Below are 1,153,433 nucleotides of genomic sequence, written 5' to 3'. Positions count from 1 at the left end.
ACTTTTCTTCCTTCACTTTCATTCCTCCCTTTATATGATAAGAAAAATGTGTCTCATGTCAGGCAATTGTGCGTACATAGGTAGCCCCCCAGGGGTGTATGCAACCATGGGAGAATATAAAGCCACTCTTCTATCTTCAGTGTCTCCTCTTAGGAAGGTTGAATCAGCTCAAAGGCAGAAAGTAGGATGATTATTCCTGTTTTTTTTAACTTTTTATTTTGTATTGGGGTATAGCTGATTAACAGTGTACTAACATTGTTGTGATAATTCCAGGCGGACAGCAAAAGGACTCAGCCATATGGGCACTTGTATCCATTCTCCCCCAAACTCCTCTCCCATCCAGGCTGCCACATAACATTGAACAGAGTTCCCTGTGCTATACAGTAGGTCCTTGTTGGTTATCCATTTCAAATGTAACAGTGTGTACATGTCCATCCCAAGCTCGCTAACTATCCCATCTCCCCAGATTATTCCTGATTTTGTTTCATTTTTGTTGTGAGAAACTGAGTTTCTTAAGAAGTAAAATGCAAAAAGTTGTGAAAAGAGCACTGGATTTATAATGGAATCCTAAAAATAGAGCCGGAACTACTTTAGAATCCATCTCAGCTGTTGGTTTTCAACCCTCTCTCTGTGTTAGAGTTTCCAGTAGAGACAGAAATAAATGTATGGAAGCCTGGGTCCCATGTTCAGGGATTTAGATCCAGTTGGTTTCCTTGGTATGTTGTCATTTAATTTGCCCTCAGAGCAATCTCAGGTGATTTGTCTGTGCGGCCATTTCGGAATGATGCCCGTGAACCAAATGTATAACTAACTTTGGTCACTTGCCTTGGCTGCCCAGTAGCATCAGATCTTGGGCTTTATGTTCCAGGAACTCCCCACTTTGTGAATTGTGGTGGAGACAGCACCTTTTCCCAGGTTCCCCAGGCTCCCTTGCAGCTAGAAAGTCATGAGGACCTGTAGTGAAGCTCTTCCAATCGGACACACCAGCTTGGATTTTGAATGGAAACTGGAGACCCCAGGACACTAAGGTTTCACAGTTCTCTCTGCTGACAATAACTGTGACACCAAGGATAATCTTCTGGTGCAGCAGCAGAAGTAAGTCCATCACAGCATCAGTTTTAACAGCTGCAACGGTATCCTTATCACGTTAGTCATGGCTTGTTTCTGGCATGCTGCACTCAGATCTACTTTTTCAAGTCTCTTGTGAGAGAATCAAATTCCGTCAGAAGATTCAAGTGAATAATACATGCCTTTTTTGCCAAGATCAGCTAGATTCAAATTCTTTTGCTTGTAAAGGGAGGGAGATCTTGAATGCTGCAAGTGCTTTTTTTTTAATGACTGTATTTCTTGGAATCTTGTGGTTCTGTGGGTACCCCAGGAGCAAAATAGAGAAGACAAAGTAATGCAAGCCTGCATTTCTCAGGGTTCTCTACTCGCTTCAACCAGAGCAATTCCACTTAATGTTTTCTTATGAAAAAGGGTTTCTTCTGCCAAGGAAAAAGTATGGAAACCGCATTTGGGTTTCAGAGAAGAAGTTCTTTGTTTTCTACCAAATTCCATTAATTTTTTCCTACATTTTTCCCAGATACCAAGACAAAGCTATTCTTCCAGACTTGGGTAAAAGATTCTATTAGTGAAGTGAGCCAAGGTGACTGCCTATTCTTTTCTGACATTCAAAGTTCATCTGGCTTATATTTTAACCAGGAATCTGGAGATTCAGTGTAGGTCATATTTCTGCCATTTCTTAGCCATGTCACCACAGGCAAATTCCTTATTCCCACTAAAATTATATTCACCTTTCTGTAAAACAGAACAACTAATACTCTTCTGTTAACCTCGTATGACACCTGCAGGCTCCAATGACCTAATAACTTCAAATGATATAGTAAGTAAAGGCATCATGCATGCAAGATGAAATTATTATTACAGTTACTGTCAACATGAAATCTTGGATCAGTTTGTGAATTTAGTTCCTGGATGTGAATGAACTAAACTAGTTAACCCAAAGGAAGATAAAGCTGGTTAGTATCACAGGAAGATATATAGTGTTTCTGGGACTGTGGTTAAATTCTGAGGTGTAAAAACTGAAATTTTACAATATATAATCTTTATACTTAAAGGGCCTATAGGCTCTGAATGACATTTGCTTTTGGTATATTATTTACAGAGAGATCCAACAGTAATAAAATGGTTGAAAGGTACTATCCTTTATATTTTCATTTATATAAGTTTCTTTATTTGTAATTATATATGAGTATCAGTGAAAGGACAGATTGTATTAAGCACCTTCAAAGTGCAACACTGTATTTTTCTATAGTTGTATATAAAGGCCAGGGTTTATTCAGAGCACTGGTTATTAGTCTGAAGTGCTTTAGTCCTGAGCGGTAGTTAAGTCATTGGGAGTATTTGAGAAGATTCATATAACAGCACTGTTTTACTAAGAAGTAAAGATTAATTGGATAATAATAAAAGAATTAGAAGGGTGAAATATAATTCAGATTTCCTTACCTGAGAAATTGAGACAATGGCCTATAGAAAACAAAGATCTGGCTAGATTTACAGATGAGGCTTTAAAACATGTAAGAGTCTTCAAATGTGACCAAACTGAAAAGAGGTATAATGAGTACAGAATATTCTTGACTTTCATCCACTTTAAACAACCACTGCCACTTGCGACACTGTTTACGTTGAAGGAAGAAATATTTTTTTTTTTTTTTTTTTTTTTTTTTTTTTTTTTTTTTTGGAAGAAATATTTTTGATTCTGAATCCTGTAAACTAAGCAGGGTTGAAACAGAATAAAAAGAACACTGAGCTGATATGCAAAGAGAGCTAAGTTTTTGGAGCACAAGGATTAAGGGCCATGTCACCTTGTGCAACATTATAACATGTCTAGTCTCTTCCCAGTGGTCGTGTATGGATGTGAGAGTTGGACTATAAGGAAAACTGAGTGCCAAAGAATTGATGCTTTTGAACTGTGGTGTTGGAGAAGATTCTTGAGAGTCCCTTGGACCGTAAGGAGATCCAACCAGTCCATCCTAAAGGAGATCAGTCCTGAGTGTTCATTGGAGGGACTGATGTTGAAGATGAAACTCTTAATACTTTGTCCACCTGATGTGAAGAACTGACTTATATGAAAAGATCCTGTTGCTGGGAGGGATTGGGGGCAGGAGGAGAAGGGGATGACAGAGGATGAGATGGTTGGATGGCATCACCGACACAATGTACATGGGTTTGGGTGGACTCTGGGAGTTGGTGATAGACAGGGAGACCTGGCGTGCTGCGTTTCATGGGGTCACAAAGAGTCAGACACGATTGAGCAACTGAACTGAACTGGGTCTTTAAAGACTGTCTAGCCATAAATGTTGTCATTGTTCAGTTGCCCAGTCATGTCTGACTCTTGGCAACCCCATGGACTGCAGGGCACCAGGCCTCCCCATCCCTCCCCATCCCTCCCCATCCCTCCCTGTCTCTCAGTTCATCCAAGTTCATGTCCATTGAATTGGTGATGCCATCTATAATGGCAAAAATTTATGCTAGCCATAAATATCTATACTTTAATGATTTCTTATGAAATTCATAGCCAAAACTGAAATCCAACAAGATTTCTGATAGCAGTAGATGTGAATTAAATCCACAGATCCCATCACATATATTTGAATTACTCATTTCTGTTTCCTTTTTTTTTTTCCTTGTCTTAATTGAATTTCTTCAATATTGCTTCTGCTTCATGTTTTGGTTTCTTGGCTATGAAGCATGTAGGATCCCAGTTCCCCAACAGGAATTGAACCTGCGGCCCCCACATTGGAAGACAAAGTCCCAACCCCCCGACCACCAGGGAAAACCCCTTTCTCTTTCCTTTGATTCAATAAGCCTCATAATCTCTCCGGAACTATTGAGTAGTGGAAGACATTGAGAACAAGAGTAGTTAAGGAAAGAATAGGTGGGCAGACAGAGTCACAGTGAGAGAGAAAATGAAAACTAGCAGCCCAAAATCTTTCAAGGAATAAGTTCACAATTGAATTTTTCTGAAGTATAATAACATTATGATATAGGTACATAACTGCTGATGATCTTGATTCTGAGAGTGACTATTTACCCTCAGGGCCAGTATTCCATCACCCATAACTTCTTATCATTTTCCAAGAATAACAGGCCATTTTCAAATTTCTTGGTTCCTTTCTTAATGCCTTCTGCTGCTTGAAAATTTCATCCTACTATCTACACTGTTCTTTCAGAAGCTCCTTGTTCCAAGGTTTCTCATGCGGAAAGCCTTCTGAAATTTTCCCCAAACAGAGATGACATTTCTTCCCTCTGTGACACCACTGATTGCATTTTTTTTCCATCTTGCTATGTTCTTATCAACTCCTCATTATACTTCTATCAAAACAATGTATACTATATCAGTTTAAATGCATATCAGTGTCACTGTAGTTTGAGCTTCTTCAGATCAAACACTTTGTCTTTCAGTTCTGGTATTCTAGATATTCTTTTAGTTGCTAACTGCTTGAATAGATAACACCCCTCTTTCACATCTCAGGAGAATAATTCTGGGGAGAAATTGAATAAGTGTATAATAGGCCTAGATATCAGTTTCTTATGAGGTTAGAGAATGAAGACAGAGTTTATGTAGACATCAACATGCCTGTACCCATAAATCCTGAGCTTCTAAATACTGTCTTAGAGTCTCACTCAGGGTGCATAGGGAGGGTTTGCCTGCTAGTAGATTTTATCAAGGAGGTTTACCAAATTTTGACTTTTTTTTTAATCAAGGATCCCTTTACTAATGATATGCAGACATAATTTCTGGGGTTCTTCCATTTCTCTAAAGAGTACCCCTCCACCTTTACCCAGGGTAATAGCTTCTGACTGCCAGTCACTGCTCTGGAAGCAAGGCAAGAGAGGATGCCCAGGAACCTAAGGTTAAATATGCAGAACATGGAGGAAATAGAGATCATCCAAAAAAGGAAGAAAGATTACAAAGCAAAATAGTATTATCATTAGCAATCTTCAATGGATAAGAGAAGTTATTATATCCCTAGGAATAGGGTGCTATGACAAAGGAAATTAAAAATATGACAGCCAACATCAATGCAATAGAAATGTCAGAAAATAAAATGAAGGATGTGTCCTCAAAAGCAGAACAAAAAGGTAAAAAAACAAAAAGTAAAAGAGGTAGAAACAGAGAAATGACATCATGAGAAGAATTTGATGGAGGGGGCCAAGCACCGAGGCACGCAGGCACCTCTAGAAGCTGGAAAAGGCAGGAAGATGGACTCTCTCCTAAATCCTCCAAAAAGGAAGGCAGCCTGGTCAACACCTTGATTTTAGCCAGTCAGATGCATTTTGAACTTCTGGATGAATCAGCTATAAGATCAAAAATCCATGTTGTTTTAGCCAAGCATGTAGTGATTTGTTATGGCAGCAAGAGAAAACTAAGAAAGGCCATATTTGTTATTTATTCCCTCCCTTGGTTGCTTTAGAGCATCTACCCTACCCCTGCTGTCCTTGTCCATAACCCTTGACCCCAGAAGTCTCTCCATCCCACAGGATATGGTCTCTGTTTTGCGAGAATACCCAGCCTTCTCTACTCACTGAACTTGGACTCGCCTTAACTCCTCTTTGGCTTTGTGTCAGTACTGCGGAGGGTCACTGAGTTAACTCAGACTCTGGCTAACCTCCCTCATGTCCACCCTAAGCCCCTGATGAAAACAGCATTGACAAGGGTAACAAACCCCTTGAGTTTCTTTAGCATCATCACATGGACAAAGAGGGTTCCATCCTGTGTCATCTTTTCCCCTCTCAGGGCTCAAGTGCACTTACATGACTGCTTTCAGCATAAAGATGCATCTCAATTATCTTGATTGAACTGTCCATGCATAAACAAACAAAAAAATGCCTTTAATTTCCCAGCTTATCTCTGACTGAATCCTTGATGTGGGTCAGCAAAACTATCCCACTAGGGTTCAGTTCTTGCCAATCCACAGATAACTATTAACTTAAGAGCATCTCTTTTAGAGTTGCAAAATCTTGCAAAGACTGCTGGAAACCGGAATCCTTAGTCAGAGATCTAAAGGGAAAAGAGTCAGTGGGTCTACCAAGAACATCGTGACTAGCAATCCCGTAGAAGACTGCTGAGTGTAAAGGGCCATTAGTAGTGGGGGAGCCAGTGGAAGGGGCAGGCGAGATTACACAGAGGCAGGACTCTCTGCAAGAGAGGCTGAGTTCACTTGAGTTCAGAATCTGAGTCATATGCCAAAGTGGCTGGCTTGGTCATATTTTGCCCCAGTTACCATTTCCCTCTGATCTCAGACTAAAATCGAATTATACATAGTGTGGCAAGAGACCTGGTGGGAGTACCCACAGCCTCTTTCCCATCTCTTAGAGGGCTAAGAAGGTGCCTGCAAATGTAGAACAAAACTGGCAACCAGGATTTTGCATCAAGGTGGCAGAACCTCATTTTAAGACACAACCAAACTGTCAGGGATAAAGAACAGATTCTTCTGTTCTCTTTGATTCTCCAAGGTTGTTTTTTTATTAAAATGGAAATAACCAAGACTAAATGCAGGGCTCACATGTTGATGAAAGAACTGCCTCACCAGCAGCTGAGGTATAATTGTCTTCTCTTGTTCCTGAACTCAGCATTTGGCTGTTCATTAATTAATGGCACACCCATGAGTATAGCATTTTCAAACTGTGGGCTCCTAAGCAATTGCTCAGCAAACACCATGTTGCCTGCCTTAATATCGCTGCTTCTTGCTGTTATGGACTTCTAATTATAATTTTATTCATTTTTCACTTAGCACATCTGTAGAGAACTGCATAAGTCACTTTATGAGCTGTTGTGGAGGGCATAGAAATAAATAGAATGGAATCAATGTGTCAAGGTGCTGAAAGCTGATGGCTGGGGTGACCTCCAGAGGAAACGTAGAATGTGTGGCCACTGCCTTGAGGTTAAGAACACAAAGCCCACATTATTTCCCTATACCCTAAGCCTTCTATTTTAACTATCAACAAAAATTTTTCTGTAATGATTTTAATAAAATAGATTCAGAAAATGTTTGGGCACTGTACATTTTAAACATGTATACCTTATTGTTAATTATATCTCAATAAATCTGCAAAGAGTGAAAAAAAGAGAAATGTTTGGGCAATGCAATTAGATTCTGTTGGATGCTCATATATTTACCTTATGGGGAAAATAATATATTTTCCCATTATATGTAACCTGCATTTCCCAAGTTTCCATGAAACTGGCCCAAATGAAGTCAAACCATTGGCTATAACCTGTGTTTTACTTGAGTTTGTCAGCATTCACCAGTGAAGGACTTCCAGGATCATGTGTGTTTTGAATCAGACTGGTGTTCATGCAGTGTGAACTCAAGGCTGTCAGCTCATACCACTGGCCTGGTAAAACCTACACTATTTTGGGGATCCCTGTTCTGCAAAGATGAGGAAATCTGGACTCTCTGCGTCAGTGAGTTACCCAAGGGCACACACTTGTAAGAGACTGACCCAGATAGTACTTTGCACTTCTGACTCCAAGCTTGGTATCTTCTTTCTGCATTAGAGCTAATCAATCTCCTGTCTAAACACACAATCATCACTCATGATCCCAGTCTTATCTATTAGTACAGACTTTTCACAATCACACAGATTGGTTTCCTTTGGTGGGTAAACTGGAATAGCAGCAATGGGCTGCCAAACTAAGGGAGCAGGATGGAGCCAAGGGGTCAGGTCCTGAAATAGGCCTCATGAGACCAAAGGGCAGAGATCCCTGAAGACAGTGAACCACAGACTCTGTGTGCAGATCTGAGGAGGAGGCAGTGCCAAACACAGGCCTCACCCTTTGCTGGACTGAGCAAAGTTTAGGTGATACTTTGTACTTAACGTCTAGTGATATCTGGCAATTAGACTTTACTGTTTACCACTAAGCAGAAAGCCATGTATTAACCTACTGCCCATTCTATGCCAAGCATATGAACCATGGTTTGTTAGTTTTAATCTATTTATACAATCTTCACAAAAGTCCTTAGGGTCCTTTAGGACAGAGAATGTCTCTTGCTTCTTATAATCCCTAAGTATCTTGCTTAAAATGCATGACTGATATTGGGTCAGCCAAAAAATTCATTCAGATTTTGCTATACTAGCTTGTGGAAAAACCCGAATGAACTTTCTGGTCAACCCAATATGCCAAAGGGAGTGGAAATTCAACCAGTATTACTCAAATTAATCTTCCCTGAATAGCTTCAGTGCCCTTCCTCAGGGTACATATCCTGCATACACATGCACATCCCAGGAAAAGCTCTGCAAGTCACGATGTGGTCATTTTCTGGCTTTCCTTCTCTTTGAACATCAGTGGCTATGCTTCCTTTTTCTTCTTTTTCAAGATTCAGGAAGCCAAACCCTCAGTTTCTTGGAGAAAGAAGTTGTTCATATAGTGCAGCTCAATTATTTCTTCTTGGAAGGCCAGGTCCTCGGAAAGTAAGCACTTGGCTTTTTCAAAAGCAGTGAACATTTCATCTCCCTTCCTTGAGACAAGCCCCAAGTCACATATCATTGCTGCTTGATGCCCCAGCCTGTTCACTCTTAACTCCTCTTTCCTCCCTCAGCTTCAAGCGAGAGCTCCAGGTTGTGCAGGGCTCCTATCTGCACTCTCTCTCTTACCCCTGACATTTCTCTGAACTTCAAGTACTCAGGGAAGATGCTGTTTCTCTGTGTTTACCAACTGCCTTGGTATGGACAGAAGGGCACATCCCACACACCGTTTACAGCAACCATTTCTTAGGATCAGTCATTTTTAAGCCATACACCTCCTGAGGCTCTTAAATATGTCATGGCAGGAACTGCTGCTCCCTTTCCCCATCTTCTCCATCATGCATGTGTCAGACATGCCTCAGGCCGTCTGGGCATCTGCTCTTCACCAGTGGTTCCCTTCCCCCGCCCCCTTGGAAAAGTCCTCTGAGGAGTGAGTTATGGATAAACACAGCAGCCCACTGGGAAGCGTCATCCACAGTGTTTTAGTTCCCAGCTTGGCAAAAGTAGGTAGGCAATTAGCTGAAGGTTTGCCCAGTGCAGGTTCTGTTCATGAGCATAATTTTTCAAAGTTAAAAATAAACGACTCCTTCTGCTCCTCTCGTTTCTAAAGTGCTCTGGGGAGCTCAAAATGGTGATTTTGTACATTTCATTTCACCAGTCAGTTTTGGGAGAGATAACTGTGGACTGGGCATTTTATATAATTCTTGTAATATTTTAATGTAAGGCATGGACAAGGCCATTGACTCACTGGGGGTGACAGACAGATAACAAGATCCTCAGAACAGCGTGTGGTTAGAACAAGGGCGATGCTGATTACTGGCAGAAACACAGAGGAGGGTCACTGAAGGTAGCCTAATGGAAGGCAGAAAACGAAAACTGGAAAGTTCTTTGGAAAGAAGACATCTAAACTGAGAGTTAAAGATTGAAGAGTTACTATGTTTTAGAAGAGATTGGTAGAAAGGAGGGGAAAAAAAGAATTCTTAATGCTGTTGTCCTCTACCTCATGTGTATTATTAGCACACCCTGGGAAATCTATAACTACTGCTTCTTAAGAATTCATTCCACCTGGTGAATGCCATGGGCCTCTGGCCCCATGTAATTTCTGTGCTTTTGCTTAATTAAGACACTGTGATAGACTGGGCAGACATTTCCTGGCAATTAATAATCAGCTGGAAGAGCTTAAGTCTTGAAGCAAAGCTGTGAAAATATGCGCTTATATAGAAAAGTTGTCAAATTATTATCTTTTTAAGTCTTGATCAGCCCAGAGTTGAAAAGGCACATTGTGTGGTCGACAAGCTACATGCGCAGTTTGGTTCTTTTCCTAATCATTAAAAGCTAAGGACACAGGAAGAGAAAAGCTCACACTCTTTTGCATTAGGTGTTTGGAGTCCAAGTTAACTTGGAGAACTTTCCTAAAAGTAACTGATGATGGATATTGTATTTCATTACTTAGAGCCATCTGTGGTACAACCATCATAAAGTCATTTATCAGGTTGGCCAACAAGTTCGTTCGGGTTTTTCCACTCGATGTTATAAAAACTTGAATGACTATTTGGCCAACCCAATATAAATGTTTCTATTTCATCAAGATAGGTTTAGCAGAGTTCTGCCTAGAGATGGTGGAGTGGGCAAAATGAGTCTGGTGTTTGGCTTATAAAATGTATAAAATGTTTTGGGTTTATCAGTTCAAAGTATGAAACTTAAATTATGCACAGAAATGACATATAGTAGGGGTTATTCTCCATAATGAATTCATAGGAAAGTGGGCAATTCAATGCAGCAGACATTTATTAAGCTCCTACTATACATGGCCCATCTCTTTCAGAATTTTCCACAGTTTATTGTGATCTACACAATCAAAGGCTTTGGCATAGTCAATAAAGCAGAAATAGATGTTTTCCTGGAACTCTCTTGCTTTTTCAATGATCCAGCAGATGTTGGCAACTTGATCTCTGGTTCCTCTGCCTTTTCTAAAACCAGCTTGGGCATCTGGAGGTTCACAGTTCACATATTGCTGAAGCCTGGCTTGGAGAATTTTGAGCATTATTTTACTAGCGTGTGAGATGAGTGCAATTGTGCGGTAGTTTGAGCATTCTTTGGCATCGCCTTTCTTTGGGACTGGAATGAAAACTGACCTTTTCCAGTCCTGTGGCCACTGCTGAGTTTTCCAAATTTGCTGACATATTGAGTGCAGCACTTTCACAGCATCATCTTTCAGGATTTAAAAGAGGTCAACTGGAATTCCATCATCTCCACTAGCTTTGTTCGTAGTGATGCTTCCTAAGGCCCACTTGACTTCACATTCCAGGATGCCTGGATCTAGGTGAGCGATCACACCATTGTGATTATCTGGGTCGTGAAGATCTTTTTTGTACAGTTCTTCTGTGTATTCTTGCCACCTCTTCTTAATATCTTCTGCACCTGACCTGCCTCTTGAGAAACCTATATGCAGGTCAGGAAGCAACAGTTAGAAATGCACATGGAACAACAGACTGCTTCCAAATAGGAAAAGGAGTACGTCAAGGCTATATATTGTCACCCTGCTTATTTAACTTATATGCAGAGTACATCATGAGAAATGCTGGGCTGGAAGAAGCACAAGCTGGAATCAAGATTGCCAGGAGAAATATCAATAACCTCAGATATGCAAATGACACCACCCTTATGGCAGAAAGTGAAGAGGAACTAAAAAGCCTCTTGATGAAAGTGAAAGAGGAGAGTGAAAAAATTGGCTTAAAGCTCAACATTCAGAAAACTAAGATCATGGCATCTGGTTTCATCACCTCATGGGAAATAGATGGGGAGACAGTGGAAACAGTGGATGACTTTATTTTTTGGGCTCCAAAATCACTGCAGATGGTGATTGCAGCCATGAAATTAAAAGATGCTTACTCCTTGGAAGGAAAGTTATGACCAACCTAGACAGCATATTAAAAAGCAGAGACATTACTTTGCCAACAAACGTCCGTCTGGTCAAGGCTATGGTTTTTCCAGTGGTCATATATGAATGTGAGAGTTGGACTGTGAAGAAAGCTAAGTGCCGAAAAATTGATGCTTTTGAACTGTGGTGTTAGAGATGACTCTTGAGAGTCTCTTGGACTGCAAGGAGATCCAACCAGTTCATCCTAAAGGAGATCAGTCCTGGGTGTTCATTGGAAGCACTGATGCTGAAGCTGAAACTCCAGTACTTTGGCCACCTCATGCAAAGACTCATTGGAAAAGACCCTGATGCTGGGAGGGATTGGGGGCAGGAGGAGAAGGGGATGACAGAGGATGAGATGGCTGGATGACATCACCGACTCAATGGACATGAGTTGGGTAAACTCCGGGAGTTGGTGATGGACAGGGAGGCCCAGTGTGCTGCGATTCATGGGGTCTCAAAGAGTCGGACACGACTGAGCGACTGAACTGAAGTGACTGATACACGGCAGAGCTTGCTAGGTGGCGCTAGTGGTAAAGAACCCACCTGCCAATGCAGGAGACGTAAGAGATACTGGTTTGATCCCTGGGTCAAGAAGATCCCCAGGAGGAGGGCATGGAGATCCACTCCTGTATTCTTGCCTGGAGGACCCTATGGACAGAGGAGCCTGGAGGGCTACAGTCCATAGGGTTGCAGAGTCAGACATGACTGAAGTGACTTAGCATGCACTCATGCATACAAATACATGGCATCATGTGTGATAAAATGCTGCATGGACCATAATGGGGTGCATCAGGATATACTACAAGCAAGTTCACTGAAAATTATATTTTGCCTCTGTTTTAAAGCAGCTTCTTTCTTGCTCTAATCTTTGTAAAACTAAAGACAAAATCTGCACCTGTGTGAAGGAGATAGAGCAGAGAGCTCTCAGTAAGGATCGAGCCACTTAATAAATTTAATAAATTTGCAGCATCTCGTTTCACCTTGTCACACGCTCGCTCTCCTGCAGTCTCTGGCCTCTCTCGCATTTTATGCTTCTCTCCTTTTCGTTACACTATTATGCAGTTCAGCTTTGCCTGTCAGCTCTTACGCAACCTACACAAGTGGAATTCTCCTTGGACTCTTCTGACTCAAACATAAATCGAAAAACAGCAACTTTGGCAACGTTTCTGTTGCCAATAGAACAAAAGAAATATTGCCAATATTTCTTTGGCAATACATTTCAGTACACTCATATCTCAACAAACTGAGTCAAAGAGGCCAGCTTGTTTTTACTGACAGCCTAAAGACAGAATCACTTCAGGCTGATGAAAAGGGCTTACTTTGAAAGTTCAGTTAAAGGGGATTGTGTGGCGGGGGGAAAAAGCTCATGGTCATGGAATTTTACTGTATTCAGGAAACCGAAAGTTGAAATGTTTAGGCTATTGTACAACACTATTATAGAGTGTTGGGGGGAAAAATTGGGCCCTCGTTAATGCACCCTTTAGAGAAGAGCACAAAACACCGAGTATAATTCAATCAGGAGAATTAACTAGAACGGGGAGTGTGTTCTTTTGACTTTCTCACAGTGGAATGAATGGCACACCCAGCCCTCCCTGCCTCTCAGATGGACCAGTCAGGCCGGGAGACCAGGATTATCACGTTGTCTTAGTGACTCTAGGACATCCCCTGCAGACTTGACCCCTCAAGTCGCTTAGCTGAGAGTGGTGTTTCTCAGCTAAGTGAGTGGTCCGGTGAAAGGACCCCAGTGGCGTTGGAGAATGGCTTGGGGCTTTGATACCGAGGAGATAAGGGTGTCTAAGCCAGGACTTCGGAGGGTTCCTAAGCTTTTCATGGAATTTCTTGGAAAAATAGTAGAGGGGAGACAGAAGTTATCTGTGGTTTTTCAATGCCCCTTTCCCATGGTCTTATTCTCGCTCTCTCCCACCCCTTCCCACCACGGCAGAAAACATGGAGCACACACAGGGGCTTGCTCACTTTTCTTGTGTATGCAGAGATACTGGGCACGAATCTGGTGACTGCACACGCAGTGTGAGGGCTTCATGACTTGGATGAAAGTAGATGAAGCACAACAGGTCCTACTGTGTAGTACAGGGAACTGTATTCAGCATCTTGTGATAAACTATATTGGAAAAGAATATAAAAAATGTGTATATATGCACACATATATATGTATACACACACACCCACACATATATATGTGTGTGTGTGAATCACTTTGCTATACAGCAGAAATGAACAGAACATTATAAATTAACTATACTTGAATTTAATAAAAGAAAAAAAGGACTGGATGTTCTTTACCAGAATTGTATATACATCCTCAAACTGACATCTATCATTCTCTAGATCTGAAACATAAAGTCTATGTGGTCTTACACAGCCTTTCCCCCATATGAACACATTGCTCATGCATATCCTGAGTCACAAAGCTCTGTAGACAAAAGCAGGTGGAAAATTTTGGGAAAAGAACTTGAAAGCAATCTGAGCTAGAGCTCTGGAAGAGCTAATAAAAAGTACTCTTTTTATTCTTTCTTTTTAACTGTGTCTAAGAGTACCTAAGGACTGTAGTAGAGATTTCTTTTATCCTGGGCACATTCTAGACAGCATTTCTCAACCTCCCCTGCAGTTAGGTGACATATGACTGCATCTGGCTTGTAGGATATGAGCAAAAGTGATGACTGTCCTCAGTCCTTTCTTGTCTATTATTGCTATTGGTATTGACACTCAGGGAGACCATGGAAGCTCCACAGTGAAGATGTTGGATTCTCTTTCACTCTGGACCTCTGAAAGACTGTGTACATCATTGCTATGGACTGAATTGTGGCCTTTCCCACCCAAAAAAAATTATCCTTTGAAGGCTTAACCCTCAATGTGACTTTATTTGGATGTAGGGCCTTTAAGGAGGTAATTAAGGTAAAATGAAGCCTTATGGTAAGGCTTTAATTCAGTAGGACTGATCCTAATAAGAAGAGGGACATTGAAGCTGGTCTACATGTCTGTTTTATGCCAGTATTGTACTGTTTTGATTATTATAGTTTTATAATATAATACAGAAACAGAAAGTCAACAAAGTAATTATATAATGATAAAGTGGCCAATTCATCAAGAGGATATAACATAGAAAATATATATATACCCAACATTGTATCACCTAAATATACAAAGAAAATATTAACAAAACTAAAAACCCTGATGCTGGGAGGGATTGGGAGCAGGAGGAGAAGGGGATGACAGAGGATGAGATGGCTGGATGGCATCACCGACTCGATGCGCATGAGTTTGAGTAAACTCCAGGAGTCAGTGATGGACAGGGAGGCCTGGCATGCTGCGATTCATGGGGTCGCAAAGAGTCGGACATGACTGAGCAACTGAACTGAACTGAACTGAGGGAGTCATAGATAGCTGTAAAATAATAGTAAAGCGTTTTAATACCACACTTTCATCAATGGATAGCTCATCCTGACAAAAAAAAAAAGAAAATAGTGGTGTTTAATAACAATATATACCAAATAGGCCTAACAGACATATACAGAGGTTCCATTCAACAGAAGCAAAATATATATTCTTCTCAAATGCTCATAGAACATTCTCCAGGATAGGTCATTTGATAGGTCAGAAAACAAATCTTATCAAATCTAAGAAGATTGAAATCATATCAAGTATTCTGTACCACAAAATGGCATAAAACTAGAAATCAATAACAGAAGGAAAATTAGAAAATTTAAAAAAGAAGTCAAACAACATATTCCTGAACAACCATCTTATTTAAAGGCCTAATGTTAACTTGGCTTAGTCTGAAGAGACTTCCAGCACAGGGTTGAATTAGGGACATATATAACTGAAGAACCAAAAAGTGGAGCTAGGGTAATTAAAAGTTCACGTGTGTTTGTAACAATCATCAGCAGTTGTCTATCCAAGTTGGACCCATCATCTCAACATTTATAAATAAAAAATGTGCTGTAAGTATAACTAAAGAACTTTGTAATTAAAATGGTACAATTCTTAACTGGTGTTTTTTAAAGATTTTTTAAGAGAGAAGAGTTAAACTTTTACAGGGTTAATTGAATATTATTATTTATTTACTTTGAACTGTGCTGGGTCTTATTTGCTGTGTGTGGGCATCCTCTAGTTATGGGTTGGGAGCTCCTCTTCCTTGGGATGCTTGGGCTCCTCATTATGGTGACTTCTGTTGTTGCAAAGCGTGGGTTCTAGGGGCGTGGGCTTCAGTAGTTGCAGTGCTCAGGCTTCAGCAGTTGTGGCTTATGGGCTTAGTTGCTCCACAGCGTGTGGGATCTTCCTGGATCAGGGATCGAACCCTTGTTCCCTGAATTAGCAGGTGGATTCTTTTTTTTTTTTTTTCCAGGTGGATTCTTAATTACTGAACCTCCAGGGAAGTCCCATTAACTGTTATTTTGGGGTAATGGAGGAAGGATCAGGATAGAATATATAAATTTTAAAATAAATCTATTACTCAACCACAGAAAAATAAAAGCTCAGTCTGACTAATGTACAGAGAAAATAAGCCATCTTCTAAGTATACTGGTGATTTTTAAAGGAGCCGAACTATGGGGGGAGAGAAGGGATTTGTTTATAAGAAATTCCATGCAACTTTACAAAGCATTTATGTTTATCAGTAGGGAATATTTGTTTTAAAAGCTAGGGAAACAAGAGTTCAAGGTATTCTGTTAAGCTGTTATTGATGCTAAAGGCATTAATGTATGCCTTTATAGCCTTGGGTAAGTTCCATAACCCACCTGAGCCTGTTTGCTCATCTGTTAAATTAAGTTATTTTGAAATAATTATGTGTAAGACATATGTATGTGGGTTTATGAGCAATGTGAACATGTTTTTACAAATGCTAAGTTTTCTCATTTGTGGTGTAAAGATGCTAAAACTAAGAAATTCTAATATTTTGTTATCATGATAACTAACACGTCTCATCAGGTCATGCAGACCTTAGGACAATTTGTCTCCAATTTCCAAAGCCTAGATCTTATATCTCAAAAATAACAGTCCTTAACTAGAAACATTTTTTTGTATTTACCTTGTAATTAAAAAGAAAAGAATCAGCTCTTAAGATTAACTGTAGTTGACAGCCATATCCCTTGAAAAACCACATTTTCTGAACATTAAATTTATCTCCTAGAGGAGTAATACACAACACACATATCTAGACCTCCCAACCTAAAGCCTCCATCACCACTGTGGGAATTAGATCATCAAATCATCCCCAAGAATGACAGTCATCCTAAAGTCATTATAGTTCAACAAGAGCAAAGGGAAGACTTCATCAGAAAATTGGATTCCTGAGACATAATAAAGCAGGTTAATTTAGGAATAAGAAATTACACTGTGAGGGATATGCAGCATCATCACTCTTGAGAAGCATGTGAGAAAAGTCCAGAATGATATTCTTCTCTGGGTGATACAGATCTGGAAGTGTACATTTACCTCAGCTCTCTTTTCCCTGCCTGAGAGACTGATACTGCCTGGAACATAACTCAATTAAAAGCAGCAACGTACTCTGGAGTTTCATCTCGTACTTCTAAAGGATGGAAAAGTCTGAATGAACACTGAAAGGTCTTGGTGGCAGTAGGGGAGGATGATGGAGAGTTCCTGGGGTAAGAGGTGTTTTGTTTTGTCATTGGTTTTAGTCTCTAAGTTGCGCCCGACTGTTTTTGTGACCCCATGGACTCTAGCCTGCGAGGCTCCTCTGTCCATAGGGTTCTCCAGACAAGTATACTGCAGTGGTTGTCATTTCCTCCTCCAAAGGATCTTCCCAACCCAGGGATCAAATCCATGTCTCTTGCATTGGCAGGTGGATTCTTTACCACTGAGCCATGAGGGAAACCCCAGAAGGTATTTATACAGATCTGAACCTAGTCTCTGCCTTCTCTCCTGTGTCTCTGTGCCCTTCCCTCACTTTTTAAAGGAAACTTGTTTTAGATTTAGGATTAATCTGGGGTGATTTCATCTCAAGATTCTTTGTTACTTCCTAATTACATCCACAAAGACTATTTTTAAATAAGGTCACATTCTGATGTTCAGGGTGCGCATACATTTTGGGAAGACACTATTTATCCCACTACACCTCTTTATTTTTTTAACTAATTTATATTTGATTAATGATGCCCAAGTTTTAGTTAGTGACAAGAGCATCTATGGTTAATTGCTGAATTTTTTATTAGAAAAGGAAATACGGTCCTCAGCAGCCAACAGAAAATATGGGCCATAGAAACCCTACCTCATTCCCCATGTTAAAGAGAAAAAAATCAACACATGGGACATTAAATATGCTTTGTGGGTCTATATTTTTCTGTAGCTTCTATATATTTTAATATTTTACTTTGAGCTTTTAAAAAATTTAACATAAAAGAATGTTTTATTGCCTTTGACTTACCATTATTGTTGTTTACAAAACTGGTATATGTGTGTGTATGTGTGTATGTTTAAGTCTTTTTCCTAAGGAGGAAAAATACTGTCATTTAAAAATTCAGTCATATTTGCTGTAGCACAGAAAAACTGACACAGCAGTGTAAAGCAACTATACTCCAATTAAAAATGGAACAAAGAATACCTCCCTTGAGTCTCAATAACTGTATGTTATTGAATGATCACTGAAACTTATCAAGCCTCAGCTTTTTTGATTTTAGAATAGCGTTTGTTACATTTAACTGTTAAAATTTGGAAGACACATAAATTGTAAACACAGAGTGACTAGTATATACCTGGTGTATCTAGTATTCTCCCACCTTTAGGAAGATTTTATATTTAGCAAATATACTTGTTCAGTTCAGTTCAGTTACTCAGTTGTGTCCAACTTTTTGTGACCCCATGGAATGGTTGGATCTCCTTGCAGTCCAAGGAACTCTCAAGAGTCTTCTCCAACACCACAGTTCAAAAGCATCAATTCTTTGACACTTAGCTTTCTTTATAGTCCAACTCTCACATCCATACATGACTACTGGAATTCCCTTCAAAAACAGTAAAATAAAATACAATAAAGAATAATAAAAATTAGGTCATAATTAGGGGGATAAATTAGGAATTAGGAATTTGGGATTAACAGATACATACAGCTGTATATGAAATAGATAAACAAGAACCTCCTGTATAGAACAGAGAACTATAGTCAATATCTTATAATAACCTATAATGAAAAAGAATTAAAAACTATATGCATAACTGAATACTTTAGGTCTTGTACACCTAAAACATTGTAAATCAACTATATTTCAATTTTTTAAAAAGGATAAGAGAGAGAGAAAAAATGAGGTCAACAGAACTGACTTTATTAAATGCCTACAATGTGTCCAGGCACAGAGCTAAAGATGAAGAACAGTGATGAGTAAAGGCTGTCCCTACTCACAGGGTGCTCATATGCTTAACAACTAGCAAGGCTGTTTTGTGGCTTTGCAGCAAAACAAACACAAGCGTGCAAAGGTCTTACATCTTCACCACCTGTGAAGGCTCTGGGAAGTCGTTGGAATTTTACAAGAGAAAATGCAGGGTCACTGCTGCTGTGTATGTAGGTCACCATGGCGTTCCAGCACCCTGGGAAACAAGGGTGCCATCTCAGAGCAGACTCTGACCACAGAGAACCTCTGTCCATCTTTCTTAGCTCTAAACTTTCCTTAAAATAAGCATCTCTGCTCTGTGAATTTGCACTTTTGGAAAGAAGTCTCTAAGAAATAAGATTTTTATAATTTTGCATATTCTTTCCTTTTTGTTCAGTTCAGTTCAGTCACTCAGTCATGTCCAACTCTTTGCCACCCCATGAACTGCAGCACGCCAGGCCTCCCTACCCATCACCAACTCCCAGAGTTTACTCAAACTCATGTCCATTGCATCGGTGATGCCATCCAACTGTCTCATCCTCTGTTGTCCCCTTCTCCTCCTGCCCTTAATCTTTCCCAGTGTCAGGGTCTTTTCATGTGAGTCAGGTCTTCACATCAGGTGGCTAAAGTATTGGAGTTTCAGCTTCAACATCAGTCCTGCCAAGGAACACCCAGGACTGATCTCCTTTAGGATGGACTGGTTGGATCTCCTTGTAGTCTGAGGGACTCTCAAGAGTCTTCTCCAACACCACAGTTCAAAAGCATCAATTTTTAGGTGCTCAGCTTTCTTCACAGTTCAACTCTCACATCCATATATGATCACTGGAAAAACCATAGCCTTGACCAGACGAACCTTTGTCAGCAAAGTAATGTCCCTGCTTTTTAATATGCTGTCTAGGTTGGTCATAACTTTCCTTCCAAGGAGTAAGCGTCTTTTAATTTCATGGCTGCAACTCACCATCTGCAATGATTTTGGAGCCCAGAAAAATAAAGTCATCCACTGTTTCCACTGTTTCCCCATCTATTTGCCATGAAGTGATGAGACCGTATGCCATGATCTTAGTTTTCTGAATGTTGAGCTTTAAGTCAACTTTTTCACTCTCCTCTTTCATCAAGAGACTCTTCAGTTCTTCACTTTCTGCCATAAGGGTGGTGTCATCTGCCTATCTGAGGTTATTGATATTTCTCCTGGCAATCTTGATTCCAGCTTGTGCTTCATCCAGCGCAGTGTTTCTTATGATGTACTCTGAGTGTAAGTTAAATAAGCAGGGTGACAATACACAGCCTTTACATGCTCCTTTTCCTATTTGGAACCAGTCTGTTGTTCCATGTCCAGTTCTAACTGTTGCTTCCTGACCTGCATACAGGTTTCTCAAGAGGCAGGTCAGGTGGTCTGGTATTCCCATCTCTTTCAGAATTTTCCTTTTTGTTACCTTTTCATTATATAAAGCTCTGTCTTCCTTGGCCTTTCCAAGTCAGTGCTTAGCCTGCTTGCAAGTCCTTCATTGTGTTAGATTCTTCCCACAAACCACACTGCTCATTTCTCCTACATATCAGATCATCTGTGATTCTTCACAGAAAAGGACAGTGCAGAACTGAGAACTTCTCTCTCTCTCAGCAGCGCTTGACTTGTCCAGGTTTCCCTCTTGCTTTCTCAGATTGGTCATTGCTTTTCTTCCAAGAGCAAGCATCTTTTACTTTCATGACTGCAATCACCATCTTCAGTGATTTTGGAACCACCAAAAATAAAGTCTCTCCAAAGTTGTGACCAACTTAGACAGCATATTGAAAAGCAGAGACATTACTTTGCTGTCAAATGTCTGTCTAGTCAAAGCTATGGTTTTTCCAGTAGGCATGTATGGATGTGAGAGTTGGACTATAAAGAAAGTTGAGCACTGAAGAATTGATGCTTTTGAACTGTGATGCTGGAGAAGACTCTTTGAGAGTCTCTTAGACTGCAAGGAGGTCAAACCAGTCAATCCTCAAGGAAATCAATCCTGAATATTCAGTGGAAGGACTGATGCTGAAGCTGAAATTCCAATACTTTGGCCAACCTGATGTGAAGAGCTGACTCATTTGAAAAGACCCTGATGCTGGGAAAGATAGAAGGCAGGCAGGAGACAGGGACAACAGAGGATGAGATGGTTGGATGGCTTCACCAACTCAATAGACTTAAGTTTGAGCAAGCTCCAGGAGTTGGTGATGGACAGGGAAGCCTGATGTGCTGTGGTCCAGGGGATCGCAGAGTTGGACAAGACTGAATGATTGAACTGAACTGAACTTGCTCAGATGGATCCCAGGGTGTCAAATCTCAGAAGCATCAGAGCATTTGTCTTTCCTTCCTATCCCTTTAACTATTCTTACTCCTGCTATGATTTTCCATTTAATTTCTAGCTGTTGTATGTGTGCTCAGTCAGGTCTGACTCTTTGAGACCTCATGGACTGTGGCCCACCAAGTTCCTCTGTCTGTGGAATTTTCCAGGCAAGATTACTGGGGTGGTTTGCCATTTCCTTCTCCAGGGGATCTTTCTGAACCAAGGGTCAAACCCTTGCTTCTTGCATCACCTGAATTGGTAGGCGGATTCTTTACCACACCACCTGGGAAGTCCTTTAATTTCTTAGGTTTCTTAATTTCATAATACAGTTTTGTACATCATGTGGGTAAGGAGACACCATGAAATGAAGTGAGAAGGGAATGAGCTTTAGTATCCTGGATCAGGTGAGTTTGTTTACCCTAACACATTTGTTTTTGTGCCTTCCAAACATTATATGTCTGTGAGCCCTGGACAACAAACCTGGGCTTGTGCACTTATATTGCTCAATTATGCTTAATGAATCTGGTGCTGGAGGAACCTTTATGGTAGAATTAAAAGTAATCATGTCACTTAAAAACAGCTGTTTACTGCTATAGCTGAGGATCACTGAGGGTGCCTCTCACAATTCCTGTGCCTGTGGCTGACATTCCTCAAAAGACTAAAGTTCATTGAGACCAAGTTTACACTGGACCCTTATTTTCCTCCACTCAACATAATATATTTCCCCAAAAATAGAACCAAGAATTTCACTCTTTCATGCATTAATTAGCAGTTTACTCTAAGAAATGTACAAAGATAAGGAGGGGAAATTACAACTGGAAAACTTACTCATTTTTAAAAGTATTTACTTATTTATTTGGTTGTGCCAGATCTTAGTTGTGACATGTAGGATCTTGAATTGTGGCATGTGTACATTTAGTTTCAGCATGTGGGATCTAGTTTCCTGACCAGGGATCAAAACAGGTCCCCTGCATTAGGGGTGCAGAGTCTTAGCCACTGGATCACTACGGAAGTCCCATAAAACTTACTTTTTCTACAGACTTATAAAGGTTCCATTTCTTCACAGACTATGAGAAATTGAGCAAATGTAACAGCCAAACTGGATTCATCAACCAACATAAGTGATAGGTGGGGTGCAAATCCCCATCTTACTCTCTTTGCCCTTTGACATAAGAGCCATTTTGACTGTAGGAGCCAAAAGCACTGTCTGCCTGGCCCACTGTATGTGTATAGTCAGAAAAGATAAATGACAATGTGGTACATACCCTAGGGTTTATGTGTCTATCAAAAAGAGAGAAATTGTTACTTTAGAACCCAGACTTTGAAGATAGACAAAATGGAGTTTCAATTTTTAATTTCTGCCCCTCCTATCTGCGTGATCTTCAGCAAGTTTCTGAAAATATTGGAGTTTCGGCTTCTTCAGCTGTAAAGTAGGAATAATAATTTCGCCAGCAAGTACCAGATCCCTGTTGGGGACAGTTGGCATGCTAGAAAGAGTAACTGATTACCATTCAACAGTAAGAAAACAAAGCCTGATTAAAATATAGGTCAAAGACCTTAACAGACATATCACCAAAGAAAATATACATTTATTTGCTCAGTCGTGTCTGACTCTTTGTGACCCCGTGGACTGTATCCCACCAGGCTCCTCTGTCCTTGGGATTTTTCAGGCAAGAATACTGGAGTGGTTTACCATTTCCTTCTCCAGAAAGAAGATATACAGACAGCATATAAGCATATGAAAAGATATTCTACCTCATATGTTATCAGGGAGATGCAAATTAGTACAATAAGAAGGTATAACTATTAATATACACTTATTAGACACTAGAATACTGGCAACACCAAATGCTGATGAAAATGTGGAGTGACAGAACTCTCATTCATTGCTGGTGGAAGTGAAAAATGGTACAGCCAGTTTGGAAGACATTTTGGCAGTTTCTTAAAAAACTGGACACATACTTACAATATGACCCATGAAAATCACATTATTTGATATTAACTCAATGGAGCTGAAAATGTATGTCTGCATAAAACCCTACAAATGGATGTTTTTAGCAACTTATTCCTAATTACCCAAATTTGGAAGCAACCAAGATGTCCTTCAGTAGGTGAATGGATAAATAGGCTGTGGTATATCACAACAAAGGAATACTGTTCAGTGCTAGAAAGAAATGAACTATCAAGCTATGAAAAGACATGGAATAAACTTAAGTGCCTATTAGTTAGTTAAAGAAGCCAATATGAATAGACAACGTATTGTATGATTCTATTATATGACATTCTAGAAAAGGCAAGCTATTTAGATAGTAAACAGATCAGCTACTTCCAGGGGCGGGAGATGGAGAGAAGGATGAATAGAGAAAGCACGGAGGATTTTTTGAGTGTGCTAAGTCGCCTCAGTTGTGTCTAGCTCTTTGTGACTCTATGGACTATTGCCAACACAAGGGCTTCCTAGGTGGCAAACTAGTGGTAAAGAACCCACCTGCCAATGCAGGAGACTTAAAGAGGCACCCACCAGGCTCCTCTGTCCATAGTATTCTCCAGATAAGAATACTGGAGTGGGTTGCCATTTCCTTCTCCAGGGATCTTCCTGATACAGGGATAGAACCCATGTCTCTTATGTCTCCTGCGTTGCCAGTAGGTTTTTTACCACTAGCGCCACCTGGGAAGGCCCTTTAGAGTAGTGAAAATACTCTGTATCATAGTATAATGGTAGATACGTGTTCCAGCAGAGATGGCCCGAAAACTGAAACCAGAGGGGAGATGTGCCCACTATGGAGCTACTGCTTTTGTTGTTGTTCAGTCGCTCAGTCCTCTCTGACTTTCTGTGACCCCATGGACTGCAGAACCCTTGGTTTCCCTGTTCTTCACCATCTCCTGAAGCAAATGAATGACCAGCGCAAGTGGTTGGGGCACATCAGTCCTCTTACCCTGTTTCCTTTCAGAGTGCAGTATGAGTTTTTGATAAAGCATGCACACCTTGTTTTTGTTCTCCAAGTTCAGAGGATGGTGATCAGGTTGTTTTCAGCTTAGAGACTTTGATGAGTTACTATTTAAGACAAATCTCTTTAGTCTAATATTTAAGTTCCTTTAAAATATTGCCATAATTTGGGTATTCCTGGCAGTCCAGTGATTAGGACTCAAAGCTTCCACTGCCAAGGGCATGGGTTCAATTCCTGGTGGGGGAACTAAGATCCTGCAAGCCATGCAGCATTCCCCGTGACCCCCCCCCCCAAAAAAAATGGCCATAAATTATGAGCATGAAATAAACTAATAGGAAGGAAAATGTAAAGGTAAGTGATAATCCAGTCACAGTAGGTAACTTTCTCTTCTTCATCACCGTGTGCTTTCCCACCCAAGCTAATGATAGTCCGTCTGCCCGGCTCCGCACCCTCTTCTCCATCTCTCTCCCATCTCTCTCTTTTTAAGAAAAATAGAACTATGTGGACCATTTTAAAAGTCTTTATTGAATTTGTTACAATATTGCTTCTGTTTTATGTTTTGGTTTCTTAGCTGAGAGGCATCTGGGATCTTAACTCCCCAACCAGGGATTGAACTCACACCCCTTATGTTGGAAGGCAAAGTCTTAACCACTGGACCATGAGGAAAGTACCCCCATCTTTCTTTAATGAAAACTTACCTTCACATCATAAGTTAAGTGCTGCTCCTTGAAGGAACTTACACTTGTTTTCCCAAACTTCATTTTATCTTTCCGTTTTAAGACCATTATATCACTTTCATAGTATTTAACAACATGAATCTTGTGTTTTTGATACTGAAATTTCTATCTTCTCCTTTGATGATGGACTTTTTCCTAAGGGCAAAGAGTATTTTTCCTCAAGTATGTATCCTTCTGAGAAGGATTGAATGACTCTTCTACCTACTAGGTACTTGATAAATGTATGTGGTAGCAGATGGACATGCAGAGCAGTTGTTGGATAAATCATATCCATCCAAAGGGCACTGGGACAGTATCAGAAACCTGGATTCCATTATTTTTTAGGTCACCTGAGGGTGATCTGCAGAATAACAGTGCTCAGCTTTCTCATCTGCACAATGAGATCAGATAAGATGAATTCAGAGATCTCTCCTGGTTCTTCCATAATTCCCTCATTCAATAAGAAGGTAGATGATTAAATTTGTAAGTAGAAATTTCATGATTCTGTTCCAGAATTTTTACTTGAGGAAAACTAACTTTCCATAATCTTGCTCTTTCTAGATTCTTTCTCAGGAGTTTCCATGGGGCTATAATTTACCTACACTTTAAGTAAAAATACTACATAATCCTCACTGTCCTTTCTTTTCTCTTATGCCTCCACCCTGGTGATAGCCCATTTTGCAGCACAAAGCACCTCATTTTATAACTGCTTTGTAAAGCACTGCAAAAAATAAAGGAATACAATTATAAAGTGTTACAATCTATAAAGGAATACTTCTCCTAATGCATCCACAAAGAACCAAGTTTATAACTGCTGGTATGTCAATTATGATGGTAAAATATGTATCTATATAATACATGTGATATGATAGATGCAACTGGAGTGGCTTTAGCATATTTATTGCAGTTTATTTTTTATGGAATCGATAGCAAATGAAATGTCTGCTGTAAGCAGTCATATGAAAATGGATAAATACAAAAGCAAGCATAAGAGTATTCAGCAGAGAATTCTGAGCCTGAACAATCAACTTTCAGGCAAATCTTATGTGATTCATAATTTTAGCCCTTTATTATGCAAAGCTGCTGATTCAATTTTACAATGCAAAGAAATGTTTGGCATGATTATCAAGTTATATTTACCATTCTGTGGATCTACTGAAAGATGCACTATCTTCAAAGAGTCTGTTCAGAATACCTCTGAACACACTTTTAGATCCTCAGTGGCAAGCAGAAGTTGGCAGGGTAAAATGTATTAGTCTTAACTAGCATCAGCATGTGAAACTTAAAAAAAAAAACAACTGGTAAATGATGATTCAGTTGCCGAGCCAGACAAATGATTGCCAAATCAAACAAATTCAGAGAAAAAGTTGCTGATCCTTGTTGAATTGCCACATGTTACCACTTCCTGTTACACATGTCCTGGTGGAAAAAAGTCTCCTAAAAGTTTTCTCACCCATTAGAATAATGTGCTTTTAATTTCAAATCCCTGCTGAAAACTCAGGATTTCAGGGGACCCATTGCAAAACCTGGACTTGAGAGGTTGGAAAGCTGGAGAAACTGGGCGAGCATTAAACTACATTCTCTTCCCTCTCCAGACTCTCCCTGTCTCTCTTCATTCAAAGAGTTGTCTATACTTGCTAATTTGAACTCCCCTTCTCCTTCTCCTCTCTCTGATCAATGTCCTCTATTCATGCTTTTGCTCCCATCTCTGACTGTTTTTAGTCCGCATCATCAATGACCTCCATGTTATGGATGCCCGTGTTCTAGCCTCAATCCTCATCTAACTTGATATAGCAACTTGAAACACGATTGATTATTGCCTACTCCTCAAAGCATTTTCTTCACTTATCTCTAGGACTCTGCACTCCTAGTTTTCCTTCTCTCACTGACTCCTCTTTTTCTAGGTCCTTCGGTGGATCCTCTTCTCTCTTAGAACAAGTGACAGTATTTCCTGGATCACTCCTTGAACCTCTTATCCATCTGTCTATACTCATTGCTTTCATGCATTCATGTAATCCCATAATACCTTCGTGATGTATAACTTTAGTCTAGACCTCTCCCCTGAGGTACAGTATCAGTGATCCCACTGGCCATTTGCTGCCTCCACTTGGATGTTCAGGAGCCATCTCACAGTCAACATGTCTAGAACCAGACTTCTATTCACTGCACTCTCACAAAACCTGCTTCTTCACAGCGTACCCCAACTCAGTTCATGGTGATACAATTCTACTGGAGCCAGGGTGAAGCGAGTGAGTTGCTTAGATATGAAATTGAAGACATTCAGAGTATTGTGCAAGTGCCAGCGGTGCTTTTGCATGACCCTGAAAATGAGCGCCTCCCTAAAATTTATGTCTTCAACACCTCACTCCCCTCACCTAGTCCCACCCCACTCTCACCTACTGAAGCCCAAACCCTTGGCATCATCCTTTATGCCTCTGTTTCTCTGACATCCTTGTCCCACCTGTGAGGAAATCCTGTTGGTTTTACCATCAGAAAGAGACAGCAATGCCCTAAGTCTGCTCTTCAGGGGAAAGCCTTAAGGAACAGGCAGTGTTGGTCTCCCAGAATGAGTTTTAGACATCTTGCAGTTGCTGGCCTGAAGAGTGTGCGATGGAGCAGTGTGTTTGGGTTGCTGTGGCCTCAGGCCTTGGCAGATGCAGGATTGGGCCCCCGGGTTTCTGCACTAGAAGTCCGTGTGCCTCCCGCAGGTCCTATGGGGTCCGGAAAGGTGCAGATTTACCACCCACACATGTGCAGTTCCTTCCCCTGTTCTGTCATTGGGCTGGCTCTTCCCTGCCCAGTCTTTGGGGCAGAGCCCCAGCCCTCCTTGCAGCTGACTGAGCCTCTGAGACAAGTAGAGGGTGGCTGAGGTATCCACCAGTATTGAGGTTTGCATGATAGGTGGTATGAGCCAGACTCCTTACCCACAAGTCTGAAATGAAGGACTCCAGAACCAGGGCAACCCAGGTCAACCCCAGGCCTCCCCTACAAGTCTGGAGATCCTTAGAAAGCGAACTTTTCTCTGAGAAGAGTGGTCTCAGCTGCAGCTCCTCTGGGCTGATGCCACCATTCTCTGAACCACGCCCATCCCCATGTTCGGTACACCCCATCCCATCCTCTCCCTACAGCTCCGTCAGGACCTGCACCATCTTCCCCATACACCCCGTCACACAGCGTGTGCTATGGGCTCCAACTGTGCCATCTGATTTCCTTGGAAAGTTCACCCTTCACCCAGTTGGATCAGGCCCTGGTCACAGCCCATGAGCACCTCACCTGCTCCCTAGAAAACTATTTCTGACACACTTTCTTCCAGGCATTTGCTTCTCCTTCCCCTTGAAATTCGGTATGGCTGTGCAACTAATTCTAGACAATGGATTATGGCTAGATATGATGTGTGCCATTTCTGGCCACACAATTGTCAGCTGAGATGATCTAGAACCTTCTTCCCCTACTGCCACAATTGGAAATGTTCCAGATGGTAGAACCTCCATTAGCCTTAGCCCTACAATAAGGATAATACAGAGCAAAGTTCCTACAGACATGCAATTTCCCTGCAGTGTGAACTACAAATAAATCTTTGTGCTTTAAAGCCACTGAGATTTGAGGATTTGTTACCATAGCATTTTCTGTCCAGATTAATATAACCAGGTTACCTCTAGTATGAAGGCAGTATGATTAAATAACAAATTACATAAAATTGAATCAGTAATAAAAATGATATCTAAACTTCTTGTGAAATACCCAAAGTTTGGGAAACACACTTTCAGTTCCTTAGAGGGAAATGCACGTAACACTCATGCGCGCACACTCATGCGTACATACTCATGCACCCAGACTGAAGATAGGTCTCAGAAGCTTCATTCTAGAGGTAGGGTATAGTCTGGTGATTTTGCTTAGCAATTCTAATGATGTCTGTAGCTACACACCTACCTGTATGAGCCTCACCATGTCCCTTCTTGGCAACATGATTGGCACCTATCTATTCACCACGTATTGACCTTTGGGAATAAGCCACAGTGAAGAGCAGTGTGTATAAAATGGGAGTATGCAAGCATTCGGTCTAATTTATGAAGAAATCCTTACAAATGTCAAAAATGATGGAGTAAAAATATATATTTAAATATTATGCTTCTAAAGAGAGGAAATCAAGATTCTGAGATTATTTTTACAAAGACAGGAAAGTAACAGAAACTAGATGCATTGTTTCTTTTTGTAAAACTTATTTTATTGAAGTATAGTTGGTTTACAATATTATGTTAAAATCTGCTATATAGCAAAGTGATTCAGTTATATATATATATACACACATATATATGTACTTTTATATATTTTTTCTTTTCTGTATTATTTTCCATTATTGTTTATTAGTGACTGTTGAATATAGTTGCCTGTGATACACAGCAGGACCTTGTTGTTTATCCATTCTATATATGGATATGTATATCCATTCTATATAGTTTGCATCTGCTAGTCCCAGTCTCCCAATCCATCCCTCCCCTACACCTCTCCCCCTTGGCAACCACAAGCCTCTTCTCTATGACTGTGAGTCTCTTTCTGTTTTATTGGTAAGTTCATTTGTGTCTTATTTTAGATGCTACATGTAAATGATATCCTATGGCATTCATCTATCTCTGTCTGACTTACTTCACTTAATGTAACAGTCTCTCAGTCCATCCATGTTGCTATGCATGGCATTATTTCATTCTTTTTTTTTTCCAAGGTTGTCTTAAAAAATTATTTATTTTTAATCCAAGGTTGTCTTAAAAATTATTTATTTTTAATCAATTGATGATTGGTTTACAATTTTGGTTTGATTTCTGTCATCCACCAACATGAATTAACCATAGGTGTACATATATCCTCTACCTCTTGAATCTCCGTCCCATCCATTCCCACCCCTCTAGGTTATTACAGAGTCCCAGTTTGAGTTCCCTGAGTTTTATAGCAAATTCCCATTGGCTATCTATTTACCCACAGTGTAATACACTATGGGTGCATAGTGTATATGCATCCATGCTACTCTCTCTACTTATCTCACCCTCTTTCTCTTCTTTTACTTCATTTTTTAAGTTCCATTGTTTCAGGAGCATTTTTCCCCTCAGGTAGCAGTGACATATTTAGGTACAAGAAAAACTTCTGTATTACAACTTGATCACCACTGTCTGTGGGTTAGAGACTGAGGGTAGAATGACATCCCCTGCCCTCCAGGTTGCAGCCTGGGTCTGATGCAGTCCTGAGCCTGGGGCCCATGAGGTCCATGTAGCCCTCTCCCATGCCTGAAAGGAGTGACCTTCCAGACGCATCATAAGTACTGTCTCCTCTGTAGGGCTGTCTTGATTCCTCCTAGCAAAATTAGTTGCTCAGTTTTCTTTACACTGCTAATGATATTAGATACATAATTATAGCACTCATCAGGCTGTCTAATTCCTTATTTACGTGTCTGTCTCCCTGACTAAACCGTGGGCTTTTCAAGGGCAAGAGCTCCATCTTAGTCACTCGTGTCTTCTTCAATACCCATGCTTGTCATTTTACTGGTATATATTTGATGATGTAGGAAAAAGCTGGGGGTTGAATAAAAGTGGAAGGAAGGAGGAGTATATAAAGTGGAAAGAAAGAAAGCAAATTAGCCAGGCTGCATGAAAATAACAAAGGGATGGAGTTTGAGCCTGTGTGCCTTTTATGCATGTCTTAATGGACTGGAACACTCAGGCACCAGAGTAACAGGAAGATGACTGTGTGGATATCTCTGAGTCAGAGCCAACACATGCTTCACACCCAACAGTGCAGCCACACTGCACTGATTCCAGCTAACTAACTCCAGAATATTCTACTTCTTCCTATCATCCCTCCTAGTTTAACAAGTGAGACTATTTAACTGACTTCACAGTCATAAAAGCTAAGGATTCATGAATTTTATGGTTCCATGGAACAGCTTAGTTTGATTGGTTATTGTAGTTTCATATATAAAGGAACTCAGCAATCTTTGAAATCTTTGTGGGCTTAAAGAACGAAACTCTTAAGTTTAAAATAGAAATATTATTAAAAGGAAAAAGTTGCAGTTTGTGAGTTATTTAATTGAAGATTCCAAATTAATACTTGAGAATATTGAAAAGTGAAAAGAAGTGAAGTTGCTCAGTCCTGTCCGACTCTTTGTGACCCCATGGACTGTAGCCCACCAGGCTCCTCCATTCATGGGATTTTCCAGGCAAGAATACTGGGTGAATATTAATTATAATTTAGGCTTTTTAGTCTAACAATACCATTTCCAAAAATTTATCCCACAGAAATACTGAGATGTGCATGAAGTTATGGCAAAAAAACATGCATGGCAAAATTGTTTGTAGTCATGCAAAATTTGAAAAATGCAAATGTTTTTAACAGAGGATTAAATAACTATATTTAATGGAGAGTAAGTAGTAGGTTAAAATGGATTATCTTGAATAACTAAAAAATAAAGATTCTAAGATTCATATTCATTGAATAAAGTTTTAGGACCACATGTATACTATCATTCCAACTTTGCAATGAAACAAAAAAGAACAAAAACCAAAGCTTTATGCACACACACATGTGCACACACACATGTGCACACACACACACACACATATACACACACACCAGGACACTATTCACTTTTGTGAACTAATGTGAGAACTGTTCATATTTACACCTGAGCCACCAGCGTGATACCGGAGTATCTAGAGGAGATAGGGTCTATAACCCCTTTAATTTCAGGGATTGATATTCTTGATTACATATCTTTGTGAAAGTGAAAGTCCCTCAGTTGTGTCCGACTCTTTGTAACCCCATGGATTGTACAGTCAATGGAATTCTCCAGGCCAGGATACTGGAGTGGGTAGCTTTTTCCTTCTCCAGGGGATCTTCCTAACCCAGGGACTGAACCCACGTCTCCCACATTGCAGGCGGATTCTTTACCAGTTGAGCCACATTTGTTTACATTTTTAAACATACAGTACTATTACTAATAAAACTAATTTATTCATACCTTAAATGTATGTATGAGAACATTGAATTAATCTTAAACTTGGATTTCAAGTCCAGTACCTCCAGTTTGCTCAGAAAGACCCTCCCTTTATTCTAATCCTGTAGTTTCATCTGTCTTCTTCAGAATGCTCCATGGTATTCTAAGTTCTTGTATCACCAGGACATTCTTTTCTCCTATCCTTTTACTGCCTGAGCACATTGTTAATTCTTCCTGACCATTGCAAAGCTCCCAGCCTTGCTGATTTTATCTTTGTCATTCAAGTATCCAGAGCAGCAGGCTTATGGTGGCACATAGTCTTTATTTTTGTCCTTTGAATTTTTCTGAAAATAAAGTATCTATTTAATGGGTGATGGATGAACCATTGTCTTTTGCCAGTTCCTGTAGTTGGTGAGGCCAAAGGCCCTTTGCTGAATTCTCACATCCGCTTGTTTGATCAGTCCTATATTTGGTATAAGTTGCAAGCCACACTTGCATTGTGCAGGTGGTACTATTGGTCACATGATGATTTAAAAAGAAATTGTGGTGATAGGGATTGATACAAACTACTCCTCTAGCACAACACAATAACTCAAGGCATATATCCGTCATGAATGCTGCATCAGAGGTATTATCTTCACATTCAAAGCCTAGCATATAATTATTAAGAACAGACATTTAAAGAACAACTTGATGATAGAATTTGTTCATATTTATTATTAGAAATCTTATTTGAAATCTGGAGAACAACAGTGGGCAAAACATGTCAGACAGTAGGTGACAAAGAGTATGAGAAAATTACAGCTCTTTTTCCCCACTAAATTTAACAGTGTTTTGCACCAGTTTCTTCACTTGCTGACTGAGTGCTTGGTTCTGCAAGGGCATTGACTCAGGGAGATATTTTTTCCTACCATTATTTCAATCTGGGATGTAGCTGGTCTGGGATTGGCACACTGCACTTGTCAGTGTGACCCCAGAAATGCTCATTAGAACACAGGCACACATTCTGTCTTTCAACAAATATCAATTGAACATGAAAACAGAGTTTTCCTGTGTAATGAGGGTATAATTCAGAATAAGACAATGATTATGAAGTTTGCATTTCAGTCTAAAAAATAAAAACATTTTGTATAAAAATTGCCACCTTCATGATCACATGAGATAATGTCATTGTGAAATCTGATTCAAAATCATCAGCTTCTGGAACATGTTTAAACGCTAACAAACGGGAAGATGGCAGAATGAGAAACACCAGGAATCTCTCTCCCTACCTAAACAGCAGTTGTACTGGCAGAATCTGTCTGTCATAACTATTTTGGAATTCTGGAGTCTCTTGAAGACAACTTCTAGAGGAGTACCTAGGTGGTAAATTGCAGTTAATTACAGTTATCAGCACACAGGACAGTAGCACCTACCCATCCCCATCACAGCCATGATGGCTGAGAACAGGACACAGTATCTTGAATACAGCTAGCTGGAGACTAGGCAGACAAAGGGGATCCTGTCTTCCAAACATTGAGGATCCGTGCTCTGACCACGGCTAGCTGTTTCTGACCACAGAAGTGCATGCCCAGAGGCAAGCAGCCATTGTTTACCCACCTACTCCTTTGTTACAAGTCCCTCCCTCTCTGTTGAAGTGACTTCCAGGGCATTTAAAGGGCTAATGCTGTTTTAGTGTCTCCTTCATTTTCTTTTCCTTGCTTTTGGGAGACAGACATTAAAGACAATGACATTCAAAAACAACTCTATATCCTGGGAAGTTAGAGAAGACTCTTGAGATTCCCTTGGACTGCAAGGAGATCCAACCAGTCCATCCTAAAGGAAATCAGTCCTGAATATTCATTGGAAGGACTGATGTTGAAGCTGAAACTCCAATACTTTGGCCACCCGATGTGAAGAACTGACTCATTTGAAAAGACCCTGATGCTGGGAAAGATTGAGGCAGGAGGAGAAGGGGACGACAGAGGATGAGATGGTTGGATGGCATCACCAACTCAATGGACATGAGTTTGAGTACACTCTGGGAGTTAGTGATGGACAGGGAGGCCTGGCGTGCTGCAGTCCATGGGGTTGCAAAGAGTTGGACACGATTGAGTGACTGAACTGAACTGCTATCCTGGGAAAATTAGGAAGTGCCACCTATGCCCAGACAAAGGCTTAGAAAAAACCTTAAGTTCATACCTGATCCTCAGCACAAAGACAGACCAAACAGACAGTCAAAAACAAAAACAAACAAAAACATAAAATGACAAAGTCTGGAAGGGAGAGAATCTGATTTCCACAGTTACTGTGTTGTTAGATTCAAATTGTCAGTTTTCAACAACAAAAATTTGCATGGCATACAAAGAAGTAGGGAAGTATGCTCCTTTCAATGAAAAAATAAACAGAAACTGTCCCTGAGAAAGATCTAATGATAGATATACTAGACAAATACTTTAAAATAACTTCTCTAAAACACTCTAAGAGCTAAAGGACAATGTGGAGAAAGAAAAAACAAAGGAAAAAAAAAACAACAAGCAAAAATGTATGAGTAAAATGGTAATATCAAGAAAGAGACAGAAAATCTAAAACAAGCTAAAAAGAAATTCTGAAACTGAAAAGCACAATGACTGAACTGAAAATGTGACTAGAGGAATTCAAAGGCAGATTTGAGCATACAAAAGAAAGAATCAATGAGTTTGAAGCTAGGACAATGAAAATTATTAAGTCTGAGAAACATAAAGAAAGAAGATTGAAGAAAAGTAAGCAGAGACTAATGTATGCATTGTGGGAGCTCCAGAAGAAAAGAGAGAGAAAAAGGAAAACAGAACACATGAAGAAATTATGCCTAAAAACTTCCCAAGTTTGATGAAAGACATGAGTATAAATATCCAAGATGATCAGTGAAATCCAAACAAAATGAACTCAAAGAGACTCATATAGAGACACATTACAATCAAACCTTTGAAAGACCAAGATAAAGAGAAAATCTTGAAAATAGGAAGAGAGAAGCAAATCATCACATGGATGGTATTCTCAATAAGATTATCAGCAGATTTCTCATCAGAAACTTTGGAGACCAGAAGGCAGTGAGTCAATATAAAAGGAAAAAAAAAAAAAAAAACAACCCAAAACCAAAAACCTGCCAACCAAGATTTCCAGGAAATCTGTCTGTCAAAATTGAGGAAGAAATTAAGAAACTCACAGATAATCAAAAGTTGAAGGAGTTCCTTACCACTTGACTGACCCCGCAAGAAATGCTCAAGAGACTCCTTCAAAGTGAAATAATGAAAGGACATTTGACAGAAACTCAAAGTTGCAAGAAATAAAAATCCCAGCAATGGTAACTACATGAGTGATTATAAAAGCTTTGTCATATAATGCTTTATATTACACATATAATAACATTGTAAAAACACTTTATAATAAAAAGTTTTATTATTGTAAAATTGGTTTGTAACTGGATTGTTTGTTTTCTACATGATTTAAGAGATCTGTACACTAAAAAAAAATAGTCTGGAAACTATAAAACATTGCTGAACAAAATTAAAGAAGACATAAATAAACAGAAATACATCTCATGTTTATCAAGTAGTAGACAATACTGCTAAAATGCCAGTACTATCCAAAGCGATCTACAGATTCAGTGTAAACATCTTCAAAATCCTAATAACTTTTTTCTGCAGTATTAGAAAATATGACCCTAAAATTAATATGGAAATTAATTAAAGGTTAGTTAAAATTAATTTAAAAATCAGTGGACCTTAGCCAAAACAATTTTGAACAAAACAAACTGGAACTCACACTTCCTGATTTCAACAATTAGTACATAATTATTACAAAGCTATAATAATCTAAAGAGTGTGGTTCTGGCACAAAGGCAGACAGATATACCAATGAAATAGAACTGAGAGCCCAGAAATAAGCCCTCACACAAATGGCCAAATAATTTTTGACAAGGGCATGAAGACCATTCAATGGGGAAGACAAGTCTTTTCAAAAAATAGTGCTGGAAAATACTGAATATCCCCCATGCAAAGAATGACATTTACCTAGCATTATATACAACAATTTTGTGAAAATAGATTAAAGACATAAATGTAAAACCTAAAGCAATAATATTGTTTGAAGAAAACATAGGAAAAATGATTTGCAACATTTTGTTTGGTAATACTTTCTTGGATATGACACCAAAGGCAAATAGCAAAATAAAAATATCAGGCAAATTGAACTTCATGAAAATTTTAAAATTTCATGCATCAAAATACACTTAAATACAACCCCTCAAATGAGAGAAAATATTTGCAGATCATGTATTTGATTGGTGGTTAATACCTAAGACATAGAGGACTCCTAAATCTCAACAACAAAAAATGAACAATCCAGTTGAAAAATGGGCCAAGAATTTGAATATACATTTCTCCAAAGAAGGTATCCAAATGACCAATAAGCACATGAATCTCATGAAAAGATGTTCAATGTCACTCATCTTTAGGGAACTACAAATCAAAACTTCAATGAGATATTACCTCACACGTATTAGGATGGCTACTCTCAAGTTAGACATGACTTAGCGACTGAACGACAGCAACTATAAAAAAAACTAGATAATGACAAGCATTGGTAAGGATGTGGAGGAATAGGAACCCTTGTACACTATTGGTGGAAATGTAAAATGGTACAGCCATTGTGGAAAACAGTATGGCAGTTTCTCAAATAACTAAAACTAGAATTACCATATGATCCAGCTATTCTCCTTCTGGATGCATACCCTCCAGATTAAAAGCAGGGTCTCTGGGACATATTTGTGCATCCATGTTCATAGTAGCCTGATTAGCAATAGCTAAATGTGGAAGCAAAATAAGTATTCATTGATGGGTGAATGAATAAACAAAATATTTATATGCACAATGGAATATTATTCAGCCTTAAAAAGGAAGGAAATTCTTCAATTGCTCTGCAATGGGTGAACATACAAGGCATTTTATTAAAGGAAATAATCCATTCCCAGAAAGACGGATACTGTATGATTCCACTTAGAGTAGTCAAAATCATGGAGACAGAAAGTAGAATGGTGGTTGCCAGGGGATGGAGTTTGGGAGGATGTGAAGTTATTGTTTAACGAATACAGAGTTTGAATTTTATGAGATAAAAAGTATGGAGATAATATGATGGTGATGGTTGTACAGCATGATGAAAATGTTTAATGCCACTGAACTATGCCCTTAAGAAGGGTTAAGATGGCAAATTTTATGTTGTATATATTTACCACAGTAAAATTATTTTTTAAAAATAATGGACATTATGTTTCAAACAGGACAAATAGATTAATAAGGACACATGTTTCTGGCAACTTCAGGTATTCAAATGATAATTATTTAATATGTATCTCAGTTTGCTTCATTATTTTTGAAACACATTTATGATTTTCATTTTTATGAAAATGTCTCCAAAATGATTTAATAAGTTATTCTTTGATCAAAGGAATTTGGATATAATGAATGTGACTTTATATAATAATACTATATACTATATTACGTACAATAATATAATGAATGTCTTCTCTTTGTGATTAAGGATCTTCGCTGTATATCATCAAGTTTGTGGGTAGTTTTTAAAATGTGATGCTCATTGTGTTCTTAAGGTGTAATGCCTGCTTTCTCCTGAACTTAATGACTCCAGCTGCTTTATAGTTGTTTACTACCAATACTGTCTCCTTCACTCTCCTTTTGTATTTCAATGTATGAAGTTCTAAGTGTTTTTGTTGACAACTGAAAGATCAAAAGTTACCAAGATACATATAAAGAGTAAATGCATACGTTTTTGCCAGAACATGGATGAATAAATCTGCTGCATAGCAGAAGCTCTTACCTGTGAGCATACCATAGAATCACCTGGAGGGCTTGATAAAACGCAGGTTCCAGGGCCACAGCCCCAGTTTTCTGGTGCAGTAGGTCCAGAGTGGGGCCTGAGAATCTGCATTTCTAATAATTATTTTCCAGCTAGTTCTGCTGCTCTGGGAACCATATATTGAGAACTATTACTGCAGCGTAAAGTGGGATGGGGACAGTTTGAAATACCAGTAAGAATTTGTGGTTTTAGGAAACAGTAGAAATGTCTAGAAGTCTGAGAGTAGAAAAAGGGGAATGAAACTTATAACATGAAGGGGGAAATAGAAATAAAATTCAGGTGTTTGTATAAAGTGGTAAATTGGTTACATGTTGGTTCACAAAGGGATTTTAGGAAGATATATTAAATACTTCTATCATTATAAACTGGTATTGCACCAGAGAGCTTTGATCTCCAAAAAACATCTTATGTTAGTTCTGTAATAGTCTGGCCTGGATGGAACATTGGCTTGACCCCGTGCAGCATTCCTAATGTCTGTATATTCTAATCCACTGGATGCTACTGAAGTGCTTTGCCAACAGATTTTATTCTCAGATAGTGCACAGCACTGAAAAGAAAATCACTTTGCAAATCCAATGATTTCATGGGCCACTAGGTTCCCTGCATTCTCTATTACCCAGTTTATCTTTTGTTCATTTAATGCATCACCAACAACATTGAATTAGCTTGTTGGGCAATTAGGTAAGATATTAAACTAAAGATGTACATATAAATATGTCAAGTAATTATTTTAAGAATACATATGTAAGGAGTAGCTGGAGAAGACACTTTGTAAAGACATTTCCTCCTGTTTTCTCTAATAGAGAAAGCTCCAACTCTGTATAAATAATACACCTTTTTTTAAAGTGTGCACAGTGAAATAAGTTTCTATAACATAATTAATGTTTAAAAATCCTTTCCAAGGAAATTAGGTTTTGTAAACATCCTGGAAAATGTCAGGAAATTAAATTGGTGTTTGTTAGAACAAACATCCCAAATCAAATCCAGTACTGCAAATGTTGGCTCAGGCCTGATTTCTAGTCTCTGTAAGTCTCATCTTACCTGAACTGTGGCCACGTAAAGCCCCTCTGCAGTTTTACCACTGCCTTGACTTTCCACAGAAATGCAGATGACTCCAGTTTGACCCCTGGGTCGGGAAGATTCGCTGGAGAAAGGAATGGCTACCCACTCAAGTATTCTGGGCTGGAGAATTCCATAGACAGAGGAACCTGGAAGGCTGCAGTCTTCAGGTTCTTCAGGCTGCAATCCATGGGATTGCAGAGTTGGACAAGACTGAGAGACTTTTACTTCACTTGTCTTGACTTTCCACACTAACCCTGAAATGTTGCTGGGAGATTTACATGGCTGCATGTCTGGAAGCTGCGGTTCGAGCCTGCTTTCTTTGCCTCTAGTCTAATGTCATATCTTAGTTTTGCTAAATAGATCTGTCTCACACTATCTTATTTCCCTGTTCTCTAAACATTTAAGTTTGGTGACTAAGCTTCAGCTTGATCCTTCTTCCCATGATCCTCTTTTGTCATCTGCCATCACCCATCTCAGGAAGGGGAAATGCAGTCCTAGATCCTAGACCTTTGGCTTGGACCCTCCTCTGTAATGACAGATGCCCCTCATTCCAATTTGCTTATAGTTCCTGTAATTGTCTCGTAAGCCGCTCATCTGTGTGGATAGGCCAACATTTCATTTGCAAACCTTTGTTGATATTTACTTGCCTGGAATATTACCTGCTATCGTGTATTGGACATGCTGCTTTGGTCTCCATTTACATTATGGGATCCGTTATGGGATCCATTCACCCAGGTCCAATGTAGTGCTTGAGTCTTTTTCCAAATCCTGGCCCTTCTTCACCTGAGATATAGGACAATGAGATTTACCTGGTTTGTTCCTTCTGAAAACATCGAGTGCTTATTGGATGCCTGGAATGATATCGGCCACTGGGAGATGGACATGAGCAAGACATAGTTTCCTTTTGGAAGAGCTCATTCTGGATGACAGAATAAATAAGCAAACAATTGAAATATGTTTGAACAGTTCTAAGTATCTTTCTTACCAAGATAAAGGTCAGACAGTTGTCCCTCCATAAATATTCATTCTATTAATATATTAATAATGTATTAATATTCTATTAATATATTAATAATGCTCAAAATCCTATGATATGCCAGGTTTTTGTTAACACATTGGGCCTGGATCCAGGAGTCCCTTCTGAGAACTGTGAGTCACACCTAGACACTCACCCTTGCTTCCAAAGCCCAGACCTTCCACCTCCCAGAGATGAGTATTATATATCTTCTGGCCCCAAGAAGTCAATAGGAGCCTTTTATAATAGATAACCTCTGAATCTGACTTCTGCTCCCTCAGTCCACGGGTGATCTACCTTGAACCCTATTGACTATAGGATAGGGAATTGCAAATTCAGTCACTTTGCTACCAAATCTATGTTTTTTTCCCCCAAACATCTGAATCGAGTGTCAACTTATTTCATTTCACCCTTCTGGATTAGCTGGAGCTGGATATCTTGAAGGGATGAAAGTTTTCCAATCTGATTGCAGTGCTTATTGGAACAGACAGTAAGATACCCTGATGATAAACCTACCATAACTTTCAAAAGTCGGCATTAACCCCTAAGCAGTAGTGGGCTGAGGTTGTGTTTCCAGTGGAAATGCCTGCCAGATGTCCCTAATACTGTACCTCCTAACTTATTGAGGAGACAAGTGAGAAATCCCTGGAACTCCCTAAGTGAAGAGTGCCTGTCCAAGGACTTATGAGGCATTCCCTACTCTGAGTTGCAAAGACAGGCCATGGCCTTTGGCTGATGGATTGATATTTGAGCTTGAGATGGATATAGCAGGGATTTGGGGACATCCTAGGGATAGATGAGATTGTCCCAGTGCCTCTCACTTAAGCCCTAGAATTAATATCCATTTTCCCATGCGCTTTGGCTCCTCTGCCCAGTTCTAAAGCAGCCCTAGCCCACTGGAGGATAATTCTGAAGCAAACCTGGAAATAAACTCCCTGCTTATCTGTGTTCCTGAAGTTTCATGAGGATTCTGAAGAAAAGAGACAGGTTTTTGGCTTAGAGAAGGTAGGACGGTGGGGATGAGGAGAGGGCTCAGAAGTGGTGGGATCAGTGTCAGGTACTCTGGAGAATTGCAGCAAATAGGGCTAAAGTAGTGGTCCCAGACATAAAGGACAATCCAGAGTATGCATGTACTTCAGCTGTGGAAATACACGATCAGTAATTCAATCCTTTTGCATCGGTTTACTCATCTGTAAAACATATACCCTCTTTCTCTTTCTCGTTTGCATATTTCCTAATAAGTTTTTATGAATTTTCAGTTATTTTTCCTTCCCCCTTGTTTATGGGCATACATGTCTTATTTAAGCTTTAAAATATTATTTCAGAGTTAATAAGGGTCCTCAAAAATTTAACCACATCCCTTATTTGCTTACAATATTTTGTCTAGAAAAGTTGTCCTTAAAAAAAATAGAGGTTTGTTTTTAAAATTCTGATATAATTAAGGCTGATTCTAAACAAATGCTCACGAGCCAACAGAACAAGTAGGTCATGCGATGTGGGTACCTTTCCCAGTGTACCATAATTGTCCCTTAAAGCTGTTATGAATTATTCCAGAAACCCATATTTAGAGACTTTAAAAAGTGCAGATGATTGGCCTGAGAAACAGTTTTGTCTCTAAAGGAGCATTTGCAGACGGTCGTGCAGATCTCTATCTGGGCTACTTTCACGTTACGATCTTAGTGAATTCTTGACCAGATGGCCTTCAGCAGCTGCCACCCATGCCCGCTAAGCCCCTCTGCTTGAGAAAACAAAATAGCTCATTTGTTTGCAATTCCTTCCTGAAAGTACACAAGGGCAATTTTCTACATTGTGAATTACTTCTGTCAGAGCAACATTCTCCCTGAAAGACCATAGCTCATTATGCTATTTAGAAACAAACAAAAAATATGCACAAACAGTTTTTTGCAGGAGTCTTAGAATTTGCACCCAGAAGGGACAAGTTCCTTTTCAGATTGAGTTTTTCAAAAACTGTTCCTCAGTTGCCATTATGTTCAACCTGACATGGAAGATTTTAACTGAGAGAACTCCCTCTGAAATAGTAATGCCTTACATTTGTGTAGCAGTTTATACTTTTCAAAGAGCTTTTAGACACTTTATCTCATTTGATCCTCAAAACCACATGGAGAGGCAGGGAAAGTGGGAGAGGCAGGGAGAGTAGGTGTGTTTATTTGTTACTTCATAGATAAAGAAATCTATTCACTCCACAAATATTATCTGAGATGCTACCAACTCCATTGTATTCTAGTAAGTATTGTAGAGGATAAAATCACACAGAGGAACCTATTTTGTACCTAAATATAGAAACCTAAAGCTGAATAATACAGAAATGTATAACAGGTTCCAAAAGATGACACAAAGCAATATATGGTTAAAATATTAGAAGTAAGTATGGTGTCCTGGAGGAGTATTTACTGTGTTCTGGAGGATTAAGAGAGATGTTTTAAAGCAGGTGGCACATATTAGTAGAATATATATGCCTGGAAGGAGGCTTAGGATTTGTGTAATCTGCAAGAATGTTTACTCTTTGGCATTGCAATCATATGCAATCATATACTCATATAACCTTAGAAATGCAAAGATTTTAGCATCTAGTTTATTCTGATAGACCATGCTGGAACTGTTCTATGGCACCCTGGGCACAAGTGTTGGAACAGCTATAGTTTTTTAAAAATTCTAGCTCATGTGGAGTTGTGATCTCTATCATTCCACCCCTAGCTGACTGAAGCAACATAACACAAATCTATTTTCACTTCCTGTAGAAAGCCTTTAATATATCTGTAAACTACTATCAGATCTGTCTTTTCTTCTTTCCATTGAATCTTTTAAGTTCTTTGAGTACCACAATCATTAGTATACTGCTGGACCCCTGTCTTATTTGTCCAAATTATCTATAACTTTTGCCATCTAAAGTTGATATAGTCTTCAAGGGGTAGAATGAATTGTACATATGTTGAGTTAAATAAGATTCTTACTTCCTGGGCTCTAAACACCAGAGGGTTAAGTGTTTAGACACTATGGTTATCTTTCCAATAGCTTTTAAGCATGTAAGTTAATATTATTAGTTATGAACATTTCTCACACATAAGGGTAACTATCATGTGAAAGATTCTTAATTCATATGTCTGGAATGAGTTATGAATGCTTTCCTAAAGAACAAAGGCCACTTTCATTGCATGGCTTTCTCTTGTCCCTTTTTTCTTTTTCTTAAGTCATTCATGATCTGTGCATATCCACCCAGATGATGCTTGCTTAAAGGACTTTTTTTAATACCAAAGTTCCAACTTAACAATGATCATTAATATTTTGTTTCTCATTGTTATTAAACTGAGAAAATAAAAATTAATAGTTCATGTAAATTAATAAGCCAATACTGACCTCTGGTGTGTAGTGAAGAAATTACTTACTGGGTGAACTAGTGGACACTTGGGAAATGTTTTATGTTTTAATGTTTCTTCATTTTTGTCCAACCAAAGAAGTTTACCGAGTTATAATTACAGATGTGGAAACTGGGGAATCTAAAACTAACTAACTGAATGGAGAGAGTTCCTCTGTGTTAGCCCTCTGTGGTTGGTAAGTATAAAGAACTAGTAAACTCTGGAATGGCCCCATGAGATGATGTTTTTGCCTGATATGGTCAGTTTTTAAGCAACTGTAAACACAGTGAATTGAGGAATTCTCTCTTCACTTGACTCCATTTGAACTGTATTTTATGTTTAAGACCTGTTGTGAATTTATCTAGGTTTGTCCTCACATGGTAGATGTTGTCCATCTACCATCCTTGGGTCTTCATTGCCTGCTATGCCCCAAAATACCTCTCTACTTGTCTCTGACACAAGGTTCCAAAGTCATCCTTTTCTGATCTTATTTACTCTTGTTCCTTCTCCTCTACTTTTCCAAAGCTGTACCATCTGCCTGGGATACACCATGCAGGCTCAGGCCCCAGGGGCCACCAGCGGCTCTATTGCTGCCTTACCTTCTCCTATGCTCACAGGATCCCAGAACCACGCTTATTGGAGGAGTATCACTGGACTTGTAGCCAATGAACTAGATTCTAATTTAATCCTGGCACTGCCGCTGACTTGCTATGTGACCTATACAACTCAGTTCAGCTCTAAGGCTGCTGGATTTCTGTTTCTTAATCTGTAAACGTGGGTGGTTAGACGAGGATCACTAACATTCCCTGTGATACCCTAATTCTACAATTCAAGAAGTCTGGACTCAGGAAGCCACTGTAGGGCCTTGGGTTCTTTACTGCCTCCAGTGCTTCCTCATCCCTTTCTCCTCCTACTCTCTAGTTTGTCTAGATGTTTCTACTGTATACTCTTAGGGTCACTAAACCTTTGTACTGGTTATACTGTCTTATAACTTCTTTTTTCCTTCATTGGCCTAACATACGGCAGACTGTTACTATCTATTGAGTGAATGAAAAAAAGAATAAATTTCTTCATCCTGCAAGTCTGTATCTGCCATGTATCCCTTAGAAGCTTCTGGACCCTGGAAGCTATGTAGTCATATAACTTTTTGTCCTGATTCTACAAACCAGATAATATGCGGGGATGTTGCCTTTCAAAAACTCTCAAAGGTGATGAATAGCTATAGTCCATGCTGGAGAAAAATGAAAGGACATTGCATTGTTATTGGGAAACTTCAGAGTGCTTTAGAATCACTTCAGGAGCTTTGAAACTCTGGAGACTGATCATACTCCAGGACAATTACATTAAGTCTCCTGCATACAGATCTTCAAGTTGTGAAATTTCAAAGATGTGAATGTGAGTTCCATCAAGGTCAGGCATGAGTGAAACTGCAGCTTGTCCTCCACTTCCTATTACTGACAATCTTTCAGTTCTACCTCCTACCTCCTCTCTCTCTTCCAGCCAGTAACTCTTCTTGCCTGTTCACTCAATGCCAACCCCTGCAGGCCAGTTGTACTATTCTACTATACTTTCCAAGGTGCTGTACTGTGAGATTAAAACTGCTTTCTTCATTTCTTTGAGTTTATTTTTATGTATTATTTGTGTGAAAAGTATTATAAACCTGTCACTGTGTTGCCAATTGTGTTAATTGTGTATCAAGGCTAATTTTGTTGGAGTTATGAACAAATTAGACTTGAGTGCACTCTTGGAATGGAACTCGTTCATACATAGGGAACTCACTATACAGCAGAATCTCTGGCAGTGGGGGCCAGCTATTGGCATTCCTTCAAAGATGCCTGGGTGAATGTAAGCTGTAGTGAACCATGAATGTAAGTGTAGTAAGCCAGAGTAGTGACCCATGGGCCACGGTGTATAGGAGAGAGCTGACAGGCATCAGGGCACAGCCTGCTTTGGGGTGATTTGTTATGGAAAAATAGGTTACGGTGTGCTATTAATGTGAACTCATTCAAAAGACTGCTCACCAACCATGCATACTCTTTTTAAAAGTAAACTCTATTTCACATTATTTATAATAACTATTATAATTTTGTAAACCTTCACTTCTTCCAGTTTTATTGTTACTTTCATAAATGATTTATCTTCCACTTTTTAGAAATAATTGGTGCCTCACATGAAAAACTCCTCCATTTGTGCCGCCAAATCTATAAATCTGTTTTCTTCTGTATTCTTCTTTTCCTAGTGCCTTTCCGCCAGTGTTTAACTTTCTAGAGTCATCGTCCATCTCTTTAAAGCAAAGATTCAGAAACACAGGTGTATGTATGTGTACTTGAATGAGATAATTCTGCCAAAAAAACACCCCTCTGAACCAGTATAAAAGAGAGAACATGTTACTAAGTAAGCATTATCAGATTTCCATGAATGTAAGGTAGCAGATAAAGTGACTACAAAGCCTGGACAGAGTTTCACATAATTTATTTAACAAAGTAGAAGCAAGAATAACTTATCTCCTCAAGAAACAAGGGACTACACATGATGATGGTCTCCTTGTAGAAGTTTTCTGAGTTAATTTTGGAGGCATATATTTATAGTTCCAAGTATGAGAAGGTCCCCAAATTTACATTGTAAAAGTTGGATCTTTTATTGGGCCTGATATCCTGTTAGGATTTCAAGGAGGAGAGTGTGAGGAGATGGCCAGCTCCTCTGCAAAGAAAGTTTCATCATTTTAGCTTTACAGTATGCCTTGGAAAATTTATGTATGTAGATATTCCCAGTGAGAGGACTAAAAGCAATGGCATTTCAGTCGAACATCTAGCATTAGACCTTGGTATCTAAACACCATTTTCCAATGAAGGGTATCAGTGCTTATTTGAAAAATGATAATTCCTGGACCAGGTAGGGAAAACATAAGATGAGCCCAGAACATCTCATGGTCCTAGAAAATAAGGAAACTCTAAAGATAAGTAAATAAAAAATACAAGAAAAAGATGGACACTTGTTGAAAGAACATAGTAGACATCCTGAAGGGGCACCTAAAGGCTAAAGCTCAAGCAATTTGAGCAATACAATAAATAATGATATTATTGGATTTTGTTCCATAGAATAGAATAAATATTTGAGTCTCTACTCACATAAATAATTGAATAAATACATAAATGGAGAGAGTAAGACAGCTCTTGCTTAAGAAAAATTCTAAATAATATATGTAGAAAGAAAGAGAAAGATGGAAAAATCCCCATTAGGCAACCTGTACAAAATAATCGTTACTGATACGATCCACCAGTGAATGCACAAATTAGTGGGAAAAGTTTGAGATAAAAGGGCATTTACACCATATCAAAGTATCTCAATATATTAATGGGGAAGATAGCCTCTTTAAACATAGAGAAATCTAGCAGATACATCCTTAGCCAAGGAAGTGATGAAGGTAAATGCCATCAATAAAAAGACAAACCATCACTATCACTTTATACCTACTATGGTGTACTGGGAAAGGAACATCACTTCTGATTATTCTTGCTCAAAATTCGTATCCTCAATCCAACCATGAGGAAACATTAGACAAACCAAAATCTGAGGCACAGCCTACAAAACAACTAACTGGTATTCTTCAAGTTGGCAAGATTCTAAAAAATGAAGAAAGATGAAGGAAAGGTAATAGATTAGAGGAGACTGAGAAGATATGACAACTAATTGCAAGGTGGGATCCTCTATGGAATCCTGGAATAAGAAAGGATGTTGTTAGAAAAATAGATGAAAATTTTTTTTCCATTTTATTTATGTATTTTTTTGTTGAAGTTTAATTACACAATTTTGTGGTTTTCTGTCATACATCAACAAGAATCAGCCATAAGTACACCCATGTTCCCTCCCTCCCCAAACTCTCTCCCACCCACCCCCACCCAGTACCTTTCTAGATTGTCACAGAGAGCCTGTTTGAGTTCCCTGAGTCATATAGCAAATTCCCATTGGCTATCTATTTTGCATATGGTATTGTAAATATCCATTTTACTCTCTCCAAACATCTCACCCTCTCCCTCCTCCCATTGCCTCCCCCCCTCCCCCCCCCCCCCCCCCCCCGCCCCGCACGTCCATAAGTCTGTTCTCTGTGTCTGGAGAAACACGTGAAATTTGACTAAGGTAGATAATATTTTATCAGTGCCAGTTTCCTAGTTTTGGTGATTGTACTATGGTTATATAAGATAAAAAAGGAAAAAAAATTCAGGAAAGTATACTGTAGGGTATACAGAAACTTTAGGGTATATGGAAGTTCCCACAATTTTTCTATAAGTCTAAAGTTAGTTCAAAATTAAAGCTTAACTCCTCCTTCCCTCATAAAAAGCTCCAGGGATAATGTGGTATTAGACAATAGGGAAATATCCAAAGGAACAGAATTAAGAGATAGAAAGAAGTCAACACAAACATAGATATGTGATTTATAACAAAGAAGACATTGTAAAGCAGTGGAAAATGAAGATATTTTTATTAAAAAGCAGTGTTGGGTGAAATAATCATCAGTTCAGTTCAGTTCAGTCGCTCAGTTGTGTCTGACTCTTTGCAACCCCATGAATCGCAGCACACCAGGCCTCCCTGTCCATCATCAACTCCCAGAGTTTACTCAAACTCAAGTTGGTAATGCCATCCAGCCATCTCATCCTCTGTCGTCCCCAAAATCATAAGTGGAGAAAAAAAGAAAATTGACTGGTGTCTCATATGCAATAGTTAATTTGAGGTGAATTCTAGATCTAAATATGAAAGGGAAGTAATATTTTAGAATGTAATATGTGAGAATATCCTTGTGATGTTGATATAAGATTTTTAAAACAAAAAAATGAAAATAAAAACAACAAAGAAAGCACTGTTACACAGCAAATGTAAAGTTATAACCTGGACTACATTAAAATTCAGTGCCTCTTTTCAAAAATATATTCAATTAGGTGCCTGAAAAGTCAAGTCACATATTGGAAGAAGATATATGCAATACATATAACTATAAAAGTCTCATATCCAGAATATATAAAGAATTCCTACAGATCAATAAAAAAGCTTGACAGGTGGGCAAGAGATATTTAACAGGCACCACACTGAATGGGATATACCAGCTGGTCAATAAACTCAGGGTATGTGCTTGACCTAAGGACTAATGAGGAGGTCGTAAAGTAAAGCCAAAGGAACTTTCTCTTTTCCTCTTCCCCTTTCCCATTGCCTTCTCTTTCCTTCCTTTTTCTTTTTTTCTTCCTTTCCTGTATAATTCAGTCCTAAAATCATTAGGTGGGGCAGAATAAGGAATACATGGTGTCTACATATGCAGGATGCTCGTGTGGGTTGAAGCCAGAGCTAAATAAGGGCTTCGGTGCATGTAGGTGACCCTCTATGCAGTGTCAGTCCAAACAGGGAAGGAGCCTGTCCAGATAGAAGTATTTTCTAGCATTTGTTTTTTCCGTTCAAGGGGCTAGTGAGAGAAGAGCCCCATTCAGGGCAGTGGCACAGAGTGGAGCTTCAGAAGAAAAAGGGGAATTAAAAAGTGTCCCTGGAAGAAGTTCAGTGTGGGGTTTCTGAGTCCCAGCAGAGTGAGGAGGGCATCTGTATTGGAGGGCTATCCCTCATGTCAGCTATTGGAGCCAAGGAAGGGGAGAAAGAGGGGGTCAGTGGAGAAGTGGAGGCCAGCCAGCGAGGGATGCTAGAATCCGGCAAGATGAAAAAGGCATTACCAGAGGTGTGGCTTGGTGGGGAAGAAATTCAGTGTGGGGTTTCCGAGTCCCAGCAGAGTGAGGGAGGGCATCTATCCCTCATGTCAGCTATTGGAGCCAAGAAGGGGAGAAAGAAGGGGTCAGTGGAGAAGTGGAGGCCAGCCAGCGAGGGATGCTAGAATCCGGCAAGATGAAAAAGGCATTAATTACCAGAGGTGTGGCTTGTTAGGGAGAGTCAAAGTTGGAGCAGGAGGGAGCAGACACCAACATGAGGTTAGCTCGGGAAGGAAGAGTATTCTAACACGATGCTACAGACCAGAGCCTGAGCGTGGCAGCCGGGGGATGGTGGAGTCACAGGAGGGTGAGAAGGCTGAGTGTAAAGGGGTTCCCATCTCAGTGTTCAGTCACAAGTCGTGGCGGTTCTTCTGTGACCCCATGCGCTGTAGTCCACCCGACTCCTCTGTCCGTGGGGTTTCGCGGGCAGTGGTGGGTTGCCATTATCCTTCTGCAGGGGGTCTTCCCAACTCAGGGATGGAGCCCGCGTCTCCTGCACTGGCAGGTGGATTCTTCGCCGATGAGCCAGGGCGGTCCCTGTATACAGGGGTGGCTGAGTGTGGAATACCGGGGACCGAGGATTAGGTGATAGCGGGGTATCGGTGACAACACAGCCGATGCCGATAATTTGTTGTGCATAGGAGAAATCTTTTTTGTAAGAAATATTGTTATTGTTATTCAGTTATTAAGTTGTGTCCAGCTCTTTGCGACCCTATGGACTGCAACACACCAGGCTTCCCTATCCTATAAGAAATATACCCCAAAGTAAAGGCTTAGGGGAATTGTGCTTCAGGTCAGCGGTGTGCTGTCAAATGGTTGAGGAAAAAATTTCCTGTATTTTACTTTCCACTTTTGTTTAGGTTTGAAATTATTTCTAAATTAAAAAAAATTAAAGAGTTAAAACTGGATAATGAAAAGGGGAAAGAGACAGAGATAGCAAGAAAGAGACTATACTGAGTAATAACAAGAACATGGAGAGATTGAAACATTAACGCAATGATAGGAGCATAAGCTAGCACATTTGGAAACCTAAGCTTTATCTTCTAAAACTCAGTATATGTGTACATTAGGAACCATCACATTCCACAGAACCTACTCATATAAGGTGTTCATTTATTTTTTAAATTTTTTCCATTTATTTTTATTAGTTGGATGCTAATTATTTTACAATATTGTAGTGACTTTTGTCATACATTGACATGAATCAGCCAAATGCAAAGGATGTAATATACTGAGGGCCTGAAAGACGTCCTGCAAGCAAGCTTTGCAGGGCGTCATTCACTCACACAGATTGCACTCTGTCGCCAGCTTGAACCACTAAGATCCGTTCTAGGAATCCTGCTTTCTGGAGAACTCAAAGGAGAAACATTGAGCCAGCCTTTTATAACCCTGTAGGTTTTCAGACCAATTAGACTAATTATAAACCAGCAGTGAAACCAAACCAAAAGCAAATAAAGCAGAATACCTCACCCTGAAGGTCACTAGAAGTTGCTTATTGACTTTAAATTGCACATTTTAAATCTCATTGCTGTTATCTTGGCCAAGAGTTGAAAATCCAGATATGCGGCTTGCCCAGAGATAAAGACAGAATTTCTGCTGTTTAGCTGGAAATTCATTCATATTGTCACATAAAAATAGATTGGAATATTTAAAGCATAATATTTGCAACAACCAAAAACTGAAAGCAATACAAATAGCCATTAGAAAGAAAAACAATAAATTGTTGGCTTCTACATGGAATACTATAGAACAATGAATAAATATGCACTACTGTTATGTAAAACAGCATAGATGAATATCAAAAATAATGTACTAAGTGAAGATATCTGAAAGAAAAAAATAGATGTATGCATGCATGCTAAGTCACTTCAGTCATGTCCAACTCTTTGTGACCCCATGGACTATATAGCCTGCTAGGCTTCTCTATCCACGAAATTCTCAAGACAAGAATACTGGAATGAGTTGCCATACCCTCTTCAAGATGTGTGTATATATTTATATACACATAGATACATGGATAGAGAGATAATTTCATTTATATAAAGTTCAGTACCCAGGCAAAATTAATCTGTTGTGTAAGAAATCAGAATAATAGTTGCCTTTGGAAAAGAAAAAAGGATCAATAACTGAGAATAAACATGAAACCTGCAATAGGGTAAGAGTTGCAGGTTAAATGTTATCTCCTGACTTGACAGATAGTTAAATGGCTGTACTCACTTTGTAAAAATTAATCAAGCTTAAAATTTATCATTGTATGTACATATGTGATATGTTGATAAAAGTAACTTTTAAAATGTTTTATGTATACATACACAGAAGGTATACCTGCATTTAGTGTCATTTAACTTAGCACTGAGTGGGTAGTGTTTCAAAGTTTCAATGTTTCTTTATTGTTATATCTATTAAAGTTTTTCTCTATTGTGTTTTCTTGAGTGTTTCCTTCTCCTTATTTTTCCTGTTCTATCCCTTGGTGACTCCTTTAGGTGGATATGTGATTTGTGGGTTTAATTTCTATGTCATTTAAATTTTTCTTAACTTTTAAAACCCTTTTATATATTTTAAAATTTATTTTCAGATGATTCACTGAAGTTGATCTTCTATCTTACTAACTCAATACAAAGGTATAGAATATTCATGCATAGAATACTAGGCAGCTACTTAAAAAAATGAAAGATATTTGTCTTACAGTATATAGGTACCATGGTATAGGAATACACTTTTGCACTTTTAAATGAAATATAGTACAATTTATGTAGTATGTTACTTTAGTCAAAAATTTCTGTGTGCATGTGGTCTGTATTTCTTAGTGTATTATTAGAAATGTATAATATTATTTGGTTATTTGGTTGCCATTAACAGAAGTTGGTGATTTGTTTGCAAGTAATAGAAGAGTGAAAGAGAATTTCTTAATAGTGGCATAAGAAATCAAGTCTTCCCATTTTTCTATGTAACAAGACCTCTGAAATGGCAAATACCACATTTTCTGCAGCATTTCAACAACCTTATCAAACACCCAGCTTTTTCTCTTTCTACTCTGCTATCTTTAGTATGCTTGCTTTTCATTCCTTCACAGAAGAAAAGGAGGAATTAAATCAACATTTATATTAGCTTTTGCTCCAATAATGCAACTAAAGGAACACACTAATAGGTCAAGACACATATTTTCTATTTCTTGATTTTGAGTTTATGGATTAGTTGAAGCAGTTCTACCTCAGACTGTGGGTGAGGTTCAAGTGTGTTTCATGAGTCTTTCGATCTTGGACCCAGGTTAATATACAGAGACTACTTAGGACATGCGACTTTTATAATTCAGTGCAAAGAAATACATGATGCTTCTTAAAAGTTTTGCTTAAAATAGGCACTGTCTCACTTCTAGATGATGATGTGTGCTCAGTTGTGTCCAGTTCTTTACAACCCGTGGACTGCAGCCCTCCAGGCTCCTCTGTCCATGGGGATTCTCCAGGCAAGAACTGGAATGGGTGGTCATGCCCTCCTCCGGGGATCTTCCTAACTCAGGGATCAAGCCTACATCTCTTAGGTCTCCTGCATTGGCTGGTGGATTCTTTACCACCAGCGCCACCTGGGACACCCCAGTACCTGGGAAGCCCAAGTACCTGGCCGTTAGCTCAGTTGGTTAGAGCATGGTGCTAATAATGCCAAGGTCACAGGTTCCATCCCCATACAGGCCAAACTCTGCAATGTCTATGACCAATGTAGGGAGGAAACAAATAGTTATGAACCGATAAGACAATCTACCACAACAGTCATGGCTTAGACCAATCACGGTTCATCCCCTCAATTGGGAGAGGAACCCAAGTTCTGTAAACTTGTTGCAATGTGCACAAAATATGATTACTGTAAACTAAGGGAATATGGGATTGTGGTTATTGACTAGACAATCAACACTACCTGACATAGTTCATATCAGCATTATGATGGGTAAGACTTGGATGGAGAAGAGAAGGGGTGAGATAGTGTAAGACAAGAATGAAACAGTTCTGTGTTGACTTCTCTCTATTTAAGCAAATAAAATGGAAGCCTCTTCTAATCAGGAAAATGTATCACATTGGAAAAGTAACTCAGATATTGATGAAAATATCACCAGTTTATTTATTGATTAAGCATTTTAATTCAACAATTTGGAGAGAGACTTTCTGTCTTCCAGGAGCCATTCTGCCTTATTTCAAAAAGGCTTAAATCTATGTATTTTGAGTATTAATTTCATATTACATCCAACAACTCTGTGACACGTTGGAGGAGAAACTCCCAACTGGTCTTACCTTCAGGACAGCCATATTTTTACTATTTTAATTCTGGCACATCCACTGACACAGACTGTTCACTTATGTTACTGTCATGGACAAGTGATGCAGGGAGAGAAACACTGCTGATCTGTGAAATTAGACAATACATTAAATCTGTCTTGGTATTTAAGCCACAGTAAGTACCATGTTTAATTAGGTTTATGAAATGACATCTTGTTCAGGGCAAGGATCAGTATGGAAGAGAAGCTTTAATGGATGCTAAATTAAATGCCTAAGCTAAACTGTTATATGCACAAGTCTGTAATTTCAGACCTATACCTTTCAAATGAATCACAAACTGACCTCTTTGAGCATCCCATAGGATATAGTTTGTGTGACATTATATGGAATTAATTTTAAAAGCTTATTCTGACTTCCTTCCAATTATATGCCAAAAATATAACTGGAAACACTCTTTCTGCATTTTCTGACATTTCTTCTGTAATACTAAGTTAATAGATGGCTTTAAAACTAAAATCACAGTAAATGCAAGAACCTACCCAATGGTTAATATCTGAATATTAGGATTTATCAACTGTAGCATGTCTAAATATACAAAATCAACCTTTTCTGGTTTTCTGGAACTGCTTAGATGTGGAAATAAAGACCTCATTTCATGTAGAAGTGCCCTATGAGGCACAATTTTCATAAAGGCCATTTAAATGACTGTTTTACTTTGTAGACCAGACTGTGTGTGCCTGAAACGCCAGACTAATGAGACACTTTTTCAGAGGATTTCCTTTCTAAATAAACAAGGCCATTTGCACTGACCCAGGAATCTTAGTTGTAGCTAAAAGACTAATTAGACCAATATTATAATGGGCACATCTACAATAGTAAAAGGAATATTCTTTCCATCTTCAAGGTTAGCTGCTCCTTCAAATGAAATCAATTTATCTGGATTGTCTTTAATGTTTTCCTTTGCACTTATAAAGAAACTGAAAGACTTTTCCTTTTAAGAAACATTTTGAAAATTCATTATTTTTACAATACATGTATATATAAACTCTTCTATAAATGAATTCCCAAACCAAATTTTTCCCTTGGTAATTTGATTTAAAAGAAAATTAGAACAAATCATTATGAGTAGAATGCTTTCAATTAAGACATAATTAATTAAATGTACAAATGCAGAATACATTTGGCTGTGCAATTAGATGACTGATTATACTGGAAATCTAATTTCATACTTAAATTGCCAGCCACACCCCCATCTTGATCTACTGACCCACCACAATTGACCACAAGGTTGGACCTTACCCCTGGAGGAAGTGACCTCAGTGAATAGTGTTTTTGCAGTGATTCTTTAATCATTTCTTCATGTCTGTCTTTAAACAGTGATTAGAAACAGTATGCATGAAGAAGCTTCTTGCCTTTCTTCTTATTTAAAATAAAACAAGATGCTTATTGAAAAATAAGTGGTGCATAACTTGGCAAATTGTGAAAGATCTCTTTTAATCCCATTGTACTTAGTAAATTTTCTATTCAGATACTCTTTAAAAGTAAGTTGATAATCAAAATGATGAACATGTATGAAAAGTTACTGAACTTTTAATTTTTTACTTCCAATTTATTTAGTATTGCATTGCAAATTGTCTTTAAGTTATAGATACAAGTATGTGAAAGCCACACTTTGCTATTAGTATTTATGGGTTAGAAATGTCCTCAAACTAACCAAGACAGTGAATTTTAGTGCCATAAGTAGTGGAAGGGGTGATTTAGCAAGGATTCTAACTGATGTGCATCAATATTGCTCAAAAATTGAAAAGATTTCCATCTCATATAGAAAGTGAAAGTTTTAGTTGCTCAGTTGTGTCTGACTCTTTAGGACCCCATGGATTGTAGCCCACCAGGCTCCTCTGTCCATAGAATTCTCCAGGCAAGAATACTAGAGTGGGTTGCCATTTCCTTCTCCAGGGGATCTTCCTGACCCAGGGATTGAACCTGGGTCTCTTGCCTTGTAGGCAGATTATTTACTGTCTGAGCCACCAGAGAAGCCCTGACATATACAAAACTACTTCTAATTCCAAAAATTAAAGTCAGTATTCATCCTCTGAATCAGACATTGCTTTAAGATTCCTGAATAGTTGAAAAATTTGTAAAATGTTTTCAAGGATTCTAAAAAGTCAGTAATTGGGAAAGGAGGAAAACATTAATGAAAGTGAGGATGTTTGTTGAATGTCTATTCTGTCCCCAGCCATGAGCTACATATTCTTTTGCATCATGTCTATATTTGTCAGTTTTTAATGTATCATCAATCAGCTCCAAGCCTTTACTTTACATCTTTTCGTGAGATGCTGAGTCTGGAAGTCTGCAACCTGTCTTTCCCAGAGCCAGCACACAGAGCATCATGGGAATATCTCTTAGATCAAAGAAATCTCTTTAGCCTGAATTATGGTTATTAGCATTTCAGCTCATTGAGTTAGATGTTTTCCTCTTCAGATAACTTTCAGAAATGTAGATGTCCATCAAAGAGAAGAACCGTCTCCTTTTGGGTCACTGAAGCTTCAGTATTAGCAGATTTGTCCCATAGTTTTCTTCAACAGTAGTGGGTACTTTGTCATTAAGGCAGCATAGGGATCCTGGATAGAATCAAAAAACGCCTTGTAAACAAAGGGAAATAGACAGTATCAAAGCTTATTGATCTTGTAATTGTTGTCTTATTTTGATCCTAGAGTTATTGAAGGGGTCTCTCAGTTTCCCTTTGTGTGTGATTTTTGATCCAATCGTGGTCTGACCTTTAGGAGTTGACTGTAAAATCAAGAATATTGAGAAACAAATATACCCAATTGTTAACAGTCCTTAACTAAGAAATTCAAAACAGTGGTTCTCAACCTTCATTACTCATTGGAACCACCTGGGAAATTTAAGAGTTGTTGATACATGGGTACTATGCCTAGAAATTTTAAAAAAATTCTCCAAATGATTCTGACATTCTAGTCAAGGTGAAGACTAACTACTCCAAAGAGCTAATGAAATGTACATTTATTATGTGCCCACAGGATTTATGATTTAGGAAGACCTAGTGCTCTTGCCTGGAGAATCCCAGGGACGGGGGAGCCTGGTGGGCTGCGTCTATGGGGTCGCACAGGGTCGGACACGACTGAAGTGACTGAGCAGCAGCAGCAGCAGCACAAATAAAAGATTAGAAAAATTCACTTTTCTCAAAAAAGATGAAAAAAAAAAACAAAAACAAACAAACAAACAAAAATTCACTATTCTCTTACTTTGCCAATCAGTATCCCATTCAGAATCCATGCTTTTCTTACTTCCATGCCCATTTTCCCACCAATCAACCTTTGCCTCCTGCTGCTAGAAGGCACTAAGAGTTAAGGGACTGTTTCACTGGATGTTTAAAGACTACAGGAGTCATTGAAAATGTGAGATATCACATAGTCCCACCTTTAGTGAAAAGGTGCAAGGAGAAACAGGTTTTGATGGAGAACTCTTTGAATGATGCAAGATTCCCTAGAAACTGTGTGTTCTGCATCGATGGTTTTCTGTGGAGAGATAAACTGAAATGCGAATAAAGGGTGGAAAGTTAGAGATGATTTTTTTTTCTTTCCAGGACCGGTATGTAACCTTGTGGAAGGCAACCAGAAGAGTCAGAGAGGTATGTGGACTCACATAGCCAGGATGAGAGAAGGTAGGAAAATAAACATGAGAAAAGAAGTAAGTACGTTGTATATAACATGATTCAATATTTGTATATATTGCAAAATGATCACCACAATAAGTCTAATTAGCATCTTTCATCATACAAAGTTACAGAAATTTTTTTCTTTTGATGAGAACTTTTAAGATTTATATGTTTGTACTTTTAATAGAAGACTCAGCTCCCTCTATGAGCCTAAAATTCCAACTGCATTCTTTGTGTCTTTTTCCAATCTTCCACCTAGAATTGTGGGGTTTCCTTAATTTTAACTTTAGCTGAAGAAGGATTGGCAGGGTCAATGTGACAGACGTTTATTGATAACCCAGATAAATGGTTGTTAAATTTGAGTATGTGGTCAGAAACACCTGAAGGGCTTATTTTAAGCAGACTTCTGGGTGCCACCCCAGAGTTTCTGATTCAGCACGTCTGAGCTAGGGCTTGAGAATGTGCATTTCAAACAAATTCCCAGGTGATGCTCCTACTGTAAGGTGTATGAGGGTCACTCAAAACCCCTAGTTGTTAGTCAACTTCAACTGATTAGGACCTGTTGTAATGAAACACAGCACTTGATTTTATCTCTTAGGCAAGTGCTACTCCAAGTGAAAACATTTCATTTTACAGAAAAGAACACCTCAAAGTGGCATCCAGAGTCAGGTCTCAAAAGCAATGCTAGACGGTTGTTGACAAAGGGTTGAGGAGGGTCATTTAGCCCCAGGATTCTTTGTAACATAAAAAAAAAAAACCTTGAAGTCGCAGATAACAAGATCTTTGGAGAATTGTTGAGCAGATTGAGTTGGGTTCAGGGAAGGGACCATATGGGTCTAAAAGAATAAGTAAGATATTTATGTCTGTGCAGCATTTGAATGGTAATTTGACCATAAAAGAGCAAATATAATCCATAAAAAAATGACTAGGAACACTAAGTATTTAGAATTATGTTGAAAATAAATTTGAAACACCGAAAAAACTAGAACTTATTACCTTGTTATGGATACATTATTGTTTGTGGAGTTTCCCCAACTTTTTTCTATATAACAATGTATGTTCAATATTTCATATATTTTTTTGAAAAGGCAGATTTTACTCTTTATGATTTTGGCTGGATTCAGATTGCACATTTAGTTTCAAAGGATCACTTAGATTCAAAGAATTTTTGACAAGATCTAAATTAATTTCTGAGAAAAGAAAAGCAAGCCTATTTTTAGTAACAGCAATGACAATGTCATGGGATATTTTGGAGAGGCTCCACTTATTTGAGTATATAAATTCTGGTATGTTTGATAAAGAAAAACTTTCTGTAATAAAGTAATTCTAATCATCTACATTTAAGCTATTGTAAAATGTTTACAGTGTTTAGATATGAGAAGAAATTAGACCCAAAGCATGTATGGGTATCCAGTATGAATTCACTGTCTAATTAAGGTCAGTATAATTTCCCATAGTCTGTTCTGCTGGGTTAGCCAATATACTAAAGCCAATCTACTGAAGAGACTTCCTAATTTAGGCAGATTAATTTCTATACCAATTAAACAGCTTAAGATGCCAAATGCTTTTCCTTCAATCGAAAAATCAAAGAGAAAATCTATTTCTGTAAGTAGGAAAAATGAAAGGCAAAGTAACTGCTTTTCCTTCTAGTCATGATGAAGCTAGAGTCATCTGATAGAGTCTAGACTCAAAGTGGTCTTCACTCTTTGATGCTTCAGAGTGTGGGGAGGACACATGGATAGGCGCTGTGTGTGAGTGACCATTCTAGGCGCTATGTGCCTTTTACTGTGTGCGTAAAGTCTCCGGTGGAAGAGTCCATGGAAGTGATAAGAATTTCTAAATAATTGAATGGAACAGGATGCTGTTGAAAACCCAGTTTTATGTGCCTGAAAAGCATGAAGGGGAAGGGGGAGAACTGAGATGACTGCTAGAGAAAAATAGAGAAGAGAAGCAGTCCTGGTTAAGGAGGTCCCACCCTGCCTGTTTTTAACATGAGGTTCCCTAGAAAGTCTACATATGAATGTATACCTTTATTATTTTCTGCATATTTACAATGATAAATAATTTTGAGTTTACTGGTAAACATTAAAAGACTAAACATTAAAACATTAAATGCTTATCTTATCTTTGACAAAGGAGGCAAGGATATACAATGGAAAAAAGACAACCTCTTTAACAAGTGGTGCTGGGAAATCTGGTCAACCACTTGTAGAAGACTGACACTAGAACACTTTCTAACACCATACACAAAAATAAACTCAAAATGGATTAAAGATCTAAATGTAAGACCAGAAACTATAAAACTCCTAGAGGAGAACACAGGCAAAACACTCTCCAACATAAATCACAGCAAGATCCTCTATGACCCACCTCCCAGAATATTAGAAATAAAAGCAAAAATACACAAATGGGACCTAATGAAACTTAAAAGCTTTTGCACAACAAAGGAAACTACAAGTAAGGTGAAAAGACAGCCCTCAGATTGGGAGAAAATAATAGCAAACGAAGAAATAGACAAAGGATTAATCAATGTTTAAAACATTTAAAGCATTTATTTATTTATTTATTTTATATGAATAAATAAAATGTTTATTTGTTCTGCTCTAATATTTTGACTTAATTCTTTTTTTTTTTTTAATTAGTTGGAGGCTAATTACTTCACAACATTTCAGTGGGTTTTGTCATACACTGACATGAATCAGCCATAGAGTTACACGTATTCCCCATCCCGATTCCCCCTCCCACCTCCTTCTTCACCCGATTCCTCTGGGTCTTCCCAGTGCACCAGGCCTGAGCACTTGACTCATGCATCCCACCTGGGCTGGTGGTCTGTTTCACCATAGATAATATACATGCTGTTCTTTCAAAACATCCCACTCTCACCTTCTCCCACAGAGTTCAAAAGTCTGTTCTGTACTTCTGTGTCTCTTTTTCTGTTTTGCATATAGGGTTATCATTACCATCTTTCTAAATTCCATATATATGTGTTAGTATACTGTATTGGTCTTTATCTTTCTGGCTTACTTCACTCTGTATAATGGGCTCCAGTTTCATCCATCTCATTAGAACTGATTCAAATGAATTCTTTTTAACGGCTGAGTATTATTCCATGGTGTATATGTACCACAGCTTCCTTATCCATTCGTCTGCTGATGGGCATCTAGGTTGCTTCCATGTCCTGGCTATTATAAACAGTGCTGCGATGAACATTGGGGTGCACGTGTCTCTTTCAGATCTGGATTCCTCAGTGTGTATGCCCAGAAGTGGGATTGCTGGGTCATATAGCAGTTCTATTTCCAGTTTTTTAAGAAATCTCCACACTGTTCTCCATAGTGGCTGTACTAGTTTGCATTCCCACCAAGAGTGTAAGAGGGTTCCCTTTTCTCCACACCCTCTCCAGCATTTATTGCTTATAGACTTTTGGATAGCAGCCATCCTGACTGGCGTGTAATGGTACCTCATTGTGGTTTTGATTTCCATTTCTCTGATAATGAGTGATGCTGAGCATCTTTTCATGTGTTTGTTAGCCATCTGTATGTCTTCTTTGGAGAAATGTCTGTTTAGTTCTTTGGCCCATTTTTTGATTGGGTCATTTATTTTTCTGGAATAGAGCTTCAGGAGTTGCTTGTATATTTTTGAGATCTGGTGCTTCTCATATGTATTGGATACTGTTCCTGGATTCTCTTTTCTTAGACACTGCTCTGTTTGTCCTCTTATATAAATGCAATCATGAAGTAATTATTCATAATATTTCATAAATATTCATAATATTAAATAACTAGTAAAATCATAATGGTCTTTTTCTTGACTCTTCCTTGGTAAGGGTTATCATTTCTAATATAAACCTAAATTTAGTTTCTCCAGTTAGAAAGAGCTGTTGAGTTTCTGATTGGAGTTTCATTAAATGTATATATTAATTCAAGAGAATAAACAATGCTGTGAAATTAAGCTTTCTCATCAAGAAGATTGTGTGTTCCTTTCAGATTTTGTCTTATATCTTTTAATACAAATTTATAGTTTTCTTCATATAGACCAGTAACTCTTGAACTCAATACCACACTAGAATTATTTACAAGCTTTAAAAAATGTGGTTGCATAGGGTTCACACCTAGAAATAATGATTTGGTTTGTCTGAGAACATCAGGATATTTTAAAGCTCCCCAAGGTACTTTTAAATAAAGACAAGGTTGAGAATCATAAATATAAATCTTGTGGCTTTTATGTTAAATTTATTCCTAAATATTTTATATTTGGGGGGAGCCTTTTCCAATAATATGTCTTTAATCACCTTTTAACTCTCTTCTATTGGATTTGGTCCATCCATGTTTCCCACATAACTTAACAATGGGTACTTTTTAGGAATTCATTCATTAACTCCAGGTTTTCAAATATATTCCAATAGAGTTCTATATTCTCTTTTCATAATTTTTTGGTGTTGCTCTTGAATCTCCTTATATACTTTCTCATTACACATTTCCTTCTTTTTCTCTAGCAGTTTTGTTTTATTGGATGTGTATTAAAATTGTCCTGCCGGATCTTTCTCTTTCTTGCTTTTCACACTAATTTTCTTTCTCATCTCCTCGAGACCCATTTCTGATTATTGGAAGCATACAGATGGTGCAAAAAAGGGACTTTGCAAGTCTACTCTTGCAGGTTCCTGCTAAGGCACTTGGAGAAAGCCTCTTGGCTGTTTGTATTCCAGATATTTTTTTTGCTACACATGCACAAAATCCTCCAGTTACCACTTGGCTGCTTGACTTTTGGGGGACCAGGAAACCAGTGCCTTGTAGGAGACCCATGTTGCCATTTTCCCAGTCATGCCCTCAGATATTTGAAAGCCACGCCCTTCCCTGGAATGGTCACTTTCTTGTCAATGCTGGTCCGTACGCTCTGAGGCTGCTCTCTTGTTCTTTGGCCACTTGCCTACTATAAGGGCAGAGAAGGCAATGGCACCCCACTCCAGTACTCTTGCCTGGAAAATCCCTTGGATGGAGGAGCCTGGTGGGCTGCAGTCCATGGGGTCACTAAGAGTCGGACACAACTGAGCGACTTCTTTCACTTTTCACTTTCATGCATTGGAGAAGGAAATGGCAACCCACTCCAGTGTTCTTGCCTGGAGAATCCCAGGGATGGGGCAGCCTGGTGGGCTGCCGTCTATGGGGTCGCACAGAGTCAGACACGACTGAAGCGACTTAGCAGCAGCAGCAGCTGCTACCATGAGGGAGATATCTCCATACCAGCGCTTTCTGTTGAAGCCTGACTCCATTCTGCTGGGTGCAAAGAAAGCTGGTTGTATGTAGGGTGCCACATTCCCTCTAGTGGCAGGATAAGACATCACTTAGACTTCACATCCTTTCACTGAATCTCTCAACCTGCCTGTCTTTGATGAACATTCAACTCACCCTCCTCTGAACTATATTGTCCAAACTCATATCACAAAGTTCTTCTTCTCAAATTTATAGGTATCTTTATCTGGTTTCTCACATTTATTTGCCTAGTGTTGTGTAAGGAAAGAAAGAAAAAAAAATCAAACATGACTACATGTTAGAGAAAAACAGTGCTTAATGGGCATGGAATGGGGGCATCTAAAACCTTCAGTATATTAACTGTAAGTACACTGCATAAAATTTGATCCTTTAAGAAAAGTTATTTCAGTGTTGATACCCTATGTCAAGGGGGAGTGTTTTATAGGTATTCTAAACATCAAAGGAACATTATGAGGTTAATTGGGGTGCCTTACACAAATAGTCATTGCACTGCATTGAAGTTATTTTGATAGTAGTGCATGATGTGTAACAGATGGTAAAACAAAATAATTATATGTAAATTGCTGTGATTGCATGAACTTCTTATCTGGTGTTAGATTTCTTGATGGAACTTGAACATTCTAATTCAGCTACCAAGAAAAACTGTGAAAAACAGGGATGGGGTGGAGGCATGATATTACTTTTCTTCTCCTAATATTTCTGCTTGAGCTTATAGACAAGTAGTTTTTTATTCTCTTGCAATTCAGGAAGTGTGAAAAGAACTATTCTAGTCTCTCTTTGTCTCCACATTGAATAGTTTTACCTGTTTTGTGAGACTGGTTTTTGTACGCCTAAAAAACAGTCATGTTATCAGTGGAAATGGTAATTAGGCCAAAAAGAAATTGGTTTTAAAAACCATATGTGGTTTCTCTCCTTTTGTGCTATCTGGACTCAGACATAGCAGGTGTTTATGCTTCTGTTCCTATATTGCAAGACACGGAGGGAAAGTGCAACAATTTGTTACTTTTCTGCCTGAGTTTTGATGGGTAAATCATATCATGTCTGCCTCCTGGGATAACCTCTCTTTATTCTCAAGTCTCATTTTGATCAGAAGTGTTTCCAATTAAGCTTTAACTGAAAAGCCTATCCAATGGGAATTTTTAGACCTCCATTGATGCCTCTGTTGATACAGCTTACACTCCAGATCCTCATGTGGAAGTTCAGACTTGTTTTCCATCTGTTAGAATGAGAAGGAAATGTTAGGTAGTCATTCCCAGTCCCAATAATTTGTAGAATTAACTCCATGGTTATTAATCTGGCTAACAACTAACTTTTTTAAACATCCATTTTTCCCCAATACAATTTAACACTGATTATTGCCTTTTCATATAGATAACATTAGACTTCATGCATTAACCTCAGTGCTGGCTACTTGTTTTACTTAGTTTCCGAAATTTTACACTTTCTCTCTGCTTAAGGTCATCCACAAAAAGACCTGCACCTTAAAAATATTGAACTGTTTTGAATTCTGAACCAAAACTAGCTTAACTGTCAAATAGTTAAAAAACAAATTGATTTTTGAAAGCTTCTAACAGGATTAAATTCAACATGCCGTACCATTAATAATGGAATTCTCTGCAGATGGGAGATAAAGTCACAAAGCCCAGCTCTGCAGTTTAGTGAGGATTTGGATATCTGTAGTTGTCTTGCGTGCATGCGTGTGTGCTGTCAGTCATGTCCAACTCTTTGCAACCTTATAGACTGCAGCCTGCCAGGCTCCTCTGTCCAAAGGATGCTCCAGGCAGGAATACTGGAGTCGGTTGCCATGCCCTCCTGCAGAGGGCTTTCCCCATCCAGGGATCGAATCCACGTCTCCTGTGTTCCCTGCATTGGCAGGCAGATTAATCAGTAACAAATGTTAGAAGAAGGTATTGAAGCCTGGGTGGCTTAACCAATAGAAATTGATTTATCAATTAATTTGTCAAGTCTAAGATCAGGGTTTCAGTGGATTCAGTGTCTGGTGAGAGCCTGCTTCCTAAATCATCGACAGTCATTTTATCCTTACATGGTGGACAGAAACATTATCCTTCTTCTCATAAAAGCATTAATCCCATTTCATGAGGGCTCACCGCCCATGACTTAGTTACCTCCCAAAGGCCTCACCTCCTAAAACCATCACACTGGGGATGACGTCTCAGCATATGAACGCTGGGAAACAAACGTTCAGTCTATATGAACAGTGAGCGGTGTTGATGGTCCAGCAGATGTCCTGGAGCCCCTTTGCTCTTTTTGTGAATCCTCTGCCAGCTGCCTTGTATTTTGCTTCTGAAGACCTGCATCTGAGACCTTCTGGCCCCCTCTGCAGAGGGTATAGGAGCTGTCATCAGGGAGGTTAGGGTCCTCAGAGCAGCTCTTCAGCAATGGCTGTGTTTAGGTTCAAATATCTGAAAGTCTTAATACTGTTGATGAGGTTCTCAAGGCAAGAATACTGAAATGGTTTGCCATGCCCTTCTCCAATGGACCACATTTTGTCAGAACTCTCCACCATGACCCATGCGTCTTGGAGGGCCCTACACAGCATGGCTCATAGTTTCATTGAGTTATACAAGGCTGTGGTCCATGTGATCAGTTTGATTAGTTTTCTGTGGTTTTCATTCTGTATGCCCTCTGAAGAATAAGGATAAGAGGCTTATGGAAACTTCCTGATGGAAGAGACTGACTGTGGGGGAAACTGGGTCTTATTCTGATGGGCAGGGTGATCAGAAGTACAAGCTGGAATTGAGATTGTGGGAGAAATATCAATACCTCACATACACAGATGACACCACCCTTATGGAGGAAGTGAAGAAGAACTAAAGAACCTCTTGATGAAAGTGAAAGAGGAGAGTGAAAAAGTTGATTTAAAACTCAATGTTCAAAAAACTAAGATCATGGCAACTGGTCCCATCATTTCATGGAAAATAGATGGGGAAACAATGGAAACAGTGTCAGACTTTATTTTTTTGGGCTCCAAAATCACTGCATATGGTGACTGCAGCCATGAAATTAAAAGACACTTGCTCCTTGGAAGAAAAGCTATGACCAACCTAAACAGCATATTAAAAAGCAGGGACATTACTTTGCCAACTAAGGTCCATCTAGTCAAGGCTATGGTTTTTCCAGTAGTCATGTAGGGATGTGAGAGTTGGACTATAAAGAAAGCTGAGTGCCAAAGAATTGATGCTTCTGAACTGTGGTGTTGGAGTAGACTTTTGAGACTCCCTTGGACTGCAAAGAGATCCAACTAGTCCATCCTAAAGGAAATCAATCCTAAATATTCATTGGAAGGTCTTATGTTGAAGCTGAAACTCCAGTACTTTGGCCACCTGATGCAAAGACCTGACTCATTGGAGAAGACCCTGATGTTGGGAAAGATTGAAGGCAGGAGGAGAAGGGGACGCTGGAGGATGAGATGGTTGGATGGAGAGGATCACCAATTCAATGGACATGAGTTGGAGCAAGCTCTGGGAGTTGGTGATGGACAGGGAAGCCTGGTGTGCTGCAGTCTATGGGGTCGCAAAGAGTTGGACATGACTGAGCAACTGAACTGAACTGTCTGAAAGTCTGGTCCCTGGACTCCAGTTGAATGAGGCTGAAGCTGGACTTTGCCTGAAATCACAGCCTTGCTTGGCTCCCCCTTCGCTCCTCTTCTTCCTCCATCCCTTTCCTGGTTTCCTCTGAAATCACTTTCTTAATAAATCACTTCCACTGGAATCCTCATCCCAAGGTCATCATGAGGAGAGTCTGACCTAAGAAACATGATAACAAAGAGCTTTACAATAAAATAATAACAATCAGAATGTGAGCAGCGCCCTTCATGAAACAGGGTACCATATACATGTTTCATCTTAAACCAACAGCAGTTTGATACTCATTAGGGGTGCCTCACAAATATTTGGGTAAAATAAAAAGGAAATTGCCATCATTGAATAGGTGATATGAGGCCAGCTCATCAGATGAAGGAAATTGGCAACCTGTTTTGTATCTAAATTTATAAGGCAACACCAGAAATCTGTTGAACATGACGCCAGAAAGTATCTCCTTAAGGGGTTTTCAAAGAACTTGAAATATGATTTATTGAATTTAAGATACAGTTTTGTCTAGGAGAACTGATGTGATGGAGCATAGGGAAGATGGATCTGGAAAAAAGTCAAAGATGATAGACTTCTGGTACCTAGAAAAAAAGTGTTACAAGTAATTGCCTTAGTAAGGAAAGAAATGGAGATAAAATTTGTTTTTAATTTGCTGTAATTTTGTTTATTCTCCATATTGCCACAATAACATTATTAATTTTATAAAATAAGAAAGAACATTTTTATTCCTTTGTAACTTTACAGTTACAAGATAATCCAAAATAAAATTCCCATTATTGAGGTGGTTAGTAATTGTGAACATTCATAGAAGGGAACATTTTACATTCATTAACAATATTTATAAAGTGTTTCAAATGACGCTGAAAAATTTGTAAAATAATTTTGAATAATAAAGACAGAATTCAAAACTTTAGGTACTGTTTGATATCCTTTATGTTGAAATATATGGAAGATACACTAAAAGGAGTTACAAGTTAATTTTTACTAGAATATGAATTATGGATTTTTTCTTATTATTTACACTTTGTAATTTTTCTGTATTGGAATTTTATAATCAGATAAAAGTAAACTTAATACAATTTGGAAGTGTGCTTAGACACTCTTAGGTCTGAAATGCTATCATCCTGAGGTTGGACTTCTTAACAGGCCTAGAATAATTAGTTCTATCTAAAACATTTGAAGTAATTTATGCTTTTAAATTGATCACATTTTTCTCTGCTACACTTGCCCATTTTCCTCTCAGCATCTATCTTCCTTTGAATGCCTGCCACTTCTTTGTCTCTGGAAAGCTTAAATTTATTTCTAGCAGTTTCCCTCACATTCACATGAAAAACACACATCTGCTTCGGTGAGTGTGTGTTTTCTTTTTTTGCTCATATCTCACTGAGAGTATGCTAGCATTTTTCTGATGATTTATGGAAAAGTAAATATAGTTTTCCAGTGCTATTCACCCCATGTAAATTTCTAATGATCCCAAATGTGAGGGTGTGTATGACAATGATGTCTTGGTAAAAAGCCAGCTGCTCTTTTCATTTGAGCAATAGTTTGATATTATTCAACTCACTAAGTGAGCTTGTTTGTTTCAACAGCTGTTGACTTCATCTCCCTCTCAGTGGATGAAAAGAAAAAGACAAAAGGAAATCCTTCCCTCCCTCTTCCTTGCCTGACTACCTTTCCGCAGGGCTCTTTACTAGGTGGTAGACATCTTACCATTATTAGAATCAGAGACATTTGGAGCTAAAAAGAATCTAATGGATTATCATTGGCAGGCTTCTTTGTGAAGTAATTTTACATTGCATACATGATGGTGTCATTAATCACTTTCTGTCAGATAAGAAAATTGACACTCAAATCCTATACCTTGTGGAGTGAGAATTTGAATCTTTCTCACATAGATGGACCTGCAAAGTCTAATAAACTTATCAGACTTAAGATCTGATAAAGATTACAACCCAATTTCATTGCTCATAATCAGTCTGTTCATATTCTTTACTTCTTCCTGATTTATTTTTGGGATACTGTATGTTTCTAGGAATTTATCCATTTCTAGGTTGTCCATTTTGTTGGAATATAATTGTTTGTAGTAATCTCTTATGATCCTTTGTATTTTTGTGGTGTTGGTTGTGACTTCTCCTCTTTCACTTCTGATTTTATTTGGGCCCTCTTTTTTTTCTTAATGAGTCTAGCTAAAGGTCTGCCTAATTTTTTCTTTTCAAGGAACCAATTCTTAGATGCATTGATCTTTTCTGTGTGTGTGTGTGGTTTTTTTCAGTCTCTATTTCTGCTCTGATCTTTATTATCTCTTCACTTCTACTAATCTTGGGTTTGTCTATTCTTCTTTTTCTAGTTCCTTTAGCTATACAGTTAAACTGTTTATTTGAGACTTTTCTTGTTTCCTGAGGTAGGTTTGTATTTGTGTAAATTTCCTCTTTAAAGCTGTTTTGCTGCATCTCATAGATCATTGCATTTCCATTTTCACTTGTCTCCAGATACATTTTTATTTCCTTTTTTATTTATTCAGTGACCCACTGGGTAATATTTTAGGATTGTTTTTGTAGTTCTTTGTTTATTTACTTACTTGGAGGATAATTATTTTACAGCGTTGTGATGGTTTCTGCCATACATCAACGTGGGTTTGCCATGGGCATTTATTTCTCGCCTCCATCCTGTACCCCTCTCTCAATTATAATGGTGTGAACCCCTTTGGGTTGATCTTGTTTGGGACTCTCTGTGCCTCCCAGAACTTCCCAGGTTAGGGAATTTTCAGTCATTATTTCTTCAAATAAGTTCTCTCTCCTTTTCTCTCTCTTTTCATTCTGGGGCTCCGATAATGGGAATGATAGTACATTTGATCTTGTCCCAGGGTTCTCTTAAACTGTGCTCATTTAAAAAATTTTTTTTCTGTTTAGCTTGGGCCACTAGCATGTTTCTTTCTTTCAGGTTGTCTCTTCTCTGTATTATTTAGTCCTTTCTTGATCCCTTCTGATGTATGTTTCAATTATTCATCAACTCTGCTTGTTGCTTCTTTATATTTCCTGTCTCTGTGAAATTTCTCTGTTTTCACCCAGTCTTCTCCCAAGTTTGTTGAGCATTTTTATGGTTATTACCTTCAGCTCTTTATCAAGTCAGTTGCTTCTCTCCACTTCACTTAGTTCTTCTGGAGTTTTGGCTTGATCCTTTGTTTTCTCTCCTCGTTTTTCCCGAATTCTCTGTGTTTATTTCTAGGTATTTGGTAGGCTAGTTTGTTTCTCAGCCTTGGCGGAGTGGCCTTATGTAGCAGTCGTCCTTGCGGCCCATCAGCCCACTCCAGAGCTGGTCACCAGAGCTATATGCTGTAAGGGGTCCCCCTCATGGGCTTCATGAGCCTTTCTGCTGTGAGGCTGACTACAAAGGGTGCAACTGGCATGCAGGGCTGACCCCCAGCCCTGCTGGCTGCTGGTGTGATAGCTGGTGAAGTGGGGTCATGGCATGGTTTGCTGCACACTCCTGGGATCCCTGGGCACACTTCTTTTAAAATTCTAGGCAGGTGCAGCAATCTTTTGTTAAGAACAAAAATTATTTTACTTTTGTTCTATATGGTTAAAAAATAAAAATCACTGGGCTCTTTAAAAAGATTTAGTGGGGCGGAATGTAGTTTGAAGAAATCGGTTAAGTCAAAAATAATAATTAAAAGAAATTAAGAAGTGGCAAGAGGAAATAAGAATTTACTTGCCAGGTAGATTTTAAACCAGAGGTCAATGAGGAAAGTTTTTTAAAATTCTCCCTTTAAAGTGGGAAGTGTGCAGAGAGAGATAACAAACAACTGCCAAAAAGTTCTGTGCCAAAGATTTAGGTATTCCCTTGAGAGGAGTTCTTGAGAGTACAAATTAAATGCAGTTGAGAAAACTGAGGTTCCAAGGGGTTGATTGATTTTTCTCAGAATTACACAGCTGAGGATTTCACAGCTTAAAAAAAAAACACTAATAAGAATTATAACTGAAAAGAAAATATCTTTTTTGCTTACAGAATATTCTTTGGCAAATCCTAAACTTAGTTTCTTATAACTATAGCCTGAAACTGCTTCCAACACCACCACCCCCTTTTCCATTCTTACCAGTAAACCAGGAAAAGTATTAAGTATAATATAATGTCTATGAAGAATTGATGCTTTCAAACTGTAGTGCTGGAGAAGACTGTTCAGAGTCCCTTGGATTGCAAAGAGATCAAACCAGTCAATCCTAAAGGAAATCATTTCTGAATATTCATTTGAAGAACTGATGCTGAAGTTGAAGCTCCAATACTTTGGTCACCTGATGCGAAGAACTGACTCATTGGAAAAGACCCTGATGCTGGGAAAGACTGAAGGCAGGAGGAGAAGGGGACGATAGAGGATGAGATGTTTAGATAGTATCACCGACTCAATGAGCATGAATTTGAGCAAAGTCCGGGAGATAATGAAGAACAGGGAGGCCTGGCATGCTGCAGTCCATGTGATCACAAAGAGTCAGACATGACTGAGCGGTTGAACGACAGCAATGATATATTTAACTAACAGCAGCACACAATTCTCATTCATTAAATTGCTTTGGCAAGTTAGCATCAGCTCTGATACATCTAGGCAAATATCTGTCCCATATTTGACGTTTTAGCTTCAATGTCGATGTTGGACTGTGTCTTACACTTAGCATCACTCCAGTCCCTTCTGTCCTGTTATGGGAGATTCGTGATCACCGAGGTGCAGCTTTCTCAGAGGGGCATTCAGATGTGAAGGAGCAAGCTTCTGAAGAGGTTAACTTCCTTCCTTGTGTTTGGGCTTGTTCCAAGCGAGTGAAGCTTGTAACATGTTTTTGGACATGAGGGAATGTAACATCTCCAGAGTAAAGTCTGGTTCACTCTAAAATGGCATGCTGATGCCACAGAAAGCTGAGCAAGTGAGATCAAGATTGTACTTCGCCTCCTGGTGCCTTTTTGTTTGCGCTTTTGAGATTTTTGTCTCACTAGGTGAGAGCTCCCTCTCGTGGCCAAAGATTCCACTAATTGGAGTAATTGCTGGATAGCACTCAAGGTTGCAGGAAGACAGTGTTCTCTGCTTTGTGGAAACTGCTGATTAGGCCAAAAGTTGAAATTATTTCACTATATTGTCACGCTCTCACTGTCAGAGAAGCTAACCTTATTTTAACTTATGTGAGATTGTATTTTTTAATAGGATATTTATATTCATAGGACAGATTTCATTTAAATTTGACAAGGTAGCATTGCAAAAAATTTTGAAATGTTTGCTTTGTATTGTCACCTGGGATATTGCTTCCAAAACTGACCATTGCTTTCCTGGTGACCATAGACTGACCCTCACTTCCTGACAAGTAGGCACTGAACCTCATGTTCCTTAAGAGCTGGATTTCTTCTTTTTTTTAATATGAGCTTTTCATTCTCAGAGAATATCTGCAAAAAGTCATACCCCTTCTGCAAGTTTTACTCCCCTCTAGGCTGTTTCTAAACAAAAAAAGGTTATTTTCCAATTTATTTAAGTTGTATAATATTTTAAGATATTGGAATATGGAAAAAAATCAAACCATCCCACTACCTATCACCTCTGTTAAAGTATTAATGTATTTTTCACCTTTTATATTAATATATGCTATATATATGCAGGTATAAAATACATATTTTAGCCTATAGTACTTATTTTTATGTCATTTTAAATTAAATTTAAAATTATATATTATATTTACTATTGGCTCAGATGGTTAAGAATCCTCCTGCAATGCAGGAGACCTGGGTTTGATCCCTGGGTCAGGAAGATCCCCTGGAGAATGAAAAGGCTATTTACTCAAGTATTCTTGCCTGGGAAATCCCATGGACAGAGGAGCCTGTTGGGCTACATTCTATGGGGTCGCAAAAAGTGGGACATGACTGAGCATGCATAAACAATAATATATAGCATATTAAAATTATAATATGTATTATTATTTTATTTTTCATTGGTTTTTTTTGTAATGTTAATCAGGTATTACTTTGAGCAAATTGTATCCAGAGAAATGGTCTAGCTATTGAAGGTTAATATCAAGAGGTCCAAACTCAAGTAGACCTGGTGTGAGCTTGCATCCAATTTATGAGAAGATCTTTGAAGATATATATATATATATATATATACACACACATATATACACACACACAATGTTTATGTATATATATCTGTATATATACATCTCCACATCTCCATATATATCAATATATTATATAATATACATATATAATCTATCTATATATATTTACACACATATATATTCCACTTCTCTCCAGGGAGCAAATTAGGTTATTAAAATTTAATAATGAAGAAGAAGAGAATTTCAGACCTGGAAGATCTGAGCCTGTGCTGGCTTATAGAGTATATTCTCTGACTGTCACTGTCCCTAATGAGTTGTCTAAGCTATTCAGGTCACTCTCCTGGGAAGACGTATTTTCCCACTGAAGCTTTATATACACTGACCCTCTGGAGAACATATGCCTTTCTTCATTCATTCACACTAAGGTCTGTTTTGACCAAGCAGACAGCCACTGGCAGCGGGAACCACCAGGCATTCAGAGTCTCTGGAATGGCTTGATTCCTTGCAGGCAGTGGCCTCCCCAGAGTGAGGCTTGGTCCCTTCGTGGAGCCTCACGGAGCACAGAGCAAAGCTTTTCTCTATCTAGTCCATCCTTAAGTCAGAGCTGACAAGTTCATACACATATCTTCCTACAACAGCACCTAAGTTGTGTGAAATGTTGACATCAGTCACAAAGACAAAGATATCCACCTGAAATAATACAGAAAGAAAGTGAAAGTCACTCAACTGTGTTCAACTTTTTGTGACCCCATGGACTCTACAGTCCAGGGAATTCTCCAGGCCAGAATACAGGAGTAGGTAGCCTTTCACTTCTCCAGGCAATCTTCCCAACCCAGGGATTGAACCCAGGTCTCCTGTATTGCAGGTGGATTCTTTACCAGATGAGCCACAAGGAAAGCCCAAGAATACTGGTGTGGGTAGCCTATCCCTTCTCCAGAGGATCTTCCCCACCCAGAAATTGAACTGAAGTCTACTGCATTGCAGGCAGATTCTTTACCAGCTGAGCTATCAGGGAAGCAGAATAAGATAGACCGGGACCAATCAGAAGCACAAGTTGTAGGAATTTGCCCATTACTGGGAATCTTTACTGTCAACTGGATGTGGGGAGTTTGGGCTTAACAATTGAGGAGCTTGGGGACCCGATTTAGACTTCCTACTTCCAGAGAAGGAGCTGCCTGCCATTCCCACACCTGGCCTTGACCTTTGCCCAGGTCCGTTCTGATCACCTCTCTGGAAGGTAAAAGTTTTAGATCACCTCTTCTAGTGAAGGGCAAAGTGGGGAAAGCTGGATAGATGATTATGGCAAATGGTTTCTCATGCTTCCTCCTAATGTATATTAATACTTCAGCTGTACATCACTGTCTCTGTTGTTTAGTTGCTAAGCTGTGTCCGATTCTTTTGTGGTCCCATGGGCTGTAGCCTGCCAGGCTCCTCTGTACGTGGATTTCCCAGGCAAGAATACTGGAGTGGGTTGCCATTCCCTTCTCCAGAGGATCTTCCTGACCCAGGGATCGGCCCACATCTCCTTCATTGCAGGCAGATTGTTTACCATCTGAATCACCAGGGAAGCTCACTTTCATGAAAGAATTAGCCAAAACTCTGTGTGGTATGAGATTATGCTATTCTTACAAAATCTTCCTCCCTGTGATTAAAGTTTCCAGTCCTCTTGTTCTAATTTAGTTTTATTCCTTGCTATTGTAAAATATATTTAAGCTAAGGTGAATTTCCTTTCCCTATCCCATTTCATTATTAAGATTTTTTATTGTTCTCTTCTACTGAAACAAGTTTAAAAGGCAAATGCATTTGAGGGAAATGTAAAGAAATGTACCAGAGTCATCATCATATCATAACCAAAGACTCACTTATTGAGCACTTACTAGAAGTGCCAAGTGTTGTGCTAAGAGCTTTACATTCAGTTTTCATCTATTTCTCATAACTCTATGATCCAGGGATGAGAAGATGCTCATTTTGCTGCTGGGAAAGCAGACCTGGAAAGGTTGAACTCTTTCCTAATGTAACTGGCCTGCATGTCTGCATGCAGACCTTCAGTTAGTACTCAGTTCTGTCTGACGTGACATCCTGAAAGCTTAGTCATTATCTTTTATTGCCTCATGTATTCTGGGTAAACAAGAGAGGCAACCATGCCGAGACTCACTCACACCTTCTCTTGGGTACTGCATGGCTATAGAGGCTCCTGTGTGTCTTCTACATAAAACCTAATGTATCCTGAACCATTCTGGACAGCCCTGCTTCCTGAACACTCATAGTTGTCTAAATCCATATTTTCTCTGGGCTTCCCTGGTGACTCAGTGGTAAAGACTCCACCTGCCAATGCAGGAAACACAGGTTCTGTCCCTGTTTTGGGTATTCTGGAGAAGGAAATGACAACCCACTCCAGTATTCTTGCCTGGAAAGTCCCATGGACAGAGGAACCTGGCAGGCTCCAGTCCATAGGGTCACAAAGAGTCAGACTCGACTTAGCGACTAAACAACAAAAAATTCCCTCTAGATAATTTCTTCCAATGTCACAGATTTAAATATTACCAAATGCTGACTGTCTCCAAATTAATACATCTAGCTTTCACCTCACCTTAAGTTCCAGATTCTGTTATCTGTCTGGTGAATTAACATCTCCACTTGGTTGTATAATAGCCATAAAGTATCGCTATACAAATGGCAATCTTGATTCCTTTCTGCCCCAAATCCAATCCTTCTCTTCACTTCCAATCTTAGCAGAAATATCATCTCTGATCACTTAGTTCTTCAGGCCTCAAATTTAGGAGCCAGCCTGGGTTCTCTGTTCCTTACACACCCACCACATCCAGTCCACTGGTGAAACTTATCAGCTTTATCTTCATAATACATCCTAAATTGAATTTGCATTTGTCTCTCTCCAAAATTACTGCAATAACTACATTTACAACTCTACCAAACAACCCCACTTACCCTCAGATGTGATCTGAGTTTCTTTAGACTTTCAGAGGGACAGGAAGAGGTATTGTAGTTTTCACCTTTCTTTTTTCTGTTCTCATCCACTCACTAGTTGCATCCTGTGAAGTCAGGCATAGGGATGAAATGAGGGATGATTTGAAGGAAAGGCCAACTCTTTGTGACCTGGGACTTGGTGGCAGATGTCTGAGGTCTACTTCTTTAGTCTTTGGGATATGTAGGAAAAAAGTTTTCCTCTACCTTCCTAAATTCTGTGTTTTATTCTTGTTGTTTAGTTCCTCAGTCATGTCTGAGTCTTTTGGAACCCCACGGACTGTAGCCCACCAGGCTCCTCTGTCCATGGGATTCTCCAGGCAAGAATACAGGAGTGGGTAACATTTCCTTCTCCAGGGGATCTTCCTAACTCAGAGATTAAATCTGAGTCTCCTGCATTGCAGGTAGATTCATTACCACTGAGTCACGAGGAAAGCCCAAAATTCAGTGTTTGGGACCCTGCAAACAAAATGGACAAGAGACAGATTAGCAGGAGGAAAGAAAACAGAATTTATCTACATGTGTAATGTGTATTCACTAGAGAAACTAAGGGATGAGTAGCTTCAAGAGTGGAGAGAGCTTGGGGTTTAAAATATGTCTGGTTTAGTAGATAATGGGGAGGGGAGAAAGGGCACTTGTGGGAAAACAAATGACCCTTTGGAAAGATAAATGAATTTTCAAGAGAATAAAACAGGAAATTAGAGAATTTGTGGTGATGTTTGTCTATGCAAGTATACAAGTCGGAGTGATCTTTCTGTCTCCCTCAAGGCCATAAAACCCTGGTAGATTTATTTGTGTTCTCCTTCTGGGAGTAGATCTGCCCTGAAGAGGAATTTATGGCAGCTCAGTTTCCCAGATGGTGCTGCTTTCTGTCACATGGTACAAGCTCTGAAAAGGCGGGTTGGTGTTTTTGGTTGTTATCTATTGAATCTCAAATGTTTTCAACTTAAAATAACCTTTATACCAAAGTGGCATGGTTTTTGGGGTGTATTTTGGAGGCGTATTCTGATCTCTCTTAGATGTTACCTCTCGTTCTTTGGGCAGGGCCCATTTCAGCTGACTTCCCTGGTGGCTCAGACGGTAAAGAATCTACCTGCAAAGCAGGAAGACCTGTGTTTGAGCCATGGGTTGGGAAGATCTCCTGGGGAAGGGAATGTTTACCCACTCTTCTTGCCTGGAGAATTCCATGGACAGAGGAGTTACAATCCATGGGGTTAAAAAAAGAGTCAGACATGATGGACCCACTACCACACACACTTCGGCCAGCACCTCTCACAGCACCATGGCTTTGCAGGCGTAGCGTGCCTCCTGGAGGACTTGCAGAGTCACCTCACCCTGGCAGACCCTCTCTGCGCTGGTGTCTTATAGGGTGACTATAGGGCTTCCCTGGTAGCTCAGGTGGTGAAGAATCTGCCTGCAAAGCAGGAGACCTGGTTTCAATCTCTGGGCTGGGAAGATCCCCTGGAGGGGGGCATGACAACCCAGTCCAGTATTCTTGCCTGAAGAATCCCCAAGGACAGAGGAGGCTGGCGGGCTGCAGTCCATGGGTTATAAAGAGTCAGATACAGCTAAGCGCAGCGCAGCATGGTTCTGCCACCTCCCGTGAAGCGAACTTTTCCCACCTGAAAACCTAAATTTCCTTAACTTTTGAAATTCTAAAACCACATAATTTTTGTATTATGTTCCTCTGCAACACAAAAGACATTATCCAGCTTCCCCCAGAGAGGTTTTCTGGAAAGATTCAAGCATGATTGCTATCCTTTCAGTCTCCAGGGGTTCCTGTCAAGTCCCTTAAGGTGGTTTTGGGGTGCAGCTTTCACTTACCTTGAAGTGATAAGGGAGTGGTTTTAAGGAAAACCTCATCAATCTCTTCTCCCAAATTTTGTGGCCTCCCTTTATGAATACTCTTGTTTAGAAATACCTGATTCCCAGGTAGCACTAGTGTTAAAGACCTGCCTACCAATGCAGGAGATGTAAAGGAAACAGATTCAGCCCTTGGGTCAGGAAGATCCCCTGGAGGAGGGTATGGCAACCACTCCAGTACTCTTACCTGGAAAATTCTATGGGCAAAGGAGCGGGTGGGCTACAGTCCTTAGGATCACAGAGTTGGGTGTGACTGAAACGGAAGCGACTTAGCATGCACGCAGGCACAGAAACACTCCTCTTCAATCCCAACACACACACACACATACACACAAACACACACACAATATTCACACATTGAGAACAGAGATGGAACATATTTCTTTGTACCCAAAGTGCCTAACTCAGATTTGACAAGGTCTTTGCTTGGGAAAAAAAATTCGTGAGACTCGTTATTTGTTCAGGAACAACACACCACTCTCACATTTATTATAATTTAAACATTTACAGAAGTGTAATATGAATGCCTTAGCATCTGTCAGAATAAGCTAGGTTATGCTACAATAGTAAATAAAGCAAAAGTCTCAGTGACTTAAATGTAAACGTCTTATCTCTCACTTATGCTACATGTCCATTGCAGATTTGCAAAGAATTTTTACACAGCCCAGAGATTGAAACCAGGTCTCCCACATTGCAGGCGGATTCTTCACCACCTGAGACACCAGAAAAGCACAAGAGTACTGGAGTAGGTAGCCTATTTCTTCTCCAGCAATCTTCCCGACGCAGAAATCAAACCAAGGTCTCCTGCTTTGCAGGCAGATTCTTCACCACCTGACTCCAGGCTCTGGGCTGATGGGAATTCCATCTCCACGTGTTCATGATCACTGATGTAGAGAAAAAGGGAGCAAGAGTGAATCGCATACTGATCTTGCAAGGTTTTGCTCAGAAGAGTCATGTTAACTTCCATCACATTTAATGGACTAAAACAAATTGCAAGGTGAAGATAGATGTCAATGAGGGAGAAGTCTAATCCTTTCCTAGAGAAGGGCAGTGAATATTTGTGAACAATAATTCAAGCTAGCATATAGTCATATTTCACAAACTAGAATTAACCATTATTTATATTTACTATATTTGCTTCCGGTGTTTTTTCTTCTGCTTATAAAATGATGAAGATATTTCATATCTATGGATTGCTATATTGCCGTCACTGTACTAAACATTTAAATATATAAATTAACTTAATCTTCATGATAAACCTATGTGGTTAGTATTAATCAAAATTTTAAAAAATAGAAGCTTAGAGCAGTAAGGTCCCTTGCCCAAAACCAAACAGTGAAAGAAAGAAGGATTAAAACGCAACAAGTTTGGTAACTTTAATTATATCTATCTATCCATTACATCTATCTATCTATGTATATCTACTTGAAATGTACTATATAATTACTATATGTAATTCTGTACTATATAATTATGATATGTAATTCTGTATACATAATTATGTAATTACGTATAGTATATACCTGAACACACGTATGTATTAGTATACATACATGTAAGACATATGCTCCTTTTAAATTTAGAATATTATAAAATGTTATAAAACCTTTTCTAGATTTTTGTCTTCATTTGGGATTCCATCTTGCCGGAGTATAATGAACTTGGTGCATGTGTTTATCTTGTTCTACATACATTCATAGTAAAGATATCCATAAAAACAGAATATTGCTTTGTGCTTCATGTTTACATGAAAAATATTTTTGCCACTTTTTAAACTCATTTATATGTATAGTTGTATACATATTTTTAAAAATATATATATTTTTAATCTCTCCCCCTTTTCTGCTTTGGTAACCATAAGTTTGTTTTCACTGTCTGTGAATCTCTTTCTGTTTTATATTTATAAAATAGAAAAGTTCATTCGTGTCATATTTTTAGATTTTAATTTAAGTGATATCATATGTCTTCCTCAGTCTGACTCACTTCACTTGGTGTGACCATCTAGATTTATCCACATTGGTACAAACGGCATTATTTTCATTGCTTTTGTATGGCTGAATGATATTTATATATATAATATCCTGACAAGAGTCAAGCATCGGTTGCTATTCTTTCAGTCTGCAGTCATAGAGAAAGCTCATAGTCACTTGATCCTGTACTTGATTTCTCAAGATTTTATATATATACACACATTCCTATTGCAGGCATTTCTTTTGCAAATGGTTATAAACTTGTGTTTCTGTAATTCAGAAAAACATTCTATTTATGGACGTCTTAACAAGTTAAAATAGTATTTCGTAAAATTAAAAAGACACTGTCAAATATACTGTTTATCCTTCTCCACCTCCTATGACTTCTTATTTCTTTTCTCAGAAAAGTAAGAGCAGGTATATGAAAGTCTTTTATTTTTCTCCATTATGTATCATATTGACTGGTTTGAGTTAGATATTCTTTGTTATTTTAGGGAAAAAGTCTGTGTATTCAAAAGTTTATTTTTTGTTATTTCATATTAAGAATGGATTTAAATTTAATCAAACACTTTTTGGAGGATCTATATCCATATGGTTAAATGTTTTCATCTCACTTACTGATGCAATGAAAAATATGATGATTAATATTGAATTACTGTTATACTTCTAGAGTAAACTTATAGTTCTAGAGTAATCCTTTACATTCCTTTTGACATCACACTCAATTTAATTGTTAATATTTATGTACAATTTTTGATATTGTTTTTCAGCAGTTTTTTATTTAAAAAATTTCCTTTTTGTTGATCTGAGCTTCTCAGGAAGAATTGTGAGCTTATAATTTGGAAACATTTAAACAGTCTAAGATGTGGATTCTGGGTCTTGTGTAACTCAGGGGAATGAAGTTGTAGATCTTTCTTCACAGAATAGGGTCATTTTGGGTAAATTATTCCAAGTCTAATTTGGCTCTTCACAAGTTTTGATAAGAATAATTTTGTTACTGTCCTTATTTTCAAAGTAGCGTGCCATTGTAGTTTTGTTTTTTTTTTTTTTTTTCTTATTTGATGTGAGCTATTTGAGATTTTAAAATTTCCAAGATAGTTTGGAGAAGTTCTTGTCCACTTGTTATCATTCCTCAATTTATGGCAATGTGGCCATGGAATATTGGCACTAAAGTTTTAGGTTTTTCTCTGTATGGTTTGGTTTGATTCATATAAAAGAGCCATGGATATTAGAAAAGAATATGTGTACATTTTTTATGAAGTTTCATATAAGATATGTATTATTGATTATATAATCACATATGCTGTATCTGTATTTTCCTTTCATTTACATTATTTGCAAATTACTGAAAGATGTGTGTTAATGATATTTCCAAGTATGTCTTTTTGGTTACATATCACAGTGTTGTGTTTTATATGCATAATGTTTATAAACAATACAATAATCCATAAGAAACCTTTTTATCCTGTTTATTTGGGCTTTAAATCTTCTTCATCACACATGAATACTGATACTCATTCATTATTTACTGATGCATATTTGCAAGTATGATGCTCATCACTTCATCTTCCATACCAGCCCATAAAATGAGAAAGCCAAATTACAGCTTTGCAACCAAATATAAAACTAAACACTTGTGTGGATGTGAGTAGGCTCCTTTTTTTTATTACAAGCAAAGTTATAATGATGAAGAAAATTTTGATTGTGAGTAAGAAATCAAATAAGAGGAATTAATTAGATGACCAGATACCTTACTGGTCATCTAATTATTCTAGTTAATAATAGTTAGTAACTGGTCATCTAGTATTCTGTTAAGAGAAGCAATACATCCAGCTTTATATTTTATGACTCTAAAATAGGGAGAATCTTTAAAATTATAGGCTGAAGTTTCCTTTACCTTTTTTTTTTTTTAACATTTTGTATTTGATTTTCTTTTTCTATCATTTTAGAAGTTTGAGTCTTACCAATAAACATACTATAAGTGTCTGACTCTGTACAAGATAGATTCTCGTGGGATAGACTGCAGACTCTCGTTCCCTGGGTCCTGAGGACTGACCACCTGAGTTACAAGACTGAGTTCTAATCTTCATTGGCCATAAAATACAACAGACCTCAGTGCATGCTCCAACTGGATACATTTACATTCTTTTTCTTGAAATAAAAATTTTCTTTTGACTTACTTTATAATTTTGTAATTAGTCCAAAACAGGTGATAGCTGCACAAAGTATAAGTTTCTTACTTTGAATGATCCAGTATCTTCATATTTATGATTATGACATGATTTCTATCAGGGTATTCTGGATATCTGTTCAAACACTTGGGTCCCAAGAAGTACGAGAATGGAAACATTTGGATTACAGTATTATGATGTCAAATGACAAGTCCATTTTTTTTATGATCAGTAAAAGTAAGGGGCAGCAGCTGCACTTTGCTGGAGCAGCTGTGAAGAGATACCCACGTCAAAGGTAAGAGAAACCCAAGTAAGACGGTAGGCACTGAGAGAGGGCATCAGAGGGCAGACAGACGGAAACCACAATCACAGACAACTAGACAATCTGATCACATGGACCACAGTGTCTAATGCAATAAAACTAAGCCATGCCATGTGGGGCAACCCAAGATGGATGGGTCATGGTGGTGAGGTCTGACAGAATGTGGTCCACTGGAGAAGGGAATGGCAAACCACTTCAATATTCTTGCCTTGAGAACCCCATGAACAGCATGAAAAGGCAAAAGATAGGACACTGAAAGATGAACTCCTCAGGTCGGTAGGTGCCCAATATGCTACTGATGATCAGTGGAGAAATAACTGCAGAAAGAATGAAGGGATGAAGCCAAAGCAAAAACAATACCCAGTTGTGGATGGGACTGGTGATAGAAGCAAGGTTCAATACTGTAAAGAGCAATATCGCATAGGAACCTGGAATGTTAGGTCCATCAATCAAGGCAAATTGGAAGTGGTTAAACAGGAGATGGCAAGAGTGAACATCAACATTCTAGAAATCAGTGAACTAAAATGGACTGGAGTGGGTGAATTTAACTCAGATGACCATTATATCTACTACTGTGGGCAGGAATCCCTTAGGAGAAATGGAGTAGCCATCATGGTCAACAAAAGCGTCTGAAATGCAGTACTTGGATGCAGTCTCAAAAACAACAGAATGATCTTTGTTCATTTCAAAGGCAAATCATTCAATATCATGGTAATCCAAGTCTATTCCCCAACCAGTAATGCTGAAGAAACTGAAGTTGAACAGTTCTATGAAGACCTACAAGACCTTCTAGAACTAACACCCCCCAAAATATGTCCTTTTCATTATAGGGGACTGGAATGCAAAAGTAGGAAGTCAAGAAACACCTGGAGTAATAGGCAAATTTGGCCTTGGAGTACAGAATGAAGCAGGGCAAAGACTAATAGACTTCTACCAAGAGAACACACTGGTCATAGCAAGCACCCTCTTCCAACAACACAAGAGAACACTCTACACATGGACATCACCAGATGGTCAACACCGAAATGAGATTGATTATATTCTTTGTAGCCAAAGATGGAGAAACTCTATACAGTCAGCAAAAACAAGACTGGGAGCTGACTGTGGCTCAGATCATGAACTCCTTATTGCCAAATTCAGACTGAAATTGAAGAAAGTGGAGAAAACCACTGGACCATTCAGGTATGACCTAAATCAAATCCCTAATGATTATTCTGTGGAACTGGGAAATAGATTTAAGGGACTAGATCTGATAGACAGAGTGCATGATGAATTGTGGATGGAGGTTCGTGACATTGTACAGGAGACAAGAATCAAGACCATCTCCAAGAAAAAGAAATGCAGAAAAGCAAAATGACTGTCTGAGGAAGCCTTACAAATGGCCGTGACAAGAAGAGAAGCAAAAAGCAAAGGAGAAAAGGAAAGATAAACCCATTTGAATGCAGAGTTCCAAAGAATAGCAAGAAAAGATAAGAAAGGCTTCCTCAGTGATCAATGCAAAGAAATAGAGGAAAACAAATGAGTGGGAAAGACTAGAGATCTCTTCAAGAAAATTAGTGATACCAAGGGAACATTTTATACAAAGATGGGCTCAATAAAGGACAGAAATAGTAGGGACCTAACAGAAGCAGAAGATATTAAGACGAGGTAGCAAGAATACACAGAAGAACTGTACAAAAAAGATCTTCACAACCCATATAATCACGATGACATCCTGGAATGTGAAATCAAGTGGGCCTTAGGAAGCATCACTATAGACAAAGCTAGTGGAGCTGATGGAATTCCAGTTGAGCTCTTTCAAATCCTGAAAGATGATGCTGTGAAAGTGCTGCACTCAATATGCCAGCAAATTTGGAAAACTCAGCAGTGGTCACAGGACTGGAAAAGGTCAGTTTTCAATCCAATCCCCAAAAAAGGCAATGCCAAAGAATGCTCAAACTACTGCACAATTGCACTCATCTCACACGCTAGTAAAGTAATGCTCAAAATTCTCCAAGCCAGGCTTCAGCAATACATGAACCGAGAACTTCCAGATGTTCAAGCTGATTTTAGAAAAGGCAGAGGAACCAGAGAGCAAAATGCCAACATCTGCTGGATCATTGAAAAAGCAAGAGAGTTCCAGAAAAACATCAATTTCTGCTTTATTGACTCTGCCAAAGCCTTTGACTGTGTGGATCACAATAAACTGTGGAAAATTCGGAAAGAGATGGGAATACCAGACCACCTGACCTGCCTCTTGAGAAATCTGTATGCAGGTCAGGAAGCAACAGTTAGAACTAGACATGGAACAACAGACTGGTTCCAAATAGGAAAAGGAGTATGTCAAGGCTGTGTATTGTCATCCTGCTTATTTAACTTATATGCAGAGTACATCATGAGAATCACTGGGCTGGAGGAAGCACAAGCTGGAATCAAGAGTGCCCGGAGAAATATCAATAACCTCAGATATGCAGATTACACCACCCTAGAAGAACTAAAGAGCCTCTTGATGAAATTGAAAGCAGAGAGTGAAAAAGTTGGCTTAAAGCTTAAAATTCAGAAAACTAAGATCATGGCATCTGGTCCCATCACTTCATGGCAAATAGATGGGGAAGCATTGGAAATAGTGTCAAACTTTATTTTTCTGGGCTCCAAAATCACTGCAGATGGCGATTGCAGCCTTGAAATTAATAGACGCTTACTCCTTGGAAGGAAAGTTATGACCAACCTAGACAGCATATTAAAAAGCAGAGACATTACTTTGCCAACAAAGGCTATGGTTTTTCCAGTGGTCATGTATGGATGTGAGAGTTGGACTATAAAGAAAGCTGAATGCCAAAGAATTGATGCTTTTGAACTGTGGTATTGGAGAAGACTCTTGAGAGTCCCTTGGACTGCAAAGAGATCCAACCAGTCCATCCTAAGGGAGATCAGTCCTGGGTGTTCATTGGAAGGACTGATATTGAAGCTGAAACTCCAATCCTTTGGCCACCTCATGCAAAGAACTGACTCATTACAAAGGACCCTGATGCTGGGAGGGATTGAGGGCAGGAGGAGAAGGGGACGACAGAGGATGGGATGGTTGGATGGCATCACTGACTCGATGGACATGGGTTTGGGTAGACTCCAGGAGTTTGTGATGGACAGGGATGCCTGGTGTGCTGTGGCTCATAGGGTCACAGAGTCGGACATGACTGAACGACTGACCTGAACTGAACTGAACTGAACTGAACTGAAAGAATTAGACTTGGAGGAAACATTGTGGTACTGTGTTGAAGTGCCCTGTCCATGTCAGTTGTTACAAACCAAATATCTGGGGATACTGCCTTCCTACTACAAGACTGTGGATGTCAGTGGCTGGCCCCCAACTCCAGCCAGTTACACACACCCACATTTTCACACAGAGTCCTGCACCCCACAGTGAAGGCAAAACTGAGTGGGTATTTTGGGTGACATTGTGTGTACCAGTTCTGAATTGCTCAGAACTGGAAAGATGAGTGTCTACTTCTCAACTACTGCCTTTGCCTGAGCAGTTATCTTTGAACTTGGGGATATTTGCTTCTGCCGGCTTGGACTTTGACTTTACCCATGATATCTTAACTGCTGGTCAGTCTTCCCTTGTTCTGATTTTACCTGTACTATATCTTTTGGGGATTCCATAATATCTGGCATGTGGCTGGCATTCTCCATTATTTCCAATGTGGTATAAATATTTTTCTGTTGATTGGAGGAGTTAGAGAGATAGCAGGGAGAGCAGTTAAATGTGCAAAACCAATTTGCCACATTACATTGAAATGTGTCATTTAATTAATTTAGACTGTTTAATTAACTATATCAATATTTTAATGAATTTCTGTGTGATAGCTGGAGGTGCATTGGCCTGAGATTAAGGACAAATAGACCTGTTAATAACTTACAACATGACCTTAGGCAAATCACTTAATCAATCTGGGCTTTGTTTTCTTACCTGAAATATGACACAAAAAGATTGTTCGCTAAATTCCTCTCAGCTGTCTTATTTCATGACTTTGCTTTTTAACAGTGCATTCAACTAAAGCATTCTACCAGGACTGTAATTTACTGTAGTTTGATTGTTCAAGGTAACCCTCATACATATATAAAAGTCTGTTCCTTCATAAGGAGTGGGTGTCATTCCCTCTAAATGTTGAGCAGATCACAGTAATAACAACCTATGTGCTCACACTTTGCTTATTTATCACATGGTAATTGTTCATTTGCAATACTGATACTGTAGAATTTTAAGGACCATTTCTGCTGGCTGTTCTTGATGAAACATGTTATGCTCCATTACTCAGCATTTAGAACTAATGACTGTTACTCTCAGCTTGTTGTCAGCCAGCTCCCACTTTTCTCTCCAGAACACTCACGATGACAAAGGGCATCTTTTGAGATCTTTTGAAAGATTTTTAAGGTCAAGAAAGGCCATACTCATAAAGTCCTTGGTCCTGATCAATTCTTCAATAAAATATTTAATTGCATGTCAGCTGGTAGGAAGGCAAATGCCTACTGGGGACTTCATTTCACTAAGGAAATAGCAAGCAAGACTACAGCCTTTAAAAGGAATGTAGTACTTAAGCTTTCTGACAGTTTAGTTCATTCATTGCTTTATGCTGCAGTGAGGTACACAAATGTCAGATGTAGAAAATGTTCTTTGGATTGGAATACAAGATGACAAAATCAAATATATTAACTAAATTGGCCAGATAATTTTTTGAAATATTTTAATTATTATGTATCCAAAGAGGTTTTGAAAAACTGTGGTTTGGAATGCATTTGAAGGATCACAGATGTTACCTTGAACACCATCCAACCAAGTGCAAGTGAGTCCTTCTAATATTGCTACTGCCATGGTGGGGAGGCCATCTGACCTTTGTTGAACATGTCTCGTTACAAAGAAATTTCTACTATGAACATAGATATTTCTGGGTTTTGCTGCTGCTGTTGTTGAAGAATTGTTAATTTACAATGTTGTATTAATTTCTGCTGTATAGCAGTATTCAGATATACATATATATATACACACATACATTCTTTTTAGATATTCTTTCCAACATTCTTTTCCATTATGGTTTATCACAGATATTTCTGTTATCGAACATGTTTTTAGAAATTTGGGTTTACTAATTTCCTCCTGGTTCTATCTGTAAGTTCTAATTTTTCACCTTACTCTTTCACCCATACCTTTCCATCCACTGCTGTATCTGCGTAGAGAAAGGAAAGGTTTTCCTGTTTCATTCATGCATGTAGTCATCTGACAAGTTAATTAATGTGTATATCATTTGTGTGTTTGTGTATTTAGTGCCTGCTACATATTAGGTACTGTGCCAGATACTGGAATAAAATAATAATTAAGGTAAAAAGTGCAGTAACCCTCAGAATTTACTGGCTAGGAGTAACATGGACAAATAAACTGACCATTTAAATATATAGTCAGAATTTCATATCTTTGAATACAAGTTTTTGGGAAATAATTTTGCATCTAATTACCTTACAGTGTTTGCATTTTCCCACTTGTCAAATTATTAATATCAATGATAAATTATATTTGTACAGTGCTTAAGATATACTATTGCATGCACCTGTACTATACTTAATAGAATAATAATTACAAACCTTGTTTATAATAGGGTCCCATTTCAGTCGTAGTTTAATGTATATTTTTTGTATGACTTCATTAATTATGAGGACAGAGTGATTCACCAAAGTGACTTATTAAAAGTCACAGAATTTATGAATAAAAGAACAAGATTTAGTAGTCAGTTCTCTAGCTCTTAGGTCTCTGCTTAATATCAGCTGTGGGACAAGTACCTTTGCTTTTGCATGGGGAAGAAATATTCTCTACTTTTAAAGAATAGTAAAAATGGCAAGCAACTCTAACAGTGGAATGGACATTCAGAAAGGACTTCTTATATATATGCATTTAAAATATGTATCTTATAAGAAAAATGGTTTTAATTGATGCTCAAATAATAATTATATAGAAAACAGAATTACAGTTTTCAGTACAGCTCACCTCAGTCGCTCAGTCGTGTCCAACTCCTTGCGACCCCATGAACCGCAGCACGCCAGGCTTCCCTGTCTATCACCAACTCCCGGAGTCCACCCAAACCCATGTCCATTGAGTCAGTGATGCCATCCAACCATCTCATCCTCTGTAATCCCCTTCTGCTCCTGCCCTCAATCTTTTCCAGCATCAGGGTCCTTTCCAATGAGTCAGTTCTTCGCACCAGATGGACAAAGGATTGGAGTTTCACCTTCAACATCAGTCCTTCCAATGAACACCCAGGACTGATCTTCTTTAGGATGGATTGGTTGGATCTCTTTGCAGTCCAAGGAACTCTCAAGAGTCTTCTCCAATACCACAGTTCAAAAGCATCAATTCTTTGGTGCTCAGCTTTCTTTATAATCCAACTCTCACATCCATCCATGACCACTGGAAAAACCATAGCCTTGACTAAATGGACCTTTGTTGGCAAAGTAAGGTCTCTGCTTTTTAATATGCTGTCTAGGTTGGTCATAACTTTCCTTCCAAGGAGTAAGCGTCTTTTAATTTCATGGCTGCAATCACCATCTGCAGTGATTTTGGAGCCCAGAAAAATAAAGTCAGCCACTGTTTCCACTGTTTCCTCATCTATTTGCCATGAAGTGATGAGTGATGGGACCAGATGCCATGATCTTAGCTTTCTGAATGTTGAGTTTTAAGCCAACTTTCTCACTCTTCTCTTTCACTTTCATCAAGAGGCTCTTTAGTTCATCTTCACTTTCTGCTGTATGGGTGGTGTCATCTGCATGTCTGAGGTTATTGATATATCTCATGGCAATCTTGATTCCAGCTTGTGCTTCATCCAGTCCAGCATTTCTCATGATGTACTCTGCATATAAGTTAAATAAGTAGGGTGACAATACACAGCCTTGATGTACTCCTTTTCCTATTTGGAACCAGTCTGTTGTTCCATGTCTAGTTCTAACTGTTGTTTCCTGACCTGCATACAGATTTCTCAAGAGGGAGGTCAGGTGGCCTGGTATTCCCATCTCTTTCTGAATTTTCCACAGTTTATTGTGATCCACACAGTCAAGGCTTTGGCATAGTCAATTAAACAGAAGATGTTTTTCTAGAGCTCTCTTGCTTTTTTGATGATCCAACGGATGTTGGCAATTTGATCTCTGGTTCCTCTGCCTTTTCTAAAACCATCTTGAACATCTGGAAGTTCATGGTTCATGTATTGCTGAAGCCTTGCCTGTACAATTGAATGACACTTTATGTGTCTGTTGACAGCACAAGATCAAGATGTGTATATAAATGGCATTCTTATTCCATCATGTCATATTTACTTAGTGTTATTGGACATTGATTAACATATTTTCTTAAGATCTAATTCCCTTTTCTTTGTGGCTGAAAGAAGGGTTATTTTAAGTCAAGTTTTATTGTAGTACTTAATATCTGAATATGATTATATATTCCGAAGTTTATACTTAACTCACTCACTTCTTTATGAAATTAAAATTCTCCAAAATAGAGTGTTTTCTTATCAAAGATTGTTTTTTAATTGAAAAGGTAATATATTCATCATTTGTGAGATGCCATGAGTTTAAGAACCATGGAAGAAGACATGTAGTCTTAGGTACAAGAATGGCTTTTGCTTACATGTTGGTGTATATAAAACCATAAATACCATAGATGCCTGAGTTAGTGTTTCTGTCTATAAAAGCTAGATAAGCTTTCAGCTACCGGTATATGAAAACCTGAGTTACAGCCATCCAAATGAATAGGGGTGTATTTTTCTCAAGAAATTAAAAAAAAAAAAGTCTTGAGTAAAGCAGTTTCAGGTGTTGATTTAACAGCCATATTAGTAGGGATATATCTCAGATTCCTAGGCCTTTTCTTTGTCCTTGCCACTCAGTGGTCCAGAATATCCACCCAATTCCAGGTATCTTATCTGTATTCAAGGCCAGAACATGAAGGAGACTAAGCCACAGTGCCTGCAATCTTCCAAGAAATCTAGTGCTTCCTTCTTAATTGCCAGTGTCATAGGGTTATTCTACTTGTAAGAGATTATGTCAAAAGGAGCACATAGATTTCTATTTGACATAATCCCTTGCAAAAGAGAGGACGGTTGATTAAGTACTGGGTTTGCAACTCTACAGTGCCTGCTGTAACAGTTGATTTTGAATTGTTTTTGACCAAAAAACCAGAGAAGCCACCTGCTGAAAGATATTGTAATTATAAATTCAGAGAAATCCTAGACTGAATTAGCACTCTCCATCTACTGAACAGAAGAAAAAATTAATTGATTTTAGTTCTAACATGTACACTGGTTCAATTTCTGTCACATAGACTTTTACTTTCAGTTCAGTTGCTCAGTTGTGTCCGACTCCTTGTGACCCCATGGATTGCGGCATGCCAGGCCTCTCTGTCCATCTCCAACTCCTGGAGTTTACTCAAACTCACGTCCATTGAGTCAGTGATGCCATCTAATCATCTCATCCTCTGTCGTCCCCTTCTCCTCCTACCCTCAATCTTTCCCACCATCAGGGTCTTTTCAAATGAGTCATCTTTTCACATCAGGTGGCCCAAGTATTGGAGTTTCAGCTTCAACATCAGTCCTTCCAATGAACACACAGGACTGATCTCCTTCAGGATGGACTGTTTGGATCTGCTTGCCATCCAAGGGACTCTCAAGAGTCTTCTCCAACACCACAGTTCAAAAACATCAATTCTTTGGCACTCAGCTTTCTTTACAGTCCAACTCTCACATCCGTACATGACTACTGGAAAAACCATAGCCTTGACTAGACGGACCTTTGTTGGCAAAGTAATTGTATTATATAGATAGATAAATAGATAGTTTTTCCCCTTCAAGTCTTTAGTTAAATGTTACCTTCTCTATGAAACTTTCTCTGGCAACCCTGTCTAAAGGTAAACACCCTTGCATCAACAAACTTAACCAACTCTATTAAATACTTTAATTTTTTCCATAGTATGTTTTTACTAATTACATATTTTATAAATTTACTCTCTTTAGTGTTTGTAACACTAGAAAATAAGTCTGATAAAGGCAGTTTTCGTCTGTCTGCTCTATCCTAGGCTAAACTATCCATGGGATTTTCCAGGCAAGAATAGTGGCGTGGGTTGCCATTCCTTTCTCCAGGGTATCTTCCTGACCCAGGGATCAAACCTGGGTCTCCTACATTGCAGGCTGATTCTTTACCGTCTGAATCAAAGTTGGGTAGTTTTGTAATACTAGAAAATGAGTTTGATAAAGGCAGCTATCGTCTGTCTGCTTCCTGTCTGTCTATCCTAATCCTGGTACAGTACTTTTTGAATTTTAAGTACACAATAAATATGTTACTGAAACCAATGCATGAATGTCTCCACTGTGTTCAAAGAAAACTTTCTCAGTAACAAATAGATTGATGTTAGCTAGAACTTTGATTTTATATAAATTGTTGAAGATCACAGTTATTCAGTTATTGTCATTTTGGTGTAATATTGATCAACGTAAACTCATCATTTAATCATTTAATTCCTTCTTGTGCTTAAGACACCGCTCATTGCCATCTTATATAGGTAGATTTGCTTTTCTTGTTTAGGGCATTTAAAATTTCTACTGGACTGTTTATTACTCCAGAAAAACAGCTTTCCTCTCTTTGATCAGAAGGGATAGCTAATCTGGACAAAAAGATAATTTGAATAAAGTTCTGTATATTCAGATACAGGCTAAGAAAGATATGTAATATATAACTCATAAGAAATGTAGAATATAGTATAGAGTAAAATTAAAATTCTTCTTTGTCATTTGACTTCAATTTAAGTCAATTCCCCCTAGAACATAATAGGCTTAATGTGTGTGGATTTCCATTTTCAAAGTCTTTACAAACTGTATAGATTTGTTTTTGTACCTTGTATATAGATAAGTATATAGCTATATTCCTCTGTCATCCCACCAACTATGAACTGTCCCTCTGTTCTCCCCGCCCCACTCTAATGTCTTGAAGGTAGTGTGTTTTGATTTTTGTGACATTTAATTAAATATGCATTCAGTTAGAGAATGAGAATATCCAGAGAGTATTTATTAATTGATTTAATTTGTATTTCTTGGACTTGGAATTAAAGGATAGATTTTCTCTTAGTAGTTCTTGAAACCGAAAAGACCTACTTTCTGATTCTATTTTGTTGTGTATAAATTCAATGTTAAGACAGCCAGACAAACCCATTCAACTAAAAATCACTGATACAAAAGTTGTAAAATGTATGACTTTTTCTAGGTTCATAAATCTAAATCTACTGAATCTAATCATAAATCTACTGAAGATCTAAAAGGTCTTAGCACAGTTTGAAGTCATTGGGATACCTTTTAGATAAACTTATCAAAAGACTTGATACTTTTTCTATGCCTTCAAGGAATATGTTTTTTGACTACTTACAACTTCACAAATGGACAACACCTGAAAATATCGGGTACCTATCTGTCAACACAGAAATTTATACTACTTATGTAAAAAAGCTTTCACTTTGTGCTTGGTTAATATTGCTTCATAGTACTAAAATTCATCTCATTCTGCTAATACATCACGTGATAACTCTTTTGCCTTGTGGCTTTTACAAAAGTAATTGTTTAAATTATGGTCATATAGAAAGAAACCCCGGCACTTTAAAATGTGTATGCCTCTAACCCAAATTATATCATTAAAACTCCATGAAGCTTCTTCAGCAGCCTACCAGTCATCTCAAATATTAACTGCTTACTGCTATTGCCTTTTTAGGAAGAAAAAATTAACCAATGGGACATTACTTGGAATTTTTTCCAAAGTATGCCATTAAAAAAGACAGATACGCTCAAGCAAGGGCCTTCAAGGGCAAGTCTTCCTTTCTTTTCAAAATTTGTTTCAGGGACCAACAGCTGCTCCCTGGGTCAGATGATTGATTAGAGGATTTTTCCCCTCTGGACTTAGTAACTGGCAGAACTCCACCGACTGAATTTGCTTCACAATGAAAGCCAAAAAGACATATTGAAAAGTTTTTAAAGAGGTGGTTTTGTCTTTGAGTCCTAGTTTTCAGGTTAGGGACCAGAAGCTTGACTCCACAAGTTCCCATCAATGTGTTCTTATTCCAGCTGTAGAAAAGGTTTTGAAATCTCCCACTGCATGCATAAGACCTGTATGACAGTCTCCAATGAATGATGTTAAAGAAATTTTAAGTTTCCATTGTGAGCCAGCATGTGTTTTGTTTAATATATTAGAAGATATATTGGGTGGTCAGATCAACCAGTGTTGTCCGAGCTGATATAAATCACAGCTTCATCCTTGTAGTTGCCCTGCCCTTTCCAGGTTGTTTTATACAAGGCTACTGTAATTAACATAGGAAGAACATGAAACCTCTTTATACTGAAGTTCTTGTTCAGCCAGTTAGACTAATATTAACCCCAAAAGCAAGAGATATCTTTGGAGACAGGTCATCTAAAAAGACATAGAAGACAACTCCAGGGGAGAAACTCAAGATTATTCAGCTGGAGTGATAAGCCCTTCTCTTAGATGTGACTCAGGACCACATATAGCCACAGTCATATAAGAAAAGGTGCATTTCTATAATGGGTAGATTAGCATAAATCCATTAGTAAAAGAAATAAAAAATTCAATTAATGGTGTATTTGGAATATATAGATATTATATATCTATAGCCACAGTCATATAAGAAAAGGTGCATTTCTATAATGGGTAGATTAGCATAAATCCATTAGTAAAAGAAATAAAAAATTCAATTAACGGTGTATTTGGAATATATAGATATATATCTATTTGTGCTTAGTTTATCAGTCTTGTCCAAGTCTTTGGGACCCCATGGACTGTAGCCCAACAGGCTCCTCTGTCCCTGGAAATTCTCCAGGCAAGAATACTAGAGCAGGTTGCCAAGTCCTCCTCCAGGGGATCTTCCCAACCCAGGGATCGAACCGAAGGTCTCCTGCGTTGCAGGTGGATTCTTTACCACCTGAACCACCAGAGAATTGATATGTTATATACAGACATGTGCATTCAATCTTACTTGCGGTTTCCCTGCCTGACCTCTTTTTCCTTGATCCTCCTTTCATTCTTTCCCACCCCCACAAACATTTAAAACTATAGGCTGCTCTGACACTTGATGAAGGAGAGATGGCGATAGCCAATTGTGTTATGGGTTGTGTCATACTAACATGGATTTTAATGTTTGGAGGTTTTTAATTAATATTCAGTTTAGGGCTTCCCCAATGGCTCAGATGGTAAAGAATCTGCCTGCAATGCCAGAGACCCAGGTTCGATTCCTGGGTGGGGAAGATCTCTTGAAGAAGGGAATAGCTACCCACTCCAGTATTCTTGCCTAGAGAATTCCATGGACAGAGGAGCCTAGTGGACTATAGTCCATGGGGTTGCAAAGAATCAGACACAGCTGAGTGACTAACACTTTACTAAAAATTGGTTTACTTAAGTCTTTTAGTTTTTTAGCAATTTTTAAAAATATGTAAATAATATTTAAATAAAAGTGAGAGCAGTCCCTTACTTTATTTGACATTAACGATTTGTAAACCCAAGTTAAACACCTGTAACTCTCACAAAATTAGCAAAGTACATTCTCTTAAGTATACTAAACTGAATTTACAAAACTATTTTATTTTTTAGACATAAGAATCCTAACAAATGCATTAACAAAAGCCAGGAACAGAGTTCCCATAAATATTCCAATTCAGTTTACAAACTTAATTGTATTTTCTCACAGCTTAAAGCCCTCAATTACTTTTAACATTTCAAATACTTTAAAAAATATACAAAGATTATACCACATTTAATATAAAATGCTCATTTTGCTCACTTCCCAGCCCCTGAATATGATAAGTTCCAATCTGTTCTCTGTATCTATAAGTTTAGATTTCTTATTTTTTAGATATTTAAAGTTTTAATCATTTAAGTTTATATCATTAGTGTAGTGCATTAAGGTTTAATGATGATTTTGGTAGAAAAAATTTTGCCCTCCATCCCCATGTTCTTGAATTTCTACTTAACATCTGTCTCATTAGCAACAGTGTTCTTATCATGTCAAGATGTCCTAGTGGATCCAACAGCTCAATCATATTTCTCTTGCTTTTAGTTGGCCACAAATGTGTAGACTGACAACCTCACTGAATAAATAGTTGGAGAAGGATTTTTTCTCTGTAAAACTTAATAGGATATGTTATTTATTGGATAACAATTATTCCAAAATGCATTCATTTAGTACTTTGCTTAAACACGGTTCACTTTAACACTGACTGAACGACTACTCCCATACTTCCAAATTTTTCTAACCATAAAGTATAGACACCAATAAATCACTGTCAGTCAAGACTCCTGGATGGAAAATGCTATACAGGGGACTAGAAAATACATGTATCATGTATTTCTGATGTCTCCACTTTGAGAGTTAACTGCAGTGTAACAAAAGCAGTTATTTATTTCCTAGTGGATAATGTTGATGGTAAATACTACTTTGCTTGCATACTGTAGCCAAGTCATTGAATAGAATCATGTTATTATTCCCGCAAAGAAGAGAAACTGGTGTTCCAACACCTGTTATTGTCTCCTCTAGGAGTAGTGGCAAAACCATGGCTATATAACAATTTTGTTGTTGTTGTTTGGGATATAAAGAAATGTCTTTAGATAGTACTTCATATATATATATATATGTACATGTACATATATATATATATATATATATCTACATCAAAAAATTCACTGAGCAAGATTTTAAAGAAAAGAATCAGTAAGTCATGTGTACTTCTTAACCACAAGTTTGCAAGAGACAGATAAAATTTGAAAATGCTTGGGTTGAAAACAATGAAGCCATATATACCCTTTCCATGAAATGGTAAAAAAAAAAAAAAAAAAAAAAAGGTCATAGTAGATATCAGGCTCCATTTGAGTTTCCCCTGAGAGTTTCTACAGATAATACTGAAGTTAGCAGCACTTGATTAATTTATAATATGTTGCCACTGTGGGTACTGTAGAGGAAAAAATATGCAAGCAGAAAATAAGAATAACATATGAAAGCCCCTCTATAGTCTTTGATTAAAAAAACAAAAACAAAAACCCCTTCCTTTCATTGATTACATCTAAAGTAGCTAGAATTAAGGGAAAAAAATTACCCAATTCTGAAAGACAGACTTATATTATCAGACAATGTTGACTAACATTGTTGTGATAAATAACCAATCAACCGGATCTAGAGTGCTGGTTAAAGCAACAGTCCTGTTATTAGTTGTTAAACATTATGGTTGAAATAATTCTACTTGAAATCTTTAAATAACAATACATAGAATAATTTTCAGGGGCGTATGAAATGCTAATATAATTGAAAATAAATACCTTGAAAGTTAACCCGAGTGTTTCAAAGAATGAGTCATGTACAGTTAATAAATAGACAAGGTAAGCATTTATTATGATAAACTTTGATTCAGAAAGTCAAGTGCCTTTAAAAACAAATGAACAAGTAAGTATATTTATTTTCACAATCAGAAAATATAAGTGAAAATCAAATTGCATAGTTCTTCACAGAAGGGACTATTATTTACTATTTGCTGTGGACTTCTGCAAGCAGTTTTTTCTGTGGAAGGGAGAGAGAATGGAAATTGGCAAGTAAGATGCTCCAAAGAAGTTACAGGATTTGAGAAAATGAAAGGAGAGAGAAGATTGGTTGTCATAGTGTTGTTGTGGATGATCAATTTGATAGCCTTTAATATTCTTTGATAGCTATGTATTTTATATGTTTTAATTAATTTTACCCTCAGATGTATTTCTTTCTTTCTTTCTTTTTTTTAGAGATAGAAGGAACCTGAAGTTTTTTAGAATTGCAGTCTAATTTCCTAAATTTTACACAAGTTACTTGGGTTCAGATATCAGCATATTCCCTTTTCAAAATCTTCTCAAACCAGAGTCAATAATTGAACCCCACACCACTTGTACTTCCCACACAATCAAATGTACCGTATACCGTTTGTTTATTTCCACAAGGATATAAAGCCGTGAAGGTCAGAATTTTTGTTCTAACTTGCCTCCTTTACTGTGAAAGAAGCCAATTTTGCATTTATTTACAAACTCATTTAAATATTCATAATTTCTTTTCTTTTTTTTTTTTCCTCCCAATTATTTTCATTAGCTGGAGGCTAATTACTTTACAATATTGTAGTGGTTTTTGCCATACATTGACATGAATCAGCCATGGATTTACATGTGTTCCCCATCCCAATCCCCCTTTCCGCCTCCCTCCCCGTCCCATCCCTCTGGGTCTTCCCAGTGCACCAGCCCCAAGCACTTGTCTCATGCATCTAATCTGGACTGGCGATCTGTTTCACACTTGATAATATACATGTTTCGATGCTGTTCTCTCAGATCATCCCACCCTCGTCTTCTCCCATAGAGTCCAAAAGTCTTATCCTCAGATGTATTTCTTAAAGAGCAACTCTGTTCAGAGTTTGGACCTCGTAAAACCTCTGAATTCACTTGGGTTGCAGTAATGTTTTAAACAATTTTATTTGACAACAGCATTTTGTAAAAATGTTTCTCAGTCAGGCAATATTGGGTTGCCCAAAAAGTTCATTTGGGGTTTTCCATGCCCTTTTACAGAAAAACCTGAATAGACTTTTTGGCCAACCCAATATATTGCTATAGTATCATATGGCTGACTTCTGTAGAACTGTGGTATATTTCATTAATTAAGTCCATTTATAAAAACATGTCTGTTTCTATTTTATCCTATTATATAAAGTGCCAGCATTACCTAACTAGCATTAGGTAAGTATATGCACAAAATTATGATTTTTTAAAGTTAATGGCTCATGGCAGAAAACTGTGAATTAAGGATAGTAAACTAATCCAATGCATCTATCCTTTTCTTTCCTAAGTACCAATTGAAAGGATTATAGGTAAATATTGAAAAGGATGAACTCTAACAGTGAGGTTGAAAGAACGAGAATCATTGGTGGACATGCAGTGTGAATAAAATTGAGGACATGGGTAGCAGAGCAAAGGCTCATAGAAAAGGAGAGAAAGTAAGAGCATGTGCAGTGGAGGAAGAAGCAAATCTGACAGCCAGATGTCGGAAATACTTGTTTTGCAGTTAGCATGATGGAGAGCCATGAGAAAGTGGGGGGACAGCAGGGAACTGATTAAAAGTCTGTCCGTGGTATGAACATCCCAGTTTCTTCTACATATCTCCTTCCCATACACTTGTAACACTGCACTTGTAACACTCCCAGGAATAGTCTGCAAGGCTCTTTCATAAAGAAATAAAATTACCTACTTGGGAATTGTGGTTTTAGGATGGGTGTTGACACTCTCCTCCTTATGATCCACACGTTATGCACAGCATAGAGTTAGACTCCTATCCTCCTACCCTAAAGTGAAGCTGAGATTTATACATATACCTCAGTCCGTCCTGGTCCTCCTTCAATAAGGGGGAGAAACCTTTCAGTCATCTGAAGCTTAGGGACACAAAAGAAGAGGAAACCAGAGCAATTTCCTAGAAAAATCAACCCAGAAGCAGGTATTACACTGTATATGAAGTTGACTAAAATCTTGAAAAAAATGATACACACTTTTAAGTTCAAAATGCTATACTAACAATTCTATCTCTTTAAGACTAGACAATCAATAAAACAAAAATTCAAGCCCGAGTTTGTAGTGTTTGCCAGTGTCTGAAGTATAAATGCTTCTGCCATTGGTGATTTCAAACTGTATCAGTGTGACTGTTTTGGGAAGGAATGCACAGAAATATTGGGTTGACCAAAGAGTTCATTCAGGTTTTTCTATAAGGGCTTATGGACAAACCTGAATGAACTTTCTGGCCCAATACATCCTTATACAGTTTTCACAATATAGAAATAATAAATATGAAGAACTTTAGGAGCATCGATCATAATACAGTAAAATGATTATAGTAAGATAACTGACGAGTTGTAAATACTTATTACTTTTGTTTGTAATGTATTTCATTTAAAGTTCTAATTTAACGTTCAATGATGAACATGTTTAACAAGCAGCTCACAGAATTCCTATTAATAACAGATTTGTGCCAGCTCTCACAGCACTGCACCTAAAGAACCTCACTCCTACTGGCAACTCTTTCAGGATCACTCTTGCTCAACACTTTAAATACAGTTTAACTCCCTCAATACAATTTAACTTCCATTCTTTTATAAGATCTGCTCTGATCACACTCTAATGCTGAAGTTTGACTCTTACCCCCACCCCCACCCTGCACATTCTTCTACTCACTCTACTCCACTTATTTTTAATACATTAATAATTTCTCATCTTGAATATACTCAACTTTATTTATTAGGTTTATATTTTCACCTTCTTAGCATCTAAAATATAAGGTTAATATGGGCAGAAATTTTTGCCCAGTTATTCAGCATTGTAGCCAATAACCTAAAATAGAGATTCTACTTAGTTTGAACTCATATTGCTTCTTCATGTATACATGCTAAGTTGCTTCAGTCATGTCTGACTCCTTGCAACTCCATGGACTGTAGTCTGCCAGGCTCCTCTGTCCACGGGATTCTCCAGGCAAGAATACTGGAGAGGATTACCAAGCTCTCCTCCAGGGGATCATTCCAGACCCAGGGATCAAACCCGCGTCTCTTACATGTCCTGCACTGGCAGGTGGGCTCTTTACAACTAGTGCCACTTGTGAATCCTTAAAAATTTCCAAACACTCCGGAGTGCCACTTTAATCAATCTTCCTGTCTGTCCTTGATTGTACTTGTCAATACCCTTGTCTATTATGTCAAAAACAAATGGTTGAAAAGGTTTAAAACTCAGTCGCTATTTTTTAATGGACTTGATTGACTACATATATATATATATATATATATATATATATATATACATATATATATATATATATATATATATATATAATTTGACTACATTAACCAACTGTTCTTGGGGAGATTCTATGTCAAACAACTCTGGATGTGTGAATACAATCTGTGTTTTCCAAGATAGCCATTAAAATTAATACAGTCATATTATGTTGCTGTCAAAATCTTGTCATCAGATTTATTACCCAAAACCAAGACTAATGATAGTTCTTCTGTGTACAAAACTGCTCTTATCAAAGTTCCTAATGACTTAACTAAATGTGGTCAGAGCTGATGAATGTGTATTTGTGACTCAGCCAGGTTTTGCATTTGAATTTGGAGCTGATCATTGTTGTTCAATCACTAAGTCATGTCTGACTCTTTTTGATCCCATGGATTGCAGCATACCAGGCTTCTCTGCCCTCCCATCTCCCAGAGTTTGCTCAAATTTGTGTCCATTGAGTCGGTGATGCCATCCAACCATCTCATCCTCTGCTGCCCCTTTCTCCTTTTACCTTCAATCTTTCCCAGCATCAGAGGCTTTTCCAATAAGTCAGCACTTTGCATCAGGGGGCCAAAGTATTGAAGCTTCAGCTTCAGCATCAGTCCTTGCAATGAATTGTCAGAGTTGATTTCCTTTAGGAATGACTGGTTTGATCTCCAAGCAGTCCAAAGGACTCTTAAGAGTCTTCTCCAGCACACACAATTTGAAAGCTAATATATTCTTGAGTAAAAACTGTAGTGTGAATAGTAAGGGTTGTGAGTCCTATCTTTCTGTTCATTAAGAATGTTTTTAATCTATAAGTGTTAATCATTACCCATTTGCCATAGAGCTTAATGAGCTTTAGTTAGAAAAGAGCACTTAATTGATTCAAAATAAACTTTAAATATCCTCAGGAGATTAACAATCAAACATAGTCATATAATTAAGCTTACTATTTATTAAGCAATATACATTATAAATTGACACTTATTTTATTTGAAAATTATTGTATTTACTTTTTTAAATGTACAGTTCAGTAGTTTTTAGTATAGTCACATAGTTGTGCTATTATCACTACTAATTCTGGAATATTTTCATCATCACCAAACCCTATACCCATTAGTAGTCAGTAGTTACTTATGCCTTCTCCCGATCCCTAGGAATATATAATACTGATATAGTTTCTGCCTCTATTGATTTACCTATTTTCATTTCATAATAATTGATTTATATGTGGCCTTTTGTATCTGACTTCTTTCATTTAGCATAATATTTTCAAGGTTTGTCTACATGATAGCATATTTTACTACTTCATTCTCCATTCAGCCTTGTTATAAACATCTTTATAGTGATACAATTCACACTGTTAAAATATAACATTCAGTGACTTTTAGCATATTCACAGAAATGGATATCATCACCAAATAAATGTCAGAATATTTTCATTGTCCCATAGGAAACCTTGCTCCCCTTAGCTATAATCTCACAATCTCCCATCACCTCTACCACCTGCCCCAGATGACCACTAATATATTTTTTGTCCCTTTAGAAAGCTTTCTATCTGAAAATTTCACATGAAGAAATCACATAGTAACTTGTGGTCTTTTGTGACTGGTTTCCTTCATTTAGCATAATGTTCTCAAGGTTCATCAATTTTATAGCAGTATCAGTGATCATTTTTTTTATTACCAAATAAAATTCCATTTTCTGGATACACCACATTCTGTTTATTAGTTCACCAGTTGATGGACATTTAGGTTGTTTTCACTTTTTGGCTATTGTGAATAATGCTGCTATGAACATTCATGTATACATTTTTATGGGGATGTATGTTTTCATCTCCCTTGGGTATATATCTAGTAATGGATTTTCTGTATCATATGGTAACTGTCTGATGTTGACTATGTTTAACTGTTTGATGAACTGACAAACTTTTACAAAATGCCTGAGCATTTTATTTTTCCATAAGAATGAATAAGTGTTCCAATTTTTCTCACAAACTTTTCAATACTTGTTATTGTCTGTCTTTTTGGCTTTAGTCAACCTAGTGGTTGTGAATTAGTACCTTATTGTAGTTTTAATACACATTTCCCCAATGATATTGAGGGTTTCCCTGATGACTCAGCGGGTAAAGAATCTGTCTGCAAAACAGGAGAAGCAGCAGATGTGGATTCGATCCCTGGTTGGGGAAGATCCCTTGGAGGAGGAAATGGCAACCAACTTCAGGATTCTTGCCTGAAAAATCCCATGGTCAGAGGAGCCTGGTGGGCTACAGTCCAAAGGTTCGTAAAGAGTCAGACATTACTGAGCATGCACATTGGCTTAATGTTATTGAGTATCATTTTATATACTTATTAGTCATGCATATATCTTATTTGGAGAAATGTCTATCCAAACACTTTGCTCCTTTTAAGTGTTTTTATTGTTGAGTTTATGTGTTCTTTATATATTCTGAACATCAGATATATGGTTTTAAAATATTTTATCCCATTTTGTGGGTTGTCTTTTTATTTTCTGAATACTGTCTTTTGACACATTTGTGTTTTTGTTTCATTTTAATTTTGATGAAATCCATTTTATCCCTTTTATTTTGGTCAGTTGTTTGTGCTTTTGGTGTCATATTTGAGAAACCACTGCCTAATCCAAGGTTGTAAAGATTCACACCTATGTTTTCCTTTAAGAATTAAATAGTTTTAGCTCTTATATTTAGATCTTTAATTCTGTCTATTTATTTATTTATTTTTAGTTTATTTTTATATAAAGTCTCAGGTAAAGTTAATCCAACTTCATTCTTTTGCATGTGGATATTCAGTTGACTCAGTATTATTTTTTCACTATTATTTCTCCTTTTAATTAACTAGGCATCTTGGTTGAAGTCAATTGACCATAAATATATGCCTCTATTTATCTGCACTCTCTGTTCTATTCCATTCACCTGTATGTCTGCCCTTATACAAGTTGCACACTGTCTTGATTACTGTAACTTTGTAGTAAGCTTTGAAAAGTAGAAATGTGCATCCTACAAGTTCTTCTTTTACAATATTGTTTACACTATTCTCTGTCTTTTAAATTTTCATATGCATTTTAGGATCAGCTCAATTTCTGCAAAAATAAAAAGTCAGCTAGGATTTTGACAGGGGTTACATTGAATCTGTAAATAAGTTTAGGAGGTATTGTTGTTGTTCAGTCACTAAGTCATGTCTGACTCTTTTATGACTCCATGGACTGTAGCCTACCAGGCTCCTCTGTCCACGGGATTTCCCAGGCAAGAATACTGAAGTGGGTGCCATTTCCTTCTCCAAGAGATCTCAGCTTAAGAATCAAACCAGCATCTCCTGCAATGTAGGCAGATTCTTTACAACTGAGTCACCAGGGAAACCATTGGAAAGTAGTACCATCTCAAAAATATCAAATCTTCCAATCCATGAACAGGAGAGCCTTTCCATTTTTTTAAGGTCTTTAATTCCTTTAAACAATGTTTTGTACTGTTCAGAGTACACATTTTGAACTAGGTTGGTTAAGTTTGTGCCTAAATATTTTATTCCTTTGGATAGTATTAAAAATAAAATTGTTTCTTAATTCAATTTTCAGATTTTTATTGCTAGTGTATAGAGTATAGTTGTTTTGCATATTGACGTTGTATCCTGCAACCTTGCTGAACTTGCTTATTAACTCCAATAGTTTTTAGTTCCTTTGTGGGGATTCCTTAGGTTTTTTTATATAGAAGATTATGTCATCTGTAAACTTGGATGAATTTATTTCCTCTTTTCAATCTGGATGTGTATGTGTGTGTCTGTGTCAAGAATCTATAGTGTTAAATAGAAAGGGCAGTAAGGGACATTCTTGTCATGTTCCTGATCTCAGAGAAAAGCTTTCAGTCTTTCACGATTAAATATAATTAATACTGGCTGTGGGTTTTCATAGATGCTCTGCATCAGACTGAAGTCCTCTTTTACCTCTAGGTTGTTGTTATTTACAGGGGGTTATCATACAATGACTTTTCATCACTCTGAATTAATTTTACATATTTGGAACAAATCCTACATGGACATGTTGTATAATTCTTTCTTTGTAATACTAGTATTTTGTGGAGGATTTTTGTGTCTGCATTCATAAGAAATATTATTCTTCAGGATTTATTTCCTTGTGAGGTCTTTATCTGGTTATAGTATCAGGGTAATATTGACCTCATAAAATAAATTGTACTTTCTCTCCCCCTATTTTTAAAAAATCTTTTAAAGTACTATTAATTCTTCATTAAATGTTTGGTAGAATTCACCAGTGAAGTCATCTGGTCCTTGTGGTAAGTTTTTGATTGGTAGTTCAATTTCTTGTTGTAGGTCTAGTCAGATTTTCCATTTTTCCCTTGAGTCAGCTTTTAATAGTTTGCATCTTTCTAGCAATTTGTCCATTTAATCTAGATTATCAAAGTTGTTTTCATATAATATTCATAATATTTCCTTATAATCTTTTTTTCTGTGTGATTGATAGTAATGTTTCCTCTTTCATTCCTGACTTTAGCAATTTGAACTTTCTTTTTTCCCCTCTTTGTCAATCTTACTAAGGTTTGTAAACTTTGTTGACATTTGTGAAGAGCCAGCATTTGGTTTTGTTGATTTTCTCTATTGTTTTCAATTCTGTATTTTTCTCACACGGTGATACTTATTCTGTCCTGCTTGCTTTGAGTTTAATTTGCTCTTCATTTTTTACTTTCTTAAATAGAAAGTTACTGATTTGAAACTACTTACAGTTTTAATAAAGGTATTTGCTAATATAAATTTCCATTTAAGCACTGCTTTTATCCCATCTCATAAATTTGGTATGTTGTGTCTTCATTCTTATTCACCTCAAAATATTTTCTAATTTCCTTTGAGAGCTCTTCTTTGATCCATTGGTTATTTGGCAGTATGTTGTTAATTTCCAATTATTTGTGAATGTCCCAAATTTCCTTCTTTTATTGAATTCTAATTTTATTTCATTTTGGTCAAAGTGCACACTTTGTATGATTTCAATCCTCTCAACAGTTCCTTGACACTTATTTTACCTTCAAACTTACAATACATTGTGAAGAATGATCCATGTGCATTTGAGGAGGATGTGTGGCTTATGTTGTGGTGCAGTGTTCTACAGATGTCTGTTGATTCTAGCTAGATAACAGCGCTATTTAAATCTTCTATTTCCTTGTTGATCTTCTGCCTGGTTGTTCTATCCATTATGAAATGTGGGGCATCGAAGTCTAAAACTTTTATTGTTGAATTGTCTATTTCTCCCTTCAAGTCCGACAGTTTTACTTCATATGTATTAAGGGCTCATTTATTAGTTGTGTATATTTTTATAATTGTTATATCTTCTCCATGAATTTGCCCTTTCAGCATTATAAAATATCCTTCTTTGAGTCTAATAACAATTTTTGTTTTAAAGTCTGTTTTGTCTGATAATAGTATAGCGTTCCAGCTTTCTTTCTTCTCTCTCTCTCTCTTTTTTTTTTTTTTGCCATTTATGTGGTATATCTTTTTCCATGCTTTTTCTTTCAGACTGATTCTCCTGAATGTAGTTGTTAATGATGTGTCTGTTATAACAAAAAATATTTTCTAATAATAAACAACATAAACACCACAAAAAGGATACATTTTAGTATAAATTATGAACAATATCTTAATAATATATGTCATATGATTTTAGATTGTTTTAGCAAAGCCTATCACAAAGATGGTAAACTTCTGAGGCAACAAGAGGGCATCAGCTTATCCTGGATTCAGCTGTATGTAATCTCATGGCACAGACAATAGCCATCAAGAAAGCAGTTTATGTGCCCCCAACAAAAGTAAAAGGAGGGTGCCCATTTTAAGTAAAGCCTCCTGAGCATGTCCAAGACAAGCAAAAAGTAGATTTTTAAAGTAGCAGAGGCTGTTTGCCATTGGAGATCCATCCCTAAATGAAAAACACAATAGCCATATGTTGAAGCTCTTAGACATATCTGTGAGCACAGCTGTGTTTAGTTTGAAGAGTCACATTAAAATAGGAAGGCCGAACATCAACAATTACAGGAGGATTCTAATAGTCAAATATTCTGAGCAGCAGTAGTTCTTATGTTTGAGATTTCAAGTAATATTCTGGGAATTTTATTTTATAGACTTATGAAAAACACAAGGTTGCTCAAAAGGATAATCCTATATTATAAACATTTTTCAGTACTCATATTTGAGAATGTTATTTGGAACTGAGCTATTCATTTTATCACTGCAGGATACTTGAGCCATCTAGTATTTTATCTAATTTAGATCTTACATAAATGTGAACTAACAGTGATTGGTATATTTTGTTGTTTGAAAAGCCTCCAAAACAATGCAGTTAGATCAATATTTAATAGAAGTTTCCCTGGAAATCAGTCTAGTTTGCCAGTGGGAAAATGTTGAATAAATCATTTTACTTTGTTTCATTCTGAAATACACACGTGGGAATGCGTATACAATTATATGACTTATATGTAAAGTCTAAATATTTATGCAGTGTCTTGCAATTAACTACAGTGATTACAATTATAATGCTGCTGCTGCTTGATGCCCAAAGTATACAAAATAGATGATGGGGAGTCCTTCAGGGTATCTCCTGTGTCTTTTTAAATGTCCAATCAATTTTTGAAAACAAACTAAAGATACACCCATCTGAATGCAGAGTTCCAAAGAACAGCAAGGAGAGATAAGAAAGCCTTCTTAAGTGAACAATGCAAAGAAATAGAAGAAAACAATAGAGTGGGAAAGACTAGAGATCGCTTCAAATAATTAGAGATATCAAACGACATTTCATGCAAAGATGGGAGCAATAAAGGACAGAAAGAGTAAGGACCTAACAGAAGCAGAAGATATTAAGAAGAGGTGGCGAGAATACATAGAAGAACTGTACAAATATGGTCTTAATGATCTGGATAACCCCGATTGTGTAGTGACTCACGTAGAGCCAGACATCCTGGAGTGAGAAGTCAAGTGGGCCTTAGGAAGCATTACACAAATAGAGCTACTGGGGGTGATGGAATTCCAGCTGAGCTATTTCAAATCCTAAAAGATGATGCTGTTAAAGTGCTGCACTCAATATGCCAGCACATTCAGAAAATTCAACAGTGACCACAGGACTGGTAAAGGTCAGTTTTCATTCCAATCCCAAAGAAGGGCAGTGCCAAAGAATGTTCAAACTACCGTACAATTGCACTCATTTCACATGCTAATAAGGTTATACTCAAAATTCTTCAATCTAGGTTTGAACAAAGAACTTCTAGATGTATAAACTGGATTTATAAAAGGCAGGGGAATCAGATTAAATTGCCCATATCCATTGAATCATAGAAAAAGCAAGTATATTCCAGAAAAACATCTACTTCTGCTCCACTGGAAACACTAAAGCCTTTGACTGTGTGGATTACAACAAACCGGAAAATTCTTAAAGAGATGAGAATACCAGATCTCTTTACCTGCCCCCTGAGAAACCTTTATACAGGTCAAGAAGCAACAGTTTGACCAGACATGGAACAATGGACTGGTTCCAAATTGGGAAAGGAGTATGTCAAGGCTGTATATTGTCACCTACTTATTTAACTTATATGAAGACTATATCACGTGAAATTCTGGGTTGGATGCAACATAAGCTGTAGTCAAGATTGGGGGAGAAATATCAACAGCCTCAAATATGCAGATAACATCACCCTAATGGCAGAAAATGAAGAGGAATTAAAGATCCTCTTGATGAAGTTGAGAGAGGAAAGTGAAAAAGTTGGCTTAAAACTCAACATTCAAAAATCAAAGATCATGGCATCTGGTCCCATAGCTTCATGGCAAGTAGATGGGGAAACAGTGGAAACAGGGACAGAGTTTATTTTCTTGGGCTCCAAAACCACTGCAGACAGTGATTGCAGCCATGAAATTAAAAAAAGTGCTTGCTCCTTGGAAGTAAAGCTATGACAAACCTAGACAGCATATTAAAAAGCGGAGACATCACTTTGCCAACAAAGATCTGAATACTTAAAGCTATGGTATTTCCAGTAGTCATGTATGGATATGGGAGTTGAACCATAAAGAAGGCTGAGTGCTGAAGAATTGATGCTTTTGAATTCTGGTGCTGGAGAAGACTCTTCAGAGTCCCTTTGACGAGAAGGAGATCAAGCCAGTCAATAATAAAGGAAATCAACCCTTAATATTCATTGGAAGGACTGATGCTGAAGCTGAAGCTTCCATACTTTGGCCACCTGATGCAAATTTCTGACTCATTTGAAAAGACCCTGATGCTGGGAAAGTTTGAAGGCAGGAGAAAAGGGCAACAGAGGATGAGATGGTTGGATGGCATCATTGACTCAATGGACATGAGTTTGAGCAAACTCCGGGAGATAATGAAGAACAGGGAAGCCAAGCGTGCTGCAGTCCATGGGGTTGCAAGATATCCAGACTCACCTTATATTTTCCCGGCCTCAAGCATGGACTCTGACTGTTTTTAGTGAAGAGTGAAACGTAGAAAGCAGATAACAGTGCTAGTTTTACCCATTGCCCCTCTCTGAGGTCACTCTCTGAAATGTTCAGTAAACTGAGCTAGAAGTACACCAATGCACACATACATATTTCAGAATCATGAGTTAGTTATGATATTTTCAATTCAGTTTTAACAGTTTATGTTTACATTTTTTCTTCCCTGAATAATACTATTTCTAGTGGCATTAACTAATTTGCTCATTTGCTTTATCCTATAACACAGGGTTTTCAGGCATTAAAAATGGTTTTAAAATTACAGTATCATTATTTCTATCAACAATAACAGTACTAAGTGGAATTTCGAATACCTTTGCACTTCTTTTTTTATCATTAGATAATTTTTAGTCCTTTTAATGTGTTTGTTTTTTTACTATGTGGAATAGCTACGTGATTCAGAAGCTAAAATTATTTAAAGAGGTTATGCCCCATTTTTCACTTCAGTCACCCATACTGTGAACTTCCTACTCTCACTTTTTAAAAATAAAATTGTAATATTAAATTAGCTTTAAATATATGGAAAAAAAATCCCCCAAATAGTAGAGTTCTTATGTATCTTAAATCTGATAACCCTTACTATTAATGCCTTATGTTAGTATGATACATTTATTCCAACTAATATGTTGTGGTCAGTTGCTTCAGTCATGTCCAAATTTGCGACCCTATGGAAGCCCACCAAGCTTCTCTATCCATGGGATTCTCCAGGCAAGAATACTGGAGTGGGTTGCCACTTCCTTCTTCAGGGGATCTTCCTGATCCAGGGATCGAACCTAGGTCTCCTGCATTGTAGATGGATTCTTTACCTCTGAGCCACTGGGGAAGCCCAACTAATATATTACTACTAACTAAAGTCCATAGTTGTTTTCAGATATCCTTAGGCTTTTACTTAATTTCCTTATTTTGTCCCAGGATCCTATCCAGGATACTACATCATATTTAGTTGTTATGTATCCTTAGGTTCCTCTTGGCTGAGACAGTTTTTCAGACTTTCCGTGCTTTTGATGATCTTGACAATTTTGAGGAATACTGTTTAGATGTATTACAGAGTGTTCTGCAATTTGGATTTGTCTCTAATCCACTTTGAGTTTGTTTTTTAATACGGTGTAAGGAAAATGTTCTAATTTTGTTCCTTTACATGTAGATGTCCAGTTTTTCCAATATCACTTATTTTTTTTTGAAAGTGGAAAAAATAATTTTATTATAATGCTACCACATAGAAATACTTTTCCTTCTTTCATCTCAGTTTGGTTGGTTGGTTGGTTTAGTCGCTACGTCATGTCTGACTCTTGCGACCCTACAGACTGTAGCCTGCCAGGCTCCTCTGTGCATAGGATTCTCCAGGCAAGAATACGGGAGTGGGTTGCCATTTCCTTCTCCACCAATATCACTTATTGAAGAGACTGTCTTTCCCCCATTGTATATTCTTTCTCCTTTGTCATGGATTATTTGACCATGTAAGTATGTGTTCATTTTGGGGTTTTTTAATTCTGTTCCATTGATATATGTGTCTGTTTTTGTGTCGGTATCATACTACTTTGACTACTGTAACTTTGTAGTGAAGTCTGAAATGAGGGAGCATGATACCCTCAGTTTTATTTTCTCTCCAGATTGTTTTGGATATTTGAGGTCTTTTTGAGTTTCCATACAATATTTTAATTCTAGTTTTATGAAAAATACCATTTGCATTTTGTTAGAGGTTACATTGAATCTGTAGATTGTTTTTTCCAGTATTGTCATTTCAGCAATATTAATTCTTCCAATCCATATGCCTTAGTATATCTTTTGATCTGTTTGAGTCGTCTTCAGTTTCTTTCATTAGTGTCTTACTGTTTACTGAATATAAGTTTTTACCTTCTTAGGTAGGTTAATTTTAAGTATTTTGTTCTTTATGATGTGATTGCAAATGGGATTATTTACTTAATTTCTTTTTGATAGTTCACTGTTACTCTATAGAAATGCAATAAATTTCTTTGTATTAGTTCTGTGTCTTGCAGCTTTACTGAATTCACTGATGGTTTCTACTCATTTTTTAATGGTGTCTCTTGAATTTTCTATATATGTATCATGTCATCTGCAAATAGTCCCGATTTTACTTCTTCCTTTCCTGTTTGGATTCCTTTTATTTCTTTTTCTTGTCTGATTACTGTGCCTTGGACTTCCAATTTCATGTGAGTAAAAGAGATGAGTTTGGGTATCCATGTCATATTCCTGATCTCAGAGGAAATGCTTTCAGCCTTTCACTATTGAGCATGATGTTAGTTGTGGGATTATCATATATTGGCCTTTACTATATTGAAATGTGTTTCCTTTATACCCATTTTGTGGGGAGTTTATATGATAAATGAATGTTGAACTTTATTAAAAGGTTTTCCTGCATCTGTTGAGATGATTATATAATTTTTATTCTTTAATTTGTTAATGTGGTGTTTCACATTGATTGATTTGTAAATATTAAACTGTACTTGCATCCTTGAGAGAAATTTCACTTGATCATAGTATACAAACTTTTCATATTTGTTGAATTTTTTTTTCTAATATTTTGTGGAGGACATTTGTGTCTCTCTTCCTCAGTGATACTGGTCTGTAATTTTACTTCTTTGTGATCTTTGTCTGATCTTGGACTTTTTGTTTTCTGGGAGTTTTTTTTTAACTAATGCAATTTAGTTACTGGTAATCAATCTGTTCATAGCTTTTATTTCTTCCTCATTCAATCTTGAGAAATTGTACATTTCTAGGAATGTATTCATTTCCTGTCAGTTACTCATTTTATTGGCATATTATTGTTACCTCTGTGCTGTGCTTAGTTGCCCAGTCATATCTGACTCTTTGCAGCCCCACAGACTGCAGCCCTCCAGGCTCCAGGCTCCTGGATCCTCCAGGCAAGAATTCTGGAGGGATTGCCATCTCTTCTCCAGGGGATCTTCCCAGCCCTGAGATTGAACCCAAGCCTCCTACATTGCAGGCAGATTCTATACCATCTGAGCCACCAGGGAAGCCCATCATTGTTCATAGTAATTTCATAATCTTTTGTGGTTTTGTGGAGTCAGTTGTAACTTCTTCATTCTCTTTTATTTATTTGTGCCCTCACTTTCTTTTTCTTGATGGGTATGGCTAAAAGTTTATCTATTTTGTTTACATTATCAGAAAACTATCTCAGTTTCACTGATACTCTTTATTGTCTCTATTTATTTTATTTTTGTTCTCATTTTATGATTTCTTTGTTTCTACTAACATTGGATTTTGCTTGTTCTGCTTTTCCTAGTTTCTGGTTGGTGAGTCAGAGTCATGGGCCCTCTGGTGGGTGGAGCCATGTGCCGAGGCTCCTAGAGGCTCAGTTTGTTCTGAGGCAGCCAGCCTGCTAGTGGGCAGATGGATGTAGTCCTGGCACTAATAAGCTTTGGAAGTTTCCAAAATGGTATTTACCAACATTAGTGTCCTCATGGCTGAATGAAGTCCCCAAAATAGCTGCTGTCAGTGTCTTGTCCTCAGGGTCTGCTCCAGTTGCCTCCTGCCTCTCTGAGATGCTCTCCAAGATCAGCAGGTAGGTCCTACCCAGGTTCCTTTCAAATTACTGCCTCTGCCCTGGCTCTCAGAGTGTGTGAGACTTTGTGTGAACCATTTATGGGTGGAGTCTTATTTCCTATAGCCCTCTGACTCTCCTGAAAATAAGCCCCACTGGTCCTCAAAACCAGATTTTCTAGGGGCTTATCTTCCCAGTTCATGAACCTCCAGGCTGGGAAGCCCAATGTGGTCTCACATCCCTTGAGAGGTTTACAGGAAAAACCTCTGAGATTGTATCAATAATTATCTTCCCATCTGTGGATAACTCACCCTAGGGTTATGGGTCTTGACAAACTTATATCATTGCCCCTCCTACCTATCTTGTACTTCCTTCTTTATACCTTTAGTAGTAGAAGATCTTTTCTGCTAGTCTTCAGGTCTTTCTTATCCATAGCTGCTTTACAAATAATTGTGACTTTGGTTTGCCCATGGGAGGAAGTGAGCTCAGGATTTTCCTACTTTGCCATCATGGTCACTCCTCTACATTACAATTTTTTTTTACATTGCAATTTGTGCACATTACAGTGCACTTACATGTTTATTTAAAGTCCTGTAGGATGATATTTGGATTTACAATGGGATGAGTGGCTTTTTAATTAATCAGTGAAATGAATTAGTATCCAAATTTTTATTTTAACTCTCATTCAAAGGAGATTACATCTATATATTGTCATCCTGACTAAAGCAGAGACTTTACTTTGCCAACAAAGGTTCATCTAATCTAAGCTATGGTTTTCCCAGTAGTCACGTAGGGATGTGAGAGTTGGACTCTAAAGAAAGCTGAGCACTGAAGTATTGATGCTTTTGAACTGTGGTGTTGGAGAAGACTCATGAGAGTCCCTTGGACTGCAAGGAGATCAAACCAGTCAATCCTAAAGGAAATCAGTCCTGAATATTCATTGGAAGGACTGATGCTGAAGCTGAAACTCCAATATTTTGGCCACCTGATGTGAAGAGCTGACTCATTTGAAAAGACCCTGATGCTGGGAAAGATTGAAGGCAGGAGGAGAAGGGGACGACAGAGGATGAGATGTTTGGATGGCATCACCAACTCAATGAACATGAGTTTGAGTAAACTCCGAGTGTTGGTGATAGACAGGGAGGCCTGGCGTGCTGCAGTCCGTGGGGTTGCAAAGAGTCAGACAAGACTGAGCAACTGAACTGATTGACTGACTAATATTTAGAATTCCTGAAGAGCAGCTATTCAGTTATTCTAGAGATAGCATTTGAATTCAAATCTACCACTGGGTCACTACCAAAAAAAAAAAAAAAAAAAACTTGCAAAATATAACCATGGCTTACATATTGTCTTCTTTACAATGAGGAATAATGGGACAGCTGAAAATTGTCTCAGCCTCATGACAAAGTTGGGAGAATTACTTTATGGTTTATAATTATACTAGCTAGAAGAGACATGTGAATTGTCCCTGAAATATTCTAGTTTTTGCAGAGCTTCTGCTTGCATTTTTAAACACATTTCCATTGTGGTTGAATAGTTAAGTGCACTTCATTTTGCATTTTGTTTCCTGTGATATTTCCATGACAATGGCAAAGTAAGATACAACCAGAATAGCACAGTGATGTCCTAAATATCAGTTGATTTTAAAAGAACAAGTATCATATAACTAAAGAAGGCAATAACATTGGTGATTGATCCCCTTTCAACCCTTTTCATCCTGTTCCTTTATCACTTGACCTTTGTAAATGGCCAAAGGAGGGCACAGACAGATAGAGGGCAGGAAGAGGAAAGTTCTGTAGCCCTCAGGTTGCCTCTTACCAATTAACAGTAGCTATGCTCTGCATCTGCACCCATAGCTCCTGTTAGGCAACCCCTCTGTTACAGCTGCACCTCTCAGGTTCTGGCAACACCTTGCCAGCTTCCCTTCAAGCCTTGACACTATAGTAGCTTTGTATCGGCCATCCACGTCCAAGTGTTTGTATAGATATATGTCTGTGCTTCTCTTGCGTATCTAAGAGTAGACATGCTGGGTCGTATGGTAATTCTAATGTTTAACACTTTAAGGAACTTTTGCTAAGAATATTCAATAATAAATTTGGTTGCAAGTCTATTGGTGACAATTACTATAGCAGCAGTGAGTCTGTAAGATAAAGTTTTATGAAGATCATAAATATTTTGTCTGTAAAATTAATCAAGAGATGTTATAATTTTGTGAGCTCAGAGCAGTATTTCCAGAGTGATTTTCCTTCCTCTGTAAAACAGAGAACAGAAAAGGAGGAATGTGTGAAAGTGGAAAAATGGGTGTGTTTTAAAAATATTGTAATAACCTGTTGGCTTCTCGTGTAATTTAGAATGAAACCACACAGGATGAAGGATTTGGTATTTGTAACTCATCTCCCTCTGCCCACCTTTGCTTTATATACTTGATGAAAAGCACCACCACAAACAAAAGAGAAAAAGCAAGACAGGTGAAAACAACTTTTCCACTTGAGGTCAGAAATGAGGAAATGAATGTTTGGCCAGTAAAGAGTTACACATTCAAGCAGTAAATGAGAAATTAATATTTCACTGAGCTGTTGTTTAGAACAATGCATTTTCTATTTGATATTTCTCTTCTTAAACAATGAGCATTGCTTTTAAAGGGAAAAAAAGATATAATTTTGTTAAAAATTAGATTTGCTATTCCAAACATATTCAAAGAAGTTATAAAGAGAAAACTAGAAAAAATAATTTATGTATTTTGAACCAATTCGGTTTAGATTATGGTCTAGGCTGAATGACTATTGGAAATGTTTTGAGCTTGAGTTCCAGAGCATTATAGATTTTAGAAATCATTATTTCAGATTTTTAAATTTTACATTAGAGGAAAAAGTAATTATTGTTCAAATATGACCGCATTAGGGGTGAAAGGTGGGTTTTGCATTAATAAAACCCAAAGTCTATCTTTTTTTATTATCATATTATAGTCATATGATACTATATTGTATGTTTATTTTTGTTTGAGTTTTTTTGCTCAGAATGAATATTCATCTCTCCAGATGGTTGGGAGTACACAAAGATTTTTCAGTAAAGCCTGGGATTCTCAGGTGATGCAGTTGGTAAAGAATCTGCCTGTCAACACAAGAGACACAAGAGACAGTTTCGATCATTGGGTGGGGAAGATCCTTTAAAGGAGGAAATGGCAACCTGCTCCAGTTTTATTGCCTGGGAAATTCCACGGACAGAGGAGCCTGGCAGGATAAAGTCCCTGGGGTTGGAAAGAGTCAGAAATGACTGAGCATATGTGTGCACGTTGCACACACGCACACACACAACTGTTTGGTGTTAGATAAAATACTATGTCTACATAGTGAAGGCTTCCCTGATAGCTCAGGTGGTAAAAAATCCACCTGCAATGTAGGATACCCCAGTTCGATTCCTGGGTTGGGAAGATCCTTTGGAGAAGGCATAGGCTACCCACTCCAGTATTCTGTCCTGCAGGATTCTGTGAATTGTATAGTCCATGGGGTCGCAAAGAGTTGGACACAACTGAGCGGCTTTTACTTCACATACATAGTGGACTAACCTCTTAACAATGATAGAATAATATATAATAATTTTTAAATTGTATGTGAAAATTTTAGTTTATGCCTATGTAAAAAATATATGTTCAATGTAGTAGTATCTATATTATCATCACCATAAGTTCTTTTAAACATTTAGTTAATTATTTTTTTAGTAAGTTATGCTACAAAGATATTATTGTATTCATGTTTTAGGTAGAAACCAAATACTCAGAATGGTAATTGATTTTTTGAAAGTCAGATGGTAGGTAGTTGTAATTTTAATCCCCTTCTCCTAATTCTGTATCCAGATTTTTATACCACAGCTACAAAGATTTGAAGATATAAAGGAAATTAACTTTCTGGATTAATTACCCGTAACAGGTTACTTTCAGTGAACTGTGACTGTTTCATGAGAGTATTATTTAAGTCTTATTACACTGCTACAGGCTGCCTTGGAGGAACTTTGGTGAGATGTGATGTTTCTAAGAGATACCTGCTAGGATCAGGAATGTATTTTAGACCTTCACAACTGGGTTTCCCTGGTGGCTCAGATGGTAAGAATCCACCTGCAGTGTGGGAGAGCCGGGTCCAATCCTGGGTTGGGAAGATCCCGTGGAGAAGGGCATGGCAACCTACTCCAGTATTCATGCCTGGAAAATCCCTGTGGACAGAGAAGCCTGGCGGGCCACACTCCGCAGGGTCGCAAAGAGTCAGACACGACCGAGTGACTAAGCACTCACAGCCAGGGGTTCCTAGGGCTCACTGTCCTTTACTGCAGCCTTAGCTGAAGGTATATAATTTGTATTAAAAATGCTTTTAATCAAAACAGGCTTCTATTGTTGTGTCATAGCTATAGTTATTCAATGATATTTTCTAAAAAGATACTGACATTTAATACTGACATTTTCATGTCAAATTCTCTCAGACCAGTAGGACTCATCCAAATTTTTTTTCTTTTTAACTAACAATATCAACAAAAGACCTTAAAAGTGATGACTTCTAAGGTCTATAATGCCGGTCTTACAAATTCAATATATTCTGTACTCTCTGTAGGTAACAATCAATATTATTTTTCTCTTATCATTTTATTTCTTAGTCTTTGTGTTAACTACTTAGTCTGTTCACCCTTTCAATATTCCTTCCTTTGTATTTTTTTAAACTCATATTGTCAGCTTCTCTTGTGTGCCTGCAGATTCTTGATTTTCTATTTATATTTAAGAACAATGCAGTTGAAAAGTTGATGGGGGCTTTGGCTTGCACAAATGGACATTGTTAGTTGGAAGGACTAACTAAGGGAGAAGTAGACAAACTATCTCATTAGTTGGGGAAATTTTAAATGACCTGAGCCGGGGCACCAATGTCTACAGTAGTTGAACTGCTTCATCAAATGGTATGGTTAGTTATTGCTGTGTATTCTTATCTTAGGAAGAAGATATAATAAGCTCTATGCTGAAACCACATCTAGGAACAATTTATTTAATGCTTATTAACATTATTTTAGGCTCCTGTGGTGGCTCAGTGGTAAAGAATCCACCCACCAATGCAGGAGACATGAGTTCAGTCCCTGGGTCAGGAAGATCCCCTGGAGAAGAAAATGGCAACCCACTCCAGTATTCTTGCCTGAGAAATCCCATGGACAGAGGAGTCTGGTAGGCTACTAGTCCACGGGGTCTCAAAGAGTTAGACACAACTTAGTGACTAAAGAAAAGCAACATTATTTTGGGAATTGCTGGGTTCAAAGGATATAATTATAAAAGTTGAATTTGGTCTAAAATGAGCCAATATTGTTTTCTTATTGTTAAATGGAAGCTTATTTTATTACTGAAACCAGCTTGTTCTCTGGTTTGTGATACTATTTCCATCAGTGGCCCTCCTACTCTCCATGCATCCCATATTCAAACTCTTGGAGTTGTCCATCTTTCTTCAAGAATTGAATTTAGGGATTTATCTTGCATCTTTTCCTCTCCTCTATTTCTCCTGGAGCCACCCTTTGCCTGGATTTTTGTAAAGTTCTTTTAATAAATAAATCATACTCATCGTGAATGTGTCCACACTTGAGGGAACATAGTGTATACACTCTAGAGCCAGGTAGAACTGGATTCAAAACCTGGTTTTGTCACTTATCATCTTCATGAAGTAAGAAACCTATCTTCTCTAAGCTGCTGTTTCCACTTTCATGAAGCTGAGATAACCATGATTTCTACCACAAAGGGTTTTGGAAAAGATTAAATGAGATAAAAAATATAAAATACTTCATTCAGTGAAGTATAGCACATAGAAAGCACTAAAAATGTTATGAATGGTTATTTTTTATTTTATTATCTGTTAAAATTTAAATATTATATTTAATCCAACATTCTTGACACATAAACTAAAAATTATTGTTATATCTTTCAAGTATTTTTAATAGCAAACTGCTTCTAGATTTTTAATGACAAATCAATGGTTCCTAGCTTTTTTTAAAACCATTTACAATCTATACCCTACTTGCAATGTAAAAAATCATAGATTCCTATAATGACTTGTTACACATCAACCTTGTACTGAGAAATCCTAATTCTAATTTTTTGAACTGCCTGGATAATAGAACTAAGATGTGTTATCTGTTTTCCCATCTGGTCTCTACCTGCTTTTGATACTCTGTTATTTATTTTTTTATTTTCCCTTAAACAAATATTTATTAAGAATCTGTTAGGTGTTAAGTACTGCTTCAATCTCTGAGACAGGAGACTTCGGCAGTAAAAACAACAACAGCAAAGCCCTGTTCCCACAAAGCTCACATTTTAGAGGTAGGAGAGGGAGAATTAAATAGCAGGGGCACCAGCGAATCTTTGGTGGTGGTCTTTGCAAAGAATATAATTAGAGAAAGGGGCCATGGACATGAGCTTTAACAAACTCTAGGAGATAGTGAGGGGCAGGGAGACCTGATGTGCTACAGCCCAGGGGGTCAAAAAGAGTCGGACAAACTCAGCAACTAAACAACAGCAACAAGAGAAAGGAGAATAAAGACCAAAGAGGGTGGGTGCTATTTCATACCGAGTTGTCAGAGTTCTCTGATACCCTGTTATTTCTGTATAAGAATGAATTATTCATTCCAGCAAAATTCATCTGTTTATTCTATGCAAGTATACTGTATGCTGTATATTCCTATCCTTTTTTTTCTGATAAAATGATCTAAATTAATGCTGAGTTCACAATTCCATTTTCAATTATTACTCTAAATCTGAAATTTTGTGGTCCTTAGTTTCTGCATAATAGTTTTTTTTTTCACATTTATGACTTGCTACATGGTATTTTTGTTCATCTTTTTTTACAAACATGACAAACCTCTCAACAAAGTCAGGCACCAGATGTAGTTTGCCATTATCAGTAAGTAGAAAATAAATATGGTTTTTGTTGTTGTTCAGTTGCTAAGCCATGTTCAACATTTTGAAACCCCATGGACTGTAGCATGCCAGGGTTTTCTGTCCTTCATTATCTTCTGGAGTTTGCTCAGATTCATGTCAATTGAGTCAAAGAAAAAAAGTGAAGTCGCTCAGTCATATCCAACTCTTTGCGATTCCATGCACTATAGCCTGCCAGGCTCCTCCATCCATGGGTCTTTCTAGGCAAGAATACTGGAGTGGGCTTCCATTTCCTTCTCCAGGGAATCTTCCCAACCCAGGGATTGAACCCGGGTCTCCCGCATTGTAGGCAGACACTTTACTGTCTGAGCCACCAGGGAAGTCCTTCCATTGAGTCAGTGATGCCTCATATTCTGACTGTCTCATATTCTGTCCCCCGCTTCTCCTCCTGCCCTCAATCTTTCCCAGAATCAGGATCTTTTCCCATGAGTCGGCTCTTCACATCAGGTGGCCAAAGTGTGGGAGCTTCACCTTCAGCATCAGTCCCTCCAATGAGTATTCAGGGTTGATTTCCTTTAGGATTGGCTGGTTTGATCTCCTTGCTGTCCAAGGGACTCTCAAGAGTCTTCTCCAGCACCACAATTCGAAAGCATCAATTCTTGGGTGTTCAGCCTTCTTTATGGTCCAACTCTCACATCCATACATGATTACTGGAAAAAACATACAGACCTTTGTTGGCAAAGCAATGTCCTCCTTTTTAATATCTTGTCTAGGTTTGTCATAGCTTTCTTTCCAAGGAGAAAGTGTCTTTTAATTTCATGGCGGCAGTCACTGTCTGCAGTGCTTTTGGAACTCAAGAAAATAACATCTGTCATGGCTTCCACTTTTTCCCCATCTATTTGTCATTTGTCTATTTAGGCTTCCCTTGTGGCTCAGCTGGTAAAGAATCCACCTGCAATGAGGGAGAGCTGGATTTGATCCCTGGATTGGGAAGATTCCCTGGAGAAGGGAAAGGCTACCCACTCCAATATTCTGGCCTAGGGAATTCCATGGACTGTACAGTCCATAGGGTCACAAAGAGTTGGACATGACTGAGTGACTTTCACTTCACTTCATTTGTCATGAAGTGATGTGACTAGATACCATGATATTTATTTCTTGAATGTTGAGTTTTGAGTCAACCTTTTACTCTCCTCTTTCATTTTCATCAAAAGGCTGTTAGTTCCTCTTCACTTTCTGCCATTAGTGTGGTATCATCTGCATATCTGAAGTTGTTGATATTTCTCCTGGCAATCTTGATTCCAGCTTGTAATTCATGCAGCCTGACATTTCCTGTGATGTACTCTGCATAGAAGTTAAATAAACAGGGTGACAGTATACAGCCTTGTCATATTCCTTTCCCAATTTTGAACCCATCCATCATCCCATGTCTGGTTCTAACTGTTGTTTCTTGACCTGCATACAGGTTTTGCATGAGACAGGAAAGGTGGTCTGTTAGTCCCATCTCTTGAAGAATTTTTCATAGTTTGTTGTGATCCACAAAATCAAAGGTTTTACTGTATTCAATGAAGCAGATGTTTTTCTGGAATTCCCTTGCTTTCTCCATGATCCAGTGAATGTTGGTGATTTGATCTCTGGTTCCTCTGCTTCTTCAAAACCTAGTATGTACATCTGGAAGTTCTTAGTTCACATACTGTTAAAGCCTAGATTGAAGGGTTTTAAGAATAATCTTACGAGCATGTGAAATGATTCCAATTATACAGTAGTCTGAACGTCCTTTGGCATTGATCTTTTTTGGCATTGGAATGAAAACATACTTTTTCCAGTTCTATGGCCACTGCTGAGTTTTTCAAATTTGCTGGCATATTGAGTGCAGCACTTTAACAGCACCATCTTTTGGGATTTTAAATAGCTCAGCTGGAGTTCTGTCACCTCCACTACTTTTTCTTTTTGTAGTACGACTTCCTAAAGCCCACTTCACACTCCAGGATGTCTGGCTCTGGACGAGTGACCACACTATTGTGGTTATCCAGGTTATTAAGAGCTTTCTTGTATGGGCTTCCCATACAAAAAGTTCAGTGGTAAAGAATCCACCTGCAGTGCAGGAGATGCAGCAGGAGATTTTGGTTTGGTTCCTGGGTCAGGAAGATCTCCTGGTGGAGGAATGCCAACCATTCCCAGTCTTCCTGCCTTAGAAACCCCATGGAGAGAGGAGCCTGTTGTGCTACAGTCCATGGGGTCACAAAGAGTTGGACAGGACTGAGCAAACAACCATACACACAAGACCTTTCTTATATAGTTTTTCTATGTATTCTTGCCGCCTCTGCTTAATCTCTTGTTTCTGTTAGGTCCTTACCGTTTCTGCCCTTTATCATGCCCATCCTTGCATAAATATTCCCTGATATCTCCAATTTTCTTCAAGAGTCTAGTCTTTCCTATTCTATTGTTTCCTCTATTTCTTTGCATTGTTCACTTAAGAAGGCCTTCTTATCTCACCTTACTATTCTCTGGAACTGTACATTCAGTTGGGTGTATCTTTCCCTTTCTCCCTTACCTTTTGCTTCTCATTAAGAAAATTGGAACCTCCTCAGACAATCACTTTGCCTTCTTGCATTTTTTTTTCCTTTGGAATGATTTTGGTTATTGCCTCCTGTGCAGTGTTTCAAACCTCCACCCGTAGTTCTTCAGACACTCTGTCTACCAGATCTAATCCCTTGAATCTATTCATCACCTCCACTGAGGGATTTGATTTAGGTCATACATGAACAGTCTAGTAGTTTTCCCTATTTTCTTAAACTGAAGCCTGAATTTTGCAATAAGAAGCTGATGATCTGAGCCACAGCCAGCTCCATGTCTTGTTTTTATTGACTACCTAGAACTTCTCCATCTTTGGTTATAAAGAATATAATCAACCCGATTTCTATATTGACCATCTGGTGATGTACATGTGTAGAGATGTCTCTTGTGTTGTTGTAAAAGGATGTTTGTTATGAACAGTGCATCCTCTTGGCAAAACTCTGTTAGCCTTTATCCTGCTTCATTTTGTACTCCAAGGCCAAACTTGCCTGTTACTCCCGGTATTTCTTGACTTCCTACTTTGGATTCCAGTTCCCTATGATGAAATGGACATCTTTGTGAGTGTGTGTGTGTGTGTGTGTGTGTGTGTGTGTGTGTGTGTTAGTTCTAGAAGGGCTTGTAGTTTTTCATAGAACCAGTCAACTTCAGCTTATTTGTCATCAGTGGTTGGGACATAGACTGGGATTACTGTGATGTGGAATGGTTTGCTTTGGAAATGAACTGAAATCATTCTGTAGATTTTGAGGTTATACCCGAGTGCTGCATTTCAGACTCTTGTTGACTCTGAGGGCTACTCATTTCTTCTAATGGATTCCTGCCCACAGTAGTAGATATAATGGTCATCTGAATTAAAGTCTCTCATAACAAATAAAGAGAGGAAGTCTATTTGTAACCAAGTGTTAAAAAAGTACACCCTGGAACCTCTGTGTCAGATGGTTTAGGCTTCAATTGCCAATGCAGGAGGTGCAGGTTAGACTCCTTCCAGGGATCTGAGACCCCACATGCCTTGTGGCTAAAAAACTAAAACATAAAACATAAGCAATATTGTAACAAATTCAATAGAGACTTTAAAAAATTGTTCCATTAAAAAGATAAACAAAAATACACCCCTTAGATGCAGCCAATCTAGTTGGCAAAATCCAGAATGAAGGATAACACAAAATGCAGAAACAGTGTTATATATACTGACATACATGAGGGATTTGTTTGCAATTGCAAAAATTTCAAAATCACCTAAATGACTAGCTATAATTAGGTCATTAAAAACATCACAGCACATCCGTTTGGTGAAGAAATATAAATATATATGTAGTTAAAAATTAGATTGTAACCTGTCTGCAAGATATAGGGAAATACTTCTCATGTTTTTACCATTTATTTAGTACTTACTCTATGCCATAGTTAAGAGGTTGCACATCCATTAATTTCATTCTCCCTATATCACTTGATGAAGTTGGCATTATTACTACTATTACCATTAATACTACTCTTTTGATATTTACCTACTCAGAGCACTTTACCACTACATTTGTAAATAGTCTGAGAAAGCTTTCTGGTAGTATTTATAATAATCACTGGATCTATCAAACAAAATATGGAAAAGTAGAGCTCTATCACTATTTGACACTTTGATAATTTTTGGAGGAACTGGTCTTCATGGGTTTAGGCTGTTATAGTCATAGACAGAAGTAAGGTTGAGCTCCCATTTCATTGCCAAGATAGGTGACCTGGAGTCATTATCTTGTTATGGGTTCTAGGTTCTCTGAGGGTGGTCATCCATTTGTGGATCAGATGACTTTCATGATGTTTAAAAACTAAAACAGCATGCATACTGACCAATCAGAGCAATGCCACAGCCCATCAGAATGTATACCTGCACAAGTAAGCAATAAGTTTACATTTGTGCACAGTGGGTGACTATCTGCCCTGGTGATCTGAACCTAGAGAGTTACTTGTGCTGTCCTGTGCCGCTTCAGTCAACTTCACCAACAAACCCTGAACTATTAGACTCATGGGAATCAACCTGTGCTATCATGGATGGCTGAACAAAGTTTTAATGAGAGGCCCCTCTAACACATTGAAAGCAGCTTCCTCATGAAATGGCAATAAGCAAGATAAGTAGAGTTTCCAACAAGTTATACTGAGAAATCTGTACAGAGTTCTTAATGAAGTGGCAAGGATAATTACAGATTTCTAATTAACTACATAATTGCTATGAATTAGTAAATCTCCCAGCTTGGATTGCTTTTGCTGTTTTGTGGTTGGAAAAATACATTTTCTTCAATTTTCTTTTTCTTATTCTTTCAGTGTAATTAAGTATTTTTTTGAACCACTGACCTTTTCTAAGAGATATTTAATTATTGTTAATCCATAGCTCTTAGTTTTAATCATCCAAAAATTTAATGGCTTTAACAGCAGTGAGCACCTTAGCTTAGAACTGGGTCTATGTATATTGTAGAACATTGAGCCACACGAACTTGGGACTAATATAGCCTATTTCTTAAATAGACAAGTAGCCATCCCAAACATTGATTACTAGGAAAAGGAAAACATTAGTAATATTTTATGATACATTCTGGGCCTTGTTTTGTGTTAGTGCATTTCTTTTCATTATCAAAGAATTGCTTTTAATGAGACATTGAATTTCACCTTTAATTCAGGCCAGTGAAGGGGAAAACATTAAGAATCTACTTCAAAACAATTCTTTCACACTAACACATATATACGGAATTTAGAAAGATGGTAACGATGGCCCTATATGCAGGGCAGAAGAAGAGACGCAGAAGTACAGAACAGACTTTTGAACTCTGTGGGAGAAGGGGAGGGTGGGATGTTTCGAAAGAACAGCATGTATATTATCTGTGGTGAAACAGACCACCAGCCCAGGTGGGAGGCATGAGTCAAGTGCTCGGGCCTGTTGGGCTGGGAAGGTCCAGAGGAATCGGGTGGAGAGGGAGGAGGGATGGGGGACCGGGATGGGGAATTCGTGTAACTCTATGGCTGATTCATATCAGTGTATGACAAAGCCCACTGAAAAAAAAAAAAAAACAATTCTTTCCACTTACTGAACTTATTCACAAAAGTTTGACACAAATACCTATTGACCTTTCCTGCTGATTTTAGAAATAAAGTATCAGAGTAGAAATGAGATTTTAATTCAATGTATTGATAGAGAAGACAAAGAAATTGTGTCATAATTACTATCTGGCGTATAACTTATTACACAACTGTCATTTCTTCATCTTGTAGGTGGTATAAAATATTCTATTGACTTTCACTTTCTCCCACTGGTTACTCTTAATAATTATTGCAGTCATCTGCTCATCTATTCTTTTGTTATTTTATTCACTGAAAAATTATTCTTATTATTTTAAAATTTTATTATTTTTTAGTAATTTAAAATAAATAAAATATGCTTATGTTGTTATCTTTATTATTTATTTATTTTATTTAATAATCCCACTATCACCTGGAACATTGCTTGTCCAAAGGGGAAGGTGATAGTTTTTGGCCCACTGTGAATGCTGTCAATGAAAATCTACCCCCTAACAATTAAAATGAGAGTGGCCCCTCTCAGACTCACTGTCTGTATTGTAGTACGGAGGGTATAAGTGGGAACAAGTTGAAGGGACAAAGATAAATTGCATCTGAGGAGTCTGATCAGTTAAATAAAAATTAAGAAACTCAATTAAATAAGCTTAAGAATCATTAGTTTGTTGGTTTATGTTTTAGCTGCTGTGTTCTTAGACAGCATAGAGGAAATCAAAGGGTTAAAGTTGTTAGAGCGATGTCAACATTCATCTCCGCTCTCAGTGTGAACTTAGAAAAGTCATTGACTTCTTTAGACCTCAGTTTCATCAGTGATTAATTCTACCCATCTGATATGTGATTAATAAGTAATGCATATATATGGTTGTTGTTCAGTCACTAAGTCATGTCCGACTCTTTGCAGTCCCATGGGCTTCAGAACACCAGGCTCCTCTGTCCTTCACTGTTTCCTGGAATGTGCTCAGATTCATGTCCATTGAGTCAGTGATGCAATCTAATCATCTCATCCCCTACCACCCCTTCTCCATTTGCCGTCAATCTTTCCCAGCATCAGGGTCTTTTCCAATGATTTGGCTCTTTGCATCAAGTGGCCAAAATATTGGAGTTTCAGCATCCATCCTTCCAATGAATATTCAGGACTGATTTTATTTAGGATTGACTGGTTTGATCTCCTTGCAGTCCAAAAGATTCACAAGAGCCTTCTCAAGCACCAGAATTCTAAAACATCAATTCTAAATACTTATGTATTTAGTAGAGTGCTTAGCACTTGTAAGGTACTAAGTAGATATCATCAGACAGTCTAATCCAAGTTCTGAAATGAACTAACTGCTTCTTTCCAAAAGCCACACTCTACACAACTTCAGTTTTCAAAAAATTCCCAATGAAGCAGAGGAACCAAATATGAGGGATTTTGGCTGAACCCTTTCCAGAATGCCTCTAGCAATGCCCACTACCTCTCAGCCTGCTGCCATTCGGCCTTAGCTACCACCCACTGGACCAAGCTGTCAGTCTTGTGACACTGAATTAGTATGCTGCCTGGGCCTTTACATTAAGCTGAGGGTTGATGACTTCTCAAATGTAAAGCTCTGTGATTTTCTCTGAGGGAGGTGCTTAGCTTAGCTGCAAATATGCAGCAGCACTGTGGGATGTTCTTCCCAAGGTCCAGCTGCCTCCACAGTCTGCAGTGGCCTCATTACCCAGGTCATGACCACCTCCTCCACAAGTCAGTCTCAGCCTCAGCTGAGACAGAGCTCTGGTATGCCAAGCTGTATTTAAGAAGCTCATGCTGAAGTCCTTGGGATTTAACGTTGTGTGTGAAGCCACTTCAGTCATGTCCAACTCTTTGCAACCCTAAGCTTATGCTTTCCTTGTTCCCCAAGTAGCCAGTGCAGTGGTTAGTTAGGAGTTTAGTTAACCTCCCTTTGAAGACTGAATGGAAAAATCCTCACTCTCAGAACTTGTTCCTTTGGACAGTCCGAAATCATCACACAGTGTCCTGTGCCCGGCTAAGCGCTCTTTTGTCACTGTTTAGTGTCTAAGTCGTGTGAACTTAGGACCCCTGCACTGGAGTCTGCCAGGCTCCTCTGTCCATGGGATTTCCCAGGTGAGAATACTGGAGCATGTTGCCGTTTTCTTCTCCAGCAGATCTTCTCAGCCAGGGGTCAAGCCTGCATCGGCAGGTAGATTCTTTACCACTGAGCCCTTTGAAGATTTTTTTATTTAAGCCTTACAATCATACTATGAAGAAGATATAATTTCCATTTTAAGGATGAAGAAACTGAGCTTAAAACTGCTAAGTGAAATATTAATACTAAGTAAGGTACTCACATTTTCACGTCTGGGGATCAACCTTAAACTTCAATCTATCTGAATCTGTGCTCTTATCTACTATTAAATGTGACTTGGAGAAAGTGACGGTAGAGAGACTTCCCTGGTGATTCAGTGGCTATAATTCCATGAGCCCAATGCAGCTGGCCTGGGTTGGATCCCTGGTTGGGGAACTAGATCCCACATGCCACAACTGAGAGTTCACATGCAGCAGCTAAAGACCCCAGATCTGGTGTAGCCAATAAATAATTTTTTTTATTTTAAAGTGAAGGTAGAGTTTCAGGGTGAATGTGTCCTCATGCATGCTTATTAGGGTCCTTGCACTTTATGAATGTGAGGAGGGGGCGGGAGGAGAAAGAAAGAACTCTGTGTATTACCCATTATGAAACATTTCACTCAAGATTTCTCTTCTCTTGGATGTTGAGGCAGAGCAGTCCACCCCCCACCCTCCTTGCCACCACTCCTACTCCCCTCCTTCCCATTCCATGAATGCCAAGATGCACACACCTTGATTCCTGGAATCTGAGAATACATTATGTTATATGGCAAAGGAGCATTAAAGTAGCAGATAGAATTAAGGTTGCTTAGTCAGTTGCTCTTGAGATGGGGATATTGGCTGTTATCTTGGATTATTGCAGTGGGTCCAATGTAATCATAGAGTCCTTTAGAATGGAAGAGAAAGACAGAACCAGAGAGGTGGAAGTGTGACTAGGCCTAGGCCGCATGTTGCTGGTTTCATAGGTAGAAAAAGAGACCCAAGCCTGCATATAGTCTCTAGAAGCTGGAAAAAGTTTAGGGGTTGGATTCTCCCCTGGGCCTGCAGAAGGTATGCAGACCCACTCACATTTTGGTTTAGCCTGTTGGCATCCATTTCCGATTGCTGACCTCCTGAACTGTAAGATAATAAATATGGGTTGTTTTGCACCAGTAAACCTGTGGAAATTTGTTACAGCAGCAACAGGAGACTAATGCTAATACTAATGGGCATCTTAGGAGCCTTAGAATATATACCTTATAGTGTGGGTGGTCAGAGCTGCACCGTCCCGTCTACATTTACACAAAGGCATTCATCATTGCATTACTTAATGTCGAGGAGGAAGAAATTCTCCTCTGCCCTTCTTGGTTCCTCTGGCCGGCCCAAGAATTAATGTGAGACAAATTAACTGGAGAAAATGAAACCAAAGTCTAATAACATATATACATGAGAGAGACCCGGAAGAACTCAGTAACTCTCTCAAACCCCCACCTTAAATGTCATCTTCAGCTAAAGACAAAAAAGGGTGTTGGGGGTAGTGGTTTGGGCCTCGAGAGGGGAAGAAGGCAACTCATACAAAGATGGAAAAGGAAAAAAGTGTGATAAACAAATGTTTGCTAGGTCAGGCAGAGCCAGTGGGACAGAGAGAGGAATTTTAACAAGCAAGCTCTGCTAGTTTTCTTCTGGTCTACTCACTTAGTTCATACAATAATCATGGTGATATCTCCATTCCTGGAACATGAAGGTCCTCTATCTACATTCATATAGAGAGTTAGGGGGAAGGTCAGCGTTATCATCCTGAGTCTTTTGGGCATTTATTTTCAGCTCAAAATAATCAGCATGGCCAAGAGACATTTTGCCGTGGCAAATTTTGTTCCCCAGCAGCTCAAGGATTGTCTTACTCCAGCAGCCAGCTCACATCGCTGTGCCCTGGGCACCGCTAGTACGAGAATCAGCTCTGCCATGGGCTTAGTATAGAAGCTGCTTTTGATGGAAAGAAATTGTGTCTTCATGCATGAAAAATGATTACAAGCAAATCTGTTAGTCATTTTTGTCTGCACTCCTCCCTAAACTTGTTGTCAAATTAGCAAGTGTCAGTTCAGTTCAGTTCCATCGCTCAGTCGTGTCCTACTCTCTGTGACCCCATGGACTGCAGCATGCCAGTCCTTGCTGTCCATCACCAGCTCCCGGAGTTTACTCAAGCTCATGTCCATTGAGCTTCCCCATCTATTTGCCATGAAGCAATGGGACCAGATGCCATGATCTTAGTTTTCTGAATGTTGAGTTTTAAGCCAACATTTTCACTCTCCTCTTTCACTTTCATCAAGAGGCTCTTTACTTCTTCTTCACTTTCTGCCAGTGTCAGTGACACTGACAGTGTCAGCAGATCATGATTTAATTAATGAGAAGTTAGGAGAACATATGTTCTGCTTGTGTTTTAAACGACTACATAACTGCAGTCACAGTCTGAGTGTTGAAGGTGGGACAGTCTTTCACTCTGTTACACAAAGGAAGACCAGGTGGAGTACATTTATGTAATCCTGGTGTATAGAAAAAGTGTGTATGTGGAGGCAGGGACAGAAATTTAATTTGGCTTTTGATAGGGTCACGATTTAAAAAGCAAAATTTAAATACAAATGAATTACCAATAGCAAAATACATGCCGGAAACGATCTATTATTGTTCATTTCTTTGCGACCCCATGGACTGCAGCATGCAAGCCCTCCCTGTCCTTCACTATCTCCCAGAGTTTGCTGAAACTCATGTCCATTGAGTCAGTGATGCCGTCCAACCATCTCATTCCCTATCACCCCCTTTTGCCTTCAATCTTTCCCGGCCTCAGGGTCTTTTCCAATGAGTCGGCTCCTCGCAACAGGCGGCCAAAATATTGAAGCTTCAGCTTCAGCAACAGTCCTTCCAGTGAATATTCAGGACTGATTTCGTTTAGGTTTGACTGGTTTTCTGCCATTAATTATTTTCCCACTAGATGGCAGCATAATGTAAGCAAAAAGAAAAATGGGGTTCTTACCCTTGGCTCCTCTTACATAGGGAATATGCTTAAGTGCTGTTTCAGAAGAGGAAAATCAGCCTGATCAAAGCAATCGGCGTCAGAGGGGTAGATGGGGCTATATCTAGACTGATTCCAGGGCAGTGGAGGTCTGAAAAGAGCATGGGCTTTAAGAGTCTCAGCACCTGTGATTCTTAGCTGTAGGATCCTGGAAGGTTATTTATCATCTGTCATGGCCTCAGTTTCCACATTTGTATAATGAGCATGAATATAGATAAAATGAAGTAATAGAGTTAAAAATCTTAGGACATAATAGGCATTCAATTACTAACAGTTCTTTTCCCTGCTTAGGGGAAAAAGTAGCCTTTAAATCTTGGATCTTAAACTCATATAATCTCCAGGTATGGGTGTGATAAAATGAAAGTGAAAGTAAAGTCGCTCAGTCGTGTCCGACTCTTTGCGACCCCGTGAACTGTAGCTACCAGGTTCATCTATCCATGGGATTTTCCAGGCAAGAATACTGGAGTGGGCTGCCATTTCCTTCTCCAGGGGATCTTCCTGACCCAGGGATCGAACCCGGGTCTCCTGCATTGTAGGCAGACGCTTGACTGTCTGAGCCACCAGGGAAGCTCCATAAAATGGAGGGTCTGTTTTATTTGTTTCTTTGTTTAGTTGGGTTGGGTTTTTGGTTTGTTTTTATGTTTTTTAGAGTATCGTGCTTTACAATGCTGTGTTGGTTTCTGCTGCACGGGAAAATGAATCAGCCACACACATACACGTATCCTCTCCCTTTTGGACTTCTTTTCCTTGGGAAGCAAGAAGAAATGATTTGGTCTTTACCTTGCTTCAGTTTGACTAGAACTTTCCCAAAAGCCTTGCCATCACCTTCGTTTGATGACCTGCAGCGCTGTAGCTCTCTCTCATCTTTCCGTTGCAGCGGAGGTTCATCTCCTGTGGGAAGGATTGTCAACTTTCCCTGAGGTCTGCAAGGCTGACTAACATTTCCTTCTTCCTCTGTCTGTAGCAGAGTGGCCTTTAGTGTGTGGTTGCATAAGAAGAGTGTCCATGTAGCAGAACTGGAGAGTGTAGTGAGTTGAATGGTGACTCCCAAAAGGTATGTCTACCCGAAACTTGACAACGTGACTTTCTTTAGAAATAGGATGCTTTGCAGATGTAATTAAGTTCAGGATCCTGAGATGGATTATCCTGGATTATCCAGGTGGGCCCTAAATCCAATACGTACCTTTAAAAAGTCAGAGAAGTATTGAGAGAAGGAGAGGAAAAGGCCTTGTGAGATTGTTACCAAACCAAATGTGGGTCCATTTGGGTTTCAGGAAAGCATTTTTAAAAGCCAGAGGAGGAAATTAAGGGAAAGTCACAGGGTATGTGGTCAACTCATGCAGAATTCTCTGATGGGTTGATGATGAAGTATCAGGGCAGTGTCATATGGGGTAACATCAATCCTTAGGCTCTAGTAGTTCTGGGGGATACTTCTTCATGATTATCAAATAGTAAATTTCTCCCATTTGGTGGGGGTGTTAGCATCTGTAAAACAATTCCAGAAATATGTATCAGATACCATTACCTCTATAATTCAGGGAAGAACTAAAGATTCTGTGACTCCCAAATGGCTGATTTAATGCTTAAATTGTTGCTAGTTCTGCTGGCCCAGCTACCATTTTTGATACTTTATGCTCACAGCCTTTTGATCATTAATTCTCAGCGTAGGCCTTGGTGACTGAGGGGAGCCTTGGGAGACTCCAGCATTTCTACAAACAAGAGGCAGGCAGAGGACATGGGGGGAGAGAAGACCCTGTCCTGGGAAGGCCTCCTAGAGTCCTGCTGATTTACAAGATGGAGGCAGAGATTGGAATGATTCAGCCACAAACCAAGTGGTCTTTTCAAGGCAGCATTGAGCAGTGGCATGAAGCGAGGTCCTCATTCCCTGCTAAGGAATTGAACCTAGGTAGCCTGGGTGAGGGCTTCCTGAGTGGCTCAGTGGTAGAGAATCTTCCAGCCAATGCAGGAGTCACAGGCAACTCGGCTTCAATGCCTGGATGGGGGAGATCCTCTGGAGGAGGAAATGGCAACCTGCTCCAGCATCCTTGCCAGGGAACTACCATGGACAGAGGACCCTGGTGAATACAGTCTGTGGGGTCTCAAAGAATCAGGTACAACTGAACACAGCACAGCCATGCAGCCTGTACGAAACCAGGAATCCGAGCCACCAGACCAGCCAAAGCTAGAGGACAGAAATTGTTTTCCCCTGGATCTTTGTCCCCAGGGAAAGATGCATTTATCGTGGAGGCCAAAGCTATAAATACAGGTACAGAGTTTATCATTAGAGATGTGTCTGCATGCTTAGTTGCTCTGTAGAGTCCTACTCTTTGTGACCCCATGGACTACAGCTTTCCAGGCTCCTCTGTCTAAGGGATTCTCTAGGCAGGAATACTAGACTGTGTAGCCATTTCCTCCTTCAGGGGATCTTACCAATACAGGGATCAGACCTGCATCTCCTGCATTGGCAGGCAGATCCCTTACCACTGAGCCACCTGGGAAGTATGCAGCATGCACGCACAGAAAGTTTATCATTAGAGGCATAGCACAACAAGGGTCAGAGCACGCAGAGAAACAGTGTGTTTAGTTAAGACAGAAGCAAGGCAGGAATCCATACCGGAGAGAAAGGGTGTTGACATCCTCTGCTAGTGAGGAGGAGCACAGTAAAAAGGTGGCTATGTCATTTAAATAGGTCAGTTTTTCTGGGTCTTTGTTTACCTTTAGCCAATTATCTGGTTTCTTTTTCCACACCTGACCTACCCTGGGTGCTCACACACTCCTCAAGTCAAGGTGGATCTCAAAGTGAAGGCTTCTGGCAGGAGCAAGACTCACCATGGCCTGGCATATTCCCTGCCTTTTGACCCCCAGGAGCTTTTCTGCACATGTTTAGTATCTCCCATGTCCCCAAAAGGGGGAGAGGGGGGATTCCTTAATCCTTTACTCAAATAGGGTTTTGCCTCTTTTTGTCCTTGCCTACTGCCATGACTCTTACCTTAAGGTGTTTACAAGAGACAAACACTAGCTCTTTACCCTGTTTCTGCTGTTACTTCCATTTTGGAGGGCAAACAAAAGACTGACTATAAATGCCTTAACTGGAGCCCACCTATCTCTTGTCTCAGGAAATGCAAACAGCAGACTGGTTGTAGGTATCCAGCCTGAAGCCCACTTCTTCCCATAAAATGCAAATAGGAGGCCAGTTGTAAATGTCTAGCCTGAAGCCCATCTATCTCCTGCCTCACATGGAGCACCTCGTTCAGAGGCTGGACCAAAGGAAAGGAACCATCCCTGTAGTCTTCAGAGGAAGCATGGTTCTGCTGACACGTTGATTTCAGACTCCTGGTCTCCACAATTGCAAGAAGATTAATTTCTGTTGTTGGAAGCTACCAACTTTGTGGTAATTCATTATGGCAGCCCTAAGAGGTGAACACAGATTTACATCAAGAAAATTCCTGTCTCTGAATACATTTCTGCTGTTAGAAAGTCCACCATTAGCAAATTTATTCCTTTGGTTTAGATTGCAACCTCTTTTAAAACAAAATTTATAAGGTCCCTTAGGAAAAGTAACATATTTCAGAGGATGAATTTTTCACATTATGTCCTCTAGGGATGGATAGCTTGGCTCTGCAGAAAAGCCCTGAGTACTTAGAAGGAAGTGATTCTAAAGAGGTGAAGGGAATTGGCTCAAAGAGACCAGCTTGACTTGTAAAGCTACTTGTCTGGCATTTGGCCTGGTGATTCCTCATTATTTCAATGATTCTCAATGAGAGAAGCCAAGATTTGGAGAAATCTCAAGGAATACTGCCATATAAGAACATCCCACTCTGTACTAATTTCAGTATGCCCTTTGCCTCAATATAAGGCATCCCTGAGGCTTCCCTTTTGGTTCAGCTGGTAAAGAATCCGTGACTTTCACGTCACGTCACTTCACTTTAAGGCATCCCTGAAGTCAGTAGGACATGTTCTTAGAATTGGTACCTGCCCCTCCCAGGCCATGATGCAGGTGCCCAGAACTCATTACAGGTGGCCTGGAAACCCTTTTCCAAGACCCAAGCCTTTTCCAAGCCTTTTTCTCTGGGTCTGTTCTCCTTAGGGTAGATTACATCACTAGCATGCCCAGTCCGCAGCCCAGGGCAGTGAACGTGAGATGCCCTTCTCGGCACAGACTGGAGCCAGACGTGGAGAGAAGAGCTCACTGGGGCCCGAGACCTGCCTCTTTTGGCATCACCATGTTATCAAAAGAATCTGACCATCCTAAACTCAAACAAAGCATTTTTGGTCATTATAAATATGTGCTTGTCAAGGTAGAAGGACTGAACATGTTTTGTTAAACAGCTGGTTATCTTGGTCTACGAATAAAATATTTAGACACATGCACTGTGGATCTGCATTGATGCCCTTTCCCTGGTCCCAGCAGAAGCCAGCGATGGCCCAGACTGAGATATGCAGGCTTTACTAGCACTTCAGGAAGGTGGAATAGGAAGCCAACAGCAGTCCATAAACGGCAGAGCATAAAGACAGAATCACTGCGCTTGAAGTGCCACAAGAAAAAAAAGGAAAGGCGCTGGTAGTAAAACCTAAGAATTGCACCAGCCGTGTAAATGATTCCATGGTAGAAAGCAGATCCTCACCCATTACTCAGCTATTGGACTTTATGAAAAGATGCTTAAAGGTTTTGAACTTCATTTTCTTCAAATACAAAATTGGGATAATTAGATCTATGCCAAAAAGTTACCATGAGAATTCAAAAGGAGTAAATTAAGTCATTAAGTGAGGACATATAGTGAGTGCCATGTAAATTGTAACTATCCTCATGATATTGATGGTTTCTCTCATGATATCGCTGCGGCTTTGTAGGGGCACAGAGCTGGAAAGGCCACTTTCCTGCAAACATCAGATGTCTCAGAATTCACTTTATATAGACATATACGTATGTATGGTGAAAGTAAGTTGTGTAAGACAATATTTTAAAAGAGATTGCTTATCTGATCTGCTCATTGTAAGTCTCAGAGTCATAAATGTGAGTCTGACGTGATTTTCAGTTTGAGTTAGCTCAGATCAGATCCGTTTCTGACATTAGACAGGGAGCATTATTATTATTAGCTTTCAATAAAAGAGTACTTTATGAGAAAATAGATGGAGCATTTTGAAGTGAAAGCTATATGCAGTTTATTAAAAAATAACTTGAGAATAATTACATATAGTAAACTAAAAGTTATAAGTGGCGCACTCTTACATTTCCTTCTGTCTTGAGTAGTATCTGGTGAATCCTTGGCCAGCTGGGAATGTTGAGGGGCATGGCCTCTGGTTTGGTTTATTTTAGAATTCCTTCCTTCCTTCTCTGAGCAGAACTTGTTAATTTCCATTGTGGGTTTCATCCTATCTTGTCCCAGGGACTGGGATGATTGCTTTTTGTATTACAATGTTTGTTTTGTAAGTTCTGAAATTTTTCCTCTCTCTAGCTAGAACCAGTAAGATATTTTAAGTAGCAGAGTCTTTAGCAGGTATTTCTAAGGATTTCTAAGACTAGAGCCTGCAGAAAGCCAGCCTGCCTGCCGTAGGTTATTCAATGGCCAGGAATGAATGGCCTCTTCTACTGCTTCCTTGGGTCAGTCTGTATTCTTGTTCTTTTGGCCTCATGTATTCACTCTGTGTTCTGCCCAGTTGACTCCATGATGTTCTTAAAGCTGTGACAGTGGGTAGGCTTTTAAGATCCATGACACTTTTTTTTCCTCTTTGGTATGCAAGAGGAACTTTCCAATTAGATCATCACTAAATATTGATTCTCCACTAAGTAGAAACATAAATACCACTTTATTTCCTGTGTAACACCATTAAATGCCCTCCCTGGCAATAGTAGTCCAAATTTTATGATGTTTATTATTTATTACCTGGTGGTCATCTGGCTGCTGAAGCTCCCAGGATAGCCCAGAGTGAGGGAGGAAAAAAAAAAAGCCAATGGTCAATGTTCTATCACTAGGCATGAATACTTATCGCTTAATGGTGATCAATGATTTCAATTTTAATTTTTAGGCACGGTCCAGTCATATCTTTCTTGGGAGCTTGTCAGTAGCTTGATTAAAGATATTGATAAACGTGGAAAGCTAGAAAAGGTAGCTAATACACAAAAAGTTGAATCGGAAGACAAAAGTATCTTGATGTTGGAATGATGAGTGGAAACCAACCATGTCAAATGTAGGATGGATACATGTAACTTCCTGCACTGAAGTTAGAAAACCTTCCATTCAGCTGCAGGATGGGAAGATGTGTCTTCACAGCTGGGCATTTACCAGAGTCTGTCTCTACATCAGCTTTAGAATTGGGTGGGTTTCCCTGGTGGCTCAGATGGAAAAGAATCCACCTGCAGCGCAGGACACTCCAGTTTCATCCCTGGGTCGGGAAGATCCCCCAGAGAAGGGAATTGCTACCCATTCTTGCCTGAAGGATTCCACGGGCAGAGGAGCCTGGCAGGCTACAGTCCACGGAGTCACAGAGTCAGACATGACTGAGTGTCTAACATACATACACGTATCCTTCAAAGCACTTCATACTCTGGTCCTTACCTGCTGGTCAGCCTCAGATCTAATGACATTTTCTCCCAGCCCCACTCCCTTCACACAGGTGATGAGGAGGTCGATTTTAGCTCAATATAAGGAAGAATTTTCTAACAACAAAGCTGTCCCAAAATAGCATGAACTTTCTCTAGAAGCAGCTAAGTCCCCCAAGCAATAACAAGTGTTCCAGCTGAGGTTTAATAAACTTCTGTATGGTAATTGGAAAGGGGATTGAAACAGTGTAACTAAGAAAATAGACTTCAGAATAAAAAGGTTCAAAGATGCATGATTTGGCGCAGAGTGGTGGTTTCCAGAGCTTTGTTGGCCTCTTTTCAATACAGGTCTGCGGCTTAGTAGCTGTGTGACCTTGGCAGGTCATTCGAACTCTCCTGGTCTGAGTTATCTATAAAATGTAGACAACAAGAGTGCCTCCCTCACAAGGGTTGTGCTCAGCATTGTGTGAGGGCTAAGAAATCAACATGCATAAAGCTCTTAGAACATTATCTGGCATATCATAAGCACTTAATAAATGTTAATTATTTTTATTTAACCACTTAAACCTATGTTTTCTCATTGATAAAATAAAGGTAATACTTATCTCACAAATTTCTTTTGAAAAAAATGATGTATGATCAACGTAATTCTTAACATATAAAACATATATGATTATTTGTTTGATGAAATTTTTTGCTGCATATAATATCATTTCTTACAAACCTGAGATTCTATGATTAAGTGACTCCAAGGGCCAGATAACAGAGGAATTTTCCCAGCATATTCTGTGGAGGCAGATGCCTATAACTTGTGTATGGAAACAAAATGTTCCATCATTCCATCCATTTTAATTCATGAATGATGAAAGAAGGAGAGAGGGTGAGACAGAGAATATAAATGAATGAGGAAGAGGAAGAAAGAAAGAAAGAAAATGAAAGCTCAGCGATTATAATCCTTACTCCCAATACTCCATGAAACAACACATGGAAAATTTGGTACCAAAACAGATCTTAAAAAAACAAAAAAACTCCACTGGTATCATAATCTTTTTGATAAGCAAGATATTTGTTACTTCTCATTATTATCATATTTTTATTGGGTTTGCAAAATATACATTTTTCAGGTTGAAGGATGGAAGCTGATTTTTAAATTCCAACATAATTTTTAACTATATTCTAAAAGCTATAAATTCCTTCTCAGTATAATCACCTATACTGAACTGTCATTATTAAGACACATGTGAATTGTGCTTCTCTGTGAATATTTTTAGTGTATAGGTTTTGGCACTGGATTTAAAGATGTTTCTGTCTTTTAACTTCTCTCTTCTATTCTGATATTAAAACGTTAGAATAGAAACACCTATTTTCATGGCTTGCGAACTCCTAAGAATTGAGATTGAGCTCTCCCTCCAACTGCTTTCATTTTAATTTTCTAATTGAACAGTATTCCTCTATATAATAAGCAGCAACTTGTCTGCATGCAGTGGGCTTTATGGAATATACAAAGGGAGCTTAAGAGCTCATCCCCCGTTTCTAGTTTAATATACTCCAGCCAGGGTGGTACAAGGAGGAGGAAATGAGAAGTGTGTCTACACAATAGTTAAGTGATGACACAAGCAGTTGGCTGTTTACAAGGTGGAAACAGTTTACACTGTCAGTACTTCGGGGTTCAGATATATTGCTGGGCAGATGTGGGAGGAGTTATCACTTTTAAGAGGTCCTGCTGCCGGGCAAGAGAAAATGCTGGCTCCTGACACCTGTGCTCTGTGACAGTGGGCAAAATAACCTCCCAAAGATTCTGCTGCTTCATCTATGGAGTGAGCATAATGCTGCCTCCCTCTCTTTAGAAAGAATTAAAAACAATAATATATGCTATATATATATGCATATATATAGTATTATATAGTATAGTATATAGTACATATATACTATAGTATATTATAGTGTGTGTATATATATAATGTATAATATGATATCTATATATATAGTATTCCATTATGTGTAGTAGAATACTACTCAGCCATAGAAAAGAATGAAATAATGCCATTTTCAGCAACATGGATGGACCAGGAGATTATCACACTAGGTGAAGTAAGCCAGACAGAGAAAGACATATACCACATGCTATCACACAGATGAACTTATTCACAAAGCGGAAACAGACTCGCATACATAGCAAACAAACGTATGGCTACCAAAGGGAAAAGCGGGTGTTGTTTGTTGTTGTTTTTAGTGGCTAAGTGATACCTGACTCTGCAACCCCGTGCACTGTAGCCTTTCAGCTTCCTTCGTCCATAGGATTTCCCAGGCAAGAATACTGGACTGGGTTGCCATTTCCTCCAGGGGATCTTCCTGACCCAGGAATTGAACCTGCATCTTCTGCATTGGCCGGCAGATCCTTTACCACTGAGCCACCAGGGAACCCTGGAAAGGGGATGGGGGAGGGATAATTAGGAGTATGGGATTAGTAGTTACAAAACTACTGTATATAAAATAAATAACAAGGTCCTACTGTAGAGCACAAGGAACTATAGTCAATATCCTGTAATAAACCATAATGGAAAAGAATATGTAAAACACACACACACATATATATACATATACATATATACATGTATATGTGGATTCTTAAATCACTTTGCTGTTCACCTAAAACTAATACAACATTGTAAATTAAATATACCACAATAAAAAAAGAACTAAAAGACAATATATGCATGATGCCTATCATATGTGAAGAGCCAATAGTCAGGAGTTTGACATGCAGTGTAGCTACGGCTCAAAAGGATTGGTTAAATTCAGAGACACAGAGTTTTAGGCGAAAGAAGTAAACAGCAGGAATAGAAGTTTCATGCTGATAGTGATGGATTTGGGAAAATTTGGACTAAAATGAGCATCCTGGAAAGGAGGGTTTGAGTCTCAAACTAGTTGTATTTGTTTAAAAAAAAAATAAAAACAAGATGGAGTGGATTTTTTTTTTTCATTTAATCTTGAAGCATATATAATTGAATACCCTCATAAGAATTTTTATACAAAATTAGGTGCAAAATGAGTGTTTGAGTGGGGAAATAAATCACAACATATTACAAATTTTTAAAGCTGACAAATCTCAAAAACATTATGAGATTTAGGAAATTGCGTAATGTGATTGTGAACCAAAAAGGATATATAGTGCTAAATTGGGTTGAAGTGTATTCTCTAACTAAAATCCTGTTATACAGACCCAAAACTTTTCCACTTCTCTGTCACCTCTGGACACAATGGGGGTGCCAACAAGGCAAAGCCAAAGCAGAACAGCATGGCAGTCTTCGTGGTTTTGGATTATACTATTTTACTTTTGCCAATTTTATAATAGCCTATGATTGTGTGAACATGATGCTGACTTCCCTGCCAGGGACTAGTCCTGAATGTTAAGCCTGGTTAACGTTGTGACAAATTCACCTCAGCATGAGGACAATGGGGAAAATCACTGGCGTGAATCATCAGAATTATTGCTTTAGGAAGATGAATCTGGTGTTGTCATCACTAGAAAAGCAACTGGATATGGATAGAGCAACAGTCAGATATCAAAAAATGAGAGAGATCAGAGAGACTTCAACACTCTGACAAGATGTGAACAATGACAGGAAAGGAGGAGCCCAAAGTGACAGGAAGTTTGTGCTCATGTGACCAAGAGAATGCACGCTAGAGGGTTTAGCAGGCAGACAGCCATTTGCCTGTGAGAAAGTCTGTCCACTTTATATTGGTCACAGACCTTGGGAGGTGAAAACATCCACTGGTTGAAGAAAAAAATGCCCCTTTTCTGGCCTGAATGACCACATCAAACATGGAACTAGCATGACTAGTCCAGTACTTAATGGTAGTTAGAAACCAGGAAAATATGGAGCTCGCCTATGGCAGTATTACTGCCAGAGTCTAGGAGTACCCAGTGTAACCTAGACCTGGTTTTTAGGAGATCACAGAGGAAAATATACTTGTAGCAAACAGAAGGCACTTTATTCTTGGCTATTGTGGGTATCCTCTGCCAGTCACGGAAGGAGAACTATAGCAACTGGGACCCACCACGAGCAGAATCCCTTTTGCTCAGGTTATAAATCTCTTCCTCAAGTCTGAGCGTAACTCCCAGTCCCAACCATGATGGTGGCTGGAAGCTGATAGACAGCAGGAGGCAGAGTGCTTGTCCCTAGTAACTATGCTGAGCCGGCCCGTGTTGGAGCCTGAGAACTAGCTCCACCTAGCTTCCAAGTGAGATGAAGAGTGAGCATCCAAATTAAGAGGGGCCAGCTCGCCAAACCCAGGTAAAGTGATTACTCCAGCCTTGGAAAGGAGAAGCAAGAAGGGAACCACATCCATATTCTGTCTTAAGTAGGCAGCCGGACTCAATCTGCCATCTTCCTGGATAATGGCTAACCTAGAGAATGGTGCCAACTCCTTGGCAGCACGTTTATTTTTTCATCGAATCATCACCTTCACTAACAGGCAAGCATTGTTGTTCTACTTCACAGATGACCGGTAGGCTCCAAGTTCGGCTACTTTACCCAGGACTGTAGCTCTGAAGGCAGCACGAAGATGATAATAATACGTAACGCAGCACTGCAAGTAGTTTTGCTATGTTAGCTCATTTATTAGTCATCACCACAAGGTTCTAAGGTGATGCAATAACTATCCCTGTTTCATAGGTGAGGCTGCTGAGGCACAGCAGTGTCAGGTGGCTTGTCTGAGGTCACAGCCAGCTGACTAAAGGCCTTCGGTTCCAGGACATATTATATGCACCATGTACTCTTCTGCCTCTTCAAGGTTTTAGAATATGCCTGCAATGAAGGAGACCTGGGTTCAATTCCTGGGTCAGGAAGATCCCCTGGAGAAGGGCACAGCAACCCACTCAGTACTCGTGCCTGGGAAACCCCATGGGAGAGAGGAGCCTGGTGGGTGGGCTATAGTCTATGGGGTCACAAGGAGTTGGACATGACTGAGTGACTAACACTTTTACTTTCTGGTTCTTCAACCATCCTTCTTCCGCTCATTCCATCACAGAAAGACAGAGGGAAAATCTGTTGGAAGGATGAATAGGAGAGGTAGGAAGAGGAGAAAGCATTGGGAGGGAAGGTGATTAGTCAAGTTTTGGAAATGCAAAATGGAGACTTGCGAATGCCCCCCAGGAAAGAGGGACTTTTGGGATTTGTCCTAGAAATGCAGATTTGAGAGGCAGCAGCAGGAGATAATAGAGCCATGAGATAGAATCTCCTCCTGTATAATTATGTAATTAAAATAATGATACCTTAGAGTCATTTAGTACTTGATAATTTTCAACACACTTTTATATATACTATTATGTTTAATCACCTATGATATTTTTAAGTTTAAGTGATACGGAACCTGCTGCATGTTACAAATATAATAGGAATGCATTTCTATTGCAGAGATAAAAGAACAATATGACAGAGAAAGGCAAGGGAAACCACATTTATTAAACCCGTGTTGTTGTGCTCAGAAATGGGCAAGATGTTTATGCCATTATCTTACTTAATCCAACAGGGAGTCTATGGGAGCAAATCACGTCCTCCTTTTACAGATAAGGAAACAAAGGCTTGGAAAGTTTAGGTCACTTGTCCAAGATCACACATCTTGCATGTATTGGGCCAACCTGCCGATGACACTGTCTAAATATATATTCCCAGGTTTGGTGCTTCATAGAGTTCCTTTATTCACTTCTGTTTGTTCTGGATACATATCATTCACACATACAAAATGAATAGGGTGGAGATCAGAAAATCTGTGTCAACACATCTCCCACTGTGACCACTAAAATCCTGCTTCAAGCCCAGTTCAACTGCTTGCAGTTGTCTTCCACAGGGACAGTCTCGGCTCTGGAATCAAGCTGTATCCCCATTATTGCTGCTATTTCCCATGTAATAAGAATTGCTGAATTCATCCTGTCTGCCTCTTCCATTCCTCCTGTATTCTTAGCTACCCGTCTCTTGGGACGTCTGTTGACTTTTAGAATTAATCAGTTTCGACCCTGAGATCTGCTGTGTCTCCTGTAACCTCAATCCCCAGCTGACCAAGCCTGAGAGTTGACCACTTATGCTAAGAGATTTAGGGGTCAGGAAGGCCATTCAAACAGCATGACGTCATAGTAGATCCAGAAAGAGAAAGCTCACCATGCCAACTAGCATAAATGTGTCTGTTGGATCCGGTCTTCCCTGGGCCAGACCCTTTTCTGGGCAGTCTCTAGGCTCCATGTTCAAAGCTACCTTACAAGTAGTTAGAGCAATGGGTCTTAAGTAGGGGCAGTATTATATAGTGGTTAAGATGAGCAGTTTTTTGTTTTTGGAATTTTTAAATTAATTTTTATTTTATTTGCCTGTAGTTGCTTTAGAGTGTTGTGTTAGTTTCTACTGTAAGCAAAACGAATCAGCCAAACATACACTTATCCCCTCGCTTTGGGACTTTCTCCCTGTTCGGGTCACCGCAGTGCATTAGGTAGGCTTCCCTGTGTTATACAATACGTTCTCACCAGTTATCTCTTCCATACATCATATCACTAGTGCAAAGCCAGCAGCTTTGAGATGAATCTTGTGTTCAGATCCTGCCCCCATTCTTAACTTATCAGTCTGAAAGATATTTGAGACTTAGACCCCGCATTTATAAAATTGTCTGCCTCAGGCTTGTTATGCAAATTAATGAATGTGAAATATTTGTTACCTGTAGAGCACTCAATGAGGCGGCTGCTGCTACTATTACTTTTAACACTGGGAGTTACAGGCATGAAATTTTTGAAGATTTATGGCCCGTTCATAATGTTACTGTAGCTGCCTGGGGAGCTAAGTGTGATATAGACCAGTGGTTCCCAAACTTGGCTGCATATTAGAATCGCCTGGGGAATTTTTTTTTTTTCTTCCAACATTCAGAAGCCCATCCCGTTCTAGTTTAATCAGAATATCTGGATAAGGAAACCAGACATCCACAGTTTTCAAAGATGCCGGGTGTTTCCAACCTGCAGCAAAGTTTGGGAACCACCGTTATAGACAGTTTCCTTCAGTTCTTCTAGCACCAATTTCAAGGATCAGTAGGATCAGTGCCTCTTCATGCTCACTTGCACAGCCTAGCAAGAAAGGTCAGTGACCCTGGCTCCCTCACTCTTGTCTGTCTTCCTCCCCCAGGTACATGTGCTCCACCAATGGAATCGTTTCTGAGCTTTCTTCCATAAAATGTTGAAGCCAGAAGAATGTGAACTGTTAGACAAAGGAGCAGGTGGGGAGGTAAAGGTCATAGGTTCAGCAAAATAGCAGAATAGGAATTTAGCCCTTTGGGACTCCAAGATGAAAAGAGCAGTTATTGAAATCCCAGTCAGTCTCTCTCAGTGCCTCCAGGATCTTTTCACTCTGACTTTTGTTCCTGCTAATGGGCTAAAATGGAAAATTGCTGAGCTTCCAAAGAAAGTATAAATGTCCCTTGTGTGTGTTAAGTCACTCAATCATGTCCAACGCTGTGACTCCATGGACTGCAGCCCAATTAGGCTTCTCTGTCTATGGGATTCTCCAGGCAAGAATACTGAAGTGAATTGCCGTTTCCTTCTCCAGGAGATCTTCCCATTGTATTTGATCCCAGGTCTCCTGCATTGGCAGGCAGATTCTTTACTATCTGAGCCACCAGGGAAACCCATAAATGCTCCTTCTCAGAGGATTTAATGAATAGAGAGATTAAAGGTTCCAGAGTATTCCTGTGGAAACTGTTGAAGAAAAAGCCAGATGCTAGTTAGAAGTGTAGGCACAGATTTTAGTCAGTGATAACTATTGCAATGGGAAGAGATTCCAGTGTGAGCCAGACTCAACTTCTCACCTGTGACTGAGTCTTTGAAAGGGAGAATGAAGGATTAGGAGGGGGTGAGCAGTGCTCAGTAGAGACAGGAAGTGGAAAATGACAACAGGTTGGAAGGTAGCTGGTCCATGTGAAAACATCTGGGTTTGCAACCTGGAGCTTATTACAGGTGGGCTCTTGCCCCCCCAACAGAGCCTGGGAGGCAGGGGCCCTATCTTCAGATGTTGTCTGGAACAAACAATAAATTCTTTTAGCAGCCTTGAGTTTTCTCAGGCATGCACTTTAAGCGGGGCTAGGGTCCACCCGGGCTTCCCTGGTAGCTCAGGTGGCGAAGAATGTGTCTGCAATGCGGGAGACCTGGGTTTGATTCCTGCGTCGGGAAGATCTCCTAGAGATGGGAATGGCTACCCCCTCCAGTAATCTTTCCTGGATAATCCCATGGAAAAAGGAACCTGGCAGGCTATAGTCGATGAGGTCACAAATAGTCAGACATGACTAAGCACACCGTATACACACAGGGTCCTCCTGGGGGTGTAGCCTTGAGCTGTTAGAAACTACGTTGATATTTTCAAGTGTTTATAGGCCAAGCGTCAGGCCTTGTGGAAACGAGGACTTGGGTGACCTGGGTAGAGTTTGGTTAAGGAGGATCTTTATCAAGACAGAGGATTGGTGAATGTCATTTACAATCTTTCCTTCCCCTTGGTGCCTTTCTGCCATGCTGCACAATTAAGGTCCAGCATCTATGTAGCATGTGCTCCGCAATCCACAGCAAATCAAGTAGCACAGACCTGACCCCTCATGAAAGAGGTCCCTGTGCTTGATCTCAGGGCTTTCTCTTGTTTAACACTGACTCAGCTGCCTTGTTCTTCTCCAGTGTCTTCTCTTCTTTTTACCAGTCATATGGTTCTACTTGGCTTCTGAATATGCCCAAAAGAGAGTGGTAGGTCGTCGGAGAAGCTCTTACGATAGTGATGATCCTGGATTTTGAGGCCTCAGCCCATTTGTCAAGATCCTGAAGGTGAAAGAGGAGAATGAAAAAAGTTGGCTTAAAACTCAACATTCAGAAAACTAAGATCATGGCATCTGGTCCCATCACTTCATGGCAAATAGATGAGGAAAAAATGAAAACAATGACAGACTATTTTCTTGGGCTCCAAAATCACTGTGGATGGTGACTGCAGCCATGAAATTAAAAGATGCTTGCTCCTTGGAAGAAAAGGTATGACCAACTTAGACAGCATATTAGAAAGCAGAGACATCACTTTGCCAACAAAGGTCCATCTAGTAACTATGGCTTATCCAGTAGTCATGTACGAATGTGAGAGTTGGACCATAAAGAAGACTGAGCACCGAAGAGTTGATGCTCTCAAACTGTGGTGCTGGAGAAGACTCTTGAGAGCTCCTTGGACAGCAAGGAGATCCAACCAGTCAATCCTAAAGGAAATCAACCCTGAATATTCATTGGAAGGACTGATACTGAAGCTCTAATACCCTGGCTGCCTGATGCAAAGAGCTGACTCATTGGAAAAGACCCTGATGCTGGGAAAGATTGAGGGCAGGAGGAGAAGGGGGTGACAGAGGATGAGATGGTTGGGTGGCATCATCGTCTCTTTGACATGAGTTTGAGCAAAGTCCAGGAGATAGTGAAGGACAGGGAAGCCTAGCAGGCTATAGTCCATGGGGTTGCAAAGTCAGACATGACAAGCAGCCCTAAGACCATGGATGGTATAGTGTTGCCATGGCAACATGACTACCCTGACCCTTCTTGGACTCAAATCACTGGCAGTATGTTTTTTAGGATTGTACAGATAAGAAAGAATGCAAGCCAGTTTCTTCCATAAACCACTACTGTGTAGCCAGATGGGGAAAACTATCACTTAGCCAGTTTTTAAACATGCTCTGCTAATTGCTGGTCAGTGCAAGTGCCATTCTGAAACTGTGGCATCATGGAGGAGAATGTCTGTGCTTGTACCAAACTGTGGGTGGAACCATGGCTCTGCTGCTTACTAGCTGGGTGACTTTGGTCAGTGCTTCTCTGTACATAAGCTTCCAGTATGTAAAATGGAATAACCATTGTGATTATTATGCCATGAATATGTATAAAGTACTTAAAATAGCTCCTGACATATAATAAGCACTTCTTAAATATTTGTCATTGTTATCCCCAAGTTTTCAACACCCTTCTGCTTGTCTTTCCCTTTGGTAAAAGTTTACACTGTGGATTATGAATTTTTCTTGAAATTTCTTCATTGTGACTCAGACGCACTTGTGTCTTTTGGTTTCTCTCCTCACCATGTTCTTACTTTTCCCTACTATCCATCCCAATTCAGCTATCCTAGCATTTTGTTTCATGGCCATCTTTCTGTTCAACTCTATATGTTCCCTTCAGACAATTTCAGTTGCTCCCTGTAGTTTCTCTCATGATAAGGTACATGATTCACAGCCTCTGTCCCTGCCTTCAGATGGAGCTTGAGATTTGGCCTTTTAGGTGAAACTTGTGTCTTTATTTATCCGGTGGTTGATTAGTTTTGGCATCAGAAAGCCTTTTTTTGGTGGGGCTTTTCTAGATCAATGGTATAATTAGCAATTCACTTAATTTCTCTATTTCTTCATTTTTCTCCCAATAAACTGGGAGATAATAATAATAGCTTCTAGTGCAAGAGTAATTATAAGCATTAAATGGATATTTTATAGCAAATGCTTGGCAGAGTGCCTGGTGTTTAGAATGTGTTCTAGCTATTCTGATTGACTCCTCAAATTTCACGTGTCTAAAACCCAGATTATTGCCTACTTCTCACAAAACCAACTCTTCTCCTAAATTTGTTAAGATGACTAATATTACTGTCATATTCTGAGCCAACCTATTTTTATGAGTTGAACCATCCTTGACTCTTTCCTCTCTTTCATCTGATGGGTCAGCATATTCTGTTATTCAGGCTCTTGCCGATATCTTCCAACTCATGTTTTTTTTTTTTTTTCTTTTGAATTGTCAGTTTCTCTCTTAATTCCATTTCTTTCACATGCATGAGTTACTCCATTAAAAAATTAACATATACTCCTTGAACATGCAAAGATATATCGACATATCAAGAAAACTCCTCCTCCTACTTGCTTTTCCCCCACTATTTTATTGTCACTGTCCTATATCTTGTTTGCTCTAATTCAGTAGTCTCTCAATAATCTCTTTGATTTTAGAGGCCCACTACCCATATTAATATCAGCAATTGCTCCTGGCACAATCAGGGTGACAGATGTTAAAGACCTGATCAGGATGGATGTGTGCATGTGTGTGTATTTACAATTTTAACTTGAATGTTCTTATTATTTACATTATGTCACAAACCCAACTGTTTCCTTTACTTTTAAAGCTAATTAATTTATTTGGCTGCACTGGCTCTTAGTTACAGCATGGAAGATCTTCAGTCTTCACTAAAGTATGCAGGATCTTTAAGTTATGGCATCCGTACTCTTAGTTTTGGCCTGTGGGATCTAGTTTCCTGACCAGGTATTGAATCTGGGCTCTCTGCATTGGGAAGGCAGAGTCTTAGCCACTAGACCACCAGGGAAATCCTGCCTCCTTTACTTTTTATTCTATCTGTTTGATGCCTGAAGAGTTTTGGACTTGTAACCTCTGTTAACCCAGTTAATTCCAACCGTTTGATGACATAACAAGCAAAATTGCCTCAAAATGCCTTTGGCAGCTAGCGGGGTCTTGTACCTCCACCAAATCTCAGCTTCCCATATAGCTTCCTCCTCTCACAGAGGATACAGCAACATCTCATGGGTCCCAAGTTCTCCAAATCCTAGCTCTCTTATTTCCCCAGACACCACAGAAAAACAGCAGGCTGCACAAATTGAAACTCAATCTGACTAGGTAATCTGCACATCCACCCACTGCAATGCTTAATTTATGGGTCAACTTGACCACACCATGAGGTACCAGATTAGACATTATTTCTGAGTGTGTCTGTGAGATTGCTTCTGGATGAGGTTAGCATTTGAATCAGTGACTCAAGAAAGCAGATGTCCCTCCGTATTATGGAGGTGTCTTGTCGCCCAATCTATCAAGGGCCTGAATAGGACAAAAGGTAGAGAAAAGAGGAATCGATTCATTTTGCTTCCTGCCTGACTGCTTGAGCTGGGACATCAGTCTCCTGCCCTTGGACGGGGATGACACCACTGCCTTACCTGGGTCTTTGGCTTGCAGACAGCAGACTATGAGACTTCTCAGCCTCTATCATCACGTGAACCAGTTCCTCATGATAAATCTCATGTATCTCTATCTCTCTATCTGTTTGTCTATGTATTCACCCTATTGATTCTGTTCCTCTGGAGAACCCTGACTAATACATCCACCAATGGGCACATTTTTTATACTTATCCTTAAGAAGTGAGAGTTTTAAAGGAGGGTGGTCTGACAATGGTTGCTTGGAAACACAGCAAGTTCAGCAGTGCCTTGACCCCAATACAATTCTCTGTGGCATGAAGGGGGTATCCAGACCCCCATGGCTTCTTTCCCTTGCGTATCTTTGGTCTATTTAAGCTGCTCAATGGCTCCTGTTCCTTAATTCATATAATGTGAAGTTGTGAACTTGGTACAAAACCCTAACACATTAGAGGTGGGAATGCAGAAGCGATCTATTTAATAGCCCACCACAGCCACCTTTTAGTCTATCATGGAACTTTCTTTATAACCCTGTGACCAACTTTTCTCTCCAGATTTTTCTTCCATTAGTCCTTCTGATTGACCTTCTATGCACACAGAGATACTTACCATTTTAAGTCATCACCTTATGTTTTGTTGCTTCTACTCTTTGTACGTTCTAATTTCACTCCTGTCTCCTCCTGCAGAAATCCTGCCCACCTCCCACCATCTGATTTAAAGGCTACCTGCTCTCAGAAAGCTTTCTTTAGAGACTAGTTCAGGTAAACTGTCTTCTTCCAAACCTTGTTTTTCAGACCATCCTTGTGGGATAGAACCCACTGTGCCTTGGGTTGAAAATATTTGGTCACACTTAAAAAAATCTCCTTATCCTTCAAAGATAGGATTGCTGTTATTCATTATTGCACATCCCATAGTCAGCACACACTGCTTTGCTTGAAGTAGTCAATATATGTGTGGTTAAAATAGGACTTCTGCCTCATAGCATATATGAAGAAAAAGGTGGCCCTTTGAAAGCTTTCAAGCCTTTGGAGGCTTTCAAAACTAACACGGAGGTTTTGAATTTTGAAGGCTGCACAAACCAATGACTTACTGATGCAAACTACAATAACAGGCTTTCCCTGCGATTCTGACTCACTGGAGATGGATCTTCCAGGTCTCAATGCCTGGCAAGTACTCTGAAATTAGTTTTTATTTGTTGTCTTTCTTAGCCACATCTCGTGAATAGCCGTGACATTTTTATTTGATTGTGTTTGGCCCTTAAATTACTCTCCAGCAATTTGGCTGGATGTGGGACCTCATTTCCTAGCCAGCCTGCTTATCAGTAAGCCAGCTATTTTCTGTATGTAGACCACCACACCTATTTTTACTGTGTTCCTGTCTTTTCTATTCAAATAGATTTCAAATATGAGTGAGTGAATGGTTGAGAAGAAATCTGCATGATGAAATATCTTTCATCTTGTTTAAATAAGGCTTTATCAACAGGGTATAAAACTTCTGGGTGTAGTGTCAAAACAATAGAGGTGTTTGACATAAGCCATAGATCCTCCAAGTATTGGATATTTTCCTCCCACAATATATTCAGGATACTTTGAAATAAATTTTTAAAATTTGTGATCTTTGAACTGATTTATTGTTGCTTAAAATAGGGATGAATGGAAGGCAGAGCTATCTGTACCCATCTTCTGACCAACAACTAGTTGTTTTTCTTTAATTTATTTTTAATTGGAGAATAATTACTTTACAGTATTGTGATTGTTTCTGCCATACATCAACATGAAACAGCCATAGGTATACACATGTCCCCTCCCTTTTGAACCTCTCTCCCACCTCCCACCCCTTCCCATCGCTCTAGGTTGTCACAGGGTTTGAGTTCCCTGCGTCAAACAGCAAATTCCCACTCGCTATTTTTACATATGGTACCTGTACCCATGTTCTGATTGACAGCTAGTTTTTGACCCAAACCAAAAAGTACATAAAGTAACTAAAAATCACAGAGGAACAACTTCCACTCCCAATCAAGAGAAGCAGGGGTTCAGTTTACTCTCTGTATGGACTGAATGTTTGTGGTTTTCACTAAAACCACATTTAAAAATTAAAATGTTTAATTTAATTTAAAATTAAAACCATCTAAAAATTAAAATGTTTAAGCCCCAACCCTCAATGTGATGGTATTAAGAGGTGAAGCCTTTTTAAATGAGGTCATAAGAGACAGCATGATGGGATTAATGTCTGTTGGAGGGCAGAGATATTGAATAATATTCACCAAACTGAAAAGGAACTTTAAGACTGAAACATCAAGCAAACAAGTGGGTCTGAGAAGCATCCCAGCATAAGTGATGTTTGAGTTGCTTTTGAATGGTTGGCTACAGCATTCTAGGCAGAAGGAGTAGCTAATGCAAATCCTGATGCATCAAACCAAATGGGGCTTGGGGGTAACATTAAGTAGTCTGTAGCCTAATCCAGACTTTTAATGTGAGGGAATGGATGAGGATTGAGTCAGAGATGGAAATGGCTCAATTGTGGCAGAGTTTATTGTGGAGCATTATTCTGGAACTGCTGCTTTCTGGAATAGTAACTGGATCTTACACACCACACTTGATCTTAGCCAAAAGACTGAGAAGCAATGGATTTTATAGACCAGAGTAATCACTCCCTTCTCAAGCGTTTCTCTGTCACTTATTCAGTGACTTTTTCAGCTTGTCTTGTACTCATCAAAAATGTCATGCCTTTCATTTTTCCTCAATATGGCTCAGACTATGGTTCATTTGTATCTTCTGTAGATATTAGCATTGTTCTTGGTATATAATGGTCCTAAATATATAGTTGTTAGATTACAATATTTAAGAAGGTATGTATTAAATACAATGTGATCCATCTGTGATAGGCTGCTTCTTAGGATGTCAGCTGAAAAGATAAACACAGTGTCATTGTAGATGTACTCATTTCTTCCACAGAATTTTGGCATATCTGATTTTAGAATATTTCTCTTTTTTGGGGTTGCTGAGATCAAATGAGAAGTACAAAATAGCTACACTATTTTCTTAATTTATTTCTGCACTCAAAACTTCCCCTAAGCTTGAAATGGAAATGCTTTCATCAGAATATGCCTGCATATTCAAGAATAACATCACCATAAAATGAATATTAAAAATAGCTTTTTATTCACTTGTCAGTCCAGACTGCCAAGGTATTGTGGCATTTTTAGCAAAGTCTAGATCCTCATTTTCAAATGAGAGTTTGATTTGTCCTCTCAATTCTGGGCTATGTATCAGTTAGACATCTCATTAAAGCCTAGCTTTATTAAAATAGAGGAAATAACAACTCCTAGCATTGCTTCTGTAATGTACACTATCTATAACAGGCCCCAAAAATAAAACTTGAATGGCTGTAGAGTAAGGAAATAACAAATTAGCAAGATGTATTATAATGAAATATAGGACATTTGAATGTACAACCTGAATAATATAAAGCCAAATGTTTGTATACAGTCACAAGGGAACTCTAGGAAAATATCATACTATTTCCAAATAATGTAGCACATTATTTTTATTATTATTGATATTATACATTGTGAAAGAGCAGGCAATCAAAGCTATCACTTTTGCTTTTGATTTAATTATCTCCTTTTATGCTATGGTAAATGAAACTGTTGGTTATTTTACTCTGCAAATATTTTCTCTACAACCCCTCCTGTACTATCCAGACTATTGCATATAAAAGGTGCTCAACAATTGTTGGTTGGACAGAACTGAACTCCTACAATACCCATTTTTTAAAATATATTTTAAAAATGTTATTAACATATCGTTGATTTACAATGTTGTAACAATTTCTTCTGTAAAGCACAATGATTCAGTTATATATATATATACATATATATATAGACACTTTTTTCACATTCTTTTCCATTATGATTTATCAAAGAATATTGAATATATTATTTGTGCTATACAGTATGGCCTTGTTTTTTATCATCCTCTGTATAATAGTTTGCTTCTGCTAGTCCCAAACTCCCAATCCTTCCCTCCCTCTACCAACTTTTTCTGAGATGAAAGACAAGAAAACTAAGTCAGAATAAATCCTTTTTAATTAAAAAAAAAAAATTTACCTCCCTGCTTCACAGTTTAACCTTTTCAAAGCTCCTTTGCATCCGCATTGTCCTTTCTAAGTGCCACATCATCTTCACATGGATTCCTAAGAAGAACTAAATGAGCCTGTGCTCACTATGAATCTCTTCCTTCCCAATTTTCTCTACATAAGTCACCCAACTAGGCATTCATTGCAGTTATAAATTTGTGGTCACCAACCAGACTGTCACTTCTCCTGAGTTTCTCTATTCAACTCTATCCTATTTTCTTTAATCTTCTAACACTTACCTCTGTGGGATTTACAGCAGAAAATCTACTCTTATATTTCTTTGAGTAAACGAAGGCTAACAGAAGCAAATTATTTCAACTTCTTCTTTTGGAAACCTCAAATCTCCCTGCCCATAAACCCATCTGTTCTGCCTTGCCTCTTGTCAAAATGAAAGTAAAATGCCTCTCCCAGTGCAAGGCCAGTCTTCCCTCTGGTACTCTAATGACTTCTCAGAACTCTCATTCCTTTTGTTCCTTTTTTCTGTTTCAAAAATATTCTTTTAAATTTATTTATTTTGTAATTGGAGAATAATTTCTTTACAGTGTTGTGGTTCTGCTATATGACAATGTGAATCAGCTATCAGTTCAGTTCAGTCGCTCAGTTGTGTCCGATTCTTTGTGACCCCATGAATCACAGCACACCAGGTCTCCTTGTCCATCACCAACTCCCGGAGTTTACTCAAACTCATGTCCATCGAGTCGGTGATGCCATCCAGCCATCTCATCCTCTGCCGTCCCCTCCTCATCCTGCCCCCAATCCCTCCCAGCATCAGGGTCTTTTCCAATGAGTCAACGCTTCGCATGAGGTGGCCAATGTACTGGAGTTTCAGCTTCAGCATCAGTCCTTCCAATGAACACCCAGGACTGATCTCCTTTAGAATGGGCTGGTTGGATCTCTTTGTAATCCAAGGGACTCTCAAGAGTCTTCTCCAACACCACAGTTCAAAAGCATCAATTTTTCGGTGCTCAACTTTCTTCACAGTCCAACTCTCACATCCATACATGACCACTGGAAAAACCATAGCCTTGACTAGATGGACCTTTGTTGGCAAAGTAATGTCTCTGCTTTTAAATACGCTGTCTAGGTTGGTCATGACTTTACTTCCAAGGAGTAAGCGTCTTTTAATTTCATGGCTGCAGTCACCATATGCAGTGATTTTGGAGCCCAATCAGCTGTAAGTATACATATATTTCCTCCGTCTTTCAACTGTCATTGTTTTGACTATCTTTTCCTTTGGCACCTTTAACCTCTCTTTATCAACTTGTGTGTACCAGCTTTGCAGTATGCTCCAGACTTGTTTAAAACAAACATGCTTCCCCAACTTTCACTCCTAGCTACTACATTCTCTGTGTGCCTCTTTACAACCAAATCTTCTTGAAAGAGCTCTACACTGACTATTTTCAATTATTTAACCCTTACTTATACCTCAACCCATGGCTTACCCTGTCGTATGCAGCAATGGCACTTTACATCACCAATAGCATCCTTGTTGCATAATTTTATCAGACTCTTCAGCTCCTTCCAGCTTTAACCCTCATATATAACATCACCCTTTGATACTGTGCAGAAAAGACTTAACAAAGCAGATCTGATGACTTATCCTTAGGAAGGCCTGTTTGCAAGGCTGGCCCTTGGAAAGAGTCTGGGAACTTGTCCCTCAGGGGTGGTATCACCTCCCTCATCCAAACCTTTTACAACAGGGGGCTCAGTGTTTCGGCTTGCACTGTGTCAGCCAAAACAAAGCTGGTTCAGTAAACAGTTCGACTTCAGAGGCAATGATCCTTCAGCAAACAAGAGATTTTGTGAATGCTGAAATGAGCAAAATATTGGATAATCCTCATTGTCCTCAGTGTCTTTAATTTCTTGGCTCCTTAAGTAGGATTTAAATAAGCCCAGTGCTTCCTTGAGATAGCAGGCTTCTACAGGCTCTGGATTTTCACATATGTTGTTGGTGTTGTCCAGTCTTTCAGGCTTCTCTGACTCTTTGTGACCCCATGGTCTGCAGCACACCAGGCCTCTCTGTCCCTCACTATCTCCTGAAGTTTGCTCAAACTCTTGTCCATTGAGTTGATGATGCCATCCAACCATTTCATCCTCTGGCTCCCTCTTCTCCTGCCCTCGATCTTTCCCAGCATCATTATCTTTTCTAATGAGTCTGTTCTTCACATCAGGTGGCCAAAGTATTAGAGCTTCAGCATCAGTCCTTCCAGTGAATATTCAGGATTGACTTCCTTTAGGATTGACTGGTTTGATCCCCTTGCTGTCCAAGGGACTCTCAAGAGTCTTCTCCAGCACCATAGTTTGAAAGCATCAATTTTTCGGTGCTCATATATGATTGCAATATTAAAGAAGACTGGTTGGTACTGCAGTCCAAAGACAAAAATTTTACAAACAAACTAATGGTTGCATTGGGTGACTGAGGCCGGTTGAGAGAAAAAAACATTCATGATTATAAACTCAAGAGTCAGAGACAGTGGTTACTGGGAACATGTAGACCGGCATAACCTGCAAGACACCCATGGATTCATTGGGTATATTTGGAGAGTGGACAGCCTGTGTGCACTAGACTATTTCTTGACATGTAATCTATCCTCAAACCTTAGATGCTGACACATTTCATGTTCCATGCCAGCTTCATCTTCCTTTGCTCCATCATCTCTACCTGTCCCACATGTCCTTCAGGCTCTCTTCTGTGACACAGAACCTTAACTATGCTCTAGTAATACTACCTTCTTCATCTCCTAGCTAATACAACCCTTTTAATCCAATTTTTTAAAAACTTTTGTACAATTTTAAAGGTTAGTTTTCATTTGCAGTTATTACAAATGTCAGCTATATTTATACAAGATATTGTTCAATACATCCTTGAGCCTGTCTTACACCTGACAGTTTGTACCTCCCACCCCTCCCCCACACTGGTAACCATAGTTACCATAGAACATAGACCCATAGAACAAACCATAGTTTGTTCTCTATATCTGTGAGTCTGCCTCTTCTTGTGTTATGTTTATGTCAATAGTTTTGTTTTATTTTTTTAGATTCTACACATAAGTGATATCATATGGTATTTATCTTGCTCTATCTGACTTATTTCACTTTAGCTTAATGCCCTCCAAGTCCATCCACATTGCTGCAAATGACAAATTTTCATTCTTTTCATGGCCAAGTAGTATTTCATTGTGTGTGTGTGTGTGTGTGTACACATATATATACACACACCACATCTTTATCTATTCACCTATTGGTGGACACTTAGGTTGTTTCTGTGTCTTGACAATTGTAAATGATGCTGCGGTGAACATTAGTGTGCATATGTCTTATCAAATTCGTGTTTTGTCTTTTTTTTTCTGATATATACCCAGGTGTGGAATTGCTGGGTCATATGGTAGTTCTAATTTTAGTTTTTTGAGGAACCTCTGTGCTGTTTTCCAAAGTGGTTTTATCAGTGTCTATTCTCCCAACAGTGTAGGAGGGTTCCTTTTTCTCCACATTCTTGCCAACATTTATTCTTTTTGGTAAAGGTCATTCTCATTGTGGTTTTGACTTACATTTCTGTGATGATTAGTGATACTGGGTATCTTTTTATGCATCTGCATTTCCTCTTTGGAAAATTGTCTATTCAGTTCTTTTGCCCATTTTCGAATTGAGTTTTTTGATGTTGCATTTTATTAACTATTTATATATGTTGGATATTAATTCATTATCTATTACAACCTTTGCAATATTTTCTCCCATTCAGTAGGCTGTCTTTTCATTTTTTTTTTTTTTTTGATGGTTTCCTTTGTGATGAAAACATTTTTAAGTTTAATTAGTCCTCATTTGTTTATTTTTGCTGTTATTTCCTTTGCTTTAGGAGATAGATAAAAAATATACTGCTGATATATGTCAAAGAGTGTTCCAACAATGTTTTCTTAATCCCTGTTTTTGAGCTTCAATCTCTTGTATGGTTGAGTCATTTTTGTACTCCAATAGATGATTTATAATTTCACCTTATTTATATTTTAATGGGTAACATATTACAAGGTAGAACAGCACAACCCAAAGCAGCTTAAACAAACAGATAAAATAGGAAACACTTTTTGGCTTAGGAAGTTAGAAAAGATATCAGGATTTGAGGAAGAGCTGCAAGAACCAAGAATAATCCTGGGATTCAAATCCCATTTCTGGTTTTTATTTCTAATTCTCACTTTGAAATGGTCCCTCTAAATGGTGGGAAGACACCTTCTAGCAGTTCCAGATTCATACTTTAGTTATAAACTCTCGTGCAAAGGGGTTTTGTTTTCTTAGCATCTGCATATAAAAAAAAATAATAAATTCAAAAGCTAAAAGTCAAGAAACAAAAAGGAATGTCTACCTCTTTGCCTAAATATTTGTTCAGTTAGAAAGCATATAATCAGGCAGACTTGGAACATGTGCCTATTTCAGAAAGTAGATTAAGTAAGTGTGGTTCTCTGAATAGAGTGGGAGAAACCAACTGGAGTGACATGCTGTCTGAACTTGTGACAGTAAAGAGCTCATGGACGGACTCAGCCAATACATGGGTGCTCTTCCTGCTAGCGGCTTACTTTCCCTTTCCACTCAATAGATTTATTGCATCATGAATATAAAGACATAACAGAAACAAATTATAGGAAAAACTTTTTAGAATGCTCTACATAATTAGGTGGTTGACATCTTCTGAATTTTTTGTGTTGACGTTTACCTTTGAATTTTTTTTTTTCTCTTTACCATAGCAAAGTCTGGTTTAGATGGCTTCTGGGGTCACTTCATATCTGAGAAATTTGTCAAAATAGGACAATTTCTGCTCTACTGTTGTAACAAAATTGTATCACAGATTCATTAAGCCCCAAGTAGTCCTGGAGGAGTCTCACTCTCTGCATGTCCCAGGAGAGAGCTGCAGATCCCATCACCTGCCTGGGCTAGATATTCTGCTCCTAGTGGCTGCTTTGTCTGTTACTCTGTCTTCAGTTTGAGAGGTGCTCTGCACACTGGAGGCTATAGCATCCCCAGAGTAGGCTAGGGAGAGCAGTCATTATTCCGCAAAACAAGTGCACCAACATACCTACAGGTACAAGCTGACGCAAACTGAAAATTCAGAGTCACATCACTCAAATGTCAAATCAACCACGGGGATTGAAAGAATATATCTCAGAACATGTTCCTCACTTGTTTTGACACAGTGATACCTTGCTTTGGACTCAATCCATTTATCTACCCCTGTATCTGAATTTCATTTTTCTTCCAAGGTTGCAAGCAGGAGGTATAAACATGTTTCATTTGGTAACACAGCTCTTTCAAAGATACTGAGATATAGAAGGTGGTGAAGAACTTTGGTTCTTCATCCAAATAATTTTTGGGGCTTACAGTATTTCTAACACTGGGATGTCGGTAGGTCCTACGAAAAAACTGCAGAGATTCTCAAAATTCTTTAGGAGTCACACGATAGGCATATGTACTGCCTTCTCTCTAGGATTTTATTTCCACAAGAGAGGAACTGGTGGACTTTTTAAATACATATATATATTTGACTGCACCTGGTCTTAGTCGTAGCATGTGGGATCTTTCGTTGCAGCATGCAGAATTTACTCCCTGACCATGGATTGAACCCAAGGCTCCTGCCTTGGGAGCTCAGAATCTTAGCCACTGAACCACCAAGGAAGTCCCTGGAACTGATAGACTCTTTGGCCATCAAACAAAAATGCTTACCCTAATTGGTGGAATTTTGTCCCAATATAATTTAGAGACTGCCTTTCTTTCAAGCTCTAATCCATGACCTAACAATCTAAGACTAAGAAGAAAGGTTTGGTATTATACAATACATGAGCCACATTTATTTCTGCAACTTCTTTCCTGCAAAAGTAGCTGGGCTTATGGCAGGAGCTTTAGGCTAATTGTCCAGTGATCATTCTTTCCCTAATCAGAAATTCAGACCTAATTTTCAAAGGGAATAGACCTGAGGATTTATGCATACAATTCACTCCTTCTTTCACTCACTGAATGAATGTCACTTAAACATGTCAAGTACAGTTGTTCAGTCATTAAGTCATGTCTGACTCATTGCGACCCCATGGACTATAGACCACTAGGCTCCTCTGTCCATGGGCTTTCCCAGGCAAGAATACTAGAGTGGGTTGCCATTTCCTTTTCTAGGGACTTTTCCTGCCCCAGGGATCAAACCCATGTCTCTTGCATTGCCAGGCGATTTCTTCACCTCTGAGTCGCCTGAGAAGCTCACCAGGTACAGGTACACTCTGGAAATTGAAAGGTAAATAAACCAGTGTCCTTAGATTTGGAGTATCTTACAATCGAGTGGAAGAGATAGATATGCAAATTGTCATTGTAATTTGATATGCTAAGTTCTTTCAGAGATATATAAATAGAATGTTGTTGAAACACAGAAAGAAAGATGAGTTGAATACCCTAGAGTCACATCTAGAGTGACTAGAATACTCTGATTAGATGTTGCCTAGAAGATTTCAAGTGGAGGAAATAAGGACTATTTAAAACTATTGACTCAAAGCTAAATCTTTAAATAAAGGTAATATTTACAGTTGAGTCCAACAATGCTATATCCTGGTTTATAATGACTAGGATGACTATCTATCTATCTATTCATCCATCCATATGGATACAAGGTGAGAAACTTGAGACAAAGAAGGCTCTTTTCAAAATTACCCAAGGACAGCAAGCATGTCTTGGGGTGTCTTCCCCCAGATGCAGAATTGGAGACAACTGTTTGAAAACAAACCATTTATTTCAGAGGTTATCTCAGAAAGCAGTAATGGAACATGGGAGAACTAAGACAAGGACAGGAGGGAGGCCAATAATAGACACACATCAAGCCAGGTATCACTGTGGTCAACTGAGACCCAGTCCCTCTGAGACTCTCTAAGAGAATCACTCTAGAGTTATCCCCCAAGGTAAAAAGGAAAAGAGGCTGTTTATCTTCCATCTTTCATTGTCTTGAGACTCAATCTCAGAAATATAAATTATTTTGAGCCAAGAGAAAACTCTTATAGGGGAGAATCCCAGGTGCCTGCACTGGGACACCTTAGACGTGGACTTGAATGTAATACCAAGGTGTTATAGGTGAAAATCAATAGCATGTTCTGTACGGTGTTAACTGAGATTGTCCCAGGTGAACTGGACTGAACATAAGGTCTCCCTACTGTTGACCTCATATATTAGGAATACATTTGTCTTTCTCTCCTTGAGTTGAATATGAATCTGAAAAATTCAAAACAGTTAAATTTGCAGGATGTAAATAAAAACATCCATTATTAGATTTCTACTAAGATCCTCTCTTAATATCTTGCTCATACAATCCACAACTCTATAGAAGCTCAATGGTTTGTGTTGCTATCTTCCTGTACCAATTATATTCACTCCATCTGTACTTTCTTGTGAAAATTCTCTAATTATCAAGCACACATTTGATTAAGCACCTTTTTAGTCACTTAGCATGAAGTTGTGAAAGTTGAAAGAGTGAGAATCAGTCATATGAGACGAATAGCAAGAAGCATGAAATAGACCCACCTGTTCAAAATTGGTGAAATGAAATGAATGTGAGGAGTATTAAATATTCTGAGGAGCAACTGTCACTTTATTGTTTTGCAAAATGGCTTTTGAATTGTCATTAATGTTCTTAGTAATTAATGAACACCAGATGGAATATGCAAGACAAGTTCCATATCGATCAGAGGGTGTTTCCTCAGAGTTAAATGAGTCAGAGCTTGGAAAGTTTTTTCCTCCCTTAGTCTTGGATCTGAAAAAAAGGCCCATATACCATGTCATAACTTTGGAGGAAACCTAAAAAGCACGCCCTGGCCTCTCTGATATCCAGATATGAGACACAGTACTTTATTTCTACCCATCCATTTTCAGTACAAAATTCTATCGGACTCCAAATGTTTTCAAGCAGTTTTTCTTCTTTCCCACTAGGTAGAAAGAACAGTTTTGAGAAACTATAAGTGGATGAAAAGAGGAAGACAGCAAGCCATATAGTTCCAGTGTCTGAATCATGAAAATGAATGAGTCAGTTGTTACTCCATGACTTGGGAGGGCAGATGTACATCCACAGCTAAAGCATATTAGTATTAGTACTTCTAAATAGTAATAGAAACACAAGATCTGAGGTTCTCTAAGGTCTTGAAGGATAGGGTTTCAGGGACGGAATCAAGAGAACTTCAAAATGTATGGAAATGATTGAAGATGAGGTATTATGGGATTAAGTAGTAAATCAAGATGCAGTGATTGTGTGCCACAATAAAAGAATGAGATGATCTGTTCTTTAGACTTTTCTGTATTTTCCCTTGTGACTGAAACTTCAAGAAGTTTCAGAGAATGGAATAAATTCTTTAGTTCTAAAAATGAAAATTATTAGAAAAATTTCTACTAAATCTAGGTGGAAAAGAATCAGAGATGATGCAAGGGAGAATGAGCTGTAATGTTGGGAAGTTCTCCTAAGAAGTAAGTAAAACCCATGTATATGGAGAGCTTTGTTGATTATACTCCAGGTCTTGAGCTTGTTTCTTCTCCAAACCAGTTAGAAAATTGGAAACAGGGATTTTGCAAGTTAAAAATGAACAAATTTCTACCATTTGAGACTGATGACATATTGACTTATTTGCTTATTTGATCTTACCATGCTCACTCTCAGCCTGAGCTTTCTTGGTCATATGGTCCCCATTAATTGAATTATTATTACCCACTACCTTTGCCCTTTCAACTCTCAATGTGATGGAGCTACTACCTTAAAGGCCCCACAAAAGTCTAACCTTCTCTAGGAAGATTTTCTTTATCCTCAAGTCCACTCTGATCTCTCCCTCTTTTGAAATATTTTGACATTCATGATCTGTTCCACTCATTTCCTCACTGAAGTATAAAATACAGTCTTTTCTCTAATGCTTGCTATTACTTTACACTCATAACCTTGTATCTCCAGCTAAACTATAGATTCATGAAGTCATGACTGTGACTTATACTTCTTCTGTGTACCCATATCACTGAACATAGAACAACATGGATTCGTGGACTATTTGAGCTGAAATAGTTAAAATGCTGTATTTAAGGATAAGGCAACTGAGACCCATAAAAGAAAAAAACACCTTTCCAGTGTCTTTTAAAGAGTGTCAAAACTTGACTATAAAATTCTGACCCAAGTCTAATGCTTTTTATATTATACCAGATGGCCTCTGAGATCTGATATGTATTAAGAGAAATTTAATTACTTTAAAGTCCTGGGGATTCTTAGGGGCATTCTCCAAATGGAACTCACCATTCTTTCGTGAGGGGGCACATTTTTCAAAGTTGTCAAACTGAAGAGTTTTCCTTGAAAGAGCATTTACCCATTTCCCCCAATTAATTAATTAGGCTGAATCAAGTCTTAGCTGCAGCACACAGGAGTTTTGTTGCAGCACGTGGACCCTAGTTGTGGGGCACAAGCTTCAGTGGTTAGGCTGCTCAGTCTTAGTTGCTCTACGTATGTGGGCTTTTAGTTCCCCAGCCAGGGATTAAACTCACATCCCCTGCTTAGCATGGCTGATTCTTAACCACTGGACCACTGGGGAAGTCCATCCCCAATTTAACTCATTTTGATTGGAGCAGAGAGTTTTGGCTTTTCTCATCCTTTCCTCTGCTCTTTGATTCTATCTGGTAATCAACAAGAAGGAGGGTTTTTATCATTTAAAATAAATCATCTATGTAACAGTGAAAGCTTCTTTCTATCTTCTCTAGCAGTTAGAAAGTCTGTGAATTTTGTGCCAAGTGACACATGGAAAAGGTCTAGTTACAACTTAAGACTTCATCAAAACCCCGCCTGTCCCTTCCAGCCATAGATCGATCAACATTTTCCCGTCAGCATATGAAACTTCTTCTAAATAAAAAAGGTACAAACACACAGTAAGAGAAGAAAGGAAAAGGGCAGATGAAAAGTGAAAGTGACAGAAATCATCAGACAGGTGTCTTTGGCAGAGCTTATACTACCTGACCCCCATTTCAAACCTTACGGGCAGGCAAGTATGTGACAGCTGCCAGCCTGCAGACACAACCGCCAGCTGCTGAAAATGTACAGCACTTGGATTTCCTAAAACCTGACAGCAAAGATTAGCCTGATGGAGTCTTCTAGCGACAGTGCACATTGAACATAAGGACAGAAGTTGGTTGAAAGTAAAAACAATGGGAATTTACAGAGTGCTCTGTGAAATCAGGGACCTCCCGGTGGCTCAGTGGTGAAGAATCCACCTACCAGGGCAGGAGCTGCAGGAGATGCAGGTTCGATCCCTGGGTCAGGAAGATTCCCTGGAAATGGCAACTCACTCCAGTATTCTTATTTAGAAAATCCCGTGGACAGAGGATCCTGGCGGGCTACAGTTCATGGGGTCACAAAGAGTCAGACTTGACTGAATGACTGAGCACACACACAGATGCAGACTGTGAAATTAACCACCAGAATACATTTCCCTTGAATCCTAAGCAAGCTGAGCCTTAATCTTAGGGGAAAAGGTTGGCTGACTAATTAGTCCTGGGCTTGGAAACTTGAAGTGCTGCTTATCACCTTTCTGATTTTTAAATTTATTTTGGACTAGTATTATTATTTTTTTCTCTCTCTCTCTCTGCTGAGAGAGAGCTGCCTCAGCAGCTATTTCAGCTATCAGAGCTGCGTTAAAATCCTCTCTCACATTTCTTTCTTTTTTCAAATATAGTCACAAATTTGGATTTCTGAAATGTGTCAATTTATAAAAATTAATTCATAGAAGAGAAAAAGCATTAGGTATCTTTTATGTTCTAAATGTCTCAGAAAAATAATTGAGGCTGTACCTGACAAATAAAGCAAGTTAGAAAACAATTTATGCTTATGTCTCTTAGAAAAGCACTCCTTCACAAGACCTAGGATTTTCTTCCTATTGTGCTGAATCACAGTGGGTCCTGGAAACAAAGAGAATAAAGGCATTTCCTATTTGGTGCTGTTTAATTATAAAGTAGTTTGTAACTGAAATATATTTGTGTGTGGTATACACATTTTAGCATTGACTTGTAGAACAATTCACTACAAGTTAAAGCTGATATTTTCCCAAGCTTTGAATGCTATTATACATTTGTAGCCAAATGTGATGACACTGTTGCAATTCAGGGCCAGGACTAAGGTGGAATGAGTGAAGCTCCCAGGGAGAAAGTTTAAGAGACACTCTCAGGGCCAGGCCTACATGAGACCATCTTAAATTTTGCACCCTAGGAATTTCACTGCTCTCACTTGGTTGAAATTGTGGTCTTCATTCTTTGTCAATAAATGATCTGCCATATTATCTGGAACTGGATATTGCAGCATTATCTACCCTGATAGTCTCTCTTTTTACCATCTCTATGTTCTAGTAGAGATTGTAGACCTCTAAGTATCTCATTAAATGTGTCCAAGGCATATAAAGAATATTGCACTAGAAACTAAAATGCCAACTTGTTGGTGACTGAAAGAAATGAAGGACCCCAGGGTCAAATTCCAGAAAGTAATTGGGATAGGGGAAGAGTTTTGGAATTATGAGGAATATTATAAGGTTCCCTGTCTGGGGTTATTGACCAACATTTATTTCAAATGTCACTAGAGGAAACTGTGTGGTAACACGTTTTAGCATCAAGGGATTGGAAGAGAACAGAAGAATTGCCTGTTTATGGATCTGGCAGCCATCCCCTCAGAGACTAACATATAAAAACTGTTACCATGATGCAGCTATCCGTGAGCCTTTACCTTGTTCCAGGTATTTTGCCAGATATCCATTATATCTCTAACTCTCACAGAAACCTATTTTTCAGATGATATTGCAACGTATCAGAGTCATTGTTTGCACCCATAGAGTTAACAAGTGTCAGAACCTACATTCTAAGCCAGCTTCATCAACCTCCAAAGCCTTCAGTATAAATCACTGCTTGTGTTATGTGATTGATTGTAAAATATAAGCAAACACACACTACTCTAATTAAAGAAGCCAGAATGATATTATAACCCATGAGAACATATTGTGAATAGCCTTCTGACTTATGGCAATATATAAGCATCTCATCCTAAAGTGTTGCCAAAATTTCACCTCTGTTCACCGATGCTGAATAGAAACATGAAGACAATTTTGGGCCAAATAGGAAAGAATAGCTTTATTGCTTTGCTAAGGGGGCCCACAGCGGGCTAATGACCTCACAACTGCATGTCTCACCCTGGAGGCAGTAGTGAGGAATCTTGTAGTGTTCAAGGATATCACCCCTGTTCAGCTATTTACCTTATTTCTCATTTCACATTCACAAAATTTGGTTGATGCTTTGTATTTTTCAGGACTCTTCTGGTTACAGGTGCCAGAAATCCAACTCAAAATGGCTTAAACCAAAAAGTGGTTTAAAAACAGACCCACATAACCACAAATTCAGGGGGTTAGCTAGTTGTAGGCACAAGTGAATTCAGGGACTCATATTATATCATTGAAATGAATCAATTCTCTCCAACTCTGAAGTCTACACAATGTCATCCTGGCTCAGTTGTCCAGCAATCTCATATATTAGTGAAACAGTCGCCAGCAGCCCCTGGCTTTTATCTGTATCTCATAAGCCCCAGGAGAAACCAAATTCATCTTTCAGAGCTACTTCATTCTGTCCTAGGATTGAGTCCACTTTGAGTCTTATGACCAACTTTCAGCAGGAAACAGTGACAAAATTTTAGTGTCTGATTAGTCAAACTTGTGTTCTATTGCCTGTTTAGTGTTGTGGCAGGAAACTCTATACTTGAAACATATGGACTTAGTTTGAGGGTGGGGTAGTTTCCCAGGGAAAATAAGGAATTTCAGAGAACAGTTTCGCTGGATAAAATACAGGATTCTCATTCATATATGGATTTCAGACAAATAATGAATATTTTTTAGTATAAATGTCCCAAATGCTGCATCAATTTTAGTATAAATATGTCCCATGCAATATTTGAGACATACTTACACTAAGAAATTATTCATGTGTAAATGAAATTCAAATTCAAGTGGATGTTTTCTACTTATATTTGCTAAGCCTGGCAACTCTACATAAGCAGAAACAGCAGAGGTTTGCTTAAAGATCTTATTAGTTACATTTTTCACATAAAATTTTTTAGCCCAGAGAAATTTCAGAACAAGCCCCAAATCAGACACATATTGCAAATCTCGACAGGATATTAACTCGTGGCTACTGGTTTATAAAGCTACCATTTAATCTACTCCCAAGGTTCCTCATCTCAAACCCCTTAAGATAAGAGGACCCATGCATTGCCTAGCACTGAAGAACTAATCCTGACATTCAGCTTAGTAGTGCTCACCTGAGATCCAGTGAGATTAGCTCCTGACTCATCAATGCTAACTTCAGGAGATCAGCAAGCATTTACAACTTCATTTTATTCTAAGAATGCAAATTAGCCAATACTGTGTAAAATGTACCCTTTCCCACCAGTTTCCTTGAAGGGAAAGATGATCTGGAAAGGATCACAGAGATTACATAGAACTTGACTTCCATCACACCCAGCTTACTGATACGTTCAGTTCAGTCACTCAGTTGTGTCCGACTCTTTGCGACCCCAGGGACTGCAGCATGCCAGGCTTCCCAGTCCATCACCAACTCCCAGAGCTTACTCAAACTCATGTCCATTGTGTCGGTGATGCCATCCAAACATCTCATCCTCTCATCCCCTTCTCTTCTCGCCTTCAATCTTTCCCAGCATCAGGGTCTTTTCAAATGAGTCAGCTGTTCACATCAGATGGCCAAAGTATTGGAGTTTCAGCTTCAACATCAGTCCTTCCAATGAATATTCAATCCAGTGAACTCTCAAGAGTCTTCCCCAACACCACAGTCCAAAAGCATCAATTCTTCAGTGCTCAGCTTTCTTCACAGTCCAACTCTCACATCCATACATGACTACTGGAAAAACCATAACCTTGACTAGACAGACCTTTGTTGGCAAAGTAATGTCTCTGCTTTTTAATATGCTGTCTAGGTTGGTCATAACTTTTCTTCCAAGGAGTAAGCGTCTTTTAATTTCATGTCTGCAGTCACCATTTGCAGTGATTTTGGAGCCCCCAAAAAATAAAGTCTGCCACTGTTTCCACTGTTTTCCCATATATTTGCCATGAAGTGTTGGGACCAGATGCCATGATCTTTGTTTTCTGAATGGTGAGCTTTAAGCCAAGTTTTTCACTCTCCTCTTTCACTTTCATTGAGAGGCTCTTTAGTTCTTCACTTTCTGCCAAAAGTGTGGTGTCATCTGCATATCTGAGGTTATTGATATTTCTCTCGCAATCTTAATTCCAGCTTGTGCTTCTTCCAGTACATTTCTGTACTGGAAAGCGTACATTTCTCATGATGTACGCTGCATATAAGTTAAATAAGCACGGTGACAATACACAGCCTTGACGTACTCCTTTTCCTATTTGGAACCAGTCTGTTGTTCCATATCCAGTTCTAACTGTTGCTTTCTGACCTGCATACAGATTTCTCAAGCGGCAGGTCAGGTGGCCTGGTATTCCCATCTCTTTCCGAATTTTCCACAGTTTATTGTGTTCCACACAGTCAAGGCTTTGGCATAGTCAATTAAGCAGAAATACATGTTTTTCTGGAGCTCTCTTGCTTTTTTGATGATCCAACGGATGTTGGCAATTTGCTCTCTGGTTCCTCTGCCTTTTCTAAAACCAGCTTGAACATCTGGAATTTCATGATTCACGTATTGTTGAAGCCTGTCTTGGAGAATTTTGAGCATTACTTTACTAATGCATGAAATGAGTGCAATTGTGTGGTAGTTTGAGCATTCTTTGGCATTGCCTTCCTTTGGGATTGGAATGAAAACAGACCTTTTCCAGTCCTGTGGTCACTGCTAAATTTTCCAAATTTGCTGGCATACTAAGTGCAGCACTTTCACAGCGTCATCTTTTAGAATTTGAAATAGCTCAACTGGAGTTCCATCACCTGCACTAGCTTTGTTCATAGGGATGCTTCTAAGACCCACTTGACTTCACATTCCAGGATGTCTATCTCTAGGTGAGTGATCACACCATCATGGTTATCTGGATCATGAAGATCTCTTTTGTGCAGTTCTTCTCCTCTTCTTAACATCTTCTGCTTCTGTTACGTCCATACCATTTCTGTCCTTTATTGAGTCCATCTTTGCATGAAATGTTCCCTTGGTGTCTCTAATTTACTGATAAAAAACATAAAAAAGGGATTTGGTAGTACTGGAGCCAGAGGGTTCCTCATGACAAGAAGAGCTGACAACTTGGGCTTTGCAAAGGAGCAGGAAGTTAAAATCTAACAGAGAGCTTTAAGAAAACAAAACTCATTTCATTGACTTAAAGTGCGTAAGCACCTAATTTTAGACTTAGACTCTTCATGCCAGTGTTGCCTGCTTTGTTGCTATTTCAGGAAGAAAAATACAACTAATTCCACTTCATTTCCTAATATAGTAGATCCATTTTTTTTATCACCCCCCACAAATTAGTATATTAAAGCTAAATAAATCTTCTATTTTAATTGCCAATCTTCTCACTGTGCTTACAAATGTCCCTCTAAAATGTACAGCGGGAAAGAGCCAAGAGAGTGCCTGCTTAAATGGATTTATTAGCTCATTCAGGTAAAGATTAGCCCCTGTCTCTTATGGACACTCCAACTGGATGAAACCAAAATGAGAGGTCAGTTCAGACAGAATAGTAAGACACAGTAATGAAATCAATAGCTGGATTCAGTTTAGCTCAATAGTAATTGGAGTCAGTTAATAATGACTGAACACATCATCCTGATCAGTCCGTCCAGGCTTCTAGAACTAGGCTAGGCTGGGGACCTGGGGCCCCTTACCAGAGTGTTTGCACTTGCACCTGGATAGATGTCTCCTCCAGCAACAGAACAGAAAGAAACTATAAGGGACTGAAAGTAACTGGACAGGTAACTATACCCTTGGATGGCAGAGGCAATTATGAACAATAAGATACTCAAAAGTTGCAAACTGACTGCCACTCCTGAAGTGCTGGGAGCCAAGGTAGGGTACTCCGCACACAGCACAACCAGGGCCGTGGGCAAACAAAGTCACGCCTCCAGCCCGACCCACCTACTCTCGCCTCATTTAAAGACCCGGGCACCAGTTCCTTGTGCCATGCCAATGCAGGAGATGCAAGAGATTTGGCTTTGATTCCTGGGCTGGGAAGATCCGCTCAAGTAGGAAATGGTATCCCACTTCAGTATTCTTGTCTGGAGAATCCCAGGGACAGAGGAACCTGGCCAGTTGCAGTCCATGGGCTCGCAAAGAGTAGGATACACACGTGTATGTGCAGAACAAGACCCGATAAAGCCTCGCCTGGACTCCTTGTCTGGTCTCTTATCAATTTTTATTGATTAAAGAATCCGAGAACTCTAGTGCGCAACAGGGTGATCCAGCACCACCAAGCTGACATAAACAGGAAGAAAATAATCATAACCCTGAAATCACTACCACTTTCAAATATGTAGACTCTAAGTACTTATATTAGCTTATTTAAAGTATATTAGCTTATTTAAAGTATAAAAAACATACATGAGGTATGTTTTATTTTCACATTTTACAGATCAAGAGCCTGGGGTTCTAGGATTTGTAATGGAACTTGCTCAGTGGCAGAGCCGGGATTTTAAAACAAATCTGTTCAATTTCAAAATCCGTACCATTTACTACTGTACCTGACTGTATCTCTAGGTTGCAAAATGAGCATGAAAGCAAGATCAGAAAGCTTTAAAAAATTTTTTTAAACAATGTTTGATTGCGTCTTTATTCACACATTGGCTACTTATCAAAGTAATATAAGTAGATGACCTGTAAGATTCTTTTCAGAATAACCACCTTGGGTCTCACATGCTCTCAGAGAATCTGTCATAACTGGAGGACACAGGGCTCCCTGCACACTGATGCCCAGGGTTCTCATCTCAGGGCCTGACCTAGCACTTCCTTCCCTGCTTGACACCTGAAGGTCTCAGAGTTCCCCCACTTGGCAAGGGCCCTGATTTTCTGTCCTTAGTTCAGGCTGCTATAGTGTGGGTGGATTGGGTGAGACCCTCTTTCTGGTTTGCAGATGGCTGTGTTCTAGTTATGACCTCATTGTGGGTAGGGGTAAGTCTAGTGTCTCTTCTTTTTATAAAGGCATTACTCCCATCATGGAGGCCCCATTCACATGACTGATTGTTGTTGGTTAGTCACTAAGTCATATCCAGCTCTTTTGCAAGCCCATGGACTGTAGCCCACCAGGCTCCTCTGTCCATGGAATTCTCCAAACAAGAATACTGGAGTGGATTGCCATGCCCTCCTTCCGGGAATCTTCCCTACCCAGAGATCGAACCTGTGTCTCCTACTTTATAAGACTTAATCTAACCATAATTATTTCCTAAAGTCCTCATTTCCAAACACCTTCACATTGTCATGAGGGCCTCAACATATGAACTTTGTGAGGACACAGGCATTAGTCCATAATAGTACTTTCTGTCTAAACAGCAGCATCATCATGCTCGTTAAAAAGTATTTAAGAGTTTCCTAATATTTCTGTGCCAACAAGAATTCCACAGACAGAGAACTTCCCTGGGTAGTTCTTAAATAGAGAGTGCTTATTAAGCATTTGCTATGCTCCAGAAACTGTGCTAATACATGTTCTAATCTTTGAAACAACTCTTCAGGGTAAGCATTATCACTCCCTCTTTGCAGGTAAGAAAACTAAAGCTCAGTGAAGTTTGTAACTTATTTAAGGTTAAAAAAAGCTAGTTGGTAGACACAGTAAGATTTAGCTCCAAAGAGTGAGATTCTACTTCTGATCATAGAATGAACAGAAAATTAGCATCTTTTCTGTATTAAGGTGTCAACAAAGTAATCAATTAACAGTCTCAAACAGGAATGTGCCTGCTAAGTTGTTTCAGTTGTGCCCGGTTCTGTGAGACCCTATGGCCTGTAACCCTTCAGGCTCCTCTGTCCGTGGGATTCTCCAGGCGAGAATACTGAAGTGGGTTGCCATGTCCTCCTCCAGGAGATCTTCCCAATCCAGGGATCGAACCTGTGTCTGTTACATCTTCTGCTTTGGCAGGCGGATTCTTTACCACTAGTGCCACCTGGGACACCCAAAATAGGAATAGAAAAATTTTATTTGAGCCAAATTGAGGACAATAGCCTGGAATCCAGCTGCTCAGATTACTCTGAGAAAATGATTTGGAGAAGTCTGGTTTTCAGCATGGTTTTATGTCTAATCAGAGCAAAGAACACCAAAAAAATCAGCAATGCATTTCTTCAAGGTTTCAAAACGTGCAAAAAGCATCAGCACTACACAGGCAGTCAACATGACCTTGGCGCCTGGGAAAGGAGTCTGATCATTGCAAGAGGATGCATCATTGAAATGCGTCCCAGGAAGGGAGGCATGTAGTCTTTATTTTTAACATGGGCATTTTTTTTGTTGTTTTGCTCAGTACGCCCTTTGCTTAAAAAAAAAAGTAATAATAATTAATGCAGGTGTACTTTTTATGTTTGATAGGCTAAAAACAGGCTGTTTTGCTTAGCATAAAATTCAAGTTACTTCATATTTAAGCCGGAATGACTTCTCCATACTTTAATATGTGAAATTTTCTTTTGTCAACTGCTAAGGGAAGTAAACTGAACAGAAAATGAAAGGAATGAAGCAGTACTATTACATTCCTCTGATGCAGTAGAGCAGAGTCATTAAAGGGTTGATCTTCTGTAGCCAGACCTGGGTTCAAATTCTGTTTCTGTGTTATTAGCTTTGTGATCTTGCTTATTAACCATGTGTTTCTGATGTTTGGATAACGGAGACCCCTGGAGAGGCTGCCTCTCCCAAGTGTAGCCAATTTCATTTGGAAGTGCACCTTTTCCCTGCAAACCAACCAATCCAGAGCCTGTACCCTCAACAGCCTCCTTTATGGGATTCCTGCACAGCGGGCTCTCTCCCCAGCCTTAATCGCCCCTCCCAGACAAATAGGGGTGGCCCTTATGCCCTAGAGCCAATCCTAAACCTGTTTACCCTCTCTCGCCTGCTCCTTGCCCCAGAAGGAGAATGAAGTCTTCTGTCCACGTCGTCCTCATTCTTCTCCTGCCTCCTGACCATCCCTGCTCCTCCCTGTGTGATCTTCCAAGTCGGGGCATCACTCAGCTGGATGGCATGCCTCCTGGTCTTGGGAACTGTGAGTAACAAGCTACCTTTTTAATTATAAAGTTGGCTTCTCCATACCTGAATAATCATGAAATATGCATTTTAAAACACCTTGGGAAATTCATTTCACCTCTATGGGCCTCGGTTATTTTTCTTTTTCTGTGAAATTGTTGATCATGGATTTCTATATGAAACTGCATGAAAGGCTCAGCACAGTGCCAGGCTTGTGGTAAGAATTCAACTGGTTGTATTAATATTGTCCTTAATGAGGTTATTAGCATATTTACAGTTTGTTTCTGGAAAACATGGGTCAATTTTGGTTCACCGCATGGATTTCTAGTGGACAGAAAGTAGACAGACACTCAAAAACAAAAGTTGTGTTTTAAATAAATTAAGGCATTTATGCTTTCTCAGAAGTGCTTATGAATGAAATTAGACACCTAATTGAGCCAACCTGCCTTGAGGAGCAGAATGCCTTAAATTAGCAGTACTTCATAGCTCAGTTGGTAAAACAGCTGCCTGCAATGTGAGAGACCTGGGTTCAGTTCCTGGGTCGGGAAGTTCCCCTGGAGAAGGAAATGGCAACCCACTCTAGTACTCTTGCCTGGAGAATCCCATGGACAGAGGAGCCTGGCAGGCTCATAGGACCACAAAAGTCGGACACGACTTAGTGCTATCTTTCTTTTCTTTGCAGGATGGCTGAGCAAAACCACTTGTTTTGGGGTATCTGCATTTTATTTTCTAGGTAAACACATGAACATAGCTAAACACAGAAAAACAATAAAGAAACAGGAAAATTCTTCCATGTACACTTTTCTCAGCCTTGCACTCTTAATTGTTAAGAGTTTGAAATTTGGGATATATCCTTGAGGGAAAAAAGTACACATTTAGAAAAATGCCATAATTAATAAATGTTTTTCCTTCAGAACATGGTGCCTGCCAGGGACGAATGATGGCCACATTGAGTAGGAACAGCGTGTGTCTTTTTATAAACAGGATTCTTCTAAAATTGCTGCATCTTCCTTTTTTATTCTGATTGTGAATTCCAAAGATGTAGCATAGCAGAGAGGCCTGGTGCGTGAAGAGGGGCCGCTCTCAGGAAAGCTCTGGAGTCAAATGACAATTTGTGAGGAATGAGACGGTCTGAATTTCCGTACTGTGTGTACAGGCTCTGATCTGCCTCCAGCATGGATTTCTTTGCTGTGTTAAGGGAAATATTACCTGGTGCGCCAAACAGAAGGTGTTAAGAGTGGATACTGTTGTGTCTGAGCAGTCATTTCTTAGAACCTAAAATTCTCTGTAATTTCAAAACTTGTGATAGCTATGGGAGAGCAGGATATAAGAGAGAAGAAATGTGGTCCCAGGGGACATTTCTAAATACCATCAGCGCTGATGGCTGACTGACAAGGTGATGATGTGATAGTGGTCACAGAATTGCCCAGGGATCACTTTCTCTCCTCAGGTTGCCCTCTATGTGGGCTGATGTGGATTGGATTAAAAAAGAAATGTAAGTTCTCTTCTGTCAGGTCACATAGTCTGGGGTTCCCCAACCTCTGGGATCTAATGCCTGATGGTCTGAGGTGAAGCTGATTTAATAGGAATGTAAATAAAGTGCACAATAAATGTAATGTGTTTGACTCATGAAAATTGTCTTCCACAAAACCTGACCGTGATGCCAGAAAGACTGGGGGCCGCTGATAGTCTCCCTTCTTTTCTTACTGGTTTGTCTTTTTGTGTTGCAACATTTAGCCCTTATTTCATAGATAAATTACGGCAGTAACCTAATTTGGACCAATATCAATAATACATATTTTCTTCAGAATTTATGATTTTTTAATGTACTTTCAAACACACCAATGTTATATGGCTGAAATTGCTTCTGTATTTTCAACATTGGCTCACTATTAGGGCTGGCATGAAAAACTAGTGTATAGATAATATTTAAAGCATTACTTAATGTGTGCCTATTGTGTGCTGGGCTCTGTGCCACATTTATTGCATTTACTATCTTTTATTACAAAAATTCTCCAGGCTATACATACCCATGTTACAAATGAGGAAACTAAGGCTCAGGTTACACTGGGAAGCAAAAGTCACTCAGATAGAAGCAGTGGCCTATAAACCTATAATTTAGATATTTTTTTACAACTTCATCTTGTGCTTCAAATCATTGTCATTTTTAGTGCGTTCCCGAAGTATGAGAAAACAAATATTTATTTGGTTATTTAACATAGAAATGCACATTATTTCTGTCCTTGTGCATATTAAAAAAAATAAGAAAGAAGGATACTTTTTCTAGCTGATTCCAATTTGTCTAATTCCATAGACTTTCTCTTTTTTTTTAATTGAAATATAACTGCTTTTCAATGTTGTGTTCGTTTCTGCTGTACAATGAAGTGAATCAGCTGCTGCTGCTAAGTCCCTTCAGTCATGTCCGACTCTGTGCGACCCCATAGACAGCAGCCCAAAGGCTCCTCCGTCCATGGGATTTTCCAGACAAGAACACTGGAGTGGGTTGCCATTGCCTTCTCCAGTGAATCAGCTATAAGTATTCATATGTCCCCTCCCTCTTGAGCCTCTTCTCCCTAACCCGCCCCCTCCAGACCCGCATTTAGGTCATCACAGAGCATGGAGCTGAGCTTCCTGTTCTGTACAGTAGGCCCCCACTAGCTAGTTTACACGTGGTAGTGTTTAAATATCAATGCTTCTCTCAATTTCTCTTGCCCTCTCCTTTCCTAATTCTGTAACATTTCAGAGGAAAGTTGCTCTTTTAGGTCTTGTGCAAACGCTGACTTGCATGTTTAACTCAATGCTTTGTCCTTCCCTGGAAACGTTCTCCTCAATTGTGAGGGGTCCCAGGAAGGCACCAGGCCTGCTCCTATGTCACAAGTCCCAGAGCCAAGCTGGGACGACAGACATTACAGGATTTCATGAAGGCCTGGGATTAGGTGGGCCTTTTGATGAGGCATTTAATTTGGAGTTTAGCTTTAGCACTCTGTCATGCAGCAGTCATCACTGAGTGGTGGATGATGCCCGGGGCCTAGGCCTTTAATCACCGGATGTTTGTTCTGTCTAGCTAAAGTGATTTCTTCAGCTTAGCATATAAAACAGTACAAATTATCAAGCAGAGCTGCTGGAACTCCAGCAAACAAGCACTAAGATAGAAGCCGTGTCTGAAAAGTTGAATGAAAGTCACCTACGAAAGGTTCATTCTAGGGACAAACAGTGAAATGCAGAGGAGAGGGAGGTCTCAGTTCCCCCCCACCATGGAACCATGGAATAGAAGGACAGTCCCCAGGACCCATGGACTAGAAGGACAGTCAGCTTTCTGGTATGTTCCCGCTATCGGCGCCCAGGTGAACCTTTCCAAAGGCCAGTGTGACTGTGATTCACAGTGACCCCACCCATCCACCCCGCCCATTTCTCTCCTTTGTTTTTGCTTTTTGAGTGTTTAAGGCTTAAAGTGGAGGGTTTTTGCTTGCCCTCCCCCCCAACCTTGCCCCAGCCTTAACATGAAATGTTAATGCTGAGAAATTGGAAACCTCTCAGGACACATGCCCTTCTGTGGCCTCAACTGTTCAGCGGTGACAATCTGTAAAGGCTACATACTGTACAGTTCCAACTGTATGGCATTCTAGCAAAAGGCAAAAATATGGAGACAGTAAAATGATCCATGGTTGCCAGGGTATGAGGGAAGACAAGAGTGTATAGGTGGAGCAGAGAAGATTTTTTAGGATGGTAAAACTATACAATACTGTAATGGTGGATACATGTTATTGAATATGTCAGAACTCATAGAATATACAACTCCAAGAGGAAAGCCTATTGCGAACTTTGGATTTGGGGTGATGGTGATGGGCAATGAAAATTAGTCAGTTGTAGCAAATGTGCCACTCTGATGTGGAACGGTGATAGCAGAGGAAGCTTAGTGTGTGGAGGGGGAGAGGGATGTGTGGGGCATGTATGAGAATGCCCTGTACTCGCAATCCCATCATTCTCTGAAACTAGAACTGCTGTAAAAAAATTATTACACACACACACATGTGAAGTGTTGTTTATTCAAAGAAACAAAATTCTTGCTATTTTTATTATCAACATAATTGGATGTTATTTTCTAGATACCAAGATAGATGAGTGGTTTATAAATAGATGGATAAAGATACATATAAGTACTTGTATAAAATTATAAAAGTACATACTGTTTTAATAACAAGGTGTTGACTATTCTGGGTCTTTTGCTTCTCCATAAAAACTCTAGAATCACTTTTAGATATCTATAAGATAACTTGCTATTATTTTGACTGGGATTGCATTGAATCTATAGATAAAGTTGGGAAGAACTGACATCTTGACAGTATTGAGTCTTCCTATCCATGAACATGGACTCTGTCTCTTTTCTAGTTCTGTGAGTTTGTTCATTAGTTTCATAGTTTTCTTCACATAGATTCTATATATATTTTGTTTGATTTATACCTAAGTATTTCATTTTGAGGGGGCTATTGATGTAAATGTTTTGTGTTTGAAATTTCAAATTCTACTTTTTCATTGCATGAAAAGCCATTGACTTTTGTACTCAGGCTTTGTATCCAGCAACCTTGGTATGATCACTTATTGGATCCACAAAATTTTTAGTCAGTTCTTTCAGATTTTCTGCCTAGATCATCATGGTACCCATAAATAAAGGTAGCTTTATTTCTTCCTTTTGAATCTGTATCTCTTATTTCCCTTTCTTATTGCATTGGCTATAGCTTCCAGTATGATATTGAAAAAGAGTGGTGATTGGGGTCATCCTTGTCTTGTTCCTGATCTTAGTGGGGAAAACATCTGGTTTCTCACCACCAAGTATGATGTTAACTGTAGGTTTTTTGAAGATGTTATTTATCAGACTGAGGCAGTTCCTATCTATTCCAAGTCTGCTAAGAGTTTTTTTATTATGAATAAATGTTGGATTTTGTTGAATGCTTTTTCTTCAACTATTGATGGGATCATGTGATGTTAGTGACTTCCATATATTATATATTTCTGGCACTGATATTTTTACAGTTAATTTGTCTCTGATTTAATCCCCACCCCACTCAAAGATGGATTTTTGCTTCTGTTATGAGGTTAGTCTAGGGCAGGTTAATGTAATCCAGTAAGGAACTGAGCTTATTTGAAGTTGGGCTTCTATCTGTGAAAGCTCCCTATTTCCAGTTTACCTTTATTTATATTGTGTAGCCTTCCTACTGGGTAGTCCTTTAGACTTTATTGTGTAGCTTTAGACTATATTGTGTAGCCTTCCTACTGGGTAGTCCTTTGGTTACGACTGAAGTCTGGAGTAATTACCAAGGCTTTTTCTCCCTGGTGTTTCCTGAGCTCTAGTTTTTGTTGTTCCCGTGAAATAGTCCAAAGCCTGCTCAAATTCTCAGTTTTTATACTCTCTGCTCAGCTTCTCAAACTCTGTGCCACAACTTTGAATTAGCAAAGTCTGACGTGAAACTGAAGCACAAATACAGGCTTCAGCTCTTTAAGATTCCCTTCACTCCATTGTTTTAGTCCTGCACTCACTTTTTCATTGCTTTGCTCTCCAGTGGATTTTAAAGGTAATCATGACAAACTGTGGAAAATTCTTAAAGAGGTGGGAATACCAGACCACCTGACCTACCTCCTGAGAAATCAGTATGGAAGTCAAGAAGCAACAATTAGAACTGGACATGGAACAACAGACTGGTTCCAAATCAGGAAAGGAGTACCTAAAGGCGGTATATTGTCACCCTGCTTATTTAACTTATATGCAGAGTACATCATGGGAAATACTGGGCTGGATGAAGCACAAGCTGGAGTCAAGATTGCTGGGAGAAATATCAATAACCTCAGAGATGCAGACGACACCACCCTTATGGCAGAAAGAGAAGAACTAAAGAGCCTCTTGATGAAAGTGAAAGAAGAGAGTGAAAAAGTTGGCTTAAAACTCACCATTTAGAAAACTAAGATCATGGCATCTGGTCCCATCACTTCATGGCAAATAGATGGGTGAACAGTGGAAACAGTGGCAGACTTTATTGTTTGGGGCTCCAAATTCACTGTAGATAGTGAGTGAAGCCATGAAATTAAAAGACACTTGCTCCTTGGAAGAAAAGTTATGACCAACCTAGACGGCGTATTAAAAAGCAGAGACATTACTTTGTCAACAAAGGTCCGTCTAGTCAAAGCTTTGTTTTTTCCTGTAGTCATGTATGGATGTGACAGTTGGACTATAAAGAAAGCTGAGTGTTGAAGAATTGATGTTTTTGAACTGTGGTGTTGGAGAAGACTCTTGAGAGTCCCTTGGACTGCAAGGAAATCCAACCAGTCCATCCTAAAGGAAATCAGTCCTGAATATACATTGGAAGGACTGACGCTGAAGCTGAAACTCTAATACTTTGGCCACCTAATGTGAAGAACTGACTCATTTGAAAAGACCCTGATGCTGAGAAACATTGAAGGCAGGAGGAGAAGGGGATGACAGAGAATGAGATGGTTGGATGGCATCACCACACTCAGTGGACATGAATTTGAGTAAATTCTGGGAGTTGGTGATGGACAGGGAAGCCTGGCATGCTACAATCCATGGCGTCATAAAGAGTTGGACGTGACTGAGGAACTGAACTGAACCGAATAAGATACTCATTTTTATTTAGTGAAGGAGAATTGGTCTGAATTGTTTGCTCGAAATGGGATTTTTATTTTTGAAAGACATTTTGCTAGGCAATTTTCCTTTTTACTGTTTTCGTCAGAACTTTGAAGTCATGGCCATCATCTCTTATATTGAATGAGGCTTGGAACTGAATAATCTTAGTCTCACCTTGACAGTGAATGTGAGTTTTCTGCCTAGGTATCCAACCTAAGTATCTAAAAATAATTTTTCTGTTCTTGATCTTTTACAGATTACCAACTGTATCTTTGTAAAAAGTTTTTAGGATAAATTTTTTCTTAAAAATAGAAAACATCTTGATATGCATATTTTTGTGTTTAGAAATTAAAATATTCTTGTATTATATTTTGAATGTTCTACCCATTTCCTGTAGTATTAGATAGAGAACACTCGATCAGTTAACATTGTGGTATACTGTTGTCTGTTGAATTTCTTTAACTTACATTTACTATCTTTGTCTTTTTATTTACTTGTTTTATACTATGTTTTACATCTATATCAGTAATTTGAGGAGCAGAAATATTCCTTTACTTTCTAATTAATTTAAATACATAATAATGTTTGGGGTTCTCTTTCTCATAATAATGGTTTTTGTTAAAACATTAGTAGTTTGCTTTTTATGCATCATTTTGCTTTAGTATGTTTCTGAGTTCTTATTTCACAAAGATTTTATAATGTGAAACAATGAGAGACATTTGCTTCCAAACTTTGAAATATGTTTTCATCTATCATGGACTTGTTTTCTGTAGTTTGCATACACAGTGCATTTGTTAAGGTAATGCGAGCTACAATAACAAAGAAATTAAAATTTTTTATCTATAATGTTTCATATATGATAGAAGTTTATCTCTTACATGGATATTCATGAGAGTAGAGAGCTCTCTGACAAGTTTCTTCCCAAGAATCCAAGCTCTTTCTATGTGTGGCTTTACTATTTTCAACACATAGCTTTCAAAGTCAATGTATTTGTATTAAGGTGGTAAAAATGTGTCTCATGTGGAATTTTTGTATGGGCCAGTTCTTTCTTCCTTCCTCCTTTCACCCTCCCTTCTCTTTCTTCTTCTTTCATAACTCCTTTTATTCTTTCTTTAGGCTGGCCTAGTTGTCAAGATTGCTTTATTTTCTATTTTGTTCCTTTTGGGGGATTTTATTTACACATTCTGTTTGCGCTGATAAATTGTTAACTTTTAGACTATCCCCTTGGAAGTGTATCTTTGCTTTTTTTTTTCTTTTTTTAACCATGAGGTATAGTAAGAACTGAGTACTTCATTATTTCTATTTTTTCTATGACCTGAGGAAATGGCAAAGAAGTTGGTAAAACTCAGCTGACGTGGTGTGAATGCTTAGTTGGAATAGCTTGAATCTGTTCCCTTGGAGACTTTCATAATAGAAATAATGTAATAATAACACTTACTACTGTGGCTAGGGTGAACTGGTTACACCATTTTTGTGGGAATAGACTAGAGAGACTGGTTTTCCAGGATTCATGGCACTTAATCTAGGTGGAAGAGGGAGGGATACGCTATTCCCTTGGCAGCGCACCTTTATAGAGGCCTCAAGCCTTTCCATCTGTCCAAGAAGATTACTTCGCTACTGCATTTTTTCAATTACCTATTACAGGGTTTGCAGTCTTCTTTTCAGTATCCTTGCCACCACAATCCAGAATTTTCAGTTTCCTCAAGTATGCAAGTTGTTAAATTCCTTTGGAACCTTGGATGCCAGAATAAATATCCATTATCATACAGCTACACAAAGCAAAATAAACATGTCACCTCATGTTCTCTGACTAAAAACAGGACAAATAATTGGTTTCTGATAGATAAGAAGTCACCTTAGTGGCTTCTATAAATATCCTACTTATATCCTGATAAAGGAAGGAAAATTGATTCCTAAATCTTATTCCCTTTAACTGGGCTTTTAAAATATTTCCTTTTACCAAAGCTACACAGAAAACTTAGAACTCCCCTAAGAAAAAACTGCCTTGGATAAATTGAACCTAGCCCTGTGTTAAGTGAGAATTTCCACCTCAAAACTCTTCTTTTGGCAAGGTAAATAATATATTTAAGGATAAAATATTTATAAGTCAAATTTAGATTTATTTGGTGAAAAAATGCAAACAACTTTATTATTCCCAAATAGAGAAACAGTTATGTTAACAGTTATAGTTCTCAATCATGGAAGATTGTGATGCTTAAAAATGTTTAAATAGTTGTGAATGATACACCAGAGACTATGGAAATGTCCTAACCGCAGTGTCAACTCCACAAGGTCAGATACAAAGTCTATGCGTTTATCCCCATGGCATAAAAATGGACTGAAGGAGCAAATAAGTGAAAGGTCAGATCTGACTACGTTTGACCTTTGAACAACATTAGGGTGGGTGTGCTGACCCACACACTGTCAAAAATCTGCGTATAACTTTAGAGTCAGCCGTCTGTACCCAGGTTTCCACATCTGCAGATTCAACCATCCACTGATCATGTAGTACTGTAGTACATATTTATTGAAAAACATCCATATATAAGTGAATCCATGTAGTTTAAATTTATGTTCAAGGTCAATTTCCTGTCAGAAAAGGCAGATTAGGGGCATTTCCTGGTTGTCCAGTGGTTAGGACTCAGCTCTCACTGCCAGTCGGTCCTTTATCTGGGAACCAAGATCACATAAGCCGTGCACTATGGCCAAAAATATAATTATTTTAAAAATAAATTTAAAAAAAAAACAAAGAAAAGGCAGATCAGGTGATAAGTGCTCAATGTAATTAATTCCAAGACACTACTTCTGAGTAGAGATGCATATCTAAAGGACACTACCTAAGATACTACATAAATTAACATTTTTTCTTTCAAATGGAACTTAAAGTTTCTGAGTCTTCTTAATGAATTCAGGCCATTTGAAAATCTCAAAAGAAATATACATCACATTGAAATCCTACCAAGTTCTAAGCAACCACATTCTTTTTTTTTTCCTAGCTCAGATCCTAATTACTATAAAATTTTGACAACTAGTTCACACATTCAAAATTCTGTGCTCTGCTCTTCAGATTCCCCAAGTCCTTTAATCATCTTGGCACTGTCAGCTGTGTCAGCATAGAACCAGCGAAGAGTACCACAGCCAATAAGGAGTAGGATGGCCCATGTCTTCCTTCTTGCAAACTTAGATTAGCAGACAGTCGCAAAACTAGGGTGTCTTTTTCAAAGACCAACTGAAATTTTATGAAAAGGGAAAGTTTTCGTTAAGCTGAAGAATCAGAGAAAACCCAAAAATAAATTGAGACATGTCTTTTAGAAGCATCAGAAAATACAACTTTGAAATCAAAGAATGTTTAACGTTTTGAATACACATTTTTAAAGTACCTACTCTGCAAAGAAGTGGGTAAGAGTACACAGAAGGAGAACAATATGACAATTTCATTTCTCAGCACTTCAAAGCTTATTCATTGATCATCACAATTTTGTAAATTATTTGACTGATTCTCAATGAACCTGTTATTGTTCAGTTGCTAAGTCATGTCTGACTCTGCAACCCGATGGATTGCAGCATGTCATGCTTCTCTGTCCTTCACTATCTCCCAGAATTTGCTCAGACTCATGGTCCATTGAGTCGGTGAGGCCATCTAGTCATCTCATGTTTCATCATCCCCTTCTTCTCCTGCCTTCAATCTTTCCCAACATCAGGGTCTTTTCCAATGAGTCAGCTCTCCGAAACAGGTGACCAAAGTATTGGAGCTTCAGCATCAGTCCTTCCAATGAATATTCAGGGTGGATTTCTTAAGGGTTGACTGTTTGATCTCCTTGCTGTCCAAGGGACTCTCAAGAGTCTTCTCCAACACCACAGTTCAAAAGCATCAATTCTTCGGTGTATAGCCTTCTTTATGGTCTCTCACATCCATACTTGACTGCTGGAACCATAACTTTGACTATATGGGCCTTTGCCCACAGAGGGATGTCTCTGCTGTCTAGGTTTGTCATAGCTTTCCTTCCAAGGAGCAAGCATCTTTTAATTTCACTATTGCAGTCACTGTCCACAGTGATTTTTGAGCCCAAGAAAATAAAATCTGTTACTGCCTCCACGTTTTTCCTTTCTATTTGCCATGAAGTGATGGGACCAGATGCCCTGATCTTATTTGTTTTTAATGTTGAGTTTTAAGCCAGCTTTTTCACTCTCCTCTTTCATCCCCATCAAGAGGCTCTTTAATTCCTCTTCACTTTCTGCCATTAGAGTGGTATCATCTGCATATTTGAAGTTGTTAATTTTTCCTGGCAATCTTGATTAACCCAATGAGCTAATAATTCATAAAAGAGATAGATTGTCCATTCATTCCTTAAGCATATCAGTGTAGTCACTTTGTAGGCATAGGAGAAAAATATACATGTTGACCATGTTGTGCACAGGCAGACCAATGAACATTTAAGTAAGTGCAACAAAATTCTGGCTGGATAACAGGAAAAGACACATAGTTGGATTCCCTACCTCATTCTATGCAGTAAAATAAATCCAAAATATTCACGTGGCATTACTTAAAATGCATACAAAAAGACTCAGCCTAAGTGTTTATGCCTCACCTTTTAAACCATGGGAACAGAAAAATAAACAGGGAACTTGCTATTATGCGTAAAGACTTCAAGTTCTCCCATCTTTTCTAGGGATCAGCCAGCGTAGGGAAAAAGAGTGTGAGTACCTCTGTTTGCATCCCAACTCTGCTTCTTTCCAGCTGGGCAACCGTGGCTAAATTATTTAATTCCACATACTTCAATTTCCTTATCCTGGAATGTGAATAGTAATAGCACTTAGAGGGTTTGTTTATATGGGAATTACATCAAGTTAGGATACATTAAAGAACTTAGACTGTTGCCTGGCCCATAAAAAGTAGTATATAAGCAAAAACCATTATTACTTGAGATACATCCTTTTGTAAAGGAAGCACACACATCTAAGCACAATCATGTAAACACTATATATATTTATATATGTAAGTAAATATACATATAAAACCATTTCTGAAGCATAAAAATGCAACTGTTAACAGCTGTGAAACTGAAACAGTTGTGAGTAAAGACTAGGAACGTGAGGAATGTTTTGAAAATGAGCAGCTATCCGATTGCCCTAGCAACACGTATTGAATAGTCCTAGCAACATATATTGAATAGACTTACTTCCCGCGTTGAATATTCATGGCATTCTTGATGAAAATAAGTTGACCACAGACACACAGGCTTATTTCTGGGCTCTCACTTCCATTGATCTATATGTCCTTATGTCAATATCACACTGTCTTGATTACTCCAGCTTTGTAATAAGTTTTGAAACGGGGAAGAGTGAGTCTTCCAATTTTGTTCTTTTTAAAGGCTGTTTTGGCTATTTTAAGTTCCTCCAAACTCCAAATGAATGTTAAAAATCAACTTGATTTCTTTCTTCAAGTGGACCTAGAGAATGCCATGCTGAGTGAAGTAAGTCAGAGAAGGAGAAATATTGTGTGATATCCCTTATATGTGGAATCTAAGAAGAAATGATACAAGTGAAGTTACAAAACAGAAAGAGACTCACAGACAGAAAACTTAGGGTTACCAGAGGAAAGGGAGAGACAGAAAGTTTGGGAAAGTCATGTACACACTGCTGTATTTAAAATGGAAAACCAACAAGGGCCTATTGTATAGCACATGAAACTCTGCTCAATGTTGTGCCAGCCCAGATAGGAGGGGGATTTGGGGAAGAATGTTTATATATATATATATATATATATATATGTACGCCTGATATTTCTATCAATGTTTTGTATATATTATGAGTATATGCATATACAGGCTTCCCTGGTGGCTCAGTGATAAAGAATCTGCCTACCAATGCAGGAGATGCAAATTTGCTCCCTGAGTGGGGACAAACCCCAGAGGGCATGGCAACCCACTCCAATATGCTTTCCTGGAGAACCCCATGGACAGAGGATCCTGGCAGGCTAGAGTCCATAGGGCCACAAAGGGTCAGACACAACGTAGTGATTAAACAAAAAACAACACATTGTGCACTTCGTTTGTTAAATTTATAACTAAGTATTCTTTGTAATGCTTTGTAAATGGAATTGTTTTACCTGATTACCGCAAGTATATAAAAGCACAATTACTGTTTTTGTGTATTGACCTTGTATCCTGAAACCTTGTTGAACCCACTTATTCATTCTAATGGGCTGGTAACACCATTTCCAGTGAAATTCTCAGAGAAGGGGAAATAGTTTTGAGGTGGAAAGATATACCAAGATATGTCTGGTGTATCACATGTCCAATCTTCTTTTCTTATTCTCCATCTTTTATACCCTATCTAGAACATTTGTTACTTCTTTTGTTGGCATTACCTTCTTACATATATCATAGAAAAAGTCAGCCAAGATTTATCCAGTTCCATGTTAATCATTTTCCTCCAATTTTTCTAATGGCAATAATAGTTTTCTTCACATTTATGTGAGGAATCATCTAGATCAATTAAATATAAAACTAGAAATGAAAATTTTCACATTATTTCTGTGTCTTCTCACTAAATTAAAAATCAGTTCTAGGCTTATTTTGAGTAAGCCCAGTTCAGCCCTCAAAACATTACTAGGTAGGTTATGTAAAATTAACTTTTTTTAAAAGGTATATTATGAGGCAATTGATTAATTTTCATCTCAGTTACCTAGATCTGTCCAAGGAAATTCTTCAACCTTAATTATTTTCCAAATACTGTCAATTCAACAATTTTATAGCATTAAATTAAGAAACTCAACAACTTCAAGATATACAGATTAGGAATTAAAATCTTAATTGAAATGTATCAGTTTCTCATTGTTAATATTTCATTGCACATATTTCTGGTTTCCTGAGGAAATTAGATTTAATAATCCATGTAGTTTTCTCATGTTATCATTATTAAAATGTTATACTAAAAAGATCAGAAGCTTTAGGACTTGACGAACTGAACTCAAATCTTAATTCTGTTCTTTTAACAGGCATATAACTGTCTTTAATTTCCTTAACCAAAGTGAATCTCGAGTCACCTATAATAGAAAAATGGTGTATAACATGATTTGCTATAAAATATATTGATAATGAAAATATTAAGGCTGAACCTCACACATAGTGGTTGTTTTACAAATAGTTAAGCTTCCCAGGTGGTGATAGTGGTAAAGAACCTGCCTGCCAATGCAGGAAACATAAAAGATGCAGTTTTGATCCTTGGGTTGGGAATATCCCTTGGAGGAGGGTATGGCAACCTACTCCAGTATTCTTGCCTGGAGAATCCCATGGACAGAGGAGCCTGGCGGGCTATATAGTCCACAGGGTTGCATAGAGTCAGACACAACTTAAGCGACTTAGCATGCATGCAAGTTTTTCTTAGGATATGAGAAGGCATGAAGAAAGCAGTGCTGACACATGGCCGAACATAAAGTATTTTGAATGAATCCTTAAGAAGTGGGACAGGAGGGAATAAGAATGAATAGAGAGAATTTATGATTAATAGTAGGCAACATCAACAAAGACATAGAATAGACAATGTTAAAAACAACAAATGAATGAGTAAAAGTTAACAGCTTTCTATTTCAAGAAGCTGTATTCTTTTTCAATACAAAATTACAAAATGTTCCTTGTTAATTTTATCTACATTCTGTGGTTATAAATTGTTCATTTTGGGTTAAATACAACTCCTTAATTCTGTGACACAAGATGAAGGAACAACACCCATTTGGGACATTTTCAATCCCATGGCAGAGGAAAAAGGGAAGAGTGGCAGAAGGATGTGATAGTTTCAAAAGCTTCTACTCATCAACAATACTGATCATTTCTGCTCACATTTTATTGGTCAAAATAAGTTATGGGTAAGACCAAAGTTAATCATTTGGGATACACAGGCCTCCTACAGGAAAAGTAGAGAATACTTTGTATGAAAGTGAAAGTGTTGTTTGACTATTTGACCCCATGGACCATAACCCACCAGGCTCCTCTGTCCATGGGATTCTCCAGGCAAGAATACTGGAGTGGATAGCTATTCCCCTCTCCAGAGGATCTTACCAACCCAGGGATTGAACTCAGGTCTCTTGCATTGCAGGTGGATTCTTAACTGTCTGAGTTGTACTGTGTATTTCTTGTTGTTGAGTTGCTAAATCATGTCCGACTCTTTGCGACCCCATGGACTGCAGCATGCCAGGATTCTCTGTCCTTCACCTTTGTGTGAGAAAACTCCCACAGTTTGCTCAAACTCATGTCCGCTGAGTCAGTGATGCCATCCAATCATCTCATCCTCTGTTGTCCCTTTCTCCTCTTTCCATCAATCTTTCTCAGCATCAGGATCTTCTCCAGTGAGTCAGCTCTTCGCATCAGGTGACCAAAATATTGGAGCTTGAGGTTCAGCATCAGTCCATCCAATGAATATTGAGGGTTGATTTCCTTTAGGATTGACTGATTTGATCTCCCTGCTGTCCAAGGTACTCTCAAGAGTATTCACCAACAACACAGTTCGAAAGCATCAATTCTTTGGCATTCAGCCTTCTTTATAGTCCAACTCTCTCATCTGTACAAGAATACTAGAAAAACCATAGCTTTGACTGTCTGGACCTTTGTAGGCAAAGTAATGTCTCTGTTTTTTAGGTTAATCATTGCTTTTCTTCCAGGGAGCAAGCATCTTTTAATCTCATGGTTGCACTCACCATCTGCCATGATTTTGGAGCCCAAGAAAGTAAATTCAGTCACTGTTTCCATTGTATCCCCATCTATTTGCCATGAAATTATGGGACCAGATCCCATGGTCTTTGTTTTTTGAATGTTGAATTTTAAGGCAGCTTTTTCATTCTCCTCTTTCACCTTCATCAAGAGGTTCTTTAATTCTTCTTCGCTATCTGCCATAAGGGTGGTGTTATATGCATATCTGAGGCTATTTAGATTTATTCCCACAATCTTGATTCCAGTCTGTGATTCATCCAGCACGGTATTTCACATGATGTACTCTGCATATAAGTTAAATAAGCAGGGTGACAATACACAGCCTTGAGGTACTCGTTTCCCAGTTTGGAACCAGTCTGTTGTTCCATGTCTGGTTCTAGCTGTTGTTCTTGACCTGCACACAAGGTCCACAGGAGGCAAATCAGGTGGTCTCTTGAAGACTTTTCCACAGTTTGTTGTGATCCACACAGTTAAGGCTTTAACATAGTCAATGAAGCAGAAGTAGATGTTTTTCTGGAATTCTCTAACTTTTTCTATGATCCAATGGATGTTGGCAATTTGATCTCTGGTTCCTCTCTCTTTTCTTAATCCAGCTTTTACATCTGGAAGTTGTTGGTTCACATACTGTTGAAGCCTAGCTTTAAGGATTTTGAGCATTACTTTGCTAGCACGTGAAACGTGTGCAATTGTGCAGCAATGTGAACATTTTTTGGCATTGCTCTTCTTTGGGATTGGAATGAAAACTGACCATTTCCAATCCTGTGGCCACTGCAGCATTTTCCAAATTTGCTGGCATATTGAGTGCAGCACTTTTATAGCATCATCTTTTAGGATTTGAAATAGCTCAGCTGGAATTTGATCACCTCCACTAGCTTTGTTCATAGTGGTGTTTCCTAAGGCCCACTTGACTTCACATTCCAAGATGTCTGGCTCTAGGTGAGTGATCACACCATCATGGTTATCTGGATCAATAAGATCTTTTTGTATAGTTCTTCTGTGTATTCTTGCCACCTCTTCTTAATATCTCTGTTTCTGTTAGGTCCATACCATTTCTGTCCTTTATTGGGTCAATCTTGCATGAAATGTTCCCTTGGTATCTCTAATTTTCTTGAAGAAGACCTTTAGTCTTTCCTATTCTGTTGTATTCCTCTATCTTTGCATGTTCACTTAAAAAGGCTTTCTGATCTCTCCTTGCTATTCTCTGGAAATCTTGTATTCAGATGGGTATATCTTGCCTTTTCTTCTTTGCTTTTAGATTCTCTTCTTTTTCAGCTATATTTAAGGCCTCCTCAGACAACCATTTTGCCTTTTTACATTTCCTTTTGTTAGGGATGGTTTTAATTACCACCTCCTGGACAATGTCATGAACCTCCATCCATAGTTCTTCAGGTTCTCTATCAGATCTAATCCCTTGAATCTACTGGTCACTTCCACTGACATACCTGAATGCCCTAGTGGTTTTCCCTACTTTCTTCAACTTAAGTCTGAATTTTGCAGTAAGGAGTTCATGATCTGAGCCACAGTCAGCTCCAGGTCTTGTTTTTGTTGACTGTATAGAGATTTCCATTGGCCGCAAAGAATATAATCAATCTGATTTTGGTAATGAGCATCTGGTGATGTCCATGTGTAGAGTCATCTCTTGTGTTGTTGGAAGAGGATGTTTGCTATGACCAGCACGTTCTCTTGGCACAACCCTGTTAGCCTTTTTCCTGTTTCATTTTGTACTCCAAGGCCAAACTTGCCTATTACTTCAGATAACTCTTGACTTCCTACTTTTGCATTCTAGTCCCCTATGATGATAAGGACATCTATTTTTGGTGTTAGTTTTTTCTGGTCCAAAGGATCTTGTAGGTCTTCATAGAATCGTTCAACTTCAGCTTCTTGGGTATTAGTGGTTGGTGCATAGACTTGGATTATTGTGATATTGAATGGTTTGCCTTGGCAACAACCAAGATCATCCTGTTGTTTTTGAGATTGCAACCTAGAACTGCATTTTGGACTATTCTGTTGAATATGAGGGCTACTCCATTTCTTCTAGGGAATTCTTGCCCACAGTAGTAGATATAATGGTCATCTGAATAAAATTTGCCTATTCCTATCAATTTTATTTCACTGATTCCTAAATTGTCAATGTTCACTCTTGGCATCTCCTATTTGACCTCTTCCAAGTTACTTTGATTCATGGACCTAACATTCCAGGTTCCTATGCAATATTTTTTTTTAAAGCGTTGGACTTTATTTAACCAACAGACACATCCACAATTGGGCATTGTTTCCTCTTTGGTTTTGCACAGTAATGTAATAATCTAAAAAAAAGATCCATCCTTTTCTCATCTTCTAAAATACCTTATTGGTTTGATGACTACTTAAATACTGTTATAGATATAAATTCATATTTTCCTCTGCTTTTCATTAGTAGTAGAATCTGTTATTCTTTCACTGTGTCAGGTATATCCTAAACAAACAAGAACTCTCTCAGGTGTTTGGTGATGATCTTGATATATAAAAGCTTGAGCATTGGCCTTTATCATGCTATCAAAATATTGTCTTTAGCTGACATGAATTGTTATACTACCAAAATATTTGGAGAACTATTAAAACCTAATCCTAAGGAGAATTTCTTATGTCTAAAACAAGTAAGAATTAGGGGAAAGAAAATAACTTTAGAAGGAAATAGAGAAAACTAGTCTTGTCAGCTCAGCAAGATCACTACTGACATCTACTGGATAGAAAATCAACCAAAAAACTGAGTCAGCTTGTGAGAACAGCTGATAGGCATCTGTTGCATTAAAAAAAAAAAAAAAAATAGAATTAGCTATTAATTTTAGGGGGGACCCATCCAATTATACTTGGTAGTCACTGTTTTATGGTATTATGATGGTAACTCTAGCCAAAAAAAAAAAAAAAAAAAAACTATTTCACAGTAATAGTTTATTGAAAAATTTCACCAGTCACTCTGTCAGTATACATTAAGCTTTACTATGAGTTGTTTTCCAGATTTGCTAATATATATAGTGCAACACTTTAACAGCATCATCTTTTAAGATTTTAAGTAGCTCAGATGAGCATATCTAACAGCTTTCAATATGAAATTACTCATTGTACTGGAAACTTGATTAGCTGCTTATGTACAGTGTTTTACCTTTCCTTACCATCAAGGATGCTAAAGGTTTTGTGATTTTATTCTTCTTGCAGACTAACAAGTTAACGTACCACATTTTTATGGACGCTGATAGATTAGAGACTCCTTGATCAGAAAAGAACTGTTTATTACTCATAGTAATAGTGGCAGCTAGAGGAGTTGGCTCATTTTTTTGTGTGTGTTTTCTGAGTTCAAATCCCAATTCCCACATGTTTATGTGAAGAGGAACAGAAAGCATTTGCACCTGTTGTAGGTTGTTTTACAGTACAGAAACTGTGATTAGAGCCCTAGTGTTTTTTAATAGGAAATAAGCATGCCTGTCCTTTGCTCCAGTGGGGAATTTTATCATCATTATATTTGAGAGTAAGAATGTGTTTTATCTTTGCTCTGGGGGGAAACACTATATCTTCAATATTGTTCTCTCTGCAAACATCTTTAAACAGATCAGAATAAATGACTGAAAATTCTTTTATAAAACACACAAAAATGCAAGAGGTCCCTAGAGTGTCCTCTCCCAGCAGTATCTGTCCCGCACTGGTACTCATCTTGGCTTCTGGCAAGTTTCCCCATGAGTATGCCACTGTTTTTCATGCTCAGTGATCTGAACAACATAGACCAGGACCAATTCCATTAATCTGCTTCATGTTTCGTTTAATTAAGATTGCCATTATAGGTGGGATCAAGATGGTGGAGTGAGAAGATCTGGAGCTCACATCTTCCCATGGACACACCAAAACTACGTAGAGAACAACTCTGAGAATGACCTGAACACAAGCAGGATAGATTTTTTGTAATTAAGGATGTAAAGAAAATCCACATTGAAACAGGTAGGGGAAGAGATGGGATCTAGTCAGGACTCACGCCCACAGTGTGCTGACCTACAAAATGGAAGGCATATCACAAAGTCAGAGTTTCCCCTTTAGGAGCAATGGTTTAAGTCCAACACTGGACACCCCAGCCCTGGGATCTAGCACCAGAAAGAGGAACCGCCATAACTGGCTTTGAAATACAGTGAAGCTAAGGTCCAGAAGATCCTATAGCAAACTGAGATTCTGTTCGTAAAGTGGCCACACACAAACTTACCCAGTGAGTCCTGGTGTAGAGTCTGCAGGTCGAGAAGAGCCTGGCGCTCTAGACAACCTGCCAAGACCACCTCAGCGGCCCCCTTGGCCCATACCTTGATTCAGCTCCAGCCCTCCTGGCAAGGCTGTGGGCCCCATCATACCCTGGGAAAAGCTCCAACCTGCACCAGACTCTGGTTCTACCCCTTTTGCCAAGGTGGACCCACCTTACTTTGGAGAAAAGCCCAAGTCAGGAAAATCCCCAGATTGTTTCCAGCTCAAGCCCTAGCCTCCTGCCTCCTGCCAAAGCCACTAGGGATACTCAATCTGTGCAGGAAAGCTCTTACTCAAGGCTACATCTTCAAGTCCAGGAGAGGTACTATTTGACCTAATAGGAACAGAGTCAACAAAATGAGAAGCCAATTAGTTCTAACTACATAAAACCCTAGTGAAATGATGTTCAGTAATTTATCTGACAAAGAATTTAAAGAAACAGTGATACAAATAAGTGCTCACTGAATTTGGCAGAGAATGGAGGAACACAACGAGAACTTAGAGTCAGAAATAAAAAATAACCCAACAGAGCTGAAAAAATGCAATAAAAGAAAAGACAAATACACTAGGCAGAATCAACAGCAGATTAGATGATATAGAAAGTGCATGCTATATCATGCGTTTTCATAGAAGTCTGGGTGTATTCTGATGGTATTCTATCAGAACAGCAAAAAATAAACAATTTTAGAAATGAAGATGGTTTACAGACCTCTGAGTCAACATCAAGCCTGCTAGTATTCACATTATAGGGGGTCCCAGAGGAGAAGAGGGACAGAAAGAGGCAGAACATTTATTTGAAAAAATAATGACTGAAAATTTCCTTATCCTGGGGAAGAAAACAGATATCCAGGCCAGGGCACAAAAAGTCCCAAAGAAGACCAACCTGAAGCGATTGACACCAAAATGTATCATACTTAAAGTGGCAAAAGTTAGATAATTTTGAAATCAATAAGAGAAAAGCAGTGAGTCATGTATAAGGGAATCTCCATCTGCCTATCAGCTGTTTTGTCAGTAGAAACTGCAGGCCTTTCTTCTTTTAGTCTAGTCTTGTGGCTTGACTTTTTTTTTTTTCCCCTGCAGCATTATGTTTGGGTACCTTTTTCTTTAGTTTTTACATATTGTAGGTTTTTGGTTTGTGGTTACTATGAGGTGTAAAATTATTCTTTTAATCTTATGGTCACTTAAGTTCAAACACATTCTAAAAGCTCTACATTTTTTACTCCCTCTTCCACATTTTGTTTTTGACATCATACCCTTAATTGTGTATGTTCCTTAGCTATTTATTGCTAGTGTGAAGGTTGAAAGACCAAAAAACCCCATCAAATCAATTATGCATAGGTGCTATAATTCGTGGGGTCACAAAGACTGAGTTATGCATGGATAGTTGATTTTATGGGGCTTCTGGTCTTTTAACCTTCACACTAGCTTTTTAAGTGGTTGATCCATTGAGTTTACTGTATATTTGCCTTTATTAATAAGAATTTTTTCTTTCATATATTTTCTTATTTCTAGCTATGACCTTTTTTGTTTAAATAAGACTCTTTAATATTTCTTCTAAGACTGGCTTAATGGTGATGAAGTCCTTTAGAGTCTGCTTACCCTGGAATTCTTAATGATAACCTGACCAGGGAGAGTATCCTAGGTTGTTGGTTTTTTCCTTTCAAAAGGCACTTTAAATATTATCATGCTGAATGAAGGGGGTGGGAGAGTTGGGTGAAATAGGTTAAGAGGCTTAAGAATTACAAACTACCACTTATAAAATTTAAAAAAGTCACAAAGATATAATGTACAGCTCTGGTGTAAAAATAAAAAATATCACTATGATGTGCATCTGAAACTAATGTAATGGTGTAAGTCAACCATACTTCAGTAGAAGAATAAAAGGGTATATCACTAGGAATCCAAGTCGCAGGAGGCAGCCAATATGTAGTATCGACCATTATGCACAGCTAGAATCAATCAGCTGAATGAATTACATAAATCATCAGGGTTTATCCTGGAAATACAGGTGATTTTCTTAAAAACCTGCACTGACCTGTCTACTTGGTCCACAGTTGTTATCCAGGTACAATAAGGGGCATCAGTGATTACAGCCTTCATCTTGTCCTCCAAAGAGGAAATCTATGGCAATTCTATCCTGTATCACAACTCTGGCTATTGAGTTGTTGATTACCTAAATGAATTTTAGAACTGAGGTGGTATTATTGATCGTATCAGCTCCATTAAGGGCCAACTTTATGCAACCTTTTCTAATTGGATGTCTCCCATTACAAGAATAATTGTCCACAGGGTATGTATAAATAATGAGTCATTTATCTCTCCAGAAATCTCCTGATTAGGTAAGGGTGACCAAATTTTAGAGATTTCCACAGTCATGTGAGGGTTGTGTGGTCTACTAATAGCTCTTTTTAAGTCACCATGTTTTCAGGAGGAAGTCAAGTTAATACCTGACTTACACAACAGGAAGCAAATGGACATGGTATACTTGGGAATGAAGTGTTATCTACAATTGTTGGTGCCACCAACATAAAACCTCCATTGGTCAGGGTCACTGGCTGTCAGGGGTTCCAACATGGTCCTCTGTCTGGCCAGTAGATCTAAGGGTCCCCAGTTCAATTAAATAAGGATTTAACTCAAGTGTTTTTGAAGGAACTGCTTGAGGAATATCAGTACAAGTCTGTCCTGTTTATGTTACCAGTTGGGAGAATTTTACTTCATGAAACTGAACAAGGGCTATAAGAATGGAGGTACGAAAAAGATCCAGATGTGTTGACAGATGTACGATGTGGGAAGTATAGGAGATGCTTTTTCCATTAGACTTCTTAGTAAGGTTAAGAAAGATGATGATCAAATCATAGTCACACATGCCTGGTAGGGAATGGAGGATGGTACCTCAAACGGTCAGTTCAATTTAAAGCTCTTAGAGCATTTCTGGGAAACAAAATCAGGAAATTTTCCTTTGTGAAAAGGCTCCAAAGGTAGTTCTGAAAATCAAAGATTATTAACATTCCTCCCTTCCGGTGTCAGGAATTTCTGCTTCTGGTGCTAGGATATTCTCTCTCCATCATGACAAAATCAGAGTGCCCTATTTCAGATTGAGGGCAGGAGGAAAAGAGGGTGACAGAGGATGAGACGGTTGGATGACATCGCTAACTCAATGGCATGAGTTTGAGCAAACTCCAGCAGTTAGTGAAGGACAGGGGAGCCTGGCCTGCTGCAGTCCATGGGGTCACAAAGAATCAGACACGACTTAGCGACAGAACAACAACAACAAATTCACTTGTTTTTTTGTTACAGTCATCTCCCATGCACAGCTAGACTTCTGATTCAGAAAGGCCAGGTATAAGGGGGGGAAAAGGACATTTTTTACAAAATTGTAGAAACAATTATGTTATTATGTTACTCAGTTTGGCTTGAGAGGGCTACTGCAGGGGGACTCAACCAGCAATGTAGTCAAACAGGAGATCATTATCCTGGTTAAGGACCATGTCAGTCCAATAAAAGGACTCCGGTGGCTGAACCAGAATTAAGTTTATATCCTTTATGCCCCCTTTTTCTGAGCTCCCATCCAAAGAGTATACCAACCAAACTAGTCTGGATTTTTCATTAGGGGAAGGTAAAAAGCTTTGTGCCCAGAAATGGTAAGGAAGGAATCCTGAATTTTTTAAATGAGTTGGTGTAACCTTCTACCCCTTTGAATTTGATCATTACTCAAGAGAGAGCCAAAAGGAGATGATCCTTTCCTGGGGATAGTTGTATTCAGTGTCCAGATTGCTTTACTCAATAGTAGACTGGGGCAGGAGGATAGGAGAATAAAAAACTGACAAACAACTTTAGGGAATGATTCTGCAGTATACAATATCAGATATACATGGATGGAAGGGAACATGGAAATTTTATCAAATAGCTGATAATCAGTTCATTAAATGATATTTGTGTGTGTGTGTGATAAACACTTATTAGACTGCAACCTAGATGGACATCATGAAAACTATACCTAGGCACAACATACCCAATCTGTTGAAATCTAAGGATTAAAAAGAAAGTCACAAATTCCCTGGTGGTCCAGTGGTTAGGACATGCTGCTTTCATTACCAAGGGCCTGAGTTCAGTCCCTGGTCAGGGAACTAAGATCTGGAATCCGGAAGCCACATGGTGCAGAAAAAAAAAAGTAGTTTTAAGGGAGTAAGAGCAAAAGTGATATGATACATAAAGAATAATAACAAGATACCAAATTCCTGAAAGAAAAAAAGGTCAGCAGAAAATGGAAGGGTTTATTTAAGTTGCTAAAAGAAAAAAAAATCTTTATCAAGTAAACCATCCTTCAAACCAGAGGACAAACTAAAAACATTTGAGATAAATAAAGTACAGAATTCATCTCAAGTACTTTGTGTTGTGAGAAGTGCTAGAAGTAATCTTTTGATCTGAAGGAGAATGATACAAGATGCGATCTTGTATTTGTAGAATCAAAGATGATGGGAAATAGCAAACACCAAACACTTTGTCACTTTCTTTTCTTAGTTTCTAAAAATGGCATATATTTAAAACAAAATTATAACATTCTATGTGTAATGTATATGGATATGAATATGGTGGTGGTAGGGCTCCCCTGGTGACTTGGTTGGTAAAGAAGAGAGACCGCCAGCAATGCAGGAGACCAGGATTTGATCCCTGGGTCAGAAAGGTATCCTAGAGAAGGAAAGGGCCACCCACCCCAGTATTCTTGCCTGGGAAATCCCATGCACAGAAGAGCCTGGTGGGTTATAGTCCATGGGGTCACAAGAGTCTGACACGATTTAGCAACTACACCACTACCACATGCGTATGTATATAAGACAGCACAAAAGGTGTTAGATGAAAATATTGTTACAAAATTTTTATGCTTTACACAAAATAAATATGAAATTTAATTAAATTGTGATAACTTCATGATTCATATTATAACCCCTAGAGCAACCACTAAAGAAAGCAATGCAAAGAAGTACAGCAGAAAAGCCAAAAGAGGACTAGAAATGGAATACTCAAAATATATTTATTTAACCTAAAATTGGAAAGGAGAGGAGGAACAGAATAACAAACTGATAAGCCAAATAGAAAAGTATTAAGGCAGATTTGACACATGCATATTAATATGTAAGTGGACAATAGACTGATTAAAAGGCAGAAATCAGACTGGATAAAAAGCAAGACACACCTATTGACTTCTCACAGAGTTGCATTTTAATTATAGAGTAATTTGTTCTTGATATTCTCATAGACTGTAGTCATACTATCTTAGCTAAACTTAGGTCTGCAGCTTGGAAATACATATAGATGAAAACTGTAGAGACCAAGAGAGTCAGACCTGAATCTATTACTGTTATTATCACAAGAAAGCAGTCCTAAATCCTACAGAGAAAAATGTGAAAGTTGGAAAGACAGAAGGAGAAAAATTGGAATTGGTGACAAACTGGATACAAATGAGATGGAAGGGTGAGAACTGACTTTGGACTTATTACAGAGGCATTTTGAAATTAACTTTGAAGAGCACTTTTTTTTTAAAAAAAATTCAGTGAGTGATTTTAGTGGTTACCATAAAGGGAGTAAATATGGTTTTGTGTATTTAATTTCTTACCCCTCTTCTTCTCCCTTTGCCCTCAGTTAGTGACAAGTATACATAGCATATAGTGGTAAAGAACCTGCCTGCCAATGCAGGAGACTTAAGAGAAGTGGGTTCGATTCCTGGATCAGGAAGATCCCCTGGAGAAGGAAATGGCAACCCACTCCAGTATTCCTGCCTGGACAGTCCCATGGACAGAGGAGCCTGGCGGGCTACAGTCGATAGGATCACAGAGAGTTGGACACGACTGAAGTGACTTAGCATGTGTGACAAGTATATTCCAGAATGGGGAGAAGCTACCATCCGGAGCTTTAAATTGTAACAAATGGCAGAATTCAAGTGATTCATGAAAGGAGAGAAATTAACTTTCTACCAGTTTTGTTCAGAAAGGTTTTTTTCCTCTTAGTCCTCAATTTTCCCCTTCTAGTACTGTCAAAATGCCCAGCTATCTTTTTCTCCTTACTTCTCGTATGATCTTATATGTAATGGAAAAGCTTATCTTCCCGAGGAGGTAAAACACCAGATAGATAAATCAGTCATAATACAAAGAAGCTACAGCATGTCTACCCTCTCAACTCAATATACAGAGACATGCACATTACCACATTATGAGAATCTAAAGTAAATTCCACACATACAAAGCTATTCAACTTCTCTATCTCTAATTTATGAATAAATGATACCCCAAATCAAAGCTTCTTTGGTTTACCCATGAAGCAAAAGTGTTCATCCTCAAATCATCATAGAAATCTGCCTGGAGGGTTGAACTGATTGGAAAGAAGACTGTGTCATTACGACCCTTTTACTTTTTTATTTTTGGGCCAAGCCTCATGGAAATGTTTTCTGAACATATTTTCCTTTAATGTCAGGGGTGGCCCTATGTTCAGATTAGCTTTATAAGCTCACAGCGGAGTAAGAAGTAGCCTCATGGGGATAATATCTCTGAAAAAAGAGACATTAATAATCCAAATAAGCCCAACTGTCCTGAAAAGATAAGATATGAAAAAATGAGTAGAAGGCTGAATATAGATTGAACCAGAGACATCAGTTACACAAAAGACTATTCTAGGAAGAAAACTACCTAGTATTCTACATTTAAATACATGCAGTTTTAGACATTGATGTGGTGACTTACTAGAGCAAACACTGCAAGGTAGATAAGAATTGCTCTATCTTTCCAAAGCACATATCCTAAGTCTCAAAACATATATTGCATTACAAAGCCAGTTGAGAGAGCACCATATCAAATAATTCTACAATTTTCTTCCCTTTCCAGCCCTGCTGAGATATCATCAGCTAAAGCAAGGGGGCTTCACATTCAATGGTAAATAGAAAATATTTTGGAAAGTAAATGTGTTTCCAGAGAGTTAAAAAGAACAGTCTTGGATAAAATATATGTTTTTGGAATAGTTACTGATTTGTGTCTTTGACTGCATTATTCCTCATGTGTGTGGAGTGTACAAGACAATTAAGCCTCATTAGGACTATATTCTATCCACACAGAGTGCTTTGCATCCACACATATTCCAACCACTCAGAACACAAGAATCTTGACTCTAATTTTATAAGATGGTTCCCATTCAATCCTTTATCAAAATAGCGAGGTCTCTTTAATTTGGGAATGTATGTGAGGACAAAAACAGACAATAAGAACTACATATTATTTCACATGCACACATATAATGAGCTCTAAGGTAATTTGATGGCTTTTGATTTTCATTTGCTGTCATCGTATTTATCATAATACTGATCATAATTTATAAGCATGTAATAAGGGTCTAGTTCCGCTCTTCTCTGTGTTATCTTTTTGGGTTTGCTCCAATGTCTGCTTCTTTAAGTTTTAATGCCTTATTTTGTTTCTATTTCTGCTCATGGGACAGCCTCTAGCAGTTGATTCCCACAGAAGCTGTATTTTATTCCCATACGTTATACTCAATGCTAGCTTCCCATTTTTTGTATTATCAAAAATAGCTGTGGGCTCTTGCAAACTTCTCTCTTCTTAGTTAGGCTCATGGCTGTACTCTCTGTCGTTCACGTCCTCTCTGTGAGATCAGTATTATCCTGGAGGCTGTTGAGGTGGGAAAGACATTTCAAACCTCTTCAGTGAGAAAAATCATTTTCTGCACAGAGACTTTACAGAAAGTGTGCTGCAGTCTAGTTCAAGCCAATGTGATATGATGATTCAAAACTGTGAGGTTCTGTTTTGGTTGATACTGGGAAGTCTCCAGTACCTTAGAGGTGGTTGAGAGTCAGTATCTCCCTCCCTGACTCACTACCAGATACTAGGTTACAGTGAAAACAAACTCTACCATACATACCAAGATTTATTAGCAAGCATGCACAAAAATAATCTGAGAACATGTTTGGTAATATTGATGTGCTCTCAGGTCTCTGTTCACTTCATTTTTTCAACATCATCTTACATGATCACTAGAGGCAGATGCTACATCATTTTCAAGGTAATGAGTTAATGTTATAGTTGGGGCAGGTGATAAGTTTTCTGATAGGTAGTTATGATGGTTAATTTAGTGTGCCAACCTGACTAGGCCATGGGTTGCCCAGATATTTGGTCAAACATTTATTCTGAGTATCTTTGTGAGGGTATTTTTGGTTATGTTTAACATTTCTTTGAGGTTTCAGATATACTTTATAATTTTTTATTTTTAATTAAAGCATAGTGAATTTACAATATTATGTTAGTTACTGATACACAGCAGTGTTTCAGTTATACATATATGTGTATATTTTTAGAATTTTTTTTCCATTATGACTTATCATAGGATATTGAACATAGTTCTCTATGCTGTATGGTAGGACCTTGTTTTATCCATTCTATATATAAAAGCTTACATCTTCTAATCCCAACCTCCCATTCCATCTCTCCCACAGGCCCCTTCCTCTTGGTAACCACCATTCTGTTGTCTATGTCCGTGATTCTGTTTCAAAGGTAGGTTCATTTGTGTCCTATTTTAGGTTCTACATATAAGTGATATTATATGATATTTTATTTTTCTCTTTTTAACTTATCTCACTGAGTATGATAATCTCTAATTGCATCCATCTTGCTGCAAATGGCATTGTTTTATTCTTTTTATGGCTGAATAGTTTTTCCATTGTGTATATGTACCACATCTTCTTTATTCATTCATCTGTTGGTTTAGGTTGTTTCCATGTCTTGGCTATTGTAAATAATACTGCTATGACTATAGAGGTGCATGCATCTTTTTCAATTAAAGTTTTGTCCAGATATATGCCTAGGATTAGGATTGCTCTATTTTTAGTTTTCTGAGGAGCTTCCATACTGTTTTCCACAGTGACTACATCACCTTACTCAATATATTACCACCAAAGGTCTAGCAGAATTGCCTTTTCTCCACATTCTTTACAACATTTGTTATTTCTAGAGTTTTTGATGATGGCCATTCTGACGAGTTATTTCATTGTACTTTTGATTTGCATTTCTCTAACAATTAGTAAATTGGTGACATTGAGCATCTTTTCATGTGCATTTCAGTCATATGTATATCTTCTTTGGACATACCTACTTGCCTTAGACTAGTAGTCAGATAGGCTCAAACACATTCTAGGAAAAAACATCTACATTTTCTTACTCTCCTTCACTACATTTTATTATTTTGATGTCCTCTTTTCCATCATCATGTTAATCCTTTCGCCATTCATTGTGGTTACCACTTTTACGGATGTTTTGATTGAATCTGTGTGCTGGCTTATTTAGGTGATTTGCTTTTCAATTATTTCTCTTTCCTTTTGAGTCTTGCTTCTTTTTAATTTAGAGGGGAACTTTCAATATTTCTTTTAGAATAGGTTTAGCATCGCTGTATTCTTTTAGTTTTGCTTATCTGAGAAATTCTTTATCTCTCCTTCTATTCTAAATGATTATCTCGCTGGGTAGAATATCCTTTGTTGCGGTTTAGTCACTCAGTCGTGTCTGACTCTTTTGTGACCCCATGGGCTGTAGCCACCAGTCTTGTCTGTCCATAGAATTTCCCAGGCAAGAATACAGGAGGAGGTTGCCATTTCCTTCTCCAGGAGATCGTCCTGACCCAGGGACCAAACCTGAATCTCTGGTACTAGCAGGGTATTCTTTACTGCTGAGCCACCAGGGAAGCCCCAGAATATCCTGGGTTGCAGATAGTTTCCTTTTAGGACTTTGAATATATCTCCCTTCTGACCTTCAGTGTTTCTGTAGAAACATCAGCTGATAGCCTTATGGGACTTCCTTTATAATGGAACTCTTTGCTTTCCTTTTTCTGCCTTTAGAATCCTCTCTTTAAATTTTGCCATTTTTATTATAATATGTCTTGGTATCGTCTGTTTAGGCTTATCTTTCTTGGAACCACCTGTTTTTTCCTGTACTTGAATATCTGTTTCCTTGTTTAGATTTTCATCCATAATTTCCTCAAGTACATTTTTAATCCCTCTTTCTCTTTCTTCCCCTTCTGGAATCCATATTATGCCTTGTTTGGCATGCTTTATATTTTCCAATAGATCTCATATATTGCTTTCATTTTTTAAAATTTGACTTTTTGTCTGCTTTCCTGATTGGGTGATTTCCATTATTCCATCTTCCAGGTCATTTTTTTTATTCTTCTGCATTGGTTTATTCTACTATTCATTGCCTTTACTGAGCTTTTATCTCTGAAAATGAGTATTCTAATTTTTCTTGGTTCCTCTTTATAGTTTCTAGTTCATTTTTACAGCATTCTGCATTTTTGTTAATAGCCTTTCTTAATTATTTCAGTATTTTCATGATCACCTTTTGAAATCAGTGTCTATTATACTGAAGAGGTCTATTTCATTGTTTGTCTTTCAGGGAAATCCTCAGTCTTTTAAGTAGGACTAGTTCCTCTGCTTCTTGATTTGACTTCTGTTTCTCTTTGTGAGTTTAGGAGAAACAACTATCAACTGTGGTCTTGGAGGCTCATTTATATGTGGGAGCATCCTGTGTAGCTTGTGTGGGTTTAATATATTTGGTGCAAGGACTGCTTTTAGTATGGATGTCTGTCACCTCTTTCCTCAGAGTGTGCTGGTCTTTATTTTTGATAGGGGTTTGTAGATGAGGGGATTTGTGCCCAGTCCTGGGGTTCTCGAAGGCAGTAGCAGCTCGGGTGGGCCCCAGCAAGCGATGGGAGCTGAAGCGGTTTGGAACCACTACTGCAGTATAGGCAGGTGGTGATGGCAGCTTGAGACCTCTCTAGAAATCTGGGAGGGAGGTGGAAGGGGCTCCCAATCACTCCTGGCATCTAGGCAGGCAGTGGTGCAGCTGCCCTGAGAGCCCATGCAGGTGATGGCCTGCCGTCTGCAAGTGTGCGTGCGGGGAAGGTGGCTACGGTCTGAGTTCTGCCCCTCCTCTTGTGTACCGCCCAGACAATGGGGACCGGGCTCCGTGATGGCTGAGGCTTCTGCAACAGTCTCATTTGTGGTTGCACTGGATTCCAGCCTCCACCCACCCCAACCCCAGGCTGTTATCATGCAGCCAGCCCCAGTCCTCTCCCTGGGCTGAATCTCTGAAGCCCAAGTTCCAGCATCCAGCCCACACCAGTGGATGCATGCCTCAAGCCGAGGACAGCAGGGTGATAGCACCGACTATTGGTTCAGAGTTCTCCCCCTTCTCTGACTGCTGCCCACCAGCTGCTGCATTCTCCTCTGAGGCTCTGAAGCTCCCGTTCTGTCCCAGCCAACCTCTCTGCCTGTGAGGAGGCTTCCCAGGGTACAGGAATCTTTCCTATTTCACAGCCCCCTTCCAGGGGTGCAGGACCCTTCCTGATTCCTTTCTGACTTTCTTTTTCTCTTTCTTTTTTTCTCGAACCCAGTTACATGGAGATTTTCTTGCTCTTTCAGCACCCTGAGGTTTTTTGCCAGCATTGAGTAGGTATTCATTGTGTGAGAATCATTCCACGTGTGGATGTATTTTTGGTGTATTTGTGGAAGAAGTTGGGCTTCATATCCTATTACTCTGCCATCTTGGGTGCTCTCCAGATATGTTTAACACTTAAATCAATAGGCTGAATAACGTAGATTTTTCTCCCTAATGTGGGTGGGCCTCATGCCTTTGGTTGAAGGCCTGACTAGAACAAAATGCCTGACATTCCCCCTAATAATAAGTGAATTCCTGCTACCCAGATGCCTCTGAGCTGAGACATGAGTTTTCTCTTGACTTCGGACTCAGACTGAGACATCAGCTCCTCTTGGGCCTCAGGCCAGCTGACCTTCAAACAAGAACTTTCACCATCGGCTCTCCTAGATCTCTGGCTTGCTGGCTACAAATATTGGATCTTGTCAGCCTCCCCCTGTAATTGCTTTAGCCCATTCCGTTTAACAATTGTCATAATCTCCTATCACTTCTGTTTCTCTGGAGAATGCTAATATAGTGATAAAATATAGGTAGTAATGCATAATGTTAAACCCGGGACAACATTCTGTCAGCTTAAGCTTATTGGGTTGCTGGCTGTTACTCTCTGTTCTTACAGAGGTGATGGGGTAGGACATGCTCTCTCCACACCCATCTTAAATGGGACTCATTTCACTGATGAAAACATGTTCTATCATCCAGCATGTCAACTTCTAAGGGCCCTGATGGTGATTGGAGATAAAGAGAGCTAAAGCCTCTGGCTGAGAGACTGTATAGGATTGTAGGCTGGTGTACTCCCAGTCAAGGAGGTCCCTCAGTGCTCCTAGGTTATAGATTAACAACAACACGCACATATAGTCTGTGCTGAGGTATTTTAAAATGAAGTACAGACAGTATAACAGGCCTTTTGTTGCTGGTACATGGGCCACCAAACCCTTCCTACATAAGCTAGTAATTTCCTGTCAGTAGCAATAACTTGAGGCCTTCCTATTTTATTCTACATTCTATATTATGGGGCTGTCCAAGAAATATGGCATTTCATATTTTGTACAAGACTAAATCTTCAGATTCAGGCTCTATTATCTATAGTCTTAGGAGCATTTAGAGACAGGTGCCTTAATGTGACACATCTTTACAGGCTTGTATTGAGAATCTTAGCTCACAGGCTCTTCTGAAGATAGACCATTTCATTGCCCAAGTATAAATACACCCTGCAGCATTCCATGGAAACAAATCACGTGGCTTCTGGGTTCTTTTGAATATGTGAATTCACAGACACAAAGCAGATATTCACTCTGTAATATCCCAGCCTCTCAGTTGGATAGCTCTTTCTTTAAAATGATTCCAATTCCTACACACTTTGTTTCATGTTCATTCCCTTGGAATAAGAAAATAATATGTACTTCTCTGTCTGTTTACATTGTTTTAAAAAATACCATAGGATATGGGGCTGATACTCACTGCCTTCTATGAAACCCTGGTATATCGATGGTATCATCTGAGAACTAAAATCTCCTGTTTTTTGATAATAACCTTTGTATTTTAATATAGCCATTGCTGGTCCCTTTCCATAGTTGACTCAGCTTAGCAATGCCACCGATACACTGATGATTGATAACCACTAACTAGCTAACTGTGCTTGTTTTCAGCCTCAAAAGCATTGGCCAATTCAAATTTCACATATTTGAAAATACTGACTCAAGCCAATGGCAGTATCCAAATAAAGTATCTTTATCAATTTGGTACTTCTTCAACACAAGAGAGCAACACGTTAAGGGAACTTCCAAGTCTAACCTGAGTACTTCTGGGGGGAACAATCGGTTCCTTCCTCCTGGATCTGGCTGCGTGGCACTGAAGCCGCTGTGAGGAGATAGCCCACGCCCAAAGACAAAGGAGAAGCCCCAGCAAGACGGTAGGAGGGGCGAATTCACACTTAGAATCAAACCCCATTCCCATCAGAGATGCTCAGAGGGCTCAAATAAACCTTGTGCGCACCAGGACTCAGGGACCCCACAGAGACTGAAACAGGACTGCGTTTGAGCATCTCCTGAGGAGGTGCGGGTCGGCAGTGGACTGCCGTGGGGACGGGGGCTCTGGATGCAGCAGACCTGGGTGTGGCATAAGCCCTCTTGGAGGAGGTCACCATTAACCCCACCACAGAGCTGCCAGAACTTACATAGGACTTTGAAATAGACTCTTGGAGGATACAAACAGAACCTTGTATGCACCAGGACCCAGGGGAAAGGAGCAGAGACCCCACAAAAGACTGACTCAGGCTTGCCTGGGAGTGTCCAGGAGTCTCTGATGGAGGTGTGGGTTGGTGTTGACCTGCTGCAGGGTTAGGGGCAGTGAGTGTAGCAGTACATGCATGGGATCTTTTGAAGGATGCCATTATCTTCATTACCTCCACCATATTTTGGGTGGCTCAGAGGTTAAAGCATCTGCCTGCAATGCAGGAGACCTGGGTTCGATCCCTGGGTTGGGAAGATCTCCTGGAGAAGGAAATGGCAGCCCACTCCAGTACTCTTGCCTGGAGAATCCCATGGATGGAGGAGCCTGGTAGGCTACAGTCCACAGGTAGCAAAGAGTCGACATGACTGAGCAGACTTAACTTTAAATAGCAGGGAGGTAACATAGCTCCATCCATCAACAGAAAATTGGGTTAAAGATTTACTGAGCATGGCCCTGCCCATCAGAGCAAGACCCAGATTCCCCCTCAGTCAGTCTCTCCCATAGGAAGCTACCATAAGCCTCTTATCCTTCTCAATCAGAGGGTAGACAGACTGAAAAACAACAATCACAGAAAACCGACTAATCTGATCACATGGACCCCAGCCTTGTCTAACTCAATGAAACTATGGGGCATGCCAAGTAGGGCCACCCAAGATGAACGGTTCATGGTGGAAAGTTCTGATAAAATGTGGTCCACTGGAGAAGGGAATGGCAAACCACTTCAGTATTCTTGCATTGAGAACCCCATGAACAGTATGAAAAGACAAAATGATAGGACACTGAAAATTGAACTCCCCAAGTTAATAGATGCCCGATATGCTACTGAAGATCAGTGGAGAAATAATTCAGAAAAGAAATGAAAAAAAAAAAAAAATGAAGAGACAGAGTCAGAATGAAGAGACAGAGCCAAAGCAAAAACAACACCCAGTTGTGGATGTGACTGGTGATAGAAGCAAAGTCCGATGCTGTAAAGAGCAATATTGCATAGGAACCTGGAATGCTAGTTCCATGAATCAAGGCAAAGTCAGTTCAGTTCAGTTCAGTTGCTCAGTCATTCCAACTATTTGCGACCCTATGAACCACAGCGCACCAGGCCTCCCTGTCCATCACCAACTCCCAAAGTTTACCCAAACTCATATCCATAGTGGAGAAGGCAATGGCACCCCACTCCAGTACTCTTGCCTGGAAAATCCCATGGATGGAGGAGCCTGGTGGGCTACAGTCCACGAGTTGCAAAGAGTCAACATGACTGAGTGACTTAACTTTAAATAGCAAGGAGAGAACATAGTTCGACCCATCAACAGAAAATTGGATTAAAGATTTACTGAGCATGGCCCTGCCCATCAGAGCAAGACCCAGATTCCCCCTCAGTCAGTCTCTCCCATAGGAAGCTACCATAAGCCTCTTATCCTTCTCAATCAGAGGGTAGACAGACTGAAAACAACAATCACATAAAACTGACCAATCTGACCATATGGACCCCAGCCTTGTCTAACTCAATGAAACTATGGGGCATGCCAAGTAGGGCCACCCAAGATGGACAGTTCATGGTGGAAAGTTCTGATAAAATGTGGTCCACTGGAGAAGGGAATGGCAAACCACTTCAGTATTCTTGCATTGAGAACCCCATGAACAGTATGAAAAGACAAAATGATAGGACACTGAAAATTGAACTCCACAAGTTAATAGATGCCTGATATGCTACTGAAGATCAGTGGAGAAATAATTCAGGAAAAATGAAGAGACATAGCCAAAGCAAAAACAACACCCAGTTGTGTATGTGACTGGCGATAGAAGCAAAGTCTGATGCTGTAAAGAGCAATATTGCATAGGAACCTGGAATGCTAGTTCCATGAATCAAGGCAAAGTCAATTCAGTTCAGTTGCTCAGTCATATCCAACTATTTGCGACCCTATGAACCACAGCATGCCAGGCCTCCCTGTCCATCACGAACTCCCAGAGTTTACCCAAACTTATGTCCATGGTGGAGAAGGCAATGGCACCCCACTCCAGTACTCTTGCCTGGAAAATTACATGGACTGAGGAGTCTGGTAGGCTGCAGTCCATGGGACTGCAAAGAGTTGGACACAACTGAGTGATTTCACTTTCATGGATTGGAGAAGGAAATGGCAATGGACTCCAGTGTTCTTGCCTGGGGAATCCCAGGGACGGGGGAGCCTGGTGGGCTGCTGTTAATGGGGTCTCACAGAGTCGGACACGACTGAAATGACTTAGCAGCAACAGCAGCATATCCACTGAGTCGGTGATGCCATCCAAACATCTCATCCTCTGTCGTCCCATATAATCCCACCCTCAATCTTTCCCAGGATCAGGGTCTTTTGAAATGAGTCAGCCCTTTGCATCAGGTGGCCAAAATATTGGAGTTTCAGCTTCAGCATCAGTCCTTCCAATGAACACCCAGGACTGATCTCCTTTAGGATGGACTGGTTGGATCTCCTTGCAGTCCAAGGGACTCTCAAGAGTCTTCTCCAACAGCACAGTTCAAAAGCATCAGTTCTTCAGCGTTCAACTTTCTTTATAGTCCAACTGTCACATCCATACATGACCACTGGAAAAACCATAACCTTGACTAGATGGACCTTTGTTGACAAAGTAATGTCTCTCTGCTTGGAAGTGGTCAAACAGGAGATCGGAAGACATTTTAGGAATCAGCGAACTAAAATGGACTGGAATGGGTGAATTTAACTTAGATGACCATAATATCTACTACTGTGGGCAAGAATCCATTGGAAGAAATGGAGTAGCTATCATAGTCACAAAAGAGTCCAAAATGCAGTACTTGGATGCAATCTCAAAAATGACAGAATGATCTCTGTTCATTTCCAAGGCAAACCATTCAGTATCACAGTAATCCAAGTCTATGTCCTGACCAGTAATGCTGAAGAAGCTGAAGTTGAACAGTTCTATGAAGACCTACAGGACCTTATAGAACACCCCCAAAAGATGTCTTTTTCATTATAGGGGACTGGAATGCAAAAGTAGGAAGTCAAGAAACACGTGGAGTAACATGCAAATTTGGCCTTGGATTAGAGAATGAAACAAGGTAAAGGCTAATAGAGTTTTGCCAAGAGAACACACTGGTCATAGCAAACACCCTCTTCCAATAACACAGGAGAAGACTCTACACATGGACATCACCAGATGGTCAACACCAAAATCAGATTAATTATATTCTTTGCAGCCAAAGATGGAGAAGTTCTATACAGCAAAAACAAGACTGGGAGCTGACTGTGGCTCAGATCATGAACTCTTTATTGCCAAATACAGACTTAAATTGAAGAAAGTAGGGAAAACCACCAGACCATTCAGGTGTGGACCAAATCAAATCCCTTATGATTATACAGTGGAAGTGAGAAATAGATTCAAGGGACTAGATCTGATAGACAGAGTGCCTGATGAAGTATGGACGGAGGTTTGTGACATTGTACAGGAGAGAGGGATCAAGATCATCCCCAAGAAAAAGAAATCCACAAAAGCAAAATGACTGTCTGAGGAGGTCTTACAAATAGTTTTGAAAAGAACAGAAGTGAAAAGCGAAGGAGAAAAGGAAAGATATACCCATTTGAATGCAGAGTTCCCAAGAATAGCAAGGAGAGATAAGAAAGCCTTCCTCAGTGATCACTGCAAAGAAATAGAGGAAACCAGTAGAATGGGAAAGACTAGAGATCTCTTCAAGAAAATTGGAGATACCAAGGGAACATTTCATGCAAAGATGGGCTCAGCAAAGGACAGAAGTGGTATGAACCTAAGAGAAGCAGAAGATTCTTCTTAATGAAGAGGTGGCAAGAATACACAGAAGAACTATAAACAAAAGATCATCATGACCCAGATAATCATGATGGTGTTATCACTCACCTAGAGCCAGACATTCTTGAATGTGAAGTCAAGTGGGAAGCATCTCTATGAACAAAGCTAATGGAGGTGATAGAATTCCAGCTAAGCTATTTCAAATCCTAAAAGATGGTGCTGCTAAAGTGCTGGACTCAATATGCCAGCAAATTTGGAAAACTCTGCAGTGGCCACAGGACTAGAAAAGGTCAGTTTTCATTCCAATGCCAAAGAATGCTCAAACTGCCACACAGTAAAGTAATGCTCAAAATTCTCCACACCAGTATTTGAACCAAGAACTTCCAGATGTTCAAGATAGTTTTAGAAAAGCCAGAGGAACCAGAAATCAAATTGCCAACATCCGATGGATCATCAAAAAAGCAAGAGAGTTCCAGAAAACCTCTCTTTTTGCTTTATTGATAATGCCAAAGCCTTTGATGGTATGGATCACAATAAACTGTGGAAAATTCTGAAAGAGATGGGAATACCAGACCACTCGACCTGCCTCTTGAGAAATCTATATGCAGGTCAGGAAGCAACAGTTAGAACTGGATGTGGAACAGCAGACTGGTTCCAAATAGGAAAAGGAGTACGTCAAGGCTGTATATTGTCACCTGCTTATTTAACTTATATGCAGAGTACATCATGAGAAAAGCTAGGATGGATGAAGGACAAGCTGCAATCAAGATTGCTGGGAGAAATACCAATAACCTCAGATATGCAGATGACACCACCCTTATGGCAGAAAGAGAAGAACAACTAAAGAGCCTCTTGATGAAAGTGAAAGAGAAGAGTGAGAAAGTTAGCTTAAAGGTCAACATTCAGAAAACTAAGATCATGGCATCTGGTCCCATCACTTCATGGCAAATAGATGGGTAAACAGTGGAAACAGTGGCTGATTTTATTTTGGGGGGCTCTAAAATCACTGCAGATGGTGAGTGAAGCCATGAAATTAAAAGATGCTTACTCCTTGGAAGAAAAGTTATGACCAACCTAGACAGAGTATTAAAAAGCAGAGACATTACTTTGTCAACAAAGGCCCATCTAGTTAAGGCTGTGGTTTTTCCACTAGTCACGTATGGATGTGAGAGTTGGACTATAAGGAAAGCTGAGTGCCAGAGAATTGATGCTTTTGAAATGTGATATCAGAGAAGACTCTTGAGAGCCCCTTGGACAGCAAGGAGATCCAACCAGTCCATCCTAAGGAAATCAGTCCTCAGTATTCAGTGGAAGAACTGATGTTGAAGCTGAAACTCCAGTACTTTGGCCACCTGATGCAAAGAGCTGACTTCTTTGTAAAAACCCTCATGCTGGGAAAGATCGAAGGCCAGAGGAGAAGGGAATGACAGAGAATGAGATGGTTGGATGGCATCACCAACTCAATGGATATGAGTTTGAGTAAACTCCAGGAATTGGTGATGGACAGGAGGCCTGCCATAGTCCATGGGGATGCAAAGAGTAGGACATGACTGAGACACTGAACTGAACTCCTGCATCCTTCTCCAGTCGCATCAGGAGTTCAGGAAAGCTCCAGCTCCATTTTGGTATATAACTATAAAATTAATAGCAATTATGATCATAGCTTCTTATTAGGAGTATAATGTGGGTCATTTAGCTTGGATACAATCTGAAAGGGAAGCATTGGGCACTGGTTCAGTGCAAAAATAGTTTTCATAAATCCCTAATAATATACCAATTAGCTAAGAGTAACAGGCCAGCAAGTTATTTGAATTACCCTGTTAATTGATTGAATTTAACAGCCTGTTTTGTTAAAATAAGTAACCTGGAAATATCAAATTAATCATGTGGGATCCCATCTAGTATGTTAGAAACCATTAGCAATGTCTACAGCCTACCTGAATAGATTGTTATAGCATTTTCTAGGTTTGATGAGACAACCAGTGGGAGAAGAAATGGAGTGATTTTATCATTAATTTTACTCTTGCATCCTCCTACCCATCTCCGGAGTGATTTCAGAAGCCTGCACTAAGTCCAGAGAGACTGCTATAAGCTATGTGTCAGGTGGTTTTGTTTTGCCAAATTTTAATTTTATTTTGTGGACTAAATGCCTGGAGGGTATGGAAGAGTACAGGGTTGCAACATCAGACTGCCTTTGGGTCTTGGGTGGAAAAAGCATTTTGAAGCAAGATTTCTAGGGAAGAGAAAGGAGAGTTTCATGGATGCTTATTTGGGTGATAAGCACAGACGTAGAAGGCAAAGAACTCAATGACCTGGGGTGACTAGTCATCACCCGAGTCACCCTAAAATTGACACCACTGGACTGGTTGGGAGGGATGAGCCCCTGCATGGGCTAGGGTGGCAAAGTGAAATGCCTATTTAATTATCAGATCAGTAGCTGCCTGTGCACTGCGATAAGGAAATGCAAATGTGACAGGGTTAAGGGGGTGGATAATGCACCATGTCTTCAACTGACAAGTTCTAATTGTCCTGTGGGGCTGGGAAAGAATCAGGCTTCTAAAGCATACACTTCTAAAAATACCGGGCAGAAAGCTTAGGCCTTTCAGGCTGTTTAGAAATCTGCATGCCCTTTCAGTATCTCTCATTTAACGGAGAACGCTGCTTCCAGTGTTCAGCTGGTGTGGAAGCGACCAAGGAGGAGGAGCTGAACAAATAGGCTTGTAGTAAGGCTGAATATCCAGGTCAGCATTTTGGAATCCAGAGTTAAACCTTTTTTTTTTTTTTTTTCCTTAAAGCAATATTGGTGACAGTTCCGAAGAAAGTGGGGTCATATAGATTCACATTCTAATTCTTCCACCTGCTCCATGACCTTGAGTCACTTACTTCTCTCCCTTGGTTTACTCAACCTGTAATATGAGGGGACTAATGCTGTTGGGAGGATAAAAGGGGTGATGGTATGAAGGCTTTCGATGAGCTTGGCATAGAAGAATGGATCAACAAATGTTTGCTGTGATTTCTCTTGGAGCCCACATCCTCTGTGTTTGGGCTGAAAGAAAGCCTTTGGAATGCTCTGCTTTCTCTTGAGGAGAGTGTGCGTGATGCCATGGTCCCTTTCTCTTTGCCTTTTTAAGGGGTGGGGGGGGGGGGTTGGATGGTGATTACAGGAGAAAGATGGCAAAGACACAGGGAATGGGGGCACTCACAGAAATCTGCTTACAGGAGAGCCCAGGCTCCCACACAGACAGGATTAGGGGATTATTGCTGTTTTTGTTGTCTTTTCTTTTCATATTTAAAGGAAGCAGCAAAGCTTCTTAAAGTCCATTCTTGGTATTTTCATCACATGGTTTTAGCTGGTCCCAGGTCTCACACTGCAGTAGCTTGGAAATGCTAAGCTATTTCCAAAACTCTGCTGGAAAATAGCTTTTTGAAGGAGAGAGGCCAAGCACCTTACTTGAGGCATTGTGAGGGGTCAGAACCTTTTGCTCAGTTAATGAAGTAACAGTCTTTCACCTACGACTTACATCACCTTGTCAGTTCAATTTCCTTTCTTGCCCATTTTCCCTTCAGAATGCAAGGTTGTAGGATCTGAACTTCATTTCTTTTTGTGGAGGCACCTTTTTATATTCCTTTAGTTACTGTGTGGCATTTTTATGTCAGGAAAACCACCTTTGCTGTCATGAAATGACCCTGAGGTAATAAACCAGGAATTATCTTTAAAACCTGGTAAAGAATTTTGAAGCTATAAACAAATAATAAAATCATTTGCAGGCACTGTTATTCCCCCACCAGATTTACCTAAAGAGACTATTTTGTGTCAAGATCGATTTATTACACAAATCATTGTAAAGCTGGTGAATGGCTATTCTGATTTTCATTTACTTTACTTTCACTTTGGGAGAGAACTGTGGATGGAAGGTATAGAGCAAAGTTCCAATATCAAGTTCACTGACAAATTAGAATTTTAGAGTGAGTAAGCACTTTCAAGACCTCACATCATGTTTAAGTATAAGAAATGGGGAGATTTGCTTTAATCTGGTATGGAATAAAATTGTAAAAATTCATGTTCATGCATGCACATTGACATTTTATGCCAACAAGTGGTATGCCATGGTATGAAAATTGCTAGGATCTAAGATGTACCAACAGGACTTCTACTTTATTATATTTTTTGTAAAATATGTTCTTATCATTTTATAACAAAAGCTCTGTCCAAAAAACACTGACCAAGTATAAATACACATTAAGTGTGTGTGTGTGTGTAGCCAGATCAGTAACAGAGTTAGTCATGGTGTTTGCCTGCTAAATTGCCTCCTATTTTTATTTTCCAAAGTTGCAGTACCTCAGGCATTTGGAAGTATGAGAGAGAATGAATCAAAAATTAACTGATTTTTCAGAGTTGTGATATATATTTTAAAATGCATAAAATGGAAAAATAGATGAAAGAAGAAAGAAGAAATGAGGGTTAAGAGAAAAAAGCAAAGGAGAACAGTAGAACAAGACGGAAAGTAATGGGATGTTGAAGAAAAAGAATTGGAAATTAGAGGAAGGAAGTACACAAGAAAGAATGAGGAGACATAGTCTCTCAATTATCCACAGGTAAGAGGCTTAGAAACAGTTCCCTGAGGGAAGGATGTCTCTGTTAAAGAATGGGAAACAAAGACAGGAAGGAAATGACTCCTGCCTCTCTCGTGATTGAAGAGATAATGGGAAAAGCAAGTCTTGCCAACCCTTCAAGTTAAAGGACAGAAAGCAGGCTTGAAAATAGCTTTGAAAGATCATCTTCTATTTCACCTCCTCAAATATACATAATTTGCTTCCTTTTTATTTATTTTCCCTGAGCCCTGTAACTATTAGAGGCTGAATTTGTCTGCCTGACTTTGGATTTACAGTCCACTCACACGGGAGAATTCTGAAGGCAGGTACTTGCAGGCATTGGTCCTGCCACTAACAGGTATCCATGTCCAGGTTTCTGCAACTCTCTTGGCTTTTCATTAATGATTTTAAGATGACTGTTTCAGTGTCAGCTCTTATTCTATCACCAGGCAGAAGGGAAGGCAATGGCGAAGGGTAAAAAGGAATGAATCTGCTGGGACTATTCCCTTTAAAGAAGCTTTTAAGGAAGATCTGTTAATTAGTTGTACTTAGATCTAGTTGGTCAGAATTGCATCACTTGGCCTTCACTGTTTGAGAGGGGGGACAAGCTAATGCAGGGGGGTTTGTTTGTTTAAGCTTGACCTGTTGTTGCTTTAAAATTGTTGTTGCCCTTAAAACTGGGATGTCAGTAAGAAAGGAAGGAATGAATACTAGGTAGAGAACTCTTTTCAAATTACAGAAATTAGATATACTGATATTAAAATAATAAACAGGGCTGGCCCTATCATGTTGTTGATTTTTTTTTGTTTTTTGTTTTTTGTTTTTTTTTTTTTTTTTTGCTGATGATGTAAAAGTATTGCATTTGTCAGTGGTTACTTATGTCTTAGAAAAAATAATTTGTTGTGGTCCATGTGTGGGTTGGAAAAGAATTTCCAGACATGAGGCAGAATGAGAAGAGAATAAAGTTTATTGAAGTGGAAGAGGCTGTTAGAACAGCAGGCCGAATCAAGGTAGAGCCAACCACTTTTTCACAAACTTGCAGCCAATTTTTATAGCCTCGAGACTGAAAAAATTCCTACTGGAATGGTGGTGTTAGATGATTGGTTAGGATGTTATAGGCTGTATAGTAGGGTGGATATTTTACATAATACGGGGTCAGGGAACTGGCTGGTTTAGATCAGGAGGCTCATGGCAAAAGTTGCTGTGAGGCTTGGTCAGTTCCAGAGATTTTTGTCCTGGGACCTTGGTACAGGGCTCCACACCTGTGATCTTAGTATAGGGTATTAATTGAGAACTAAATGTTTACTAGTGGCCACATTTTCTTTCCTTTTAAGTATACTTCAAATAATCCCTGGGTAAAACCTGGAAAATGCACTTAAATCAATGTAAAGGAATAAACTGTCTACATGAATGAAATCAACAGGATTCAAAAATATAAAAGTTCTTGTGTCAGTGATATGGACAGCCACAAATCTCTGGAAACACTTGGCAATTGTTTGTAAGCAAGATTCCTTATTTTAAATAATAAGCACATTTGACAGTTTCTAGTGAGGTTTCGTGATAAAAATAAGTTAGGATTATTTTGGCTGCACGAAAGAAAACCAAAATAACAATGAGATAAAAACACATAGAAGGTAGCTAGTCCAGTCTCATGTGGTGATTTGATGAATGGCTCAGTTATCTAATTCCTTCAGTTTTCCACTCAGATACCTTTGGGGTTTTATTTTCAGATTTGCTTCATGGAGAAAGAGGACTTCTGGGGTTAAGCCATCTTATCTTCAATGCAGACAATACACAGGTAGAGAAGAAAGGACAGAGAGGCCAAGAAACTGAGTCAGCTCTTAAGTAACTTTCCTGGACGTCCCACACCACACACCTGTGTACATCTTAGGGGCTGTAATGTAGTCACTTACACATACCTTGTTGAAAAGAAGGCTGGAGAAAGTAGAAGGTGGTCAGTTACACTGTCAGCCTAAGTAAAAATTGAGTTCTGTTTTTATGGAAGAAGTACAGAATGGATATTGTGTGACAACTAGCAGCATCTCTACTTCTAGGAGCTAGCAGGGTTCTTGATACACTGTGTACTTCAATAAATAGATCAGTGGCCCCCCAGCCCAATTCATGCTTTAGAGGTAGCAACTTCAGGGCATATATAATGCAACAACCAAGTAAAAAGTTTTGGGTTGCTGACTGTAACACGTGTACCTTTGCAGCCTCTGCCCTGTCTCATGCTCATGTTCAAACTGGGTTTAGCTTTTGATCAGTTCAGTTCAGTCACTCAGTCATGTCTGACTCTTTGCGACCCCATGAACCACAGCACACAGGCATCCCTGTCAATCACCACCTCCCGGAGTCCATCCAAACCCATGTCCATCAAGTCGGTGATGCCACCCAACCATCTCATCCTCTGTCGTCCCCTTCTCCTCCTGCCCTAAATCTTTCCCAGCATCAGGGTCTTTTCCAATGAGTCAGCTCTTTGCATCAGGTGGCCAAAGTATTGGAGTTTCAGCTTCAGCATCAGTCCTTCCAATCAACACCCAGGACTGATCTTCTTTAGGATGGACTGGTTGGATCTCCTTGCAGTCCAAGGGACTCTCAAGAGTCTTCTCCAACACCACAGTTCAAAAGCATCAATTCTTCAGTGCTCAGCTTTCTTCACAGTCCAACTCTCACATCCATACATGACCACTGGAAAAACCATAGCCTTGACTAGACAGACCTTTGTTGACAAAGTAATGTCTCTGCTTTTGATCACCAAACCCTCAAATCCCAAATATCAAACCTTGAAAGATTTGCTACATAATAATGATGTCAAGGAAGATTCATATGGGTAAACAGGATGATCTCATCATGCAGGGAATATCCCCAGATGCTATTTTTTAAACCACTTGATCTTCCTTCTCAGTAACCACATCACCCCTCTCTTCCAATACTTTCTGCTTTACAAGCTTCTCTTACCTTCCGTTTGAGCCATACTCTTACTTAGATTCCTAAAGCCTTCATATCTCATCATGGGAACACCAACAGAAAGCCATAAATTCCTTAGTGGTAAAGAGCCTGCCTGCCAATGCAGGAGATATAAGAGACTCAGGTTTGATATCTGAGTCAGGAAGGTCTCCTGGAGAAGGGCATGGTGACTCACTTCGATAATCTTGCCTGGAGAATCCCATGGACAGAGGAGCCTGGTGGGCTACAGTCCATGGGGTTGCAAAGAGCCTGACACAACTGAAGTAGCTTAGCACACATCCCTTATTTAATCTCATTACTTGTTGAACAGGGCTTCCCAAGTGGTGCTAGAAGTAAAGAACTTGCCTTCCAATGGAGGGGATGCGGGAGACCCAGGTTTGATCCCTGGATTGGGAAGATCCTCTGGAGAAGGGAATGGCAAACCACTCCAATATTCTTGCCTGGGAAATCTCATGGACAGAGGAGCCTGGCAGGCTATAGTCCATGGGGCTGCAAAGAGTCAGACACGATTGAGCAACTAACGCGCACACACACACATTTAGAGAACAATTGTTTGCTAATAGATATGACAAGGTTCTGGATTCTTGGCAGAGTACAAATGCATATAAATGTACAAATGCACAGTCATGGGGCTCCAGAAGTTTGAACTTCAGTGTGTTCTATGAGGACAAAGGCTTGCTCTTCGTGGTTCCTAGAGAATGCTGTGAGCATCAGTGAGAAAAATCATGAACAAGCCGTGCTTTTATTTCTAATGGGACCCAACAGAGCTTTCTGCATCTAAGTCTTCTGTCTTTGGTGGCTTCTTTCAACAAATGTTGTTCTGGAATCTTTTGCTCACACTTTTCTGGTTGCTTTTGTAATTAACATTAAAGAAGAGAAATATTTTTTTTTTTTTTGCACTAGTAGCAGAAGGTGTATTCCCCACAAGGTTAATAAACATAGCTACATTTATTATGACTTTTATGTATGCCAAGCACAGTGCTAGGTGCCTTAAAGATATCATTTCATTTCTCTAAACAGTACTTTGAGCTAAGTATTTTAAGCAGAGCATAACTAAAATATTTGAGCGAGACAGGGGTCTTTGACTGAAATTTTGTGATATTTTCACCAATATAGGAAAAACCCTGTAAATTTTATTTCATTATTTATATGGATGTTTTTCTACTTCTGACAGTTTTATTATAGCCTTGATGATTAAGACATTTCCTACCCAGCAGTCCAGGTCTGCATTTTAGAGGCTGAGAACACAACCTCTGTTGTGAGAACACCCGCCTCTGATCTCTGTACCTGGACCACATAAACCTTACCTAAGATAATTACCATATCTGTGAAGTATAGGTGAAGAAGCTGAAGCTTAGAGGCGTTAAATAACTTCCACAGGTTATGTAACTAATAACAGGACAGGGATTGAAAACAAGAACTGATTCACCAGAAAGTTCATCCTCTCTCTTGTTAAAAAATAACTTTTACTAGAGTATAGTTTAGGCTTCCCCAATGGCTCAGCAGTAGAGAATCCACCTGCATTGCAGGAGACACAGAAGGCATGGTCTTGACACCTGGATTGGGAAGATCCCCTGGAGGAGGAAATGCAGTTCATTCCAGTGTTCTTACCTGGGAAATCCCGTGGATAGAGGAGCCTGGCAGGCCATGGTCCAGGGAGTTGCAAAGAGTCAGACACAACCGAGCACACACACATAGTTGATTTACAGTGTTAGTCTCAGGAGTACAGCAAAGTGAATCAGTTATGCATAAACATATTCACTCTTTTTAAGGTTATTTTCCCTTATGAAATGAATAGGTCATTACAGAGTATTAAGTAGAGTTCCCTATGCTATACACTACATCCTTGTTAGTTATTTTATATATAGTAGTGGATATATGTCAATCCTGATCCCTTAATTTGTCCCTCTATGCACTTACCTGAGCCACAAGTTTGTTTCCTACAACCATTAACTCTATTTCTGTTTCGTAGATGAGTTTATTTGTACCCTTTTTTACAGTCCACATCTAAGTGATTGGTACGGTATTTGTCTTTCTCTGGCTTACTCCACTCCCTGTGACAATCCCTAGGTCCACCCATCTTGCTGCAAATGGCATTAGTCCAATCTTTTTATGGCTAAGTGGTATTCCATTGCATATATGTACCACATCTGTATCCATTCCTCTATTGATGTACATTTAGGTTGCTTCTGTGTTCTGGTGATTGTGAAGAGTGCTGCAACAAACACAGGGGTACATGTGTCTTTTCAAATATAGTTTTCTCTGGATATATGCCCAGAAGTGGGATTGTTGGATCATATGGTAGCTCATTTTTAGTTTAAGGAACCTCCATACTGTTTTTCATAGTGACTGAATCAATTTACATTCCCACCAACGGTGTAGGAGAGTTCCTATCTTCCACACCCTTTCCAACATTTATTGTTTGTAGATTTGGTAATGAAGGTCATTCTGACTGGTGTGAGGTGATACCTCATTGTAGTTTTAATTTACATTTCTCTAGTAATTAGTGATGTTGAGCATCTTTTCATGTGATTTTTTAGCCAGATGTATGTCTTCTTAGGAGAAATGTCTATCTAGATTTTATGCCCATTTTTTGGATTGAGTTGTTTGTTTTCTTGATATTGAGTTGTGAAAACACTGAGGGTTAGAGACACTAAATAACTTACCCAAGGTTATATAGCTAGTAGCAGGACAGGTATTTAAAACAAGAACCATCAACCAGGCAGCTTATTTTCTTAATCATAGTGCTATTCAGCTTTTTAGCTTCTTAATTTTAGGGGGAGACTTTCCCATAAATGAAGAATTAGATTCTTTCAGATCAAACCTCAAATGACCAGATTACTCATTAAAAAGAATATACTGGTAAGTGTTTAATGCCTAGCCATCAAAGAAAGAAAAAGCCATAACTTTTAGCATTTGCTAACTTCTGTGGCATAAACACTCCCCTCAAAAAAGATCTTCATGACCCAGACAATCACAATGGTGTGATCACTTACCTAGAGCCAGACATCCTTGAATGTGAAGTCAAGTGGGCCTTAGGAAGCATCACTATAGACAAAGCTAGTGGAGCTGATGGAATTCTAGTTGAGCTATTTCAAATCCTGAAAGATGGTGCTGTGAAACTGTTGCACAAAATATGCCAGCAAATTTGGAAAACTCAGCTGTGGCCACAAGGCTGGAAAAGGTCCATTTTCATTCCAATCCCAAAGGAAGGCAATGCCAAAGAATGCTCAAACTACCGCATAATTGCACTCGTCTCACATGCTAGTAAAGTAATGCTTAAAATTCTCCAAACCAGGCTTCAGCAATACATGAACTGTGAATTTCCAGATGTTCAAGTTGGTTTTAGAAAAGGCAGAGGAACCAGAGATCAAATTGCCAACATCCAATGGATCATTCAAAAAGCAAGAGAGTTCCAGGAAAACATCTATTTCTGCTTTATTGACTCTGCCAAAGCCTTTGACTGTGTGGATCACCATAAACTGTGGAAAATTCTGAAAGAGATGGGAATACCAGACCACCTGACCTGCCTCTTGAGGAAGGTCAGGTCAGGAAGCAACAGTTAGAACTGGAACTGGAACAGCACACTGGTTCCAAATAGGAAAAGGGGTATGTCAAGGCTGTATATTGTCACCCTGCTTATTTAACTTATATTCAGAGTACATCATGAGAAACGCTGGGCTGGAAGAAGCACAAGCTGGGATCAAGATTGCCTGGAGAAATATGAATAATTTCAGATATGCAGATGACACCACCCTTATGGCAGAAAGCAAAGAAGAACTAAAGAGCCTCTTGATGAAAGTGAAAGAGAGTGAAAAAGTTGGCTTAAAGCTCAACATTCAGAAAACTAAGATCATGGCATCTGGTCCCATCACTTCATGGCAAATAGATGGGGAAACAGTGGCTGACTTTATTTTTCTGGGCTCCAAAATCACTGCAGATGGTGATTGCAGCCATGAAATTAAAAGACGCTTACTCCTTTGAAGCAAAGTTATGACCATCCTAGATAGCATATTAAAAAGCAGAGACATTATTTAGTCAACAAAGGTCCGTCTAGTCAAGGCTGTGGTTTTCCAGTGGTCACATATGGATGTGAGAGTTGGACTATAAAGAAAACTGAGTGCCGAAGAATTGATGCTTTTGAACTGTGGTGTTGGAGAAGACCCTTGAGAGTCCCTTGGACTGCAAGGAGGTCCAACCAGTCCATCCTAAAGGAAATCAGTCTGTTCATTGGAAGGACTGATGCTGAAGCTGAAACTCCAATACTTTGGCCCCCTGATGCGGAGAGTTGACTCATTGGAAAAGACCCTGATGCTGGGAAAGATTGAGGGCAGGAGGAGAAGGGGATGACAGAGGATGAGATGGCTGGATGGCATCACCGACTCAATGGACATGGGTTTGGGTGAACTCTGGGAGTTGGTGATGGACAAGGAAGCCTGGTGTGCTGGGGTTCATGGGGCCACAAAGAGTCAGACATGACCGAGTGACTAACCTGAACTGAACATAGCTGATTTCATGCAAGGTGACATGGAAAGATGACCTGAGAAAGATGCACATAAGAGGCTCTCATTAGCTAGTATGAGCCCCTGGCTCTGTGATAATTAGTAACAGTATCTGTGCTCTGCATTAACAATCAATTAGATTATTAAGCAATCTGGTGAAATAAAAGAATGCTGTGTAGCAAAGGTTTAGACGTTTCAGCCAAGTCAATCCCAATAGAGTCCTGGCCACGCTACTAAATAGCTACATGATCATGTAACTGTGGGTGACTCACCCCATCTGAACTCAGTTACCTTCTCTCTTACATGGAGATAACACTACCTACCTCAGGTAGATTTGGTCAGTTTTTAATGTAAAGACATATGGAAATTGCCTAGTTACAAGGTGTCGAGTATATTTATTAATATATTTATTATATTATATATATTATAAATATATAATATATTTATTAATAGTTGCATGCTTACTTCTCTTCACTCAATCCATTGACAAGCATTTATTGGTTACTAAAATTAAAAGAGTAATATTTACTGGCTTTATGAAATATTTTTCTTAATCATAAGAAATCTTATTTTACCTTTTATTTTCCAGTTTTTCAAATAGATGTTACTATAAGATATATTTTACTTTCCTCTGGTGCTGCTATTAAACAACACACAACATTAGCAGAAATTAAATAGTGACTATTACCTTGATCTCAGTATTGAGGAGACAGTAGGGAGGGGTGGGGCCCGCTTCACTTAAATAAAGCAACAACCACTCAGGTCCTGCCAATTATTATGAGGCAACATACAGTCTCAATGTTGCCAGATCTCTCCATTTTTCTGAAGAACCAGGAATCTGAATCTTTTTGTGAAACCTCTCAATTTTTATATAACTTTAGTCTTTTTTTTTTTTTTTTTTTTTTTGATGAAGACCATTTTTTAAAAGTCTTTATTGAATTTGTTACATCATTGCTTCTGTTTCATGTTTCAACATTTTGGCTGCAAGGCATGTGGGATCTTAGCTCTCTGATCAGGGATTGAACCTACACCCACTGCACTGGAAGGCAAAGTCTTAACCATTGGACTGCCAAGGAATTTCCTAAATATCTTCTTGCCTTCCCTGGTGACTCAGATGGTAAAGAATCCTGCAATGCAGGAGACACGAGTTCAACCCCTGGTTTGGGAAGATCCCCTGAAGGAGGGCATGGCAACCCACTCCAGTATTCTTGCCTGGAGAATCTGATGGACAAAGAAGCCAAGTGAACTTCTGTCCATGGGGTCACAAATCGGGCATGACTGAGCAACCCAAACTTCCACTTTCACATTGAAAAAAGCAATACTGCAAAACCAGATCTGACAGATCAGCAGTTAGTGTGAGATTCCTGAATTAATGAATGGGTGGAGGGTTTGGGTGAGAGAAAGAGTAGAGAAAGGAGCCTGAATCAAACAGAGAGGCAGGGATGATGAAGAGAGGGGCATAATAATACTTCAGGTAGAGTAGGGAACCTACCCATGCTGAAGAGAAGCACTCTTGCATAAACAAGCTTGGACCAGTACCTTTGGGAGAAATTGAGCATAGTCTACCTTGAATTCCAAGAAATAGGATTTTTCTTCTATTAAGAATATGGAGAATATTTTTATGTAATGGAAAGTGATATAATTAATCTGATAGTAGGTAGAGATGAAGTCAAGGATGGGAATCAGAGCATGTGATTTCAGGGTCTCATCCTTGGTGCCAAGGTGCCTGGGTTTATAGCTGGCTTACCATTTTATAGTTCTGTTATTAACTGGGAAGATATTCTATCCCTCTGGGTCTCATGGTTAATAAAACCATTGTGAAGATTAAATGAATTGCTGGTTATGAAGTGTTGAGGCAATGCCCAGCACAGAGGAAGCATTCAAAACAAACTTAGTTGTTATTGTCAGTGTTCAAATAAAGGAAGTGAGCAGCAGGAACATTAATTAAGAGGTTGCTATGAATTGTTCAATGAAAGTCATTTGATGGTTATAGAAAGAGGAGGAAAGTGTAGAAGTGAAGACTGAGTAGTTTTTGTTTTTTTCACTTTTTCCAAAAACATGGTTAATAAGAAAAACAACCTACCCTGAAAAATATAAGGATTTGTAAATGAGGAATCTTAACAATCATGGGAAGATGAGTTCAACCTGAGATGCAACAAGTCGAATTTGGGAGAAAATATAATGCCCTAACAGCAGTTGACGATGTAGGGTAAGAGATAGATTGCACTTTAAATATGACCTGTTTACTGAACTGGGAATGACGTGCAGGACCTCATGTTCAATGCTGTAGAGTAAGACCAAATAAACTTGTGAAATGCCATCTCTGTCCTTCATCAGGTGATATGCAAATGAGACAAAAAACTCATGGGACTAAAAAATGGTGGCCACAAGTGCTCTGGGTGTTCACAGGAGAGAAAAAGTTGGAGATGGAAGAGCATGGGAACCAAGTCTTCCTATGAAATGTGCAGCAACGTGGTGCAGTTTGGTGGGAAAGGTACATGGAGAATATACATATAAGTGTATATGGGATCAAGAATCAGGTTGGTTTGACTGGAAGGTTGAGTTTCTTTGGGTGAAAACATTGTTGAATTAAAAAAGATTGGTTCAGGCATATTAGAGAAGGTCCTACTGTCAGGATGAGGACTTTTCCCATATATACGGTGAAGAGTTTGCACTGTGCATTTTGGCAAAGCAGTCATACAATGAATCTCTGCTTTTGAAACGTGGCCATTTGTATATGATACTGAGTAGATGGATGAGGCAAGTACATGAGGTACAACCAGCATGATTTTATGCTAAGTGAAGGTGCGTGAAGGAGGAGATGAGACATGACTGTAAGAAGAGCAGCAAAATTATGCGAAACAGCTGGTGCCCAGGCAAACATCTGTAATTCAGAAAAGAGAATGGGATTTAAATTGCAGATTTAATAATCACCTAGAAATGACTGTTGAAAGCAGAAAGTAAATGAGATTTTCAAAGGAGCATACTCAGGCGGAGGGGGCAGGGAAGAGCTTCTGTGTTAGAGCCTTGAGCAATACCCACATGGAAAGAATGGGAAGAAGAGAATTCAGTGAAAAGAACAGAGAAAAGGGTTGTTGAGGTGGAGGAAAAGCTGAGATAGGGCCCTGTTATGGAAAACAAAGATGCCAGAGTGCTGGGCAGCAGCAGGTCAGATTTATGCTTGAGAATGAGTTCTTGGGGCACGTTCACTCTTCCTTCCTAGAAAAGAGGGTCTGTGGGAAAAGGATGAGAGAACCTGGATTCAGCCAACTCCGGAGTAGGCCTTGCGCCGTAGGGTACAGAATGGTTACAGCCAGAAAGAATTCAGAAGTCCATAGTATTTCAAATGATAACTAAAAGTGCAGCTGGATTGATTGGAAGTACATTTATGTGAAAAGTAATTTATCTATATAAATTAACTTCTTTAGATTTTGTAAAGATGCTTACTTTTAATAGAAATATCTGGTTCTAGGTAGGCATATCTTAATAATGAAACTTCATAGTGCTAAGAAAACAATTCTGTAATTCAAGATTTATCAACGTTGGCACTGTTGACATTCTGGGCTGGATATTTTGTTGTGTATGACTGTCCTGTGTCTTTGGGTTGTTTGGCAGTATCCCTAGTCTCTGCACCCCTCAAAAGTTGTGACAACCCTGAATTTCTTCAGTCATCAAATGTATCCTTCAGAGGGCAAGATTGTCCTCAGGCCCTTCATCAAGAAGTATTTCTAGAGTTTAACAGCAACCAAGGAAGGTTGTTTTTTTTTTTCTTTCCTTTCCTCTGCAAGAGGAAAGAAAACATACCTAGCCAATAAAGATCATGGAGTAATAAACTTATAATTACTGTATTTGTGACATAAAGGTGTTTATGTATATGACTTATACACATATAGTAACATATACATATGTTTGCAAAGAGAAAGTTTGGCTTTCAACTATGGAAGAGAAGCTGAAGTTATAAACCCATAAAGTAAATTAACCATTATATCTAAACAGATATGCCAGAGGGTAGTATTTTCATTTAGTGGCAAATACAATTAAACAGACATTCAGTTTGAAGCAAATAAAATCCTCCATATATCTGGTGGCATCTTTATACTGATATAGATTGCAGTGAGAAGCAATTTGTATAAATCACTATTATTCCAGGGAGAGATATATAGACCAAGCAAATCTAATGTGACAGATGATATAAATGTCATCATTATGGTTTTTCATTTCAATTCAAACAGTTCATAGACTTCTGATTATATTAAATAGAGGATTGGCGCTTCTATTGATACTTTCAGTAAAGACAATAGCCTTGTCACATAGAAAATTTGCTCAGGTTGAGCTTTTTTTTACCTTCTTGTGGATAAAACAGGCTCTATTATATGGCATTTAACATAAATATCTTTGATCAGGAATAGGCTGAGAGCCTATCTGAAGTAACGAATTAAGACAAAGCAAGAAAGAAAATAATTCTACTCAGTATGTAAACAATTTTTGATGTCTGTTTAAAAAATAATGGATTTTATATTTTTCATATCAATAAATACTAAAATGTACAATACATGGCCATATCAACAGTTCACAAAGGTCTCAATTCTCATATGCAAAGAACATAAAAGCTGTCTTGTGTCTATTTCTTTTTAATCCCTCAACTGCACTGGATGATGTAGGCAGAATTTATGTGTCTGTAAATGTAGGTTTGTAAGGCTATTTCAAGAAAAATATTAATGCCCCTTAAGATCTTTCCTAGAATAGATTAAACTACTACCTATTGGCTAGAGTGTCTGCCTTCCATATCTGCGGGTTTCTCATCTGCAGATTCAAACAAAGACAGATCTAAATGTGGTTAACTGAATTTGTGAATGCAAACCCAGGGGATACAGAGGGCTGAAGGTCAAGTGTATTCCTTGCACTAAACCATCTTATGTAAGGGATTTAAGCATTTGGAGATTTTGGTATCTAGAGGGACTCCTGGAACCCATCCTTCATGAATGCTGAGAGAGGACTATATATTCTTTTATTTGGTGGGGGTGTGAGGAGTTTATTTTAGGTAAAAACAAACTGGGGCTTCCCAGGTGACTCAGATGGTAAAGAATCTACCTGCAATACAGGAGACCACGTTGAATCCTTGGGTCAGGAAGATCCCCTGGTGAATTGACTGGCTACCCACTCCAGTATTCTTGCCTGGAGAATCCCATGGACAGAGGAGCCTGCTAGGCTACAGTCCATGGGGTTGCAAAAAGCTGGACATGACTGAGCAACTAACACACCCAATTTAAAATCTGTGACAACATAATTTACTGTTCTTTCTTTTAATGAAGAATATTTGACTTACAATATTATATTAGTTTTAGATGTACCACTTTGTGATTTGATATTTCTATACATTACAAAATAACCACTAGTGATTTAGTTACTTTGAGTCTAGTCACCATTTACCAGAAAAGTTATTACATTATTATTGACTATCGTGCTTATGCTGTACATTATATCAGGATGGCTTATTTATTTTGCAGCTGGAGGTTTGTACTTCTTAATCTCCTTGACCTATTTCACTTATCCCTCTGTCTCTCTTCCCTCTGGCAACCACTAGTTTGTTCTCTGTATCTACAAGCCGATTTGTTTTATTATGTTTGTTCAATTGTTTTATAGATTACACATATAAGTGGTATATGTCATATGGTATTTGTCTTACTCTGTCTTATTTCACTTGACATAATGCCCTCTAAGTCCATTCATCCCTTATTGGACATATCATTTGCAAATGTCTTCTCCCATTTTGTAGATGGCCTTTTCATTTTGTTTTTTTTTGTTTCCTTTACTGTGTAAAAGCTTTTGTTTTTGGTTCAGTCACTCAGTCATGTCCGACTCTTTGCAACCCCATGGATTCCAGAATGTCAGGTTTCCCGGTCCTTCATTATCTCCCAGAGTTTGCTCAAACCCATGTCCACTGAGTTGATAATGGCATCCAATCATCTCATCCTCTGTTGCCCTCTTCTCCTGCCCTCAATCTTTCCCAGCATCAGGGTCTTTTCCAGTGAGTTGGCTCTTCACATCAGGTGGTCAAAGTGTTGGAGCTTCAGCATCAGTCCTTCCAATGAATATTCAGGGTTGATTTCCTTTAGGATTGACTGGTTTGATCTCCTTGGGACTCTTCAAGGGACTCTCAAGAGTCTTTTCCGGCACCACAGTTTGAAAGCATCAGTTCTTCGGCATTCAACCTTCTTTGTGGTCCAACTCTCACATCCATACATGACTACTAGAAAAACCATAGCTTTTACTATATGGACCTTTGATGGCAAAGTGATGTCTCTGCTTTTAAATATGCTGTTTAGGTTCATCATAGCTTTTCTTCCAAGAAGCAAGCATCTTTTAATTTCATGGCTACTGTCATTGTCTGCAGTGATTTTGGAGCCCAAGAAAATAGTCTGTTACTGTTTCTGTTTCCCCCCTATCTATTTGCCTTGAAGTGATGGGACCAGATGCCATGATTTTAGTTTTCTGAACATTGAGTTTTAAGCCAGCTTTTTCACTCTCCTCTTCACCTTCATAAAACTTTTAGTTTAATGTAGTTCTGTTTGTTTATTTTTGCCTTTGTCACCCCTGTCTGAGGAGACAGATCCAAAAATTATTGCTAAGAATGATATCAAAGGACATATTGCCTGTGTTTCCTTTAGGAATTTTATGGTTTCAGATCTTCTGCTTGAGTCTTTAATCCATTTAAGTTTATTTTTGCATACAGTATAGAAAAACTGTTTGTTTGTTTCTTTCTTTTTTCACATGTAGCTGTCCAGTGTTCCCAAAGTTGTTTATTAAAGGGACTGTCTTTCCTCACGGTATATTCTTGCCTCCTTTGTCATCAAGAATTGACCATATAAGCCTGGGTTTCTTTCTGGTCTCTCTATTCTCTTTAGTTGATCTATGTCTCTTTTTCTGCCAGTACCATAGCACTTTGATTACTATATCTTGGTAGTATAGTTTGAAATACTGTTTTTCTTTCTCAAGATTGTATTAACTTTTCAGTCTTTTGTAGTTTAACATAAATTTTAAGACTATCTTGTTTTCATTCTGTGAAAGATAGCATGGGTACTTTGATAGGAGTTGCATTGAAACAGTGCATTGCTTCAGCTAGTATGAACATTTTAACAATATTAATTCATCTGATCCGTGAGTACATTATATCTTTCTATTTATTTGTGTAATATTTAATTTCTTTAATATCTTGTAGTTTTCAAAGTTCACATCTTTCACCTACCTGGTTACATTCACTCTTATGTATTTTGTTCTTTTTCATGCAATTGTAAATGGGATAGGTTTCTTAATTTATTATTCTGATAGTTCATTTTTAGTGTATAGAAATACAAGAAATTTCTTCATATTTATTTTGTATCCTGCAACCTTACTAAATTCATTTATTCTTAGAGTTTTGGGGTTTTCTATATATGTGTATCATGTCATTTGAAAATGGTTGACAGTTTTACTTCTTCCCTTCCAATTTAAATGCCTTTTATTTCTTTTTGTTGTTTGATTGCTATTAGTGGACTTCTAATACTGTGTTGAATAAAAGTGATGAGTGGGCATTCTTGTCTTGTTCCTGATATTAGAGGTAAAGATTTCAATTTTTACCTCTGAATATGATGTTAACTATTGGTTTGCCATATATAGCCTTTATTATATTGAAGTATTTTGCCTCTATACCCACTTTGTTTTGGGAGACTTTTTTTGTTAGTTTGTTTGTTTTACTGTAAATGAGTATTGAATTTTGTTATGTTTACCCTTCATTTTGTTGATGTGGTATATCATGTTGGTTGATTTCTGGATATTGAATCATCCATATATACCTGGGATAAATCCCACATGATCATGGTATATGGCCCCTTTAATGCATTGTTACATTCAGTTTGCTAATATTTTGTTGAGAATTATTGCATCCACATTTATATGAGATATTAGAGTACAGTTTTCTTCTTTTATAGTGTCTTTGTTTGGTTTTGGTACTACATTAAGGCAGATCTTGTAGAATACATTCAGAAGCTTCCCTTCCTCTTCAATTTTTTGAAATAATTTGAGAAAAATAGGTATTAGCTTTTCTTCAAATGTTTGGTAGAATTCGCCAGTGAAGCTTTCTGATCATGGCTTATTTGTTGGGAGTTTCCTGGTCACGGAATCAATTTTATTATTGATGATTAGTCTATTCAGATTTTTTATTTCTTCTCAATTCAGTCTTAGAAGAGTGTATGTTTCCAGGAATGTATCTATTTCTTCTAGAAGGGCTATCCAATTTTTTTATTATAATTGAATGAATGTTTGTATTTTGGTGATATTGATTGTAAATTCTTTTATTTCTGATTTCATTTATTCGAATCCTCTCTTTTTTCTTGAGTCTGATTAAAGATTTGTCTATTTTGTCTCTACAAAGAACAAGATCTTAGTTTCACCGATCTTTTCTATTTTTTTTTTTTAGCCTTGATTTCACTTTGTTCTGTTCTGATAATTTTTCTTTCTTTTACTATTTTAAGTTTTGTTTTTTCTTCTTTTTCTAGTTCCTTTAGATTAAAAGTTTAGTTCTTTATTTGAGATTTATCTTGTTTCTTGAGATAGGCCTGTATTACTACAAACCTCCCTGTTAGAACTGCTGTCTCTGAATCCCATTGATTTTGGAATGTTAGGTTTTCATTTTCATTTGTTTCAAGCTATTTTTGAATTTTCTCCTTGATTTACTTATTGACACATTGATTTTCAATGTATGTTGTTTAATCTCCACACATTTATATTTTTCCAGTTTCTTTTTCCTTTAATTCATTTCTGGCATACTGCTGTAGTCAGAAAATATAACTAGTATAATTTCAGTAGTCTTCTTAAAATTTACTAAGATTTGTTTTGTGGACTAGCACATGATCATTCCTGCAGAATGTTCTATGTGGACTTGATAAAAATGTGTATTCTGCCATTTTGGGTAGAAAGTTTTGTAGATATCTAATAGGTAATCTAGTTCAATGGTGTCATTTAAGCCCAGTATTTCCTTATTGATCTCTCTGGATTACTTATCCATGTATTAAAGTCCCCAACTACTCTTGTATTGGTGTCTATTCTTCTCTTTAGGTGTGTTAATATTTGCCTTATACATTTAGGTGCTTCTATGTTGGATATATTATGTATATATACATATACAAATACACACTTACAAATGTGTTTTCTTCTTGGATTGGCTCTTTTATCATATGTAATGCTCTTTGTTCTAGTCTTTGTTTTAAAGTCTATTTTGTCTGATAAAAGTATTGCTACCCCAGTTTTATTTTTGTTTCCATTTGCCTTAAATATCTTTTCCTGTCCTTTCATTTTCAGTCTTGGTGTGACCTTAGATCTGAAGTGAGTCTCTTTTTTAAAATATGAGTCTCATGAGTCTCATTTTTAAAATACATTCAGCCACAATATGTGTGTGTGTGTGTGTGTGTGTGTGTGTGTATACAGTTGATTTACAATGTGTTAATTTCTGCAGGCCTTCCCTGATAGCTCAGTTGGTAAAGAATCCACCTACATTACAGGAGACGCCAGTTTGATTCCTGGATCAAGAAGATCTGCAGGAGAAGGGATAGGCTACCCACTCCAGTACTCTTGGGCTTCCGTTGTGGCTCAGCTGGTAAAGAATCCACCTGCAATGTGAGAGACCTGGATTTGATCCCTGGGTTGGGAAGATGCTCTGGAGAAGAGAAAGGCTACCCACTCTAGGATTCTGGCCTGGAGAACATACATCTATATTCCTTGAGGTTGCAGAGTGGAACACGACTGAGCAACTCTAGTTTCATTTTCGATTTCTGCTGTACATCAAAGTGATTCAGTTACACATATATTCTTTTTATATTTTTTCCATCATGGTTTATCTCAGGATATTGAAAATAGTTCCTTGTTCTATAAAGTAGGACCTTATTGTTCATCTGTTCTCTATATAATAGCTTGCACCTACTAATCCCTAACTCCCAGTTCACCCCTCCCCACCCCCACCACTTGGCAACCACAAGTCTGTTCTCTATGCCTGGAAGTCTTTTTCTATTTTGTACATAGGTTCATTTGTTCATATTTTAGCACATATAAGTGATACCATATGGTACTTGTCTTTCTCTTTCAGGCTGATTTCACTTAGTATGATCTCTAGTTGCATCCATGTTGCAACTAATGCATATGGTATTATTTCACTCTTTTGTGTGGCTGTGAGTAGTATTCCATGTGCATATGTACCATGTCTTCTTTATCCTTTCCTCTGTCGATGGATATTTAGGTTGTTTCCATGCATTAGATGTTGTGAATGGTGTTACTATGAACACTGGGGTGCATATATTTTTTTGAATTTTAGTTTTGTTCAGATATCTGCCCAGGAAATGCCGTACTGTCTTCCACAGTGACTGCACCAGCTTGCATTCCCACCAACAATGTAGGAGGGTTCCCTTCTCTCCACACTGTCTCCAGCACTTGTTCTTTGTAGTCTTTTTAATGATGGCCATTCTAACTGGTGTGAGGTGGTACCTCGTCGTCATTTCTTTTAACTTTTTACTTTGCCTTGGGGCATAGGTGATTAGCAAAGTTGTGATAGTTTCAGGTGAAGAGCAAAGGGACTCAGTCATACATATACACATATCCATTCTCCCCCAGACTTCCCTCCCATCTGGGCTGCTACATAATATTGAGCAGAGTTCCATGTGCTGCACAGAGGTCCTTGTTGGTTATCCATCCATTTTCAGTATAGCAGTGTGTACATGTCCATCCCAAACCCCCTGACTCTCCCTTTCCGCCATCCTTCCCATGGCCAAGCTTAAGTTTGTTCTGTAAGTCCGTGAGTCTGTTTCTGTTTTGCGCTGTGTTTAGTCACTCAGTCATGTCCAACTCTTTGCAATCCCATGAACTGGATTGCAGCCTGCCAGGCTCCTCTGTCCATGGGGATTCTCCAAGCTTAAGAATACTGGAATGGGTTGCCAAGCTCTCCTTCAAGGGATCTTCCTGACCCAGGGATCAAACCCAGGCCTCCTGCATTGCAGTCAGATTCTTTACTATTTGAGCCACCACAGAAGCCCAAGAATACTGGAATCTATTCCTTCTCCAAGGATCTTCCCAACCCAGGAATCAAACCAGGGTGTCCACATTGCAGGTGGATTCTTTACCAGCTGAGCTACTAGGAAACCTGTTTCTGTTTTGTAAGTAAATTCATTTGTATGTCATCCCTTATATGTGGCATCTAAAAAGAAATGATACTAATGAAACATGTTGTAGTTTTGATTTACATTTCTACAGTAATTAGTGATGTTGGGCATCTTTTCATGTGCCTATTGACCTTCTCTATTTCTTCTCTGGAGAAATGTCTAGTTAGGTCTTCTGCTCATTTTTGAGTTGTATTGGTATTTGTTTCCAGGTGTTTCTGCACTGGGACTTGGAGTGAGTTTGTACATGGGCTCTTTAAGAGCAGACTCCAATATAGAACAGCCCTCTGGCTCTCCTAGATTTCAGTCCCATTGGATTTCAAAGCCAGTTATGGGGACTTATCTTCCTCCTCTGGGGTGCCTATCCTCAGATCTAGAGTGTTTGATGTGAGGGCTCAAACTCCTTGCTTCTTAGGGAGGACCCCTATAGTTGTGATATCCCTTCCTGTTTGTAGGTAACCACACTGGGGTTTGGTCCTGACAGGATGTTGTCTCTGTTTTCCCTATCTATCTCAATGTATTTTTTCCCCCTTTGTATCCTTAACTGTAGAAGGGATATCCTGCTACTCTTTAGGTTGTTCTCAGAGTGCGTTGCTCTATATATTGCTGTGATTTTTGTGTGTTTATGGGAGGAGGTGATCTTAGGATCTTCCTATTTCACCATCTTTTTAAAAAAATTTTGTATATTAGAGTGTAGTTGATTTACAATATTGTTATTAGTTCCTAGTATACAAAAAATGGGTTAGTTATACATGGTGGTGATGGTGGTTTGGTCAGTAAATTGTATCCTACTCTTGCAACCTCATGGACTGTAGCCCACCAGGCTCCACCCAGGTATCAAACCTTCATCTCCTGCATTGCAGGCAGGTTCCTTATTGCTGAGCCTCCAGGGAAGCCCCTCAGTTTTATACATACACATGTCAATTCTTTTTCAGATTCTTTTCCCGTGTAGATTATTATAGAATTTTGAGTAGAGTTCCCTGTGCTACACAGTAGGTCATTGTTGATTATTTTATATATAGCAATGTGCATGTGTTAACCCTAAACTCCTGCTAATTTATCTTTCCCCCACAACACCCTTCCCCTTTGGTAACCATAAGTTTGTTGGGATAACCATAAGTTTGTTTTTGAAGTCTGTGAGTATGTTTCTGTTTTATAAATAAGTTCATTTGTATCATTTTTTAAAGTTCCACATATAAGCGATATCATATGATATTAGTCTTTAACTTCACTTAATATGATAATTTCTAGGTCCATCCATATTGCTGCAAATGGTTTTATTCATTTGTTTTGATGGCTGAGTAATATTCCATTTATATGTGTACTACATCTTTATCCATTCCTCTGTCGATTGACATTTAAGCTGCTCCCATGTCTTGGGTATTATGAATAGTGCTTCAGTGAATATTGGAATGCATGTATCTTTCAAATTTTTCTCTGGATATATACCCAGGAGTGGGATTGTTTGGTCATATTGATAGCTCTATTTTTAGCTTTTTAAGTGATCTCCATCCTATTCTCCATAGTAGTTGTGCTAGTTTACACACACTGTTGGTTATCCCACCAACAGGGTAGGAGGATTCCTTTTTCTCCACATCCTCTTCAGTATTTATTGTTTATAGACTTTTTGATGATGACCATTCTGACCATTCTAGTCATTGTAGTTTTGATTTGCATTTCTCTAATAATTAGTGACATTGAGCATCTTTTCACGCTGTCTCACCATCTTGATTCCATCTCTTGACCATGTGATCTTAACAGCAAAATGCAAACTTTAAATTCTTTTCAGAATCATAAGTATAATGATCATTATATGCATAAATATATATTATCTAATAATCTTCGTATGATTTATTTCATACATGACAAAATACAGCACCATTAAAGATTATTCCTTTGACAGGGCAGATACCTATGATATCCAAGAATCATGAGATTTATTAGATACTATAGGCTGGATTGTGTCCCTCCTAAATTCATGTTTAGAAGAATCCCTAGCCTCTCACTGTGACTATATTTGGAAGTTGAGCCTATAAGGAATTAATTAAGATGAAATGATGTTTTGATGTCTTAAGACACCTTAATTCAATACGATTAGTATCCATCTAAGAGGAAGAGACATCACTGGTGCACCTGCTAAGAGAAATGGTCATGTGAGCACACAGTGAGAAGCTGGCCATCTGGAAGCCAGGAAAGAGGGCTCAGGAGAAACCTACTCTTTTCACACCTTGATCTTGGACTTCCAGAATCCAAAAATATGAGAAAAGTAAATTTATGTTTTTTTAATATACTCAGTCTGTGACTGTGATATTTTGTTATGGCAATCCTAGCAGACAAATATACTGAATAAGGTCACCTTGACCTGAATTTCCCTAAAGTTCTATGCTCACTACTACCATCTATTAGACTTATAGGAACACATAGACTTGGAAAGATCCTTCCTCTTCAGATATTTCCAAAATTCGCTAGGAATGCATATGTTTATTTCCACAATTAAGAATTTATTAAGATTTGCTATTTTTTCCCAGTTGAATAGTATGTGTGCCTGTCCAGAGAGGAATCTACAAACCTTTGATTTAATGATGAGTTGCCCAGGGAAATTTGGGTTACTACCATCTTTTTCATTGCTCCACAATGATAATCATAAAATCTGACATAGCTACTACTGTTCTTTAAGGATGAGCCTGGAAGTTTCATTGCTGTCACGATATTCTAGATGTCATTTTACAGAGGTGAATGGGGCTCCTGCCACTACCTCTGTGGTAGTTGTTGAACTAAAAGTAGCAGGGGCAAAGCCCCTAGTCACATGAAGTTTTAATATTGTGACAGAAGCAGCAAACAAATAAGTTATCTTGTAATTAAAATGAGAGCATTTTCACATAACTGAAGTATTTAACCTAACCTTAGAATTGTGGAAATTTTCTCCAAAGAAACACCTTTAAGGCTGAGGGCAGAATGATGAATAGGGGTTTGCTATTTGAAGAGTTGACCAATGAAGTGAATTAATGGAGACTTAAGAAAACACAGAGCTGAGGGAACCCAAGCAATAGAATATTTGTGTACTAGACCATAGTGAGCATGCTCAGTGGGGCTGGGTTGGCAGTGGGAGATATGCTTGCAAAACACTTTTTCTGCTTGGCAAAAAGTGAAACCTACTTTGTAATGCTTTCAAGTGATTAATTTTTACTATGCCAAGTAATTATAAAACAAATTACCTTGAAGTGATGATTTAACATGTGTATTGGCGGTAATTGAGTGGTCAAGTGAGATTAATTCAATTGATTTCATTATGTGAGAGTATTTCTTTGGAGCTGGTGCAAGACTACCTGTGTCGGATCTGTTGCTTGAAATATATGCCTGTGGGAAACATTTAAGGTGTTGGAGTGTGTGTTCAAAGCATGTAAAAACTAGACTTTTGATAAGAGTCTTTGCTTGCCCAGAAAAGAACAAGGCTGTCTCTCAGTTTATGACAGCCTCAGAGGTCAGCTGCATGAAGAACTGCAGCTCCTAAGACTAATTCTTTGTCAAATCAGAGAGTTGCCCAGTTTGGGAATTAGGAGTGGTAGGAGCGGAACTCCACCTTTCTGTCATATACTGTCCCTTCCGCAGGAAGGCAAAAGTATGTGGTTCTTTCTGCTGTGTTAAATATCTCACTCCATGTAGTCAAAGCTAAGGATTTTCCAGTAATCATGTACAGATGTGACAGTTGGACCATAAGGAAGGTTGAGTGCCTAAGAATTGATACTTTTGAACTGTGGTGCTAGAGAAAACTTTTGAGAGTCCCTTGGACAGCAAGGAAATCAAACCAGTCAATCTTAAAGGAAATCAACCCTGAATATTCATTGGAAGGACTGATGCTGAAGCTCCAATAGTTTGGCCATCTGATGCAAAGAGCTGACTCATTGGAAAAGATACTGAGGCTAGGAAAGTTGAAGGCAGGAGGAGAAGGGGATGACCGAGGATGAGATGATTGGATGACATCACCGATTCAGTGGACAATGAATTTGAGCAAACTTCGGAAGATGGTGAAGTACAGAGAAGCCTGGCTTCCTGCAGTCCATGGGGTTGCAAAGAGTTGGACTTGAGTGAACGACTGAACAACAACAAAAGTCTTGGATACAAGAACTTTATCTTTGATAACGGGTTAGCAGAACTAGTAAGTTTATCCTCAGTTCACATTGTTAGTAGTAAAAGATTCCTGTTATGTTAGAAATCATTTCTAAGTCAAAATAGCTTTTGAAAGTCTTAAGCAGCAGGTGCCTCAGACACAATCTGTTATAACCCAGCCTGATAATTTCAGTAAATGAGTCTTAAATGCAAATGGCTCGACAATGCCTTTAGCCTATAATTTATTTCTAAGACAGTTATTATTGTCTACCCCAGAGCTGTTGAAATTGTTTAAACTAGAAAAATAAGAATGCCTTAAAAAGGAAAACTAAGTAATTAGGGATGGCCCTCAAGATATCCCCTAGGTAATCACTGCATCCATAAAGCAAAGATAATTGGTGAAATGAGACTTTGTTTTAAGTGTGTAGCTAAGTGGTAGTCTCTACAGTAAGGATTGGGACATTTTAGGTTAAAAAAAGTCTTGGTTTGCCCAAATTTTATTCTCACTCAGCCATGCACTTTTTTTAAAAATCAGCTTCTCCTGGATCACATGCATGACACAATCTTTAGCAACTTATTACTGAGTACTGACTATATCAGACATGTACAAGGGGCTGCCTGGGTATGATGGGGATTATAATAATAAATAAGAGCAACAATTTTTCCCCCCTCAGGAGAATAACACTTAGTGGATGAGAGAGAAAGATAAATAATCAATACAATGCTTTGAACTGGCAAGTAGTAAAAGTGCAGAATAAAAAGTACCATCAGACCAGGGCTTTGGTACCAACTGATCATGAAATAAGGAAAAAAGGTAAAATGTAGAGAAATTTTTCATAAAGTTAAATATTTAATTGAAAGGACTTGAAGTAATTCTAAGGTAAAGATCTTTCCTAATTCTTTTGAGGTGAGCATAATTATTTTATGAAAAGATGGTGATACAGATGGTAACATGGGAACATCTGGGATAGAATCAATCTCTTTCTTTTAATGGACAAAATAGCTAAATATCTGAGATCCACTGTTTTAAGTCAAAGAGAAGCCCTTCTGTGCCTGTATTTAAGGATGTGTTCAGGATGGAGGTCGCTTTGAGGTGGGTCTGCCTCGAGTACACAGCTCAGCATTCTATCTGATTTTCTTCTCTGCTGCCCACAGTTCAAAATTAAAATTATGTTGATAGCAGAACAGATGTTGAATGGATCAACCCAGTCACCTTAGCATTCTGAGAATATTGAAAATCTTCTTTACAATCAAGAGATGTAACCTTACTGTATTACTAAAGTCTGTTTTGTTGAAAGAAAAATCAAGTGAAGGGAAAATGTAAACAGTGAATATAAGAAGCCCTAAGTTTTCCCTAAAACTTGAAGTCAGCAAATAGCTACAGCTGAGCCTCAACAACAATAATAACAGCAAAGCTGAGCATAGTCATAACCTCAGCTTCTAGGTTCACTTGTTCCAATTCAACTTATTAACAGAAACTAGCCATATCTCTCAGTATTAAGTCCACATTCCCAGGAGATCATCTGTGGCCTCAGCGTGAGATAGGTATCATCCTTGGTCAGATTCATTCCATTCTGGGAAGAAGAAGGGGAAAAGGATCATGGATTTATATAAAATAATAATCATATGTCAGATACTCTCTTACAAAGTGGTACTTGTATTAATATTACTTAGTTACATTGGAGAATTAGTATTATATTTATTATTTAATCCACTCAGCAATTCAATGAGGAAGTATTGTAATTATCATCTTCTATTTGGAAAAAGGAAACTAAGACTCACTGAAACTAAGATCTTTGTTCAAGTTCATACAACACTTAAATAGGAGAGCTTGTATGGAGACTTGGCCATGGAACCAAAGTTTATGTGGCATGACTCCTGGGCTCTCGTGCCTGTGGATCAGAGGGCAGTTCCCTCCAAAAAGGGATCATTGTGAGCTGGAGAGTAAATATATGAAAGGCATTCTAACTGTAATCACTGAAGGATTCAATCATCCAAGTGGCAGGAAGAGTTTTATTTTTTCAAACCAACTGCAAATGGAAATTGAATTTTTAGAATGTGCAATTAGGATATGAACACAGATAGAGCATAGTACTAAATTTGATCCAGTTATGTAAATATGTTCTACCTGACAGAGAAAAATAAATTACTCAGTATTAAAATAGATGTAGAATAATTGTCATGCTGAATTCTTTCCTACTGAGACTACAGTATTTTATAATCTTAAAATTAAGAAACAGAATAACAATTTACAGAGATTTTAGTATCCACACTTTAATGAATACTGATTCTTTGAACATTGAAATATATCTTGTATAACAGTTATACATATCAAGTCATTTTAAATACCATAAGATAATGCAGAGTTATTGCTATGATAAAAGCATTCAAGATGAGCTAGGAAAATACATGTTATTTAAAAAGATACCTTGCCACCAATATATACATTTATCCAAATTTATGTTGATCCAAGAAAATAATATAAGAAAGAATTTGCTATGGAAAAATCTATGATGTATCTCAGTGTCTTAAATGAATATCCAAGGAAAAGTAACAAATAAAGATGGAAGACGCCAATTATTTTCTTCTATATAAAGTAGGTTGAAAAGTAGATTAAATACACATCAGTTCAGTTCAATTCAGTCACTCAGTTGTGTCCGACTCTTTGTGACCCCATGAATCACAGCACACCAGGCCTCCCTGTCCATCACCAACTCCTGGAGTTTAGTCAAACTCATGCCCATCGAGTCGGTGATGCCATCCAGCCATCTCATCCTCTGTCGTCCCCTTCTCATCCTGTCCTCAATCCCTCCCAGCATCAGGGTCTTTTCCAATGAGGCAGTTCTTCGCATGAGGTGGCCAAAGTACTGGAGTTTCAGCTTCAGCATCAGTTCCTCCAATGAACTTTAGGATGGACTGGTTGGATCTCCTTGCAGTCCAAGGGACTCTCAAGAGTCTTCTCCAACACCACAGTTCAAAAGCATCAATTTTTCGGTGCTCAGCTTTCTTCACAGTCCAACTCTCACATCCATACATGACCCCTAGAAAAACTATAGCCTTGACCAGACAGACCTTTATTGGTAAAGTAATGTCTCTGCTTCTTAATAAATATATACAAAATCATATAAAACAGTAATATTTGCCACAAAAGAGGGATAAGAATAAGAATATTCAGATGGAAAATAAAATCAAGGTTAGAAAAAAGTAGAATCCTCTCATATATTTATTAATTATTCAAAGAAACATATTGAGTATTTCAGATGAGAGGTAGCAGAACTAAAAATACAGTTTCATTGGAACTAGTAGATAAATGTTTTAGTTATAAAAATAAAACTAATTTGACCATGAAAATAATATTTTTATAAATATATTAAAAGACTTGGGTAAACTAAATAGTATGAAAATTGCACTTATTTTTGGTTAATCTAAAGGAGCATAGAGAGATTTTAATCCAGTGGAATTTGGAAATAGGAGAAGACAACTCTATTTTTTTACCCTAAAAAGATGGTAGATTCCCCCTTTCCAGGGATGCAGGTCTAAAGATCTTGGCCTGCTGATCCTATAGGTATCTCAGATCAGATGTGTCCTCCACTCATCTTTTTCCTCAAACAGACCCTCATAACTTTTGGGGTCCTCTCCTTTCTGTTTCTGTAGCAACTTCCTCCTTGCCTCTATTATCCTGCCACTGTTCCTTGTTACTAAAATCAAACCTGAGTCATGTTCTGCTAAAGCATATTGAATGGATCTCCAGACCTTTGGATAATTTGCACACTGCTTTTATGCTATGGATAACTGTCTATGATTCTACTCTTCTCTACTTCTCAAGAAGTCCATTCCATAGTCCCATTTAAAGCTATGCTTCTGTAACTCTGGTCTAATTACAGTTTCTGAATATTTCAGGTATCGTATACTTCTATGATATCTTGCCTCTGTTTCATCTACCTAGAATGCCATTCCTCAATCTGTCTCAAAACAGTTCTAAATCCTTTGAGAAGATATCTCCTAATCATTCCAGGCAAACTTAACATCTTTGAGCCTCTAAGATATTCTGAACATGCTTTTATTATTCTGAACATGCTTTTATTATTCTAAACACCTTATTGCCTAATGTTTTATTTTACCATGCAATTTATCAGTCTTTCTTTCCCATAATAAACTCAGTTTCCTGACGAAAACACAGATATTTATTTCATCTTTCTGTCCCCAACACCTAATGTTGAGTAGATGCCATTACATAAATGTAATGGCATTTATGTAATGCCATTTATGTAACAATGGCAGTTGTGGCTGCCCCATGTCCTAGATAAACTAGAAAAGACAGAGACATTCCAGATTATAATGACCTGTGAAGCTTTATTGTCTTCCTGAAGTTATGACTCTATCATAGGAAGCAGTAAACAAACTCCTATAGCTATCTCAAAGGTATATATTTTGATATAAATTTTATGTCAGGAAAAATCTTTCTTCTCTCTTTTTAATTATAACTTGCTTTTGGATATTAGCCTTTACATATTGACAATTCTGTCATTTTGAATAATGACAATTTCTTCCCATTATTTGTCTTGTCTTACCACTTGCGATATGACCTTTAAAATAATATTGAATAGTAGCAGTCATACTGTGCATCCTTGATGTACTGCTGATTTTCAGAAGAGTATTTCTGACATCTCCGTTAGCAGTGATAACTTGTGTAGATGATTCAGACTAAGGGGGATCCCATTTATTATTAGTTAGCTAGCAGTAGCTATCATTAATGAGCATTGAAGTTAATCAAATGCTTTTCATATATTTTGAGCTAATAGATTGTTTATCTTTCTTTAATATCCAAATATGGAAAGTTACATCTATAAATTTGTTTATAAATGTTTAGCATCATTGTATTCTTTGGAAAACCTGATAGAGTTATGTCATATTTTTTAAAGTAAATATTTGAGTTTGGTGTGCTAATATTTTAAAAATGTCTGTGGTCAAAGTTGGCCTATAAATATCCTTTTGTCTGATTTTTGGTCTTCTTTCCTTTAATCTTTAATGTTTTAATTTTCTATGGTTCATCTTAAGTTTACACATCTGTTTATTCACTGTAACAAAGGCAAATAAACTTAGTTATATTATTAAAGTTTTTTAAAATATGTAAATGTGTCTAATCTTGTTCTCATCTCTCCTCATGTATCAGTCCTTCCTATCTAAAAATGTAGGCCCTCTTCAAAATGTCTCCATGACTTCATAATAATGCCTAAAATTGTATATGAATATAAAATACATAATTATATACATTCATATATATAGAAGTTTGGATGATTTTATAAAAATCCTGGGAAGCTGCCCCTTCTCGGGGATCATGATGGGCAGCAAGATGGTGTCTGCCTGCCGGGTCATTTAGGTAGTCAAGTCACATACTCCATTAATAAGTTTCCCTGACAGAAGAGACCGTCCTAAGCCAAATGTATCAGAGGTTCTAAGATCAGCAGGACTGCCATCTCATACTTCTTCAATTTCACAGCATTCTAAGGGAAGTAAATCGCCAGACTGACTGATGCATCAGGGTCCCCCAGACACTGCAGAGATAATAAAAACTTTACCTCAGAGATACAGAAGGAAACTTGTGTCTCAAGAAGAAATTGAATTTATCCAACGTGGAGGTCCAGAATAATCACTGACAATGTGGCTGCTGTTTGTCATCAAAGAAGAGTCTTTCTAAAAAAGGACTTCCAGAATGACAAATGAAAAATTGTATATTAAACAACTTTAATAAATATTCTGTAAAAAAAAAAAAAAAAAGATGGAGTATAGAAAATTTAGATGGACACATATCTCCTAGTTTATGTATCTTGGTCAGTTTCTCTAAAAGCTTACCTGATTATTTATATACTTTATACCTTAATTAAAGTATACATTTTAAAAACATTAGCCTTATTAATTTACTCTTGATTATCAAGCATTAGCAGTGTTAAACTATTGGAAGCACACAATGTCTAGTGAACCGTCTAAGGCGTCCAGTAATTTCACTTTTCTTTCAGTTTCTGTTTAAACATAGAATATATTTGGCAGAATTGCAGCTTTCTGGAAGTAATTTTCCTGAACTTGAATGAGGATCCGTGAAATAATAACTCCATTATTTGTTCTTACTTATCAATGTTTTTGCATTCACAAAGTTACTGGAGTATAACTGGCTTATTAACAAGCATATCCTACTCTAAATGATAAAAATATACCCATGGTAAAACAGGTGACTTTGTGGTATCAAGACTAGGGAGTTAACACATAATGTTATATGTAAGCTGTAATAAGAAAAGAAATGCTAGAGTATAAGATGGAAATGAGATCAAAATGAATATAGTATAGGAATAACATTTGAACAGAAATTGTAATTTATTGTTTTCAGGGGGGTTAAGAAAGTCTTGTTCTTTGGTTTATCTCTTTGTTTTGATTGTGATCATATATACAAATCCTGATAATCATAAACTTTCTCAAACTTAATTGTAAAAAAAAACTTTAATCCTCTAAAACCTTTTCTTGTTTTATAGCACTTTGCTTTATTCACTTGCTATGTCATAGAACTAGTTCCAAGTTAAGTGATAACTCTAATTCTTTAATAGTTGTATAATGTTCCATTATGTGCACATATCACTACTTATATCAAAATTCCTTAAAAGCCTGAAGGGCTTTTACCTCTCTTTTTTCTATTAAAAATGCTGCAGTTAACGTTATTATATACGTTGTTGGGCTTCCCTGGTGGCTCAGTGGTAAAGAACCCGCCTGCCAATGCAGGAGATGTGGGTTTGATTCATGGGTTGGGAAGATCCCCTGGAGAAGGAAATGGCAACCACTCCAGTATTCTTGCCTGGGAAATCCCATGGACAGAGGAGCCTGGCGGGCTACAGTCTGTGGGGTCGCAAAAGTGTTGGACACAACTTAGAGCCTAAACAACAGTAATATATATGTTGTTATGCACTGGTGATTTAATTTCTATTATATGATTTTCTGGGAAATAGATTTCCTGGAAACTTGTAAAGGTATATTTGGTTCTTTTTCAGTAAACTTTTAATAATTCACACACACACACACACACACACACACACACACACATATACTGTTGGTGTACAGATCTTAAGTGCGTACCACATAGTTTAAGACACAGAGGATTAGCAGTACTTTATAGCTGGACATTACATAGACTCAGATGTAAAAATATTTGCACCTTTCTCATTGTGTGATGACTTGATTGCATGTCCACACTTTATCCAATCCATAACTGAACATTTGAGCTGTTTCCAGCTTAGGGTTATTACCAGTGGTACAGTTACACATTCTCCTACATATCTTCTGGTGAACATAGGTCCACACCTACATATAAATGGAGTCACTGGGTTGTAGGATGTGCATTTATTCCACCTAAGGGTAAACATCTACAGAGTTTACCTAAAGTTGTACTAATTTACAATCCCAGTTGTAGTATATGAAGGTTTCTATTGTGCCACTTTCTTACCATTACCTAATCTTATCTTTTTATTTTAGCCATTTGGCAAATTTGTAGTGATATCTAGTTGTGATTTAATTGCAATATGCTGAGGACTGATGAAATTTAGCACTTTTTCATTTACTGGCCATTTGAATATTCTCTTTTGCCAATTGCTTTCTTCGGGTCTTTTGTTTATTTTCCTGATGTTTTGTCTTCCTTTTATTGACTCATAATAGTTTTTCATATATTCTAGTACATATATATCTTCTACTTCTTGCTTTATGTTTTGATATCTTGTAATGGTATCTCTGTAATGGTATCCTTTGGTGAATAGATACTTTAAAATTTAATGTAGTTCATCCATCAGTCTTTCATTTCATGGTTATGTTTTTATGTCCAGTATAAGAAATCTTTGCCAATTGCAAGCTTATTAAGGTATTCTAACATATCTTCTTTCAGAAGTTTTATTGCTTTGTCTATTACATTTAAATTTATAGTCCTTCTGGAATTGATTTTTGCATATGGTGTGAGGTACGTGTCAAGATTAAATGTTTTTCTATATGGATATCCAGTTGACTCAGCCTCAGTTATTGAAATGATGATTCTTCCCACACTGTATTACAGAGTCAATTTTGTTGTAAATCAAGTGACCATACATATAGAGAGAGACTTTTTATGTGTGTTCTCTATTTCTCTATTTTATTCCTTTGATTTATTGGTCTGTCTTGCACCGACACCACATTGTCTTAATTGGGGTAACTTTGTAGTTAGTTTTGATATCTGGTAATAAAATTCTTCCAACTTTGTTTTTCTTCTATAGATTTATCTTGTTTATTCTTGGTCCATTGCTTTCTTATATATATTTAAGAACCAGCTTGTGCTACACACACACATGCACACACACATTGAGAGATTTTATTTAATTTATAGATCAATTTGGAGATAATTGGTATCTTTACACTTCTCAGAATTATGATTAATAAAGCTCCATTTACATAAACAGACCACTTTTAATTAATCTCAAAAATGTTTTGTAATTTTTCTGTGTGTATGTCTTAGCTTCAGTTTTACTCTGTGATATATGATCATTCTTGACACTAATGAAAATGATGTCATTTTTAAGAAAACATGGGTTTATAATTTTATCTGTTACTACATAGTAATATATGTTTATTTATGTATTGTCATATCTAGAGACCTTGTTAACTTCTTTTTTCAATTCTTTTAAAATAACATTTTGAATTCTCTACATATATAATGTCATACTTGAATTATGAACAATTTGTTATTTTTTTCTAAACCTTACACACTTTCTTATTTTTCCCCCTTGCCATATGGTAGAAGAGAGGACTTTTTGCAATGCTAAAATGTTGGGTAGAGGCAGAGATAGTGGACATCTTCGTTTAGTTTTTCATCTCATGAGGATATCTCAATAGTTAACTATTAAGTATAATGTTTGTTGTAGATACATTTAAATATATTTTAATTGAGATAGAGCCTATATACAACGGAGTGCATAAATATTAGGTTTTAAGACTAATTAAGGTTTGCATATATTTATATATACTTTTGGAACCACCACTGGATCAACCAAAAGAGAACACTGCAAGTATCTCAGAAAGCTCAGGTGTGCCCCTCTCCCCTCCCTCACCAGTGGCTCTGGCCTAGTGACTGAACCCAACTGGGTTATTAAATGGGTAAGGGAGCTCCTTGATGAAATTATGAATCTTTTTTTTTTTTCAGCATAGAGCGCAGTGCAGAAAGGTGAAGGTTGAATCTTCTGGGACATAAGGTAAACATGCATCCTTTCTCTTTGTCAGAATTACTTTTCCTCTTTTGTCCCCATACGAAGTCCCAGTAGATAGCAAGTCAGTCATACATCTTTCTGGAATCTGAAACACTGCTCTTTGCTCTTTTTTGTGTGTGACTATCTATGACTAAACTGAAATAACAATAAAAAAATGTATGTTGAAATTTTGATAATAGTTAAGTTATGGATAGTCACAAAGGCAAATGACCACTCTGTAACATTAAGAAAAAAAGACAAATTTTAAAAATAAACACTTTTAAAAGTCATCAAAGAGCTATGGGCACAAAGAAGTTTAAATAAAATAATTTTAGAAAGAGAGTAGGCCGTCAGCAATGAGCAAAGACGAGCAGCGTTCTTTACGTCTCAATGCAATGATTGGATGGGAAAATAAGACCATTATAGGCAAAAAATGTAAAGGAGAAAGGAGATTCACTGAGATTTTACTACTGCACATCAACTGACTGCTTACCAATTCTCCACGTAAAGAATTTCTAGGGGTCCTAGAAAATTGAAGGCTGGTTAGAAAATAAAAAGAAGTTGCTTAATTCACGTTTGATTACATTTCAAAGTACCTTTGGAAAGCAGGGCTTGATCTTACTGTGGAGAACAAGAACACCAATTACCTAAACTAAAGTTCCTAGCTGCATAACAAAGCAAGTCCTTTATGGAAGGATTTTTGTCCACTTGAATCTCTACTGCTATTTTATACCTAAAGTACAGTGCATATACAAGCATCTAAAAGATGTGCAAATTAGCAGAATACTGTAATTTAAGTAAAAAGGGAAAAAAACCATAGATGACACAGCTATAGGAATTAACAAAAAAATAGATATTATTAACAAAAATTTAGAGGAAAAGAGTGGTAAAAAGGTGAAGAATTTAAGCATAGAAAGAAAACTAAAAAATGTAAATTCTGGAATTAAAATAAATGAGTATTCATTTGATTGGCTTAAAAGTAGACTGGACACACACATAAAAGGATTATTAACTTAAAAGAAGGTCATTTGGAATTATCTAAAAGTGAATCACAGAAAATAAAATAATAATTACAATAGGGGATCAGATCCCTTGAAGAGATTGTAATATGTCCTTATATATGTTTATTAATAAATAGTTAAAAAATAAAATTGTAAAATAATACATCTGCAACCCTCCAAAACATGATATAATGGCTTCCCTCGTGGCTGCTGCTGCTGCTAAGTCACTTCAGTCGTGTCCGACTCTGTGCGACCCCATAGACGGCAGCCCACCAGGCTCCGCCGTCCCTGGGATTCTCCAGGCAAGAACACTGGAGTGGGCTGCCACTTCCTTCTCCTCCCTGGTGGCTAGTGGTAAAAAATGCGCCTGCAATGCTGGAGATGCTGGTTCAATTCCTGGGTTGGGAAGATTCCCTGGAGAAGCAAGTGGCAACCCACTCCAATGTTCTTGCCTAGGAAATCCCATGGATGGAGGAGCTTAGTGGGCTATAGGCCATGGGGTCACAAAGAGTTGGACATGACTGAGCAACTAAACAACAATAAAGTATACCTAATAATTTTAAAGAACTATGTGTAAGGCCTATACATTGAAAACTGGAAGAAATTAAAGGTCTAAATATGTTTATAAATACATAGATATAAATATATATTATCTATTTATAAATAGGTAAACTATGTCATAAATTACAAGCCTGAATATTAAGATGCCATTTCTCAAGTTGATCTGTCAGTTAAATTGAGTTCAGTCACTCAGTTGTGTCTGACTCTTTGTGACCCCATGGACTGCAGCACACCAGGCTTCCCTGTCTGTCACCAACTCCTGAAGCTTGCTCAAACTCATGTCTATCATGCTGGTGATGCCATCCAACCATCTCATTCTCTGTCCTCCCCTTCTCCTCCCAGCATCAGGGTCTTTTCCAATGAGTCAGTTCTTCACATGAGGTGGCCAAACTATTGGAGCTTCGGCATCAGTCCTTCCAGTCAATATTCAGGACTGATTTCCTTTAGGATTAACTGATTTGATCTCCTTGCAGTCCAAGGGACTCTCAAGAGTCTTCTCCAACGCCACAGTTCAAAAGCATCAATTCTTTGGCACTCAGCTTTCTTTATGGTCCAACTGTCACATCCATACTGTTGAAGCCTAGTTTGGAGAATTTTGAACATTGCTAGCATGTGAAATGAGTGCAGTTGTGTGGTAGTTTGAACATTCTTTGGCATTGCCTTTCTTTGGGATTGGAATGAAAACTGAACTTTTCCAGTCCTGTGGCCACTGCTGCGTTTTCCAAATTTGCTGTCACAGCATCAACTTTTAGGATTTGAAATACCTCAGCTGGAATTCTATCACCTCCGCTAGGTTTGTTTGTAGTGATACTTCCTAAGGCCCACTTGACTTCACATTCCAGGATGTCTGGCTCTAGGTGAGTGATCACACCATTGTAATTATCTGGGTCATTAATTTTTTTTTTTGGTATAGTTTTTCTGTGTATTCTCGCCATGTCTTCTTAATATCTTCTGCTTCTGTTAGTTACATATTGTTTCTGTCCTTTATTGTGCTCATCTTTGCATAAAATGTTCCCTTGGTATCTCTAATTTTCTTGAAGAGAACTCTAGTCTTTCCCATTCTATTGTTTTCCTCTATTTCTTTGCACTGATCACTTAGGAAGGCTTTCTTATCTTTCCTTGCTATTCTTTGGAACTCTGCATTCAAATGGATATATCTTTCCTTTTCTCCTTTGCCTTTGACTTCTCTTCTTTTCTCAGCTATTTGTAAGGCCTCCTCAGACAACCATTTTGCCTTTTTGCATATCTTTTTCTTTGGAATGGTTTTGATCACCACCTCCTGTATAATGTTACGAACCTCTGTCCATAGTTCTTCAGGCACTCTGTGGATGAGATCTAACCCCTTGAATCTATTTGTCTATCAAATCTAATCCCTTGACTCTATCACTTCCACATTATAATTGCAAGGGATTTGAATTATGTCATACCTGAATGGTCTAGTGGTGTTTCTTACTTCTTTCAATTTAACTCTAAATTTGTAATAAGGAGGTTAATCTATAGATTCCCACTTATTCCATCCCAATTTAAATTCTGTTTTATAACTGGAGAGTTTATTTTTAATAAGAATTTTAATATGTAACTATATACTATGCAATAACATACAATTAGTGTAATAACTGTAATATATGCTATACATTATACAATTGTAGAACATAATACATATTTAAGAATATAACTTAAATGCATAAATCTGGGGAAAGAAAAGCCAAGGCTCTCTTGAAAAAGAAAAATTAAGATGAAAGACTGATGTACCATATTTCAAGACTTAGAGTTAAGCTATTAATTGAGTCAATTGGATATTAGTATAGAGATACACAAACAGGTCAAAGAAGCCAAAAAGAAAACCTATAGTTGAACTCCTATATATAATTACTTGATTTTGACAAGATCATCAGTAAACAATTCAATAGCATAATGGAGGGTTATTTAATTTAGAAATTATTAGGGTCCTCCAGAGAAGTAGAACCAGTAGGTGAGATGACAGATAAAGAAGAAAGAATTATAAAAGGAATTGGTTCACACAGTTATGGAGACTAAATCCCACAGTCTGCTCCTCTGCAAGTTGGAAAACCAGGAAAGCCAGTGGTATAGTTCAGTCTTAGTTGAGGGGTTGGGGTTGGGGGCAATGTGTATAGATCCTAGGGTCCAAGAGTCCCAGAACCAGAAGCTCCAAGGTCTGAGGACAGGAAAGGGTGAATGTCCTAGCTTAAGAAAAGAGAGAAGGAACCCACTGTTCCTCACTCTTCTGTTCTATTCTGGCCCTCAGTGGATTGGGCGATGCGCACTTTGGTGAGAGTTGATGTCCTTACTCAGTTTACTGAAGCAAGCACTAATCTCTTCTAGAAACATCCTTATAGATTCACCCAGAAATAGTGTTTTACCAGCTACCTGGGTCTCTCTAACCCATTCAAATCGACATATTAGGTTAATCATCACAACAAATACTGCTGGAGAAACCAAATATCCAATTGAAGAGTGCTTACAAAATCAGTTACTGTTGACCCCCTCATTCTTACCCCTTACACCAAAATTAATTTAAAAAATGAATCATAAACCTAAATGTAAAAGCTAGTATTTTAAAGCTTCTAGAAGGAAATATAGGCAAATCTCTTGGTGTAGGCAAATATTTCTTAATTAGAACAGAAAAGGCACTACTCTTAAATATTTTGGAAAAATGGACTTTTAAAAATAAAACCTTCTAAATACCAAAGATAAAGATAAGGAAGTAAAGAGACAAATCATGGACTTGGAAAGTATATTCATGAAAGTTTATCTGGCAAATTATTCATATACAGAAAAATAAAGAAATCCTACAAATCAATAATAAAATGACAAGTAACTCTTTCTTCAAATGAGCAAAAAACTTTGGATGAACACTGCAGAAAATGAAATCCTATGACCACAAAGTATATGAAAAGGTTCTCAATGCCATGGCTAATGCAAATCACACTCACAATGAAATTTTAGATTGAAAAACAAGCAAAAACAAAAACTGCACCTATGAGATCAGCTAACATTAGGAAGACTGGAAATTCCAAGTGTTTGTGAGGATATAGAGCCTCTGAAACTCTTGTATTGGGAGTCTAACAAAGTACAATCACTTTGGAAAACTGTCTACTACTGCTTCATAAAGATTACTATTATTTTAGCATGTGAACTAACAATTCTGCTATATAAGACCTGCCAAAAGGTTTAATGAACAAGGATGTTCATTAAAATTCAACTTACAAAAGCTCATAATTAGAAACAAATCAAATTTTAAGCAATAGTAAATTTGGTAAATACATTGAGGGTTTTGAGACCTCTAAACACATTAACTCCCCAGCTGCTATGAATAACAAGGCAAAATTTCTTTGTTGGATGATTTGTTGAAATCCTAACAAGAATCACTCCTGCCCTGCAGTGTACTGAATATTTGTGCCCCACCCCAAAGTTGAAGCTTAATCCACAATGAGATGGTTTTGGGAGGTGATTAGATGATAAGAGTGGAGCCTTTATGAATGGGATTAGTGCTCTTATAAGAGACACCCCAGAGAACTCCCTATTCCCATCATGTTGAGGTAAAAGCAAAAAGACTTATGCATAGGAAGTGAATTTTCATCATATACTGACTCTGCTAGTCCCTTCATCTTGGGCTTTCTAGAACTGTAAGAACAATAAATTTCTGTTGTTTTTGAGCTATGCAGTCTACAATATTATGTTATGGTAGCCCAACACACATCCTAGCACTTTGATTTTACAACCAGTTCATGGGGGAGACCATTGCTGGTGTAAGACAACTTAAATGGACTTGCTGCTGCTGCTGCTCAGTCAAGTCAGTCGTGTCCGACTCTGTGTGACCCCATAGAAGGCAGCCCATCAGGCTCCCCTGTCCCTGGGATTCTCCAGGCAAGAACACTGGAGTGGGTTGCCATTTCCTTCTCCAATGTGTGAAAGTGAAAAGTGAAAGTGAAGTCGCTCAGTTGTGTCTGACTCCCACCGACCTCATGGACTGCAGCCTACCAGGCTCCTCCGTCCATGGGATTTTCCAGGCAAGAGTACTGGAGTGGGGTGCCATTGCCTTCTCCGAAATGGACTTACTGCATCCTCCTAATTGTTACCATCCATAAACAATTCCACCATTTGAGCCAGCTTCCTATGGTTTATGGAAGCATGTGTTAAGACTGCTGAATTTAGTGAGCCTTTTGTCACACAATACGTATCATAAAATGAGTTCCCTAGTTCAAGGTGATATTTTATGGAACATCTGGTAATTAATAATCATTCTATAAGTTCACTAATGTAGCTGCTAAAAGGGGGAAAGGATAGTACATCTGACCTCAAGATGTATTTTAATCTTTGTAAGATCAACTTCTTGTTCCACTTCTGATGAAAGGTCTGTTGGAAGCAATCAGCCATCTAGTGGCTGGCTGGTTTCCTTGGAAATGGTGCCATTTGGAGCTCAGTGTTGGTCTCTGTTATTAGTGGGTTTCACACACAATAATAATGGTAAGTTTTGGTGACATAAAGTACAGGCTATTGAACTATGTACAGCCCCCACCCCGTATGAGGGCCTCATTGCACATGAGCTCACTGAGCAAACATCAGAGTGCCTAGGGAAAGAGTCAGACTTCTAAGAAGGAATCTTGTCCATCTGATTATTGAGAGTATGTGATGTTGCAGATAACTTCTGGTGCATATTTATATAGAATATACTCTGCCAAGATATTCATCAACTTCACTCTTAGACTTATTGTCAACTTTGTTCAAGTCCCTGACTTATCAGTCAACAGAAAACAATAGAATGGGAAAGAGTAGAGATCTCTTCAAGAAAATTAGTGATAACAAGGGAACATTTTATGCAAAGATGGGCACAATAAAGGACAGAAATGGTATGAACCTAACAGAAGCAGAAGATATTATGAAGAGGTGGCAAGAATACACAGAAGAACTATACATAAAAAACTTAATGATCCAGATAACCACGATGGTGTGATCACTCACCTAGAGTCAGATATCCTGGAGTCCAAAGTGAAGTGGGCCTTAAGAAGCATCACTATGAACGTAGCTAATATAGGTGATGGAATTCCAGCTGACTCAAGTCCTCAAAGATGATGCTGTTAAAATGCTACACTCAATATGCCAGCAAATTTGAAAAAGTCAGCAGTGGTCGCAGGACTGGAAAAGGTCAGTTTTCATTCCCCTCCCAAAGGAAGGTCAATGCTAAAGAGCACTCAAACTACTGCACAATTGCCCTCATCTCACATGATAGCAAAGTAATGCTCAAAATTCTCCTGGCTAGGTTTCAATAGTACATGAACTAAGAACTTCCAGATGTTCAAGCTGGATTTAGAAAAGGCAGAGGAAGCAGAGATAAAATTGCCAACATCTGTTGGATCATAGAAAAAGCAAGATAATACCAGAAAAGCATCTACTTCTGCTTTATTGACTACGCCAAGGACTTTGACTGTGTGGATCGCAGCAAACTGTGGAAAATTCTGAAAGAGATGGGAATACCAGACCACCTTACCTGCCTCCTGAGAAATCTGTATGCAGGTCAAGAAGCAACAGTTAGTTGCTTTAGGAATTTAGTTAGGAACAACAAATTGGTTCCAAATTGGGAAAGGAGTATGTCAAGACTGTATATTGTCACCCTGCTTATTTAAACTATATGCAGCATATATCATGCTAAATGCCAGCCTGGATTAAGCACAAGCTGGAATCAAGATTGCCAGCAGAAATATCAATAACCTCAGATATGCATATGACACCACCCTTATGGTAGAAAGTGAAGAAGAACTGAAGAGCCTCTTGATAAATGTGAAAGAGGAGAGTGAAAAAGCCAGTTTAAAACTCAGCAGTCAAAAAACTAAGATCATGGCATCCAGTCCCATCACTTCATGGCAAATAGATGGGGAAACAATGGAAACAGTGACAAACTTTATTTTCTTGGGCTCCAAAATCACTGTGGATGGTGACTGCATCCATGAAATTAAAAGACGTTTGCTCCTTGGAAGAAAGGTTGTGACCAACCTAGACAGCATTTTATTTATTTATTTATTTTTTGCAGATAGTAGAGTGCAGTTTATTACACCGGCGGGCCCAAGGCAGAGTCTCCTCTTAGCCAAAGACCCCGACCAGCATTTGTGAGAATCTTTTATACCCCATGTGTATGTGTCCAAACCCACCAGCCCAAATCCCTTGAGGCTTACAAAGGAAGGGTAAATACAATCACAATAACCCCATCATTCACGTGTTATGTGTTCAAACAGTTAATAATCAATAAGCCCGCGGTTAATTCCAACCAGTTAATAACTGGTAAGCCTGTGGTTACATTCCGATAGATACTGTCCAGAGGCAGGGGTGATTAGCGTCTGTTTTCTCTTAGGATCTTCAAGATTCCCCTGCCCAGAGGGGGTCTTATCCTTCCATTGTCATTCCCACAGGCGCTAAGCACAGAGTTCAGAGTCCATTGGAAAGGCAGCCTAGTATGATCAGCACGAACAGGCCTGAGATGAAGCCCAGGCCCTATGAATTCCTTCTTCATTCCCCCCCTCTTGATGCTCTTAGTTTCCATAATGAGCATCATTTATTGAGATATATTGTACCTTAGCCCTCCTGCCACCCACATGAGAGAATGCTATCAACCCCTGGGTTACAATTCACAAGGCATTGTAGGAAGCAGGGTCCACAAAGGAGTATGATCAAGATTACTATAACAACAGTTACAATGGTTTTCCACCAGTCTCCCTTTACCCAGGAGAGGACTGAAGTCCAAAAGGGAATATTTTCATTAGACATGGCTTTCACTTGATTTTGCATATCCTCCAAGGCAGTAGATACATTTTCAGACAGGTCAGGGACGTACACACAACATTCGACTTTAATTATGGTGCAAGTCCCTCCTTGGGCTGCTGTGAGTATGTCTAATGCCATCCTATTTTGAATTACTGCCTTCCTCATCTGAATCTGTTCTTCGTTCAAAGCTTGAATGGCTTTAGTACTGTCTAAGAGGGCCTGTTTAGTGAAATTAGTTAAGGCCTCTACCTTAGCCATTATATTTGTTGTCCCTACAGAGGGTACAAACAAGGCAGCAAGATAGTCATACCATTGGAACACAGATCGTGTCCATCTTGCATGCAGATACGGCAGGCTTGCTGGAGGCTGGTGTAGGCCAGGCTTAATACTGCTATGGGCGAAAGCAAATCCTAATGTGCAACGCCCTTCCCAGCCAGCTGGTAACCGTGGCCATAAGTTAAGCCCACAGAGCCACTGGGTCCCATTGGAGGCTACTCAGCGGATTCCAGGCCAGTCGGAACCAGGCCACTGAGCAGACTGATTGGGGTGATAGGTAACTTCCAAGATTTGTTTACATTGTTCAGGGCACAAATAACAATTATTTTGGGTCTAGGGGACAGTCTCCAAATCCAACTTTCTGTTCGGTTTTTGTTCCCAGCAAATAGTAGCAGGGGCAATCATCTGTCCTTTCTCAGGAGTCATCCAGAAATATTCATCCCAGACCTGATAGTATTGCTCAAGGCACCGGGAGGCCTGTCCCCCTTTTGTAAGGGAGCCCTTTTCCTCTTTAATTTTCATATATGAGGTATAAGCCCTTTGTTATCTCCGTAAGGCTGGTGTTCATGTTAAATGTAACCCTATGTCCCTGGCCCATTGATGGCTTCTTCTTATACCAGGAGAGCAAAGAAAGGTTATGGTTGGTGAGAGAGAGGAAAGGTCCTTTCTGTTGTTCTAAAAAGGAGCACAGTGGTATAAAGTCCCCATAACGGAGTGGTGATACCCACCAGGGGAGTCTGTCCATTACTGACAGGGGCGTAGCCTCACATACCCAACAGCTGGCAGAGTTGTGGAAGTCCACATAGGAATGTGCCCACGAGATGAAGACGTTGTCCTGTGCCGGAGCAGTGGTCAGGACCAGAATTGCGTTGATGAGGCCGAGCAGCAGGAGTCATTTACCCAGCTCCATCCTGTAGAGGGCTCGTCCGGGACCTCGTTTTCTTCTTCCTCCTCAGAATGATCTTGGTTTCCCGTGGGTCGGTGGGGTCCTTCTGGGTGGTCCACTTGGCGTCCTCCGGGTCAGCGTGGTATGCCTTCTTTGCTCTGGTGTGATGGATCAAGGGACAATACCTGCAACTTTAACTGAGCACTCAGTTCCCCTGCTGCCGTCCACTACCTGCTAACGTGAACGGTCCGGGCGTTGAGAAGCAGAATCCTTCCAGAGGGGAGAGGCGCCTTCCCCCCTCTAGGAGATTCAAGCTACAAAGCCTCAGGGTGGCCTCAAATGAGACCTGTCTCCTCAAAGCGAGGAGTTTCCCGGCCAATGCCCCAAATGTTATAGCCATGCTTACCGGGAAACAAACTCACTCAGAAGGACAATGCAGAGAGTGGAGTGCAGTTTATAACACTGGCGGGCCCAAGGCAGAGTCTCCTCTTAGCCAAGGACCTAGACAGCATTTTAAAAAGCAGAGATGTTACTTTGCCAACAAAGTCCGTCTAGTCAAAGCTATGATTTTTCCAGTGGTTATGTATGGATGTAAGAGTTGAACTGTATAGAAAACTGAGCACTGAAGAACTGATGCTTTTGAGCTGTGGTGTTGGAGAAGACTCTTGAGAGTCCCTTGGACTGCAAGGAGATCCAACCCGTCCATCCTAAAGGAAATCAGTCCTGAATATTCATTGGAAGGACTGATGCTAAAGATCCAATAGTTTGACCACCTGATGTGAATAACTGTTTATTTGGAGAAGACCCTGATGCTGGGAAAGATTGAAGGCAGGAGGAGAAGGGGATGGCATAGGATGAGATGGTTGGATGGCATCATTAACTTGATGAACATGAGTTTGAACAAACTCCAGGGGTTGGTGATGGCCAGGGAAGCCTGGTGTGCTGCAGTCCATGGGGATTGCAAAGAGTCGGACATGAATAAGTGACTGAACTGAATTGAACTGATGCAGTGTCACATATGAATTGGTGTCAGTCTTTACTATGAGCCATCTCCATCTTATGTAAAGTAGAAAACCAACCCACTAGGAAGATATCTCATTACCACTGTCTCTCTCTTTTCAATATTTCCACCTTGGACAGAACACTATAGGTTCATCATGAGTGCAGATCATTCCTTTTCCATTTTCCATCAACAGGCCTTGCAGTATTTTCCATGAGGCTATAAACTGGATAAGGAAGGGTCAGTGAAGCAAGAATAGGCACTGAAATCTGAACTTCTTGGTGCTTTTTGTCCACATACTCTGGACTTGCTAGTGTTGGAATGTGTGTAATTTCCACTTTTATACATTGTATATAGTGCAATGACTGCTGAAAATGTTCCAGTTTTATGAGTGGTAAATTGTATAATACCAAGTACATAATAAGTGATTTAGATTGCCTGCTTGGCACCCCATAGTCAGGTATTCAGTTTCTCCTTGTGCCCAGTCAGCAAAAGCAAGGGCTGCATTTCAAATGGAGTGTAATTGTCAGAAAGAGAAGGCCAACAGGACATAACTCAACTCCAAAGTCTTTAGGGTCTGCACTGTGCTTCTTCTATGGGAGTTTGTTAGAAGTTTCATTCAGCATCTCTCTGGCATGGATGTTTCCAAAACAGTGTGTCTACAAGTCCTGGGTCCCAAGGGACAGGGCAGCATGCACTGTACCCCATTCTTGCTGCAGAGACTTTTTGCTTTAAGGCCCCACTCAAGATCAGAAGGCTTCCAGTTAGAACAGTACACATCTTGAAAGAGTGAGCCAGAATAAATGATAGTTACCCCTAAATTTAGAGGACCACTACCACTGGGTCTGTTTTCATTGGTGAGTCAGCAAAGTATAGTCAGCTGTCCTACATGTGGCCTCTGCATCCACAGAATCCTCTTATACAGAGGGCCAGCTGCATTATGGTTTTTTAATATAAGGGACTTGAGCATCCACAGGTCTAGTTATCCAAGGGGTACTGGAACCAATCCCCCGCTGATACCAGTGGATGACTGTGTGGCAGGGTTTTCTGATAGTGGTTGGTTGGCTTTTTGTTTTTGTTTTTTGCTGGTGTTTTTTGAAGATATAGAAGATATCCCAATGTGCTCAGTGGGTCCAGGAACCTCAGTGTGGCAGGGCACTAAATGTTAATGGGTATTGGGTGCCCACCTCTGACACACGTATGTTCCTTCCCTCCTTATTAAGTACAAAGAGGAAATTGTTATCAATATAAGGAGCCAGCATAGTTTTCTGGGGGGATACCAGAAAATCAAGCTCTCTTTGAAATTTATTATGGATGGAGATTAGGAAGGTTAGTATAACTCAGTGACAAGATAATAATAGTATACTGTTGTCCCAAATATGTGAAGGTTAGTAGAGCTCAGTGATAACAATATACTGTTGTCCCAAATACATGAAGACAAACAGCTTCTAACTAACTTTGCACATAATGATAAGGGCAGAAATTGTCAAGTTAATATCTGTATAATAGGTGCCAAGGGATGTGCTATTTTGTTCCAGAAAAATGCCACATTCACAAAAATCACTGAAATTGACATCACTGAATCATTAAGTTTGTGCTCATGTATACTCGAATACATCCAGCATGGCCTGGAGTGGTGAGTGGTCGAGAGGAGATACTCCACGTCCAAGGTCAGAGAACGGCAGTAAGACGGTAGGTGCTGAGAGAGGGCAGACAGACTGAAACCACAATCACAGAAAACTAACCAATATAATCACATGGACCACAGCCTTGTCTAACTCAGTGAAACTGTGAGCCATGCTGTGTAGGGCAACCCAAGATGAACGGGGTCATAGTGGAGGGTTCTGACAAAATGTGGTCCACTGGAAAGGGGAATGGCAAACCAATTCAGTATTTCTGCCTTGAGAACCCCATGAACAGTATGAAAAAGCAAAAAGCTGGACACTGAAAGATGAACTCCCCAGGTAAGTAGATGCCCAATATGCTACTGGAGATCAGTGGGGAAATAACTCCAGAAAGAATGAAGAGACAGAACCAAAGCAAAAACAACACCAAGTTGTGGATGTGACTGGTAATGGAAGCAAGGTCTGATGCTATAAACAGCAATATTGCCTAGAAACCTGGAATGTTAGGTCCTTGAATCAAGGCAACTTGAAATTGGTCAAACAGGAAATGGCAAGAGTCAACATTGACATTGTAGGAACCAGTGAACTAAAATTGAATGGAATGGGTAAATTTAACTCAGATGACCATTATATCTACTAATGTGGGCAAGAATCCATTAGAAAAAATGGAGTAGCCATCATAGTCAACAAAAGAGTCTGAAATGCAGTATTTCGATGCAAACTCAAAAATGACAGAATGATCCCTGTTCGTTTCCAAGGCAAACCATTCAGTATCATGGTAATCTAAGTCTATTCCCTGACCAGTTAAGCTGAAGAAGCTGAAGTTGAACAGTTCTATGAAGACCTATAAGACCTTTCAGAACTAACACCCCCCAAAAGACGTCCTTTTTATTATAGGGGACTGGAATGCAAAGTAGGAAGTCAAGAAACACCTGGAGTAACAGGCAAATTTGGCCTTGGAGTTCAGAATGAAGCGGGAAAGGAAAGGAGAGTGAAATCGCTCAGGCATGTTCGACTCTTTGCAACCCCCTGGACTGTAGCCTACCAGGTTCCTCTGTCCAAGGGATATTCAAGAAAAGAATATTGGAGTGGGTTTGCATTTCCTTCTCCAGGAGATCTTCCCGTCCCAGGGATTGAAGCCTGGTCTCCTGCATTGTAGGCAGATGCTTTACTGTCTGCGCCACCAGAGAAGTCAATGAAGTAGGGCAAAGGCAAATAGAGTTTTGCCAAGAGAACACACTGTTCGTAATAAACACCCTCTTCCGGCAACACAAGAGAAGAATCTGCACATGGACATCACCAGATGGTCAACACCAAAATCATATTGATTATATTCTTTGCTGCCAAAGATGGAGAAGCTCTATACAGTCAGCAAAAACAAGATGGGGAGCTGACTGTGGCTCAGATCATGAACTCCTTATTGCCAAATTCAGACTTAAACTGAAGAAAGTAGGGAAAACCACTACACCATTCAGTTATGACCTAAATCAAATCCCTAACAATTATGCAATGGAAGTGAGAAATAGATTTAAGGGACTAGATCTGATAGAGTGCCTGATGAACTATGGATGGAGGTTTGTGACATTGAACAGGAGACAGGGAGCAAGACCACCCCAAGAGAAAGAAATGCACAAAAGCAAAATGGCTGTCTGAGGAGGCCTTACAAATAGCTGTGAAAAGAAGAGAAGCAAAAGCAAAGGAGAGAAGGAAAAATATATCCATTTGGAATGCAGAGTTACAAAGAATAGCAAGGAGAGATAAGAAAGCCTTCCTCAGTGATCAGTGCAAAGAAATAGAGGAAAACAAGAGAATGGGAAACACTAGAGATCTCTTCAAGAAAATAAGAAATACCAAGGGAAAATTTCATGCAAAGATGAGCTCAATAAAGGACAGAAATGGTACGGACCTAACAGAAGCAGAGGATATTAAGAAGAGGTGGCAAGAATACACAGAAGAACTATACAAAAAAGATCTTCATGACCCAGATAATCCCGATGGTATGATCATTCACCTAGAGCCAGACATCCTGGAATGCAAATTCTAGTGGGCCTTAGGAAGCATCAGTATGAGCAAAGCTAGTGGAGGTGATGGAATTCCAGTTGAGCTATTTCAAATCCTAAAAGGTTATGCTGTGCCAGTACTGCACTCAATATGTCACCAAATTTGCAAAACCCAGCAGTGGCCACAGGACTGGAAAAGTTCAGTTTTCATTCCAATTCGAAAGAAAGGCAATGCCAAAGAATGATCAAACTACCGCACAATTGCACTCATTTCACACGCTAGTAAAGTAATGCCCCAAATTCTCCAAGCCAGGCTTCAACACTATGTGAACTATGAACTTCCAAGTTCAAGCTGGTTTTAGAAAAGGCAGAGGAACCAGAGATCAAACTGCCAACATCTGCTGGATCATCATAAAAACAAGAGAGTTCCAGAAAAACCTCTTTTTCTGCATTATTGACTCTGCCAAAGCCTTTGACTGTGTGGATCACAATAAACTGGGGAAAATTCTGAAAGAGATGGGAATACCAGACCACCTGACCTGCCTCTTGAGAAACCTGTATGCAGGTCAGGAAGCAACAATTAGAACCGGACATGGAACAACAGACTGCTTCCAAATAGGAAAAGGAGTACGTCACAGCTATATATTGTCACCCTGCTTATTTAACTTATATGCAGAGTACATCATGATATACGCTGGGCTGGAGGAAGCACAAGCTGAAGTCAAGATTGCCAGGAGAAATATCAATAACCTCAGATATGCAAATGACACCACATTTATGGCAGAAAGTGAAGAACTAAAGAGCCTCTTGATTAATTTGAAAGAGGAGAGTGAACAAGTTGGCTTAAAGCTCAACATTCAGAAAACGAAGATCATGGCATCTGGTCCCAGCACTTCATGGAAAATAGATGGGGAAACAGTGGCTGACTTTATTTTGGGGGGCTCCAAAATCACTGCGGATGGTGATTGCAGCCATGAAACTAAAAGACATTTACCCCTTGGAAGGAAAATTATGATCAACCTAGACAACATAATGAAAAGCAGAGACATTACTTTGCCAACAAGGTTTATCTAAGCATCGCTTTGGTTTTTCCAGTAGTTATGTATGGATGTGAGAGTTGGACTATAAATAAAGCTGAGTGCCAAAGAACTGAACTGTGGTGTTGGAGAAGACACTTGATAGTCCGTTGGCCTGAGAGGAGATCCAACTAGTCCATCCTAAAGGAGATCAGTCCTGGGTGTTCATTGGAAGGACTGATGTTGAAGCTGAAACTCCAATACTTTGGCCATCTGATACAAAGAACTGACTCATTTGAAAAGACCCTTATGCTGGGAAGATTGAAGGCTGGAGGAGAAGGGGACGACAGAGGATGAGAGGGTTGGATGTCATCACTGACTTAATGGACATGAATTTGAGTAAACTCTGGGAATTGGTGATGGACAGGGAGGCCTGGTGTGCTGCAATCCATGGGGTCACAAAGAGTCAGACAAGACTGAGCAGCCAAACTGAACTGATACTAGAAGATGTGATGGCTTTTGCACTGTTCAGACAAAAGGGAATAAGGGACTTTCATTACATGTGCTGGAAAATCATTTTTTTGAGGACTACTGATTTAGAACACTGATCAGTTACCTGAACCAAAGAACAAAGTCTATTATAGTAGTTAGGGTTCTCACAATATGATGCCCAGGCTAGAAGCATTGCTATCACTTAGAAACTTGAACTTCCAGATCGATGGGCCCCATCAACGACTTACTGAGGAAGATAAGTTGGAGGTGGTATCCAGCCATCTGTGTTTTTACAATCCTCTAGGTGTCTGGTGTTTTATAATATTTGAAAACTGCTATTTTCTACTTGTTGTATCTGTGTATGTGTGCACTCAGTTGTGTCCGACACTTTGCAGTCTCAAGGACTATAGCCCACCAGGCTCCCCTGTCCAAGGATTTTCTAGGCAGTAATACTTAAGTGGGTTACCATTTCCTGTTCTAGAGGATCTTCCCGACCTAGGGATCCAACCCACTTCAGTATTGCAGGAAGATTCTTTACCACTAGCGCTACCTGGGAAGCTCCAAGAATTAAAACTTGGTTATCTATAGCAACCTGGTGACTCAGATGGTAAAGTGTCTGCCTGCAATGTGGGAGACCCGGGTTTGATCCCTGGGTTGAGAAGATTCCCTGGAGAAGGAAACGGAAATCCACTCCAGTACTCTTGCCTGAAAAATCCCATGGATGGAGGAGCCTGGTAGGCTACAGTCCATGTGGTCACAGAGAGTCCGACATGACTGAGTGACTTCACTTTCACTTTCATATCTATACCAAGTCTTAATTCTTGGACAGGGTAGATCATCACAGGATGTATTTGAGTTTTCACTAGACTTATTGTGAGATGGATTGGAGTCAGATGTTTACCTATTACCTGATTTTTAAGTCCCCTCTGTGACTTATGAAACATATTAATGTTTTCAGTACCTCAGGATTAGCACTAGTATTGAATACTAGCCAATATATAATCATGCCCAGAAGGTCTGTGCATTGCCATTTGTGTAATACACAAAGATATTAGGAAATTATCACAGGTATCTCTAGAGAAAGTTCGATCTATGATTTCTAGTATACTGCTCTGCTTACATGGTAAGATCTCCTTTTCTACTGAGGGACTCAAATTCTTTTAAATGAGTTTAAGTCTGGGACTTTCCCAAGCGCTGCTAGTGGTAAAGAACCTGCCTGCCAATGCAGGAGACATAAGAGACAAGGGCCTGATCCTTGGGTTGGGAAGATCCCCTGGAGAAGGAAATGGCAACCCACTCCAGTATTCTTGCCCGGAGAATCCCGTGGACAGAGGAGCCTGGCGGGCTACAGTCATAGGGTCGCAAAGAGTCGGACACGACTGAAACAACCTAGCACACACTGTATAAGAGGCTACAGTTTTCTACCGAAGTTAGATCTGTGTCACTAGACATGTAATTTTTCTCCCTGTATATATAAAGCAGTGCATTAATAAACTTTCAGTTCTTTTTATTGAAGTATAGCTGATTTAAAATATGTGTCAGTTTCAGGAGTACAGCATTCAGTATTTTTGCAGGTTATACTCCATTATGGGTTATTACAAGATATTGGGCGTGCTATACAGTAAATCCTTGTTTATCTATTTTATGTATAGTAGTTTGTATTTGTTAATCCCATAGCCCTAATTTGTCCCTCCTCTCCTCCCTCTCCCTTTTGATGATCATGAGTTTGTTTTCTAAGTCTGTGACTCTGTTTGTTATATATAAACACATCCATTTGTATTGTTTTTTAGAATCTACATATGTGATGTCATATAGTATTTGCCTTTCTCTGACAATTCAATGTGCACAGTATTCTCTAGATCCATACACATTTCCGCAATTGTTAGTATTTTCTTTAATGACTGAGAAAATTGCATTTATACACGTGTGTGTGTGTGTGTTTGTGTGCATGTGTGTGTATCCACATATTAAGACAGTCTTATGTTGATGGGCACTTGCATTGCTTCCATGTCTTGGCTACTGTAAATAGTGCTACTATGAACATTAAGGTGCATGTATCTTTTTAAATTCGTGTTTTCATTTTTCTAGGATATATATGCAGGAGTGGAATTGCTGGATCACATGGTAGTTCTATTTTTAGTTTTTTAAAGAAACCTCTATACTGTTTTCTGTAGTGACTGCTCCAATTTATATTCCCATCAACAGTGTATGAGGGCTCCCTTTTCCCCACATCCTCTCTAACATTGTTATTTGCAGATTTTTTTTTAATCTGACAGGTGCTAGGTAATATCTCATTGTGGTTTTGATTTGCATTTCTCCATTAATTGTGATGTCGAGCATCTAGTCACATCCCTGTTAGCCATGTGTATATCTTCTTCAGAGAAATGTCAAAAAATCAGATTTTTTTTGGATGTTGAGTTGCATGAGCTATTTGTGTGTGTTGGTTTTATCGTTTGCAAAAATTTTCTCCCATTCTAATAGTTGTCTTTTCATTTTGTTGGTTTCCTTGCTATGCAATAGCTTTTAAATTTAGTTAGGTCTCGTTTCTTTATTTTGCTTTCATTTCTTTTGCCGCAGGGGACTGATCCAAGAAAATACTACTATGATTTTTGTCAAAGAGTTTTCTTCCTATGTTCTCTTCTAGGAGCTTCTTGGTTTCCTGTCTTATATTTAAGTCTTTAATCCATTTTGTGTTTTGTGTGTGTGTGTGTGTGTTTGTTTTTATATATAGTGTGAGAGAATGTTTTATTTTCATTGCTTTACACGTGGCTGTCCAGCTTTCCCAGAACCACTTATTGTTAAAGAGATTGTCTTTATCCATTGTATATTCTTGCCTCTTTTGTCATCAATTAATTGACCTTAGATGCATAGGTATATTTCTTGGCTTTCTATACCATTTCATTGGTCTATATATCTGTTTTTGGCCAATAACATGATATTTGATTACTGTAGTGTAGTCTGATATCTTGGAGGGTTATATTTCCAACTTTGTTCTTTTTTCTCAGGATTACTTTCTCAGGCTTTTGTTGGTCCACACAAATTTTAGAACGATTTGTTCTAGTTCTTTGAGAAATGTCCTGGGTGTTTTGATAGGGCTGACATTAAATCTGTAGATTGCTTTGGGTGGTATGGCCATTTAAATTATAGTGATACTTCCAATCCAAGAGAGTATCTTTCCATTTCTTTGAATTATCTTCAGTTTCCTTCATCAGTATTTAATAGTTTTCAGAGCATAGGTCTTTAACCTCCTTGGTTCATTTTATTCCTAGGTTTTTTTTTTCTTCTTGATGCAATTTTAAACAAGGTTTTTAAATTTTTCTCTTTCTGATAGTTCGTTATTAGTAGGGGAGCCAGATATCCACCTTGGGTTCTCTTTATCCCACTAGAGGAACTAGTTGTTGCCTCAGGGGAGCCCTCTAGGTTTGGTACTATGCCAGCCTGGGGGATCAGCAATATAGCGGGATGTAGCCATGCTTCTTATCCTTTTAATGGAATCCACCTCTGTCTCTGCAGTACATGGGGTGCTTCAGCCATACCCCCTTGTATTAGGGTGTTCAGTACGTCCATAAATTATTCATAGTTGTCCTTAGATGGGGACTGAGGTCAGGAATAACCTATATCACCAAGATGATGACATCACTCTCCCAATTTGCCTGTGCATTTCTAAGTCTTCTATGAAGATAAAAGTTAGTGGGTGGCTGAGCATTTCCAAAGTAGTTCCATTCAGATATCTGTCTTCTTGAGTTTTTGGCCTCTTCTTCTGGGCCGTATTTAATCCACCATTGAATGCAGGCTTAAATTGGCCAACCTAGTTGTGTATTAATATGACTTCTAGATGCTCAAGGCAACACATTAAATCATGAATTCTAGGTGACATTATAAACTCAGGCTAATAAAGTCTTATGTTGTTTTTCATTTTGGTTCTAACCTGTTTAGAATCTCCTCCCATGAATGCTCTTCAGATACCTGCCTAAACAAATCTGGTAAATACTTTCATTTTTCTCACCAGGTCCTTGCTTAATATTGTAATCTATTTTTCCTGTGAGTGTCTAGGAAGTAAACAATGATGGTAATTGGTCCTGAGGAAAGTTGGCATTTTAGGTGATAACAACTTTCAGATGTTCCTATGCAGCAAGAAAACTTGTTTCATTAAAAAGTAGGGAGAGAATGTGTCTGGTAAAGGAGTCCCAGAGGTATTTGGTTTAACCTTCATAAGATTATAAATGGTCTGTGCTTGTATTTCAGAGTCCCACTTCTTCCAGACCAGTGACCTTATTTCATTGTAAAGTATCTACTTTATCTTGCTTATAACCAAGACTTGGGGCTGATATCTCAATCATAATTAGGGCTTTCCCTGGTGACTCAGACAGTAAAAAATCTGTCTGCAATGTGGGAGACCTGGGTTCAATCCCTGGATTGGAAGATACCCTAGAGAAGGGAATGGCTACCTACTTCAGCATTCTTGCCTGGAGAATTCCATGAACAGAGAAGCCTGGCGGGCTACAGTCCATGGGGTCTCAGAGTCGGACAACTGAGTGATTAACACTTTCACTTTCATTTAGTCATAATCACCTTGATTCACCAACTGACATATTGGTGTTCTAACTTTTCATCTCAATTCTAAATTGGCATTCAGGGCTTTTAACTTCTTTCTTTTCCATATTTGCACTCTCCTGCATCTTTATAATCACTGTTGTCATCATATCATTAAAGCATCATAGATGATCTCTCAATGTCATACATTTGCATTCCATAGCATTTTACCACAAGTGTTAATCTGGGTATTTGTGAATCCATTCCATGTCATGAGTTACTAAAGCAAGAAAGTAATTTGTGTTCTCCTTAAACATATGAGCAATATAATACTATTAATAGAATCCCATTTCCTGGGGTCACTTGTACACATTGCTCTATCATTCAGAATTTAAGCAGGAAAGAAGTAGTTTACTCAGTTGATTAATTTGAGTTTAACAAAAATATTTTAAAATAAGTGAGCAGGATTAAGGGAACCAACCAGCAGTCATGTCTGAAGGGGCAAAGGACAGGAGATAGAGTGAGTGGGAACCAGAACCAGGAGGAAGAATCTCTAACTTATAAGAGAGCCACTTGACAGAAGCTGTGACCTTCACTGGAGGGATGTAATCAATCCATATAGATTCACGGGATTAGATCTGATAGACACAGTGCCTGAAGAACTATGGATGGAGGTTTGTGACACTGTACATGAGGCAGTTATCAAGACCATCCCCAAGAAAAAGATATGCAAAAGGCAAAATAGTTGTCTGAGGAGGCCTTACAAATAGCTGAGAAAAGAAGAGAAGCAAAAGGCAAAGGGGAAAAGGAAAGATATACTCTTTTGAATGCAGAGTTCCAAAGAATAGCAAGGAGAGATAAGAAAGCCTTTCTCAGTGATCAGTGCAAAGAAATAGAGGAAAACAAGAGAATGGGAAAGACTAGAGATCTCTTCAAGAAAATAAGAGATACCAAGGGAACATTTCATGCAAAGATATGCACAATAACGGACAGAAATGGTATAGACCTAACAGAAGCAGAAGATATTAAGAAGAGGTGGCAAGAATACACAGAAGAACTATACAAAAAAAAAAAAAAAAAAAATCTTAATGACCCAGATAACCACAGTGGTGTGATCTCTCACCTAGAGCCAGATATCCTGGAGTTCGAAATGAAGTGGCCATCAATATGAACGCAACTAGTGGAGGTGATGGAATTTCAGTTGAATTATTTCAAATCCTAATAGATGATGCTGTGAAAGTGCTGCACTCAATATGCCAGCAAATTTGGAAAACTCTGCAGTGACCACAAGACTAGAAAATGTCAGTGTTCATTCTAATCCCAAAGAAGAGCAATGCCAAAGAATGTTCTATCTACCACACAATTGCACTTGTCTCACACACCAGCAGAGTAATGCTCAAAATTCTCCAAGTCAGGCTTTAACAGTACTTGAACTGTGAACTTTCAGATGTTCAAGATGGATTTAGAAAAGGCAGAGGAACCAGAGATCAAATTGCCAACATCCTGTGAAACATAGAAAAAGCAAGAGAGTTCCAGAAAAAAACCATCTACTTCTGCTTTATTGACTACACCAAAGCCTTTTGACCATGTGGATCACAACAAACTGTGGAAAATTCTGAGAGAGATGGGAATACCAGACCACCTGACCTGCCTCCTGAGAAACCTGAATGCAGGTCAAGAAGCAACAGTTAGAACTGGACATGGAACAACAGATTGTTTCCAAATTGGGAAAGGAGTGCGTCAAGGCTGTATATTGTTACCCTGCTTATTTAACTTATATGCAGAGTGAAAGTCGCTTAGTCAGGTCTGACTCTTTGTGATCCCATGGACTATATAGTCCATGGAATTCTCGAGGCCAGAATACTGGAATGGGTAGCCTTTTCGTTCTCCAGGAGATCTTCCCAACTCAGGGATCGAACCCATGTCTCCTGTATTACAGGCAGATACTTTATCAGCTGAGCCACAAGGGAAGCCCATGCAAAATGTTGGACTGGATGAAGCACAAGCAGGAATCAAGATTGCCAGGAGAAATATCAACAACCTCAGATATGCAGATGACACCACACTTATGGCAGAAAGAGAAGAAGAACTGAAGAGTCTCTTGATGAAAGTGAAAGAGGAGCATGAAAAAGCTGGCTTAAAAATCAGCATTCAAAAAAGTAAGATCATGGCAACTGGTCCCATCACTTCATGGCAAATAGATGGGAAAACAATGGAAACAGTGACAGACTTTCTTTTCTTGGGCTCCAAAAGCACTGCAGATGGTGACTGCAGCCATGAAATTAAAAGACGCTTGCTTTTTGGAAGAAAAGCTATGACCAACCTAGACAGCATATTAAAAAGCAGAGATATTACTTTGTCAACAAAGGTTCATCTAGTCAAAGCAATGGTTCTTTCAGTAGTCATGTATGGATGTGAGTATTGGACTATAAAGAAAGCTGAGTGCCGAAGAATTGATGTTTTGATCTGCGGTACTGGAGAAGACTCTTGAGAGTCCCTTTGACTGCAAGAAGATCCAACCAGTCAATCCTAAAGGAAATCAGTTCTGAATATTCATTGGAAGGACTGATGGTGAAGCTTAAACTCCAATACTTTGGCCAGCTGATGCGAAGAACTGACTCACTGGAGAAGACTCCGATGCTGGGAGAGATTGAAGGCAGGAGGAGAAGGGGACAACAGAGGATGAGATAGTTGGATGGCATCACTGACTCATTGGACATGAGTTTGAGCAAGCTCCAGGAGTTGGTGATAGACAGGGAAGCCTGCCTGGCATGCTGCAGTCCATGGTGTCACCAAGAGTCAGACAGGACTGAGTGACTGAACTGAACTGAATCAATCCATTGCAATGCAGAAGAAAATGGTTGGATGAACAAATACTCTCTTTTTTTCTCTCTTTTCTCCTGCCAGTACCTCTTATTGGCTAACGTCTAACAGAATCCAGAGTTCAAGGGAGCCTGTTACATAGTTCATAAATTCAGTTTTCCAGAATTGGAGAATTGAGTGTAGGTCTGGAGAAAGACTGGAAAATATCTAAGATATACACCCATTTATTTAAGTTTTCTTTATTGCTTCTTAGTAAACTATTATCCTACAGAAAGTTCTTATATAGTCTTCATTTAATTTATTCCTAGTGATTTTGTGGGGCTTGCTATTTAAAATGGAATTTAAAAAATTGCATTTCTAACTATGTTTTGTTGGTATAAAGAACTTCAGTGAACATCAATATATTTTTCATTGAGGTATAACTGATAAATAACAGTATACTGGTTTCAGGCATACAGCATAATGATTCAGTATTTGTATATATTACAAAATAATCACCACAATAAGTCTATTTAACATCTGCTATTGTACGTTTATGAGGGGAACATTTAAGATCTACTCTATTAGAGACTTTTAAATGTATCATAAAGTGCTATTAACTATAGTCACCATGCTATACATCACATCCCATGTCTTCTTTATTGAATAACTATAAGTTTTTACCTTCTAAACTCTTTCACCCATCTTATCCACTCCTAAAACCCTACTTCTGGAAACCGCCAAACTGTTCGGTTCTCAAAATCTATGAGATTATTTTTATTTTGTTTTTCAGATTCTATATATGAGAGAGGTCACTGGTATTTGTCCTCTATCTGACTTGTTTCAGTTAGCATAATGCCCTCAAGGTCAACCAGTGTTATCTCAAATAGCAAGATTTTATTCTTTTTCATGACCAGGTATAATCCATTAGATAGATTATACCACAACTTCTTTATCTGTTCCCTCAGGGATGGATATCTTGGTTGTTCAATTTTTTTTCATTGGCTATTATAAATAATGCTACAATGAACATGGGGGTGCAGATATGTTTTCAAGTTAGTTTTCACATTTTCTTTGAATAAATACCCAGTAGTGGATTGCTGGAATGTGGTAGTTTTATTTTAAATTTTTTGAGGGAACTCCATAAAGTTTTCCATATTGGCTGTGCCAATTTACCTTCCCATTAATACTGCACAAGTGTTCCATTTTATCCTCATCTTTGCAAACACTGATTATTAACGGTTTGTTTTCTTTCTTTCTTTCTTTTTTTTTTTTGAAAGCAGTCATTCTCTCAGGTATAAGGTGATATCTGTGGTTTTGATTTTGCATTTCCTGGATGATTAGTGATGTTGAGCATCATTTCACATGCCTGTTGGCCATCTGTAGATGGTCTTAAGAAATACGGTGTATTCAGATGGTCTGCCTAATTTTTAATTGGGTTGATTTTTTGTTTAGATTGTTTTTTGTTTGTTATTCAGTTATATCTGTTCTTTATATATATTGGATATTAGCTCATTATCAGTTGTATAATTTGCAAATATTTTCTCCCATTTGATAGGTTGTCTTTACATTTTGTTGATGGTTTCCTTTGTTGTTCATAAACTTTTTAATTTGATTTGCTTCTGTTTTTTTTACTTTGATAAGAGATTAAACAATTCATCAGCAAGACCAATGTCAAGGATGTTACCACTGATATTTTCTCCTAGGAGTTTCTTGGTTTTTAGAGTTTCATGATACATTCAAGTCCTTATTCCATTTTGAGTTGATTTTTATGTAAGGTATAAGATAGAGATCCAGTTTCATCATTTTGTTTGTGACTGGTTTTCCCAACCCACTTATTGAAAAGACTTTGTTTCCCCATTATCTATTCTTGGCTCTTTTGTCATGAATCAATTTGCCATATATGCATGGGTTTACTTCTGGTCCCATTGATCTATGTATATTATGCCAATATCATAGTGTTGTGATTACTGTAATTTTGTAATATAGTTTGATATCAGGGAGTATGATGCCTCTAGCTTTGTTCTTTATCAAGACTGCTTTGGGGGTCTTTTTTCGTTCTGTACAAATTTTGAGATTGTTTATTCTGTTTCTGTGAGAAATGCCATTGGAGTTTTGATACAAATTGCATTGAATCTGTAGATTGCTTTGAATGGTATAGGGGATTTGACAATATTAATTTTTTTCATCCACATGCACAGAATATCTTTTCACTTGTGTCTTCTTAAGTTTCTTTCATTAATGTCTTATGGATTTCAGTATACACGTCCTTTACCTCCTTAATTCAATTCATTCCTAGATATTTTATTCTCTTTGATACAACTATAAATGGAATTATTTCCCTAATTTGCCTGGTTATTTCTTATTAGTATATTGAAATTCAACTAATTTTTGTATATTGATTTTGTGTCCTGTAACTTTTCTGAATTATTTTGTTAGTTCCAACAGTTACTTGGGTGGAACCTTTAGGGTTTTTTATATATGATATGTCATCTGCAAACAATGAAGTTTTACTTCTTCTTTCTAATTTGGATTCCTTTTCTTTATTTTTCTTGTGTGTTTTGAATAATGCTTTCAATATTATGTTGACTAAAACTGATGAGAATGGGCACCCTTATCTTGTTCCTGATCTTAAAGGAATAGCTTTTGGCTTTTCACTGTTGAGTATGAAATGTTAGCTGTAGCCTTGTTATATATAGTCTTTATGTTGTTTCCTCAGTACCCAGTTTGTTGTGAGTTTTTTTTATGAATGAATATTGAATTTTGGCAAATGTTTTTTCTCTCTCTATAAGAATGATCATATGATTTTTATTCTTCAATTTGCTAATGTGGTGTATCACATTGATTTTGTAGATGTTGAATCATTTGTGCGTTTCTGGAATAAATCACACTTGATCATAGTGTGAATTTGAGCTGCTAATATTTTGTTGAGGATTTCTAATATGTGCTAATCAGTGATATTGGATGGTATTTTTTTTTTTCCTTTTGGATTCTTTGCCTGATTTAGTATGAGGGTAATGCTAGCCTTGTAAAATAAGTTGGGTAGTGTTCTCTTCTAATTTTTTGAAGACTTGAGAAGGGTTGGCATGTATGCTTTCAGTGTTTGGTAGAATGGCTGGCCCCAGACTTTTTTGTAGGGAGGTTTTTGTTTACTGATTTAATCTCCTTACTAGTAATCAGTCTATTCAAATTTTCTATTGCTTCATGAATTAATCTTGGTAGGTTGTATATGTTTCTAGAAACAGATACGTTTCTTCCAGTTTGTTGAATTTATTTGTGTATAATTGTTTATAGCACTCTCTTATCCTTTTTATTTCTGTGGAATCAGTTATAACATATGTTTCATTTCTGATTTTCCTTTCTCTTTGCATCTTCATGAGTCTGGACAGAGGTTTGTTGATTTTGTTTTTCTTTTCAAAGAATCAGCTCTTAATTTCATTAACTTTCCTATATTTTTGACTCAATTTTATTTCTGCTCTGATCTTTATTATTTTCTTTCTTCTACAAACTTTGAGCTTTGTTTGTTGTTCTTTTTCTATTTCCCCGAGGTGTAACGTTAGGTTGGTTATTTGAGGTTTTCCTTTTCCTGGTACAGACATGTTTTCCTATGGACTTCCCTCTTTTGCTGCATTCCCTAAGTTTTAGTATATTGTATTTCCATTATCATCTGTCTCATGGTATTTTTTTTAATTTCTGCATTGATTTATTCTTTGACCCATTGGTTGTTTAGTAGCATGTTATTTAATCTTCACAGTTTGTGAATTTTTCAGTCTACTTCTTGTAATTGATTCATAATTTCATTCTATTGTGGTTGGAACAGATGTTTTATATAATTTTAATCTTCTTAAATTTATTGACTTGTTTTTTGGCTTAATATAGGATTTATCCTGGATAGTATTCAGTATGTACTTGAAAAGAATGTGCATTCTATTGCTTTTGATGGAATGTTCTATATATATCAAGTCTATCTGGTCTAGCTGACCAGTCATTTAAGGTCAATGTATCCTTATTGATTGTCTGCTTGGATGATCTATCCATTGCTGTAAGTGGCACATTAAAGTCTTCTACTATTATTGTATTGCATTCTGTTTCTCTCTTTAGGTCTATTTAAATTTTTTAAATATATTTAAGTGCTCCTGTGTTGGGTGAATAAATATTGACCAATGTTATACAGTTGATCCTCAAACAATGCAGGTGTTAGTGGTGTTGCCCTCCTGTGAAATAAAAAATTCATGTATAACCTCATAGTCAACTCCTTGTATATATGGTTCCACATCTGTGAATTCAACCAATCATGGATTCTGTAGTACTATGGTATTTTTTGGGGAAAAAAAAATTAGCATGAAAGTGGACCTGTGCAGTTTTCTCTTTCTCTCCCTCTCTCCCTCTCCCTCCCTTTCTCCTTTTGGGACTCTTACAATGTGAATGTTAGCTTACTTGGTGTTGTCCCATTCATCTCTTAAACTATCTTTACTTTTTAAAAATTATTTTTTCTTCTTTCCCCTTTGATTGGATGTGTTCCAACAGCTTGTCTTTGAGTTCACTGATTGTTCTGCTTCATCCAGTCTGTTGTTGAAGCCCTTTAGTGTAATTTTAGTTGAGCAATTATATTCTTTAGCTCTGTGACTTCTATTTGACTTTATGTTTTCTGTCTCTTTGTTGAAGCTCTTTCCATATTTATCCATTCTTCTCCCAAGTTCAGTGAACATCCTTATGACCTTTACCTTTAACTTTTTGTAAATCACTTATCTATGTCTTGTTGATTTTTTTCCTGAGTATTTATGTTGTTATTTTATTTGGAATATTTCCTTGTTTCTTCATTTTACCTGACTCTTCATGTTAGTTTCTATGTATTAGATGAAACAGCCAATTCTCCAAGCCTTGAGGAAGTGGCCCTGTGTAGATTAACCCTGTTCAACCCTTCCCTAGTTCTTTGTTTTTCAAATCTTTATGATTGTCCCAGCAGCCTATTTTGTTTTTAATAGCTTCCAATAGTTGTGTGTTTGCCAAGACCTGTCAGTATCCCAAGGAGGAAGATCTCACTCAGCACCTAGATTCAGGCTGATGCAAGCCAGGCCATAAGATCTCAGCTTTTAAAGTGATCAGTATGCGGTACTCTGGGACCAGAAGTGTATGCTCCACTGGTCACCAGAACTCCCTTCTGGGTGAGCTGTGGCAAGGCAGAGGGAGACTGGCCTACCATCCATTGGCCCACATTCCACCCCTCTAAGCCTCTCACTGTGCATTGTAGCCTGGCCCTCAGCGTGAGCTCCATAAGTAGCAAATAGGCCTCTTTCACAGAAAGACTGGGCATGTGTTTCATTCAGTCTGCTTTCTGTGCAGTGCCCTGGGGGCGTAGCCTGGCAAGAACTGCAGGGATTGTTACAGTCGCTGAGACCCAGTAATGCAAGCCACTTGGCCACGTGAGCCAGGTGCTCAAGGCGTGTCCCGTGGGCGGCGGTCATAGAAACTGATGTGCGGCAGAGCTCCCATCTGAGACACGGGCACTGCAGAGCGAGAGCACAAGGGTAATTCTCACCCTCTAAGTTCTCGGGGAAAGATTATAGTCAGTCCTGAGATGTGTGTTTAATTAGAATTCTGCTCCTCAGACTGCAGTCATGATCAGAAACTAATAGGCCTTTTTACAGAAAGACTGAGTTCCTGGGTCTATTGCATTTTGCTGAGTCCTGGAAGGGGTAGGCGTTTGAGAATTCATTATCCATTGGTTACAGTCCTGTGGTACCTGTGAGCATAAGCCCTACTGGCAACCAGAGCCAGGTGACGTAGAACCACTAAATTGGGGCAGCAGACAAGGGTTCCAGTTCCTTTCCAGGAGACACCAGCAAGCTGGAGTGAGGCGGAAGGAGAGTTCAGAGATTGTCTCTACTGGCTGCTGTTTTCTGAGAGCCCCTAAGTAGACCTTGTCAAAAAAAAAAAAAAAAAATTTGCCCAATGTGAGAGTTGGGAGTTAAGTTTTCTTTGGGCAAAATGAGAACTGCAGCCCAGGGGACTGCATTCAGGTAGTTCTGAAAAACTGTTTCAAGGAAGCAAGGGGAGGACTAGGATATATAGGATAGGAGTTTTGCAACAAAGGGCAGGTGGTCAGGAACGTCAAAATAGTATTATCAATTAAAGAAATCAGATATTTCAAGTTAAGGAATTTAGTGCTTTTCTATGGAAAAGATGCAAGGGTCTGGACTCGCTGAAATCATTCCTTTGATACATGCCTCAGCTATCTGGGCCTAGTGTCCTGTATTTGCACACCCTAAGTTTCCTCAGGACTCGCCAAAGGGTGTGGCTGCAGTCTGATGGCTGCTTGACGGCAGGTGTTCTTTTTTAAGTTTCCTCAGGGCTCACTGGCTCACACTGGAGGACTGCAATCGTTGATGACTGTAATATCCTTGGTTACTGATATAGCAGGAAATATTCCATTTCTCATCCCTTCGATGTGTGCTGTACTAAAAGCCTGACCCTCAGACCAAAGCTCCAGGATAAGCAAATAGACCTCTTTCTCAGAAAGATTAGGGTGTGTTTCTTCTGCTGTCTGCACAGTGTCTAGTGTTGGGGGGTGGTAATCCGCCAAGAACTGTCCCTGTGATTTTTATAGTCCTATAGGACTGTCCCCCTGACCTCCAGAGCCAGGTGATCAAGGTGAATGCCTAGAGTGGCACCCACAATAAACAGAAGCAGAGGAAAAAGCCCAGAGCACCAGAAACATGTAAAATGTCCCCTTTGAGAGGGGGCTCTGGAGTGTAGTAGAGAAAGAGGGTAGGATGGTAATTGCTGGCTGGAGTAAGGCAGCGGAGGAGCGTAAGGATAGTGCCTGCGGGAGGGAAAAAAGGGTCGTGTTTTATGACTGGGGAGACGAGAGGGGGGGATATAAAGATGGCACCCCCCAGGGGATGAGGGGAAGAGCCTAGAGTGTTAGAAAAGGGAAAGATAGTGTGTAAAGAAGGTGCCCACCGGCCTATGACCCCAGCAGACTCCTGGATCTTTATTAATTTTGATGCTTACCCCTTGGGCTGATTGTTTAAGATCAACAGATGAACCTCTTTCACATAAACTCAGCGAGATCAGAGGCTTCCCTTGGGCAAGTGCATCCACGTGGGTGATCCTTTCAAAAAGTCATTTCTCAGATTACTATTGCCTTTGGGTCTCATTGTCATGAGCCCCACTGTTTTTCAAAACTAAATGTTTGGGGGCTCATATCTCAGGTGTAGATTTTAAAAGTTGGGGTGCTGGATGTGGGGCTCAAACCTTTTACTCTGCAGTGAGAAGCTTCTGATGGGGGTCCATACGCTAGGGGTGGGCTTTATGACAAGATTGCATCTCAGCTTCTCCTACTCACTTTGATGTGCTTTTTCTTCCTAGTTCACCAGCTTAGCTAGTTCATTGCTTAGCTAGTTTTTAGGTTTTTCTCAGAGCAAATTCTTCAGTATGTCACTGTAGATCCGATGTGTCTGTAAGAGTTCAGGATGTTTCTGTTTCCATCTTGAACTGGCAATGTCAATATTTTGATTTCCTCTCTGACTGATTTACTAAATCCTCTTATCATTTCAAGTGAGTCTGTACATTCTTTTGCATTATCTATGAGGCAGCTTTTTATCTGTAAATATTTTTTTTCCTGATTTCACAGTCTTAATAACTTTCCTCCCATCTTTTTTGCTTGTTTGTGTTTCAGTGCCTCTTTGATCAGATCTTTATTCAAATTGAATGGTCCAAATGATCAGACCTTTATGGAATAAATAAATTTTGGTTTATACAGCAAGCTGCTTCTGTGGATTTGATTTCTTCTGGCTTCTTTTCAGCTGGTGGTTTCTTGGCAGCTCCAGCGTTTTTTCCCACCAAAGGTTTTTAACACCAACACTCTTCTTCCTTCACTACCACTAGCTTCTTGCCTGGAACACCCTTCCTATCTGATTTGGCTTCTAGGGATGCCTTGTCTCCTTGGAGTCTGTGATTCTTGATCTGACAAATAATGATGTTTCAGTGCCTGAGTTTTGCAATTTTTGATCTGGCAAATAATGATGTTTCAGTGCCTGATTTTGCATATGAATTTAGTTCCAACATAATTCTCAGGTTTTTCAGTGGATTCTTCTGTATGAGTCTGTGATGAATCTTCTTATGTGGTGCTTGGAGGTGTCTTTGGATCTCTGGGCTTTTTTCAGACTCCGCTAAGGTCTGTATTGAGCATCTTATGTATGGGGAGGTTGCAGTCACTCTTGAGGAAGGCAACTTTACACCAAGTGCCATGTACAACATCTCACTTGTGGAAAGCACTTTCAGTCCAAATGCAGTAACACCAGGAGTAAATTTCAGAATGTTCACTTTACTGATTTATTGTGGTTGTTCAGTCACTCAGTCATGTCTCTTTGCAACCCATGGACTGCAGCATGCCAGGCTTCCCTGTCTTTCACTATCTCCTGGATTTGCTCAAACTCATGTCCGTTGAGTCAATAATGCCATTCAGCCATCTCACCCTTGGTAGTCTCCTCCTCCTCCTCCTGCCCTCAATCTTTCCCAGCATTGGGGTCTTTTTCAATGAGTTGGCTCTTCACATCAGGTGGCCAAAGTATTGGACTTTCAGCATCGGTCCTTCCAATGAATATTCAGGACTGATTTCCTTTAAGATTGACTGGTTGAATCTCCTTTCAGTCCAAGGGACTCTCAAGAGTCTTCTCCAACACCACAGTTCAAAAGTATCAATACTTTGGTGCTCAGCTTTGTTTATAGTCCAACTCTCACATTCATACATGACTACTGGAAAAACCATAGCTTTGACTATATGGACCTTTGTCGGCAAAGTGATCTCTGCTTTTTAATATGCTGTATAGGTTTGTCATAGCTTTTCTTCCAAGGAGGAAGCGTCTGACATGATTTTAGAGCCCAAGAAAATAAAGTCTGTCACTGTTTCCACTTTTCCCATCTATTTGCCCTGAATATAGTGATTATAAGAATGTTTCTGAAGGGTCCTCTGTGCTCAATAAAGTGTTGTTGTTGTTTAGTCACTAAATCATGTCTAACTTTTTTGTGACCCCGTGGACTGTAGCCAGCCAGGATCCTCTGTCCATGGGATCTCCCAGGCAAGAATACTGGAATGGGTTGCCATTTTTTTCTCCAGGGTGTCTTCCTGACCCAGAGATCGAAACCACATCTCCAGGATTGGCAGGTGAATTCTTTACCACTGAGCCATCAGGGAAGCTCTCAATACAATGGCATTTTTTCATTTTGCATTGCCAACTCTCATTGGCTGAGTGCTTTTTTGATGTCATTCCAGGCCCTAAGTTTCTTAAGAAGCAAGATAGCTTTCTTGGTCTTCTAGTAGCCTTCAGCTTTACCTTCACCCCCCAAACAAATTTCAGAACTTCCTTGTATGATGACCTTTAGACAGGACTAGCACTAGCAAAGGCAGAAATAGAGCCCTGCGTATGGCATTTTGCTTCTGTGCTGATTGCTCTGTGGGTACCAGTGGTTTCAGGTTTTAGTTGATGCAAACATATAGCCCCATGACACACATTTCCAAAAGCCCCTTGGCCATAACCATGAGCTAAACACCCAGTACCTTGTAAATAATCCTGTGGATCAGCTTGAACCTTTGTGGCATCCTTTGCATATTCTTTCTAACACACACACTTATCTCTCTCTTCAAAGGAAAGAATGGGCTTATGCGGGCTTGATTATGGAGGAAACAGGAAGATCGTATCGGTCTGAAGGAGAGTGAATTTGGTGGCAATTCCAACCCAGAATTCTTGATGGCTACCTGGGGAACCGGAACCAACATTAGAATTAAAACAAACAATAAGTAAAAAATCCCTCAAAATTTGGGAATTGGGCCAACGACCAGATGAAAACAAGTTGACTTCTAGTGAGTATGTTCTGGGGTGACAGCCTGGATCCCAGAGAATTTTTTTATACGTTGTCTTTATGGACAGGCGTTACTTGCTTTGTATACTGAGCTGACATTAAAGTATAGCAGTAATTGGGATATGCTATATTTTGTCTCTTGATCTGTAAGCCCATGGTGTACTCATGGGCAGAATGGTGACAGTTTGATGATAATTTTCTGCTCATATGAAAAAGCTAATTCTTTATTATGGTAATATCAATCCATCAACCATGGGCTGAGCAGGGCTGTGAAGAACAGTTTTCAGGTTAAGCAATTATAGCATCTTGGTGACATGATATTTGACAGAAACCACATTTCTGTTACATTAAGTCATCCAAGTTCACTTCTATTAAAAGCATGGCTTTCTCTTATTTCTTAAAATACATTATTATACTAAGTCACTTTTCAGCATCCCCTATTTCTCTTGAATTTGATGAGTGAATGTCTGCCTTAAAATACTCATAGTAACACATTCTTTGTTTTGCAGCCCCCAGAAAACAGTGTTTTAATTAACATATACATTATACAAATATCTGCTCATCTTGGTTTTTCTGCATAAAAAGGAGTGAAATTTGTTCCACCAAGGAAACAAAATCAACACACTCAAAGTCTGGGTGCAGGTATATTAGCATTTCAAAGGTTCAAGTGTCATAACTAGTTTAACTAGACAATGCCATAACTAGAGAACGCCAGGAGAACTGCCTGGAAGGAAGATCAATTCTGCATTTGAATTGAATTCAAATAATTCTAGCACCATGTATCTGCACTCAGCATATCCCTGCTAGGGTCTCTACAAATTATTTGCGATCAAAATCTTTCTTAAACTTGCTTGAAAAGAGGCATAAATTTGTTATTTTTATTAAACTGAAAGATTTGTCCTTAGAGAGTTATGAAAATATTTTGTGTCCATAAAAGTACTTAATGTTGACATGCTACTTTTGAACTTCTTCCTTGGTGTAATTAGTAAAAATTTTAACTTTAATTATAAAGGTTTTCATTTTGTTTGGGAGATGGAGAAAGTGAATATATGGTATGTAATGCTTAGAGTCAGAATGATCAATGGTAGTGAAGAAAGCGTACCAAATACTAAGTCATGTGTATCTAATGTTTCTGCAAATGGATAAGAAATTGGTCTTTTAAGGGAAATCTAGGAAGCTAAGGAATGGGGGATGACTATTTAGTACTTAAAAATCATTTTCCCTCTATTCTGAATCCTAGGATGAGGCAAGATGCTGGTGTAGTGTTGTAATATTCGAAAAATACAATGTAGATGAAAAGCTGACACATTTAAGATCTCACACTTAAAGGCATTCTGTTTAAAGAATAAAATCCACAGAACAGTTTTTCAGGTTAAAAATAAATTTATAGAACATTTTTTTTTTCCTTTTACTTCAAATCTCTCTTTGGTAATCCAGTTTCAATGTAAAACATTCTTTTTCTTCATTTAAAATATAAAATATGATAAATTTATTTAAGAAAACACCAGAATTAGAGGAAATTATCCCACATGATGATGACCATCAGGGCTGCCACATTGCACAACTGTAGTTGGAATTGTTCACATAGAGAATGGCAGCCCTGCTGAGCAACTAGGCATGAAAGGAGCTCCCTGGTGCTGGGCCAAGGCCCTGTAGCCTCCTTGAGGGCTGTGAATTTCTCATCTTTTGTATCAAGTACATAAAGAGGAGGACTTGAAACTTTTCACTAGTTTGAACCCCACCCCCCACCTGGCTATTGACAGCTCTTTAAAATATGCGAGTATCTCCTCCATCCCCCTGCAGGTGATTAACCTAATTGGTTTTCCTGTTATTGTGTCCAAGGGAAGATGCAATACAGAGCCTTTAAGAGGAGCTAGACTCCTTTCTTGTTAAAGATAAAAGAATGGGAACAATAAACCCAGGATTCTTCAGTCACCCTATGTGGACCATGGTCACATGTTCTTGCTTGGCATCCTAGACAACCCTGCATCAAGATCCTCATTTCCAATGTGATACACAACCACTGTTGACATTGGTTAGTCTAGGAGATGGCAGATCGTAGCCCATCTTATTGGTTAAAGGATGATCCCTTTTCTACTAGATGAATCCCTATTCTACTAGCATAGGTACCTGCAGGCCTATTCTAGTAGATTCATTACAACTTATTGGTGGACTCATGGAATCAAGTACCTATCTGTAAAGTGAGGATAATTCTTTCTTGCCTAATGTTGTGATTCTATAAGGTATTAATATATTAACTCTTGACTGGTCTCAGATCTCCTCTTGTTGGTCTTAAATTTGGGTTCCCAGAGGAAGTTCATACATACTCATGTATATGTGTGTAGACATACTTGTATATGCACATATGTGTATCTATATATACACGTCTATATATGTATTTTCAATTTTAGTTATGAACAGAGCTTTCATAAGTTTTTTATGGCAATGACTTTGGATCCTTTCAATTTAAGATATATTAGTGATTGAAGAGTTCTCTACATTTTTACCTTTTTTTTCTGCCATCTCCTATCTGTGTCCCAGTTGCATGTTTTCCAGTAACATTTTTGTCTTATGTAAGTACAATTATGTTAACTAGGTGTTAATGAGAGATGTTTGAACAAAGTGTCTGATAATAGAAAACTTGAGGGAAAGTGCATATTATTCCATGTTAAGGACATCTTCTATAAAAATTATATCTGTACTGATCATATTTTCTAGGGGCGAGTGATCACACAAAAAATCCTTTGATTGCTTCCCTTGTGATTTTAAATATGTAGCAAATCGATAGTGTTAGATAGAAAGATATTTGGGAGATTTGGGACATAAATTGAAACTGTACTTTTAGGACTCTAAACTGCAACAAAAATGAGGCTTAAGTGGTTATTTTTCCCTAAATGAATAGCAAGCCCATAGAAAATAAACATGTATATCTAAAACCCTAATGGCCCTTCAGAAACACAATTCTGATGGGCTGTGTAACAGAGTCTTTTGGGGATTACATTCTCCAGATTTTAAATTTATAAAGAAAAGCAGCAAATCACAGCATCAGTCAGATATGTGAACTACTAGTTTAAGGCAGTTGATATTTCAATATTAGATTGCATTCCATTTCTTTAGATGATGTCATGGCTTCCAGGAGCTGGGTTTTCATTGATTGCTGTGACAAAAGTAAATAGTGAACAAACATAAATATGGACTAGGAAATGAGGGTGGCAGCATCTGATCTGATACCATGATCTGATAAGAAGTTCCAGGAGCACAAATCCATTTGATGTGTAATTTGTGGCCTTTTCAAAATGAAATACATTTTTTTCTTTTAATGTATGTGTATTGTTTATTCAGAAGGTTGCTAAGTTGTTAAGGCATAAATTATTAAGTTGTCTGAACCAAAGAACTTCATAAACAGAATGATTAAGTTTGCTATTGGGCTGTCAAACATCATGGGGATGTTACTGAGACACTAAGCATCTTATAAACCAAAGGAGTCTGGGAACTGCTAAATTACACAGGTTTTTTTTTTTTAATTTGACATTGTTGAATTGTTTGGATATGTTGTTTTTCTTTGAAAATAACCAATAAAGGCCAAATGATACTCTTAGAAGGCTCTTTGGGGGCTGTGCATATGGTGTATAGACTATGGCTAAATATTCCTCAGATCACCAGTCTCTAGCAACAAATTGAGGCTGGGTTTTCTTATTAGGTAGCTGAGTCACATGTTTTACTTTCCATTACTCCCACTTCTGGCATGTGATTGATGAGGCTGCTCCATGGTAGACATCAGTTCAGTTCAGTTGCTCAGTGGTGTCTGACTCTTTGCGACCCCATGAATCGCAGCACACCAGGCCTCCCTGTTCATCACCAACTCCCAGAGTTTACACAAACTCATGCCCTTTGAGTTGGTGATGCCATCCAGCCATCTCATCCTTTGTCGTCCCCTTCTTCTCCTGCCCCCAATCCCTCCCAGCATCAGGGTCTTTTCCAATGAGTCAACTCTTCGCATGAAGTGGCCAAAGTATTGGAGTTTCAGCTTCAGCATCAGTCCTTCCAGTGAACACCCAGGACTGATCTTCTTTAGGATGGACTGGTTGGATCTCCTTGCAGCCCAAGGGACTCTCAAGAGTCTTCTCCAACACCACAGTTCAAAAGCATCAATTCTTCAGCGTTCAGCTTTCTTCACAGTCCAACTCTCACATCCATACATGACCACTGGAAACACCATAGCCTTGACCAGATGAACCTTTGTTGGCAAAGTAATGTCTCTGCTTTTTAATATGCTGTCTAGGTTGGTCATAACTTTCCTTCCAAGGAGTAAGTGTCTTTTAATTTCATGGCTGCAATCACCATCTGCAGTGATTTTGGAGCCCAGAAAAATAAAATCTGGCACTGTTTGCACTGTCTCCCCATCTATTTCCCATGAAGTTATGGGACCAGATGCCATGATCTTACTTTTCTGAATGTTGAGCTTTAAGCCAACTTTTTCACTCTCCTCTTTCACTTTCATCAAGAGGCTTTTTAGTTCCTCTTCACTTTCTGCCATAAGGGTGGTGTCATTTGCATATCTGAGGTTATTGATATTTCTCCCGGCAATCTTAATTCCAGCTTGTGCTTCTTCCAGCCCAGCGTTTCTCATGATGTACTCTGCATATAAGTTAAATAAGCAGGGTGACAATATACAGCCTTGACATACTCCTTTTCCTATTTGGAACCAGTCTGTTGTTCCATGTCCAGTTCTAACTGTTGCTTCCTGACCTGCTTACAGGTCAAGAGGCAGGTCAGGTGGTCTGGTATTCCCATCTCCTTCAGAATTTCCCACAGTTTATTGTGATCCACACAGTCAAAGGCTTTGGCATAGTCAATAAAGCAGAAATAGACGTTTTTCTGAAACTCTCTTGCTTTTTCAATGATCCAGCGGATATTGGCAATTTGATCTCTGATTTCCTCTGCCTTTTCTAAAACCAGCTTGAACATCTGGAAGTTCTCGGTTCATATATTGCTGAAGCCTGGCTTGGAGAATTTTGAGCATTACTTTACTAGCATGTGAGATGAGTGCAATTGTGCAGTAGTTTGAGCATTCTTTGGGATTGACTTTCTTAAGGATTGGAATGAAAACGGACCTTTTCCAGTCCTGTGGCCACTGCTGAGTTTTCCAAATTTGCTGGCATATTGAGTGTAGCACTTTCACAGCATCATCTTTCAGGATTTGAAATAGCTCAACTGGAATTCCATTACATCCACTAGCTTTGTTCGTAGTGATGCTTTCTAAGGCCCACGTGACTTCACATTTCAGGATGTCTGGCTCTAGGTGAGTGATCACACCATTGTGATTATCTGGGTCATGGAGATCTTTTTTGTGTAGTTCTTCTGTGTATTCTTCCCACCTGTTCTTAATATCTTCTGCTTCTGTTAGGTTCATACCATTTCTTTCCTTTATTGAGCCCATTTTTGCATGAAATATTCCCTTGGTATGTCTAATTTTCTTGAAGAGATCTCTAGTCTTTCCCATTCTGCTGTTTTCCTCCATTTCTTTGCATTGATTGCTGAGGAAGACTTTCTTATTTCTCCTGGCTATTCTTTGGAACTCTGCATTCAAATAGGAATATCCTTCCTTTTCTCCTTTGCTTTTTGCTTCTCTTCTTTTCACAGCTATTTCTAAGGCCTCCTCAGACAACCATTTTGCCTTTTTGCATTTCTTTTCCATGGGGATGGTCTTTATCCCTGTCTCCTGTATAATAGAAATTCCTTATTAGCAAGGTGCTTAGATATTTGGTTCTGAGAAGCCCAACTATAAGGAACCCCATGGACTGCAGCACACCAGGCTTCCCTTTCCTTCACTATGTCCCAGAGTTTGCTCAACTCATGTCCATTGAGTCAGTGATGCCATCCAACCATCTCATCCTCTGTCGCCCCCTTCTCCTCCTGCCCTCACTCTTTCCCAGCATTAGGGTCTTTTCCAGTGAGTTGACTCTTAGCATCAGGTGGCCAAAGTATTGGAGCTGCAGCTTCAGCATCAGTCCTTCCAATGAATATTCTGGGTTTATTTCCTTTAGGATTGACTGATTTGATTTCCTTGCTGTCAAGGAGGTATAAATGGAAAACCATTGCACATTGCTTGATGAAGTAATTATTACATCTTGGTTTGGGTTGATTCATTCTTGGACAAACCTGAGAACATGAAAATTATACTAACCTTGGTCCTCATTCAACAGAGTGTGAAAAGTATCTTATATCTCTGGGGCAGCAATATGGAGCCAATTAGCAGTCACTGTTCCTCTAGCCCATCAAAAACTCCTCACTCTTCAGCATGTAGCTCAAATTCCATTTTGTTCCTAACCCTCTCCTTAATCTCCCAAATGCAGTTAGTCAAGGCTACCTTGATACTCATTTATATCAGTGTTCCTTATGGTTTATATGTGCTTCCCCTAGTTTGGGAATTCATGAAAAATAGAAACATACTTAAACCTTTGTCCAGCTGTCCTGATGGGCTTTAAAATCTCAGCAGTAGCCAAAGACTCGATGAGTTTTTTCTTTTGTTTGTTTTGAAAACAGATGTCATTAACATATTATGATTGTGTCCATTGTAACTTCTTAACCTTATGACATTCATGTAAATTCTATAACACATCAGGCTAAATGCATGAGGCCGTGGCTGACTGAGTGGGAAGGTTCTGGTTGCCCCCACTGTGGTAAGGCATCGATATTGTAGCAAATCCGTAACCCATGGGTAGCAAAACCAGTACACCCTAGTATACTGGTTGATAGGGTTTTTTTTTTTTTTTGTATTTTGATTACACTAACATCTTTGTGCATAAATTTCTTGGAAGACAAGTTATAAACTTTGTAACAAGTTTAATGAATAAAATTTACAAAACTCCCATAAAATCCCTCTGTTCTAAAGCCATTGAGTTTGCTATTAAATGTTGTTATTGAAGAACTATGTAGAACTTACCAGTAAACCTGTCTCCCTGGGGCTTCTGCCCACAGAGGGATATTTTGAAGTAGAGTCTTTGAAAACTGGGTGTCCCTGGTGACTCAATGGTAAAGAATCCACCTGCAATGCAGGAGACACAGGTTGGATCCTTGAGACTGGAAGACTCCCTGGAGAAGGAAATGGCAACCCATTCCAGTATCCTTGCCTGGGAAACACCATGGACAGAGGAGCCTGGCAGGCTACCAGGCTGCCTCATGGCTACCTCATGCCAGTCCATGAGGTCGCAAGAGTCAGACACAACTGAGCAACTTAAGCACAACATTGAATGCTAATCTTTTGAGATTTCGTTATCATAGTCATTTCCCATTCATGAAGCATTTACTGGACTAATATGTGGAGCACAGGTCAGGGAAGTAACACAAATGAATGGACCTGAGTCAATCCAGCTCAAGGAATATAATAAGTCATGAGATCATAGTAGTCTGAATCTCATTGTGGTATTCCACTGTTTAAAACCTTCCTGTGGCTGTCCATAAATTCAGAATAAAAATCCAAATTCTTCACTATGACTTCATCATTGTATGCTGTCTACTGCTTATTTTTCTAACATCATTCAATTATTCTATAAATATTCATTGAGTAGCTACCCTATTCCATTCATTTGTGATACATATATGAACAAAGTTAAGATTTTCATCCATGGTGTTAATATCTTAATGTAAGAGAGAAGAAAACAAGAAGTCATAAAATAAACATATAAATAGAATTTTAGAGGTTATAGGGCCATGGGAAAAAAGTTGGGGAAGTTATAGGGGATTGAGAGTACCAACAAAAATGCCGTCAGTTGATATTTTAGGCTTTGCAGACCACAGTGTTTCTGCAGCAACTGTGCAATCTTGCCCTTGTAACACAAAGGCAGCAATAGATAATATGTCAATGAAAAAGTATGTCTGTGCTTCAGTAAAACTTTACGGAGACAAGCATAAACTCTTAAGAGTATAAAATCATCACTCAAGAATGAACTGGCATCACTGAGAACATAGGATTTGAGCAAAGTTACTTTCTGTTCCGGTGTCCTGTATAATTTTAATCATTGTTGTTGTTGTTCAGATACTCAGTTGTATCCAACTCTTTGCGACCCCATGGACTGCAGCATACCAGGCTTCCCCATCCTTTATTATCTCCTGAAGTTTGCTCAAACTCATGTTCTTTGAGTTGGTGATGCTATCCAACCATCTCATTCTCGGTCATCCCACTTCTCCTCTGCCCTCAGTCTTTCCCAGCATCAGACTCTTTTTCAATGAGTCAGCTCTCTGCGTCAGGTGGCCAAAGTATTGCAGCTTCAGCTTCAGCATCCAACCTTCCAATGAATATTCAGAGTTGATTTCCTTCAGGATTGACTGGTTTGATCTCCTTGCTGTCCAAGGGGCTCTCAAGAGTCTTTTCTAGCACCACAGTTTGAAAGCATCAATTCTGTGGCACTCAGCCTTCTTTATGGTCCAACTCTCACATCCATATGTGACTACTGGAAAAACCATAGCTTTGACTATATGGATGCTGGTTGGCAAAGTGATGTCTCTGCTTTTTAATACAATGTCTAGGTTTTTCATAGTTACCCCCCACCTCCTCCACCCCCCTCCCACGTCACCCCCAAGGAGCAACTGTCTTTTAATTTTGTGGTTGCAGTTGCCATCCACAGTGATTTTGGAGCCCAGGAAAATAAAATCTGTCACTGTTTCCATTTTTTCCCCATCTATCTGCCATGAGATGATGGGACCGGATGCCAGCATCTTAGTTTTTTGAATGTTGAGTTTGAAGCCAGATTTTTCACTCTCCTCTTTCACCCTCATCAGAAGGCTCTTTAGTTCTTCTTTGCTTTCTGCCATTAGAGTGGCATGATATGTTTTAAATCTTAAATTCGTTAAGATTTATTTGGTGGTCTAACATCTGATTTATGTTGGAGAATGTTACATGTACACTTCAGAAGAAAGTGCATTCTGTTGCTTTTGATTGTGATGTTCTCTTTATGTGTGTGATATTCATTTGACCTATTACATCATATAAAGCCAATGCTTTGCTACTGATTTTCCTAATTTTTAAAGTTTATTTATTCAGCTGTGTTGGATCTTCACTGCTGTGTGGGCTTTTATCTAGTTGCGGCAAAGACAGACTACTCTCTAGTTGTGGTGCGATGGACTTCTCATTGTGGTGACTTCTCTTGTTGCAGTGCATGGGCTCTAGGGTGAATGGGCTTCAGCATTTGTTGCACATGGACTCAGTAGTTGCAACTTCCAAGATCCAGAACTCAGGCTCAATAGCTGTGGCAAACAGACTCAGTAGCTTTGTGGCATGTGGGATCTTCCCGGATTTGGGGTTCAACTGGTGTCTCCTGCACTGGCAGGCAGATTCTTCACCACTGAGTCACCAGGAAAACGCCTCTACAGGTTTTCTTTGGGTGATCTATCTGTTGATGTAAGTGGGATATTAAAGCCATCTACTATTATCATATTTCTGTCTATTTCTCACTTTGGGTTCTTAATACTGGGTCCTCAGATAATATTTAATTTACAGTTAGGTGTTCCTGTGATGGGTGCATACATATTTACAGATGTTAAATCCTTTGGTTAAACTGAAATCTTTACTATTGGAAAATGGCCTTTGTTAGCTTTTATTAGATTTTTTTTTAAACTTAAAGTCTATTTTGTCTAATATAAGTATAGCTACTGCAGATCTCCTTTGGTTTCCATTTCTGTGGGATATCTTTTCCATCCTTTCTCTTTTAGCCTGTTTGTGTCCTTGTATCTGAACTGGGCCTTTTGTAGGCAGCATATATACATGTTTTTAAAAAATTCATTTAGAGACTCTGTCTCTTGACTGGAGAATTTAGACCATAGATAGTTAAGGTAATTATCAGTAGGTATAAACTCATTGTCATTTTCTTAACTGTATTCTATCTCTTTTCTAATTCATTTCCTCATTCTACTTTTATTCTCTTCCCTTGTGATTGAATGACTTCTCTAGTGGCATGCTCAAATTTCATTCTCTTTAATATATCTGCTCTTGGTTTTTGCTTTGTAGTTACCATGAGGCTTACATATAACAAGTTATATTTATAAGTCTCTTTTAGCTCATAACATTATAACATAACATATTCTAGAGTGCTACAATATTTACCCCTCCCTTCACATTCTATGATTTTGATGTCACAGTTTACAGTGTTTTTACTTTCATTTTTTCAGTCACTCAGTCATGTCTGACTCTTTGTAACTCCATGGACTGCAGCATGTTAGGCTTCCCTGTCCTTCACTATCTCCTGAAGTTTGCTCAAACTCATGTTCTTTGAGTTGGTGATGCTATCCAACCATCTCATTCTCAGTCATCCCACTTCTCCTCTGCCCTCAGTCTTTCCCAGCATCAGACTCTTTTTCAATGAGTCAGCTCTCTGCGTCAGGTGGCCAAAGTATTGCAGCTTCAGCTTCAGCATCCAACCTTCCAATGAATATTCAGAGTTGATTTCCTTCAGGATTGACTGGTTTGATCTCCTTGCTGTCCAAGGGGCTCTCAAGAGTCTTTTCTAGCACCACAGTTTGAAAGCATCAATTCTGTGGCACTCAGCCTTCTTTATGGTCCAACTCTCACATCAATGCATGACTACCAGAAAAAACCATAGTTGGATGGCATTGGTTGGTTGACTATACATTGGACATTGGTTGGCAAAGTGCTTTATAAAATGCTGTCTAGGTTTGTCTTAGCTCTTCTTCCAAGGGGCAAGCCTCTTTTAACTTCATAGCTGCAACTATTGTCCACAGTGATTTTGGATTCCAAGAAAATAAAGTCTGTCACTGTTTCTAGTTTTTCCCCATTTATTTGTTATGGGAGTGATGGGGCCAGATGCCATGATCTTGATTTTCTGAATGTTGAGTTTTAAGCCAGCTTCTTCACTCTCCTCTTTCACCCTCATCAAGAGGATCTTTAGTTCCTCTCTGCTTTCTGCCATTAGTGGTATCATCAATTAACAGATTGTAGTTACAGGTATTTCTACTCTTTTTGCCTTTTGACTTTTACACTACCTTTATAAATTATTAACCCACCAACTTCACCACATTAAATTATTCTTTTACTGTGTATTTCCCTCTACCAGTAAGATTTCTGTTTGCATGCATTTTCCTATTACCAATTAATGTCCTTTTGTTTTAACTTAAGAAATTTCCTTAACATTTCTGGTAAGGCCAGTTTTCTAGTAGTGGTGAATTCCTTTAGCTTTTGCTTGTCTGGAAACTTTTTATCTTTCCTTTGATTCTGGACACAACTTTGCTGGGTATTCTTTCTTGCAGGGTTTTTTTTTTTTTTTTTTTTTAAAGTACTTTCATCTAGGCTGCTTCCATGTCCTGGCTATTATAAACAGTGCTGCGATGAACATTGGGGTGCACGTGTCTCTTTCAGATCTGGTTTCCTCGGTGTGTATGCCCAGAAGTGGTATTGCTGGGTCATATGGCAGTTCTATGCATGAGACGAGTGCTCGGGCCTGGTGCACTGGGAGGACCCAGAGGAGTCGGGTGGAGAGGGAGGTGGGAGGGGGGATCGGGATGGGGAATACGTGTAACTCAATGGCTGATTCGTGTCAATATATGACAAACCCCACTGCAATGTTGTGAAGTAATTGGCCTCCAACTAATAAAATAAAATTTAAAAAAAAAAAAAATAAATAAAAATAAAGTACTTTCATTATATCATGCCACTCCCATTTGGCCTGCAAAATTTCTACTGAAAATTGCTGATAGTCTTATGGGATTCCTGTATCTAACAAGTGGTTTTTGTTTTTGTTTTTTTCTCATTTAAAATTCTTCCTTGTCTTTAGGTTTTGACACTTTAAGTATAATGTGTCCTGGTTTGGGTTTGGGTTTCTCTGTGTTTACCCTATTTGGAAAATGTTAGACTTCCTGGATCTACACATCTGTTTCCTTCCCCAGGTTTAGGGAAGTTTTCAGCTCATTTATTACTCAGATTATTTATTTAAATAAGTTTTCTGCCCTTTACTCCATCTCTCCTTTTGGAAATCCTATAATGAAAATATTGCTCCTCTTATTTTGTCCCATAAGCCCTTAAATTATCTTCACTCTATTTGATATTTTTCTTTGTGCTACTCTGTTTGATAAATTTGTCTGTCTCGTTTTCAAGTTTGCTGATCTATTCTTCCATTTCATATCTTCCATTGTTGAACTCCTTTATTTTCTAGCTCAGTTATTGTATCCATCAGCTATGTGACTTCTGTTTATAAAGTCTTATATTTTCTATCTTTTGTTGAAACTCTCAGTTTGTTCATGCATTATTCTCTTGACCTTGATAAGCATCATTACGATGATTATTTTGAACTCTTTATCAGGTAAATAATTTGTCTCCCATTTCATTATGGTCTTTTCTGAGGGATTTTCTTGTTCTCTCATTTGGAAAACATTCCTCTGTTATTTCACTTTCTTGGACTCTGTATGCTGGTTTCTAGTCCTTCTCTTTCCCAGCCTTGAAAAACTGGTTTTGTGTGGAAGATGAAACTTTGTATTCAACCTTGACCTTTCTTGGTTCTTTTCCAAACCTCTTTGGTTGTCCATTTAGCCTACTTTGTTTTTTGTGGCTACCAACAGTTCAGGGTTGCCAAGACTCATCAGGGTCCCAAGTGAAAGGATCTCAGGTAACACATTCAGGGTGAATGAATGGTTGCTAGGTTTGCAAGCAGCAACGTTTAAACTGAGTAGATATACCTCTTTCAGCAAAAGACTGGGACGGACATTTCTTCTTGTCCTTTCTGCACTTAGCCCTGGGATAACAGACAATTAAGAATTCTTTGTTTGCTATCCTCATGGTGATCCCATGAATATAAGCGGCACTGGCCACCAGAGCCAGGCTACCAAGTTATACGTCATCTGGGCAGTAGCCACAAAAGCTGGAGGGCCTGGCATGTGCACAAGCTCCTTTTTGGAGATACCAGTGACCTGGGGTGAGGTAAAGAGAGAGAACTCAAAAATAGTACAGGTCAAGAAGCAACAGTTAGAACTGGACATGGAACAACTGGACTGGTTCCAAATAGGGAAAGGAGTATGTCAAGGCTGTATATTGTCACTCTGCTTATTTAACTTATATGCAGAGTACATCATGAGAAATGCTGGGTTGGATGAAGCAGAAGCTGGAATCAAGATTGCTGGGAGAAATATCAATAACCTCAGATACACAGATGACACCACCCTTATGGCAGAAAGCAAAGAACTAAAAAGCCTCTTGATGAAAGAGAAACAGGAGAGTGAAAAAGTTGACTTAAAGCTCAACTTTCAAAAAACTAAGATCATGGCATTTGGTCCCATCACTTCATGGCAAATAGATGGGGAAACAGTGGAAACAGTGATGGACTTTATTTTTTGGGGCTCCAAAATCACTGCAGATGGTGACTGTAGCCTTGAAATTAAAAGACACTTGCTCCTTGGAAGAAAAGTTATGACCAACCTAGACAGCATATTAAGAAGCAGAGATATTACTTTGCCAACAAAGGTCCATTTAGTCAAAGCTATCATTTTTCCAGTAGTCATGTCTGGATGCGAGAGTTGGACTATAAAGAAAGCTGAGCACTGAAGAATTGATGCTTTTGAACTGTGGTGTTGGCGAAGACTCTTGAGAGTCCCTTAGACAGCAAGGAGATCCAACCAGTCAATCCTAAAGGAAATCAGTCCTGAATATTCATTGGAAGGACTGATGCTGAAGCTGAAACTCCAATACTTTGGCCACCTGATGCGAAGAGCTGACTCAATTTGAAAAGACCCTGATGTTGGGAAAGATTGAAGGCAGGAGGAGACGGGGACAACAGAGGATGAGATGGTTGGATGCCATTACTGACTCAAGGGACATGAGTTTGAGTAAACTCTGGGAGGGGATGATGAACAGGGAGGCCTGGCGTGCTACAGTTCATGGGGTTGCAAAGAGTCAGACATGACTGAGTGACTGAACTGAACTGAACCTAGCCTCCCTGGTCTCCAGAAAGGAATCTAAATTGGCTCCTAAATGCATGCCTGCATCTCAGATGACAGCTACAAAGATAAGGCAATAGCTCTCTTTCATGGAATGACTTGGCATTTCTGTCTGCTGCTTCTGTGCTGTGTTCTGGTTGGGGGGAAGATGGTTAAGAAATCTTTCTGCTATAGTCCTGTGGGACCTGCTAATGTAAGCCCCACTGGCTTACCAGAGTCAAGATGATCAGCATGCCTGGATGGCCACTGTAAAAACCAGGGTTCCAGATGTATGAACAAGCTCCTTTCCAGGTGATACTGGAGACCTGGGGTAGGTCAGAGGGAGAGTTCAAAAATAGTGCCTACCAGTTTCCATCACCTTTGGAGAGTATTTCATTTAGCCAATAGATGTGGATTAAATTAGAGGCATATCCTTCAGGCCAAAGTTTTAAGATACGCAGATGGGCTTCTTTCACAGAAATTCTGGACTCTTTAGTTGAGTGCTTCCTTGAAGGTGACCACAGTAAGTTTGTGCTAGCTTTTTAAATACTGTTTCTTCATTTTCTATGGTTTTGTGGGTCTTGTAGTCACAAGCCCTGTTAATTGTCAAAGTTAGATGTTTTGAAGACCTCTTAGGTGCAGATCTTAAAAGTTTGGGTGCCAAAGGTGAGGTTCAAGCCTTACTTCTCAGAATCTGAGGGATGTTTTCCCTGCTGTGGAAGACTGCACAGAGGTGGAACTTACAGAGAGGTTGTGTCTCAGTCTCTCCTACCTATTTTGATGTGCATTTTTTTCTTGTGTGCCTGATGTGTAGGAGTCACTCAGCTGGTTTTTGGATTTCTTGTGGAAGATTGTTCCATAGGGAGCTGTAGATTTGGCATGTTTGTGGGAGCAGGTAAGTTCAGAATTCTCCTATGTGGCCATCTTGAACCAGAATCCATCCCTTTAACATTTATTGTTAATGTCTACCTTAAGCGAAAAATAATTTCATTATCTCATTTTGTGGGTCACACAACTGAGGCGGAGAGAATTTAGCATCCTTGCACAGGATCACACAGGCAGTAAAGGGCGTAGCTAGGATTTGATCTCTGACGCAGGATCTCTTGGGCTACCAGCAAGTCTTCTGAAGCTTTTTAGCCTAAGTGAAGTAATGAAAGGACAACTCTAGGAGCTGTTCCCTCAACCACAATATTGACATCAACTATTCTCTTTTCATTGAATTTTTTTCAGGTAAAACCATGGTCCCATTGAAGAAAATCAATTAGTGTTCAAATGATTAGCAAAAGCAAAAGTCCCAATATAAGTAAAAACATTCTCTAACTTGCTCATTGTATCATATTTCTAAGATTTCTGTTTTCTCAGGCCACCTGGTTCATTTACATATCAGTGTTTGCAATGTTACACAGTGGTTTGTTCTAATGTTAGCTAAGCTTTCAATATGCATAATCATGCTTGTCTCCATTGCACAGTGTAACCAATAGTGTTGAGCATGTGGGGAAGGATTCCTTTTCTCTGTCAGTGGTTTCAGCTGTCAGCCTCTAAAACAGTGACATGGGGAAGCTGTTATTAAAGCTGTCTTTGTCAAATCATGGGCTCTTCAGTAGGGAATAAGTCTACAGCAGTCAACATTTCAGGCTCTTGAACACTTTATTTGTTATAAATACAAGTCAATACCACAAGATGGCACCTTCTTACTTCTCAACATCTACGATTACAAACATTCATCTTCATAAAATGGTTTCAGCTCTTTCATGTGTTGTTTTAGATATTATTGAAACCTTATAAAAGCAAGACTTGCTACAAACAGGATCGGTGTTCGATGTATATTAAATGAGGTCAGATAATTAAATTCAAAAAAAGAATTTATAAATATTCAGATAAGAAAATTGAAATTACAAAAGCAGAGTTTGTCATCATTAAACTGAATTACAACTGTGTGTGGCTAATGCTATATCTACATGGTAAAGTTTTTGTTAAAATACAGTTTTAGTAATTAAATAATTTACCTCTTTTTTCCAATATAACCTCTGGTTTCATTTGTACACCCTAACATTCAATACACATTTCATTCAAAACCACCTAGCTTTCATCTAGTCCAGCAATTACACACATTTCATTTGATTTCAATAGATGCAACCCATGAAGTGCCATCATCCTCCTGGCTACAAAACAAAATACAATCTGTAAAGGTAAAAACTCAGAATTTCTGAAATGGTAACCCATTCTCTCTGTGTTCATGAAAATAGGCAATCCAATTTGAAAGTCTTTGAACCAATGTAAATTCTAGAAAACTCAGTGTTGAAGTATGGGAAGAATAAGGATTTGCACTAATATAGTGCATAAGAATGTGGTGTCAGACTGATCATTTACAGTAAAAGCCTTGGCCTCTGGATTGTCATCATGCTGCTGAGGATAAAATTTACTTAAGTCTGTGGGAATTCCATCCTGTTTTCTTCCTCCCATTTTCAAACAGGAAGAGAAGGGTTTTCAGGTCCCTTGGGAAAATCAAAAACATTAAACACTCACACCCACAAACAACTGGAAAGCAAAACGGCAGACCTAATAATCCTTGACTCCATGTCCAAATGAAGTTGAGGCAATATTACTTTCGCAGTATTTGTATTCTGCCCAGTATATCACACCATGAGATTCCTCAAAAAACTGAGAAGTCTGAGAGCTACAAAATAGAAAGCAGTTAAGGCAGTTGATGTCTACATTTGGATTTCTTTTTTCAGGTTACATGTCTAAGTCTCCATCGTAGGCTAAGGTCAGAGGCTTCTGTTGGGGAGGTGTGCTTTGATGTGGTTTTGGCTTCTTGCTGTAAAGGGAAAAGAATTCTTGAGAAGAAGAAAGTTCACAGAGCTCTGTTTCATCTGCCAAAGAAAACTATGAGGTACAGAGGTCCAAGTGGTTAGACAAAAGACTGATTTCTCAGGACTGGAGGGTTCCTTTTTGGAATACTGGTATACTTTAACCCTTAAACCAGGAGAAGGCTTCTTTTGCCCCAAACTCTTAAAAATAGTTTAGTGGAAACAATGAACTTGGTAAAGGGCCACTTTCCTTTGTTTATATGCTATAATGTGAACATCTGCTGCTCACTAATTCTTAAGCTACTAAGACCTCCGCAGCGCAGATGTTTTAACATCATAAGTACCTAGAACAGCCAGATTCTCTTGCTTTACTCTGCTGCTGTTTTTAAGTAAACACACTTCTGCTCTGGCTTGAAACCTGGCATCTAGCTGCCAAGTTACCAGAGTCTGTCAGGAGAATTTCACTGATGTTGTACCAGGCAAAACCATTCTCTTCCGGTCTCTGTGCTCCCTGAGTTTGACATCTTTGCCAGGTTAGAGAGGGCTGTTCTTGCTTCTCACACAGAGAGAAGCTGAAACTCAGTTACATTCCCCAAACTCTCAGTGAGGTCCCAGATCTGCGGCAAACCATGCTTCATTATGCCTTTTGATTCTCAGTGTGGGTGAGTGTCAACTAATGGGTATTTACAGTTTAATTCTGCTACACACTGCCTTCCCCACCATCATTCTGTCTCCCTTCTGTCCTCAGTGTCTAGGCTTTGCCATGGCTTCAGAGCCCAACTCTCTGTGGGTTGTCCTCACCAAGAGGGAGCCACCTCTGGCTTTGTCTCCAGATTTCTATGTATTTATTTTACTGCAGCGTGTTATTAATTGGATGCACATACTAAGTGCCAAACCCTGGGCTGAGCACTTTACATAAAACATCTCAATAAATCCCAGGCCAAAAGTGAGAGGAGGCGGCACTGGGATTATCATTATCACTCGACAGAGAAGGACTAGAGAGGTTACTACCTTCCTCAAGTCACTGAATGAGTGGCAGAGCCTAGAATCCAAATGCATCTAGTACACACAGGAAAAACACTTTTAACCCTTCAGTGCATTCTCCTTGTATCCACATTATTAATTAGGCACTTGGTAGAAACAACTCTTTTGTTTGTACATATAATTATTTTTTAATATTTTGAGTGAATGTAAATTAAAAGCAAATATTTTAATCTGTACAATTGAGTGGCATTTTGAACATTATGTTGCAACGTTGCATAATCATTACCCAAAAAGGAAACTCCTCCCAGGAAGCAGTCTACACTTTGGAACAGGTAGCCTTTGGGACACTTTCTTTCCAAATGCCATTCTTTAAGGCAGCTCTGAGAAACCAGCATTTATCCAAAGGAGACGACTAATGTAATGCTTTATATAAGGCTATATATTTTACAAAATGCAATGTAGTAAAGGGAGTAATTAGGAACCATTATCGACTCAATATTTGCATTACCCTTCCCTTAATCATATGTTGAAATCTTAACCCTTAATGTGATGGTATTTGGAGGTGGGGGCCTTTGGAAGGTGATAAGGCATTCTCTACCCCTGGCAACCACCTATCAAATTTCTGCCTCTGTAAATTTGCCTATTCTGGATATTTCCTATGGAATCATACTGTATATGTGACTTTTTGTGTCTGGCTTTTTTTTATTTCATGACTAAAAAGTTGAGAATTGTATGATGCATGAATTTTACCACAAAAGAGACACATGTTTGATAACATTTTTTTATAGGGAGACTCTCCGAGTTTAAAATACTGAGGTTCTAATTCAGGAAACTTTGAAGCAATTTATAGAGGCTAGAAACAATTTATAGATGCTGGAAGCAATTTATAGATGCTGAAGAGGTGAATTAGAAATGATTTCTAAAAAGCCTACTGATAGGAACCAGAGATTCTACAGTGTCCACACCCGGCATACAGTGGGTGTCTGCGTATGACTGAGTGCTGGGCATGGGCTGTAGGCAAAAACATCCTCAACAGCGGAGAGGCAGAAATAAGCTTCAAAATTCACTGCAGAAGTATACTCACCCTAGGCCTGTTCCCCTTCTCAAAGAGCAGGGACTGCATAATTATCTGAATAACATCCAAATGTGTCTATATTAATATATATGTAGAATCCAGTGGCTCTAGTCACACTGTCAGGCTCCAGCTTGGGTCCAGAGCACACTAATCTGCATTTAAAGGGACTAAAAACTCACACAAATGAGAATTTACAACAAATTGTAACTGACAGTTTGTCTATTATCCACCTTAGGGATGGTAGTAGAAGGTGTCCTAATGTCCAAAAGAATAAGAGGACTTTCGTTTGGAATGACAATAGGATTCTTCTGCCTCCCCCACCTCCTGCTGTTTTAGGGGAAGAAAAGAGAGGGGCAAGAAATGAAGGTGTTTCCAGAGGTTCTGGCAATTCACTTTTTAAAAAATGTATTTTAATGAAATATAGTTGATTTACAATGTTGCTAATTTCTGCTGTATAGCACAGTGATTTAGTTATATGTATATATGTTCTTTTCCATTTTCTTTTCCAGTATAGTTTATCACAAGATATTGAATATAATTCCCTGTGTTATACAGTCAGACCTTGTTGTTTGTCCATTCTCTATACAACAGTTTACATTTGGCAATCCACTTTTTTTTTTTTTTTTTGAGGAATTGGCTTCTCTAAAAAAATTATTTTATTGGAGTATAGTTGATTTACAATGTCGTTAGTTTCTGCTGTTCAGCAAAGTAAATCAGTTACACACATACATATATCCTCACTTGGTCAGATTCTTTTCCTATATAGGTCATTATAGAGTATTGAATAGAGTTCCCTCCGCTATACAGTGATCCTTATTAGTTACCTAGGCTCAGCGGTAAAGAATCTGTCTGCCAGTGCAGGAGACTTGGGTTGGATCCCTGGGTTAGAAAGATCCCCTAGAGAAGGAATTGGCAACCCACTCCAGTATTCTTGCCTGGGAAATCCCACGGACAGAGGAACCGGGCAGGCTACAGTCCATCAGGTTGCAAACGAGTCATACATGACTTAGAGACTAAATAACAAGCATGTGACTCCCAATATATCCTGTCCCACCTGGGAACCATGTTTCTTTTCTGTGTCTGTGAGTGTATTTCTGTTGGTAAGTTCATTTGTATCTTTTTTTTTTTTTTTTAGATTCCACATATAAGTGATTATATTTGCCTTTCCTCACTCAGTATGACAATCTCTGGGTCTATCCATGCTTCTGCAAATGGCATTATTTTTGTCCTAACTGGCATTCATTTAGGGCTTCCCAGCAGCACCAGTAGTGAAGAGCTTGCCTGGGACTCCCCATGGACCAGGGGAACCTAGCGAGCTACAATACACAGGGTCAAACAGAGATGGACATAACTGGAGCGACTTAGCACACACAAGCTACATAGCAGGAAAATGGGAAAATGAAGTCCCGGGCTGTGGGGAAGAGCATGAAAAGACAACAGTATTGGCTACCAAAGGAGGTGGTGGTTAGAGATAAATTAGGAGATTGGGATTAATATATACTCACTACTTTTCATATACACTATATTCTACATGAACTAGGTACACAACAAGGACCTACATTATAGCAGAGGTACTCTACTCAGTACCTTGCAATAGCCTGTAATGGAAAAGAATTTGAAAAGGAACATATATATACACACACACCTACAGAGAAAGAAATGGCAACCCACTCCAATATTCTTGCCTGGAAAATTCCATGGACAGGGAGCCTGGCAGCTGTAGTCCATGGGGTCACAAAGAGTCAGACACAACAACTGAGCTTGCACACACACACACACACATATATAACTGAATCACTTTGCTGTACACTTAAAACTAACACAACACTGTAAAGTAAGTATGCTTCAATAAAAATAACCACCCCCCCCCCCAAAGAGACAGCAAGATTGCCTAGGAGACATCTAAACTTGGCCAGCCTCTAGGAGCTGTGCCTAGAAAATTCTGCTCAAATATTACTTGAATTTTTATATCAGTTTACAGGTATGGAATTGTGAACATTGTGCTCACCTCTAGGGGGAAAAAAGAGGGGGCTCCTAGTGTGTAGGCCTGGGATTTTTGTGGTGTGTGCTGGGATGGTTGTGATAAAAGCTTCATTTCATGATGTCTCTCTTCATACCATGTAAGCTCTCAACTGATGTATTAAAATCACAGCTATGAATGTGTGAAGGGCTTCCCTTGTGGCTCAACTGGTAAAGAATCTGCCTGCAATGTGGGAGACCTGGGTTTGATCCCTGGGTTGGGAAGATCCCCTGGAGAAGGGATAGGCTACCCACTCCAGTATTCTTGGGCTTCCCTTGTGGCTCAGCTGGTAAAGAATCCGCCTGCAATGCTGGAGACCTGGGTTCAATCCCTGGGTTGGGAAGATCCCCTGGAGAAGGGAAAGGCTACCCACTCCAGTATTCTGGCCTGGAGAATTCCATGGACTGCATAGGCCATGAGGTCGCAAAGAGTCAGACATGACTGAGTGACTTTCACACACATGAATGTGTGAGATCTGAGAACTTGTAGAGAGTTTAAAAGTTAGCAACCACTGACTAATGTGGTAATGCTGCTGAGAAGCTGTGGCTTTAGAGCTTCCTGGCTGGTTAAAAAGAACCCTAAGAGGAAGAACTGAGTAGGGGCCTGCCCTCTGCAAAGTCAGCAAATAGGAAACTTTCCTTTAGAAGTCCCTGCTCCCTTTCCTTTCCTCCTTCCTGATCTTTATTAGGAAATTCATTTAGAAATCCTTTTAAAATTATTTTTTCTCTCTTCAATTCTGCTATCAGGTAAGGTGTGGCCACCTCACTCACACTAAATCAGGACCCATAAATGCCTGGCCCATGCTGCCGCCACCCCCAGGCATCCTGTGCCCGCGGTGGCCATCTCCCATCCATCACACACTTCTTTCCTGTTGAGCCCAGGAATAGCCTCATAATTCTTCCTAATGCAGCACTCTTGACAGCCGCTACCACTTTTAGAGTTTGCACAAGGGAGAAAACCATTATGCAGCTCTGGCTGTAAGAGGTCATTGACTGACACGTTTTAAAGTCACTTTTTCCATGACCATTTGCATTTTAGCAAAGGATAAACACGTTAGGCAAGAAAAGTGAGTTCATTATGAAAAGACAGGTACGTGCTGGCACTTCTCACTACCCTCTCAAGCCACAGGACCCAGACCAGAAGACAATAACAGTCAGCCACTCATGAGGGCTGAGCCTCGGAGGTGGCAGCAGACTTTAAAACTTGAGAGCCCATTCCCTGCATTGCGCTGAGCAAGGTAGAATAGATGTGGTTCTCCAAGTAACTTCCAGGCACTATGTCTAGATTAACTAAAAACTCACCCAGTGGTCGTCCCCACTAAATGACCTCATGGATCTTTATTGCCAGGGGAGCTAGGGCATCAGTAATATTTCAAGAAACCCAAATGCTTATGGTAGACATACAAAGGATCATATCTAAACAAAGCAGTCCTTGAGAAGACTATTTTTCTCTATTTTCTCAAAAACATTTCCAAATGTTATTATAAATTGCTTTCATCTAAAGTATACACCTAACACCTGGCATGTTATAGCAGCTCTCTTGTCCTAAGCTTTTTATTTTGGAGGAGAAAATATAAAATCTACAAAACTGTCATCTTCTAACTCTTCTGCAAGCTATTTAATAGAAATAGATGCTGTGAAAACCTATTTGGATTCTTTAGGCAGCTCATATGTAACAGTAAGTGTTTTGATATCAATAGGTCTGTTCCCAGGTCTATAACTTACTTTACTTGGGAAATGAAGATCTGCTAAAAAATGTAAAAGGTGTAGACATTAAATTGAGTCTAAAGAGTTTTCAGGATTACTTAAGGACAAGAAATTACAGAGGCTGGAAGTCCAGTGGAAAGGGGTTAAGACATTTGGGGGTTAAGACAAATCTGGAGCTGATTCCCTTATATAAGTTATTAAACTTTTCTGAGTATGGCTTACTCCCTCTTTAAAATAAAGATGATATTAACGACACTTTATTGGATTATTGGAAAGACCAAATAAGGCAACCCTTATAAAGCACTTTGACATAAGTGAAAATTAGATTTTTTTCTTGACCTTTGAAGATCATGGGCAATAGATGTTTTTAGCTTATCCACTCATTGATTCATTCACTTATTTAATAAATATTTGTGAAACTTGTACTCTAAAAAATAAGCCATTATACATCTTCTCCCCCACCCCCAAGTCCTTATGGTTTGGTAAATGGTGGAAGATGTTTATACAAGTAACTACAATGCCAGCATGGAGTAAATGCCACAGGGTTGGTGGCTTATAAAAGTTATTCCAGGCTGTTTCACAAGGAAAAGTTGGCATTTAAATTTTTATTGGGAAGAACTGTTAGAATACCAATAACTTATGAAAATTAATTCTAGATATCTTTTAGAAAGAGGTTGTAGCCTTAAATTCAACTCCTATAAATATTATGAAAGATTACAATATAAAAAGTATTTTTAATGGATATCATAAATATACATGAGCAGTACAAATGAAATGACAAACTTCCCTAATATATGTTAATAGATACTTACATCTTGAGATAAAACCTCTGAAATAGCAACACAAACAGATTGAAAGAAGTGTTGTATCTCAACCAACTTGGATGGACATGAGTATAGTAAACTTGAAATGTTGACTTTGATGTAGAATAAGATTTTAAATTCTTCAATGATAAAGCAACAATTTAAATACATCTAAGCCTATGCAACACACTGGGGCATAGATAAATAGTAGAAAATGAAGCTGAAAGTGTTGTTTGGGCTCAAGTAGTGGAAGGCTTTAATTGACTTGCAAGGTAGCCAGAACATGACTTTCATGTTGCTGTCAATGGGAAATCACTGCTGGCATTTGAGGGGGAAAGGCGCTGATCACTTGACTAAGTTTTAAAAAGACTAATCTGGCTATAGACAGTTGAAAGGAGGATTTGTAGGGCTTCCAAATATGGAGCTAACTGCTACTTCCAATGGGGAATTATCAAGGGTGGATACTGAGGATGAAAAAAATAGATATACTATACATAAATATCTATATAATTTGGCCACTAAACAGTAGGGGATGATTCCCTTGACCTTTTACATTAAAAATTCTCTAGAAAATTATGTTTGTCATCACAATATAATCAATTCTGAGAGCCTAGAAAGGGCTATAATAAATATTTATTGTTGAAGAAATGGATTAAGGGTAATATACTTCTAAGTTGAAAGAAAGGGAGAAATGTAAAACAGCAGAACTTATGACTGTTAATTAAATTTTAATCTTTTGGATATTCAAAGAAGGAACCATAGAATCTGGAATTGGGGATGTGACTATAAAGTAGAATATATCTCAACTTTCACAGACTACTAGACTAGCTGATTATCTTACACTGTACTGGGCCATTGCTTTGACAGCAGTTTTTCATCTATCAAGTCTTTATGTTCTTTGTTTCAATTAAAGATCTTTTCCTCATCTTTTCTAGCTGTGAATGCTTCCTGTCACTCTCAAGCTCATATAAGGCTTTCCACTTCACATTTGTTCATTAAGACAGGATCTAGACAATACAAAATTAATTCAAGCATAATTGGTCAAATCATTTGATTTTAAGGTAAATGACTAACTGAAGGTGTTACTTTTTTATTGCAACACTGTGGAAGTATTAGCTGGATAGCAATCCAACTTCTAGAAATTCAATCTCAATCACTATAGGTGGCAGAAAGAATTAAAGTCACTTGATTTTCTTCAGCAACTTTCACTGACCAAGAGCAAAGACTTAAAAACCTGTGTAACCTTGGAAGTACGAGCTAAAATACAAAGACTGGATTTGAATTGAGATTAAAAACTTGGGCAAAAATTCTCAAGGAAACAGTTTGAGACAGATGATGAATATAAATATGTCGATTTAGAGAAAAAAGCAAAGTAACACTTTGATCTTATGAAAATTAAAAAAAAAATCCTTTGAAAAATTTCAGGAAGCTAATAAAATATTCTCAACACACTTAAAAACATTCAAAGGTGTTTACTTCTGTCTGGTTTCAAGATCGGCTCATCAAATAAAATATATTCTATGCAATAAACTAATCATCATTTTGTGAGAATAATATACTTTAGGAACTAGTCACTTACAAAACAGGGTTCCTGGAATGGACAATCAAATTTTCTTTTATGGTTGGTTACTGTAGATAAACACCTGCCTCTACTATCTAAAATACACTAATAGGTTTTTTGAACCAACTGTTCAACTTAACATACTTGGTAAAAATAGGTCAGTTTTAAGAAGAAAATTTAAGAACTAGAATTTTCTCAGCCTTGCCTGCTATTAGAGTTACCTGGGGCTCTTTTAATTACTCCTGCATGTGGTCAAGTTGTCTGGATGCTTAAATCAGAATCCCTGGAGCTAGAGATAGCAGAAAGGAAATTTTAAAAAAAGTACCTTGTAAAATCTCACCCCCCCTAAAATAAAATACGGAGGAATAAACCTGATCAAGAAGGTGAAATAAACCCACAAACCTATGCTCAATTCATCTTTGACAAAGGAGGCAAGAATATATGATGAAAGAAAAAAGTCTGTTCAGCAAGGGCTGCTGGGACAGCTGGCCATATGCATGTAAATCAATGAAGTTAGAACACATCCTCTCACCATACACAAAAATAAACTCAAGATGGTTTAAAGACTTAAACATAAGACATTATATCATATAACTGCTAGAACAGAGCATAGGCAAAACATTCTCTGACATAATTTGTATCAATATTTTCTTAGGTCAGTCTCCCAAGGCAATAGAAATAAAAACAAAGATAAACAAATTGGGCCTAATCAAACATACAAGCTTTTTGCACAGTAAAGGAAACCATAAACAAAATGAAAAGACAACCTACAAATGAGAGAATATATTTGCAAATTATGTGACTGACAAGGGTTTGATTTCCAAAATGTACAAACAACACATACAACTCAACAACAAGAAAACAACCCAATTAAAAAAAAATGGGCAGAAGACTTAAGTAGCCACTTCTCAAAGACATTCAGATGGCCAATAGGCACATGAAAAGATGCTCAACATCACTATTTATTAGAAAAGTGCAAATCAAAACCACAATGAGATACCACCTCATACCAGTCAGAATGGCCATCATTAAATATAGATACCAAATGGTGGAAAGAGCATGAAGAAAAAGAAACCCTCCTATACTGTTAGTGGGAATGTATTGAATAAGTTGGTGAAGCGTATGGAAGTTCCTCAGAAAACTAAAAATAGAAATACCAAAAAAAACCAAAAGAAATACCAAATGATCCAGCAATCCCAGTCCTGGTCATACATCCATACAAAACTTTAAAAAAATACATGCACCCCTATATTCATAGCAGAACTATTCCCAATAGCCAAGACATGGAAAAAAATCTATATGTCCATTGGCAAATGAATGGATAAAGAAATTTTTTAAAATAAATATACAATGGAATAGTACTCAGACATAAAAAAGAATGAAATAATGCCATTTGCAGCAACATGGTTGGACCTAGACATTAACACAGTAAGTGAAGTAAGTCAGAGAAAGACAAAAATATCCTACGATATCACTATATGTGAAATCTAAAATAAATAAATGAAACTGTCTATGAAACAGACTCGTGGAGATATAGAACAGATGTGTGGTTGCCAAGTGGGAGGGCGGTAGTAGTTGTAAGCTTTTATATATAGAATGGATAAATAACAAGGTCCTACTATATAGAGCACTGAGAACTATTCTCTAGATCCTGTCCCCATAATGGAAAATGAAAAAGAATGTGTGTGTGTATATATATGTGCATGCTGAGTTGCATCCGACTCTTTGCGACCCTATGCTCTATAGCCTGTCAGTCTTCTCGTCCATGGGATTCTCCAGGCAAGAATACTGGAATGGGTTGTCATTTCCTTCTCCAGGGTATGTGTATGTATTTGTGTGTGTGTATGAACTGAATCACTTTGTCTAACAGCAGAAATTAACACATCATTGTAAATCAACTACACTTAATTAAAAAAAAAAAAAAGAATCTCTGTGACTAAGTCCTGGTACTAAGAGGTACCAGGAATTTCCAGTGTATTAAACTGGTACTGAGCTAAATCAAAATTGTAAAATGGGAAAGCCCTGATTAATGATTTGCCTCGTATACCTGTGATATTATATGAAAGCCAGATACAAAGATGTTATTTCAAATGAGGACAATACAGATAATACTCTCCCCCTTCAACTATTTAGCAATTCTAATGTTGGTGATTATTTGTGAGTTTAAGGGTCCTGTTATAATGACCAGATTTCAACATAAGTTTTCTTTTAGTATAATATGCCACCAGTGAAAATATAAACTTTTTACTAGTTAGTACTTACCAAACAAGGTAGGAAGTAAATACTAGGAAAATCATGATAAGAAAACCACCACCTGAAACGCCATAAACCCAAATTTTCACTCGGCCATCTGTTTAAAATAAAGAATAACAGACTTAGCATACAAAAGCTTTTATTTCTCATTTAATTAGTGTATTATTTATTTCTCATCTGAATTCTGAGATTTGCAGAAGTCAAAAGCATACATGGAAACACTCATGTGACAGCTGTCAAATGTCCAAAGATAGGTGAAAATATTAAATACAGGTTATCAATTTTTTCACAATGCCAAAGACCAGCAATCAGTACTTCATAAAATCTAACAACTGGCAGGATATTTTGAATTTATTTTCATTTATATATACTTCTAATACAAAAGTATTACAAAACATATCCACATGTAGAAGTATATATTAATTTGGATTTGATATCTGCAAGAGGTTAAAAAAAAAAAAAGAACCAAATAGTCTGATCTATTTTGTGATTTTAACTATATGACATATATATATATAGACATATATATATATATATATATATATATATATATATATATATATAACTATATGACCTTGACTGTATGTATAGATTTGAGTTGTTTCTGGAAAACACATGGTTTTTGCTAAGTTTTACATGAGCACACAGTTAATTAAACTTAGAATTGCACTGATAATAGCAATGCCTTAGCTATTATTATTATTAGGAACAAAAGGAATTATGTTCCTTTCTGAAAGATGTACACACAAAGGTTCATTATACTACACTGAATGTAATTAACTGTCGGTCCAAAAAAACACATATCAGAATCTTATTCTAAAGACATTCATAGGATAAAAAACAATCTATTGTAAACATTTGTTTGAAAGAAAATCACTATTACTTTCAATTATATTGTGACTATGTATTACAGTTTTTGCTTACAAGACACTTTCAATCCTCAATCGAGCTTTAGAATGAGTTTTCAACACAGTAGTGACATTTTTTTTACGGTCATAAAACTTTTAACAAAGCTTTGATTTTGATCTCTTTGAAACACTAATGATGTGATGCCCTATTCTGAATTTTTTACACTGGCAATTAAAAAAAGTCTTCCCTGCATATAGGGCCATCGTTACCATCTTTCTAAATTCCATATATATGAGTAAGAATGCACCTTTCATCTTATTACCCCTAAACCTCAAAGAGTTGAAGTATTGTAAGATCCAGTGCTTTTAAATCCCTATTGCAGAGGTATGTGATCTGAGTGACCTTCAAATCATGTTACTTAAAGAAGAATTAATATAGCTGTTTATAAGAAGCTAATGCTGTATCGCACTATAGCACAGAGGGCTTAGCTCGGTTCTCTGTAGTGACCTGGATAGATGCGATGAGGAGGGAAGTCCAAGAAAGAGGGGATATATGTGTGCATGTGACTGATTCACTTCATTGTACAGCAGAAACTAACATAACACTGTAAAACATTTATACTATGATAAAAAACAATTAAAAATATGTAGTGGAAAATTAGTCTTCCTACCTGAGCTCCCTCCCCAGGTGCTATCACTGTTACCAATTTATGAACCATCTCATAGTTTTCTCTGCAAATGCAAGCAAATGAGTATATACACAACATGCATGCCCTTTTTAAAAAAGACACAAATGGTCCTTATCATTCACTTTGGTACTACTTTTCCACCTAACAATACATATTAAAACTATTTCCATGCTAGTTCATAAAGGGAGGTCCATCTCATCCTTTTTAATACCCCTAAGAGATATTACACAGTTGTATCATATTTTTGGGTTTTTTTGTTATTCTGTTTGTAGAGATGTTATTTCCACTTGTTATGTTATTTCCATTCCATAATGTTATTTCCATTCTGTTTGTAGAGATGTTATTTCCATTTGCTATATAATAAGCAATCATATAATTATTTACGTCCTTCTCTTAGTATGTGTGTATATATATATATATGTATGATAGGTTTTGCCTAATTGCCTTCCTGAGAGGTTGCTCAAATTTTCAACCCCATTATGAGAACCTAATGAAAGTTATAAACTTTCTCCCAGACTAAATATATATTTTACATATGTTTATATACATACATACATATACAAGTGTATATATGAGTATACATATATGTATGTATCTGTGTTTATGTATATATGTGTACACACATGTATAGTCACATACATGGTATTAATGCTTTAGTTAGGTTTCCAAAGTTTAAGCACCTCATTTGTGGCTTTGAAAACTCATTTCCTTGGAACCTCATCCTACTTCTCTCCCTGAAATAGGGTCTACAAGCAATGAGTGAGCCTGGTTGCATTTCATAGCATGCTTCCCTCAGCTTTAAGTCTGTTTCTCTAAATTAGCTAAATATCACAGAATGAATATGATTTTTAATATCTACAGCATGCCCAGACGTACTTGGGAACCAAAACTTAAGTTATTGTGGTCATCCTTATAAGCTAGTCCCAGAATGTCTTGTTTCTCCCACTAGGTCTAGGGTCCTTTGTGTCTGGGCTCTAGTTTTGCTTCATTTAAGCATGTCATCAGGGCACTTTGGTACAACCAAGGCTTCGGGTCTGGGTGGAAAGTTCCCAAGGTATGTTTTGTCTGAGCTTCATGTGTGTCTTCCCCCTCAAGGTTCCTTCCATCAATCATGCTAGCTCCCTCAGTCATTTGCAGCGCTTTGTTTTCTGGAAGAGGTATGTACATTAGGCACAGATAATTTTGCTTTCATATTTTTGTCCAATTCTTAAAGAGGGAAGTAGACACCAGTGCTGTGTAAGGATCTTACTGGCTTGCCTTTCATAACTTCCTGTCACTTACTGGTGGTGTGACCTTGGTCAAATTAGTTTGAATTGCCAGTTTCAGAATCCTAATCTCTAGAGGGATAACAACATCTCATTATGTTGCAAGAATGTAATGAGATGAGTCATGCAATACAACCAGCATGGAATCATAGGGTACAGAGAAATTATCCAATACTCTTCGTTCTTATCCTTGATCTCCACTAAGTTTCGAGTCCTGTAGGCCTGACACTGTGCTAACACTCATGAAAATTCTGCAGGACAGATGCCTAGATTGATTCATAGATGAGGAAACAGTTCCAGAGAGGCAAAGAAATTACATGCAATCACAAAGCGGGTACCTCTGATCCATGATACACATAAGGTCTCTTGGCCTCTGAAATTGATGCTGTTTTACTATATCACTAGTGTTTCTCAAGCCAGATAGGGTACCTAGAATTTCCCTACATAACTCCATGTTCCTGAGAATCTATTCCTTTTTTTGTTTTTCAATTATATATAAAACTTCACAGTTATAAAGTCTTTGGCAAAGATAATTTACAATTCAAACATTTTCAAAGATGAATATTTTGTTTCCTAAACTCAGACTGGGGTTGACAGACTTATTCTCAACCACCCATGAACACGTTTGACACTACATGGCACTCAAGTGTGAGAAAGCTTGAACAAGACCATATTGCCTTTTCTGTCCCTTCTTCCCTCCATGCTTTCCATCATGAGAAGGGGTCACAATATGAACCCTATTCCCCCAAGAGAAAATTTACATTTCTTACTCATAACTGATATGTACCTGGATCAAGGGGTTGGAGCGACCATCCTTTAAAAATATCATGTATTTTTGAATTCACAGGTCTGTTTTTCCCAGCAAGGATTTTCACATCAGCTTTTTTATCCTCTGAGCCTGGTACCTTCATGCAGTAATCCAGGAGACCATTTGATCTCATGATTTCTGTATAGCCTTTCTCACAACCACAAACTCCACCCTACAGCATGAAAAATACATTTATGGTTACACAGTGAGTGGTAGAGATGAAAAAATAACACCTTAATTGTTGGACCTGCTTAATAGTTGCATGATTTGTCATGGCAATTTAGGGTTTTTCAGCACCAGACTTGGCAAAGAGATGAAAATTCAATAAATAGTTCATCTTTCTGATTTCCAAAGTCAACACTTCAATAAATCATCAGTTCTTTCTAGTGGCTGATCATTTTTACAACTTCCAAATTGAAACCATAATTTTTTGTCAATAGAGAATATGAACTACATCCTTTTCTCTCTTATAGAGGTGTTTAAAGCTTTAATTAAAAATTTACTTCGGTTCTTCCCCCAGCTACTTCAGATTCCTGCCTGCTTACTCCAATCTGTCCTTAACATTGAGAAGCAAAGCAACAGAAATTATGTGCATATCTTCTCTGAGTTTTGTGCTCTTTGAGGTCTCTTTCTGCCTGTATCATCTTCTACCATTGACCACGAACTAGACCGAACTGGCTCTCCACTCATAGACTTAGTTCTTCACTAAAAGGAGACAGTCCAAGGCTGTGAAGGGGAAAAAAAATACAAAAACTTTGCCAAAAGCATATGTCCACAAGAGGGAGGAAAGACAGACAGATATCTTGAAGTAACCTGAGTGTCACAACACATCATCAAATTCCTAGTTGGCATCATGATAATGGGTCTTTCATATTGTCTGTGGATACCTGGTAATTTTCATGCACAATAAACCTTTCAAAGAAACTGATAATGTTCTATCTGTCTCTGGAATTGAAACTGAAATAACTGCTCTTCCTTCCTCCAGGAAACATAAAGGCAATAGAGGAGAATAGAAAATAAGCATGAGATTATGAATCTCTATGACTTTGCTATTAGGATTCCTTACATAAAACTATGGTATTTTCTCAACATACCTTATGAGCCTTAAACGGTAACTCATATCAATCTTTATGCATCAGCCATATATACTTACTGGTTCCAAATAGGGGAAGGGGTACGTCATGCCTGTATATTGTCACCTGCTTATTTAATTTATATGCAGAGTACATCATGACAAACACTGGGCTGGATGAAGTACAAGCTGCAATCAAGATTGCAGGGAGAAATATCAATAACCTCAGATATGCAGATGACACCACCCATATGGCAGAAAGTGAAGAAGAACTAAAAAGCCTCTTGATGACGGTGAAACAGAAGAGTGAAAAAGTTGGCTTAAAACTCAATATTCAGAAAACTAAGATCATGGCATTTGGTCCCATCACTCCATGGCAAATAGATGGGGAAACAGTGGAAACAGTGACGGACTTTATTTTTTTGGGCTTCAAAATCACTGCAGATGGTGACTGTGAGCATGAAATTAAAAGGCGCTTACTCCTTGGAAGAAAAGTCATGACCAAATTAGACAGCATGTTAAAAAACAGAGATATGACTTTGCCAACAAAGGTCTGTCTAGTCAAAGCTATGGTTCTTCCAGTAGTCATGTATGGATATGAGAGTTGGACCATAAAGAAAGCTGAGCACCAAATAATTGATACTTTGATCTGTGCTGTTGGAGAAGACTCTGAGAGTCCCTTGGACTGCAAGGAGATCCAACTAGTTCATCCTAAAGGAAATCAGTCCTGAATATTCATTGGAAGGACTGATGCTGAAGCTGAAACTCCAATACTTTGGCCATCTGATATGAAGAGCTGACTCATTTGCAAAGACCCTGATGCTGGGAAAGATTGAAGGCGGGAGAAGAAGGGGATGACATCACCAGCTTGATGGACATGAGTTTGAGTAAACTCTGGGAGTTGGTAATGGACAGGGAGGCCTGGCATCCATGGGGTCGCAGAGTCAGACATGACTTAGTGACCGAACTGAACTATTTACTTAGGTCATAAGTGTTGACTGAACTCATGATTTTGAGGAGCAACAGATACTAAAACTAAAAATTAGAAGTTAAAAAAACATAATTAATAAATGCCTAAATTTTAGGTAGAGATTGTATAATGACAGTTATCATTATAAATATTTCCAGTGGTTTTAATTAAAGATATTACTCAGTGTTCGATGGGGAGAAACTAATGGAGAAAATTGGTACAAGCTCAGATATGAAAGCCATCTTTTCAAGATGTGTCTCTATTTGGTCTGAATGAAAAGCTGTAACCAGTTATATAGGACAGAGGTTCAAGGGAACAGGTATTTTATGTTTATTACAGAGGGTATTCAGAGAGTTGGTGGGAAGCCACAACTGCTATTTCACAAACATTAGCCCATGAAGTCGGTGCTGATCTCTTTTCCTTTTTCTCCACTGGCGATTTAATCCCTAGCTTTCCTATGTCAAAGAATTAACCTACTTCTACTTGAAGTAGACGGTCCATAAAATAGAATGGAGCATTTGAATCATTTTAACCAAATCATTTTTGGAAAGAACACATTATAAGAAGAAACTCCTTTCTTTGAGAGACAGGGCACACCTTTCTTCTATATACACTGTACACTTTGAGCGTCACTGATTAGAATACATGGTACATTTTGCATTAAATCCTGAGCAGTAATGAGTGGGAATTAAAGAAAAGGAGAAAAATTTCTGCTTTAAAAAATGTATATATATACACACACATAATTATTACCCATAACCATACTATCAACTTATTTAAAATCAACTAAAATTTATACACACTAATCACAGTGTAATCAATTTTAGTACCTAATGTTTAGCAAACATGAACATATCCTTTTAAAGATTTTGCAAGATAGTTTAGATATATGAAAGGCTAAGAATGAAGGAAATAATCAGAGGAGAAAAAGAGCTAACAGAGATTAGATATCTGAAAGAGAGGTTAGCTATAAAAGACTGTTTTCTTGAACACATGGCCATGCAAAGAAATTCTTAATAGCTGCGATTACTTCTGCAAATGCCTCTAGGTGGTATCGTGGGCCCATGGAATTGCTGCTTGGGATAAAGGAGACTGGAAAACATCAGACAACATACATATAACACAATTAAATTACCTGTCCAAGGCTCTAGCACCTGACTCACCTGCGTGCAGTAGGAGAAAGGCTTTCTGCAAGCTGGGTTACACTGCCGAATAGCAGCAGGGCGTGCCTGAGGGGAGCAGCCTCCTACAAAGGAAATCCCACCATCATTTACAGATTTTTCTAGGGTAAATACTCACTTCTTTTCCTCTCTGACACTGGCTACCTTGTAACAGTATTATTTTAAAAAAAAATCTGTTTGCTGACAGTGTGGCTGTTTTATTTTGTTGACTATTCTAGGAGAGGCTGTTTGAGATGGGAGGCTCTGCTAACAGAAGCTGTTTACAGTTGAGATTTTACACCTGCGTGTTGGCCAGGTGATTCTATCACATGGCTTCACTTGAGGGCAAAGCCTGTGAGTGTCAGCATCAGTAAAAGAACTGATGAAATCTCAACTGAAGTTCAGTAGCAGAAAATATATACGCTCGAAGATCTGTCTACGTACTTTTTTTCCAGCTCCCAAACTAGGTACTAGACCAATTTCCAACAACTAAACACTAAAAGAAAGCCACTAGCCCATTCATGAGACCACAATATTAAACATTTTGGTAACATTTTAAATGTATTTCAGCCAGAATACACACATACACACACACATGCAGAGTCACATACAGATTGCCACAAGCATTTTTAAGAGCAAATGTATACACTCCAGCAGGGATAATCACACATCTGACACTAGTACATGAAGGTCCTTATTAAAACAGCTTTGAGTAACTAGATGGAATAATATCTCTATAATCTAAAAATCATTTATATATTAGTCATGCCTTCCTGAATTCAAGGCACCAGCAAAGAAGTTGACATATTATCAAGGGCACCATTGAAGCTACATTTATATACCACTGGTTGCATGTATAGGTTCTTGTCTCTGCATTATTATAATTGTCAACCAATTATATAGTATATAACCATAACATAAAATTATGATTTTATAACTAGAGAAAATTTTGTGTTTAAGGCTGCGTAGGGAGTTGCATCTACATTTTTCTGAAGAATGAAATAGCTAAAATCTGTTGCTTGAAAAATAATTTCTGCAGGGGAAAAAAACAAAACACAAGGATCCAGAATGAGCAGGTAGGTGTGAAATTGATCATGTGTTAGTGGCAGTAACCACACAGCCTTGTCACTGCCAACAGAGTTTGGAGGTGGTGTTTTTTCCTCCTTAAACCAGGGATCTCCACCATGCAGTGTGTATACTCCATGGGGAGAAGATCACCTGAGAGCCAGGAAAAACATGTTAGAATTTGTATATTTTAGCCAACATTTTACACTTTAGCAATGAAATTAAGCTGTGATAATACTTGGCAGGTGACACTGGTAACCTGAGCTCATTCATCAGGTGGCCCTGGGATGTCCACCAGCCACAAGGTACTCCACACAGAGAATCTGAAGTGGAACCCTCACCGGTCGGTAAACTCTCAGCACACAGCAGCAAGTGATGCTTTCTGTGTTCCTGGTTAGGCAGACTTACAGTATATTTAGTTTTAACATTAACTTACACAATGGGCAAGTCACTTAAAATAAATGATTGTATGGAAAAACTATGGGTTAAAGGGACAACCAATAATGAAAAAAACGAGTAAGCTAGAAAAAGGTGAAGCAATCTTTCTATTCCAATAGAAAAATCGAGATTCTTCTATTCTGACGAGCTCTTAGCCCTGGCACTAAGTAAAAAGAATGACAATTTGATTTTCTTTCATAAGAAGGCATCGAAGCAAACCCCTTTAAAATGATTGAGAAGACCATTTGTAGAATCTAATTGCATTCACTGTCATGAACGAGGAACCCTTCCTTCAATATATATTCAGATATTAAATAATAATCAAGGCTACCACATTGTTAAAAAATGAAACTTTCAGTACATGAACATAAGCATCTATAATTTACAGGAAAATGTTTTTAATCATTAATATATTTTAGCTTTTATATCTTTATCAACTTAATTTCAATTTCTGTATATGTTTCATAACATGATACATTAGCACAGTAGTGTGGGATTTTAGGATAGTTTGAGATCTGTTCTCAAATACCTTTTACTGAAAAGGTAAATCTTTTACAATTTTAGAGACCATTGTTTTAAACCAACATCTGTGTCTTTCAGTTTTTGTCTTAGATCATGATACTCAAGGAAATTTTATTATGTAACAACTGATGCTGAAGCTGAAACTCCAATACTTTGGCTACCTGATGCGAAGAACTGACTCCTTGGAAAAGACCCTAATGCTGGGAAAGATCGAAGGTGGGAGGAGAAGGGGACGACAGAGGATGAGATAGTTGGATGGCATCACCAACTCAATGGACATGAGTTTGAGTAAACTCTGGGAGTTGGTGATGGACAGGGAAGCCTGGAGTGCTGCAGTCCATGGGGTCACAAAGAGTCGGACAGGGCTGAGCGACTGAAATGAACTGAACTGAACTACGTTAAGTTGTCTGATATACTGTGTGTGTGTATGCTTAGTCACCCAGTCATATCTAACTCTTTGTGACACCATGGACTGTAGCCCACTAGGCTCCTCTGTCCATGGAATTCTCCAGGCAAGACTACTGGAATAGGCTGCCATTTCCTTATCAAGGGGATCTTCCTGACTCGGGGATTGAACCCCTGTCTCCTACAGCTCCTGCACTGGCAGGTGAATTCGTTACAATTGTGCCACCTCGGTAGCCCATCTGATATATTATGGGACGTCATATAGAGTGGTTTGCTTTCTAGGATGCAGAGATCTAATGGCAACTTGCCGTGAAGTTCATCTAAGTCCACTCCTCAGTCTTCCCTTGCTTATAATTTTTTAGGCTAATTCTTCTCACCAACAGCAACACTCAGAGATCTTTCCGAAGGGCCCACATGAATCTGAGGCAGGAATACCTGTGACGTTAATGCCATCTGAACGTTGGCACCACACAGTTCGTTCGTTATTGTTCCAAAGACTCGCTTTCCATGTGTAGTGATAACATTTACCTCCTGCAAGTAAACACGATAACAGCGGTTCTATTATGCCTCAATCAAAGCAGAATAAGCATTGATCAATCAAGGCTGAGAGTTGAAAAGTGCTTTGGTACCTGTACAAGGGCGTGTTTCTAGAACCTGCTGGGGGCAGCTGTCTTGGTTCTCAAAAGACTGAATTATAAATGTCCTTGACCTAGATTGGCGACCCAGAGTCTCGAAGCTTCTTCCATCAATGCAGGTCAGCTCACACGTGCTCCACGCTGACCATTCCGTTAAATGGCAGTCTCCTGGAGGACCATGCAGCAGAGGGCAGAGGAAACCGTGAAAACTGGCCCCTGGCCCCATTTACACACACAGGGTTCACAGTGGGATTCGTGTGGCGCCGCGGTGACCAGGTGCACTCCAGAAACTACAAATTCTATGCTGACAAATTTCCTAATTGGAAAGCACTAGGAGTGAGGAAGTAATTTATGGTTTCATCGAGTTGAATGAAAAGTGCCAAGCACTATACCGCCCTTACTTTGCCTCAAATCATGGCAGTTTTATCTGGAGAACACTAGTGTCTACTAGTGACAATAAAAATTTTTAAAGCATGTGTAAAGATTATAGCAACTCAGTTTTTAAAGAGCATCATAACATCATAAAATGGATGTTCACAGAAATTATACAAAGGAAAGAAGTATAGTAACTTTAAACTTAAAGAATGGTTCATTTAACAATCCAAACATGCCCAATTTGTGTGTGTGTATATATATGTCGATATGTATGAATGTACGTATACACACATATATGTTCCATGCCATATTATAAGAATACATAAGGATATATTTAGCCACCTTAAAGTCCTGCCATACAAGGTAAGTTCTGTTATTAGGATTAAAATAAACTCATAAATCTTATGTAACTAAGAATAACCTTCACAATTACATAGAACTTGCTTGTTTAACAGAGTGCTTTCATTTTTAGCCTTACTTGTCATCACCATGTCATCAGCCAGGGCTCATCACTCATGGATTCAGTCATTGTTTTTTGAATGCTGGTAATGTGCTTGGTGTGGTCAGGTATTATTAACACATTTTCCAGATGGAGCAACCACTGCTCAAAGCGACAAGAGTACATGTCTCAGGCAAAATGCCAGTGATGTGATAGTGACAAGAATCTAACTTAGCTCTTACATTTCCAAGTCCAGTGCTTCCCCCTGACTTGCCCTGCCAGCCTACTTTGCCTCTATAGAAGCTGTTAGGTATATTCCAAAGTGATAACCAATGACACATGGATTAAAGTTAGTTACAAACTTCAACTTGGATGAGAGAGAATTCCAAAAAACAGAAAAATAAATAAAAAGGTCACCCTGGAAGGCACTCCCAATCATTTAAAATTACCTACCTGGGCAAGGCACTGAACATGGCTGTTTCAAGATGCTGTCTTGAAAGGGCATCTCTCCACACAGTGCATTGTCTACATGTACAGTCCAGGGAGATATTGAACCGTTGTGGACCACACAGGAGAGGCTGCGGGTCTGGACTCCTTCCCCACAGTCTCCACCCTGTCAGAGGAAAGGATGCTGTCAGCATTACCCAAATCAGGAACATCTCAATGTTTTGGCTCCCACCATCTCTTGGGCAAAAAAACCAAAAAGCAAAAAAACACAGTTGCATATTTCTGCAGCTTCCTCCTCTTGAGAGTTATCTTTCAGTTGTTGATAATAAGGCATCCCTGAGCAATTCTTTTAGAGCTGACAGAGCAACTGAAGCAGAAATGCAAATTTATGCCTTGAAATTTATGCACTCAGAATATGACGATTCATGCTGGAACTCAGCCAGGATTGACTGAAAAAGAAAAACGATACCTAATTTGTCTAGGTGTATGTGATAAAGTGGCCTAATCCATAATCACTCCCCAAAAGAGCATGTACAACCACAGGGTGTACATTTCTCTTTTGCTTTGCTTGTTTTTCTTTTGTAGGGAATTCAGTACTTTCTCATGTGGATTAGATTGGGGTTTCCAGTAAAACGCTGATTTTCTCAGAATGCTGAATATTATTCTTTGAAGACATATACAAATCCCCCTCAGATTATTCTGGCCAATTAGAAAAAAAATGTGCAGTGTCTCACAGAAACAGAAGCTTTGTGGTTATCTAGCTCAACCATCTGCCTGATGAAAGACTTCCTACTCTAACATTTTTAGCAGATACTCACGAGGTGAGTAATTATCTCCTCAGTTTTAGTCAGGTGCTCATATTTCAAAAAGAAGTCCATTGGATATTTGGATAACTGGAGAGGGTAGTTTTGTGGCTTTTTTTTTTTTTTTTTGCATAAATGCCTTAGAAAACAGAGCCCAAAGCAAAGCTTCTATACTAAGGAGGTGAAATCCCAGGGGTGCAAGAGTGAGGCTGAGCAAACCATCACAGGTGCAGAGGAAAAGCAAATATAAGGTAGTGTGTTGTCAACTGGCCTCAATTTCATAGTAAACACAGCTGGTTTCTTGGTCAATCACATTGTTTAGACAGGACACATGGATCATCCAAGATGTGGTGGCAGGAAAAAGGCAGAGGCAGCTCCTCCATGGATATGCCAGCTCCTCCATGGATCTAGTTCTCATTGATCAACTATCATCCCAGGGAAACTTCCATATACTCCCAAGGTATTATCTCCCCTACACTTCCAAGGTATGTTACTCAGCTCCCACTACCAGGAAATAGGTGGAAGACCAAGAGTTTTTATGATTACTTCTGGTATAGCTAGAGAGAGAGAAAGAACATTTGCATAGACTCTGTTGCTGCAGACAAGGATGCTACATGCTACAACCCATTATTAGGTGATAACTGGACAGCTGGAATCTGCACTGGGAAACTGAGTTTCAGCTCCTCCTTATTTCTCCCTCCCACTACAGGACTCAAACTACATTGCTAGACCTTAGAGCTTCTGTGGCTCTGGCAGCAGCAGGATTGAAGAGGGACATGGTGGGCAGCTAAAGCAGTCACGGCAGTGCTCCGGGGTGTGGAGCAGGTGACTCAGAGGCTGCTGGGCCCGCTGAGCAGCAGCCAGCTCAAGGCACTGTGGCAGCAGCTGCTAAGCACCAAGGGCAGGTGGTGGATGGGCTGCCGGATGTGCAGGATGGTGCAGAGGCTGCTGAGAAAAATTCTCTCAGATTCAAAGCTATACTGGCAAAAAAAAAAAAAAAGAAAAGGTGCAACTTGGAGGAGGTCTAAGATACAGCAACTTAGAGACTGAATCATCTGAGCAGACACACAAACTAGGACCATCACATCCTTTTCCATAGATGTTTTAACAAGAATTGTGCTTTGTTTATCTAAGACGGCAATCCCCACACTTGCTATCTCAATACCTCATAACTGTTCTAACCATTGTGAAATGGTTTAAAAAAAATGTGCCCTAGTTATGAACCCAAGTGCACTTTTTTTTTGAGAAATGGAGGTTCAAAATCAATTCACAATATATTCATCCAAACCAAATGTTCTAGTAAATATTTATACCCTAAAGTTGAAAATAACTAGTATAAGTTAAATTTGGGTTTGGGGGAGGGTTCTTTCTGTAACTTATTATTCCAGGTGAGGAATGGCTAAATTGCATAAGGTACATGTTTCACTGTAGAGTGTCAGAGTTCATGAACTTGGAGTCTGACAATACTTCAGCATGTCTGAAGTTTGAAGTTACTGCTCTCTAGAATCTCAGGTAAATGGAGATGCAATTGATTAGAGCTTTGTTTGACATTCCAGGAGATGGAGTGTGCAGAAAGGAGGGAGCACTTTCAAAAACAAGACAAACAATAATATGTTTCTAGTATGTATCCATGTTCCACCTTAATCTCTTATACCTTTGACAACCACAGCCACAGTATGAGGAGAAATCAGCAGCAGAATGATAATTTCATTCATAAAGCAAGCATTCATCTAGTCTCACTCATGAGACTTTACACACCAGGACTCGAAAACTGAGCCAGGCTTCTTAGAACAAGATGGTCAACAGTCAGAATTCTGTCACCAAGTCTCTGCTGTCCAGATCATTAATGGACTTCCTGTCTACTCTGCATCAGCATCACCAGATGTGGATCAGCAGGTGGTGCTAATACCCATAATCAGAGTTTTAATCAAACCTATAAGAACAACCTCAATTTACTGAGCTCTAAATTTATGTCAGGTACTATGCTCAGCACTACATATGACTTGTCTGCTGCTGTTACTGCTAAGTCGCTTCAGTCGTGTCCGACTCTGTGCAACCCCACAGACGGCAGCCCACCAGGCTCCTCTGTCCCTGGGATTCTCCAGGCAAGAACACTGGAGTGGGTTGCCATTGCCTTCTCCAATGCAGGAAAGTGAAAAGTGAAAGTGAAGTTGCACAGTCGTGTCCAACTCCTAGCGACCCCATGGACTGCAGCCTACCAGGCTCCTCCGTCCACGGGATTTTCCAGGCAAGAGTACTGGAGCGGGGTGCCATTGCCTTCTCTGATGACTTGTCTAATCGCTACCGAAACCTCCAGCAAAACAGGTACTACTGCTCCTCCTGTGGTGTACATAAGTAAACAGAGTTCGGAGAGTTTGAAAACCCGGCAAAAAGTGCAGAGTGAGGAACTGGAAAAAAAATTTTGACGAAAATTAGGCCTGCAAAGATGCTGATAATAGGGGGAAGCATGCGAGTTTGGGAAATTAAGGGGCATATGGAAACTCTCTGCTCAGTTTTTTGGCATACTGGAAACTACTTTAAAAAAATACAGTCTAGAGACTTCCCTGATAGTCCAGGGGTTAAGACACAGCTTTTCAATGCAGGGGGCACAAGTTCAATCCCTGGTCAGGGAACTAAGGTCCCACATGCCACAGGGTGCAGTCAACTATTAAAACAAACAAAAAATAAATAAAAACACTCAAGTATCTTTAAATAAATAAAAATAAAAGTCTACTGATATGTATTTAAATAATGGTACAAAATAAGTGTGTGAGTCTATAAATATACATAAATGTAAAATGGTGAATCTAGTGAAGAGTAGAGGGTGTACCTTCATGTTATTCCACTTTTCAAAATGAGAAGTTCTGAGAAATACTAAGGAATAGATGAAGAAGTCTACAAAATAATATTTAAGAATATATAAAATAAAATCTAAACAAAATTAGACCCGAGAGACTCCAGAGTCTGAGCTCTGAAACAGATTTTGCAACATATGTGTGATATGTGTTATCAGCTAAGAAACTTGGAAGGAGTTAGGAAACCCTGAAGAAAAATGAAGCCTGAGGATAAACACTTTCATTTGCAAATCTCTTTCCACAGATGATGGTGACAGAATTGGCATATCCACCGTGCCCTGGGCAAGCTCCTCTGGTTGGGGTTTGATCCACTTGATGGCAATCAGCCACTTCAACCACCACCTCCAGTGAATAAGTCTGCAACCCATATCGGGCAGGTCAGGATATTACAGAACAAAGGGAAGCAGAAGGACAGCTGTGAGAGAGGTGCACTTGCTTTGTGTGTGGAGGTTCATGTGTATTCTGATCAGTAACTCCCCAAACTCAGCTTACATAGATGTGCAAGAAAAGGGGACCCATTGGAAATGTCTTGTGTTATGTATCGCACAAAGCATTCAAAATCAGGCTTCAGGAAGAACAGGAATGCAGTTCAAACTCAGCAAAAATTCAAATATCATCAAGATTCTCTTTCGTCTCTGAGTTACTGACTTTATCTGTAACATCAGATGGGAATATGTGACAGCAAAGAGTGTTTGAATATAATATCTTTGAACAGCTTCAATTCCATTCCAAATTTTGGGGGAAGAATGCTGCTGGTCTCCTGCAAGTAAGGTGCCCACACAGGAATAATCAATATAGACATGTTTTCTGAGAGCTTTGCCTGGATTGAGGCTAACTCCAGTTTCCTCCTGACTGGAAATGTCAGTGATTGGAATGACCTCATCTAGAAATCTAAGGCACTAAGGTGTATCTCTGGATACACCTGCTCTCATGGTCTCCAGGGCCCCTGTGCCTGGGTATCTCCATCAGATACCACAACCCCCTCTCCCCACCTCCACAAGCACTGCTATAGAGAATGTTCACCACCCACCACTCCGGCCCGTATGGTTCCAGCTAAAGTTCACTATGTGACAGCAAAATTTCAAACATTACATTTGACATTTCCCCTGCATGCTCCTAGGAGACAAACTGGCAGATTTGTCTATTAAAAAAAAAAAAGAATAAAAAGCTCTTGATACCCAGGAAGATAAAAGGAAAAGTATTGGGTTGGTCAAAAAGTTCACCTGGGATTTTCTGTAATGTCTTATGGAAAAACCCAAGTGAACTTTTCGCCATCTCAATACAAAAGAACAAGTGAGGAACAGTAGCAGCTGGAAGGCTGGTGAGACAGAGTGTGTGCAGTTTGTCCCCATCCTTCCCTTCTTCTTCCTGTCTTTTCTCTTCCTTCTCCTGCCATGGGTTCCTAAATTCTTTGAATTTGTTTTCTCTACTCTCTCAACTATTATTAGGAGAAATCTTCCTTCCATTTCTTATTTGTGATTCTAAGCAGTATTGAAAAAAAACTGTTGATGATTTAGGAAAGAGAGCTTTGGACTGAGTACACAAAGTATTCATATTTAAAGCCACTAGGTTACTATTGAATTAATTAACATGGTGCCTTATTTTCTGTGAAAAGGAGACTGAACAAATGTACCACCCATTTTTATTCCTCTGGGACTTATTAAAATACATGGGCATTTAACTTCTGCAAGATAATGATGCTGCACAACAATGTCATCCTGACAGGAACACTGTGAGAATACTCTGCAGATATCTTAATGCATAATCAAAATTATTGTTACCTAATTAAATCTGCCTTGGAATACGAACTGAAGGATAAACTAGTAAAACAAGAAAATAGAGAAAAATCAGTGTGCTTTTTTCCTTACACAAGAAACCAGAGAGAAGATGCCATAGAGCATCATTGCTGACCCAGCAAAAGCTCTGGGTATGTGATCTATTAGGATGTTACTAGTCATTTATATTTCAGGTCAATAAAAAGCAATCATTGAGGAAAATGTAGTAACCTTGGTTTGTGTAATAATGTTAAAATATAACTTTCATGCACTTTTGGTTTTCTGCCCACTTTTTGCCTAAGCCTAAAAGTGCTTTTTTAAGAAATACAGTCTATGACAGGTTGTGCATTTCTATAGCATCAGGGTTTTGCCTAATTGCATAATGCTTTGATATTTCCAACCAGCCAAGAAGATAGAAAATTCTTTAAGATGCTAAAAAGATTGAAAGTCCCCTGATCCAACTCATTACAAATAGTTGATAACGATGGGCATTTATTTTCCTAGCAATATCACTCTGTATGAAGTTAAGTCATTTGGTTCTTTTTTCCATGCTCTCTGTTGCATAAAAATACACTGTGCCAGGCCCCTGGTGTTGTGAAGTTTGTTCCATCACCTTGTAGATTTGAACAGACAAGTACTTTGGACAGACTGAGAAACATTTCTTTAAATGTCATTATATGACCTACCTCCAATTTACATGCAGACCAATTGCTGAGGACCCAGCTGTAGCAGGGGGTCATGGGGCAGGTTTTGTGCTGGGTAAGCTCTGTGGGACATGGCCGGCCTTCTCCTTGGGTTGGGATAAGGATAAATCGAGTTCGGCTCCTCTGACCTAAAATGAGAAGGACAATGTCAGCTTTTCTGTTAGAGTTTAGCTAAAAAAGGAATTAAGAACAGAATGTTGCCATATATATAAAAGTCTTCACTAAATCACGCTGAACTTCGTCATGTCCAGGTTTCAGTTATTTTGCTATTTTAATTTAGGTTTCCATGGAGATACAGGTCATCCAAGGTCTGCATATGCTTGTGGATCTGAAACTGTCTTCTATTTCAGCCATCCTACGTCCAAACTCTGTACTGTTGCTGAATAGACTGACCCCGTAAACACTGGCAGAATGTTAATTCATTTAATAAATATTTCTTTCTTAAGCTCTAGAATAACCAAAGCATGTGCCATGTGCTAGGGATGCAGTGATAAAATAGCCCAATGTACCTCCTGCCTTCACAAACCTTACATTCTAGGCTAGAATCACCAATATTAAGCAAAAAGAGAATGGCATTTCCTATGTTAGGTTCGAAATCATCAAGTGAGATAGAAAATTGCACATAATCCAAATTACCCTAGAAAATTCCCTAGGAAGATGCCAAGATTACCCTAGAAAATTCCCTAGGAAGATGCCAAGATTACCCTAGAAAACTCCCTAGTGTGGTTCCAGTAGTGTCACTCCATTAATTCAACATGACCAGTTTTCCTAGAGTTTAGGACCAATTTCTCTTTTTCACTGAATATAAGATAAAGTTGTTAACTTGTGTGAAGAAGCCATGATGTTTGAAAAACATTTTTTCCTAATGAGAGGAAATTGGTTAATAAGAATGGTTCAGGAAAGAGCAGGACTCTCATGTCATCTTATACCCACTGCTAGGCATCAGGTCATAAACTTACTAACAGGAATAATGGATGTAATTTAAATGTTTCGTGCTCCTGCTTTCTCTCCCACTCACTCTTGTCTTTACTCATTTGTTACTGATGAACTATGGTATGCATATAGTTTCCTTAATATTAGTCATCTGTGAATCCAATGCCCTTCTACTGTTGTTATAAAATTAATTATGTGATTTTATTCGTGATAAATGTGAAAGGAAAAACAGAAGGTTCTCCGAGAGCATGTTATGGGGATGCCACCCAGTCTGCGAAAGAATCAGAGAATATTTCCTTGAGCAGTTGAGCTTTAAACAGAAATCTGAAGGAGTAAGTCAGACATGATGTACAGAGAGTGGCCCACTGACCCACACAGAAGAAATAGCGTGTGAATAGGTCATGAGGTGCAGAGGAGAAGGACAGGTTTGAGGACCTGACAGAAGGCCAGTGTGGCTGGACAAAGAGCAAGGGACAGAATAGATTGAATGAATACTGTTAAAGCTAATAAAAGTGAGAATCAAAGATTATACATTTATATATATATATATATATTTTTTTTTAGATTATACATTTATATTTTAAGAGAAATGGGCAGATAGCAACGACTTCACTTCTGCATAGAATTTACTTGAAAACCTTAGGTAAGCATAATTCTCAGATGTCCTCAAGTTCAGGGAGAAGTAAGGGTAACTAACACATTCAGTGGACTAGACCTCTTAGTGGTCACCAGAATATCATCATAGATATGGTGGAAAGTCAATTCTCTTTAAGAAGACCCTTGAAGAAAACTAGGATATTCTCATCACTGCATTCTAAATTCCTTGAGGCCCGAGACTCTGTCTCTAACATGAGACTCCCTATATATTAAGTATTAATTGAATATTTGTTTAATTCATATTTTTGTAAACTGTCTCTATGATATTATCTGGTGTGCAAACATGTGTGATGCTATTGCTAAGCAGTTTTCTAAATACTTATATACTGACTCACTGAATAGTCATAACAGTCCTAGAGGAAAATTCTATTATTTTCACATATTATAGATAAGGAAATTGCATCACAGAGCTTGTCGCTTCTTTAAGGTAAAAAACATAGTAAGTTGCAGAACAGGATTCAAACCCAGAAAGTTTTGCTACAGAGATGACTGTATTAGCCAAGATGCTAATGCAAGAGAACATCACGTGAGGGCCCAGACAAGACAGCAAGGAATGGACTGATCTGGGTCTTGTATGGGAAACAGAAAGGAAACATAAGGTGGCAGTAAAATTTGTGTTGTTGGTAACTGAGGCTTTGTGAACAACAGAACATTTACATTTAGACCAATGTTCCCTCCCAACATCACTCAAATCAAATCATACTTGTTGGACATCACCTTATTCATATGAAACATTGTCCCTGCTCAATGAATGCATTTGGCTCAATATTTCATATTAACTCTTACTTAAATACTCTTCAGTTTTATAATAATCTTTATGTTTATTCTCTTGAACTAAATATCTATTATTCTATTGTCATTATAATTGCATCCTGTTCTCTATCCATCTTTGTAAGACTAATGACAATGTAGTGTCACCTTTATCACAGCTAAAGAGGTTCTATTTCATTAAAACCAAATCACTTCAAGCTTGTTCTTGAATTGATGGCATGCATCACTGCCATTCCTTTAGGACTGCTGGACATAGATGTGGGGCGGGGGAACCTAATGAAGTCAATAGAAAAAAAAAGAAAAATGAAGTCCTCTAACCACCCACTGAAAGGCCAGCCATATGATTTCTCTGCTTTTTGCTATCCAAACACAAAGATAAGCTCAAACAAGGTCAACTACTACCAAGAAGCATATAATTCTATATTTTGAAGTATATTATGTTTTTTTTTCTTTTTTGATTATTGGAATATAATTGCTTGACAATGTTGTGTTAGTTTCTGCTCTACAACAAAGTGGATCAGCTATATGTATGCGTGTATCCCATCCCTCTTGAGCCTCCCTCTCATCCCCTATCCCCATCCCACCCGTTTTAGGTCATCACAGAGCACAGAGCTGAGCTTCCTGTATACAGCAACTTCTCACTAGCTATATCTTACCCATGGTAGTGTACATATGTCAGTCCTAATTTCCCAGTTGGTCCCACCCCTCCCTTCCTCTTTGTATCTACATGTCTATTCTCTATGTCTGCATCTCTATTCTTGCATTGCTATTAAGTTCATCTGTACTGTTTTTCAAAGATAAAGAAGTAGTCGCTCAGCTGTGTCCAACTCTTTGCGACCCTTTGGATTGTAGCCCTCCAGGCTCCTCTGTCCATGGGATCGTCCAGGCAAGAATATTGGGGTGAGTTGCCATTTTCCTCCTCCAGGGGATCTTCCTGATCAAGGGATTGAACCCATGTCTTCTTTGTCTCCCGCATTGAAGGCAGATTCTTTACCTGCTGAGCCACTGGGGAAGCCCAGCACGACCTAGATGGTGGGATGGGGTGGGAGGTGGGGGGGAAGGTCAAGAGGAAAGGGACACATGTACACCTATGGCTGATTCACATTTATGTATGGTAGAAAACAACACAATATTGTAATTATTCTTGAATTAAAAATAAATTAAAATGATGTGATATATATATAATATATAATGGAATATTACCAGGCCATAAAAAGGAACAAAGTTGGTTTATTTGTAGTGATATGGATGGACCTAGAGTCTGTCATACAGAGTGAAGTAAGTCAGAAAGAGAAAAACAAATATTTTATATTATGTTTAACTGGCTAACATTAACATTCAATAAGAAAACTTTGTTTATAAATGCATGAGAGTATAAAAGGTACCTGCTTTACCTTAAGTTTCTGTAAGGTACTATGTTTTTTTTATTTTTTTTAATTTTTTTTCAGTGGGTTTTGTCATACATTAACATGAATCAGCCATATAGTTACATGTATTCCCCATCCCGATCCCCCCTCCCACCTCCCTCCCCACCCGACTCCTCAGGGTCCTCCCAGTGCACCAGGCCCGAGCACTTGACTCATGCATCCCACCTGGGCTGGTGGTCTGTTTCACCATAGATAATATACATGCTGTTCTTTCAAAACATCCCACCCTCACGTTCTCCCCCAGAGTTCAAAAGTCTGTTCTGTACTTCTGTGTCTCTTTTTCTGTTGTGCATATAGGGTTATCGCTACCATCTATCTAAATTCTGTATATATGTGTTAGTATACTGTAATGTTCTTTATCTTTCTGGCTTACTTCACTCTGTATAATGGGCTCCAGTTTCATCCATCTCATTAGAACTGATTCAAATGAATTCTTTTTAACAGCTAAGTAATATTCCATGGTGTATATGTACCACAGCTTCCTTATCCATTCATCTGCTGATGGACATTTAGGTTGCTTCCATGTCCTGGCTATTATAAACAGTGCTGCGATGAACATTGGGGTGCATGTGTCTCTTTCAGATCTGGATTCCTCAGTGTGTATGCCCAGAAGTGGTATTGCTGGGTCATATGGCAGTTCTATTTCCAGTTTTTTAAGAAATCTCCACACTGTTTTCCATAGTGGCTGTACTAGTTTGCATTCGCACCAACAGTGTAAGAGGGTTCCCTTTTCTCCACACCCTCTCCAGCATTTATTGCTTGTAGACTTTTGGATAGCAGCCATCCTGACTGGCATGTAATAGTACCTCATTGTGGTTTTGATTTGCATTTCTCTGATAATGAGTGATGTTGAGCATCTTTTCATGTGTTTGTTAGCCATCTGTATAAGGTACTATGTTTAAATAAGTTCCTTTTTCAATCAGGAATCTTATAAACTAAATAATCAGAGAAAATATCTCACAATTAGGAACTTTCCCCACAATTCTGAAATTGCAAATATAATATCTAGCTACATGGGATACAAGGAGCCCTGCCGTTTCCAATGGTCTCTGGAATTCTAAGCACCACATTGGATGTAATACTCAGCCTTGCACCTATCTCTCAGCATGGTTATTCTAAAAGGGACCTTTAAGGACAGAAGACTTAAGGAATTGTTTTGATGATAGGGATTTTCATGTGAGAGATAAGACAGTGGAAAACGTAGCCAAATGAAATATATTTAAAATTATGATCTATTGTAGAATATGAGAAAGACCATTTGAAAGCAGCTGATGTATGATGCAAAGAAACCTGGACTTGGCATCAAAACTCTCTATTTGGAAACAGTTCTCTCAAGTTAACAGCTCGTAAATGATGTGAATGTATGAAAGTACTTTAACCCCTGTAAGCATCAATTTCCTCTTCTGTAAAATAAAATTAAGTGCACAGATAGTCCTCATTATCTGAGGATAATTCACAATGGGGAAAATGCCATTTAAAATTAGTTTATTTCATAGGAATTACATTATTTTAAATACATAATAAATCTCTAAATGGGACTGATTGTGGGACTAAAAATATGCAAGTGGGTTTATTTTATCTAATATCAACTACCATTATCATTATCTAATATCAATTATATTTATTTTATCTAGTATCATTACATGAAGATAATTACAACTATGCAGTTATTAACACAAAGAACAAACAAATTATTGATATTTCTTAATCATAATTTTATGATGACCCTAGGAAGGGTTTATTGTTATCATGTGGGTTTCATAGTTTGGTCATAGAATCTACTATTTTAGTTATTTTTCATCAGTTTTCTCAAGAGCTCCCTTTAATCTTTTGTGTACAGATTGCCTAATTTTGTGCCCTTTTCTTATGGGTACACATTCCATTTACAGCAAGAAATGTACCAGCAAATACCCTGATGCAGTGACAGAGCACATGTATCACTCCAGGAGGCTCATTGGCTGGGGGATGGCTTTACAAGTGGTCAGTTCATCAGTGGGTATTTTGATAGTATGAGGAGTTCTGCTTCCTACAGATCTTACAATTATGCTGATTCAGGTGAAGACTAAGGAGATGAGGACTCCTTGGACTAACCCCATGTTGGTTATATGAATGAAAATACACTATATAGAAACTACAGCATATCTGAAATATAGTAGATACTGGCTAAGTTTTAATATTTTTAAACGTTTATTTTGACCACTACTATTTTATATCAGTTCCTTGACCTGGCCCTGGAACAAGCCTGTAATGGGAATATAAAGTATGCTACTCATGTTCTACTGGGCTTTATAACATGAAATGCACACAACTATGAAGTTCGTAATGATTCAGCCTGGTCCCACCAAAACCACTACACCCTGGCCTGCACTCCTCTGCCCTCCGTGTAAGAGAGAAGGGTGCTGCCATCTACATCCTCATGCAGCCAATATGAGAAGGAGAGAAACTTCTTGGACACTTTACACACAACTCTTGTTTGGGTTTCTGAATCTATCTGAAACCTGAATTCAATAGTTGATATAGACAATATGTTTAATGGATAATACCAATGAGATATAGAAACTCATGCTCTTATTCATCTACACTTCAGGCTATAAAAGAGAGCAAAGCATTAGTTTTCAAATACATTTCCAATTGAATAAAGACCTTAGATTACAGTAGGTTAAGTTTGCTTACAATTCTCTCTAAGCTTTTCCTCTCCTCCCTTGAGGAATATTGAAAACTCATTATAAGCAACAGTGATACTAAGCCTACTATTAAATTAGCAATAATTTCTGGCAATTAAGGAAAAAAGATTACTTGATGAGACTTCCAGAAAAAAAAATAAGAAAGATAATGAGGCATGCTAGCTCTAACACATGGAACCCTAGGAGAGGCCAATACTACTACCTACACATAGGTTTAAAGGGTATGGGACCAGATCACACTCCCATTGAACTCAGCAGGAGTCAGGCTTTGCTCTGAGGCTCCACTGACAAAGGGAAGGTGTGGGGAACTTTAAGCAGTAAAAGAACTCCTGAAAACTGGTTACGTATTTGTCAATAGATACATTCATAAAAAGATACAGAGTCAAATGCAGTGGTTCTCTGTTCTGACCATACTTTCAGGTCCAGGGAGTCAGCCACCAACACTGTTACAGTGACAGGCTCTAAACACTGAAGCCCCTGACTATACCGACAGATACTGATGTAATTAGCTGAAAATCATGGTTTGGATAGCGCTGGATGATCTGAATAAGAAAAGCAAACAATGCAGATATGTTTGTATAGGAAATTGGAAAGGAAACAAGGATAATAGAGCAATGAAGAACATGCTTATTTAACCTTAAATAGATCATTAAATAAAATGTCTAAGCAATTCATATGAATATACTTATATGCTCCAATGTCCACAGACATAAAAAATACAAAAACAGCAGCATGTGATGCCACCTTGAGCTTAAAGAATGTTATTTGAAAATTATTATTACGGGTTTGCTTTCCACCTTGGAATTGTTTGTTTTAATATGAGTTAAATTTTCAAGGCAGGTGCACAGTCATTGGCAGAGAATTGTCTTCCTGAGCTGACATCTATAGGGGCTGGCTCGCCTACACCACAAAGGATGATGTTCAGTGTCACTGAGCTTAAGGTGATGATAGTCCCTCTTGGTGGTTCAGTTGCTAAGTCATGTCTGACTGTGATGATGGTCCTTCCTGATATACACTCAAAAATTAGGCTACTGAATAAAATGTTTCTGCCTTTAAGTATTTTCTCTTATGAATTTATTCCTAAGATTTTGGCACCTAATATTTCGGCTACCTAATATTAATATCAAGGCTATATATTGTCACCCTGCTTATTTAACTTATATGCAGAGTACATCATGTGAAATGCTGGGCTGGATGAAGCTCAAGCTGGAATCAAGATTCCCAGGAGAAATATCAGTAATCTCAGATATGCAGATGACACCACCCTTATGGAAGAAAGTGAAGAGGAACTAAGGAGCCCCCTGAAGAGGGAGAAAGAGGAGAGTGAAAAAGTTGGCTTAAGACTCAACATTCAAAAAACTAAGATCATGGCATCCAGTCCTATCATTCCATAGCAAATAGATGGGGAAACAATGAGAGACTATTTTGGGGGGCTCTAAATCACTGCAGAATGTGACTGACGCCATGATATTAAGAGATACTTGTTCCTTGGAAGAAACGCTATGACAAACCTACACAGCATATTCAAAAGCAGAGACATCACTTTGCTGACAAAGGTCTATATTGTGAAAGTTATGGTTTTTTCATAGTCATGTATGGATGTGAGAGTTGGACCATAAACAAGGCTGAGTGCCAAAGAATTGATGCTTTTGAACTTTGGTGATGGAGAGGACTCTTGAGAATCCCTTAGACAGGAAGGAGATCAAACCAGTCAATCCTAAAAGAAATCAATCCTGAATATTCATTGGAAGGACTGATGGTGAAGCTCCAACACTTTGGCCACCTGCTGTGAAGAGCCGACTCATTGGAAAAGACCCTGATGCTGGGAAAGATTGAGGGCAGGAAGAGAAGGGGGTGACAGAAGATGAGATGGTTAGATGGCATCATCGACTCAATGGACATAAATCTGAGCAAACTCAGACAGTGAAGGACAGGGAAGCCTGGTATGCTGCAATCCATCGGGTATCAAAAAATCAGACATGACACAGCAACTGAACAACAACCACCTAATATTAATCAGTAGAAAATATGAGCAGATGACAAAATACATGAAAAAGAAACAAAGGGATACTATCAAAAACCTTGTTAATGGCCAGTCGTGCCAATCTATTAACCAATTTTAATCACATATGTCTCTGTGGTTAAGGCAATTTATTATATAATTCCACTGGTCATTATAAAAGTATTCCTCATTATGGAGGAAGGGCTTAAATTAATTGAGTGAATACAGTGTTCCAGGATATAGAGATGATATAGCATATTCTTGCTTAGTTCTTTTCCCTTCCTTCTGATTTATTTGCCTCCCTTCACCTGAAAGCACCCACTCTCCCCATGCCCCTCGAATCTATCATTTCAACAAGAATCCCAGTCTCATATTTCATATGTGATAAACTGAAGCCCAGAGAAGTTAATTAGCTAAGCAAGAAGGATGGTAACAAAAATAAGTCCAATTCCAAAATCATCTGTTTTTCAACAAATTTTATCTGGTCCAAGTCAGGTATCAGATGATACTTGTTTAAGGCCACTTAAACAGATTTGAAAAGTACACTTAGTTCTACTCTCTGCAATCAATGTGTTACTTATATTCACGTGTTTCATTTTTCCTTTAGAAAAAAAAATGGTAATTAAAATTATGTCATTAGTACTTTCTCTGTGACAACTCATTTGCTTTTGGGTATTTGTCAGAGTAAATTTCCCAAAACAGCAGGAAGTTAGATTGTATATAAAATGCTCAGTTAATTTCATGCAGTTCTTTATGCTGGACATCTGTTTTTTTTACTACTTTTCACAAACACCACCAAGGAATTTTTATCCAAATTTATTTTTAAGTGCCAAGTTTAAGTATACATTCTGTATTGACATGACTTTGGGATCAAGGTTATTTTCTAATGTAACAGGGTGGAAAAAAATTATGATCTTGAGCTGCTAGCTAAAGATAAATCTTCAGCATATGATTGACATCATGAGAGAGAGAAGATGCAGTAATATTCCTGCATTCAGAGCTAGAGTCCCTGATAGTTAAAGTCACTCAGTCATGTCTGACTCTTTGCGACCCCATAAACTATACAGTCCATGGAACCCTCCAGGCCAGAATACTGGAATGGGTAGCCTTTCCCTTCTACAAGGGATCTTCCCAACCCAGGTATTGAACCCAGGTCTCTTGCATTGCAAGCAGATTCTTTACCAGCATAGCCACAAGGGAAGCCCAAGAATACTGGAGTAGGTAGCCTATCCCTTCTCCAGCAGATCTTCCTGACCCAGGAATCAAACTGGGGTCTCCTGCATTGCAGGTGGATTCTTTACCAACTGAGCTATCAGGGAAGCCCCAAATTTCCCCTATAGAGGGACTCCTTGACTTGTCTAAAAATTGCTTCAGGCACCCAGACATCTTTCATACTAAACAACACTCAGGTAAGGCAAGACAAAGATTCCATAAGTTATTCAGAGTAAAAGAGACCAGTCCCAGCCATGACCATGTATTCGGGAGTGAGGTTAGTAGAGTAAGGAAGTAACAACTACATTTTAGAGGGTAAGACAGACCATGGTATCACAGAGGAGAGGTGGGTCTGTTAAGGGCAAAAGATTAGGCATTTTTGCCTTTGCTTGGAAATAGAGCTCCAGATTTTTCTATGATAGTGAGTATGCATTCTATCTGTTGGAACATAGTAAAAGAAAGAGAGTTCTAGAAACATCTGCTTCTGCTTTATTGATTATTTATTGACAGTCAAAGTCAATGCCTTTGACTGTGCAGATCACAACAAACTATGGAAAATTCTGAAACAGATGGGAATACCAGACCACCTGACCTGCCTCTTAAGAAATCTGTATGCAGGTCAAGAAGCAACAGTTAGAACTGGACATGGAACAACAGACTGGCTCCAGATAGGGAAAGGAATACGTCAAGGCTGTATATTGTCACCCTGCTTATTTAAATTATATGCAGAGTACATCATGAGGAACACTGGGCTGGATGAAGCACAAGCTGGAATCAAAATTGCCGGGAGAAATATCAGTAACCTCAGATATGCAGATGACACCACCCTTATGGCAGAAAGTGAAGAACTAAAGAGCCTCTTGATGAAAGTGAAAGAGGAGAGTGAAAAAGTTGGCTTAAAGGTCAACATTCAGAAAACTAAGATCATGGCATCTGGTCCCATCACTTCATGGCAAATAGATGGGGAAACAGTGGGAACAGTAACAGAATTTATTTCCTTGGGCTCCAAAATCACTGAAGATTCTGACTGAAACCATGAAATTAAAAGACGCTTGCTCCTTAGAAGAAAAGTGAAGACAATCCTAGACAGCATATTAAAAAGCAAAGACATTACTTCGCCAACAAAGGTCTCTCTAGTCAAAGCTATGGTTTTTCCAGTAGTCATGTATAGATATGAGAATTGGACTATAAAGCAAGCTGAGCACCGAAGAATTGATGCTTTGGATTGTGATGTTGGAGAAGACTCCTTAGAGTCCCTTGGACTGCAAGAAGGTCCAGCCACTCAATCCTAAATCAGTCCTGAATATTTATTGGAAGGACTGATGCTGAAGCTGAAACTCCAACACTTTGGCCACCTCATGAGAAAAACTGACTCCTTGGAAAAGACCCTGATGCTGGGAAAGATTGAAGGCAGAAGGAGAAGGGGATGACAGAGGATGAAATGTTTGGATGGCATCACTGACTCAACGGACATGAGTTTGAGCAAGCTCCAGGAGTTGGTGATGGACAGGGAGGCCTGGTGTGCTGCAATCCATGGGGTTGCAAAGAGTTGGACACGACTGAGTGACTGAACTGATTCTAGTTGCTTATTTTCAGTTCCATTCCCAACAATCAATCACATTTCAAACCCAACGTATCAAAACTTAACAGATCACTGTAAATATATAGCAGAAATACCCCCAATGAGGCTCTCCCCATGGGATGCAATACAAGAAGGTCACAGAAAGTGATTCTGGCAATCATAAAACTCTGCTGTCCATCAGACTCACACATTCCCTATCTAGAAGGTTGGTTCCCCATAGCTATATTCCAGTTAGATGGACTAGATAATATTCAACATTGTCAATTAGGAAACAAGTATACATTTAGGAGATTTACAATTCAGAGAGTCTTAAAACCCTCACTGCCCTTTGTGTTTCAACCTGTGATCCATTTCTTCTGCTTGTTCGTAAATGTACCTATAAATTGTGAGAATCTTTATAAAATAACCTAGTACCCCAGCCAGGGCCATGCCCCTAACATAAACACTTACATATAGAGTGTCAGATGTGAAGGGGCACAATGGAGAAAATGGGGCTTAGGAGACACCTGAACTTGGGTTCAAATCTTTCCCCTGCAACTACAAGCTGTGTGACCTTCAGCGGGTTAATTGCCTGTCACCTTACCTGTACCATTATGCCTATGGTTTCATAATACTTTCATAAAGAGTTATTCTAATACTCCTGGCACAAATAACTGCCTTTGACCAATAGATACTAAAAAGTAATTTTTCTCATATTCATCATTTTACAGATAAAAGGTTCAAGTGAGGTCTGCAAAGGGTGGCTCAGAGTCTTACAACTTGCCTTTGGAAAAGCCACCTTGAAAACTAGATATTCTTGTCTAGTCTTTATTTTTTGTCCATTCAATTTAGCCTCTTATTCCTTGTCATAGGAACTAATTATTCGATATAGTAAATAAGTTTGAGCTGTTATAACTATTGGACTGCATATGATCAAGGATACTACAGTGATCATAATTTATTCTGACACTAAAAATGAAGGTTACTGACTTGCCTTTTAAAATCTTAAAAAAATAAAATAAAAAGAAAAAACGCTGGAATCACAAACTTATGATTCTCTGCAGTTAATATAAAATTATTTTTTCATTATGGGTTAGAGTTGACAGGATAATCATATGCCATCTGGGACACGCAAGCGGCAGGCTGGATTACACAAATGTAGAAAAATACAATAAACTCATGTGCATTGAAATAAAATATGAAAGAGGAACAAATCATAAAGGGTTAATAACCCTCTTGGAATGTTATCAGTTAAATAATAATTATGAATAATTCATGATATGCTAAATTTAGGGAGTTCAGTATAAAATTGAACTGATGAAAATTCAACAAAGAACATGACTAATCCAAAATTTAAGCTCTTCTATTACACTCTTTGATCTTCAGAATCTATCTAAAAGGATCCCTTAGTGGAAACCTAGAATCAGTCTCTCTTTAACATGAAATAAATTAGATTCAAGCTATTCTGACCTTGAAATCTTCAACACAAATAGAAGGTATATGCCAAGCATCGGGTGCACATTAAAGAGACAATCCAGACTTTTGGAAGTAAAGAAAAGCTCATTTCAAAATTTCCTCTTAGATCAAGGTAGTTCTTTAGTTTAGATGGCAAAGTGTGGCTCTGGGGAAGCTTCCAGAACAACCAGCTCACCAGGATTTGCCTGACAACCCAGTGACTTCCTAAAAGGAGGCAATTGTGTGCATTTTGCTTTTGATAAAGAAGTCAGCAGAGAGCAGCAGGTGCTGAAGGCAGACTCCCAAGCAACTTGTTTGCATACTTGAATGTGACTAAATAAACTCTGTCTCCTCTTGTGGTTCCTGCCCCACTGCCCTCACTAGTTGGAGAAAAGAAAGCGGCTCATATGAAAGACAGCTGCGGGCACACCATTTTAGAAGAGACAAGGCACAGATGTTTTTCAATGATAGTTTCCAACCTTTTCAGCGCCAAGAGTTTATTTAGTCTCTTTTAAGAAACAAGTTCATCCGTGCCACATGTTGTGGCTTTTGACTATTCACTGTTTGCTGCCTTTAGCTTGTGCTGCGTGGGGATTAAGGCATGGTTTAAACACAGAGTTCTCTATCTGCCAGGGATTAGTGATCAGAGAAGAGCAGTGCTGGAAGACTAGACCTGGAAGGCTGGAATGGGGAAGCAGCATGAGGGCTGGTGGGATGGAATGGAATGGAATAGACTGGAATAGAATAGATAAGAGGAATAGAACAGAACCATGAAGACTGTCTCAGCATGGTTCTGGTGGTAGTTGCCTAGGCCTAAAAATTCAAGGACTATGTGTCCTATTCCTTGTACTGTTCATTTTATTTCTTAAAGATTAAGGCTGGGCACAAATGAATCAGAAAAATAGTCCTTTTTATATTTTTGTCTGGAGGTCCTCATATAGAGCCTTGGATGCAACAGGTATGCAAAAAAGGCTTGTGAGATTAAACCCTGAAAAGCCTAGTGAAGAAAACACCAATGACATGAACAGCATCACTTTGTCACTGAGTTCTGACAGAAATACCTCCTCCGTGGGCTCTCTTCTTTCTTTCTTTTTTTTTTTTTTTAACGTGGGCTCTCTTCTTTCATCCCTCACTTCCCTGGGAATACTTGTTATTCTCCATCTCATGACTTTTTTGTTTTAACATAGCCTTTATTGATGTGTGTTACTTTTGTGCATATTTATTTATTTATTTGCCATCTGCCTGTCTTTCTTATCATCACCATCTAGTTCTCTACTAGGATATTAGTTTTATGAAGTCAGGGGACTTTGTTTCCCTGGAATCTTATCCTTTCTGTACACATGTGTTTTCAGCTCCTGGGAGAATGCCTGACTTTGGGGAGACTTCAGATGAGTAGTTGTGAAATATGTGAGTAAACTTCTCTACAGCCCTGCCTTCAAGAACAGAAGTGAGAATAGAAGCATCTCCATATAATTTATTTTCCACACTATCACTTTTGACAATGAAAGTACATACCAGTTGGTGTCAGGATAATAGGTGTAAACTTTATAAATTTTGGTTGAATAAAGAAAGAAAATGGAATACATATACCTTTAGAATCCTAAAGGGTTTGCTAAATATCAGGATTATCGAAAATTTTTTAAAAGACACTATTACATCTTAATTTAGGAGATCAAAGCATCTAAAGGTCAAGAAACGATTCCCAAGAAATTATCCTAGCAGATTCTTAGAAGCTAGCTAGAAATAATTTGTAACTAGTGCTATATTTATATGCCAGTAGAAACTATCACGTGACTTCCAAGTGCTTTATGCAATTCATTCTGTGCCTGAGTTCACACAGGGACTTTCCTTAGGGAACTTTTGATTGTTTATTATTCTAAAGATTAGAAAAGATGAATTTAAGTTCAAACTCTAATTGCCTAAAAATCTCCAACAGTGGGATTCAGACTTGGAGAGGACTTTCTCTTGTTTGTTTTTGTTTTTCTATTAGACTAACAAGGTCTGATGAGTCCACAGCACTAACAGAACTCCTTAAAAAAACCAAAGTAACATTTTATGGTACTAAACTTACAATTTGGGGTCCTATTTTCCAAGGTTGTGTATCAGCATAACATGAAAACCTGTCATGTTTCACTGACTTTGTACAGTGGCAGAATTAAGATTTGGGGACAAAAGTAATAATAAATAGATCTGTCTCCTTGCATCGAACACATTCTGGACTAATGATACCTAAGACTTATGATGTCAATTAGAGAGAGAGGAAAATAACCACTAGCAGGGTTTGACTTCCTTTGGGCTTGTGATCCAGTCTGCAAGCTCTTCCCCTTCCAGCTTTCTCCCCCCTGTGGTTCAGAACCACCTGTGTGTACTCAATCACACGGTCGTGTCCAACTCTTTGTGACTCCATGGACTGTAGCCCTCCAGGTTCCTCTGCCCATGGGATTCTCTCGTCAAGAACACTGGATGGAGGAGGTTGCCACGCCTTTCTCAAGGGGATCTTCCTGACCCAGGGATCCTGACCCTGTCCCCTGTGTCTCCTGCACTGGAAGGTGGATACTCTACCACTGCACCGCCTGGGGAGCCCACGGACCCGCATGGGCAATGACGAATGCTAGCAGAGATTCCCCTGATGTGCCCTGTAGTGTGTTTGATGGGAACTAGAGGGGTTCACCCATGAAGAACTCAAACAAGATCACTGACTCCTTAGATATGAAAATTGATCCAATTTATACATATTAAAGTAGTAGCGAGTGATAGTGGGGGTAACAGTGAGATAGTCCATGGGAGGCAAAATGTAAGGAAGCAGACACTCAAGATTATGACTGAAATATGCTACATTGCAGCAGAGAGATCCAACATGATGACGGAGGGTGGTGGGAGCAGAGAGACAGGCACCGTGAGATCCTACAGGTCCTGTGGTCTGTGCTCACCATAAGGACTTCATCCTTTCTCTGCTTTTTTATGCTACGCTTTACCACTCTGAGAGTCACGCCTCCTGGCAGAGGCCCATGAGCATAAGACTACAGGGCTCCTGGCTGTGGGATAATCAGGGTGGACCACCATGGACAGGTAGCAACCAGTTATTCACATCGCTAATGCAAATAGTTAGTGCAGGGTCAGTGCATTCATTTCCACATATTATTACCGACTTGCTTGCTGTCTGTTGTCCCTCAACTACATTGTAGGTATCAGGGGATGATGGGAATAAGGAAATTGTCTTTTTTCCCCTCACTGCTTTACATCCAACTCATTGTACTATGAATGGCACATTAGCATTTATTTAATGGATAAATGACTCAAGTCAGTAGAAAAACAATTATTCAGATTTGCATGTTCAAAACATTGCTTAGGTTGTGGTTGTAATGTATGGACTTTGAGTAGGGTGAAGGATGAGATGTGAGAGTAGATGATGAGAGAAACTGAGTCTGGGGGATAATCTTTATAAAATCCGAGGGAGTCTCTGCTAAAACTCTTTACAGATAGTGGGTAGGAAGGTGGAGATGAAAATTAACACACAATAGACACCCATGCTGTGTCAGGTACTGTGCTCTATGGCTACATATACTTCATAGCACTTAATTCTCAAGTCCTAAACAAAGCCTCTAATGTGCATGAATTCCATTTTAGAGATGAAGCAGCTGAGACTCAGGAAGAGTAAGTCATCTGCCTAAAAAGCTACAATTCAAACCTGGATTTAGCCAACCTTAAAGTGGATGCCTAACTGGAAACTACGCCATGCTGCCAATCAGAATAATTGAGAAAATAGTTTAGGTCAATCCCTGAAATCTTGGTCCAAGATTTACCACTTGGTTTCCTGATGTGCTCCTACAGGCTCTCAGATGTGCAGGGAATGGCATGTTGTTATCACCAGACATCGTGAGCCTCGTATTTTCATTTCGAGTGATGCTCTTTGAGGAAGTAAATTTCCTTTCCTTAGCTACATTTTCCTAACACATATCCTAAGTATTGCTGTCAGTTCTGTTCTCTCCAGGCTCTGAGAGCTGAGTTCACAGAGGAGTCCCTCTTCTGCACTGTAGCCTGCCTCAGTTACTCAGACAATCCCAGCTAAGGCAGAGAAGTACTAATAGTCCCAGCATATTCATTTGTGAGTAGCTTAGAGATGAGCCCATATCCCAGTGCCATATCCAGTTACAGAGCATCTAAAATATTCCTTCCAACTGTCTTTGTTTGGTGATCAGATCCAGGGTTTTTAACCCCATCTCCCTACCAGATTCCATGATTCCTGCAACATGCAGTTCTTCCTTCTCCTCCTGTACATTGTGATTACCTATATAGCAGGATTTTCCCTAGGTCCCTACTCCAAAATTCTGTCATTTACCTTAGATAAACCGTAGCTCTTTTTTGGGGGGACCAGAAACCTATCCTAAACCTCAGCTCTGTGCTTTCCTGGTACACTCTCCTTGTTCTCTTTACATGCGCACATGTCTTGGTCCCTACTTCAGCCTAATGGCTCAAGTGCCATCCATGTTGCCATTACCTAGCTCCCGAGCACCAGCTGCCTTCTGCACTCCCTGCCATTGTGCATTACTTACCTGGGAACTTTGGTGTTGATTGCTATTTGTTCAGCAAAGGTTTCTCCTCCCTCTCCTCCACAGGAACTGTTTCCTCCATCATACTGTTGCTAAGAAATTACTGGTCATCCAGAAACTACATTTCCTGTTCTGCTATCTTGCACTGAACTGGAGAAATGGGGCCAAATTTTATTCAGTAAAATAAAGATAGTAGAGATGTATACAACTTCTGCCCTGGTCCATAAAAACGTCCACAGGACCAGCTTGATATCACCTTCCAGAAAAACTTGATTATGTTAAAGTGGTAGGGCCTCCATCAACCTGTGTTCTTGATGGACTCTGTGAAGCAGAAACTAACCCTCCCTTTATGTGAGTGAAAAATTAGTCTCTAACCTATGATACTAGGGGCTTCCCTGGTAGCTCAGCTGGTAAAGAATCTGCCTGCAATGCAGGAGAACACTGGTTCAATTCCTGGGTCATGAAGATGCCCTGGAGAAGGGATACGCTACCTACTCCAGTTCTGGGCTTCCCTGGTGACTCAGATGGTAAAGAATCTGCCTGCAATGTGGGAGACCTGGGTTCGATTCCTGGGTTGGGAAGATCTCCTGGAGGAGAACATGGCAACCCACTCTAGCATTCTTGCCTGGAGAACCCCCATGGACAGAGGAGCCTGGGGGGCTACAGTCCATGGGGTCACAAGGAGTCAGACACGACTGAGCGCCTAAGCACAGCACAGTCTGATACAAAGCCACTGTTCTTAGGGGTTTACCTGAAACAAGAGCTTGTTTGACTTATTGAACACACACGTCTTCCAGAAACCATGGAGGCCAACATTTTGGGAGTTGGCTGAACTTAGGACCTTCAGAATAAACACCATCTCACAGGGCCAGCACCCCCTCTGGTGTCTGCCACTGTTACCAGGCCAGTTCTTCACCCTCTGCCTTGTACTACTCAGCCATAAAAAAAAGTACAAAATAATGCCACATGCAGCAACATGGATACAACTTGAGATTATCATACTAAGTGAAGAAAATGAGAAGGAAGACAAATACCATATGATATCACTTGTATATGGAATCTAAAATAGGACACAAGTGAACTTAGAGATCAGATTTGTGGTTGCCAAGGGGGAGGGAGTTTGGGATTAGGAGATAAACTATTATATATGGAATGGATAAGCAACAATGTACTATTGTATAGCACAGGGAGCTATATTCAATATCCCATGATAAGCCACAATGGAAAAGAAAATAAAAAAAAAGAAGGTCCATATGTGTATAACTGAGTCGCCTTGCCGTATAGCAGACATTGACTCGGCACTGTAAGTGAAGGGTACCTCAATAAATAAAATACAATAGAACAAAAGGACTGTTAAGAAGTCAGGCTCTCTTTCTCTGCTCCCCTGGGTCAGCCTCATGTGGCCAACATGCCTTACTCCCATTTATCAAGCTATGGCCTACAAAGAGACACTTAAAAACTGAAGTGTTTCATGGAAACCAACGAGGAAAGCCACATACCTCTGAGGCCACAAGTCTGTGAGCACTCTGTCCAAGCTGTCCATCCCGAGAGCTGACAGTTGACCACACACTCCACCAGGCAGTGACGGTTCATCCTCTGCGGCTTCTCCAAGTTACGCTGCAGACAGGAAGGAAGTATGATTGTACTGGAGAATTCATCGCAACGTCAAATCAAATCACTCTCCTTTTGTGGGATAATAATCTCTATTCTGTGAGAATAATTTTGCTATGTTTTTGTAAGAAAAATAGCCTGGCTTATAGAAACTGACGGCAAGTCTAAAAAAATGATGATCCTTACTTCATGGCATAGAAACTTGTCAGTCCAAATTTCTTTTGATAAAACCTTCAACTTTAGAATAGACCCACATTTAAGGGACCAGGAAAGCAGGCAATTATGTTACAGAGAGATCTGTCCTGTCACTCAGCCAGCAAGGAACCAGAGGGATGCCTCAGTGCTAAATTCAGGCATCTTGCCCTCTGGATAGACTAGTAGTATATAGAGAGCTCAAACTAACAGCAACCTAGGCTAAACAATAAGTAGAAGAATAAAACTGAAATCAACAACCCATCTAAAGTTCATAAAAAAGACTAATTAGCTAAAAACATAAACATTATCTTAATCAAGGGAAAAGTTGATGATACCATTTCTTTTCCTCTTGTCCTCTCTTAAACCCACATCTAGGTAAAATCACATATTTTCTAATGGCCAGTGTAGAAGAGGTCTTAGTGAAAGAGTAAATCATCCCAGAGACACAGAAAGAATCCCAAAATATTCAATTTTAGGAATTGCATATTGTGTGATTGAGGAAAATGCTAACATTCAATATATGTTAAATGTTAGCAATGTCCATACTGAGCTAAAATTATTGATTACAGCATGATTACTTACTACATGAGCAAACTAGAAATGACCACATAAGACCTTTGATCCGGCTGAGATATGTGGGTATTCCACTTAGGTTAGTAATTTGGGACTTTAAATATTTGTTGAACATGTGGTATTTGGAAAGAAGAGAAACTAATTTTTCTATTAATGAATAGTTTATACTGCTTTTATATCAAAAGGAAAGAAACTAATTTTTCTATTAATGAATAGTTTATACTACTTTTATATCAAAAGGAAAGATTTACTATGCACACTAAATGTACATTTTCGACTTATTTGAGTTGTTGTAGGTTGGTGATTTATTTTTCTTGAAGCAGACAACAGTCTTGAGAGGGAGATGAAACAAAATGTTAAAATAAATCACTGACACTTGTTAGAGGGAATTCTGTATTAACCAGTCTCAGAATTTCATTAAAAGGAACATCTGATTTTACATGGTCTAGTTTCAGGGGTACTGTTGGTCCATGGTGATACTGTTGGTTGAAAGAGATGTTATGGTAATACTTAATAAGGTTAACTCAGGATCGGTGAGGAGGTTTTGTTCTGATAATTTTAATTTTCACTTGTGGACTCTACTTACCTAAGGAGAATGAAACAACTCTTATTTTGTCAGTTTGCTAAAGACATTCCTGTGAAACCTGAGTTCACTGACCCCACACATTTCCAATTATTCTAAAGATTGTTTTAGTGATTCTTATAATGTGATAGCATATGGTCATCTTTGTTTCTAAACTGCCATCATAGTGCATTTCACTTATATGTTGGGGAGGAAATGTCAACTTTTGGGGAAGAGATTTGATTATAGCTTTTGTCCAAATTCCACATATTTTGTGATGGGGAAAAATATAAAATTACAAAAATTTAAAACCCACCAACTCTACCCAACTTGGTAGAGAGACATTTAGCTTATTTTAAGAAGAAAAATGCACTGTGTTTATTGCCTAGCAAACATTTGCTAAGCAAATTAGCAGAGTATTCTAACAGCAAGTATCACTGTCCATCTTACATGTAAGGGACAGTGTTTCCTACTTATGCAAATTGAATCATCTGCCCAATACCAAGAATCGATTTTAGAGTCAATTGATGTCAATTGTTAGTTGGCAAGCAAGTACATCTAACTAAGTTCTTAGAAATAATGAAGAACTATTTTTAATGAACCCATTTCTCCAATGCAAAATGACCTTTCCTGTCATTTTAACTAAGTTCAAACTCGTGAGATGTAACTATATAATACTAGTACCACTTACTCTAATTGAACCTAAGCTGTGATGAGAAGAAATTGAGAGGGTCATTATAGTGGGCATTGTGAAGGTTGCAGACCACTATTTAAAAAAATAAATAAATAAACAAAGCCATGGGTGTGGGTACAAACACACAAAACTTACCTGCTCGCATTCGTCCATGGCAACGGGTTTGCCATCACTGCGCACACAGCTCAGCAGGCGGGTCCTGAAGCCTTGCCCACAGGTTGCATTTTCACTCAGCTGGCATGTGCTCCACTCTACGGGCATAGGGTGACCACACTGAGTTTCAAAGTTATGACCACGTGAGCAAAAGACAACAAACCTCTGATTCTCTGCATCAGTGGAGAATAGTGTACACAGAATCCTAAAACCATTTTAATGTGGCTTCAAAAAGCATTATGCAATTCTTTAATTACAAAATAATCAATCAATCAGATTACCAAATAGAAGTGAATTTGCTTTCTTGAGGTCAGAAGCCAAAGAGTTTATAGAAATCATCTCATAGTTGGCTGAGGTAGGAAAAAGAAAAAACCTAAGCACAAAGGACAACCAGTTTGGAATCATCTATTTGCTGGGCGTAATTGAGAAAGAAAAAAAATACAGAAATGATGCTAGTCTGTGATATCAACTTGAAGATATTTTCAATGAATAAATATAATTATTTAAACCATTTGGTATATTCGGTACCGTGGAGCCAAGACAGGTACCCCCAAAGGGAAAGAAGTCATGATGAAAAGGGCCATTTTGAAAACTCTCACTTTAATAAAATTATTCTCTTATGAGAGAAGGTTTTGTAGATTTGGCTAACTGTATTACAAACTCAACAGCGAGAGTTAGAATAAATCATCCCATTACTAATTCTTTTAAAAAATTTTATTTTGGTGTGAGTAGAAAAAGAGATCCTCAATCATATACAGTGAGAACCTCTCTAAGAAGATTTTTCATATTTGGTAGATGATCTGAAAGTTAAATAGGAAGCGCTAGTCCATGTATAGCAAAATCAGCATTTTAAAGACATGCTTTTTCAGTAAAGCAAATTTTACTGTATTTTTGGAAAATTAGTATGAAAACTAACGATCTAATGGACCTTTAATGAAAGAGAAAGGACAAGTACAGCAGGTCAACTCTCACCTATAAAGACAGTCTCATAGAATTTACTAGAGGTTTTCTACATGAGAAATCTCAGCAGTGCCACTGTGACCTCAGTGGGAAATTTGTTTCAGAAAAAGGTAACTGTTTTGCCCCTTCAGGCAGCTGGTCATTTGGTTATCAGTACTGAAGTCAATGCTGAGACTTAACCTGATTCCGCATTTCGTGGCATTCTGTGTACACTGCTGCAGAGAACAGATCAATGTAATTATACAGTACTGTAGTTTCAGACACTGAACACAGTGGTACGCCGTGTCTGAATAAGGAGGTCTCTAGAATATCCCTGTCCAGTCAGGTCTACCAGTTGTCCTTGGTGAGCCCCGTAGAGCAAGTACATCACAAGCTTTACTTTCTTGAAACAATAAAAGCCATGAAAGAGCTGCATTCTAGGACAGCATGATTCCGTGGTTTGTGGTTTACAGCCATACCTGTTAGATTGTACTGGAACTGGAAGCAATTTTCATTGAGAAGGCAGGGCCGCACCTGGGAGTCTTCAGCACACGTCCTCGAGCTCACGGAGGGCCTCAGCAGGTGACGGGTTCTTCTCTGCATTGTGTGAGGATCACATGACTGTTGAAATCAAAGAGCAGGCAGAGTTAGAAAGGATGTTTGTTGATAAATTGAATGTGCTTATCTGTATACATAGAGGCACATGTGCAACACCTACAGGGAAGAGACTATTGAATAAAGTATGAGACAGAATATTTAGAAAATAAAATCATTATGGGATTCAATGTTTTTCTACCTGACAACTCTTTCTTGTTCTAGATTATGATGAATAATTAGGCAAGTGGGGACCATTTTCACTCACTAAACACTCTGTACTCTCAAATCCATTTGCCATGTAGCAAGAGATGAATGCATTTTGAATGCATAAATGAATGAGAAAAGGAAGACAATGTCCCTTCTGCCTCCGGCTAGTCTAGCCCCAAAGAAATAACCACACAGAACACTTTAATGAGAAAATATTTTTTAAAAGCAGAACAAAGAGGGGGAATTATGAAATCAATATTGCCAATATAACAAAATTTTCCTCTTATTTTGGAGGCCCTCTCATCCATAGAAGATTAGTCACTTCATGCTGTTGCCCTTTCAGCAAAACAAAAGCATAAATAGGAACTTCAAAAATCTCCCACAAAAATCTCTTTACTTATGGGTCTACATGTCCTCTTATCGCCTCAATTCATATGACATTCTTGAGCCAGGTAAACCTGCCTGCCACCTGTCATCTATCTACTCTACTTACAGAGGACCGTCAGAAGCTCTCCCTATTAGAATAATCTCCTTTCCCATGTCCTATATCCTATCCTCCTCCTACTTCTTCTTCAGAACACTAATCAAGACTTCATCATTGACAGTCTTTCTTTTAATAATGACAAGTTCTTCTCTTCCTTCCTAAGCAAACTTCCACCCATGTTCAAGAATTACTATACAGTATTTGATTCCAAACATAAACGTATATGTTACATCTGCCTTTATGTGATCATTCTTTGTTTCTTAATTACTCCATCACCTCTTTTTCTTTATAAATTCTTTGAGGACATAATAGATCATGATTTCTACTTCCTGCGTCACTCCCTGAAAATTCTGGTATATATTTGACCCAGTGGTTGTTCAGGTAACACCATTATATGTGGTGAAGACAACATAATTCAGATCCAGAAATCTAGAGGCACATAGGTGTTTAAACCACAGGAAAGAGAAAAGTCTCTGAATTCATGTCATCAAACCATCACTGCCATATTTGGGATTTTTTAAAATTTTTATTCCTTTACCTTTTCAGATACTATAGGAAGAACACAACCTGTAAACTTAATTTTGCCTGCTAAGCAAAATGATAATGTTAGAATACACTGAAATACATAGAAAAATGCTACAAAATTCTCTTCTATTTTCAAATGTTTGGAGCCATTGAAACACATTTACTATTTATGTGGGTTTATAGTTGGATAATCTGTCAATACTTATAAAGTATTTTTACATTTTAATTATATCAAATTGCCTCTAGATGATCAAGAAGGGCCATTGAAACCAGGTAATTATTCTTAATTATCTGCAAAGGAATCCCATCCTAATGCTTACAAATAATTTACTATTAATTCAGCAATTAATTTGATTGTTCTCATGAGAAGGACTGATAACTTAAATGATTTACCACTGAAAGAAAATGAAAGCATCTTAAAAGTTACTCCTGATTAGTGTTCTACTACTTTTCTACCTTACAAATTAAATGATTGAACAAGGTGAATGTGTGTAAGGATTTATGAACTTGCTTAGTCTAAAGCATGAAATAAAGCAAGAGAGAAAATAACACACATGAAAACATGCACACACAATTCAAATTATGTAACTTTGGACAATTCACTTATATATTCTATATCTCAGTTCTTCATCTAGACCTGGGTGAGAAAGGGGCAGGGGTATAATTTGGTAGTCTTTAAGAGTTCAGTTCAGTTCAGTCGCTCAGTCGTGTCTGACTCTTTGTGACCCCATGAACCGCAGCATGCCAGGCCTCCCTGTCCATCACCAACTCCAGGAGTCCACCCTAACACATGTCCATTGAGTCAGTGATACCATCCAACCATCTCATCCTCTGTCATCCCCTTCTGCTCCTGCCCTCAATATTTCCCAGCATCAGGGTCTTTTCAAATGAGTAAGCTCTCCACATGAGGTGGCCAAAGTATTGGAGTTTCAGCTTCAACATCAGTCCTTCCAATGAACACCCAGGACTGATCTCCTTTAGGATGGACTGGTTGGATCTCCTCACAGTCCAAGGGGCTCTCAAGAGTCTTCTCCAACACCACAGTTCAAAAGCATCAATTCATTGGTGCTCAGCTTTCTTTATAGTCCAACTCTCACATCCGTACATGACCACTGGGAAAACCATAGCCTTGACTAGATGGACCTTTGTAGGCAAAGTAATGTCTCTGTTTTTTAATATGCTGTCTAGGTTGGTCATAACTTTCCTTCCAAGGAGTGAAGTGAAGTCACTCAGTCATGTCCAACTCTTTGTGACCCCATGGACTGTAGTCCTACCAGGCTCCTCCGTCCATGGGATTTTCCAGGCAAGAATACTGGAGTGGGTTGCCATTTCCTTCTCCAGGAGATCTTCCCGACCCAGGGATTGAATCCGGGTCTCCTGCATTGTAGGCAGACACTTTACCATCTGAGCCACAGGGAAGTCAAGCGTCTTTTAATTTCATTGCCGCAATCACCATCTGCAGTGATTTTGGAGCCCAAAAAAATAAAGTCAGACACTGCTTCCACTGTTTCCCCATCTATTTGCCATGAAGTGATGGGACTGGATGCCATGATCTTAGTTTTCTGAATGTTGAGCTTTAAGCCAACTTTTTCACTCTCCTCTTTCACTTTCATCAAGAGGCCCCTCAGTAGTTCTTCACTTTCTGCCATAAGGGTGGTGTCATCTGCATATCTGATGTTATTGATATTTCTCCCGGCAATCTTGATTCCAGCTTGTGCTTCTTCCAGCCCAGCATTTCTCATGCTGTACTCTGCATATAAGTTAAATGAGCAGGGTGACAATATACAGCCTTGATGCACTCCTTTTCCTATTTGGAACCAGTGTGTTGTTCCATGTCCAGTTCTAACTGTTGCTTCCTGACCTGCATACAGGTTTCTCAAGAGGCAGGTCAGGTGGTGGTATTCCCATCTCTTTCAGAATTTTCCACAGCTTATTGTGATCTACACTGTTGAAGGCTTTGGCATAGTCAATAAAGCAGAAATAGATGCTTTTCTGGAACTCTCTTGCTTTTTCGATGTTGGCAATTTGATCTCTGGTTCCTCTGCCTTTTCTAAAACCATCTTGGACATCTGGAAGTTCACAGTTCATGTATTGCTGAAGCCTGGCTTGGAGAATTTTAAGCATTATTTTACTAGCATGTGAGATGAGTGCAATTGTACGGTAGTTTGAACACTCTTTGGCAATGCCTTTCTTTGGGATTGGATGAAAACTGACCTTTTCCAGTCCTGTAGCCACTGCTGAGTTTTCCAGATTTGCTGGCATATTGAGTGCAGCACTTTCACAGCATCATCTTTCAGGATTTGAAACAGCTCAACTGGAATTCCATCACCTCTACTAGTACCTTCCCTCATACTTCACACTCTTATCAGTCTCTACATCTGCTACATATGCTTTTAAGATGATACTCTCTGATTGTCATTCTTAACCATGTAGAGGTTAATTATCACTTTCTAGAAATTAATATACTGAAAACTAGCACTGTAGCTAACTCTCTTACTAATGCTATCCAGAAAAACAGGCAAAGAAGGTGAATGAAATCCACAAACACAATCCAACCTAATCTCAGATGGTATCTGTATATTCTACCTTATAAAAATTGCCCTAGCACTGCTAACAACTGATAGATGAATTAGTGTTTCTCCTTATTCTTTTATCTCTGTTCGCTCTCTATAGGAAGTTCATAAAGTAATGACTAGGTCACAAGGCAGATGGAGGTCGGCTAAGAAAAAAATGGATGACAAAGGAGCCTTATATCTAGATGATTTCTTTATTGGATCAAAACTCTTCAAACATAAACCTGAATCTCCTCTCCCTTAGAGTACTCATAAGAAAACACTGTCAACTTCCTAAATAGAGAAGTGAGAATGTGATGCGTGGATAACTAACCCCAAGTCAACTTTAAACCAGTCTCATTATAAAGGACAAAGTTAGAGAGCTAAAGTTTATTTACTAGGGAAGGAGATGACCAAGAAGAACCAGTAGTATCTGGTATATAAGTCCTTTTATGAGATTAGGTTTTTAAACTTTGAAAACCAGCACTTACCTTAGAGTTTAATCTTACATTATAATATTGCACCTTCAAACTTTTTTCTCTCTTAGCAGTGAGGCCTGTATCCCTGGGCCTGACCTGAATATTTGTATTCATCTGTCAAAATTAAATCAGATATTCCCTTTGAGAACCTCCATTGATTTATTTGCACCCTTATAAGTGGAAGATGATGCTGAAGCTGAAACTCCAATACTTTGGCCCCCTGATGCGAAGAGCTGACTCATTTGAAAAGACCCTGATGCTGGGAAAGACTGAGGGCAGGAGGAGAAGGGGATGACAGAGGATGAGATGGTTGGATGGCATCACTGACTCAATGGACATGTGTTTGGTTGGACTCCCGGAGTTGGTGATGGACAGGGAGCAGGGAGGCCTGGCATGCTGTGGTTCATGGGGACGCAAAGAGTTGGACATGACTGAGTGACTGAACTGAATTGAACTGAAGTGGAATCATCTTATCAAGTAAACATTTCCACTGTACTTGTATTGATACGTGTGCATTCCTTCCCATGGGCTAGTTGGAGAATGTGTGTCTTAATTTTCTTGGACATTGAGAGCCTTGTTCTGTCTCTGACAACAGTATGTAGATAATAAATGGTTGGTGTAGGATAATGTTTGGTTATCCTAAAAACTAAATAATGAATGTTTGGTGTAGGATAATTTGCTTCTTCCTGGGTAATAAGACTGGATTTTTGTAAGCTGCCTTAGCGACAAATGGTTAACCCTGGACTGTGATCACATTGCCTAAATATAAGGTTTCTCCATAGGTTTGCTTTCTTGATAAAAAGAGAATATAATATTTTCTCTCCTTCCCATACTTCCCCCATAAAATCCAAATGACAGCTCCCAGAATAATAGAATCTACTTTTAAATTGATAAATTATAACAGCAAATGAGTTTTAATTTACCCATATAAAAATAAAAGATACCTTAGATGCTATATCCTAAATAAATCCAGTGAAGAATATATAATTTGTTATTTTTCTAACACTAAACTATTAATATTAACAATGATAATTTAACAAAACCTGGCATAAGTCCAGGTACTTGTGAATTTAACTCACTCTCTAAATTTCTTGTCTGGAGATAAGCATGAATCCCCAAGGCCTGGCCTTGTCAGCTTTCATCAGATATTGAAATCCAAGGTTTTTATCCTGTTACAGAATGGAAAATTCTAATAATTCTGAGATGGTCTCTCCATTTAGCTAATTAGCTCTTTCTCTATCTTTCATGAGGCAAAAAAGGGAATATATATGCTATGAAGTTGAGTCTTGTTTTTTTTGAAAAAGTGGGATAAAAGATGCCAAATACTAATATCAATACTATGTAAGGAAACTTCCTCAGAGATTCTGAGAAAATGGTTACAGAAGTGGAAAAAAAAATTTTTTTTTTGCATATCACTGTGCAACAAGGAGAGCAAAATCAAAGCCATATAGACCAACCATATGCTCAGTAAAATTAATGACAACTTGTCTCCACAAACCTCAAAATTTGAATAGGAGGGGACCAAGGACTGAAGCTACAGAACCTGTGTGATATCAGCATCCAGCAGGGAAAAGGAGAAGGTAAAACTGGGGTGTCTGGTACACCCCAAAACACCAAACTGCAAGACTAAACCATGGAGCAGGAGGCTTCTGCAGACTCCAAAAGCAAATATCAGGAACCCACGGAGAGGTTCTGGGGGCTGATGAAACCTGAGCCCAGTGAACTCAACACTGTAAGTCAAAACTGCCTTCCAGTGTTGCTCAGAACAAGAGGACTAGAGTGAAAGAAAAGAAAGGGCCAGTGAACAAAGCTGGAAGGAAAACAGACCCAGTAAAGGTCATGAATCTGCTAAATGTTTGACCACTCAAAGCAAACAAACAAAAGCAGAGACCCCTGGACCATGAAAATGAAATTAGGTAGAAACAAGCCTCAATCACAATTGCTTTTAAAAGTTCATAAAGGTTGATTTCCCAGAAAAATAAGTGGAGATAGAAATCAAATTCAAGTCCCACAAAATGGTGTTGAGAGGAAAAAGTGGATGAAAGAATAATATCTCTATAGATAAGAAACTGCAAAAAAAAAAAAAAAGAAAGAAAGAAAGAAAAGAAAAGAAACTGCAGAAAAAGACATGCATAAAAAAAAGATGAAAACTCCTATTTAAAAAATAAGTGGTTGGTCATTTCGGAAGTGACAAATATGAAAGAACACATAAATAAAACACAGATAAAATACAAATGTTAAAGAATGAGAGAACCTATGTAAAAGATATGACCATTTTAAGTTTTATTACATTTTAACATTTTAACTCATGTTGGTGTAGTAGAGGGACTATTTTCTGTGTTATATGGAATACAGCAAATGTATAATTATGAAATATTCTATCTCCAGTATCTTTGAAAAAGTGGATTTTTAGTATAAAATAAATGAGATACAGATGTAAGACAAAACTTAAGTAAATACCTTTAGTTCATCAACATGAACTCAAAAAGTATTTCATCTTCAAAATAAAGGAAATAATAGCATATATTTCAAAATTGCAGTCACTGAAATGGTCTAGCAGCTGTGGAACACAATAAGTTGAGTATCCCTGAAGTTCTTGTGGCACCAAAGAGTCATTTCCACTAAAAGAAGCCAGGGATTTTTTTTTTTTTTTCATTTATTTTTTTTAGTTGGAGGCTAATTACTTTACAATATTGTAGTGGTTTTTGCCATACATTGACATGAATCAGCCATGGATTTACATGTGTTCCCCGAGCCAGGGATTTTTAGAGAGAAACGGCTGATTCTAAGTCTGGCAAAGAAAATGTTTAAAATAAGCCTGAAACATCTCACCATAGTGGATAACAAGGAGGCTAACAAAGGCCACCACAGTTTTTACTAAAGTGTTCATAGAACAAATTTAAAAAACACTACAACTAGGACAACCTGAGCATTGATAATAGGTGATAATTGAAAATGGTTAAAATATATCAAATTTATTTAAATCTATGATTTCATTATGATACAAAAATAGTCACATATAATCAAAGACTCTAGGTAAACAACTCCTCATTGTGAAAACTGGTAAACAAAAGGTGAATAAGTATTTTTCTTGCGTTTCTATACATAATAGAGCAGTAGGTGATTAAATATCAGTTGGGGCAAAATTTTCTCCTTATAGTAGCACTCCCACAAGTAAATGAGAAAGGATAATAGAATTGGAGGTTTGCCATTTTGTGTTTCCTAAATGATAGAGTTTAAACTTTGACCATCGATGTTAGCCAAGCACATAAAAAGCTATAACCATACATTATGTCCCTCCTGAGAAAGAGCACATCTTCTATGAAGGAGTCTTGCCAAAGACATGAATCTGATTAAGCCTCTGCATGCAATTCCCAATTTATGGGAAATTTAAGGACAGAGGAACATGTTAAACTTCACCACAAGGATGCAATTTAAGAGACATACTGGGAAATTCAGTAGAAAAGGTGACCCATTTCCTTACCAGAAAATTGCTGGGAAGAAAAAAAGAAAGCAACAAAAGAAGCTAGGTTAAAAGAGATATAAAGGTATATGTAAAAACAGGCTTGAGTTAATTGCTAGCCCACTCAGACTACAGATCTAAAGGAAAGTAAGAAAAAAGATTATCATAGAAATCTTTACAGAATTTAATTTTAAGAGAGTGAGGAGGATATAACCTGTGAAGTCCTTTGTGAGTCGCTGCAAGTTTCTATTTCCTAACCTGGGTGGCTGTTTCAACAGTGTTTGCCTGATAACTAAACTGTACAATTTGTTTTACATGGTTTTCTGTATTTGGAGAAGGAAATGGTAGCCCACTCCAGTATTCCTGCCTGGAGAATTCCATGGGCAGAGGAGACTGATGGGCTACAGTTCATGGGGTTGCAAAGAGTTGGACACAACTGAATGACTAAAACTATATATATATATATAACAGATAACTAAATAAGTGCCTATTGTATAGCAGAGGGAACTCTACTCAATTCTCTGTAATGACCTATATGGGGAGAGAATCTAAAAAAGAGTGGATATATATATATGTGTGTGTAATTGATTCACTTTGCTATACTCTTGAAACTAACACAATATTATAAATCAACTACAGCGCAATAATTTTTTTAAATTAACATTTAAAAGAGTTTTAAAAAAATATCTCCTATCATGCTGGGAAATTTAGGTTTCTTTTCATTATGGGATTTCATAGTCTCCTGGCAGTTTTTCCCAAAGTATGTTATATTCTACAGTGCATTCATAGGGGCTGAGAAAAAAGAAATTCATAATCAAATCCATTTTGGAAATATTGAGCTAAATAGTCCTAAAGAAGAATTTTTGTAACACTGTTGTTAAGTCATCAAAATCTATTCTCTCCTTTCTTCCAGGGCACAGGACTGGACCATATAACCCAGCTTTCCTTGCAGGTGGGTGTGACTAGGTAACTGAGCTCTGATAAATGAAAGGTAAATGGGAGGCTATGTGTGCCATTCCACCTCTCACCCTAAAATCTCCCACATGTGTCCTCCATGCTCTTCACCCTACAGGGAACAGGGATGGTGATGAGTAGAATGGTTTTGAAAGCCAAGCTTGAAGATGGCAGACAATCTAGTAGCTTGCCTCCCAGGATGACTGTATGGAGCAGACAGTGTCCTTTCCCCACCAACAAATCCTACTTAGGAGTGTTTGCTGGGAGAGAAATAACATTATATCCCATTTGATGAGCTACAATTTGGGGTTATTTGTGTTTCCAAATTATCTATTATTATACTATACATTGGGCTTCCCCGGTGGCTCTCGTGGTAAAGAATCCACCTGCCAATGAAGGAAATGTAAGAGACGTGGGTTCAATCCCTAGATTGGGAAGATCTCCCAGAGGAGGGCACAGCAACCCACTCCAATATTCTTGCTTGGAGAAGCCCATGGACAGAGAAGCCTGGCAGGTTGCAGTCCATAGGGTCACAAAGAGTTGGACACAACTGAAACGACTTAACACATACTGTTTGTTGGACTGATGGGGTTGAAATCTTCGCTTAAACATGGTTAAGTCAATAAAACTTAATTTCCTCAGAGGCAAATTTAGTACACACTTTTGTTTTATAGGGAGGATGAAATACCTATACTTCCTTCTAAAACCTTAAGATATTCTTGTAAAATATAAATCTTTTGGGGAGACAAGGCATGAGCTCTTGAAAATCCAAAGCATAAAAGCAAAATCCTCCCTGAGATGATGTTTTATTCATTGGTGCAGTGCCTGGCATTTAATGTATTCTCAAAACCTATTTGTTTAAAGTGAATGGAGGGAATTCCCTGGTGGTCCAGTGGTTAGGGGGAGAAGGAAATTGCAATCCACTCCAGTATCCTTGTCAGGAGAATCCCGTAGACAGAGGAGCCTGGTGGGCTGCTCTCCATGGGGTCGCACAGAGTCGGACACTACTGAAGTGACTTAGCATGCATGCATGCATCGGGGAAAGAAATGACAACCCACTCCAGTGTTCTTTCCTGGAGAATCCCAGGGACGGGGGAGCCTGGTGGGCTGCCGTCTGTGGGGTCGCACAGAGTCGGACACGACTGAAGCAACTTAGCGGTGGCAGCAGCCAGTGGTTAGGACTCTATGCTTTCACTGCTGAGGGCCTGGGTTCAATCCCTTTGTTAAAGAACTAAGATTCCACAAGCTGCATAGAATGGAAAAAAAAAAAAATCTTACTAGAGGAGTTCTTAAGGATAACAATTGATTCCTGTAGATAATAAATTAATAATCTTGTAATTTATCAAGAACTTGCCATTCATTTATGTCTTTAAATCTGCAAGTCCATGTTTCCCAAAATATGTTATCACACAGTCCATGTGGACTATGTTCTTGGTTTAGTGGGTCAAAATCAGCACTTTCTAAACTGATAAAGCATAGCATGGGAAATATCTGTCATATATTCAGAGTGAAAATGATTTCATGGAACATTTCAGGTATTTGTATCTGTATTTATATATAGATCTCTCTCTCTCTCTTCCTCTGTCTCTATATATGCATACATATGTCTCCATAAGTAAGTGACATGATCATTTGTGACATAAAATGTATTTCTTACTATGTGCCATGGTCAAAAATATTTAGAAGCCACTGATCTAAGAAAAATGGTTATAAAAATAGCTTTTCTATTAAATAGCCTGTCATGGTCATTATTGAAAAACTGTTGTTTTTATTACATGTGCTTAGTCATTTCAGTTGTGTCTGACTCTGCAACCCATGGACTGTAGCCCACCAGACTCCTCTGTCCATTGGGATTCTCCAGGCAAGAATACTGGAGTAGCTTACCATGCCCTCCTCTAGAGTATCCTCCCAACCCCGGTTTCCCACCTTGCAGGCAGACTCTTTACCATCTGAGCCACCAAGGAAGCCATAGGCATGTTGGTTTTATTTTGCAAATATGAACTGCAAGTTTTTTAAAGAGGTGAATATTCATTATGTTTTTATTTCCACAGTAATTTTCTTTATCATAAAACCTTTTTTCTTCTTTAAATACAGGATTAATTTCAGGATAAAACAATTATTAAATTAAGTTTGTATCTAGAGAACCCACATTTATTGTATGAGATCAAATAACACAACACTGTGCTCCAACATGAAATTTTTAAAAAGCACAATATGATTCTTAAATGTGAACCTGAAAGAAAAAACTTAATTTCTTAAACATATCCTTCTCCATAGGAAACAGGAACGGTGGGCGGGGGGAGGGAGGGGGCAGATGGTGGTGGTGGTGTTGGTTGGTGTTTGTGTTCTAGTTGGATAAATTACACCCAGCCGGAGGGGAGAGTGAAGGAAGTGCCTGGGTTAACTCTTTATGTACTGGAATAGCAATTCCATTCAGAGTACTCACTCTCACAGGGGTCTTTGTGACATAATAAAAAGTAGGATCAGCACTCAGAAACTGTTGTTCCTTATTTAGGCATAAGCTAATACACTGTGATCTTAGCTCTAAGGGGGTACTCCCACAGTAAGGCACAAAGAACAGTCCAGCACCTGTTGATGGAATTCCTCTCATTTAACTATCTGGGCATTCTCTTGACCTGAGCCAACCTCTTCTGCAGATACACCCAATACCAGAGGAGTGGTTCTCCACATGTGGTCCCAAGACCTGCAGCATTAGCATCACCTGGACACTTGCTAGAAAAGCAATTTATGCACCCCATAAAAATTTCTGGGGGGACATTCCCAACAACTACAGGGGTGGGGTTCACCAACCTGTCTTTTAAGAAGCCCTTCAGGTGATTCTGATACACTCTGTAGTTTGAAAGCCACCGTCCTCAAGCCAGCTTGAATTCTCTATGTGCAAAATAATAGACTTCTCGATTTCCCATACCCCAACATCTTTCTCTAATCTTTCCTATCTCTTAATGGCAACTCCATCCAGAGGCTCAGGTCAAAAACTCTGGAGTGATCTTTGATTCTTATTTTCCTTACATCTTACAACCATACCTTGAGCAGATCCTTTCAGCTCTAACTTCAAAGTAGAACCCATGTTCTAGCAGCTTCTCACCATTTGCACCAATTTTATCCTGGTCAAAGTCACCATCACTTTTCACTTGGATGATAACAAATGACCTCCCATCTGATTCTTCCCTTCCCATTCTGGAGATCATGTCCAATTCTGGGGCCAGAAGTGTCCTTTTAAAATAATGGAAGTTAGATCACGTAACTCTTCTCAATGGTTACCCAACTTAGCATGAAAACCAAGTCCTTTTCTCGGGTCTACAAAGTCCTCCCCAGTCTGTCCGCACTGCTTGTGAGTGCTCAAAGCCTCTGTGCTCTTTGTTCACTGCCTCGGTCACCACTTCAGCCTCCTGGGTGTTCCTGGACAGCGCCAGGCACTCCTGGTCTCCGGGCTTTTGGCCTTGCTCTTCCCTCTGCCTGCAACGTTCTCCCTCTTGCACTGTAGGATTTGCTCCCTTACTTTCTTCAGGCCCCTGCTCAAATTTGAGAGGACTTCTTTGACCAGGCTACATAAACATATCAGCAACTCCTCCACATCACTTTTTGTCTTTTTCCCCCTCCATATCACCTACTACTAACTGATATGCCATATAATAAGCCAGCGGTGTTTTGTGTGTGTGTGTGTGTGTGTGTGTTTAATGGAGTATAGCTGCTTTACGATGTTGTGTTAGTTTATGCTGTACAATAGCATGAGTCAGCTATGTATATGCACATATATCCCTCCCTTTGGAGCCTTTCCCCACACTCCCCATCCGCTCCTCTAGTCATAGCAGAGCACCAAGCCGAGTTCCCTCTGCTATACAGCATCTTCCCACCACCTGTGTATTTTACACCTGGCAGTGTTTAAACGTCAGAGCGGCTCTCTGAGTTTGTCCCATGCTGTCCTTCCCACTGCCACCCACGTCATGTCCACAAGTCCAATCTCTATGTCTGTGTCTCTATTCCTGCCCTGCAAATAGGTTCATCAGTGCCATTTCTTCAGATTCCATATATATGTGTTAATATATGATATGTGTTTTTCTTTTTCTGACTTACAGCCTCTAGGTGCTGTTTATGTGTTTTGCTTGTTTTTAATCATCTCCCTCCCCTCTATTAGAATGTAAGTTTACATTAAAAAATAAAAACCCATTTAAAAAATGGACAGGGGAACTGAATAGACATTTTCCTAAAGAGGAACTCCAGATGGTCAACAGGCATATGAAAAGGTGTTCAACATCGCTAATCATCACAGAAATGCAAATCAAAACCATGAGATAGTCTCACTGATTACTGATATTTCCAATACCTGGAATTTGCCCAGGTCCATAATAAATACTCAATAAACAGATTTCCACAAACAGTGTACTAATGACAACCTAACTCCTGCAAGGGCACTCTGACCTTCTCATTGGCTCAAATTTAAAAAGAAAAAACACTGGTCATATTTGTCTCTTCAGGAGTTTGTGATATTTAATGAGTTAAATGGAACTAATGAATGTAAGTGTTCTGAGTTTCTGGAAATTTCAGATTTTGCAAGTGCAGTGAACTCTATTATTGTATTTTGCACAGGTCAAAAGATAGCATACAACAAAGGAATGTTTATGATGACATCACAGCAAATCTGATCAGAAATTAAAATACTAAATTACTAAACTAAATTACTGGTCAACCAAAAGAGCCACGGGTCAGATTCTTGGGTCCTACAATGATTTCTCTATTTATTCTGATACTTTACCCTATATTTGAGGGGTCCCACAAGACCTGCAAGCCTATGTAAAGCAGAATAGCCTCTTATAGCTTCTGCTTGTCTTTTGAGAGATTAAATGGATAATAACAAGAGAGACGAGACTATATTTTGGATGTGTCTCATTATCCCAGAAATAATAACAACCACCACCATTTTATACTGTGAACACACACCTAGCATAGTGGTGAACATTCTGTGAGGATTATCCCATAAAGTCCTTCAGTCTCCCAGTAATCCAGGTGTACTTTGAATATGTGTGCTTTTACAGATGATGAAACTGAATCCCAAAGAAAAAAACAACCTTATAGTAGGCACTCAAACCAGGATTTGAATCTACGAGGGCTGCTTTGTTCCGACCTTCAACTGGTCTACTTGTAAAGTAGCAGTGCTTGTCGACCATGAGCAGTGCGTGTGGGGCCACCCAAGATGGACGGGTCATGGTGGAGAGGTCTGACAGAATGTGGTCCACTGGAGAAGGGAATGGCAAACCACTTCAGTATTCTTGCCTTGAGAACCCCATGAATAGCATGAAAAGGCAAAAAGATAGGACACTGAAAGAGGAACTCCCCAGGTCGGTAGGTGCCCAATACGCCACTGGAGATCAGTGGAGAAATAACTCCAAAAAGAATGAAGGGATGGAGCCAAAGCAAAAACAACACCCAGTTGTGGATTTGACTGGTGATAGAAGCAAATTCTAATGCTGTAAAGAGCAATATTGCATAGGAACCTAGAATGCTAGGACCATGAATCAAGGCAAATTGGAAGTGGCCAAGCAGGAGATGGCAAGAGTGAACGTCGACAATCTAGGAATCAGCAAACCAAGATGGACTGGAATAGGTGAATTTAACTCAGATGACCATTATATCTACTACTGTGGGCAGGAATCCCTTAGAAGAAATGGAGTAGCCATCATAGTCAACAAAAGAGTCCAAAATGCAGTACTTGGATGCAATCTTAAAAATCACAGAATGATCTCTGTTCATTTCCAAGGCACACCGTTCAGTATCACAGTAATCCAAGTCTATGCCCCAACCAGTAATGCTGAAGAAGCTGAAGTTGAGTGGTTCCATGAAGACCTACAAGATCATATAGAACTAACACCCAAAAAAAGACGTCCTTTTCATTATAGGGGACAGGAATGTAAAAGTAGGAAGTCAAGAAACACCTGGAGTAACAGGCAAATTTGGCCTTGGAGTACGGAATGAGGCAGGGCAAAGGCTAATAGAGTTTTGCCAAGAGAACGCACTGGTCATAGCAAACACCCTCTTCCAACAACACAAGAGAAGACTCTACACATGGACATCACCAGATGGTCGACAATGAAATCAGATTGATTTTATCCTTTGCAGGCAAAGATGGATAAGCTCTATACAGTCAGCAAAAACAAGACCAGGAGCTGACTTGGCTCAGATCATGAACTCCTTATTGCCAAATACAGACTGAAATTGAAGAAAGTGGAGAAGACCACTAGACTATTCAGGTAGAACCTAAATAAAATGCCTTATGATTATACAGTGGAAGTGAGAAATAGATTTAATGGACTAGATCTGATAGAGTACCTGATGAACTATGGATGGAGGTTCATGACATTGTACAGGAGACAGGGATCAAGACCAACTCCAAGAAAAAGAAATGCAAAAAAACCACAAAATGGCTGTCTGAGGAAGCCTTACAAATAGCTGTGAAAAGAAGAGAAGCAAAAATCAAAGGAGAAAACAAAATATATACTCATTTGAATGCAGAGTTCCAAAGAATAGAAAAGAAAGATAAGAAAGCCTTCCTTAGTGATCAATGCAAAGAAATAGAGGAAAACAACCGAATGGGAACTACTAGAGATCTCTTCAAGAAAATTAGAGGTAAGGGAACATTTCATGGAAAGATGGGCTCAGTAAAGTACAGAAATGGTGTGGACCTAACAGAAGCAGAAGATATTAAGAAGAGGTGGCAAGAATACACATAAGAACTGAACAAAAAAGATCTTCATGACCCAGATAATCACGATGGTGTGATCACTCACCTAGAGTCAGACATCCTGGAATGTGAAGTCAAGTGGGCCTTAGAAAGCATCACTACGAACAAAGCTAGTGGAGGTGATGGAATTCCAGTTGAGCTATTTCAAATCCTAAAAGATGATGCACTCCATATGTCAGCACATTTGGAAAACTCAGCAGTGGACACAGAACTGGAAAGGTCAGGTTTCATTCAAATCCCAAAGAAAGGCAATGCCAAGAATGCTCAAACTATACAATTGCACTCATCTCACATGCTAGTAAAGTAATGTTCAAAATTCTCTAAGCCAGGCTTCAACAATACGTGAACTGTGAACTTCCAGATGTTCAAACTGGTTTTAGAAAAGGCAGAGGAACCAGAGATCAAATTGCCAACATCTGCTGGATCATTGAAAAAGCAAGAGAGTTCCAGAAAAACATCTATTTCTGCTTTATTGACTATGCCAAAGCCTTCGACTATGTGGATCACAATAAACTGTGGAAAATTCTCAAAGAGATGGGAATACCAGACCACCTGACCTGCCTCTTGAGAAACTTGTATGCAGGTCAGGAAGCAACAGTTAGAACTGGACATGAAACAACAGACTGGTTCTAAATAGGAAAAGGAGTATGTCAAGGGTGTATATTATCACCCTGCTTATTTAACTTATATGGAGAGTACATCCCAGGGATGGGGAAGCCTGGTGAGCTGCCGTCTATGGGTCACACAGAGTCGGACATGACTGAAGTGACTTAGCAACAGCAGCAAGAGAGTACATCATGAGAAATGCTGGGCTGGAGGAAGCACAAGCTGGAATCAAGATTGCCGGGAGAAACATCAATAACCTCAGATATGCAGATGACAACACCCTTATGGCAGAAAGAGAAGAAGAACTAAAGAGCCTCTTGATGAAAGTGAAAGAAGAGAGTGAAAAAGCTGGCTTAAAGCTCGACATTCAGAAAACTAAGATCATGGCATCTGGTCCCATCACTTTATTGGAAATAGATGGGGAAACAGTGGAAACAGTGGCTGAATTTATTTTTGGGGGCTCCAAAATCACTGCAGATGGTGACTGCAGCCATGAAATTAAAAGATGCTTACTCCTTGGAAGGAAAGTTATGACCAACCTAGACAGCATATTAAAAAGCAGAGACATTACTTTGTCAACAATGGTCTGTCTAGTCAAGGCTATGGTTTTTCCAGTAGTCTTGTATGGATGTGAGAGTTGGACTATAAAGACAGCTGAGTGGTGAAGAATTGATGCTTTTGAACTGTGGTGTTGGAGAAGACTCTTGAGAGTCCCTTCGGCTGCAAGGAGATCCAAGCAGTCCATCCTAAAGGAGATCAGTCCTGGGTGTTCATTGGAAGGACTGATGTTGAAGCTGAAAGTACAATACTTTGGCCACCTGATGCAAAGAGCTGACTCATTTGAAAAGACCCTGATGCTGGGAAAGATTGAAGGCAGGAGGAGAAGGGAATGGCAGTGGATGAGATGGTTGGATGGCATCACCGATGCAATGGACATGAGTTTTGTAAACTCCGGGAGTGGTGATGGACAGGGAGGCCTGGCATGCTCTGGTTCATGGGATCACAAAGAGTCGGATATGACTGAGTGACTGAACTGTTGACCATGTTGAGGTAGGGACAGTGGGTAATACAGTGCATCACAGAGCTCTTCTGAGATTATGGTTATTGTGACTGCTATTTATTTTTACCTGGAAAACATTTAATATGGACAGTGGTAATTAGAGATGGAAAGGAGAGACAGAACAGACACAAGGAATTCCAGTTCATGTGTGCATGTGTGCTAAGTTGCTTCAGACATGTCTGACTCTATGCGACCCCATGGACTGTACCCCATAGGCTCATGGGATTCTCCAGACAAGAATACTAGAGTGGGTTGCCATGCCCTCCTCCAGGGTATCTTCCTGATTCAGGAATCGAACCCATGTCTCTTATGTCTCCTGCACTGGCAGGCGGGTTCTTTACCACTAACGCCACCTGGGAAGCATTATTATAGCTGAGAAGCCTCCCAGAAAGCAAGGTAAATCACAGACTGAAGAATGAGATCGTCAAGTGAGGGACAGGACTATGACTAAGGCTTCCTTCCTGCCTTGGAGGAGCCCATGGTTCATGAAAGATGTTCCTAGTCTAGGGGCTCCCTCGTCAGATTTAGGGAGTTAATTGAAAAGAGTGCCAGACGCATGTCTCAGTATAATGGGACTGTCAAGAGCAGGGCAGAACCTTTGATTTCATTGGATGATGTAAGTTCCTGGTAAGGCTTTGCTGGCCTATTACTAAGAGAATGTTAGGATGACACAAAAATAGCAGGAGATTTTTCCTTAGCTTAGATGCTTGGGTAAAGATTTTGTAATGGACAGAGATAACCACACCTAGTCCTTTTGCTTGATATTTTATGACACTAACAACTTGTGAAGGTACTTATTTATCATCCAATCAGAGGCCTTAGAACATATGAGTGATGTGTGGTGCAACCAATTGGGGAATCTGAGGCTGTCACCTGTTTATATCGTTGTTGGGGCTTGGAAATGAAGAACGGAGAATGGTCCAAATACAAGTCAAAATAATTTCAAAGTCATGAAAGACAAAGAAAGATGAAAGACATTTAAGAGCTGTAACTACTGAATGCAATGTGGTCTGGAGCCTGTAATTAAAAGAATATAAATACTATAGAGGGCATTATTTGGGCCATTGAGAACATGGGAATATGACCTAGATATTATCTAGAGATTACTATTGCATCAGTGCATATTCCTGAATTGCTTGACTATTCTGTATTATGCTAGAAAATGTACTTAGGAAATGCATGCCAAATTAACAATATTATGGGGTAGAAGGGCATGATGCCTTCAATATATCCTCAAATGGTTCAGAAATAATAATAGTGTGTGTATGTATGCATACCTATAACATTATTTTTTCATATGTGTGTATATGTGTGTGGAGGGGAGCAGAGAAAGTTAAAAAAGCATAGGTGGCTAACTTAAAAACTGATGTGAATTTCCCTTAAATTTAAAATATTTCTAAATAATTTTTTTTTAGTAAGAGAGAATTATAAATGGCACTGGCACATCAGTGTTCAGGAGACATTTATGAATGATCTACAGAAAGCCCGCTTCTGGGAATTCCTTAGTGGTCCAGCGGTTAAGATTCCACACCCTCATTACTGAGGGCCCAAGTCTGGCCCCTGGTCAGGGAACTAAGACCACACAAGCCACATGACATGGCCAAATAACTAAATAAATCAAAAAATAAAGTCCACTTCATAGCCATCTCTAAGGCACCCAGAGGTGGCAACTCCTATTTGAATTGAGGGCAGATAAACTCCTAATCTCAATCACTCTCCTTTTCCTGTCCTTCCTTTTCTCCTTCTCAAAAATTTTCCATGCGATGCTCACCTCTGTTTACTTTTAAACCCCAACCATTCAAATAAAAAGACCAGTCAGAATAAGCAATAAACTGCACTGGGGCTCATGGCCTGTAATAGGCCCCAGGTTGCTGTCTGGAATGAGAACACCAGGACAAAAGTTTTGGTCTCTGCCAGCAGTGTAGGAGTGCTGGGTCCCAGAAGACTAAATGAGAGTCAGTTCTGTGTTATTTTAGTTTTACTCTTTGTGACCCATTCCATTTTCAGTCCCCACCATAAACCAAAGAAAAGAGATTCATCATTGCATCTAGAATGTGTCTGAGACCTCACTCTTCATTTTTGCCTCTCCCACCAGTGAGTATTGGACCCCTTTCCTCTTATACTTGGGTAGCCAAAGTTATTTGGTTTACTAGAGGAAGTGGTGTTATTAAGTTCTGGACATGGAGCTAACACACAGGGGGCGTCCACACGGGATTCTGACCTGGGTTTGTTCTTTCTAGTCACACATTGCTCAAGGCTTTCCACTCACACTGAATCTTTTCTTCCTCCCCATCTTTTCTCTTCACTCCTCTACTCTCCTATGCCTAACTCACCCTTACTCATCTCTGAGGTTTCATATGAATAGTTTCTCCTTGGAAAACTAACCCAATCCTTCTTGGGTTTAGAAAATGTGCCATCAAATGCTCTCATGACACCTTTTACTTTTTCCCTATTAACATCTTCTACTCTTTTGAAATTGATTAGGGATTTTCTGTGTTCCTCATTAGGCTGGAGGTTCCATGAGGACAAGGAATCTTCATTGCCATAATCCCAATGCCTACCATAGTATTCGGCACGGAGAAGGCACCTAATATTGGTATTCATGTAATATTTACAATTCATTTTTGTACTTATATTCTAGACACTGTGCTAAGTGATTTACACATATCCGTCCTCACTCTAACTTCTTAGATGTGCACTAGTATTTCAACTGGGGTTAAATAACTTGCCTGAAATACCAATCTTAAGAAGGGAAACACAAAGGAAAGAAAACAGTGAATCTGGGCTGTTTCTAAATCAAAGACTTATTCCCTATAATTGTTCATATAGCATTGCTATGTACCTCACACTTGCCTTTCCACATGGAAATTAGGAACTCAAAAATAAGACATGCAACCAAATTGCATTTTTTCTGGGTATCTCCTGGAACTGCAAAAAAAAAAAATGTAGGGGAGGGGACTATGGCCTCCACAAAATCTGTAATTATAAACTAATTTTAAGGTAAAAACATCAGTATTTCTATCTACAAGTCTTATTTTTTTCTCTATTTCTATCATATAAAGAATGTGGTATTTTAAAACTTAAAAAAACCTACAAATATGAAAAATTAATGAATACTTATAGGATATGATACATCAAAAATAGTTAAACACATTTCATCCTTAATAATTATTCATAGGGATTTTTCAAGGCATATGTATATTATAACCAAAATGGAAAGAAAGTTAAGATTTGGAGAGGAACACATACATTTATAAAAGCTGAATTGTGTGCAGAAATCAGCACGAGGTCTCTGTCCATTAAGCCCCATCAGACGCACCATTTTATGGAGGTACACTGGCAATCAATGCTGTAGTGTACATGTGAGAGCAGGCGTTAGCTGCCCAGTCTTGTCTGACTCTTTGCGATCCCAAGGCCTGTAGCCTCTGTCCATGGAATTCTCCAAGCAAGAATACTGGAGTGGATTGCCATTCCTCCTCCTGGGGATCTTCCCAACCCAGGGATCAAACCCAGGTCTCCCACATTGCAGGCAGATTCTTTACCATCTGCGCCATCAGGGAAGCCCTGATCAACCATAGGGGAAAATACTTTTCTACATTTTCCCCCATATAACCAACCTGGGGGATTGAAATGATGCAGAGAAGGACTTGTAGGATAACCTTCATGTACTGTAAGCATATGTTTAAAATTCAATGTGAAAACATGGATTTTTCTTCTTGTACATGAAATATACATTTGGGATGGAATAAAAATCACAAGTAAAATGGAATATAGATCACAAACCTGAATTCAAAACCATTAATACATAGTGGTTTGGTACTAAAGCTAATACAAGCCATCATAATAATGAAATATCATTGATAGTGAAGACATCTTAGAAAGATCAATGAAAAATTGAGTCATTTAAAAAATTACATTTTATATTTCATTATTTTAAAAACTTGGAATAGTCACTTTTCATACTTTTTGAAGAAAACTGTACTTACTTTCATAAAGTTATGAGCAATTAAAAGCATTTATTATAGGTGAATTTGGGTTTTCTTTGAAAATTTTCAATATTACTAATTTTTCATGATTTGTAATCCCAATAAAAATCACATTTGTTGTTCCAGAAAGCAATTATCATACTCACTTCTACAGACCAGTAAACTGAGCTTCAAAAAGGGTTGCCAAGCTGTCAAAGGGACACAGCACAAAAAGCAGAACAGAAACCAGAATCTCGATATCCCCTCTTTGCTATCTTCCTAAATGTCAAGAATTGCATCCAGCACTATCTTTTTTAAAAAATTTCCTAACATCAACATATTCATTTATTAAACAAATCACTTTCATCAAGCACTATCTTTATATACCTGTTTTATGAATAATGTTTGACCAATATTCATTCAATGCCAAGATGACTAGTTTTCTTATTCTAACAGTGGCTAGCTAGTCATTTGCCCATTTTAGATTGACTAAATGACTAAAATCTTCCAAGTACACTGTTCAATGATCTGGGTGCTCCTATGTCAAAACTATCCTATAAAGACAGAAATTTTGAGATCCTATGTTGTCACATTGTGATTAAGCAGCAGACATTGGCAGAAGTCAAACCTAACGTTATCGCCTCCAAAAATAAATAAATGTCATTTTCTCTTCTGGCTCTTTGCTTCTTCATTCATTGATTTACCCAATGTATAATTCACAGTGGGCTTCCCTAGTGGCTCAGATGCTAAAAAATCCACCTGCAATGTGGGAGACCTGGGGTCAATCCCCGGGTTGGGAAGACCCCATGGAGAAGGGAAGGGCAATCCACTCCAGTATCCTTGCCTGGAGAACTCCATGGACAGAGGAGCCTTGTGCACTACAGTCCAGGGGATCGCAAAGAGTCAGGCACAACTGAGCAACTAACACGTAATTCACAGTGAAGTCAAGCAGTGAAGTGAGACAAGCTTGAGGTCACTTTGAAGAACAAAAGGCATTCTACAAAGTAGTGCTGTTCATATTGCAACTGGGCAGCACTCGGGTGAGGGGGAGTTCTGGCTGATCTGTGCCGCGAGACAGCGGCTCAGCAAAGCACCATCTAAATGAAAACCGAGAGCTATCAAGTTCCAACTCTTCACCAATTACCCGAAGGTTGGAGCCACTCAGTCAAGTGTCATCAGAAACAAACTGAAAATTTGTGGAGCACAAAATAGATGACCGTCGGATCCTGGAATCTGAGTCAGCGCACGTTAGGAAGGCTGATATCTGCTGAAGCAGTCTTTCGGGACAGTGAATGCACATGCGTGGCACCAACAGAATGCCCCACTGCAAGCAATCTCTGAACTCCCCAGACCCGGAAATAAACAACACTTTAAAATGATAATTTGCAGTGTATTTATTCCCTTAAGAAGTAAGGTATGTTCTCTTATTCTGGAGGTCCATGTGACAGAGCCAAAGGAAATCAACAGAGTAAATGTGAGAAAGGGTGGGTCATTGCAAGTTTGGAAACTCAAGCATGGTTAATGGAGTCAAAATCTCAGAACAGTCTACTGAATAGACATGATGAATTTTCATAAGAGCAGAACAGCCTGTGATAGTTTTGAACAAATAAGTCAAGCTGAAAGAACAAAGATCCTGACTTTTGAAGTAGGCTCGATGTCAAACTCGGACTCTGCAACCTCAGGTGTTATAATTATTCATAGTTATTTCACTTCTGTATCTTTCACTTTCCTCCCTAATAAAAGGGAGCCAATGATGATATATTATGAGTATTAAATGATGTAATGCATACAAAATGCCTAGCACAGAGATATTTAGATGGCTGGTTCCAAGGTTATAACTGAAATAGTCTATATTGTTTCAGTGCCCATTTTACTTCTGGTGAGCCCTAAATTCTAATAGAATTGATGGAGTTCAGGGTAGACAAAAAGTGTCTGCATTGGTTTCCATATGATAATGTATGTGGAGGGATGTGGGAGGAAGGAAGGAGGAGGAGAAGAAGGAGGGGAGAAGACAGAGCACAAAGCAAGCTTAAAGGCATTGGAAATGGTTACGCCCTGTGACTACAAGCTTGCAGGGAATTCCTGAGTCTTCTAAGGATGGCTTGGTAGGAGAAGGGCCAAAGGATACATGAGTGATGACCCAGCTCTGAACAGTGAACCACTCCATCTACTTCTAGTGGACTCCTTCTTGTTATATTAAATCATCTAGCTTCTATTAAAATGCTTTATAAAAGCATCCAAAGTGAATTTCTTTGTGCTAGATGTTTGTCAATATCATATGAGGAGGGAGGAAAAAAAAAACAAGAGAAAAATCTCTAAGGTTTTCTTTGGAGGGTTACAAATCATTGAATTATGAGTTACACTGATATTTATAAGCTTGGCCTAGATACAGTACAGTAATCTATAAATGCTGTTCAAGTGATTTATGGCACAACTGTTCTAACACATTAACAATAGCAGGAAATGTATTTAATTTATTCTCAGGGAGGCACATTTACATTATTCACAACAAGCCATTTATAGGGAAATGTGCAACCCTTAAACTAAAGTGAATGCATCTCTAGTGGGTTTTGAACAGTTTTAACTGTCTAATAAATGCTCATCTCCCAACTTACTGTACAGCCAACATAAATGTTAACTAGCTATCCTGTAAGCACGTTATTCTGTGAGTTAGCGAACAGCTCTGGAATGCATGGCAGAATCTGTAGTCTGACAAAAGTTTTCTGAGTCCTGAATGACAAAGAGTCTTCTTCCCTTGCTGAAATTTTCTAAGGTGTGAAAAATAAAATCATCTTTTATTCCTGATCCTATATCCTAGATGTGTCAGATGTAGCAGAGTGATGTATTTCAAGATTCTGAAGATCTCTAAGCATATTTGGCAACTGTCTGGAAAATGTACCACCTGGCAGGCTACTATGGGATTGGACCAATTTGCATTCTACCTGCACCAAGACAAACTGGGGATTTTCTGAGTTCTTTGTCAAATAACCACATGCAAGAAGGCTTGGAGACTTAGGTGAAGAAGAAAGAGAGAAAAGAAGTAAGTGGGAGTGAGGAAGCGACAAGGGAGAGGCATGAGAGAGAGAGAATGAGGAAGTGATAGATGCTGGAAAAGGAAGCCCTATGCTAAATCACCATATGTCCTATTGTTTATTTCTCAGGAACCCCTTGAGGTAGAGTTACCTAAATAACTTTTTATAGATATAAAATGCAAGGACTACATTGCTAGATATAGATGATTACAATTGAACAGTCAGTGTCTTACCAATAAACCTTGTAGCCCTGCTTTAAGGTAATTCACCTATAACCACCAAAACTGTGTATCCTTTATAAAATTCAAATTAGAAAGCTCAGTGAAAAGAGCATCTCTCTTTTACAACCTTAGATGGCTGAGTTTTACAAAATGGAAGTATATTGTGTGTTTGGAACATAGTATATTTCTTTGCCATGTGTGTCTTATGATGCTTGCAATTGCTTGAACTTTGAATTTTCGGTCTCTTGGCCACTGATCAAGACAATCCTTGTCATTTATGCAAAGTGGAAAGTGAACTACAAGCTGACCCTTTTTATGATCCCCAGATAAATTGTATTGCAGCCAGGAGATAGCTACAAACAAGCACCATCTTTTGTAAAACAACAGTTGTTTTCCCCCACATTTGCACATTAAATCTTCTTGGATTAGTAAGTGACTTTGACAGCTCATTCAGCTGATGCATTTTTGAATACAAATACACCTGTTTTCAAGCCCTAAAGGACCATGCCCTGAGGCCTGATGGACATCTGAGAGTTCTAAAGTCTAAGATTGTTTTAAAGTCTGAGAATTATAACTCAGTTTTATAGGTGTTTGATGATACAGGCAGAATTCCATTATTCAAATGCCATTATGATAAAGATTGTGTCCAATACTCTATTATATTTCCCTGACTTATTCAATTGTCCATGCTGCTGTTGCTGCTGCTGCTAAGTCATGTCATTCGTGTCCGACTCTGTGCGACCCCATAGATAGCAGCCGACCAGGCTCCGCCATCCCTGGGCTTCTCCAGGCAAGAACGCTGGAGTGGGTTGCCATTTCCTTCTCCAATGCATGAAAGTGAAAACTGAAAGTGAAGTTGCTCAGTCATGTCCAACTCTTCATGACCTCATGGACTGCAGCCCACCAGGCTCCTCCGTCCATGGGATTTTCCAGGCAAGAGTACTAGAGTGGGGTGCCATTGCCTTCTCCGCAATTGTCCATGTCAACAGTAAAAATTGTTGTATTACTTACAATGGTGTTCTATTACAAAATTTGCTCAACTAAAATTTCATCCCATTTCTTTCAAACTAAGGATCATTCACAATGAATAATGTAAGTGTAAGGGTGTACTATATGAACAAAGTAATTCTCAGTACTGCTTCTTTTGAAAAGTCAAAGGCTGAGTTGGGGAAGAGCAGAAAAAGGGCAGAGAACTCTTTATTAATGAAAATGAAGGTGCTATACTGTGTTTTATAAAGAATAGGTCTCAAGATTTTACTAACCCCTTAATAGAGGAAATAATCAGAATAAGTTAATTTTTGAAAACTGACTAGACCATAACTAGCTGTTGTACTCTAGGATAACTAGTTAGCCTTGTATTCTCATAAACAATATGACTGTGATCATATCTGTTCAGGTTCCCATAGTATGGCTGTGACATCACATATATAAGGTATGCAGTTATAATGTTACTGTGGTTTCCCCAGCACTCATCAACACTTTCTGAAGAACTAGCTTTATTCTGTATTTGATAGTTTTCTTTGGTGACTTTGTGTGTTTGTGTATGTGTGTGTACATGTAAGAGGATCAGAGAGAAAATGTTTATATATTGTATAATAAAACTTACCCTTTTTTCTAGCTTTCATATATCTAACATTTTCAAAGTTGTTCTAATATTTACTCTTAAATTACCACTAACATTAGCTACTTCCAATTTACTAACATCCATTCTAACAAAATTTTAAAACCACACAAGACATTACCTCATACCCATGAATTTGGAACCTGTACTACCAGAAATACTACTTACAAAATGTTGTGTATGAAATACCACAAAATAAATATTTACAAAAGTGATGAACAAATATTACATTCTTATATTCTATTGCTTCTATGGCAATACACATGTAGCATCTCTGAAATTTATACCTACTCATCTTGCTTTCATTATCTTATTTCAAATCTTTATAAATAATGTCAAGTACACAGTAATGGAGGAGTAAATGTACTGATCAATACACTGTTACTGGACCATATAAAATACCACACAGTACTACCAGTTATGAAGAGAAAGAAAAGATAAAGTTCCCTAAATAACCTAAAAAAAAAAAACCAAAAACAAAACCAGAAGTACCAAATGATACAGCAATTCCACTCCTGTGCATATAATTCCACTCCTGTGCATATATCTGGAGAAAACCATAATTTGAAAAGATAACATGCAACTCTATAACAGCGCTATTCACAATAGCCTAGACATGGAGACAACCTAAATATTCATTGACAGATAAATAGATAAAAAAGATGTGGTACATATATACAATGGAATATTACTCAGCCTTAAAAAGGATGAAATACTGCCATTTGCAGCAACATGGATGCACCTAGAGCTCATCATACTAAGTAAAGAGTTGGACAAGGACAAAGATCATATGCTATCACGTCTAAGTGGCATCTAATTTAAAAAGATGCAAATAAACTTATTTACAAAAATTACAAGTATCAAAAACAAACTTATGGTTACCAAAAGGGGAACATGGTTACGGAGGAATAAATCAGGAGCTTGGGATTCACACACAACACTGCAGATAAAATAGATCACCAATGATAACCTACTGTATAGCACAGGGAACTTTAGTCAATGTTCTATGATAAGCTACATGAGGAAAAGATCTGAAAAAGAATGAATATATGTATATGTATAACTGATCACTTTGCTGTACACTTGAAACACAACATTGGAAATCAATTATACTCCAATAAAATTTAAAAAAAAATACAATAGAGGAAGAAGAAGAGTAGGGAGAGGAAAAAGAAAGGAAGGAAGAGAAGGGGAAAGAAGAAGGAGGGAGGGGAGAGGAGGAGGATGGGAGGAGCACGAAGAGGAACAGAGGAAAGGGGGCTGGAGATGGATTGGAAGAGATCAAGGAGAGAGAGAAGAAAAAGGAGAGAAGGAAGAAAAGTAAAAGAAACTATCCATATTAGAAACTCAGAGCGCAACTCAACTCTCACATTAACTCGACTTGTGTGTACTTTGATTAATTTGATTGAAGTCAGTTAATTTTATTTTGTGAGGTGAAATTTGCTCAGGCGTGTCTGACTCATTGCGACCCCATGGACTGTACAGTCCATGGAATTCTCCGGGCCAGAATACTGGAGTGGGTAGCCTTTCCCTTCTCCAGGGGATCTTCTCAACACAGGGATCAAACCCAGGTCTCCCACATTCAGGTGGCTTCTTTATCCACTAAGTCACAAAGGAAGCCCAAGAATACTGGGGTGGGTAGCCTATTCCTTCTCTACTGGATCTTCCCAACCCAGGGATCAAACTGGGGTCTCTTGAATTGCAGGCAGAATATTTACCAACTGGGCTATCAGTGAAGCCCAAGATAAGTATGAGTTGAGATACAGCTAGGAACTGTTCGATATCTGATCTGAGTATGTTTAACTATGATGGTAAGATTTTGGTTTCTGGAGTTTTACCTGCTCATCTGAGCAATAAGAAAATGATGTTTGAACACACCATTAAATGAAGTGCAATTAAGGGAATATTTTTAATGGAAATTTTTAGGAAATGTGCAGTTTTCAAAACACATGCTAATTCTATATGCCGACAATTTAAAAATAATTTCTTAATCTGCCATTCAAAACCTCTGTTCTCTGCTCAGGTTTAGAAGAATCCCTGAAGTTTGAAAATAGCTACATTGTACTTCAGGTAAGACATGTTCTGACCTATCCATGGAAGATGCTATATCATAGAGTAATTCATGTTATTTGCTTGTGTTTAATGACTAACTATTGTCTTTCTCCACTTCTTGGGTTTACAATTATTTTATGACCCTACGTGAAAGGATTAATTGCTCAGTTGTGTCCGACTCTTTGTGGTTTCATCGACTATAGACCATCAGGCTCCTCTGTCCATGGAATTCTCAAGGCAAGAATCCTGGAGTGAGTAACCATTCCCTTATCCTGGGGATGTTCCCGACCCAGGGATCGCATCTGGGTCTCTTAGGTTGCAGGCAGATTCTTTACTGCCTGAGCCGCCAGGGAAGCCTGTGTGACACTACAATAAGATTTAAAGACTGAAATATATTTGACTATTTTGTATAATCTCTATTTTTTTTGCCACTTGTGCCATTTTTCCATATTTAATAATCATTTGAAAATTAACATATTAAGTAGGCATCTAATATAACTCTCCCCTAAAGGACTTTGTAATAAATTATTTTAAGAGGTTTTGTGTGACTAATATATCATTGATGGTGGATCTATATATCTATTAATATCTTTATTATTATATGTGGAAATGCATGTGTGTATATATTTTCTAAATCAGATTCCTCATAAAGGACATTCAGTAAAAAAGGATATTAGTTTATATGTAAAGATAGTTCATCCTGATCAAAGTGAAAGTTGAGTACTTCCAAACCAAGTCGACATAGTAAATCTTCACTTAAATTGTTCTGAATCAATATTTGAAAAAAATTTTCAGCTAAACCAAAATTGATTTGGACTTACACAAATAAGAAACAAAGTGTTAGCAATCAGAAAGCACTTTTATGTATTACATCACTCTCAGCCTTTTGAGACTGTTGTGTCTCTTGTATGTTAGGATGTGTCTGCTATTGGGCTCCTTATTCAGACACATGCTATAGATAGGATAATAAAGTATGCCAAGACTTATGAAATTCACCACAATTTTCATACTACTTTCTATGAGAAGATTTGAACAGACTGGCAAATAACAGGAGTAGATGTAGCATTTTCATATCTCCTTTTAATTAAATATTGTCATTTTAGAATAAAGAAGCATAGGATATGCATCAAAGAGAGGGATTTAGGTTTTAGAGGCCACGATATACACTATGGTGATGAAATATGAGGAAGGAAGTCTATCTTATGAACACTGAAAAGATCATGTTTTCTGCAGAAAAAGAGTGCTTTTATCACTAGTGATTTTAGCATAAGTAATGACATTTAAGGACAATTTTTGAAAATTAATATCAACAATGGGAAAATGAAAATAGTAATTTCATTTATAGTAACATTGGAAATATAAAAACAGAAGGAATAAGTTAAGATATGCAAGATTTCTATATGGAAAACTATAAAACAGGGCTGAAAAGAATGAAAGAAGATCTTAAAATGGAGAGATATACCAGGTTCATGGATTAGAAGGCTATCGTTAAGACAGTAATCCTCTCCAAACTGATTTATTGATTCCATGAAATATCAATCAAAACACAGTGGCCTTGGTAGAAGAAATTGCTGATTGCATTCTAAAATTTATATGGAAATGCAAAAGACACAGAATAACTATGACAATCTTGAAGAAATTTTTTTAAAAATGGAAGATTTTAATTCTTACTTTAAATCTATAGTAATTAAGACAATGTGATATTGATATGTGGATAAACAGATAAATGAAATAAAATAGACAGTCCAGAAATAGAAACATACATAACTGTTCACTTGGTGGTATACAAAGAGAAGGAAAGAAGGTCTCTTCAATAAATGATGCTGGAGAAATGACCTATTTGTGTGGAGGCAGGGAGCATTCATTTTACAGTATATATTTTTAGTGCATTCAGATTACTTTGCATATTTGTAAAAGCTCTGAGTTTCCTCTCCCCCCCCCACCCCCAACTTCTGCATGCTCTGCTGCTAACGACTTATACCTGAGACTCTCAGATAATTTCCCTTGGACATTTTCCTACCTTTTTGACTCTGTAGAGAGAATCAAAAGCGCCTATATGATTTAATGATTGTTTAGTTCCTAAGTCATGTTTGACTCTTTCTGACCCAAAAAGTCAGCATATAGTGGGTGAAAGACTAGTAGCAAGATACATGAATCTAGTTACTTTGCGTCACTTTGCGTTAAGAAGGAACAACTCTTTTGTGTAATTATGCTCCAGTTCTGCTTTCAAAATCAGGCTGAATCAGGGACTTCATTTGAAATGGGACCCTTATGTGGCTTCCTTTTCTTTTCAGTTCTGCTTCCCCACTCCCTTATTGGTTTCTCCTTAGAATATTCCTTAATAAATCATTTATACTGAACTATTGACTTAGGATCCAACTTTTGAAGAACCCAACCTGATACACCCCAAACCATGTTATACAAACACACACACACACGCATACACACACACACTCTTTTGAGATGGACCATAGATCTAAATATGAAAATGAAATCTATAAGCTTTTTAGAAAAACACAAAGGAGAATGCTTTTACCGCTCTGGGTTAGGCCAAATAGATATGACCCATAATATATAACCAGAGAAGGAAATGGGAACCCAGTCCAGTATTCTTCCCTGGAGAATCCTGTGGGCAGAGGAGCCTGGTGGGCTACTGTCCATGGGGTTGCACAGAGTTGGTCACGACCGAAACAACTTAGCATGCATGGATGCATTGGAGAAAGAAATGGCAACCCACTGCAGTATTCTTGCCTGGAGAATCTCAGGGACAGAGGGGCCTGGTGGGCTGCCATCTATGGGGTCGCACAGAGTCGGACACGACTAGAGCGACTTAGCAGCAGCAGCAGAATATAAAACAATAAATTGGATGACATTGAACTAAAATCTTCTGCTAAAATAAAACAAAAAACCCAAAGTAATGAAGTGAAAAATATAAACTAGAGGTTATTAGGAGAAAATATTTATAATGTGTTTATCTGACAAAGGACTTATATCTAGAATATTTAAGGAATTTCTTTAAATCAATAATAAAAATAGGAGAGTGATGTCTGCAAAATGGTGAAAATAACAACTATCTGTGGACAAGATCCCTTTGTAAAAATCCCAGAACCCGAGGATGAGATTGAAGCAACCCTGTGGACTACAGAAACAGAAAAACTACATTAGAGAATAAAACAAATTCCCCACCCCCGCCCAGGCTGGCCCACTGCTGCCTCCACAGGGTTGCCCTGGACCTACAGTTTCTCCAGTGATAGCAAGACAGCCCAGGATGCGCTTCTAGATTCTCCATTGTTACAGGACACTCCCAAATGGCCCCCTTAGGTCTTGCCTCATGGGGATCACTGGGAGAATCATAAGCCAGTCCACTGTGGATCAGCTACAGAAAGGAAAGTAGAGGGGACACACAGCAACCAGCACACAGATCTTGGCAGACAGTGTTTCTTCTGCTTGTGGCACCCAATATGCTTTGCCCATGTGCATAGCTGAGTTGGCGGCTCTCTGTGGTCAGGAAGCTCAATCTGCAGGTCTGATTTGAATCCCCAGCAAATGGGCCACCTTCGCCATGGATACCATTTTACAGCCCATCCTGGACAATGAAGCAAATCAGCAGCCCTGCTCAACTACTGAGCTAGACCTCTAGTCCCACCTAACCAGGAAGCTTTGCCAGAGACCATATCTAACTACAGAGTTCATCCAATGGCCAGTTTTATTAGAGGACCAAGCCAGCAGCCCTCCACAACTGTTACGGAGAGCCTCCAGTCATGCCTGATCAGTTAGTCCAGCCAGATAGCCTGGGCGACCATGGAGGTCATCCTATAGCCTTGCTCAGGCAAGAGCAAGCCAGCAGCTTAACTCAAATGCAAAGCACACCCTCCAAGCCTGTGTAACCATGGAGCCTGACAGCTATCACGGGCAGGCTTGCAGCCAAGCCTACATTTTGGAGCTCAGTATACCGCAGCGTCCAGCAACAGAGTTTGTCCTATGGTCCTGCCAACTGCTGAGCGCAGCTTGGGCCCTCACCCAGCAGGGGGCACTGCCAGTCACACTGCCCAGTTATGGGGTCTAACAAGTGGCAGCATGCTGTCATGGAACACAGCCTGTGACCCCGTCCAACCAATGCTGGTTACTGAGCCCAGGTATTGGCTCCATCTGATGTCAGAGCCCAACCATCAGCCTGGCTTCACCAGCAAGCCAATCCCATGGTCCCACTTGAACGTGGAGCCTGGCCGGCACACCCCTGACCTCAGAGCCTGGGCAACGGTCTGGCCCAACTAGAGATCAGAACAGCAAGCCTCATCTGCTTGTGTACATTACCAGGTAACCCATCCAAACCCCCCAAACTAAGCTGACTGATGAGGTCTTTCCTTCTTACGGGAAACTTTAAAAGCTGGAAGAAGAGGCTGCTTCCTGAGATGCACAGATACCAATGCAGAGACAGAAGGATCACAAAGAATAAGGTAGACAGAAAAACATGACAATACCAAAAAAATTAAAAAATCCAAAAACTGATTCTAAATAAATGAAGATCCATGTACTGTCTGCAAACAGTTCAGAATGATCCTCTTAAAAATTTTAGTGAACATACAGATGACAAAATAAATTTGGTAAACATTGCATGAACAAAATGAGACATTCAACAAAGATTAAAAAAAATAAAAAAAAAGAAAACAATTAGACAAACAAAACAGGAAACCCCAGAGCTGACACACACAATGCCTGCACCAAAAAATTCAATAGAGAGATTCAATGGCAGACTTGACAAAGCAGAAAAGAAATCAGAGAACTCAAAGATAAGTCATTTGAACTTAGCCAGTTAAAGCAAAAAAACAAAAAGAATGAAAGAGTGAAGAAAGCCTTTGGCGCATATGAGACATCAAAAGAAACAATATGTACATTATGGGAATCCCAGAAGAAGAGGGATAGAAAGGGATAGAATGTCTATTTAAAAATCATGGCAGAAAATTTTTCCAAATGTGGGAAGAAAAATGAACATCCAGATTCATGCAGCCACAAATCCCCAACAGGCTGAAATTATAATGAGTTACACTGAGACATAAATAAATTATCAAAAGTGGAATACAAAGAGAGAATTTTGTAATCACAAAACAAAACATACATAAAAACATATGCATGTATAGAAATCCCAAGTAAAGATACAGTCAAGGTCAGATTCTCTAGTATGTATTGATGGTGCATAAATTTAAATAGAGCTATAACTATAATACTTTATTATTGGATATAAAATATTAATAAAATATGTCAATTATAACAGCAAAAACCTAAAACATGAGTGGGGGAGAGGGGTAAAAAATATAGTTTAATAATAACAAAGTTATCAGCTTAAAATAAGATATTATCACTGTATTTTATGCAAATCTTACAGTAACCACAGAGGAAAAATCTGTAGTAGATACACCAAAGGTTAAGATAAAAGAATCAAAGCATACCACCATAAAAAGTTACCAAATCACAAAGGAAGTTAAGCAGGAGAGGAGAAAATGAACTACCAAACAGTCAGAACACAATCAACAAAATGGCAATGATATGATACATGAGTAATTATTAATACTTCAAAAATAAGCCTGGCCTTAATTGCTCCACAGTATGTGGAATCTTCCCAGGCAAGAGATTGAATCCATGTCATCTGGACTGGCAGGCAAATTCTTATCCATTGACCCACCGGGGAAGGGCCTAGAAATAGATTCGCAGCTTCCCTGGTGGCTCTGTGGGAAAGAATCCACCTCAAGGCAGGAGATCTGGGTTCAAAGCCTGGGTGGGAAAGATCCACTGGAGAAGCGAATGGAACCCACTGCAGTCATCTTGCCCGGAGAATTCCATGGGCAGACGAACAGGGCTGGTTGCAGTCCATGGGGTTGCAAAGAGTCGGACATGACTGAGTGACTAACGCTTTCACTTCCACCAAACATAAGTAGATTAAACTCTCTAAATCAAAAGCCACGGAATAATTGAATGGAGATTTAAAAAATCCAACAATATGCTGCCTACAAGAGAGTCATTTTAGCTTTAATAACACAAATACGTTGAAAATGAAAGGAAGAAAAAAATTCCCAGAAAATAGAAACCAGAAGAGGGCAGAAGTGACTATGCTTATGTCAGACAAAGTGGCCTATAAGTCAAAAACAGTCACAGGAGACAACGATGGTCATTATAGAATAATAAATAGATCAATTCATCAAGAAGATGAAACAATTATAAGTATGCACCGAACACTAGAGCACCTAAATATATAAAACAAATACCTACAGAGCTAAAAGGAAAATAAATAGCATATTGTAAGAGTAAGGGACTTAGACTTCCCTTGTGGCTCAGCTGGTAAAGAATCCGCCTGCAATGTGGGAGACCTGGGTTTGATCCCTGGGTTGGGAAGATCCCCTGGAGAAGGGGCAGACTACCCAGGTATTCTGGCCTGCAGAATCCCATGGACTGTATAGTCCATGGGGTCACAAAGAGTCAGACACAACTGAGCAACTTTCACTTTTTAATACTCTACTATCAAAAGGACAGGCATTCAGACAGATAGTCAAAATGTAAATGGTGGATTTAAACAGCATCATAGGCAAAATGGACCTAACAGACATATATAAACATATCACTTAGCTGCAGTAGGATATACATTATTCTCAATTTTCAACAGTAAACTTTTCAGGAGAGATCATGTTAGGCCATAAAACAAGTCCAAACAAATTCAGGAAAATTTAAATTATTTCAACTATCTTTTCCTACACAATAGTATGAAACTAAAAGTCAGTACCATGAGAAAAGGTGGAAAATTCACAAGCATGTCATAATGAAACAACTCCCTCCTGAATGATCAATGGATTAAAGAAGAAATCAAAAGGAAAATCCAAAAATATTTTGAGACAAATAAAATGGAATCACAGCCTACCAAAATGTATGGGATTCAACAAAAGCAGTTCTAAGAGGGAAGTTTATAACTATAAATGGTTACACACACACACACACACACAAGAAAACCTCAAATAAATAACATTACACTCAAAGAACTATAAAAAGAAGAGACTAAGCCTGAAGTTAGCAAAAAGGAAGGAAATAATAAAGATGAGAGCATAAATAAGTAGAGAATAAAAACAATAGACAATATCAGGAAAAATAAGACTTGGTTATTCAAAAGGATTTAAAAACTTACAAACCTTTAGAGAGGATCATCAAGGAAAAAAAGAGGACTCAAATTCTAAAATGAAAAAGAAGATTTACAACTGATACCATAGAAATATAAAAGGATCATAAAGGCCTACTATTAACAATTATATGTCAATATATTAGACAGCTTAGAAGAAACAGATAAATTCCTATAAACATGCAATTTACCATGACTGAATCATGAAGAAATAGAAAATCTGAATAGACCAAACATCAATAAAGAGATGGAATCAAGAATTAGAAACTTCCCAACACAGAAAACCCTAGGACCAGATGGCATACCCAGAAAACCCTACCAAATATTTAAAGACGAATTCATTCCAATCCTTCTCAAACTCTTTCAAGAAATAGAAGAGTAGGGAATACTTCCAAACTCAATTTAAAAGGCCAGCATTACCCTGATAACGAAACAGAGTACAACAAAAGAAACAATCAACAAAATGAGAAGCCAACATATAGGATTGATTAAAATATTTGCAAGTCATACATAAGTTTAAATATAGCTCATACAACTCAGTAGCAAAAATCACATAATTCAATTAAAAAGGGCAAAGGACCCAACTAGATACCTTTTCTAAAGATGACATACAAATGGCCAACAGATATAGGATAAGATGCATAATATCTGTAGAGATGTTGCATTAGGAAAATACAAATCAAAATCACAATGAAATATCATTTCTTAGCTGCTAGAATGGTTAACATAAAAAATACAAGCAATAACAAGTGTTAGCAAGGATGTGGAGAAAACCATTGGGCATTGTGCACTGTCACTGTGAATGTAAATTGCTACAGCTATTATGGAAAATAGTAGAGAGGTACCTCAAAAAATTTAAAATACTACTACTATAATATTCAGCAATCTCATATCTAGGTATACAACCAAAGGAAATGAAATCACTATCTTGAAGAGGTTATCTGTATCTTGATTTTCACTGTAGCATTATTCATAATAGCCAAGATATGGAAATAGCCAGTGTCAGTCAGCAGATCGATAAAGAAAATGTGGTATATATGTATGTGTGCCTACAAAGTCGCTTCAGTTGTGTCCAACTCTTTGCAACCCCGTGGACTGTAGTTCGACAGACCCCTCTGTCCATGGGATTCCCCAGGCAAGAATATTGGAATGGTTTGCCATGCTCTTCTCCATGGAATCTTCCCAACCCAGGGAATGGACCGTGTCTCTTATGTTTCCTGCATTGGTAGGCGTGTCAGGTTCTTTACTACTAGCACTACCTGGGAAGCCCACATAATATATATATATACACACACATATATAAAATGTAATATTATTCAGCCTTAAAAAAGAAAATCCTGCCATATGCAACAACATGGATGAAACTTGAAGGCATTATGCTAAGTGAAATAAGTCATATACAGAAAAAGAAAAATGGTGTGTGATGTCATTTATATGTGGAATCAAAAATATCAAATTTATAAAAACAGAGTTGAATAGTGGTTGCCATGGGCTAGGAAGTAGGAAAAGCAGAGAAATATTGGTCAAAGGTACAAACTTTCATTTACAAATAAATATGTTCTAGGGATCTAATGTACAGCATGATAACTATAGTTAATAATAATGTATTGTACACTTGAAATTTGCTAAAATAGTAGATGTTACATGTTCTCATCACAAAGCTAGAAAGGTATTTATATGAGTTGATGGATGTGTCACCTAACCTTATTGTGGAACTCATTTCACAATACATATGCATAGCAAATTATTACATTATATACCTTTAAACTTATACAATGATATTTGCTAATTATTTCTCAATAAATATGGGAGATATAAAACCACCTCCCCTACCCACAAAATAAATCAATGGATTTAAAAAACAAATAGTTAAATGATTTCAACAGTCATTTTACAAATAAGATATCTAAATGGCCATAAGCCTATGAGAAGTTATTAATTATTATTAGTCTTCAGAGAAATGCAAATTAAAATCATGAGCTATTACTGCAAGCCCAATGGAATATCTAAAATTTAAGAATGAAAGAGAGTTCTCCTGGCCACTGCCAAGGACAGACCCTCCAGTCATCTGTTGCAATCCAAGGAGGCCTGTCCCCATGGCAGGCAATACCGAGTTTCCGCTGAATCAGAGATCTCTGTGGTATTCTTGTGCCCTGGCTTTTGGAACTCAAGTAAAGGCCCTTTCATTTCCAGTGAAATTCCTCTTGGTAGATTGGACCTAGGCTGGTGTTTCGAGAGAGATCAAGCCCTGAGCCTTTGGAGTGGGAACACCGACCCCAAGATTCTAGACAACCAGAAAACTAACCCTAGGGTGTATCAAATAGTGAGAACTCACACAAAGGGAACTGTTTGAATACAAGACCCAGCATCATCCAACCACTGGTAGCACCCTGTGCAGGACGCCTCACCTAAACAACAAACAAAACAAAAATACAAATCCAATAATCAGCAGGCAGGATTACCACCTCACTCAGCCTTGCCTGTCAGAGGACAAAGAAACAAACAAACAAAAACTCAGCACAAATCTCACCCTATATGGAACTTAGACAAACCACCGGACCAACCTTAGGAGAGCAGAAACCAAAAGGAAGAAAGAATTCAACCTTGAAACCTGGGAAAAGGAGACCTCAAACACAGTTAGTTAAAAAAGAAAAAAAAAAAAAAAAAAAGAAAAGGCAGAGAAATACTACATAAATGAAGAAACAAAGTAGAAACACAGAAGTCCAAATAAATGAAGAGGAAACAGGCAAACTACCTGAAAAATAATTCAGAATAATGATAGCAAAGATAATCAAACACCTTGAAACAAAATGGAGAAAATGCAAGAATCAATTAATAAAGACCTAGAAGAATTAAAGAATAAACATACAGAGACAAACAACACAATTACTGAAATTAAAAATACTCTAGAAGGAATCAATAGTAGAATATCTGAAGCAGAAGAATGAATCAGTGAACGGGAAGATAAAATGGTGGAAATAACTTCTGAAGAGCAGAAAAAAGTAAATAAGAATGAAAAGAACCGAGGATAGACTCAGAGACCTCTGGGACAATATCAAAAGGACAAACATTCAAATTACATAGGGGTCCCAGAAGAAGAAGAGAAAGAGAAAGGGTATGAGAAAATTTTTGAAGAGATTATAGTTGAAAATTTCTCAACATGGAAAAGGAAATAATCAGTCAAGTCCAACAGGCACAAAGAATCCCAATCAGGATAAACCTAAGGAGAAACATGCCAAGACACATACTAATCAAACTAACAAAGACTAGCCACAAAGAAAGAATATTAAAAGGAGCAAGGAGAAGCAACAAGTAACATACAAGGGAAACCCCATACACTTAATAACTGATCTTTCAGCAGAAATTCTGTGGACCAGAAGGGAATGGCAGAATATATTTAAATTATTGAAAGGGAAAAATCTAAAACCAAGATTACAGTATCAAGCAAGGATCTCATTCAGAATTGATGGAGAAATGAAAAACTTTTCAGACAAACAAAAGTTAAGAGAATTCAGTACCACCAAACCAACTTTACAATAAATGTTAAATGGACTTATATAGTCAAGAAATACAAGAGAAGAAAAAAGATCTACAAAATCAACCCCAAACAATTAACAAAATGGCAATAGGAACATATATATCAACAATTACTTTAAATATAAATGGATTAAATGCTCCAACCAAAATACACAGACTGGCTGAATGGATACAAAAACAAGATCCATATATGTGCTGTCTACAAGAAACCCACTTCAGACCTAAAACACATACAGACAGAAGGTAAGAGGATGGAAAAATATATCCCATGCAAATTGGAAGCAAAGAATAGTGAAACAGATCACCAGCACAGGTTGGATGCATGAGACAAGTGCTCGGGCCTGGTGCACTGGGAAGACCCAGAGGAATCGGGTGGAGAGGGAGGTGGGAGGGGGAATCGGGATGGGGAATACATGTAACTCTATGGCTGATTCATGTCAATGTATGACAAAACCCACTTCAATATTGTAAAGTAATTAGCCTCCAACTAATAAAAATAAATGAAAAAAAATTTAAAAAAATTAAAAAAAGAAAGCAATCCTGATATCAAAATAGACCTTAAAATAAAGAAGATTACAAGAGATAAGGAAGGACACTACATAATGATCAAGGGATCAATCCAAGAGGAAGACATAACAATTATAAATATCTATGCACCCAACATAGGAGCACCTCAATACATAAGACAAACACTAACAGACATAAAAGGAGAAATTGAAAGTAACAGTAATAATAGGAGACTTTAACATCCCACTCACACCAGTGATCATCAAAACAGAAAAATAATAAGAAAATGCAAGTCTTAAATGATACATTAGATGATATGGATCTCATTGATATCTTCAAGACATTTCATCCAAATGCAGAAGAATACACCTTCTTTTCAAGTGCACATGGAACACTCTCCAGGACAGACCACATCTTGGGTCACAAATCAAACCTCAGTACATTTAAGAAAACAAATCATATCAAGCATCTTCTCCAGCCACAACGCTATGAGAATAGTATCAATTACAAGAAAAAACTGTAAAAAACACAAACATATGGAGATTAAACAACAAATTTCTTAAATAATCAACAGGTTATTGAAGAAATCAAAAGGGAAATCACAAAATTTCTAGAGACAAATGACAATGAAAACACAACAACTCAAAACATATGGGATGCAGTGAAAGCAGTTCTAAGAGGGAAATTTGTAGCAATACAATCCTACCTCAAGAAGCAAGAAAAACATCAAATGGACAACCTATCTTTACACCTAAAACAACTGGAAAAAGAAGAACAGCCCTCCCCCCAATTCATAGAAGGAAAGAAATAATAAAGATTCAAGCAGAAATTAAAAAAAAAAAGAAATGAAAGAAACAAGAGTAAAGATTAATAAACCTAAAAACTAGTTCTTTGAGAAGATAAACAAAATTGACCCAGAGGGATCGGATGGGGAGGGAGGCGGGAGGGGGGATCAGGATGGGGAACACATGTAAATCCATGGCTGATTCATGTCAATGTATGGCAAAAACCACTACAATATTGTAAAGTAATTAGTCTCCAACTAATAAAAATACATGAAAAAAATAATTGACAAGCTTTTAGCCAGACTCAACAAGAAAAAAGAGAGAGGAATCAAATCAACAAAATTAGAAATGAAAAGGAGAGGTTACAACAGACAATGCAGGAATACAAAGGATTATAGGAGACTATTATGAATAACTATATGGTAATAAAATGGATAACCTGGAAGAAATGGACAGATTCTTAGAAAAGTTCAATCTTCCAAGATTGAACCAGGAAGAAATAGAAATTATGAACAACCCAATTACAAGTACTGAAACTGAAGCTGTGAGCAAAATTCTCCCAAAAAAACACAAACCCAGGACGAGATGGCTTCACAGGAGAATTCTATCAAACATTCAGAGAAGAGCTAATGCCTATCCTTCTAAAACTCTTTCAAAAAATTGCAGAGGAAGGAACACTTCCAAACTCATTCTATGAGGCTACTATCACCCTGATAGCAAAACCAGGCAATCACAAAACAAAAAAAGAAAACTACACCCAATATCACTGATGAACATAGATGCAAAAGTCCTCAACAAAATTTTAGCAAACAGAATTCAGCAACACATCAAAAAGTTCATATACCATGATCAAGTTGGGTTTATTCCAGCAATGCAATGATTCTTCAATATATGCAAATTAATCAATGTGATACACTATATTAACAAATTGAAAGATAAAAACTGTGTGATAATCTCAAGAGATGCAGAAAAGACTGACACAATTCAGCACCCATTTATGACTAAAACTCTTCAAAAAATGGGCATAGACAGAACTTACCTCAACATAGTAAAGGCCATACATGATAAGCCTACAGCAAACATTATCCTCAATGGCTAAAACTGAAAGAATTCCCCCTGAGATCAGGAATAGGACAAGGGTGTCAACTTTCACCACTGTTATTCAGCATAGTTCTGGAAGTCCTAGCTACAGTAATCAGAGAAGAAAAAGAAATAAAAGGAATCCAGATCAGAAAAGAAGAATTAAAGCTCTCACTGTTTGCAGATGACATGATACTGTACATAGAAAACCCTGAAGATGGTATCAGAAAATTACCAGAGCTAATCAGTGAATTTAGCACAGCTGCAGGATACAAAATCAATATGAAGAAATCACTTGCATTTCTATATACTAACAATGAAGAATCAGAAAGAGAAATTAGGGAATCAATCTGATTCACCATTACAATAAAAAAATTAAATATCTAGGAATAAATTTACCTAAGGAGGCAAACAAACTGTACACAGAAAATCAAAGAGATGTACACAGAAAGAAATCGAAGATGACATAAACAGATGGAGAGATATTCCATGTTCCTGGGTAGGAAGAATTGATATTGTGAAAATGCCTATACCACACTAAATGCAATCTACAGATTCAATGCGGCCCCTATCAAATTACCAATGGCATTTTCACAGAAATAGAACAAAAAATTTCACAATTCACATGAAAACACAAAAGACCCCGAATAGCCAGAACAGTCTTGAGAAAGAAGAATGGAGCTGGAGGAATCACTCTTCCTGATTTCAGATTATATACAAAGCTACAGTCATCAAGACAGTATGATACTGGCACAAAAACAGAAATATAGAAAAATGGAACAAGATAGAAAGCCCAGACATAAACCCATGAACCTATGGGTAACTTATTTTTGACAAAGGAGCCAAGAATGCACAATGGGGCAAAGACAGCCTCTTGAATAAATGGTGCTGGGAAAACTGAACAGCTACATGCAAAAGAGTGAAATCAGAACACTTCCGAATACCACACACAAAGATAAATTCAAAATGGATTAAAGACCTAAATGTAAGACCAGAAACTATAAAACTCTTAGAGGAAAACAGGCAGAACACTCCATGACATAAATCAAAGCAAAATCCTCTATGATCCACCTCCTAGAGAAATGGAAATAAAATCAAAATGGAAGTAAACAAGTGGGGCGTGATTAAATTTAAAAGCATTTGCACAGCAAAGGAAACTATAAGCAAGGTGAAAGGACAACCCTCAGAATGGGAAAAAAATAACAGCATATGAAACAATTGACAAAGGGTTAATTTCCAAAATATAAAAGCAGCTCATTCAACTCAATACCAGGAAAACAAACAACCCAATCAAAAACTGGGAAAAAGACCTAAACAGACATTTCTCCAAAGACGACATACAGATGGCTAACAAATGAAAAGATCCTCAACATCACTCATTATTAGAGAAATGCAAATCAAAAGTACAATGAGATATCTCCTTACACCAGTCAGAATGGTCATCATCAAAAGATTTACAAACAATAAATGCTGGAGAGGGTGTGGAGAAAAGGGAACACTCTTGCACTGTTGGTGGGAATGTAAATTGATACAGCCACTATGGAGGACGGTACAGAGATTCCTTAAAAAACTAGGAATAAAACCACCATATGACCCAGCAATCCCACTCCTAGGCATATACCCCTGAGGAAACCAAAACTGAAAAAGACACATGTATCCCATTGTTCACTGCAGGACTATTTACAATAGCTAGAACATGGCAACCTAGATGTCCATTGACAGATGAATGGATAAAGAAGTGGTGGTACATATACACAATGGAATATTACTCAGCCATAGAAGGGAATGCATTTGAGTCAGTTGTGATGAGGTGGATGAACCTAGAACCTATTATACAGAGTGAAGTGTGTCAAAAAGAGAAAGATAAATATTGTATTCTAATGTATACATACTGAATCTAGAAAAATGGCACTAAAGATTTATTTTTAGGGCAGCAATAGAGAAACAGACATAGAGAATAGACTTATGGACATGGGTAGAGGGGAGGAGAGAGTGAGATGTATGGAAAGAGTAACATGGAAACTTACATTACCATGTGTAAAACAGATAGCCAATGGGAATTTGCTGTAGGGCTCAGGAAACTCAAACAGGAGCTCTGCATCAACCTAGAGGGGTGGGATGGGGTGGGAGATGGGAGGGAAGTTCAACAAGGAGGGGATATATGTCTACCTATGGCTGATTCATGTTAAGGTTTGACAGAAAACAACAAAATTCTGTAAAGCAATTATCCTTCGATTAAAAAAAATAAATAAAAAAAGAATGAAAAAAGACACCCAGAACTTCAGATGTAGATGAGGATATATTGGAATTAAAACTTTCACATATATCTAAAAGTAATCTAAAATAATTCTATAACTTCAAAAATTGTCTGCCCATTTCTCTTAATAAATATACTCATATTCTATGGCCCAGCTATTTCTTTCCTAAATATGTACTCGAGAAATGAGTGCACACATCCACAAATGATTCATAGAACACTCAAAAAAGCTATATTCATAATAGTCCTAAATTGAAAATGACCCAAATGTCTACTAACAAGAGAATTCAAAATAAATTATGCCTATAATAAAATACTATTAAGCAACAAAAAGGACAAACTACTGACCTTCTCAACAGCACTTATAAATCTCAAAGACATACTGAGCAAAATAAGCTAATCACATGCGTATACTCTGTGATTCCATTTATATAATGTAAAAGACATAATATTAAGCTAATAATTTCAGATATAAAGAGAGTAGATATTTTATTATACTTACTACAAGAAGACAAAAGTAAAATGTGTGAAAGAAATGCAGAGAGTGACTAAGTTGTGGCTGGGAACTGTGCATATATACTGAAAAGTAAATATCTGTCTAGTCAAAGCTATGGTTTTTCCAGTAGTCACGTATAGATGTGAGAGTTGGACCATAAAGAAAGCTGAGGGCTGAAGAATTGATGCTTTTGAATTGTGCTGTTGGAGAAGACTCTTGAGAGTCCCTTGGACTATGAGGAGATCCAATCAGTCAATCCTAAGAGAAATCAGTCCTGAATATTCATTAGAAGGACTGATGCTGAAGCTGAAGCTCTAATACTTTGGCCATCTGATGCAAAGAGCTGACTTATTGGAAAAGACCCTGAAGCTGGGAAAGACTGAAGGCAGGAGGAGAAGGGAATGGCAGTGGATGAGATGGTTGGATGGCATCACCAACTTGATTGACATGAGTTTGAGCAAGCTCTTGGAGTTGGTGATGGACAGGGAAGCCTGGCATGCTGCAGTCCATGGGGTCACAAAGTGTTGGACATGACTGAACAACTGAATGACTGACTGAAAGGTGCTAAAATCAGCCCATATTTTGATGTGTTTGGTGCTTAATCAGATGTATAAAAAGTAAAAAGGCATAAAATTGTAACACTAAAATTTGTGCATTTTAATTTGTGAAATTTATATTTCATTAGAAGATTATTGAAAATGTCCTAGACAGCAGGAACCTACTAGCACAGGGAATTCTGCTCTGCATTAGGTGCAGCCTGGATGCGGGGGGGAATCTGGGGGAGATTCATGCATATGTATGATATGTACATGCATATGTATGGCTAAGTCACTTTACTGTCCACCTGAAACTCACACAACATTGTTAATTGGCTATACTCTAATATAAAATGGAAAGTTAGAAAACAGTCCTAGGACTGGAAGCAGAAAATACACATGTAAAAACCTAAACCATAAAACAGTAGGTAACAGAATAACGCAACATGGACAAAAAAGTATCTGGCAATAGGTAAAAATGAGAGGTAAAGTGTAGGAAAAATGGTAATGGCCTTAGAATACACTAAAGCACTTGAAATTTTGTTAAAATGAAGCAAAAAGAAAAGTGAGGTATCATTTCAACTTGCTTGAGGTGATATTTATAACTAGAACAAGAGTAATGTGTACTTAAAAGCAAAAATGGTCTAATAGAAAAAGAGAAAAAGACTAACATTTCCTAGGTAGACATCTACAAATCATATATGATTATGTGAGACACAAAAACTGACAAAATCATCTACGTGTACGTATAATATCAGGTAAGATTATAACGACAATTGGGGTTCCTCAATGGCTCAGTGGGTAAAGAATCTGCCTGCAATGCAGGGGACATTGGAGATGCAGGTTTGATTTCTGGATCAGGAAGATCCCCTGGAGGAGGAAATGGCGACTCACTCCAGTATTCTTGCCTGACAAGTCACAAGGACAGAGGAGCCTGGCAGGCTACAATCCATGAGGTAGCAAAGAGCAGGACATGACTGAGCAACGAAGCACATAGTGACATGGATAAGTTTTAGGGAGAAATATAGCAAGCTAAATAGTTTGATATACAGGGCTCATAATATACTGTTTTTCATCAGTTTATAGGAATATATATATATATAGATAGATATATTCAATTGTGTTTATAAAAACAAAAAAAGTAATAATGTTAAATTATTCTACTGCATGGAAAAACAAAAAGCATAACCCATGAAGCCAATGGAAACAACTGAAATTTCAAGGATCCTTCTTTTAAAACATAAAACACAAGTCATCAGTTTACAAAAATTAGAATAAATTTTAAACAGAATCAAGATTGTTGGGAGAAATATCAATAACCTCAGATATGCAGACAGCACCACCTTTATGGCAGAAAGTGAAGAAAAACTAAAGAGACTCTTGATGAAGGTGAAAGAGGAGCGTGAAAAAGTTGGCTTAAAGCTCAACATTCAGAAAACTAAGATCATGGCATCTGGTCCCATCACTTCATGGCAAATAGATGGGGAAACAGTGGCTGCCTTTCTTTTTCTGGGCTCCAAAATCACTGCAGATGGTGGTTGCAGCCATAAAATTAAAAGATGCTTACTCATTGGAAGAAAAACTATGACCAACCTAGACAGCACATTAGAAAGCAGAGACATTATTTTGCCAACAAAGGTCCATCTAGACAAAGCTATGGTTTTTCCAGCAGTCATGTATGGATGTGAGAGTTGGACTGTAAAAAATCCTGAGCACTGAAGAATTGATGCTTTTAAACTGTGGTGTTGGAGAAGACTCTTAAGAGTCCCTTGGACCGCAAGGAGATCAAACCAGTCAATCTTAAAGGAAATCAGTTCTGAATATTCATTGGAAGGACTGATGCTGAAGCTGAAGCTACAATACTCTGGTCACTTGATGAGAAGAAATGACTCATTTGAAAAGACCCTGATGCTGGGAAAGACTGAAAGCAGGAGGAGAAGGGAACAACAGAGGATGAGATGGTTGGATGTCATCACTGACTCTATGGACATGAGTTTGAACAAACTTTTGGAGTTGGTGATGGACAGGGAAGCCTGGCATGCTGCAGTCCGCAGGGCTGCAAAGAGTCAGACATGACTGAGCAGCTGAACTGAACTGAACTGAACTGAACTGAAGCCCCAACCTCTGGTGTCAAAGAAACTGAAGTTGACTGGTTCTATGAAATCTTATAAGACCTTTGAGGTGTAACACTAAAAAACACATCTTTTTCACCATACGGAATTAGAATGCAAAAGTCAAGAGATCACTGGAGTAAAAGGCAAGGTTGGTCATGGAGTACCAAATGAAGCTGGGCAAAAGCTAACAGAGTTTTGTCAATAGAACACATTGGTCAGAGCAAACACCCTTTTCCAACAACACAAGAGAATACCTGAAATACCTCAGCTCCCAAATTCATCCTACAAGGCCATCATTTCCCTGATACCAAAACCAGCAAAAGACAGTACAGAAAAGAAAATTAGCAGCCAATAACTATGATGGATATAGATGAAAATACCCTCAACAAAATAATAGCAAAACAAATCCAACACCATATAAAAAGGTCATACACCATGATCAAGTAGGATGTATTTCAGAGTTATAAGGATGGATTGACATTCACGAATCAATTACTGTGATGTACCACATGAACAGAAGGAAAGATGAATATTGCAAGATCATCTCAATAGATGCAGAAAAAGAATTTGACAAAATTCAGCATTATACATGATAAAAACTCTTACCCAAGTGTGTATTGAGGGAATTTTTCTCTATATAATAAAGACAATTTATGACAACCACTTAGCTAACATCATACTTGACAGTGAAAAGCTGAAAGTCTTTCCTCTAAATTCAGGAACGAGACAAAGATGCCCACTCTTAACATGTCCTCATGATATAAAAACAATAAATAAATAAAAGATATTCAAATTGGAAAGAAGTAAAACTGTCACTACCAGAAGATGACATGATACTTTGAATAGAAAACATTAAAGTCTCCACCTAGGAGTTATTAGAATGAATAAATTCAGCAAAGTTTCAGAACATCTTATTAATATACAGAAATATATTTCTTTTCAATACACTAATACTGAACTATAGGAATGAGAAAGTAAAAAAGCAATCTTGTTTAAAATCATATCAAAAAGAATAAAATACCTATGCATAAACTTAACCAATAGGTGAAAGTCCTGTAGTCTGAAAACTATAAAACATTTATAAAGGAAATTGAAGATGACATAAAGAAATGGGAAGATATTCTAGTGCTCTTGGGTTGGAAGAATATTGTTTAAGTGGCCATAGTGCCCAAAGCAATCTACATATTTGATGCAATACCAATCAAAATACCCATGATATTTTTTACAAAACTGGAACAAATAATCCTAAAATTCATCTGGAATCACAAAAGATCTCTAATTGCCAAAATGACCTTTAGAAAGAAGAACAATGGTGTAGGTATTACTCTTCCTGACTTTAGACAGTACCACAAAAAGACATCTTAGGAATGTCTAAATAATAGCTGGTAATAGTCTAAATAATAGTTGGTAATAATTCCTGGTAGCTACAGGAGTTGGTGATGGACAGGAAGGCCTGGTGTGCTGCGGTTCATGGGGTTGCAAAGAGTTGGACACGACGGAGCGACTGAACTGAACTGAACTAAACAGGAATCAAAATAGAATGGTGCTGGCACAAAATCACAGATCAGTGGAACAAAACTGAGAGCCCAGAAATAAACTGACACACCTATGTGGGTTTCCCTAGTGACTCAGATGGTAAAGAATCCACCTGCAGTGTGGGAGACCCAGGTTCGATCCCTTGGTTAGGAAGATCCCCTGGAGGAGGGCATGGCAACCCACTCCAGTGTTCTTGCCTGGAGAATCCCAATGGACAGAGGAGCCTGGCGGGCTACAGTCCATGTGGTAGTAAAGAGTTGGACACGAATGAGTGACTAAGCACAAAACACTTATGGCTAATTGATCTATAATAAAGGAGGCCAGAATATACAATAGATTAAACACATTCTCTTCAATAAATAGTTCTGGGAAAAGTGGACCGCTAAATGAAAAACAGTGAGATTAGAACATTACCCCACACATATACAAAAATAAACTCAAAATGGATTAAAGACCTACATGTAAGACCTGCAACCATAAAACTCATAGAAGTGAATATAGGCAGAAGACTATAATATAAATCAATAGCACTATTTTGGGGGGAATTTATCTCCCAAAGCAAAGAAATAAAAGTGAAAATAAGCAAATGGGACAAACTGAAACATTTCTATTTATCAGGTGACAAAATGAAATGACAATCTATGGAATGGGAGAAAGGACTTGTAAAAGATATGACTAACAAGGGGTTAATATCCAAACTATATAAAAAATTCATACAACATAATACCAAAAAACAAACAACCCAAGAAAGAAAATGGGCAGAAGAACTGAATAGACTTTTTTTTTTTCAAATGGATAACAGGCACATGAAAAGATTCTGAATATCACTAATTACTAGAGAAATGTGAATCAAAACCACAATGACATACCACTTCACACCAGTCAGCATGGCCATCATCAAAATATCTACATAAAACAAATGTTGGCAAGGATGTGGAGAAAAGGAAACCCTTGTACACTGTTGGTGCAAATGTAAATTAGCTCAGTCACTATGGAAAACAGTATGGAGTTTCCTCAAAGAACTAAAAATAGAACTACCATATGAATCAGCAATTCCACTACTGGCCATATATCCAGAAAGAAACAGACAAAAGCAAACAAAACCTACTTAAGACAGTAATTCAAAAAGATGCATACACCCCAGTGTTGATATTAGTAATATTTACAATACCCACGAAATGGAACCAACCTCAATGTCCATCAACAGAAAAATGGATGAAGAAGATGTGTTTTATGTATACAATGAAATATTATTATTCAGTCCTTAAAATGAATGAACTTTTGACATTTAAAGAAATGTGGGCAAACCTAGAGAATATTATGCTTAGTGAAATAAGTAAGACAGAGAGATACAAATACTGCAAGATACCACTTATATGTGGAATCTAAAAAAAATGAAGCAAATGAATGTATATAGCAAAACAGAGATAAAATCATAGATACAGAAAGTTGACTAGTGATTACCAGTGGGGACAGGTAAGTAGAAGAGATAAAAACTGTTATGTATAAAATAGATAAGTAATAATGATACACTGTATAACATAGGGAATTATAGCTATTATTTTATAATAACTTTCAATGAAGTAAAATCTGTAAAATACTGAATCACTATGCTGTTCACTTGAAAGTGATATAACACTGTAAACAAACTAAACTTTAATTTTAAAATGGTGGCTCAAATATCATATTATGATTAACACCAGGAAAAAACCAAAATAATTTTAATTTTATTTTTTGCATTATTTAGAAAGCTCTTTCTAATAAAATATGTCCAGAGAAAGTTATGTATATATCAAAAAGTTAGATAAAAGTAGTTATTTGCAGGTCATATGATTATATATAGTTTATATGATCATATGATTAGGAAAACCTAAATATGCGAACCAATAAAGAAAGCAACTGAAATAAGAAAATTTAGGAAATGTGGTAAATGCAAGATATACATAAAACGTTCAATAGTTTAATTAGACACCAGCCCAGAGTTCAAGAAACAAAATATAATCAGCACTGCCTAAGCCCAGATCATGCCTTCTACTAGTCACCAACCACCCTTAGACACTCAATGCTACACTGTTAAACTTTTGTTTTTAATTAAAATTTTTGTCTTCCATTTAGGTATGCTGAAGTTTGTTTTGCCACACAGTGAAGTTACTTGTGGATCCCCTTGATTCTTCTAAGGTTTGTGTAAATTGTATTAGGGTAATTCTAGAGTAGACTTTAGAGCTACTTTAGCCCTCTTCCTAAGGCATAACACTTGTTAGATCCTTGAGAGCTTGCAGAGCTACCTCTATACAGGTTGGATAGAATTAAAATATCTCTCAGACTTAGGTGATCTATGGAATGTGTACAGCTTGGAGCTCCCCAGGAGCCATTCTTGTGTACTTATGGAGTTTTATTCCATGGATGTGTAAATTAGTATTTAAACAAGAAATTAAAGAGACCTTCATCTAGATGTCTATGGAATTGGGCAAAAAGTTTGTTCAAGTTTTTCTATAATACCTTCTGGAAAAATCAGAACAAGCTTTTTGGAAAACAATAGATTTCTTCATTTGCCTAAAGAGGAACTAAAGAGCCTCTTAATGAAAGTGAAAAGAGGAGAGTGAAAAAGCTGGCTTAAAACTCAGCATTCAAAAAATGATCATGGCATCCGGTCCCATAACTTCATAGCAAATAGATGGGTAAACAATGGAAACACTGACGAATTTTATTTTCTTGGTCTCCAAAATCACTACATATGGTGACTGCAGTCATGAAATTAAAAGACGGTTGTTCCTTGGAAGAAAAGCTAGACAAACCTAGATAGCACATTAGAAAGCAGAGACATTACTTTGCTGACAAAGGTCCACCTAGTCAAAGCTATGGTTTTTCCAGTAGTCATGTATGGATGTGAGAGTTAGACCATAAAGAAAGCTGAGCACAGAAGAATTGATGCTTTTGAACTGTGGTGTTGGAGGAGATTCTTGAGAGTCCTTTGGACTCTAAGAAGATTGAACCAGTCAATCCTAAAGGAAATCTGTCCTCAATAGTCATTGGAAGAAGGACTGATGCTGAAGCTGAAGCTACAATAATTGGTCACCTTATGCAAAGAACTGACTCATTGGAAAAGATCCTGATGCTGGGAAAAACTGAACACAGGAGGAGGAAGGGACAACAGAGGATGAGATGGTTGGATGTCATCACTGACTCAATGGACATGAGTCTGAGCAAACTCTGGGAGTTGGTGGTGGACAGGGAAACCTGGCATGCTGCAGTCCATGGGGTCGTAAAGAGTCGGATATGACTGAGTGACCGAACTGAACTGACCCTCTTCAGTTGGAGAAGAAAATGGCAACCCAAATCAGTATTCTTGCCTGGGAAATCCCATGGACAGAGAAGCCTGGCAGGCTACAGTCCTTGGGGTTGCAGAGAGTCAGGTATGACTGTATGACTTCATGATGGAGCGCACACACACACACCTTCTTCAGTATTTTACTCTTCAAATTTCAGCCTTCTCCATCTCTCTGACTTTTGGTCTCTGCCTCCTCACCATGATCTTGTAGGCATCGCATCCCTGGCATCACCATCCAGACAATTTCTTTACCCAGAAAGCCATGGTGATTCTAAGACTCACATCATTTGGCTTTCTTTTCTAAGGATCATGGTTGCATGCTACATATGAGCCAATCGCTCTTTAGTTGTTTACAGTGGGAGCATAAATGCAGTCTAATCCAAATAAAACATTTGCTATTCTAACCTTGCTAATAGTTTTCTGTCCTCTCCAGTCCCTGAAACTTATAATCATGCTGCTTTAATTATTAATGAGTTAATTAATTTTTGACACTTTGTATGAGAATCATGTTTTAAAATTTTTGAAAACCATCCCCTACAAAGTATAAAAAATACTGTGGCTTTCTGCTTTTGTTGTAATTAGTCATATTTCTCAGGAAGATATATAAAAATATTTAGAGATGAAATGAGATTAAGTGTGGGATATACTTTAAAGTTACTTACTTATAAGAGAAGGGATAAGAACTAGGGAAGAGGAAATGAGTAAAACTGTCATGTAGATAATTACTGAAGCTTGGTGATCAATACTGAAATTGGGTGATCAATATTGAAGTTGAGCGATTAATTTAGGGGGCTTATTATATAATTTTATAAATTATAGAGAAAGATAGGTAGAAAGAAATGGAGAGAGAGAGTTGAGAGAGAAGAGAGAGATTGAGAGCAATGGAAACCTTATTTTGTACTTTAAATAGGTAATAGTGATAGTCAAAGAAATTGTACTGTATAAAAAGTGATAACAAACATATTAAATTTTAAAAACTGAAGCAGCTCAAAGACTGCTTTTATAGGACTGTCATTTGCTGCTAACCTGCGTGAAATGAGACACCTATTTTTGTAGGACCTAATTTGATTGAGGAAATAAGAATAGTTCTGAGTTTTATGAAAGCTCACTGCTCACAGGGGTAATATTCTCCACAAGTCCCTGAGTAATGAGTTGTTGGCTTCTGATAAGTGCCAACATCAGTGTAACAGAAGCAACCAGAATTTGCAATCAGAACATAGAAAACTATCATCTTTCTCCTCCGGCTTTTAGTTCTGAGTCAAAGAAAAGCATCAGACAGCTTGAGGGTTGTGACCATTAGACACGTCCTCCAGAGACAAATACAGGTTGTCATGTGCATGTTACAGACTGTGAGGAGAGGTTGTGAAGCATTTGGAGATGAAGACTAGTCATAAATATTGGGGTAAATTGCTTCCCCGAGGCAATGCTAAGGTGCTAAAAATGCTGAGTCATCAGTAACTGAATGTGGCTGTTGACAGCCCTTACCAAAAATAACACATGAGCACCATGGGTGGGGGTTGGGAGGGGGGTGGGGGGAGGTATTTTTCTTAACCTCAAATGCTTAATTTTGGAGCACTTATCAGAAAACCAGCATGCATTTCTCTTTCTCTTTTAAAGCAGTATCTTCTGTCTTTACCTGCAGGGTTAATGGTAGTCTTTATGTGCCTACATATATCTGCATTGGTTTCACTAGTGTATGCCACATACATAAAGAATTAGAGAGAAAAGCAAAGTATAGGAAAAAGATGTATTTTTGAAGTACACTAAGACTATGATAGAATTTAGATTTGATGACACTTAAGCCCTCCATAGTTTCTTTGCAAAATTTCCCTTTGCGATTTTTCTCCAGAGGTTGTTCTGGTGATAATGCAAAGATCTGAGTCACTGATCATGAGGTTGCATTCACACCACTGTTTAATGAGTCTCCAGTTCTCACAGTGTGAGAGGATGCCCAGCGATGGTACTAGCCTGACTTTGATGCAGTCAGCTGGGAGTGAATCAATTAAAGTTCAAATGGGTTTGCTAAAACTTGAGTCATCATTCTGGGGAGAGTTTCTGAAGGCTTGCGCCTGTAAAGTTTACAGCAGTTTGGAAATTAATCTCCAAGACCCTCCTTGTTTTTTCTTATCTATATAATTGTTTAAGAAATTTCTTTGTCAAGCCTCCAGGGAGACTCATAAATATAAAATCTTTATTACTCATTGGAAATTTCCTGTAAGGGTTAGCATCGTAAATAAACAGAACCATGTAGTCCTTCAGATGTGTCAGGGATGGAGTAGTTTCTGAATTCAGAAATTTGTAAACCTCTCCTGGAGATTTTATGAATATTCATGAGCATAATTTTGAAGTATGAAGGAGAAGGATAAACACTAGAAAAAATATTAGATGAGAGAGGAATATTGTGCAATAAACAACAAACTATATATATATAAAATATAAATATGTATATATACATAGATGCATATACATGCACATGTGTTTTTATAAACACATATCTTTAAAGAGTGAACAGTGTTTCAACAAAATTTACATATATAATTCTACAAGATTCCTTTCACATTAAGGCATTCTACAGAAGTGAGCACAATGGAATAAAAAACTAAATTACATATATATATATTGATTAGTGTGTGTGTATATGTGTGTGTCTTATGGGAACAAGAAAAAACAAGAAAAGAAGATAAACAGACAGTTTTCCATTTTCTTCAAATTCTGTCTTGAATTGTGTTTGTTTTTGCTTGATCCTTTTTTATCCCCATTATTTCCCAGGACAGTTAAAATGGCCCCATTACAATTTTTAATGCTTCCATCTTATGTCCTCTTTGTTATACTTGGCACACAATTCAGTTCTTAACAAACCATGCTGTGTGACAGGAACTAACAAGGTGTTGTAGGTCAATTATATTTCAAAAACAAACTCATAGCAAAAGAGATCAGATTTGTGATTACCAGAAGCAGGGGTGCGGAGAGGAGGAACTGGAGGAAGGCAATCAAAAGGTACAAACTTCCAGTTAAAAGATAAATAAGGACTAGGGATATGATGTGCAACATGATACATGTGATTAACACTGCTGTGTGCTACATATGAAAGTTGTTAAGAGAGTAAATCCTGAGTTCTCACCAAAAGATGAAACTTCTTCCATTTATCTAACCCTGTGTCTCTAGGAGTTGATGTAGGTTCATTAATTTTTCTGCGGTAATCAATTCATAATGTGTGACATTCTGTCAAATTACATATTAATTTGTAATTAATAAAAAAGTCAAAGCATGAAGCTGTACACCTTAAACTACTGAGTGCTGTATGTCCATATCTCAATAAACATAGAAGTAAATTTTTAAAGGCCATTTCCCCTCAAATAAATAAGTAGGATTAAGAAAAAAATGTAATTAAAATGAGATTGACAAAGACATGATTTGAAGCAATGACTAAGAGCCTTGTGACTTAAAGCATGTCCCTAGAATGGCAGAACCAGTATTATCTGGAGAGTTATTAGGCTTGGAAACTCACGGGAAACACCCCAGACAGACTGACTCAATTTCAGGACTGGGACAGAGGAGCTGGATTAAAAATCATTGACCCAGAAGTTAGAAAGTATATTGTTAATTATTCTATATGGTGCCTACCATCTTATTAGTGAACACTGTGTGAACTAATAAACAGACTGCTAGTAGTTATTGAATCCTTTGCTACACCTAAACAGTATGTATTTACAAAAGATACTGAGAACTGTAAACTCCTCGATGCACTGATAGTCTGGAAATAAATGCTTGACCTCAGAATGTAAGACAAATACAGGGATTCAAGAAATAGTTTTGATTAGTTAACTGGTTTTGCTAAGTTTCTTTCTTTAACTGCCAAATTGATTTACTTAACTATATTTTAAAATATTAAGCTTATTTCACATTAAATAACTTTCTTATAACTAAATCAAAATATGAATTTCAGATTTTGTGGATATATAAGATAAATGTGTATTTGTCTCAAAAAATATTCTGGCTCTTAAAAACAATTATTTTCTGTTTGTATGTTTATGTGTTTGTCTTTAAAGGACTGACCTAGGGGGAAAAAAAGAATAAGAAAAAAATAACACAGTGAATTGGTTTCAATAACATATGTCACACTGCAGACTGTCAAAGGAGAACTTGGCAAATAATGACCAATATTTAGAATCAGCACACAGTACACAGAACAATTTACAATAATTGTTTCCGTTTTGCTCAGAAAATGTTCATTGAAGTGCTCGTTAAACTTCAGGCACACAGATTCAGCTCACTAACTTTGTATAATCATGATGATGATCACCACTGAGCACCACTTAAAGTACCCATGATGTTGGGGCATTATGCTAAGATGCTGCAATTTATTAAAATGATGCAACATATTTGAAGATAGGGAAAATAATCAGGCATGAGCCCTGATTACCTTTCTTTTCCATTTTAATGTCTTTATTTACACTTGAGAGCAGTGTGCATCGGAGAAAGGATGAGGCCATTGTGGTTGGATAGACCTGAGTGACCGTGGGTAAGTGTTTTGACATCATAGCAAAGTGCAGTTAGGAAACTCCAGCACAGTGTCAGTTACATAAAGTGGGCTCAATGACAGTATTGTTGTTGTTGTCAGATATATTATTAATATGTAACTTAGAAGGAATATAAACACTTGAAGAAACAACTCCCTCACTTCATGCTGACAGGAGAATAAATGTCTGTGTTATCTTCCAGACACATGAAAGGAAGTTAAACTATCTTCTCCAGCTCCAGTTTCCAAACACTCCAAAAATAGAGTGATTATGTTTAGAGAAGCAAACCTTAAAGAAAATTGCCACCATGAAACTTGAAGAAGGAAACGCAGAATGCCAGGCCATCATAACATGCTCCTGAGACAAGCACTTCAGCTCAGTCAGTGGCAAGATACATTGACTTAAAGGGGCAATGTTTTCATGGCCAAGTGATCATAGCTTAATGGAGTTTTCTGTGAGCAAACTAGAAAAAAAAAAGTGAGGGAGATAGTTATCATTGTTGTTCACTCACTCAGTCATGTCCTACTCTTTGAGATCCCATGGACTGCAGCATGCAATGCTTCCCTGTCCTTCACCCTCTCTGGGAACTTGCTCAATCTCATGTCCATCAAGTCAGTTATGCCATCCAACCATCTTGTCCTCTGTTGCCCCTTTCTCCTCCTGCCTTCAATCTTTCCCAGCATCAGGGTCTTTCCTAACGAATTGGCTCTTCATATTAGGTGGCCAAAGTACTGGAGTTTCAGCTTCAACATTAATCTTTCCAAAGAATACTCAAAGCTATTTCTTTTAAGATTGACTTGATTGATCTCCTTTCAGGCTAAGGGACTCTTAAGAGTCTTCTACTGCACCACAGTTCAAAAGGATCAGTTCTCCAGTGATCAGCCTTCTTTATGGGTCCAACTCTCACATCCATACATGACTACTGGAAAAAACATTGCTTTGACTAGACAGACCTTTGTCACTGAAGTAATATCTCTGCTTTTTAATATGCCGTCTAGGTTTGTCATAGCTTTTCTTCCAAGGAGCAAATGTCTTTTAATTTCATGACTGCAGTCACCATCTGCAGTGATTTTGGAGCCCAAGTAAATAGTCTGTCACCATTTCCATTGTTTCCCCATCTATTGCCATTTAGTGATGAGACTGGATAACATGATCTTAGTTTTTTGAATGCTGAGTTTTAAATCAGCTTTTATCTCTCTTTTACCTTCTTCAAAAGGCTGTTTAGTTCCTCCTCACTTTCTGCCATAAGGGTGGTGTCATCTGCATAGCTGAGGTCATTGATAATTCTACAAGCATTTATGATTGTGGCTTGTGCTTTACCCAGCCCAGTATTTTGCTTGTCAGGAGAAATATCAATAACCTCAGGTATGCAGATGACACCAGCTTTATGGCAGAAAGTGAAGAATAACTAAAGAGCCTCTTGATGAGAGTGAAAGAGGAGAGTGAAAAACTTGGCTTAAAGCTCAACATTCAGAAAACTAAGATCATGGCATCTAGTCCCATCACTTCATGGCAAATAGATGGGGAAACAGTGGAAACAGTGGCTGACGTTATTTTTCTGGGCTTCAAAATCACTGCAGATGGTGATTGTAGCCATGAAATTAAAAGACACTTTCTCCTTGGAAGGAAAGTTATGACCAACCTAGACAGCATATTAAAAAGCAGAGACATTGTCAACAAAGGTCCATCTAGTCAAGGCTATGGTTTTCCCAGTGGTCATGTATGGATGTGAGAGTTGGACTATAAAGAAAGCTGAGCACCGAAGAATTGATGCTTTTGAATTGTGGTGTTGGAAAAGACTCTTGAGAGTCCCTTGGACTGCAAGGAGATCCAATCAGTCCATCCTGAAGGAGATCAGTCCTGGGTGTTCATTGGAAGGACTGATGTTGAAGCTGAAACTCCAATACTTTGGCCACCTGATGCGAAGAGTGACTCATTGGAAAAGACCCTGTTGCTGGGAAAGATTGAGGGCAGGAGGAGAAGGGGACGACAGAGAATGAGATGGTTGGATGGCATCACTGACTCAATGGACATGGGTTTGGGTGGACTCCAGGAGTTGGTGATGGACAGGGAGGCCTGGCATGCTGCGATTCATCGGGTCGCAAAGAGTTGGACACGACTGAGCGACTGAATTGAACTGAACTTTGCATATAAGTTAAATAAGCAGGGTGACAATATACAGCCTCTACATACTCCTTTCCCAGTTTTGAACCAGTCTGTTATTCCATGTCCAGTTCTAACTGTTGCTTATTAACCTGCATACAGGTTTCTCAGGAGGCAGATCAGGTGGTCTGGTATTCCCACCTCTAAGAATTTTCCAGTTTGTTGTGACCCACACAGTCAAAGGCTTTAGTGTAGTCAGTGAAGCATAATTAGGTGTTTTTCTGGAATTCTCTTGTTTTTTCTATAATCCAACAGATGTTGGAAATTTGATTTCTAGTTCCTTTGCCATTTCTAAAACAACCTTGCACATCTGGAAGTTCTCAGTTCAGGTACTGTTGAAGCCTAGCTTGGAGAATTTTGAGCATGAAGCTGAAGTTGAACAATTCTATGAAGACCTACAAGGCCTTCTAGAAATAACACCAAAAAATGATGTCTTTTTCATCATAGGGGATTGGAATGCAAAAGTAGGGAGTCAAGAGATACCTGAAGTAACAGACAAGTTTGACTTTGGAGTACAAGATGAAACAGGACAAAGGTTAACGGAGATTTGCCAAGAGAATGCACTGATCATAGCAAACATCCTCTTCAAAGGACACAAGACACAGCTCTACACAGGGACATCACTGGATGGTCAATACTGAAATCAGATTATATCAGGTTATATTCTTTGCAGATGTAGATAGAGAAGCTCTATACAGTCAGCAAAACAAGACCAGGAACTGACTGTGGCTCAGATCATGAACTCCTTATTGCAAAATTCAAAGGAAGATAACCCTACCTCTACAATTAAACTTCTTCAGGTTGCTAATTCTGCAAGTTGATTAATAAAGAATATATGCTGCCACACTTTCTAAAGTGTGAATTAATGTCCTCAGTCATGGAATAATCATACAGATAGCTCAAGCAACTAGCTGTGTTCTTAAAACAACTGTTGCATCTTAAAGAAACAAGTGCTGAGTCTAACTCCACCTTAATTCTTCTAAGGTAAGTGAGCTGAGAATGTGAGATCAAAGGCACTGGCTCCATCAGATGACTCATTAACTGCTCCATCACTTATGAAATGTGAAACCTTATGCAAGCTACTTTAAGAACCTTGCTGAGAATCAGTTCCTTCAGCTATACAATGGGACTGATAACAGTATGTACTTAAGTTGGATTATTGCAAAGGCTAAAGGGAAGCATTCTTACTTGTGCCTTGCACAAAGTAAGTGTTCATGAAATGTTAATTTTTATTATATTCAAATTACACACAAAATATATGACTTAGTAGGCCGTTCCATTCCTACAAGTTACCCTTTATTGGTGCCTCTATATCTTAACATTGTATGAACCTACCCCAAAGAACAAAGGGATTTCCTATGACTCAGCAGGTAAAGAAATCACCAACAATAAAGGAGACTCAGGAGATACGGGTTCAATCCCTGGGTTGGGAAGATCTCCTGGAGGTGAAACTGGCAAGCCACTTCAGTATTCTCATTTGAAAAATCCCAATGGACAGAGGAGTCTGGCAAGCTGTTCATAGGTTGCAAAGAGTTGGACACAACTAAGCGACTAAACACAAAAGAACAGGGACAAAGTCTTTCATGAAAAGAATTATAGAAATATCAAAGATAAAATTCTAATAATTAATAAGGAATAAGTCAAAAACTGAAAATATAGGATATTAACTGATTTCAAAAGTATTTTCCAGGCAAAACATTTTTTATATAAATTGCACCAACATTTTTTAGTTCAGTTTCCCAAGGCAATAGAAACAAAACCAAAAATAAACAAATGGGACCTAGTGAAACCTAAAAGCTTTTGAGTAGCAAAGGACAGCATAAATAAAATGAAAAGACATCTTATGAAATGGTAGAAAATATTTGCAAATTATGTGACTGACAAAGGCTTAATTTCCAAAATACATAAGCAGTTCATGTAATTCAACAACAAAGAAACAAACAACCCAATCAAAATATGGCAGTATAGATATTTCTCCAAAGAAGACATACAGGTGGCTAATAGGCATATCAAAAGATTCTCAACATCAATAATTATTACAGAAATGTGAATCAAACTGCAATGAGGTACCACCTCACACCAATAAGAATGGCCTTTACTAAAAACTCTACAAGTAACAAGTGCTGGAGACGGTGTGGAGAAAATACGACCATTTTACACTGTGGGAATATAAGTTGGTGCAGCCACTATGGAAACAAGGATGGAGGTTTCTCAAAAAAACAAAACACCAAACATACAGTTGCCATATGATCCAACAATCTTACTCCTGGGCATATATCCAGAAAAAAACTATAATTCAAAAAGATGCATGCATCTCCGTGTTCACAGCAGCACTATTTACAGTATCCAAGGCGTGGAAACAACATAAATGTGCATAGACAGATGAATGGATAAAGAAAATGTGGTACATATATACAATGGAATATTACTCAGTCATCAAAAGGAGTGAAACAATGCCACTTGCATCAACACAGATGGACCTAGAGATTATCATACCAAATGAGGTAAGTCAGAAAGACAAATGCCATATAATATCATTTATATGTGGAATCTAAAATACAATACTAATCAACGTATCTATGAAAGATAAACAGACTCAGATACAGAGAACAGACTTGTGGTTGTCATGTCGGGGAGAGGAGGGAAAGAATGTGAGTTTGAGATTAGGAGAGGCAAACTATTATATATAGGGTGCATAAACAACAAGGCCTACTGTATAGTACAGGAAGCTATATTCAATATTCTGTGGTAAACCATAATGGAAAAGATTATGGCAAAGATACAAATATGCATAACTGAGTCACTCTTGAGTACAGAAGAAATTAATGCAGCATTCTAAATCAAATATATTTCAATAAAATTAAAAATGTATTTTCCATTTTCATACAAAAATTTTCTACAATCTTTTCACAAATCAGTATCACCACTGAAATCAAAGTGTCCTGATTCTTTCCTTCCCAACATTTGGAGCCATATAATATGCTCCTTATCCTCATTTTCTCTTTTGACTTTTTAAGCAGAAACATGTCTAAAATATCCAACTTTATCTTCTAAGAATATTAAATTGAACTGTGCTACTTAAAGAATATTTATTTTGCTATACTCTGGTTACACTTCCAATTTTTTTTTTTTTTTTTTTAAAGAGGGAAAAGGCAAATGTTTTAGACTTTCAAAAAAGGACTTTTTGTCAGGTTTGGAAGAAGAAGAACAGGGTGAAAGAACACATTATCTTTGGGAAAACAGTAGGAGGCAAAACAGATCATCACTCATCACTAACAGAAGCTAAATAACACAGTGAGTAATCAGTACTAAGACATACTGATTCTGCCAGGGAAAAATGCAGCAGAACCAACACATTATAATGAGGATGATTTTGGTACCAAAGAAGCCCCTTTAACGGTGGGCATACATTTGAATCCTAGTGTGACCATTTTAGGTTCTTTTTCCTTGCTCATACCCCCAGGATAAAGGCCTTAAAAGAAGCATTAGCATTTTAAATTGCTCTGTCTCACTTGTTGAATTCTTTTTTTTTTGTTTGTTTCTTTCTTTCTTAGGCAAAATTATTTTCCCATGTGACAAGAAGGATGCTTTGGAGAGCTGCACTGTGAAAGCGCAGAGAACAAAGGTGACGGCAGTCCTGGAGGATTAGAACAACGACGAGGGAAGCGAACTTACCCGTGGGCATGTGCTCCAAGGTCCCCACTCAGACATGACACATTCGCTGGGACACAGAAGAGAGCAGGGCTGGGTTTCTGGGGGAATCTCATCCTGGTTGCACAGGCTGTTATCCACAGCTCCCCCTTCACCATCAGCAGCATTCATGCACCTATAATGCAAGATCATAAGATAGCTTGAACACTTAAAACAGTGAGGAGTAAATTTAAAACAGTTATGATATACCCTAATTACTTACCCCTCAAAGATAATTAAACATAAAATAAGATTGATAGAGAAACCAGGGCAAAAAAAACCCAAAAAACAAAAAAACCCGTTCAGTCAGTCAGGCTTTGAGTGAGTAAGTGAAAGTCGCTCAGTTGGGTCCAATTCTTTGCGATCCCATGGACTACACAATCCATGGAATTCTCCAGGCTGAAATACTGGAGTGAGTAGCTTTTCCCTTCTCCAGGGGGTCTTCCCAACCCAGGGATTAGAACCCAGGTCTCCCACATTGTAGGCGGATTCTTTACCAGCTGAGCCACAAGGGAAGCCCAACCAGGCTTTATTGAGTAGTAACTCAGGGCAGAGCCATTTATTCAGCAGAGCAGAAAAAGACTAGAGGCAATACTCATCTTTGAAGAACCCTCCATCTAAAGAGATTTACAATATATTTACTTACGTCTTTTCAGTGTAACAAATCTTGAACGCTCTCCTCTGAATAAATCCATCACTTTGTAATAACTAGACCTTGCATTGTTCCTATGACTCAGATATTTCCTGGACTTCTAGCTCAGAGCATCTAAGGTTCCCTAGTTTCTGTTCAATATATTTAAGGTCATGGGAAAGTACTGAAAAAACAATTGAACATATTTTTCTTTTAGGTATTTTCTGCATTTCAGTAAGGAATTTTCATATAATAAATCAAAGGGCAACATACAAGCATTTTCATGCAGCAGTTGAGCATGTGTTACTGATGCACGTATTATTGTTGCTTCAAGATAAATGCTGATGAGGATGGGATAAATAATCATGATGCTGATTTAATCAAATTAAAACCAAAGTGTTATACTGCTATATATCTGCCAGAATGGCTTATATCAAAAACATGGAAAATAGCAAGGATTGGCAAAAATATGGAGCAACTGTAACTCTTCTCACTCTGCTGGCTGGAGCATAAACTCTTTGGCAAACTAATTGGTAGTATGTCTATTAAAACTAAATATATAAACACAATGTAACCCAACAGTGTCACTTCTCTTTATATACAGAAGACAAATGTGGATCTCCCTCCACCACAAAAAACAAACAAACCAACAAACAAAAAACCTGCCTGGAAATGTTTATGGCATTAGTATTTATAATTAGCCAAAGTGAATTAATAGTAGTATATCTACAATAGCTATTCAGCCACAGTAAAACAGACAATTATACTGTGATAAACTCATTGAATTAAGTGCTATTAAGTAATAGGAATTCATTAACTATTGTTGCACGAAAGAGCATGAGTGGAGCTCACAACCACAATGTTGAACAAAAGAAGCTGGATGCAAAAAGAGTACAGACTGCACAGTCCCCTTCATAGACACTTAATAGGCAAGCCTCATCTATGGTGTCAGAAGCCAGAAGAGCAGTTACCCCTGTGGGAATGGTTATCGACCGACAGGGGCTTACGTGGTCCTGGTAAAACTTTGTGTCTTGACCTCTGTGTTGGTTACACAGTTGAGTTCATATTGTGAAAATTCATGGAGCTGTATCCTATGCTGTGGGCATTTCTCTCCATTTATATTATATCCCAACTCAAAGTTAATGTTTAAATTATTTTCTCAAAAACATGTAATAAAGACTTGCTGTATATAAGCCTCTTTTGGTTGGTGTTGGAATACAAAGTGATTTGTTAATAATGATTCATTTATTAAATATTTTGAGGGGCTTACTTTGTACCATGCCCTTACTTGGGTGCTAGGGTACAGAACTGAAAAAAAAAGACAAGATTCCTTCTTCTAATGATAATGATCAAAGAAAAGGCGAAGATGACTATGATGATAAGATAAATGGCGCCATTTGCTGATCTGCTCCCTTCAGATACAAAGCCACAGCCAAGGAACAAGCAACTTAAGAGGACTGTGCTGGAGAGCTTTTGCTGGAAAAGCTTTCAGCTTTTCCAAATCATGCTATGCTGGAATGAATTATCCTATGCATTAGGAGTTTCTTTTATATAATTTTTTTTTATTAAGGAAAACTGCACAGTAGTCTATGACCTGGTGCAAAATAAACTTTATAAGGTGCTAAGTAATAAAAAAAAAAATAGATACTGTATAAAGCAGGTTAACAGAAAATGGTAAACAGAGAGGAGATGTAAGTCATGTCTTCTAATGTAGGGAGGCAAGGTACAGAGTCATCTATAGACTTTAATTTCTCCTGTGGTAATAGTCAATACTGGAAGGAGGAACCACTAAATGGCTTTAATACCTTTCCCTGGGCAAACTTAAAAGCTGAAAATTGCTTTCCTTCTTGCTGCACACTCTTTGGCTCTTATTCCTTTATGATTTTGCTGAAAAAAGAAGAGGTAATACTTCTGGTCAATGGTGTCCAGTTGGACCTATGCATTAGTCTTTGTCTGCTCCCAATATGCCACAGAAACAATAGCAAAGGAATTTGTTACAAAAAGAAAAAAAAAACAGGGGAGAGGGAAAGGCATTATCTTGCAAGGACAAAAACCACGGGAAAGGACAAAGGCAACGATGGGAAATAGATGGGCTAGTGGTGTCTTAGCACACAAAGAAAACAGATCACTAAACCTTCAAAAGAAAACAAAGAAAGTAATTCCATTTACACATCAGAATACATGAAAAATTCAGGAATCTGTGGCATCAAGTACCTTTGGAAATGTAAGTGAAGGTGAGGCAGAAAACCTGGAGGGTTTATTGTAAGCATGTTTATGTTTAAGAAGTACCTAAGCTCGGAGATGCCCTTTCCCAATACACAGAGCTAGGCGATGCCCCCAGCCCTGTCCCTGCTGGTAACTGAAGGTTTACTATCTGTGTAGGGTCACAAAACAGGCTAGAGAACACATGGCCCAACTAAGGATGGGAACATCATACTGATAACAAGGTTTACAGAAAGTTAACTTAGTGAACAAAATGAGAACTACCTTCATGACTTAAACAATGCACATTTATTATTTTACAATTTTGTAGATCTAACACGGAACTCACTAGACTAACTTCACTGCTCTGGCAAAGCTACATACCTTCCTGGAGGCTCGAGGGCAGAATCGTTTCCTAACCTCTCTCACAGTCGAGAAGCCACTCACTTTCCTTGGGGCCATGACCCCCTTCTCTCTCCCCAAAGCCTTGTATCTCTCTGTGTCTTGCTTTTTCCTTTTCCATCCCCTCATCCATTTTTTATGGACACTTGTGAATAAGCTGTTCCCATCCAGAGGATCCAGGATAATCTTCCCTAATCACATCTGCAAAGATGCTTTTCCTATTTAACATAACATATTGACAAACTTCAAGGGTTAGAATGTGAATATTTTTGGGAGCTATCATTCTGTTTACCACATTAACCTTCTTTCATTGGGTTCCCAAAATACAGGTTTCTAGGATTATCTATTTAAAATGTGATTTAAGAAAAGAGTCTTCCAGTGATTCTGACAAGCAAAAAGTAAAGACTTACATAGACTGAAGTTGAAGGTGTTCTCAAATGAAAATGTCCAAAGTCTTTGCCATATCTCCCCCTTTGGTCATCACTTTCATTTCTACTCAAAGTCATTACAAAACTGCTTTAAAGCATGGCTATATTCACTATCCCCACATCCCCCTCCTCCCTTATTACCTCTTGGACTTACTTTAATCACACTTTTACCATCATTCCAGACAAAACTGATATCATCAACAGACTCCCCTTTGCCAAACTCAATAGTCAATTCTTATTTTAGTAAACTTCTCAGAATCATTGAAACTACTGATTATATTTTCTTTTTTGAAAATCTCTCCTCTTGCCATTTTTGGGTTGAGGGTTAGGGTTCCAAATACAGCCACATTCTCAGGTATTGAAGGATAGTACTTCAATACATAGATTTTTTTTTTTTGCGGGGGAGACACTGTTCAACCCATAACACATGATATTTGGTAGCTGCCCTATTTTTATTATACCAGGCTCCATCCATTTGAGCAGAGAGGTATGGCTTAAAGGCCCTCTTGTTCAAGTGTGTTTTTCCTCTATCAACCTGCCACATTTCTGCCGGTAGTAATTTATTCTCTTAAAGCTTTCCTTTCTCTCCTGGGACTTTGCTTTAATACTGCTAAGAGGCCAGGCTGGGATGAGAGTGAGGGATGCCACAGCTCATTTACACGTATTTCCTGATAAGCTAGGCTAGTCAGTCATTTGTCAAAGCCGTGAGAAAACAGGACACAAGAGACAGATTTTGAAGAAAAAGAGGTAGAAGCCCAAGTCTGTGACAGCCTGCACAACTAGCCCCCAGGGGAAAAGGCAGTGAACAATGGGAAAGAAAGACAATATGTTTATGAACCTTTTGCCTGGGTTGGTGATGAGGAGCACCTCTGCAATTTTGCCAGTGGCTATTTCTTTCAACTGTCTACCAGTGGCTTTGTGACAATGGGACCAAGTCTCAGAAATGGTGGATATATACTGAATCACTGAATAAACTAAGTTCACTGGTGTTGAGTAAAACCAACACAAAGAAGTCGGGTGTGCCCTGGCAACTGACTTCAATCTCAAAGATAACTCATTAGGGAGTTACCCAATTCAGGCATGGTGTGTCAATTTGAAATGAATCTTCCCAAATATAGCTAGTCCATCCTAAAGGAGATCAGTCCCGCGTGTTCATTGGACGGACTGATGCTGAAGCTGAAACTCCAATACTTTGGCCACCTCGCGTGAAGAGTTGACTCATTGGAAAAGACCCGGATGCTGGGAGGGATTGGGGGCAGGAGGAGAAGGGGACGACAGAGGATGAGATGGCTGGATGGCATCAGCGACTCGATGGGCATGGGTTTGAGTAAACTCCGGGAGTTGGTGATGGACAGGGAGGCTGGCGTGCTGCGACGCATGGGGTCACAAAGAGTCGGAGACGACTGAGTGACTGAACTGAAATATTGCAAAATGACATACTACACTCATGCAACTGAAAAGATGACTATACTATTCTTGATTTCTTCTTGAGCTTACATACCAAATCATTTTTTACGATTAATATTTTGGTTCATACTTCTTCTCTAACATTCATTGCTATTTTCCCCAGTTGATAATAAAATTATCCTTCTTTCTTCCCAAATAATTTCTAAATAGGCTTTTTTTTTTTTTTTTTTTTGACTGCACCAACCAGCTTGTGGGATCTTAGTCCCCTGATCAAGGATTAAGACTGTGCCCTTGGCAGTGAAATTGCTGAGTCCTAACCACTGGACCACTGGTTCAGTCAGTTCAGTCACTCAGTCATGTCTGACTCTTTGCGACCCCATGGACAGCAGCATGCCAGGTTTCCCTGTTCATCACCAACTCCTGGAGCTTGCTCAAACTCATGTCCATCAAGTTGCTGATGCCATCCAACCATCTCATCCTCTGTTGACCCCTTCTCTTCCTGCCTTTAATCTTTCCCAGCATCAGGGACTTTTCCAATGAGTTGGCACTTCACATCAGGTGGCCAAAATTTGGAGTTTAATATTCAGAACTGATTTGCTTTAGGAATTACTGGTTTGATATCCTTGCTGTCCAAGGGATTCTCAAGAGTCTTCTCTAACACCACAGTTCAAAAGCATCAATTATTCTGTGCTCAGCTTCTTTATAATCCAATTCTCACATCCATACATGACTACTGGAAAAATGATAGCTTTGACTAGATGGACCTTTGTTGGCAAAGTAATATCTCTGCTTTTTAATATGTTGTAGGTTGGTCATAGGTTATCCTCATATTACTTTCTGAAGTCTAATTGTGGGGGTTTAAATTGACTTTTTCAATGTATTGACACCCAAAATTAAGATAATGTCCATCAGCTATACTAACCATAGAGCAAAAGAGTGACCTGGCATCATAGTACAAATCATCTAACTTGTCAGCAGTGACAGCCATACATCACTGGAGGGATGCGATGGTTTTCCATGAAGTTGGTTTTTCCACTGAAGTCACTTGCAGGAAATGTTCAGAATTGTGGCTGCCATGCAGATAGAATCCCACAATATACACGGCAGCTCAAGGGTCCTGAGGGTTTGGGAATACCTAAAGATGAGCAGGGACTTCCCTGATGGTCCAGTGGCTAGGACTTCATGCTCCCAATGCAGGGGAGCCTGGGTTCAATCCTTGGTTAGGGAAATAGATCCCTCATGTTACAGCAAAGACTTGGTACAGCTAAATAAGTATATAATTTTTTTTTAAGATGGGCAAAAGCCAGAGGATATGGTTTGAGACTGTACTTGGATCAGCAACACTGTTGTTTTCATAAAAATATGTAAATTCCACTGTCACATTTCCCAAATGTCTCCATGGCCACACACCTGATTTTCCTAGATTGCGTTCCTCCTCCACAGCGCAGGGACCTCAGCTCATTGTGGATTTTGCATGGAGACCAGTGCTCTACAACCCAGGAATACTGATTGCACTCACTGTAACATGGGACTGCCTCATGCACCTGTCAAGAACAGGAAAGGAGAAGAAAATTATGTGGAACTATCCAAGTCATGGAAAAACAGCCTGCCTTTTAGTAAAGTCTGCTGAACATAATCTAGGAGCTATAGTCTGGTTCCAAGAGCCAAACTGCATTCCCCAAAAGCAAGATATATTTGGCTTCTCTGAAAACTAATGTATCTAAAAAAACACATGGAGGCCATCAACTAGAATATGATAGTGTGCCTTTGCAGAAGAGAAAAAAGGACAGTCATTATCTCCCATCAAGAACAGGAATTCCATTATCTTTTACCCCCCCAAAGATCTCACACAGCATCTATTAGATGTCCAACTCTCAGTTACATGGTATACTATACTCTCAGACATACTTTACGAGGTCAATTGAAATAAATATATGTAAGGAAAATTTACTCTTGAATATAAGAGGTTCTTAGAATACATAAGGAAAATGGTATTATTTGTATTAGAAATTTCTTTTTCTATACCTAAACAATCAATGCTAACAGGCAATCATTCAGTCTTCTTGGCATTGTGGCTTTATATGAATTTAGCTATTTGTAGGATGTTTTCATAGCAGAGCTAAAACACACAGACACACACATACACAAGACACACACACACACATGATAAACTCTGTGCATGATGACTGACTATGAATACATACAGATTATATAGTAAAAACAATGAATGCAGTAAATGAATTGTTAGGTTACTTCCTACACATTTATTTGTGATGAGTTTTTCCTGAAGTATTATAACATTGTGTAGGCAATTGCATTTGCCTTTTTAAGAATGAATTTTAAACGCATTAGTCCTCAACAGAGAACACTGCATTCCTCCTTGGTAAGAAAAACAGTTGTTCTGTCTTATGATACTAATATGTTGGGGATTTCCCAGTGCTCAGCAGTAAAGAATCAACCTGCAGTGTAGGAGAGGCAGGTTCAATCCCTGGGTCAGGAAGATCCCCTGGAGGAGGAAATGACAACTCACTCCGGTATTCTTGCCTGGGAAATCTGGTACACAGAGGAGCCTGGTGGGCTACAGCCCAAGGCATTGCAAAAGAGTCGGATACAACTTAGCAAAGTGGTATGTTACTCTCGATCACAAAGGTGGCTCCAGTGTAGCATGATGATGAGTAGTGATTCTAACTATTACCAAAATAATTATGTAATGCTTTCCCTTTTAAATAAGGACTTGAGCCTCATGTCTTTCCTCTCCTGGCCCTTCCAGTTCCATAAAACTGTAAATGATGACTAGGCAGTGCTATCCAAACAGAACCAATCCTTGCAAGTTTCCTCTAAATGTAAGGGAAAGCACTATGTAATGGGATAATCAGAAACCAAGATTGGAGCACTGTCAGCATGTGAGATGGAAATCAGATGAGAAAAGGTTATTTGCGAGACTACATCTCAGGAATCACAAATAATGTCAGAAACTATTTTTAACTGTGGGTTCGCTTTGGCTCTCTCATGTCGAGCATATGATGATAACGAAAACTGCAAAGTGAAAAATATGTGAGGGCGAAATGAAAGGAGATGGGAAAATAGGAGTGGAAATGAGTGAGAGGAAAGGAAGGAATTAAGTAATAGAAGAATCACATTTTATGCTGTGAATGCTGACAAGAACAGAATGAAAGGGTTAGAAGCAGTGCCTGCATTAGAATAAGGTGGTGACAACTTGTAAGGGAGAAAAGTCTGCCTCCCCCTAAACTCATAGGATAGTTGAGGTAAGAGAAAAATCTATAAAGATGAAAAGTCATGACCCAAATCCAAGAGACACTAGGAAACTAAGCTGATGATGGCTGAGGGTTTAGCAGATCCAACTTCACCATGGAAATTAAGCTTTCACTGAATTTGTAAGCTTGTTCTATAAACTCTTCAGTATTATCAGATACTTTAAAGAAAGCTTTTTGGCTTTCCTATGAGATAGAAGTGGGCTTCCCAGGTGGCGCAGCAGTAAAGAATCTGCCTGCCAATGCGGGAGCCACAGGAGACGCGAGTTCGATCCCTGGGTTGGGAGGATCTCTTGGAGTAGGAAATGGCAACCTACTCCAATATTCTTGCTGGGATAGTCCCATGAATGGAGGAGCTTGGCAGACTACAGTGCGTGGGGTCACAAAGAGTCAGACACAATAGAGCCACTGAGCACACACGCATGAGACAGAAGAAGGCCTGCTAGGGCACTTTGCACAAACGGGGGAGGCGAAGAACTTAATTAAAAAAGTAATTTTGCCACAGCTCATGCATGGATCTGAGAACAAATGGATGGGATATTCTCTGCGAGAGGGACCTATTTTTCTAAAGCTCTCAGTAGCAAGTGCAGTTTACACTTTCACCCTCCCTCCCATATAAAGCCCCAAGGTTAGATGGAAAGTGAAAAACTGTTTAGTTGCATGTATCTTTGATATCCACATTTGAACTCCTGGTCTTGTACTAGTTTACTGGTTTTACTCTTTATGCTCCAGTAATCGACATGTAATGAAGTCGCTAACTTCGCTGACAAGCTATGAGAAAAGAGGGAGCAGGTCTGTGTAGGGAGATGTTGACCCACCTTCTTAAATAATGGTGTGAAAAATAGGACTTCTTGAAGAAGATTCTCCATCACATGGATTTGCCTGATATTTTTCCTCTGTATGCATCTGCCATTTTAATATTTCTTTTACAGTCATTTCTGGCTGATCCACCTCTACCTGCCTTCAAAGTTCAAGTCAATCCCACCACTTCCACAAGACCTTTCCCAGGACTCCAGCTGGCATGTCTTTGGCACTCAGTTGTTTGTTCAGTCACACCCGACTCTTTGAGACCCCATGGCACCATGCCAGGCTCCTCTCTCCATGGAATTTTCTAGGCAAGAATACTTGTGTGGATTGTGGTTTCCTACTCCAGGGGTTCCTCCTGACCCAGTGAAAGAACCCATATCTCCTGAGTCTTCTGCACTGGCAGGTGGATAATTTTGCCACTGGGTCACCTAGGAAGCCCTTGGTATTCAGTGAGAGTTTCAGTTTTAAGCAGACTTGTAGCCAGATTATAAAGTCAGGGTGCCATGTGCAGGGCTGGGATGGTGGTGGCGATTAGGGCCACACTGTACAGAGCTGTGGGATCAAATTCATTCAGTAAAGTCATCATCTCTGTTGTTGTTCAGTCACACAGTTGTGTATGATTCTGCAACCCCCATGGACGCCAGGCCTCCTCGTCCCTGACTATCTCCTAAAGTTTGCCCAAGTTCATACCTATTGCATCAGTGATGCCATCCAACCATCTTATCCTCTGATGCCTCTTCTCCTGCCTTCAATCTTTCCCAGCATCAGGGACTTTTCGAATGAATCAGCTGTTCACATCAGATGACCAAAATACTGACTCCTCTTTATATTTCTCTTATTTTCTCACTTATTGGAGCTCTTTTTTCTCACTAGTCTTAATGTCTACTTTGTTCCGTAAATCATACTGAAAGATCATGCCAAGAGAAACACGATTTGAAACTCCACTCATAAATATGCTTCTGGTTTTAACCAGTCAGACCTGGACTATCAGCGTGTGTTTACATGAGTACCTGAACAAAACCTGTAAATCTTAGGAAGGCAGGGTCTGTGCTTCTATGATGTTTATATTGTAGAGGAGGGGGTGATATCCAATCAGTTTTTGTTGAATTGAAACTAATTTTTGAAGGGGCACTGAGTGCTAAATGACCCTCACTTAATTTTCTAGAGAAAACAAGCTCATGAATGGAACATGTAAGTATTTTACAAAACTCAAAGGATATTAAGAGGAAACAAAAATGAAATCCTTTTCTTTTCATTATAGGGCTTTGGTGAAGGATAGCCATCACTATGTTATCAAAAGGTGCTGCCTGATGATTTAGCTACAGGAAAGAAAGGCTGTCTTTAAAGAATTGTGAGTTGTTTCTTTAGAGACTTTGCTCATCAGGCACGAATTCTTACCTAGAGGATCAACACCCACAAGAGGCAAAAAGGCAGCAGGCATTCAAGAATAAAAATGCACTATCCAGATGCCCAATATCTTCTCACGTCAGTCCTTTATGTTCTGGCTATTTCATATTGCTATTTAGTTGGTCCTTATTATAGTTTCATAATGGAAATGTGTTAAAGCATGAACTTTATCAGGGAATCATATGGAAATGTTCCAAAGGAGAGAAATGAGCCATGGGAAAGTTAAATGAAAATCATTTCTAAATGGTGCAAATTAGGAAGAAAATAACAGGGCTTAATAGGGCCATTAATACTAAGAAATACCACTGAAAAATCTAAAACCTCTGAGAGAAGTAACATGTCATTCTCCTGCTAATGAGTCCTATGTGTTATTTCTTTATTGGGGAATGCTGTTTTTTATAATTTTGCATATTCAGAATCACATCTTAAACTCATTCATTGAATCAGTCATTTTAATATTTATTAAGTAAACCTCTGCTTACTGTAACTGATCAATTTCATTAGTACTGTTTTCTGATAAAGCTCTCCAACTATAGACTGACTGGTAAAAACTTGGAGGCAGCGTCTCATTGGGGTTCAGCAGGTATCATTATTATATATCAGAGTCTTAGGGTTCAAGGGCTCAAACAAAGCAAATAATCCAACAACAACCACACACACGCACACACAACAAAGAAAGGAAAATCCACAGCCTCCAGTTTTCTGTAGCAATAATGTTTTGCTCCAGTAAAGCTGCCAGTCAAGACCCCTTAGAGATCTTCATGCTTGAGACTCCATGCTGGGTACTGTGGCTACTTAGTAGAACCTGAAAATCAGTTCACAGGCCCAACTGAGACGAGAAATTCCTGCCAGTCAGAATCAAGGTCCGTCCCATTGAAATGTGAGAGGAAATGGCCTCCAGGAGTGTTAAGATCAGTAAAGCACTATGGGTTTCCTTCTCCTCAAAAATGCGAGTTCTAGCTGTTTTTGTTTAGTAGCTAAGTTGTGTCTCACCCTTTTGTGACCCCATGGACCGTAGCCTGCCAGGCTCGTCTGTCCATGGGATTTCCTGGAAAGACCGCTGGAGTGGGTTGCCATTCCCTTCTCCCGGGGATCTTTCCAACCCAGGGATGGAACCCGTTTCTCCTGCACTGGCCAGCAGATTCTTCACTGCTGAGCCATCAGGGAAGCCCCCTGTCTCTTTTCTTATTCAGTCGGCTATGGAGTTATGCTCCTCCTCCTTAACATTAATCTTACTAACTAGAAAGTATCAAAAATTGTTTGATCCCATGGGGTAGTGTATGTCTGTGCAATGCTAAAAAATTCAGCCCTAATGCAACTGTAGCCACAATGCGCCTATCTTTCACTAGTCCCTGGTGATCAATGGTAACACAGTGATGCTCTGTGGTTCTTTATGTTTGTACAAGACATTCTATGTCTTAGGTCTTGGTCATCACAATCATGAGTTAGATCATTACAACCTTGACTTAGACAAGGCTGCTGTAATTGTGATTTACAGGCAAAAATAACTGAAATTAGAAGAAGCTAAGTCCTTCATTTATGGCTTATAAAACACAAGGCTGGTACTCAAACTGAGATTTGAGAATCCCACTCTGGTGATGTCCAGAGCTCATGGGCTCTGCCTGTTCAGATTGAATGAGAATACCATGATAGCCATCATCTGTTTAGTGATGAAAATACTGCTAACGTTTATAAATTCCTGAAAAAGTAAAACCCAAAGCTGAATATTAAAAGATGTTTATATAGTAAATTCTATTAACTTTATAGAAAAAAAAAAAAAAAAAAACTGCCTAAGCAATTCATTTCTAGTTTTTGGGTATGGAATTTCTTTTCTCAATTTCAAAACCCCCCAAAATGACTCAGAAAACAAATGCAAATTTAAAGCAAGACCAGGCCTCTGTCTTTTGAATGGTTTCAACTCTTTGTGTGAAGATGATGGGTTAAAAAAATATATCCACAAATGTTTTAAAATTGGTATTTTGGGGAAAATCATTATGCCTGTGATTTTGTGCTATGAGATGCTCTAACGGGCAGCAATTGGAGTCAGAATTTTCTGAAGTCTGGTGTTATGTACAGGGTTTGGGTAACTGTCAGTTTTAGCCCAGATGTTCAAGCCTAAGGCCCTGGCTAAACCCCTTTTGCCAGATGTTTTCTCACACTATATTCTCAGCTACCTAGCAACCAAAAAGACTTCCTAAGAATTCTCTGAGCTCACCCACATTCCTCGTTTGTAAGATTCACCATTGGTTTTAAATATGCATTATATGTGTTCTTTTCAATCTTGATATTAAAAATCTAAAAAATGACACTAATAATGCTGGATGAGTTTTATCTGCAAGATTTATGGACAAATAAACTGTTGAACATTAAAGGTGATGAGAAGTTTATTAAAATAATGACTGTGGTAGCTTCATTCTCCTTCTCCTAAGAATCGTGGTTCCCAAGTTTGATGTGCGTACCTGGAGAAGTGTCGCATTGTTTAAAGGGGCCTGTGAATGCATTCTCATTCCAAATCTCTGTAGTCTCAATGAATAATATAATCTCATAAATGTTAGTCCCACCACTTGTCACATGAATGCAGGGAATGTTGTGATTTTGAAAGTTTTAATTCTCTTTGTAGGAACTGTTGAGTTTGAAGTTACTCATTAAGAATTTTCTCAACCTAGGCTAACTGGTCCTGCGTTAGAGCATAAGGTCCTCATATCACTCAGGGAATCACTGTCTTTTCATATAAAGAAGAGAATAAATAACTAACAAGAAATCTATGTCCTATACTCTTTATATTTTGATAAAATGTGTTTTATAGAATAGCCCTCTTTCCAAAACTACTTATTGAAATAAATTTTTCCTGAGAAGATCTAACCTCCAGATTTTTTTACTTTTCACTTTCCAATGGCCTATGGCACGTTATTCCTTCCCTGAATATCTGATGATGATGATATCTGAATATCTGAATATCACTGATGACGTTTTAAGCACAGGGTACTCATTATCAAGACCAACACCCATGCACAGCTAAACCGTCTCTGACATCCATGTAGTACTATTTTCCTCCTCCCATGGCAGAGGGTGGGGAGATGGGAGGTGGGAGAGCTGGTTGCTTACAGAGAATATGCGTGGCTCCAAGTCATGCAAGTACTTCTTCCCCTTCCCCATGCTTCTTCCTCCCCATCAAGGATGTCACCCAATACAGAGAGTATTTAATGGAGGGGAACCACAAAGCCCTCATCCAAATGGTCATGGTTAAGCTCAGTAATCTGCGCGGGTGTCGTTTATTTATAATGGTGAATAAGTATAATTGTCTTAGTTTTTATTGCATAATATTTCCACTTATAACAGATTTACATTTCTTACTGTATGTCACTTAAATGACTATAAAAATAATCCATGGTCTTAGAGCGAACTACATGGTAAGGGACATCAGCAACAAAAATTGTTGCTGTGTAGACCTCATAATGCACAAGGCATGCTACAATAAAGTGTGTGTGTGCATGTGAGTGCACACACACGAGCACTCATCAGAATCCCTCTGTACGTGGTATGTACTGATCAGAATACCTCTGTACGTGGCATGTGATACAGAACTGAGGGAGCACAGTGACACAGGCAATTTGGGGCAAGGTGAACTATAAAGCCCACACTCTGCACCACAGTACTCTAAACAATCATAACAAGGAGAATGAGAAAAGGAGTCTCACTCCAGAATCCGGACTGCCTTCTCCAATCCCCTGGGGGATGCCACCCACGGCCATGCTGTGAGATGAGATCAGAGGGAATTTTGTAGATTGCTCACAGAATGCCAGTGACTACTGTCGTGGCTGCCCTTTGGATCTTCACAGAACAGATTGCCGTTACCAAGCTGAAGTGAAAAAAAATAAGCAAACTGGTGTCAAATATGATTGATACTTCCAGAATACTGTGTAAGAGTTATAACCCTTTAGAAAGGAGGTTCTGGATGAATCTTGAGCATATTATATAAAATAAGCCAATCACATAAGGATAAATACTGCATGAATATATGTGTACAAGGTATATCAGATAGCCAAACTCACTGAAGCAAAGAGTAGAATGGTGGTTATCAGGGGCTTCAGGGAGGGAAAAATAGGGAATCACTAATCAATGTGTATAAAATGTCAGTGATGCAAGATGAATAAGTTCTAGACATCTGTTGTACAATACAGCCTATGGATAACCACACTGCATTATATACTTAAAAAACTGTTAAGTGGGGAGGGCTATCTTATATTAAGGGTTCTTACTACTATAAAATTAAAAAGAGTTATATATCTTAGAGGGGGTTGGCTTGTACCATGGAAAACTGACCAGTGAAAGAACCTTTCTACTCTTAGCATCTGTTAGATACTGTCTATGGGTCTAGTAAAGAGATTAGACAGATGGATGGATGGATAGAGAGACAGACAGATAGATATGGGGGACAAATATACAGGCAAAGTAAGTCTGGGTTCAGAATATGACCATCAGAAATCAGGTGAGAAAGGAAAGTTTTCTCTCTCTGTTGCAACAGAAAGGAGAGCTGAAATAGAGACTGCTTTCCTTCTGCAGGTTACAAAAGTTTTACGTTATAGCCATGAGGCAATGCTAAAGCAGAGATGAGCAGATCTCAGTTCTCCAAAATAGATGTCCAAAGGGTAAGTCAGAACAGTATATGGTATTGTTTGGAGTTTATCAAGAAAGTGAGGAGATGGGATTTAAGTCCTTACATATAAACTTGAAACTCATTATGTAAATATCCAACAAAAGTGAAGCTTTGGGGAAAACCTTTACTTTCCTTAGTGGCCTTTGCTGGGAGAGGGTCTTATACAGCTCTCATGCATTCTCAATAGTTGAGAGCATCATGCTATCCCTACTCTAGGATGCAGGCAAATTTTTCACTCGAATATAATAGCCTATTGCAGCATGCCTAAGAATCCAATCTAATTTGAGTTATAAAAAATAAATTTGTATAAAGAAGCAGTATGATCTAAATTGAACATTCCTTAGGTAAAGACATCCTATGTTTGTGTGGATGAACTAACAGATACACAAGGACAAGGATAAGTAGCTCTAGTTGGGATTAATCTACCATGACCTTCTTTGGATGAGAAATTTGTCAAGCAAGCAAGCAAACAAACCAAAATCTAACTCTCATAAACTATGTACAAGGCCCTGGTACCTAAAGGATGAAGCTGGAAGACTGCAGTTACCTGGGATAAATAAATAGGAAATTTGACAAGGGAGAATTTAATTGGTAGACAATGGGAGCCATGAAGACTTCTGAAGTTTATGGCATGAGAGAATATTCCAAATGAAGTTTGGGACACAAAAATCACCTTCAATGTGAGGGAGATGAGATGGGAATGCATGAGAAGACTGGGAAAGGGAAAGTGGTTCCAATAAGAGATTATGGTTACCAAAAAAAAAATGATCATGATCTACCTTTTCCATAAAACTTCCAACACAACAAGAAAGAAGAAATACCAAGATTTGGTGGTGAAAATGAAAGAGACAAGTAAAACACTAATCAGTTCAGTTGCTCAGTTGTGTCCAACTCTTTGTGACCCTAAGGACTGCAGCACGCCAGGCATCCCTGTCCTTCACCAACCTCCAGAGCTTGCTCAAACTCATATCCATAGAGTTGGTGATGCCATCCAACTGTCTCATCCTCTGTTGTCCCCTTCTCTTCCTGCCTTCAATCTTTCCCAGCATCAGGATCTTTTCCAATGAGTCAGTTATTTGCATCAGGTAGCAGGACTACTTTTTGAAATCATTTAAGATTAATATATTCTAAAACCTAGTGACACATTAAAGTTTTCTCTTTTTTACCAACAGACTAGTAAGAAGACAAGATATCAGCTTTCCCGATGTCCTGAATTCCAGGGTATTGCTAATGAGTGTACAGCAGAAACTCTTGGGTGTTTGCCAAGAAAACGTCTTTATAATATTTTTACTGTCTTATTTTATCCTATCTTGGCTTAGTGGGGCTAAATCTGAGGTCATGGGTGACCTGAAAGCATTCTAGTCTTTGAAGGGTTTGCTCAGAACTTCCCAGTATTCACAGTAGGCAAGAACAAAACTGGCATCTAGGACCAAGTCCAAAAGGAAAACCCCATAATTGGCAAGAAATTACTTTTCACGTATTTCCTATCCTGCAGTGGGAGCTCTGGACCCACCATGTTAACTGTCTCTTAATCACTACAACAAACAAATCTTTCCTACTCTAAAATGCGTTGGTTCTCAAATATCACTTACTCCAAAGTCTATCAGGGATTTAGAGAGAATAGAACAAAAGAACGAGCCATCAGAAATGGCCTTTATTCTATCTAGTAGGAAAGAGATAAGAATTTCAGTCTGCAAGCTTTATTCCTATTTTGGCTAATTTATACATGCTCCTGACATCACAAAAGGCAGAAGGAGAAGAACAGTTTATCTTTTCAACTAAGCGGAAAAAGAGCCACAGATAATTATTATTTATATGTAGTTTGAGGAAAAAGAGAAAATAAAAAGTACTATAAAATATCCCTAGAGACTTTTTGCACAAACATATTACGTGCGACACACACACAGACACACACAGAGTAGTCTTTTTCTTCTACAGATAAATGCAGAAGGAAGCAGTTCTAAGGCTGTATCGTGCTCTAACACCTTTCCTTGTTGAAATACAAGGCCAGGCACAGCACAAAATGACTTTTAAAAATATGAACTCTTGGTGTGAGTCCTTCCATAACAAAGCTGAGGTGTCTAAGACAAAGTTAAAGTGAAACATAGAGCCGCAAGTGATGCTTTATAACCAAGGATGGCACAGCCTGACCTTTGCAGAAATGAGAGGCAAGATTGATTGGCTAATGGAATCTCTGCCATTCACTTACATGGTGATAAATTGGGATCTTGGCTCTGATTCCCACCCTAATTTCATCAGTTGAAGATTCTTATTAGGGGCTAATTGAAAGCTGCCTCTTTATGGAATCAAGAGCATTTTATTGGCAACAATCTTCCCTAGGGGCAGAAAGCATCAGGGACTGATGCAGACTTTTTAGTTTCTTCACAAAATAAAAACAGAAGTTCATTGCTGATGGAAAATGATAGTTAAGGGCAGACCTGTACCTGGCCTCTGTTTTAGTTAATTTTGCTTTGACCAAAGGAAAGACAGCTGATGATAAGGTAGAAGTCATGTTTAACAAGCAAGTATCATTTCTATACAACATAAATGGTGAGCCTATTCCTGGACTTGCAAAACACAGGTTATTTGAAAAACTTGACAAAGAAGTTCTTAAAATATATTACAGAATGATGAATTAAGCCATTTACATAAAGTAGGGAAGTATCTAAAGACTTGGACTTGATAAAAGTTAAAACATAAATACACAAAATGTGTGGAACCAATGACAGCTTTTCTGAGCTATTTACTGAGAACTAAGGTTTCCAGATATATTTTCTATAAACAATCCTTTCCCTATCACTAACTCCCAAATAAAATAATTTATAGTGTCTCTGGTTTACACTCTGTACTCAATAGATATATATTAGCAGAAATATGGAAAAAAAATGAGCACAGAAATATTCTCTAAGCATGTTCCTGAAAAGCATACATAGACCAAACCATGATTCTGGCATCTCCTGAAGCTCAAAGTTGTGCCCTTTGTAATTAACTGTATAGGAATGTTGATATTATGCACCAAGTTTGTAATTGTACCCTAGTCCAACATTTGAAAGTATATATCCATATAAATTGAATATTTCTTATATTTCTTAGATTTTGTGATTTAAAATTTTTTTTCATCTCTGATTTCATTTGACTTCTCTGAATAGAGATGATGGTACTTGGACAGTGTTACCCCACTTCCCCATCTGAAACACGGATGCCTTGAATGGATTATAAAATACACAAGCTTCTAGAAGGACTGTTTCTTTCCCTGTAGGCAGATAATATTCAAGGTGTTCAGGACTCACCATGCCTGCCAACTAAGGGCAGACCCTGCTGGCATGAGGGAGCCAGGCTCACAGTGACAACTGGATCTCTCTGAAGGGAGAGGCCTTTTCTCGCACATCTCTTATGTTGCACTTAGCATCTGACATGGGAAGGGACAATAATAGGCTCATAATTAAGTGCATGTCCAACTGAACACTAGGAAGTACAGGGTTTATGGTTCTAGATCTCAGCTGGCATCTCACTCGCCGGGGCAGAGGGGTCTGTTATAATATACTTCCTTAGCAGGAACCACACTGGTTTGAATTGATGGCACAGCATCTGCAGAGCAATTTAGGAGATGGGCAGCATCAATTACTTTACTTGTATTGGATTCCTGTCCTCCATTATTGGATTTCTTGGTTAGATCCTATTAAATTGATAATATGGTCCTCTGTAGGGGTGGATTCATTTCAGTGATGGGTAAAGTGATCCTTTACTCTGTGTTAAAGATTATCTGTGGTCTAGTGAGCAGAAGATATGAAGAGAGCCATGAGAAAGTGATTATGATTCTGCCATTAATTTCCTGGTAGTTTCCCTAAGGATCTCTTGAGATTTAGTTTTCCTCTCTATAACCTGATGTTAATATTTATTCTCAAGAGAATTTCAGTAAGGTATATGAGCTTAGAAAGTCCGAAAGGGTTCACTATAAAAAGTAGTAGTTTTGAATAAGATTAGCATTGAGGCATGGAATTGAAACCCTGGAGTAGGAAATGGCCACCCATTCCAGTATTTTTGCTGGGAAAATCCCACGGACAGAGGAGCCTGGCAGGCTATAGTCCAGGGGGTCACAAAGACTCAGATGCAACTGAGCGTGCACACACACACACACACATGGGCTGAAGACATTTTGGAGGTGGAAGTAAACCATACAATCACCTCTTTCAACTGCATTATTTTCTTCATCAAAAATACACCTTTATTCTCATCTAGATTAACCCAATAAACTTTGAATAGTTGTTAACACTATACCCTCAAAACATGGGAGAGGTGACAGATGGAAAGAAACAAATGCCTTGAATTTTTATCCTTCTTCATCCTCCACACCACCTAATATATTGATTAGAAAAAGAAGCCCAATCAGGAACAGCTAAATCAGCAAAACAACCTGAGTCATTCTAGAAATAGCACTATTATTTCTAATAAACTGACATCAAAGGCTTTTTACAATTCCATAGTCACATCAATATTTGAAATTTCTCTTTAGCATGAAATGATTATTCCTAAAAAGGAAAATTCTTTAATTTCATAGCTGAGATATAAAAAGTACGCTATGCTTAAAGTCAAAAACTATTAGCATTTAGGAATTGTTTGCTACATAAAGGTAAAGAAAATTGATTAGGAATAGAAAGAAAAGGAAGCATGACTATCATGAAAACTATTTTTAATTAAAGATAAATGTCATCTGATAACAGTTAATCTTTTGATAGTGGGAACTTTTGCTTGTTGCTACTAGATCTCTGGTATTTACTTTTTTACTAAGGGGTCAATTAGTAAGACATTTACTGAATTACTACTCTGTAAGACCCAGAATCTCCTTAGACACTGGGCAAAGAGGACACGAATTATTTTCTCTAATGTAGGTGCTGGAAAATGTATGGTCCATGGGTCAGATTTGACTAGCCACCTATCTTTTTCCTTAAAAAAATGATATACATTTTATATGCCAAAACATTCACTCTTTTATAGTGTAAGGTACAGCTTTTAATATATTTAAAAAGTTGTGCAACCATCACTATTATCTCTAATTTCATAATATTCTATTCACCTGAGACAGAAGCTTTTTATCTATAGGCAGTCACTACCTTTTCCCTGCTTCCCCTTCCCCTGGCAGCTAATCTACTTTTTGCCTCTATGGAGATTTACCCATTTGGACATTTCATATAAATGGGAATCATACAATACATGGCCTTCTGTATCTTTTTACTTTGACTTAGCATAATATTTTCAAAGCCCATCCATGTCACAACATCAATAAATATTCATTATTGTTTATGAATGAATAGCATTCAATTTCTTGGGTATACCAAATTTGTTTACCCATTCTTTAAGTTGATGAACATTTGTGTTGTTTCCATCTTTTGGATCTTATCAATAATTCTGCTATGGACATTTGTGTACAAGTATCTCTGTGGATATATATTTTTAGTTCTCTTGGTTATATATTTATAAGTACAATTGATGTGTAGATTCTACTTCTAAATATATTTAGGAAACTCTGTATATCTTTTTGAAGAAATGCCCATGAGTTTTCCAAAACAGCTACAACATTTTAAATTTCCAACAATCCATGAGAGTTATAATGGTGACAGTTACTCTCTTGACATTCTTGTTAATATTTATTGTTGTCGGTTTTTATTATAAGCATCTAAGTAGGTGTGAAGTGACATCTCATTGTGGTCTTGTTTTGTTATTTCCTAATAAATATTTATGCTAGCATCTGAGCATCTTTCCACGTGCTTACTGGTCATCTGTCTATCTTCTTTGGAGAAATGACTATTGAAGTCCAGTGTCTGTTGACTAATTAGGTTATTTGTCTTCTTACTTCGGAATCACAAGACTTCTTTATATACCCTGGACACTAGAGCCTTATAAAATATATAATTTCCAAATATTTTTCCCATTCTATGGGTTGTGTTTGTAATTTCTTGATTATGTCCTTTGAAATGCAAGTGTTTTAAATTTTGATGAAATTTCTTTTTTCCCTTTCGTTGCCTGACTTTCAGAGATATCCATGGCCTGACCCAAGATTACAAAGACATATGCTAATGTTTTCTTTTAAGAGTTTTACAGTTTTAGTTCTTACATTTTGATCTCTGATCCATTTTGAACTAACTTTTATACATGCCCTGAGAGAATGGTACAAATTCATTCTCTGCATGTGGATATCCAGTTGTCCAAACACCATTTGTTAAAAAGATTATTTTCTCTTCATTAAATTGCACTGACACCTGTGTTACGTTTCACAAACCTTGACAAAGATATCCATGTCCTAGTCCCTGGAGCTAATGGATGCTGCTTTATATAGCAAAAGGGACTCTGCAGATGTGGTTAAGTATCTTGTGATCCAGAGATACTCCTGGAACATAAAGTAGGCCAGATATAATTAAAAGAGTCCTTATAAGAGGATCACAGATTAGTCAGATACAGAGGCTGATATGAAAATGAAGCAAAAATGATATGACAATGAAGCAAAAATGGTTCTAGTGCTAAGGAATCTGCCTGCCAATGCAGGAGACATAGAGACAGGTTTGATCTCTTGGTTGGGAAGATCTCCCATAGGAGGGCATGACAACCCACTCCAGTATGCTTGCCTGGAAAATCCCAGGGACAGAGGAGCTTGATGGGCTACAGTCCATAGAGTTGCAAAGTCGGACATGGCTGAAGTGAATTAACACACATGCACAGCCATGGATACTGGCAGGTTCTAGAAAATGGAAGAGGAAAGAAATAGCATCTCCCTTGGATCTTCCAGAAGGAACTAGTGCTGCTGACACCTGTGACTTACTTTGGGCTTTTCACCTCCTGAATGGCAAGATAACTCATGTTGTTTTAAGTCATTAAAACTGCGATAATTTCTTACAGAAGCAGCAGGAAACTAATGCAACATTCTCATCAAAAATCAACTATCATAAATGTGTGGGTTTATTTCCAGATTTCTGTTACTATTCCATTGATCTACAGGCCTGTCCTAAGGTACAGCACACTACTAATTATTGTAACTTTGTAGTAAGTTATTAAATTTCAAAAAGTGAATCCTCAATTTTTTTCCCCAAGATTATTTTAGCTGTTCTGGTTCCCTTGAATGCTTTACTTCGTATGATTTCAGTCCACTTAAACTTACTGAGACTGTTATATGCCCTAAGACATTGCCTGTCCTGAAGAATGTTCCATGCACAATTGAGAAGAATGTATATTCCAATGCTATTTGCTAGAGTGCTTTATAGTTTATCTTTTCCTTTACTAGTACTCTATTTTCTCATGTAGACTTGAATCACTATCTAGAGTCCTTTCATTGTGACAAGAAGTGCCCCCTTTAGCATTTTGTGTAGGTCCAGCCTGCTCCAGCCTGCTAGCAATGAATTCCATCTGCTTTAGCTTATTTGGGAGTTTTTAAAGTTTTCCTCATTTTTGAAGAATGATTTTACTGGATATAGAATTCTTGGTTGAATGTTTTTATCTTCTCCCATATGTCTTCCCATTGTCTTCCAGCCTTAGGGGTATCTGATGAGAACTTAACTGTTAATCCTGATAATGGTGATCATGTGTATACGATAAGTCCTTTCTCTCTTGCTCTTTTAAGATTCTTTGTGTCTAACAGTTTTTATTATGATGTATCTATGTGTAGACTTCTGTGACTTTATCCTGATCTGGAGTTGGTTGAGATTTTGAATATGTAGATTAATGTTTTATCACCAGCTTTAGGAAGTTTTGACCTTTGTTTCTTAAAAAAAAAAAAAGAAAAAATCTTTGTTTCATCTTTCTTCTTTCCCTGGGGCTCCCATTATGCATATGTCCGTATTCTTAATAGTGTCTCATAGATTTGAGGCTCTATAAATTTACCTTCATTATTTCATTTTTTCTATTCTTGAGGCTAGATAATCTCAAGTGGTGTATCTTCCAACTAAGTGATTTCTTTATTTTTGCCTGCCCAAATATACTGTCTGGGCCCTCTAGTTAATTTTTAAATCTCAGTTTATGTACTTTTTAACATCAGATTATCAGTTTGATTCTTCCTTATAATTTCTATTTTGTTATTGATATTCTGTTTTGTTTGACACCATGCTTGTATTTTCCTTGAGTTCTTTAAACATTTTTAAAATAATCAATTCAAAATCTTTGCCTAATAAGTCCCATTTCTCAGCTTTCTCAGAAACAGTATCTATTCCCTGCTTGCTGTATATGGACGATACATTTTCCATTGCATGTCTCGTGTTTTTTTTTTGTTTTCTTCTGTGTGTGTGTTTGTGGTTGAAAACTGAATACTTAACATAATTTGGCAATTCTGGAGACCAGATTTCCCTGCTCTCTGTAGTGTTCGTTGCTTTGGCTATTTATTATTGCTATTGTTTGTTTAATAACTTTTTGGTAAGTAATTATCAGGAATCTGTGTTGTTTATCATGTCTAAAGATGTATCTGTCTAATGATCTGACAGAGATTTCCTTTAATGCTTGGCACCAATAAGTCTTCTAGTAAATGCTAAGGGGCTCTATATGTTGGAGCACACACTCAACACTCAGCTAGTCTATTTACAACTCCACCTTTGTCTTCACTTTCTGCTTGCACAGAGAGAGACTCAAGGTCTGAGCAGAGAGGGTCTTGCCAGGGCTTTCCTGAATATGTGCACTGTCCCATGCCAGTGTATAGCCCTTTACATTCCCGGAAAATAGTCAGAATTTTTCAAAACCCCTATGAACATCTTGTCCCCTAGCCTTTCCTTTTAAGCACGTAAAAAAATGAAGTATAACTAGCATACAGTATTATATTAGTTTCAGGTGTACAACATGGCAATTCAATGTCTATATACATTTCTAAATATTCATCACAATGAGTCTAGTTATCATCTGTCACTATGCAAAGTTAACACAGTATTACTGAGTATATTCTCCATAGTTTATATTATACCCCAAGACACTTGAGCACTTAGATGAAGCTTAGCCACAACAGGAGGTATGATATCATAAAAGTCTGAATTTATTACTTAGCCCCCAATTAACAGAAAACTGGTAGGTCTGGAGTTGTACATTTTATTCCCTCCCTAGCACATGGAATCCAAACTACTAAAGTATTTTATTTTTGTTAGTCCTGGTAAAACTTTGCACTTGAAACAATTTGGATTCTCCTGTGACTGACAAACTCACTTTAGCTGTACTTAGCTCCTGGTCCCTAAGGCATCATAAACATCACTCTAGTCTACTATACAGGTAGCCTCTGAAAATGTTACTGATGTATTTGTTCATTATATGACCAACAATATTTCAAATAAAATTGTAGTGGACAGAAATAGCACGTGGATTTATTAAAACTATAAAAGTGAAGAACCTGAGATATATATGAGATATTGATGTAATCTTGAAAAAAGATTAACATCTTTAAAAAGAAAATGAGAGAGAGATTGAAAGAGAGAAAGCTATTGATATTCTGAAGACTATTTGTTAAGAATTTGGTGATCCTAGAATCAGCATATTGATAGGAAGCTATGCATGGAATTCTCAATACTAGGTTTGGAATTGTAGAGATCATGCACAATGCCATCTCATATACTCTGAAAGTAGAAATTTTAATGTCAGAAATGGTTTAGAAGTCGGGTATATTTTGCTGATTCTAAAATCTCAGAGTATTGTTTTCTTTATATCATAAGATAAGCCCGGCATGACCAATTTAAGAAGACAGGTATCAAATTTCTGGATTTCTGAAATAGATGCTTTGCTGATGTAAAGGAATTCATTCAACAGCAACATACAAGTAACTGACTCTCCTGTGGGAGAATTTTTTTTCTTCCATATGTGAACAATGTTTTGATCAGGATTTACGAAGAGAAAAATGCTGATTTGTGAAAGACAACATCAAAGCTGCTTTTCACTAAATGAAAACAGTAAAGATCAAAACAGATTGCAACACCAACCTGAGCCTTTGCAGAAGTCCATGTTGGCAGTGCATGACAAGCAAAAGGGAAAGAAAATTATATATGCATTAGTTAAGCTGCTATTATAATGCAAAATAGAAAAAAGTAGAAATTCTTTCCCCTGGTTATTCAAAATTAACAGCTTACATTTTAGCTTGAATTTGAATGCTTCCCATCTAATTTTCAAGCAAAATACTCCCTTTAAGTGGAAATCAAACATATGATTGTGTGAAAAAAAAGAAGGCATGGATCTGAGAAAGTTGAGTAGATTTTCTCCAGCTGTCCTCTAGTTATGAGAGCTGATGCCTAAGACCAACTCTTAAGGGAATACTATAAAGCCTTGAAGCTTAATCCAAACTCCCTAAGAAGTAGCACAAGCATTAGTCACAGCTTATTAGTTAGGGCAAAAAAAAAAGAGAAAGAAAAAATACATAAGATTTATTATTTTTGAAGCTTACAGCACATACAGTTCAGACTAAATCTTAGAATATGGATGCAATGACAGCTGGTCTTACTGCCCACTCCTCACCCCACCATGTACTTTTACTCCTCAATCTGATGACAATTAAAATTTTGAATTTACTTAAATGCTTATCCAATTACTGTCATCTCTACAAATAGACTATATGCTCCCTGAGGGCAGGGTTAGTATCATTTTTCTGTTTTTCATTATTGTATTCTCAATACATAGCCAGTACTTCAGATTGAGTAGAGAGTTTTCAAAAATATTTTTAAAAGGTGAGTGAATGAATGCAGTCCCAAGGCAATACAAATGATAAAGACTTAAATACATCTAAAAATTATAACCCAAATCAAAAATTCATTTTCAATCTGAAATCAAGTTTTACTCTTTTATGTGACAGGTCACAAATCTTAATTTACAGAGTAATAGTTCCAAAGGAACTAGTTTGGATAAATTGATTAAACATTCATGTACCTGCATCTTGGAAATTCTAACCACATTTGAATAATCCCACCACCACCATAAAGTATAATTAATGATTGTTTAAAATCAGAAGTCACTGAACTCAAAGGGCTTCACAAACATACGAAGTGACCACATTTACTGTTTCATAGATAGTATTAAAACTCATACATCTGCCAGCTATAAATTATATAGGTTAATCAAAAGAAGAATATCTTTGGCTTAGAGATAATAAAAGGATTAAAAGTCCTTAAAGATAAGAAGCTAAGGAAAATCTCTAATGTTAGAAAGTATCTGTTTTCAGGATAACAGCTAGATATAATTAACTCAGAGTTAAGTGCTTAATGAACAATGAACAATGTTCACATGATTATTTTATTGCACATTAGAAGCACTCTTTGGAAATGATTTATGTACTATTTTAATATTACTACTAAATCATGATGATGACTGCCCATGGATGGAGTTTAAATCAATGAACAGAGAAACTTGAGTGTATTACTTCTTTTACTCCAGTTTCTGTGCAGATATCCTACATGTTTGACTGTCCAGCATTAGAATTCCATCTGTAGGATTCTAGGCATATAGCTCCATGGTTCAAGGAGCTAAAACTATTCACTTTAGTTCACTACACTTCCAGATCAAGTATGTAGAAATATGTATAGAAAACAAACATATTATTAACATTAAGACTAAGAATTCTCTCCATGAAAATAATAGATAATTTTTTTTTATATAGACGGTTAAATTCCTACAAGGCAATGCATAAAAAACATCAAAAGTACCTCTTTTTTTTTATTCCCCAAGATACATACTGAAGAAATTTTCCAAAATATTGTTCAAGATGTTAGATATGAGAATCTGACTGCACTTTGAATAACTAAATTGTTCTCTGGAAATTACAATTATTACTTTTTCTTTTTCTGCTTTTAAAAAATATTGGTTCTATAATTATTTAACTTCTGGCTAAAATATATAAATTTTTGAGGCATTTTAACCACTTTACCTCTATTTGCAGCTTCCACTTTCTCCTTGGCTTTATTTAAATTTTTATGGGAGTAGAGTTGATTTACAATGCTGTGTTAGTTTCAGGTGTACAAAGTGAATCAGTTATACAACTATTTTTGGCTACTTCTTGTTTAAATACTACTATCATATACATGCTTAAATAGATACTGCTTAACATTCCCACTGGGCCAACTCCATTTCCACATGTCTAAATACCATTCTTTCTTTAAAGATGAATTTAGGTCTTGCTTTCTTTTACCTTAAATTTTCCAAAACCTGTACCTTCATACTACCCTGAATTCCTGAGGCTCAACAGATTTGGTTTTTAAATACATATTTTCTGTATCCCTAGATGAAGTTCAAGTCTATCTTGAGATTGGGATCCACAGCACATCCATTAGGCAAGTTCAGACCAATTCATGTGACCACTCAAAATATGGCAGGGCTCCTATCACCCTTAGAAACCACACCTGTGGTTCTCTTCCTCATGCCCCACTGAGCCTTAGGTGGCCCACCCCGCCATTTGCGTAAAGTATCTCCAACTATCTCCCTATAGCTCATTCAACTCCAGCCATACTACCCTTCACACACAGAAAATTTCCCCTTAAGCTATGCATTTATTTGGTATTTTGGGCTCAGTGATAAGAATGAGTTAGGTATTATACACATTTTCAATTCAAGATAGAAAAGCTTAATGAAGATACAACTCAAACATGCTACCTCTTTCCTTAGAGAACCTGTTTTTTGCTGTCTCCTCAAAGACCAAACAAGAAAAAAAAAAAAAAAGTCACCACATTGCCCAGGAATCTCATCAGTGTTATTTTTCAAAGAATGCAATTCCTAGTTGGTCATAATACTATTCAACACCCACAATGACATAAAAGAGATTGCTACACACCATTTAAATAGCGAACAATGACATCTAAAAATGGATGTACTGCTGTTAGAACCCTGGTTCTCATTAATCTCCTGAAATCCTCCAAAAATAGGTAGGAAGGCAGAAAACGAAATGACTCTTTCTATTTGATGGTACAGAAACTAAAAATGGAGGATTAAGCTTGGATCAAAGGCAAAGGGGAAATGGAAGGAGTGGGAAAATAATCAGTGTTTCAAACTCTGTGGAAATCAAAGTTGGAACCAAACAAGTTACTTTGCCAACATTGTTAACTGTGTGTGTGCATGTGTGTGTGTGTGTGTGTGTGTGTGTGTGTGTGTGTCTGCATGCACATCCATGCATATGGGCACATGTGTGAGCCTAAGTGTACGGAGTTATGTAACATATACTTTGAAAATATTTGAACAAACAAGAGTGATATAGGAAAGAGAAAGTGCCAAAGAATGGAGTTGACAAATTAAGTGTTTAGTCAAAGTTTTTGTCGTACCTCCATCTAATAAGAGAACCAATCAGGCAGTCAAACAAATAACATGATCAGAGGCAAATTGCTGGTGCTGAGTCCTTTAATCAGATGAACTCGCTGAAATCTCAGTAACAGAAAGCCCAGTGGCAGCCCAAGCTTAGGATGGGCATCCTATGACTATATTAAGACAAACATACTAATCTATCTGGGGCATTATTACTTCCTTCTAGTGCAGGGAGCTTATTTACATAGCATTTGAAATATGCTGCTTTGCATATCAGTTGACTGAGTCACTAAACAAAGCCTGTGTTGGAATGGGAGCTCTAAAACAAACAAGGCAAAATCTGAAACAATAACAATAACAACTAATGCTTCGATAGCTCTGCTTAACTTTTAGCTATCAGATGGGCAAGGATCTTTTTTTTTTTTTTTTTTTTTTAAAGTAGGGTGCTGAAATGAAGAAGTTAGTGGATTAAGGTAAGTCTGAAAATTGTATAATAACAGGACAGAGATTTTATTCATCTGAATATAAAGAGAAGTAGATTTAACCAGTGTAGGAGTAACAGGTTTTATTCTGCATTTTACTTCTTTTATAAGACAATATTCTGGACAGTCATGTTAAAGGGAATTGGAACATTCCTAATACTAGAGGAATGAGCTGAGAACAATGCAATTTAAAGAAACTAAATTAGCATTCAGAAGTCATTTATACCCATATCATATTATATATGTGTGTGTGTATATATATACACCAGATATGAACCATATTATAGATATGACAGATAGTTATACCATATATATATACACACACACACATATATATATATGTGTGTGTGTGTGTATATATATCTTATCTGAGCAAACAAAGTGAAAGTCGCTCACTCGTGTCCGACTCTTTGCAACTCCATGGAATTCTCCAGGCCAGAATACTGGAGTGAGTAGCCTTTCCTTTCTCCAGGGGATCTTCCCAATCCAGGGACTGAACTCAGGTCTCCTGCATCACAGGTGTATTCTCTACCAGCTGAGCCACAATCTGAGCAATGTGTGGGTCAAATACTCACTTGCCCATTTATCTAACCCAAATATTTTAAGATGTGTGGATTAAATTTTTAATATCAAAATCATGGCTTATCCACTATTTTCATTCATTATTTGTCATTAGAATTGTTTGCCTTAAACACTGTGGTTTTGTTCATACAATCACTTGCTAGCAAGTTTATGGACTTGTTTTCACCATGTTCAGTTATTATAAAATTTCTAAATCACTCATTATTTAAAAAAAAAAAACAACAAGTGGTATTGTAAAATCCTACAGATAAGAGCAGAGTCAAATTAAGAAAGAGAAATGAAGATGCAAGGAGAAAGTCAACCATACTCTGTACCTGGAGACAAACTCTGAGGGATGGGAAAAATGCATTTAGTCTAAATTTCACCCAAGCATTTTAATTGTTTATAGAGAAGCATTTAATTTCATGCACTCTCTAATAAGAAAATCCTACTTCCAAGATATTAATTTTTCCCCAAAGGCTGTGATCTCATTGAATTAAATCTAAATTAAATGTGCTTTATAGGAACGTAGTAAATTGTAAAACAAATAGAATCAGAATAATCTAGAACAATTCTAATTTTTTCTTTGTCTAAAATTTTGCCTTTTCTATAATTAGAGTATCTCCAGTATCTTCAGTAATTAGTAATAGAAAAGACCTAAGAATTGCTCTTTTAGGAGCTAAGTCAGTAATCGCTTCATCTGTAGAAAAACATCCTTTATTGGCATTTGATATGCAGAGAAACTAGCAAAATACATTTGATCATGATGGTTCTAATGAATCCCCAAGAGGCAGATTCAAAATGGTCCTAAAGTAATTGCATTCCCCAAACATTTACTGACACTTACTGTGGCCTCAATATCATGCTAAGTAATTAACTTGGTAAATCAGAGCTTCTAACCTCACTTCTTCAAGATTCAACTCCAAAAATACAATTAAAATGAGTTCTTCCTTTCAAGTACACCTTGCTCTGTCAAATACACTCTCTCTGTTTATTTTATAGGAGTCTAATCATCTCTATTTGGCTCTGAGTCCTAGACTAGAGCTCATTTCTCTTCCAAAAAAGCACTACTTGAAATACTGTGAGCAAAATATCACAACCCACCCAAAGTCCACATGTCACTCCAGGAAGACACTTCACCTACTGAGAATACAAAATCAAGCTGAATTAAGCATAAGACATTAAGTAGTGGCAGCAAACCCACACACATTGAGAAGATACAGTCTCATAGACTTCTCTTCCTCTTGTGTAACTTTAACCCTTACAATTAACTGCAGGTGTACAAAATTACATGCCGATATAAACTGCACCTGAAATTAGCTGGCTGCAGGTTTAACTGGTCAGTTCTACTCTCCCAAGGGAGTCTTTGGTTAATTATGCCAATTATTAGCTAATTATAGGCATAATTAAATGAATTTCCATATGATTTTATTGCTTAAAAAACTCCAGCACAGAAACTCAGATATGAACTTAAGTTTTCATAAAATTTTTCATTAAATGAGAGCACATCTGGGTTTTGTGCTTAAGAATTGAATTTCACACTAACAGTTCTTAGTCTAGGGGCCTGCCTTGCAGTCAATCATTGTCTGACTCATACCCATAGGTTTTCCAACAAAGTGATATGGCAAGGGCATTGGTGACAGAATATCTTCTTGGGCTCAGTATTAAGCCTAAATGCCACCATTCATTGTAGAAAACATTATACTCTGATAAGACTGCTTTACTGATCTTCAGAATCCAAGGATTGTAAATATTTTATAGTTCAGTGTCCTTGTCAGAGGCAAGAAGGGTGTGTACCTCACTAGGTAAGTCCTTACTGCTGTGAGATAGAATGCCTACACTCCCCTAGTATTGGGTTGGCAAAAAAAAAAAAAAAAAAAAAAATCATGTGTTCAGGTTTTTCTATAAGACAGTATTGAAAAACCCAAACTAAATTTTTGGCCAACCTAATAGAATTGGCTTGCTCTCTGTGGTTTTATTTTCTGGTGATGGAAACAATGAAGTTGTGATTGCTAAGCCCACCTTTTAAGAAAAAAGTTCTAGGCTATAAAAATGCTCAGTGTGATAGAAAATAGAACCGAAATATTGCCTGTTTGGATATTTGAGAATGGACAATCTACCTGGTTAAATAGCAGAATTCAAGGACCAATGGTGCCTATACTCCTCATGTTCTAATTCCAACTACTAAGGTCTGGCCATATTCCTGGTGGGACTCTGTCCCTCACCATAATTCTACACAGGTCCTATTCTTGTTCCTGTATGCTTCAGCCAACTTTGTGCTTTCACTTCAGTCACTCAGTCGTGTCCGACTCTTTGCAACCCCATGAACCGCAGCACACCAGGCCTCCCTGTCCATCACCAACTCCCGGAGTTCACCCAAACCCATGTCCATTGAGTCAGTGATGCCATCCAACCATCTCACCTTCTGTCGTCCCCTTCTTCTCCTGCCTTCAATCTTTCCCAGCATCAGGGTCTTTTCAAATGAGTCAGCTCTTCGCATCAGGTGGCCAAAGTATTGGAGTTTCAGCTTCAACATCAGTCCTTCCAATGAACACCCAGGACTGATCTCCTTTAGGATGGACTGGTTGGATCTTCTTGCAATCCAAGGGACTCTCAAGAGTCTTTTCCAACACCACAGTTCAAAAGCATCAATTCTTTGGCACTCAGTTTTCTTTATAGTCCAACTCTCACATCCATACATGACCACTGGAAAAACCATAGCCTTGACTAGATGGACCTTTGTTGACAAAGTAATGTCTCTGCTTTTTAATATGCTATCTAGGTTGGTCAAAATTTTACTTCCTAGGAGTAAGCGTCTTTTAATTTCATGGCTGAAATCACCATCTGCAGTGAGCTTCCTGAGGTCCTTCTTTTGCATCCTGGCCCCCCAAACCAGACCTGCAATATCAATCACCAGGAGTCTCCTTAATGCTGCCTCTTTGGACCTCCTAATTTTTCCCTCAATGGTATAACTCATCTTCCTGTCTGAGTAAATAAAAGATTTTGGTGCTAAAACAGCATCATTTTCCAAGCAAAGTCAATGAAGCATTATCTTGTCATTGGAAGGCTCATTTGACAGATCCAAGAAACATCATTTCTACTGCAGTTTTGTCTCATTTCAGGCATGCTCCGTCAACACCATCTTCAGGGACAAGGGCGGCAATATGAATAGTGCACTTTGTCACTGAGAAATATGATGAGGCCTGTCAGATCTTTTAGCCATGTGCAGCAACATCCTCATGCAAATCTCACAAATGGCATAATAGATCAGACTGCAGCATCTTTGGGGTCAAACGAAAAGCTGTAAATCTATGAAACATTCACAAATTTTAAAAAGGGCTGTAGTCAAAAATACTTGTGAGACTGCATATGTACATATATATGTGTGTGTGTATATATATATATATATATATATATCACCTTTCTTTCAGAATGCATATTTATATATAAGTTCTGAGACTACTAGAAAGAAACATGTTTAAATTTGTTAAAATCCGTGTTTCTCCAACTTATTTTAATATGGAATCCTTAGGGAAGCAGAATATCTGATAAAAGCCTTTATAACATCCCTGGAACATGCTCTGAAAAACATTATTCAAAAGTTCCATTTGGAAACACGGTTGACTCATTTTGGGTCCCTCGAGCTTCTTTATCCATTATTTAGTCCACAATTGACGAGTACAAAGGGCAGAAGAGACAGATGCATCTCGACACTAATTGCAAGAGCCACAGTAGGATTCTGATTTTTTCCTACAGATCTGTAATTTTAAATGCTAATCCTCCCAGGTACACTACAGAACATGCTGCATAACTAACAGTTATTTTTTCAATTAACAGTCAATATTTAGAGGGAGCAGTAAAAAATTTTTAAAAAGCTCCTTTCCACTTAATTTTTCCATGAACTACTTAAAAGGCACTTTCCTCCCTTTTAATGTTAATTGAATGATCATTCACTTGTCACTCAAATTTCAGCTGGGTGACAGGACACTTCTCTAAGTGCTGCCATGTAGTTAGAAGGCCAGACTCTGAGCCCACACATCTCTTTTCTCACCTCTCATCTCAACCACAGCAAGAAAAGTAAATGTGATATCTAATGGACAGTGCTACTCTCCTGATGGTTAAAAACATCCCCTTCTAAAAGCTTCAACTTTCAAATTGAATTTCTGAAGTTCCTATGTTTTTCTGAGCACAGATACACTCAAGATGAGACAGATTTGTGGTTACCGAGGGAGAGGTGGGGAGAAAGGGAAATGAACTGAGAGTATGGGTTAGCAGATGCAAACTATTACATTTAGAATGGATAAACAACAATGTCCCACTCTATAGCACAGAGGAAACTATATCCAATTTCCCGGGATAAACCATTACAGGAAAGAATATAAAAAACAAAGGGATATATGTATGTTACTGAGTCACTTTACTATACAACAGAAATGAGCACATTGTAAATCAATTATATTTCAATTAAAAAACAAAGCGGAGAATCCTAAATTCCTTAAAATATCCAGAGTTCTTGGATATTCTATACTAGCCTATCTTTACTGCTTGCTTATTCTTCTTCTTCAAGGCTCAACTCTTACTTCACTTCCTTTATGAGGCTCCCCTAAGCATAGTGAATTTATTTAGCCTTTATCTTTCAATCATTAGTCCCTTAGAACAAACAGGCCTTATCTTGTTAAATAAACCTTAGGTAAAAGAGCTAATTCTCCAACTGGATTGAAAAGCCTCAGTGTGTCATTATATTCCTAATGCCTGTCACAATGAATCATTCATTCTATCTTTTATTCAACACATATCTATAGAGGAACTCATTATATACTAGTGATTATATCTCGATCACTCAAAGTCCAGTGGAGAAAATGATGGAGCAGGGGTGGGTGACGGTCATGAAAAAACAATTCATAAAAGTGAAAATGGTTTTAAAAAGAAAAAAGACTCTGGTTTAGTGGGGAAATCCTGGTCGATTTAACTTAACCTCTATTACTAGTGATAGGGCTTCCCAGGTGTTACTAGTGGTAAAGAACATGTCCGCCAGTGCAGGAGACATAAGAGACATGGGTTTGATCCCTGGGTCAGGAAGATCCCTGGAGGAGGGCAAGGCAACCAACTCCAGTATTCTTGCCTTGAGAATCCCATGGACAGGGGAGCTTGGCGGGCTATAGTCCATAGGGTCGCAAAGAGTCAGACATGACTGAGGTGACTTAGCAGGCATGCACGCTATCACTAGTGATAAGTGGGGATTTGCTAAAGAGTGAAGAGAAAAATATTGAAGGTGAAAATAATTACATGAATGAAAATTTAATGACTGAAGATAATCGTATGCTTAAGGAATGCCAAGAATTTTCCATGTGGCTGGAATTTAGCCGATGGAGGAATAACAAAACGCTAGAAAGAGGAGTCTAAAAAATGCCAAACAGCTGAATGTTTTATGTGCCACCCCAAGCAGTGTGCTCCTTACCCTGGGGACCAGTAAGTCTTGAACTCTGGCATGCACTATAGAAATTCCTAAGGATTCTAAGGGAGGAGGTCTACAGTGGATTCCAAGAATATATATTTGCAACATCTCTGGTGGCTCTGATGCAGGTTGTCCGCAGATGACATCGTGAGAAATGCCATGTGTGTCAATAGGAAACCTAAGCGGTTATTAAACAGGCAGTACTGAGGCTGCATTATGCTGGGAGGTTTAATTTTCCATTGCTATCAGCCTTTGGCATTAGATCAGGCAAGAGAGGTCAGTTTTAATGACAACGATTATAAACAGCTTTGGCTCCTTGCTATCATTCTTGCACAAAACAAGATTGTACCTGAATGATCTATAAACAGAGGTACTGAAATATCTTCTGTTTGATTCACAATATTCTAGCGTCTATCATTCTTACCTTGTTATACAAGATAATATCCTACTTTAAGGGCTTCCTTGGTGGTGCAGTGGTAAAGAATCTGCCAGTGCCAGAGATGCAGGTTCAATCTCTGGTCCTGAAAAATCCCCTGGAGCAGGAAATGGCAACCCATTCCAATATTCTTGCCTGGGAAATCCCATGGACAGAGGAGACTAGCAGATTACAGTCCATGAAGTTGCAGCGTTGGACATGACTTAGCAAGTGCACAACAACAACAATCCCGCTTTAGCCTCATAAAAACCCTAGGAGGGAGTCCTTACTATCTCTAAGGAAATAAGGGCTCCAGGAGTTGAAATGACATGCTCATTGTATTGCATGTTACCCAATATATACATGATAGGAGTGTGGATTAAAATCTAGGTCTGTCTGACTCCTTTCTCTATACTGTGTTGCCTTTCCAAGTAACTGCAAAGTAACTTTCAAAATATGCAATGAGATGCAGCAGACATCAGTTTTGTGCATGACAAAGCTTAACATGAACTCGATATTACTAAAGTTTAAACATACAGGTATCCAATTTGCTTGTATCAGGACTGTCCTTATTGCAACAGGCAAAAACTCAAGTCAAAATGGTTTAATCAACATGGGAATGTATTGATTCTTAGGGCTGTGAAGTTCATGAAAGACTCCAGGTATAACTTGATTCAGGAAACTGAAAATAACTCTAGAAACCAGTGTATCCCTCCTCATCTCTTGACTGCTTTTTCTTTGTCTCCATGTATAGCTCCACTGGTCCTGGCAAGATGTCTTCTTCTAGAACTCCAGCCTCAAACCTTCTGAAGTTCAAGTCTAATGAAAACAGCACATTTTTCTCCCCAGCATTCTCTGTCAAAGATCAATTGTAGTTCTTACTGGGTCACATGTCCATCCCTCAGTCAACCCCATATCCAATGTTACTCAGTGCTCTGATTCTCCATGTAGGAGTCTACCGTTTACCTGTGGGTTCAGTACAGAGTTGGGCAAACATCTCAAAGAAGTAGGGGAAAATTGTTGTCTGAGGTAAAATTGGGGTTTCAACCTTGAGTCAACAACACTAGCAAATAACTACTGTGTTCAGCTAAAGAGCAAGGTAACCGACTATGGTTTTATATTTTACGACAGAATCAATTATACTCTTTGAGGAATTCAGGCTTTCCTGGTAGCTCAGGTGGTAAAGAATTTGTCTTCAGTGCAGGAGACCTGGTTTCAATCCCTGGGTCAGGAAGATCCCCTGGAAAGGGAATGGCTACCCACTCCAGTATTCTTCCCTAGAGAATTCCCTTGGACAGAGGATCCTGGTAGGCTACAATCCATAGGGTCATAAACAGTTAGATGACACTTTCCTAAATTGCCCTTTTCCCTTAGGATCACACACCACCAAAATAAATAAAATATATTTTAACAAAGAATGTGCTTTTAGATGGTCTCTATACACACATACATATCTATAAGATGCCTTTGTTGATTTTGAATTGAATCCATTCAAATAAGATTACTCTGTAAACAACTGATTGAATTCTATCATTTCATTATCAAAATAAGCCACTGATCAATCTAATTCAAGCACTTAAAAAATTTAAATTAATTTCTGTGCACATAAAGCTACAATCATTCCTCAATCAAAATAGATTGGCTCTTTTAATTCTTTAATCAATACTCCCTTCTAGCAATTCATATGTTTTATTCTTTTCCCAAAATCATTCATTTCTCTAAAGAAAGTGGAAGGTTTTTAGTGATCAAACTCTTTGGTGGATTGTTTCAGAATTTTGTTTAAAAATTCCTAGGCATATTCCTCTTTTGTAATATTTTATATACTTCTAAGTATTAATTTTCAACCTGCTAATTATTCAAACCACAGTTCAAGCCTCTACGACACCACCCTTCTATACTGATAGCCCCTTATTCCAAAAATTTAGCAGTGTGCCACACTGAAGTGTGCATACCTTAATAATAAAACTAATTACACAAATAAGGTTAATTAAACTAAAATAAAAGTTTATTCCTGCATTAAGTGAAAGCTCATTGAGGTCACAGCTCTGATTTTTCAGCCTCCAGAACAGTGTCTTATAAATAATAAGGCTGGTTGAATGAGTGAAGATATTATATGTCATGTGGTAACTGAGTATTTCATATTTTAAAAAAGTTGATTTTGCTCCATCCTCCTGGATGAAAAGGTTAGAAAGGGAACATAATCAGGAGTCATTTTTCTATTCCTGCAAGGCAGGGCTTTATCCCCACTTCTCTCCAGGCTGTAAATGTAATGAGACTGGGGAAAGGAGAGAGAAGTGTAGCAGTGAAAATAGGCCATATGGCTGCGAATTTGGGAGGAGTTAGGCTGATGTAAATATCTGAAGCTGAACTTTGAGTGCCTAGAACCAAAGACCAGGGACAAGAGAGGAGGTAGTAGTAGACTCAGGAGGAAGGGGCTGGCTGGTGCTCCGACTGTGACACCTGGGTGAAGCTGGCTATTATGTGATTCCTAAATTGGGATATATGACTGTATTGCAAGCTAGGAACAGAGGGAGTCATTTGGTTACACAGACACCTACTTATCCAGCCCTCTCTGACTCATTAAATACTTATACATATGTGAACTCACCAGCAGCTCTTTGCTCTCCAGCTCGTCTTCCCATTAGTTGCTCCTTTCTGACTATAGTATTTCCATTTGTAAGCGCGGTAGATCATGAAATATTGGTATTAATGATATTTAAACAAATTAAAATGCACTATTATGTCGGCCAGGTGGCGGCCCACATGAATCAACACAACAAATTAGAAATGCAAAACACTACTTAAAGCTGCATAATGACAGAATTCTTTAAAATTTGTCCCTGAGTGGCAGTTAGGAGTTTCAAGAGAAGAGAGCAGAATTGAACACGACTGGGAAATGGACAAATAAGTATAAGTAACCAGTTCTTGCAAAAGGGTGTGCCTCATGCAATGCATGTTCCAAAGGCATGCCAATAAGTTGCTTTCAAAATGAGAAGAGAGTGAAAGTTCTCACCGCAGAAGTCGTCTGGGCTGTGGTTCTCTTTTGTGATGTTAAGAATTAGAATCCACTGAGATGTCTGTGGTCAGTGACAGAGCGCTAGAAATTGTGCATGGTGTCTATTTCGGAGGTCATGTTCTAAAACTATTGACTGGAGAAAAATACACAACCTAAAAGTTACCAGTTAAGTTTAATTAGGAGAACTTACAGAAGACTAGAGTCTGGTAGATAGCCTCTCAGATCTCTCTGAGGAACTGCTCCAAAGAGGTAAGGGAGGAGCCAAAATATATAGGATTTGGGACTTGGGGGAAAAAAGAAAAATCAAAAACAAAACAAGTAGTCAAACTTTCAAAAGTAAAAAAAAAAGCAGTGAAAGAGTTAGCCGTTAAGTCCTGTCCAACTCTTTGCAACCCACCAGGCTTCTCTGTCCATGGAATTCTCCAACAAGAATACTGGAGTGGGTAGCCATTCCCTTCTCCAGGGGATCTTTCCAACCCAGGGATCAAATCTTGGTCTCCTACATTGTAGGCAGATTCTTTACCTTTTGAGCCACCTACTGTCTCTCTGGCAATTGATATTCTGAAACTATCTACTAGAGAAAAACATAAAGCCTAAAAGTTGCCAGTTAAGTTTAATTAGGGGACCTTATAGAAGACTAGAGCTTGAGAGACAGCCTCTAAGATAGTTCTCAGGAACTGCTCCAAAGAGCTAAGGGATAGGCCAGGATATATAGGAATTTTTGACTGGGGAGAAACAAGACAAGACAAAACAAAATATGTAGTCAAACGTTAAAAAACTACTGCTAATCACAAAAAATGGGCATTGCAAGTTAATGATTTCATCACTTTTCTATGAATGGGAAAATGCAAGACTGGACTCAACGGAATTGTTCCTTAGATATGCAAATTAACTTTCTAGTGCCAGTATCCATACTACTTTCAATTTTTCTCTATCTTGAATTCCTCTCAGGGCACACTTTCAAGGGGATGGGGAGTTGATGGCTTTACCTTTACTGGAATGGCAGGAAACACTGCCTGTCCACAAAGCCATCTATTGGAACAACATTGCTAAAGAGCAGGCATGAATGAGCCCACTACTCTTGGTATGCTGAACACCAAAGAGCAATTTATTTCTTACTAAGTACCAAGGGTGTGCCAAGTATATGGGAAACAAATCAGATCCAAGTCAAGGAACAAACCAAAAAGTCACACAAACAACCCCAGAACATGCAGTGCAAACTCCTTTCTTCAATCCTGGTTAACATTCATGAAAAAGAGAGAAAATAGCAAAATACAATAATAATAATACTATCCATAATTCAAGTGAATACAAGTTCTAGTGAAAAAGCTGACTTAACACTCAACTTTCAACAAAGGAAGATGATGGCATCTCTCTTATCACTTCTTGGCAAATAGATGGGGAAACAATGCAAACAGTGAGAAGCTTTATTTTCTTGGGCTCCAAAATCACTGTGGACAGTGACTGCAGCCATGAAATTAAAAGATGCTTGTTCTTTGGAAGAAAAACTATGATGAAGCTTGACAGTGTATTAAAAAGCAGAGACATTATTTTGCCGACAAAGGTTCATATAGACAAAGCTATGGTTTTCCCAGAAGTTATGTATGGATGTGAAAGCTGGATCAGAAAGGAGGCTGAGAATCAAAGAATTGGTGTTTTTGAAGTGTGGTGCTGGAGAAGACTCTTAAGAGTCCCTTGGACAGCAAGATCAAACCAGTCAATCTTAAAGGAAATCAATCCTGAATATTCATTGGAAGGACTGATGCTGAAGCTGAAGCTCTAATACTTTGGCCACCTGATGAAAAGAGCAAACTCTTTGGAAAAGACACTGATACTGAGAGAGACTGAGAGCAGGAGGAGAAGGGGGTGACAGAGGATGAGATGGTTGGATGGCATCACCAATTCCAATGCCAATCACCAATGGGCATGACTGTGAGCAAACTCCAGGATATAGTGAAGGACAGGGAAGCCTGGCATGCTGAAGCCCATGAGGTCACAAAGAGTCAGACAGGACTGAGTGACTGAACTGACAAGTTCTAGAGCAGTGATGATATTTAAAATACTTCAGCCTCCCTGGCTGTGTAACATAAGAGGAAATATATATTTAGTCTGTCCCCTGTTTCTGACACAGAGCTCCTAAATCTTAAATCTCTTGGAGTTTCCTAGGTTATAGGAGCATCCTTTGTTATAATGATGCAACTCTTTATGGGCTCCCAGATAGCTTCAGGATGTGCACTGGTCACCAGGGAGACGAGTTATGATTCAGCTCAGTTCAGTTCAGTCCAGTCGTTCAGTCGTGTCCAACTCTTTGCGACCCCATGAATCGCAGCACACCAGGCCTCCCTGTCCATCACCAACCCCCAGAGTTTACTCAAACTCATGCCCATCGAATCAGTGATGCCATACAGCCATCTCATCCTCTGTCGTCCCCTTCTCCTCCTGCCCCGAATCCCTCCCAGCATCAGCGTCTTCTCCAATGAGTCAACTCTCCTCATGAGGTGGCGAAAGTACTGGAGTTTCAGCTTCAGCATCAGTCCTTCCAAAGAACACCCAGGAGTGATCTCCTTTAGGATGTACTGGTTGGAAGCCTGGATTCTCAGCCCCAAGGGCTTCCCTAGTGGCTCAGATGGTAAAGCGTTTGCCTGTAATGTGGGAGATCCAGGTTCAATCCCTGGGTCAGGAAGATCCCCTGGAGAAGGAAAGTGACAACCTACTCTGGTACTCTTGCCTGGAAAATTCCATGGATGTAGCAGTCTGGTAAGCTATAAGAGTCAGACACGACTGAATGGCTTTACTTTCACTTTCACTTTTTTCAGCCCTAACTTTTGATCTTCAAGGTGGAGAGTGAGGCTGGAGGTTGAATTAACCACCAATGACCTAAGATTTAATCAACCATGCCTATGTATTGGAACTCCACAAACTCTATATAAAGGGGATCAGAGAACTTCTGTGTTGGGGAACACATCCATGTGCCAGAGGTTGACACATCCCACCTCCAATGTGACAAGGGCTCCTGTGTACAAGACCCTTTAAGACCACACCCTAAGTACCTCTTTAACTGGCTGATCATCTGTATCCTTTATAGTAATACTCTTTATAATAAATCAGTGAATGTAATAAATCAATACATGTTGCCCTGACTTTGATAATTCTAGCAAATAATTCTAGCAAATTACCAAATTTCAGTGGAGAAGGATTGTAAGAACCCTCGACTTTACAGCCAAGGCAGATGGAGGGAGACCCAACACCTGTGACTGAGGAACTGAGTCTTTAAGCCTGTAATATCTGACACCAACCCTGAGTAGTTAGTATCAGAACTGAACTTATAAGATGCCCACTTGGTGTCCAGAGAGCTGGCGAACTGATTGGTATTATAAAAACATCCCTCACACATTTGGTGTCAGAAGTATGGTGAAGAGTAACAGTTTTCCTTTTCTCTAGGACACACTAATGAGAATCACCAAAATATCAGAGGAAGTACCAACAGGTACCTGCCCATGGCTGGTCTGTCCTAAGAGGATGGGGCAACTTAAGATTGGAAGCTCACCTCGAACCACTGCACACGGATTTCCTGACCTTAGGAATGTACATTTTTTCTCTGCATACTTGATGCTTACAAAACAGAATATAAGCTTTCCGCAAGTTGTCATTGTTTCGTATTCAACATTTAATGCACAGCGGTTGACCCTCTAACCTTGGTTTGGCAAACAGAAACAAGGATATTGCAGCCACCTATTAAAACTCTAGACACTTCTGTTCTGGATTGTGTGGGAAGGTGAGGAGGCACCTTGTACTCCAAAAAATCTTGAACCCCAAAATAGCATAGAGCAGGAAAGAAAGCAAAATCAACCATGAGCTCTAACGAGCATGAGCCCCGTTGTGCTGACTGCCAAGCAGCAGATTCCTGTGGTCCATGGCAGGAATGGGGAGGAGGGGGTTCCACATGACAAACTTCCTCATGAGTTGGAAAATGTCTCTTAGGCTAACTGCACGGCCTCCCCATGCTAGGCTGGAATTCTTCCAGTGGTTTACCGAATATCCTATTAGTATCTCAAGACATTCTTTTAAAATGAGGTTTTGATGCCAAATCTTTTGACATTTTGACAGTTACAAAACTCAAAACAGCAGGATTTTCCATTTGCTGCCATTGTTTGGGTTTCAATGCAGTAAACACATATGCAGTTTCACTCAGTAGACTGTAAATAGAGTTTGGATGAAATCCAGAAATTGATTAGTAGACAATTTTAATGGGGAGAAAATCCATTAAAAAAAAACCAAACTACCTTGACATGAAATTAAATCCCCTCATTGTATTTTTTAACTAAGAGGCATGCGTTAAGAACATTTAGAATATGATACAGCAGTGGTTTTCTACCATGGCTTCATATTTAGAATATAAAATGATCTTTAAAAAATGATGGTTCCGAAGCCCCACCCTTGGGTTTACAAAGAGTTTACCCTAGAGATGTATTTGTAAGTAAAGATTGCAAGAACTAGATCATGGGCTGACTGAAACAGCATAATAGAATAACCGTGTCTCAGTTAGATCATCTTGATAGACTCATGGAAGTTGGATGTATATAAATGAGTGAACACATTTGGGTTCTGTGGACATAAAGAGAGGAATGGAAGGAAGAATGGCTATGGGTCAGTGGCTGGGCAACTGACTGTGTCTGCCACAGACTCTAAGTATCTCAAATGATTCTTAGACAATGTCAGAGTGAGATGGGAAATTTACTAAAACATAGTTTGAAAGTAACAGTATTTATCATATCAATTCTTCTAGTATACTTCCTGTTTTGTGTAAGCATACAAAGTGACAATGGGTCAGGAAACTATGGATTGGATTCAATAATTTAAAGTCTTTGACTGTGTGGATCACAACAAACTATGGAAATTTCTTAAAGAGGTGGGAATACCAGACCACCTTACCTGCCCCCTGAGAAACCTGTATGCTGGTAAAGAAGTAACAGCTAGAACCAGACATGGAACAACAAACTGGTTCAAAATGGGGAAAGGAGTGCAACAAGGCTGTATATTGTCACCCTGGTTATATGCAGAGTACATCATAAGAAATGCCAGGCTGGATGATTCACAAGCTGGAATCAATATAGACAGAAGAAATATCAATAACGTCAGATATGCAGATGATGTCACCCTAATGGCAGAAAGCGACAAGGAATTAAAGAGGCTCTCGATGAAGGTAAAAGAGGAGAATGATAAAGCTGACTTAAAACTCAACATTCAAATAACTAAGATCATGGCATCCAGTCCCATCACTTCATGGCAAACAGATGGGGAAACAATGGAAACAGTGACAGACTTTATTTTCTTGAGTTCCAAAATCACTGCAAATGGTGACTGCAGCATGAAATTAAAAGATGTTTGCTCCTTGGAAGAAAAATGATGACAAACTTAGCATGTTAAAAAGGAGAGACATAACTTTGTCAACAAAATTTCTATCTAGTCAAAGCTATGGTTTTTCCAGAAGTCATGTATGGATGTGAGAGCTGGATATAAAGAAGGCTGAGTACCAAAGAATTGATGCTTTCAAACTGTGGTGCTAGAGAACATTCTTGAGAGTCCTTTGGCATCAAGGACCAAACTAGTCAATCCTAAAGGAAATCAGTTCTGAATATTCATTGGAACGACTGATGCTGAAGCTCCAATACTTTGACCACTTGATACTAAGAGCCAATTCATTGCAAGAAAACCTGCTGCTAGGAAAGATTGAGGGCAAGAGGAGAAGGGGGCAACAAAGGATGAGATGGCTGGATGGCATCACTGACTCAATGCACATGAGTCTGAACAAATTCTAGGAGATAGTGAAGGACAGAGAAGTCTGGTGTGCTGCAGTCCATGGGGTAACAAAGAGCTAGACAAACCTGAACAACAAATCTTCTTACCTGTAAAATCCTGTGATTCAAGACACTATGGGAAATTTCAGGTGGGAGAAGGACCAAGGCTTTCTGGCACTGAAAATATGATGATCTCTTATGGAGACATATCATGGACACATTTGAAGACTATACTGACAAATAAAATTAATGTAGCAAAACTTAAACTTTGAGTTAATAAAAGAAAAAGCTGTTAAAATAACAAAGGCAATCTATAATCATAGCACTGAATATCTGCACAGTGTATCTCTGTATCCATGAATCTGAAGTGACATTCATAGCATCACACTGGTCTAAAGAAAGTACATCACTCCTTTGCAGATTTTTAGATTGCGGCATTTACAATATCAAACTCTACTCCTCAGTGTATTCACTGAAGACACAGTCTGCTTAGTAGTCACTATGTACAATGTACTCTGCCATATGATAGGAATATCTGAAGATGAATAAGATGTGATCCTTGTCATCAGACAGATAAAAAAAATAGTGTGAATGCAATCATCCAGCACAAATGGTAGTAATTGGTAGAATCTTAAGTGCAGAAATGATCTATTTGGAGTAAATGTATATTGTGTCACAACATGTGATTCTAAGTGCTCTGTTCTGCTCTGCTGAGAGATTTCTAATCAAAACCTGCTTTGTTCTCATTCAAGTAGCAGGTGGGTTTACTAGAAATCTGCGCCCTTATGAAGCTGGGTTTGTAACAATGTCAATGACATAATACAAAGGAATGAAAAGCCCCCAAGCAAAGGAGTTGCAATAAAGTTTCTAATCACTAAGGAATTTTACTTTTGCCCCATCTCTATTCTTTCCTCACTTATTAAAAAAAAAAATCAAAAAAACTGGGATTGCTTTCTTTCTGTCACCTGAAATTCACTCAACAAACATTTATTAAGTAATTCCTCCATGGTGAGAAATATGGTAACCACAGAGAAGAAAAACAAACATTCAAGGCAGTCATAACACTATGGAATTTCTGGCTTGTTATCATTCTGTGTTTGAGATAAAGGAATCAAGACACATAAACTGACTTACTCCTCTGCAAAAGAAACATGTACAAAGTTATGAATTAAGCTTATGTAGTTAATGCCAGGATGCTATTAATTCAGAGCATCTGTGGGGATACCTTGTCTATTACATCAAGAGAGGCTTATCTGAGATGGTCCAAACCTCAGAAGAAGATGGCCCAACCCAATACAGTCCTCAGACTGAGTTCAGGAGAAAAGGAAATTTATCTCCATGTAGAAGGCTGTACATGTTTATAGAGGGCAGGGCCAAGCAAGACCTAGAGTGTGTTTTATAACCTATGCGGGATGTATTCAAGCACTGGTCATCTCATGCTCAAAAGTAAGACAGATCATGGGCTGAGGTTGCTTAACAGTCCAGGGATACATGCTTGCTAGGCTGTGTGGATGTCCTATAATTGACAAGCCCTCCAGTGCTCCCAAGTGACACAGTGACCATATGCTAAGGAGCCCCCCTGCTCTATGGGGAGCCAGATTGTCAGAGAAGCGACAAAAGCCAGGCAGATGCCAGCATCCTTCCACTGTCCTTGATCTAGCAGCAACAGCCTTGCCAGCTGGCATGTCTGCCTCCTCCAGCCACGCTCTTATCACAGACAACAAACAGGGTTGCGATGCTCACAGCTCTATTCCCCATATCAGGGCAGCCCTGCCAGTGAGCAACAAACGCATGGGCAGGGAAGGTGTCCAAAGAGAGGGCAAAGAGGCAAGAGGAGAAGTGCAAAGAGGCAAGGGGAGAGTGATGGGCCTTCCTCTGGGCTTTTCCTTAGACAAGCCAGTGATGCACTCTGTGTGACCTATTCTAATTTAACTCTTGAGTAACTCCCCCGACTTATCAGAGTCCCCTCTTCTTGGTGACAGAGACGGTCTCACTGCCTTCAAAGGTCACAGCTCCCAGCTGGCACAATGGCCAGCATAGAGTGAAAATTCAATAAGTATGTTTTGCTACTTTTTAATTTTTTTTAATTGGAATACAGTTGCTTTACAGTGTGTGAGTCTCTGCTGTAGAGCAAAATGAATCAGCCATATGTATACATGTATCCCCTCTTTTGTTGATTTCCTTCCCATTTAGGTCACCACAGAGCATTGAGTAGAGTTTCCTGTGCTATCCAGCAGGCTCTCATTAGTTATCTAAGCTGGTGCCAGTGATGAAGAACTCGATTGCCAATGCAGAAGGCATAAGAGACATGGGTTCCACTCCTGGGTCAGGAAGATCCCTTGAAGAAGGGAATGGCAACCTATTCCAGTATTCTTGCCTGGAGAATTCCATGGACAGAGCAGCCTGGTGGGCTCTGGTCCATAAGGTCACAAAGAGTTGGACCCAACTGAAGAGACTGAACAGGTAGGGAGATCAACAGTGTACATGCATCAATCCCGACTCCCAGTCCACCCCAGCCCCACCTTCACTTCTTGTGCCATTTTTTGTGAAAAACGATGCTGTGATGATGAATTGAGGCAGAATTCCTACTGAACAAGGACTGTGACATTTCTGTAAAGTAGGACCCTGAGATCCCAGGAAGAGCCCGTTCTCACCCAGAAAGTCAGACAAATTACATTATCGCACATACTGTTCCCAAATGACTAAGTACCTCTGTAGCAGGTTCAGGCCTGGGCCAGCTACACTGCCAGACAGCAAAAACTACCACCCCACCCCAGCCCCACTCCAGGTCAGAGAACGGACTGGAAATCGGGGGTGCTAATGCTTTCTTTCTGTCTGACCACAGAGCTTACTAGACATAACTTTCAAGCAATTTGGAAATATATTACAAGTCCAAGTGCTGATGATTTTTAAGCACTAATCATCCAGTATATTAAATTATCAAAAGTAATTCTGTAGAAATTTCATCAGTCTTGAGTATTATGAAAGCAATAATATATAATTGCAATTTAATATGAAGCATTGCCCTCTTTATTGGCTTCCTAATACATATGCTGTGCTGAGGTATAAAGAGACAAAGATACTGAAGATAAACTTTCTTAAAGCAAAGAATAGTATATGAATGGAAATCAATCATTGAATAACCTTATCATTCTTCCAAAGGTTTCTTCTCTTACAGTGTCTACTAGGAGCCTTCAGACATAAACCACATGTAGTTGTTATGGGCATCTTCCTCGTACCCGTTTAAAGCTCTTAGTGGAGAGCTGAAAATTAGTGTCAGTTCTGCATTCAACTGTCTTCACGTAAGAAGAGTAACTAGTTCACTTCCTTATACCTAATTTGCTCTTCTGTTAAAAAGGGGTGTTTCATACCGTGTTCATGGATTGGAAGAATCAATATTGTCAAAATGGCTATTCTACCCAAAGCAATCTATAGATTCAATGCAATCCGTATCAAGCTACCAACGGTATTTTTCACAGAACTAGAACAAATAATTTCACAATTTGTATGGAAATACAAAAAACCTCGAATAGCCAAAGTAATCTTAAGAAAGCAGAATGGAACTGGAGGAATCAACCTGCCTGACTTCAGACTCTACTACAAGACATCTGTCTTGTAGTACTACTGTCATCAAGACAGTATGGTACTGGCACAAAGACAGAAATATAGATCAATGGAACAGAATAGAAAGCCCAGAGATAAATCCATGAACCTATGGACACCTTATCTTTGACAGAGGAGGCAAGGATATACAATGGAAAAAAGACAACCTCTTTAACAAGTGGTGCTGGGAAAACTGGTCAACCACTTGTAAAAGAATGAAACTAGAACACTTTCTAACACCATACACAGAAATAAACTCAAAATGGATTAAAGATCTAAATGTAAGACCAGAAACTATAAAACTCCTAGAGGAGAACATAGGCAAAACACTCTCCGACATAAATCTCAGCAAGATCCTCTATGACCCACCTCCCAGAATATTGGAAATAAAAGCAAAACTAAACAAATGGGACCTAATGAAACTTAAAAGCTTCTGCACTACAAAGGAAACTATAAGTAAGGTGAAAAGACAGCCCTCAGATTGGGAGAAAATAATAGCAAATGAAGAAACAGATAAAGGATTAATCTCAAAAATATACAAGCAACTCCTACAGTTCAATTCCAGAAAAATAAATGACCCAATCAAAAAATGGGCCATAGAACTAAACAGACATTTCTCCAAAGAAGACATACAGATGGCTAACAAACACATGAAAAGATGCTCAACATCACTCATTATTAGAGAAATGCAAATCAAAACCACAATGAGGTACCATTACATACCAGTCAGGATGGCTGCTATCCAAAAGTCTACAAGCAATAAATGCTGGAGAGGGTGTGGAGAAAAGGGAACCCTCTTACACTGTTGGTGGGAATGCAAACTAGTACAGCCACTATGGAGAACAGTGTGGAGATTTCTTAAAAAACTGGAAATAGAACTGCCATATGACCCAGCAATACCACTTCTGGGCATACACACTGAGGAAACCAGATCTGAAAGAGACACGTGCACCCCAATGTTCATCGCAGCACTGTTTATAATAGCCAGGACATGGAAGCAACCTAGATGCCCATCAGCAGATGAATGGATAAGGAAGCTGTGGTACATATACACCATGGAATATTACTCAGCCATTAAAAAGAATTCATTTGAATCAGTTCTAATGAGATGGATGAAACTGGAGCCCATCATACAGAGTGAAGTAAGCCAGAAAGATAAAGAACATTACAGCATACTAACACATATATATGGAATTTAGAAAGATGGTAACGATAACCCTATATGCACAACCGAAAAAGAGACACAGAAGTACAGAACAGACTTTTGAACTCTGTGAGAGAAGGTGAGAGTGGGATGTTTCGAAAGAACAGCATGTATATTATCTATGGTGAAACAGATCACCAGCCCAGGTGGGATGCATGAGACAAGTGCTCGGGCCTGGTGCACTGGGACGACACAGAGGAGTCGGGGGGAGAGGGAGGTGGGAGGGGGGATCGGGATGGGGAATACGTGTAACTCTATGGCTGATTCATGTCAATGTATGACAAAACCCACTGAAATGTTGTGAAGTAATTAGCCTCCAACTAATAAAAAAAATTTTTAAAAAAAGGGGTGTTTCAAACATAATCATAAAAATGATAATTTTATTTTCAGTGTATATTCTAGCGTCTGGTGTATGGTTAGCTAGCATTTAATGATTAGATTCTATTAGTTATGGAATCTGTCATCATCAATTACACAGAACAAACGCGGGATGAGACCTTAAGAAATTTAACTAATCCAAGCTCTCTGTTTTCTTTAGCGGACAGTACACTGTGTTAACCAATGTGCATGTGCCAAGCAGGTCTGACTCTGCAACCCTATGGACTGTAGTCTACCAGGCTCCACTGTTCGTGGGATTCCCTAGGCAAGAATACTCAGGTGCTTTGCCATGCCCTCCTCCTGGGAATCTTCCCAACCCAGGAATGCAACCCGTGCCTCTTATTTCTCCTGCATTGGTAGGGGGTTCTTTACTGCTAGTGCCACCTGGGAAGCCCATGTCAACCAGTATAGTACACCAAGATCATTCAAGAAAGCAGGGAGAAAAATGAAAAGAGGAATGCATCCTAACTCCAAGTCTAGAGATTTTTCACACAACTATTAAATGATTAAAAAAAAAAGTTTTTAGGTTACTAAGGGCATTGGGGTCACAGAGAGTTGGACACAACTGAGCGACTTAACAGCAAGGGTACTGGAACAGGAGGTCTCTGTTATCACCTCTCTTGCCAAGTTCTTTGACAATGCTTCCCAGACCTCAGGGCTCTCTGTCAGCAAGGAAAACTGCAATCGGTATTGAAAAACTTTTATAGTCTTTTGCTGACATTCATTCTTTTTTTCTTTTTTTTAATATTTTCTTGGTCACACCACATGGCATGTGGAACCTTAGTTCCCTGACCAGGGATTGAACTTACGCCCTTTACACTGGAAAGGTGGAGTCTTAAACCACTTGACCACCAAGGAATCCCCACTCTTCCTTTGACATACATTTCCTTTTAAAAGTCTCAGTGACCAAGTAAAGCTACTGCTTCTATATTTTAAGTATTTATGAACTGCTTCAGAAACCATTAAGAAGATATGAAATATATTATAAGAAGGTCTAAATATATACAAAATAGGAACACTAAGACCACCTACCTCATGACAGGTACTTTATTTTTTTTGTTTGTTTGTTTCCTTTTAATGTGTGAGACATTGACCTATTACTTTTCAGCCCCAAACTTGCCCTTCTAGATTCACCTCAAAACTGCTAGTACCAGAAGCCTGCAAACTTTAATTTGCAGGTTTCCTTGCTAGCAAGTTTCTGGTTATATCGTCACTTAGAATTACTCATGCTGAAATGGAAATCAATAAAAAAGTTAGACATCCTGTATCTGGTGGACAATCCTGCCAGTCAGTGGGCCCCAACCTTTTTGTCACCAGAGGCCAGTTTCATGGAAGACAATTTTTCCACAGACTGGGGAGGAGGGATGGTTTCGGGATGATTCGAGTGCATTACATGTATTATGCACTTTATTTCTGACCTAGTGCTGCCATTGATCTGACAGGAGGTACTGGTCCTTGGCCAGCAGGTTAGTGACCCCTGCTATAAGTGGTAGCAACAGCGACATGATCAGCAACCCAAGTTCTACTAATTAAGCAGTTTAGAAGCAGCAGTTCCATCAAGTGAAGAGATAACAGCTCCTGCTCACAGCCACCTGCTGTGGTTCCAGTAGCTTTAAAGATGATTGTTCTAACAATCTTAGGGGCAAGAATGCTCTTATGGGGATCAGTCCAGGAATGGTAGTATCCACCTATCATCCGGGTAACATCTTCTCCTTTTACTTCTCCAGCTCTTCTAATACTTTTCTATTAAAAAATCATTTTTTGACTTAAATATCAGATTGGTGTTCATTTCCTGACTGACAATGATATTGCATTAAGAGACATTTAATTTTTACAATGATTTTTACAAATTTATAATAACTTTTCAAGACTGTATTTTTACTTCCACTTTACAGATGAGAAAAATAATTCTTAGAAAAGTTATGTACCCAGCTCAATCTGGCTAACAAGAATTAGAACTAAAGATCTGTTAGGCTGAAATACCCTCATTATTCAATGTTAGGTACCACTTATTTAAGCATGTTATGAACATTTTAAGTGTATTTTATTGTAATTTTGAAACAATCCATAGTGAATTTATAAAACTTAGAAAAATACAAGAAATAAACATTGCTTTTTAAGTCTCCAAACGAACTGAGCAGCACTTTGGTTAATTTCCCATGGGCCTCTGTATTCGGCACGAGGGAAACTTCGGCTTCCCAGATGGTGTTAGTGGTAAAGAACCCGCCTGCCAATGCAGGAGACCAGGGTTTGATCCCTGGGTCAAGGAAGATCCCCTGGAGAATGGAATGGCTACCCACTCCAGTATTTTTGCTTAGAAAATTCCATGGATGGGGAGTCTGGCAGGTCACAGTCCATAGGGTTACAAAGAAATGGACACGACTGAAGCAACTTAGCACGTATGCACAATACAGTACATATCACATATTCTGTCACATAGATCAGCAGTAAAGGAGGATGCATGGTCAATTCTAAGGTATTCATCAGTTTTCAGTTGCTGTCCAGTGAGAAAACGCTATCAGAAATGAAATTAGACCATTGGTCAACAAATGGGGGAGAAAATGAGACATAAAGTGAGATACAGAGGCAGAAGACAACCTAATTACTACTTTGAGACATATAAACATTATATTTTACAAAGATAAATGAACGGTATAGTCAAACTCTGTGTCTGACACAATTCATATCCCCTGTCAGAGCCTCTGGCTATGACATGTCTCCTAGTACTCTGGCTTTGTTCATAGATTCCCCGCTTTGACCACTGCCTCATCTGCAAACTCTACTTGTTGTCTAGACAACCCCTGATTAAATATCTGGTTCCAGAACACCCTTCACACTTTCTCTAGATTTGTGTCAGTCTGTTTTCTAGAGTACATTGAATAACTCAGAAGGCAAAGAAAATCATTCTTAAGAAAAAAATTACTTATATGAGTTAATGTTTTCTGGTCAAATTTATATCACAAGATTCTTATTAGATTTAGACATATACATTATTATTTTATTGAAAGTTTGAAGTTGTCAATTTACATATTTATATCTACTTGCACTATTTGGATCATAGGTTTCTGCATATAAATTTGAGGACTTTATCTTTGCTTTTCTGCTCCATTGATCAAGTCTAGATTTTTGTGTGAAGCTAGATCCTACATTTTCCATTTCTCCTACCTCCAATTAAAACATCAATGTTATAGAGATGTCATGAATTTTTCAACAATTCACTTTACTATGCCCTTTCAGATATGTGTTGCAGTAAAACTTCCCAACTTGCCAAAATTCTTGACCTCAAAAAATTCGTGCACAACTGCAATGTAACTGACTATATATTATTATTTGACTGATTGATGGTACTAAGTATGGGGTGTGAATTAGAGAAGTAGATAGCATTGTTTAAAAATATGGCAAATATACCCCAATGACTAAAGAACTTTGAGTTTTTTCAAAGTATGAAAGCTTCAGGAAGACACTGGGAAATATCAGAAATCACAGTGTACACCCTTATGAGGTTTTTGGCGCTGTAGCTTGGACATTTTCAACTTGCTCGCAGTTGTTAGTTCACCCAATGTCAAAAGGTAAATAATCTTTGAGAACTTTTGATATTATATCAGGTTTGTTTCTCTAATATTATGAAAGAAGAGACTGCATGTAATGGTGATTATCCCAGAATGCCTGAATTTGAATTCGGCTCTGTAATTTAGTAGCTGGTGATTGCTGGGAAGTCATTTATCCTGATTTACTCATTGAAGATAAGGATAATAATATTTCCTCACAGGAATGCTTTGAAGATAAAATTATTATGTGTTATGAACATAGAACTGTGCCTGCATTAAGTTAATCTTTAAATACATAGTCTCTTTTAATTATAGGCTTTTCAGGGTGTTTTAAAATTCTCTAATGATCATTAAAAAAAACTTAAATACCTAAAGATTCTATGAATAATTTAAAATGATGTATGGAAACATTTAAAATAAAAAATTTAAATTGGTCAGAATTATTAAAAATAATCATTTCAGGACATTGAGAAATGACTAAAGGAAGCAATGACTGGAGGGCTACTTATTTGTGAAACTGCGAATTCATTCATAAGACTAGTGATTTTATGGCCATAGTGCTAGACATATTTCTGTTCCTTAATCTCAGGTGGCACAATCCTGTAGCTGGATCAATTGGTGTTTGCAGACTCAATTCACAGCAGGTGGCAAAACAACTAGAAATTTTTGGAACTTTGGAAGTGAGGAAGATGTAGAAAGCCTGGAAAAATAAACTCTCCACACATCCCTGGCTTATTCTTAAACTACACATGCAGGCAGAACACACCAGGGATCCCAGTAAAAATTGGAAACCTGGGGAGAACTGAGCATTTGTCATGCCTTTGAGACCATTTGTCAACCAACACATAGCTCAGGTGAAAAAGGATGGAAATCTTACTAGAGCATAATGTCTGTATACATCACTGGTTGACCATGAACTCTGCAAGAGATCCAGGCTATCAAACACTGAGTAAATACACTGGGACTGTACACCGCAGGGCATACATATATTGCAGCTTGAATCCTGGAAATTTAATTGCCTGCCAAAACAGTACAACAATCCTCGGAATAAAAGAACACTGACATAAAAGTAACCACAACATATCATCTACATGGTTCACTTTCTCACAAAGTAAATTACTAGACATGTTAAGAAATAAGAAAGTTACCAATGCCCAAGGGGAAAAAGTCAATAGGAACTGACTTGAAGTGAATTTATAAGACAAAGACTTCAAAGTAGCTATTCTAAATCTGCTCAAACTAAAGGAAAATGTATACAAAGAATTACAGGAAAACATATTCAAAGCATTTGAAAACATGAAAATAATAAACAAATGAATTTAAGAACAGATCAATATTCAATTAAAAGAGCAGAGAAAAAGTGCTTAAAAGAATGAACTAGAGTCTCAGAAATCTATAATGCAGTATCAAGCATTTCAACACTCAAATAATTGGAGCCCCGGAAGAAAGTGAAATAGGGAAGGAGGAAGAAAAATATTTTAACACGGACGGTCAAAAAATCCCTAATTGGTGGGGAAAAAAAAAAAGTAACTTATGTGCACAGTAAATTCAATAAACTCTGAGACTGTACCTAGATAAATGATAGTCTATTGTTGATACAGACTATCGTAAAATAAAGCAGAAATCTTAAAAACAGAAGAGAAAAATGACAAAACACATACAAAGGAAAAACTATATGATTAATGGGAGAATTTTCTTCAGAAAGTGGAAGCCAGAGACATTGGAATGCCAAAGAACTAACAGGAAAAAAAACCAATGAAGAATTCTACATCCAGCAAACTCATTCTTTAAAAATGAAGTGAAATAAAGACTTTCTCAAAATAAAGAAAACCATAACAAATTTGTTGCTGGGATGGCTATACTATAAAACATACTAACAGAAGTCCTTTAGGCTGAAGGAAAATAACACAAAATGATGACTTAGCTACACTGGGAAAAATAAAGAGTACCAAAAATGGTAAATATATAGTAAATGTGTAAAACACACACACACACACACACACACACACACACACACACACACACACTTCCCTTTTCTTAACTTCTTTAAGATTAAAAATTGTATAAAGCAGAATTTATAAAACTATATTTGGGGGCTTATAATACATAGAGATATAGTATACTTAACAATGCAAGGATGGGGGAAATGGAGGTACATTTGTACAATTTCCTGTTTTTTATCAGAAGTCAGTGCTATTTTATCTTAGATTATAACAAGGTAAAGATGATATTATAATCTTTAGAGCAACCACTTTAAAAAGTAAAGTAATATAGTGAAAAAGTCAGTAGAGGGCAAAATTATTAAGATAAAAAAATTAAAGGAAAAATAGAATAAAAGATGAATGAAATAGAAAACAAGTAGACAAATATATGTAAATCAAACCAGATCAATTATTATATTAATGTGAATTTACAAAACATATCAAATAATACAGATTTTCAGACTGGACAAAAAATTCTGACTATATACTGTCTATAGGAAATGGGGTTTAAATTCTAAAATATAAATAGGATAAAGGGATAGAAAAAGTTAAACTAGCCAAACAATAAATAATAAAGAGATATGATTGCTATACTGATAGCAGACAAAATAGACTTCAAGAGAAGAAATATTACTAGGGAAAAAATTTCATATTTAATAATAAAAGGAATAATAAATCATAAGCCTTTAACAGTTATAAAAGTAGAAGTTTCTAACCAGAGGAGTAATTGCAAAAGGGCAAGAGAAAAATGTAAGGGATAATGGAAATTTTCTAAAACTTGATCGGGGTAGTGGCCAGAACTCTTCTCACTCATTGTATAGTTAGAATGGTTATACACAAATAAAGCAACACTAAATAAATATAAGTAAAAAGGGAAGAAACATACACAGAAAGGTGATCTTAGACGACAAAGGGCTGTCATAGAGGTTGCAAATCTCTGGGAGATTATTTTTGATGGTGCTCCTGTCTCTATAAATGAGTCTTTCAAAATCAATATTTGTGCTCTTATGGAAGCCTGATCTTGCCTTAAAAATAAATATTTCTCAGGTTGGCAAGAATAATTCCCTTGCCAGGTTTTCCTTCAAGAACCAGAACTTGGAGAAAAAAAAAAAAAAAGGAACCCGAACTTGGCCAGAACTTTCTATCATACACTAAGACAGCTGTGTGTCCTGGGACTTCTTGGTTAACCCTGCATGGAGGACTTCCCTCGTGGTCCAGTGGTTAAGAATCCACCTACCTATGCAGGTGGATTCAGGAATATTCCACATGCTGCAGGGCAACCAAGTCCATTTGCTGCAACTAATGACTCCACACGCCCTAGAGGCTATGTTCTGCACCTACAGAAGCCACTGCAATGAGAAGCCTGCACACCTCAACTAGAGAGCAGCCCCCACTCGCCACAACTATTTCAGAAAAAGTCTGTATGTAGGAACAAAACCCAGCTCAGCCAAAAACACACACACACACACATACACACACACACACACACACACACACAACAACCCTGCATGGAATAGAGAATTAAAGATTTCTCTAAGGTGGCAAACAAGACAAAACCTCGAGTAGCTCTGGCTCAGGACCCCACTCAGATAGTTACTACGGCTAGGTGATTCCACCTTTTCTATGAAGGTGCGTGCATGCTCAGCCACTCACTTGTGTCCCCACTCTTTGTAACCCCATGGACTGTATAAAGGAGGGTATTCCAAAACTCCAAGTCCTTGAGAAGAGACAGAAGTCCTGCTTTCCCAGGTCTAAGGGCGGTGCTGAGACTATAACTATGCACAAAAATTCAATTTAACTAATTTACTTTCAAAATTATTTCTTTCAAACCACTGAAATCTAAACTCAGGTCAATTCAACCGGTTACTTTTCAAATAATACTTTAGGCACCTTCTTATTTAACAAATATAGGAATTATTGTATGCCAGTTACTCTTAATTGTTTGGCAAATATTAATTCGTATTATTATAACAATCTCATGAAGTAGATGCTATTATTTTTTTCCTGTTCTAAAGATGAAGAAGCTGATGCACAGAGAAGTTTAGTAACCGGACCTGATGTACACAGCTAGTTAGCTGGGACAGAATTTAATCCCAGGGAGCATGGCTCCATAATACTTGCTCTTAATCATTATGCTATGTTAGTTAAAGCCTATATATCCTATGTAAACAGAATAAATATTGATTGGGCTAATGCTTTCAACTCAAAACATCTTTCTAAAGAAATTTCTTTCATGAAATACAAATAATTATTTTTTAAAAGACAGAAAGAAAGAGAAAAGAAAATGGATTTGAACATAGCAAGAAGAATTCAGGCTTGAAATTAATCTGCTATTCAAGAGAAATTATAACTTTTCAGTGAGCTTGTGTGTGTGTATTCAGTTGTTCAGCCACGTCCGACTCTTTGCAACCTCATGGACTGTAGCCTGCCAGGCTCCTCTGTCCTTGGGGTTTCCTAGGCAAGAATACAGGAGTGGGTTGCCATTTCCTACTCCAGGGGATCTTCCCAACTGATGACCATTTATTACCTATTTCAGGCCTTTATTAAAGTCATGAAGGAGGAAGCAGAGATTGATGACTTCATGGAGGTTAAGCCACCTGCCTTAAGTTGCAAAATAGCTAGCACACAGAAGAACTGACTTGGACCCCACCAAGTTTATTCCATCAAATGGCACTCCAGAATTTTTAAACCACCAAAGTCAGGGGATTTTGTTTCTGAGGACTTTCTGGTATGATTTAAATTCCAAAAATTCCAAAACCACAATATGTGACTGTGGTTTGACCTCTCCCTGAGGCTGGCAATTCTTGGACTTTGTGTTGAGGTGGCTCTATTTCAGTGGTTTGAAGAGAAGCCGGAAGGAAGGACTGTTACTTACTGGCACTGGCGTGAGACCCATTTGTAACTTCCCTCCTCCTGTTGTCATTGTAAGATGAAGGTTGACAAACAGGCCAGATTGTGGATGAATGAGAAGACTCCATTCCTGGAGGGATTATCTATTTTCTTTACAAGGATATAATTATGTACAGGGCTGCCCTCCCAAATATCTTCAAGCACCTCGAGTGTGCCAGCTGAGCTTCTATTGTTATTCTAAAGTAAACAGGACTTTCTTCAGAGAACACCAATTACGGGATTGTTATGTCTCGCAAGCCTCTGGGGATGAGTGTGTTTGCTGAGTTTAAGGTTGCCAATTCACCTTTCTTTTAAATTTGCTGTGTGGGACTCCTTTTTGATGCATAGATTCTTACTATTTGCTGTCTCTGGAACCTAGGAGCCCAGCCAACTCACCACAGCTTCCAAGACACTGCCAGACAACAAAGGCTTCGAGTCCATTGCCACTGAATCGGGTTTTCATTACGAGGTCATCAAAAAAAAAAAAAAAAAAAAAAAAAAAAACATAAAAGGACATTGTAGGATAAAGAGTTCTGGAGAAAAAGATGCCCACTCTGAAGCTTTATTTTGTGGTAAATGCTAATGTATGAGCCTTGTGGGCCTTCCTGACCTTCCCTCCTGAGTGTTTATCTTAGACTTTTCATTAACTCCTTTGTTCTCCACAAAGCAACTTTTGAAAAGTTGCTTATGAGGGAGAGCTCTGTGGTTAGACAGCTGGGTTTATATCCTGGTGCTGCCACCTGTGTGACTTGGGGTGGGTTACTTGAAGTCTCTGAGGCTCTGTTCCTTCATCTGCAAATGGGGGTATGGGGGGGTGGTTGTAAAAATCACTGGTTGTGGAGCTCTTGGCTGGTTGGTGAGCAGTGGGTGATGCCAGCTGCTGCTCTGCCATGTTATCTGATAACTTACGGTGAAATGATAACAACCCGGAGTCAAAGAAAGTCAAATTCAGCCTTTTTAGAAAAATAAAAGGGTTATCTTAATTGACATTAACTGGTATTTCTGTAGAAAGAAGAATTTGGTTAGGTTTTCATCCAGGAATATTAAAGCAATCAAGAGGAGAGGTAGAAAAATATTGTTCTAACTAGAAAGTAGCTCTCGCAAGGGCAAGACCAAACTCCAGAGCTAATCTTCCTCGGGTACAAGTGATAACGCCTAGGATGAAGAGGCATCTAAGGGCTTTTTGTACCCACAAGTCACTGCTGAATTGTATTAAACATAGTTCTAGCTTCTGTAAATTTGACACTTAAATATCTAACGTACATGCCTATGCTAGACATCCCTAGTTCTGGACAATCTGTCAATGTGCCAGAGTCACCCAGTCATGGCCTCCTGACTCCTTCATCCAGTCCAACCATTCCTCTGGAGGACTTTTTTTTTTTTTTTTTCTCATGGGCATCCTTCACAAACAATCAATCCATAGCTCACTCTCAACAATCTCCTTATTGGGCTCTTATACTCTGGACTACTATACACCTGATCTGATCACTCCAGCGCCAAATATCAGACAACTTGAGACAGTGCCTATGTTCCAGAGCCTGCTGGAATCATTCAAGCCTGCCTATCACCCATTCTAATCCTGATTATCTGCCTATTGCTCCCTGTAGAAACCATCATAAAGGCTCTTGCCCACTGTGCCCCCATCTCTTCCTATACTACCTGCCAACCTTTGTCCTGTTCAGTATGGTTCCTCATGGTTTGATATGCCTCCTCCTTTTAATCAATGAAACTATTTTTTTCAACAGCAGTCATTTTCCTGATCTGCTGGTGTCCTAGACATACAGTTTTCTATTCATTCACTACATTTTATAATATGAGCTATTTATCACTCACAGTTACCACACTTTGTACAACATTATCTCAGAAAGTTGGTCACAGGTTTTGGTCCAGGGATGACCGTGCAACATGAAGCAGTTATCTACAGACTGGACACTGGTCTAGGAATTGGTCTGGTACAAAAAGCTCTATGTAACCTGGCTTCCTTGATTGCAAGTAAACAAAGGAAAAATGAATCCATAAATATGGGCTGATCCTACCACTGCAACCCAATGGTGGTCCTTGGACCTGTGGCTTAAGCAGCTTCTGTGGGCTAGTAAGAGCTCCAGAATCTCAGTTCCCTCTCAAGACCTCCTGAGTCAGAACCTGCATGTAACGGAAACCGTAAGTGGTTTGTACGCTCATTGAAGTTGGAAAAGAACCACCCATGTGTAATAGACCTGCAAGGTGCTAAACTCTGAAATCCTTCACAGTGTTTGCACAGAGGCCAGGCTTTCCAAGGGCCACTCCCAACCTATGACTGATATCAGCAGGAATACCATGCAGTCCCATTCTTAGGAAATGTGGGTTCCCCTGATAGATGAATTTGGCTCAAGGACTCTGTGATGGCCTTGGTGAATTTTCCTTAGGGCTACATCCTAAGATGTTGGCACCATCCTTCTTTCCTTCCTTCTGTACTTTACCTGGGGTCAGACCCTTATGGCTCTCTCAACACGTTGCATTTCTTCTTACAGGCATTTTCCCCCAATAACTAGCTTAAGGCTTTTATTCTGTCTTAAAGTTTGCCTTTAGGATAACATACAGGTCTGTACCTGTATCATATCAAGCAGCAGCTTTCTAGATCTGCAAAGGTTGCAAAACTGACACAAAGAAATTGGTTGGAATTGCAGTTACATGATTGAGGAGATAGATAGATATATATACATAGATATGCATGTCTCCCAACTAATGCCTCACTAGCAATGCAGCAGTTTTATATATTCCTTTCTGAGTTTATGATCCAAGACTAAATACTGTACAGATGGATGTTGGATCCAAGATGACTACACAAAAATGATAAAAATATCTACAGTTTACCAAATATGCAGTGAGGATCTAATTTTTCTTTAATTCAATTGTATTTGTATTACATCAATAGCCATTTTAAGTAAAGAGAGTAATAAATATCCTTGTTTAAAGAATAGGTGTACTATGGAGAACAGTATAGAGCTTCCTTAAAAAATAAAAATAGAGATACCATATTATCCTGTAATCCAAGGATTAGATATATATCTGAAGAAAACCATAATTCAAAAAGATTCATATACCTCAATGTTCATTGCAGTGCTGTTTACAATAGCCAGGACATGGAAGCAACCTAAATGCCTATCAACAGATGAATGGATAAAGATGTGACTCATATACACAATGGAATAGTACTCAGTCATAAAAAAAGAATGAAATAATGCCATTTGCAGCAACATGGAGGGACCGAGAGATTATCATACTAAGTGAAGTAAATCAAAGAAAGACAAACACCACATGACATCACTTACATGTGAAATTTAAAAACATGGTACAAATGAACTTAAATACAAAACATGAATAGACCCACAGATGTAGAAAACAAACTAATGGGGGTGTGGTAAATTAGGAGTTTGGGATTAACATATGTACATTACTATATATAAAATAGATAACCAACAAGGACCTCCTGTATCACACAGGAACTATTCTCAGTATTTTGTAATAACCTATAATGCGCTTCCCTGGTGGCTCAGACAGTCAAGAATCCACCTGCAACACAGGAGACCTCAGTTTGATTCCTGGGTTGGGAAGATCCCCTGGAGGAGGGCATGGCAACCCACTCCAGTATTCTTGCCTGGAGAATCCCCACAAACAGAGGAGTGTGGTGAGCTACAGTTCAAAAGGTCACAAAGAGCCAGACACAACCAAGCAACTAATCACAGCATAGCACATATGGAAAAGGACCTAAATAATATGGATATATATGTATTTGTATAACTGAATCACTTTGCTGTACACCTTAAACTAACCAACATTGTAAATCAACTACGCTTCAATTAAAAAAAAAAAAGGTTGCAGTTTCTACTGTCATTTTGGGCTAGCTCATAAAGAAAAAAAAATAGTCAATCTATGTGGATTAGATGGGAGGGAAATAATCCAACACCAACCTTAGACACTGATCTCTCAGAAGCACAATAGGAGTTGATGGAGAATGGTGAGGATACACTTAGATTAGTTAAATGTAAGAAAGACTATCATCTTCTAGAAACTACACAAGGAAAAGAAAACAGTGTATCCCATATATTAACATATGTACCTCTAACCAATTTCTGCAGTATTCTAAGTGAAGTGAAAGTTGCTCAGTCATGTCCGACTCTTTGTGACCCCATGGACTGTACAGTCCATGGAATTCTCTGGGGCAGAATACTGGAGTGGGTAGTCTAAGAACAGTAAGAATTCATCATCTTGAACATAAACATTACAAATGATGACCCATGGAGCTACAGATGTTGTCCAGGGTGAAGAATGACCAGTAGTCTTCAGAATGAAACTAATTTGAGGATAAGGCAAGCTTAGCATCATAAAGGTGACAATCACTACTGCCCTGAGTGAATCATCCCTAGGGTCTAATTTACTTCCTTTTTCGCCACTTTTTTCTATACTCTGTAAGTAGATGTCATCTCTGTCTAACAGAGGAGAGAACCAGGGTTCATAGAGGTTGTACAACTTGAATGAAAATGATACACCAAGCAAGCAAGTAATCTGGAATTTGAAAGAACTGAAACCCAGGGCTGTTTTTATTACTCTCCATCTGTATTGCTTAATATTCTTCCCTTGAGAACAATATAAACATAAAATTTAAAAACTGTACTATATACATGTACAGTTTTCAAAATACTTTCATATGTCTCTGTTCCCCAACCCACAGCATGATTAGTACTGAATGTAAAGACAAGCTTAAAATGGGGAATATCTTTGATTTTAAATCGTATAACAGAAACTGGAGCGAGAATGATGGTGACTGAGAAAAGGGCATGAGGAAACCTTTTTGGGGAAGAACATTCTACCTATTTCTTGTAGAACATTCTACAACGTTCTTAGAAATATTTAGCCTTTCCACTAAATGGCAAGACTATTACAGTTGGCAGTTACACAAGTGTACGTGTTTGTCACAACTCACTGACCTGTACTGTACACTTAGGAATGAACTTCATTATGTATAAATTAAATCTCTAAAGTTGGTATTAGTAATATGACTTTAAAAAAAAGTCCCAGGTTTACAATAATGGTAACACTTGAAGATTATATGTTCTTTCTGGATGCATAAATTCGTGCAAATAGCAATGACAGGAGGAAGTTTTACTTAAAAATATGCATTTCCCCCTGGCTGCTTCTTTGAAAAGATTTCTTACTGTTTACAGCCTGTTATTATGTAAAATATATAATAATGACTCTCATTCTCTAAAAATGACACAGGGAATTTTTTTTTCCTGATTGCACTGTATTCTTTGAACATACACAATTTACATGGTTTTCTTAGAACTCTATGAACATAAAATCTTCAATTTGAAAATAAATATTACCAACCACGACCCATGTAGTCAGAGATATGATACAGAGCTGAGATTGACTAGAAGTGGTCTTCAGAGTAATTAGAGGACAAAGTGTGTCAGTGAAACCAAGCAGGACCCTTTGGGGCTCCCAGGTACAAATCCTTTCTGGGTCCTGTTTCTAGTTTGCATGAAATAGGCTTCATTTATCCTCCAGCATCTTCCCTGAGTTCTAAAGAGAAGGTTCAAACAGTTGCTAATTAGGAAGGGGAGGGGATGCAGGAACAGGGGAGGAACAGTCCAGAAACATTGATGCAGTCTTGGGGCAGCGGCCTGTTTCTTCCTCAAGGAATACACAGAATATCATCTTTGAGCCCTTCTGCAGGAATTAAGACCCTCAGCCAGTAAAAGGATGGAATCTCCAGGCTGACCACAAGATTCCTAGAGCACAGCCCTAATACCTCATCATCAACCAATCAGAAGAAAGTCATATACCTTGCAGTCCTCACCCCAAATTTTGTCTGCAAAAAAATATTCCCCTAAACTGTTGGGGAGTTCAGGGTTTCTGAGCATAAGCCACATGTTCTCCTAAACCTTTCTCTGCTCCAAACTTGGATATTTTGGTTTGTTCAGCCTCACTGTGCTTCGGCACATAAATTTTGTTCGGTAACATCAGCATTGTATTAATTCAAGTGGGGGTTGTCCCAAGGTATAAAAATCTCAATTCATTTGAATTTATTCAGCTAATATTTATTGCAGCCATGATGACAATTTTAACTTGGCAGAGGCAGCTGCTTTCACCATATTTTAATCTTAATCCACACACACAAAAAAACAGTGCTTAGAAAGCATCTCCTTAGTGCCCAGGGTCAAGTTTAGCAAGAAGTTAGATTATATTCATTTTGCCCTTGAGGTTTCATTAATAGAATCAATGCACTCCCTTTCAAATGTCAGACTTGTTTCTACTCTTTCTCTGGGTCTCTGTCATTATCTAGATGTGCACAAATACATATTAATAAATACATGTGTATATATACATACACATGCATGTATATACACATGTATGGATATGTAGTTATACACATGTATGTATATGTATCTAGTCCTCTATCATTAGGATGTTGCATAGTGAACTCCTAAACTGATTTTATTCTCTGATTTAGTAAGAGAACTGATAAAGTGCAAAATCATTATGATGAAAGAACACTAATGTTGGAAGAATAATAAATACAAGGATCCTATCCTTAATGCACAGAACTTGACTTCATCATCATTGGTTTTATTAGCTAACATATTTTCAGGTTATGCTAAAATGTTTCACTGTGCCTCATTCATTGGTTTATGACATTCTTGTATTTAGGCTTAGGATAAACACTGCTGCTAAGAGCTGACAAATCAACACTTTTTATCTTATGCATTGATCATCAGTGCCCATTTAATCCTTTCCTGTTTACTCAATTCATTAGCCAGACCACAACAGCCAAGATACTTCCACTTGCATTCAGGGAAACTCAATGCTCTTCACTGAGAGGGAGCCCAGTTTAGATTTCTACAACAGTTTCCCTTATAATTAGCTGCTGAATTTAACTTGCCTCTGCTCTGCTATGGTTTCAGAGATGTTAATTTTCTTGCTAACCCACAATTAGAGGAGTAAAGCATAGGCAATTTTCTTGAAGCAATCTTGAGTTAAATGCAAATTACTTGAGTGATTCCTATAAGCTCAATCAAATTGCTAATACACTGATGACCCTATGCGCGCACGCGCGTGCGTGCGTGCGTGCGTGCGTGCGTGCGTGTGTGTGTGTGTGTGTGTGTGTGTGTGTGTGTGTGTGGTGGGGGCAGGTTAGGGAGCTGAGGATGGGAAAAGCATCTCTTTTTTTCTACTTTAAGGAAAATTTCCCATCTCTAAGTAATCTAGAGGCATCGACCAATATGAGTAAAGCAAAACAAATGGAGGAATGCATTTATTTTCATGTCATAGAGTAAAACTCAATCAAAAAATTTTGAGATTATTTATTTTGACCTCTGAAAAAATACCTTTATCAGATGTATTATTTCCTTTCAAAAGATAAATACAGAAATTACCTCCACTAATACTGAAGAGATCCTAATATTAGGAATAAATTCATTCAGCATTCCACACATACTGGGCTAGCATTTTACTAGATACTTTGTGGGGAGAGATAAACCCATTTATTTTATTGTGTGAGTGCATGCTTTGTTGCTCAGCCATGTCCAACTCTTTGCAACCCCATGGACTGTAGCCTCCCAGGCCCCTCTGTCCATGGGATTTCCCAAGGAAGAATAGTGGAGCAGGTTCCTTCTCTAGGATATCTTCCCAACCCAGGGGATCTTCTTGACCCAAGGATCAAACCCACATCTTCATTTCCTGTATTGGGAAGGGGTTCTTTACTGTTGAGCCAACTGGGTTGTTGTTGTTCAGATGCTAAGTCATGTCCAACTCTTCAAATCCATAGACTGCAGCACACCAGGCTCCTCTGTCCTCCACTATCTCTTGGCCGTGCTGTGCTTAGCCGCTCAGTCATGTCCAACTCTTTGCAACCCCACTGACTGTAGCCCACCAGGCTCCTCTGTCTATATGGATTCTCCAGGCAAGGATACTGTAGTGGGTTGCCATGTCCTCCTCCAGCGGATCTTCCCAACTCAGGGATCAAATCCAGGTCTCCTGCATTGTGGACAGATTCTTTACCACTGGGAAGCCCAAGAATACGGTAGCCTATCCCTTCCCCAGGAGATCTTCCCAACCCAGGAATCAAACTGGGGTCTCTTGCATTGCAGGTGGAGCTGAGTTACCAGGGAAACCCACTATCTCCTGGAATTTGCTCAAATTCTTTTCCATTGAGTTGGTAATACTATCCAAACATCTCATCCTCTCCCGCCCCCTTCTCTTTTTGTCCTCAATCTTTCCCAGCATCAGGGTCTTTTCCAACGAATCAGCTCTTCACATCAGGTGGCCAAAGTTTTGTAGTTTCAGCTTCAGTATCAGCTGAATCTAGATTTCTCATATCTAGAAAAGGACTAAAGTAAACAATGGAGACATCTGTTTCTTATGACTAGCAGCAGCCTTCTTATGACCAGCAGCCAGTCTCTGTAAAATATATGCTTGACTGGATGTATCCCTCTTCACCCAAGTCACATATATATTGATCTCCCCCTCAATTCTTTGGAGCAGTTTCTCAGAGCTCTCTCAGATGCTGTCTACAGGGCTATAGTTCTCATTTTGCCCCAAATAAAATTTAACTCATAATTCTAAGGCTGTACATTTTTTTTTTTCAGTTGGTGCTGTTTCCCTATATCAATGGTATCTAATTCTAAGAGGAAAGAGGTCTTAGCTACAAGATTTTATAAATGGGTGCTAGGTAAAGCCCTAAAAGAACTGCCCTTTTAAAGTAAATGTCACAATTCAGGGTGATTCTAAATGTTAACTATGCCTGCCAAGCAGTTGATTTTCCTCTTGTGTGAGGCACTAGAATATTTAATCTTGCAATTCTAACAAAATTGGAAGATGTTCCTGTGGTTTTTTTTTTTCCTTTATAATACAAGAAGCCACACAACCTGTAAATTCTAAGCTTAAAGTTACAATGTACATTTTCAATAATTCTTTCTTTGGTAACTGCCATGTTCTAGTCTGTAACAAGTCACTAAGTGATAAATTTAGCGGATATATGGTATGCACTTCTCATGTGTGCCACAGAACTTAGAAATGCTCACAATGTATTCTATGAATCTGTACATAAACAAAATAATACACATTACTGAAAGCTTACTGGATGTCAGTTTCTGTATTAGACAATGTGAAAATATTATTTTGTTTAATCCTCATAGACATCCTCAGAAAAATATAGTATATATGCCTATTTTACAGATTTAAAAAGTAACTTCAGAGAGTGGTAGTGGCTGAGCTGCAGGGCCTGACTTAGATCTTTTTTTTCCTTTTTTTTTGCTTCCTGTGCTTTACTGGTGAGCCAACTCTAAACCCTGGAAACTCAACAGAGGAGCGACACATATTGAGCTGAAATGAGAACTGAGCTATCAACCTGAACATACACACCTACATATCAAGATCTTTGCTACTGAGTCAAAAAGATGTCTCTGAATTATCTGAGGCAGGAGGTATACTTCCCCCCTACCCATGGTAAAGCAATTGGAAATTCACTCCCTACTGACTGAAACTCCAAGATGAGACAGCAGGGAAACTAAGGGAGGAGGCTGGGCCCTACCCAGACCACATATTTCTCATTCCTGAAGTCTGGATACCTCTTCAACCACACATGTGCAGATGGGTCCCTGGAGGCCAAAGGGGGAGTAATGTCAAGGGATGCTTTACCCATATGCCTTTGAGGTAGAATCCATCTTGGCTAATAGATGCGTGCACACACATGGAAGGATCCTGAGACACACCTCATATGAACTGTGAACCAGGCAAATCAAAATGATTGCTCAAAGGAAAACCAAAAGAAATGCCCCATATAAGTGGTTTAAACTCTCATGAGGGTGCAACTCAGAGACTCTGCCTCTGAGTCTGCCCATGTGTCTATCCACACGTACTGAATTCTTTTCCTCTTAATAAATAATTTACTTGCTTCACTACTTCCCATTTTTATGGAAATTATTTTTTGCAAAGTGAAGAGTCAGGGCCCTTGTCACTGACCACTGGTGCAGTGGCTAGGATGTGGTGTATCACAGCCTCAGTCTCCGGCTGGGAACCCAAGACCCACTCCAGTAATTGCAGACTGATGCTACCCGAGATCATATCCAAATAATTGCTTTAATGTGTATTTCCTATAGGAGATCTAAACATAGAGTTAAAGTTTATACTTTTGTTAGGTTGTTATAATATCTCATCTTATACACCCACATAGGCTTTGCTATTCAATATTCAATTCTCTATTCAAAATAAGATTTCAAAATGAGTATTTTAATTAGGCCAGGATTTCACTAGTGAGGGTTTTTCCTAAAGGATGTGGAGACTTTAATTGGAATTGAGGGTTTCTATCTCAATTCTTTCCTGAAACAGTGTCTTGAAATGAACACGCTTCTGTTAATTTTTCTCTATATTATCAGGGATTAGACACTGCAACAATTTTTATATATTATCCTATTTTTCTTAATGAGCTGAATTTCTTTGTGGTCTTAGAAGATTTTACCCTCATCTTTCCCCCAGGATTTACCTAGTTTCCTCATAGTATCCTCATTTTTCCTGGATCACACTGTATTGCCTGACCTCTTGCAATGCACTCCTTCTGCAAGAATATCTGATAGACTTCAAGATGTGCAGCTACATCTAATCACGTTCTTATCATTCAGCTACAGTCACCACAAGGCATTTCTCAGTCACTTCTCTTCTGGCTCAGCCCATGTTCCCCACTGCCACTCTGCTATTCATGAGGGCTTGAAAGAGCTCCAGTTGTCTTGGCATGTAGAGAAGTTGGAGAGAACAGTGTTATCCACAGATGGACACTGGTAAGAACTTAAGCTATTTAATACTTGTGTAACTCATTGAAACTATGAGCCATGCCATGCAGGGCCACCCAAGATGGATGAGTCCTAGTAAAGAGTTCTGACAAGGTACAGTCTACTGGAGGAGGAAACGGCAACCCACTCCAGTACTCTTGCCTAGAGAACCCAATGAACAGTATGAAAAAGCAAAAACATATGGCACCAGAATATGACCCCCTCACCCCCAGGTTGGAAGGTGTCCAATGTGCTACCGGGGAAGAGTAGAGATTACTAACAGCTCCAGAAGAATGAAGCAGCTGGGCCAAATCAGAAACAACACTCAGCTGTGTATGTGTCTGGTGGTAAAAGTGAAGTCCAATGCTATACAGAACAATATTGAACAGGAACCTGAAATGTTAGGTTCATGAATAAAGGTAAATTGGACACGGTTAAGAAGAGGTGGCAAGAGTGAATGTGGACATCTTAGGACACAGTGAACTAAAATGGACGGAATGGGCGAATTTAATTCAGATGTCCATTATATCTACTACTGTGGGCAAGAATCCCTTAGAAGAAATGGAGGAGCCCTTACAGTCAACAAAAGTCAAAATGCGGTACTCATGTGCAGCTTCAAAAACGACAGAATAACCTCAGTTTGTTTCCAATGTAAACCATTCAACATCTCAGTAATCCAAGTCTATGCCCCACCACTGAGGCAAGGAAGAAAAAGTTGACCAGTTCAATGAAAACCTATGACATCTTCCAGAACTAACACCAAAAAAAAAAAAAAAAAAGAAAGAAAAAAAAAAAGATGCCCTTTTCATCACAGGGGATTGGAAGGCAAAAGTAGGAAATCAAGAGATACCCAGAATAACAAGCAAGTTTGACCTTGGAGTACAAAAGGAAGCAGGGCAAAAAATAACAGGTTTGTTAAGAGAACAAGCTGGTCATAGCAAACACCCTTTCCAACAATCCAAGAGATAATTCTACATATGGGCATCATCATACAGTCAATACCAAAATCAGATGAATTATGTTCTTTTCAGCCAAAGATAGCAAAACTCCATACAGTCAGCAAATAAAATACCTGGAGCTGACTGTGGCTGAAATCATGAGATACTCACTGCAAAATTCAGACTTATATTGAAGAAAGTAGGGAAAGCCACTAGGCCATTCAGGTATGGCCTAAATCAAATCCCTTATGATTATACAGTGGAAGTGAGTGACAAATAGACTCAAGGGATTAGATGGTAGACAGAGTGTCTGAAGTACTATGGGTGGGGATTGGTAACACTGTTTGGGAGGTGGTGATCAAAACCATTCCAAAGGCGGAAAAAAATGCAAGAAGGCAAAGTGGTTGTCTGGGGACATTTTTACAAATACCTGAGGAAAGAAGAGAAGCAAAAGGCAAGGGAAAAAAGGAAAGATATACTCATCTGAATGCAGAGTTCCAGAGACTAGCAGGGAGAGATAAGAAGTCCTTTTTAAATAAAAAATGCAAAGAAATAGAGGAGAACAATAGAATGGGAAAGACAAGAGAATTTAAGAAAATTGGAGCTATCAAAGGAACATTTCATGCAAGGATAGGTATAATAAAGGACAGAAACAGTAAGGATCTAACAGAAGAAGAAGATATTAAGAAGAGGTGGCCAGAATACGCAGAACTATACAAAAAAGATCTTAGTGATCCAGATAACCATGATGGTGTGATCACTCACCTAGAACCAGATATCCTGGAATGTAAAGTCAAGGGGGCCTTAGAAAGCATGACTATGAACAAAGCTAGTGGAGGTGATGGAATTCCAGCTGAGCTATTTCAAATCCTAAAAGATAATGCTGTGAAAATGCTGCATTCAGTATGCCAACAAATTTGGAAAATTCAGCAGTGGCAACAGGGCTGGAAAAGGTCAGTTTTCATTCCAATTCCAAAGACAAGCGATGCTAAAGAATGTTCAAATTACCACACAAATGCACTCATTTCACATGCTAGCAAAGGAATGCTCAAAATTCTCCAAGCTAGGCTTCAACAGTATGTGAACTGAAAATTTCCAGATGTTTAAGCTGAATTTTAAAAAGGCAGAGGAACAGGAGATCAAATTGCCAACATCTGTTGGATCATAGAAAAAGCGAAGAGTTCCCCCCCCAAAAAATCTACTTCTGCTTCATTGAAAGCCTCTGACTGTGTGGATTGCAATAAACTGTAGAAAATTCTTAGAGATGGGAATACCAGATCATCTTACCTGCCTTCTGAGAAACCTATATGCAGGTCAAGAAGCAACAGTTAGAATCAGACATGGAACAACAGACTGGTTCAAAAATGGGAAAGGAGTGTGTCAAGGCTATACACTGTCACTCCACTTATTTAACTTATATACAGAGTACATCATGTGAAATGCCAGGCTAGATGAAGCACAAGCTGGAATCAAGATTGCCAGGAGAAATACCCGTAATCTCAGATATGCAGAACTCAACATTCAGAAAATTAAGATCAAGGCATCCAGTCCCATCACTTCATGGCAAATAAATGGGGAAAATGTGCAAACAGTGACAGACTTTATTTTCTTGGGCTCCAAAATCACTGCAGACGGTTACTGCAGCCATGAAATTAAAAGATACTTGCTCCTTGGCAGGGAAGCTATGACAAACCTAGACAGCATATTAAGAAGCAAAGACATTACTTTGCCAACAAAGGTCTGTAGATGCAGAAGCTGCTGCTGCTGCTAAGTCACTTCAGTCGTGTCCAATTCTGTGTGACCCTATAGATAGCAGCCCACCAGGCTCCCCTGTCCCTGGGATTCTCCAGGCAAGAACACTGGAGGGGTTGCTATTTCCTCCTCCAATGCATGAAAGTGAAAGGTGAAAGTGAAGTCACTCAGTCCTGTCCGGCTCGTAGTGACCCCATGGGCTGCCGTCTACCAGGCTCCTCCGTCCATGGGATTTTCCAGGCAAGAGTACTGGAGTGGGGTGCCATTGCCTTCTTTGGAGATGACACCACCCTTATGGCAGAAAGTGAAGAGGAACCAAAAATCCCCTTGCTGAAGGTGAAAGAGGAGAATGGAAAAGCTGGCTTTAAACTCAACATTCAGAAAACTAAGATCATGGCATCCAGTCCCATCACTTCATGGCAAATAAATGGGGAAAATGTGCAAATAGTGACAGACTTTATTTTCTTGGGCTCCAAAATCACTGCAGATGGTTACTGCAGTCATGAAATTAAAAGATACTTGCTCCTTGGAAGGGAAGCTATGAAAAAGCTAGACAGCATATTAAGAAGCAAAGACATTACTTTGCCAACAAAGGTCTGTAGAGTCAAAGTTATGGTTTTTCCAATAGTCGTGTATGGATGTGAGAGTTAGATCATAAAGAGGGCTGAACACCGAAGAAATGACACTTCTGAACTGTGGTGCTGGAGAAGACTCGAGAGTTCCTTGGAATGTAGGGAGATCAAACCAATCAATCCTAAAGGAAATCAGTCCTTAATATTCATTGAAAGAAAGGACTGATGCTAAAGCTGAAGCTCCAGTAGTTTGATCACCTGATGTGAAGATCTGACTCACTGGAAAAGATCTTGATGCTGGGAAAGACTGAAGGCAGGAAGAGAAGGAGACGATAGAGGATGAAATGATTAGATGGCATCACTGACTCAATGGACATGGGTTTGATCAAGCTCCAGGAGTTGGTGGTGGACAGGGAAGCCTGGCATGATACAGTCCATGTGGTTACAAAGAGTTAGAGAGGACTGAGTGACTGTACAAAAACATCCCACTATATTGTGTGTGTGTGTGTGTGTATACAATTTGTCCCCATTACACTAATAATTAAGATTTCATGATCTTGTCTCATCTGCTCCCAACATACCTCCTCAGATACCCCAAGTCTCCTGTAGTTCTGAACAGGAGTCTACAGATGCTTATAAACCCTTAATCACAATCACACACAGGAGCTCCAGAACCTCCTCACTCATATCTGTGTCCAGGAAGCCACCCAAGGGTGTCTTAGTACTGCCTCTGCTAGTGGTAATGGTCACACTTACATCCATGTTAAACGTTGTCCTCTCAACCTCTCAGAGGACAAAATATCACTGTTTTCTTGGCAGAGTGGGGAATAGATCCCCTTTCCCAACATGGCACAGCTCACCCTCATTTAGGCCCTGAGATAGTTTTACTCTCTTCTAGAGTTTCACAAAGTCTACCTGAACATTATTTCCTCCAGGATATAATATTCACCTCTCTTCCTTCTTACTCACACTGAATCCAATAGCCAGTTCCTACCCTTTCCCTTTTTGTCTTCCTTTGTCTCCGAATGATTTCTGTAGGTGACCACAAAACGCCCAATGAGAAATTAAAAGACTCCTCCTCTCACCTTTGAATCCTCTCATCAAGAATACTCCCGTAGAATATATCCAAAGAAGGTCACTGCCAGTAAACTTTATTAATTCTGAAGCTTGGTTTGAGATTGGTAGGACATCTGTTTTAGATTATGCAAGTTTAGAAGATATATATGATACATGATCATCTCATCTGATGCTTTCATTTACGGATAAGAGTATGAGACCTCAGATGTATAAGCAATAGCTTAGAGCTACTTGGTTATGAAATCAATTAGAATTTTCCAAATCATGATAATAAATGTTCTACATGTGAAAGAAGATTTCACTCTTCCTTTACAGATATGTTATATCCTAAACTCAATAGTCTTATCTTTTTATTCTCTGGGCCTAACACAATACCTTGGCACAAAGGGAGGAGGGATAGTGCAAAAAATACCTATGATGGGGGGAGGGGTAAAGACAATATAGGGGAGGAGAGTGGGAGTTTTGAAGTATGTATTGTACAAGATGGGGAATATAGTCAATATTTTATAATAACTGTAAATGGAGTGTAACCTTTTAAAATTGTGTCAAAATACATTAACAAAGAATGAAATCACAATATAAAGTACATCCTCAATGAAATCGGAGGAGGTACTATAATTTCCAAATAATTTCATTTCATATTTATCTGAAAATATTTAAAAATCTCAAGAAATATTAGTTACCATGCTACTATTTTATATCTGGCTAAGTTTTTTATGCCTTAGATATTCAAATTGCAATGGCAGTGAAGCCAGTGTTCTATGGTTCACTGAGTTATCCTATGGTGCTGAGCATTCAGGGTTACAAGAAAAGTGAAATACTGTGGAATCCATAGTCTCAACAGGAAGGTTATATTTTGTTTCATCTTGATAGAAAATATTTCATTGAGATTTTTGAACCTTAATAGGAAACCAGCTTTCCATGAAAACCAATATTAGTTTATTCTCTTAAAGCTGAACATATGTGACTTTAAAAATGGGAGCCATTTGAAGGAGTCATGAAACTCCTGCTATTTAATAATGCCTTTATGTCATAAGGGTAATTTTACCCAGTAGCTTCTGGCAGTCAGAATTAAGTTATACTACCGTTAGATATTTTTTAAAGGAGTCAACAATTTTCCTCATATTTCCAGGGGAAATAATTCATTTGGGTAATTTTTTCCTGTATTCTATTACAGAAAGATTATTTGCAATGGGTATATTTAGAAATTAATCTAGTCTCAAAACAAGGCTAAAATAACCATGGCCAATAATATATTGTTCATGGGTATCTATACAATTTGTCAACAAGTTGAAAATTATTTTTAGAATCTCAGATTATATTAATTATATATAAAATATGTATATATATATATTCCCTGGTAGCTCAGCTGGTAAAGAATCTGCCTGCAATTCAGGAGACCCGGGTCTGAAACCTGGGTCGGGAAGATCCCCTGGAGAAGGCAGAGGCTACCCACTCCAGTATTCTTGGGCTTCCCTGTTGGTTGTAGTCGGTAAAGATTTCTATCTGCAATGTGGGATGCTTGGGTTCTATCTATGCAATTTATCAACAACTTGAAAAAAATGTTTTAGAATCTCAGATTATATAATGTTAATAAAAAGTACTTTATATTTTTTAACAAGCAGAAAGAGGCTTAAAGTGAATTTGTGTATTAGTTTCATCTGTAAGAAATCTAACACTGTAACCAGCAATCTTTGTGGAAGTCTTTATCTGCATTTGAGTTTGGCCAACGGTTGGCTGGGATTAAATTTAAACTATTTTTTTTTTTTTTTTGGTAAATTATTGCTAACTTTTGAAGAACTAAATGAAAATTATGGCTATTTTCTGCAGAAAGTAAATGAATCAACAATCACATAGAAAATTTCCCTACTATTTCAAGTGGTTCACTGACCCCAGAATAGACGTCTGAAATCTCTCAAGGGTAATCACTGAATGTACTAATTTTTAAATCTCTAAGTCAGGTAAGCTGTACACACTCAAAATTATGCCTACATTAAAAAATTATCTTTATGAAAAGAGTTAATGAGAAGCCACAACTCTATGGCTATAAATTACACTCAATTTTTAAAACAGTCCCCACTCACAGCATGTTTACAACATAATGATCACTTTAGAACTCTTCCAATTATAAGAGTTTATCTTATAAATAAGTGGATCAGAGATTGATGCTACTGGAAAGATCAAATACTGTCCATGGTTGTTTAAAAGTGCAGTTGAAAGAGAGAAGTTATTGACATAATGGTAATTATAGCGAGTAATAACTTAAAAGAGTTGGCTGTATGAAAGAAATCTAAATATAATAAAAGTTGGCGAAGTTTTGGGGCATAAAAAAAATCTATAAAACAAAAAGAACTCAAATAGTTAAGAAATGGGTCTATAACATGAGAGGGAACAACATTTTGACAGGGAGCTCTGATTAATACACCTAGACTTGAGTTTATCTTTAAAATGTAAGAGGAGACAGACCTAGATTAACTAGGATAAAAAGTGTATTGATTTGGTTGTCAGGAAATGAAAAAATCAGTCACTTTTTGGCTGTAAAAGGAGGCTTCAAGAAAGTCACCTAAGAGCATCAAGTCTGGATTTTAGCCATTGCTTGTAAAATAAGGGAGCTCATTACTAGAGCTTGAAAGTCTTTGATAGCTTTAAAAATTAACTTTCTTTGATACCTCTCTACTTATAGAATTTCAAAGGATGGCTTAAACTACAACTCACCAATTTCTTTTCTATAAAAAGTATTATGGAAGCAAAATATAGCCTAAGAAAAAGTGGATACAAGCTAGGAAAAATATGCAGGAAGAGTCAAAAGGGTAGTGAGCAGAGATGGTCAATTGATGTTTAATAAATGCATACGCTTCCTAGGGAAAGTGAAATTTCTCTTTTACTTCTATCTGCTAATCTACATCCTTAAAGAGGTAGGAAAATAAGTAGACAGACTGTATTCTCTGTCTATATATCACACATGATAATTGCTGATTAGGGTACAGAATGAAACCAAAATGTACAAGAACTCAACTAAATACTATCCTTTTTCTTCTGTACTTAACTTCTAGAAATAAAGATGTGAAGAAAAATTGACATTATGTACCAATCGAATTTTTTAAAAAGTAAATTTTAAGGAATATACAATGATACAATCCACTCCCTTTATCTTATGAAATTTCATCTACTGTACTCCTATGTACACAATGATGATATTAAAGAAATATAAGGATACAATCATCACAGAACACCCTGTTCATTATATCCAGCATACCATGCTCTATTTAATAAGGCTATGAAGTAGAATAATACTTTTTAAGCTATTTTCAACAGTAAAGATTAAATTAGTACCTTTCTATTAACCACAGCTTTAAAATATAATAATAAATGTCTTTTATTCACGCATCTTGGTTAATACAGAGGCAGGAAGATTGATTTCTCTTAGGAAAATGATATGCCATTCTTCAATTTTCTTACTAGTAAAAATGTATAGTCAAAAACATTATGCATCAAATTTAATTACTAAGCAGATCATTGCATACAAAAAGAGAGTAAAAAAAAAAAAAGAGAGAGTAAAGTCATATGAAATGTGAAGATTTAAGCTGAACTCTTAACACTATTATTTTCCAAAATAATGCAGAAGATAAAATATCCAATGGTACACAGCTTTTCCTGAGTATTGGTATCACTCTTAAAGTACATCATAACTGAAATGAAAAAAAAAATAATAAAGTAGGAACAAGGGATAACACATTTCCATTATGTTACTATTCTTTGCCTTTTGGAAAATGGAAAATTTTGGATCTTAAAGGTTGTTAACACCTTACCTTCTATCTTGTGACTTTGTTTCTCTCTGAACCAGAAACTAAAGGTATAACGACTCATGAGCTGACCTTTACTACCAGTCATTCTTTTATTTGAACATGATAATAGATTTTCCTTATGGTAGAGCTTGTGAGCCATGAATGCCCTCACTTATCTTACTGTTCAAGTGTGTGAAGTGGTGATAGCAGTGGGGAGCAGGAGGAAGCCTCTCTTAGGACAGCAGAAGCCAGGCATGGCTGCTTCACAGTTTAGTAGCCTTAGAATATTCTCTGATTACATATAATAAAGTTAATTTCTTGCTGACGTTTAACCTGCATCTTTGTGGCCAAAATAATAAAACCCATTCTACAAGCTTTTAGAGAAAACAACTGTTAAAACTATAAAGGAAAGGTCTCTGTGAATTTGGCTCCTATCCAAAAAAACAAGAAATTCAAAGAATACTAGGGATATAACATGAAAGAAAAAAGAAAGAACTCTTGTCCAAAAATATCTTCTTTAGTTTATTGCCACAGTACTGAATATTGAATTATTTCTAAGTACTAATTTTTGCATTATTAACTGCTAATTAATAAGCACTATGTTTGGTACTTTAGATATATCATCTAATTTAATCATGGCAAGATTCCTGAAAAGTAGACATTGCTAAATATTTTTACAAAGGAAACGGAGGAATAAATGGGGCTAGAATGATTATTCAACTGTTCTTCTTCCTGGGACTACCCTGGTGGTCCAGTGGCTAAGACTCTGAGTTCCCAATGCAGGGGGCCCAAATTCGATCCCTAGTCACAGAACTAGATCCCAGATGCCACAGCTAAAGACAGCTCATGGTGCAACTAAGACTGGTGCAGTCAAACAAATAAACATTAAAAATATATATATATATATATATATTAAAAATTGTTCTTGACTCATATTTCAAACTCTTTTCATGCAGACCTTCTACCACCTCTTTACTTAGCTTGAATTAGGAATTTTTCTTTTGCAAGGCAAAAAATACTACTGGGCAGATAACAATACTGTGCCTATTAGCCACTTACTCACTTAGTGAGACTTGTTTCGTTTCAGATGATTTCTCCCCTGGAGTTGGTTTAATTGATGTAAGGGTGGGAGCAGAAAGGTGCCTAAACATAAATGAAAGAGGCTCCTAACAGGCACAGAGACACAATAGACATTTGGTGGATAGGAACACTGAATTCGGGAAAATACATAGGAGGTAACATGAAGAGGAAGTTTTTAAAATGAAACATTTTGCTGTTAGCCAGCCCTACTTAATTAAGGTTTGCAGTCTGTTCTGAAAGTTGGAAGATAAAGTCTTGTAAACAAAAAGAACAAAGGATGTCAGTCATCATCCTTTTATACAAAGGGTTGTTACAACTCACAAAAGTTATTCAATCACAGTGCACCCAGAGAGGAATTTGGGAGGGAAAAGACAGGATGAAAAATTTTGTGCTTTGGACATATGGGTCCCTAGATAGTTAAGATGCATATCTAAGGAAGAATTTCAATGATCCCAGTTTCTTGCATCTTCCTGTAAATAGAAAAGCAGTAAAATAATTAACTTGAGATGTTGATCCCCTTAGCAGCAATCTTTCTCCAAGAAGTATGCTTGACAAGATACATATCTCAGTGAAAAACCTCATATATGTACTGACTCCTCCCCTACTCTTTGGAGCAGTACCCTCATAGACACTGAGAAGCTGTTTCCCATGCTAAAGTCCTTAGTAAGGTCCCTGAGTAAAACAACTCACAGCTTTTACATGGTGCATTTTTCTTTCAGTCAACAGTTTTGGCAACAATGAAGGGACCCAGAGCAGACTTTTCTCCCTCACTTGAACTCCACGAGGATTTGGATCAAGGGTCCCTGAGCTCGTTCACCATCTTGATGAACATGTAGGAGGCTGGCCTGACATTTTTCTTTGAAATGACTACTCAAGTAAAAGTTGTTGGAATAAAAGTAAAGATAGCAAATGAAACCTCTCAGCTCCAAAGTAAGAGGCATAACTCCTTCTGGCTGATTATGACTTTCTCAGGCAACTGTGAAATTTATGGCAGTGTAATAGGCAAGTCTTCACACTGTGCAATAGTACCATAGGGAAACACACTCATTAATTTAAAAAACTAGTGCATCTAGAAACACACACAAGAGGATTTGGCCATCCAGTGCCTCAAATGCCTGTGGTGGTTTTAGACTACTAGAAGGAGAAACCAAGACATATAAAAGAGATGAAACGAGGGTGCTACCTAGAGGAGCCAAGCTCACAAATAGCACGTCAGTCCATCACAGTCTTCAATAGTAATTTTATACTGACAAACTGATCCTGAAATGGAAAACAAAGTTTCCAAAACAGAAGAAAGACGGGTGCTGGAGAACCAACCTCCAACACGCCAACCTTGTTTATCTACATATAGAACATGTACTTGCAAGTACTTACTAAATTGGGAACTAAAAAAAATTTTGCCCTGAAATGGCTAATATGGGGCACTTTTTTTTTTAACTTTAACATTTATACTGGAGTATCGCTGATTGAACAATGTTGTGATAGGTGAACGGCAAAGGGGCTCAGTCATACATATACATGTATCCATTCACCCCCAAACTCCCCTCCATCCAGGCTGCCACAGAACACTGAGCAGAGTTTCCTGCGCTATACAGTAGGGCCTTGTTGGTTATCCATTTTAAATAAGCAGTGCGTACATGTACATCCCAAACTCCCTAACTCTTCCTGTCACAGAGGGGCACCTATGACATTTCAAAACTGAAGAGAACAAGTCTTTCTAGGAGGAACTTGCATTTCTCTCCCTGTGCCTTTGAGATATAAATAGTCTAGCAGGTCAGGGGACCCTTATCTAGGACATCTCTAATTCTAGGAATCAGGAGTGGAAGGGGTAGAAAAGGCCTTCTCTAAACTCCAGCAAGTACACTTAGCTTATTCCAGCTGTTATTTATAAACTAATGAGTTTTATATTGTAATACCTGATTTATAATTAAGTTTAAAATAAAGCTATGAGATCTGTGCTTGTATCTATTTTTATGTCTGTTTGTACCTATAGATATGTTATGTCTATACCTTCAGATGTTATTATCAAAATTCGTTTGCAAAAGAGCTTTATTTAACTGACTTAAAAGTAAGCACTTATAAATTGAATATTTCTGAATAATAAAAACCAACACAAATGAATTTCAAGTTTATATTATCTGGGAAATGATCAAATTAAATTTGGTATTAAGGTTACTTTGGGATTGGAATGAAAACTGACCTTTTCTAGCCCTGTGGCCACTGCTGAATTTTCCAAATTTGCTGGCATATTGAGTGCAGCACTTTCACAGCATCATCTTTCAGGATTTGAAATAGCTCAACTGGAATTCCATCACCTCCACTAGCTTTAGTAGTAGTGATGTTTCCTAAGGTCCATTTGACTTCACATTCCAGGATGTCTGCCTCTAGGTGAGTGATCACACCATTGTGGTTATCTAGGTCATTAAGACCTTTTTTGTATAGTTCTTCTGTGTATTCCTGCTACCTCTTCTTAATATCTTCTGCGTCTGTTAGGTCCATACCATTTCTGTCCTTTATCGAACCCATCTTTGTATGAAATGTTCCCTTGGTATCTCTAATTTTCTTGAAGAGATCTCTAGTCTTTCCCATTCTATTGTTTTCCTCTACTTCTTTGCAGTGATCACTAAGGAAGCATTTCTTATCTCTCCTTGCTATTCTTTGGAACTCTGAATTCAAATGGCTATATCTTTGCTATTCTCCTTTGCCTTTTACTTCTCTCCTCACAGCTATCTGTAAGGCCTCCTCAGACAACCATCTTGACTTTTTTCATTTCTTTTTTTGGGGATGGTCTTGATCACTGCCTCATGTACAGTGTCACAAACCTCCATCCAAAGTTCTTCAGGCACTCTGTTGATCAGATTTAATCCCTTGAATCTATTTGTCACTTCCAGTGTATAATTGTAAGGGAATTGATTTAGGTCATACCTGAATGGTTTAGTGGTTTTCCCTACTTTCTTCAATTTAAGTCTGAATTTGGCAATAAGGAGTTCATGCTTTGAGCTACAGTCAGCTCCCAGTCTTGTTTTTGCTGACTGCATAGAGCTTCTCCATCTTTGGCTGCAAAGAATATAATAAATCTGATTTCGGTGTTGACCATCTGGTGATGTCCATGTGTAAAGTCTTCTCTTGTGTTGCTGGAAGAGGGTGTTTGCCATGACAAGTGCATTCTCTTAGCAAAACTGTATTAGCTATTTGCTCTGCTTCATTCTGTAGTCCAAAGTCAAATTTGCCTGTTATTCCAGGTATTTCTTGACTTCCTACTTTTGCATTCCAGTCTGCTATAATGAAAAGAACATCTCTTTTGGGTGTTCTAGAAGGTGTTGTAGGTCTTCATAGAACCATTCAACATCAGCTTCTTCAGCATAACTGGTTGGGGCATAGACTTGGATTACTGTGATATTGAATGGTTTGCCTTGGAAATGAACAGAGATCATTGTCATTTTTGAGACTGCAACCAAGTATTACATTTTGGACTCTTTTATTGACTATGATGGCTACTCCATTTCTTTTAAGGGATTCTTGCCCACAGTAGTAGATATAATAGTCATCTGAGTTAAATTCACCCATTCCAGTCCATTTTAGTTCACTGATTCCTAAAATGTCAATGTTCACTCTTGCCATCTCCTGTTTGACCACTTCCAATCTGCCTTGATTCATGGACCTAACATTCCAGGTTCCTATGCAATATTGCTATTTACAGCCAAAGAATGCTCAGACTACACACAACTGAGCTCATCTCACACACTAGCAAAGTAATGCTCAAAATTCTCCAAGCCAGGCTTCAGCAATATGTGACCTGTGAACTTCCAGATGTTCAAGTAAGTTTTAGAAAAGGCAGAGGAACCAGAGATCAAGTTGACAACATTGGCTGGATCATAAAAAAAGCAAGAGAGTTCCAGAAAAATATCTATTCTGCTTTATTGACTACACCAAAGCTTTTGACTGTGTGAATCACAACAAACTGTGGAAAATTCTTCAATAGATGGGAATACCAGACCACCTGACCTGCTTCCTGAGAAATCTGTATGCAAGTCAAGAAGCAATAGTTAGAAATGGACATGAAACAACACACTGGTTCTAAATCAGGAAAGGAGTCCATCAAAGCTGTATATAGTCACCTTGCTTATTTAACTTATCTGCAGAGTACATCATGAGATATGCTGGACTGATTAAGCACAAGCTGGAATCAAGATTGCCAGCACAAATATCAATAACCTCAGATATGCAGATGACACCAAACTTATGGCAGAAAGTGAAGAACAACTAAGGAGCCTCTTAATGAAGGTAAAAGAGGAGAGTGAAAATGTTGGCTTAAAATTCCACATTCAGAAAACCAAGATCATGGCATCTGGTCCCATCACTTGATGGCAAATAGATGGGAAAACAACAGAAACAGTGACAGACTTAATTTTTTTGGGTTCCAAATCACTGCATGCGGTGACTACAGCCATGAAAGTAAAAGGCGCTTGCTTCTTGGAAGAAAAGTTATGACCAACCTATATATTAAAAAGCAGAGACATTACTTTGCCAGCAAAAGTCTGTCTAGTCAAACCTACGGTTTTTCCAGTAGTCATGTTTGGATGTGAGATTTGGACTATAAAGAAAGCTGAGTGCTGAAGAATTGATGCTTTTGAACTGTGGTGTTAGAGACTACTCTTAAGAGTCCCTTGGACAGCAAGAGATCCAACCAGTCCATCCTAAAGGAAATTAGTCCTGGAAAATCATTGGAGGGACTGATGCTGAAGCTGAAACTCCAATACTTTGGCCACCTGATGCAAAGAGCTGACTCATTTGAAAAGACCCTGATGCTGGGAAAGATTGAAGGTGGGAGGAGATGATGACAGAGGATGAGATGGTTGAATGGCAACACCGATTCAATGGACATGTGTTTGAGTAGACTCCGGGAGTTGGTGATGACAGGGGGCCCTGGCGTGCTGCAGTCCATGGGTTTAGTCCAAAGAGTCGGACATGACTGAGAGACTGAATTGAACTGATTAAGGTTACTTCACGTATGTTGGTTTAGTTAGTACTGAGATGTTTTACTTTTATCTCACCTAAATTTACCAAAAGTCAAATAAGATCATGTTAACTCTGTTACAAAATCAATCAGCAAGAAAAGTAGCATGGACTTAGTATAATTTCTCTGCAAATTTCCAAAACTGCAATCTAAAGATAAGTGTTGAAAACAAGTGAGGTAAATAAATATAAACAGGGTAAGACTTTTAAGGATAATTTTAAAGAATAATCATGTTTTATAATATGACTACCTAAAAAAATAGTTTCTTCAGATTTTTGTAACTTAAAACTTGAGCACTTTGTTGAATTAAGCCAAATGATAAAAATTTACTGTCTAGATCATTTCCAAATAAGATAAAATATTGAAAAAATAATTATGAAACAGGTTTCCTTTTACAGAGAAATTAAGTCCAGTTCAGTTTAGTCAGTCGTGTCCAACTCTTTGCAACCCCACGGACTGCAGCACGCCAGGCCTCCCTGTCCATCACCAACCCCCCAAACTCATGTCCATTGAGTTGGTGATGCCATTCAACCATTTCATCCTCTGTCATTCCCTTCTTCTCCTGCCCTCAATCTTTCCCAGCATCAGGATGTTTTCAAATAAGTCAGCTCTTTGAATTAGGTGGCCAAAGTATTGGAATTTCAGCTTCAACATCAGTCCTTCCAATGAACACTCAGGACTGATCTCCTTTAGGATGGACTGGCTGGATCTCCTTGTAGTCCAAAAGATATTAGTAAATATGTTTGTTGCTACATTGAGACATTTTTCTGTAAGAAAGCACATGTTTTTAGAAACTATAAATAGTATTTAGAAGTTTGCTAATACACAAAAGCTAATGCAAAAATTCATTATTGCTTACTTCTTAGCTTTCACCAGAAATTAAGGTTTTGAAAGGTCAAGGATCCTAAATAAAATATGTAATTAAAACCACCAAAAACTTATAAGGGAAACATCCTTGTATGCATGAGAAAAGAAGGTATAACAAGTGCAAATGCATTTTGTTATAGAAAATAACAAAAAGAAAGTAATTTTGCTCTAGAGAATGATTAAGAGAGGCAGAAAGAGAGAGAGAGAAAGGTGGGGTGGAAGAAGGAAAGGGAGAAAAATCATCAGACAAAATCAGAAGGTAAGAAAGAAATTTATTGAAGACTATAGAAAAGAAATCTTGGGAAAAAAGAGCTTAATGGGTATTTAGGACTGAATGAGATTAGAAAAAAATTAACTGAGTAATTAAATTTTAATATTAAAGGTTAGGTAATGCAAACTACAATTAGGTTTTCTTTCTTTGTCAAGAGGACAAACTTTTCTTGAAATATTTATCTACTTTTGAAAACAGACTGCAAACATTATGCAATCTAATATAACTATCAATAATTGCTTTTAAAATCTTTTATTGTCATTTTGGTTAAGTGAATATTATTGTTTCACACTGACAATTCCTATTTGACATAGTGTTTTAAAACCTTTTAATAGCTTTGAAATACTTCTTTAATCAAATTCTAAAGTTCTTTTGAATCCCAGCTAACTTTAGGATGCTTCAGACAGCCCATGAAATATCTCAAGGACAGATGCTAATTAAGTTTATTAAATTAAATGGCAAATATCATCAAATGAGTGATGACAAACCTTCTCTGGTTATATTATACAGGTAAATATTATTATATACAATTATTAAAATTTGGACATTACTAGTATATATCCTGGTATGTTATAAACTCATATTTCTAGCTATTATCTTAAAATGCTATATGTCACAGAAATAACCATTTTCCTTGTTAATTATATTGCAATCAGTTCTTTAACCTTGTCACTTAGTTTTTTTGTCATGTATAGACATTATTTTTCTCTAATACTCTTCATCTTGAAGAAGTTTCATAGAAAGTACTTTTTGCCAAGTATAGAGTACTGAAAACTTTAAGGTCACATGACTAAACTGGGTAAGAAATTAGAGAATTCTAATGGAAAATCTGATGGCTTCATAAAACTGTTAACAGAAGATCAAGATTTATAAGAATTAGTTATATAGTTTGAATGATAATCTTTATGACTTCTTGTCTGAAATATAATTGGATTTTTATTTTTGTTTTCAAGATGTAAGAAAAACCTTTCCCCTTTGGTCTATCCCTTACAATAATTAGGGAGATTATACCTTTTTAAGCAGAACTGAAACATTTATCTTTGCAGTCTACCTGTTCCCTCCAGAATTTGGAGATTTTTTACTGAGTATTCTTTTATTTTCCCCCAAATATTCTTATTTTCATAGCAATACAGTTATTTGCATAAGTTCAATAAGAATCTGTTCTTATAACAGGAAACAGTTTTATATTACCATGGACTTGATTGGAATGTCATATTTGAGAATATGGATAGAATTAGATACAGCCAGACAGCTTCAAAGAACCAAGGTAGACTTTATGAAGCAGTAAACCCCCCTTGGAAAAACAACCCAATGCTTAAAGGTCACCCAAGCAGGGTGAATAAGGGAAGGCTACTTCCTGGCAGGTGCAGGAATCTCAAGATATAATAGAAGCCTCAAGAAGAGAGGAATCTACCCAATATTTAGGTATTATAGGCAGAATGTGACAAGTCCTTGGCATGGCTTTCTTGGTCTTGAAGCCTTTTACAGTTCAACCTGAGACTCATTACAAAAAGATCCAAAATTAATTTAAAAGAGTTTGTCTGATCAAATACAATTATGAAAAAAAAAATTTATTGAAATAATTTCAAACCTCAAATACAGATATGGCAAGAAGAAACAAGGAAATGCATTTCCTGGATCATAACAGACTAGTAAGACAGATGATCCAAAGAACTTTATATTATTAACAGGGCCTAATCCAGATTTAGCACATGAAATGGCCTATCAGCGAAATCCTGAGTTGTCCTGAGAATGAGCATTTCTAGCACCATGGGACAAATTGGTCATGAGATACCTCCAAAACCTTTGTCAAATTTATGGTCAAAAGGGAGAAGCTATAAACAAACAAGAGAATGTCATTCATTATCCCATTATACAAAGGGTTAAGTTACAATCCACCACAGTGGCCCTAAGAAAGTGTGCCCTGAGGGGTAAAACAGGATGAAGGGTCTGTGTTTTGGATATATAGGCCCCTAGATACTTAAGATGCATATCTAAAGACAAATTTCAATGACCCCAGATTCTCGCATCTTCCATATATAGGAAAGTACTAAAATCATTAACTCAAGATATCTGTTCTTTGTGATTTTACCAGTAATCTTTTCCTGTGATATATGCTTGATGACATGTGCTTCCCAGTCAAAAAATTTGTATGTATAATTAAAAATTATATATGTGTACATATATATATATACCATGAAAAATAAATATATGTGTGTATATATATGTATATACATAACATGGAAACTTACAATACCGTATGTAAAATAGATAGTCAATAGGAATTTGCTGCATGATTCAGGGAACTCAAGCAGGGGCTTTGTGACCATCTAGAAGGGTGGAATTGGGAGCGAGGTTCAGGAGCAAGGGGTCAGGGGTGTACCTATGGCTGATTCTTGTTGATGTTTGACAGAAAAACACAAAATTCTGAAAAGCAATTATCCTTCAATTAAAAAAATAAAGTGGCAAAAATTATATATATATATGTATATATACATGTGGACGTGTATGTTTGTGTATATATGTGTGTGTGTGGCTCCTCTCCTGCCTCTTATGGAGCAGTCTCTTTACAGCTACTGAGAGGCCATTTCCTGGGCTATAGTCCTCAGAGAGTCCTGAATGACACAACTCATATATTATATATTGTATATTTTCCATTCGGTTGATAGTCTCATTTCTGTTCCATTTCAATACTGGCTATGTACTTTACCTTGAAGAAGCAGAAAAGGAATTCAGCATTAAATGTCAAACTATAAAGGATGCATACAGTTGAAAATAGAGCTAATCAAGAAATAGCTCTGGTCTTCCTTATTGAAATGCAAAGATTAGCTTAGACCAAAACCAGATTAGAAGTAGTACTATTAAGAAAAATAAAAAGAACAGCTTTAGATTTTGCAAAGATCAAACAGCATGGATTGCTTAATAAAATCAGGTAATAATCACAATACATACAATACCAGAAACAATCTGGAAATTAATAAGAGTTGTACACTAATCTTCTAGGAACAACGTAATTCATTTCCTTCAAACCATTTCTCCCCAACTTGCAACTTTTAAATAGTTTAGTTTTTTTTCAATTGACATTGAAATCAGGAAAGGCATAATCTTTCAAAAAGGAATTAGAATATAATTTCAACCAGTGTAGCATGAAACAGGCTTTGGATCAAAGTGTGCTGGCTTCCAGCAGCTTGGGGTGAAGCTAGAAAGTCAAAGTGTTAGTTGCTCAGTTGTGTCTGACTCCTTGAAGCCCCAGGGACTGTAGCCTATCAGGCTCCTTTGTCCATGGAATTCTCCAGACAAGAATACCAGAGTGGGTAGCCATTCCCTTCTCTGGGAATCTTCCCAAACAAGGGATCACATCAGGTCTCCTGCATTGCAAGCAGATCCTTTACCATCTGAGCCACCAGGGAAGCCCCCAGGATGAAAATTGTCACCAGCTAAACCTATTGGCTGCCTGGCATCTGAACTTGCACTCATACGATGGGAAGATAATAGTCCATCTAGACAAATATACTGAGGACTGGGAAGTAAAAGTCATCAGTTAACACAATGCTTGGCATCATGTAAACAGAACTGAGCAGTTCACTTGATATGTTTCCTTTGGTTTCCAGCTATTACATAAGCCCACATTAATGGACAAGTCAGAAACTCCATTCCCATATTCATGCAGCATTATTAACAGAAGCCAAGCTATAGAAACAATCTAAATGTCCATTGATGGTCCAGTTAAAAGAGATGTCCACACCATAATTCCTCATAGTCTTTTTTCAGCAGTTAATTCAGGGGAAAAAATGATGAACATGGTTTCTTTCATCACCATTCCCTCGTCTGTTTTCACTTTAAACCTGGCAAAGGTGAAAAAAAAATCACTATTTCTGGTGTATGTGTATAGGCTGTGTGTGTGTGTGTGTGTGTGTTCTTCAAGGATCAACTGAAAACTTCATCTTTTTTTGTTGAGAGTTCCTAGCTTCATTACACAGTGTTTGCACACGGTTAAGTACTCATATCAAAAGCAGCCTATCTGCTGAAGAATACATCCTTGTAATAATGAGGGACAATGTGTCTCTAAGTTCAAAACACAGGGACAAACACACAAAAAACTCCATTTCTATGTTCACTGAAGCATTATTTAAAATAGCCAGAATTTATTAATAGAAACAACCTAAATGCTCATTGACAGATGAATGAAGAAAGAAAATGCAGTATATGTTATACATACAGTGGGATTTCTTCAGCTTTACAAAAGAAAGAAATTCTGCAGTATCGGACAACATGGATGAATCTTAAGGACATCACACTAAGTGAAATAATCCAGTCACAGAAGAACAAATACAGCATGATTCCACTTATATGAATGAGGTCTTTAAAACAGAAAAGCAGAGAGTAGAATGGTCATTGCCAGCAGCTGGAAGAAGGGAGAACTGGGGAGTTGCTATTCAACAGGCATAAAGTTTCAGTTACACAGGTGAGTAAATTCCAGAGACCTGTTGTATTACATTGTGCCTTTAGTTAACAATACTGTCCTATACACTTAAACATTTACTAAGGGTGTATATTTCATGTAAAGTGTTCTTACCACAAGAAAAGAAAGAGAGTCAACTGTAATCATCACTAGTCTATGCATCTCAAGTTAAAATTTAAAATAAATCATTTAATTACTTGTTATTAGTGTGTTCAGAAACAGAAATGTGAAATGATTCAACTAACCATATCAGTTTTTTGCATATACAGTGTTTATATGAATAAGCCAGAATAAGTAATACATAAATGTATTCTTTTCACAAGAATTACCTTTGTAATTAAAATAATCATAAACACATGTCTGCATAGTTCTCTTAAAAAATTTATGGGCTGTCTAGACTATGTGCATTATCCTTTGGGGATGTTCAGAATCCAGAGGAGTAACTTTTCATATAGAAAATTAGCTTACTTATTACTTTCCAACAACAATGCTTCTGTTAGGATCTTCTGAAGGACCAAAAAACAACAACAAAAACAATTTAATTTAAAAAGTTCTGGCATCTTGTTAAAATCTTTAACTTACTTTACTTTCTAATATCATTAGGAATGAATTTTTAAGTGTATGATCTTGGGTACTTAAACTGTGAATTATCAACATGAAACAATTAAAATTTATACTTCAAATTTTATAACATTTAACAAAAGTAAATTTCTAAAAAGTCACCATCCTATCAATTACCAACTACTCTTAGTTGGAACTTAATGGGTATCTTTTGAATGTTAGTGGTTAAATGCTAATTAATGGCCAGGAAATATACACATTTTAGCTGTACTCACTTGAACCACTGTTTATAACATCATCATCCATCTTAGCTTGGTGATTACTCTGATTTTATGTTCTGTTCAATCTATATGCATTTCTTCTTGGCAAAACTCAAATCACCAATGATTTCTTTGATAAGTTTTTCTAATGAATATCTATTGTTCTTGAGTTGCTCAACTATTTCTCTACATGATACTGGGACAAAAAAAAAAAAAAAAAAAAAAGAACATCATTCCCTGGACTTCACAATCTGTGATGTTTGTGTATAGCAATTGCCGAAGGAGACAATGGAAGGAGGAGAGATTTTCTCCTCAAATTCTGAGTGATTTGAAATATAATCAGTGCTGGGTTGCAATTCAGGAATTCCTTTTTATTTTTCCAATTTTTAAAACAGTTATTGGTTGACTGATTGAAGTACAGTTGAGTTACAATGTTTCAGGTATACAGTAAAATGATTCAGTTTTTTATATATATATATTTTTTCAGATTCAGATTTTTCCATTAGGTTATTACAAGATAATGAATATAGTTCCCTGTGCTATTAACTAGGTCCTTGTTTTATACATAGTACTGTGTATCTGTTAATCCCATATTCCAAATTTATCCCTCTTCCCCCTTTGGTAACCATAGGTTTGAAAAAGACAAATAATGTCTTTCTGTCTGTAAATCTATTTCTGTTTTGTAAATAAGTTCATTTCTATAATCTTTTAGACTCCACATATGTGATATCATATAATATTTGTCTTTTTCTAACTTCACTTAGTATGATAATCTCTAGGTCCATCCAAGTTGCTGCAAATGGCATCACGGCATTCTTTTTTTTTGGCTGAGTAATATTCCATTGTGTGTGTGTCTGCAGTGATACTCATTAAGAACTGCATGTCTGATATATACAATTTGATGTTTGGCATGTGTATGTCATTAGCACATCAACCTATGGTATCATGACCACAATCAAGGGAATAAGCATAGATGCCATCTCCAAAAGTTTCTTTGTGCTCCTTTCTTTGCAAGTATCTTTAAGATGAGATCTATCCTCCTAAAAAGTTCTTAGGTATGCAGCACTATATTACTAACTATAGGCCCTATGTCAGGATTTCCTATTTTTAACTATTAAAATCATGATTAGTCTAGATCATATCATTTTCAGAGTGCAACAGTGGTCCTAAAAGCTATGGTAAAGAAAAAAATTAAATATATACTTGATTTAAATTGCAATTCTTAAAACAAAAACAAAGAAATTTACATACATTAAAATTCATAAACAGTAAAGAAACCAATTATTAATCATCTCTTATTTTTTATGGGTTTGGGTGGGTTAACTATTTTCTTGAGAAGAAGAGATATATTAGAAGAAATCATTGATTGCTATGTCTTTTCTACTTGTTAGCATTATGATTATACCCACTGTAAATTACTAGAGGTCTATTCTGAAAAAAAGTCACACCCACAAATCTACTTCTATATCAGTATTTAGAAAAACAAAGTGCTTTTGCCATAGATTTTATATATATGTGTATATATATATAGAGAGAGGATAATATATATAGGCACATGCACACTTATAGTATGTGTATACATATATATTTGAGAATATTTTATTATTATTTATTGCATAACATTAAGTGTAAGAAGTTACTTCTGATTTTATCATAAAAGTTACTATCAGTTGAAATATTTCACCCTTTTAGTTCCACCTCAGTGTGCCCCACATTAAGTATTTTCCTACCCTTCAGATCTAAATATCCATCTATTGATTGGAAATCTACACCAAACTACCTAAAGAAACCTCAAGCTAAACATGTCTGAAAGTAACTGCATCATGTCCAGCCCTAAGGTGTTCTCTGTTCATTAACAGTGTTAGCATCTCACCAACCATCCAAGCATGAAAGATGATTCTTCCCTGACTCACTCTGCCTCAAGTTCCAATGCATCAACAGGTCTTATAAATTCTGTCTCTGAAATGATTGCATAGGTTATAACCAGTTGTACTTGACAACTCACTGTTCCTTGCCTACACCAAGGGCTGTGGGCCGTTTTGTTTTCTCCTTTCCAGAAGGACTTTCTTCTCTTTGCTATTTGTTAAAATTCTCCTAGAGACAGTTACTACTTCTTCTATGGAACCTTCCCTAACTTCATTAACTAAAATCAACTGTTTCTCCTTAAGAGCTTCTGAAAACCCATCCATAAAAATACAAAAACAAATAAACAGTAACTAGAGTCCAAAGAAGAAGGTGCCATGGCTAAGTGTCACCAGGGCAAGGGCTAGATCATATTCTTCCGAGTGTCCTGCCTCCCGCGCAGTGCTCAGCCCACTGAGTGATCTTCAGAGACTTCAGATGGGATTAGGGGCTTCTGCTCCCTCACGCACTGGGTCATTAGAAAAACAAGCATTAGCTAGGACTCCAGAGACAAGCTTCCCTGGGTTTTAATCCTAGATCTATGACTTATTAGCTATATAACGTTAGGTAATTATTAAAACCTTTTTCCTCATCCATGAAAACAGCATGATAGCAGTACCTTCCTCAGAGGATTAATCCAACAACTAAAACAGATGATAGAGGTAAAACATTCTGCTTACTAGGTGAAACTCTTGCTACCATAATTCCCTCGAGCAGGAAAGACACCAAACACCAGAACAAAATAACAGTTGGTGCAGAAGAGGCCCAAGGGAAGAGCAGCGTAGGTCCCAAGGCATCTCTTTAGGGACACTTCCCAATTCCACAGGGGACAAAACATACTCTCCTAGCTTTTACTGATGGCTCTGTCTCTTGATAACGCCCCACCTCCCGCCTCGTTAAGTTGTTAGAACCAGAGCACTCCGCATGTTTATGTGTCCAGGGGTCTCAAGTATCCTTCATCTGTATTTCAGAGAACCGAGGCTGCTTTGGGTATAAGGATCTACCCCAGTCTTATTTCTTTTCGCCTAACCCTTGTCGATTCTTTCTGTTCTGGAGCAGAGAGAGAGGTTGGAACATAAACAAGGTGGAAAGCAAGGTCTGGGAGTACAGGTTGAGGATAGACAGACCTAAGTGGAGGTTGACAAGAAGAAATAGTTATCCTTAAGAGGATATACAGCCTTTCAGCAGGGAAAGTTATTTCCAGAGGCCCAGTCAGAATTAAGAAAGCTGTCAGGCACACATCCAAGCTGGGACTACCCAGACTAGCACTTCTCAAACTATGTTCCATGTATTTTCAGTGATTGCTCCACGGTGATTCTACGATTAAATGTTTGCTAAATATATCATCACCATACTGTTAGCTGTCACACTGTCATACTGGCATTGCATCATGGTATATACAAAAACTTTTATAAATAAAAAGCGAACAAACACATTTAATTTTGATAAATCCTGTTTCTGAAAATAATCTGGACATGAGAATTTGCATAATCCCCTCTACCCTTATTGTTAGTTTCTCAGTGAACATGCAGATTATAGCTGAAAAGCTGGCCTATACTAATAACTAAAGTAGCCAACAGTTTTATATGCAAAAATGAACCTATGGCTAAGCTCATACAGAATGCAATTTCCACTAGCCCAAAGGAACCGCAGCATCTAATTTTAGAGGCATTGTTCCTGATGGTTCTTGGATGTGTGAAGGGGATCTGTTATTTATGTGATCTCTATTGTTTAATATCTTTTCTAACTCCAGATATTCTAAAAAAAATTCTTCACTTGTAGGGTGCTTGGGGGCTGGTAAACTACAGTCCACAGGCCCAATTCAGTCCACTGCCTGTTTTTGTAGTTTTTTTTTTTTTTTTTAATGTAATCCAGACATGTTTACTTGTTTACTCATTGTTTATGGCTGCCTTTGTCATGCGCCAGCAAAACTAAGTAGTCCAGGCAGAGACCATGTGGCCTGCAAAGCCTAAAATATTTACTATTTGGTTCTTCATAGAAGAAGGTTGCACACCCTGACTTCTCAGATTATTTTTTAAGAATTAGATGACATCTTTCTGAAAATAATCTTACAGAATTTATCCACATTATTTCAGTATGGAAAATGCCTAGTTAATAACCTCCTCTAGCACAAAACTTTAAAAATGTCATAAGAGTAAAACTAAAACATCAAAAACTGGTATTTCTAGATGAGTCACAAAAGTCATAGCATGAAGAAAGGCTCAGAGTTTTAAGAGGTAACTAACAGGTAAACACAGAGAACTTCTGGGAGATTTTTTTCCCCATAATTTTGACTTCATTTTAAAAACTTCACAAAGTACTCTTTTTAAAAATCCAGGCTCTTCCCGCATTCCTTCACATGGTTAAAATTTTAATCTTGTTAATTTATTAACACACTTAAATGTAACCTCTTCTGAACACTAATGAAAATCTCTATTTGAAATATAATTAATTAGAAAGTTCTTGAAACATACAATTTAGCTTAATCAAAAGTGAAGCTTTTCATCTTTTCTCAATAAACATAGAACTTCAGAGTAATTGCTAAGTATGTAGAATACTCTACCTGTAAAGTTAATGAAAAAAATCTAATACTTAGAGCTAGTTTTTTTGGTTGAATTGCAGAATTTGATGAGAACTACATGAGCACTATGATAAATATAACATTGGTATTTTAAATGAGTGTAATATACTATAAATCAAAATGAGTGTCTGAAAACTCTGTAAGAAGCACGGACACAGACTTTTTGTAAATGTGGAGACAATAGCTATGATTTTTAAATTGCTGATAAAAGAATATCCTGAGCATATTGTCTTTAGAATCACAAATGGTAGTCTAATCCTATATTCTTACCCCAAATGTTAAAGAACATTCTAAAAGTACTTCAAAAGTGAAAAGTTCAAAGAATTTAATATTGAGTGTATATCAAAATATATATGACAAAGACTCCTTATGTAGAAATAAATAAAGAGAATAAATGACATCACTCAAGTACACTGAGGACACTGGTCTTTCTGAAAAGTTTCTTTTTTTCTTAGAGTCCCTGGAAAAAAGAACACCCCATCCTGGTGAGACTTATGCTTGGACAGAATTGTAAAATTACAGAAATAAGACAAAAAGTGAATAGAAATGGAATATAACGCTCAGAATAATTTATTGACATTAACAATCGCAGCTACCACTTATTGAAGATTAATCTAGTCACAGACTGCGGCATCTGTGTACTATTTTTATGTACTAATAATATAAATACCATCATCACCATTTGTGATCAGGATATTGGGATGCTGAAAGTTTAATCTTGCTAGAAATCAAATAATAAATAAATGACTATCAATTTTAAGATATGTTTACCAGAATCCAATGCCCAGGCCCTTTCAGCTATGTCCTAAAACACTGAAGAGAGGTTAATTAGAGCAAATCAAAAGATGGGCCAAGAAAGTACTATTAGCTCTTTAAAAATCTTAACAACCTAAGGTATCTGCCATTTGATCAGAGTTTTGAACTAACACCAATACTAGAGGAGTCTATAAAGGAATGGTTCTTCAAGTTCAGCTGACTTTATATAAAGTCTCTATTTTGGGAGAATGCAGAAAGAAAGTGGCACTGGTAAAGCTAAGGGGGGAAAAAAGAGAAAAAAGCCTGTAGACTTTGACAAGTAAAACCCGTAACCATCCCACTGCTACCTTTCAGGTCTGATGACTTAAATGAGACTGGGAATAAAATGAAAAGAATCCAAGGGGAAAGACTAATTGAAGACTTATAAAAGTTTTTAAAAAGTTGAAAATTACCAAAAAAAAAAAAAAAAAGGAGGAGTAACTTGACAGCAGTATTTGCAGAGAGGAATTATAAATGACATCGGAAGACTATGTACTTACCCAAAGAAAAGTCAAATGGGAGGATTTTAGTTATGAGTGAAAATGGTTTTCTGAAAGTGAGGAGCATAAGAATTGTCATGTCTTGGAAAAAGTGGTTAAGCAGTATTCTTAAAACAACAACGAAAACAACAACAAACCTTGAACGGTTTTATAATGGATTTTTTTAATGACTAAAAGGGAAATCTAAGTAGAAAACGCAGTATTTCTTCTCTCTCCTTTCAAAGGGTTCTACACTCACTCTTCTACTTTTAAGGTAGTAGTTTTCAAAGCATGGTTTGTGGACAGCTAGGGAGTGCTTGACACATTCCAGAGGGTCTAAAGATCACAATTATTTTCATAATAATAGAGATGTCATTTTTTTAACTCAACACATTTGTAGCAATTCAAAAGCAATGGTGTGTAAAAACAGTGGTCCCTAAATATACCAAGGAGTGGCACAAAACTATACTAATTATCATTGTATTCCTTACCACTACACTCTAATTACACATCATTATAATATTCTGCCTAATTTTCAAGTATTCATGAAGCACTCTGCATACAGAAGTCTGATGGGTCTGTCAAGAAAAGATATTGTGCAATTGAAGTACAGGCTGGACGAGCTCCTTTGATCATGAAACAATACTTTACTTAAAAAGAACATTTTGCAGACAAACTGGTTATAGAGACTTAAATATTTAGCAGACAGTTTCTCAAAAAATGAAGTGAGTCCATCATTTTAAGTAAAACAACTAAGTGTATTTGTTTGCAATGATAAAATTCAAGCTGTTAAGCGAAAACTAAAATTTTGGAAAACATGATTCTGTCATCATAAGCTTGGGAGCTTCTCAATACATAACGACTTTTGTGATAAGATCAATGGTGATATGAATAAATAGGAATTTTTGATACTATGTAGTGAAATAGGTCAACACTTCAGTAGAACTCAATAGACAAATGTATTCCAAATGACCAATGCAAGAGCTTACAAAATCATGCATGGATTAAAGACTTATTCAGAGTGCCAGATAGTCCAATGTATTTTAATGTAACAGTGTAGGGAAAGTGGATTGTTGAGATTTCAGATTTCACACTGCAACTAAACTTTGAAAAAATCACCACCTGCTGAGTTTGCTTACAGTACCAAACACTATCCGAAGTTACCATTTTAGGTAAGTAAAAAAGTTCAAAGAATGAAATTAGAACATGCCCTAGTACCATAAACAAAAATAAACTAAAAAGGGATTAAAGACCTAGCTGTAAGGCTGGACACTATAAAACTTTTAGAAGAAAGCATAGACAGAAAACTCTTTGCCATAAATTGCAGCAAGATACAGACAGAAAACTCTGCCATAAATTGCAGCAAGATACAGACAGAAAACTCTGCCATAAATTGCAGCAAGATCTTGTTTGATCCACCTCCTAATGACAATTAAAACAAAAACAAACATATGGGATCTAACTAAACTGAAAAGCTCTTGCGCAGTAATGCATGCATGCTAAGTCACTTCAGTCGTGTCCGACTCTGTGTGACTCTGTGGACTGCAGCCCACCAGGCTCCTGTCCACGGGATTCTCTCCGCAAGAATACTGGAGTGGGTTGCGGAAAACACAAAGTGAAAAGACTACCCTCAGAATAGGAGAAAGTATTTCCAAAGAAGCAACCGACAAGGGGTTAATCTCCAAAATACACAAACAGCTCATGCAGCTCAATAAAAAACAAAATCATCCATTCAAAAAATGGGTGGAAGATCTAAATGGACATTTTCCAAAGAAGACATATAGATGGCCAAAAAGCATATGAAAAGATGATCAGAGAAATCCAGTCAAAACTATAATGAGGTATCAATTTGCACTGGGCAGAATGGCCACCATCAAAAAATCTACAAAGAATAAATGCTGGAGAGGGTGTCAAGAAAAGGGAACCTTTCTTCACTGTTGGTGGGAATGCAAATTGGTACAGCCACTATGCAGAACAGTATGGTTCCTTAAAAGAACAGTTCCTTAAAGGAACAGTATGGTTCCTTAAAAGAACAGGTTCCTTAAAAAACTAAAATTAGAACTACCATATGACCCAGCAATCCCACTCCTGGGCATATATCCGTAACCATAATTAGAAAAGATATATACACTCCAATGTTCACTGAAGCTCTATTTACAACAGCCAAGACATAGAAGCAATATAAATGTATATCAACAGAGGAAAGGACAAGGAAGATGTGGTACATATATATGATAGAATAATTACTCAGCCTTGAAAACAATGAAATAATTCCATTTGCAGCAACGTGGATGGACCTAGAGATTTTTACACTGAATGAAGTAAGGCAGATATCATATGATATTGCTTATATGTGCAATCTTTAAAAAAGAGTACAAATGAACTTACAAAACTGAGGCAGAGTCACAAATGTAGAAAGTAAACTTAAGTTTACCAGTGGATAAGCCTGGGCAGGGGTGCAGCGGGGTCGGGGGGAGGTGGGATAAATCGGGAGACTAGGATGATATACATACACTACTATATATAAAATAAATAGCTAATAAGGACCTACTGTATAGCACAGGGAAATCTACTCAATACTCTATAAAGATCTATAAGGGACAGAATCTAAAAAGACTGGCTATATGTATATCTGATTCACTTTTCTGTACACTTTAAACACAACATTGTAATTCAACTATAGTCCAATAAAAATATTATAAGAAAGTTACCTAAAAAAGGCCTACTGAAGTACTTTCCCTTTTTCTATCTTTGTATTTGTGTAAGTCTGGAATTTCTTCATCTACTTCACTAAAGCATTCTATTACAAACGCTGAATGCAGAGACAGACTGAGAATTCAGCTAACTTCTGTGATGCCAGTTATCAAAGAAATTTGTAAAAAGTAAAAACAATGCCTCTTTTTAAAACTATTTACTTTGAAATAGTTATTTTTAATAAAAGTATTATTAATGTTAGCACGTAAGAAACTTCATTTTAATTAATATTTAGTATTTTAAAATAAATTAATAATTTTTCAAGTATCTTAAATTTAGAGAACAGTAAACGTAAGTAGATACAACCCATATGAACAAAATCTCTTTGAGATCCTCTTGCCTTTTTGAGAGTCTAAATGTTCCTAGAACCACTGGTTTAAGAGTACTTCCTAAAATGTTTTTTAGATGAAAATCCCCTAATTTCCTTCTTACATTCTGGCATTGTGGCAAATAATTAATATTTACTAGCAGCCACTAAGGGACTTTCCTGTAACTCAGTAAAGAATCTGCCTGCAACGCTGGAAATCTGGGGGTCAGGAAGATCTGGAGAAGGGAATGGCATCCCACTTGAGTTTTCTTGCCTGGAGAATTTCATGGACAGAGGAGACTGGCAGGCTACAGTCCATGGAGTCACAAAGAGTCTGAAACGACTGACTAACATTCCACTCCAGAAGCCACTAAGTACCGTAAATGAGAAATTGCAATTCAGGTAGGAGGAAGGTGACTAAACCAAGCGCTTCAAACTCACACACCTGCAAACAAATTACAAGGCATATGACATAAATGAGTAAAATAATCTCCATTTGAAAACTACGGAGTGAGGCTGCAACCCTCTCCCCATATGAGTGTCCCTAGGCCTGAAGACTGGGACCACGGTGTCTGTCTGCAGAGGACAGATCTTGTGTAAATAGACGAGGGTGTCTGGACAGAGCTGAAGATGCCAGAGTGGAAGCATAAACCACAGGCTGAAAACTGGATCTCCCAATGGCATCACATTCCACAACAGAATTTTGAGAACCTCAAATCTGAATTTAGCCTTCTCGGTTATAACGGAAGGTATACTGAACATCACTCAATAGTGTCCTACTCTGCGACCCCATGGACTATACAGTCCATGGAATTCTCCAGGCCAGAATATTGGAGTGAGTAGCCTTACCCTTCTCCAGGGGATCTTCCCAACCCAAGGATTGAACCCAGGTCTCCTGCATTGCAGGTGTATTCTTTACCAGCTGAGCCACATGGGAAGCCCATTTGGTAAGGTAGGATGATTAAAAACAACAACAACAAAAAATGTATTTCATAGGAACTCTTTTCACCTTAGTATGTAACTTAATTATGGAAATGGAGGAAATGTGGATATCTTTTTGTGCTCTCTCTCCCTGGCTCACAGATACTTAGGGATGAACCTGGGTATTGGCCTAGGCATAGGAGACCTCTGTGGGCAGAGAGAAGGAAGGTAGGCATTATGCTAATACATTCTGTCTAAAGAGGACAGGTAGTCTCAGATTCAGAAAGTTGGTCAGAGTTTCTGATGTTTCCAAAGATTTTAGAAATCCAAAATTTTAATGCAAGTTTTTCCATTTTTTAAAACTTGACAACTAATCAAAAGTATTAACATCTGGTAGCAAACCCTGAACAGTACAAAGAACACTTTGACATCTAGAGCTTGCCAACGGACCACGACATTATAATATCTGGGCTTGAAGAAAGTTTCCAAAAGCCTCCTCCCAGAATCCTTACCAGACTCATGATTAATGATGATGGAAATAGATAGTACTTAGAGAATGCCTCATACAAAGCCAGGCATTATATTAGGACTACTGAACACATTCTCTCAACAGCATTCATATTTTAAAATGAGTTTTCATCTATGAGAAAGCTTTGGAGTTCAACCATCAATTCTCACCTAACCATTCCACTCTGTAATAAGTCTTATCAAGAACTCTCTTTATGCTTTTGCATGGTGACTTGACTATGGCAAGGTTAAAGTATGTGCACGTAGGTTAGAACAATTTACCTGGTCTGTGGAAGTTTTAAACTTTGGCACAAATTGTAATTAAGTGTATTAATCTGCTTTCCATATTGATTCCAAGTCTGTTATTCAATAACAGATTCTGGGCAAGTGAAACCTGAACCCTTCTGAGCAAAAACTCTTCTGCCTCTATGCCAATAAAGTGTCATCTCTTGATTATGACTTCGTTTATAGCCTTTCCATAACTCCTTCAAATGGTATGCTAGATGGGCTATAAAGTAGTTAATCAGAATAAATTAAAATTTGTATTTAGCACTAAAATGTAAATTAATTGTATGTTTTCTCCCAAATCTAACCATTTTAAACATCTGGTATATATATTTTAGTGCTTCTTTCACTCTAATGGTGATAATTTTAGCAAGTTGTTAAAACTGCTTTTCACTTCCCCATCATGGCAGTCCAAGGGATGCAGCTCACGTGTCAGCACTGAAGCATCTCTTACAAACTCATTAGAAAAACAACCGGTTCTCTTTGGTTCATCATAAAGTAAAATAGAGCAGAACATTATCATCTGCCCACTGCCAACCAGACAATGAAACCACTGGTCTGGCGGTGAAGAAAATTTAAAGTTTTCAAGAATCAAGGGCATTAAGTACAGAAAATTAATCTTTTTCACTGCCATGTTTTATTCTTTTGAATATCAATTTTCACCAGCTGTGATAGCTTGTGTAGCATCTGCTAGAAAGTAGAAAAAAAAAAAGTACAGAGATTGTACTTAAGTACAGCAATAGTTTTATTTATTTTTTTCTTCTGATTAAGGCCAACAGAATCATGGGAAATTCATGACTTGCAAATGATATAAATTACATAAAGATTGAAAATGCTCATAACTTACTTTTAATTAAGTAATAAGCCAGAACAGATTTTTCTATAGTTTTGATTAATGTGCATTTCAAATGACAGGCAATAATTCATGCAAAGACTATCATATATTGAGTTCAAGATGTGCATATTTCACTTTTACATTCCAAAGCTGTTTCAGTTCCTCTTAGTTCTTTGCTATTCTTATTTAACATTAAATAGCTAACTTGACCAATTGTTTCCCCAGAATTATTCAGAATTTTAACTCAATTATCTTTCTGGTTCGGTTTCCTAGACATGGAGAGTTTTAATTCCAATGCCTATAATTACAAGGAGAAAAAAAGGTAGAATGCAGATAGGTATATATTCAGGTCACCAAATGTTCCATGTTTGTGGATTCTCTTTCTTGTACTTTACTGAATTGGTCATTCATATAGACATTTCTTCAGTCACTACATGTAGAAAAATTACCATTTTTTAAAAAGTAGACACAGTTGGCAATTCAGTTTTTGCAATTTCTTTTAACCAAAAAGAGAAGAATGAATCATACTGATAGAGCAAAATGACTCACTAAACTTCGCTTCTTACTCTAGAGCTCAGGGATTGCTTCTATTTGTCTAGTTGCTACTTCTGAGTGATAAACTCAAAGGCCATAAAGAAGCCATAAGGGCAGTAAACGTAAGACTAAAAATGGAATCTGAACATAAAGTATCTAAATATACATGCACCACTATCTTAGTTTGGGCTGTATACCATAGGCTGGGTGACTTCTAAACAGCAGAGATTTATTTCTCACAGTTTTGGTGGCTAAGAGTCCAAGATCAAGGTGGTAACAAGTTCAGTGTCTGGAGAAGCCCACCTCCTGGTCCACAGACAGACATCTTTTCTGCTTGCTCACTTGGATAAAGGGTCTAGGGAGCTCCCAAGATAATTTTTATAAGTGCACAAATTCCATTAAAGAGCGCTCCACCCTTACGACCTAACCACCTTCCAAAGCCCCATCTCCAAATGCTCTATCCCATTAGGAATCAGAGATCAAAATATATACACTGGGTGGAAACAAACACCAAGTCTACTGCAGTTAGCCTACCCTCCAATGACTCATAATTTATTCAAAGCAAGGGGTGTTACACTTTCACCATGTCAGAAATTCTACACACAGGGACTTCCCTGTGTGGTCCAGTGGTTAAGAATCTGCCTTACAATCAGGGGATGTGGGTTCGATTCCTGACTGAGGAACTAAGATTCCAAGTGCCCTGGGCCAATTCCTGAGTCCTTGCTCCACAACTGAGAGCCCGCATGCTGCAACGACGAGAGAGCAGCCCACGCACCACAATGAACTGCCCTCCTGCGGCAACTAAGGCCTGATGCAGCCAAAAATAAAAATAAAATATTCTATACACATATAAAACATCCATTTGCTTCTAAAATATTTTTCTTTCCTTGTTTTCCTTTTTGTTGTTAGGAGAGCACATGGAATTTAGTGACACTGTTTTGAGTGCTCAGTCTTGGAACAATTATGATGGCAATAGAAAACAATATCTACTTTGCAGAAGCCAAAAGTCTCAGGATGAAATGGGACAGATAGACAAACAAAAAAGATTACAAATAACTACATGGATATGCACAAATTAAACCACACTCTAAGTGTCTGATGTCTCATTGTTTTGCATTTTCTAAGATACTACCTGTACCTATTCTGAATGTATCATCCCTCAGGGCCTGTTAAAATGTTTTAAAACAGCTATATATCTCAATCTAAATATATAAATCTCTTTAAATGAACACTTTCACTGAGATTTCTGTTCTATAAATATGGGCTCTTATTTCACCTCATACAAAATGATATTCAGCTCTACTTACTCTTACCATCTGCTATTGTCACTCTCATTACCAAATGGTGTTGCAACATTGAATAGTCTATAGAAGGTTTACTTGGATTGGAATGTTCTGCAGGAATATAAAGAAGATATTGCCCTTGGTTTCCTTCATTAGAGTTCTTTTGAACTCTTCCCGTTATGTGCATAATTCCAACATGACTTTAAATTACTGATAAACAGCCCAAAAAAGGGCTGCCACCACCTGGGATCCTGTTAAAATTACAGCCTTTTTTCCCTTCCCCACAGACCTACTGGCCTTGCCTGGTAGTTCAGGGGTAAAGAATCCTCTTGCAATGCAGGTTCTATCCTTGGGTCAGGAAGATCCCCTGGAGGAGGGAATGGCTACTCACTCCAGTATTCTTGCCTGGGAAATCCCATGGACAGAGGAGCCTGGCAGGCTACAGTCCGTGGCGTTGCAAAAGAGTTGGACATGACTGAGCGACTAAAACGACAATAGCAACCAGACCAACTGAATCAGAGTCTGAATTTTAGCAAGCTCTGTCAATATCCAACTTCAATGACTGAGATGTGACTTATAGTCCTTTAGGGGAGTGAAGGAGGCTCTGGAAAACTTTACTGGTTTTAAGATTCTCTAGAGAGAATTCTTATTCTTCTAGTCATTGTTGCATCAGGAGGCTATGCCTGACACTGCTGATTGTGCTGTCATCCTGAGGTTTATCTTTCATTCTTCAGCTGACTTCATGTCAACACTGATGATGAAAAAGCAGAGAAACTGAAAAAAAACACTATGCCCTTGATGGCATTGCTGAGCCACAGAAACAATCAACCCTGGAGCCCACAAGACCGCTGGGTTTCTTGTTATATGAAGTAATGCATTTCCTTATTGTTTCAGCCAGTTTGGATGGAAGCTTTGGTTAGCTGCAAAGCATCCTAATACAGAGGAGAAGCAGGAAATTCTTCTGATTGAATCCATGTTGGTTTTATGTATTTTTCAAAATGGAAAGCATCTATGGTCTGACCATCTATATTTTCAACCCATTCAGCCTCTCTCTTGAATTTCCAGGAACGCAAGCTCCCAGTGGAGACTTGTGGCACAATAGAGTAGAAATTGGAAGAGGAAATGGCAACTCACTCCAGTATTCCTGCCTGGGAAATCCCATGGATAGAGGAGCCTGGTGGGCTACAGTCCATGAAGTCGCAAAGGAGTCAGAGATGACTGAGGGACTGAATAGCAGAATAGCAAACTCCTCCTGGCTTGTCATTCTAGAGACGCATATGCTGAATGAATGAATAACGGCACAGGTGCAGAGAATTAAAGTTTTCTTCCAAAGTATTTATAATTACCCTAATTTTATTTTTATCTCTTTTGTTTTTGAAAGCTACCATGGCTCATTAATAAATTACTATTGCTTAGAAGTCCCTGTCCACATCATGCACTTACATGATTGCACCTGCCACATCACAAGTTTATATGTCTCTTCCCAATGTCCCTAATTATACAGCATGAGAATTCACATGTGATATTTGTTGAGTAGTACAAAGCAAAATATATCTACCTTCTTATCATACCACTCCAAACCTATAATTACAAGGAGAAGTAGGAGACCAGATATTTTCAGGTTTCTTTCTAACGAGCTATTCTCATATATGATTGTCCTGGAATTTCTTAGTACTCTTCAGTCAGACACTCTTTTCTCAGGCATGGAGAATGCTGCCTAAGAGCCTCACATCCTACCTACTTGACCTTCTCTTAGAGCTATTTTCAGCCCAACAAAACTTGGTAGCAGCCATAGAGAAAGGGATATAGTTACCCTGTACGCACCTAAATAGGTGTAGGGATATAATACACTGTAGGCATCACCAACTTGATGGACATGAGTCTGAGTAAGTTCCAGGAGTTGGTGATGAGAGGGAAGCCTGACGTGCTGCACTCCATGAGGCCACAGAGTCGGACATGACTGAGCGACTGAACTGAACTGAGGCACCAGAAGGAGAAGAGAAGGATATATGGAAGATGTTTCTGAAGCCATTTAAATTATCTTTCTAGCTCATGAATAGGGACATGTTTTTGGAGAAGGCAATGGCACCCCACTCCAGTACTCTTGCCTGGAAAATCTCATGGATGGAGGAGCCTGGTGGGCTGCAGTCCATGGGGTCACTAAGAGTCAGACATGACTGAGCGACTTCACTTTCATTTTTCACTTTCATGCATTGGAGAAGGAAATGGCAACCCACTCCAATGTTCTTGCCTGGAGAATCCCAGGGACGGGGGAGCCTGGTGGGCTGCTGTCTATGGGGTCGCACAGAGTCGGACATGACTGAAGCGACTTAGCAGAAGCAGCAGCAGCTCATGAATAGGGACATGTTTTTCTCTCTGTACCGAGTTCCTCTTTCCCATCGCTTTGGTCCAGCATCCACAAAGAGCATGGGATCAGTTTCAGATAGACCAAATCAGACTGCACAGCCAGGTGATGATAAATCTATGTTTACTCCAAATGCAAACCACTCAAAATACACATTCATCTGGCCACTGGGCTGTAGTAAAGTGTACTTTTATTGGAAAAAAGTGAACTTTTGGTTATGACATGAATTACACAAACAACATACAAACCCCAGTAAAAAATATATTAACAAAGCAACTTCAATGCACCTTACTACTTTAAAATCACAGAGGGATAACACCAAAAAGAGCAACTTTTCACTGCACCCAGGCCAAATTCCAACTGCCAGTATCTGGATCTCAGTGCCTATGTGTGTGTTCAGTCGCTCAGTAGTGTCCAACTCTTTGTGACCCCATGGACTGCAGTCTGCCAGGCTCCTCTGTTCATGGGGATTCTCCAGGCAAGAATACTGGAGTGGGTTACCACGCCCTCCTCCAGAGGTTCCTCCCAACCCAGGGATTGAACCCAAGTCTCCCACATTGCAGGCAAATTCTTTACTGTCTGAGCCATCAGAGAAGCCTATGAGCTTTTTCCAAAACAGAAGAATGCCCATACTTAACCTGAAAGGCATAGACTGAACATTCTTCTTAGTGAAGCACTCTCAGAAATTTCCATATGAATACCCCAGCTTCCTGGTCTTTCAGGTCTGATCAAACCTGGGCATGGATTTTGCATAGTCCCTCAGAGTTCCCCACAAGTTTAGGCTTCAGTGGCCACCATGTACCTGGCTTTATTATACGGGTACCATATTGTTTCTTCCCTTCCTTGTAGCACTTATTTTACTCTAATGGTGTGACCTGCACTTGATAAACACAATTTTTGTTTACAAATCCTCTCTCAGGCTCTGCTTCTGGGAGAATCCAACCTAACACAGCACTGTCATCAGCTCTCAAGGTGTTCATCGAAAACTGGGCAGTATATCTGTTTTGGGGATGGTGTGAAGAGACAGCTGAAAAATAAAGAATAAATAAGGAAACCAACTAGTAGGGGAAACGAGTCAAGTAAATGTGAATGGGAGACGTGAGGATGGTGGGGGAGGCAGAATAGAGCGCAGAGGGTCCCCAACTTGGGAATTTTTTACTTTACAATGGTGCACAAGCAATATGCACTCAGAAGAAATCATACTTCAAATTTTGAACTTTGACCTTTTCCTGGGTTTGCTTGCTTGTATACTCAGTCGTGTCTGACTCTTTGCAACCCCCGTGGACTGTAGCCCACCAGCCGCCTCTTTCCATGGGATTTCCCAGCAAGAGTACTGGAGTGGGCTGTCATTTCCTCCTCCAGGGCATCTCCCTGACCCAGGGATTGAACCTGTGTCTCCTGTATTGCAGGAATATTCTTTACTGCTTGAGCCACTGGGGAAGCCAGGGGCTAGCAATACATGGTACATACTTTCTTATGGTGCTGGGCAGGGTCAGGGGGCAGCAGTCCCCGTCAACCAAGGGATCACACGGATAAACATCCAACACAATCACAACCATTCTGACACAGACAATGATTCTGGTATTTTTCCCCTCTTTCATCATAGAATTCAGTAAACTACATAAGATATTCAACACTTCATTAAAAAATGCTGTAGGCTAATGTAAGTACTTGTTCTGAGCACTTTTAAAGTAGATGAGGCTAATCGATGATGTTTGACAGGTTAAACGAATTAAATGCATTTTCAACTTTAGATGTTTTCAACTCTCAGTGTGTGTATCTGGGCACAATCCCATTGTAAGTCAAAATACATGCTAAGGTAGGTTATATTTAGAAGATAAATTTGAGCAAAGATTTAAAAGCAGAAAAATACATTTAGGCTAGTATCAAGTGTCCTTTCAAATAAACATTTAAAATTTTGAACCTACAATGGCTTCAATATAGTTGTTTTTCCTTGTTTTAAAGATGCAGAAAAGAAACAGCAATTTTCACACTGTGTTGCTGCCATCCTAGTTTATGACGCATGGCCCCTGCTGGCCCCTATTTGATATACAGAGCATTGGAGAGTTGGTTCAGTTCTCAGCTCTTGCCTGAGACTGCTATTCATACTAATTTATCTTCAGTTCTAAGGATGACAAGATTGGTGTCTGTTAGCGTGGAAGCTGACAGTGGACAACACTTCTGCTGTCCAGGGCCACCCTGTGGAGGTAGACTTTACAATTGGTTTCATACTTGCTTTCAGCACAGGTGACCCTTGTCTTGTCATCAAAGAGAAATATTCCTCTTCAGGGAAGGAAACGACTCCAGTTTGCCTTGGGCAATCTTTCTTTATTGTTCGGCCAAAAAGTTCATTGGAGGTTTTCTGTAACATCTTACAGAAAAGCCCAAACGAACTTTTTGGCCAACCAAATAAATGGGAGCAAAGCTTGATTTTAATCCAACATAGAGGGATCTGATAAGTAGTTCTAGGGTAAAGGTGATACAGGCAATCTAATTTTATTAAGAATGTTTGGTAATTCGCAATTGAAAGGCAGTGTCTGTTAAAAGAGATTATAGTAGATACCAATCAACTGATTTATAGGATCATCTTGAGAATGTTAAATTCTCACTCTTTATGAGCACTGATGAGTGGATAGAAAGACAGAAGTGACCCCTTCCTCTTGACTCATCATCAGCTTCCCTGGCCTGAGGGCCTTGCTGATTTCACCATGACTCTGGGCTCATAGAACATGGTTGGGGCAAGATCATGAAATGTCTTATAAACTTTATCATATAGTTTGTGTTTTGTCCTGAAGATAACAAGAAAGAAGCAGAGGAAGCATGATGGGTATGGCAGCAAGAAGGCAGTGCTGACACATTTGTTCTCTTTGGGAAGAGATGTATATGTGGTAGGAGACAGCAATCACTGATGTGCTGTGACATGGAAGATAATGAGATAAATACTTAATACATCCATATGGCTTTCACACCCTTTACATGATGTCAGACAGGTTATATTTCAAGTTATTATCTAGAATTATGTGCTACCTATATTCAGAATGATCTGTGGCAGTATATAAGTTAAAATGAAGTGCCAATTATCTAACTAAAGTTGTATATGTGCATAGCATGTGACCTAGGAATTCTACTTTTAGGTCTGTGCCCAATAGAAACACACACATGTGAGCACCAAAGACATGTGCAAGAAAGGTTGCAACAATGTTCTTTATAGTAACCCTAAATTGGAAATAATCCAAATGTCCATCCATTAATGAAAACAGATTAAAATGTGGTATACAATCTAATAATGGGAATACACACAAGGACACTACATAAAGCTGGAAATGAACAAAATTACTGCTATCCATCACAACATGGACAAATCTCACAAATATGCAGAAGAGAAAAAGGCAAACAGAAAAAGAGTACATAGTACAGAATCCATTATGTAAAGTTTCTTTAAAAATTATAAAACTAATTTATCCTGTTTGATAAAGTATTACTTTTTGATGTGGGTGGTAACTGAATGAGAAGATTCACTTTGTGAAAAGTCATGGAGCTCTACTCACATTGATTTGTTTATCTTTGTGTTACACGCCTTAATAACGTTTATATAAATAAAGATCCAAAGAACCTCAAATTCGTAGGAGATTAGTTACAAATATGTAATAAGTTACATCCCTTTTTCCCACTAGGAAAAAATGCAATATTAAATAATATAGGTGGAAAAAAACTGAACTGGAAACAGAAATTATGTGTCAGAGACCAAGAAAAAAAAATCCTAAAATTTATCAAGTACTTAAGTCTTTGCCAAACAACATAACAGGAATTTTATGTATATTTTCATTTTATATTAATTAACACAATAATCTTAAAAGGCAGCTGTTATTGTTATACTCATCTGGCAAACTATGAAAGTGAAACTCAGTAAGGTTAAGTAACCTTACTGAGATTTAATAAGGTTAAATAATTTTTTCATGTTCTCACAGCTAGAATGGGGCAGGGTAGCACTTGACCTCAGACCTGAATGACTTTTAACCCCTTATACACATCGTTTCTATAGTGTAGTGGTTATCACGTTCACCTCACACATCAGTGGGTCAACCTGAGCAAGTAATCATCCCCTCTACTGCTGCTGCTGCTAAGTCACTTCGCTTGTGTCTGACTCTGTGCGGCCCCATAGACGGCAGCCCACCAGGCTCCCCCATCCCTGGGATTCTCCAGGCAAGAACACTGGAGTGGGTTGCCATGTTCTTCTCCAATGCGTGAAAGTGAAAAGTGAAAGTGAAATCTGTCAGTCATGTCCAACTCTTAGTGACCCCATGGACTGCAGCCTACCAGGCCCCTCTGTCCATGGGGTTTTCCAGGCAAGAGTGCTGGAATGGGCTGCCATTGCCTTCTCTGCATCCCCTCTAAGCCCTAGTCTATTTCTCTATGAAATGGGAGAATACTCCCAAATTTGCGTGGAGTAGAAAAGAACTAGTGGTTGTGTTCACTGTTGATATTAGAAAGGGCATGCTAAGTCAACTGCAGGGAAAATCTTTTCCAGAGCTGACTTCAGCAAAAAATTATCACCTCAGTGACAAGATTCTCAATTCAGCAGTCGTCATCAATGTGTCTGATCAGAAAAAGGAGCAAAGACAAAGCTTTGTTAACGAATACGCCTTCTGGAACTTACTCTTGTGCTGACCACAGTTTGCAGAGTAGGGGTCTGGGAAACTGTTTTATACCAACTTTTCCTCCACCCATGGTGATTTTTCTACTCTCATGATCAGTAAAGGTTATGAAGCAAACTCTATATTCCAAAAGATTTAGATAAGCTTCTCAGAGAGACTATTTTTATCTTGACTCTTCAGTCATGTTGTTTTTGCGGTTCAATTGCTCAGTCATGTCTGACTCTTTGAGACCCATGGACTGCAGCATGCCAGGCTTCCCTGTCCTTCATCATCTCCTGGAGCTCGCTCAAACTCGTGTCCATTGAGTCAGTGATGCCACTGAATCACCTTGTACTCTGCTGTCCCCTTCTCCTCCTGCCTTCAGTTTTTCCCAGCATCAGAGTCTTTTCTAATGGGTCAGCTCTTCAAATCAGATGCATGACAGGAGGAGGGAAGTTTTCAATTTGCATTTAAAACTTAAAAGGTAGGATGATTCAGGAAAGATCTGAAAAGTAGATTCTGCCAATACTTTTTTCTAGAAAAGTACCTAAGCACTTCTACCTAAGTACTTGGTTAAGAAGATAGTTTTGCAAAATTTCCAATACAGGTGATGTGAGGCTGCTGCTGCTAAGTTGCTTCAGGCATGTCCGACTCTGTGCGACCCCATAGACAGCAGCCCACCAGGCTCCTCTGTCCCTGGGATTCTCCAGGCAAGAGTACTGGAGTGCGTTGCCATTGCTTTCTCCAATGTGAGGCTAATATTACCTAATATAATGTTTCAGAACTTCAGGAGTTAAGGGACTAGGAATAATATGAGGTATAACAGCACATTGGAAAGGGTTCCAAAGACAAAATTTTCCCATTTCACAATTTTATAACTATCTCCCGCCAATCCTGGAAACTCTGCCCAGCAACAGCATTAGGGAAATTTGCCAAGCCAACTGAGTAGAGAACTATCTAGAGGTACATATAGGAATCTCTTGCATTAAAAACTAAAAATGAGTTTGAGTATGTGCAGAGCGGCAATGCCCAGTATTAAAAAACACAATAAAATGCAAGAGAGTGGACAACATGTAGAGGACAATTGCTTCTCATGAGTGACACTGGCAGTTCTCACGAAATAAGATCAAAGTTGCTTAAGATTTCAACAAGTCTGAGGGGCAGTCCTTCTGGAATGATCAACAGTAGGGTATATGTAGATGCAAGTGTAGTGGGGAGAGGAAGCTCTTGAGAAGGAAAAAATGAGTTTTTCTTTTTTTTGTTTAGAAATGACCACAGGGCAAGAACAAAAATGAAAGATTGCCTCTCCTGCAAGCTCTACTCAGCTTAGCTAGTGGTTTGTCACGAGTAGAAAGCACAGCATTTGGGTTGGCAGACAGCCATAAAGGATATGAATGGATGAACACCAGCCTTCAGGAATCATTTCACTCTGCCTATGAGATGGGGTGACATGTACTTGGGCTTTGCTATAATAATTACTATGTCAGGGAGAGGTGGAATATTTTAGTAGTATCTGTCTTTATTAAATCCTCCCAAGTAACCCTAAGGAATAAATCATGCTGCATCTCTTACTTTTGTGACCTATGATGTTTCATAATTACAACAAATTCTCATCAAAGGTGTAATCAATCACCAACCCCTACCTCCCTAGGCAAGAACAGTACACCTGAATGTACTTGATCATGGATAAGTGTGGGCTTTCCATATTAATGCTCAAGAAGATGACTTCTTGCTCCACTACGGCTTGGGGCTCCTGCCAATTCCAGAGTGAGCAGAACTTTGCCAAGAATGATTTGGACTAGGTTAGGATGAGTGGAAGTTGGGCAGGTCCAAAGGAACCAAGAGGCCAAAATCAGCTAAATCAAATTAAGCGTTAAATGTAGCCATATTTTTCTGGGTAAACAAACATTTAGATTGAATGACAGTTATCCTCTTTCCATATCCCAACATGCTACTAATAATTAATGAAGCAATATTAAAATGAGCATAAGCTACTTCTCTATGGAAAACTTTTCTCATCCGAAGTTGCCTTCTAAGGGAGAAATGCTCTTGCTAAAATACAACTGCTTATCTTTGGAAAGAAAGTATTCTTTAAAATAGTATTACCTAGCTATGAAAAATAAAATGAATTATACTCATCATTTACAAATTTCGGCCACTTCTCTTCGGGGTAAAGACTCACCTTTAAAAAAGAAATTGTTTCTAGAAAACATTCATTTAATTTATATCCTCTCATTCACATGCAAACATAATCAAAACTCTTTCAAAAATGTGTTTAAATAGATAGGGTAGATTTTTTAAAAAGTATAGGTAATGAATCCCAATGTAAGATTTCTGCTCATGTGCACTGAACACATAGATTTGCAACATATAAACAACATGAATTTCCTGCCCCTCCTTTGCTTTCAATTGTATAAAGAATTCATAAAGGGAAATGTCAACCCAATGGAACTTTAATGTTCTCAAATTTAATCTTCTCTTAAGCAGAATTACAAAAGAAAAAATACAGCAAAAAGATACAGTATAAGTACACTTAAGTCCACTCACTACATTATAGATTGTAAAAAATTTAAATATATTATTTATTTGATTTTGCACAGTAGAGTCAAGGACATCAGGCAACTGACCTGATAATTCAATAAACTATTTAGAAATTTTCTAGCTAAATGAAAGTTTTGGGTAAGCTGCATGCTGGAGCTATTTAGCATCACAAATACACTTAGCAGAAAACCATCAAAGCATAGCTGTCACTTTGGTGCTTCTGGAGAAAGAGCTATCATGTTGATAAGTTTTAGTCTAAAAGGGAGGCTTTTTATGAGAGATTATAAATATCGATTTCACAAACTGACTCAGAGCAGTTTATGAGTTTGTGTACATAATATCAACTCTTTCATTTATATCACTGAGCTAAATTTCAATGGAGATACAAACACAGGATTTTTCAGGCAAATCGTGAATGACTGTTAAGGACAATTTGGAGTTCTTCTTTCTTCCTGAAGAGCTCAAGTTTTTTTTGAGAATTTGAATGGCAAATCACAGCTTAAGAGACCAGAGTTCTAATATATATTTTATTCTTTCTATAGAGCTAGCCACCCACTCATCCAGAGAGAAAGCTTCTTTTCAAATAAAGCATCCAATGAATATAATTTGACAATTCACTGGATGGTGTACCAGGGGCTAGAAGGAGTTACAAATGCAGAAAGGCAGCCCTTGCCCTCAGAAAGACCCCATGTTTTAAAACGAAACAAAGGAGGAAAGTGACCAAATACATGTAGGTATGCTAACATTTACACAGCTTGCACATAAGGTACATGTGTGTGTGTGGACACATATGTGTGTGTAATAAGTATATATAATACACACACATAAGGTACATGTGTGTGTGTGGACACATATGTGTGTGTAATAAGTATATATAATACACACACATAAGGTACATGTGTGTGTGTGGACACATATGTGTGTGTATAATAAGTATATATAATACACACACAAGAAAGTTCAATGATTTTTACAAACTATATGTTAGGCTCAATCTGTCATATACTGAATCTTCTTTATGCACAGGTACCGAAGATATGTACTTTTCTCACTGCTATAATTTGGTTATATTTTTTAAGCTCTTTCTTATGGGTGAATACATGAGAGAGTATTACTTTGGTTCCAAAAATAGGACAATAAATTGAGACCTAAAAACCAATTGGAAAGAAGACCAATAACCTAAGGCCAGTAGTAAAATTGAACTTTACAAAACAGCCTCAGTGGGTGTACCTCTACTAGATCATATTTCTAGCTTAGAGAAATAGCGAGCTCTTCTATAGAAGAACTGCCATAAATAATAGAAGCTGGGGAATATTTCTTAAATAATGAAAATTCCTGACAGTTTATTTTCAGATGAATTAAGAAAATGTGGATAACGTCAACAAATAACACACACACACATACACACACACACACAAAGGGGGGTCTGCAATACATGAGAGCAAAAATATAATGAAATCCACAGACAACTTTCCACAAATACAATTTTAAGTAGATGTATGCTTTAGAAAAGAAAGGCCTCTAGTGACAATTCCCTTTAAGTTTAGTATTTTTTACAATGGCATTTTTCCTTGCCATTCATAGACTTACAAGTGAGAGGGAGGGCTTATTATTTACTATCTTGATCAATTATGTTAAAATATCAAGTATGAATTAGGGTGAAGTTTTTCAAGTTTAAACCACATATATTATAGACACGTAAAGCCTCTTTGCATCAGAATACATGCCATGTTAAATTTGATTTCTGATAACTAAATCTCAGGATTCACTTCTGAGCATCAAAACCAATGTCTTTGGAATGCTACCCACTTCCTTCCTGAGTGCAAAAGCTAGAAATAGCTCCTGCAGACAAAGCCATCTTTGCTTAGTTTTCACATATGGGATTTATCTAAATTATTTTTGAACATGGGATTAATTTTTAGTGTGTACTACTTAAGTGTACAAGTTTTAAACATCAGTTAAGTGTTTAGAACAAGTTTCCTTTAAGTCCTAACAGGCATACAAGTACTTTATCTTATCCATACTCTCAAATTTGATAGACAGTTTTTGATACATTTGCACACACACAGTGAGAATACAGTTTTGGGATCTGCACTCAAATGAAGTTCTTTTATTCCCTGGATAATTTTCTAGTTCATAAAAGTAGCATATTAAAACTAGTGTTTAACACTAGTTTTATAAAGGCTTCAGTTTCTTTTATGGTTTTGAGGAGACAAAAGAATTATCACACATTATTTATAATTACAAATGCCTAGCAGTTATTTCCTTCTTTAAATGACTGGAAAATCCCCTGGGAGGGTAAACTAGTCTTCAGACAGAGGATTAATTTCAAAGTCCTCTTTCTGATCATCAACCTGGGTCATATCTTTCTTCATACTGAGGATGTTTCTCTCCTCAAACTCCCCCTACTTGGGTTGTTTCCCTCCTGTTTTTAATTAATCATATCCCACCCTTCCCTTCCCCAAACTGTTGTACTTGTGAAGTTTTTTTTTTCTTTTTTTGGACAAAATTTGTGTGGATTTTGCAATCCTCTGAATTGTTTTCTCCCCAATATGCTTTATATTTGCTTTGAGGGAAGAAACCAGGATCATTATTTTACCCCACGTAACTTTAAAAAAACAAGACTAGCCTAATACTTTCCCCTGTCTTAGAACACAAACATTTTTTGCCATTATAATAATTTTTCATTTTTAGCAAGTTATATATCTTTTATAAAAGCTTACAAAAACAGTTAGAGATGTCAGTCTTGAAATGACAAACGATATCTAAATAGAAGTAGTACTAGATATGTTATTTATATTAATCAACTAGACATTGGATTTCCCTTCCATTAAACAATCTCTATAGAAAGTCTGATCAAAATGGGGATTAGAGGGAAGAAACAAATAGACTTAGTAATAGAAGCCTGTGTAGCTATCCTGCTAAAAGTTTCAGTCATAGAGGATCTGCAGACCCATGTTTAAGGCACACTTCACTTAAGAATAAAGAACTTATTAACAACTGTCATCTTGTACTTCACCTACTCAATTAATTAAAATGTATATATCAGTCCATGTGTAATAACAGTATTCAATCATGGGAGAAATTTGAGTTCTCTATCATAATTCTTAATTAAATCTTAGTTTCTGTTATACATTATTTCAAAGCTAAATGAAATATTCTAATCAACTTTGCTTAAGATGGCAATTTTATTTGATATCTACATGACAGTGTGTGCCTTAGGTTCCATTTAGGAAAACAGCTTTGATTTAGGGGGAAAAGGTAGAAAAATAGCTCAGAAGAGACAGAAAGAGCTGTGAAAACACCAACAAGATTAGGAACAAAGAAAATTAGGATGAAGAGTTAGGTAAAGGGAAAACAGAACACCAGTTTTGGAGTATGCAGATGAGACCGCTCATTGTTATCTATAGCCATAAAGTAATTGACATTCTCCCAATATTATTGCATACACATACACACAAACCTTTTATAATATGATTAATCAAATAGCATTTCAAGATAATTTAAAAACCAACTGGATTTCATTTTTGTAAACATCATTATAGCTAATATTACCAAGTTGTTCTCGGCATTGCCTAGAAGTGGGCAGAGCTTCTATTACTAATTCTATTATATTAATTTCTACCCTCTTATCCACTAGTCTGAACTTCTAATAACTTTTTATGAGCTACTTATAACAAGATAATGACTTCAATTTCAACAAGAAATAATAAAGGAGATACTTTTTCAGCTCTGTATTTGCTTCATGTACTTTACCTGATTCTTGAGATCCAATCTGGGACACGGGCGCCCTCCATTGTATGGTTTTTCTTTCAGCCATTTAGATCGAATTCTCACTCCAATTCCACAAGATGAACTGCAAGATCCCCAACTTGACCAGTCGCTTAACTTGCAATCAAATGGGCAAGGAATGACACATTCTTCTTGAATATAGCCTGGAAAATATTTAAAAGAAGTGAAGAAGGTCTGATCAAAATGTACTGATCAAATTTACTTTGTTTCCATTATTAGAGATCAGATTGCTTAACAATATTGCTTCAGGGGTTTCAATATACAAAAGATTTCCAAGAGAGATATATATGACTACTTCTCCATTGCAAATTTGTGCCATCTGCTTACTTCATAGGCAAATTTGGGATTGAGGAAGAAAGAAGGGAAAAGTGCAAAGTCTTGGTTTCTGATAAGAAATGAAGCAGCTCAGGGTTAATGATGGTACTATCTCCCCATGCACTGGATCTACACTTCCTCTTCTGGGAACAGAGAGCATAATATAGTCAATCTCAGCGCCTTTGGTCTGCAAAGATTTCACAAAGAAAGATCTTGATTCTCACTGCTGTGTGGTGTGACTTGAAGGTAGGAGGAGGACAAAGACTGAACCACAGATTAGGAAGGGCAAGATATTACTGAAAGAAAAAAAGGGGAATAGTGGAAGGCTGTACATGAGATGCTGGACTGGAATCAAGAGGTGAGGGTTGAGGTATAGTTGTAGATGTTCTAGCTTTACTAGCTCTTATTCCTGTCCTCAGCCCACTTCTTGCTACAATCTTTCTCTGATTAACCATCACCTCTATAGATCATTACCAAATATGTATTCCCAATTTCCATCTCTCCAATAAATTCTATGGCACCTACTGATCTACTCTAATCAGATGCCCTATTACCCTCAAATTTAACATGTCTAAAGCTGAGGTCACCAGTTTTCTCCTAGAAGATTCTAATTTTCTTATATTCCTCACCTTAATTAACTGCACCATATCTGGTTTCTGTATACTGCTGCATGAAGTCACTCAGTCGTGTTCAACTCTGGGATCCCATGGACTGTAGCCTACCAGGCTCCTCAGACCATGGAATCTTCCAGGCAAGAGTACTGGAGTGGGTTGCCATTTCCTTCTCCAGGGGATCTTCCCGACCCAGGGATTGAACCCAGGTCTCCCATGTTGCAGGCAGACACTTTACCGTCTGAGCCACCAGGGAAGACCATACTGTATATACAGGTGTATATACCTGTATAATCTCTTTCCTTTGAATTTGGGCAAGACCTGTGATTAGATTATGATATGTGGCAAAAGGGAAGGGAATGCACAGATATTACTAGTATGCCAAATTTTGAATTAATCCAAAGGAAGATTATTCTGAGGGGTCCTGAATTAATCAGGTGAAAATCTTTAAAAGAGTGGGCCTTTTGTCTGTGTGTGTGTGTGTTTGTGTGTGTGTAGAACAAAATTCTCCACTGGTCTTAAAGAAGCAAATAGCTGTGCTATAAAATGCCTACAGGTAGCCACAGGGCAGAGGACCACAGGCAGCTGCTAGGGCCTGGGGACAGCCCCTGGCTCTCAGCAAGCAAGGAAACAGGGGTCTCAGCTCTGCGGGTTATAATACATGAAGATGATTCTGCCAACAATTCCAAGGGAGCTTGGAAGAGGAGTTTCCCTCAATCACACCTCTGCAGAGCCTTACATCTTAACTCACAACTTGATTACAGTCTGGTGAGACTCTTCAACAAAGAATTTAGAGAGGCCATGGCTGTACTCCGGACTCATGGAAACTGTGAGATAATACATGTTTTGAAGAGCTATGTCTATGTTAATTTGTTATGCAGCAATTGAAAGCTAACAGATTATCCAAAATAAAAAATATTTCAGTTACCTTAGACCAGGCTCCATGATTTTACACATACACTAGTTCTTATGTTGAAGCATCACAACAATGTCCCCTACTCTATAATTCTTCTGGTTCATCCCTGGTTCAATTCTTTCTGGCCCAGAATACTGAAATATTCTCTCCACGGGTCTCCTTTTCTCCTAATCATTCTCTTTGGTATTGGTCAGTCACTCTGAGGAAAAAGTTACTTTTCTAAAATGCATAATAATTTACACTAGTCCTTTTATAACCTTTGCTGATTCTCTATTGTCTTGAAAATAAAGTAACAACCACTTTGCAAAAACTATAAGATTCTTCATAAGTGGCTCTAAACAAAGATTTTCAACTTTGGCCGCAAAATATGCTCCCATTGGCCAGGTTATACTATGGACTAATTCAACCGAATCTCAGAGGATGGGACCTAGGCAGTGGTAGTTTTCAAAGATCCCCAGAGAATTCTAATGTGTAACCTAGTCTCAGAACAACCTCCTTGACTTGTTTTCCTCCTGCCCTTCCCTCTCCTATATCTTGAAATCTTTCCACATAGACTACTTCATCTTCTCCAGTAATATTTATGCCTTTCCTCATGAAAACACTGCTCTTCCCCTAACCAGTTTAGCTTTCATTACTTCCCTAGTGGCTCAGATGCTATAGTCCACGGGGTTGCAAGGAATCAGACACCACACACACACACACACACACACACACACACACACACACACACACACACACACACACACACACACACACACACTTCAACTACTCTCTTGTAGTATGGTTGACCATCTGGCCCCATCACTCCTCTGCCATGCCCAGTCTGGCAAAACTTCAGATCTAAGTTGGTCCAACTACATTCCTACTCTGTGCTTAATACTGGAAACCAAGCGGAGATTAAGGCAGTGCTAATGCCACACACTGCTTGGTGATTCTTCTGAGTTTTCTTCTCGCTCCCATTCCACGTGACAGATTTACCAAACCTTCTCTCCTGTCTTCAAACTTTTAAGATCTGTTCTTTTTCAGAAGAAATAGGAATGAATATGAACTGTTTTAATTTCCTATGACTGTATTTGTATGAACTTTCATATTTTTCTTCTATCTTCATATCACAATGGAAAAGATACTCATTTTTCTTATATAAGCCATCTTTTCACCACTTGCTATCTCTCTACACTCTCTCACTCTCTAATTTTAGAGTTACATTTCTCTTACATTAATACTACTAAAAAATACTAGAATGATTGTTCATTCCCCAAATAACACTCACTGATAAGAAAGAGCACATTTTAAACACCTAAGTCATCAAGAAGGGTCTATCTGAGGTTGAAAACAAATTCTATTTGGGATTGTTAACATTCTCTATTTTTTCATAGTTATAATTGTACAGTCATTTACTAAGGAGTTTTGATTTTTAATTTAGTACTAGGCATGTAAAAAATGCTAACTACAGGATTAACTAGAGACCACAGGCATTACTTGGTTTTACAGAGAAACTGAGTCACAAAATAATTCCATCTGCTACTGAATGAAAAAAGCAGGCTAGTAATTAAGTGAAATTAACTTTCTTGGTGTAAACACTTCAAATATGAAATTTCAGGAGACTTCATATAAATAAATTGTTATTTCTTGTGTCAACTTAGATTCTATTTTAAAGCAGACTTTGAATTAGATGCTCTTTTGAATCACGGAGACTTAAAATAAATATCATCTATATTTGCATATTGAAGGACTTTTAACCACAGGGCCTCTTAGCGATATGTTTTTCTTTTTTTTACCCCGTGATAAGACATGAACCCAGAGGATCTCTATGAAAGTCAAGGTCATAAATTCAGTGAGTAAAATATAATTCTGAGATTCAACAGATCTGAGCAACAGTGACATTTATTCTTCAGAAAAGTTATTTGCATGCTAGAGTATACTCAAAAGGAAAGACCATACTGAGAACCATTAATAACTGCATAGTTTTATACCTATCTTATAATTGAAAGGATTAGTTTTATCTACATAATACCTACAACTGTTGGTAGCAGAATATGATCAAATGTGACTACCTACAAGTTAACCTGACATAAGAGAATCCCATTTTCTGACTATGGAAACTTCAATAATGTTTTAAAAGTTCATTTCCATAAAACATACCACAGACTAGCTGCACTGGCAACATTCATAAATCTAAATCCAATTGCTATGAAAGAAGCACTTTTTCTACAGAAAATATTTTACACTATAATTTATAAGCAGAATATGTTGCTTGGACCAACATATTACTTGGCCTGTGGATGCCTTCATGTTCTATTTTAGTTATCTGTATGCATATGAAATTGAGAATGAAGTAGTTATTACAAAATTATCAGTAGAGAATGCAACCAACACAGTGATTTTATAAGCCATATACATTGTACATAGTAGGTATTCAAAAAGTATCTATTGATATTACAGATAAAGATGAGCTGAATAAAATATATTAATAGAATCTGTATGTTATAGCTGGAGGAATTTAATTACCTACCCCCAATAGGGCTGAAGCCCAGGAATGTGGTTTCAATCTATATTACTAACCTCCACATATTGCTCTTTAGGTTAGTTCAATAGATGTAGGTGAAAACACAGCTCTCTAAATATAATGGCCTCATTGATAAGACCACTTCTCAGGATATTATGTGCTGTTAATATTTTTCTTCTAGCATTCAAGTACTAACACTTCCCCTTCACACCTCTCACTGCCCCCTGAAAATCTTGTTTTGGAAGATGTGAAAGAAGGAAATATTGATGATATTAAGCCTGAGGAAATAACCTAGGTTTAGTTAGTTATATTTTCCTACTGTGTAAAGTAATAGCAAACATCTGCCTAGACAGTGAATGTTCTATTGACTAACACTGCTAAAAGAATGAAAACACACTACCAAAAATAAAATGTTGCTTATCTCTTCCCCAGTTCAAAGTGAAGAACTGGGAGGACTTTGTGCGTTCGAATGATACCATGTCTTCATTTGTCCATATCTAAAGATTTATTTATACATTTTAGTCCTATTATTTATCTAGTAAAATGTACCATACTTAAAAGTATGCGATGACTTAAGTCAGACTGGTTTAGATAGTCTTCAGGAAAGGTGGGGAAAGCATGGGAGCAGATGTTTTAATATTATCACAGGGAAGAATTTGAGAAATGAGATCAATACCTTGCCATTGTTCTCAAGGGAAAAACTGACAAACATCTGTTTAAAATCTCAGTCCATTAGCATGTGGCTAGGTAGTGTGAACTGAAGTGCCAGCTTGCTGTTGTGCATTTATATCTTGAACTGAGAATCCTGCTCATGAACATCAGTTACATTCTTTCAAAGATACAGTCTTTCAAAAGGGACCAACCTTGCTTAGGCATCTGGAGGCCTGAGAGGGGAAGAGTTGGAAAGCACCTAAAGTATCATTGTTTCTTCCTTTAAACTTTTGAGTTATGGCATGGAAGAACTGATGCTTTTGAACTGTGGTGCTGGAGAAGACTTTTGAGAGTCCCTTGGACTGCAAGGAAATCAAACCAGTCAATCTTAAAGGAAATCAACCCTGAATATTCACTGGAAGGATTGATGCTGAAGCTCCAATACTTTGGAGCTGACGTGAAGAGCCACCTGATGTGAAGGGTCACTTGATGGGAAGAGCTGACTCACTGGAAAAGATCCTGATGCTGGGAAAGATTGAGGGCAGGAGGAGAAGGGGTTAACAGGGGATGAGATGGTTGGATGGCATCACTAACTCAATGGATGTGAGTTTGAGCAAACTCCAGGACATAGTGAAGGACAGAGGAGCCTGGCGTGCTGCAGTCCATGGGGTTGCAAAGTCAGACACAACTGAGCGACCGAATAACAATAGCAACAATAAAAAGAACAGTTTTGAAAATATAATTCTTACTGGTAGATGAATATCTTTATTGCATATATGAAAACCCATCAGCACAGACTCTCTAATATTAACCATTGTAAAAGATGGTTATGGTACTGCAAATAACAAAGTAGCTTATTTGGATCCACAACCTTATCAGATACCTGAATACAGCTAAATAAGAAGTCATACAAAGTTCTAATAATCACATTAAGGAAAAAGTTTTCTGGATTCCCTAAAACTCAATATTTCATAGCATTATTATGTATTAAATTTTATTATATCAACCAGAAAGAAAATCATCTAAGTGTCAACTGGCTTTCTTAATTTAAAATACAATTTATTGGTGAACTTTCAGATGAAAAGCTATTGAAAGTCATTAAGGTCAAAAGCTTCAACTTCTAGACTAGTCAGAATTAGAAAGGGAACTTGAATCCAGACTTGATGGAGATACACAGCTCACAGTCAAGTAGGAAAAAATCATTATTATGACGCCAGAATGTTCTCTTTGGTTCTAGAGTGACAAGTCAGAAAATCAAGCCTGGCCCTAAAGAAATTCACATTTTGCTAGAGAGCAGTCTTTTAAATAAGAAAAAAACAAAACAAAACAAAACACATAGTATATAATCAATGACTTGAATTATATGATACAAATAATATATATAAATCATACAACAATCTGAGGTAACAAACGGATTCTGGCTTCAACTGTCTAAGTATTTCATGTGAAAATATTGATTGGCACATTTTTTCAGGAAGCACAGGTTTTTGACTAATTGCTCAACCTGGCTCACTTACTCAAAGTAAATGCATCAGTGTCAATTTAATCAATCAACCAAATCATATAAAGAACTGATCTTCTAAATTGAATTACCCAGGCAATTTAATATAGATGGTATCTGTAGGTGTTCATATAGACAGAGTTTCAGCATTAATAGCCTCCTATCTGGCTTCTCTAGGCAGACGGAAGAGTTATTTTGCTCTTAGAAGATATTAAGGATGTTAGGACAAATGAAACACTAGACACAGAACCATTTGAACCGTTCAATTAGGACTGTATGTACCAAAGCAGTTTTCATCTACTGCAAATAAATGCAGTTAGAATTAAAGTGACTGAACGCTTTAACCACATAATAAACTTGGCATTTGAAACACTGCAAAGTTGCAGATTGTAGACGAGACAATATTACCAGGTAATTTGTAGGACTGTGGCTGCAAGAGCCTGTATAAAGTCCTCTCATGACATCTCCTTGCCCTGAGAAAATCTTGACTTAAATTACATCAGACAATCAGTAATTTACATTTTCTTTCAAAGTTCTGAAAGCTGATCTCAGAGCACATCTGAGACACTGTTATTCTTGTCACATCATCAGTGCTATTCTCCAAATATTTTTGGTTTTGCCTCTGGACACACGGCATGATGACACTTCCCTGCCTCTAGAACTGAGGTGTAATCTTCTTGCTTCATTCAGTGAAAGGAAAAAGAAGTGAAGTGTGTTGGTTCCAGGTGGCAGCCTTAGGAGCTCAAGTGTAGGGATTTCCCTAGTGGTCCAGAGGCTGAGACTCCACACTCCTAGTGCAGGGGACCTAGGTTCAACCCCTGGAATGGGAACCAGATTCCACATGCTGCGACTAAGACCAGGAGCAAACAAGTAAATTAATTAATTAATTATTTTTAATAAAAGAGAGCTGGAGTGTAATTTGTCCCCCTCTTTCTTTCTATATACCAGAGGGTCCAAAAACCCCAGCCAATGCACAAAGGACACGGATACTGAATCATCTGAGTGGCTTTCAGTCTCTGGGATTTTGAAACTGTCGGTTTCATTTGTTACCATACCATAACCTATATTATCCTAATGTATCAATATTGGCATAAGAAAGTATATCTTCAGAAGATCAGATAAAGAGCACTACGGGAGAAATATTTAGAGTATTTTGAGCATCTATATGTAATGTCCTGGGAAAATAAGATTAAGTTATATCAGCAGTTAGCACAATCTGAATGGCAGCACCATGCAATGAGAAAGTGACTTTGCAAAAGTTGAGCCTACAGATAAGTATTTCAGGAAAATGTATATTTATTATTTTAAAAAAGGACTAGTGATATGGATTATAAGTCAAGGTCTGACCTTATGTGATCTGGAATAAAATATTAAATCTCAATCATTTGATTTTCTCTTGTGAAAAAAAATGTAAGAATGCATGTCCTTTTTTTAATTCTCTTCAATACTGTAAGGTCAAAAATATAATAAGCACGAGTTTGTGGAAAAATAACATATAATACAAGCAGCATTTAATATTTTACCACTACTAAAAGCTATATAGCAAGGTAAAAATGCTTTTTCCTTATCTTGTTTTTGGTGCTAGTGATTGATAGAGAACATAATTCTGTAAAGATGCTTAAGCAGAAAAATTATAGGGTAATAATTTTCAAATTTGGGTGCCATTTCTCATTCCAGATCATTTCCATATAAATTAAAGGCTAAGATAACATTGACAAAATGAGTGATTTTTTATTGGATCAGTAAATCAATTGTGTTTTGAGTCCATCTCTGTCTTTCCAAGTCTGCTTCCACCAGCCAAGGCCAGATGCTCGTTATCTCTCACCTGGACTATTATAATGGCTCCTTAACTGGACTCCAGGTCTCCAATCTCTTTTAACCCACTCCATATCTGATCACATGAAGGAATACAGGAGTCATCTACCTAGAAAGCTCCACCTCGGAAAAGCTGCATGCAAGAGAGAGGTCTGAAGTTTAAGCTTCACTGAGTGGATTGAGTTCTATGGCCATCAGTACCCTGCATCTTACGAGCACCAGCATTTAAACATAATTCCTAAAGGTGGCAAAAGAGATGTCAAAAATACCTACTACAGAATGAATACCTAGAAAGAGGCAGATGACAACATCCTCATTCAGAGCCAACTTCCTGCAAGCCCTGGGGCGCAGAACAAAGCTCATTCTGTGCTGAGGTGTGCATAGAATAAACTTCAGAATGAAACATCAATTATTTTTTTATTTGCTGGAATGTTGGGTCATCCAGACAGTGATTTTATCCATGAACAATGAAATAAGTTGTTATTAAAGATTCTAAATTATGGATTACATGACCAATCAAATTTACCTCCAAAAGTTTGCTTTTGCCAAAGAACTGCATCTTTCACTGAACTAATGCAGAAATCAATGTACTGGAATGAATTCATAGCACATTAACTCCTTCCAAGTTACTGTAAAAAACCTTTAAAATATCACCAAGGTATAAAATTAAATAGGACTCCTAGCCTTGATTTATACTGAATGCTGATAATGGTGAATTTGTTTCACTCACCAATAAATTTGTTTCCTAATGGATTGTGGATCAGCTAGTCCAGAGATTTACAATTAGGTTTCTCTTGTCTTCTATAGACAAATAGATACCTGGTGATTTTATCTACTGATATTTCATGATATAACTGCTAATCAAACAAAAGAAGATGCAAAGGAAGGGTGAGATGTTTAATTACTTTTCCTATAAGAAAACTGAAATAGTGAATAATCTTCTAGTTATAGTAATCATGTCAAGGAACTGTGGATGATTCCAATTCACAAAGAGAGAGGGCCTTTTACATCAGGAGAAAGTCTCAAGAGTGACCAGAAGTGTCTTTCAGAAGAGAGAACAAAAAGTGACAGAAAAGAGTTTATTCAATTCCCGGGGCTGTCATAATCAATAGCCACACACTTGTTAACTTAAAAAAGCAGAAAATATCCTCTCATAGTTCTAGAGGCTGTGAGTGTGAAATTAAGGTATTGGTAGGGCTGTGCTGCCTGCAAAGTCTGTGGGAGAAAACCCCCTTCCTTGCCCTTCCAGCTCCTGATGACTAGGCATTCCTTGGCTTGTGGGAGCACACCCGCAGTTGCTGTCTTCTCTTCACAAGATCGTCTTCCCTGAGTGTTAATGTCTTAAACCTCCCTCTCCTTCCTCTTAGAAGGATGCCAGTCATTGGATTTAGAGTACACCCTAAATCCAGGATGATCTCATCTTAATTTCCTTGTCTTAATTACATCTGCAAACACCTTGGTTGCTAATAAGGTCGCCTTCACAGGTACTGGAGGCTAGAACTTTAATGTATTTAACATATTTGGGGGGACAAAATTCAACCTATTAGAGAGAGGAATGAAGACTATGGTTAAGAAAAAGTGCTAACAAACGGATGACCTTGGATATCATGCCTTCCTAGGCCTATCCCCCATTTTAACAAGAGCTATCTTCTGCTGTTGTTTAGTCACTAAGTCATGTCCAGCTCTTTTGTGACCCCAGGGACTGTAGCCTGCCAGGCTCCTCTGTGCGTGGGGTTTTCCAGGCAAGAATACTGGAGTGGGTTGCTGTGCCCTTCTTCAGAGGATCTTCCTGATACAGGAATCAAATCCACATCTTCTGCACTGCACGCAGAATCTTTACCACTGAGCCATTGGGTAGTTAAATTTTCTCAGCTTCAGTTTTTTTGGAACATTTTAAAAAATTATACTTATTTATTTTATTTGGTGGGGTTAGGTCTTAGTTGCAGACTGAGGGAACTTTGTTGAAGTGCACGGATTTTCTAGTTGTGGTCTGCGGACTCAGTATTTGTGGCTCATGGACCCATTTGCAGCATGTGGTATCCTAGTTCCCCGCCAGAGACTGAACTCACATTCCTTGCACTGGAAGATGGATTCTTACCCACTGGGCCACCAGTGAAGTCCTAAAACAAAGACTGTATCATCTAAAACAAAGGCTGGACACTTGTGATTTGCAGGTCAAATCCGAATTGACTCTAAAAAATTTTTAAGTAGTTTTGTTGGAATAGAGCTGCATTCATTTAAGTGCTGAGTATAGTGACTTTTCCACTGAAACAGCAGAGGCGCCTAGCTGTGATAGAGACAGTATGACCCACAAAGCTAAAAATATCTATCATCTAGATCTTCACAACAATGTTTACAACATCAGATTTATAAAATGGGAATAGTAATAGTACCCACTGCATAAGATTATTATGAGGATTAATTGAGAGCTCGAAGTAGCATGGACCACCCAGTGAACACACAGTTTCTATAAGATAGGAACAGTGCCATGGTGGATAATAGCATGGGCTTGAAAATGGGAAAGAGCTAATTTCAAAGTCAACCAGGACACTTACTACTAGTGGTATTAATTTGTGGCTGTCATTGAACCCCTTCAAGCCTCATCTGCAAAAGGGAGGTAATTATTACCGATTTCAAAGAATTGCTCTGTGCATTAGAGCATCTGGAATGCGAAATTAACCATGGCTACTACTATTTCCGTGTTGGAGAGGTCTGACAGAATGTGGTCCACTGGAGAAGGGAATGGCAAACCACTTCAGTATTCTTGCCTTGAGAGCCCCACGAACAGTATGAAAAGGCAAAATAATAGGATATTGAAAGAGGAACTCCCCAGGTCGGTAGGTGCCCAATATGCTACTGGAGATCAGTGCTGAAGCTGAAACTCCAATACTTTGGCCGCTTCATGGGAAGAGTTGAGTCATTGGAAAAGACCCTGATGCTGGGAGGGATTGGGGGCAGGAGGAGAAGGGGATGACAGAGGATGAGATGGCTGGATGGCATCACCGACTCGATGGACATGAGTTTGTGTAAGCTCTGGGAAGGTGGGCAGGGAGGCCTGGCGTGTTGCGATTCATGGGGTCGCAAAGAGTCGGACACGACTGAGTGACTGGACTGAACTGAATTACTATTTCCAGGTGGCACTAGTGGTAGAGAAGCTGCCTGCCAATGCAGAAGATGTAAGAGAGGCATGTTTGATTCCTGGGTGGGGAAGGTCCCCTGAAGGAGGGCATGGCAACCCACTTCAGTATTTTTGCCTGGAGAATCCCCATGGACAGAGAAGCCCGGCAGGCTACGGTCCATAGGGTTGCAAAGAGTCAGACACGACTGAAGCAACTTAACAAACAGCATGGGCTACTATTTTTATTCAGTACAAAGAAGTTATAGTATCATCTTCGGTGTGTGAAATGGAGATGGGAGGTAAGAAGACAGTCGCAACTTGAAAAACCACATATAGGAGAAGATTCAACATCTTGAGTCTTTGCAAGAAAGCTACTTTCACATCAAGACCCAGACGTTTATTTCATAGGGGAATGAGGAAAGTGTGCATGTGAATTTTTGCCTGTTGATCAGACAAACAGAACAGGTAATGATCATCTTTCGGTACATGTCAACTAATAATCCTACGCTGATTATAATAGAAATATTTAGAATATTGAACAAACAGAGCTTGAAGGCCAGTAGAGACTGAAGTGACATTATGAGATTTTAAAGAAAAACATAGAGAGTAAAGAAGAAGAACAGGACCTGCCAGGCAATCATATGCTTAATATAGGTCAAGTATTATCATTATTATTGGAAAAAGTTCCTCCCTAATAACCTTGCAGCATCTATTATTGCAATGCCCATCCAGCATGACAATTATAAGCCATGATTATCCTTTGCCTCGTATTGGAAACTCGAAGTATTTGAGTAACAAGCAGACTATATTGTGCTATACAATTTCTGCTAATTAAATTTCTTTATTGTGGTATTCTCTGCCTCACATTCCCATTTGGGATAAATCCGAAGGGAATACAGGACTATACAACTTGATATAGTTCATTAAAACCTCAAGGGGGTGTGGGCTAAATTAGGAGCTTAGGGTTAACAGATACACATTAGTACAGATAAAATAGATAAACCACAAGGACCCACTGCTTAGCACAGAGAATTAAATTCCGTATCTTGTAATAACCTATAATGGAAAAGCATTGGAAATAGGCATGCATAACTGACTCACCCTGCTACTCATCTGAAACTAACACAACACTACAAATCAACTACACTTCAAAAAATAAACACATTTTGAAAAAAATTAACTCAGGTAAGCAAGACTACAAATGTACTGCATAAGTTTGTGAGAAATCTATTTCTCCTTCACTGTGAGAGAAAGTATAAATTGTATAGGCTATTTTTCCCTTCACTTTTAGTGAGATATAATTGAAATACAGCACTTATATACATTTAAGGTATAAAACATAATGATTTGACTTACATACATCATGAAATGATTATCACTATAAGTTAAGTGAACATCCATCATCTCACAGAGAAGATGCACATTATCATCCACAGTCCTACCAATCATGTTCCTCCTTCTGTTCCCCATCCTACTCCTTTATTAAAGTCTCAGCTGTTTTGAAATGACTTACAGAGACTTCTATAATCTACTGCTTCAATGTTTCTCCATTATGAAACTCTGTACCTTCACAATGTTCAACAGGTGGTAGTAAGTTCAAAATATGGAGGTATAATTCAGGAAGCACTGAAGACAGCTTCTTTTGTTCTACTTCAAGCTCTACACAACCATCCTAGCTTCATAGGGATATCTTCACAATCATCAGGGCTTCCCTGATAGTTCAGTTGGTGAAGAATCTGCCTGCAATGCTGGAGACACTGGTTCGATTCCTGGGTCCAGAATATCCACTGGAGAAGGAAGAGGCTACCCATTCCAATATTCTTAGGCTTCCCTTGAGGCTCAACTGGTAAAAAAATACACCTGCAATACAGAAGGACTGGGTTTGATCCCTGGGTTGGGAAGATCTCCTGGAGAAGGGAAAGGCTACCCACTCCAGTATTCTAGCCTGAAGAACTGCATGGACTGCATAGTCCATGGGGTCGCAAAGAGTTGGACATGACTGAGCAACTTTCACTTTCCTTTCCTCACAATCATCATCATGTAAACTGTGTATATTTCAGAGTGTAACTCTGGTCCAAGAATGTGCTGAGTATGCCATCTGGAGTTAACATGTCTGCATTCATCCTTCCAGTGTCCCAAAAGATGATTCAAAAAAAGAAATGAGATAAAATCCTCAAGTCTTATAATTTAAGAGGATTGAGATAGTACCAACTAAGGTATTTTAAGATGTGAATTTTTGTCTTGGAGCTGTTGGAAATAATCAGGTGAAACCACCCCATACCTGGATTAAGCAGAACTTCAGGGACACAGTATACAGATAGCAGACCTAAAAATTTTGTTCTAGTGTTGATTCCATATATGAGACTCAAAATCTGAGAGTTGTCAACAGTACAATTATAAATGCAGAGGTATAGAAATGGAAAGAAAAAGTAAAAAGCAGTTGGAAGGAGAAAATATCCTTAGAGTTCAAAGGTTCTCAGCTATTATTGTTTTGGTATATTTCTCCTTATTTTGTTAATGTTATTGTTTTTAGTGTTGTTGTTGGTTTTCTTTTTGGTAAATTATATTAATACTATCTTACTAATACCTAATCTTATCTACCTAATAATCATACTGTAGCACAGATGCCATATCAGGCTATTCACATCATTTGTTGATTGGCTAAGACTGGAATAAAGCCTGGACAGTTTATCACTATGGGAAAAGAAATATAAAATGACAAATATGTGAAAAAGATAGAATGCTATGCAGTGTTCCCCAAAGAATAAACAAATCTACATACAGAAGAATGAATAGAGGCAGTTAATATATTAAGAGACACATTCTGGAACCAAATTGCCTGGAAGAGAAAACAAGCTTGACATTCTAAGTTGAGCAAGCTTGTGCAAGATCCTTAACCTCCCTACTCCTTAATTTCCTTTGGAAGGACTGAAGCTCCAATACTTCGGCCACCTGATGCAGAGTCAACTCAATGGAAAAGATGTGGAAACTGGGAAAGCTTGAAGGCAAGAGGAAATGGGCGCAACAGAGGTTGAGATGGTTGGATGGCATCATCGACCCAATGGACATGAGTTCAAACAAATGCCTGAAGATAGTGAAGGACAGAGCAACCTGACGTGCTTCAGTCCATGGAGTCTCAAAGAGTCAGACACAACTTACTGATTGAATAACAACAACCTGATGATAAAACTAACATCTAATTTAGATTATTGATAAGAATAACGTGAGTTAGCAGAGAACATTTAGAGACAGGTATAGCCTATTTTCTGAAAGAAGATGGGAATACCAGACCACCTGACCTGCCTCTTGAGAAACCTGTATGCAGGTCAGGAAGCAACAGTTAGAACTGGACATGGAACAACAGACTGGTTCCAAATAGGAAAAGGAGTACGTCAAGGCTGTATATTGTCACCCTGCTTATTTAAATTATATGCAGAGTACATCATGAGAAATGCTGGGCTGGAGGAAGCACAAGCTGGAATCAAGATTGCTGGGAGAAATATCAATAACCTCAGATATGCAGATGACACCACCCTTATGGCAGAAAGTGAAGAGGAACTAAAGAGCCTCTTGATGAAAGTGAAAGAGGAGAGTGAAAAAGTTGGCTTAAAGCTCAACATTCAGAAAACTAAGATCATGGCATCTGGTCCCATCACTTCATGGCAAATAGATGGGGAAACAGTGGAAACAGTGGCTGACTTTATTTTGGGGGCTCCAAATTCACTGCAGATGGTGATTGCAGTCATGAAATTAAAAGATGCTTACTCCTTAGAAGGAAAGTTATGACCAACCTAGACAGCATATTAAAAAGCAGAGACATTACTCTGCCAACAAAGGTCCATCTAGTCCAGGCTATGGTTTTTCCAGTGGTCATGTATGGATGTGAGAGTTGGGCTATAAAGAAAGCTGAGCGCTGAAGAATTGATGCTTTTGAAGTGTGGTATTGGAGAAGACTCTTGAGAGTCCCTTGGACTGCAAGGAGATCCAACTAGTCCATCCTAAAGGAGATCAGTCCTGGGTGTTCATTGGAAGGACTGGTGTTAAAGCTGAAACTCCAATACTTTGGCCACCTGATGTGAAGAACTGACTCATTTGAAAAGACTGTGATGCTGGGAAAGATTGAGAGCAGGAGGAGAAGGGGACAATGGAGGATGAGATGGTTGGATGGCATCACTGACTCGATGGGCATGGGTTTGGGTGGACTCCGGGAGTCGGTGATGGACAAGGAGGCCTGGCGTGCTGTGGTTCAAGGAGTCACAAAGAGTTGGACACGACTGAGCGACTGAACTGAACTGAACTGAATAGTCTATTTTAAATGTTCAACAGATGTTAGTTATCATTATCAGGGAACAAACAAACAGCACTACCCTGTGGTTCAGCAGCCCCACTACCGGGCATATATACAAAGAAAATTAAATCAATGTGCCAAAGAAGCATCTAGACTCCCGTGTTCACTGCAGTATTACTCACAATAGCCAAGATATGGAAACAATCTGTCTGTCCGTCCATGGATGAATGATAAAGAAAATGTGGTATATATAAACAATGAAATATTACTCAACCTAAGAAAGAAATATTGCCTTTTGTGACATCATGGATTAACTTGGAGGGTGTTACATTTTGTGTTGCTGGCATGCTTGCTGGTGTTGGACTTTTTGCAACCCCATGTACTGTAGCCTGCTAGGCTTCTCTGTCTGTGGAATCATCCTGCCAAGAATACTGGAGTGGGTTGCCATTTCCTCCTCCAAGGGATCTCCCCAACCCAGGGATCTAACCCACCTCTCCTGTGGCTCCTATGTTGGCAGGCAGATTCTTCACCATTTGAGCCACACGGAAGCCCTGGAGAGTGTTATGCTAAGTGAAATAAGCCAGACACAGAAAGAAAAAGACTGAATAATTTCACTTACATGTGGAATCTAAAAATAGTTGAACTCATAAAATCAGAGTAGAATGGAGGTTGCCAGAGGTTACACAGTTGGGGCAGTGGGGAGATGCTGGCCAAAGGAGACAACGTTTCATTTTCAGAAGATGAATAAGCTCTGGAAATCTAACGTACAACATGGTAGTTAATAATACTGTATTGTATACTTGAAATCTGCTGAGAGTAGATCTCAGTTATTTTTACCATACATTTAAAAAAAATGCTACCTATGTAAGGTGAGGTATATGTTTATAAGCTTGACTGTGGGGATTATTTCACAATGTATATCAAAACATTAAATTGTATACCTTAAATATATACAACCTTATGTGTCACTTATACTCCAATAAAGGTAAAAAAGTAAGATGGTTATATACTCTGAATGTACATCAAAACAAGTTAAATAATTATATCCATACTTCAGGAACACATAGACTTCAACATAAACAGATGTAGAGAGGGCTGGAAGATTACAAATTAAATATCAGGGAAGCTAATAGGATTGGAGATTCAGAGTGATAGGGGAAATTATGAAACTAAATTAAAAATAAAAGAAGGATGTACATGGACTGAAAATGAGAGAATGCAGCATCTTAGTCAGATCTTCTCTCCAGGAATTTTAAATGAGAGACACAGAGAAGTTGGTAGATACAGAGGAGGCAGGGAAAGGCTCGGTTGTCAAGCAAGACTCAGCAGACCAAAGGCACGTTCATGAAAACGAGGGTCATACTGCGGGGAATAGAAGCCAAGCGCAGAACTGGGCACCACTGTACGTTTCCTCCTGAGGTGGAGGGGATTCTCTTTGCTCTCTTAGCTCTCCGCATACCTAGTGATGGGCCCTAAGACCTGAGGTTATTTGTTTGTCCTCATCCTTTGAAATTAAAAATAGTCCAATGCTACATCTGTTTGATGCGACACTTCAGAGAAAATTTGCCTAGGGCATATATGACAAAGTGCTTTGGTTCAACATGAGACATAAATTATAAAAACACTGAAAATGACTATAATGACCTTCAAGATAACTATTATTTTTGTCCTGCTCAAAGCCCCATAGGGGACAATTGCTGGGACAGAAATGGGGAAAATGGTGTATTTAAGATCTCTGTGCCTAAAATCCACTGTTCCACCGCTTTGTATCATGTCAAGAATTTGAAATTTTTTTAATATTTTAATTTCTTCCAATGAGATAAGATATCAAGAGTAAGGTGTGTGGGCCTTGAGATTTTATTCCTGTTAAACAGGTGTTATAAAATAATAAAAGCAAAGCCCTGAGCAGATTGCCTATATATAACATGCATTAAAACAGCTAAAATCTTAACCTTAACCTTCCCCAATCATGGCTCCAATATCTAAGAAAAACCTACCAAACTTGTAAAATTAATTGATTGCTACTTACATAGATGACATAAGTGAAAAGGAATAGAAGAGAAATCTGGAATGAAGTTCCTGGGACTTAATGGTCTTAGATATGAGGATAAGGGCCTTACGGGGATACAGATGGTACTATTTTTTGTCTGTCTGTTTTTTCCAAAAAGAAGCCCTTGGCAAAGAAGAAGGAGGAGAATATAGAAAGTAAAGTGCTGGTAGTATAGATACTACTGAAGATAATCACTGAGTATTTTAGGCTAACAAACTCATCGAGGAGGACATGGCAACTCACTCCAGTATTCCTGCCTGGAGAATTCCATGGACTGAGGAACCTGGCGGGCTATAGTCCATAGGGTCACAAAGAGTTGGGACACAACTGAAGTGACTTAGCTAGCAGTAGCAGGCTTAGAAATATAATAGATGCTTTGGCAAACAATTAAGTACAAAGAGGAGAGTCAAAAAATATTTTGCAACTCGCATGAACTATAGGAATTTAAGACAAATTTGAAGTAGAGGGGAAAAAATGGACAAGAAAAGTATAAAATTGAGTACAAGACTCAAATCAAGGGTAGAGGAGGCTCAAATTTTTGTAAGGAAAATAATAGAACAGGGGGACTTCCCTGGCAGTCCAGTGGTTAAGACTTTGCCTTCCAATGTAGGGAATGCAGGTTTGATCCCTGGTTGGGGAACCAAGATCACACATGACTACTGACCAAAAAAATCAAAACATAAGATACAAACAGCATTGTAACAAATTCAAAAAAGATTTTTAAAATCATCCACAACAACAAAAAAATCTTAAAAAGAGAGTAGGTAACAGAACAATAACTGAAGAACAGTAATTGTAGCCAATATTATCTGTAGACCAACACATAGAATATGGAAAGCAAACACAGTAAAACTATAATGTGGGTTAAATCAGGGTAGGAAATATATTCCACACTTACATCCCTATGGTGTCTGACCAAGGTCCTGAATAGCATCACTATATGAAAGGAACAATGAGCTGTTAAGGGACCCATCCTCATTGGACTCTGTGCAGCTTGGCCTGGGATTCAGGTGACTGAGATGCTACCTTGTCCCGGTCTGGCTAGAGTTAGTCAAGAGGAGGTTAGCATAAAGCCATGGAAGTGCCCAATTCTGGCAAAAGCCCGTAAATATATATTAAAGAGTAATTTGGTACTTTAAAATAGAAGTGGGTATTGGGCATCAAAATGAGCTCATGTGCATACATGCAAAGCCACTTAGTCATGTCCTACTCTTTGTGACCCCATGGAGTGTAGTCTGCCAGGCTCCTCTGTCCTTGGGGATTCTCCAGGCAAGAATAATGGAGTGGGCTCTCATGCTCTCCTCCAGGGAATCTTCCCAACTTTGGGATCAAACCCGTGTCTCTTATGTCTCCTGTGTTGGCAGGCAGGTTCTCTACCACTAGCACCACCTGGCTGAGATCAATTCAGAGAAAGCTATCTAGTATCTTTTTTTGTGTCATAGATTTACTAGACTAGTAGAGAAGAAAGGAGAAGATGCTATAGGTAGAAAGCAATATACCACCCCCCAAAATCCCTCCTGACACCCTCATAAACAACTAAAAGGAGCTGGATGGATTTCTGTAGTTACCCAATGTTGATTAATGGATCAGGGCCATCCCAAGGGATGGCTCCATGTAGCTGGATGCTGAAGGGGAAATGCTTGGCTCTTTTTTGTTTAGCATTTTGATTAACACCTCAGACGAAGACACAGATGGTAAGCTTATCAAATTTGGGGATGATATAAGGCTGAGAGTTATAGCTAATATGTTGGATGTCAGAATCAAGATTTAGAGAACTTAACAAGCTGGAATAATGAGCTACAACTAAGAATATGAAAGGCAACACAGTGGGAAGCACAGTTTTGCATTATGGTGTCCAAAAGATAGCTGAACATATATACTCAGAATAGGGTTCAAAATGTTGTAGCCATTCCTAAATAACAGGCTTCAAAATTTTTCTTTAATGCAAACTGAAAATACAACAGTCACTATACATTAAAATAAACATTTAACTAAATTTTAATGTAAACTTCATCTACCAAGAAGTATTTGAGATGGTTGACAAGACATAACCTACACAAAAATACTATTAAAATGGTCCAAAGAATGTGGAAAAATATAATACAATATTAGAAATATTGTACTTCCATTTATACAAAAGACATTGAGCATGTACTCTGGCTGAAAGAGTATTTTTTGCCTATTGGACATTTATTCTTCAAATTTTAGATCCTAGAATGGCCTTCTCTGATTCCCCAATTTAAATGATGTTCCCTTTTACTATTCTTTTACAGTATCCTGGTCAAGTTTGTCATACCACTTAGGACAAATTGAACTTATATATTCTGTGTGTATATTTTCTTAATCTCTCGTCACTAGACTGCAAACTCCATGAAGGAAAGGACCAAGTGCTTTGTCTAAAACTGCGTAATCAAGGTGTAGCACAGTACTTGACACATAGTAGATTTCAATAAATAAATCCTGAATTAATGAATAAATAAGCTAAGAACTGGGGACTAACAGTTTGGAAGAAGACATGTAAAGAGACAAGGTCTGGAATACCCTGGTGTACCCTGCTGGTCTAGCGGTTAAGACTCCCTGCTTCCACTGCAAAGGGTGTGGGTTTGATCCCTGGTGGGGAAACTAAGGTCTTGCACGCCTTGTGTAGCCAAAAAAAAGGGTGAAGTCTAATATGAATAATGTTCTACATGAAAGTATGACGCTGTTTCTGTGAAAATATAGAATTGGTCTAGTGAATGTGGGGAGAAGGCTCTTTGAAGAAATCAACTTGATTTCTGGCTCAAACACATGAACAGGAGTTCACTTGGAAAAGAAAAAGACACCAGACAGAGGAAAGAACATTGGCAAAGGAATGAAGTCACGCAAGGACAGAAGGTGCGTGGGGAACGGGGGAGGAGCCCAGCGTGGACGTGGCATCCGGCACAGGAAAGGGGGGCTGAAAGTGACACTGGGACATCTGGTTCTCTCAACTGTCATTTAGGCACTAATGGCCAGAAGGAAATATATTGAAGAAAAATAAGCACAATAACGAAGAAACTATAAACTGCACATGAATCAGAGCACAAAACATTCTGGATAACCTGGAAAATAAAACATTTACAAATTTATTGATATTAATATGAGGGGCATTGCATATATTTTCAGATGTTGGAAGTGACCTTAGGCAGACAATATTTTAAAATCTATTTTAATTGAATAAAGTTAAGTTGGAACCAATGAAGGAAGGCATTCTGATTTTAAAAAATTTAAATCTTTGCCATTTTTAGAGTACTTCAGCTGATTGTTACAGTAATAAACTTCTAATTGGTGAGAAGATTTAAGTAGAAGGAACATGACTCTTCTATTACCATTCCAAATAAAAATATTTCTTAGTCTGAAGGGGGTCATCACTTTCACCTGTCAATGTCATCTGTATCACCTACGTTGCCACCTGTAAGCTATTCTAAAATCTATATTCCAAAACTAAAATTACAGAAATTTCTTCGACTTCAAATATTTTCAATTGTGTGGGTTTTTCACATCTCTAATAATTGTTCCGCTCAGTCCTCAAACTGTTCAATACTGAGTTTTCCACTTTCTACTCTCAAGCTTGTACGTTACCCTTATTAATGTCAACATCCATCACTGACCTAGTTTTCAAAAGTTCTCCCAACTCTGCCCTGTTTCCCCAACTTTAATAAGTGTTATCCCTCCTGACTTTCAAATACTTTCTCCTCTTCCCCTCCCCATGGATTCTCATTTTTCATTCTCACGGGGGCTACTGCAACCCTCTTCTGATGATTTCTCTACCTTTCTCTTTTATCTAATCTAACCTCAACCCTGGAGCCAGAGATACTTTGCTAAAATAAATACAGAACCCTAGCACAGCCCTGGCTAATAACCCTACTTTCTAAAGCAGCAACATCTTGAGAGTTCGGGATTTGGAGAATCAGTAGGAGAAAGGCAGCATTATGACAAGGACTTCTTGGTTTCTCTTACCCTCTGGCAATCTTATCTATGAGGCAGACTCTTTGCGACCCACAGACTGTAGCCCACCAGTCTCTTCTGTCCATGGGATTCTCCAGGCAAGAATACTGAAGTGAGTTGCCATGCCCTCCTCCAGAAGACCTTCCTGACCCAGGGGCTGAACCCACATATCTTATGTCTCCCTGCATTGGCAGGCAGGTTCTTTACCACTAGCACCACCTGGAAGGCACCATCTCTTAATACTTTCAATGAGTATATCCTAGGTATCAGTACTTCATTCCTCTAACTGCCAAGCTAATTTGAAATATATATGCTATATTTTATTTATCCATTTATTAGCAAATGAAAATATGGGATGTTTCCACATTTTGGCTTTCACAAGTAATGTTGCAAAATACTTGTGTTTTATGAGAATATATGCTTTCATTTCTCTTGAGTGTATATTTCATTTCTGTTGGGTCATATGGCAACTCAGTGTTTATCGTTTTTAAGGAACTGTCAAACATTTTCAAAGTAGTTTTATCATTTTACATTCTCATCAGCAATGTATGGAGATTCCAGTTTTTTTATATCCTCACCAACACACTGCCTTTTTGACTAGTGGATATGAAGTGACATCTGATTATAGTTTTGATTTCCATTTCCCTAATGACTAATGATATTGAGCATCTTTTCAGAAGTTTAAAAACCCATGTGTACTTAATATAGCTTCTCTGGAGAAATGCCTATTTAAATTATTTGACCATTTTTCAACTATGTTGTCTATTGTTGTTGTTGACAGAAAAGACTTTATTCTGGATGCAAATCTATTCTTATCAGATACACATTTGCAAATATTCCATTCTGTTAGTCTCTATACATTCTATTTGCTTTCTTCATTACATTTTAGCCATGACACTTTGTCTAACAATTTGCAGATTATGTGTACATATAAAGCCTATTGTGCAGACACTACACACAGAAAAAAAAAAAGAAAAGAAAATAACACTTTGTGAGTGGTTCTAATACTTGAGAAGTTTCCAGTTCTTTTTCATTTGCACATCTTTAAAAGGTTTAGTTGCAAAAATACAATAGCCTTAACATATTCTGGTATGCTAAATAATGGCCCCCAAAGGTATCTGAGTTCTAATCTCTGGAACCTCTGAATGGCCCCTTATATGTAAAAAGAGACTTTGCAGGTGTGATTAAATCAAGGAAATTGAGGTAGGAATATAAATCTGGGCTATCCTGAGTGCCCTTACAAGAGGAAAACAGAGATTGGGACAGAATTGACATTAAAGAAGTAATAAGACACCAAAGCAAAATGCTATATCACTGGTTTTGAAGACAGAGAAAGAGGCCATGAACCAAGGAATGCAGCTCTAGAATCTGGAAAAAGGTCAGGAAATAGATTTCCCTCTAGAGGCTCTGAAGGGAGTGAGGCTCTGACTACACCTTGATTTTGACTCAGTTATACTGATTTTGGATTTCTGACGTTTAGAAGTGTGAAAGAGCAAGTATGTCATCTTAAGCAACTCAGTTTGTGGTATTCTTAGAGCAGTCATAGAAAAACTACTACATATATGTCCATGAAAACTCTTTACATAGAAGCATAGATTTATACTCTATGTTTTGTTAATTATGAGAATGTATGATGTGCTGACTCTTTGCCCGGTGTTTGTGGCCACACAGTAACGAAATAGACACAGTCCCTCCCTTAAGGATGCCATACTCCTCTGGGGCAGGACAGGCTAGACATATAGCAGGTAAAATATGAGAAGTACTAGGATTGGTGCCTGTTTCTTAAAGGGATATACAGCAGATATACTTAACTCCTAAAAGGCTCTAGGATTTGGGAAAGAATTGTCTGGCAAGATTGCCTGGAATTTCCCAGAAAGGGTGACATTTCTAACCTAAGTCCTGAAAGGTTACTAGCAGTCTACTAGAGAATTAGGTTGCAAGGGGGAAAAATTAAAGTGTGTATGTAGAGAAGGCAAAAGCCTCATGAGAAGGAATGGTATGCATTGAGATATGCAAGATTCTAAGATGGCTGGGGCTCAGCATGGGAAGGAAAAAGGATGAGGTTTCAGAGGTTAACAAAGGGCAAAATCATGAAGGGTCTCACATGTCACACTAAGTGGCCTGGGCAGTCAGTTGACAATGAGAGTTTAAAAACCAAGGCAGTGATCATCATACTGGCCTGTGGGAAAGACTGTTCTCATTGAAATGGGACAAAGGACGGTGGAAGGAAAGACTGAGAAAGGGCAGGTGGTGGGTCCTCACTGCCGTGGATCTAAGGGAAAGGTAAGAAGCTGAGCAAGTCAGGGAGAACCACTGGAATGGAGAAACATGGATAGAGAATCGAAGCATCTCTAAGTAGTGATTTCATATGGATTTTTATAGCAACATTCACAGGAAAAATGAAGCAAAGGAAGCAAAATCTCAACATAGAAAACACAGAAGCATATCCATCTTGTCAAACTTAATTTGCTAAGGAGTAGACACTATTATTCCTTATCGAGTGATGATTTGAAGAGCTTTTCAACATCTGAAAAAACATACAGGTGCAGAATATTTAGGAAACAGGTCATTTGGCAAAAGCTGCAGATGACTAGAGAGTTGCTATTTTCTTCTGCAAGAGATATAATTACTCAGTCTCTCTGCCTGATGGACTCATAAAGGAGAGCTCACAATACATTTAAAAGTTTGTCCTATCTTTGATACACACAACTCTTTGCCAGGACACTTCATAAAATGCTCTTTTAAACAATTCATTTAATAAGGATGTAAATTTCAGTCTCCTATCTTGGCCAAGATAAACCAGCCCATAAGTAGTTGAGCTAAATCTTTTCAATAACATAAAATTCAATATAGTCATAGAAACTAAACTTTCTACAGGTACTAAGATTAAATTCACATTTTGTCAGTAACTGCGAGTACATGAAATATTATTCTTTAAATCACAAAGATTTCTTAGACTATTATGCTTTGTTTGCTACCCATACCTCCTTATATATAGCAGCAAATTAGTCAAATTGCTCTACTAGACTTAAGTTGCAAATGCCAAGTTATTTCTGGGTGAAATATTGATGAAGATAATTAATTGCCTATCAAACTCAATCATAATTTATCTGGAATCTGATATGAAACAGATTACATTTTCACTTTATAATCTGATGAATTAAAATTTTATTCACATAGTTCTCACTGGATCACTAGGAAAATTGTTTTTCTGCATTTTTCCCATTTTTTCAAAAATATCCCTTGTCTACTGATAGCAATACAATTTCATTCCACTACAATTAGGACTCCCCCTAATCCCAAACTTTTTTAAGGGCAAAATAGAACAAAATATTCTATTTTGTCTGACCCTGTATTTTAGAGTCAATTTCTCTGTGGCTCCATATTTACTATACTCAGTTATTCTACCCAAACAACTCTTAATACACACACACACACACTCAGAACTTTTATCAAGGCATGTGTGTTGCCTCTGGGCATATCTAAACTCACCGTTTCATTCATTCAACTAACATTACTGACAGTCTATGGTGGGCCAGACCCTGTGTTAAGCCCTGGGGATGGAGAAATGAACTTGAGTCAATACACCTGAATTGAAATGTACCTGATTCAGTAAACAATCAGGTTAGTAAGAGAAACAGAAAAGTATATGGCTAAAAAAGAATCTAAATATATTGATAAAGGAAAAAAGGATGATCCTCTCACCTACCCTGGAATTGGAAGTAGGAAAAGTGCTTCCTGGATCAGGCATCACTTTGTCTTATACCAAAGGAAGAGGAGCCTCATGAAAGGAGGAAAAAGAGTGTGCCAGGTGGAATACGTAGTCATGGAACTCCTTGGTGTCCTGTTAAGGAGCTGGTACATGCAGAAGAAACCAGGAGCAACTGCCAGCACAGCACTGGCATGGTCACACATGTCTTTTAGTGTGATGATTGATGGCTCTTAGGGAATAATAGATATCAGGTGGTTAAGACAATATTGTAACATCTGTCACTGTGTGTAGTAGACAGCAAGAGGACAAGAGAAACTTGAGAAAATGCTTAGGAGGCAAACTTATTAAGATGTGATGGTCTAGTCATATATTTATAAATATGTTTTAAATACCTATTAACTTTCAGGCATCATTCTAGGTGCCGTGGATATAGCTGAAAAGAAAAGTAAAAAATAAAAAGCACTTCTCTCTTTATTGGAATTTTACCATCCAATCAGAGGAGAGAGAGATAAAGTATTTTTAAAATGTAAATGCATAATATTTTAGTTAGTGATTAAGTACCATGAAGAAAGATAAAGACGGAAAAGGGGAATAAGGGGCTTCCCAAGTGGCATTAGTGTTAAAGAACCCATCTGCCAATGTAGGAGACATAAGAGACACAGGTTCGATCCCTGGGTGGGGGAGATCCCCTGGAGGAGGGCATGGCAACCCACTCCAGTATTCTTGCCGGGAGAATCCCATGGACAGAGGAGCCTGGAGGGCTACTATGCATAGAGTAGCAAAGAGTATGACACAATTAAGGCAACTTAGCACAATACATGCCCGGGGCAAGGAAGTGATGAAACAATGATTTATTAGAGGAGTTGGCAAAGATTCGTTATGAGCAGAGACGGGAATGAAGGAAGGGATGAGGGCAGGAAATAGGGGAGAGAAGAATGGAGTATGCTGAGGTGTGGGGGTGCGTTCATGTCCTAGTCTTTGAAAATAATATCACCGGGATAAGAGACATAATTGGAAGTAACTCACCTAATGTATCATTATTTTGGCACATTCTATTCTGTTGACTGAATTAGATAATCATCCAGAGTCAACATCTGGCCTGTTGGCACAGGCCAACACAAATTCCACTCTTAAGTGTTCTGTTTGTTTTAAATGAGACATAATTTTAATACTGGTCCCCTCAGTGATATTCCTAAAGACAAAGAGACTTGGCTAATACTATCTGTGGTTTGAATATTCCATAAAATCCTTTAGCATAGGTAATTCAGAATTTAATGAATTGTGTTGCCCACAGCTATATGTACAATCTATGTGCCCATCTACAGATGAGTCAAAGAATTTGTAGTGTATATAAACAATGAACTATTACCTAACCACGAGAAAGACATTCACCATTTGTGACAATGTAAATGGACCTAGAGGTTAGTAGCTGAGACAAGTCAGACAGAGAAATACTGATTATATCAACTTATACATGTAATCTAAAAGTGCCAAACTCATAAAAACAGTAAAATGGTGGTTTCCAGGGGATAGGAGTGGAGGGATTAGACAAGGATAGGATAATTTTTTTTAACAGTATGAACTTGGAATGAAGAGTAAAGAAGCCAAAGAGATCTAATCCACAGTGCAGTAATATGGACAACAATATAATCTTATAACCAAACTTACTGAGACTAAAATTATTCCAACCACTGAAAAGAAATGATGATTATGTAATATTATATGTGGTTATCATCACTACGATTGCAATATATTACAACCTACAAATGTCTTGAATTAAATTGTACACCTTAAATTTATGCAATGAATGTTATACATCAAATATATTTCAAGAAAATTTAAAAAATAGACCACTGTTTATACTAAGGGCTTCTCAGGTGGCTCAGTGGTAAAGAATCCACCTACCAAAATGCAGGAGACTTGGGTTTAACCACTGGGTTGGTAAGATCCCTTGGAGAAGGAAATGACAACTAACTTCATTATTCCCGCCTGGAGAATCCCATGGACAGACAGCATGGAGCGCTTCAGTCCACGGGGTCACAAGAGAGTCAGATACAATGTAGTGACTAAGCAACTGCAGTGGGTAGACCTTCCCTTCTACAGGGGATCCTTCTGACCAGGGATCAAACCAAGGACTCCTGAATTGCAGGCAGAAGAATCTTTACCATCGGAGTCATCAGGGAAGCCCTAAACAACAACAATGTATTTTAAAGGTGAAAAACAAGGATCAGAGTAAACCAACTCTGCTGCTGCTGCTGCTGCTAAGTCGTTTCAGTCGTGTCCGACTCTGTGTGACACCACAGACAGGAGCCCACCAGGCTCCGCCATCCCTGGGATTCTCCAGGCAAGAACACTGGAGTGGGTTGCCATTTCCTTCTCCAATGCATGAAAGTGAAAAGTGAAAGTGAAGTCGCTCAGTCGTGTCCAGCTCTTTGTGACCCCCATGGACTGCAGCCCACCAGGCTCCCCCGCCCATGGGATTGTCCAGGCAAGAGTACTGGCGTGGGGTGCCAGTTTTCCCAAATGGGTCCATTACTGGTCTGTGATGTATTTAATGTTTCTGAAAGTAAAATCACTGAATACAACATCGCAGACTAACTCAACAGGAAGTACAGTGACTGTGCTAACTAAAAATTATTAAATCTTAAATTGCATTCCTATAATGATCCAGGCATAGCCTAAATAAAATGAGCTGATACATTACCAATATAGAATAAAGACAAACTATCATTTACTTGTGTGTTAAAAGTGAATTCAAGTTGTTATTTCTGATATTATTGAGAAAATTTACTAGAATATAAAAGCCTTGATGATAGTGACCCAAATCTATCAATTTTATTTTTTTTAGAGTTTACCACTCAAACATAAATTCTCTCTATTCATACTTTCTATAAAATCCCTAACTTCTTTAGTTTTTGTTTGTTTAAAGGTAATTAAAAACAAAAAAGTAGAGCAGGAACTCAATAAGCTCCATTGCTATCAACAGTCAAAGCCTCCCCCATCAATGTTGACACCAATTGTATTTAACCATCATTCTTTTCTCTGTTCATCCATGTCTTTTAAATTATGTCAAGGTTCAAAAATAATAAAAAAGAGAGTCTTCTCCCTGTTTAAAGTTTCAAAAATTCTTCCAGCTTGCCTAATTTCTTTCCTATAGTTCTAGTCTTAATTTAGGTGTACTTACACATGGTACTGTACAACATTTAATATTAACATTTTCATCGGTATTTTGTGAACATCTTTATAAGACATTCAAGGCCTGATGCCTTCTATATATGTAATTAAAGCACCAATAAACAGCATAAAATATATTCATTTGTGCTGGGCTTTGGCTTTCTCAGAGAAAGCCTGTGCTGACACATGGGAGCAAGTGACCAGAGGTGAAGTATAGAGAGAGGTGAGTCAAAGATCCCGAACACTCACATTCCAGATAAGCAGTGAGATATGGATATGTGCATTTCCTATATTCATACTTAATGAGAGGCAGTGTGTTTTTGACAAAGGAAAACTGAAACAATTACTAAGAAACAAGGCTATGCGTTTTAGACCTGGGACACACATCCTGGGCTATATGTCAGTGTTCTCATGCGTTACTCCTCACCCATTTCCTTACCAGAACTGTTGCAGTGGACGGGGTCAACAGTTCTTCCATTTCTATCAGAGCAGGCTATTGCCCGAAAGCGCATGCCTTCTCCACATTCTGTGGCGCCTCCTTGCACCTGCAGTCCTCTGTGAGGCTCCTTTCTGCTTTCAGGAAGGATGCAATCTGACCAATTTCCATAAGGATGAGATGTAAACACATCACAAGGACATGGTTCTGTTTCCACTAGAGGGTACAAGTCAGCATCCTGGCATTTCTCCTTCTTTCTGCTTTTCCCTGTTTCAACAAGAGACATGGATGTGTTAATTTCACATCTGTTGTTTTGTTAAGTTGCTCACATTTCAAAGCTCTTAGGCAATTAAGTAAAATAAAATAAAGCCTTTCTTTTTTTTCACTTTTTTTTTCTTTAACACAGAAGTAAATCCTAGGACAATGAAGCAATTCCCACAGCAACTGTGAAATTTAAGTTAATTGGGGGGGAAAAAAGGTTTCATGTTGGAGAGTGGCAAAAAATACTTAGAAAAAATTTGCTACAGTGGCTTTATAACTAGAAAAATTCTTGATTTATATTGATATCTTTATAATTTGTTGATAAAAACTGACTATCTTGTCTCCATTTTCCTTGAAATTAATGGTTTTCAGGGAAGTGAACAAAATGGGATAAGTATAACTCTGCCTTTTTTTCAATTAACTTTTAAAAGAATAGTTTATTCAAGGAAAAAAATTACATCCTCCCAGACAGTGGCCTTGGAGTTAGCCTGAGTGTCACCTGGGGTGTGGTGGACAAAGTGTAATTTATTTTGGTTCCTGTTATCAGGAACTCAGAAATGCTGACAGAAACAATATATTGAAATAAATGCTCAAAGCAAGTTGGGTAATTTAATCTGAGAAAAAGATATGACTTGCACTTTGAGAGACCTTTTTAACTTAAAGATTTTAGAATATGACCTTATATTACCAGTTGACTTTGATGGACCTTTTAGGTGTAATCCCAACTTTTGAGTGATGACAATGCAGAGTCATTTTTCAAAGCTGTGAGTACTTGATAATTATGTTTAACGGATTCTAAGACAGTCTGTAAGTTGACTCAACTTTGCTACTAACACACTTCCTCTAGATTTTTAATTTTCCTAGATCTAATTTCTCTTTGTTTCTTCATTAGCGGGCCATTAGTGAGAGTCATGGCTGGTTATTTTAAATAGTAGGGAGCTTTATTAATCTATTTTCAGTTTTAAATGGCTGCTTTGGAAATGCTTGCTATAAGCTGATACACAGACTACTTTCTCATTGTGAAATAGTTTACATGTGCTATGTTGCTCAGTCGTGTCCAACTCTGCAACCCCATGAACTATAACCCGCCGGGCTCCCCTGTCCATGGGAATTCTCCAGGCAAGAATACTGGAGTGGGTTGCCACGTCCTCCTCCAGGGGATCTTCCCAGCCCAGGGATCAAACCCAGGTCTCCCTCATTGCAGGTGGATTTTTGACCCCCTGAGTCACTAGAGAAGCCCATGAATGTTGGAATGGGTAGTCTATCCCTTCTCCAGTGGATCTTCCTGACCAAGGAATCAAACCAGAGCCTCCTGTGTTGCATGTGGATTCTTTACCAGATGAGCTATCAGGGAGGCTCCAGATAGTTTACATTATACACAATTCTACAGTTGTCAACTGGAGGACTAGCTGGATCTCTTCTGTGATGCTTCTGGACACAATAAATAAGGATTCCTATAGGTTCTGAAAAGATCTTGTAGAAACTTTGGCCACACCACTGTCTCTCTAGGGGGATAGGATTCTTGCATCTACCATTAGGGCCACTTGCTGAGAATAAGTTTGAGGAGCACTGCCTCTATCTCTGCTCTGAGCATTTATTGCATGGGAGACATATCAGTGGGGAAGGAGGATTAGTACCTTCTTATCAGCATTCAACACACCCAAGTATCTGGTGCTTCTCAAATGTCCAAAAAGTACAGTTTTCTCCATCTCTTATGTGTCCATTCTCTTCTCAACACACTTAACCCTAGATTTTGAGTCTACCTATTCCTTAAAACTGCTAACTCTTGCAGAAGTAATAACGTCCTGAACAATCTTTTACTTTTTATCTTTCAGACTTGATATTCAATGATAGCTTTGGAGCATTGGCTACACCATCATTCTTGACATATCCTTTCACACCTTACCTTTCTGTCCCTCATCCCTGCTCCACAGCCCCACCATCTTTCTGGGCATATCTTTTTTTGTTCATTTATTTGTTGAATCCTTCTCCCTCTGTACCTCTCTTAACTGATGGGATTCCTAAGGGCATAGCCCTAGATTCTCTTTTCTGATCCTCACAAAGAGTATTATCTTCTGTACCCCTTAAGTCCCTAATTATTATCTTCAGCCCAGATTTCTTACTCAAACTTCTGGGTCACAGACTGGAAATCTACACCTAAAGGATCAGTCAAACTCAACTGGCAACAGCCATACTCACTCACTCTGACCATAACTTTTCCTTCTCCTTCTACATTTCCCAGTTTTACCAATACTCATATTTAGCCCTCCACCAAATTCTCAGCTTAAATCCCTATATTGGCTCCTTTCACAATTTTATTGCCACCATAACTCACTCTTCAATCCTTTCCCTGCACTTCAGCCAGGACCAGCTTACAAAGTTAGACCTTCCAGTGGCTGACCACAGTTCACGGAATGAAGTCTAGACTCTTCACTCTGGTCATCAAAGTTCCATAGGACTGGGTCTGTTGATATTTGTCTCATAACTATGCTGTATCACTCTGCCTGTGTCATGTTAAAAATAATACTGAACATGTTTAGTTCCTAAAAGCCACTCACTTAACTTCTGACCTTTGCATATTCTATTCCAGGAATGGTCACCAGTTCTACCCTCTCTCTATAGCCTAGTTAATGACTACCTGTCCTTTAGGTCCAAACTGGGATTACTCTTCCAAAAAGTCATCCTTGAACATACTCTTCATCTCCATTCTAGAAGAGGTATTCTTCTGTACTTGGGTAGCATGTGATAGGTAAAAAGCTGGCTCTCCAAGAATGTTTATATCCTAATCCCTAAAACAACTAAACATCTATGGCAAAATAAACTTTGTAGATGTAACTAAGATTATGGATGTTGGGATGAGATCATTTTGAATTATCAGGCTGGGTCCAACATAATCACATGATCTCAAATTCAGAGAATGTTTCCAGGTCGAGTAGAGTCAGAGGGGATATAACTGTGACAGAATAATCAAAGAGATACAATTTCAAGATATACTGAATTTCAAGACTTTGGAGGAAGAGAACCATAAGCAAGGAATGTAAGCAGCCCCTAGAAGCTGGAAAAGAAGACACGTTCCCCTAAACCGTCTAGAAAAAAAAATCCTGTCTTGCCAACATCTTGTTAATAGTCCTATAAAATCTCTGACTTCAGACGTATAGAACTGTAAGATAATAAATTTGCATTGTTTTAAGTCATAAAATTTGTGGTAATTTGTTACAGAAGTAATAAAAAAACTAATAAGCACTCGATATAACAGCTATTGTAGCAGGAACTATACTGTGTTGTCACTATCCACACCAAAACTACCTCAATTATACCGGAAGCTCTTAAATTAAAATCAAGTCTATCTATTCCTTTGTAGAGCTCCAAGGTCTAGCACACACAAATGATAAAAATTGTTCCTTGAATAATTGAACAAAGTTTTCTAAAAAGGTGAAAAAAAAAGAAGACATAAGAGAGAGAAAGAATAGGAATAAGGAAAATGTTCATGTACAAGGTAACCAAGTTACTGGCAGAACAAATATTCTGTAAAATATATGCTGTCTCTATGTTTGTGATATCCTTCTTAATTACATGCGATCACTGTTTGAAGAAGGCTTGGAGCAAGTTAGTTAATGCAGAGATAATTCTCACAATAAGAAACAAATTGTCGGTGGTCCTTAACTTTGACTGGAAAATTCTGAAAGAGATGGGAATATTAGACCACATGACCTGCCTCTTGAGAAATCTGTATGCAGGTCAGGAAGCAACAGTTAGAACTAGACTTGGAACAACAGACTGGTTCCAAATAGGAAAAGGAGTACATCAAGGTTGTATATTGTCACCCTGCTTATTTAACTTCTATGCAGAGTACATCATGAGACAAGTTGGGCTGGATGAACCATAAGCCAGAATCAAGATTTCTGGGAGAAATATCAATAACCTTAGATATGCAGCTGACACCACCCTTATGGCAGAAACTGAAGAAGAACTAAAGAGCCTCTTGATGAAAGTGAAAGAGGAGAGTGAAAAAGTTGATTTAAAGCTCAATATTCGGAAAACTAAGACAATGGCATCTGGTCCCATCACCTCATGGCAAATAGATGGGGAAACAGTGGAAACAGTGGCAGACTTTATTTTTGGAGGCTCCAAAATCACTGCAGATGGTGATTGCAGCCATGAAATTAAAAGACGCTTACTCCTTGGAAGAAAAGTTATGACCAAACTAGACAGCGTATTAAAAAGCAGAGGCGTTACTTTGCCAACAAAGGTCCGTCTAGCTAAGGCTATGGATTTTCCAGTAGTCATGCATGGATGTGAGAGTTGGACTATAAAAAAGCTGAGCACCGAAGAATTGATGCTTTTGAACTGTAGTGTTGGAGAAGACTCTTGAGAGTCCCTTGGACTGCAAGGAGATCCAACCAGTCCTTCATAAAGGAAATCAGTCCCAAATATTCATTGGAAGGACTGACGTTGAAGCTGAAAATCCAATACTTTGACCCCCTGACGCGAAAAACTGACTCATTGGAGAAGACCCTGGCACTGGGAAAGATTGAAGGCGGGAGAAGGGGACGACAGAGGATGAGATGGTTGGATGGCATCACCAAATCAATGGACATGAGTTTGAGTAAACTCCGGGAGTTGGTAATGGACTGGGAGGCCTGGAGTGCTGCAGTCCATGGGGTCGCTAAGAGTCGGACACGACGGAGCGATTGAACTAACTTTGATTACATTCTAGTCATAATCAGTATTAATCTTTGGATTCAGAACCAGCTAGTATTTTTAAAATATTTTAAATAGTCAATCTCCACTACAACTCTGAAGACATTTTTCACCTTAAATTAGAAATTTGTAACTTATTCTACAAAAACACAAACCTACAATATTTAAAAGGTATTAGTTATCCAGTTATTTTGAATATATCATTATTTAGTAACCTAAATATTGTTATTTAGTAATTTAGGTAGATTTTCTAGTTGATAGACTGATAATTTACAGTACTGTATAAGCAACTGCTTTAGTTATCACTAAATATAAAACTTGTGATTATCTAGTTTGCATAAAACACAGAGAACACTCAGATATTAAATTGAAGACTCTAGTTAAAAAAAATGGAAAAAGAAAAAATAAACACTTTAGATGGTCCCCTATACAATGGAGGGCTTGTATTCACGTGTGTATGCTTCTCTGTGTGTGTCTATGTTCCAGAATAACATTGCTTTATAGTCTAAGCCCATTTTTTTTAACACTATCATTCATGTTTGTGACTGCTTATTAAATTTACTACAAAATTACATGGGAGAAACCAAAACACAAGCATTAGTATCACAACAATAAAAATAAGGCTTCAGATGTGCACATTTTTCACTACTTATTTTTCTACCAAAGATACGGCAAACAAAAAAGAGCAAAGAGTATTTTGCTATCCATTCAACTTTACAAAGATTAACCCACTGTAGTTGCTGACTAACAATGAACTCAATGTTTCAGACAGAGGAAATAAAGACAATGATAGAATGTTTCCAGTTTGGACAAACAGACCCTTAGACAGTTACATGCATTTCAGAAAGAATTCCAATAAATCACACTTCTTAACATCTTCCAATACATAGAAAGCAGTACAATCATTACGTTGAGAATTTTGTTTTTTTTTTTTTTTTTGGTTACTACTGGTAAGTTTCTACCAAGATGTATGCTGACTGCATTACCTAACAAAAAATTCAGTTCAGTTCACTCAGTCATGTCCAACTCTCTGAGACCCCATGGACTGTAGCACACCAGGCCTCCCTCTCCATCACCAACTTCTGAAGTTTACTCAGACTTATGTCCATTGAATTGGTGATGCCATCTAACCGGATCATCCTCTGTTGTCTCCTCCTCCCACTTTCAATCTTTCCCAGCATCAGGGTCTTTCAAATGAGTCAGTTCTTCGCATCAGGTGGCCAAAGTTTTGGAGTTTCAGCTTCACCATCAGTCTTTCCAATCAATATTCAGACTGATTTCCTTTAGGAAGGACTGGTTTTATCTCCTTGTAGTCCAAAGGACTCTCAAGAGTCTTCTCTAACATCATAGTTCAAAAGTTTTAATTCTTTGGCACTCAGCTTTCTTTACAGTCCAACTCTCACATCCATACATGACTACTAGAAAAAACATAGCTTTGACTAGATGGACCTTTGTTGGCAATGTAATGTCTCTGCTTTTTAAAATACTGTCAGTTTGGTCATAACTTTTCTTCCAAGGAGTAAGCATCTTTTAATTTCATGGCTGCAGTCACCATCTGCAGTGATTTTGGAGCCCCCCCAAAAAATAAAGTCTGCCACTGTTTCTCCATGTATTTACCATGATCATAGTTTTCTCAATGTTGAACTTTAAGTCAACTTTTTCCCTCTCCTCTTTCACTTTCATCAAGAGGCTCTTTACTTCTTCTTCGTTTTTCGCTATAAGGGTGGTGTCATCTGCATATCTGAGGTTATTGATATTTCTCCCAGAAATCTTGACTCCAGCTTGTGCTTCATCCAGCCCAGCATTTCTTATGATGTACTCTGCATATAAGTTAAATAAGGAGGGTGAAAATATACAACCTTGATGTACTCCTTTTCCTATTTGGAACCAGTCTGTTGTTCCAAGTCTAGTTCTAACTGTTGCTTCCTGACCTGCATACAGATTTCTCAAGAGGCAGGTCAGGTGGTCTGATATTCCCATCTCTTTCAGAATTTTCCACAGTTTATTGTGATCCACACAGTCAAAGGCTTTGGCACAGTCAATAAAGCAGAAATAGATGTTTTTCTGGAAGTCTCTTCCTTTTTCGATTATCCAGCAGATGTTGGCAATTTGATCTCTGGTTCCTCTGCCTTTTCTAAATCCAGCTTGAACAACTGGAAGTTCACAGTTCGCATATTGCTGAAGCCTGGCTTGGATAATTTTGAGCATCACTTTACTAGTGTGTGAGATGGTGCAATTGTGCTGTAGTTTGAGCATTCTTTGGCATTGCCTTTCTTTGAGATTGGTAGGAACACTGACCTTTTCCATCCTGTGGCCACTGCTGAGTTTTACAAATCTGCTGACACATGGAGTGCAGCACTTTCACAGCATCATCTTTCAGGATTTGAAATAGCTCAACTGGAATTCCATCACTTTCACTAACTTTGTTCGTAATGATGCTTCCTAAGGCCCACTTGAATTCACTTTCCAGGATGTCTGGCTCTAGGTGACTGATCACACCATCGTGATTATCTGGCTCATGAAGATCTTTTTTGTACAGTTCTTCTGTGTATTATTGCCACCTCTTCTTAATATCTTCTGCTTTTATTAGGTCCATACCATTTCTGTCCTTTATCGAGCCCGACTTTGCATGAGATATTCCCTTTAAGTCACATACAACCTAGCTTTCATCACTATCTCTTCGTAGCAGCTCCTTAGAGTTATCTGAGATGCTATCTCCTGGGCTATAGTTCTCATTCAGACCCTGGATAAAGCTTAACTCACAACACTCATGTTGCGCATTTGTCTTTCACTTGAAAATTTTGGTGACCATAAAGGTACCCAGAATAGACTTGTCTCATTTGTCTGAACTCTATCTGGGGCCTTGATTCCCCAAAAAGGCCCTTTAGGCTAGTCTACCCCCTCAAGACGGTCGGGTCATGGTGGAGAGGTCTGACAGAATATGGTTCACTGGAGAAGGGAATGGCAAACCACTTCAGTATTCTTGCCTTGAGAACCCCATGAACAGTATGAAAAGGCAAAATGATAGGATACTAAAAGAGTAACTCCCCAGGTCAGTAGGTGCCCAATATGCTACTGGAGATCAGTGGAGAAATAACTCCAGAAAGAATGAAGGGATGGAGCCAAAGCAAAAACAACACCCAGTTGTGGATGTGACTGGTGATAGAAGCAAGGTCCAATGCTGTAAAGAGCAATATTGCATAGGAACCTGGAATGTTAGGTCCATGAATCAAGGCAAATTGGAAGTGGTCAAATAGGAGATGGCAAGACTGAATGTCAACATTTTAGGAATTAGCAAACTAAAATGGATTGGAAGGGGTGAACTTAACTCAGATGACCATTATATCTACTATTGTGGGCAGGAACCCCTTAGAAGAAATGGAGTAGCCATCATGGTCAACAAAAGAGTCCAAAATGCAGTACTTGGATGCAATCTCAAAAACGACAAAATGATCTCTGTTTGTTTCTAAGGCAAACCATTCAATATCACGGTAATCCAAGCCTATGCCCCAACTAGTAACGCTGAAGAAGCTGAAGTTAAACAGTTCTATGAAGACCTACAAGACCTTTCAGAAGTAACACCCAAAAAAGATGTCCTTTTCATTATAGGGGACTGGAATGCAAAAGTAGGAAGTCAAGAAACACCTGGAGTAACAGGCAAATTTGGCCTTGGAGTACAGAATGAAGCAGGGCAAAGGCTAATAGAGTTTTTCCAAGAGAACGCACTGGTCATAGCAAACACCCTCTTCCAACAACACAAGAGAAGACTCTACACATGGACATCACCAGATGGTCAACACCGAAATCAGATTATATTCTGTGCAGCCAAAGATGGAGAAGCTCTATACAGTCAGCAAAAACAAGACCAGGAGCTGACTGTGGCTCAGGTCATGAACTCCTTATTGCCAAATTCAGATTTAAACTGAAGAAAGTAGGAAAAACCACTAGACCATTCAGGTATGACCTAAATCAAATGTCTTGTACCACAGCTATTTGTAAGGCCTCCTCAGACAAACATTTTGCCTTTTTGCATTTCTTTTCCATGGGGATGGTCTTGATCCCTGTCTCCTGTCCAATGTCACGAACCTCCATCCATAGTTCATCAGGCTCTCTGTCTATCAGTGGAAAAATGTGTGTTCCTAGAGGTAACAGAATATGTTCATAAGTTGGCCAATCAGGCAAAACTAGAATTTGAATCTCTCTGTTATGATCTCTTGCTAAAGTTGGTATTTCTCAGAGAACCTCGGAAAAATCAAAGAAAAATAAAAAAAAAAACAAAGAAAGTTATTAAACTATTTAGGTTTACTTGATATATTAAATTATATGATTAACATTGTTAAATAAATGATGATGAACTTTAGGTAATATTGTATGAGTAAATATTGCTAATATAAATATTCTAGAGTTCATATGAAATTGCTAAAATTTAGTTGTCCTACTATGTTATCATAGTCTAAATTATCTTAAAATGTAACAGAAATAACCAAATTTCTTTGTCAATAGTAACCAGAACCTTAAACATGCTATTTTAAAAGTCTTTTGTCATTTATAGTTATTTTATTCTATTACTTTTATTAAAATTCTTCATCTTCAAGAAGATTTATAGAAAGGGCTTTTTTGGGGACAATTACATGTTTTTTAAAAAAAATAATTTATTTTTTCATTGAAGGATAATTGCTTTACAGACAATTACAGGTTTTTGACAACTTTCAGATTATACAACTGAACTGGGTAAGAAACTAAAGAATTCTAATGAACAATCTGATGACATCATAAAATTGTTAACAGGAAAGAAACAAAATTAATTGCATAGGACTGAATGAACTGATGATAGTGTTATAATTTTTTAAACTTTTTCTCTTTAGACTTTTTGTCTAAAATACCACTGCTTACTTGTTTTCTAGATATAAGGAAATCTTTCTTGCACAATGACTAACAACCATTTGATAAATTATACCTTTGTAAGTAGAAGTGAAACATTTGTCTTTTTTTTTTCTTTCTTTCCTACCAGATCCCTCCAGAATTGGATACTTCTTATTCTTATTTTCATGGAAATATAGTTATTTGCGTAAGTTCAATAAAAATCTGTTCACTTTTTAACAGGGCGCAATGGGAACATTGGTTATATTATCATAGCTTTGACTGGAATGTTGTGTTTGAGGGTAAACATAGAATCAGATATACCCAGTCAGCTTTAAGAAACTAATATAAACTTTGCGCATGCGTGCTTGCTCTGTTGCTCAGTTGTGATCATGTGCATACCTGACTCTTAAGATCCAATGGACTCTAGTGTGCTAGGCTCCTCTGTCTATGGGATTACCCTGGCAAGAATACCGGAGTGGGTTGCCATTCTCTCCTATCTTCCTGACCCAGTGATCCAGCCTGTGTCTCCTGAGCCTCTAGCTTTGCTGCAGGCGAATTCTTTACCACTGAGCCACATGGGAAACCCCAAGAAAGACTTTACGAAGCCATGAAACCCCTTAGAGTGACAACCTACTCCCTTATTTGCAGGGTTCTCAGCAACCTTGGCTGGTGGCTCAGAAGGTAAAGTGTCTGCCTGCAATGCAGGAGATCTGTGTTCAATCCCTGAGTCAGGATGGTCTCCTGGAGAAGGAAATGGTAACCCACTCCAGTATTTTTGCCTAGAAAATCCCATGGATGGAGGAGCCCACTGGGCTACAGTCCATGGAGTCACAGAGTTGGATCTGACTGAGCAACTAACACTTTCTTTTCTTTCAGCAACCTTATCAGGTGAATAAGAAAGGACTTTCAAGGTATTTTGGGGACTTGAGAAGAGAGGAATTCACCCAGATCTATAGGTATCATAGGTAATTCTGATGGCAAGTCCTAGACATAATTTTCCTGGCTTTGAGAAGTCTTATAAATTTTAGTTTGGGACTGTTTATAAGTTTAAAAAAAAAAAGCAACCAAATTTAAAGAGCCTGTATAAACAATTGCTATTCTTGGTACACTTACAGGCCACCTTTATTGAAACTAGACTTACTTTGCAAATAAATTAGTCTTAGTTTGGCAGTATTTGGTGGAAATGAGGATAATTTTATAGAAAAAAGTGTTTCAGTAATACACTTTTATAGTCCTAGATGGCTCCTGTTGATATATTATATTGTCACAGAAGTTTAAATGAATTGTTAAAAGGACATTTTAAGCTTGTTTCTGAAGTTTATCACAGTAATCTGTCTTTGGATAAGGATCAGATATCCCATGAACTACATTCCGGAGAATATATACTGGAAAAAAAATATCATTTAAAGGACTCTCTCCAGCCTAGATGGAAAGACTCTTATCAGCTACTCTTAGCTTGTTTATGCACAACAAAACTAAAGGGAATTGACTCTTAGATTCATATTTCCCACTTAAAAAGGGCCCCTGAACCAGACTTGTCTATAGAGAGGATTGCTAACCTCAAACTCACCTTGACACAAATGCTCAAACAGAAGAGAAACAGCATCCACAATAGGAAGAGAAGATGAGGGCATCAGAAGCAGATATTTATTCCAAAGTACCAGAGCAGATCTTAATTTCTTGGGACTTCTACATAGGAATCAAATACTTTTCTAACACAGGCACAATCCTATGAAAAATTTTAAAAATCTAATGTTTTGATCTATGGTCAATTATCTATGTCCAATACTTCTACTTCACTTTGGTAGATTTCTCCTAACACTCTGATTGGATGGTCCCTTCAAAAATTTTAACATAAATATGAATTTTCTATCAAGGTTATTCAAGCTCAACCAGAAAAATGAGTTAAATTTCACTAGAAAAACATAACCTCCCACTTGTCAGGAGGGGCCTTTCCTCAGCTATGGACTGGATTTATATGGCAATAGTCACTTAAGTGTAATGACTTAACCAGACTTGTTAATAGAACACGTTTAATCACCCACATTATAAACTAAAAAGAAAATCAGATTTCTACCTTAAACAGTCTGTTCCCTAGTCTCGGTGATCTCTTAAGAATTGGTTTGATGCTGGCTGTTCACTGCATGAATCCCTATTATGACCTTATTATTATTTCTGGTCATGTAACATGTATTCTGCTTATTCTATAAGATGGCTTCTTGGTGTGTTACCCAATTCAAAGCTGAGTCTCTGACAAAAGCAATGATTACTAAGAGACTTGAAATGATTGACTGAATATTCAGCTCTATATAGAATTAAAATGATTATAATAGTGCTATAGCAGATGTAAGAAGAAACAACAAGGGAGAATCACTTCCTGGACCATAACAGACTACTAAGACAGGCAGTCCAGAGAGATTTACGGTTACCATTAGAAGGACCTAGTCACAGCACATTGGATTGTTTATCAGCGAAATCTGACCTTGACATAGGAATGAGCCTTCCCAGAGCTTTGGGACATGAAATGCCTCCCCAACTTTGAATTTATGACCAAAAGGGGGGCACTCCAGCAGAACAAGAGCAAAGAAGACCCCACTCTCCACCCAAGTCCACAAAGATTAACCCACTATAGTCCTTGACTGACTCAGCACACTCTATGCTTTCAATAGAGGACATTAAAGAAAATAAAGAGAGACTGTGTTCTTTGGACAAACAGAGCCACAGATAGTTACACGTACTTTAGTAAGAATTTTAATAAACTTCACTTCTTGCATATTCCCATACATAGAAGAGCACTGTGATCATAAACTTGAGACTTCTGTTCTCTGCAACTAGTAGTTTTCACCAAGAGGTATGCTGTATTGTATTCTCTAACAGAAACAAAATCACGAATAAACTAGCCTACTCCTCTACCTCCTTGGAGCAGTTTCTCAGAGCTACTTGAGAGGCTGCCTCCAGGGCTGTAGTCCCCACTTAAGGCCATGAATACACCTTAACTCTCACACTGTGCATTTTTCTTTCAATTGCACTACTATGTAATCCATTTGACTGATTTTTTTAAACAGTTTGTGTATTTCATGAAATTGGCCAGTTGTTTAGATCATCTAGGTACTCAGACATTCAAAGATCAATTAGCTATGCAGAAGCTTAGCAGTTAATGATTTAGAAAATGAAGTCTAGATGGTTTGTTTGTTTTTGTTTTTGTTTTTGGTGTGTATGTGTAATTTTTAGGATAAGAGTATAATGGTTTTTCAATATTTACCTTAAAAGTATATGTTAAATAAAAGTCACTAAAGTTCTGACAATTGATAACACAAACTTACTGGCTGTAAAATAAATAAATATCCTAGGAGTTTCAATTATTTCAATCTCAATTTACTGGTACAAATTATCATTAATAAACTTTCAAAAGGAAGAAAAAAATTGACCACAAATTAAAAACTTTCTTTCCCTCTCAAGGAAATACTCTCTGATCTCAAATATATGGACAGAGCTGTTAAGACAATGGCTTCTGAAACATTACACATGAACATACAAACCAAGTTCCATTAAACTGACCCTTAACATGGAATTATTCCTGCCACATATATCCTATCCCACTATATATTGTTAGAGAATAAAAAATCTGTTTTATCTTAGAAGCAGAAGATATGTTTTATGCTGCATAAAATTATATATGAACACACTTTTTATAGACAAAACATCAAAGTATAACATGTAAATCAATGTTTCTCTTTGTGACTGCATGTTTCACCTTATTTGCAGATGGGTTACTGATCTGCATTCAGAAATACTGTTAAGGACTCGCATGGATTTTGTCAACCCATTAGAGTAAGTTAACTCTAAAATAATCATATAAATAATGCATCCAAACAAAGGGGAGTCTTGAAACCAAGAGAATTAGCAGTTGAGTTGCTCACGAGAACAAATGGTCATCTCTGCTTAATTCTTCAATGTCAATACCAATATTATTAACCTAATTATTATTCTGGTATTTTCCTTGGTTCTCCTTTCATGAATTAAGCTTATTTTGCCTATGTGAAAAAACCAACAATGAAGAGAAGTTCTGGAATATTTATCTAGATAAGACGTTAGATATATTACAATGTCAATTATTTGTATATTATAGCAAAAACTGCTCTAAGACCTTGAGTAAACTACTTTTTAGTTTCCATTAAATTTCAAAGAAGTAAATTGAACCAATAACAAGCATATACCACAAAAGCAGAATCTACGTATGTATGTATGTATGTATCTATATGTGGGCTTCCCAGGTGGTACTCAGTTCTGTTCAGTCACTCAGTCGTGTCTGACTCTTTCTGACCCCATGGACTGCAGCATGCCAGGCTTCCCTGTCCATCACCAACTCTCAGAGCTTACTCAAACTTACTCAAACATCGAATTGGTGATGCCATCCAACCATCTCATCCTCTGTCATCCCCTTCTCTCCCTGCATTCAAGCTTTCCCAACATCAGGGTCTTTTCTAGTGAGTCAGTTCTTCGCATCAGGTGGCCAAAGCATTGGAGTTTCAGCTTCAACATCAGTCCTTCCAATGAATATTCAGGACTGATTTCTTTAGGATAGACTAGTTGGTTCTCCACGCAGTCCAAAGGACTCTCAAGAGTCTTCTCCAATACCACAGTTCAAAAGCATCAATTCTTCAGTGCTCAGCTATCTTTATAGTCCAATTCTCACATCCATACATGACTACTGGAAAAACCATAGCTTTGACAAGACAGACCTTTGTTGGCAAAGTAATGGCTCTGCTTTTTAATGTGCTATCTAGGCTGGTCATAGCTTTTCTTCCACAAGTAGCAAGCGTCTTTTAATTTCATGGCTGCAATCACCATCTGCAGTGATTTTGGAGCCCAAGAAAATAAAGTCTATCACCATTTCCATTGTTTCCCCATCTATTTGCCATGAAATGATTGGACTGGATGCAATGATCTTAGTTTTCTGAATGCTGAGTTTAAAGCCAACTTTTTCACTCTCCTCTTTCACTTTCATCAAGAGGCTCTTTCATTCTTAATTTCTGCCATAAGAGTGGTATCAACTGCATATCTGAGGTTATTAATATTTCTCCCAGCAATCTTGATTCCAGCTTTTGCTTCATCCAGCTTGGCATTTTGCATGAGGTACTCTGCATACAAGTTAAATAAGCAGGGTGACAATATGCAGCTTTGACACACTCCTTTCCTGATTTGGAACCAATCTGTTGTTCCATGCCCAGTTCGAAATGTTGCTTCTTGATCTGCATACCGATTTTTCAGGAGGCAGGTCAGGTGATCTGGTATTCCCATCTCTTTCAGAATTTTCCACATTTTGTTGTGATCCACACAGTCAAAGGCTTTGGCATCATCACTAAGCAAAAGTAGATGTTTTTTCTGGAATGCTCTTGTTTTTTTGATGATCCAAAGGATGTTGGTAATTTGGTATCTGGTTCCTCTGCATTTTCTAAATCCAGCTTGATCATCTGGTAGTTCACGGTTTATGTACTATTGAAGCCTGGCTTGGAGAATTTTGAGTACTATTTTGCTAGCGTATCAGATGAGTACAATCGTGTGGTAGTTTGAACATTCTTTGGCCTTGCCTTTCTTTGGGATTGGAATGAAAACTAACCTTTTCCAGTCCTGTGGCCACTGCTGAGTTTTCCAAATTTGCTGGCATATTGAGTGCAGCACCTTCACAGCATCATCTTTTAGGATTTGAAACAGCTCAACTGGAATTTCATCACCTCCACTAGCTTTGTTTGTACTGATGTTTCCTAAGGTCCACTTGACTTCGCATTCCAGGATTCCTGGCTCTAGGTGAGTGATCACACCATCATGGTTATCTGGGTCATGAAGATCTTTTCTGTATAGTTCTGTGTATTCTTCCACCTCTTCTTAATATCTTCTGCTTTTGTTAAGTCTATACCATTTCTGTCCTTTATTGTGTCCATCTTTGTATGAAATGTTCCATTGGTATCTCTAATTTTCTTGAAGAGATCTTAAGTCTTTTCCATTCTATTGTTTTGCTCTATTTCTTTGCATTGATCACTGAGGAAGGCTTTCTTATCTCTCCTGGCTATTCTTTGGAACTCTGCATTCAAATGCATATCTTTCCTTTTCTCCTTTGCCTTTAGCTTCTCTTCTTTTCACAGCTATTTGTAAGACCTCCTCAGACAACCATTTTGCCTTTTCATATTTCTTTTTCTTGGGGATGGTTTTGATCACCGTCTCCTGTACAATGTTACAAACCTTCATCCATAGTTCTTTAGGCACTCTGTCTATCAGTCTCTTGAATCTATTTGTCACTTCCACTGTATAATCATAAGGGATTTGATTTAGGTCATATCTGAATGGTCTGGTGACTTTCCCTGCTATCTTAAATTTAAGTCTGAATTTGACAATAAGGAGTTCATGATCTGAGCTACAGTCAGCTCCTGGTCTTTATTTTTGCTGACTTGTATACAGCTTCTCATTCTTTGGTTGCAAAGAATATAATCAATCTGATTACAGTATTGGCCATCTGGTGATGCCAATGTGTAGAATCTTCTCTTATGTTGTTGGAAGAGGGTGTTTGCTCTGACACGTGCGTTCTCTTGGCAAAACTCTACTAGCCTTTATCCTGCTTCATTCTGTACTCCAAGGACAAATGTGCCTGTACTTCAGGTATCTCCTGACTCTCTACTTTTGCATTCCAGTCCCCTATAATGAAAAGGACATCTTTTTTGGGTGTTAATTCAGAAGGTCTTGTAGGTCTTCATAGAACCCTTCAACTTCAGCTTCTTCAGCATTTCTGGTTGGGGCATAGACTAGGATTTCTGTGATACTGAATGGTTTGCCTTGGAAATGAACAGAGATCATTCCATCGTTTTTGAGACTGCATCCAAGTATTTCATTTTGGACTCTTTTGTTGACTATGTCATCTACTCCATTTCTTCTAAGGGATTCTTGCCCACAGTAATATATATATATAATGGTCATCTCAGTTAAATTCACCCTTTCCAGTCCATTTTAGTTCACTGATTCTTAAAATGTTGATGTTCACTCTTACCATCTCCTGTTTGACCACTTCCAATTTGCCTTGATTCATGGAACTAACATTACAGGTTCCTATTCAATATTTCTCTTTACCCCATCAGACTTTACTTCCATCACCAGTCATATCCACAACTGGGTGTTGTTTTTTCTTTGGCTCCATCCCTTCATTCTTTCTGGAGTTATTTCTCCACTGATCTCCAGTAGCACAGTGGGAACCTATAGACCCGGGGAGTTCATCTTTCACTGTCCTATCCTTTTGCCTTTTCATACTGTTCATGGGGTTCTCAAGGCAAGAATACTGAAGTGATTTGCCATTCCCTTCTCCAGCAAACCATATTTTGTCAGAATTCTCCACCATGACCCATCTGTCTTGAGTGGCCCTACCTGGCATGGCTCATAGTTTCATTGAGTTAGACAAGGCTGTGGTCCATGTGATCAGTTTGGTTAGCTTACTTTGATTGTGGTTTTCATTCTGTCTGCCTTCTGATGGATAAGGATAAGAGGCTTATGGAAGCTTCCTGATTGGAGAGACTGACTGAGGGGGAAACTGGGTCTTTTGCTGATAGGCGGGGCCATGCTCAGTAAATCTTTAATTCAATTTTCTGTTGATGGGCAGGGTTGTTTGACCTGAGGCCAAAGTATGGTGGAGGTAATGAAACAAGGTTTGTTTTTTTTTTTGTGTGTGTGCCTTCCAAGAGTCTGTTTCCCCAATCCTGTGTAAGTTCTGGTTCCTCTATGGTGGGGTTAATGGTGACCTCTTCCAAGAGGGCTTATGCCACACCCAGGCCTGCTGCACCCAGAGCTCCTGCCCCCGCAGTGGGCCCCTGCTTACTCGTACCTCCTCAGGAGACACCCAAACACAGCTCTGGCTCAGTCTCTGTGGCGTCTCTGGGTCCTGGTGCACACGAGGTTTGTTTGAGCCCTCCAAGCATCTCTGCTGGGTATGGGGTTTGATTATAAATGTGATTTCGCCCCTCCTACCATTTTGCTGGGGCTTCTTATTTGCCCTTGGATATGGGGTATCTTTTTTCGGTGGGATACAATAGTTTCTTGTCAACCAGGAAGTGCTAGTGGTAAAGAATCTGCCTGCCAATGCAGGAGACACAGGAAATGTGGGTTCGATCTCTGGGTCAGGAAGATCCCCTGGAGAAGGGCATGGCAACCCACTCCCATATTACTGCCTGGAGAATTCCTTGGAAAGAGGAGCCTGGTGGGCCACAGTCCATAAGGTCACAAAGAGTTGTACATGACTGAAGCAACATAGCACACATGCGCAAAAGCAGAATCTATGTATATAATCCATTTTTGCCTTCCACTACTAAAGTTTTAAAATATCAAGTTATTTTTAATGGTAAAGACTCTGGGAAAGATTGAAGGCAGTGGGAGAAGCAGACAACAGAGGATGAGATGGTTGGGTGGCATCACTGACTCAGTGGACATGTGTTTGAGCAAACTCTGGGAAATAGTGAAGGACAGGGAAACCTGGCATGCTGCAGTCCACGGGATTGCAAAGAGTAGGCCACGGTTGAGCAACTGAACACAACAATAAGGTAATGGCAAAAGACAATGACATAGGTGAGGTCTGTTTTTAATGCTTTTAACAAATCAGGTATTTCTTTTAAGCTTGCTGAGATCCTGGCATGAAGAATACCAGAAACTCTGCCATTAACTATTCCAAGGAAGTTGGTTGATATACTGCCATTTATCACTACAAAAATTATAAAGTTATATAGAGAGGAACTTCATAGCTTTGGAATGGTTCATATCTTTCATTTATTTCACAAGTATTAATTGAGGACATATTGTGTGTCAATCATATGCCTAGGAGATACATAATTGCAGGGAGGGTGGGGGGAGAGGGAGAGATGATATAATTTCCCATCCTTCTGGAATGGACATTCTCCTCAACAGGTTCGGGACAGCATCACCTGCTTGAAGCTAAAGAATAAAATGCATAACCTACCTGTGAGCTGTCGCCTTCTACTTCGAGTTGTTTCACAATTCGTGGAGCAAGGTGTAAACTTGGACCAAGTGGTGAAGGTGCAGTCATCGCGACAAGGAACTGTACATTCTTGCACGAGGGGAGGCATGCCATTTATCTGCTTGAGGCATTCCGTCATTTCTGCTGACTGGTTATTATCAGAGATGCATGAGACAGCTAAAAAAAAAAAAAAAAAAAGATTCTTTCATTGCTATTTTAATTAAATCAAGCTGCTGCTGATTCTTGGACGAAGGAGCAGAATTCCCCAATGCTTGAAAAATTTTGTTATCACTGTGATTGCAAAAGGTGTTCAACATAGCTAATCTTATTTCTCTCTGGAAATTAAATGTTTATTGTTGCCAGTGGAGGTATTTGATAATTTAATTGGTTTCATTATTAATCCAAACCCTGCACTGACAGCAACCAAAATAATGTTCAGTAATTTTCTGTATGTCCTGCTTGTGAGCATTTGATCTCTAGAGATGGTATAAAACTAGAAAACAGAATCTACAGCAGAAAAATACAAAGATGAAAAAGGACCACACCATGAAAAATATCATTTGCATTTTTCATAGATTTGATTTGTGTTAACTTGTTTAAATGGCACTTATGTTTAAATGGTCCTGTTTGTCAGTCAGCATTTAAAAATAAATTTCCCTGTCTACAAGTAAACCATTTTTTTCCCATACTAACATTTCAGGATCAGATGAATTTTTTAATCATTTCTTTCAAGTACAGGTGTAATGTCTCCATATAATCTCCATTACAGATATCCTACCAACTGCAGATAACTCTTCACTGCTTCTCACATACTTTTTCAACTGGAATTGTCTGCAGTCATACCATGAACTTATTTCAAGGTAAAACATTTTTTTGAGTTTGCTTAATTTTTATAAGTCTTTGGACTAGTGCCATTTTATTCAATTATGAACAAATGATATTTTTTGCCTCTTTGATTCACCCTAATTATGGACTCAAAGGATATATCTTTACTTTCTAGACCAACATGTCTCACACTTGGCATCAGTGACATTTTAGATTAGATAATTTCATTTTATGGGCACACAAGTTTGTCTTGCACATAGTAAGATACTCAGCAGCATTCTTGGCCTAAGCCAATTAGATGCCAATAGCACATGTACCCTCCTGGTTTTGAAAACCAAATATGGCTTTACACATTGACATGTCCCCCTGGTTGACAACTACACTTCTCAACTGATTTCTAACCATGGATGTCTTTGAGAATATAGAGATTTGATGGCATAACTTCAGATCTACTCAAACAGCATCTCATTTGAAAGAAGATGAGAAAGAAGTCTGGAAATATTTTTGTCTTTAAGTGTCCCAGGTGGTTCTGATCCAGCCTGTCCAATGACCACCTGCCTTTGGCATGATGTCTTTGGAAATGGTATGTGTTAATGGATATGTGCTGAGTTTAGCATCCTAAGAACAAATTGTTTAGGATCACTTTTATTATAGCTTTTTAAAAGACCACAATTTAGAAACACTGTTAAGAACTGCTTATATAAACTTTTCTAGCTCAGGGTAAGTATAAATAAGGACCTTCAGTTGCCCATTTCTCTTATATTCTGAATCTTTATCTGGAGCACTACAAAAAAAAAAGTCAATCTGAATATCATTTATCCACTTATCCATCCATTTATTTATTTATTATTTATGAAGTAGTGAAAGCCAAACGTATCTAATGCTTTAGGACCAAGGGATTAGCTAAAACAACAATGGCTGCACACACAATATGTCCCAGTTTGTACATCTGCTCTGAAGCAGGTGGGGCTATTCATTCATTTTGAATAGTTTGTTCCTGTTTCTATCCATATCCTAGGACAAAATCCACTGCACATCAAGCCAACATCACCTGCATTTTCTTTGTTGGGAATATTATAGCCATTAATGATGAATACAGTGCAAGATCTTTTCTCAAGTAGGGTACAAGCAAATGTTTACTTGAATTTCATGCTTAGATAACTAATTTGGAGTCAATTTAGGGGATTTTTACAATGCTAATTCTTTTTCCAAGATGACAATGTAATGAATAACAAAAAGAGGAATTATAAACACTTTGAAAAAATATTGCTATTTGAAAACTAAACCTCTACAAATATACAAATTAAGAGTTTTTCCAATGAAAAAACATTTTAAAATACTTTCTATAATTTCATTTAAGTTTAAAATTTGAAAACTATACAATAAACATTCAATGATATTTTTAAGTTCTGCAAGCTGTCTAAATTAGAGTACAAATGGATTAATGATGTCTATATTCAACTATATTGGTTTCCCTGGTGGTTCAGGGGTAAATAATTTGCCTGCCAATGCAGGAGACATGGGTATGATCCCTGGGTGAGGAAGCTCCTCTGCAGAAGAAAATGGCAACCCACTTCAGTATTCTTGCCTGGAAAATGCCAAGGACAGAGGAGCCTGGCAGGCTATAGCCCATGGGATTGCAGAGTCAGACATGACTGAGCACACACACACACATATAGTTCTGTGAGCAATATTAAGTGTGTATAAACTCCTTAAGTCAGAGTTTTTTTGAGAACTAAATCAGAGGTGGTAAGTAGATACACTTATTGAATTTTGGGCCTTTATTACCTATACATTTTCCCCTAACAGAAGTTACTGAAATTGAGTCATTTATTCATCTATCCATCCACTCACCTGGTTACAAAATATAAGGAATTATGAATAATTATAAAATCATTTTTGTGTGTGCAAGGAAATATACATGTACATATAAATCGAGCTTTCAAGGACACTACTGCAGTGGCAGGCACATACACAGATAATAGCAGTACATTAATACAGTTTCCCTAATGACAATAACCAATGGGAAATCCTGGTACACAAGAGAAAAACAGGTACTTCAGTCTTGGATGGAAATGATATGTAAGGTGTAGATGGGAAAGAAATAAGCAGAGACTGGACCTGTCAGACACCTGCTATTTAGTCGAACTCTGAGTTCTGGAACTTTCAGATCATAGCACATCACTTGAAGGTCACCATCTAGAGAAATGATGTCTCTTTTGGTGTTTTTAAGTATTTAAAGCACTGTACTGTACTAGTGGGAAAGGTCTTTTCATCAGGCAAGGAAGAAGTGTTTACTATTGATCATCCCTGTCATATATTTCTATGTGAAATGAATCTTTTAAGAGGAACAGCAAATCAATGCTTAATTATATTTTATTAATTAAACTTGAAATATGGCTCTCTTTACTGGAGGAAAATTGTACCCCCAGGTAAAATTAACTCAAATAGCTTTAGAACAATCTTACTGTGTGTTGTTTGAGATTTAGCTATCTTAAGCTTTAGACAGAAAGCTTTCAGACTGGCTGCCTGGAACAGCTGGGTATTCTCATTAAAGGAATGATGGAGAAACAGGTGGGTGAGCTAAGTTACTGAGACAGAAGTTCTCAGATGAGAACAGTCACCTGCTAAGTGGGTGTGGTCAAATGACCTAGAACCCTCCAAATGTCTGTGTGATTTTCCTATTAATAGTGTCTAGCAATGAGCATAACACACAGAATTGAGTTCAGCTTTATCTTTCTCTTAATCATGATATAGCCTGAGCCTTGGGAGAAAAAAAAAATTCACCAAAGAAGGGAAAAGAGTTACTAATTGCTTTCCCATGTTACCTGATTCTTTTCAATTCTATCAGCATGAAAAGAAATGGCCTGGCAGGAAATGTAAAATTACCTGAGAATTTAGCAGAAGAAATAAAGCAAGGATCTGTATGTATTCTCAGCGTGATTCCAAGTTAATTTTTGGAGGACACTGACTGTCAATTATGATGGTTAAGCAGCCTTCTTAGGCTTTAATGATAAACTGAAATCAGCAGATTATTAACTACCACTAAATGACTAGACTTTCTGCCCCCATCACCTCTAAACTCTGATAGTGAGACATGCCATGATAAGTTTGTCTTCTATTCAATTATGATATGAAGAGGGCAGGGGTTGCTGGCTTTATGATAAGAAATGGTAATATTCTACATGGCATGACTAAATAAGTGATGGAATCCACTACTTCAGATCTACTTGTGTTCATCACCTTCACCAAGGACACATTACTTTCCCAAAGTTGTTCCTAACTAGAGTCCAACTCTATGAGTTGACAAGAAAAGGTAGGAAAAACCTGACTCAAGAGGTCATGATTTCCAGGAAATGAGGGTGACATGCTAGAAAAATAGAAGAGCTCTATTAGCTTGCTGTTTTGAAACTGTGAACCACTTGAGTTCAGGTAGAGTTCAATACACGTACACCGAAAAGGAGAGGGCAGCTACTGCTCAGCTCACAAAACATTCGAACAATGTATTTCTTACAGGGTAGACCCTGCAACAGAGGCCTGGGATACACAGGTCAAAGAAACATGGAAATAAAAGCTCATTCTACTCGGGGAATCCACTCTTGCAAGCAAGAGCAGGACTCTAGGGCCTCAGACACTGGGCGGCCAGGAGCCTTCCTGGATGGAGGGGAGGCTTGAAGAATGCCCAGAGTGAAGACATGAGTCTGACCAGGGGCCTGGCACAACTTATATCTGTGCAGAGGAGTAAGCAAATGTGCTGGCTTCCTGCCCTTGCTATACACATTCTAAGATCCTGTGCCTCTTCTTGGATAAGGCTCATAACATTTGTGACTACCTGTCCCATGTCTGTGTAACAAGAACACTAATTTAATGATGCAATGCCAGGTTGCCCCTTACACATGTGGGTACCAGCACTGGAATACAGGAGGCCACAGATCATAAGTCTAAAGAGTTAGGTGTTATCATTGAACTTTACAAGCCGGTAATAGATCAGTTTTATTCTAAATAAAATACATGTCTTCATGACTTGGAACATGAAGTTCCAATATAAATTCTGGGATGACTTGGAGTTTCAGGGCTGGAATGTGGCACCTCAGGAACTGTGGGCCCAGGCCTGAGTCTCTGACCAGTCCTCTCTCCTCACTCCCAGCTGGATTCTACCTCCAGAAGGAACATCTTACATTTGTGAGTGGGCACTACAGTCAGTACTCCAAAGCTCAATTCACAAGTCGGCCACCCTTGTACACCCATAGATTTAGGGTGTATACGGAGGCAGTACAAATGCTAATCACAGGTCAGACTCAGAGAAGAGGCTCCTGTAAGTTCTTGAAGCTGGTTCAGGCTCTTAAGGCAGGGGATTCCAAGGCTCTGACAACTAGGTAGAGTTTAAATAGGAAGTGGATGAGGAATCATGGCATCCTTGCTTCTGAGAAGGAACAGGCTGGAAGGGGGCCGGAGAAGGGTCCTCTAAGGCAGGGGTCCCCACCCTCCAGGATCTAATGCTTGATGAGGTGGAGCTGACGTGAATAATAATAGAAATAAAGTGCACAATGAATGTGACGTGCTCGAATTCTCCCTAAGCCATACTCTCTACTTTGTCCACGGAAAAAGTGTCCCTGGTGCCAGAAGGTTGGCAACCTTGCTCTAAGGCATGGAGGTCAGCTCTTACTGAGACTAAGGGCAGAACTGCACTCCACTCCAATTATTTCATCATACACTGATGCAATCTTTCTTAAGAGCACCCTTCCTTGTAGGTAATCAGGAAAGGTGCAATTGCCAATTAAAGCTATCTCAGATTTGGCCATTTTAATTAGTCTCCTTCCTATTTAAAATAATTATTTTCAGGTAAATGAGAAGTTTCTCTCCCAGTCACCTCCCCTTCACTTCTCCAGGAAGGAATCTGGGTCCCCAGTAGCTATCAGGGGTCTCAGATCTATATGAAGGTCCTTCAGAAGTGCCCTGGGTCCCTGCCTGTGTCTACAGCGAGAGTGGCCCTTGTTCACCGGGTGGCTGCTCACCCACCAGGGAAGTCTCCTTTAAGGGTGAAAATCACACGAACGCTTCCCTCTCAGCCTGATCCTCATCAGATGGCTGTTGTCCTCGAAGCTGATGAGGGCTCAGCCCACCTGGTTCCTCCTGGTGTGGAACTTCCCGCTGGGCTCCGCAATCAGTGCTCCGGGAGAGTCAGAGTATGTTCTCCTATGAAGCCGGCCTGCACCAGCAGCTACCACACCCTTCCAGGGCCTGGGGGCATTTCTGCAGGCTGTAACACAGGAAACTCGGAGCTTCTGAGGAGGCAATGAGGCCCTCCTCCTGGAGTAGCACCCCTGTAGGGCATCTCTTCCCAGAGCTCTGAACAAGACATGGAGCAGAAATCCTTCAGCTTTTTGCTGGTTCCTTAGCCAAGCTCTCCACCTCTTACATCAGTCCTGAGTCAGGGAAAACCATGACACAAGTTACTTTTGCTTGGCTCCCCCACCCCAGCTTTTTTTTCCCCCCTACTAATCACCCACCCAGGCAAAAGGAGAAGGGCTTTGCATTCTTTCTGATTGACAGACACATCCATCTCCTATCTGAGATGACATTTATCTTGTCCCTTTCCATGAAGGCACAATGACAGACAGGATGCAGAGAGAAAAATTTGATTAAGGATGCAAATTTAAAGGCATTTAAAAAAGATGAAGCCTGCCACACATGTGCTTCACCACTAGGTGCTGAGATCTGGAGAGTAGAGCCTGTGAGTGACTGGTGTATGGATGTTTATTACAAATTTGTGTGCTCCTTCCCCATAATACAGTTGAGGACTTCCCAGGTAGCACAGTGGTGAAGAACCCGCCTACCAGTGAAAGAGATACAAGAGACATGGGTTCAATCCCTGGGTCAGGAAGATCCCCTGGAGGAGGGCATGGCAACCCACTCCGGTATTCTTGCCTGGAAAATCCCAAGGACAGAGGAGCCTGGTGGGCTATAGTCTTATGTGATCCCAAGGAGTCGAACATGACTGAGTGTGTGCGTGCACACACACACACATGAAATAGAAGTGTTTTTTGAAGCCCCACCACAAGGTAGGAGGCAGGGGTCATTAGGCATGTTGCCTTGGGTGCCAGGTGCTGAAGGACTCAGATGCTCTACCCCAGCGGTCCCCAACCTTTTTGGCACCAGGACCCAGTTTCATGGAAGACAGTCTTTCCACACACTGGGGGATGAGGGGAAAGGGGTAGATGGCTTGGGGATGATTCAAGCGCATTATATTCATTGTGCACTTTATTTCTAGTCTATTTCCACCACCACTCTGACAGGAGATGCCAGTGTTTGGCTTAGAGTTTGGGGACCCCTGCTCTACTGAACAGCTCAACTATTGGTCCTTTAGTTTCAGGAAAGACCCATGAGATGCTTGTTAATGTTACTGTTTCCTGGGTATTACTGTTTTTTGTTGTCACTGTAACAAATTACCAAAAAACTTAGCAACTTGCAAGAACAGAAATATTTTCTCTTACAGTTCTAGGAGTCAGAAGTCCGAAATCAGTTTCCTTCTGAAGGTTCTATGGAGAATCAGGCACCAGGCCCTTTCCAGTTTCGGCATCCTTCACTCCTAGCCCCTTCATCAGCCTTCAAATCCAAGAGTGTGGCATGAGAATGTGAGCAGGTCACTTTGTCTCTATGTCACCACAGGGCGTCCTGCCTCCCTCTTACTTAGAAGGCCTGTTGTGATTGCATTGGATCCACCTGGGTGATCCAGCATAGTCTCCCCTCACAAGCCTTAACTTAATTAATCACATCTGCAAGGCCCTCTTTGTCATGGAAATAAGATATTCAGACATTCCTGGAATTAGAGTTTGTGCATTTTGGGGAGCTTTTAGCCAACCTACAATATAGGGCAAAGGTATTTCTTCATAGCTCATCTACTGGAACAAAAACCAAGACTACCTCATCTACTTGCAAAAATAAGAAAAACAGAGTTGACACAATCAGGCTTACCATGCCTTCCCTCGTCCTTGCTCTCACAACAGGTTGGTTTTATTTTAATTCTCTGGCTTTTCAATCACCCAGCCTGACTTCCCTCAGCCACTCAGGCACCTTCAGAATTACTCTCCCCACCCTCTGTTGGGTACCCTTAGGGAAAACAGACAGATTTATTTCTTATTCAAGACAAAGCATAAGGAAGACTGCATACACCTATATTAAACAAAAGGGCATTTCAGTGGCAAATACCAGGATTGGGGGCAGTCTGAGCCATGGGACATGCAAAGCCACTTTCCCCCCATCCAACTGTAATCCTTGGATTGTTGGCTTCATGAATGAAGGGACAGTCTCTGCAGAGAAATATTAAAATTGGAAAGGGGTGAGAACAATTAGAAGGAATAGGAAGTTCTAAGTCCCAGAAAAGTGGCTTCCCTGGTGGCTCAGTGGTAAAGAACCTGCCTGCCAACACAGGAGACACAGGAGATGTGGTTTCAGATAGCTCAGTGGTAAAGAACCCGCCTGCCAATGTAGGAGACACAGGAGATGTGGTTTCAGATCCCTGGGTCAGGATGATCCTGTGGAAATGCACCCCATTCCAATATTTTTTCCTGGAGAATCCCCATAGACAGAGGAGCCTGGTGGGCTAAAGTTCATGAGGGCTCAAAGAGTCAGACAAGACTTAGTGACTGAACATGCGAAAAGAAGGCTAAGTCTAAGCTCTCATCCACAGGAAGCATGCCTCATTGCTCCTGCTCTGAACTGTCCACCATGAGAGAGGAGAGCCTTGAGCCACTCCCACTGTCCAAGCTCGAGAGCCACAAGCTGGCCAGGGATGGGATGGGTATCAATATGGGTTCTCACATGCTGTGCAATTGTCTCCCCAGCTCGTCTGTGCCTATTTACTCTGGCCTCTGTTCTAGTCCTTCACGCAAGGGGCCAGCACTGATGTGGGTGTGGCCAGGAGCACTGGCAGCATCATTGGCAACAGGGAAGGAGGCGCCCACCATGGCATTTCCCAGGGCAGAGACTGGGGTCCCCCAGGACTGACCAAGCCAACTCCACTCAAGGACCACACCTAGGCCCTTCCCCTTCAGACATCAACCACCAAAGCTCAGACTACCAACCGTCTCACGTACTCCAATTCTCTCGGTGGATGTCCCAGCAACTGCATTTCTGTGACAACTATAGGTAGGAGAGAAGACACTTTCACTTGCTTTTATCCAAATGAGTCAATTTGGAATGAAAAGCCAGTTCTTGCCATATTCCAAGTGTTTTCATTTTCTCCTAGTATTTTTTCTCTTCCTGTGCAGAGCACAGTGGGTGAAAGCATGGTATTTGGAGATCCCATTCTTCAAAAACTATATTTGAATAAAATCTGTGCTTATTATTACATGCTGAATGACATATATGCAACTTTTGAGTGGAACAGCGTGAGTTGTGGAAATTGAATTAAACAATAAACCCATAATTGCTTGTTAGGGTGCTTTAATTGACTCATAAGTACCATATGAGAAGCTGTGTGGCTGCAGGAGCCCAATTATAGGCTTGCTTATGGAAAGATACAACTCATTTTGCATGTTGGAAACATATTCCCCAATTATTGGTGCCCTCTCAGAAAAAAAGAAAAAAGAATTTTCAAATAAATAAGAAATGCTTAGTAAGCTAATAATGTAGACTTAGTCCCTTAATCCCTTGAAGCACTATTATTTAGATTCTAATGCAAGATCAGGAAATGAATAGTTAAAAATGCCCATTGATTTTATTCCAGGGGATTTTTAAGCCCCAAAGCTCTCTCTATCCACAGCTAACCAAGGAAGCATATACAGGCAGGGCTCTTAACTTCAAAGGATTTGTCCCCTAACTGAAAAATATTTTGATATAATTTTGATACAAAAATTATATCAAAAAGAAAAACAAACGAAAAGGACACCAAAAACAGGTAAGTCACAAGGAGGGCGGGGGATCATAAGCTCTGACTGCAGGTCTGGTGTGGCGGATTCTAGAAGGGAACGCTAGGACTGTGGTCAAGATACCCAGCTATTGTTGGAAGCAAACAGAGCCAGATGAGCTGTGGGCCTTGGGGAGTGAGAAACACAGGAGGACCAAGTTGACTAACAAATCAAGTCAGGAAACCAGAGGTTCCAGAAAAGTATGGTTAGTTAGTTAGTTAATTCAGTCACTCAGTCATGTCCGACTCTTTGCGACCCCCTGAATCGCAGCACTCCAGGCCTCCCTGTCTATCACAAACTCCCGGAGTTCACTCAAACTCATGCCCATCGAGTCGGTGATGACATCCAGCCATCTCATCCTCTGTCATCCCCTTCTCCTCCTGCCCCCAATCCCTCCCAGCATCATGGTCTTTTCCAATGAGTCAACTCTTCGCATGAGGTGGCCAAAGTATTGGAGTTTCAGCTTTAGCATCAGTCCTTCCAATGAACACCCAGGACCTATCTCCTTCAGGATGGACTGGTTGGATCTCCCTGCAGTCCAGAGTGGGCACCTTCAAAAACTCAAGGAGAGGCGAGGATGTGATGTTCCGGGAGAATAGCATTGAAACAAGCATCCTATCAAGGGTGAAACAGATCACCAGCCCAGGTGGGATGCATGAGACAAGTGCTCAGGGCTGGTGCACTGGGAAGACCCAGAGGGATGGGATGGGGAGGAAGGCGGGAGGGGGGATTGGGATGGGGAACACACGTAAATCCATGGCTGATTCATGTCAATATATGGCAAAACCCACTACAATATTGTAAATTAATTAGCCTCCAACTAATAAAAATAAAATAAAATAAAAAAACTCAAGGAGAGAAGGAGTAATCATTAAGAATCTTAATCTAAGGGAAAAAAGCATTATATTGCCCTTTGCTAGGATACAATGTCGCCTGACAATGATGTCTGCACAAGCTTTAGACCCCCAATGATTTCCATTAACCGCAGTGAAACCACTCAAAATAAAATATATAAGTACAGAGGGTAGCTCGCTTGTTGAAGACAGTACAAGACAAGCCTCTTAATCTCCAACCACCTCTCCCCTAAACGAGACCCCAGAAATATATACTCAGAGTAGACCAGACCAGGCTATGAAAAGTCAGCTATAAAATTCTTAGCCTTTCCTTCAATTTAAACTGCCTCTCTGAGTCCTTCCTCCTACAGAGAAACATTAAAACCTGTACTGAAGACCACCATTTAAAAATGCATCAATTCATCACATTTGGAGCCATAACTGTAAAGTAAATCATGACAGTGAATATGAAGGAGTCATCAGTGCAACCAAGCTTTCTGTACACCAGCGACTCCCTCACTGCTTTTACAATACCTTAGAGTAGCTTCATGCATCTCAGTTGACTTTCTTCCATTCAGTGGAGAATGACTGCTTATGGTAGAGTGTTTTTTTGCGGGGAGGACAGGGGGTGATGAAAATGTCCTGGAATTTGAGTGTGGCAATGGTTGCATAACTATAAACCTATTTTTTTTTTAAACTGCTAAACTATACACTTTAAAGAGTGAATTTTCTCTCAATGTAGCTACTAGGAAAACTTCATTATGTAAGTATTCTGAATTACTTTCTGAATCAAATAAAATTTTAGAAGAAAGAGCTCAGAAATCATGGCACAATATTTTCAATTAGATGCTGCATGTCCAGAAATCCTGGGAATTAACTATTTACCAGTAAGCAAATAAATTTTTCTCCCTAAAGTTATGCCCCAAACCACTTATATTAGCTTTCATAGACAATTAGTAAGAACATTATGATTTTTTAAATTATTTTTTAAAATGTTTTCCTCCATTAAGGAAAAAATACATTTGCCTAGACTTTCTGTGGTGCTATATTTATTAAGTTAGAATTCTGCAGAACTCTATTTTGGGGACATAACATAATAGTCTAGTAGAAGATAGAATCTCTGCCCTACGAGAGATAATAATCTATACAGAATAATAATAATCTACATAGAATACTCAAATTCCAGCAAGTGGGGTGAAAAAAACTCACTAAATATACAAATATCTATGAACCACCTGCATTTAAATATATTCAGTATGTACAATCATTGCATGGTAGTTAAGAGTTAATTTCTTACCATGTTATAAAAATCTTTCAGGTAAGAAATCACCTAGCCCCCCTTAAAAATGTGTTTTTTCTTTCCTTCTTTCTATATCGTAGGCTCATTAGAGATGTAAACTAATGATGAGATTCTTTCTAGTATTTCCAAGTCATTTTTCTCACAGCCACTAAAAACACATCAGATCAGATTTCTTCAGAAATAATCTCCCACATCTAAATTCTTGTCTTGTGTCAAATGAAATCCTCAAGTCAAGTATGGAAGTTTTTGACATTTCTTTCATATATGTCAGGGAAAATTCATACACACTTCATTCTACAGAATATTGTTTATAAGTATGCAATATGCTAGAAGCTTTATGCTTCTCCAGTCCCTATTTTATGTACATGAACAAGAAAAATGTATATTTGGCAGGTGTGAAAGAATAAATATGCTAATTCACACACTGCATGTAGACAGTGATTTATTCCAGTTTTAAAGGAATATGGCAGTATTTACATAAGATTCACCTGTATCTCTGCTAACAGCTGTTGTGTAACCAACTTCCAAATCAGGAGAAAAAAATGGGCTGGGTAATTTTTTAACAGTTGCTCTGAGTTTGACAGATGGATGGTACTTTAGTTACCTACTGCACTTCACAGAAAGCCACAGGGAAGACTTGGGCCAAATTGCTGCAGCAGGTAATTATAGATTTTTTTTTTTTTAAGTATTTACTTTAGGAGCTTAAGAGGTAAGATTCTTCAAAGCCTTTGTGAAACAAAAATTGTAACTATATCTGCCATGAAATAAGCTATCTTGATAATGAGTGCTGTATCATTCATCAGAAAGCTAAACATCATGTCATATAATCATCCCAAGTAACAGTAACTAAGTAACCAATGAGATGTGAAATGCAAATTTTGAAATAATTTGGTGTTCTCTATTGAAAAACAACTTCAAAGACCTAGGATATTAATTATTGCATTGCTATAGAGAAATAATAAATCAGCCCCATATCCATATTTATCTTCCTCCCTTATTAAAGCATACTACATTTTCTCATGGTTCTGTCTACTAAAACATCTCCAAGGAACTCTCCTTTTTCTACAAATGATTTCCTCTTTGTAGATCACTATGGTACTCATGCTTTACACAGAACCATAATCACCAGCATTATAATAAATTGTCGGTTATGTACAAAGCTGATGTCATGTCAAGAAGACATTTGTTTTCATTTTCTTTTCCCTCCACACACTGCCAAAATGCTGCTGCAATTATGTTTATTTCCATTTCCTCTTTGGGCCTCTGGAGACCACGCATTTGTGACATTCTTTATGATAAATACAACTGTTACACTTTAATTCAGTTCGAGAATCTCAAACTTAATAAAACACCATTATAAAAGTATGAATAATAGTGACTTCAGAAGTCATATGCACTGTATATATTCATTGGTCATGCAATTTCTTTTCTCTCACAAGACTTTTTAATGAAGAACAATTCACTTCATGTAACATGTGGATGGAATCCTGAAAATTGTATGCAAGAAATGTGAAGGATATGAATCTATTTTAATGCAATAGTGAAGCCTGCTATGGGAAGACTTTCTATCCAGAATAAAGACCTCTAACCTCAAAGGTGCATTTTTCAACGTAAACAGTCAATGTTGTGCTTATGTGAAACTGAGTTTGTTTAAAATGATGTATACCTCAAAATCAAATGCCTCCAATATCTTACGTATAAGTTTTTAACAGCTAAAATTAGCTGAATTAAGATTAAAACTGTCTTCCAGCATCTTACCAGTTATGAGTAAAGTCAGGAAATTGATCTATTTTTACCTTTAAGTACTGAGAAATAATGAATCTTAATGCGACTAACTATTCAATTCACATACTACTTGAGGAAGTACTGACATCTTGTATGCTTCAGACCCAAAGCTAACTGGACCCTGTAACCAGATCTTCTCCTAAAAATTACATTATTTTACATATTTGCTTCAGGTCCTCACAGCATCCAAGTGAAACTTGCTTTTCCACCAGAGGTTATGCCAGTGACCAGCACAATCTGAGGAGGCAGCATGGCCAGCCAAGAAGATGAGCCTGGCTCTGGCTTTTCCTATAATAGCTGCAGGACCCACTGGGCTAGGCTCCTTGAAACTCCAGTGTATTTATATGCAAAATGAAGGAGATGGACCAGTATGTGCTGGGTCTCTTTGAGCTTGAATAGTCTTTGATTATGAGTATGTGCATGTACAACGTACTCTGGTGGGTACATTACAGTTCATGGTTCTATTGAAAACTCATAAGATTAGAACAGACACTTGGTAACAAAACAAACATTCATGCATAATTGTTTCTCTTTCACTTAGTGACATGCTAAGTACACATAGCATGCTAACATCCAATGGAAAATATACTAATATTAGAAAAAAAAATCCATACTTATCATTGGGAATCGTTTTAGATAACATAAAAATTAGACTTCCAGGTAAAAACGGCAGAGAAGAAACTTACATGCACGTGTGCTTTTTGCTTATGTGAGTGCTCAGTCGCTTCAGTTGTATCTGATTCTTTGTGACTCCATGGACTGTAACTCACCAAGCTCCTCTGTCCATAGTGATTTTCCAGGCAACAATACTGAAGTGGGCTACCATGCCCTTCTCCAGGGGATCTTCCCAACCAGAGGATTGAACCCACATCTCTTATGTCTCCTGCACTGGCAGGTGGGTTCTTTACAAGTAGCACTATCTTAAATATCATTAAAACTTAACACACTGAGAAAATGAGAAAGAACAGAATGGTGTCATGATTCCAGAAGTTGTGTATCAGGGGAGCAGAGTTAAAGGATTAAACAGAATGAACAAAATATTACATTTTAAAGTAGAAACAGCAAAAGCCAAATCAGACATATCACAGAGTATCTAGAAGTATGGCTGAATGAGGGAGAAGTAGGTGTTTTTTAAAAAATAAGAAATCACCTTGAGTGTTTACAAAGCAGTCATCTCCCCAACTCACTGTCAGGCCACATAGCAAGGATATGACTCCCTTCTACCTACCGTTTTTGCAAAACACTGGATTTGGGTTTTTTTCATTTATTTTTATTAGTTGGAGGCTAATTACTTCACAACATTACAGTGGGTTTTGTCATACATTGACATGAATCAGCCATGGAGTTACACGTATTCCCCATCCCGATCCCCCCTCCCACCTCCCTCTCCACCCGATTCCTCTGGGTCTTCCCAGTGCACCAGGCCCGAGCACTTGTCTCATGCATCCAGCCTGGGCTGGTGATCTGTTTCACTAAAATGAGTATGTTATAGGCTCACTGAACCAGAGGCCAAACAACTAGTTGAGAAGTTTACTCCATCACGGTCATACTGAAATCTCTCACCAGCTTCCCTAACTCAATCCAGAGATGGAAAACTCAGTCTTCCTCCTCCAGGCAGCCAATTCAGAAGTCTGTTCTGGGAAATACAAAGTTCAAGAGGAAAGACCTAACTCTGTTGACATGAGAAGTTTCCCAACTGAACAGCCCAGGTAGATATTCTACTCTTAAGCTAGCTTGGGCAGCCAACTTCATATAACTCAATCTTGTTAATTCTAAAGAGAAGCAGAAAAACAAGAATGATCAGGTATCTGAAGAAAATGTCTGACATAAAAAGAGTAACCAATTCAAACGATAGAATAAAAATAAGTTGGGACATGTTGAAATCTTATAAGGGGAATTAAAAAAGAAACATGTACCTCAATATTCATTGCAACACTATTTACAATAGCCAGGACATGGAACAACCTTGATGTCCAATGACAGAGGAATTGATAAAGATGTGGTACATATATACAATAGAATATTCAGTTCAGTTTAGTTCAGTTGCTCACTCATGTCCACCTCTTTGTGACCCCATGAATATTACTCAGCCATAAAAAGGAATGAAACTGGGTCATTTGTGGTGATGTGGATGAGCCAGGAGTCTGTCATACAGAGTGAAATAAGTCAGAAAGAGAAAAACAAATATATGTTATCGCATGTATATGGAATCTGGAAAAATGGTACTCATGAACCTATTGGCAGGGCAGTAATAGAGATGCAGACTTAAAGAATGGACTTGTGGACACAGTGGGGAAGGAGGGCTTGGGCGACTTGAAAGAGTAGCACTGACATATATACACCACCATGTGTAAGACAAATAGCTAGTAGGAAGCTGCTACGTAGCAGAGGGAGTCAGCTCGGTGCCCTTGATGACCTAAGGGGTGGGATGAGGGCGGTGGGAGGGAGGTCCAGGAGGGAGGGAGCATGTGCATACACATTGCTGATTCACATAGCTGGACAGCAGAAACGAATACAACATTGCAAAGCAATTCTATTCCAATTAAAAAATAAATTTGAAAAGAAAACCTTGATGGGGAGAAAACAAAATAAAAGGCTATCACTAAAACCATTTTTTCATATATATATTTCAACCATGTCACTGGACGTGGACACTCTGAAAACAGAATATTGAGCAGATAAAGACCTTTCAGAAGTTTAAACAAAGAGAAAGGTGAAAGTGAAAGTCTCTCAGTCATGTCCAACTCTTTGTGATCCCAAGGACTATATTCCCCCATGGACTATATATAGTCCATGGACTGCATAGTCCATGGAATTCTCCAGGCCAGAATACTAGAGAGGGTAGCCATTCCCTTCTCCAGGGGATCTTCCCAACCCAGGGATTGAACCCAGGTCTCCCACATTGCAGGCAGATTCTTTACTGGCTGAGTCACTAGGGAAGCCCAAGAATACTGGAGTGGGTAGCCTAGCCCATCTCCAGTGGATCATCCCAACCCAGGAATCAAACTGGGGTCTCCTGCATTGCAGGTGAATTCTTTACCAATTGAACAATCAGGGAAGCTTTTAAACAAAGTAGCAGAAACTAAAAGAAAAACCCACTAGAGGATAAGATTAAGTTGAGGAAGTCTTTCAAAGTAGAATAAGAAGACAGATAGAAATTAGGAGAGAAAAAAATTTAGAAAACATATCCAGAGGGTCTAACATTTGGCTTTTAGGAGTTCCAGAGCTAGAGAATAAAAGAAATTAGGCAAGCAAATCATTAAAACAAAAATAGTTCATGAAAATGTCAAGAATATATATTTCTAAATTAAAAGAAACTCTGAATGCTTAGTAAACTCAATTAATATAGATCCCTATGAAGGTAAATCTTAGTGAATTTTTAGAACAATGTAGACAAAGATCTCAAAAGCTTCTAATGTCTTGCCCCTAATGAAATCCAGAAGGAAAACATACACAAAATTCTGAAGGAAAAGTTTTTCCAGCTTAAACTTCTATACCTCATTTAATTATCATTCAAGTGTGAGAACAGAATGAAGGTATTTTCAGACATTCCTGATAATGAAAACTTTAACTCCAAATCCTTTCTCAGGAAACTACAGAAGAGTGAATTTCACTAAAAGAACAGAGTAAATCAAACAAGTGCAGAGGAGAGAATGAGAAGAAAAGTGTATGAGGAGAGAGGTCCCAGGATGACAGATATAAATATAATAACTGAGCTGAGGTTGAATAGGTCAGAAATGCCATGAGACCTTTTTCTGAAATATGAAACTGATGGACCTGATCATCTTGAGGAAACATTTACTGAATCAGCAGAGTTTGGGGTTTTTTTCAGTCAAGAGAAGAAAAATAGCAAATTAAAGAAAAAAAATCTAGGAAATGAATAACTCCAGGGATAATAAAATGTTACATGAAAAGAATGATTATCATAGTTTACTTATACAAGTCAAGGCTTTCAAAAACACTGATAAACTCAAACTAATATAAACACTGAATATATTGATCTAATAAAATTACATAATTACTAGATGGGGTAGTAGGAAGGGTGCCTATCTAATTAGGATAGGGTGAAACAAAAGAAAGACACCCTTATAATTTATAGTGAGAAGGCAGTAGTTAATGCTTAAATCTGAGAAAGGAAAAATCCATAAGCCAAACACAGTTTTCAGATATATGTTTCAAAAAACCAACATAATTAGCTAAAATAAATGAAAGTAGTTGACCTTGGGGTGAGGCAGATGAAGGCAAATGTCACAGAATATTTTTTTTAATTGTATTGTAGAACTATTTGACCCTTCAAATTGTGCACATATATACATTTGCTAAAGCTAAAAATGAATAAGGGAATGATTAAAATAGATTAAGTCTAATATCTTCAAAATACTCTCACAATATATATATAATAGTATATTAAATCAAATACATAATATACTGGATTATGTATCATAAATACATACAAAGTCTTTCCAATTTGCCTCCTTTTGCCAATAAAATACAATGGAGCATAATTCTATATTTTGATACTCTAATATTCTACCTATTTATTTCTTATCTTTCTCAACAAAGAAACAACAGTATAAAAAAGTGGCAGTTTTCTTCCAACTTTGTGAAAAAAGCAGAAACAGCTAGCCGTGCATTTCCTTTATTAATGGCATAGTATGTGCCAGGTATTCTATTAAGCATTATAAAGTAAAAACATGAAAAAGAATTCCAGTCCTTGGCTTTTGACAACTTAAGTGGTTGGTTGGGAAGGAGGTTGGTTAGATGGGTGATGTAATTGACTTTCAACCTCCAAATGAGAAACTAGAACAGGATGTAGAGAAAACTGTTGATGACAGAGATCAAAAAAATGAATATAAAATGCAACGGTCATTGGCTCATAATGAGACAGGAACTAGCAGGAACACCTGGGCTTACATGAGAGAATAATTATTACTGATCTGTGTGGAAAGGCAAAGATAGTTGGTTACTTACAAGTTCTTTCCTTAGTGAGTTCACTAAGTTCATTTCCTTATTTAGTACTATTGTGCCTTTTTCAGGAATTTTAGCCCCTGACAATTACTAACTTAAAAGTCACATAATCTCAGATTTTATTTCCATGTTGCTTTTTCTCCATTTCTAAGAAAGTAGCTTTAATTTCTGTATCCCTTTGATTTCACAAGTCACAGAGAAATAGTCCAGTGCAAATCCCAGACACTGGATATGAATTTTGTTTTTGAGGGCATTCTACTCCTCCGAGCTGCTGCCTGCTAAAGCAAATAACACCAGACATCAATTTAAGAGACTGCTGACCACAATTAACAAAGCCAAGCCAAAATAATCTCATTTTATCCTCAGCCAAAACAAACTCATTAGTGACTGTGAGGGATCTGCTTCTGTTCAAACCATGCAACATTTTGGGGAAAAGGGACGCAAATGTGCGATGCTATCTGAAGTTGTTTCAAAACAAAAGAAAACAAAAACAAGGAAGGATAGTGGACGAGTGCAAACCTAAACATTCAAGAAAGCATTTGGTGTCCTGGGTGTGAAAATGATGAAAACATTCTTAAAACATTTGGCTTTAACACATTTAGGGAGCACTAACATTCAAGTTTCCCAATAGCCTATTTTCTTGGAAAATGTGAACCACCTTAAAGGAGACCAAGAAGACTCAAGTAATCTACATCAAAATGAGAGTGAGTTTGAAAAATTCTATGCAGACTGTTATTTAATATGATTAAGGATTCCAAATCTCATATGATATCTGTCTTTATCTGAGTTACTTCACTTACGATAATCTCTAGGTCTATCCATGTTGCTACAACTGGCATTATTTCATTCATTTGGGATAAGTATATACTCAGGACAGTACATAAAATAGATAACCAGCAAGTATCTACTGTATAGCACAGAGAACTATACTCAATATTTTGTAATAATCTAAAAGGGGAAAAAATCTGAAAAAAATATATACATGTATATATAACTGATTCACTGTGCTGGACACCGGAAACCACTGCAACACTGTAAATGAACTATACTTTTATACATGTGTGTGTGTGTGTGTTTATATACAGACATATATAAAGTGAATATGGGAGATTCTGAAAATTGCATGATGGCAGCATTTTTGTGGTCATAATGGACCCATTTTCTGGAGAGGCAATAATTAGAAATTAATTAACTTATATGCAGAGTACATCATGAGAAATGCTGAGCTGGAGGAAGCACATGCTGAAATCAAGATTGCCGGGAGAAAGATCAATAACCTCAGATATGCAGATGACACCACCCTTATGGCAGAAAGTGAAGAAGAACTAAAGCACCTCTTGATGAAAGTGAAAGAGGAGAGTGAGAAAGTTGGCTTAAAGCTCAACATTCAGAAAACTAAGATTATGGCATCCAGTTCCATCACTTCATGGCAAATAGATGGGGAAACAGTGGAAAGAGTGGCTGACTTTATTTTTTGGGGCTCCAAAATCACTGCAGATGGTGATTGTAGCCATGAAATTAAAAGACACTTACTCTTTGGAAGCAAAGTTATGACCAACCTAGACAGCATATTAAAAAGCAGAGACATTACTTTGTCAACAAAGGTCCGTCTAGTCAAGGCTATGGTTTTTCCAGTAGTCATGTATGGATGTGAGAGTTGGACTATAAAGAAAGCTGAGCACTGAAGAACTGATACTTTTGGACTGTGGTGTTGGAGAAGCAAGGAGATCCAACCAGTCTATCCTAAAGGAAATCAGTTCTGAATATTCATTGGAAAGGCTGATGCTGAAGCTGAAACTCCCATACTTTGGCCACCTGATGCGGAGAGCTGACTCATTTGAAAAGACCCTGATGTTGGGAAAGATCGAGGGCAGGAGGAGAAGGTGACGACAGAGGATGAGATAGTTAGATGGCATCACTGACTCAACGGACATGAGTCTGTGTAAACTCTTGGAGTTGGTGATTGGACAGGGAGGCCTGGCATGCTGCAGTTCATAGGGTCGCAAAGAGTCGGACACGACTGAGCAACTGAACTGAATGGAACTGAATGAATCAGGATAAAGCTAAAATACACAGTCTTTAAACTAATGAATGGATTGATACGAAAATTTAGTTTCCTTTTAAGTTACTTTCCAAATGGTGGAAACTTTCATTACATCTGTTTTTTACATGTTAAATGCTCTTGGTTCTATAATGCTCAATTCTGATTGTCTAAATTAGCACAGTAAAATATATATTTGGAATGAAGCCCAAACATATGAATATGACATGATTGACAAAATGAGTTTACAATAAAATATACTGAGTTTGTATGTTATCCTTTTGCAAACAATTGCATGGAAGTTAGTGGAAGAATCCAGCATTAATTTACCTAATATACTTTTTATTGATAAAATAATTTTCATATGGCTAGAAGAACCCCAAAGGTTAAACAAATGCCTGTTTGCTGATTCCTAGTTTTGATTTGCTTTTTTTTTTTTTTTTTTACTTTTAAAATGAAAAAAATGAAGGAGAAAAGGAGAGGAAAAATAGCTTAATCTTTTGGTAAGGAATCTTAGCATAAAATTGCCTACTTTTTTGTTTTGATCTGGAGATTTGGTTAACTTTTAGATTTTTTTTTTCTTTTATATATCCTAAATTCATCCTTCCTTAATTTGGAAGATAGTTCCTTGTTCTTTCAATAACAGAGACAGAAAACAACAATCTCACATTATCTGCATAATCTTCAGATGTAGGAATGCTCTTCTTCCTTCTCAATCATACACCATCAAAGAAAAATGGCAGAGTCCTTTAGAACCTTTAACTGCTTAACCTTGCCTTTCCAATATTTCCAGGCAGACACGCTGGACGGTTATGCTATGGACTGAATATTTGTGCCCCCTTAAATTCCACATGAAGACCTAACCCCCAATCTGATGATATTTGGTGATGACATCTTTAGAGAATAATTGGGTTTAGATAGAATTAATGGCCTTATAGGATGAGGAAGAGAGAGACAGAGAGATCTCTACGTGTACATAACCAAGAAAGACCATGTGAAGACACAGGTGGAAGGCAGCCATCCACACATGAGGGAACTCTCCCCAGAACCTGACCATGCTGACACCATGATCTTGTACTTCCAGTTTCCAGAACTATGAGAAAACAAATTTCTGTTGAAGACATTCAATTTGTGGCATTTTGTTTTGACAGCCCTGAGTTCACTAATACAGGTAATAAATATTACAGGATTTTAAAGCTGGAAACATACTCATGGATATCCGTACCAAGGGATTAAAACTGGTGGCCTTTTGAATTAGCCTATAAATATTCATAGAGTTAAAAAAATACTTTAGGGGTGGTGTGTTAGTTGTTCAGTCATGTCCAACTCTGTGAGACCCCATGGACTGTAGCCCACCAGCCTCCTGTGTTCATGGGATTCTCCAGGCAAGAATACTGGAGTGGATTGCCATTTCCTCCTCCAGGGGATTTTCCTGACTCAAGGATTGAACCTGGGTTTCCATAGTTTCATATAAGCCCCATGATTGTCAACTGCATTGTCCTGCCTTAATAAGACATCTGTGTAACTTGATTCATGTTAGTTACTCTGGTTACTGCTGATCCTCTCCTTTTATACATGAGGAAAATAAAGTTCAGAGACGTGAGGTGACTTGCCCAAGCTAAAGAGTGTAATTAAAATGAAGAAGGGGTCTAGAATCCAGATCTCTTGATAACCTATCTGGTTTTCTGCTACACAGCCCACCTAAGGGATGTATTAGTTAACCATAGCACCAGGACATTAGGCTAGCAAATAATTTGGTTACTTGAAGCATGGAGACCAGTGGGAAATATCAAGCAAAAAAGGAAAAGAAGTCATTTATTTTTTATCTATTTATCTGTCCAGATGGATTAGTCCTGAAAAAGTACATAATAAATTTGAATATGAAATATCATAATTTTGGTACTAAAAAAGCAAAACAAAAATTCTCATATTCTGTTCTTCAAAGTAATTCTGTTAATATTGACTTCAAAAAGAATGTAAAGGTGTTTCGGTAGGAAAATATGATAAAAGAGATGATAACAAAGGAAATAACATTAAAAAGTAAAAATAATTATGAAATTCTATATTCTGACCCAGGGATCAAACTCAGGTCTCCTCCACTGCAGGCAGATTCTTCATCATTGAGCCACCAGAGAAACCTAGGAAGAATGCATGCAATTCTGCCTGATAACATGAGGAAGGAGGAGATCCTACAGAGAAGGAATAACAAGGCTAATTAGTCCTTCCCAGGCTAAAACCCAAAGATTGAAATAAATAGGAAAAGTAGGAGAAAAGACTATCAAAGTAAGCACACACAAAACTGTGGAAAGCCCTGGATGCTCTATTAAGGCCTTGGTCTCTACAGATAATGAGAATCTGTGAAAATTGTTTTCTTTGATTTTAGCAGAGGAATATGTGTTTTAGGATATGTGATGAATGTCCACAAGTAACAACTTTCTTTGAGAACAGCTGCAGGCAGCCAAAGAACCCACAAATTCATGTGTTTACAATAAAGGACATTGATGTAAATGGTTTATGAAAGTTGACAACCATGTTAAGATGCCCGAAAAAGCAGTTAATAAAACTGTTGAAATAGTCACCCACTGAATAAATATCAACTAAGCACGAAGAGTTGACTCATTGGAAAAGACCCTGATGCTGGGAGGGACTGGGGGCAGGAGGAGAAAGGGATGATAGAGGATGAGATGGCTGGACGGCATCACCGACTCGATGGGCATGAGTTTGAGTAAACTCCGGGAGTTGGTGATGGACAGGAAGGCCTGGCGTGCTGCGATTCATGGGGTCGCAAAGAGTCGGACACGACTGAGCGACTGAACTGAACTGAACTGAACTGAGGCACCTTCCCAAAATACTGCATTGGCCCTGAAGGTATCCAAAGTGTAACATCTGGCTTCTGCCCTCCACTGGTCTACAAGCAACTCCTAATAGGTCTCGTTTCCCTCAAACCTACATGTGGTGACAAGTGACATCAAAAGCAGAATGCAGGAAGTCATTGGAGCTGCCAACAGGGCTGCTCATTTGAGAGCCACTGTCCAGAATGTGTGGCTTTCCTGGTAGCTCAGCTGGTAAAGAATCCACCTGCAGGGTGGAAGACCTGGGTTTGATCTCTGAGTGGGAAGGTCCCCTGAAGAAGGGAATGGCTATGCAATCCAGTATTCTGGCCTGGAGAATTCCATGGACTGTATAGACCATGGGGTAGCAAAAAGTCGGACACAACTGAGTGACATTCACTTTCACTTTCTTTCTCTAGAATGTATTCCCATTTTTTCCCTGGGGAGTTATCTTCATAAACCAATAACACATTTAACACTGTTTAAGATTTGTGCTCCATCATTCAGTTGTGTCTAACCCTTTGCAACCCCATGGACTGTAGCCCACCAGGTTCCTCTGTCCATGGGATTTCCCAGGCAAGAATACTGGAGCAGATTGCCATTTTCTACTCCAGGGGATCTTCCTGACCCAGGGATCGAACCTGAATCTCTAGCATCTCCCACATTGGCAGGAGGATTCTTTACCGCTAGTGCCACCTGGGAAGCATTTATGATATTTGTTTTCAAATTCATTTAGCATATTTCTACCCACTTTTAAATAAACATTTTTTGTAGTTGTAATAAGTTTATATCAAAATCAGCTACTGTCTGCAAATTAAATTAGATCTTAATCATGACCAAAAATGCTCTCGCAAATGCTATTACATGAAATCGAAAGGTTAGGTCTATTTGACCCACTTTATAAAACAAGAGAAAGAGAAATAAGGTTCTCATTAGAGCCTTGACTACCAATTTAAAGATATGTCTTTTCAGGGAATATGTCCACAAGGATATTTCAGTAGGAATCTCAGAATTCCACTTAGGTTAAAAAAAAACTGACAAAAATGTCTTCTCTTTTGCAGTCTACCCTGAAAAAGAGGCTTGCTTTATTTGTTCTCAAATATTTGAAACAAGCAGCATCCAGGACTGGTGCCTCAGGGCACAAATGCTCACTTAAGCCAAAAACAAAAACAAACAAAAAAAATCACCATTAAAAAGGGCAAAGGCACAAGAGAATAAATAGAGAAATATTTTGCTCTGAAATGAGAAAAACTGGAGAAGGAAGATATTTGAAGTACAGGGTAAAACCTCACCACTTGAAATGCTCTAACAGGTATGAATAGTATGAGGTGCAGAGGAAATTATACAGTTATTACAAGGCTCCTGCAATTCCATCGCTCTTATCTGTCTCAGCCTACAACAGTGTTGATCAACATCTTGACATATGGATATAAAACATTAGAGAGTACAGTAGCAGCATTGGCCCTGCACTAGTGATCAAAAGAGTGACAAATTAGAATATCCATTTTCTCCATTATCATAGTTGCCAAGATATGGAAGCAACCTAAATGTTTATCAACAGATGAAAGGATAAAGAAGAAGGGGTGTATATAGGTATATACAATGGAATACCACTCAGTCATTAGAAAGAATGAAACTTTGCTGCTTGCAATAAAATGGATGGACTTTGAAGTATTACACTAAGCGAAATAAGTCAGAGAAAACAAATAATATATAACATCACTGTATGTAAACTCTAAAAAAATAAAACAAATTAGTGAATATAACAACAACAACAAAAGCAGATTCACAGATACAGAGAACATACTAGTGATTACCAATCAGGAGAGGAAAGGAGGGAGGGACAAGAGGATGAAGAGGTGCAAACTACTATATATAAAACAAATAGCTACAAAGGTATATGGTATAACACAGGGAATGTATCCAATATTTGATAACTCTAAATGGCGTATAACATTTTAAAATTGTGAATCACTAAATGTTGTACATTTGGTCCTTAATGTCTTAGTGCAGATCAGTTTAGTTGCTCAGTCATTTCTGACTATTTGTTATTCCATGGACTGTAGCACGCCAGGCTTCCCTGTATAACATCAACTCCAGAGCTTGCTCAAACTCATGTTCAAGTCAGTGATGCCATCCAACCATCTCATCCTCTGTTGACCCCTTCTCCTCCTGCCTTCGATCTTTCCCAGAATCAGGGTCTTTTCAAATGAGTCAGTTCTTCGCATCAGGTGGCCAAAGTATTGGAGTTACAGCTTCAGCATCAGTCCTTCCAATGAATATTGCGGACAGATTTCCTTTAGGATAAACTGGTTTGATCTCCTTGTAGTCCAAGGGACTCTCAAGAATGTTCTCCAACAACACAGTTTAAAATCATCAAGTGTCTTAGTAGTCATATATAACTTCTCTCTTCTTCCTCTTACCATATACTAGTTTTGAGAACATCTGGACATACTTTAAATAAAACCACTGGAAATAATTCCTCTTTGAAAAACACATTTGGAGTGTTCTGCCTATATTTTATTTTAGGACTTTTATGGTTTCTGATTTAAATTTATGTTTTTAATACATTTTGCATTCCATTTTAATTCATTTTATATTTTTGGCAGCTGAAGATGGAGAAACTATATACAATCAGCAAAAACAAGACTGGGAGCTGACTGTGGTTCAGATCATGAACTCCTTATTGCAAAATTCAGACTCTAACTGAAGAAAGTAGGGAAAATCACTAGGCCATTCAGGTATGACCTAAATCAAATCCTTTATGATTATACAGTGGAAGTGACAAATAGATTCTAGGGATTAGATCTGATAGACAGAGTGCCTAAAGAACTATGGATGCAGGTTTGTAACACTGTACAGGAGGAAGTGGTCAAACCATCCCCAAGAAAAAGAAATGTCAAAAGGCAATATGGTTATCTGAGAAGGCCTTACAAATAGGTGAGAAAGGAAGAGATGCAAAAGGCAAGGAAAAAAGAAGAGATATATCCATTTGAATGCAGAGTTCCAAAGAATAGCAAGAAGAGATAAGAAAGCCTTCCTAAGTGATCAATGCAAAGAAATTTAGAGGAAAACAATAAAATGGGAAAGACTAGAAATCTCTTCAAAAAATTAGAATTACATAGGGAACATTTCATGCAAAGTTGGGCACAATTAAGAACAGAAATGGTATGGACTTAACAGAAGCAGAAGATATTAAGAAGAGGTACAAGAATACGAAGAACTATACAAAAAAGAGCCTAATGACCCAGATAACCATGAAGGTGTGATCACTCACCTAGAGCCAGACATCCTGGAGTGTGAAGTCAAGTGGGCCTTAGAAAGCATCACTAAGAACAAAGCTAGTGGAGGTGATGGAATTCCAGTTGAGCTATTTCAAATCCTAAAAGATGATGCTGTGAAAGTGTTGCACTCAATACGCCAGCAAATTTGGAAAACTCAGCAGTGGCCACAGGATGGAAAAGGTCAGTGTTCATTCCAATCCCAAAGAAAAGCAATGCCAAAGAATGTTCAAACTACCGCACAACTGCAGTCATCTCACACGCTGGTAAAGTAATGCTCAAAATTCTCCAAGCCAGGCTTCAACAGTAATGTGAACTGAGAATTTCCAGATGTTCAAGCTGGATTTAGAAAAGGCAGAGGAACCAGAGATTAAATTGCCAACATCCACTGGATCATAGAAAAGGCAAGAGAATTCCAGAAAAACATCTACTTCTGCTTCATTGACTATGCTAAAGCTTTTGACTGTGTGGATCACAACGAAATGTGGAAAATTCTTAAAGAGATGGGAACACCAGACCACCTTACCTGCCTCCTGAGAAACCTGTTTGGAGTTCAAGAAGCAACATTTAGAACCGGACATGGAACAATGGACTGATTTCAAATGGGGAAAGGAGTGTGTCAAGGTTCTATATTGTCACCTTGCTTGTGTAACTTATATGCCTAATACAATATGAGAAATGCCAGGCTGGATGAAGCACAAGCTTGAATCAAGATTGCTGGGAGAAATATCAATAACCTCAGATATGCAGATAACACCACCCTCACGGAAGAAAGTGAAGAGGAACTAAAGAGCCTCTTAATGAAATTTAAAGAGGAGAGTGAAAAAGCTGGCTTGAAACTCAGCACTCAAAAAACAAAGATCATGGCATTCGGTCCCAGCACTTCATGGCAAATAGATGGGGAAACAATGGAAACAGTCACAGACTTTATTTTCTTGGGCTCCAAAATAACTGCAGATGGTGACTGCAGCCATGAAATTAAAAGTCATTTGCTCTTTGGAAGTAAAGTTATGACCAACTTAGATAGCATATTAAAAAAGCAGAGACATTACTTTGCCAACAAAATTATGTCTAGTCAAAGCTATGGTTTTTCCAGTAGTCATGTGTGGATATGAGAGCTGGACCATAAAGAATGCTGAGGACTCTCAAAGACACTCTTGAGAGTCCCTTGGACTGCAAGGAGGTCAAACCAATGAATCCTAAAGAAAATATGTCCTGAATATTCATTGGAAGGACTGATGCTAAACCTGAACTTCAATACTATGGCCACTTGATGGGAAATACTGACTCATTATAAAGGACCCTGATGCTGGGAAAGATTGAAGGCCGGAGAAGAGGATGACAGAGAATGAGATGGTTGGATGGCATCACCGAATTGTTGGACATGAGTTTGACCAAGCTCTGGGAGTTGGTGACTGACAGGGAAGCCTGGCGTGCTGCAGTCCATGGGGTTTCAAAGAGTCAGACACAGATGAGTAACTGAACTGAACTGAATCTATTTTGAGTTTATTTTTTATATGGTGTTAGAGAATAATCTAATTTCACTATTTTACATGTAACTGTCCAGTTTTCCAACACCACTTATTGAAGAGGCTGCCTTTTCTCCACTGTATACTCTTGCCTCCTTTGTTTGAATTAATTGACTATATTTGTATGCTTATTTCTGGTCTTTACTCTGTTAATCTCTGTGTCTTTGTGTGTGTGTGTGTGCCAATACCATACTGTTTTGATATCTGCAGCTTTATAGTATCATCTGAAGTCAGGGAGCATAACTATCCCAGATCTGTTGTTCTTTCTGAAGATTTTGTTAGTTGCTCAGGGTTTTTATGTATCCATACAAATGTTAAGATTATCTGTTCCAATTTTGTGAAAAATGCCCTTGGGATTTTGATAGGGATTGCAATAAACCTGGGGATTGCCTAGGTAGTATGGTCAATTTAACAATATTAATTCTTCCGCTCTATGAATATTGTATATCTTTCCATTTTTGTTGTCTTCAGTTTCTGTCATCAATTTCTTATGGTTTTCACATTATCAGTCTTTTATCTCCTTTGGTAGGTTTATCCCTAAGTCTTTTATTGCAATTGTAAATGAGAATGTTTCCTTGATTTCTCTGATAGTTTGTTGTTAGTGTACAGGAATGCAACAGATTTCTGTATATTAATTTTGAATCCTACAGCTTTATTGAATTCATTGATGGCACATAGTAGTTTTCTGTTGGCATCTTTAGGATTTTCTATGTATAAAATCATGTCATCTGCAGGCAGTGAGGATTTAAGGGAAAAGCTGTCTAATCTTTAAGGGTGATTCCTATAGAGAGAAGGGGGGGGAATTTTTACCCATGAATTGCTGGATCTTGTACTCTGTCCTCAGTGGACACCCTAGGCCAGGTATGGCACTGAGATGTGCACATGTGTGAGAATAAAAGTATTGAGCATAAAGATGTGAAAAATTGCACACCACAGTGCTCTCTTGGCCAGAATTCATGCCAAGGGTTGTGAAACTGTCTCTGCACTAAGAACCCTAGTGGCCAGGTGACACTCAGCAAGGATGAACCACAGGACCACCACAGCAGACCAGCTTTCAATAGCAAGTCTCTGCCTCACTGAGAAGCCATGCCTGCAGTGGACTTCATGCATGCCCATTCTCTCCCTCTTTGGACTGCCTGACAAACTACCACCTCCATAATTTTCAGGAACTAACAAGATCCAGGCAGATGTGCCAAAAAAAAAAAAATATATATATACAGTTTTAACTTTATGGAGCTCTTACTATGTGCCAGATTCTAGTCTATACACTATACTTAGATTCTATTATCACTACCAATTTATAAAGAAGGCAATTGGAGGCAAAAAAAAAAGCTAATTAACTTTCCAAGATACTATTACTTGGCAGAGTTAGTACTCAAAATCTAGAAGTCTGATTCTAGAACCTGGGCTCTGAACCACTGGTCATTCTGACTTTGCAGGGGGCTAATTAATTAGAAAAACTAATATTGTAACTATATTTGCAACTCTTTGGAAATTCCATGCTAATTTTAAAAAGCATTCATGAATTGGAAATTGTCTATTAGTATGTTTTAACCGTAACCATACCTCTACTCCCTTCCCAGATGTCTGTGTCTGGGCAAAGATATACTTATTTTTCTCAGTAGTAAACTGGTATATCTTCTCCTTTACATCCTGTCTAGAGATATTTTTAGGAGAATATATATATGAATAAATGGGACCTAATAAAACTTAAAAGCTTTTGCATGGCAAAGGAAATAATAAACAAGATGAAAGCACAACCCTCAGCATGGAAGAAAATAATAGCAAATGAAGAAACTGACAAAGGATTAATCTCTAAAATAGACAAGCTGGGCATGCAGCTCAATATCAGAAAAACAAACAACCCTATCAAAAAATGGGCAGAAGACCTAAACAGACATTTCTCCAAAGAAAACATAGAGATGGCCAACAAACACATGAAAAATACTCTACATTGCTCATTATTAGAGAAATGCAAATCAAAACTCCATTGAGGTATCACCTCATACCAGTCAGAAAGGCCATTGTCAAAAGACCTACAAACAATAAATGCTGGAGAAGATGTGGAGAAAAGGGAACTCTCTTGCACTGTTGGTGGGAATGTAAATTGATACAGCCACTATAACAAACAGTATGAGAATTCCTTAAAAATCTAGGAATAAAACTACCATATGACCCAGCAATCTCACTACTGGGTACAAACCCCGAGAAAACCAAAATTACATGTACCCCGATGTTCATTGCGGCACTAGCACATGGAAGCAACCTAGATGCCTTCTGACTGATGAATGAATAAAGAAAATGTGGAACATACATACAATGGAATATTACTCAATCATGATAAGGGGTGAAATCGGGTCATTTTTACAAATGATAAGGATGAACCTAGAGTCTGTCATACAAAGTGAAGTAAGTCAGAAAGAGAAAAGCAAATGTCATATATTAATGCGTATATATGGAATCTAGAAAACTGGTACTGATGAACCTATTTGCATGGCAGTAATAGAGACACAGATGTGGAGGATGAACTTGTGGACACAGTGGGAGAAGGAGAGGGTGGGACAAATTGAGTAGCAATGACATATATACATTACCATGGGTAAAATAGATAGCTAGTGGGGAGCCGCCATGTAACACAGAGAGCTCAATTCTGTGCTCTTTGATGACTTCGAGTGGTGGGATGAGGGGTGGGAGGGAGGTTCCAGAGGGAGGAGATACATGTATACTTATAGCTGACTCATGTATTTGCACAGCAGAAACTAACAAAACTGTAAAGCAATTCACTTGCAATTTAAAAAAAAAGAATATATAGATGTTAAAATATGTCTTTAAAAGAGAAATCTTTTATTCTTATGGAAATCTTCCTACTTATAAGCATGTCATTTAGTTCATATTAAATAAATATCAATCATACAATATTACTTATTTTGTAACACAACTTTTATGGGCCACTCTGATCTTCTGGCCTTCCGGTATTTAAATGACCATCCACATTTCAACGTTAGAGTTGATAGCAGCTGTTTTATTTTTATTGCCTTGGCTCCAGCAAAAATAAAACCCACCTAAGAACACGAGGTAGTTAAAAAGCTTTAAAGTGCATGGCTCTTTTTAAGAAAAGCGTAAATATTTGAGGTCTGAAATTTATTTATGATTTTTCTTTCACAAACCATCAAAAATTTGAATTCTTCCAAATAAATCTACTAAAGATACTTGCAGTGGTTACTTAACTAAATTTTTCTTATTTTGTTGTTTAGTTTGCCATTTCCTTGCTAAACTGCAGTACTCCCTTGTTATTCTTTTTATTTAATAGTTATTTCTAATCTCTTACAACATCTGCTTGCAGCCTCACTGTTAACTTCAGGCAAAATGAAAATGCATTTAGAATATTCCATTTTGATTAGAATGATCAAGACACAGGAAAAAATGACTGCTCAGATACCCAGAGGGACCTGAAATTCAAACTTCAATCAAATAGGACTGAGTTTGTCAGCTGTTTTTTGAACAAAAATAGTCCCACCTTGATTGTAAATTTCACGGCTACCAAAAATATGCAAGATACCATAGATTTCATAATAGAATATATAACCATAAAGGCAAGTGCCAAACAACTCAATCACAAACTATGATGAAACCTGATGTAAAACTCTTAACTTGAAGCTATTTTCTACATGCCAGATGTAACCTTTGTTATTTAAAAGGAGAAAAGTATAAAGTTAATTATAGTAAACTCTAAAATGTAAGGGATCTAAATGTAAGAATATGTGATTTTTATATTGCTCAGCAGAGGATTTGCATGTATGAGTTTTAAAGGAAAATCTATCCATTTGGTCAAATTATGAATATGATTACAAGTTATTGGTTCTTCCCAACAGTCTACCTATAGGGTATTTAAGCAATTTCCTTTTCTCTTTAAAAGAGAGACTTTTAAAAGGTAATGTGCCATCCACTACACATTTACGGGAATTAAGATATCCAGAGTAAGGAGTTCTTTCCTGACTGTATTAATTATATTCATGCATTGAACATCCAAGATCTATGATGCCATGGGGATGACAAAGGCAGGTGAGACACTACACCAAGGATTTCCCTGGTGGTCCAGTGGTTAAGAATCTGTCTTGCAATGCAGAGGACACGAGCCTGATCCCTGGTCGGAGAAGCCCTCACATGCCATAGAGCTACTGAGTCCACGCGCCACAATTAGAGAGTCCATGCACCACAACAAAATATCCCGTATGCCTTAACTAAGACTCGGCGCAGCCAATAACTAACTAAATAAACGTTTTTCTTTTTTTAAAAGACACTATGTCCTTAAGAAGCTCATTATCTCATGGAAAAGACAAATATATAAATGAGTGACTATAACAACAAAGTAATGAAATATTTCAGTGGGGAGATGCACATAGATGTTGAGAAGCTGAGGGGAGAGAAACACACAGTTTGCCTCTAGGGCCAGTCATGTAGTTACAAACAGGGTTAGTCTGAGACAAGATCAGACATCAGACCCAGTGGGGGGCTGGAAAAGCAGACCATATGGCTGGAAAATTGTCCTTCTCTAATAAAAAGTGACATAGAAATTGATTTCAATGTGTTGAAATTTTTCCTTGTGGCTATAGCCTACTAATTCTTCTAAAATATACTCTCTTTTCCAACCATATGTGGAAGCTCCTGCAATATTTAAAATGAGGATTCTGAAAGGTTTGAAGGAAGGCTTCTCTGTGGCTGAAGCTTCTATTTTGTTTGGTAGAAGTAAGTTCAAGATCATTTTTATTCATATGTATTTATTTATAAGTCTTTAGAAAAATGAACAGAATGAATCCAGGTAGATTCTCACTGCTAAAGAGTGCCAGGCATGAAGACAAACAACCTAATCTATCAATACAATGGGCTCCAGGAGGTCCGGAAGAATGACTCCTCAGTCCTGTGATTCTTTGGGGGAAATTCAGACCCTTGTCCAGCATATGAGAAAGCCACCTCCTACTCTGCACACCCTCCAGCTTCTAGGAAAAGGAGCCTGGCTGGACAGGGCAGTGAAGAGGGGAGGCTGGGACACACGGATCACTGCCCATTGCTGAGCACTTGGCCTTGTGGATAGCAGGACAAGCTTCACCACCAACCAGATGCCAAAAAGAACAGGAACGATCTAACTGCCACAAGCTGCTAGACTCTCAGAGGAGGTTGTCTGTGTCTCTCTAAGATAGCATTCCACCATACCTAACACTCAGTTTCTTTCTGACCGCTTTTCTTGTTATCCACATCTTCACATATTCCTGATTTCTTTCCAATTCTTCACTTCTGTCTTTCCAAAAATGAGAATCCAACTGAAACAGTTACTAATATAGAATATTTGAATTGAAGAGAATTCCAGATTTAGGCCAATTAATAGGTCCCTACTCCTTTTCCCTGGTGGCTCAGCTTGTAAAGAATCCACCTGCAATGCAGGAGACCTGGGTTCGATTCCTGAGTTGGGAAGATCTCCTGGAGAAGGGAAAGGCTACCCACTCCAGCATTGTGGCCTCAAGAATTCCATAGACTAAGGTATAGTCCATGGAATTGCAAAGAGTCGGACACAACTGAGCGACTTTTACTCACTCACTCCCTTTTATAGATAACTCAACATTTTAATATATTCCAGGGAACACTGCTTCTAGGAGAGGTTAATCAGTTTGTTCTGCATTAAAAGAGCGAGGGCAAATTTATACCTGTTGGAAACTCACAATGTGGACTTAAATATAAAGACTCTAAAGTGTTTCAGTAAGAAAAAAAGAAAACCTTTTTAACTGTATTGAATTGTTAAAGGAATCTCTTTTAAGATAAGAGTTTATTTTTGTCTTGAAAACTTTTTATCGCACTGAACATTTAAAAGCACGTCCACAAAGAACTTAATCTTTAGTTTGGGAAGCACTGCTCGAGATGGCTTCAACTAGAACATTGAGATCTCCTTCCATGAGTCGTGGGCCGAGGGTCAGAGATACATGACACATATTCAGCAATTGATGTCAGGATCCACTAGTGGACATTTACCTCAAATGAGGGCTGCAGTCACGGCAGGAACTTTGAATCCTGTCAATCCCACTCTAGGCAAACCCCGTAAACCATGAGACAATGACTTAGAAATGAGACTTGGTTACAGAGTCACCAAGGATGAGAGGATTAAGTTATATGATGCAAGAGCCAGCTCAGATTTCTGAAGTCCCAACAAAGTCAAACTGTTTTTGAGTAGGAAGGCAACAAGTTTCTGTCCCTCCTTAAAAGAGACATATTCAAACCTGGGGACTTTCAGAAGCAACTCTGGTCATCTCAGGTGATTCATCCATCCATTAACTTCATTTGGATCATGCAGGTAGATGAGAAAAGTAAGAGAGAGCAGAACCTCTGTTTTGTCCTCTAGCACTCAGAATCCATCTCCCTCTCTCCCCCCACAAAAAAACACTAATGAACCTATTTGCAGGGCAGGAATAGAGAAACAGATACAGAGAACAGACTTGTGGACCTGGAGTGGGGTGGGCAAAGAAAGGGTGGGACGAACTGAGAGAGTAGCACTGACATATATATATACACACTACGATTTACAAAATACACAGCTAGTGGGAAACTTCTCTATAGCACAGGGATCTCAATTAAGTGATCTGCGATGACCTAGAGGGGTGGGGTGGGGGATGGGGTGGGAGGGAGGCCCAAGAAGGAGGGGATATGAATACACATATGGCTGATTCACTGTAGTATAACAGAAACTAATGCAACATTGTAATCAACTATACTCCAATTAAAAAAATATATATATATATGAATCCATCTTTCATTTATAATTACATAAAATGCTTTCCCCCCCTCCCCTCTTATGCTTTTCTTTTTTTAGGTAAAGTGTTGCTTTGAATATAGAATATATAATGCAATTATTTGGTGGTATGAGGGAGGATTACAATAAAACTCTCAGTATTACTGAAAGGCCATCCTTAAATAAACCTTTAGTGGGCACCATTTATCTCCATGCTGTCCCACCTCCTAGCTGTCTTAGCTGCATCCAGGGCTTCTGCCTCCCTCCCATGTGTTCAGTGTCCTCATGTTGCAAGTCACCCAGAGTCCCATGCTCCTAGTCTTCTACATTTCACCTATTTCCTAAACTCTATCAAGACTCACTCATCCGATGCTTCATTCTATCAGCACTCTTTCCTATTTAGCTGGAAATCATCCTTAGTAAAAATGACTGCTAAAGTGATAATCTACTCTGCTTATGCACAGTTGGGTAGTCTTTAATTTTACTGACAAATAAACTGAAGCTTTGGAGGCCATGACTTGCTTGAAGGGTCAGAAATATTGTCTGTGTCCAGGTGAAAATACAGTACTCCATTGCATGGTGGTTTAAAGACATATACCACAAGAACAAACTTATGGTTACCAAAGGGGAAAGACAGGCATGGATAAATTGGGAGTTTGGTATTAACATATGTGTGTGACTTATTTGTGTCCAACTCTTTAAGACCCCATGGACAGCAGCCTGCCAGGCTCCTCTTTCCATGGGATCTTCCAGGCAAGAATACTGGAGCAGGTTGCTATTTCCTCCTCCAGGGCATCCTTCTGACCCAGGGGTTAAACCTCCACCTCCTGCGTCTCCTGCACTGTGCTTGTGCTTAGTCAATCAGTTGTGTTCGACTCTCGCAACCCCGTGTACTACAGCCCGCCAGGTTCCTCTGTCCATGGTGATTCTCCTGGTCAAGGATACTAGAGTGGGTTAACATTTCTTCCTCCAGGGGATCTTTCCAATCCAGGGATCAAACCCAGGTCTCCCGCATTGCAGGCGGATTCTTTACCATCTGAGCCACTAAAAGGGAAGCCCCACTAACACATACACACTACTACATATAAAACAGATAATAGCAAGGACCTACTGTATAGCACCGGGAACTCTATTCAATGTTTTGTAATATCCTCTAAGGGAAAATAATCTGAAAAAAATATACATGCACAGATATGTATACCTGTGTGTGTTATATATACATATACATACATATGTATGCATAACTGAATCACCATGGTGTAGATCTACAGTATGGTGTAGATAAAAGAAACTAATATGATATTGTAAATTAACTATACTTCAATTAAAAAAGAAAAAACAAAAAATATATCAAATATATGACATTGATGCTCAATGTTAAGCACATATCTTGATAATTACTTACTTAAGTTATTAAATGGCACCTAAACTCATGTTCTGCCATTTGACCTTCAATGTTGGAGTTCTTCTGGGCTTGGTCTTAAGCATTCATCTCTTCTCACTTAACACACTCTCTTAGACTAGCAGATCACACTCACTTCAAAGATTCAATTACCATTGGTAATACCAAGCTTGAATTTGTAACTCAGACCTTTCCACTTAGCTCCAGCTGTCTAGGCATCTCCTCCAGAGTATTTGTTTCAGGCTATGTAAACGTGACATGTCCAAAGTTTAATTAGTGATCTTCTTTGCATCTTGCTCCACACTAACTGCTAACTCACTCATGGAATCACCATCAATGCTGTCCTTGCTCAAGCCAGAAACCTGAGTGTTGTCCTAAATACTTCTCTCCCTTTTACTTCCCTATTCAATTAATCTTGGATATTCTACTTTTTAAATATGTCTCCAGCACATCCTTTTCTCTCTATTTCCACTGTTGTCTTGATAATCAAAGCCACTATCCTATCTTCACTGGATTATGAAAACAGCCTCTTACCTAGTCTCTCTTACTCCTGTCATCCTTCCTCTCAATTAATTCTCCATATTGCTGTTAGAATGATCTTTTTAAAACAAAAATCTAATCATGCCACTCTGCAGCCGAACACTGCACTGCTTCCATCGTAACGTCTAAGTACATTATTACCATGGTTTACATGCTCCCCTATGAGCCTCCTTCCCCTCCCACTGGTGTAGCTTTACTTCCAACACTCTATTTCCAACTACAGTCAAAGTAGTTGTATTTCAATTATTCCATTGCAGTAAACAACATCTTTATATACAGATTTACACATACTATTTCCTTTGTTGGAATTATCTTGTCTGCTGTTCTTGACCAATCAGATTCCTTTTATCCTGTCTTCACATCATTACACTCACTCATTTCACTCTGAACTTTTCATTTATAACACTTATAAGAATCAGAATTGCTAAAAATATATTGGTTCAGTACTTAATTGTATCATTAAATTAAAAGATCTGTATTGTTTTCTGTTCTCCATTCTATCCCTGGTACCTTGGAACATAGCAGGCTATCAAATAGTACTTCCTTTTGTAGATACTTTATAAGAAAAATTTAATATTTAAGAGACATTTTTAGTGATATTTGATTGCAATATCACTATTTCTAGTCTCTAACTGTGTGTGCCATAGTAAAAGTATGAGAAATATAGTTTAGCAAATAATGATTAAGAAGGGCCAGAAGTAATTGGCCTCCAACTAATAAAATAAAATAAAAAATAAAAAAAAAAAATAAAAAAAAAAGAAGGGCCACACCTTACGATTTATCTGAGTTAGCAGGCAAGAGAAGATATTTTTTAAAAAGATATTTCTCCTTTTTATCTCTGGTGGTTCTTTTTATACCTTTAGCATATTACAGTTCTTGTTGGCTTATCATTGAGCAAGTTTTGAAAAAGCATGAACTCATTATAAAAATGAGAGAATAGAAACTTGAAATAACTATCACAAGTAACTACCTGGGTATTCAAGAGTCAAAGAAAAACGGTCTCAATAAAACGTTGAACACAGCAGGCAATGGCAATAGCCTATTTGAAACTGTAACTGGAAGCAGAGTTTCTAGTAAGTGGGTCAGACAGCTTTGCCCTCCTGGCATAAGTTTTTAAGGCAACTGAGAGATTCATGAATTAAAGATAGACCTTTCTAAAATATTACAAATCTATAGCCATCACCTGGCACATTATTTAACAAACTGCCAAGGATTTTCATGAACTCTACACATGCCAGGCATGATTCTTACAAACAGCATTGGGGTACAGTGTCCCGGCTGGCTTTAATCAACTGAAAAGGAATGCAATCAGCATCACAAATTAATAATGTTCCTTTTCATGGTCATTTTGCTCCATAAAGAAATGACAAATCAGTAAAAAAAAAAAAAAAACGCTGTGAGAAAAATCACAAAATGATGTCTCCATAGGAAAAACAAGTTAGTGTGATTTGAAGATCCCCATGATTACTTCTACATGATTTTCTAAAGCAATAGACTTCAATGGATACCTCTGAAAACATTTTTCATTTTGATCATAGAGCCAAATAAAGAGCTTTGCCATAGGAAAAAATAAATCACCAATCTTACTAAATGTATCACAGACTGTGGAAATAGGCAAACACACACAGGCACACAAATTCACATTCAGAAAATTACCATTTTATATGGCCAGAAAACTAATATTTTATAGTTATTTTATACTGTTATTGATTTTTCAAGGCTTTCAGATTATCACTTCTTAAAACCTCATGAAAAGTAAAGAACAATATTCTGTACCCAGGGATGTTCTACCGAAATGCACAAATTTATTTTTTTAATTAATTTATTTAAATTGGAGGATAATGGCTTTACAATATTGTGATGGTTTTTGCCATACATCAATATGAACTGGCCATAGGAATCAGTGAATAAATTGGACTGGAATGGGTGAATTTACTCAGATGACCATTATATCTACTACTGTGGGCAGGAATCCCTTAGAAGAAATGGAGTAGCCATCATAATCAGCAAAAGAATCTGAAAAGCAGTACTTGGATGCAATCTCAAAAATGACAAAATGATCTTCGTTTGTTACCAAGGCAAACCATTCAATATCACAGTAATCCAAGTCTATGCCCCAACCAGTAACACTGAAGTTGGACGGTTCTATGAAGACCTATAAGACCTTTCAGAACGAACACCCAAAAAGGATGTCCTTTTCATTATAGGGGACAGGAATGCAAAAGTAGGAAGTCAAGAAACACATGGAGTAACAGGCAAACTTGGCCTTGCAGTACAGAATGAAGCAGGGCAAAGGCTAATAGAGTTTTGCCAAGAGAACACACCAGTCATAGCAAACACCCTCTTCCAACAACATAAGAGAAGACTTTACACATGGACATCACTAGATGGTAAACACTGAAATAATACTGATTATATTCTTTGCAGCCAGAGATGGAGAAGCTCTATAAGGCAGCAAAAACAAGACTGGGAGCTGACTGTGGCTCAGATCATGAACTCTTTATTGTCAGATTCAAACTTAAATTGAAGAAAGTGGGGAAAACCACTAGACCATTCAGGTATGACCTAAATCAAATCCCTTATGATTATACAGTGAAAGTGACAAATAGATTTAAGGGACTAGATCTGATAGAGTGCCTGATGAACTATGGATGGACGTTCATGACATTTATAGGAGACAGGGATCAAGACCATCCCCAAGAAAAAGAAATTAAAAAATAGTAAAATGGCTGTCTGAGGAGGCCTTAGAAACAGCTGTGAAAAGAAGAGAAGCAAAACACAAAGGAGAAAAGGAAAGATATACCCTTTTGAATGCAGAGGTCCAAGAACAACAGGGAGAGATAAGAAACCCTTCCTCAGTGTTCAGTGCAAAGAAATAGAGGAAAATAATAGAATGGGAAAGACTTGAGATCTCGTCAAGAAAATTAGAGATACCAAAGAAACGTTTCTTGCAAAGATGGACACAATAAAGGACAGAAATGATATGGACCTAACAGAAACAGAATATACTAAGAAGAGGTGGCAAGAAACATAGAAGAACTGTACAAAATAGATCTTCATGACCCAGATAATCACGATGTTGTGATCACTCACCTAGAGTCATACATCCTGGAATGTGAAGTCAAGTGGGCCTTAGGAAGCATCGTATGAACAAAGCTAGTGGAGGTGATGGAATTCCAGTTGAGTTATTTCAAATCCTGATAGACGATGCTATGAAAGTAAAGTTCAAAATTCTCCAAACCAGGCTTCAGCAATACATGAACCGTGAACTTCCAGATGTTCAAGCTGGATTTAGAAAAGGCAGAGGAACCACAGATCAAATTGCCAACATCCGCTGGATCATCGAAAAAGCAAGAGTTCCAGAAAAACATCTATTTCTGCTTTATTGACTATGCCCAAGTCTTTGACTGTGTGGATCACAATAAACTGTGGAAAATTCTGAAAGAGATTTTCAGAATCAGGTCTACCAGACCACCTGACCTGCCTCTTGAGAGACCTGTATGCAGGTCAAAAAGCAAAATTTAGAACTGAACATGGAACAACAGACTGGTTCCAAATAGGAAAAGGAGAATGTCAAGGCTGTATATTGTCACCCTGTTTATTTAACTTATATGCAGAGTACATCATGAGAAATGCTGGGCTGGCAGAAGCACAAGCTGGAATCAAGACTGCTGGGAGAAATATCAATAACCTCAGATATGCAGGTGACACCACTCTTATGGCAGAAAGTGAAGAACTAAAGAGCCTCTTAATGAAAGTGAACGAGGAGAGTGAAAAAGTTGGCTTAAGACTCAACATTCAGAAAACGAAGATCATGGCATCCGGTCCCATCACTTCATGGCAAATAGACGGGGAAACAGTGGAAACAGTGGCTGACTTTATTTTTGGGGGCTCCAAAATCACTGAAGATGGTGACTGAAGCCATGAAATTAAAAAATACATACTCCTTGCAAGGAAAGTTATGACCAACCTAGATAGCATCTTAAAAAGCAGAGACATTACTTTGTCAACAATGGCCCATCTAGTCAAAGGTATGTTTTTCCCAGTAGTCACGTATGGATATGAGAGTTAGACTATAAACAAAGCTGAGCGCCAAAGAATTGATGCTTTTGAACTGTGGTGTTGGAAAAGACTCTTGAGGGTCTCTTGGAATGCAAAGAGATCCAACCATTCCATCATAAATGAGGTCAGTCCTGGGTGTTTATTGAAAGGACTGATGTTGAAGCTGAAACTGCAATACTTTGGCCACCTGAGGCAAAGAGCTGATTCATTTGAAAAGACCCTGATGCTGGGAAAGACTGACGGCAGGAGAAGGGGATGATGGTGGATAAGACTGTTGGATGGCATAACCGCCTCAATGGACAAGAGTTTGGGTAAACTCCAGAAACTGGTGATGGACAGGGAGGCCTGGTATGCTGTGGTCCATGGGGTCGCAAAGAATCAGACATGACTGAGTGACTGAACTGAACTGATACATGTGTCCCCACCCTCCTGAACCCCTTCCCACCTCCCTCTCCACCCCATCCCTCCAGGTTGTCACAGAACAGCAGCTTTGGGTCCCCTGCTACATACATCAAATTCGTACTGGTTATCTATTTTATCTAAATTTTCAAGACAATAGGAATGAAAAACCCAGCACTTAGATTCCAGTGCCTTGACTTTGACCTTAATTAAGTTAAACTTCTTTGCTCTACCACTCCCTAAGTAAAACTTGAAGGGTAAAAAAAGAAAAAATTAAATAAAAAGAGGCATTCTTAGAGATAGGATAATGAACTATTCTATCTAGCTCATGAAATATGACCACTGTTTCAGAGAGACACTTTGATTTAATGTGCATTGGCAGACAATGCGAAAATTATGAGTGGCCCTTGTGTGACACAGGCACACACTGCAAAGCTTGAATTACTCATCTGTTTATCTCATAAAGCATAGGCTGGTGCAACATAAGGGCATTTCTAGCAAAATCCATGGAGACATAATCTGTAACTGTTTAAAATGATAAAAGGCTAACAAAATGGATTGAACACAGCATATCGAGGGCATATGATTAACAGTATTCAGAAAATCAAAAACTAGAGAAAACGCCAAGAAAAAAGCATGAGTCTAAACATCTGGCCTTGCAGTTATGAATATTGTCACTATGCATTCAGTGGCAAACAATTGCTTTTTAGTCAGTAAATCAGGCTTGTGTTTTGACACCACCTTGTATTGCCTGAATCTATATGGTCTTTTGGTGATATTTTAATCATATCTTTTGTTGAGTGTCTACAAAAATTGGATAGCTGTGAAATTTTGCATATGATTCTATCACAGTATCGTTCTTCACATGAGAGCATTTAAGATGGATCAATTGCCTCCACACAGACTTTTCCACATTGCTGAATTAACTCAAACAAAATGATGAATGGTCTAATTTAAGTATAGATACTGTGAAATGCCAGGCTAGATTCCCTGAGTAATCCCACTTGTATACATGCCACACCCTACAACTCAACAACAAAAAGAACAAATCAATTGATTAAAAATGGGCAAAAAACTTGGATAGACACTTCTTTAAAGAAGATACATAAATGGCCAACAAGCATATCAAAAGCTGTCTATCATTACTAGTGATCAGGGAAATGCTCATCAAAACCACCATGAAATTCTCCTTATACCCACTAGGATGGTCACTATCAGAAAAACAAAACCAAAACCAAAAAAAAAAAAAAAAAACCCAAAGTGAAAACAAGCTTTGTGAGGTTGTAGAGAAACTGGCATCCTTGTAGACCATTGGTAGGGATATAAAATGGTACAACCACTAAAGAAAACAGGAGGGCAACCCCTTAGAAAGCTAAAAATAGAATTACTATACAGTCCAACAATCTCATATCTGTATATGTATATCCAAAAGAATTGAAAATAGGATCTTGAAAAGATTTTTGCATATTTATTCATTGTAAAATCACTCACAACAAACACAATGTAGAAACAACCAAAATGTTCACTGGCAGGTGAATAAAGAAAATGTGGTTTATTATGTGGTATATATACAGCATTCAGTGCAGTTCAGTTCAGTCGCTCAATCGTGTCCGACTCTTTGTGAACCCATGAATCACAGCACGCCAGGCCTCCCTGTCCATCATCAACTCCTGGAGTTTACTCAAAATCATGTCCATCAAGTCGGTGATGCCATCTAACCATCTCATCCTCTGTTGTCCCCTTCTCCTCCTGCCCCCAATCCCTCCCAGCATCAGGGTCTTTTGCAATGAGTCAGCTCTTTGCATGAGGTGGCCAAAGTATTGGAGATTCAGCTTCAGCATCAGTCCTTCCAATGAACACCCAGGACTGATCTCCTTTAGGATGGGCTGGTTGGATCTCCTTGCAGTTCAAGGGACTCTCAAGAGTCTTCTCCAATACCACAGTTCAAAAGCATCAATTCTTCGGCGCTCAGCTTTCTTCACAGTCCAACTCTCACATCCATACATGACCACTGGAAAAACCATAGGCTTGACTAGACAGACCTTTGTTGGCAAAGTAATGTCTCTGCTTTTTAAGATGCTATCTAGGTTGGTCATAACTTTCCTTCCAAGTAGTAAGCGTCTTTTAATTTCATGGCTGCAATTACTCAGCCTTAAAAAAGAAGGAAATCATGTTACATGTTACAACATGAATGAACTCTGAGGACATTATGTTAAATGAAATAAATTGATCACAAATGGATAATCACTACATGATTCCACTTCGAGGAGGGTTTTTAAAGTAGTCAAACATAGGAACAGAAATTAGAATGGTGGTTTCCAGGGGCTGAAGGGAGGGGATGAGGGGAGTAGTTTTTCCTTGGGTATAATGTTCAGCAGCCATGAAATTAAAAGACACTTGGTCCTTGGAAGAAAAGCTATAGGACAAACCTAGACAGCATATTAAAAAGCAGAGACATCACTTTGCCAACAAAGGTTCGTCTAGTCAGAGCTATGTTTTTTGTTTTTTTTTGTTTGTTTGTTTTGTTGTTGTTGTTGTTGTTTTTTAGTCAGAGCTATGATTTTTTCCAGTAGTCATGTATGGCTGTGAGAATTGGACTATAAAGAAGGCTGAGCACTGAAAAATTGATGTTTTCAAACTGCAGTGTTGGAGAAAGACTTTTGAGAGCCCCTTGGGGAGCAAGGAGATCAAACCAGTCAATCCTAAAGGAAATCAGTCCTGAATATTCATTGAAAGGACTGATGTTGAAGCTGAAGCTCCAATGGTTTGGCCACCTGGTGCAAAGTGCCAACTTATTGGAAAAGACCCTGATGCTGGGAAAAATTAAGGGCAGGAGGAGAAGAGGGAAACAGGATGAGATGGTTGAATGATATCACCGACTCAATGGGCATGAATTTGAGTAAACTCCTGGCAATAGTGAAGGACAGGGAAGCCTGGAGTGCTGCAGTTCATGAGGTCATGAGGAGTCGGATGCAACTGATCAACTGAAAACAGCAAGTGTTTCAGACTGGCAGGGAGAAAAAGTTCTAGAGATCTGCTATACAACAATGTACATGTAGTTAACACTGCCACACTGTGCACTTAAAAGTGGTTGAGATGGCAAATTATCCGTTAGGTTTTTTTACTACAATAAAATAAGAAGCCCTTGAAACAAACACAGAGCAAGTAAGGGAATGTACACAAGACCAAGAAGCAGCTGACAGCACCTCAGTCTTACATAGAAATGAAGGGGCAGGTTCTCCACCCCATCTCCTCTCCACAATAAGCAACCCAGGACACTTCATCAAGGAGGGACTGGGTGGTGTTAAGCATTTACTGAATTAAAAAATGAATATTTCTTATTAGATTTCTGTTACTGTTTCTTACTTTTTTCCTTTCTATCATTTATTTATTTATTTATTTTTCATCAGCTAAATTGCTTACATCCAAGATTTCGTTCCTTGTTTGACAAACTATCAAGCCCATGATATCAGCATGCCCCCTCCTTCCTTCTGCTCTAACATAGGTTATCTAGGCCTGATGAACTCCTATGTTTCCTTGCTGTCTTTGTTTAATTGATCTTCTTGTTCACAGTCACCACTGCTTGGACTCTATATTCAATCATTTATTCATTCATTTATTCATGTTCTCTCTCTCTCCTCTTGCCCTTTAAATGATTATCTCTTGTTTTAATTGAGGGGTTCCCTGGTAGCTCAGTTGGTAAAGAACCCACCTGTGATGCAGGAGACCCCAGTTCAATTGATCATACCCTTAAGTACTTAAGTAGCTTTGATTCTTATATCCCATTATTTTCTTAGAATTACTTTTCTTCTTTTTGAGGTACATCTTTGCATTTCCTTAGAGAGATCTGTGTCTAGAAGGCACTACATATTTTTGCATGTCTAATTTTTTAAAAGCCTTATTTTCTCTTCACACAGGAATAGAACAGAGGAGTTCAGCATAAAATTCGAGGTGGCAAGTTGTTAGCTCTCTGAGGCACTGCTCCATTCTCCTGGTATAGCCAGAATGCTGAAATAGAAAACCAAAATCACTATTTACTTTATTCTATGTGTGCTTTCTCCATTAACCCTTTTTGTAGGTGATTCCTCCATTCATTCAGTTTTCTTCCTTGCTTTGGTGATGTTGTCTTTCCTTAAATGTTCAATGACTAATAGCTATTTGGATTAGTTTATAGTTGAAATTTTCTGCATGACTATTGGATGTATCAATACATACAGTCTGTCTGAGGGTGGAGGTGAGGGAAGGCAAGAAATGATGTTGGTGGTTTGTACTTATGTCTCTTTTAAGAAGGAGGGAGTAGGAGGCTGAATATGTAGTCAAAGACCTTGGGGTCAGTCTGCACATCACACTCCTTTTTCTTCCCAACTCAAGATCTTTCCTCTACATGAAGGAAGCTTTGCTAGCTGTAACACTTCTGGTCCATCTCTTGTCTTTAAATATCCCTCCCCTAGAGGGGAGGACATAGATTGAGGTATTTAGAATAACGTGGGCAAACCAAACCCAGAGACTTCTTTTTTCCCTCACTCCAAAGTGCCTGTCTTTAGAAATCATGACATCTTCTCTGTTCTGCTATACTACGGATCTCACAAGGGCAGCAACCACATCTCCTCATGTGGGAAGGTCTGCTCCGGTCTGGTGTTGCCATTGCTGGCTGGGAGGTCTGTTTCATGCTCCTATACACAAACCCAGTTGTCCCAAGATATCATAGAAGCCATATTCTCCAGTATCAGTTTCAAGAAGTCAAATATGTCACTCCAAGTCTTAGCCCATTGTCCTTGTTCTCCACTGATTCAGAACTCAAGGAGTAAAGCAGACCACTGTGTATCAGACACCTTAGAGCTGAACATGGGTACTTGAAACCATCGTTTTCCATCACCTTTCTAATCTTCCATTTTAGCAATTCTAGCAAGGAATCAATATATTGCAAAAGAATAAAGTTATGCATTAGTTAAATTCACTTTTCTTTCATTTCTAAGGGTTAAGTGAGGGAGTTGTGCACTACAGCATGTAGTTAGCCTAACATCTGAAAACATATCCCTTCTTCTAAAACAAATACATATCTAGTCTAGTTCAGAAGTTCTCAGCTGGTGGGAACAGTACTGCTCAAGGTAGGATTTAAAAATGAGAAGCATCGTGGTTGTCACAACAATTAGGTGGCATTTGGTATCTAGGGATAGAGAAGCTAAACATTTTTCATCTCAAAAGAATCCTACGGTGTAATTACTAAATCATCATCACTCTAGAGAGAAGAAAACTGGGGTATTAGAAGATTCCATGACCTGCCAAATAACACCTGGTTGGTACTTAGAGAAACCGGGATGAAATTCCAGGTCTATCTGACATAGAAACTATCCCATTATTTTCCTAAATTATTTTTTCTTCTTTCTGAAGCACATCTTGCCATTTTTTCAGAGAAGTCTGTGTCTAGAAAACATAACTTGTTGCTTCCTCCCCATGGTGGTCCCACTCCTAGAGTCGCATCACAATAATCACTTGGCTAAAAGCCCTTTCCTGTATTATTCTCATTGAGACACCAATTTATTAACAATAACTGCCTTACAAATTTCCCCTGAACCTCAAACCCCAAGTGAAGGGTCCTTTTTCCTTTTTATAAATCAATTTAGAGATGAAGGTATTCACCTAAATAACCACAGTTCCCAAGCCTTCCCTTCACAGTCCTATGCGTTCCCTCTGCTTCACCCCATCCTATATTCCCAAGTATGGCAAGAAAGGCTTGCTCTGGCTGTTTTTATTTCTCCTCCTCTCCCAGCACTCAGCAGAGCATTAAGGAGCTTGTGCTCATTTGCTCTTTTCCAGTTATTTTTGCATCTACCACAATCACACCTGCTCCAGTGATTTCTGGATGCCCTGGATGCCCGCCATCTGACAGAAACAGTTGTGCTTATTTGTCTGAGCAGAAGGACTGCATGGCTAATGGCTCAGGACTCCGATTGATGACACTGTTCACAGAAGACAAGGCCCAGAGGTCAGTCTGTAGTTTGTCCTCAAAAGCTATTTTTTTTTTCCCAGAAAAAAAAGTTTATCCTGTGTCAGTTTTTAAGAGAAGGTTCAGGCTGGTACTTCCTTGTTACAGAGAAATAGATTATAAGTTCCTTGAGAGTGAAGACCTGTATTTATTAATATTATTTATATGTGTTATCTGTAACTACATATAAGTAATCAGTTATACATATAAGTAATCAGTTACAGAATCATAGAAAATATAACTTCCTGATGCTCAGGGACCTTAATAAAATTTCTGAAGAATAACTCATTAGTAAAGACACAAGCTTTACTAGCTTTCTGTCCTCCACCCCATCTATTTCCCTCCATTAGTAAATGATTTCGTGATGCACAGTATACCTAGAGGCTTTGTAATTAATTAAACAATGAGGTTGTGGTGTGTCAGATTCATAACCTCCTTATCCACAGCACTCAGGACCACATCCTAAGCAGAATTTTGGTTTCAGTGAAACAGCATCAACTGTCATGCTAAATTAATATTGTTAATTAAAAATACATGGGGCTTTTAATTTTTCTTACATTTAACTTGTATTAGTTTACAATCAAAAGCCCTGTAAACATAAAGAATATTTCTTAGCTTTATATATTTAAACTTAAATGATATTAAAATTAAACTAATTTAAATCAAAACTGGGCATGTGTAGTGGTCCATCTCCAAGATGCCATCGTTTTTTCCTCTCCATTTTCTGCAGGCCATTCCCCCACTGAGAGTATAAGGCCAACCCCCTAAATTCCCAAACATGAATTCACTGGCCTGTAACAGTTCTCATCAACAGAATATGGCAAAAGTAGCAGAAGTCATAACATGAGACTTCGAGGCTGGGTTCTCCAGAGTCTGTAGCTTTCACTTGAATCCCTTGGGACATTTGCTCTGTCAAAAGTTACCTATCATCTAAGATGTCCAACTCTTTTGAGACTGCCATAATATGAGGAAGCCTAACTAGGCATGTGAAGGAAAGACATGGAAAAAGAAGTACCTGATGAGCCCCACTTTTTCTAAATTCTTGGTCATGCTTCAGACATATAAGGACAGAGGCCTTCAGCAGTTTTGGCAACTATTTGAGTCCAACTCTGTGAGGGGTCCCAAATGAAAACCACCAAACTCAGTCCATCCTCAGAAGCACAAGAAATAATAACAACATGCTGTTTTAAGCCACTAAGTTTGGGATTTGTGACATAGCATTAAATAAGCAGAATTGTGTCCATACTTTTTCTTTTTGGGAAAATGTTAATATATGGAGCCAACTTGAAGGAGTTCCCAAAGGTCAAATTTGGAACATCTGAGCAACAACATAATGATAGTAATGGATTCTCATTGACTAAAATAACTATCCCTGAGTCCATAGTGATATAAATAATTGAATAATTAAACTGATGGGGAAGAAGAGACAATTTTCCTGCCAGCAGTATTCAAATCAATAAATACAGTTATAATGACAGGAAATCACCACTTGGCAAATATCACATGTATAATTTTTGCTGATAAGAATCACTGATAGCTGCTAAATTCCATTGGCAAAGAATAACTAGAAACAGGATATTTGTATAGCCTCAAAAACTGGTGAAGAACATACCTGCCAGTGCAGGTAGACTTAAGAGACACAGGCTCGATCAGAAAGATACCCTGGAGCAGGGCATGGCAACCCAATGCAGTATTTCTGCCTTGAGAATCCGATGGACAGAAGAACCTGGCAGGCTGCAGTCCATAGGGTGGCACATAGTTGGACATGACTGAAGTGACTTAGCATGCAAACTTTCCACAAAAATACTTATTATTATGAGAAAAAATAGCTACTTCACAGTGAAGAAACCTGTCAGATACCACCTTAGCAAAGGGACCAAGATGAATCTATAAGACATGCTGATATCATGTAACTCCTGATTTTATGTTACTCCTGCTAAAAAAAGGTATAACCTACTCCTGCTAAAAAAAAAGAAAAGGTATAACCTTAATCTACTCATGGGAAAAAAAAACAGACAAACCCAAACTGGAAAATATAGTGCCAAAGTAAATGATGATCTTAACAACTGTCAGCGTCACCAGAGAGACTGAGAAACTCTCAGATGGAGGGAAAGGAAGGATGCATGAAAACAAAATGCAATGTGGAATTCAGGACTTTATTTTAAACCAGGGAAACAAAACAAAAAAAGAGTTCATGGAGGGTGAGATCACAACAGACAACACTGAAATCCAAAGGATCCTAAGAGACTACTACCAGCAGCTCTATGCCAATAAAATGGACAACTTGGATGAAATGGACAAATTCTTAGAAAAGTATAACTTTCCAAAACTGAACCAGGAAGAAATAGAAGATCTTAACAGAACCATCACAGGCAAGGAAATCAAAACTGTAATCAAAAATCTTCCAGCAAACAAAAGCCCAGGACCAGATGGCTTCACAGCTGAATTCTACCAAAAATTTAGAGAAGAGCTAACACCTATCTTACTCAAACTCTTCCAGAAAATTGCAGATGAAGGTAAACTTCCAAACTCATTCTATGAGGCCACCATCACCCTAATTCCAAAACCAGACAAAGATGCCACAAAAAAAGAAAACTACAGGCCAATATCACTGATGAACATAGATGCAAAAATCCTTAACAAAATTCTAGCAAACAGAATCCAACAACATATTAAAAAAATCATACACCATGACCAAGTGGGCTTTATCCCAGGAATGCAAGGATTCTTTAATATCTGCAAATCGATCAACGTAATACACCACATTAACAAATTGGAAGATAAAAACCATATGATTATCTCAATAGATGCAGAGAAAGCCTTTGACAAAATTCAACACTCATTTATGATTAAAACTCTCCAGAAAGCAGGAATAGAAGGAACATACCTCAACATAGTAAAAGCTATATATGATAAACCCACAGCAAGCATCACCCTCAATGGTGAAAAATTGAAAGCATTTCCTCTGAAATCAGGAACAAGACAAGGATGCCCACTCTCACCACTACTATTCAACATAGTGTTGGAAGTTTTGGCCACAGCAATCAGAGCAGAAAAAGACGTAAAAGGAATCCAGATAGGAAAAGAAGAAATGAAACTCTCGCTGTTTGCAGATGACATGATCCTCTACATAGAAAACCCTAAAGACTCTTCCAGAAAATTGCTAGAGCTAATCAATGAATATAGTAAAGTTGCAGGATATAAAATTAACACACAGAAATCCCTTGCATTCCTATATACTAACAATGAAAAAACAGAAAGAGAAATTAAGGAAACAATACCATTCACCATTGCAACAAAAAGAATAAAATACTTAGGAGTATATCTACCTAAAGAAACAAAAGACCTATACACAGAAAACTATAAAACATTGATGAAAGAAATCAAAGAGGACACAAACAGATGGAGAAACATACCGTGTTCATGGATTGGAAGAATCAATATCGTCAAAATGGCTATTCTACCCAATGCAATCTATAGATTCAATGCAATCCCTATCAAGCTACCAACGGTATTTTTCACAGAACTAGAACAAATAATTTCACAATTTGTATGGAAATACAAAAAACCTCGAATAGCCAAAGTAATCTTGAGAAAGAAGAATGGAACTGGAGGAATCAACCTGCCTGACGTCAGACATAAATCACAGCAAGATCTTCTATGACCCACCTCCCAGAATATTGGGAATAAAAGCAAAAATAAACAAATGGGACCTAATGAAAATTAAAAGCTTTTGCACAACAAAGGAAACTATAAGTAAGGTGAAAAGACAGCCCTCAGATTGGGAGAAAATAATAGCAAATGAGGAAACAGACAAAGAATTAATCTCAAAAATATACAAGCAACTCCTGAAGCTCAATTCCAGAAAAATAAATGACCCAATCAAAAAATGGGCCAAAGAACTAAACAGACATTTCTCCAAAGAAGACATACAGATGGCTAACAAACACATGAAAAGATGCTCAACATCACTCATTATCAGAGAAATGCAAATCAAAACCACAATGAGGTACCAGTCAGGCTGGCTGCTATCCAAAAGTCTACAAGCAATAAATGCTGGAGAGGGTGTGGAGAAAAGGGAACCCTCTTACACTGTTGGTGGGAATGCAAACTAGTACAGCCACTATGGAAAACAGTGTGGAGATTTCTTAAGAATCTGGAAATAGAACTACCATATGACCCAGCAATACCACTTCTGGGCATACACACTGAGGAATCCAGATCTGAAAGAGACACGTGCACCCCAATGTTCATCGCAGCACTGTTTATAATAGCCAGGACATGGAAGCAGCCTAGATGCCCATCAGCAGATGAATGGATAAGGAAGCTGTGGTACATATACACCATGGAATATTACTCAGCCGTTAAAAAGAATTCATTTGAATCAGTTCTAATGAGATGGATGAAACTGGAGCCCATTATACATAGTGAGGTGAGCCAGAAAGATAAAGAACATTACAGTATACTAACACATATATACGGAATTTAAAAAGATGGTAACGATGGCCCTATATGCAGGGCAGAAGAAGAGATGCAGAAGTACAGAACAGACTTTTGAACTCTGTGGGAGAAGGGGAGGGTGGGATGTTTCGAAAGAACAGCATGTATATTATCTGTGGTGAAACAGACCACCAGCCCAGGTGGGATGCATGAGTCAAGTGCTCGGGCCTGTTGGGCTGGGAAGACCCAGAGGAAGCGGGTGGAGAGGGAGGTGGGATGGGAGACCGGGATGGGGAATTCGTGTAACTCTATGGCTGATTCATATCAATGTATGACAAAACCCACTGAAAAATAAAATAATAATAATAATAATAAATTAAAAAAAAAAAAAAAAAGCTAACCATCTGCTTCTCTACTGAATGTTTCTCTTGGCACTAGAGAAGATCAAAGGTTTCTATAAAGTTTTTAGAAAAGCTCAAAAAAAAAAAAAAAAAAAAAGAGTTCATGGAATAACTGGTGCAATTTGAGTAAGGTCTGAAGACTCCTAATATTATTGTATAAATACTATGTTCCTGGCTTAGATAACTATATGATCATTGTTATCATGTAAGACGTTAACAGCAGGAAAAGCTGGCATACAGAAAGATCCATGTACCACTTTGCAAATTTTTTTAGGTCAAAATTATCTTAAATAGTAAATATCAGTAATCACAAAATTACATCAGAGGAGAATTGGGTGTGACCTTAAAAGTTGTTTCATTTTATTCTTGCAGAAGAGACATTTAAATGGCTATTTACTAACAATGAAAAAACAGAAAGAGAAATTAAGGAAACAATACCATTCACCATTACAACAAAAAGAATAAAATACTTAGGAGTATATCTACCTAAAGAAACAAAAGACCTATACATAGAAAACTATAAAACACTGATTAAAGAAATCAAAGAGGACACAAACAGATGGAGAAACACATCATGTTCATGGATTGGAAGAATCAATATTGTCAAAATGGCTATTCTGCCCAAAGCAATCTATAGATTCAATGCAATCCCTATCAAGCTACCAACGGTATTTTTCACAGAACTAGAACAAATAATTTCACAATTTGTATGGAAATACAAAAAACCTCGAATAGCCAAAGCAATCTTGAGAAAGAAGAATGGAACTGGAGGAATCACCCTGCCTGACTTCAGACTCTACTACAAAGCCACAGTCATCAAGACAGTATGGTACTGGCACAAAAACAGAAATATAGATCAATGGAACAGAATAGAAAGCCCAGAGATAAATCCATGAACCTATGGACACCTTATCTTTGACAAAGGAGGCAAGGATATACAATGGAAAAAAGACAACCTCTTTAACAAATGGTGCTGGGAAAACTGGTCAACCACTTGTAAAAGAATGAAACTAGAACACTTTCTAACACCATACACAAAAATAAACTGAAAATGGATTAAAGATCTAAATGTAAGACCAGAAACTATAAAACTCCTAGAGGAGAACATAGGCAAAACACTCTCCAACATATATCACAGCAAGATCCTCTATGACCCACCTCCCAGAATATTGGAAATAAAAGCAAAAATAAACAAATGGGACCTAATGAAAATTAAAAGCTTTTGCACAACAAAGGAAACTATAGGTAAGGTGAAAAGACAGCCCTCAGATTGGGAGAAAATAATAACAAATGAAGAAACAGATAAAGGATTAATCTCAAAAATATACAAGCAACTCCTGAAGCTCAATTCCAGAAAAATAAATGACCCAATCAAAAAAATAGGCCAAAGAACTAAACAGACATTTCTCCAAAGAAGACACACAGATGGCTAACAAACACATGAAAAGATGCTCAACATCACTCATTATCAGAGAAATGCAAATCAAAACCACAATGAGGTACCATTACACGCCAGTCAGGATGGCTGCTATCCAAAAGTCTACAAGCATTAAATGCTGGAGAGGGTGTGGAGAAAAGGGAACCCTCTTACACTGTTGGTGAGAATACAAACTAGCACAGCCACTATGGAAAACAGTGTGGAGATTTCAGTGGAGAAAACAGTGTGGACAACTGCCATATGACCCAGCAATCCCACTTCTGGGCATACACACTGAGGAAACCAGATCTGAAAGAGACACGTGCACCCCAATGTTCATCGTAGCACTGTTCATAATAGCCAGGACATGGAAGCAACCTAGATGCCCATCAGCAGATGAATGGATAAGGAAGCTGTGGTACATATGCACCATGGAATATTACTCAGCCGTTAAAAAGAATTCATTTGAATCAGTTCTAATGAGATGGATGAAACTGGAGCCCATTATACAGAGTGAAGTAAGCCAGAAAGATAAAGAACATTACAGCATACTAACACATATATATGGAATTTAGAAAGATGGTAACGATAACCCTATATGCAAAACCGAAAAAGAGACACAGAAGTACAGAACAGACTTTTGAACTCTGTGGGAGAAGGTGAGGGTGGGATGTTTCGAAAGAACAGCATGTATATTATCTATGGTGAAACAGATCACCAGCCCAGGTGGGATGCATGAGACAAATGCTCGGGCCTGGTGTGCTGGGAAGACCCAGAAGAATTGGGTGGAGAGGGAGGTGGGAGGGGGGATCGGGATGGGGAATACGTGTAACTCTATGGCTGATCCATATCAAGTGGATGACAAAACCCACTGAAATGTTGTGAAGTAATTAGACTCCAACTAATAAAAAAAATTTTTTTTAATAAATAAATTTTTAAAAAGACATTTTAAAAAATGAGATTTTTCATATATGTAATGTTTCAATAAATAGTTGAAAAAAAGCTGATCTATAAGTCAAAACTGACAGACACAGTTGTGTGATCTTCTATCCAAAAACACAGTTTCATAACTTAATTGCCTGTCCTGTGGTCTACGTCATTGCTGCCTTTTAGGTTCCCAGCACAGACAGTAAGGCTATGCAACGAGCTGTCACCTTGCAACTGGAATTGAGTTTTTGACAGTTTTACACAGGTCTTGATTTTGGTTTGCTATGCAAATCATTCTGGAGGTGGACATGGAAGGGAAGGAGGTATAGGTTCTCTAATACCACCTGTGTAAAGAAGTTTCTTGTTGCACAGGATGGATCCTTGGCTGGCACTTGAATCCTGCGAAGTCCTGCCTCACTGATCATAGGTTCAACCAAGAGTTAAAAGATGAGAATAAAACTTGTGGGTTGAAGTGGAGTCAGTCAGCAGCCATTGTTTAGTTCCAGCAGGGCTTCCAACGATTAATAAAACAGAGGGGTGAGGAGGAGACAGATCACTTACCAGCTTTTCCTGCTTCAGCTCTTTATAATTCAGACTTGGCACACAGTTATTTTTCTTAACATCAGACATAAATATTAGACTATTAATAGTCCCCAAACATTGAAAGTCACCTTAAATATTTTGGATGACTTAATTCTCATGACTAACTGCTTCTCTGACACATTAGTGGGCTTCCCTGGTGTTTCAGACAATAAAGAATCCACCTGCAATGCAGGAAACCCAGGTTCAAACCCTGGGTCATGTGGATCCCCTGCAGAAGAGAATGGCAAACCACTCCAGTATTCTTGCCTGGGACATCCCATGGACAGAGGAGCCTGGTGGGCTACAGACCATGGGGTCACAAAGAGTTGGACACAACTGAGCGACTAACACTTTGACACATTAGCACTGATAATTGAGAACTTTCTTCTGTCTCAAGAAAGCAACACTTAACTTTTAATGATCAACAGACTTTAAGACTTTGTACTTTTTAATACTCATCTAATTAAGAAGCATCTGTGTTCTTTGAAAGTTAAGGCTATTAAATAATATTCATTAATGATGCACTAATGGAATATCTTGCCACCAGAATGAAGTCCCAAGTGAATTAAGAAAATTTAAAAATAAATAGAGCATCACAAAAAAAAAATACTAAAACCATGAAAAAAAAAATAAAACATTTCAAACTTGGCAGGGTAATGTTCTTCACTTAAAACCCAAGAAAACTTTCCTCTGAAGGTACTACCATTGAATCCTAATCGCCATTCTCTGTGCAGGTAAAATCATCTCAAATCAATATTCTGGGCTTTCTTAGGTTTTTGTTATCTTAGAAACCAGCATTTGGCCCATTTACACAAGGTGCACCAAAGGTCAATAACTACAACTCAAAATCTCCTTACTGCCCTCTCTATCCTTAATCTGCTTCCAATCTGTCTAACTAATGTAATATATGCCAAGCTTGTGTTTTTCCTAAACCAATATTATCACCAACTGCTGCTGATTTATTTAGAGGTTGTGAGCACGGGTTATTCACTTTGGCAGGAAAATTCAATGTGGATAACAAAAAACTCTTTCCAAGAGACAACGATAAAAGAAAGGCTAAAATAAAACTCCTTCCAAGAGATGAGAAAGAAAATAAGCAAGATTTGATGCATTAGCTGCTAATCTGTTCTCTGTTCTGCTATGAACTTTCATGGAAACAGCAGAAAGATGACTATCAGAGACTGTTTCCAGAACCCATGGAGAGCATTTCCCTCCTTGGTCATCTCTGACTCACAAACAGTGCCTTGATTACTTCATCTGTTGGTGCTCAAAAAATTCTAGCACTAAGCAATTCTTGGCTTAACTGGGGTGCAGAATTATCAATAGTTTCTAACTTATGAAACTATGTCATCATTAAGTAAACGTTCATACATCATGATTAACTCAATTTGAATCTCCAAATAACTACTGTGTTTGCCTGTATAAATATAATTTCCTCAGATACATTATAGAAATTGAGTTAACTCAATTCAAGCATATTTAACTGTTCTCTGTAACAATCTGTATGGAGAAAATGCACTGAGAAGTAACCTTGGAATGCCAGGAATACATGTCCTTGCCAGATGTCCTGCCAGGCCAGTCATTGCTGCTGACCTGGTGGGGCAGAGCTCACAGGATGGGGAGCTGGGGTTATGGGGAGAACTTAAGCATTTGTGGGAGGCATGCTGAGGAGTTGATAATAGGCTGGAGGGTTAGGAAGAATGTTGCAGAAGACACAGGGTATGATAGAAGGGCTTGGGAGTGGAATCAGGGTATGGAGAGCAAAGACAGGGAGGGTTTATCCCCTTCCTCCCATCAGTTCCCTTCTGCCTCCCTGCTCTAGTGGAGCAGGTGCTGGGCTGGATAAGCTGAGCAGGCAAGGAAAGATGGTGGGATAAAATATATCAAACGCTTTCCTGACTTCTCCTGTTCCTTTGGTCAATAGCATGGAGGTAGAAAAGGGCTGATATAGAACAACCGTCTGGTCAGGTCACTCAGGATGGCCATTTTCTTGTGAGCTGCAACCTCCCCTGCTCGACCTGCTTCACCTACACCCTACTCATGTGACTGATCTTCCTACATACTTGTCTGCACCCATTTAGTGACTGTTCTAATCTTTAGATCAGAATATCCCCACCATGATAGCTTATCAAAGGGGCTGATGAGGGCCTCTCTGCTGATTTCCCTGGTAACTAACGTGCCCACCTGAGGTCAATTTCTCTGTCACTGGTAACTCCCAGGAGCGAAAACTTCCTGCCATGTTCTGCCTGCCCTGTGATGCACACGGTGGGGTGTCACTCCAGAACCTTGCCTCAGCTGTGTAAGTTCCCCTATCCTTTAAACCACTTAAGTCTTTTTTTTGCTGACTCCAGGCTCTTTTTTCAGTCTTAAACCTTGGCAAGTGCAGGCCTTGTAGGTCTTTGGGGTGCAGCCAGGCAACAACCTATGGGAGAGATCTGGACTGCTACTGGCCTGTAAATAAAGTTTGATTGCATCACAGCCACCCTCATATGTCCATGTATCATCTATCGTTGTTGCTGTGCTTCATAGCAAAGTTGAGTAGTTATGAGAGAAACCACATGGTCGAGAAAACCAAAAATATCTGTTATCTGGAGCTTCACCGAAAAAGTAGGCTGACTCCTAGTTTACATCCATACTGGAGAATGGGTTGAGGTACAGATTAAGGAAAGTCACATCAAGAGATAGAACTTCTCCATCCCAACCCTCTCTTCTCCACCTCACCCACCATCACTAGGCACGGCCTGATGTAGGATGTTGTGACCCTGGATTCATGCACAAGAAAGAGACAAGGCAGGAAACAGAAGGATACCAGGGAGACAAGGGGACAGGATGCTAAGTGGTCCTAAGTGCATGGGGAGTGTAGAGAAAGTACCCGGGAAATCAAAAGAAAATGGACTATCTTTAGCCATCCACGGAAAACCACTTTTCTTACCAAAAGTCAAATGAAGACTCTCTTAATGTGTTAGTGTTACTGTGTTATGTCCAACTCTTTGTGACTCCATAGACTACAGGCTGCCAGACTCCTCTGTCCATGGAATTATTCAGGTAAGGATACTGGAGTGGGTTGCCATTCTCTTTAATCTACTTGTCTACACTATAAAATTTAGGATTTTGTCTTTTTTTCTGGCTCTGGTTTTTTCAAACCACATGTGGATCTTATTTTCTCAACTAGGCAATGTCTTCTTTATGTGAAAAAGCTATATGCCTTTTATGCTTTCCTTGGTGTCTGCTACAGTCCAGGCACAGGTTGAGGAACATAATCAAGAGTGACCAATTGATGGATTAGGGACAGAAGCTATTTATTTGTGTAGAAGTGCTCAGAGGCAAGTAAACACAAGATTGAATTTAGTCAGGTAAGCATCCCTGAAAATTCTCAGAATGTACTATCTGAAGTACCACTCTTTTTATAAGCTTCTCTAAATTTTCCTGAATTTCAAGAGGCTGCAGTTGGAAAATAAATGTATTTGCATTAAAGATTTTTATTTCTTAACCATTTTAGGAAATTCCATTCTGAAAAGGTGGACATTTTATTAGTACTTTTTTTCACTTCAATATTGTCTCTCCATTGCATGCTTACTATGCCAACACTCACAATTTTCTGAATGGTTTCATGCTGAAGAAAAGATACAATGGAAACATTTCAATGATAAAAGAAAGCCAGTTAAAAGAGAGTCAGACAGTAGAAAACATTCAAAATTTTATAGCACAGACAACTAGAAAAAAGTAGATAAAATCCATTACCCAAAATTGTATAGCATAGACAACTAAAGAAAAGAGATACAAGAATAATGTTCAATTCCTAATGCCTGATGGCTCAAAAGAATTTCAAAGAAATACTTGCAAATAAAAGACTGCATTTTTAGCATCATACTACCCGTGGATTTGACTAGCTTACTATAAATTGCTCTTAAGGGAAATTAAGTGCTGATTAATGAAATAGTAACATAGAACTAAATATAAGTAATGACATAACATTCCTGACAATAATTTTAATGAGATATTATCTAATTTAATCTTTAAAAGTACCACGTGTGCATGCTCAGTTGCTAAGTCATGTCTGACTCTTGGCGACCCTGTGGACTATAGCCAGCCAGGCTCCTCTGTCTGTGGGATTTTCCAGGCAAGAATACTGGAATGGGTTGCCATTTCCTCCTCCAAGGAATCTTCCTGACCCTGGGATCAAACGCACATCTCCTGGGTCTCCTGCATTGGCAGGCAGATTCTTTACCACTGAGCCACCTGGGAAACCTATTTCCAATCACCTTGTGTCACATTATGAGCCTTGTTGGAAACTAAGTTTAAGAATGATTACCTAAGTTGACCGAGGGTAGATAGCAAGGAAGCCAACACTGGAATTCTAGTCTCTCAGATATCAAAACCAGAACCCACATCTACTACTCTCTACTTTCCTTGCATAAACAGTCATTTATTTATATACACATCACCTAGAGTTGCCAAGAATTACACTCGATACTGGGAAACCAGGAGTTAGCACAACAGACACAAGTTTATAATTTGGATATCATGGAGTTTATAATCTGGTCTTATCATATCACTCAGTAAAAAGTACATATTAATCAACTAATTCTGCAAATTCATAAATGAAAGTCATGGTAAGTGCTACAAAGACATGAGGTGTCATAGAAAGATCTTAGCAGTCGAGGGAAGAAAGAAGGTTTTCACACTGAGGAGAGGCTCTCAGGAAGGAAGAAGAGTGCTGCAAAGGGCTGGAGGTGGAAGACAGCAGTATCTGTTCTAGGATCTGAGCAGAAAACTGGTATGGCTAGAGCATGGAGTCTGAGGTAGGAAGGGGTTTTCCAGGTCTGGAAAACGGCACTGACATTCAGGCCTTTGCCAACCATTTTAAGGACTGCCTTCACATACATGCAACCTAGAACAATGGTGCAGATGAACTTATTTGCAAAGCAGAGATAGAGACACAGATGTAGAGAACAAAACCATGGATATCAAGTGGAGGGGAAAAGAGGGTGGGATGGACTGGGAGATGGGGTTGGCATATATACACTAGTGAAACTATGTGTAAAATGGATAACTAATTAGAACCTACTGTTATAGCACAGAGAACGCTACTCCAGGCTCTGTGGTGACCTAAACGGGGAGGAAATCCAGAAAAGAAGGAGTGTGTGTATAGTTGATTCACTTTGCCGTACAGCAGAAACTAATAGAACATTGTAAAGCAACTGGAATCCAATAAAAATGTTTAAAAAAATAAAGAAAAATACTGTATGATCTCACCTACATGTGGAATCTTAAAAAAGTCACTATCATAAAAGCAGAGAGTAAAATGGTGGTTCCCAGAGGCTGGGGTTGGTGGGGAGAAATTGGGGAGATGTTTAAGATGAAGTTTATAGCTAGTAGATAAATAAGCATAGTGAATATAGTCAGCAAAACTGTATTAATTTTAAAAAAAGACTGTGCCTTTATCTTAAGAGTAAAGGAAAATCACTAAAGGGTTTAGGCAAGTAAATGGTATCATTTAAGTCAATACCTGAGCAGTAGAGGAGATTTTGGATTGAAATATTCATCTGAACTGGGGTGGCGGTGATAGAGATGGTGAGTTCTTAGAAGAGAGATGTGTGAGAACTTGGTGCTGGGCTAGAGATGAAGGGGGAGAGATGTTTGGGATGCCCCCAAAACTGCCAGCCTGGGCTAACTTCTCTATTGGTATTGCAGTTTGCTCTACCTCACAGACTCCTCAGTACTTCTCTGGACAACTTATGGCGAATTGATGCAATTGGTTTGTTTGGTTCTTGGATACATATGACTCCATGAACACCTAACACATTCTGTGGTTTGCTAAAACTTTCTGTGTTAATAGAATTTTAGAAGGTGCGGTGGAGAACTGGAAAACTAGTCAAGCATCACTGGGCAGAAACTACTAAGAAATATAATCACTACTAGTATACATTCTGCAACTATGTTTTCTTTTTTTATTGAAGTATAGCTGACTTACAGTGTATTAGTTTTAGCTATGTAGCACAATAATTCAGCTTTATATATATGTATATAAATTCAGTTATATATATATATATATGTATATATCCTTTTCAGATTCTTTTATACGTTATTATAAAATTGTGCTATACAATAGATTCTTGTTGGTTATCTATTTTATATATAGTGGTGTATATAGGTTAGTCCAGATTCCTGATTTATCCCTGACCCCCTCTCCCCTTTCTTAATCGTGTTTGTTTTCTATGTCTCTGGGTCTATTTCTGTTTTATAAATAAGTTCATTTGTATCTTTTCTGTTTTCTTGATGCACATTCATATTTTGCTACTGCTGCTGCTGCTAAGTCGCTTCAGTCGTGTCCGACTCTGTGTGACCCCATAGACGGCAGCCCACCAGGCTCCCCATCCCTGGAATTCTCCAGGTAAGAACACTGGAGTGGGTTGCCATTTCCTTCTCCAATGCATGAAAGTGAAAAGTGAAAGTGAAGTCGCTCAGTCATGTCTGACTCTTAGTGACCCCATGGACTGCAGCCACCAGGCTTCTCCATCCATGGGATTTTCTAGGCAAGAGTACTGGAGTGGGGTGCCATTGCCTTCTCTGACATTCATATTTTAGATTAATAATAAAAATATTTTGGTTTTATTTGTCATAGCAAAATAAAAATAATGTGTTAATTTTTAAATGGGATAATTAATAGTGTCCTATTTAACACTGAATTGTTTTGTGTGAAATTTCAGAAGTGTTCCTCAAGAAATACAATATATTCAATCTTTAGAGTAAGGAGATAAACTGTTGCTACCAGAAACTGTCTCATGTGTTTGTTCATGAACATTTTTTTATGTCTAATTTTTAGTAGAGAAACTTTTATGTGATAAAATAAATCCAATGAAAATGAGTAGACATTTTTTCAATTTATTTTCTAAAATTGTGTTTTCTTTATCTAATTGATTAGATCCACACATGTTTTTCTAAGAATAAGATGTCAGATCTTACAGAACTGTGTCTCACTTACAAAGAAGAAGTAATGAAAAATGCCAATTACTTCTAAGTAGCTAATTAGAAACTAAAAATCCCCATATTGATACCAGAAAGACAATGTGAGAACTTTGTAATTTTTTGCCTCAGTGGTGTCTTGAAAATTCATCCAACAATAAGGAAGAAATGTCAACCTGGACTATTTGCTTTCCAAAATGTCAGCATAATTTTCACAAAAAGACCACTGAAGAATAATCGAGAACCTCCAAAGGCCAAATCTGTAGAATTTGACAGCTTTTATTTAAAATAAATAATGCTGTTCAGCTATTGTGCTGTAAAGAAATACACATGTCGGACTAATGATTAGAATGATTTTCTTCAGTCTCTAACAGCTCTGAAATTGTTACTGGAAAACATCTTTTTATTACAGCCAGCTCTAGAAAGTCAGAGCTCATTTAAAAGTACACAGTATAAATCACAGTCTCACACATGTTTATTGATCTATCTACAATAAGCTTGCAATAAATATTTAATGATGGAGAGGAGAAAGGAAGAGAGATAGAGGGAGGAAGTACAGAAGGAGGAAAGAAACATAAGAAGAAAAGAGGATGAGTAGAAGAGAGGAGAGATGGAGAATAGCGGTAGTGAAGAAGAGGAAATGTAGATGGAGGAGAGAAAGCAGAATCAATAGAGGGAAGAGGAGAAAGACAGCACCGGAAAAGCATGGACCACAGGTTGGATTAACTAACCATAGTAAGACAATGTAAGTTTTCACTCCTTAGTATCATATGATACGTTAAAAAAAAAAAAAAAAAACAATTATGTGAGGTACTTCTAATATTAATAGTAACAAATGAAACTAACCAATTACATCCTGAATCCAATGGCTAGTTGGTAGGGACTGACACTCTTGGGCAAGATTAATGAGGGTCCACTTGGCTAAACAAGCTCCTACTATGTAGAACAGGGAACTATAGTCAATAGCCTGTGTAAACCATAGTGAAAAAGAACATGAAAAGGAAACTATATATAAGTGAATTATTTTGCTGTACAGTAGAAATGAACACAACACTGAACATCAACTACACTTCAATAAAATTAACTTTTAAAAGTGAAGTCCACAATATTTAGCACGTGTCACGGAATCTCTTTAGGTTGGCAGTGGCCTGAGCTTGCCAGACCCTAGTCCTGCCAGATTGCCCACCATGATCTAATGCTTGTCTGATCTTTAAAACAGGAACCTCAGTAGGAGGAGACAGGCGAAACCTGCAAGAAGTATACTAAGCTTTCATTTGGCAATAACACATAACTTACTAGCCACTATGGAAGGAAATATGACTTAACTGAGTTAAAATAAAACCACTAAATGTGGATAAATGTGTTTTCCAGGAAAGAATCAACTTAAATGTTCCAGCATTGACCCACAGAAAGATTTTATACATTTATTTTCACACATGAATATTTATCACAAAAAACATTTAAACATGCCTGTTGTGTGTAGGAATCTTCTCTCCAGCACACACTGTTAGAAAGTCTGGTGTTTACAAAGAAAAAAAAGGACACAGACACATACAAGTTAAGAGGTTGACAAGCAGCCTTTGAAACGACAATTTTTGTCAAGGGAGGGGTGCATTCTTGTGACATTCTTATATTGATTTGTGTTGGTTTATTTGCTATTTTGTGAAGACTCAAGTCATTTTCACTTGTGTACATCTAGTTTCATCAAGTATTTTGCTTCCAAAGAAAGGTCATTCTAGTGTCTTCTATTTATTTTGATATCTCCAAATAGCTCTGCATTTGATGGGCTTGAAATCAATGCCTAGGACTAACTGACAATTTTTCATACTAAGAAGGGTAGTACAGTAGAACCTAAGGACATGATTTTGGGAGGATATCACGATTTAAAAGAAAAAAAATAGAGCACTGATCTCTATCAATCATTTACCTATGACTTGGGAATCTAAGTGGTCTTATATAACCTACTATGACATTTTGTTGCTTAAGTTCACATTGAGCAACTACATTCCTGACAAAGATGAAACATGTTCACAATTGTGTTGAAATGATGCTGGATGTTCGCATGTTAGGTATTCACTCTTCCCCTTCTCTTCCTGATGGAATCCTGATTTTCCTTCAGGCATCTATCCCTCTCTACCATGATCTTACACCTCAATAAAAGTTAAGGTCCTAGCCAGTGTCAAAGTGAGGCTTGAAGACTCTAAAGGCAACATTCCTAGAACTACTGACTGAATCAAGAACTGAAACAAATCAGTTTTTGGTATTCTTTTATTAATAAGATTGTTTCTGGAAGAGGCTTGCAACCCAAACCAAGGCAGTGATACATGTAGGAAGATTTCCAAGGGTTTCTGTGGAAAAGTCTCCCTCTTGCTTAAAAGAGGACACTGGAAAGATATGTTTCCTCTCCTTTGGATATTATGACAACATATGGATGTTAAGTCTGGAATTGTACAGCCATGAAGCCAGTAAATGAAGGTTGCGATGAACAGAGTCAAGACAGGTAAAAAATGAAGCAGACCCATATCTTGACATCTGGGTAGTGGGAGAAACTGAAGAGAGCTTGCAGCCAAAAACACCCTTGTAGGTACAGTTTTTGCATCTCATTTTATCTCACCAAATACAAGAAGTGGGTATTAGTCCCATTTTGCTGTGTCTAAGTTGCTTCAGTCTAGTCTAACTCTGCAACTCTATGGACTGTAGCCTGTCAGGCTTCTCTGTCCACGCAATTCTCCAGGCAAGAACACTGGAGTGGATTGCCATGCCCTCCTCTAGGGGATCTTCCTGACCCAGAGATTGAACTGCCTGTCTTATCTCTCCTGCTTGGCAGGTGGGTTCTTTACCTCTAGAGTCACTTGGGAAATCTATTTTATATTGTGTTAATTATTTTTGGAGATAATCTCACTAAGCTCTGAAACAATCATCTGACATTGTGTCTCCTCATTTTAAAGATCATGAAACTGATAAGGGATGTGTAATTACACCATTGTCAAGCAACTAGTGCACGAAAAAAAAAAAAAGAAAAAAAAAAACTAGTGCAAGGCTGGTGAAACCCATCATCACGTTTTCTTCACAAAAATCATTCTGTTGGGCACAGGGATTTTCAACCTGATTTTACTGTTGTCCTTGCTTTTTCCCATGGGGAAAAAAAGAGAAATAATAATAATGAAAAGTCATGAATGAAAAGCAAGCAAAGTACAGGTCAACTACTTACTTTGTCTTCAGTTTAGAGCTGTCTCCCTGCCCTGGATGTACACCTTCTGTCTGGGACCAGATTTTTTTTTTTAAAGAGGAGGTGGGGAAGACAGCTATTAATGGAATTCAGAGGTAATTTCTCATTAACCTGTAAATGTTGTCCAGTGACTATTTCTTTCTATAGCAACAAAATCCCAAACAGACCCAAGAATTAATGACAACACTTATGGCAAAACCACACTGGATTAGAAATAAAAACCACTGAATTTGAGTAAATCTGTCTTATCAAAATATAAAAAACAAACAACCAGTTGAATGCAGTTAGCTATGAAGTTGAGTTGGCTCTTCTTCCAAAGGAAGAGGCCTGCATTGATCAGGTTGACTCAGGTCTGAGGTATTCTTCCTCTTGGGAGAAACCTCCTTGGAAAAAATGTCAGTCATAGGGAGCTCTGATTTTGCTCAGACTCCATTTTAATTTGTCTTCTTGGTTCTTTCTTTGAACTAATCCCCTCCTGCTTTCATACTACGACAAAACAACAGTCTTTGAATTTGTATTTTTCTATGGGAATACATATTTGTTTTCTTAAATAGTTCACTATTAGCAAAGGAAGAAAAACTTTGTTTTGCAAATCAATGAGTAAGTCACAATCCCTCCAAAAAGTTTGTCTGTTAGTGATCATGCCATTTAGTTTTCCATTAAACATAATCATTTTAAGGGTAGGAACTATAAATGTTATTTTCTTTTTCTTGTTATTTCAAAAGGTGTCTAATAAAATCCAAAGCAATGAATGAATGGGTTCTAAAATATTTAATAATTTCTCACTGAATGGAATAAACATGATAGATTTCATTATGTATTGGCTGACTACATTTCTTCTCCACAGAAGTATTAATTGTAGTATTGTAAATACAACCATGAACACATAACTCATTAAGGATGAGATATAACATCATTAGTTTATTTTTTGTTCATTAAGTGTGCAAACATTGATTGAGCGCCAACTGTGTCTTCAACTATTCAGGACTTCAGGGCTGTAGATGTTAAAGTGTTTGTTCTCTGCCTAAGAGTGTTGAGGACAAAAGAAGTAATTACAAATTGTAAAACAAGGTGATAAGTGAAAGAAAATTACAGCACTAACTTCCCAGTGCAACCTCTTACTTTCATGTTTGAAATACATTATATCCCTAAGAGTTTTGACAGTGGGGGAAAAGAAACCTAAGTCTAAAATGATGATGTCTTTTTGGGTCACTCATTGCTATGAGCCTCAGAGAGTGATGTATTTTTCTATTTAAAATTCACTTGCAAAATGATTATGACCTCGGGAAAACATGGAAATAAATGAAAGGCATTACTGCTGACAATAACGCAGCATTTTTCTTTGCCAGGACTGGACCATTTATTCTTGTCGACTAGAGTCTCATTCATCTTCCTAAATTTTCTTATATCAAATGATGAATATTCATCTGTGAAATTTATGGAATTAATATCTTTCAAAACTACCAATTCACTTCAGTCCATTTCCACTGTGGCTTGGAGACCAATTTGTCACCCAGTCTCCAGTCAAATTCATTCATATAAGCAAGAGATGAAACACTCACTTAGTCACAACTACTTCATCAAAATAGCTTCCTTCAGGCCCTCAAAAGCTAATAAGCATCAAAGAAGAGAGCTGTGTGCAGCTAAAATTCTTTCCTTAATGCCACACACTACCTTCCAGCACAGTCAGCGAGGAACAGAAGTGTTACTTCATTCTTTTGATTGAACATGAGAGTGTTATTTATGATATTTCAATGGGAGAGAGGGAGAGTGCTGGAAGGTTATTCTGTCAGGCAGTAAGTGAGGGAGATTTCCTGGGAACACTTTGACACCTAGCTCCCAGTGTGAGAAAGACTCTAGGGTCCACGGCATCTAGAAGGTAAGGCTACTTGTTTCCATGTTCATGGGCTAGATGGTGTTTCAACCACACCCCCTTTACTTCTGCATTATTTGTTCCAGTCTACCCTCTCTGTCAGGACTTCTGAGGTGCCTCAGTGGTAAAGAATCCACCTGCAATGCAGGAGATTTGGGTTCAATCCCTGGGTCTGGAAGATCCCTCCGAGAAGGAAATGGCAACCCACTCCAGTATTCTTGCCTGCAAAATCCCAAGGACAGGAGCCTGGCAGGCTATAGTCCATGAGGCCGCAAAAGAGGTGGACCTGACTTAGCAACTACACAACTTTCTGTCAGCTCTGCTGGTTTTGTGTGTGTGTGTGTGTGTGTGTGTGTGTGTGTGTGTGTGTGTGTGTGTGTGTTGCTGTTCTTCTATTTTGTAAATTATTTTTAATCCCACAATTTCTGTTCACTCATAGTTTTTTTCATTCAAAATTTCATATTGAACATGACCCATCAAAGACTTTTGGGCTTGTTTTTCATCACATTCTTTGACATTCCACTGAACTATGTGCATCATTATGTGTTAACTGACTTAGGTCAATGGCTTTTCCAGGAGCCAGGTATGTGGGGCCAAATAGTAATACTAATGTTTGGGGAAGGAATGCCCTTTCAACAGGAGTTTTGGAATGACTTGCCTTTACAGAAGCTGTGTGAGTGTCAGTCAATTTCTTGATGTGCTTGTGGTAGAGAAAATGAAATCCTCTCCTCTGTGTTCAATTACCACACCAACTAAAACTAGGTTTCTGTACCTTCAAAACAACTAGGTGAGGCTCTGGGATGTTCAGAAATTACCTAAGTCTAGGAATTGAAATGGATTAGAGGCTATTCCTGGAAATTTCTTATATTCATCTAAACTTATCATAACCATCCCAACGTTATGGTTAATTAATGTCCCATGACTCTCAACTCAAGGTCCAAAGGGTTTTTTTTTTTTTTTTTCACCTTTGGTCAAAGATTTATCAACTAATATTCATGAAGGGAAAAAGAAGCACAGTTAAGGATGCCAACTTTGGAGTAAAACTGCCTGAGACTGAATCCTGGTTCCAAAGTTTCTTGATAAATGAGCCTGGCAGAGTTCATTCTCTGAGATTTAGTTTTCGCATACATGAAGTGGGTACAAAAATAGTACCCACCTAATAGGATTTCTTGAGCATAAAATACAATTCATACAGTTAGAGCTGAAAGGTCACTTTAATTAGTTATTATTATTACTATATGCCAGGCTCCCCACTGCATGCGTTACTCCCATGATTGCATTTCAATCATCATAACATCTCTACTGGGAAAGTGTTATTGCCTGTCTTTGACACCAGAAGTTGGTTGGCCTCAGATTGGAATTAAAGTTTTCATGGGAACTTCCAGTCCAATGATTTGCAACTTTATAAAAGCTTCTACTTAAAATCAAGATTAAGGTTGAAATTATGATCCCATACCAGGGAGGAAAAGGGAAACGAGTTTTGGAATGAGCAAATGACTTTTAAAAGTTTCAAAATTATACTCCCACTGTGGCGTTAACACTTGACAACCTCAGTGCTCTACAACCTCAAAACCCTGTTTAACTCAACATACGAGGAGTAATAGCAATGCATAGGCAGCCACAAATGCAGAGGCTGGGAGTGCAGAAAAAGCATCTGCTTCCCCATAATGTCTCAATGAATCATTATGACAAACAGAAATAAAGCCAATGCATCTCACTGTATAGCTGATGCCGCTTTTCTGCTCACAAGGCACAGGAGTTAATTATTATGAACAGATGTGCTTAGATTGGACAAGAATTTATACCCCATGAAATTCAGCCTGGACTAAAATAACACAATATGGTTGGTATATCTGTATTTCTTGGTGGTTGTTGGAAAGGATGCCCACCATCCCAGAGTGTAGATTTGAATGTCCTTGTGGGCTGGATTTTCCTATTGCCAACCACTTCACAGATATTTCACTCTGGAAGAATCCACTTTACACATTGACACTCATTTCACTCTTAAGATGCCACTGATTGGCTGGCTCTGGTGTTGGCATGGGTATCTTTCCCATCTGGGGTGTCAATTTGATTCAGTATCTCACCCCTGTTGCACTCCTTCTGGAGTAGGTGATCAGATAAAAAAATAAACGGATTTAATAACACAAACAAGACACATCTCTTAAAATAGTTCAGAATGCATATGCATGATCTTTGTATATAAAGTATGCAAACTCAATTATTAATACTAATCCATTCATTCAAAAGATACTTGTTTCATCAGTATACTTATCCTGTTCAATAACTATGTTATTCCACCATTTAGGTTGAGGCTACTCAAAGATGAATAATTCTACACTGTACAGAATTTAGCCTCTAAGTGACACAATGCTTTAAACTTCAGTATATGTGAAGTGCTAAAATGAAAAGAATAATTCTCATAAGGCTAATGAAGAAGATAAGAATGATGAAAGCTTCTGTAATTTGAATGTTAAATAGGGGTTGACTGCTTTGTGAAGACCTTATATAACTAACCTCATTTAATTTCATTGCTACTTTATGGCATGGGTACTATTATGGTTATTTTTAAGACGAGAAACCTGAGGGTTAGCGTATTAATAACTTGTCTAAGGCACAAAACTTGTCTAAAGCTCAAAGTCAAAGAGCCTGGATGAGAGCCCAAATGCATTTTTCTTCAGTACCCTGGGAAGCAAGAAAAGAGGAGGAATAATTCTGTCTTGGAAGCTAGGAAGGCGTCATAGAAAAAGTGCCACTCACTTGGGGCTTTGAGGATAAGTAGGATTTTATCAGACACGAAGAAGAAGGCAAAGGGCATTCAAGGTAAAGCCAGGTATAGAGAAAAATTAATGAATTTGCTCTAATTTGGACATACTTCCTTTGAGCTCACTTTTATGAGCATTTCATTTTATTTACATATATATATACATGTGTTTATACACACACATTTATTTATATATATAGATTTCTTCTTCAATTTAGATATGAAAGCATGACCTCAGATATTTATTTATTTTTAAATAATTTTGCTTATTTATGTATTTATGGCTGTGCTGCATCTTTGCTGCTGTGTGAGCTTTCCTCCAGTTGTAGCAAGTAGGGGCTTCTCATTGCAAGGGCTTCTCTTGTTGCGGAGCACAGGCTCCAGGGCACATGGGCTTCAGTAGTTGAGGCTCCCGGACTCTAGGCTGCTGTCTCAATAGTTGTGGTGCACGGACTTAGCTGCTCTCAGGCATGTGGGGTCTTTCCAGATCAGGGATCAAACCCATGTCTCTTGTATGGGCCGGAGATTCTTTATGACTGAGCCACCATGGAAGCCCAACCTTGGCATTTACATAAATTTATAACCTTAACATCAGTTCAAATACTATAGTCAAATTCAATATGGCCTAAATATACAGAGATGAGCTCAAAATCAAGGATAAATTCTTCATCTAATGTTATTTCCTTAATCAAAGACTGTTAAATCTTACTTAAGGTTGTGATTTCAAAACAGTTATACTTTCCAACGTGTTTCCCTGGTTGTTCAGTGATAAAGAATTTGCTGCCAATGCAGGAGACACAGGTTTGATTCCTGGGTTGGGAAGATCCCTTGGAGAAGGAAATGGCCATCCAATACAGTATTCTTGCCTGGAAAATCCCATGGTCAGAGGGGCCTGGTGGGCTACAGTCCATGGGGTCACAAAGAGTCAGACATGATTTAGCGACTAAACAACAATAACAACAATACTTTCCAATAAACTTGGGTGATTCTTTTTGGAGATAAAGGGCACTTTCTTTTTTTTTTTTTTTAGTTTATGTATGGTATAGTAGGCTAAAATCTTTAACAGTGCTGTGCTATGTAACAAAATACAATGATGCATATAGAAAAAATATTTGATAGAATATATGATGGGCTACAATGTAATATAAATATGATAACTTTAGACTTTGTGAGATCATGTGCAAAATGTTGGTACTATGATAAAAAAATAAAATAAAATAAAGGAAGAGTCTATATGGGAGCCTAACAGTTAGGAACTGTATTTAGCTGCTAGTAACAGAAATCCATTCTGTGGATTGAATGCATTAAATTCTCTTCCAATTTCATTCTCTCATAAAACAAAAGCAGTGATAAGTGATCCAAGGCTGCTAGAACAACTTCCTTAGATTTTTCTGTCTTTTGGCTCTGTAATCCTTGGTGCCTGCCCTCCATACTCAAGGCCCCAATACGGCAGCTGGAGCTCCAACAATCTCACCCATGAGCTAGGCAAGAACAAGCTGAGGGACAAGCCAGTTCACTTCTATTTGAGGATATGTCCCAGAAAGCCCAGTCAGTCATTTCAAGCCTTGAAACTTCCTTGAGGAAGCCTTGGAAGCAATTCTATTTTTTAAAGCTGGGAATCCCTAAAATATCAAAATCTGTTGTTAGGGGAAAAGAGAGTAAAAATTAAGCAGGTAGCTAGTCTCCACCATAGTGTGTGATCATAATGTGTGATCAAAAACCCAAACTGTTAAATAAGTTGAGAAAATAGTAGTAAGAGTAATGATGGATTCTTTGTGGCGTCTTACTCTTTATAAAGTGCTTTTGCAGTCTACACAATACTGAACATGAGGTGATTAAACAGGAATCATCCAGATTAAAGGGGCTTGGGCATGCAGATACTAAGATACAGCAGTTGTCATGAGGGATTCCTAGTAAGTGACTCTTTCTGCTAAGAGCATTCTTTTTTTTTTTTTTTTTTTTCTGAAAGTTGTAAAGCACTATAGAATTTATTTTATTCTATTTTTTTTGAATCATGATTCTACCTTTATTGGTAGGATTGGGGCATATTGATTTTTTTCCAATTATTTTTATTAGTTGGAGGTTAATTACTTTACAATATTAATGGAATATCACTCAGCTGTTAAAAAGAATACATTTGAATCAGTTCTAATGAGAAGGATAAAACTGGAGCCCATTATACAGAGTGAAGTAAGCCAGAAAGATAAACACCAACACACTATAATAACGTATATACATGGAATTTAGAAAGATGGTAATGATAACCCTATATGCAAGACAGAAAAAGAGACACAGATGTATAGAACAGACTTTTGGACTCTGTGGGAGAATGCGAGGGTGGGATGATCTGAGAGAACAGCATCGAAACATGTATATTATCAAGTGCTAGGAGCATTCTATAGAGCTCTTGTACGTCTATCTCAGGCAAAGTGGCCGGTGAACAGAGATATACCGTCCTCAGGAGAGAGGTACAGCTGTCGGTAGCAACATACAGCTGTGTTTGTTATCATGTGGAAAAGGAAGTCAGCAGCTGGCAGAGAACAGTGGAGGCAAGAAAAAACCTTCCAGAGAAATCATTCCTAAAACTTTAAACGAGGGCACAGTGAATAAGTGCTCGGAGTAAGAGAAAAACAAGACTAGCACTCCTCTGAGGAAAGGAGCAAGAGCCTTGAAGCTGGAGGCCAACGTCATGATCCAGGTCATGTTCAGTAAGACAAATGAGACCTAACAGCACCCCCAAGACATGGAAGAGGAGTACAGAAGAAAACATTTCCAAAATCAACGTGAGATAAATGTTCTCAGTATCTTAGTGAGGACAAACTGGATCTCAGGACCCACTACACTTCCTTCACAGAAATACACATCAGGTTTTTTAAAATGTGTGTGTGTGTCTTCAAAAAGCCCCAAGTTTAAAAATAGTCTATTCTTCATGGGATTATAGAGCATGGAGAGATACCTTGTAGGAGGTATTATACTCTAATTGAGTTAAAAATTTAGGGTCAGAAACAGTAAGGCAGATAGGCAACCTCATTTCAAAATTCTGCTTAATGAGTCTTATTCCTAGGTAGGCTGACATGACACCTTTCCAAATTTGATGCAATTCAATAGACATAACAACATCTTGTGAGAGAAACTACTCCCTTTTTAGAGAGGAGCAAACTGAGGGACATGGAGATTAAAAGGTTAAAATCAAGGTTCAGTTCAGATCAGTTCAGTCGCTCAGTCATGTCCGACTCTGCGACCCCATGAATCGCAGCATGCCAGGCCTACCTTTCCATCACCAACTCCCGGAGTTTACTCAAACTCGTGTCCATTGAGTCAGTGATGCCATCTAGCCACCTCATCCTCTGTCATCCCCTTCTCCTCCTGCCCCCAATCCCTCCCAGCTACAGGGTCTTTTCCAGTGAGTCAGCTCTTCACATGAGGTGGCCAGAGTATTGGAGTTTCAGCTTCAGCATCAGTCCTTCCAATGAACACCCAGGACTGATTTCCTTTAGGATGGACTGGTTAGAGCTCCTTGCAGTCCGAGGGACTCTCAAGAGTCTTCTCCAACACCACAGTTCAAAAGCATCAATATTTCAGCACTCAGCTTTCTTCACAGTCTAACTCTCACATCCATACTTGACTACTGGAAAAACCATAGCCTTGATTAGACAGACCTTTGTTGGCAAAGTAATGTCTCTGCTTTTTAATATGCTATCTAGGTTGGTCATAACTTTCCTTCCAAGGAGTAAGCGTCACCATTTGCAGTGATTTTGGAGCCCCCCAAAAATAAAGCCTGACACTGTTTCCACAGTCTCCCCATCTATTTCCCATCAAGGTTACACAGCTATTAACTATAGAGACAAAATCCAAATTCTATACTGTTATCATCAGAAAGGGATAAATGATGTAGGATCATGGCTTTCCAAAGTTACTGTCACCCAATGTACATTTCCCTCTCCCTCAACCTTTGCTGCCAGTAGCCTCTTTTTTCCTTGGAGGGGGACTAGCTTATTGTAAATGTATCTGGGAGACAATCCCATCTCACACCTCCTGGGGTGAATACCAGACTAAGGGCTGGCATAGGAAAGTAATGGTGACTGGTTTGAAGACATGACTCCAAATCAAGTTATTAAACCTCAACTTGCTTTGGGAAGGAAAAGTTCTCGTTGTCCTGTGGTTATTAAGCCTCAACCAGAGAGGTACTTCCTCATGGCTGGGGACAGTCAGAGAATGTATCAGAAAACTCAAGTCTTGATGATATAGTTTGATTCCTCAAATTCAGACATGCTTGACACAAGATCTAGATCCTAGAGTTTTCAACTACATGAGACAGTAAGTTCCTTTTTTTGTTATAATTGACCTAGTTTGTTATATTTTCTGTTGTAGCAATGAAAACAATATCACCTAATAAAGTCAGTTTATAAAAGGTAAGAAATAGGATGTAACTATATTATGTAATTAAAATTGGTTACTTAGGAATGAATCAGGAAATACTATATATGTAACCTAGGGCTTCCCTGATTGCTCAGTGGAAAAGAATCCTTTTGCCAATACAGAAGAAGGAGGAGATGTGAGTTTGACCCCTGGGTCAGGAAGATCCCCTGGAGTAGCAACTCACCCCAGTATTCTTGGCTGGAAAATTCCATGGACAGAGGACCCTGGCAGGCTACAGTTCATGGGGTCGCAAAGAGTCAGACATGACTGACTGACAGCACACACACACACGTGCACACACACACACAATCTAGGATCAATAACGTTTAGAACTCATATGTTGTGAGTTAATAGAACTGTCTTACTCTGAGCAGATTTGGGACACTTTCCCCTCTGGAGATGCCTGTGCATAAACTATAAAAGTATTTGATTACAAAGAACCTTCTAAAGTCCTTATGTTTTTTTGATCTGATATCACTTGATCCTCTAAAATAAACACTCCATAAATACAGTCCATGCACTATATTTCACAAAGTGCATCTATAAGTAGGAAACTGTAGAAAATATAGTAACAACATACCATGAAAAATGTTTATATGTAGTAGGCTCCTTATACAATTATCAATAAACACTATCTAAACATCTTGCATTCATAAAAATGTTCTATTTTATATATGAAACTACTTGAAATAACTGTTCACAGGGATTTCAGGAAAATAAAAATAGACCAGACACTACTATGTAGGACAAAGTGAGTTTATGGATAAAAAAATAACACCTGATCAATATTCTGCAAAGATAAAGAAACAGAAAAAAATTATGCTATACAAAATTTTCTATATCAACATCACACGGGAAAAACTGTCAACTGCATTCAAGGATCAGTGTGACACCCTGAATAAGAATTACATTTACAAAAGATTTCAATTTATACTCTCAATTCTACAGACTTTTCCCCTATGGTTTTACTTTTACTCTTGAAATACAGACGTCTGAACCCGCCAAGTCATAAAATTAAAAAGCCTTAATTATCCACTGGGAGTAATAAACTTATATAATGTTAACAACACTCAGTGATTATAAATTCTGTTTCTTTAACTGACTCACTCTCTTCACCTCTCATTTTTCCCACTCAAGTTAAAAAATATACAAATCTCACTGTGTTGTTTCACAGCAATTAGTCCTTATTTAGACAACAGACTTATGTGACCCTAGATTTTTATCAATATTTGGGGCAACACTATAGGGAAGATTGGGGAAAGGGAAATAGCCACACTAGGAAAATGGCCCCATCACCTTTTTTAAGGCTGCACCACGTGGTATGTGAGCCTTTAGCTTCCCAATCAGGGACCAAAGCCATGCCCATACAAAAGCCATGCAACTTTTTGCAGTGGAAAGCCAAAGCCAATGCCTTAATCACTGAATTACCAGAGAATTTCCAGTAATTTCTTAATAAATTTTTTGACTAAGTGTCAGAGGTTATTTTTACCACAGAAACGAAGATGATGGCATTCTGTTCAGATAAATCATTCAACCTTCACCATGTCCTATATCTTCTAAGTCTTAAGGATTCATTTGAACCTACCATTTATGCTAATATTTTTAACACACATGCAACCTATGTGAAGACTACTTCTACAAGTCTGTGATAATATAGACATCTCTGCTATAACTGCCAATATATTTCCACCTGATTTATCTTGCAAAAGTCTTAATTTAATCCAAATAATAATCTGAGATGATATAAAAATCTGTGGAATGTGCACAATATGAAGTTCTTAAAAGTCAAAATAAAAATTTAATAAAGGATTCAAAATTCACAAGAATAAATATATAAAATTCTAAAAATGAATGTATAAAGCAAAAAAAAAAAGGCCTAGTAGACATTAAAACATATTACAAAAGTATGAGTATTATAGCTGTGGAATTACTAGCATGTGAATAGAAGGATCAAAGAAAGAAAATAGGGCCCATAAACAGACCCTAATGAGAAATTTTGGTAGGCCGTTTTTTAGATTATAGGATAGTTGGGGATAACTGGCTGGATACATGAAAAACAAAACCTTCAATCTCTTTTTCAATTTTTCCTCCAAATATATTCCAATATAATACAATAATCAAACATTTTAACATAACAGAAAAAGAAAGTCTAAATATATATTTTTATAATCTTGGATAGAGGGACTTTTTCCCACAGATTAAATATGCTTTTTATTGTTTAAAAAAACAAAAAGGCTAATGACACAAAATTCCATGTTTTTCTTATTTAAGAAAAAATACTCTTCAGCAGAAGTTGTGTCATCAAAATATTTATCTCCAGATTGTCTACAAAATGTTTCAAAGGACAAACACTTTTTTCCTTTGAAATCCAACCAAGTGAAAGCAAACAAAAGGTAGTTGTACAACTAAAAGTACGACTGTTTTACTAATCTATTAGAAAATTTAGGCTACAGAGTGGATAAATAATAATACCTACATTTTAGGTGTTACCCTTTCTTTGTGATAAATTGTCTAATTACCAAACTTTTGGAAATCTTTCGACAAATTATTTGAAAAGGTTATTCTTGAATGAACATAATTTTTATTTTTTGGCCTCAAAATATGTGCTGATGGATTAGCTGAACTATCTCTTAGCAGGATTGAATCATTTTCCCCTTAACTCAGGTTATTGATATTGTAACTAAACTTCAAAGTTATTATTTAATTCTTCATTGCTAATTTTTCATTGTCCTCTAATTTACCTCTTTATTAAGTACTGTACACTTGTCACTTTGAAGAATCTAAATATCTCAGTCACTTAAGACTTTCCATCATAATTTGTGACTATCTCCTCATATTAAGGTTAGTTGGGTTTTTTTTTTTTTTTTTTTTTTTACTTTTCTAGTTATAACAACAAATTTAGAAGCTGAAAAGTGAAACTTGATAGATATGCCACCAGAAAATGCTTAAAAATTAAATATATCCATCCCTGAACCTTGTCCAATAAGTTTTTAAAACACATTAAAAAAACCCTAAACAAAGTTGAAAACAAATATCAAGTTGGGAGCATATTTTTTAAATATAGTACAGATAAAGTTTTATTATTCATAATATACTAAACGACTTCTTAAAACTATATGTGTGAATGAAAAAGTTGCCTGTCATGTCAGCAAACAAAGGATGCTGCAGCCTTTAGCCACTACAGCCACCCCCAACAGTGAGCCCTCAGGGAAATCAGGATGGGAAAGAACAGAACACCAGCCCTAGATAGGTAAGGTAATGTGAAAGAAATGATTTCAATAAGACCAGACTCTTGCATCTTCTCATATAAAAGTGCTAAATTCCTTAACGTGAGATGCCTGGTTTTCTTTAATTAACAGTCATCTTTTGATATTTTCTTTGTTTTTTGTTGCAAAAATTCCTATATATCCTGGCTCCTCCCCTACTTCTCCTGTGTAGTCCCTCAGAGCTATCTCAGCTGCCTCCCAGGCTTGGGTCCTCTGAAAATCCACCAAATAAAGTAATTCTTAGCTTTCAGGCTTTGTATCTTTTCAGTTGACATAGGCAAAGACAGAAAGCTAGTATAAAAATAGACAAGTAAATGTGAGAGGCAATGTTTATAAACAGTCCACGGGGTCATAAAGAGTTGGACATAAATGAGTGATTGAATAACAACAGTGTTTACAAAGGAATATAATTGGCTAAGAAAAACTACCGATGAAAGAAATACGAGGAGAAAAATAAGGTATCACTTGAGAAATGGAATATTTCCTGCCATAACAGTGAACAAAGGATGTCACAGTCATCAGCTATTGAAGTTACCACAAATGGTGAGCTGTTGAACCTTGAGGGAACTTAGGAAGAAAAGAATATCTGCCATCTAGCAGTCATCAGACTGCGGCCACTCCCTACAGTGAGCCCTGAGGAAACTCAAGATGTGAAAGCATAGGACACTGGCACCTCAGATAGCTGAGGTGTGTATCAAACGAAAGACTTCAGTGAGCCCAGGCTCTTGCATCTTTCCATAGAAAAGCACTAAATTCCTTAACTTGAAATATCTGGTTTTCCTTTAATTAGCAATAATCTTTTCACATTCAAAAGATGATTTTGAATAATCTGCCTTCTGCCCTCTGTTGCAAAATTTCTATATAACCTAGCTTGCCAACCTTGTCTCCTCAGAGCATTTCTTTCAGGGTTACTTGAGGTATTGACTGCTGAGCTTGAAGTTCTAAAACTTTCTGCCAAATAAAACATAACCCTTTAATTTTAGGTTGTGTGTATTTTTTCAGTCAACACACTTATCCATTTTGATTAGCAGATACTAAAAATATTGGCTAGACCTAGCATTCACTAAAGGTGCGGTGAATATGCATAACCCTATGCTTCAATGTTGAGAGAATAAAATGATACAACATTTCTATAAGCCAATTTGGAAATATTTAGTGAAATTTTTAAAGATACAAGTTCTCTGACTTGGCATTTCTAGAGGTAAATTCAAGTCAAAAGTGAGCAAAGTTGTAGTGAGTGTTGTTCCTGATAGAGGAACATCATCACATCTGTCAGTAATAAGTTGGTTACCACAAAATGGAACCTTCATATAACCAGTGGCTTTGTATCATAATAAATGCATTCAGAAATGTCTACTACTACTAGGAACTATTAGAAAGGAAAAATGCAGGTATGTTTTCAGGTATATATGTATAAAAAGATGTTTAGAAGTTTGGTTACTAAAGTAAATAGTGGTTTCCTCTGGCTGGTGAGATTTCAGGTGACTTTAATGACATTATTTTCTTCAGAATTCTATGAAATAAAGAGATTTTCTTCAATAAATAACACTTTTAGAGTCATAAAGTTTTTATTTTGGAAACCAAGAAAATTGCATAAATGTATAAAACAAGCCAAAAATAGAAGTTGCTTGTCTGAAAACTGTAATTTGACAACTATCTGTTAATGTGTGCTAAGGGACAATTTAAGGCTATGATACATCAAAAATGCAGAGTGATTCTGAATAAAATCTAAAATAGGCCTTATTAAATGTGACTTGTGATATCTAATGGTACCCCATCACTTAGAAAGTCCCTACACAACTCCAAAGTAGAGAATTGTTTCTGCTGGATCGCTATTCAGAGATGAAATAACCTGGTCTGAAACCTGATCAGGAAACTCAGAGCCAATAAAATGAATCATCATGTATTATATGAAGAAGCTCAATCCTTTCCTCCTGGAGGTCTTTTCTGCTTGAAGCTCAAATAGAGCAGGGACATCTCCATTGCAGCTGGGTCTGTACCTTGAGTTTATATGAGTGTGACGTGTGCAGTGTTATAGGGTAAGTAGGAGAAACAAGAAGATATCAATTGAACACCTGGAAGGAGGGTAATGGGGAGCCTCCATATTTTCCCCTGTGGTGCATCACAAATGTTTATCTAATGAGACGGCAGGAAAAGAATGATAAACAGTTTGTATGACAGGAAATCTTGCCCTGTTTGCATCCCTATCTCCCAGAAGAATTCTTACCTCCTGTTGACAGGTGATAGCAGTTCTTGAGAGTGAGGGCTAAGGCTTTCTCTGTCATCACAAAAAGTCCCCAGAGAGGGACATCATTGCTGGTGAGATTCTAGAATCCTCTGACTGACAAAAGCACTGAAGCCAAGAATAATAAATCCTAAAATACATGCTAATCCTACAGTTCACTCTGAGAAGAATTTAACTGATGTTTGTGCAACATAAACCCAGTTGATACTTCAGTTCAGTTCAGTCGCTCAATCGAGTGTCCAGCTCTTTGTGACCTCATGAATCGCAGCACGCCAGGATTCCTTGTCCATCACCAACTCCTGGAGCTTACTCAAACTCACGCCCATCAAGTCGGTGATGCCACTGTTGATGCTTAACAGTGTCCAAATTGCACACAGAATAGTAAAATCATGTTCAGTGGTATATGATCATTGCTTTTACCTTTCATGAAAATATCTGGATAGTCTCCTAGGAATGAAAGCCTAATAGGATTTTTAGGGGCACATTTCATATTTGGCATCTGAGCTTCCCATGTCCACACATGAATAAGTAACACTGCAGTTTATCTAGAACAGTCTCATGATTTTTCTAACATTATGTCTTCAGGAGGTAAGTTATCACCACCTTTGGATTCCGAATGAAGTAGAAATTGATACTGATTCAGATATGTCTCTTATTCCTGACTTGTCAACACACATTCCTGGAAAGTTTAGTGTTTCTTTTATTCTTGGCAAGCTTATGGTCACCTTGCACTCCCTGTCTTAGTGAAATCATGTACAAAGCTCTGTGCCCTTGTCTTCTGAAGTAAGATGCTGACTCAATAGTTATGACATGATCCTCTACACAGAAAACCCTAAGGATGCCACCAGAAAATTACTGGAGCTAATCAATTAATATAGAAAAGTTGCAGGATACAAAATTAATACACAGAAATCCCTTGCATTCCTGTACACTAAAAATGAAAGTTCAGAAAAAGAAATTAAGGAAACAATCACATTCACCATTGAAACTAAAAGAGTAAAATACTTAGGAATAAATTTACATGAAGAAACAAAAGACCTGTATACAGAATATTGCAAAACACTGATGAAAGAGATCAAAGATGACACAAATAGATGGAGAAATAGACCATGTTTTTGGATTGGGAGAATCAATGTAGTGAAAATGAGTATACTACCCAAAGCAATCTACAGATTCAACACAATCTCTATCAAACTATCAATGACATTTTTCACAAAACTAGAACAAATAATTTCACAGTTTGTATGGAAACACAAAAGACCCTGAATAACCAAAGCAACCTTGAGAAAGAAGAATGGAACTGGAGGAATCAACCTTCCTGACTTCAGACTATACTACAAAGCTATAGTCATCCAGATAGCATGGTACTGGCACAAAGACAGAAATATAGATCAATGGAACAAAATAGAAAGCTCAGAGATAAATCCATGCACTTGTGGACACCTTATCTTTGATAAAGGAGGCAAAAATATACAATGGAGAAAAGACAGTCTCTTCAACAAGTGGTGCTGATCAAACTGGCTAACTATAAGTAAAAGAATAAAACTAGAACACTTTCTAACACCATACACAAAAATAAACTAGAAATGGATTAAAGACCTAGATGTAAGAACAGAAGCTATAAAACTCTTAGAGGAAACCATAGGCAAAACACTCTGACCTACATCACAGCAAGATCCTCTAAGACCCACCTCCTAGACTAATGGAAATAAAAACAAAAATAAACAAATGGGACATAGTTAAACTTAAAAGCTTTTGCACAATGAAGGAAACTATAAACAAGGTGAAAAGACAGCCCTGAGAATGGGAGAAAATATAGCAAATGAAACAACTGACAAAGAATTAATTTCCAAAATATACAAACAGCTAATGCAGCTCAATACCAGAAAAATGAACAACCCAATGAAAAAGTGGGCAAAAGACCTAAACAGATATTTCTCCAAAGAAGGACATACAGATGGCTAATAAGCACATGAAAAGATGCTCAGTATCACTCATTATAGAGAAATGCAAATCAAAACCGCAACAGGTATCATCTCATACTAGTCAGAATGGCTATCATCAAACAGTCTACAAACAATAAATGCTAGAGAGAGTGTGGAGAAAGAGAACCCTCTTACCCTGTTGGTGGGAATGCAAACTGGCTCCTTGGAAGAAAAGCTATGATAAATCTAGGCAGCATATTAAAAAGCAGAGACATTACTTCATCAGCAAAGGTCTATATAGTCAAAGCTATGACTTTTCCAGTAGTCATGTATGGATGTGAGAGTTGGACCATAAAAAAGACCGAGCAAGAAAGGATTGATACTTTTGACCTGTGGTGTTGGAGAAGACTCTTGAGAGTCCTTTGAACTTCAAGGAGATCAAATCAGTCAATCCTAAAGGAAATCAGTCCTGAATATTCATTCAAAGGACTGATGCTGAAGCTGAAGCTCCAATACTTTGGCCACCTGATGCGAAGAACTGACTCATTGGAAAAGATCCTGATGCTGGGGAAGATTGAAGGCTGGGAAAGACTGAAGGCAGGAGAAGAATGGGATGACAGAGGATGAGATGGTTGGATGGAATCACCAGCTCAATGGACATGAGTTTGAGCAAGATCCAGGGATGGTGAAGGACAGGGAAGGCTGGTGTGTTGCAATCCATAGGGTTACAAAGAGTCAGACATGGCTGAATGACTGAAAACAACAACAACAGCTACTATGGAGAACAGTGTGGAGATTCCTTAAAAAATTGGGAATTGCACTGCCATATGACCAAGCAATCCCATTGCCGGGCATACATCCAGAGGAAACCAGAATTGAAAGAGATACATGTACCCCTATGTTCATTGCAGCACTATTTACAATAGCTAGGACATGGAAGCAACCTAGATATCCATCAGCAGATGAATGAATAAGGAATTTGTGATACATAAACACAGTGGAATATTAGTCAGCTATAAAAAGGAACACATTTGAGTCATTTCTAACTCCAAGTGGATCAACCTGGAGCCTAATATTCAGAGTGAAGTAAGTCAGAAAGAGAAAGACAAACACTGTGTATTAAAGCATATATATGGAATTTAGAAAGATGGTACCAATGATCCTACATGCAGGGCAGCAGAGGAGACACAGATGTAAAGAACAGACTTTTGGACTCAGTGGGAGAAGACGAGGGTGGGATGATTTGAGAGAATGCAAAACATGTACATTACCATATATAAAATAGATGACCAGTCCAAGTGCAGTGCATGAAGCAGGGGACCCAAAGCTGGTGCTCAGCAATGATCCAGAGCAACAGGGTGGGGAGGAAGGTGGAAGGGGGTTCAGGATGTGGGGGACATGTGTATACCTGTGGCTGATTCATGTATGGCAAAAAACAACACAATGTTGTAAAGTAATTATTCTTCAATTAAAATAATTAATTTAAAAAAGAAAGAGCTAAGATTAAGAAATGTAAAGATGTAGAAACAAAGACTAGGTACTGGGCTAGGGAACTTGTAACTATTCAGACTACAATATGACCCTACCATATACCAGGGTCATTGAACTCCAGGTTCCCCGAAAGATACAAAGGTCTGAAAAATATTCCTAATCTGTTTTTATAGGAAGCAGACCCCCTCCAGATAAAAATTGATGACCACAAGAACCTAAACCTTAGACTAGTTGAAATCAGAAAACTGATGATGCTTGAAACTTCATCTTGATATCAACCAATCCAAGAACTGTCCACGAACTGATCACACCTTGCTCTCTGAACACTATAAAACTCCCCTCTCCCTCTCCAGGGTGGGTCACATGGTCTTGAGAGCATTAGCCCAGTGTGGCCCCATTTGCCTGGCAAAGCAATAAGAGCTACTCGTTTCTACTTTACCCAAAGCTCTGTCTCCGCATTTCTGTTTGGCACTGGTGAACAGAGGCCAAGTTTTGGCAACATCAGTGGGGTTCTGGGAATTACTTTGCCTGAAGGTGGTCTCTGCTAGGAGGGCTGAAAAAGGAGCCTCTTGTGGATCTGCTGGGAGCACCAGCAACAAAGGTATTAGCAACAAAAGTCAACTTGAGCTGTTCTTCCATTAAGAAACTCCATGTGTTGTTAAAACTGAAAGAAGGGTTAATCCCCAAATAATCCTTTCTTTCCATGGGAATACACCAATTTGTAAACCTGCTGCAAAACCCTACACTTCAAATTAGTCCTTCAGAGGAAACATAAATAAACAATGAAGAATCCCCAGACCTCTCAGGAAAACCAAGGCTTAAAGGCCAAGATGAACAGAGATAATGCAGATTACAGAAGAGAATTTAAAGTGATCCTATTCTTCAAGATTTGACATTGCATCATTTATTAAAAGGCTGGTACTTGAAAATATTTTTATGTTTTATCATCTACCTACCTACCTACCTATGTACCTACATACCTACATAGCTACCTATCTACCTATGTCTTCCTCATACATTTGGAAAAAAGAAACAATAAAAAATAAGAAAAAAATTAAACTAAAAAAAACATGATTGACATTTACAAACACTCAATAAATATGTTAAAAATAGAACAGACATGGCTGAAAACCATATCAGATAAGACAATATTTTTTTCTTGATCCAAAGGAAAAAGAAAGAGACAATAATAGAAAATTAAGGTATAGAAGATAGAGATAGAAGATATCTATCAGTCTAAAGATATCACAGAAAAAAGAACAGAGATTCTAGACCTCATAAAATAGAATTCTTTACTACAGAGATGTGTAAACCTTCAAATTTTGCCCACTAACTTTACAGAAAGACTAAAATAGCAAAAACAATGTCTTATTATAACAACAAATAATGTAGATGAGGATGAGAATGAAGATTATGGTGATGATAAACACATTTGCAAGTTCTGGTAACATTTTAGAAGTACAGAGTGAAAAATAAATTTTGAGAAAAGAAATAAAAGGTCACAAACACAGGCTACTTGAAAAGCAAGTATAACCTATGGTGGGAAGGGGAAGGATGGGGAAGGAAGTAGGAGGGTGGTTCAACAGGGAGGGGACATATATATATGGCTGATTTATGTTGATGTTTGACAGAAATAAACACAATTTGGTAAAGCAACTATCCTTCAATTTAAAAAATAAATTTAAAAAAGAAAGCATGTGATGGTTTTGCATCATGTCAACTTGGCTAACTTCCCAGACACTTGGCTAGTTTTCCCAGAATCCCCTTAGTTGTATATTTCAGGTTGTACTGACACATAAGGGAGATTTTTAGATTTGAAAGGGGGATAAGAAGCTATAACCTTTCCATAGCTCGTATACATTGTTGCTGATCTGCTGACTTGTTTCCTTGGAATGAAGCAGCAGCTAAACTAGAACTGTTCCTCCTTCATCTGGGTCAATTTTTAGGGTCTCCCACTCTTGTGCCAGGTTGTGTGTTTAACTTTGACAAGAAAACTTAGTTTCTGCAGGATATCTCAAGGTCAGGACGGACCAGAGTGCCAATTCATCCTCTAAACAGTACTGATGAGGTCAGGCTACTCATAATTTCTTCCTCCTGCATGCCTACCCTGGAGACTTCAAGCTTCAATATCATATACTACCTTAGAGAGATAGCTTAACCAATTTCCATAATTACATAAGCCAAGCCTCTCAATAAATCCACATCTCCTACTTGTTCTGCTTTTTGAATAGATTCCTAACTGGTACTATGAATACCTACCTGGTTGGCATAAGATTTCTTACCTGCAACATGGGAAAAATGATTTCAAGTCCAGAATTGCTATACTCAGTCAAACTGTCATTTCACTTTGAGGGGAAAATAAAATAATTTTAGAACACATAAGATATCAGAAAATTTGCCACATCAAGGCTCTCAAAAAACTAAGCCAAGGAAAATTAAATATAAATTCAAGAGAAAAGAAGCTCAACTAAATATAAGCTCAAGTCTTAATTTTATAATCATGTGCTAGGTCTAGAAAGTTCCATGGATACATGCTCAAAAAGACAGCATTCACCATCAAACAGACTGTATAATCAAAATCTTGAAAGTACAGTTATGATACACAGTTCCTATGAAAAATGCATAACATCATTTCTTAAACACATAAACAAAAAAGGAAACTAGGAAAAGTAGTCCTAACAAGAGTCATGACTCATAGACAAACAAGCCAAATGTGGTGTGGTTTGACACAATTAATAATATATACAAGAATTTCTAGAAATAAAACAAACGCACTAGTGAAGAAAGTGCAGAAATTTAGAGGTCTAAGAGAATATAAAGTCACATGATTTTTATTTTTAAGTGGAGTTTAACTGCTTTACAATGTTATGTTGCTTTCTGTCACACATCAACACAAATCAGCCATAGGTATATATATATGTCCCCTCCCTCCGGAACCTCCCTTTCACCCTCCACCTCATCCCATCCCTCTGAATGTGAAAGTCACTCAGTTGCATCTGACTCTTTGCGACCCCATGTAGCCTGCCAGGCTCTTCTGTCCATGGAATTCTCCAGGCAAGGATACTGCAGTGGGTTGCCATTTCCTTCTCCAGGGGATCTTCCTGACCCAGGGATCAAACCCAGGACTCCTGCATTACAGGCTGATTCTCTACCATCTGAGCCACCAGAAAATTTTTTTTAATTTGTAAAAATTTTGCCTTTAACCTTTGCTTATTACTAGTTCTAAAACTAGATTCATGTCTAATAAAGTATTCTTATTTTTACAATAATTGTAAATTCTATAAGGCAAGAATTCTACCTACATTGAAATGACTGCATTTGCATTTTCTAAAATAATGCTTAGCATATAGTGCTTGAGATATACTTCTTGAATTAATTAATTTTTAAAATTTAGGAAGATTTACTTTGCTATTTAGACATCAGTGGTACATTCTAATTTTTAGGAAACAATAGACTAAGTGTTATTAGTGAAAATAAACATATGACCACTAAGAAACACACAAATAAGATAATAATTCCAACTTATTGTTTCTCTAGTAAACAAAACTACAAAGTTTGGAACACAATATGAACTTGTATTTTTAAAGTGCCTCTCTATGTGTCTGTATGGATATTTGCACATACATTTCTGTAGAGATAAATATCAAGTTCAGTTGAGTTCAGTTAAGTCACTCAGCCGTGTCCGACTCTTTGCCACCCCCTGGACTGCAGTATGCCAGACCTCCCTGTCCATCACCAACTCCCGGAGTTTACTCAAACTCATGTCCATAGAGTCAGCGATGCCATCCAACATCTCATCCTCTGCCGTCCCCTTCTCCTCCTGCCTTCGATCTTCCCCAGCATCAGGGTCTTTTCCAATGAGTCAGTTCTTCACATCAGGTGGCCAAAGAATTGGAGTCCTTTCAGTATCAGTCCTTCCAATGAATATTCAGGACTGATTTCCTCTAGGATGGACTGGTTGGATCTCCCTGCAGTCCAAGGGACTCTCAAAAGTCTTCTCCACACCACAGTTCAAAAGCATCAATCCTTTGGTGCTCAGTCTTTTAAATGGTCCAACTGTCACATCCTTATAGGACTACTGGAAAAACCATAGCTTTGACTAGACAGACCTTTGTTGACGAAATAATGTCTCTGCTTTTTAATATGCTGTCTAGGTTGGTCATAGCTTTTCTTCCAAGGAACAAGTGTCTTTTAATTTTGTGCTTGCAATCACCATCTGCAGTGATTTTGGAGCCCAAGAAAATAAAGTCTGTTACTGTTTCCATTGTTTCCCCATCTTTTTGCCATGAAGTGATGGGACTGGATGCCATGATCTAAGTTTTCTGAATGTTGAGCTTTAAGCCAACTTTTTCACTCTCCTCTTTCACTTTCATCAAGAGACTCTTAGTTCTTCTTCTTCTTTGCCATAAAGGTGATATCATCTGCATATCTGAGGTTATTGATATTTCTCCTGGCAATCTTGATTTCAGCTTGTGCTTCTGCCAGCCCTGCATTTCTCATGATGTACTCTGCATATACGTTAAATAAGCAGGGTGACAATATACATTCTTGACATACTCCTTTCCAGATTTGGAACCAGTCTGTTGTTCCATGTCCAGTTCTAACAGTTGCTTCTTGACCTACATACAGATTTCTCAGGAGGCAGGTCAGGTGGTCTGGTATTCCATCAAGTTACTCATTAGTTTATTAGAGAAGTGAGAATGTGGTGGGAGGAAGGAAGGTTAAGGATTGCATTTATACTATATGTTTTTCCTTTTCTCTTTTAATGATCATAACTTCATTGTTTAATACATAGAAGAATAAAGTAAAACTCATCCCTTCTTGCCTTTAAAGACATCCTTCCAGTAATTCTCTTCTCTTTGTTCATCAGGAGCTTCTCTCTTTCCTGAATCATTCCCTTCAGCTGTTATGTTTCCAATATTGGAAAGAAAATAAGTGAACAACTCCTTTCTTCATTCCCTTCACAGTTGTTATAAGGTTTATTTTATTTTATTTTCACCAGTTACTATCTCCACTTTCTTTTTTTAGTTCTCCATGCAGCTTGCAAGATCTTAGTTTCCCAAACAGGGATTGAACTTGCACCCTCAGCAGTGAAAGCAGAGCCCTAACCACTGGACCACCAGGGGATTCCCTCCAACTCTCCCTTAAACTCACTGTACTCATACTCGTGCAATCATCCCCACCCCTCTATGTAAATGTTCCTGTCAAGATTAACAATGACCTCCACATTGTTACATCTTACAGACAATTCTCCACCCCCTTTTATTTATTCTTTTGGCAAAATTGAGTGCAATCAATAGATCCTCCTTCTAAAATACTTCCTTCTCTTGGTGCCCAAGACTTCACCCTTTCCTGGCTTCCTTCTATACGCCTGATCTCTTTTCCTATCTCCTTTCCTGGTTACTCCTCATTTCCCCAACATCTTAGCCTTGGCTCAATCCTTGGACTCTTCCCCAGCTACATGGAATCCCCTGGTGAGCTCATTCAGTCTCATAGTTTAAACAACTCTGGACCTATAGCTCCCAAAGTTGTATCTTCAGTCATTCTAGGATAATCTTCCTCTCATAACATGTATCCAATGTTTTGCAAATACCCAGCAATCTTGCTTTCAAAACATATTTGAAATCTGACCACTTGACCATTTCACACCTCTAAACACAATATCTTGGCCAAAATCATCCTCCCCATTGCTCACATCATTCTAGTATTCTCCTAACTGGATTCTTGCTTGGATCCTTCCACTTATAGTTTACCATCCACTCAAGAGATGTATAAGTCAGATCATAAAGTCTTCCGCATGATGCCTTCAATAAGTGCCCATTTCATACAGAATACAAATCAAAAGCAAAAGTCTTTATACAGCTATTCACAATATGTTCTGTCTCCTTCAGCTTTCTGGCCTCCTCACTCCCTTTTCTCCCTTAGCCTTTCTCTTCAAGCTTCACTGCCTTCAGCTGTTCCTGAATGCAACTGGTTCTTTTATATCTCTGGACTTTTATATGTTTCAGATATAAGCATCATTCACTCTGTCCCCTCTGCCAAATCTCTGCTCAAATACCACTCTCTTAGCAAGAGCTTCCAAGATCAACATATTTCAAATTAAATGGTTCTCTTCAACCAACTCCTGCATTCCCGATCCCTTTTTCTTGATTTGTATTTCTCTATCACTTATCACCATCTGACATACATATCATTCCTTTTCTTGCTGTTGTTGTTAATAGATTTATCTTCAGGATACATAAGTTGCTGGAAATAAATTGCTTATTATTATATTTCAGCATCTAGAACTGGTGCTCATGATACAGTGTGTATAAATATTTATTAATAACTAAACAAATTAGTGAATGAATTACTAAGCCATGAGTATGAACTGAAAACTGGGGTCCAGAGTTAGTTACTTGAGAGTCAGGAAGGGAAAAGCAAGAGCAGCGCTTCCAAAAGAAGCTGAGGGCAGAGGGTTAATGCCCATAATAAACATTAATGGGCTGGTTGTGATGCAGTGCGGGATGCAGTAATTTCTTTAAAGAGCCAGTGGGAGGGAGGCGTTTCATGAATTATATGAAAGGTTATAAATTCCAATTGCAAAAAGACTTCACTTGTTTTGTCAGTGATGAGAATCACAATAAAGAACTTCATACCTATTACAGCTTACCTCTACTTTGTTCTCTACCCGCCCTCCAATATGGTTTCCAGAGCGTCGATGCTTTTTCCTGAATATTCCTTGTTGTTTCAGTCCTCACTGTCCTGGAAGCCCTCCATTCTTCTCAATCATTACAAAACACCTTTCAGTTCTTCTTCCCTATGCACCTTTGTCCCACCATCTCTTATTTTTGCCATATTCAAATCAATGACCATCATAAGTATGAGTGAATTTTCTTGGCTGGTTTCACTTTTCCTTTTTCCAGAATGTACCTTCTATTACTGTTATCCTCTAATCAATTCTTATAAATTTTCTCTCTCTAGATTTTCAGCCAGTATAAATTACATGATAAGGACAATTTATTGCCTCTATTTCACATAGGATTGGTAAAAAATGTTGAAATTTCACTTTCCATGTGAAATGTCACAAGGAACAGCAGTTGGAGGGATACACACACACACACACACACACACACACACACACACACACACACACAAACTTATCTGAGAATTCTGGACTGAGTCACTAAAAGGACAGATGCAATAGAGATGGCATACCATACAATTATTATTCAAAGAAAGGAAGGAAAACTTTTACACTTTTATAACCTTGTGTAAATTACACAGTAACTTGCCCAGGTTAAGCTGTTCATTTTTTCTGATTCAACAATATTGCAATAATCAGTGTGGATACTTAGGCTGGAAGAGTTAACTTTTTCCCCCTCTTTTGGCTTAGAAGCTTAGAGTACAGGGGCAGGGAGGAAAATGAATCAATTCAAATAGCATTAAATTTATAAATACTAAGTATGAGATTCCTATGTGATTTTCCTTAGCACATAAAATGTAGGGGAATAATTTCACTTATGAAACAGATTTTTGAGAAATCATAATCAACCTTTATCTACTCCTATTCATTCCAAAAAATAGATAAAATATTTTTCATCAAGCACATAGCAGTGAGACACAGTAATGCTCCTGTAAGGAACATTGTTCGATACTTTATTGCACAATTGAGAGAACAGATGTAAAAGACTGCATATAATGTCATGTTTTATGGTAAAAATAATTTCTCAAAAATATAACAAATCTATAGAGAAAATTTAAAGATCATATCTATCATTCACTGGTGCCAAGTCAATTTGGTATACTGAATAGAAAAAAACCCATGATACAATAGAGATGATTCAAAGTTTAAAATATCTATAATGCTTATATTTAACAGCCAGTTAAGCCCACAATTTTAAATATTTTTAAAGTGTAGTAAGAGTACAACATTGTTTTCAAATAAAAGATGTTTCCTCAAATCCTTCTATATCTTAATAAATTAGCTGATAGTTGCACTAAAATTATTCTATTCTAAAACCTTGCTCTCTGAGATTTCTTGATCTGAAAAGCCTAAATGGAAGCTTTCAATAACACAAAATAAAATCAAGAGCTCTTGCCCTCTCTGGTGTGAATGGGCTTCACTCTATCAGTTGAAAGCCTGAATAAAAAAGAAAAAAAAAGTGAGTAGGTGGGAACTTCTCTTGTCTGTTTGAGCTAGACCATTGATTCATTCTGGCTCTTCCTAAATCTCAAGCCAGGTTCACTCAGATGGAAATTTACACCATTGACTCCTCTAGGTCTCCAGTATTACCACTGCAGATTTTGGCACTTTCTAGCCTCAAAAATCTTGTGAGTAAATTCCCTATAATCAATCAACCTCTCTTTTTCTCTTTCTCTATTTCTGTCTCTTTCTTTCTCTCTGCCTCTCTATATAGAAACCAGATGGAGGCCCGGGGGATAGCAGTCTTATTCTGCATCTGATAGTACCTGTGTGTGCATGTATGCTAAGTCACTTCAGTCGTGTCCAACTCTTTGTGACCTTATGGACCATAGCCCGGCAGGCTCCTCTGTCCATGAAGATTCTCCAGTCAAGAATACTGGAGTGGGTTGCCATGCCCTCCTCCAGGGTATCTTCCCTACTCAGAGATCGAACCCAGCTCGCTTATGTCTCCTGTATTGGCAGGCAAGTTCTTTACCACTGGCACCATTCGGGAAGCCCCTGACAACTCTTACTTCTGGTATTTATTTATTGCCAACTATGATGATGGTGAGGGAATTAGAGATTCTTCCGAATATCTTCATTCTATCTGTCCATATATATATATGCAGAGTACTTTGCCAACAAAGGTCCGTTTGGTCAACGCTATGGTTTTTCCAGTGGTCATGTATGGATGTGAGAGTTAGACTGTCAAGAAAACTGAGCACCGAAAAAGTGATGCTTTTGAACTATGGTGTTGGAGAAGACTCTTGAGAGTCATCCTAAAGGAGATCAGTACTGGGTGTTCATTGGAAGGACTGATGCTGAAGCTGAAACTCCAGTACTTTAGCCACCTCATGCGAAGAGCTGATTCACTGGAAAAGACCCTGAGGCTGGGAGGGATTGGGGGCAGGAGGAGAAGGTGATGACAGAGGATGAGATGGCTGGATGGCATCACTGACTCGATGAGCATGAGTCTGAGTAAACTCCGGGAGTTTGTGATGGACAGGGAGGCCTGGCGTGCTGCGATTCATGGGGTCGCAAAGAGTCAGACATGACTGAGCAACTGAACTGAACTGATATGCAGAGTATGATCTTGTCAAATTTGGCATTTCGTATTTAACCACATTATTGGCATTAACCCTGTGTATGTGTACAGTCACTCAATCACATCCAACTCTTTGCAACCTCATGGGCTGTGACCCGCCAGGCTTCTCAGTCCATGGAAATTTTTAAGTACAAATACTGGAGTGGGTTGCCAGTTCCCCCTCCAGGGGATCTTCCTGACCTAGGAATCGAACCTGTGTCTCCTGTATTAGTAGGCAGAGTCTTTACCACTGAACCACCTGGGAAGTCCCAGTGGTTTTAACCAACAACCGCTAAATATAAGCTGCAGAAAATTATTTAAAATCCTCTCTGGCATCATAGGGTTAGAGTCTATGGCAGCTACATTGTTTTCAATTGCACTATCTGAAAGGCAAAAGGGATGCCTTTACCACATTCCTGAGAGATAATTACCTAGCTTCAATAGCTCCATAAACAATGCCCTGTTAACTCATATATCAATGCCTCCCATCGTGGGATACATCTATTTGGCAGAAAGTCCTATGTAAGTTGGGTAGCAAACTGAGTCACTGAAACCAAGAAAGTAACACCAGACAATGTTTAAGAAATAGAAGAAAGAAAAGTAATCTTTATGTGTAATAAGAGTCAAGCTGAAGAAAATCAGCAAAACTTTCAGTTAAACATAATATACATGACTTACTAAATTTACAAATAATACGACATACATTCTCTTCACCTACGAGCTCATGGGTCAAAGGAAAATACTTGAAAGAAATCTGTGAAAAAGTAATTTTTAACACAAATGGATTTTTTCTGCCAAAGAATTGTGATCGACTTACAAAAGGAGTTAGGGGTATCTGACTTCTGATGGCCTAAGTTAATAAGCTATACCATGACTGATACCCATAAAACATGTACTGTAAAAAAAAAAAAATTCAAAGGAAGAACTTAGTCCTCAGTGGGTAAGAGGTCAGGTCATGCAGGACACGGATTTACATAGCTTAATCTAGCTAAGCCAACAGAAGACAAAATATTTTGGGAATCCGGATATTAATGGAAACAAATCAGCCACTGGGAACCTGACCATTTAAAGAAGCATAAGCCTGGAGAGTCTATGAACTAAAAGGATTTCTCTTTCACTAGGGCAAGGCATTCTCTTTAGCACTGATACATTTTTCATCGTCTGCTTGGTATTTGTACTGTGCTTAAAGAATGGGAACATGATACATAGAAAAATTCCCAAGGGAATCTTACAGAGGGAATAGATACAAAGAAAATTAAAAAAAAAGATGAGCATCACATATGTACATTAAATGTATTTTAGAGAAAATGGCAAAGAATCTGTCATTCTAAAAGAGTTTTATAAACTAGATAAACCAAAAACATAAATATTTATTCAATTGACACTTTGTGTTATTTAGACTATTTCTTTGGCATTTGCTGTTATGATATTCCTGGCTGTACTAGTGTTTTAATTGGTACAGACTCTGTTGTTTGTCTGTAGTGACTCCAAAGAGGAAATGTGAAGAAAATGGAGAAAATTAGCTCACTTAAGAAATTACACTCAAGACACATGAACAAATAGCAGCAGTGATAGTAGAAACAGAAGAGGGATAAAAGAAACATGAAAGTAGTACATTAATAATTAGTTAATATGGGTATATGTGTATGTATTTGGCTCGGCGCTGAATGGTGGCTCAGACAGTAAGGAATCCACCTGCAATGCAGGAGACATGGAGTTTTGAAGCTCTTTCCAGAATAAAAAGTAAGCTGTCAGCATCATTTAGAATTCCATTACAATAAGAGAAGATAAGCAACAAGTGATCAATTTTCTAGGTAATTATTGGGCACCTAGAATGTGCTGGATACTATGTATAGGGGATACAGAGATGGATAAAACCCAATTTTAACCCACCACTAGGAGACAGATCATTTGTGCTGCATGGCTCAGAAGATAAAGATTCTGCCTGCAAAGCAGGAGACCTGGATTCCATGCGTGGGTCGAGAAGAACTCCTGGAGAAAGGAATGGCTACCCACTCCAGTATTCTTGCAGGGAGAATTCTATGGGCAGAGGAGACTGGCAGGCTTCATTCCATGGGGTCACAAGGAGTTGGACTCAACAAAGCTACTTTCACTGTCTTTTCAGGAGACAGATAAGGAAACCAACAATGACAACTAGCACTAAATGAGCCTAAAAGGAGGACGGCATGGGAGAGGAACAATCTCCTATTCTGAGAGCACAGTAAAGTGTTTGACCAAAGAGAAGTGAGCAGACAAACAATCCAGGAAAATTCAGTGTGGGGCTGAGCTAGGTGTTGGAGGGGTAGCTCCAGGTAAGGTGTTGAGTGAAATCGGGGGCCAGATTATGAGCAGCTCCATATGATATGTTTTAGAAGTGAACAGGGATGTACTCAAAATGTTAATGACACAAGGAAATACTAATCCTAGAAAAATCATTTAGAAATATTGGGCAAAGATTTGAAAATTATACAATAGAGTCTAAAAATAGTAATGAGGTATTGAACTAAACTGGCAGTAGTAAGAAGCTAGAGAAGATCATTTGAGGTAGAAGGAAGATTTGGGAAAGAATCTGTAGGATCTTATGCTTAATAAGATATAGTTAGTTAAGAAGTGAGCAGAGTCCAGAATAATTTTACAGTGACACCATCCTTTTAAAAACGGGATACTGGAATAACAAGTTCAGAGTATTGGTGTATATCAGCTAGGGATTTAAAACTGCAATCAAGAACTAACTCCAACTAACTTAAGCCAAAGTGCCAGTGAGAGAGAGAAAGAGACAAGAGAGAGAAACAGAGAGAAAGGTAGGAAGAAAGGAGGGATATAAGTTATTTTAATGAATAAAAGGAAAAAAAAATAGTGATACCATATTATAAAACAAAAATCAGGGCAGTTTTCAAGTCTGAATAGCAAGGTGATTCTTTTGAAATTACTACAGTTGGTTCATTCAACTTAATACTGAAAACCTAGGAGACAAGAGTCTTAATGACTGGCTGGGAAATTATGCCACCTATATACCTCAGCAAAGAGAGGGTGGGCAATTTGATTGATAGATCTGCCAAGACATAAGAAAATTTACTGCTCATATTAGATTTGCAGGTGGAGATACAGAGTGTTAATGTACAAATTTAATCTATAAGATGAAATAAATGAAGAGCAAGTGATGCTCCATATATAAAGGCCAACACAGGGGTCATGACAAAGTCATGGTTTCGAGCAATTAGAGATAACTGAGTTTATGGAATTGCTGCTGAAAGTTACGGAAATGTGAGGGTCTTTATGCCCAATAAATATGGGCAGTTAGTACAAGGGAATAAATAGCCTAATGAAACATTAGAAGATAAAAACAGTTGTGGAGACCAAGTTATTTTTCTGGCAAGATAAAGAAGAAAAAGTACTTATTAAACGCCAACTGTGTTAATGGTAGATTAGATGATTAACATAATACCAATACAAATTAAACTTAGCAGGTTCTAAAATATAAACACAGAATAAACACTTCTTTATGTGAAGTACAATGATATTTATATCATCCCCAAACCCAGACTTTCAAGTAAAGTTGCTCATAAAATGGCACAGTACTCAAAATTTCAGTCTGTACAAGTGTTTCAGAATTTAATTATGAGTCTACAGGTTTGAAATTGTCATATTACCATCCTCGTTCCAAATGTAAAGACTGAAGTGCTCTGGATCTACAAATTCTTTAAAAAAGCACTTAGCATGACTCCAGCTTAAAATGCATTTGTAATGAATTTACCACCAAGCATGTAGTTAACCAATTATTAACAATGTGGATAAGCTATAAGAAATATTATTTATACGGGAAACATTCTGATCAGTCCTTTAAATGAAAAGCCATTTTTAATTAGAGTTGTTTAATCATGAGGAAGTGTATGAACACTATACTTCTGGTTTGAGAAGCAGGATTTCTCAACCTTGGTATGCCAAGCACTCTTGGTGTATCAGAACTATGTCTATTGTACCTTATGCTGCCCAGTCATGAAAATCAAAATGTCTCCATGGGACTTCCCTGGTGATCAGTGCTTAGGAATCTGTCTGCCAATGCAAGACATGGTTTCGATCCCTGCTCTGGGAAGATCCCACATGCCGAGGAGCAACTAAGCCCATGTTCCACAAGTACTGAAGCCCTCGTGCCACTACAATGAGAAGCCAGGCACTGCAACGAAGAGTAGCTCCCACTCAATGCAACTAGGAAAAGTCTGCAATGCAGAAACGAAGAGCCCATGTGCTGCAACAAAGACCCAGCACAGCGAAAATTATAATAAGTTAAAAAAAAAAAAAAAAGTCTCAGACATTGGCATATGCCCCAGGGGAGCAGATTCACTGATCAGAGAAAACCACTATTCTAGAGAAAGTGAAGCAATACCTTTTGTCCACTCTGCTATAGGTGAGGGACAAAAATTCTTCCACTTTCACATAAATTCATGGAAAGGCACCTACCTAACAACTATGCTTCCCTGGTGGCTCAGATGGTGAAGAGTCCTTCTGTATAAGTCCTTCTGCAGTGCAGAAGACCAGGGTTTGATACCTGGATTGGGAAGATCCCCTGGAGAAGGAAAGGGCAACCCACTCCAGTATTCTTGCTTGGAAAATTCCATGGATGGAAGAGCCTGGCGGGCTATAATCCACGGGGTTGCAAAGAGTCAGACAGGACTGAAAGACTTCACTTCCTTTCTTTGGCAACTATGCAAGTTCAGTCCCTCATCTTGACGGGAGAAAACCAACTTGTATGATTAGCATTTTATCGTCATTTCATTATTTTTCACTAGAAATACACTTTTGAAGTAATTTATAGGGATAGGCTACCCACTCCAGTATTCTTGGGCTTCCCTTGTGGCTCAGCTGCTAAAGAATCCGCCTACAGTGCTGGAGACCTGGGTTCAGTACTAGGGTTGGGAAGATTCCCTGGAGAAGGGAAAGGCTACCTACTCCAGTATTCTGGCCTGGAGAATTCCATGGACTGTATAGTCATGGGGTGGCAAAGAGTCAGACACGACTGGACAACTTTCACTTTCATAAAATATGCACCCTGTAGAATAAAGCCTCTACTCTCTAGGAGGCTAAACTCTCAGAACATAGTTCCTTTTCCTATTACTCGATCCAAGCATAGATATAATATTTTATAATAGCAATTTTAATACCTCATAATTTCTACTTTTGCATTTACTGAATAAAAACTAGACATGCATTGCATGTACCTTTATTCATTACACTTGGCCAAAGTTCTGAACTTTCTATTCTGGTACACAGAGTAATGATTATTGAGCAAAAATGTAATGAACAACTACTATGTACATAGTAGAGGGATATTTGGGGAGCACTGGTGATATAAAGATGAATACCATACACACTCTGCATGCTAGGGATTGAAAAATATTGGGTTAGCCAAAATCTTTCATCTGGGTTTTTCCATGAGATGTTACTGAAAGATCCAAATGAATCTTTTAGCCAACCAAAAATAAGAAGGTGGACATTCAGGGCATAATAACAAAACATAAAGTATGGGTAAGAAGGAAGTGTACACTGAGAAATGCTTAAAACAAAATGAACGGAACTATTTGGAGAATGAGCTACCATCTGAGACGGGATCAGGAGGAAGCATGGAATCTCAACAAGTGGAGGAATGGAAGTATTCCCGAGCCAAAAGGGAAACTTGAAATAAGTGCCCTGTGGTTTAGGGTAATGGCTTAGGCAATGGCTAGGTGTTGGGGACTCTGAGAGACAATAGTGGGAGAAGTGAAACAGAAGTTAGGAGGATATTTAGGGCATGGTAAAGGCTTTCAGTTGGAAAGAAACGCGCCTGGGAACAGAACAAATGGGAGGAGACATTAAATGTGGTCTAGAAGCTGTGAAAGAGACAGTGGAGGTCTTATGAAGATAGGATTGAATGATTTGTTGGCTGACATTATTAATGAATGGATATGCAACTCATTGAGACTGAAAAAAATGGGGGAAAGAAATCCAGTTTCAGAGGTAGAAAGTAGATTCACTTTTGGAAACAATGAATTTAAACCATTAGCAGACTGTATAGGTGATGAATATTGAGCACATGGAAAATTCTCATCTCCAGTTAAGAGAGAGATTTTCCTTGAAACAAACACATAGTGATTATCTCAAGGGCTTAAATCCTGGGGGAAGCTGGGGTTACTTGGGAAGACATTATAGATAGAGATGATAAAAGCAAAGAGGAGAACTGTGAAGAATTTAAAATAAAGTTTGAGTGAAGGAAGAGAAGTCAAGCTTAAAAACTGGAATATAAGCATTTAAGAGAAATGGAGATGTTCTAGGAGAAAATGGGACATGAAAGTAGAGGTAAGGAATCTCATAAAGAAAGCTAGACCTTTTGGGCTTTAAAAAAAGATGACTGTATTTAAAATTAAAATATTATCAGTGACTACTAGAGAAGTGGTTTCTAAGGACATTGAGCCATTTTATAAAAGCTCTTTCATCTTTCTTCTTTCCTGACCCTGCATCTGTGTTCTGATATTTTTCATTAGGGTTCAGAAGAAACAAAAAAGACTGTATTCTTTTTCACTCCTGTATTTACTGCAAGTATTTACCTCTACTTGCAGTCACATACCCTCCTAGCTCTAGAATCTTGCTCATTTTAGTATTTTACCCCCCTCTAATGACTTCAATTGAACTGTTGTGTTGGAGAAGACTCTTGAGAGTCCCTTGGATTGCAAGGAGATCCAACCAGTCCATCCTAAAGGAAATCAGTCCTGAATATTCACTGGAAAGACTGATGTTGAAGCTTAAACTCCAATACTTTGGCCACATGTTGCGAAGAGCTGACTCATTTGAAAAGACCCTGATACTGGAAAAGATTGAAGGCAGGAGGAGACGGGGATGACAGAGGATCAGATGGTTGGATGGAATCACCAACTCAATGGACATGAGTTTGAGTAAACTCCGAAAGTTGGTAACGGACACCAACTTCCTCCAACAGGGAGGCCTGGTGTGCTGCGGTCCATGGGGTCGCAAAGAGTCTGACACGACTGAGTGACTGAACTGCACTGAATGGCTTCAATATACTTTCCCCACCACTTACTTCTGTCTGTTCTTCCTATTTTTGCAAAGTGGTCTTATCTCCATTCTTTGAACCCTGAGCTATAAAGACTACTTCTTTCCTTTGACAAATATTCTGTGAAGTCATTTATTCAATCTGTTTTCTCTCAATTCTTGGTTTTAAAACTGTGTTTTTGGGGGAGTGGGGCTGTTTTGTTTTTTATTGTTATTGCTTTCTTGTCTGCACTATTTGGCATGCGGAATCTTAGCTCCCCAATCAGGGATCAAACCCATGCCCAGTGTGTTGGAAGCTCAGAATCTTAATCACTGGACCACCAGGGAAGTCCCTAATTTTTTCTTTTTTTATTCTATGACTATTAATATTTTGCTAAGACTAGATCTGAATATTCAGATATATCCCCTTAGTTATCAAACCATTTCTTCCCTCTTTATTTACATAATTATTTCTAAAACATTTGGCAGCACCATATACACATATTCTGAAAAGTTCCATGCTGTGATATTTATGATAAAGTGCCCACATTTCTCAAAAACATAAAGATACCAGTTGCTATTTTGTGAAAAGCAGATTCAGTGGACAAATGAATTTGGGAAAACCATTCGCTTAAAAAAAAAAAAAAGTAACAGATCTCTTCACCACAGACCATCTAAGAGCCTTCAGTATGTTAATTCTGAGAATTTCCAAGAGGAAGATTATTTGATCCATCAGAGAACTCTTTTTTTAATGTAACCAAGGAATCTCTCCACTCATTCCCACTCATTTACTTAAATAAACCCTATTTTGCAATATGTTCATTCTCCCTGGTTTCTAAACATTCCCATATTACAATCTTTATAAAAGGAAAGGAGGTTAACACATCCTCAGTAACTATAAACACTTTGGTAAAAAGAGCAAGAAACTGAAATTATTATTTCCATTGTAGAAGGGAAATCTGAGGCACAGATGGGTTAAGTGATTTGACCAAACTCATACAAATAGTGAGTGTCACACTGTTATTTGAGTCTTTCACATTTCAAAGCGAAGGAGCAGTCTCCATGACACCACACCAGACCACCTCTAGGTCTTAGACCCCTACTCTGTATGCTTCCATTTAGGAAAAACAACAAAACTGGCAACAACTTTTAAAAATACAGGCTACTTTTCTGTAGTCTATATTTTTCACAAGAAATGACTATTCATGGTAAAGGCCCTGATATAGAATCTAGATTTAATAGCTAACTTAGATGCAGTTTCAGCCTCCCCCAGAAATGTACTCTTTGCCAACAAGTCTGGAATTTTCTAGTTAGCAAGCATGAAGTAACTTGCCCTGTAGGCTCTCTCTACTCCTTAATGATAAAACCTTTACCATTCCATTGCTGAGTAGTGGAATATTATTCAGTCATAAATAAAAACTCAAAATAATGACATTTGCAGCAACATGGATGGACCTAGAGATTATCATACTGAGTGAAGTTAAGTCAGACACAGAAAAACAAATACCCTATATCACTTATCCACGGAATATAAAAAAAAATGTACAAAAGAACTTATTTACAAAACAGAAATAGAGTTATAGGTGTAGAAAACACAGGGGATAAGGTCAGAGAGGATAAATTTGGACACTGGGGTCTACATATACACGCTACTATATATAAAATAGATAACTAATAAGAATCTGCTGTATAGTACAGGAAATTCTACTCAGTATTCTGCAATGGCCTATATGGGAAACACATATTTAAAATAAAGTGGATATATGTATAATGGATTCACTTTACTGCAGTAAAGTGAATTCAGATTCACACCTGAAACTAGCACAAGATTGTAAATCAACCATGTTGCAATATTTTTTTTTAAAGTACTCTCTCACACACACATACACACGTACGCTTTGCCATTCTCTCTGTCCTGATGGCTCAGATGGTAGAGAATCTGCCTGGAACATGGGAGACCCTGGTTCAATCCCTGGGTCAGGAAGATCCCCTGGAGAAGGAAATGGCAACCCATTCCAATATTCTTGCCTGGAGAATCTCATGGACAGAGGAGCCTGGTGGGCTACATATAGTCCATGGGATCACAAAGAGTTGGACAGAACAGCATGACTAACACAACACACACAGACACCACCAAAGAAGTTGGATAACCTGGAGATAATTTCTTCTTTTCTTTTGTGCATAGCTCCCTTGACGCACCTTTCTTCCTACATAAACCTTCCATTTTGTACAACCACTTAAAATGTCATTCTAATTGCTGGATGGGATGCTGTCTGATTCAAGAATCATCTAAGAGAGCTAATTAGAGATTCAAATGTACTCGGCTGAGTTTTGTTTTTTAACAAATTGGTGGCAACGAGATCTGAAGTGAACTTCTGATGGCATCTGGGGGCAAGGAGAAACATAGGTGAGGCGCCCTGTGATCCTCTGAGTTCACTGCCTTTCCCGCATTTCCAAGGGCTATTGGGGAGTTCCTCTTGATTGACCTCCACATTTTTGCATTTGAGTTCTGGATCTAATTGGCTTTTCAGACAGTAATTCCCTGGGTTTCTACCTCTGGATTTCACACTGGGAATGGCTGATGGTTTGGTCAATAATTCTTTGCTTGTGACCCTTCGACAGATTGCACGCTAGGAATCGCTGGCAGCTACAGCACTCCACTTGTGTGGAATCAGTCCATGATGCTCATTCTCCGAGGTCTGCTGGGTTTTTTTCAGTCCAAAATTCCATGGGAATTGGTGGCGGTTACCTTGGAGTTAAACTGGGTCCAACCTAAGAACAGGACTGTGTCTGGGATCAGACTGTCTGATTTAAGAACCAGACTGAGTCTGACATTTGCTGGACTGGGTTCAGTGAGAAGCCTTGGGTAGATATTAAATAAAGAAAAGTTATTGATGGGAGTATTAGAAGTAACTGGAAGCTGATTAATGTGGCTCTGAGAAACCCAAAGTCCCAGCTAAAAGAAATGGTGTATTTTACATCCAAAGAGCAGAGTGTGTTACTTTCTGGCATAACTGCTTATTTTATGTTTAAGAACGATGGTCCTAGGAGCTGAATATATTTAACAAGATGGCAAAGTTTTACTAAAAACCACCTAGAATTAAAATGACCATTATGAGGGAATGTTCCAAATAGATAAAATCATTTTAAAAGTGCACATAAAAGCAAAAATTATGGGGAAAATAAAAAACAAGGATTATGCAGAAGCCTCCAAATGTTTTCAAAATTCCAAAATAGCTTCACTGAATCATTGCCAAAGATTACTGATAAATTAGTGATTAAAGGTATCTGAAATAAAAATATGATAAGACTGACATATACAGAGGTCCGTAACCTTTTTGGTACCATGGACTGATTTTATGGAAAACAGTTTTCCCATGCACTCAGGGGAGGGATAGTTTTGAGATAATTCAAGTGCATTATATTTATTGTGCACTTTATTCCTATTATTATGACATCAGCTTCACCTGAGATCATCAGGCATCAGATCCCATAGGTTGGAGACTCCTGATGACTGGCATCCTCTCTATGGCTCCACTCAATCCCCTTTCTCTATGGCTCTGCTCAATCCCCTTTTATTTGAGTACTCTACATTTTAAAATAAGGTTACCTTGAGACTACAGGAGACCTTACTCAGACACCTTTCACTTCTAGATCAAAGGTCAATTGAAAGGTCATAGTTACTTTCCTAAACCCAAGGAGGAGCCTCAAAAGGATTTGTAAATGGATTACCTCCTAAAATCCGTGAATAAATAAAATCGGAGTTCACAAGTCTGAAATTTGGTCATGACTACCAGTTCCTGCTAGGATTTTTTTTTTTTTTTAAGTCTTCCTCCTAAGCTAAGTGTACCAGGATGGAAAGAAACATTCCAGTAATATGTGGACTGAGGGTGTCAGTCTTCTTGCAAATCTTAAAAGTAAGTATTTATCTCAAAATACTTGTAGGTACTGGGACACTTGAAACAGAAATGTCCTTTAAATCTGACTCCCAAAACTCCATGTCAGAAGAATCTTGGATAACTTCTCTGTGCCTTTGTGATACAGATTTTCTACACCCATCTTCTCTAGAACTTAAGAACCATTATTTGAAATGCAAACGGTTCTTATCAGAAGGGAAAACTGTAAACATTTGAAAATTGGGCTAATGAGAAGTCTCACAAATCTACAAGTCTCCTCAATAGATATTAAAAATTATAAGGTGTCTGAGTGTATGTGTCTGCCCATATGCCCATATGTATGTATGTTGTAGATAAGAGGTATTTTTCTACCTCTAGATGTTGAAGCTGAAACTCCAATATTGTGGCCACCTGATGCAAAGAGCTGACTCATTTGAAAAGACCCTGATATTGGGAAAGATTGAAGGTGGGAGGAGAAGGGGATGACAGAGGATGAGATGGTTAGAAGGCATCACTGACTCAATGGACATGAGTTTGGGTAGACTCCAGGAGCTGGTGATGGACAGGGAGGCCTGGCGTGCTGCAGTTCATGGGGTGGCAAAGAGTCGGACACGAATGAGCGACTGAACTGAAGATAGTATATCAAAATTAATCTGTAAAGGAACTCTACTTAATTGGGTTGATGGTCAAGCACTTTAAGGACGGACTATTCTAAAACTCTCATCAGAAATACAGAAACCAACCCAAATGATTATTTCAAGTTCATGTGATCTAAGATTATCTTTGGTAAATAAAAACTAGTTTAACTTTGTTGGATTACTAAAACAGACATATCTTTGCAGCTATCAGCTTTAAATATAATACTTTTATTCTACATAGGCTTAAAATTTGTCAGGAAGAAAAATAACTTGGTATGATGAAGTTTTCGTAGGTAATCTAAACCTAATTTGTGGGAGCAAATGACTCAGATAGATGTAGTGTAATTTGGATAAGAGATACAGAAAAACATTTTAGCCACAATTACATTTTATAGTATATGTAGTTAAAAATAGCTTCCAAAATTCTTTTTGGTATCTTAGAGCTTTGCTAAGTTAAGTTAAATGATCAGAATTCATTGAATATCTACAGTATCTCCAAATAAGAAAAAAAATATGGAAACATTAACGAACATAGGTTTATCTACTTTGGGCTTCTTATTACAAAGATACTAAAGACAAATTTGGTTCTATCAATAAACATGTTTAGTGTCATGTTGAGAAATTTCCATGTCTCTAGAGATTATTAAAATATTTATTATTTTGTTAATGCAACAGTCATTTTAAAAAATAGTCATTTAAAAGTCCATGATGCTTTACTTCCTAAATTTTCACTAAAAATTTAAGTTTCTAAAGGGTTAGGAATTCAAATGCTATTGAAAATTGTAAAAACTAAAAAAAATAAAAAAGGAAACTTTTCCTTATGCAAGAAAAATAGGATGTGTCTTTGACTAAAGAAAAGGATGAGAAATAAAGATGCATTTGTGTTCAGGGAAATGAGAGTAATTTTGTCTAAACTAGAACTTCTGGGTATAAAGAATAAACCAAAAGTATATAAAAGGCTCCAAGAGTATGTATAAAAGGCTAAAGAGAGAAAGAGAATTTTTCCTTGTGTAAACAGGCAGGCAAAAATTAAACTATTATAGGGGGTTATTTTTAATTATGCTTTAATATCAATAGTATACTTATATAAAATTAGAACTTAATTTCTTTCAATTGCTAAATAGATAACTATTGTTTCATATTGATCTGTGATCCCATTTAGTCAAGTGTTCAAACCTTTTGATATCTTTGATGTGTGTGCTACATGCATGCTAAGTTGCTTCAATGATGTCTGACTCCTTGTGACCCTATGGACTGTAGCCCACCAGGCTCCTCTGTCCATTGGATTCTCCATGCCAAGAATACTGGAGTGGGTTGCCGTGGCCTCCTCCAGGGGATCTTCCCAACCCAGGGATGCAACCTGTATCTCTTATGTCTCCTACATTGCCAGATGGGTTCTTTACCACGAGGGTCACCTGGGAAGCCCAAATGCCTTTGACAAACTTCCCCAAATCAAATTCTAAAAATAAAGTCTTTATGACCTGGAAGCAACCATGGGATTTTTCCAGAGAACCCATGGAACATTCCAAACTATTTGTCAAGCTAATTAGACTTACTTGATATTCAATATGTTAAATTACATGGGAAACACAGTCAAATAAGTTATGACATTGTGTCTGTTTAGGAATACATGAAATTATGTGGAATTCCTAGAAGTCTGATACACCCTGGCATAAACTGTTGCCTATCATCAAAATCGATGGTAACACTGAGAGGAATAAATGAACCTGAGAACTGTGTGTGTGGCGGGGAGGGTGGGGAGTGCCCTCACTGACTTTCATATAAAAGCAGCAGCAACAGAATCTGTAATGATTGTGGCACAGGTGGATAAAGTTCATTCTGCTTCTGCAAGAAAATGACCTCTCATTACCAAACTTTTGCCATGCTGATGTCCTTGTAACATGGCAACCATCTGCTCTTGAATCAGAGAAATTAAGATGAGTAAACAATAACCATAAATGAGAATAACAGTTCAAACTATGGCAAACCCAATTTGTTAGTTCTTCCTGACCCTCTGGTAAACCCCATTTTTAGGTCTTTGCATTTCTTCATCTATCATAGTGCCTTTAAGCAAAACTATTTTCATCCTTAGAGGTCTCGAATAACCTCCTTGGGGACCCTTTGAACATCTACAGCAGAAATCTCTTCACATGTCACTTAGCGTGAGTTTTCAGGGTGTTCTCATTGTATGTATGCCTGTTCTCTGAATGGGTTGAAGCCATCCCCTGTCACAAGGCTGGGGCCCTCACAGTGGCAAAGAAAGCATTAGAAAACGTGTTTTTCGATTGGGATACACCTTCCACTATCTCCAGTGATCGAGGTACCACTTCATTGGGCAAATCATATCAGTCTTAATGAAAACCTGGCAAACTGCTGCGAATTATCACTGCCCTGTCACCCTCAATCACCAGGCAAGATGGGGAGAACTAATGGAAAAACTGAATTCAAGCAGAACAAGTAGTAGTTACATTAAGCCAGTAAACCAAACTGAGGAGGATGCGCTAATGTTTCATTTTTTCCAGATTTAAGGAGACCTTTTCTCTTAAGCTATTTATGACTTACATGAACCTGGTAAACTATGCTTTACAATGATGAAACACTGATGTTTTCTTCCTACCTGATCCCTCCAAAATTCAGAAATTTACAGCGAGTATTATTTTCATGACAATATATTTGTCTACATAAGTTTGGTAAGAATCTGTTCTCCTTGTAATAGGGCACAATTAGAAAGACTAGCTATATCCCCATCACTTTGACTGCAATGTCATCTTTGAGAGAGTTGTGAACAGACTCACATATGACCATAGAGCTTTAAGCAACTGCTTGGAAAAATCAACCTGATCCCTGGTTTATAAGGTTTCAGCAAAGCTGTCTTAAAAGATAATTTCTATGATCAATCATTATTCTTGCTTCACTTATATCAATAACTAGGCAGCAACATGGAACTTGCATTACTATATGCAAAATAGATAGCCAGTGGGAATTTGCTACAAGACTCAGGGAACTCAAACCAGGGCTCTGTAACAACCTAGAGGGGTGAGATAGGAGGAAGGTGGGAAGAAGGCTCAAGAGGAAGGGGATACCTATGGATATGTGTATCTATGGCTGATTCGTGTTGGATGTTTGGCAAAAACCCACATAATTCTATAAAACAATTATCCTTCAATTAAAAATAAATAATAATAAAAAATAACTAGGCTAAGTTATATATAAACAAATGAGTTTAATTGTGATTATACTTGGTAAAAAATGGAAGTAATTGCAGAGAGAAAAACTATGTTTCCAACTTTGCAAATATTAGATTCTAGTCCTGTTAATTATCTTTGAGGTTTTGTTAGATACCTATGAGCTTGGATCTTGAATTGTTCTAGCTTCCTCAAATATCTGGCTACAACATAGCAAACTAATGTTTCCAATTTTCTCCCATCCTTCTGACCTTGAAGGGAGCTTAAAGACAGCCCTAAAGCCCCACTGGAAAGGACCTCACCATGAGCTCCTGACCATTGACATTGCTGCAAAACTAGAACATACTGACACATCTCTCAGTTCAGGAGGACTCCAACTGACAACTGGTCTTATGCAAATGCTGGAGACCACTGACTCAAGGAAGGGAAATAGCTGACATCAATGTAGGTAGACTGCTTCGATTCGAGATGCCAGATCAACACTTCCTCCTTTAGCTAAACATGAAAACCTTCCTTTCTTATTTTTTTTTCTTCATGTTTTCATTGGCCTGGGAAGATAATGCTGGCATTTCTGTAAGGCATTGTACAGGGTTGTGAGGGAGTAGCCTCTAGAATTTAGGATGACTCTATTGCAGGCTAGGACATTGTCTTCCACTGTGTGCTAAAAATCTGATTGACTCCTGACTTGAATGGGTAAACACAGCAGTCCTTGTGAATGAAGCCATTCATTATACCTCCAAACAGGAATGAACTGTGCGCTGACAAGTCTTGTGATTGTGGTAGTAGTCATTTTCCTTATTCTCCTTAGGCCTATCAATGCCTAGATGGCTGGCTCCTATCTTAGGCTATCTAACTATGCTCCTAAGGGCTCAAGGAAGGACCCACCAGGAGGCATTCAAGACTCAGGAACTGATTCCTCTGGTGGGACTCCACTTCCCTGGTTAAGAGTTAATAACAAATGAGATTATGATCAGGAACATTTCCTTAATTCTTAGACACTGCAGATTCCATTATGGAAATATTAGCTTCCTCCAAATAAACTACTGGACTCTCAGACCATGCTTGTTTTTGATAATAGGATAGCTCTTAATCATTCCTAGGCTGAGCAAGGAGGTGTCTGTACTTGCTGTACCTGAATTGACATTTCTGGGGAAGCTGAAACTCAAGTATGTAGGATCAATGAGTAAGGGACTCAGCTTAAAGGGTGACTCCTTCAAAGGGTTTCTTTGACTGGTTTGGGTCTTGGAGACCAGGGCTCTGAAATGCACTGCAAACACTGTAAATTGTCCTGTTTATAAGAATAATAATCTCCCTGGTGCACTGCATCCTCTCCTGGTTTCAAATGCATGTTTGCAGCCACTGACCAGTAGGAACACCATCTCCCTAAGACCAAAACATCAGAAAAGAAGCAATGAGAATAACCAATGTAAAAATTGTGGATCTGAAGTTGTGACCTGTGAACAACACTATGGTTCAGCAAAAAATCATGATCTATGATTACCACACCAAAGATCAACAAAGCAGTAGCTGAGACTAATGCTAAGGCCTTAAATTTTTAGCATCTTGCTCAGTTAGGCTGATAATCTGATCAAAAGGGGGTAATTATTAAAGAGAAAAACACAGGGCCAAAATGATGTTACTTGTGCTAAAGCCCATGATGGCAAATCTAGATTTAATATCTAATGCAATTGAACTTTTGACCTTTTCCAGAAAAGTACCAGTCTAGAATTGTCTGGTCTACACCAGTGAGGTAATCTGCCACATAAGGTCTCTGTAACCCCAGAGGAAGAAGAAATCTGCATGATACAACTCTAACGTCCCTTCTCCCCCACAAAACATAAGTCCTGGCCTCAAAATCCTTTCTTTTCTTTTGTTAATAGCTCCCTTGCCTCATTCTTCTTCCTATATAAATCTTCCAATTTGTACAACTCCTTGGAGCACCCTGCTAGTTGTTAGATGGGCTGAAAGACAACCATATCTTCAAATCTACTAGGTTGAATTTTTCTTTTTGAATTTTTTTTAACATTACTCAAATATTGTGTATCTCTTTCCTCTCTCTTCTTCTTCCCATTTTTATGTCAGTATTTATGTCACTTATGTCAAATTTTTGTGATGATACTGTTTTCATTGGACATTTTAAAACCATTGAATCTTTTAAAGTCCTCATTATCCTTTACTTGGTATATAAATGAAGCTTCACTGGTGGCTCAAACAGTGAAGAATCTGCCTGCAATGTGGAAGACCTGGGTTCAATACCTGGATTGAGAAGATCCCCTGGAGGAGAACATGGCAACCCACTCTAGTGCTCTTGCCTGGAGAATCCCCATGGAGAGAGGACCCTGACAGGCTACAGTCCATGAGGTTGTGTAAGGCTGCCAGGGCTGACGCCATGACTCGCAGCCTAGATTAGGAGTCGGCCTGGTTTTCCCGGGTAACATGATTATCGGGGCCACCCGGAGCCAGCCAATCAACATGCGCCTAGTAAGAAAGAGGGAACCTATCAGGGGAAAGCTGAAAAGCCCACCAACGCCCAAGTTTGAAAAAAAGCCCGCGAAGGTTTGGGCCAATAAGATTGCTTTGCAAACATGTAACCAATCCGGTTAAGCCAGCTACCAACTGTTTATGCACACCCTATAAATTTGGGTAACAGCGTGGGCTCAGCGCTCTCTGACCCTGCACCACTGCATTGGTTGCGGCAGAAGCCCTGGCTCGAGTCAGTAATAAACTTCCCTTTTTGCGAATTGCACTGTCTTGGGAGCCTTCTCTCTTCCCGCTCGGGGATTCGGACATCGGGCAAAACAGTTGCAAAGAGTTGGACATGACTGAGCGACTAAGCACAGTACAACACTGTGCATACTTGTAGCTATACATTTTTATTTTTCCATAAAATTCCTTTTATGTATATTCCCTCTGATCCATTTCCAAAGCTGTTACTGTGGCATATAGGCTTTCAAAACCCTTTGTGGTGTAATTACAAAGCCTTGGTTGATCTCGACCCAGCCTTCTTGCTTTGAGTTTCTCCTTTTCAGGATCTTGTTACGAGGTTGATCATCCTTAAACCTACTGAGTTTAATTGACTGTAATAGAGTTTTAATTATCATTCCTCACAGCTTCCCAGGTGGCTCAGTGGTTAAAATAATCCGTCAGCAATGCAGGAGACACAGAGATATGGGTTCAATCCCTGGATCGGGAAGATCCTCTGGAGGAGGAAATGGCAACCCACTCCAGTATTCTTACCTAAAGAAAATCCCATAGACAGAGGAACCTGGCAGGCTGCAGTCCATAGGGTCACACAGGGTCAGACAGGGCTGAGGCAGCTGAGCACATACACACACATGCATCCGGGTTAAAAGATGCTTTGTGTCTTACCATGTGAATCCTTCAAAACGTGACTGGCCTAAAAAAGGCACTTGTTTTACCTCTTTTGAAACTATAGTCAATCCTTGGTGTTTGAGAGGCTTTGGTTCCGGGAGCTCCACTCAGATACCAAAATCCACTAATGCTCAAGTCCCTTATATAAAATGATCCTCTGAATCCACTGATCAAACCAATGCCTAATCTGTGGATTCAACCAGTCACAAAATGAAGACTTGATCCACAGTTGGTTGAATCTTTGGATAGGAAACCCATGAATATGGAGAGCTACCTTTATGCTTATTGAAAAGTACCTGCATGTAAGTGGACCCATGTATTTCAAATCCATCTTATTTGAACCATATTCAAATCCAGAGCAGAGGTTTGTCTGAGTTTTGTTGCTCTTCTGTTAGTTTTTAGAGCCTTTTATGTAAGTGAGGGCTCATTCTCCTCTTGCTGCTACTAGAGGAATGCTGAGGTTTCCTTTAGAAATGCAAATAAAAATGCAAACTTAACCTCCTTCTGATTCAACCCCAAAATAGCTCCTGGGCTAAATAGAGATGAATACCTTGACCTTAGTAACCTGAGAGCTTAGAGAGGCCTGGAGATTCATATCTATTTGAAGATACTGAATTCTGGTCCTGAACAAGAGAAGCATAATCCTATTACATTTACACAGCTTGCAGTAGACTTTGAAATTCATATTAACATTCCTAAAGGGAAGATAGCTCTGTAACTAAGAGCCATGCAAGTCATAAGAGAAAATTATTGCTCCTGGTTTAGCAAATAACTGTATTCCTAAAAACGGAAGAAAAAAAATCCATTCCTATCCCCCACTCCTCATTCCATCAGGGAAAAATACCTGCTGGTGATATGGGTGGGGTGGAGGTGGACAGAGGAGTTACTTTGTGCTTTGCATTATAGCTTATTACGTTACAAATAGAGAGGCAGGCATGAGACAACATCTCTGAATTTTAGTTCACATTACGTTCACTAAAGCATCATGCCCATGCCTTAGGTCACTCACCTCCTTTAATATTTATTTCTAATTTATTGCCAATTTTTGAAAAAATGTGCATATTTTACCTGCAGGAACTATGAAAGTCACATAGCTAATCCTACCCTAAAACATGCAAAGAAAATGAAAAATAACCACTCAGAATCATTATTCACTTATTAAAATGCAATCTTCGCTATAAGTCCCACATTTTACTCTCTAAACCAATGCCTACTGTATTATAAAACCTGCTTTTTTGTTAAAATCCAAGATATTTTCACTTAGAGAGCTGCCCTACATTGTCAATTTAATTTCTACACTCTAACCTGATTTTTTTTTTTATTTATGTACTTCAACAAATTATATTTAAAAGAGACTTTTAAAGTTTCTTAGAATCTTTATAATAAATTGTTTCTATATCAGGTGATCATTAGTAAGACAAATTAACAAAGAACATCATGTCTTCCAACTGGTTATTCTGATGTTGAAGTCAGAACTGAAGTTACAAATTCCTCCAAGAATGACAGTTGATACAAAGAATCCCGTGGTTGGATAACTTATTGTCTATGAGATGAGCTCACAGTTACCAAAAATGAAAATATGAAAGTTTTTGAAAATAGTGTTTCTCATTGTCTAGATTGGAAACCCTAGTTGATATGGGGTCTCAAGTGGTGTCATGTACTCCCTTCTTGAAATAGATAGGAAAGATGTCACCAAATATCTGTAATCATTTAAGAAACAGTTACATCTGTGCACAGAGTTCTGGAGGTTGCTAGAGTTACTCCTGACTCTCTCCTGGAAATGCCCACAGTTCATAGCTAATGTCGCTCATTTTCATTCAAGTTTTGAAGCTAATGGAAGAAGTTATCTTTCCCCTCTCTCTCCTTCACCAAACATAAAAATAGAGATGACAGTAACAATCTTTGTCTTTGACTATTGTTCAGTCATAAATTCTGTATATTTGTTTCCCTCTCCGAATCCACTGAAACAATTTCTTGCTGTGATCCATATAGACGCATATGACAAAAAATAAATTTGTGCAACTTATATGGCTAAAGGACTATGACTCCTCCACCTGGAGATTAAAAAGTTCAATCATTCAGAGATATTCTCTTAAATTCTTAAAATGAAAGGATATTAGCAAACTTAACTTAATCCTCGTGTGTATCTGTGTGCATATATGTGTGTGCCCTGTCATGTCCGACTCTTTGTGACTCCATGGACTGCAGAAAGGCTCTTCTGTCCAGTTGGATTCGCCAGGCAAGAATATGGGACTGGGTTGCCGTTTCCTTCTCCAGGGGATCTTCCTGACCCAGGGATTGAATCCTAGTCTCCTGCGTCTCCTGAGTTTCTTGAATTGGCAGGACAGAGCCGCTAGGGAAGCCCTAACACCATCCTACCTATTTCTAACTCTTTGACTTTTAAAAAGAAAAGTAACCCAGAACTTATACTGAAAGTGGATTACTTTGCCCAAGTTTCCCCCACCTCCCCCAGAAGAGCACCTTTAAAAAAAGTAAAAACAATATTTATTTTAATTGGAGGATAATTATAATATTGTGATGGTTTTCGCCACAAATAAACATGAATTGGCCACAGGCATACACGTGTCCCCGCCCTCCTGAACCCTCCTCCCACCTCCCTCCCCACTCCATCCCTCCAGGTTGTCACAGAGCACAGGCTTTGGGTGCCCTGCATCATACATCAAAACTTTTTAAGAGAACCCTTGATTAAAAATACAGCTTACCAGCTATAAAATAAGTCAGGGGGTTGTAATGTACACATAGTGAATACAGGCTCTAATGTAACAACTTTGTATGGTGATGGGATGATAACCAATCTTATTGCTGAGATCATTTCACAATGAATAATGAATAAAATGAATGAATAAAAATATCAAATCACTATGTGGTACATATGGGACTAATATAATATTGTGTTTATTATAACTCAATTTAAAAAAATAATGAGATCCTCTGAACAAAATGAAAACACACAGGTTCCATCTAAACTGCTGTGGAAGAAATCTATGCCTCTCATGGTGATAAAAACCAATTTAAGGAAGAACAAAAAGATTTGATAGAAGATTAGAGATCTGCCTCCCTTGGTCCCCATAAACATTGTTCAGTGAGAACAAACCAAAAGAGAATGCAGGTACTTCATGGAAGTCACGAATATCTAAGGCAGCACAATTTTGATCTCCAGTACTTACTCTGTATCCATTACAGTGTCATAGACGTCAAGTCTCTCTGTTATGATAAAGTATACCCACAAACCTCTGAATGAGAGGAAAACACTATCCTAAAGAAACATACTGCTAAGTCCATTAAACTAGCTTTAAAGTAGTCACTGTGAATAGCGAAACAAGAATCAGACCACAGTATCCACAGACAAACTCACTCCCCTTCTAACATGCCCACATTCTTACTCGTTCTTGTTTTAGTACTGATATTCTACCCTATGAAGGGTAGACACATCAAAGTACACTGGAATATTTAGGTTTCTTCCTCTTATACTTTCATTTTCCATAGAAGCTGAGCTATCATTCCTTCTTTTTTATACAACTATTTTTATATGTATTTATTTATTTGACTGCGCTGCATCTTAGTTGTGGCCTGCAGGATCTTTAGTTACAACATGTGGGATCTAATTCCTTGACTGGGGATTGAATCCAGCCCCCTCTGCATTAGGAGAGCAAAGTCTTAGCCACTGGACCATCAGGGAAGTCCCTGTCATCCCTTCTTAATTCAGATCAAGCACAAGAAGCTGTGTAGAGAGAATACCCAGTCACTCCTTGAAGCATAACACAGTTAGGACAAAGGAATCTGAATGCCCATTTCCTTGAAGACTGTACAGATATTAAGTGACAGCTGTAATTCTATTTGCCCTTCTATATTTTGTTTTCCTGTTTTTGAGTAAAAAGTATTATATAAAGGTATTCTTACTGCAAATCAGTTAATCAGCAACATAAACACAGTAAGATAAAACAAGGAGCACTTCTGTTTGGGATGGCATAATTGCTTAGAAATCATAAAAAGCCTTCTTCGTGAAAAAGAAAAAAAAAAGGACATTGGGTAAAATATATCTGTTCTAAATAGATTGCAGGGTTGGCCCAGAGGAAAGGAGCCAATAAAGCACAAGCAAAGTGAAAGCTCAGGATGCAAGGTACACAAGAGAGACAAACTTTATCCTCAGGGTTTCTATAAAATCTTGGAGACTTAAGTTTCCACTTTCATGACTTTAAGGCCTGTTATAGGGAATTTCATAAAATACTCCATGCCAGAAGTGATGACCACAAAGGCTGGCCCTCAGTGTAAGGATAGACTGGAAAGAAACATGCCAAGTAACACATTTGCCATGGCCACTTGTATGTCTATAATTTAATCTGAGATGGTGAGGGGACCAAACTGTTTTGTGAGAATTTATAATCTCAAGCTGGCCTTTCTTGGACTTTAGGGTCTGAATTCATGTTCCCTCTGTGATTCAAAAAATCCTCAAAGAAAAATAAAAATGGTAAGTGCTTCCAGATTGCTGGGCTTCCATGGGACAGAAGGGTGTGAAAACCACCTGACCAGCATCTTACAGCAGTGGAGGAAGGGGCTGAGCATCTCCTAACTCCTCACTTTGATCCTCCTGACTTCACGCAGCCCCTTGGCTCCTTTCCCCTCTGACTGTAGTCCTAAATCCACAACCTCTCTGGTTCTACATCTGCAAAAAAACCCTCCAGGCTCCTACACGAATAGGAAAAGGTGGGAGCCTGACTCTCCAGGGTAAGAGGCAGGGTGTGGCGAGTGTACACGGCTCTTTAGTCAGACTCTCAAAAGCTCCTGATTTTGCCCCCACCCCAACACATACACGCATGTGTGCACACACACGCCCACACACAGCCTTGCACTTCCTTCTACACTTTCTTCTGTAGAAGGTAGTGCATTTTTGGAGTTGTTCAGGCCAGAGGACCTTGTTTCTCTTCAACCCTCCATCCCCATACACACTTATGTATAACTCTGCTCTAAAAATTACTGGATTAGCCAAAAAGTTTGTTCAGATTTTTCCATAAGACGTTACCCCATATTTTACTTGTATCTCCATCCACTTTCCACATCATATGACTGAGGTTATATAGACGACTCCTAAATTTGCTTGAAAGTCAGCTTATTGTGCTTCTTGTTCTCTGGAACAATTTTATAAAAAAATTTATCTCATTGAAGTTTACATTTTTGTTACTCTTTCATGTTTTTCTTGCTGGTTTTGAAGTAATTTTAGAGAAAAGAATGGAGTAGAAATACATTTGTTCCACTCTCTTAAAACCGGAGACCCATCCTATTGATTTAGAAGTGCAAATTTCCAAACAAGCCAATATTAGGAATTCTCTGATGTTGAGGTCTGACTTGGGGAACACTCAGAAAGAATGCTGAGCCTGAAGAATTGATGCTTTTGAACTGTGGTGTTGGAGAAGACCCTTAAGAGTTCCTTGGACAGAAAGGAGATCAAACCAGTCAATCCTGAAGGAATTCAACCCTGAATATTCATTGGAAGGACTGACTGATGCTGAAGCTGAAGCTCCAATAATTTGGTCATTTGATATGAAGAGTTGACTTATTGGAAAAGACTGGGAAAGATTGGGGGCAGGAGGAGAAGCAGGCAACAGAGGATGAGATGGTTGGATGGCATCACCGAATCAATGGAAATAAGTTTGAGCAAACTCTAGGAAATAGTGAAGGACAGGGAAGCCTGGCGGGCTGCAGTCCACGGGGTCACAAAGAGTCAGACACAACTTAGTGATGGAACAACAGGTATCCATCTACCTTGTCTACCTTGAAGGACTATCTGGGCTCCCGCTAGAATCCATTTAAAACACTTCTAAGACAGACACAATAATTTGCTACTATAGGATAACTTTCTACATAATTTAAGAGCAACATCTCTGCAGAATTCACTAAATGATTTTGCAATGGAAGCAAACCATAATTATCTCTAGTATCACAGAGCATCAAAGTCTAGGTCGACATACAGTGACACTGTGTCCTGTAAAAAGGTACCATTTTATTTTTGGCTGTGCAGCATGGCATAAGGGGTCTTAGTTCCCCAACTAGGTATCAAACCTGCACTCCCTGTGTTGGAAGCACGGAGTGTTAACCCCTGGACGGTCACAGAAGTCCCAAAGAAACCATTTTTAAAATACTTCATTTATGTAGATTTTGCTGAACTAAATATTTAATAACAATTTTGCAGCAGAAAGTAAGTACAAGCCTTGGAATAACAAGATTATATTATTACAACAATTTTCTGACATAGGAAAACAAAATGTTATTAGGAAGTGGTTCCTTCCTGTAATTCATAGCCATTGTACAGTCTCTGAAAAGTCCTAAATCTAACGATCTTGCACATCAAATTTACATCTGCAAATGTTCCAAGAAGGACATCATTTCCAAGTTATAGCTATTAGGCACTGAATTCTAACCCAAGCTTGATCACTTTTCCTTCAACAAGATATCACACTGATCCATTACACTGGTGACTTTATCCTGATTAGACATAATGAGCAAGAAGAAACAAGTCTAGACTCACTGGCAAGACATTTTCATGTCAGAGAGCTAGAAATAAATTTGAGAAAGTTCATGTGACCCCATGGACTGTAACGGCCAGGATCCTCTGTCCATGGGATTTTTCAGGCAAGAATACTGGAATGGGTTGCCATGCCCTCCTCCAGGGGATCTTCCTGACCCAGGGACTGAATCCAGGTCTCCTGCGTTGCAGGCAGATTCTTTATCACATGAGCCGCCAGGGAAGCCCTGAGAAGGTTCAGGGGCTTTCAACTCCAGTGAAAGGTCTGAAGGTCCAGCCATGTGAGGCATGCTGAGAACCCCTTCCAAGGGAAAGACACCTTATTATATATGGCCCTTTCTACAACTGAAATAGAGATACAACATCTAGCATATTGTGTCTCTTCAGATTTGGGAGGCAACACAGTCCTCATTTGGGTGTGTAACTCCAGCCCATTCACCAAGGAATCTGAAAAGCTGCTAGTTTTCAGTGGGGGCCAAGAAAGAAAGACATACAAATAAACAAACTCTGTAACAGGTTCAGGCTGCTGGGAAAGTTGTTCTGCTATTTGGGCCACAGGATCAGCAGATCCAGTGGTGTCTGAAGTGTCAGTGGTAGGTACAGATGCTCTCTGGGATATATGGGAGGTTCCTATAGGTGAATTGCTGTTTAGGTCCTTCCAATTGTGGAGCACAGCCCTGCCGTCCTCTGCAAAGGACTTCTCTCCAATTGAGAAACAGCTTTTGGCCAGCTCCTGGGCCTTCATAGAGGCTGCATGCTTAACCACACACCCTGAGCTGCCCATCATGAGCTGGATATTATCTGAGCCACACACCCTGAGCTGCCCATCATGAGCTGGATATTACCTGAGCCACACACCCTGAGCTGCCCATCATGAGCTGGATATTATCTGAGCCACACACCCTGAGCTGCCCATCATGAGCTGGATATTACCTGGGCCATCGAGCCACAAGTACGACATGCGCACCAGCACCCCATCACCACGTGGACGTGGTGCATACGTAATCAAGCCCAAGGAGGGCCTGAAGGCACAGTACGTTACATGAAGAAGTGGCCCAGCTGCCCACAGTCCCCACCTTTGCCAAACTCTCCTCTCTCTTCCAGTCTGCACATACATCCTCATGGGGAATCTCCTACCATCAGTTGACAGAGGAAAAGAATACTTCAACCTGGTTTATGGATGGTTCTGCGTGATATGTGGGCACCCAAATGGACAGCTGTGACACTAACCCCTGAAAGACAGAGGGAAGGCTGAAAGACAGAGGGAAGGCAGTCATCCCAATGTATAGAACTTCAAGCAGCATGTATGGTTGTGCACTTTGCTTGGAAGGAGAAACAGCCAGCTGTGGGGTTAAGTACAGACCCACATGCTGTGGCCAATCATTTTGCCGGATGACCAGCAAGAGGAACACAGTTAGAAAATCGGTGATAAGGGAAGGTAGGCATGTGTGGTATGTGGATAGACTTCTCTGAATTGGCAACAACGTGAACATATTTGTATGCAATATTTGTATCCCATGTGAATGCTTTCTAAAGACTGACCTCAATTGAGAAAGATTTTAATAAGCATTGGATAGGATGACCCATTCTGTGGATATGAGTCAGCCTCTGTCCTCAGCCACCCCTGCCATCACCTAATGAGCTCCTGCACAAAGTGGCCATGGTGGTGGGAAGGAAGGCTATGCATGGGCTCAGCATTGTGGGCTTTCATGCATCCAGGGCAACTTGGCTACAGTCAGGTCCGAGTGCTCAATCTGCCAGCATCAGGAGCCAGTGCTGGGCCCCCAGTATGGACCATTCCCCAAGGTGATCAACTACACAGTGGCAGGTTCATTACGCTGGACTACTTCCATCATAGAAGGTGCAATGTTTTGTTCTTACTGGATAGGTAGTTATTCAAATAGGATAAGGATTTGCCTTTCCTGAATACAATGCTTCTATCAAAATTACCCACTGCAAGATAAAAATGACCACTTGCCATCTGCCTCTACAAGGATGAAGTCACTAGCCACTGCAGTCACTGACCTTCAGCACACTCAGAAAGGAGTTCAGGGCAATGATCAGGAATGAGGCACTCTGTGCTCTGTGATAAACTAGCAAAGAAGGCCTTCAGATGGTTACGTATTTTCAAGAGAAGATTTTGTGAGCTCGAATTCTTGCATCTTATATCTAGCAGAGCACTGAAATCATTAACGAAGATATCTGCTCCTCAAGACTAGCAGCAAGTCTCTGGCAAAAGGTGTGCTTGATAAAATGTATCCCCCTTCACTATAAACATATACATAATATTGACCTCCCCCACTCCCTCTCTGGAGTAGCTCCTCAGCTACTTAACTCACAATTCTCATGCTGCTGCATTTTTTTCAGTTGACATTACCATCCACGAACTTACAGGACACCTTGTCCATCGTCATGATATTCCACACAACATTATTTTGGATCAAGGATCTCACTTTCCAGCAATTGAGAGCTGGCTATGTGCCCATGCTCATTGATTCTACTGGTCTTACCAAGTCCCCCACCATCCTGGTTTGATATAATGGTGAAAAGGTCTTTTGAAGACTTAATTACCGCACCAGTTAGGGAGCAATACCTTGCAGGGCTAGGGAAAAGTTTTCCAGAAGCATCCAACATGTGGTGTTTTTCTATTTTTCTTCCATATCCAGGATTTGCAGGTCCAGGAGTCAAGGGTGGAAATGGCACTGGCATAGCTTACCCTTACTCCTAGTGATCCATTAGTAAAATGTTTGCTTCCAGTTCCTCTGCAGTCTTATGTTCTGCTGCCCTAAGGTCTTATTTCCAGAGGGAGGAATGCTTCCACTAAAAACATAGCTGTGATTTCCTCGAACTGGAATTTAAAACTGCCACCAACCCACACTGGGCTTCTTACACCTTAGAATCAACAAAGAAGGGAGTTATTATGCTGGCTGAGATGACTGATCCTGACTAATATGATAACCTATGCAATAGGAAGAAAAATAATTCTCAATATGCTTTTCAGCTGAATTATGAAACCAGTGATACACAGCTGGTCCTACAAGGCCTGAGTTTCACCATATACATCCCTTTAGTGACAGAGTGGTCAGATTTTAAGAACAAAGCCTTCTTGTTAAGCCTTATATAATTGGCATGTGAATTCTAAATGAAACAGAACAGTGAGCAACCTGATGAGTTTCTGAGTGCTTTTCAGAGATTTCAATATGCCACACCTTCTAGACATCGATGATAAAAGGCACTTACATGCAGACCCAAAAGTCAATTCACAAGATCTTCCAGAAAAATTTTTTAAAATATGGAGTGTATCACAAATCTGCATGTCATCATTATACAGGAGAAATGCTAATCTTCTCTGTATTGGCCCAATTTCAGTATATGTGCTACTGAAGCAAGCACCAGAAATTTTAATAGTTCATTTCTATGCATATCCCATATGAAACACATAGCAAGTACGTACATAACAATCAGGTGTAAGTCATGATTGCTATGATTAGTTAATTCATTCAGCAATGAATTCATTCATTAATGAGCATCTAAAATGTACAATATATATTATCAGGCCCAATTTCAGCACATCCCTTCATTCCTTGACTAATATCCATTGTGCATTTGGACCATCAGATAAGGTATGCTAATGACTGAGAACATATACTTTCTTACATTGCATTAGTCCCTAGGTGCACTAGCTAGTTATGGTCAAAAGGTGGTCTAATATCAGCATTAACTAATGCCAACCTTAAACTCAAGCACTCATAAACAATCCAATCCAGTAAGATCACAACTTATCCAAATATAAAAATAGATAACAATTTATAAAAGCAACATAACTTTGAATTACATTTGATTAGAAAAACTGTTTTGAAATTCCCTTACCTCTTGTCTGCACCCCCTTTCCGCACGCTTCACTGGCGCCCATTGCTCCCTGCCTGACAGACTCTGGCACTAGGATACAGGGGCTCCATTTCTGCGGCCTCCATCTGTGATGACAAAGAACAGCAGACTAGAAATTTCACCATGGCAAACATACAAAAGAAATACTGGAAATAGGTGAATTTGAAACCCAAAGCATAAAGGTAGTAATTCAATAAAAATGGATTCGAAACCGATGTCATAAAAGGGAGCCCTGGCACACACTAGGGATGGCATCAGTCTCTCTGTCCCAGATCCATAGTTAAAGCAGTAATTCCATTTTTTAAAAATGTGGACACTTTGCACATAAGCCTTAGTGGATATAGCAAAGTGGCCATAAAGAAACATTAGAGCCACAGATCAAATCTAGACGGTTTAGCTCTGTATGAACTTAAAATTGTTTAAAGAAAAACAATATAAAAAAAATCAAAGAGAGAAAATTCCTATGTCCCATCTGAGCATTAGAGAATCAAGGTGTGAACATCTGAAAATTTTAGGTACAAGCCTTCATACTTGATCTTCTGCTTCAAAATTTTTACAAGGTGTTTCCTAGGATTTTAGGGTAGCTCAAAAAAATCTCAATAGGTTATAGAGTAAAGACAAGGCAGGAGGCCGTAGGGACTTATCTATGTGATAGTTTCTCTCAGAGAAGAGAACTGGAACTGCCTCTGGGGAATGACCCATATTTCTCCTCCACAGAGGAAAGAGTATGCACGGAATCCTTCTGGCTTCCCTGCGTGTGTGTGCGTGTGTGTGTGTGTGTCTGTGTGTGTGTTTAAGGTGAACAGAACTCTACTTTTATGACCTGCAGGGCAGACTGTGACCTGAGCCCTTAAACGTGTGTCTTTGAAATGGTCCAGAAAACCCAAACCCTAAATGTAGCCACAGATTTTGCTCTTTCACTGAGTACATTTTTGTACTTTTTCACATAAGCCAATACCTCTGATGAGAGGTGCTGATTAAAAAAAAAAATGAAACAGAACCAGAGGCAAGAATATTATAGAGCAGTGTGGCAGGATGAAAACCATCTAGAGAGCTGTTGTGCATCAGTGTGTAACTACGGAATTGTGCACTTAAAGATGATTAAGATGGCAGTCTCTGCTCTACAGTGAGGAGGTCCAGGTTTACACATACATGCATTCTTTTTTTAATATCCTTTTCCATATGGATTGGTACAACATTGTAAATCAACTGTACTTCCATTAAAAGAAGCGAATTCAGAAAAAAAAAAGGTCAAATGTAACTTTTATGTTATATGATTTTTATCACAATAATAAAGAAATCTCAGCAAGAGAAAGAATAATGTATAACAGAACATGGAGTAGACTTCCTTTCCTCAGGAAAAATTACCTTAAGGAACCCTCTAAGTTATGTGAACATAGATTAATACAGCATGTGAAGTTCACTTAGTATAACCCACATGTTAACTAATTAGCGTAGTTTATCTCAGCAGTCACCACCCTCTTCCCTGTCTAGGCTAACTGAGTCTCACTTACTGGAGGTGAGGCAGTGAGGCTGCTAAGAGATAGATACAGGCTGTCTTGCAGAATAAAGCAAAGCACATTAAAATGTGAAAGTAAAAATAATACATATCAGTGACCTCATTCAAGTGGCTTCCATATTGAAAACAATTGAAGAGCTGGAGAGAAACCAGGAAACAACAGAAAAACCTGTCCCATTGACAAGTGCTCGGGCCTGGTGCACTGGGAGGAGTCGGGTGGAGAGAGAGGTGGGAGGGGGGATCGGGATGGGGAATACGTGTAACACTATGGCTGATTCATATCAATGTATGACAAAACCCACTGAAATGTTGTGAAGTAATTAGCCTCCAACTAATAAAAAAAAAAATCACCTATTACTTTTTAAGTAGTTAGAAATTTGCTTTGTAGATGCATAGGATTATTAAGTATAATTCTAAAACACAGACACAGAAATGGTAAGGGAGTTTAGTCTAGCTTTTCAACTGGAAAATATCATTCACTCAGATCCCTCAAGTTCTTAAAATACTTACTAAAGTGGAACCAAGGAATTCAATTCAGCTTAGTGTGCTAAATAGAAGGGAGAAATGTCCAGAACTCTTGTTAGATTCACAGTTTTAGAAGGATAAGCCTGGGCTCAGGGAGCTTACGTGACATGCCTGAGATTGCATGTGAAAGGGCAGGCCAGCTGTCGGTCCTAAATCCTTAGGTGCTCAGCCACAGACTCTTGGAGACATCCCACTGCCAATTCTATTTAGTGGTATATCACCCACACTGTCTTCCCTCTTGCTTACATTGTGAGCCATCCCAAATATGACTCAGTTGCATATTGCCTATTTTGAATGAAAGTTACTTAAGAAATGGCCAACACAAGAAGGACACTCTGCCCTTCCTTCTGCTTCCTTCCTTCTGCCTCCTTCCTTCTACTTCCCCTTGAAAGCAGAAAATAATTCTCTCCTGTGAGAGGTGCCCTTCCCACCCACATTTGGAGGTAGAAGGAAATACTTACCACTAGGGAATTCAGGCTATATAAACCTTGATACTTTTAAAATTAACTACCCCAAGCTCAGACTCTGTTTAGAGTTTTCACGGATTGAGTACCCAAAGCCTACATTTCTTCATCCCATCAATTCTTTACTAATTTATTGTTTCTTTGTCTAAACAGTGTAAAAGCTGCCTGCTTTGGCCACTTCTTAGGTTCAATTTCAATGGGATCTCTATGCATATGAATTAACACTTGTTGCATTTTAATAGTAACTTATCTCTTGATAATCTACCTCATGTCACTTTTATTATTAAGTGAGCTATAAGAACTCATGAAGCATAGAGGGGAAAATTTCCTCTCCCTAACACTAACTTAAAATTAACATGGTGGGAAATGCTCAAATTCACAGAAAAATATTCTATAGACATTGTGATTCTGTTTTAAATCGTGAATGTCTCACCTTAATGGAGTAAAAAAAAGAGGAATCAGAAGAAAATGATAAAGGTCTACATTAACTTGCCTCTCCAACCAGTGAAGGGAAGGCAAAACCTAAAGAGGAACTGGATGTTCAAAATTCAAGGGTGTTTGACTAAGAGACTCATGCTGATAAGCTGGATACACTTATCAGTATCAGGAGACATGATACAATCAGGCAATCCAGGCAGAGTGGAACTCATTTCTTGGGAAAATGGCAGGAGGTCATTTATGGAAACTAGTTCAAGACTGAGTGGCTATACTGAAGGACCACATGAGGGCAAAGAGAGTGGACAGTAGGGAGAGAGACCGCTAACAGTTTCCAAGGTTTTCTCTGATTATAACAGCACTGGGTTCAGAAAATGCCTAACATTATTTGATTTGGCTAATTTTTTTTTTTTCAATTGACTACTTTCTCTGAGAGCTCTTTCACTGAGCTAGAAGTTTCAATATTTAAACGTGGCACAAAAGGATGGATATTGACAGTGTTCCCACAATGGCCTGGCGGTTGATGAAGAAATACTGGCAGTCTGGGCTTGTTCCAGTGCTGATTCATGCCTTTCCCAAACTGGTTGTTAGATAGAAACAAAGGGAGGAAATGATGATGAAACTGATCTTGACTGGGGCTTCTTTCTAGCTAATGGGAGGCCTTCTTAAAAAACAAAACACGACAAAACTTATATTTTCCAGAATAAATTAGCTCATTTTAAAAACATATTTGTTTTTATTTATTTATTTGGTGGCACCAGGTCTTTGTTACAGCATGTGAGATCTTTAGTTGAGGCATGTGAACTCAGGTGTGGCATGTGCCATCTACTTCCCTGACCAGAGATGGAACCTGGGCCCCTTACATTGGGAGCTTGGAGTCTTAGTCATTGGACCACCAGGAACTCTCTAGAAAAAATTAGCTCTTGAATCATATAGATTTAAGATACAGTTTCTCAATCAGGGAAAACCCTAGACATTTCGAATAAAGGCATTTTTAAGTGTGCTGATAACAACACAGTTATTAAGACCCTGGGCTTGTTTCCACAAATCAGTAAACCCCAACAGTGATTGAATTTAATCCAGAAGTATTAATACTTTAAAGCAGTGCTTCAATCTTATGTTAAAAGAATGAAAGTTTATGACTAAATACACAAACCTCAGGTACTGTTTTTATAAATAATAATCACTTACTTCCCAGAGGGGCAAATATAGGTAACATATATAGTTTAAATGTTACTCACTTTCTTTTTCTAAAGACAAAAAATTACCCATAGGTTAAGCTTTTTTCCTAAGATTTCTTAAAATGTGTACATGACAAAAATTGAGAACCAAAACCATTTTTGAACTAAAATAAACAACTATTAAGGCAGTGTACATTTGTTCTTAGTTCTTGATTAAAGGCTTTAGGATGAGAAAAATAGAATGAGGTAAGTTGTGTGTTTGTGTGTGTCCAGTAAGAACCTCAACCTGCATATCTTTGAATTCTAATCCTGAAAGCTGATTACCTGGGAGGCTGAAGTCAAGCAGCTCAACTGCAATCAAAACGTGGCTGTTAACCTTTTTCGTTTTAAATTAGACTTTCATACTCTTTACTCTCTCAAAATATACTCCAGAAAAGGGGAAAATAGTGAGATATTTGAAGATAAAAAATATTACCTCTTTGTATTTCTCACTACAAGTGTTTCATATAATAACCACACACTATATAAGAGCAAATAGGTCATGGCTTATACTAAGGCCTAATGATTATTTTGAAAGCAATTAATTACCGATATGTGGAGCACAATGACACATCTTCACACTCTCGCTCTTCAAATAAGGTATCCGGGCATTCTTGGCCTCCGTTGGCTGCTTCTTGGATGATAATCCTATATCGAGACTGTTTTACTGTAGCATTTCCTGAAGTAAAGGAAAAATAAAATAATAGTGCCCTTTTATGTGGCAGCAAAGAAAAGTCCAGGGATAGGGAGCAATTGAATAAAGAAAAAAAAAAAGAAAAAAAGAAGAACCCATGGAAAGACTACCTGGGAAATGAAAATAACAAGAAAAGACCAGAGATTAATACTCAGCCTTACTTCTATGAGAAAGACACATCACACTTACTAACTGTGATTTCAAATCTGTATGTTCTAATATGGGAATATTGTTTCCCACTGATAATATACTTTAATTAATCAGAATCTATATTATATTTTGCATAAAAGTCCCACAGCATAATCTGAGAGGCCCCAAAAACGCTCTTTGATCTCAAAGCAACAGCTCAGGGGGTTAACGTTTTACTATCAGCAATTCTCTCCCTTAGGTGGGGTACTTCCTTCTTCAGGCTACTTTTTACTATGCAAACACTTATTAAAATTAATACATCACTAACATATTTATTTATGGGAATTAGTTTATTAGATTTCTTATTCCTCACAACCTGAGGTAATATGCGTGTAATTAGAATTTAGAGAAGAGGCAGTAAAATTACAACAGAACAAAACATTATCTTCCTGGTTATTTTGCTGACCCGCAGAAGTAGTAATAGGCACCTGGATAAGAAGACAGTTGATGTTCACTTTAATGTGTGGGGCATTCATTTTCTAATCTTTAGATGCCTTCTAGTCAACAACTACTTCCAAAATCAATGACGGTGCTTAGCAACTATTTCAATTACCATGTGTTAGATGTTGTGCTTGATACACAGATACAAATTCTTGAATTCACAGTGAAATGGAAAGAAGAATGGGCAGACAGATACACACCTAGTTATGAGGCTTTGCAGAGTGAGATGTGTCAGACACTGGCGCAGTATTAGGAGAGTACAGAAAAAAGCATAATCATGTGGAGAAACCAAAGACAGTTCCTGGAGAAGGTAGATTTTATTCTGGCATTTGAGGGATAAGTAGAAAAACAATATTTTTTTTCAGAAAGCAAAACACAAATACAAGATGATATTGCTTATATGTGGAATCTAAAATATTACACAAAGGAACCTCTGTGAAACAGACAGACTCACAGACATAGAAAACAGATTTGTGGTTGTCAAGGCAGGGTGGCGGGGGAGAAAAATTCGGAGTTTGGGATTAGCAGATGTAAACTATTACATACAGGATGGATAAATAAGAAGATCCTCTTATATAGCACAGAGAACTATACTCAATATTCTGTGATAAACCATAATGGGAAAACTATATTTTTAAAAATAATACAAACATATATATACACACACACACACACATACATACACACAACTGAATCACTTTGCAGAAGAAATTAACACAACTGTATTTCAATTCAAAAAAAAAGAAAAAAAATTAAAGTCTGAAGCCATTTCAGGTCAAAGAAACAGTCTGAGAAAAGACACAAAGTTGTAAGAGTGCATGGACTTTACAGAGAATGATAACATAACTGCATTCAGGAGAAAGATGTATGTGTGTGGGGCTTATGTGAGGGAGCTTCTGGTGGCTGGAGGAAGAACACAGAGAGGGTTATAAAGAATGGAGAGAAGGAGATGCCTAGGAGAAAACCAAATTATTTTTTAGCTTTAAGACAGCTAATGTCCTGCCATTCCCTTCTGCCATATGACCCAGCAATCCCACTCCTGGGCATACACACTGAGGAATCCAGATCTGAAAGAGACACGTGCACCCCAATGTTCATCGCAGCACTGTTTACAATAGCCAGGACATGGAAGCAGCCTAGATGCCCATCAGCAGATGAATGGATAAGGAAGCTGTGGTACATATACACCATGGAATATTACTCAGCTGTTAAAAAGAATTCATTTGAATCAGTTCTAATGAGATGGATGAAACTGGAGCCCATTATACAGAGTGAAGTAAGCCAGAAAGATAAAGAACTTTACAGTATACTAACACATATATATGGAATTTAGAAAGATGGTAACGATAACCCTATATGCAAAACCGAAAAAGAGACACAGAAGTACAGAACAGACTTTTGAACTCTGTGGGAGAAGGTGAGGGTGGGATGTTTCGAAAGAACAGCATGTATATTATCTATGGTGAAACAGATCACCGGCCCAGGTGGGATGCATGAGACAAATGCTCGGGCCTGGTGCACTGGGAGGACCCAGAGGAATCGGGTGGAGAGGGAGGTGGGAGGGGGGATCGGGATGGGGAATACGTGTAACTCTATGGCTGATTCATGTCAATGTATGACAAAACCCACTGAAATGTTGTGAAGTAATTAGCCTCCAACTAAGAAAAAAAAAAAAAAATACAAACAAAATAAAATAAAATTAAAAAAAAAAAAGACAGCTAATGGACCTAACCATACAAAGAAGGAAATTTCTATAGCCAGCAAACTAAGTGGAGCCAAAAAAAAAGGAACAAAAGGAGCTTTTATTAAAATTATATATTCACATGGTTTCTAAAAACTAATTAATGCAAAAAGACTTACTATAGTGAGAAGCAACTGACCTACATGCCATTCCCCGTCTTCCTCCTTCCAGAATATTCTGAACTCTATCTGTTTTTAGTTCTTCTGTGGTTACCTCCAAATCTATAAATAATATGTACATGTCATCACTTGCTGTTCTATTCACTTTAGATATCGTCTATTGACTTTCTTCTGTAATCGATGTTTATTTTTCACTAGCTTTCATTTTTTTTTATAATTGTATCACTATTTTTATGCCTCTCCTCATTATTTAAAGATTTTATATAACCTGCATTTTTTCTGTCCCACTTCGTAGTCCCATCCTCCATCAGATCAGCCACCGTGTTTCTAAAGGGTCTTTCCGGGCAGATGAACTTCCTTTTTTATCGCCATCCGCTTTCTGCTATATTAAGTCCTGTCTTCCTGTGCTGCTCTTCAGTCTTTGTCCACCAAATCTTTCAGAAACAAGTTTAGATCTCTCAGTCACAGATGGAAGTCTGTTTTGGACAAAGAATTGGGACTTTTAAAATCCACTTCTACCACTTTAATGAGATTATGGGAAGGGGAGACTAAAAATTAAGGAGATGTGTGAGGCCTTTGGTGGCTTCCCTTGTAGCTCAATCAGTAAAGTATCTGCCTGCAATGCAGAAGACCTGGGTTCGATCCCTGGGTCAGAAAGATCCCCTGGAGAAGAACATGGCAACCCACTCCAGTATTCTTGCCTAGAGAATCCCATGGCCAGAGGAGCCTGGCGGGCTACAGTCCATGGGGTCACAAGAGTTAGACACGACTTAGCGACTAAACCACTACCACCTCCATGAAGTGTTTTCCATCTGCTGTCTTTTTTGGCCTTTCTTTGTACTCAGATCCAACAACAGAAGGTATGTAGTAGTGGCCACCTTGTTCATTGGCTTCTGGTCAGCTTTGGTCAAAGGTGGCTTGGGGCACACAGTGGAAAGAAAAACGTTGACAGAGGAAGAGGAGACAGAGAGAGAAGAAAGATCAGGGTACTTATTCCACCAGATTTCATCGTCTAAATCACCTCAAAGTTGGTTCCCCTGCTCCCCAGAGTCACAGTTCTAATGGAGTGGTACTCACCTGCAACTACTTTCTTCGAGTTCTTCTAATAGCTCCTACAGGTATCAACTCTCAGGCTCCCAACTGTCCTAGCCAGGTACTATTAGTTTCCATTAACCCTGTCCTCTCCTTTGTATTATAAACTATTCCTTCATTAAATTTTCCCCATTTGAGTGGGCCACCTGTTTCCTACCAGGACATGTTTATCAAGTCAAAGGACAGTTGCTATTATTTGGCTAAGAAGAATGGTATAATTAACCTCTTTTTAATGTGGTTAAGGCCCAGTGAGGAGTATAGAAAAAGAAAGCTAAGAAGAGGGGGGGAGGATAATTAAAACAGTTCTACATAATAATATGCAAGATATCTTTATCGGGGTGGGGACAATCTGGATAAATAATTGTGTCTTTAGGAAAAAGTCTCCCCTGCTCCCAGTTAATTCCAATTATATTGTACTTACTCTGGTAATTATTGTTTACCCTTAGGATGTGTGGGTTTGTGTGTGTGTGTGTGTGTGTGTGTGTGTGTCCATTTGCTTTGCCCAAGTGTTATCTTAAGAGTTCAGAAATAAACACTGAAGACAATAGGAGCAATTAAGGGGTTGACTTTACCTCATATTGAGGTAAAGTACATAGATCAATACCTCTCTCTTCACAGGACACACACACATACACCTACACCACACCATGCCACACACCACACCACACCACATACACACAGTGCAAAGCTCACACTTGATGTATTCTACCTTATGATGTAATTCCAGGTCAAATAATTCAAAGTTTTAGAAAAATAGTCACATTGATTATCATGCGCTATAGATCTTCAGGGGAAGGTTGAGAAGGATGGATTCTATGGGCAAGATAAACTTTTAGAACTGAGGTCAAGCTTTTCCAGAGAAAAAATTGATTGGCACCAAAGAAATTAAGAATTATTTCATGTCTTTGAAGAGAGAGAGACAAATAAGAGAGGCCTCTAAATAGAAGGAAACACCCCCAGGATCTGCGAGACACCAGTTAAGACTTTCTTGTGGTAAGTGAACATGTGCTTCTTTTTTCTTGAACATTGAAAGAGTCAAATTTAGCATTCAGGTTTAAAGGATTTTCCCCTTCCCTATGATGTACAGTGCTTCAAATTATGACAACAGAATCAGTCTTGCAGAATGGACACAATTTAGCTGATGTCATGGGAAGCTCAAGGGCAGGCAGGTCTCCACTTGAGATGAAGCAGCCAATCCTCTTCTCACACATGAATTTTGAAGGCAGCATGAGGGTAGTGGTTTTGTATCAAAGTAGGACAATACTTCCAGAAATGTGATCGGTGATTAGCAACAAAAGAAGTAGATGCTCCTGATAGCACCCAATATCATGACATGAAGCCAGACAAGAAAACAACAAAAAAAAAAAGAAGCCAGACAAGAGAGGATAAGCAAAAGGCCAAGTAGAAGCTCTCAGGACGTGATGTCAGTTTCTGTTGCCTTTGAATACATAAGAAAATGGCTTCTGAGAAGTAGTACTGAGAGGCAAAGATAATGGCTTTGCAGGTGGAAAACATTCGAATTACATATGTACCTAGAACACGTTAGAGATTTCTAAGAATTATTACTTTAATCTATATCAGATCCATTTCTGGGCATTTTGCATATGCTATTTCATTTTTTTACTATATTTTTTATGAGGTTGGTATTATTACCATTATTGTTTATGACACCCATTTGACAGACATGAAAACAGAGGTCAGAAGGGGTCAATAGTTTCCACAAAATATTTTCCACAAAATAATTTCCTATCTAGGATGACATGAATAGCTAGGTAAACATCAAAACCCATGATTTTTCCATCAAAGAGACTTTAGAGTAAGACGAAGAGAAAGAAAGGGGCATTCCAAGCAGGAGTTCATGTCACAGGGCCTCTGCTATTCCCAAGGGACACTTCTCTCCTAATCAATTCTTCAACAGTACTCTGGTGGCAGAAGGCTTCAAGTATCATTAAAAGCAATGTTTGTAGGGCTTTCTGACTGACGCTTTCAACCTCATTAGGCCTATGAAAAATAATAAATGAAAGTGCCTGTCTGCAAATACAAACAATTGCTCAAGCATGATTATGGCTAATAAACAGCTAGTCTACATTCAGCTTTAATTTACACATACTTTATCATTAATAGGTCATCGGGCATAATTAAACTTGAGTTATTAATTATAGTCAAAAGACATAACATTTAGAAAAGATGGCAACTTAAAGATCAACAGCCGTATTTCATAAGGAAAATATACGAGTGGAATACCAGCACTGATGGATACTGAGAGATTCTCAGTGACGTCTTTCCTAGACAGACAGTAGCCAAGGTGGATGAAACGAGTTCCTCTGGGGGACTGCCAGCCAGGTAAGCTGGGGCACGTGACACTGACCCGAAGAGTCAAGGGCATTGAGCCCTGATCCAAGGGTTACTCAATCAGTGATTTGAAATAAAGAATTTAAGGTCTGTATTTCCAACTGATTTGAAATGTGAGAGCAGGGAGCAAGGAGAGCATGGTGAGCATGAGCACCGGCTGACAGGGAGGCCGGTTTGCAAATGCTCCTGAAGGAAAGAGGATGTGCACGTGTTACACTGCCATGTGTAGGATGGACAGCTGGGGGGAAGCTGCTGGGAAGCACAGGGAGCTCGGCTCAGCGCTCTTGATGACCTAGATGCATGAGGCTGGGGGGTTGAGAGGGAGGTCCGAGAGGGAGGGCATATATACATACACATAGCTGATTCACTTCATTGTACAGCAGAAGCTAACATACCACTGCAAAACAAATATACCTCAATAAAAAGATAAAAAGAGCAGGATAGATGGATATCAGCAAATCATGGGAGTTATTCCAACACCAATCTGTAGAATTTTGATGGTACATTCATAACAAATGACCTCTCTGGCTTTCCCTGGTTTATCTGTTGTTTCAGTTACTAATAGGTTTATTGGATTTCAGCAACCCAGTCTGCTTCTAGGCACCAATATCCTTCTAGGCTTATAGACTTGTAACTCCCGGTTGCCATCTAGTGCTCTTCTTCTTCCTCCCAACTTACACACCCAATTCACCATTAAAAACAAAGCCAAAAGTCTGCTGATTATTTCTGACCATTGGATCTTGAAGCCAAAGGATGGTACCAGTGATATTTTAAGATTTGTATCATATAAACAAGCCAATGTGTGTGTGTGTGTGTGTGCTCAGTTGTGTCCGACTCATGGACTGTAGCTTGCCAGGTTCTTCTGTCCTTGGGATTTTCCCAGGCAAGAATATTGAACTAGGTTGCCATTTCTTCCTCCAGGGATCTTCCCAATCCAGAAAATGAAACTATGTCTCTTGTGTCTCATGCATTGGCAGAAAGATTCTTTACCACTAGTGCTACCTGGGTTTGTAAACATCCATACATTAAATACTTCCTGGGGTGGAGTTATGACTCTAGTGAGTATTAGATTTCAGACAATTCTTTTAATCACTCTAAACCTCAGTTTCCTTGGCTATAAAACAGGGTGACTATAAGCTCCTGTTTCATACGACTGCTTTGAGGATTAAATGAGATACACATGTAAAGCATGTCAACACTGCTGGTACAGGGAATCTTCTCCAGAGTCATAAAAGTTCATGAGAGAAAGTGAGAAGAAAGTGTTTAAGAAAAGAGAATAGCTTCAAAAGTTGAAGCTCTTTCTAATTAAAATAAAAATGTGGCAAAACAGTCTTTTGTGCAATGGTGGGTCGCATTCATGTTTTGAGCATCTAAAGGTGGACCATGAGTGACTTGAAATCATTCCATGTTTCTGGTAAATTAAACTCCAATTACAAGGCAGTTAGCTCCAACCACCTTCTGATATCACTGGAGAGCAATGGATAGGGGGATCAAACAATCCTGTTTGCTCAGGACAGTCCTCGTTAACGCCTATTATCTTGGCTTAAATATTAATAGCTCATCTACTCACTTTCAGAAAGACCTCTGTATAAAAAATTAAATGATAACTCAGAAAAAGACCATCACCTCCATGCGAATGCAAGAAAACCAGTACATTGTGTTTCTCATTGCACCAAAGGGTTTCATTTCAAATGTGTGGAAAAAGTAGACTGCCTTGGTCTTAAAATTAACTATTCAATCTGATCATTTGATCTTATTATCTTCTGCCACAGAATTCTGCTTGAGATAGCAGTTCATGCAGTTGAAGAAAACTGTTTTGTGCCTGAAGCACACTTCCTTATAAATCATAAAATAAAAAATTAAAGGGAAAGAAGAATATAGGGCTTACTTCAAAATAATCAATTAGACCTACTTGATATGTGTCACTCTAGTGTTCTTGCCTGGAGAATCCCAGGGACGGGGGAGCCTGGTGGGCTGCCGTCTATGGGGTCGCACAGAGTCGGACACAACTGAAGCGACCTAGCAGCAGCAGCAGATATGTGTTATGATAATAGAAACATCACAAATAGATGCTATGTAACTAAAGGGAACCGACACTGAATCAAAGTGGAGCATCAGAGGAAAAAGTTTCACTTGGCAAAAATTCCAAATGGTTATGAAGAAGTCTGTTTCTAAGTCAATTCTATAGATAGAGGTTGTAATATGACTTTAGGCAGTCCAGGTTTCATCAACATCAAATCCCCTAAAAAGTAGATTCTGTTTACTGATTCACTATACACAAGAGAATACCCTTTCTACCTTATTCACAACCGTTTTTGAGATTTGAAGTTGATTTCCTTTTCAGAAAAAGTACCAAACCAGGATTCACCAGCCCAACTTTTTCTCACTTAAATATGGAGAAATACATACTGTGACCCTGAGTTCTCAGAGGGAAGTACTTACCACATACAGTGTTGTCATTATTGATAAATATTTCATCATGTATCTGCTATATATGGAGCTACCAACATGTTTGGCACTAGTGTTAATGAATATGCTTGCAATGCAGGAGACCCAGGTTCGATCCCTGGGTTGGGAAGATACTCTGGAGAAGGGAATGGCAGCCCACTCCAGTATTCTTGTCTGGAGAATTCCATGAACAGAGGAGCCTGACAGTCGCAAAGAGTTGGACACAACGGAGCAACTAATACCACACCACGCCATACATGGAGGATACATACCTATGTATGTGTTACACTGAAGTGTAATCTCCCCAGTAAGCAGAAGTGAAATATGATTGAGAGATGATAATGTAGAAGTTCTCCACAGTTATATAAGCATTCAGAAAAGATAGTTAAACATTGTATTTATTTTCCAAAGGCCACCAATCTGGTATGTTCTCTCTTTGCTCAAGGGGAATTAGAAGGTTTGCTGCTGCTGCCAGGTCGCTTCAGCTGTGTCCGACTCTGTGCGACCCCATAGATGGCAGGTTACAAGGCTCCTCCAGCCCTGGGATTCTCCAGGCAAGAACACTGGTTTAAGTAGTAACATATGCAATGTCCTAGAACAGCTATGAGTAGGAAGCTTTCATCTCTTCCTCCCTATTCACCTTGGTATTCCATATATAGAGCAAATACATCAAAAGCAGCCTCTTCCCCCAGAATTCCCTTCTAGCTTACAACTCCAATTACTTCAAAATGAACACTGAGTGTAAAATAGATAGTGGGAAGTTGCTAAACAACACAGGAAGCCCAGACTGGCACTTTGTGATGACCTAGAAGGGTAGGATGGAGGTAAGGGAGGGAGGCTCACGAGGGAAGGGATATATATATATATATATATATATATATATATATATATATAAATAAAATTATGACTGATTAACAGTGTTGTATAGCAGAAATCAAAATTTTTTTAAAAAGTGAACAATGAGCCTGTTTATATATGGATAAAATTAAACAAAATTGCAAAGCTTTTCTATTAAAATTCCCAGGAATGCTAAAAAAAGGTTCCAGGATATCCATATACATCTTTGATTTTGAAATGTTGCCTGAAAAAATATATTCTATGTTCTTAACTTTTCATAATCATCATTCACTTTGCAACAGAAGTCAAATTCAAAGGCTCTGGCAATAGACAAGACCTCCAGAGCTCTGGCTTCGAAGCCCAGTTCATTACTGAATCATTATATGACCTTGCTCATTGCACTTAACCTTTCAGAACTTCAATATTTTTGCTTGTCCTAAATGAATAATATTGTCAAGCCAATTTCCAAGATAGTTGATAGGAATGTTTAATTAAGTGAGATTTAAAGCAGTTTGAAAATGCTATATATATATAATATATACAGAACCACTAGATTTAATGCAAGTCTTTAACATATATTTCAAAAGAAACAATTCATGTTTACATCTGCATGGGATGACAGTCAAGGCAAATAAACTCTTTCTATGGCAGGCACTCAGGGAGGCCTATGCAATAATTCTAATCTCTGCAAGGAGATCAAACCAGTCAATCCTAAAGAAAATCAGTCCTGAATATTCACTGGAAGGACTGATTATGAAGCTGAAACTTCAATACTTTGGCCACCTGATGCAAAGAACTGAGTCATTGGAAAAGACCCTGATGCTGGGAAGGATTAAGGGCAGGAGGAGACGGGGACAACAGAGGATGAGTTGGTTGGATGGCATCACTGACTCGTTGGACATGAGTTTGAGCAGGCTCCAGAAGTTGGTGATGGACAGGGAAGCCTGGCATGCTGCAGTTCATGGGGAGGCAAAGAGTCGGACACGACTGAATAACTAAACTGAACTGAACTAGGGAATATCTCCAGTTTCCTCTACTTGATATCCTCAGCTACCAATGTACTTAAAACATCTCCAATCTGGAGAGCTAACCTTCCAAATAGTGACCAGTCCTACCTCTTGCTAAATATCAAAACTAAGTCCTGCATAGCTAATCTTGCCAGGCATGGACTCAGTCCATGTGGTCCTTAACCCTAGCTGCATATTAGAATCTCAAAGGGTGCTTTTATAGACTCCTAATACCCCTCAATCCAAACCATTTAAATCAGAATATCTCAGGGGTGGGGCCTAAGCATTGATCTGTTCCAAAAATCTCCAGGGCAGAAAACCGCTGATTCAGCTCATTGAGAGCTAGCATCTCATATTCATTCGGCATGTAAAATAGGAAAAAGAATGCAGCAGGCTTAACCAAGCAATAGAAAACAAATAAGCACCAGCTAAATCAAGACTGCTCTCAACACATTTAAAAAAATGCAACCTGCCCTCTAGCTAAGTACATTATAATGGGTATGATTGGAAATGTGTGCATAAAGGAGGGTTAACAAAACTACGCATTGCACTTGTCTTTTCTTCTCGCCAGTAAGTGAGGAAATGACAGGGATTATTTTCCCCCCAGCCTGACTCCTTTTCATTTTCACAGATGAAGTGTCTAGAGGTTGCCTGCCACAGTCCTCCCTAATGCGTTGCACTCTATCAATATTAAGACTGAACTATACTGCATTGCCATATTGCACTGTATACAGGCAGGTTCTGGGGGGACACAGATGTCAGCTAAGACACAGGCTCAAGAAGCTGTCATCATTATTAGGCATGGATCCACAACTATACATTAGAAAACTCCTTTTAAATAATGCGTGTTGCCCTAGCCCATTAATGCTTTATGCTTTCATGGGCATGAAACAATGATATCTATGACCAGTCTTGTGCTGAAAGTCAGAGGACAGAAGCGTTTCCAGGTCAAGCTCATGTGTCATAGCAGAGTAAGGCTAGAGATGCCAGAACCTTTGGGGACAGAAACTTTAGAACTTCAGATCCCCCAATCATTTTACAATAGAGTAAAGTGGAGCATTTGGCCATTTGCAGTATGGAGTCTGACATCTTTAAATGCATCATCAAGCATGATGGCTCAACCACATAAATCGTGGTTTATGCAACTTTTTGCAACATCCCTTCCAGGATGTATCTACATGTAAAATGCAGGGGATCAACGTAACATGCAGGGAATCAATCACACACTATCAGTTGTGACATTAAAAGTTGGTTTGGGAATAATGGTAGAATATGTAAAAGAAAAATAACTATGAAAGCAAACAGTCAAAATAAAGTTTTTCATTTTCAACTCTAAATTTTAGAATAATGTAGACAAATTCTCTTAATTATCCCTTTTATACATTAGGTATATGCTAGCCACTTTCTTACTATCTTTATTATTTTGCAATGTCAACTTAAAGTCACTAGGTTTTGAAACTCCTTTTTTGGCTTGGTACTGGTGGGATAACATGACTTCAGTGAGTCTAGAATTCCAGGTTTATGAACTTGTAAAAATTATGTATCTCCTGGTATATCTAAGGGAAATAAGGTATTTTATTCTAATAACTAGGATACCTTGTTTGGGATTTTTAACAAGAAGAATCAGATAAAGGGATGTAAAGTAGCTCAGCATTTGGCATTTGGTAATGATGCTGGGGATGATTGAGGGCAGGTGGAGAAGAGGGTGACAGAGGATGAGATGATTAAATGGCATCTAACTCAGTGGACATGAGTTGGAGCAAACTTTGGGAGATAGTTAAGGACAGGGAATCCTAGTGTGCCGCAGCCCATAGGGTTGCAAAGAGTCGGATATGACTTAGCAACTGAACTGACATATATAAAATTGTTCATTGGTAGACAAGTTAGTGTCGAGAATGGGGCAAGTGCATTTCCTCTTCCTCTTTATCTAGATAACCACTAAATTTCCTTTGACACTGAACAAAGTCTTTCTTTCCTACCCGCAGCCAAGGAGCTCTCTCTCAACACTTCCACATCACTATAAATAAATAAACCCAATATTTTCATCCATCAGCTTTGATAATTATATAACCAAGCTTGTTTCATCTATACCCTTACCCATCTACTCATACTCAAATTATTTCAAAGAACATTTAGACATCATATGGTTTCATTTATAAATATTTCAGAATAGATTCATAAAGGATAAGAGCTCTTATTTAAAACACAACCATAGGAATACTATCACATATAGAAATATGACTATAATTTATCCCCAATAAACATAGGAACACTAATACATAGAAATATTGCTATCAATAATCCCCAAATACCTGCAAATACCCAACAGCTTCGGGCTACAATTTGGGTCCCAGTTGTCCATTGGATTACAATTGGTTGCTATGTCCTACAGGAATCTCCTCATTTTTGTTTCCTTTGCACTTCTCTTTGAAATAATTTTAAAAATTTTATAAATGCATTGCTAAAAAAATAGGACATTCAGGAAAAATTTTGGTGCAGTGATTTTTGGAAAATATCTCCATTGCTAGTGCTAAGAGCTTGTTTTTTTTTGTTTTTTTTTTTTTTTTTTAATATTATTTTATTAGTTGGAGGCCAATCACTTTACAACATTTCAGTGGGTTTTGTCATACATTGACATGAATCAGCCATATAGTTACATGTATTCCCCATCCCGATCCCCCCTCCCACCTCCCTCCCCACCCGACTCCTCAGGGTCCTCCCAGTGCACCAGGCCCGAGCACCTGACTCATGTATCCCACCTGGGCTGGTGGTCCGTTTCACCATAGATAATATACATGCTGTTCTTTCAAAACATCCTAATGGATGTGGTAAATCAGATAACAAGAGAGAAATCCTGTAGCCAGAGCACTCCCCACTCCACACATGCACACACACACATGCACACACACACACAGAGCTTGAATCCCTTCATGTGTGAACCAGGAAATCACCTATGCTTACAAACAGAAAGAGTAAAGATGCTTGTCAGTTTTGGCCTTGTTTCCAGAAGGAATCAAGAAAAAAAAAAGTCAGCCGAAGATTTCCTAATCAGATGCCTTGTATTAATATATGTGTGAAGCTAGAATTTTTACTATTCTATATAGAAGAATAATAAGATATAACTGTTTATAAATTGCTCTGGATTATTCTGAAAAGGGACCATTGAAATCCTCTAAGGAGGAAATACTGTTCTAGAATTTGAGAATACAACACAAGAAAAAACATTATTGCCCTACTCATAAACTTTACATTTTAAAGGAAAGACAAAAAATAAATTTCAATTATTTAGTGTTTCATATGGCAATTAAATGCTGTGCAAAAAAAAAATACCCCACAACAAAAGATGATGTAGAAGGAAGTGCTAAGGAAAGTGTGTGCGTGTTGGGGTAATTATAAGCTTAAAAGCCTCAATAAGAAAGGAATATTCGAGCTGGAACATGAAGGAGGTTGAGGCACTTATCTGTATAGTATCTAAGAGAAGAGAAATCTAGGCAGAGGAAATAATTTTGCAAAGGCCCAGAGTAAAAGAGCAAGGGAGAGAAGAATGGCTAGATCATTGGCTATATTGGGGTGCAAAGGGAAGAAACAAAAGGTTGGTGACTCCATATAGAAAAAGAAATTGGATTCTTTTTTTAAATTTTGTCTTTTGGCCACACTGCATACCATGTGGGATCTTAGTTCCCTGACTAAGAATACAACCCAGGCCCTCTGAAGTGGAAGTGTGTAGTCTTAACCACTGGACCAATGATTTCCCCTAGAAATTGATTTAATATGATACATAAAATGAATTATTACAGATCTACATAAAATTTTCCAAAGATAAAGATATGGTAAGAGCTTTATGTCTTTGAGATAATAAAACATATCCTAAAACACAACAATGAAATCAATTATAAAGTAGATGATTGGTAAATTCAACCTCACTGAAATTAAGCATTTCTGCACACTGAATGACCAGCCTCACCCTGAAGGGTAATTGTTGCATTACAGGGAACCAAGTAAGCTTCACTCTCCAGAATACAATCTACAAAACAATAAGAAAAATGACCCAAGCACCTACCATGTTTCATTCACTTGCCAAGTGTGAATCACTTAGTCCTCATAATAATCCTAAAACACAGTTTGTCTCATCATTCCCATTTTGCAGGTTAGAGAATGGAAGTACAGAGATTTTGTCCTTTGACCAAGGTGCCAGGAAAGTGATAGAGTAGATTTGAAACCCAGGAGGGAACATTTAACCTTCTCAGCTGAGCACAGGAAGAATCGCGATCCAGTGCACTGGTAATCTAGTAACCTGGGTTAATGTCATAGTTACAGGATATGACAACTGTTCCCAGCAATCAAAACTTAAAGTCAGCGAGGAACCTGACCCCTAGAGGAAGCCAGTGAGAACCAGGGGCAGCACAGTGGGCACATGATCCGTGTGAGTTTGCATAGGCTCAATGGGGCTCTCGGGGCTCTTGGTTTAATATTCTGCCACACCTTAAAAGTGTTAGTAACTTTAGAACAGGGCACCCACATTTTCATCTTGCACTGGGTCCTGCAAATTACGCACTGGTCCTGATAATAATAGATGACGGTAATATGAAATAGTGACGGCTTCTCTGTCTTTGGGCTTACCTTACCGCTTGGAAGTACACACTCAGGGGGATGACCAGGAAGGATCTGCTCCATCCTGGAGTTGATTACTGTGTTTCTCTCTTACCACTGACACCTCTTGAGCTGGAAAGAGGATTTGCATAATCCTCCAGCTACCTGAACTCCACAGGATAGGTAAAGAACTCTGGGTCACAAAGACATGCTATTAAACAATGCTGAGATGTGGAAATTTATATGTTTACCTTCACATTTTACTTTTATATTCAAGAAAACAGATTCTCCTTATTTCTTAGCCAGATAATTGAATAGACTCATACTTTCCCCATTGGTTTCCAATGCTGTCTAACCTCATTATTTTCTGTACTTTTCTTTTCCCCCTAAAACACTAAGTCTGATTTTATCACACCAATGCTTCAAATTTAAATTGTTGACCAGAATTCTGGGTAATGTCCAGACTTCTTAGAATAGCATAAATCTCTTCATGAGTTGGCTCCTGCCTGTCTCTCTAACCCTATTTCTTATCACTCCCGCATATGCATTACACAACCCAAGCATTGCAAGTTGCCTGTAAGTCATTTAATAAAAACAGATTTTCACATTGCCAAGCCTCTTTATACATATCCCCATCTTTAAGATAATTGTAGCCCATGTTTACTTGGAAACTCCCAATTTGCCAAATCTTGTCTCCTCTAACCACTTTGCTAAGGGAAGACATTCTCCCCTTGTTTGCTGAATATACTGTGTTCACTCCCCTTAGTTAAAGAATATGCTTACACACTTGAATGCCCTCATAAAAGGCCCCTTGATTAAAGTAACCTCATATTCATCTTAATGTTACAGTAGGCACAAAACCTGATAGAGTAGGCCCTATGCAAACTTTAACTGAACTAATGATATTATCATCCATTATCATTCATTCAATAACCATTTAGGCACTATACCACTTTGTGGTTGTCACTCTTCTGTGTCTAAACAGTGAACAAGACACCGAACTTACAGTCTAGTTGGGAGACCATAGTACTTAGGGCCTAGTGTTAGGGCCTAGAGGTCTAGTTGCCCTCACAGGGCAGTGCAGTGAGAAAATTAATATGGGGTGATGAACAAGAAAGAGAAATGACAGAAGATGATTCCTATGATTGTGAGACAAAGACTGAAGAATGGCATTTGAACTGAAAACAAAACATTGATCAAAAGGTACCCATGCAAAAGGCTGGAAGAAGAACACAAGAGGGAGAAGAAACAGCAAATGAGACTATGAACAAGCTTGGTCAGAAATGAGGCCAGCACAGTGGAGGGAATTGGAAGAAATGGTGGCAGTTAGTGCCTGAGTTCACAGAGTTGCTTAGCAAGAGAGAGCGAGGGTGGAGCCCTCCTGATGATTTGGTCCACGTGAAGGGGGCTCCACTCCTACAGCCTTCGTCACCCCTGAACTCTCACCACCTCCCAAGAACCAGAGGTGCCTTCTCTGGGAATGACGAATAGCACCTAAACCATGACTTTGGGAGAAGGAAGTGGACATATGCGGCCCTTCTTTCTCTCACCATCTCTTTCCTCATGATACATATGCTCAGAGGAGGCATATATTCTGATCTGTTCTCAGCCACACCCATTCAAGTTTTTAGGGGCTCAACAGGGGCTGTGACCAGGCCACATGGTTAAGTCTGTTTAATTAATTCTAGAGTTGAGAATCAGCTGATAGCCCGATCTCCCTCTGCTTCGATGAACTCAATTGTTACTGAATCAGAGTGAGGGAGAGTTGGGTGAGAAGGATGGACTTCCTCAAAGTTTAAGACCCTATGTGAGTTTCTTGGTCATATACAATGTTATTTCATATTCCATGCATGTAATACAATATTTACTGAATTCCTATTATTGTCCTGCTAGAAAAAGGTGTGTTCTCTCTCGCCTTCTCTTTCTCATTTTCTCTTTAAACATATGTGTACATGCATACACATCCCCTTAAGTATTTCCTGTTTATAAAATAGATAATTTGGATGGCTTGGACTTGAGTACTCACAGATCCTACAGCTTAGCCAGGGGAGATAAATTTTGAATGGGAGGACAAGGTAGGGATTATCAACTGAGCAACTATTATTGAGGTAGCGTCTTCACAGAGGGTAAGAAAACCCTAGGAACCAAGCTGCCTTGCAATGTTACACATTATATTTTTGCTAAAGATGAGCAAACAGATTCTCAGAGAGGCTACCTAAATTTCAGAACACACGACTGAGAAAAGGCAGCATTAGGAGTCTGCTGTGTGTTAGATTCCCAAGGTCTTTGAACCTCTCACACTACACATAAGCAAACTAGAAAGGAGCTCAAGACAGGATATAAGGAAGTGTGAAATGGAATTTAATCAAATATCAGTTGAAAAAGTGCTGTGGTTGTTCAGTAGTGGGGGAGGTATTGTTGATTCAAGTTAGATCATACCTCCCACAGAACTTGTCATCACACCCATGTAGGCTACATTTGGACTCTGGCTATCACCTATAAGGTTTCCAAATAAAGTTATGATAATATGTATGATAATATTTTAGGTATCAGAGCAAACAAAATTAAACTTAGGTTTCAAATGGCAGAGGATCTGTCATTCCTAGCATACTTATTTTAGGATATTTTCTTCCTTATCAATGAAACCATGTCATTAAGTAGCTAGTCTATCTGAACCATCTCCATGTAGTAATTTAATTGTGAATGAACCTCAAGAGATTAGCAGGATACTCAGTGACACTTTTTCTACTGAACACTTAAAAGTTGGTTGCCCAAACCATTAACCACCTCCTTCATTTTGAGTATGGATTTCATATCTTCCTGATTTGCTACCATACATAAATTGTTTGATGCCCTTATAAAAACTGTAGCTCCAGACTGATATATTAAGACCCCAACAATTAACTCAACTTTAGGCTTTGTTTTAGTAATACAAATTAAATCATTCAAAAACCTACCATCATATTAGCTAATCCAATGAGTCAAAGCCTGACTCCACACTCTCACTGAAACTCACGTTTACATTGGACCAAAGTCAAGGAAGTAAAAAATAATTAATTTATCCTTTTTAACTATAGAAAACTATTTAATAAACTGAAAGTAATACTCAAGCTAAAGCAAAAGCAATTCATTCTATTTCTTTGTAGAAAGTACATTGAGAGTCTAAAAATAAACTACTAATTAGAATTGGTACCTTGGTTTCTGAAAGGCAACTCATTCAACTATATAGGCAAATAAGGATTATATTATATTGTTGCATTGTATTGTCTGCAGAGAATTCCAGAGATGTGAGAAAGAAACCAGCCATAAGTAAAAACATATTGAAAAGAAAGAGCACTCATCTTCAAAGAAACACAGATTTTTGCCACCAAGGCTAACAATAAATCATTATGAATATCCATGCGAACCACAGGATTTATTTATGGTAGTGTAGCTTGACTGTTGAATGAAGGAGATTAATAGTGTTTGAAAACAACTTTTAAATGCAAACTAGAAGGCACAACAGTGGATTCCAGGTGTAAAAGACAGAACTTCAGGCATCAAATCTACATTCGATTCTTTCATTTGATTTTTTATTGATTTGATTTTATATGGTATGTTAGCTTTTCTTAAAAAGACAACCAAGACAAGACTGTTTATGATAGACTATGGATAGGAATAATAGCATAAGCATTTTGATATGAATTCAAGTACATGGAGACTCCATATTTTGTCTGTTTGAAGTAAAATTTCTGGCCCAGATCACGTTCAGGGTGAATGCCTTCTCTCCTCCCAGTTTCTGTTCTACATGAAGCTGTCATTCTACTGCATTTATATTCCCTGCAGTTTCATTTTCCTTCTCTGTATTTCCACTTAATTTACAACAGCTCTCTTCCCAAAGTGAAACTCTGACGTGAAAAAGGGATGACTTTTAGAGTTGAAGCAGGCTGGCAGGTTCAGCTACTCCTCTGCCTATAGTTCAGCACCGAGAGGGATGGACAGCAACCTAAGGGAGGAAGTTAGGTTCTGAATTCTCTCCCAAAGGGCTAAATGGATATCCTGCAGAGGTTGGTCTCAGCAGTGAACAATCACTGTCCCTGTCAGTTTCTGTCGCCTTCCCCTTCCAGAAGGCTCCTGACAGGGGGGGGAATGATGAATCCACAGGGCGGGTGATAGAAGGACCAAACTGACACAAACGGGGTCAACAAAGACTTGCTTGGTAATAAGCTGAATAAAGAAGCTGAAGGGAAGGAAGTTTCTGTCCTGCTGGGTTCTTACATTTTCTAGAGCAAGGAGCAGAGAGTCATTTGGGGATTATATATCTCCTATTTGGAAGAGCAGAGGTTCAAATGACACCTGTTAGAATGGGTAGAATAGCAGGGATACCCAGAGAAGCAGAGCTGGGAGAATCACGCTGGCTCTGAGAGTTGAAGCAAAGCCCCTCAGCTCCTGTCTGAATTTCTAATTCTAACATGTACACTTGGGCATCTGCTGAGATTTCATGTTCTAGTTTCCCAACAAGCCTCTTTTTACTTATTATTGCTTTGAAAGCTTTATAGAAAGACCTCTGATCCTTGAAAACCAAAACAGACTGGATTAGAACAATATAGAAGAGGCAAGGTACACCATTTTTTAAAGAATCCATTGACTCATAGTTAAATTAAATGTTTCCCCAGGTCAGTGGGTCTCAAACATTAATGTGTCTTAAAATGATTTAGGCAGTTTGTTTAAATAGGAAGATTTGGAATTCTCAATCTTGACTTCAAAATCAGAATCTCTTAGGGTTTTAACATGCATTCCAGATAATTCTGAGCTAGAATTATATTATCCAAACCTTCAGAAACCTAACTGCATTCTAACTATTCTAAGTTTTATCTCTGAATCAACTGAGGCCATTGAAAGACTGCAATGATCATACTTTTGCAATTCAACATTATACCCTTGGTTGTATATTAAAAAGACTCTGACTTTATTGCACTTCCTTAGATATTTTGCCTCAGCTGGTGACCTCGGTTAAAGTGTGGAGTTCTAGTAGGAAAATACTTTTAGGAATTAGAAATCCAATAGCCCTTGCTTCCCTTAAGATACTCATATAAACTCACTGAAATATTAATAGCCAAAACCCCAGACTTATTAGACAAAAAATGAGTGACTGAATGAGTGAGCAAGTGAATTAATGAATAAAAGAGATGGGATATGTTTCCATTTTAACCCCATCTTCCAGGAAACCTACATCTGATTTCCAAATTCCCACATCTATTGCCAGCATCATCGTGTGTTACAAAAGAAATTTAATTGCAAAGGCAGATCATCATTCCTTTTAGTAGTCTGTTAGGTTTGCTGAAGCAAGTAAGTTCTAACTGGCATCCATTTATTTATCAAAGATATACTGAATTCTATTCTGTTAAGTTTATTACCAGGCACTTTAGGAATAGACACTGAAAAGGGTTGAGCCTTCACAGACTTCATGTTTCTTCAGAGGGACATGAAACACATTTACCAATAGTGAGAATGAAAGCCATTCAGACAGTGTGATGAGACTCAAGAGTGAGAAGTGATTATTTCCAGCAGGATGATCAGGTCAAGTTCTATGGAGCAAGCAGGGCTGTACATCTAGTAAGATGGGCAATGAATAGAGATGAGGAGAAAGATAATCTAGACACAGGAAATTCTGATTTTCCTTACTACCTTTTCTCATAGGTCCCTGCATTTCTGCGGAGCACCTACTGTATTTTGTAACTGCACATTCATCTAGGCAACTATGTGTTCAATGCTTCTATATTCCTCCACTACTCAGCACTACCCACAAGAGAGGGCTGTCTGTGTTTCACTCACCACTCTAGGTACACTCTAGCACACAGTACTTAGCACAGTGCTTGGGACACAGTGATTGTTCTGCAATTATTTACTGCTGAATGAACGGCTAAGAGTCTAGGATTCTACATGGTTTGCCATTTATTTGTTTTGAAATCTTTGGATCCATATCTCAGTCTCTGTTTCCTCCTGTGTAAGATGGGGTGGTAATAGCCCTTTCCATATAGAATTGAGGTAAATGTTTAAAAGGACTGTACATGTCAATAAATTTGAGCTATTTTTACTTTTATAGGAAGAAGCAGTGATATGAAGCAAAGCAGTGTAGGAGTTATAGGTTTTAGGGATGAGTATGAATTTATCTGGCTTGCTTTTTTTTTTTTTTTTGTAACTTTACAGGATCACTAGGCAAAGCAATGTAGCAAGTTTGATTTAAACTGAGTATTTCCCAAAGCAATCTACAGATTCAATCCAACCCCTATCAAGCTACCAACAGTATTTTTCACAGAACTAGAACAAATAATTTCACAATTTGTATGGAAATACAAAAAAAAAAAAAAAAAAAAAAAACCTCAAATAGCCAATGAGAAAGAAGAATGAAACTGGAGGAATCAACCTGCCTGACTTCAGTCTATACTACAAAGCTACAGTCATCAAGACAGTATGGTACTGGCACAAAGACAGAAATATAGATCAATGGGACAAAATAGAAAGCCCAGAGATAAATCCACACACCTATGGACACCTTATCTTTGACAGAGGAGGCAAAAATATACAATGGAGAAAAGACAATCTCTTTAATAAGTGGTACTGGGAAAACTGGTCAACCACTTGTAAAAGAATGAAACTAGAACACTTTCTAACACCACACACAAAAATAAACTCAAAATGGATTAAAGATCTAAACATAAGACCAGAAACTATAAAACTTTTAGAGGAAAACATAGGCAAAACACTCTCTGACATAAATCACAGCAGGATCCTCTATGACCCACCTCCCTGAGTAAAGGAAATAAAAGCAAAAATAAACAAATGGGATATAATGAAACTTAAAAGCTTTTGCACAATGAAGGAAACTATAAGTAAGGTGAAAAGACAGTCTTCAGAATGGGAGAAAATAATAGAAAACAAAGCAACTGATAAAGAACTAATCTCAAAAATATACAAGCAACTCCTGCAGCTCAATTATAGAAGAATAAATGAACCAATCAAAAAATGGGCCAAAGAACTAAACAGACATTTCTCCAAAGAAGACATACAGATGGCTAACAAATGCATGAAAAGATGCTCAACATCACTCATTATCAGAGAAATGCAAATCAAAACCACAATGAGGTACCATCTCACGTGGGTCAGAATGGCTGCTATCCAAAAATCTACAAACAATAAACGCTGGGGAGGGTGTGGAGAAAAGGGAATCCTCTTACACTGTTGGTGGGAATGCAAACTAGTACAGCTGCTATGGAGAACAGTGTGGAGATTCCTTAAAACCTGGAAATAGAATGCCATATGACCCAGTGATCCTACTGTTGGGCATACACACTACGGAAACCAGAATTGAAAGAGGCATGTGTACCCCAATGTTCATCACAGCACTGTTTATAATAACCAGGACACGGAAGCAACCTAGATGTCAGCAGACGAATGGATAAGAAAGCTGTGGTACATATACACAATGGAATATTACTAAGTCATTAAAAAGAATACATTTGAATCAGTTCTAATGAGGTGGATGAAACTGAAGCCTATTATACAGAGTGAAGTAAGCCATAAAGAAAAACACCAATAGAGTATGCTAACACATATATATGGAATTTAGAAAGATGGTAACAATAACCCTATATGCAAAACAGCAAAGAGACACAGATGTACGGCACAGTCTTTTGGACTCTGTGGGAGAAGGACGGTGGGATGATCTGAGAGAAGAGCATTGAAACATGTTTATTATCATATGTGAAACAGATTGCCAGTCCAGATTCGATGCATGAGACAGGGTGTTCAGGGCTGGTGCACTGGGATGACCCAGGTGGATGGGATGGGGAGGGAGGTGGGAGGGGGGTTCAGGATGGGGAACACATGTAAACTCATGGCTGATTCATGTCAGTGTATGGCAAAACCCACTACAATATTAGTGGTTTTAATAATAAAGTAATTGACCTGCAATTAAAATAAAATACAAAGTTAAAAAAAATAATTATCTGGGTATCTTGACTCAGTGTCTGCTCCCATTGAACCAGGTGACCAGGAGTGTTTCCCTTGAAGATCCCACTGCTTCTTTTATGAAATAGGACTAACACAACAGCTGCTCCTTTATCATGAAACTGTCCTGATGGTCAATGAGAAAGGACAAGTGAAAGTCCTATGGGGCAGATCTGTGCTGTACAGAGCCTGTGCCATAGGTTTGAGGATATCTGGCTTTGAATTCTTCAGTTGCTAGTGAACAAGCAAGATAAGCTGTGCCCATGTGAAAACACGGCGTGTTGTGGGGTAAAAACAGGCAGTACCATAAGTCAGAGAAATCTCACTTCCAACCCTGGCTCTGCTTCTGACATGCTGGGTAACCTCAGACCAGTTACCTCATCTTTTTAGCTAGGCATTCCTCGCCTGTCAATCACATACAATTGAATCTACCTCCTGGGGCCAAGGGCTTCCCAGGTGGCTCAGTCAATAAAAAAACAAACAAAAAAGTCCGCCTGCCAATACATGAGATGTGGGTTTGACCCCTGGGTCAGGAAGATCCCCTGGAGAAGAAAATAGCAACTCACTCTAGTATTCTTGCCTGGGAAATACCATGAACAGAGGAGCCTGGTGGGCTACAGTTCATGTAGTTGCAAAAGAGTTGGACAGGAATTAGTGACTGAGGACACATGCATGCCTGGGGCCACTGGAGGAGACAAAGATAAATCTCAGTAGAGACACTGTGAACTCCAAGTTCCTGTAAATATACATTTATCTCTGATCCAGAAAGAAGAGTGAGTAGGGGGTAGAAGGAAGAGTATGGACTGAGAAGGCCTCCCTGTCAGCTCTCATATTAAAATTATCACATAATTTTATCTCATATTATCTTAGCTCTCAGCTAAAATTTCCTCTGAGTGGGGGATGCAGGTAAAGTCACTTACAAGCCCTGCCCTCTAAGCAGCATTTCTCCTTATAACCCAAAGGTGTTCTTCCGCAACTGGATGATCATAGGGCTCTAGGGAATTATACTAAAAATTTTTTTCTTTTTGCCAAACCTGATTTTTTTTGCCAAATCAAATCTATCACATGCAGACTTTTGATAGGGACAGACAGAAAGTGTCAATTTTTAAGGAAACACAGACACACAGGCGAGGAAAAAAATAATATAATTAATGCATCTCTCTTTTTCCTATGTATGAATTGAGGGAAAGTGTCTTTTATGAATTTTATCAGCAGAATCCCTCGCTTTGGCAGGAGGATGATTGAGAACTGTAATTTCTACAAGCCTGGGTGTCATTTCTCCTGCTAAATTTTTAAGAATATTTATTGAGTACTGGGCTAGGTAGTGATCTATGGGCTTTAAATTATACACTAAAGGGGGCACAGCCTCCCCCAATGGAGCCTATAAAAACAAAGGTACCTATACTCTGGGTATTGGGTTGTGGATTGGTATGTATATGTGAGATACACATCTTATTTTATCAAAAACACTTGGAAATAGAAAACATTCAAAATTTATAGGGGTTGTAACTTAGATTTGAACTAAGTCACTTTCTTAAAGTAGCTATTAGATCATTATATTGCCTTCAACCTTATTTTGGGGGTTGGTATACCAGGTCCCATATATTTGATTATGCAAACACCATTACTTGGGTGTAAATAAGCATTCCATCTTCTATTTTCCAGGAGGACAAAAGCCGGTGCACTGGGATAACCCAGAGGGATGGGATGGGGAGGGAGGTGGGAGGGGGTTTCGGGATGGGGGACACATGTACACCCGTGGCTGATTCATGTCAATGTATGGCAAAATCCACCACAATATTGTAAAGTAATTAGCCTCTAATTAAAGTAAATATATTAATTTTTTAAAAAAGTATGTATGAGCCTATCGGTAGAAGGAGGGGACCATATCTGCATGAAAAGAGTAAATAAAGACAGAGGCTGATGCTAGTATGCCTTTGAGTGGACAGAATGTGACTTCTGATGGATCTGACATTCTTAATGACCAATACCTTTTCACCTAACTGGCCTGGACCAACTGAACAACCTGTTAGTGCTTTGGCTTCAATTAATTGGAAGCAACATCTTTAGGAATTAGAACTGGTAATGGGAAAGATGGAGTTTATTCACTCATTCATTCAACAACACTTACTGAAGGCCCATGATGTGCCCTCTGGATGTTATAATCTGTCCAAGAAAAACACAGACAGGAAATAAGCGCCATAACACTAGCACATGGATGACGGGACACTGCAGGGTAACAGCATAATGAAAGACATTACCAGATTTTAAGGAACTTACAACATCATCACCACGACATTTCTGCCATGTGTCCCAGTCTCATTTAATACTCATAACCAGACTATGAATTGGGTGTCGATATTATCTCATTTCAGAAGGGAGAAAGTTGAAACACAACAAAACTGAAAGTGAGTTTAAAGTGACTTGTACAGTAGAAATTGGCATGGAATCAAGGGAGTCTAACTTGAGAGTCCATGCTCTTAACCGCTATATAGTACACCACCTGGACATTGAAAAAAAAAAAAAAAAACAATACTGTCATTAGTAATGACAGCAACTCCAGGAGGTCTGATGGAAGAGCAAAAGATCCCACCAAATGAAATGCCCTAGCAAATCCCAGCAGCAGTTTGCCTTCGGTCTTCCAGTTACCATGACACTGCTCACCAGCTTGCCCCTTAGAGAGGAAGGTTAAAGGAGTTCCCTCAGCTTTAAATTATTAAAATTACTACAAATTTACAAATAATCATTAGCTCCATAGTTTCTAATAATCTATAAGAAAAGCTATTTTGAATATGCCACAATTTTATCTACCAAACTGTCAAATAACATTACCACTTACATATTTTTACCTTCCATGGAAGTGATATACACATCTCAGAATCATTACAAAATTATCCACTGGCAATGAAAAGAGGGATAACAGTAATACAAGCAAAACAAGAGTGGCCATGAGCTGATGATCATTTTTACTTGGTGATAGCCACATAAGGCTGCATTCTATTAATCAGTAATATTTTCTATTAGCATTATATTAATTTTATTACCTGTCTGATATTTGTATTATTAAATGTTGAAACTTTAAAGTGAAACTCTTTAAAGGTAACTGGAGAGAAATTTTGGAAAATCAGTCCTGATTTGTGACTTTAAAGTAAAAACATTAAGTGTGATGGTTATGAGATCATTGGTCAAGATAATTAATTTCTAAAGGCTAACCAGGCAATTATCAATGATAGGCTAAAATGTATTTGAAGATACCCTGAAAGGATAAAGTACTAAATGAGTATGTGTCATCCTTGCCCCATTACAGGTGTCACTAATGGTAGGTTTTAAAATTGCTAATATCCCTTTAACATGAAGAGATTCTAACGTGGGATGAGATGAGTCTCAGACAGTTGTTCACTGAAAAACAAAACAAAACAAAACCTCACAGGTCTGAGAAAGGAAAAGAATGTGATAGTCCCTCAGTCGTGTGCAACTCTTTGCAACCCCAAGGACTGTAGCCCGCTAGGCTCCTCTGTCCATGGCATTCTCCAGGCAAGAATACTGGAGTGAGTAGCCATTCCCTTCTCCAGGGGATCTTCCCAACCCAGGGATCAAACTCAGATCTCCTGCACTGCAGGCAAATTCTTTACAGTCTGAGCCACCAGGGCAGGCCTGGGTCTGAGAACCTCTACAATAAATTGCAGCTATTATTAAGCAAATAATATTGAATATTTATTCAGGCATTTGCTTTATTTTTGCTTCTTATTGCAAAATTCAGACTTAAATTGAAGAAAGTAGGGAAAACCAATAGACCATTCAGGTAGGAGTTAAATCAAATCCCTTATGATTATAGAGTAGAAGTGGCAAATATATTCAAGGGATTAGATCTAATTTATAGAGTGCCTGAAGAACTATGGACAGAGGTTCCTGACATTTTACAGAAGGTGGTGATCAAAACCAAACCCAAGAAGAAAAAATGCAAAAAGGCAAAATGGTTGTTTTTTGCCTTACAAATAGCTGAGAAAAAAAGAGACGTGAAAAGCAAAGGAGAAAAGGAAAGATATATTGATCTGAATGAATGCAGTTTCAAAGAATAGCAAGGATGTAAGAAAGCCTTCGTAAGTGATCAATTCAAAGAAACAGAGGAAAACAATAGAACGGGAAAGACTAGAGATCTCATCAAGAAAATTAGAGATACTGAGGGAACATTTCATTCAAAGATGGGTCCAATAAAGGACATAAATGGTATGGACCTAACAGAAGCAGAAAATATTAAGAAGAGGCAGCAAGGATACACAGAAGAACTATGCAAAAAAGATCTTAATGACCCAGATAACCATGATGGTGTGATCACTCACCTAGAGCCAGACATCCTGGAGGGCAAAGTCAAGCGGGCCTTGGAAAGCATCACAAAAAACAAAGCTAGTGGAGGTGATGGAATTCCAGCTGAGATATTTCAAATCTTAAAAGATGACGCTGTGAAAGTGCTGCAATCAACAAGCCAACAAATTTGGAAAACTCAGCAGTGGCCACAGGACTAGAAAAGTGCAGTTTTCATTCCAACCCCAAAGAAAGGCAATGCTTAAGATGTTCTAACTACTGCATAATTGCACTCATCTCACATGCTAGCAAAGTAATGCTCAAAATTCTCCAAGTTAGGCTTCAACAGTATGTGAACCAAGAACTTCCAGATATTCAAGTTGGATTTAGAAAGGGCAAAGGATCTAGCGATCAAATTGCCAACATCCATTGGATCATAGAAAAAGCAAGAGAATTCCAGAAAAAACATTTACTTCTGCTTCATTGACTACACTAAAGCCTTTGACTTTGTGGATCACAACAAGCTGTGGAAAATTCTCAAAGAGATGGAAATACCAGATAAACTTACATGCCTCCTGAGAAATCTGTATGCAGATCAAGAAGCAACAGTTACAATCAGACTTGGAACAATGGGCTGGTTCCTAATTGGGAAAGGAGTACGTCAAGGCTGTATATTGTCACCTTGCTTATTTAACTGCATGTAGAGTACATCATAAGAAATGCCAGACTTGATGAAGCACAAACTGAAATCAAGATTGCTGGAAGAAATATCAATAACCTTAGATATGCAGATGAAACCACACTTACGACATAAAACAAGGAGGAACTAAAGAGCCTCTTGATGAAAGTGAAAGAGGAGAGTGAAAAAGTTGGCTTAAAACTCAACATTCAAGAAACTAAGATCATGGCATCCAGTCCCATCACTTCATGGCAAATAGATGGGGAAATAATGGAAACAGTGGCAGACTTTATTTTCTTGGGCTCCAAAATCACTGCAAATGGTGACTGCAGATGGTGACTGCAGCCATGAAATTAAAAGACACTTGCTCCTTAGAAGAAAAGCTATGACAAACCTAGACAGCATATTAAAAAGCAGAGACATTACTTTACCCACAAAGTTTCATCTAGTCAAATTTTTTTTCAGTAGTCATCTATGGATGTGAGAGTTGCACTGTAAAGAAAGTTGAGCACTGAAGAATCGATGCTTTTGAACTGTGGTGTTGGAGAAGACTCTTGAGAGTCCCTTGGACTGCACAGAGACCAAACCAATCAATCCTAAAGGAAATCAGTCCTGAATATTCATTGGAAGGACTGATGCTGAAGCTGAAACTCCAATACTCTGGCCACCTGATGCAAAGAACTGACTCATTGGAAAAGACCCTGATGCTGGGGAAGATTGAAGGCAGGAGGAGGATGACATAGGATGAGATGTCAGATGGCATCACCATCTTGAGGAACATGAGTTTGAGCAAGCTCCAGGAGTTGGTAATGGACTGGGAAGGCTTGGGTGCTTCAGTCCATGGGGTCGCAAAGAGTCAGACATGACTGAGCAACTGTACTGACTGACTTGCTTTACAGACAGAAGGAAGAATAGAGAAATTAACAAGAATGTCACCAGTGATTCTTGATTATTTGGCTAATGTTTTTACTGGGACTCAAAATTTGGAGAGTCCACAATAAGACCACAGTTTGATAGCTATTTGGTTTTCTTAGAAGAATGTGGGACTACCATTAATCCTTTAAGGAGATACTCAGATGAACAGGAGTAAAAAGACAGGAAGCATGACTAGTTACAAGCTGGAGATGATTCATGGCTTAAGAATACTCTTAAGTTGTAAGAATCTGGATCATAAACCCAGCCAGGACCAAATAAAACCTGACACAACTTATCAATTGCTAAGACCCAAATCACTCTGGGGACAGTCTGCCCTTAGAAAGCCACCTTGGCTTTCTGAGAGGTTTAGAATGGACTTGGTTTTGGAGCTATGTAATCATGTGATTTCCTTGGTCATAGAAAAAACCTATTAAATCGTAATGTCTTGCACTAGGATCCATGCATCAGGACATTTTAGAGATCTCTAAATGATCCCATTGTGTAGGCAAATTTGGGGGTAGGAAAGTAAACTCTTATATTCATCCATCTTCGCGTCCTCCATCCTCACTAGTTGAGTTGCCACCCTCATCCTATTCTCATCTTTCCACTTAGGCTAAATCACTTCTTTCCACCCCTTAATTCACCCTACCAGTGTCCCCACCTTTTAGTCTGTCCCTAGTCTACACTTTTCACTTTATCAGGTCATTTCCTTCGTCAAAAATGTCTAACTTACCCTACCCTTTCCTATGGAGTTTTGTAATCAACATACAGGTATCACCTGGGAGCTTACACCAAGGTCTAATTCCAGGTCCTGTCCAGGTCTACTGAATTAGAACTTACATAATATTTTAATAAGACCCTCTGGGGAGTTGTATAAGCATTTACATTTGGTAAGTATTGCTTTAAAACATTATTTTCCAAATCACGTTTTGAAGGACATTCTCAAGAACAGAGAATTTACTACCTGGATTCAAAGACACACTTTCCTCTCTCTTTAGAGCACGTCTGTCCCTTCAAAAAAACTTTATTCAGTGACAACTATACCCTACACTATGCCAGGTTTAAAGGACCTAGTGGTGAAGACAACAGAAGCAGTCCCTGCACTTGTGGACTTACAGTCTAGGAAGGCAACATTAGCAAGAAGGATAAGTATAAGAGTATCATAAAGGGGATATGTAGGATGCTATGGGATGATCTAGTTAATGTGGATGGGGAGACGGATGGAGAGGGTCTAATGAAGTCAGGAAGATGAACATAACATTCCTCAAAAAAGGCTGCTACAGCAGTTCCGTGCTGATACAGAGTTTGGAGGACTAAGGAGAGGCAGCTGAACACAGCTCCAGCATCCCACAAGGCTTGGAACAACGATAGAAATACTTGCCCCATGCCTACTCCATTCATGGCAGTGTGGGCTCTAAGTATTTTCCTTTTCGGTAGGTACAGTTATAAACCCTGTTCTACAGGTAAGGAAACTGAGGCACAGAGAGATTAAGGAATGCATCCACTGTTACGGAGCAAAACTTGGAACTCCCTCTGGCCATCTGCCTCCAGCACCTCTATTCTTCGCTCTCATACTCCACCATGCTTGATCTGGGAAGAATATAGTGCATTCAGGAAGCTGAAAAACAGGCTGTGTGGCTACAGTTCAAGTAGCATTTGTTCACAGATATATGATCCTTTTTTTATCTTAAGGGTGAAACTATAATGCATCACCATTCAGCTGTGACTTCTTACAGCACAAATTTTTAGAAACATCCCATACTTACTGAATCAGAATTTCTAGCCATGGAGCTGAAAACCTGCATTTTCATAATGCTTCAAGGTGATTCAGAGTCAATACAATTTGAAAACCACAGAATTAGCAGTACCAGTTCCTCCAATATCCTCCCTATCATAGTCTCCTCTAATTAACCCACAGTTATTTAATAATATATTGGTCCCAAAGTATGAACTAAACATCAGGGTAAATAGGATTGAAGCTGAAAGAAATCTGAAAATTGAATCTGTGCTTCTCCAGGTCCCCTGACTGTCTGGCTGTGAAAAGAATTATCTAGACTTGAAAAATTGGAGGCTAAAAAGAGACCACAGAGGCTTAGAACTATTTTCATTATAATGCCAACCATTTAAATAACTAATTGAATCTCTGGAAGTTGGAGTAAAATCTGAAATTGCTGGAAGAGCAATTATTTCAAATGGCTTATGACTCCTCCATCCTTACACAGTGCTAGGAGAAGATGCTCATGAAGCAGAGAGAATTTTCTCACAAGTACTAATACAATGCATGCAATAGCAGTAGCTAAAGTAATCTCTGGCCACCGGGGCACACAGACTCAACAAAACTAATATGCCTCCTTAAGTGTCAAGGGACCCTGACAGCTCTAACACCAATATCTGGCTGCCAGTAGGGTATTATTTTTAATTCAACCTTTTCCTTTCTTAAAGCCATTTAACAGAGGAATTATGCTAATCTCTTATGAGACAGAAACTAAAAGAAACAGGTGCATTTCAATAAACCTCCATCTTCATATATTATTTTATCTTCCTGCATTTCTTCAAGACTTATCTTTAAAAGCTTGAATGTTATTCAGGTACATTACTATTAAAATTTCAAAATCCATCCTCCTAGATGCTGCCTTTCAAATGGTTTAGAATAGAGATCACAGTTTTTCTGTCCCATTCTGTTTGGAAATAACATTCCCCTGGCTACTCCACAAACCCTGCTCATCCAGCTCAATTACTTTGAATTTTTATTTAGGAAAACAAGTTTTAGAGAGTTCCTAAAAGAAATTGCTGTCTCCACCCATCAAAAGATCAGATAAATATCTCACTGTATTTTCCAAGCTCTTCTATATTCAGTACATTTAGTTCTGATTCTATCCATAAGCAACATTTACTGGATGCTACTCTGTTAACACTGTGACAGAAGATCATTAAAAAGATGAAATGGAACAGTCAGAAAAACTATGTGGGTACCTCACCAGTGCAATATAAGGCATTGATGATGATAACCTTCAAGAGCTGTCACTGCCCCTCTGCCAATCACTGAGAGGTGGTTTGAAGTGGCAGACAGATCTGTGTCAGTGTGTGCTGTAACATCATGTCACTGCCATGAAGATGTGTAAGTCAAAGAACAGCCGGGGGATCCTAGATGCACAAGGTTGGACTTCTGGGGAAACATATTAATAAGCTCAGTATTTGTGGCAGGTTCTGTCCGTGCAGAACGGCATGCTTTCCTTTCCCTTCTTCCAGGAAGCTAATGCAGAGACACAGGAAGAGCCAGGCCCTGAATGAGAGGATGTTATTTCCAAGACAAGGCCAGCGGGGTGTGGATGGGACCCACTTTGCTTTGAGCACTAGGGTTAATACTCTTCCATCCTTCCTTCTCCTGAGTGTGCCTTTTCTTACTCTGGCAATAGTGAGATCCATAGGACCCAAGATAAGAGTATTTGACTATGGAAAAGGGACCAAGTTATTAATTCCAGGTCTTAGGTCAAAACAGGGCCTTAGAACTAGGAGTTCTTGGATCTCCACAGTGACTAGCTCATCAGGGAACTGAAATAGGTGTAGGGGAGAAGACCCATTCTAAGAAAGGCAGTCATTTTACAAAAGTGCTCCTCTGTGTTTGTCAGGACTTAGCTATTAAATATCCTGGATCATAGCATTCCAAATATATCCAAGTGTATAAAGCATCACCATTAAGAGTAAAGAAATACAAATCATATAGTTCTGACTTCTGCACCTGTTCAATACTTTTTAATGTATCGGCCCCTCTTCTTTCACAGGCTTATATTTATCAGTGATGTATGCATAGGGCTTAAGGCCCTGCATTCTAATGAAGATGCCTGGAGTCAGGCTTAAGCACACAGGATCCACAAATAAATTGTGATGGTATTCATGCTAATATAAGAAACCACATTTAAATGGCTGTTCAAAATACCACAACAGTGTTAACAAAAGACAAGAACTCCTACACCACACACCTGTAAAATCATGGCATAGAACAACCAAATATATTTCCCCTGCCATATCATAATTTGTTCTAGAAATCTAAGACTTCACTTACAAATTTTACAAACTTCATTCCCTGGGTTATATGCAAAAGGAAAAGAAGGGAGCCCTTGCTCCCCCATCTCTCACGGACTCAGTAGTGAAGGAGGCAATCAAGTGGTCAGGAAGCAGAGAGCACTAAGGAAAGAGCATCCACCTACCTCGTGGGCACAGCCTTGGGCAGGGAGTCCACTCGCTGAAAGCGGTCACAAGACAGTCTTTTTTGCACGGGAGCAGACAAGCGCGTACAGTTTCTGGCCGAGTAGATTCCGGGCATCTGCCAATGCGAAAGACACAATCAATGTCTGCTGGAGAAAGTAAGCACTTGGACATAGAAGCATAGGATCTCAGAACTAAAACCACGGAGACCCTGTTGCTCCTTTTACAGACATGAGGAGAAAGATCCAGGAGAAGATACTTGCCCACGGACTCAGAGCAGGAGGCAGAGCGTAAAACAAACTTCATGTCTCTTGACCTAGAGACTAAAGCCTCAGAAAGGGAGGGGGGTAAGGACATACCCTTGGTGGCTGGTTGCCATAACGCCATATCTACAATGAGGTAGATCAGAAAATAACAAGGACTTTCTAGATGGCGCTAGTGGCAAAGAGCACATCTGTCAATGCAGGAGACATAAGAGATGCGGGTTTGATCCCTTGGTCGGAAAGATTCCCTGGAGGAGGGCATGGCACTCCACTCCAGAACTCTTGGCCTGGAGAATTCCACGGACAAAGGTTCACGGGATTGTAAAGAGATGGGCATGACTGAAGCGATTTAGCACAAGAAAGTAATAAAGTGGTTGCCAGGGGCAGAACAGGAGGCAGGAAGGGGATGGATGAGAGCAGGGTTGAGTGCAAGGCCATTCATCACTGTATATTATTTGTCTCCTTGTATTTTGTTATAATTTATGAACCAGGTGAACACTTACCCAGTCAAAATAAAGGCAGAGAAAGGAAGAAATGAAACACAAAAATCATTAAAAAGGGGTTGTGTTTGGGATGTGGGATGCTAAGTGGAGGAAGGTATAGCCAATTTTCATCATCAGTCCCTTTGCATTATTTTATTATACTTGTATAATAATATATAGAAGCATATAATACTTGAAAACAAAATGGAAATGTATATACTCACAGAAAAGGAATTGTTCAACAAAGTAATTATTAGTGGCCTTATTATTAATCATCCTTAATATACACACACAAAAACTGTCTATCAAATAGGTCAATTCAGTGAACATAACAATAGAAAGAAAAACCAGTGTCTTTAGAGCACAGAGTATTATTTAAACAAGCTATTCTGGTAAGGAAAACTGATGTCATGCTTTAGCAGAACTAGCAAAAAGTACTAAACTCATTCCCAAGTTCCTTATTCATCCCTTGAAAGCTACTAAAATTAAATTGGACTGCTATTTATTCCATCTCCCCTCTAATCTCTCCTGGTATCTGTCTGGAAATAGAAGTGCAACTCGAAACATGTCAGTTTCCTGTGTTCCCAGGGGGGCAGCAGGGCTTGAGGGTACAGAGAACCCAGCCAGGACATGAGCAGACATCACAAACAGCTCAGAAATGCCTGTGGTGGGGCTTGGCTTCAGGCTTTCTGGAGAGGGTGGTTTATTCAACTTTTAAATCTACCTTTATTGAGGTATATTGTTATGCTGTTGTGTGTGTGTGTGTGCTCACTCATGTCCAATTCTTTGCAACCCCATGGACTATATTATAGCCTGCTAGGCTCCTCTGTCCATGGGATTTCCCAGGCAGGAATACTGGAGTGGGCTGCCACTTCCTTCTCCAGGGGATCTTCCCAACCCAGGGACTGAACTGGCATCTCTTGCATCTCCTGCATTGGCAGGCAGATTCCTTACCTCTGTGTATACCTGATATGGAAAGGACTACACCCATTTAATTTGATGAGTTTGAATATATGTGAACCCCTGTGTTACCACGTCCACGAGCAAGGTGATGGACCTACCCCACACCTCCCAAAGTGTCCTTGTGTCCCTTGTTTTGGTTTTTATTTTTGTGTAAGTAGGGTGTTAGTCTCTTTTGGGGAACTGATACAGCCTACCTCTAAATTTATGATGTATTAGCATCACGCACAATAAATACTCAATGGGCATAATATCAATTCTTCGTATCATGGTCCCCTTTATCAGTGTTCTTTGTCTAAGTCTGTAAGAAAGAAACACTATCATCCCCTCAGGGACAAAGGTCAAACTCAGGTTATCTTGCTTTTATAGAGGTCATGAACTAAGGGCCTTCCTGAAGTGTGATTTCTGGTCTGATAAGAGCCAAATATTCTCTTGCTAGTGAAATCTTCTGTTCATTTCTTCTGCCAATAAGGTTTATTTAGAAAAAACATCAATTTCCTTAAAGGTTCACTTACCTCTTCCTTTCTATTTAAATGATGTTTACCCCTCCCAGAATCACACTTTCAATCTTCATAAATTTTCCCTGAATCATCAAGAATACTCTCCTTGACCATTAGCAACTTATGTGCCTTCCACCCCTAAGAAACATAATGTTTATTTTATTTATCGTTTACCGACACTGACTAAAAGAAGGTTTTTGATATCTGTTGCACTACTGGTTTTCTGTGTGTGTGTGTGTGTGTGTGTGTGTGTACGCACATGCATGTACGCATGTGTTATATAGATACTAATTTTTAATGCCTTCATGTTAGAATTTCACCTCATATCATTTCTTAAAAAATGCCAGATCTTAATGTTGTGTAAATATTTAGTAATACTAACTGAATGATTGAAAAGCATTCTATGCTGTTGGAGCCTGAAGACAAATCCCTGGGGAAATAAAGCAAATTTATCCAGTCATTTCCAAAACAAAATTGAAACCTTAAAAACTAGGGTAACATATGGATTCACATTTTAGCTAGTAAACACAGTATGGCTTCTTGCCTTTTGTCATAATTTATACTTTTTACTGTTATATAACACTCTGATCCTAGATTGGCAATAGTATTGCTAAAAGGGTGAATGCATTTCATTTCAACACATATATTTTTCCTGAACTTGCACTCGAGTATTCCACAATTGCCTCCTGGTTGCCCTGGAGGCCTCCATTCCTGTGCCGAAATGCATCAAATTTATCTACAGGGGTCTGCCATTTCTCAGTTATGTGCCCATAATCATGAGGTAGACACAGTCATTCAACCCGGGGAGTGAGAGGCCATCCCAACCTTCCAACTTTGTAAACATTCAATGTGTTAATGGAGCTCCCCATTACTGTATCTCACCAAATGCCCAGGGTTTTCTCATGAAAGCCTGAAAGTGCCTTACATGACCTTTGGAAGGTTCTGAGTTGTGTGATTTTAATCTTTATTATTTTTTTCACACATTGCAACTGGGGAAAAAAGAAAAAGAGTAGTGAAACAAAACCACATATCCCAACAAGCTCTCAAGCTCTCACTCCTGTTTGAGTTGCACCCTAGCTAGTCCTCATTTTCTGATGTGATCAGTTCTATTACTCATACAATGGTAACATCCTTACCTATACAATCACAAGGAAACCAGAACACCAACCCTGGGAAGCAAAGAACTGCAAGGAGTTCTGTGCATCCCAGAACAATGGGTTTAGAGTATCAAATACATCTTGTTAAGCCCATCCAGTCTATGAATACACTCTTCTTTTTTTTCTACTTTGAAGGCCACTCTTTCTTTAGGATATTTTCTTTTCCTATTGCCATTACCCTCACCCAAAGGATTTAACAAATAGCAGGGAATTTTTTTTTTCCTCTGCAACAGCTTTCACATAAAAAAAGAGCAAAAGCACACTTTTTGAAAGGGCAAAGCAAAGGATACTTTCTCTTGCTGATAATCTCACTATTTGCTTCACTGGACACTAGGTATTATTTTCTTAGCTCAATTAATCTCATTAACCTCAAGAATTTTAATTAACTCTACTTAAGTCAATGCAACCTCCTCTTGCTTAGCAGGATCATTTGGAGACATACAGTAAGAATTAAAACTAGGCTATTAAGTCTCCAGCCTCATTAAAAGTGCAAAAAGTAATTAGCAATGTCCTTACGTGTGGGCATGTATGTGTGTGTGTGTTAGGGAAAACATCTGTGCAATTCATCTTTCTCTGTTGCAAAAATGAGTTAACACCATAGGTTATTCACTGTAATAATATTTTAATCTTATGAAAATTATCAAACAAATACATATGTATTTGTGCATTATGCTTTAAACTATAACTTTTTGACCCTGTGGCTTTTCTGGTCACAAAATATCATTCAGTTAATATTTGTATAAGCTGATGCGCTCAGAAACTTTTATAAAAAAACTATCATTCAATGTAATCATAAGGCTAAATAAGGAAGGAGAGGGCTATTTGAACATATAATCCAACCTTTCATGTCTAAACAGCCTTTAATAATGTATTTGGTAGTCGTCAGTCTCAATTCTAATGCTCCTTTGCTAAGAAAAATATAAAGTATATTCACATCAAGTGTGGATATTTCCTATTATGGTCCAGAGGTGAAAAGTTTTATGGAAGGGAGATCAGGCTTCAAGAATGCTAATTTTTCTCATCATTATAAAGAATAATAGTTTGTTGCATTTCACAAAGCATTTATTCCTATATCTAAGCTATGTTTATTTTTATTTGTATATTCAAGCTAATAATTCCAGCATCTTTTTTAAGCAGTTGAAAAATGTACACTATGAAAATGAACATTATAAGGGCTTCAATTCTTCTTAAGATAAAAGTAGTTCTCTTGTTTGCATAATATCTTTATATATCTTTTGGGATTTTACCATAACTCCAAGAATTGGATTATCACCTGAATGAAGTGATACGCAAACATTATTGTTCATGTTTGCCTATTTCTCCCACTGACTATTGGTCCACATGGTGTTATGGATACCAGGTAAGTTAAAACACACAAGTGATATAATTTGATGTTCTAAAAATATCACAAGCAACTTAGAGTTATATGCTAAAGCAGAATTAACATTTATGAGTTAATAAGAGCAGAAGGTCATTCATGTGATCTGTTTATTACTTTTCATGGCAGTCCCCTTTGCCAAACTTTTATCACAGTAGATAAAATATTTTTTCTTAAAGCAAAAGATAAACATCAGCTTCTCAAACTTCTGCAGCTCATATCCATCCCCTGTCAAATCTTCTTACTTTCATACACACAGGTCTAATTAATTCATGAACTCTAAAAATGTTTATGGACAATAATGACACGCCAGTCATGGTTCTAAAATCTGCAGTGGCAACAAGGAAGATCATCCGGCCCTAGCTACATCCAACCTGTGGAAGCCACATTTAGGAGGGGAGAGAGAGGAAGTCTTTCTGATTGTGCTTCAAGTCAAATTTATCTTCCCTTCCATTTTCATAGCCATCTGTTCATTTGATGCTCCAACACCAGCAGTATCTGGCCAATCTGTCCTATTTTTACCATTAGCAGTTTGTTTCCCTTAACTGAGCTTCTATGACTTTCTTTACACACAGCTCAAGTAGTTTCCATGACACTGTGGATAAGGCCCAGAGCTTATCATCATGGTGCCCTGAGATGAAATTAATCAGGTTTAAGTTGCCCATGACAGCAACACAAACTGGATTGAATTAGGCAGAAGAGCAAATGCGGTTGCCCATGTTGCCAGGAAAAGCAGGAGGGCACTTAAGTGAGAAGGGACCAGAACTTGATATTTGTTCTGTTTCGGTTTCTCTTTCTAGTTTTACTCTCTCTTCCGGCTTTTTCCACCAGGCGTGACCGTGGCATGGCAACTCTCCACTCATACACATAGAGCATCATGAACAGAAAGAAGAGAGAGTTTCATTTTCTCAACTTAAAAATTTTGGAGGAATAGTTCTAAGTTGCCTAGTTTGTGACACGCGACCAAGGCTTGAGCCAACCCATCCTGGTTACCCACCACGACTGTGGTTGGGGTAGGATCTTTCAGCATGGTCACTGCAAATCTCTGTGGATAGGCCGGTCACCCAGTCTCTGTATATAACTAGGTCACTCACTGCTTCTTTTCCATGAACATTCCTGCATGCACTTGAGGAAGAGTTATGTTTTCTCATTTGGTCTAGAGAAGAAACCCCACAGCTGAGTTCGCCAGTCAATTACTCTTTTTTTCCTCCATCACTTCCAGTTACTCCTGAGCCTTTTCTAATCCTAGCCCTCATGTCCAGATTCTTCTACAGTTTTTTTTTTTTTCAATTTACATTTCTATGTGCAGAACAGAGCGGCCTTGAGATTGTAAACCTACTGGAGGGCATGAGTTAGTCTGTTCAAAATGACTGTATGGATCTATGGCTCACCTCAGACAAGGCCAATGGGATCTAAAGAAGAGTAAAGCACAGCCCCATATTTCAAAGTACATAACCTACCTTGTTGTGGACCTAGTCGTCATGTGATTGGAAAAGAGTCAGAAATACCAATATCAACTCTAGAAAAGTTGATTATTCAAACATATTTAAATTTGTGGGCATTATATTTACTGTTATCCTTCAATGAATGCATGCATTCGAACTTAGAAAAGTGTCTACCTTTGGCAAGAGTCCAACAAAACAAAAAAAACCTCTTACTCTAATACAAACTGGGACATATTCAGTGCTCAAAAATGCATCTGACTAAAAGCACTCAACTATGTAATCATCCTATGTACTTTCAATAAACTATTGATCATACCTTTTTGTCATCACTTGTCCCACGTGACTCTTGACACAGAAGACTCTCCGTGTCTGAATGCCCACACCGCATGTAGCTTCTCCATTCCAGCCAATGGTTGCATTAAGGGCAGTTACTAATGTGTCTTCAGAACAGGGGCCCCAAGGTGATGTCTCCCAGTAGAGCTGCACGCATGAATGATCGTTGCATGAGCGATGCTCTTGGAGGGCCTGACTAGGAGGGCATGGTTTTCCACCTGCAAATATCAAAATAAAGAAGAATACATAGTTGCTGCTTTTATTAGTAAATTGCTGCTGTCATTATTGTTGGTTTTCCTGTTTTAATGTTCTAGAAAGATGGCCTTTTGATGCAATCTTCCTAAGACCTGAGCCACTGTACAACGTTTCTGACTCTATGGTCATGGTTCTTCTGTTATGAGTAACAACCTGAGGACAATATACTGCACCTTTCTCTCCTCCACAACAGGCAACAGTATGCAAATTGCATGTAAAAAAAATATCAATTCACCTGGACATACCTCTCCTCCAGCAACAAAATGCAAAGAAACTGTATGGGACTAAAAATAACGCTGTGAATTCACACTTGGGACAAATTCGGAACATGAGATACAAAGAAATTAAAAATCAGGTAGAGAGGGAGGTGGGGGGGGATCAGGATGGTGAATACATGTAAATCCATGGCTGATTCATGTCAATGTATGGCAAAAACCACTACAATATTGTAAAGTAATTAGCCTCCAACTAATAAAAATAAATGAAAAAAAAATCCAACTGTTACTTTTGAAGAGCCTGCAGCAAAAGCAGGTTACCGGACATGCCTCCTGCACACAACATTAATGTGTAGGCAAAGCAAATAAACTACCCCTCCAGTCACGACCCCTGGACCCACCCTTACCCTCACCCCCACATACGTGAGCAATTTAGGGAACCTGTTTGTTCCCACTACCCTCCTTGATACAGGAGAGGCCCTGAAAAAGCCTTGCTTGAAAAAGATCAATTGATTCTCCTGCTCACCTCTGTGTCATGCATCTCTGAGATAAATCCCAAAGATACCTGCTTTTATTTTAATATTATTATGCTGACATAAATTAGCCTGTTAGATATAATAGACCATGACCTTGAAGTGATATTATTCAAACACAAATACTCACACATGTTACCTGCATATGGGCTCTCTTTCCTAAGACAGCACGATTTTTCTCAGAGAGCCAACTTAAGACATCCATTCTCCCTCAAGCAGTGCATTTTACTGCAATTTGAGAAAACCAGAAATCTCTCTTCGAGTCTAGCAGGAGAGAGCTCACCCTTAACTCTGAAATAATATCTGACAATGTGTTATCCACTGGCAGGGAGACCAGACGATTGTGCATTCCTACACTCCTGGGTGAGTCAGACAATCACATTTCATTACTATCTTTTCTTTCACAATTTCATATCTATGTAAAAACTGGTATTTATCTAAAGCATTGATTTTTCCCCCCTTATTCTCCCACAGCATAATGTTTTATTCAGTGGTCCAAATACTTGAGAAGGTTTGTGACCTTGGTTTTGTTACTCTTGTTATTTCCCCCCATTAAATACTATTGACTTTTTTCTCCTTCCAGAAAAATAACAGACTAGAGGAGGAAGCTACGGCACTTTGAGAACATGAAAATCTTCATTCCTCTTGAACCTGGCCCCACTTCTTATGATCACAGAACAGAATCTTATCTTAAAAGGAGTTCCTCAAAGCAAGTGGCCATATTGCCCTGTTGTCCTCACTGAGCTGTTGGCCGACAGAGCCAAGGGAGGCCCTAAAAGCAATGAAATGACATGAGTGTCTGGGGATGGAGACCATTGCTCTAAGTGATAGGAACAGCTGCTCCTCTGATTTGTCCTCAAGTCACCGGTTTACGTTCCCATAGCACATTTGAGCTTCTTCAGCGCCATTTTCACAGCCTTCATCTTTTTCCCTGTTACAACGTGCCAGCCTGACAAAGCAGGAAATGGGGACATACAGATCAGGTAGTTTGCCAGCGTCAGTGGTGGCTCCAGGTTAAAAAGCCACATCTCTTGATTCCTAATTTTGAACTCATTTTACCAGGCATATTCTAATTATGTTCCCAACTGCATGAGCTATCAGAAGGTGGGTGTTTACCAATGAAGCCTTGTCTTCTTCCCTAAAAACGTGTAACAACTAACACCCATCTGCCTGCCATGAGCTGTATGTGCATGAGTACTATGATACATGCGTGCATGCTCAGTCACTCAGTGGTGTCCGACTCTTTGAGACCCCTGGACTGTAACCCACCAGAATCCTCTTTCCATGAAATTTTCCAGGAAAGAATACTGGAATGGGTTGCCATTTCCAACTCTAGGGGATCTTCCAGACCCAGGGATCAAACCCACGTCTCTTGCGTTTTCTGCATTGGCAGGTGGATTCTTTACTAAAACGAATCATGTCAACTATGGGAACCCAACAGAGATTAACTAGGGGATTAGAGAGAAATGCTTGGAAAACAAATTGTTTATCTAGATTTAGGGACTAGAAACCTTTCCTATTACTCACCTTCTCCAGCCAATGCCAGGATAGTCCTTGACCTGGTCTGTTTCCCGTCTGAGTTTTTATTTGAACAAGACTGAGAGCAGGATGACCACTCTGTCCACTCGCTCACCACACAATCCATCCGGCAGGGAATTTCACAGGCCATCTGTTCAGGAGGTGGAGATGCTGGGCAGAGACTCCCTGATACCTCTTCTCCTGTAATCAACCAGATCAAGACAGATGCAGATGAATGTAAAACTGAGGCCAGTCCAGGAACATTTAGATTCACCTCTTCCTCTATGACTTCAGCTTAGCTTAGAAGACTTCACCTGGTGTCTAAACCAATAATGTTTTTTGTTGTTGTTGTTTAGTTGTTCACAATATTTATGTCAAGAAAAACTTTTAGGAGATAATTTGGCATTTAGAAAGGTAGATACAATAGGAAAACTGCCTTTTGTCATCCTTCCCAGGGACAAGTGGGCTTCTTCCAGGAACAATTTAGCCTAGATGGCTGGGGACAAGACTGAAGTGCTATTGACAACCACATGTAACAGGCACATGCATTTCTGCAAAATTGGAGTTAGAAGCATCTGCTGACCTGAAAAACCACAATTTGTGCTGAGCCATCTATTGTACCACCCTCCCAAGTTATCAATCTAATTTTCTGTTGGGTGTTTTCATCTCCAAATGCATGTGTGGGGGCTTAGTCACTCAGCTATCTCCAATTCTTTGCAACTCCATGGACTGTAGGCCACCAGGATCCTCTGTCTATGGAATTTTCCAGACAAGGATACTGGAATGAGTTGTTATTTCCTAATCCAAGGGATCTTCCCAACATAGGGATCAAACCCGTGTCTCCTGCACCTCTTACACTGGCAGGCAGATTCTTTACCACTGTCCCACCCGGGAAGCCCCATCTCTAACTATGCAATCTTAATGAAGACTATTGCACAATGATTTATTCTATTTGTACATAGTGGTAAATAATTCAAAACCACAGTGGACATGAACCTGTGGCTAAAATTATACACTATGTTGAAACAAATGGTGAAAGCAAGCCCTGAATTTTCCCAAATCTATTCCCCCTTTGATGAATTACTCAAACCAAAACACATACATAGACACGATAATGGGGAATAGAGTTTTACAGTTAACAGACACAGCCAAGGGGATCATTTCTAAGTTGCTATTCTATATCACAAATGATCATAATGAATTTTTTTTCTAAACTCTCTTTTAGGTTATTTATCCACTATTTTTAGAATTCAAATATTCCTCTTTATAGATAACAATTCCACTCTTACTATCCCCTCATTCATAGTCACCTCATGAATACATAAGACATGAACAATAGTAAAAACATTTATGGTTTGAAGCAACAACATGAAATGTGGAATGGCACCTCTAGGAGACAGGCAATTTCCTCTTCGTGACTTTATGTCCATGGAATTCTCCTGTCATAATCTGACACAAAAAGTAACTGTGAAAAGGGACTAATATTTATGCAGCATCTCCCTTGTGCAAGGCACTGTCCTCATAAGATGCTCCTAGAGACAGCTGTGACCCATCTTGTTTTGTAGATGAGGAGTCAGTGGCTCTGGAAGGAAAACTTGCTCAGGGTTGCAAAACATGCCTGAGTAGGAAGCAAATGAAAACTTTTTCTGACTCTAAAAATTCTGGTTTCTCCATTAACCATATTGCGTCTAACTCCAAGAGATGGATAGTTCTTTTTAAAGAAGTTCCATGGCTGATTCATGTCAATGTATGACAAAACCCACTACAATATTGTAAATTAATTAGCCTCCAACTAATAAAAATAAATGAAAAAAAATAAAAAATAAAAATAAAGAAGTACCGGGTTGGCCGAAAAGTTCATTCAGTTTTTTACACCCAATCTTACAGAAAAACCTGAACAAACTTTTTGGCCAGTCAAATAAATAAAACAAGCGGCCAGTGAGCAAGACTCCCTGGAGGAGAATCTAGTGCCCCCCCTAAGATTTGCATTCACATTTGTAAATGAGGCTAGGCTCACTGCCCTTGAGGTACAAATAAAACTTATCAAGCATACTATAGGAAGTAATAGAGATTCTAGCAGATGATCACGCTGAACAACCAGTTCTAATCACTCTCTCTTCAGTCTCAATCTATTTTCTTGTTGAATCCACACTGTATACTATATGCAAACACAGACTCAGACACACACACACACACACACCCCAATACAATTTAGGGGGAGGGCTTCCCCAAGTACAGAAGTAAGCAGGTCAAACAAAACATACAAGCAACATCTAACCAAAATTCAATTTCCATATTCGTGAATATTATGAGCATAACTTCTACACAAAGACATTTCAAAGCAGTGTCTTGCAAAGAACATTCTGAGGAATAAGATACTTGAAGGTTCTTACTTTAAAAGAGGGGGGTGGAGCTGAGAAGTACAGGATTAAAACAGTAAAACTGGTCTCATTACTGGAGAGTAGTGAGTGTTAAAAATGCCAATTATCACATAAGCTCCCTCTGATGCAAATAGCATGTAGTATTTTTCAGTCTTATTTGACTTATGGCTTTCCTTTTGGGGGAGCCCCTCTCCCAGAAATTTTATTTTTGTCAATATGCTTTGAGAAAAACCCTGCCTTCAAGAGTTATAAAATTATCAACTACTATTTGATGGGCATGTATTACATCCAAGGAATAATGGGATAAATATAAATGAAGATACTGTGATTTATCCCCCCAGAGCAAATGATTAATAACAGAGATGAGCTATAAATACAAAAAGATAAAACCTAGTCCAAAAGTAAATGTCAAGTACTGTGTGTTTTAAATAAAGAATCCTGTAGTGATTTAGGGAAGAGAAAGCTCTCTGGGGACCTAATCTGAGAGCAGAAGGCTCTCAATAAGGAGAAAGAGAAAGATTAGGAACTGGTGGCAACCAGGGAGGGCATGTCAGTCAATACAAGTGTCAACAAAGGCATAGTGATAGGAAAACACAAGCTATGTGGAAGGCAGTTAAACCTGAAGCTCCATGGGGAAAAGAGAAAGCATATGTTGGAAGAGTTGTTTGACATCAAATTCTGAATAACTTAGACTGAAATACCAGTTCTATTTCCACCTTCATTCAATTCCCAAATGCCCAGGTTTCCCATGACCCAAATTTAACATCCTCCAGGTCATTCATCATCTAGTACCTTTAGTATTCACTTCCAGTACTGGAATGCTTTTTAAAACCTAAGCTCTCCTATAAACTGATATGTCCATTTACACAGGGCAGTGAAATGCCAATACTCCCACCAACACTTTGACAGCTTGTCTATATGGCCTAATGCAGAAATGTGAGCAATCAGATAAGTTGCTCTTTAGTGAAGCCAAGCTAATAGTCATAAGTAGGCTCTTCAATTCATGTGTGAGCTATTTTATAAGAAACCCTCCCAAAGAAAAGATCACAATGGGATCTTAGTTATGGGTAACCTAGTCAGAGTTAAGTATCTGAAGGTGGAGCTTAGGACCACTTATCCTCTGGGGCATATCACTTAACTTCTTTGAACCTCTGCTATCTCATCTGCAATAATGAAATAATAACACCTACCTTTAAGGGATGGTCTAAGGATTAGAAATCACTTATGCACAATACACGGCAATGTTTCCAACAACAGAGGGAGGACACAATATAGAGGAATGTGAAATAGATCACCAGTCCAAGTTTGATGCATGAAACAGGGCACTCAAAGCCAGCACACTGGGACAACCCTGAGGGATGGGATGAGGAGGGAGGTGAAAGGGGAGTTCAGGATGGGGACACATGTCCACCCATGGCTGATTCATGTCAATGTATGGCAAAAGCCACTACAATACTGTAAAGTAATTAGCCTCCAATTAAAATAAATTATTATTGTTTTAAACATCTGCAAAGATGTACACCACCAAGTGGAGAAGGGAATGGCAACCTATTCCAGTGTTCTTGCCTGGAGAACCCCATGGACAGAGGAGCCTGGTGGGCTATAGTCCATGGGGTCACAAAAATCGGACATGACTGAGCAACTAACACTACACTATACCACCAAAACCTAATGGCATTCTTGATCTAAAAATCTAAAGATTGATGCCATAACCATGAAAAGCACTTGCTCTAAAATGCATATATATGTACAAATTACCAGCAACAGCTTCACAGACTAGTTCACATAACATAAGGAATGCTTATAATTATCCAGATAGCTTTGCTTATATGTGACTCATCTAAACCATTTAAAAGCCAAAAATAAAGCACTTGAGACTGAACAAGCTCACTGGCCCATCTACACTGGTATAATTGTCTTCCTATTGCAGAGAGAACTCATTTCAAAAGAGGAGCGTTTATACTTTCCTGTTTTCATTTTCATGGATGGATCAATGAGACCAACTGAAACCTCAGGCAAACGTGGGAAATAAAGCAGCGCGTGGGACAGAAACTTAGTCATTAAAAGTGATTTTCACACAAGTTCGTATAATCTAATGTCACAATAAAACCGAATATATTTAAGAGAAAAACTGAACTCATCTTTCAAGACGACTCTAAAATTGCTCTCTGTCCTCATCAGGCTCCCTGAGATCAATAATGACAAACTAGATTCTCTCTCCTCAAGGAGTAGACTTCTTTAAATTAGTTGTGATTCTGAAAATAAGGGATAGGGTGCTGCTCCAACCTTGTCACTTTTAAAAAAATAATTTAATATGCTGACATCCCATTACATAAAATTAACCATTTTAGAGTAAGTATTTCAGCAGCATGTAGTAAATCACAATTTTTTTGCAGTGCATCATTCTATTCTTTGCGATTCTGGAGACCTTGGCTTAGATGACTGGGTGACTTGGTCTTGCCCATGGGTCATAGTACCATTCTCATGCTTCCCTATTCGTGACTAAAAACAGCAGTTCTTAGATGAGAGAAAGATAATTTTATTTTTTTCAAAATACAGTATATTTACAATGTTGCATTAGTTTTGGGTGTATAGCAAAGTGATTCAATTATATGTTTGTGTGTCTGTGTGTGTGTATATATAAGAATCATTTTTGGATTCTTTCCCATTATAGACTATTACAAGATATTGCATATGCTACACAGTAACTTGCAATATTACAAGATATTCCCTATGCTACACAGTAACTCTAGATCCTTGTTGCTTATCTATTTTAAATATAGTAGAGTGTATCATGCATGTGTGCATGCTCAGCCATGTCTGATTGTTTGCAACCCCATGGGCTGTAGTCCACCAGGCTCCTCTTTCCTTGGAATTTTCTAGGCAAGAATACTGGAGTGGGTTGCCATTTCCTCCTCCAGGGGATCTTACCAACCCAGGGGTTGAACTCACATCTCTTACATCTCCCGCATTGGTAGGCAGGTTCTTTATCCCTGGGGCCCCTGGGAAGCCTGTAGTGTGTATCTATTAATCACAAACTCCAAATTTATCCCTTCTCCTATCTTTTCCCTTTTGGTAACCATAACTGTGTTTTTATGTTCATGTGTCTGTTTCTGTGTTATAAATAAGTTCACGTGTGTCTTTTTCTTTTAGATTCCACATATAACTGATACCATAAGATATTTGTCTTTTTGTGTCTGACTTACTTCACTCAGCATGGTAATCTATAGGTCCAACTGAGAGAAAGATCCGTGAACATATGAATAAACTCAAGATTCCCTAAAATAACTTTCTTCCTTCTGGTTCAAATGTATACGCTACTTAAAGTATAAATAGTTCACAGCAGACTCTCTATGGTGGCCATGTAAATTTAACACTAACGTAGCTTTCAGACTTTGGACTTGCCACATAAAATTAGTGTTTAAGCCATACCTATGCTCTATACTATGTCCTGTGGAATCCTTTGTTTTATAATACTAAGGAACTAGAATTTAATATTATAAGCCACCATCTCTCTTTATAATAATAGAACAAGCTGTTATGTTTCTTATTTTTCTGACCTGTACTATGTGTCCAAAATGAGAAAAGATATAGACAAAATAGAAATAAAATAAGAAACCAGATATCTACAAATATACAGTCTGATTTAAAAGTAGACTAGCATTTTGTCATCATACACAATTCAAACTAACTTACTCTTTCAAAAAATAATGCAATTTGGGTATTTCATCGATATTTCCTCTTGTATACTATTACACTATCTATGGAAAATAACAAAGCAGTTATCGAAAATACTTTACACATCATAAAATTTTATGTCCTATTTAAATCTGAGAAGAATGCCAATAAACGTTGATTAAATGCTTGCCAACATCTAGTAAGATGTCAGCGGATGGTATACAGCAAATTTCCTGGAATTCATATGCACTTAATTTCATTTTTTCAATTTAAATATTATCTCCTTAAACGTTAAGTAGCCCCTAGCCACTTCTGGACTGGGACTCTACTCAGCTAAGGAAATGTTTATACTTCAAACCAACAAAATATGAAAGAAAGCTAAGGGCTAAACAGAAGTTATGTGCAACTATGCAATGCCATCCATGCAATTAATGCTTCTGCTTGTGAATTTTACCATTTGAAGCTTATCTATCTAGTTTGTACATGCAGGAAGGCAAATTTAAAAAATATGATGTTAAGTATTATCATATTTATGATAACAAAAAAACAACTGCAATACTAAAATAACATCAGCATGTGATATTTGGGAACGTGTAGAGTGGGCTGTATGCTGCACAAACCACACTGCTTTTTTTTTCCTCAAATTTTTTAAAGCTTTAATTGGAGGATAATTACAATACTGTGGTGGCGTCTGCCATACACTAACATGAATCGGCCAGAGCTCTACATGTGTCCCTCCCTCCGGAACCGTCCTCCTGTCTCCCTCCCCACCCCATCCCTCCAAGTTGTCACAGAGCATCGGCTTTTTGTTCCCTGTGTCATACATCAAACTCCCACTGACTTTCTATTTTATACATGGAAATATATAGCATATATTATATACATATATATAATATATGATTATCTCACCCTCTCCTTCACCTAATGTATCCAAAAGTCTGTTCTTTATGTCTGCATCTCCTTTGCGGCCCTACTGACATCATTAGTGAGGCTCTACTGTCATACCTGCAGGACAAAGAGCTTAAAACCATTTGTTCAAGAGTCATGTGGCTTGTAAGTGTCTGACCCAGAACTGGAAAACATACCTACTAGACCCTAAAAGCTATATTCTTAACCATTTTGCTGTATTGTGTCCTGGTTCATATCTCACATATGCTTTTCTCATCATATTACTTTTAATCATATTACTTTTAATTGATACCAAACTATGAAGAAGGAATTCTATACAATTCATTGTCAGCTAGCCAGTATATTTAGTATTGGAGAGAATGAGCCCAAAGGAGTGAGCAGCTTAATTATCTAGGAATTGCATCATAAGATGAGGCAGAATAGGGTGATGTTTTTCAAAAGCAGAAAAGATAAGCTGATGAAAAAGAGTTCATAATGCAGAGTTGGAAGAACAAGATAGGAGGCAAGACAAAATAGGAACACGGAAATATGGATGTTCAGCAAAAACAGTACACTGTATGATTAGATAAATGACACAAACATACGCTAAACATATAATGATGATGATGTGGCACCAGAGGTAAAGACCCTGCCTGCCAATGTAGGAAATACAAGAGATGCAGGTTCGATCCCTGAGTTGAAAAGATCTCTTGAGGAGGAAAAGGCAACCTGCTCCAGGATTCTTGCCTGAAGAACCCAGAGAGAGAGGAGCCAGTGGGCTACAGCACATGGAGCCACAAAGACTTGGACATGACGAGTGACTGAGCGCACACACACAACTGTATGCATGCATGGTCAGTCGTATCTGACTCTTTGTGATCTTATGGACTATAGTCCACCAGGTTCCTCTGTCCATAGAATTTTCCAGGCAAGAAGACTGGAATGGGTTGCCATTTCCTACTCTAGGGCTTCTTCCTGCCCCAGGGATTGAACCCCCATCTCTTGCATCTCCTGTATAGGCAGGAGAATTCTTTACCACTATGCCACCTGGGAAGCCCAGTAATGATTAAGGATGCTCACAAAGCAAAATAACAATACACTTCTAACAGCTGATCAAAGAAAACAAAGGAGAACATAAGAGCAAAGGCTAAAATAAACACAGGGGAAAACTCAAACATTTAAAGGAAAAAGACTTTAGGTGAGAAATAATAACAGTTTAATATAAGAAAACAATATTTCCAAGGTAAACATATTTACAAAGGCCAGAAGTTAGCTGAAATTGCATCTAATGGCAGGTGAGCTGTTTGTTCAGAAGTCTGTCTAACTGAGCAGCTGTATCAAATTTCTCAGCATACAAGAATATATTGATAATAGCAGCTAACACTTGGATCATTTAGAATGTACCCAGCATAATGTTACATTTTACATGTATTTATTAACTCATTGACTATCAAAAGCATCAATAATAGTAAATATGTATACTGTACATAACAGATGTTAGTTATTACTCTAAGTAAATTACATATATCAACTCATTTGGACGTCACAAGACTATGCCATAAGCACTACCATTATGTTCATTATATAGAGGAGAATATTGAGTCTTAGATGAGTTAAAATTACCTGCCCAAAGTCAAACACAAGTAAAATGGCAGAGTTTGAATTTGGACCTGGGTAACCTGGCTCTAGAGCCCATTTGTTAAACACAACACTTTATTGAAACGCACATCTTCAACTCAATGTCAGGACAATTTATATACCTGGCTGTACAAAACTCGATCTAGTGGAGAATCAGTGAACTGTGAAGCATCCCAACACATTTAGCTCATGAATTCTGTGTGTTACTCAGGGTGCGCGAAGATGCAAAAGGGCAGAAACAGTCTATGATTTAGGAGCAAATTACAATTGCTCAAAAAAACTCCAAGTAAAACCTAATAAAATTCTTAGTGGGGAAATATCACATTTCCTTGGTCTCAGTCACACATTCCAGGAGGAAGTCACCACTATTTTATGCGTGTGGAAAAGGTCTGAAAATTATGTACTCTGATTTAGGTTTGGAAAAAAATATTTATATATTTCTGGTTTTGACACCTTCCAAAATGTGACCTTGAAAAATAACCTTTTCTTTTCTAACAATGCCATCAGTTTGCTCACAAGCCCCAACTTTTGGTTGGTAGTCAGGGCTGGATGGGAGTTGGGGAAGGAAGGGAAGAACAGAAACACATCCGTTTAAAGGAACTTAGCAACTCATGATCAAAGTATATCATTTCAAAGTTAACTCCATCTCAGTTTTTCAATGCTTCTGCCTCTCTCCTTTCTTCCCTTCTCTTTGGGTGGCAGCTGAGTCTAACAGGAATGTCTGTCTCAGAGCTGCACATTCTCCTTTGAATTTTGTTGGATCCCTACTGAGCTATTTCCATCAACTTGGTCTTGGGGCACCATTACCTAGTGCTTGAAGGTGCGTCTGCATCCGCTCTGATTTCCAGGTTTTCTTCCACAGCTTCTGACTTTCTAATCCACACACTTTATACTCATTTAGACTTGACTCCAAGCTAGGTCCAGTTTCCTGGAGGGGTCAGCACCTCCACATCCTATGGTGGGGTATGATTTCAGGACAGCAATCACTGCATCACTGTGGCAGCCCCATCGTTTTTTGTAAGGAAATAAGGAACTCTGGGTGCATTCTCTTCCTGCAGGCTCAAACCGGAGAAGGAGGTGCTGGCCCTGCTGCTTTGGTTTTCCCTTTAACTGATCTGAAATGTCCATAGTTTTCATTTCCTCAGCCCAGCATTTCAACTGCAGAATGAAAAGGAGCCAAGGACCCTCATGTCCATGTACCTCTTCTCGACAGCCTCCCTAGATTCCTTCTTTCTGATCCAGGAAACCAGCCAATGCAGAAGTCTGGCTTGTGCTAAAACTGTCTTCTGAGACTTCTGGCCTCTCATCTTGATCTCTGGAGGGAACTCTTCGGAACTTATAAAACGCTTTTCTTCGATACATCTGCCTCTTGCATAAGAAAGTCAATTTTTCAGGATTATTGTCCCTGAAAAGAGCTTTAAGATTTCATTTCTGGGCACTGACTTGTTCTGTTTGCATCTGAGATATAATAATAACCTAACTTTTGTGGACACAGTGGATTGCTCAGAAATTCACTGAGGTGGGGCAGGAGGGTGGGGGAGGCCTGTCCAGTAAGGCACAGAAGCAGACACTGAAAGAGAAGCACTCACGCATCTTAAAACATAATTTGAGGACATCTGCTTAGTGTGGAAATCCTGTTTCTCCTGAGAATTTTATAGAGAGTCTGTCTAATTTTTAAAAAGATTAATCCAGAGTGACAATCATGGAATAAATGCTCTTAATAATGCAAGACATACTTCTACAAAAGAGAAAATCTTGGAGTAAATAAACAGCACAGGATAACGGACAGAATATTGGGAAGAGCTGTGACATCTGGGTTTGAGTTCTGCCTTGAACACTTAACAAAATGTGGCCATGAAAAATAGTTATGCTTTTCTAGGCTCCAGAAGCCTTATGTCAGTAGGAGGTGGGGCACTGCTATCATCCTTGATTATATTATCTGGTCAGATGATAGATCAAAGAGGCTAATGTAAAATAATGCTTTGGAAATTGCAAAGCATCATTTATATATAATGTAGCTTTTTATTATTGGTGAAAATGGGGCTAAAGGGCACTCCAAATAGGAAAATGAATTGAGTCAAAGATACCATCTTTCTTCTCCATCTCAATTTTGTCATAGCTAGAAAAATAAGAGGCACTAAAATGATTATAGAGAAATAATGTTACTCATTTCATCTATCTATTTATCTAGCTATATAACTAGCTATTAAGAAAAGGATTTGGACCACCTTAAATATGTGGTATACCTTCAGAAAGCACTTAAATTTGTCTAAAAGCTTTCTGAAAATCAATATTTTTAAGTTAAACTGAGGAAGTCAACAGAGTAAACCAATAAAAGATCAGTAAAGAATGGTCATTTTCTCTCTGTAATTAACCTTCAGAAACATAATTTTAATGGCTTTAAGTGGGAAATATATTACGATTTATTTAACTACCTCACTTTAATGGCACAATTAAGATGTTTTCGATTTCTCTTTTGATAAGTAATACAGCAAAGAACATTGTTGACTAAATCATTGATTGCTTTCCTAAGAATAAATTTCTAGAAATGGAAAAATAAAGTCAAAGAATATGAACTTCATTAAGGTCCTTGCATGGAAAATAGTGCCAGTTTGCTTTTTAGTTTTTTATTTCTATCTTACCTTCATTTTAAAATTTGCAAACAATACAATTCATTCTCTGTGCTATACAATCCTGTGGGTTTTGGCAAATGCATAGAGCCTTGTATCCATTATCAAAACTATGAGATAAAACAATTCTATCACCACAAAAAATCTCCTTGTGCTGCCTTTTTGGAGTCATCCTTTACATCCTCTGATCTCCCCCAAAAACCTTGATCTGATCTCTGTTCCTGCAGTTTTGTTTCTGTCCCCCAGAACGTCACAACAGTGGAATTATACAGCTTGTAGTTTCTGTACCAAAGTGCATTTGAGAAGTGCCCGTGTTGCTGTATATAAGAAGGATAGCTCATTCTTTTTTGTTGCTGAGTAGTATTCCATTTCATGGATACAGCACATTCTGTTTGTCTATTCAGCTGAGGGACATTTGCATTGTTTCCATATTTTGGTGACTATGAATAAAGCTGATATACAGGTTCTTGTGTACATATAAATTTCCATTTCTTTGGGTAAATAATTAAGAGGGTAAATATTGGATCATATATAAGTGTTGATTTTATAAGTCACTGTCAAACTGTTTTCTAAAGTGTCCAGACTATTTTCATTTCATCAGCAATGTATGAGTTTTCTGGTTGCTCTGTCTCCTACCAGCATTTGTTATGACAACTCTTTTGCTGCTTGCTTAATTTTTATTATTCTTATAGGGATATAGCAGTAATATATTGTCATTTTGATTTATGCTTTCCTAATCACTAATGATGTTGAATATCTCTTTATATTGTTATTTACCATTTTTACATTCTAACTGGTGAAGTGTCTATCCAAATCTTTGATTCTGTTTTTATCTGGATTAAGTTATGGATTGAATGTTTCTATTACTCCAAAATTCACAACCCCCAATGTTATGGTACTTGGAGGTAGGGCCTTTGGGAGGTGAATAGCTTCACATGAGGTCCTGACAGTGGAACTCTCATTATGAGCTTCACGTCCTTATAAGAAGGGGAAGAGAGAGCCCGCAGTGAGAAAGTGGCTGTCTGCAGACCAAGAAGCAGGCCCTCATCAGACACCAATCTACAGGCACATCAAATCTGGACTTCAAGGACAGTTCCAAATAAATGTCAGCTTTCAGTTCACCCAGTGTATGGTATTTTGTTACAACAGTGGCAGCTAAGACAGGTTGTTCTCACTGAGTTTCAAGAGTTCTGCATATATGCTGGATACAAGTCCTTCCTCAGACTTGTGATATGTAAATATGTGCTCACAGTCTGAGTGGTTCCTCTTGCCATTTTCTTAAGAGTATCTTTTTCAAAGCAAAGTTTTCATTTTTAATTAAACTCTTAAGTTCCATTTGTCAACTTCTCCTTCATGCATTGTGCTTTGGCACCATATCCAGTTTGCTTTTCAAAAAGAAAAATTTTCAGGAAGGAACAGAAAGTGGATTGCCTGCTGCAAACACTTAGTTGAAACTTACATATTAGGCTCTAAAACTTCATAATTTTGGATACAGTGATGTCTCTAACCAGTGTGTCCTAGTGTCTAACAAAACATGTACATTTTGCAAACATTGCAGTGTGTTTCCATGGCAAGTATTTACTGATACCAGAGTTGACAGTCAGCATTATAACATACTGATGATATGTGTGATGCAACAATAATTAGCTTCTGGGTATATAACTTATGTAGTATTCGCATAGCATAATGGACAATGTAGGAAGATGGGATTTGGTCTTTTGCGACATTGCACCAAACATTTGGCACAATGTATGGTGTCTATTAGGTCTTAACAAATTCTGACTGAAGAAATGAAAGAGAAAGGAAAGATATTTAGCCTGTTTAAGGCATAAACCATAGGTTATGCTTTGTAGTAGGCAACTGAACCTCAATGCAGTATGCACTGACAGATAACGGTGATGGATCCATCTAGGGGATGTCAGGCACTAACTGGGAGACAGGTCAGGGTTATTAACCCATTATTAACCGAGAGAGAGCACAGCATGATGAACTTCTGGAGTCAGACTGCCTGGGCTCCAATTCTGCTTTCTTTTTTTTTTCTTAAGATTTTCTTGATATGGACCATTTTAAAAGTCTTTCTCAAATGTGTTACAATATTGCTTCTGTTTTAAATTTTGCTTTTATGATGAAGAGGCATGTGGTATCTTACCTCCCTGAGCAGGGATCAAACCCATACCCCCTGCATTAGAAGGTGACATTTGGAACCACTGTACCATAGGGGTGCTGGTGGTTTAGTTGTTAAGTCATATCCACCTCTTACAACCCCATAGACTGTAACCTGCCAGGCCCCTCTGTCCATGGAATTCTCCAGGCAAGAATACAGGAGAAGGCTGCTATTTTCTTCTCCAGGTGATCTTCCCAACCCAGGAATTGAACCCAGGTCTCCTGCATTGCAGGCAGATTCTCTACCGGTTGAGCTATGAGGGAAGCCCTTGTACCACCGGGGAAGTTCCTCTAACCCTACTTCTGACACTTATCTAAATTGGCAAAGGAGTATATCAAGGCTGTATATTGTCACCCTAAAACTTATTGAGATTATATGCAGAGTACATCATGTGAAATGCCGGACTGGATGAAGCACAAGTTGATATTGTCAGGAGAAATATCAATAACTTCAGATGCGCAGATGACATCGACCTTATGGCAGAAAGCAAATAGGACCTAAAGAGTTTTTTGATGAAGGTTTAGGGAAGTGAAAGGGCTGGCTTAAAATTCAACATTTAAAAAACCAAGATCATGGCATCCGATCCCATCACTTCATAGCAGATAGGAAAGCAATGGAAACAGTGAGAGACTTTATTTTCTTGGGTTCATAAATCACTGCAGATGGTGACTGCAGCCATGAAATTAAAAGATGCTTGCTCCTTGGAGGAAAAGCTATGACAAACCTAGACAGCATATTAAAAAGCAGAGACATTATTTTGCCAACAAAAGTTGGTATAGTCAAAGCTATGGTTTTTCCAGTAGTCATGTATGGATATGAGAGTTGGACCATAAAGAAGGCTGAGGACCAAAGAATTGATGCTTTGTAACTGAAGTGTTGGAGAAGACTCTTGAGAGTCCCTTGGACTGCAAGATCCAACCAGTCAATCCTAAAGGAAATCAAACCTGAATATTCACCGGAAGGACTGATGCTGAAGCTGAAGCTCCAACACCTTGACCACCTGATGCGAAGAGCTGACTCATTAGAAAAGACCCTGATGCTGGGAAGGATTGAAGGCAGGAGAAGGAGATGACAGTAGACAAGATGGTTGGATGGCATCACTGATTCAGTGGACATGAGTGTGAGCAAGTTCTGGGAGATGGTGAAGGATAAAGAAGCCTGGTGAGCTGCAGTCCATTGGAATGAAGAGTTGGACACATCTGAGTGACTGAACACCATTCCCTTCCCAGGGGATCTTTCCAACCCAGGAATCAAACCCAGGGAAGTCCTTGGGGTTGCAAAGAGCCAGACATGACTTAGCGGCTGAACAAGCAGTTGTATATTAATATAATTGTGGGAGAAACATACTGGAAGTTACAGACCATGGCAAACTATTTTCACCCAAACACAAGTTTCAGCTCAGGCCTCTGGGAAGCTTGTCTTTGAATAAATTACAAGAAAGGCGAAATAAGCTTGCTTTTTCTTGAGTTGGTCTATGCTTTTATTTTGGGTCTAATTCATAGGCTTGCAACTGTGGGAACTGTGAAATTGCCAATCCTTCCCCTCAGACTCTGCACAATTTGGGATCTAAAAAGAATATGTAAAGTTCACCAACATCTGCTAAGGATTTTTTACAGGAAAAGAATTCTACAAAAGCAGAACATTTGAAAGCAGAGAAATATTCCTGATCATATAATTCTCAGAAGACAACTATACTATTTCCCTTCAAAAGTGTTGTTGATGTCTTTTTTCTATTCCTGATCCCCTGGCTATTAAACTGTTCCTATTCAATTTTGTAGAACATAGCAGGGGTCTAATGATTACTTTTGCACCATATTGAGGAAGCATAATAAAACACCAAACCGCAAATCTACGTGATGTTTTGCCATGTTGATCTAGTGGAAAATCATACTCTATCATTTTCTCATTGAAATGTTGCAAACTAATTAAGACTAAAATAATGAATGGATACGACTTTTCCGGTCTGCTTCACAAACTTATTTTCAAATACAGGATTACAGTACTTAAGACCAGAGGACACATAAACTGATTTTCAGAATATATTTCATTATTGGTCAGAATTTGAGATCAAAACAGAAAACAAATAGCTTTCAAAATTGTAGTTTGGTCTTTTATAAACAAACAAATGAAAAAAAAAAGTAAAACTTCCAAATGAAAATTAGGTAAATAATAATTAGAAAAACAGGTTGGTGAAAAAATGAACACTGAAGGTCTATTAAAGTTTTTATTGCAGTAAAATTGATGTCAGGTGGAAATCTGTATGTACAACAAATAAAAACTTTTTGTACCTAGATTAATTACACGGATGGTATAAGGTCCAAAATTTTTTCAATTTCTACTATAATTTTTACCTACTATACATCACTAGTATTATCTTCAAGCTGATGCTGTTGCCTTCCAGCAATTGAATGAATACTAAAGTGGAATAAACATTACCTCTATTTGTCCATCTTCCCCAAACTTATCTACAATTATAATGATAATTCAATTGGCACTGCCATTTTTTCAAGCCAATCACAAGTAGCCCAAAAAATCATGAAATTTAAAATATAAAAATAAAATGTATGCTGAAATATTTTAAAACACAAGGCACAAACTCAAGCAAATATTTCAAAAATCCAAATCTTACTTATACCACTGCCAAATTCTCCTCGATACTTCATAAGCATAATTATGACAATTGATTCAAGCTGTATTCTCAGAGTAACAAAAGATGAATACAGACATTTGAAATCTGTGTACTCCTTTTTCTTCTGCACTGAGCCCAGAAAGAAACACGTTCTGATTTCATGAAATAAATATTATTTTATGGGATGTCTGCTTTACTTAAGAGGTCAAATCCTTAATTACATCATTAATAATTATGCTGACATTTACTGCCTGCAAAGCATGGTTTCTTTGGAAACAATTTAACAGCACTAGATATTTCATATCATTTATCTTATTCTAACTGGTCCACTGGTTAGAAGAATAATTTTCTAATCTTTCCAGGCAGTTAAAACAGCATTTATTAGGTTATTTGTAAATAAGCACTTTTTTCCTGAGACATAATAGATGAAAGGAAACATCTGCTCAACAAATTTAAGATTGTATAATGTTTTAGGTCTTTAGTTCATTATATTGCTTGCTTGGCCAGAAAAATGATGTATCTTATGTATTTCTGAACACCCAGTGTCTAGAACAGTACCTCCTTCATAATAAATATTCAATAATAGTGAATTTTGTAATTGAGCTGAACAGATGTTTTAGAGTCTGAAACATTTCTGGTATCCATAGGGGCATCACAAATTGAAGATATTTTTAAATAGCTAGGAGTGAGCAACACAAATATATCTGGTAAAGGTCCTACAATTGTGAATAAGAACATTGATTTAGAAACACAAAGACGTGAGTTTCAATTCTAGCCTGGTCTTAGTAGTTGGGTGTCACTGGGTAAGTTATTTCAATTCTCTACAAAATGGTTTCCTTATCTAAATATGGGGATTGATGAAAACAGTGATGATGACCTATGTCTACCAATGTCTTGTAATGCCTTTAGATTTTGCATAAGATCATTACAGATATAAACGAATAAGTGAAAGATTATTCTAGCACAGGAGAGAAGTTAGGAAGAATGTAGAAAATAATACATATACTAAAAAGCATTTATGTAAAGATATGCAAGGCCTCATCTCATGTGTCAGTTTGCTTGCGTAAGCAGTGGGTTTACCTATCTGTGGTTTTTATTTTGCTTCAGGTAATACTACATTAGCATATATTTCCTCATGGAGAGATGCTAAGAAACAATGCTGACTGGCAATAGGAACATGTCAAAAGGAAATGTTACAACAGGGGGTCTCACTTAGATAATCAAAACTGACTGAAAGTGCCAAAGGGAAGATAAAGAATATTTTACAAAAGGGTCAACTCCCACTATACATAGCTCTCAAAACATACAGAAGCAAACTTGCTCTGAGACAGTCAGAAGAGGTGACAGAGACAGTGCTATTTATGCATCCTCAAAATATAAGAACTGACATTGGCAGTCTGTGCATATGATGTGTTACTTTGTTTACAGACCTGGCTTCATGCGACTTTCCAAACTCCCTTGCACATATCAGTCAAAGCTCAGGAAACCACATTTTCTTTTCTGATGAAACCTCACAAACTGTAAAGGCTTAATCACCAACCACCTGACCTGCCTGTTGATAAACCTGTATGCAGGTCAGGAAGCAAGAGTTAGAACTGGACATGGAAAAACAGACTGCTTCCAAATAGGAAAAGGAGTACGTCAAGGCTGTATATTGTCAATCTGCTTATTTAACTTTTATGCAGAGTACATCATGAGATATGCTGGGCTGGAGGAAGCACAAGCTGGAATCAAGATTGCCGGGAGAAATATCAATAACCTCAGATATGTAGATGACACCACTCTTATGGCAGAAAGTGAAGAAGAATTAAAGAGCCTCTTGATGAAAGTGAAAGAGGAGAGTGAAAAAGTTGGCTTAAAGCTCAACATTCAGAAAAATAACATCATGGCATCTGGTCCCATCACTTCATGGCAAATAGATGGGGAAACAGTGGCTGACTTTATTTTTGGAGGTGCCAAAATCACTGCAGATGGTGACTGCAGCCATGAAGTTAAAAGACACTTATTCTTTGGAAGGAAAGCTATGACCAACCTAGACAGCATATTAAAAAGCAGAGACATTACTTTGCCAACAAAGGTCCGTCTAGTCAAGTCTATGGTTTTTCCAGTAGTCGTGTATAGATGTGAGAGTTGGACTATAAAGAAAGCTGAACACTGAAGAATTGATGCTTTTGAACTGTGGTGTTGGAAAAGACTCTTGAGAGTCCCTTGGACTGCAAGGAGATCCAACCAGTCCATCCTAAAGGAGATCAGTCCTGAGTGTTCATTGGAAGGACTAATGCTGAAGCTGAAACTCCAATACTTTGGACACCTGATGCAAAGAGCTGACACATTTGAAAAGACCCTAATGCTGGGAAAGACTGAAGGCAGAAGAAGGGGATGACAGAGGATGAGATGGTTGGATGGCATCTCCAACTCAGTGGATACAAGTTAGCGTAAACTCCGTGAGGTGGTGATGGACAGGGAGGCCTGACGTGCTGCAGTCCATGGGGTTGCAAAGAGTCAGACACAATTGTGTGACTGAACTGAACTGAACTGAATCACCAACCTGTTTTATATATCAAGTGAAAGCCTGTCTGACTTACGAGATCTTTGCTAAGCATGCCGAACCCATCATTGGACATCTGGGTAACATGGGGCACTTGTGTCCAACTCAGACGTAATTGTACATTTTTTACTATCAGGTTTGAAAGAGGTTTCTATAATTTCATACTTATGAAATTTCAGCAACATGGAGGGGGAAATCTGTTATATTTTCCTCATTAATTGCTTTATCCCAAATCTCACATCTGTAAAAAACAATTTGACCCACTCTACCAAACTGAGATAAGTCAATGAAAAAGGAATATGTGTGCTAATTTGCCTCAAAATGCAAAAGCCCCAAAGTTAGAGAAAGAAATATTGTTGCTTTAATTTTGAAAATATTCTTCATTATTCAGTTATTATAATGGAAGAGAATATACTGACAACTGATTTTGGCAGAAGTTGTTATACTTATGTGTGCAAATGAATAAGTATGTAAACAGAGAAAAATATAAAACTTTAAATGTTAATCTATATTTTAATATCCAAGCATATCTTGACAAACTTCCAAACACAGAATGCATGAAATTCATAAAATATATATGAGCATGATTGCATTACTGTTTCTAATTTATTTTCCTCCTCAACAAAATTCTGCCTTTGAATTCTTATTTATTATACCTTTTATTCAATTGAGTACCCAGGCAGAAAATACAATAAAGTTTTGCTAATTTCATAAAATATTGAAACACTGAAATTGCAAATAGAATTTCACTATCTTTATGTACTTCTGGGTCTATCTCACCGTTTAATCTAAAAACCTAGTTAAGGAAGCCACGATTTCTTAGACTATTATCCTGATAAACTACTCACAGCACCTTAGAGAAGAAATATTCAAGCAAAACTCAGAAATAACATTTCCACTTGTTCAAAAGAAGCCAAAAACTAGTCCACAAAGGCCAAGAGATTAAAGAAGACGACAAATGTGGCCAATGTCTTGACACAAACTTTCCAAAGCAAGTATGCCTCCCACCATCTTGCAAGGTCTAGAATTGAATCAAAACCTTGCCGAGACAGTAAAGACTACCTCCAGATGGTAATATTTATTAGGTCAGCATTTGCAAACTTTTGTATTGTTCTAATTTCCTAATCTATATATCTCCTTCTGCTGAAGGCATATAGCGCTCTTCAGGCCACTCTTTCTCCTCTATTACAGAAAGTGAATGAGTACCTTGCTCCAAATGATTTCACCCTCTACAGGGATTTTGAGTGTTAGTTTTTAAATTTGTGTAACCTGCCTTGGAACCTGCCCTGCTTGTAGAAGAAGGTGAGAACAGTCCGTATTAAAATGCTTACATCTCTCTTTGTGTGTCTCTTTAGCTTCTACCAAAGGCATGACTTTTAAAACTTGAATATTTATTATACATCAGGCTAGAGATTCTTAGTAGAGTTCATATTGTTATTTAATAGGTTGATTTCCTATTTCTTAATCTTTCTTAATTCTTAATGTCAGTAACCTTATATGTTAAACATGGTAAGATGTTATATGTTAAAGATGGTAAGCAGAAGGAAAATGCTGATAAAAGTTTATAAATACATATAGTAACAATATTAAGTATTCTTTATTCACCAAAAAGAAAAACAGCTTATATGGGAAAGCACATATACTGCCATTAATACATAAAATCTATGGTATAAGGTTATCAGTTAGAGTCAGAGCCTTTAAGTTATTAATTTCTTTTCCTCAGACCTGAAACATACAAGCATGCAGATTCTCATAATAAAATACAATAATATGGCTATTATTAAAATTACACGAGAACCTAAATTTTACTACAAAGAAAACACTTATAAAAGTATTTTAACTTTCAATATTAGCTTATTATCAGTAATATTTCCTCTTTCTATTATGGTAACTTGATGTTCCATATATTCTAGGAAACAAAATATAATGATCCAATTAAAAACAAAGACTTCTGTCATTCTCTAAAGGGCATATGTAATATACAATATATAGCTGTTTCCTTACATGTATATCTAGCACATCCATATCATAGCAAATACACATAACAAGAATGCATTTTTAAAAACTATGCTTGTATATTATTTCTTTAATTGAGATGCTATACTTTAATGACAAGCATGAACAAATAAAACTGGCTTAGGTCTTTGGTTTGACTTTGATCTTTAATTTTTTCTTTTTCATTTGAAAAGACAAGACTTTTGTGCATACTTTGAGAAGTTAAAAAGGCTATCTTATTTAACTTTAAATAGCACAGAATTTAATTTTATAGACATTAAGATATAAATAGACTTTGAACTCATGACTTCAGTATATTAAATTTTCATCCTAATGCAATAAGTGGACCCTAAAAACTTTAATCACATAAAATATAGAATTACATTTATTGTGAGGTGAAAGAAATGCCTGGGATGAGCCTGAGTAATCAGCTAGGTTCTTCTGGGACTGGCTCTGTGATCCAATTCAGCCTGTCATTTATCATCACCTGATGGTTACTTTGGTTTAAATGAGAATGGGAATAATTCTAGATCCTAAGGCTGGCTGAGATTTTTAGAATCAATATCAAGATTCGAAAAGGAGCTTGTTGGTATTGGTTTTATCAGATTTGGCTAAGAGGGTACTGGGGATGAAGAAAGCAATTCTTAGCTTTACAACTTGAATTTTGTTTTAGCATTAGTAGATAATGATATATTAAGGTAATTAACAGTATGACATGGTATATATAATAGCAGATAATCACACAGTTAATCAGTAGACTATCTGTTATCATGCTATTATATGTGATTATCTGCTATTATATATGCTATACCATACTTATTAATTGTATTATGGTACAATATAAAGTATATTATATTATATACTATATATAGCATAGTATTAACTTGATGTTATAACCTAAAAATATTGTATCATACATTACCTTTATATTATATAGTTTAGACTAATACTATCAACTGCATTCAAAGGTATTAAATATTTTACATACCATATATTATATACTATATGTTGCAATTATATACATATAATTATCTGTTAATTTAGTAAAAACATTTAAGCAGAGAGAGAAAGAGAATTAGTGATAGGTAATACCTGGAATAATAGGCAAGTTTGGCCTTGAAGTACCAAACAAAGCATGACAAAGGCTAACAGAGCCTTGTCAAGAAAACACACTGGTCATAGCAAACACCCTTTTCCAACAACCCAAGAGACAACTCTATACATGGACATCACCAAATGGTCAATAGCGAAAATAGATTGATTATATTCTTTGCAGTTGAAGATGGAGAACTTCAACACAGTCAGCAAAAACAAGACCTGGAGCTGACTGTGACTCAGATCATGAGGTCCTTATTGAAAAATTCAGTCTTCAACTGAAGAAAGCAGGGAAAACCACAAGGCCATTAAGATATGATCTAAATCAAATCCCTTATGTCATACAGTGGAAGTAATGAATAGATTCAAGGGATTAGATCTGGTAGACAGAGTGCCTGAAGAACTATGGACAGAGGTTCCTAAAACTATAGGAGGCAGTGACCAAAACTATTCCCCCAAAAAATAAATGCAAGAAAGCAAAGTGGTTGTCTGAGGAGCCTTTACAAGTAGCTAAGGAAAGAAGAGAAGCAAAAGCCAAAGGAGAAAGGGAAAGATATACCCAACTGAATGCAGAGTTTCAGAGAATAATAAGGGGAGATAAGAAGCCCTTCTTCAATGAACAGTGCAAAGAAATATAGGAGAACAATGGAATGGGAAAGACTAGAGATCTCGTCAAGAAAATTGAAGGTATTAAGGGAACACTTCAAGCAAGGATGGACATGATAAAGGACAGAAACAGCAAGGACATAACAGAAGCAGAAGAAATTAAGAAGAGGCAGCAAGAATACATGGAAGAACTGTACAAAAAATGTCTTAATGACCTGGATAATCATGATGATGTGGTCATCTAGAGCCAGACATCCTGGAGTGTGAAGTCAAGTGGGCCTTAGGAAGCATTACCATGAACATAGCTGTTGGAGGTGATGGAATTCCAGCTGAACTATTCCAAATCCTAAAAGACAGCTGCTATGGAGAACAGTGTGGAGCTTTCTTAAAAAACTGGAAATAGAACTGCCATATGACCCAGCAATCCCACTTCTGGGCATACACACTGAGGAAACCAGATCTGAAAGAGACACGTCCACCCCAGTGTTCATCGCAGCACTGTTTATATAATAGTCAGGACATGGAAGCAACCTAGATGTCCATCAGCAGATGACTGGATAAGGTCTGTGGTACATATACACCATGGAATATTACTCAGCCATTAAAAAGAATTCATTTGAATCAGTTCTAATTAGATGGATGAAACTGGAGCCCATTATACAGAGTGAAGTAAGCCAGAAAGATAAAGACCAATACAGTATACTAACACATATATATGGAATTTAGAAAGATGGCAACAATAACCCTATATGCAAAACAGAAAAAGAGACACAGATGTACAGAACAGACTTTTGGACTCTGTGCGAGAAGGCAAGGGTGGGATGTTTAGAGAGAGCAGTATCAAAACATGTATATTATCAAGTGTGAAACAGATCGCCAGTCCAGGTTGGATGCATGAGACAAGTGCTCGGGGCTGGTGCACTGGGAAACAGCCAGAAGGATCAGGTAGAGAGGGAGGTGGAAGGGGGGATCAGGATGGGGAATACATGTAAATACATGGCTGATTCATGTAAATGTATGGCAAAAACTACTACAATATTGTAAAGTAATTAGCCTCCAACTAATAAAAATAAATGGAAAAAAATTACCTAATAGGGAAAAATGCCATGAATATATGTATACAAACAATTGCTAGAATAAAAAGTTGTAAGATGAAAAAAATTTTTAAAAATAAAATAAAAGATGAAGCTGTTAAAGTGCTGCCCTCAATATGTCAGCAAATTTGGAAACCTCATCAGTGGCCACTGGATTGGAAAAGGTCAGTTTTCATTCTAATCCCAAAGTAGGACAATGTCAAAGAATATCAAATTACTCATACAATTGTGCTCATTTCACATACTAGCGAGATTATGCTCAAAATTCTTCAAGCTAGGCTTTAGCTCTATGTGAACCAAGAATTTCCAGATGTGTAAGCTGGATTTAGAGAAGGCAGAAGAACCAGAGATCAAATTAACAACATTCGTTGGATCATGGAGAAAGCAAGGGAGAGGGAGTTCCACAAAAATAGCTATTTCTGCTTCAATGAACACACTAAAGCCTTAGACTGTGTGGACCACAACAAACTGTGGAAAATTCTTCAAGAGATGGGAATACCAGACCAACATACCTGCCTCCTGAAAAACCTGCATACAGGTCAAGAAGTAACACTTAGAACCAGACGTGGAACAACTGATTGGTTCAAAATTGGAAAAGGTGTACAACAAGGAAGTATATTGTCACCCTATTTATTTAACTTCTATGTGAAGAAGTACATCATGCGAAATGCCAGGCTGGATGAATCACAAGCTGGAATCGAGATTGTCAGGAGAAATATCAACAACCTCAAGATATGCAGATAGATTGCCATTTCCTTCTCCAGGAGATCTTCCCAACCCAGGGATTGAATCCAGTTCTCCTGCATTTTAGGCAGATACTTTACCATCTGAGCCACCAGGGAAATCTATAATATGCAGATGATAACATTCTAATGGAAGAAAACGAAGAGGAACTAAAGAGACCCTTGATGAAGGTGAAAGAAGAGAGTGAAAAAGCCAGCTTGGAACTGAATATTTTTTAAAAAAAAAAACTACGATCATGGCATCTGTTCCCATCACTTAATGCAAACAGAAGGGAGATAAGTGGAAGCATTGACAGATTTTATTTCTTGGGCTCCAAAATCACTGAGGATTGTGACTGCAACAATGAAATTAAAAGATGCTTACTCCTTGGAATAAAAGCTATGACAAACCTAGACAGCGTATTAAAAGCAGAAATATCACTTTGCTAACAAAAGGTCGATATAGTCAAAGCTATGTTTTTTCCAGTAGTCATGTATGGATGTGAGAAGTGGACCATAAAAAGGCTGAGCACCAAAAAATGCTTTGGTGCATTCAAATTGTGGTGTTGGAGAAGATTCTTGAGAGTCACTTGGACAGCAAGGAGATCAAACCAATCAATCCTAAAGGAAACCAACCCTGAATATTCACAGGAGAGACAATGCTGAAGCTGAAGCTCCAATACTTTGGCCACCTGATGTGAAGAGTTGTCTCATTGGAAATGACCCTGATGATGGGAAACATGGAAGGCAAAAGGAGAAGGCAGCGACAGAGGATGAGATTGTTGGATAGCATCACTGACTCAATGGACATGAATTTGAGCAAACTCTTGGGGATAATGGAAGGCAGAAGAGCCAGGCATGTTGCAGTACATGGGGTTGCAGAGTGTGACATGACTTAGTGACAGAACCACAACAACAATATTAGATATACTAAAGATGTGTCATATATATATATATATATATATATGTATATATATATATATATATATCTGATGTGTGTGTGTGTGTGTGTGTGTGTGTGTGTGTGTTACTGAGTTGTGGCCGATTCTTTGCAACTCCATGGATGGCAGCCCTCCCAGCTTCTCTGTTCATGAAATTCTCCAGGTAAGAACACTGGAGTGGGTTGCCATTCCCTTCTCCTAGATATATCTGATAGCTGATATCTATTTATCTATGTATATATATCTGTATATATCGTTGGTATATACATTTTAAAAGTAATCACAGAAAATTTTGATGGAAGTTATGTGCTCTGTCCAACAAAAACCAGAGTTGGACAGCAGTTAAAGTGATAAAAACAGATTCTATTCAGGAATCTTGTAGCTGGGGAAAAGAGACCTCAGTATAGAACTGGGCTCAATTCTGAACACAATAAGGAAAAGTAAGGATTTATAGCCAAGGAGCAGAGCAGAGAGCTGATGGGTGGTAAACCACTAAGAGGGCAATGTAATCCTTGCTAAAATGACCTAAGAGGATTCTTGCTGCAGACAGGCCAGGATGATTAGATATCACCTGGAGGTGATGACAGATGAGGAATTTCGTCAGTTATTGAGGATGATCAGATATCAATGATGTAGCTTCTTTCTAACTTGACTTAGCAGGATTCTTGATAAAACTGGACTCTACTAGGACAGAGAAGAAAGTCCAAGATGTGACCTAGTTGAGTTGAGGATGCAGAGGAGTTTGCCTAAAGTTTGGTAAAGGAGAGAATTTTTGTCAACCCCTAATAGGCTAATACTCCTCAGTGTATTTAGAAATATCTTACAGTCTTCTTTAAATGTAAGCTTTCAAAGATATTACATATCTGATAAGGTTTTCACGTAACTTTTTTGAACATATAGATATTAGCTTACAGAATTTACCACAATTTCTGTTTAGGCAGAATCTATGAATCTGAGCCTGAGTTGAGCTATATTCCTGTCCTTGAACTCTTATTCAGGTACCAACTATCAAGAAAAGTATTCTACTTTTTATTTTAATTACTAAGCCATTATTTTATATGATTTACTGTTCTTTCACAGGCCTCCACTTTCTAGCATTTTAAGTTCTGTCCCTGGAGCTGTTCCTAAGACTTGGTGCATCACTTTACATATTAAACATACTCGGAACTTATCTTAAAAATACTTGATGTTCATGACTGACTACAGGTCGCCTTGAGCTACATAATTTTTGAACTAAAAGTCATAGGACAAAAATGACACTCTTTGTGTAGTAAAGAAAATGCCAAGTTAGAGATGGGGCCAGCCTTAAAGCACCTGGTATTACCATATCAGCTCTCAATACCATCAGCTTTCAAAGCCACTGGTCTCAAAGTCACTTGTTTCAATTTTGCTTTAAAATTGTATTACATATTATTTCTCTTGGGCATATTTTCAATTGCCCAGTTTGACAAAATTTCTAGACAAATCAGTTCTGAATAATTTTCAAGTATTCTCAATTTTTTCCAACTATGGGTAAAGAGTTTCCTTGAGAAGCCTTTTTATCATTCTGTTGTGAATAACTGATTCTGTACCATTTCAGTGGCTCTGAAATGCTAATGGAGATATGGTCTTTGAAAATTAAACCAAAAGTTCACTCATGACCAAATGAATCCAGGAGAATATATATATAAAATTATGATATCTGCCAAAAACAAATGTTAAAAACTGTCCAGTATCAAAGGGTATTAAATTCAGAATCCAGAAAAGTGACATAACTATATAAAATGTAGCTTTTAAAGATATTTAATAAAAAATATTTTTTAATTGTTGACTTTTCAAGAAGATATTAGGACATCAGTGCAAATACTTTTGTGGTTTTATATTAATGTGATTTTTAAAAAAATATTGGTTTAATATAATATGCCCCTTTCCCTTTATTAAGCTACAAGATGAGTCCATTTCTGTTTTCCTCAGCATAGTATCTTCCTTCCTATCATGGATCATAGCACATAATATCAGCTCAACAAATATGTGTTCAACGAATGAATGCAGGCCTAACAGGAAAGGCTCATTTTTTCCCTCCATCTTTATTGAGGTATAAATGAGATATAATGTAATTTTAGGTTAAAATGTATAATGTGATGATTAGATACACATATATACCACAGAATGATCACCACAATATGGATAGACCAGGCTTCAGCAATACGTGAACCGTGAGCTTCCAGATGTTCAAGCTGGTTTTAGAAAAGGCAGAGGAGCCAGAGATCAAATTGCCAACATCTGCTGAATCATTGAAAAAGCAGGAGTTCCAGAAAAACATCTATTTCTGCTTCATTGACTATGCCAAAGCCTTTGACTGTGTAGATCACAATAAACTGTGGAAAATTTTGGAAGAGATGGGACTACCAGACCACCTGACCTGCCTCTTGAGAAACCTGTATGGAGGTCAGGAGCAACGGTTAGAACTGAACATGGAACAACAGGCTGGTTCCAAATAGGAAAACGAGTACGTCAAGGCTGTATATTGTCACCCTGCTTATTTAACTTATATGCAGAGTACATCATGAGAAATGCTGGGCTGGAGGAAGCACAAGCTGGAATCAAGATTACCGGGAGAAATATCAGTAACCTCAAATACTCAGATGACACCACCCTTATGGCAGAAAGTGAAGAGGAACTAAAGAGCCTCTTGATGAAAGTGAAAGAGGAGAGTGAAAAATTTGGCTTAAAGCTCAACATTCAGAAAACTAAGATCATGGCATCTGATCCCATCACCTCATGGGAAATAGTGGGGAAAAAGTGGCAACAGTGCCAGACTTTATTTTTGGGGGCTCCAAAATCACTGCAGATGGTGATTGCAGCCATGAAATTAAAAGACGCTTACTCCTTGGAAGGAAAGTTATGACCAACATAGACAGCATATTAAAAAGAAGAGACATTACTTTGCCAACAAAGGTCCGTCTGGTCAAGGCTATGGTTTTTCCAGTGGTCACATATGGATGTGAGAGTTGGATTGTGAAGAAAGCTGAGCACTGAAAAATTGATGCTTTTGAACTATGGTGTTGAAGAAGACTCTTGAGAGCCCCTTGGACTGCAAGCAGATCCAACGAGTCCATCCTAAAGGAGATCTGTCCTGGGTGTTCACTGGAAGAACTGATGCTGAAGCTGAAACTCCAATACTTTGGCCACCTCATGAGAAGAGTTGACTTATTGGAAAAGACCCTGATACTGGGAGGGATTGGGGGCAGGAGGAGAAGGGGATGACAGAGGATGAGATGGTTGGATTGCATCACTGACTCAATAGACATGGGTTTGGGTGGACTCTGGGAGTTGGTGATGGACAGGGAGGCCTGGCGTGCTGCGATTCATGGGGTTGCAAAGAGTCGGACACGACTGAGGGACTGAACTGAACACATACTTCACCTCATCTAATCAACATCTTTTTTCTGTTGCATTGATGGTGAGAACATTTAAGACTTACTTTCTTAGGAACTTTCAAGCACACAATACAGTGTTGTTAACTATAGTCACCATGCTGTATATTAAGTCACCGGAACTTAATCATCTTATAACTGAATGTTTTTATGATCTGACCAATATCTTCCCACTTTTCCCACCCTATAGTCTCTGTCAACTATCATTCTACTCTCTGCTACTATGAACTCAATTTTCTAGAATCCACAAATAAGTGAAATCATATTGTATTTATTTTTCTCTGTCTGACTTATTTCCCTTAGTGTAATGCTCTCAAAATTCATCAATGTAGTTTCAAGTGAAAGCACTTCCTTCTTTTTGTGGCCAAAATAATATTCCATTGTATGAATATTCCACACTTTCCTTCTCTGTCAATAGGTTAAACAACATGTCTCGATTATTCTGAGTAATGGGGCAAGGAAAATGGGAAGTGAATTTCATTTCTTTTGGATATATAACCAGAAGAGGGACCGTCATATGATAGCTCTATTTAAGCTTTTTGAGGAATCTTCACACTGTTTTCAAATAGTGGCTGTACCACATTGTATGCTCACCAAGAAAGCTCTCATTTCTCCACATCCTCACTGTTGCTTGTTATCTCTTATCTTTTAGGTATTAGCATTTTAACAGGTGTGAGATGGTATTGCATTGTGGTTTTTATTTACATTGCTCTGATAATTAAGGCTTCCCAGGTGGCAGAAGTGGTAAAGAATCTGCCTGTCATGCAGAAGACACAATAGACATGGGTTTCATCCCTAGGTTGGGAAGATCCCCTGGAGTAGAAAATGGCAACCCATTCTAGTATCCTTACCTGGAAATTTCCATGGGCAGAGGAACCTGGTGGGCTATAGTCCATGGGGCCACAAAGAGTTGGATACAATTGAGTACATACACACAGATAATTAGTGAACTTGAATATCTTTTCATGTCCCTGTTGGCCATTTGTATGTCTTCTTCAGAAAAATGGGCTTCCCTGATAGCTCAATTAGTAAAGAATCTGCCTGCAATGCAGGAGACCCCAATTCAATTCCTGGGTTGAGAAGATCTCCAGGTGAAGGGATAGGCTACCCACTCCAGTATTCTTGGGCTTCCCTTGTGACTTAGCTGGTAAAGAATCTGCCTGCCATGCGGGAGACCTGGGTTCGATACTTGGGTTGGGAAGATCCCCTGGAGAAGGGAAAGGCTACCCAACTCAGTATTCTGGCCTGGAGAATTCCATAGACTGTATAGTCCATGGGGTCGCAAAGAGTCAGACATAACTGAGCAACTTTCACTTTCTTTCTTTCACTTCAGAAAAATGTCTATTTAAGTTCTTTGCCCATTTTTCAGTTGGAGCTATTTGATCTTATGTTTGTTTTTGCTATTGAGCTGTATGAGTTTCTCATATATCTTGGATATTAACCTCTTACCAGATATATAGCTTGCAAATACTTTCTCCCATTCCACATGTTGTCTTTTCACTTTGCTGTTTTCTTTTGCTGGGCAGAAACATTTTAGCTTCACGTAGTCTTCCTTCGTTAACTTTACTTTTGTTGCTTGTGCTTTTGGTGTGATGCTCAAAAAATCATTTCCAAGACACATGCCAAAGAGCTTCTTCCTGGTTTTCTTCTAGGTTTATAGCTTCAGATCTTACTTTTAAGTCATTAATCCACTGAGTAAATTTTGTAAGCAGTATAAGATAAGGATACAATTTCATTCTGTAACATGTAAATATCCAGTTTTCCCAATACCATTTATTGAAAAGACTATCCTTTCATCATTGAGTTTTCTTGGGTTTCTCCTCAAATACTAGTTGACTACACATGGGGTTATTTAAGGGCCTTCAATTCTGCTCTGTTCCCTTGTTCTATGTGTCTAATTTCATGCTAGTATCATGTTGTCTTGATTATTAGAGCTTTGTAATACAGTTTCAAATCAGGAAGTGTGATGCCTTCATCATTGTACTTTCTCAGGTTTGCCTTGGCTATTTGAGGTCTTATTTGGGTCCATATAAACTTTAAGATTCTTTTTCTAATGAAATTTTGCTATAGACTACATTAACTCTAGATGGCTTTGGATAGTATGGACATTTTAATAATATTCACTAAATAAAATTCACTCTTATTCACTAACACAGGATATCTTTTCATTTCTTTCATCAGTGTCTTCTACTTTCAGGGCATAGATCTTTCTCCTCCTTGGTTGAATTTATTCTTAAGTATTTTGATTCTATTTGAACATAACTGTTTCCTTTATTTCTTTTTCAAATAGTTCATTGTTAGTGTATAGAAATAGAACTGAATTTTATATGTTGATTTTGTATCCTGAAACTTTACTGATTTTGTGTTATTGATAAAGTTTTTTGGTGGACTCCTTAGAATTTTCTACATTTAAGATCACGTCATCTGCAGAGAGACAGTTTTACTTTTTCTTTTCCAATTCAAATGCCTTAAGGCTGTTTTTCAATCCTCAATTTTCTTTTTGTTATCTGATAATGGGTAGGTACTCTTGCAAATTCCATGAAAAACTACTTGAAATAATAACCATAATTTCAATAAAAAAATAACACCACCAGCAAAAAATAAACTTTAGGAGCACTTATCTGTCAATTAGCCTATTTCCCATTTGTGAGTCATATCATATTAGTATTACTAGCATTGATACTAATCTTATTTTCACAAGAAATCTGACGTACAGGGTTAACTGGGTTGTGCCAAGTCAGCTAACACATGGGAGAAATGTAAGTCTTCCTACTAATATCATTTATAAATTCTATACTAAAAGTTCATCTAAATTATTAAAAGACTTATAATATTAAAATAAATTATTTAAAATAAAAATTATACAACATACATATATACCTCCCAAATCATTAGTGTTTTACAAAATTTTTCATATAAAATACTGGCTTTATTGAGAAAGTCTTGAGTTAGAGTGAGGTGGGAGGGGAGTTCAGGATGGGGAACACATGTAAATCCATGGCTGATTCATGTCAATGTATGGAAAAACCACTACAATATTGTAAAGTAATTAGCCTCCAACTAATAAAAATAATTGGGAAAAAAAACATTACAACCATAATTATGGTATAACCTGTGTGTTTCTGTGTGTGTGCTATGATCGTAGGATGGGTAGCGTATGAGTGAAGTCCCAGACAGTGAAGATGGATTAATAGTTTTAAGTGGTCTATGTCCCATTGTTCAATGTAAAATTTTATGAACAAAAATATCAAACATTTTCTCATGGCCAGTATCTATTTGTTTGTACAAATCTCACCTCTTAAGCAGACGTGAAAGATATTGGAGATCACTTGCTACCTTTGAAACATTAAATGATTAGGGAGCACCTTGCCATGTAATAGATTCTCAATGAATGTCCACCTTCACAAGCTGCTGAGCTCCAGAGACACACACACAGCACAAGCCCCAAAAACAAAGCTAAGAAAGAATGGCTAATGTTCCTGCAATCAACAGGATCAAAGTTTGAAAGAAACAATTATGATAGGGAAAAAATGTCTTTTATTTCCCAAAATGAATTATTCTAAAAAGTCTTCGCAATAAATTGAAAGACAGATACTGAGTTCAAAAGCCATATGACATCCCAAAGCCTGATATACCTAGAGGGCTAAGTTCTATCTTCTGAAACAACTATTTTAAAAACTCCAACTAGAATTTAATTTCATTAAATGGCATAATGCAGAAGTGAACATAAAAACTGTGAAAGAGAAACATTAAGCACTTTCAGAGGAAATGAACGCTTATCGCCATAGTCTTTGATATACCTCTCATCTCTAGTTTAAATGCTGTGTACAAATACTGCCGTGCATCGCAGCAAGTCAGGCTAGTAATTTCTCATAAAATTCTCCCACTCATAGTTTATAAAGGTTTGACAATGACTTATAGGTGTTTTAGAAAGAGATTTATCCTTGAATGTTTTCAATGTTTAAACTTGAAACGAAAAAAAAAAAAAAAACAATAACAGAGGTTCCTATGTGACTGTAACAGCAAATACTTGAATCAGATTCAATAGATAATTTAAAACAAATGCATATATTTTAACCTCTCTTTATAGGGTACTTCATTTCTCCAAATATCTCTGCACCAATTATGCAAATGTTTTCCAACTACAAGCTGCAGAGCTTGTTAATATCGTATACCCATGTGCTCAGGCATGAGCTACTTATGCTCACTGATTAGTGGTAACAGCTACTTAAATGTCACAAAGTGAAAGCTTGATAAACTATGAGGAACTTAGATGATATAGCATCACTGAGGGAAAATAAACAGCGTACTGTCTTAGTTTGCTTGAGCTGCCATAACAAAATGGCAGAGCCTGGTGGCTTTAAATAACAGAAACAGATCTTCTCACATTTCTGGAGGCTTCAAGTTCAAGATGAGGGTGTCAGCAGCAGACTTCATTTCTTCTGAGGCCTCTCTCCATGGCTGGAAGATAGCGTCCTTCTAGCTGTGTCATTACAGTCTTTCTTCTGTGTATATACCTCCCTGGTGCCCCACTGTGAATGCAAATTTCCTCTTCTGACATGGATACTGCTCACACTAGATTAGGGCCCTAACTCTAACTACCTCATTTTAACTTCATCACTTGGTGGAAGGTCCTGTCTCCAAATACAGTCATATTCTGAACCAGTGACATTTAGGACTTCCACATACGCATTTTCAGGGGACTCAGTTTAACCCATCCCATGTGCCAAGTTGCTATAACTCTCAGGTTTCTTAAATTCAGATACTATTTTGTAACCTGCTCTCTATCTCCTTGTAGTTAGAATTACAGGTACACTAAATGATTATTTGAGCATTATTTAAGTGATTTAATCACTTGCAGAATCCATCAGTACCTAGTTCTCATTCTTAAATTTGAATGTTACTCAAATGAGTTTCTAGATATGACCAGATTTTTAAAACAGTTAAAAGCTATAGCAACAATTACATTATTTCTAGGTAAGCAAGGTAGTTACAACTACACTGGGAATAACATAATTACTGCTGGCCTTCTTAACTATGTCTAATCACAAATCAGGCACAGTGTGGGGCCTGGTAATAGTCACTAGGGAAGAGATTAAACTCAGTCCGTTCACTCACACATTTTTTTTCTTATCCATTTATTTTTTATGTTGAAAACTTTCTGTGCCCGAAGTTATGGATTCAAGAAGAATTAAACCATAATTGCTGCATTCAAGAGGGTCTGACTCCAGTGGAGTCAGCTATGTAAGCAAAGACTATTTGATCAGTGTTACAGGTGTTTGAGAATAGCCGTGATAGCACAAAGGAGGATGAGATTTGTTACATGTGCAGAGATGTGAGAAAGCTTCATAGAAGTGGTGGCAAAGGAACTGACATTTGAATAAAGGGAGCCTCAACCCCTCACTATTTATAAAATATTCAATTCAATGCCCTCTCTTAATACCGAAAGCCACACTGACTACCCTTCATTTCTCCTTTTTTCCACCTGGTTTTATGTTGCATGATTTGTTGATATCTTTTTCTTCTTGCAACTGATCTGCCTCCCGCTCTGGTGGCCAAAGGATGAACAGCCAAACAGTATGCAGGAATTTGTCACCACTTGCTGCCTCATGTGCACGAATTCAATAAATTTTGATTAGCTGAGGGTTCTTTATAGTATGTATCCATTCTTGTTGTGTTATAGGGCTATGGGGTTTGGTAGAAAAGAGATGTATCAATAGTAAAATAAGCCAAGCTTTGGAGCAGAAACATCTAGATTTGAGAAGTAACATCACCCATTTCTAATCTTCTGAACTTGAGCAAATCATGTAACTTTGCTAAGCTCAACTTCCTCACTGGTAGTAAATAAAATGTTGATAATGGACTCTACCTGGTTTAGTCGTTAACATACGAAGGCACCAAAACACAGTAGGTATCCCGTTAGCTGATGCATTACCATCATCTTCCTCCTCTTTGCCTTTACAACTTGCCTTGTCTCTTCATTCACTGTGATACTGTCCTAAATTACCTATTTTGAGTATCTGTTTCTAACATCAGTATTTTCTTCCACTACGCTTCCCTTTCTAGAAAACCAGTGATAACTTTCCTCAAGCCTCACCTAATCAGTTCACATCCCTTCTGTGAATAATACACATTCTTGCTCTAATTAGATTAAATCCTTGCTTATCTAATTGCTCTTATTTCTCTCAATATATTAATTTGTATTCACAGCTCCAACCACAAAATTGCGTCTATTTGTCTTCTCTGACTCAACGTCAACTACTGAGTGGGTCTCTGCAATGTGACCATGAAATGGACTGTCTGCTAAAGTTAAACAAAACATACCCTCTCCCTTATTCAGATTCATTACCACAAAACATACCTCTTTTCCCTATCCAGGATCCCTTTTGCACCGAACTTTCCAAGAGTTTATTTTGTTCAAACATGAGCTCTGTTCAATTTTTAAATAGAGAACAGTGATGCTCAGTCCTCTCTGCATAGTAGAATCACTGGGTAATTTTAAAAATATATAATGATGTTAGGGTTCAATCCAAGTTGAATTAAATCAGTGTGTCTGGGGATTGGGCCCACTGATATTTTTAAAAGCTCACCAGGTAATTCAAATGTGCAACAAGTCTTAAGAATCTGAGAGTAACAACTGACTACAAAGGATTATATGTTTGGAGCTTTTAATATTTTCATTTATGTTTCTTGCATCTCCCTCACTGTTAAATATAAAGACCATTTCCATATTAAGTTTGTCCAGGTACTAGATGTATGACCTTAGGCAAGTCATCTAATCTCCCATAATCAAGCATCCTGATTTTTAGAACTTCATGGAGCCCCCCACTCCCAGGGAATGTCAAGAATTAAGTGAGTGCAATTGGAAGGTAAATATAGAGTATTCAACAACTGCTAAAGATGCACCCACTAAAAATAAAATGCCCTGCCTCCAAAATGATCCACCTCAATCTACTTCCTATAAAAAAGAAGGAAATATGAGACATGGAAATTAAAAAAAAAAAAAAGGAGAATCTTTGTTTAAAATATAAACTACTTTCTTTGTCTAAAGAGGCACATATTTGTATTGGCAATGAACTTGAGTAATATAAGGAAATAAGTTAGTAGATGCTATTAATATGAAGAAATATGCTGACAACAATCTTGCTGTTGACATTATTCTTAACACAATGATAAATAATGTATTAGAGCGAGTAGGGTCTAAATTAATGCAAACTATTGTAAAATAAATGTTCAACTGGTGTAAAATCACTTCCCTGGGATTAAGATGCACATAATGTTAAAAGTTGGCTTCCCTTGCGGCTCAGCTGGTAAAGAATCTGCCCACAATGTGGGGCACTTGGAGTCGATCCCTGAGGTTGGAAGATTCTCTGGAGAAGGGAAAGGCTGCCCACTCCAGTATTCTGGCCTGGAGAACCCATGGACTTACAGTCCATGGGGTCAAAAAGAGTCAGACACGACCGAGTGACTTTCACTCTCACTTTCAATGTTAAAAGTAAAAATACTTAAATGCAAAAGTAGGGCTCTCCAGGACCCTAGAATCTTAAAATATGGAGCCATTTCTATCCACCTGAAGTTTTGTAAAAAGGAACATAGTAGGAGATAAAGAAAACCCAAATTTGAGAGTGATGGTCAAAGTCATCCAAACCTATAAAACTGAGAAGGCCTCATATACTTAACTCAGGGATAACAGTGAGAAACAGCATTTGCCTCTACTGTACAAAAACCAACCAAACAAGAATGAAAAACTAAAAAATTACAGAATTAAAAAAATGGAGTAAGGATCAAAGGACTGGGTTTAACTATCCCATTTCCTTAATTTCTCGGAAAACTTTTCAGCGAATAGTCCATTATTAATTGAATTTTTCCAGTGGCAATGAATTGAAATCTCTGTTCTAGTTACTGAAATGATGTTTTACAAGCCCCATTCATTTGCAGTAGAAGAATCCTTGAGATTTTGTCAAGTCTCTATGGGACCAAACAGAGCAAGTTTAACACATGTTCTACATGGCAGACTTTTAAATGCCTAACAACAACTTTTACAAGTCCCAGGAATCTTCTCTTAAAAAAATCTTTTTTTTTCTTTAACCATTGTCAACACTCTATTCAGCAATTAAATTGGCATTAGAAAAATGGTACCGAGTAGCATCCTGCCATCTTCCTTCCACTGAGATGTGGACAATAGGGGATATAAACCTGGTTTATGCAGAGACAACAAAGAAACTGATGAGGGTAATAGATCAAAGACCCTGTTTTAGATCATCTACTTGCAGAGATGGATGGATGGCCTCACCAACTCAATGGACATGAGTTTGAGCAAGATCCAGGAGATGGTGAAGGACAGGGAAGCCTGGTGAGGTGCAGCCCTTGGGGTCACAAAGAGTTGTACACGACTAAGCAACTGAAGAATAACAACAAGTTGCAATGTACCCTACCTCTCTCTTCTCACACAGTCATTGGGTGTCATATTCGGATCCAGTATTCTGTGATGATGAAGGTTTAGTCATGCATTAGTGATTCTCCTTGACTCCAATTTTTGTTAATCATTTCATAGTCTTACAAATGCTAATATTTTAGTGATTTTTTTTCAGTAAATCTGCTAAAATTCTCTATAAAATCTACTACATGATGAGCTATGAAAAATGCTACATATCACAATCACACTTTACAAGTATAACTTCTTAAGATTTTGAGTTGATTCTGGTTTCCTTATATAGTTCATGTAGGTAATTTGCCTGAACAAAGCCATATCTATATGAAATAACTGTATGTGTACACACATAGAAATTATAGATGTATTTCTAAAAGAAACAGTCTGATTTTTGAAATGGTTTCCTTTGAATAAACATCAACTGTAGAATGTCAATTACAACCTCTCAACAAGTCTAACTCACTTCAGATCTCAATCACACATAGACAACTGAACAGTAGAGCAGTCGGCATACAAAACGTTGCTAATAAAAATTCACAGCTGACATTGCAGCACAAAAGATAGGGAAATCTGAAGACCACAGCACCATGGGAAAATAACATACACCATGGGCCTCCTGACTATTATTAGGCATTTCCTACTGGAAGCCAAAAACAAGGGAGAGAACAAATATTTCTCTGTGGTTCCTCAGTAGAGTTTGGATGTATTCATATCTTAAGCTTATTTAGAAAAACAGTAAAGCAACTTTTTTAAAAATTGATTTTTCTTTGGAAAAAGACAAAAAGTAGCCACCTAAACAGACGGGAATGCTATTTATACGATGCCCATCCCAGGTACCACCCAACAGACTGTCTTCTCTTTAGAAATCTCAGAGGACTCAACAGCACACCTCTTGTCTGTCATTCTATTCCAATCATCATCACATTAACATTCAGAAAAAAAAATTGACATTATTTTCCTGGGTGCTTTAAATTGTTACTTTTCCCTTGAGGTTGTTTATGATAATCTTTCTTTTATATATTTCTGCGTCTCACTAAACAACCTCCATGCTCCCACCGGAATCTATTTTCTTGAGTTCCAAGACCTTACTTTTTCTCTTAATGAATTGTTTTTGAAGGATAATAGCTTTATAGAATTTTTGTTGTTTTCTGTCAAACCTCAACATGAATCAGCCATAGGTATTTATATATGTCCCCTCCCTATTGAACCTCCCTTCCACCTCCTTCCCCATCCCACCCCTCTAGGTTGATAGAGAGCCCCTGTTTGAGTTTCCTGAGCCATACAGCAAATTCACGTTGGCTATTTATTTTACATATGGTAATGTAAGTTTCCACATTACTCTCTCCATACATCTCACCCTTCCTCCCCTCTCCCCATGTCCATAAGTCTATTCTCTATGTCTGTTTCTCCACTGCTGCCCTGTTAATAAATTCTTCAGTACCATTTTTCTAGATTCTGCATATATGTATTAGAATACAGTATTTATCTTTCTCTTTCTGACTTACTTCATTTGTATAATAGGTTCTAGGTTCATCCACCTCATTAGAACTGACTCAAATGTGTTCCTTTTTATGGGTGAGTAATATTCCATTGTGTAGATGTACCACCACTTCTTATCCATTCATCTGTTGATGGACATCTAGGTTACTTCCATGTTATAACTATTGTAAATAGTGCTGCAATGAACAATGGGATACATGTGTCTTTTTCAATTTTGGTTTCCTCAGGGTATATGCCAAAGAGTGGGATTGCTGGGTCATATGTTGGTTTTATTTATAGTTTTTTAAGTAGTCTCCATACTGTCTTCCATAGTGGCTGTATCAACTTACATTCCCACCAACAATGCAAGAGCATTCCCTTTTCTCCACACCCTCTCCAGCATTTATTGTTTGTAGACTTTTTGATGATGGCCATTCTGACTGGTGTGGTATCTCGCTGTAATTTTGATTTGCATTTCTCTAATATTGAGCAATGTTGAACATTTTTCATGTGTTTGTTAGCCTGTTAGCCATCTGTATGTCTTTTTTGAAGAAATATCTGTTTAGGCCAGACCCTACTTTATTTAACAAACACCTACACCTTATTCCTTGTTGGCATGATTTGAAGTTTCCAGTGTCAAGAAGACATACAAATGACCAAAACACATAGGAAAAGATGCTTAACATTACTAATTCTTAGAAAAATGCAAATGAAACTATCATCTAATAGTTCATTGAAACAACAATGAACTATCACCTCATACTGGTTAGAATGGCCTTCATCAAAAAGAATCTACAAACAATAAATGCTGGAGAGGGTGTAGAGAAAAGAGAACTTCCCTACACTCTTGGTGGGAATGTAAATGGGTACAGCCATTATGGAGAATAGTATAGAGATTCCTTAAAAAAAAACTAAGTGAGAGCTACTATACGCCCAGCCATCCCATTCCCAGGCACGTATTCAAAGAACCATAATTTGAAAGGATATATGCACTCTAATGTTCACTGTTGCACTATTTACAGTAGTCAGGACCTGGACTCAATCTAAATGCCCATCAACAGAGGAACAGATAAAGAAGATGTGGTACATAAATACAATGTAATATTACCCGGTGCTAAAACAGAACAAAATAATGCAATTCATAGCAACATGGGTTGACTTAGAGACTGAGTGATGTCAGACATAAACATAAATCTTATGATACTGCTGATATGTAGAATCTAAAGAAATGGTGCAAATGAACTTATTTATAAAACAGAAGTTGAGTCACAGATGTTGAAAACAAAGTTGTGGTTAAAATGGGGGGAGTGGGATAAACTCAGAGATTGGGGTTAACATATACATACTGCTATATATAGAACATATTACTAATATGAACTTACTAAATATCACAGGGAACTCTATTAAATACTTTGAAATAGCCTATATGGGAACAGAATCTAAAAAGGAGCAGACATGTGTGTGCATAACTGACTTCGCTCTACAGCAGAAACTAACACAACATTGTAAATCAACTCTATTCCAATTTAAAAATTAAACTTCCCAGTATTATCAGTTATCTCAGTTCTTAAATGCCTTAAGCAATCTGCATACTTACTAATAAATTACACTTTATTTAACAAATATAGTTAGATATTATTTATTTTCCATCCTGCAACTGAGAACTAGAAAAATGTACCTTATTAAAATTTGAATGATCTGTCTTCACTCCCTTATACTCATATCAATCTCTGGAAATTGAACACAGTTATCATTTTACTATCTAGGGAAGAATAAATCAAGAAACAACCTTATTTCATGGATTAAAAATACCAGTAAGAAAAATAGTTCTTAATCTATACACTGCTTGCTACCTTAGATTAAGAAATACCTTATTCAAGAATTAGAAATAGTTTTTTTTTTCCTAGAGAACAAAGTAAATTCAGAGAAAAACTGGGAAGAATTTCAATTTTAAAGACAGTTTACGTAAGACTTCTGCTTTGAGCTCTGATAAAATAGTTGGATACATACCAACAATTACACTGAGGACAAAACAGAGAAGTCTAATAAAATACTGTTCGTCTATCTGTTTATCAATCCATTGACTGACTGCCATACAAGAACTGTCAAGTCATAAAGCAATCTGTAGGTCAGGATTCCAGAAAGATGGAATCACAGGGGTGAGACTAGAATCTGCAATCTTTGCGCTTAGCTCATTGGACAATTCTTGCTGTGAATCTGGGCTACGTTTATGCAGTCATAAACATAAGAAGCCTGATGAAACCTGTTTTAGTTTCCTAGGGCTGTTATACCAAATGACTATAAACCTGGCGCCTCAGAAAATAGAGACCTATTCTCTCACAGTTCTGAAGACCAAATGTCCAAAATCAAGGCATCAGTGGTACTGTGCTCTCTACAGAAGCTCCTTGGAAAAATCTGTTCCTTCCTTTTTCTAGTGACTGTTAGCTTCAGCTGGTCTCTGGCTTACGGTCACATAAGAACCTGCTTCTGTCTTTTTACTTTGCCTTCTCTTTGAGTCTCCTCCTCCTGGTGTCTGCCTTCTAAGGATACTTGGAACAGCATTTAGGGCCCACCTGAGATAATGGAAGTGAAAGAGGAGAGTGAAAAAGTTGGCTTAAAGCTCGACATTCAGAAAACTAAGATCATGGCATCCGGTCCCATCACTTCATGGCAAATAGATGGGGAAACAGTGGAAAGAGTGGCTAACTTTATTTTTCTGGGCTCCAAAATCACTGTGGATGTTGAATGCAGCCATGAAATTAAAAGATGCTTACTCCTTGGAAGGAAGGTTATGACCAAACTAGACAGCATATTAAAAAGCAAAGGTATTACTTTGTCAACAAAGGTCTGTGTAGTCAAGGCTATGGTTTTTCCAGTAGTCATGTATGGATGTGAGAGTTGGACTATAAAGAAAACGGAGTGCCAAATAATTGATGCTTTTGAACTGTGGTGGTGGAGAAGACTCTTGAGAGTCCCTTGGACTGCAAGGAGATCCAACCAGTCCATCTTAAAGGAAATCAGTCCTGGGTGTTCATTGGACGGACTAATGTTGAAGCTGAAACTCCAATACTTTGGCCACCTGATGCGAAGAGCTGACTCATTGGAAAAGACCCTGATGCTGGGAAAGATTGAAGGCAGGAGGAGAAGGGGATGATAGAGGATGAGATGGTTGGATGGCATCACCGACTCGATGGACATCGGTTTGGGCAGACTCCAGGAGTTAGTGATGGACAGGGAGGTCTGGCGTGCTGTAGTTCATGGGGTTGCAAAGAGTCGGACATGACTGTATGACTGAACTGAACTGAGATAATTCAGAATTTTCTCTTCCTCTAAAGATCCTTAAACTTGAAATCACAAATGAATACACCCTTTCTTTCCAAATAAAGTAACGTTCACAGGTTCTAGAGATTTGATACAGAAATCTTTTTGAGAAGTACTGTTCAGTCGACTATAAACTAAAGGAAGATAAAAAAATCTTTTTAAAAAATTATACATGAACTCATCTGGAAAAGCAGAATCATTAAAAGAAAACTGTAATAAATTTGTCCGAGGGAAAGGAAAAATCTTTTCTTCAAAAGACACTGTGATGAATGTGAAATTGCACAGTATTCAGTGGAGGAAGCAACTTGTGAAACAAAGACCCCATTTTCAGAATATGTTGAGAACCAAGCACTCTTAGAGATTAACGAGAAAAAGGCAGAGTCCATCGGGAATATGGACAAAGACCTGAAAAGGAATTTCACAGAATAGATATGGCTGACAAAGATAAGGAAAGCTATCTTTTGCATTTAATAAAAATTAAACCACACATCAGACACTGCTACTCTCCCACTGAGTGGTTAAAAGGGAAAACAAAAATAATGGTACCAAACTGACACAGATGTGTAGAACCTAGCACTATCCACTGCTGCTATGGCCCTAACTGGGTAAATCTGCACTGGAAGACTGTGGGCAGCTTTAACTAAAAGTGAATATATGAACAACATGTGACATAATAATTCTGCACTGAGCTTTTTAAAAAGTCACTCTTAGAAACAACTGTCAACACAGAATAAACAAACCGATTATAACCCAAAGATGGAATACTTTTTACTAATGAAAGACAATAAACTATGTGTATATTTGTAATATTCCACATGGATGAATCCTGCAAATACAATATGGAAGATATGTTATTTCTGCATAAAGTTCAAAAACAGGCAAAACTAGGCCTGATGTTAAAGTTAAAGTAATAGCTACCTTGGAGTGTATATAAAGAATTGGAGCATAAGGAGGTAGTCTGAGCCTTAGGAATGTTCTATTTCTTAATATGAGTACTGTGTGAACATGCAATTATATTTTAAAACTATACAGGAAAACTCATTTTATGCTGATTTCCATATGTATATTATAGCTTATGAAGATTTACTTCACAAATAGGATGAACTCATTTTAAAGAATCAATGCCTGAAAAATCAAGAAAGAATAAAAATGTGAAGAGTAAGTAGCTTAAACCAACTTATAAATAAATTATTCAAGATCACAGAAGTGTCTTTTCATCTTGTATATTCCTAAAGCAATGAATATATAGCAAAGTGTATATAGAAATATACAAGATAAAAAGGCATCATGATCTTGAATAATTTATAGCTATCACATCCATACATGACCACTGAGAAAATCATAGCTTTTACTAGATGGACCTTTGTTGGTAAATAATGACTCTACTTTTTAATATGCTATCTAGGTTGATCATAGCTTTTCTTCCAAGGAGCAAACATCTTTTAATTTCATGGCTGCAGTCACCACCTGCAGTGATTTTGAAGCCCCCCAAAATAAAGTCTCTCACTGTTTCCATTGTTTCCCCATCTATTTGCCATGAAGTGATGGGACCAGATACCATGATCTTAGTTTTCTGAATGTTGAGCTTTAAGTCAACTTTTTTCACTCTCCTCTTTCACTTTCATCAAGAGACTTTAGTTCTTCTTTGCTTTCTGACATAGGGGTATTGTCATCTGCGTATTTGAGTTTATTGATATTTCTGCCGGTAATCTTGATTCCAGCTCGTGCTTCATCCAGCCTGGCATTTAGCATGATGTATTCAGGGTATAAGTTAAATAAGCAGGGTGAAAACACACAGCCTTGACGTACTCCTTTCCATATCTGGAACCAGTCTGTTGTTCCATGTCCAGTTCTAACTGTTGCTTCTTGACCTGCATACAGATTTCTCAGGAGACAGGTCAGGGGGTCTGGTACTCCCATCTCTTGAAGAATTTTCCACAGTTTGTTGTGATCCACAGAGTCAAAGGCTTTGGTGTAGTCAATAAAGCAAAAGTAGATGCTTTTCTGGAATTCTTGCTTTTTTGATGACCCAGGGATGTTGGCAATTTGATCTCTGGTTCCTCTGCCTTTTCTAAAACCAGCTTGAACATCTAGAAGTTCACATGCTATTGAAGCCTAGCTTGGAGAATTTTGAGCATTACTTTGCTAGCATGTGAGATAAGTGCAATTGTGTAATAGTTTGAGCATTCTTTGGCAGTTGCCTTTCTTTAGGACTGGAATGAAAACTGACCTTTTCCTGTCCTGTGGCCACTGCTGAGTTTTCCAGATTTGGTCGTTCAATTCAAATAAATAATTCAAATCCAGGACATTCAAATTCCCCAACTCAAAACTCTTAGCTGAAACCATAGCAATATCCCCTCCAAAGGTACCTTGATATTTAAATAATAAGAGTAAAAATAACAGTGAGGTAATTTATTTCATTCTTTTTTCATAAGGCTGTTTGCAGCAACATGGAAGGACCTGGAGCCTATCATACTAAGTGAGGTAAGTCAGAGAGAAAAAGACAAATATCATATGATATCGCTCCCCATCACTTCATGGCAAATAGATGGGGAAACAGTGGAAGCAGTGGCTGACTTTATTTTTCTGGGCTCCAAAATCACTGCAGATGGTGATTGCAGCCATGAAATTAAAAGGCGCTTACTCCTTGGAATGAAAGTTATGACCAACCTAGACAGCATATTAAAAAGCAGAGACATTACTTTGCCAACAAAGGTCCGTCTAGTCAAGGCTATGGTTTTTCCAGTGGTCATGTATGGATGTGAGAGTTGGACTATAAAGAAAGCTGAGTGCCGAAGCATTGATGCTTTTGAACTCTGGTGTTGGAGAAAACTCTTGAGAGTCCCTTGGGGTACAAGGAGATCCAACCAGTCCATCCGAAAGGAGATCAGTCCTAGGTGTTCATTGGACGGACTGATGTTGAAGCTGAAACTCCAATACTTTGACCATCTGATACAAAGAACTGACTCATTGGAAAAGACCCTGATGCTGGGAAAGATTGAGGGCAGGAGGAGAAGGGGATGACAGAGGATGAGATGGTTGGATGGCATCACCAACTCAATGGACATGGATTTGGGTGGACTCCGGGAGTTGGTGATGGACAGGGAGGCCTGGCATGCTGTGGTTCATAGAGTCACAAAGAGTCAGACAGGACTGAGCAACTGAACTGAACTAAACTGAGCATGTGGAATTTAAAAAAAGGATACAAATGATCTTATTTAGAAAACAGAAACAGACTCAAAGACTTAAAGAATGAACTTACAGCTACTGGGGGATGGGGATAGATAGGGAGTTTGGGATCAACATGTACACACTGCTGTATTTAAAACAAAGAACCAACAAAAATTTTAAAAACCTTCATTTTCAGGAAAAAAAAAAAAACAGTATGGTAATCTAAACTCTTTTTCTAGAAAACAGAAGCATCTTCCAAAAGATTTTTCACATATAACTGCTCACTTATCAATCTCAGAGTAAAGGTTTGTGTTGAGCAATATAACCATTTAATGAGAGTTCAGAGAAATGAGGGGTTAATCAATATACATCTTCTCATTATATGTATAAAACTTCTCCCCTTTCCTTTTTCTAAATACATTTTTTACCACTCAAAGAGCATCTACACCAGGGATGCGGAGGGAAGGGTCTGACACTCAGCCGGCTGCAAACCAGCTGCAGAAACCCTGAGTCTCTTCCCTCAGAAGGTTAAGTGGTAGCTGCAGCAGCAGCAGGATAGTGTTGTAAGTGCAGCTTCTAAAAGCTTGGGAGGAATTGGAGAGGACATGTAAAGTTTGCCATTTACTCTCAGTGAGCAGGTTTTCATTAAATAGAAGTCGTCCCTCTCTCATCCCTCTCTAAGTGTCCAGGTGTCCCTTCAGAGGTTTAGGGATGATGAGGTAGTTATAGCACTGAACAATTACAAGGAGAAAATACCACTTCTCATATTCACTCTTCAAAATCAGGGGAGACAGACAGGCAGTGGAGAGAGGATTCCCAAAAGGAAGAAAACAAATGAGAATGAGAGAAACCTACTCATCCCATTGATTTCTGTACCCATAATGCCTCTGAAGAATTTCTGATAAATGACCATATAGACTCATTAGTATTTCTGCTTTACTTTTTCCCCTTTGGTAAAGAAATAATGAAAAGTAGGAACTAAATAATTGAAGAGCAGGCAAGCAGAAAGATGAAGTAGAAACAGAGGCATGAAGGATGTACTTGCTAGTCCTTGGAAATAAAAACTGAACTTATCCACCAGCCACTCGCCACCCATCCCACACACACACACCCACACACACCGTGCACATGCGTACATGCAAACATAACTGCATGTTACATAGGAAATGGCCCAAATCATTTGACTTGATTCAGGACACAGCTGGCCATCAATGACCCTGCAGACATAATCTTAGTCTCATTAATACAAAAGGCACTGCTTACGCTAAAGGGAATCATGCGTCCCCAGCCTTTACAATCAATGTGTTCTAAAGTCTCTCAACAAATGTTGATGCCCTAAGATTAAGGGAAGATAATGTTGAGGTTGCTTCAGGTATGTTCTTACTCATCCTGATCACAGAATAAACATTCTTACTCACCCTGAACCCAAGAACAAAGATTCCTCCTGTGCCTTCTGACCGGAGCATTTCTGAGATGCTAACTGGGCTTAATGCAACCCGATCCATTTTCATCAGACTCATGACTTACTTGTGACATCAGCTACTCAAACTTTCAATAACTTCCCATTTCATAATGCCTAAACTTCTCTCTCTACATAGCCTGGTGTCTCTATTTATTCTGCTTAATGCTTTTCTTTTAGTGGATGAATCATATTCATTTTTTTATAAACCATATTGTATTTACTTATTCATTTTGGCTGCACCATGCAGCATGCAGGTTCTCAGTTCCCCAACCAGGGAACAAACCCATGACCCCTGCATTGGACATCCAGAGACTGCCAGGGAAGTCCTATCTTCTAAATGCTTTTTAACTGACATATATTTTGATCATTTAATTTTAATTTATTTTAAATTTGTACATGATTTCACACTGCTATAGACTGTCTCTCCAAATTCACATGTTATTTAAAGTCCAGCCCCCAATATGATGGTATCTTAATGTGTAGATTTGGGGAGGTGATTACGTCATGAGGGTGAAACCCTTATGAATGGGATTAGCATCCTCATAAGACAGACCCCAGAACTCCTTGGTGCCATCTTGCATGTCACAGACAGAAAAAAGATGACAATTTACGAACTAGGAAGCCAGCCCTCAGCAGACACCAAATCTGTTATTACCTTGATTTTGAACTTTCCAATCTGTCTATAGTGTTTTGTTAGAGCAGCCTGAATGGACTAAGACACAGACTTGCATAAAAATTATAAGAAAAAGCAAATATTCTTGCCAATGATTCAACAAGAATGCCTGAATGTTATATTTTACTACACACTAAACTAGATTACTGCTCTCTGTCTCTGTTTCATAAACAATGCAGTTTAATGTTGGAAATAATATCACCAAATTTCCAAGTCTTTTTCAGATATTGCTACTTACACCAATAATACAAATCCAAAATCATCCCATATTTCGCATTCAGTTATCAAGACACTTTTTCTCCTTTAATCTGAAAACATGCCCCAGTCTTTCTGTGTATTTCCTGGCTGACCTTTTTGAGGTTGTTTGCAGAATATTTCTAATTTGTGTTTGTCCAAAGTTTCTTCTTGATTCCACTAGGTAATCCATTAGGATTAGATTCAGGTTACACAGCTTTGGTAAGCAGGGGTACCACAGAAGTGATGCTGAGTTTTTCTTAGGATGTCATAACAGGAGGACTTTCCATTAGCCTCATCATTGCTGATATTTGATTGCTCAAAGTGATATCTGCCAGTTTTTTTCACTTGTAAAGTTAACACTTTACTCTTTGAAATGAAAATATATCTTGTGGGCACAGATTTTCAGATTATGTAAATATCCTGGTAGTGGTGGTACTCAGTCATGTCTGACACTTTGGGACCCTATGGGCTGCAGCCCACCAGGCTCTTCTGCCCATGGGATTTTCTAGGCAAGAATACTGGAGTAGGTTGCCATTTCCTGCTCCAGGGGATCTTCCCAACCCAGGGACCAAACCCAAGTCTCTTGTGTCTCTTGCACTGGCAGGCAGACTCTTTAGCACTAATGCCACCTGGGAAACCCCACATAAGTATCCTGTTCCTCTTCCAGCATTCATCCACTAGTCTCAACATCCACTGATATTCTTGCCTGACTAAATTATTATTATGATGGTTTCAAATGTGAGTTTCTAATTTATTGTATATTTATTAGTTAGCTCTCTTCTGCCAAGAAGAGCTTTTCCTTCTCCTCGCTCATTCAATCAAAGCAAATTTATACTTTAAGCAATAGATTCTAATACTTAATTATAACTGACTTGAGGTTCTAATCATCCAAGATTTGGCTAGTAGGAGCCACTTCAAAACAGCCCCTGCATTCTTTTGTAATAACCTTACCATTCTTTGAGTATTTTCTTAGTTTTGGCACAGAAGATTCTCCAGTCTCAGCTTATCCTTTTTCTAAATCAATCCTGGAATCGGCTATTTTTCCAAGGAGCCCAGAGTCATTTTGGTGGAGAATGACATTTAGAAACCAAGATCTGGGATATAGAAGTATTCATTGAAAGTGAAAGTGTTCGTGGCTCAGTCGTGACAGACTCTTTGTACACCATGGACTGTAGCCCGCCAGACTCCTCTGTCCATGGAATTCTCCTGGCATATATACTGGAGTGGGTTGCCATTCCCTTCTCCGTGGAACTTTCCTGACCCAGGGATGGAACCTGGGTCTCCTGCATGGCAGGCAGATGCTTTACCGCCTGAGCCACTAGGGAAGCCCAGGAGTATTCACTGCTATGAAATAAAACTGAGTTCCTCCTGATGTCTCAAACTCACCTATTACCATATGGATCTTTCTAACCCTTTTCTCTTTGCAATCATCCATTCTTACAGTGAGAAATCTGGCTCCCATTATTCACCATCTATTTAAATCTTCAATTCCAGTATACACACATAATGATTTCAGAGTTGATAACCTATACCCTTGCATGTGAGAAACAGCCTAATCATCTGGACTTGCTTATGTATCATTCCTTTTGCCCTCATTTTAATACTTTCAGTCATTTCCAAAGTTACTTAGGTAATTGCTGCACTCTTCAGTGAAGAATTTCAAACAGTGTAACACAGATCATTTTGTCAAAGTTTGAATTGAATCCTTAATTATTAAAACATATATTTTACCCCTATGGCTTTTCTGAAGATTTTCTCTTTTAGTTTTCTGCAGTTTCATTGAAAACTACCTACGTGTTTTTGTTGTCGATTGCTCTTGGTACTTATCCTATTCTAGAGCTTCCTACACTGTTCCACTTTCCCTTTCTCCTGTCAATTATATCATATTATACCTTTTGTTATCATATTAAATCTTTTAACTTATCTGCAGAGTACAGCATGAGAAACGCTGGGCTGGATGAAGCACAAGCTGGGATCAAGATTACCGGGAGAAATAACAATAACCTCAGATATGCAGATGACACCACCCTGATGGCAGAAAGCAAAGAAGAACTAAAAAGCCTCTTGATGAAAGTGAAAGAGGAGAGTGAAAAAGCTGGCTTAAAACTCCACATTCAGAAAACTAAGATCATGGCATCTGGTCCCATCACTTCATGGGAAATAGATGGGGAAACAATAGAAACAGTGAGAGACTTTATTTTGGGGAGCTCCAAAATCACTGCAGATGGTGACTGCAGCCATGAAATTACAAGACGCTTACTCCTTGGAAAGAAAGTTATGACCAACCTAGATAGCATATTAAAAAGCAGAGACATTACTTTGCAAACAAAGGTCCATCTAGTAAAAGCTATGATTTTTCTAGTAGTCATGTATGGATGTGAGAGTTGGACTATAAAGAAAGCTGAGTACTGAAGAATTGATGGTTTTGAACTGTGGTATTGGAGAAGACTCTTGAGAGTCCCTTGGACTGCAAGGAGATCCAACCAGTCCATCCTAAAGGAGATCAGTCCTTGGTGTTGATTGGAAGGACTGACGCTGAAGCTGAAACTCCAATACTTTGGCCACCTCATGCGAAGAGTTGACTCATTGGAAAAGACCCTGATCCTGGGAGGTATTGGGGGGTCAGGAGGAGAAGGGGACGACAGAGGATGAGATGGTTGGATGGCATCACCGACTCAATGGGCATGAGTTTGAGTAATCTCTAGGAGTTGGTGATGGACAGGGAGGCCTGGTGTGCTGCAGTACATGGGGTCGCAAAGAGTCGGACACACTGAGCGACTGAACTGAACTGAACTGATACCTTTTGAAATTGTCCCATAGTTCTTGAATGTTTTATTTTTTCTTTTTCATTCTCTTTTCTCATTTCATTTCATTTTGGGACACTTCTATTGATTTATAGTCTAGCTAACTGATTCTTTCCTCATTGTACACAGTCTATGAAGTAAGGTATCTTTCTTTCTGTTATAGTAATTTTTATGTTGAGCACTTCTTTGACTGTTTCTTATATTACCCACCTGTTCTTGCATGTCACTATGTTTTCTACTAGAGCCCTTAACATTTTAATTATTATTTTAAATTCCCTGTCTGATAATTCCATCATCTGTGTCATATGTGAGTCTGGTTCTAAGGATTGCTTTTCTTTACAGAATGTTTTTTTTCCCTTGCTTTTTTCATGCTTTGTGATTTTTTTATTGAAAGTTGGACATGCTGTACCAGGCAGTAAGTACTTAGGTAAACAAACTTTATTGTGTGGGCTAATGCTAACCTGGATAAAAATTGGGCCATGTTTAATTTTGCTTCTAAGTATAAATATCAAAGGCTTCCGATTTTTGTGTGTTTTTTTAAAGTATCATTAGATCCTTAGTTTTGTCTTCCTCCTTGACTTTCAGTTCAGTTTAGCTCAGTCGCTCAGTTGTGTCCGACTCTTTGCGATCCTGTGAACCGCAGCACGCCAGGCCTCCCTGTCCATCACCAACTGTTGACTTTGGAGTTGCTCAAATATTCCACCTTGAATAAAGTGTGTTTTACAGCATTTTCAGTTGTGCTGTGCTAAGCCACTTCAGTCATGTCTGACTCTTTGTGACCCTATGGACTGTAGCCCAACAGGCTCCTCTGCTCATAGAACTTTTCAGGCAAGAATACTGGAGTGGGTTGCCAGGCTCTCCTCCAGGGGATCTTCCCAACCCAGGGATCAAACCCAAGCCTCCTATGTCTCCTGTATTGGCAGCTGCATTCTTTACCACTCGTGCCACCTGGAAAGCACTAAGTGTTAGTCACTCCTTGTAGCCAACTCTTTGCAACCCCATGGACTGTGACCCACAAGGCTTCTCTGTCCATGGAATTCTCCAGGCAAGAATACTAGAGTGAGTTGCCAGTCCCTTCTCCAGGAGATCTTCCCAACCCAGGGACAGAACCCAGGTCTCCCGCATTGCAGGTAGATTCTTTACCATCTGAGCCACTGGGGAATCTACTGTTACTATCACGGAGCACTGGTGGTAAGGGCTAAAATCCAAGGAAGGAGGCGCAATCTACAATATTCTGATTATATCTCAGTCTTTTAGTGATCCTGTACCTGAGACTGTGACCTTCACAGTGTTTCCATGATACTAAACCTTTTTTTTTCCCGCTAGTCTCTCTCTGGCTGCAGCTAGAATCTACTCTAATGGGTTCACTCTGTTGGCTTATTCCTATTCCCACTTAAGCGAGAGAAGGGCTAGAGGAGGGAAGAATCCTCTTCCCCTGGCTGGGATAAAGTTTCTGGCATCTTTAACATAAGAACCTGTTCAGGCTCCTGGAGGGAGAGCCCATAACAATGTGGACCCAAGCCTTAAGACTATAGCTCCTAGGAGTTGCTCTCTTTTAAGCTAACCCACATGCCACTTTTAATAATTGGTCAAAATTACTATTTATGTGTTCCTATTTATTTATAGTTCCAGTGACTTCTGCTGAATATACACAGATCTCAGGTACAGTATTTCTGTGGATGTACTTTCTCCAGATGTTAGAATGACAATTTGCTGAGACCTTGGATCTCTGATGCATCCAAAAAATTAATTTAAATTTTCAATTTTTCCCACTTGTTCCTATTTTAAATATGGAAGCAAAGAAGACCTTTACATGTTAGAATTGAATCCAGATGTCTTTATCATATTGTTAGTTGTCTGTCTGTCTATCTATCTACATACCTATTTCTCTCTCTCTCTCTCTCTCTCTATTGGTCATCACATATTGCAGGCCATAATTTCATAGTTATACTATCAGTTCTAAACCAAACCTAGAGTTCACTCCATGATTTCCCCTTTTTAGATTTTTGAAACTCATTTATCCAACAGTGAAAAACCTGCCCCATAGAAGGAATAAAAAGTAGTTTCAGTTTTGCTAAACTGTGCCTCTGCAGAGGAAACTCTTTATTAGACAATTAGAGTTCAGTATACCTTTAGAGTTATTTGCTATTTTTTGTCTTTTGATCAAAAGCATATGTTTCAAATACTCTGCTTAAAAGTTACTTGAGTTAGTTCTACCCCTCTTTCACTGTGACTATATTTACTCGTTTTAAATACAGCTCTCAGTTTATTGATTTCAATTTGTTTTTGATTTAATTCCACCTCCCTGCGCACTCTGTGCACTTTATTTCCTTTTATCCTTTTTTTCTATTTTTAATATGTGAGACATTAACATGATTCTAAAGATCAGGTCTATGAAAGAGACTGGGCTTCCCTGGTGGCTCAGTGGTAAAGAATCTGCCTGCCAATGCAGGAGACAAGGGTTCGACCCCTGATTCAGGAAGATCCCAGAGGCCATGGAGCAGCTAAGCCCGTGTACCACAGCCCCCGAACCTGTGCTCTAGACCTCATGTGCTCCACAAAAAGAGAGGCCAGCACAGTGAGGGGCCCAGGGCCCACAACCGGAGAGTAGCCCCCACCCTCTGCAACTAGAGAAAGCCTGCATGCGGCAATGAGGACCCAGAACGGTCAAAAGTAAATAAATAATATTAGTTTTTTAAAGATATATTCAAAAGTGTCATTCTCTATCTACCACGACCATCCCCAAATCCTTCTATTCTTTCCCGTCAATTCCCACTCACACACTATAGGTAACCAATCTTTATCTCTGAGGTTTCTTTTCTCCATTTCTCAATATTTTTTACTCAAAAGGTAGTACAGTACAGTAATTTATTTTTTTGCACTTTGTATCTTTAACAATATGTCCTAGAAATTAGTCTATATCAGTTCATGAAATCTTCCTCATTCTCTGTTTACACCTGTATGTGACTTCAACATGTGGATATATCCTAGTTTATTAACCATCGCCCATTCGACATCTCTGATACGTATGGGCACATAGATATGTACAAGCCTTTTTAAATCACAAACAATGCCACAGTGAATAACCTGTGCTATATATATATACTGTGGGAGGCACGTTTTCGAGGTAAATACTTGTAACTGGGCATGTTAAACCAAAATATAAAAACATATATAACTTCTCTAGATATTTCCAAATTTCATTTCATAAGGGTCAATACTAATTTTAATTCCAACCAGCAGTATGTTTTAGTGTCTCTTTCCCCACATTTTCATCAACAGATTGTGCTATAATTTTTTAACACATGCCAATCTATCTGATAAGTGAGATATCATATTTCAGGGTCATTTTCATTTGTACCATTGTATGTAAAGGTGAATTTTTATATGTTTAAGGGCCATTGATATATGTGTTTTTTGTGAATTGTCTATTATGCTTTTTCAAAATGTTATACTGGTTTGCTTATCTTTTTCTCCCAGTTTTAGAAGAATTCTTTATATAGTAGGAGAGTTTCCCTTTCAACTATAATATTTAAATAATCAATGACAAGGAAATAATAACTTTTCAGTCAGAGGAGATTAAAAAAAAACCAAGAAATTATTTCAGTTGGCTTTCATACAAATAAATTTGAAAATCAAAAGAAACAAATAATTTCCTAGAGAAACATTTACCAATATTCACCTCATTAAAAATAGAAAGCTGAAACAGATGAATTTTCCTAGAATAAATAAAGTATGTTATCACAGAACCACATCATGCCCATTTCATAAGGGAATTCTTTCCACCTTCAAAAAGGAGAGACAGCCTTCATACTCTGTACTATATATTGTTAAAGAAAAGATCATCAATAACCTGATAAAACTATTTAAAATAACAAGGAATAACAAAATATGCTTAAATATTAATTGGAATATTAAAAATAAAATATTAGTGAACACAATTATAATAATGATTAATATTAATATCGTACCAAGAAAATAATACACCATGGCCAATGGACTTAACCAAGAAAAGCAGGGTTAGTTCAACATTAGGGAATCTGTTTATATAACACACTATTTGACAAAATTCCACCTGCATTCTCAGTTAAAAAACAATAAAACAGGAATTGATATATTCTTAAAATACATTTACCTTAGCCCCCAAACCAGCATCTTTCTTAATGGGGAGATACTAAATATATCTGTACTAAGACCAGGTAAAGACATAATTTCTTACTCTTGTCACTATTTATCATGCATTAATCAATGCATTTAGAGAACAAAAATGAATTACTTGGATAAAATCTGAACTAAAAAAAGCAAAATAATATTTTTGTGTGAGTATAATTATGTATTTGGAAAACTCTAGATATGTAAATAACAAAATAATTTAATAAATAGCAAGCTATAAAATTAACATAAATCACACAAATAATTAGAAGACACAAAGAGAGGATAATGAACTATTTACAACAGCAATAAAAGAATGAAATATTTAGGAATCCCTTTAATGTGAAATTTATAAAATCTCTATAAGAAAAATATTAAAACAATCCTGAAAAACACAAACCTTGATTTGAACATAGGTAAGGACACCTTTGTTCTTTGATGGGAAGAATCAACATTAAAGATGGAACTGCTCCCTAGGTTAATTTATAAAATTAATGCAATCCAAATAAAAATACTAGAAATTCCCTTGCAAAATAGTGGTTAGGACTCTGTACTTTCACTGCTGAGGGTATGGGTTTAATCCCTGGTCAGGGAACTAAGATTCCACAAGCTGTGTGACACAGCCAAAATAAGATAAAAAATCAAACAAACAAACTTCTTTCTGCCTGAGGACTATTATCTTTCCAGGGTCGGCTTCTCAGATCAGGCAAAGAAATATTTAATCTGGGTGCCCTGCATCTTAGTTGCAACATGTAGGATCTTTAGCTGTGGCATATGAACTCTTAGTTGTGACATTGTGACATGTGGGATCTAGTTCCCTGACCAGGTATTGAACCTGGTCTCCCTAAATGAGGAGCACAAAGGCTCCAGGCAAGTTCCCCAGGCATGCACTGTTGGGTATCTTCCCAAAAGTAAGAGCTCAAAACTGGAGGGCAGTTTTAAAAATATTTTCATATGTAGTAATTGTTTTTTCCTTCCTTGTGGTGACTTAATGTCAATTTTAGTTCTGATGTTGGCTCATCTTTTCTCTCTTCCTACACTGCACCGGTCTCTGCCTATCCTTGAACTCCCTAAAGGCAAGGGTTCTGGAGACAGCCCACTGGATTTGGTGGTAGTTTTTCTACTTGATGAAATGGTTTGGTTCTTTTCTGTCTTCTAATTATACTTAGGCTGTGGATTGTGTGTGGTTTTATTTGTTATTCTCACCATTTCCTATTGTTTGTAGAGGAGAAGAGGGGAATATCAATTCTACATGGATTGCATTGCCTTGCCCAGTACCTCATTTAATCTTTACAGGAAACTTGTGAGGCTAGTCTGTCAACTTAATTCTCAGATAAGAAAGCTGAAACTGAAAATTCACACTCTCATCCACTGTCAAATAGCTACAGAGATAAGGAACTTAAAAAATATATAGAGTCTAGAGTATTATCTCGGATGCACAAGTTTATTTCTATGATTTGCCATCTAGGTTTAAGAAAAGTTTGATGCTTCAAGATGTGAAGATCAGAAGTTTTATATACATCTCCTACACTATGGCTTCTGGCTTTCATAACCCAGTTTATATAACTAGCATACCCTAAATAACAAATTCTTGGTTTCATAAGAATCTACTCTGTTAATACAAAGTCTAAGGCATGCTTATTAATGAGGACATCAACAAAGCAGGACCTAACACTGCCAAGAGAATCTGTAGACATTCTTTCCCTTCAAAATCTGGGTCTATGGCCTCAAGATATTTTCTTCTCAATCAGATTTGTCCTGCAACTTCCATCTTCACAGTCCTCTCTAAAATAAGCTAGCACACAGTCACATATAACCCAGCTTACACACACACATTAATGCTCAGAGGTGTGTATGAACACACACACACACACACACACACACACACACCTACCTACTGGTGTGGCATGGGTATTCACCAGGTGCTGGGCTGTGGAGGAGTATAATACCCCATTCATCTATGGGTGGATAAATAAGCAACTATTTACCAAGCTTGCTAAACTATTTTAATATTTCCACAACTAGTACATACCCTCTGATTATCTGCCAAGCAAACACACAAAAACTCACATACATATACACAAACAGTCAAGCTTTCCTTTGCAGGCTATGGGAAAACATGTCAAGACCAGGCTTCAAAATAGTATGTCCAATAAATTAGTCTAATCACCAACTCGATGGACATGAGTTTGAGTAAGCTCCAGGAGTTGGCGATGGACAGGGAAGCCCAGTGTGCTGCAGCCCATGGGGGTCACAAAGAGTTGGACACGACTGAGCAACTGAACTGAACTGAACTGAATGGTGGAAAAACTTCACTAGGCATTTTCTATGGCTCCTTCTTTGTCCCAGGTTTTTCCAAAGGTTAAAGTGAACAAGGGCTTTCCTGGTGGCTCAGTTGGTAAGGAAACTGCCTACAATTCAGGAGGACCCAGCTTCGATCCCTGGTTCGGGAAAATCCCTTGGAGAAGGGAATGGCAACCCAATCCAATATTCTCGCCTGAAAAATCCCATGGACAGAGGAGCCCAATGGGCTATAGACCATGGGGTTGCAAAGAGTTGGACAAGACTGAGCAACTAAACACAGATGAACAAGGAAACAGTGGTTTTCCTTGTAAGGAAGAATATTTTATTTTTACATAATTATTTAATTAACAAGAGTTACTAGATTAAAAATATGTATCACATGAACATAGCACACAGCTACAGCAAGAAGCATAAAGGTGGTGTGCAAGTGACAGGAGTTTAGAGAAATAAGCACAGATTTTTCTTACTCATATAGCAACTGGAAACTCTCACCATCCTGGAAAGATGCCAATGGCTTTTCTGCCTCCAAGTTTTGCCTTCACAATTCTTTCCACTTAGAATTTTCTATCCATCTCCCGGTTTTCTCCTTCAGTATATCACACCAGTGCTCTGAGTCTCATTTGAAATGCCACCTTATCCAGAGAGCTCCTCTAACCCCAATCACCCTGGCCAGAAAAGACATTCGTGATTGATCACCAACAGCACTTTAACTACTCTTCCCTATGGGTTTTTTCCTTGCTTATACCATTTCTGAATGCATCTTGTTCACCTTCTATATGATAAAGTCCTTAGTGATTATTTTACGCATCTTCCCACATTCTATAACTCATACACATGCCCTCACTATGTTCTGTTGAATCAACGCATGCTGTATAATAGCATATTATTTATGATACACCGTGATCAAACTAGAATAAACTTACACATTCACAGAACTCTTTTCTCCCACTTTGAGATTAACTTTCCAATCCCACTAACAACACAGCAGGTAAAAACTCATGAAAAACAAGTGGTGATGGCAGTAATTTCTTCTCTAACAACTCATTCTAAGCAAAGCATAAAGATTTGGTTACATACATAGTCATCCCAGCATTGTTTAAATAACCTCCAAACCAAAACATCCTAAGTATCCAAAAATAGATGAGTCTTAAATAAACCACATTTGTCCTATGATACACAATGAAGTCATCAAAAATTATATAGAAAAGCATGTAAATTATACATAAAGTGCTCATAACACAGTGGTATGGTGTTATTCAGTATATATGCTAAAATCCACTTCTGCAGAATCAGGGCTGAGTAAAACTGCACCCAGGCTACAATGGGGGTAATAAATGGGGGTCCCCAAGTAAGTGGAGGGCCAGAGAGTGCTTCCTGGAGGAGACAACACCTAAACAGAGATGAGGGGTTGAGTAATGATGGAAGGCAGTCAAGGTGGAGTGTTACAAAGATACAAAGGTGTGAATAAAGCCCCAGAGGCTTCCCCCAGAAGCCTAAGTCTGGGGGATACAATGCAGTTTACTAAATATGCAGAGATGCCTAATTTAAAAAAAAAACAAAAACAGCAGGGTTAGGACAAGCTACTCCTATGCCAGGCTGGGGCAAAGCAGGTAGGTAAGATCTCATTCCAACCTAAGCCCCAGACTAAGTTCCCAGTTGAATCTTGAATCTACGACAAAGGAACAAATGAATACAAGTGATAATGAAAGAATTCATGCAAACTTCTGAAAATTAATTATATTTGAATTACTAAAAAAAAAACCACAATGATATTTTGTAATAACAAACTAGGGTGGAGATGATGAAGTGGAGGAGGAAATCATAAATCCTGCCACTAATGGACAAGTCTCTTATTGAATAAATACTCCCCAGGCCAGTAGTGAAGGTCACTAGGGTGGCAAAATATCTGCTTTTAAACCTGCTTCCCCTTCTTGAGAAGACTGATTTCATCTGCCAAGGTTATCGCCAGCTTCTCTGCAGGTTGAGCAAACCCTTATGAAGAGAGATGCCCCTCCTGGTCCCCAAGACCTCTTGTAAGGTAGACAGCACACTGCAATGGGCAGCTGGCTTGCACAATCCCGTCAGCAGCTGTGTGGCTGTGAAATGTGGCAGCTCTCAACTGTGGCTTGGCCCTCGATAAGCAGTCTGCCCCAAGGAGACATACAGCAATTCACTGCCAGCTAACAGCCAGCAGGAGGTCAGTGGGCAGCCGTCTCCAGGGCAGCAGTGGCAGCTGATGGGGGCATGCACCCATCGACTCTGCACATGAGGGAAGAGGTGCAATCCCCTTAAATCCCAGGAAAAAATGCCTGCATTTTTCAGAAATGTGATTTCCTGACAGTGTGAACTACAACTCATTTCCTCTATGAATTCAAGTGGTAGACATGCATAACCAGCCCCCGATGGAGCCTTGTCTGGTATTTAGTGCTGAAGTTGTCACTCTGACTCATGAAAGCCCAGAAAAGGATAATCAGAAAAGCCATGCAGTACAAAAATCAAACTTAAGTCATAAACACCCAAGGAGGCTCTTGCCAAGTGTCGTCAAAGTCAATGGGTTCAGAAAAAGAGCAAGCCCTTCGCTGCAGGCGGGTCTGACAGAATCCTTGTCACCATAGCAACCCCGCGGTCCCCACCCTCCTCAGAGACAGCTGGGAACAGATGTTCTGATGTTGATGTCACATCATATGCTGCCCCAACTCAAGCAATTTGCTTCAGTTTTCAATCAACACCGAAGAACTGAAAATTGGTAAACAACTGACATGAACTGTGAATATAGTAAGTGCCTGATATGCCCCAGATTTTGAATAACACCTGACATGAACACTGTCTTATTTGTAACCCTCAGTTCAAGCTCGCAAATTTCATAAAATCATCTCCATCCACCAACGACAGGAAATACTGAGGCCACAGAAATGGGTAGATTCCCTAGTCAGTCAAAGCCAGAGTAAGGCTTCAACCACTCTTAATTGTAGGCTGCTCCCCTCTTAGGAATGAACAATTTTTCTTGACAACCTGGACTGGCCTTCGACACACAAGTGACTTCATGCAAGTTGCTGTACGTGTTTAAGGGCTGAACAAGACGATGTCTAAAACGCCTTCTATGATTGAAACACCCTAATTCATTTGAGCATTATGATATATGAGGCAAAGCAGGAAATTTAGAATCATTAAGACAGTCTCTATTTCCAAGGAGCATACATTATAAGAAAGCTCAGGTTAAAAAAATACAGTTAAAGAATTAAGTGTAAAGTTGTGTAGTAATAGCTACATAGAAACAGGAGATGGAGGAAAGGAAAGAAGGGAGTAGTCAATTAAGAAAACCCAGGCAAAAAAAGAAAACATAGGCAGAGTGGGCTCCACCTGCAATGCAGAGAAACAGACCATCACCAGTAGAGGAAGGGAGTCAGTGGACCAGAATCCGGAGGTTTCTGTGGATGAAGCAGGCTTGAACCTGAGCTCTGAAGAGTGCAGGCCATGGAAGATGTGAGTCTCGTGTGCTGCTTAGCAATGAACCTGCAGGCCCCATGACAAAGGGCAGGGCCTACAGTGGACATCATAATGGGTGTGGACAACACAGGACCTCAGCCAGAGATTATGTTACAGGGCCCATTTATATACAGTTGTCTGTTTGTCAGATTTAATTTTCTGATTTTTTTTCCCTTTATAGGTTCTTAACAACAAACATGACATTTCTTGTGTAGAGAGAAACAAGTTTCCATATCAAGAATTTTGAAAGCCTCACTTCTGGTGAAAAGAGCTGGCCCTCAGGTTTCACAAAGCTAGCAGGTGTCTCTGCCTAACACAGTAGCAATAGGAGAAGCAATGAGAACTGAATGTGTTATGGAGGAAAGTCAAGGAGGAAGACGGGATGGGAGCTAGCTGCCAAAGGAGAGAAGAGTTGAAGAGAAATGGTGGCAAATATGGTGGGGCAAATATGGGACAATTACTATGTATCCACACAAGGACACTTCTGAGGTTGAAACTGGGTGGCATTTGTGTTTATGGAAGAACAATAGAATACACTGATTTTACTTGGTAAATCAGGTGAACAGCCTCTCTACACAAAACCCTTCTTCTGTCCTTCCTATTACCAAACGCTTAGGTGTGACTAATATCTTTTGGCAAAAAAGGTTCAGTTCTGCCTTAATATTATCTGTAGACACAGGAGCAGAGGAAATAGGCTGCTCCTAAGAACCACAGAATATTATTGGGTAACTTGTTCAACTCTGGAAGTTAGATGCCAGCAGTCCCCAAAACGTCATCCCTGGGAACACTGTTCTACAAAGCATCAGTAAACACATAACAAATAAAGTGTTCAGTGCTCCAACAATTTTAGGAAACTCCCAAGGAAACACAGTTAAGTAGGTTTTTTCAAAGGTATTCTTATTGGAGCCCTCTCTGTGGCAATGTGCACAGGAGTTACCATAAGAAAGATAAAGTGTGCAGCAATTTCCACTTTTATTTAACCAGAAACTTATTATTTTTTTAAGCTTGCTCATTGGAAAGCACTGTAACTAATGATCCATGGTACATAATTTGGAAAATACTCTGTTAAAACGATGAGTTAGGTTTCCAGATATAATATCTACTCGCAATGTCCCAACACATAAAACCAGGAACATCAAAGTAGTTCTGCTTTGAGAAATGGAATCTCCATCTGCTGATAAATGAAGTGGGAGAAAAAGGACTTGGCAGGCTGCGAGGTGACTAGATTCCAAATTCAACTCTGTCACTTTGAGAAATCAAGCTTTTTTGAATCTCAATATAATGGCAGGGTTGAATTCAATGCCTAAGCCTCATTCAGCTCATAAATCTTAGGATTTCTATGTGCCAAAGTAGCATTCTTTTAACTTATCAAACAAATCCTTATTGTCTAATGTATGTCAAGCTCTTTACAACTGTTTTAAAGCTAAAAGATGAGCAATGAGACCTATCTTGTAGTGTCTGGAGCTGATATCTTTATCCTCTGGGGGTTTCCCATGGAAAGCAAACAAGAAATCGTTTTTGGGTTTTTTTTTCAAATTTGGCATAAAAATCTTACATCTTGAATATATACAGTGTTAGGAAAGGGTGTGGATAGAGGGTACATTTGAAAGAAAATTGAATATAGCTAAAAATTGAAAAACATTGAACTACATATATTCTAATCAGCACAGGATATTATTTAATGAAAATTTAATAATAACATACTTCTCTCACCACAGCTCAGCGCCCTCCCTCAGGATTTTCATGTGTGGTCTGGCATGGCAGCAGAACTAGCATTCGTTTCAGGCCCTCCAAATCACATCTCCAAATCTTGGACTTCTAGTGTCTTAAAAAAGCAGAGGGATCAGGAATTTATCTGCCTAAGGTCTGTACAGTCAAAACTATGGTTTTTCCAGTAGTCAGGTACGGATGGGAGTGTTGGACCATACAGAAGTCTGAGTGCCAAAAAATTGATGCTTTCGAACTGTGGTGTTGGAGAAGACTTGAGAGTTCCTTGACAGAAAGGAGATCAAACCAGTCAATCCTAAAGGAAATCAGTCCTGAATATTCATTGGAAAGACTGACCCTGAAGCTGAAGCACCAGTACTTTGGCCACCTGATGCATAGAGCCAAATCATTGGAAAAGACCCTGATATTGGGAAAGATTGAGGGCAGGAGGAGAAGCAGGTAACAGAGGATGAGATGATGGGATGGCATCATTGACTCAATGGACATGAGTTTGAGCAAACTCTGCAAGACAGTGAAGGACAGGGGAGCCTGGCCTGCTGCTGTCCACGGGGCTGCAAAGAGTTGGACATGACTGAGCAACTGAACAACAAGCTGTGTGCTGGCCTGTAACATTTCTTCAATATTATTAACACTTTTTCATTTTTAAAAATGTTATTGATGTATGGTTGATTTACAATGCTGGGTTAGTTTCTGGTGTATAGTAAAAACTGGTGTATATACATATATATGTATATACATATACATGTTTCATGTTATACATGTCTGGTGTTTCTGCTGTATATACATGTATGTATATGTACGTATGTATATACGTGTGGGCTTAGTGGCTCAGTCATGTCTGACTCTTTGCGACCCCAAGAATTGCAGCACACCAGGCTCCTCTGTCCATGGGATTCTCCAGGCAAGAATACTGGACTGGGTTGCCATGCCCTTCTCCAGGAGATCTTCCCAACCCAGGGGTCGAACCCAGGTCTCCCACATTGCAGGCAGATTCTTCATTGACTGAACCACAAGGGAAGCTCAAGAATACTGGAGTGAATAGCCTATCCCTTCTCTAGGGGATCTTCCCAACCCAGGAATCAAACTGGGCTCTCCTGCATTGCAGGGGGATTCTTTACCAGCTGAGCTACCAGGGAAGCCCATGTATGTGTGTGTGTATAATAGTTTGTATAACACCCTTTCAGAACAAAACTTCAGAAAAAAACAAAGTAATTTAGATCCCAAAATACTCCCTGATGTCTAAACTATAAAAAGGTGGCACTGCTCTTGAGCCTGGTGTAAAACCGACACACATGGTCTGTTTGGTGGGTCACCGTGTACAGCCCACATATCTCCTTCATCCTATCCTGACATGCATCCACACTCTGGTTGGTTCATACACCCACTGCCTTTCCTAATCCTTGAGAAGCGATCTCGCCACTCCCTGATGCCTTCCTCTCTCTTCACAAAACAGTTTGGAAGAGCCATAGCTTCTCAGTATCAAAGATTAGGCAGTAGACTAAGCTTCACAGACATAAAATGCTTTCACATGTCATCCACTAGTGAAAGAATCACAGTAAGGCATAGGGAAGCCTAGCCCACACTCTCTTTATCCTGTCTCCAAAGTCAGCTGGTTTTTCTGAGCAGGGTTTTTAAAAGGCACCAGGGATAAAAGTTTGCTGCTAGCCCTGTGGCTAGAAAGTCCCCACATTTTCTTCTTTAATAAGCTTTGGTTTTGTTTCATTTTAATATGCTGATTGTATTATGGGGAACTTATTATTTTAAGTTGGCATTTGCCATTTCTGGGATTCCTTTTGGGGGATATTCAAACAACTGACCAAGCATCTCCTTCCTGTTCTCCAGAATATAATTCTACACTAGCTGTTGTGATATATGAGTCAATAGGAAAATGACAAAAAAATCAGAAAGCTAGAAAGTGGTTATCTGTGACTATAAATAAATACATACAATTAAAGAGAGCGTAAAGAGCTCTTCCCAATAATTTCATTTGGGGTGAGTGAAATGAAGTCTCCTGTACCCCAAACCTATCATCACCTCCAACAATATTCCAAATTAATTGAGGCCAATTTATGCCTTACAGAAACATTTTAGAACAGTGGACATTCTATTATTTTTCCTTATTCTGGATCTCTGACTCTCTTTCCTCCTCTTCCCCACGATATAGTCTATGCAATCAGGACTTTAGATGTAGCTAGGCATAGATACGGGGCTTTCCAGGTGACACTAGTGGTAAAGAACCTGTCTGCCAACGCAGGAGACATAAGAGATGTGGGTTCAAATTCTGGGTGGGGAAGATCCCCGGAGGAGGGCACGGCAACCCACTCCAGTACTCCTGCATGGAGAATCCCATGGATAAAGAAGCCTGGCGGGCTAGACTGCAGGGTTGCAGAGAGCCAGACACAACTGAAGTGACTTAGCACGCACACATGCAGGTAGAGATATAGATTTATAGATGCAGACAGAGGCATCGATGATACAGATAGGGATGGATAGAAAGATGTGGATTTTAAAAAACTTCCCCATGGGGGTATAAATATCAGTCAATGCCTCATCTATATTTCATTATTTGGTAATAGTTGTCTCAACTCTGTTTTGCTATTTAGAATCTCAGGATTCTGTAGCCAGACTTTGGAAATATACTGGTTTAGGAGTAAGAAGACAACACAAGCATTTGCCTTGTGACCTCAGACAAGCCACTTAACCTCTCACATCTTCAATCTCCTCTGCTGTAGATGAGGGTAAGCCCCTAACTCCTGACTACCACGCAGGGCAATCATGAAAGACAAAATGAAATAATGTAAGTGTAAGTGTTTTGTAAAGTGCAAGGTACTATAAAAATGGAAGGTACCATTACCTTTAATCAAAACTGCCAGAAAACATGTATTTTTCATCGTTATTGCATACCATAAACAAATTTTGAACTCTAAAAATGAAATCGGCCCAAAGTAAAATGCTAGAAATGACAATGAGTCATTTTTCACAACAAAGAAATTGATTTTCCGTAGATGCTCTTTCCTTTTGCATGTAAAGATCCATATCCATCAATGCCTGAGTCCTCAGTGTTGACACTGGGTATAATTACGGCTGATCACACAGCCGCTTGACTCACGTTACTCCCAAGCCTGAGGCCACTAAGTTTCCTCCCTATTACTACAGGAATATGACAGAATTTATTGTAACCTCTGCTGCTACCAAGGCATTTTCTTTAATTAATTTAAAAAAACAAAACCAATCCTTTTCAAGAATATATTCTGAGCCTCAATCTTGAGCTAAGCGTGTACCTTGCAGTTTAAAATTCTACATCTTTTACTATCATCATTTTTTTTTATCATTTTATACTACTTGCATTTTCTTTTCTTTTTTTTAATGACGGATGACATTCAAATGCACATCACTCTCCCAGGGGCTTAACTAAAGTCTGACAAGCCCAGAGAGCTTGGGCAGAGGGTGAGTGGACACAGCTGGAAATAGAACTGCCATATGACCCAGCAATCCCACCGCTGGGCATACACACCAAGGAAACCAGAATTGAAAGAGACACATGTATCCCAAGGTTCATCGCAGCACTGTCTATAATAGCCAGGACATGGAAGCAACCTCAATGTCCATCAGCAGATGAATGGATAGGAAAGCTGTGGTACATATACACAATGGAATATTACTCAGCCATTAAAAAAGAATTCATGAATCAGTTATAATGTGGTGGATGAAACTGGAGCCTATTATACACAGTGAAGTAAGCCAGAAAGAAAAACACCAATACTGTGTACTAATGCATATATATGGAATTTAGAAAGATGATAATGATAACCCTACATGTGAGACAGCAAAAGAGACACAGATGTATAGAACAGTCTTTTGGACTCTGTGGGAGAAGGTGAGGGTGGGATGATCTGAGAGAATAGCATTGAAACTTGTATATTATCATATGTGAAATAGATCGTCAGTCCCAGTTCAATGCATTAGACAGGGTACTCAGGGCTGGTGCACTGGGATGACCCTGAGGGATGGGATGGGGAGGGAGGTGGGAGGCGGGGTTCAGGATGGGAAACATGTGTACACCCATGGCTGAAATCATGTCAATGTATGGCAAAAACCACTACAATATTGTAAAGTAATTAGCCTCCAATTAAAATGAATAAATTAAAAAAGAAATACCATTATCATTTTTAAGTGATGCTTTCAAACATCCTTACTAAAGATTACCACACACCCTACTTTTTGTAATCAAGATCCACTTCTAGAAAAATCAAAATAGCTGCCAGATCCTCCTTTAGACCTTTTTATTGTTATATTTAGCCCTCAAAACCAGCTCTATTGTGAAAATGTTAATTTTTGGTTTTGAACAATTGAACTGTGGTCATGTAAGATGTTAACAATGGGGGAAGTGTGTGACTGTACTCCTTTTGCAACTCCTCTGTAAGTCCAAAATTAGCTCAAAATATTGAATACAAAGTAAAAAAATAAAATAAAAAATCTCACAAAATAGCATCCTATTTCCAAGAGTCTAGATACTAGGTAATTATTTGCCTTCAAGTCCGTAAACATTTCCATTACTTTATATCAGCAATTCATTCTCTAAGGATTTACAAGTTTATTTACATAAGATACAAGATAAAAATTGTAATAAAAAACATAGCTAACACTTTTTCACAAGTAACCACATGCCAGGAACTGTCCTAAAAATCTGACATAGATCAAATCAATACCTACATCAACCCTATGAAGTAGGTCCCATTCTAATTCTACTGCACATGAGAAAACAGAGATGACAAGAAGGTTAGTAATATTCTCAAGGTCACATATTTAGCAAGTGGGGAAATGAGGATGATACCCAGGATACATGACAACATTCAAATGGCAGGGAAGAAATGCAGGAGCTAAGAGAGTGAATATGAAGTGAATCCAGAAGGGAGGCAATTTGGATGTCAGGTCAACAGTGCAGTTTTCTGAGTGAGTTCAACAAAAGTCCACCATGTGATCAGGTTATAGTAAGCATGCTTAATCTCGGCCCAGCCAGCCCTTCTTCTCAGATCCTCCTGCAAGATGCTGCTACTTATCATTTGAAAGACTTAACTCAAACCTTTTGACGAAATGACAATGAGTTTTGTGGGAAAGAGTCTGTGGTGCTAGAGAAGACTCTTAAGAGTCCCTTGGACTGCAAGGAGATCAAACCAGTCAATCCTAAAGGCAATCAACCCTGAATATTCATTGGAAGGACTGATGCTAAAGCTGAAGCTCCAATACTTTGACCATCTGATGCAAAGAACTAACTCACTGGAAAAGACCCTGATGCTGGGAAAGATTGAAGGCAGGAGAAGAAGGGGATGACAGAGGATAAGATGGTTGGATGGTATCACCGACTTAATGGACATGAGTTTGAGCAAGCTCCAGGAGATGGTGAAGGACAGAGAAGCCTGGCCACCTACAGTCCATGGGGTCCCAAATAGTTGGACACGACAGAATGACTGAACAACAATAACTGTGGGCAACTGATGTCACAGTAATATGATTCTGTAAAAACAATTTGTAGGTTGTCAATAATTATATGCTCTAACCATACAGCTCTCCTCTTCCCGGACTTAATTCAGGGAAAGACTGCAGACCATATGGAATAATAATGTTTCTCTCGGCAGCACTTGTGAGAAATATTGGATGACAATCATATGAAGTTGTGTTCCTACTAGGTTCCTAAAGAAAGGGGTTCTACTTATCTCAGTAACATACTCCCACATGCAATACTATTCCTATAAAGAGGAAGGCACACTTCTCTATTACATTATTTCTCTCACATCCCCTGAAACATCCTGTAACATAAGAAACCTTATTTACCAATCATGAAACTGGCCCTTCCGGAAAAGTGAAATTCCTATTTACCAAAATCTAAAATTTTAACTTGCAGCATCATTCTTATTTAAGTTCTTTGAGTTGCAATGCATTCACAATATGCCAAAAATTTCCCTGTCTTAAGTTGTCTTAAGTATTTAAAATCAATCAATTAATTAAAATTCATTATTTAATTAAGTCTAACCTTTTCTTGATAACTTTGGAAAGAACTGGGCATTTCCTTGTCCTTGATTTTCCATCAGGAGAAATTCTCCTGGGGGTGTCTGAAAATACATGAGGCTTGATTTGGGCTGACACAATGGTTAGAAAAGACAAGTGGTGTTTTAAGTGGAGAAATGGATATGCTAATTATCTTCAAGTGTAGGAAAATTAAGAACAATGCAGAACTGTCCTGTCCAAAATGGTAATGGAAAATCCACATAACAACCCTCTCTGGCAGAATAGTGTGGAGATTCTCACCGTAGTAACCCTGAGAGGAGGTCTCCAGCCTCTGTGTAAATGTCTTAAGTGAAAATGAGCTTGTCATTCTAATCACCAGTGCCAGATACCAGTGGGACATATATTCAGATGTTAAGCCAAATTTTGTCATCTTTTAATTTCTACCCATTTGTTTTCTGGAACAGTGTCATAAGGAACTTATGTCCTCAATGAATTACTATTAAAGTATATTTAAATAAATGTAAGGGGTGTGGGATGGATTGGAAGATTGGGATTGACCATATACACTACAGTGTATAAAATAGATAACTAATGAGAAACTACTATATAACACAGGGAACAGACTCAATGCTCTGTGGGGACCTAAGTGGAAAGGAAATCCAAGGAAGAGGGGCTATACGTATACATGCAGCTGATGCACTTTGCTATACAGTAGAAACTATATTCCAATCAAAAAAGAATAAAATTAAATTGACATGGGTTAAGTAAAACAATGATTGCTGTGTTGAGAAAAATGTTGTGATGATTTCATGCATACTTACCATGCCTATTAAAACATTATTACAACTTTATTTTCTCTTTGTTTTTAGTGCTAGGTTACTTTCCTTCTTTGTAATGAGCATAATTTCCAACATTCTTGTAGTAAAAGAAATAGGAAGCCTTCTTAAAAGATTCATGTCAACTTGTTATTGTGTCAGATGTGGATTAAACTATAGTAATGGTCTAAGTAATGGTCCAAGTGAGTAAAAGTCACTCAGTTGTGTCCGACTCTTTGTGACCCTGTGGACTATACAGTCCAGGCAAGAATACTGGAGTGGGTAGCCATTCCCTTCTCCAGGGCATCTTCTCAACCCAGGGATTGAACCCAGATCTCCTGCATTGCAGGCAGATTCTTTACCAGCTGAGCCACAAGGGAAGCCCAATGGTCTAAGAATGTTGGTGTAATAGGAAGAACCATTTTGTGTAAAGAAATTACGTGCTTTTCACTAAACTCTCCAAAACTTCATGGTACAGTATTATTAGCAGTTCTGTTGTTGATTCTCTCTGTAACTCTTCTACTATGAAGCTGAGAAAAGCTGGCTGTCCCCAGTGAGTTGTCTTTTCTACTTTCTCCTTTATGGTTTCACAGATCTCCTTTTCCAGAGAATCTCATTCTCTTTGTATGATGAATAAGTTCTGTGCTGCTTAGCAGTCTGAATACAATCAAGATTAGAAGTAAAGTTGCCAAGGAGAACCAGATAACTAAATCCTATGTATCAAACTCCAAGATCATTTGTGCCAGACGGAAACAGGAAGCATGTGTGGGCTTTATGTTTTCACTGTATCCAGGGATCTCTCTCTTGCTATTAGCTCACACCAGGAGAAAGAGTCAAAAGGCTTAGTGTGCATACAGAAATGGGTTTCATTTTTTGGACCTATACCAGTCAGCTGGCAGTGGTTGCCTTTACTGCTGCATTAAGAATGACTCTCAGCCCAAGCCTCACTTAACAAAAAAATAACATCTTACCCAATAAACGTTATTGCTATTGCGTGGATCTGAGACACAGTAACCTCAGTGTTGGTACACACAATATGTATTTGCTGACATTGATACAGTTAGAACAACTACTAATTAGGAGTCCCAGGTTTGGAATTCAAAATTCCGGTATTAAAACTTACTGGCTGAGTGACAGTGGGCTATCAATATCTCTGGGCTAAAACACCCTCATCAATAAAATAGAAATAATAATTATAATTTCCAATTGGGCTGCTGTGAAAATCAATTGAAATAACTCTTTTTAAGTTCTATAAATATTTATTGAGTATATTCTAATATGCCTTACACTCTGGCATCACCCCAAGAATAATACAAGGAATAAGTCAAGTTCTCTACCCTTGAGAAGTTAAGAATCACATGGGAAAAAGGATTAAGTGGGTAGATGATTCCAATATAATGTAGCAAAGACATGGATAACTGAGTCACGAAGTGTCATGAGAACACAGAAGATAGTCACCCTACCAAGTAAGATGATTTCTGCAACAGCTGATGTAAACTGGCTTAATAATAAGTAAATCTATTGGCTAACATTACAGCCAGAGCTCAGAATGTTGAGTCAGTGGCTCAGTGGTGTTCTCCAGGACTCAGGGTCTTCACATCTCTGCCTACCATAAGCAGCAGTGCCTTCATCTTGAAGCCAAATTACACAATGGATTATGACAGCAATTGAAATTCCTTGCCTTACTCATTTCCCTCTTCCCTCATCGCATTGGTTCAAACATATTTAACCTGACACATTTCTGAACTAATCATCTATAAAGGAAATGGAATTATCATTATTGACTGTGACACAGAATTGGTGATAGGTGGTAACTGTAATATTCACTTGAGATTCCAAACCAGTTGAAAGATGTGAAGTGGGGGTAGAGAGATGGTTTTCTGTAGGACATCAATCCAAGTTTTTAAAGGATGAGTAAGAATTTGGCCAAAGAAAGAAGAGGAGGATGAGCATCTCCAGACAAGGGAATAACATGAGCATGACTCTGGAGGCAAATTACCATAGCGGTAACAGGTAGAGGTAGCATTTACAATGAGCTGTGGATTTCCAAAATGCTTGTGGTTGACTGAAATCTACCTACAGAGTAAGAGAAGTATCATGGTCTTAACATGTCACTAAATTAATTTTCAAAACATTTTCACTTTATGTTTCTTTGCTATCAAATATATGATTTCTCTAATTTTTTTTGTTTCTACTTCTTAGATATCTCTCCACAGAAAATTAAAATATACAATTTTTGGGTATAGCACACAATTCAGTGTATAGAATGAACAATGCAGCATAAAGAGTAACACACTAATAACTCTCAATTTTGAATCATCAGTTAATTTAGAAAGACAAATGTTCTTAAATGTAAGTCTAAGAAAAATGCTCTTCTAATTAGTTTTGTGTGGGATAGATTAGCCTTTCCAGGATAGATTTATTTCGTTATACTTTCTTGAACACACACAAGTGGGTGTAGCACAGGTAGCCTCTTACTACGCTTCCTAACTGAGTCATATTGGCTCTCTTATCAGTGGAAGTGACTCCCTCATCCTAGCATCATGTTTTAATCCATGTTCTTTACTTATCCTGTGTTTACACAGAGGGGAAAAAAAAACAGAGAGATGGTATGTCAGGAATATCTACCCAAAGATCAAATGAAACAGCCATATACAACTTTAAAATCCATTCTAAATGAAAGCAAAATTACATCTTTGTGACTAGTGTTGTAAGTATGCCTGATAGTAATACTAGTGGAACACAAAATAGAATAGGGAAAATTCAGAGTACATTCAGAAAGTTGAAAATCATGGGGATGGTGATGATCTCACAATAATTCCCACTGAAAGAATAAGATGACCACTTAATCACATGAGCTATATTTTGAAGCATCAGTATAACTTATGATTTAGTTTGCTTTCTGAATCATGAGGAATGCGAACAGAAAGTAGGTTGCCTAGAGAGAATTTCAGAAGAGAGAGGAAAAGGAAGCATTCTTTCTATGAGAGACGTAGGCACACTCAGGAAGCAATTTACTCTAAGCTATTCTAAATATTATAAATCTGGAGAAATCAGACTATGTTTAGTCTGATTGCGGAATACCGCTGGGTAGTGATGTGAAAACAGTCATTTCTTTAGGCATCTCAGTAAAAGAGAAAAGAGACAAAAGCTGTCCTGCAGTCTGGGTAGGTAGCAGAGTGGAAAGAGGAAATAATTTCAAATACAATACCTGTTTATCAACAAACAACATACAATAAATATATTTAAAACTGCATTGCAGTTCCTCTCTCCTTAGCATTTAAATTGATTTAGCAGTTTACATCCACTCACCACCTTCCCCTCAAACATGGATGGGGAAACTCTGATTCGAATGAATCTTTATTTTTCTCTTTTGGATCCCCCTCATTGTCAAACATTATTAAAGTTTCACCTTTAATTTCACTGCAAGACATCTAAATGAAAGGGAATGATGAACTTGGTTACAGGAACTCTCAAATTTAATCTCCTCTGCAGTCTGATTCCTGTAGTGTGAAGAGCAGCCTGATCTTATTGGCACTTTCAACTGCAATGTCAGATTCATTTCAAAATTTAATACAAAGTATTTGTCATCACCACACTTCCATCGGTAAGGACACTGACACCAAAGTGCTACCAGTTGGTGGTCTGAGAAAGATAGCTTGCAGGAAATGAAAATTCTCTTCTCTAAACCTAAATAACTCATCTCACATATTATATGTCTTCTGTTTCTGCAAGAGTACACTATTGCTTCCCACTGTTTGATCTTTTAGTAATCCATCTAGGTAACAATAAAGAAATAAAAGAACATTAACTCACTGCTTCCTTCTGGAATGACAGTAATATATTTCACAGGTTTCAAGAAAAAGTTTCCCAGCAGGAAAGAAGAAAAAAACAGATTAGAATCAATACCACTGCTGATTATGATGAAGTATAAGACATGCCTTTCACCACTTCAGTCTACCTCTGCTACGTACTAATGTGACGAGGCTGCCCATAGGTCCCCTTCTTTCTAGAACAGTGTCTCTCAAAGTATGGTCCTTGGACCAACACCATCAGCATCACTTGAGAACTTGCTAGAAATAAAATTCTTGAGCTCCATCTCAGACCTACTGGGTCAGAAACTCTGAAGTGAGAGGAGGCGGTTTCAGAATCTTGCATATTTATAATCCTCTGAGTGATGGATATATAATATCCATCTTATATATAATCAGTTTTAGAACCAATGATCTAGAAAAAAGGAGATAAAGCAACATGTCCCCCTTTCACTTCAGACCCAATGTTTCTACACAAATAAGTCTGTTAATATTCAGAAAAGCCTGTTTTTCTTTTTCTTGTTCAAAAACATTCCAATACCCTCTGGAATTACTGCAAAATGAAAATATGAATAACCTAGTCCTCCCCTGAGAGGCATAAACTAACTTGATTGTTGGAAAACAAGACTCAGGAAGACGGTATAAGTAACCAGTACTGTCTAACTGGGAAAGAAATAGGATTCACTGATATTTCGTTGTTTTGTTTTGTTTTACGTTTTCAAAGGAAGGACGCAAGCAGTACATTGAAGCCCTTCAGATGTAACTGAATAACTGATAAGCAGTAAGAGGTGCTCAAAATGAAATCACAAGAGAAACTATATCATTTCTTCCTTAGAAAGTGATTTTTAAACATCATCATGGAGACCTCGCTGGCAGTCCAGTGGTTAGGACTTTACCTTCCAATGAAACGGGTGCAGGTTTGATCCCTAGTCAGGGAGCTAAGATCCCACAGGCCTAAGGACCGAATAAATAAATAAAACATTAAGCAGAAGCAATGCTGCAATTGGAGAAGACTCTTGAGAGTCCCTTGGACTGCAAGGAGATCCAGCCAGTCCATCATAAAGGAGAGCAGTTCTGGGTGTTCATTGGAAGGACTGATGCTGAAGCTGAAACTCCAATACTTTGGCCACCTGATGAAAGAGCTGACTCATTTGAAAAGACCCTCATGCTGGGAAAGATTGAGGGCAGGAGAAGAAGGGGACGACAGAGGATGAGATGGCTGGATGGCATCACCGACTCAATGGACATGGGTTTGGGTGAACTCCGGGAGTTGGTGATGGACAGGAAGGCCTGGTGTGCTGCAATTCATGGGGTCACAAAGAATTAGACATGACTGAGCGACTGAACTGTGAACTGAACTGAATGTTGCAATAAATTCAATAAAGATGCTAAAAAATTGTCCATAGAAAATCTTTAATAATAATAATAATGATAAACATCATTATCACTGTGGTATGATTTGAATTGAACCCTATATCTCTTACAGGAGTGGGTCCACTAAATATCTTTTCAAGTATCCTTGTCACAGTTTGAGTTTCATTACAATCAAAGTCTGTGACAAAGAATCATGGGCATTTATTTATTTTATTTACTGAGCAATAATGCCAAGGAGACAGTACAAGAGGAGAAGACTGAGACAGTAAACGGAAGGAGGCTGATTGTCATTATTTAGTCATTAAGTCATGTCTGACTCTTTTGTGACCACATGGACTGTGGCTCACCAGCCTCCTCTTTGCATGGGATTTCCCAGGCAAGAATAATAGAGTGGGTTGCCATTTCCATCTCCAAGGAATCTTCCCGACCCAGGGATCAAACTCATGTCTCTTGCACTGCAGGTAGATTCATTACTGCTGCCGCCAGAGGTATACATTTTAAAAAAATCACACTGTTAGTAACTGGTGCTTCATCTCACTGAGAATTGTAGGATACAGCATAGAACATAACCTCAAGGTTATTCCATCTGAGGGAACTGGCATTTATATACCAACTCTCAATCACTGGTTGAAGCCTGCTCCCTGGAAATGTTAATTCCCTGGCACTTCTGACTGCATATGTGAGCAATGAAGGCTCCAGTGACTGGAGAAATTCCTTAGGCAAAGAGATGCAGGTGGTATCAGTTGAATTTCTGGCTGGCATGCACAGACATGGTATGGCCAAGAAGATCTGGCCAGGAAAGAAGAGTACTTGCTAAGTCTGACTGCTCCAAAAAGTCATTACTCTAAATTTACACTGCTGATATAAAATGCATGTCCATGTTTATTTCTTTCTCTTTCAAACTCCTCTGAACACCTGGTAACATAGTTCTAAGATTCCCAAACCTTGCACAAAAGATAAGTTTTTTTTTTTTTTTTAACTCAAAATAGAAATAAATAAAAAATTAAAAGAACAGAAGAAATGACAATTACTTTCTTTAAAATAGAATTCCAATTACTATTATCCTTTACAAAATGCACATCTTAATAAACTGTATGTTTATGTGAACTAAACAGCCATTATTTAAAAATTTTAGAAGATGTGTATTTTGAATTTAATTTAGAGGTACTGTATTCTCTACCATGGCTCTCATTTTATGATATCTCTTAAATAGGTTGATTTATTGCACAAATATACTTGTATGGCAAAGAAATATCTGATGAATAATCTATTCCTTGTTCTTCCTAAAATATAAGAAAATAAATATTATGCTGAATTAGAAAGTCTTGTTTAAAAAAGAAAAAAAAAAGATATGCAGAAAAGTAAAGCAGTGCTTATTGACCAAATAAGGCACAACACAATCAAAGGTTTTTTTAAAAAAATAATAAGTTGAAAATACAAAGGGGGTTCTATTTAGAATTCTGGTGAATCACAAAATATTCTGATCAACCAATTCCAATATGAATCAAGTTTGACCTTATCCTCACAGGTCAGCCCAAGACTATTTCTTGAGATTTAAAGATAAAAATAAACAAAATAAAACTTCTAACTCCAATCACAGACGTATAAACATGTCTAAACATTTTAACCAACTCAAGTAAATGATTATTTTAGTATGCTTTCCATCAATTAAAGTCATCCTAGAAAAGGCACTACAGTGTTAAGGATTACAAACACATGCCATTTTAGCTACGATTAAAGATCACATTTTTGACTTGTTCGAGGTTAATGATGCAAGGCAAGAACTCACAGAAATATGCCTCTGAAAAGAAAAGCCGAGTCCCTGTAATGATGGGAAATCATTCCTCATGCTTTCTGTGCAAACATATGTACCACTTAAGGAAAATATTTGCATGGGGAAGGTTAGTGGAACGGTGAAAATAAGAAACCCTGTATTCAAGGGAGCGGTAGAGAAGTCCCAGAGAACTCAACTCTATGTACCTGCCAGCGTGTGAACCTTTTTCTTTCTGATGTATTGAAGTCTTCTCCAGCATGGATATTTGATTTCTATAAGTACAGAATGTACACTGCATTACTCCTGAATAAAATAAAGATGCTTCCTGAAATATACAGACTCTTTTTTTTTAAACAGCCTATTTAGCAAATTATAGAGCAAAATATGTGCTGAGTACTCAGAATCTGATCGCTCCAGTGGGAAGTCTGGTATTTATCCAATGACACTGCAGTGTCCTCTGCCCATTTTGCATCATGAGACATGAACAGTGGTAAATAGCGGTCACCTGCCAGTCACTGGGAATGCTGTCCACTGCCCTGGCATTATGGGCATTTTCCCAACCTACTCTGGGAAGATGTCCCTGATGTTAAATCTTCCTCAACTGCATGTGAAACCTAGCAATAATAAACCAGTTACGTGTCAGAGAAACAAAGGTGAAAACAGTGAATTAACTTAATAAAAAGTCTAAGGGAGGTATATGTCAGCTTGCAGTTTGCATCACACTTCATTTACTTTCAAATGCTCCCCCCTTTTCTATTGAAGTATAAACCATTTACAATGCTATGCTAGTTTGTGGTGTACAGCAAAATGATTCAGTTACATAAACTGATTGTGCTATATAGTAGGACTTTGTCATTTACCTATTTTACATATAGTCATGTATATCTGTTAAACCCAAACTCCTAATTTATCCCTTCCTTTCTTTTCCCATTTGGTAACATAAGTTTGTTTTCTATGTCTTTGAGTCTATTTATGTTTGTTAATAAGTTCATGCATCATTTTTTAAACATTTCATATATAAATGATATCATATAATATTTGCCTTTCTCTGTCTTATTTCACTTAGCATGATAATCTATAGGATTGTAAGGATCAATACTATTAAAATGACCATCACAAGACAAATGGATAAGAAAGCTGTGGTACATATACACAATGGAATATTAGTCAGCCATTAAAAAGAATTCATTTGAATCAGTTCTAATGAGGTGGATGAAACTGGAGCCCATTTTACAGAGTGAAGTCAGCCAGAAAGAAAAACACCAATACAGTATACTAACGCATATATATGGAATTTAGAAAGATGGTAACAATAACCCTATATGCAAGATAGAAAAAGAGACGCAGATGTATAGAACAGACTTTGGGACTCTATGGGAGAAGGCAAGGGTGGGATGATCTGAGAGAACAGCATCGAACATGTATACTATCAAGTGTGAAACAGATCGCCAGTCCAGGTTGGATGCATGAGACAAGTGCTCAGGGCTGGTGCACTGGGATGACCCAGAGGGATTGGACAGGGGTTCAGGATGGGGAACACATGTAAATCCATGGCTGATTCATGTCGATGTATGGCAAAAACCATTACAATATTGTAATTAGCCTCCAACTAATAAAAATAACTGGGAAAAAAAATAAAATAAAATGACCATACTACCCAGGGCAATCTACAGGTTCAATGCAATCCCTATCAAATTACCAGTGGCATTTTCTACAGAATTAGACCAAACAATTTAAAAATTTCCATGGAAACTTAAACGCCCTCTTTGAAATGTAGGAAACATACCTGTTAACGAGACCAGAAAAACCTATGTGTACTCTATACTAAGTAGACTTCTTTTGATTCATAATACTTATTAGATGTGCAGAGGAGAGAAATCAAAGCTAATTTACCAAAGTACTAGAAATCAGATTTCATATCAGAATACTCAATCATATAATCTATGATATAATTTTATTACTCAAAATAAATACTACTGACTAACATTATCTGTTACATTATCACAGGCTGGGTGAGAAATAGAAACTTTAGTGAGACTCACTGAAGAGTATCAGTGATAAATAAAAATAGAGAAAGGGTCAAAGTACTAGATATCTACAGAGATAACTGTAGAAAATCATATATGACCACTTGACTCTTAAGTAATCCAAAGTAGATCTCATTTTTAAACTCACAACTTTTAGGGATAACAGCTACTTCGTAGTTTCAGTGTAGTATAGATATTTTTAAGTCTCCAGGCTATTGGTAGGAATGAACTTCTGAGGGAAAGAGAAACATGTCTTTCTAGTGAGAGGAGTTATGCCAAACAAGATACTGTCAAGAGTCCTACAGAATCCTGATCACAGCTATGAGAAAATCTCTTGGCTCCACAATCTGAATGGATTGTCCACTTCTGCAAGGATACTGAATCCTTTTGGTATAAGGGATACCTGGAGCTAATATGAACAAGTCTTAAAATAAAGAACAAAGCAAGTAACCTTGCAAATTACAGCAAGTCTCAAGTCTAATTAGATATGAGTTTAATTTTTAATAAAAAAAGTATTTTTCTTTGATCTCATCCATTTACCTATGAACAAATTCTGAAATAAAAGCCTATGAAACAATAGACTCAGAGTAATGAAAAGTCTCAATTGTTAAAAGAAAAAAAAAAACCACAGGAGATTCATTGACTAGATCTCAACCCTTTTTTCTCTCTAAGCCTTTAAATGAATGTCAAGAGTTCTGTCAACTTCTGTAATTATGTAAAGGCTATGACAATGCGTGTGTGTTCATCACTAGTTGTGTCTGACTCTTTGCGACCCCGTGGACTGTAGCCAGCCAGGTTCCTCTGTCCATGGTATTTTCCAGGCAAGAATAGTAGAGTGGGTAGTCATTTCCTTGCTCAGGTGATCTTTCTGACCCAGGAATCAAACCCGGATTACCCACACTGCAGGAAGATTGTTTACCTTCTGAGTAACCAGGGAAGTCCTTATGACAGTATGTGGAGAATCAAACAGGAGCACTTCTCTGGCAAATTTGGGTCATCACAGAAGGGAAGTGAAAAGCAAATGAGAAAAGGAAGGATATAGCCATTTGGATGCAGAGTTCCAAAGAATAGCAAGGAAAGATAAGAAAGCCTTCCTCAGCGATCAATGCAAAGAAGTAGAGGAAAACAACAGAATGGGAAAGACTAAAGATCTCTTCAAGAAAACTAGAGATACCAAGGGAACATTTCATGCAAAGATGGGTACAATAAAGGACAGAAATGGTAGGGACCTAACAGAAGCAGGAGATATTAAGAAAAGGTGGCAAGAATGCGCAGAACTGTACAAAAAAGATCTTCATGACCCAGATAATCACGATGCTGTGATCACTCACCTAGAGCCAGACATCCTGGAACATGAAGTCAAGTGAGCCTTAGGAAGCATCACTACAAACAAACCTAGTGGAGGTGATGGAATTCCAGTTGAGCCATTTCAAATCCTGAAAGATGACGCTTTGAAAGACCTGCACTCAATATGCCAGCAAATTTGGAAAACTCAGCAGTGGCCACAGGACTGGAAAAGGTCAGCTGTCATTCCAATCCCAAAGAAAGACAATACCAAAGAATGCTCAAACTACCACACAGTTGCACTCATCTCACACGGTAGTAAAGTAATTCTTAAAATTCTCTAAGCCAGGCTTCAACAATACGTGAGCCATCAACTTCCAGTTGTTCAAGCTGGTTTTAGAAAAGGCAGAGGAACCAGAGATCAAATTGTCAACATCCGCTGGATCATTGAAAGAGCAATAGAGTTCCAAAAAACATCTATTTCTGCTTTATTGACTATGCCAAAGTCTTTGACTGTGTGGATCACAATAAATTGTGGAAAATTCAGAAAGAGATGGGAATACCAGACCACTTGTACTGCCTCTTGAGAAACCTATATGCAGGTCAGGAAGCAACAGTTAGAACTGGATATGCAACAACAGACTGGTTCCAAATAGAAAAAGGAATATGTCAAGGCTGTATGTTGTCACCCTGCTTATTTAACTTATATGCAGAGTACATCATGAGAAACACTGGGCTGGAGGAAGCACAAGCTGGAATCAAGATTGCCGGGAGAAATATCAATAACCTCAGATATGCAGATGACACCACCCTGATGACAGAAAGTGAAGTAGAACTAAAGAGCCTCTTCATGAAAGTGAAAGAGGAGAGTGAGAAAGTTGGCTTGTGAAAGAGGAGAGTGAAAAAGTTGGCTTACAGCTCAACATTCAGAAAACTAACATCATGGCATCTGGTCCCATCACTTCATGGGAAATAGCTGGGGAAACAGTGGAAACAGTGGTTGACTTTATTTTTCTGGGCTCCAAAATCACTGCAGATGGTGATTGCAGCCATGAAATTAAAAGACGCTTACTCCTTGTAAGGAAAGTTATGACCAACCTAGATAGCATATTAAAAAGAAGAGACATTACTTTGCCAACAAAGGTTCATCTAGTCAAGGCTATGGTTTTTCCAGTGGACATGTATGGATATGAGAGTTGGACTATAAAGAAGGCTGGGCACCGAAGAATTGATGCTTTTGAACTTTGGTGTTAGAGAAGACTCTTGAGAGTCCCTTGGACTGCAAGGAGATCCAGCCAGTCCATTGGAAAGGAGATCAGTCCTCGGTGTTCATTGGACGGACTGATGTTGAAGCTGAAACTCCAATACTTTGGTCACCTGATGTGAAGAGCTGATTCATTGGAAAAGACCCTGATGCTGGGAAAGATTGAGGGCAGGAGGAGAAGGGGATGACAGAGGATAAGATGGTTGGATGGCATCACCGACTCGATGGACATGGGTTTAGGTGGACTCCAGGAGTTGGTGATGCACAGGGAGGCCTGGCGTGCTGCGATTCATGGGGTTGCAAAGAGTCAGACATGACCGAGTGACTGAACTGAACTGAACTGAACTGAATCATCTAGAAGCTCATAGATGATGAACTTCAAATTTTTAGATCACATTTTCAATTTCTCACTGGATGAAAGACTACTTCAGCCACGTGGAAGCCAGTGTATTTTTGTAACCATGACTGTGGCTGTTGCCCCATAAATGATGAAGGAGCCATCCAGGTACTTAAAAACAACACAGACTTCATGAAACTGATCTGAACGAGTAGTAATTCCTACTTCTCCCATAGAAACTGTGAGTGTAAGCTCATGCTAAAAATTAATTATTTCACAGGAATAAGCAATAGAACTCCAGACCTGCTGTAAAATGGCAAAGTTGATAGCCCTGTCACAAATGTTCCGCCCTCAACTCCAAGGTGTACACGTATGTATATGTGCAGGGGGGGGGTGGTTTCCCCACACCACATCAAGCAAATTGTCCAGGCCTGCTGCTTTACCATTCCACTTATTTCTGCTTCTGTCTATCTGCAGGTAGCAGCAGAGTCCACAGGTAAAGCGCTCACTCCCTCAAGACCACCCTTCACTTGAGACACCAACCTCAAGTCCAGGTTACCTGTGCTTCTCACCAAACTGACTATAAATCAGAAGCTCCCATGACCCCCTCCTCTGGTTTGATTAATTTGTTAGAGTAGCTCACAGAACTCAGAGAATCCATTTGCTTACTAGATAACCATTTTATTATAACAGGATAAAACTCAGGAACGATGAGGTGGATAAGGTGCACAGGGCAAGGTATGGGAAAGGGCAAAGAGCCTCTATTTGCTACTCTTCACAAATATCTATGTATTCATCAATCTGGGAGCTCTCTGAACCATGTCCTTTGGATTTTTATGGATGTTTCATTACACAGGCATGACTGATTAACTCATCAGCCATTAGTGTTTGATTCAACCTCCAGCCCCTCCCCTTTCCCCAGATAGCACTGGATGGGGATGAAAGTTCTAATCCTCTGTTCATGGTTGCCTGGGGCAACCAGACCTCACCTTTAGGTACTTTCTGAAAGTCACCTCATTAATATCAATCCAGTAGTGGTAGAAAGGGGCTTGATGTGAATAACAAGATATGATTTTCAACTTTATGGACGTGATTTCAGGAACTGAGGACCACTGGCCAAATATTGTAAAAAAAGCTGCTCCCATTGCTCTTCCTGCTCAAGAAATGCCAATGATTTTAGAAGCTGTGTGCTAGAGTATGGACGGAGACCAGATAGATATTTCTAATTATAAATCGGAATCTCACACTGCGCGATACTGTGGAAGGTGCAGTATACATTGTGAAAGGGGTCCCCGGCCCTATGGACTTTGTATGACAGCTGTGTAACATCTTCAAAACCTGCTACGACAAAGCTGGCCAGTCATCTGTCACTGGGTCCCAATCAAACAAACAATCTTGCTTCCACAGCTAGAGGTTGGGAAGATGAACTAGTATGGTTATTCTAATCTTCATTATTATTTCCATTTTACTCATATAAAAGAATGCTGTTTGCACAAATCCCCTAGGACAGAAAACGATAAGTGTGCATTACAAATGAAATAAGCTCACAGCTTATTTTGAATGGTTATGTGCCAGGCACTTCACTTATCACTTTCATATAAGTAATTTAACTCTTACAATCTGAGAGTGAGAGGTAGGTTTTTATTATCCCTACTTTACAGCTGAAGGAAAAGATGTCTCCACAGTTAAATAAGTTTTCTGAGACCATCTACCAGAAGAGTAGCAGACTGGAAATTCCAACCTGTCTGACTCTAGAGCTCAGGTTTTAAACACCTGTGCTACTCTTTTTGAATTCAAAAACTGATCTTAGGTGCTGCTGTTAATAATTCACATGTATGTCACCACAATTCAAAAATTGCTTGGTAATATTAGAATCTACTGTTAAACTATTTGGTCAAAAAGGACTATAGCTAGTACAGTCTGATGCGGCTCTCTATTTAATTAAACAACTACCTGGCTTCATGAGGTAACCAATTATATCAGTTGATAAATGTTTATTTGTATAATTATGGTAGTGATTTAAAAAAGGAAGGATGTATGCAGGGAGAGAAGGAGGGGGAAAGGAGAGGGAAGAAGGACAGAAAGAAGGAAGTGATGGAGAAAAGGAGGGAATGAGAGAGAGAGAAGAGGCAAGAGGAAGGAAGGGAAGAGGAAATATTAATACACTGCTGAATGCCAACCATGTGTGAATGCTAATATCCATTCTGAGTTCATTTTGTAATTTCCTTCTGTTCTGTGGATCTCTTCACTACATAAGTCAAAACATTTCACTCCACACACCATGAGCATTATAAATTATGACTACTCATGACAGGACTGATTAATAGACATACTCGATACTCTTCCAGGAGACTGAATATTTTTTTAATACTAAGATAAAGGTTTTAAATGTCACTTTTCTCATTTCCATGTGACTTATGTATTTGCTAAATCACCCTTCATTGCACAAAGCCACTGTACCAGAAGTTTGGTGATGAAGGAAAGACACCACTGTTAATAGTTTTGTTAATCTTGACAACTTATATTTTAACACAGTTCTTTAGAATTGTTAGCATTATGTCTATAACTGATTCTAAGCTAATGCTATATAACTGAAAAGATGTAGCTTTGTACTTCTTTTTTTCCTTTTAACTTGGAGGGGGCTTCAGCCCTGCAATTTACAAGGTGGTATTTGTTAATAATGATAACATGAAAAACATGTTACCTAATAACATCAATAAGCACAAATAAATCTTGTTTTGCATTAATGAGTTGGAGACTCTGCAGACAATTTTTGTATTGTGCATGTCTTAACAAACTAAGAACTCCAGAGACCTCTCTGAGTTCTCTGTACTTCTGTCACAGAGCACACAGCTCTATATTAAGTCAAAGCAGCTTTCTCTGCAGAAATATGCCACTGTCATTAACTCAAATATGAATATTCAAGACTAGGAAAGACTGTTTCTCTCCTTGTGGAAGATGATCTGAGAGTGGTGATGTGCTATTTGGCAGATATTACTCAATCTCCACGTTTCTTTGAGTCATACCTTGCTCATTCTGGCAGACAGCCTTCAGGATGCGATGTCCGGGGCCACACTTGCCATGGTCAGGGATACAGATCCCTTCCGACGTCAGCCACTGATAACACACAGGATCCTCACAAGGAACAGATTCCACCAAGTGAGGGCAACGGCCCGCAGGCCCCGTTGATTCCACGAGGACATGGCGCTGTCTCATTCTAAAACCTAAAATAAGAAAGAATAAAAGGTTCTGAGGATTCCATCCTGATCTAGCAAAGGAAGAGAAGCAGCAGCTGGGATATTGATGAAACTTTTATTTATACATATACAGCTCAAAAGAAGAGACGCTAAAGGCAAGGAGAAAGGGAAAGATATACCCATTTGAATGCAGAGTGTCAAAGAATAGTAAGGAGAGATAAGAAATCCTTCCTCAGTGACCAATGCAAAGAAATAGAGGGAAACAACAGAATAGGAAAGACTGGAGATCTCTTCAAGAAAATCAGAGATACCAAGGGAACATTTCATGCAAAGATGGGTACAATAAATGACAGAAATGGTATGGACCTAACAGAAGCAGAAGATATTAATAAGAACTGGCAAGAATACACAGAACTATACAAAAAAAGATCTTCATGACCCAGATAACCACAATGGTGTAATCACTCACCGAGAGCCTGACATCCTGGAATGCGAAGTCAAGTGGGCCTTAAGAAGAATCATTACGAACAAAGCTAGCAGAGGCGATGAAACTCCAGTTGAGCTATTTAAAATCCTAAGAGATAATGCTATGAAAGTGTTGCACTCAATATGCCAGCAAATTAGGACAACTCAGAAGCAGCCACAGGACCGGAAAAGGTGGTTTTCATTCCAATCCCAAAGAAAGGCAATGCCAAAGAATGCTCAAAACACCACACAATTGCACTCATCTCACACGGTAGCAAAGTAACGCTCAAAATTCTCCAAGCCAGGCCTCAACAGTATGTAAACCGAGAACTTCCAGATATTCAAGCTGGATTTAGAAAAGGCAGAGGAACCAGAGATCAAATTTCCAACATCTGTAGGACCATCGAAAAAGCAAGAGTTTCAGGAAAACTTCTACTTCTGCTTTGTCGACTACACCAAAGTCTCTGACTGTGTGGATCAAAACAAACTGTTGAACATTCTTAAAGAGATGGGAATACCAGACTAATTTACATGTCTCCTGAGAAACCTGTATGCAGGTCAAGAAGCAATAGTTAGAACTGAACATGGAACAACAGACTGGTTCCAAACTGGGAAAAGAGTACATCAATGCTATATATTGTCAACCTGCTTATTTACCCTTTTATGCAGAGTACATCATGCGAAATGCTGGACTGAATGAAGCACAAGCTGGAATCAAGATTGCCAGAAGAAACACCAATAACCTCAGATATGAAGACAATACCACCCTTATGGCAGAAAGCAAAGAGGACCTGAAGAGCCTCTAGATGAAAGTGAAAGAGAGTGAGAAAGCTGGCATAAAACTCAACATTCAAAAACCTAGGATCATGGCATCCAGTCCTATCACCTCATTGCAAATAGATGGGGAAACAATAGAAACAATGACAGATTTTATTTTCTTGGACTCCAAAATCACTGCAGATGGTGACTGCAGTCATGAAATTAAAAGACACTTGCTCCTTGGAGGAAAAGCTATGACCAACCTAGACAGCATCAAAAAGCAGAGATCTTACTTTGCCAGCAAAGGTCTGTTTGGTCAAAGCTATGGTTTTACCAGTAGTCATGTATGGATATGAGAGTTGTACCATAAAGAAAGCTGAACACCAAAGAATTGATGCTTTTGAACTGTAGCATTGGAGAAGACTATTGAGAGTCCCTTGGACTGCAGGGAGATCAAACAAATCAACCCTAAAGGAAATTGGTCCTGAATATTCATTGAAATGGCATCACTGACTCAATGGACATGAGTCTGAGCAAGCTCCAAGAGTTGGTGATGGACAGGGATGCCTGGCGTGCTGCAGGCCATGGGGTCACAGAGTCAGACATGACTGAGTGACTGAACTTAACTGAACTGATTCATTGGAAGGACTGATGCTGAAGCCCCAATACTTTGGCCACCTGATATGAAGAACTGACTCATTGGAAAAGATCCTGATGCTGGAAAAGAATGAATGCAGCAAGAGAAGGGGACAACAGAGAATGAGATGGTTGGATGGCATCACCGACTCAATGGACATGAGTTTGAGCAAGCTCCAGGAGTTAGTGATGGACAGGGAAGCCTGGCATGCTGCAGTCCATGGGGTCACAAAAAGTTGGACATGAATAATCGACTGAACTGACTGAAAGATCAAAACCACATATTCTTAGAATGTGTTTTATTTTATGGGAAATTGGGAAATAAAGAGAAGAACAGAAGACAGAAGGGAAAAGAACTAGAGGAGGAAATCTGTCTTCCAAGAGTTTACAGTCTAGGAGTTGAAGAGGCCAGGCATAATCAAACGCACTAATAAGTAGCATGTGTTCAAGGGTATCAGTTGCTGCTGCTGCTAAGTCGCTTCAGTCGTGTCCGACTCTGCAACCCCATAGACGGTAGCCCACCAGGCTCCCCTGTCCCTGGGATTCTCCAGGCAAGAACACTGGAGTGGGTTGCCATTTCCTTCTCCAGTGTGTGAAAGTGAAAAAGTGAAAGTGAAGTTGCTCAGTAGCGTCCGACTCTAAGTAACCCATGGACCGCAGCCCACCAGGCTCCTCCATTCATGGGATTTTCCAGGCAAGAGTACTGGAGTGGGGTGCCATTGCCTTCTCCGAAGGGTATCAGTAAACCAGCACAAATAAATGAAGACTCACAGACTCCTGAGACTTGGATGGGGAAGATCCCCCGGAGAAGGAAGTGACAACCCACTCCAGTATTCTTGCCTGGGAAATCCTATGGACAAAGGAGCCAGGCAGGCTACAGTCCATGGGGTCACACAGGAGTTGGACATGACTTAGTGACTAATCAACAACAACAACAAAAAAAAAAACAGAGAAATAGCCTGAACAGATAAACCCCATGTTCTTTTGCTGTTGTTTTTCACATTCTTATTAGTCTGTATGAAGGTGAAATACATCTACATTTTGACACATTCCTGGTCACTGTGTCAGGCCTTGAGAGTTCCCTGTATCACTCTCTTGAGATTTCCAGGTCAGCCTGCCCTGTGAAGGCAGGACAATTTGGGGCTGCATGCCCCACCCTGGCTAGACATAGGTCTCTGGACAAATACTCAGTTTTTCAAAAATGTTCTGTGGCACTAGGGACCAAAGTTATGCCATAATAAGGATGTGAATGGACCTTCTATGCTACAAGCCTACAGAGTCACAAACTCATCAGATACAAATGGAGGGATATGGATCAACCACAAGACTGGTGGGAGTGGTGAGGTCTGTGGTAAAATGGAGGACATGTGCTGAATTTAAAGTGTACAGATATCATTCAGGCTCCACTGACAGTTACCACAAGAAAATGTGAACCATCTGTTGTCAAATCTTCGGATTCTAAGAAGCCAGAAATCCAATCTTCAGTTTTTATATGAAATCTATTTTTAAATGATAGAAACAAATTTATGTTTTTAAAAGCCACATAAGTTTTAAAATGTGACAGAGAACAAGATACAACCCTTTTGCTTTTGAGTTTTCCATTTCTGGCCTTCAGGATATATCACTTCTAAAAGTTAGGCGTGGGACTTCCCTTGTGGTCCAGTGGCTAAGACTCCACAATCCCAAGGCAAGGGACCCAGGTTCCATCAGTGGTCAGGGAACTAGATCCCACATGCTGCAACTAAAGAGGGTTTCCCAGGTGACCCAGGGGTAAAGAATCCACCTACCAATATAGGAGAAACAAGAGACATGGATTCAGTCCCTGGGTCGGGTAGATCCCTGGAGAAGGAAGTGGCAATCCACTCCAGTATTCTTGCCTGAAAAGTTCTGTGGGCAGAGGAGCCTGGTGGGCCACAGTCCGTAAGGTTGCAATGAGTCCAACACGATTTAGTGATTGAACTCGCACACACATGTCAACTGAAAGATCCCACATGCTGCAACTAAATATCCAGTGTGACACAACAAAGAGCAAAGATCCCACGTGATACAACTAAGACCGGCACAAGCCAATAAATGCATAAATATATCTTTTTAAAAAAAAAGAGCTAGGCTTACCTCCCATGAATCTCATCTTTTACTGTCTACCGTTTCATTCTCCAAATTCAATCAACAGATTTAATTCCTCTTTCAAAAAAAAATGAAACCTAATCTTATTACATAATAGCATCTTGAAATGTGATTATGCAATTATTCCTTGGGATAGGTAAAGATATAAAAAGATAGGTAGGTAGGCAGATAGACTTAGCTAGGAAGACAGAATGCCTGAGAACACTGAACTTAGAGCCGAAGACTGTGATACCCCACAGCCCTGCCCAAGAGAGAAGGGGAGAAAGACAAGTTCGGGTGCATGAGCAGTAAGTAAGCCAGATGTACATCTATCAGTTTGCCAGGGCTGCGTCTATTTTCCCACAAGAAAGGATAGAAAGCTCGAGGTGTCCTTGGCAAAAGACTGGCTCCTGTAAAGTAGTCAAGGATGGTGGAACAAATGGACACATGTTTTTAGGCCACAAGAGGGAGCCGAGCTCCCTTAGAATATTGCAGGGTTGGGTAAGTGTTTTAGAGAAACAGTCCTAAGGGTTTTATTTGTTTTGTCTAGGGCTAACCCATGAGCCCCCTTTAAAAGAGACTCTTGGACCCTTACTTTGTGGAATGGCCAACTGTGGGGAGGCATCATTCAGTCAATCAGAGACCATATCCTCCAGGCATGGAGAGTATTAAGGTCAGAAGTAATTAAAGCAGTAGAGGGCTTCTACCACACGTCATACCTCCAAGTCTATGTCATTCATTAGTCAGAATAAAACCTGCAGAAGAATTCAGCTCCCTTCCCAGGGCACCTTGAGAAGAGCGGCAGGAAACACACGGGACTGAACTCTACTTGATGGACATCAACCTACGATGACCTCTGAGCCCTCCCTGCCATGCAACTTGGATGACCTCTGTTCTTTCATGTAAGACCCACATGCTGCTTATTTATTATCTTATGCCTGTGCTTGTTTTAAAGTTTATATCTTTGAGCAGGACGCGGCCTGGGTCTCCATGATTTATGATGTTTGACAACCAGCTCAGAAACTTAGCCTTCTTTACAGAAGGAGGCTGGCTGTCCTATTACCCAGAGCTCAACGCCATTGAGGGGCAGGAGCAGTTTTCCTCTATAAATCAAGCTGCATCCATCTCACCATAAATCTATAGATTATACCTTCTCAGTCAATAAATTCTTTCACTTTTTCATTTGTGTTGCCCTTGTCCTGACTCTAACTAGGATCACATCAAAGCCCAAGCTCAGCATAAAACAAAAACCTTGGATTCTCTTGTTAGCACTTAACTTTAATCACACATTGGTGTTCATGGCTGCAACAGATGTCAGGCTTCCCCTGGGAGCTTCTGTTCTGAAGGATACACAACTGCCAAGTCCACGGTGGCTGGGGCCAGCCAACCACTTACCTTCATTTACTGAATTTCATACTAATCACAGAGTATCACTCAATATACATTAATTGCCATATGTAGATCAGAGTGATATACTGTGGGAAGTCACAGGAGGGACAGAAAACATAAATCCACTTTTCACAGAGCATACAGTCCAAGAAGGCAAAGAGCACATCTGTTAACTAAGCATCTACCCTATACCAAGCCACTTTAGTTCTATCACTCAAAATTAATGAATCCCCTAAACTATGTCATTAGTTACTATTCTCACTTACACATGTGAAAATTAAGACTAGATGATACCTTATTACTTCTCCTATGGCACATTGATGATTAAATGGATATGTATGAAGGATAAATTAGGCTAGGATTAACATATACATACTGCTATATATAAAACAGATAATCAACAATGACTTACTGTACAGCACAGGGAACTATACTCAGTATTTTGCAATTATTGTATATCTACAAAGGAAGAGAATCTGAAGAATATATACATGCACACATATATACATACATATGTAACTGCACATATATACATATACTTAACTGTATATATATGTATACATGTAAAGCTGTGCTATATACATGAAACTAGCACAATAAATTAAATCAACTCTACTTCAATAAAAAATGGATATGTATGAAATCCAGTTGAGGTCTTCTTGATCTGTGACCTCTTTATAAGAAAGAATTCAATTCAGCACTTTATGACATGTTCTAGCCCCACTTCAAACAGTGAATATGAAAGTTACCATGGATCATTTCCTTGTACAGATTAGATAGTTGAATTTTAGGTGCTGGGTAGCAAGAAGGAGTTCTAATAATTACTTTCTGACCAGAGCTTCAGTTCACCTTTAGTGAAACTAATATTTCAGGGTTTTTTTTTCCCCTTTGGACCCAAGGATTTAGTATGTAATCTACTATTTTAGTGCATATTCTACTGAGGAAAATTAGAAAAGAGTGATTTGTGAGATGGGGCAAAGAAGCAAAAGAAGCACAAATGGTAGAAGACAGGTTAATGTTTCCTTAATTGAAGCCATAGAAAAACTTTTAAAGGAGACTCCGGAGGATCAATCCAGGTGTAAGGACCTATATCTTCACATGCTAGTAGTCCAAAAATGGCCATGTGAACTTCTATGAAACCACCATAGCCAACACTTGTCCCCTACTAACTCCACCAGGACAGGTTTGGAGCAATACCCAGAAGGTTGACCAAAGATGAAATAGATAAGTTCATTCTCTAAGCATCCCAGTTGCTCCTGAACTCTGCAGCCCTGGACATAGGGGAACAACTCTGAGTCAAAGAAGCTGAGCAGATTGAATCTTTGATTCCAGCTCTTATCAGCTACCGTTTCTGCAAGTGTTGCATTTTATAGTATCATTATAAGTTGACACTCTGTTATGAATACAGAAAATAAGAAGCCAAAGATCATGAGCATGAGAACCCTCAATGTTCAAAATGAGAAATAGCCATAGCCCCCTACAAGCTCCAACACACACAAACAGAAAAAAGGAAAAAGAATATATATATATATATATATATATATATATATCTTACACATAATCTGTGACAAAGCAAAATTATTTCACAGACTGCTCATAATGGTGGAACTTTCTAGAAGGCACAGATGGAAATGGAAATATTTTTTGCATTGTTAGATAAGATCTAAAACATGTCAGCATTTCCCTACTTTAGCATATTACCTAAATTGATTTGTCTGAGAGCATAAAAGACTGTATTCAAAAAGATGGTCACAGGTTCTATTTCACAGTGTCTTTTCCTATGGGGATTTTTAGACCATTAGGTGCCAGTCAATCCTAAAGAAACTGATTCATGTCAATGTATGACAAAAACCATTATAATATTGTAAAGTAATTAGCCTCCAACTAATAAAATAAATAAATAAATAAAAGAAAAGAAAATCAACCCTGAATATTCATTGGAAAAACTGATCCTGAAGCTCCAACACTTTGGCCACCTGATGCAAAGACCTAACTCATTGGAGAAGACTCTGATGCTAGGAAAGACTGAAAAGGCAAAAGGAGAAGGGGGCAGCAGAGGATGAAATGGTTGGATGGCATCACCGATTCAATGGACATGAATTTGGGCAAACTTTGGGAGGAGCCTGGGGTCTTGCAGTCCACAGAGTCACAAACAGTCAGACATGACTTAGCAACTGAAAAACAGCAAGGTGTTATAATAGGGGTGGGGAGTAAGGGATACTTTAGGATTCTCTGAAGTCCTACCTCATAAGCATTCCCTATTGTAAGACCATATTAAGAAGCCTCCATCAAATTCCTCTTTACAAAAACTTCTGTGCACAAGGTTGCCTTTCTAGAATGTGTCTGTAAAAGGACAAGGATGTCAAACAACTATATGTCTATGTATCAAAAATAATTTTTAAAACTGCATTATACCTATGGAGTTCACCCATCAGCAAGTTTTTCAGGTTATTTCTCTTTCATATATCTCTAATTATAACTCTCTGGGAGAATATAAAAGATAAAGGAATGAAGGATAAACCTGATCCAATTTAAATTCCTCTGAAAGTCATTCTAGCTTCACTTGACAAGCACTGGCCTGCCAAGCAACATGTTGCCCTTGTCTGCCTGTCACAGAGCTGATGGAAGGCGTGAAGGCTGTGTACAACGGCAGGTTTTCTAATGTACTCTGAACAGCTGACAGCCACAAACCTCAGATGATTCCTGACTGAAGGATGTCTGCCTAAGAATAAGTCACGTGAAGATAATCTCTATAATAACTAATTTCTTCTATTAGATAATAAATCATCTCCTGCTTTCCCATCCTTTACGATTTTTTTTTAATGTGAACACCAGAAACAAACCAAAGCAATAACACGTGATTGGCAAAAAGACAAGTGAGAAGAAAAAGTCATAACCACCACAATTACATATTTATGTCTTGACTGGTGGGTGTGGTTGTTTTTTCTCCTCAAATTCTCCACCATCTACACAAAAAAAGGAGTATAAAATATCTAGGGAAGTATGACTATCCCAGATTGCTGTGAGGAGGTGCACTGCATTTCTTTGGGGTAGGCAATTCAAATATGAAACTAAGCAGATCAGTTTACATCCTAGAGTTGTGTCATGTTTAATGCATTAGCTCTGTATTCCAGCCTCTGTGGAATTCACAGCTACATTTAGTGTGTGCCTATCAGAGACTCTGGCAGAAACCGTGGCAGGACCACGGGACATGCTGACATTGAGAGGATCCCAGAACTCATGCTCACGATGACTTGGTAGAAATAACAAGATAACTTAGCCTTATCATAACATGCTTGGATTCCTTTTAGGCAGAGAATCATTTCCCTGGAGGGAAAACTCTATTTGCTATTCTTCCCAGGAGGGATGATAGGCAGGTGGTCCTGGAAGGTTTTAGCACAATCTTAAAAATCAAAATTATCTCTGCTCTGGTGAAACATTCATGAAAGAGCACACTCTGAGACCCGAATAACAATCACCGAAGCTTATACTCTCTCCTGGCTATGATTACTTAGTTCCTAGGGCAGGTCCCTTAGCTTCAGTAATTCTCATCAACTCCAACATGCCTCCATACTCTGCAGGTGGCTGATGACACTACTACCTACAGGTGAGAAGTCTTTCTGTCTCTGTGCTTACCTTCAGTCCCAAAGGCTGAGCTTTTCTTTGAAAAATACATTGATGAAGGCAAAAAACACACATCCCAGTTACCTGGTGCTCTCAAGCTATTCTTGGAACACCCTCCCCTTATCATACAACTGCAATCTACTTTTCCTCTCTCTCTGAAGATGACACATGGAAGCTAAACTGAATCCCACGCCTCACGCCGTATCTCCTTCATCAGCACAGTGGCCAATGTGGGACCCACGGGCAGAGGGCTTCTCTGCTAAGCTCAGTGTTGGACCTCTGTCTTGATCCAAACTTCTTTGGACTTATGAGAAAAATCACTAAGGAAATCAGGGTTGGAAGGAACACTGAAATGAGCATGCTAGCCCTGGGTTGGCCATTATTAAGTCACTATAGGACTTAGGATAATTTCTTTACTTCAGTACACTCTGGTCTTGGCATTTTAGGAAGTGTTGGATCCTTGCTGAGCCTAAATGCTGACACAAAGTTGGGAAGTATGCAAGTTGCCTAGGATGACCAAAATAAAATACCATAAACTGAATAACATAAAACAACATCAATTTGCCTGACAGTTCTGGAGACTAGAAGCCCCAAATCCAGGTGTCAGTAGATCCATGCTCCCTCTGAAGGGAAGGACTGAAGCCATGCTCCAGGGAAAGACTGTTTTCACACCTCCCTCCTAGCTTCTAGTAATTGCCAGCAATCCTTGGCTGGTACAAGGCCTGACTCTAATGTCTGTCTCTGTCTTCATGTGGCCTTCTCTTTGCATCTTTAGTGTCTTTTTATCTTTACAAGGTACTCCCTTCTGAGTGCATTAGGGCCTACCCTAATCTAATATGACCTCATCTCAACCTGATTAGTTCTCCAATAACCCTATTTCTGAATAAGGGCATGTTCACATGCCCCAGGGGTTGGTACTGAATATTTCTTTCTGGAGAACACAATTTAAGCACAACAGGTGATGTCCGATGAACAGTGCACCACAGTGCCTTTGTCAGAGTTGACTTATGCAAGAGAGGGATAGAAGCCAGCGCTGAAGATGTCTGGCATAAAAACACCTTGGGCAAACGGGGTGAATGAAAGAAAGAGCCGGAGTATTTTGAGTCCCCCAGATGAGTTCCATGGACCTGTTCTGAGTTATGTGGAAGAGGAAAACTGAAATAAAGGTTGAAAGAGTGGTTTTTCGCAAAGGGTTTTATTAAAATTTGGCTCAAGTGACCAAAATAGCAACATAGAATTGGAAAAAGAAGTATTTTCTGAATTGTTACAGAGACTCTATGGGCCAGAGCAAAGGGCAGAAAGCAGTTAACAAACATCTGTTAAGCTTGACCCCTGCATTGGCTCTACCTTCTTGCAGTATCAGGACCTCAAATTTCCTTAAGGGAGTTGCCCCTCCCCGACCCTATCTGTGAAACTTGGATGGAGTTATCCCTGCAGAGGTGGCCACAAGCTCAGGACCTGGCGGGGTCAGTCCTGCATCCTGCAGTCAGAGTATCTGGGTCGGAGGGGAGCACGGGACACACAGCAGCCAATGAGATTCAACTCCAGGACTCTTCCTGAAATTATTAAGGAAGATACTTCTTTCTATTTTATTATCTATTTTTATTATTTAAAATAAAAATTTCCTTACGTGTTCATGTGTGGTGCGTATAAGTACATAATATACGGCTGTTAACTACAGTAAACCATACTGGACATTAGATCCTCAAATAGTACTTATCTTATAACTGGAAGTCTGTACCCTTTAATCAATATCTCCCCACTTTCCTAGATATGCCCATGTGTGCCTGTGAGCCCTCTGGGGAGAGCTGAAACGTGGGTTTTCAAATGGACATAGAATTAAGCTGACGGCACCAGTCTTGTAGCATCACGCACTTGGCCACATTAGTCTTTCTTTCCATAGGAAAACTGGAGGAATCAGTGCTTAACACACTAGCGCTAAGTACAACCAAACTTGTAGAATGCCCTTGGATCTCATTTCTCTTACTAAAGGTATTATTTCTTTCTAGCCCTGCCATTGAAGAGAGCATGATATCAATACAAACTGAAAGGTCAATAAATGATGTCACCAAAGATGAATGTTTGAAGATGCAGATGTGTATATAACAGCAAACAGAAGAAAACAAGATTGCTGAGACCTACACATTTAAACAAGGACACAAAGTTTGAAGATTTCATTTAAGCTTGAGGACAACATCAAAAAAGGAAACAATAATAAGTGCCCTTCATGAAAATTTGAACCATAACATCAAGTTGAGCATGTGATTCAGCCTTTGGAAAACTAAAAATAAAAAAATTATACGAAACAGTTGCTTCTTGATGTGATTACAGAAACTATGTTTAATTTCTATAGTATAAACATTACATGTTAAAAACATTACATTACAGTTAGCATATATCTGCTTTGGTCCAAAATATCTATAAGACATTTGGTGCAAGGCAAAAGGTGCTTGAAAATAATTCCCAACCAAACCTAGGCAGCATGGACCAAGTATGCTGATGGATGTTTTGAACAGGAGCAACTATCAAGGACATTTTGGTGTGAACTAAATGTCTTCTAGGTGTTGTGGTCAGCACCTGATGTCTTGCAGAGTTAAGTTACATCATTTTTGCATAATAATCACTTTATTAGTTATAAGCCTAATGAAAAGGTCAACTAAAGTGGGATAGTGTGCTCCAAAGAAGTATCTGCGATGTCTCCTTAATAACTGAATGCTTGTCAGAGCTAGTTATCTACATTTATAGACAAATATTGTCCTAAGCAAACTTAAGGAGCTTTTCAGTGACCAGAATAAACCTGTGTGCACTGGAAGGAAATGGAGCTCATGTAAAGAAGGCACTCACCTCTTCTCCCCTGAGGATCACGGCAGTTTTCATGGACGCACGGGCCCCAGGCCGACCAGGAAGAAATTATACAGTCTGTAGAGCAAGGGATATTGCAGAGCTGAGAGGCCGAAGGGGCAGGTCCCAAACATAATGTCTTTGCCACAGGTCTAGAGACTGTATGGATGAGAAAAGAATGGCCTGAGTCACATTCTCTGAACATCCCTAGAATTTTCCCTATCTTTATTTGTGTACCTGCCTTGCTCACATCAGCTTTGTGGCTAAACAGTTTATATGCAAACACAATATCAATACTCTTCCAATATGTGCTACTTAGCTCTACATTATTAGCATCTGGGGTGAGGAAAGGCAAGAAAAGACAGTGACATGCATTTGAGTTTTCTGTTTGACAGAGTATCCCCTGGGAATCGAAGAGAAGACTAGAAATTTATGTACAAATTATCTAGAGTTATGAATTTAAAAAAAAAACTAAGTGGCTCTGTGAAGCTTCAAGATGAGTCTATCTCGACTATACAAATGACTGAGTCACTGTGAAAAATTCAAAATCAAACCCCGAGGTGGGGCGTTTAGCATAACCAATCTACTGCTATTACTCCCGGGAGGGGTGGAGCTCTTGAAGACACAGAAGAAAAATGGCTCTTAGAATAAGAAGAAAAATCAGGATCTGTGACTTCAGAATTAGCCCCTGGAAGTCAGTTTCATTAGTGAAGCTACCCAGAGGCACAAGGGGTGGCTGAGGAGCCACAGGGAATGCCAACTAGGAATCTTCCAGTTCTTCCTGACATGCTCCTGCACCCAGAGAACGCCCGGAACTGGGTCACTGCAGGCGGCAGTGCTCATCTGTCCAGTGGCGGGGCTTGTCAAGTGTCCCCTCTAGGCAGAGCCATTCTGGGAACCATGGAAATACACAGATGGAGAAGATAGGATCCTGATTCATATGGAGCTTATAATATATGAGAAGCATGGATAGCAATACTCCAAAATGACCCAGTAAAAGAACACCCAAATGCATAGCTACACTTGCACAGTGTGATCCCACATAAGCAAGTTTTAGACAAATTCAGAGTTTGTGAGCCAATGGTTTAAGATCAGATGGTTTTATCTTACAGATTGCCTTGTACTATGGTTGAAATATTTCCTATATAGCACTTCTATCCAGTTAAGCAGATCAGAAATACTTCAAAGATGGAGACTATTATGAGACAATAGGATGGTAAACCACCTGATCTATTTTGCTTCCTCACTCTTTACATAAGATGCAGATAGAAATGGCAAAAAAATCAGAGCTCTGATCAGTAGAACGTTGAATGTAAACCAAAGCAAGAGCAAAACAAAAAAGTACTATCTCTGAGATGTGCTAACCCATTGGGAAAGAAGTGTCTCTAGTGAACAGTGGAGGGGCTTGAGGTGTTTATGGGCATGAATGGGAAAAACAAAAGGTTGCCAAGGAAAATAACAATGATTTGTTTACAACTAATTCTTTTAGCTTAACTGCTCACTGATTGGAAATGTGAGCAAGTGAGTTTATCACTTTTAGTTTTAGAATTCTTCTAGTTTATCAAAAGGATTTGACTTGACTTAGTAAGTAAGTAAAGTCACTCAGTCGTGTCCGACTCTTTGTGACCACACAGACTATAGCCTACCAGGCTCCTCTGTCCGTGGGATTTTCCAGGCAAGAGTACTAAGTGGGTTGCCATTTCCTTCTCCAGGGACCTTTCTGACCCAGGGATCGAACCCGGGTCTCCAGCATTGCAGACAGACGCTTTACCGTCTGAGCCACCAGGGAACTGACTTAGAGAGGGGCAAAAGCAAGACTGCTAATGTAAATGTCAAAGCTTGCAAGCCATGTGGAAAATATAAAGGAAGAGAGAACAGATATTGGGGGAGAGTAAAAGGTTTTCCTGAGGCTGAGGAGAGTTGATGTTCAGAGACTGGGCTAAAGAAAACAGCTGGGTGGGGAGGATGGGGTAACCAGAACTACGGATGTATATATGACACTGATGGACCGTACACAGGTAGAGATGAATCTGAGAGATGAGGCAGAAGTCTGTAATTCCCTCTCCAAGAGTAAAATAATCACAAGGCAACCATTCACTGAGTACATCATACATTCATTCCAAAACTACTAAGCACCCGTCTAAATCATGCCCTATTGAATGTTGTCTGCTTTGAAGGAACTCTCAGTCAAGAAGGGTAAGTCAAATAGCATTTTAACAGAATTGTTGGAAAGAGATGCTTTAGAGCATTGCATAAATAGAAAGGTGTACAGCCAGAGGTCTTAAGGCAGAAGTGTATCTGGGCCCAGGCCCATGTTTGGTTAGCATGTATTCCCATAAACTCAAACTTTAATTCCAAAAACAAAACCTAAGTCAATGATGGAAAATGAAGTGGAGAGTGTAAACTGATTAATCTAGCTTTTTAATAAAAATTTACAGTGCATGCCAGGTACTGGTTATAAACATCAATTCATTTAACCTGCATAACTTTAAGATGTGTATTATTATTAGTCCCAAGTTAAAATAGGTAAACTGAGACACGGTTTACTCACTTGCTCACATTCCCAATCAGTAAGCAGTGGAGCTAGAATTTGGAACTAAATGGTCTGGCCCCAAAATCTGTGCTGTGGACCACTGCACAATGTGGCCTCATCATCAGACATTCAAACTACACTGCTAAGTACGTTCCATGAGTTAACACTGAAGGTGTTAAGTTCTTTTAGATGCTGAAGCCAGATTAGTGAGTGAAACAGACAAGATCCCTGTCCTCAGGGAGCCCATTTTCCAGTCTGAACTGATATTAAATGTTCATGAGTTCATAAGCCTCGACAAGACTGTATATGCTTTACTGCTGCTTCTCTTTGCCATGACTGTCTCCCTGTAACACCAGTTAGACCTTAAGGATCTGATGATTGATGCTTAGAAGATGCTTCAAACTCTCAGCTCCATGACTCAGCAGACACTCGCTGCCCCAATCACTGAACTTGATGTTGGGTCCTGTAGTTGAAACTGGCCAATCCGCCAGTGCAATCCCCAGGGTCTGAGTAGATCTGCACTAAATCTCTTTAGAAGCTCCAGAATGGCTTAACTGACCAGAAGGCAGTTAAGCTTTGGGGTTGGCAGTGTAGTTAGAAAGAAACTGGGGAACTTGTCCTGAAACTGCACCTGTCAAGGACAATGCTTTTACAGATATTATGTTTCTTTGGCTTACTTTGGAGGGCTATTGATGATTTTGAGGCGGTGAGAGGTTAAGTCCTCTAAGGTCCCTTTTGATAAACACTTAACTGTCAGTCAATTGACTGTTGGACATTAGGGCTAATGGAAAGTAGGGAGAGACATGTTATGCTGGTGAGGAATGGGGGCATTTCCCTGGAGGCTACTCAATGGCATAACTGAAGGCTCAGGAGTGCGAGTGAGGCCATTTGTCAGAGCATGCACGCAGCTTCAGCACCTGCTGCTTTGAAAGACAGTTGATCTTAATCCATATCAATAAATTCTTCCAGTCTCAGAGACATGTCTAAAATGCTTCATTTAGGCATTGAATCAATGGGTTTCAGTCAACCTTTCTCTATTTCAGCCCCCCGGGATACATTTTCTCTAGAAATAAATCATGAGTAAGTCACAAAGCACTTACCAGCTTCAGAACACTTAGGTAATCATCTCCTTGAGAATAGTGAACACAGGATATTGCTACGCCTATTGACTTGTAGAGCTAGAAGGGAGCTTTAGAGCTAATTTAGTTTAATTCATCAATTTCACTGAAAAACTATACTCCAAAGACCTTAGGTAGTTTCTCCAAGTTCAATCAGCAAGTCCAAGGCAGAGCAAGGCCTGAGCCTTGTCTGGCTCAGGTGGCTGGTTCATTTCCACGTGTCCCTCTTGGCATTCCTTCAATGGAAGAGGGCAACTGACAGAACAGATGAGGTCTTCTGGACTGAGGTTATTTTGTTTATGAATCACAGTGACCTCAGTGGAGGCAACCAGTGACACAACAGATCAAAGGTATCTACCAAAGCTGAAGGCTCAGTTTAACCCTTTAAACAAAATCCAAATTCTGTTCCTACTTCATTGCTACTTCAAAACCCCTTTAAGCCCCATCCCAGATCTCCCCAACTAAGCAGAAGGTAATGAGACCAAAATCTGCTCACTCTAAACAACTATTCTTTTATTTGTAGCATTCATGCTGTGGGAGGTGGTTTAACTTTGCCAATAAAGATCAGTCTAGTCAAAGCTATGGTTTTTCCAGTAGTCATGTATAGATGAGAGAGTTAGACCATTAGGAAGGCTGAGTGTGGAAGAATTGATGCTTTTGAACTGTGGTATTGGAGAAGACTCTTGAGAGCCCTTTGGACTGCAAGGAGATCAAACCAGTGAATCCTAAAGGAAATCAACCCTGAATATTCATTGGCAAGATTGATGCTGAAGCCAAAGCTCCAACACTTTGGCCACCTGATGCAAAGAAATGACTCATCAGAAAAGACCCTGATTCTGGGAAAGACTGAAGGCAGGAGGAGAAGGGGATGATAGAGGATGAGATGGTGGATGGAATCACCAATTCAATGGACATGAGTTTGAGCAAGCTCCAGGAGATGGTGCAGGACAGAGAAGGCTGGCGTGCTATAGTCCATGGGGTCGCTAAGAGACATGACTGAGCAACTGAACAAAACAAACAAAAAATAGCTGCTTTACAATGCTGTATTATACTAATTTATACTGTACAGCACAATGAATCAGCCATACATATACATATGACCCCTCACTTTTGGGACTTCCTTACCATTCTGGTCACTGCTGCTGCTGCTGCTGCTGCTAAGTTGCTTCAGTCGTGTCCGACTCTGTGTGACCCCATAGACGGCAGCCCACCAGGCTCCCCCATCCCTGGGATTCTCCAGGCAAGAACACTGGAGTGGGTTGCCATTTCCTTCTCCAACGCTTGAATGTGAAAAGTGAAAATGAAGTCGTTCAGTTGTGTCCGACTCTTAGCGACCCCATGGAGTGCAGCCTACCAGGCTCCTCCATCCATGAGATTTTCCAGGCAAGAGTACTGAAGTGGGGTGCCATTGCCTTCCCCATTCTGGTCACTACAGTTCATTAAATAAAAGTTCTCTGTGCCACACAGTACATTCTCATTAGTTATCCATTTGGACATAGTATAAATAGTGTATATGTGTAAATCCCAATCTCCCAATTTATCCCACCTCTCTCTCCTGTTGTTCTCTACACCTGTGTCTCTATTTCTGCTTTGTAAGTAAGATCATCTCTATCATTTTTCTAGATTCCAAATATATGTGTTAATATATGATATTCATTTTTCTCTTTCTGACCTGTTTCACTCTGTATGAAACTCTCAAGGTCCATACACATTGCTACAAATGCCATAATTTTGTTGCTTTTTATGAGCCCTCAATTCTTCTTGATCAAACGCCAGTCATGATGTTTGTGGGAAGAGTCACCTGAGGTCCTTTCTTTAGACAGACTGACAGAAACAACTTTATTTCTATTTGCTAACTCTATCTTCCCTAATGCAGTGGATCCCTGATGTGATCAGTGTACCTATTCAGTGAAGGTCTGCGCTGGCCCTACTTTCTCCAGCTGCCTTTGACCATGTCACCTTGACATCTTCTGCCACTCTTGTGTTGACCAATTGCCTGACTAGGTTAACAATTACTCAAAGTTTTATAGGATATTTAGGTTTTGTACACAGCAATGTTAGTCCCTATAAAGACTTCTCATGGCCACAAAGTGTTAAAGAGAAAGAATAACTTTTCACTCAGATCAACTGAGACCACTACATAGCGGTAGCTTTTTAAATGCTAGGGAATACATCACAGTGTAAGTGACCATACATATGCAGTAGTCATTAATGCTTTGAATATTTTGGTGCCTAACCTGGAACTTTTCATTTGCAATAAGAAAATTATTAAATTGACCTGCCTTACAAGAAATGTGCAAGTCTGCTACTAATGATTGCAAAGTAACCTTAAATAATGAATTACTCCATGAACAGAATGCTAATTAACAAAGGGGAGCAAATATTCTGGGTAGCTGCTATATTTAATGTTAAAGAAAAAAACTGTTCTAATTCCAGAAATGTACAAGTTCATACTTTTCCTTAATCACAAAGTGATTTTACATGAACATACAAATTCAATTGAAATGATTTGCAATTAAGAAGAAAAATGCCTGTTGTGATCATTAGCATGTGACCACCATTGTAAAGAAAAATGAGCACCTTCACATTTCATTCTTTGAAACTAAATCAAGCTCTAATCAACACAGAAATAAATTGGCAAAGATTCAATAAGAGTATATTATCCCCTACCCCTACTGCTAGTCATTTTTTAAGATCTAAATTTCAATGCCATTTAATGCCTCAAAAAGAAATTACATAAAACTGCATCGTCACCATCATGATAATTAGTTAATTATATTTAAACTAGGTACACCTCTGTAGTTTATTTTTTTTTAATGAGGAATGTTTGCTTAAAGTAAAAATGTTATCACAGGGTTCAATATTATTTTTTTAAATGTTTATTATTGGATAAAATATCAAGTCAGTCTTTAAAAACTTAGCATATGTTTGAGACAATTCTGCTGTGGCATAATGGAACTCAGCTTTCCCTCTGGACAGAAAGAAATATCTCGAGCATGGGTGAGAAATTAATCAAAGATACTGATTTTTTTTTTCCAGTATTTTCAGGGAGGTAGAGAAGAAAAGAAAATAAAGATGCTATTTCCTGAGAACTCTTAAAACCTTGATGATTTTCCCTGCTTTCTGTCTTAGGAGTACCTGAGTACCCCTACACTCTAGAGTCAGCTTATTTTACAGAAGATATTTGATTTGCAGAAAGACATCGGCCTTCACAAAAAACTTAGACAGAAATGTTATATTTGCTTCAATTTTCTGAATTAAATGTAGGCCCTGTAAACCCCAAAGGGAATTCTCACTCAATATTCAGGACCCCCACATTCTACAGGATGTATAGGAAAGCATCAAAATATAAGCAACAATTGCTCAGATTTCATTCAAAACTAATGAAAGAACCTACTTATGTAAAAATCCCGCTTTGTAAATGACTTTTGAGAAACAATATTGCCTCTGACATATTCATTTAGGGGAGTATACTGACTTGGCAGAAATCCAATTCGCCTTACTGCTAAAATAAATAGACTTCTTCTACAAACTGAAGGAGTCAAACAGTTGAAGAGAAAAGACAAATAAAATTACAATTTTAACCAGAAAGCTATTTTCCTTCAAGAAGCTTCATGTATTATTTCAATTGCCTTTACCACTGGGATTGGCAAAATAATGTATCATTCTTTTAACTTGGTGGGTAGGATTAAAGCAAATATGTTTTTTAGGACTTATAGGCACCATAAAGAATTAAATCACATCTCATCCTATTATATCTAATAAAGCTTAATTTTAGCCATATTGCGACTCTTGGCAAAGTACTGTGCAATTCAGTTTGGCAGGGGATTGTGTGTGTATGTACAATAAATATAATATCTAAAAATAATTCCTGCAATTAAAAATAATTATGTGAAATTTGGCCACTTGTCAAAAAATTCTCCAAATTTCCTTCATTTCACATAGCAAATTAAAAAATGACTACTAATTACTGATTTTCTTAATGCTACAGAGTAACAACACGGTTAAGTAAAGATTGAAAACAATATTCAGAATAAAAATGAATACAGAATAAATGTATGTATGCAGTTTAAGGAGTAATTAGATCAATATCCAACAATTATAAAATTAAGGTAGAAATACAGGAGTTTTCAACCCTATATTCACAAGTTTCTTTGGTTTCTCCTCTGTTCCTCTTTTGAGGATTTCACTCTGATCATTTCTCACATTCTAAACTCAGAGCTAAAACAGAGGCATAGAGAGGGTGGAAAGAATAACAGCTGACCTAAATGCTATCTTTTACATTTTACAGAGTTAAAAATACCATTATTGTTGAGAGAGAATGGAAAGGAAATAAGAGAAAGTAGAGAAGTGGTCAGGCAAAGAGAAAAAGTAAAAAGGTAGAGAGGCAGGAAAGAGAAAGAATTATCTTCCAAGATATCAAGGATAGAAATGTGCACCGTCAGGGAAGCACAGCTTTTAAAGAGGTTTTAGAGCAAGGGTCCCATAAACAGAGGAGTCTGGTGGGCTACATAGGGTCACAAAGAGTTGGACATGACTGCCGTGACTTAGCACGCATACTCTTCTTCTCAGCACTTTGCAACCTGGAGTTCATCTTGCAATAGAAACAACAACAAGATTTAAATGAGAGTCAGTTTTAGCCTGGATAGAAAGGGAGAGTTTGGGGGAGAATGATGCCTGTATATGTATGGCTGAAAAAACAAAAAACAAACCCAAGCAAATAAAACACATTAAGCTTTGTGACTTTTCTCAAAGAAAATTAGCATGCTATATAGTAATTTCTCACATTTAATGAGTACATACAATAAAGTATCTTTAAAAAGATAAAATAAATGAATACATTAAAAAAAATGAGAGTCAGTTTTCCCATGAATGACTGCAAATGTGTATTTCGCTGATTAATGATAGAACTAATAGCAAATGCATATTACTAATCAACCTGTCCCAAAATACTGCATGAAACACTTAAATGCAATTTCTCATCTATTCATCAAAATCACTGCAAGATAAGTAAAATCATCATTCCCATTTTATAGATGAAATAACTGAGGGCAAATTATTGCTGAGCATGGCAAAAACAATAAATGACTACCCTGCTCCAGGACCCTTAAAAGTCAATACCCTTTAACACTATGCAATTTTACATTGGCAATAAAAGTTATGATAGAAAAGAGCTACTGTAGCATTAACAATTAGTCAGAAAATAAATAAGTGAACACTTTCAGTTCAGTTCAGTCACTCAGTCATGTCCAACTCTTTGTGACCCCATGCACTGCAGCATGCCAGGCTTCCCTGTCCATCACCAACTCCTGGAGCCTACTCAAACTCATGTCCATCACGTCAGTGATGCCATCCAACTATCTCATCCTCTGTCATCCCCTTCTCCTCCCATCTTCAATCTTTCCCAGCATCAGGGTCTTTTCCAATGAGTCAGTTCTTCATATCAGGTGGCCAAAGTATTGGAGTTTCAGCCTCAGCATCAGTTCTTCCAATGAATATTCAGGACTGATTTCCTTTAGCATTGACTGGTTTGATCTCCTTTCAGTCCAAGGGACTCTCAAGAGTCTTCTCCAACACCACAGTTCAAAAGCATCAAATATTCAGTGCTCAGCTTTCTTTATAGTCCAACTCTCACATCCATACATAACTACTGGGAAAACCATAGTTTTGACTAGATGGACCTTTGTTGGCAAAGTAATGTCTCTGCTTTTTAATATGCTGTCTAGGTTGGCCATAGCTTTTCTTCCAAGGAGCAAGCGTCTTTTAATTTCATGGCTGCAGTCACAATCTGCAGTGATTTTGGAGCCCTCCCCCCAAAATAAACTCTCATTGTTTCCCCATCTATTCACCATGAAGTGATGGGACCGGATGCTATGATCTTAGTTTTCTGAATGTTGAGTTTTAATCCAAATTTTTCACTCTCCTTGTTCACTTTCATCAAGAGACTCTTTAATTCTTCTTCACTTTCTGCCATAAGGGTGGTGTCATCTATGTATCTGAGGTTATTGATATTTCTTCCAGAAATATTGATTCCAGCTTTTGCTTCATCCAGTCCAGCATTTCACATGATGTACTTTGCATATAAGTTAAACAAGCAGGTGACAATACACAGCCTTCATGTACTTCTTTCCTGATTTGGAACCAGTCTGTTGTTCTATGTCCATTTCTATCGTTTCTTGACCTGCATACAGATTTCTCAGGAGGCAGGTCGGGTGGTCTGATATTTCCATCTCTTTAAGAATTTTCCACAGTTCATTGTGATCCATACAGTCAAAGGCTTTGGCAGAGTCAATAAAGCAAAAGTAGATGTTTTGCCCCCTTAAAAAAATTCTTTTTGCTTTTTTGACTGTGCCATATGGCTTGGCAATCTGTTTCCTGACCAGTGACTGAGCCTGGGTCATGGCAGTGAAAGTCCAAAATCTCAACCACTAGGCCACCAGGGAAAATGGAAATGGAAATTAAAAGATGCTTGCTTCTTGAAAGAAAAGCTATGACAAAGCTAGACAGCATACTAAAAAGCAGAGACTTTACTTTGCCAACGAAGGTCTGTATAGTCAAAGCTATGGTTTTTCCAGTGGTCATGTATAGATATGAGAGTAGGACCATAAAGAAGGCTGAGCACAGAAGAATTGATGCTTTTGAACTGTGGTGTTGGAGAAGGCTCTTGAGAGTCCGCTGGACTGCAAGGAGATCAAACCAGTCAATGCTAAAGGAAATCGATCCTGACTATTCATTGGAAGGCCTGATGCTGAAGCTGAAGCTCCAATACTTTGGCCACCTGATATGAAGAGTCAATTCATTGGAACAGACCCTGATGCCGGGAAAGATTGAAGGCAGGGGGAGAAGGGGACGACAGAGGATGAGATGTTTGGATAGCATCACCAACTCAATGGACATGAGTTTGAGCAAGCTCCAGGAGATGGTAAAGGCCAGGGAAGGTTGGCAAAGAGTCGGACATGACTGAGCAACTGAACAGCAACAAGGCCACCAAGGAATTCCCTAAGGAAATTCTTAACCTGACATAAGATTTTTTTTAAATAGATCTAAAAAATTATGAGTAGTAAAGGCCAAAACTCAGAAAAGTAAGTGTTGTTAAAGGAAATTAAGGATCCAGTTGAGTATTTTTGATGTGACTCTGAAAGGTACTTAAAATTATTACTAATGGGTTGATGGAGAGAATGAAATTAGAGTATAATGACTATTTTCATCATAACATTTAAGTTTAGAGCCATTCTCAAGGGATTACAATGGGTTCACAATAAGACCCACTCCCTCACACCCCCACCAAAATTTTCTTAAAGAGCAAAGGATGACCAAAGGAACCATTAAGGCAGGTTGGAACCTGGAAAGGAAGGCAAGTGGGTATAAAGTTCACCCTCCACAGGGTACCTAGCATCACTAGCACGAGTCTTTTTCCTTGGAACTTCCCTAACCAGGGATCTATGCTCCCCCTGCATTGGAAGGGTGGAGTCTTAACCACAGGATCACCAGGGAAGTCCAGAAAAAGGTAACAAAAAAAAAAATAACTGAGATTACGAGTATGTCAGAGAGCAGGAGCAGGGAAGAGTGAAATATGGTAAGAAAGATCAGAGATGGCAAAAGAAAGCAGACCTAGGTCTCCAAGACTTCGGTACCAATCACAGGATGCCCCAGTGAGTCCATCAGGAAGACAGGTCTTCATATGTGTGGATTTCGAATACAGATGTCTCAACTTGGGAACAACTAAACGAAAATTTTTAATAATGATAAGAACAGGAAAACCATACTCTCTGAGATGACACAGTCCTCCAAGAAGAACATTACAAACTCCAAAGCTTAAAGCCATTTCCAAGGGACCAAAAAACCAGTGGGGAAATATGTGATAATGATTTTAGAGAGCCAAGAAAGAACTATTGCTCTCTAAAATAAATATGGATACCATCTTATTTTTAAAGGAAGGGCTCACTGTACCTGATCGTCTTGTTAGCATATGCTGCTTTAAATCCGCAAATCCTTTCAGACTGAATAAGTTAATTTGACTTCAAAGGAAGGCTCACGGGATTCACTAGGTCCCAAAGTAGTGATAGGAATGAGACACCATCTAATAAATGTTTAAATGCAGAATAGTTCATTCTTTCATCTGAGAAACAGCATTATGTATTTTTATGAGAAACACAAAAATTACAAACCAAAACTTCTGCACTGCAAAATCTGATGAAAGCTCTTTTCCTCCCAGGTCTGTTTTTATATGGTAAGTCCTACCTTGTAAGCTCCTCACTATGTCAAGGCCAATGTTATAAAGTAGTAGCTTCCAACCTGACTAAACCAATGGGATCAAAGGGAGACCCAACTCAGAAGAACTGGGTCAGACCTGGGAAGGGGGTAACAGAGAGTATAGTTTGAACTTAAATCTTTGAAACTCTTATGATTAGCAAGTTCAAAAGTCAATGCCCTGAATAACTTCTGGAGTATGATTTTTGAAAGGCCAACTGGCCAAACACTGTCATTAAAATCCATTAAATTGGCAGTCTACCATTGCCTGTGTAAATTGGGCAATTATTTAGCAACTGAACTTCTGTCAAACAGATTGGGCTTTCCTGGTGGCTCAGTGGTAAAGAATTCCCCTGCCAGTGAAGCAGACACGGGTTTGATCCTTGATCTGGAAAGATCCTCTGGAGAAGGAAATGTCAACCCACTCTAGTATTTTCGGTTAGAAATCACTATGGACAGAGGAGTCTGGTCAGGCTACAGTCTACAGAGTTGCAAAGAGTTGGACATGACTTAATGATTGAACAACAAAATAGACTATCTAATATTTCTCACCTTTGTTATATTATCTCTTCCCTGTAAGCTTCTGTAAACATTGTTTCCCTAATTGTCGTTCCATCCCCTATGACATTTTCACAACACAAATATGCTATGTCTAAATTGGTTATATATAGATACGTGTGCTTACGACTCTTTGTGACCCCACAGACTGCAGCCCACCAGGCTCTTCTGTCCATGGAATTTTCCAGGCAAGAATACTGGAATGGGTTACCATTTTCTATTCCACGGAATCTTCCTGACCCAGGGATCAAACTCCTGTCTCTGGAATTGGCAGGTGGATTCTTTATCACTTCGCCATCTGGGAAGCCCATATATAGATACATGTAGACTTTATATGTAAGAAGACTTCTTTCATCCCAAAAACCATTTGTGTTGCCTTGGGGGCAATATCATCCCCTTTGGAAATGCATGGACTCGACCATATATTGAACTTGAGTTTGTAGGCTGAGCAATCTACAAGTATATTCTGAGTTTATTAGCAAAATATTCCATGCAGCAAGTATGACCAGTGTCTCCAGTTTCCAATGAGACAACTGAAATTTTAAAACTCTGCCCAAGCTTCCATAATTAGCAAAAGCAGAGGGAAGCTCTGAACCCAATCAGTGTGTTTCTGATTTGCCCTGTTTTTATCACTTTAGGCTGTTCCAGCTCAAAGCTCTGAAAGTCTTGGGTCCAGTGCATGTTTTCATGGCTCTAGGTTGGAATCTATCTTTTTTAATTTGACTCCAGTGCTCCTCAATACCTGTATTTTGCTTGAATTTGGAATCTGCATGCTAATTTTTTGCAATAATCAGGAGATAATACATTAATAAGATAACACATTAATAATCAGTAAGATAAGCTATTCTCTGATAGAATAATGATACATGCAGAGAATACAGACATTTAAAACAGCTGAAAGGCTGTAGAATTTTATAAATTTTGTCTTTTGTTTAAACAGTAATCAAGTTATTAAAAATCTGTCCTGAGAAGTTGCCTATTCTAATTTTGTATACATTTAAATATATCATAAGAGCAAAACAGGTTACAATGTCAAGAGGACAGTGATTTATACTTTAAAATATTATAGTTCTTTTCTATGAAGTCTTAATTTGAGAGAAAAAGCAACAAATTATTTTGTAGAAATAATTATCTAATTAAAAAATAGATGATTTTATATTAAAGCAGTATGGATATATCCATAGGCTATTTAAATACAAATAAATATTAATTCTGAAAGTGTTCCTACCTATTTTAAAAAGGGAGAGGGAATTGAACTTTCCAAAGTAATATAGATCTTTTATACCATAAAATGAGATGCCATTGCATGCAACAATTGATTTTTTTCTAATGTTTGTATATCTTAATTGAGTTTCTTTAACAAAAACACTGTTTGTTCAATCTGGTGAAGATCAAAGGTAACACATGTTTATCATGGTTATACTTTTTGGTTGGGGGGGGACCCTGAAAGAACCGTAAGCATGATTGCTCAGAAAATGTTCAGACCTTTGGCAGCTAGAGACCTTTAAAGTAGAGAAAGCAATTTAATATGAAAGTCAGCCTTCAGGTCTCCCTATGGGGCCTTACAGAGAATGATGAATCACCTCACCTGAGGACCAAAAGGCTACCGACCAGAACCATCTTGCATCCTCTCTAGCCAAACAGAATCCAAGCATTACAGAGACTTCTACCATCACCACTCCTGCTCTCTAACATATGTCTTATGCTGAAAACAAAGACAGGATCACATCCTACAGGCCACCAGGCCATAACCAACTTTGTCCTCTTTACTTAACATGGCTTGCCAACTAATTAATTATATACGACACCTTTCATCTGAAGTTATTTTGTCAGTTTGTAATGGTCAAAACCAGATATACACTGCTACATTTTTAGGAAAAAAAAGAAACTTATCAATCATACTCTGAGTTGATGCTTGTATGGTCTGAGAAAGTTTTATGTCTCAAAAAGTAACCAGCCAGAACTTAAAGAAAATGGCAATATACTTGAAACATCGTTCCCCTCTGAGATAAGCTGCCTCATGGAATCTTATAATGGAAGAGATCTTAGTAGTATCTTATACAATACCCTATTTCTAAAAATGAGAAAATCAAGGTCTAGAGTGGTTCTATAACTTGTCCAAGATCAACAGATAGTTTGTGTAAGTATCAACCTAGAATTCTGTCTTGCTACTTAGTTGACTTATTTATGCTGCCTCTAAATTTTTTTTTTTAATTTCCTTGATTAGCCCTACCATACCCCATTCACTGTAAAAGCACAATAGATGAAAGAAGTAACCAGTAGCCAAGTCTTAGGGTCTGAGATTAGCTAATGTAGTTTTTTAGTTTTAAGATACTAAGGCATGGAGTGAAACATGGCTAGAACAAAGAATGAGGTTAGTAGAGACATTCATCAAAAGTCAGAATGTTATATTTTTCATTAATGATTTCAAAGTCCAAAAATTTAAATAGAAGTAGTGTGAAAGAGTCCACATGAGGCCATTTACCTTTTGTAACCTCTTAGCAATAAGCAGTGTCATGTTAAAGGAAAGGCTACATTCATCACTAAAGGAAATATTCTGGAAGCAGAAAGGACCTGCTGAACACAAATCACTGTCAAATAAGACAAAACAACTGAGCTGAAATTGCAATAAAATGGAGAACCACTAAATCCCCCTCCCCATTCCACTGCCTGATTCTTCAAGGCAACACAGTTACTAACACCCAGCCCTTTTTCTAGGCACTGGTAGAGTGCTGGAGAAGAGGCCATATCATCCCATATCTCGCTGACCTTATAACCTGAACAAATGAACTAGATTTACGTAAAAAACTAAGGACTCTTAAACAACAGGTATGCAATTAGGCAATCATGTGCCTCGTACTTGTTGTACTGGAGGCAGGCATTCCCAGAAGAAAAAAGATCAGGGACAGCAAGTCAATTTTTGTGGGAAGTAAGCCTGGGCTTCTTAACACTCCAACATATCTACTGTATATTAAATTTCCACTCTCACCAAGTAACTGATCACAGTTGGCATTTTTTAACCTGACGCTAGAGAACATCAGAAGAAAAAACATTCTTATAAAATGAAACTGCACTTATAAATAAATATGCAAAAATCCAAATGATAATCATCTACTATGGACATCTACTATGGTCATAGAACTATAAGTTTAACTCAACAACATATTAAAATATTGCAAATTTAATTCAGAAGAACATTAAAACACTAAAAGAATTTGATAATTAAAAAAGGAAACATTTTTCCCTAAAATTGCAAGAATGGTTCAACATTGGTATATCTGCTAATGTAACTTACTACAAGAACAGCTTGAAGGAAGAAACACAAAAATTTATCTCAGAAAAATATATATATATATTTATAATGACATAATACTTGATATAATCAGTTCAGTTCAGTTCAGTTGCTCAGTCGTGCCTGACTCTTTGCGATACCATGATTCACAGCACGCCAGGCCTCCCTGTCCATCACCAACTCACGGAGAATTACTCAAACTGATGTCCATCGAGTCAGAGATGCCATCCAGTCATCTCATCCTCTGTTGTCCCCTTCTCCTCCTGCCCCCAATCCCTCCCAGTACCAGGGTCTTTCCAATGAGTCAGCTCTTCTCATGAAGTGGCTAAAGTACTGGAGTTTCAGCTTCAGCATCAGTCCTTCCAAAGAACACCCAGGACTGATCTCCTTTAGGATGGACTGGTTGGATCTCCTTGCAGTCCAAGGGACTCTCAAGAGTCTTCTCCAACACCACAGTTCAAAAGCACCAATTCTTCAGCGCTCAGCTTTCTTCACAATCCAACTCTCACATCCACACATGACCACTGGAAAAACCGTAGCCTTGACTAGATGGACCTTTGTTGGCAAAGTAATGTTTCTGCTTTTTAATATGCTGTCTAGGTTGGTCATAACTTTCCTTCCAAGGAGTAAGCGTCTTTTAATTTCATGGCTGCAATCACCATCTGCAGTGATGGTGAAAAAATAAACTCTGATACTGTTTCCACTACTTCCCCATTATTTCCCATGAGGTGATGGGACCAGACGCCATGATGTTATTTTTCTGAATGTTGAGCTTTAAGCCAACTTTTTCACTCTCCTCTTTCACTTTCATCAAGAGGCTCTTTAGTTCCTCTTCACTTTCTGCCATAAGGGTGGTGTCATCTGCATATCTGAGGTTATTGATATTTCTCCCAGCAATCTTGATTCCAGCTTGTGCTTCTTCCAGCCCAGCATTTCTCATGATGTACTCTGCATATAAGTTAAATAAGCAGGGTGACAATATACACCCTTGACGTACTCCTTTTCCTATTTGGAACCAGTCTGTTGTTCCATGTTCAGTTCTAACCATTGCTTCCTGATCTGCATACAGGTTTCTCAAGAGGCAGGTCAGGTGGTCTGGTATTCCCATCTCTTTCAAAATTTTTCACAGTTTATTGTGATCTACACAGTCAAAGGCTTTGGCATAGTCAATAAAGCAGAAATAGATGTTTTTCTGGAACTCTCTTGCTTTTTTGATGATCCAGTGGATGTTGGCAATTCGATCTCTGGCTCCTCTGCCTTTTCTAAAACCAGCTTGAACATCTGGAAGTTCACGGTTCATAGATTGCTGAAGCCCGGCTTAGAGAACTTTGAGCATTACTTTACTAGTGTGTGAAATGAGTGCAATTGTGCTGTAGTTTGAGCAATCTTTGGGATTGCCTTTCTTTGGGATTGGAATGAAAACTGACCTTTCCCAGTCCTGTGGCCACTGCTGTATGTAGTTCTATGCAATACTATTGCCTGCACCACCATCAAGATTCAGAATAGCTCCATCACCACAAGGACCTCTCTGTGATGCCTTTATAGCCACACCATGCCCGCATATCACTAGATCACCTGACACCTACTACTCTGTTGTCTACATTTTTCTGATTGGGTTTACCATCACCTCCTGCCTATCTCGCCTGTTTCACACGCCTTTGTGTGAGAGGCTCTTTGCTCCATCAGGGAACATTACATGCACACAGCTACCAGGGAACTTTGTCCTTTTCCCCTCTGCCTGGAACACTTTTTTCCCAGAGAACCACCACCCTCACTCTCTTCTTTTCCTGAAGTCTCTGCTCAAATATCACCTCTTGAGAAAGTATTTTTGATATCACTATTTGAAGCAATTCATATTTTTACTCACATATTCAGCAGTTTCTTTTTTCTTAGTCTGCTTTAGTTTTCTTCATAGGATCTGCTTGCTGCTGCTTCTGTTTAGTTGCTAACTTGTGTCCTACTCTTTGCGACCTGATGGACGGTAGCCCACCAGGCTCCTCTGTCCATGGAATTCTCCAGGCAAGAATACTGGAGTGGGTTGCCATGTCCTCCTGCAGAGAATCTTCCCAACCCAGGGATCGAACCCATGTCTCCTGTGTCTCCTGCTTGGCAGGTATACCCTTTACCACTGAGTCAAACTTGGAAGCCCCTTAAAAGCATCTATCACCCTTCAATGTGTATTTTTTTCCCAAAATTAGTCATTATCTCTCTCTCCTCATCAGAAAATAAATATCACAAAAAAGACTTGACTATTTTGATAAAGCTATGTTCCAAGTATCTAAAATATTTCCTACACATAATGGATGCTTAATAAATATTTGTTGAATAAATAAATTCTCACAAATGATCACAGAGAGAAACTTTAAATACAAAGACTACGATTCTCTCTTATCCAGTTGGCAAAAACCAGAAACAAATGAAAACACTTAGTACTGGCAAGAATATGAAGAAATTGGCATCCTTAGACAGTGTTAATGAATTTAAAATGGCACAGCAGTTTTAGAAGGAATTTTGGCAGTGTTTATCAAGTTTGAAATCCCCAAATACAATAACCTCACTTCTAGGAATCTTATTAAAATACTGACATTTAAAATTTGAACAAAACTAGGTGTATAGCTAGGTGTCTTCTTCAACACGTTTTTGTTATCATTAAGAGAAAACCTCTTAAATGCCCTTCAAATGTAAAATAATTAAATTAACCAAAATCTTACCACGGGTATTATACAATTATTATTCTGAGGGATCCCTATATATTTACTATCATGGAAAAAATGAAACAACAAAAGACAAGTTGTAGAAAATTATGTTAGGTATAATTATCTTATGTGATAGGAAAAAGCAGATCTGAATGCACATTTAGATGCGTGCGTGTGTGTGTGTGTGTGTGTGTGTGTGTGCATATGCATGTGTGCGTGCACGCACTCCGTACATACAAAATTAGACCAGGAAGTATTTATACCAATTCATTTACAATAACTGAGAATCCCTAGAATCTAATAATCATTGAGATTACTATATCAAACTTGAGGGAAATGTTTAAATTTTTTGTACTATATATTTTCTATATAAATTTTTATATTAGTGCATTTGTTTTATAAATAAAATCTGAGGAGACAAAAGTAAAAATTAAATGGAATGTAGTCTCATTAAACTACTTCAGACTAAAGTATATTTGACACATAATGTTGTAAGATATTTGATACAATGTGCTATCCTCTTAACGAAGAGACTTTCATTCAAATATAGTTCATAAGCCAAAGGAATAAAATGCTAATGGCAGAATTTCAGGTAGAATATTTCTACTATGGAGGGCTTCCTAGAGATCATTCCATATCTACATCAATCAAAGAGCAGCATATAGGAATGTCTAAAGCTTCTTTTATTCTTCATCCCATATAATGCAAACTATTCAAGGGCTTGCGAGGGAGCATTCAGGGTTCCATACCTGGAATTTAAATGACTACCAATAGATAGTTACTTAACATTCTTAAAAAAAATATATGTGTATATATATATATATATGTATGTATGTATATCTTTTTAGATGACTTCTTAAAATGTGTTTTTTCTGGTTGCTACAGATAGCATGTGGGATCTTAGTTCCCAGACGAGGGACTAAAATCGAGGCCCTTGCATAGTAAGTGCAGAGTCTTAACCACAGTACCACCAGGGAAGTCTCAGTAGTTCTTAACCATCTTGATAACAGACACCTACTGCAACTGGGCTACTTCTTGGCTCAGCTAGCAGTCCCCTTGTAGAACTGCTCCTTGGGTGGATTCACAAGTGTTTCACACCAGCTGTATACTACATCCTTCAGAATGCATTCCTTTAGATCCAGAAGAGTAGATCCTCTCAGTATTTAGCTTTTCCCACATAAAAATTCCCAAAAGAATTTTTCAGATAATCTGCTAGGTGTGGGGATGACCAATGGCAATCTAGTTAATATTATTTGAAAACAACTCTATGCACATACCCTGCTCTCAACCAGCAACATGTCCAAACGGTAGGTGCTGAACTTTAACACAGCACTTACTCTCAATGAATAACTAGAGGGTAACCCTCAAGCTGAAAATGTAAGGAAAGAAAGGAAAGGAACCATGTAAAACTGTAAAGTGGAATAGACAAAGGACAGAATGCTGAATGAGATGATAGAAAAAGACAACAGTAGAAGATATGTTCAGTAATACACAGGAGTAAATACTTGGGAAATTTTAAAATAATACAGTAATACCACCATACAGAATGAATTAGAAATATAACAAGACGAGGTAAATAAGATGTGGTAAGTAATACCATGAATTGCTGGGCTAAAGCGTTCAACTGGTGTATGGTACCTAATACCCCTTCACAATTTTATACTCAGAAGGATGGAGGAAAATAATTCAAATCTGTAAAATTGACAGAATATAATGTTTTTACATACATTTTCTCACTAAATGCCACAGCTCTGCTTACCTGCTTGGAAATCAGTGGATCTAAACATGTGATGTATTGCTCAAGGGGAGGCACCAAAATGGGACAAAGGAAGAGAAGCAACCTTGGTAAACACAGCCAAGCTGCTAATGGACTTGGACATTGTTATTTTACCCTGAAAACCATCTCAATTTTCTTCCAATGGGCAAGAATTCCAACTTCACAAAACATACATAAGCACATGAAAAACAGAGCAAGTCACCAGGAAACACAAATTAAAACTACAATAAGACAGTCATCCACCAACAGAGTCAAAAGTAAAAGAACTGAAATTACCAAATGCTGGTAAAGATATAAAGCAACGAGAATCTCACTGTTACACACAGCTGAACGGTGTGTAAAAGAGTATAATCTATACGGGGAAAATTTTTTTGAGATTTCAAAAAAAATAAAACTATATAACCTACTACCTAGAAATTCTATTCCTAGCTAGTTACCCAAGATAAATAAAAGAATTCGTTCACAAAAAAACGGGTTTTCCTGTGAACAAATAAATATATGAATGCTTATAGCTTTATAAACAACGATGAAAAACATCATATTGATTGACAGGAGGAGAAATAAATTGTGTTATAGTTGCCACTGAAATAGTACTCTACAATATGAAGATAACATGAATCAGATTCAGAAATATCATGCTGTGTGAACAACACAAAAAGGTATATGATATATTACTCCATTTATATAAAAGTCTAGAACTGTATAAGCTGACTGAAGGTTATAAATAGATAAATGGTTGCTCCTGGTGGAAGTTGGGTTTGGACGTGAAATGGGACTGACCAGGAAGGGACAGAGCAAAATTTTGGGAGTAACAGAAATGTTGTTGTCTAAAGATACATTCATTAAAATATACACTTATCTTCTGAATACTTTATTGAATATAAAATGTATGTATGTGAGATATACCTTAATTAAAAATCACAGAGCTATGTTAAGATAAAATGAGAATTTCAGCTGTGCAAATATTTTATGAAAATCTCATTCAATTAAAACCAAAATTTCTGGAAAATTCTGTTGGCAGTATATTCATAGTGGAAGTTATAAAGCAAGTAGGGAAGGCAGTCACCACCCCGGAACTGTCTGACAAATGAGAGGCTATCTTTGGTACTGAAGATATAACAAGAGCACAGAAAGAAAGTCTTTGAATAGGATTAACTGAGATTCTGTCCCCCTACAGATCTATTTAGTGGAAGTATACAGACAATATTTTTCTAGTCCTCAAATTTGTGAGTGGCTCAGTATGGTACGAGTATGTGCTCAGTCAGACTCTTTGTGACCCCCTTGGACTGCAGCCCACCAAGCTCCTCTGTTCATGGGATTCTCCAGGCAAAAATATTTGAGTGGGTTTCTATTTCCTCCTTCGGGGATCTTCCCAATCCAGGGATAGAATCCACGTCTCCCTGTCTCCTGCATTGCAGAGGGATTCTCTACTGCTGAGCCACCAGGGAAGTCCTTGGTTCACATGAAAAGAACTGAATTGTCCTGGAGGAGAGGACAGGAAGATGGGGGAGGACTATGGGGCAGGGGGGGGGGAGGAGGAGGAGGATATGAGTTGAAAGAAGACAAAAAAGATAAAGAAGCTAGGAGAGAATAAGAATACCAAAGACAGAACTGAGACAGAAGACATACAGAAGAACCGACTGGGGACACAGCAGGGGAAGCAGTGGGAAGAACTGAGAGGATAGCACTGAGACATTTACATCACTCTATGTAAAAGAGAGAGCCAGTGGGATTTTTGCTGTATGAAGCAGGGAGCTCAATCCAGTGCTCTGTGACAACCTAGAGGGGTTGGGATGGGGTGGGAAGTGGGAGGGAGGTTCCAGAGGGAGGGGACATATGCATACCTGTGGCTGACTCCTGTTGATGCATGGCAGAAAACAACACAACATTGGAAAGCATCTATCCTCCAATTAAAAAAAAAAAAACAAAAAACTGAAGCAGAACAATGTGTCTAATGGCCTAATGAGGAATGCATTGAGTTGAAGAATTTAACGTAATACATGTCTCTTCATTTTTTATTTCTTCAGAACTTCAGGAAAATATCAGTTTCATATTAAATATCATTGTTTCATTGGAGCTCTACTTGGAGGCTATGTTCAGAGACTGAGTCTTGTTCTAAAATGGAGATGAGTCAATCTGGGACCAGCCATGGTCGGGTCCTGCTGCCCACTGGTTTCCCTTCAAGTTCTTAAGAGTCTGTGACAGAGGCAGAGTGCTGAGCTAGACTTGCACTCAGAATTCAGAAATGCAAATTCCAAAAGCCAAGGGCTAAATCTCGTAAGATGGAATACATTTTAAAGTGAATGCCTCACCCTGAAGGGAATTTTGATCCTCCCAAATATTATAAGAACACCAAAGAAGATTTGACAGAATAAAACTCCAAGGGGTTTTGTGGGGCTTCATGGGAACTCTCCAAGGAGCACACAGTTTAAAGTCTCGCACAAATTGAGAAAGAAGGAAACACAGCCAAGACCATATGTTGGTGACTTTAGCATGGCATTATAATAACATTGTAAGAACTAAAGCTTGGAATAAAATGGGCCTGTAAAAATGCTAAAGAATGCAAAAGAGGGCAAAGGGTACTTAAAGAGTTTTATGGTAAGAAAAATAAGACAACTGGATGATTTTCCAGCTTGGGCAAATAGAACAATGAGATATAAGGGACAGAATAGCAATGGTAATTTAATAGTCAACTTTCATGGAACTTATTCTCAACATCAGGTACTAAGCTGCTGCTGCTGCTCCTGTTGCTAAGTTGCTTCAGTCATGTCCGACCCTGTGCGACCCCATAGACGGCAGCCCACCAGGCTCCCCCGTCCCTGGGATTCTCCAGGCAAGAACACTGGAGTGGGTTGCCATTTCCTTCTCCAATGCATGAAAATGAAAAGTGAAAGTGAAGTCGCTCAGTCGTGTCCGACTCTTAGCGACCCCATGGACTGCAGCCTACCAGGCTCCTCTAGCCATGGGATTTTCCAGGCAAGAGTGCTGGAGTGGGGTGCCATTGCCTTCTTCAACTAAGCTAAGCATTATGTTTACTATGCTATGTATACTAAGCACTATGTTCACTATGTTTACCTGTATGTTTACTATTTTATATAATGCTTACAACAGCCCTGTGAAACCAGTGCTATCATTAATTAGCTTTATTTTAGGCTTGTAGCATCCTAGAAGATAATAAGTGATGCTAAGTCACACAGCCAGTGGGGGACATGACTGTGTCTGAACACAGCATTCAAAGTCCAGACCTTGCTCTTGGAAGCACCGCACGGTGGTTTACCTTTCAAACTCCACTGTTGCTATTATTACTGAAATTCTTGTCTACAGGTGAAAAAGCTAGAAACATCTTGGCTGAGAAGGGAGCAGACATCTAAAGCAGGTAAAGAGATGTTGTAGCTTTTCAAAATAAAATCAGCCTCCTGCTTGAGGTAAAATTACAACCCTGAAGAGATGGAATTTATATAATCAATGCCTAGACCAGTGTTGAGATGGGAGAAAGGAACCCACAGATTCACTGTTTCCTTTTGGTATAAAAACAAAAATCAACCAAGTCCTCATCGCACATGGGTGTGGAAGGCCTGATCCCTGGGAATGAGTGTAAGAATTCCCCTAGGGAGCAGGAGCACCTCCTGGGGCAGACCCCATCTCCCTCTAGACACTGGGGCAGATGACCCAGGTGCTTCTGTGGCCTGTTTCCATGGCTGCAACTGTAAGCCCCCAATCTGCCTTCTTTCCCCACCAACCTCAATCCCCAGAGGCACTGTCAACAGGAGGTCTCTGTTACTAAACTGTAGAAGTTAAGCAATACCACCAAAGGCGAAAGGATATCATATGGAAACTATATACACCCATCCCTTAAAAAGCGATTTGCACCTTGAGGTCAGAGTTTAGTAGCCACACCAGCTCACAGAATCATCTTTCCTTCCTGAATGCCAAGCCTGCTGCTCCCACTACTTGAGGACTTGCTTCCCTCAGAGCTCCCCTGCCCTGGAGTAATGGCGAAGAACACAAGCTCCAGAGTCAGATTCTAGATCAAATCCTAGCCCTGCCATTGTGACCTTAGGCTAGTTACTGCCAGCTCAAAGCCTTGCTTTCTTATGGAATTAATGGGGACATAATGACTCGTCTAAAGCATTTATATGGTACTTGTATCTCCTAGCAGTGCCATGTGCAAAGCAAGCATCAGGTATGACCTAAATCATATCCCTTATGATTATACGGTGGAAATGAGAAATAGATTTAAGGGACTAGATTAGATAGACAGAGTGCCTGATGAACTATGGATATTGTGACATTGTACAGGAGACTGGGATCAAGACCATCCCCAAGAAAAAGAAATGCAAGAAAGCAAAATGGCTCTGTGAGGAAGCCTTACAAATAGCTGTGAAAAGAAGAGAAGCGAAAAGCAAAGGAGAAAAGGAAAGATATACCCATCTGAATGCAGAGTTCCAAGAACAGCAAGGAGAGATAAGAAACCCTTCCTCAGTGATCAGTGCAACGAAATAGAGGAAAACAATAGAATGGGAAAGACTAGATATCTCTTCAAGAAAATTAGAGATACGAAGGGAACATTTCAGGGAAAGATAGGCTAAATAAAGTACAGAAATGGTATAGACCTAACAGAGGCAGAAGATATTAAGAAGAGGAGGCAAGAATACACAGAAGAACTGTACAAAAAAGATCTTCATGACCCAGATAATCAGGATGGTGTGATCACTCACCTGGAGCCAGATATCCTGGAATGTGAAGTCAAACGGGCCTTAGGAAGCATGGCTACGAACAAAGCTAGTGGAAGTGATGGAATTCCAGTTGAGCTATTTCAAATCCTAAAAGATGATACTGTGAAAGTGCTGCACTCAATATGCTGGCAAATCTGGAAAACTCAGCAGTGGTCACAGGACTGGAAATGGTCAGTTTTCATTCCAGCTGCAAAGAAAGGCAATGCCAAAGAATGCTCAAACTACAGCACAATTGCAGTCATCTCACACGCTAGTAAAGTAATGTTCAAAATTCTCCAAGCCAGACTTCAGTGATACGTGATCTGTGAAGTTCCAGATGTTCAAGCTGGTTTTAGAAAAGGCAGAGGAGCCAGAGATCAAACTGCCAACATCTGCTGGATCATTGAAAAAGCAAGAGTTCCAGAAAAATATCTATTTCTGCTTTATTGACTATGCCAAAGCCTTTGACTGTGTGGATCACAATAAACTGTGAAAAATTCTGAAAGTGATAAGAATACCAGACCACTTGACCTGCCTCTTGAGAAACGTGTATGCAGGTCAGGAAGCAACAGTTAGAACTGCACATGGAACAACAGACTGGTTCCAAATAGGAAAAGGAGTATGTCAAGGCTGTATATTGTCACCCTACTTATTTAATTTATATGCAGAGTACATCATGAGAAACGCTGGGCTGGAGGAAGCACAAGCTGGAATCAAGATTGCTGGGAGAAATATCAATAACCTCAGATATGCAGATGACACCACCCTTAGGGGAGAAAGTGAAGAAGAACTAAAAAACCTCTTGATGAAAGTGAAAGAGGAGAGTGAAAAAGTTGGCTTAAAGCTCAACATTCAGAAAAATAACATCATGGCGTCCGGTCCCATCACCTCATGGCAAATAGATGGGTAAACATTGGAAACAGTGGCTAACTTTACATTTGGGGGCTCCAAAATCACTGAAGATGGTGACTGCAGCCATGAAATTAAAAGACGCTTACTCCTTGGAAGGAAAGTTATGATCAACCTAGATAGCATATTAAAAAGCAGAGACATTACTTTGTCAACAAAGGTCCATCTAGTCAAGGCTATCTATGGTTTTTCCAGTAGTCATGTATAGATGTGAGAGTTGGGCTATCAAGAAAGCTGAGCGCTAAAGAATTGATGATTTTGAACTGTGGTGTTGGAGAAGACTCTTGAGAATCCCTTGGACTGCAAGGAGATCCAACCAGTCCATCCTAAAGGAGATCAGTCCTGGGTGTTCATTGGAAGGACTGATGCTGAAGCTGAAAGTCCAATAGTTTGGCCACCTCATGTGAAGAGCTGACTCATCTGAAAAGACTCTGATGCTGGGAAAGATTGAGGGCAGGAGGAGAAGGGGACGACAGAGGATGAGATGGTTGGATGGCATCTCCGACTCAATAGACATGAGTTTGGGTAAACTCTGGGAGTTGGTGATGGACAGGGAGGCCTGGCGTGCTGTGGTTCATGGGGTCACAGAGTTAGACACAACTGCACGACTGAACTGACTGAACTGAGTATTAGACTTCTATTGGATAGTGCTGTTCAAAGCATGGTCCATGGAACAACAGTGCAGGCAATCTTCTAGGAGCCTAGATATGCAGGATCCCAATACCACACCAGACCTATAGAATCAAAATCTACATTTTAAAAGATAGGTAATTTTATGCACGTTATATCTGAGAAGCCGTATTCTAAATGGAAAACCAGGTAGCCTTTTACATTGTGTGCCTGGCAGAGAGGGGAATCGCTTTTCGCTCTACTAGATAAAGAAATTGAGGCCCCATCTAGCCAACTTCAGGCTTCTCAGTTGGCACTAGTGGTAAAGAACCTGCCTGCTAGTGCAGGAGATGCTAAGAGACATGGATTTGATCCCTGGGTCAGGAAGTTCCCCTGGAGGAGAGCTTGGCAACCCACTCCAGTATTCCTGCCTTGGAAAATCTTATGGAAGAGGAAGGAGCCTGGTGGGCTACAGTCCATGGTGTCACAAAGGGTCAGACACAGCTGAAGCAACTTAGCACACACGTTACCCAGCTTCTCCTTTTTACAGACTTCACATTTCACATAACTATCAGTTAAAGACCAATGAAAAAAGTGCTACTCCCCACCTTTACCAAAGGAACTCTGTTCTTTTAGGCTGCTTCAAGGCAAGTTATTCTGGGCCTTACTATATAAGGAACTTTATACATGAAAATGGAGGTAGAAAACAAACCAATTTTAACAGGGAAAGAGGGTGAATTCCAAGGGATATTCAGTGTCATAATAATCCCAGACCAAATTCAAAGGCTTATCTTTAAATAGATAGTAACCACACAGAAAGGAAATCATACTTCATTATGAGATGATTAGGGTTCATTAAGCATCCTTTATGATGAAAGAATAGAAAATATGACCCTTGAAAAAAAAGTTGAAGACTGGGAGTGTTTGATATAGAGAGAAAAAAGTAAGGAGTATAGTGTGACTTGCTTTAAATTTTTGAAGGGTTTTCATATGCAAAATAGATCAATTTTAGGTAGCTCCTAAGTATAGAACTGGGAGAAATGTATGGAAATTAACAAAAAGCTATACAACATAAGAGACATCTACGTAGTAATTGGAAATGTATAGCATAATAAATTAGTTATCACTAGCATGCAGTCTGAAACCTTATTGAGAAATGCTTCAAAAGGAAATCACTGTCTGAGAAAGGTTTGCACCAGACAACTACAGACACCATGATTCCCTATCTCAGGCAGTAAAGGAAACAGGAATGGTCACAACCATACTAATAGCCTTCTAACCTTCACCTACATAGAGACAGAACAGGTTAGTTTGGAACTGAGAGGCAGTCACTTAATATTGTGCATTTAATACATGTACTGCTAAAATGCTACATGAACATAAGTAAGAAAGATTCCTTATCTTACCAGCAGAGAAGGTCTTTATTCCCCAATAAAAGAGAAACACTTCTAAGGACAAATAGGTACAAGCCGTTTCTGAAAATGGAAGTGGGTTTGAGGAAGGAGTGGGGATTCTACTAATTACAGGAATTATAAATCATGATGCAGGACAACCCTTTGAGCAAGCAAGGCAACAATACACTGTTAAAATATATGAAGGAATTCATCGTGCAACATGTGTCTTTTCAGTGACTGTCCCATCCAAGTTTTTGAAATCAGCCTCACCTTCCCATATCCAAAATTAGTTATGGTCTCACCCATCTACCCTTTCTGCTTCCCCCTCTCTCTCTCCACTGCAACCCCCTCCTGAGTGGCTCTTACTTGAGTTACAAAGCATCTCCTTTCTCCCCCAACTTCAACAATCTTCTAGAAAAACATCAAAACTCAGCCATATTCCAGTGTGTCCCCTAACATCAAATACCAAGTACATTAGAATAAAAATTTCTTTCATGTCCTATATTTCCCCCAAAAAGCTCACCCATATTCTCATTTGGAAATGATCATGAGGAACTCAAAAACAGATGCATTTCATAGGTCCCCCACCCATGACAAAAATGGTCAATGCATAGGTAAAAAATGCTTATAATTGTAAATGGAATAAGATAACCACTGTGGAAAACTGAGTTTAAAAGTATTATATAATGTTCAAAATAGGATGAGAAGAACAAGAAAAGAAAGCTCCTATAAGAAGCTTTCTTTTTGACATAAAAGAAGCAAAAGAACATTGACATGTGATAACAAGGTCTAAATTATACTGTATAAGTTTTTCCCTACTCTTAAAGATAAAAGGGAAAGTCAGACAAAGTCTTAGTAAACTGAGCTTCACACTTCTAAGACGAGAGTGATCAGATTGATGGCTGGTATATAGCCACCATGCTTTTTTAAGCTTTAAGTCTACCTCGAGCCATTTGGAAACTGAGTAAGAAAATAATCATCTTCATCTTTGTAACAGGTTATATAGATTTTCAAGAATCTTTGACACCATATTATCACATTAGACAATTCCTGCCGGGTCATAAGGAAAAGACCATATACCTTATATAAGATGTAAGAATAATCAGGAAACAGAAGTCCATAAAATCCTAGCTAAACAACAATTAAGAGTTAGCAAGTCATTAAAAGCTTTGATGCTAAAACTATAAACCCTACACTGAGTCCTGACATAAAGTTATCATTGGAACAAGTTCTTATAGGAACTCTGTAATTCCTAGGGCTGCTTTCCAGCCCCTAGAACTTGAATACTTGCTAAACTAAGCTTGAAAGAAAATTGTTAAACTCGTATGAAGAAAAATCAGTGTTAAGTTAGTACAGATGGCACATACTTTGTAAGCACGTTAACTTTTTAGGCCAGGGTGATGAATGGAGAGGTGGGTAGTTAGAAGTCTAAGGCATGTGCTTTACCCTTAGGTCTGAAATTAATCAAATTCAAGAGTCAGGCAAGTTCATCTACTATAGGTCTCAATTTGCATATTCAGAATTAAAGTATTGAATTGTGTCAATTTTCCATAATCTTCCTCATTTATAAGAATCACCTGTTTTATCGCTTCAAAAATGTACAAATTTCAAGGCTCTCAGTAGACGTACTGAAATAGAATGTCAGGAGAGGAGCCGAGGAAGGCATACATTTGCCAAGTATTACAGGTAATTCTTATCACTGCGTTTGTTGATAATTCATGCTTAAATGATAGCTAATTTTTCTCTCAGTTCCAAGATTACATTTCTTTAAATCTTGCTTCAAAGAATAGTTTCTCATAGCCTAAACACATAAATGTGGAAACGTACTCTTAAATCAACAAATAATTCATATTTAAATGAATGTATCAGTCTTAAAAATGACAGATGTGGTTTCAAGCTTTATGTGGTCTAAAGAATACTAAATGAGTCTGACCAATTTCATAATACATCCTAACTAAAAAAAAAAGAAAGTTGCAGACTTTGAATTTGGGGGAAATTATGTACCTTTAGTGTCCTCAATCAATTCTATTTCAAGGAAAGGAGATTATACAGATAACAAGAATGCTACTATTTCTTTCACTTATATTTACACTAATATTTAATATACCTGTGAGATGAAAATTAATATATTCTATCATCTTTATAAAAGGATAAACTGAAGCCAGAATTGAGTAACCCATCTACCCAAGGCTAGGGATCATTAACAGTGACACAGACAGAATTAGAATTCTATTCACTCCCAGTCTGGTATTTCTTTTCACATAACTTCATTTTATCAAAGTGTAATAGCTATTATCACAGTTTCATGTACATTTGAAAAGTCCCACAATAAAATCTTTTTTTTTTAATATTACCTTGAGATAAATAAGTGGCAACTTATAGATAGAAACCTTTCATTTTCTAGAGCAGAACTTCCAGAATATCGGCTCTACTAACCAAGAGTTTTGGGAGAATCATTTAAAAGTTCACATCTCAAAAATTTCTGCAGGAGAAGCCAATCTGCTACATATTTATTTCTCTATCCTTAATAAATTCTTCTTATAGTTTGCTGGATAAAGCTGCACATCAATAGCCCAATACCTCTACAGTATCTATCTGATTCAGAGAAACAGAACACAGTTCCCAGGAGTCTGAATGCTGCAATTTTCAAAACAGAAAAGACATTTTCTATATAGAAGTATCTGTTGATTGCATGTATATGTGTATTTTACTGTAATAACTATATTCTATGAACTAACATCAAAAATAGGATACTGAAAAACAAGATTGCTTTTAGCCAATCAGAGATTTTGGAGAGTGGGGGGCCATTTTACGGTTTCATATATTGGAGGGCTTGCCTGGGGGCTCAGTGGTAAAGAATCTGCCTTCCAATGCAGGAGACATGGGTTTGATTCCTGGTCCAGGAATATCCCCTGGAGAAAGAAATGGCAACCTACTCTAGCATTCTTGACTGGAAATCCCCTTAGCAGAGGAGCCTGGTGTGATATAGTCCATGGGGTCTCAACATAGCGTCTGTACATTACCACCACCACAGTGGAGATACTAGTTCCTGATTATAAGCAGAAACCCAGCAGATCACTCACTATATATAATTTGTTTTATTTTTCATTGAAAGGGACATATTAACCAATGTGTGTCCATGTGGTGTGTGTGTGTGTGTTGCTATTGTTTTGGAGAGACAGTTTCTTCATGATCTTTCTTATTTCTGCATATCCTGTGATCAGAGATACTGACAGCTTTCGTTTCAGACTATTTTTAAAGTATGTTTATATACTGAATAGCCTTGGGAAAAAAAGGCTCTGTCACCCTCTGGGGCAAAGGTTGTACAGGTTTGCTTTCAGCCTGTTTTAAAGGATTGGAGTCGCTAAGTTTCAATGTCAGGCTTCCAGGTGGCTCAGTGGTAAAGAATCCATCTGCCAAGAAGGAAACCCAGGTTTGATTCATGGCCTGGGAAGATCCCCTGGAGAAGAAAATGACAACCCACTCCAGTATTCTTGCCTAGGAAATCCCATGGACAGAGCTGCCGGGTGGGCAACAGTCCAGGGGGTCTCGGAGAGTCAGACACAACTTAGTGACTACACCACCACCACCAGCACCGTGGAGGCTCCGTGTCTCCCTCCTGTTACATAACTCACCAGCATGCAGGCATTACAGGGCCCCTGTGGGTTCCAAATGGGAACCAGGGCTCCAGAAACCAGTCCAATTGATGACATTCTGGCAATTGACATGGCTATAAGTAACAAATGCCCTTTGTCTCTGACCAAGGGATGCTACGTCTTCTGCCAGCATCTATGAAAACGTTGCAGGCAAACATGTTAGCTGGCAAGTAGAATAATATCCGAGACCCTTTACTGTTCTTGACATGTGTGCGTCATTTATCTACATTTGAGCTTACTGATAGCTCTTGCTATAAAGACTCTGCACAATTCCTTTAGAATTGTCTTTCAACTTTATTTACATACTAAGAAATCCAAGAGTGTCATTTGATGACCTGTCATCTCAATTAAGTAACTGAATAGCCTTGGGTAGTACTCTGTAAAAGTAAAAAAAATTGCTATGTGTTCTGTTTATTATACTACTCCAAAATTCTCATCTACCACCCATTTTTTCTATGCCAAACTATGCAACAGAGTGCTTAAGTCATGGTCTGTAGATTTTATCCGTTAAAGTCACATGAGATGGTTTGAAAGAGATCCCATTCAAATTTCCAGGGAAGTACCAAATTTGTTAGTTGCAGATCCTGAAGGCACTGAGACAGAATTTACAGATTAGTGCCATGTTCTTGGTGACTGACTAATCTCAGGTAGATGTCAACTGACATGGAACTTAAGGAGTGACCGTTCCTGTATCCATCTTACCAGGTTCAGGGCAGCAAAGTGTCTGGCCAACCCTGGGTCATGCCCTTTCCCAGAAAGAAATGATCACATAATCTTTTTACTGAAAGAAACTTTGTTGTTGGATCATATTCTGATTTCCTCATTTACAGATAAGAAGCTGAGCTATTTGCATTTTAATAAAAACTTTAAAATACACACTCTTCCCTTTCTGGGTAGCTTGTTATTTAACCTTGTACTTGAAAAATACTTTTACTTACTTGTAATATAATATTCTTTATATTATACCTGCATAATTTATTTTTGTGTTTCCTTCTCCAAATTGGCTTTGACTCCTAATAGCCAAGGTTTATTTGTTCATCCCTCTGTCCCTAATATCTGATTCACTATGTTGCCTATGTCAAGGCTCCAATAAATGCATGAGTGCATAAGAAAGCAAAGCCTTTATTGTCTAAAAAAGAAAAGAAATAATCACAACACTTTTTACATATTGAGTGTTTACTATATATCAGGCATTGGGCTGTGATTTTTTTCTCCTTTAAATATAGATCATCTCATTTACTCCAGATAACTATTGTTACCTCCATTTTACAGATGAAGAAACTGGAGACATAGACTGGCCATGAGACCTGCCCAAAATCATTGTTTTTTTTTAGTCACTAAGTTGTATATGACTCCTTGCAGCCTGCACTGTAGCCCACCAGGTTCCTCTGTCCATGAGATTTTCCAGGCCAGAATACTGGAGTGAGTTTTCATTTCCTTCTTCAGGGGATACTCTCGACCCGGAATCCAATCCGTGCCTCTTGGCAGGCAGATTCTTTACCACTGAGCCACCAAGGATGCCAGTCCAACATCATATAGGGAGTAAATGGGGGAGCTAGTGCTCAAACGTTCCAGTTCCCACTTCAGAGCTTAAATTCTTAATTATAAGCTAGTTAGACCTCTGTACGTCTTAACATCATACCACATAACCCATATATTCAAAAGAATCACCCTCTAACTTTAGTAACCCCCAAGTACTGATTTCTCAATGAAGTGTTTCAAAAGGGAGAATAGTATCTAAATCTTACTCCCTACTGTCTGTGATACATTACCTTAGGTGGCAAAGGGTAACTGAGTCTGGGTACCTTAACAGGGGAGGACAAAACCTGACTCCATGTTGTATCTGTTCCTTTTCTTTAACCTTTGCTTTTTCCTGCTTTTGTTATTATAATCATACATAATGACCTGCCCCAGGGAATCCTGCACCTCTGCCTGATTGTTTATCTAAAGTGCCTTTATTCAGCTCACAGGGAGAAGATCAGACTCTTGCCTACCTCTGAAGGGCTACGGAGAAGAAGAAATTAACATATCCCCTCCCTGATGCTGGCCAAGCCAGAATACATTTTGCAAAACTAATGGCCTTTTTACTTTACTTCCTCAGCTTCTCCCTCTATAAAATAAACTGGTATCCAGACCCCAATAAGATGGTTTTGGGGGACAATAGTCCACCATCTTCTCAGTCTGCTGGCTTTCTGAATAAAGTTGCTATCCCCTGCCTCGACACCACGCCTCCCACTGTACTGGCCTGTCATGCAGCAAGTAGAGTGAGCTGGGACTCCATAACGTGTTCATCATCTGACCTTGAGATGGGGAGATTACGCTAGATTATCCAGGTGGGACCAGTGTCATCACAAGGATCCTTATAAACGGATGAGAGAGGAATAAGGGTCATGCAAAGATATCTGAGGATGCTTTGTTGCTGGATGGCTGTGAAGACAGAGGAAGGAGTCATGAGCCAACAAATAAGGGGAGCCTTTCAAAGCTGATAAAAGTGAGGGAAAGATTGTCCCTGAGAGTCTCCAGAAGGAACTGAGCTCTGTCCGCATCTTGATTTTAGACCAGTGAGATCCATTCACATTCTGACCTCCAGAACTATTAATCAATTTGTGCTGTGTCATTATGTTTGCTATAGCAGCAGCAGGAAATTAATACAGGGGTGTAATTAATAGTAAAGAATACCTGTGGCAGAGACAGCTAGCTACCCTCCAATTATCTTCCAAAGTGTACAGCTATTGCTAGAAAATGACCACTTAGCCAGAGGTCACACCCTTCAAGGACCTCTAATCCCCATTCCCTTACTCTTCTGCTCTGAAACGGACAAAATAACTAGTCTCTTCAGTATACTGTGCAAGAGTGTCAGCTCTGAGTCAAGATGAGTTCCCCGTTCTCTGCTGCCTGTGTGACGCAAGGCTGTCTTCCTGCCACACAACATGGAACTCAGACAGAGAAAGGTCCACTAACTTGCTCAAGGCCACACTGTGTGGCTGGGATCGGATGAATGGAAGGGTGGATGCAGCCAGGAGAGGCAGACTAGGGACAGATCATACAGGGCTCTGTGAGAGAGGTTAAGTTTTAAATCACACAGGGGCACTGAAGTCATTTTGCATGATAACGATAGATTCATAGAAGCCTTCTTGTGAAGCTGCTTCATCTGGAGAGTGGAAAAGAATAACAGTAGTTATTCAGTGCTTATTGCATAAAGTTCTAAGTGATGTGTAGCATATGGATACTCATTTAATCCTCACAGCACTCTATAAGCTAGGAATGATCATCATTCCACACATCTCCCCTGTAAGGGGTACAGTGAAAATTTGGACAGAGGTAATGTGTCTATGAACCACATTAAATATGCCCCACTCTATTTATATGGAGCTAAGAGTACAAAGAGGGAAATAAGTCAGGAAACTATTATAGTAGTCCATATGAGAAATACTGCTAGAAGGGGAGACAGAAATAAGCAGAATAAACAGACAGACAAAGAAAGAGAGAGAAGTAAAGATGTGACCAAGCAAGACCCTGTGGGGCCTTTCCAGGACAGTTGTTGTTCAGTTGCTCAGTCATGTCTGACTTTTTGTGACCCCATGGACTGCAGCAGGCCAGGCTTCCCTGTCCTTCACTCCCAGGGCCTTCTCAAACTCACACCCATTGAGTTGGTGAAGTCATCCATCCACCTCATCCTCTGTTGTCCCCTTCTCCTTCTGCCCTCAATATTTCCCAGCATCAGGGTCTTTTCCAATAAGTCAGCTCTTCACATCAGGTGGCCAAAGCACTGGAATTTCAGCATTAGCATCAGTTCTTCCAATGAATATAGACCCCTCCCCGTATTCTCTCCTCTAGCTCCTCTGAAGTACCTAGAATAGCTGTATCTGATGCATATTTCCTAAGTTATCTTACAGATGCCCAAACCCCCACAAAATGGAAGTACACCATAAGTATATGGCCCTCCAGATTTCTTGGCACCTAACGGTTGATACTCTTAACCCCTGTGACACTGCCCTGTTACCTTACCATCAATCAACTGGAGAATCATGCACGAGTTGATCACATACCCTGCAACTCCCCTCCCTCCTTGCTTTTAAAAAATAATTTGCTGAAATTCATCCAGGAATTCAGGCTTTTTGAGTACTAGCTGTCCCAGACTCCATTGCACTCTCCTTCACCACAATCCAGCATCAGTAGATTGACTTTACTGTATGTGGGTGAGTAGGTGCAAATTTCAGTATGGTACAACAAAATTAACAAAATTTAGTGATAAGCTAGATGTGGGCAAAGAGGTGAATGACAAGAGAAGTGCCAAAGATATTGTTCAGGTTTCTAGTACAAATGTTTGCAGGAAGAGAGAAAATTTCCTGAATTTTGGAGCCCTGGAAAAGAATCTGATATGCTATTGGGCAGAACAATGAAAAGTCCAATATGGGGAACATTGTAGTTAAAATGCTATAGTTTATTCCAAAAGAAGTATCTGGGTTCTGTACTGACCTCCAAGTCTAAAATAACTAGGACAACTCAGAAATATTTCATCAAGTCAGAAAGAGCATTTAAGTCTTAGAAAAGCAGATCTTGAAAGAATAAAATAACTACAATTATATATTCCACACAGAAACACAGAGACTCTTAGAATTAGAAGGGGTATCATGATTTGGTTATTTTTTTTTTTTTTTTCAGTTTTTTCCTAACATGGAAACTGATTCTCCCCTCCAGTATTAAGAAAATGGCCAGAAGATATAAATAGTCATCTAACCATTCTTAAATACACAGAGACCTAACGACTAAGATCTAAACGACTCTTCCATCTTGAGGACAGAATCTGGCAAGAAGTCCAGACCTAGAGCGGAGAAGAAAGCTAATGACTAAAATAAGTTGGTGAGAAAATTGTGAAACTTTCCTGAAGGAAGAGCTGGACAAAAAGTTGATATGTCTTCAATGTCCTACTTGCATTCACATATTCAAAAAGGCTGGAGAAATAGATTTGGAAGAAACAACTTTGTTTCCGAAACTGCACTGCCAAGAGAAACCTCATTACGTCTTGGCTTGGTGTTAAAGAAAATGTAATCCAGCTGACAAAATAAAGTTTAGAGGGACAAACTTTAGACTTTAAATCTTTAGACAAGCTAAAGATTGTAAATGCACCAGTCTCAACATGTTTTGTTTTTTAATTCCCCCCAAATATGATCTCCAATTCTGAATGGAGAACTTAACTGTTCATTAATGAAATGCAGGTATATGTGAATAACTGCAATGAAGAGAAAAACTGTTCCAAAGTGAAAATAAATGCCTGAAACTTAATGGTGAGTCTAGATGCAGAGGTTTCTGTTCATTTGTTCAAGAAATACCTACTGAGCTCTTCCTACTTTTGCTGAATGACATACTGACTGCTGTGAAGTTGACCAAAGATAGTGAAAATGTTACAGCTCACAAAGATTCATGTCAGATGAAAAGAAGAGGAAAAGGACTAGGAATGGGAAGAAATGGGGAAAAAATGAAAGATGAGGAAGAAGGAATATATAGAAGGAGGAGGAAGGAAAATGAGGTTGCGGTGGGCGGGAGTGGGGGGAGAGAAGAAAAATGAAGGAGAAAAAGAATTTTTACAGCTGCCACTGTACTTCAGGCTCATACTATGTCTTGTGTAGATTGTTATAATAAATCCTTCAAAATAGTATCTCTCATTTTTTCTTGTGATACATACTTGAGTTTTGTGGTTGCTGAGCCCTCTAGAAAGCAGAGCTTATGATGAGAATTAAGGTGTTAATACTTTATGTATGAGATACAAGGCTTACCAGGCAGTAACAGAAGAAAAAAAAAAAAAGAACAGTAGGGGTAAAGCAGGGAAAATAAGAAGTAATGGTATGTGATGTGTTTTGTAGGCTACCATTTTACAATACACTACAATGATATATAGCAGATTTGAGTATTTGGAAAACAGAATTTCTCTAGAAGGGAACATGTATTGGAATCATATACAGGTGCTCTGGGAATAACCTGTTGCTGTTGCTATTGTTTAGTTGCTAAGTTGTGTCTGACTCTTTGCAACTCCATGAACTATAGCCTGCCAGGCTCCTCTGTCCATGGAATTATCCAGGCAAGAATGCTGGAGTGGGTTGCCATTTCCTTTTCCAGGGGATCTTCCCAACCCAGAGATCATCTCCTGCATTGGCAGGCAGATTCTTTACCTCTGAGCCACCAGGGAAGCCCCAGGAGCAGCCTAGGTCTTTCCTAAACTGTATTTGCCTCCGATGATGTTTCATTCCTCAAGGATCCAGGTCTCCTCTCCTTCTGGGTTGTATTTCCCAGTCTGAACTATCCAGCCCCTCAGCTGCTGCTCAGGAAACCAGATCCAAGGGACAACAAGATGGTGTTTTACCCAAATCTGAAAGTGAATTATGAATCACATTATTGCAGAGCATCAGCCAAGAGAAAGAAAGATGAAGGCGGTAAAAGAAACACAAGCGAGGACAAAGCTTGAATTCAGTTCAAGCATCTTTTACGTGTCAGATACTGTGCTAAGTGCTGGGGTGGTGGGACAGTGATATCACAGACCTCACAGATCTTGCACAGTATCCTGGTTAACAATGAACACAAGCAGTGCAATTACAATGCAGTGAGATGACATGGCTGGGGAGCAGAGACTCTGTCATCTCATCTGGAAGGACTGATGCTGAAACTCCTTCAGTTTCAGGTGAAGCTTGGCCACCTGATGCGAAGAGCTGACTCTGGAAAAGACCCTGATGCTGGGAAAGATTGAGGGCAGGAGTAGAAGCGGATGACAGAGGATGAGATGGTTGGATGGCATCACCGATTCAATGGACATGAACTTGGGCAAACTCCTGTAGATAGTGAGGGAAAGGGAGGCCTGGCATGCTGCAATTCATGGGGTTGCAAAGAATCAGACTCGACTTAGTGACTGAAAAACAAGAACAGGTTGATAATCTAATGAATGCTTAAAGCAGACACTCTTCAAGATTTTTACTAAGTTCAATAATTCAAAAACATTTGCTATATCATACTAAGATGTTTGTTACACTTGATTAAAAAATCACTGAAATACAAATGCAGTGAAACAGAACCAGTAGAAACCAATCTCAATTGAGAGTCCTCGTGACCTCATTTCCTGTAAGTATTTCATTTGTAACTTGTCTTAGCTTTCACACTTTTGGAGAGAATATTTGAGCTACATTCGCATATACGCTATATATTCCCAATAGCTGAGTATGTTTCCAAGGTAGAACGATTATAGGTCAACAGACTTTTCTGTCTCTTGGTCTCATGTGAACTGCCATTTAATACCCAGCTATTAATTGGCAGGAATTACTTTGTCTAGTTATCTGTGCATCTCTATTACTATAAAACAAGAAAAAACTCTGTAACCCCATTTAAACAGTCTCATTTCTCCTCTAAGGGTCCACTCTAAGGAAATTGCTAAGCACATTATTTTCCTGACAATTTTCTCACACCCAAATGAGGTTATTGACCTTTAAATCAGTTTCTAAAGACAGGTAAAGGACATTTCTAGACCTTCAAATGATGGTAGAGCACCTCCTTCAACTGTCTCTTAAGAAATCTGCTCATCTGTTTATAATGTAAATTATTTCATATCTCAAAATGTTCTTGTATACTCAAATAAATCTGCAAATAGGACATGACCATTCACAACAATTCTCTTAGCACACTGACATCTGTACTCTCTAATTGTTTACCCCTATAGTGCCCCTCCCCTTTACCCTCTTCTCACTATTAAGCTGTTTTCAATATCTGAGTCTATTTATGTTTTTTATATTCATCTATTTGTTTTATAGTTTATATTCCACATATAACATCATACACTATTTGTCTTTCCCTGATTTATTTCAATAAACATGATATTCTCCAAATCCTTCCATGTTTTTACAAACAGAAAAAATTCATTCTTTTTTACGGCTGGAAACTATTTCATTGTATAAATGTATAAATCTTCTTTATTCACTCATACACTTGATGAACTTTTAGGTTGATTTCATAACTTGGCTATTATAAATAACACACAATGAACACTGGCATGCATTTATCTTTTAAAATTAATGTTTTGTTTTCTTCAGATATATACCCAGGAGTGAAATAGCTGGATCATAGGTTTGTTCTATTTTTAAGTTTTTGAGAAGCTTCACTGTTGCTCTCCACAGAAGCTGTGCCAATTTACACTACCATCAATAGTGTATGAGGGTTCCCTTTTCTCTAAATCTTAGCCAATATTTGTTATCTCTGGTCTTTTTGACTATGGTCATTCTGACAGGTATGAGGGGATATCTCATTGTGGTTTTGATTTGTATTTCTCTGATGATTAATGATGTTGCACTTCTTTTCATGTGTTTCTTGGCCATTTGTATGCCTTCTTTGGAAAAGTATCTATTCAGGTCTTCTATTTTTTAATTGGATGATTTTTTTTTAAAGTCATGTTGTATGAGCTGCTTATATATTTTGGATATTAACTCCTCATTGCTCACATCATTTGCACATATTTTCTCCAATTCAGTAGGCTGGCTTTTTTTTCACTGATGGTTTTCTCTGCTGTACAAAAACGATTAAATTTAATGCAGCCCCATTTACTTTTCCTTTTATTTTTTAAAAGACTTTTTGTGGACCATTTTTTAAAAAATAAAATGAATTTGTTGCAATATTCCTTCTTCTTCTTATATGTTTTGGATTTTTGGCCACAAGGGATGTGAGATTCCAGTTTCCCAACCAGGAATCAAATCTGTACCCCTGCGTTGGTAGGCAAAGTTTTAACCACTGGACTGCCAGGGAAGTCCTATTTTTGCTTTTATGTTTATTATTGCCTGAGAAGATAGATATAAAAATATTGCTATGATTTATGTCAAAGAGTATTCTACCTATATTTTCTTCTAAGAGTTCTTTGGCTTCCAATGTTACATATGGTATTTAATCCATTTTGAGTTTATTTTTGTATGCTATTAGAGAATGTTCTAATTTCATTCTTTCTCCATGTAGCCATCCAATTTTCCCAGCAGCATTTATTAAAGATACTGTCCTTTCCCCAGTGTATATTCTTGAATCCTTTGACATGGATTAATTTACCGTAAGTGTGTATGTTTACTTCTAGGCTCTTAATTCTGTTTTGTTGATCTATGTGTCTGTTTCTGTGCCATTCTATTCTGGTGACTGTATCTTTGTAACATGGTCTGAAGGCAGATAGTGTGATATCTCCAATTCTATTTGTCTTTCTTAAGATTGTTCGGCTATTCTTAGTGGTTCCATATGTTTTGTTTTGTTTTTTTTAATTATTTGTTCTACTTCTGTGAAAAATGCCACTAGAATTTTAACATAGATTACAGTGAATGTGTAGATTGACTTGCATAGTATAGCCATTTTCACATTAATTCTTCCAATCCATGAGCACAGTGCATCTTTCCATCTGTTTGTGTTGTCTCCTGGAGTTTACTCAAACTATGTCCACTGAGTCAGTGATGTCATCCAACCATCTCATATTCTGCTGCTCCATTCATCACCAATCTTTGCTAGCATCAGGGTCTTTTCCAATGAGTTGGCTCTTCTATCAGGTGGCCAAAGCATTGGAGCTTCAGCATCAGTCCTTTTAATGAGTATTCAGGGTTGAGTTCCTTTAGGATTGCCTAGTTTGTTCTCTTTGCAGTCCAAGGGCCCCTAAAGAGTCTTCTCCAACACCACAGTTCATAAGCATCAGTTGTTTGGCTCTCAGTCTTCCTTGTTGTTCAAGTCTCATATCCATACATGGCTACTGGAAAAACCACAGCTTTGACTATACAGACATTTGTTGGCAAAGTAATGTCTCTGCTTTTCAATACACTATCTAGGTTTGTCATAACTATTCTTCCAAAGAGCAAGCAACATTTAATTCTGCAGCTACAGTCACTGTACACATTGATTTTGGAGCCCAAGAAAATGAAACCTGACACTATTTCCACACTTTCCCCATCCATTTGCCATGAAATGATAAGACTAGGTGTCATGATCTCCGTTTTTTGAATGCTGAGTTTTAAGCCACCTTTTTCGCTCTCTTTCATTTTCATCAAGAGACTCTTCCGTTCCTCTTTGCTTTCTGCCATAAAAGTGGTATCATCTACATATCTAAGTTTTTTGATATTTCTCCCAGCAATCTTGATTCCAGCTTGTGATTCATTCAGTCTGGCATTTCACATGATGTACCCTGCATATAAGTTAAACATTCGAGGTAAAAACATACAGCCTTGATGTACTCTTTCTCAATTTTGAACCAGTCCGTTGTTCCGTGTCCAGTTCTAACTGTTGCTTCTTGTCTTGTGTACAGGTTTCTTAGAAGGCAGGTAAGGTGGTCTGGTATTTCCATTTCTTTAAGAATATTCCACAGTTTGTTGTGATCCACACAGTCAAAGGCTTTAGTGTAGTCAATGAAGCAGAAGTGGATTTTCTTTTTTAATTCCCTTGCTTTGTCTATGATCCAGTGTATGCTGACAATTTGCTGTCTGGTTCCTCTGCTTTTTCTAAATCCAGCTTGTACATCTGGAAGTTCTCAGTTCACATGCTGCTGAAACCTAGTGAAGAATTTTGAACATAATCTTGCTAGTATGTGAAATGAGTGCAATTTGTATGGTAATTTGAACATTTTTTGGTATTACCTTTCTTTGGGATTAGAATGAAAACTGACCTTTTCCAGTCCTGAGGCCACTGTTAGTTTTCCAAATTGCTGGCATGGGTGTAGTGCTTTGACAGCATCATCTTTTAGGACTTGAAATAGCTCAGCTAGAATTCCATCCCCTCCACTAACTTTGTTCGTAGTAATGCTTCCTAAGGCCCACTTGACTTCACACTCTAGGATGTCTGGCTCTATGCGGGTGACCACACCATCGTGATTATCTGGATTATTAAGAGCTTTTTTGTATAGTTTTTCGGTTTATTCTTGCCAACTTTTCTTAATCTCTTCTGTTTTTGTTATGTACTTGCTGTTTTTGTCCTTTACTGTGCCTATCTTTGCATGAAATGTTCCCTTGGTATCTCCAATTTTATTAAAGAGATCTCTAATCTTTCCCATTCTACTATTTTCCTCTGTTTCTTTGCATTGTTCATTTAAGGAGGTTTTCTTATCTATCCTTATCTATCCTTGCTATTGTCTGGAACTCTGCATTCAGTAGGTGACAGCGGCAGTGGTGAGGCCAGGATACCCTCTGCTCCTGGGCATCCTCCAACATTAGTTTCAGCCTTACCCAGGCCCCCTTCCCATCCACTCCAGCAGGGCTTTTGCCTCTACCCTTAGTCACACACTGACTGATACTCGATGGAAAATGAAGATTTACATGCTTAACAAGAACCAGCTTAGCAAGAACCAGGGCACCAGGCATGTCATCCAGCTACATTAAGTGGCTGAAGGCCGTGTTTCTGCTAGTTAGGGCCTGACATATCGTAGTCCACTGGAGAAGGGAATGGCAAAGCACTTCAGGATTCTTGCCTTGAGAATCTGATGAACAGTATGAAAAGGTAAAAATATGACACTGAAAGATGACTCCGCCCCCCCACAAGTCAGTAGATGGTCAGTATACTACTGGGGAAGAGCAGATAAAGAGCTACACAAAGAATGAAGAGGCTGACCAAAGTGGAAACTCCCAGTTGTGGTTTCACCTGGTAGTGAAAGTAAAGTCTGAAGCTATAAAGAATAATAATGCATAAGAATCTGGAATACTAGGTCCATAATTTAAGGTAAATTGGATGTGGTCAAATGAGACAGCAAGAGTAAACATTGACAATTGAGGAATCAGTGAACTAAAATGGACAGGAATGGGTGAATTTAATTCAGATGACCATTATATCTACTACTGTGGGCAAGAATCCCTTAGAAAGAATGGAGTAGACTGTGTAGTCAACAAAAGAGTCTGAAATGCAGTACTTGGTTGCATTCTCAAAAATAACATGATCTCGGTTTGTTTCCATGGCAAACTACTCAACATCACAGTAATCCAAATCTATGTCCCAACCAATAATGCTGAAGAAGCTGAAGTTGAATAGTTCTATGAAGACCTACAAGACTTTCAAGAATTAACACCAAAAAAGGATGTCCCTTTTCATCACAAGGGACTGAAATGCAAAAGTAGGAAGTCGAGCGATACCTGGAGTAACAGACAAGTTTGGCCTTGGAGGACAAAATGAAGCAAGGCAAAGGCTAACAATTGTGCCAAGAGAATGAACTGGTCATAGCAAACACTCTCTTCCAACAACACAAGAGATGACTCTACACAGGGACTGATCACCAGATGGCCAGCACCAAAGTCACATTGATTATATTCTTGGCAGCCAAAGATGGAGAAGCTCTATATAGTCAGTAAAAACAAGATCCGTGCCTCAGATTGTCAGCATCTTGTTGCAAAGTTCAGACTTAAGTTGAAAAAAGTAGTGAAAGCCATTAGGCCATTCAGGTATGACCTAAATCAAATAATTTATTATTATACAGTAGAGGTGATGAACAGATTCAAGGGACTTCAGACAGAGTGCCTGAAGAACTATGGACAGAGCTTTGTACAGGAGGTGATGACCAAAACCATCCCCAAGAAAAAGAATGCAAGAAGGCAACGTGGTTGTCAGAGGAGGCCTTACAAATAGCTGACGTAGACTCGCAAGTCCCACAGATTTCTCTCTTAGAACTGCTTTTGCTGTGCCCCATAGGTGTCAGATCATTGTGCTTTTTAGTTTGTTTTCATTTGTTTCCAAGTATTTTTTATGTCTTATTTTTTCAGTAGTTATTCAGTAGCATATTATTTAACCTCCATGTCTTTATATTTTCTGAATTTTTTTTCCTGTAGTTGATTTATAGAGTCATATCTTTGTGGCCAGAAAAGATGCATGATATTACTCTAACGTTCTTAAATTGAATGAGACATTTTATTCCCTAGCATGTGATTTATCCTGCTTAAGTGCTCCATGTATATTTAAAAGGAATGTTTTTGTTTGTTTGTTTTTTGCTGTTTTGGGACTGGATGCTCTATAGATCTATTAATATCTATTAAGTCCATTGGTCTAATGTGTTATATAAGGCCTGTGTTTCCTTACTGATTTTCTGTCTGATCTGTCCATTGATGTAAGTGGGATCTTAAAGTCCCCAACTACTATTATGTTTCTGTCAATTACTCCCTTTATGTCTGCTGTTATTTGCTTTATGTATTCAGGTGTTCCTATGTTGCATGCATATACATTGTTGTATCTTCGTCTTGGAATGATACCTTAATCATTATGTAATGTTCTTCTCAGAGCCTAGTTTTTAAGTGTTATCTAACTTCCTATGCTCCTGTTATAACAGTTCACATGCCACTCTTGAATATAAACATTTCTACGTATTTTCATCTGTTCTCCCTGTCTCAACTTAGAGTACTTTTTCCTGTTGATTCTCCAAACTCTCCTTAAGCATCATCTGCATTGTGACAATTAATGTCAGGCATTATTAAATGGTTCTAACTATGTCATATATAAGGGGCTTACCCAGTTGCTCAGCAATGATCTGCCTGTAGTGCAGGAGGCCCAGGTTCAATTCCTGGGTTGGGACTATCCCCTGGTGAAGGAAATGGCAACCCATTCCAGTATTCTTGACTGGGAAATCCCAGACTGAGGAGCCTGGCAGACTATAATCCATAGGGTAGCAGAAGAGTTGGACATGAATTGGTGACTAAACAACAATGTCATATATATAACATACATATATATATATACACACATATATATTACAGCCTAGCATGCTGCACTCCATGAGGGTTGCAAAGAGTTGGACACGACTGAGCAACTGAACAACAACATCTTATATAAGATTACTGAAATACACTACCTAAGACACTATAGCATAATTGTCAGTACAACTGTTGTCACAATTAAAAGACTATAAGTTAGTGAGGCATCTTTATAATTCCTGTGTCTAGGACAGGGCCTAAAATATAGCTAGTACATTATAAATCATTTGGGGAAAAAAATGCATGGGTGACTGTCATCGATTTTTTTACTCAACAAACCAGCATATTTAAAACTAGGACATATCCTGTACCGCCTTAATGCCAACTCTGGGCCTAGTTCATAAAGACATAGGACTCTCAAGAACTATTTATTCTTAACTGGTGTGGAGTGGTTAACTAAATATAGTTAACAACTCAAAGCTAAACTGTGTCCGTTCTGAAGTAGTTGAGTCCATTTAATGGCAAATAATAAATCTAAAACATGGGAAAATATCTAGGTAATATTCTGCTTAACTGCCACCACACCAGTATCTTTTTCTAGTCTTTCTTTTTTAGCTTTTAGGTTTCTGTTTTGTTTTATTCACCATATAAAAACATTATATCTCTGTGCTATTTCAACCTACATTTGTTGATATGCCAATCTCTAGGCCACACTGTATTGAATGAAATACATTTTTCCCTGTCTCTATTAGATTAATGATGGTATGTCCCTTGTTTCAACATTTTACCATCTGAGAAATGACTCTTGAATATAGGCTGAGTGGTTTTAATTTCACCTTAGAAAGGGGCAAGAAGAAAATGGTATCAACAAATCCAAGTGTTTAGATTTATAGGTAAGATCACTCTTGCAGGTGCTTCTGAGTTATAAAAGAGAAATACAATTTTCTCTGCTACTGCTGCTGCTGCTGCTAAGTCGCTTCAGTCATGTCCGACTCTGAGCGACCCCACAGACAGCAGCCCACCAGGCTCCCCGTCCATGGGATTCTCCAGGCAAGAACACTGGAGTGAGTTGCCATTTCCTTCTCCAGCAACTGGTAAACAAAATCATAAATACTCTGCTATAGTTTGATTCACACATTGACTTGGCTATTACTACTACTATTGGCTTGGCTTGTTATTATTACTAGCAACACTTCTCATATTCAATATTGCAGCATTAATTTGGCTGCAATTAAAATACCACATGGTCAGTGAATAGCAGAACCAGGTAAATATGCCCTACTGTACTACTACTACACATAGGATGAACTGAGGTCTAATGGAGAATTGGGCATCAACAAGAATACGCTGGCAACAGAACTGCACTGAAGTCCTAATTCAGCCTTACCATCCAGAATGAGACTCGGAGAACCTTGGGAGAGAATTAGTAGCCTTTTCAATTTTTTTTTTTCTTCTGGTATTTAGAAATTCTATTGCATCTTATCTCATGAGAGATCCTGGAAATAAACCTGATTTATTTATTTATTTTTTGAAGATTGTAGGTTCCTCTAAGATCAGGTTCTTGGAATGCAGAGCAGCTAGTTAACAGTGGATGGTGGGATTTTCAAGGAAGGAGAATCAAGAAATTCCACTCCAAAAAGTAAGCAGAATATTCTGGATCCAAAGGTAAACCTAACCTGGTGGGAAAGTCAATTGTGACTGAGAAAAGTTTACCAAAATCAATGCCATTAAATGTCCCTCTCCCTTCAAAACAAAATCTGACACAATAATGGGAAAAAACAAAACAAAACAAAAAAGCTGATCTTCACAAAAATGGAAATGCAAAAAAAAAAAAAGAAAAGTTACCAAGTTTGGCGTTTGTTACTGCATTATCAGAAAGGTTAGAAATATTTAGATTCTGCCTCTTTAATTAGGCAAACACGCTCTTTGGTCTCTTATAGTTGCAATTCAGTTGTTTTCTTTTATTTCACCTGAGCCAAGAAGACATTTTCACATTGCCAGATTTGTCAAGGTATATCCATAAATGACAGGCTCCCATGTGGCTCTGTGGTAAAGAATACGCCTGCCATGCAGGAGACACAGGTTGGATCCCTGGGTCAGGACGATCCCTTGGAGGAAATGGCAACCCACTTCAGTATTCTTGCCTGAAATATCCCATGATAGAGGGGCCTAGTGGGCTATAGTCCTCAGGGTCGCAAAAGAGTCAGACACAACTTAGTGACTAAACAACAATCCATAAATGATAACAGTAGAAAATGAAAGCATTTATAAGAAACAAAACTAATAAATAATATTTCTGGCTCACTTCCACACAACAACAAAATCAGACCTTTGTTAATGACTACAAATATAAGTAGTAAGCTATACCATGCCTTTAATCCAATGTGGCCGTCCTGTATTTTCCAATGCAACAACAGTTCGACTACTTTATTCAAATTTCTACATGAATATATGGTTTCATCACATACATCCCTGGGTATGCATCTTGTCCCCACATCTAAGCATCTCCACCAACCAGCCCCCAAGACCTGGGTTACCAAGCTTAGGCTTTCTAAACACTTTCTGTTTCCATGTCCAAAGTATTAATTGAGAAGTACCTTGTCCTAAGATTTTTTCCTCTTTTTTAGGTGCTTGAAGCCTATTGTACTGGGGCTTAACAGGCTGCTAAATGTGCACTTAACATCCTTCCCCTACTTAACATTTCCCAACATGTAGCATATGATTCCCAACCCTAGAACACCATCCTTCCAATTTCTTCCTCATTACAAACTTCCTCCCCAGCATGTTTCCATTAAGAAAGCTGGAAAGACTAAGGTTGAAAAAAACTTTAGAAATACTTGATCCATAAGATAAGAAAGTTATTTTTACTAAAGAAACTTTAGGAAGATGTCAATAGAAGATTCAATGTTGAAGCTGAAAATAGATCATAATATATCAATTCTAAAAAATTCTTATATATGTTTTGACCCCTGAAGACCCTGTTATTGTAGACAATAGTAAAGGATAAGAAAGAGAAAGTGAAATAGAAGGTATGAAAGGAAATTTGAATTTTTTAATCTAAATTCTATTCCTCCAAATTTAGAAAAGTAAGTATAGTCACATCTATCCTGGGAGAGAAAGTGTGTAAATTTTCACTTTCCAAAAGTGACATTAGAGAAGGAAGAAAATTCACCTATTAGATAATTCTTGCTCTACAAATGCAGCACTGTAACTTCAACTGTTGAAGCAAATGCTAAGGAGTCTGTAAAGATGACCCTTCTATTAGACACGCAGTGAATCATAGAAGGTTATGGCCACGGCCTCTGACATGACAGGAGGCCATGTCAGAAAAAAGGTACCTGGTATGAAAAACTTCACAGGATAAAATGGATATATCTCCACAATAAGAAAGCTCACATCTCTCTCCCAACCAAGTTCTACAGTAGAGAAATGTACATGCCCATTCTCAAGGAAGCATTTCCATCTTGACCACTTCTACAGAGGGCATTGCTGAGTGCCCCTCCAATGTGTCTGGTACAGACCATACATTTTTTCTAGACTGGAAGCATTACTGTACAGTCTTGGCTTTTCAATCCATTGACTTAAGTAAATCTGGGTCAGTTTTTCAGTTGTTACATGTTATCACCATGCCAAACTCTGAAACAAAAGGACTGTATATACCTAATGAAAGCCTACCATGGAGAAAGTTGTTTTTCCTCCCCTACTTTCTTCCTTATTATTTTCTTATTATTTAAACTCTGGCAATAAGAGAATTGATCCTTGATATCTGAAAATGATATGTCTGCAGAAGTTCTCACATTCACAAAAAAACCTCTCTTAAAAAAAAGAAAAAGAAAGTTACTACTTCTTTGCCAACTGGCTGACTCCAGCATACTAGCCCCTTATCATGTTGCATTCATTTCTGTTCCTGATCTTAGGTCTATTTTCTCATTTAATTTTCACAATGATCCTTTGCAATTGAGGAAATTATTATCACTAGTGTTTTTTAACTATTCCTAACTATTGCAAGTGGCAGAACTTAAGGACAGTTGGCAAATAGGCAAAAAATTTTAAATTTGTGAATGCTGAAGGTCCATTATCCCGAGGAGAATATGAGGAGATGGTATTGGGATGCATTTCCAAGGCAATCAGCAGCAGAATCTGGCCCCAGGACTGGCTGCCTACCTTCCTTGGCCCTCTGTGCTGTGGACGCTGGTGTGCTCTGGGCACAGAACACCTCTCGGGTCTGGATCCCACCTCCACAAATGGGTCCCGTCTCATGCCAGTGGAAGGACTGCTGCTCAAGGAGAGAGACTTGGCATTCTTTCCATTCAGAGGTCTTCCAGGAATACCTGTTTGGTGTGATTTGTTTAAAAGAAGAAGAAGAAGAAGTAAGGAAAACACAGGAAACTTAAGTTATTGACATCAAATGTATGTAATCACCTCTCTTTCTAGTATCAAATCTTTGCCTCTGGATAAAGACATTTGCCAGCTTTGAATAATAAACCTCTTTTATTTCCTTGAGAAAAAGTAAGCAGTCTATCATGCTAATAGCACAGGACCAGAAGATTGAATGAAGGAAAATACGGACAAATAGTAGAGATGTCTCAGCCTTAAAGCTCCAAGAGGGTAAAGAATCAGAGAAAGGATCCTGGTAGTCCAGTGGTTAAGACTCTATGCTTCTAATGCAACAGGTGTGGGTTTGATCCATGGCTGGGGAACTAAGATCCCACATGCCACGTGGCATGGCCAAAAAATCTAGAGGAAGGAGCTGGAAACCAAATGTGCTTAATTCCCAGGAAGTGAACTCATCATGGGGTTTAATTCCACAAACTTTTAGATGACTTTGTATGAAAGTTGGGCTTTCTCTTTTAATTGGTAGGACAGTGTATGAATGTGTGAGTATATTATTTTAAATGAACTACCTCCAACTTTTCAACCTTATTGATACAGGTATTTCTATCAGTTTGACCCCACTGGAATAAAGGTATATGTATTAAAAATGAGTTCACCATCAGTTCAGTTCAGTCACTCAGTCATGTCCAATTCTTTGTGACCCCATGGGCTGCAGCACACAAGGCTTCCCTGTTCATCACCAACTCCTGGGGCTTGCTCAAACTCATGTCCATTGAGTCAGTAATGCCATCCAATCATCTCAACCTCTGTCATCCCCTTCTCTTCCTGCCTTCAATCTTTCCCAGCATCAGAGTCTTTTCCAGTGAATCAGTTCTTTGAATCAGGTGGCCAAAGTATTGGAGCTTCAGCTTCAGCATCAGTCCTTCCAATAAATATTCAGGACTGATTTCCTTTAGGTGTGACTGGTTTGATCTCCTTGCTGTCCAAGGGACTCTCAAGAGTCTTCTCCAACCCCACAGTTCGAAAGCATCAATTCTTTGGTGCTCAGCTTCCATGTACCACTATATTTAATTGGTGAGTTGTTTTTCTTTTTTTCACACATATACAGACATGCCATTGTTATACTGACATAGAATATATCTTCTTGGTGTACAACTGATTGAGATACACAGTGATAGACACAAATAAGAGGCAAGACGTAATGAAGTTTCTACACAACTTACAGAATATAAGACAACAATAATAATACTACATTCATACCTAGAGAACGATTTCAGACAGAATCTCCTTTTGTGGTTTATGAGAGCATTCCTCAAGCCCATGGCGTTAATATAACCCTACAGAATTCACATAAGTATCAGCAGATTCATTAGTTACTGGAGTAACAAATGAAACCTAAGAACATTCTCATATCTGCTGTCCCATTTCATATTTTAGGGAAAATTCTCAGTTTGGGGATTGTACAAAGAAAAAAATAGCACTAAAAAATAAACATACCTCACCAAGGCCCTGGCCTTTTAGAAACTAGAGTAAAACTGAAATCAAGTAACAGACATCAAAATGAGGAAGCAAATCTCTTAACATACCTCAGAGTGAGCAAAGCCCTTGATAATGAGGGTTGTCATTCTAAAAAGCATGAAAGCTGAGGATCATCAGTCTTGTGAAAAGTCCACTGTAGTAAAAGAATTTGGATAATCCTGTGGGGTTTGTTGTAACAGGATTCTGCTCCCTTCGCCTCAGGACTTCATTTTCACAAGGTTTTCCAAGTGAAAGTCACTCAGAGAGCTGGACAAGGGTCTGAAGTGTACAGCTAAGTCCTGCTTTTACTAGCTGAATATAGACAATAATATGTTTCTAATTCCTGGGCATGAATGACTGAAAAAAGTCGAAGTCTTTCCAGAGACGGTCCTTCTCCAGAGGTGATGGTCCAAAGCTCTTTCTCCTCACTAGACAGAGGGGTCACCTAGACTCCATGGTCACCCAGGCAGAAGGCTTGTCCCCTGTGTCTCTGAGTCTCGGGGCGCAGGTCAGTTCTCTTGTCTCTGGACTCTAAGGCAAGGCGCAGAGTGGCAGGGGTGGGTTCTCTGGACAGTTACCACATTCTCATTTCAAATCCTCTCCCCCCACCGATTCCCTAAAACAGCTCTCTAGCTATTAAGGAGGTTAGATGCAGTCCTGCCCTAAGGCTCCTATGATACAGTGAGCAAATAAGGTGGGGAAAAGGTGCAAAAAGGTGTGGACAACAAGCATGCTTGGGAATCAAACAGACATGGTTTGAATCTGAGCCTTTCCACTTACTAGTCTTGTGACTTTGGCTCAGTTCTATTTTCCTATCTGTAAAATAAGGGTAATAACACTGAATGTGGATCAAAACACATAACAAATGTTCAATAAATATTAATTCCTTTTTTATGTCCTTCTGCACCTGTTTTTTTTTTTTTTTGTCTCCTGCTGACATAGAAAACACACACACACACACACACCCACCCCCAACACTGTACTTATGAGAACTTAATTGATTTTATCAGAAGTTAATATTAGGGATCCAGGAATGCCATAGTCTTACCTCCAAGAATCAAAATTCAGTAAAGAGCATAAAAGAAACTTAGAGCATTTAGAATCATAGCGAGTCACAGCAATTTGTTCACTTGTTTGAAAGGAATGAGCCATGCTGCATAAACTGCTTTTTCAATAAATTTATCATGACCCTATAAGAATTAGCAATGGAGGAATTTTGGAAGTCATTTTAGAGATAAATGTAAAGAAAAGTTTAACGACTATGGTTTTCTATAAAGTAACAAAACCCCTCTTGGTAGCTCTTTAACCAAAAACACCCATATTCCATTCACTGCCAAACAACAAATTCTCTAAGAAAGAAAAAAAAAAAAAAATAGAAGACATTTATCATGATTGCTATTGCTTACTACCTCAGAGAAAATACCAACCTAGCAAGAGCAAAGGAAAAAGCACACAAGTGAAGGACTTCTGTATTCCTTTTTAACATGCCGGTCTTTTCACAGTCTTTGCTTTTTTATTTTTTATTTTTTCAAATGCAGTATGTTCAGTCACAAATCACCTAGAAGCCAGGAAAACTGAACATTCTGAACTCATCCAACCTGGGAAAGTATCTCTAGGATCTGACAGAATAGGAAATCAAAGGAGTCTTCTCAGCTAAATGTTGCCTTCTATCTCCCTCAGAGGCTGTGACAGGAATAGCCCTCCAGCCTCTGGACAACTTGGCTTCCTGACTGCCAGGGACATTCTCTTTAATGGCCAAGTCCACATCAAAGCCCAGGCCTTTCCACCCTCTCTCACCCAGCTCTGCTGCGTTTCAAGTCTTACTTTGTCCTTCTGCTTAAGAGAGAAATAGGAGGTGTCTCAAAGGCCAAGATTCTGCCTCTTGTCCATAAAGAACACTTTGAAACCAACTGTGCAAATGCCTCAAGTAAAGTAAACAGCCATGACATGAAACCAATTAGTCGATCCTCATAGCCCCTCATGAATGTAGCTCCTCATGAATGGATCCATTTGTCTTGTCACATGACCTGACTGAGCAGGAGAGACAAGGCATTCATTTATTAAGGCTTCTAGGATATCATGACATATACCCCAAGCAATAATAACAATCAAAGTTTTCTGCATACTAAGTCTGTTACAGGCACTGCATTAACAAATCTAGGTGTATAACTTCATGTAGTCTTCCCAACAAGTCTATAAAGAGACTTGCTGAGAATATCATCCGTTCAGTTCAGTTTAGTTCAGTCGCTCAGTCATGTCCAACTCTTTGCGACCCCATGGACTGCAGCACGCCATTAGAATAGGAATACTGTGGTCACATAGGCTCAAATTTTAGCGTTTTCAGGAGATAAGAACAAGTTAAAAAGAAAAAGAAAATATAAACCAAATAAATGTATCTAATTGTAAAAATTCAAGTTGCCACAAAATGTTGAAATGACAATTTTTTGAAGACTAATGCCTTTTCAAGGCCCTGAAAACCATTTTGCTGCCTGGTTACTGTGAGTGTTAGGGAAACCTGCCATCAACCTTTTATGTGAAAATTATTCCAATGACCTCACCATTAGTGAGACGTCACACTGTCAGCCACTTATACACTGAATACCCAAGGGAAACAACTTGTGTAAGAATATTTTAGTTAATGCTAAGGTACATATGTGAGATGGATGGCAGAAAGGAATTAAAAGCAGAACTCCCTAGGAACAGAAATAAGCCTGCCCAATAGTAAGCAAATCACTTACTCAACCATGCATTTATTCCTTTTTTCTTTTAAGCAGTAATGTTTGAACTCTAATTATAAGTCAAGTCCGGATTCAGACAATAAAAATGCACAAAAATGACCAAGACGAAGCCCCTGACCTTGAAAAGGTGACCTTCTAGTGGGGTAGACAGACAGAAATGAACCAAAACAGAAGACAGCATCAGATAACATGTCCATCAGAGAGAGATGGATGAGGAGAGCTAGTTCAACGCTGTGACCAGGAAAACCTTCAGAATGCTGAATTAAAAAAAAGCAGTGGGAACAAGAAGAGGTGGACAAGGAGCATTCTAGAGGAGAGTATGTGCAAAGGTCCAGGGAAGGAGAGGGCTTTGCGCTTTGTAGGAAAGCTCAGAAGCCAGTGTAGTTGGAACAAGCAGGTCAACGTAGGAAGGAGAAAGAGGGAGAGGCAGGCAGGGGCCAGGCTATGGAGGGAGGACTATGAGTGTTATTCCAAATGTGCTAGGAATCAAGTTCTGAGGAGGGTGCAAGAGTCATCCTGGCCACTGACTGAAGGACATAGTACAGGGGAGTGGCAGAAGGGAGACACATTTGGAGGCATTTGTTACTCTAGGAAACATGCTGCTAAGGCTTCAGTTGGGGCACTCCCAGTGAATATGAGAAGTGATCAGACTCTGGACATTCTGTGAAGGTGGAGACAGCCTTCTGATGATTAGATGTGGGTGGGAGAGGACTTCCCCAATGGCTCAGTGGGTAAAGAATCTGCCTTCAAAGCAGGAAATACGGGAGATGCAGGTTCGATTCCTGGGTCAGGAAGATCCCCTGGAGAAGGAAATGGCAACCCACTCCAATATTCTTGCCTGAAAAATCCCAAGGACAGAGGAGTCTGGCAGGCTACAGTCCATGGGACCGCAAAGAGTCGAACATGACTGAGCAACCAAGCACAAGTGGGAGAGAAAGAGGGAAGTGGGAATAATTCCAGGAACTTGCCTGGTGGTCCAGAGGCTACAGTTGCACCCCCAATGCAGGGGTCCCAGGTTCAACCCCTGTTCAGGGAATGAGCTTCCTCATGCCTCAACTAAGAGTTTGTATGCCACGACCAAAGATTCTGCATGCCACAAGTGAGACCAGGTGTAGCCATATAAAATAAATAAATAAAAAGGAATGATTCCAAATTACTTTGCCCCAAGTACCAGTAGCACAATTTCTTGGCACTGAATTCTTACCTGAAATAGCCCAGGAAAGGGGACAAGAACTCAGATATCAGGTAAATGAATAAAACCTGAATTTCACTTCTATACTCTGCTTTCTGAAGCTGTCTCCCACACCTGGAACTCACAGGCCAATTTCTTCATATGTCTCCCATAATTTAAGTCTACTCTTAGGAAATGGTCAATAAATCACAGGATACATATTAAGTTACACATGTGTGCTTGCTCAGTCATGGCTGACTCTTTGCCACCCCATGGACTGTAGCCTGCCTGGCTCCTCTACTCATGGAATTTTCCAGGCAAGAATACTGGAGTGGGTTGCCATTTCTTACTCCAGGGGATCTTCCCAACCCAGGGATCGAACTCAGGTCTCTTGTGTCTCCTGCATTGACAGGCGAATTCTTTACCAACTGTGCCACTTGAGAAGCTCCACATACTAAGAGTTATTATTAAATATTTCATCATTCTGAAAAGGTATATGCAATTTACAAGAAGTAATCAAGATTAAACCAAAGAAAGAAATCTCTAATGGAATGCATATTTCCACAAAGAAATAGAGGAGACAATTTCTGGATTAGGAAAAGCTCCTCAAGGCCTGGAAATCTCATCCCCTGGATAGTCAGCTTATCTTCCTGAAAGTACTGTTGTCTAACCCTAGGAATCCTGTACTCAAACTATTCTTCAAATTTATGGGGGAAGGCTAGAAGGGGTAAGGAATGAATGCATTGCTCTGAAGCAAGGAATAGAGGCATTCTAAATTAACCAAGTCAAATTAGAAAAGTAGGTACATTTAGTGACTATTTTTAAAAGACTTTTATCCTACTAAGGTGACATAAACTGATTTTAATAGCAGTAGTATGGTGGGACAATCAGAGTTTTATAGCAACCCTTGCCCTTTAGAATGCACGCTTTGTCACTTTCAGAAGGCTTAGAAATGCTTACAAAGTGTGGATTTCTTTTCTCCTTCTAAAGGCTTAGATCTAAAGCAAAGCAACATGGAATAGAATCTTCAGTGATCTAACAAACAGATTGAAAGAATCATTGCATTAGTGAATGGTCAGATTTTGACTAAGCACATATAGCTTTGCAAACACTCAGAATTGAAACCCTAGCACAATGTATTCAAATTAAATGTGCGTATATTAAAAATCAGTGTACTGCAGCATGACTAATTTATGATAATGTCTGTTGTCCTTTTAAAATTGTAAATGCATCTAGAAAAGAATTAAGTTGTCATTTTTTTTGCTGAACAGACGACCAAAATAAAGAGAACTGATTGAGCTTTATGTGTTTTACGCTCTAGTAATTTTTTATTGAATAGAGTGGGACTATTGATTATGGTAAGCTACTCTCAAGTGCAAAGCTCTTTGCTCTTCGGCAGATGACTTTGCCAGTCAAACTCCATGTATGCATTATTAATAGATTTCTATCACTACACACAGCACTTAGCAATACGTTAACTTTCTTACACTAACAGGGGAACAAATCTTCCAACCAGGAGAACTGAAAGTGGCACAACAGGGACTCATGAAAAAATATGCACCAATAAAAGATGGACTCAATAAAAAGGCATCAGTCTCCTTCTGCTGAAACAATTTACACATTCTTTGAAACTGCTATTTCTTTCCCAAAAAGATTCTCCTGAGGGTTCCAGGTCATGACTCCTTTACTCCTCAAGTGCTGTAGAAAAGCTGCTTAATTAAAATGATTTTTAAAAGCTTCCTTAAAGAACTCATTAATTCATTTAACCACTATTTATTGAGCTTCTATTATGTGCAAAGTGTTTAGGACTATGGTAGACAAACAATGGGAAAAGATCAGTAGATGTGGTAGGCAATGTGTGTGCCATTCTCTTCCAGAAGTCAAACTTTTACAAATGAAAAATCCACCTGCATTAGGGAGACCCAGGTTCAATCCCTCTGGAGATCCTCTGGATCCTCTGGAGAAGGGAATGGCAACCTACTCCAGTATTTTTGCGTGGGAAATCCCATGGACAGAGCAACCTGGCAGGCTACAGTCTAAGAGGTTGAAAAGAATCAGACATGACTGACTAACATTAACTAATTGTGATCTCATTTCTCACCCTTCTTGAACCTACTCTTATAACCAATGATGACAGAAGCTTTTTTCCTGGAAATCCAGACACACTTAGCCAAAGCAAGGCAGCCACTGGGGACCACTTTACATCAAGTTCTGTGTGTTCATTCATTCCCTGGGTAGGTGTCCATATTGAGTATTCTTTATGAAGCCAATTTTAGATGCCTATTATAGAAACTGACTTGAATTCTTCACACACGTCATAATAAGTATCAGCATGGAATAAAGCACCCTGTGAATAAAATTATTATGGAACAGCACTACATTTGATGATCTATCCATTGTCTGTTGAGCATTTACTCTAAGCCAGGCACTTTTATAGATGTTACCCACTCTGAAGTGGAGGAGGCAGAAAAATAAACTAACAAAAAATCCATATGTTTGGGATGAGTTATGGGAACATTACCAACTATTAAACACTCTTAAAGAACATAGTTATAAGGTTTGAAGACACACTAGTTTTTAATAAGAGTATTATACAAGATTCTTAAAATGAATGAACTAAGACAGACTGAAATTTCCTGAGTCCTCCACCAATCAGCACAGCGAAGGCTAGCAGGTGTTGAACAAACATCTCTTCAAGACACAACATCCCTCTTCTAACACTCACTTCATTCCAATGGGCAAAAGAAGCCAAATACTAAGCCAACTTTTATCTACCATCCCTTCTCTTGGCACCATTACTTGACTTTAACACTCATCTAAAAAAAGTCATCAATTGATCCCCAGAGTTTTCTCAAGGGAAAAATAATTTTATCTAGAAAACATAAAATCAGGTTCAACACCTTAAAGAGAAAATAGGAAGAAACAGCCTGGACACAGCAGGTTGCTTTATAAGCGCATCAAAGTGGGTAGAAGACCCACACAGACCTCTCTGAGGTCTGAGTCTGCACAGACAGACCTTTTGGGAAGAATCTCTAGTTCACCCAAAACAGAGATAAATTAACACATACTAGAGGTAAGGAGAGACAGTTTATGAGGGCCCATATTTTTCAGTGTCAGACCAGGATGTTGAAGCAATGTTTAGGAAACTGTTTTTTCTGGGCAGTAATTCACACACTATGTAAAATATCAGCCATACAGTGTCTGCCTAGAGATCTTCTTAAAAGTTTCACTCTATATTGGTCACTGTTGCCTTTTAACAGCACTGTCTTATACTTATATTAAATTTTAAATGTTAAATTAACATTTAAGAAATACAACAGTCATTTTGGTGTGAAAGCTGTTGTCTCCTGGGGAGATTATGGAAGTTGCTGGTAGGTCATCCAAGGTGTCAGTTCCAAGAAAGATGTTGACAGTTTTCAGTATTCCTGTCTGTCACAGTGTGTTCAGCCAGAAAAGGCTCTCTGCGTAAGTACAGAGGGTCCGGAGTCAAAGCTGTTGTAGCATCAGGTCAGGTCCCAGTTGTCTGTGTCCTCTGCCTTTTCTTATGCTATCCAGTAACCAGAGGTTCAAAATTGGGATGGAGGATGTAAAGGCTGTAAATTGTCACTCTGCTTATTTAACTTATATGCAGAGTACATCATGCAAAATGCTGGGCTGGATGAAGCACAAGCTAGAATCAAGATTGCCGGGAGAAATATAAATAACCTCAGATATGCAGATGACACCACCCTTAGGGCAGAAAGCAAAGAAGAACTAAAAAGCCTCTTGATGACAGTGAAAGAGGACTGTGAAAAAGTTGGCTTAAAACTCAACATACAGAAAACTAAGATCATGGCATCTGGTTCCATCAGTTCAGTTCAGTTCAGTTCCGTCGCTCAGTCGTGTCCGACTCTTTGCAATCCCGAAACTTACTCAAACTCATGTCCATTGAGTCGGTGATGCCATCCAGCCATCTCATCCTCTGTCGTCCCCTTCTCCTCCCACCCCCAATCCCTCCCAGCATCAGGGTCTTTTCCAATGAGTCAATTCTTCACATAAGGTGGCCAAAGTACTGGAGTTTCAGCTTCAGCATCTGGTCCCATCACTTCATGGCAAATAGATGGGGAAACAATGGAAACAGTGACAGATTTTGTTTTCTTGTGCTCCAAAATCATTGCAGATGATGACTGCAGCCATGAAATTAAAAGATGCTTGCTACTTGGAAGAAAAGCTATGACTAACCTAGACAACATATTAAAAAGCAGAGACATTACTTTGCCAACAAAGGTCTGTCTAGTCAAAGCTTTGCTTTTGCCAGTAGTCATGTGCGGATATTAAGAGTTGTACTATAAAGAAAGCTGAGCACCAAAGAATTGATGCTTTTGAACTGTGATCTTAGAGAAGACTGTTGAGAGTCCCTTGGACTGCAAGGAGATCCAACCTTTCTATCCTAAAGGAAATCAGTCCTGAATATTCATTGGAACGACTGATGCTTAAGTTGAAGCTCCAATTCTTTGGACACCTGATGCGAAGAACTGACTCATTGGAAAAGACCCTGATGCTGGGAAAGATCGAAGGCACGAGGAGAAGAGGACAACAGAGGATGAGACAGCTGGATGGCATCACCGACTAGATGGACATGATTTTGAGTAAGTTTCAGGATTTGGTGATAGAGAAGCCTGGCTTGCTAAAGTTCATGGAGTTGCAAAGATTTGGACATGACTGAGTGTCTGAACTGAACTGAGCTGAACATCTTGAAGTATTACCATTCTATGGTATTTTTTGGGAAAAACAACACATATGAGTGCACATATATGTGTCTCTATACCCTCATCTGGGTGTACGTCTTCACTAACATGAGAGTCAGTGTTAGGTATTGAAAAGATCACTGACCTTGAAGTCAAATGGACTTCAACTTGCATAAAAAAAGATAATACCAATTTACATCACTTTTACTATTAAACATGTCCCATTTAGATGATAAACTTCATATTAATCCAAATAATCTTTATAACATCTCTGGTAAAGTTATTGACCTAAAGCATATACTCAATAAAAGGCAGTCATTCTAAACAAAAGCTGATACAACTAAACTTCTTCAACATCTTCAGGGAGGTACCGTTCTTACTTACAAGAGAATTGCATAGTTATTGACAAAGAAAAGAAAAAAACGGAGGGATACTTATAATTCAAAAAATGGTTGAAAATATCAGGAAAAGGTCGTCAGCCATTCCTTGAAAAGGATGAAGGAGAAAAGCACACATGTGAAGTTATCATTTAACTCAGATTCTATTCCTGGCAGCCTAACATTGAGAATCTTCCTAAACTAGGACTCCATAGGGAAAAAATAATCTTCAAATCACCCAGAAGAATAACTTTCTATTCTATTAAGTTATTATAGAATAGGTGATATGCCAAAGAATGTTGAAAGTACCACACAATTACACTCATCTCACACGCTAGCAAAGTAATACTCAAAATTCTCCAAGTCAAGGCTTCAACAGTACGTGAATCAAGAACTACCAGATGTTCAGGTAGATTTAGAAAAGGCAGAGGAACTAGAGATCAAACTGCCAACACCTGTTGAATCATAGGAAAAGCAAGAGAGTTCCATAAAAACATCTACTTTTGCTTCATTGACTAGGCCAAAGCCTTTGACTGTGTGAATCACAACAAACTGAAAAATTCTTATAGAGATGGGAATACCAACCACCTCACCTGCCTACTGAGAAATCTATATGCAAGTAAAGAAGCAACAGTCAGAACCAGACATGGAACAATGGACTGGTTTCAAATTGGGAAAAATAGGTCAAGATATATTGTCACCCTGCTTATTTAAATATATCATGCGAAATGCTGGACTTGATGACACACAAACTGGAATCAAGATTGCCAGGAGAAATATCAATAACCTCAGATATGCAGAGGACACCACCATTATGGCAGAAAGTGAAGAAGAACTAAAGAGCCTCTTGATGAAAGTGAAAGAGGAGAGTGAAAAAGTTGGCTGAAAACTCAACATTCAGAAAACTAAGATCATGGCATCTGGTCCCATCATTTCATGGCAAATAGATGGGGAAACAATGGAAACAGTGACAGACTTTGTTTCCTTGGACTCCAAAATCACTGCAGATGGTGACTGCAGCCATGAAATTAAAAGATGCTTGCTCCTTGGAAAAAATTATATGACCAACCTAGACAGCACATTAAAAAGCAGAGACATTTCTTTGCTGACAAAGTTCCATCTAGTGAAAGCTATTGTTTTTCCAGTAGTCATGTATAGATGAGAGAGCTGGACTATAAAGCTGAGTGTTGAAGAATTGATGGTTTTGAATTACGGTATTGGTGAAGACTGTTGAGAGTCTCTTGGACTGCAAGGAGATCAAACCAGTCAAACCTAAAGGAAATCCTGAATATTCCTTGGAAGGACTGATGCTGAAGCTGAAGCTCCAATACTTTGGCCACCTGATGCAAAGAACTGACTCATTGGAAAAGACCCTGATGCTGGGAAAGATTAAAGGCAGGAGGAGAAGTGGATGACAGAGGATGGGACAGTTGGATGGCATGAGTCTGAGCAAGCTCCGGGAGTTGGTGATGGACAGGGAAGGTTGGCATGCTGCAGTACATGAGGTCACAAAGAGTCAGACACTACTGAGTAACTGAATTGAACTCATTACAGTATGCCTTCTAAGGGGAGATTCTCTTACTGGCAGAAATGAACCCACCTGAAAATAACAATAAGAATCAGTACACCTGTAGGGCCTCCTATGTGCTAAGCAGTGGGATAGACAGGGTTAGTCTGCAGCTCTTCAACCTCCAACACAGGCAGCATATTTAGACACATGTTATTGAAGAGGGGAATGTGCTAAAGAAGTTGTATAACTTTTTCAAACATATACAGCTAACAAGTAATGGTATACAATTTTAACCCAAGGTTTATCCAAGTTCAAAAAGGACAGAGACCTCAGGTTTTATTTCCAATCTCATGCTTTATCCCAAAACTAGTGTCTTGAAAGATTGAACACATACAATCAGGAAGGCTTCTGTGAAACCTGTCAAGATTCAGGAACTACATCTGCTTTCTCTGCTTTTTCAGGCAAGAAATGGTGTAAATTTAAGTAGCCATCTTACTAAAAAATGAACAATCAATATGTAATGAGTATGTTGAATCGACCCAGATTTCTATGGTGAGGTGGAGGAAGTGAGTGACTAAGAATGTGAAAAGAGGAACTTGCTCAGTGATACCCCACTCCCCAACCTCTGCCCTCCTCTTACATGCATTCTTTCAAGTATAAGGAATAGCCAGGCCTATCAACAACACCAGGTGAGTTTGTAACCTGCTTACACTTCACATATCCCAGGTGATTAATTCCTACAGTAAGTTATATTTTGCTTCACTGTTTCACTGAGGAAATGGTCTCAAATCTTAGAGACAATAAGAAATGAGAAAAGATCTATTTAATATAGCTACAGACTTAAGATATAGTTCAGGGCAGCTGTGCAGCAGGAATTATCACAAATTCATCCCCAACCGACTTCTGCACAACTTCTATCATTATCAGAGTGAGTCCATTGTAAGCCAACAACCAGATGAAAATACACTGGGGTCTTCACCAAAGGCAACACTATCAGGCAAAATATAACCAATATCAAGGTCTTCAATTTAGCTATTAATTTATGTCAACCCTTTCCCAACATTTTCCATTTCCCTAGGGGCCTGAAATAGAAACAGTGCCCCAGGGTGGCAGTGAATTTCAGAGAGAGTGTCATTAGAATCAGGGGGCTGTCATTCATTAACTAAATAACCTCAGAACTCGCTTAATCTCTCTAAGCATCAATGGCCTTATCTACAAAATGACGATGCTGACGAGTGACTTCTTAGGGTATCAGAAAAATTAGGCCTGGCACATCAGGCAATGATAACTAATGGCTATTAGACATTTATGATGTGGCAGGTGCTGGATGAAGAGAGTACGGCTAGTAGAAGAGTAACCTGAGATACTAGATTTAACTCACTTGCCAAAATGCAGATAACTGGAACATTCTCAGAAGTAGGACTGGAGGCCAGGGAATCAACGCAGCCTATGCCCTTCTCCTACTGCATTCTACTGCCTGATATGAAACTTTGCCTGAGTAAAGACTCGACAAGTATGAGATTCAGCTACAGTGATTGGTCACATGTCTATATCACATACAGATTATATAGAACAACTGAACACTCATGCCAAAGAATACACTATACCTGGGACACAAGTGCAGAAGCTCCCCTTCGACAATGCAGGCTTCTTTCTCGAGGAGTTCAGGGCAATCCTTCCCACCTCCAAGAGCAACGTGCTTCACATCGCGGCTCCTGCTCCTAAATCCTGGCGAGAGACTCCCTGAGCGACATGTCTTGGAGCAGGGGCTCCAGGAAGACCACTCAGTGGTTTCACAGTCTTTCGGCATGATGCAGGACTGGACAGTCAAAGGGAAGGAGTCCTGCATGCAAAGGCTGAAGGAACAGAAACAGAAAACAGCAGGCCATGGGCTAAATGAGTGCAATCACATTATGAAGTACCTAGTCTGGACTAAAAACAAAAACAAACAAACAAAAAAACCCTGAAACCTGGGTTTTTCAGGTTTTCAAGATAAGCTCTCAAGTAAAAGAAAAAAAAATTTTTTTTAATGTTAGAGGCATCATGATAAACCTATTAAAGGTCTTACATGTTAAGAATGAACCCTCGATTTCATCTGAAACTGTGAAGTTACAATGTTTCACTCTCACAAGACACATAAGTAAGATGAGTCTATCTTATACCTTGTCCAAAGCATCCTCCGAAATAATGGAGGTTCTTCTCCTGTGCTTTCACTTTCTGATACAGCCTACAGTTACTCTCTTTTCAGTGGTCCTCAGAGTCACATACTGCACTGTGCTTCACAGGCATTTTCTTACAACAGTCTCATGAGTTTACCTATTATTACACCCATTTGTAGATGAGAAAACTTAAGATCAGGAAGGCTAAATCATTTGTGTAAGGCCACAGAAAAGTAAATGTAAGCTTTTGAGTATTAATCTGTCCATTCTTTTACATACTGATCTATTAAAAACAAACAAATGGGGCATTATGTTTCCCCATTTTGTTAGGCTCTGCGCATCAATTTCCTCATCTGCAAAACTGCAGTCCCTTCAAATGCTAACAATGTAATTGGAAAACAGATAAATAAATAAAAAGATATGATAATGTGGTAAACTCAACATAAAATCATTTCCAATGATGAAGAGAAAAACTAATGAGGCAGTGATAGACCACACAGGAAAGCTGGAGGTAATGGTAGGGGGGCAATTCTAAAACAGAAGGACATCTGAAATACACTTTAAAAAATTAATGGGAACTTCTCAGGCACAGAAAGAAGACTATTTTAAGTCAAATAAGTAGCATATTTGAAGCCTTGAGATAAAGTTTGTGGGCATAGGAACCAGCGGTATGCTAGAACTAGGCATACTATTCAACGAGGACCAACTGTAAAATTTTCAGAATTTTGCAAGCTGGTTGATTTCATGTAACTAGCTTAAAATTAGCCATGGTCAGAGTAGTTACACTATAGACATCAGCAAATGCTACAAATGAAGCCCCTGCCCTACCCTGACCCTTCAGTCAACAGAACTGGTGGTCAAATATTCACAAGCACACCAATGGCAGAAAGTAAGAACCATAAATGGACACATTTATGGCACATAAAATTCAAAGAGGAAAGTGGATAAATATGAGGAATGTAGTTCTGTAAAAAGTATGTCTGGAAAAGCTTCATGTCATGGACTAAGGACTTTGGATTTAATTGAGTATTAAATAATTTTTAGTAGAGGAAGTCAGACTCATGTAGGAAGATAATAATAATTCAAGTGTTAATTGACATTCTTTGCTTTTTCATTTTCTTTTGTATTTCCCTTCTTCAGTCAAAGACATCCATTACTTTGGATGAAAGAAAAGGATAATTTTCACAGGAATATAAATCAAAGAAAGGGTTCAAACACCGTTCAAACACTGACTTTCAAAACTGGGCCTATGAAACCTGGTGGAACAACAGCTACAGACAGAGTTTGGCAATGGTTACTCTGTCTGTATTTAAAAGGAGATAAGTACTAAAATATTTCCAAATTTCTGACTTGGAAAAATAATGAAAATTAAGGGAGCCAATAAAGAAATAGATTATGGAAGAGAGTGCAGGGGAGAATACTATATGTTTACACTTGGCCAGATCAATGAATAAAATATGGTGAGATTTCAATACAGATGTCCTTCGTGAAGGGATTTCCCAGGTGGCACCAGTGATAAAGAACCACCCCCCGCCCCCACCGCCACTGCAGGAGATATAAGAGACATGGGTTCGATCTCTGGGTGGGGAAGATTCCCTGTAGAAGGGCATGGCAACCCACTCCAGTACTCTTGCCTGGAGAATCCCATGGACAGAGGAGCCTGGCAGGCTACAATCCATAGGGTGGCAAAGAGTCGGACAGGACTGAAGCAACTTAGCAAGCTTGCGTGCGTGCATCCTTCATGAAACCACAGAGAGCTAGTATGGTTTTCAAACTTCACAATGATATAAACTTTTGGTACAATATTTTTTAGAGTCTATTCAGATCATGTGATTCCCTTCAAAATGAAAAAAGTAATGTATACTTCATTATCATTACTCACTTCAATTAGATATCTGGGGGTCTTTGGATTGAGATAAAATAGGAAGAATCCTTGTTGAAAATTTCCCACCTAAATCATAATGTACCATCATTGTACAATGGGGAGAAAGGAGGGAAGGACCACCTCTTTTAAACTTATGACACAACAGACAGCAGTTGATTAACAAGTTATAGGTTTTGACTTTTCAGAAGTCATAATTGGCTGAGTTGTGTCCTGACACAAATTCATATGTTGAAGTCCTAACCTTCAATATCTCAGAATGTAACTGTACTTGAAGATAGAGTCTTTAAAGCAATAATTAAGTTAACATGTGGTTATGAGGGCAGGCCCTAATCTAGTATGACTGGTGTCCTTATAAGAAGAGATTAGGACACAGACACAAACGGAGGGAAGAGTATAAGAAGATATGGGAAGAAGACAATCTTCTACAAGCCAAGGAGAGAGGTCTTAGAAGAAATCAGTACTGCTGACACCTGATCCACCCTCCAGAATTGTGACCAAATAAATGTCTGTTGTTTAAGTTACAGTCTATGCTATTTTGTTAAGGTAGCCCTAATAAATGGATTTAATAAAGTTTCTAAATTTGCTCATACTTTTAAAGAGTTTTAATTTCCAAAGTTGATTTTCTTCTTCTTTTCATAATGAAGATCCCACACTATACAGGTCTCTGTCTACAGAAGTGGTGGTCTGGTCCTTACCATTTGCCAGTTGTCATTCTCATCTTCCCTGAACTACCTTTTCCTATTGGACCAGAAGAAGGGGTAAGACTTCAACAGCACAAGCATTTGCATGGAATTGGATGAATTAATCAACGGCTTTTGTAACTCTGAAAACAGCTTCTAATTCTTGGAATTAGGAAGGGCATATGTTTTAATGATTACATATTTACTATTTTAATGTTATAATTTAATAGCAATATTTAATATTATTTTCACCAACTTACCTCCTTTATTGAAAAGAGTAATCATAAAAGGTACCACATAGAGCCTTGGTCTAACATCATCAGTGAAATTACTTCTTTTCCTGAAATAGTGGATTAAGCACTAAATGGTCTATCAGAAGTATCTGTATCCTGAATTCTGTATCAAAACACATTTGCATGATCTTAGTCTTAAGGCTACTTAGCTTCATTATCTACGGAAAAAAAGAATAATAAAATGTTATCTGCTTACCCTGTCCAGAGTTATAGTATTAATATCTTTCAGCCCAAGTAGACTTACCTTATAAACTAAAGCCCCAAACAAAGATTATTGTCTATACACAAATAAGACTCAATTCTTCAACAGAAGGTGATATGCCTTTTTAATAAAACAGACATATACTGCTAATCTAGCTTTTAAAAAAAGACAGAAAAGCCAAAGTAATTAAACCTCCTTGACATTTGTAGAGTATGTTGTCATTTGCAAATTACTTCACAAGTATTCAAATGTAAAGGAAACCTTTGAAACGAAAAATTACTCTAGTTATTATTACTTCCTCTGGAAATGTAAGGAAATCTCTTTACTTACAAATTAAGGACAGAAACACTTATAAACACCAACAGAAAATTACCCGCATTTCATTTATGCTTCAATTACTACTTTAAGAGAATATTAAAGAAACACTCAGAAAAGCTGAGTAATATAACAAACACTCCCATACTCTACTAGCAAAAGCTAACATTTAGCTTCAGATTTCATTAAATAAATGTTTAAAAATTATAAATTCAGGTAAATAACCTGTGTCTTTTACAATCTTAGTTCCATCTCTCTTCTTCATACATAGCCACTACCTTGAAATTGATTTCTATTATTCTCCACACATTTTTATATTTTAAGTAGGTATATGTTCAGAAATAACATTTATTGTCTGGTATATTTTCAAATTTTTTACTTAAATATTCCTTTATTATTCATATTACTCTGGAAATCATTTTTCTCATTTGATATTATGACTTCTACATCCATTTGAAAAATGCAGATATGGCACATTCATTTTTATTAGTGAGCAATATTCCAACAAGAATACAGGGCAATTTATTTATCCATCTTCTCATTACTATACCTTTTAGTTGTGCTTAATTTCTTTTGATTCTATAGGATTATGTTTTAAACTTCCTTTTGCATGTCTCGATGTTGCTATTCATCTGTGAGCAAATTCCCTAGCATTTTGGCCTGAAATTGGGCCATAAATATTCATGTAAAGCAATATAACAGGTATTGAGGTATTTTTCCTTTCCTACATGCTAAAAATTCTTGGTATTATTAGACTTTTTTTTCCCCAAATGTTGAGAAATTGTATTTGTTTTTTTTCCAGGTTACCACTGAGCTGTATTTGTATTTTTCTTGAATCATTAGTGACTACTCAGATTTTTAGCCTATGAATTTACCATTCATATTATTTGTGCATTGTGATAGGTAGACTGCTGCTGCTGCTAAGTCACTTCAGTCGTGTCTGACTCTGTGCGACCCCATAGACGGCAGCCCACCAGGTTCCCCCATCCCTGGGATTCTAGGCAAGAACACTGGAGTGGGTTGCCATTTTCTTCTCCAGCACATGAAAGTGAAAAGTGAAAGTGAAGTCGCTTAGTCGTGTCCAACTCTTAGCGACCCCATGGACTGCAGCCTACCAGGCTCCTCTATCCATGGGATTTTCCAGGCAAGAGTACGGGAGTGGGGTGCCATTGCCTTCTCCAGATAGGTAGACTAGTGGTCCCCCAAAGATGTCCATATCCTAATTCCTGAAAGCTGTAAACACGTCTAAGCTGTGAACCTCACCTGCCAACAGAAACTTTGCAGATGCAAAGATATAGAGAGGAAGAGATGATCCTGGATTATTCAGATGAGCCCAATGTAACTATTAAACAGGCCAAAGGGAGGCAAAGGGGCCAGAGATAGAGAAGCAGATGCGATAATAGAATCAGAACCCATGTCTCTTATGTCCCTCCTTCATTGGCAGGTGGGTTCTTTACCACTAGCACCACCTGGGAAGCCCAACAGAATCAGAGGCTGGGATAATTTAAGGCCATGACCCAAGGAAAGTGGGTAGCCTCTAGAAACAGGAAAAATGGAAGAAAAAAGATTCTCCCCTAGAACCTCCAGAGAAAAACAGAATAATATCTTCACTGCAAGATTTCTTAACCTTAAGGCTTCTGACCTCCAAAACTATAGGACAGTATATTTACATTGCTTTAAGCCTCTTAGTTTGTTATAATTTGTTATAGAATCTATAGGAAACTAATACATCTTTCTAGTGGGATGACTTTTTCTTATTTAAGATGAAAACTTACACACATTATAACTGATGAAAGTAAATACAGAGAGAGAAATACAAATTCTACATAGTAACCTGCTGTTTTTTCCTTATGCTACAAATAACTTTTCTCATAATATTATTTTAATTTGTATATAGTGTTTTTCATGGTATGCAATATTTAGTTTGTTTTTCAGTCTTTCCCTTTATAGTTTGTGCCTTTTTTTTTCACCATGTACAAAACTTTTTTTCTCCTATCCTAATGTCATAAGTTATACTTTCATATTTTTCCTTCTAGAGAACTTTTATATTTCTGATTTCCTCTTTAGGCCATCACTCAATTTGATATATATTTTCATATGTGGTGTTTTATAGGAAGGAACTCCTATTTTGGAAACATCAACATTAAACTCATTTGTCCTTGCTTAACCTATATAATTCTGCTTTTTTCCCTATTTTTAGTATTGTTTTTCTTTCAAAGAGATTTCCTCAATTCTCTTTAAACTTTTTAATGAATTTAAACATATTTTACAATCAAATTTTAATGTCCAATATTTCTTTCTTATTTCCAAATTTATTTCAATATTATTTTACTTTTATTTCATGAATGAAATATTTAATATCTTCAACAATATTATATATAACTTTTTAAATTTACTTTAGTGATCCTTTACTTTTATGGAGTAAAATGAAGTACCATAAGCACAGATGGGAAGCTCTTTGATCACAGGTGAGGCTCAATGAAACATTTCTGTTGGCTGATTATGCAGAACTCAGACTATTTTATTGGAGACCGTCAAATGCTGGTCTCCATCAGTCTTTACCCTGTAGCTCACATTTTCCCTAAGATAGCAATTCTGCTATCTCTTGCACTGTGTATGGAGCCAGTCATCAGCTTTATGAAAACTAGAGAAAGAGCTGTCAGAATACTCACACACTGAGGATGGGTTTTCACTTAACCTGCATGTTCAGAGGACAATGCTTCACACTTAAGACTATGTTCTGCAGAGAAGGGAGTAATTTTCAGGCACACTGAACACATTTGTCATCAGAGTTGCTTCCTACTGCCTATAATTCTTAAACCTTCTAAGAATCTTACATTGGTCAGAGTAGAATAGGCTATATTCTGGTAACAAATAAACCCTGGAATCTCTATGACTTAAAATAAATGTTCATTTTCCCTTCACAAACACTTTGGTCTTTGATGCAGTTTATCAGCCTTCCTACAAGACTCTCTTCTACCTAAAGACTTAAGGATTCAGTTCATACCCTTCTCTCTCTCTCTCTCTCTCTCTCTCTCTGTTTAATTTGGTTCTGCCACATCTTCGCTGTGGCAGGCAGTATCTTGCATCTTCATTGTGACATGTGGATTCTTTAGTTGTGGCAACCTGGGTGTTCAAACTTTTGTTGTGGTATGCAAACTCTTAGCTGCAGCTTGTGGGATCTAGCTTCTTGACCAGGGATTGAACCCAGGCCCCCTGTACTGGAAACATGGAGTCTTAGCCACTGGACACAGGGAAGCCCCTGTATTCATCTAATAAATTCACCATCTAGAATATGTGGCTTCCAAGTTCACCTTTAGGTAGAAAGGTAGAGAAACCAAGAGGACAGCCCAAAGTGATTTATGATTTTGACCTGTAAATGGCTTAAGTTACTCCTGCCTACATTGCATTGGCCAGAGCTCAGTCAAATGACTCCAGTATAACTGCGAAGAGGACAGTGAAGTATCTTTCTGTGTGTGATGGAAGAGGCGAAAATGTGACAGGAAAATGGCTTTGTGTCTGATACAGCTGTGTTACGTAAACTGGTCTGCTTCTGACAGGTCGTCCAACTGAAGGGGGAGCATTCGGCTTTTTCCATCCTGCTAGGTAAACCACCACGCATCCATCTACTTTCCAGCGTCCTATATTTGCTGACATTTCGTTTAAACTATTATATCCTTTTCTATTATATTTCTCCTTGAGAGTTCATGCCTTTTTTTATTCCTTTACTGTGATTTAAGTAGGGTTCCAGAATACAGCAGTAATAAATGGTTATGTCCAATTTGCCGTATTTAACCAAAAACTGAAAAAGTCCTCTGACACAAAGCTTTGCAAAAGCCACATAATTGTCTATTCAATAACTCAACATATTCCTACAGAGCTAAATCTTCCCTACATGTGGAAAAACACTGGCTAGAAGCAATTAAAAATGGATGAGTGAAATATTGAATTGTGAAAGAATTTTCATTTCCATTATGCTTGTTCTAAATTATGTAATATCTGTTTATAGCCTTTAGTACTTGCAAAATACACTTTACAGTTAAAAGGTTATTTTTATAGAAGTACAATTGCAACTAACTAAGAAAGTACTTTAGCAAGCTTAATAAAACTGGGAGCTGTTCAAATGTACAGATATTCCAATTATTTAGCAAAAATACTGCTATCCATATGGTAGCAGCTACCCAAATTATAGCATAATAAGCAGAGAACAGTTGCTTCTAGGGCTTACACATTGTAACTTAGAGAATGATTGCAAGACCACATTGTGAAAATAACACCAGGGAATAAAATGTGAATGGTAAAATGGAGCGAGAAGAACCAGAACCTAGATAGGCTTAAGAGAGAATAGATTTGGGAAACCAGATAGAATATATGCTATTTATTTTTAATGATTTTGACTCCAAATTGGTTGCATTTTTCTCCCATCAGTCAAACTAATAGGGATATCTCAGAAATAAGAATAATAACCTGAAGAAGAAAAACATGCACATATCAGGTTTATGTGAAATCCCTGGCCACTTCAGAAACAAGACTAAAAGTAAGCTGCCTACTACCTATATGATTCAATGAATCAAGACAATTGAAAAAGTTGAGTTTTTAAAATTTTGTCTGGAAACCAACTTTGAAAATTTAAGAAACAGTTTAAAATTATCATGAAAATAATTAAGAATTCCTGAGAAATTTTAATTGGAAGATTATGAGTTTGCTTTTATAAATGTCTTTCCTGGTCACAGTAACCTGAGATAATTTATGTCTTACATGACAACAGGCATTTATGTTAGGTTAGAATTTATTACTAATGGGGGCCTCTGATTGAGATATATGTTGTTTTCTTCTAATCCTTAATATAGTAAAGCTGAGCTCTTAAAATGCCTCTTAATTTCTTATTGTGATTTATGCCATTTTAAACTATTCAATAGATAATAAACCTAAAATCACGCACTAGAGCTAAAATAGCAACATGAAATTCTATTTTAAATATGTTGTTCAGTTACTTCTGTGGGATAGAGAGATTTTTCTATAGATAAAGAGATCAGAACACAGACTGAGATATTACATTCTTGAGAAGAAATATCCTCGAGAGTGATATTATATCAAAAGGGAATGTTTTTAGTATTGTGCTCATTTCCTGTTACCAGAAAACATTATTCAACAGAATTTAAAATACAGTATAAGTCTCGGAATAAAATGGATTTTATCTTCTCCAAATTTCTTAGAGTACTAAGAATGATATGTTGGTATATATTTGTGAATGCTTAGAGACGAAAGCAATATCAGCAATCATTTGAAGGTCTTAGCTTCTACTTTCAATTTATGGAAAAGGACACTCATGCCCCCAAAATTTTATGTGATTTTCTAATGGGCACACAGCAAGAATACAGAATGGCTAAGACTAAAATTAAGTTTCTCTGGCTTTTAAGCCAAAATTATATTTACAGTTGATCCATGTGAAAGCTCTTGTTAGAGACTCAAATGTATAAGACCTGAAAGTTGCATTTAAAAAAAAATAGTCTATCTTGACTTCAGGTTTGGAGAACAATGGTAGTTACCTAACTTTGAATTTCTCCTACCACCATTACCCCCCCAAAAAATAGTAAGAGTGAAACAAATCACACATTACCGTTGCGTTCAACATTACTGGATAAAGAGAGCACACACATAAAAATACACAAACACACACACACACACCTTGACCTTCAAATCACAAGTAAACAGAAAATATTCTAACAGATTATCCATATCATATATCCCCTTCAGATGCAATTTACTGGGTGCAGAAAGTAGAGGACAGGTCTTCTAAAAGATTCCATAATAATGATTACAGAGATTTTCATACTAAGTGAAGTAAGCTAGACAGATAAAGACAACTAACATTGTTTATATATGGAACCTAAAAAAATGATACAATTGAATTTATATACAAAACAGAAAAAGATCCACGTACATAGAAAATAACTTATGGTTGCGTGTATGTATGCCAAGTCACTTCAGTCGTGTCCAACTCTTTGTAACTCTATGGAATACAGCCCACCAGGCTTCTCTGTTCATGGGATTCTCCAGGTGAGAATACTGGACTGGCTTGCCACACCCTCCTCCAGGAGATCTTCCTGACCCAGAGATTGAACTCACATCTCTTACATCTCCTGCACTGGCAGGCAGATTCTTTACCACTAGCACCACCTGGGAAGTTTATCAAAGAGGAAAGGGTTGGGGGAGGGATAAATTAGGAGTTTGGGGTTAACAGACATACACTAACTATAGATAAAATAGACAACTAACAAGGACAAATTGCATGGCACAGGGAACTATACTCAATAGTTTATAATACTATAATATTTTGTAATATTGTAATATTTGTAACATGGTGATACACTCAATATTTTATAATAACCTATAATGGGCAAGAATCTGAAAATATATATATACCTATGTGTGTGTATTGCCACACACCGGAAACTAAAACAACATTTTAAATCAACTATACTTCAATTTTTTAAAAAAGAGAGAAAATACAGAGGAGTTAAGACTTAGATGAACCACAGAAAAATCTTTTCCAGAAAAAGTGAGTTCATCAAATTTCAAAACACAAAATACAGGTCAGAATTTGGTAGTCCTCGTAGAGATAGTCCTAGCAGAAATATGGAGGAGGACCTCAAAAGTATGCGTGACTGGAAGGGGCAATCTTGGAGAATTATTCCTTTGAAGGATAATTATATAGAGAATGGCTGGTAGTCCATGGAGATGGGGCAAGGAAGGAAAATAAGGAATGGAAGAAATTAAGGATCCTACACACAAAAAAGGTGAAATAAGACACATCAAACTCTCCCCACCACCACCACCAGCAACAAGGCCCACAAATCACACATCACAAAAGAAGGCGGTGCTCGCATACGAGGACGTTTTTGAAATAAGAAGCGTGTTCAAGAAATGAATAAAAACAGAAATAAAGCACACTACATTCATTCTAAACTACAACCAAAATCCTAAAAGTGTGAAAAAGTTTCTATAGGTAAGAAGTGTCCTCTAAACAACCAGAAACAAAGTAGAAAAACACTATCATTCAACACATGAAACTGTAGTAAATATCCTAAAGTAAACATCTAAAGATATTAAACAACAACAAGTCAACTTGAAGTAGAAATACAAAAACTAAGACCACAATGGATTTAAAACAAGAATAAGAACTCTCTGAATCCATAAGAAAATAGAAGGAAAAAAATCATTTAAAAAATGAATACTGTATTACAAGATGCCCAAGAAAGAACAAACTCAAATGAAAACAAATTCAAATGAAGAAAAATGGGGGGAAAAACACAACGAGAAATAAGATGAAACAAAAGAAGTAAAGTAGGTCAGAGAAAGTAGGAAAGTAAGCAAGGAGGTCCAACACATATATGTTACATATGCGTGGGGAAAAAAGAAATCAATGCACTGGAAAAAATTAATGTTCTAATCCCCAATAAACCTATACAAAAAGAAAACCTAAACCAATATATTTAAAGGGCCCAGTAGGTACCATGGAAATTTGACTCAGAACAAACAAGCTGTGGCAAACATGTCACATATATAACTGTAAATCTAAGACTATAGTGAGGCTGGGAGCATGGGTAGAAGAATAATATATAAACATTATGTGTTCTGACAAGTAGAAAGAACTCACCTAAGAGAAGAAAGGATAAGAGAGAGGAGAAAACAGGAAAGTAAAATAAAATTACAGATCTTAGGTGGAAGTCATTTAAAAACTGATGTAATACACAGTAATAGATATGGGAGCAAAGACCACTATAATAAGTGTTAATACAAAGATAAACCCTAAAATTTAAATACATAAAATAGTTTAAACTAGTTTATTTAAAAAATTTTAAATTTGCATTGATTCACAAAGCAAAACTCAACTCCACACTGATGCTGAATAGGAGAGATGTCTAAACTGAGATGATTAAAAAAGGCTAAAAAGGGACAGAAAAATATTTTTCGGGAAATTGAAAGAAAACTATAAGAATGTACATGCTGTGCTCCTAATATCAGAAAAAGTAAAATAGCCAAAAAGATAAGAAGAAACAAATAACGATACTTCTTGATGCTAAAAGTCACCTTCCACAATGAAGATATAAAAGTTTTGAATGCCTGTGAACCAAATTATAGGATGTATAGAAAAATACACTAATATGCTAAATTATACCATGTTTGAACATCTAGGGGAAATGAGTTGTTTCTCTTAAGAATATATTGATAGTCTACCAAAACGATTCCCAGTACAAATAGACTAGTTTCCATAGGAGGAAAAAAAGTTTTTTCAAAGAAATACCTCACAAATAAAGTATCAGGTCCAGCTGGATTCACAAAGAAATTCTACCAAACTTTTAGCTACCAAATGGTCCCAAAGCTACATCAATTGTTTAGAACATAGAAAATCAAGGAAAGCTTCCAAATCATTTTTAAAAAGCAAGTATAATAATATCTCAACTAGATAAAAAGAGCAAAAGTGGAAAGGAAAGTGAAAAATTGGGCTACGTATTACAAATAAAAATGATTCAATATTCAAAAATATATTGATACAATTCACCATATTAACAGGGTCAAAATATCACAAGATCATATCCAAAGAACCAAAAGTCTTTGACAGAATTCAATATTCATTCCTAATATAAACTCTTGACAAATACAAGAATGGCTTGATAACACCTGAACACACACACACACACACACACACACACACACACACACCTGTGACAGGGAGAAGACCACTCCCCCAGGAGGTCCACACTTTAATCCTCAGAACCTGTGAATGTATTATCTTAATGACAGAAAGGCATTTTGCATGTAGGATTAAATTAAGAATATTGAAACGGAAAAATGACCCTGGATTTTCTTGGTGACCCCAATGTAATCACTAGGTTCCTTATAAGTGAAAAAGAGATGCAGTAGAGTGAGGATCAGGGAAACATTTCAGAGAAGACTTGAAGAAACCACACTCCTAACCAAAGAACGCAAGCAGTCTTTAGAAGCTGGAAAAGGCAAGGAAACAGATTTTCCACTAGTCTCTGGAATAAAGCAGCCTGCTGACAACTTAATCATGTTTTAGTGAGATCCATTCCAGACTTCTGATCTCCAGATGATGAAATAATAAAAGATTGCTTTAAGCCACTAAATTGTTAATAATTTGTTACAGCAATGATAGAAGCCAACAAACACCTCAATCCTAATACAAGAATTTCACTTAATGGAAAAATTCTGGAGGCATTCTCAATGAGTTCTAGAAAGGTCAGAATGCTGTCTTTATTGCTATTTAATATTTTTTCTGAATTCAATACATTAGACTAAAGAAAAAAACGAGAGGCATGATATTACATTTTTTTTTAATGTAAAAGTGTTAGTCACTCAGTCTTGTCCCCATGGACTGTAGCCCACAAGCCTCCTTTACCTATGGAATTCTCTAGGTAAAACTACTGGAGTAGGTTGTCATTTCCTTCTCCAGGGAATCTTCCTAACCTAGGGATCAAACCTGAGTCTCTGGTAAGGACAGATTCTTTATCTTCTGAGCTACCAGGGAAGACTCTGCTTATTGATAACATGACATTATATTTGAAATGAAGTATAAAATAAATGATGAAAATGACTCATATAATAAAGTGATTCAATAAGATTATAAAATTAGTATACATAAAGCAATAGCATTTTCTATTATTAACTGCTTAGTAAATACAACTTATGAGAAAATAGTATCTATAATAGCGACAAAAATATAAAATTCCTAAGGAAACAAGAATTGAGTTGTTAAAAAAATCCTATAAATAAAATTACAAAACACTGATAGATTCAAAAGTAGACTCAATACAAATGAAAACATTCCTTGCTTATAGGTATGATGCCACAACATGAAGAATTTAGTTCTTTGAACTATCAGAAATTAAGAAAGCAAATCCCATTTATAGTTGCATAAACAAGAAGAAAATATCTAGGAGTAAATTTAACTAAGGAGATGAAAAACATGTATATAGTACTATAAGACATTAATAAGAGAAATTGAAAAAGACATAAATAAATGGAAAGATATTCCACACTCATGGATTGGAAGAATTAATACTGTTAAAAAGTCCATACCAGCCAAAACAATCTACAGATTCAATTCAATCTCTTCAAAATTCCAACAGCATTTTTCACAGAAAAAGAACAAACAGCCCTAACATTTATAAGAAACCACAAAAGACATAGAGAAATAGGTACATGCCCACAGGTACATGAAAAGCCATTCAACATTACTAATCATTAGGCAAATGCAAATCAAAATCATAAGATATGACTTCACACCTGTCAGAATGGCTATCATCAAAAAGACAAAGAATAACAAAAGTTGGCAAGGATGTGGAGAAAAGAGAAGAATTGTACACTGTTGGTGAGAATATAAGTTGGTGTAGTCACTATGGGAAGCAGTAGAGAGGTTCCTCAATAAAGTAAAAGTGGACTACCATACTCATCTAGCAATTCTACATCTGTGTATCTATATGAAGGTGCAAGTGAAAGTGTTGGCTGCTCAGTCATATCTGACTCTTTGCAACCCCATGGGCTGCAGCCTGTCAGGCTTCTCTATCCTTAGAATTCTCTAGGGAGTATTTTGCCGTTCCCTTCTCCAGGGGATCTTCCTGACCCAGGGATCGAACCTGAGTCTCCCACACTGTGGGCAGATATTTTTTACCTTCTGAGCCACCAAGGAAGCCTGTGTATCTATGTACTTCCATATATACTACATATTGTATATATAATATAATGTTATACACACAATGGGCTATTATTCAGTCATAAAAGGAATGAAATCTTGCCATTTGCAGCAATACAGAAGGTCCTTGAAGGCAATATGCTAAATGAAATAAGTCAGGCAGAGAAAGGCAAATAACATATGATCTCATGTGGAATCTAAAACAAAACACCAAATTCATCGATACAGAGAACAAATTGGTGGTTGAAGAGATAGGAAGTGAGTGAGGGGAGAGATGGGTAAACAAAGGTACAAATATCCAGTTTTAAAATAAAAATGGAGATATAATGCACAGCATGGTTACTATAGTTAATAATAACAGTGTATTCAATATTTGAAAGTTGTTAAGAGACTAGTTCTTAAAAATTCCCATCACAAGAAAAAATACTTTTATAACTATGTATGGTGATGGATGTTAACTAAAACTATTGTGATTATTTTGCAATATACACAGATATTGAATCATTATAGTGAATACCTATATATAACACAATGTTATATATATAATATATCTCAATATAAAAAATAAAGGAATGTGTATTATTAAAAATGTTAGTTTTATGTTAATTTATAAATTTAATGTAATCACAATAAAAATTCCAGTGAGTTAACTTTATTGAGCTAGACAAATTGATCACAAATTTTATAAGGAAGGATTATCTTTCAAATAAGCCAAGAAACACAAACAAAGAATAAATATGAGAAATGACTACCCAATGAGATATTATGTTAGCAAAGACCCTCTAGTTAAAATAGTGCCAGACTAACTCATAAATAGATAAACATATAGACTAGAAGCCCAGTAAGAGACCCAACTATGTATAAAAATATAACACATAATAAAGATGGTATCTCAATTATAGGGTCAAAGGGAGACACTTTTTTATAAGATAAACAGCACTGGATCACTGGAAAGACTTTGGGGAAAAGATTAAATAAGATCCATTTCCTATACCATATATAAGAACCCAGTGTAAGTTGACCAAAAATTCAAATATAAAAACAAAATTAGTCACACACTAGGAGAAACTGAAAGAGTCAATTCCTAGGCAGGTTGATAAGAAGTCCAGGGTCCCCGAGGAGGAGAAACGGGTCTGGGGCTCTCAAGGAGGAGACAGGGCTCTGGAATTCTCAAGGAGAAGGAAAAGACAAATGTTTCTTTCTACATTCCTTCAGTTCAGTTCAGTTCAGTTCAGTCACTCAGTCGTGTCCGACTCTTTGCGACCCCATGAAACGCAGCACGCCAGGCCTCCCTGTCCACCACCAACTCCCAGAGTTTACTCAAATTCATGTCCATCAAGTCAGTGACGCCAACCAGCCATCTTATCCTCTGTTGTATCCTTCTCCTCCTGCCCCCAATCCCTCCCAGCATCAGGGTCTTTTCCAATGAGTCAACTCGTCACATCAGGTGGCCAAAGTATTGGAGCTTCAGCTTCATCATCAGTCCTTCCAATGAACACCCAGGACTGATCTCCTTTAGGATGGACTGGTTGGATCTCCTTGCAGTCCAAGGGACTCTCAAGAGTCTTCTCCAACACCACAGTTCAAAAGCATCGATTTTTCAGCGTTCAGCTTTCTTCACAGTCCAACTCTCACATCCATACATGACCACTGGAAAAACCATAGCCTTGACTAGACGGACCTTTGTTGGCAAAGTAATGTCTCTGCTACATTCCTTATTAAGGATTATATAAGAATAATCTATCCTGCTTGAGGACATGTTTCTCCTTCCTGAAAACCTTCTGACTAATCCTATTATCTTAAAATGTTTATTATGGGAGTGGGTCTAGTAAGACCTTTATAACTTTTAGACATTCTTTTGATTTATTGTAATAACCAATTAAAAAGTATATAATTCCCTTGCTAAGACTAGGGATTGGGGGCACTCTCCATCTCCCTTCTGATGTCTTTGTCAGAAGCTTTCTCAGCCCCTTTTTACACTTTAATAAAACTCTGCTATACAAAAGTTCTTGAGTTATCAAGCCCAGTCCCAAAGCAAAATCTTCTTGGGAGATCATGAATCCGACACCGTTCACCGCAAGCTATCATTTTGGAGGTTCATCCAGGATCCTCTGGACAAGGTAAGAACACTCAGAGCTCTAGACTCTGCTTTCTCAGTAAACACATTTTCTGCTTTACTTTACTAACTCCACCAGGGCTTCCCAGGTGGCTCAGCTGGTAAAAAATCTGCCTGCAATGGGGGAGACCTGGGTTTGATCCCTGGGTTGGGAAAATCCCCTAGAAAAGGAAAAGGCTACTCACTCCAGTATTCTGGCCTAGAGAAATTCCATGGACTATAGTCCATGGGGTCACAAAGAGTCAGACACAACTGAGCAAATTTCAGTTCACTTATTAACTCTAAGGTGTGCTTGTGTGAATGAATGACATGCCCTGTTCAAAACAAGAGATGAGCCCTGCTCTGCAGTTTCACAGTGCCTTGTAATGACTGAAGGCAGCCCCAGAAAGGGGCGACTTGGTGGGGGTTTATACCGACCTACCAATGCCAAGGGACCCCAAGATCCCTGCGAGGGGAGTGGCCAGAAATGGGCGAAGCATGTGGACCAAACTTTCCTTCATCAGTCAACTTTTCCTGGTTTCTTTGACCATTTCATAATTGTATGGGGAATTAGAACTACTAACCTAATCTGCCAGATCATAGACTTTCAAGGGACTTGTTATCCATGCTGTTAATATGTACTTTTACTTAGACCCCATGTCTGGAAGCACCTTGCCTTGCTAGGAGCTGAAAATTATAAGAGCACGTTTGGGATCAAAGCAGAGCTCTAGCTCCAGGAATGTCTCTCAGGCTAGAGATCACTCTCTTGGCTGCCTCCCTCAGGGGCCAGCAACCTGAAAGTGAGTCTTTGTCATGGCTTTGCCTCCAATCTATGTGGATAGAAGCACTGCTGGTGACCATAACATATTTGAGGACACAGATTGGGAATTGCAGGATATGGTCAGATTGGAAGTGCAACGAGCTTCTTCCTTTGGTAGCGCTAGCTCTTAGTGGACCAGAGGAGGCTCTCTGGTGAAACTTTTGTCTCAACTCTCTAGATATTCATTTTGTGAAGTCTGTGGGAATGAACTGGAAGGATTGGCCCTAGTAGCTTGAGGATAAATATCACTTTTTCCTCGCTGGCCAGCCCTCCACCACCTCTTTAGCTATACTGGTGTGGTGATACTCAGAAGGGACATCTTAGTCGTTGTTCATCCCTTTATGACTCACCATTCTACTGAGGTCAGGACTGTACTCAGGAATGTGCACAAGCACACGTAAGATAGATGCTTCCCCTAGTAGTACTAGCTTGGAAAACATTCCAAAATCTACTCTGCTCCACCCCGGGTGGCATCAGAGAAAAGGGCAAATCAAACAAAGTTCTTGGTGGTATGGAACTAAATCAGTCTGGGATGCTATCAGGTCTACCCCTAGTGCATCTCCACCCCACCATGGTGGCAGAGCTGGGAGATATTAGTACGGCGCCTGCGTTAGTAAGGGACAGGCTAAGTCCAACCAGGGAAGGAAAACTGGTGTAAAAGTGTGTCTACATCCCCACCTGGCATACTACAGTCCATGGGGTTGCAAAGAGTCAGACAGCACTGAGCGACTGAAATGAACTGAACTGAACACACTCATCTAGAACAGGGAGGGACACCTCCGGTGGAAAGAAGCCACAGCTGTGGATGCTGCTTTTTTCTCTCTTACAGATGGGAGCTAACAGTTTCAGAACCACTTCTTTAAAATGTATTCAAAAAACTGGGACAAGTTTGATCCCCAGAATTTAAAAAGACACACCTGATCTTTTTCTGTGATACTGAATGGTCGCAGTATTCTTTGGAAGATGGGAACGCTGGCCAGTTAAAGAATCTCAATTATAATACTGTCTTACAATTAGATCAGTTCCAGAGAAAACAAGAGAAATGGGTAGAAGTCACATATGTGTTGCTCTTTATCTCTCTGTGAGACATGCTGGATTTATGTCCTAAGTGTACAGATTTGGGTATGAAACCCTCAGCTCCCTCCTATTCTCTTATCTTGCCCCTGTATCTAGGCTCACAACCGCATAGGCTGAGACTCAAGGCACCCTTCCAGAAGTGGTTGCCTCAGTCTTGGTAAAAACTCAAACAGTCCCAATTGTGGTCAAGACTATTGAGAGAATCCAAAAAGTACACAGAAGCCTTTACGGGACTAACTTTACTTTATGAGCTTACTTGGAGAGATGTAATGTATGTCTTGAGACATACGCTGACTTCTGACTCGAGAGCTCAAGTTTTGGGGGAAGTTACTACTTTTGGAGATGAATGGCTTGAACATGAGACAAGGGGAAACAGGGAACGCAAAATAGCTCTCCGTCCTACTGGGAGCCAAACAGTTTCCATAACAGAGCCACTTTGCTGGATGTATTCTTGTAGGACTCAAGCAAATACATGCTAAGACTTTAAACTATGCTAAGTTGGCTACCATAGACAGGGAGAGAACGAAACTCCTGGTAAATTCCTAGATAGACTGGGAGGCTTGCCACAAGTTTACTGACATTGTTTCCAAAAGTTCAGAGGGAGAAATAATCTTAAAAGATAGATTTTTCACTCAGTTGACTCCAGCTATCTGCTGTAAGCTACTAAAACACGCATTTGGACCAAATCAGTCTTTTAGAAAAACTCTTGCAGCTGACTCAGACAGTAAAATACAGTAGGGAATATGAGGAGGAAAAATGACAACAGAAAAGAACCAAAGAAAAGGCCCAGGCTCTAGTGATGGCTATGAAAACTGCTATGAAACAGGCTGAGGAAAAATGTCCAGAGGGACCCAGGTGAAAAGGGATGGACTTGCTATTACTATGGAAAGGACGGGCATCTCAAGAAGGATTGCCCCTAGGCATCTAAGCCACCCCTGGCTCCATGTCTGGTCGGTAAAGAACCACACAGGAGGAGAGTCTGCACCCAGAGGCGTAGGCCCCAGGGTCACACTCTCAGGACAATCAGGACTGAAGATGCCTGGGCATTCCCACACAAGCTCCCATCCTAATAACACCTGAGGAACCCTGGGTATTAATAACTGTGGGGGTCCAATCAGTTGATTTTCTTTTGGATACTAGGGCAACTTTCTCTGTGCTCACTGAAGCCCCTGGCCTGCTTTCCTCCCAAACCCCTACTGTAATGGGACTGGCAGGACAAGTCAAACATTATTATTTCAGTCATCCTCTAAGCGGCAACCGGGACTCTGTGCTATTTTCGCAGGAGCTAGGTGCCAGTTTCCCTCACCCCTTCTGGAGAGGGATATACTGAAGAAGGTCCAGGCCTCTGTTTTCATGAATATGGAACCCACTCTTTTTAACTGAACAAAATGTAAATGTAAACTGAACAAAATGTATCCTTTTTAAAGTTAAAAAGGCTAATGATATTATTCAGAGGCATCTGTGAAAGCTAACTCAGGAAACACAAGACAGTTTGTTTAAAATTTTACCCATAGCTTTAATGAGGGCTCAAACGCTCTCATTAAAGCGCCCTTAAGAAGAAGGGTCTGTCTTTATGACAGACTGTTTTTGCACACAGATATTGTCATAGATCCTAAAGCCTTAGAAGTAACTATGTGACTCAGCTTTCAGTTTTTCAACCTCCTCATCAGTTGAAGATTTCCCATGATGGATTTCTCTACTTCAAGGCAAGGAGTTTCTTCAACTCTGCAAATACCTTTACCAACAACAATTGTATGTGATGCCTCTTCTTGATCTGATGACATCTAACAATCCTAAGATGAACTGGTATAACATAGTGCACCTCAACTATGGACATAAAGTAACTTTTAATTTTGATTAGGTTTTAACTTGGTTTAATGATTACTTTGCCTTACATCAGTAACTGTAAAACAGGGTTTGTTTCTAACTGTCTGAAAGTTTTTAAGTTACAAATGGTTGTCCAGGCTCCTGTGAGTACCACAGCCTCCTCCAACTATTACTTGGATCTCATAGATTGGAGACCGTCAATATGAGGATCAGGAGAATATGTTGCCTCAACAATTTAGGGATGATGCCCCTCTATAGTAGGAAGTAGTTATGGAACAAAAACGACACTGCTTTCCCTTGGCGACATAATTCTCCTAAAAGAAAAGGGGGAAAGAGAGAGTCAAGTCCTATGCAGGTTGATAAGAAGTCCAGGGTCCCTAAGGAGGAGAAAGGGGTCTGGAATTCTTAAGGAGGAGGAAACAACAAATGCTTTTTCCTACATTCCTTAGTAAGGATTATATAACAATAATGTGTCCTGCTTAAGGACATGTTGCTCCTTCCTGAAAAACTTCTGACTAATTCTGTTATCTTATGAGAGTAGGTCTAGTAAGATCTTTACAACCTTGAGACATTCTTTTGATTTATTGTAATAACCAATTAAAAAGTATATAATTCCCTTGCTAAGACTAGGGATTGGGAGCACTCTCCATTCCCCTTCTGATGTCTATGTCAGAAGCTTTCTCTGCCCCTTTTTATACTTTAATAAAACTCTACTATACAAAAGTTCTTGAGTGATCAAGCCTGGTCCCTGGTTCTGAAGTTAAATCTTCTTCTTTGGAGATCACAAATCTGACACCATTCACTGTAACCTATCAAAACCATGGATATACTTTTGAGGTATTATGTTATCTTTATTTTGAGAAAAAAGTCACTGAAAATATAAAGAATAATGTTTCTTAAGATATACACTTACCTCACCCCAATCTAGATCTATTGATTTTAACATCTGTCATACTTGCTTCAAAATATTTTCAAAGAAATAAGATGTTAATATAATAGCATAATTCCCCTTAAACCATAACCAGGACTCCCTTTTCCAAGTACCAGAAGGAACCACTATTGTAACTTGGGACCGTGTTTAATTGTAACTATCAGTTACTATTATATAAAAAATATCTCTATCCATAACATTCTACAACCTTGTATTCACACTTTACATTTATATCCTGAATATCTATGAATCTCGATATACAGAGAAATCTAGTTTATTTCTTTTCTTTGCTGTTTAGTGTTCTGTATTATAAGTTTTAGTTATGGTATTCCCTTTTGACTTTCTTCCTTATATTTTGTTCTTATAAATAAAGAGTAGCTTGTGAAGCATTAAAAAAAAAAAAAAAACTGAATAGAGAAAACTATTTTGTTTCATTAAGTCAAGGCTTTATAAAAAGCTCAATAACAGTATCACTGATATTTGAGAAAAGGAATGGCTAACAGGCTGTAGGGCAGCTATTTTAAAATGTAATAATGAAACCTCAGAGAAAGTCCTGTCAAAATAAAAGGAAAAACAGGATATGCAATGAGACAATTAAAAACAAAAGATCTTTAAACCCAAGAGGCAAATCAATGATGAGGTAGCAGAGTGGCACCATGAGTAATACAACTGCCTATCACATTGCAAATGTAATTTTGCAGGGAAAATTGCTTGATGTGATTATCAAAAGTTAAAGAAATCAATGAGAGAGCTACTAAAGGACATTAATTAAAGCTCTGTGGTGTCCTAGTTGAGAGGAGCAACCCCACATCCAAGGAGCGGAGGTGGCGTGGGTGCAGGAGGGCCGAGAGGAGCTACTCCACGTTCAAGGTCAGGAGGGGCTAGTCCAAGGTAAGGAGCAGCGGCTGCGCTTTGCTGGAGCAGCCGCGAAGAGATACCCCATGTCCAAGGTAAGAGAAACCCAAGTAAGACGGTAGGCACTGAGAGAGGGCATCAGAGGACAGACAGATGGAAACCACAATCACAGAAAACTAGCCAACTTAATCACAGAACCACAGTCTTGTCTAACTCAATGAAACTAAGCCATTCCGTGTGGATCCACCCAAGATGGTCGGGTCATGGTGGAGAGGTCTGACAGAATGTGGTCCACTGGAGAAGGGAATGGCAAACCACTTCAGTATTCTTGCCTTCAGAAACCCATGAACAGTATGAGAAGGCAAAATGATAGGATACTGAAAGAGGAACTCCCTAGGTCGGTAGGTGCCCAATATGCTACTGGAGATCAGTGGAGAAATAACTCCAGGAAGAATGAAGGGATGGAGCCAAAGCAAAAACAATACCCAGTGGTGGATGTGACTGGTGATAGAAGCAAGGTCCGATGCTGTAAAGAGCAATATTGCATAGGAACCTGGAATGTTAGGTCCATTAATCAAGGCAAATTGGAGGTGGTCAAACAGGAGATGGAAAGAGTGAACATCGTCATTCAAGGAATAAGGGAACTAAGATGAACTGGAATGGGTGAATTTAACTCAAATGACTATTATATCTACTACTGAGGGCAGGAATCCCTTAGAAGAAATGGAGTAGCTATCATGGTCAACAAAAGAGTCTGAAATGCAGTACTTGGATGCAATCTCAAAAAAGACAGAATGATCTCTGTTCGTTTCCAAGGCAAACCACTCAATATCACGGTAATCCAAGCCTATGCCCTAACCAGTAATGCTGAAGAAGCTAAAGTTGAATGGTTCTATGAAGACCTACAAGATCTTTTAGAACTAACACCCAAAAAAGATGTCCTTTTCATTATAGGGGATTGGAATGCAAAAGTAGGAAACCAAGAAACACCTGGAGTAACAGGCAAATCTGGCCCTGGAGTATGGAATGAAGCAGGGCAAAGGCTAGTAGAGTTTTGTCAAGAGAACACACTGGTCATAGCAAACACCCTCTTCCAACAACACAAGAAAAGACTCTACACATGGACATCCCCAGATGATCAATACCGAAATCAGATTGATTATATTCTTTGCAGCCAAAGATGGAGAAGCTCTACAGAGTCAGCAAGGACAAGACCAAGAACTGACTGTGGCTCAAATCATGAACTCCTTATTGCCAAATTTAGACTTGAAGAAAGTAGAAAAAACCCCTAGACCATTCAAGTATGACCTAAATCAAATCCCTTATGATTATACAGCAGAAGGGAGAAATAGATTTAAGGGACTAGATCTGATAGACAGAGTGCCTGATAAACTATGGACGCAGGTTCATGGTATTGTACAGGAGACAGGGATCAAGACCTTCTCCATGGAAAAGAAATGCAAAAAAGCAAAATGGCTGCCTGAGGAGGGCTTACAAATAGCAGTGACAAGAAGAGAAGAGAAAAGCAAAGGAGAAAAGGAAAGATATTTCCATTTGAATGTAGAGTTCCAAAGAATAGCAAGGAGAGATAAGAAAGACTTCCTCAGCGATCAATGCAAAGAAATAGAGGAAAACAACAGAATGGAAAAGACTAGAGAACTCTTCAAGAAAATTAGGGGAATGCATGTAAATCCATGGCTGATTCATGTCAATGTATGACAAAACCCACTACAGTATTGTAAAGTGATTGGCCTCCAACTGGTAAAGATAAATGAAAAAAACAAATAAAAACAACTGGACTATAAAAAAAAAAATGATTTCAGCTCTATAAATAAAAAAGAAAGAAAGAAAGAAAATTAGAGACACCAAGGGAACATTTCATGTAAAGATGGGCTCGATAAAGGACAGAAATGGTATTGACCTTACAGAAGGAGAAGATATTAAGAAGAGGTGACAAGAATACACAGAAGAACTGTACAAAAAAGATCTTCATGACCCTGATAATCATGATGGTGTAATCACTCACCTAGAGCCAGACATCCTGGAATGTGAAGCTAAGTGGGCCTTAGAAAGCATCACTATGAACAAAGCGAGTGGAGGTGATGGAATTCTAGTTGAGCTATTTCAAATCCTGATAGATGATGCTGTGAAAGTGCTGCACTCAATATGCCAGCAAATTTGGAAAACTCAGCAGTGGCCACAGGACTGGAAAAGGTCCGTTTTCATTCCAATCCCAAAGAAACACAATGTCAAAGAATGCTCAAACTACCACACAGATGTTCAAACTACAGCATCATCTCATGCATGCATCATGTCACACACTAGTAAGGTAATGCTCAAAATTCTCCAAGCCAGGCTTCAGCAATACGTGATCTGTGAACTTCCAGATGTTCAAGCTGGTTTTAGAAAAGGCAGAGGAACTAGAGATCAAATTGCCAACATCTGCTGGATCATCAAAAAAGGAAGAGAGTTCCCAGAAAAACATCTATTTCTGATTTATTGACTATGCTAATGCCTTTGACTGTGTGGCTCACAATAAACTGTGGAAAATTCTGAAAGAGATGGGAATACCAGACCACCTGACTTGCTTCTTGAGATACCTGTATGCAGGTCAGGAAGCAATAGTTAGAAGTGGACATGGAACAACAAACTGGTTCCAAATAGGAAAAGGAGAATGTCAAGGCTGTATATTGTCACTCTGTTTATTTAACTTATATGCAGAGTACATCATGAGAAACGCTGGGCTGGAAGAAGCACAAGCTGGAATCAAGATTGCTGGGAGAAACATCAATAACCTCAGATATGAAGATAACACGACCCTTATGGCAGAAAGTGAAGAGGAACTAAAAAGCCTCTTGACGAAAGTCAAAGAGGAGAGTGAATAAGTTGGCTTAAAGCTCAACATTCAGAAAACTAAGATCATGGCATCTGGTCCCTTCACTTCATGGGAAATAGAAGGGGAAACAGAAACGGTGTCAGACTTTATTTTGGAGGGCTCTAAAAACACTGCAGATGGTGATTGCAGCCATGAAATTAAAAGACGCTTACTCCTTGGAAGGAAGGTTATGACTAACCTAGACAGCATATTAAAAAGCAGAGACTACTTTGCCAACAAAGGTCCATCTAGTCAAGGGTATGATTTTTTCCACTGATCAAGTATGGATGTGAGAGTTGGACTGTGAAGAAAATTGGAAAAGACCCTGATGCTGGGAGGGATTGGGGGAAGGAGGAGAAGGATATGACAGAGGATGAGATGGCTGAATGGCATCACTGACTTGATGGACATGAGTTCGAGTAAACTCTGGGAGTTGGTGGTGGACAGGGAGGCCTGGCGTGCTGCGTTTCATGGGGTCTCAAAGAGTCGGACACGACTGATTGACTGAACTGAACTGAACTGACCTGGTGTCCTAGATGAAGAAAATGACATTCCAGCAAGGCAGAAGCAGGAACATGCATTGTGTAAGTAAAGATGAGGTCCTCCTATTCTAAATGCCAGGACAACCAGTCATTGCCATAATCAAAACAGGGAAAGCATAATGATATTTGTCCCTACAGTATCACAGAGTAATCAAAATAAAAGTCATCTAAAAGTGGAACAAGTACAGAGTAAAAGGTATCTGTACTTAAGGAAAACTTGTACCTATTAAGGGAAACAAAGTTCATTCTAGAGGTCAACAGTCACATATAAATGATATTTTCTTAAATGAACCAGACCCACAAAAAGAAAAAGTATGCTTTTTAGAAATGGATTTGAGCCTTTTTGGCAAATATCCTGTGGACTATGTTTACATAGTTCATCAGGTTTGATGCAAATAAGACAAAATTGTCAATAACTCAATGACACTGCTCTCAAGGATAATATTTCTGTTGATTACAGTGGAAGAGAGAGAAACGGAAATGCCCCCACTGAACACTATATTTTCCTAGTAAGTCTAGTAACACCATATTTCCTTAGTCTGTGCGTCAATTTATAATGCTTCAATGACTAACTGGAATGAATACAATCAATTTCATGGAATAATAGTTTTTAAAGGTTGCTTCTGTCTGATATGTTGCCTAGTACTCAAAAGAGAGGGCTTCCCAAGTGGCATTATTGCTAAAGAATTTGCCTGCCAATGCAGGAGATGCAAGAGATATGGTTTGATCCCTGGATCAGGAAGATTCCCTGGAGTAGGAAATGGCACCCCACTCTAGTATTCTTGACTGGAACACTTGATGGGCACAGGAGCCTACAGGGTTACAGTCCATGGGGCCACAGGAGTTGGACACGAGTGAGTGAGCGCACACACTCAAAAGAGAACAGGGTGACTTCTGGCTCCCATTTCAGCATGTAAACAGCTTGGAAAGCATCACTTCAGTCCTCACAACAGGACTGGACGAACCAAAAATCTTAGATCCATCAGGGAATTGTAGTCACAAGGCAGATGATGGATCCAAATATTGAAGAGACCAAGGCAGATACATGGTACCACACATTACTATTGGAGGAGCAGACCAGAAGCGGAAACCGCCACTGGAGTCAGTACCAGGGTAGGAAAACTTGAACTGAAATTGACAAATTTCTGGTGGTTCAGTATGGACAAGCTTTCCAGTTAAAATCTCTGGGGCAGAAGGGGAGAGTCCTAGAAGATATTCTACCTACATTTTCACAAGTTTCACCTTCAGAAGTCCTACCAAGTTATCATAGTGAAGATAAAAATCTCTTCATGCTTCCAGCAGGGAATGGGAAACCTAGCCATTTTGAAATACACCCAGAGAATTGTTTTTAAGAAGCCTGTCCTCAAAGGAAACTATTTTACCAAAACCTAACCAGCTGGGATTTTACCAAGTCTAATTAGCCTATTGGAAGGAAAACATTCAACTCTACCCTCTAGCCTTCCTGTTTTACCTCTTGGGGAAGAAGGACTAAGGAGTGTTTGTGAAGACCATGTTGCCGGGATACAAGTTCAATAAAAGATTGAGATATAATCATAGGACTAGAAAACAGTCCTCCGCTCCTCAACATCTGACATATCATCAATAAGTCTCTTGCATAATAAAAGGAGATTAAAACAGAAAGAATTGCATGTCCTAGATTTAGGGAGATTTCTCTAAGGAATCTCCCCTAGAAAAGGAAGGAAGAGGAAAATAACAAGGACACCAGAGGAAAATTTTAGACTTCAACACCTATAGCATCAGCAAACACAACCTAACTCCTAGCTAGGTAAGTACAAAGCTTCACACTAAAAATCTGGTTATCTCCATTCCTTCCACTCAGTACATTAAGTCCAGCTTTCCACAAAAGAAAGGAAACAAAAGGTGTACTAAAATACAAAACACAGTTTAAAAGACATAGGAAGCACTGCATTCAGACTCAGATATAGCAAAATTTTGGCATTATCACAACTATGGGAATTTAAGACAACTATGATTAATATGCTAATGGCTCTAAAGTAAATATATATATATATATTTACTTTATATATATATATATATATATATATATATTTATACATATAGACAAAGTGCAACCAAAGATAGGCATTACAAGCATAGGGATACAAATTCAAAGGAAGAATCAAGATGAACTGATAAGTATCAAAGACTGAAACAGAAATGAAGAATGCCTTTTGATGGACTCATCAATAAACTAGACAGAGGTAAGGAAAGAATCACTGAGTTTGAAAATCATCAATAGAAACTCCAAAAGCCAAAATATAAAGAAAACAGAAGAGTGAAAAAGATATAATAGAATATCCAAGAACTATAAGACAATTGTAAATGATGTAACATTCATTTACACTAATGGGGACACTAGAAGGAAAAAAAAATAGAAAGGAACAGAAAAATTATTTGAAGTAATTATCAGTGATACTTTTCCAAAATTAATGACAAACAACTAAACCACATAACCAGGATACTCAGGGAACAGACAGCATCTGATAAATAAAAGCAAAACAAACAATACTACCTGGGTATTCTATATTCAAATTGCAGAAAATAAAATACAAAGAGAAAATTCTTGAAAGAAGCTGGGTATGGAAATGGGGCTGGTGGAATAATGCCTGGAGAGGAATAGGGATAATATTACATCAGATTTCTTTCAGAAACCATTTCAGCAAAATGACAGTGAAGTGTTGAAAGAAAAAAATACCACCACCTAAATTTGATATCTAGTGAAATTATCTTTCAAAAGTTGAGAAATAAAGACTTTCTCAAGCAAAAATTCAGGAAATTTGTCACCAGGAGACTTGCCTTGTAAGACATGTTAAAAGAAGCTCTTCTGAGAAATGAAAATAATATAGCTCATGACCAAACTTTAAAAATAAAAATGAAGTAACTATGGCTCAGGCATCCAAACTGGAGCTAGGTGGCCATTATGAATGTGGTTTCAGCCACATTCCTGCATCACTGAAAACTTGAGTTTTCTGAAATATATCAAACTTAAGAACACCACCAGCCATTTAAAAAAAATATATCTGCTGGCAGCTGCCACGTGCAGTCTCAAGTTCCCGCTTGGTAACTATGCAAACTTGCTTATCAAGCACCCTCACTTCTTGACAGCTCCAACCCTAATTCCTGACAAATAAATTATGCAATTCTGTGGTTTCATTTATACATATCTCCTCCATTTTGTAGTCTGGTAGAATACAATTCAAGCATTTCTTGAATCTGTAGCTCCCACGCTATAGTCCTCAGTTTGTCTCAAGTAAAACTCTCATCTATTCCTTATTATATCTTGTTTACTGATTTTGTTGATACTCAGAAACTTGGATCTACATAAAGAACTACTGGAATAAATGAAGGTAAAATAAAATATTTTATTTCTTCTTAATTGAGAAAAGACAATTCCTTCAAATTATTATAACAATGTATTTGGTGATTATAGGTTATGGGTAAGTGAAATTAATGACAACGGTATCTCAAGGGATGGGGAAAATGGATGGGGAATACTCTATAATATTTCACTATGTGTGACCTGGTATACTTGGTATACTGCTATTTGAAAGTGACTTGGATTAGTTATAAATTTCCATGGCAAACCACAGGGTGACCACTGAAAAAGATTTCAAAAAATATAAATTGATACTAAAAGAGACAAATGGCATATTATAAAATATTAACTAAAATTAAAGAAATGGGAAAACAAAAAATATAAAGCAGAACAAAGAACAATAGCAACAGTGAACATAAAACAACAATAAATGTGGTAGCTATCAATCCAATTATAACAATAATCATTTTAAATATCAATGATATAAATATAGCAATTAAAGGACTGAGACTATCACAGTGGATAAACAAACACAATCCATCTATATGTTGTGTATAAGAAACTTACTTTAAGTAAAATGATACAGATTAAATAGTAAAGTCATAGAGAAAAAATATCATATTATCAGTAATCAAAGGAAGCTGGAATAGTTATATTAATTCCAGAGAAAGCAGATTTGAAAGCACAGAAAGTTGTCAGGAATAGAGGCATTACAAAACTCTAATGGGATAAATTCTCCAAGAAGACATAAAAATCCTTGATATATATTCACCTAACAGAGAGTCAAAAGACATGAGACAAAAACTAATAGAACTGCAAAGAAATATAGATGAATCCATTATTATAGTTGAAACCTCAACACCTGTCTGTCAGTAACATACAGATACAGTAAGCAGAACATTAATAAGACCACGGCTGAACTGAACAGTACCACCAATCAATTGAATATAGTTGACATTTATATAGAATATAAATGTCTATATTCTATATTCTAACAATATATTCTATATATATAGAGAGAGAATATATTCTATAGAATACACATTCTTCTCAGGCTTATAAAGAACATTCACCAAAACAAACCATATTTCTGGGCCATAAAACACAGGTTAACAAATCGAAAAGAAACCATACGAAGTATGCTCTCATGACACAATGCACTTAAACTACAAATCAAAACAGAAAGATGGTTGTGGAGCACTCAAATTCTTGAGGATTAAATAGAACATCTCTAAATAATACATGAGCAAAGAAGACATCTCAAAAGAAATTAAACATTATTTTGAACTAAATTAAAACAAAAATAGAGCCTTTTAAAATTTGTGGAATGAAGCAAAAGCAGCACTTAGAGGGAAATTTACAGCACTGAATTCATACATTAGAAAAGAAGAATTATCTAAAATCAATAACCTAAACTTCTATCTTAGAATACTAGAAAATCAAATTAAATTCAAATAAGCAGAATGAAAATATTGAAAATTAGATTTGAAATCAATATAATGAGAAACAGAAAATCAATAGTAAACATAACTGAAACCAAAAGCTGTTTCTTTGAAAAAGTCAATAAAACTGATAAACCTCTAGATGGGTTAACTAAGAACAAAGGAAGAAGAGAGGGAGGAGAGAGTGAGTGAGTGAAAGAGAGAGAAGACAAAGCGCTAACAACAGTAACGAGCAAGAGGTCATGACTACCACTGAAATTCCCCATGGCTACTGAAGGATAATAAAACAATACTATGAGCAAGTTTATACCTTCAAATTTCTTAACTTAGGTGCATGGGCCAAGTCCTTAAAACACACAATATGCTAAAACTCACACAGGAAGAAATCTATAATCTGAATAGATCTATATATATTTAAGAAACTAAATCAATAATTAACAACCTACCAAAGCAGAAAGCTTCAGGCCCATATGGGTTGAATTCTACCAAAAATTTGAAGGAAGTGTTAGCTGCTCATTCACAGGATCTTTGTGACCCCATAAGGAAAAAAAATACTATCAATTCTTGACAACTTACTTCTAAAAATTAAAGCAGAGGACTTGATTACTTAATTCATTGCTTGAGGCCAGCACTATCCTATTACCAAAACTAGACAAAGACATTATTTAAAAAAAAAAAAAGAATACTCTCTAATATTGCTCATGAACATATATGCGAAAATTCTCAAGAAAATACTAGCAAATAATATCCAACAACATATAAAAATACTAATACATCATAGACAAGTATGATTTATTCTGGGTATACAATATAGGTTCGACATATGAAAATCAATCAATGTAATCTATCCTATCAACAGACTTAAGTAAAAAAAAAAAAAAATCATATAATCATACCTGCATATGCACAGAAGGTACTTGACAAAACCCAATACTTATGTATGATTAAAAATTCTCAGCAAATTTGGAATATAGAAGACTTTTTCATCTTGCTAAAGAATATCAACAAAACAACCTACAATTAGCATCACACTTAATGGTGAGAAATCACATGCTCTACTGTTAAGATTAGGAGTAAGGTAAGAATGTCCCTTCTCACTACTCCTAGTTGATAACATACTGGAGGTCCTAGATAATGCAATAAGCAAAAAAATGAAATAAAATGTGTCATATTGGAAAGAAATATATAAAACTGTCTTTTTTGAAAATTACACACTTGTCTACACAGATAATTCCAAAGGATCAACAACAGCAATAATAACCAAAATGGAAAAATAAAAAAACCCTCCTGGAACAAATAAATTATAACAAGGTGCAGATATAAGGTTAATATAAAAAGTCAACTGCTTTCTTATATAAAAGCAATGAATAATTAGAATTTGAAAGTAAAAACACAATACATTTACATTAGAACCAATAATATATAAAATACTAAAGTATCAGTCTAACTATATATAAGATCTATATGTGAAAAAGTACAAAACTGATGAAAGAAATCAAAGAAGTTTTAAATATATGGAGAAACATTCCATGTACATGACTAGATGCAATATTATCAAGATGTTAGTTCCTCCCATGTTGATCTATACATTACAAGCATCTCCAATGAAAATCCTAGCAAATTGTTTTGTAAATACAGACAAACTGATTCTAAAGTTTATATGGAAAGGCAAGAAGTCCAAAAAGTCAACACAATAATTAAATATAAACAAATTCAGAGGACTGACACTATTCAACTTGAAGACTTACTATAAAGATTAAGCATTTAAGAGAGTGTGCTACTGGCAAAGAATAGATAAATACAAGAACGGAGTAATGATATAGGGCCCATAAACAGATCCACACAGATATAGTCAACTGATCTTCAACAAAGAAGGAAAGGCAGTTCAGTGAAGAAAAGTCGGTCTTTTTAACAAATGGTGCTAGAAGAACTGGACATCCATATGTAGAAAAATCCAGATACAGAACACAAGACTTTCACAAAACTTGACTCAAAATGGATCATAGACCTAAATGTAAAATGCAGAACTGTAAAACTCCTGGAAGATAACATAGAAGAAAATCTAGTTGACCTTGGGTTTGGTAATGTTTTCTCAGATGTAATGCCAAAGAACAACCGATGGAAGAAATATTGATAAATTGGAATTGATTAAGATAAAAAATGACTTCTCTGTGAAAGACACTGTTAAGAGAATGAAAAAACAGACCAAAAACTAGAAGAAACTACTTTCAAAACATGTATCTGATAAGGACTGGTATCCAAAACATACAAAGAACTCTAAACTCACAACAATAAGAAAAATAAAACAGACAAGAAATCTGAATAGACATCTCACCAAAGGAGAAAAACAGATGGAAAACAAGCATGTGAAAAGATGCTAAACATCATATGATATGAAGTGACTGCAAATTAAGACAACAAGATACTACTACACACTTATTAAAATAGCTAAAATGTAAAACACTGACAACATCAAATGTTGGCTGGGGTGTGAAGCAAAAGGTGCTCAAGACACAGTCACTTTGAAGAGAGTTTGGCAATTTCTTACAAAACTAAACATAAATTCATCATCATAGCAAGAACAGTGTCCATTGGTATTTAGGCAAATCAGCTGAAAATTACATTCACATAAAAATTGGCACCTGAATGCTTACAGAAACTTTACTTATAATTGCTGAAACTTGGAGGTGATAGTAAAATGATTGCTGGTTGCCAAGGGTTTGGGGAGAGGAAAGGTAGAATTAGTAGAGACAGTAAAGAAGATTTTTAGAGTAGTGAAACTATTGTGTATTATATAGTATCGCTATACATGCCATTGTACATTTGTCCAAGTTCACAGAATGTACAGCACAAAGAGTAAACTCTAATGTAAACTATGAGTTTCAGTAATGCATCAGTATCGGTTCATTTGTTGTATCAAATGTACTAAATAACCTACACTAATGCATGATATGTGTATGAAACGATATATGTGTAGAGAAGGAGTGATGAGGAGATACATGGGAGCTCTAGATTTGCTGTTCAATTTTTCTGTAAACCCAAAATCATTCTAAAAAATAAAGTCTATTATAATTTAAACAGAAATTAATTTAAAAACAGAAAAAAGCCAACATTTTTTTAGTTAAAAAAAAAGTCAACTATAGGCTGAAAACATTCTATGTAATATTTCAATAGAGAATATTAACAAACAATGTTTGTACAGATCCCACATACATACTGAGACAATAATCACCCCAATCATCTGTTTAATATTTTGTTTCACAGAGGCAGGCAATAAAAGGCAGAAAATCACTCTTCAATGGACTTGCCAAGTTATATGGCATAAATCAGAATGAAGCATCAAAGACAAAATATTCTCATTTGTAAAGCAGAATGAGGGGGAAAAAAATCATCGCATTACTTTGTTCTGAAATAGCAGAGATAGTCCTTTGAGCCAGCTGTGGATCCTAAGAAAACAGCAACTGATGATAATGATTAATTCCATTCATGAGTGTTTCATTGTTTGATAATTCCAACTATTGAAAGCCATCCTAACTTGGAAGAAATTTAGCAATATACCAGTGATTACACTTAAGAACTTCTGAGGAAAAAGTAAACAGATACTACTTTTAATATACTTTTATGGCTTATGTCATGACACTATAATACAGTGTAAAGTAAAACAATTACAAATAAGTTTGAAGCCTAAACTATTGCTTTTAAAAGTTTTAGTCCATTCCCTCTAAAATATGTCTTTCTAATTATTGCTGTCCAAGATAATGTTTTTATCAAATCAATACCAAAGAAAACATTCTTGGATTAACTTATTGGTATTATTATTACTATAAAATATCTACAACCCAGAAATAAGAGAATCCACTTAATCCTCAAAACAAAGTAAAAAAACAAAAATAAGTTTAAATGAAAAATATTTATATAACTTATATCCTAAATTTGAGAATTATTTAAATTTTGTCATTATAATAAATTACTTAGTATTTTTATTACTGTAATAACAAAAATAAAACAATTTTTTTTATGGAAGGAAAGATTCTTTAAATTCAACAGTGCTTTACAATTTTCAAAATTTTACACATGTGATTTCATGTAATCCCATAATAACCCTTTTTTCCCCTAATACTATATTACCCTAGCCTTTTCCCTTTCCCCACTGGTAACCTCACTAGTTTGTCTTCCACATATGAGTCTGCTTCTTTTTTGTTTTATTCCCTTGTTTGTTGTATTTTTTTTAGGTTCCACATATAAATGATATCATACCGTATTTGTCTTTCTCTGACTTATCTCACTTAGCACATTGCCCTCTGAGACCATCCATGTTGCTACAAATGCCAGAATTTCATTCCTTTTTATGGCTGAGCTGTATTCTACTGTCACAGCTTCTTTATCCATTCATCTCTTGATGGGCACTTTGGGCATAAGATCTATTTTTTTTTTTTTTTTAATTTTAATTATTTTTTTTTTTTTATTTTTCAGGGGGTTTTGTCATACATTGATGTGAATCAGCCATAGAGTTACACGAATTCCCCATCCCGGTCCCCCCTCCCACCTCCCTCTCCACGTGAGGTGAGCCAGAGAGATAAAGAACATTACAGTATACTAACACATATATACGGAATTTAGAAAGATGGTAACGATGGCCCTATATGCAGGGCAGAAGAAGAGACACAGAAGTACAGAACAGACTTTTGAACTCTGTGGGAGAAGGGGAGGGTGGGATGTTTCGAAAGAACAGCATGTATATTATCTGTGGTGAAACAGACCACCAGCCCAGGTGGGAGGCATGAGTCAAGATCTATTTTTTTAGCCGACTGATACATTGATAAAATGTGAAACCAGATGACTTATCCTATATAATCGCTCCATTAATTACTCTGGAGTTCAGTGTACTTGTGGTCTAGACTCAAAAATTTTTATACTTGACATTGAAAGCTTTTCTAGAGAAACTTTTAAAAACTCAAATCCCAAACCTGATTACAATTTTCCCATTGTAGGAAATCATGAAGAAAATTTTTATAAAATTACACTGTAGTGGTTTTTGTCATACATTGACATGAAAACCACTACAATATTGTAAAGTAATTAGCCTCCAACTAATAAAAATAAATGAAAAAAAAATTACACTGTAAAATATTTAGGTGAATCATGATATAAACACTGAAGACGTCCTACCTTAACACAGCATTTCTTCCGTCACTCCTTGTACACCAAACCTGGCGGGTTTGATAACCTATTTCTATGTCCCAGGACTTGGAATGGTGATGCGCCTTGTAAGTGTGATGTCTGAAAGTGACCAACTCCTTCGACTCGGAGCTAAAATCCAGAACGGTTCTTCCATTTAGGTTGAGTTCTTTGAGATGAGGCAGTCTACATTTACTCCATGGTCCAACTTTAAGGCTAAACGTGTACTCCTCTGCGCCAAGAGGACAAGAAATGGGAGCATCACAGGCTCTTGACTCAGTCAAGTTGGGACACTGAGACCCTCCATAGAGAGGGGGGGCGATGGCTGAGCGAGTTCTGTGCTGTAACTGCCTCCCACACCCACTGCCACAGGCAGACCACGGCGAGAACTCAGACACCACACAGTCCCGCGGGCAAGGGATGAGGCAGGCTTGTTCCGTGGGGGGCTGAGGGGCAAAGTGTTCACATATCTCATTCACAACCATGGTTCTGTTCAGCTTCTGAACGCAGCGCACCGCCCGACGCTGCAACCCGTGCTGCGCGGTCACACACTCCGCGGCCCGGGGCCCGGCGGGGCGCGGGGCCGGGGGCGCCAGTACACAGGGGTGCCAGTCGGAAACCTCCCACTGGAAGAGGCCTCTGTGCCAGTCACAGACGCGGAAGCAGCTTCTTTCCTGCGGAGGTCTGCTATGCTCATCACAGTCAGACGGGCGGCCCGTCCACCCCTCGGAGTGGAAGCACCACAGGCCTCGGCTCTGGCTTCCGCCCGGCCCACAATTTCCGGTACACCTTCCCCAGGGGCCTGCGGGCAGAAAAGACAGAGGGGTCGGTTACTCCAGGATCAGGCCACCGTCCACAGGAAAGCAGGTCAGGCTGTTCACCTCGAGACACAAGCAGTGTGAAATTGTGAAATACGAGAAGAAAATATAACTTGGTGGTTAAGAAAGTGCATTCTACATCAGTTGGCCCTTCTTGAAATCTCCAACCCATCTCTTAACAGCAACGTCAACTTGGATGAATTACCTCAACTTTCTAATCTTAGTTTCCCACTTACAGGACAAGATAATTAAAGTGCTGACTTGTAGAGTTTTTCTGAGGATCAGTGGTAAACTGTGATGCCAAGTAACAACACACGTGTTTAAATGATTGGTATCATGATTATTAGGTCTCAAAGCCTATATATCTAACTCAATATTAATACTTTCAAGTTAGGCAGAGTTTCATCTAAAAGAAAAGCCCCAAATCCAAGATTTTAATAAACTAGGATTTTTCATGTTTACAATTCTTCAGCTCACAACCTAAGTATAAGCTCAGAAGAAAAAGACATTTAAAAAAATTACTTGCACAAGCCTCCTAAATATATATTTGCTTTCTAAATAGTGTCCTTAGTTTTGGTTTTTACGTACAGAATGAAAAAGAAAAATCTGATACAGGGGTAAAAGTGAAGTTAATAAAAGCAGCATCACTGAAGTCTGTGGAAATTCTGCCCCTACAATCCCTGAAATATATTGGCTGGGTAAAGCTTCAAAAGGCATCCCTGGTGGCTCAGTGGTAAAGAATTCTCCAATGCAGGAGACATAGGAGGTGTGGGTTTGATCCGTGGGTCAAGAAGATCCTCTGGAAGAGGAAACCTGGCAACCCACTCCAGTATTCTGGCCTGGAAAATTCCAAGGACAGAGAAGTCTGGCAGGCTACAATCTATGAGGTCGCAGAATCAGACATGACCTAGCAACTAAACAACAATAACTTCCAACATTAGCTTGGAATATGCCAAATCTTTTAATTAATTAGTTTTATGAGAAAGTTTCAAGAAATGGACAGATAAAAGAGCTACCCATTGATGTTTCTTGCTTTTCTTTTTGCATCCTAACTATAAACACACTAGCTGGCCTCATCCATTAGGCTGATCATCGATCTTTCCCCAAAGACAGCAAGTAATCACATTTTGTGTCAATGAAAAAAAGTTTCCTCCTTTTCTCTTTACTTAAATATTTAATAAAAGCCTGAAAAAAGAAGTTTATCACTTAACCATGTTATGTTTGCCCCTTTACTAGATTTGGAATCAGCATAAAGGCAATTCACACCCTGAGAAATCATTTAATTGCCACAAGCAAGAGAAAGAAGGTGAAGTCTTTCTCTCTTTCCTCAAATCTGATCAAACTCCGACATGTCACTTAATTAGTCCCTGGAATGCATTTTTCAAGCACATCCAGTACATTTCTAGGAGCAGTAAATGTGTATAGTAACATGCATTTAGGAAGAGACATGTGCCTCCCCAGAGAAACAGGTATTTGCATTTGCTGCAATGAGGATCTCTCACTGTGGCAGGGCTATGCTTTTGAGGTTGTAATGTACCCAGTCCCCCAGTTCTTTCCCTGAGCCCTGGGTGTACAGACCTGCTATTCTAGGCAATACCATGTTGATAATTTCACTGCTGATGATTTCTGTCACTTTGTGAGAGAGAATAAAATGTACTCTCATCTTCTTTTGGTGCCCCCACACTCGAGTGTGGTGCTCCGTTTCTTGTGGAAACAGAGTTTACTGAATGAAGTCAGCCTACAGTCACCAAAATGCCCTTTGGTTTCCCACACCACTCCTTCCCGGGTGAGCTCTCCCCGGACTGTCTCCTCAGGCACAGCCAGTGCGCATGGAAAGCGCAGCGTTCAGCACAGGCCGTTTGAATCAATCATCTTTAATTCTGATTATTTCCTCCTGAATCACCCATAGTTTAGTATTCTGTACAATGAGATGTTTACTGTGGCATGGTAGTTATTTGTAGGCTCCAGGTGTCTAGATGTTCTGGAACAGATTCAGGTTCAATATGCCACTGCCTGTCCAGCATCCCAGACCATGCATGCAAATATTTACTATTATTAAAAAAACAAAAATACTATTATTAAAAAAACAAAATACAAAACCCAAATCCATGGGTACTATTTCAAGAAATATGTGATTGTAGGAAACTTTTTAAATATTTAGATTTTAATCATTTAAAATTATTTAATAATTTTAATCAATTAAAATTAGATTTTAATTTTTGATCTATCCAGGAGTTTGGGATTAACATATACAGGCAAATTCTTCACTGCCTGAATCACCAGGAAAGGCCAACATATACGTACTAGTATATATAAAATAGACAACCAATAAGGACCTATTGTATATCACAGGGCAGTATACTCAATATTTTATAATAACCAGCAAGGGGAAAGTATCTGAAAAAGCATATATATAAACATAGTGTGTATGAACATATATAAAACTGTTTATATGTATAACTGACTATATGACAGTTTATACATATATATAACTGACTATGTATTCAGTTTACATATACATATGTTCAGTTTATACATATACATACTGCAGTATGTATTCAGTCACTCAGTCATGTCCAACTCTTTGTAACTCTGTGCACTGTAGCCCACCAGGCTCCTCTATTCATGGGATTTCCCAGCAAGAATACTGGAGTGGGTTGCCATTCCCACTCCAGGGGATCCTCCTGACCCAGGGATCAAACCCAGGTCTCTTGTGTCTCCTGCATTGGTAGCCAGATTCTTTACCCTGGCACCACCTGGGAAGTCCATTTATATAATATATAAGTATATATAATAACTATATATAATGTATTTAACATGTACATAACTAAATCATTTTGCTGAAAACCCAAAATTAACACATTGTAAATTAACTACACTTCAATTAAAAAAAATAAAATCTGTTTTGAATGATCTAAAACCGTTATTAGTTAAAATGAAAACAAAGCTTTTTTTTGCAAAAACACTGGGTTTTAAAATATAGCCTGTCAGTTTCTATTTGTTTAGGTATCAAGTATACACAACTTTATAGTTAGGATTTATTCCTGTATATTAAAGCATGTAAGACCAAAGTAGTAGAGCCTCTTCTAACCAATCTTGAAAAGCTCACAGTAAATTTAATCAATCTAAAACCTCTTACAAAGTGATCCTCATTCTTAAATTTAAAATAGAAGTGTGAGACCAAAATAGTAGAGCCTCTTCTAACCAATCTTGAAAAGCTCACAGTAAATTTAATTAATCTAGAACCTCTTACAAAGTGATCCTTATTCTTAAATTTAAAATATTTGGTTAACACATTTTCTTATTATTAACATTCTGTTTTCTTCTAAATTTTTGCCCATTTCAAAACTGCTAAGGTAGCTTTTTATTATTTGAAATCATTGATATTTTAAACTGTATAAATTACTATTCTTTCCTTAGCTTTCATTTTTCCATCTATATAGAATTTTACCAAACAGCCAAACTTTTTTGTAGATCAATGGAAGACAAAATATAATTATTAACAATTATCCTCCAATTAAAAACAAATAAATAAAAAGAAATAACTGATACCATTTGTTAAAGGCTAGTAGTGGTGTGCTGTGCTTGGTTTCTTGTTAAATATTCAGGAATTTTGCCAGGTGGTCATTAAGTCATTCATGATTTAAAATCAGCCATGGTGGGAGTATTTACACCACACTACAAATCAAGGCAAATGAAGGCTTTTTTTTTTTTTTAAACAGTGAGCCAGTTGGTTTATTTTACATCACTGGTGACTTGACAAGTGCCTTCCTTCCTTCTGTTCCTTATAACAATCCCATGAAGTGGGGCTACTTTGCTCATTTGATCAGTTGCGGGAAATGGAACTCATAGAAGTTACAATGCACAGCCAAGTTACACAACTAGCGTGTGACAGACTAGAATGAAACTCCAGATATGTGTGACCCCAAGCTTGGGCTCCTGTCCTACATTTGAAAAGACCCTTTTCAACGTTGTGCATTGGTATGTGTGATCCTAAAATCACAAGGCAAATCCATTTCTTCACTTAGCTACAGTCTCTCCGATTTGTTAATATTCCTTTGGGTGTGAGTAGAATAAGTCATCAAGGTGGTGGGGGCGCAGGATTTCCCCCTCTTGACCCTGGGAATTTAGGACCCAGCAGTTTTTGCATACTAAGACACATGCATATTTATAAACTTTAGTCAGTGCATTTAGGAAGGCATGGTCGAGGGAGAATAGTTTTTCCACAGGTTAAAGCGAACTTTGTAGACAACTGAAAGAAATCTGAATAACAAGTAAATGTAACATGAATTGGCTATGCTTGGAAAAAATGAAAAACAAATTGTAAACAAGACATCTGAGATATGACAAGACCTCTCAGCAACTGAACTATAACAATTTGCATTTTTCAAACATGGAGAGAAAAACGTGTCCCACAATTTATTCAGTTGTGTTTGGCTATGAACTTAAAACGCCCACACTAGTGAAAATCACACAGCCCTAAGGGATTTTGCCATTTCAAAAAACATGCATATTGAAGTAAAATGTGACTGGTAGTATAACAAATCTTAAATCCCTTGTCCAAGTGCAGAAATAAAAGAGCTGATTAAAATTTGAGCAGTTGCATGAAGAAAAAGAGTATCACTTTTAAATTTAATATATATAAAACATATGGTTATATTCAGAATATGCATGAGATAAATAATCTAAAGAAACAAATAAGAAACCTATGTGCAAACAATAATCATTTTATATTTCTTAATTGGAAATAAGCTTCAAGTAACACAAATAAAACAAAATTTTCATTATTCTAGGAGATGGACCCTAGAAGATACTGCTCTGATTTATGTCAAAGAGTGTTCTGACTATGTTTTCCAGAATTTTATAGCATCTGGTCATATAAGTAGGTCTTTAATCCATTTTGAGTTTGGAGGTTCCTTAAAAAACTAAAGATAGAGCTACTATATGATCCAGAAATCCCATTCCTGGTCATATGTATATAGAAATCCATACTTCAAATATATATATGCACCCCAGAGTTCATTGCAGCGCTATTTACAATAGTCAAGACATGGAAAAAACCTAAATGTCCATCAACAGATGAAGGGATAAACAAGATGTGGTACATATATACAATGGAATATTACTTAGCCATAGAAAATGATGAAATAATACCATTTGTAGCAAAATTAATGGACCTAGAGATTATCATACTAAGTGAAGTCAGACAAAGAAAGACAAACATGTCAGTTATATGTAGAATCTAAAAATGATACAAATGAACTTATTTACAAAGTAGAAACAGACTCACAAAATTAGAAAACAAATTTATGGTTACCAAAGGGGAAAGGAAGGTAGAATAAAGGATAAATTAGGAGGTTGGAATTAACATATACACACAACTATGTGTAAAACAGATAATCAACAAGGACCCACTGCCAAGCATATAGAATGCTATTCAATACTATGTAATAAACTATATGGGAAAAGAATTTGAAAAAAAAAATACATATATATATATATGCAGATATGCAGATGATACCAACCTTATGGCAGAAAGTGAAAAAAGAAAAAAACTAAAGAGCCTCTTGAAAAAAGTGAAAGAGGAGAGTGAAAATGTTGGTTTAAAACTGAACATTCAGAAAGCTAAGATCATGGCATCTGGGCCCATCACTTCATGGCAAATAGATGGGGAAACAATGGAAACAGTGACCGACTTTATTTTGGGGAGCTCCAAAATCACTGCAGATGGTGACTGCAGCCATGAAATTGAAAGATCCTTGCTCCTTGAAAGAAAAACTAGACCAATCTAGACGGCGTATTAAAAAGCAGAGACATTACTTTGCCAACAAAGGTACATCTAGTCAAAGCTATGGTTTTTCCAGTAGTCATGTATGGATGTGAGAGTTGGACTATAAAGAAAGCTGAGTGCCAAAGAATTGATGCTTTTGAACTGTGGTGTTGAGGAAGACTCTTGAGAGTCCCTTGGACTGCAAGGAGATCCAACAAGTCCATCCTAAAGGAAACCAATGCTGAATATTCCTTGGAAAGATATTCCTTGGAAGGGCTGATGCTGAAGCTGAAACTCCAATACCTTGGCCACCCAATGTGAAGAACTGACTCATTTGAAAAGACCCTAATGCTAGGGAAGATTGAAGGCAGGAGGAGAAGGGGATGACAGAGAATGTGATGGCTGGATGGCATCACCAACTCGATGGACATGAGTTTGAGTAAGCTCCGGGAGCTTGTGATTGACAGGGAAGCCGACCTGCTGCAGTCCATGGGGTCACAAAGGGTCAGACACGACTGAGCGACTGAACTGAATTGAAACTGAATCACTTTGTTATACAGCAGAAAGTGACACAACATTGCAAATCAACTTTATGTCAATATAAAATAAAAATTTTTTTACAAATTGAGAACAATTAAAGGCTTAAAAGTTTAATTACATACATAATTACATATATAAGTTTTAAACTAAAACTTGAAAACATTTCAATGGTGTAATAGGAATAGTAATTTTCTGCTTGTTTACCTACACTAAGATTATGTAAAATCACCATCCACCTGTGACTCATTACCCTTTCTATGAGATAAATACTCTGCAATAAACTGTGAAGTATTTCAAGTCACATCAGTTTTAATTAACATGCTAACATTTTGGGATAGAAGTAAATTTTTTGGACACAGGCTAGCATCAATGAAATCTCAAGTTACATTCACTTGTAAAACCCTATGATTCCTCTTTTTGTGTCCGAATTTTTGCAGAAAGTGCAAATCTGTGAATGTTCTAATGTAATATTCCTCTAAAAGTAGAAAAGTGCTGGCAAATTGTATTCTCTTAATTAAGTTATCCTTAAGTGGATTAGTTTTGATGAATGCATCACCCAATCTAAATCATCACAGTTAAGGCAGCCCACTGGATACTTGAATTTTAGATGTGTTATTAAGAAGCCTGGAACCAAGGGGGAAAAAAAAGCACTCCAGAGAACAGGGAATAAACATAGTCCCAAGAGCGTTCACACTGTTCTTGCCACTGTTTGAAGTAGCAACCTTGATTTAATACCATTCACAAAATAGGAAGAGATGTTTGTTTTATTATTCACTTTCTCTCAACCACAGCTTTTATTATCCCGACATTGCTTTATATTTAACTCAACCAAGAACATTGAGGAATGACATGGATGACACGGCTGAGCTTTACTGTTCTAAACAAATTATTGGTGGATAATTACTGTACCAAAGCACTCAGAAAGCTTAGCGTTACACAATGTGACATAAAACAGCATTGATCCACTTGTAAGATGTCTCATCTACAAGAAATTGCTTGGAATTTCTGTCATAATTTTCACATCTCAAAAAGCTTTCACATTGATCATGGAGAAATTAAAGTAATATCTCCATTACACAGTGGACAATTATCTAGGAAATCACACTTTCTAAAATACATCAAAGAACCCAAGGGATGAGAAAAAGTGGCCAGTGAGCATTTATTCACCGAAACAACCATTATTCATTATCTGCTATTTGACAAGTAGTGTATTAGACTGTGGGAATATAAAAATGAATGAGACATTAAATACATCTCATAATAACTGTGCACTAAATATAATGCCTACATGCCTATGAAAGGACATCAGGCCCCTCAGGGTTGTCTACACTTAGCTTGTACACAGCATTAACAATCTTAATTTGGCTTCCCAGAGTCTATTAAATCGAAGGCAGAAGCCCAGAAGTTGAAAGGGACCACTGAAGCCAGGTACACTGATGAAAGTCAGAAGAGATGATAGTTCCTAAGTCTACTTTTCAAAATATATTATGATAATTAATAATGTCCACTATCAGGGGATGTATAAAGTCACCCAACACTTTCTAACCTTTCAGAGCAAACCTGCTCATTAGCTATATCCATTTGTGAGTTATGCCTCTGATAGCAACAGGCACACAACACAGAAAAAAAAAATTAATGGGAAGGAATTTAAACCATAATGCATTTCATTTATTTTATGGATTTTATTAGATTTTTTTTTCATTTTAGTTGATTCACAATGTTGTGTTAGTGTCAAGTGGGCTTCCCAGGTGGTGTTAGTAGTAAAGAACCTGCCTGCCAATGCAGGAGACGTAAGAGACATGAGTTCGACCCCTGGATAGGGAAGATCCCTGGAGGAGGACACCATGGACAGAGGAGCCTGGTGGGCTCACAGCCCAGAGGGTTGCAAATAGTCGGACACAACTGAAGCGACTTCCCATGTAGCACAGCACATTAGTTTCAGATATACAGAAAAGTGAATCAGCTATACATACACCCACTCTTTTCCTATATAGGCCATTACAGAGCATTGAGTAGAGTTCCCTGTGTTATACAGTAGATCCTTATTAGCTATCTGTTTTATAAATAGCAGTGTGTATATGTCAATCCCAATCTTTCAATTTATTCTTCCCCATCTTAACACCTGGTAACCATAAATCTGTATTCTACATATGTAACTCTGTTTCTGTTTTGTACAATAGATATGTTCATTTGTACCCTTCTTTTAGATTCCACATATAAGCAATATCATATGATACTTGTCTTTCTCTCACTTAATTCACTCAGCATAACAATCTCTAGGTTTATCCACGTTGCTGAAAATGGCATTATTTCATTCTTCTTTATGGCTTAACAATATTCCACTGTATATATGTAACACATGTTCTTTATCTATGTCTCTGTGGTAAAAACACAATGACACAGAGGTTAAACATGTTACTAAATGACCACTGGATCACTGGAGAAATCAAAGAGAATATAAAAAAATACCTAGAGACAAAGGACAATGAAAATACAATGATCCAAAAACAACTGACATAGCAAAAGCAATTCTAAGAGGGAAATTTATAGCAATACAATTTTACCTCAAGAAACAAGAAAAATCTCAAATAAACAACCCAGCCTCACACCTAAAGCAACTAGAGAAAGAAGAACCAACAAAATCCAAAGTTAGTAGAAGGAAATAAACCATAAAGATTAGAGCAGAAATAAAAGAAATAGAGACAAAGAAAAGAACAGCAAAGATCAATGAAACTAAAAACTGATTCCTTGAGAATATAAACAAAACCTTTAGCCAGACTCATCAAGAAAAACAGGAAGAGGACTCAAGTCAATAAAATTAGAAAGGAAAAAGGAGAAGTTACAACAGACATAAGAGAACTATCAAGGATCATAAAACACCACTACAAGCAACTATGCACCAATAAATTGGACAACCTAAAAGAAATGGACAAATTCATAGAAAGGTACAACCTTCCAAGGCTGAACCATGAGGAAATAGAAGATATGAACAGAGAAACCACAAGTACTGAAATTGAAATTATAGCAATCACAAGTACTGAAATTGAAATTGTGATTAAAAATCTCCCAAAAAGCAAAAGTCTAAGATCAGCTGACTTCACAGGAGAATTTATGAAGTATTCAGAGAAGAGTTAACACCTACCCTTCTGAAACCCTTCCAAAAAATTGTAAAGAAACACTCCCAAGCTCATTACACAAGGCCACCAATACCCTGATAATAAAACTATACAAAGATATTATACCACACAAAAAGAAAATTATAGGCCAATGTCACTGATGAACATAGATGCAAAATTTCTAAACAAAATACTGAATCTAACACACATTAAAAGGATCATACACCGTGATCAAGTGAGATTCATTCAAGGGATACAAAGAATCTAAAATATTCACAAATCTTTCAATGTGATACTTCACATCAACAAATTGAAGAATAAAATCCATATGATCCATCAAAAAAAATGTCCACTGACAGATAAATGAATACAGAAAGTGTGGTACATATACACAATGGAATATTACTCAGCTCTTAAAAATAACACATTTGGGTCAGTGCTAATGAGGTGTATGAACCTAGAGCCTATTACACAGAGTTAAGTCAGAAAGAGACAAATATTGCATATTAACACATGCGTATGGAATCTAGAATGACAGTACTGATGAATCTATTTGCAGGGCAACAACAGAGACACAGATATAGAGAAGAGACTTGTGAACACAGTCGGGGAAGGAGAGAGTAGGATGAATTGAGAGAATAGCATGGAAACATATACATTACCATATGTAAAACAGATAGTATGTGGGAATTTGCTGAGTGACATAGGGAGCCCAAACCAGTGCTCTGTGACAGCCTCAGGGTAGGGTGGGGTAGAATGGGGAGGAAGATGGGAGGGGTTTTGGCAGGGAGGGGACATATGTATACCTGTGATTCATGTTTATGTACGGCAGAAACCAAGACAATATTGTAAAGCAATTACCCTCGAATAAAAAGATAAATGAAAAGAGAGAAAAATTCAATTAAAAAGAAAATATGATCATCTCAATAGATGTAGAAAAAGCTTCTGACACAATTCAACTCCCATTTTTGATAAAAACTCTCCAGAAAGTAGGCAAAGAAGGAACCTACCTCAATGTAACAAAGGGCATGTATGATAAATCCATAACAAACATCATTTTTAATTGTGAAAAACTGAAAGCATTTCCTCTCAGATCAGGAATAAGACAGGATGTCCACTCTGGCCACTATTACTCAACATAGTTTTGGAAGTCCTAGTCATGACAATCAAAGAAGAAAAAGAAATAAAAAGAATCCAAACTAGAAAAGAAAAACTATAACCACTTGCACATGACATAATACTATACACGGAAAACCCTGAAGATTCCACCAGAAAACTACTAGAACTCATCAATGAATTTGGTAAAGTTGCAGGATACAAAGTTAATGAACAAAAATATCTTGCATTCCTATACACTAACAATAAAGGATCAGAAAGAGAAGTCAGGGAAACATTCCCATTTACCATCACATCAAAAAGCATAATCAAGAGTGCCAGGAGAAATATCAATAACCTCAGATACGCAGATGACACCACACTTATGGCAGAAAGTGAAGAACTAAAGAGCCTCTTAATGAAAGTGAAAGAGGAGGCTGAAAAAGTTGGCTTAAAGTGCAACATTCAGAAAATGAAGATCATGGCATCCAGTCCCATCACTTCATGGCAGATAGATGGGGAAAAAATGGAAACACTGACAGACTTTATTTTCTTGGGCTCCAAAATCACTGCAGATGGTGACTGCAGCCATGAAATTAAAAGACACTTCCTCCTTGGAAGAAAAGCCATGACCAACCTAGACAGCATATTAAAAAGCAGAGAAATTACTTTGCTGACAAAGGTCCCTCTAGTCAAAGCTATGGTTTTTCCAGTAATCATGTATGGATGTGAGAATTAGACTATAAAGAAAGCTGAGTGCTGAAAAATTGATGCTTTTGAACTGTGGTGTTGGAGAAGACTCTTGAGAGTCCCTTGGACTGCAAGGGGATCCAATCAGTTCATCCTAAAGAAAATCAGTCCTGAATATTCATTGGAAGGACTGATGCTGAAGTTGAAATTCCAATATTTTGGCCACCTGATAAAAAGAGCTGACTCACTGGAAAAGATCCTGATACTGGGAATGATTGAAGGCGGGAGGAGAGGGGACAACAGAGGATCAAATGGTTGGATGGTATCACTGACTCAATGGAGATGAGTTTGAGCAAATTCTGGGAGTTGGTGATGGACAGGGAGGCCTGGTCTGCCACAGTCACAAACAGTCAGACAAGACTGAGTGACTGAACTGAATTGAAAAAGCATAAAGTAGCATTTAAAAAATTCCATTGTACTTTTCATAGCAATCAAAAAACCTTCATTAATACTAAAACTATTTTCAAAATACATATTTGGGACCTTGAAAAATAAGTTTAGAAAAATTTAACAGCAACAGTTGAGAGATACTAAACATAAGTTTTACTTTTCATAAACATATACTTTTTTTCATATACTTGTTTTCATAAACATATACTTTTCACAAGTATAAAGATACACTTTTGAATATTTTTCATGATTTCAAATTCCAGACCACCACAGAGTATCTGAACTGCATATTTACACTTCCGGTAAGCATATACATTGCTGCTGACATCCCAAGTTCTTTTTGCATGATTGTGTTCTATTTGACATCTAACAGCACGCTCTAAGTCCATTTCATCATTATGAACACATGCCTCTGTCACTTATCATTTATGATTATAAATTATTAGTTGCCAGTAGCCAGAACATCCATTAAAAGAAGCTTGACAGCAGAGCAGATTAGAAATCTATCTGAATGGCTAATCAGTTCGTGCAAACACCGCAGACAGAAAACTACCTTTTAAAAACTGTTTATCAACATTTCTGGTTTCTAAAAATTCTGAAGCCTAAGAGAGCATCTCAAACCTCATATACTTCATTGCATCTGACATAAAGTTGGTCTTTTCAGATCACTCACATCTACAGCCTGCAAACCACCAAGATTGTGGGAATGGAAAGGAAATCTTATAGCCCAGTTTTTGGAGCAGGTAGTGAAGTCCAGACAAATTCCATGATTTGCTCAAGGTCACACAGTCATTTGGAGCAGAAATGGAATGGATGGTGGCCTTCCAGAAGCCCAATCCAGTGATCTTTACAGTATATCACACTGGTTTCTGTGATAACACTCTAGAACCGCAAGGGGAGAAAAGGGCTCCATCAACAGTCCATCATCCAAGGTGAAAAGGGAGGAAAAAGAGAACAAACAAATGGAAATTCCATAGAAACGCACTTTATATAAGAAACTAACTAACTGTGAATGCTGAGGGAATTTAATCTCCTAAATCGCCAGCTAGGAACACACAGCTTCCCAGAGGCCCTTCACAGTTGATTACTGAAATGGGATCCTTTTTGCCTCTGTGTGCATGAGAACATGAACAAAGTTACTCTTTGGGTACATCCACTAAGGCTCAGAGGTTCCACACACAAAGTCACAGGCACCAATAAGAAATGAGGTGTCCTTAGAATAAATATAGCATCAATAGTAACAGCTGTCATTTTCGAAACATTTACTATCTTCCCCATATTATTACTGAAATTGGTGTGCTTTGCTAGATGAGGTCATCAAAGCCTGAGGTCAAAGAGCTTTCTCAGGGTAAATGGCTCAGTTGTCCTGACACTATACTTTCAGTTCTATCGATTCCAAATATTTCCCACTGTAATTGCAGTTTACCTATTTTTAGAAGCCATATCTCTTGAGCAAATGAAGCCGTGCAATGCCCCTTAGGTAAAATATATTTAGGAAGAGGTCTATTCTGAGGGTAGCTGGTGGGAGGGACTTGGGGTCCTGCTTTTCCTCTCCTGCCTACACCCCTCAGCCTTGCCAGAGTCCCAGCTCAATGGCCCAGCTCCCTGACGGCCCCGGAACTCCTGGGGCTTTGATACCTGTCAAGGGATATTGATGGGATGTTCTCACCCCATATATATGCTCTACTCAACTTTGACTTTACTTGGAATAAACACTTCAGCTAAGCCCTCTCAATTCCCTGAAGACACACACACACACACACACAAATCATTTATTCAGCTTTTTTGCATCAGTTCACTGAGAAAGGCAATGAAGTGTAGGCCAGGCATGCAGTAAAGCTGAACTCGGTCCAGTATTCTAAAGGACTTTCTCCCTTTTCTTATTAATCACTAGGCAGTGATGACACTTCAAGAGGATCAGAGGTGTGTTTGTTTTATACCACAAAGAAAGCAAAGAGGAGCAAGTGCTTGGGATGTTGAAATTTGTAGGCTGTGCCTCCACCCAGAAAATAAGAACCAAGTTCCACAGTGAATAATCAATATGTGTTGAGCTTCACAAGGAAAGCCTTGCCTATTGTTGTCTATTAGAGGTTCATGGAAAAGGGAGCAATGTTGGCATTATATGTGTAGGCTTTAAGAAAACATAAATCCTTTTTACGGCTGAGTAATATTCCATTGGATTTGTCACTGTTTAGTCACTAAGTCATGTCCAACTCTTTTGCGAACCCATAGACTGTAGCCCCCAAGCTCCTCTGTCCATCAGACTTCCCAGGCAAGACCACTGGAGTGAACTGCCGTTTCCTCCTCCAGGGATTGATCCCACATCTCTTGCACTGCAGGTAGATTCTTTACCAGTGAGTTTCCAGGGAGGCTCCTGTGTTTCCTTAGCTTATGCTTCAAAGAACAAACATCCAACATAATTCCCAATGGGATTCGTAAACGGTTTTACAAAACCCTACCTGTAATATCCATTACTTTTTGCTGCAACCCTTTGGACTCCTTATTGCCAGGCTCATGAAGCCCATGCAATCAGGGATGGAGTGTCCAATCTTCTCATGGTTGTTAGTTAAATGAAATACATGCCTACAGAAATACTGTTGATCTTAGTCATAGCCCTGATCAGAATATCCTAATTGCTTCAGGCACATTACTGAACAAGATGCTATTATCCTTTTTCTCTTAGAGGACTCAAATAAATAAGAATTATATATCAGATCTTATCATCCCAGTCTATGACTCAAAACCCTAAAAAGTGACAGGGGGCAGAATTATCATGGTGGTCACAGGCTTGTTACAGTAATAGTACTGACATGGTAGCAGACACTGTGGCTGACATTTTATAACAATCATGCTACTAAATCCCCAAAGCAGCCTTGAAAAGTAGGCTAATTTAGAAAGAACTCCTAGATGCCCTAAGTTCCCTAGATATTTTCAGGATACTCGACAGAAAGAGAAAAAAGAGAGCAAATATGGTCTTTTCAGTTTGTTGACATGATAACATTCTCAGACACCCAGGAAAACACCTAAGAAAAGAGTCTGGAAGACTTGATTTAAAACTGTTAACTTCGGACACTGCTCAGCCTGAGAAGGAAGCCCCAGACAGAGGTAAAGCTGAGAAAACTGCCATGATACAGGTCTCCAGTGGAACCGCAAACATTCTGTGGAAATACCTTCATGCTCACATCTTAGGAGGATTTGAGTGGCGCCATTATATGGAAGGGTGTTTAGGTCAAAGACCGAGTACCCACATTCCTATGGGGTTGACAGATGGAAGAACCATGGTTGAAAGGTATGTTTTGTTTACAGAAGCACAGAGATTTATTAGATGATGATCTGAAGATATATTTGAAAGCAAACATAGCACAATAAGCCTCTGACTTCTGTGTAGACAGAAGTCTAGTCCTTTAAGGTTCTGTTTGATGTTCCTGAGGAATGGGTCTCCCTTCCCTAGCACATGCCTCCTGGCTCAAAAATAAAAGTTTATCCCTTATGTTTCTGCTACCTGGAACAAAATTGATAATAATAAAGTTGTTGATGTTAGTGAGAGAGAGAGAGAGAGAGAGAGAGAGAGAGAGACCTTGTATCTTTCTTCCCCAGAAAGAAAATGGCAGCTGTGGATATCCAGGCAGATAAGGCCAGGGACAATGGGAACCTCTGAAAGATCCAGCACAGTGGCAAAGTGACACAGAGAGCCAGCTATGACATAGAAGTTCTAGAGAGAGTTGGCAGCTAGCCTATCAAGAATAAGGGCCAACTAAGTGATGGCCAGTGTGAACTGATGGTTGAGGAATAGGTAGACATCCCAGAGGAAAGCGGAGGGACTCTGGTGGTAAGAGCGCTCAAAATAATCAAACTAATCTAAAGATGAATGAAAAAAGTGTATTTTTTGCATACCTAAATTTTCTGGGGGTGTTTCACTCATTTATTCTGAGGAAATCTTGCAAAAACTAGAAACGTAATGCCATAAGAATGCGTCCAATCAGTAAGGCAGAAGCAGGAGGGTAGAGAGATAAAGGGTGATGCCCACCAGGCCTGGTCCCTGGTGGAATCCAAATAGAGGAACCTCACACTCCTTGCCATTATTCATTCTAAACTGAAAGTCACTCAGTTACATCTGACTCTTTGCGACCCCATAGACTGTAGCTTGCCAGGCTCCTCTGTTCCTGTAATTCTCCAGACAAGAATACTGGAGTGGGTAGCCATTCCCCTCTTGAGGGAATCTTCCAAACCCAGGAATTGAACCCAGATTTTCCACACTGCAGGCAGATTCTTTACCATCTGAGCCACTCATTCTAAGGCTAGTGCTTAATTCTAGGCAGAATGAGACTAAGGAGCAAAATGAAAATCAATCACCAAAGATCAGATAAAGCTGATTCATTTCTGAGCTCAAGTAAAATCAATACAAAGAACTTGAATACTTGGCTGCCTAAATATTAAACAAGAAAATCTGGAACAGACCTTGTCCTCCTTGAAAGAAGTGGAACCTCAAGGAAGCATCTCATCAAGGTGAAGGTTGCCATTGGCAGAACTGGCAGCCTAAGTCTTCAAGAGTGAGAGTGCATCAGACATTCTTATAAGTGGCCATGGATTGGCATGAGATGAAGAAGACCTACCTGGGTTCATGATCTATTCAGTCTACACAGTGGTGCACCCAAAGTTCTTAGCTGAGATGCGTACCGAGTATCACCACCACATATCACAGTTAAAGGGAATCAGAGGAGTAACAATAAATATAGCCCTAACCACTCATAAAGCTGAGAGTCCTATGGGACATTCAAGCCCTTTGCTCGATAGCACACTGAGAAAATCCATCCTCATGATTCTTTTCTAGCTAGGTGAGCACAGGACAGTGGCCTGAAGCTTGGGTCAACCCCTTTTAGCCCCTCAGCCCACCCACTCATGCATGATGGGAATTTCCCAGAGTGCTTTGTGGGAATTAATTTACAGTGAAAGTGAACTGAAGAAATATCATTTGAGATATGGGGGTAGTTTGCATTCACATAATGAAAACAATAATTATTGTAAGGTAATAGTCACTTAGGAAAGTGAAAGGAAAGGAAGGAAAGCTAGGACAAACCTAGACAGCATATCAAGAGAGACATCCCTTTGCCAACAAAGGTCCATGGAATCAAAGCTATGGTTTCTCCAATAATCGTGTATGGAGGTGCAAGTTGGACCATTAAGAAGGCTGAGCACCAAAGAGTTGCTGCTTTTGCATCATGGTGCTGGAGGAGACTCTTGAGAGTCCCCTGGACAGCAAGGAAATCAAACCAGTCAGTCCTAAAGGAAAGCAACCCTGAAGGGAAGGACTGATGCTGAAGCTGAAGCTCCACTACTTTGGCCCCCGGCTGCAAAGAGCCGACTCATTAGAAAAGACCCTTATGCTGGGGGAAGATTAAAGCCAAGAGTAGAAGTGGGTGACAGAGGATGAGATAGTTAGATAGCATCACCAACTCAATAAACACGAATCTGAGCAAATTCCAGGAGATAGCAGAGTACAGAAGAGCCTGGCGTGCTACAGTTCATGGGGTCACAAAGAGTCAGTCATGACTTAGCAACTGAACAACAACTAATAATCACTTGCAGACTTAATGCCCAAACGATTAAGGAAAAAAGTCTGCTGGATTTTAACCATTCCTGGGGACAAGGAAATACTGTTCTATCTCCCCATCTTTCCTGTATTATCAGATTTTCATCAGAGATGACATGTCATCATTCAGGAATTCCTAAAATATTTTCAGAGGAACAAAGACATCCTCTGAGATAAAAATTTAAAGAAGGGCCCTGTTATTAAATAAATTTGGGGGTAATACAGAGTTAAACCAAATTTAAGGTTTTCTTCTTTGTAGGACTTCTCCAATGCATGTAAAAGCTTTTAATGTACATGGTGAATTTTCAAGAATTTATCCCTAGTGTGTACCACTCACAAGTACCTTTGCCTGCTTCACTCTTTCCCTAGAGGCAGACACAGAGAAAATATTTTGCATATGTGATGTTTTTCTCTTGTTAGCTGAGGTACTTGATCATATTTTATAACCTTAATAAGTTGAGATAACATGAAAGAAAAACATTTTTATAATTTTAATTTCAGAGTCCATATCTTAAGTTAAGGTTAAATAGCAACTTCCAATCCAAAGACTAGCACATACATTTCTCCTAGGATACAAACACACAAAACCACATAGCAAAGAATGCACCAGAAGAAGTAAAAAATGTTCCACCTGTCCACAAAGAAGGAGATGACATAAAGCACACAGCAGAGATAGCAGTTGTTAGGCAACAGCTGAGCACTTTCAGAGACCTCAAACATAAGATCAAAGCACATGGAATGTGACAAGGCTTAATGGCAGAATGGCACGAGCCAATCCAGAATAGTCACTGAACACATCATTAATTTACAGCTCAATAAAAGGATTCAAAATGTAGTACACATCAAGGTTTAGATTTTCTGTATCATTTCAGACATAGTTTGTGCTATGCTGGGTTTTGGACTTCACTGGGGCTCAGTCAGTAAAGAATCTGCCTGCAATGCAGGGGATGCAGGTTCAGTCCCTGGGTCAGGAAGATCCCATGGAGAAGGAAATGGCAGCCCACTCCAATATTCTCCCTAGGAAATCCCAAGAACAGAGGAGCCTAGCAGGAGGATTGTGCAGAGTCCATGGGGTTGAGAAGAGATGGACAGGACTTAGTGACTAAACAGCCAACTGCCACCATGGTGGGCTTTACTTCAGGATATGACAAGGTGCCTTTGTGGGCAACATATTAGTGAATTGCAACAATGTAATCACTGATTCCAAGTTTAGAACACAGCTTATTGATTGTCTGCCATGCAGGGACCATTACATGAATCTGATATTCTACAATAGCACAAAATAAACAGGACTGGTTTATACACATTTTATGTAATTATATTAGCAGTATATTAAATACATAGTACACATGAAATTAATATTATGTATATAAATTATATGTTTTAGACAATTCTAATTTCTTATGCATGGGGCTTCTCAGATGGCTCAGTGGTAAAGAACCTGCCTGTAAATGTAAGAGATGCCAGTTCAATCCCTGGGTCCAGAAGATTCCCTGGAGAAGAAGGTTATAGTCCATTGGTCACAAAGAGTCAGACATGACTGAGCGACTAAACAACATTTCTTATGCAAACTATAGTTTACATATTTCATTATATATACTATGTAGTATAAAAATAAACATACATAATTGCAATATAACCATAGACATAGCACATATGTATGAGCTTATCAGTTCAGTTCAGTCGCTCAGTTGTGTCCAACTCTGTGACCCCATTGACTGCAGCACACCAGGTTCCTTTGTCCATCACCAACTCCTGGAACCTACTCAAACTCATTTCCATCATGTTGTTGATGCCACCCAACCATCTCATCCTCTGTCATCCCCTTCTCCTCCCGCCTTCTATCTTTCCCAGCATCAGGGTCTTTTCTAATGGGTCAGCTCTTCATATCAGGTGGCCAAAGTATTGGAGTTTCAGCTTCAACATAAGTCCTTCCAATGAACACCCAGGACTGATCTCCTTTAGAATGGACTGGTTGAATCTCTTGGAGTCCAAGGGACTCTCAAGAGTCTTCTCCAACACCACAGTTCAAAAGCATCAATTCTTTGGCACTCAGCTTTCTTCATAGTCCAACTCTCACATCCATACATGACCACTGGAAAAACCATAGCTTTGATTAGATGGACCTTTGTCAGCAAAGTAATGTCTCTGCTTTTTAATACGCTATCTAGGTTGGTCATGGTTTTTCTTCCAAGGAGCAAGTGTCTTTTAATTTCACGGCTGCAGTCACCATCTGCAGTGATTTTGGAGCCCCCCAAAATAAAGTCTCTCACTCTTTCCACTGTTTCTCCATCTATTTGCCATGAAGTGATGAGACCAGATGACATGATCTTAGTTTTCTGAGTTTTAAGCCAACTTTTTCACTCTCCTCTTTAACTTTCATCAAGGGGTTCTTTAGTTCTTCTTTGCTTTCTGCTATAAGGGTGGTGTCATCTGCGTATCTGAGGTTACTGATATTTCTCCCGGCAATCTTGATTCCAGTTTTTGCTTCATCCATCCTGGCATTTTGCATGATGTACTCTGCATATAATTTAAATAAGCACGGTAATAATATACAGCCTTGATGTACTCCTTTCCCAATTTGGAACCAATCTGTTGTTCCATGTCCAATTCTAACTGTTCCTTCCTGACCTGCATACAAATTTCTCAGGAGGCAGGTCAGGTGGTCTGGTATTCCCATCTCTTGAAGAATTTTCCACAGTGTGTTGTGATCCACACACAAAGTAAAAGGCTTTGGTGTATTCAATAAAGCATTGTAGATGCTTTTCTGGAACTCTCTTGCTTTTTTGATGATCCAACAGATGTTGGCAACTTGACCTCTGGTTCCTTTTCCTTTTCTAAATCCAACTTGCACATCTGGAACTTCATGGTTCATGTACTGTTGAAGCCTGGCTTGGAGAATTTTGAGCATTACTTTGCTAGCGTGTGAGATGAGTGCAGTTGTGTGGTAGTTTGAACATTCTTTGCAATTGCCTTTCTTTGGGGTTAGAATGAAAACTGACCTTTTCCAGTCCTGTGGCCACTGCTGAGTATTCCAAATTTGCTGACATATTGACTGTGGCACTTTCACAGCATCATCTTTCAGGATTTGAAATAGCTCAACTGGAATTCCATGACCTCCACTAGCTTTGTTTGTAATTATGCTTCCTAAGACCCACTTGACTTCACATTCCAGGATGTCTGGCTCTAGGTGAGTGATCACACCATTGTGGTTATCTGGGTCATTAAGATCTTTTTTGCATAGTAATTCTGTGTATTCTTGCCACCTCTTCTTAATATCTTCTGCTTCTCTTAGGTCCATACCATTTCTGTCCTTCATTGTGCTCATCTTTGCATGAAATTTCCCCTTGGTATCTCTAATTTTCTTAGTGAGATCTCTAGTCTTTCCCATTCTATTGAGCATATGTGTATGTGTAAATACATACATACATACACACACAATGCCATATGTATGTTTTCTACTGATTCTGTAAACCTCTGAGTATATTTCATTAGTACATCTCAATACTCCTCCCAATATGTATAGACTCAATTACAGACAGAACTGCTTTTCAGAATCTCCAAGCTCATCCCACCACCAAGGACCTCGAGAAATCTTTTTCTGCTTCTCTTTCTTCTACACAAATGGGCAACTATCTCCCTTAGTTAAAATATTATGCTTATGAATGCAAACATCAGCGTACTAATATCCAACACATAAAAAACTTTTGCTCTCTCTCCATACAGAGACCACACAGAAACTGCTGAAATACTGAATCATGCACAAAATGATTAATTTACATTCATTGTCATTTTAGAGTGAACTATACTCTGTTAAATCTGCGTTCTCCAAAAATCAATACTTAATTCATGGTCTTGATGTGAGGAAATTTAATGTGAACCATAGAATTCGACTCCCTGGGCACTAGCTTACTGTAACATGCTATTAGAACTCTTTATCCCTCTTGTGATTTCAGAGAATTAGTCTGAGCACCTCATAATTCCTACCCTGCTGAAACACATTATCAAAAGCTTATACCACTTGGAAGTAATTGAAGTCCACACTTCCTAATCTACATTAAGATTTATTTGAGTTTTCTTTTTTTTTTCTTTCCTTACTCTGTTCAAGACAGATGTAGTCTCAGCATGTAACGCTGTCATTTACTTTTTCCAACTGGACCACATAAACCCTGGGATATGCTAGGCAAGGGATCTACTAGGTCCTACAAAGAGATCATGCTATGTCTTTGCTGTTCATCTAGGGGAGGGGAAGTATCAAAATTAGCTTTTATATACTGTCTGGGAGTGACGGTGACCCCAGAGGTCTTGTCTGCTTTTCCACTGGAACACAGTTTAAGCACTGGCCAGCCTTTGGAGTCATCGCTGAACAGTCCCTTTGGGAGTGAACTATTACAACTCCTCTTTGACATGTTTCTTTCTGTGACCAAACAAACAGTGGAGGCAGGGCATCACTCACGGTGCGGCCAAACTTTTAGCTCTACTAAGGGCCGACTGCAGATGGAACACTCTTTGGTTCGGAGGCCTGTCCTGACTAGGGAGTAGGAAGCAGCAGGTAACTACAACGAGAACATTAGGGCCTTTCCTGATGACCCAGGCATGGGTGGCCAGAAACGCCGTGTAGTGGGTGGGACATCTTGACAAACTCACCCTAAATGCTTACGTTACTTTATTCTTTTAACTATCTAACATGAAGAGCCAAGGACAGTAACTACTTTAAACCAGGAAGAAACAGGTTTGTAGGAAATGCCTTGTAGGTATGCAGACTTGAGACCACATCTTAATTTTACCATTCATCACTCTGTGACCTTGAGCAGCATTTTTGGCCTCTGTCTTCAACTATTTTAACCTATAGGCTAGAGAGAAGTGAGATGATGTACGTAAAGCTCCTTGACACAATGCCTGGCACACAGCAAGCCCTGAATGAACAACAGGTCCACATGGGAGGTGTTATCTGTTACCAGGCTTTTGACTTACACATTTGTTGATCTCAAGTTTGTCATTTGACACTTGGTCAGATGATTCTTTGTTGTGGAGGGCTGTTCTGTGCATTACAGGATGGTTAGAAGCATTCTTGGCCTCTCCACATTAAATGGCACTGGTACCCCTCCATCCCCGGTTATGACCATCAAAAGTGTCTCTACACTGCCAAATGTACTCTAGGAGCAAAAGTGCCCCAAGTGAAAACCCCCGACCATCACTGCATCATTTAATCCTGAAAAAAGTCCTGGGAGATGGGTGGCTTGTCCATTCTACAAAGAAGCCACATGAACTGTGGAAGATCCCAGCAAGTAATAAGGGAGATCCAGGACCTTGAGCCAAGAGCCTGAACTCTACTCCTATGTTCCACATCTTTAAAATGGGTATTTTTTAAAGAAGATGAATCGAAGTACCACTGATGTGTACTCAGCATTCTAAGTTCAACTTCTGACTGGCCAAAGCAAGGTTTATGTGATTACATGTCTCAACTTCACTCCATCTTTATTAACTTTCAAGAACCGTCTTTTCAGGGCTCCCCTCCCATATATTTCAGTGCTACTTCATTAAGGCCCACTTTACCTTCCTCTTCCTCCTTCCCTCTAAAGACAACCTGAACTTGGCAATCCAGCAGCCTGGATTTGAACTGCAGTTCTTCCACTTCCTAGCTATGTGGCTTCAGGCAGGTAACTTAATCTCACCCTTGTATCCTACACAAAAACAAACTAGATTTTGTGGACTTCCCAGTTGAGCAGAGAGCCATCTCTACAGGGCAGCCTGTTAGGCAGAGCACAATTGTAAAAGGTACACACCTGGAATTGTGGAGCGAAACCCCGCCCTCACCCCTCTTCTGCAGAACCCTCAGCACAGGACTCTGCCCATCCACAGGCCCTAAAGATTAGTCATCTCTTCCCCATAGAAACGCAAATCAAAAATATATGTATGACAAAACCCACTGAAAAATAAAAAATAAAAATAAAAAATATATATATATAAAATAGACAACCAGTAAGGACCTACCATGCAGCACAGGGAACTCACTCAATCGTCTGTATTAACCTATATGAGAATAGAATCTGAAAAAGAGTGAATGTATGCACACGAGTAACAATTACTTCGCAGTGCACAACACAACGAACTGTACTTTGCAATACCCAGCAGAAACTAACCCAAGACTGTAAGCCAACTACACTCTAATTTTTTTTTTTAATCCAACTTCTTCAACAAACTGAACACAAGTCGAACATAACCCAGCTGCCCTATTTAGTTTATGACTAAGAGACTGTGGAAATGGACCCCGCAATAATGCCTGTTAATGGCCAAAGTCTCTGGGGGCTCTTTTCCAAGGAAAGGGGCCAGGCTTATAACCCGTGGGAACTGTCCACAAGGGGGCAGCCAAGTACCGCTGCCCAGCACAGAGAAATAATTCCTTCCCATCAGGTGTGCTAGAACTTGACTGGCTTTCAACCCCTTTCCATGTAGTGATTTTGAATGGGGACGTCTTAACAAGATGCTCAAATAAATCTCACAGAGAAAATGTCAAATATTCCAATCACGTTCCACTTTTAGAACTTCAAAACTCACGAAACATTCTTGAGAAAGGACAATTTTAAAGTCACACAGCCCCTAAATTCCAAACTGAGCAATAACTCTTATTACCATTTTGATCCCAAATGCAAAATGATATGAAAAACTAAGGGTAAAAGTTCTGTTTTCTGTTAAAATTATACAAAGTTAAGAAAAAAGTTTTGAGTGATTTTCCGAAGAAAGTGGCCAACAAAACAATTTTCTGAAGCATTAAATAAGATGAAAATCTTCACACATAAATAAGAACAGTTGGGATTATCCTTTCCATAGGTGATATGAGCAAAGTAGATTCTGCTTTACTCATTAGCCCTGATTCAAAACATCTTCCTTAACATTCTTAAAGTTATTTTTAATGTCCTCTAAATACCCTTTACCATAATGTAAGAATGCAACTGGTACAAACTGCACTATTTATCCTGCCTTCTCACATTGGAAACACATGAGCATGTAGGAAAAAGCAATCTTAAGATACAACTTGCTAGTGCAGGAAGTACTTTAGCCAGGTACATCCATATTTATCTTCTTAAGACTTGAAGAGAAGATGTTTATCTTCTCTTCCTCTCTTGAAGAGAAGAGGGGAAAAAACAAAATTGTAATTTCTAGGCCCCTGGGTCAAGTGGAGTGAGAAGTCAAGTTGGTCTTAGGAAGCATAACTATGAACAAAGCTAGTGGACATGACAGAATTCCAGCTGAGCTATTTCAAATCCTAAAAGATGATGCTGTTAAAGTGATGCACTCAATATACCAGCACATTTGGAAAACTCAGCAGTGGCTACAGGACTGGAAAAGGTCCATTTTCATTCCAATCCCAAAGAAAGGCAGTGCAAAAGAATGCTCAAACTACTTCAAAATTGCACTTATTTCACAGGCTAGCAAAGTAGTGCTCAAAATTCTCCAAGCTAGGCTTCAACAGTATGTGAACTGAGAACTTCCAATGTTCAACTGGATTTAGAAAAGGCAGACGAACCAGAGATCAAATTGCCAACATCCACTAGATCATAGAGAAAGCAAGAGAATTCCAGAAAAACATTTACTCCTTCTTCACTGACTATGCTAAAACTGCTGACTGTGTGGATCACAACAAACAGTGACAAATTCTTCAAGAGATGGGAATACCAGACCACCTGACCTGCTTCCTGAGAAATCTGTACGCAGGTCAAGAAGCAACAGTTAGAATGGGAAATGGAGCAATGGACTGGTTCCAAATTGAGAAAGGTGTAAGTCAAGGCTGTATATTGTCGCCCTGCTTATTTAACTTATATGCAGACTACATCATGCAAAATGCCAGGCTGGATGAAGCAAAGCTAGAATCAAGACTGCCAGTGGAAATATCAATAACCTCAGATATGCAGATGACACCACCCTTACAGCAGAAAGTGAAGAGGAACTAAAGAGCCTCTTGATGAAGGTGAAAGAGGAGTGTGAAAAAGAACATGAAAGAGGGGAGTGAAAAAGCTGACTAAAAACTCAACATTCAAAAAATGAAGATCATGGCATCTGGTCCCATCACTTCATGGCAAAATAGATGGGGAAACGATGGAAACAGTGACAGACTTTATTTTCTTGGGTGACAAAATTATTGTAGATGGTGACTACAGCCATGAAATTAAAAGATGCTTGCTCCTTGGAAGAAAAGCTATTAAAAAGCAGAGATATTGCTTTGCCAATAAAGGTCCATCTAGTCAAAGCTATGCTTTTTCCAGTAGTCATGTATGGATGTGAGAGTTGGACCATAAAGAAGGCTGAATGCCAAAGAGTTGATGCTTTCTAACTGTGGTGTTAGAGAAGACTCTTGAGAGTCCCTTGGACTGCAAGGAGATCAAATCAGTCAGTCCTAAAGGAAATCAACCCTGAAATTCATTGAAGGGTCTGATGCTGAAGCGCCAATACTTTGGCCACCTGATGCAAAGAACTGACCCATTAAAAAAGACCCTGATGCTGGGAAAGATTGAAGGCAGGAGGAGAAGGGGACAACAGAGGATGGGATGGTTGGATGGCATCACTGACTCAATGGACATGAGTTTGAGCAGCCTCTGGGAGATGGTGAAGGAGAGGGAAGCCTGGTGTGCTGCAGTACACGGGGTCGCAAAGAGTTGGACAAGACTGAGTGACTGAGCAACAGGTTAAGACCTGCTGGGAAATAAAAACAAGACTTTCAGATACAGAAGTGAGAAAAATAAAAATAGCAGACTATAGTTACATGGTAAAACAAACTAGATTCAGAAAGGCCTGCCTTTTAGCATAAAAGTGCAATATTCATAGTATACATATTATGTATATGTTATGTATCATATATATTATGTATACATATATATATATGTATATATTATATATTTTATATATATAAACACACACACACACACTACTAGTAGCAGTAGTGTTAGTCACTCAGTCTTATCAGACTCTTTGTGACTCCAAGGATTGTATAGCCCACCAGGCTCCTCTGTCCATGAAACTTTCCAGGCAAGAATACTAGACTGGGTAGCCATTCCCTTCTCCAGAGAATCTTACCAATCCAGGGATCGAACCCAGGTCCCCCACGTTACTGGCAGATTCTTTACTGTCTGAGCCACTAGGAAAGCCATGTGTGTGTGTGTGTGTGAGTGTGTGTGTGAGTGTGTGTAAGTAATGTATGCTGACATGGGTGCTCAGTCGCTCAGTCGTGTCTGAGTCTTTGCGACCCCATGGACTGTAGCCCGCCAGGCTTCCCTGTCCATGGAATTCTCTAGGCAAGAACACTAGAGTGGGCTGCCATGCCCTCTTCCAGGGGATCATTCCAACCCAGGGATCGAACCCTCGTCTCTTATGTCTCCTGCATTGGCAGGCAGGTTCTTTACCACTAGTGCCACCTGGGGAGCCATATATCCACACAAAATCCGTTGGTATTTACAGGGGATACGTTTTAGGATTCCTTACAGATACCAGAATCTATGGATGCTCAAGTCCCTTGTATAAAATGACATAATATTTGCATGAGACTTATACACATTTTCTTATATACTTTAAATCATCTCTAGATTATTTATAATACATAATACAATGTAAATGCTATGTAAATAGTTGCCAGCATGTGGCAAAATAAAGCTTTGTTTTTTACAACTTTCTGGAATTTTTTTTCCCCAAATATTTTCTGTCTGAAGTTCATTGAATTCAAAGGTATAGCACCTCACATACAGAGGGTCAACTGTATGTATTGGGTATAAACACCTCTATCTATCTATGTTTATATACATATATATATATGATATTAACATATATATATAAATATCATATATATTTTCAGCTCAAAAAACATGAGCTTTATTTTCCATGGCCCTTCAGAGTCCAAGTAAAATAATCTAGCATCTATTTACATTTAAATAATTTTAGCATATAAGCATAAAATATTTGAAGAGTTGGAAAAGTACCCACCTATATAAAATATTCAATTCAGTACTAAGCACTATAAATAGCATCACAGTACAGTATAAGTACTATAATTAGCACTGTGATACTATTTATTACTGCAGCATTATAATACCATTTATAGTATTCATATATAAACTTAAATCAATTTAGTATTAAGAAAATGCTAAGCAGAAAATATAGATATCAAAATTAGATTAGAAATATCAAAAACTGACACACAAGAAGTCATTTCTAAGTCCACAGATGGCTTAGAATCCCAGAGAGGAAGAAAATTTAGCTAAAATAATGTTAATATAAAGAATAAAGAGTAGTTGCTCCACATCCAACCTACAAAAGCCCAAAAAACCTTGAATCTGAAAAATTATTCATTGAGAAAATGAGATGTGTCATGAACAGAAGAAAGTGATAACCACACTTTCTTTGCAAAGATAGAGGTAGAAAATGGGATTGATGTGGGCAATTCATTCCAAAGTATCTTGATCTTTTTAATCAAACGGGAGGGAAGCAGAGAGAAAGTTTCAGCTCAGCCACAGTGAAACAGATGAGAAATCTGGTAGAGATGAGTCATCATCCCTCTAAACTTGATGGCGGTTTTTTGTTTTTTTCTTTTTACCTTGCATTCATGATAGGTATACCCTCTCAATACCCTTTCAATGATATTCCAGCCCTTTGCTAAGTTGCTCTGGGAATGGAATGCACACATCATTCTCATTTAATACTTGCAGAATGATGTTCTTCTACAGACCCTATGCAGCAGTTGGAGGTATTCAAAACAACCTTATTTAAGCAAAAATTCTATTTGTGACAGGTATATCTTTTTATGTTTTTGAAAAATCACAGAAAGTTGTTACAGTTCATTCAATGTAAGTGAATAACCACTTTTTGCAACACTGGTAATGATGATAACATTTCCATCATTCACAGTTCATCCCTCATAAATTGGATAGTCTAGCTAAAAAAAGAGAAATTGAGTATTTCTCAGAAAAAAAATTGCATATGTGCTTACCATGTTGGTGACATAAAGCAAAGATATAACCAAAAGATGATGGGTGCTGACATTCCATTAAAACCTTTCTGGACATGTGTATACAGCTATTAAGCAGGAACATCAGAAAATAAAGATCATCTTTTTTTAAAAAAGAGATCATAAGGTAGCTCTAGAAAACATTTTTAAGTGAATAGTGAGTATTTCAAGGGAACTGGTGAAAATAACTAAAAATTGCAGCATTTGTGATAGTCCTAAAAATACTTATAATTGCACATGAAAAACCTCTGAATCATTAAATCTTTTTTTTTTTGAAAGCAGCTAGTCATTTGTTTTAAGTGTTTGCACATTTTGAATATATGGAAGCACATTTTATGTACTTTGGAGTACTGCTGATGCAGTAGGTAGTATATCATCAAACCACCGCTGCAGCAATTCTAAGGTCAAAGCTATTTCTTTTGGATTTGATACATTTTGCACATGATTTATGGATTAATTTTATGGAAAATATGTAAGCTATATGTCCCAAAAAGCATTTTATAGTATTATAACAATAAAACATTATAGTTATGGGATGCCCTTCATCTAGGCTTATCAAAGCCCTTTCCTGACATTAGTTAAGCCTTAAAATACCCTCAGAGGCAAGGAAGTATACCTACACCACCTTTTTTAGAACATAAAGAGCACTGGGGTTTTTCATGTCTACCTAGGTTTAGAAATACTCTAAATCACTCATGCCTTTATTCATTCATTCTACTAGAATGAGCTTCAGACTGTACTAGGACCTGGGGATAATATGACATGGAAATACTAAAAGCACCATTCCTGGCCTTCCTCTTGAGCCTTACTATGAAATATGTGAAATATTTCATTTATGGGAAACAAAACAATCTAATACCTTTCCTCTGATTTGGATTTCACTCTTGCAATCTGAAAACACACCTCTCAATGATATTTTCTAGCAGCAAAAAATCTAAGCTTCCAAGTAGTAAAAATACATTACAGACAGTAGAGCTCCTTCATAAAACTTTCTGAGAATTAACTTTACCCGGCTCCCTAACCCACATTGGTCAACAGGATTCTAAGCAAGTGAGTTCAAGTCAAATTAGAAAAATTAGTAAAAAAATTTCCAAGAAAATCAGAAAAGATATAATTGAATGGCTTTGAGAAGCAGGTACATCAACAGTGAGGATAATTTAGAGAGCCTAAAGAGAAGAGTCCCACACAATTCCCCCAAAAGCAAATAGAAGAGCTCAAAGTTCACACTGGTCTGAAGCCAATTAGCATCAGGCACTGAAGTCTAGGAGCTCATGCTTTCTTAATGATGCAATAGTAGATTATTTGCAAGAAAGAGCCCTGAAAGTTTCAACCTCCTCTGCATCCATACCCTTTTCAATATGACTCTGCAGCAATTCTATCAAGATGTGATATTTACTTCTTTACCCTCTGAAGCTGAGCTAACCCCATGACTTACTTTGCAAAAGAATGCAAAGGAAATAATTGTGCCAGTTCTGACGGAGGTCTCAAGAGGCCTTATACTCCTGTTTCCTGTACACTTCTGCCATTGTCAAGTGAACAAGGCCAGGCTGGCCTGCTTGCAGATGAGACACCATGTGGAGCAGATATGAGTCATACCAGTTACGACCATCTTAGCTCAGCCAGCTTCTAGCAGATCCTCTCACTGACTAAAGATGCAAGAGCAGGTCCAGCCCAGATCAGCTGGGTCCAGCTCAGATAAAAAGAGCCACCTAGCTGGTCTGCAGATACAAATAAAATAATAAAAGTATTAGTTTAGGTCAGTGGATTTTGAAATATTTGTTACTGAGTAAGAACTAATATAACTGAATTTCAGCAAATATTATCTGTTGCATAATGATGAACTTGAATCACTAGAAAAGATTAAATTCTACCCTGATCCTCTGTTGAGTAAGGCAAAGATACAAGAACACATTAGAGGTATTTCCATTGAAGGAGACATTAAAAATACATAAAGAGAAAAAAGCCCAAAACCTCTGAAAACTCCAATTATCCAGTACAGTTTATTCATAAGGGTGCCATATAATCTTAATTTTGCTAGACATGAAAATCACAATTATAAAAATGACAAATTAGAGAGTACTAGACACATTATAGGATATTACCATGCTTTGTAAAAGATCTATTAGATGGCTCTAATAGGTATTTAAACTATAATCTAATTTTTGAATAATCTACCTTTCAAGCAATTTTTTGGAAACATATTGTAGGATAGGGGAACACTTTATTATCTGGACTCCAGGCCAACTAGGGCCTTCCTGGAGGAATTTATGTGCAAAGTTGTGGGAAGCTGAGTAGACTAAGTATTCTAATACATTCTAAGGAAGTCATAAGGCTATTCTAAGAGAAGTGGGGCACTGTTGACCATCTGCTGGAGAGGCATTTTTCCTTTGGGGGAAGACCTGGAATTGACAGAGAATGTTATGAGTTAAGTTAAGCTAAGCTGGGAATTACTCAATCCCTTATGTAATAGGGAAGAGCAAATCTGACTCCATGTTGGATCTGCTTCTTTCTCTTTAACCTTTGTGCTCTGTGGCCTGTGCTTAGTCATACTCGCTCTACACATCTTGAAAACAAATGTAGTATATAACCTGATATATACAGTATAGCCTATTATCAGAGTTCTGATCTTTAAGAGTCCATAGAGAGATAAAACATCGCAGAACAGAGAATAACATTTGTCTCGTTGGAGGTTTACAGGAACACGGTGACCTGACCTACATAGACAGCTGCCAGAACAGCAGCAAACCATCACCCCCTCTCTCAATTTTAATAAAAAAGAAGCCTGAATTTTGACTGGGATAAGCTTGTTCTTTGGGACACTAGTCCACCATCTTCTCAGTCTGCTGACTTTGCAAACAATGTCATTTTTTTTTTTTTTGCCCCAACAACTTATCTCCCAATTTATCGACCTATAGTGTAGGAAGCAGGAAGAATTTGGGTTTGGCAACATTTACACACTCAAAAAATACTTGCTGAGCACCTATCACACGCCTGGTACAGTGTTAGATATGAATATATATGGAGATAATGAAGACAAGGCTGCTGTCCTTGAGTAAATGCAATCTCTTTAGAGAGATCAAATCTGAGTCAGGGATCTAAGTAACAAACAAAAGACCCACCGTCACATATCATCACAAAACAAAGGATACTTTTTAAACCTTATGCCTCAACTCATCAGAGTGCTCAGAAAATAGTGTATGAAGAAGGTTTCTGAGACCCTGTCCCAGCTTATTAAAAAGCAGACAATGGTTGGTAATGATGTAATGTATTGGTTAGACAATGTGATGTGTCAACATGGGTAATTTTAAAGCAGATATATTTTCCAAATACATTTTACTATTCTCCTTCATGTATACATTTAATGAGGTCCAACTGTTAGCTAGATGCTGTATTAGTCACTGGGTATATGTGTCCTCATGGAGTCACTGTTCTCACGGACATCACACTGTAGAGTCATCCCTGTCACACTGTTTCCGAGGTAACAAGATACAAGGGCATCAATAAAAATAAGAGATTACTTAAGAGACCACTGGCCACAGAGAATTGATAATGGTATGTTAAGATTTGTTTGCTGCTTTAACATTTCACTCTAGTTTTTTATGGCAGGCCAGTAGTAGGGGCATGAGTATTAAAAATTAATGTAATAATAATGACAAGAACTACAATCTAGTGTTTATGGAAAATTTACTTTGTGTCAAGTGCTTAACATATGTTTTCACCAAATCCTCACGATACACCAATTGTCCCCATATGGGAAGCTAGGACCTAACAAGGTTAAAATATCTGTTCAAGTTTACCTGGCTCCTGAATCGCAGAGATTAAATTTACATGCACAACTTTCTGATTCACAGCCCAAATTCTTAACCAGCAGGCTCTCTTGACTGATATCTATAAATATTCTGGTTAAACCTAATCTAAGACTTCATATCCCTAGCAACGAAGAGTTCCAAAGGAAATGCCCCCAATACCCACATGTATATTAAAATATATTTTCCTAAGCTTCTGTGGCAAGCTGTGAAATTTCCTTTCTCTGAGTATCCTATATGTTTCTCTCGTGGAGTATTTATTGTGGTCTGTATACAATATGGGTTTCCATGGTGGCTCAGATCGTAAAGAATCTGCCTACAATGCAGGAGACCTGAGTTCGATCCCTGCATTGGGATGATCCCCTGGAGAAGGGAATGGCTACCCACTCCAGTATTCTTGACTGGATGAGAACTTCATGGACAGAGGAGCCTGGCAGACTATAGTCCATGGGGTCACAAAGAGTCGGACATGACTGAGTGTATATAATATAGACATTTGTGTACTTGTGTTTATAACATTAAGCCTTCTCTAATGCATACATTCCTGCCCTCCCACACGCACATGCACTCATACATAGCTATCTTGATACACTCAGCCCTTAAGGACAGGATCTGCTTCTCATATGCCAACATATACTCCAAGGGGTATAGCTCACTATTAAATAGTACACAAATATTTGCCAAATATGAGTTGAATTAAGGCACATCTCTTCCCACCTTAGCAAATATAATCTTTCTGCCAGCAGCAGGCTGCCTACAAGTTATAATAAATCAGTCTTTATAGATCTGTGCTTTTAGAACACGAGCCCTATTAGGAGCTCTACATAAGTAGCAAGACAGCTTTGCACACTAATGGCGCCAAGAAATCCCACAATAAACTATTTTGATACTAAGGAACATTCTGAAAAACCTGTCTATTCTTATAACACAGAGGGAAAGAGTGGGATACTGACTCTATAAGACATTTTTAATAAAGAGATTAAAAATATCAGAAGATTCTACTTATGCAGTCATGGTAGCCAGAGAATATTAATTCTTCCTTAATTTTACCTTTAGAGCTATCCCCAAGAGATCCAGACTTTGCCATAGTGTGACCAAGTATTACTGCATACCTTTGAATGTCTTTAAAATAGAATATTAATTTTCAGCAATTTTTAAAATGGAAAATATGGAAACAACCTAAACATACACTAATGAGATAACAGTTGGATCTGTTCACAAGATGGGCTGTCTTTTAGCCATTAAAATAATGCTTCTAAAGAAAATGTAAATGCTTCTAATATTATTCTTAGTGACAAAACAAAAAAATATTTTATATTATATTATTAAAACATTTATATTATACAAAACACAAAACATTTATATTATATTAAAATTAAAACATTTTAATTATATATAACTTACCCAGAAATATATGGATGAAATAAACTGGAATGTTAACAGTGGTTTATTTAATTGATGGGATATGTAAAATATATATACATGTATCTGTATGTTTTTCCTATATTTTAACATGTGAATATAACTCACTGCAAAATAAAAAGCCAATTATAGGTAATCATAGAGCCAAAGCTTTGTTCACCTAACTAGCCTTATTTTTCAGGTCTGAGCTTAGATTCAATTTCCTCTGAGAAACCATTTAAGAACCCACATCTGCGGTAGATACCCTATGCTGAATTCTTTCCAATCATGGCATTTACAACCTAGAATTCCACTTTCTCAATACTTGTTTCTTGACATTCTAGACCAGGTTTATAGATGTCTCCAGTTCATCACTGTAAGCCCAATGTCCAACACAGTGATTGTATGTACATGGTAAGTATTAAACATTTACTAAAAGTTGAAAGTTTGGATGTTTTCTCATTTCCTATATGTGTTGCATAAAGTGTGGCAAAGAAATATCAGTATTCTGGAACAACAATGATCATATCCCCCTTTAAATGATATCTATTATTAAGGTAGCTGATTTTGGGGATAACTTGCCAGTACTTTAAATTTCCCATGAAACTTTATCTACAAGTCATTTCCTCCATACCAAGTTAAAGGATAATAGGGGTCACTGCTATTTGTTACATAATTCTCCCAGCATGACTGAGTACTATAAGATTATATATGCACTGCTGCTATTTGTTACATAATTTTATCAGCATAACAACCTAAGTACTATAATATTAATATGTACTACTTTTTGAAGCTCTTAATTTGCTTCATATTAGAGTGTATTCTTGCCTGGAGAATTCCAGGGACAGAGGAGCCTGGCAGGCTATAGTCCATGAGGTCACAAGGAGTTGGAAAGTAGTCAATGACTAACACTTTCACTTTCAAAATGAAATCCTCTAAGTTTTTTAGTCCAAAACAGTGAATTATTTGGAACCTGTTTTAATTCTATTTAATACTTATTTCTAGTGAAATTGTATTAAATTATCCTCAAATTTTCAAGATACGGTACTTGGGATATATATATGTGTGTGTGTGTGTGTGTGTGTGTGTGTGTATAACAAGAATAATAATAATATTACCTAACATGTACTAGACGCTTACCATGTGCTGGGAATGAAAGGTGATATATATACCTTATCAAATTTGACCCTCACTTTATGCAGTAGATAATAAGATTTTACTCTTTGATGATGGGGAAACTGAAGCAACTATCTTAAGTTTACAATGAATGCCAGAGTCAGGATTATATATCCCAGAGTCCAATTTATTAATCACAGTCATTCCCTCTATAAATATTTACTGAGTACCTACTCTAATCAAGACATTGTTTACTGGTATATCCCCAGGACATAGAGCAAACAGAAAGTCCCTGGGCTTCTAGAGCTTACATTTTAATCAAGATAGACAGAATCCTAAGCACAGACAGGCATATGGCAAAGATGGCTGAAAGTCCACCAAAACATTTATTTCCTCCTTCATAGAATATATTTGCCACTGGGAAGCAACTGCTCAGCCAGGATGAAATTTATAAGTTGCTCTGGCATACAGATATGACCATGTGACTTCTTCTTACCAAATGAACGTGAGTTAAAGAGACTTGTGTACCTTTATGACAAAGACTTCCAGAAATCTGGTGTGGGGTGCAATCCCCACCTATCATTTTCCTTCTGTGATGTGAATGAAGACAGTAATAACAATGAAGTCCTGAGAAATAGAAGAGCTTCTGCAGGGAATTTGCCTGAGTTTCTAAATCACTACTCGGAGGAAAGACACCTGCCAATCAGGAAGACATATCCTGGACCACTCTGTGAGTGATAAACAGCTCTGTGTGTGTGTGTGCGTGTGTGTGTGTGTGAAAGTCACTCAGTCATGTCTGACTCTTTGCAACCCCATGGATGTAGCCCACCAGGGTCCTCTGTCCATGGAATTCTCCAGGCAAGAACACTAGAATGGGTTGACATTCCCTTCTCCAGAAGATCTTCCTGACACAGGGATCAAATCAGGGTCTCCTGCACTGCAGGCAGAATTTTTACCATCTGAGCCAGCAGGGAAGTCCAGACAGCCATCTTTGGGCTCAGCCATTATAACATGAGGTTAAGTGGCTCAGTGGTAAAGGGTCGGCCTGCAATGCAGGAGACACGGGTTAGATCCCTGAGTCAGGAAGATCCCCTAGAGGAGGAAGTGGCAACCTGCTCCAGTATTCTTGCCTGGAAAATTCCATGAACAGAGGAGCCTGACAGGCTACAGTCTATAGGGTTGCAAGGAGTCAGACACAATTGAGCAACTGAGCATACATGCACTATTTATTCAAGCTGTTAACACCGTCCTAAACCATATAGAATGTGGCGCCTTGATTTGGTTGCTACCATGAAAACAACCTAAATATGTGGCGTAAATTTAATGGCCAAGCATTGAGTGGCATGGAACAGATATCACAGACTAGGAATATGAAGCTCCATAATATAAAGTTACATACTTGAGAACACTGTTGCCTACAACTGGGAAGGCTGACCTAGCATCTACTTAGCTTTTAGTTCCAAGAAGCATAACTTCTGAGTATTAGTTAGTTTTGGGTTATTGCTACTGCTTTTTCCAATGTATTATAAAAAGCAATAAACTGGGGGAAAAGGTGACTGCTTAACAAACAGAAACTAGGGGACTTGCTGGGGTGGAGAGACAAATGATCGATGACCACAAACATGAGGAGATGAGAATAAAAAATGAGAACAAATGTTTATTAAAAATTCTAATTTAAACAAATAGACTCGGCTAGAAACATAAGTATGATTATGAGTGTTGCTTTCCAATATATAGCTTCAGGAGGCTGCTGTCAGGCCGCAGGTGAGAGGCATAGGTTTGAGGAAGCAGAGAACCAGCGTAGCTTCCAAAGGGATATATAGGAAAAAACAAAACAAAACGTGGGTAGAGAATCACAGACGCAATTCTGATCGGAAGCAAACAGACAAAAAGGCTAATAAGTTTTGATGAATTTTATTGCCAAAGATACCATGAGTCTGGCTTTTAAAAAGCCTTGAACTCTCAAATCCTTAAAGCAGTCTGTTTTCTCCCAAACATCTGCTATGAGCAGGAAACAAGCTGCAAAAATTGCACAGAATACATGGAAGTCCAACTCGCCAAGTTCACTATAGATATGACTGTGGAAGAAATCAAGCAAGGGAAAGTTTCTAAGAAGGCAAAGCAAAGAACCACAGAGAACAATGAATGAGGGAGGTCCTCCCAATGCAATCTAGGTTCCAACGAGGAAACTTCCTTCACTGCAAAAGCAGAGTCTATGATCCCTGTCCCAAAGATTCTATCACTGTTCTGCACTGTTGACTGTGTGAATATCAATCTTCCCTTTTTGACTGGGACTCGGGGCGTACATATGTTGTCCCTGTTCTACTATCTTATTTAGCAGTAGGAGAATGATTGTTCTCTTTCAGTTAAATCATCAGAACATGACAAACCATATCAGGATCAGATGGAAAGAACTGAGCATAGCTCAGAGATTCCGGATGTTGAGATGGATGCAGTATCTGAGAAGGGGCTTTGGTATTCCTGGCTGAGCATGAGTTATGCTCTTCGTGAGAAAGAAAGAAAATGCATGCTTCCCATACAGGCTTCCCAGGTGGCTCAGGTGTAAAGTATCTGCCTGCAGTGCAGGAGACACGGATTAGATCCCTGGGTGGGGAAGAACCCTTAGAATAAGAAATGCCAGACCACTCTAGTATTCTTGCCTGGGAAATCCTATGGACAGAGGAGCCTGCGGGCTACAGTCTGTGGGGTTGCAAAGAGTCGGACATGACTGAGCGTACACACATGCATGCATGCTTCCCACACACTCATTTTCTTCTGCTGCTGATTACAGAGAGAAAAGCAGAGTCACAAGATGAGAGGCACCTGGGACTCTGAAGCCTCACACGGAGGGGAGTGGTCTCCCAAATAAGAACACCTACCTTGAACTATTACATGAGTAACAAATTAACTTCTGTACTGTTAAAACTAGGATAGTATTTGTGGATCTCTCTGTTTCTACCATTTAGCCTTTTCTAAATAATCCACATCCACACATAAAATTCCAAATAGTGACGTTCTTAGGAAAGAAAAAAACCAAACAGGGTGATGCATAGAACTACAACCCAATTAGTTGGGGTGACCTCTTGAAATACAAAGATCAGAGAAGGTCTCTCTGAAAAGGTTAGTTTTAGCTGAACAAGGAGTAGTCTGGCAAAATCTATGGGACAAGTGTCTGGAGCAAAAATTATAGCATGTGAAACATTTAAGGTGTAAACCAATTTTATGCTTTCTGAGAAAAAACAAAAAGGCCCATGTGGAAGAGCACAGGGAGATGAGAGAGAGAGAGAGAGAGTTAGCTGGAATCTGGGTCTTACTTGGTGAGACAATTAGATAGATTTTAAGTCTAACAGGAAACTTCTGGAAGGTTTTAAGCAAAAGCATGACATGAATGGTGTAGTCTATTCTTCTGGCTGCATGGAGAGTGGCTTTAGGAAGGCAAGATGGAAGGATAGGATCAGACAAGAGGCTACTGCAGGAGAAGGCCTGCAGGGATGGTGCTGTCCAAAGGCCCACAGTGTTGATGGCGAGATGTGGTCAGGTTGGGCTGTACCTTGAAGCTAGAGTTGAAATAGCCTGTATATGGGTATTGTGGGTGAAGAACATCATAGACTGGATACTGTGGATATCCTCATTTCTCATATTTTCAATAAGAAAACAATAATACTTAGATGTTTGACATGAAATGCTGAGTGGATAGTGCTGTTATTTACTGGGATTTGAAAAACTGGGGGAATATTCAGTTGACTAGATGTGAGAGAACTAGGAATCATGCGTGGGTGTATTTTAATCAGAGTTCCTGACACAGGTAATGCATTAAATGTCAACTTTGAATATAGGCATGCTAATATATGTCTTTTGCTCTCAAATCACCCCTATTAGAATAAGAGAGGGCTGCTTAACATTGGAGATTTCGATAAATTTATCATATCCCTCTAACTCCTCTAAAATTTGAAATCAACTAAGAAACAAATCCAGGGAGCAACTGTACAGAGATCTAAATATCACATGTATAATGAATGATGTTGATTAGAGAATATAAATTTAGATCCTCAACTAAGTACCCCTACTAATATTACGCCCCACTTCCTTACCTGTGGCAGGCAGCTCTGAACAAAAGCATGCCGACACTATAAGTGAGGGCCCTAAACACATACGCAGAATATGCCAATACTGCCTTTGAAGAAACAAGCCCAAAAGTGCTGAAACCACACATGCTCAGATTATTCTCCCAAATCCACCTCCAATCAGTAAAGTTTGTCCTGAGAAGAGAGGGAGGCAGATAGATCATGAGATCAGGAATTTACCTACACAGAAACACAGAGAAAAGAAAAATGAGATTCTCTCTTAAAACATGTATGAATAAGAGAATATTTCTGATGTTTGGAAAGCATCCATACAGGATACAATGAGGAGAAAAGAGAGACACTTTCAATGGTGGATATCATTTCAAAGAAGAATGAACATTTCATTAATGGCCTTTACCTTTACACTTTCAAACCCAGCTCTTAGAACTCAGGAACAGATTGAAGCCAAATTGAGATTTTACGTTATTTCAGGTAGTAAGAGAAAAAGTCAAAAAACTAGAAGAGAAAAAAAAAAATGTCCACTAGCTGGATGTGGAGTGAAATTCTGTTTTCCTACTTTCCAATCTCATATAATACAGATGGCTCATACCCAGAAGGAAAAATTGTCACACTTCCTCCACCTATAAACTACCAGCTTATATTCCATCACTGCATCACATCTTCCATGCACCTGATGATTTACTGACAGAATTGATAACTCCATCTGAAGACTCTTCCCTCATAGCTCAGTTGGTAAAGAGTCCGCCTGTAATACAGGCGATCCCTGTTCGATCCCTGGGTTGGGAAGATCCCCTGGAGAAAGGATAGTCTCCCCACTCCAGTATTCTTGGGCTTGCCTGTGGCTCAGCTGGTAAAGAATCCTCCTGCAATGCGGAAGACCTGGGTTTGATCCCTGGGTTGGGAAGATCCCCTGGAGAAGGGAAAGGCTACCCACTCCAGTATTCTGGCCTAAAGAATTCCAAGGACTGTACAGTCCATGGGGTCACAAAGAGTCGGACATGACTGAGCGACTTTCACTTTTCTGAAGACTCTAGACCTCAGGCCTTTATCTTATTCTTTCTTAACTAACCATCTTCCCTGAGGGATTAACTTGTAAAACTACTCATAAAGAGTGCACATGAAGGAAGGAAATATGTGGCACAAAAGGCTGTTTTTGGCCACCAGGCCAGTTCAAATTTCCTTAATTCCCTCAACATCTACGTTTAATCTGTGGACTGAAAAGGCATTGCACTCAGATGTCATCCCCTGCATCCCAGGCTCTGCTGCACATGATGGGGTACCGCATTTGTCAGATTCCATTCCTGATATAGGACCACTCACTGCGAGTCACCTGTGGAAGGCTGGAGACACAGAAGGTAGTGGGGGGAATTCTGGCAGCCATGGACTTCCTCCAGAGTGTGTTCCCACGTAAGAATCATTCCCTCTGTAGTTTCAACCCTTAATGGCAGCCCCCAGGGGCAGTGGTTCCCACCACATGGACTCTGAGAGCATACAGCTTTATGTAATTTTTTGGCACATGAGGTCTAAAATGGTTACTGACTGGCCTTTCGTAGAACATGTCCATTGACTCCTGTAATAAATAAAACAAGACACTCCACTGAGAGGCCCAGGTAGGCTATGTGATCCAGTCAGTCTAGACCAGCACTGTCCAATAGAAACATGATCTAAACCCACAGTCCCCTACATTTTTGGCACCATGGACTGGTTTTGTGGAAGATAATTTTTCCATGGATTAGGCGGGGGATAGAAGGGATGGTTTGGGGATGATTCAAGCACATTTCACGTTTATTATGCCAGCACTGCTCTGACAGGAGGCAAAGCTCAGGTGGTAATGCCGGTGATGGGGAGTGACTTAAGTACAGATGAAGCTTCGCTGGCTCACCCACCATTCACCTCTTGCTGTGTAGCCCAGTTCCTAAGGAGACTTGGAAACCCTGGTCTAAGCCATCTTGTAATTTTACATTTTCTAGTAACCACACTAAAAAAAAAAAACAGGTTAAATTAATTTTAAATATATATATTATCTAGGCCAATGCATCCTATAATCCTATTGCTGTTCATTTGCTAAATTGTGTCTGATTCTGCGACCCCATGGGCTGCATCACACCAGGTTTCTTTGTCCTTTACGATCTCCTGGAGTTTGCTCAAATTCATGCCCATTGAATCGGTGATGCTATCTATCTCATCTTCTGCCACCCCGTTCTCATTTTGCCTTCAATCTTTCCCAGCATCAGGGTCTTTTCCAATGAGTGAGTTCTACACATCAGATGACCAAAGCGTTGACGCTTCAGCTTTAGCATCAGTCTTTCCAATGAATATTCAGGGTTGATTTCTTCTGGGATTGATTGGTTTGATCTCAAAACTGCTGAGATAAGCACATTTCATATTGGATGCTAAATTTTCATAACAAATACTTGAACTCTATTGAGATTTCATAAACTCTACAATTGAAAAAGTAACTTCACACTACATACCTAGCAGAATGAATTTTAAAAAAGTAGTGACAAATCCTGAATGCTGGCCAAGATGCAGAGAAACTGACTGGCTCACTCATACAATGTTGGCAGAAATGCAAAATGGTAGAGTGACCCTGAAAATAATTTGGCAATTTCTTATAAAACTAACATGTACCTACACAATGACATAACCTTGCAATCCTGGGCATTTATCCCAGTTAAATAAAAATTTATGATCACACAAAAATCTGTATGCAAATGTTTAAGATTGCTTTATTCATAATAGCCTGAACCTGAAAAAACTGCATCTGCTATTCAACAGGTCAATGGTTATACAAACAGTAATGCAACCAAACCATGAACTATTACTTAGCAATGAAAAGGAACTAGCTATTGAAACATGGAACAATATGGGTAACTCTCAAATGAATTAGTGAAAGAATTGAGACTCAAAAAGATGCTTAGTCTATGATTCCATTTCTACAGCATTCTTGGGATGACAAAATTACAGAAATGGAGAACAGAGTAATGGTTGCCAAGATCAGAAACGAGGGAGGGAGGTGTGGAGGGATGTGGGTGTGACTAGGAAAGTACATAAGAGCACATGAGGGACCCCTCTGGTGATGGGAGTGCTCTGATTCTAATTACATTCATGTTAAAATCCTGTTTATGGTCTGGTGCTACAATTTTGCAAGATATTGTCATTGTAGAAACTGGGTAAAGGAGACATGGGATTTCTCTCTCCTATTTCTTACACCTGCATGTACATCTACAAAATAAAAATTTAACTTTAATAAAAATCATTCACATAATTAAGTTTCTCCAATAGCTGAAAGTCTTTCAATAACTGAATCAAATATCAGCTTTTAAATTTTAAAAATGAAAAATTCAATCCTCAAATCCCTCTTGTCACATTTCAAGTACCCAATAGCCACATACAACTAGTTGTCAAAGCATTACACAGAGTATATTGAGATCCTCTTTTGGGGCTAGGACAGCTAAAAATAGAGCCAAATTTGAGGCATTAGAGAGGAAAATGGCCACACAATACTACTCCCAGAAAGCATACTTCCTACAAAGAAATGAGCATTTCTATTCTAAACACTCTGCAATTCCAAAAGAGGTAATGAAAGCTCCATGGTATTAAAAACTAACCAGTTGTGACAAACTGCTTATAGAGATGCATTGTTCTCTAGACAGTTTCTCAGCCAGCTAACAGGATGCTGTCTCCTAGACAAGATGCACATTTCCTCCTTAAAATCCTTTGTTTAAAAAAATGATTAAAACAAATAAAAGGTAATTATTTTAGATTACAGCATCCCCCCACAAGCCCTATTTCTGCATGAACAATGGAGTGTAGCATGATGGACAGAGATGACGCACATTTGCAAAGAGAAACTGATGCTCAGCTCAACAGGTCCCTCTCCTTAACAAGCTGACAGACGAAACTGGAAGATGACATGAAATTGTGGCTCCTCCACGCACTGGCTGCCTGCCACACAGAAGGGCCCCAGGAAACAGGTGGAGACAGTCTTCTGCTAATGGAGCACTTGAGAGGTGCGTGCAGGGTCCAGGGGCTCTGCTCTCTTGGGCGACCACTGTGGTTAGTTTCTCCAGGAAATAATGGGAATCCTGGCACAGCTTCACCGTGCTGCACTACTTACGTGTGTTTCCATCGTGGGGCCTCGGGTGATACATGTGCCTTTTCAATGGACAGCGACAGATCACATTGTGAGAAAATCAGCAGGAACAATGGTCTCTCTAGATTGCAGCAGCTGAGCAGTTCTGGAGAGAAGTCAACAGCCCCTCAGTCTACCAAGCAAGACCTCCCACCATCTGGACCTTTCTGCCTGCTGCCTTTATGCGCCTCCACCCTCCATTCTTACTGGTTTATTTCCTTTCTTCCCACAGAAAACCCTGCCTGGCTGACCTATTTAACACTTCTCAGGTTATCCCTCTGTCTACAGGGACACCTGTTTCATTTATCTTTCTAAAAATGATTTATTTTTGGCTTTATTTTTTCAATTGGAGTTGATTTATAATGTTGCATCAGTTTCAGATGTACAGCAAAGTGATTCTATTATACAGAAAGTTGTTCTTTTTTAAATTATTTTTTTAATTTTAGGGAAATTATAATGTAGTGCTGGCTTCCATACAATAACGCAAATGCAAATAATGCAAAATAAGCCACAATTACAAGTCTCCTTCTTCTTAAGTATCCCTCGCCTCTCCTCCATCTTACCTTTCTAGGTCATCCCAAAGTGCCAGGCTGGGCTCCCTATGTTTCAGCTTCGCACTAGCTATTTCACACATGATAGGGTACATATGTCAGTGCTACTTCCTCAATTCATCCCAACCTCTCTTTATCCCTCTGGGTCCAGAAGTCCATTTGCATCTCCATTCCTTCCCTGCAAATAGGTTCATCAGTACTACTTTTTTAGATTCCATATATATGCATTAATATACAATATTTGCTTTTCTCTTTCTGACTGCTTCATTCTGCATAATAGGTTCTATGTTCCTCCACTTCAATACAACTCATTCCTTTTTATGGCCGAGTAATATTCTATTGCATATATGTACCACATCTTCTTTATCCATTCATCTGTCAATGAACATCTAGGTTGCTTCCATGTCCTTGTTGCTGTTTGGTTTCTCAGTCCTGTCTGACTTTTTGCAACCCCATGGACTGCAGCCAGGCTTCCCTGTCCTTCACCATATCCTGGAGCTTGCTCAAACTCATGTCCATTGAGTTGGTGATGCCATCCAACCATCTCATTCTCTGCCATCCCCTTTTCCTCTTGCTTTCAATCTTTCCCAGCATCAGGGTCTTTGGCTATCATAAACAGTGCTGCAATGAAAATTGGGGTACATGCCAGCCCAGGTGGGATGCATAAGTCAAGTGCTCGGGCCTGGTGGCCTGGGAAGACCCAGAGGAATCGGGTGGAGAGGGAGGTGGGATGGGGGATCGGGATGGGGAATACGTGTAACTCTATGGCTGATTCATATCAATGTATGACAAAACCCACTGAAAAATAAAAAAAAAAAAGAAAATTGGGGTACACATGTCTTTTTAAATTGTGATTTTCTCAGGGTATATGCCTAGTAGTGGGATTGTTGGGTCATATGATAGTTTTGTTCCTAATTTTCTTTAAGGAATCTCCATACTGTTCTCCATAAAGGCTGTATCAATTTACATTCCCATCAGCCATGCAGGAGGGTCCCCTTCTCTCCATATGTTCTCCAGCAGTTATTATTTACAGACTTTTTGATGATGAGGTATCATCTCACACCATTCAGTAGGGACATAAGGCTATTCTTTTTCAGATTATTTTCCCTTATAAGTTTTTACAAAATATTGAGTGTGGTTACCTGGACTCTACAATAGGTCCTTATTGATTATCTAGTGTGTGTATGTTAATCCCAAACTCCTATACCCTTCTTTCCTGTTTGGTAACTGTTTGTTTTCTATGTCTATTTCTGTTGTGCAAATGAGTTCATTTATATCATTATTTAGGTTCCTCTTACACACAATATATGATAGCTGTCCTCCTCTGTCTAACTTACTTAATATGATAATTTCATTAATTGAGGTTCATTAATGTTGCTGCAAAAGGCATTATTTTATTTTTTATGGCTGAATAACATTCCATTGTATATATGTACCACATCTTTACTCATTCATTCACCAATGGACACTTGGGTTGCCTCATGCCTTGACTATTGTACATAGTGCCGTTATAAACACTGAAATGTACACATCTTTTTCTAAATTAGAGTTGACATAACCACCCCCCCTGCCAAAAAACACTTAGTTTTATTTGGATCTCATTCCTCCTTCATGGTGTTGGAGAAGACACTTGAGAGACCCTTGGACTGAAAGGAGATCAAATCAGTCAATTCTAAAAGAAATCAATCCTGCATAATTATTGGAAGGACTGATGCTGAAACTGAAGCTCCATACTTTAGCCACCTGATGCGAAGAGCTGACTCGTTAGAATAGACTCTTATGCTGGGGAAGACTGATGGCAGGAGGAGAAGGGGATGACAGAGGATGAGATGGTTGGATGGCATCACCGACTCAATGGACATGAATTTGAGCAAGCTCTGGGAGATGGTGAGGAACAGGGAAGTCTGGCATGCTATAGTTCATGAGGTCACAAAGAATCAGACACAACTGAGTGACTGAACAACAACAAAAAACACAGTTCTTAGAAATACACTCTCAGTGTGAATGATCTTGCCTTCTGAAAGACTCCTATTGCTAATGATAATAAGAGTTGTATTTTGCTGGGCAACTGTCTGTTGATAGTTCTGTGGCATTTTCATATTCTTTAACTTAATCCTCACAGACCTGCTTGGTGTGAATTATTACCCCCATTTTCCAGACAAGTAAATTAAGGATGAAAGCTATTAAGTAACTAGCCTCAGATCACACACTGGATGGCTGTTATAGCCAGTATTCACACTAAATCTGTTTTTCTGTCTCCAAAAACCTATACTTTTATTCCTGTGCTATTCCATTAACTCAGGACACATCATTTAATCAAACCACATTTGCAGAGCATCTGAGAGACACTAAGCTCTGAGCTAGGTTCTGAGGACACAACAAATGATAAATTAAATATGGTCACAATACAGTAAGTACATTTGGTGAAGATATGTATTTCACCTAATAATTATAAGGATTCTCAGAAATATGTCATTTATGGTGGGTTTGCAAATGTACGAAAGTTTAGCAGGTGGAAAGGACTTGATCAAAGTCATGGCATGGGGGTGGGGAGATGCAGGGTGATATAGTCTAGACGAAGAAAACTCATGTGCAAAGGCAAAGAATTAGAAAAGTCTGCAGAGGGTTGAAAAATAGTCCAGCAGCGTGAGAGAAACACTCAAGGACAGGCTTGCTTTGTCACTCACAGGAGCTGGAAGGTATTCTGTGGGTAACAGAGCCACAAAAAGGATTTTTCTGGCACAAGGTGGTCAGAACACATGGGCACCTCTTTCACTTATATATATATATATATATATATATATATATATATATAAGTATATATCAAATATATATCAAGTATATTTAGGTATATATCAAGTACCAAGTACCTTATTGAAATTAGAGATATAAATAAGAGTTTCCAGTTGGGCGGTGGAAAGAATCAATAAATTAACAATCAGAGAAAAATAGGGTGACTTCTGGACAGAGCTGTGTGCAGGATGATAGGAGGCACAGAGGATGGAGCACTGGTTAGAATGGTAGGAGGTTACAGGTGTCAGAAATGCCTCCCCGGAGGAGATGTTGCTCTAGGAGTGGCTGAAGGATGGACTAGAAGGTGTTAAATGGGGGATATAATGAGTGAATTGAAAATATAATTGAAAATATATTTGAAAACAGTTGAGAGTTATCTCATAAAAATTATTAAAATATTTAGTAAAAAATTACTAGTAATTTTTACTAGTAAATATTGATATTAGGAAATAATATTAATGTTTTAATATTACTAGAAAGTATTAGTACAAGGAAGAAGTAGAGAGAAGTGGGCAGGAATGAGGAAGAAGTAGAGAGAAGGGGGAAGGGATAAGGAAGAAGTAGAGAGGAGTAGACATTGTGATGCAAATCTTTAGTCCACTGAGTTTATAGAGAAGCAAGGTATTGGGAACAGAAAAAGCAGTAAGTTTGCAGAGAAGAGTCGACACTCAGCTTTGTATACAATAAGAAAAAACTGCCCATAATTTCCAAACAAGACAAACAAAAAGAAAATTGAATAGAAAAAAATATTGGAAAGAAAAAATGGAATGCCAGATAATATCATAATTACATTATTTTTAATACTAATCATTGCATTTGTTAGCAATAATGGTAAATATTTAACCATCTCACTTATCAAAATAGGACATGTTTGAGCTTACTAAAATAACAAATCTTATTTGCTTTCTTGCTCTAGGTCTCTTGCACAGCAAAACATGAATTCATTGTAAATTTGTAACCTGCACTTATACAATGGAGTTTTCTAGAAGTTCTATTTCATTTGATGATAGCATCACTCTGACATCACAGATGTGTGCTTATGTATACTTGTGTGTTTCTCAAAGTTTTGTGTTTAGAGCAGAGTTATTTACATTTCCAAAGATGAACTCAGCTTGTTTTCAGTACTCTACTGTGGTCTTAGGAGGCTTCTTTGGATCTACCTTCTACCATCTTTGTAATCGCATTACCAACCAATAAATCATTGTTTTGAAATCTTACAAATATTCTTATGCCTATGTGGAAACACACTAAGGGCTAAGTATATTCTGTTGTCTTATTTCACAATATTCTTAAATTGTTCTGAAATTTTTTCAAATTTTAAAATGCTATCTGTGTGCTATTCCTGAATTTAATGATATTTTACTCTAAAGTAAAATAAAATGCATTTTGCATTTTCCTTACAATTTAAGGACAGATTGCTGTTTTACTTTTTTTTTTTTTTAAGAGAGAACTGGAGACTCAGGTTCTCAATGCACAGTATCATTGATTGGCATTTAAAGAGTCTGAAAAACATCAGAGTTCTTGATTGAGGAAAGGGGAGAATCTACTCTTTGGCCTCACAGATGTTAATAATTTCTCTTTCTGCATCTTATACACCAGACACCTTGGTAGTATATTTATAATAGTGCAAGCTAAGATACAGCATTAATTTTTAATCCAACTGCTCAGGATTTAAAGAAAAAAGAATTGGATATTCTTTTTTGATGAGACATTTAGAAGCTAAAAATGATTTTCTAAAACTTTTCAAACTAGGAGTGGGGGAAAAAAGAAAAAAGCCATGGAAACATCCAACACAGTAAGACAGTATATCACTTTGAGTAGAGAAGTACCCATAACACCCAAGGGATTAATAAGGCCTATACAACACAACAGACAAAACATAAGGGATGCCCTGACGTCAAAAGTGTAAGAACCAGAAATCTACCCTTCAACTGTCTCCTCTGTTCTGTTCTTACGCTTGACAGTCTGTTTCACACATTGGTATTTGCCATTTCCAACCTGAATACTGCCCTTCTGACACTGAGCAGATGATATTGTTAGTTGCTAAGTCATGTCCAACGTTTTGTGACCCCATGAATCTGTAGTCTGCCAGTCTCCTCTGTCCATGGAATTCTCCAGGCAAGAATACTGGAGTAGGTAAACATTCCCTTCTCCAGGGGATCTTCCCAATCCAGGGATCGAACCCGTGTCTCCTCCAATGAAGGCAGATTCTTTACCATCTGACCCATCAGGGAATTTAGGCCCCTATAATTCACATTGGAGAAGAAAATGGCAACCCACTCCAGTATTCCTGTCTGGAGAATCCTAGGGACAGAGGAGCCTGGCGGGCTGCAGTCCATGGGATCACGGAGAGTCAGACGCGACTGAGCGACTAACACACAGACACACAGTAACGGGAGGGCCAGAGCATCAGGGCTGTACCTCCCCGTCCTGCCTCCGTTCAGGTCACACAAGCCAGCCCTTCACTCATGCTCTCCCCCAGGCTGATATTGGCCGTCCTTTCTCTCCTGTTCTCTCAAAGGTATGTGTCTCTCTTTCAAGTTCTTCCCAAAATTGTTTCCATCCCCACTAATGACTAATTTTTCTTACAAAAAGACACAGACAGATGGCACACAGAACCCTTTCTTTCAATTGCAGTTTTGCTTCAAGTTGCTATTACATCATTTTTATTTTCTCTCTGGTTAATAACAGGGGATACCTACTGTAAGTCCACAATCTCTCATCCACATGCTAACATACAGAAAGCTGTGAAAATCAGCAAGTTATTTTGCAACTCATTGAGGGCAACACCTGATCTAATTTGGCAGTAAAATCTAAAGTGACACTTGACAAGAATAATCATATTCTGCTGTGGAAATCACTCTGGAATGTTGACACAGTGTGCTGGGGAAGGAGTGCTCTGTAACATAAAGTCTGTGTGAACTCTATTACATTTTTAAAACACCTGTATTTTGAAAATATCTGGTCCTGAGTATTTGGAGGAAAGAACTATAAACCTGTACTATCTTTCATATCAATCTCAATATTTAGGAGCAATTACAGAATTATCTACACTATGTCTTTGATAAATACAGGGGCTGATTTCAAACACCTGTGGTTTCCAACTTAAGAACCCGTCTAAAGAATTGTGGTCTAATTCACACTGCAAGATGACATTAAGGTGCATTAACATGCCTAGACACTCTTCATATACCATTTAATATTCTTAGAGTATGTCCTCTGGTGTAAGTACGGAGAGTTATCTTAATAAAATAAACCTTGATGACTCCCATGAGAATCAACAGATTAAAAAGAGAGAATCACCATGGCCACTCTCCTAGCTAGGAGCCTTGTAGATCAGTTTTCCCAGAAAGGTGGGTAGAGCAGTGACAGAATTTTACAGTCAGATGTCAATGTTTGTCCAACTTACCACGGAGGTGAGTAACAGGTAGGCACCATCATTTCAAACTGAGGTCAAAATCGAAGCTCTCTAAAAGACATGCTTTGAGAGAGATGGTGACAGGTGATATTTGTCAAAAATGTCTCCAAAAGTCTACTGGATACAATATTCTTTATAGCCTGAAACTCTCATGCTTGTTGTTATTCTTCTATTTTAGAAAATAAAATAGGCTACCTGTTTCCAAAAAGCTGCTGGTATAAATTCATTTTAGTATTAGTTGGTTAGGGAAGCTCTCAAGGTTCTCCTTTATCTAATTATTCATTTGACAAACCCTTATCAGTCTTTGCAAAGGAAACAGCAGCAGAGGTAAGACTGCAAGCTCTGAGGTGAGTCTTACTGAGCAGGAATCCTCTCAGTGGCTTGACTTAACCTCTCTGAGCCTCTGTTTTCTCACATATGAGATTATTACCTACCTCAAAGTGTTTTTGTGACAATTACATGTGATTTTCTATGCAAAGCATTTAACAGAGTCCCTAACATGTAAGTAAGCATTCAACAAATATTAGTGTAGCAGAACCTGAACACTTAGGCTCTTATATTATGCAAATTCAATTATTTTGTTTTACCATTCACAATTGCACTAGAAGAAAGGAACACAATATTTCCATTTCTCTTCATTTCTCAGAAGGTTTTGATGATTAAGCTCTCCATGACCTCAAGGAAAGGGGAACTGATTTCTGTGCTACTAGTTCAGATGCTGAAATTTATAGGACACCAAAGTCTACTTTGGAAAGAAAAGAGAGTGGCTGGTGTTTAAGTAAGAGATAGAGTCAGAGAAGTGGAGGCAAAGAGAGGTCTCCTGAAATTAGAAACTCTAAAGAAAGAGTAACAACAGAAGTCTTGGGTTCTAGAATAATAAGTGTTCAGTTCTTATGACACTGACTGTACCCACAGAGGCAGAAATTACTTTCAAGGTAAGAATGAAATGTGGTATGACAAAGGAGAATGAAATTCATACCGAATTTCTTGTGAAATATGGTATGTCAAGGGAGGTGAGTTCTGAAGGCCTTGAGGTATCCATCTTCACCAATGATTTCCAGTTCCACTCATGATACCAAACCAGCAGAAAGCTATTGAAACAATGGATTTAATCTCTGTGGACATATGGGATATAGGTAATAAGTAGAAAACCTCCAGTGTTATGACACAATCAAGTCTAACCAAGTTGAATTTCCTAACAGTCTATCAGAGTAACTCAGAATCAAAAAATATGTCAACTCACAGCAATAAATAAAGGCCACATTTCTTGGATCCTGTTTCTTAGGATAAGACTGAAAACCTCTGCTTCAGTTAGCATCATTATGATACTGTACTCCTATTTGTGATAAATGCTTGGCATACATGAGTGAGCAAAAGATAAGGTCACTTGGCTCCCAGGAGTTTACCATTTAATAAGGGAGATAGAAAATTTAACAGTAATTTTAATAAGCAGTGGTGATATGATACAGGAAATCGGAGATCAAAGTGGATTCAAGAGCACAAAAACAAGTCTAGGAGTTAGAAAAGACCTCTCTGAGGTAATGCATGTAAAACTGAGCCTGGAAATGTGAGGAGGAGTTAGGCAGGTGAAGCGTGCCAGGTTGGGAGAACAGCATGGTCAAAGCTCCAGAGGCAAGAAGAGCGAGTGTGATGTAGTTAAGGAAACAGATGATGTCTAGCTAGACTACAGCACAGACAGCAAGAAGGAAATGTACTTAGGTGAGGTCTGTGGGAGGCTGAGGGCTGATTGTGGAGGACAAATTTTTCTGAATGACTCCCGTGAATTGACCAAGGAAGTTCATGGTTAGGTCAGGGCAGCCCTTGCTGCCATGACCATGAAAATCAGGTAAAGCCCTCAGAGGCAGATGAGGGAGAGGCAGATGCTGAGCAGCCTGGATGGGGACCACAAAGGGGGCACAGAATCCTGGGCAAAGCTTGAAAGAGCTAGATGTGGTGGCAATGTATAAGCCCTTGTGTGGTATGTGCTCCTGTAAATTAATGAGGACATTAAATGGAAATTAATTTAGGGAATAGATCTCTCCCCTACTGGATACAAAATATTTCCAGTCCAGGGTACTGTTATGGACTGAATGCTCATGTCCCCCTAAAATTCATATGATGAAACCCTAATAATCATTGTGATAATATTAGGGAGACAGATTTGGGATGGGAATTAGGATTGGATGATGTCATACATACATCATGAGAAACTCTGGGCTGGATGAAGCACAAGCTGGAATCAAGATTGCCAGGAGAAATATCTATAACCTCAGATATGCAGATGACACCACCCTTATGGCAGAAAGCAAACAAGAACTAAAGAGCCTCTTGATAAAAGTGAAAGAGGAGAGTGAAAAAGTTGGCTTAAAGCTTAACATTTGGAAAACTAAGATCATGGCATCTGGTCCCATCACTTCATGGCAAAGAGATGGGGAAACAGTGGAAACAGTGACAGATTTTATTTTGGGGGGCTCCAAAATCACTGCAGATGGTGACTGCAGCCTTGAAATTAAAAGACACTTGTTTCTTGGAAGAAAAGTTATGACCAACCTAGACAGCATATTAAAAAGCAGAGACATTATTTTGCCAACAAAGGTCCATCTAGTCAAAACTATGGTTTTCCCAGTAGTCATGTATGGATGTGATAGTTGAACTATAAAGAAAGCTGAGTGCCAAAGAATTGATGCTTTTGAACTGTGGTGTTGGAGAAGACTCTTGAGAGTCCCTTGGACTGCAAGGAGATCCAACAAGTCCATCCTAAAGAAAATCAGTCGTGACTATTCACTGGAAGGACTAATGTTGAAACTGAAACTCCAATACTTTGGCCACCCGATGTGAAGAACTGACTCATTGGAAAAGACCCTGATGCTGGGAAAGATTGAAGGCATGAGGAGAAGGGGATGACAGAGGATGAGATGGTTGGATGGCATCACTGACTCGATGGACATGAGTTTGAGTAAGCTCTGGGAGCTGGTGATGGACAGGGATGCCTGGCATGCTGAAGTCCATGGGGTCGTCAAGAGTCAGACATGACTGAGCGACTGAACTGAACTGAACTGAACTGAAGTCACAGTGTGGGGACTTCATAATGGAATTAGAGCCCTTAAAAAAAGAGACCAGTGAGCTCCCTCTCCTTCTTCCCACCTCCCATCTCCCCTGCCATGTGAGGACAGGGCCAGATGATAGCCATTCACCAACCAGGAAGTACGCCCTCACCAGAACTCCAATACACTGCCTTGATGATCTCAGACTTTCCAGCCTCCAGAACTGTGAGAAATGAATACCTGTTTTGTGTAAGCCACCCAGACTATGGGCATTTTATTAAAATAGCCTGAGCTAAAACAGGCATTTGCTTTTATAATGGACCAAATAAGAGTACTCTAGGACTGACAACCCTTGAAAACTTTAAGCTGAGAGAATGACTGATTCTGAGTGATAAGGCATGGCTCTAATTTGGCAAAACAGAAAAGAGAACTAGCAATCTTGGCCTGCAGGGGAGGAGATACACCCTAAGCAACAAGCCCAATGGACACAGGCATTCAGCACCAAAGCAAGGAGCACCAGTCACATGAGTGCTCCACCCCGAGACCACTCACAACGTGTCTATTCTTTAAAATTGTTTGCAGCCACATTCATCTTCACTTAGGGCAACCACGACTACGTAAGTAGTTGCAGCAATATCTGAACATTGTGCACGGGGCTTGAATCCTGACTCAGCCATGTTCCAGCTGCAGGACTCTGGGTGACTTACTAGGTTCTTTGAACTTCAATTTTCTCGTTAGGAAAACAGAGAAAATAATGGTCTTTCAAGGCTCTATGGCTGGCAGAAACCCAGTCAACCAACACAAGCAGAAGAAGATGACTTTGCTTTCAGAATGAGGATGATGACATGGAACCTGCTGGCAGGACGTGCAGTCAGATATCCCAGGGGAATGAAAGCAGAAACAAGAAAGCTGGTAAAAAAAATAATTACTCTCTCAAAGGCTCTGATTCTCCACCCCAGCTTTACCTTCTCCTCCACATCTTCTGTTCCTCCAAGTTGAACCTGATGAACTGTGACTCTCCATAACCCCTGGGTCAATATTTAGTTATTAAAAGAGACTGACTAGTTTCTACAAACCATAATTCCTAATTCCCAGGAGAGAACCCAAGTGCCCACCTCTGTCCTAGGGGCAGATCACACACAGCTTCCTGGCCCCAGAGCTCTCTTGGAGGGAGATGGGGAATGAGGCAGAGGAAGAACATTAAAGAAGGTTCTGTAAAATGACAAGCAATCCCCAAGTCCTCTACAGAGAAACTTCATGAAAGATTTTGTTTAGGATTTATTTCATGGTTACATGTGAATCACCTAGCACATAAAATAATCCAGATATTATAACCTAGACCTTTACTGTACCCTCACAATGATTTTAGTAAATACTTAATTTCATGCAGAAGGATCCTGACGGCTAAAACAAATCTGTCTCGGTAGGTATGGCCTTTGTCACCACATTGGGAATTCTTAGTTAAGTCTAGACCACAGGCTGGAGAAGGAAATGGCAAGCCACTCCAGTACTCTTGCCTGGACAGTCCCATGGATGGAGGAGCCTGGTAGGCTACAGTCCATGGGGTCGCAAAGAGTCAGACACGACTGAGTGACTTCACTTTCACTTTTCACTTTCCTGCATTGGAGAAGGAAGTGGCAACCCACTCCAGTATTCTTGCCTGGAGAATCCCAGGGACAGAGGAGCCTGGTGGGCTGCCGTCTATGGGGTCGCAAAGAGTCAGACACGACTGAAGCGACGCAGCAGCAGCAGCAGACTGTAGGCAGTTTATATCCAGTTGTTACATTTGAAAATAAAACAATTTACTTGACAATTTAAATGAATTTATTTATGAGCAGTAAGTGACAGGACTGTGCTTCAGACATCCCTACACAGTCTGTGAAATGTGCATCTGAAAGCAGAGGAATAGCTATCAATCATGACATTAAGTGGAAGAAAACCACCAGGAGACCTGAAGGTGATGTCAGAAAGCTTTGGTTGCCCTACGCTTCTCAAATGTCATTACAAAGAACTTGAATTGGGTTCACCAACCTTTAATAATTACCTGAATGCCACATGAGTACTGAATTTACTGAACAAATCGATACACTCTGAATAACAAGCTGTGTTCAGGTATCTCCCTGGTGGTCCAGTGGTTTAGAATCTGCCCTGCAATGCAGGAAATGCAGGTTTGATCCCTGGTTGGAGAACTAAGATTCCAACTGCTGTGGAGCAATTGAGCCCATGTGTTGCAACTACTGAGCCTGTGTGTCTCAACTAGAGAATCTGTGCACCGCAACAACTAGAGAATTCCTACGCTGCAGTAAAAGATCCTGCATGACACAATGAAGATGCTGCCTGCCGCAACTGAGACCCAATGTAGCCAAATAAATAAAAATTTGTTTAAAAGTTGTTTTCAGACAGATAAAGAATTGAATATGCAGGATTTTCTTCCAGTGACACCTATGTGCCTTCCCTCCAAGAGTTAAGCCAAACCATCAACTTCTAGGTGTTTCCCAGGTGGTTCTAGTGGAAAAGAACTCACTGCCAATGCAGATGTAAGGGTCTCAGGTTCGATCCCTCTTTTGAGAAGATTCCCCTGGAGGAGGGCATGGCAACCCACTCAACTATTCTTGCCTAGAGAATCCCATGGACAGAAGAGCCTGGCAGGCTACTGCCCATAGGGTTGCAAAGAGTCAGACACGACTGAAGTGACTTAGCATGCACATCAACCTCTAGAAAGACACATGTACAATTTGCCTGAATGGATGTCCCTTTCCAAAGATTCTCCTCAAAAGACCTCATTACTTTGTTATCAGTAATGATCAACCTCAGGGTCCTAAATGGTTATGTGACCACCTTTTGCATAAAGAGCTAAATTAGGTGGAGCCTTGCTGCTGAGGTAAAAGACCACTACTTAGAGAGTCTGACTCTGAATCACCCTAGTTATTATCTTCCTTCAGAACATGTAGGTCTCTAAATTCAATTCCTCTGGTATCAGTTACCAAGCCTCCATGGTATTTGCTACACTGGAACCACATGTTGGATTTATAAAAAAAATTTCCCCAAATGGCTGATAGTTATGAAGACAATACCATATGTTATCTGTCACCTCCCCTGGTTAAGGATGGGACTGCTGGTGGAAGACTTTTCTAGATGCTCATGCACAGGGGACTAAGGCGTGGTCTCTCCAAGAATTTATAACCTAGTTTAGATAAAAAGATGTAAACCTTTCAATAAGCAACAGTAGGCTTGGCTAATGGATGAAGATGGAGAATGATCAAACTTGAGTCTTTTGAGACTCAAATGAGTCAAAATGAGTCTTTTGAGAAAGACTCAAAATAGGAATTCGGAAGTAGAAGAGATGAAACAGGCTAGAGTGCATTGAGGAGGCTTTAGACAGTAGGGAAAGCTCTCGCTGAGTCTTAAAGAAAGGGGAGGATTCATAGAAAGGAAGGAGATAAAGGGACTTATGGTGCTGCACTAGTAAACATGAGTGGGGAAGCAACAGCCTTTGCAGGAGGCACTACTTAGGACAGTTGAAAAGACTGAGAAGATTCATATAGAACAGCAGTTTTCAGCTGAGGCTGACTTTGGCCCTCGAGGGTAATGTGACAATGTCCACAGACATTTTCAATTCTTACAATTAGAGAGATGGCAACTAGTGGGTACAGGCCAGAGATACTACTGAATATCTTAGAGTGTACACAACAGCCCTCAAAACAAAGAATCACCTGCCCCATAATGTCAAGGGTGCCAAGGTTGAGAAACCTTGCTTGAATAAGAGGTTAAAAAGGGTTTGAAATGGCTCACTGAAATTGCCTTCTTAGACTGTTCAGCCATGCCACCTTTGAAGCTGCCATCTTTAAACCAACAGAGAAAGAACAATGGAGAAAGGGGGCTGTTTAGAAAACAAACAGTATATAAATTTACCTCTAAGTTTAGAAGTAAAGCTTCCTTATAGAGGGCTTCCTATGCACACTGGCTGACTAGGGCCAGTAAAACTTGCTGGCCATAAGTATGATTCACTCTGTGAATATGTCTTATGAAAGCAATAAGATCTACCCCTAACCTCATTTCTTATTGATGGTCTCAAGGGGAAGCCGGTCAGAGAATGTGAATAGTTCAGCATCTCTATTAGGAAGATAAGTCAAAGCACAAGTTCTCCTAATTAAAGACTAATAGCATCACCTTGATGGCAATATTAATTATGCTAATGATAAAAAATTATGATGCTAATTACTTCCTGAGAAACCTTCCCTTGCCACTCTCTATAAAATAGGTCCCTCCATCACACTCATCTCATCTTGGTATATTTTTTTATAGCACTTATCCATTTTAAAGCTATCAGAAATTATTAACAGCTAGATAGGTAAGTCATAGGTAGGCAAGTAGAGAGATAACAAATAGAAGTTTAGGTTCTTATTGACTGCCTGACCCACTAGAATGCAAGCTTCATGAAGGAAGACACTTTCATCTATTCCCTGCTATAGGTATTTCTGAATCTAGCAAGTCTCCCAACTTGGCTTTGAAAAGGTGCTCATTAAACATTTATTCAATGAATAAATGATGATTAACAACATTTATGGAGCTTCTCAGGTGGCACTAGTGGTAAAGAATCCACCTGCCAATGTCAGCAGATGCAAAAGAAGCGGGTTTGATCCCAGGGTCAGGGAGATCCCCTAGAGAAGGAAGTGGCAATCTACTCCAGTATTCTTGCCTGGAAAATTCCATTGAAAGAGGAGCCTGGAAGGCCCCAGTCCATGGGGTCGCAAAGAGTCAGACATAACTGAGGAACTGAGCATGCACACTAACATTTATATAGCCTCCGTCATTACAGAGCACTTTCCCTGGTGGCTAAAATGATAAAGAATCTGCCTGCAATGCGGGAGACCTGGGTTCGATCCTGGGTTGGGAAGATCCCCTGGAGAAGGGAATGGGAACCCACTCCAGTGTTCTTGCCTGAAGAATCCCATGGACAGAAGAGCCTGGCAGGTTACTGTCCATAGGGTCACAAAGAGTCGGACATGACTGAGTGACTAACACTTCCACTTTCACTTTATCTTTCATGTCTTTAGTCCAAGAATAACATGCACTGGCATTGTGACCCTAACTCTGGTGAGTAAGAGAGATCTAAGCCTGCCCCTTTATACACCTTACAGGCCAGTAAGAGTGCAATCAACGGAAAAATTATGACTGACTGATATGTATTCCAATACAGAATATTGAGAGTAAGAGGGAATCATAGGGATCCATAACAGGGTCAAGGGAGGCAGATATTACTATTCTTTTAATTTTACCAGTGAGAAAACAGTAGGTCAGAGAGCTGAGCAGAATCATCCCAAGTCACACAGTTTAAAGGTGAAGATGAGAGAGATTCTTATAACTATATATGGACACCTTAGATATTAAGATTTGTACCGTGTTATTATTTGGAAGTACACACATAACTAAACATGGAGCTATACCTTCACTCTGTCAGTATCTAGTTTCTTCCACCTGTGCTGGCTGTGAGGGTGCCTATGCATGGCTCTGTATCTGACTGTAATGTATTTTGCCACTTCTCAACTCAAAATGAGCTGGAGTTGTCCACACAGTGGGATGACCCACTGTCAGCAGTTTGCCAGCATTGCAAAGCCACAAGTCCCAAAGCAGGAACATGGGGGGAATGGGAAGGGCAACGGGGAAAGCCATCCACGTTCATTCAGAGTTGAATAACAGAACTGGCATTTGGAAATCAGTCTGCCTTTCCATTCTGACATGACTGTGCTTAGTCACTCCATCATGTCCGACTCTTTGCAACCCCATGGACTATAGCCCGTCAGGGTCCTCTGTCCATGGGATTCTCCAGGCAAGAATACTGGCATGGGTTGCCGTGTACTCCTCCAGGGGCTCTTCCCAACCCAAGATAAAATTCAGGTCTCCTGCACTGCAGGCAGATTCTTTACTGTCTGAGCCACCAGGAAGCCCACAAATACCAGAGTGGGTAGTCTATCCCTTCTCCAGGGGATCTTCCTAACCCAGGAATCAACCTGGGGTCTCTTGCATTGCAGGCAGATTTTTTTTTTTACCAGCTGAGCTACCAGGGAAGCCCTCAGATGTGACCAAATGATGCTTTCAGAGCCATTTAAGCCCAGAATAGACTACTGGGTTCACTCGTATTATTTTATGAAGCATCAATAACTGCCAGAAAATACTCACTTAATGTAAACTATGTGCCACATATCAAGCTGTTCTTCATCTGGAGACATTTCTGCTTGTCATGACTGCTGGGTGAGGCACTGCAGCATCTAATCAATAGAGGTCAGATATGGTCCTAAAGAATCTACAATGTATGAAACAGGCCCGCAACAAAGAATTACCTGGATAAAGCATCAACAGTACCAAGCTTGAGAAACCTTGGTGTAGACCATAAAGTTCAAAAGAAAGAAATTCTGCCCTCAAAGACTCTAGGCACACAAAGAATGACAATTCAGCATGCTAAGCCCCATAAGAGACAATACTAAGATGCTTTAGAAGCACTAGGAAAGCAGTGCCTCTATCCAGACTCCTGAGAAAGTCACAAGAGGAACTTGTGGTTCTCTTCCTTAGCTCTCAGTCAAAATGATTCCTATGTTATAGTGTATCTGGGTCTTAAATTCTAGTGCCAGGCATTACATCAGAGACTTATAGAACTTACTCCCAGTGATTTTTAATTCATTCTGGTTCTTTACTATCTGCAGGACAAAAAAAACCCCATGTGGCATTTTAGGTTTAGAGACTGTCTGAAGCATTTTTATGTCAACCATTTCCTTAATGGTTTCTTAACTTGCCATGCTGATGTTTCAAATAACAGAAATTACACAGTAATTGGTACATGAATGTAGAACAAATGATTTAGTTCAAAAAGGAAAGAGTGAAAGGAGACCACTTAACCACTAACATCTCCAGTGGTTAAAAAGAGGTGTAATATATTAATTATTACTATCTCCTTCATTTCCAAAGAAAGGCGATGCCAAAGAATGCTCAAACTACCACACAGTTGCACTCATCTCACATGCTAGTAAAGTAAGGCTCAAAATTCTCCAAGCCAGGCTTCAGCAATACATGAACTGTGAACTTCCAGATGTTCAAGCTGGTTTTAGAAAAGGCAAAGGAACCAGAGATCAAATTGCCAACATCCGCTTGATCATTGAAAAAGCAAGAGAGTTCAGAAAACATTTATTTCTGCTCTATTGACTATACCAAAGCCTTTGACAGAATGGATCACAATAAACTGTGGAAAATTCTGAAAGAGATGGGAATACCAGACAACCTGATCTGCATCTTGAGAAACCTGTATGCAGGTCAGGAAGCAGCAGTTAGAACTGGACATGGAACAACAGACTGGTTCAAAATAGGAAAAGGAGTATGTCAAGGCTGTATATTGTCACCCTGCTTATTTAACTTATATGCTGAGTACATCATGAGAAACGCTGGGCTGGAGGAAGCACAAGCTGGTCTCAAGATTGCCAGGATAATCTGAGGTTATTGCCATCAATAACCTCAGATACGCAGATGACATCACCCTTATGGCAGAAAGTGAAGAAGAACTAAAGAGCCTCTTGATGCAAGTGAAAGAAGAGAGTAAAAAAGTTGGCTTAAAGCTTAACATTCAGAAAACAAAGATCATGGCATCCAGTCCCATCACTTCATGGCAATAGATGGGGAAACAGTGGAAAACAGTGGCTGACTTTATTTTGGGGGGCTCCAAAATCACTGCAGATGGTGATTGCAGGCATGAAATTAAAAGACACTTACTCCTTGGAAGGAAAATTATGACCAACCTAGACAGCATATTAAAAAGCAGAGACATTACTTTGTCCACAAATTTCCATCTAGTCAAGTCTATGGTTTTTCCAGTAGTCATGTACGGATGTGAGAGTTGGACTGTAAACAAAGCTGAGCACCACAGAATTGATGCTTTTGAACTGTGGTGTTGGAGAAGGCTCTTGAGAGTGTCCTGGACTGCAAGGAGATCCAACCAGTCCATCCTAAAGGAGATCAGTCCTAGGTGTTCATTGGAAGGACTGAAGTTGAAGCTGAAACTCCAATACTTTGGCCACCTGATGTGAAGAGCTGACTCATTCTGATGCTGGGAAAGATTGGGGGCAGGAGGAGAAGGGGATGACAGAGGATGAGATTGTTGGATGGCATCACCGACTCAATGCACATAGGTTTGGGTAAACTCTGGGAGCTGGTGATGGACAGGAAGGCCTGGCATGTTGCAGTTCATGGGGTCGCAAAGAGTCAGACACAACTAAGCAACTGAACTGAACTGATCTCCTTCATAAGCCATGATCACTTTAATATGACTCAACTCATTTATTTAGACAAAAGTTAAACTGAAGTCGCTCAGTCATATCCAACCCTTTGCGACCCCATGGACTGTAGCCTGCTAGGACCCTCCATCCATGGGATTTCCCAGGCAAAAGAGTACTGTAGTGGGTGGTCATTTCTTTCTCCAAGGGATCTTCCTGACCCAGGGATCGAACCCAGGTCTCCAGCATTGCAGGCAAATGCTTTTCCATCTGAGCCACCAGAGAAGCCCTATTTAGACAAAGTGTTCTGTAAATTGTGATGTCTATGTAAATAGAAATCTTACTATAAAATAAGAAAAGTTGAGCTCTATCTTTTTACTTTGAATGCACACACAGAGAGAGATCAACCACATCAACAAAAGAGCAGTCAAATTTAATCTCATGCTGAGAGACCCTACTTCCTGTGAAGAACTAAAGAAATAAACCAAGTACTTTGGTTTCTCCTATAGGTTATAAATTCAGTTTTATTAACAGCTAACAGAGACAGAGATTTGAAGATGCAGGGTACCCAAAAGATTTAATAATCTGTTTCATAGTTTCCCTTTAAAGTTGATTTCCATCTTATATTTTATTTAAATCTTTTTGTACAAAATGGGAGTTCTTAAAATCATTTGTTTCTATATGTTCAATTCATTGTTGAAAGAACATTCTCATTAAGAAGTTATTCTAGCCACTCCTTTATCATGACATGATTTAACAAATGCCCTCAAAAGATAGAGGATCTGGAAAGGATTTTCCACTCTGAGTTGCAAATAGAGATTTTGGCCACAGGATATTTTCCTGATCCACTCCAATCTAGGATATACTCTTTTCCAATAATATAATACTTATTCATGCCTTTGCTAATGGAATGGATTAGCTAGGAAACCATTAAGGCTCATACCCTTGACATCATATAAAATTTATCTGGATAGCAGACTCCTTCGAGTAATTACTGCTGAAACCAAGCCAACTAACATCAATTATGCTCAGAAAAGTAGTCCACACATCACTCCATATATTATGATGGATATTTGTTTCATAGATAAAGAACTAGTGATACTATCAATTAATCTGGAATTAAAGTGATATTTATATGATTCATAGTTAACTCAAAAGACTTCTAATCTCATGAATTCACCACATAGAGTTCTCTGTCCAACTTTTTCACTGGCATTATAATATGTATAGAAATATTACTCTAGTGTTTGCCTTAATTTCTGCTTTTTTACGTCACCACAAAAATGGCACAAGAATTTCTTTTTGTAATTCTTATCTCCTTATGTTGTACCTTTGCAACAATTAATGGTCTGAGTATAGAATTCAAGGTCTGACTAAGCTACAGACTTCATTTTTCTTTCATTGACACAAACTTTACAAGTGATCTTCTATCAGCTTGTACTTTTTCTGTGAGTTGTTTATGCTATGATATGGAATCATATTAAATTAGGCACTTCTAATCTTTTTCCACAGAGCCCCTGTCTTCATTCCTCCATTTGGCAATTATCTGTCTTTACTGGATGTTAATGTGATTCAAATCCACAGGAAACTTTTAATTGTTAAAATGCTTCACAGTGTAATTTAAACATTCCTGTGACAATTAGTATACATTTTAGTCATTAAAGTTTTCTCAAACCTAATTTAAGCTTCCCACAAAGTGACTTTCCCTTAAAGTGACAAATGTTTGTCTTAACTCCAGTTTCATTCACTACTGCCCCTTTTTATAAAATGAATATTTACCATCTTAGACTGAGACAGCCTACACATTCACACCCAGGAATATCTGTCTGCATGCAAATTTTTACTATTAGTCACAGGCAATGATGTGACATAGAAAATATTTTTAAGTTACTCTAATGGATTTAAATGTAATGTCTTCAAAATTAAGAGGATGCTAAGATTAATTTGCCCATCATCTACACAGTTAGGAAGAAAATGTTGTACACAACATGGATTTGAGTAAAATTTACATTTTTATCATGGAAAGCTTTCATTTAAATTATTTATATTCTAGCCTTTGACATCACAGATTCTTAGAGGCCATGAATATAGTTTCAAATGTATTCCAATCTCTGATGAGAAGATTTCTCATTAGAAAAGGCCCTGATACTGGGAAAGGCTGAAGGCAAGAGAAGAAGGGGACAGCAGAGGATGAGATGGTTAGATGGCATCACCGACTCAATGGATAGGAGTTTGAGCAAGCTCTGGGAGTTGGTGATAGATAGGAAAGCCTGGCATGCTGCAGTCTGTGGGGTTGCAAAAAGTCAGACACGACTGAGCAACTGAACTGAACTGAACTGATGTTGAGAAATATTTGAACTATAGAGCTATAGAGAACACCAAAAACTAAATGACCCAGAAATTGAAAAATGTAAAATGGCCAATAAATATGAAATGAGATATGTCACACTTAATTAATTCATATTAGTTACAGGGTTAACCTAAGTTGAGATAAACATTTAATTACTTAGTTATGTCCTACTGATGTTAAGAGAGCTGGTTACATCTTCTCTTTCAGCATTAGTGGCAGAGGATGGATTAGAAGTACAACACAGACTTGTCAAACAACCAGTAGGATGAAAATGACAAGAGGCATTCTTTAACTTTTATTAGACAAATTCCAGTCCATGTCACAATCAAATGCACATGCTTCATACAAACAACCCAGATTTATTCCTTAAAACAGCTCAGATGGCACATTTTTTTTGAGACAGTTCTCACTGCCTTTGTATTTAGAGGTGTGAAAATGGTTTTCTATTATATTCAATGTTGTTATTAGCTCAGATCTTTCTTAACAATTTGAAAAAGATGTAAAGTCTATGATTTATTATAACTGTGTATACACACACTCACACACACATACAATTTCAAATGAGTTCTCTCTTCACTCCAGTAACACATAAAACTATGTAATCAATACTTTATTTGATTTAGTTTAATTTTCAGGCAGAGACAAAAAGAAATTCTTTTGAAGGTGAAACTTCAGTTAACAACATAAAACAACTGTGCTATTTGAGCTATATACAAAAGAATCCAGAAAAATAAGCTTTTTGTCTCTCTTCTGTGTATAATGAGAAGCCTTGATTGCAGGTTCATTTTTTTCTATACCAGAAACCATATTAATTGGCTAACTTCAAATTCATGTAACTTGGCAACTGCAGAGGTCACTAGAGCACAGAGAAGCCAACAATACCAGTATACAATCACTTCTGCTCATTTCTCCCTATAATCATGCCAACACATGCAGCCTGGTCTCCAAGTGTTCTAACATCTCACAGTTCAACTAATGTTAAAGGTCACAAGGAGACCACAACGTCTTAAGGGATGGGCAGTTTCACTGATGGCCAACCAGAGCTAATGCCCTGGGGATACACGATAGCAGATGATATTTTCTGCTTCCCATGGGGTTGCCAAGAGTTGGACACGACTGAGCAAATAATACACACATTTTCTGCTTCATACCCTACTTTCTTTGTCCTTGGGGAATTCAAACATAAAACAACCAACATGCTTTGGCAAGCTTTAGAATCTTTCAACTCCATCAGCTGAATTCTTCATAAACATTTTTTGGCTCAGGAGGAAAACAATTGTTAAAATAAGTTGGCCGAGTACTAAAACCATATTTTCATTTAAAAATTCTGAAAACCCACCAGTTCTCCTGGTTTGTACCAAATAGTGCTTTAAAGGATTGGCACAAGAGTGTCCTCTTGTGTATGTAATATATATACTCCATAGGATTTTCTGAGCAGTGATGTACATTTGTTTAATAAGATTATGTTTCGCTTATAAAAATATTTTACAAAAAAAGTCATAAAATGACTTCATGAATGAGTAAATAGTACTTTTACATAATATCCAACTTCAAAAAAAGAACAATATAATGATTTAAATATGATCTAAGGAAGTTGGAATACATTTTACAATAAAAGTTTAGTGAATTCATGAATATATTTCAAATCATTATAAAAACCTAACAAATGAAGACTGTATAGTCTTGAAAGTAAGTATTCATAAGAAAATTGAAATTTTTTCTCTAATTGTTGGGTTCAATGAAGTGTCCATGTGGCTGACTGATTATTTTGAACAGAATTTAAAATGCTATCAATATGATCACAATATTTATCCAAAAGAAGACTGTCATTGGGATTTTTTCATAGTTTGGTACAGAATCATAATTTTGCAGAAAGACAACTATATCTGAGTCAGATTATGATGTTTTCTCCTTTATGGGGAAAGCCTATTCCTTTGTATTTCAGTAGCTTTTTAAAAATCCATCTTAGGTAGTATTTTGAAATACTTGAGTAACCTCTACTAACCAATAAATAAATAATTGTCCCCTTAAGAACAAAAAATGTGATTCATAGAACAAAGAGGTATAGCCACATGACCTTACAGTGAGTGATTCTTCTGGAATGATGAGTATGAGTATGTGTGAGTGACAGTGTGTGTGTGCACGTGTGTGCGCGTGCATGTGTATACTCGATCAGGGAAAGAAGGATAAAGGTGGATAAAGGTCAGCAGCCTTATCTATGAACGTGTAAGTGTGCATACTTCTAATTTTACACAAAGGCATCTTTGCACCCTCAATGCAATGGCATGTTTTCTTTTGACTGATGAAAAATAATTCCCTCTGTAATTATCAATTAATGTTGACTTTCCAGAGACTTTCTGTCTTTTCACAATTGAGACACAAAGGCAGAGTTATAACTGCATCTGATTGCACAACTACATTCAGGAGGCAGTATTAGGGGTGGGGGAGGGAAAGGGTATTGTTTTTTGGCATCAGAGGAAAAAAACAGACCAGGTAGTGTTTTGTGACTAAAATTTACACAACCTATGAGCGCCGAAGAATTGATGCTTTTTAACTGTGGTGTTGGAGAAAACTCTTGAGAGTCCCTTGGACTGCAAGGAGATCCAACCAGTCCATCCTAAAGGAGATTAGTCCTAGGTGTTCATCGGAAGGACTGATATTGAAGCTGAAACTCCAATACTTTGGCCACCTGACGCAAAGAGCTGACTCATTTGAAAAGACCCTGATGCTGGGAAAGATTGAGAGCAGGAGGAGAAGGGGAGGACAGAGGATGAGATGATTGTATGGCATCACCGACTCAATGGACATGGGTTTGGGTGGACTCCAGGAGTTGGTGATAGACAGGGAGGCCTGCTATGCTGCAGTTCATGGGGTCACAAAGAGTCGGACACCACTGAGTGACTGAACTGAACTGATATGATATGTTTAATACCAAGAAGTAACAAATATGGAGAAAAAAATTAATTCTGTAAAGTCAGACTAAATGTCAAATTTGTATCTTCGCTTTACCACATACATTGCTTAACTACAGGCATGTTGCTTGACTCTTGGTGATCCTTTTCCCTTGTCCTCAAGATGGAACTGATAACACACCCCACAGGATTAGCTGTGATGACTGATAAGCTGATAAATGCAAAGTAAGGTATAACACAGAGTAGGTACATTAAGCAGGGGCTTATGAAGAGTCTTTCTGTGTGAGGAAGATCATCCAGAGAAGGTACTTCAAAGAAATTAACTTGAAAGTCAGAGCCTTTCTAGTTCCGCAAAGGAAAAGAAACTTTCCTTTAACTGAGTTTTCATTCCAACAGCAGCCATATTTTACCTTCTATTTCCTTTCGATACCAAATAGGAGATTTTTGCTCACTGATATCAAGAATTTGAGCACTCTTCTGTTCGTAGACCCTATTTTCTCTTTAACCCACTCTCTCATGTCTGTTAAAGGCAGGAAACACAGTAACCTGCTCCCTCCTTCTTTTCTAAGCAGTTAATTCTGCCCTTTCTCATTCTTGGAATGACTTTCCCACTTCCTCATCAAAACTTTCAACCTTTCCTTTTCAATATTGTTTTAAAAGAGTAGGACTCCAAGACAATCAAATTATATCTGAGTTTTTTATGTTACGCATTTATAAAAAGCAATGCCTGGGAAGGGGTTTGGGGGAGAATGGATGACTGTATATGAATGGCTGAATTGCCCTGATGTCCACCTGAAACTCACAACATTGTTAGTTGGGTATTTGTTGTTATTGTTCAATGGCTAAGTCATGTTCGACTCTTTGTGACCCCCATGGACTGCAGCATGCCAGGCCTCCCTGTCCTATACTATTTCCCAGAGTTTGCTCAGACTCATGTCCTTAAGTTGGTATATATATTCCAATATAAAATAAAATGTTCAAAAAAAGTTTAAAAATACAAAGTAATTTCTGGATGCTCCCATTACATCAACACAGAAAAAAAGCATCTAGTTCAACTCTTACCATTAGGGAAATTACTTAATTTTAACTATTTTACAAACCAATAAATAAATTTCCCATTAGGCAGATTACCATATTGTTGTTAACTGGCTTACAAACCAATAAATAGATCTCCCAGTGAAAAATGTCAAGAATTTCAAAAGTTCATGAAGGAACTACTGTCGACTAGACAAAAGACTTCAGCTAGACATAGAGGTTTAATTTATTCAGATACAAACAAAGCTTAAGGACTTCTACATTTCCATAGTACTTGGTCCTCTGCTGCCCACCTGCTTAAAAAAAAAAGGAGCCATAAACTACCTTTTATCTTCTAACTAAAATCTAGTTAAGATATGAGAAATATAAGAAAAACATCTGAGCACAAAATATAAAGTTAGCATGAATTAGATAACTATAATCTTTAAAGGCAAAAAAAAGAGATAAAAAAGAAGGAAAATAAATGGGGACAATGATATCAAATAAAAAATATAGAAATTAAGGAAGAAAACAGAAAACAAAAGTGGTAGAGTGATCTACAAATATTTAGTGTCATTTATCAAAATTCAGTGAATACCTCTAGAGAATTCAATTTGTGTTCAATATATAGAGGATGATGGAAGACAAAAAGAAAAAGGTATAGTTTCCAATTTTTAAGAATTTATAAAATAACTGAGAAGGGAAAAGGTGCGTGCATGACTGGTCTGAGATAGAGCAGGTTTAAGAAAAGGGCATGGAACTTGCAGTCACTCAGGCCCTGTTCTGACACTAAATGTTCTCATGATCTGGGACCACCCAAGTGAGTCACCCTGGACCTCAGTTTTCTCACAAGTAACATGAGGAGATCTGACTACATGGGCTCAAAGTTTATTCAGTAAGTCCAGTTTACTGAGGGTGCATACTCCATAACTAAGACAGAAATTATTGAAAGAATAGAATTTTTTTTAAAAAGTCACTTTATTGAGTGGTTACTTTGTGCCAGGTGTTGTTACTATTTTACACATGCAAATTCTAAACCTTCATAACCATGTTTTGAGGATAGTCTATATCACCCCTATATATTAATGAGAAAACCATGGCACAAGAAACTTATAAGGGCAGTTACTAAATATTTCACAGCTGGTAAGCTTGAAATCATAGTCAAACTCAAGCAGGTTGATTACAGAATTTATGCTCTTAAGTAGAGTTTCTAAATGTCTGTTCAAGACTTTTAGACTCTGTGGGAGAAGGCGAGGGTGGGATGTTCAGGGAGAACATCATTGAAACAAGTATACTATCAAGGGTGAAACAGATCACCAGCCCAGGTTGGATGCATGAGACAAGTGCTCAGGGCTGGTGCACTGGGAAGACCCAGAGGGATGGGATGGGGAGGGAGGCGGGAGGGGGGATCGGGATGGGGAACACATGTAAATCCATGGCTGATTCATGTCAGTGTGTGGCAAAAACCACTACAATATTGTAAAGTAATTAGCCTCCAACTAATAAAAATAAATGGAAAAAAAATTTTTAAATAAATAAAAAATAATATAAATGTCTATTCATAAAGAAATTTGCTAATGGTTAAATAAGCTACAAGGAACTAAAAGGAAGGAGGGACCTATGCCTCAGTGTGCATGGACCCAGTCTTCAGATTGATGAAGTGGTAAAAACAGATAAATAGCAATGTATGTATTTAGTTATTCTGTGGGAGATGGGGCAGAGTGAAATTTAAAAGAGGATTGGGGAGTGGATTATTGACAAAGTGTCAAAGAGAAAATTATAGGCAAAACAGTGTACAAAACTCCAAAGCAAGAAATGAGAATCAATGAGAAAGACAAAGCTCCTACCTGGTCAGCTGCCATGTGGACTCAGTCAGAAACAAGAGTAATGAGAGGTGGGAAACAGGGGAGGGTCTTGGAGACCAGAAGCTCGAGTGAAGACAAGGCAACCTCAGAAAATATAAAGGTATAAAATAATGAAAAGAGTATCTGAAAAATGAGAAAAATATTTCCGGGGCAAAAGAAGTGTTTGAACAAAGGGAACAAAGACATTTAGGTGCAATTAAAAGTCAGAAACCTGTATGTAGATCGAGAAGCAACATTAGAACCAGACATGGAAGGATGGACTGGTTCAAGATTGGAAAAGGAGTTTATCAAGACTGTATATTGTCACCCTGCTTATTTAACTTATATGCAGAATACATCATGTGAAATGTTGGGCTGCAGGAAGCACAAGCTAGAATCAAGATTGCCAGGAAAATATCAATAACCTCAGATATGCAGATGACACAACCCTTATGGCAGAAAGCAATTGGGAGGAAGGCGGGAGGGGGGATTGGGATGGGGAACACATGCAAATCCATGGCTGATCCATGTCAATGTATGGCAAAAACCACTACAATGTTGTAAAGTAATTAGCCTCCAACTAATAAAAATAAATGAAAAAAATAAATAAAAAGCCTCTTGATGAAAGTGAAAGAGGAGAGTGAAGAAGCTAGCTTAAAACTCAACATTCAAAAAACTAACATCATGGCATCTGGTCCCATCACCTCATGGCAAATAGATGGGGAAAAAATGGAAACAGTGACAGACTTTATTTTCCTGGGCTCCAAAATCACTGCAGATGATGACTGCAGCCATGAAATTAAAAAAACTTGCTCCTTGGAAGAAAAGCTATGGCAAACCTAGACAGCATATTAAAAAGCAGAGACATCACTTTGCCTACAGAGGTCTGTAAAGTCTAAGCTTTGGTTTTTCAGTAGTCATGTATGATGTTAAGAGTTGGACTATAAAGAAAGCTGAGCACTGAAGAATTGATGCTTTTGAACTGTGGTGTTGGAGAAGACTCTTGAGAGTCCCTTGGACTGCAAGCAGATCCAACCAGTCCATCCTAAAGGTGATCAGTCCTAGGTGTTCATTGGAAGGACTGATGTTGAAGCTGAAACTCCAATACTTTGGCTACCTGATGAGAAGAGCTGGCTCACTGGAAAAGACCATGATGCTGGGAAAGATAGAAGGCAGGAGGAGAAGGGGACGACAGAGGATGAGATGGTTGGATGGCATCACCGACTTGATGGACATGAGTTTAAGCAAGCTCCAGGAGATGGTGAAAGGCAGGGAAGCCTGACATGCTGCAGTCCATCACACTGCAAAGAGTCAGACGTGACTGAGCAACTGAAAAACAACAATAAAAAGTCAGAAAAGTAGAAAAATAGCTGTTGGGTTGATAAACAAAAGAAATGAATGAGTAGGTATTTTAGCAAAAGCAGATTCAGGTTAGAAGTTAGATAAATGGTCAGAGATAGAGCATTATTTCTGAATTGCAGCCTTTAGTACTGCATCAAAATAGGCATTTCAGGGTCATTGAAGCAGCCAAAAGAGTCTGGCTTCTGCAAATATTTTAACTGCCAAATCTGAAGCATCTCCAAGCAGTACAAGTGTAGATGAGGAAGGGAAATTGTTGGAAAATTCTGATGAAACATATTTTCTTCCTCCTAAAGCTCAAAAACAATTCATTGGTCTAAAATTGGACTTCCATAAATAGCAAATGCAATGCAATTCAAACAATAATTATAATCTGAGCTAACATTTATTGAACCCTTCCATGCACCAGGAACCAAGCTGTTTTAAAGGTACCATCTCCTTCAGTACTTCCCATGAAAGGAGAGAAAAAGTTGTAGGTGGCCATAAATGTGATTGCAGCCTGCTTGCCCTATCCACATTTATATATGAAATTCAACACTCCTAGTAAGCAAGACTATTAAAAAAAAAAGTCAGGTGTTTAGGGCAAAAGCCTATTCTCAATAAGTTGTCACCACACCAGGGAAGAATGGGTAGAGGTATCATTACCACCTCACACAGGAGGTCAAATGCATCCATGGCATTAAAAAGAACTCAAAGAAATGTCAAACGTGAAAAGGACTTCAGTGCATAAAAGTTAAATGAGGCAATCTAATAGAACACATGCTCTTAAAACCTTCAGCCTCCCATTTTTATTCTGTAATGTAAACATAATATTACTACCTGGAGGGTGGATGAGAAACAGCTGGGGTCAGTTTAGTTCTCCGGAGGAGGAAATTAGGAGAACATCACTCACATTTATAATTAACCAGATTATTTCTGTAACAACTATGAGAGACACTCAAAATGCAATGGCTTGCTGAAGTTTCTTCTTGTAACTTAAAATAAAAAAATAATATAAAATAAGAACATCTGCAAAGGTATACCTGGGAGTTAACTAAAAATAATAAAATAAAATAAAATAAGAACATCTGCAAAGGTATACCTGGTAGTTCTCTAATTAATGATCAAAAGTGCACTGACTTTACAATTTCACATTTTTATGTAAAGTCTTATTTGATTGTAATTAGCACAGACTACAGAACATAATTAAGGCTAATCATTCTTTAATGCAATCAGAATCCCAGGAGAACAATATCAACAGATTTTTATTGGTATTAGTGATGCAAACTTGTAAAATATAGAGTCAATTAACCTATAACAATGCTTCCAAAATAAAAAATAAAAATAAATTATGGGTGCATTACAAAACAGCTTCATGAATATACCAGGAACATAAAAACTGAGTTAATAATCAAACCTCACAGGATTAGTCTTCTTAAGTGCTAAAGATAGTCACAATTGTGAAGAATGTTAAAATATGCTACTCTTAATGAGATTAAGCATTTAAAGACTTTCCAAGATACCATAGGTTCTATGGTATCAACACAGCTCCTGAGAGGTATGAATTCCACAATTTCTAGATCACATAACAGAATTCAATTATAGTGGCCATAAGTTTTGAAAAATTAAGCGTAGGGGAAAAAGTAAAGGGGAGGGGAACTTAGCAAACATTTTTGCTTTGCAATCTTCAGAGCATAACAAGCAAGTGTAATGTCTTGTCCATTACATCCTAAGTCTGTAAGATTCCTTTTTCAGCCTCCTGAAATGGTTTTGAACCCCTCTGGAGAGGAAAAAAATATATCTATATATCTGTAAATATATATACACACACATATATATAGATAGATACATATGTGTGTGTGTGTGTGTGTGTGTGTGTGTGTATCTGTATTGAGACATTCCTGCTGCAAATTTCTGAAAAGTCTGTAAATAGAATTTGTCTTAAAACAGTAGGACTCACCAGTGAAATTTCTCCAGTGGAATTTTGGAATCCACCCTTAAAAAGTGTAGACTATTTCACATAATTAGATTTGGAACTCCAACTGTTCTCCATCCATTTCCAAAAAGTACCAAAGTGAGCACGTTAGCACAGGATGGATTCTCTTGACTGAGCCTTGAAGTAAAACTTGAAAAATACAAATTGGCATACAAATTTCACTGAACCAAAATGACTTCCCAGCTGGGCTTTAGTCAGACATTAAGAGGGAGGTGCAATATTTGAAATATATAATCTAAACAGTATGCTCATATTTCTTAAATATTTTGAGTTTCTTCTCACAATACTGCAGATTCATAGCAGCTTGCCGCTGAGACAGATGCCAAAATCAAATGCTAGGAGGACAGGGGAACAGACTTTTAGATTTGGGGAATTAACTAAGCCCTTACCTGCTGTCATTTGTCAGTATTTCTAGGGTGAGTTCAGCCAAGTTCACATAGAGATGCCAAAGGGATAAATCAAAACCACCACCATAATTGAACAGGTAACAAAATCTCTGACTTCATCTATCATCTTCCACACTTTCAGGCAGAACATTCCTAGTTCCTAGTTCTGTTTCCTTTTTTTTAGTCAACACACAAATTCATCATGCTCAATCTTTTATTAAACATGATTTAGTAGAGCTGATTAAAAGGATTCACCAGGAAGGTCTAAAAGATTTTTTCTTTATTTGGGATAGTCGCACAGCTTTCATTTTAGTTATCAAGATTCAGGTAATCTCCTTTGTGCCCAGAAGTGTAGGCTGAGATCATAAGGCATGGGTGGTGTCCTTATGGGGCTTATCATCTTTCCTGAGGAAGCAGCAATACTCATAAAACTATCGATAACTCCTGAGGCAAAATGAGTCCATAAATAGAGAAGGCAAAAAAATAGATACTGAAAAGAAGGAATGAGATGTGTGGCTAGGACTCCAACGAGAAGGAGAGTCTTAAACAGAATCTTCCCCCACACTTGCACTTTGGACAAAAGGAAAGCAAGCACATGTATGTGTGTGTGATGAGGATTATTGCAAGGAACATGAAATAGATGATGACAACAATGAATGCCACTAATTTCTTCTTTACGCACTAAGTGTGTTTTTAAGCTTCTCCAAGCTGGCACTTTGGTTTTTGCTTCTTGTAACAACTTTAGACTCAGAACTTAAGAACCTGAGACCTGACCTTCCCACTCTCCTGAAAGGAACCACAAAGTGCCCTAAGCAGTAAATGAAAGCAAGCGTGTACATGAATGCCAGGAGGACCATTCGCTACTCTAGCCAGTTAAGATTCCCTCTCAAAAAGGCGTTCGTGTAAACCACTACTCCACATAACTTGATCCTATAAAGCTTTATGTTTAAAGTCAAATTTCTCATTACAACTTTACAAAATCTTCCAGCCTCTGCCATTAGCAGTGCTTCTCCCATTTCTCTACAGACAGGATGTAGAGAAAAGAGTCTTAGACATTCTCATGGGAGTTAGGGGGTGGAATTTATACCTGTCATGATCAGATGTACAGAAAAACATATGCTCCATCAAAAGCAAGGAGAAAAGAATGTTAAATTTTCTAATCAAGGTGTCTTCAGCTTTTCTTCCCTCTATCTTGTTTTATATTCTTTTATGAGATGATCAATCAGGGATGGACACAGAGAAAATAGAAAAGAGGCTCAGGAGAAAAGAGAGTCTATTATACTGAGAGAGCCCAGAGAGACAGTTACATCGGTCCATGACAGGGCCTCCTGTGGGGAGCGCCCAGGGAGTGGGCTCAGCCAAGCAGTGGGAATCAGAGAGGATGAGGAACTAGGGGCAAGTGGCTTGGTCGGGAGAAGTGGGGGGTGGGGGTCCACTCCAATGTGAATGAATGCCACTGGGTCACTCCGAGGAAGGTCTGAAGGAGAGTCTGTGGCCGGGGGCACCTTGTCACCTGGTCTGGATGCTCACACTCTGTTTATGGGAATGGTGAGGCACCAGGGAAATAGGCAGATTTAAGGGTGAACACACAAGTTCTTTCCGTTGCTTTCTAAGATTATTTTAGGAGGCAAATTCTGTCTTTTATGGATAAATTATAGGGTTTAGGGGTTTCTAATGCAATCTCTTCCCAAAAGGGCATCTTAAGGGGAGTAGAAAGCTAGGTGACGCCAAGGGGATTAAATGGGATCCCTGATTTTTGCGTGGGTCTTCAGCCAGTGTCTTCAGCTAGGCTCCCCATTCCTGAGTACTTGTGAAGTTGTCTGCTAAGATGCGACTGCTGAACCCCCAGCTTTTTTTTTTCTTGGTCCACTCCAGGACACTTCCCCACAGACCATGGACAGCAGAGCCTGATGGGCTACAGTCCATTCAGTCGCAAAAGAGTCGAACACGACTGAAGCGACTTAGCATGCACACACATCTCTGTGACTAAATACTTTTATTTTGCTGTGACTAGAGGGGGAAAACTAGGACATAGTGACTGATCACTTGTTCTGATCTACTACTTTTTTTTTACTTTTCTTCACTCTTCTCCTCTCAGAGATTCAAGCCTTCATCACCTCTGCCACCTTCTGGTGGTGTCCATGCACCTGCTTCCCACTTTCCAAGTGACTGGAGCATAAAATCAATGGATAGAGGCAATTAAAAACAAAAAACTACATTGGTTATGTATTTTCAAAATATTATCCCTATTGAGTTCATGCTATAACAACATGCACTCAAAATAAAGGTCATAACTTGTAAAAGGTATTTTATACTTTAAGCCTCAATTAAACAAATCACTCAAGCATATGGATTTTGTCTTCTATTTGTACTCTAGTTTTACAAGAATAAAGGAAATGTCAATAAAACAATTTTGTAAGTAGGATTTTAACTAAAAAAGGAAGAGGAGAAACATAGGATAAGGAGGAGATAAAGAAGGGAGGAAGAAAAGAGAAGCACATTCCCACATGAGAAATGTTCTCAGCTTGCTACAGATTCAGCACAGTTTATTCTACTCCTCAATTTTAAATAATCCTTGATGCTTATTATGACTAATTTTGTAGTGTTGAAAGAAGATTCTGAAATCTAGAGTTGTAATTGCATAACTAGACTGTTTTTCTCAGGACGATGAACCATTACAGATGTTCAAAAATAAGTAAGAAAAAATAATTGCCATTACTACTTAGAAAATGCATTCAACAAAGATAACCCTCTCCCTTATATCACTCCAGTGCACAAAAATGTAATCATAAATGTTTCCAATTCAGGCCAACATCAGAGAGAACTACAACATTTTATTAGTAAAGTTAAAGGACAGCTCTCTCTCAATCATTTATTTACACTTTAATATATGTGTTAGATGTGTTTGTTTTGGCATGTAACACACTCTTCTCAAGGTAGCCAATGAGTACCGATTAATGATGAAATGATGTTAATAAAAGAACTAATCTGCATTTTAGATATGTTTCTAGATCATGTGTTAAAAGCACAGTCTGATTCATTTATTAGTAATTAAAACAGTTGCAATGTCTTTTCCAATTACCTACTGAATTGTAAAGTAACTTCTTCCTTTCTGCTAACCTTGTGTGCAGACAGATCAGGGAAAACAGAAATTAATGCTCCAGCAGTATCTCGGCAGAGTTGTCAACACATACAGGATTCATGCATTAAAAAATTAGTGTAACTTAAAATAACACCCTCACATTTTAAAATTATATGCTGCTGTTCAAAGATGCAAAATATTACATGAGATGAAGAAAAAATAAAGCAAATCCTTTAAAACCTTTAGGAGAAATATCAGTTGGTGGATCTAAAGAAGAGGGCTGAAAAAAAATTCTAACATGGGACACACTGCTATTGATTCTGATTTCAGTGATGATATGTACTCTATTCTCCTTCCACTCTGCTATAAATAAGATCTAGCATTAAAAATGAATAGCCCTGAAAATCGACTCAATATAGCATGTAGAATTCTGCCTTCAACAAGTTTTTTTCCCCTTGATTTCCTCACTAAAACAAGAAGGACAAAAGCAGATAACAACCACCTTTCTTTCTTAGTGAGATGCATGGGATTCGGGGTCCTTAGAAGATGATGAAGTCAGTAGAAGGTGCTAGCCATGTCCTTTTCCCAATGAGCAGGATGAAGTCAGGAGAAAATGATGGCTTCCATATTGATTCACATCACATTTCCCCCAAGAAATGCCCCCTCAGATGGGGCCAGTCCATTTCAGGAAACAGAAACATACTCAGACCAGTATGAATTAAAAATAGGTATTTAGTGGGAAAATTAGGAAAACCAAACCGAAATACAGGAAGAAAGACGAGCTTGAGCTCAGAGAAGCAAGTGATGAGGAAGCATTGTTACTTGCTCTATTTCTCAATGATGCCGGTCCCTGCGTCTCTCTGGGATTGACTTTACGACTCACAATCTCTTCATCTCCCCTTCTCCACCTCCACTTCCATCCCAACTTTCACTGCTCTGGTGACACATCCCATTCAATGGCCTTTGGCAAACATCCATGTCCCAGCTTCAGGTCACAGTCCCCGCCAGAGTTTGCTCTAAGGCAGCCATTGTCAGCCATCAAGTTCTGGGTTAAGGAGAATGACCCTCCCCCTCTACCCCAGGGGCAAGTATTGAAATGCATCAGATGTCTCTTGACAGCTTAACACACTGCTCTGAAAAGCGAGCTAAACTGTTGGAAAGACTCAAGACAAATGGGTCATGGGGAGTAATGCAGTCAGGTTAGCTCAGGAACCCTGAAAGGTACAAGCTCTACTGAAAGTCCCCAAATTGAACAGCATTTATCAACCTATATTCCAGACCAGAATATCATACACAAATACAAATTAATGCCTAGTGTCCTACTTTCTGGAAAATGTAAACAATTCCTGGTGCTTAGAAAACCACATATACAGGGCTGCATACATACTTCAAGGAGTATGATCTGTATAGGAGCCTTGATACTTATACACATTATTTCTATAATCTAGAGCAAGTTATTTAAACTCTAGGTCTTTGTGTCCATGGATAAATAGAGGGAAATATTTCCCCTTTCCTACAATTGTTCCTTAACACCATACCAGATTGTTATCAGAACCAAGTAACATAACAAAGGCAAAATACCTCTCTCAGGACTCAGTACCCAGACACTTTCAATATATGCTATTTCTCTTCTCAAACTATGATCTGAGGTCCTTACAAACCTCTCATGCTTTCCCTTCTATTACAAAAGAGCAGGGTAAACCTTTTATGCCAGATCCATCCAGTTGTGGGTTTACCTCCAGATCTGTGTGCACACCAAGAAATCCCTCTTGCAAAAATCTTTTTTGATAAAGGCAAGCTGTCTGTGATGTGGTGATGGTGGTTTAGTCACTAAGTCATGCCTGACTCTTGTGACCCCATGGACTGTAGCCTACCAGGCTCCTCTGTCCATGGGATTCTCCAGGCAAGAGTACTGGACTGGGTTGCCATCTCCTTCTCCAGTCAGTGAAGTAGCAACAATTCACTTGGCCTTGAGTGGGAACGTGATTGAAATGGCAGCCATACATCCTTCCTACTCATCCCTTCAGAAAAAAATACTTATTGCATTGCTTTCAATATGTATGTATACATTTATACACATAAATGTATATGCATTTATCTCAGAGAAACAAGAGAAGAATAAGCATTTTTACTCTCTCCATTTCTCAGGGATGCTGGTCTCTGCTTCTCTGGGACTTTGGCTTTACTACTCACTATATATATCTCATGAACCAAAGGTTATTCTCTCTGTCTTATATGAACACACACACACACACACAGAACTCTTCTGATTCAGCAATGGATGTCATCTGATAATCATATATGTCGTTGTGTCAGAGAATTCCAGCTAAATTTGGCCTGTATGCTGAATCTTCACAGCAAATATATTTTATCTGGGCTCCATAGTGTTTCTTAAATGTTTGTGAATTACCAACTCACTTGAAACTTTCAACAGTGTCACATGAGCATCCATATACCTACCACGGAAAGTCCTAAATCAAACTCCTTACAATTATACATTGGAAGCAACAGATTCAAGGGATTAGATCTGATAGACAGAGTGCCTGAAGAATGATGGACGGAGGTTTGTAATTGTACAGGAGATGGTGATCAAAACTATCCCCAAGAAAAAAAAATGGAAAAAGGCAAAATGGTTCTCCGAAGAGGCCTTACAAATAGCTGAGAAAAGAATGGAAGCTAAAAGCAAAGGAGAAAAGGAAAGATATACCTAACTGAATGCAGAATTCCAAAGAATAGCAAGGAGAGATAAGAAAGCCTTCCTAAATGAACAATGCAAAGAAATAGAGGAAAACAATAGAATAGGAAAGACTAGACATCACTTCAAGAAAATCAAAGAACTATACAAAAAAGATCTTAATGACCCAGATAGCCATGATGGTGTGATCACTTGCCAGGCATCCTGGAATGTGGAGTCAAATGGGCCTTAGGAAGCATCACTACAAAGCTAGTGGAGGTGACAGAACTCCAGTTGAGCTATTTAAATCCTAACAGATGATGTTGTAAAAGTGTTGTACTCAATATGCCAACAAATTTGGAAAACTTAGCAGTGGCCACAGAACTGGAAAAGATCAGTTTTCATTTCAACACCAAAGAAAGGCAATGCCAAAGAATGTTCAAACTATCGCACAATTGCACGCTAGCAAAGTAATGCTCAAAATTCTCCAAGCCAGGCTTCAAGAATACATGCACTGTGACCTTCCACACATTCAAGCTGGATTTAGAATCTATTATAGAGAGTGAAGTAAGTCAGAAAGAGAAAGATAGATATCATATTCTAATGCATATATATGCAATCTAGGAAAATGGTACTGAAGAATTTACTTACGGGGCAGCAATGGAAAAACAGGCATAGAGAATAGACTTGTGGACATGGGGAGAAGGGAGGAGAGGGTGAGATGTATGGAAACTTACACTACCACATGTAAAATAGATAGCCAAGGGGAATTTGCTGTTGGCTACAGAAACTCAAACAGGGGCTCTGGATCAACCTAGAGGGGTGGGGTGGGGAGGGAGACGGGAGAGAGGTTCAAAAGGGAGGGGATATATGTATTCCTATGGCTGATTCAGGCTGAGGTTTGACAGAAAACAACAAAATTCTGTAAAGCAATTCCTTCAATAAAAAATAAAGAAATTAAAAAAAAAAAAACCTTAAAGATTGCCATGAGAAATGTCAATAACCTCAGATATGCAGATGACACCATCCTTATGGCAAAAAGTAAAGAGTAACTGAAGAGCCTGTTGAAGAAGGTGGAAGAGGAGAGTAAAAAAGCTGGCTTAAAACTCAACATTCAAAAAATGAAGATCATCGCATCTGGTGCCATCACTTCATGGCAAATAGATGGGGAAACAATGGAAACAGTGAAAGACTATCTTCTCTGCCTTCAAAATCACTGAGGACAGTGATTGCCATCATAAAATTAAAAGATGCTTGCTTCATATAGAAGAAAAGCTATGACAAACCTAGACAGTTTATTAAAAAGCAGAGAAATTACTTTGCCGACAAAGTCCAACATAGTCAAAGCTATTACTTTTCCAGTAGTCATGTATGGATGTGAGAGTTGGACCATAAAGAAAGCGGAACACCCAAGAATTGCTGTTTTCAAACTGGGGTATTGGAGAAGATTCTTGAGAGTCCCTTGGACCATAAGGAGATCAAACCAGTCAATCCTAAAGGAAATCAACCCTGCATATTCATTGGAAGGACTGATGTTGAAGCTGAAGCTCCAATACTTTGGCCACCTGATGTGTAGAGTCAACTCATTGAAAAAGACCCTGATGCTGGGGAAGACGGACGGCAGGAGGAGAAGGGGGCGGCAGAGGATGAGATGGTTGGATGGCATCACCAAGTCAATAGACATGAGTTTGAGTAAGCTCCAGGAGATGGTGAAGGACAGGGAGGCCTGGCATGCTAGTAGATGGGGTTGCAAAGAGCTGGACATGACTGAGCTACTGAACAACAACATGGAAAGTCCAGTTGATGCATAACTGCAGGGACCACAGCTTCTTATGGCAACCTGCTCAGTTAAGACAGAGCTCAAATTCTTCATTTTACTAAAGAACATCACTTCTCGCTATTCCATTCTTGACCCTGAGGCTAAGTGTTGGTTACTAATTTGTCGTATTATGCCTGGCTTGCTTTTAACTCACTTTACCTTCATGGCCATTGTGGGCACTTGCTTTTGTGCACCTGGGCTATACTTTATATGCATTTCAATGTGTTACTCAGATTTTAGACTCCAGGAGGCAAGAAGTACACTGGTTTGACATGCTTTTTATATTGCCTAAAAGGGTCGTATTCAAATGGAGATGCCACGACATGTATGACATTATGACAGTGATACAAGCACTAGCTGATTTGTTCTTACATTTAGCTGAAATAGCTAAAGTAGACTCTTAGTTGAAAAGGCCTGTGCTGGCAACCCTTGATTGTGCATGGTCTGCTCCTCCAGTTTATGAATCATTCAGGTAGCTTTGTTTCTATTCATTTTGCCCACTGCCTGATCATCTGAGTATTTCCTCAAGGGCAAGAGTATAAATAGACAGAACTCAAATCTCTTGATTAGACTATAGATAAATAGAAAAGATAACTAATAGCTTAGAAACACCTCAGTTTTCCTGACAATCTAAAAATGGACCATCCCCTGGAGAAGGAAATGGCAACCCACTCCAGTCTTTTTGCCTGGGAAATCCCATGGACAGAGAAACCTGGTGGGCTGCATGCCATGGGTTCACAATGAGTCCTATACAACTTAGTGACTTAACAACAACAACAACAAAAAATGGACCAACCAATTGTAATAGGTTCTGTCAGTGGCCCCTGCATTTTCCTGGAACCATTCTGTGTGCTGGGTGCAGTTTGACTGCCCACTGCCAGCGGTTGAAATTTGCTCTTGAAATGATGTAAAGGTGTGCCCAGATGTGCTACTGCATGGCAGGCCAGAAGTGCCAAGGAGTTAATACCCTCAGGGACAGGGCCGTCTTCAATCAGTGTCTTGAGATTCAGTGTGCTGTGTGTTTTACACTATATTCCAGACACCCACTGTAAGGCTGGTTTAATAGCACACTTTTATTGACTGCCTTCTTTTTCCTCCATCACTTCTCTCCTCCCTATAGGTTTTTCCTATACTTACCAAATAACTTTTATTCCCTCAATCCTGATCTTTGGATTTGCTTCTGGAAAACCCGCAATAAATATGTACATTAGAAATACTAGACTATCATGAAACAAACAACTAAATCGGTTCCCATGATTTCCACAGAGCCCAAATGACATTTTAAGATGGAATTACTTTCAGATCCATTACAGCCTTCCATCAGTGGGAGTTTAGCTGGAGAACAAATTTTATGTGCCATACTTTAGTCATTTAAGTAAGGTCTTGGGAACTGAAGAAGGACGATTATTGTGAAACAAAGACTCTTTAGTCAACCTTTTTATCTTGGCTGATCTAAAATGTCTTTTTATTGCTGTATCAATCAACTAAATGATTTTTTTTAAGTCTGATACAAAATTACATATTGGTGTGTTGGGAAAGAGAGACAATGAGGATAACATTTAATTTGCTTTCTTGAGTATGACTTTGTAGTTTACTTGACTGCTGAAGGGGACTCTGGAATTTTCATGACGGTAAAAGACCTGGGTTTGATCCCTGGGTCAGGAAGATCGCCTGGAGAAGGGAGTGGCTACCCGCTCCAGTATTCTTGCCTGGAGAATCCTATGGACAGAGTAGCCTGGTGGGCTACAGTCTATGGGGTCCCAAAGAATTGGACATGATCAAATGTACACACACACGAAGTGTATGACTGAGTGACTAACACTACTAAAGTGACTAATGAAAGAGGCAGAAACCAAGGAAGAAATCCTGTTTTAGGGTCAGACAAACTTCCCAAAATTGTGAAAACCAATGTGGTGATTTGGTATTCAGTTTATGAACCTAAACATAACTTCCAAAATACTCTGGACAAATTTCATTTGGCCATGGGGCAATAGTGAGGAAATGAGAATTTTTTTTTTTGGCTTTTCAAAACCTTTAAATTCTAGAGTACTTTAAAATTTTCAAAAGTTTCCCATACATCATTTCATATGATCCCATAATAATCCCTTAATCCCCCTGCCCCTATTTGCTCCTCCCTGCTTCCCTCCCACTACTGGTCACCACTACTTTGTTCTTTATACCTGTGAATCTATTTTTCTGTTTGTTTTACTCACTAGTTTGTTGTAATTTTTAGATTTCACATACAAGTTATATTAAACAGTATTTGTCTCTGTCTGACTTAGAAAATAAGAAAATTTGGAGGAAAGAAGTGAAGTGGAAGAAAAATTAATGGGATGAAAGAATGGCAATGAGGACTAAATGCAAATAGGGCTAGGTAGTATTTGTAATTCTTGCTGCCTTAACAAGGACTAGGAAACGAAATGGCTTACAAACCAGTGGACCCAAGGTACTCAATCTGTCCATCTTTTCCAGCTCCTCAGGGACGCACTGGGACTCACCCAGCCACCACTCAGAGATTTTTTATTTGGAAGTAAAAGGGACGCATGTACAGAAATGGAGGGAGAAGAGGTCCTCTCCATTTCCCCTCTATCTGCCCAACCAGTTAGACTCATAACTTCCAATAATGCCAAAGGAACTAAAGCAGAGACTATTTTTTCCAAATATATCATTAAGTCAACTCATCTTTCTCAAAATCATAGTTGACCTCAATATTTTAATAGATTTTCTCACTCTCATTATCACAGAAGCTTATCATTCATGGGACTAAAGCATTTTTTACCTACCTCCATAATAGCAGTTATGTTAGAAACAATTTGTATGTGTTCTCCCTGACTAATGGTGAGAGATTTAAGATCTAAAATCCTACTGTGCTTAACTTTGCTTCACCAGAACTCAGCACTGTATTTGGCCCATTAGACTTGCTCAAAAAAAAAAAAAAAAAATCTTGAATTAAAATGCTCAATTATTATCTAGTACTTCCTGATAAGCTAAAAAGTATAGCCTTTATATTGAATCCTGTAATTGTTCAGACTCATTACATTTAACAGATAATCCTGTAACTCAACTGGTAAAGAATCTGCCTGCAATGCAGGCGACAAGGATTCGATCCCTGAGTTGGGAAGATCCTCTAGAGAAGGGAACGGCAATTCACTCCAGTAATCTTTCCTGGAGAATCCCAAGGACAGAGAAACCTGGTGGGTTACAGTCCTTGGGGTCACAAAGAGTCGGACCAGACTGAGTAATTAACACACACACACACACACACACACACACATCCTTCTTTTTTATTCTTTTTTCTTCTTTTTTTGCTATCCAACTGTGCCAGGAAAGATGCTGCAATAGTTTCAGTGTCTTTCCTATGCCTGAATCCCCTGTTTTACCTGCCAATTTGTGTTAAGAAAACACCTTATCTGTCAGGTTTTGCACTGTTTCACTTCTGAATATTTTAGATTTAAAGGAATTTCCATTTGTGAAAATGCGCAGTACTGAGAAGAAATGCCACCTGCCAGGCATCGGTCCTAATTGGTATCTCTTCATCTCAAACATGGAATGTGAGGGGGAAGGGCAAGCTGCAACTGCTTCCCTGGTTCCTCATTCAAGTGCATAAAAGTTGTTGTGAACTTGTCCAGCCTAACAGGAAAGGTCCTATGACATAAGGCCATCCCCCGCCCCCATGTTTTGCAAAGCATCTCCATCACAAGTAATTAGTGTAGCTGACAGTGCCGTATACCCCACGTGTCGACGCGTCCAAGCTGTTGACCGTCTCGTAATTTCCTTAGACAAGCTCAGGTTCATTGGCTCCCTGCCTGGCATTTGCCCCCTACCATTCTGTCCATCTGCTGTCTTCATCATCTCTCTGACCTTTTAAAGTCCTGCTGATTTGCTGACTCTCCACCACCCTCGTTCAGGCATCTTGATCACCTTGACCTGACACAGTGATCGACTCTGCCACCATGTCCTACTAGCTCAGGCCTCTTTTTCCATTGACCCAACTGTCTGATCTTCATATCACAGAATACTAAAATGAGTACTTTTTTTTTTTTTTTTTGCACAGAAATCAGGCTGGACCTTAGGGGAAGGAGCAATCAAATACCCTGGAGTCCTGAGTTCTTCTCTTGGCTCCATCATTATTTAGATGTAGAAATTCAAACAAGTCACCAATTTTGCTCTTAACCTCAGCTGCCTTAATTCCAAAATAAGGAGCTTACACTATATTATCTCTAAGAACATTTCTAACTCAATGATTAAAGTCATCTTCACTGTAAATTAGCCAATTCCATAAGATTATTTTTAAAAAGGGAATAAAAAAGAAGATAAACTACCAGGATGGATGCACCAAGAATGAAGAGAGGAAGCACCATGTAAAGAATAAACATGTGGGGACTTGCCTGGTGGTCCAGTGGCTAAGATTCCAGGCTCTCAATGCAGGAGCCCTGGGTTCAATCCCTGGTTAGAGAACTAGACACCACAAGTCACAACTAAGTGTTCAAGTGCTACAACTAGCGATCCCACATGCTGCAACAAGATCAAAGATGCTATGTGCCACAACTAAGACCTGCCACAGTCAAATACATCTTTTTTTAAAAAAGGGGGAGAATCAACATGTGAAACTGCCAGAGGGCACTAGGATCCTAATATGAGCTACTGCCATTATACCTCCAAATAGATCTCCCAGGTTTCTCCCACTAGCCCTAGATAATATTTTACACTTAACCCTTAGTGTAATCTTGATTAAGTATCAATCAGATCACATCCCCCCTCTCTCTCCCCCACGGCTTCCTATTTCACCCAGAATAAATTCCAAACACCACAGGGCCCAGCCTCTTTGATCTCATGTTGGGTCACTCTCTCACTTCTTGCATTGCAGCCATAGACATCTTGCTTGGGTCTTTCAAACATGCCAAGTTCATGCCCCTTCTACTTATGGTGTCTGCTGCACTCTCTGGTTGGAATGCCCATCTAGCCAATCTTCAAATGACTGGCTCCCTGTGTGATTCCAGTCTCAGCTGAAATGCCCATCTCCTCCTAGAGGCTTTCTCCTGGTACCCTATTTATACGAACCATGCCACCTTGCATCACCAATCACATCTCCTCTAAGACCCTACTTTGATTTCTTTGTATCATCGACCTCTGTCTAAGTTTACCATATTTATTTGTCTATTATGTATCTCCCCTTTCTAAAACATAAACTTTTGGGGAACAACTTTTGGGAAACTTCTAGAAAAAGTTTCTTTTTAGTTTTTTTCATATCCACACCTGTCTCCCTATTCAGAACAGAACAATGTTCTCAATGACAAAATCTTGTTCAATGAATGAATAAAAGAAGGAGAGTTACTGGAGCACTAAAGCCTTCTTGGAGATTTGGCAGGCTTGATTCTGAATACAAAAGAAGAGGAACAGATTTTGAATGGAAAATAAACAGACCACCCTTGCTTCCAAATCTGCCAGAGAGAGATTTCAAAAGTTTAGACAAGATCTCTACTTAATGCAGTGTGGTTACCTGAGTGGGAAGGAAGTCCAAAAGGGAGGTGATATATGTGTATGTATGGCTGATTCATTTTTCTGTACAGTAAAAATACAACATCATAAAGCAACTTCCATAAAAATTAATTTTTTAAAAGTGTGAATTGAGATTGTTTTGTCAATTCTCTGGCCAGAGTGCGGCCTCAGGTGATTCTGGCCCCCACTACTGGCCTCCACTGACATGTAGTAATCTGGCTCATATGTGCAGAGCATTCCAGCAAGAATGTCTTTGGAGTGGCTACAGATCAGAGAACTCTGTCCTTACCTTCTGAAAACATTTTCATTTTCCAGAGAAATTTATCTATAACCTTGAATACCTTTCATGGATTTCCACATTGGGGCTTGTGAGTTTTTCCTCACAAATTCAGATTACATGTTGTTTCTTCCAATACCCATGTCTATCTCTTGTAAAAGAGGTAAAAAACCAAGAGTCTTATAAAATTCAGATTATAATACCTGATCACAGAATCCCTATCCTACTTCTGAGGTCAGAGACAACCAAATTCAACCTAAAATCTTCCTGGCCCATCTTGTTCTCCTTAAAGTAAAGCCTTTGTGGATCTGTAGAAATCCAAAGTATATTCATGGTTGCCTAGGGCTGAAGGGGAAGTGGATTAACTAAAAAAGGGCACCATAGATCAGAATAGGTTGGTGGATGTGTTCTAAAACTGAATTTTCATGCTTGCCTGGTAACTCAGTATATATATCAAATATTATCATCTACTTCTGCTTCATTGACTATGCTAAAGCCTTTGACTATGTGGCTCACAACAAACTGTGGAAAATTCTTAGAGAGAGAGGAATACCAGGTCACCTAACCTGCCTCCTGAGAAACCTGTATGCAGGAAAAGAAGCCACAGTTAGAACAGGACATGGAACAACAGACTGATTCCAAACTGGGAAAAGAGTGCATCAAGACTGTATATTGTCACTCTGCTTATTTAACTTATATGCAGAGTACATCATGCAAAATGCTGGGCTGGATGAATCACAAGCTGGAATCAAGATTGCCGAGGGAAATATCAATAATCCTCAGATATGTAGAAACACCACCCTTGTGGCAGAAAGCAAAGAAGAACTAAAGCACCTTTTGAAAAAGATGAAAGATGAGAGTGAAAAAGCTGGCTTAATACTCAACATTCAAAAAATAAAGATAATGGCATCCAGTCCCATCACTTCATGGAAAGTAGATGGGGAAAAAGTAGAAACAGTGACAGACTTTATTTTCTTGGGCTCCAAAACACTGCAGATGGTGACTGCAACCACAAAACTAAAAGTCACTTACTCGATGGAAGAAAAGTTATGACAAACCTAGACAACATATTAAAAAGCAGAGATATCATTTTGCCAACAAAAGTCCATACAGTCAAAGTTATGGTTTTTCCAGTAGTCATGTATGGATGTGAGAGTTGGACCATAAAGAAAGTTGAGCACTGCAGAATTGATGCTTTTGAACTGTGGTGCTGGAGAAGACTCTTGAGCATCCCTTGGACTGCAGGGAGATCAAACCAGTCAAACCTAAAGGTAATTAGTCCTGAATATTCATTGGAAGGAATGGTGCTGAAGCTGAAGCTCCAATACTTTGGCCACCTGATGTGCAGAGCCAGCGCCGGAAAAGATGCTGATTCTGGGAAAGTCTGAGGGCAGGAGGAGAAGCAGGCAATAGAAGATGAGATGGTTGGATGGTATCACCAACTCAATGGACATGAGTTTGAGCAAACTCCAGGAAATAGTGAAGTACAGGGAAGTATGCTGTGCTGCAGTTCATAGGGTCACAAAGAATTGGAAACAACTGAGTGAACAACAACAATTAAATTGAATGCCTAAAAATGGGTGAATTTTATGGCATGTAAACTAGACCTCAATAAAGCTTTGTTGTTGTTGTTTTAAAATTAAATTTTTGGTTTTAATCAGTTGGGTTCCCCTGGCTTTCAGTTTCAACCAGAACAGTTTTTCTATACAATGAAAAAGGATTTTTTTTCTCTTTTCTTCCTTCAATTGAATCTAAGGACCATTTATTAATAAACCACTTGATAATATTGGTAGAGATGTAGTTTTCACTCCAAAAATAATGTGTCATTTAATCTTCACTAATTTTTTGGCAAACAGAAAGTAAAATCTGGCACACATCCATGATCAAATCCAAAAGGACACAATTACTAGGTTATGTGAAATGTTGAGTGAATAATCCAAACTGAGTTAAAATGACCCCAGTCTGAAGCAAAGTCAGAAACCTGGTTGTGTGATGAAAGACTGCTAAAAATGATATCCTTCCACCTTTATTACTATTCCCTTCCCAACTTAATGTTTCTAATCTCCAAGGTTGCTTCAACTCTCTCTCTCTCCTTGTAGTAAAGATGAGATCAGCATTTCCCATTTAAACCTGGCCTAATATGCTGATTTCTTGTTCTGTTGTTACCATTCCCTGTGTGGTGACCTTTTGATTCAGTTTTCACTCTTTTTTTTTCACATTTTCACATACTGTTACCCTGCTTATTTAAATTATATGCAGAGTACACCACGCAAAATACTGGACTGGATCAAGCACAAGCTTGAATCAAGATTGCTGAGAGAAATATCAATAACCTCAGATATGCAGATGACACCACCCTTATGGCAGAAAGTGAAGAAGAACTAAAGAGCCTCTTGATGAAAGTGAAAGGGGAGAATGAAAAAGCTGGCTTAAAACTCAACATTCAGATAACGAAGATTATGGCATCTGGTCTCATCACTTCAAAGCTAATAGATGGGGAAACAATGGAAAAAGTGAGAGACTTTATTTTCTTGGGCTTCAAAATCATTGCAGATGGTGACTGCAGCTATAAAATTAAAACATTTCCTCCTTGGAAGAAAAGCTATGACCAATCTGGACAGCGCATTAAATAGTAGAGACATTGCTGACAAAGGGCCGTCTAGTTAAATCTATGTTTTTTCAATAGTCATCTATGGATGTGAGAGTTGGACTATAAAGAAAGCTGAGTGCCAAAGAATTGGTGCTTTTGAACTGTGATATTGGAGAAGTCTCTTGAGAGTCCCTTGGACTGCAAGGAGATCAAACCAGTCAATCCTAAAGGAAATCAGTCCTGAATATTCATTGGTAGGATTAAGGCTGAAGTTGAAGCTCCAATACTTTTGCAACCTGACGTGAAGAACTGACTCAATGGAAAAGACCCTGATGCTGGGAAAGATTGAAAGTAGGAGGAGAAGGGGATGATAGAGGATGAGATGGTTGGATGGCACCACCGAATAAACGGATATGAGTTTGAGCAAGCTCCCAGAATTGGTGATGGACAGGGAAGCCTCGTGTGCTGCAGTCCTGGTGGTCGCAAAGAGCGGGACATGACTGAATACCTGAACTGAACTGAAATAATACAGTCCCCACTTTGGTTGTTATCAGTATCTTGGGCTCTGGGACAGCACTAACTTACTCCCCAATCCCACTAGACAAATTTTTAGTATGTCAAAATAGCATTAGATCTATTTCTGAAATTATTTGTTATCCTTAGAGTCATACTTTCTTATGAATAGGAACTGACAAAGTGACAGAAATAAACTTTCTCAGATGCTGGTTTACAGAGGTACTCCCATTGATGCTGGCAGGAATGGCTACCTACCCTGCGATTCATGTTCTCAGATAACATATACTGAACTGACTCTGAACAGCATCATTTCTGTTTGACATTTCCACAGAAAATCCAGGAGAAGCATCCCAACTACCTCTACCTTTGCAGGCCTATGCTGTTGTGTCTACATACCTGCTCATTTCACATTCTTTTCAGCTAGACAATTCTATAAAATGCAACGCGCAGATAATACCTATTGAAGTGAAAAAACATGGACTTCATACATCATACTCATTGTCCACCTGATAAATAATCACAGACTTTCTTATTAGTGCTTATGGAATATTTTCATTAAAAGGCTTTATTTCAAGGCTTTCATATCCTGTTTCCCTGTCTGAGGATTGCTAACTTAAGGGCAAAAAGGATGCTTATACTTTGCATCTTACAAAACACATTAGATTGCACACTCAATGACCAATGAACCTTTACTAATTTGAGGTGGTTGGATTGTCCAGACTTTCCATTCCACATGGCTGCACTATGTACTAAGCACACTCTTGAAGTTCAGGTTAGCAAACAGTGGTTCCTGAAAGGAGGGACTTTTCACATTATATTCACCACATCATGTATATCATGCAATTTCTTCATTCTAATACAGGATGTTTCTCTGCCATACTATTTTTAAATTAAAATATAGTTGATTATAATGTTTCAGATGTACAGCAAAGTGATTTATATATATATATATACTACATATATAGTAAATATTTTTCACATTCTTTTCCATCAAAGTTTATTACAGGAGATTGAATATACCTCCCTGTGCTCTACCGTGGGTCCTTGTTGGTATCCTATTTTATATATAGTACTGCATATCTGTTAATCCCAAGTCCATGATTTATCCCTCTCCCCTTTCCCTTTTGGTAACCATTAGTTTATTTTCTATGTCTGTGAGTCTATTTCTGTTTTGTAAATAAATTCCTTTATATAATTTTTTTTAGATTCTACATGTAAGTGAAATCTTCTAGACAAATAGTTCACATTATATGACAGTGATTTGTGTATCTGTCCTTTAACTAGGTTGTGAGCTCCTTGAGAACACAATGGAATCACATTCCTCGTGGTATCCTGAAAACACGACCCAGTGCTTTCTGCATAATGGCTCTCAAGACCCCTGTCAGAGTCAGGCAGTATGATAGGCACCAGACAACAGATAAGTAAAACAAAGTCCTCCGGTCAGTGGATAATAAGAAAGAGAGTTAGTAAACCAATGATCACAAGAAGGCACATGAGGCTCTGTAACACGGGTGACCTGAAAACTTGAGTGGGAAAAGATTAAAGGAGACAGGTAAGATTTTCCAGATAAGTTCATAACAAAGGGAAAATGTATAGAGATAAAAAATAGAAGGCACTCATTCAGGATTTACAAAACTGAACCTAGCATAAAGATAAGGCATGGCTAATAATAATATAGAAACCTGACCTCTGCAAAATAGTGTAAGGTGACAATTAATATCTAAATTATGTATGTATTGGGACTTCCCTGGTGTTCCAGTGCCTAAGACTTCCAATGGGCTCCCAATGCAGGGCCCTGGTTCAATCCCTGGTCAGGGAACTAGATCCCACATGCTGCATCTAAGTGTTCTCATGTACTAACGAACCCGCATGCTGCAGTGAAGATCAAAGATCCTACATGCTGCAACTAAGACCTGGGGCAGCCAAATAAGTAAATATTTTTTGAGTATGTATTTATTTTGAGTTAAAAGGTAATTTTTAAAGAAAAATAAAAATATTTAATTGCATTCTCTACATGTCTAATAAGACTAGGATTCATTTATTTCTTCAGCTCTTAGTTTGAGTATATATATATGTTTTATATATATATATATATATATATATATATATATATATATATATATATATATATTTGGGCTTCCCTGGTAGGTCAGATGGGAAAGAATCCACCTGCAATTCAGGAGACCCAAATTTAAAAGTACACAGAGACACAAGTTCAATCCCTGGATGAGGAAGATCCCCTAGAGGAGGAAATGGCAACCTGCTCTAGTATTCTTGCCTAGGAAATCCCATTGCAACAAAAAGAATAAAATACTTAGGAGTATATCTACCTAAAGAAACAAAAGACCTATACACAGAAAACTATAAAACATTGATGAAAGAAATCAAAGAGGACACAAACAGATGGAGAAACATACCGTGTTCATGGATTGGAAGAATCAATATTGTCAAAATGGCTATTCTACCCAAAGCAATATATAGATTCAATGCAATCCAAACCACTCTTTTTAAAAACTGAATTATATACTTCTTCTGTCTCCTTCACTATGTTTCTGAACTGAATGATATGACAAACTCAAATCGATCATTTCCCAACCATTTCAGCCATTTGGCAAGAGTAGCCAATTCTTAAGAAATTTGATCACTGTCTGTACCATTCTATTCAGTTACCAAGATGCACAAATTCATTTATTTTGACCAGCCTAACAAATCACACACGTTGTGCAAAAATCTGATCAACTGCTCAGTAATTAACATTTTTTAGTCTCAAAACAGAATAAAGAAATAAGCTGTCTCCTCAGGGATAATCTTAGACATATCATGTTTTAAACTTCAGGATATATATTCCACTTATTTATCAGTTGTCTCTACCCAAGTCCACATCTTCTGTGCTCTGCTTTGTGACACTGGGGCTAGAAGTCTGAGAACTACATACATTTCTCAGATTCCCTTGACAGTTGCCTTTTGTTTAGCTTCTGGCCATAGGAGACTGATGGAAGATGAGCAAGATGGAAAGGAGAGCAAAGGAGAGCTAGGGCTTTGCTTCCAATTCCTGTCGGTACTCCTCTAACAACAGTGGCTGGCTCTTTGCTTCCCTTTGGCATCTGAGCAGCAGCGCCTTGGCACACCTGGAAGACCAAGACCAGCTCTGCAGAACTCTCCCAAAGGTCCTAGTCCACTGAGTAGTGTTTCTCAGTTACCAGTCCTGGTTCCATGGTGGCTGCTCCTTGACCTACTTAGGTTCTCATGGCAAGGCCTCTTTCCTTTGTTATCCCAGCCGTAGGAGTATTAGCTGTTAATACTTTCCCCAATTACAAGTAGTCATTTCTTGGTTATCTCTTTGTCTACTTGATACTTTCTCAATGTCCCAATACCTATACTAAAGTAGGGCTTCCCCAGTGGCTCAAAGGTAAAGAATCTCCCTGCAGTGCAGGAGACCTAGGTTCGATCCCTGGATCAGGGAGATCCCCTGGAGGAGGGTATGTCAACCTACTCCAGTAGTCTTGCCTGGAGAATCCCATGGACAGAGGAGCCTGGCTGGCTACTGTCCACAGGGTCGCAAAGAGTCGGACATGCCTGAAGTGACTGAGCATTCATGCATACTAAAGTTATTGTTTTAAATACCTACCATATGTGCTATTTCTTGAATGGAGCATGATTAACATACTATATAATGTATTTTGAAAGAGCAATCAGTAAATGTATAACAGTAAATAAGACAGACAATTTTTTTCTAACTTATATTTGCCCTAAGACATGTGGATTTGGAAAATTCCATAACCTCTAAGTCTTCGTTCGCATGCGTGCATTCTAAGTCACTTTAGTTGTGTCCAACTCTGTGACTATGGACTGTAGCTCTCCAGGCTCCTCTTTCCATGGGATTCTCCAAGCAAGAGTACTGCAGAGGATTGCCATGCTCCCCTCCAGGGGATCTTTCAAACCTAGGGATCGAACCTGGGTCTCTTATGTTTCCTGTGTTGGCAGGCACTACCAACCACTAGCACCACCTGGGAAACCTCTATTCACTCATATAAACTAAATACAATAGCAATATCTACTTAAGAAGTTATTATTATTGTTGTTTGTTTTAGGTGAAGTTAAAAGAAAAGATGCAGGTTAATGCTTCACCATAGTTTCTGGCATGTGTAAAGCATTCAATAGATGTTTATGTTATTATTATCATTATTACTATCCACCAAATGCAACATTCTATCCAGTGTTGCCAGATGATTGTGCATATTTTCAAAACATATGTAGAAAAAAATAAAATCAATTTCTAAAAAACCATAAGTCATAAGAGACTACTACCAGCAGCTCTATGCCAATAAAATGGGCAACTTGGAAGAAATGGATAAATTCTTAGAAAAGTATAACTTTCCAAAACTGAACCAGGAAAAATAGAAGATCTTAACAGACCCTTCACTAGCACAGAAATTGAAACTATAATCAGAAATCTTCCAGCAAACAAAATCCCAGGACAAAATGGCTTCACAGCTGAGTTCTACCAAAAATTTAGAGAAGAGCTAACACCTATCTTACTCAAGCTCTTACAGAAAATTGCAGAAGACAAACTTCCAAACTCTTTCTATGAGGCCACCATGACCCTAATACCAAAACCAGACAAAAAAAGAAAACTACAGGCCAATATCACTGATGAACATAGATGCAAAAATCCTTAACAAAATTCTAGCAAACAGAATCCAACAACATATTAAAAAGATCATACATCATGACCAAGTGGGCTTTATCCCAGGAATGCAAGGATTCTTTAATATCCGCAAATCAATGTAATACACCACATTAACAAATTGAAAGATAAAAACCATATGATTATCTCAATAGATGCAGAAAAAGCCTTCGACAAAATTCAACATCCATTTATGATTAAAAAAACTCTCCAGAAAGCAGGAATAGAAGGAACATAACTCAACATAATAAAAGCTATATGCAACAAACCCACAGCAAACATTATCCTCAATGGTGAAAAATTGAAAGCATTTTCCTTAAAGTCAGGAACAAGACAAGGGTGCCCACTCTCACTACTACTATTCAGCATAGTTTTGGAAGTGTTGGCCACAGCAATCAGAGCAGAAAAAGAAATAAAAGGAATCCAGATAGGAAAAGAAGAAGTAAAACTCTCACTGTTTGCAGATGACATGATCCTCTACATAGAAAACCCTAAAGACTACCAGAAAATTATTAGAGCTAATCAATGAATACAGTAATGTTTCAGGATGTAAAATTAACCCACAGGAATCCCTTGCATTCCTATACACTAACAATGAGAAAACAGAAAGAGAAATTAAAGAAACAATACCATTCACCATTGCAACAAAAAGAATAAAATACTTACGAGTATATCCACCTAAAGAAACGAAAGACCTATATATAGAAAACTATAAAACACTGATGAAAGAAATCAAAGAGCACACAAATAGATGGAGAAATATACCGTGTTCATGAATTGGAAGAATCAATATTGTCAAAATGATTATACTAACCAAAGCAATCTATAGATTTAATGCAATCCCTATCAGGCTACCAATGGTATTTTTCACAGAACTAGAACAAATAATTTCACAATTTGTACGGAAATACAAAAAACTTCGAATAGCCAAAGCAATCTTGAGAAAGAAGAATGGAACTGGAGGAATCAACCTGCCTGACTTCAGGCACTGCTACAAAGCCACAGTCACCAAGACAGTATGGTACTGGTACAAAGACAGAAATATAGATCAATGGAACAGAATAGAAAGCCCAGAGATAAATCCACGTACCTATGGACACCTTATCTTCAACAAAGGAAGCAAGGATATACAATGGAAAAAAGACAATCTCTTTAACAAGTGGTGCTGGGAAAACTGGTCAACCACTTATAAAAGAATGAAACGAACACTTTCTAACACCATACACAAAAATAAACTCAAAATGGATTAAAGATCTAAATGTAAGACCAGAAACTATAAAACTCCTAGAGGAGAACATAGGCAAAACACTCTCCGACATAAATCACAGCAGGATCCTCTATGACCCACCTCCCAGAATATTGGAAATAAAAGCAAATGGGGCCTAAACAAAATTAAAATTAAAAACTAAACAAATGGGACCTAATGAAACTTAAAAGCTTTTGCACAACAAAGGAAACTGTAAGCAAGGTGAAAAGACAGCCTTCAGAATGGGAGATGGCTGATTCATGTCAATGTAAGTCAAAAACGACTACAACATTGTAAAGTAATTAGCCTCCAACTAATAAAAATAATGAAAAAAGGAAAAAAAATAAATAAAAAACCATAAGTCTAAAATTATAATACAGAGAAAAAGTTGTGATGCTTACACAAAGCATCACAGAAAGAGAATAGTATACATTAATTCTTTTATATTTTAAGATCAACATGAAACCTTTATTCAAAAAAACTTAAATATCTCTAGTCTCTTAATTACTAAATTTTACCTAAGAAAATTAAATTCACACCTTTACATTATTTCTATATAAAATATAAGGTATAAAACTTTTTATACAAGCAAAATGGTATATCTTGAGAATGGCAACCCACTCCAGTATTCCTGCCTGGAGAATTACATGGACAGAGAAGCCTGGAGGGCTACAGTCCATAGGGTCCCACAGAGTAGGACTCAACGGAGCAATTAACATGTACACACACAAACACACACATATTTTGACACAAACCATATATAAGCATTTTTGAATCCTAATAATACCAAAATATCACAGATATAATAATATATAATGTAAGGAGCAAACAATTTTCAATTGCAGGATAAAAATAAATGTCATAAGTTCAGATGAATATTCATTAAATTCTTACATAAACCATAACAAGCAAAAGAGCACAACCTGAATCATCATTACTTAATCACTTCCATTTGATCTAACTTCCATTAAAGATAAAATTCTTTTGAAATCTGTGGCTATACAGAGCATTTTCTCATGGAACTTTAGTTCCAAAATATTGTTTCCCTAACCTATACAGGTCACTAAGGAATAAAATTACTGCTTTCACCAAAACCCAACATAATAACTTGTACTCTCCAGAATGCTAGAGTTCAAAAATATTACCATAAATATTATAACTCAAGGGTGTTACTTTAATGAACTTAATTATGGAAAACACCAAATGCAATAATGTGCTAACAAAACAGCAATTTGAAACAGATGGGCAATTACAACAGCTTACTACAGATGGCATAGCAGTACGATATATTTGTCAAGTTTGGTTCTGATCGGAAAAGTAAATTGAAAACACTTTGCTACTGGTACAATAATAACATGAATATGTTGAAGATGGAAATCCATTTTTACAAATAATTTTGGAAAATGATGAATTGCGCTTGCCCTGTAATGAAAAACACTGATTTTTAAAAGCACCATTATAAAAAAAGTACAGAATAAACAAAAACAAAGCTATTGGATTGGCAAAAAATTCATTCCAGTCTTTCCGTATCATCTTATGGAAAAACTTGAATGAACTTTTTGGCCAACCAAATATTTAATCTTTAAAGTCAATCTATTTGCCAAAATAGGATGTAAAATTCAAAACTAAGTATTCCATGTTGAAATGCAGGACTCTTTTGTATTAAAAGAACCCAAATGTGAGGGGTATAAAAATGGATAAGACATTAACTCCAGAGAATTAGGTCAGTTAAGGAAGAACACAGAATTCTGAATAGCCAGTACAGACAAAACATCATCTACTCCTCTAGAAAAATGAAAAAACTGGTGACAATATAAAGGAAGGGAAGAAGAAAAAAAACATATCGCCCAATTATAACCTTTGCACTTCCCAATATTCCTTGCCTTGAGGCATGGGGGTAAAACTGTGAGTGGCCAGGAAGGCAAGACTGGAGACAAGAGAAGATTATGTAGTGGGAAGTAATGGGTATAAGAATCATATAATTTATACTAGTGACTTAACAAATGTTTTAAATCATGATTTTTTGGAGGGGGAGGGTAATGTTCTCCCTGCATCCAGTGATTTCCTGCATTGGAAGAGTTTTCAAAGCAAACCCATGTCTTTGAAGCTGCCTCACCCCCAAAATAAGTTTTGATGCAATTGCTCTGGGGTACAGCCCTAGTATTGAGATATTATAAAATATTCACTGGAAGGACTGATGCTGAAGTTGAAGCTCCAATACTTTGGCCACCTGATGCAAAGAGCCAACTCCTTGGAAAAGACCCTGATACTGGCAAGGCAGGAAGAGAAGGGGGCAACAGAGGATGAAATGATTGGATGACATCACCAACTCAATGATAATGAGTTTGAACAAACTCTGGAAGACAGTGAAGGACAGGAAGGCAAAGAGTCGCACAGGATTTAATGACTGAACAACAACAAGAAAATCCCTGCAGATGATGCAAATGTGCTACACCATTTGAGAGTCAAGCCACCACTTTAACCCTCTATGACTTTCTACCTAATATTAACTTGCCTTAAACCCAAGGTTATTATTTAATATTTATAAGTATATCTCAAGCATTTTCAATGAACTAAAGGTCACATTTCATGATCCCTTCATGATTTGCAAGGGGGAAATTTTTCAACAATCTAAATCCTTTTCAACCAATAAGAAGCTGGTTAAATGTTACAGGAAACTATGTAATGGAAGGTTATGCTGTTACTTAAAATTATGGCATTAGTCTTTTATTATTTTAGCTTTTAAATTGAATTCTATCAAATGCATGCACATTGTTTAAAACACCAAATAACACTGAAAGACATAATATAGTATTTTCTAAAAAAAAAAAACTTCTACTCTCCATGTTTCCCAGAGTAACTGCTTTGAAATTGGTTTTATTGCTGATACCAACCACCAAATTTCTAAATAATATACTCACACTTCTATATCTCAATTCATCAAATTGAACATCATATACTAACTTCCACTGTATATAAGAACACAGCTCTCAGTACTTCTGAATAGGAAGTATTCAGAAGTATGCAGCGAAGTTCAGCATTATGTTGGTGACGTATTCAACATTCAGCCTTGCTCTAAGACTCTAAGGCCATCATGGTGGTCCTTCCTCCTTGACAGTGATAGGGTTCTAGGTGTAGGCATATCACTAATTCTGTCATGGAGACTGATGCAAAGGTTTCTGAGTTGTCACCAGGAAAGGTTTCCTAGATCCTAAGAAAGAGGTTTCTGCAGAGATGATCCTCTTTCTGTCTCTGGACTGTTTTGTACCATGATAAACAATGTTAATGTTTGCTTTTCTCTGCAATAGTTAATTTTCTTGGAATTTAAAAGTGTCACATTTTTCATTTGCTCAGTTTTCTTTGTGTCTGCAGCTTTTCCTTCTCACACCATACATAAGCCATTCGTGATAAGTTTTCACATGATAGAACACGTCTGGTGTGACCATATAATTTAATATCCTACCTGGGACACTTCTAAGGGTGAAAGTATGTGTTACCAATGATCATACCAGAACAACAGTATAAATCAGGGTTGTACCCAGAAAACCAAGACAGTCTCCATAAATACACCTAATAATCTATCAAGGTAGTTTTAATTAAGGAGCTCCCTCCTTGAGTTCTCCTTTCTCCAGCCACAAACTAGACCAGCCGCTTCTTAGGACAGCAAGCCATAGTTCTGAAACGTCCCATCACAGATTTCCTGGGAATTCCCTTTGTCTTATTCCTCCTTGTTTTCAATATTCTGTGTATGGCTCTTGTGTTTTTCTCTTTATTTAGGTAGAAAATATATTCCAGTAGATTCCTCTTTCTGAGAGAAGTACACTGTTCTGTTGGAACACATCATTAAGTAGCTTCCTGAAAAATTTTTGAAATGAAGTATAAAAGTTTCTTTATTCTACATTTCAATATAATTACCTGCCCAGAATTTTAAAAGTTTTAATATATTACTTTAGAGCTTCCAATCTTCCTTTCCAGAAATCCAAAGCAATTTTATTCTCAGTTCTCAGTATATAAAATTTTTTTCATTCTCTTTCTCTGAAAAAAATAATCAGGATGTTCTCTTTATTTCTGATGTTATGCATTTCATTATCTATACTTTGGAGTGGGCTTTTCTGGTGGCTCAGACAGTAAAGAATCAGCCTGCAATGTGGGAGACCTGGGTTTTATCCCTGGGTTGGGAAAATTCCCTGGAGGAGGGTATGGAAACCCATTCCAATATTCGTGCCTGGAGAATTCCATGGACAGAGGAGCTTTTGGAGTAGATTTGTTTCATTAGATTAGTGAGTCAAAACTTGATAGGATTTTTCAATCTAGTTACTGATATAATTGAATTCTGGGAAATTTCTTATAACACTATTTTAGCACTTCTTTTTTGAGTTCTGTATTTTTGAAATTATGTGTCAAGTGTTAGACCTTTAAAGTTGAATTTTTTAATGGTTTTACATTTTCTTTTGCTTTAATTCTTTCTTACATTTCTTTCTTTTGTTACCTTTGTGTGTTTTGTTGGATTCTAAGCATTCTTAAACTTCATCTTCTAAAATTTTATTTGATCTTTTTGTTTTTGTTTTTTCTAGTTTTAGTGAGAAATAATTGATATCTATAACTGTATAAGTTTAAGGCATACAGCATGATGATTTGCTTATTGTGAAATGATGACCACAACAGATTCAGCTAACATCTATGCCATACTTGTTATCCCTTATCTTTTTGATAATGGTCATTCTAACAAGACTGAGATAATGGCTCACTGTGGTTTGGTTTTAATTTGTATTTCCCTAATAAGCAGTGGTGCTGAGCATCTTTTCATCTACCAATCGGCCTTTTAAATACCTTCTTTGGAAAAATGTCTATTCAGGTCCTTGTCCACTTTTTAAACTGGATTATTTGTTGTTTTTGTTGCTATTGAGTTCTACAAGTTCTTTTTATATTTTGAGTATTAGCCCTTTATCAGACATAAGGTTTGCAAATATGTTTTTTTCTTTCCCTTCCATAGGTGGTCTTTTCACTTTGTTGATGGTTTCTTTTGCTGTACAGAAGTTCCTTGGTTTGATATAGTCTCATTGACTTACTATGCTGCCTGTGTCATATCTTAAAATTCATTACCAAGATTCACATCAAGGAGTAGTTTTCCTTATGTTTTCTTCTAGAAGTTTTATGGTTTTAGGTCTTAAGTCTTCAATCCATGTTGAGTTAATTTTTGTGAGAGGCATAAGTTCAGCTCAGTTCAGTCGCTCAGTCGTGTCTGACTCTTTGCGACCCCATGAATCGCAGCACACCAGGCTTCTCTGTCCATCACCAATTCCCAGAGTCCACCCAAACCCATGTCCATTGAGTCAGTGATGCCATCCAACCATCTCATCCTCTGTCGTCCCCTTCTCCTCCCGCCCTCAATCTTTCCCAGCATCAGGGTCTTTTCTGATGAGTCAGCTCTTCGCATCAGGTGACCAAAGTATTGGAGTTTCAGCTTCAACATCAGTCTTTCCAATGATCTGTTCCCCAGGACTGATCTCCTTTAGGATGGACTGGTTGGATCACCTTGCAGTTCAAGGAACTCTCAAGAGTCTTCTCCCAACACCACAGTTCAAAACCACATCAATTCTTCGGCACTCAACTTTCTTCACAGTCCAACTCTCACATCCATACATGACCACTGGAAAAGCCATAGCCTTGACTAGATGGAACTTTGTTGGCAAAGTGATGTCTCTGCTTTTCAATATGCTGTCTAGGTTGGCCATAACTTTCCTTCCAAGGAGTAAGCATCTTTTAAATTCATGGCTGCAATCACCATCTGCAGTGATTTTGGGGCCCAGAAAAATAAAGCCAGCCACTGTTTCCACTGTTAAGATACAGGTATAATTTCATTCTTTTACATGTGAATATCCAATTATTCCAGCACCATTTATTGAAGAGGCTGTCTTTTCTCCACTGAGTTTTCTTGGCTCCCTTGCCAAATAACTGTACATGCTTACGTTTATTTCTAGGCTCTTAATTCTGTTCCACTGGTATGTTTTTATATCAAATCATATTGTTTTATTCTTATAGCTCCATAGTATAGCTTGACAGAGAAGGCAATGACACCCCACTCCAGTACTCTTGCCTGGAAAATTCGATGGATGGAGGAGCCTGGTGGGCTGCAGTCCATGGGGTCTCTAGGAGTCGGACATGACTGAGCGACTTCACTTTCACTTTTCACTTTCATGCATTGGAGAAGGAAATGGCAACCCGCTCCAGTAGTCTTGCCTGGAGAATCCCAGGGATGGGGGAGCCTGGTGGGCTGCCATCTATGGGGTTGCACAGAGTCGGACACGACTGAATCAACTTAGCAGCAGCAGTATAGCTTGAAATCAGAAAGTGTGAAAATTTCCGCTTTGTTCTTTCTCAGAATGTCTTGGGCTACTCAAGATCTTTTGAGGTTCCATATAAATTTCAGGACTCTTTTTTAAAAATTTCTGTCAAAAGGTGCAATTGGAATCTTGATAAGGGTTGCATTTAGTCCATAGATAGCTTTTGGAAGTACTGATGTTTTAACAGTATTAATTATTGATATTATGATATCATGAACATGGGACACATTTCCACTTGTGTCTTTAATTTCTTTCATCAGAGTGTTATTGCTTTTAAAATAGGGATTTTTCACCTCCTTGGTTAAAGTTATCTCTAAGCATTTCATTGTTTTATGCTATTGTAAATGGGATTAAATCCTTTATTTCTTTTTCAGAAAAATCTATTGGGAATATATAGAAATGCTACTGATTTTATACATTAATTCTGTATCTTTCAACATTTTTGAATTAAATGATAGGTTTTAAAAGCTTTCTTCAGTGAAACCAACACAACATTGTAAAGCAATTATCCTCCAATTTAAAATAAAGGTTGCTTTTTTTTTTTTTTTGAGTCTTTAGAATTCTGTCTATATAAAATCATGAAATCTGCAAACTGGTTTCCACAAATAGAGACTATTTTACTTGTTCCTTTCAAATTCTGACACTTTTATTTACTTTCTGTTCCTGATTGTTTTAACTAGGACTTCCAGTACACTAATGAATAGGAGTTGTGAGAGCAGACACCTTTGTCTTGTTCCTGATCTCAAAAGAAAAGCTTTCAACCTTTCACCATTGAGTATGACATTAGCTAAGAGCTAGTCTCATATAAGGTCTTTATCATGTTGAGATATGTTCCTTCTATGCCTAATTTGTTAAGAGTTTTAATCATGAATGGATGTTAACTTTAGTCAAGTGCTTTTGCAGTTTCTGTTGAGATAACATGATTCTTTTCTTGCATTCAATTATTGTGATGTATCACATTGATTAATTTGGATACATTTGAATCACTGTTGCATCCCACTTTATAATGGTGAATGAACCTTTAAATGTGCTGCTGAATTTGGTTTACTAGTATTTTACTTTATTACTATGAAAATTTTTCTTTTCTTTTCTTTTCTTTTTTTACTTTACAATATTGTAGTGGTTTTTGCCATACATTGACACGAATAAGCCATAGATTTACATGTGTTGCTCATCCCGATCCCCCCTCCCGCCTCCTTCCCTATCCCATCCCTCTGGGTCTTCCCAGTGCACCAGCCCTGAGCACTTGTCTCATGCATCCAACCTGGGCTGGTGATCTGTTTCACCCTTGATAGTATACTTGTTTCAGTGATGTTCTCCCTGAACATTCCACCCTCGCCTTCTCCCACAGAGTCCAAAAGTCTGCTCTGTACATCTGTGTCTCTTCTCTTTTTCTGTTCTGATTTGGTTTGCTAGCATTTTATTGAGAATTTTTACATCTACGTTCATCGAGGATAGTGGTTTGCATTTTCCTTTTCAGCAGTATCATTTTCTGGTTTTAGTATCAGGATAATGTTAACCTTGTAAAATTAGTTTGAGACTGTTCCCTCCTGTTTGAATTTTTAAAAGAGTTTAGGAAGAATGTGCTAATTCTTTAAATACTTTGTAAAATCCAGTAATGAAGCAGTGAATATTGGTTTTTAAATTTCATTCAGCCATTCTATATCTTTTGGTTAGATAATTTAATCTGCTCTTTTGTTATATTCACTAGTTTTTTTTTTTTTTTTTTTTTTTAGATTCCACATATAAGTGATATCATACAACACCTTTCTTTCTGTCTAACTTACTTCACCCTGCAAGTTCATCCATGTTGCTGCAAAATTTTATTCTTTTTATGGCTTAATAGTAGTCCATTGCATATATATATATATACATACACACACACACACACACACACACACACACACACACACACACCCCACATCTTATTTATCCATTTATTTGTTCATGGACATTTAGGTTGCTTCCATATCTTGGCAACTGTAAATTATGCTGCTTTGAAACTGAAGTACATGTATTTTTTCAAATTAGTATTTTTGTGTTTTTTAGATATATATACCCAGTAGGAGGACTGCTGGGTCATATGATAGGTCTATTTTTACTTAAGAACTATTTATACTGTTTTCCACAGTGACTGTACCAGTTTATATTCCAACCAACAGTGTAGGAGGGTTCCCTTTTCTCCACATCCTGCCAACATTTATTATCTGTAGACTTTGACAACAGTCATTCTGACAGTTGTGAGCTGATATCTCATTGTGGTTTTGATTTACATTTCCCTAATGATTAGGAACCAGAGATCAAATTGCCCATACCTGCTGGATCATCGAAAAAGCAAGAGTTCCAGAAAAACATCTATTTCTGCTTTATTGACTCTGCCAAAGCCTTTGAATGTGTGGATCACAATAAACTGTGGAAAATTCTGAAAGAGATGGGCATACCAGACCACCTGACCTGCCTCTTGAGAAACCTGTATGCAGGTCAGGAAGCAACAGTTAGAACTGGACATGGAACAACAGACTGGTTACAAATAGGAAAAAGAGTATGTCAAGGCTGTATATTGTCACCCTGCTTATTTAACTTATATGCAGAGTACATCATGAGAAATGCTGGGCTGGAAGAAGCACAAGCTGGAATCAAGATTGCCGGGAGAAATATCAATAACCTCAGATATGCAGATGACACCACCCTTATGGCAGAAAGTGAAGAGGAACTAAAAAACCTCTTGATGAAAGTGAAAGAGGAGAGTGAAAAAGTTGGCTTAAAGCTCAACATTCAGAAAACTAAGATCATGGCATCTGGTCCCATCACTTCATGGGAAATAGATGGGGAAACAGTGGAAACATGTCAGACTTTATTTTTTGGGCTCCAAAATCACTGCAGATGGTGATTGCAACCATAAAATTAAAAGACACTTACTCCTTGGAAGGAAAGTTATGACCAACCTAGATAGCATATTAAAAAGCAGAGACATTACTTTGTCAACAAAGATTCATCTGGTCAAGGCTATGGTTTTTCCAGTGGTCATGTATGGATGTGAGAGTTGGACTGTGAAGAAAGCTGAGCACTGAAAACTTGATGCTTTTCAACTGTGGTGTTGGAGAAGACTCTTGAGAGTCCCTTGGACTGCAAGGAGATCCAACCAGTCCATCCTAAAGATGATCAGTCCTGGGGGTTCATTGGAAGGACTGATGTTGAATTGAAAACTCCGATACTTTGGCCACCTCATGCGAAGTGTTGACTCATTGGAAAAGACCTGATGCTGGGAGGGATTGAGGGCGGGAGGAGAAGGGGATGACAGAGGATGAGATGGCTGGATGGCATCACTGACTCGACGGGCATGAGTTTGAGTAAACTCCAAGAGTTGGTGATGGACAGGGAGACCTGGCGTGCTGCAATTCATGGGGTCGCAAAGAGTCGGACACGACTGAGCGACTGAACTGAACTGAACTGAATGATTAGTAATGTTCAGTGTTATTTCATGTGACTGTTGGCCATCTACATTTCTTCTTTAGGAAAATGTCTTATTCAGATCTTCTGCCCAACTTTAAATCAGGTTGTTTTTTTCATGTTAAGTTGTGTGAGATGGTCAAAGATGTTGGATATTAAATACCTTACTGATCATATTATGTGCATCTTTTTTGACTTTTAAACTAGAGCTGTAAGTGAATTAAGTACCACCATCATCAAATTACAGAATCTAACTTTGACTATGTATTTACCATTAGCAGTAAGCTGTAGGCTATCTTTTATGTTTTTATGACATTAATTAGCATCCATTTACTTCCATTCAAATAACTCTTATTAGCATTTCTTGTTAAGACTAGCTAGTATTGTGAGCTCCTTTAGCTTTTGTTTGGGAATCTTTATTCCTCCTTATTTCTGAAGGACAGATTTGCCAGGTACAGTATTTTTGGTTGACAGTAGTTTTCTTTCAACATTTTGAATATGTCACCCCATTCTCTCCTAGATTGAAATGTTTCTGTTAAGAAAATTCACTGACAGTCTTATGGTGGTTCCTTTGTATGTAGCTTCTATCTTTTCTTTCTGCTTTTAAAATTCTTTCTTTGCTCTCGACTTTTGACAATTTAATTTTATGTTTCTCAGTGGAGCTCTATTCATTTTCAACCTGTTTGAGGTCCTTGAGACCTCATGGATCTGTATGTACACTTCTCTCCCAGGATTAGGAGATTCTCTGCCATTATTACTTTAAATATACTATCTATCCCTTTCTGTTCTCTCTCTGGAATTCACACAATGTGAGTATTATTTCTTTTCATTGTGTCCTATAAGTTTCATGGACTTTCTTCAGTTTTCCATTCTTTTTTTCTTTTTGCTCTTCTACTGGAAAATTTCTCATGTCCTATCCTCTGGTTCATTGATTCTTTCTAGTACATGGTGAAGTCTTCTTTTGAAACTATTGCATTATTCAGCTTCTATATTTTCAACTCTAGGGCTTCAGCAATTTTTATGGTTCTACTATTGCTTTGTTGAACTTGTTTGTGTATGCATTGTTTTCCTAACTCCATGTAGTTGTCTGAGTGTTCTTATAGTTCACTAAACTTCTTTAAGATAATTATTCTGAATCCCTTGTATTAAGGTTGGTATATTTCCTTTTAAGAACAGTCATTAGGACTTTATTATTTGACTTCCCAGGTGGCTCAGTAATAAAATATCTGCCTGTCAAGGCAGGAGATGCAGGCTCGATTCCTGGGTCGGGAAGATGACCTCGAGAAGAAAATAGATACTCTCTCCAGTATTCTTGCCTGGCAAATCCCATGGACAAAAGAGCCTGAAGGGCTACAGTCCATGGGGTCACAAAGAGTTGGACATGACTTAGCGACTGATCATAGGCACAGCACAGATTAGGGCTGTATTAGTTTCCTTTGGTTGTATCATATTTACCTGTTTTGTGGGGGAGTGTGTGTTCCTTCATTCCTTACATTGGTATCTGTGCATTTGTATAATTGAGTTCCTCTTCCAAACTTTATAGGTTTGTTTTGGTAAAGACAGATCCTCACCACTTACTAAATAGCTCAGTTGGGTTTCTGGGTATGTCTGCCAGTAATGCCCATGGTTGGGTGGGGCCTACTGCTGTGATCCATTTAGAGATGAGGTGACTATTCAAGCTCTGTGGTCCAAGCAGGCGGTGTGACACTGGCTAAGAACAGCTGGATAGGACTGCTGGCCTGCTTCCCTTCCCAATTGAGAATGGGCTCCACAGTTGCCAGAATTCCCTGGTCAAGATTACTAGATGGTCAGGACTGGGTACTCTATACAGCAGTAGATGGGACAATGAATTACCTTCCTTCCCTATCAGGGCAACAGGAAGGAACCCAGGTCCTATATGTTTGGGGACCTTAATCAGGCAAGAATGTGCCCTGCATTCCCTGGTCAGGTGAGGCCATCTGTTCTGCTCTCCAGACATGGAAAGCCACAGGCTGTGCTATGTTAAGTGTCACTGTAAACAGCTGCTGGACGGGCTACACAGCTTCCCATACGCTACGGCTAGGTTCCCTAGGCAGGCAGACTGAAGACTGTGTGCAGCACTGAGCATGGTAATGGATTAGCTTCCTAGTCTGGCCATCGTTAGAGCTGCAGCACCAAACCTGGTAAAGCCCTCGTGCCTTAAATCAAGCCAACCTGCACCCCAAGTTCCCTGCCCGAACAAGACAATTGACTTTCCGCTACAAACTTCACTTCTGCCTGTCCCGCTCTCAGCTCAAGCACCTCTGACCACAGAGTTCCCAGACATTCTTGCCATCCCTTCTGGTCACATGGGACCAGGAGCCTCAGTGGGCGGGGCTTTACCTGTTTCCCTGTCTGAGTGGAAAGGGGATGGATCACTCCAGGTAACGAATTCACAACAGGTTCTTCTGTTGGAAGTGGCTAGAAGCTACTCTCAGCCTTAGCTGTGAATTAGTACCTGCTGATGGAGGTAGTCTGCAAGGGAACTCTCCGTTCTCAGTATCGGCTTTGGTCCAGGGGCAATCAGCTCCACCAACTCACCTCTCAGCTCAAGGATGAGTGAGGTACACAGCCTCCAGGTGCTTCCACCAGCCCCTCTGGTGAGGTGTGGTCAGGAGACACTCTCCACAGCAGACGGGGCTATGACTCAGCTCCTTGCTTGGGCATGACTAAACCAGGCTCTAGGGCCATCAAGATTCCTCATTTGAGGATTGAACTAAAGCAAATTGGCACCTGTCAAGGTCCCTGGTGAGAGAGTACATCACCACTTGGTTCTGCAGATGAGCAAAGGCATTGGTTGGGATGACTCCTTGGGCACTGCAAAGATGAACTTATTTGCCAATATCCATGTGCTGGTTGTTACAAGTCCCTTCCTCCTCCTCCGTCATAGTCACATTCCAGCAGTTGAGTTTCTCAGATTTCCCTGTAATCCCAAGGGCATAGGGTGGAGGTGAGATCAGAATAGGGGCTCCCAAAAAGCAACCTACAATGCTGGGGGTATGCACTTGTCACTTTGGGGTTCTCTTTCCCCACTGGAGGAACCAGAAACTTGGGGAGACTTCTCTTGGCGGTGCTGTGCTAGCCTGGGGCAGGGGTCCATGTGTAGCTGCCCCTCTTACTCTTCTAAGGCAGTCTTAGCCTCTGCTGTCTAGGGGGTGCTTCAGCCTCAAGGATTCTCTCAGTGGCATCTCATTCTTAAATAGCTGTTAGTTGTTCATCTTATGAAGGGAGCAAAGTCAGGAATGATCTATATCACCATATGATGACATCATTGTCTGACTTTTTTTCTTTTATTTTTAATTTCCTAAGGCACATTGATATTCTGAGTTTTTTTTAAAGTATACTGATTTTGTGTCATGCATTCAATATTTTCTCTTATTTCTCTCAAGATGTTAATTTAAAAAAATATTTTGTTTTCTGTGTTGTCTCGTCTTCCTTCCAGCTGCTGTGGTGTGTGGTTGCCTTGTTATTCTCGTTTGTAACTTTCATACTGCACGCTTCTCTCACATGTACACTGCTCCCTGGACATTCAGTGATATGGCACAGGAAACGCTGAAAAGCTGGCTGGTAGCTTGTCAACTGATGGGCTTCACTTAAGGTGATTAGGTGGTAGCTTTTTGTTAGGGGAACCTTGGTTTCTCAAATACTGATATTTCTAGGACTTCCCTCTTAGCTTATCCAGTTTCTTTAAAGGAAAATCCTCAATATCCTGTCTGATATATTCTGGAAACAGTCCAGCAAATGAGGACTGGAGGTCTCCATTTATTCCTTTCTTTACACTTTCACTATTTGCCACAAAATATTTTTGGAACAGATTACTCATAATTAGATAACCTTTATAACTTCATATTAAGAAAGAAAAAGAAAGAGGATGAACTGATGATCAAAGGGATTTAAAAAATATTTTTTGAGATCCTACAATATGTAAGGCACATCTGATGCTCTCTGAGATTCAAAAGTCAAGATTTAAACATTTTCTGCAAAACAGCTGACAATCTTCGGAGGGAGACACCAGTACAACTAACTTTAAAACAAGGTCTGTTTTGTGGTATTTCAGAGAGGGAAGTCGCCAGACGCAATAGAGGTGTTCCTTAACCAGTGCTGGGAGACAAGATGAGGTAGTGGAAGAGCAGAGCACAGCAGACATATCCCACTAAAGGGACTTGGAAAGCTTTTGAGAAAACTTTTGAGGTTAATTCTTTTTTTAAAAAATTGTTTTATTTTAATTGGAGGCTAATTGCTTTACAATATTGTGGTTTTTGCCATACATTGACATGAATCAGCCTTGGGTGTACATGTGTTCCCCATCCTGAACCCCCCTCCCACCTCCCTCTCCATCCCATCCCTCAGGGTCATCCCAGTGCACCAGCCCCGAGCACCCTGTCTCATGCATCGAACCTGGACTGGCCATCTGTTTCACATATGGTAATATACATGTTTCAATGCTATACTCTCAGATCATCCCACCCTTGCCTTTTCCCACAGAGTCCAAAAGACTGTTCTACACATCTGTGTCTCTTTTGCTGTCTCACATATAGGGAGGTTAATTCCTGCAGTGTGCTGACTTACACGCTGCACACTTTCCACATGTAAACCATCCAAGCTATTATTTTAGAGACCATGAGTCTGGCTACAAAATATGAGGTAGATGAGAAGAGAAGAGAAATTACAGGGCAAACCAAAAAGAGTTAAAAGGCTGTTTGTTTGTATTTAACAGCTTAAACGAGAACCAAAGACAGAATAAAGATGAGTATTAAAAGCTTCCAGAAAATAATATGGGAAAAAATCTGCATAAGTTCAGCATAGAAAAGGATTTCTTAGATTCTAAATGTACTAAATATAAGTGATTAAATTTGTCTACACTAAACTTAAGAACTTCGATTTTTAAAAAAGTAATGAAAATATATAGAAGGAAAATATATGTATGTTACACATGACCAACAGAGGGTTCAACCCAGGGACATATAAGGAATTCTTTATATAAGTGAGCAAAAGGGAAAACAAAATAGATGAGTGGGAAAAAGACTTGAAGAGGTATTTGGCAAAAAGAAAATCCAAATGGTCAATAAACATGAAGAGATCCTCAAGTTCATCAGTAATCACAAAAATGCTAATTAAAACTATAAACAGAGGCACTTTTCTGGTGGTCCAGTGGTTAAGACTCGGTGGCTCCCTAGCAGGGCGCACAGGGAACTAAGATCCCACATGCCACATGATGAGGCCAACAACAAACAGCTATAAAGACTTTAAGCACATAAATATTCACACATAAACAAAAACAAAAGTTTTTAAAGGCTGATTACAACACATATTATCAGTTTATAGAATAATACAGATACCCATGTAATGCCAAAGTTAATGTAAATTGATTCCATCACTTTGGAAAAAGCTTGCCACTAACAGTAGATTAAAGATATACATGCTGGTAGATATGAAGAAAACTGTAATTCAAAGAGAAACATGTGCCCCATTGTTCATAACAGCACTGTTTACAACAGCCAAGACATAGAAGCAGCTTAAATGTTCATTAACAGATGAATGGTTAAAGAAGATGTGGTACATATATACAGAGGATATTACTCAACCATAAAAAAAAAAAAACCACCATTTGCAGCAACATGGATAAACCTAGGAATTATCATACCAAGTAAAGTAAGTCAGACAGAGAAAGACAAATATCACATGGCATCAATTACATGTGGAATCTAAAATAGAGTACAAATGAACTTATTTAAAAAAAAAAACTTTCAGACATGGAAAACAAACGTATGGTAATTACAGGGAAAGGAGGTGGGGGATAAATTGGGAGTTTGTGATTACCAGATGCAAACTACTTGGTATAAAATAAATAAACAATAAAGTCATCGTATCTTGCACAGGGAATTATATCCAATAGTTTGTAATAAACCATAATGGAAAAGAAAAAAAGATACATGCTGAGCAAATCTACTCCAACACACAAATCTCACAGAAATGCATGCACTTCTGTATTATGATAACATTTCTAAAATGTTCTGAGCAGTACCAATTGCAACAGTAAAAAATGGAAACAATCCAAATGTTCATTAATAACAGAATGAAAAAGCAACTTATAGAATATTCATCCAATAGAATGATACTGCAATAACAACATGCAGTGATACGTGGATATCAGAAACCCAAGTGGAGTAAAAGTCGCAAAACACAGAAAATCCACACAGAATCTCATCTTATTTACATAAAGTTCAAAACCAAGTAATTTCTTTAGGGAAGCATCCAGCAGTGATTACTGGAAAGAAAAGAAATGGACACATTATAACAAAGATCAGGGAAAGTGCTTCCCTCTGGCTGATAAGGAAAGGAGTAGATTGTGATAAGGATGAAGCACATGGGGGTGCAGACAATACTTCTTGGTGTGGGTGGTTGCATCATGATTCATTTCACAATTATTCTATAAACCTACATTTATATGTATTTTCCCTAAGAATATCAACCAACAAAAAACAAAATAAATACATGAAGATTTTGAATACATGAATAAGGCAACAGACTTGGAGGAAAAAAAATCAAAAGTAGAAAATGGGTTATTGCAACAGTTAAGGAGAAGACCTGAAGTCTTAGACAATGAGAGGAGGAGGGAAAGGAGAGCATCTGAGTGTTACCGCAATAGAGATAGAATTTAAAGGATCTGGTGAATGGTTAGGTGCAATAGCAAGGAGAAACAGAAGTAAAGATATCTTCAAGATGTTTTTTAGGTGACTAGTAGGATAAATGCACCATTTAGTACAGAAAGACAATAGAGGGAGGTGGGAAATTTCACCCAACAGGAGAAAAGTGGTGAGGATGATAAGAACTGCTCAGGCAAATTGAGTTTAACCCCTTTTGTGTGACATCTCTGTAGAGATACCCAGTAGGCTTGAAATATTCATTGAGAATATAATTCCACTGCAATCATTTCTTTCAAGTCAACCAAAAACTGTTTTTTTTTTTCGAGGACCTCCCGCTTACAAGGTACCATGCTGAGTACTGTAAAGGACAATTAAAACATAAGCAGTATGCTCTTCCCCAGGAAGCTTAAATGTTAGCCAAGGACATGGATCATATGTAATGGAAATAACAGCTAAATAAAAGGCAAAGGTAAATGAATTACAGAGATGATGAGTGACAGAGAGTTTAATAGGGGAGAAGGAAGGATAGATGGTTGGACAGAGAGCAGAGAGAAAGGAAACCATTTATGACTGGTCATTCTTTTGATCTGCATCTTGGAATATGAATAGAACTTAGAAGAAAAAAAAAATTTTTAGAGTCAGAGATGGCTCTAAATTGTATATTCAGAAGACACTAAACAAACCAGTCTGGGAAGAATTAGAGGAACTGCAAAGACAACATGGGGATGGTTAGAGTGAAGACAGATTTTTTTTTTCATTAGCTGAAGAGGAGATGAGCAAACAAACAGAAGATAAAGAACACAGTTCAGAGATCATAGTACTATTGCAGTCAAGATAAAAAGATATAAAGACCTGAGCTAAAAATGAAAGTGAAGAAACTGGCTCAAGAATATTATTTAGGAAAAATTAATATAAGATTGCTTGTAGGGGAGACAAAACCTAAAACCACCTCTGAGGTTTAAAGTCTAGACAGCGAGATCCTTGAGACCACTGTGAGAAAGAAGGTTGGCAGGAAGAGGAGATTCTGGAGAGAGACATGAGTTCAATTTTAAGCACTGAGAAGATAATGAGACAGAAGCTGATTAATCAAACCCAAAAGTCCAATATGGTCTTGGAAAATTAAAGCATTAACTCAGGAAAAAAAGTTAGCTCAGCAGATGATGTATGCTCAGAAAAGTGGAAGCTTAATGTAGAGAAGTAAAAGGATCTCTAATGAGCTTACTGAAAAATCATGTATTAAGCACCAACCACATGTGGTATATCATTACAGGAACTTTGAGTTAAGAAGACAGAAAAAGCATTATAGGGAGAAAGTAGAAGAAATTCACAAATTTAAGAAGTGAGAAGAGGAAAAACATTAAAGAGTTACCATGTTTAGTGACTCCCCACTCCCCTCAGCCCTATCCCTCAGCTACTACAGGTAAAAAGTTTCAATTATGCAAGATAAACAATATCAAGAGATCTGCTATACAACACTCTGCCTATAGTTAATGATCCTATGCATGCTAAGTTGCTTCAGTCATGTCCAACTCTGTGCTACCCTATGGACTGTAGCCTGCCAGATTTCTCTGTCCATGGGATTCTCCAGGCAAGAATACTAGAGTGGGTTGCCATGCCCTTATCCAGGGGATCTTCCTGACCCAGGGATTGAACCCACGTCTCTTACATCTCTTGGATTGGCAGGCAGGTTCTTTACCACTAGGGTCATCTGGGAAAAACCCAAGGGAGTAGATTTCACATTAAGTGTTCCTTTCACAATAAAACAACTTAAGATATATTCCGAGAAAATAAGAGACAAAACTCAAAAACAAACAAATAAAACAACAAAACAGATGATCTCAACTAGAAAGAAAAGAAATGTGATTGAAGGAAGACTAATAGTGCAAATACAACAAAGAGGGCAAGGAGAACTGGACACAGAAGGGATCTTTAAAATGCCACCGACAATCAGAAAGTCATTGGTACACTTCAGGAAAGCAGTTCCACTGATGTGAAGTGAAGAGAAGCCACACGGGGAGGGGAGAGCTCTGCGCTGGTCCCCTCTACCTGGAGCACTTTTCCCATGGCTGCTCCTTCACCTCCTTCATATCTTTGTGCAGATGTCATCTTCTTAATGAAACCTTCCCTAATCCTCTTATTGGAAACTCTAACCCTCAGCATACCTCTTTCATCCCCATGCTCTGTGTTCATCGCAGCACTTATCACCATGCACGTTACTTATATCTTTTTCTTTCTATCTCATCCCATTATAAACCCCATGAGAGCAGGGGCTTATGTCTAGTGTTTATCACTCCAGGACCTAGAAGAGTGCCTGTACAGAGGACGGCCTGAAAACTAAGTCAAGAAAGTGTATCAAGAGGAAGGTATAGTAACTGTGTTACATGAAAGGACAGATAACACAAGCACAGAGAATGGGCAATGTGATTTTGGAAGATGACCTAAACAAGGGCAATTTCAAATGAGCAGAATAAAAAAATACCAGGCTGGAATGGGTAAAAGTGTTCATGAACAGGGAGGAGGTAAACCTAGGAATACAAACAACTCTTCTAAGGTTTGCTATATAGAGAAGAGAAATTAATGAGATGTTAGTTAGAGAGATATCTTTGGCTTTGTTTTGCTTGGAGATGGGAGTTGTTATAGAATATTTGTATAAGGATGAGAATGTTCAGTGTTCAAGTTATTAAAATAAAAGAAAGGGGATAGTTAATAAAATGATACCCTTTCAAAGTCAAGAGGGGGTAAATTCTGATGCACATGGTTGGAAATGCTGCCCCCTAGCCAGAAGGAAAGACAATTACCCCATTGGAAAAGGCAGCAAGGTCTAGCCTGGATGCAAATTGACCAAAGATAAGGCAATTTTCCTTTCTTTAGTAAAAGGAAAACTGAGTCTGATTTAAGAATATATGAAAAAAAGAAGATTTTAAAAAGTTACCATAGGTGTGAGAAAAAGAATCTACTAAGGAAATGTATAAAATCCTTAGATATTATTGAGTGCCAATGGGAATTTGGGGGTATGGAATTTTAAATGAGAACACTGAGTAGAAAATTATGGATTATTTTTCAGCTATGTTCAGTTGCCCAGGTGCAATGTTTAGTGGATGAAGGGTTGGGTTTAACCACCATGCCTAGCAGTGATAACAGTGATGCATATAGTTGCAACCCAGATAAACAGCAGAGCTTCCCATGGCCTAGTCTCACCATATTAGCACATTAACCCAGACATACATAAAGTCTAGTAATCAGAAGGAATTATTTACTCATACCTCTCATAGAACACTTGAGAAGATGCAATTCAAACCATATGAACACTACATCCTCATTCTGTTCAGTAACTATCTCACCCAGGGATACCCTGAAACTCTCTGCCACAATTTATTCAACTCTCCCCGTGAAAACTTCCATGACACTCAGCTGGAACAGGAGCGGCTCCTTTATCTTCATTTCCCTTTCCTATTGTCTTCATTCCTTTCACTTCTCTTGAGCAAGTCCTGAGCCTTTCCAATAAATTGTCTATCTTTCCTTCTCTTATGCTTCCCTGCTAATTATTGTAACCAGCAAAATAAAAGGAAGGGCAGGGTGGGAAAGGTATAAGAGACCATACAGGCCAAACAGGCCAGTTCAAAGTTTTCCATGGGACAGGAAAGCAGTGGTAAAAATTCATACATTCATCCCTGTGATATAATTTTCATTATTCAATTCTTACACCAATCAAAAGTCATTATTTTGAACTATTACCTCTATCTCTGGAATAATATTCAGAAGCAGTAATATAATCTCTATCTGCAATTCCAGCAGAACTTATACTTTGATTTTTTTGTTGAAACAAACAGCACATCAACACAACAACAAAAACCTGAATTTCAAGAAAAACATTTTATAATCAAAGTTGAAGCATTAGTTTTTAAGTTCCTTTGTTCGAACTCTATGTATTTTTAAAATTTTATTGAAGTATGACTGATTTATAATATTGTGTTAATTTCTGCTGTATAGAAACATGATTTGACTCTACAAACACATATTCTTTTTCACGTGTGTACATTTTACAAATGACAAAAACACTGCTACACACTTATTTCCATAAGAAAAATCATAGATCGTTTAACTTTATGAAGTTAAACTTCTCAGCAAAAATATGTAGTAATGTAACATCATTTTACTGAGAATTTTTCCTCAAATGTCTTATATTTCTACACTAAAGTCTTAGGGAAGTTTCTCCAGCCCAGAGCCACTCTTATCTCCCTCCCTTTCTTCTACTCAGCCATCTCCAACACTGTCTGCTGTGTCTTCAGTGACTGACCTGACAGGCATTACTTTAGAGTTGCTGCCCTCATCCTTTCCACTCCAGACTCACTGTGGGATAGGGTAAAGTCACCCCAACTTTCCACAAATATGGCGTTTCTAAAGGCAAGTGCTTATTCAACTTTTAGGATTTTCATTGTCATCCACTATGAAGAAACAGACCATAGGTTTTAATAATATAAAGAGTATATTCATTTCCTATGTTGCTATAACAAACTATCACTAACTTGGTGGCTTAAGACAACACAAATTTATTATCTTACAATTCCAGAGGCCAGAATTCTAAAATGGGTCTCACTGGGCTAAAATCAAGATGTCCTCAGAGCAATGCTCCTTCTACAGGTTATAGAGAAGACTCCACATATGTGCCTTTTGCAATTCCTAGAGGCTACCTATGTTCTGAGCTCACAACCTTCTTCCATCTTCAAAGCCAGCAATACCCAGTCTAGTCCTTTTCATGAGGCTTCACTCTAATACTCACTCTTCTTTTTTTTTTCATGTATAAACACCTTGGGGAATCCACTCAGAAAATCCAGGATGATCTCCTCATTCCAAGTTCAAATGATTAGCAAACTTGATTATATCTGCAACTGTAGTTTCATTTCGCTATGGAACACAACATGTGCCAGGTATTAGGTGGGCAAAGAGGCCATTATTCTGCCTACCACAGAAACAAAGATTACAAAATCTAAGAGTTTTAAGTTCTCAAATTCATTTCCTTTAGTTCTCAATCCCCTTGCTGATAGAGTAAGTAATCGGAAGTTATCTGAGGCTTCTATTCTTTTCCATTATTAGAGAAAACGGAGCTTACCACAGTGCCCTGTTCATAAACAGCCCACTTGGGCTTCCCTCCACTGTGATCATTTATCTTCCTTAAATATAAAGCTAAAGAATCAATAAATGCACAGCAACAAATGCCCCCCTGCTTCAGTTGGACATGCATATGTTGGAAGATCTCCTCAGTAAGGGGCATCAAGTCCTGCCAGGAATGATCCATTCTGAGCATGCCTTCCAGTTGAACTATTTACATTTAAAATCATGTGCCTAAATGCCAATAACACCTATAAGTCAATATGACAGCTTTCCATCAAAAGCAAAAATCTTGACTTTTACCTGAGAACTTCCCAAAACTATTTGGTCTCACATTTTCTGTTAAGTTATTACCCACTCCATCCAACCCCCACCCCCAGAAGCCCACGTCATCCTCCATTCTTTTGTTTGTTGGACCAAAAGTGACAGTGGCAGCTCCTGGATTTGTCCACACAAACAAGATAGGAAACACGTTGGCTAGGGAAGCCCTGGTATGAGGGGCTGTGCACTAAAGCTACTCTTTGAAAAGTGCTTATCAGAAAGGACAGTAAAATACCCTTTTTCAAGAAAGGAGCAAAGCTGAAGAAGCTCATAGAAAGCATAAAGGCATTCCTATCCCAAAGCCATCTTAGCTCTACCAGCAAGGATAGACAGCCCATGGAAATCTACCTTTGAAAGAAACCTTAGAGATCATTGTAGTCTGGGTCCCAATCTCCTGAACTCCCTCCAAGGAGCCTCTGAGACATGAGTCATCCATCCACTGGAGTATCACCCAAACACTACCTAGAATCATAAGTTCAGAATGATGAGCATTTCAGCTCTGAGTTCTTAATCTGGGTGATCATAATTCTACATCAGGAAATCCTTCCTCTAGCCCAGTGTCCTCGTCCTTTCCAGCTTAATATCTGATACTTGCAGAAGTCTCCAAAGTCCCCCTGTAGAATTTGCTTTTCTTGCCAGAGTTCACTCCACTTGAAGATACAGTCATCAAGACAGTATGGTACTGGCACAAAGACAGAAATATAGATCAGTGGAACAGAATAGAAAGCCCAGAGATAAATCCACGAACCTATGGACACCTTATCTTCCACTTGAAGATAAATTTCAGAATTATTTCAAGTACAGAAGCACTCCAAACTAACTCTGCAATATATGTATCGGGGAATTGATAGGGGCAGGAACACCTCCATCTTTTTAGATGTGCAGTCTATTTCTGGTCACTCAGATTCCAGGTTGAAAAACATTTGGCTGAGGAGCTGCAAATGGCTTTAAGTGACTTGAAGTTCAGCCCACCCTGTTCAAACACCAACAAAGAAACTCAAAATGATTCCTCTGACCAAACAAAATGCGTTATTTGAAAAAGTTCATGCAATGAGTGTTTTGACAACCAGGTAATTTTAAGAGAATGTGGAAAGTAGTGGGTTTTTCTAAAACCTGTGTTTAGGGGGAAAAATGAAGCAGTATATTCAGAGAATGAGAAGTTTCATGACAAGAAGAGAGCGGACATCAGAGTACAGTTCAGTGATTCACTTCGACAAATGCCGTAAATTGGAGTGAAAAGATGCTGAGCTATGTTCCATGCAGACAGCAGGATTTTATCTGAATCAATTTCTACTGCCCTAAGTGACCACGGTGATTCAGTAGGGAAAGAATCTGCCTGCCAATGCAGGAGACTCAAGAGACGCGAGTTCAATCCCTGGGTCAGGAAGATCCCCTGGAGTAGGAAATGGCAACCCAGTATTCTTGCCTGGAAAATTTCTTGGACAGAGAAGCCTGGGGAGCTACGACCCATGAGGTCTCAAAGAGTCAGAAATGACTGAGTACATCACAAGTGACCAAGACGATTATTCTGGGAAGAAAGCTGGACAGTCAGACAAAGAAGCAGGAAATGATGATGTCATCATGACTGAAGCAAATGAGTTGAAATTGTGTTATATCAAAGTAGTTCCTAGCTTTCAGATATGCTAAGGATTCTGAGAAAGAGTCTAATCACTTATATTTCCTTATGCCTTTGCCACTGATATCACTTGAAACCTATTCTACTTCTGAAAGAATGTGCCAGAATCTCAGGATGGATGGAATCCTAAAAGCCAGGTACAATGTCCCTCCCTAACACTTCCTCCACCAGCAACACCATCTCTCGGACACCTGTCTGTCTGAAACCCACTCTGGAGGAAATTCAGCCCAGTTTGGGGCAGTTCTGACTATGAGACTCCTAGGAAACCTACCACTAAGATATTAGACCCAGTTTTGTTCCTCAATGTTGCCCAAAATAAACTGACTCACTCTCCGGTATAAGCACCTTTCAAATATTTAAAGACAGTTATGTTCACCCGAAGTCTTCATTCCTCTAAGGCAAACATTTCTAATTTCCTCAGAATAATGACAGATTCTTTCCCCCCTTGTTTTCCCTTTCCTCTGAGCCCATACTTTCATCAATATCCATCAAGCACAAAGCCAAAAACAACTACCTGATTCTTCAGATGAGGGATAATGATCCCAGAATGAAAGGTGACGTTTACCTCCCTACTGAATTAAACCAACATACATCTGAATCAATGGGTCCAAATTAACTGTTTTGGCCAGTACACCAGATTGTTAAGTCATTTGTTCTTGCAATCAACTGAAGCCAGTGAATTATTTTCATAGCGCTGCTGAAGGACCACACATCTCCTTCATCATGCGCTCAGGCAGTCTGCAGCTTATTTGAAGGACATAACTCTAGATCCGTACTTATAGAAATCCTTAGAGCTACTTTCGCTTTTACTTTTTTTAAAAAAATGGAGTTTCCAATATCTGCATTTTGATAAATTAAAAAACATCTTTCCTCTGTCTCCTCATTCATTACGTCTACACTTGAACTTGTTTCCACAAAGTAAATTACTTCAGATGGAAATAAATATTAATTTGTTTTGGCAAATGCACTAAACATGCTGTTGCTGCTGTATTGTGTTTAGTCGCTCAGTCATGCCCGACTCTTTGTGACCCCAGGGACTGTAGCCCACCAGGCTCCTCTGTCCATGGGGATTCTCCAAGCAAGCATACTAGAGTGGGTTGCCATGCCCTCCTTCAGGGGATCTTCCCAACCCAGGGATTGAACCCATGTCTCCCGCAATGGAGGCAGATTCTTTACCATCTAAGCCACCAGGGAAGCTCACACATGTTGTAATTAATAAGAAAAACAAGCTTAACAAATCTTACTTCTATGTACCACTGTAAAAAATTAGAACTCCATTAAGTTTCACCTTATTACTTAAAATAATTACCCTAGTTATTGAAGACCATTGCATATCTTGATTTCGATATGCAAATCATAACTTTCAGCTTTTGTCCCACTCATAAATATCTCCATTAATGGTTAAATCCAAAATGCTGGGAAAAATACTACAAGATTTATTTAAATTACTACCAGCCCTAAGGCACGCTATTACCGACTAGTATTGGGTAATATGGAGCTTTACTCCTCACAATTCAAGTACAGCCCTTCATTAGTCAAGAGTCCCTCTAGTTTTGCGCTATCATTTGGGTCAAGTTTTTCACACTTTACCCACAAACTGATGAGATATGGCATCATGTAATGTACTGAAATGTACATGACCATATTAACGCAGATATGGAGAGGTTTAATCAAGATACAAAACTCAGGAGGGCTCTTTGCAACATAACAACAAAGAAAATGAAATGCTTCAGTCAGACCAACAAAACTCTTTAATGGGATGCTGCTTAATATTCAAAAAGAAAATAGTAATAGTAATGGTAATCAGGCACTTCCCTGGTGGGCCAGTGCTTAACAATCTGCCTTCCCGTGCACGGACATGGGTCCAGTCCCTTATTGGGAACTAAGATCCCACATGCTGGGGGAACTAAGCCAGAGAGCTGCAACTACAGAGCCCGTGTGCCATAACCCAGACCCTACGCAGTCAAATAAAATAAATATGTACATATCTTTTAAAAAACAGTGATGATGATAATTGAACCAGTCAAGGCAAAACAGACTGATTTGGCTCATTTGACTGAAAAGTCTACAATAGCCCACAGCAGAATTCTGGGCTCATAGGGTACCATCAGGACCGAGTTTCTCTCCACCTCTGGGTTCTGCTCCCCTCCATGCTGGTTGCACAAGGGAACAAGGTGGTGTCTAGTGGCTGGTACTCTAAGACCTCTCAGAATCAATTACTGGTTGAAAAAGCATGTCTCCTTGTAGCAACACTAACTCAAGGTCTGAGAATAACTAAATAAACCAACATAGGAACTAAATGACACTGATTGGCCAGAACAACTCACATGCTCTTGGGATACAGGAGGAAAGCTCTTGGTCAGTACACTCTGAGGAAGGCAGTGGGAATTTGATCTACTGTAACCCGAGCGAATGGATTTTGAATGGGCCCAAACCTCAAATGGGTGCTACATAAGCATCATCAAAATCTTATGGTACGCTCACCACAAGAGAACATTTTGCCAGATAAAACAGAGGTAGATTGCTATCAGTGAGACTAATAGGCAAGCTTCCAGTGTTTCCAGGTGAAAATAGCCAAGAGATCTCTTTCAGATTATCTGCAAACCATGCAATCACATTTTCCATTTCAGCCAATGTAAGTTCCATTCTCACTCAGGGCCAAACTAGTACTGTGTGAGGCCAAAGAATTGATGTTGCTGACATGCGGTTAAAAACCAGTCATATCTGCTTTGCAAAATACCTTAGAGATCAAAGGTTTAGTTCAGAATTCATACAGCTGGCCTCTTTATGTATTTAAAGAATTTACGGTAAATTTAATCTTACTCCATGCCTGATTTTTTTTTATTAAATTTCTACTGCCTGAGAGTAAGAACATTAACTTTTTTATGTGCAAGAAAACATGTAGTTTTTATATTCTTCTTTTCTGCTGTCTCTTATGGATGAAATGCTCTTATTTTTGTCCTACTTTTATATTCACATTCTTTGTATACAACACTCTAAGTAATTTCTATAGAATTTAAAATCTGACAAAAAAAGATTTATAAAACACATCCTAAAACTAATTGATACTGAAAAAATTAAGAAACCTACAGTTTTATAGGAACTCTGAGGACTGAATCTGTGACTGGATTTCCTGACACGGCACATCTGTTTCTCTGAGAGTTTCCTTCCTAAGGAACATGGGAAGCTATTATTAACACATGGGAAGAATCTACACAGAGTAGATTATATTAGTCATATCAAATCCAATTCCCTTCTGGAGTGAGGCTAATTTAGCTAGGTGATTTTCTAAATTAAGTTACGACAACTGGCTATTACAGGCTGAAACTTACTCAGTTAAAGATCAGAGAAAACAATAGTTCTTGAAATTTCCATTTATACATCAGCTCTATCAAGGTGACCCAATATATTCCAGCTATTTGAGAGTCATCTTAAACTGCCCACAATTCTACTGCTAAGTCTTTGGTTTCAGAAAAGGGCAGAGTTTCCCAAGTTGGGACTCAGGTTCGCCAGTGGGTGGTCCTCATTTCCACACCAGTAGGATGACTGATCTCCCCTTCACTCCCTATCATAGTCTTCCAGGGTGCCTCTAATAAAAATCAGTACAAACAGGTGGACTTCACTGAAGGATAAAAACCACTAAGACAGCAAGATTACAATCTACTGATAAAAAGTAAAATGGTTTCACTCTAGAGCCTGTTCCAACATACAAAGAAATGACGACAGGCAACCACATGCAAATGCTCAATCAGAAACAAAAGATCTGTATACTATAGCGTAAAAGTTGAGAACCCAGAAATGTATTCCTTTACAGTCTAATAGAAGAGACAAGAAAAAAAAAAAAAAAAAAAAAACAGAAGACAAAGAATAGGAAAGCTTTTATGTAACATCTTAAAAACAAAGTAGAGATACTAACTAGTTAATATTTCAAATGAAGAGGAAAATCACTATGAAATGAATAAACCAAGGAATATTTGCAAATCACTTTACCTTTTTTCACCTGGCTACCCTTTGATGGGTTTCTTTAAATCTCAGCTGAAGCATGACCTACTCAGAGAACCTTCCTGAATCCCAGGCCAGATAAGCCCTCCACCACCCCATCCCCATTAAACTCCTACAGTAGTCAATTTTTCTCTTTTGGAGAACATTTTGCAATCAAGACTTCATGATGAATAATGTTGTTGTTGTTTTTTAATATCTGATTACTATATTACAGACTCAGTGGCTGCATGGATCATGCCTACTTCCCCAGCATTTAGCCATGCAAAAAATAACCCACTAAGCACTTTTTGAGTGAACAACTAAATGAAACATCTAACTCTCCCATCCCCTAGAATATGATTCTAGAATAAAATTCTGAAGCATATCACTATTTAGATGACTGGGTGAGGCTGTATTTCTGACACGTCTGTCACTAAGCAAACATATCTCCCATTCTAGCTCTGGCAACATCGGCAATTTTAACAACTCTCAACCCCTTAGAAAAGAATGAGCATAGTAAACAAGATAATGTCCATGAGATTCTCAGAGGAGAATAACAAAGTTATTTAAGGATTAGGAATTATTGGTGCTTTGGGAATACATGCTTACTTGTTTTTCAGGATGGAGGAGATTAATTAATAAGGGAAGTGATGGTTGGCTGATGCATGAAAATGGTGGATTGGCTCTGAGGGGTCATCCTTCTTCCATTATGATGCTCCATTTAAACCTGACCCACGTAATCCCTCACTAATGAGCACATACATTTATACATAAGCAGCATAATAATGAAATAACTCCAGAAATAATCTCTACATATGCCAGAAAAGCTTAAATAGTAGGATATACAATTCTTTTGTACTGTTTCTCTCTTTGAGTCCCTTATTACTTGGGTAGTAAATACTGTAAACTAATATGATGAGAAGTTCCCAAAGCTGAAAATAGTTGTTCTTTAAAATAGTTTAATGTGTTCTTTGAAATCAGTAGTCGGATTAAGCAGCAGGGTCTTTAAACGAGTTATTTAGCCTTTAAGTCAAATAAAGAAGCTTGTCTTTCCCACAAAATTAATCTAGGAGTGAATTTTCATCCTGAGAGTCTTTGACTGTCCATTCCTTTGTTCTTAAAGTACAAGTTAAAAACTATAAGTGAAAGATTTTGACCATGTTTATATTATTATTTTTTCTATATATACATTTTCTCCTTTAATTTTGTAATGTTCTGCCACTTTTTATTGGATCAGTAATAGAGTCTCTTGCCATGTTAACACAATATCACATGATCACATGTTATTTTATTCACCTGTTCTTTAATTTCTCCTAAGGAATGTATAACTTTATCCAAATGACATGTGATTTATCTAAAGTGATTTGGTTAAAGTTATAAATTAACATAAACATTTGTTTTGAAAACATCCATATGAAACTGTAATCCTAAGTGGTTTAAGAGTATTTAAATCCCACTAATTACAAATTTCAGATATCACAAGGGAGAAGGTAACCCATTATCTCAATGTCCTTCATGGGTACCTCTAGAATGTCAAACTTCATAGGCTGTCCAAGGTCAAAGGTGAAATGGATTAAAGATCTTCATAGAATTTTATTCCAGAGAACATCATCAAGGCAAAAAAAGAATAACACCTTCTTTTTACCATAATCAACATAAAATACATGAAGAATTTTAAGTTCTTTGAGTTCTTCAGGATGCCATAAATCATGCATTTGGCACAGTATTAGCAATTCACAGGGGAGAAATATTAAGATAAAATAAGGCCTCTTAGATGATTTACTATTCTCAGTTCAGCTCAGTGGCTCAGTCAGGTCTGACTATGACCCCATGGACTGCAGCACACCAGGCTTCCCTGTCCATCACCAACTCCCAGAGCTTGATCAAACTCATGTCTATCGACTTGGTGATACCATCAAACCATCTCATCCTCTGTCATCCCCTTCTCCTCCTGCCTTCAATCTTTACCAGCATCAGGGTCTTTTCCAATTAGTCAGTTCTTCACATTAAGTGGCCAAAGGATTGGAGCTTCAGTTTCAGCATCAGTCCTTTCAATGAAATATTCAGGACTGATTTCCTTTAGGATTGACTGGTTTGATCTCCCTGCAGTCCAAGAGCTTTCAAGAGTCTTCTCCAACACCACAGTTCAAAAGCATCAATACATCCACTCTCAGCTTTCTTTATGGTCCAACTCTCACATCCATACATGAGTACTGGAAAAACCATGGCTTTGACTAGAAAGACCTTTGTCAGCAAAGTAATGTCTTTGTTTTAAAACACGCTGTGAAGTAAGCAAGAAAGATAAAGAACATTACAGTATACTAACACATATATACGGAATTTAGATAGATGGTGGCGATAACCCTATATGCAAAACAGAAAAAGAGACACAGAAGTACAGAACAGACTTTTGAACTCTGGGGGAGAACGTGAGGGTGGGATGTTTTGAAAGAACAGCATGTATATTATCTATGGTGAAACGGACCACCAGCCCAGGTGGCATGCATGAGTCAGGTGCTCGGGCCTGGTGCACTGGGAGGACCCTGAGGAGTCGGGTGGGGAGGGAGGTGGGAGGGGGGATCGGGATGGGGAATACATGTAACTATATGGCTGATTCATGTCAATGTATGACAAAACCCACTGAAATGTTGTAAAGTGATTGGCCTCCAACTAATAAAATAATATTAAAAAATAAATAAATAAATAAAATAAAATAAAATAAATTTGGAATTTAAAAAAAAAAAAAAAAAAAACACGCTGTCTAGGTTGGTCATGGAGCAGGTTGCCATTTCCTTCTTTAGGGGATCTTCCCAACCCAGGGAACGAACCCAGGTCTCCTGCATTGCAGGCAGACACTTTACCATCTGAGCTACAAAGGAAGCCCTCCAAGAAGCAAACATCTTTTAATTTCATGGTTGCACTCATCATCTGCAGTGATTTTAGAGCCCAAGAAAATAAAGTCTGTCACTGTTTCCATTGTTTCCCCATCTATTTGCCATGAAGTGATGGGACCAGATGCCATGATCTTAGTTTTTTGAATGTTGAGTTTTAAGCCAGCTTTTCACTCTCCTCTTTCACTTTCATCAAGAGGCTCTTCAGTTACTCTGCTTTCTGCCATAAAGGTGGTGTCATCTGCATATCTGAGGTTATTGATATTTCTCCCAGCAATCTTAATCCCAGTCTGTGCTTCATCCAGTCCAGCATTTCTCATGATGTACTCTGCATATAAGTTGAATAAGCAGGGTGGCAACATACAGTCTTGACATACTCCTTTCCCAATTTGGAACCAGTCTATCATTCCACGTCCAGTTCTAACTGTCACTTCTTGACCTGCATACAGATTCCTCAAGAGACAGGTAAGGCGGTCTGGTATTCCCATGTCTTGAACAATTCTCCACAGTTTGTTGTGATCCACACAGTCAGAGGCTTTAGCAAAGTCAATGAAGCAGAAGTAGATGTTTTTCTGGAACTCTCTTGTTTTTTCTATGATTTAATGGATGCTGGCAATTTGCTCTCTGGTTCCTTGGCCTTTTCTATGCAAAAACCCTCCAAAGATTAGTCCTCTGCCACTGAACAAGCATGTATTAAATAAACTCAGAGATTTCTAGGAAAGGAGATTCAATAAACAACAAGGAAACAATACTCACACACAAGACAGTCTTCTACCCAGAATATGTCAGTCTTCTACTCAGACTATGTTTCTAGTGCATTTATGGTCTTTCATGGAAACTAGGAAAAAGAAGCTACAGTATATAACTCATATTCAAGTGCAGGAAAAGCTCATTAAAATAATCTGACAAAGAACAATTTAAATCCCAAAGTTATTTCCATATCATGATCCACTGAAATAGGTTTAGTTAATGGGATTTAAATGAGTACATTATAAGTGCTACTTTTTTCCTGGTCTCTCTTTATTTAATAAAGTATCTTTATTAGATTTGTTTTTAATCTTGATGATGTTACCTGCATTGTAATGGCAGAGAGAAGTTGATTTATGATTTAGGTTGAAATTGTGATAGCTCTTCTTTCTGACCATCACGGAGCAAGGATAATGCTGTTGACTACCCTAACTGAAATATTTGAGTTCAAAAACCCGTCTGCACTATCACACCATCCTTGCCAACAAAACACTATCACGTAGATTTGGAAGTTACTATCTGGGCGTTCTTGGATTTTTGTTACAGTGCTGATAAGACTCAGTTTACAAGGAACAGAAAGATATTCACATCAACAGAGAGCTGATGGCAACATCATTCACAAAGGCCCAAGTTTCAGGTGTGGGGCGGAAGGGACAGAGCCCATTTGGGATACATCAGGGTGACATACCTGGAGGACACTCTTGGCAGGGAGAGACATATTTGTGAATGGTCTATTTGGGGTGCCATGTTTCCAAGACAGAAAAAGTGACAGAGAAAAATGCATCAGTTATTACATGCAGAGCCACAATTTTATAAAAAGTGATCTATAGAAATCCCTCATGATTTATAGAAATTAACAGATTATAGAAGTTCAGTCTGACACATATGTATTTATATATGCATCTTAGAATCAATGATCAAAGTAGGATTTCCCTTCTTTTGATTGTTCACTTAATGGGAGATGGCTGGATCAAGAAAAACAGAAGAGAGTGAGAAACCAAAGTAATCTGCAAATTGGATAATTTTTTTATCTGGGTTGGTTTTTAACACAAATCCCTAGATTTAACATATCTCTCCTCCAGGAAGTCAAATCTATAACAGAGTATTTTAAATGGAAATTCAATCCTTGATGGGCATTTGATATATTTTTCTCTGTTATAAAAGGTAGCATTGTTTATGGAGACATTCCAACAAATTTGGAAAACAGTTTGAAATGTGATGCCCTCACCTGTTTGCTTAAGGAATTATTTTAAAGGTGAAAGAAATATTTAAAAATAATCAGAGATTTTACAGCATGAGAAGAAAAATAATCTCAAAAATTCTTCAAATATCTCAATTAATCAAATATTTCTAACTACCCTTTCTGTCTGTGCCATTTTAACCTCTCCAATTTTGCTTTTCAATATGGTAACACCAGAAAACACAGCAAAAAAATGGAAATAAAGTTTGCAATACTTTCCCTGATTGAAGAAAGATTTTCTCTTAGCTATATAAAATCACAAATATTAAGATTATATTAAAAATAACCTATTTGATGATTAGTTCTTCAAACCCCATTTATTACAGACAGGGAAGGATGTCCTGGCTAGGATAGTAGTTAAATACATTAATATATGCATTGTTTACACAGAAAATTAAGGCTCTGGATCACCATTGGGTCCTTTGGGATGAGATGGCAGGGGCAGTTGGTAGGGAGTTGGGCGAGAGGGAGTACTAAATAATTTAAATTTTCTTGCCTGGAGGTCCCTCTAATAAATGCTGCATCTTTACAAGAGGGCTGAACAGAGTTAGGGGTATAATTTGTGTCTGTGAAACAGAGTGAAAGGAGCAAACAGTCCAGATGGGAGATGGTGAGATACAGCTAGATTACAATAATGAGAGTTATAACAGAGCATTTGCTATGATGGTTCTGTAAAGAAAAAGATCATTGCTATTTGTCAGAGAAACAAAAGCTTCAAGGAAGAGACAGAGATGAGCTGAGGCTCAAGAAATAGCTGGTGATAAGAAAGGTGTATACCACATGCATGGTAATAGGAAAGATCTGACTTGCCAAGAATGGTTTTAGAAAATCACTGGGTGGATTTCTCTGGTGTCAAGTGGTTAGGAATCTGCCTGCCAGGGCATGGGACATGGGTTCAATCCCTGCTCTGGGAAGATCGCACATGCCACAGGGCAACTAAGCCCACGTGTCACAACTATTGAGCCCGTGCCCTGGAGCCCACGCTCTGCAGCAACAGAATCCGCCACAGTGAGAAGCCTGAGCACCACAACCAAGAATTGCCCCCCTCCACCTCAACTGGAGAAAACCCATGTGCAGGGACAAAGACCCAGTGCAGTCAAAATAAATAAATAATAAATGAAAAAAATTTTTTAAAGGAAAAGAAAAAAAAATCACAGGGCCTCAAGTAATAAAGTCATAAAGGCTGGTAAAGTGAAGGGGATTCCTAACTATAGGTAATGGGGTTGAGGGTAGTTAAAAACTCCCAGTAGCAGGATAACATATGAGCATTTGTGTCTGGAGAAGATGAATCAAGTATTTTCCATTCCAGAGTTGATGACTAAAGAACATGTTCAGACAATGCAGAAAAATCTGGAGGCTGCTTCTAGGGCGGCAGCAATAGGAATGCAAAGGTAATCTGAATAAATTCTCAATCTCACATGGAAATTTATTAGGCTCGGGAGAAAATGAGGGAACTGGGGGAACTAGGAGCTATAGGAAAGAGAACTCAGGTAACCAGATAAATGAGGAAGTCAATGAAGGGATGAGAACGTTGTTTTTATTGAAACCTGCTGAAAGATGCCATGGAATCTTGTTTTGCATGGCCAGGTGGATGAGTGACCAGGAGTGAATCAAGGAACAGCAAAGAAGTTATGCAAGATCCTTTCCATTACAATTGTCAAGGTGCATAGATGTATCTTGACTTCTATAACACTGTGGGTTGTATTATTTTCTTTTTTCCCCATTAATTCTCTGACTACATGAGAACAAAAGTTCTATCTTGGCAGCCACCTCTGTTATGCCACACAAAGTCAGATTGGTTTATTCATCATTACTCTGTTACAGACACAGACACAATGAGGGCTTCATCAATTCAGGTCTTCATCTTATTTTTCTTTTTCTTTACAAAAGCCCTGTCCACTCCTTGCAGCATCAAATAACACCCTTCCCAGCGATGTATCATGGTACAGAAAGGGAAAATGTGTTTCAATACATTCTAATCTCTGCTGTAACAATAGCCAAGAACACTGATGTGACTCCGAACTAAAGGAAAAGAACATCTATTTCAGATCCTACGTACCACAAGTGCCTGAATAAAAGTGAAGCAAATGAAAAATGTGTGTATGTGGGTAGGATATACATATGGAATAAAAAAAAATATTGCATGTGAGGGAAAATGAGGCAGTGTTAATATTAAGGTTTGAAACGTGAGTGAAGGTGTTTGTCCCTCGGTGGTGTCTGAATCTGTGACCCCATGAACTAGCCTGCCAGGCTCCTCTGTCCATGGGGTTCTCAAGGCAAGAATGCTGAGTGGGTTGTCGTTTCCTCCTCCAGGGAATCTTCCCAGCCCAGGGTTTGAACCCTGGTCTCCTGTATTGCAGGCAGATTCTTTACCACCAGAACCACCAGAGAAGCCTTAATATTAAGGTTTCAGTTTAGTTCAGTTCAGTCGCTCAGTCATGTCCGACTCTGCAACCCCATGAACTGCAGCACGCCAGGCCTCCCTGTCCATATTAAGGTTTAAGTATTTTAAATAAAGGAAGAGAAAACTTTCTGATTGCCTTTACCCACTGAAGGATAAACTCGAACTGAACTATGCCCTTTATCTTCCTTTGGCTGCTCAGTTTCTAGGTTCAGCATCTTTTCCTTTCCTTCTCCTCTCCTGTCTTAGCATTCTCGTCCGTTTAGTGACTAAGGCTTATTTTATTCTTTTCAAGCCTGCCTCCTCTTAAAACCATATATTCAGCTGTTTACAAAGGATGGGCACTTTATTCTCTCCTGGCACCGTCTCTCTAGTTATTAGGACCATCCATCCACGTCAGCATCCTTCAATGTAGCCAAAAGGCAGATTCCGAAGCACAGCTCAAGTCTAATTGAGTTGGACTTCTTACCTTTTCCTGCCCCTCATACTTTCTGGTGGACATCTTTTACCTATTGAAGTACCCTTATATTTTTCCTTTATTCAAACTTAAATTGCATCAAGTAAGATAGGAGTGGAGTGTCTTGATACAAACTCTACTCATAAGAGATGTACCTATTTAAGGCCATTGCCAAACTATACAAGTATTTTATTTAATCAATCACAAATCAAGCAAGTGCTCAACTCAACTGTTTCTTTGATAGTTAAACTCAAGATATCTTCCATTGCAAGTGAAGTTACAGTTTTCTCCAGACATAAACTATCCACCATAGGTCCAAGAAGCAGATCTCTTTCATAACAAAATTGAGATGACTTAAAGCTTCATTTGAGTAACTGTGTCAAACAGATGAGTGAATAGAGAAGATAGTTAATATTAATTTGTGCTTTGAGATAAAAATGAACAAATATTTACTGAATAGCCATCCCATACAAGGAACCATTAAATACTCTGTAGGATACTTAGGGATCAAGCATCCTGTAACTAGTTTGGGAAAATAATGCCAACATATAAACACTTAAATAAGATTTCCATTTAAAACAGTGGAAGGTTTGGCACAAGACTGTATAAAATATGCCTGCCAACTGGAGTGATCCAGGTTTAGAGAAGACATAATTCAATTCACCCTGAGATGTCAGTAAAGGTTTTACAGAGGAGATGAGATGTGAACCAGCATCAATTGGGTCAACACAATTAGAAAAGAAAGGGACATGGTTAGCAAGGTGGAGGGAGGAAATGATGAGACAAAGAGACAGAAATGGCAAAGCAAAACCATTTACTGGAGAACTGGAGTAAACCAGAGAGGCCGGAGTAGAGATTCTAATCAGAGAAAAGGCAAGAGAAAGGCTCAAAAATGAGGGGGAAAAGTGAAAATAGATTCAGTTCAGTTCAGTTGCTCAGTCGTGTCCAACTCTTTGTGACCCCATGGACTGCAGCATGCCAGGCCTCCCTGTCCATCACCAACTCCTGGAGTTTACCCAAACTCATGTCCATTGAGTCGGTGATGCCATCCAACCATCTCATCCTCTGTCATCCCCTTCTCCTCCTGCCTTCAATCTTTTCCAGCATCAGGGTCTTTTCAAATGAGTCAGTTTTTCGTAGTGGCCAAAGTATTGGAGTTTCAGCTTCAACATCAGTCCTTCCAATGAACACTCAGGACTATCTCCTTTAGGATGGACTGGTTGGATCTCCTTGCAGTCCAAGGGACTTTCAGTGATTACTTATAACTAGGACTCAGGGGTGTGGAAAATGACTGCTAATAGATACGGAGCTTCTTTTGTGGGGGGTGACAAAAATTTTAAAACTAGAATACAGTTGTGTAACAAACATTTTAAATGGTTGAGCGTTATGGTACACGAATGCTATCTCAATAAAGCTGTTTTTTTAAAAAAAAAAAGGGAGGGAAGATGGTCTTGACAATCCTTGTCACTGAAGGATCTTCAAAGTTCTCTCATATAATTAGTCTAAAATCTAACAAATATCTCTGCATACACCAAAAATTGTGTGACCGTCATTGTTCCTTAAGTCTACTCCCTGGCATTCTTCACAGAGTACAGAGCATATTTCTTACCAATGTTCTTTTCTATTCCAAAGTTTGGGTTGGGAAGATCCCCTGGAGGAGGGCATGACAACCCACTCCAGTATTGCTGCCTGGAGAATCCCATGGACAGAGGAGCTGGCGGGCTACAGTTCAGAGTTGGACACGACTGAGCAACTAAGCGCACACAGCATGGCCTTGGTTAACATTCATCATCGTTTTGGGAAGAACAAATTACATTAGTTGCATATGACTTTTTTTCATATTAGAGAAACAACACTAAGTTCACAGTATAACTGAATCTCAATAGTCTGCTGTCTTTTAGTCCATGGAATGTTTCCATCAAATTATAAACATGTGTCCCTAAATTCATTCATCCTCTTGATATACAAATAGCTTAAAGTGGCTAGTGATTGGTGGATCCTAGAATATATTCAGTATATCCCATCTAGCTCTATCCCCTACATTATAAACATGACATAATAAAAGTAGCCTAACCACACTGCTATTAGCATACGCTAAACACTTTTCAGATACTCTCCTCATCAAATCTTAACCACGATGCTATGATAGAGGTATAAGGACCCCTATCATGTAGATGAAAATGTTGAGGCTCAGAAAAGTAAAGTATAATTATTTTCCCCACCAGTAGGAAGTAGTTCAAGAAGGTCTATCTGACCCAAAGCCTATCAAAAAATATTTCAAAGGGAGATAGAGTAGAATTGTGCATAAGTACAAACACTGGCTGAAGTCAGGACATAGACAAGAAGGTAGTTTTCTATCTGAATCATTTCTCAAATGTCTTTGGAAGTTTTCAAGTATGAAAATGAACCCTTAATTTTCTTTGACTCCATAAGCCTATTCTCATGATCACATTCTGCATAAATACTGCAGTTTTACATTCATCTTAATTTTAAAAGTTTCTTGAATGCTCTAGAAATAATGAATTATAAAGTCAGCATTAGCCTGCCTATTCAGTAGCTAAAATTATGATGTGCTTTAAGAATAAAAATCAGAATACTATGATTTAGCATTTTTATAGAATGAACTGGTAGAAATTTTTAGCTAGACTGAAATGATTATAATTTAACATGCATCCAGAAAAAAAAAGGAAATTATATGCTAAAATACTCAAATGGCTTAGGTATCCCTAATTTCTATTTGCTACCTTACATTTATTTTCTAAAGTTAATTCTGATCAATAATCTCTCTTTATTAAAAACGAATTTTCCCCAGTGCATATGCAATTATTGTCTCTCTTCATCTTAAAGAGATGATGAGATTCCTGCATCATGTTAGACAAAAATTCTGTGGGTCTACAAACTCATTTGGCAATAATTTGTTTATGCAAAGATAAAGCAGTGAAGTTATCCATGTTTAAGCATAAAACAATGGAAGATATAAATCTATTTTTACTGGAAATGAGAGAGTGTTCCGGAGTTCTGCACAATCCATTAACTACTATACCTAAACAAAGTCTTTATAATGTTATGTTTCTCATTTCATGAATTTTTATAGCTAATGTGTTTTCAGTCAAGAATAATGTTGTGATTAGAAGAGAGTTCAATACAGATATGTGGCAATGCAGTAAGTACAGAGGTTAATGAATTTCTCAGTGACTAGAAAACAATTATTGATTAATAAATTTTGGAAAGCTTTCAATCAAATTTTTCACTACAAAAAGTTTCTGGAAAAAATTCAAGAGGAGCTAGATGAAAGGTTTTGAAACTAATAAGATATTGATTTTTCTAACTTTGTATGCTAATTTGTGGATTTACTAGCCCCTAATTTAATTAGACTAATGCCTTTTGTGTAAACTGGCTTGTAGAGAAAGGCTGCCCGACAAACTGTCTGAATTTGTGAACTGATGTATCTCCCAAGAGGGGGAAATTAATACACTTCTAGTTTGGGAACCTCAGTCAACAGCATAACCTAAATAGCTATGGATTTGGAAGATCCATGGACTTTTATACCTGCTTCTTATTTACTTGTCACTTGAGGTCAGTGGAATAGATTAGGAATCATTTTAAAATTCAATCAATTAGGTCCACAACCAATTAGTTTAATATAATCCAGCAGTAGGATATGAAAAAAGAGTAGACACTTCATTTCTATGAAAATGTTGAATGACTGGGGGATGGGAATAGAGATGGGAAGCAGAGAAAAAGAGTGAGACAGAGAAGGACATTGATTACAGAAATGAGGTTCATGTAATTTAAAGTCTATCTAGGAACCTCTTCACAAGTCAAGGATTTTTTTGTGACCACCGCCATGTAGCAATCACGATAGATCTAAACTTAGCTTTTGTTTCTTGAGTCCAACCTACTTAAGAATGTATTAAAAGGAGGAGGGAGGGATACATTAAGAGTTTGTGACATAAAATAAGCAACCAATAAGGACCTATTACATAGCACAGGGAACTATACCCAATATTTTGTAATAACCTATAAGGGGAAAAAAATTCTAAAAAATATATAGATAGATTAATATAAATAAATATAGCCAAATCACTGTTATACATCTCAAGCTAACATAGCATTGTAAGTCAACTATACTTCATCTTTGTAAAAAGTTATAGAAAAAGTCTGTCATTTAAAAAACACAATGCATTAAAGAAAAAATTAAATAGTAAAGCGCTAAATAGAAACAAAATAGGCAATCTATAAATGAAGTAATTACCCCTTTAATAAAGTCTGATATTAAGATACCCCCTGAGTGATAGAAACGAGATTTACAAGTATTCCTTTTCTCTTCTTATGACCTCACCAACCCCAGGTAGCCTTACTGCATGCGGTGCCTGCCAAGCTTCTTTGGCACATCACCACCCCCTGGTGGTCAGAAAGGGGAACTTCTGGTCCCTCTTGCTTCCTTCCCATCTTAAGAACTCACTTTGTATTTTCACAGTTTCTATGTCTTCCAGTCTGACTCAAGTAATTTCACCTGAAAAAAATCAATATTCAGTTTCATTCCCATAACTAAGTATCTATTTCTTCAACTTCTATATCTCTTACAACTTTCAGTAAATTTTCTTTAGGAAAATAACTTTCTAACTTTCTCTTCACCCTTCTTTCTATCTCACTTTGATCTCCATAATGGGCTAAAAATGGATTGAACTTACGGTTCAGGCAAATAATCACTAATAAGTGTATTATTTTTGGTGCCAGAACTTTAGAAAATTATACTAAAGGGACATAAATGGGATATAACTATACCGAGAAAAAAATTACAAATGTAATTGAAATAAATATCAGAACAAGTACTCTTTACAGTAAATGTAATCTTTAAAAATGTTAGATCTAGTAAATCTACATTAAATTTAATGGAGAAAATATCAGTTACTACTGTCTATATTAAATAATTTGAAAAGCACCTCCAATGTCATTAGAAAATTCCTCTACTGTTTCCCCATCTAGAAAAAAACCTTCTAACTCCTTTTAACCTATATAAATGTTATACATTAAAAACTAGTTCTAGTTTAATTTTGCTGCTTTTTCTTTGGCAACACCACATTCCACTTTTTTATTGTTAACATAGAGTATTTTATTACTACAGATTATAATATGAATGATAGATTTTTGCTGGTTAACATTTGACTCAATACTCTTTGTGACACTTTTTCTGGACAGAAAAGCTCTCCATGTTTCATTCTAGCGAGAGTCACATGGACGTGAAGAAGAAAATATCACCTTCCCACAGCGAAGAGAAGAACCACAATGGCTGTGTTTGCTGAGAATATGCCCTAGAAGCATAAAGGAACACCAGGAAAATGCAACTAATATGTATTTAGTTTGAACAGACCCTCTACCACCACAAAAACAGGCAGTCTTGTAAAGAAAAAAAAAGTGATGGTTTGGAATTAAACTTAGGTTTTAATTCTCAGTCTACCAGATTAGTAGCTATTTAGCCTTGACCAAATTGCTTGGTTTTCTGAGCAATGATTTCCTCATCTGCAATATGAGGCTGTAAGCACCTGAAACTAACATATCAGAAATCAAGGGCATTGCAATTTTTTTTTCTTTTTCTTTTTAATTTAAAAAAAAATTTTTTTAATTAAAAAAAAATTTTTTTTCTTTAAATGCAGCTAGAAAGGCTTATATTCCTAGAACTGCACTAATGTATTCATGAACATGTGCATGCACACATACTTACACACACACACACACACACACACATTTCCCTCCAACTCTTTAATCACTGATCTCATTCCATCTTCCTGCATTGACTTCACTTTCTCAGGTTGCTCGCCCACGAGGCTGTAAGGATAGAGTCAGGCACATCTGATCTTGTATCTTTATGGCTTCATGACCAGAGGGAAAAATAGGATTTTGTCTAAGTAGGATAATCAGGGGGAAAAAAAAAAAAAATCCAACTGGGAAAGCACTCTTAATGTCCCACATTGAGTTAAATATTTAAGGCTAGACAAATCATTCTACCCTAGGGAATGTGCTAATGTGTTGAACCAGCTTGAGCAGGACTTAAGAAGCATGAGGTCTCAGCCAACAGAGACTGGGTGGGCCTCCTGAGGAGAAATAGATGCTGGTCTTTACAAAGACTACCTTGGTATCTTGGATTCCTCATTTTCTAAAATCAATATGCTCTTCCATTTTGGGGGGATGGGAGGGGTGGGGTGGTTTCCTGTTTGCTCAGATGGTAAAAAAAATCTGCCTGCAACTCAGGAAACCTGGATTCAATCCCTGGGTCAGGAAGATTCCCTGGGGAAGGGAATGGCTACCCACTCCAGTATTCCTGTCTGAAGAATCCCTTGAACAGAGGAGCCTGGCAGGCTACAACCCATGGGGTCACAAAGAGCTGGACATGACTTACCGACTAACACTTCATCACTATTCACGCCTCAGATACTTTGATCAGCCTGCATGACTGCAGTAGTTTTCTAGGTGGGTACCACTTCTAGATTCATCTTCCCATCACTGTCCTTACAGATTACTTTCAGTTTTCAAGGACCAACAATGGTTTTGTGTGGCCTGTCATAAGAAATCAAACCTCTGCCATATAGCCTTGTTTTTTTTTCTTTTTTTTAAACCTCTGCCATATAGCCTTTTTTTTTTTTTTTTATAACCTCTGCCATATAGCCTTAAGCCCCTTTAATGTCTGGCTGTCCTTTACAACCATCCTTATTCCTTAAGATGAACCATTCTTCTCAAATACTTTAATATTCCCTGTCATGTCACAATCATTCTCCCCAAGCCTCTGATTATGCTAATCTCATTAACTAAACTCATCTCTTCCATTTCCAAATACCACTCATCTATTACAAACGAATGTTCCAATTTTGTCCTGTATTGATATGCAACTCATACTGATCCTTCCTGCCCTTGCATTCTTACAGCATCCAAGTGGATTCAATTATATATAACAATTTATTATTTATTTGTTTTGCCATCTCTCCATTTAGGTTACAGGTGCTCTGAGACGAGAGGCACATTTCAGAGTCACTTTCCTCTCTGATACCTCCCTTAGAAACCTTGTCCTCACACTGCCAAGCATAACGGGCATCAGCAACAAATATTAGATTTTCCTTTGCAAACAGAGAACTCTGATGCCCTAAACAGTTAACCCTAGGATAAAAACAGACAGAACTGCTCTGTGATTAAACTCATCTGTCTCATGTCTCTATAGCTATCCTGAAAATGTTATGTTTCTAATTCAACATTTAAGTCCAATTCTGCTGCTAGATAAAGGTCATCTTCAGATGGTCATGTGATATTGGGGGAGCCAGGAACTGGAAATTGCCATGTTCACAACCGTTTCCTGGCATGCAACTCCTGCAAGGGGAGACCCAGTATACTCGCACACAAACAGATCAGCAGCAGTCTGTCATGGGGACGCCAGTAACCATCTCCTAAATAGATCTGAAAACCTTAACTCCTGAATCCTAAGGAGCCAGTTCAGCCTTACATCAAGCTAATAAGAAAAACACCAGTTCGTCATGTCTTCACTGAACTGATATCAGTTGTCGCTATTTTCTGAATGAAAATGATGAAATGATGAAAACTTGAAATGATGAAAAATGAAAATGATGAAAACTTTCCAACTGAGAGGCTTCTTACGCTGCCATTTCTTTTTCTTTTCTTAGCTGAAAAAAATCAGAGAACAAAAAACTTACTAAAAATTAGATATAGACCCTGACATTCTGAAGCAAAGAGATTAGACCAGTGACCCTACAGAAAAACACGATATATGTACTGATCTATTCAGGTAGAAAGCACAGATATGGGAAGTCAGATCAGGAAGAGATCAGGAAAGTGAACAACCGCTGATTAACAGTGATAAGTGTTTCAAACGCAAATTGAATAAACTAAAGCAACCATCTGTTTTATAAACTGAAATGATTAATTTTTAGTAAATCTTCTGATGGGGCACTGTTTTTGGCAGAGCATTAATTTATAAGAAACAGAACAAACGGGCAATCCAGCACGTTTCATAAAGGATAACTACATTTCCCAGTTATCCATCTGGGTCCTCTTCATTTCAGCGGTTTAATTAAAACTCAATGGTATTATCAATCTGTTACATTTTTCATGTTGATGGTTATTACATTTACAGTACAGCAGGAGTACAAATTAAAGTGAGAAGATGATAAATCTCAACTCCAAATTTCATTTCTGTTTCTCCAGTAACTAATACTCTGGTAATATTTTTTAGCTCACTCATGTTTATAGAACAATTTCCATGATTTTTTATAATTAAAATAAAGGGAAAAAAAAGAGAAGTGTGATTTTTTTCCACAGCTTTTTTCCTTTTTGTATGCATTATATTTTATGACCCTTCCATCAGCCCACTTTGTAGATTTATTTGAGTTGGGCTCCTCAAAATCTGCAATAAACTTATTTTATGACTTTTCTTTTAAAAATATTTGCTGTTCTTATTTTTTTTTTTCTTCCCTGAATGGATCTTTTAATATTAGACTTCCTCAAAATGAAATAAGAAGCATACCACTCAATGATGAATTCTGGGGCTATACATCTATAGGTAAAATATAGTTATAGTCTCTTTAAATCACTAACATAAATAAATGATGACCTTTCCAAATCAGGAATGCCTCTTCAAACCTAGACCATTAAATATATAATCTTTGAGTTATATGAGAGATATAATCATATACTGTTGTTAATATATGATTGTAAATTGATTTAAGATAACTTCAAACGTAGAATGCAGTGGATTATACTGGAAAAAAAAAAACAATGCTATACAAATGCTCTCAAAATACTAAAAGCTATATGACTATATACAAAGTTGTAAAAAATCAGATTGAGGCTGACTTTTAGAAGAAAAAATATATATGCATACAAATGCCTCTCTTTCTCCCTCCTCCCTCCCTCCTGATCTTCAGACCTGGAGAGGATGTAAATGAAAAGAATGAATATAATCCAGTGTGGGCTGACAGACTATCAAAAGGACTTTAACTTGACTACACCTTGAGAAACAATTGTTTGAAATAACTGTTGTCAAAAATTGATCTGGAAAATCTCCACTTCAAGTCGACCCTTCTCAGAAGGCAACACCCACTGCTCAGAAATGCTAATTAAATGCCCTGCAGTTTGACAACCTTAAGCCCTTTGAGACTTACACAGATAGAGGTGGCTTTATCTGTTCTGCACTTTGAACAAGTGCTCCATCCCTGAAGCCAATCATTTCATGGAGATCCCATACCATTATCTAAATGTCAAAAGATGTTCAGTCTAGTACAGCAGCAGTAGAAGAAAATCCACTTGTTAGCATTCCAGAAGCCAATTTGCCTGAAACTCAAACCATGTCTTAGGCAACATAACAATGAAAAGACAATTTCCCCTGGAAATCAGCATGCCTGAATGTCCTTCTATGGTAAGACTGTTCTCACCAAGTGTGTACGTGTGCAAGGTAGTGAGAGAGTCATTTCCTAGGCAGGTTGATAAGAAGTCTAGGGGTCCCCAAGGAGAGAGGGGTCTGGAACTCTCAAGATGGAAGAAAGGACAAACTTTTTTTTTCCTTTACATTCCTTAGGATTATAAAACAATAATGTATACTGCCTGAGGACAGTCTCTGGATTAAACCTTCTGGCTAATCCTGTTATCTTAAAATGTAAATTATGGGAGTAGGTCTGGTGAGGTCTTTACAACCTCCAGACATTCTTTTGATTCATTGGAGAGTATATAACTCCACTGCTAACACTAGCAAGGGGGCACTCTTTCTGCCCCCTTCTGATGCCTATGTCAGAAATTTCCTCTATCTCCTTTATACTTTAATAAAACTTTATTACACAAAAACTCTGAGTGATCAAGCCTCGTCTTGGCCCCGGATTTAATTCTTCTCCTCTGGAGGCCAAGAATCCCGGCATCTTTTCTTGGTTCAGCAACAAACTTTCAGCAGTGGTGAGGGCAAAGTTCATAAAGCAGGTAGTAAAAGATTTAGCTGGCAGTAAAAGATTAAAATTAGTTAACTATATAGTGATAAAAAGAAAGTAAAGTAGCTCAGTCATGTTTAACTCTTTATGACCCTATGGACTGCAGCATGCCACGCTTCACTGTCCATCACCAACTCCCGGAGTTTACTCAGACTCATATCCATTGGGTTGGTGATGCCAACCAACCATCTCATCCTCTGTCGTCCCCTTCTTCTCCCATCTTCAATCTTTCCCAGCATCGGGGTCTTTTCCAAGGAGTCAGTTCTTCGCATCAGGTGGCCAAAGTATTGGAGTTTCAGCTTCAACATCAGTCCCTCCAATGAACACTCAGGACTGATGTTCTTTAGGAAGGACTGGTTGGATTTCCTTGCAGGCCAAGGGACTCTCAAGAGTCTTCTCCAACACCATGGTTCAAAAAGCATTAATTCTTTGACTCCTCCATCCATAGAATTTTCCAGGCAAGAGTACTGGAGTGGGTTGCCATTTCCTTCTCCAGGGGATCTTCCTGATGCAGGGATCAAAACCAGTCTCCGGCATTGCATGCAGACACTTAACCATCTGAGCCACCAGGGAAACCCCTGGTATAGTGATAAGAAATTAGAGGATGTGATGATAAGAAAGTCAGAAACTGGGATGAAGAAGAGCAGGAGAGAATGAAGGAAAAGGGGGTAGAAGAGAGAAGAAACAGAGGGAGAGAGGGAAGGTTAGAAAAACAACAAGGAAGAGAACTTTATTTTTCTGGAAGGATAAGGACTTGCATACTGCAAAAATGTGATGGAAGACCATCCATAAAGCTGAGATGGAAGATATAATATAAGGAGTATAATATTATACATATTGGCATACAAAAAATTCAGGTTTTATATTAAAACTGGTTGAGAATTTCTAAAGGAAAATTTTAGGAGCAGGTGTGCATTTTATAAAGATAACTTTGAACCAAAGTGGAAAGGCTAGCTTAAAGCTCAACATTAAAAAAACAAAGATCATGGCATCCAATCCCATCACTTCATGGCAAATAGATGGGTAACAATGGAGACAGTGAGAGACTTTATTTCCTTGGGCTCAAAAATCACTGCAGATGTTGACTGCAACCATGAAATTAAAAGAAGCTTGCTCCTTGGAAGAAAAGCTATGACAAGCCTAGACAGCATAGTAAAAAGCAGAGACATTACTTTGATGACAAATGTCCATATAGTCAAACCTATGGTTTTTCCAGTGGTCATCTATGGATGTGAGAGTTGGACCATAAAGAAGGTTGAACGCCAAAGAATTGATGCTTTTGAATTGTGGTCTTGAAGAAGATTCTTGGGAGTCCCTTGGACTGCAAGATCAAACTAGTCAATCCTAAAGGAAATCAACCCTGAATGTTCAGTGGAAGGACTGATGCTAGAGCTGAAGCTCCAATACTTTGGCCACCTGATGAGAAGAATGGACTCACTGGAAAAGATCCTAATGCTGGGAAAGACTGAAGGCAGAATGAGTTTGAGAAGTTCCGGGAGATGGCGAAGGACAGGGAAGCTTGGCGTGCTGCAGTCCATGGGGTCGCAAAGAGTTGGACACAACCGAGCAACTTAACTGACAGGACATCTTAAGGATAAAGTATTTAGCAACATAAACCCCTAAAAAGGGGTCTCACCCTTAAACAAGGAGGTGGAAAGCATGAACACTAAAAACTATGAAACATCGTTCAAAGAACTCAAGAATGGTACAAATAAATCAGAGATATCCCATACACATGGATTGAAAGACTTAATGTTGTTAAAATGTCCATACACCCAAAGTGATCTACAGATTCAATGCAATGCCTATGAAAATCCTAATTACTTTTTTTATATAAATATAAAAAAAAATCCTAAAATCCACACGGAGTCTCAAGGAACCTGAAACAGAAAAACAATCTTGAAAAACAACAAACTTGGAGACATAGTACAAAAAGCAGCCATAATCAAGACCGTATGAAACTGTCATAGAGACAGATCTACAGATCAATGGAACAGAATAGAGAACTTAGAAATAACCTCTTGCATATATATCCAGATGATTTTCCACAAGCCAAGACTCTGCAATGGGGAAAGGAGTGTCTCTTCAAAAAATGGTGTTGGGAAAGCTGGATATCCACATGCAAAAATGAATTTGTACCCTTACCTTAAACCATATACTAAACTTAATTAAAAATGGATTGAAGACCTAAATGTAAGCACTAAAATTATAAAACTCCTAAGAAGAAAACACAGGAGGAAAGTCTCAGAACATTAGATTTGACAATGATTTCTTGGATATGCCATCAAAAGCACAGGCAACAAAAATCAAAAACTGACAAATGGAACTGCATCAAAACTTTAAAAGTTCTGTGCAAGAAAGGAAACAATAGAGTGAAATGGCAACCAATCTACAGAAAAGCTAAAGACATTTACAAATTGTATATCTGATAAAAGGTAATAATCCATAGTATATAAGGAACTTCTGCAATTCAACAACAAAAAATTTTGATTTAATTTAGAAAAGGGGAAAACATTTGAATAGGTAATTCTAAAAAAAATTATGTATGAATTACCGATGAGCATATGAAAAGATGCTCAACACAATAATCATAAGAGAAATTCAAATCCAGCTCACACACATCAGGATGGATACTATCAGAAGAACAAAAAATAACAAGTATTGGCTAGGATTGGAGAAAATGGAACCTTTGTGTACTGTTGATGGGACTGTAAAGCAAAGCAACCATCATGGAAGAGAGTATGGGAGTTCCTCAAAAAATTTAAAAAAGAATTACTATATGATACAGTAATCCCACGCCTTTATATATATGCAAAGGAACTCAAAGCAGGAACTGGAACAGATACCTTCATAAGTTCAATTCAGTCACTCAGTCATATCCAACTCTGCAAGCCCATGGACTATAGCACATCAGGCTTCCCTGTCCATCACCAATTCCTGGAGCTTACTCAAACTCATGTCCATTGAGTTGATGAGGCCATTCAACCATCTCATCCTCTGTCGTTTCCTTCTCCTTATGCCTTCAACCTTTCCCAGTATTAGGGTCTTTTCCAATGAGTCAGTTCTTCACATTCAGGTGGCCAAAGTATTGGAGTTTCAGCTTCAGCATCAGTCCTTCCAATGAATATTCAGGACTGATTACCTTTAGCATTGAGTGGTTGGATCTCCTTGCAGTCCAAGGGACTCTCAAGAATATCTCTAACACCACAGTTCAAAAGCATCAATTCGTCAGCTCTCAGCTTTCTATATAGTTCAAGTCTCACATCCATATATGACTACTGGAAAAACCATACTTTCACTAGATGGACCTTTGTTGGCAAAGTAATGTCTCTGCTTTTTAATTTGCTGTCTAGGTTGGTCATAACTTTCCTTCCAAGGAGCAAGTGTATTTTAATTTTATGGCCGCCATCAACATTTGCAGTGATTTTGGAGTCCAAAAAAATAGTCTGTCACTGCTTTCATTGTTTACCCACCTATTTGCCATGAAGTGATGGGACCAGATGCCATGATCTTAGTTTTCTGAATGTTGAATTTTAAGTCAACTTTTTCACTCTCCTCTTTCACTTCCAACAAGAGGCTCTTTAGTTCTTCACTTTCTGCCATAAGGGAAGTGTCATCTGTGTATCCAAGGTTATTGCTATTTCTCCCAGCAATCTTGATTCCAGCTTGTGCTTCATGCAGCCTGGCATTTTGCATGATGCATTCTGCATATAAGTTAAACAAGCAGAGTGACAATATACAGCCTTGATGTACTCCTTTCACAATTTGGAACCAGTCTACTGCTCCATGTCCAGTTCTAACTGTTGCTTCCTGACCTGCATACAGATTTCTCAGGAGGCAGGTAAGGTGGTCTGGTATTCCCATCTCTTTCAGAATTATCCACATTTGTTGTGATCCACACAGTCAAAGGCTTTGGAATAGTCAGTAAAGCAGAAATAGAGGTTTTTCTGGAACTCTCTTGCTTCTTCAATGATCCAATGGATGTTGGCAATTTGATCTCTGGTTCCTCTGCCTTTTCTAAAACCAGATTGAACATCTGGAAGTTCACAGTTCACATACTGTTGAAGCCTGGCTTGGAGAATTTTGAGCATTACTTTACTAGCGTGTGAGATGAGTACAATTGTGTAGTAGTTTGAACATTCTTTGGTGTTGCCTTTCTTTGGGACTGGAATGAACACTGACCTTTTCCAGTCCAGTGGCTATTGCTGACTTTTCCAGATTTGCTAGCATATTGAGTGCAGCACTTTCACAGCATCATCTTTTAGGATTTGAAATAGCTCAACTGGAATTCCATCACCTCCACTAGCTTTGTTCGTAGTGATGCTTCCTAAGGCCCACTTGACTTCGCATTCCAGGATGTCTGGCTCTAAGTGAGAGATCACTCCATTGTGGTTCTCTGGGTCATGAAGATCTTTTTTGTACAGTTCTTCTGTGTATTCTTGCCACTTCTTCTTAATATCTTTTACTTCTGTTAGGTCCATACAATTTCTGTCCTTTATTGTGCCCATTTTTGCATGCAATGTTCCCTTGATATCTCTAATTTTCTTGAAGAGATCTCTGGTCTTTCCCATTCTATTATTTTCCTCTATTTCTTTGCATTGATCACTGAGGAATGCTTTCTTTTATCTCCTCGTTTTTCTTTAGGACTCTGCATTCAAATGAGTATATCTTTCCTTTTCTCTTTTGTCTTTACTTTCTCTCCTTTTCTCAGTTATTTTTAAGGCTCCTCAGACAACCATTTTGCCTCTTTCCTTTTTCTTGGGGATGGTCTTGATCACCTCCTCCTGTACAATGTCATGAACCTCCATCCACAGTTCTTCAGGCACTCTGTCTATCAGATCTAGTCTCTTGAATCTATTTCTCACTTCGACTGTATAATCATAGCGGCTTTGATTTAGGTCATACCTGAGTGGTCTAGTGGTTTCCCCTACTTTCTTCAATTTAAGTCTGAATTTAGCAAGATTGAGCTTCAGTCAGCTCCCAGTCTTGTTTTTGCTGACTGTATAGAGCTTCTCCATCTTTGGCTGCAAAGAATATAATCAATCTGATTTTGGTATTAACTATCTGGTGATGTCCATGTGTAGAATTTTCTCTTGTGTTGTTGAAGAGGGTGTTTGGTATGACCAGTGCATTCTCTTGGCAAAACTCTGATAGCCTTTGACCTGCTTTGTTTTGTACTCCAAGGCCAAATTTGCTGATACTCCAGATATCTCTTACCTTCCTATTTTTGCATCCAGTCCCCTATAATGAAAAGGATATCTTTTTTGATGTTAGTTCTAGAAGGTCTTATAGGTCTTCATAGAACCATTCAACTTCAGCTTCTTCAGCATTACTGGTCAGGGCATGGACTTGGATTACTGTAATATTGGATGGTTTGTCTTGGAAATGAACAGAGATCATTTTGTCATTTTTGAGATTGCATATTCATGGAATATCTGCATATGCATGCTTATCATGGCTTTATTCACAACAGTCAAGAGTTGAAAGCAACCCAAATGTCCACCAATAGATGAATGGATAAAGAACATGTGCTATATAAACACAATAGAATATTATACAGCCTTATATAAGAAGGAAATCTTGTCATATGCTATAACATGGATAAATTTTGTAGACACTTTACTAAGCAAAATAAGTCAGTTACAAAAGATAAACACTGTGTGATTTCATGCATACAAAATAACTAAAGTAGTGAAAATCATAGAAACAGATGTAGGTTGCCAAGGGTTGAGGAAGAAGTTGGGGGATTAGTGTTTAATGAGTAAAGAACTTCAGTGTTACAAATGAAAAAGATCTGGAGATCTGTTTCACAACAATGTGAATATATGCAACTACACCAAACTACCCAGTTAAAACTGGTTAAGATGTTAAATTTTATGGTACATGCTTTTTACCCCAATTAAAAAATACTGGAAAACAACCACAGGCTCATGTGAACACACAAAGGAAGGGCAATTGGGGTGAAAGAAATGTTATAGGGCAGCAATGTCCTCTGATGTGCAAATAAAGCGGTTAGAAGTTTGGCTTTGTTATTTTACTGCAAAGGTGGGCTATGGCTAGCTTGATAAAAATACAGACTAGTCATGGAAAAGAGCATAGTATACAGTTACACTTTAGAAAAGCATATAATTCTGTCAAGGTTATCTACTTTAAAAGTTAAATGTAGCAAACAACAGTTCATCAATCAAGTATAGCAAACAGAATGTACATCTCATCTCTTTATTTCCAGCTGACTGGAGAAACTGAAAATGGAAACATATAGAGATAAGGAAGCCTATTACATTTTTTAAAGTATAATTTCTGGTTGATAGGCTGAAAAGATTATCAACTGGAAATTACATCATGGCCAAATAAGTGATATTCCCCTTCAAAATAATGTAACTTGTTAGATAGACTTCCCTTTTCCTTTCCAATACCTTCAGAAAGTTGGAATTCACAAGATTCCCGCCTAGAGACGCTGATTATGGGGAGAAGGGAGTAGGAAGGGCATGATCCCAGTATAATCAGGTGGGGGGAAGGGGGCCAAACTTATGATATGTAACATTATAACTTGTGTGGCATCAGTCCTTCTGGTCTGAGAACGACTGCAGTACCATCTACTCTGAGTTCACACGGTAGACCAGCAGCCAAGTGGGAAGTAAGGAAAAACTGATGCCATGCCAGACAGTCACGCTGGGCTTGGCTGCTCAGTTCCATCAGAGGTGGGAGGCAGGTTTCTGAGAACCAAGAAGTCAAGCAGTGAAGGAGAAATTATAAAAAATATTGCAGAAAACAAGATCCTACTGCATAGTTCAGAGAACTATGTACAGTGTCTTCTGATAGACCATAAAGGAAAAGAATGTATATAAAAAAAAGTATGCATGTATATGTGTATTTGGGGGGGTGGTTGTGGATGGGTGTGTATAACTGAATCACTTTGCTTTACAGCAGAAATTAACACAGCATTGTAAATCAACTATAGTTCAATTTAAAAAATTGCTGCAGACAACACTGGGCCTTTTATTCTTTTGCTCAGTTGTATGAAAGCATCCCTGAAATTAGGTAATAAAAACTGAAAAGAAACGAATATTATAAAACACAAAAGCAAACCCAGGCTCCAATTTCTCCAAGAAAGACTTACAACTCGGGAAGCTTATAAGTAAAATATCCATTCCTGTGCAAAGTGATAGTCAATCAGAAAGATAAGGGATATTTAAGTCCTCATAGTCTAGGGACAGGGTTCAATTTGGCCCAGTGCTTTACTGACTAAAACCACAGTGCTCTGTTTTGTAAATAATGGTTTGCAAAAACAGAGCCTTTATGAATTCCATTATCTAATGATTTTCCATTAACATGCTAATTAATTCCATAATTATGAAAATGTGAAAAAAATCTTAAAAACCTAGAAAACCAAGGAAATGCCAAATTGAAATTGCCATCTAGTCCTTAAGACAGTACTGTCAGGAGTTAGTAACATCTGAAACAAATTCCAAACATTTTACCATCTTCATTATCAAACTGTGCTTTCCACCTTCCCTAGCTTAGTACTCTTCCCTGGCCTATGTGACCTCACAAGAGAAATAAAATCCAGTTTCTGCTATGTATAAAAGCTGTGCACATTAGCAGAGTGAGATGACTGTCAGCATGATATTCTTTGTCAGTCTCCAGAATGAAATATTTCGTGAACTTCTATTTGGACACGCCTGCTGCCACAATCATAGATGGAGTCCTCTGAATTAAGATGCTGCACATTTCGAATAAATGTAAGCATTCATAGGAGAAAACAATGACAGGATAAACAATCATTAACATAACTTGATCTGGGTCACCAGAATGTAGCAAACCAGGCTCCTACAAAGCAGAATGCTTAAGGTTAATGTAAGTGTAGATAGGAAAGGGAAGGGGAGCCCTGCAAGAGAAATTACCTCCCTTGGTCCTGCAGGGGGTTAGGGCTAATTACCAGGAAATAATCAAGAATCCATTGTGGCAGAGGGAAGAATATACTCCATGGTATTGCTATTTTAAGCAACTATTTCCTTTATGGTGATTTTATCTGAGTGCCATCCTCAGTCAAGGGTTTCAAGAGAGTAAAAAGGACTAAAGCTATTGAATTGCCAATTATTTACTAAGGCTATCCTAAATCACATGCATTTTTAAGGAATTCATCATTTGGGAAATAGTTTTGCTTTGGGGCTTGGGAAGCACTTCTTTAAAGTCCTTTAGAGGACTTAAAGCTACTTTTTGAAGGAGTTCTAAATATAGAGTGTTTAACGAGGAAGACCTTAGGTTAAAAGGCCTCCACAAGGAGAATACTGTCTTGCCAGCTCTAAACTCACCATACTCACGCCTCAGGCCTCCGGGTGTTAAAAAGGAGCTGTCTACTTTATTCGCCCAGGCCAGACAAGGACAGTATATATACTAAGACAGGGAACAGATCAATTTGAAGAAACTAACATTCCTTTGAACTTCATTGGCTGAGTCTAGATAATTTCCTTAAGTGGGACAGCCAATTTTAATATAGCACTTCTGGAAAATCACTAAAGAGGCCAGGTTCCCCATCTTGTCCCAGCCGTTGAAATTCAGATAGGTCTGAAGAGAAGAAAGAAAAGCCTCGGACACTTTCTGTCATTATCCTTCACCGCAAGGAGTGCAAGTTATAAATCCTTTAGCAAGGGTCTACAACTATGAGGCCTGTAACTTCAGGGAGGCTGTCCCTTGCTACACTCTACTCCAATGTCTTTATTACACTCATTTAGGAAAACATAAGGACAGGCTCAATGAACAGGTCTTATGCAGACAAAGATAACAATAGATAGAATGTAACAACTATATTTAGCAAGTAATTCAAAAAGAGGAAAGGGGAGATGGATTTAGCTCCTCTTTACTTTTCTATTTCCAACTTGCTGAAAGAGAGTGGTGAAATGCCCATGAAAGAGACCCAGACATTGATTCTTTTCTAAAATAAAGTTACGTGAGTGGGACACGATGTCACAGAAAGGTTACTCCAGAAAACAGGTGACTTAGGTTGTGGCGTGACCTTCAACAAGTAGATTTTGTTTCTAGACCCAGAGTTCTTCACATTCAAATTAAAGAGATTATGGGAGAATAATTTCTGTGCTCTGTTTCATTTTCCAAGTAATCTGTGACTAAATATATATTTAATCAAACTAATTTTACAGTTGAAAAAAATTTTTTTCAGAGTTCATAAAAATAAAAAAGATTCAAGTTTCTGCAGACTACAACTGGTAATCTGCTTTGAAATTACAATTACTGTTCCAGAAATTTCTTCCACCCAAACCTAAACCACTGTATTTCAGTGAAAGGATGTTAAGCTTTTGGATATTGTACTTGAGACTTTATGCCAAAGTAAAGAAATCGCTCAAGGCACATTTGAATTTTTATGACTCTAATGATGTCAGTTCACAAGATGGACTATTTCCTTTGGAAAACAAAGAGTCCTCCAGGGTGACAGAACAGACGGAGGGCCAACTTTTACTTATGGCTCAGGTTACACAGACGCCGCACCTTAAAAAATCTATACGATGTGATCATACTCAGGCCTCATCTGTGGGAACAGACTGAACTGAAACCAAATATGCCCCAATCTGTATAGTAATCACTGTTCAATAGCAGAGACACAGTGGAGAGTTCATTAGGCTAGCCAGAGTCTGGAGGCTCGTGCTACTTAAGTACTGAGCAGATGCTCAATTCTGGTTAAAATGCCTAGTTCTACCCTACTCCCAGCTGAGAGCTCAATAAATGGAAGCTGACTCACTGACTCAATTAGACAAGAACTGGCTTTGGGAGGCCATAGACAAAAGCATACATCCATCAGCCTTTGTCATTCCCACATGAAAGAACCCAATAACATATGCTATCTCCATAAGCTAAAGAATATCTACAAACACTGTAGCAGCAAATATATGTCCATTTACTAAGAAGAACTAGAAGAATAGGAACAAAGTGGGGAATGGTAATAAATACTAGCATCCCACAGAGTTCATGTACATTCAAAAGTTCTGCTGCAAAGTTTGAGAATGGGTACTTTCATCATCTGTAAAAAGTCAAAGTATAGTTGAAATGTTCCTCATGCAAATAATTGATGGTTTATCCAAATTGCTTCTTGTATGAGATTGCTACTATCAGCCTCAATTTTGAGGGCTATGTTTCTAGTCATTTCTACAAAATTTATTTTGAGAACCTCATAATAATGCTGACTATAACATGGGCTGGATAACACTAATTTTTCATTTAATTAGGAGCCCTGAGTTCTAATTCAAAGAAGTGCAATGCCATCACTGGAGAATGAAACCACTGATGCATGGCCACCAGGATCAGAATCCGGGTCCTTTTCCACTAAAAAGCACTAACCGCTGATGGCCTTCTGCATCCCTACTATGAGTGTGCAGCATGGCTAAATGCTGTGGCCAGATGCAGCTCTAACATGGCTGAACCACCTGGATCAAAAAGGAGGCAAGGAGAGGTGAGAGACTCCAGAAAAACCACATTTGCTGGAAACTGCTCTTCATGTCCAGTGAGAAACAATGGGGACAAAGCATTTTCTATATCACTTGCTTGGACTTCTATAAAAGGCACTATGAGAGGTCGCACGTGGGTAGGGGTTCCAGAGATCTGAGTTCATAGCTGAGCTCTATTGCTCATGAGCTGTGGGCTCGGAGCAAATTTCTGAACTTCTTGATGTCTGGCTCTTCTCACTTATAATATAGGATAACCATGTCTTCTTGACATTGCTGTAAGGAAAGAGAAAACTCATCTTAACTGGTCTACCTGGTGTGGCAGCTCCTCCAGAAACAGCACCTTTCTTACATGCTTGCTGCTTGTAGCCACCAAACCCTTTCAAGGCCATAAAGTTCAATCTGAACCAATAAACCTGATATTCTCATTGCCCATCATGGGTGGAAGCTAGAATATGCTCTTCCCATCCAATCAAAGACAACCACAGATAATCAGACCAACCTGACCTCTAACAACCACACTGAAATATGCTTTCCAGCCCTTTTCTTTCTGTGGTTAGAAGTAGATTGAAAACTAAAAATCCTACAGCTTCTGGTCTCCTTCCTCCCTTTAGCAACATTTAGATCAAAAAGAGAGCAATTAAACAAGTATAGGCAAAGGAAGAATGGCTCTTTGTCTCTGCTTCCCCAGAAGGGAAAGGAATGGTGGTTTACTTCTGCAATCATTATTAAATGTGCTTCAAGTTCACACACTTGACACAAACCTACAAACCTGGAAATGAAGGGTCATGCTGAGCAGAGAGGTCTTTTTTTTTTGGGGGGGGGGGCTATATTTAACTGTAGATATTATTATAACCATCTGAAAATATTAGGCACTTATAAGGCATTAGTTTAGGATCTGGACTCTGAAATCAGAGTGGGTTTGAATCCTGGCTGCACTGCTGACTTGCCGTGTGACCTGGGGTTGGGTATCTAACCTTTCTGCACCTCAGTCTCCAGTTTGACAAAAATCAAAATAATGATAGCACCAGCCGCAAAAGAATATAAAAATGCATGCAAAGCAATTGGAACAGTGCCTTACTGTTAAGAAAAGTAGTAAATGTTAGCAGTTATGCTTAGTTATTACTGAGTGAATCGCATAGGTCTTGAGAGAAATGTGATAAAGACTGGTTGGGCTAAACTCTTGAGAGTCTGAAACAACATTTTACAGTAAAGTCACTGAAAAACTCTCCCATATTCATGGTGTCTGCTGCAGCACAGGAAAGACAGCATCCTATCACCACATTTATACCTGATACAGGACATAAAGCAATGTATGATAAAGGGATCTCTCTGTCTCCTGACTAAGTGCCCTGATTTTCGCTACACTGAAAAACTAACCATTGCACTTTGCTTTGAAAAAGATTGTTTTAAGTCTCAGAACTCATTTTGGAGTAGTTTGACCTCAATATGAATGTTTCCTCCACACTGAAACGTCCTGAAAAAGACTGGTACCTCACTCTATTGCATGGAGGTGGTTTCCCTCCACCTCTCTGAGATCCCACCCTACAGATAAAACCCTCTTCTGTTTGAGACAGTTTATTGCACAAACAGGCCATCTCCCATCTAAGATAACCCAGAAGTCATATTTTTGTTCCTTCTAGCTAAAGTGCAATTATTTTTATCTTGACTTGCTCTAGTACAAAATGGCATCTTAAAAATTTCACTGTACTGACCTTATCTACCTCTTTACCCTCTTTTCAATAATGTTACTAATCATAGCTGAAATTATGTAACTGTAAAATGTATATCATCAGATAGACACTGACCACAGTTCACATAACTCAATTTCATCTTCATAATAATAATAAGGTTATGTCATAAAGTCATAATAATAGTATTATAATATTATACAATATCTAATATCATATGGGCTTCCCTGGTGGCTCAGATGATAAAGAATCTGCCTGCAATGCAGGAGACCCAGGTTCAATCCCTGTGTCAGGAAGATCTAGCACTTTAACCACTCCAGTATTCTTGCCTGAGAAATCCCATGGGTTGCAAAGAGTCAGACATGACTGAGTTACTAAAACACACACACACTTCTATTTGAGATATTTTATTGCACAACATTTAAGTTATCTTGAATTGTCCTAGTACAAAATGGCATCTTAAAAGCTTCACTGTATTTATCTTATCTATCTCTTAATCTTTTCAGTAATGTTACTAATCATATAGCTCAAATTATATAACTATAAAGTACCTATCATTGGGTACAGAATGACCACAATTCACATAACTCATTTTAAATTTCATAAGAGTTGTATTATGAAGTCATAGTAATAGCTATAATATTATATAATATCAAATGTCATAGAACCATAACACTATATTACAGTCAATATTATATATCTATTATTATGACCTTTTCAAAGGTGATAATAGTGAGGCAGAGAGAGTGTAAGTAAGTGGCTCAGGGTCATAGAGATAGAAGGCACAGAGCTGGAAGCACATTTACCACTACACTAAGTTCAAATTCCTTCCTTCCTTTCTGTCTTCCATCATCCATCTGTCCTTTTATCTATCTGCCTATCTCCTCATCCAGCTATCAACCAAGCAGTAGAGGGAAAAGAAGAAGGAATTAAGCATTTGCTTAGAAAGACATTTGGAGTTTAACTAATTCTAATATATCAGTAGGATTTGGTGGCTGTAAAGTGCTCACTTGTAGTAGATTCAGCATGGAATGCATTATTAAAGAAACAGTGCTTTCAATGAATATCAATTTTTCAAAACCTAACAACTGGCTTTATTCAAGAAACCCAGGAGGGTTGAACAGATGTGTACAATCTTATATAGAGTGATCACGTTACGAAGATATGAACATTATATCTGAAAGGAAAGACATGATCAACAATTATTCTTTTCTTTCAGTAAGAAGAAAGCCAGGTAGGTGTATGTCTAAACTATTTTTCCTTCCTTAATGAAACTGCTATTGATTTTTCATGCTACTGAATCATTGCCTTGAAGCAATTTCTTTTAGCTGCAGGTTCTCACATTTAATTTGGATGTATGCTTAAGGGAGAGTTTATCAATACAATCTCCAGAGGAACACCAAAAGGTTTATATTATAAAGAAACAATGAAAGCAATTTTATCAATTTTGTTAAACACAAAGATGATCAAAGAATTACTAAAGAATGGTATTTAGAGAGCAATTTCAATGTGAATATGGGTCATATCAACATAGTCATCATTCTGAATGTTCTCAGTGGGCAAAAATATTAAAAATTTCCATGAGCAAAATATAAATTTCATACTGTTAGAGGAAAGGGCAAATATATTCATTCACCAAAAGCTGGACTTCAAGTTGACTTTGCTGACCCAAAATTAGTATCTCCCCATGTTCTTTTAACATCATCCCTTATTATGTACCTGTTACTGAATAAATCATGAACGATGTATTATCTTGTTTGATCTTATAATTCAGGTACCATAAACTGCAACATTATACACAAAGAAAGTAAGAGAATTAAAGAAATTTGCCCCAAATTATATGATTATGAGATGGCAGAGCCAGCATTCAAACTCATGTTTGTGTGTTTCCAGAACCCACATTCATAACTCCACGAACAATCTGTATACACAAAGTATTCTGATTCTCCACCATGTACAAAAAGCCCTCTGAATAAATAAATATTTTCATAACATTAATTAATGCTTCAGGACCATAAATTCTGTAGACTCAATGAAGCTTTATCCATACGGGATCAACTACAAAACCCACGTGCAAATTAGAAAATGCTCTTGAGTTTCAATTTACTTCAGATTCTCAAATATATACAGGAACCATCAAATCCCACATGGAGATGAGTAAGTCCCTCTCAGAAAACTGCCCCTTATCCTTAAAAGTATGCCACCTTCTAGAATGACTGCACCATGGAAAAGGACTAGTTGCAGAACCATCTACATTGTTGGCTTTTCTCAGCTCTTCCTGTCTGAACTCTCTTAATGCTGGCTCCTCTCTTGCCCCACATCTGTTGCTAAACTAGTCTCAGTTCTAGATGTTTGCAGCTGAAGATGTTTTCTCCCTTCCCAAAGAATTCTCCAAAGATGACACACTATTTGATTCCTCTTCCCCTGGGAAATCTCAGCCCTGCTCTTGAAAGTGGCTCAAACTAAGGGAAAAAGTTCTGCACCCCACAGGGGCCCCAGTAGTCAATATAAATCTAAGAAGATGGCTGTCATCTCTGCCTGCTAACAATTCCTTCCTATGCTATTCTACTGTCAAGGTTCTCATTGAGCCATCCCAATATGTCAGTAATTTGTGTTCATCTCCAAGGAAATCATGCAGAAAAATGAAGAGCAACAATAGCCAAAACCAGAAAAAAACAACAACATATAACAACTGACAAAGGAGTACATCAAGGCTGTCACTGTGCTTATTTAACTTATATGCAGAGTATATCACAAGAAATGCTGGGCTGGATGAAGTACAAGCTGGAATCAAAATTTCTAGAAGAAATATCAATAACCTCAGATATGCAGATGACACCAGCCTTATGGCAGAAAGTGAAGAACTAAAGAGCCTCTTGATGAAAGAGAAAGAGGAGAGTGAAAAAGTTGGCTTAAAGCTCAACATTCAGAAAACTAAAACCATGGCATCCAGTCCCATCATCTCATGGCAGATAGATGGGGAAACAGTGGAAACAGTGGCAGACTTTATTTTTCTGGGCTCCAAAATCACTGCAGGTGGTGATTGCAGCCATGAAATTACAAGATGCTTACTCATTCGGAAGAAAGTTATGACCAGCCTAGACAGCATATTAAAAAGCAGAGACATAACTTTGCGAACAAATGTCTGTCTAGTCAGAGTTATGGTTTTCCAGTAGTCATGTATGGATGTGAGAGTTGGACTATAAAGAAAGCTGAGTGTCGAAGAATTGATGCTTTTGAACTGTGGTGTTGGAGAAGACCTTGAGAGTCCCTTGGACTGCAAGGAGATCCAACCAGTCCATCCTAAAGGAGATCAGTACTGATTATTCATTGGAAGGACTGATTTTGACGCTGAAACTCCAATACTTTGGCCACCTGATGTGAAGATCTTACTCATTTGAAAAGATCCTGATACTGGAAAAGATTGAAGGCAGGAGGAGAAGGGGATGACAGAGGATGAGATGGTTGAATGTCATCACCGACTCAATATACATGAGTTTAAGTAAACTCCAGAAGTTGATGATGGACAGGGAGCCCTAGCGTGCCACAGTCCATGGGGTCGTAAAGAGGTGGACACAACTGAGGGACTGAACTGAACTGAACTAAATACTAAAGTATCACATAATTTTAGATTTACTAATTTGAACTAAAATGACTAGAATGGGTGAATTTAACTCAGATGACCATTATATCTACTACTGTGGGCAGGAATCCCTTAGAAGAAATGGAGTAGTCATTATAGTCAACAAAAGAGTCCAAAATGCAGCACTTGGATACAATCTCAAAAATGACAGAATGATCTCTGTTCATTTCCAAGGCAAACCATTCAAAATCACAGTAATCCAAGTCTATGCCCCAACCAGTAATGCTGAAGAATCTGAAGTTGAACAGTTCTATGAAGACCTACAAGACTTTTTAGAACTAACACCCAAAAAAAGATGCCCTTTTCATTATAGGGGACTGGAATGCAAAAGTAGGAAGTCAAGAAACACCTGGAGTAACAGGCAAATTTGGCCTTCGAGTACAGAATGAAGCAAGGCAAAGGCTCATAGAGTTCTGCCAAGAGAATGGACTGGTTATAGCAAATACCCTCTTCCAACAACACAAGTGAAGACTCTACACATGGACATCACCAGATGGTCAACACTGAAATCAGATTGATTATATTTTTTGCAGCCAAAGATGGAGAAGCTCTATACAGTCAGCAAAAACAAGACTGGGAGCTGACTGTGGCTCAGATCATGAATTCCTTATTGCCAAATTCAGACATAAATTGAAGAAAGTGGGGAAAACCACTAGACCATTCAGGTATGATATAAATCAAATCCCTTATGATTATACAGTGGAAGTGAGAAATAAATTTAAGGGAACTAGATCTGATAGACAGAGAGCCTGATGAACTATGGATGGAGGGTTTTGACATTGTACAGGAGACAGGGATCAAGACCATCCTCAAGAAAAACAAATGCAAAAAAGCAAAATGGCTGTCTGAGGAGGCCTTACAAATAGCTGTGAAAAGAAGAGAAGTGAAAAGCAAAGGAGAAAAGGAAAGATATACCCATTTGAATGCAGAGTTCCAAAGAATAGCAAGGAGAGATAAGAAAGCCTTCCTCAGTGATCAGTGCAAAGAAATAGAGGAAAACAATAGAATGGGAAAGACTAGAGATCTTTTCAAGAAAATTAGAGATACCAAGGGAACATTGCATGCAAAGATGGGTTTGATAAAGGACAGAAAATGTATGGACCTGGCAGAAGCAGAATATATTAAGAAGAGGTGGCAAGAATACAAAGAAGAACTGTACAAAAAAGATCTTCACAACCCAGATAACCACGATGGTGTGATCACTCAACTAGAGCCAGACAACCTGGAATGTGAAGTCAAGTGGGCCTTAGGAAGCAACACTACAAACAAGGCGAGTGGAGGTGATGGAATTCCAGTTGAGCTATTTCAAATCCTAAAAGATGATGCTGTGAAAGTGCTGCACCAAATATGTCAGCAAATTTGGAAAACTAGCAATAGTCACAGGACTGGAAAAGGTCAGTATTCATTCCAATCCCAAAGAAAGGCAATGCCAAAGAATGCTCAAACTACCACACAATTGCACTCATCTCACACGCTAGTAAAGTAATGCTCAAAATTCTCCAAGCCAGGCTTCAGCAATACGTGAACCATGAACTTCCAGATGTTCAAGCTGGTTTTAGAAAAGGCAGAGGAACCAGAGATCAAATTGCCAGGATCTCCTGGATCATAGAAAAAGCAAGATAGTTCCAGAAAAACATCTATTTCTGCTTTATTGACTATACCAAAACCTTTGACTTTGTGGATCACAATAAACTGTGAAAAATTCTGAAAGAGATGGGAATACCAGATAACCTGACCTGCCTCTTAAGAAACCTGTATGCAGGTCAAGAAGCAACAGTTAGAACTGGACATGGAACAACAGACTGGTTCCAAATTGGGAAAGGACTACATCAAGGCTGTGTACTGTCACCCTGTTTATTTAACTTATATCCAGAGTACATCATGAGAAATGCTGGCCCGGAGGAAGCACAAGCTGGGATCAAGATTGCCAGGAGAAATATCAATAACCTCAGATATACAGATGACACCACCCTTATGGCAGAAAGTGTCGAAGAACTAAAGAGCTTCTTGAAAGTGAAAGAGGAGAGTGAAAAAGTTGGCTTAAACCTCAACATTCAGAAAACTAAGATCATGGCATCTGGTCCCACCACTTCATGGCAAATAGATGGGGAAACAGTGAAAACAGTGGCAGACTTTATTTTTCTGGGCTCCAAAATCACTGCAGACGGTGATTACAGCCATGAAATTAAAAGACGCTTACTCCTTGGAAGGAAAGTTATGACCAACCTAGATAGCATATTAATGAGCAGAGACATAACTTTGTCAACAAAGGTCTGTCTAGTCAAGGCTATGGTTTTTTCAGTGGTTATGTATGGATGTGAGAGTTGGACTATAAAGAAAGCTGAGTGTCGAAGAATTGATGCTTTTGAACTGTGGTGTTGGAGAAGACTCTTGAGAGTCCCTTGGACTGCAAGGAGATCCAACCAGTCCATCCTCAAGGAGATCAGTCCTGGATATTCATTGGAAGGACTGATGTTGAAGCTGAAACTCCAATACTTTGGCCACCTGATGCGGAACGGTAACTCATTTGAAAAGACCCTGATTTGGGAAAGATTGATGGCAGGAGGAGAAGGGGACAACAGAAGATGAGATGGTTAGATGGCATCACTGACACGACGGACATGGATTTGGGTGGTCTCTGGGAATTTGTAATGAACAGGGAGGCCTGGTATGCTGAGTGACTGAACTGAACTGAACTGATACTGTTCCTTATAATGGCTGCAACAATTCACATTTCCACCAACAGTATAGGAGGGTTCCCTTTTCTCCAAATCCTCCCCATAAATTATTGCTTATAGATGTTTGGTACAAGTGAACTTATTTACAAAGCAGAAACAGAGTCACCAGTTAGAGAACAAACTTAAGGTTACCAAGGGGGAAAGGGAGGGGAGGGATAAATTAGGAGTTTGGGGCTGACATTTACACACCATTATATCTAAAATAGATAACTAAAAATAAAATAAAATAGATAACTAGTAAGGACTACTTTACAGCCCAGGAAACTCTACTCAGTATTTTGTAATGACCTATAAGGGAAAAGAATCTTAAAAAGAGTGGATATATGTATATGTACAACTGATTCACTTTGCTGTAGGGAAGAAACAAACACAACGTTGTAAATCAACTACAGTCCAATAAAAATTAATTTTTAAAAAACTGAGCCAAAACTATGAGGGGTACAAAGATGAGTAAGAAATATTCTTGCCCACAAAGGGTTTCTACTCTAGGAGTGTGAACAGCTGGGTACCAGCCATTATCTGTGATGGACAAGACAAGAAACATCCTCTTCCTGTCTCTTTGGCACTTCCCCTGCCTCATTTCTCACCCTCCACCCTTCATTTATCTGACCTCTCCCACATCTTGCCATCTTTCAGGCACCTAAACTTCCCATTCCATTCCTGTCCCATTCTCTGGTGACATAAGCTAAAGGGAATGCTCAGGTGCATTTTTGAGGTCAGTGCTACTTTTAATCATTATGCTCAATTGTCTCCATAACTTGTCTTATCAAGGGATATTCTGTTTCATGTATTCAGAAAATATAAGTCTCTATAAGCGCCTCAAAAATGTCCAAATTCTTCCCCATGTAGAAAACTCCAATTTACTTAGTCCTTATAGTCAGCTGTTGATACAGCCAATGCAACTGACTAAGGTATAAGGTCCTTCATTCAAAACTATATTCTCTACCTGTCCATCAAATAATTACAATTTATGGGCATGCATGCATGTGCAGGTGATTTCCTATGTGGATGATGTATAGCTCTAGGGGAGGCTGTTTCCTCCAAATGAGACTCCAAGGTTCATGATGGCCATAATGGACTCCTATCTGCAGATTTCAGTGTTCCATTTTTAAAAGCAATTGGTTAGGACCACAAGGCTTTTATTAAAAATTCTGATATATACACACTACTATATAAAACAGAGAACTTAATAAGGACCTACTGTGTAGCACAGGGAATTTTACTCAATACCCTGTAATGAAGTATATGAGAAAGAATCTAAACCTAGTCTGATTTTCATAAATTTGACCAAGAAGTATTTGTGGATTAACTTGAAATTGAATACAGGTTATTTTTGTACTGGTTAATAAACTTAATTGAACACACACACAAAAAATGGTTGGCCATATGTACAGTATAATTGATGCACTTTTACTGTACATTGGAAATACAACATTGTAAATCAACTATATTCCAATAGAAGTGAAAAAAGAAGAATATTCTAGCTCAAATTCCAATCTGCTACTCACCTCCCTGTGTGACTCAGTTTCCTCAGATGTCATTGGAGATAATAATCTCATAAGATATTATGAAGAGTCAATGAAATAAAGCAACTAAAACCAACCAGGGTGTAATAACTGGTCAATCAATATAAATATTATTATCACTGCTATTATTTCTAGCACATCTGTGGGAATTTTTATAAGATTTACTTTATAGGTAATTAATTCTGTGCATGACACAGTATTTTATTTAGCTCTAGAGATTTTTAAATGAGCCTGGGAAGCAAATTTTTGCATCTCTACTCAACACTTCTCTGCAAAATAAAAAAATTAAAACTATTAAAAAACATGAAGTGTTTTAAATCAAAGTTGTCTTATAAACTCTCTGAAAAGATTAAATGAAAAGTGAATCAATTTTTGAGAACTTTAAGATACTAAATTTTCAGGCAAATATAAAAACTTCAGATAAATGTTTTTTCACCAGATAGAGCTGCCTGTGTCAAATTTTCTCTACTATTAGTGTCATATCTATCATCTAAAATACCGCACCAAAATTGACGTCCCGCTGTTTAATGTTGGTGACATTTATTTTTCAGCTTAAGAAGGAAAAACAAAAATCTCTAAACTGAAAGCTTTGTAGGCCAGTGAAATACAGCAGTCGTCTTTTCAAAAGATGAAAAAAGACAATGTTTCATTATTTAATACCATAATTATCACTTTGTGAAAGTTGCTCAGTCATGTCCAGCTCTTTGCAACCTCATGGACTGTACAGTCCATGGAATTCTCCAGGCCACAAAACAGTGGGTAGCTTTCCCTTCTCCAGGGGATCTTCCCAATCCAGGGATCAAACCCAGGTCTCCCGCATTGAAGAAGGATTCTTTACCAGCTGAGCCACAAGGGAAGCCCAATTATCACTTTAAATTATCACTTTGGCTTTTCTTAAACAAAATAAAAATTTTCAGATTTTAAGTAGATTTTCACTGCTATAGTAAATTGACAAAATAGTTCATGAAGCTAAATTGTCAATTATTTCTAAGTGTAAAATTTATTAAGATAATACCAATTTTTATTATTTAAACATTAAAAATCAAAGTTATTCTATGGCCTTTATTGTATTTTCTTTTTATCATTTTCTTGTTTTGTTTTGTATTTTCTCTCTTGGTTATCAAACATCTCTTTGATCCAATGTAGGTGAACAAACAAGTGGATTGAAATGTATTGACTTGTATGGATTTGAAAATACAAAATTTAAATATTTGTTTAAAATTTTAAAAATAATCAATATTTCCTACTTTTGCAACTGATTCAATGAATAAAATTTGAAGAATACTTAATTTTACATGCTTCCTTCATTGTCCATCTTTAATCAGAGAGCTAATGAAACCTTTTTCACATTTCTTACCTAGAAATTTTCTGTATGTGTTTAATTCTACATATAAGTGAAATCATTACAGTATTTGTATTTGTAGCCTAGCTTACTTCACTTAGCATTATTCCCTCAAGATCCATTCATGCTCTCTCAAATGGCAGACTTTTTCTTTTTTATGACTGAATACTATTGGGTGTGTGTGCATGTATGTGTGTGTGCACATACATGCTCACATGTAAAACACATTTTCTTTATCCATTCATCTGTCAATAGTAACTTAGGTGGTTTCTATGTCTTGGTTATTGTAAATTATACTGCAGTGAACATGGGAGTTCAGGTATCTCAGGATAGTGATTTCATTTCCTTTGGATATATACTTAGCTAGCATTGCTGGATCACAATAATTTTTGAGGGCCCTCCATACTGTTTTTCATAATGACTGTATGTATAATGACCCCCAAAATTTCAGGTTTATTTTATGTGACCCCACTCCTGCCTCAAAGAAATCCTCCTTCTCTACTAGGGAATACCCTGCAGGTACAAGAAAATCAACGTCTGCACTTTCCCCACTTAAACACCTTTCTCTGCCTTTCCCTCTCCCTCAGATCTCACCTCTCCCTCTGCCTCTTTATACACACACACACACACACACACACACACACACACACACACACACTATATATATATATATATATATATACACAGAAAGACACATACTTTTTATTTCTATACAATATTCAGAACACACATTGGAAGACCAGATAACTTTTTAAGTTAGGAGACTGTCATAGGATATCTGCCTGCAGCTGAATACTGAAAGTCCATCCCTAACCTCAGATTCCCCTAAAAATTCACCCCAAACAATGGAAATAGGATAAACATGGGAATAAAGAATATTGTAAAGACTTTTATTAAGAAATGGAGAGGAAATGAGGAAAGAGGTCACAAAAAGGAGAGCAGAAAAAGTGGGGGAGACCAGGATAAATGGTCCAGAATGCTGAGGCTGGTTTCTCCTACCAGCAACCAAGAACTTCACTTTGCATTCACAGGAAAATGCCCCGGTCTGACTCTGTTTGTGGCTGGGAGTGTCCCCTATTGTTCTCCAACATTCAGAGTCACCTGCGTGTCCCCCTCCCTGCCCCATCGTAAAGATGCTTTCATGCTAGCTGCAAATGTCCCCTTTCTTCTGACTCCCACTGTTTTTCTATCTTTGCAAGAGACTACATATTCCCTTGATTTAGATAACCCAGGATGATATGTCAATGTATAATGAGGAATTTGTCTCCAATTGGTTATCACTGGTTTATCTGCCTACAACTTAAAGTGATGTGTTATACCTGATATATGCTAAGAGAACAGACACTATCTTGATTAGGGGGGATGACTATAAACCTAGATGTTAACTCAGGACCAATAAAAACTTCTTTCTAAGTCATAAAATAATCTGTGCAAAGCATTTAGCACAGTGTCTGGTATGCAGATGATGACAGCTCTTTTCCACTGTCCAAAGCATTATTTTTCATACAATATTCTCATAATACCTTTGACATCTCCGTTGGCTTTTCTTTCTGTAATTGTCTGCTTAATGTGCTATGTAACCAACTAGATGGTTAACTTCCTGCATGTGAATAAAAGGATATCACGGTTGGACCCTCAGGGCCTAGCATGTATAACAGTAAATACCATGGCAACCGCCTCACAAATATCTGAGAGTCAACTGAAGGGATGAAGGTCAAGTTTTGCAAAGTTCACTACCAATGAAGTAGGAGGATGAGAAGAGCATCCAATCACTGATCTGGAAAGCTGGGTTTTGATTCCAATGATTACCTGCAATCTTAAGCAACCCACACGGAAGTGGAGACAATGACTTACCAATATATCCCCTAAAGTTGCTATAAGGATCACATTAGATGATGTGAAGCATGAAGATGAAAGCCAAAGGGTTCATCACAGAGTCACTTCCCTTCCCACAGATGCAGTTTCCTTAGCTGAAAAAATAGGTGGTATATCGGCTCCAGCACTGTAAGAGTCTGAGGAATCCCTACACCAACTACACTAAAGAAGCTCTCAGATGAATGAAAACAAAATTACATCAAATGAAACATACATTTGCTGGAGGCATTTTTTTTTTCTTTTCTCTCAGTTTGTGCTAACTCCTTTGTCCAAATTATTTCATCTGTTCCAAGATTACTTCCCAGTTAGATCTGAGGGTTAATCACTGAGGGTTTTTTAAAGTCTCCATACTCCTCACTCCTGCCCAACTGGGATGCACCATCAGTGATTCAGCTCCAGCTGCCCCGCTCCTGGGAATCCGGGTCAGCCCAGAGATGGGCCCTGCCACAGGACAGGAAGCCTCAGCCATGCACCACCATGGTTTCCCTATGCCAACAGTGCAACTCCAGCTCAAATTTATCTCCTAATTTTTGCTAAATGTTTTACTCCTTTATCCAATTTCACATCTTAAAACAGCTTTCTGGGGTACATATAAATAACCCAATTTGAAAGAATATGATAGAGACCTTAATAAATGCTACATAAGTGTTTATCAAGTGAATGGGGGAAGGAAGACAGATCTAAGGAGAACGCTGAAGCATGGGGAAGATGCACAAGTAGCCCACACTCACAAACTAGTAAGAACAAAGCTCAGACACAAACCAGTTTCATCCAATCTGGAAATGCCTCTGTCCTGGCCTAAACCTGTTGGCACTGATTTTAAAATGAAGCTTCATTTTATTAAAAAAAATAGAAGTAGACTCATAGACATAGAAGACAAGCTTATAGTTACTAAAGGGATAGTGGTAGAGGGGGAATAAGGGGAGAGACACATAGAGTTTGAGCTGAACACATACACACTACTATAAATAAGGCAGATAAACAACAAGGACTTACTGTATAGCACAGGGAAGTGTACTCACTATCTTATAATAACCTATAATGGAAAAGGATCTGAAAAAAGAAAAAATATATATGCATACATATATAAGAATATATATACATATATGCATATATAATATATTCATATTATATATGAATATACAACTGAATTATAACTGAATATATATTATAACTGAAATATATATATGCATGCATACATATATAAGAATATATGTACATATATATTATATATTCATATTATATATGAATATATATAACAATCATTTTGCTGTACACTTGAAACTAACATTGCAAATTAACTATATTTCAATTTAAAAAGAAGCTCCCCCCAAAAAATTAAATGAGCTTTCCTCCACATGAATATTTTTAAGTAGCCACTTTTCTTTTTTTTTTTTTTCTTTTTTTTTTTTTTTTTTTTTTTTAATATTATTTTATTAGTTGGAGGCCAATCACTTTACAACATTTCAGTGGGTTTTGTCATACATTGACATGAATCAGCCATATAGTTACATGTATTCCCCATCCCGATCCCCCCTCCCACCTCCCTCCCCACCCGACTCCTCAGGGTCCTCCCAGTGCACCAGGCCCGAGCACCTGACTCATGTATCCCACCTGGGCTGGTGGTCCGTTTCACCATAGATAGTATACATGCTGTTCTTTCAAAACATCCCACCCTCACGTTCTCCCCCAGAGTTCAAAAGTCTGTTCTGTATTTCTGTGTCTCTTTTTCTGTTTTGCATATAGGGTTATCATTACCATCTTTCTAAATTCCGTATATATGTGTTAGTATACTGTAATGTTCTTTATCTTTCTGACTTACTTCACTCTGTATAATGGGCTCCAGTTTCATCCATCTCATTAGAACTGATTCAAATGAATTCTTTTTAACGGCTGAGTAATATTCCATGGTGTATATGTACCACAGCTTCCTTATCCATTCATCTGCTGATGGGCATCTAGGTTGCTTCCATGTCCTAGCTATTATAAACAGTGCTGTGATGAACATTGGGGTGCACGTGTCTCTTTCAGATCTGGATTCCTCAGTGTGTATGCCCAGAAGTGGTATTGCTGGGTCATATGGCAGTTCTATTTCCAGTTTTTTAAGAAATCTCCACACTGTTTTCCATAGTTAAGTAGCCACTTTTCTTCATCAGGTTCTAGAGCTGCCAACTCTGGGCCAGGTTCTCAGATGCTCCTCCTTTATCTAATGATGGGAGAAGAATCCTGACCTTCTGGCAAGCCATTCTGGACATCTCTGCTGTATTTTCCATCCATCTTTTCTCCTGAGGGCTCTCTACTGAATTCACTGATTTCAGCTTTCACTTTTAATGACCTGCTATTATGTAGGCTATGGAATGTGGAATGGGAACCACGGAAATCCACTATCTGCTCCCCCACCTCCAGGCTCTGGTCTTTCTATCCTCTGCCCATGTGAAAGAGGAAAGTGAGATATAGCTAAACGGGAGGAGGAGGGTGGACTGAAAGCCTCCAGCTCCCATCCCGTCCTTGATTCCCCAGGCTGCCTTCTTCAGTTTGTTCACCTGTTGTTGAGAAGGCCAGGTGTGCTGATCTCAATGTTCCATCCTCCAGCTCTGAAATTCTATGAAAATGTATGCCTAAATACATGTCTCATAAGGGTCCAAATAATTCAAGATAACTTTTGAAGCCACTAGAAAATGCATTGCACATTAACTAACCTCTGGTGTCAGTAGTGGCATCTGTGTTCAGGCTGCTAATTTAAGCATCCTATAGTGTGGCCCCTACCCATTCAGGAAATTAAGTATATCTGGCATTTGTCATCTCCTCCATTGTCTAAGCTCTAGATTATTTATCAGACCCCAGTTTCCATGATGAGATTTAAATGGACTCATCCCAGATTAAGGGGGACCAATACACTCAATCCTTTGACATGTAGAACTGAGGCCCTAAAAGGGAAGACACCACTGTTAGGTCACCGTGCGGATATCAGATATCAGTAACATATACACCACAGCTGTTCACTAACTCATCCTGAACCCTGTTTCAACACACCATCAAATCTGATTTGGGGCCTTGGGTTCTGAAATAATTAAATCATTCTCCTGCTCTGAAAGCTGGCACATCTATTTCAAAATCAATCAAGGACAAACAAATCAGAGAGTCCAATGAAAATGGAATGAGATGGCAAAGACTACCTTTGAATGCATGAGTGGCTTTAATATTGAGTACAAAATTATCTTCAAAAATGCTTTTAAAAAAGTACCCTTAATTTGTGAAACTCTTATTGAGGATATATATTTTTCCTGAGTGTTACAAATAAAACTCCCTGGGAAGCATCTCTTCTTGTCAAAATTCACCCTAATGGAAATGTCTTCAAAATATCAGAAAAACTTAATTAGAGAGCAAAAGTGACATACTCAATAAATTATAAACATTTTACCTAAGGGCTGAGGAATGTTTAAGTATCATTAAGTTCTTCTCAAACATCCCCTTTCCAGCCATCTTGTTACCGCCCTTTACTGACCTTGTCTGTTTCACAATGCAATGATTAGGAAGTACTTGGATTTTCTCAGAAAATATCCCACAACTTTAAAAAAAAAAAAATGTGTGAAGCACTAAAGAAAGGATGTATTCTTAAAATATCCAAAGTTTTATCATCAATATAACTTAGAGGAACAATCTTGGTATTCTTTGAGAATGGGTCTTCATGGGCCATAGTCTATATGCTCCATGTTGAGATCAGTCAATGGCAGCCTTCCTACTAAAAACAGGAGCTGTGTCTTACTCCACTCTGTAACTTTCACAGCATAACACTTGGCACAGAGTAATACCCAAGAACTATTAATATTTGCTGCATGAATAGAACTTTATCATTCAACCATAAAGGCAAGAAAAAAAAAAAATGCTAAGACATCACAGATCAAAACTCCTCTGTTAAAACAATCAGCAAATCCAAGGAATGAGAATACTTTCCTGATTTACAGGAGCATTGAGTATAAGTTCTTATGATGGTCTTCAAAGCCTAATCAATTTATACAATTCTCTCACTTCATGCCTTGAGAGAGAGATTTGTATATAAGACACACTTTCTAAAAGGAGGATGCATGTATTTTATTTATTCAGGGATAGACATCCACTGATTTTCAGACTCAGAAACAAAACTCATTAAGTTTAAGCTTCATGCTAAAATCACAGCTGTGCACACTTATCTTTCTTTCATCAAAATTTGAGCCAGTCAATTTTGATGGATGCTTTATTTTTCTTTTAAAAATTAAATTTGCAATCACTTCTTACTAAATTGTCATAAAAGATTTATTTAAAAAATTACAGAATATATAAAAATGAAAGGGAGTGGTATGTAAAAGATATATTTAAGATAAGAAGTGTTCCTTGAAACAATGAAGTATCAAATAGATGCAAGTTGACAAAGCATTAGATAAATAGACCCTTTTTTGTTTTTTCATAAAATGTAATAAAAGGTTTTTCACTATGGTCACACGGCTTTAATATTGAAAATGTTTTTCCACACTAAAATATAGAAAGTCTTCATTGTGCTGTGCTGAGCTATGTGCTATGTCTGTGTGTGTCTTAAATTAAGCCATGGTCCTGAAGCAACTTTGGTGCTATTGATCAATAACAACACACACCTCAAAGGCATCCCTAGGGTAAAGGAGCAGAAGGAACCTTTTCAACAGTCACAAACAGCTTGTTGCAAATTCAGAGACAGATAGCAAGAACAGATATACTCACACAAGTGTGCACTACTTTATGAGTCAGACTCACTACTTTATGAGTCAGACTCACTACTTTATAGATCAAGAGGATAAGTATCATAGGTTTGGAGATCCTGTTTCCAGCACTGGTGGGACAACAAGTAAAGGTACAACTCTCCACTACAAAGATGTCAGATCCTCATTCATGGCACTCCAATAGGATGCTCTTTGAACACATGGCCTTTCAAGTGAAATTAATCAATCTCTTTATCACTCTCACTGCATCTGGAGCCATAATCATTACCCAACTGCTGAGAAAGAAATGAAACCACTCATCACACAGGGAGTAGAACTTTGTGTTCAAACCAGGAAAATTTTTTTATTAAATTCTAATTCGAAAAGTCATTCTTCATGATCAGTCATACCAGATATGCTATGTTCAGAAGGCTGCACTACCAAGGCAGCCAGCAAAGTATCCACAAGCATGTTATCAACATGTTAATAATTATAGAACATATGTGTGTGCGTGCATGTGTCTGTGCTTAGTCACTCAGTTGTGTTTGACTCTTTGTGACCTCAAGGACTGTAGCCAGGCTCCTCTGTCCATGAGATTTTCCAGGCAAGAATATTGGACCAGGTTGCCATTTCCTACTCTAGGGGATCTTCCTGACCCAGCGATTGAACTTGTGTGTCCTGAGGATCCCACACTGGCAGGTGGATTCTTTCCTACTGTACCACCTAGGAAGTCCTATAGTACCTATATTTGTTTAAATTATTCTATGATTGAATCTTAACATATCTTACAATACTTATACAGTATTCTAGGAATATCAAAATCCTTCTGATTCTCTGAAATTAACATAAAGGCTGGTAAGTACAATCATATGTGCATTTCTATTAAAACACAGAAGAACTTATGTTTAAAATACGTTAGGGTTTTTTCCTTTCCTAATGTATTAGGATTTTTTCAGAATGAAACACACTCTAAGCCCCTTCAGTTTAGTTCAGTTCAGTCGCTCGGTCGTGTCTGACTCTTTGCGACCCCATGAACCGAAGCATGCCAGGCCTCCCTCTCCATCACCAACTCCCAGAGTTTACCCAAACTCATGTCCATTGAGTCGGTGATGCCATCTAACCATCTCATCCTCTGTCATCCCTTTCTCTTCCTGCCTTCAATTTTTCCCAACATCAGGATCTTTTCAAATGAGTCAGCTCTCTACATCAGGTGTCCAAAATATTGGAGTTTCAGTTTCAACATCAGTCCTTCCAATGAACACCCAGGACTGATCCCCTTTAGGATGAACTGGTTGGATCTCCTTGCAGTCCATGGTCTCTCAAGAGTTTTCTCCAACACCACAGTTCAAAAGCATCAGTTCTTCAGCACTCAGCTTTCTTTATAGTCCAAATCTCATATCCATACAGGACTACTGGAAAAACCATAGCCTTGACTAGATGGACTTTTGTTGACAAAGTAATGTCTCTGCTTTTTAATACGCCATCTAGGTTGTTCATAACTTTTCTTCCAAGGAGTAAGCATCTTTTAATTTCATGGCTGCAATCACCATCTGCAGTTATTCTGGAGCCCAAAAAAATAAAGTCTAACACTGTTTCCACTGTCTCCCCATCTATTTCCCATGAACTGACGGGACCAGATGCCATGATCTTAGTTTTCTGAATGTTGAGCTTTAAAGCCAACTTTTTCACTCTCCTCTTTCACTTTCATCAAGAGGCTTTTTAGTTCCTCTTCACTTTCTGCCATAAGGGTGGCGTCATCTGCATGTCTGAGGTTATTCATATTTCTCCCGGCAATCTTGATTCCAGCTTGTGCTTCTTCCAGCCCAGCGTTTCTCATGATGTACTCTGCATATAAGTTAAATAAGCAGGGTGACAATATACAGCCTTGACGTATTCCTTTTCCTATTTGGAACCAGTCTGTTGTTCCATGTCCAGTTCTAACTGTTGCTTCCTGACCTGCATACAGGTTTCTCAAGAGGCAGATCAGGTGGTCTGGTATTCCCATCTCTTTCAGAATTTTCCAGTTTATTGTGATCCACACAGTCAAAGGCTTTGGCATAGTCAATAAAGCAGAAATAGAGGTTTTTCTGGAACTCTCTTGCTTTTTCGATGATCCAGCAGATGGTGGCAATTTGATCTCTGGTTCCTCTGCCTTTTCTAAAACCAGCTTGAACATCTGGAAGTTCATGGTTCACATATTGCTGAAGCCTGGCTTGGAGAATTTTGAGCATTACTTTACTAGCGTGTGAGATGAGTGCAATTGTGCAGTAGTTTGAGCATTCTTTGGCATTGCCTTTCTTTGGGATTAAAATGAAAACTGACCTTTTCCAGTCCTGTGGCTATCGCTGAGTTTTCTAAATTTGCTGACATATTTGGTGCAGCACCTTTACAGCATCATCTTTCAGGATTTGAAATAGCTCAACTGGAATTCCATCACCTCACTAGCTTTGTTCGTAGTGATGCTTCCTAAGGCCCTCTTGACTTCACATTCCAGGATAGCCCTTTCAGTGGTACCGAACTCTTTGCAACCCTCTGGAGTATAGCCTGCCAGGTTCCTCTGTCCATGGGATTCTCTGGGCAAGAATACTGGAGTGGGTTGCTATGCTCTTTTACAGGGGATCTTCCCGACTCAGTGATTGAACTCAAGTCTCTTACGTCTCCTGCATTGGCAAGCAGGTTCTTTACCACTAGTGCCACCTGGGAAGCCCATGAAACACATGAATGTCTAGCTATTCATAATTCTTACATTTCCCCACTAACAATTTTAGGAACCCCACTTACAGCTTTAATACAAACCCAGTGAAATGCAAGGTACAAGATTCTCACCTACTTGCTACTTCTTGAAATTTTAAAAACCTCCCACTATTTCAGGACGTTAAATATAGCTTGATTCACTGGAAACTAAAGGTATATTCTTGAACAAAACCAGTTTATGTTAACTGAAATATGCTATCCAACAGATTTATCTTATAAAACTGGACAAGAGTCCCCAGAATAAAAATTACAGTGTCAGAATACAGTTTCAAAATCACATTTAAGAATGCAATAAACATCTTTACATTATATAGTTGAAATGATAAATAGTAGTTACTTGAAGCATATAATAATACACATCGGAGATAAATATTAAAACAAAAACAAGACACTTAACTCCCAGAAGGCTAGAATAATAATAACTCTGCAGTCTCCACACACAGACTGCAGGACTGATCTTTAAACAGAGTTTTAGGAAACAGAAAAACATTTTTTTCCCACACAAGCCAGGTATCCTTAAATATATATAAGCTAAAAGAAACTGGCCAAGTTCTGCTATGTCTTTTTTTTTTTTTTCAGTAAAATAGTATTTAGAAGGCATTAATGGAGAATAGCTCCCAATTCAGCCGGCAATCGGAGCTTTTCACTTATTATAGAATCTTTGCTATTGGTAGAGGTGTGTTAAGAAGAAAAAACCCTAATATATTATAAACATAAATTCATCTATGTTTTAATAGTCTATTCACTTAACAAAGGGTATTTTTCATAACATGGTTCATTGATACTTTAAAGGATGTGTTCTCTATTGGTTAGCTGGAAAAAAGATTTTTGCCTTCATAAGGTGCTAGGAGAAACCTCTGGGCCGGAGAGGTAGCAAAGAGCACTAAAAGGCTGTTTCCCACTGTTATATCCCAAGTGAGTTGTAACACACCACAAGTTCCTGTTTTTTATTAGGCAGGAAGTAATCCAAATAAATTTTACCCCTACATTTAAGATCCCAAAGCCCAGAAAATTCTACATAGTTCCCTAGTATGATCAATTTTAAATCAGAGAATAGTTTAATCACCAAATAATAAGCTTGACAACCAAGTCTGGCAACACACAAGATCAATATAAAAATAAACTTCGTTTCTTTGTACTATCAGTAAATAATCTTAAAATCAAATTAAAAGAACAACTTCACTCAAAATGAATAAGATACTTATGAATAAATTTAATAATAGAAGTATAAGGTTTATCCACTAAAAATTATAAAATATTACTAGGGGAAATAAAAGAAATTAAGAGACAGTCCATGTTCATAAATTAAAGATTCAGTATTGCTAAGATAGCAATTCTTCGTAAACTGAACTATAGATTTGGGTATAATCTCTTATCAAAAGTCCAGCAAGCTTTTACAGAAATAGACAAACTAATCCTAAAATGGAAACAGAAATGCAAAAGACTCAGAATAGCAAACGGAATTTTATATAAAATGAGGTTGGAGAACTTTCCAGTTACAAAATGTATTATAAAGTTATCAAAATAAGCTACAGTTATCAAGATAGTGTAGTTATGGCATGAGAATAGACATATAGATCAATGGAATGGAGTGCAAAGTCCAGAAATAAACTCTGATATTTCTAGTTAACTGATTTTCACAAAGATGCCAAGGCAATTCAATGAGGAAAGTACAGTCTTCTCAATAAGCAATGTTGATACATGGAATATCCATATGTCCCCCAAAATGAATATAAACCCTTACCCACACCATACAAAAAAAAATTAAGTATTTTAAAACTTATCACAAACCTAAATGCAAGAGTCTAAACTACAAAAATTTTAGAAAACAGAAGAAAATTATCTGACAGTTTGAATAAAGCAAAGATTTCCTAGCTATAGTACAATCTATAAATGAAGGAAAAATTGATAAATTGAACTTCAAAATTCAAAAACTTCTGTACTTCAAAGACATCATTAAAAACTGAAAAGGCAAGTCACAGGCAGGAGGAAAATATTTGCAAGGCTCATATCCAAAGAAGGTCTTGTATCTTGAACATAAAAAGAACTCTTGAAACTGAGTAACAAGAAGACAACTAATATAATTTAAAAATGCAAAAATGACTGGGATAGACATTTCAAAAAAGTATATAAATAGCTAATAAATAGATGAAAAGACATCATCATTAGTCATTAATGAAATGCCAATCAAAACTGTGATACTATTTCATACTCACTAAAATAAATTAAATAAAAAATATAGACAATAACAATTGTTAGCAAGAAAGTATGGCAAAATATGAACCCTCATATATTGCTGGTGGTAATGTAAAACTCTGGCAACTTTGGAAAACAGCTTTCAATTTCTTAAAATATTAGGCATCAACCTAGCAATTCTACTCTCAAGAAAAAGGAAAATGTATGATCATACCAAGACTTGTACACATATATTCACAGGATCATTATCCACTATAGCCAAAGAAATTTAAAACAACCCAAATGTCCATCAACTTGCAAATGGATTTAAAAAATGCCATATCAATACAACAGGATATGATATTATTCAGCAATATTAAGGAATGAAATGTTGATAGTCCTATAATATGAAGTTCAGAAACATTATGCAATGTGAAATAAGCCAGTCACAAAGGAACACTTCCTGTATGAGTCCATTTACGTGAAATATCCAGAAAAGGCAAATTCATGGAGACAGAAACTAGGTCAGTTCTTGCCTAAGGCAGGAGAATAGGAATACAGATCAACTGCAAATAGTTTTGTGGTAGTGATAGTTGCACAACTTGATTAATGTAGTAAAAATATTAAAATAGGGTCAATTCAGTTCAGTGGAGTCGCTCAGTCGTGTCTGACTCTTTGCAACCCGATGAATCGCAGCACGCCAGGCCTTCCTGTCCATCATCAACACCCGAAGTTTACTCAGACTCATGCCCATCGAGTCAGTGATGCCATCCAACCATCTCATCCTCTGTCATCCCCTTCTCCTCCTGCACCCAATCCCTCCCAGCATCAGGGTCTTTTCCGATGAGTCAACTCTTCGAGTGAGGTGGCCAAAGTATTGGAGTTTCAGCTTCAGCATCAGTCCTTCCAATGGACACCCAGGACTGATCTCCTTTAGGATGGACTGGTTGGATCTCATTGCAGTCCAAGGGACTTTCAAGAGTCTTCTCCAACACCATAGTTCAAAAGCATCAATTTTTCAGCGCTCAGCTTTCTTTACAGTCCAACTCTCACATCCATACATGACCAATGGAAAAACCACAGCCTTGACCACACGGATATTTGTTGGCAAAGTAATGTCTCAAAAAAAAAAAAAAAAGAAAGAAAGAAAAAACAAAGTAATGTCTCTGCTTTTTAATATGCTATCTAGGTTGGTCATAACTTTCCTTCCAAGGAGTAAGTGTCTTTTAATTTCATGGCTGCAATCACCATCTGCAGTTATTTTGGAGCCCAAAAAAATAAAGTCTGACATGTTTCCACTGTCTCCCCATCTATTTCCCATGAAGTGATGGGACCAGATGCCATGATCTTAGTTTTCTGAATGTTGAGCTTTAAGCCAACTTTTTCACTCTCCTCTTTCACTTTCATCAAGAAAGTGAAGTTCCTCTTCACTTTCTGCCATAAGGGTGGTGTCATCTGCATATCTGAGGTTATTCATATTTCTCCCGGCAATCTTGATTCCAGCTTGTGCTTCTTCCAGCCCAGCGTTTCTCATGATGTACTCTGCATATAAGTTAAATAAGCAGGGTGACAATATACAGCCTTGACGTATTCCTTTTCCTATTTGGAACCAGTCTGTTGTTCCATGTCCAGTTCTAACTGTTGCTTCCTGACCTGCATACAGGTTTCTCAAGAGGCAGGTCAGGTGGTCTGGTATTCCCATCTCTTTCAGAATTTTCCACAGTTTATTGTGATCCACACAGTCAAAGGCTTTGGCATAGTCAATAAAGCAGAAATAGAGGTTTTTCTGGAACTCTCTCGCTTTTTCGATGATCCAGCAGATGGTGGCAATTTGATCTCTGGTTCCTCTGCCTTTTCTAAATCCAGCTTGAATATCTGGAAGTTCATGGTTCACGTATTGCTGGATCCTGGCTTGGAGAATTTTGAGCATTACTTTACTAGCATGTGAGATGAGAACAATTGTGCGGTAGTTTGAGCATTCTTTGGGATTGCCTTTCTTAGGGATTAGAATGAAAATTGACCTTTTCCAGTTCTGTGGCCATTGCTGAGTTTTCCAAATTTGCTGGCATATTGAATGTAGCACTTTCACAGCATCATCTTTCAGGATTTGAAATAGCTCAACTGGAATTCCATCACTTCCACTAGCTTTGTTCATAGTGATGCTTTCTAAGACCCACCTGACTTCACATTCCAGGATGTCTGCCTCTAGCTCTGTGATCACACCATTGTGATTATCTGGATCATGAAGATCTTTTTTGTACAGTTCTTCTGTGTATTCTTGCCACCTCTTCTTAATATCTTCTGCTTCTGTTAGGTCCATATCATTTCTGTCCTTTATCAAATCCATCTTTGTGTGAAATGTTCCCTTGGTATCTTTAATTTCTTGGAAGAGATCTCTAGTCTTTCCCATTCTGTTGTTTTCCTCTATTTCTTTGCATTGATTACTGAGGAAGGCTTTCTTATCTCTCCTTGCTATTCTTTGGAACTCTGCATTCAAATGGGAATATCTTTCCTTTTCTCCTTTGCTTTTCACTTCTCTTCTTTTCACAGCTATTTGTAAGGCCTCCTCAGACAGCCATTTTGCCTTTTTGCATTTCTTTTCCACGGGGATGTTCTTGATCCCTGTCTCCTGCACAATGTCACGAACCTCCGTCCATAGTTCATCAGGCTCTCTGTCTATCAGGTCTAGTCCCTTAAATCTATTTCTCACTTCCACTTTATAGTCATAAGTGATTTGATTTAGGTCATACCTGAATGGTCTAGTGGTTTTCCCTACTTTCTTCAGTTTAAGTCTGATTTGGCAAAAAGGAGTACATGATCTGAGCCACAGTCAGCTCCTGGTCTTGTTTTTGCTGACTGTATAGAGCTTCTCCATCTTTGGCTGCAAAGAATATAATCAATCTCATTTCGGTGTTGACACCTGGTAAATATTGGGCATATAAACTATACTTCAATAAAGTTGATAAAAAAGAATCATTCTTTCATGCTAATTACTAGTATTGTAACAGCATAGAATGCTGCAGACAAACCTCCATTTGGCATAAAACATTTATCTGGATTATCAACCACCAAAATGATAACCAATTAACCTGAAATCTTAAGGAATAAAAAGTGGTAATTCTTTTGATTCACAAGCCTTTCTATTGAGAATGGCAACACCATATGTAACTCTAAGTTTCAAACAAGGATTTAAAGTTTCAAAAATTCACACTTTCAAACAAGGAAAAATCTTTGCATAATGAAAACCTAACCAAAATTTGAAATCTTCAGTGGTCTAGTGTTGGTTCCATCACTTAATATCTATGCTATTCAAACTTGGTTTCTTCCCTACCCTTCCCAGAACATCTCAAGCTATTATCAGGACCGTGTGAGATAAATAACACAGAATGTATTATGTTAATTTTTGAACTCATCATCAAATATAAAGTTGTCACTCACATCCTTGGTCTTTCTCATTTCAAATGTGAAGATGAAGAAAGTCAATCAGATAGATGCATCTAAGTTCAATCCTAAGTTTGGTGAAACAGGCTACACATTCTTGGCTCTTAGAAAGCTTTGAGACCATATTCTACTCAGTAACCATTTTGAATAACATCTCCACCTTTTGCTTTGAAAAACAATAAAAGAATTCTATAAACAAATATCAGGGGATGATATTATTGGAGATCCAATATTTGAAACAGCTAGTGCATGATGAAGGTCAATAGAAATAAAATGGAAGCAATAAAATGGAAGTTTTTAAAATAACTTATTTTAGAACATTAGAATGAAGAAAAAGAATAGCAAAAGACATCTTGAGAGAAATTATATTCAATATAGCTGCATTTCTATATATCCAAACTAACTTGAGTTCCACATGTCAGGTGGGAGGAATAGGAAATAATCTCTTAGAGGAGCATCCATTAAATACAAATAAAAAGGTAGCATTAATTGAGTACTTAAAGTGACTTTCATCATGTAATACTTTGAGTATAGAAATGTATGCTTGAGTATGTAGCATAGAATATGAACTATGCTTTACATAGACTCCTTCATTTATTCCCATTTTATTGATGAGAAAGTAAAGGCATAAGTTTGCGGTCACACACCTTCACATAGCACCCGGACAGTTTTGATTTTGGTATCTGTGATCTGAACCACCCTATCACCCTACCTAGTATATGCAGCCAACATCTCTATTGTTTACAGGTTTTCTACAAATACAGCTAAGTAATTAAGCCTCAAAACATCTGTCTAAAAATGATTTAGAAGGAAGCATTTGTTTTCAAAAAGTGAGCATACTTAGCAACAAAAATTCTTGAGCAGCTGCATTCAATTAAAAAAATTATTAACCTTGGGGAAAAATCCACACAAAAAAACATATCCATATGTTATTGTTACCAGTTGTTGTGTTGCTTTTGTAGTGAAGTGTATCCATGAATGAAATTCACCGTTGGGTGATAAAGCTACTTATTTCCACAACAGCTTATTATTCTCCTCTTTGGGGAGAATCAAGATAAGGGGGTAATAATATCACAGATTCCCTATAGGAACCACAGTTTGGTTACCATAGTAATTCCAAAGGAGAAAAGAAACAAAAGGATGAGATGGTTAATTCATATTCATACACTTGCTATGAAAATAAGCTTTAATGGATATAGTATTAAAGAGAGTAATAAACATGAATGGTGTTAAACACACACTTCTGAAATTATTTCTCTGATTAAGTCTTGGATATCATCTGTGGCACTAACATCTATCACACGGATGTCACCTGTGGCTGTAGTTTGGAGAACTTTGTTCATATATCAAAATAACTTCATGAACTGAGTAAATCTATAATCAAGCCACAAGAAGGTAGACTTCTTTTTTTTTTCCCCCTTTTTTAATTCCAATCAACACTGCCTGTGCTTCATGGTAAATAAGATCATGAAGAGCTTCACGACATAAGTTTTTCAGGTTGCTTTATGAATTTGTAATACTGCCGTTTGGTCTTTAATTCATATTTCAATCCCACTTTGATAGCTCAGGCTTGTTTTCATCTTTGACTTCTCTATTTCTTTGAATGGAATCCTCTATTTTCCTAGTTAAGAATAATTCAACCCTATGTTAAATATTTGAATTCTACCATGAAAGGAAAAGTTGAAGGAAGATAATTTTCAGGGGGTCATAAAGAAATCTCCATTGATAATCTGACCTTCAGGGAGAAATTCTTCCCCTATTTATCTCTAAGCCAACAGCGCAGTCTGAACCAATCATACAGACTCAGTGAACATTTAAATTAAAACAAATATTAACCTGGAGAAAGTCTGGTCAGTTTTGTTATAAACAGATTTTGTAGTACATGCCCAAACAGAATAAGGGAGTCAGTCACCACAAAAAATTAACATTTCAACATCCTTTTATTCCATAATAAATAACAGAAGTTTTAGGACAAGTAAGTTAAAGATGTCCAATTAAAAAAAAAAAAAAAGATGTCCAATTAACTTGGAGGACATGACACACACACATATATATTTTTTTCACCCCTCTCCTGACACTCTCTTGAAATGACTGTAAAGGCATTACAAGATAAAACTCAATAAGGGCCAAAAACATAGAGCTAGAGGTGAACAAGTAGCTGTGAACTTTGGAACATTCAGAGCAGGAAGAGGAGCAGTAAGTAATTTGAAATGTGAAGGAAACTGGAGATTCTGCCCACAGATGAATACAACAGAAAAAGCTAATTTATACTAGCAGAACTCTGGGCAAGTTGAAATCTAGAGACCCTAGGAGAAAAGTAATAAGGTTTGTGGTTTGAAATGGGGGATAATTTAAAGCCTATAAATGAAATCAATTAGCATCCCACACACACAATGCTTTCCTCTGTCCCCCCAGTCTTTTGCTCTATCCCTTTCTCAATACCTGTAGGAAAAGACACAACAGAATTCAGCACGCAATAAGGATATTTTTGAAGCAGGCACACAAAGTGAAAGAAAAGAGAGGAATTAAGTGAAATGCTGAGGACTAAGTGTTGGGCCATTTCTGCTAAGATTCTGCCCTTATTCTTTTATCAGTAGTTCAGTGTAGGCAGGGTTCATTTCAGGAGACACTATGATGGTAAATTTCAATATGTCAACTTGACTGGACCACGGAATGCCCAGACTAAACATTATTTATGGGTGTAGCTATGAGGGTCCTTTCAGATGAGATTAACACTTAAATCAGTAGACTGAGTCAAGCAGATGGCCCTCCTCAGGGTGGGTGGGTATGATCCAATCTGTCGGAAGTCTAAATAGGGTAAAAATATTAATACAAAGGAAGGAAGAACTTACTCTCTGCCTGTTGGAACTGGAACACTGCTCTCCTCCTGCACCTGGACTAGGACTTGCATTATCAGTTCCCCTGGTTCTCAGGTATTTGGGCTCAGGCTGGACCACACCAATGGCTTTCCTGCTGGCCTCCAGACTTCTCAGCCTTCATGACCGCATGAGCCAATTCCTTATATTAAATCGATCCCACCCCCTCCCCCTCCCTCTCTGTCACCCCCCCTCTCTCTGGAAATCCCTGAATGACCCAAACACTGAATAGTCCCTGTTATGAAGGCTGTTAATCCTGACTGAATCTATTTTCCCTTCTCACATGGCTGTCCAACTAGAAACTACATTTCAATATCTTCCCTTGTGACTAGCAGCAACCATATGAGCACATTCTCACCAATGGAATGTGACCAGAAATGATGGATCATGGCAAATGTAAAACATCTATCTGCAAATTCTTTGCCACTCCTCCCATCAAAAGATGAAATCTAAGTCCCCTGTTTAAAGGTGCCCTTCCAACCAAAATAATGCAGCACAAGTGACTATGAGTGACTCCTAGGCTACATTAGAAAAAGCCATGCAACTCCTGCCTGTTTCTCTTTGGAAGCATCAGCTATCATGTAAGAACTCCCATCACCCTGCAGCCTCCATATAGAGAGAACATGCGGACAAAAACACACAGAGAAAGATATGTGAAGAGAGAGTCCCGTCATTTCAGCCTCAGCTGTATGAGTCCAGGTACCAGATAAGTAGATAAAGAAGCCTTTCTGATGAGTCATCCTCTGCCCTTATCCAAACACAAGGCAGGACACCCAGCTGCACCCACCCACCCCCAGATGCAAAAGCCAAATTGAAGACAGTCTTCAGTTGCTTGAAACCACGTTTGGAGTGGCTGTTAGAACTGGAACATGTATGGAACTTCTATGTGATTTGTTGAAATGTCTTTTTTCAGATTTTAGCTTTGGGCTCATTTCATCTAAAATATGGAAATGTCTGTGATCCAGCTTGAATGGGCAAAGAAGGATAATGTCCTTCGACAGGATGGAAGAAAGCTTTGTGGTTGAATGAACATATGGAGCAGAACCACTGGACAATCTGGACCACGATGAAACCTTCTCATGAGTGAGATAGGAGCTGCTAATTTTTTAAAGCCATATATTTAGGATCATCGTTGTTACAGCAGCTTAGCCTTCACTTTAAGGAACACCCAAAATAAGCCCTGGAGAAAATACTTTCAGGTACTGATGGATATACACTTTTGAGAACCCCATCTTCCAATAAAAAGCCAGCTCACGACTTAGAAGAGTCTGACAGTGAAGCCCAAACATCTGAGTCAGGTACACAGAATGTCAATCAGCTTTTACAGTCTCACCCTCAATAATCGAAAACACTAAAGAGATAGCCAATGATCAATAGACATTAAAAGAAAGCTCCCCACAGCAGAAGCTATGATCAAACAAATAAATGAATAAAAGGAGAAAACAGATTTAGAGGAAGCATAAATGGCACAGAGCATAAAAAGGAAACAGCTAAATTATTATTAACATCCTCTAAATGAAAGCACACTGCATCTGTGAAGAAGATTCAATTTTACAAAGCACAGAACAGGGACTTTTCTGGTGGCCCAGTGGTTAAGACTTTGCCTTCCAATGTAGGGGGTATGGATTCAATCCTTGGTTGGGGAGCTAAGATCCCACACACCCCATTGCCAAACAGATCAAAATATAAACAGCAGAAGCAATATTGTAAAAAATTCAATAAAGGCTTTAAAAATGGCCCACTTGAAAGATACCTTTATTTTAAAAGTATAGAGCTCACTGAAATAAAAAATATTCAAAGGAAGGTTTGAAAGATGAAACAGAATAAATATTTTACAAACTACAATAAAAGTGTAAACAAAATTAAAAAAAAAAAACAGGGGAAAACTGAAGATCAATTAGAGAGGTAAAACAGCTATCTAAGGCGTTTCAGGAGGAAGAGAGACAACACAAAATAAATCTCAGAACTGCAAAGCGTGAGCATACTGGTAAAATATTCTGCTTACTCCTTGGAAGGAAAGTTATGACCAACCTAGATAGCATATTAAAAAGCAGAGACATTACTTTGCCAACAAAGGTCTGTCTGGTCAAGGCTATGGTTTTCCAGTGGTCATGTATGGATGTGAGAATTGGACTGTGAAGAAAGCTGAGCGCCAAAAAATTGATGCTTTTGAACTGTGGTGTTGGAGAAGACTCTTGAGAGTCCCTTGGACTGCAAGGAGATCCAACCAGTCCATCCTAAAGGATATCAGTCCTGGGTGTTCATTGGAAGGATTGATGCTGAAGCTGAAACTCCAATACTTTGGCCACCTGATGCAAAGAACTGACTCATTGGAAAAGACCCTGATGCTGGGAAGGATTGGGGGCAGGAGGAGAAGGGGACGACAAAGGATGAGATGGCTGGATGGCATCACCGACTCGATGGACATGGGTTTGAGTAAACTCTGGGAGTTGGTGATGGACAGAGAGGCCTGGCGTGCTGCAATTCATGGGGCCACAGAGAATCAGACACGACTGAGCAACTGAACTGAACTGAACTGAACTGAAAGGCCAATAAAATAAAGGTGAAAGGACTCACTCCAAAGTACATAATTAAGAAATCTCAGAATTTTGTGGATAAAAAGAAGATTCAGAAAGAGGAAAAGAACAAACACGTAACATACAGAGATGAGATCAGAATGACATAAACCTTTCTAGCAACAACACAGAGGGCTGGAATACAGCAGAGCAAAACCTTCAAAGTTCCGAGGGAAAGGTGCTTTTTAACCTTGAACTCTACACCCAAGCTATCAGTCAAGTATATGACAAGCAGAGACCCTTTCAGACATGAAAAATTGCTTCCAGTGTATCCTATTTTAGCAGTTCTAGAAAATAAAGCAACAAAAGCAGAGAAACACAAAGCCAGGGAAACAAGGAGTTCAGGATGAGAAACTGCAGCGGTCCACACTGAATGCAGGACACGGGGCTGTGGAAATATCTCCCAAAGAAAAAATATAATAGAGGGTTTGGAACTGTTCTGAAATTTCAAAAACGAATAATGAGCATGTCAACTGGAACATCGGGGGAAAGCAGCAGTACACTTGAAGAAGGCCAAGCAAAGAAAAGATGAGGTAATTTTTAATTTCTATATAAAACAAGAAGTTGAAAGGAGGCAGTAGTACACTGCTTGACTCAGCAGAGAATGGTATATGTGTAGAAATAACAATACAGTCACTGTTCATCGATAACAAGCATTCTGATAGAACTGCTTTCACGGGAGCAGTAAGTAGGGAAAGAGGTAGGTAGATGAGAGAGAAAGTCTCAAGTAACATAAGAGAAAATCAATTGCAAATATTCAACACATAAATCAAGGAACATCAATAATGAGTACATTACTTAGAAATATGGAGGTAAACACAAGGATAAACAGCAAAAAGTCGAAACTGGCTGCCTCTGAGGAAATTAAATAGAAGACAACACGCAACTGTAATATCTCAACATAAGAATTACAGAAATAAATTTCTTACTCTGTGTATCTATTTTTTTTATAACAGTTGTATTCAATATCTTTTCTAGAGATGATCAAAAATGGTACTGGAACAAAAGAACAAGAAAATAAGGATCATTAATTTTCATATTTACTGATTTATAAGGTTGATTTTGCTTTTCATCATTTCATATCCTTTCTTCAATATATATTTCAGGTTCTAGAATAACAAGGATCTTATGTTCTATTTCTTCTGTCTCTTTACTCTTTACTTCTCAACTTCCATAAACACACACACACACACACACAGTGGCCCTCATTTTACAAGTACTTAATGTGCTAGGGATATTTTGTGCAACAGTTATTCACGTTCTAGGTACTGGGAATGTATCAGTGAATAAACTCAATAACATCTCTTTCCTCAGGGAGCCTCCATTTAGTACTATTTAGAAAAAATCAGAGTAATTTAGTTCAAATTATTTAGGTAATATAGACTTTTTCTGGCTTACTGAGAGCATTATAAAATTAGCACTTGTGGTCTCCAAGGAAAAACAATTAGAAGTGAATCCCATGCCATATAAGTCTACGTTTTTTTGATATCACAGAAATAACACCACTGAGAATTTATTACACACATGGTTCTAAGACAAATTAATATCAATAAATGTAACCAAAATGATTCCAATTTAATCAAATTTTCAGAAGAAATATTTCACAAAACTCTAGCACATGTTAAAAAAAATAGCTTTCTCCTAAGAAGGTTGTAAACTTAAATATATGCAAATATATAAAATACCGTTTTTCCTTAAATTCCTTTCAACATTGAAAACATTATTATTTAATCTATAATCAAATATTAATCTAAGATCCTTTTTTCTTATCCAACATCATTTTCATAATCTTTTTTTCTTTCAAAAAGATTGATTAATTTTGACTTATCTACTTAGTTCCTAGGACACAGGTCTTTTTTCTTCACCCTTTTTATTCACTGGGAAGGATCTACTGAAATTAAACTTTCCATGAGTCTCATGTAGAAAGTTTTAGAGCTAAAAAGTCAGACAAATTACTTGTGATCATTTACTAATAGAGTACATATAGCTGTCAGTTTGATCTCACCTCTTTTTTGAGTCTAAAGGAAAAAACTATACAAAATTGTATAATATAAAAGAATAAATATTTCGAATATCAAATAATATATAGCAATGATAAAAATAACAGCTAACATTTATGAGTGGCTACTATACACTAGGTTTTTCAATACATTTGTTTTACTGTAATTTTCAAAACAGTTCTCTGAAGAATGTACTGCCCTCATGTTGATAGATAAATAGGGCTCAGAGAGATTAAAGAACTTTCTCCTCTCTAGATCCTTGGGACTTGAATGTGAGTCTGCCTGTGTGCAAAGTATACAACGTACACAATGTCTAGTATACTGAGTGATCTCTGAAGATGACTTAAGACCACTAGAAGACTCTCTCACAAAGAAACAAATATGGACTTTTTTTCCCCCTTTCAGACCTCATTATTCATAGCAAATAGTTTTCCAGTCTTTTTATAAATACTTGTAAAATGTAATTTGAAATAGTGAAAATGTTCTGGAACTAGATAGTAGCAATGTTTCCAACACACCTTGAATATACTAAATGTCACTGAACTGTACACTTTACAATGGTTAAAATGGTAAAGTTTATGTTATGTGTATTTTACCACTGAAATTTTTTTTAAATGGCATTTGGCCTCAAGGAAGTATATTAGAAACTTACCCTTTACCTACACAGGATTATAGATTTCAAGCTTGCCTCTACATTTCTAACTTTGTACATTTAAATTTGACCTCGCTGATATGGACTTCCAAACATCTGGTTCTAGGAGAGACCTGCCTCCTGAATTCAGACCCAACTTCCTGATCAACACGTCCATGTGAATTTCCAACAGGCTTATAAATCGAACCTGTCCTATGCCAAGTTCCTCATATTCCCCCACACAGGCTCCTTCCCAATCAGCCCAGGTTAAATGATGGCAACTCCACTCTCCCAGCTGCTCAGAGCAAAGCTTCAGCACACTGTCCTTGTATCTCTTTCCCTCCTCCTCCTTACATCAGCAAATCATGATGGTTTTACCTTAAAACACTGTTTCTCAACCTGGGCTCTATTGGCAAGTGGGGGAGGGATAATTCTTTGTTGTGGGGGTCTGTCTTGTGCATTTTAGAATATTTAGCAACACCCCTGGCTTCTACTTTGATGTCAGTAACACACCCCAGTTGTGACAATCCTAAATGTCCTCTGCTGGGCAAAATTTTCCCTGATTGAAAACCAGACCTTATATACATATCCAACACTCAACCCCTTCTTATCACCTTCATTGACATGACCTTGGTTCAAGCTATTATCATCAGCTGTCATTATTTCTATAGTAGCTTCCTAAGTAGTCTCCTTGTTTCCACTTCCTGATCACCCAAGATAATCCTATTAAAAGTATTATTAAAAAAAAAAAAAGAAAAAAAAAGATCATGCCACCTTTCTCTGAAAACCCCCCAAGCCTTTCTATCTCAGCCAAGAGCAAAAGCCAAAATTGTATCCTGATCTATGAAGACATACCTGATTTGGGTGCCCTTTCCCCTCTGACCTGACCTCCCATCACTGCCCACCATGTTTGCCCTGCTCCAGAATGCTGGACTCTTCTCTGGTCCTCAAACAACCCACACCCACATCTGTCTCAGGGTCTTTTGCCCTTGTGGTTCTCTCCCTGTAGAATATCCATCCTGATATCCCCATGGCTGGCTCCCTCACTTCCTTCAGGTCTTTTACTCAAATTTCCTTCCTCAGTGAGGGAGCCCCTAGCCCACCCATTTCAAATGTCACTCTCTCGCCTATCACTTATGTGTGGACTCTAAAAATTGATATAAATGAACTTATTTACAAAACAGAAACAAACTTACCCACATAGAAAACAAACTTATGACTACCAAAAGGGAAAGGTGGAGAGGAGGGATAAACTAAGAATCTGGGAGTAACATAGACACACTATACATAAAACAGATAAACAACAAGAACCCTCTGTTCTTGTTGAACCTGTTCTTATTGAACCCTATAGCACAGGGACTGCTGCTCAATATTTTGTAATACCGATATGGGAAAAGAATATGAAAAAGAATATACATATAACTGAATCACTTTGCTGAACACCTGAAACTTAACACAACATTGCAAATCAAATGTATTCCAATAAAAAATAAATTTTAAAAACTGCAAAAAAATAGTCATCTATCATTGAATATCCCTCCTCCTTTCCTTACCTTTCCTTCTAAACCCTCATTACCAACCAATATACTCTCCATTTAACTTCTGGACTATGTTTATTAATCTGTTCATGAGGATCAAGGATTTGTCTCTTTTATTCTCAACTTATCTGTAAGAGCACCTGGCACATAGTGAGGTCTCCTCAAGGATCAGAAGAATGAAGCAACCTCTCAGAACCAGTAGTGAGGAGTTTTTAAAGAGATCACTAGTTATCATAGCTTCAGAGACCATAATCTGCTCATCTCCAGGAAACAAGCAGACAGCAATAGTGTATGTTTACCTAAAACAACAAACAGCATCACTCCTTATCTGATATTTTTGCTGACATGATCCTTCTTTCTTGGCTGACAGAAGCCAAACACTAAATATAGATCAATGGATCTCATCACAATGATGACAGGCATTCAATAGCCTTGCTGGATCAATGACCCCACAGCCTGTACCTCACCAGACTCTCTCTTGGTAGAGAAAACATAGCAACATAATATATCACTCACTTACTATTCATCAATCCATTGTTTTTCCACAGCCAAGACACACTTAGAAATGCCTCTGATTTGGCTGAGGTTGACTAACACCTAATCTATGGATGCAGGAAAAACAATAGATACAAACAGAAAGCTTAAATGACTGGCATTACAATCTAAATAGGGAGAATGGTTTCTAGGTTTCTAAAATAAGGTATATTTATCTGGGTCTCCATGGAAATCTGTTCAAATTCCAGATTATACTGGACCTGAGTTGTTGGGTTTGATAATATACTCCAAAAATGCAGCTAATTTCAAATGCAATTGAGTTTTTAATTCAAATAAAATATAATAAATCACACATAAGTAGGTACAGATTCTAAGCGGGCTAACTTGCTTTAGTCATGTCTGACTCTTGGCAACCCTATGGACCATAGCCCTCCAGGCTCCTCTGTCCACAGAATTCTCCAGGTAAGAATATTGGAGTGGGCAGCCATGCCCTCCTCCAGGGGATTTTCCTGACCCAGGGATTGAATCAATGTCTCTGGCACCTCCAACATTGGTAGGCAGGTTCTTTACCACTAGCAGCACCTGGGAAAGACCTGAGGCTGTCTTTCAAGGTGATGATCCAGAATTACTCTAGAGCATATGACTTCTCAAACTGATTTATCTCTTAGCTTTAAAAGAATAGTGCATTCATGTCAGTACTACTCATAATAATGAAAAACTAAAAGCTAGTGAAATGGCCATGCAATAGAGGAAGAATAGATAAGCAAATAAATTTATAAAACTGCAAAAGAAAACTATGCAACCAATAAAAGATGAAATTGACCCATGTGCACTAGTATGTAATATTTACCAAGTCATCATTACATGCTGAAAGCAACATGCAGAGTAGGATACCGCCAAGTATGATTCTGATTGTATGAAGTACTGTTTGTCTGTATGTACATGTTGTTGCTGTTGTTTAATCACTAAATTGTGTCCGACTCTTTTGCAACCCTATGGACTATAGCCTGCCAGGCTCCACTGATCATGGAATTTCCCAGGCTCTAAGAATACTGGAGTGGGTTGCCATTTCCTTCTCCAGGGGATCTTCCTGACCCAGGATTGAACCAGCATATCCTGCATTGGCAGGAGACTTCTTTACCACTGAGCCACCAGAGAAATCATAGGTATGTACAAATCAGAAATTTTCAGATCCACATTCTCTACCGTTCCATACTCAGCTTCCCATCCAGAAGGCAGAACCATAAAAAGTAATAATAATAAAACATATGTGTGTGCATTTTGTGTGATTTATATACACAACTATGCATAGAGAGGTACTTCCTTACATGTGCAAGGGATATTTCTGAAGGATATATTAGAAATTGGAATACATAGCCTAGACTTTGACTTTTAATTTTATATCTATGAGATCTTTTTTACTTTTAAAATGACTGATCACATACAAGAAACAAATTCATAATTTATAAATGAAACCATACAGGGAAACATACATTATTACCTTTTTGATGGCACATAAATGAGATAAAAAAGTAATGAATATCGGGGAAAATGAGAGTGGTGACATGGATATTCATTTTGAACAGTGCAAAGCATCTGATGGGAAGGATTCTCACTTCTAAAACTTAAGTGTGACAGTTACCACAGTGTCCCTCACTGTAGAGTGGGTCTGTGCCATTTTGTTCCATTGACCTACTTTTAGAAAAGCAGACCTATTTTTAAAATTTGCTTCAAAATAAACCCATTTTCTTAATACATCCCATTCACGTTTAAGATTTTCTACTTTCCATCTTAATTGCACTTTTTTGAGAACTTTAGACCAGAGTACAGCCATATAAATGTGCTTATTTAGATTTGATAAAATGTGTAGTCTTTTCTGACTAAAAAAAAAATAGCCCCTTTGCAAAAATGCAATCTTGACTTTAGAACTATTTCCAAAGCTTTCTAAAACTACTGTGAGGTAAAAAATGAAAATCACTAATGTGGTATTAGAGTCCACAATTAAATTAATTTATAAGGGCTTTAATGCAATTAAATTTCCTCCAGACTGTATCTCTAATGGTGCTGGGGTTTTACTTAATTTACTTTAAAGCATAATTCACTTTCATTTTTGCAAAGCCATTTAAATATTACAAATATCACTTTTATACATATTTCCATGGTGACATAATATGTTTGCAATCTATTTAATTTACAGATGATGAGCCTAAAATGAAAATTCTCCAAGGACCATAGATCTTCTATGACATCACAATTTCCAATTCTAAGATATTAGGTGTATAAGTTATCTGTATTTGCTAGAATGGACTCTTGAAACAGGAATATGTATTTTAAATGATCTGATTGTGAAACGAAGAAAATTAAAATCTACAACAAAGAAAAACATCAGTGATACAAACAGCCAAGATGTTTGGGTTTATAATTTAAGTTGATAAAGTATTAGCCTTTAAAATTAAACAGTGCTCTTCCACAGTCACATTAAGGAAATATTTAGAAAAGAACATAATTTATATGCAAGTCTCTAAACCTCAGCTTATTCATATACTCATGTACAAGGTAACTAAGGGTCTCCAAACACATTAAGGCCACTGTATAATCACAACTAATGGGCGAAGCTGTTGGGATAATTTTCCATGCTTCAAAACTTAGATATACAGAATATATACTAGAGAATGTACAATAATAAATACCTAGCTAGTTTACACCATAAAAGAAAGAGAGATACATTAATATTTCAAATCATTTTGAGGATATCAACTAAATTCAGATGACATTTTCATTACAAGTGTGTTGCACAGTGGTGATATATTGACAAAAGAGAAACAGACCTAACTATGGAGATCATAACTTTAATTGACAACAACATGAAAATTCAGAAGGATAACAAGCACCACGGACGAAGGTGACAATTATACAGGAATAAGAATCAAATGTATTATAAAGAAGAACCTATTTTTTTCCTCTCTGGAGATTTCCCACTCCTTCATGGGTAAGAAGGACAAGAATGGAAAGAATATTCTTCTCATTAATGAAAATGGGACAAAGGAACATCCAGGACATTCCTACCTGGTTTCCAGATGAACTGATTATCCTTTTTGCCTTCCAAATGAGCCGCATGGGACAGCAAGAGAGAAAGTAACAGAAATAGCTTCCTCATGCTCCTCCATACCCAGCCAGTGACAGCCAGATTACACTTCGGAAACATTCTTCAGAATTCAGCCTCTTGACTTTCCTATTCCTAAAAGGAAAAAAAAAAAAAAAAGAACATCATGTAAGTTTCTTCTGTAATAAAGAAACTACAAAAACTCACTTCAACTGCTAGCATTTTTAGCAAAATGGCATTATAAATGTTCAAGATCATAAAGAGAGTATATAGAATATTGTTAATAATATTTTAAGGTCAGATGTGAATTATTCCATGTTTTCAATCTTTACCCATGGGAGGCGGGTTCTTTACCGCTAGTACCACCTGGGAAGCCCTTACCCATGGAAGGCGCTATCAATTCTAAGGACGCTCGCTATATGAGTGCACTGTCCACAGTTCCCCATACAGTTGATCTTTGTTTTTAAGAGCAGGGTTGGCAGAGACCTAGTATACTCCCTAGGTATACTACTCAGTCAAACTCCTTGAGGATCCCATGATTTGGGGAGAAATATCAGCATATACAGCAAAGTCCAAAACAGGGCAATGAATGCTCTAACAGTGGTGTTAAGAAAGTGAGAGGGAACAATTTAGAAGGCGGCAATTAGTTCCTCTGTGATGAGAAAAAAAAAAGTAGGGAAATCTCACACAAGGTAACGTTTGAGATAAGCCAGAGGCAAAGGGCTTGAATGTGTTAGGAAGGCATTTCAGGCTGGCTGAGAGAACTAGGTGCTGAAATGCATTTTGTATTTGGGAGCAGGGAGTGGGCCAGTGGCTGCAATGAAGGACACAAAGGGGAGGGTGGAACGGACAGAGATGAGATTTACCACGTAGGATGGGGAGCAAATTGTAAAGAGTCTTGAATGTCATGTGGGTCCATTCTGTAAACAATAAGAATCATAGGGAGGCAAATGAATTTAAATAACTGACATCAGTGAACAAAACGGATCACAGAGAAACTGAGGCCAGTTAGGAAACTAGGTAAACATTCCAGACAAGTACTGGTAAATGAAAGGATCAGAAGAAATTTCAAATTTTAGTTTACAGGCTAGGTGTGATGGATTTGGTTACCAATTGGATGGGATGTATGAGAGAGATAAGGTAGAAAAGACAGATTGCAGAGCTGATGGGACTTCTCCTCCAAAAAGGAGAAACAGGAAGAGGGGCAGATTTTCAAAAGAAGATAAAGACACTTTCCTTAAGAGAATATCAAATCTGGTGTGCCTGCAGGACATAATCCTGCAGTTACTTTCCCAAAAGACATACGATTCTACACTGAGTTAAAGAGATCTAGGGAGAACATGAGAGTCAGTTGCTCAGTTGTATCTGACTCTTTGTGATCCCATGATCGCCAGGCTCCTCTGTCCATGTGATTTCCCAGGCAAGAATACTGGAGTGAGTTGCTATTTCCATCTCCAGGGGATCTTCCTGACCTGCCACAATACATAATTTTAGAAATATATACTGATAGGTAAAAGGCGAAACAAGGATATGTTAGAAAAATACACTGATAGATAAAAGGTGATAAAAAGATGAAACAGGTTGTCAAGGATAGAAGTTATTGCCCCTAAGCATTTTCCAAAGAATTGCTGCAAGTGGGGAGCAAGTCTGACTGTGAATTTCCTAGATCAAAAAAAGAAAGAAAAAAGACAAAAAGAAGTTGGTACTATAGCCCTCATGTACAGAGGAGTAAAGTACATGTTCTTTTCGTATTGTTTTAGGAGAAGCCATCACCCTGCTCCCAAGCAGTGGTGGAATTAACCCCGAGAGTTCTCATCAACACAGATGCCGTGCTGAGTCATGCACTCAACGCATCCCTTCATCAATAAAACAGACAACAGCAATCTGTAGTCAGCGGGGTCTCGGGCTCTTGTAGAACACTCCAAGGGAACAGTGGCAAAGTACAAGTCGGTGAAAATGATGCTGCAAGGAGGCAAGCAATGGAGTTCAAGGACACAGCTCTCTGATGACTTGCCTTGGTCCAGGAATGAAGAGAATACTTGGATAAGCAACCAAAAGCTTCTCCTCTGTTTCTGCATTGCATACCAATATCGAAAGAGTGGAGTGCTGCCGCTGAAACAAAACAGAGCTCCCCTACTTGACTGTTCCCAGGCCTGTTAGACTATCCCAGGGAACCTGTGAGGCGCTACTGGACACCCTTCATAAACCTCTGGATGAGACACACGCTGTACCCTTACATGAGATCCCTTTGTGCGCGCACACACACAGACACTTCAGGTGATGGGTATTTCAGGTTGCTAATGGCAAAACCACATGCTTAACAAGCAACACAACAAGGAACAGTTTGGCAATTTTATTATGATATTTTAAGGTCTCCACACATACACACGCATGCAAGTATTCAATTCATTCTTCATAATACAGATTTGCTACAAAAACTTTGGTGTGCACATTTTTTTAGAAGGTACCATTGCCATTAATTCCATGAAGTCAGCTGAAAAACATCTAAATACTGCCCCCCCTAATACAACATGGGTAGACCTAGAGCAGACAGAGAAAGACAAATATCATATGATGTCTCTTCTATGTGGAATCTAAAAAAGAATAATACAAATGAACTTATATACAAAACAGAAGTAGAGTCGTGACAGGGAAAACAAACTTGATTATTAAAAAGGAAAAGGGGGAGGTATAAATTAGGATTGGGGATTAAAATATACATACTGCTATACAGAAAACATAACTAACAAGGACCTACTGTATAACATGGGGGTTATACTCAATATCTTTTAATAATCTATAATGAAAAAGAATCTAAAAAAGAATGCATATATAATGCATAACTGAATCACTTTGCTGTACATCTGAAAATAATACAAAATTGTAAATTAACTATATTTCAATGAAAAAAAAATTTAAAAGACAAGATAACTTCCTAGTGAGTCCTACAAATCAAATTAGCTTAAAAAACAAATACCCCTGGGAAAGCAAATGAATTGGCTTTCTGTATAATAATGGATTTAAGTCATTGTAATGTTAGAGAACTTTTGATAAAAAGGATGATTAGAGCAGTTGATCTTATGCTATTATTATTACTATTAATATACTAATTAACCAGCAGGACCAGCTCTCTACTGAGACCACTTCTTTTGTGATAGGAAATCACCAGGGTATAGGTGATGACTTTGTTCATTCTCATTGGTGGGAGACAGACTTTCAGCATATCTAAGAGCATATTCATGTCATTACAAGGTAAGCCAAAGAGATGCAGGGCCAAAAGCATGTTTGTTCACCTCTAAATGGCCATAAGTGAGAAGCCAAAAAGAGATTTAAAAGGATTTGGAGTTCCAGTGAGACTGCATGTAAGCATAAGCTGATTAGCCAATAATTTATATATAAATAAGTGTATATATAAATATTTAAAATTTTGCATCAATCTTTGTTTTTTTATTGTAAGATCTGAACAGAGTTGTTGTGAGACTACAAGAAATAGGCTTCCTCACTGGCACAGAGCTCTGTGCCAACTCTGCAAAGGGACCCACTAGCTAAGGGTCCTTCTGTGTTCACCTAAGCCAGTGGAAGATCTCTGAAGAAAGTGGCTTACAGACTCCTGTCCTCACCATTATCTCCTGGCTATCACTGATTAATACGGATAATGACAGTAAAGACACAGAGAACAGACTTGTGGCTGTCAAGGGGGAGGGAGCCTGGGACTTTGGGACTAGCAGATGCAAACTATTATATAGAGGATGGATAAACAACAAGGTCCTACTGTATAGCATAGGAAACTATATTCAATATCCTGTGATAAACCATATAAAGTACAATATATATATATATGTTTATGTGTGTATCTGATTCACTTTGCAGTACAGCAGAAATTAATACAATATTGTAAATCAACTATACTTCAATCAAATTAATTTAACAAAAAGGCAGTAGAAGCCTACAACTAATCTTGACTTAAAAAAAAATGAAATGGAGATCTTAGAGAATGCACCAAAGCCTCTCAGTTCAGGAGGCCACAGCAATTTTACTCCTAAAAACACCCACACATTTTTAGCATCTGTACTAGCTAAAACCCTATACCTCGTTACCTCTCTTTTCCCAAGAAGCTTGAGAACAGAGGATGGGAAATTAGGTTTGAAGAAGTGTCCACCATTCGCCATGCTTTATATCCACTAGTAAATGGAGAATCTCTGCTGAGTTGATGGAGCATGCAGGATGGAGTTTGAACACAGGTTTGTCTTACTCCACTAAACTATGCTGCCTCTATTCCCTCTAAAGACCTGAAACTCACTAAATTATTCCTGGGAAGACACTAGGAGTCATACTTGTATCCCTTACTTTAAAAGCCACACACGAGTTCACAATAAACACAAGGAGAGGAAACGAGGAACAATTAGACCTGCCACTTCTCTGTCTGTAAAACACAACTGGAAAAATGCTGTAACTACCATGAAAAAATATATTATTCAGGAAGCATGTGCTACTCACAACGGCATGAATAATTTATATCAGGAAGGTCGTTGAGTCTCCAGATCAACTTATTTACTATATATCTTAGCATCCAAAATGTATTTGCGAGGTTAGCTTTAAACTGATGAATACTAAGAGAAATAAAAAAAAAAAAAAAGTTTCTCCTTTTAGCCTCAGTTTTCTAATCATTTAAAGGCCATTCAAAATATGAAAAATGTGCTTTACACTTCATATGCATTTCATTTTCCTTTAAATGCATTCTTATCGTTGAAGTCCTTGAATATTTAAAAAGTTAAAAAACTTCAAAATAAAATAAAAACTGTTGCAATTTGCTTACAGCCTGAAGGAACAGCAACGAGAAGAGCAAACTTGACTGAGCACATCCCCATAGCGCCATCTCATGTCAACTGTGCAGAGACAATGGCTCAGTAAAGATGCCTGGGTAGCAGCGGCTAGAGGGGAGGATACCCACAGTCCAGATCAACTCTGCTGACCAAGGTGGGAGCTCCAACCAGTTGCCAAGAGCAAGTGATTGTTAACTAAACACTGCTAAAGAAACCAAAGAAGCATTTCCTTTTCCTCAGCCATTTGCCTAATTTCTGATTGCAGTATTGTGCACTGCATTCCATCCCACATAATCCGTCAATATACAAAATATTGACCTAAGCACTTCACTGAACTCTCAACATAGCCTTATGAAATAGATATTCATGTTATCCCTCATTTTAGAGAAAAGGAAACTGAGGCACTAAGACGTAAGTGATAAGCCCCAGGTCACAAAGGTAGTAAGTTGTTTGTGATTCTTCCCAGTGACCCTCCTCTGAAACTAGCACTGTGACCCAATGCCAACATAAGTCATTTTTCATAGCCTTGAAAATGCAGATTCTTTCTAACCCTGTGTAGGGTCTCTCAGCAACTTGTACAAGGCAATTTACATATCATTTCACTTCCTCCTCACATTATACTATGAGCAACTATTCCTATTTTTCAGATGTAAAAGAGACTGATCATTGAGGATGTTAAATAACTATCCTAAGGTCACCTCAGCTAGAAAACATCAAAGCTGAATTACAAAATGGCCCTGACCCCACAGCCCATATCTGTTGATAGCATCACACACGGTGACTCTGGTGGGTCACCAGCCTGGGAGCCTCAGGGTCCCACCTACGAATTGATGAAGGCCATCATCCCACAGTCCTAAGGGGGTAAGGATGGAATCAAATAATGGAGGGAAGATTCCCAGATGAGCACCTGCCAGGCTCCTGCCAAAAAGTGAGCACTCCCTAAAAGGGTATCATTGTTCTCATTATCATGAGTGCCTGCCTACTCAGTCACTCAGTCATGTCTGCCTTTTTGCAACACTTTGGACTGTAGCCCACCAGGCTCCTCTGTCCATGAGATTTTTTAAGCAAGCATAGAGGAGTGGGTTGCCATTTCCTCCTCCAGGGTATCTTCCCTACCCAGGGATTGAACTCAAGTCTCTCGCATCTCCTGCTCTGCAGGCAGGTTCTTTAGCCATCAGGGAGGCTCCCTATTATCACGATTCTCTCAAAATTCAGAAGAGCCCTGATTCTGTGGGACTTCCCTGGTGATCCAGTGACTGGGACTCTGTACTCCCAATGCAAGGGACCAGAGTTCAACCCCTGATCAGGGAACTAGATCCCACACGCCTCAACTAAAGATGCCAAATCCTGCAACAAAGATTGATGATCCCACATGCTGCAACTAAGACCCAGCACAGCCAAATAAATAAGATAATAAATATTAAATAAAAGAAAAAATAAAACGCTGACTCCAGCAACATTTCAGGGAGGCTTTGAATGTTATCCTGCCCTGTGGCAAAGGATGGGGGGATGATATTTTCCACCTCCCCATCTGTGACTCTGTGCCTTATTTCTGAAGAGCTAAAAGCACTCTATACCAAGAGCCCATTAAAGATTCACATTGACCCTGTGAAGGAGAAAACAGGTATTATCATCTCTATTTTATGAGAGGGTAACCTCTAGCCTCACAATCACAAGATGTTTAGTAACTTCCTTAAGTCTTTTAGCCACCAGCCTCTTCTCCACGAACCTCACTGCAGAATCCTAAATTATATCAAATACAAGCATGGGGGACCTGTAAGCATATCACAAAAATTATCCAGTCACGTGGTTTTTGGTTTACAGTATGACTCAAAGCCATAGGTTTGCATCACATAATAAATTCTGAAAATTTTTCACAAAATACACACAAATGCTTTACATATCTCCAAACAAACTTTTGCCATGGGACATACTACCGATAGAAATCAATTTGCCAAAACCAACTTGGTAGCTGTGGCAGACAGTGCTATTTTTACCCTGTCTTCTAGACTTACAACTTTTTAAAGAATGTCCACCAGCCCTGTTTGAAAACAAATCACATTTGCAGATTTTCTTGTAGCAAAGGTGGCCACATGACACAGTTCTGGCCAATGATCTATATCTGTCATGGAGAGGAGGCGTTTTTTCTTCAAAAAAAAGAAATATATATATATATATATAAAACTCCCCAAAAGTGTGGGGGGAAATGTGGTTCTTTGCTGTTGGCCCCTTTTCCTATGACCCCTGCCTGGAACACAGACAGTAACGTCTGGAGGTGCCAAAGGCATCTGAAAACCATGAGATGAACACCACCCACTAAGAGATGGAGCGGGAGGCAGACAAAGCCTGAGAATCAGACACCATGATGGAGCTATGGCAACTACTTCTGGACTCTCTGATCTGTCCTAGATTATCAATTTCTGAACTTTCTGATTTGTGTGAAAAACAGACTCTGTTGTTGCAAGCCGCTTTTTTGTGTGTTTTCTGTTACAGGAGCTGAAAGCAACTCTAACTCCTATGGCACCCAGGTCCCTGGATTCACGGTGTCTGTTTATAGACAGACCTATTTTTGTGTGTGTTTCTGTCTCTGCGACTTCTACAGATTGAAACAACTTCTCTCATGATTCAAGCAATACACCTAACCTCTCTGGAAACTTGGACAAGTATGTACCCATTTCTAAACAAGCGAGGTTGGTTTATACCCCATGCTGGCTTTTTTAGGTAATACGTGCAACATCCAAAGAAAAGTAGCCAGATCTGTCGCTATTTTTCATAAGTGTCATCACAGTGAAAAAAGGGGCACAAGCTCTATGATGAACTATATGTAAGAGAGAATGGTAGTAATTACCCTAGCAAGCTGCCTCAGATGCCCTAATAAGAATAATCCACCCATAGAGACAGAGTCTAAAATAAGAACATATTTCTGGAGCAATCTTCTACACAGTTGCCAAGCTCTCCCTGGTTTCGAAGGTATTAAGAGAGGCTCTTGTAATTTTGGAACCAACTCATCACCACCTGATGGAAAATCATCTTGATACTTCATGGCATCACATCCTCATGACTAAATTCCTGGTGGTTGCTCAAATCTTTCATGATCCCTTCCTTAATGACTTTTTTCAGTCAGAACCAAGCTACCAAATCTCTCTCTCTTTTTTAACTTCTCATTGGCTACTTCTTCTCAGCCTCCTTTCCAAATATTCCTCTTATTCTGAGCTCTAAATGAGTATACCTCTAACTTGGTCCTCAAATTCCTCTTCTCTAGCTTTGCTCACTCCCCACTAGATCTTATGTAGCCATTCAGTTTTACATACCGTGCTTCATGATTCTCATTTCTCCATATTCAATCCAGTATCCCCAGTCCTGACTTCTTTCCTTAACTCACACACTCAACTTAGCAGTGTATATCACTGCTTGGATATCTGACAGCAACTCACATGGAACATACATAAAGACGCTTGGGATTCTTCTATGTCATCCATGGTCTAATTCTCCTCTCAGTGTCCCTATTTCCATAAAGACATCACACTGCCCAGAAGACCAGGAGTTCTCCTAAACGCCTTTCTTTTTCTCACACCTGAAAACCAATCCATCAGTCAAACTAGTGGGCAAAACCTTCCCAATCTGTTCAGCATCAAGACACTTCCCATCCTCTTGCTTAGTGCCAGCCACCATCATTTCTCACCCGAGCTATGGTAATATTCTCCTACCTGGTTTTCCTGCCTTCACTCTGGGCTGCTTCTATGCACTCTACACAGAAAATCCAGGATAATCTTTAGGAAGAAAAATGTATCTTCCTCTTTAAAGTTCTCACATGACTTCCAATTTAGAATAAAATTTAAAGATTCTGCTGATTGGACTTTTGCTTTCTCTCATTCTGACTATTCTCCATTCATTTCTGTAGCCCAGACACAATGGACCTTTTCTTGTTCCTCAAGGATGTATCTTCTCAAGGCCCTTGCACTACTGCTTCTTAAGGTACCTATTCACATGACTTGCTTCCTCAGTTCATTAACCTCAAAGGCTTTCCCAAACCAACCTTTTCAGCACAATTGCAAGCACTCCACCCCCTGATATTTGTTTCTTCTGTTTCTTTGTAACACTAAGAAAAGATATACTTGACAATCTAGTCTGTATTGGTTTACTTATTTTCCTTTCCTCTAGTATTATCTAACTAGTTTATCTTGCTCACATTATGTGCCCAGCATCTAGTATATTGCCTGGAAAAGAGTAAGTGTTCCTCAAATATTAATTAAGCAAATGAAAGGATTATGGAGTCTACATTTGTAGGTTTTTCCCCCTAAATTCTCTTGATCTCAGACCACAATCCTAGGGAAAAGGCTTTTCCATACAATGGGAGACAGATGGATGGAGAAGCCCCTATTTCCACATTGGTTTGGATTTCTGAATTCTCTTCTCTGTGCTCAGTAAGGTTAATTTAGGTAACTTGTGAAACGTAAAAATCAGTATAGGCAACAGTAAATAGCTGAAAGATTCCTTCTACTTTACAAATAAATTACAAACATCCCAGTATACTACCAAGAAAAGATCCAAAGAATAAAAAAGTTTGATACATTCTATGCTTTTTAAATCCTCAAGCAAAATAATCTATTTTTTTCCAAAGTAGAAAAAAAATAAAAGTTAAATAGATTGATGGAAATTATATGAAAAAAAACATAATGAAGTCATTAGAGAAAAAATAAAATCTATGTCATCTTCTGTCTGGAGAAGCTTAGGTTAATAAAAAGAAATTGCATTCAATTTTAAAGCATTGCATTCTAGAAGAGTAATAAAATTAGTACAATCACTTCTGGAGATAGTTTAGGAAATAAAATAGGCACCTAATGGTGTTAGCCTGTGGTAGTCCAGCCTTCTTGAAGATGCAGGGAAGGATTTGATAACCTCTTTTTACCAAATCTTACAAACAGATAAATATTCATTTATATGTGTTTTATATGTATGAGTGTAGACACAGCATAATTTTATATGGACTTACATTTAACAGTTACTCAAAGAGGTTTATAAGAATTCAGAAGAACTTGAATGTGTGAATAAGATAAAATTCTCTGCTCAAACACTATTGACCTTTGAAATTTAAAAAAAATACTTAATTACTCAGTAATATTTTCTCCAATATAAGATTCTAAATATTTAATGTCAGGAGAATTATCCAGTTAAACTGTAAATATAGCTTTGTATTCTCTTGATTAATTATGCATCTACTGTTGCAAAGGAACTTTTTGAATTGTGTTAACAGCTGACATAAAATAATAACATGTTTATAAGCCTATAAAATAATTCTCCAGCAGTCTCTTCCATTATCTTTCATAAGTGTTCATTTATTACAACTGGGCATTGACCATTAACAAGTTGCTCGTCACATGCAGGAGATTTGATATAAATTATTTTCATCCTGTCTCATCTCATTCTGTCCAAAAGGACGGAGTGATATCTGCAAGAGAACATTTCAAATGAAGCTGAAGTGCAAGTTGTGTTTTTAGATTCTTCCTTTATTGCATAAACTATAAGGAAAGTTGCAAGAACATGCTTGACCAATGGAAAACAGACTATATTCTTTCTACCAACATATCCAAGGGTTTTGTTTTGGTTTTTCACTGTTTCTAGCCATTTCAAACAGATTAACAAAGACTGAAGGCACTTGTTTTGAAATACATTTCATATACCACCTTCATACCTTAAAAAAATGCAGTACATTTATTTAATCAATACTATCTACCTCCAATTTCACAGAAACAGGCAGAAACTGATGATACTAAATAAAAAGTACTTCACAAAAGTACACACACGTGCATGCACACACAGATACTTTTAAAATAATAAAATGACCAAGAGACCAAGACACAAAACCAAAATTTTCAAAGAGTGATTTCTCTCAGAGAAAAAGAAAAAGTTCACTAGGTACCCTGACAATTTTCCACTGGAAATTTTACATTTAGAAGTTTAATTACAAACTTAGATAAGTGGATTATAATGAAAGATATCTCTAGCAGGGGAGCCCAAACAGAAGCATCATGAATGCATTAAAGAAAACACCAGAGAGAGAACTCTCCATCAGCAGAAAGATTTTAATTAAACAGCAATAGGATGCATCTCTTCTGTGAAATTATATTCCTGTTAACCCATAGTTCATTAAAAATATTTACTACGTATTAATATATTCTTTGAAACCATCCACTCTGGAAAGTATGTTTAAACCATTCACTCTCAGTTATGAGGGCAGAAAACTGTGGGTGGGGGGGGGAGAAAAGGTCCACCGGTAAAATGTAGGAATGAAAAAAACATCTCTTTGCATGCTATCCTCAGTCAACTGAGCCGGAAGTGGTTCCTCACTGCATGAAGACCCACGGGCTTCAAGAGAAGTCAAATGAGCCAGTAATGACCACCTGTTAGTCACCTAAGTACACTGAGTGTTAGCATTGGTCCATTAGGAACAACCAAGAGGATGGCTAAAATCATTTTAATCATGTCACTTGTTTGCACTTTTATTTTTAGCACAAATTCAAGTATTTACTTGGGGTACTATGTCCAGGCTTCCCTGGTGGCTCAGATAGTAAAGAATCTGCCTGCAATGCAGGAGACTCGAGTTCAGTCCCTGGGTTGGGAAGATCCCCTGGAGAAGGGAATGGCAACCCACTCCAGTATTCTTGCCTAGAGAATTCCATGAACAGAGGAACCTGGTGGGCTACAGTCCATGGGGTTGTAAAGAGCTGGACATGACTGAATGACTAACACTTTCACTAGGTTGCTGTGCTTAGTCGATTAGTCACGTCAAACTCTTTGTGGCCCCATGGATTGTGGCCCACCATGCTCCTCTCTCCCTGAGGATTTTCCAGGCAAGAATACTGAAGTGGGTAGCCATTTCACTAGGTTGTTAAAGACATGCATTTTCAAAATCCTCAACAATATTCCTGAGTTTCTGTAATGTCCAACCAAAAAGTTCTTTCCTTAAGAGCAGGGGTCATATTTTCTCCATTTCGTATTTTGAGTTTGTAGTCGCTTATCTAGACCCAGTAGGTACACAGCCAATGTTGAATAAATTAAGGAATTAATGAAGTGAAAAGGTACAAAAGGATGTGTTCTATTCTAATAAAATCATAATTAACAGAAAAAAATGGGCTCAGAAAGCCAGTAACTTCAAACAGATGCAAAAAAATATATATATTTATTCTAATTATACTTCCCCCTGAACACTGCAAAATTCCATTCCCACAAACTTTCCTAGATAATCTAATGTTTACTCCCCATCCTGTCAACATGAGGGACTGCCCAGGTGGCTCAGCAGCAAAGAATCTGCTTGCCAATGCAGGAGATTTGGGTTTGATTCCTGGATTGGGAGGGTCCCCTGCAGGAGGAAATGGCAATCCACTCCAGTATTCTTGCCTGGAAAATTCCAAGGACAGAGTAGCCTACTGGGCTAGAATCCATGGGATCACAAAGCATCAGGCATGACTGAACATGCACAATGTCAACATTACACTTTTTCTAACATACACTTTCCAGACTGTTGCCAATTCCACAGTTGGAATGTGGTGCAATGTTGCAGGACCTTTAGGGTCCCATGGAGTGTAACTTTTTTGAGTGTAACAGTACATGGAAAATGAAATGCCAAGCACATATTTTGATAAAACAAGCAAACATTAATTAACAAATCAGTAAATTTCATCAAGAAAATAAAATTATTTGTGTCCCCCGGACTAGTAGTTTCGTTGAACTGTCGGATGCCTTATAATTTCTAGAAATAAAGACTCACTTTTCCTGAGTTAAAAATAAAGCTCAGGAAGTCATTAAAGGATCTGTATCTTTAATATAATATGTTAGCACAGTGTTTTTTATTAAAATTCAAAATATAACTTCCTACACATCTTTCCTATTTGCTGTAACAGAGCAACAGATATTAACAGCAACCTGTTATGACCTCTAGTTGGTTAGAGGGAGAGGAATAATGCTTAGAAATCTGAAGGTCAGGAAAAGATGACTGTGGGAATGAAAGCTATAGTCTGAGAGAGAGAAACCTCTTAAAACCATTCAAATGAAAATGATGGAATCTGAATGCACTAATGCAAGCACAAGATGAGCTTATGAAAAGCTAGGTAAAGACAAGAGTGAAACTAAAACACCCATTCTCACAAATATTTAAAAAAGGAATCTCCATTTCAACCTGTTGGTCATGTCACTGGAAAAGTGACAACCACTCTCACTCTGTTGGAGTGAAGCAGAGGATAAAGTTCATCATCCAAGCTGATCAAATCACACTCAGGAGGAATTGTACATTAATGAGACAAGAAGCAAAATAATATGTCACCTGTGGGTCATTTGTATCACTTTGTTCTATGGCCACAGATGTACTTTAATCCACCATCTGCTTTAGAAATTTTCATTGTCAAAGGGTGTGGGTGTTGACTAAGCCTTTTTAAGGGGAGGTGATTCACTCCAACAAATCTTTGGCACTATTTTAAAAAGCAGACTGACATTTGCATAGGATCAATAGTCTTAAGAGAAGACCACCACTCCAAACTGGTGATGTCAGCTTCCAGTGATGATACCCTTAACTGATGATTTCATAGTCCCTTGACAATTTCCAATATATGCCACTGGTTTTCTATACACCTGCTTCTCCTCTTCCTGGAGAGCAACTTTTCTTGCACCTTCTAGCTCACAAACACAAAAAATGGATGCTGAAATCAATGCTGAAACATGTAAAAGAATATTAATAGTACTGACACAAATACTTACAAAGGTCAAAGAATTAAAAGGAAGTTAGAAGAGATTTCTATAACTCAAACTTTCTCAAATACTCTTAGCAGTAACTCAATATTTTCAGTGACAGGAAATTAATTCAATGCCCTACAAAGCAACCCATCCCATTTTGGGATAGCTCCAATTACTAGGACATGTTTCTCAACCCAGAATAGTTGTTCTTTCCTTATCTAAAGCTTTCGATCTTAACTCTTCCCTATGCAGTTATAGCTAAAGGAGATCTCATCTGTCTGCAACAAGACAAAACTCCATTTTCCACTTTTCTAGGCTAAACATGTCCAGCTCTTTCAACTACTCCCCATTATTCTTGGTTTCCACATCCGTCACCTGTATGAACTCTCTATCCAGACATGCCTCCAGAAAGTGAAGGTCAGTTCTCTGGAAAAGAACAGGGTTATGAGCCCCTGGCACCCAAAATCACAGTTGCTGGCCATGTAAAGAGGATTTGGGTGGGAGAACAACTGGCCCAGAAACAGGGGGGAAAGTTGTGCACAGAAGTATTCTTATCAGGGATTATTATTAACATTAATTAGAAACATGGTTAATGTTAATTAGAAAGACAGTAACCTAAATGTTTACTCAAAAGAAATGATTAACACTGTTATATTTTCTCAAAACAATATCATGCTGATAAGAAGGGTATAAAAATATGGAAACTGTGCATATGATATGTTTTTTAAAACTTCAATATTTATTATATGTGACTAAAATGATGAGGGAAAACGTATGCATTACATTAAAAAAAAAAACAACACATGAAGAATGTTAACTGTATTTAAGTGGTAGAAACATGAGAGATTTTATTCCTCTTTGTCTCCTTACTTACTCATGCTTTTAAAAAATGTAATTAACATATGCAATTCAGACTACCTTTATTTTACAGATTTTTGAAAGAAAACCTGGAGAATACTTTGCATATACCCAACTCCAAATGAGGCACAACTTGGAGAGTATATTGAGTGCCTAATAAGCATCTGGTGCCTATTTGAAGAACCCAGCTCAGCCAGGCCATTTCACTGCACTGTGTGGATTTTGGCAATTTGTCAACGAAACCATGTTTTTTGCAGGAAGAAAAATAATCTGCTGCAAAAGAAAGTTTAATGACTATTTTAAAGTAGTGCTGTCTCCCCATGTAGCCATTCCTCTCCAAGTAGCAAAAAGGGGATGTGCTCCCCACTCCTATGTGCTTCACAAAGTGCATCTAAACACACAGTTACCATCAACTTTTAATGGAAATGGCCTCGAGCAAGACAGGAAGCAGACCCTTGGGTTTTATGATCCCACAGAAATAATCAAGGCTTGTTGCAGGATAACTTTTATATCTTTTATCATGAAAATTAAAATAAATGTAGATTTACCTCTTTCAAGAAGGGGATCTCAGTTTGATTTATTTGTGTTGAAGATGATTCTGGGCTCAATAATGAAAGCTTAGAATCAGAGATCAACATGTCTACCCCTCCTGCTCTCCTTTCCCACTGCTCATAGTTACAGCCAGCCATGGGACTTCCTAGTCTCCTAAGCCAACCCAAATCCACTGTAATATCTTTTCCCAACATTCTGTGCTCCAGTTGGCTGGCAAGTCAGAAAATTGAGGCCAAATTCTACCATAGTGATAGTCACTTCCCCCAGCTGACTGCCAGCTGATTTCACTTAATATTATATGAATTCTAGCACAAAAGCATCTGGATGGTCCCCTGAATGCTGTTAAAATCTGACACAAACGTAACTCCATGATATTACATTTCAGCAACACAGTGAACAGAACCTCAGGATTCTGTTCCTACTCTAACACAGTGAAGTGAAAGTCACTCAGTCATGCCCGACTTTTTGCAACCCCAGAATTCTCCCGGCCAGAATAGTGGAGTGGGTAGCCTTTCCCTTCTCCAGGGATCTTCCCAACCCAGGGATCAAACCCAAGTCTTCCGCATTGCAGGCAGATTCTTTCCCAGCTGAACCACAAGGGAAGACCCTCTAACACAGTATTTCATAGTAAAGAACATCATCATAAAATATTTAATAAATACCAGGATGTAGAGACAAAGGAAGAGTGCTGGACTCAGGTGAAAGCAAGAAGGGTTGCAAACGGCCCCTCCTAGCATGATCACCAAGGAATTACAATTACCCGGCATATGGTAAGTGACGTGCCAATTTCCCATTACAGACCAAAAGTATCCTCGGTGTTTCTAGGGTGACTTCAAGGAGGAAAATTTGAAAATAGGTAGATATTTTTTTAAAAAACTGAACCATGGGACAATACATGGAATTTCAAGCAAGGAAATGGCATGAAGTCTTGTACTGATATTGGGGGTGAAACTTTAGAAATAGATTGACCACAAGGTAAATGATCTGAAATGTAAAAGCTTCTGATTTTACTCAATAGGCAATGGTGAAGTGATCAAGTGTTTCTCCAAGAGGAAACAACTTAACACTGTACTTTGGGATATAACTGACAGCGATACATAGGGCAGATTAAAGAAGATGAACTCAAAGTAGAAGATTCTGTCAGTAACTCACATGTGAAGAAGACCCGCTGGAGCTACAGAGAGACCACTACAGAAAGAGAAAAATGGAAAGACAGTAAGAGATGAGACAAAGGAAGTGTGAACTGACAGAAGAAAAGAAGTGGCCATAGCTAACAATGAGGTCTCAAGATGAGAAATGGAGTTGGAAGAAGCTGGTATAGGAAAGTGATGACAAGCTTTGCTTTGTCATGACTTTAACATAACAACGTAACATTCAAGAAATAGTATCTACTAGGGAGCTAGAGAAGGAGAGTTGAGAGGGGTGAAAGTTAGAGAGGTGATCTGGAAAATCAGGCCCATTAAAGTTAGTATTCAAGTCCATGAAGCAGAAAATCAGGCCAGTTCTTCAAGTAAAGAAAGAGTAGGAAGCTAAGAACTAAGTCAGGTAGTCTTCTCATACTCAGGAGGAAGAAGAAGCAAGTTTCTGCTCATGTTGCCTCTTCCGGATAAAATGCTCTTTTTTACTTGATGACTTAATGAACTTTTCTGCAGCACAAAGGGACAGAACAAATGGCACTTCATCTGTGGGATCTCCTCCAGCACATCTGGGCAGTCACTTTCTCCCTATTTATGATCCCACCGCATGCTGTACAATAATCCTTTAGACATCTCTTTCAGCCATTAGACTGGGAGCTCCACCATGATAGTTTGCCCAGCATAGGGCCTAGCAGAGAGAGACAAGAATCCATGCTTATTAAATGTTCAATGTCTAGTAAAGTTGAGGGGAAAAATGACCTGACAAGTATGGGGGGACCTAAGACAGCAACATTTTGTGGAATAATAGCAGTAATACTTAGACCTAACTTAGAAGATTGGATTTTGGACACTGAGCTGATGATCTGTAACATGAGACTTTGGGGGACCAAGATAGTGGGGAATGCATTTTGCACGTGGGGACATAGGACTGTGGAAGACTGTGGATGCCAGGCCCCAAGACAGCCTCCTATTCTCATCTCCTGGTATTCATACGCTCTCCCAGTAAATAGTAAATTGTGAAAGTGAAGGAGGGTTACTTCCGAGACTAGGGCACAAAAGACATTGCCGCTTTTGCCTTATGCTCTCTTGATTGCTCACCTGAAGAACCCCAAATTCCATGTCATAAGGACGTTCCAGCAATCCTATTGTGTCCAGGCGGCAAGAAATTGAGTCCTTCTATAAACAAACAGTACTAATGTCCTGGGCATATGTGTGAGTCCCCTTGGAGGCAGATCATCCAGCCCTTCTCAAGCTTTTAGATGCTAAAGCCTCAGTTGAATTCCTCAATGCAACCTCAACAAAGACCCTGGGCCAGATTTCCAACTTACAGAGACTGAGGCAATAAATATGAACAGTTGTTTTAAACTTTTTCGACCTTGGAGAAATTTGCTATACAGCAATAATGATTAATACACTTAGGTTCTTTCTGTTTTTCTAGATCTCGTCCCTGAAAGGAGAAATAAAAAGGAAAGTAAGTGACAATGACTTTGAGAGAAGAGACACTACATTATTCTGCTGATGGATCAAAGACTGCAAAGAGGAGTGAACTTGACTCAAACCTAGAAGTCCTCATTCCATCACTGGCTTACTCTGTGACTCTGATCAAGTCCCTTTATCCATCTGAACCTCTCTTTCCACCTGTCCTGCAAAATGAGAATAATAAAACCTAATGAACAGAATTACTGTGGGATTGTCTTCAATGAGATACAATTCCTTGAGCACCTGTCCTCATAAGATCTAACACATAAGAAATACTCAATAAATAGGAACTGAATAAAAATCTAAAGACAATTCAAAGAGAAACCAGATTAACAGGCTGACAGGTAAGTGGAAGAAACCATTATAGGAGACAAACCACAGAATAATGAGATTCTAAAATTAGACTTCTGTGGCTCACAAAATGTTTCTATGCCAGGTCTTGCCTCCTGTATGTGTCAGAACAGGTTCATCTCACTTCTCTAGTAAATCCCTCCCATGCCACCCAAATCATTAGCCTTTGGACACATCTCCTAATTCAAAACAATTTCATTCTCTCAAAACATAGTTAGTGAGTACCTACTTCATACAAGTATTGTCTTGGTGCTAGAGATACAACTGTAAACAAAATAAACTTAAAGCAGATAAGGTGAGCTATGCAGATATCTGGAAAACAGTGTTCTAGACAGAAGGATCAGTAATTTTCAAGGTTCTTGAAGGAAGCCAGTGAAGCTGGAGTAAAGGAAGCCAGAGAAGAAATAGAGGAAATGATGCTAGAAAAGTAACATAGTGAGTATAGGACACCAAAAGAACCCTTCAACCAAGGAGGTTTTTCTAAGAGAGAGGTGGGGAGCCACAGGAGTGTTTTGAACAGAAGAGTACCGTGATGTGACTTACATTTCAACAGGATCTCTCCAGCGGGTGTGTTGAGAATGATTGCAGAAGGGGAACATAAAGAAACAAGGGGACGGGATATGAGGCAGTTATGATGAAAGATGGTAAGGATTAGTCAAATTCTAGAATATTATGAATGCAGTGGCAACGAGATCTGCTGACAGATTAGATGTGCATAAAAGAAAAGAATCAAGGATGACTCCAAGATTCTGGGCAAGAGTAGGTTAAAGAATGATGTGTTACTAATAGAGAGGGAAGCTGGGATGTGAGAGGAGCAGAGGTGAGGAAGGAGGGATGTTGAAGTTCAGTATTGGATATTAAGATTGAAATGCTTCTTACAGATCCAAGTAGAAATGACAACTAGGAAATCAAAAATCTATGGTTCAGGGGAGAGCACTGAGCTGGTACTTGGAAGGCGTTACAAGAAGTGTGAGGTTGAGGACTTCTGTGGTGGGGCAGTGGTTAAGAATCCAGCTGCCAATGCAGGAGACACGAGTTTGATCCCTGGCCTGTGAGGATTCCACACACCATGGAACAGCTGAGCCTGTGCACCACAACTCCTGAAGCCCATGTTCCCTGCAGCCCAGCTCTGCAACAAGAAAAGCCACCACGGTGAGAAGCCCATGCTCGGAAATGAAGAGTAGCTCCCATTCGCCACAACTAGAAAAGGCTCATGCGCAGCAATGAAGACCCAGCACAGCCAAAAATAAATTTAAAAGTAAATAAATAAGTCTTTTTAAAACAATGATAGTAGTAAATAGGCAATAATTTTTTCAATTGTTTTAAAACTGTGAGGTTGGATGATGTCACCAAGGTAACAAAAGTGAGGAGAGGAGACCAAGGAGAGCAGCAGGTCCACCCTCCACAGTAATGTGCTCCCTCCACTCACATCTCCAGCTCTTCTATGTTCTCGCTCATCTGACTCCCCTGACCTTCCAAGATCCTGCCCTCCACTTGTCGTATAAAACATGAAGCATCTTCTTTAATCCACTCCAGTTTTAAACTAGGCTCCACACTGAACTCTTCCAGTTCTGGTTCCCAGCATGGTTTGCTTCTCTCGCTTCTCTCTTCATCCACTGGTCAACAACAGGCAAACTGAGGGTCAGTGCCTGCTGTCATTCCCACCACAGTTCAACTAAGGTGTCGAAATTCTCCCTTCCCTTCATTGCCCGACACATTCAGTTCTGCTCTTCTCTGTAAGAGTCATACCACCCCTCTGAAGAAAGATACCAAAGAGTTTGTAAGATGACTGTTTCCAAGAAATACTAAAAGCTTTCTGGGACTGCATATACTTGACAATTCAGTCTGGTCTCTCAGCATCGCCCACAGGCAGATCTGCATTCACAACCACACCAACCTTCCAATCAGTACCTTTTTCTCTCTTTCTACTTGGTAACTGCCACTTACCTTCCTCTGAGCTTCTCTAGGAACTCTGTAAATTCTATTCTCCACGGATGTGGCTGCTCCCTCCTCTGTTGCTGCTCTAATGGCCATCCATTAGCCTATCTATCTACACAGTGTTTGTTAAACTTCCCTGACATTAGTCCATCTCTGGCACCAAATCTAATTATGTGACTGGAAAAATTTTAATTTCAGTTAAAATGACTTTTAAAATAGGCCCATGCATAGTTCTTATCTCCTTACAAAAATTATTCACAAGCATGCGACAGTCTCCTTTCAGACACTTTAAAATAGAAAATACGGTCTCTTTCTGGAAATGATGAAATCATAGTTCATCAAGATTAAGTGACTTCTCTAAAGCCATGATTCATAGTTAGGACTGAGGGCTCCTGTTTTAGTAACCTGCTGACACATTACACTTAAATAAATAACAAGCTGATTGATAACAAGTGTCAACAGTAAAACACTACTAATTTCAGAGGACATTAGTTGGTTGATGTGTACGTAGCTGAAACTCTCACATTTCTTCCCATGCATGTGAAAGAAGGAGTTGTCAGCCCAACCCAAGTTTGCAGGGAGGTCATACAAACGCAGAGTTCAAATTGTATCTCTACTCCGGTAATCTGTCCTTCCCTGCTGTCTCTCCCATTATGGTTCAATTAACAGTGGAAGCCGGGAGCGACTTGATGAACATCTGTCTCATCCACCTGGAAATAATTCAATAAGTGCACACTATGGGAAGATATTATAGGACACCAGCCTGAGGTTTGTTTGTTTTTTTTTTTTTTTTTTTTTTTTCCATTTGCACTCCAGGTAGCAAGAGTAATTCAGATAATGGGAGGGAAAAGGGTACTCCATCACCTGGAAATATTAGGTCAATTTCACAGTGTAGCGTTCTGACACATACTGAAAAGGAATAAAAAAATAATGACAAATGGATTGGACTCATGAAGCTACATGTCACACTGGCATCACTGTTATAGATCATATAAATAAAGCACAGCATTAGCAGAAGCTGCTGTCAAACAAAGTGTGTATAAGTATGAAAATTGCTCAGTTGTTTCCAACTCTTTGCAACCCCATGGACTATACAGTCCATGGAATTCTCCAGGCCAGAATACTGGAGTGGTAGCTGTTCCCTTCTCCAGCGGATCTTCCCAACCCAGGGATTGAACCCAGGTCTCCCACATTGCAGGCAGATTCTTTACCAGCTAAGCCACAAGGGAAGCCCAAGAATACTAGAGGGGGTAACCTATCCCTTCTCCAGGGGATCTTCCCAATCCAGGGATCGAACCCAGGTCTCCTGCATTGCAGGCGGATTCTTTACCAGCTGAGCTAAATAGTATATATTGTATAAAAGAACATATTTTTGACATATTACCTAAGCATTTTATGGGATGCCCAAGGATGATCTGGTAATGAACAAAAAACACTAAAGGACCATTAGCCCTGTATTGTGTGGAATGAACAGATAATGACAATAGCAAATAAAGTCTGAAAGGAAACACACTCTTGTGTGTCTGAAATTCCCAAATTAGACACAGTCATCACTGGATAGATCTATAGATTCATTTTTTAATGTTCATTATTTGTTGATTTCTTCAAACCAGATTATTTTCAACGCCGCAAAGAAAATATTCCGAAAACATAGTAAAAATGTGCTGCCCAAGCCTAAAGAACTATTTATTTAATAATCACCACTCTAAATTGTTTTTAATTAGCATATCTAAATAAAAATCTCTTTTCATTTAAATTGTTAATTATTTCCCTCAAATGCTATGCTCAATTATGTTTTTAAGACATCTGTTTGTAATGCTCTTCCCATCCAGAATAAAAAGTTGTGATGCTAGGTTTAGGAAAAAAGGTTACAGAAACTACAAATATCTCAGAATAAAAAGAGAAGACAGCCAGTGAATAAATATAATCGCCTTCAAGCAATACAATGGGTAATAGACAAGGGAGGCAAACCACTATTCTCTACAGATGCTAGAACAGCAAGAAATGGGCTTAAACTGCAGGTGCAGGAGACAGGGCTTAGCTTAGACAGAGAAAAGATGATACATCATGTTCAACAATAGAGAACCATTATTATGAAAGATAAGACTCCTTTTTTTCCCTCAAATTATTGTAAAACTGTTTCATTATTATGTGAGGTTTGTCGGAGTCATATGAATTTAGCAACCGTATCTGGTAGACCACAAATCACTCCTGCAGATATAGGACACCACCGCCACTTGATAATTATGCTAGCAGATTTCACAGAGGTGTAGAAACAGTTCAGAGATATAGACTAGGAAAGATCCAAGGGCAAAATTAACCCCGAGGAAGAAAACATTCGCAGTGTGCCTAAAAGAACTTAGAAAAGAGGCATCAGGTTTAACACTTTCAGGGTTAGGGAAAGAGACACACGAGTGGCTATCACGTGATTTCAGCCACCGACTGCCGCATCGAGCGGAAATGAATACCCGGACTTGCCGTGGGCGTGTGAGTCCCGCGGGGTCAGAGCACCTCCACCCGACAGCATGAGCCCGGGAAGGACGTGCCAAACGTCACGAGGGGAGCCTGCTTCTGGCAACTCAAGAACTTGTCATTTTGTTTGGTCACATAATTGTCTGAACTATTTCCAAATTGGCGACAGTTTAAAATCAATATACCCAAGTGAAGTTTTAATTTAATGCTTATACATCAAGTGATTTTTCACAGAGGATGAGCCACATTTCTGGTGCTGGATAAAATGAATTCACTAAAAACAGAGCAACATCACATTAAGAAACCAATTTAGGTCTCTGTTCTAAAAGAAAAGTGAAAATTAGGCATGTGTAAAATGTAGTTTCTGAAATCTTGGACTTCCTCTCTCTTTCTCTATCTTCCCATCCCCCTGCCTCTCTCTCTCTTTCTCTCTCTCTCACTCACTGAAAATATTAAAATGAAGATTTCAGGGAAACAAGTCATAGAATCTGAACATTACTCAAATATGAAGCTCATTGTAATTGAGTGATCTATCTCTTGAAGATAAGTAAATTGACCTAAGTTCAAGAGAGGATTTAGCACTGACATTGAAAGTCATTTCACAGAAAATTTGGAAAAGAACCATGACACAGCAAGCAATAATAAGAGCCTTTAGGTGAAATGTAACAAGCAAGAGCTGGCCTCAGCCTATAAAAAAGGTAACTGGGCTTTCTCAGTGGCTCAGAGGGTAAAGAATCTGTGTGCAATGCAGGAGACACAGGAGATGCAGGTTTGATCCCTAGGACGGGAAGATCCCCTGGAGAAGAAAATGGCAACCCACTCCAGTATTATTGTCAGAAAACTCCCATGGTCAGAGGAACCTTGGCGGGCCACAGTCCATGGGTCACAAAGAGTTTAACATGACCGAGCAACTAAGCATACAACTCCCTAAATGCCCAGTTTGTGTCTGATTCCATCTTAGTAATGTGGAAATAATTCAGTCTTTCATTTGACAGGCATTTATTACAAATCTACAACATGCCTGTAACTATCTTTAGACCACAAGGGCCCGCTCGGCACCGACATGGAAGATATTAAGAAGTAAATAAATCCTTATACAGACTTCTTTCTGAGAGTGATACATGCTATGAAGGAAAATAGAATGATATAATACATAATGGGAGTGTGCAGCCCAGTCATAAAACGGGCAGGACTTCCCTAGCGGCTCAGTGATAAAGAATCTACCCACTAACGCAGGAGACACAGGTTCCATTTCTGGTCTGGCAAGATCCCACATGCCATGGGATAATTAAGTAAGTTTATCACAACTACTGAGCCTGTGCTCTGGAGCCTGATAACCACAACTACTGAAGCCCACACACCCGAGAGTCTGTGCCCTGAAACAGGAGAAGCCACAGCAATGACAAGCCTGTGAGCTGCAATGAAGAGAAAAGTTCACACAGCAATGAAGACCCAGTATACCCCAAAAGAGATTAAGATGGTATTTTTTTTTCAAATGGGGAGAAGATCTAAATAGACAATTCTCCAAAGAAGACACACAGATGGCCCAAGAAAACATGAAAAGATGCTTGACACTGCTAATTACTGGGGCTTACCAGGTGGCTTAGAGGGTAAAGTGTCCACCTGCAATGTGGGAGACCCGGGTTCAATCCCTGAGTAGGGAAGATCCCCTGGAGAAGGAAATGGCAACCCACTCCAGTACTCTTGCCTGGAAAATCCCATGGATGGAGGAGCCCATGGGGTCATAAAGAGTCAGACATGACTGAGCGACTTCACTTCACCTCACTTCACCACATGGCACTAGTGGTAAAGAACCCGCTTACCAATGCAGAAGACATAAGAGATGTGGGTTCGATCCCTGGGTCTGGGATATCCCCAGAAATGCAAATCAAAACTACAATGAGACATCACCTCACACCAGTCAGAATGGCTATCTTTAAAAAGCCTACCATCAATAAATGCTGGAGAGGGTGTGAAGAAAATGGAACCCTTCCAGATTGTTGGTGGGAATGTAAATTGATACAGTCACTATGGAGAACAGTATGGAGGTTCCTTAGAAAGTGAAAAATAGAGCTACCATATGATCCAGAAATCTCAGTCCTAGAAAGATATCCAGAGAAAACCATGGTTCAAAAGGACACATGCATCTCAGTGTTCACTGTAGCACTGCTGACAATAGCCAAGACACAGGAAGCAACCTAAATGTCCACGACAGATGAATGAATAAAGACGTGTGGAGTCCCTGTTAGAAGTGGTGTACAGTGGTCACATAAGATAATGCCTTCGTTTCTGGAAGACACACACAGGGTATTTAGGGATGATGTGCATAATGTCAGAAAAAGACCATGTGTGTGTGCTTATCAGTTCAGTTCAGTTCAGTTGCTCAGTCATGTCCAACTCTATGCAATTCCATGGACTGCAGCACACCAGCCTTCCCTGTCCATCACCAACTCTTGGAGCTTACTCAAACTCATGTCCATCGAGTCAGTGATGTTGTCCAACCATCTCATCCTCTGTCATCCTCTTCTCCTCCTGCCCTCAATCTTTCCCAGCATCAGGGTCTTTTCTAATGGGCCAGTTCTTCACCTCAGGTGGCCAAAGTATTGGAGTTTTAGCTTCAGCATCAGTCCTTCCAATGAACACCCAGGACTGATCTCCTTTAGGATGGACTGGTTGGATCTCCTTGCCGTCCAAGGGACTCTCTGGAGTCTTCTCCAACACCACAGTTCAAAAGCATCAATTCTTTGGCTCTCAACTTTCTTTATAGCCCAACTCTCACATCCATACATGACTCCTGGAAAAAGCATAACTTTGACTGGACGGTCCTTTGTTGGCAAAGTAATGTCTCTGCTTTTTAATATGCTGTCTAGGTTGGTCATAGCTTTTCTTCCAAGGACCAAATGTCTTTTAATTTCATGGCTGCAGTCACCATCTGCAGTGATTTTGGAGTCCCCAAAAATAAAGTCTCTTGCTATTTCCATTGTTTCCCCATCTACTTGCCATGAAGTGATGGGACCAGATGCCATGATCTATGTATTCTGAATGTTGAGTTTTAAGCCAACTTTTTCACTTGGCTTGTATGTGTGTGTGTATATATACATACACAGAGAGAGAGATGGTGGGGGGATGGGAGAAATACAGCAAAATGTTAACATATTTAGGGAAACTGAAAAAGACACAAGCATTCCTCTACACTGCTTTTACCTGTTCTGTTGAAACAATTTCTAAAAATTTTAAATTACCTACAAAGTTTTCTAACCAAAATTTCAAAAATAATGAAGAAATTTAATGGTAAGAAGACAAGCCAGTATCTCAACAAATAGAACCTGAATTAACTCCAGAATTTTGTGTATAACTATAAAAATTAAGTTATCCAGGACATTCTTTCACTTATAAAATAAAAATGACTTCTAGTAAAGAGAGGAAATAAAGACAAACACATATTACATTAAAAGATGTTAAATTATTATAGAAAGAATACAACTGAAAGCATGGAGATTAGATTTATTTTATATGATTGATATAACAAATTAACACACATTCAGCAGCTTAAGAACACCCATCATCATCTCACAGTTCTTTGGGTCATAAATCTGGGCACAGCGTGGATCACCTGGCTCCTCTGCTTCAGTGCTCACAGGACGAAAAACAAGGTGTCACCAGGGCTGAGTACCTTTCTGGAGGCCCTGGGGAAGTCCACTTGAAACTTATTCAGGTTGTTGACAGAAGTTAGCTCCTTGCAGAAAGACTGAAGTCTCTATTTTATGGGAACTCCTCCCATAAAAGCAGACTGTATCTCTACATCCCTTGACTTTGGGCTCAGGCAACAAAGATTACTTTGTCCATGACAAGGCACTAGAAATGAGGCAAGACTAAGTCTTAAGAAATTTTTAATGTTGTAACTTGCCTTCTTGTACCTCTACAATCATCATGAGAAGAACATCTCTCTCTGGCTCCCCGGGTCAAGATGAGAGACATGTGCAAAACAGCCCAACCCATCTGAGCCCAGTCAAGGTGAGCTGATTTCCAAGTGATCTACAGATGTCTAAGCAACATAGTTATAGAGATCTTTGTTTCAAGCCACTGAATTCAAAGATGATTTGAAGGAACAATAGCTAATAGTACAACGAGTTAAATGCTAGTCTACACTAATCTGAAAGTATATAAGAATTCACCCAGAATCCATACAAAGACAAAGGAGAAAATAGCAACAATAAGGAAGCTAAGAGACAAGGAGGGTAGGATGAAGGCTGACATAACATGCAGCTGATATCTGCAAAAAAAGAATAAAAGGAATGATGGACAAGAGTATTTACAGGGACAACAAATGAGAATTTGACATAATTTAGGAAAGACGTAAATCTTCAGATCAAAAGAATATGTTTGGTCCAAGCAAGAAATTAAAGATAAATTTATATTTGAATATATCACAAAAAACAACAGAACACAACAAATTTTAAAGGACTATAAATTTTCAGAATTAAAATAAAGATGATCTATAATGGATCAATGACTCTAACAACAGAGTTATCATCAGCAGATTTTTTTTAATGGAGAAAAGTCTTTAAATGTTTGAGGAAAAATCAATTTAAATCTCTAGCTTTATAACCAAATAAATTATCGCCCTGAGTCAATATAGCTTTAGACATACAAATACTAGAAAAAATATAAACTATTAAAAATATACTTCAGAAAGAAGAAAAGTGAAAATAAATTTGATATGTAGGATATAAGTAATAATGAACACAAAATATTGATGCCAGTGCATTAGTGAATTTAAAATTAACAGTTAACTATAAAATAATTCTTTCTCCTGGCTCAAAAGAGGTAAAACCATCTTTTTATGTGTGCATACTAAGTTGCTCAGTTGTGTCTGACTCTGTGTAACCCTATGAACTGTAGCCTGCCAGGCTTCTCTGTCCATGGGGTTCTTCAGGCAAGAATACTGGAGTGGGTTGCCATTCCCTTCTGCAGAGGCTTTTCCCAACCCAGGATCGAAGCCGGGTCTCCTCCTTTTCCCATTGCCAAACAACATATGAAAGAAATGTTCAGCAAGACTAGTTACAAAAATGAAAATTCGGACCATATTAACATATCATTTTATATTTTCCATACTGAAAAAAATGTATCTGATATTATAGTCTTGTAATAAAGAACTCACACACAGCTAGTGATAGTGTCCACTGGTACAATCCTTTTGGAAAAGTAGCATTATCTGGGAAATTCTAAGATGTATCATCCCTTTATGCCTGCAGTTCCACCTCTAGCTATCTTAAATTACTTGTCTTACCTTTCTTTAGCATACTACAGAAATCCTTCGAAGGTACTCAAAGAGAAAAATATACAATTTTTTTTGTATATTAAAAAAGCAATCCTTACTACATCATTGTTTTTAATAGCAAAATATGGAATCAGCCTAAATGGCCATGAGAGAATGGATAAATCACCTTTAGTGTACTCATACAAAACAGCATTAAAGAGTCATGAAAATCAATAAACTAAAATTACATTTATCAACATAGATAAATCTCCAAATACATAAGGTTAAGTGAAAAATCAAGTTGCTGAATCATGTATGAGGCAAAAAAATATTCATGCAAAGTTAAAAACATCAAACATGCAGCAATAGAACAAAAATACCTATTGGAATTATAAACACCATATAAAGCCTAGTGCTCACTCAGCAGAGAGGTGAAGAAGAATGGGTTTGAAACATTATAAGAAACTTGCAAGTTAAAAAAAAAAAAGAGTATTAGAAAATCTTCTGAAGCAAGTATGAAAAATTACTGACTTGATAAAGCTGGGTGGCATATACACACATTATATTATTTGCTTTAGTTTTCTGTATTTCTCTCATATTCTGTAACAAAAATATCTGAACATTTTTTCCTGAAGACCATTCAGCTTAATTCAGGAGAAAGTAAAATGCAATCTGGAAGGGTGTTTTAGTGGCAGCAGCCCTCCCAAGAGTGGACATGCCCGCAACAGATGACCAGAGAGAGCAAGGCTGCATTTACACTTATGAAACACTAATGGAGAAAGAACAGGCTCTCCAGCCCCGGCATGGTTTCCCAGAGAGGCAGGGTGGAGACTGGACTTCTCTATAATCCACAAACCTCTCCAGCAAAATTTCCTATTCTGCCCATGGGTAACACTGACCATAGTGAGGGGAACTCACCACAACAGTCATCAACTTTAATAACCTTTCAAGGAAGACCATTTCAAGGCTTAAGGAAAGACTGGTATCTCTCAAAAAGGATTTAGGAGCCAGAAAGTGTGTTCAAACACTGCTCTGCAAATTACTTAGGTAGGACCCTTGCTCTTTCTCGAAGCTTCAAAATTCTCACTCTCAAAATTAGGTTAGCTTACTTCTTTTGCAGGGTATACCTTACTTCATTTGATTAACATTACTTCCTCTTGACCTCTGTCCTCTGGTTTTAGCAAATAATACACTGATGGCAACAACAACAAAATACAACTACTATTTATTGAATGACGTGCTTTTTATTCCGAGCACTTTAATATATGGGGCATCTGAGTCTCCCAATACTTTTGTAAGTTAAATTTTTACTTAGAGGTTAACGTTCCTTCATTTGCAGGGTATAGTGAGAAATAAATTAACTCACATATATAAAATACATAGCATCACATCACTCAATATGTGAGTATATTAAACTTCACTCAAACAATACTGACATAAACAAAGATAAAGTGCTTCAGAAACTAGATGTATTATTTGTGGAAAATGTGTTTTGTCATAAAGAAAATGCTAGTCTTTACAACCTAACATATCAAATTGCATACATTTCTAAATCAAGTCTTGTGACACTTCTTAGTATCAGTCTCCTCACCTGGCAAACAGAAATTTAAAAATTTAACTTACAAAAGTATTGGAAGACTCAGATGCCCCATACATTCAAGTGCTAGGAATAAAAAGCACTCACTCAGTAGATAATAGTTGCTATTTGGTTGTTGCTGTTATCAGTGTTATTATTCGCTAAAACCAGAAGACAGAGGACAAGACAAGAGGAAAAGAAATTGGGAATTTGTGATCACAGAGTAAGAAATTAATTATGAATTTTGAAACCACTGAAAATCCTGTTCAATCTAATGTATCTCTGAACAAACTTTCAAGAGAATAAGAACATTTCATCCTCAACAAAACTTTGCATAACTAAAACCCCAACAGCTTTCTCCTAATGATTGGCAGACTTGCTTGTTGGCAAAAAAAGATGAATAAAAAGAATCTAATAAATGCTTAGGTCTTAAGTCTTCCTTGCTCTCAACAAATACATTCAGAGGAGCATAAAAAAATCTAAAATTAAGATTGTCAAATGAGAAGCATCCTTGAAAAAGTTATTAGAATTTATATTGTACACCTAATTTAGCATATGTCTTTTTATTGTATGTTCTTTTGTTCACTTTCAAATCGCAGGAACCATCCAAAACTGTAGGTTATATTTTTGGTTCTCAAAGTACCATCTCCATAACAGTAGCACTCAGGGACTTGTTAGAAATGCAAATTTGAGGGTCTCAGCTCAGGCCTATGGAGTCAAAAGCCACAGGAGTGGCTCCAGGAAGTGTGTGCTTCACAAGACTTCCAGGTGATGGGGCTACAGGTTACAGTCTAGAAGCCCTGGGTCACATCACAGGAGATCACAGTTTCCAAATCTCCAGTATTACTTGTGGTGCCCTGACCACTCCAGGCAGAGGCAGGCTGTGCAAGGAATTCATACATTGGTGGGCAGCCTGAATTAGAAGACCTCTGAGATTCCTTACATCTTTGATGCTGCAAATAATGGTCTCTGTACTTTCCCATGATAGACAACCCAGTCATGAGAAGAACTTTCAAATGCACATGGCGGCCTTAGCAAATGCAACAACTAGAATGGAGATGGGCTCTGTGGTATTAGAATTCCACATGTTTTGCTTCTAATGTGTTCATCCAAACTAAATAAAAGCCTGAAGTGAAAAAAGAACCTGCCAGCATCAAGTAAATCAAAGTCATAGACAAGAATCTCAAAGACAAAGAACTGTTGGCCTGCCCTTTGACGTTTCTTTTTTTAAAAGACTTTTCTTTTTTTTTTTATATGGATCATTTTTAAAGTCTTTATTGAATTTGCTACAATATTGCTTCTATTGTTTATGTTCTGGATTTTTGCCACAAGGTGTGTGGGATCTTAGTTCCTTGACCATTGATTGAACCCGTACCCCCTGCATTGGAAGGTCTAAATCACAGGACCACTAGGAAGTGCCTTTGACATGGTTTTGAAGGATGCAACTTAGGTCAGGTTCTATGTGGGAGCTGACAGAGAGACCCTATTAAGTTCAAGGACTCTGAGCCCCTCTTGAGAATCAGCTGATAAACATATACACATATCTCTTACTCAGGCCTACCACAGAAAAATCTCTTAAAGGGATATTAATATACTATATATAGAAACCCACACAGGTTACCAATTCCAAGTTAATACTAAATCCAGAAATAAATTAACTTTATTCCAAACTGGCCAACAAGACTTTCTTTGAAAGGCATATTACCCCTCCCAGGAATACCTATCCCATTTGTTCTAGGAAGCAAAGCATTCCAGGCCCCCCAGAATATCCTCATCCCCTCAGCCTACAGTGCCACTCAACAGAAAGAGACTTGGCGACTCCAAAGATTGCTTTGCAGAGAGTTCTAGATGGAGCTAAAACCAAGCAAGCTTCAATGCACATTCATTTCTGTCATGGAAGATCCATTCTCGTATTCCAGATGGACTTTCTCATTCTGGGCTTATTCTTGGTTCTCCCTGAGTTTATTAGCATGGTTGCACCTTAGCCAGGCCTAGAGTCTCTTTTTATAATAGGATAGCAGATTTCCTTGCCAAAAAGTTTATTCCCAATCAAAATGATTTCATTTATTTCCATCCACATTAACTATGCATTCATAATACATCTTCCTTCTAACATTTAATTCAGCAATAAAAGTTGGGGGAAGGAAGGCAGATGCACACAGGAAAATTGTATCAGACAGAAACTTTCAAATATGTCTCCTGTGGGCCGAAC

General features: G+C 38.4%; 1 protein-coding gene, 1 non-coding gene and 2 pseudogenes across 2 annotated transcripts; 1 reads left to right on the top strand and 3 right to left on the bottom strand.

Moving 5' to 3' along the window:
- The first annotated feature begins 240,178 nt into the window (after window positions 1–240,178).
- Window positions 240,179–240,490, top strand: LOC136163413 (alpha-ketoglutarate dehydrogenase component 4 pseudogene; annotated as a pseudogene).
- Window positions 240,491–274,788: 34,298 nt separating this feature from the next.
- On the bottom strand, window positions 274,789–293,298 carry LOC136162934 (large ribosomal subunit protein uL4 pseudogene; annotated as a pseudogene).
- Window positions 293,299–293,571: 273 nt separating this feature from the next.
- THSD7B (thrombospondin type 1 domain containing 7B) lies at window positions 293,572–1,122,151 on the bottom strand. Its single transcript, XM_065927840.1, has 27 exons — window positions 1,122,013–1,122,151; window positions 931,353–932,163; window positions 895,739–895,987; window positions 881,920–882,086; window positions 832,600–832,755; window positions 820,606–820,803; window positions 737,223–737,414; window positions 734,676–734,910; window positions 728,177–728,292; window positions 695,123–695,252; window positions 690,393–690,496; window positions 569,194–569,388; window positions 550,383–550,646; window positions 521,285–521,463; window positions 412,065–412,198; window positions 405,570–405,720; window positions 343,781–343,922; window positions 342,345–342,460; window positions 340,074–340,191; window positions 321,305–321,450; window positions 315,192–315,351; window positions 313,919–314,092; window positions 313,725–313,820; window positions 310,863–310,945; window positions 307,637–307,829; window positions 304,057–304,144; window positions 293,572–293,653 (listed from the first exon to the last, which is right to left on the bottom strand). The coding sequence occupies exons 1-27, from the start codon at window positions 1,122,149–1,122,151 to the stop codon at window positions 293,572–293,574; spliced, it is 4,818 nt and encodes a 1,605-aa protein (XP_065783912.1).
- On the bottom strand, window positions 689,809–689,915 carry LOC136165705 (U6 spliceosomal RNA). Its single transcript, XR_010662706.1, has one exon. It is a non-coding gene; the product is annotated as a U6 spliceosomal RNA (small nuclear RNA).
- Window positions 1,122,152–1,153,433: the final 31,282 nt, after the last annotated feature.

This window comes from Muntiacus reevesi, chromosome 3 (genome assembly GCF_963930625.1).
Source record: "Muntiacus reevesi chromosome 3, mMunRee1.1, whole genome shotgun sequence".
Taxonomy (NCBI): domain Eukaryota; kingdom Metazoa; phylum Chordata; class Mammalia; order Artiodactyla; family Cervidae; genus Muntiacus; species Muntiacus reevesi.
Note: the sequence above shows the minus strand (reverse complement) of the source record. Positions and strands in the feature narration are given on the sequence as shown.

Excerpts from the sequence above, each read along its gene's own strand:
- THSD7B (XM_065927840.1), bottom strand. The coding sequence starts at position 1,122,151 with ATGTTTCCGAAGTGTAATCTGGCTGTCACTGGCTGGGTATGGAGGAGC. Across the intron at positions 820,804-832,599 it reads TGATCCTCAGGGGAGAAGAG|GTTTTAGAATGAGACAGCGC; the intron begins GTGAGTGCCTTC and ends TTCTTATTTTAG. Across the intron at positions 343,923-405,569 it reads CTTGGAGCACATGCCCACGG|TCATGTGATCCTCACACAAT; the intron begins GTAAGTTCGCTT and ends TGATTTCAACAG.